The sequence below is a fragment of the Nyctibius grandis genome, chromosome 3 (assembly GCF_013368605.1).
Source record: "Nyctibius grandis isolate bNycGra1 chromosome 3, bNycGra1.pri, whole genome shotgun sequence".
NCBI lineage: Eukaryota > Metazoa > Chordata > Aves > Nyctibiiformes > Nyctibiidae > Nyctibius > Nyctibius grandis.
The window spans coordinates 29,245,797-30,398,585 of NC_090660.1; the positions used below are offsets into that span (position 1 = coordinate 29,245,797).

The following is a 1,152,789-nucleotide window of genomic DNA, read 5'->3' on the forward strand; positions in this document are numbered from 1 at the left end:
TTTTGTGAACTCTTTCTTAAAACAGCTGTTACGTAAAAGCTCTCAGCACTGCAAAAAACTCTTTGACCAAAGAAAACATTCTTACATGCCTTGTATTTAAAATAGGAATTGGTATAAAATTTTGTGCAATAAATAGAGAAAAAAGAACTCAGATATTATTAGGAAAAAATTAGACCATGCAAGGTTTCTAAAATGGCATGCTCATTCTATCAAGCCTGTAAGTACATACTGTTCTGCACAGAGACAATTTTTGTACCCTTTTGTTGTTGTTGAACTGGAAACTAGATGTGTGTTTTCCTGAAAGGTCAGCACCTTCCTCAAGAGAAAGTAACTGAGCTGGGATGATGACTTGGATATTTCAGTCTTAATATTGATACCAGTAATAAAATCCTTTGCTGTTGATTATTATTTTTTTTCTGCATTGTTTCAACCTGCTTTTAAAAAATGAGTTACAAAGTTTATATATTGCATCATAAACTTCAACATGCAAGCGTGTATCAGATGATAGGATTTTAAAACTAGATATGAAAAAACATTGGCATTGTGAAATAAACAACTATATTTTTATTTGCTAACAACATATTTTCCTCGTGACCTGTACAATATACAGCATTTAGAAAATGCAGTTGGGTTTGTTGGTTTTGAGTTACTATATAAAACTAGCTTCAAGATGTTGGAATCTATTTCAAAGGTCTATAGATCTCAGGGTATTGAGATAACACTCTGTTAGGGAACATGATTCAAGATGCCATTGTGATCAGGTGGACAAAGACAGTACCTCCAGAATTTTTGAAAATATATTTAGGGCTTATTGTAATAGAAGAAATAACAGAAAAGCTCTCTCAACTTCCAACCCTTTCTAGTGATCATTAAATGAACCTCTAAATGATGACTCGTCTGGAATTTATTTACCTATTTTGCACAAAAACGTAGTTGGAAACAAATGGTTATTTTTACTTTTCAGTCATTCATTATAGACACCTCTGGAAGTTAACTTTGAATTTTTAGCAGATAAAGACAGTGTGTCAAGCTTCCAATAACTTGATTGTGGCATATCTTTTCTTTTGTCAAATATTCTTAAGAGAGTTTAATTTCTGTCCATAAAACAATCAAACAGGAAACAGTTCGTTCATTTTCCCAACAGTGTAATAATGAGCAATTGTCAGAAATGCAACAATATTTCCATGGACTGTGGCAGCAGTTGCCATGGAGAAAAACATGGCATTTTCATTTAAGTCTTTGCTCTTCTTAAATAGAAGAGAAGTTAATACATTGTCCTACCAAGATAATGTAGTTAACTTTAGGTAAACCTTCAGTGATAATTTATCATTTTATTAACAGTCCTTTGATTTGTCTTCATTGACTTGATTGACTTGTTTGGTTTTTTTTGGTTTTGTTGCTTAGGAACTGATAGGAATATCATTTTTAACTGATCTTCCTAGTAAGAGGGGGGGGGAAAAAAGCCCCAGAGTTGTTAGAAGCTGTTCTGTAGCTGGCTTAGTGATACACTTTGCTGCCATTCTGACAATTAACCATAAGCAATGGAGAAACCTCTTCTGTATAAATTATAGTCTTACTGTAGCAATTACCTCTAAAAATTCATAAAAACATCTCAGTTCACCCTTATGTGATTGATTACTCTCTCTGCTCACTATCACTTGTGTTTTCGGATAAGGCAGCCCAGACTCAATGCCTTGTAAAACCATTATTTACTCTGCAAGGGAGTAAACCAATATTTTCACCACCCTGTAGGAAGTTAACAATATCTGAATAGCAAAGCATTAAATATATACAATGATATTTTTTGAAAACAGACCTATTCTGGAAATAAATTTTCACTTCAGTAGCGACAGAAGACCTTTGTGCAGAGCTGTATAAAATATGAGGTGTCTAGATATGTGTTCTGAGTTACAATGAGTTGTCTTATCTTCAGTGTGCTTATAGCCACTTCCAGATACTTAAGAAAATGAGGCTATCTTTAATAATACACAGAGCAGCTATTTTTTTTTTGTTCCATTCAGTGAACTCTTGGGTTTGTTAATTGTTAGGATTCACTATATGTTAAATGCAAGGCATGAAGAAGTCTTAACTTTTAGCCATCAATTCCTAGATGTTGAAATCAGGCTGCAGTTAGAGGCTTAACCATAGTAATTATGGAGCAGCATAGCTTTGAACTCCTCAAGATTTACTGTGACAGGGACGGGACAGTCTTGTTCTGTAATGAACTCCTACAAAAAGGAACATAGTGAAAATGAGAGGCAGTGCTTAATAGTGTGAGGCGTTCTTTGCTCTTTTCAATATAATGACAGTTTTTTAAAACTTAATATTTTATGTACATGCTTATGAAGACAATATTAGATTTTGTGGGTAGAGCTTAAGATGAGTTTCAAATCGGAAACTTGTCTTGTTGGCCTAGGGCAAAAGCTGAAGACTAAGCTCCATTCTGAACATACCCCTCAAATATCTGAAAACCACAGCTGCTGAAAAAAATTGTAGTTGAGTATAGCAGAGCTACTAGTTCATGTTTTACATAATACATGCAAGTTAGACTCTATTTTCAATTTCTGCCTCTTTGACTTCATTATTTTCCTAGGAATATATTTGATTTCATAGTAAAGAACAGTTTTCTCGCTACTAAAGATGCAGTACATCAAGATAATGACAGGTACAAGCATAAGTCATCACATTCTTTCAGCACATAATACATCCATCAGAACATGATTTTTATCTGTACAGTTCTTCATTTCTTCTCTGCAAAGCACAGGACAGAGTTACAAACTCTACTTTCAGCAAGTGCTGATGGAGAAGGCAAGATGTGGGAGAAGCAAGTTTTAACATGAAATAGTCTTGCTTTTTTTTATTAGATTTAAATAGTTGAATCTGATATAATCCTTTGATTTTTTTTTTTCAGATTGGCTACAGATTATTTTTAGGGATATTTAATTATTTTTTTGCTGATTTTCTGTCTGCTTTTATTTACTCAGTGAAGTACTTCCCCATTTATCGTAAAATTTTCTTTTTTTTTCTCCTTGCTTTGTGTTCCACAACTCTATAGTATACATTTCATCTTCTCTTGTTATTTTTTTATTTGCCAGAAAATTTGAAAATATCAGGCTGCGGTTAAAAAGACTTGTATAAACAAGCGACCTAATGCTGTAGTTCAATGGAGCAACTTCAACTGACTTCATTTGGAGTGAAATTAATCATTCTGACACCCTGAGAATCCTCAGTGTCTCACTTATTTTTTTCTAAAGATGAGAGGATGTTCTTCTGTTTTCCCAGCTGCTGTGAATGCATTATTTCTTTCCATCAAATTTCATTTTTACAAGAGTGTACATCTACATTTTACCTGTATTCATAAATTAGGTTTTTATTGCCCCATACTAAAAGTTTACTCTTCATAGATTTGGTATTCATCTCTGAATTTTTCTCTTTGAACTAACAGATTATTACTCTAACTTCTGACTTCTTTAGCTGTCTGTGGTCAAAACAACAAAAACTGTATTTGTTATGTCAATGTATATGATGAGTATTTGATGATCAAATTCGATATTTCCTTACACCTTATTCATATATTTTCTTAGGATTCTACACCTTCATGGTTGCCACAGTCCCTTGTGCTTCCTTTTTTCATAAAGATACATTTTTTCATAGCATAAAGCCAATCAGTAACTTTATTATGTTTTGCAAGCAAATTCCAAAGGAAGAATGTCCTCTGTTTTTTAGGTATTTGGATGCTTGAAGTCAACCTCTAGTTACATCCCATGTGGAAAATGAGCTTCAGATCCACATCTGAGAAAAAAGGGACAAAAACATACCTGCTTTCAGATACAAAACACCCTTACAATGCATGTGTTTTAATACATAAAAATGCACTCTAAAATCACAAGTTAAATTTGACAGAGCCTGTTTGGTCTGCTAACAATTAAAATTCCCTGGATAACATAGCTTCAATGGCTGGTTAGCCTGTGTGGCCACTAGCTTGGAACTTACATACTCAGTTAAAACTGAAGGAACCAGGCCAGGTGAGGGAGCATGAACTGGCTACATCACACTTCTGAACATTCATTTCATAAAGCATCAGCCATAGGAAATGTAGCCATCAGCTACAGAGCAATGCTTTGCTGTTGAAAAGGAGGATGTGATGTGCTTGGAAAGAGAGATGAATCACCCTGAATGGCATTAGCATGGGTCTGTAATTCTGTGCGAGCCTTTGAAAACAGAAAGCACTGAGAACTGGTAAGGCAAACTTTGCATTATCTTTGCATGACTCAGTGTGTTGTGCAGTGTAGAGGCAAATGTTTGTCCCAGCAAATGCAAGAGAGGTATATGGAAAAATCTGAATTTTTTTTTTGGCATTTGAAACTTGTTTTTTTTTGTAGAGGCAGGAAAGATACAACACAGTACAGAATAGTGGGCACTCAGACTTAAAAGCCTTAGACCCAAAAGGTTGTGAGCCAGTGTACAGGCTGTATTTCTCTGTTATTACAACGACTGGGATTTTCTGCACAGTGTTTTGCAAAGCCAAGTGAAGAGGAAATCAAGTATGGAGCACAGCTTTCCTTCCTTTCTTACTTGAATAACTGAGAATTCCATATAGCAGAGTTACCAAGGGTTCTTAATAGATGAGTGCCACTGCTTACTAAAAGTGACCTGTAAGAATATTGAAAAAAAAATTATTTTTCAGTTGTGCTGCCTGAAGGTTTTTTTGTGATGCAGTAAAACACAAGAATTAAACCCTTCCAGGATTAAAGTTAGCAGCCTGTTAGGATTATTGCAGATGGAAGCTTTTCGTTGCTGCAAGAGTGGAGAGCTAATGAGCTAAATCAACAGCAAGTACCTCAGACCTCCGTCTCTGTAAGGTCTCAGCTATGCTCACACATGAGGGAAGAAGGGCCAGGTCTTAGAGGTCTTGACTGGTCAGGTCTTTTCTGTTGTTGTGGATAGCCTCAGGCTTCTGACCCAGTTGTTCCTCCAGGCTGTGTTGCAGCACACCAGTGTGTTGTGTGAGCAGTGGCAGTACGCCACAGCAGCAACCTGTGCGTTCTGCCTGTCCTTTAGCACATGATGTTGCCCATAGCCTGGCAACAATGAGAAGCCCAGGGGATCCAAGAAAATGGATCGGTCGGGCAATAGGGCCAGCAGCCAGCCAGCAGGCTAGTGCTCTGTTATTTGGGCAAGGACCAGGGTAGGTTAACACAGAGAGATCTGCTGTGTGCCTTCAGTTTTTATTCAGAAAAATCACTGGCAGAGCTCTACTTGTCAAAGCATTGTCCTTCACAGCATCCCTTAAAAAAAGATGGATTATTCTAGACACAAAGACATGAAACACTACATCATAATAATTTTCCCATAATTCAGTGACCAGGATGAGAAAGCATATTGTTAACCATTTAAAAATACCAGATGGGAAGTTTAACTTTCTCGTTCCTGTTTCAGAGTCTACCTAGAACTCTCTCACTCTTTTTGTCAAACACACATATTAAAATCTCTCCTCAAAGCATCTGAGATTGAGAACTTTTTACACAAAGAGAATTAGCAGAATTGGGTAGAATGATTTTGATAAACGATTTGTGTGAAAGCTGGGTGCCATGAAAGCTGCTGGGAGTTTCAGTATTTATTCTACAATAATAAAGGTTATTCTTCCTGAGATTTACTGATGTGGTGGATTTGGCTCAGCTGACTGCCAAACACCCACCCAGCTGCTCATTCACTGGGGCAGGGGAAGAAAATAGTAAGAACAGGAATGAGAAAGCTCATAGGTCAAGCTAAAGACGGGAAGATTGCTTACCAATTACCATTATGGGCAAAACAGACTCAGCTTGGGGAAGATTGACTTAATTTATTGCCAATTAAAGTAAATATATAGTTACTAAATCGAGTAATAGGAAACAAAAAGACAAACTGTTAAACACCACCTTTCCTTTCCCAGGCTCAACTTCACTCCTTCACTCTTGATTCCTCTCCTCCCACCCTTGTTACCGCTGCAGTTTACCCTCAGCCCCTTCAGCGAGGAAACGGGCAGAGAAAATGGGAGGACAGGGGGTTAGGGTCAGCACATGGTTATTTCTCTTCTTAAACTGCCCATCTGTGACAGCATCTGAGTCTTTATGCAATGGTCTTTATAAGTAACATCCGTGTGAGGTCTGTCTGTGCATATATATATATATGCACTTTAAAATATTTTTCAGTTTTATATTTTTAAATGACTTTAAATAAGAACTAATTGTTTTGTCTTCCAGAAACCAAATGGATAAGGTTAATTTAGTTTGTTCCATAAAAATATATGTTGCAGTATTTTATACCTACTCTTTTCCATGATCGCTTAAGGAAAAGAATGACCTCTGTGCTTAGTTCGTAAAAATCAAGGTATTTTTATGAAACACGTTAATTTCCTACCAAGAGAAGTTCTGGTCAAAATGTTTCTTTCACAAGGCTATCCTAGTGAGAGACTTCAGTAAATTGATCTGACCCTAATGTTGCCTGTATACCCACCACATACGTCAGCTTCTGAACAGAGGATCTGCTATCCCTGTGAGACAAGTTAGATGCAGTTAGCTTATCTTTCTTTTAGCTATCCTGTTTAAATTCTCTAATAACTAAACTCAACAATTAAATAAGATGCGTATTTAATTGGCATAACAAAAAGCTTAGGATAAGCTGGCACAAATTCTGTGCTTCTGCCAAAGCAAATGAGACTCAGGGGTTATGTTTAAATCCTGTTCTGCATCCTGCCTGCACATGAAATTAAAACATTTTCTTGGTCTGGCTTTTCTGTCTAGAGAAGTATGAGACCTGAAATACTTATATTGATCACATGCAGAGCCTGAATGAAGAAAAACTCAACTATGGAACACAAAGGAACAAGATCAAGCCACCCAAAACCCAGCCTCTTGCCTTATCTTCAGCACCACTCTGCATAGTAACACTTTTCTTCCACATCTTTTGCATGTCTATGTCTTCCTCCTAAATTTATAATTTTCTACTCAGTTTCTTCTCAAAATTCTGCTTATCCCTGTCCTTTAGTTCTTGTGTCCTGTCCTATCTTATTTCCTCTCCTACCCAAATCTTTTCTTCTACTCCCAAATTCAAATTTCTTTGAGTCAGCTGGTTTCCTCACCACATCAGACACCAAAATAACCTTTGCTACCCACAACTAGCATGTACTGCCAAAAATGTGAATCTTTAATTTTAGTGTATCTTTTTCTAATGTTCCACTAGTAGCGATACTGTTGGGTGTATTGTATAGACAGGGTTCTTTTTAAGGCTTTGTCTGCAAAAGACTGTTTTAAGCAACTTTTTTTACTATAGTAAAACCAGACAAGAGCATAACTAATTCCCTCCCATCCCAAGTGCAGCATAAGTTATTTTCTTCGTGAATGGAGTTTTGTGATTTTTTTTCCCATTTTTTACTTAGTCATATAATCACATTCTGGAATGATAACTAGGCTCAGGACAGGGTAGGCTATTATGGTGCTTTGTGAAAAACATTTTGGATTTCTAAAATACAGGACTATTCTTTCCACAACTTTCTGTAATTCTTTCCTCAAACCCCTACCATCATCACATTTCTAATTTCATATAAATGTTAAAAACAGTTGCTAGACAACACGTAGGAATAATTTCTGAATGTGTGTAGGTGGCTCTTTAGGAGGCAAAAGATCACCAGCACAGTTGTTCAGTTTGAATGAGGAAAATAGTCATAGAATTATTTATGTTTGATACTTTGTTAGAACATCTTCAGTTGACAGAGTTGTATTCAGCTTGGACCTAGCCTTGGTGAACTGACTTGTAGAACCAGTTAGTATGACAAAAATTAACACAGTGTAATGTATATACTTAAACATTTGCTATAACAGCAGTGGAAATTTTTAGAAAGATATATACTGAAAGTCCCTAGTGCCTATAGGCACTACACATCTGAAATGTAATCATATTGAAAAATACTGAAAATTCAGAGTAACAAGAAAAAATAATAACATGATTACTGAAGAGTACTACAGAGCACCAATACCGCAAAGTATTGCTATTGCTACGACTAAACAGTTTTAAATTTAAGTAATGCAAGTAAGAAAAATTTTACATGTTCTGGACAATTGGTTAGAGGGAAAAATGGGACTGCCCAGAGAAAGCATGTTATCGAAGTTTGGATGAAAGAACTAGAATATGGGTAAGGACATATTAGAAGTTAATGCTCCATTATTCAACCAGCAGACAGACAGTGTTGGGATCTGATTTGTCATGCCATTGAGCCTCAAAATTAAGGACAGGCATAGTTGGTACTATAACATAGTCTATAACATAGCAAACCCAATCACAACAGCAAAACATAGAAGATAACACAGCAACGTTTACTAGATGAGGTATCTTTTAAGCTGCTGTTGCTTAGACTCTATCTACACAGTTGGGCCTGCTTGGCCATAGATACCTTACCTGGCTGCAGAATTTTTCTCATGGCAGAAATGTCTGGTTGCTTTTGCAACTAGTTAAAAGCTTTCTAACTTTTAAAGCTGTGACCAAAGTGCACAAATTCAAAGCCTGCCCTGTGGAAAAAAAAAAACCTGGTCTCATTTCTTCACACAAGCTCCACACATTGAAATGGTCTTTGGGGTACAGGTGCAGAGTGGGGATGCTCTGGTGACTCTTAGCTGGGTAGCTCCATGGAGTTTGTCAGCCAGAAAGGCCGATGACTCTGTGTGCTTCTCTCATCAGAGGGCAGAAAGGTCCAGAGCATTCTGATGCAATATCATAGAAATACGAAGATATAAGGCTGTAATACGCTTTCTGATTCTGAGCTGAAGTTATCTTTTGCTGTGTAGCTGGGGTCATCCTTAGGCAGAGAAAAGGAGGAATTGCATGGTTTATTTTTCTCTTGCAGTATGCTGTAATCATCTCAACAAATCTAACTTCAGATAGGTATTTGCAGTCCGTCTTTGTGAGAAGAGTGATAAGTTCCATTAATGATCAGGGAGCCCTCACCCAGAAAAGCACTGTTTACTCAGGGCAACAGCATTACAATGAAAATGAGATGTAAGTGCCTGTCTTGCTTAGGAGTGGTCTATTCGTGTCCCAAAGGAAATATAAATCTACATGTCTTCCCTGTGACTATTCAGTCAACTCCTGCCCAGGTTTTGGCCTAACACACAGCTCACACTAAGGCCTGATGTGTGCTGGGATCAGCACCATTAGGTCAATGCAAGAGCAACACATAGGACAGGATGGACAGGGAGGCATAAAGGTCATTATGCAGCAGTTATTACATGCATCTTGGTGTCTCTGGTGGCCACTGTTTCTTGCATCCTTGCATATTTATTGCCCAAAGTTTCTTTAGTATCCACAAATTTATGGAAATGATATAGACCAAACTTCCAAGCTGGAAGGTATAAACATATCAGCCTACCCAAAGAGACTTTGAAGTGGATCCAACAGCAGCTGGACTGCTGAGGGTTTCGTGCTTCACCATGTGATACAAGAGACACCTGCGCTGTGAGGGAGAAGGAAGAATGAGCACTCCCACATTGTGTGAGGTAACGGTTTTGTTCATTGGCATGTGAGATACAAATTAGAGAATTTGTGGGTCATGAATTACTGAGTGATGAATGCGTGAATTCACTTTAGACTAGCCTGTAAAAAGGGGATTGAGCCCATTTTTGATGTGTTTGTTTTCCTTCCTAATGAGTTCATAAAGTAAAGTTTAATTTACAGAGCATGTCACCCTGTAAATGTGAGAGATTTAAATGGACCATGACACTGCCCTAGTGCTTGTTATACCTGCTGCAGTCCCAGGCTAATCATTTGCAAACAGTATCTATCTTTTCAGGACAGGATGGCAAATTTTGTAACTTTAAGTCCTATTTCCTTTTCTGCCTCTCTGACTAGGTTTAGCTATTTCGAGTACTCCTTCTGGGGGAGAGAAGATTTGGACAGTGACACTTTAAAAGACTTTTCACTTTCATGGTTTCGCCATAAGAATGTGGTCTTAATGGCTCCTAGCATTTTCCACACTCTTGAAAAGCATCCGTTAGTCCACCGGCTTCCTTTTGGTCTTGCTGCTGACTGAATTCCTGGCTCTCTGTATATCATTTGCAGCACTAACACAGTAGCCTTTTGTTATTCTATGATCCTATAGCATCTGTCACATTGGGCATTGATCTTTCTAATCCAGGAATACTGAAAAAGAAGAATTTATTCAGGTTTCCTGTAAGCTGTACCAATTCAATTATTCTGCATTTAAATAATTCACAAGTAAATAGAGCTTCTGTATTACAGTATGCCATCCACCCCTTCTTACAAATTTAATTTTGCTAGCTTTTGTTATTGTTAACTTTCTGAATTCCTCTATTTATAAGTGAAATCAGCCCTTGCAATTTAACAGAAAAACATCATTTCTAGTAACAGTCATTTCTGAAGTAACGGTTGGTTTCTGTTCTGTATATGGGGATTGGAGTTTTATTTAAGCACTGAATGCAAACCTCATCTAAAACTAGAAAATGATGCTGTCAAATGCTTATTCAATGCTATTTCAGAACTGTGATAATAAATTAAAATTGATAATAGCACATATTGAATCCTACTGAGGATACCTAAGAGATCTAAAAATGACTATAAATTCAGCCACAAGAATCCTGTAAGGTATTTCACACTTTAACAGGAGACAAATCCACTATGTCATATGGCAAATTGGAACCAGATCCAAATAGAATGATTATTTTGTGGTTAAGGAATATGCTTTCTTTCACTGTATAAAGTAGAAAAAATAGCTAATTTTCACTTGATTGTGCTTTTATAATTTAAGGTAAGTTTAAAAACTGTTTTTATTTCTAGTACCACTGCTGTGAATAAGGACCACAAACAGAATCACATACTTATTCAGACCTTAATAACTGATCAGACTATTAATTTATTCTATCAAACCATAGAACTGTATGATTACATCTCCATTTAACTAGGTAATATCCATCGTTTTTCAGGCCATTACTTATAAAGGAATAGTGGAAAGGTTTTTCAGACTGTGAGGTAGCAAAACCTTGTCAAGCCCCCAGACTTTATTGGCTCATTTTACAGAAACATGATGTGTTGTGGAAGTTGAAGAAAGTATCCTAGAAAGGTGTGCTTCTCAAGCTATCTGTTTATTTCAGTCTAGGAAATACTGGATCAGATTTAATTTTGGGGGTTATCTGTACAAGGAGATAGACCTAAATCTGTATATTTTTAATTATGATTAATTTTATTTTCTTTTGGTTTGTTTTGTGGGTTTATTTTTGTCTGGGTTAAGGAGCAAAATACCACAACCTACTGAAGCATTTTTAGGCCATGTGAGATTTGAAAATCAACGGTAGTGATATGGTAATGACTTTTCCTTTTGAGTTTATCACCAAAAATTGCCTACTTATCTTTAAGCAACAATTTATTATCATTTTAGAGCATCTGAAATTTGACTTCAAGACTAACTTTTAGCAGTCTATTTCTGTCCAGTGCTTATTCCCAAACATGAGGAGAATATGTTATACATTTCTTTAAAAATGAGGTAGATGCTCCAACGTTCTTTATCAAGGATTTCTTTTTTTCCATTCAAGGCCAACACAAAGAATATCTGCTTTATCTGAGGAATATAAGCAGCTGATAGAAGTTTCTGACTGTACTGTAACTATGCAAATTGTGGTTAACATGGTGAGTCATCTGTTTTAGAAAAGATAGCTATAACTGCTAAGCAAATACCCATGAAAGACTTAAGTCTCTCTAGACCCTACAGAAAATATCACATAGAAGATTTTTTTAAAAATCAGAAATAAAAGTTTGTCCTGTATTTACAAAACTCAGATCAAAAGACTGAATCACCTGTTCAGCCCTTTTGCCCTAAGAAGTGAGTATTTTTTAATATATATTAACCATTTTTAGTGCAAGTCAGGAAGATTAAATAACACCTTGACATCAATACTAGTTAGAAAGGCGTAGAGCACATTCCCATTGCAGACGGGGTTACCGTAAAATTTAGCTACCGAACACTAAAGAGGGTCTTCTACGTGTGAGGAAACTAAGTCTTGCAAGAGTCCTACAGCTTGATAACATTTCATGGAGCACCATGAGACCTGAGACCAAGGTTCAGTTTGTTAACAGAAGAGCTGGGGATAGCATATTTTTCTCAGAAATGACTGCTATAGAACGGCATATTTCCTTGCTTTCTTTAGCTGCAGAAATGTTAGCAATTTAATGAAAGCTAATGCATAAAAATAAAAGGCAAATGGAAGCACGTGAAATAAAAATGTTAACCCCAAAACCTTGAGGTCAGCCATGTTATAACCCACTGTAAACAGTTTCTTATCAGGAGAAGGATTATGCTATCTTTTCTGTGGGTGGTGTTATCACCTACACTTATGATAGCAACCTCAGATATCAGACATTTATAGAACCCTAGCTGAAAAGAAGTCTAGCTGAAAAAAAAGTCTATTCACAAATACCCTTGAGAATGCATTTTTCTTAGTTGGACAATTAATGACCTGCTGTCCAATTATTTTCTTAAATAATGTGGAGGGAGTGATCTCATGTACTATTTTTGGTTTTCCCTTTACACACAAAATCTCAAAGGACAGTCCCTACAGTTAGGCTAAGGCTGCAGTGATTTTTTTAACTATTCACAGATATGGGTTCTAGACCAGACAGTGTGAGCTGGTTATATCCATACTGCTTGTAAGGTTTAAGTTTTGAGTTCAGACTAGTCCTCAACCTGGGTCAAATTTTTCCTTGCTTGGAGACTGACACTTCTCAAGCTGGTGAAAAACCCAAGGAGAAAGCACTGATAGAATTCATCCAAAGTAAATTCTAGCTCAGCCTTAAGGCCACATAATGCCATATTGAACTAATTAAAGTATTAAATAACAGACTGGAAAGAGTCCATTGAAGTGTCACTGAAATGGCTAGCATCAGATATACATAAAGGATCGAGAGAATTCGGTTTATTTAACATGGATGAGAAAAGATGGGGGAATCTAACTGCAGCCATCCATTGCATTGAGGAGGGGTTATGCAAAAGTGGGACGCAAAATAATCTTGGAGCTGCACAATGAAAGGATGAGAGGCAATATTCATAGGCTGCAACAAAAAAAAATCCAGTTGGACACAAGGAAAAATTTCTTAACAAACAAATGTAGTGGTCAAGCACTGGAACAGGTGGGCCACAGAGACTGTAAAATCTCTGTCCTTAGAGATTTTCAAAACTAGATTGGATAAGATCCTGACGAAACTAAGTTAACTTAGAAGTTAGTGCTGCATTGCAAACTTGAGTGATCCTTCCCAAATTAATTTTTTTCTATGATTTCTATGAAGCATGCACTGAACAACAATGTGGTCAGTTCTGGGCCCAGTACAAGAGAAGGAGCTACTGGATAGAGATCAGTGAAGGGCCACAAAGATTATGAAGGAACCGGAGCATCTCTCCTATGAGGAAAGACTGAGAGAGCTGGGGCTGCTCAGCCTGGAGAAGACAAGGCTGAGAGGGGATCTCATTAATGTATATAAATACCTGAAGGGAAGATGCAAAGATGAGGGAGCCAGGCTCTTTCCAGTGGTGCCCAGGGACAGGACCAGAGACAATGGGCAAAAACTGAAACACAGGAAGTTGCCTCTGAGCATCAGGAAACACTTTTTCACTGTGAGCATGACCAGGCACTGGCACAGGTTTCCCAGAGAGGTTGTGGAGTCTCCATCCTTAGAGACATTCAAAAGCTGCCTGGACATGGTCCTGGGCAACCAGCTCAAAGTGGCCCTGCTTGAGCATGAGAGTTACACCAGATGACCTCCAGAGGTCCCTTCCAACCTCAATCCTTCTATGATTCTGCAATATATGTTATGTTAAATAATCAGCCTGTTACTGTGTTGACAATACAGATTAATCCTGCGATTTTCTCTCTTTTTTCATGATTACAGCTCTAAATGAACTGAATGTCAATGGTATCCAATATTTAGTGATTGATTTTGTCCAATTTATAAAATATGAAAGATTTATTACATAGTTATTGCTAATTACTTGACAATTAATTGCATAAATTTTGGTGCAAACAGCGGTACTGAGTATTCATGAGTTTCATAGGCTTTAACAGAATTACTTTTTAAAAGCAACAATTGTTTGTCACAGTAAGGCATTATTCAAGATAATTGTGGAAATTTCTTGCTAAGTTCCTGAAAATATTATATAACCAAACTTCAAAAATAAATTGAAAAGCCCCTCTTTCCCCCTCTCCATCACAGCAGCAACCTTTTTTCCTGTACTCACCAAAAATCCAAGAAAAAAATAATAAATCTGAGCTTCAAACTGAGATTCAAATTAAATGCACTTGGCAATCAAAATTTATTCCCAGTTTGATCTCTAATACACAGAGTTCTATCAAGATTAGGTAATAATTTAAAGAAATAAAAACTAATGATATCTGCTTGTCCCTGTGTCAGTATCAGCAATGCAATTAAATAATTGAACTGTTCTACCTTATGCTGGAAGCAGTGTTTTCCCTGGAGTAATTAATGTTCAAATGAAGAAAAACAAATGCAAACCAAGCAACTGTATGTGACATGTTTAAGAGAGTCTTAGGTTTTATTTTTCTAATAGTGTTGGCTATATAAAACAGAATCTCAAGTGAACATCTGGGTCTGCTAGTTAACAAAACTCACAACTACAGTAGCTGTCTGAAGAACTCTCAACTTTTTGTAAGTTCTCTCTTTGGTTGTTGGGTGTTTTTTTCCTACTTTTAATAGCTCTGGATGAGATAAACCAGAAGAATAAACAGAGCTTTTCTGAAGAATCCATAGGTAATTCGCCAAGGTACACAACCTAACAAATGAATTTAACAAACAGGCTGGCTGTTAAGAATTCTTTTTTTTTTTAAGCTGATTAGAATTTTTTAAATAGGCTTAGTTTAGAATTATGTTCATTTATGTCTCCCTTAATTGTTTCTTAGAAGTGTTTTTACTACAAATGAAATTGAAAGGTAAAGTACTCTCACATACATCATATCTATTACTATAGTGGCATGCCACAGCCTAGTCCAGTGTACAGATTTCTGTTTTCTCCAGATCATTGCCAGCAACAGTAGGAACAGGATTGAATCTGTGTAGGGTTTTTTTTATTGTGAAAAATAGACCAGTTTCCTGTTTTTTAAGAAACAGCAGGAATTAGACAATGGAAGTCCAACAGGGTTGGGGTTAGGTACATGAGGAACATCACTAGCTGTGAACATTAGCATAGAATAAGACTCTCTGTGGTTATTGAGATCACAAAAGAATTTACGTATCCAAAGTTAATATATAAGTCCAAAATTTAGATTTTTTTTTTTTTTTTCCAGCTCTTGTTGGATTGTTGCAAATCATGGGAACAAGAAAGTCCTTCCTGGTTGTCTACCTGAATTCATAATTTCCAGGTTCATTTGCCAGTTCTGAAACCTTTTCTCACAGTAGGTTCCACAGTTTATGAACTTCACTGCATGTGTAGAGAAACAACTCAGGAGGACATGGCTGAACAACTCAGGTTCTATATTACATTTAAGTATGAAGGAATGACTATGAATGAATGAATTCTGGGTGACTGTGCTTTGGCAGGGGGTTGAACTAGATGATCTCCAGAGGTCCCTTCCAACACTTAACCATTCTGTGATTCTGTGACTAAGTGCAAAAGGGTAAATATGTTAAAGATATGTAGTTCCTGAAGCAGAAAACAGTGCCAACTATTCCCTTTTCTAAGTAAGAGCATAACACTTGGGTTAACGATTCACTCGTGATGGGTCTCTGACCACACAGACCTTGGATTATCTACACAATGGCACACCTCCCATAAGACTGCTGGGAAAGATCTCCAGAATCAGACAGCCAGAATAGGATATACTTACAGCACTCTTATAGGAAATAGGACATGTAGGCTTGTATTCTCTCACTTAAGGGAAAGAACTGACTAAATCATCTGCAGCCATGAGTGGCATTAGCAACATTAGAAAGTATTAGTAACCAGTAGTGTAAAATAGCAGACCTGCTTTGTTCTTTGAGAGAATGAACATGTGTGTGGGTCTACCCTGACGGTAAGTTCTTGTCTCTGGCTTTCTAAGCTGGGGCACCTCTAGATCTTACAGAATTCCACCTCTAGTCCCCCATCTATATTTATACCAGTAATCTCCAGGAGGCCAGGGCAAAAGTGAAAGAATGGCATGAAATGACCTTTACCATTTAATTCCTAGCACGTTCCTTGGCACAATTTTGACCTGTGCCAGCTAGCATTGTCCACACCAATGCACAGTTCAAGGGATGGTATGGACCAAGAACTCTTCCCAGTTGGCATTTTGCATATGGCTTCCAAGGGAGTGCAGCGTTGCGGACCGGCCTATTGACTCCAGAGCCATAGAACTGACCCTCGTCTGTTTTGAGGCCTTTACGTTGGTTCTAAACCTTAAAGTCTGTAGCTGTCTGTGTTTGCTCCGTTCATGAATTCCATACCTAAATTCTTGGTGCTGGATGTGCCTAGAGTTGCTTACCTACTGACAGAAGTGAGTGGCAAGGTTCCAGTCGTGTTATTCCCATGATGTCTGAGGCATAAGACCCAACTCATCAGGATATTCCTCTGCAAGCAGCCTGAGTGGAATCATGGGTTTCACAGTTTTGACACCCAATACTGCAATTTTAGCCCTGATTTAAACTAAACCTCTCTCAGAAAATGTGAACACATCTCACTCATCAGAAGAGCCCAACAGTTAGTCCTTAAAATGTTTCAGATTGGTGAAGTAAAAGCTAAGGTTTCAGGTTTCAAAAAGTTGAACTACTTTCTATTACCATCATAGGAAAGCAAAGGGATATAATAAAAGGAGAAAATCAGGACGTGACCCAAGTACTTTCCTATTTATAATAACAAAAACTTATGCTTAGACAGTCAGGCTGCTTCATGTCTTGCTACCAGCTCAGCAGTAAGAATGGAATCAAATTAAGTCTTTCCACTCATTTGGTTTTTGTTGTTTAGTGCTTGCCAAGCATTGACAACCACAATTCCCTGGCTAGTGCCAGGACTTCTTAACTCCCTAGCCAGGAACAGACTGGTGCATGACATCCAGCACAGCTGTGGGTATGAGAGTGATTACTCTTGTTTATCTACAGATTTCAATTTTTTAGGAAGCTATTTGCCTTCCTGAGAAAATAAGGTGAATTTAGTGCTCTGCTCTCTAGTTACTTCTATTTCTGTTTTATTCATTTGTGGCTGGAACATTAAAGCACTGAATGGATTCTTCATTTTATTTTTATATGAGAATATAAATACACATTACAATTGTGTCTCATAGATTCACTGTTCAATGAAATGCTGAAGTGTTGTATTTTTTATGACACTCAATTTTGTAAGCTAAGCAGTAGTGTAAAGTGGTCTGAAGGTCTGCTTGATTTGAAAGATAATTGCAAATACTCCTGAGACTTTTAAGAGTTGTGATTTATTACTGGGCAGTTTATATTTGAATTTATTAATAATATTCTGAAGTAATGTAAATTCTTGCCTGTAACAGAAGGATTCATAAAAACAGTGTTAGTGTTTTGTGACACAGTGAAATGACAGCTTTCGCTTCAGTGTATGTAAATTGCTATCACTTCAGTGTATGTAAATTGCTATAAATACAGTGTGACACCTTTGCTTTGCTGTCAAAGGTTTTCCATCTGAAAATATGTCCAGTTCTCCCTTGATGCTCAGTAAGACAAGCAGAGTATTTTGGTTTCTGAGGAAAGAAATAGGGAACTACCATCTCAGTTTGTTGCTTTAAACACCATTCTTTTCCTTCACTGAAACTAGTACATATGTAAAACAAGTCAACAATCAAGCTGGAGAACATAAAATGCAAAGGTATTTACAGGGGGTATCCAGAGTTGTCAACATAAAAGTGGTAAGACTGCTCTAGAAGCAAGCAGGGTGGAAGTTAATTTAGGAATGGGTTAAGATTAGTGAGATACGAAGTGACTAAGCAGATGAAGGATCCAACTGAGCTGAAAATGGCTGGGGAAATATAGGCTCCATATGGTTCCCAGCGCACTTTCCCTTTCTTCATACAAGTATTGAGAAAGAGGTTGTTAAAAAGAGTGCGGAAGAAACCAAATTGCTTAGGAACACCATGGCCCCATTCCAAGTTTCAGGGAAGACTTCAGTGCTTTGTTTCTGGTTGTGTTCAGTCTCACTCCAGGTGGGTAGATCTCACTCTCGGTTCCTCCAGCATGTTTCTGATCAAGTATCCCAGCAAAGTACAGTAGTATCTGCAAGTGAATCTTTTTTTGCAAAGGTCTGAATTTTGCCCGTATAGAGATATTAAGCAGTTTATTCATTTTGGGAAAGATAATGTCTGACAGTCTAATGAGGATATACATTTGAGGGAAGCATGTTTCAAAGGATTGGTACAAAAGATGGAAATTCCTTCACGCACACCAGTGGTTGGTATTAAGACATAAGCTTTGTTTACTTTTACCTTTAACCTCCCTCCCCTTCAAATTGCGCAGTAGTTTTACCCAAGTGAAGGCCATGAAATGACACTACACCAGAATGGGAACATGTCAGAGACTTCCTGCCATAGTGTTGTGTGGGCTGGGGGCTCCCCAGACAGAGGCATGGTCAGGGCCCATCCCACCACCCCAATCAGGTAGCAGAGCAGGCTGGGGCAGGCACCGTGGGCAGCTCCAGCCCCACGCATTAGGCATCTTCTTGGGGAAGGGTCAAGAGACCCTTGTGTGAGGGCTAGATGGGGTTAGAAATGCTCTCCCCAAGGACATGAGCGGGAAGGGAGCAGCCCTCAGCTGCACTGTCTCTGAGCTGGCCCTGAGCTCCAGCAGCCAAACCCACAGGAGGCAGGATGAGCCCAGGTCCCTGACACTTACCGCAGTGCTGCACAACATTGTGGAGAAGGCAATGGGACCTGGGTCCAGTTCCTCAGTGTATCAAAACAATGCCAGCAAACTCCTGTTGCTGCTGATGGTGCTGCCACTCTCCTTAAGAAAAAGTGAAGAATTCCAGATTGCATCCTGTTTCTAACAAATTATTTTCTACTTATTTTCACCCATTGTAGTTTCAAAATCTTTTTTTTTTTTGCGAGTGCTTATTTAACTACTTCTCTTTGTTTGCTACTGTTTGCAATGAACTTTTGAACTTGTGTCTATAATGTACAGGCTAATGAATGACTCATTTCCTTGGAATGTTTTCAAATATTCTCTGTAATCTTTAATGCTGAGCTTACTTCTGCTACACTAATATTTGCAAGACTGAAAAAATGTTTAGGATGATTAATATAATATTTTTACAGCTTCTAGAATCTTTAAATCCTGTATTTGTATAGAAGAATAATATTGACAGGTGGAAGGCGGGGAAAGAGGGCTAGATTTCCAATTGTATTGTAAAAATCCTCTTTTATCTGTCAGATGTATTCTTTCCCATAACAGACTGGGGTTTTTTATGTATTATCTTTTCTCTTAGCAAAGTGTATATCTGTCCCCTGTCAAAGCAGATACAAAATCATTAGAATATGACGAATTAGGTTGTCCCGCTTCACCATTAATATTACAGGCTGAATTGAAACAATTATAACAATTATGCAGTTCAGTAACAAGGAGAGGGACGTAGAGCCTTAAAATAAACTGTGAGTTGTGATTATAGTAACAGTGATTTCATTATAAAATTGAGCTGGGCCAATGACTGTGGCTCTGGGGGATAGAGTTTTTTGCTTCTTTATGTGGGGATTCTTTTGGCACAAAGCATAAATAGGATACTTCACTGGATTCAAATGAGTTTAGCTTTTCAGCATTCAATTAGGGCTTCATTTGTAAACGTAATGACACCCAAAAGATCTGGTAAACTGTTGCTACAAAATTTCAGACACAACGGTAAAGATGCCATCTTTGTTCAGGCCAGAATCGGGTTTTTAGGCTTTTCTAGTTGGAAATGTGTTAACCACAACTATAGATAGCAGAGATGGGAGAATTGTGCTATAGGAAATCCAGTATTTCTTGTATTTAGTCTAGAGCTACAACTACCCCGTAATACAGATATTGTCCCTTGTCTATGACCAAGATGCTAAGGCAGCCATCAAAGGATGGTAGTTTGTGTTATACAAGTAACTAACTATTGAAAAGTTAATACGTATTTGTACATGATACTTCCATTTACATGTTCTTTTAACTTTTCTTTGGCTTTGTCAGGAAAATTGGACCATAAAATTATTTTCTCTCCCTTTTATGTAAAAAGAAACAAAGTTTTCTTTTCTTCGAACCCATTACTCTTCTTTTGGCCTGAAACACTTTCCTTGTGGCCAATACAGGCTTTTTTACTGAATTTCCAGGCAAGGTTTTAAACCTAATTTTTGGCTTCTATTTTAGCCACTGCTTCTATCATTCAGAAACATTTAAATGGATTTAATCTTATGTTTGTAGCTCTAGGATTTCATTTCCTATTTACTTCTTTTGGACATGGTTTTGCCAACTCCTTTGCAGAGAAGCTGGCTTATTGCTAAAGCTTTACTCCATCCCTGCTTATAGATTCCAAAGAGACAGACTTACTTACAAAGAACAGCCCCATCACAAGTGTCTTTGAAGACGGCTTAGAAAGAAGAGGAAGAGAAGTTGTGAGAGAGGATATAAATGTGTAGCTGTATAAGTAAGAAGTCATATAGGAGATTAGAAACTGATTAGTAAAGGCAAGGGAGAATACAGAGCAGTACAATTTGGGTAAAACATACTGTCTAGCTATTCCTTTCCTTATTTGTATTCAACATATGAAGACTCAGAGAAAATACTATCTCCCTGATGAGCTGTTAACACTAGCCAGTATTACCAATAAATAGATAATAGCTTCCCTTTAATGCTGGGGAAGAATTAAGTTGCAGTATGCAATAGTATGTATATGTATATATAAGTATAAATACATTCATATAGATGCATATATTAGTATATCTCTTAGTAAAGTATAACATAGTCTATACTATTAGTATGGTATATATGTGTTAGTATGTATGTATATACACATACATACATGCATGCAAAACCCTATACTAACATAAATACCTATTATGTGTGTACTTGTAACATGTTTGCATATATGTGAAGAAATACACACACTTTTGCCTTTGAAAGTATAGCTAGGAGCAGCTATTTTGAATTGACAGGTATCAGAATGGTGAGATATCACCTCTCCGAAATTCTGTTCTGGTTGAAATTTGTGCATGATCTGCCTCTGGTACACCAGCAGCTTGTTGCTGAAACAAATGTGACTAAATCTATATGTAGAAGGGGAGGGAGAAGGGAACAACCTTCAACTGTTCCTTTTCCCCAAGTGCCAGGCAGTTCTTGCAGTACCAGTTTAAAGATCTCCATTTGCTTTAACTGATTTATCAGTCTGAAAATTAAGGTTTCTATTGCTCATTATTCAGAATTTAGGAACTATGGAGACACCCAGGAGACTTCATAGCCAAAGCTAAGCTACCTGTTAGTTAAAGCAGGACTGAAATAATTCTTCTGTATGCTTGATATTCAAGACTGGTATTTAGACTTACTCATCCTTCTGTAGACTGCTGAAGTTTCTAGAACAATTTTTAGTCAAATGATTACTGTCAAGCATTTAAAAATTAATTTGTCTTGAATAGGCAATGGACTTCAGATTGAGGAGGTTCTTCAAGTGAAGTGTCCTGTTTTTGGCTGGGATAGAGTTAATTTTCTTCATAGTAGCTAGTATGGGGCTTTGTTTCAGATTTGTGCCGAAAACAGTGTTGATAATGCAGAGATGTTTTAGTTACTGCTGAGCAGTGCTTACACAGAGTCAAGGCCTTTTCTGCTTCTCACACCACCCATCAGAAAGTAGGCTGGGGGTGCACAAGAAGCTGGGAGGGGACACAGCTGGGACAGATGACCCCAACTGACCAAAGGGTTATCCCATACCATATGACGCCATGGTCAGCATATGAAGCTGGCCGAGGAAGAAGGAAGGGGGGAGACGTTTGGAGGCATGGCGTTTGTCTTCCCAAGTCACCATTACACGTGATGAAGCCCTGCTTTCCTGGAGGTGGCTGAACACCTGCCTGCCCATGGGAAGTAGTGAATGAATTCCTTGTTTTGCTTTGCTTGCGTGTGCAGCTTTTGCTTTACCTATTAAACTGTCTTTATCTCAGCTCATGAGTTTTCTCACTTTTACTCTTCCAATTCTCTCCCCCATCCCACCAGTGGGGAGGGAGAGAGTGGCTGCGTGATACTTAGTTGCTGGCTGGGATTAAACCATGAAATCTACAAGCTTCCCTGTCATGCCTCCTGCATATGAATTCACATGTAATCACAAATATAGGCATTTCTGAATTGAAAATTACCCCTTCGCCAAAAAAAAATAAAAAATAGGAATTCCACGTTTTTTGCAGCCTCCAATTTCTGCTAGTGAAGTCCTTAACCTACTAAGATCTTTTTCTCAAGCCTGCTAGCCACTACCTTGCCTCCTTGAGCTCCTCAAATTGCTTCTCACAGAGTCTTGGAAATCAGGGATGCAGGCAAGAAAACCTCTGGAGAGATACATAGGGATCTCTGTAGGGCAGGCTATAGGATTATGAGGCCTTGCAAGAAGAAAAAGTGGCATTTCACCCTGCTCCCTGCAGTCAGGCAGTGGTACCACAGGGAGCTGGTTACAAAAAGTGAAAAAGAGATTTGGATGTGTGATGAGCAGGGTATTGGTAGAATTTTGAAGGGAGTAAGGGCTGATTGAAACTCTTAAAATACTTAATAATGCTATGTACTTGTAGAGAAAAAGGTAATGGACACCCCTTCTTCTTGGGAGAAAGTGTTTAGTGACCACATTGGTTGTATTGGTTAGAAGGAGGTTTTCACAGAACCATTGAAATACTAAATACTCCTCACTCCCTGTATGACAAGCTGAAAGACTTAAACACAACCTTAACTTCAAAAATGTTGACAACATAACAAAGCAGTCTTTGCCACTTAATATATATTTTTAAAAAAAAAAGAGACAGGATTTTCAAATAAAGTCATTTCTTTCATTCAGTTTGGAGCTGTGCAGGTCTGTTATTGCATCCTGGGGGATTGTATAAGTGTGCAGGCAATGTTATACAAGCGTGTGGACCCAAAGAACCTATGAAAGTAATTTGGATAATATATTTGAAGCTTTCAGAGACATGAACAGAGACTGTCTTCCCTGTTTCTCAGCTACTCTTTAGCTTACAGCAGAAGTAAGACACTTGTTCTTTTGAGTTTACAAATGAAGTGAGTTTTAACTGTCTGTAAAGCCAGAATTGCTGGCACAAAAGCTGTTAAGTTTTTGAGGAATAACACTCTGGGGAGCCATTAAAAGGTATCCTGGAATGTCATAGAATAATCGAACATCATGATGGAGCCTGCTGTAGTTGCTGGTTTTCAGAAGAAAATGCTTTCAACTGACTTTCCAGCACCACTTCCTGACACATCCTGCATGCTCTCTTAGGTCTCTGGTTCATTACATTTCCTCCAGTACAGTTCAGGTTGGGAGGGTTTGAAGCTGGTGTGATTACAGTGATGTGGTTATGTCAATTGAAGCATATGAAAGTAGACAGAATTTCTGTCTTGTTTAAATAAAGCTTAATTTCATGAAAGAAGAAGGATTTACAGGCAAAGTTGGGAAGGCAGAGAAGGAAGAGGAGTAAGACTGGATATCGATTTAATTGTAACTGTCAAGCCTTGAAGACCTCACTTACAAATCACATACTTGTTCCGTACTTCAAGTGCAAAGAAAGGATTTACAAATCTAGTCATTTTAATTTAGGATTTATTGGGATGATTTGTAAATTAATCATAGGAATTACATAAAGAAGGTAGGATTTATAAGCCTAGGGGAGGATTATAAAGTATGATATAGGATTAGTAAATCTATTGTGTGTATATAAATATATTTCCAGACTTCTAAAGCTATTACATATGTTAGCTAAATCATATGTTTAAATTAATAATGTCTAAATCAAAACTGAGTAAAATACTTTTTTTTTAACCTAGTGACAACATAAGACAAGTTGGTACAAAGCCTAAAAAAGGAACATTAATGCATGCGATTTGTAAAACTAAGTCAATACAGAGCATATTTTACCAGTGTAAACGTATGAGAGGAAGAAGAAGGGGTAATAGTGAAACAGAGACTTTCCAAAACTAGTTTCAACTTTTAGAAACCTGTCCAACTCGAACAAAGCAGCAGTGTAAAACCACGTATTCAGTCATCACGTACTGGATGCTGAGGGGAAATCAGGAGAGGGTAACTGAATAAAGCCAGGGAAGCGTGCATACATAGTTTTAACTAAGCTGATTAGGATGGACAGTTCTGGTGACAGTGCAGAGATTAGAAACAACAGGGTAATTACACTACAACTCTGAAAACAAACTTGCCACCCACAGTAACTTTGGGATCTTTTTCCTTTTTTTCCGTCCCCTTAAATCCTAGAGTAAGGGAAGACTGGCTTGGTGAGCAACTGGTACTGAGCCATTTAAGCCCAAAGAACTGATTTCATCTTCAAGATGGACAAAATAACTTGTAATGATAGTGTGAGCAATTTAAGATTTTTAGTACCATAGCTTTCTAGAACAAAAACTTTACACAAAGACAAAAATGAGAGCCTTGTAGTAACCTGCAATCATGCAGTAGAAGGTACCACAAAGCAGCACTTACACTCAGACTTAAAACGCAAAAGAAAAACAACTGGCAGCCCCGGACCCCTGCGGCCCCAGAAGAAGTCAGGATAGAGGAGGAGTATGTCTTGGTAGATGAGGGCTGGGTCAGGGACCAATTAAGCAACCTGGACGTCCATAAATCCATGGGCCCTGATGGGATGCACCCGCGGGTGCTGAGGGAGCTGGCGGAAGTCATTGCTAGGCCACTCTCCATCATCTTTACTAAGTCGTGGGCAACGGGAGAGGTGCCTGAGGACTGGAGGAAAGCGAATGTCACTCCAGTCTTCAAAAAGGGCAAGAAGGAGGACCCGGGGAACTATAGACCGGTCAGCCTCACCTCCATCCCCGGAAAGGTGATGGAACAACTTGTCCTTGGTGCTGTCTCTAGACACATCAAGGATAGGGGGATCCTTAGGGGCACTCAGCATGGCTTCACCAAGGGGAAGTCATGCTCAACCAACTTGATAGCCTTTTATGAGGACATAATCCGGTAGATAGATGATGGTAAAGCTGTGGATGTGGTCTATCTCGATTTCAGTAAAGCGTTTGACACGGTCTCCCACAGCATCCTCGCAGCTAAACTGAGGAAGTGTGGTCTGGATGATAGGGTAGTGAGGTGGATTGTGAACTGGCTGAAGGAAAGAAGCCAGAGAGTGGTGGTCAATGGGACTGAGTCCAGCTGGAGGTCTGTGTCTAGCGGAGTCCCTCAAGGGTCAGTACTGGGACCAGTACTATTCAATATATTCATTAATGACTTGGATGAGGGAATAGAGTGCACTGTCAGCAAGTTCGCTGATGACACAAAACTGGGAGGAGTGGCTGACACACCGGAAGGCAGCGCAGCCATTCAGAGAGACCTGGACAGGCTGGAGAGTTGGGCGGGGAGTAATTTAATGAAATATAATAAGGGCAAGTGTAGAGTCCTGCATCTGGGCAAGAACAACCCCATGTACCAGTACAAGTTGGGGACAGAGCTGTTGGAGAGCAGCGTAGGGGAAAGGGACCTGGGGGTCCTGGTGGACAGCAGGATGACCATGAGCCAGCATGACCATTGGCCTTGTGGCCAAGAAGGCCAATGGCATCCTGGGGTGTATTAGAAGGGGTGTGGTTAGCAGGTCGAGAGAGGTTCTCCTCCCCCTCTACTCTGCCCTGGTGAGGCCACATCTGGAATATTGTGTCCAGTTCTGGGCCCCTCAGTTCAAGAAGGACAGGGAACTGCTAGAGAGAGTCCAGCGCAGAGCCACAAAGATGATTAAGGGAGTGGAACATCTCCCTTATGAGGAGAGGCTGAGGGAGCTGGGTCTCTTTAGCTTAGAGAAGAGGAGACTGAGGGGTGACCTCATTAATGTTTATAAATATGTAAAGGGCAATTGTCATGAGGATGGAGCCAGGCTCTTCTCAGTGACATCCCTTGACAGGACAAGGGGCAATGGGTGCAAGCTGGAACACAGGAGGTTCCACATAAATATGAGGACAAACTTCTTTACGGTGAGGGTGATCGAACACTGGAACAGTCTGCCCAGAGAGGTTGTGGAGTCTCCTTCTCTGGAGACATTCAAAACCCGCCTGGACGTGTTCCTGTGTGATATGATCTAGGGAATCCTGCTCCGGCAGGGGGATTGGACTAGATGATCTTTCGAGGTCCCTTCCAATCCCTAACATTCTGTGATTCTGTGATCATCAGAACAATCTGAGCAATTTGACTTGCACTGTGGAAGTGTTTGAAATTTTCCTTGGCTGGTACTCAGATTGCATTTGCCAACTTGTAGCAAGTTGCTCAGATTTGCTCTGTGTTTGTAAATACTCTACAGAATTTATTTTTATTCAATTACAAAATCTATTTTTATTCTGTTTCTAAATAACCATAATATATGAGAAGGGAAGAAAAGTCAAAGCAAAACTGAGACAGAAAGACCTGTAAAGGAAGAAGGCAAATGAGAAAGAGGCCTTCGTTACGGCCTCTTTCATAGAAAAGTAGTAATTATCTGTAATTATCTGTAATTATCTGTAATTATCTGTAATTAAATTAAAGGGGTTGTCTATTTAGGCTCCTACATGCAAATAAGTTTCACCAAAGTTTTAGAACTAAACAAATTAGGTGTTCAGCTTCATCCGTATTTCATTAACACAGAATCACAGAATCAGTCAGGTTGGAAGAGACCTCTGGGATCATTGAGTCCAACCATTGCCCTGAAACCACCATGTCAACTAGACCATGGCACTAAGTGCCATGTCCAGTCTTTTCTTAAACACATCCAGAGATGGTGGCTCCACCACCTCCCTGGGCAGCCCGTTCCAGTGTCTAATGACCCTTTCGGAGAAGAAATGCTTCCTAATGTCTAACCTGAACCTCCCCTGGCGAAGCTTGAGGCTATGTTCTCTTGTCCTATTGCTAATTGCCTGGGAGAGGAGGCCGACTCCCACTCCGCTACAACCTCCCTTCAGGTAGTTGTAGACCGCAATAAGGTCACCTCTGAGCCTCCTCTTCTCCAGGCTAAACAACCCCAGCTCCCTCAGCCGTTCCTCATAGATCAGACCCTCCAGACCCTTCACCAGCTTGATCGCCCTCCTCTGGACTCTCTCCAACACCTCAACATCTTTCTTGAAGTGTGGGGCCCAGAACTGGACAGAGTATTCAAGGTGCGGCCTCACCAGTGCCAAGTACAGAGGGACAATCACTTCCCTAGACCAGCTGGCTACACAAAAACATCTCGGGAAGAAGTGAAAGTTTCCCTTTTTTTAATGATTACTTTTGCACTAGTTCTAATTTTTCTTAATTACAGTGTCATTGTCTATCTGACTAAACAGACTGTGATGTAAAGGATCACTGCATCAGGTCTCTCTAAGTCCTGTGACGAAAACAGGATAGGTTTTTAAAATTCGTTATTCCTTGCTAAAGCTTACTTGTGAAAGTACTAGCTTTGGTTTAGGAAGTCCCTGACTCACACACTCAGTGTTCAGCAATTTCTGCTCTGAGGGGATGTTGTACTATGTGCTTATCTTGGGTTTAGTTTTTTTTCCTTGTCATCTGTTTTTGATGACTGATGGAGACAGACTATTTGGCTAGACAAATGCTTGGTTTGACCTGGGATAGCTATTCTTATCTATGTTTTAGGATTCTCACTGTTAGCTGTTTGTTTGCATTAGCCCTGACCAGTGTTTTTCACCAGTGAGGCACAATATGAAAAATTATGTGTAAAATGAATGGCTAGCCAGGCTGACTCTATGTACCTCTACCTCTTGACTCTTCTTAGCCCCTGAGGATGAGACGTCATGAGATGAATTCAGCTCCCTCTTTGCATCAAGGGAACATCTTAGTAAATTCCAGTAATGGATTCAATCACTTATTCTGAAAATGCATTCAATGGTCACAGAGTAAAGAGAGGAACAGCTTCTCCTTTAAATCACTGACAAGTTTTAAGATTCAAGGAAAGGTAGGACTTGATTTTGAGGTACCAGAATGAACTTGCAGAACTGAAATTAAGAAAAATGTTGTTCCTTACTAAAAAAGAAGTTCTGACTTCAGATAATTGGAACTGAAGACTTAGGATGTCAGTTTTGCAACTGAATTTTATATTTATTTCTTCTTTAAAATACAAAAGCATGAGAAAAATACAAGCAAAGAAAAAACAATGAAGCAACAAAAATTGCTTGAAACCGAAAGCCAAATCAGGATAGCATTTAAGCACAAACGGGGATGAAAAGTTAGAATTGTGATACCTGACAGGTATTTACCTTCCCTCATTTTCCCACAGAGCTCTTTCTGCAGTGTAGTTGTGTTTAAGAAGTAGCATGTTATCACCTCCCAGTCATCTGGAATGTTAAATCCTGTTTTATATTGCCATTTTGCAAGAAACAAGCTTGCAGCTTAAATATCTTGCAGCTTAAATATTTTCCTGTAGTTCCACGTACCTTAAATTATTTCCATCATGTGTGTATATTGCAACTGCAAAGTACAGGAAGACCATCAGTCAATAACTCCCACCTGGTACTAACCTCACTGCCTATTTCACTTATGCTGTCCCATTCTCTTCTTTTTGTGCTTTTGCTATATGCTACTCCTCCCCTATAAAAGGCAACTGAAGAAGGTTTCTTGCTTTGTATCTGCTTTTCATAGGATTGTAGCATTGTAGAATCATACAATTATTTAGGTTGGAAGGGATCCCCAAAGGGCAGTCTCATCCAACTCACCTCTCAAAGCAAATCTCATTAGATCATGTTGCTCAGGGCCATGTCTAGTTGAGTCTTGAACCACTCCAAGGACAGTTTCTACAATCTCCCTGGACAATCTATTCCTTCATTCTACCCCACTTTGTGGAAAACAAAAAATAATCCTTGTATCTAATCAGAATTTTCCATGTTTCAACTTGCACCTGTTTCCTGCTGCCCTGTCACTGTCTGAGAAGATTCTGGCTTCATTTTCTCTGTATCCTCACAAGCAGTTTTAGACAGCAACAAGGTCTCCTCTTAGCCTTCTTTTTCTGCTGGCTGAATGGACACTATTCTCTCAGCCTGTCCTCATACATCATGTTCTCCAACCCCTTAAGCATCTTGGTGGGCCCCACTGGACTCACTTTAGGATGTCAGTATCTTCCTTGTACTGGTGAGCCCAAAACTGGACACAGAACTCCAGATCTAATCTGACAAGTTTTGAATACAGTGCCCTGGACCTGCTTGCTACACTCTTACTAATACAGCCCAGGATGCAGTTGGTCTTTTTGCTGCTAGGGTACACCGCTGACTCATGTTCAACTTGTCATCCATCACAACCCCCAGATCCTTTTCTGCAGACCTGCTTGCTAGCTGGTCCCCAGCTTGTACTATTGCATGGGATTATTCTGCTCTGGATGCAAGACTGCATTTACTTTCTCTGAACTTGATAAGATTTCTATCAGGCCATTTCTCCAGCCTTTCCAGGTCTCCGTGTTCTCCAACGTATTCACCACTCCCTACAGTTTGCTGTCATCCACAAATTTTCTGAGAGTGCACTCTGTCCCATGATTTGCCCTTTGTAAATCTGTGCTTGCCGCTGTTAGTCACCGTCTTATCCTTCGTGTATTTGGAAATGGCTCCTAAGAGGACTCACTCCATAATCTTCCCAGGGACTGAGGTGAGGCTGATCAACCTGCTAACTGAATACTCCTTCTTGCCTGTCTTGAAGAGGGATATGATATTTGCCTTTTTCCAGTCATTAAGAACTTCTCCCAACTGTCATGACCATTAGACGATGATAGAGAGCACCCTTGCAATGCCATCAGCTAGCTCTTTCAGCACTGTGGGACACATCATATCAGGTCCCAAGGCCTTGTACATTACTAACTGGCTTAAGTGATCCTGGACTCTTTCTCTACTGTGGGTTCTGCTTCACTCCTTATAGACTCTGCTAGTGAGCTCAGGGACTCGAGATGCCTGAGTAACTACAGTAAATATTTCACTGGTAAATATTACCACTGAAAGCTGAGGCAAAGAAGGCATTTTCCATATCCCTTGTCACTAGGTCCCCTGCCCCACTGAACAACAGACCCACTTCGTTCTAGGCTACCCACCTTAAAGAACGGTAGCCTTCCTTTAGACTATCAATGTACTTACAAAAACATTACTTATTGTCCTTCACCTCCCCCATTGTTTTCAACTCCAGCTGAGCTTTGGCTTTCCTAGCTGCATTCCTACACATGCAGGCAATACCTTTCTGTTCCTTTTAAGCAGACTGACCCCGATTCCATAGAACCATACAATCATTTTTCTTGGAAAAAACTTTTAAGATCATCAAGTCTAACCGTTAACCTAGCATTGCCAAGTCCACCTTCTGCTTATTTCCTTTTTGTGTCTGAGGTCAGTCAGATGCTTCCTGTTCATCCATGCTGACCTTCTGCTATACTTGCTCAACTTTCTGCATACTGGAATGGACCATTCTTGCACTGTAAGGAGGCTGTCCTCAAAGCCCCCTCTGAAGCCTTCTCTGAGGAGGCTGTCCCAGCTTTCCCGGGCCCTTTGACCTCCAGGTGAGTTTTCCAGGGCATCTTGCCAAGCAGGTCCATGAAGAGGTGAACATCTGTTCTTCTCAGGTCCAAGGTTGTAATTCAGCTGTATGCATTGCTCACTTCTCTCAGGATCTTAAACTTCACAGTCACGGAAGTCAAGGATGTCCTCAACCTTAACATCTTCGAGTTATTCCTTGTTTGGGAGTAACTGATCCAAGAAAGCATTCATCTTAGTCGTTTCACTGATCACCTACATCAAGAAATTGTCTTCTGTACATTCCAGAAATCTCCTAGATCTCTTGCACCCTGCTGTATTGCTCTTTCAGAAGATATTGGAGTGGTTAAAAACCCATGAGCACCAAGACCTGTGATTGTGAGGCTTTCTCCACCTGCTTAAAAAAGGCTTCACCTACCTTCTCTTCTTGGTCAGCCCAAACCATTCTATGATTCTATGAGGTCTGTAGTGACACTTACTACAACATTATCTTTCCTGGTCTGTTCTCTGCTCTTTACCCACAAGCTCTCTACTGGTTCTTCAACTGTCCCAACGAAAGCTCCATGCATGCAAGCCATTTCTTTGCATAGAGCACAGCACCTCTTCCTTGCCTTCCCACCCTATCTTGCCTGAAGAACCTGTATTCCTACATTGTAGCACTCTGATCATGAGAGCTACCCCATGTGCCTAATCCCAATGAAGTCAAAGCTCTGCAACTGTACACTTACTTCTCCTTCCTCTTGTTTGTTCCCCATGCTGTGTACAGACATTTATTATGAGCCTCAGGTCACATTGCTTTCACAGTGGGAGTGTGAAAGCCTCCTCTGTCATGCTATCTGCCAGACATATCTGCCCTGCCCTTTGTGTCCTCGCTTCTTTTCAAGTTATGGTAACCCTCCCCCAACAAATCTACATTAAAGCCCTCCTCACTAGGTTAGCAAGCCTGTTTGCAAAGATGCTCTTGCACTCCTTGATCTGATCTACTCCGTCCCATCTCAGTAGTCCTTGCTCTTCAAACAGGGTCCCATTGTCAAAGCCCTACTTGCAACACAAGCTATTCATCAAGGTCTTGATCTGATGGATGACGCCACTTCTGCCCAAGCCTTTCCTCCTCACTGGCAGGATTCAGAAGACACCACCAGGCTCCCTTTCATCACTCTTTCACCTCACTCCCAGAGCTCTGTTATCTCTCTTGGTATGCTCCAGGTTGCTCCATTGTCCACATGGAAGAGCAGCAAGGGGAAAGAGTCCAAAGGCTGGCCACCCCAAATTCTGGCTCCAGTAAGCAAACAAACCTCCTGAGCTATCAGGTCAGGTCAGTAGATAGGTCCCTCACAGCAGTGAGTCTCCTAAAACTTTCATCTTTTCCTCTTCATATGGACACTAGGCTGGCTCAGCTGGCTCTGATGCATCTGCTGATGGGTCTTATTTGTCCTCACCAGTACCTGTTCTGAAGTTTCAGATCTGTAGGTGAAGCATGAATCAGAAGTCATAATATTTCAGATTTCTCCATCTTGACAGTCTACCTCCACTGCTTGTTTGAACATGACCTCTATCTGTCCTTCTTCTATTGCTTTGTATGGTTCAGGCTCTCATCTCTGCCAATTTTCTGTGAAGACCTGATCTCCTCTTCATCCTCCCTGATGATATGAAGCCTGCTCACCTCTTCCTTCTGCTCCTTCACCAGGTGATTCAGTGCCTCAGTTAAAGCACAACTTCCACATGAGACGTCCCCAGCACCAGGCATTCCCCACAACCCCACACCTGGACAGTGGAGCTCTGTCAGGAAAGAGGCCTCCAGAGCATCAATGGCATTTGTACCAGTTGGTATGAAGGAGTGTACCCACAGCATGCTGAAACCATCATTGGAAAGTTTTCAAGCAGCCTTACACAGTCTGGAGTGGATTTTCTGTGTCCTTCTGCACCCCTGCTGTGCCATAACAACTGCTACACCTCTGGTGTGCTCAAAAAGCTGGAACAGTAACAATTGTTTCCTCCTCTCTCCTGCTCTGTATTCTGTTTTGCCCTTGATTCTTGGATATAGAGATAGTGTCTGGATCTGGCAGCAAAGAGGAAACATGATATGTCAAGAGCATGGGTTAGAAGAGGATTTCAACATAGGAGATGAGAATTTAAAGAGGTAAGTGAATTAATAATCCGTTAACACTTCTGAGTCATTTCAGCTCAGGTCTTTAACATTGTACCTAAAAAAAATATACCATATATTACACTGTTACAGATAATTTCACTATTTTAGCAGTTTCTGCTTTGATGTGCCTTTGAAATTCTTTATGAATCTTACCAGAACTGACCATTTTAAATAGCTATGTCATTGTTATGCTCAACTTTACACCTGTCAACACAGGACTGGAAAACAGACTAAGGAAACCAAGGTTCCAGACCTTAATTACTCACAAGTGTATTTGTATTGATTTATTGAACGCATTGTTTGTGAGCTCTCATTGCAAGGATTACACTGTTTGTGATCTTTCTATCTTTTTCCTGACACTTGCAAATCAAACATCTATTTGAAAGTCAAGAAAGCATGTTTACATCACTGTTGCAATCTGACAAAGCAGACCTGTTATCCTCTCAATGGATAAATTAAACCACTGATAGACCTTGAAAATAAGAAATGAAAGGGAAATGACAGTTATTTGAAGTAACGTGGAACACAAAATGTAGGAATGAAAACCTAAAAGTAAACAGCATGAAATACAGTGTATGAACATGTGTCAAACTTATGCAGCTTTGTGTTTGGAATATCTACTCTATTTTTTAAGTAGGTACTTCAAAGATAGTGGAAAGATTTTTGTGTGTGTGTCTTGGTTTTTACCTCCTGACAATGACAGTTCTTTCAACTGAGCTCTGGAGAGAAGCAGTCCTGTAAAGTATTGGTAGTAAAATCATGAACAATAACAAAGAAGTGAAACTAAGAGGGTAGAGGAAAGAGCAAATGACCTAAGGTCAGCACAATCATACCTATCTCTTCTTAACAGATGCTTGTCAATCCCTTTCTTAAAAATTCCCAATGACAGTCATTCCACAGCTTTCTCAGACAATTTACCGATGTCTAAGTACATTTAACTTTAGAGTTTTCTTTATGTCTAATAGAAATGCTATTTCCTCCTGCAATAAAAGGATCGTATTACTTTCCATACTTTCTTTACAGTGAAACTGGGGGACAGTTTATTTCCTTCTGTGTGACAACAAAGAATATTCACAAAACATCACTGTGCAGAACTGGAAAAGAAAATGGAAAGGAGTTTATGAAAATCAGAATTTCAGTGTTAGGTCCCTTTGTTACCTTTCAAACTGTAGCTCCAAGAAGTTCATTCCGTGGTACTTTTTTACTAAAGTCATTTTTGAAAATTCTCAGTGGGGAAACCTTTTCTTGGTATGTTAATTTTGTTTGCTTTACAGTAACTTTAGTAAAAGTATATTTAAAAATAGGCTGCTGGTTACTATTTGTGATTTTGTACTCAGTTTTTACTGACGCTACTGGGTCTGGCTGAGATGAAGTTAATTTTGTTCATAGCAGCCCATATGGTGCTGTATTTTGGATTTGTGACTAAAATAGTGTTGATAACACAGCAGTGTTTTGCCTATGGCTGAGCAGTGCTTGCATAGCATCGAGGCTTTCTCTTTTTCCCACTCTGTCCCCCTAGTGAGTAGGCTGGGGTGTGCAAAAAATTGGGAGGGGACACAGCTGGGACAGCTGACCCAAACTTACCAAAGGGATACTCTACACGACATGATAGCGTGCTCAGTAATACTGGCTGGGGAAAAGAAGGCGCAGCAGGGGACTTTGGACTTATGGTGTTTGTCTTCCCAAGTAACCATTATGTGTGGTGAAGCCCTGCTTTCCTGGAGATGGCTGAACATCTGTCTGTCGACAGGAAGTAATGAATAAGTTCCTTATTTTGCTTTGCTTGCATGTGAGCTTTGCTTCACCTATTAAACTGGTTTTACTTTGATCTAATTTTGTTCTTCCAAATACGCTACATTCGGTATGCTAGGTGCCATCATAGTAGTTAGTGAAACCAGGCAACCAATATGCACCTGAATGATCCCATACAATTACTAATAATGACATGCATATGACATTGTGGGGACACTTCCCTCAAAACAATCACCCCATTGACTCCTTAACCTAGACATTCTGGCAGAGCCTAGGAGTCCGTTGGACTCTCTCCCTGTTGGAGATAGAGTCTCTGAGGTCATTCACCAGGGCTCCAGTGCCAAATGTTCACTGACGATATGCCTCTGCCTTGGGAAAGAGGCATACGGCCATTTGGTGAGTAATCAGCATACTGCCCGTCATTTCAACTTCCCAGTTATGTTTTCACATCGCTTTTCTCAAGTGCTTTCCTTTATATTCATCTACACTGAGTATCAGCTGACATTGTATTGCCTCTCAATTTCCCTCCTGCAATTTTACAAACAACCCTCACATTTCATGTCCTGAATAACCTGGTGTCACTAGCAGATTTTCTTACCTCACTGCTTGCTCTCTTCGTGGGTATTTGGGATTATACTAACTAGCACAGTTCCCTGCAGAACTCGACTGCTGACCATCCTCCATTCTGAGGGCTGAATATTTAATTTAATTTCCTGTCTTCTACCCTAAAAATAATTGCTAGACATTCTGATACTTTTTCTGTTACTCCTTTCACATATTTATTTTCTTTAGAAGTCTTTTATGAAGGATTTTGTCAATGCTTTTTTCTGAAAATCCTTTGAATTAAGACTCAAGGACTATTTGGATTATAGGCACCTAATATGAAATGTCCTACAATTAGTAGTTACATTAAGAAATGAGAAAATTGACCAGGATTTAAGAGCAGCAACAAGTCATTTAAAAATATCAATAATTAGGAACATACTTGGCAGCCTCCTGCTGTACAAGCTTGTCCCTCAAGTACTAAGTTTCATAGTTTTACTTAATGTCTAAAACTACAGATTAATTACAGATACTAGTTTTATGGCATGTTGCAATCTTTTCCCCCTCCCCTCACTTATCTACATTGTAAAGACCATAAACTACTTGTGTTTCTCCTTCCTTTAGGAGATTGATACCTTATCAGCTCTCAGAAATGGATTTTTTGACAAACAGAAGTAACCCCTAAAAAATCTTTTCCACTTCACAGGTATCAGATGCTTTATCTTTCAGAAATAGTCTAAAACTGACACATATCAAATTAAATTCCAATCAGTTCTTCCAAATTTGCTTTTAGTTTTGAGGTTTGTTTCTTCTGATCACTGACCTGAAGAAGGGTTTGTTTGCCTTCAACCTTGTCTGATTTTCTCTAGCTATGGCAGTGGATGTAATAAAAGAAGTGTTACTGCCGCTTGTAAACTTTGTCTTGCCTGTATCCTAATACTGTTGTTGTAGCAGCAACACTGCCATTATAAAGAGGTTACCGGTTTAAATTCACTCAGCCAGAAGAAAACAGGGCTACCTTGTTTCTCCTTCTTTAACTCAGAGCTTACATACAGAATTACACAACGCAAAATTTTCTTCTTAACTTCATTAATTCTGGAAAAGGTTATGTAAAGAAATTCCCCATTTTATCTTTCATTTTCTTTCTTTCTATACAAATTTTTAGTCATGCAGTTAGGTTTATGCTGCTGTTTGCATAACCAATAATTCATGTTACAACAAACTTACAAAAAAAATGTATGGCTTGTTTTGTATGCACTTTCAGTAAAAAACTTATTTTCTAACATATTTTAACAGTAAATATCAATATGCTACCATATTTTCTCTTTGATATGCCAGCAGAATAAAAATTTAATAAGATTAAAAATTGGATAAAGACTGATGCTCTTTACAAACTTAAAATTCTCAATGAAACCAGTATGAGGTTTGGAAAGCCAAGAACTATAAGAACAACCAGAATTCAGTGTTGCCAAAGGCATATTCTAGCTTATCCTAGTGTTTGGTGATACCAATAACAGTGTCACTGGTCTTATTTGCCTTATGACCGTGACTCGCAATATACTAAATTTTTACTTCATTTTTAAAACATGGCGGAGTCATAGAAATGGTTTTCTAGCCACACCTTACACTGTACTTCTCACATCTCCCACATGATTAAAAGTGAATGGAATTCTCTTTTACTCCTGTATACAACTGTAAGGTATGAGGAGGACACTGAATTCAATGTGGTAAATTCTTGTGGGATTTTAAAATGTTTGATTTTCACATTTATTTTGCATTTATTTGGGTTTCACATTTATTTTGCAGAAAGTTATTTTCTTTAGGAATGTCTGTATGCTCTACACAAGTTACTAAACAGGACTTAGAACTTCATTTGTATTTTAAAAAGTTCTTAAAAGAGGGATAAATAATTTATTTTTTGCTGCAAAAAAATGCCAGCTACATGCAAGTCAATACTTCATCTAGTTTCCCATTAATGTGGTGTTCATCAGAAATCAGCAGGAGGAATCCATCTCTGGAAGCTGCAGCAAAAGTATTGAATCTAATTACTACATATAGCACACTGCATGTCAGCTTCTAGACAGCATACTCAGCTAACTCTTGGGGTAAAAGAGGCATAGCTTTAAAAAAGGAATAGTTCAAGTCTTCAGTGCTTAACTCTTGATATATGCAAGTGTTTCTTCTTAGGAAGAAGTGGGCATAACAGTGTATGCTTTTATACACACATTTGTTACATTTTAATTCTGGGACAAAGTGCTATATGGATCAGGCAGTGCTTTGTTTCCAGAGTGTTGAAGACTCACTGCTGAAGCAGATCTTCAGAAAGCTCAGCAAAACTTTTAGACAATTAACATTTTTTCTAGTGCTCAGCATCCACTAAGACTGTCTTGTCTGATTTTTCAAAATAACTTAGCACCTGATGTACTAGTCTATTCGGCAACTGACCATTCATTTGGATACATAAATAAGACCTCAACCATTTAAAAAATGTAATCCTTCATCTGCGCAAGTTCTTTCTCTTGGGGTCCAGAACTAAAGACAGGCCTGACTTTGTATTTTACTGTAGTCAAACAGACTAAGGTTCTTCTGAATTAAGGGAATTCAGCTCCAGCACTTAAGAGTTAACATCATATTTTCATTCCATTTGCAGAGACAAGACTAATCTTTTCCACTTTCCCTGTCCTGTGAGCCATCAAGAGACACTAATTTTAGTTGACATTGGATTCCTATTAATTTCTGACACTCTAGGAGAGTGTTAAGACATTAGTGACAATAAGGAATTACTTGTCTGCATAGCATGTTGTGTATTGCAGCATTCACTACATGCAAGAAACTTTGAGCAGTGACAATGTTGGCTTGATACATACAAGAATTCAAAATTATTGATGTCACACACAGAATACCAGCTTTTGCGTGGCTCATCTTGTTACCCAATTTGTCACATCCTTGCAGAGAATTAAGAACAGTGTATTTGTCATATTACCTCATACCTCCATTGATATTTCCAAGATAATTTCACAAACATAAAACCATCCAAGCAATGTTGATAATTTTTAAATGCCTACCTGTCTTGTTAATGTCTGCACTAAATTCACAGCAACAGGTTTTGCATTTTGTCTTTCATACTTAAACACTGCACATACAACCATAAAATCATAACAATTCCCCCATTTAAAAATAGACTACAAAAAAATATGATCAGAAAGTCATAAACAGAATTTAACATTTTCACTCTTCTTTAGGATTACCATGTGTTTTCCTCATATTTCTACTTATTTGCAGGCTTCTGTAAGGTGAGAAGCCTTGAAATATTAATATAGTTATAATTACAAAATTTTAATAATCTAAAAGGATGTAAGATAAAAGCCACTTGAAGTTCTTTATAGCCTGAGGGACTGTGTTGATTCCTTTCTGCTCTCATTTCTTAGAGTATTAAAAATGCATTATTGGGAGTGCTCTGATAACTGCTTACATGTCTATTTATTCAACTCTACAATTGTTTATGTTAGAATGATGGACTTGGTTTTCTATTCAGACAGTTAGTTTGTTTGCTTGCTGAGTCTTGAAGCTATTTTAGTTCAAATTATATTAGAGAATGACATACAATAGAATTCCTTGTTCCCAGCCTACCTAATAAAGTAGAGAGGGTTTCAGAGGCATCTATAGCTCCAGGGTCCAGTAAATTAGGTCTTGACTAGAAAAATAAAAGGAATAAAAATTGTCATATGTAAGAGGGTGGATTGGATGTGCTGTCTTCCACTCAGAGAAAGGAAACTGTATTATCTTATAAATTGAAAGTGTGTTTGTTTTACATACTTTTTCAAAAAGTCACATATTCTTAGATAACAGGATCTATTCTGCGATAAAAAAGAAGTCTGTTTTATATTCCTTCTGTGGCCCAGATTACATTTTCCTATGACAAAAAAAGAAAGAAGGAAGTCAGACTAGAAACCTCTATGAAATTTACATTATCCTGGTGACTATTCATTTTTGTACCAGCCATGAAAGATATGGAGGAGAGTGGCTCCAGAGCATCTAAATTTTGCCACACCTTTATTGGTATACAGCAATATAGTCAGAAAACAGGAGGTATTTGCAGAGGCTGTTTCAGAATAGAATGGTTTTCTTCTCTTCTTTCTCTACTTCTGTCCTTTTTCAAAAGGCTGAAAACTAATTTGCAGTTTATGCTTCTATTGAAGTAACCACTAAATGATAGCTTTGGACGGTCTAAGCCATGAAAATCCTAGTATCATCAAAATGTTGCTTTTTGACCCTTATTCTTTTAATGATCATATTATGAAACTGATATCCTTTTAAATATTGTTCACAGAGTAGAATGCATTTTGTTTGTTTCCTGTAGATGTCTTATTAGCTATGCCATTTTCCTTAATATTTATATTTAGCTAGTTGATGCATAGAAATAAGTGGAAAGTAATAAAATTAGCTTTATGTACAATTTTGATAGTTTGTTTTACATAGAAAATTAGTCTTCTATTTTAATACAAGCTGTATACAGTGGATTATTGTTAACTAAGTTGATTAACTCTTAATATTATAGTGAGACAGGATGTGATTTTAGTCATGTCTGTGTAGGGCTGTTTGCAAACTCTTCTACGTTATTTTAGAGAAATCTCATTCTAGGTTGCATTTTCCATTTGTTCAGTGTTAACTTGCTTGCAGATTGTACACATGCTATCCTTTAGTCCCAGTTAATGATGGTTTGATTTCTACTTTCTTTCATTCACAATTCCCAGGGATGAGGATCCCTTTTATTTCAGAGCTCGTTACAAAGACATTTTGTTTCGATCACTTTGAAGTTCTTTAAAAGTTCAGATCCCTGCATTTGATTTTATATTTGCAAAAAAAAAAGCAGGAGGAATTATGTCTTACTGGAAACATTGAAATAATTAATAGTACATTGAAAATATATCAGGTGTTATTCTTGATTCATCTGTATTACACCCATGCATCTTTAAACCAGTATAAGTTACTTATTTAAAAATTGATACACTTGTTGAATTCATTAATGTAGTAAGTTAAAAGCTCATTCTTTAATGCTTCATGTGGTGCTACTTTGGACCAGGAGGGAATTGTTTCTAATTTAAGAACCTTTGTCAGAAGATATCAATCAGAATTATACATAGCTTTTCATTACAGCAATGAGGTATTGGGTTTTTTCTACAATGATACTGGCCAATGCTTTCTTTCTTAAAAGGTTTAATGCCTTTTTTTGCTTCAATCTTCACATAAAGAAGGATATTCACGACCTAATATTTTAAGCAATTAGTAGTGACAAGAGAATAGAAACAATGACAGAATAGGGAAAAAATAGGTTAATAAGCAATTAGATAAATCAGTCAGATTTCAGGGTCTACTGTAAAGTGTTTAAGAGTCAGTCAAAGAAATGGTTTTACTGTTTAACTTCAAGAGTAACAGGAAGAGAGGCCTGATCTCTGAGGCAGGGGAGCTGCAACACAGCACCTATATTTCAAACAGGGGAAATGAAAATGGAAATCTGAGACTATTTAGCTTCAAACTTGGAAAGATACTAGCATTAAATAAGTAATTGGGGTGTGCATATGTAAAAGATGAGAGTATAACAAATGTCAGGCATGAAGTTGCTGAGACTCAATGTCCTTCTTTGCCAGAATAACTGGCTTACTGAATGGAAGGAGTAGCAAATATGATATCTTCATTTCAGTAATATTTTGATGGTACCATGTTGTATGAAATTCCAATAAGCAAATGAGGAAAATACATTTTAGAAGAATCCATTATGAAGTATATGAACTACTGGTAATAAAAATTGCAAAGTAATTCTCAAACATTCATTGTCAATGGCTGGGTCATAAGTATGCCTACAGGCTTCAAGTACCATGACCAGCCTCATCTGGGGACTTCATCCAGGCACACTCTCAGCCAGTGGCCTGAGAAATGCATAAAACATCTGACCCTCTGCCTTGGTCCCTGCCTGATCTCCAGACTCTGAATGTTGTGCTGTGCCACCTGCCTTAATGTTCTGGCTTGAATATGGACCTGTCTTGTCACTACAGACACATTTGCTGGTTACTGGACTGTGGCTGAAACCAGTTACTATCATCAGACCTGCTCTGCTCACCATGCTCAGGTACTATGGGACTGTACCCCTTTTTTTGTGAGGTATCTGCCTCTGCCTGCCCTGCTGTCACCTTTCTCTTTCCTTGCAGAGCAACCTCACTCTGGCTGCTCCCTGATGATTAGTGCAGGGATCATCTCAAATGGAATCTGTCCTCAATCCATTTCCACTCTCCACAGCACTGAAAACATGCCAAAGCTAAAAGCAGTAGTAGTTATGAATATTTGGGAGATCCAAATTGGACAAGAAAGTGAAATCCAAAAAGAATAATTAGGTCAGGGTCTGTTATACTGGGTAGGGTCAAGAAAGGCGAGTTCCTCCCTGGATCCAATGTATAGTGCTCCTCTCCTTCGAAATAAATAATTAGCATAAACTCCATCATGTTTTGCTTGGCACAACATTTCTTGCAAACTTATAAACCTCAGAGAAAAAAGGAACAGGCTTAAGCCACTGCAGAGCATCAGCTTGAAGAGTTTTAGAATGCTCTCTGTGCCTTTTAATCAAGTCCTTTCTAACCAAAAATCAAAAAGAATATAGCTTTAATATATCACTTAATAAAGTTAGTGCATTTTATGAAGGAAAATAACTTAGCTTTCTACCTTTGTAGCCCTGGACAACGTGTAACTCCTCTTCTGAGATGAGCAGAAAGAGTATATAGAGACCTCTTAAAATAACTGCTTTTGTGCAGAAGTTTTATTTTGAGTGCACATGTGGATAACAGCTTCTCTGCTCAGTCCTGAACAGACAGTTTCAAAGTAGGTGTAGACTACCAAGAAACAGAAAATGTCTTTCCGTTATTAGCCAAGATATACCATGAAAGCATCGCGGATCTTTTTTTGGCAATGTACCATTTTCCACTCATTCTCCTAGATACCTCTAGAGCCAAGCACTTTACACTGGTGCATGGTGGGAGAACACAAGACCATAGACATAGCCAGAAACTAGAGAGGGTCCATCCTGATAAGAGAAAAAAAATTCAAGGACTGGAACAGGTTGCCCAGACAGGCTATACAGTCTCTACTGTTGAATGCTTTCACGAACTAACCAGAAAAGCCGTGAGTAGCCTGGTCTGATATCACAGTTGACCCTGCTTTGAGCAGAGGGTTGGAGCAGAAACCTTCTGAGGTGCTTTCCAACCTGAGTTATCCTATGATCAGGTGACCAGCAGCTTTTCATATCATTAGCTAGGAGGGTTTTCCTCATTCCTCTCTCTGAGCTGTTTTTTAATGTACTTGATAATATAACCAAGTACAGATCACAGCCTGACATTTTTTGTAACATTAAAATTTCCAACTTTTTACAGATTTTGCGCAAAAATGCTATGCACACACATACTATTTTGGACCTAAACCAAACTCACTAAGTGAGACAGCACTCATCTTACTTTGTATTCTAAATTACACCTTTCTGTGGCCAATTTAAGTGTCTGTTGATGCCTGAATTGTATGTATTGGTCTGGCTCTCAAGGCATTGTATAGTTGAGTTACAGTACACCTGTGAGAGAATTCATTTTGTTAAAAAAAGTGAAGTCAATATAGTCTTTTCTGTTTGGGCTTTCTCATTCATACTCATGTTTACTTTACTACCCTCTCATTCTTTTTTTTTTTTTTCTTTGCTCACTGCTGTTAAGAAACAACTTTCTATATCAAAAGAGAAAATAGACCATCACTTTATTCGTCTTCTTACTTGCCCAAAGCTTCCTTTGACCTGAATGGAATTTTGGCCAAAAAAAGATATATTGAAAAAGTTTCATATCTGGGCAGAGGGAAAAATAGGTTTGGTAGGAGAGGGAAATAATTCACGTTTCTTTCTTCACACTAAGAAAGATCTTGCTAATATGATGCCATAGGGAATTATCAGAGTTAAATTAAATAATACCTTAAAAATTAATTGATGCTCTATAGACTGTTATGACTGGGATTCCACAGTCGCAGAGGTCTGTAAAGACACCCTCGTGGCATCAAGGACTGAGAACGTATAGGTATACAAACTATATATAGTGACTGTTATTTGTTTCTCTAACACTAGATGAAGGAGAGTTCTGTGATCCCTTGCTTCCTGGTCTGCTTCTCCAAAACATAGATGATTTGAACAAAAAGTCTTTAGAAAGAAGAAGTTGCAGCATTTTCACATTCTTTCTATTTGTGGTGAAAGTTTGATCAAACCTGCTAAAAAATAAAACTTTACGTGGAGATGTCTGGGTTGTTTATGGCCGAGCTCAAGATCAGAGCATCCCAGCAGGTAGGAAGTCAAGGAAGGGTACCAGGAGACCTGCATGGTTAAACAGGGAACTGCTGGGCAAACTCAAGTGGAAGAAGAGGGTGTACAGATCATGGAAGGAGGGGCTGGCCACTTGGGAGGAATATAAGTCTGTTGTCAGAGGATGTAGGGAGGCAACTAGGAAAGCTAAGGCCTCCTTGGAATTAAACCTTGCAAGAGAGGTCAAGGACAACAGAAAGGGCTTCTTCAAATACATTGCAGCTAAAGCCAACACTAGAGGCAATGTAGGCCCACTGATGAATGAGGTGGGGGCCCTGGAGACAGAGGATAAAAAGAAGGCGGAGTTACTGAATGCCTTCTTTGCCTCTGTCTATACTGCTGGAGGCTGTCCTGAGGAGCCCCGGACCCCTGAGGCCCCAGAAGGAGTCAGGATAGAGGAGGAATCTGAGGGCTGGGTCAGGGACCAATTAAACAATCTGGACGTCCATAAATCCATGGGCCCTGATGGGATGCACCCGCGGGTGCTGAGGGAGCTGGCGGAAGTCATTGCTAGGCCACTCTCCATCATCTTTGCTAAGTCGTGGGTAACGGGAGAGGTGCCTGAGGACTGGAGGAAAGCGAATGTCACTCCAGTCTTCAAAAAGGGCAGGAAGGAGGACCCGGGGAACTATAGACCGGTCAGCCTCACCTCCATCCCCGGAAAGGTGATGGAACAACTTGTCCTTGGTGCTGTCTCTAGGCACATCAAGGATAGGGGGATCCTTAGGGGCACTCAGCATGGCTTCACCAAGGGGAAGTCATGCTTAACCAACTTGATAGCCTTTTATGAGGACATAATCCGGTAGATAGATGATGGTAAAGCTGTGGATGTGGTCTATCTCGATTTCAGTAAAGCGTTTGACACGGTCTCCCACAGCATCCTCGCAGCTAAACTGAGGAAGTGTGGTCTGGATGATCGGGTAGTGAGGTGGATTGTGAACTGGCTGAAGGAAAGAAGCCAGAGAGTGGTGGTCAATGGGACAGAGTCCAGTTGGAGGCCTGTGTCTAGCGGAGTCCCTCAAGGGTCGGTACTGGGATAAGTTCTATTCAATATATTCATTAATGACTTGGATGAGGGAATAGAGTGCACTGTCAGCAAGTTCGCTGATGACACAAAACTGGGAGGAGTGGCTGACACAACGGAAGGCTGCGCAGCCATTCAGAGGGACCTAGACAGGCTGGAGAGTTGGGCGGGGAGAAATTTAATGAAATATAACAAGGGCAAGTGTAGAGTCCTGCATCTGGGAAAGAGCAACCCCATGTACCAGTACAAGTTGGGGACAGAGCTGTTGGAGAGCAGCATAGGGGAAAGGGACCTGGGGGTCCTAGTGGACAGCAGGATGACGATGAGCCAGCAGTGTGCCCTTGTGGCCAAGAAGGCCAATGGCATCCTGGGGTGTATTAGAAGGGGTGTGGTTAGCAGGTCGAGAGAGGTTCTCCTCCCCCTCTACTCTGCCCTGGTGAGGCCGCATCTGGAATATTGTGTCCAGTTCTGGGCCCCTCAGTTCAAGAAGGACAGGGAACTGCTAGAGAGAGTCCAGCGCAGAGCCACAAAGATGATTAAGGGAGTGGAACATCTCCCTTATGAGGAGAGGCTGAGGGAGCTGGGTCTCTTTAGCTTAGAGAAGAGGAGACTGAGGGGTGACCTCATAAACGTTTTTAAATATGTAAAGGGCAAGTGTCATGAGGATGGAGCCAGGCTCTTCTCAGTGACATCCCTTGACAGGACAAGGGGCAATGGGTACAAGCTGGAACACAGGAGGTTCCACATAAATATGAGTAAAAACTTTTTTACGGTGAGGGTGATCGAACACTGGAACAGGCTGCCCAGAGAGGTTGTGGAGTCTCCTTCTTTGGAGACATTCAAAACCCACCTGGACGCGTTCCTGTGTGATATGGTCTAGGCAATCCTGCTCCGGCAGGGGGATTGGACTAGATGATCTTTCGAGGTCCCTTCCAATCCCTAACATTCTGTGATTCTGTGATCATAACCATTCAGAGTTGGCCAATTCTACAACTGAAATCAAACTGCCTCGTCTGATCAAAGAGCACAGATGCTTTAGCAAGATGTAATTGTCCAGTTTTTCTTTTTACTGTGATGTCTTATGCTTACATTTTGTTATCAAAGTATTAACTACAAGTAAATATATGTAGCCAAAGAACCTAAAAGTAAATGAGATTTCAAATGCATCCTTACTTAGTCTTCATAATTCACACAGTCTTCATAATTCACACAGATTTAGCCTAATTTTTAGAAAAATACTAATATTCACTGACTGATTCTTTTTTTTGCAACTTTTTCATTTTTTAGAATTTTTAGTAGAAGTTTGATTGTTACCAAATAATGTTTTCTTTCTTTTCTTGCATAAATCTTATTTCTCAGAAGACCTAAGTCATGTATCTATATCTATATCTATATAGTCTTTCCCTATATATGGCTGTAGATTTTTCTAAAACATCAAAGATGTAATGTTCTTGAAAAGCGTATCTTGAAAGATAGAATAAAGCTAAATAGTTCTCTGGAATCTAAATGCTTGTACTGCATGTAGTAACTTGTACTGGGAGTCATAAGCTAACCCTTGATACAGTTGCAATGTGCAGGAAAGCTTCGTTATCCAGTTTCTGACCCTCATGAAAATTTGTCATTCCTTCCTGCAATTGCCAGTTTGTACTACCAGTTTCCAGTATTGACTATGCAGAAATAATCTCTCATCTGCATTCTGGTGTCATTATTCTCAGAGCATCATGCTTAAGGTGTGACTCCCTATCTATAAGAACCTTTGTCATGGCTGCAAGATAACTATTATGATTTAGAGAGCATACACAGTTCTGAATATAATGTTTGGTGACTTTTACATGCTTTCATTATTAAATATTTGGAAGTCTGTGATTGAACAAGATGGGTAGGTTTGACATGCTTCTAAAGCTACATCAGATGTAATGAGCTTGACCTTCAGATTCATAACTAAAATTTCGTTGGCTTATTCTTCAGATTTTTTTCTTTACAAATGTAACCATTGTGACTGAATGGATTTGCAGCTATTTCAACCCACCCGACCTTTTGGGCAGACAGGAAACCTGTACAGTGGAATGCTTCTTATTTTTCTTCTTAAGATATTTTGCAAAAGACTTCTGATTGGATACTTGGTTATATTCTAGAAACTCACAGAAGCCAAACATCTAATTTTTATCTTCTAAAGACAGTTGATAGGTCTACATTTCAAATTAAACTGATGACAACCAAGTAACGCTACAAGTAATTCTGTAGAATATTTTCATATTTTCCATTACAGAATTTCAAAGATAAATAAAATATTCATCTGTCATTCTCAAACGAGTTATTTAAAAATGCTTAAAGTTAAATAGCAAGAGAAACATTGGAAGTCTTATGAAACAGAAAAAACCCTCAGCTACAAATTCAGGAAACAGATACTGCACAGCTGGTCCCATGCCTAAGAAAATATTTGCAAGATAAACACAAACAATAATGAAAACAATTGCAGATTACTTATATAGAACAGGGAGATGAATAATTTTTCACACAAAATATGTTTAATTGGAAACTCTTCATAGTAATTAAATTGTATAGTTAAAGTGAGATGTGGCAAGACAGTCTTTGAAATGCCCAGACAAGCATCTAGTTGAAGCAACATTAAACAATATACAGCATAGAACATCATTATACATTAATATACCACACTTCCTTATGTTTAACGTTTATTATCTATGTATTGCAAAAATATTAAGAAGCTGCATTGCTTTTAAGTATTGAAAAGTTCCTGGTCCTAAAAATCCACTTAGAGCAATCATGTTTCTCTTGTGATAAGAAATGATCTGGTATGTATAAATATTTGGAAAGGCTTTTCATTATTTCAGCAAACATTATTGAAAACAGCAAGTTATGTCTAATTATTTATATTAATTTAATTATTAATAATGATTTGTTGCTTTTTGCATTTAAATTATACAATCTACAGCAAAGCAACAGCTTTATAAAACTGAACTGATACGTGCATGCAACAAAGCATCATTAAAATCAAATGCAAAAGGAACATATTTCTTAGAAAACTATATCACTTTCTCATGCTCTTTTTGTGATGTTAACATTTACTGTCCTCCACTACATGCCTGACATACTGGTACAAATCTAACTGTTCTGTAAGTATAATTACAACATAATTATTACTTCAAATAAAAATTGTCTTTAAGAAGAACTCAGAAATTTAGAAAAAATTAATATATATTATTTTTATAGTTCAGCTGGTGTCCATATTTAATACACACTTGAAAAGCATTGCAAATAACTAACTGCTGAATTTCTTTTGAAAACACAAATATATTGTCAAATAATGCTTGCAACATTTAGAGTTTCCCTACAAGAATTAGGATTTCTAAAATAATATTACCTTTATAAATATACCGTACTGAGGACTAAGCAGTCTAATGTCTTTCAACAGAAAGTCGAATATCATAATTTTAAGAAAAAATAAAACTTAAAAGAAACAGTAAAAAGATCACATAGTAAATTTAAAAGAAAAGAAACTGTAAGATAAAAACCCTCACACAATTTTACTTCTTCACTTTAGGGCACATACTATGATTTTCCACAGTATTATTATACCTTCTTGTAATCACCTACATGGATACAAAATTGATGGAAAAGCTCATCATTCTGATGAGGTTGTATTTTTTGCTGCTGTGTTGACCAAATTATTTTTATCTTCTCCTGTATCATCATGTGCCATCTGTTTCCCAGGCTCATCAGAGCATATTCACCTAAAAAAAGTTATCTGCCATTCTACTGATGTGGGGATTCCTGATACACTTGATTGTTCCTGCCCTCCTTCTCTTTCTGTGATCTTTTACACTAAAGATCTTAATTTCTAAGGCATTGAAGTGCTTTGTGATGCACGGTATTTCAGTATGGCCCCTTCTAGATGAGATATTTATTAAATGGCCGTCTGTAATCACAGCCGGATGGATTTGATGGGTCAGGTCTTCCTGAGCGCTATAGTCCTAAAACTAAATGTGATTACACAAAGTGGGAAGTAGTAAAGGATATTTAATTACTAAATCACATTCGTGAAGGCAGTGACACATCATGAATAAGGCAGTGGAGCACATTGCTTTTATCCTCTGCTTTCAGAAAGCAAGGGCGTCTGCACTTTCCTCTGTAGACTGTTTATCCAATCAGTGGGGGTTGTTCTCGTGAGCATGGTACAAATGAGATTCTTACTTATTCTTTTAAACTAGACTAGGGTCTAAAATGTATTGCCATACTTCTTGTTAAAACAGGTATTTTCATCCTTCTTAAGCAATTTTTCTGAAAACTCAGTCTGATATTCTGTGTGTATTAAAAAGTATCTTTTTCTGCTGATAATTTTTGTCATTCAGGCTGTCTCCATTTTGGTGGGGCTGCAGGCTGATGACTGCCTATGTCTTGGCCTGGGGTTAAGCTAGCTGAATGGGCATGGAAACTACTGGACAAGAGAAACTCCTGGATGTAATAAGCTGGATGTACGAGGATCCAATGGAAGTTATGGAAGTTCCATGATGGGATGGCTGGATTTCACTGGTGGTTCAGGAGTAGATATGCAAGAAACAGCCAAACTTCACAGGAGGTGAGTATGGGGGACGTTTGGGGAGAGGAATCTTGCAAGGAAATCATGTCAGCAATACCATATGCGGCTGAGATCACCTGTTTAACAGTATCAGAAATATCAAATTAGGGTACAGATGTACCAGAATGGGGACTAATGGGGTGAAAAGTAATTAGGAACAGGCTGTTTATTTGGTAGGTGACAGCGGTAAAAAGGAAGAACTTAGGAGAGGAAAAAGGGAATAAAAACCAGAAGCAGAGGATGCGGTTGGGGCTATCTAGGAGGATCAGTCAGGCTGTCTTGGTGCTTGATTACCACAGATGAGGCAGGAGAGCAAGACAGAACTGTTGTTATGACCATAAAAAATGTGGTGAACCTGCCTCTACCCTTAGGTAGACCAAGGGGATCTAGATGCCTTCACTCGCTAACAAGAAAATACCCAGGCAAGCCTCCTAGTCTCACCTTGTCAGCAGCCCTTCTGGGCCTCATGGCACCAGTACCTTCCTCACAGCTTCCCGGCACTCTTCCAGTCTGACTATAGGAAATATGTGATTAAAAGCCTGGAACAAGATATGGGCAAGAGGTGCTGCCCTATGGCCATGGGCCTGTTTCAGATGGATGTACTGTTGTAGATAAAATTATATTAACACTGAATCAGCCCCTAGAGAGCCCAGAACAGAAGGACAGGAAAATTACATGAAATTATACATGAAAACAAGTCTTCTGGTTCTGTTCTGGTAGTTTGCAGTCCAAGTACAATGAAGTCTTCAGTCTTCATAAAGAAGTTTTTAAAGCCTTCAGCAACTTCACTAAGTTTCAGACTGTTTGGTCTAGGATGATACACTAGAGAAATATCACTATAGGACCGCTCTGCTTTTACACTCTCTCCCAGGCCTCCTCTACTGACCACTGCTCAAAAAAGGCTACTGAATCAGGTTGCCTTTTGGTCTGGTTCTGTACTAGTAGTCTATGCATTGAGCAGATCCATGGATTTGAACATGAACTCTAATATTTCATATTCCATGCAGTCTCCTCCTCCTCTGTCTAATGGAAGTATTAAGAGGAAACATCATGAACCATTTCTCCCTTGATAGTCTGCTAAAGGTTTTCCAAATGTCAAGCTGGTCTGGGTGACTAAAGAAGATATATGATAGCACACCAAAAAAAAGGCATTTTAGAGAGGAAAAATGCGTTAAAATACCTTAAACAGAAATTTGAAGATGAAGTTAAAACAAACAAGAACTAGTCCTATGGAAGTGTGTTGAAAATACAAGCTTACTAATTCTGAAATGTATAAAAGGTTCAGTCAACTAAACAACAGTCTAGGCAAAAACTTAAAAAAATTATTGTCTCACCTGACCATTAATGAAAGCAAACATCAAGGTAAATTAGACTTTTGTGTATGTTTTTTCCAGAGTAAAGGCCAAATGCAGCTTAGCTTCTTTTAATCTGACTACTCTGAAACCATTGTAACATAGTTAGATGTAAGCAGGACTAACATAGCTGGTGTATAGCCTGAGGTCAGTGGAGTACAGCTGTCCTTCTCCAGAGCCAGATGTCAAAACAGCAAAACATTTCGTGAAGAGGTGAAGGTAAAATGCAATAATCTGTTCTCGGGGTATCAACATCAGGAACGGGGACATGACATGATTTCTGAAGTGAGAAATATTTTTACTTAAACGTAATACCATGCCTTTCAATGCTGACACTAAGTACCTTTTCCACAGAGTCCTTTGTGGTTACTTGCATATGAAATGAATGCATTCAGTTTTCAGTAGTGTCATTCAGTCTCATGATGATCTGGAAAAAACACTATCAATTAATTAAGTTCAGAAATAAGGTCTAATTCTCTGAGCAATTATTTAATTTCTGCCCAAGCAAACTGACTTCAGCTGACATTGTGCATGTTTTCCTGTAGTTAGCTGTGCTTCAAACAAAGACTGTTCACATATACTCTGTATGGCTTTTTTCTCTCCCTTCCCACACATACTAATACAGAGTTTAAATAATACTGGATTTATCTTCACAGAATACATCCAGTAGAACATGCACGAGTACACAACATAAACAGTGCATGTAATATACAGAAAATTCTGTCAAATATTGGTTGATGCTTTTGCTGCATATACTGGAGAAAACTATTACAAAGGTTCAACTAATTCATGGAAACATTTATTTGCACCTATTCTTTTACATTTAGTTTTTCACCCCTACACATTTACTTAAGATTTATCACGAGAAGCTTAGAAAATACTTGAAGTTCCTATGCATCCAGTATATTTCGACAGGGTTTCTTTGGAACAGTATGAAATACTAAAGCAGAACACAATGAAACCAATTGTGCTACCTCCACCATATGCAAAAGCTGAAAGATTTACAAATGCTGTTCTAATCACATGACCAAGGGATGTGCATATATTTTCAGTATTGCTGCCTGAATCAGAATGTAAATGTTCACACTAGTAATCAATCTGGTCCAACACTTCCTCATGTTTCTAGGCTCTCGTAACAAGAATATAATGCAACAAAATTTAAGCCTTATAGGAAAGTAAAATGCAAATTCCGTATCTTTCTTTTGTAGACTTTCTTTACTTGGAACACAGGTGCAAAATACCCACATATCAGTCCTTAGAGACAGATAAAAACTTCAATTATGCTTATCATTTTTTTGGTTGGTTTTGTTTGGCTGCTTGCTGAGGAGTGGATTGCCTTTTTTCTTTTTTTCCTTAGCTTATTTTTAAGAAACATATTTATGTCACCTTTTCAAAGGAAAAACTTATGTCAGACACTCTTCCAGGACTGATGTGCCAACTCTTCTTTTTCTGTTGGAAAACTAAATATGTATATGTGTAAATCTGTTTTTTCAAGTGTTCTTTGGCTGTCTCAGTGAACAAACTGTAGAATACAGTTTTATCTTCCTCTTCCCTATCCATTCCTATATATGTTCTCATTTACCTGTCATTCAAAAAGAAAAATTTTTGCAAGGCAAAGATGTGCCAGCAGCAGAATTAACAAAGATTATAACAAAAATGTATGCCTACATGGAAATGTACAATATAAAGAGGCACAGTAAAAGTCTAGAGAGTGTATTAATTTGCCTTTCACTAAAGTGAGCATAAAACAGCATTCAACCGGCGTAACTCTTCAGTAGGGATTGTGAGTAGAGGTGTAGAATTTCAAGATATTTTCTTTTATTACTGATTGTTTGTGTTGTTTGGTACTTTCCTACAAGTATATAGTCTCCAGAAGTTAATCTTTCGTAATTGGGATGATTTAGAAATGTCTAAAGCAACTATGTGCCCTGTTGGAGTCAACAAATGAGCTCAACTGAACCTCTCCTTAAGATTTTCTAGAAGAACCTTACGAAGGCAATATTAGAAGATCTAGAGAGCACTCTGTACCACATGGAACAATAAGTCAGAAAAAGGGTTACTTCAGAAAATAAGAAAGAATATCTTGATGCCTCAACTTTTTCGCGCAGCATGCTGTTGCCAATTAGCATTCCCATTCTTTTCCACTATTGTCAACAGATTTTTCAAATGTGTTGTCAGTAGGTTTTCAAATGTATTAGACAACTAGAATAGAACTTTTTTCCATCATGTATATACTGGGTCAATTTCTTCAAACTTTTCATAATTCATCTGTTCGAATCCCTTTAATTATTTTGTCATCTCTTTTGAATTCTCAATTTATTGATATACAGTTTTATGATGAACTATGTCAATCTGTAAGTTTCCACATTTTTCTTTCTCATCTTTGATAAGGTAGTTCTGAGCAAATATGTGTATGAAGCCTAATCTCCAGAACAGTGACATTAACTAATATCTCAGAACTCAAAAGTTCTGTGCTAAGAACCCTGAAACAAAACTTGTTTTGCCATCAGAAATAATGCTCCCATGGAGCATTCCTGAAATAACTAAGAAAGGAAAGGACACCGAAGGGAACAATAATTCTTTCAAAAATCAAGTGTTAACTACTTTCAATGAAACCTTCCATTTTTCAAATGAAGTTAAGGAAGTTCAGACCTTTTACTGGTTATAAATATAACTAATAAAGAAAATACAGAGAAAGGTGTAAGTTTATTATTAATAGCATTCAACCATCGCAACCAACTGGGGAATAAGCCAGGCTAACCAGAGCAGCGACTAATCACAGAATCACAGAATCACAGAATGTTAGGGATTGGAAGGGACCTCGAAAGATCATCTAGTCCAATCCCCCTGCCAGAGCAAGATTGCCTAGACCATATCACACAGGAACGCGTCCAGGCGGGTTTTGAATGTCTCCAGAGAAGGAGACTCCACAACCTCTCTGGGCAGCCTGTTCCAGTGTTCGATCACCCTCACCGTAAAGAAGTTTTTCCTCATATTTATGTGGAATCTCCTGTGTTCCAGCTTGCACCCATTGCCCCTTGTCCTGTCAAGGGATGTCACTGAGAAGAGCCTGGCTCCATCCTCATGACACTTGCCCTTTACATATTTATAAACATTAATGAGGTCACCCCTCAGTCTCCTCTTCTCCAAGCTAAAGAGACCCAGCTCCTCAGCCTCTCCTCATAAGGGAGATATTCCACTCCCTTAATCATCTTCGTGGCTCTGCACTGGACTCTCTCTAGCAGTTCCCTGTCCTTCTTGAACTGAGGGGCCCAGAACTGGACACAATATTCCAGATGTGGCCTCACCAGGGCAGAGTAGAGGGGGAGGAGAACCTCTCTCGACCTGCTAACCACACCCCTTCTAATACACCCCAGGATGCCATTGGCCTTCTTGGCCACAAGGGCACACTGCTGGCTCATGGTCATCCTGCTGTCCACTAGGACCCCCAGGTCCCTTTCCCCTACGCTGCTCTCCAACAGCTCTGCCCCCAACTTGTACTGGTACATGGGGTTGTTCTTGCCCAGATGCAGGACTCTACACTTGCCTAATGTTCCTTAGCCACCTCCCAAGATGTGAACCAGAAGACCAACCACCTCAAGTGTATGTACACCGATACACACAGCCTGGGGAACAAACAAGAGGAACTGGAGCTCTGCACCCAGTCAGAAAGTTGTGATATCATAGGATAACTGAAACATGGTGGAAAAACTCACATGACTGAAGGATCACGATCGATGGCTGTAGGCTGTTTCGTAAAGACAGGGAGGGAAGAATCATAGAATCATAGAATTGTTCTGGTTGGAAAGGACCTTTAAGATCATTGAGTCCAACCATTAACCTAACACTACCAAGTCCACCACTAAAAAATATCCCTAAGCACCACATCTACTTGTCTTTTAACAACCTCCAGGGATGGTGACTCCACCATTTCCCCAGACAGCCTGTTCCAATGCTTGATAACCCTTTCCATGAAGAAATTTTTCCTAATATCCAATCTAAACCTCCCCTGGCACAACTTGAGGCCATTTCCTCTTGTCCTGTCGCTTGTTACCTGGGAGAAGAGACTAACACCCTCCTCGCTACAACCTCCTTTCAGGTACTTGTATACAGCAATAATGTCTCCCCTGAGCCTCCTTTTCTCCAGGCTAAACAACCCCTGTTCCCTCAGCCGCTCCTCATAGGACTTGTTCTTCAGACCCTTCACCAGCTTCGTTGCCCTTTCTTTGGACTCTCTCCACCACCTCGATTTCTTTCTTGTAGTAAGGGGGCCAAAACTGAAGAGGTGGAGCTCTATGTTAAGAAGAACTTCAAATGTATAGAAGTCAACCATGGCAATTGTGGAAGCCCTGTTGAATACCTCTGGGTCAAGATCAGGGACGTCATCTCCAAGGGTGATCTTACAGTAGGCTGGGTGATCTTACAGTAGGCTGCTGCTACTGACCTTCAAACCAAGACAATAAGGCCAGCTAAGCAATACTTGGGTCACTTAAGCAAGCTTCAGGTCAACAGAACTTGGTTCTTATGGGTGACTTCAACTACCCAGACATTTGTTAGAAGAACAATACAGCAGCTCGCATGTCATCCATCAAGTTCCTGGAATGCGTAGAGAACTGCTTCCTCATACAAATATTAGATGTGCCAACCAGGAACGAGGCACTGCTGGACTTGCTACTCACAAACCAAGAAAACATGCTTTGTGACATCTTCGTTAGCGATAGCCTTGGCTGCAGTGATCACAATATTGTGAAGTTCAGGATCCCGATGAGCACGCTAAAGATCAGTACTAAGACAAAGGCTTTAGATTTTAGAAAAGCAAACTTCAGCTCACTCAGAGCTCAGCTGGGAGTGATTCAGTGGAAAGCTTCCATGGAGGATAAAGGAGCTAGTGAGTGCTGGGAGTTTTTCAAGAACGCTCTTCTGGAAGCACAAAAACAGTTCATCCCCTTTCAAGGTAAGGGAAGTAGGAGGAGCAAGAGACCCCCTTGGCTTAACTGTGAGCATCTGAGTCTGCTCAAAACCAAAAGGGAAGCATACCAGAGACAGAAAATAGTACTGATACCCATTGAGAACTACAAGGGCATTGTCAGGGTGTGCAGAGATGCAGTTATAAAAACAAAAGGTAGCTCAAAGTGAAATTGACCAGAGATGTCAAAAAGTACAAGAATGGGTTCTTCAAGTATGTAAACAACAAGAAGAAACAGAAGGAAAATATTGGCCCACTGTTAAACAGGAGAGGTGAATTAGTCACTAAGAACACTGAAAAGGCAGAGGTTCTCAACACTTTCTTCACCTCTGTCTTTACCAGTTCTGTTGGGCCCCAGGCCTTGGGAACAGAAATCCAGGTCAATGCAAACGTAGACCTGCTGGCAGTGAAGGAAGGGTTGGTACGTGAACTATGACAGCAGCTTGACGCCCTACAAATTGATGTGCCCAGACATTATCCACTTGAGGGTGTTAAGAGAGCTGGCTGACATCGCTGCAAGGCTGCTCTCCATAATCCAAATTTTTTTCCCCAGCATTGGACACTTTTAAGATTCAGCTAGACAGGAAGCTGTGCCATCTTGTCTAGACCGTGCTTTTGCCAAGAAAGGTTGGACCAGATGATCCTTGAAGTTCCTGTTTAACTAAGGTGGGTTGAAAAGGGCAACTAACAGAAGGGCTTGCATCCTAAAATAGATAAAGTCACTATGGCTTTGACAACTTCCTCCAGTCTAAGCCACTTGCATGAAAAACCAAGATGGCAAGAGCTAATAAAGATCACATCTTAAAAATGTAAATTTTAATATTTATATGTTATGTCAATACAGTCACTTAACATTTGGGACGATTATTCTCATATAGGAACGCACCAGGATCCTAGGTTGTTCTGACCTCATATAGCAATTACCCTCTTCTTCACATTATTTTCCTGCTTTTTCCTTTGTGGTAATCGACTAGATGGGAAAAATGACATTTCTTTGCATGTTATTAGCCATAGATCTTAGAACAGAAGTCCAAATGGAGGGAGGTAGCTGTAAGGTAGCATTATCATTTAGAGGCCAAAAGATGTGGCAGTGTGAAAACTGAGGATATTTCTCAATGGGATGAAGAATTTTTGAGGATGGAGTTTCTTAACTTCATATATCACATCTAAGCTACTTTAGAGAGAAATTAATCATTCTTTGAAGGGTCCTGCCTCTCCCCATGAGATGTAAACGTAGTCACAGGCACCAGGTAAGTCTCATGCTTAAGGTCAGTGAGATGCATCCAGTTCTAAATTAGTGAATGTCAGCCATTCATTCTATGCACTTTACTTGGCTTCATCGTATTTTAAGTTACCACACACATCAGTGTTCATATACCACATTACAATGTTCTGATCATTATAGTTGCTATGGAAACTTAGCTCAAGTTTTATCAACATAAACTCAAATAATTGAATCGTGATTAAGCACAGTAGGAGAAGGAAGAGCTCACATCACATCCTTATACTTCAAAGCATATTACAAGGTCATAAGTTTAGGCATGCAGGAACAGGACCTCCGGGTACTCCCATTGTTTCCATCAAGGTGCAGCTGAACAGGAGTAAGGACTACAAAGGCAACGGCTATGAGTCTCATTTGGTACACACTGTCAGTAAAGTACTGTGGTAACTTCTTTTGCCTACTACACTTCACTGCAGGATGGAAATGGAGCTACTGGAGCCTTGCAAGAGCAGTGAGGGCCTGAAAAGCTGCAGAGTTATCCATTGTTCCATCTCACAGCTACAGCCTTGCCCCTAAATGTAATGTTGATTTAATATAATTTTGTGAGATCTAATTTGCATAATTAGCTTTAATTATCAGATAACTAGGTGCATAAATTCAATGTGGAAAAAAGAAATGTTAAACATTTATAGTATTTTCTATCTATGGAAAGACACAGGTTTTGAAGCCAGCACTAGAATTCAGTGCAGTAATTAATGATTTAGAACAGAATATAAGCAGAAAAGAGTCACATCTCAAGTGATTTTAAAGGCTTGGGGCCTGCAGCCATAGAAAACATTATAAAGGTTTTTAGGGCAGCTAGGTAAAGACAAGAGATTGTGCAGTATTTGCCATGGGAAGGTAATGTTAACAAGTACAGAGCAATGCATACTGCAAGGTTTAAGAAGAACTGTTTGTGCATACTGTGGGGTATGTGCCATTGCTCAGGCACAGCTACTCAGGAAAAAAAACTAGGTACCAGTTACAGAGCTCAGCTGCAGTACAGTGCTCAGTTCTGGTCATCTTAATTAAAAAGGGAAACAGTACATAAGCAATAGGCTCAGTAAGAGTCAATGTGAATGAGTAGAAGCAGTGAAAAAGCACAAAAGAAGCTTTTCTGAAATTTGTCTGTTTATTTTAGTGAAGAATAAAGATACATTATAGTATCAAACAAAACAATGAATACTAGACAGAAGAAAAGGCAGAAAATTGTAAATCCCTTTGCCATTTCTTTTAGGAGACAAAAAGAGGCAGTTAATCTGGTGCTACTGTGTGTCATTCACTGAAAGAACTCCTTGCCCCAAAATGTCACTGGGACAAATTTTTTGGTAGAAAGTGGAAGGAATTTGATGCTTACATGCTTGGTGAGTACTTCTGTAGCTAAATTCTAGGCAGAATGTTAAAGCAGAAAAGTTTGTAAACTGACTCTTCAGGACTTAACACCAAAAGTGCTTCTACCATGTGCCAGTTTTTTCAGACTTTCTTCTGGATTATTTCACACTTGGAAATATCAAAGACAGCATCACCAGATTACGGTTAGCAGTATAGTTAATTAGTAATGGTGTCCAACCATTTCTCTGGTTTATTAACTACTTTATTTCTATGATGACCTCAAATCACAACAACGCCTATGATACTGTAATTATGTATTAAATTAATCTGTAACAAATGAGCAAAGAAAATTCCATGAGGTATAATTGTTGATCAAGTTTTATCATGGAAAAAAAATTGCTAATTTATTCAAAAATGTGGAAAATGGTAGTGTAAATGACATCCTAGAACTACCAAGCATAGCTGTATGGGCATAATAAGTGTGTGAAGTGCTTTTTTTTTTCTTTTTGACAAAGTTCAGAACAACACTGGTCTAACTTTGCTCCTCAACATAGATTCAACCTGATGTTGTACTGGAATTTAATTTCTCTGGAACACAGATAATAACATGTAGCTGTCTCATAAGGATGCTCTGAGAATTAATTAGTGCATAAAAAGCTCACTGCAAAAAGCAACATTTTTCTTTAAGGGAGTTTTAAATGAGACAAAACACTGCTGCAAACTCATCAATAGTACAATATGAATCCATAAAGGAAATTTCCAAGGAAAGCAATAGGAATTCTGTGTTAGAATCCAGATCAAGGACAGAGGAAATTAAGCAGATTCTTTTATTATCAATAAAAACAGTTAAGCCTTTTTTCATTCTTTTTTTTGGGGAAGAGATGGGGAGGGAGGTGAGTGGGGTTGTGGATTGGTGTCAGATGGTTCTGCATTCTCTTTTCCTCACCGAAATAGTTTGATCTGCCAGCAAGTGCTGTAACTACCTTCACAGCTGGTTTGTACGAACACGCTATCTGGCCAGTTATCAAAGAGAAGAGGTAAACCTCTGAACTCGAGTGTGAACCTTCACTCAAGGGAACACTAATTTGAATCTTCGACTTCTATGCAATAGTTTATTTTCATGAAGCTTGTAGGAACTTAATAGTTTTGAGTCCTCAGCTGCACTTTCAAATTTGGTTGAAATTGAATACTGGGTTCGAAAGTTGTTGGGGAGAGTGACTGACTGACAGACAGATAAATGAACACGGACAACATGATTGCATAAAACTTTTCCTCTTAGGAAACCAGGATAAAAATAAACTCACATTATTATAACACGCAGTACACTTTCAGAGTTGCTAAGAAAGCCTCCATAATTACAGTCCTATACTCCTAAGGATGTTTGAAGGTATAGAATGGTTATAACTGTTATTCTTGTCTGACTACCTGTAAAATTGCTGCATGTCACTCATACCTAATGGCTGTTTGACAATTATTATTGTTGAATATGTGCTACCAACTGACTGTAGCTGGAAAAAACAAAAGGTAAAACAAAATAAAAATCTCAATATTCATTTAGAGTTGTCTTCACTGAGGTCTGTAAACAACACCTATTAACTCAGCTGGGAACACGATGAGCCCTTATAAGCTGTATAGTTAAAGTTCAGTCCAAAAGAACTGAACTCTTACAGGAAAGCCCTCATAGGAGAAGTCACTTGTAATTATTTTATGATGCCACCTTTCGAGAATCAAGCAAATACTTGATTTTGAAGTACATCAGGAAAAGCTGAGGCCCTTTTGGTCATTTAATAGAATACAAAAAGCCATTAAAATAAACTATGCTCCTCAAATGAGTATTTATTCATATTCTGAAGTGGCTTACTTTAACAACTTCAAATTTTAAAATTCATCTTTGCTACATTCCAATTGTTATTTTCAGTAAACAGATTGGCACTTATCTAGACGCAGAAGAACATTTGCCTGTAAAGATAACCCATTGCAAAGAAATTATCAAAGTTATAATGCATGCGGCATTCAACAAAAGCAAGTCACCCTTCTGGAAAATTCCAAATGCTTGGTCTGATTAAATTATTTACTATGTGAAAAGAAAGGTGTGTGACAACGCACCTAAATATGGATTTGCCTAGTGTTTTTGTCAAGGAAAAGAAGCCCCTGCTGGAAGTTTGAAGCTAAGCTGAGGTGATGCAGACTCCTTTGCTGGCATGAACGTCACAATTTGGGTACAATTTGCCCCAACATTACTGCAGCTTAACCCTGAACTGTATGTTTTTGATTAAATACTCATAAATGATTTTTGAGTTTTCTATCTCATATTTTTAGTAGCATGGCCATAGGCCACAAAAGGGTCAGATCTTGTTCTTCTTTATGCTTATGAAAAGACTTCTGTTGTCATCGATAGAAGTCATACATGCCTGAGTTTTACGATCTGTTTTCTCTTGTCTTGCACTTGTCAAGCACAGAACAGCCGAGCTGTGAGAACAGAAGTGGGAGGAAAAAAGAAATATTTTAGTTAATCAAGTCCTCCGTTTAGTTAAAATAACATTGGCCATTCTTACTTATTGATTTGCTTTGTGATTTTTTTCATTTCTTTAGTCCTCGTGCATGTCCATTAGTTCAAAAGCAAATTCTCTATCTGCTGATGACGAGTCTGGTCTAGTGGCATTGCAACTGTACCCTAGAATAACGTAGGATTCAGATGTTCTGCCCTTATCACCTTGTGGTGTTTTAGTCTCTCTCATAACAAGCAGCAAGTGGAATACTGAACAAAGTTTTTTTACATCACTGGAGAAGGCTTATTGTACCATAATGATCCTCTCTGGGCAAAATATACAAATGATGCAATAGAGCTCAGCTGACCTTATGTCTGAAGCCAGTCCTTAATATTCATCATTACATTGGCTTTCCTGATTACAGAGGTATGACATATATTCCTGCATCTAACTCAGTTTTTTGAATGAGTTTGCTACTAAGTGCAAATAAGAGACAAGATGACAAACTTGAGGTAGAGCCGCTTTTCTTGATGGGGGATGTGTGTGTGTCTTTATGTGTGTGTATATATATATATATATATTTCACCCTTGCTTGTACGTATCCATTTGCTCCAACGGCATCTCAGTGTTCTGTTTCTCTTAAAAGATCTTGGAGGTGAGATCTTCTTTTTTGATGAAGGGCTATTCAGAGCTTAGTGTTTTCATATCTTAAACCATTCCACACTGAAAATATATACCCTTTCCATCACATGCCAGAAAGAAGACAATAAAACTGCCACAGCAGAATAGACTGCAAGGTAAGTAACTGTTTTCTAGTTCTTCAAGACAGCTTGTAAAAAGAAAATGGGCAGTTTTTTATAACCATAGTTGAAAGACATGATGTATTTATCTTGAAACCTGGAGGAATTTTTATATCATCAGAAAGTTCTGACCTATTGATCTGCCTTCCATCTTGTGACACCATTTATACTCATGCAGAGCATAATACTCATGCAGAGCATAATCAATAGTATAGAAAAAAACATATTTTTCCCATATTACAGTGATATTTTAAGTGACAATACAGTCAAGGGAGAAGGCTTCAATAATAAAAAAATTTTAAATAAGAAATACAGTTTGGGGTTTAATAGCTTGGCCGTATTGATCTTTACCAGTGTTATTTGCCATATTTTACCATCAGAGGACTTGTCATCTCTGCAAAAGCCATTTTTTTTTTCCAATTAACTATTTTCAGCTGGAGAAGCAAATAAACATACTGAGGATTTAGTATACTTTCCTAAACTATAATAGGCCAAACTTTCCTACCCCAGGGTCCTGTCAACTTTCTGCCCCATATCCTCTGACCCTTTGGGATCCTTCAAGCTAAACATTTTTCAAAAATATGAAAAAAATCCCAGTTCTTTCCCTAGTCTAAGCAGTGTAGACGATCATGTCTCAAACCAAAGATGTTTCCATGCAGAGGTTGTGTTAGGAGGAGCGAAAGCAAGAGGACCCTCTTATCTGGTGCTCCAGTGACGGCAGAAAGTGTTGAGAGAAACATAGGCTTAGATGTTGGTCTTAGGCAACAACCGCTGCTCAGTACTGCAGAGGAACATGAAAAAAAGCCCAACGTCTCAGCCAGTCTGACCTAGAAGAAAAGTCCTTCCTCACTCTAAACCCAGCAGCTGATGTTCCACACAGTATGTTTCATGGGGAAAAGCTTACCTGAAAGCAATGCTCAGATAAATGAGATCTTGACTATATCTTCACCACTCTAACTGACTATATCAATCCAGTATACACTGGAAAATAAAAAAGGACAGACAAACTTCCTTATATTGCTGTTGTCAAATTCACACCCTTGTAACACATTTGGGGGCAGGAGACCAGAGTGTGATAGAAATTCAGGTAGAAAATGCTTATTGGCCTCCAATATAGGGAAACACAAAGAAATTAGCTAGGGCTACATGATTAGCAGCTTATGTAATCTAATTTAGAAAACAATAAATAGTGAAAACGATAGCCCCTGGGGAGACAAGGGGAACTCTATACACAGATGTCCAACACCATGAAAAAGACTGAGTCCAAGGTGGAACCACTATGCCCAGGGGTCAGGCTTCCAGGAGACTTGTACGTGTTGAGAAATTAAACTGGTGTCATGTTCGCCCAGGTCTGTGGTGCTGGTCACAGCTGGACTGGAGGGCCTTGACTATTGTGAGTAAGAAGTCTGTGAGTGTTGTGGAACAGAAATCTAAGAATAGAAGCTATTACTCACCTTCTATAGCTTATTAAATAAAATTAGCTTTATGTATCACTGAGTGGTGTGGTTCTGTTCTCATGTCCATCTGATTCAGATTCTCTCCAGGGCATCATAAGAGCAAGAATAGCACAGCTGACATTTTGGGTCATTGGATTTGCTGAACGTCATCTGAACACTGGTGCTGCCTCCTGTGGAGTTTCCTGCATTCGTACATGGCCAATATCTGATGCTTCAGAGGAAGAGGGAAGGAAAAAACAAACCATAATTCAAAAGAAGAAAAAAAATCTTTCTTGCCTCTGCAATGATCTTCTATTTTCATAGCCACTTCCATTAAAATCTTTTGTGTTGTTCCCTTATAAGAGTAGCTGGTCTTGTGAACAAATATCAAGAAATAATAGTAAGCATTGCCTGCATTAAATGCCAATGGAGATTACATGAAATGCTGGAACTCTACTTTATTCTTCTAATTATAGCCCACAGTAGACACATGTGCTTTGTTGAAGGAGTTTGCAGCTCTATGCTGAGGCACTGTGTGGCTTCATGCAACTCCTGTGAGGCTGTGCCTGTCAGTGCAGTGCCCCATCTCAGCCGTCATTTTCTTAACTTTAAGAGCAAAGTCAGAGAAACTGCCAAGGAGTTCATCTCACACAAAGTAGCTTGATTCCCCCTGGGCCCTGAAGCGATCAGCATCAAGAGGTGAAATTCAAAAAAAAAAATAAAAAAAAAAAAAGATAACTCAGATACAAAATATATACCTTAAAAGTTAGGAAGAAAGGGAAAGAATTGTAGTAGGATATCTGATATTGTTCTAACAGTCATCCTTTGGGAATTGTAAATTCCCTGTAAACTTCACAGAAAGGACAGCTGAAAGATTATTCATCTGAAACCAGTGAATGAAGAAAAACATAGCTGGAAGAGTAAAGAAGAAAAGTGTTCACTGTGCAACAGCTATGAATTTATTAACTCTTGAAGAGGAAGATAACAGATGATGTCAATACTGTATTTGTACTTGTGCACCACACAACAAAAGGTAAGGGAGGTGGAGCAGTTGGAAGTTCTGCAGGGGCCTAAATTAGGAAACACAACTAGTTTTGATACAATGGAAACCCGAGGCTTAAGCCACTAGGGACATTTCCTGTAAAATGGTACAAAAACTAGACACTCCTTATTCCAAGACTGTTTCTGGTTTTGTCCTTCTGTTATTAAAGAGGAGATGAGTGACACAGATAACAGCAAAATAATAAAAAAAAAAAAAAAGAGGTTTTACCTGAACAAAAGGAAACCTCAGATTTAAGTGAAATTTTATGTGAAAGATGGATGAAGGGAAAACACTGAGAGTTCTGTCAATATAATGAATGTTTAGACCCTGATGTATGTTAGCAGACTATTGGATTTGGAGTAAACCAACCTGCTCATAATGATCTAAGTTTCTTTTGTTTTACATCTTGTTCTTACTTCAAATCGTAAACTCAGACTTACCAACTCCAATACAGTGATCATAACTGAAGTAAACTTCAGATTTGCAATACCTTTGCTTATTTTCAGAACTAGAAATAATTGTAGTATAATTCAACCATATGGCCTAACCGATGCTAAGACTTGTTATTTCTGTTTTAAAGACTTTTACTCCCTGGGGCCTGGTAGAATCTGGGTACAAGGACCCATTATCATATTTTCAACTTCATTGGAGATCTGCTTAAATCTATTGTGGACTGAATCCACAATAACTGTGACTAAGTTTATGCATTCTGATGATAGATATAAATGGCATTTATCATGGTACAAATAGAAGCTCATCCCTGCATAAAGACAGCATCTCACACAATGTTGATCATCCTCTCTGAAGCAACAGTTTAAGGAAGGAGATGGGGACAGGATGACTATATATATGGTGAACACATTAACCAATAGCAATGTGATCCCTTTTCATTAGCTTCCTTCTGGATGTTTGATAATTTCCTCTTGTTCTGGTTCAGTGTGAGCTTAAGCAGAGCAGTGTAGCAGACAAGGTGCAGTGTGCTTGTACAGCTCTTTCTTAAGTTCTGGCACTGTTTTTTACCTCTGACACTTCCACTTCATTGGATTGTGCTTGTTTGAGAAAAGCAATACTCAAATTATTTTTTCATGGATATCTGTCTTCAGTTTGGGTGGTTGATTTTTTTTTGGCTTTTTAAGTATTTTTATTAAATCAATATGCTGTTCAGGAGGTGTTGAGCAATTTCATAGATGTAGAAAAGCAGTAGATAGAACAGTACCTTCTAATCTGTTGTTGGCTAACATTAAAATGTTTTTGACCAGTGGTGTTCAGCTAAATCTCATATAAACTGCATAGACAAGACAATTGAAAGACAAGTTAATCTACAGCTACAACAGCTTCACTTCACTAGTGATGATCTGAATCATCACTCAGGAAGTCAGATGTGATTGCCTATATTTACTGGCTCCCAAAATATTACTGCATGGAGCTAGGTTTTAGGTTTAACATAACATAACAAACAGGGAAGGGTTTGGAAAATAATCTTGTGACTCTGCTGTAGTGAAGGAGGAAAAAGAAAAACAAAACAACCTCTTGTGAATATATTACTTCAATTAAAGTAATATTACACTTCAATTAATACACTATATTACACTTCAATTAAATTATCAATATCTAATTTAGAGGAATTTCCTAAACTGTACTATAAAAATATTAGAGGTCATCAGTCTTTATTATTCCCAATATAATCAACTTCTCTTTTTCATGTCTTTCAGTTCGATGAGTTTGTCAATTTCATGAATGACACTTACTCAACTTAGACTATCTCTCAAAATCAGAAGACACCATGAAAAAAATCCTGAGCTAGGTAAAATATTGGAAATTTCAAAAGAGAAATTTAAACTATAGAACTGCAATATTGTTCATTTTAAGTCATCTAATTTCATTTTCTCAAAACAAGTTAGTACATATTGGACAACTTTTTGATTAGTCTCTGATATTAAAGAAAATTTTTAAGTTACTCGATGGTTTTAGAAATAAAGGGTGCCTTAGTCCATTTGTTTATTTAAAATTTCATTGTCAAACATTAATTCTTCTAATATGTATATACTATTATTTTAGTCGACTACGGTTCCTGGCAAAATTTTCTGAGTACATTCTTATTTACATTGTTCAGAGCTTCTAGAAGTATATTTTCTTATAACTGTCTCATTTTAGCCATTGTAAGTAACAAACACATCTGAATATTATTTAACTTATTAGGGAGGTCAAGACTGGTGCCAGCCTGGGCTGCACTGATCATGCCCTGGTGGAATTTGCAGTCTTGAAGTATACGGGCCAGCTGAAGTGTAAAGTCAGGACCCTGAATTTTAGGAGAGAAAACTTTCAGTTTTTTAAGGAGTTAGTGGATGGAACCCCCCTGGGAAACTGCCCTCAGGAATAAAGGAGCTGAACAGAGCTGGTAGCTCTTTGAGGATATTTTTCTTAGAGCACAAGAGCTCTCAATTCCCATGTGTAAGAAATCAGGAAAGGAAGGCAGGAGACCAGCACGGCTGAGTAAGGACCTCCTGGTCAAACTAAAATATAAGAAGGAAATGCACAGGCAGTGAAACCAAGAATATGTTTCCTAAGAAGTATATAGGGACACTGCCTAGATGTATCAGGATGGGATCAGGAAAGGTATGGCTCAGTTGGAGCTGAATTTGGCAAGGGATACAAAGAATAATAAGGACTTCTACCAGTACATTTTCCAGAAAAGGAAGACTAAAGAAAATGTACCCTTCCTGATAAATAAGACAGGAGAACTGGTCACAACCAACATGGAGAAGACTGAGGTAGACTAAGCAGATCCAGAATAGGGCCACGAAATTGATCAGAGGGCTGGAACATCTTTTCCATGAAGAAAGGCTGAGAGAGCTGTGGTTGTTCAGCCTGGAGAAGAGAAGGCTAAGAGAAGATCTTATTGCAGCCTTTCCATTTATAAAGGGGGCTTATAAGAAAGATGGAGAGAGACTTTTTATGAAGGCCTGTAGCAATAGGACAAGGGGCAGTGGTTTTAAATTGAAAGAAGGTATAGTTACATTTCACATAAGGAAGAATTTTTTTACAATCAGGGTGGTGAGACACTGGAATAGGTTGCCCAGAGAAGTTGTGGATGCCCCATCACTGGAAGTGTTCAAAGTGAGGTTGGATGGGGCTTTGAGCAACCTGATCTAACAACAGATGTCCCTGCTCATGGCAGGGTATTTGGACTAGATGATCATTAGAGGTCCCTTCCAACCCCAACCATTCCATGATTCTATGATTCTATCATCTGTAAAGTGTCACTTGTGTTAGTTTGTAACACAAAAAACTTTTTGGTTCTTTGGGATGAAACATACAGTAATATTGTAACTAATGAGATTTTCCAAAATGTTCACTTCTATATAATGTTTCTCAGATTTATCAATGACTAATTCAAGTTGAACATTTCTAAAAATCTGCTTGTTATATATTATATTGCAGCTAAAAATGAGGAAAAATAAGATAGCTAAAAGCATATCAAACATGCAGGGGACAACTAGATTAAAAAAAAGCACTAGGTAGAAAAATATGTTCTGAAATAATAGGAATATTAAAAAAAGGTTTTAAGGAATAAAGCCGATGAACATTATCCAACATATGTAAATAATATTGATAATATTGACACTTTCTAATGTGGAGCTTGTATATTCAACCATGTAAATGATGTATACATTTCTTCTTCCTTTTCTTAAGTTGATGTCCTCTCAGCTAAAATAATTTTGCTTATAAGTGCTTGAAAATTATAGAAATCATCTGCAGAATGTAATTGTCATCTAATATTCCAGGCAGCTTTGCCCATCTATGGGGAGAAAGAAACAGATAAAGGGGAAACATAAAAGACAAGCAATGAGAAAAAGTGGAATTATAGACTGCTGAAAAGAAAAACTACTGCTATCAGTCCTGCCAGTTCATGAGAAACTGATCTGCAATTCATGAATGTGACAAAACACATTCTCCTTACGAAACAATAAAACACAAAGAAAATAGATAAATAGGGACAGAAGGATAGGTGCCCTGGCATACCTAGTGCAGAACTGCGAATAGTATTTCAACTTAGGCAGATCCTTTGTGTGTTTACAAAACAAGGGCATGAAGAATGCAGAAATAAGAAAAAAAATGACACTTTTACAACTGAAAAAATGAGCCCTACAAAAATGAAGATGTAAATGAAAAATTTTGAACTGATATATAGTCTGCTGATAACTGGGGAATCCTGGAAGCCTTGCATTTGAGACGCTATGAGAAAAGCTGTTTACTTTTTTCTTGTAATCTAAGTTTCTTTCTAGCTGACAGAAGCTGAGATTCTTTCATGTGTTTTCTATTGTTGTTTTGCTTTTTTTCATAAGAGTAGAGCTCCTGCAGTACTTTGTCTATGACTCCTTTTTTGTCTGATTACTCCAAAGTCACCATATGTCTTTTTTTTCCTTCTTTGTATTCCCCTTGTCTTTAAATGCATTGGATAGGAAATTGTGTTTTCTTCTCTCTGTTGGAAATGCAGGAGTGTGGTTTTGTTTCTGGAAGCAAAGAAAGCAAACTTCAGGGATCAGACTGAGTAGAGTTTTTATGATTCTAGGCATTTTAAAATCAAGTCAAATAATGTATGCTATTATTCAAGTGCAAGTGTGGTCACCTTAACCAATACTTTCAAATTTATCAGCTTTGGCCTTCCACAGATTTTGACATTCTTTCTTCCTCCATGAGATTCTTGGTTCATTTTAAAATGCAGTTGTAGGATTTCTAGCCTTGGATCAACATTCTATAGTTTCAGATTAACATGAGGAAGTAGGAGAACCTCTGATGGAAGAGGTCTTAAATCAAACAGCTATGCCCATGTGACATTTTAGAAAGCCTTATTCTAACATATTTGTCTGCACAATAAGACCTCTTTAGAGCATAACAGCATCACTGGTTCCAGAGCAAAAGTTCTGTATGTTCTTGGGCATTAACACTTCCATTACACACTCTTTTCTTTTTCTTTTTTTCTCAACAAATTCCTTCTCCTTTTCTTATCTGTATGAAGAACAAATAACAGTGATATCTCAAAGGAATTACAGTGATGGATTAAAAGCAATGTACAGGATCACTATTATGTTGTACTTGTCCAAAGTGAATAAAATGGAATTAATTTCAGATTTGTAATCACAAGATGTGAGGCTAATGAAAGACACTAATTATATCCCTTTAACGTGCTAAGCATAAAATAAGTAAGTGTGGATAATGTGTTATGATTTTGATGAAGATCAAAAGCATAGGTTTTCAGGAAAGGTTCTATGCAATGGAGAAGAGCCTATACCTTTAAAATTAGCAAAGACATCTGGCATATCAGATTTTCTCTTTGGTCTATGGAGATGACACTTTTCAATACTTCATTTTATATCCCTGTAGTAAGGCCAGGAAGAGATAATTGTCTAATCCTCATCACACTAGGTTCATTCTTTACAAACATTTAGCAAATTATTATTTTCTTAGGAATGCCTCCAAGTACTGACTTGATTTAATATCTCAACTTACTCTGGAAAAATAAATTTTCACTTATGTAAACGTTGCCACAAGAAAACTATAAAAAAAAAAGAGTTAGGTGTCCATGCAGGAAACAGAAATTTAGAATTAGACAAAGGTATGGAAAACTAGTTCATCTTAAAATTTTAATATTGACTATTACAAATAACAGCAAGCAAAAGCGTTCGAAGAAATACTGAAGAAATTATGTAAATCACAACCTCAGTGATTAGCAAATGGAAGAGGAAAATTAGCTTGTTCTTTAACTGCTATTTCTGAAACATAGTTGCATCAACTTTACATCAAGTTCCATAGTAGCTTATCAGCTTGCAATAACATTGTCGACCATGCCCCCTTTTCTCTACCTGTACTGTTAATTTAATATCAAGTATCTAAAATATTGTTCCATAGTATATTTTCATACTGCGTACTCAAAAAATCTCTCTGTGAAGATTACCTTGTGAGTTTGCTTAACTCCAGTAACTAGTCAGTGACAATTTGACGTCAAATAAATGTCTCTGAAGAATTTCGTTTGTTTGTTTTACCCTGCGCCCACTCTTTATCCTACCACGTTAAGCAGTTTTCCTCTTTAAGTGATCAATTCATATAATAATACTGCTTGGAAGTTTTACAAAAATATTTCTTGAAATCAAACAATTTCTTTAACAGCTGTTCAGGTTTGCACCAAACCTTCCAATGCCCATTATCCTTTTATGTGCAGTAGCCTACTGAACTAGCAGATGCAGTGATGAGCAGCAGGCTTTTCAGCCATGTCCTGTAGCCTGCTTATCTTTAGGTGCTGCATTAAAAATATGTTCTAAATGGCATGAGTGTTGCCTAATGGAAGAAAAGTTTTTTTTTTAAAAAGTACGTGTTTTCAAGTTGTTTAGCCAATGCTGTATTTAGCTCCATTTTACAAACAGAGGATTAAGTTCTTCCTTTTTTTTTTGGCAAAGCAAAGCTAAAGCTGGTAAAACTTGGCAGGGGTATGTGGAAGAGAAGCAACAGCAACTCTATTTATGTTTCATTCTCTCTGAAACCACAGTCTCACAACCAGCTTGAAGCTTTGTCAGGCTTTAGTCAGTCTGTGATTCCTTCAAATCACAACAGGATAGGAAAGGACTGAAGCTGAAAGATGAGCTGCTGTATAGCACACCTCAGGTGAACATTTCCCAGGGTGCAAATAATGTCTCTGAGCAACATTAACAACTTCTGAACATTTTCTGCCCACCATTGAGGAGAACCCCTGTCTGTGTAGCTCCCAAAGGAAAGGCAGCTTTGCTAGGTGACCAGAAATGGAGACCAGCTGAATATATCTTAAGTAGCAAAGCACATGTGGCTTATTCTCCGCATACCTCTAAGACGTGGGGGAAGATGTATTCCTTGGGTCTGATCAGAATGAAGTATGTTCCAGAGTGATTTGTTGAACTTATGCTTATGGGTTCACTGAAAGTCCACTAAGTAAATGAAAAATGTTGCATTAGCATTAATAAGCTTCAGAAACTAAAATCCTATGATCTGCAGAGCACAAGCCTGTTTTCACAGTAAATCGCCTCATTGCAGTTTTTGAGCTGAAAAAAAGTAATGAGATTAGCAACTCCCTTTCATGGATATTTCTCACTTCACAATATAAATGGATATGTACTGCTTATGGATTTGTTCCTGTCTGTTCCTTACCACCAACTAGTAATTCCATCAGATGTGTATTCTTCTCCTCTGATAATCCCTTGAAACTTGTTGGACTCAACTAAGCATTATGACTTGGAAAAGGAAACAACTTTGAGTCAATACTTCCAAGAATAAAGTTGAAAAGACAGACATTTTTATTACTCCTGCACAGCAAACACACTGATTAGAATGTGACATTCTGAATGAAGAAATTATGAAATGTCAGTAAGCAAGCGCTGACATGACAAAATTCTTTTAAATTATTTCATTGATCAACGTCTAGAAAGCCAAATTTGGCAGCATCTATAGAATAAAGAAGCAGAGTGATTCACAAAAAATACAGCTCTTGAAGGGAAAATCTTCCTTTTCTGAGCATGAAAAGATCTGAGTGAGAAAGCAAATCAAACGCTTCAGAAAATGAAAACCTCATAAAGAAATGAAAGCTGGCAGCGAAAGAAAACTGTAAGCCAGGTTGCTCATATTATCCATGTTGTGTCTTTAGTTGGATCAGAGGACTGGCTTGCTTTGAATAGCACACCCTGAACAGTAAAAAAATCTGTGGACACATGCTCTGCATCACTTGGGACTTACCCAGCAGAGGAAGGAAGCTGAGGTGACAGATCTCCACTTCCAGTCTCACACTGCACCATGTGGCAAAGGCACAAGGAACTGTGCCCTGGAGGACAGACAGCCAAGAGGTTCGTGTAATTCCATAAACCCTAAAATATTCTTAAATGAATGCTACAACAGGAAAGTGGGAAAGCAGCCTTCAGTCCTGGTACCGGGCAAGCTGAGGATCTCCCATTGCAGCTTATCTGCAGATATACCAGTTGTAGTAGATCATTTTGCACCAGTGGAGCATTGCAGAGGTACCCCACTGGAGCAGTAAATCTAGCCCAGCATATTTCATTATGGAAGGAACTGCTGAGCCTGACATTTACATGACCTGTAAATGATATTGGTCTTCCCTATTTCACAGTAGACTAACCATGTTGGATGTCACCTCAGGGTGAAATGGGTATACTTGCGTGTATAGATATATATGGTTTTGTGAAGGAACTGTAGTACTAAATATTTTCATAGGACAAATCTGCTCATTGCAACTCTGATTCTCAAAATAAGCAAAAATAATTTTGAATAAATTCATATTTTGTTTGACAAAGGATCGTGGGATTTGACAAATTATCTTGGCCTATCCTATACATAGGTAACAAGGGGCAACTTATGTGCTTAAATATAGTGATCTAGCCCCTTTTATGTGCCCAGAGGTATCTGAGAAATATATATGAGACAAACAAGGATAAGCACAGGGCCTGTTTTTCTTCTGGAGTGGCAACTGGAAGCTAAAGAGGGTACCCTGTGCTAAAATGGCACAGGAACCTACCTTCAGGTACCTGAATAACTCCCCTATTGCTTATGGGAGAAAACAGGAGGAAAAAAAATCAGTTCAGCAAACCCAAATGCATATACTACCAGATCTGAGTATATTGTAAGGACTGACAGATCCAATGGTAGATTAATGGGTGCATACTGAGTCTAACTACTTCAATGTTATTCAGTAGCTAAAATTAGGTACCTCTGGCCATTGAAAAAACAGGATTTTGCAAGGATTTGAGACTGAGTTTTAATAAACACAGAGGTAAACAGCATCAACTAAGTAAAAAAATGGAAATCAAATAAGGAAAGAAATATGTAATTTTTAATGTTTAGCCTGAGATCACAATTTATAATGGGCAGTCTATTTCATGCTCTTGTACATCACAGTACAATGCACATCAATGTCCTAAATGCATGTACAATGTCCTAAACAGATAATGTTGACAAATAAAAATACTTCTTCATCAAGTCAAGACAGGAAGCAGATCTGCGATCCACGTAACAGAAACCTCTAACTATACCTATACTATATTTAGAGAAAGACATAAGCGAAAGTAGAATCAAAGGGACATTTTAGTTAAATGGTTGATTATAAAGAATTTAAGGCTGGAACAAAACAAGTCTTTTTTGATGACACATGGTAAAAATGTCCCAAAAGTTAGTGTGTGGCATTTGAAATAGAGGACTGTGCCTTGCGATGGATAAGAATTTTTGTAAGATTACAAGACAAATAAGTAATGGTGAAAATGGAGGAATTATAAGTAATTTTAATTTCCCAAACCTAGACCTAGAAAAATGAATGCACCAGTAGCAGCAGATATCACATTCCTCGATATGATAAAAAAAATTCCTTTATAAAATAGTGAAATCATAACAAGAAAATATGATGCTAGTTTTATTTTTAGTGAGAGAAAATCTTGCAGAAGTAATAGGAAAATTCAGCTTAGTAAGTCAGGGCTTCAATTCAGTTGGAATTTTAAAAAAACAAACTTGAGAAATACTGGAAATTTTCTAGCAAGGTTGCCTAGAATGATGAGTTCAAGAATTTGAACTTGAACAGGATGCAGAATCCTGTTGTGTCCAAAGTCCTAGCATCACTTGATGCTTCAATTGCAGGAAAAAGAAACACAAAAAACAAAACCCTGACAGGGCTACAGACTTCCTAGGATGATTAAGCAGTTCTTACAGACATGAAGAGTAAGAATAGGGCATGGAAACATGGAAACGGGAATGAAGTAGAACTACATCTTGGCAGTTTAAAGATGTAGAAAAGACCAAGAACCTATCATGGACCTAGACCTCACAAAGAAAATGAAAACACGACACTAATGTTTTCTTTAGCCATAAAATGAGAAATGACCAAAAAGGGTAAACCCAGTGTACTGCATACTGACACGAGATTAAGGATAAAAATAATGATGTGCAGCCAAATATTAAAAGATGATAATGGAGTCAAGTAGGAAAAGTGAGGATAGAATAATGGAAACAACAATATATGGCATGGAAAAAATGTCTAGATTGCTCAGGATAATGAAAAGAGTGTCTGAAAGACCGACATGTGAAATGACAGGTATAAATACCTAAACACTACGGAACAGGGGAAATAATTTTAAACACCACCTCCACCTTCTTGTGGGACTATGCATTTATTCTAGAAATTGTTGCACAAATTTTTCAGTGACTTGGTTATTTTTCTTTAGTGTTGTACTTTGTACTAGAGAAGTGATCCAGTTGTACAATAAAAGCATTTCATATTCATACGATATAATAAAATCATAATACTGTAAATCTTTGGAGTATTAGGCATAAAACTTTTCTTGCAAGATACTGAGAAGACAATTAAAATAAAGATTTCTAATTATTCCCCACTATTATCAATGAAACCTTTATAAGAGCATCAGTTCTTTTGCAGTTATAAAATAAAGTTGTGCAGTTTTACAAGTGTGACTCATGAACTACAACGAATATGTGGCCTGTCTAAAACTTTGGCACTTACCTAAGCCTTGCCTAAGATTTTAAGCAGAATTGGAAAGAAACTCCTCACTAATCAGCCCCCCTCTATTACCATAGCAGTTATGCAATGAAATAATTAATTTCAGAAATTTTCACGGAAAACAGTAGTCTACAGAAACCTATGAAGAATCTTCTAATAATCTCAAGATCTCTTATCAATATCCATAACTATAATGACCACAGGAAAAGATTGAAAGAGACTGAGAACTGTCAAGGCTCAGGTTCCTGTATTAGGGAATGATTATTTAAACAGAATTTCAAAGTAATCAAAAAAACAAAACACACAGCATTGTACAAAAGAAGGCAAAAGAACTAAAAAGAAAGGGGATTCTCCCTGTGATTTGATCTGCAAGAAAAAAAGTCCTCCTGATTTCAAGTATGGTCTTCACTCTAACCCTGGGTGTGTGAGCAGAGCTCAATAGCAAGGTACCTGATAAATCGATGCTACTGAGAGCACTAGTGAACACTAGTCTCCAGTCTGCCACTGTGTTCAATTAAGGAAAAACTTTGGGAAAGAGAAGAAACCGAAACCAAAATAAATTATGCATGGAAGGAAAAAAAAATGGCCCCATTTGGCAATAGGCAAAATTCATGAAGCACATTAATACAACTGTCAACATATAGCATGTACAAAGAACAATCAGTCTCCTTTCAAATCTTTTTGAAGATATCAATACATCAGAGAGCCAGAGATTCCATTTCAAACTTTAAAAATTCTCATGTTCTGTCATCTTTTCCATAAACTTGTCATCTTTTATCTTAAAACAATTAAGATTCTTTGTTCTTGTTATGCTGTTTTGAAAGACTAATCTTGAGCATAAACCTTTGGATAACAATAATAATAATTTTAAGTGTTTTAAATTTATTCTTATGTCAAAATTTGTATTTCTGTGGCTATTTTCTTCTCCTGAAATTTATCTTTATATTTATTATGCAGTCAACGTCCCCCTCAGACTCTGTTCTGCTAAGCTAAACAAGCCAACCACTTTTAATCTCACTTCTTTAGACAGACACTCCTCTCCTTTAATTAATCTAGTAAACCACACTCTGTCTTCAGATCAAAATTTATTTCTGGAAAAAGGCTAACCTAAGCTTTATATGTTATTCCAGAGGAGGTCCTGCCCATGTCTCGAAGAAGAGTTCTGATAATTCTACATCTCCATTAGATGACAGTTTTCTGTCCAAACTCTCTGCCTCTCTGTTTTGCCAAATGTATCTTAGAACAGTAGCAGCCCTTCTCATATCTGTCTCATGGTGCCTTCTTCAGTCAACCATGCACACAGATTTCTCTTCTCCTCTGTCTTTTCCGTTTGGACAACTGACCAGTCTACAGCAGTTGTCTCTGTCTCCCTCAGTGCCTGACTTTTCATTGTTCAATATCATTCTATTTCTACTACTCCAAGGGTTAGTCCACAATAGCAACAACACTCTCCAGTTTTCTTGTTTCCCCAATTAAATGAACCCATGCCTATTCTTTACCTGGTGGCCACTACTGCATCTATTAAACAGGATCAGTCCCAACAGTGTTGTCAAAAGATGATCCCCCTCCTTTCTGACAACTGTTAAACTCTTCCTTTTGCTGTTTTTTTACCTACCTTACAATTCGTTAGCAATCTCTGTCATCCACACCTCATTTTATAACTGTACAGGAGTCATGTAGCAGACACTGAACCTAAATCTAGATCAGTGACATTCTCTGGATTAGATCCCTTCTCTGAGAAATTGGAAATATTAAAAAAAAAAAGAAAAAAAAGAAAGAGAGATTGGTCTCTCATGATCTACCTTTACTAAAAACATGCTGATAACTAGGATAATTGCATTTTTCTCTTTGTCCCTGCTCACTCTTTCCTTCAAGATCTTTTATAAGACAATTCCCAATACTGAGGTATACTATAAGGGAGATTGCTGGTGGATAATTTTCCCCATTTTCTGGAAAATAATAAGCTGTTTGACAATTTAAGCAACAAGTTCCGATATAGACAGATTTTCTTCCATGGGAAAAAAAATCTACAAAGCCACAACTAAAATTGGTTTTGCTATTCTTTAATCCACTTGATAACAAGAGTTCAAGAAAACCTGGTCATATGCTAAACTTATAAAAATGGCATTTATTACAGAACAGCACTGATATAGTCTGCATGTTCAGGGATTAAAGATCTTATTAGGTCTTGGTTACTGCATATCTTTTGATTAGCCAATCAAAAGGCTAATGTTCACACAAATTGTTGGGGAATGCAAAAGGATTTGTCTAAGCTTGCTTTTGACAATTGTGTAGGTAGAGTGCACCTGAATCTAAAGTATAAGTGAGCTTCTCAGAAGATCTTTTCTTAAAAAGAAACAAAAAAAAGGTTGCTAAATAAGTTACTGCATTATCAGGGAGATTCTAACATGCAAGGAAGAGGAACCGACAGCAACAAACTCAACTCAGAAAACCCAGACGACAAAAAGAGCCTTACTATTACTTTTTCATAGAATCATAGAATGGTTTGGGTTGGAAGGGACTTCAAAGATGATTTAGTTCCAAGTCCCCTGCCATTGGCAGGGATGCCTTTCCACTAGACCAGATTGCTCAAAGCCCCATCCAACCTGGCCTTGAACACTTCCAGGGAAGGTGCATCCACCACTTCTCTGGGCAACCTGTTCCAGTGTCTCACCACCCTCACAGGAAAGAATTTCTTCCTAATTTCTAATCTAAATCTATCCTCTTTCAGTTTAAAACCATTACCCCTCATCCTATCACTTCATGCCCTTGTAAAAAGGACCTCTCCTTCTTTCCTGTAGGCCGCTTTCAGGTACTGGAAGGCTGCTAGAAGGTCTCCCCAGAGCCTTCTCTTCTCCAGGCTGAAGAGCCCCAACTCTCTCAGCCTGTCGTCATAGGAGAAGTGCTCCAGCCCTCTGATCATCTTCATGGCCCTCCTCTGGACTCGCTCCAACAGCTCCATGGCCTTCTTATGTTAGGGGCCCCAGTACTGGACACAGTACTTTAGGTGGGGTCTCACGAGAGCAGGGTGTAGAGGGGGAGAATCACCTCCCTTGACCTGATGGCCACGCTGCCTTTGATACAGCCCAGGATACGGTTGGCCTTCTGGGCTGCAAGCACACATTGCCGCCTCATGTTGAGCTTCTCATCAACCATCACTCCCAAGTCCTTCTCCTCAGGGCTGCTCTCAATCCATTCTCCTCCCAGCCTGTATTTGTACTTGGGATTGCCTTGACCCAGGTGCAGGACCTTGCACTTGGCCTTATTGAACTTCATGCGGTTTGCACGGGCCCACCTCTCAAGCCTGTTAAGGTCCTTCTGGATGGCTTCCCTTCCCTCCAGCGTGTCGACCACAATGCACAGCTTGGTGTCATCAGCAAACTTGCTGAGGGCACACTCAATCCCACAGTCCATGTTGCCGACAAAGATGTTAAACAGCGCCGGTCTCAATATTGACCCCTGAGGAACACCACTTGTCACTGGTCTCCACTTGGACTTTTAAGCAAGGTTCACATTCAAAGAAAGAGAAAGAGAAGTGAAAATAGAAGTCCATTGTTATTTTCACAAGCCATCATTAGTTGGCTGCAGATAGCTTTGAAAAAAAACCACCTGGTCAGTTAAGGCATTTGACAAGCCTGGAAAGGAAAAAACAAAACAAACCCAAGCCAAACCAACAAAACTTTGCTCTCCTTGGTGGCACCTACCAAATGTCACATTCTAGGATATAATGGAATACAGACACAGACACCCACATCACTTGGAGTACTGGAATTAACACAGGAGAAGCAGAGCTGTGATTTCCCTGAGATAATTTACCCTCCATTGTCCAGTACTGACATTCAGGACCTGAGAGATTTAGATGCCACCACCCTGTTGAAGTGTGCTTTTCCTTTGCTTTCTGAAGTCCTCCATACCATATTCATGAAACTACATATGACATCTTAGTCATTGCAGGGAATCTTGGTTCTCAGCTACTATTTGTCTTGGAAAACCTCCCACTATGAAACATCAGCTAAACCAGTGGCCTGCCAGCTTAAACTGAGAGATCATAAACAAATTAATAGCTTGAAAATCGCAGCATCCTCATGAAAGCTGGCAACACAGACAGCAACAGGAGACTGGAAACAGGGTGAGAAGTCAGCTAACCATGTGATTTCCAAGCAGATAGTCTGTGATATGCTGCATACAGCAGGTACAAGTCTGAAAAATACGTACATATTAGCAGAAAGCATATAGTTGCTGTGCTTAAAAGAACAAAAGAACAGAATAAGTATTTTGTATGGCTATAAATGGTGACCATGCAGGCGCACAGTACTATTAATTTCCTCTCCCTGTATGTCTTCAGATCAATGAGACAGGCTACACCTACCTGTTATTTTTTTTAACTCCATAACATACCTTAAGAAAAATACATTTTGGACAGAGGAAACAGATACAAAAAGAAAGACTGGACCAATTTTCCCCTGCTCATTGAAGTATCCATGTTGTGTGACATCATGGATCAGCTGCGGACAAACTGGTGTATATTTGTATAGATCTTACTGTTTCCTCATTGTTTTTGAGAGATAAACATCACTATCCCACGGAAACCACACTCCAGAAAAAGAATGCTTCCACAATATGAGAAAACAACTTTTTAAAGTCACCAATTTTTCAAGACAATTCACTTTTCTAAACTGCATTGTGGGAAGATGCTTTGGGTGTTGAATGTGTCTAATATTTAAGTTTATAATGCATGTATCAGAAATGAAAAATGTTGCCCCAGGTTGCCCCAAACTTAAGGCAGGTTTTTAATACCTAAGATTACATCAGGTCTAGCCTGATTCCATGACTTTTAGTAAAATCCCAAAACACAGAACACTTAAGTACCTCTGAGTTTTAATCTCTGAAAGGTACATGTAGATCTAGCATGAACTAGATTCTCCTCCTGAAACAAATATACACAATTAGACAGGAAGTATTAAAATTAAATTATTGTGATGTAATCTTACGCACAAGCATTCAACTGCCAGTGAGTACATATACACTGAACACAGAACCCTTGGCCTCTGGATTCAGATGCATTCACTTTTAGCTCTCATACTTGAGCTAAAGGTGAATCTGTTGGTTGTATGAAAGGTTCGTCACGTACCTTTAATTAATGCACTGCAGAACAAAAGTCTAATGACCATAATGTTCTTAAAAGGAAATTTCTTGCACAAATATATTTTATATGTTAGTTAATTATACAATCCATAAATTACTATGTGACTCTCTGACGTAAAAGATGAAGTCTCATAAATAGAAAACTATTGAGAATAACTTTCAATAATTTACTAAGTGAAGTGACGACTTATAGGACATGATATTGTCTCTAAATATAGCAATAAATCAAAAGTGTAATGCTAGGAGAAGTGTAATTTATTTTTTCCTTAATTTCTTTCCATCCTGGTCTTTTCACTTCTAAAATATGAGGTACTTGCAGCCAAAACTGCTCTGGGGCCTGAAGGACTGTAAAAATACTGTGCTTCACCATCCTATGCCTATGAATGATTGTCTGGACCTGAATTCCCAAAAATTTGTGGAAGCGAAGATCAGTAAAAAGCCTATCTGAATGCACACATCTTCCTGACTAGGTAACCCTTAAGTCTATGGAACCAAGGGAGTATACTACCTTCTCAATGTAAATGTGATGAACAATATGGGTCCTTGTTCTGAATTATATGAATTTTATTTTGGACAAGGTCCATTTAAGCCGTTTTTCCTCATGAGTGATCTGTCAGTATGAAACAATTGTTACATGCATAATTTTACTACAGTTGGCATTTTCAAATCCTCCGTAATTTGTAACATAAAACTCGGAACACTTTCCAGAGACTCATCATTCAGAATGTTTTGCTCTCTACTGTCAGTTTAAATCAAAACTAAAATTCAGCTTATTCTTACCTCTACCTTTCACTTCACATTCTGGTTTCTACTTTCTTACGTGTTATTTCCCACTGCATGTTGTACTTAATGAATGTAAATGGTGAGTTTTGAATTGGACTATAATTTAATCTTTTAGTTCTTAATATCCTGGTATTTTCAGGCAGTAGGTACTTTGTAACTGAACAAAGTAGGGAGGGCTCAGAATTTATATGAATCTGGCAGAAAATACAGAATGTGATTGCGTGAGGAAAAGAGGGGACATTAAAGATTATACTCTGACAGCTAATCATGGCTAGCTGTTGAAGTATCTAGCTGTGCTTTACAGTATGCAAAAATATTTTGGAAGACCCATAAAAATGCCAGCAAACTAGCAAAATTTTCAGAAACATTATAGATATATGTGGGTATTTTTTTTTTCACTAGAAAGTACAAATTCATTTAAGGTTACTTATAAAAATTTGAATTCCTCAGTAGTTTACCTAAAAGTAAGTTCCACATTAAGTAAAATCCATATTGCAATATGAGTATTTTGAGGAATATAGAAATGCAGAGTACCACCTGTTGGTGAACAATAGAAGTCACTGCTTAGAAAAAAGGCTTCATAAAAATCTATTTGCCACTTGGACACATCTCTCTGTGACTGTCAGGATCTTTAAGATAAATGTGCCACCCCTGATGGCAAGCTTCAGCAAATGAACTAGCTTACATGTACATATCAATCAATATATTTATACATAAGTATATAGTAGTCAGTTTAATACACATATATTGCTGGAGATGTTTTGTTATTTACTTCTTGTCACTAAATTATGACCTATAAGTATTCAACTTTTTCTATACTTTCTCAATTCACTTACTAAAATATAACAGGGATCTATGTAATCTTATGTAGTCAATGAGCGTTTCAGTGCATTTTCACTGCCTTTGACAATTGGAATAAAAATAGGTATTTGAAGTTTTTTATTAATCAATTCATGGAGGGTCTAATACTTGTGACAATCACAGGGCTTATGTTCTTCTTCCCTTGTCCAGATAAATGTTTTCTTTTACAAATAAGAGTAAAGAAGCATGGGAATAATAATTTCAAATTTATCTAGACCAACCAGCACCTTAGATCTAACAGTGGCCAATGTCACATCTTTCAGATAGAAACTTTACATGTCTTCTAGGGATAAATAAATGAATGCTAGCAGTAAGATGAAAAAGATGAATATTGCAAACAACACCTGACCTTATTTGGCCATTTCAATTGGATAGTAATCTGAACCAATGATTTGTTGGTACCATAAAAAGCAGGCAATAAAAATATCTAGAGAAAAATAATCATGAGTCCTGAACTATGCCAAGCAGCTGGGTTGAACAGTTTCATAAAGCAACCACATTCTATTCTGAAAACTATTGAGTTTTCTCTCCCCACTTCCAACTGGAAAGATGGTTCAAAGTCTCATTTTGTGAAAGAATATCTTCTTAGTTCCAGCCTAAAGTTATTTGTGCACAGCAAACAGCCATTTTTTTTCCTTGTACCAATATTATCTTTTGGCTTTAGAAACTCCTCCACAGTTTTTGCTCTAGAAAAGTAGAGAGGGAAGTGAAGGTCTCTCACAGAGGGATCAAGTGTGTGCCATTCAGTCTTTGTTTGGTGAGGCTATGCAACCATAACCTCTTAGTCATTGTTTGTAGAAAATTCTGCCCTTTCTCTGAGCAGTCTTTGTACTCCTTTTAATACAAATTCAGTTTTCTTGAACATGGATGATCACAATATGCGTAGTACTCTTCATTATAATTTTCTGGGGCCCTGCATTAACACTTCTTACTCTCCTGCAAATTCTCCTGATATGTTTAATTGCACTTCCTTTCTCTGGGACACATCACACTGATGATAACTTATAACCTATCTTGATGAACTCAAACTTTTCTCCTCCACTTTCATTTCCTTTTCATGAACCTTTCATTTATAGAAGAAAATTCTTTTATCAGTCCTTACTAGCAAGACCTTCTTGTTCTTGCATTTTATACCAATTCCTATTTGTCTCTCTAGTCTTAATTGCTTTTTCTTTGACAATATATTCCAAGTTTTGCACACTGCAGAGGTCAAAGTAATTTATCTGCAGCTGCCTAGATAACTTTTTCCTTCTAAAAAGTTACTGCTTCATGAACTATTTTCCATGCATACGACATTGGACTTTTAGTAAAAACCATTGCTACCAGACTCATTTGTGTGCTTTCCTATGTTTCTGTAGTCAGAAATCTAAAAACTGGAGTTAATCCATCCCACCAGGTAGTCCACTCATTACACTGAGGAGGTATCTGATGAGGAGCTACTGACCTCCTCAATTTTTCCTGTCATTTCATATGTCTCAGTTTCTACTTCCATATCACCTTTCTCATAGCTATCTTACCCCTGCTACATATTCATCAAAGTCCCATTTTCTGCTAACAGAAGCAGAGTACTAATTTAGGCTGGAGCCACACCTGTAGTTGTTTTGACCTCTTCATCACTGATCAGGATGAGCTCAACTTTGGTTAATTATCGCCTTCTTTCTTAACTTTCCGATCTTCTTGGTAAGATTATTGATGACCAACCTTTCCTTTTTTTTTCATCCTTACAGGTTTCAAATTTTTTTCTTAGCATCCTGTTTCAGCTGCCTCGTTATCCAGCTAAATCTAGAGCTCTCCCCTACAGAATTTCCCTTGTGCTTGATAACAAACTCCAAGTACTCTGTGTATGTCTCCTTCACATCATTCCAGAGCCTTTGACACACGAATCTTTTCAGTCTGACCTCTCTGAATTCCTTTATATACCTCAAATCCATGATTTTAAACCAGAAAACATGATTTAGCATCTTGTTTGTTTATCCTTCCTTTTAATTTAAGCTGAAACAGCTCAAGGTATTGGATTGTGGACTTAGTACTTATCAGCCTTCTGGAATAGCTTTATTTCTTGTCATTGTATCACTCTTTAATGATAAAATCTCTCAGCTATCCCAAACAGAAATGATAGTGCTATTCTTACTAATAATTTTTCTGCTATCCATATCCAGGAAATCAAAAATCTGGTAAGTACACAAATATAAATATATGTAGTATTTATAATATAAAGAACCACAGATTTAAATTCTTGGAGTCTACAGAATATTTATTATCTTGTTGTGGTAATACTAATTTTTTGCAATCCTTTCCCAAAATTAATTTGACTAATATATTAATACAGGGCCTCTACTCCTTTTAACATCTATCTTAGTCATGTTTGAGTCATTTCAGTGGAATATTAGTCCTTGGCAATACCAATTAGTCGATTTTTCTTTGTTCCCATCAGAATCCTTTCCCCCCCTCCCCCTTTTTTCATCTTATAGCCACATTTCTTATTCTGTCTAGCAGGCAGTTCAGTTTTCCATTCTCTGATTCTTCTTTGGCTTCAGGACTGTCAGGTTTTTAACAGCAGTCTTCACTAGCAAAAACTTACACAGATTTGTAACGTTTGCAAGAGCCCCTTATATTTCCCAAGTATTTCACTTACAGTTTTCTCTTCTAGTCTCTTTGACATGATTCACCATTTTTTGGATTCCTGTCCCTGACTGCCTCCATTTTCTTCTTCCTCTTCTCTGCTAGAAAGAGTTTTCTTTCTCCTTGTCCTTGTCCCCCTGTCTTCTACCTAAGTCTCTTTTTACTTCTCCAGCACAGAAAAGCTTGTTCCTCAGGGAACAAAAAGACTTATTTATCTCAGGAAATAGCCAAACCTTGGAAGAATTGTGAGCTATTGGTTCGAACCTCCATTCAGCAGTGAAGAGAGGGAAACATGGGAAGTTGCTGCTGAAGTGGGATGAAGACTACATATGGCACAGTCCCAAAAAGCAGATGCTATTTACTTCTGCTTAGCTCCTGTCAGTCAGGCAATACATCTCAGAATTAGTTGTCTTATTTAATTAACAGTTTATGCAATTATGTGCCTAACAGCACAGGCCTTAGTCAGGTAAGGCTCCCGCTGAGTTTTTAAATTGACTTTTCTCCAAGTTTTGCCTTTCTAGACTTCAAGATCAAGAACAAGAGAAATAATAGCTGGATTCCCTCTCTTTTGTATATGGACTGATTCCCACACCATCTGTAATAAGCATTTTTAAACAGCTTGTTTGTGCTCTAGGGTTCCCTACAGAAGCAACATGCTGAGTATGTTACTGAATCGTTCTGTTTCAAAAAGGGACGATGCCATTATCTAGCTAAGTCCTAGCAAACTTCCAGTGTCAGGCATTACTTCAGAGTTTCACTAAAGTCTTATTTATAGCTCAAGAGTTTTTCCACCAGCAAACAGAGTAGCTTAGGTTCGTGAGATATAATATTAAGTTTTATATTTATGCAATACCACAAAGATAAACAACAATCTTCACTTTTTAATGAGAAGCACCTTTTGGTCCAGATTTGGCCCTTCCTCACTCTGTGTAGTCTCCTGCATAATGGAGTAATTTCCTGACTAAATTTCCCAGAGCCTGGAACTTTGAGTGACAGTGGAAATGACAAGGGAAACTCTAAGATTATTTAGAAATGTCAAGCACAGCGATGTAGCAGCAAGTGCTTTCATTTTTTTCAATTTTGTTAACTGTAGCATTGAATCAGCTTTACACTGAGAAAATAACGGATCTATTTCTGACGACTGTAATAACAGGCTCATGAGGTCTATCCCACTTGTGAGCTCAAGTGCTGAAAAGTTAATGAAAGTTTGTAAAATGTTCCAATAACTGTTAATAACGTATACTGAGGGGGAAAAGTACAGAAGATAAAGAAAAGAGAGAAAAAGTAGTCTAAGAACAAATTATATCAGCTCGTGGATACCATAAAAGGACTGCACTGAAGACACCTTTGGTAAAAAAAAAATTGCATGGAAATGAATGAACCAAAATTGGTGTGTTGGAAACATAGTTTGTTCAACACCTACCCTTAATCACTGCCTTTTTAATGGCCTTTAAAAAGGCAGTTTGAAAGGAACAGGTGGACACAAAATCCAAACATCAGGAAGGCCAATAACTACTTTTTTCACTCCAGAGACTTTGGCCTTTATTTGTGAGCCCTGAAGTCACCTCCCTAAAGGTGTTACCAGATTAGCTCATTATAAAGTTAGCAAAAACTCCTTCCTGATTAATGTGAGTCCTTCCTTCTCTGTTATATTCCCAGGATCCAGGAGAAGGACTTCGGTGACAGAATCTACTGTGACTGAGCTCCAACCTTGGATGCTAAAAAGCATGCAAAAAAAAAAAAAATCATATTTGTCCTACCGTTACCAGATTTCACTTTCCCTATAGGTGTCTGTTTTCTCAAAAAAAAAAAAATAAAAAGGAAGATTACTGTCTTTCAAAGAACTGAAAACAAGAAATAGCTTTTTTCCCACTATGACATACATCCCTATGACAATGTATTAGGTTTTAACTAAGCTTCTTAGATAAAAAAGGTCTTTGATGCTTTTTGGATGTAGTTTTTAGTTTTGTAATCAGGTTTGATTCTTTTTTTTCTTTTTTTTTTTAAATCATTATTTCTTATTTTAACATCTATTTCCTAGTTTCTGTGAAATGGTAACTAAGTACAAGTATCTCTACCTAAAACCTATTTACCATCTGACACACTGTTACAATGGAACAGGTGTATGAATATTGATAATTCACTAGGCTTGTTTACCCTTTTGGAATAAAGGCAGTTGTATAGAAGCTCAAGTATAACTGAGCAATCCAACGTGACTCCAGGTCTGCTAAATCATGCCACTGAACAAACCACCCTTCATGGGCTGTGACAGAAGGTCTGAGGAGCCAGCAGAGACTTGTCTGAGAAATAAGAGGACATCAGACCATGGAGACAAAGGACACTGTTCACACTGCAGCAGCAGTTGTCCAGTCCTCTTTCGTCCATTCCTAGAAAAGTTTTTGCCCTTGCTTTCCTTGCCAGAATACAGCTGCTGCTGACTAACGAATGCTGCTCAGAATAACCACATTTTGCTGCAAGTGAACCACAGACACTATGCTTCCCCCACAACTACTGATGGAGAATGTAACAGAAAAATAAGTTCTCTTTAAACAGCCCTATGATATCTTAAAATACATTTTAATTTGATAAACCAGTGGAGGGCTTATGGAGAACTATGCATTGTATACCTACCTTTACACGAATAGTGCAAAACAGTGAGGCTCTTATTGATCTTGTCTGAATAATAAATTTTATGGGTTAAAGGAGATTTCCAGTTTTTCAGTGGAGAAGATTACCATGGTATGCGAAAAATATCTCTCTTCTTTTCATATGTAGCACGATTTCAGCACAAATACAACCCAAAGTGAAATTATTCTGAAATCATATGATCTTGTTAACGCTTAGTTAATTTATCCATGAATTATTTACAAATTTCTGTTCCTCAGACATGTTTCCCACTGCCTACTGAATACATGATTCAGGTTATTTCACCTTCTTTTTGCATTATCATGCTCATCCCACAGTCTTGCCACAATCTTAATTCTTACCTCATTCAACTATTTATTCTTATGTTTTATTTTAGACAGAATTCATTCCAGGGCATATGACTCAACTATTTAATTATATTTTAGCAGGCGAAATTTTAGAGTTTTGAGTCAGATGCATCACTGGGTAATTTTTACATCACGCAGTATAGTATCACATATCAGTTTATATTAATACACTGTTCTCTTTATTATAGGAATATATGGTTTGTCTCCTTCTTAGATGACACAACTATTTAAAACCTGTCTCAACAAGGATTTAAATAAACATATTTACTTTATGATAGCTTGCTTTATGGTTGAAGGGGGTTCTGTTGGCCAGTTGCTCAGCTCTCATTCATCACAGTGAAATAGCACTGATATTTACTGATTATTGGACTTTCAACAAGCTGGATACACAGTATTTCCTCACCAGCTGACACTATAATATATTTCGTTGCTAGTACATTTGCATTCTGCAACCAATGATATGAGGCAATTTGGTTCCATATTCCTGAAAGTATGTATTATTATAAAATGCAAGTACTAACTGGCTGTGAATCATTCATTTCTTAATGTTTTTAAATCATTAGGAAAGTTGTTCAACTGAAATGATTTAACTTCTGTTTCAGCCTCTAATGTTCAAAATGTGTGATATTGTTTAGTTGCAAGAAACAAGCTGTAAGATAGAAACTCCTTATCAAATGTTTTATATTAGCTCTGAGTTTATTATTTTCAACCTATTGTTCTTCTGTGTCTAATACTTGCAAGTTATGATGGAGCTATGTGATTTAAGTAGACTGAAAATAAGGAAAAATCATTCTCTGCAGTATGACCAACCACTCTCATACCTGAAGTTTATTGTCAGTATTATCTCCTATATATAAAATTCTTCAACCAGATTTTGGTTCCTAACAATGCTTAGACAATTTGAATTAATTTTTCATTACATTCTGAAATAAAGGTTGTGCAAAGTAATCTCCAAAGAGCATTGAGGCTTACATAAATGGAAGGTAAGGTGATATTTCAGTTCAAATGAAACAACATATTGATTTTCCACAAGAATTCTGATCTTTGATTCAACAGTGCACTCGCATGATGGTGCTATAGGAATATACTCATTCATGTATAGGGATCCTCAGACTTTTATCCATCTGACTAAAATGAATGTTATAATGGACAAAAGATCATGGTTCAGAAAAAAGTTAAAGCAGCAACCAACTGATTAAACACAGAAGGGATTTATGCAGTGTTTGTAACACAATTTAGATTATGCTTTTGGGAAGTAGCTACCAAGGCCATCTTAGTCTGAAAAGGTACAGAGGGAGCTGACAGAAACCATTCACCTAGAAAAACTCTTCTGTGTTACTCGTTTTGTTCTTAGTCTTTGTTTTAGTTTTAAAAACACGAAAGAGGAGATTTGCAGTTAGCAGAGAGGGGTTGTCTTGTTGCAGGTAAGATTTCTATGAAAAAGGAGCATTCATAAATAAAAAAGACATTTTTATTTTGCTCAGAAAAATTGTTGGTATTTCTGTTTTCTCCATTTGCAAGAACTTTGAAGCACTGGTGTTCCCATAAGAATAGAAACTCTCCTTTGTTTACACCTATAAAACACAGACTTATGCATGCATGCACAAACACAAACACACATATCTGTTTATGCCTATGAGTTTATGAATAATTTCAGATAGATTTCAGGTAAATCAGGAGTACTTATATTCTAAGAACTTTTGGAACTGGTAGTACAAATGGGACCCTCTGACAAACACTGGAATTAGGGACTAAAGGAAAACGTGAGGAAAGCGTCAGAGAGGCTCTTTGCTTAGTCTGAAGGAGGCTAAGGAAAACAACCAGACCTATCCTGTGCCATCTGTTGGGAAAGGCCTCGAAGAAAGAACACAGGTATGAGGTCTTTTTTAAGAGTCATGGAATATGAGATCTACAGAGATGAGAAGGAAATAAATAATAATGAGTGGATTGGGCAGGTAAAGTCCACTTGTGAGTCCTATACTAAAGCATGATCGTAGAAGTGTCAAGGATGATAGAAGTAGTGTCCCTTTGGTGTGCTGTCACATGCATTTACTCTCACTGAAGAACCTGCCCAGACAACGCAAGAAGGTCTTTCTCTACTTCTTTTCATTAGCGAGGAATATCCAGGTGGATGATGGACAAAAGCAGTGGGGAAAGCAAAGTGCTTATGAGGTTTCATTGTTATTTGGAGAAACGATCTTGTTACCATGAGAATTCCTTATGGCTCTAATAAAGATGCTAGCACATATTAACGATGCAACAAGAAAAAAATGTAGTTTGATCATCCCCAGTGTATGCATAGAAAAAGGATGGTAGCTTCAACAGCAGAATACAACCTGATGGTTTAGCAAATTTCCTCATGAAATATCCTTGCATTTTAGCCCCCTCCTCCCCCCAGAATCTACTTTTTTTACCATTATAATCAAAATTGTGCATAAAAAGAAGAAAATCCCAGTCTGAATAATATTTTTTCTCTGGATTATGAGAACACATGATTCCACCTTTTTTCAACCATCTTTTTACTGTAAAATTTTTGTCCTAACAGATATGGGAAAAGCTATGCAGATCTAGAATTTAAAGAAAATTTAGTGCAATACAGTTTCTAGGAATGACAATTACCCAGGGTTTTTTTTGCAGTCATTAAAGATTAAAAGAATTTCAATGATGATAAAGGAAAAGAACATGGAAATGAAATTTGAACTAGCAGAATGTATGGAAGCATTGCTTGAGAGCAAAAGACATTTTAGTAGATCATACAAAAAAGAGAGACAGAGTGCTATACAGAGGAAGGAGAGATCAAATACATATGAAGGTGTTTGGATGTTTAAGTGGTGCTGATTTTTTGAACAATTGTTATTCACTCTTCTCCAGGTGAGCGGCAGTCAGCCAGAAGCATCCTGTAAGCCACATCTGGCCCAGAAGCCACTTTTGAACTACGCTGATATGTCAAAAGTAGATAATGTTGCAGGCTCCTAAAATGAATTTTGATTCATAAGTAATGGAATACTTTATCATACTTTTGATTAGCTTTTTGGCCGTAAATAAACATTTCAAAAATCAGATTGAGGTCACAGAGTGACAGGTTAATTCAGTTAGGAAAGGACCTTGGGAGACTGCCTACTCCCAATCTCCATCTCAAAGCAGGGTCAATGTTCAATACAGACCAGGCTGCTTTGGGTTTTGTCCAACCAGGTCTTGAAAATCTCCTTAAAGCTATTTGATAACATCTGTGATATGAATACCAGTAAAAGTGCTGTGAGAACATTTCCTTCTGAATTGACTCAGAAAAAGATTATCTCGGAGCTACTTCAGCAAGGAAGTTCCTCAGGAATTTTCCAGGGGATGTCACTGTAGCAGAACTGCAATGACCCTATTCCAGTCGAGGAAATGTGAATAGGTTACCTGGTCCTACTGTCTGTATTTGTTTATGAATCAGTGTTGAACACACTGGTGGGGTGGGAGAAACAACCTGTTAGACATCTATCATTTTTCTTTGATCTCTAGCGTCCTTAGCAGGGCTCCTTTTTGGAATTACAGAAATATCCACAGCTTCTATTCTAGGAAAACCTGCTTCATGCACTGACACCAACCCATAGTCTGCTAGCAAGTATTTTGTTGAGTTGTTTTGTTGACACACATAGGGTACAGTTTTAGGGAAGTAGTTCTTCCTTAAGGAAATTAACATAAATAAAATTGTCTGCTTGATCTTCAGTCATAAATAGCAGACACATGCTTGTTTTGGTACTACTTGGCATTGATGCTCTTAGGAAGTGGTGTGTTACGTTGTGAAAATTCAGGAAACAATTTGATTAAATGAAAAGGAATTCATAATATAGTTATTCTACAGCTAGAGTTACTTTCTAAGGCTTTTATTATTTCTTCTTAAAATATATTCGCCCTTACTAAGATATGTCAGAATTAGGTTCTATAAAAAATTAAAATTGGTAAGAAAACTTTCTTTGTGACATGTATGGCATCACCTATAAAAGCACAATAGAGCACAATTATTTAAGAGATTTTTTTGTCTCTGTGGGACATGAGATTATACCTTCATAAAGAATAAAAGTTTGACCTAGGCAAAGGCAGTTCATAATATCACTAAATTGCTACTCATAACAGGACGTGAATGAGTTCCGAGTATCGTTTTTTCATCTTTCCAAATATAAGATTAATACTATATTTAGCAATGGAAGAAAATTACTTATATAAAAAAGAACTAATAAAAGGCAAGTGTTGAATTGTTTCAAGGATTTCACTGTTTTATATGAAAATTCTTGAGATATGTTTAATTGCAATGCCATTCCCTCACATATCAAAATATATAGTTTTAATATTTTTTTCTCCTCTATGAATCTTAAATCTATTTCCTCTACGTTAAACCCACTGGCAGCATGAAACTGCAACCTAATACTCGTGCTTACAAGAAAGCAGCAGATAACGTGTGGAAGACAAACAAGAACTAGAACTGAGGAAAACCTGATCATTTTCAGCCCATGGATTCATACTTCTATTTTCTGTTTTTTTTAAACCTTGCAAATTCTTATTTTACTTTTGAAGTAGGGGATAGTATAATCATGAAATGTGGTTGCTCACTCAGAATTCTAAATATAGAGACATCAATATCAATTTAGATACTTTTACATTTTCTTGCTCTAATTTATGTTAGAGAAATTTACACTTGTGATCAAGTTCTGTAGTTCCTGTGTTTTAGCTGCTGAGATGGACATTCAACACACTGCATCAAGAAAAACTGCACTGATGATACTTCATGCCTGTAACAGTGAAATGGTAATTCTATTTTCAGCTCAAGTGGAGCCTCATAACTGGATATTCTATTCAAGAGCTTCTCAATCTTTTTTCCTCCTACATCTCAGTGTATGTAATCACACTTTCTATGGCTTTCCATGACCCTATAGTCAACTCTTTGCAGCAACTCATCCTCAGATTCAGAAGTACTTCAAGATATTTTCTGTATGTTTTCCAGAGACACAAAAGTAACACCCATAACCTCAACAAAAACACTGTTCTCTGTTCTGGTCATAGGACTAAGTAACTCATAAATTGAGATCTTCTAATCTACACAAAAATTGGCAGACTAGATGAGTTAGCAGAAATGCTGAAATATTTCAAGACTTTTCTCTTAAAAAAACAGAAGGAGAAGTGTGAAGATCTAGCAGATGGAGATTGTCAAAAGCCTTTATTAATGTTTGATTTTATGTATCACACTATATGAGGCACTGATACAATCTTTTTACTGCTCCAGATATACATTAGATAGGATCTGTGTTGTCTGAAATGGCTGATAAACATAAAACACCTTTTGTAATTGCAAGAAAAGAAGTAGTAAGAGTTATTACACAGGAAGAAGATTTATAATGCTGCCACTGTGCACATTACAAACAAACAGGAAAACAAATGAACAATAAAGGCCAGAAGATGATGACTTTAATGTTCTTCAAGGTCTGCCCTCACCATATGGTCTATCTAACAATCTATGATCATTTTTACCTTTCCCAATTTTTTATTGTCCCTTTGTGTTACACACATAAAATGTTAGGAAAAGTAACCACTGGCACATTCTCATAAGATGGTTTTCAAACACAAAATGAAAAACCTTTCAGCTTTTTTCCCTTTGAAAATAATACTAGCTTCATTCTCTGCCTAGATTTAAAATCCTTATTTTTTCTCTAGGAGCTGCCAAATGGTGTCCTGAATGATGCTTAACTGTATCTTACAACACAAAAATGTCTGTTGTAATGCAATCAGAAGCAAGTGCTGCCACTGCACCAAAAATCAGGCAGATAAGAAGGGAAAAAGGCCCTTCAGCAGAGGTGAGAGCAGCTCTGGTGCAGGCGGCATACTCTCCACCATTTGACTACATTTGGAACACATGGCCCATATTTCCATCCCAGCCCCTCTGCTGCCCACTCCTAGCTCATTTACCTTCTTCCAGTTATAGCCAGAGCACCCACGTGACAGGGGTGGCCCAGGTCTCTGAGATGTGGGGGACATTGACCTGTTGTTTAGAGTGCTGGACACTCCCCACACTCATTTTGATGTGCTCTGTCCCCTCCTTTGAGTCCTGCTTGTTGCTTCCTCCTTTTCTTCCTGGATAATGTTCCTGTCTGCCACTAGATGAGACTGGGCAGTCCTGGCTCCAAAAGTGGAGGAAAAGATGTACTTTCCAGGACCTTTGACGGGGGGAGGTCAGAAATTTTTAACCCGCCTAACTGAGGTGCATTGTTAGAACCACCTCCCTCCTTCCCCTTTCCAGGTCCCTATCTTTCCATGAAATAATAGGAGAATGCCATTCCCCACATTAGTGAACATGTTTCCCTGTGTCTCCCTTCCTGGCGTGTTAGATGTAGGTGTACAAGTGTATGCACTTGCACGGGCATGGGAACATGGCGGAAAGAAACAATTTTGGCCCCCATGGTTATGACACACCTTCATCACCAATAGGACAGAAGAGGTTTCTAAAATGCACACACACCTGCTAAGCTGATGAACAATTTCCACCCTTCCTTGGCTCACCCTTTTCCTCTACCTCGTGACAGCGATACCTTCTGACAGAGCAGAAAGAAGAGTAGCAGACAAGGTAGCTGCTGCAATCAACAGCCTGGAGCACCGCCCCTGCTGTGCCTCCTGAAAACAGAGTGGTGACTAGCTAGTGACTAGTTTCCTCTGCGTATTCTTTGAGCGTATGAGTAAGAAACACTAGAAATTAAATCTAGCTCATTTTACTCTCAATTAATGCCTGTGGGAGCATTACACTTCATAAAGCTAAGCTCTGTGAATTTGAAATGCATATTCAACCTTCAGTAACATAAAGGTTCCTTATGTTCTTCTCGGCATGGGGAAACCTTCATGAAGTAGCGGCTGGAGTTTGATAGAGAACTGTTTTGTTCAATGGCGTGTTCTCCTGAAATGGTAAGAAATATGTCTGCACAAGAGCAACTGCATCTCTGTATCAGGTACATCAGAGGTGACTCCAATAAAAAAAGAAGTCTATAAAAGGTCTTGAGACTAAAGATACAGTAAAATAATTGGTGGCTACAAGCATGTGCTGTAGTGCTATGGGTGTTTCACTGTGGATCTCAGGACAAGGAGGTTTGATGAGTTCTCTCTTCTGACTAAATCACAAAAGAAGAATGGGAGGTCAGATGGACCCTCGAAGACTTTATTCTCTGATAAAATGTGGCAACATTTCGCAGCCTGAGGCATGTAATACAGACATTGCTTCATTGCTCACTGTTTGCATGTATGACAACACGAACTTAAAATCTTTTACTTTCTTTGAGTATTATTTGTTAGATCATATTTTTGTAGAGTGAATAGTCATCTTTTCTCCAAAATTAATAGAAAAGATTATTAATTACAAAGGGCCAAGATACTGTGCCTTGCCAGATGTCGTTTATTATGTAAACACTGAGGCTATTTAATGCTTCCAGCACAAGGGGACCCACCCTTGTCCAGCAATACCGAATTCTGCAGTGTTAATTGTAATAATTCTTACAGGCTGTAGTGACAGCTTTTAAGGAAGGAACAGCTTATCTGCTGTAGATGCATCAGTTGCCAGACTGAGTCGACTTTCAAGCCACAATGAGCTCATAAGTCCCCTTTATGTGCATGTGTGTGTAAGTAATCAAAACAAAACCAGTCAGAAACACTTATAAATGGAAATGTCAGCATTGCTCATATCTGTCAATTCCTGCTTATGCAGTGACTCAGCTGGTAAACCTATAAGGTCTTTCTAGGCCTTGTCAAATGCTAGCTAGTGTAATTGAACTAGTATTAACACTGTTTGCAAAACAGAGTTAATGAACTAGTTGTAGGGTTATAAAACAGACTTTATAAAAACAGGTGAGAGACAAAAAAGGCATTAATGCTTTCCTAGACAAGGTTATTGCATTAATCTTAAAATATTTAATTGATAAACTCCAACAATTCCAATGATTCTTCATGCCATGTAAATGAGATGTAGGGCTCATTTAGAAAAAGCTAACTAAGTCTGTATTTTATAAGCTATATATCTCCCTCTGTTAAATTTGTATCCAACTCATCTACTTCTGTGTAGGGATCACCCATTCTGAAAGAATGTCATGTTACATGCAACTTTTAAGCCAGAGTCATATTTTCACACAATCTCATAGTGCAATGAAGAGGAAGAACAAGAAGCGATCGATTTAACTAATGAATTCTTCAGTTACCTAAACCAAAAGAAGAATTCAGGAAGTGAAGACTAAATCAGATTGCTAAACATGAATACAAAATAACATGGGCAAGCATGTGAAAACAAAAGACCAAGGCATAAACTCCATGAAACCAACAAGACATATCAGAATTACAAATGCACAGCACGCTAGCAGAGGAGTAGAAAAAAACCCTGGCTCATTACCCAACAGAGAAGGGAACTATTAACAGCTAAGAAAACCCATGTATTTTGTGCCCTTTTTGAATCTTGCCTCCCTGAAATCCCTTGTCTGTCAGCATTGGCTTCCACAATTGATTACTTCACACCAGTGGGATAAGATCTCAGCCTAGAGCAATGGGAAAACAGGTATGAATACATCTAGGTAAGATAACTGTTTGGAGATCAGCTGGCCCTGATAAACATAATTCTAAAATAACCCCATGTACCAGTACAAGTTGGGGACAGAGCTGTTGGAGACCAGCGTAGGGGAAAGGGACCTGGGGGTCCTAGTGGACAGCAGGATGACGATGAGCCAGCAGTGTGCCCTTGTGGCCAAGAAGGCCAATGGCATCCTGGGGTGTATTAGAAGGGGTGTGTTAGCAGGTCGAGAGAGGTTCTCCTCCCCCTCTACTCTGCCCTGGTGAGGCCGCATCTGGAATATTGTGTCCAGTTCTGGGCCCCTCAGTTCAAGAAGGACAGGGAACTGCTAGAGAGAGTCCAGCGCAGAGCCACAAAGATGATTAAGGGAGTGGAACATCTCCCTTATGAGGAGAGGCTGAGGGAGCTGGGTCTCTTTAGCTTAGAGAAGAGGAGACTGAGGGGTGACCTCATTAATGTTTTTAAATATGTAAAGGGCAAGTGTCATGAGGATGGAGCCAGGCTCTTCTCAGTGACATCCCTTGACAGGACAAGGGGCAATGGGTGCAAGCTGGAACACAGGAGGTTCCACATAAATATGAGGAAAAACTTCTTTACGGTGAGGGTAACCGACCACTGGAACAGGCTGCCCAGAGAGGTTGTGGAGTCTCCTTCTCTGGAGACATTCAAAACCCGCCTGGACGTGTTCCTGTGTGATATGATCTAGGGAATCCTGCTCCGGCAGGGGGATTGGACTAGACGATCTTTCGAGGTCCCTTCAAATCCCTAACATTCTGTGATTCTGTGATTCTGTGATTTATGGAACTGGCTGAAATAAACACATTCACTAGCAGATATTGTTTAAAATTCATGGGGACAAGAGGCAGCCTAAATGCAGGCTAGCCCTGAGAATCGTAAAAGGAAGCGAACTGCAGGATTTCATGGGGATTTTACAGATTTTTCAGCTTCATTGTGGACCCTGAATGACTTTGATACAAGTAACCAAACCATTTGCAAGTACAGAAGAGACCGAAAGGTTACAGGATTAGTAGCAGCTAATGTGGATTTGAAAAAAATTAAATGTTTCAAATCAATATAATTTTATGCTGCAGTGGGGTAATGAGACTTGTGGATAGAATGGAAACACAGAAACATAGAAACATGTTTCATATCATGACAATAATAAAACTTCCAATGATGTCCTGCATGATACTCTGATAAGCAGGTTAGGGAGACATGATCTAGACAAAATTTATTATAGGACAATTTGGATAAAATCTGCTACAGCGTGGGCACAAATCTTGTTAGATAACTGTAATCACAAGCGTAGCTATCAATGCATTACCGCCCACAGTAGAAGAGGTCTGCTCAGAATCTGTTTTTACTTAAATCTTTTCATTAATGAATTTGATACTAAAGTAAAAAGTAAGCTTATTAAATGCACAGATTATGGAAAACCAGCTGAGGCTGCAAGTATGTTGAATCATAACATTAGAGTTCAAAATGACTTTGACAAACTGCAGAAATGATCTGAGAAAACAACAAACTCAACAGTGAGAAATGCAGTGTGCAGTTATGCGAGTAAAAGGTGAAAAGCAGCCTGTTAGAAATCAGTCCTATGGGAAGAGATAAATAATGTGAGCATAAAAAGGTTACTCTCAGAGGATCATTTTTGAAAGACATCGCACTTCTAAGCCATCCATATGTCCACAATATGCACCTGTTATCTAGCCTGTTCTCCCTGTCCCAGGAAAGGAGGAGAAAATTTAATATCAACTATGTACACTGAATATTTTAGGCAAGGTAAGATCTATTTTGGGGTATTTAATGGCTCTAGATACACTTGGGAAAAGGATGAGGTCAACTTTATGGAAAAATAATGCCAGAAAACAATAGTTATGTGGAAAATAATGCTTTTTTATTAGGATTTTGAACCTGAGCAAGAGATACATACCCCTTAAAATATTGCCTCCAGTAGCAAACATTCCTTCCCTGTGTTTTTCAATGGGGAGCTGCAGTAGACATGGTGGATATCTTGAACTCTAGATTGGCTGGCTGTCTCGGCATGTGGGGATGGACTTTAGAGGGAAGTTACCTTAATCTATGGACTCTTAGGAATTTGCGATGGACAAAATCATCACCAGTTTTAGGAAGATACATTCTTTTTTGTGTTGTGCTATGTAAGATGCAATCTTGGTCCTTTCCACAGGAGTTTTTAAGGTTTATAGGCTGTAAAAGTCTATGCCATTTCATTCAGAAACCATTTTTATTCATCCACGTATTTTCCTATATGTAGGAAATTTTCTGTTTTTCTGATGCAATTCTTGAAAAGGGCAAAGTGGCTTTAAATCCCACCTCCCCACTCTTTGACTGCTTTGAGCTCTAGATTGAAGAAGTCCCTCAAATCCATAGTTCATTCAAAATTCTGATTGCCTCAAGGTGAGGGAATAGGTCTGGCTTGTGTCACACGGAGACACAACAGGGAAGGGTAAGCTGCCTGTGGGAAGGGGTTGGGGTCTATAGAATATCTTGACAGGTTTTCTACAGCAGGTAAAACATTTTTAACCAATTAAAATTGAGATAAAATTGTTCAGCTGCTTTGTTTTTTTTTCCTTCACATAACAGTTTGTGTTCACCAAGTATCCTCTTTCTGTAGGAGAAAATAATTATTGAAAACTGAGCTTTTCAATAATTTCAGATTTGCAGCTGAAGAACATCATGTGAAATAAAGTCTCATGTGCAACTTCTTCTCACATAAGGCACCACAGCAGTGAAATTGCTAAGAAACAGTTCAAGAAGATACTCTGGGAAATGTAGAGTGTTGCAGCCAAAATATTGCAGCTTTCCGTTTTTTTTTTTGCAGAATACTAGGAGTTCTGTGCAGAATATGCAGGCTGTCTCAGTTGCTGTTGTAGAAAACCTGTCAAAGCAGCACTAAATGATCTGAAGATTACTGAGTATTTTAAAAGCCCACAGGACTGGAGTTGTTCTTGAGTCTTCATGATAAATCATGAGATAATCCATGTGGCTAGTTATTTGTTGTTACCAGAGGTGTTTTTCTTTTAATATCAGTGTATTTCAAAGTAATTTTCTGTGGCTGTTGCTCTCTTCAGAGTCTGCAAAAAGCACATTGTATTGCTTAGAAGAACACTGGGTGATGTTATCCTCAGAATCTTGTTAATAAATGACCCTTAACAAAGATGATTTGCTTTATTTTTTGGTTGTAGATCAGTTTTCATAAGTGGATGAGCTCTAGTTGCTCAAACATGGGGGAATATTAATAAGTACTGTAAGGATAAGTGGAAGGTAAGAGCTGTGCAAAATGTAAACTATCATCTGTAAATACCTGTAATGTAAGGACATTTCTTGAGAATATTATTGAAAAACAAAAAAGAAGACACAGAAAAAGTAAAACCTCCACACAGATACACAGACCCTAAGGAACAAGGGATAACTGAGACAGTATCAAAGACCAGATCTCTCAGTTCACAGATTGACAGAATACAATGGAATGAATCACTCAAGACCTTGGAGAGGTTCCACCAGCTTTTTGTAACTGATAAGAAGGAGTGCAGGGGTGGGGAGAAACAAGAGTATCATGAATCTCATGGGAAAAAGCAAACTTATTCTCAGAGTCTTTAAGGGGCTTGTGGGAATGGGTGAAACTTATTACAGGATGTTTAGGGGAAAGAACCAAAGGCGGGGAAAGGATCAATATCCTTGTCCAGCTAAGCTCCACACCTTATCATTGCAGTCTGTCCTATCTTGTTGAGCCCTGTTCCTCACTCTTTTCTGTGTGACCTTTCTCTCTGTGGAGATGTGTGGAGATGACTCCCTAGCACAATTCAAGCTGGACTAGCTGGCAAGTTGGAAGAGACCACAGTCTGGAAAGACACAAGGTCAGACCTGAGAAGATGGGTTAAATGGAGCCATGGGTTTGGATATGGATCCTGGGCAGACCCGTCTGATCTAGGGACCCATGAATGTAGGAGTGACTGTGAATGAAGAGTGAGGGTGTGTGAATGTCCTATAGTAAACTGATCATCTGGAGACGGGGGATGGGTCTGCAGTGTATTGTTCATTTCTGTGTAAGTGCTGTTGGAGTTTATGTGGGTACCAGAAAAGGCACTGCCCACTTTGTCCATCTGTGTTGCCTGTCGTGTGTGTGCATTGCACCTGTCTATTGGGAATGCATGCTAAGCCTTGCTAACAAATGATCCTACTAACAGAAACACTAGAAAACAGACTGAGTATGAGAAATCTCTTGGGCTTTAAACTCTTCTGGATTTGGCAGCCCTTCATACATACCCCAAAACTCCTCAAGTAATAGCTATATTACAACTTCTGTTCAAGAATGATGTGGAGGATGGGGAAGAGGCAGCAGTTTTGAATTCTCAGATGTATAATGTTCTTTCATTCTCACCTTTTAATTATACACCATCTTTCCATTAAGCCACTGAAGATTAGGTACACACAATGGACCAAATGCTTGTCAGGGGAAGCAGAGACCTAAGTCTAAATTTATTACCAAGTAGTCACAGTCTCCTACATCTGCTTAAGAAAAATAGGAATGTGATGATGGACAGAGAAGGGAAGTAGGGTCCGTAAGAATAAGCATGAAAGTCTCTATAGTCTCTTAGGATAAAGGAGTATGGCTTAGAGTCAATAGGGTAGTGGAAATGAAATTTGACCTGAAAGTAGCAACAGGTCTGTACACAGGTCAGTAGCACAGAAGAAACAAATTTGAAGGATGACAAAGCCGACTGTGGTAGACAATAACAGTGAAAAGTAATCAGGTGATAATAGACTTACAGAGACAGAAAATCAAGAGCAAAGGAGGCACCTGTGATACTCCCTATTGCTCTGGCTAATGAAGCTCCACTGTCTGTGCTGGTCTGAAAGAGTAGTCAGGACTGTTACTGTAATGGTCAGGAGTACCTCATTTTGGCCATTCTCCACAACAAGATATAGCAATTTGCAGTATATGGTTGGCAACCTCACCTGTTCCAGTAACATCATGTTTCATTGCCAATTACTCATAAGAGGGAAAGGTGAGACCACCTCACAAACCGGTGGAAGAAGAGAAGCCTACCAGCATAACATAGTGAGGTCTGCCTTTCACTGCAGTTCACGTTGTGGTGCCTGTTTGTACTTACCCACTATGGAGTACACTGGCTATATTCAGGGATTTTTTGTATCTTGCTTATATGTTGTCCCTCATCCAAAGACCTCAGTCTAGTCCATTAGTGTCTGTGATATCCCCATTTATAAAAGAAAAAGTAGAAACCAGTTGTATGGAAGTTATGGACATGTCCTGACTCAGTGAAGACTCGTAACAAAGCATCCTGACCTCAATCATCTGTTTTAATGACTGTTTTAATATATAAATTAAATGGAACATACCTATCACTGTAACAATCTTGAGATTCTTATTAGATATGTTGAAGTTCCAGATCACATTTCTTATAACAGACTAAAGCAACATTATACCCAAAGAACAAGTCACTAAACAACTACTTATGAAATATCCTTTACATATCATTCACCATAATACACTGACCATTACTTCTACACATGAAACCTAAGTGAAAGATAAAATTTACGTATTGTTCAAATCAATGCTTGCCATTTTAATACTTATAAACACACATTGCATTCTATAAAGAGGCATTCTTCTTTCTTTTGAGGTCTGTGTACAAAACCAAAAACTGTAACTTTTAAAAGGTTTCTTTTCTTAGCCACTATGGATTACTAAAATGACATGGCAGCAAGATGAGATCCCTCACACTTTGGTCTTGTGGCTTAACAGGTTTTTTTACAAGAAAGAGAGACAGCTCTACAAAGTGAAAGTCCATTCGAAACTCATAATTCATATTAAGGGTATGAAGATCAGAGTCTACACTGTGTCACACAATTGCTTGATGCAGTATTAGCTTAAACCGGCAGCAACTTTGTCAGTCACTCATTGGAATAAACAACAGGAAAAAAAGAATCCAAAGATGGATAGTTGCTCACAAATCTTTTTCTGCAGAATATGTTCAAACTTCCAAAAGCACAGTACTATTCTCTGCTGCTTGATAACAGCTGACAAATCTCCCAGGTATCACAAAATAACATAAACATAACCAAAGGTCACTGAATCTAATACAATTTTCTAAATTGATATCCCAGAGTAAAAAAGAAAAAGATTTGCCATCTGAACTCAGTATGTGACAACAGTAACTTATTTTAGTGACACAGTTGACACGTGAAATGTCAAAGATTTTTTGTAACTCTGTTAAAAGGTTTCACCACTTTAAAAGTATTCTTGCTGTTGAGTTTATGAGAGCTGACACAGCATACTTTTAACATCTCTCCTAAAGGACGGGTGCTGGCACTAACTATGCTACTTTTGAACACCTACAGTAGTTCTTACAGTGTACGGCACCAGTAGGAGTTGTGGGCATTCCAAAATCCAGGCCAAATCACTGGCTAAATAAATTTAATATAAATACATTTTTAATGAGGTCTTGTTTTTAAAAAAGGAAATAATTACATTAGGATTTAGAAACATCTTATTTCCCTCTTAGTACTTCACATTACTTAACAGCTTATCACTTCCATTTTTCCTTCTTGTATGAAAGGTAAGAAAATACTAAACTCAGTTATCTTTTCCTTTTTCATTTAAGCAGGTGGTGCTGATAAAACCTATCTTTCTGTTTTCCACTAAGTTAAAAATAACACAAGGAGGTCAGGTGTGCAGTAATACAGAGGTTTAAATAACAGGATTTAGACGAAAATAAGCAGTTACTTTTTCTGCTGAAAAGGCATAGAGTAAGAAACTCTAGTTTTCCTTCAACAGCTGTTACCCTGAAACCAAAAGAGCAGGAGCAGAACTGCAAGTGAGGGAATATACATCCTGCCCCATGTGCTCCACATATGTTCTTGAGGTATTTAAAAGCAGTGCTGAAAACGATCACATAGAACATAGAAGGACAGTGACAGCCTTCGGCAGAGGTACCAAGCTGGACAATTTATAATTGTTTAAAGGTTGTTTCACTCATTTTTTCATTATTTCCATTTTTATATCAGCTTTGTGAAAATCTCATTTCCTAGATAGAACACCACGATATTGAAAACTTTCACAATGAAAATTCAGCATTGTGCCTATCTATTGCACACTCATTCATTCTACTCTTAGGTAAATGGCCAATTAAACTGCAGCAAAACCTGATGCTCCTTCATCACTGAAAATTATTCTTCCAAAACAAGTTAGTTCATGGAAATTAGATTATGACTGAAAACTCTACAGGTTGATGACAAACACATCTCTCTCTAGTACAAAGCATGCATAGGACTAGAGATATCCAATTATGCAGGAGAACCTGTAGGAAAAAGTGATAAGACTGGTTAACATGCATGAACCAGATGATCTGATACACTCCAATATTTTTTTGAGACAAATTCTGGGGCCTGACTGAGGGAAATACCAGGTCAAAGCAGGAGACAATCAGGCATCTGCTTCACAACTATGAAGTACTAAAGAGCTCAGCTGAGGAAAGACAGGGAATGAAGTAGTTTTGGTTCTTGTTACACTTGGCTGAAATGCCCTTTGTTCCAACAGGGAATATCTACATCATTCACTGGTACAGTGCAAAGAGAGGAAAAGTGGGGTTCAGTTTTCTGAGATCTATTAAAGTCTCAGGACTCTATGTCTACGTTACATCTATATCAGCACTAAAGTTCACTGTAGTTGCTGGGCCTCAGTATGTACAGAGCATGCTGGAGGACCTTGGGTCTATGTTGCAAACAGTGGTTTCTAGACAAGCACCTGTCTGTGACATCAGCCTTGGTGCCACTAGTGGAGGAACCACTTGAAATGCACCAGGAACATACTCAAGAAACTCCAGGTATGGATGCAAGAAATATTGCAAAGTGTCCTCCTGTACACTAAAACATTAATTTACATGCCACGCAAGAAGACTAAGCAAAAGCTTTGAGTAGCAGGAAAATTCTTGCAAGCAGTCCTTGCTAACTGTTGTAAACCCATGGAGCTTCAGTGGTTTGGGGTTTCACAAAGGTTGCTAATGTAACTATCAAATGAAACTGAGAAAAAGGATCTGAATAGGTGTCAGATGAGACGCTAGTCTCCTGAGCACTGTGAAAACAGATCAACAGTCTCCAGGAACTTAAAGCCATGCTGGTTGGAAAAAGCAGAAGTGTGTGACTTTTAGAGAGTGATGTTCATGGAGTTAACAGCCAAGCAAATTTAGCTTCATCTTTCCTGATACTGACTAAATATAACAGAGAATAGACTAGAAAATGAGCCAGCGTTCCGTAATTGCAAGATATGCCAAGTCATTAATTTCGCTTTCAGGGCAGGTAATATCTGTGTCTTATGCAATATTAGGTCTAACTAGATGCTCGATCTACTGGTTCCTTGGACTCTGACAGTCTTTTACAGTGTGGAAAAATATGAAGTAAAACTCACACATAATTGGATTAAATAAAAGGATAATCAGTATAACAAGGCTTCACTAGCTGTTATTCAAACAGTATCATTTTCTGAATCTGTGGCAAGATTTCTACTTGGCCTTTTGCAGGATGGTCTTTATTGTTGAGATGGAATTATTCAATACACAAGTACGGTGGAGAGGAAAAAGAATTTAAAAAGTACAATACAGTTTTGTAAGTGTTACACCTTAATCCAAAATTTTGCAGCTCTAAATGTATTAAGGGATACATTCTGAGAATGGCTTGGCATTTCAATTGATGCTAATAGGGATAAATGTGTTTTGAACTATTAAAACTAGATTGTAATTTGCAGCTGAGTTGACATTGTACTGCTCATAAGACTGGGTCACATGAAGATAGATTGCGATTACTTTCTTTCATGGGATTAGGGTTTAGAAATTGTTTCAGAACATTCAGTTCTTAGTATAGCCTGTGTATGTGTGGGATATGAATCTGTAACAGTAAACTTCCTTTTACTGGATGCTGAAAAGAACAATTTTTACATTACACTAAATTTTGTTTCAACTTCTGGCCTTCCATCTTCTAAAACACAGTATATAAAAAACTTTAAAAATCCCCCCAAAACCACAGAAAACCCCCAAACCCTCTTTAATTCAGATGTGATTAATTGATAGGAATAATCAGTCACACTCTCTCTCACCCTCTTAGTATTTTCATCATGTTTTTTCCTGGAGTTGAGTAAAACTCCAACTGGCTCATTAATGAGGAACACTTAGATAAAGTTTTATTATTAAATAATGCAGTCCCCTTACTGTACTTTGAATAAGAGTGCTGATCATTTGTGACTGAGGCAGACAATTGTATTCAACTGAACTTTTACCTTTTTATGTAATTTATATGAAAATCCAACATATTGAAAATGCCAAATTGCTTAGGAAACTAATGGCAACTATTAGCTAAATAATAATTCTTAAAATGATTTTTTAAATTTGAGCAGGTCCATAAAAGATTTTAACCCAGCTGTTGCAGAGAGATTTTGTTCATAACTGCCTATCTGATCCTCTATGGATGAAGCTGGGAATAAGAAAATCCCAGTCAGGTCCTAGGGAACTGAGAGTTGTCTTCAGTACATACAATCCCACTCTCCCAATGCAAATGTAGATTCCTTTACAAAATCTGCAGGTACTACAAATTCAGTTGTATCTTCCTATTGCCAGTCAAGCTTAGCACTTCAACAGTAATTTACTCATAATCAGACTGAGTCAAAACCAGCTGTGTCTCAGAATAGAAAATACCTTATATTTCCTTAAGAGACTACTGCTAAAAAAATATTTCCATAAGATCAGGACATAAGCTTATGCAAATACAATTGAGCAAACCTTCTCTTGTCATTTTATCTTTGTTACATAGAAAGCCATCTTCATCCCAGGATTTACACGTACTTTGCTGTTAAGTACACAATATTGTATATAATATTGTGTAACAATTTAGGAAAAAAGGAAAATACAAATAATATTACTACAATTCTATGTTGACTTGACTTATTAAAGATAACATCATAGTCAAATAAGAGAGAAGAAATTTGAATCAGTTCATCAAATTATTTAAATTCATTCCCACTTTGGTTTCATTAAGACACCATACCGTGTGTCTCAAGAAACATGCTCTTTCTTAACTAAAACATATTTCAATGGATAAGAATTAAATAATTCTTAGAAAGTGATGATAGTAATTGCAATAACTTCTTTAAAGTGTTGCTCTAAACTTGAAAAACTAATCATGCTTAGCTGATTTTTCAGTTTATTAAAAAGGGAAAAAAAACATGTTTTCCTGATTTTATTCCAGACTTGCTAAAGATTGCCTGAACATTTATCTGTTTCACAGACCTAGTTTTACTTCAGTTACACTCTTACTGTGGAAAGTTCCCATTGACTTCAGTGTGACAAAGAAGGGTGCTGGACTCTGACCATGACAGAGGATCTCAACAATCTTCATATGAAGTGTACATTTAACTTTAAACATAATCTAAATGTAAGGAAGTCAAACCAGCCAAGAAATGCTTTCCCTTCTGTCCAAAAATTCAGAAAACAAGTCCCCAAACTCTGTTCCAAGAAGGATTAAACTAAGATTAAATTTGGTTTATGTCAAGAGAGAATATGCCGGCCCAACTAGTGCTTGTGTCTAGGTATCCCATATTTTAGATGCCTTATCTAACTGCTGATCAATGGACTTTTTCCTGTGTTCCTCCACTGCTAGCTTCATTCTTTACCTGACGATAAAACTTTCCACAAAGAAAAAGTTTTATTTCTAGTTAACAGGATGGGAAAAGAATCACTGGCAACTAGCTATAGTAACATACAACCCTTGAGCCTAAGCTTAAACAATTCGTTGTTGTTATTGTTCTTTATAATACAGTCATTTAGAAGACAAATTATCTGAAAATTCTATTACTGGATTTAAATTTATTCATGTTACTACATTTTTTATTTTCTAAAATTTTTACTTGTCATTATTCTGACCAAACAGAAACTTAAGGCCTCAAGAACGTTTGTAAATCTTACAGGCAAATATAAATGACAAAGATGTTTTTACAGCTCCTGTGCCTGAAAATATTTGCCTTGATGTTATCATAATTTCCTTTTCTTTTTTCATCATCTTTGTCAAGGAAAAAAAAACCAAACAAACCCTCAAGAAAGTTAACTGGGGATTGGGGTAGATACACCACTCCTAGGCACAGACCAAGTAAGCCTAAGATAACAGACTGCCTATACCTGAGAAGGCTGGGACTGACCAAAACAGTGAACAGCCTTCACCTATATATGCTTTTGGCTTGTCAGAACAAGAGGCTTAGTCACTGAGAAAGAAGTGTGCAGACAATACATACTATAGAGGGGGGCCACCCCTTCCAGAAGTCGGTCCCACCTCTTCTTACCTTCTTACCCCTCACTGCTCTCCCTTACCCTTCCTCCGTGACGGCAGCAACAGGAGCAAAAAGCCATTTCTGGAAATCTGGTTTGGTTCCCTTGTCCCACTTCTTCTCCATATCCATAAGCAGGGCTCAGTCCTGGCCCCTTCTCTGACTTCCCCTGATGCCAGGGAACGTTGAAAAGGTGATGCAGGGGGAATTAGGGGAGATAAGCAGTAGGAGAAGGAGAGGCTCTGTGAATCCTGCGATGTCTTAAGATGAGTGTCCTGTCATGCAAGATAGTGATGCGAAAGGAGGAAATCTTGTGATAGAAAAGCAGATGTCTTCAGACACCTCCCAGATTCCTCCAAAACCCTTCTGCCTCCAGCCCTTACTTTCCCTACAGAGGGTCCGCATTGCTATATATGTTCATTACTACTATATTTAACTTCCAGGCCAACGGCTTCCAGACTAGTACTTATACATCAGTATAGGTAGCTGGGTAACCTTTGCAGTGTGGGGAGAATTGGGTGCCTTAGGTGCATACTTCACTAGCACGCTCTGCTCATCCTACAATCAGGCCAGATGTCTACAATTCCCAGGTCCATGAAATGCCCTTATTACATGGCTTTATTTCAGTGGGAATGAAAGGAGGACACAGCCTGTTTCTAGCCCTTCTGTCTCCTCTCCCTTTATTGACAGAAAGACCTTTCAGCTCTGAAGATGAGAAGAGGTTGGGCTGCAGAAGGTGGATCACATGATGCTATCGTGGATCTAGGATGCTATGACACCCAGTGACTTTATTATCAAGTACATCTTGAGGTTCAACAATAAGATAGTGACTTTAGCTATCTACTGAGTAATACACTACTTTCAGTCCAGAATTAGACGTCTGTCTCAGGCTGGGCATCAAAAACCCAATGTCTTGCACTTAACAGACATTAAGTTCCTCCAGATGCAGACGATGAGCTGCTTTTTTCTTTTCCATCTCCCTGTGAAAGGGTAGCTGCTGGTGGGGCTCTCCTTACTCTGCAATACTTTGGCAGTTAGAACGTTTGTCAAGAAACGAGAAATGAATTACATGTCTGATTAGGAGTTTCAGACTGGAATACCAGTCTGCCTCCCAGGATAGGGCCCTAATCATCAAACAGTGGGCTAGGCTACTATGCAGACAGTTTTTACACCTCCAGCTGCTTTTTTTTCCAGCCTCGGATGGCCAGGGCAGGCCTGATACTGCTGTTATAAGTTTGGACAAAGACAAGGGAATAAACTTTTCTTTTTTTCATTAGATGAGGAAAAGATTCAGACAAACTCTTAATCACTACAGATTTGTTTAACTATTTATTGTTATGGCTTCTTGAATTGCTTAAGTAGGCTCCTCTGAATACTAATTTTCTCTTCTGTTCCTACGGTGCATCTTTGAGTAGATGAAAACAAGTGTGCTTATTGCGAGGCTAGAGATAGCTGGCCTCAAGGCAGCACACACAAAATTCTGCATTTAATCCTTCCCCAGGTAAACAGCAAATGTAAAATGAAGACAAGTTATATAGGGAAATAAAAAAAGAGACCACAAGCAGAAAACAAGTCTTTCTGGCGCTGGACACAGCACGAGCAATGCAATGACGGGAAGACGTAGCCTCTGGCCTTCTCGTGAGACGAAAGGAGGGGTAACCCGCCTCAGCCCTCGGGGAGGTGAGGTGCCCGCTCACAGGAGCGCTCGGGAAAGCTGCGACAACGCCAAGCGAGAGGTGGCAGCAGCGAGTCGCTCTGCAGCCCGGCCGCGGCGGCGGCGGCGGCGGCGGCGATCCTGGCCGCGGCCGGGTCGGCTGGATCCGCCGGCAGGTACCTCTTTCAAACCCACAGCTGTTAATAAAGCGCCCGCTATGATTTATTCAGCCGACTACGCGGCGGTTCGGTGGTGAGACGGCCTGAGAGGATGACAGCGCCGAAGCCCACGCTCAGCCGCGCCTTCTCCCGGCGGAGAGGCCGGGCGCCCCGCACGCCCGAGGGAGCAGCGGGTTCGGACCCTGCCACTCAGGTGTCGCGGCTGGAGGTTCAGGCAGGCAAATAACCCACTGTCGGCGTTGCCTTGGCGTCTCAGCCGAGTAAATGGCTTTGCTGATCGCTACGCTGATGCTCGGATCGCTGCGAGCGTGAATTAGCAGTAATTTACCCCAGGCAACAACAACAAAAAATTGGTGATTTCCTCAGCTACCCAAACTCCTCGCAACAAGTTCAGAGGACCAATGGAATGGCAACTTTCAGGTGAGTGCTCTAACTGCATCCTACACAAGTTTCTCAGTAAAGGGTTAAGCGTGCGTAGAAGTAAACATGTCTTCCATATTCCTCACCCTCTCTGCTGGCAAGAAGACTTCTGTAAACATGGTAGATTTTCTACCTGGGGTTCCCAAGGATGGCGAGAGAGAACCGAGAGACAAACGAGCAGAGGAACAAGCTCTTGCTTCCCTGTTGCTTTTGCCGTTTTGGCTGGCAGACCTCAAGTTTCAAATCACCTAAACCAAGGCGGCGGGAGCCGCTGTCACTGCCCGGGGGGCTGCTCCCCACCGGCCCCTCTCCCCCCGCTCCGGGGCGCGCCCCCACACCTGCGCCCTCGGCCCGCCGCCCGGCCTGCCCCCTCCCCAGTAACCCAGAGCCTCCCGGCCGCGGGGGGCTGGCGGGCTGAGGGGACGTGGGGACGCGCCCCTCTGCGGCGAGGCCGCAGCGCCGCGCGGAGCGAGGCCGGGGGGACCCGGCCCGGCCCTGCCTCGGCCCCGCCCGGCGCAGGCGGCAGCGGCGGCGCCTCAACGGGAGCGGGTCCGCCCGCCCCCCTTCCCCCCAGCGCCGGCTGCTCGGCAGCGGCGGCCGCGCTCCTGCTGGGGAGGGGACGAGGGAGGGAGGGGCGGAGGCAGGCGGGGAGGGAGGGAGGCAGGGCGGGAGGCAGCGCGGCGGCGGCAGATGCTGCGGCGGCGGCTGTGTCTCCTTCGGCCACATCCCGCGGCCGGTGCGCCCGCCAGGCGCGCTGCGCTACGGCGGCGCCGCGCAGCCTGCCCCAGCCGCCGCCGCCGCGGCGGCCCCGCACCTCGCCCGAGCGGCGGGGCGGTGGATGCCGAGCCCACCTCGCCCCGGCAGCCAGCGGGCAGCTGTCCTGCGGCGGGGCCCCTCGGACCCGGATCAGCGCGCTCGCACGGACACGGGCGCACAGGGGCACACACGCACGCCCGGGGGGGGGGGGGCAAGCCGAAGATGCTGCAGCTGGGCAAGGTCAGGACCTTGCGGTGAAGCCCGGGGCCGTCGCTCGCCCCCCCCCCCCCCCTCCCCGCCTTCATCCTTGCCTAGCGGACTGAGGATTTGCTGTTGGGTTTTGGTATATGTTTGGGAAAAGGCAGGCTGAATCGGCGCCGATCGGTGAGTACGACAGGCACCGTAATGGTGCCAGGTTCCTCCTCCCCCCCGCCCCTTCCCGCTTGCGTGATATTTCTTCTTGGTGCGGGCTCCTGCGCTGCTCCCCTCGGCGAGGCAGCCGGGCTGGGTTGGGCTGCTAGCAGCTGTGTTTGTGCTTTCAGCGGGGAGGTAACAAAGTGCGTTATTTTCTCTTGTTTCTTCCTCCCGCGCCTCCTCCCCCCACTCCCTCTCTTTCCTCCCTTTCTTTCTACGTTAGTCGTTGCTTATGTAGGGCATCCGCGGCACCGTGTCTCCCGACGCCTTGCACTAATGTACTCATTACGGCAGTGAAGTCATGGGCCAGGGAGCAGGAGGAGGAGGAAGAAGGGGCGCGGGGACCCGCGGCGGGGGCAGCGGCTGGCCCTGCGCGGAGCCCGCGCTGGAGGTGGCGAGGCGATGGCCCGGGCCCTGGGGCGGCTCCGAGCGGCGGCTGCTGCGTGTGTGCCTCTGTTTGTGTCTCTGTGTGTGTCTGTGTGCGGTGGGGGTCTGGGGGGCTTCTTCCTTCGAAGCCACCGTCTGCGAAATCTTGCGCTCGAGGAGCGGGCGGCGGGGGGTGGGGAGGCGAGCCGCGATGTGCAATGTGATGTTCCGTTGATCTATATTTAATGGCTGAAAGGAAAGATGCTTTTCTTTTCCTTTACCCTTACCTTACTCTTATTCTGGTGTATAATGTGCGCGCATCGATCGGTCAAAGCGGTAGCTTCAGCTGAATCAAGTCACCACAGAGAAGGTGCAGCAGCACAGGCTGTACACGTAATACACCGATTCATCTGGCCGGAGATCTTGGAGGAAAATTAGAAAACCCTGAAGAGCGATCATTTTAGAAACCATGTTAAATTTCCCCTGGAGGAATTGGAGGCATGAATACATGAAAGACTGGAATACAGCATCTTGTGCTGAGACGTTTTCTTTCTCACAGTTTTAAGCGTTAGGGTGTGCTTTGTTCTGATTTAGGGCGTCATGATTAACTCCGTGCATTATAGAAAAATATCCAAAACTCACAGAAAATATTTAAAAATGAATAGGCCCTTAATTAAACACCTAGCTGTTAACTTTATCAGCTGTAGTAAGTTATATTCGTGCCCCTTAAAACATGTATGGCTTTTTTATTGGTAATAACAAAGTGAAAACTTAATGTTGCAGATTTTTTTTCACGGTCTGTATAGGTAGGCTGTACATAAAGTGAAAACAGTGAGTCAGCCTGAGCTGTGGTTCTTAGCAAACCTCTCCGTAGGGTACGTCAGGACTTACGTACCTCAAAATAGTGAGAGGACTACCCAGAATTATATGGAGTTTATGTAAGTCTCTTGTGGGCTTTTGCAAAATCAAGAGCGGGAACAATTATCTTTGTCATCCTATATTTAAGGATGTATTCATCCTGTCTTAAAAAATGAACTGATTATCTAACTCATGTAGGCTGGGTTGCTATTTTTCAAACAGCCTAGTTGGTTGGTCAGCGTATAAATGACACAGCATGAGGGAGTTAGGTGCAGGTCTCCAGAGAAAGCTGCTGCTTACCCTACTTCTGGGCCTCTGAGACTCAAATGGCTTTAGGGTTTTTGTGAGCCTATTTACCTTTACAGAGGTTACCTGGGAGGAACCCCAACCCTAAACCCAAACCACCTAGGAAGAGAGTGATATATAAGCAAACCTTGTACATTTGACAATGATCAAATACCTTTTTAAGACTAATTATGAGCTAAGTTGGTGAAGCTGTCTCTTTTCAGTCGGCAAATGACTTTACCCTTTGGGAGCCTTGACTGACTGCAGAGAACTTGCGATAGATCCTCCTCATTATTAAGAAGTTGATTAATCGTTCGGGACTGCGTTGAATGTGATTATGTTGAATGTTGTAGTACTGAAACAGCAGATCGCATCTTGATCATGTTCAGAGATGGTTTTTGCAGTCTGTTACATAAGAGAGGCTTGGGAAAAGAGAGTAGCGAGCTGTGGTATGTATACGTACTTAAGGAAATACCCCTTAAAGCTGCTGGTAGGAATCAAAGTATTTATTTCTGAATGCCAGTTGCATGACTTTCTGTGGATTGCAAAAAAGATGCTTTTGGGAGGGAACTTCAGCTGCGGTGCTGGAGTTCTGTTTGTCAGGTACCTTAACTGACGTTAAAAGCAATAAATAGCTCATCAGTGACACAAGTTTGTGACTTTTGCTGTGTTTTTTTGAATAGTGCTACTAAAATAATTTCATTCTCACATAATCAACTCTGACAGACAGCTGCACAAAATAGAAATAGTAGCAACTAAAAAAAAAAGTGCATAATTCTCATTTGCATAGTTTACCTTTGCTGATGGATGGTATCAATTTAATGGCTGTGGTTCACTGTTAAGTATTTGTTTCTCAAGACACGTGTAAAATCAACTTATGCTACAAAGGAAGTGCTGGAGCAGCTTATTTTAAGGATTTTAAGAAATACATTTTTAGGCAGCGCTGTAGATTGGCATGTAAATGGAGCAGGTAACAGAATCAGCAGAAGTCATGAGTGTTAAATTTTGCACTAAATTTCAGATGCATTTTCTATTTCATGGTTCAGTGTGATACGATTTTTAGAGCCTACCACTTGTGGAAATTCCAGCGTATCTTTGTTAGGATTTCAAACATATGTTTCAACAATTCCTAGAAGCAACTGTTTTCAGGAGTATCAGCAAGATAAGGAAAATACATTATTACGGTACTCTTTAAGGACCTGTGGTTTTGATTCTTATGGATTGCACCTGTAAGTCATGAAGAGTTTGATATTTCAAGTTACAGCTGACGTTTGACAAAAATGAGTTGGATTGGATTGTTTCTCCCCTTTGAAGGTCTCGGGAAGATCTTATTACAGGATCAGTCTTGTATGCTTCTTTAATGGCACAATATTAAATTCATCAGTCTAATTATTAATAACATACAAGTAAACAATAAACTTCAATGGAGGCAGCATTTTTAAATATAGTGCATTTGGTTTTTAAGTGAAAGAATGACTCTCAAAAAGGACTAAAACAAATTTGTTTTTAAATAAGAGATTTATTTTTCCTGACAAAAGTCATTACACCTGCAAAAACATTATTTTTCTGACTTTTTTCTTTTTTTGTTTTGATGGGGACATGATGGGAAAAGTTATTTCTCTTACGTCAGTAGGTAGTCTCCATGTAGGACAGGTATGCAGTCCTCTGCTCGTGCACTGCAGAACCACACAAACCTTTGCTAATGGCTCTTCTGTAGTTAGGCTGACTTGGAAAGAAGTCTGAATGCAGCATGACACACTGAAACAATTTCTTCTGTCCCCTTGGGATGTGCTAACTTGGTGTCATGAATGGGTTGTAAAAGCAGATTGCCTGACCAGATTCTCTGGCAGTATGCTGGATAAAATTGAAGTTCAATGAAATTGAAAAGGAAATATGGTATCTGTTTATATGTAAACTGATAGCCATGTTAATAGATTTTTTTTTTCCTTGTATTAGTTGCCAGTTTAGTGTAAAACTACGAAATGGAGAAACATCTCGTTGTCTATGAGAGCAAGTATTTAATATTTGTTTAAATTGCTCTTGGCATGCTAACTTCTAGTGCATCCTACTGGCTCTTAATCTGCCTGTTCTGCTTTACAAAATACGATTATAGTAATAAGCAATAACTTCAGGAGACATAAAGCATGGAAGAGTATGTATTATCTTGTCCTTTTGGCCACTGCCTATTTTATTGAAGTTTCTCAAAAAAAAAAAACAGGCTTCTAAAGAAACTTTAAAACTTTGTGCTTCTCAGACCTACCAGAAGGGTGGTAACTTTTTTTAATTCATATATAAAATAACCATGTGTGATGTTACAGTTTGTTGTGATTTACTGCATTAGCCATAATAGTTCTACTGTATAACAAATCATTATTTTTCACTTGTTTTCATTCATTTTTAGAAGCCACAAATATGCAGAGTCCAGTTTGAAAAGTAACATCCAAAATGAAGAACATCTGAGAGCCAAAGGGACTTTGCAAAAAAGATTCTCTAGGGGAAGATTTTGCATTTTTCCCTTGTTTCTTCTACCTCTTCCTCCCTCTCTCCTTTTTTTTCTTGCCAAGTTTGCAATTGACTTCTTCATCTCCCAGAAGTCTTCACAGTACAGCAGTTTCCTTTAGGTCAAGAAAATTACTTTTGGAAACTGACAGTAAAACATAAATTTGTCTGCTTAGTGTAAACGTATTCTTTTTTCAGCCATAGGTACATTCATCTGTCCTAACACAGTCAATTATTGTTCAATTAAGTACACCAAAATATCCCTTTAAGGCTGAATTTTTGAAGGGAGCGAAATGAAATGAGGCAGGTAGCATAGACAAGGATTCTGATGGGGTTCTTAATTGTTTTAAACACACTGAATGAGACTTAACTCAACTCTTACATATTCATTTATATCAGATTAATTTATTTTAAATGACTAAGATGTTTGGGGAAATAATTAGAAGTAAGTTTCAATGTGATGGTGGAAAATTGCTGTACCTTTTAGTACCACTAGGATGGTTAAAATTTGTAATCTGCATCCTGTAAAAGCACAGGCCTTCCATTACAACGAGCAAGCAGTTTGGAAGGGTGACTGGCAAGGGTCTCGGGGTAGCTCAAGGCTCCAGACAATAAATTTAAAGGAATTTATTATATTTTAATTCCTGCTTCCTGTGAGACTACTTGTACAATTTCTGAAGCTGGATATCTGAAAAGCAAGCAAATCTGCACTGGATGTTGAAAACAGAACATGTGAACCTTATAATTTTTGTTTATAGTTTTCCACCAAAATACTGAAACTCATGAGTGTGTGTATTTCTGGTGTGTTAGCTGATCTACAGATTTTTTTTTTTTAATATTTACATTATTATAGATTTATCTGAGTGAAGAGTCTAACTTGTATAAAGGAGTGCAGTTCTCTGAAAATGACATACACGATTATGTGAATCAAGTCCTGGCATTCTGGTATTTTCTTCTAGTGTTGTAGTTGGCTGGACAGTAATCAGGTTTCTTTGAAAGCAGGTTGTTGGTGTCCCAGTCAGATTTCCTTGTTTAAAAATAATCGTTCTTCTTGCCAAGAGGCTGACTGTTGCTTTACCTATTTGGCATGCAGGAAGGCAAAAGCCTTTTCACGCTCATTTTTTGGCATGAAAAAATGGCATGGCATTGGATATGGAGGTTCATATTCAATGCAAAGCAGAGTGAGAAGGCAGAAGGCTGGGTCAGAGAATGGTTAACGACAGCTTAAAGGTTTTCAACAATGGAAATGGCTCCAGTTCAGACATGGAAAGCCTGATTGGGCAAACCTTGTTGTTGTCTTGTATGCCAGAATTTTTAGAGAAATCAAGTTCTTTAAATAAGCAGATACCTGAAGGCATTCTTAGCACCATCTCTTTCTCACTTGTATTTCTTAAAACAATTAAACTTCAGGACAGCTTTTGAACAGGCCTAATGGCATAATCTCATGGTGTGGTGACTCTGAAAGTGAGATTCTGTGTGATCTAGAAGCTGCAGTCTGACGAAAAGCGAGAGCTGGGCTCCTAAACGGTGTAGATGCTAAATACAGAGTAAATAATCTAGTGAATTCATACAAATCAAAATCTAGGTCAGTCTATGAGTGTTTTGACAGATTGTCAAATATGGCTAATAATTTTGTTAAACTTTCTGAATATTTCTGATGAAGTACCTGTATCCTTGATTACCGCGTGATGGTAACCTGAACCTTCAGTTCGGTGCGTAACCTTGTCTGACCCAGTGTGCTTAGAAATGCAGTAGATAGAACAAAAAAGCTTTGGGTGCTTTAAAAAACTTTGTGCTTTAATGAAGGAGGTTGACAGTAATTGATGAATTGCGTAATTCTTGCTATTCTTAGTGCAAATGGTTTTGAAGCTTGAGTTACAAGAATAATGTGACTTTATACTTGGATTTCCACTGCAGTGCTGACGTACATAATCTGGTGTTACTGGGGAGAACTTGGAAATATGATAGTATCGCTACTACGTGAGTGTCAATGATGTAGAAAGCCTAACACATTCTCAAAATTATCATTACAGTCAGAAAAACAGAAGACACTTGTGTTTGATTTCTTTATTTCTGTCGTTAAACCACATCCATAGTATTTATGCCCAACAGAAGAATTTTGACTAACAGGGTTGGAAGTCCTGCTTTGGGATCATCAAATGAATTCCCAAATGCCTCTCATGTTTACGTGATTTTTAGAAGGTAAAGTTTGGTTCACTCTGGGAAAAATAGCATTTGTAATCTGGCACAGGCCTCATTAAGGTTTAACTACTACACATGCTTTTATTTTACTAATGACAAACAGCATCCTATAGTAGAAGGCATATGAGATATACAACACCATTTCTTCTTTTTCGCCTGTATAAATATGATGGTCCCTTGAAGATTTTGTCGGTTCACAAGTAAGTGTGTTTGGTTGAAAGTGTTTTCTGACAAGCTTGGTAGCTTATTACACTTATTTTTCACTTCTGACTTCTATTGTCTTTGCCAAGAACAAGTAAAGTATTGCACAAAGCCTCAAGGGTCTTGGTGGACTCTGACTTTAATCTCTTCAAAGAAGGATGGGCAGGTTGAGCTTAATTAGAAACATGCATGTCTAATCAAAGGGTAAATTTAGAATCGCAGGTTTTAAGAACTGGCATTAGAAACGGGCATGATACCAAGAAATCTTTTTTGTATAAATGGGAGCATTGAATAGAAGCCATAGTATATCTGAGAAGCCTAATGCACTATTCTGTTAAGCAATTGTTTAATACTCTCAGGTAAATAGGTCTTTTTAATGTGTGTCATTACTTTTTTTTTTTCAATAAAAGCAAATTCCAAAGCATGCATTTCTGGTCAAATTAGGGAAGTTTGTTAGCGTCTGAGTGTTTCCACTGGGATCCTGCACACTTAATTCTCAATGCTGACTGTCGTAATGAGCACTCAAAGGATGGATAATACAGAATCACAGAATGGTTAGGGTTGGAAGGGACCTCTGGAGGTCATCGAGTCCAACCCCCCAGTACTCCTTGCTTCAGAAAGAAACATACATTTCATTATATTCTTTGTCACCTTATGTAGCATAGGTCTGTGCAGCTATTAATTTATGTGGATGAAATGCAGGGCTATGGTGTAAAGCTTAAACTTTACATCTCTTCTTTGCATTTTTGAGGTTGAGTTTTGATCAGTTGTCTTAAATGTTCCCTCTCTGTAAATACTTTTTAAATAAAAGTAGCTGAGATTAATAAGCATTGTAATTCTTGCCTTTCTATCTCTTAAGTCTAGGAGGTACAGTGCATGTATAGGTCTTGCTGTCTTTTTTTTTTCCCCGGTGTGTTTAAAAACATGAATTTTTGGTAGTGAGTAATAAATATTTCTTCTCTTTCATATGTATTAGTATAAAAAGACTTAAAATGACCAGACAAAACATCTGTTTTGAGTGGTAAAAACAAAATTCTAGACTTTGATCATGTTTTATGCCTTCAGTTTAGCTTAGAATGGCTAAAACTTTGCACAGCTTATGTAAAGCTTAATTTAGTTTGATTTCCAAAATAAGATTTTTTTTTTTTGTTTTGTTAGCAAGTGCATGCAACATTAGTATTTGAGGAATGTGCTATACCTGACACTTAATGGCAGTTAAGTGCCACATAAACTTGACCTAATTTGAGGACTTTGGGACATCTTGGGTTTTTGAGATCTGGCATCTCTGTCTGACTCCTGAACATGCTGGTGGTGTTTCATTGGAAAGTGTGCTGGGCAGTGTCACTTCAGAGAACCTGATTTTCCTGTCTGTATATGAACTACCTAAATATATTTACTCAAACCAGAACTGGTGAGTGAGGGGGAACAGGGGTTTCCTATACAACATTGCTCTGTCCACGAGAGTCCTCAGGCTGACACTGCTGATGGATCGCTGTGTCTGAGACTCTTTCAGCATGGTCTCCTCTCAAAAAATATCCAGCGAGGAGCTACTTGGCTTTTGATCAGTGGTGATGACAATATTTCAGGTCCCCAAATGACAGATTGCTGGTGATCTATTGGCAGAACAGACTTGGAGCAATGGTGTTTGTCAAGGAGCCAAAGACTCTGCAGTATAAATTGCTTTTGCTTTTTTTTTTTATTTACTGCATATCTAGTGTCCAAAGCAGAGACGGAGATGTGAGATACTGTTAATAGCAAACCAAAAAAGGCTGGGGGAGGAAGGTGGGGACAGTTGCTGTATTGTCAATGAATAGGAAAGATGATAATTCAATCCTTTAATATAGGTGATTGAGCCAGTCTGATGATTTCTAGTAAATACTTTTAGAAATACATTTTCAGGAGTGTTTTATTTACAAAAGTATACCAGTTCTAACAGGACATCTTGCACAGGTATAGTAAGCAAAACACAATTTGAGCATGTTTAAGAAATGTGTGCATGCATATATTCTACTCGTATGGTATAAGCATGTATGGAATTAGCTGCACCTCTGTCAAATGTTAAAATTCCTCTCTTGCATGTTACAAAACTTGTATATCAAGCTCAAAAGCAATGTGATTTTTGTATTTTCCTCTAGGCAAAACCCAATTGTACTCTTGTTGAATCTGGTAACAGAAATCTGACGGATTCAACGGGAGACCTGTGCTTCACAAGATCTACCTTAGTAAAAATATTTTTTTTCTCTTTATTCAGCCTTCTTTCATGTGACTCTTCAATAATTACACAATCTAATGTTTGTCATAACACAGTTGGGGTTTTTTTGTTTGTTTGTGTTTTTTTTTTTTGTTTGGTTTTGTTTTGTTTGTAAGTTGTAAGTTTTTTGTAAGTTGTAAGTTTTGCCATACTGGGTTAAATGATTATTTTCCAGATTTGATCAATATATGAGTTCCAGGTGGGGGAAAAATGGTGGAGGAGCGAGAAAGAGAAGGAAAAAATCAGAATGCTAGTTTGTTTAGCTGACTTATCTTACAGTCATATCCTTCCTGACCTGCAGAACAGTATAGTTCTGGAATTATAAGGTTTATTTACCTGATAGTGTAGTATGCTTGTCAATAAATGGTATTGCTCTCTAGAAAGTCATATAGACCTCTAAAACGAGTAACTAAGTTTATGGAAATTTGTAATCTTGGGAATGAAGCAATTATTTCTCCCCCTTCCACTTCTTTTAAATTCACTTATTCGTAACACATTTAGCATGCCTCCAGTAAAATACCAAGACTGTAATAAAGAAGCAAGGACTCTTGGTTTTTGAAGGGCTTAATATTCTCATCATAACATTTAAGTATCCATGTTTTTCAAATACTTTTCTAATAAATCTTTATTTAAATACGGTCTTCTGATTCTATTTTGGATTTAATAATTACATAGTATTGGCAGATGGCCAAAAATGAAGGTTTTTTTTTTGTCACATGGTTTTATTTAGTAGTGTCTTAATTTGTAGTGCTATGCAATATAGTCATATTTTTTGCTTAACAACAGAGAATGAGTGGCTGGTATAAAAAAGCTGAGTTGACCAGGAGGGATGGTGCAAGTGGAAAAGTGAAGCAGTCACTGACTGAAATCAGAGAGAGAATGGGAAGGAAAAGTGTGATTGTTCTTGAGCTTACAAAGTTAAAAGTATTTCCCTAACTGTTCTACCTGTTGATCCACTTTCTGAAATGCATTAGTCCTACACAATGGACTGTAAGGATCCAGGTGAGTCCTTACTATATATAGTCTCTTGAACCGTTTGTCTCTAGAGAAGTAGGTGCCAGGTTTCCTCCCCTGCACACATTCAAGGTGATACTAGTTTGTGCTCTTTTTGGTTCAACTCTTCTTTCACGCTTACCTACCTAGCCAGCAAAAACATGTATTGATAAATTTGTTGTACATGTTAAGATGCTGTCACCCTACAAAGAATCTGTGTTGCTGTTTAAACTGAAAATAGGGTTAATGAGTTTGTTTGACATTTTAATGATGTGATTTAGTCTTCAGGTCTGGAATAAGCTATTGGACTTTAAGTTCATCTTTCTCTGTTCATCTGAGGATACAAGTGCAAGCTTTGGGTACTGAGAACATATTTAGAAATACCCATTCTTCTGCATCTTTGTTGAATGCACATATATTAATATGTGGGATATTGTTATTTGAATAAAAGTTGTAAAATAAAAATGAGAGAGAATTTGAACTTAAATTTCCCTTCTTATTGCTAGGAAGTGTGATCGCCACCCGAAACTCAGGTTAGATGAAGTTCTTTACTTTTTTTCTTTAAAGCAAAAATATTTGTTTTCTTACAGTGAAACAGCAAGACTACAGTACTTAATAACAGTTACGGTACAACTAAATTAAGTAGATGGTATAAGAGAGACAGACATACTTCAGGGTCTGTATCAAGGTGGGGAAACATACGTAAAGGTAGAAATGTGCTCTCATGGGGCACATACAGGACAACCAGGTGATCAGGCCCAGTCAGCATGGGTTTATGAAAGCAGGTCTTGCTTGACTAACCTGATCTCCTTCTATGACAAGATGACCCGCTTAGTGGATGAGGGACAGACTGTGGATGTTGTCTGCCTGGACTTTAGTAAAGCCTTTGACACCATTTCCCACAGCAGTATCCTAGAGAAACTGGCTGCTCATGGCTTGGATGGGCATAAACTTCGCTGGGTAAAAAAATGGCTGGATGGCTGGGCCCAAAGAGTTGTTGTGAATGGAGTTAAATCCAGTTGGCGGACGGTCACAAGTGGTGTTCCCCAGGACTCAGTGTTGCAGCCAGTTCTCTTCAATATCTTTATCAACGATCTGGATGAGTGGATTGAGTGCACTCTCAGTAAGTTTGCAGATGACACCAACTTGGGCAGGAGTGTTCGTCTGCTGGAGGGTAGGAAGGCTCTGCAGAGAGATCTGGACAGGTTGGATTGATGGGCTAAGGCCAACTGTATGAGGTTCAACAAGGCCACATGTCGGGTCCTGCACTTGTGTCACAACAACCCCATGCACCACTACAGGCTTGGGGAAGAGTGGCTGGAAGGCCACCTGGCAGAAAAGGACTTGGGGGTGTTGGTTGACAGCTGGCTGAGTATGAGCCAGCAGTGTGCCCAGGTGGCCAAGAAGGCCAACAACATCCTGGCTTGTATCAGAAATATTGTGGCCAGCAGGATGAGGGAAGTGATCGTCCCCCTGTACTCGGAACTGGTGAGGCCGCACCTCGAATACTGTGTTCAGTTGTGGGCCCTTTACTACAAGAAAAACTTTGAAGTGCTGGAGTGAGTTTAAAGAAGGGCAGCGAAGCTGATGAAGGGTCTGGAGAACAAGTCTTATGAGGAGTGGCTGAGGGAACAGGGGTTGTTTAGTCTGGAGAAAAGGAGGCTGAGGGGAGACCTGACTGATGTCTACAACTACCTGAAAGGAGGTTGTAGCGAGGAGGGCATTAGTCTCTTCTCCCAGGTAACAAACGATAGAATGAGAGGAAATGGCCTCAAGTTGCACCAGGGGAGGTTTAGATTGGGTATCAGGAAAAATTTCTTTGTGGAAAGGGTTATCAAGCATTGGAACAGGCTGCCCAGGGAAATGGTGGAGTCACCATCCCTGGAGGTATTTAAAAAATGAGTAGATGTGGTGCTTAGGGACATGGTTTAGTGGTGGACTTGGTAGTGTTAGGTTAATGGCTGGACTCGATGATCTTAAAGGTCCTTTCCAACCAAAACGATTCTATGATTCTTTGAAATGTCTACATAGAAGTGTGGTATGCGTTGTCAGAGGCTGCTCCCATTCATAAGGGAAATCAACCTCAGCAGTAAGTGTTAGCTACAGCACCTCGGATTACCTGTGTAATTCATCAAGAACCTTGCCTGTTGGAATGGTATCAGTTGAGATGTATGTTTGGTTTTGGATCAACTAAAGGAGGCAACATGGCTGTGATAAATCCTCTACTACTTCAGTGGAGTTTGAGGATAGGTAAAATGATTTTAGTTTTGTATTCCATTCCCTTCAATGTGCAACTTATAGTAGTTTATGTGAAAGGGTTAGAGACTTGTGATTTATTTTACAATACCAGGTTTTAGATATAAAGTATATTTCTGAAGCACAGCTATACACCTGCATTTCACAGGAATGGTTGGAGAAAGGAAGACCAGCACAAAGCTTTTTCTTCTTTGCACATGAATCATTTTAGAGCTTCTTCAAAAAGGTGACTTACCCTGCTGAATGAATTTATAGAACATTGTGTAATGTTTCTGATGTTTTAATCTTCATCTTTTTCATGTACATGTAGAAAAGAAGAATAAAAATGGTATTGCAATTTAAGGTGTGAGCATTTCTACATACAAAACTTTTGAAGTTTGAATATATATGCAGAGTTTTTAATAATACCTAAATAGGACATTCAAATACGACACAAAACATAACAGACATATAAAGCAGTGCTGCCTTTCTTCATTATTTATTTCTGTCAGGCAGGCTTCTTCTTTTGTAAATACTTTTTTTTTGGTTGTCTTGAAACAGTCATTAATGGTTTAAACAGAATATCAAAGAAGTTATTGCCTTGTGAATTCTATTCTTGTATTTTTTTTTAAGATTATTTTAAACATCTGGTATCTCTCCTGCTTTCTGACAGAACTTCAGTGCTATCACTTGGTAACAAGTGTGCATGTGTTATATATTGCACCCCTCTTCGGTTTATGATATGACTTTGTAGCTGAAATAATTTTATGGTGCAAAAAGGTGTTGTCAAGGGGTTGAAGCTGCTACCTCTAGATGCAGGCTAGCTTGTGGTAGAAGCCCCATGAATTTCTTCAGTCATCCTGTTTGCAGCTCTCATTTCAAAATTTCTTATCGTTCTACTTACATGAAACCAAACTTCTCAATGTTTGAGTGGAAGTGTATTCACTTCTTATTGATACTGAATTTCAGTAGGCTAATTTTGTTATGAAATTGGACCTCAGACCTAAGTTACAACAGCTTGGAGCTAGTTGTAAATATCCCAGTGTTTCCCACCTTGAAATACAGAGTGAGCTCAACACCTCTGAGTTAATCCATGACCTTTTTCAAGTGATAACAACCATGAGAACCACAGTCAGGACTATGCTTCAGCACGATCTGCCTACGCAGAGGGGCATATAACCAACTCCGTCCCAGGGCATGTTCAGAAAATCATGTGCTGTAGATTCATTAACTGTACCATATATGAAAAACCATATGCAAGAATGCAGATGGAGTAACAGACTGTAAAGTTAATTTATCAATCATCTAAGTAATCAAACATAGTGGTGGCTCTTTATTTTGTACTATTAGTGTTTTGACAACTGAACTTACATCACAACCTTGTTGAACTGGTGCTGTCCAGAACATGCTCACAGATGGTCCTTGTGCTGAAGAGTTCAAAAACCTGGCTAACACAACTGCTGAAGGGAAAACAAGTCTAGAGAGGTTGAAAACAGGTCAGGTACAAGCATGAAAATAGGATCCTGGTTGTTTATGTTCCCTGTCTCTCAGAACATGTAGCCCTTTCCATGTTGCTTAAGCAAATACTTGTCTCGTGTTATACTGCTATTGGTGCATGGGTAGCATAGAACTAACTTTTACTTGACTTCATATGATGTTTTCCCAAGCGGGTAACAACATATTTTATGTGATGCAAGAGGCTTTTTTCCAAAACAGAAAATGTCATTACTGAGCTTTTGTTCCATCTTTAAAAAAATTAAAATAAGTAAAAAGGGAATCATTTGGAGGGGGGAAAAGAAGGCGGGGGGTGGGAGGAAGGTGAACTCTAGTAGGTCCCTTCTCCATGAGAAGTTTAAAGAACAAAAGCAGAACTTGCTTTTGCAAGAATAATGAAGTGTACAAGGCGTCGGCCAATACTCTGCTGCTGGTCCCTTACTGCAGCATGAATACTACTGTATTAACACAGAGTGTAGAAGGAATGGTATTAAACTCCTTTGTGAGCAAGAGTCTGTTGCTATTATTTCATCATGTACTAAGAGAGAGAACTGGACGGACAGCTTCTGTTCAAGCCTTGTAGTGGTACCAGTAATAATTTCTTTCAAATCCTTTCCTTTTTTTTGTTTCAAGCGAAAAGAAGCAAACTGTCTCAGAGCAGGAAGATGAGGGACAAAGGATTGAATTTCATGTATCTATATGTTGCCTTCTTCAAATAGGGGTCAAGTTGATGTTGAAGTAATTAAAGATTCTTTCAGCAAAATAATTAGCATAGATAAGCCCTAGAATATTTGGACAGTCTCAGCAATTTTCTCTCACTTTCACAAAACATTAAATACTTTTCTAATTTTTGTTTGTCTTAAAAATATCTCAGAGCTTTTAAGGTGATTTCTCAAAAGTAACATAATTTTCCTTGATATTGTTTTTGTAAGGAGAAACAAACAAACAAAACATAAAAGAAACAAAAAGGGAACAAAAGGGGAAGGGACAAGGTGGCTGAGCACCCTAGGCTTTGATTCAGTGGATTAGAAGGTAACCATAGACTTTTCTTTGAACTTTGTATATTAGGTAGAAGTTGCCTTTATCACTTCATATGTTTAAAATGAAGTAAAATATCTCAACAAATATAGGTAATGATTTTGGTAGCAAGAATGTATAATGATGATTTTGGCCATATTATGGATTGTATTTATTGTTCTGGAATAATTTACGGGTAGTAATATAATACACAATCAAAATACATTTAATGCAATATTAAATTGAAAAATAAAATTTGTTAAACTTAACAAATTCCATGAAACATTAGTTGTAGGTTTTGTAGCTGCTATTTTAGTTAAAATAATAATTAAAAAAAGGTTTGCCAAGCAAAATTAATTTATTGGAGAAATCTAATTTTCACAACTCTGATCCATTTATATACTTGTAGTCAGCCTTGATAGCATGGTCTATTGAAATGTACAGTGAATTTTAGAACATCTGCCTTGTAATTATTCTAAATATCACTATCTTAAATGTATGTACATAAGGCTATTACTCCTTATGTTTTTACACATTTCTATTCTAGGAGCTTCTCAAAGCACATCTTTGTTTTTCTTATCCATTGTTCCTCTAGGTTGTCAGATTACAATCAGCAAGACTTGTGTAGTTAACAAACCCACTTACACCTCAAAAGGGTAAATACAATGTGAATGACGATATTTCCTACAGATACAATCTGAAGAGTAATTTCAGTTTAAAATAGTTTCTAGGAGATAAGTTTGTTTACTGGTATGTGTGGATGTAGCAGAGTACATTATCTCCTTTATCCATGGTAGAGATAATTTTTTTTTTTTGTGCTCAGAGGATGGTTAGACTTTGAATCTTTTTTAATTTTCTTTTTTTTTCTTCTTCCAATAGATTGTTCCACAGTTGAGCATCCTTCCCTGACATCACTCAGTCTCCTGCTCTCATGAGCTTCGCTTTAGGCTTTATTACCTGTGTTTTCAGCTACTAGCTGGCTTCTTTTGGATTACTGGCTTCTTTTGGATTACTGCATTTTGCTGAGTTAGGGCACAGGGTGTTGGTAGTGACAGAGAACCAGAGTTTACTCCTCGTGACCGTGGTAACATGAAATACTGTGGCATCTCATTATCGGTCTGTGGCTTTCAAGCCATCTCAGAATGGTTCCAGTAGGGCTTTTCCTTTTATTCCAGTGTGGACTCTGTTACAGATGCAGAATATATCTATCTATCTGATCAAATGCTAATGCTTGGGCTTCAGAATTAGCTTGTAGGCAACAGTATATGTGCCCACTGAAGAGTGGAGGAGCCTGTACTGGTCCGCTTTATGATGGCATCTGTCCATCACCTACATTAAAAAATCTACTTTTCTACTAGTTGTAGGAGATTTAAAGTCTCTAATAATTGTCTTTGAAAGGACATGGTGATCAGAGGAGGTTCGTGAGGACTGGAGGAAAGCAAATGTCACTCCCACCTTCAAGAAGAATGATTGGGGAACTACAGATCAGTTAACCTAACCTCATTCCCTGGAAGGTGATGGAGCAAATCCTCCTGGAAATAATTTCCACACATCTGAAGGACAAGAAGGTGATTGGAAGTAGTCAGCAGTGATTTATGAAAGAGAAGACATGCTTGACCAGCCTGATAGCCTTCTATGATGAGATGACTATGGTGGATGAGGGGAGTGCAGTGCGTGTCATTTATTATGACTTTATGGGAGACTTTTGACGGTCTCCCATAACATCATCGTAGACAACTTCTTGAAGTGCAGATTACGTAAATGAACAGTGATGTGGACTGAAAACTGGCTGAACTACTGGGCTCAAGGGGTTGTGGTCAGCAGCATGAAGTCCAGCTGGAGGTCAGTCACTAATGGTGTACCTCAGGGGTTGATACTGTGTCCTATATTGTTTAACATCTTCGTTCATGATCTGAGCGATAGGACAGAGTTAACTCAGCAAGCTTGCAGATGATACAAAACCGGGAGGAGTGGCTGATATGACAGAGGATTTGCTGCCGTTCAGAGGGATGTTAACAGGTTGGAGAAAAGAGTTGACAGGAACCTTGTGAAGTTCAATGAAGGCAAAATGCCAAGTTCTGCACCTGGATTAGAATAACCTCTTGCAACAGTACATGCTGGGTCTGACTGGCTGGAAAGCAGCTTTGCAGAGAAGGATCTGGGGTTCCTGGTGGGCAAGATGAACATGAACCAGCAGTGTGCTCTCTTGGCAAAGGTGGCCAAATCGTCTCCTGGGCTGCATGAGGAAAATCATCAGCATGAGGTGGAGGGAAGTGATTCTTCCCTTCTACACAGTGCTGATGAGGCCGCATCTGGAGAGCTGTGCACAGTTTTGCTGCATTTCTAGATAATTCACAACCGTTCTTTGACTTCTGCTTTGGCATGTAGTGGGCTGTAGTATCACTTTCAGTATTACTTAGTGTTGAATGAGGAAGGAGGCTTTAAACTGGGAATAGAAGCTGTTTGGGACCAGGAAAGAGTCTTGGGTATGGGCCTGATGTGTTCCCACTGACGCTTTTAATGCAGTAGGTAACTGGTTTCTCTGCAAACGGGAGTCTGAGTCTGTTCTTCAGATTGAACACTGGATGTGCTGATCATCCCAAGATGTCAGTTGCATTGGTTACCATCGCTTGTCCAGTGTGCAGGAGAAGTTTCTTGGCAGGCGGATGGCAAATAAATGTCCTGATGCTGCCTGAAAACTTAGATGTAACAGTATGTAAAGGAGCTCAAAGCTTTCCGTGATTTCTGGTGGGGCCCGTATACCTGCAGTAAGGGTGTCTATAGGTGTAGCACCATTCAGCCTTGCCTGAGACCAGCTCTTCTACATTCAAGAGCTAGTGTCCTGAAATTCAAAATTCACAGTAGCTAGAGCTGGATCTCTGAGGAGCCATCATCAAGATATTTCAAGAGTCTCCTTACAGTTTTCTCCAAAGCAGGCACTGTATGATTTTCTTAGCAATTGGCCTTCGTTTCATTTCACCAGTCACTGATATGGCAGTCTGCTTCAAATAAAGTGATGTGTATGTCTCAAATGATTCTGATACTGGAACTGGAGAAGTATATGTAGTGTGCTCCCTTTTTTCTGTTGCTCCTGGGATACCCTGGACACCCTGATCCATGATTTTTTAATTTGCTTTTTCAACAAAACGAAGGAGAGATGTTTGTAGCAAAAGACCAGTGGTCTCTGAGTTGGAAAGCTGTGGATTAATGGCTTGCAATTTCAAACCATCCTAAAAATAAACAGTTCGCAGTTGGAATTTACATTTCTGTGATATCACTGATGATAGGAAATGTCTCTTTAATATTCAGATTGTAAAGTGTTTTTTTCATTTTTTTTTTATTTCATAATGAAGCATCTAAAATGAGCTATTGTTTTCTGCTTTATTTTGAGGAAGTTGCTTAAATCTGCACAACTGCTTGAAACACCCTGTATTTTCAGACTTACGGGGTGATGACAGCAGAAAATTAATGCTTAATGTTTGAGCACGTTTGTCTGGGACCCAGAGGGCATGATCTGCTGAGATCTGAACAGGTAGTTCCTCATTATGTAATATAGGAAGTTGCATCCTAACACCAACTTGATCAAAAAGTCAGAAGTCAGTTTTGTAACAGAAAGTCCTTTTCCCTTCATATTTTGTATGGACAGGGTTTGGTGGGAAGGGAGAAGTGGCGGGGCAAATGGTGGCAAATTGGATGATTAATACTGCTTCAATTCAGAGAACGTGAAGAAAATTTAAATTCCACGTTGTAAAAAAAAAATCCATGTGACACTAAAGGTTTGGAATATTGTTTTACAGTGTTGCATAGGTGCGTGATCTATTATTTTGCTAGCTGTCTTCGAGTTTGGTTTATTTTCTTGTAAATTAAGTGAAAGATTAAATTTTATAAAGCTCCAGAGTTACGTGGTGGAAGCTAGATTCTCCTGTCTTTTAACAGGGGAGTATTAATTGTGATGTGTTTTTTCTGGTTTTTGTTCCTATAAACCCAGAAGTCCTGGGCTGGTTGAATAAGATGAGCAATCTGATCGCACAGAGTGAAACCAGAATTGATCCTCTAATGTATTGTTTTTACATTCTCACATGATTTTTTTTGTACCAGTCTGCATTGGTTACAGGCTGAAGTTCTGGATCGTAACTCCCAAATTTTATGATAATTATAATTATCTTGCTTCTGAGTTATTTCTCTGTGGGTGCAAAACCTCTAGAGGGTGCCAAAAATCTGGTTTTGGTTAAAGCAGCTGTTAGGTCCTGTAGTACTAATGTCAGAAGTGCAGGTTGAAGTTCAGTTCCTGAAAGCTCTTCCTGCTCTCAGGAATTCAGGTGCCTTAAAAATGCCTGCTCCTTTAAATTTGGTTCTCAAGTTTTTCTACTCTGTAGTGATAGTCTTTTCTTGTAGGGTTTTTTTATGCTAGGCACTAACTGTATGATTAACAGGAATGGTTTTAGATTTTTTTTAAACATACTTAATCTTTATTCATAATTTCTTCAAGCGGGAAGAATACATGATGTTTCTAATGTCACAGAGGGCATACACTAAGATAAATACTGTTTCTTTGACTAAGGCTTCCTATAACAGCAGGGTCTAGATGTCTCCAAATTACAGATTTTTCCTGTTCCTTTGTAACTCTTAATCTTGCCCAGCATTGTGCCCTTCATGTTGCCAGGTTTTCAAAAGCCCCAGCTAGCTTTAGGCACAAACTGAATTTAAAAGAAAGAAGGGGGAAAAAAAAAAGGAGGGAGGAGAGATGTTCAGTAGTGGAGATGGGTACAGGGTAGAAGCTCCAGGAACGGGTTCTCCAAGTAGTTACTCCTAATTAACTTCTTGACATGTAACCACATTTTAAGAGAAATAGGCCAGATTTTTTTAAGAAACACTGTTTAATAGCAGTTAAACATGTACAACATGACAAAATATTGCCAGATGGACTATATATCAAGCAGTGTCACTGCCAATCAACTGCAGCTAGTAGTGAAGAGGACGCTATCAAAGCAGCAGGCTAGTAATTGCTCCTGCTGCACCTTGTCAGAGACCAGAAATTTGCTTCATTTCTTGTCTTTCTCCGTATAGGTGTACCAAAAATACCTGGATATGTTAAAGTATTTTACTTTGCGTTACCCCTAGGAATTCTTCTCAACTGCAGCCTTGTGCACAACCTCAACAGACTTAAAGAGGCTACAGACAGTAATGATGAGTGCCTTTAAAAATAAGATGCTATATCAAAGTTGGAGTCATCAATATAGAGTAAAAATTGGGGGAGAAGGTTCTTAGGGGTTTTGAAGATATTTGGAAGCTTCTGCTCTAAGATATGATTGTTTGGGGGTTTTGTATGTGACCTAGGACCATTTCCCCCGACCCCTCAAGGTATGGGAAATCTTTGTATTCTGGTCAACACAATCAAATCCTGTTAATATCTACTCTGAAAATTCTGTTGACATCAGTAGGACTGTTTTCATGAGTGAAACCAGTGGGATTTACCCCAAATTGTATAATCGTGTAATGAATTTGGTAATTTATATGTATTAACAGAGCATTTATAGTGGTTCATGATCAAGATCAATATTTAGTCTACAGAAATTGTACTGTGTATAAATTAATTACATGACCTGCCTAAAGAGGACTTTAAGAACATTGCAAATTTAAGCACCTGAAAAAAATTTGTCTTAAAAAAAAAGTCAGCATATATTCTTAACTGGAGATGCTCATTTTGAATAAAGCGCTGGGGAAACATGGTGAAAATGGTGAGAGAATGGTAGCTAAAGAGAAGAGGATGTCCCAGTAAAATACAGACTTGTTAGTATGGCAAGACTAATGGATACAACTGATGGAATCAATTGATTTTACCAAAAAGTTAAGAGAGTTTTATTTATGAAGCTAGTCATGAGAGCGCAGAGGAAATCTGATGTTATTTCTAGGAAAGAGAATAAAACTTGGGGATTAAGAAAAAGGGAGAAAGGATGAATCTGTCCCAAACAAAATCACATGATATGCATTGGATTAAAACTTAGTTGAATGATGTAAAAAAAAAAAAAAGAGTTTAAGGATCTACCCTTCAGTGCTGCAATCAACTGAGACACTGCAAGTGTATTGAGAAGAGTCTTGCTGGAGTGAATCATGATCTAGAAAACACACCTGCAGAGGATGATAAAGAAGCTTAAGCTATCTTCTTCTGCCAGCTGAAGGGGGTAAATTGATTGCAGTCCGCTAGTACTTAACAGGGAAGTGATTTCTGTTGCAAGGCTTTTTAATTTCGTGGCAAAACAATGAGAGCTGGAGTTGGTGGCTGATATTAAAAAATTGATTTTAGAAATTAGTTTAGACTTTTAATACTGGTTGTAGTTCATCATGGAACTAAAACTATAAAATGACAGTAGTCTTAATATATTTATTGAAGGCTATATATATATATGTTTAAAATACATAAATACTCAGATTGGTAAACTATTGTGGATATCAGATCAAATGATAGTATTTTCTGGCCTTACTAATGAATTCATTACTGAACTAAGGCATTTCAGAGTTATTATTTAAATTGTTCTCAGTTGCTCACTAGTGTTTAGTGTACTGGTTGCACATTCTGTCCTTCCTTTTGAAAAAACACTTGAAGCTCATTTATTTCTACTTACGTTACCGATGGTAGTACCACTGGTGACATTACTGATGGTATTACTTATATTACTGCTGGTTCTGGGATGATTCCAAGAGGATCATATGTTTATAGGTACAGTAAACCCTGCTTTAATTTTTTTTTTCATTTCATGATGCTGGAATGTAAGAATCTTATCAAACTTAAAATCATGAACAAAATCTCATATGCAGCCCTAAGGACCTGGTTCTTTCTCCATCTGAAATACATGAACTCGCTGAATTTCATCTTGCTGTCTAAACATTCCTCAAAACTAGCACCAGCAGGCAAATCATAGCATTTGATTGTCTTTTCTGGTTGTTTCTAGGTTTTAACTTCTAGCCACTAAGAGTATAAGGGAGAGTTTGTTTTAAATAAGACCCTTGCTAATATACAGTAAAAGGTACTGGAAGTATGCATTTGATGATGCCTTGTTTTGGTCTTTTGTTTGTTTGTCACTTTGTTTTGAAATCTCTTTTAGAATACTAATGGTCATAAATGTCTGTTCCAAATTTTGGCTAATTTACTTATTGCATAATGAATGTAGTAAGAGTTTTTTTAGAAAGCAAACTGAAAAAGTGTAACTTAGCAAAATTTGCTGGAGCTGGAGTTAGATTTGTCTTTTCTACAGTGGTGAATTTCTTCCTAGTGTGTGGGTGATGTCACCAAATAAGACTGAGGAACATGGGAAGGCAGAGCTTGGTGTCAAATGATGTGGTTCTTTGTAATAAATGTTTGTGATGACTTTCTAAAAAAAATTCAGCTGCTTTGGTTACGTAGCCCTAAAATGATGCCATTCTGTTTAGATACCAATGCAAGCACCTCTGCACCTTAGTATAGGTATTACTCTATATAATGCTTTCCTGTCATGATAACTTCAGAACTTGTTCCTAATCCGGACTCTACAATCAACACAGGCTTAGTAAGTATTTTGGTACTTGGCAATACCTGAATATCCAAATACTTAAAATGATACATGCCACTTAGTTTCTTAATAATAACATAAGCAACTATCACAGAATCAGAATCAGTCAGTTGGAAGAGACCTCTGGGATCATCGAGTCCAACCATTGCCTTGACACCACCATGTCAACTAGACCATGGCACTAAGTGCCATGTCCAGTCTTTTCTTAAACACATCCAGAGATGGTGACTCCACCACCTCCCTGGGCAGCCCATTCCAATGTCTAATAACCCTTTCTGAGAAGAAATTCTTCCTAATGTCCAACCTGAACCTCCCCTGGTGAAGCTTGAGGCTATGTCCTCTTGTCCTATCGCTAGTTGCCCGGGAGAAGAGGCCGACTCCCACTTCACTACAACCTCCCTTCAGGTAGTTGTAGACCGCAATAAGGTCACCCCTGAGCCTCCTCTTCTCCAGGCTAAACAACCCCAGCTCCCTCAGCCATTCCTCATAGGTCAGACCCTCCAGACCCTTCACCAGCTTGGTCGCCCTCCTCTGGACTCGCTCCAACACCTCAACATCTTTCTTGAAGTGCGGGGCCCAGAACTGGACACAGTACTCAAGATGCGGCCTCACCAGTGCTGAGTACAGAGGGACAATCACTTCCCTAGACCAGCTGGCTACACTATTCCTAATAGAGGCCAGGATGCCATTGGCCTTCTTGGCCACCTGGGCACACTGCTGGCTCATGTTTAGCCGGCTGTCGATCAGCACCCCCAGGTCTCTTTCTGCCAGGCCGCTCTCTAACCACTCTTCCCCCAGCCTGTAGCGCTGCATGGGGTTGTTGTGGCTGAAGTGTAAGACCCGGCACTTGTTCTTGTCGAACCTCATGCCGTTGGTCTCGGCCCATCTATCTAACCTGTCCAGATCCCTCTGTAGGGCCTTCCTACCCTCCAGCAGATTGACACTCCCACCCAGCTTGGTGTCATCTGCAAATTTGTTGAGGGTGCATTCAATCCCTATGTCTAGATCATCTATAAAGATATTGAACAGCACTGGCACCAAAACTGAGCCCTGGGGAACACCACTAGTGACTGGCCGCCAGTTGGACTTTGCCCCATTCACCACCACTCTCTGGGCTCGGCCATCCAGCCAGTTTTTATCCCATTGAAGAGTCCACCCATCCAAGCCCCGGGCAGCTAGTTTGTCTAGGAGGATGCTGTGGGAGACAGTGTCAAATGCCCTACTGAAGTCTAGATAGACTGCATCCACAGCCCTGCCCTCATCTGCTAAGCGGGTCACTTGGTCATAGAAGGAGACCAGGTTGGTCAAGCAGGACCTGCCTTTCATGAATCCATGTTGGCTGGCCCTGATGCCCCGATTGTCCTGCATGTGCCGTGTAATGGCACTCAGGATGATCTGTTCCATCACCTTGCCTGGCACCGAGGTCAGGCTGACAGGCCTATAGTTCCCTGGATCGTCCTTCCGGCCCTTCTTGTAGATGGGCGTTATATTTGCTAATTTCCAGTCAGCTGGAACTTCTCCAGTTAACCAGGACTGCCGGTAGATAGTGTTATGAGGCTTAAGGTCTTCCATGCGTCAGTACAGTATAGGCTTGGACAGCTGTGTAGAACTCAGACGTCGAACAGCTTTAAAGTGTGGTGATACTGGGTTTTGCAATTTAAGAGTAAGTGTGTCTCTTTTGCAGCTATGACTACTTATCGGACTGGCACTTCTGAAACTTAATTTAGGCTTCTCAATTTAAGAATAAGTGTGTCTCTTTTGCAGCTATGACTACTTATCTGACTGGCACTTCTGAAACTTAATTTAGGCTTCTCAGGTGTGCTAATTAAACTTTATTTATTTTAAATATCTTAACCATGTTATGAAGAGCAAGAGAGCATTTGTTTATGTTTTAAAGAGGAAAAAGAAAGAAGGGGGATTGATGTTTCTAGTTGGTTCTTCTCCAAATCCATTACTTAAGAAATGAAGATCACTTCCTAACATTCCAGTAAAAACTTCTACAAAATCCAACTGTTACAGACTAGTGAGTAGCTTTTGGTTTTTAACAGCCTAGATACCTGCAAGTTAAACTTTCGTTCTTGTGTTTTAAGATTTCTTTTTTCTGAGCTCTCATGTGTCTCATATAATATACCACTGGATTTCTATTTCTTGAGAATAGAGAGTAACATTTCTGGTAATTTATATCAATTTTGATACACAGAGATTTATTAGCAATCTCTCTCTATCATGAATTCCTGCCATATCAATCTAGTGTTAAATCCTTATATTCTGGCATTCTACTCTTGGTAGTGCTGATTAATAGGTAATATTTTGTATCTACGTTCTGGTCCATTTCCCAATGTTTATATCCAACTGTGATTATTTTGTTGTTTGTCAAGAGTGAGTCTTGTTACTTTTTAATTTTTATTGTCAGGAAGGGGGGTACTTAAACACCTGGTCCTACCATCAGATAACAGCATCATCATGATGTCATTTACCTGTGTACGAGGAAGAACAGCCTAAATATCTGAGATAGTGAAGAAGGTCCTGGAATTACAAACTCTGATTGGTGTGTGTGTGGGAAATATTTGTGAGGCTTTTGTAGTTTTCTTGGTGTGTGTGGTTTTTTTTCGGGTTTTTTTTTTTTTTTTTGAGTTTTGACATTGGGATTGAAATCAAAGAACTTGAATTATGACTGTAGTAGTGAACTTAGTTTATACTCATTCATTTTTCTGGTATTTTATTTTTATAGTATATTATTTAATTAGTAATATGGCAGTAAGATGTTTATAGTATAATAAAATATATAACAGTGTTTATAGTGTCTTACCACACTTAAGGTGGAGACATTTTAATTTTACTAAATTCCCCACAAATGTTTCCTTTGGCAAGGTAACTTCTTGCGTTCTGTTTACTTTAGTAAATATCTTGTCAAAGGAAACGTTTGTAGGAATTTAGTAAAATTTCAGTGGTTAGAAATGTTTCTTGGGAAATTATAGTACCTGTTATGAATAATGGGGAGCTTGTCAAACAACATAATTTTGTAACTTCTAGTGTTGCATTTTATTGTTTCCTAAATAAAGGGCCCTTTGAGTGCCTGTGTCCAGCTCATTCCAAGACAGCATGCATTAGTCTTTCAAATCCTAGTTTCCCCCAAAACATAATGGCAATTGGTGATTATGTTTTCTCTGAAGAGTAATGACTGATGTAACCTAAGCACCTTTAAATGATGCAGAAATGATTTGTTATATGACTGCATGTTGTTTAGAACAAGGTAATTTTTGTAAGAGCGTAATGACCAAAACTATCACATTTTTGGTGGTTTTTAATCATTTACGCTTGTAAATTGAAATGGATCAGATAATAATGAGGCTTCAGTATTTTTCCCTCAATTGTAGTATTGACAGCTCTTCAGTGAAATAGGAGTTCAGAAATAGAGCATCTCATAACTAATTGAGAGAGAAATGCACGTGCAAGTAGAAAATGATTCTTGTGCTTATTTTTATACTCAGTGTTTTAACAGCTGCATATTTCAATTATGTGTGTCTAATTAGAAGCCTGGCTGAAAGGCAGTACTGCTTCTGGGGTTTTGAAAAGTTCATTGGGCTGTTTATCACAAGAGTAAAGTTCTGAGTTGATTTTTACTCTGGACTTCTTCCGTGTTGCAAACAGCATTTCAGTGCATGAGTGCTCCATGTTTGCTGGAGAGATGTAGCATTGCCTTCAGTTGTATTTTGGTTACTCAGGCGCTTTTTTCCATAGGATCCTTTTTTTTTTTTTTTTCAGGGGATGCTAACACAGTCCTGTAATCACTCTATTTGGATTGTCAAGCTGTTGGCCTCTTAAAATAGACTCTTTATCTCTGGATTTTTTTTTTTTTTTTGAGGTGGTAATATATGCATCCAAATACTTGTTTCGGAGAATTTGGAAGAAACTATGACTGGTTGTCTTCTGCTTGTTCCAGGCAGGAGTGGAGTCTCAAAGTCTGGAAGTAATTTACAGTGTTTCTGAAGGGCTCTGTGCTGGTGGACCTTGAGCAGCTACCTGCTAGTCAAAAAGTCAAGCTCCTCTTCTCTCTGTTGCCTCTTGCACTATTCTGTGAGGTCTTTGGGTAAAGCATCAAAGCTTCTCTCTTAAGCAGTGGATAAATCATGAAGTCATTTTAAACAGTGTGTAGCTTTCCTTGAGCCAGTTTGGGCTTTGCTAAGAGAGACAAGGTTTTTATTCTGCTATTGGGCTGCGTGGTCTGGATGAGTTGTGTCTTCTGAAAGGTGCAAGGACCAGCTAGGCACCACAGTCTGAGTCTAGAAGTGTCACTTTGGGGTGGAAGTTGGTGTGTTGAACATCAGGCTTTCAGAAAGGGGAACTGAAGACGCTTTCTTGATTTATACAAATCATGCTTGAAAGAGCAATTGCAATGTCAGGTGAAATAAATAGCATTATGTAAGGGGTCTTGAAACATCCCCAAGCTGAAGTAATCAGGACAAGGTTCAGTCCAGTTTGCTGACAGTTTGCTTTCTGCATCCTTTCTTATGGTAAATCTATTAAAATTTACTCTGACTTTAGCAGGGGAGTTGGTGGACTTAGTGATTAACTGCTAGCAGTATAAGACTAGCTTTACCTCAGAGTGAAATGGTATGTCTAACCATTTCATACAAATAAAATATGCCTCTTTCGAAAATACCCTTTTTTTTTTTGGCAACTGGTGAAATATATTGACATATGGAAAACATGAAACAATATTTTATCAGCATTCAGAAATGTAGTTGAAAGTTCACCAAGAAGCACATTAGACAGTATAAAAAAGTAATTTGAGTTCTGTTCAAGGCTGTTTAAATAACCCAATTGTTAGTTCTAAATAAACACCCATTACTATAACATATTTGGCTATTAGTGGAGTTCAGACTCGTTTAGAAAGGCATTTTAGCTTTATTAGGGTGGGGGGTTGGGATTTTTTTTTGTGGGGTTTGTTTTGTTTGGCTTTGGTTGGGTGTGTTTTTTTTTTTCATTGGGTGTTTTTTTCTTTTCTTTAGCTTAGTCTAATGAAAACTGTGTCTGTCTTCAGAATAATTAATGCTTATGTTCTTGGTGTCCAAAGACACCTATTTCCACATAGGCACTTGCTGTGTGCAGTTGCAAAGAGTCATCTCATTATTTATTTATTTTTTAAAGACATGTTAAGACCATCTGTTCTTTGAATGGATTAAAAACAGGCAAATAACTCACAAAAAGGCTACAGAAATGCTCAAGAGGAGAACAAAAGACCAAAGCCACATTCAAACATGATTTGAAATGACATTGGTAGAACTTTATTTTCACTGTTAGAATCCTGCTTATACAAATGTACAGATAGCCCTTGACTTCAAGGGAGAAACTTGATGAACATGGACAGAATCAGGTCCACAAGCACTAACGTCCTCTTTCATGAAGCATAAAATACAGTTTCTCCCAGAAGTTTCAAATGTTTTCATTGTCATCTTTTGAACCTGGTTTTGATGTGGATAATTAAAAGATTCATTACTTACTTAGCAAATGGGGAAGAATAAATGTTTTATAGTGTTTTTATTGTGCATGGCCAGATGTCACATTATCACGCTGCATTATTTTTCTTTGAAATTAATAGTGCTTTGTCTGTCTCCCAGATGTATGCGAAACACCTGCTAGTTTAATATCCATCTAGGTCATTGTTGTAGGGAGTCTCTTCACTATCTGTATGCTGTAAAGGGTATCTCCTGTAAAACGGCTTTGCTCCATTTTATGCTGCTTCTGTTTTGGCGTTTAGAGGATATACGTATTGATCCGTGGAAGTGCAGGAAAAGTCCTTAACTCCCTTCTCTCTCTTCTGGCAGTGAGAGGGCTTTTCTGTGTTTTCAAGCCCAGTTTTATGGTGGATGTGAGCGAGCGCAGAAGCCTTTCCCCAGCTTGGCGAAAACCTCCATGCCGATGCTGACATCACGATGGAGAGTAGCAGATCTGTCTCTTCTACCTACTAGCCCTGTTAGAGGAAAAGAGAGGTGCAAATTTCTTTTGCTGTCCCTTTATCCTCTACGTGGCATTTCTGGCATCTGTTTAGCTCATGAATAACTGCACCGCTTCTTTCGGATGCTCTTCACAGGGTGTTGCCAACAGCAGCGCTGTGAAATAAGTGTGGTTCATGCGAGGTGTTGTGGCTCCCCGCCGGGCGCTCAGTGGCAGCCCTGAGTGATAATAACACGGGCTTTTTGTTTTCACTCTGCTGCGGTTTAACGAGCCCGTGTGTAACGGTGGAGATTAGTTCAGCTTTTCGTCTGCTGATTTGGGACAGCATTACAGCACTTACGAAGCTTAGGTTTACTATTATATGATGTAGTAGGATTTATTATTATTATTATTTTGGAATAATTTGGCACAGGAAAGCTGTCAGGCTGCTTGGCATGTTTTGGGAGGCTCTACCCCTTGATAATTAGCGAAGTAAAAATACGAATTTAGGAACCTCTTTGTGCTGTGTAATCTGATCAGCATATGTGTTTTGTCTGATTCCTACCAGCAGAATGACTGCTTATGGTGGTGGTGCTAGTGATAGTCCCAAACCGAGTAGGGTTTGAGGCAAAAAAAAAAAAAAAGCTAATCCTGCAAAGCAGCCACATTTGATTAATTTAAACATTCCCATAGGAATGTTGCTTTTTTAAGTAGTGAGGGTACTGCTGCTGCTGGTTTAGAAGAGGTCTTCCTCTTCCAGCTTCCCACAGTCATTTGTAAGGTTTCAAGACATGTTGCATCCATGTCCTGATCTCATGGGTTTATCTTGCAGCATATTTTCCTCCTCAGTGGGAGGAAGAAGGGTATAAAAGAAAAAGTCTCAGCAGGATTTTTGCTGCTGTTAGTGGATGTCTCACTGTGCAGAGGCTTCCTTATTTTTAACATGCTTTTGAAGTGCCCTGTACTGATTGACAAAAAGTCATCATCTTCAGATATTTCAAGATCTGGTCTGTGTAAGACTCTCTGAAGAAGATCTTTATTTTTTTATCTCTCATGAACCAGTATCTGTTCAACCCTGTTCTTCTCAAATACCTCAACTATAGAGGGCAAGAAAGTTGCATGAGAAGGATTTTGTTTCCCACTGTGGCCTGTGTTGTACTGGTAATGCTGCTCTTACAGCACTTAATTCTTCCTGTCCCCATTCTGGGGGCTCAATCACAGTGTGCTCTCCTGTCATGAAAGCAGAAAATTCTCCTGCTTAGCATGAAGTTATAGAAGAAAATGCATAAATCTCCTGTTCTGCAGCACTGCATAAAGATGCAATCTTGCTTTCAGTACTGTGAGATCTGCTGAGCTGTGATGCTCCTGCAATAATTAGTTCTGTTTTATTTTAATGCTGCAGTCTAATGTCCAGAGCCCAGATTACCTGCCTTTGAAATTAAACGAAAAAGAGGGAGTGAAAGATCCATGTGCAGATCTGAGATGTACGGACAGATCTGCTTACCTCCTTCCATAAAATGCTTTCAAAATAGCTGTGGAAATGCAGTGTAAGAGTTAGATATTTGATCTTGCTGATGAAGCTGGCATTTGTATTTGCTATGGTGTAGTTTATTGGGTTTGTTAATTAGTTTTAATATGTGATTGAAGCTGCTTCTGGTACCTACGAGTAGATCGGGACTGAAGTTGCCAAAAATCAGTTGTCATTGCAGCTGCTTCCACTTTATGAAGGTATGGAGTGTATTTGTTCAGTCTCAGATGAGTGTATCTGTGATGCAGGAACAACACTTGCAGATAAACGCCAACTATTTGTCATTTGCATCCAGTTCAGACACTGTTCAGAAGTCAGTTGAAATTAGGCAAAATTAGTTCCTAAATGTTAAATTAAAATATGTCCTTTCATTTAATGTCATATTTATCTTGAAGTTTGAGGAAGAACATGAAGTTGCACATTACTACAGAGCTTTAATAAGCTACTGCAGCTAATTTTTGGAAAATAGAAATTACTCCATCTGCTTGCTATTTTTTAGAAGTGTGTGATTTCTCAGGTGTCTAGGTGACAGAGCCAAGCAATTTTGGTGTGCACAGAGTAAACTTATGCTCAAATGTCAGTATAAATTTTCAAGTATACGTTTAAATAAATTGGCTCATTTTCAACCTTCAACCTTTCAATGTTTTTTACCAGATATTAACATATTTTAGTAAGCTTAAGTATCACAAGAGCTGGAAAGGAATGGAAATTTGTTTTAGGGGCAAGCTTTTGAAATGTGGAGTTTCTGAAATTTCAATAAAATAGAAAAGTTAAGTGAAATATTTTGTTTCAATAGCAGAGGCATTGCATTTTATGTATTATATGGTGTTTGATATGGGCAAAAAATCCTTTTGAAACATTATTCTATTCTGTGCTTCTCATTGCAACGCAACATTTCACTGAGATCCAGATTTTTCCCCACTCTAAAAATGAAATCCCACTTGAGTGTTCTAGCAAATAGTTTTTGGCCAAGCAGAGGAACTGTGCTACAGATAACTTCTTATGGTATTTTTGGAAACTTTTTGAGACGGTGAAGCAAAGGGCTATAAGGATGAATATTCATCAAAGCAGCAAGCCTGTTTATTATGTCGTCCATCAATGCAGTCAGGTGCCTTCACTGGAGCCAGCAAGCAAAGGCCAGCTCTGTGTTTCTGTGTTTTGCTGGGCTTTTTGCTGATGTAAGGAGCTTGGGTTTCTGTTGTAGGTGTGAAATATACCCTTTTCATATGTTCAGCAGAAAGTCCATGGATTGCATGAATCCTAACTCACTAGTATTTTGAAGGCTTTACAAGGGCCTCTGTGAACTGCAGGCTCTCTGCCAGGCCTGTTGGCTGAAGTGTATTTTCACTGTGAGTATGAAAGGTGCCCTCATATTAAGATTTTTTTTTTTATGTCGTGTTGAAGAATGCAGATATTCGGTGTAAGCTGGAATCTTTGTGTTTTTATCTCTTTGCAAACAAAATAGCGGTGTGTTTTAACCAAAGAGAATGTGCCTTTTGTCTCTTCAGGATGTGATGCAGTGAGCTTTTCTCTGAGCTGGTGGTCCCATCTGTGAGTTACCCATCTGGTGTTAGATTACTGCCAGGTTTTGGTAGTACTCTGGCTCTGTGACTGGCTTTCCCCTTGTTTGTCCTGTTACACCGCAGGCGGTGCTAGAGTGTGAGGTGGGAGCATCTTGCTTGCTGAGGAACACCAGGTTCTTGATGATGGTGGAGGTCGTCTCTGTGTGTAACCCTCTCATTCTGACACACCCAAAGTAAATCACACCTGCTGTGAGCATGTTGCTACCTACAGTAAACCCAGACGCATTTGCCTTGGTGTTTGTGCATGTAGGATGAAAGGAGTAAGGAAAACACATGGAATTAAAGGAATGCGACTGCGGTGACCACGTAGTTCTGAGGTGACTAGAGCTTTGATATACATCTCCCTGGACCTTTCTCTCCTAGCATATCCCCGGCAAAGGCTGAATGACCTTTACATTAAGAAAGCATTACGTTTTCGTAGGAGGAAAGACACTTCCTTGGTTTAAAAATTGAAGTGGTGAGCATAAGACAGGAGTAAAAGAGAAGGACTCTGTGTAACCTTTTTGTTCAGCTGAGTCCTGGCAGGGAGAGCCCATATTGGTGGGCTTAGATGTTGTGGCAGCAAACTGCACAGTCCCATCTGATTTTGGGGAAGTTTTTTACAATCCCAGAAGAAATACTGGTTGTCATAAGATCTTCAGTATAGGGTAGTAATGACTGGTAGGTCATTACTCAGTGTTTACTGGTAGTGCTGGATTACCTCAAACAAGATATTGGGAGGCTAAGTAGGGAACAAACTTTTTAATCTGCTGTAAAATCATATATTTAATTTTGTTCTTACTGGTGTTTTGGTTGTTTGGTGTTTTTTTTTTTTCTTTTGCTGCATTCTTTTCAGTTTCTCCAATGTTTTGTCTGTCTTTCTCTCTTCCTTTTTTGTATTTATAACTGTCCATTTCTTTTTATGGTATGATTTATAGTAAGTAAAGAGTGGCTGGTGCTGATTCTTAGCATCTGTAAATAATCTTTCATTGTTCAAGTGAAAAAGAGAGCTAATAGAGGAGTGACTGTGCATATGCTGCCTAATTATCTCAGGCACTTCATTTTAACTGTGGGTGTTTCTGTTTACTCTGGAAATGTTTAAAAAATAAGAAAAACAACATTACACATTATGGGAAAAAGTGGTCTACATATTGAGATGGTCATAAAATGTTCAGACATTTAAAAACTAGCATAAAAATAGTGAATCAGCGATTTCGAAAGACATTTTAACGAGCAGCTTTGTCAGGTAGTATGTGCACTGATTATATACTGTTTCCATTGTAAACTTCAGAATAAGTATAGCTTATTTGCAAATGATTTCTGTGTCCAGTAGGTTCTTGTGGTAAATAAACCTGTGGAACACTGTGATATGGGGGTCATCAAGACTCAGTTTTACTCTAGCTTTTTGTCATGTAGTTAAACCCTCTAAGTGCACTTCTTAAATTGAAATTTATACAATCATGACTAAAGTAAAGAGTAATTTTACAATGAACATAAGTCATAAAGCAAGTATGAAATCCTGTGAATTAGTTGGTATGTTATGACCTGTTTACAAAATGTTTACTCCTTTCTCTTTATTAGTTGAAAAATAAAAAATATATAGCTGTTCAGAACATTCTATATGTGGTTTTAGGTTATAGTGAAGGATTGTGTCTATTTTGATTTTTATTATTGAGATATTAGTGAGAAGATGAAACTGACTGACAGCTCTCTCTGCTCTCTCTGCTCTCTCTGCTCTCTCTCCTCTCCCTCCTCTCCCTCCTCTCCCTCCTCTCCCTCCTCTCCCTCCTCTCCCTCCTCTCCCTCCTCTCCCTCCTCTCCCTCCTCTCCCTCCTCTCCCTCCTCTCCCTCCTCTCCCTCCTCTCCCTCCTCTCCCTCCTCTCCCTCCTCTCCCTCCTCTCCCTCCTCTCCCTCCTCTCCCTCCTCTCCCTCCTCTCCTCCAGAAAGCTCTTCTCTGACCCCCAAAGAAACCCCTACCCTGAACTCACCAAATGAAGACTACTGGAATGACCATACAACCTGAACTTTACTGAAGATAAACTTAGATAAACTATTCTTTATGAGGCAGAGGTGGGGTAGAGAAGGTATTATAGGTCAAGATTCTTTTTGTCTAGTGTAGAGGGTAAACCACACTGCACATAAAAGATATTTGGCTGAAAAATGTAGAGATGTTTAAGCTTGATAGGAATACTTGTTACTGCTTATGTTGTATTGTAGTATTAAATTCAAAGTTTATATGACTAATGAATTCAGACTGTTGCTTCCAGTTATGTTTTGACAGGATTTGCGTGACCTCCTCTCTCCTTTACAAGTTATGAGCAAAATTATTGGAGATCACAGAAAACGAATAAACTTTAGAACTAAAATTCAGGTAGTTTATTTCTCTAAATCTAAACTAATAGAAGTGTATGCAGTTTTATGGGAGTGTTTGAATAGAACATGCCATGCATATTTTAGCTGATTTATGGCCAAATATGCAGACATCTAGGGAAAAATAAGGAGCTTCCTTATCCTGTCTATCAAGATTGCACATGCTCCTTAAAAAAAGAAAGGGGAAAAGAACCATTACGCCCCCTCCATCCCCACTTACTTACTTTCCTTAATAAACTACGGTATTTCTTGAGCATGTTGGGCTTTACTTTGTATGTTATTCGTACTGTCACTGTGCCTAGGGCTTCACTAAAGCTAATGAATAAATGCATCATCTAGCTGCACAGGGAACCAGTTCAGCTGGAAGGCTGATTCTGAATTATATCAAGGAATGGTTGGAAAAGAATCAAGCAAACCAAAATACCTACATAGTTAGGAATTGTAAATTTGCAGATGGTGATAAAACTTTTTATATAAAGCTGCCGCTTCCTCCTGTGTAATACACTGTCCTGCATTTGGCGCTCTACTCCCTTAATGTGAGATGAGAAGCAAAAGCAGCAAAATAAGCAGGCTGCAAGCAGTGAATGCAGTAGGAGCCAGCTTTGTGTGCATGGGGTTGTGGAAGTCTCTACTCTCTTGTGCCTGGCTGATATCTTTCTGGAACAAAATAATGCACATTAAAATGTTGTTAAGTTCTATCTCTTGTTACAAAAAGGGCTGATTTACTTATTTTTATGAGACATAAGTAACGGGTGATAAACTAGTGTAAAAAAATTAGATTTGGAGGGCAAAAAGATTACCAGGCCTTAAAAACTGTAAGTACAAGAAAAAGTTTCCTTAGATGGGATTAAACCAGCAAATATATCCTTATACTTTAGGGTGCCTGCTAAGTACAAAGGGATTAGGAAGAAAATTCTGTAAAAGGCTATTTGTTGCATGCTCACCCAGAATGGGTTTTATTTTTCAGAAGATACCCTCCATAGTCTCCCGTACTAGCTGTGGCCTGAGAAGGAGCTGGAATAAATCAGTGGGGTCTAATCCCTCCTATTGCATGTGTAGGGGATTGCAGTAGCAGTCTTGAAGGTGATCTGGTTAGGAACGCATGGGTGTGGAAGCACTGGGAGTGATAAATTACAGGAAAGGGGCTATAGAATAAACTAATCTAAATGCAGCTTTTCCTGAGACCCATGTTGAGAGGCAGAGGACAGTGATTAAGCCCTGGTGACCCTTGGGATGGGAAGACTGATCACTGGCAGTTCCTGAAGGTTGCAAAAGGCCCACCCAGAGCTGCCTGTGGCTGCCATCCTGGCAGGAGGAGGGCTGGTCCTGGGAGCCACTTGGCTCCCAAGTCATCACAGGGCGCCAGCGACACACTGACCCTGCAGCCTCACTGCTGGGCATGCTGCTCAGACCTGTGCATCATGGTATTACAGAATCACAGAATCACATAATGTTAGGGATTGGAAGGGACCTCGAAAGATCATCTAGTCCAATCCTCCTGCCGGGGCAGGATTGCCTAGACCATATCACACAGGAACGTGTCCAGGCGGGTTTTGAATGTCTCCAGAGAAGGAGACTCCACAACCTCTCTGGGCAGCCTGTTCCAGTGTTCGGTCACCCTCACCGTAAAGAAGTTTTTCCTCATATTTATGTGGAACTTCCTGTGTTCCAGCTTGCACCCATTGCCCCTTGTCCTGTCAAGGGATGTCACTGAGAAGAGCCTGGCTCCATCCTCATGACACTTGCCCTTTACATATTTAAAAACATTGATGAGGTCAGCCCTCAGTCTCCTCTTCTCCAAGCTAAAGAGACCCAGCTCCCTCAGCCTCTCCTCATAAGGGAGATGTTCCACTCCCTTAATCATCTTTGTGGCTCTGCGCTGGACTCTCTCTAGCAGTTCCCTGTCCTTCTTGAACTGAGGGGCCCAGAACTGGACACAATATTCCAGATGCGGCCTCACCAGGGCAGAGTAGAGGGGGAGGAGAACCTCTCTTGACCTGCGAATATTGTATTGGTGAATATTTGAGTGTGAATGTGAGAGTGTGGGTGAGTGAAGGCAGCTTTGTTTTAAAACAAAATCACCATCCTTTCCTGTAAGATTTGCTACAGTAATGCTGCGATAATGCAGCAGTGTTTCCTACACACAGACAGCAATCAGCATCTGCTCACCAGTGAACCATTGCATGTGTTTCTCCTGACATAACTAAAGCTTATGGGAATCTTATGGGGTCTCTGTGGGCTGTTGCAAATATCCCATCTGTGAGCACTCCAGTACTGGAAAAACACTTAAACCAAACAAAAAAAAGCATAAACAGAAAAACTCAATCACCAAGATGTTATTATGCTTCTTCAGTGCTTTGGTCCTGGAGTGCTGGTTGTGTGGGTGGTGCTGCTTGGTGGGCTTGGGTGGGCTGCTAGGGGGAGGGGGACTTACTGGTGTGTGTCTTCCTGCAGGAGACACTTACACAGTAGATATCAGGTCAAAGCAATAACAGATGTTGTTTATAGTTTTGTTTTAAATTAAGAAAGGAGAAGGTTTTGCTATGTATTCCTTGTGTGTTTTGGAAAAAGCTTTGGATGGCTTGTGGAGTTTACTGGACTCCATTCTTTTTGTTTGAATAGCTACGTGGTGCTTTAAAAATTAAAGCTGGACATAAATGATAAACAATCTTCTGTATTTTACAGTCATCTGTGGTCTACTGAGTGTGTGGCAGTTAATTTCTTGCTCTGTTATTTCTGTCTCCTGCCATGGGTCAGGTGAATTAATAGGAAAAAAAAAAATCAGTGGTTTGACTTGCATCCCCTTCCATGGTACTCTCTGTAAAACAAGTTACTTCTCATGCGTGGAGAATCCTTTCCTCTGTCACTGCTTGCTGTTGGGCTATGAGAAGTCTTTTTACATTTATGTTTTTTATTAATTCTTTAACTTAGGCTCTCATCAGGTTCTCTCATCTACATGTTCCAGCACACATGAAGATGCTCTGTTCTGCCAAAACAAGATGTAGTTGGTTGTTTATACCAAGAACACATGGTAGCACAAGTTTCACAGGTCTGTGCAGGGATTGTGACAATGCCATGGTTCTGTCTTCATTTGTTTTCCTTAAGTGGCTGTAAACAGTTTACAGCCCTATCATGAGGAATTATACATTTCTTTCTATCATGCAGCTTAGAGGTGAAAGGTGTAGTAAATGCACTGTAACACAGTGATAGTATTAGAAAACTTGATCCACTGGGCTACCTGTGTAAGCATTGCTGTACCTAGGCAGAATATCATTTGGTATCATAGATCAGTCTGGATGAGTAGAATTTACTGAAGCAGATAGGCAGTGGAAAAATTTTGTTGTTTACGTGAATTGATCACAGAATTGTCTTGGTTGGAAAGGACCTTTAAGATCATCAAGTCCAGCCATTAACCTAACACTACCAAGTCTACCACTAAACCATGTCCCTAAGCACCACATCTACACGTCTTTTAAATACCTCCAGGGATGGTGACTCCACCACTTCCCTGGGCAGCTTGTTCCACTACTTGATAACCTTTTCCGTGAAGAAATTTTTTCCTAATATCCAATCTAAACCTCCCCTGGTGCAACTTGAGGTAATTTCCTCTCGTTCTATTGCTTGTTACTTGGAAGAAGAGATCAACATCCTCCTCGCTACAACCTCCTTTCAGGTACTTGTATACAGCAGTCAGGTCTCCCTGCAGTCTCCTTTTCTCCAGACTAAACAACCCCGGTTACCTCCGCTGCTCCTCGTAAGACTTGTTCTCTAGACCTTTCACCAGTTTTGTTGCCCTTCTCTGGACTCACTCCAGCACCTTGATGGCTTTCTTGTAGTGAGGGGCCAAAAACTGAACACAGTATTCAAGGTGCGGCCTCACCAGTGCTGTGTACAGGGGGACGATCACTTCCTTAGTCTGCTGGCCACCCTATTTCTGATGCAAAATATGATGTTGATTTGATTGTAAGGAAATTAATTTGAAAATTGGATTCCAGATAATTCCCTAAAAGCGTTAAATGTATTTTCACCAGTAGTAAACTGATCATCTATTAGTCTGAGTCTTGTCATCTGTTCTTTTAGCTGCAGGGGCGTAAACTTGGAATTTTTTTAACTAGGAGAGAGATCTTTTTAAGTGATTCTATTGGAAGTACATCCTAACGATGCTGAACGAATTCAGTTGTCTGAAAGATACTATGGATAATCCATCCACTAAAACATTTATTATGAAGATGTAAAGATTACAAGGTAAATGAATAATAAGCACACTGGCAACCTTATGAAGTCTAAGCTTTTACTTACTTTAATTGTTTGTTCTTTCAGGTATTCGTATTTTCTTGCCACAAATTAGCATCATATTTTCTTCGAATTCTTTTAAAATACCATTTCCTACAACATTCAAGAAAGTTACTCTATCAGGATAATTATTCAGTGTTCTACCAGGATTCTGAAAGAAGCTGCATATTATTTCGGTTAGATCCTGAAGGAGGGCAGTCAAAGCAGAAGTAGTGTTAAGTCGATCTATCATTTTTCATTTGAACAGAAAAGTTTACTGTTCAGTTCTTTTCCTGCCAGCTGTTCCTGTACTAAGAGGACTCACACTGCAGAGTTAAACTAACTTTAAATAAATGAATAAAGTGAATGGCTAGTGAGCTCTGGCAAACCTATAGGAGTGTTAATAAATTAGATAATATTTAAAACCATACCCTGGAAACAAAACACATACCCTCAGTATTGGTTGCATTTACTGCTCGCTCTTTGATTCACTGAAAGCTTTTCTAGGAGACTGGCCAGTCTGCTAGCAACAATCAGGGATGGCACAGAATTACCAGTCTATTTCTTTGTTGTTGTAAAGGCTGAAGTATATTAATTTCAAAATATACCAGAAAAACTTAATCCTGTTGACTAAGTACTTATTGTTGATGACCACACTAATGACATACTTGTCACTACTAGTCAAATAGGACCAGTGTCCCTCCTAACTCTATTTTGCATGATGAAAATGTTGGAATTTTTTTTGTCTCTTTCTGCATCTTCAGTATCTCTTGATGAAAAGTGAGCTTTCTTTAGCACAAATCAATATTTTGCACCTCAAAGGACTGGCATATTCTTTTAATATAATTACGGCAAAAGAATTTCCATAAGAATTGGAGATGAATATTTTGCTGTTTGTGAATCCTGTTTCTGATTTTCTCCTGAGGCTTTATTGCAGGATAAAGATGCTAAGCTTTTTCATATTTTTGTCTCTGAAAAACTTGATCTTTCTGTAATATAAATATATTTAATAAATGAATTTGATAATGAAGATCCAAACTGGTGACTAGGATACTAGTACAAAGACTAAGGGATCCTGTGCTGCTTCGTGAGCACAGTTTTTCTCCTGAAATGGTTACATAGCAGAAATTAACACTTTCACGAGCTAGTCTTGAAATAAGTATACAAAGAACTATAAAACATGATCATCAAATAATTATAAAATATGGCTGTCAATAGAAAAAACATTTAACATGCATATGGTATTGAAATAATATTGATTTATGCTTCATAACGCACAGCTACTAATGAAATGTTGTATTTTCCCCACATTTTAGCAGTGAGGTTTGCATCCTCACAGGTTTAGAAAAAAGTCAGTTTTAGTTTGAAAGCAAAATTAAAAGCTTTTTAATTTTCAGCAGTTGAGATACTTCACAGTTTAGGTAGAAAAAAACATTGTCCAAGTAGATGCTTACACAAGTACTTTGTTTTTCTTTGGAAAACTGTTATGTATTATAGAACTTAGTTTGGAGAGTTACTGACTCAAGAGTTTTACAATTCTGCTTGCTCACCCTAAAAAGAAGACTTTGTGCCTTTAGGCTGTTATTTGTTTTAATGCAACTAAACTTGACTAACTTTAAGCTCCTGGTCTGTATAGATGGCATAACATTATTTTATCTGAGGGAGTGGAGGTATGGTGGACAGGAATGACCTGAGATGGTGAAGGAAGTGCTGAGGAGAAGATGGAGCTATATTCAGTGCAGAAAGGGAAGACTTTTCCATGAGGAAATGTCTGTCTCTCTGCACTGAACAATACTGAGAAAAACCTGAAGATGAGAAAAAAGGTTTACTGTGTGGTGATGCTTAACAAATTATGTGCAAATTGAGGTCCAGGTCTTGTGGCAACCAGACTTCAGCTTTCTACTTGATATGGCTGACAGTGTGTTAAGTTTTGATTTTAATCTAGTTTAACTAAACATTGTTGTTTTCTTTATTGTAATTACTTTTGCTAGAGGTGTAACATTTAAGCCCAGATACATCAAAATGTTGACAATCATAAAATAATTTTGGATTTTGGAGAATATTTCTCCACAAACAGGAATGTAGTTGTTGACCTTGCTTTGGCCACATGAGAACAGCTTTCGCCTTTTTTAATTAGGGCAGAGTTGTATGTCAAATACTACTTAAAATAAATTGTATCTTTTTGGTATTTAGAATGTATAAATCCTCTGCGTTCATGACACTTGCATGTTTATGGACATAGACATTGATGTCTTTAACTCTTACCTTGCTTGTGATTCTTCCATATGTTATCTTCTTTATTTTGTATGGTCTAGGGAATTACTGCTGAAGACTGAGCAGTACGTGTGTGTTGTATAGATATTGCTTTGCTAATGCTGTTTTCTGGATCTGGAGCTTTTATTCACCTGCTGAGTTTGGGTGTACCAGCTGTGGGAGTTGAATTTTTCTCACAGTTTATGTGAAACTCTTCAGTTTTTCTTTGTTAGTGTTTTACCTTTCTTGTAGACTACCTGTTTTGTTAAGCAGAAGAGGAGGCTCAGAGGTGACCTTATTGCAGTCTACAACTACCTGAAGGGAGGTTGTAGTGGAGTGAGAGTCGGCCTCTTCTCCCAGGCATCTAGCGATAGGACAAGAGGACATAGCCTCAAGCTTCGCCAGGGGAGGTTCAGGGCGGACATTAGGAAGAATTTCTTCTCAAAAAGGGTCATTAAACATTGGAACGGGCTACCCAGGGAGGTGGTGGAGTCACCATCCCTGGAGGTGTTTAAGAAAAGATTGGATGTGTCATTCTTAGTGCCATGGTCCAGTTGACATGGTGGTGTCAGGGCAATGGTTGGACTCGATGATCCCAGAGGTCTCTTCCAACCTGACTGATTCTGTGATTCTGTTATGAAGCTCTGAATATCTGATGCATTTGCAGAGGTGGAAAGCTGTAGTAGTGTCTCTGTTACTACGTGGGATCAGATTTTTTCCATTTGTTCTTCAATGCTGTGTTGCAAAACATCGAGCTGTGTTTGGGCTCTTAATGCTACGAATGTCCCAGGCTTTAATAATCTCTCAAACCTTTTTGCACATAATCTTGTTTTCTGACATGGGAAATCTGGCAAATTTTAGGTCATTTCATTTCTAAACAATCCAAAAGTTTGGAAATTGCTTGAAACACAGTTGGTATTTTTTTTTTTAAAAAAAGGCAATTGTTTTCTCCTTTTACTGTCTAAAATAAACAACAAATGCTAAGAATTCTCTTTTCCTAATTCCACCATTTGGCTGTTTTGAAATAATTGATGAAACGTAATTTATCAGGGTCTCAACTCTACAGAAATCTTATATTTAAGAATGGTGTGATACCTTTAAATGGAAAGGCATGGCTCTCTCTATGAATGATACATGTTATGTGAAGCAGTGTAGCTTTCATGCTGTTCAGTGTTGCTGACTTATTTCATGCAGACTAATTAGAGTCATTGAGCCTGGCTTCAATGGGGCTTTGAACTGATTCTTGGGCGGAACATCCCAATTACTGAGATGCTGAATGTGTGGTATATCAATGTGGTTCATTAAATAATATGCTTGCCCTAGTGCTGGAGAAACTTTAGGGCCCTATCAAAAATCTATTCTGTACAGTAGTCCTATTACAGTAGTCCTATTACAGTAATATTTCTTGTGAGGTGATTGTTTGAAACTTAATCTGCTCTTGAATTCCCCACTGATCAATTACAGAGCCTCTATCCAAGATGGGGAATCTGGGAGATCAAGGCACAAGAGATCTATGAAGACATGGTCATATCCCAAACAACAGGATTGAAATCTGTGGACCAGTCAGCACTAATGGAGATGGAGAAGTGATTGCTACAGCTGTTAGGTCCCTACTTGAACAACTTAGAAGTTTAAAAACAAAACCAACCACCACCCCCCCCAAAAATTAAACAAAAACACCAACACCCCAAAACAACAACAACAAAAAAACCCCACAACCAAAACTGTTGCTAGGTGAAGCATCAATTTGCCCTATACAAGGGACATGCTAGGAGCTGTTCTGTCTGAGAAGCCAAATATCTCCTTGAGCTTCGTGAATGCTAAGCAGGAGGGAGTCTGCTGTTACCACACCAAGGCTGCTAAAAACCATTACTCTTCTTGGTGAGTGCCAGAGTTTAGGATGGAGTAAAAAGCTGTAGTATGCATGCTATTAATTGCAGCCGGCATTTGTCCTGGTTTTGTGGTGATAAAATTTATAGAATCACTTTCTTGTTACATTTTGTTTCAGTTTGTGGCCAGCCACGGTGATCAAGGCCCTTAGCAGTTAAATCCAGGGCAGCTGACCCAGGCTGGCCCACAGGGTCAGCAGAATGATATTCTATATCATTAATGTCAGGTTTACTGTAAAAGGGAAAGCTTGCTGAGGAGAGGTGGGCGTTCTTTTTGCTCTGCTCTCTCCTCCCCTTCCCCCCTTTCTCCTTCGTCTCAACGATTGCTATCCCTGCAGTGACTTGCCACCACTCTGTGGGCTAAGTATAATTTTGTGTGTTTTGTATTACCATTGATATTGGTTTTCTTATTTTATTAAATCTGTTTAAATTTTAACCCATGAGTCCCCGTCCTTTTCCCAGTTCCCTTTCTCAGTTGGGGAAGGGACATTGGGTGATGGAACAACTGCTGCTTGTTTAGCCCCAGGTGCAGGCTAAATGAAGACAGCATTGTACTGGTGTTCTGTTGCTTCAAGTTCAGAATTTTTAGAAACATGTATAATACCACTGTCATGTAGGGCGTGCCTGTCCCCACGCGGCAGTCAAACTTAAACTCAATGGTAGAGAATGGTGTGGACCAGCTGTAGTTGTAATAAATGGTTTCCTTACTGAAAACCAAGGCCAACAGACATTGCTTAGCCTTGGCAGACTAGACTAGCTGGCTGAGAAGAGCATCTCTGGAGCGAATCTTGGATAGAAACATTCAGTTCATATTTCCATTGTGGAAGTATATGAATACTAAGAGGGTTCTTGTGCTGCTAATTCAGGGGGGACGGAACACAAAGAGTTTAGTATGGTATGTTCTAATTTCTTTGAAAATAAGTGACCCTAAAACAGTGACCAAAAAAAAAAGCTTGCATTCAATTGACAGCGTAAAATCTTTGTTTTATAAAATTGTGTTTGTCAACACTTATGATAAAGTATTGGGTTCGTATTTTCCTAGCTTAGGGGATTCAGAGGAGGTTCAGGTTGGACATTGGGAGGAATTTCTTTTCAGAAAAGGTTATTAGACATTGGAACGGGCTGCCCAGGGAGGTGGTGGAGTCACCATCTCTGGATGTGTTTAAGAAAAGACTGGACATGGCACTTAGTGCCATGGTCTAGTTGACTTGGTGATGTCAGGGCAATGGTTGGACTCGATGATCCCTGAGGTCTCTTCCAACCTGGCTGATTCTGTGATTCCATGATTTCTGTGAATTTTAGTACTATAATCAGATTTTACTTGCTGATATATTTGGTTTTACAAATTGTTTAATGAATATTTCTTTAAAATGGATAGAGCTTTTCTCTTTAGGGTGCTAGTTGTATTCATCTTTATTTTGTCAGGTTTGTTACAGCAGTCTCAGGTATGGTGCCGTTTTTCTTACAGTGGCTCCTAAAAAGCACTGAAAGGTATCTGTTCACTTTGCTGAGGTGGGGGGAGTGATTCTCTCTTGGTCTACAGTCTCAGTGTATGGGAAGATGAAACCACGGCTGCCCACCTGCCCTTACAGAAGCAGCCTCATTTCTTTTAGGCTTGCGACTCTCTAGTTCAGAGGTACTCCCATATCGGTTAAAGAATGACTAGGTTTTTATGACTTGCACACTAACCAGAGCATTAAGCATGTCGTGGGCAATGGGTGGAGTACCCAGCCTTGTCAGAGAAACCTCTCTGAAGCAAGGTCTGAAAGTAATTCTACAGATGCTGCCCTGCATTTTTGTAGCATGATTTTGTAAAACATTTGCAATCTTGGCAACATGTGGGCAAGCCCAGTTGTTCAGTCTTACTTGGCAGAGTAGAGAGATATCTGTGTGTGTCTTGAAGTAGATGAGATTTATTAACCCTTTTAAGGGTTCTGTAGCAGCTGCCTAACAACTGCATCCAGAAAAGACATGATGAAACCCATGCCTGTATTTTCCAGTCTCTCTACTGACAAATGATGAGCAGAATGGATCCTGTTTACATCCCCACTAGATGACATGATTTGTTTGTTTGATATTGTTTTCTTTGAAATACTCTTTTAAAGAAAATGTAGAGCTAAATAACCATTATATTTAGTTGCTTGATCACACAGATAAGCTTGCTTAAGATTTCAAAGCAATTCCTGCAAACCAGACTGAAACTGGTAGTAGTGGAATGGAGATGTTTTTTGGAAGAGTATGTTGGCTGCGTGAGCAGGTGTTTTCTTGATTTGGCCATTGGAGTAGCTCCCTGTAAATGGGAAGATGCCTTTTCTTAGGAAATGGTTCTGGAAGGAAGGTCAGGTGTGTCCCTGTGCTGCTGTGTTGAGGGGCAGAGGGGATTAATAGCATTAATGAATTCACAGTAGTTCATAGTAGTGTTCATAATAGTTCATTAATAGCAGTCTCAAGGAGTAAGCTATATTTTAACCTTTTTTTTTCTGTGATAAAGATGATCTTCTTACAGCACTTAGGCACAATTTCTTTATAACGGTAAGTGTTAATGCTTAATTGGTATTATATAAAAAACGAATTACGAAAGAGTGTCCTGTAACAGACTTTAGAAAGTCTGCAGTACAATTTCTTAAATAAACATTTTTAAAATACTGGTGGCATGATGTCAAAGGTTTTATGTAAAACTCTTTAATTGCTAATTTTTTTTTTCAAGTTAATACTTATGTTTTGAAAATCACCCTGATTTTAAAAACTCCAATAACTTCAGAGAATACAAAATCAATAACTTTTAAAGGATGTATTTTAGCTTTCAGAGAAATGTAGGAATTAGATACAGAGATAATTTATTCAGCAATTGATTATTATAAGCTATTTGTACTGGAATATTCAGATTTAAAGATTTTTTTATTTTTTTTTTTTAGATTTTTCAGGTATATGGAAGAATTTCCTTTTTTATCTTGGGTGCTTAAGTTACTGTATTTAAGAGCAATAAAACCTTTGTCTTGTTTTCATTCTCTGCTGTTATAAAAGTCTTGTTCCTTTTCTGTGGTCTGTTTCCTCTGTCTGCTAAACAGAGGGTTGTGTTAACATTTGAGCCTCTGTATTTGGATAAATAGCTGGTTTATGCTGTAAATGGTAGAGAGACTGATAGTCTGTGTAGCTTGTTTGCTGTTCTTAAAGAAAAGGATGATATTTTGCAGTTGGTTGTGTCTGTGTTTCACTGCTTCTGTCTGAAGGGTTAAATCTCCTGGGCCATTTTTTTCCCCACACTCCTGCACAAATGAAGTTCTTTTTCTCTTTTTGGCCAGAATCCTCTTAATGTCGATATATTGATTCCTCCTTAGAGAAGGGATTTAGTTTAGCCGTTACTCAGAAGTACAACATGAAGATTCCAATTTTCCTCCTTTCCTCTTCCTCTTCCTCTTCCTCTTCCTCTTCCTCTTCCTCTTCCTCTTCCTCTTCCTCTTCCTCTTCCTCTTCCTCTTCCTCTTCCTCTTCCTCTTCCTCTCCTTTTTTTTTTGTTGGCACCTGTTACGTCTATGGAAGTATTTCACCCCTTCATTTTGAAGGAGGAGAAGGGTACATTCTTGCTTGTCTGTAGGAGCAGACGGGAGAGCAAATGGAAAGACGGCATGAAATTAAAATTCTGCATTGCAGAAAGGATGCGCAGCAGACTGCATGCTGTCATGTGTCCTTATCAGGTCTGGGAGGCCAGTCTCCATCCAGACAGAAAGGTTTCCTTGACTAACCTCCGTGTCTGTGCAGCTTTACTCAAAAATATATTTTCAACTTTTCATCAGTTTGTGAGTCTGTTAGATAGAGAAGTGCACACAGTGCTAATCAAAATGAATGATAATTGGGCATCCAGAATACTCTGTGATTGAAAGTCCCACCCTCCATTTCCTGCTGTGATGCTGAGTCCTTTCTCTGAGAATAAGACATGCCGGTCTCGTGTGAGAAGGAGTTTTGTGGGAATTGCAGAGCTGTTGGTTGAGCATGCCCTGAGGAGTCTGAAATACCGCTGGCTTCACAACTAACATGAGCTGAGCTGCATGTGGGTGTTGTTCAAAGGTCTCTTCCTTCAGAAATGGTGGCCCTGACTTGGTTAAAAATACTGTAGTTGCTGTAGGTCTGTTGAAAGTGTCAAGGTACAATGGCATTGCTAGATCCCAGCACGAAAGCTGATGGTCTCTGGTTCAGTTGTTCTAGCTTAGTATTTGCAGACATGGTGTGGGGAATGAGTGGTTGGGATGAGTGCTTTGAGTGTGTGGGATGAGACAGCCTTTGTTGCCTTTTCTCTGAGGGACCCCTTTGTAACTCGTTTTCCATTGCTTTTGCCTTCTTGAGTATTTTTTTTAGCTAAACATAAATGGTAATTTGTGTGCAGAAAAGATCCTGCTGACTGCAACTGCTTTGTATTTCTGCTGAGACCTTGCTGGAGTTTATAGTCAGCATTTTTACTATAGTGAAATTAATGTTTTATTGCTGCTTAATGTACAGGAAGTAAATCCTGTGGCAGAATTGCTTGTTGCTTGCCACTTAAAAAATATTTTTTTTGTTCAGCTTGCTCTGTTATTCTCTGTAGAGAATGGTGCTTGTTCTCTGCTGTTTTAAGTGAATTGTGAGACTCCCCACCCTGAGCCGTATTTCCTTCACATTTGTTTTGTGGCAAATGTTTTGGGTTGCCTGGCATCTTCCCCAGACCAATTAACATTAAAATCTGTCAAGAACAGTTCAAGCAAAAGAACCTAGCCTCTAACATGTCAGACTACAGCGAGCAATTGCATTTTTGACAGAATTTAAGACAAGCTTCTCTGCTGTTTAAATTATTATTCTATTTAGCTGAGATTTTCTCCTTCTGCACTGTTTACTGTCTGTCTGGCAAATGTATTCCCTAAACATAGGCAATGCTCAAGTACGATCTCTATTCCAAACATTTTAGAGCCTATAATCTCCCCAATCAAATACCTGTCAGAACCAGAATCAAATTTCTACAATCTCATTTTCGTGAGTCTCATGAACAGTAGAATTACTTCTCCATCACTGTAGGAAGAACAAGGAGGGCTGCTCTGTGGTGAGGCAAGGGCTTTTATGCCTGTGATTTCTCCCTCTGCCCCTAATCATCAAGTTTAGCCATTCTCCAGTGCTTCAGGAGTGGTTATGGAAGCTGAACTGAGAAAGTCACTTACGTGTTTCCCTGCTGTATTTGAATGCTGTTAAGCCATAAAGATAAGGAGAAATTTTAATTCATTTTTTACAATAGTGGTTGATTTTCTGGTAGCACCTAAAGTTTAGTCAAGGACAGTGTTACAAACATGTAAGAAAGTGCAACCTCTCTCCAAGGAACTGTGTCAAATGTCTCATCAGAGGTGGGCAAGAGATGAGCAAACTTGTTTCAAGTTCAGTAGGCTAAAAGAGTGTGCCCTGGCAGCAGTGAAAGCTGGCAGCATCCTGGGCTATATGAGTCAGTACACCAATGGAAGTGTTTCATTTCCCTTTTTTCTCAGCACTCATCAGACCACACCTGGAATGTTCTGTCAAGGTTTGTACACCACTTTCCCTCCTTCCCCAGCCCAGTACTCGGAAGATATCGATTGACTGGCATGTATTCAGTGGAGGGCCACCAAAGCAGTTGAAGGCGGAAGCGTATGAGGGAGGAGAAGCTGAGGGAATGGAGCTTGTTCAGCCTGGAGAAGATGCTTCAATGGGAGGAGAACCTAATGGCAGCCTTCCAATACAGACAAGGATGCAATTGAGAAAATAGAGCTAGGCTCTTCACTGAGGTGCTTGGCTGGAAGATGAGAAACATGTACATAAATTAAGATAAGAGGCTCAGACTTAAAGAGAAATACCCATTCACCGTGAGGATAATTAAGCATTGGAAAAGGTTGCCTAGCAAGGTTGTGGAATCTCTGTCTTTGAGATTTTTGAGTCCTGTCTGGCAAAGCCCTGAGCAGCCTCGGCAGAATTCAGTGTTGACTCTGATTTCTGCAGGTTGGAGTACATGACCACCCAAGTCCTTTCCAACATGATTTATACAATGATCCCATGAACCAAGGAAGATCCCGGGAAGCAAAATCTTTACTGTCAAAGATCATCGTTTATAGAAGATAGGCCTACTTCCTTGTATCTGAACAAGAAAAAGATGTCAAATAGTTTTCAAGAGGCCACATTTCAAGTTTCTGAGAGATTCATCCACCTGACCACCAGAAGTATGCAGTGATCCAAAAGTATGGCAGTGATCAAGAAAGTACAGAAAATGGAAAAAATTATGAGAGTATGGGACATCTTCCCTGTGGGGGATGGTGTGTGGTTGGGATCTACAGCCTAGAGAAGGGATAGCTGAATGGGTGAAGATAAATCCCAGGGAGCATGGAGGATATGAACTGGGAGCTCTTATCTCTCTTCCACTAGCAGGCAAACATGGTCATCAAATGCAGTAAACAAGAAACAGTTTGAAAATAAAAGAAAATGGTTCTTCCCTAATAAAGGTAGTTGGGTGGAACTGCTTGCTGCAGCTGTCAATTTTAAAATAACTAACTAAATAATCCTCATGTGTTTAAAAAAGAATTCAGTGAAATTTATGGAAGACAAAAAAAAATCAATGGAGAGCTGTTAAACAGTATTCTGCCGTAGACTTGGGAGGAGTATATGAGAGAAAACACCTCTTTTTGAGTAGTACTGGAGACAGGGGAGGATACTCTACCTGAGTATTAGAACTGCCATGTCCTGGATCAAGAATCAGTCTATTACCTAAATGTGAATTGTATCAGCTCAGGATTTGCCAAACTTGCAAACCTTGGAATTTCATGCTGTCACAGTCGGACAACTGATTGATGATTGATCAATACTGATGATCTGAGAGCCTGGAATGATCATAAAGGCATAAAACCAAAAGGGCATTTTTTACTGGAAGAGGGTGCAGAGGCAGTTTCCGCCTTGCTGCTGGTTTTGTTGACGTTCAACAGTAGTTCAGTGTTCCTTCTGGCAAAAATGTGTTTTATCATTGGATCTTTTCCACAGAATTTGCATCCTGTTGTAAGCTGCTTTTTCTCTGGTTAAGAAAAAAAAAAGTCCTTTGAAGATGTCAATAGGCATATTATGTATGTAGAGGTATTTTCCTCAGTAACTTTATGATACTTTGATGTAATAAGGTCAGAAGGAAACTTTATTTCAGATTGCAAAAAAATTATACTTGGACTACTTTATCCTTTGGATAACACATCAAGCACGAGTGAATGTCTGCTTACAAAGTATTCAGTGCTTAATCACATTCAATAATATTCATGATCCAGTCTCTTACTGGACAATCTGAGTAGGCAGCTGAAGTCCAAACGCCAAGAAAGTGAGCTTTTTAAATTAGCAATCTTTTGTCCGATGTGGTTGGTGGCAGTACATAATAGTCCACAGAAAATATCCAGTACAGAATCAAGGGAATGTAATTTAACATAATGCGCTTTGAACGCTGCAAGTGAGCGTAGGGCATGAGGGTATTGTAATAAATTTATTCACTGTAACTTTTTCTCAATGTGTGTGGGATTTTTAATCATCACAACATGTTTCAAGAACTGTGGATAGAGAACTGCTATAACAGCTTCTTCATATTTGAATAAATTTATGTTAATAGCAAATATGTGATGACTGCCTGAGGTGTAGGAGCAGAACTCCAGAAATACTAATGGACTTTCAGAGCTTTATGCACTTTTTTCCACTTCTGATTCGGTGTATATTAAATCTGCTCTGTAGGTAGAGCATCCAGCAGCTGCCTTTGGAAAGCGTGTGGGTGGGACACAGAGGACAGTGAAAAGGAAGCATGGGCCTGGTTACATCTGCCAGGAACACATTTTATGAAATGAAAACTTGAAACAGGCACTATATTCCATAAGAAGTTTTCCAAGTGAAGACAGGCTGTGTTTTGGCGTGCTCTTTGTTGGTGTTTGACACATGGTTCTCATCGTCCCTTCAGTGCTGAAAGAAATGTTAGTAGTCACCATATTATGCCTGTGGCTGGAAGGTGGTTGTCTCCCACATGCTGCATCCTTTGCATTGATCTATATATGGAGAAGCCTGAAAGCGTATGCATATATGCCTACTATTTCATAGTACATTTCATAGTTCATGGCTTTACTTTTCTTGTTGGTGGTCTTTGTCCACTTAAATGCTCAGAGACCATGCTTTAGAAAGCTTGGAAGTCTTACAAGATTGCTATCTCTAGCAAACATACTTAATCTAAAGGATTTCCAGATTTCAGCATTGGCATTGGCTGACAAATAAATATAGAAGTTTTAAACTATCCTCAAAGCTATTGTTCATACAGTCTTTACGTGGCATGACAAAAAGCAACATTAAATTGTATTTTAAGCAAAAGAGGTAACACTTGGAAGAAACAAGTGCCTAAGTGTGTGTACTGTAAAACCAAAGATGTGATGCAGTTAATCAGATACACTCCTTTGTTCAGCTGGTTTTGGTTTTACATGCTTAATCATCCATTTAAAAAAACATAAATCTAGTCAATGACAAAGGATTATGATGTCTATTACTGGATTTTAGAGGTTCATAACTAACGCAATTTGATTTTTATATATACTTAAGAACACCTAAATACAGTTATTCCATTGTGTTCACTTTATGCTTTCTACTTGAAAACACTTGCAGTGAAATGGAAAGCTGAAATGTATAAGGTACATTGTACTAGCTTTCATTTAAAAAGAAGAAAAAAAAAAAAGAAATTTGTATGAACATGTTATTTCCCAAAGCTGTAAGCTCAGAGGTTTGTGTTCAGCTGTGAATAATCAGCTAGCAAATACTTTACTCATTTCTAATTTTAGTATCCTTTATGCAGCTGCATTATATAGAAAATGTGTTAAAGACTTTAGATTACTTTTATCTGTCTGTATTGGAGGTCTCCATTTATAGTTTTCTGTTTTAGTGTCAGTTTCTGTGCAGTAAATCATTCTTGGTGGTCCCTAACATTCACATGTAATGATATGTGGTTCAACTCAGATGGTCATTATTATATTTGTATGCATTAATTAGAATTGCTTTTATTTAAAAAGCAAAACAAAACAAAAACAAAAACAATGCACAAAAAAAAACCCCAAACAGCAAAAATAAGAATTTAATAAATAGCCTGAAATGGTGTAATGGGAATTTGTGGGAATACTCTGAAACCGTTTGGAGAAAGAAAATGAAGTATTCTGAACATCATCTTTCACATGCGAAGTCTGTTCCTGTTGAATGATCAAATGCTTGTTTTAAAGTATTTCTGGGGATTGTGAAATAGTCTCAGTGATGGAGTTGATGAGATATTTGTGACAGACAGCTGATGTCAGATGAAGATGTGCTTAGTGACTTATTATTATGAACCAGTTCATATTATGTACATGTGCTAAATGGCAAAATAGCTACTGAATGCTCCAGTGTTGCTGGTATGTTAACATACTTAACGGACTAAGACAACAGGAGTAATTTGAATGATTCTGCCACTAAAATATCTTCACTATGATTTATTAGTGAGGATCAAAAATGACACCACACTGCACAGGAAGACGACTTCTAACTGAAGCAAATGTGGTTGTGTTGTCAGTGTCTATTAAATTATGTTTAAGTAGCCCTGAGTAACACAAGTGCTGCTCTAGAATGTGAGGAAAGGCACAGCGAAGCAGTTGCTTATGGACGATGTTAATAAGTCAGTGTAATAATTCTGTATATGCTGATTGTCAAAACTGTGACAAGTTTCAATAACGTAGCCAAAGTCACAATTACGCTGGAAGAAAATTTTCATTTTAGAAGCCTGTGACAGGTTTTTTTTTAACGCCGATTTCTAGAAAGGTGTCAACGAGAGAAGGTAAGTAGTAGGTACTGGGGCACTCATTAAATACTTTTGTGTTTTGCATTTCGAAATTAGTTGCTAGAGGACTCTGAGAAAATCGGCATGTGTTCAAAACTAATTTACTGATTTGCTAGATGATTATAATATTTTCAGCTGACTGGTTGTGTCCATTTTACAGGGATCTACGATTATAATTTTATGATGCTGAGAAGTGGTTCTCTGAAACTTTGTGCAGGGCAAAGCAAACATGAGATATTTTGAAGTCCTTTGGTGTTGTGGGTTGGATTTTTGTAACGTAGTGGATATGTCAGTCACAAGGAGAGGAGGACCCTGTGTGCTACTCGCATGCTTCCATCAGAACTTCTGCTGGTTGCTGGGTGTGTTTAGTGGTGTTTTGGAAAAGGAACCCTAAAAGATTTGCAAATGAAGGTGGTGGAGGTTGAACATCCTTCCTACGTCAGCTTCTTTCACTTCTTTTGCCCCTTCAAATGCAGTTTAGGATATGTACAACGATCAGCTGAAAAAAAATTATTTAAAAAAATATTCAGTGCTAAACATGGTCGTATCTCATTCTGTAACTTTCTGACACTTCAAAGCCATGCACATCAGAATGTTCATGGTTGACCTCATACGGAAGCTGCTGTTGTATCAGAGCTTCAGTTTATTTTTCAGCTTCCTCCTTGATGTCAAATATGACTGTGAAAACAATGACTGATAGAGGCTATTGCAGAAACAACATTAAAGGAATACTTCAAGACTGCACGATCCTCAACTTGTCTTAGCAAGGGAACTGGAAATTAATCTCTTTTTCTGTAACTCTTTTCTTGATCTTGACAGTAACTTTTCTGTTACCATGGTAAGATACATCCTGACAGGACTAATCACTACTAAGCAGTGTCATGAGCATAGCTCTCTAACTATACTGCACAAGAATCTTTCATTTCTAATATGGAGGAATGAGATACATATATTTATGTTAGTTCCCTTCACTTGCCTGTAGTTTGCATACAGTGAGTTTCCCTCTTCCTGTCCTCGTTTCTCTTGGTGGGTTTTTTTGATGTTTCTTTGTTTCCTACTTTGTCAAACCAAGGCTGAGGGATTGGTTTTATTGACCGAGACATTAAAAAGAATCAGTGAGGTTGCTGGCAGAATCACAGAATGCTTAAGGGTTGGAAGGGACCTCTGGAGATCATCTAGTCCAACCCCCTGCCATAGCAGGTTCACCAAGAGCATGTTGCACAGAGTTGCATCCAGGTAGATTTTGAATATCTCCAGAGAAGGAGACTCCACAACCTCCCTGGGCAGCCTGTTCCAGTGCTCTGCCACCCTCAAAGTATAGAAGTTCCTCCTCATATTCAGATGGAACTTCCCATGTTTCAGCTTGTGCCCATTTCCCCTTGTCCTGTCACTGGGCACCACTGAGAAGAGTCTGGCCCCCTCCTCTTGACACCCACACCTAAAGTATTTGTAAGTGTTGGTAAGATCCCCTCTCAGTCTTCTCTTCTCCAAGCTGAACAGACCCAGCTCTCTCAGCTTCTCCTCATAAGAATGGCATGAGAAAGACTTGCAGGAACAGACCTTTTAAGTAGTACTGTAGTGAAAAGTCTTGGAAATTCATATTCAGAACCTAATTCACATCTCCTTGCTGTCTGCTTTCCCTTGCTAAACATCTAGCAAAATTCTTGTTCTTTTGTCAGCGATTACTTCTGTTCTTCAGTTTGTTTCTAGTACCTGGGTAATGATCATGAGGTACTTCCTTATGTCTTGCATTTTTATATATGTAACATATACTGCTCTGGGACTTGTGCCTTAATCAGAAATGGATAGTCTGAGCTGCCAGTTACCCCACAGGTATGACAAAAAGTGTTGTGTGGTTTAACAGTCATTTTTAGTCTGACAGATGGCATGGTGAGAGAATAAGCAGGGGGAAGAGACTGTATAGTTAGCAAAAAAGTTACACCTTTCAGAGCAAACACCTAGCTTCAGGAATCCTCTAGTAATTACCTTTTTTATTTTGTTTTGGATTTTGTTGGGTTTCTTTTGGTCTGACTCAAACTTCCCAGCACTCAAGGAAAGCTGCACAGTGACTGTGGAACTGTTGCTTTTCTTCTTTTAAAACCATTATGGAGCCGTTTGTTCTAGTAATACCAGTTTGTAAAACAGTTCGAAAGTGTTTTCTCCACCTGGAAAAGAGAGCATTTGTCTGTGAAAGAGTGGTAGAGCTTAAATTTCATAGCTGCAACGTGAATATATAATTAATATTTCCCCGTTGCCACTATAATAGAAATTAAATGGTAAAACAAAGCATTTTCTCTGTGGAATGTAATTGTAGAGAAAAAGCAGTGCTGCAGAACTGGGAGGCTGAGCACTTATGAGAGATTTCCATTTAATTTAGTAACCTATTTGGTGAACAAGGGGGATATTCCTAGTAAGGAGACACATGAGAAAAAAAAATCCCAAACTACTAATTATCAAATATTTTAGTCCAATAAAATTGAATTACCTGAATGTCTTGCTTTTTGCTCAACCTAAAGTAGGTTACATTTTTGAGAAAATGCACATATGCGTGATGGCTCTGTGTCATTCTGACTGGTGGGGAAATTTTTTGGGAAAAGTGCCTCAGGAGCATTCTGTTCTTCTGTGTTCCTTGGTGCTGGGAAATACTCGCCTCAGAAGAGATGTGCATACAGAGACTGCTTGTGCATTTTTTGAGATGGACCATTAGAGTGGTGCTTGGCACATTTCTGGCAATATGTGCTTGAGGTGAGGGTAGGAGTCGGCACATGCTGGGGCAAAGAAATTGAGAGCTGAAGGGTAACCACCTGGTTTTAAAATATTTTTTTTGTAAATGTTAGTTTTACACATGGGAGCACATAAGGACCAAGAAACAATAGGTTAATCTGTCATGAGAAGTCAACAGGTTGTATTTATATATCTTTATCTATTCTGAGAACAGATACACAACACTCAAATTGCTGAGTTTCATGATTAAGACAGTATTATACGGAATGTGAGCTCCAAAGTTTTAGATAGATGTATTTACTTTCTCTGTAGGAAAAATTAAGGGTTATCTTCTCTAGGAATGCACTTTTTCTGTATGCATACGTTCAGCGTGTTTTTCCTCAGAAGATGTTATTGGAACGCTCATTACCGAGATAAAAATACATAATTTCTGTCTTTTGCTATTTTCCTTAAATATCCATTTCTTTCCTGTTGTAAGGAAGAAAAAAACTCGAACAAACAATTGAAGCAAAACCTGTTAATGGAGAGATTCGGGGTTCAGAACAGTCAAGGGGTTCTGGAGTGTGGTGCCAGAGTGCCAGCGCCTCAGTACAGCTGTCCCTAAATGCGTGCCCTAAGGGAAGAGATCTACTGAAGCAGTTTGAGCAGGATCAAGCTATAATACGCTACAGACCTCATCACATTTTCTACTTGCTTTCAATGGATAAATATCCTCCATATTATTTTCAGTGGGATCAGGGTTTTTTAACTCATTACTGAATATGAAATTCAGTGAAATGTGAAATATGAAATGTGAAATTCAGTGAAATGTGAAATATGCATTGTTTTATTTTTTAAAGACCTCCTTCCTTCCTTTCCTCCTTAAATTAAATTATTTAGTGTGGCATCCCTGGTAATTATTCCCTGGGTGAATTTGAGACTAAGAATTTGTACCTTGTTACAGCTGGGATTAAGAAACAGACAGAACTGGGGGTGAGAAGAGAAAAACAAACTCTGCTGAAGTTCACAACTTTTTAAGGTCACCACAATATTTCTCACTATTTTTCGTGCTACTTCTTCATTAAATATATGAATGTATTGTGCATGTCTATTGCCAGAAATAAAAATACAAAGGAGCACTGGGAATGCAAATAGTCCCTAAATTCTAGAGCTTGCCTTTTCTCCTGGGAGATTCAGCAGCATGGCCAGGAGACAACTGTTGTCACTATGTTATTCTCTTCAAACTTTTCACCAAGAATTGTATCAACAGAGGTCTGTCACTGCTGCTTTCTCCTAGCAATTTAGGGAGTGAGAGCAGCCTAGGGGACAGCTGATGCAGAGACTTGTCTCCTGTAGCTGGGTTTGCAGCAATGGCTTTAAGAGGGCTGCTAAATCCACACTGTGGTGATGGATTTATGTTAAGAAATTATAATTTGTATTTAGGATGTCTTCTTGAAATAAAACAAGGAGGTACCAATCTGCCTCAAATTGTGTCCAAGGAAAAGAATATTCATTGCTCCTTAAGGAAAAAATGTATTTAAATAGAAATCTAAGCAGCCTAGGCTTCAGTTAGTTTCATTATATGCAATAGTATACAGTTATCTTCGTATTGTTTTCTTGTTCTCTCGTGCAGGCTTTTTAATCAGTTGCAACAGTAAAGTAAGATAAATCTTGTAAATTGAATGGGGAAAAGCTATAGGTTTTAAATACTATTGTCTAAGAGGTTTTGGGGGGCAAGCAGTACTGCAGTTTCTTCAACTTTTGTATGACAAATTCTTGTACTGTTTGAAATTGATAATACTTCTGCTGTTTATTCAGAACTACCCTCATACTGTGAATAAAATCTTCCTGGTCCAAATGTACTTAGTTTTATTATGTCAACGTGATTTAACAAAAGGGAGATCTTGGATGGAAAAATTTGAGCTGGAAACCCGACTCGCCCATAAAGAACAAGATGTTGTGTCCTGCTAATCAGCTGCGCTTGGGAAGATACTAGGGGGAAAAAGCAGGGGGGGTGAAGAGAGAAGAGCTAGGGATGAAACACTTTACCTGTGTCTAGGAGTCCATTGACTGTGTCTTGTTCTTCTTACTTCCTTTCTGTTCCATTCCTTTTAGTGGAGAAGGTGCTCAGGTACCGTTGGTGCTATTGCAACCTTTCATGTTCTTGGTGGAGTTCCTTCTCCAGCTCTTTCTGCTGCCTCCGTCTCTCCTGGGAATTGTTCTGATTGTTTGAACTTGGTGTAGGGGTGTTTGTGGTATTTATTTTGGAAGAGCTTCAGGATTTCATTTGTCACCTCTTTCATAAGCGCCTACTTATTTTATGGACATACAAATGATTATCTTGGCAGGGTGAAATTTCACGTAGTGTATTCTTTGGTGTTGGTGTGATTTGGTTGAAGGGTGTTTATAGGTTAACATCTGTCTGTTTAGTGAGTTTGAAAGAACTCTGTTCTTGGAGTAGTCTTCCGTTGCAGGGAGTGAAAACGATGGCTACATCTCCAGTTATGAATAATAAGAACTGGAAGTGTTTAGGGGGACAGTTCTGTGATGGGTTAAAACACATTAAAATTTAGATTATTTTTAAAATTGTATTATAAGTGACTCAGTGTTTTGGGTGCTACTTGATGCTGTACAAAATATTGACCTTACCAAATACTAATTTTGAATTTGTCTGTGCAGTCATGTGTAGAACTTTCGTGGAGGAGCCATGAACTTGTCTTTCACAGCTGAAAATTGAACTTTCTTCTTGATGACACAGTGGTGTAAATTACCTGAGAATGTGCATGTCCACAATCCATCAGAAAAAATACTTTTAGTAAAAAATTTTTTAAACCTCCTTTTATAGTTGTGTTTGAACTAGTATTCAGCAGATCAAGGGAAACCTAGAACGTTAATATTTTCCACTCTCATTTCGTGCTTCTACTTAAGGGCAGAGTAGTTCAAGTGTGTATGTGCATGAACAGGTTGAATAAGCAGGAGTAAATTTACCTTCACTGGTATTGTTTCATAATGGCTACATACATTGTGTATAAAAGAATGTATATTTTTATTCATTAAATAGTTGAGTAAAAGAAAATTATTAGTTCATAGAGGGAAAGGTCAGTTTGTTAATTTAAGTTCAACCTGTGATGCTAATGTCAAAAATATTAGTTGTTTCTGCAGGTAGGAGGTCTGATAGGTTAAAAACTACTTATGTGACAGGCTGATAGGCTAATGTTACTGATTGCCTACAGTACAGGAAGGAATTAGATTTCCCAGGCTAACATAACAGTTTACTTACCTCTTAAATTTGTAAGTCTGTAAAGGGAACCCCGAAGGATGGCAGATATTACACTATGCATAAGAATCCTGATGTTGAGATAAAGGCTATCCCTGAAAGTTAATTTTCAGTATGTTCTTAGTATTTGGTATTCATTTCAGTGTTCATTTATTAATTATGAAGACTGACGTTATGAATTGAGGATGTTTATCCAGAGCAGGGCGCGCACACATTTTCAGTGCTGTGAATGCGTGAAAGCATCTATACTGTTTACACACACTGCACCCAGATATTACATTGAATCGCATCAATGCAGTGTGCATCGCTTCTGTCCCTGGTCAAGTTTTGTTGGGCAGCACCCTGGGGTCAGTGCTCATGCTAGATGAGGATGGGAAAATGGGTGGTGGGAGGAGGTGGTGTGTGGTGGTAGTTGGTTTTGCTGGTGGTGGTTGGTTTTTCTGGCCAACAGACAGAGAGGAGACACAGGGAGGGGACAGTGATGCTACTGTGCCAGTTACTCTACCACTTTGAAGGGAGAGCAGGAAAGGGGAGCACAGATGGGAAAGTACAGAGCTGTGCGGTCTTGATGAATACGGAAAGCCGAAGCTGAGCAATCATGATTAAAAGTGTGCTGTGTTGCACTGCACCGCATGTAGTTTGTAGGTCAAAGAAGCACACCTCACGCGCAAAGCCAAGAATTTATTGTTAGTCTAATTGAAGTTGTAACAGTCTAATCAAGGAGTGTCACTTTAGTTGAACTAATAATGGCAGGTTATCTTAGACTCAAAACCCCTCATTAACAATATGCTTAAAGTTGTTATTCATAAACGTCCTTGCATCGAACCCTTTTGTGTCATGCTCAACTGTGCGACATCCCCCTGGGTCCTGAGGTCAGTGGCGTTACTCTTCCTCAGGGACAGTGGGGCATGGGAGTGTCGGCATCCTCACCTCTTCTCTGCGGGTGGTACGATACTGTCTGCAGGAGGAGGAAGATTCCCCCTTGGTCTTGGGTCTGTTTGGGGCTGGTTTTATATACTTGCAGTCTGTTCAGGCACTCTTTCTTTTCTGAATGGCTCACAAGGTAATCGCACAAGGACTGCTTATTTCACTTAGACCTTTATCACGATATGGTTAAAGCGCATCGTGGCAGAGTCAGCATTAAGCTGTAGCAAAGGAAGCTCCTGTTAAGCTGTAGAAGATAGGTCATTGCAGAGTCAGTGTCCAGCTATAGGAAATAACCCTTCTGACCCTCTCCGGACTGTTCTCAGTATTTGCAGTTACAGCTAAAGCAGACCCCTGACCGTTTAAAGCATTCCCTGGTGAAGCCCTGGGGCCTGAGTTGTGAAGCTGCCGGTGGGCTGCTGATGCTCATTGCCAGGGCTGCAGCTGCAAAGAGGAAGGGCACAGCGGGGCACAGCGCAAGCACCGTGCGAGCTGAGGAGAGGAGGTGCTCTGGGAGAGGATGCCGAGGGTGGGTGCAAAGAAAACAAGACTTCACATCAGAGATGGATAGTGTATCAGAAGATACTGGCACTCCACGTGTGGGTTTATGAAGACCATTCCTTAGCCTAGGCCAGGTAGTAGCAGTTCAAAAAGTCATTTTTATTGCTTTAAGCTTATGAACCAACCAGGCCAATTTGGGCACACAGGAGAAAACCAAAGGTTGAAGCACATGTTGCCATTTTTGGCATTTTAAATCTTTGATGGCGCTTTAAGCCTTTAACTTTAAAACGCCATTGATTTTCATTAGAAGGCTTTGTAATCTATTTCAGAACTGCTCTCTTAAAAAAAAAAAATATCTCTTGTTAAGGAGTTATACTGATTTCCTATTCTGGCCTCTTTCCAGTCTTATAAATTGGGACTTAATCAGGGCTACTGAACTGCAATAGATTTTGTAGAGAGTAACAACCCATTAATAATATCTTTTACTTAAATAAGTCTTTAATTGCAGCTCTGTACAAATGTGATAGAGGAAAAATGTTGCAGGTTTCTTAGTGCTATGACTTAATATTAACTCATATTTCTTCTTTGAAAGAAATATATGAAGAACTTTATTTATTCTAAATTTCTGAGAGGAAGTAGAACCAAATCTGGATCTGAGATTTATTTCCCTAACCAAGTGTAGTTCTGGTGTTAACAGAATTTTTTTTTCCAAATGTCTGTCAACTTAACCTTGTGTAGCAAACTTGATTCAGCAGTTTAGAGCTCTAAATTGTTAGAATAATCTACTTGAAGAAATTTTCAAGCCTTGTGAAAACCCTGTTAAAGCTCTGCCCCTGTCAGTTCCACTGCTGGTGGGAAAATAAGGCAGTGTCCTTAATCAAACATGTCTTAAATAAAGGTTACTCTGTACAAGACTCTATTGATTTCCACCCCCCCGATACTATGTTAATATTTCTTTCAGTCTCCATATCTCACTGAAATACCTGAAGCAGTTTTTCCCTGATAACTCTTATACAAGCTGCGTCTAAAAAGTCTGCATAAGTCTCTGTATCAGCTGTACTGTGTTCATTTTTGGATTTTATTTGGAAAGGGCCCAGTTGAAAACATTTCCCCTCTCCCTTTCAACAAGCCTGTGAAAATGAGAGACTGAGAGGTGTCACAGTATGTTGCTGCAGAGCTGCCTGATACGGTGATATATCTCTGGCTGATTAACATAAGCACTACTCAATGTTGTATAATTGCTAATCGTTGCATAAGGAGGTGATTGTGCTGCTATTGCTCCTATGCCTCTGTTGTACCTGGACAACCATCTTGTCTCTTAATTTCAGAATTTTCAAGGAAGGAACCTTGTTGTCTTCTCGGGACAAGGGTTGTCTGTCTTTGCTGTAAGCCCAAGGCGCTTTTTGGGGGCTTTTGAACTTTCAAGTAATGATCAGACTGGACTACTGGTTCCAGGCTTGAGACTTATAAAAGTGGTGGTGTGGCTTTTAATCCATTTGAGCAGCCTTTACAAATCCTTTCAGAAGTATGCTCTAATTCTGAGGTGGGCATATAGTTGATGTGACATTTCTCCAGGAAATACAGCATTTTATTGATAATGAACCATTTCTTCTACTGATGTGTCACTTGTTGAACACAACAGTGACATGGCTTTCAGTGGTAATTTTATGTCTGCGATCTGCGATACATCTCAGGACATCTCAGGACATCTCAGGACATCACAGAATGTCACAGAATGTCACAGAATGTCACAGAATGTCACAGAATGTCACAGAATGTCACAGAATGTTAGGGATTGGAAGGGACCTCGAAAGATCATCTAGTCCAATCCCCCTGCCAGAGCAGGATTGCCTAGACCATATCACACAGGAACACGTCCAGGCGGGTTTTGAATGTCTCCAGAGAAGGAGACTCCACAACCTCTCTGGGCAGCCTGTTCCAGTGTTCAGTCACCCTCACCGTAAAGAAGTTTTTCCTCAAATTTAAGTGGAACCTCCTGTGTTCCAGCTTGCACCCATTGCCCCTTGTCCTGTCAAGGGATGTCACTGAGAAGAGCCTGGCTCCATCCTCATGACACTTGCCCTTTACATATTTAAAAACATTGATGAGGTCACCCCTCAGTCTCCTCTTCTCCAAGCTAAAGAGACCCAGCTCCCTCAGCCTCTCCTCATAAGGGAGATGTTCCACTCCCTTAATCATCTTCATGGCTCTGCGCTGGACTCTCTCTAGCAGTTCCCTGTCCTTCTTGAACTGAGGGGCCCAGAACTGGACACAATACTCCACATGCGGCCTCACCAGGGCAGAGTAGAGGGGGAGGAGAACCTCTCTCGACCTGCTAACCACACCCCTTCTAATACACCCCAGGATGCCATTGGCCTTCTTGGCCACAAGGGCACACTGCTGGCTCATGGTCATCCTGCTGTCCACTAGGACCCCCAGGTCCCTTTCCCCTACGCTGGTCTCCAACAGCTCTGTCCCCAACTTGTACTGGTACATGGGGTTGTTCTTGCCCAGATGCAGGACTCTACACTTGCCCTTGTTATATTTCATTAAATTTCTCCCCGCCCAACTCTCCAGCCTGTCCAGATCTCTCTGAATGGCTGCACAGCCTTCCGGCACGTCAGCCACTCCTCCCAGTTTTGTGTCATCAGCGAACTTGCTGACAGCGCACTCTATTCCCTCATCCAAGTCATTAATGAATATATTGAATAGTACTGGTCCCAGTACCGACCCTTGAGGGACTCCGCTAGACACAGACCTCCAACTGGACTCTGTCCCACTGACCACTACTCTCTGGCTTCTTTCCTTCAGCCAGTTCACAATCCACCTCACTACCCGATCATCCAGACCACACTTCCTCAGTTTAGCTGCGAGGATGCTGTGGGAGACCGTGTCAAACGCTTTACTGAAATCGAGATAGACCACATCCACAGCTTTACCATCATCTATCCACCGGGTAACATCCTCATAAAAGGCTATCAAGTTGGTTGAGCATGACTTCCCGTTGGTGAAGCCATGCTGAGTGCCCCTAATGATCCCCCTATCCTTGATGTGCCTAGAGACAGCACCAAGGACAAGTTGCTCCATCACCTTTCCGGGGATGGAGGTGAGGCTGACCGGTCTATAGTTACCCGGGTCCTCCTTCTTGCCCTTTTTGAAGACTGGAGTGACATTCGCTTTCCTCCAGTCCTCAGGCACCTCTCCCGTTGCCCACGACTTAGCAAAGATGATGGAGAGTGGCCTAGCAATGACTTCCGCCAGCTCCCTCAGCACCCGCGGGTGCATCCCATCAGGGCCCATGGATTTATGGACATCCAGGTTGCTTAATTGGTCCCTGACTCAGCCCTCATCAACCAAGACAGATTCCTCCTCTAACCTGACTTCTTCTGGGGCCTCAGGGGTCCGGGGCTCCTCAGGACAGCCTCCAACAGTATAGACAGAGGCAAAGAAGGCATTCAGTAACTCCGCCTTCTTTTTATCCTCTGTCTCCAGGGCCCCCACCTCATTCATCAGTGGGCCTACATTGCCTCTAGTGTTGGCTTTACCTGCAATGTATTTGAAGAAGCCCTTTCTGTTGTCCTTGACCTCTCTTGCAAGGTTTAATTCCAAGGAGGCCTTAGCTTTCCTAGTTGCCTCCCTACATCCTCTGACAACAGACTTCTATTCCTCCCAAGTGGCCAGCCCCTCCTTCCACGATCTGTACACCCTCTTCTTCCACTTGAGTTTGCCCAGCAGTTCCCTGTTCAACCATGCAGGTCTCCTGGTACCCTTCCTTGACTTCCTACCTGTTGGGATGCTCTGATCTTGAGCTCGGAAGAAGCAGTCCTTGAATGCTAACCAACTCTCTTGGGCCCCCTTACCTTCTAGTACCCTGTCCCATGGGATTTCCCCTAGCAATTGCTTGAAAAGGCCAAAGTTGGCCCTCCTGAAGTTCAGGGTTGTGATTCTGCTAGCTATTCTGTTCCTGCCACATGAGATCCTGAACTCTACCATCTCATGGTCACTACAACCAAGGCTGCCCTCAACCTTCACCTCTTCAACCAGACCCTCCTTGTTAGTGAGGATCAGATCCAGCAGCGCTCCTCTCCCAGTTGGCTCATCCACCATTTGCATCAGAAAGTTATCATCAACGCACTGGAGGAACCTCCTGGACTGGGGATGGCTGGCTGAGTAGGCCTCCCAGCAAATATCAGGGTAGTTGAAATCCCCCACAACAACCAGGCCCTGTAATTGAGAGACTGCTCTCAGCTGCCTGTAGAAGGCCTCATCACTCTCCTCATCCTGATCCGGTGGCCTGTAATAGACACCCACAACAGTATCACCCCTGCCAGCCTGCCCCTTAATCCGCACCCACAAACTCTCAGCTCGCTCCTGATCCGCCCCTGGACAGAACTCAATACATTCTAGCTGCTCACTCACATAAAGAGCAACTCCACCACCTCTCCTTAGTGGCCTGTCTTTCCTGAACAGGACATAGCCATCCATGACCACATTCCAGTCATGCGAGGCGTCCCACCAAGTCTCGGTAATTGCCACTAGATCATAGCCCCCCGACCGAACACGGATTTCTAACTCCTCCTGTTTATTCCCCATGCTGCGTGCATTGGTGTACAGGCATTTCAGGGAGCGAGCTGGGCACATCGATTTCACCCCAGGGGGATGGGAGGCCTCCTGGTCTACCTCAACACTAGAGCGTTGCCCCAGTGGTGCAAGCCCAGCTACTACCCCATCCCCCTTCGAATCTAGTTTAAAGCTCTCCGAATGAGCCCTGCTAATTCCTGTCCCAGAACCCTTTTGCCCCTACGACATAAACCTTTCCCATGTATCACTGTCACACCTGTTGTCCTATAAAACCAGCCATTATCAAAGAACCCAAAGCCCTGCCTGTAGCACCAGTCTCGTAGCCAGGCGTTAATAGAGAGAATCCTACTGTTCCATCCCATGTCATCACCTGAAAATGGAAGGAGGGAGGAGAAAACAACTTGTGCCCCAGACTCTTTCACCAACCGTCCTAGGGCCTTGTAGTCTTTCTTCATCCCCCTCAGACTACGGGATGCAGCTTCTTCCCCACCTGTCTGGAAGATCAGCAGGGGGTAGTAGTCTGTGGCCTTCACCAGGTTGGGGAGTTTCTTGGTGATATCCCTGATTCGGGCTCCAGGCAGGCTGCAGACCTCCCTGTGATGGGGGTCAGCTCTGCATATTGGGCCCTCAGTTCCCTTTAGGAAGGAGTCTCCAACCACTAAAACTCTTCTCTTCTTCCTTGTGGAGGAGGTAGCTATACACCCGTCAGGTTTTTGTGCCTGTGGTGGGACCTCTGATATAGGTTGCCTCTCCACCACATCCCCATTGGACTGGCTGTATTCCACTAGGGCTTCATATCTATTGCTCAGAGGCACCTGTGGAGGCAAGGTAGGCAAGGAGGGCACTCGCCTTTTGCCACGGCCATAGACTTGTCTCCACTCACTCCTCTCCTCTAGGTTATCGTTTTCCACCTGAGAGGGGCAGAGTACAGGGTCCCTCGATCCTGGGAGCTCTCCGGCAGGTGCTCCCATTTTTGTTGCAGGGAGGGCAGAGCCTGGCTCCACCAGTCTATCTCCATCTCAGCCTCCCGAATGCTCCTAAGCCTTTCTACTTCGGCTTGAAGCCTTTCAGCGTGGCTTTGCAGCTGTGCCGCTCGGCCGAGTAGATCATCTACTTGCTCACAGCGCACACAGCCCCCTGACACCACAGAGACGGTGTAGCATTCCCTGCAGCCGGCAACCTGCACCATCGCCTCCTTCCATGGGAGCTCTGTCTGGGTTCCCACATCCATTTTGGTCTTCTTCCACCGGGTAGATACCATTGTTCTTCCTCTGAGCTGGGAAATACCTGTTGGTGCCACCCCTGGTTCACAGCTCCTTGGCACCTTCCTCGCCTTGTGCACTGGGAGGGAGTCAGTGCCCTCCCCAACGAGCTGCAAACAACTGCAGCCTCTCCTGCCCTGGAGCAGCCTCTCCTGCCCTGGAGCAGCCTCTCCTGCCCTGGGACACACCTAGTCACTGCTTACTCACACAGTCACAGCTGAATCTCTCTCTACCCCCTAGCCAGGGACTAGTCCCTGCCCTCCCGGAGGCTCTTTATCACCCGATCAATCAATCAATCAATCACCCAATCAACAGGGGGTGGTGCATTTAAATTGCCCGCGGTGCCTCTGCGGTGTCTCCGGCTACGCCCCTTCCTCTCCTGATTTGTTGCTGGGAACCTCCGGGTCCGGGGTCAGGAGGAAGCAGCTCGGGGCTGATGCTCGCAGAGGGCTCAGGGGGGGCCCAGAGTATGAAAAACCGCCCGGTTAAGCCCGATGTCGTCCTCGCCCCCACGCTAACCTCAAGTCGCTGCCGCCGCTTTCGCTGCTGCCGCCGCTGTCAGCTGTTTGTTCTGGTTTCACCGCGTTTAAATCGCCCGCGGTGCCTCCGGCTACGCCCCCTCCTCTTCTGATTCGTTGCCGGGAACCTCCGGGTCTGGGTCCGGGGTCAGGAGGAAGCAGCTCGGGGCTGATGCTCGCGGGGGGCTCAGGGGGGGCCCAGAGTACGAAAAACCGCCCGGTTAAGCCCGATGTCGCCCTCGCAGTATACAGTCAGTATATGTTGACAGTCAGAAAGTAGAGAGGTAGATCACTTAACCCTATGTCGATAACAGCTAGACTATCAGTTAACTGTACCAACCAACAGCAGGATCTCCTGAGGCCTGCTTATCTGAGTAAGTGGTGCTCTAGGCATGTGTTGCAGCAGCTATGGAGTTGTTAGTCATGAGTGATCAATGCAAGCTCAGGCCATGTCTTCTACATGTTGGAAAGATTTACATGTAGTTGAAGCTTAAATACAGAAATCCCTACACGGAGTTTGGCTTGCTTCAGCTGTGTATTTGGACTGGGCAAGAGGTTTGACAGCCAATATCTGGGTATCTTCTCCCATGCAACATTACAGTTATTAAAGTGTAAAAAGCTCAAATATGTTACAGCAGTAATTTAGTTCATATGGCCTATAGATCTCCAATCTGTTTTCTGGCCAAGAAAACAGCTGGACTTTCTACTTTGGAAGTAACTCAGGCATTATTAAGATGCTGAACCTAATTAACTCCCATCCCAGATTGCTTTATCATTTTGACTTGGAAGTACTGCTCTTTGAAAGGAGGATATAGGATCTTTACTTAATTGGTTCACTGTTTAACCACAAATTAGCCAGTAAATTTGTAAATGAATAAATTCCAAGTTATGTTCTAAATTAGAGTTAACTAAGGAGTATTTGCATTACTTTATGCAAGTGGAATAATTACCTTAGCTAACTAGCACTCAACAGATTTTCAGTTTAGACAAATTTTCCGTTTAAACAAACAGAAAAGGCAGAGTGAGAAAAAGGAGTTTTTTTGACTGTGTATACAAGTGTAGTTCTGGAACATGTATTTGTAAGCAGTCACTTAGTCAAGGGAAGAAAAATTAATGGTCAGTAACAGAAGGCTAGAAATTATATTTATTTTTCAGAGGTTAAACCCCAGAACTGATTAAGGTAATGGATAGTATTGGGGGTGGACAGAGGGGTTGGGGCTTAAATGCTTCAATTAAAAGAAAAAAATAAAAGCCAACTCAAAACAACCAAAACTTTTTAATGAAATGATGCATTAATTGTGAGAGTTAATGAACATCTGTAAATGAGTTAGAAAATTCTTTCACAGTCAGTACCTCACACTTGTTATCAGAATGACTCTCTTAAATGCCTTTGAAATATGGTATTTTAAGAAACTCTTGAGTCTTTGCCTACTTTGCATATGCCTTTATTATGCATAAAACTTACACTTGACGGGTTAGTCTTATGTGAAGAATTTTTTTTCAGCTTGTTTCCCTATAGCATCAGAAACTCCTCAGGATTCCGGAACCCTAATTGAATGTCAAATTGACATGTGATAGTGCTTATTCCTACATTTTTGGTGCTATTGGTACAGCCTACTTTTCAGCCTACTTTTCAATCTTTTTCCTTTCCTTTCTTCTTCCCCTGCACCTCCCCACCACGCCCCAAGCATGAGGCTGAAGCAGGTTATCCACCATCAAGTGAAAGGTTTCTGCTATGTGACAGTGGGTCGTCTCTGCTATTTGCAGAATTCATTTAAATGAGACACTATTTAAAAAACAAGCCAAAACCAAAATGAAACAAACAAAACCCACACGAGTTTCAAAATTTAGTGCCCTGATGTTAGAAGGAGGAAAAGAGAGAGAAGAGAAGGCAGGGGAAAGTATATTCTTGGCACAAAAGATATTCTGTATGTAATTACTTATTCATTTATTTTTACATTGAGTAGAAACAGTGATTTGTTTTTGGCATGAGAAAAACTCAAAATATTTCAATATAGGCTTGCAGCACAAACATTTGTGAAAGACACTATTCAATTTGAGTGGATGTATCAGAAGGTACCATGTAGCCTTGGTCATGACCTTCCTTTCTGTGGGAGCTCATTGAAATCAGTAGTTCTTATCAACCTTCCTTAAAACTTCTCAGCTGGTAGATGGATTGCTTTGCATATTTAAATTGCGAGAGCCAGCGTGCTATCTCTACTGAAATGGCTTTTATAGAGAGACACTGAACAAGATGTGTGTACTGCTACCTTTAGAAGGTGGTTCTTTTTAGTATAGAGTTTCTAAGGGGGCTTGAGTATAACTATCAACACCTATTTCTAAGGCTTATGTTACAGAATCACAGAATCGACTAGGTTGGAAGAGACCTCTGGGATTGAGTCCAACCTTTGACCTAACACCACTGTGTCAACTAGACCATGGCACTAAGAATGCCACATCCAGTCTTTTCTTAAACACCTCCAGGGATGGTGACTCCACCACCCCCCTGGGTAGCCCATTCCAATGCCTAATGACCCTTTCCGTGAAGACATTTTTCGTAATGTCTAACCTGAACCTCCCCTGGCGAAGCTTGAGGCTATGTCCTCTAGTCCTGTCACTAGTTGCCTGGGAGAAGAGGCTGACCCCCACCCCGCTACAACCTCCTTTCACGTAGTTGTAGAGAGCAGTAAGGTCTCCCCCGAGCCTTCTTTTCTCCAGGCTAAACAATCCCAGTTCCGTCAGCTGCTCCTCACAGGACATACCCTCTAGACCCTTCACTGCCTTTGTTGCCCTTCTCTGGACTTGCTCCAGCACCTCAACATCTTTCTTGAAGTGAGGGGCCCAGAACTGGACACAGTACTTGAGGTGCGGCCTCACCAGTGCCGAGTACAGGGGGACAATCACTTCCCTAGTCCTGCTGGTCACCGTATTCCTGATACAAGCCAGTATGCCATTGGCCTTCTTGGCCACCTGGGCACACTGCTGGCTCATGTTTAGCTGACTGTACACCAATACCCCCAGGTCCTTTTCCACTGGGCCGCTTTCCAACCACTCTTTCCCTAGCCTGTAGCGCTGTATGGGGTTGTGGCCAAAGTGTAGGACCCGGCACTTGGCCTTGTTTAACTTCATGCCATTGGTCTCGGCCCATCTATCTAACCTCTCCAGATCCTTCTGCAGAGCCTTCCTACCCTCAGGCAGATCGACACTCACACCCAACTTAGTGTTGTCCGCAAATTTACTGAGGGTGCGCTCGATAACCTCGCCCAGATCATCAATAAAGATATTAAACAGGACTGGGCCCAGTACTGAGCCCTGGGGGACACCACTAATGACCGGATGCCGACTGGATGCGATACTGTTCACCACCACTCTCTGGGCCTGTCCGTCCAGCCAGTTCTTAACCCAGCGAAGAGTGCACCTGTCCAAGCCATGGGCTGCCAGCTTATCCAGGAGAATGCCGTGGGAGACAGTATCAAAGGCTTTGCTGAAATTCAAGAATACTATATCCACAGCCTTTCCCTCATCCACTAGGTGGGTCACCTGGTCATAAAAAGAGATCAGGTTGGTCAGGCAGGACCTGCCTTTCCTAAACCCATGGCACTTTCTCCAAGGAAACTTCCAAAATGGAAGATCAGTCAATGCCAGATGTGGTTATTTTCTTTCCCATGACGCAGACACCCATGTTGAAAGTGACTGGACGGACATCACTAGCTTCATGCTCAGAGCCCACCCATACAGCCCGTCTGTAGCTCACCCAGCTGGTGCAGGGCTGCGTCTGCTCGTCATGACTGTGTGGAGCTGGACTCCAGCAGGCTACCGATGGGTGAAGCCTCATTAACACATCCCTCAGGCTCCACCCTTCATGCTTTGATGCCATCAAGTGTATGAAACAGTGAAGGTCATGGTCAGGTCTTTTGAATTTAGATTGCAGAAAACCATCATTCAAGATAAGTAGGCTTCCTGCCTTCTCCAAAAGATACGTTCGTTGTCCACATCACATTCTGGATTTCTTGGCATCCATGAAGCAGACAAAGCTGCATCCCGTGGTGTGTTTCTGTGGCACCTATGCTCCATATCCAGCTGAAGCTCTGACAGAAGAGACAGCCTCTACATCAATAAACCATTCATGAAGAACTGCAGGTAACACAACATCAGGTGCAGCGCCATCAGTTTCTGCTTCAGTTTGGAAATATGGGAGTAGGCAAAAGTTCCTGGAGGCTTGAGGAGATCAGAGCGTGGCTGTGAGCTACGAATGGGATAATTGTGTGCCAGGCAAGATGTTTCCATAGGAAAGGCAAGCATTGTGCAAAGCCCTGGTGAGAAGTCACCTGTACCACTAGGGACATTTCTCATTACTCGGGTTCAAGAAAGACCAATTCCGCCTGGGATCAAGGCGAACAAAGACTAAGCAGTTCATTAGGGGAATGGAAGGCCTACAGAAGACGATGACTAGCAGGAGCAAGAGAAAGGCTGAGAGGGCTGCCATCACTTTCAAGGAAGATGTCATACTGAAGTGCAAGGAAAAAGACGGTCAAGGACAGAGAACAATTTGGGACTTCTTTCCAAGAGGACGACCACACTGTAAGCAGGGTAGTAGAAAATGTCCCTTGGTGCACTGGTAAGGAACAGTGAGGAAATGCTGCATGCTCTCTACATCTCTGCAAAGTTCATGCAGAGGGAACCAAAAGCCTTTCTTTGACCTCGGGCATCGCCACAAGCAAATGAATGTCTATGGTGTAAGTGCCCTTCTTTACAAGGTCTGGAGGTGCAGAGGAGTTTACAGGAACGCCCAGCAGCTGTGCCCAGTGCATGGCCCCCAAGGGCAGGGACAGCCCCCTGGGCCTCCTGGGCACAGGGACTACCTTGGGGCCAGCAGCTTCCTCTGAAGGATACTGGGTGGAGGGGTGGTGGGTGGGGCTGCGTACGGGGGGTGGGAATGTGTGTGTGGGGGGGGGGGGGTGTGGGTTGGGGCCTGTCACCCCCATGTCACAGTGCCACCGCCTGGCAACGAAGCAGTTGCAATGCCCCAGGGCAGTATAAAAGGGAGCCATCCTCCCCTGTCCTACTACCAGATCTGGCCTGGAGCAGCCTGAGGAGATCTGAGAGGAAGTCCTTGAGGAGCGGGTGGAATTACTTGGAGGGGCCAAGAGAGGAAGGTGGGAGGAAGCTGCAGGAGGCTGCTGGAGATGAGAAGAAGCACCACCACCTGGAGGTGCGCAAGGCTATCAGGCCTTTTCAGCTGGACAGCAGTGGCCAGACCACGGGAATGCCGCCTTGAGGAGCACTGCAGAGCTCGCTGTCCTCATCCCCTGCGGAGCCAGGGGCAGCAGCTGTAAGAAATGGGATGCAGAGATGTGTCCAGGGGTCCCAGGGCTTTGGAGCACACCCTGGTGCCCTGCCAGGTGCGGGAAGGATTCTTGCCCCTGAGATCAATTAGCCTGGGGGCCTTTGGCCACTCTCAGAAGCCCCTGAGATGGCTCCAGCTTGAGGGAGAATAGGGCTTGGGCATCTCCTGGGAGGCGTGATCAGGCTGTGGGACAAGGAGGCAGGTCTTGCTCACATGCTCAGGGAATAGCTGATCACCAGCACTGGGGTCAGGAAGGAATTTTCCCCTGGGGCACATTGGCACTTTTTGTGACTTTTGAGCTAAAAAGGTTCCTACGGATATGCCTAAACTGAAGGAGCTTTGTGATGTGATTGTAGCAGGGGAACATTGCTGGCGAGTCTACTGTAGACTGAAGTTTAATTTTGTTTTCCTTTGTGGAATGAGTTACGCTGACAAACCAGCAACTCTGCCTGCATAACTGCTGCTACGGTGAGGGTGGGGCTTGTTGTTTTGGTTCTGTCAGCCAGTGGGAATAACTGTGGTGGTAAGACACATTAGCATGAACATGCTCTGATTTTATTTAGGAACTGCCCAAGTATATCATATCATGGTAGTGAAATATGATTTGGTTTGGGGTGAAGAACTTGATGCATATGGTCTGCTACTATCATGTGTATCTAGCAGGGTATTCAACTGAGGTTAGTGTGGAAGCTGATGGCAGAGCATTGACTGATTCATGCATGCTTTCATGGAGACCTCACCCAAGCAGTTTTAAGTTTTGTTTACACAAAAAGAATAATAAATATGATTACGTTTTCCCTGTTACGGTTTGGCCACTGGACTCTGTTCTATCAATAGCAGCAGTGATGTCAGACCCTCTGCAGTCAAATTTCAAATATTTTGGTGCTATCAGTACTGACATAGGGGACCATCTCTAAAAAGTTATGTAAGACAGTGCATATAAGATGAGGAAAACAGATTTCCTTCCACTACCACCGAGAGGAGAACTCCAAGTTATCTGCAGCAAGTTTATTAAGGAGATCAAAAAAGCTTATGAGTGTGGAATTTAATGATGAAGACATTATTTTGAAGTGTTGATAATCTGAAATCATAAATTACTTTGCACTGATACTGCCTTTAAATAGGAGAAGTTATATAACATATGACAGGAGGGGTTTTTAATCCTAAATTAGCTTTTTAAGGAGCTATTGAATTGCTGAATAACACTGACATGGAAAATTATATTTTTTTCTATAATGGGAAAAGGCGCAAGAGGAATGAAAGAGGACGGGAGCCTGGAAGTGAAAGGTGAAGGTCAAGACTGATGGTTTGAACTAGGTAGCAAAATTAAGAAGGAATTTTCTGAGAAGATGGACATGGAGAGTGTTGAATCCCGTTCACTCAATATGCACCCCATGGCTCCTTCTGCAGCCCGATGGGAGGAGAGGAAGGCTGGCTGACACTTGCCCTGAACATGAATGCCTCCAAGGTTGACAACTCCTGGAGGGTGATGAGGAGCAATATGGAAACTACAGCGTTGTTTTGTTACTCATCTGTATTGCAGACCTCTTCAGTCTTTGGTGCAATTTAGAGCAGCCTTGCAACTGCTGCCACGTATGTGGCAGTGACAGTTCCTTGATAGCGGTGCAATTGCAGAGCTGTTCGAGTATGGCATACTCGTCTCTTCTGTTGGCAGGAGCAGCTAGGATGGAGACCATTTTCTTTGGATCTCTGTCAGTATACTTTGTCCTTATGCATGATGAAATGAATATGACAAGTATGCAACTAGAAAGTAAATAAACTTCCTGAATGCTGTGTAGGAGTCTGTACAATTTGACGAGATTTTTCTTTGTCTGTCTTCAGGTTTGGTTAAGAAATGCAACATGGGATTTTTCACTGGATTTTGCATTTCTAAATTTTTCTTGGAATATGTCATGATGATTTACACTTTACTGCAAAATGTAGTACTGTCTTATCTGCGCTGCAGTCCTAATGTGTAAATAGCATAGTCCCACCGAAACTAGTACAGGTTTGCTCTGTAAAAGAGGGTTAAGTCTGGAATCGGTGACCTGACTCCAACAGCTTAATGAAACCTGGCTTCTAGCGTCAAGCCCGTAAACAACACTGCTGCCTGTGTTTGATTTTCTCCACTACCCCCCAAATGTTAAAGAAATTAGCCTCAGGCCTCAAGTAACTTTTTAATCTGAAAAGTGAACATCTTTTCAAAAGTGATGTACTTTAGTGGCTTTCCACAGCAGAGGCAGGATAGCTATCGCTTCCCATATGATTATCAGTGCTGATCCTACTTAAGATCAAGTGATGCCACACAAAAATGTGATCCTCTCACATTTCCAAACACGGGTTACTTGAGGTCTGAGTCACTGCTGCTCCAGGGGCAATTTTTAAATGTTTACCCTCAGGATTCTGTTTCCTAGAAGATAAGCATAATACAGTAATTTCATTTCAGTATCCATCCCACCTTGTAACATTGTTTTTTTCATCCTTTTTGAATGGTATCTGATGTGATCAGTGCTGACAGCCAAACAAACAACAGCAGTTTAAGGAGATGGCGGTGGTGTTTAAGGGAAAATGGGAAGCAGGGCGATGATGGTGGGGAGTGGAGTTTGCTTAAAATGTTGAAATGGGGTTGTCTTTTTGGGAGGTCAGAGGGAATGGAGGAGAACGGGAAACCTCAGCAGTGTACAGCTGTAATTTTCATGATCCTGTTCTGTTGAAGCCAGACTGAGCCATGTTGAGCACAGTACTGAAACGTAGTGTTTTGCAGTTTTTAATTGTCAGTATACCAAATATAGACTCCTGACAGATAAAGTCTGTACATTTCTACCTGATGATATAGGACTGTGTAAGCCTGAGCTTTCAGACCAGGCTTGCAGATTTTATACAGGCATAAGAATTTGTCTACTTATATCAGTTTATAATATCTGAGATTTGCATCAGCCAAAAAAAAAAAGTATTGCAAACACAGGTAGGCATTTAGACATTAGGCTATTCTGCTGAGTTTCTAGAACTGTACATGTAAACATATTCAAATTAAGTTGAGTGGACATGAACTTGGAAAGGCTGGTTAGTTATCTGTGAAGATGTGAGGATTAGGTTTTGCCAGTTGCATTGTGATTTCCAGCTTAGTTTGGCTTAACTTTTATGTGTAATTCATATTTCACTAGACGTATTGAATATGAAACTTTTCAACTTCTTCATTTAAAGGTTAAAAAACCCTAGACCCATGCTTATGACCTAGCTAAAGATGTTCCAGATTATTGAAAATGTTCTGGTTTGGCTAAGGACCAAATCCTCCTTTCAATTCCCCATATCCGAGAGGATGAGCGAGGGGATCCTGGCAACTTCCTCAGTTTTCCTCTGTGCAGTGCAGTACCTTGTTGTCTCTTAGTGCAACATTTAGTAGAAAAAAGTGTTTACAAATGAGATCTTTTGTAGACAAAATAGGTAGCAGAGATGGGAAGGGAGAAGTGCCAAACTGGAAATAGCTCTTGTTTCTGTAATGGGCTGGTTATGAAGTTCTCTGTTGATTACAAACATCTGAAAGGTTTGAACAATATGTGTTTACCACATGACTAATACACCAAACAAGAAATGGCTTTTTCATAAACATATGATGGAAAAAGTAGGCAATAGTTTGACAACTAAGAAAATGTTAGCAGCTGTGAGAATAAAACCACCAATGCTAAATAGTAATCCCTCTTTATTTGGACATGTACTGATTGCCACTACCTTGCTGGGGAAAAATCATAGTGAGGTAACACTGGCGTAAGCTAGTAGGCATTCTCAGTCTTTTCCTTGCTAGTAGCCTCTTCTGATGCCAATTTCAGAAAACTAAAGTCTGTTATTAGAATTAGAAGACCTTTGAATTTTGTTTTCCTGAGTCTAAGGATCTTAGTTGGTAAGCTGAAGTAGTCCATAATGGGTTTGTTTCTAGTGAAAGGCTGATTGTAACAGGAAATATGTAGGGGGAGTGACCTGAAAATGTGTTAAATCTTAATTGTTTCCTTCTGGTTCCAAATTCAGTCTTTGCCCATTTAAAAATTACCGAAATTAGTCTTATTAAAAAACCCAGCCTACCAAGACCATATACAGTATCATATCTGTACAAAACTGCTTGAAAGAATTGAGAAAGGAGGGATGAAGTCCATCTTGTTTATCTCACATGGTGAGAAATCCATTTGCACTGTATCCTGCTCTGCCAACAAAAGTAGTTTGCCTAAATTGAAGAGGGTCATAAAACGTGAGAAATGTGACAGATTGATGAGTAGCTTGAAAATGTTTATCCTGTAGACTATGGAGGCTTGTGCATGAAGACCATCATCAATCTGTGAAGCGAATGAGATAACTTGAGAAAAATGTGAGCTGAATGTGGTATAATTTAGTCATAAGAAGTAATTTATGAAGGGTTCTCATTTTTTTTTCCACGAAATCATTATGTTGATGTTGGGCTGAATAAATGACTTTCATATCGTGTTGTCAAAGATAGTTGTTGTAACCATTCACTAAAAAAATGTGGCTCCTCTGTCCATTGTTTCTTTTCACAGCCCGAGTATTGTTTCAGGTTACAACCAGTGATATTTTCTGTGGAAATTTATCTGTTGTGAGTTTTCTCTGGGAGAGCCAGAAATAGGAGATAAGAGGGACAGGGGGCAAGTTGTGGGGAGGTGGTGGGCAACAAATAGGTGAGAAAGATTTTGCAGAACCAGATGTGGTGACTCTCAATGATGTTGTTGCTTGTTTGTTTGTTTACTGCACTGTGCTCCATGGGGATATTCCAGAGTTTCTGAAGGAGATTAACCTCCCTGTTGTTAAGGACAGTAATTTTATACAAGCCCAGATCAGAATTTTAGCAGCCCTGCGTGCCTGTGGAATGCACTGTTCCTCCTGCCTAGGGAAAAAAGAATGAAACAAACCCCTTAGCGTTACCTGTTCATGTACTGACTAGGGATGTTGCATCACTAACGTTAGCTTTTATGGGAGACGTGGCTATATTATTTGTAGCTACTTGAACATTTATCTAAATTGGCTCTATCACCTAAATGCAAGAAGCTAATTCTAATTGACTGCATTTAATGCAGTGTCACCTGAAGGTGTCTATATTGCTAAATTTAAACATAAGCAAAATGACTTACATAGCCCAAGAGGAACTTCAGTGCATTTCTTTTCTGCTCCGCTTAGCAATTAAAGAGCAAATCTTTCAAGATTAGCCAGGTGCAATATGCTGTTACTCACTTTTCTGTGTAGCGTTAGGTATTGGCCGGTGCTGGAGGCTGCGTGACAGATTTCACAGAGCAGCAATGTGATCTGCTATGACAAATCCTGCGAGTTCTTTTGGGGAAGTGGAAAGCTGCTCTGCTTTGAACGCTGATGCATTCTCCACAGATTGTTTTTGTGGGTTTAGTGGCATGTCTATTTTTCTACATCCTGCTTCATAGTAGTAGGATCTCCAACTGTTGGTCTAGAAAATTTCTTCCAGTTTTATGTTATTTTATGTGTCAGCATGAATGCAGTTAGAAGGATGTAAGTATTTAGAAGGAAAACAGCATGGGCGGAGAGAAGCAGAGATCCAAACCAATGAGGAATACATATGCAAGGCTACCAGATCTGCATGACTATAGGCAGTCTTTTTATTAGGTGAAAATGAAGCAGGATTTGCTGGACTATAACAGAAGCTGAGAAGTTAAGCAAGTGCAACGAACTTAATCTCTGCTTCACCACTCCACAGTTATTGCCTGAAAACCACTCCAGTTAACTTGTGTCGTGTTTTGAAAAGGCTGTCCTGTCACAGTACAAATGTCTTCTGGCTACATAACCCACAAGGGGGAAAGGCAACCCCAGGCACCAGAACATGATGAGGGCCACCCACCTGGAAAGCAGCTTTGCAGAAAAGGACCTGGAGTTCTGGTGGACACTAAGTTGAACGTGAGCCAGCAATATGCCTGTGCTGCAAAGGTGACAAATGGTATCTTGGGCCGTATTAGGAGGAGTGTTGCCAGCAGGTTGAGGGAGGTGATCCTTCTCTGCTCACTGCTGGTGAGGCCACACCTGGAGTGCTGGGTCTAGTTTTGGGCTCCCCAGTACAGGAGAGACATGAACATACTGGAGAGAGTCCAATGAAGGGCCGTGAAGATGATGAAGGGACTGGAGCGTCTCTCGTATAAGGGAAGCTGAGAGAGCTGGGACTGTTCAGGGAGGATCTCATCAATGTGTATAAATACCTGAATGGAGGGTGCAAAGAGGACAGAGCCAGGCTCTTTTCAGTGTGCCCAGTGACAGAACAAGAGGCAATGGGCACAAACTGAAACACAGGAGGCTCCATCTGAACATCAGGAAACACTTATTCACTGTGAGGGTGACCAGGCACTGGCACAGGTTACCCAGGGGAGTTGTGGAGTCTCCCTCCTTGGAGATATTCAGTAGCTGTCTTGACATGGTCCTGGGCAGCCTGCTCTAGGTAGTTCTGCTTGAGCAGGAGCTTTTGACCAGATGACCTCCAGAGGTCCCTTCTAACCTCAACCTTTCTGTTACTGTGTCCCTGCTAGTCATACTTCTGAGCAGCTAGAAGTTCACCTGAACTGTATTTTTTTTTTTTGTAAGAGCTGACTGAATTTGTGGTACAACTTCTTTATTAATTTTCTTAAAATCTATCATTTCAGCACTTTACTATGGTAACAAAAATAATAAAATTATCACATCATAGTACCACAAGAAAACTGTGTTCTGTTGCAGTATTGCCATGATGGAACAGAAATACAATTTCCCTTATGAAAAGGAGGGATCAGACCAAGCAGATCAAGAGCAAAGGGAACGAGATGTTGCAGTATCAGTCAAATCAGTAATGAATAACAAAAGGGAAAGTAGAGGGTGTTAGTGTTGAAAGCTTTCCGACTCTGAAAGAACGAATAGGGACTCCATTTTTAGAAGGATGACTTTGCAAACCTTTCAGTATGGGAGTTTTGAGGACAGTGCTTCAATGTTTTCAGAACTCTCATTGAAAGAGGGAGTAAAGGATGTTAAAAGAATTGAGGATGAGGATGATGGAGATAATTTCATTCTTTATTTCTATCTAATGCCAATTCGAGGAACTTGGAAGCATAAAGGCAGCTTGGGGGATAATTACAAGATGACAGAAATGAATCTGTATTAAAGATAAAACTTTCCAGACTTTGCTTTTATGTAAGAAGATTCAAATTCAAAGTGTAGGTTGCCGAAACAGCCAACCGTTTTCTTCCCTTCTTCTTCGTTTTCCTGTTGCACTGTGGATTCCTCAGTTTCAAAACTTTACTCCCCATCCCCATTGCTGACAAGCTGCAATGAAATGAATGCTAAATCAGGCACCTGGTTATGAGGGCAAAATTTTGTATTCCGTATCTTGAATCAGTGCTTCCATCAATTGCTTGCGATAGTGGGATGAATACTATTCATACTTACTCTAGTTTTAATTAAAGGATGACATTCTCAAATATTAACAGGAAAATCTTCTCCCCTACTTTTCTTCCCCCTCAGCTGAAACCAATTGTGTATTTGACTCTAAAAACACAGAAGAATTGTAAGTTAGAAAAATTATTTGTTCTTAATCATTATGAGTAGGTACACACAGATGTTGGACACGTATTTTAGGGCTTATCTGTGGTTTCACTGTGTCGGCAGCATAATGATCTGTAAAACAAGACAGTCTTTATTCCAACTAGTGAGGGTGGGTGTTTTGTTTTTTTTGTGTAGGCTTTTTTTTTTATTTTCTTTTTTAAGACTAGATGCACTCATGTGAAAAACAAGTGTAACATGAGCAGTAAAAGGATGATACAGAACACAATCCGCATCAGAACAAGGTGTCTGGAACTTTGTTATCCTTACCCGAGACGTAACACCATATGAAAACCTCACAGTTGTGATTAGCTGGCATTTACAGGAAAAAAATGGATAAAGATTGTCACCAGCAAATAAATGATGTCAGGGTTCACCCAGCAGAGAGTCTGGGTTGAGGTAAAGGGTGGGGGGAGGGAAGTAGGCAAAATGGATTTTTAGATGGTGTTGCAGCCCTCCTAGAATGAGATCCTTGGAGAAGCATGTGGGGTGCTGGGAATTCTTGTTTGTCTTTTTGCATGTTGAACAGTTTATGAAAGATTCCAGTTGACTTGTGTGATGTCAAGTCAAGAGGTTTTAGCTATCTACCCATCCTCTGACAGAATCTCAGAAACCAAATGTTCCTGGGGATGATCTAGGACTTTTCCACTTCTGGTTAAAATTAAGGAACAGACTAGACCACAAGGACAAATACCTTGATCTGGATGTGATCTGTTCTAAATGTTCAGAATTGCCCATGACTCAACAGGCACAAGACAAGTACATGGACTTGTACTTTAGAGAATACCTTGGCATGTTGCCTGGCACCTCACAGATGGTTTTACTTAGAATTTATGGTTAAAAGAAACAAAAATGCTACTAGGTACCCCTTTTTTTTTTTTTTCAGTAAACCAACCAACCAACCAATTTTTTTCCCCAGTCCCTCCAAGACAGGCATTTCTTATTTGTTGTTGCACTTGGTGAACTTGAATCCAGCTAAACAGAGTAGATCACTGCAATTTCTCAGAAGAAATAAAATATGAATTGCATTATTATTCAAAGAGTGCACTCTAAACTAGTAAATATCTGAAACACCTGCCCTGAATCAGGGATCCTTGCTTAAAAAAGACCCAACACTGATTGCACAAATTTCCTTGTGTTTGATGATAGAATACAATGCTTTTCCATAATCTGCTTTCTCTCGTGCAGAAATTATTTTAATGTATGTTTGCATGGGTAAATAATCCCAAAATACTTGTTCTCAGGGTAATAGATTGTTCTGTTCATTCAAGTGGTAGGTAAAGATGAAACCAGGATATATTTGTTTACTGTTTCTGTTGTCTAAGTGCAGATTTAGCTATATGGTGTATGTTTGCTTTAAAAAAAACCAAACAAACAAGCTCAAAAGCAGCAACAAGAAAACCCTCAACCAAAAACCTCCAAAATGCCTCCATTTTAGACTCATTTATTCTTAATCTAATCCAATCATCAGTTCGGATGTCTTCCAAGACTGTGCCTTCATAGGATTGCCCAGCATATTGCACATGTAGAGACAGAATAAGGCTGTATGAAATGATATTTTCAGTTTTATTGCTAAACCATAACAAAATAATCTGAAATATTATTATTCTGACATTAATGCTCACTACAAAAGAAGGAACTTTACTATGTTTTTTATTAAACCAAAAATTATTTGATATGTCTTGGGGGAAAAATAACTTGAGCTTGAGTAATAGTGTCATCCTTTACTAAGATGCATTTATTTTGCCCTAGAATTGAGAGTCGTGCTTAAGAAGAGTTGGATACTATGTTCTAATTCCTCCAAGGGCACTGCAGACACTCAAATTCTTGTAGCTTTGGGCATAGCCTCACTTAGTCCTCATTTTGGGGTTTTGCCAGAAGGTAAAATATTCTAAAAATCTGTAAATTAAGCAGAAAGTCTGTGACATTCTGTAGCCTAGATTTTTTTTCCCCCTTCTTTTTTCTTATTTATTTTTTTAAAATCCCCTTCTTTTTTGAAGTGCAGTAATACAGTAGGAAAACTGGAAAGATCTTTTGCAGGAGACAGTTTCAGGGAACAGGGAGCTCAGCCCAGTCCACGTAGTTGTCTTTTCCTGAAATATTCAGAAAAATTCTGATTTAGACATTATTATATATTTAAAGCAAGACGTCCACTGGTGAATTAACATCCTTGTTAAACTGCTGCTGTGGATGATTAGCCTTTTTGTTAAAAGCTTGAAATGGATTCAGAATATCAATCTAGCTTATTCTTGAAGTCCGCCTCAATCTAGCAGATAAAGATAGTACTTCTATGTTGTCTATCTGTTCCCATATATTTATGATCAAGTTTTTCTGTAACCTACTGTGTTACTGATAATTGATTTAAAAAGACTTTTTTTTTTTCAGTCTAGAAGTGTTTCTGTGGCTCTCTTTCAGTGCACCTTCTTTGTTCTATGGATATCAGAGTTTAACACATTCACCATGTGTTTGGCATTGGGTTTATTAACTGTCTTTTCACTGTCATTTCAGTTCATAGATGTTATCTATGTTCTTTCCCATTAAACAGAAAATTTAATGTCTGTATATATCTGGCAGTTTTATATCCATTTAGTGTGTACCATGGTGACTTTATAGATCCATTTTTGTAACTTTTCAATGGACATGAAGGCACGTGCCCTTGAGGAAGAACACTGACATTACTACTGCTTTCAACCAAGGAAAACTGTCCTTCTATATTCAGTTCTTTATTTAATACAAAAAGTTATCTTGATTGACACGTAGTTACTCTAATTATTTTATCAGTAGAGGGGTATTCTTTTTATTTAGCCTCTTTAGTATCTTAAGAGCAGTTCTCAGTAATTTCACTTGCACAGTAAAATTAAATCTGCTATTCAGGGAAAAATTCTAAGTGGCATTTTAACATGTGCATATCAATTTACACAGCTATTTTTGGTTTTTATTGATTGATCTATTATATAGAACAGGTATGCTGCACCGAGATTGCTTTGCATTACAGTTGCAGGTAAGGAATTAGATCTACGTTCAGGATTACCTCAGGGTGTGAAGGCAGGCAGCCTTTACTATGAGAATATGTGGGACTATCTGTCCTGTCTTTTGGGGGATTGAAGTTGTACGTCATTCTTCCTATGCTAGTAATTTTAGGTATGTAAGTACTTCTGTAAATCTGGCACACTCCCTGCCCTTTAACATAGCTTAGTCCTGCACATATTTAAGTTGACTGCTTACATCTGTAAGGTTTAAATCAATACATTTTTTATTAAAAGTAATAACACTTGAGTTTTGTATCGCGTTTCATTTGTAAACTGAGATTGCTACACAAATAGAAGTTATCAGTGTTCACATTTTATAAGTTTGAAAAGTATTCACCTCTTTGTAAGGGGTTTTAGGTCTAAGTATAATAAAATTGTTTTAAAAAGTCCATGGAGGACATTTAAATACTAGATGACACTGAAATTACTGAAATCAAATTGTGAGTGTAAACCTTAATCCAGTAATTGAAACTGACAGAGTTCCAAACCTGGGTCCCAGTCTATATTCTCAATTACTGTGGTAAAAAAAAAGAAAAAAAGGCACCCTTTAAGGCTATATTTCCCATTTTATGTAGTTATAAATGAGACCAATAACACAGTCATTATATAATTTTGAAGGACAATCTATTTCTACAGATCAGGGCCTATACCTACCTATTCATAACTGGATGCATAATGTAATTTCAAATAATGAAATTTCAAATATATTTTTTCTTCAGAGCATTTGTAGACTGTCTGATATGTATGTTCTCATTCCAAGTGATCAGTTTTGAATCCTATTTCTGGATGTGTCTTAACTTCACTGAACAACCTTTTTAAATCAAAGGAACCCTCATTTTGACAAATGTTCACAGCAGAAAGCGAGGGTATTAGGGTCTTGGAGAATTTTACTGCAGATTTAATTTTAATGGCTAGCCGAAGCTATGGTTGAAGCATGTATTTTGAGCATATATTTTCCTATACACTTCATGGAGAAAATGGTGACAGTATGTATTACCCTAACCTTAGTCCCTTAAATTTTGTGTTTGGAATCAGAGCTGACTTTAATCATGTTGCTGCTAATTTGTAGTCTACACTGAAATCTCTGCATCTCCCAATCAACCCAGGAGTGCTCTTTTTCCTTCACTTTCTTTTTTTCCTAATAAACATGTAAGTTTTTTCAGGCGTTGGTCATTCACCGGCTTTTTTTCTCATGGCAGTAGAAGCAGTCTCAGCAATTAGTTAATGTCAGGAAATCACTGCCACAGCCTAATAGTGACATTTGAGCTTGCTAGAAAGAAATGAAGCAATAACAAATGTTTTCATATTGATGGATTTTTTTGTTTGTTTGTTCTAGTCTTTTTGGAGAAAAGTGTTTTGTTTGTCCTTGTGAATAAATTGCTCAAAGTAAATGATCTGATACTTCCAGATTTTTATTTTTTACTAGTTGCAATAAATAACCTAATGTAAACCTTTTTTTAAAAAAGAAAAAAAAGAGGAGATTTAGCTCTTCCAGCGTGTTCTTAATTTTTTGTTTGCTTCATTTTTCATTTAGATGCACAATTTAGTAGATAGCTACTGGAGTAATGTTTTTGTAGCGAAGTAGATGAGCCAATGTGTTTTGGATTATTTGGATCCTGTTTGAGACACAGGATTTTGTTCTCATATATGGCTGGCAGCAATGAAGTATTCAGATAACTCATGGAGTAACAGGCCTGTGTTCGCTAAAGGGCTGTGCTCTTCTCAAGTGTTTCCTTTCTCCTGTAAGAGATTTTTGGTATTGGATATTATCGGTTCAGAGTCTGAGACACAACTTTTTAAACTGATATTTTGCAAGTGTTTCCCCTGTCTCCCCACAGTCGTAGCAGTTTCAGCTTTGGCTGGTTACTTTCCAGCCTTTGGTCTGTTTAGGCTGCTGTTGGAGGTTCTTGGTGAGCTGAACATTAAACAATGTTTTTCAAGCTCGTTCATATGATGGTAGCTGGCACAGCGGAATCCATGTGGTAAAGCATTATTAAAATATATCTCTATCTTCCAACTTCCTGTACATTTGACATTTTCACAACTTTCCATAAAATCATCCTGTGATAGTGACAGATTAGTTTTTTCAACATGAGCTTCTAAACATGGCATTATTTTTGGTCACAGAAAGACGAGTAGCTTAAATACCAAAGGTTAAAACAAGTACTGTTTGAAAACAACTAAAATAAGTCATCCCAAAGAACTTCTATATAGAAAACATACAAATTCACTTTCTTGTCTGAGAAAAATAACTATCATCATACAACTGTCACCACAATTAATGAATCTGGCATCATTTACACAGTTTAGGAAAATTTTGTTTCTGGTGAAAAAGAAATTTACTATGAGAACAGCTGGGCAGTGGATCAGGTTGCTCAGAGAGCTTGGGCAGCCTCCATCCCTGGGGGTTTTCAAGACCCAGATGGATAAAGCCCTGAGCAACCTGGTGTGATCTCATAGCAGGGTCAGGTTGGGTCGGGTTGGCTTGGATGACTTTCTGAGGCCCCTTCCAATTTCATTTAGTCTTTGATTCCATGAAATTCACACGAGGTCACCTGCTGCTACTGAAAATGAAATAACTGTGTTGTAGCACATGCAGCTCTCTTTTAATCAGTTGTACCTTCTACAAAGATAGCTGAAGCGGGAGTAGGACACAAGAAAGAGGAACATGGAAAAGCGAAAGAAACAAGACGTAGTGCTTAGTGCAGAAAGCCTTTCATCCCTGAATGTTAAGGTTTTTCCAGTTGTCTTTTGTTGTCAGGAAAGTTTAGTGGCCCGAAAATGTTGCTGTTCAACAGGCAAATATGGGGAGTTTATTGATTCCCAGTTTGTGAAAGGATGGGTTAGCTGGTCAGAGGTCAAGGTGTGTCTTTGCAGTCCTCTGGTAAAAAAGTGTGGGCTGTGCTTGAAACAAATAGGAATTAGGTATATCTGGAGGAAGGTGATAGGTTTGTAGATATTAAGAAGAGATGTACGAGCTCAAAGAGCTTGCTGCAGAATGCTGTCCAGCAAACCAAGAGAGGAGGAAAGGCATGGAAAAGCAATAAACTCCCTCTTTACTTGATATGCATAGAGTTGCTTTCTGAGATCTTTAAATACCATTTTTAGCAATTCTTGTTTAGTTTTGCTCGTGTGTGATGTTCACAGTTTACTTGTATCAGCCATCCAAACACTAAGCGTTTCTCTTGTAAACGGGAGAGCAGTTGGAGCCCAGGCTATAAGATATTTAGAACAGTGTAAAACTCTCCCCCTGTCAAGAATGGCAATATGCATAACAGTTCTTTAAAACATATGGGTTTCACATCCTTTTATTTAAATGTCTAAGGCAATCTGCATACACAGTGAAGAGTTCCCAGGGGTTTGGTTGTGGGTTTTTGCTTTTTGTTTTTGTCGATCACTGTTGCCTTATTTTTGGTGCAGTTGTTACTACTCTTAGTATAGTGTCTGTGGTAGCCCTGGTCTAGTAGGATATAAATAGTGACAGGAGAGAAAACGAACACCTTGATTTTTTTTTTTCCCTCCTGACAGCTCTTGGGGGCACAGGGAGAATTTTGTGAGTAGGAAGGGTGGCCTTGGAAGGAGTCCCCATAACCTGAAAGAGCTGTCCTGTTTTCTTGTCTCCTGACGTATGGGAGATGCCAGCTGCTACTGTGCATGGGGTGGTACGTAACCCCTTGACTTGCTCCATCCTGTAACTATGGTGCTTCTATGCCCTGTGAATGTAGAGGTACTTCTGTGTTTGCCAACGGACTGCTTTGTATTTCTGAATAAGTGAAACTACTGTAGAAGTTCTTAGTATTAGAGGATAAATAAAATGTGCTATAGACATCTTGACATCTAGTCTGAGTCTTCGCTCAGGCTTAATTATTGCCACTCAGTATTGGTCTGTATCTGTTCTTCTTAAGGACCTTTGTATTTTTAGCACAATCTATACCTGCCAGAGGGTTTTCAGAATATTTTGATACCCGCAACAGTGAGATCAATCAAGTAGGCTAAGATACTTTCGCAGCTGTGTGTTACACTTAGCTTCTTACGGTAATGAGCTGTCTTGTCTATTTGTTAGAAATGTCTAGTATGTTCTCTAACATGCTGTCCTTTACAAGAGAAGAGAAAAATAACACCTTAAAATTTGCAATTAGAATAAAGTCTTTGATTAGGTGAGAAAATATTTGATGTTTGAGAGTTTTCTGTTGCATATTAAAAAGAGTTAAAATGCCACTGGTTTAGAAAAAAAAATGGTGCTTACATTTGTTGTAAAACCTGAATCTTTGCACCTAGTACCAGGCTTGTCAGAAGCCTTGGCTGGACTTCCCTAGCAGTTGTGGGAGGAGACTTGCAAGTTTCTCGCAGAACAAGAGAATGATTTTTTAAATTGTTTTTTTAAAGCACATTAATGAGAGAGATTGACTTTCAGTTGGTGGAATTCCAAGTCATGTAATGAACATCGTCTTTGGTGAGTTGAGAAGTATTTTAGCTTTTTAAACACTTCAGGTGAATGAGTCTGCGTTTGAAAATTAATTGGCTGCTTCTGTGGGTAAGTGCTGGATAATGGCATAAAAATACCTGCACTCTTCTTCATTTTATGACAATTCCTTGTGGGTAGTGAATGTGGCCCTGACATGCAAAGGAGGGAAGCTACAGCCTAGCAGCCATCTCATCCTTCTTTTCTCCCTTCTTATTTGTCTCTGAAAATACTATGGACCCATGCTTTAGAGCCCCTGAAAAACTGAGCAAGTGAAGATGCTGTTGGAGTAACATACATGCCTCTGGGCAATGCTCTCTCTTCCTTTTCCCTTTTCCCTTTTCCCTTTTCCCTTTTCCCTTTTCCCTTTTCCCTTTTCCCTTTTCCTTTTTCCCTTTTCCCTTTTCCCTTTTCCCTTCTTTTCCCTTAGTACGTGGGAGCAACCAATACCTTGGTCTGGAATGGGATGGGCTGGGAACTGAGTGGGGGATGAAGCACCTTTGGTACCTGTCAAATCTGAACTTGGAAACCTTGAAAACCAACATTTTGATCTTAGATCAGTAGACTGACTCACTGGAAAAAAACAATATATTAGATATTTATAAACTGCTAAATACAGAATAAAGTGCAACTGCTTTTTTTTACCACCTGCTTAGGTCTGAATGTTGAATACTTCATACTAGTGAATTACATGCACTTTGAAAGATATTTTAAACTCGAGTTAGTGGGTTTTGTCACTAAATTCTCTGCCCTCTATACTCTTGTGTTTCTGACTGAATTATTTACAGTTATTAAAAACTTATTTCAATGTTTTTGGGTTATTTCCTTGTTATTCCATGTTTCACTTTTTCCTATGCATTGCTTGCACGCTTATCTGATGACTCTGCCTTTCAGAATACGAGGTTGCATGACAAAAGACACATCTCCACATGCATGAAGGAACAGAAAGGCGTGACGGCAGGCAGGGGAACCCCAAGATCTTATTCAGAGGAAGAATCTCCTCCCCTAGCCCCTTCCAGGACTGTCCAAGGAGGGACATCAGCTTCATGGCCTAAGGTTGACTCCCACAGCTGGGAGTCAGTGGGAGCAGCTCTCTGGAGCACCCATTGGAGTCTGTGTGAGGGGTCACTGCCCAGGGCTATGGGGCACATTATGGGTTGCAAGGGAAGGGCATTTCAAGATTACTTCAGCCAGCGAGTAGGTTAAATGCCTTGGGAGCCAGGTATGTGTGTGCTGAGCACCTGAAGGAGCTGGCTGCTGGAGTAACTAGGTCCAGGACAACTGCCAGAGAGACAGTAGGGTTGTGGAGAGGGGCGAAGGTTGGGGGTATCTGTGTGTGAGGCCACTGGAGATGAGAGGATTCAGAGATGAGTTACTGGGGAGACTTAAGTATCTCAGGCTGGTTACTGGAGGGATGCACAGTATGTGTTTCCCACTAGTGGACCTTCATCCTGATCTGCTAGAGGGGAACAGGGTGAGGCTGTTGGCGATGTTCGTGTTTCCAGTTGACAGTTTACACTGCTGAGCAACAAGTGAGGTTGCCCTGCTGCTGTCTGTACATGTCAGTGTAGTGTTTTCACAACCATATGAATTTGATGCAGGTTCACCTGGTAGCTACTTCATCTTTCTCTACAGGGCTCCTTTCTCTTCTGCTATTGGTTGTTCATTATTGTGGAATTAATTCCCTCTCAATCTGGAATGCGGCAGTTGTCTGTATGGGATCTGGTCCTGGCTCTTTTTTTCTCCCCAACTTCTAACTCCATTTTCGTTGTGCTCGCACTCCATCATACAAGCTGCAAGTTTAATAACCACAGTCAATCGCCTAGGTGTTGGGAATAATAGCAGATCAGATCGATGGGAATTGCACTCAAAATATCCTTCTCTTGTGATAGTTACCATAGACGACTCTTCTCATTATTGTTTTCTGAGCAATTCTACATTAGGTTTTTAAAATTTATCTAGACCATGTTTCTCTAGCTTGTTTTATGGTGATGTGAGATGATAGAGGGATCATTTTGATTCTGTTCTGATAACACAGCAGCCTCTTTCACTGCAGTTATAACCATGTTAATTTCTAAGTGGAAATTCAAAAATATATTTGGGTTGGTGTACTCTGCTCCAAAATACTGCAGTTTCAGGTCTTTAGCTCATTTACTGAGCTCGAAATACATGTTTTTCTCAGTAGTCCTGTCCTTCAGAAGTGCAGTGCAGAACTTGCAGAAAAGATATACATTCATATGAAAATTAGTTCAGGCAAACTGTCTATCAAGGAAAAGACCAGTTTCTAAAAATGCAACAATACCAGAAATACGTTTGTTGCTTGCCTGTTATGTGGAACATTAGAATCAAAGTTACTGGTTATCACACTGAAGATATTCAAGACAGTAAAGCTGATTGAAATAGAAAGCATATTTATATTAAGTGGCAAGTATGCTCTTTCTTAATGTACAAAAAAGCATTCATTAGAAAAAAGTAATTTATTTCTTTTGAATTGAATGCAATGTTAGTTTAATTTTCAGAACATTGCCTGGGGCAATGGTTTGACATTTTCTTGAAACCCATCTGATTAGTTCTCAGAATTATGCTGAGAAATGTCACTTACTATGGAAAATACCTTCTTAAGCAGTGAACCTCAGAAAAGAAAAATTATTTTTTCTTCACAAATTGCTTTGTGCATTTCAGTGGCAAGGGCAACAGTTAGCTCTAATTGTGTATTGAGCTTGTTTTTATATGATTATGGAATCAATTCAGAATCTTAACAGAAAAATGATATGGATTGAACCAAGTCTATTGTGCTGTTTTAGTGAAGGTGACCTTAAAGAGTAAGTGTAAAGGCATTTAAGTTTAAAATTTCAATACTCTTCTGCTGTAATTCTTATGACATGAAGCTCAGAGTTGCCTGTGTAATGTCTCCCTTAAATGAAATAGGCTTTTTCGTCTGAGTTAGTGGCAAAGATGAATTGTATACATTCAGATGTGGGTTTTGAATGAATTAATAGATTTAATAAAGTTACATAATATCATTTACAGGATTTGCTAATGTAAGTATTTTGCTTATACCATCATTCAGTACTATGAAGATTTCAGTGGTCTTTATTGGATCTTACTGGACAGTGAAACGCTATGTTAAAGTATGATATTCAAATTAGTATGGTTAAACAGCTGGTAAGATTCCCAGAGCTTGAAAACAAACTTTGATTGTCAGATTTTGTATGGTGCAAAACTGAAGTTTCTGTCAAAAGCAACATTTCCACATCTGAATCAAGAATTATGGTTGTTGTATACAGCAAGTACAGCAGAATGCATTGTCTGGAGAATGATCATTTTCAGCACTGTACTGGTCTTAATGGTTAGGTTTAACACTCCAGACTATTTTGCCTTCTTCATTAAGAATATATATATATAAAAAATAAAGAATGCACATATTTTAAAAACTTAAGATAGTTTATGATATTTATTATTTAGATTCTCCCCTGTATCTTCGTTTTTTAATTAAAAAAAAGCAGGGGGATTTGGACCTCCTCGCTAGATGACTTCAGTAGAATAGTTTACTGTCTATTTTAATGAAGCTTGCTTTCTAATTAGACAATTTTTTCTATGACAATAAAGTTCATCTATCTTGTTGCATTCATCTGTCTGTATTTGCTCACAGTGGTTGATGTTGTCATTATAAAAAAAAAAAAAAGGGACTATTTTCAGGGGACTTCAGTCTGTCCATGAAAAAGAGACTGTAGAAAGCCAGTTGTTTTTATTCCCCCAGGTTTTGGAAAATGTCATATGCACTTCAATTAAAAAAAGTATTCATATTGAAGAAAAATTTTTTGCAGAGGAAAGAAGTTGCATTTGACATGGTCTCTGCTAGAAATGAGGGGAGCTCCTTTAAAATTGTTAGAACAACTTTTGGACTTGCTCTGATGTGAGCTCAACCTTGCACTACACTTTTTGCTAACATTGACTTAAATGTTCATATGTTAATGCATATGTAAGTAGTTGGATGTGCAAATTGATGTATTTAAAATCCATTCTGACCCCTGTTATCTGAAATGTCTTTGGATTTTTAATTTTTTTTAAAAAAGTATTTTTATCATTCAGACACTTTGTGACAGAGGTCAGTACCTTTTTATCTTCCTTCTCTTTAATTCCCAGGTTTACAGATAGGGAAATGGAGAGGAGAAGAGAAAAAATTATTCACCCAAGGTGAATTAAGAAAGTCAGTGATAGAATCCAAGTCTCTGTAGTCAAGAATCACAGAATGGTTGGGGTTGGAAGGGACCTCTGGAGATCATCTAGTCCAACCCCCTGCTAAAGCAGGTTCACCTAGAGCACATTGCACAGGGTTTCATCCAGGCAGGTTTTGAATATCTCCGGAGAAGGAGACTCCATGGCCTCCCTGGGCAGCCTGTTCCAGTGCTCTGCCACCCTCAAAGTAAAGAAGTTTTTCCTCATACTCAGATGGAACTTCCCATGTTTCAGTTTGTGGCCGTTGCCCCTTTTCCTGTTACTGGGCACCACTGAGAAGAGTTTGGCCCCATCCTCTTGACACCTGCCCCTAAGGTATTTGTAAGCATTGATAAGATCCCCCCTCAGTCTTCTCTTCTCCAGACTAAACAGACCCAGCTCTCTCAGCCTCTCCTTGTAAGAGAGATGCTTCAGTCCTCTGATCATCTTCATAGCCCTCTGCTGGACTCTCTCCAATAGTTCATTGTCTTTCTTAAACTGGGGAGCCCAGAACTGGACACAGTACTCCAGGTGTGGCCTCAGTAGGGCTGTGTAGAGGGGAATGATAACTTCCCTTGAGCTGCTGGCCACACTCTTCCTCATGCACCCCAGGATACCATTGCCTTTCTTGGCCACAGGGCACACTGCTGGCTCATGGTGAACTTGTTGTCCACCAGGACTCCCGCGTCCTTCTCTGCGGAGCTGCTTTCCAGCAGGTCAACCCCCAACCTGTACTGGTACATGGGGTTATTCCTCTCTAGGTGCAGGACTCTGCACTTGCCGTTGTTGAACTTCATGAGGTTCCTCTCTGCCCAGCTCTCCAGCCTGTCCAGGTCTCGCTGAATGGCAGCACAGCCTTCTGGTGTATCAGCCACTCCTCCCAGTTTTGTGTCATCAGCAAACTTGCCGAGTGTACACTCAGTCCCTTTGTCCAGATCATTGATGAAAAAGTTGAACAGGACTGGACCCAGTACTGACCCCTGGGGAGCACCGCTAGCTACAGGCCTCCAACTAGACTCTGCGCCGCTGAGACTCTGAGAGCCCTCCGAGCTCTGCCATTTAGTCAGTTCTCAATCCACTTCACTGTACACTCATCTAACCCACACTTCCTGAGCTGTTCTGTGACCATGTTATGGGAAACAGTGTCAAAAGCCTTGCTGAAGTCAAGGTGCAGACAACATCCACTGCTCTCCTCTCATCTACCCAGCCAGTCATGTCATCATAGAAGGCCATCAGGTTGGTCAAGCATGATTTCCCCTTGGTGAATCCATGTTGACTACTCCTGATAACCTTCTTTTCCTCCACGTGCTTAGAGACGGCATCCAGGATGAGCTGTTCCATCACCTTTCCAGGGATGGAGGTGAGGTTGACTGGCCTGTAGTTGCCTGGGTCCTCCTTCTTGCCCTTTTTGAAGACTGGAGTGACATTTGCTTTCCTCCAGTCCTCAGGTACCTCTCCTGTTCTCCATGACCTTTCCAAGATGATTGAGAGTGGCTTGGGAATAACATCTGCCAGCTCCGTCAGCACTTGTGGTTGCATCCTATTGGGGCCCATGGATTTGTGGGTGTCCACTTTGTCTAAATGATCTCTAACTTGATCCTGCTCAACCAAGGGAAAGTCTTCCTTTCTCCAGACTTTCTCTCATACCTCCAGGGCCTGGTATTCCTGAGGGCTGGCCTTAGCAGCAAAGACTGAAGCAAAGAACGCATTCAGTAACTCTGCCTTCTCTGTATCCTCCATCACCAGGGCACCCTCCCCATTCAGCAGTGGGCCCACATTTTCCCTAGTCTTCCTTTTGCTGCTGATGTACTTGAAGAAGCCCTTCTTGTTGTCCTTGATGTCCCTTGCCAGATTTAATTCCAAGTGGGCCTTAGCCTTCCTCGTCACATCCCAGTCATATGACCTTCCTTATTGCTAATCAAATTCCCTTTCAAGCAATGTTAGTTTTAATTAAATAGAACTAGTCATATCTCTAAGCTTTATTAAGGTTTCATTAAGAAACTAGGGAGATGAGGAAAGGATGTCAGAGTTCCTTCAGCAGGACCTTAAATTCTGTTTATAAAACATAATATAATTCATATTCCAGTTCATTTAATTGTTAAGGACACTGGTTTCTGTTGAACCCTTCTGAAACATAAAAATGCTAGTCATATTCTAAAGGAGCTTTCCAAATAAAAAAAAAAAAACAGTTCAATGACTCATCTACCCTTAAACATATTTGGGGTCTGAAAACAACAACACAGTTTTAGTTGTGGGGGAAGAATTGCTTAAATACAGTATTTGATAGCTTGGAAAAATCATAGAAGTTGTGACTGAAATGGAGCTAGATGGAAACTAGCATTTGGGACAATAAGTTTTCAGATGCTTTCTTTTGATGCTAAAGTATCATTATCATCCTGAAATACTCAAGTAACAGATTTGGCTTTATGTGCTATTGTGCTTTTGTTTGGGTTCTTTTTTTTAATTTGTTTTTTGTTTAAAGATAATAAAGTTTATAGTTTCAGGCTTTCATCCACAAGCAGAGGTCTAAAGACAATTCAGAGTTGTACGACTCTGTGGGGGTGCATCTTTGAAAGGAAGAAGAAGAGAAAATGTAACATTGTGAGGCTGTTTAAAACCAAGCAGTTGAAAACTGTTGACATTTCCTTAGAAATGAATCAGCAGCACCATATGTGAGCATTTTTAAGTAGTCTTTTTAATTACACAGTGTTTTAAAATTTGCAACATATGTTTGTGTGTTGGGATGACTAATTGCTGTCCACTAGGTTTTCACAACACTCCCAGGAGCAGAAGCTACTCTCCAACATTGTGACTTTTTCTTTTTTAAGTAATGGTAATGGAAAGCTAGAAGCGCTAGGAGGTAATGGCAAGGTGGGCACTAAGCAGACATTTTGCCCTGAAGTTCATATAGTTCAAATTGCATGCAGTCCCTGTGAAATTTACGAAGGAACTAAAGTTAAAGCTGTCTCCTTAATTTCTTTTGAAATTACTTTTCCAGCTGACTTTAATCATCCGAGAGGTAGAGGACAGAGGATGTGTCCTGGAAGTACATTGGATTGTTTCTTTGGTTTGGTTTGTTTTTCTCCGGAGACCAAGCACAGCGAGCGTTATCTTTGTTAGACAGTCTCACCATATGCCTCATCCCTGGCCAGTTCCTTCTCTGTTCCTGGAGGGGATAAACAGCTTTCATCCGCTTCTGCTCACTGCTTGCGCTGTCTGCAGAGCCTCTTGTTTTGAGGCTTTTCTTTTATGTCTTTGGTAATCTGGGGTCTAAGCAATTGGCCTTGTTAGTTTCCAGCGCCGTTACATTGAGCCAGGGACTAAGGAAGGGCGAGCAGTTCAAATCCAAGTGTGGCTGTGATAAACTGTACGTGTTTCCATTTACTGTTGGCACATGATTGAAAAAAAACCCCACAAACTAAAACACTTTTTCTAACATTTGCTTCAGCACTGTGCTTTAGGAAGAGATGACTCAAGGGACTGCATCTTTTTCCCCTTCACTTTTCTTTGTTGTCTTGGCATTTTCCCTCTCTGCTTGCTGAATTTGCAAGTTGGCTTTATTTAAGCAGCATCTTACCCCTCTTTATTTTATTACTTATTCTAAAGGTATGATATGTTTGCTACATATGCAGTAAAACCTAATGAAGTGATATGAAACACTGGGTGCAAAAATTTAACCCTCCCCAAAATGACACTTGCACACAAAACGGGCTCTGTTTGCGTTTTGAGCATCAGCCGTGTTTCGAGCAGACTTCAACTGTGTTTAAAATATGAGCTGTGCTGTGGTTCCTGAATGGAGCCACGGGGTCTCTTGTTCTGGTCAGAAGCTGTGCAAAAACTAGAAATCTGTGTAGTTTAAAAAGTGCAAAAATGATTTTGGACTCTCTCAGTGTTTTTCAGAATTTAGTCTCATTTGGATTCAGTATTCTGCATGAAGCAGATTCACATTAAGGTTCACACACACTGACTATAGGGAGTTATTACTGCAGGTAAAGTGTGAACTCTTATTTACGATTCCATTTATTTTCATTTCAGCTGATCCCTTTAGGAAGAGATTTCATCAGCTTCACTGCTCTCTAGGAACATAAAGTCCTAGTCATAGGCTGAAAACTGGGCTACCGTGCAATTAGAGAATGAGTTGGAAACTTCTAGTGACCCAGTCTGCCATAGCATATTCATAATATGAAAGCCTGGGATGCCAGCTCTCTTCTGTCTAAAAATGATTTCTTCCAAACAACATGCAATTTATTCATCCATGTGGGTTTAGTATCCAGAGCAAAAGACATGCCACAGGAGAAAGACTTAATAGGTAAGGGTCTTAACTGTCTAATTCAGTGATATTTTTGCTACTGAAAGTCATTCATTTTCCATTATTGGATGCATAAGTATATGTAATATTTATGAAAAATCATTCTTCATCTATGGTTAAGGTTTTGCTCTCTATCTTAGTGTTCTCATTTCTGATGGGAAACTTTATAAAAGATAAGCAACTTAGGAGAAGTTGTAAGATTTCTTAATACTTCAGCAGTGAACAAAGACTTGTTGTCAAATGTCTTCCACTGATACAATAACTTTGAAAATAAATTTAATATTTAATGTGAATATTTCTTCAAATATTAAATATTCTGCATTAGTATTTGACCTTATGCAAAAGTATAAAAATTATAATAAAGGATCTACTTTAGCTGACTGATTATACTGCCCTCATTCATGCATGTAGTCTGATTGACTTTGTTGGTGCTTCTCATCTAAGTCATCTGCAATTTTAACTGAACAGCGCCAAACTGTTGGTACTATTTATTTCGAATCTGTTGCCTTCATATGTTATTTAAAAAACAACCACCCCAAAACTCACTTTTTTCCCCCCTTTACCTTTATTTAAAACTTCCATATGTTTGCTGAAGTAATCACAGTCCCTGTTTCCAAAAACCATAAGCAGATAAACTAATATAGAAGCATTTAATCAATATGGTGTTAGGTGTTCAAGCGGGATTTGAAAGCTGTTCTCTTGGGATCTATACAAGAAACAACTGCTGTACTGCAAGTATACAAATGTATACTTTATTTTTATTGTATATTTCTATATAATTAAATATAAAAGGGGATGATAATTTTGTTCCGGGTCTAATATTATGCAATAAATTGAGAAAACTAATCGGCTAGTGCATGGAAGCATCCCTTCTTATTTAATCATCTAAATGGGTGAATTTTATTGTAGTTCGAGTACAGTTGCAGTAATTCTTTATATGCATGTACTTCAATTAAAATGCCATATGTTATAATTTGCTGGTGGTATGAACTGGAAAAAAAGATGCCTTAAGGTTTCCAAAACCTAACTTATGAGTGTAGTGATCATTTCAAGAAGTTCTGTATAAAATTGCTTGGTCTTTTTGTCATGCATTTTCCATTTAAGTTAGTGGAAGCTGTATAGCGAAAATCACACTGAATTCATTGCAAATCTAGGGCATGCTTAAGGGGCACTTCATCTGAGCAAAGAAATCATTGCTTTGACTGTAGCTATGTTAAGTGAGAGATGGAAGTTGAATAGCTTTTAGTTTATTGCTCATTTGAAAGCTGGAGGGAAGAATGGCCTTTGTCTACCTGCCAAGCTCTTCCTCTCCCCTGCCCAGACTTCCTAAAAATGCTCATTTGAAATCTGGCAGCAGTTACCTTTGATTTCTTTCAATTTCTTTTCCAATTTATTTTTTTTTAACAACACTTCATTTTTTTTTCTTTTGTTCCTGTGAAAAATTTGATATATTTTTAAAATGTAATAACTGAAAACTAATGTAGTTTGAAACAGGACCCAAAGAAAAAGTCACTTAATGATAATTTGATACTTAATTCAAAATCTGGTCACTAAGATGTACGCTTGAGTTGCTGAGTCTTTCTCTGTTTGTTGATATATGAACCTGTTAGCTTTCTTTAGGAAAATTTTAAAAGTCCTACCTTTTTGCGTGTACTATAATGACATCCTGTTGCAGGTGCAGTCGAAGTGTGTGTCATAATGTTGAAGAACAGTAATTGAGCTTGTAGGAAATTTGTGATCTGTAAGTCTGTGGATATGACACCTTGTTGTTATGTAATTAAATAAGGAAAGTGAAATTATGAAATCTGTTGGTACCTTCAACAGTAGTACTTTTAATGCATTAATTAGCTGCATTTGCTCTGAGACCAGCATAAAGAAGAGAAAATATTTGTTGTTTTCATGGCAGAGTATTAAATAACACAAACTTTTCTTAATAGAAGTAATCATATGTTCATTGTGGTTTTGCATTTATTCTAGTTTTTATCTTCTTATTTAATTGGGAATTTTTTGAGCTCCTGACATCACCACAGATGTCAAGTAGGCAATTCTTGGAGACCTTTTTGAGATATTTGTTTTTATGCAGGGGGAGGGGAGCGGAAATCAGTCTTCCATTTTTTTTTCTTCAAAACTGTTTTATGATAAAACACTTCCCATACTCAGGAGTTCCAATTAAGTGTATAGCTAACTAAACATGAATCTTGCAAAGTCCTGCAACTCATTGCAAGAACAAATGAAAATGCTTTCTGAACAGTGTGTCTTGCTAGATGATGTGGTGAACATGGCCATTTATACTTTGCCTGGGTAAGACAAGTGTTACTTCCGTAGAGTTTTTAATAGCTTTTATGTTTGAGGTTGAGTGACGACTGATACCAGGAATAGAGGCAAGAAACAGTTTTCCAAGCATAGGAAGAGAAGCCAGTTTAGATGAATTCGATCTCTTTTACTGTTCAAACTGGACTCAGATTTTGTTCATGGGTGTAAAACGGAGAAGGAGGCATTGATGGTAATAATAAGCACGTGTCTAAGATAATAGACTCTGCAAAAGTTAAACTTTGGAGTGGGTTTAGTAATGAGTTCCCATGCAGTGCTTACTGTTTGCTGCTCTGCTCTTACTTGCTGGATTTTGAGAAAATCAGGTAAAGCATTCCTGATACTTAAAGCCCTTTGCTAAATTAAATATTTTCTGATTATTGAAGTGGTTAGATATTTTAAGCTGGTTATCTTGAAGCACTATGGTTAATTTGCTTTTGTTTTGTTTTCTACGAAGCATAAAAGTAGACAATTATTGGCATATCATGGATATCATCTTATCCTTTTCCCGTTCTCCATTCTTTATGAGGAGTGAAGAAATGAATACTTCAGTTTTGTGAAGTAAAATTGGTATAATCCAAATGGTAGTCCCTGGTTAAAAATAAATAAATAAAATTGATACCAATTTGGAGATTGGTGTAACATTCTTTACCTTATGGGTTATGTCTCTATTGTCTTAGGCAGAATCCTCCTTCTAATGACATTACAGAGAGTCATGTAAAACCAAAAAAATCTGGTTTTGGCTGACATAACATCTCTTCTCTCATTCCTCTCAGCTAAGTTCTTACGTCGTTTTAGCTGTTTCACTCTTATACCCATCTCCATCTCAATTAAAACAACCCCTTAATAAACACTTAAATTCCAAGGATATAAAATAAGAAGTACTCTTTGTGACTGCTAGTTTTCTTTCATTAAAATGCTGACCAGTAAAATAGAAATTTGTAGCAACATAATGATTTCTGCTTGATAAAGATGCTACTATAGATAATGATGCTGCCAGATAAATGTCATCAGAGAACGAGACATTTTTCAAAAACAAATGTCAGGCCTCAGCTGACATGCATATTGATCCACTAAATTATTTTTTCATGACTGTGGAAAGTGTTTATTTGTGCAGTAAGGGTAAGCACGTTAAGATGATGGTTACTTAGGAGAATTAATTTCTCTTTTTGCCTTCATGATTAAAGAGTGTGGCCTAAAGTTGTATGGTTGCCAGACCCAGGAGTGCCCATTCGTATCTCTGCAGTGCAACCTTGTGTTGACAATACATACATGATGGGAGAGTTTGGGTATGCATGTAGGCTCACAGTCATGCTCAAAATGTGGTGTAAATGTAGCAAAAGACTTACCTATCATAAAAGTACGTATCTTCCATAAGAAATGACATCCTCTGCTGGCAGCCAAGCAGGGAAGAAAATGGAATGGTGATGCATGATCAGCAGTTTTCATTAAGGTCGTAAGTCTGATTAAAAGCTGGTAGCTTGTGGTTTGTATACGTCTGTGATGATATTTCACAATTAATATGCATTACAAAGTACTGTTTGAAATAATAGGGGTACAGAAATGACAGTCTTGGTTGAAAAAAATTGATTCATTGTGGTAGTTTCATAATCTGATAAATTTTAGTTAAGGGGCGGGGGGAAAAGCTTTCTTCATAATGACTTCATAGTGACTTAAATACAGAATCACAGAAAGGTTAGGGTTGGAAAGGGACCTCTGGAGATCATCTAGTCCAACCCCCTGCTGAAGTAGATTCACCTAGAGCACATTGCACAGGGTCATGTCCAAGTGTCCTTAAAATACCTTTAAGGCCCTGATCATGTTATACATAAGACTTTTTTAGGCAAGGATTGTCTTCCTAGCAAAAGAGCTTTATTTTCTGTTAGTTCACTTAAGTGTTTTCAGAGATACCCTTCATGCAGTTTCAAATAAACTTCAAAAAAAGTCTTAACAGTTTTCCAGGCCACTATGTAAGAATGATGTATGTACGAATATTTTACAGGACCCTAGTTTGCAGCATCATTGATCTCTGTTTCAAAAGAATTGTGATTGACAAGGTACAGTAGATGTTTGATTTCCATGAGCTTTTGTTGGAAGATATTGCTATATAAAATTAAGTTTTGAAGGGTACCCCGTGCTCGTTTTTTAAATCTCTTTATCTTATTGTAAACAAAAGTCACAAATAACTACTTTAATCATCTTGGCTTATTCAGAACAAGAAAAAGATAAAATTAATTTAGCATCCAGTTTTTGTTTGGTGTTTTGTTTTGGGTGTGGTTTGTTTTTTTTTAAATCGTGGCATTGTAGTCTTACAAAAAATTTATGTTTTTCCTTGGGGGCGGCAATATTTAGTTTAGGCAAACTAGTTTTCTGGAAGTGGCCGTACTTCTAATCCTTTTCAGTTTATGACATAAACTCTAAGTAGATAACTGAATCTTTGGGAGACATTTCATAAGAGTTAACATTTCGTAAGGTGGTATGTATTGGATATGTTTAGAAAATGACAGTCACCACACTATTTGTGTATAGCTCTCAGTAGTATATGTTTGAGGTGTTAATGTTTCCTGTTAAAAGAGAAAATCAAGATACTTCCCACATTGCCTGCAACTTGAAAGATAAGGACATGAATAGCATCTGGGCAGTGAACGTAGCTGCAGGATGTCATAGCCTGTAGTTGTTACTGGAAAATAGTAACCAAGAAAACTCTCTAAACCAAATGATAGTTTAGAAAGCCAACATTGGTTTATTGCAGCACTGGGTGCATGGGGGATCTGTCCTCCTAGCATGCACACTGAAAGACAAAAGCACGCTCGTTATATACATCATAGAAAAATGAATATTCATACAATTCAGAGTAAAACCCACCTATTCCAAGAAACCTTATGCATATGCTAATATATTATGTAATTGTCTTTGCACATGCTTACTAAATTGGGCAAGGGGTCTTGGGTGGGCTCTGGTGGTCTCTAGTGGTCGTAATCCCCCCATAGTGATGCTGTCCGCTGTATGACCCTGCTTCTGCGCAAGCGCGGTCAAGGCCTTTCTGTTGACACATGCAGGTGGCTCCGAGGAGAAGATTCTGTTCTGATTCTTACGGGATTTATCTCTACTTCTGGCGCCAGAGCTGTGAATCAAGTCAGTTAAGACATTACAAAGATGTTGTTCACAGTCTTGTTTATCTTTGGCCCTTCTTTGTAATTAGTGAGGAATTTAACAGAGACCTTGCATCCTCTAAGGCTAAGTGCAAGCAAGAATCAGTGATGACTGTAACTCTTAATTGTTAGCAGTCCCAGAAGCAGGCCCTGTCTCAAAACATGCCGTTAGCTTCAGAACGTATGGTTATTTTAGCTGAAAGGAAAATTGCTGAAAGAAAAGTTGATTCTGTCTAAAGGTTACACAGAGTAGGCCTTTTAGGGGCTTACTTTTACTAAACCATCTGGTATCATAGTCAGAAGGAAACCCTGTGACGAGAAGTCTCGTAAGTCATTCTGATTATAGCCAAGTTTGCTCTTGAATTCATTTCTGCTAGTAGCAAATCCCAGAGATATGTATCATCTGCCAAGAATTCCCCCCTCCTGGCTGCAGAAAATACAATGCTTGGAACCCGTCAAACGCTTTGTGTGGCTGGGTTAGAGGACGGTAGACAGCTGGTCTTCAAAAAGACATTGCATCCAGGCAATTTTTGCAATTGTGTTGACTGCCCAGCACTGGGTATTTCACGTAGAACATGTATTGCCAGCTGTCACAGAGCAGCAGCGCAGCATAGAACAAACACGTGTTGTATTTTTACCTCCTACACATGCCTTGTTATAGATAGCATGATATAGTTTTTACAGCAAAGTCCTAGGCTAGAACATCAGAAGTCACATTTCACTGACTTTTCGTGTGTACTAAAAAAACAACCAAACAAAAAGATCCATCCCTGACTTACAGATATCATGCAGTCTTTTCACATTTTGTCATTTTAAAAAAATATATATAGATCGTAGACAGAACATATGAAAATATGTTTGGTGGCCTTGGCAGTGGTAATGGTTGGACTTGATGATCTTAAAGGTCTTTTTCAACCAAAACGATTCTATGATTATATCATCTGAACAAATTAGTTTTCCTGTCAACATTTTGTTACCCGAAACAACAGTCTGACAGGCATTTTTATCAATCATCAATGCTCTGAAGTTTGGAGCCCTCAAAGAGTACTTGCCAAGGATGGAGTGATGCTTGATTTTTTCATCTACTGCCTTCCCAAAGTAGAGGAGACAGATTTGACTTTAGTGAGCATAGCAAGAAATGTCAGGTGTGAAAGCAGTACACGGAAACTTTCAAAAGCAGTAAATCAATATCTCGATATTTCCTAAGATTTTGTTATGTTTGGGCAATGCTTTTTATTGTAAACTTGGCTGTATTTTATCAATTTTCAAAATGCTTTGTAAAACATTTCTAAATGTAAAATTTTAGACATTAATATCATGTGTGGATATGAGTTTGGACTACTTTTCCTTAAATACCCTCTGTAGTAACAAAACTGGTAGTATATTTGGCAATGATAACTGCTTTACTAAGCTGACTTTAAATAGGATTGCTATTTCTTCATTTGTCATAGAAATGTTACCTTCCTCAATAGCACCTGAGTTATTTATTAAGCGGCAGATATAATTTAGATTAAAAAACAACGTATCTGTCACTCCCATAGTTAAGGAGGTTCCGAATAGTGCATGATAAGCAGAACTTAAATTCCTTGACATTCTGATAAAAAAATCAAAGATCTTTATCAGTGTTGTGCTCTTTCAGTAAACAGGACACGTTTGAATTAGGTATCTGAACTTTATCCTATGTCCAGCTTATATTGGCTTGTAAATTTTTTTGGTTGTTGTTATACAGTGCCCTACCGTTCTTTTGGGAAAACTTGCAAATTTCCCTCTGTTGATGGTTAGCACTTCTGAGTGGAGCTGGGTAGGTCTTACCTAGGGAAGAGCGTTACATCCTCAGCAGAAGGTATTAGCGCTGTTGAGAGAGGAAGTGTTTCCCTTCTGCAGAGCCTGCAAAATGTGGTCCCACAGAAACTGGGAAGCCTCCTTGCAGCTGGTTGCCTAGCTGGTAAGAAGAGCCCTAGGCCTTGTAAGAAAAAGCAGGTACAATGGGAATTTTCTTGCTCTGAGATTTGCCTCAGGCCAGAGTAAGTTACTTACTTTTGCCTTGTCATCTTATTTGCTCCTCAAGATTGCTTGGCAGAACAGCCCTCATGAAGGCACTCCTTGCAACTCCTGGCTCACCTAAGCTTAGATTCTTTTCCAAAACTCCATGCCTTGCTTTTGTTCCCCTTGCTTATGCCTTCAAAATCATCATTCATTGTATTCCTGTTCCTCTGAGTCACAGTCTAGTGCATAACCTCAGTGTTTAGTTTAGTGGGGCTTCTATAATATTGACTGATGTTCTTCTGAGCACATGTAGAGGAAGATACCAAGAATGTGAAGTCATAGAGTTATGTAGGCATGATTTTGAATAAATGAATGTATGCAAGGTGGGTTGAATGACTGTTGATTTAGTGTTATGATGTGGATTTTCTGTGATCAAGGTCTTGACTTTCTTTTTATTGATCATTCACTTTTGGGACAAGGGTGATCACCGAACACAGAATGTATTTGAACAGCCTTTGCTTTTGCATGTGATTAATGTGTGCTTGGATTAATTTGCAATGAAGTGCTTCAATATGTATCTACACCCAACATTATTTTTACAGCCTGTGTTAAAATGGCCGTAAACTTACTGATATATAGAAGAAATTATGAACAAATAGTGAAAATGAGGACAAAACAGTACAAAAATTAACTGATCTTGAGTAAGGAGTATATAATATGCAATTCATTCATACTGTTTTTAGAATCATAACAGAAGTCAGAATGACATAGATGTTAGACTTAAAACATACATAGCCTCATGGTCAGCCCTGCCCCACCTCGCCCCAATGCTGTTACCTCTTTTGAAAGTATTAGTGTAGTATAAATCAACAATCAGAATGGCTTGTGTAGTATTAACACTATGAGAAAAATAAAGGACGTTTTAGTAGAGTGGCAAGCTTAGAAAGGCATCTGGAATAGTGAATATTTTCAGTGTGCCTTAAATCTGGGGAAAGGTTTCCCCTTAAACAGGGGAAAGTCTTGTTGGAGCCAAAAGTTTGACCTTTAGACAGAAGTAGAAGTGAGACTCCTCACTCCATTTTTGGAATTGTGGTACAGATTTCTGTAATTCTTGTATTATATGGACTTCCGTATACACATTTTTCTTTGGGAAAATGTGTTTTTAGAAAGAATCTCATCTGCTGTAAGACTTTTTTACACCTGCTACCTTTGCATGAAGGTGGTCAATAAGTTTATTACCAAGTTTACGTTTAAGAGCCCCGCTGACAAAACTACTTGTGAGAACTTTCTTCTTTGGTAAGATATTAAAATATTATTAAGCATGATCAACTGGCATCCGGTATTTTAGCAGTTCACTTAATGTTTTTTAGATATACATACACACCCATAAGAATATATTTAATGTGCATCTAAAGCATCCATCAGTCTCATTTATGGAGAACTGCTTGTTTCCAGGCTGGGCAAAGAATGATACTTTTCCTAAGGGGAAAAAATCCTTCTGCTCTCTTGACTGACTGTCTTGAAAAGGGCTGGCAAAATTCAGTGTTCGTCTGCATGTGATTCAGCTCTGAATGCCTTCCTTTTCCCCCCCATATAGGCTGAAGGGACGTACTATAGTGAATTTTCAAGCATAATTTTGTTGTGAAGTGCTAGCTGGTGAGCTACTGCTAACACTCCTTCCTGTTTCTCTTCTGCATCTTCATTTGCTTCACCCTCATTTAAGGCATCGCAGAAGGAAAACCATTCTTGCTGTCTGATATTTCTTAGGGGTGATATTACATACTCCTTTTTCTGTCCTTATTCTCTATAATTTTTCTGACTATCCAGATGGTTTCTTTGAAGCAACTTATATAATATGTGGCTTGCTGTTACGGATTGATTAATTTTTTTAAATCTTATTTGCTTATCTTTTCTGTCACTGATGCCTCCAAAAGTTCTTGTGCTGCAGATGGTAGTGGTCTACAGCTGGCAGAATGGTGTGCTGGGCTCGTGAAGAGTGTTTCTTGAGTCCATTGTCAATGTTTTTTGTTTATCTTCTGACCTTTAGTAGTAGTCTCATACTTGATAGTTACTTTTGCATTGCCATTGCATTCCCTGTGATGCAGAGAGAATGACGTTTGAAGTGCTGTTGATGTCATCATCCGTACATGTTTCATAGGATGTAGCAAGGTGAGCTGTCCTGTAGAATCCCACGTCACTAAGCTGGCTGCGTTTTAGACTATCCATGGGAGAAACACTAGACCTTGTGAGGGATCTGTTTCCTGGAAAAGCAAATTAAAAAAAACTCATAAAAGCCCATTCTGTTTGGAAATCACAGTTCTTGAACCACTCACCCTTTCCCTTTTCTCTGCCTTTTATCCCAGAAAGTAACCAACACGGGGGAGGAGGAAAAAGTGGTTTTTTTTTTAAAAAAAAAGGGCTGAAAACCCCCAATATCTTCCTTTCTTTTTAAATGTGAAATACCTGAAGCAGACTTCCCTCACATGCCCCCAGACTTAGTATCAGCGTCATAAGATACCTTCAGACCCTAAGTAGTCTGTCTAGATATACTGCATCCTTTTGTCTCCTTTGTTTTCTGGAAGGCAACAAATGTTCTTTTTCTGTTTTCCTTTCCTTTGTTACCAATTTATATATATTTTTTTTCTTTTTCCTTGGCAATTCAAGGGCTTGTATATGCATCAAATTAAAAAACTATGTTCTTCTCTTGATCCTTTCTTAGTACTGTCCTGTGACCAGACTGCTCAGTATGGCATTCATTTTGCCTTTGGTTCAGGGTAGTTGTAGCTAGTCCTAAAAGACTGCATTCTAGATTCAGCTTATTCAGAATATAAAGTACTTCCATTGGAGTACTAGAAAGAACAAATAATGAGAGGTGGCAGAGGGCCATCACCAGCAATCGTTAGATTTGTAAGGTGATGAAAATCTTACTCGTTTGCTACACAGATGCCAAGAAGAGCAGGAACAGCTACCTTCTTTCTGTACTTTGTCTCAACTAAAACAAAGGAGCAGGAATGCAAGCGATGGTTTCAGAAAGTGTCTGTTTCCAAAGCATGGGCTGTTTAAATTCCAATTTTAAGAAAAATTGACTAGAGGGGACAAAGGTTGGAGTGCTCGTCTGCTACCTAAAGGTACTGATCCAACCCAGAAATCGTTGTGGGTTGAGGGGTATATGTTAAGGACTTTGTCACTCTTTTTTTGCCTCCTGAGGGACGCTAGGAAAAAGGAGGCAAGACTCAGGGGTGTCCTCTTCTCTTAGAGCCAAAGGTTGGAGAGCTAAAGTCAGAACTAATGAGGCTGTCAGAATTAGTCTGCACTTGAGAGTGTGTGTGTGTTTATAAATTCATTCATTCATTCATACATACATATATATATATATATGAAATACGAAACTTGGAAAAATACTGGCCTCTGAAAAGCTGCAAGTCCGTAATCTGGGTTTCTTGTTCTGCCAAGGACATAGCTCAGAGAGGGAACAGGGTCACGTTGTCGTAGAATCATAGACCAGTTTGTGTTGGAAGGGATCTTCATCTAGTCCAACCCCCCTCTGATCAGGTTGCTCAGAGCCCCATCCAACCTGACCTTGAATGCTTCCAGGAGCATCCCGGGTCACTTCCTGATGGAGCATCTACAACTTCTCTGGGGACCCTGTTCCAGTGTCTCACCACCCTAATTGTAAAGAATTTCTGCCTTCTGTCCCTTCTAAATCTACCCTCTTTTAGGTTTAAACAGTTTAAAACTGTTGCCCCTTGTCCTGTCTCACTACAGGTTCTGGTAAAAAGTCTCATTCCCTCTTTCTTGTGAGCCCCCTTTATATATTGAAAGGCTGCAATAAGGTTTTCCTGGAGCTTTCTCGTCTCTAGGCTGAAGCACAGCAACTCTCTCAGCCTAGAGGTGTAGGGGAGGTGTTCATTATAACAATATTTGACAAATTTTGCATGTGCAATGATTTTGGAGAATGCTTTTTTCCCTCAAATAGTGAATGAAATAGGCTGATCAACTGTACCAAGTTTAATTTCCTTTTTAAAATATTTATAGCTAAAAAATCTACAATCTCACATAATTTAAATATACTTTTATTTAAATTAAAGTATTTATATATTTTTAAAAATAAAATAACATTTGCCAAATGATGAATTGGAGTAATATCAGTGGGAGATCTTTTTTTAAAAAAAAACTAATTATTTGAAGTAAGTACATATTTGTAAAGAACTGCAGAGCTAATTTAACTTTTTAATTTATATTGTTAAGAGAAAAGCCTGGAAGGAGAAGAGAGATGCTTAATAGTATACTGTAAATATTTTTTTTTGAAGTATGTAAGCCAATGACTTGCTTCTGATTTATTCATGATATCAAACATAGCAGCTATGGCTGTGATCAGAATGAAATCTGATGATGTGAATTATTTTTGCTGGTGGAAAAGTGAAACAGGGTCAAAACATTGTGCTCTAACTCATAGTAAAATCACTTCCTCTTAGCAAGCCATCCTGTTGGCATTGCTGAATGTAACCATGGAGCTTGGCAGTTGAAGAATGAATGTTAGCAGACAAAGTAATGGAAAGACAATGGTGGCCATGCTGGGCTTTGCACTAGGCTCCCCCTGTAATAGCATTTGTGTAGCTGAGAGCTTTCCCTCTCGTCAAAACAGCAGAAAAATGTGTGTTTGAGATTTTCTTCCCAAACAATTGTTAACTTTCAAAATATTTTTTTCCTCAAAGTTACTCAAAGTCTGTGGAAGTAATTACGAAGAGGGATATCTGTTTCTTGTCTAACTGGCCTGACTGGTTGAAATACTTCAGATTACTGTATAAGTGAAGTAGAGTTGGAGGGGGGGCGGAATCACTGCCAAATTCTATTCAGACTTGGATCATAAACTGCTTTGAAACAATTTCTCTCCTTTTTCCACTTTTTATTTTTTCAGTGATGCTTTTATGAATTAATGATGCATGTGTGATTCTTTTATCTTATTAGTACTGCATATGCCTACTGTGAATGTCAGTTTAGGTAGCAAAGCCAGGGGAACAGTATGTTTTGGTTCATTGCCTTATGCCACTGTATCCTGTGTAAAGGGAGACAAAAGAAACTGCATCTGCCCAGTTTGTTTATGCTTTTATGTTCTGTAAATATATCCTAGGTGAAAAGCCAAAATTGTGGTTGTCATTCAAACAAATTGGTTTTGAGAGGCAGTTTCCTAAGATGCCTCCATTTATTTTGCATGGAAGCGCATGTCCTACAACAGTTATTCTTTTTGTGCAAGCTTGAAAAAGACATGATGACATTTAAACCAATAGGATATATGAAATCTACAGAATGTTACTCTTAATACCCTTTTTTTTTCTTTTTTCTGTTTTTCCCATTTTTGAATGGGATGAATGTGAATGTGCCCTTCTGTACGCACTTCTGGTTCAGGATTGAGCGTTTGAATTCAAGATCGGGATTTTAAATTCTGCTCTTCTGTCTTCAGTAGTGCTGTTGTAAATCTGGAGCTTCATCATTAGAACTGAAGATTTTAACTCAACATCCTCTGTCACAGAGTACTGCTTTTGTTATACTACCAGTCAGAAATTGAGGCAAAGTAACCATATCCGTTAGGGTCCCTATTGACTCAGCTACATAGAGTTAGTTTAAAAAAGGTTGCTAGCAATATCTTCCATTAATCACTTTATTTAGATTATAGGTGTGTTTTCCCTCCTCTTCAATTACTGGTAGCCATCCTCCTGGAACACCTACATCACCCTTCCTTCTACTTTATGTCAGCGTGGAGATTAGTTTCTTCATCTGTGTTGAGCCTGTCTGTTAAAAGAAGACAAACTGGACAAAGATAAACTGGAGGTAAACTTCAGTATGTCCACTGATATTTTAACGTTACTGGAATGAGATGCCTTTGTAACACTGTCCATGTAGTCCAGTGCGTAACTGTATTTTAACAACCTATGAACTGTGTACATTCTATGGGCTCTGATGGCAGACGTTAGCAGCTGGCACAGCCATACAGAGCCTAAAAATTGCTTTCATGAGTAAAGCAAACCTCATTGCTGGGGATTTTTTTGTCTAAGCCACCCTCAGAAATGGAGGTTGATAGGTACCTGTTCTGTTGTCAACAAGAACGTGTGCCCACAGCGCATCATTTCAGCTCTGCACCATCAGTCTGGTGGGTTCTTGCTGGCGCGGTGGCTGGTCTGTTGCAATAGATACGGGGCTGGGGGCAGGAGGAAAGCAGGGGAATTAAAAAAGAGAGAAGGAAGTGCTGTCAGTACCTCTTCATCATGAGCATATGAAGTAAGCAGAAATGCAAAAGGAAAACAGAAGAGAAGATAATGTACCCTTCAGCAGAGGTTAGGGATTTATTATTTTAATTTGGACAAAAATTAAATTGCAAGTGTATGTGTACTTCAAACATGTCATTCAAATTACTTGGGCAGGGTCTTGAATTCAGCATTATTAAGAAGGCAGTTCTATGTGTAGCATTATCACGTGGTAATATTTTTCTCTTTTACCTGTAATTTCGCAAGCTTTTCGTCCTCTGGCAGAGCTGGTATAGGCTGTTATGCAGCGAGTACGGGATTTCTAATCTCATGGAATAAATTCGTAGGCAGTTTTGTAAAAGCTGAAATACAAATTTATTCAAACTATCTTAGTGAAGCAAATTTTGGGGTGTCTCCTGGAAACAGAACATCTTGTACATCAGAGAACCAAATTATGTATCTGATTATTTGAGAATTTGCATAGAAATAAGAAATTATGCAGAAATAAAAACATAATGTTCGTTGGAGTTTGGACAAGGGCAGTAAAGAGACTTGAAATTGCAGAGAGTAGAAAATGAAAGCAAAACCTCTGATTTACCTTGAGATTATATCCAAAACAAGCTTTCTCCCCCTCCTTGCATATGCCTCTGAAAGGGAGCATTGCTATCCCTTGTATGTGAGATATTGCCCTTGGAATATCAGTGATAGTACTGGGTATATTGAAATCCACATAATTGATTGATTTTGAAGTTTGTTTTTTAATGCATTTTTATCTCCCTGAAATGTTTGTTCATGCTTGCGCCTGTAAGCAGTGCTCAAGTTTTTCTTGAAACACAGCTCGTGGATAAAGTTAATGCTAAGGGAAGAAAGCAAGCTGTTAGGCTATAAAAGTATCTATAATTATATAAAACATGGGTAGCATGTAATTCTCTTGTTCACTTATAGACGAAGGACAACAGAGTAGTGCCAGACATTTTAAACCACCCACAGGCAGAGAACCGTCGTAGTATTACATAGAACATCAGTGAAATGTTTTAGAAAAAATTATTAAAGTCAAACTGGAAATGATTTTGTAACTTTGCTTGTGCCATTCCTAACCAAATGAACAGTATGATACTTGTCTTTGAGTTTCATAGGAAAAAAGTGAGACAGGCTCTCTGAATTGCTTTTAATCATGCTGAAACTTATTTCTTGCTGTAAGTACAAAATGTGTGAATCTTTCTTTTTTTTTAGAAATCATTTTTATGTCTTGCTGCCACTGGATGTGACTTTGCTTATGGATGTTAGATGATCTTACAAATGTTAGATGAGCTTATGCATAAAGAGGGACAAAGTAGAAGAAGGTGCAGAGGTGAAGGGAGAGGCATTAATTTCTGAAGTAAAAATGGTGAGGAGAATTTTGTGGGAAGGTATATAGGAAGGGCAAATGTACATGGGCCTTTGAATAAGGTAAACAAAAACTATGAATGTGAGAGAGGCATAATGAAGTAACTTAAGCCATTTAGAAAGGAGACGCATATCCACCATACTTCAGAAGTATTCTGAAATAAATATAGGCGGATGAGAAAAGTAAACATCAGATCTGGAAAAAGGAGGATACGATAGGCAGGTCTATGTTTAAGCTTTCTTTGGTTGAAATGAAAAGCAAATGACAGATTGTAGTGATGCTGTGGAGCAGATCTAAAAGGCAGCCCCAACTGCCTGCACTTGCAGGGACTTGGGACAGTGTGGTTGAACTTGCTGTGGTGAAGGTCTAAATAGGCTTGGACTTCCCCATGGGTGAAAATTTAAAGTCTTAGGTGAAAGCCTTTGAGAATATTCCTTGTTCTCTAGGTTGAGTCTGAGAAGGCTGTGAAGCATCTGACAAATCACAGAATCACAGAATCACAGAATCACAAATGACTAATTGAAACAAACCAGATGAACTCTTTGTGTAAAAGACAACTTTATACTTTAAATGTTTGTGTCATCTTAGCTGAGGAGGATCATTTATCATATTTGAGGGCAAGGCACAATGCACTAGCTGACAGCCAAGGCAATGGAGATCGTAAAAGGGCATCATGCAGCTAATTAGGGACTACTAGCCTACAAGGTGATAATGGACTTCATAAAGCAAATTATCTGTTGACATTGGTACAGCTAAATCATGAGAAAGTGAAAATATGGCTGCACTTCACAAACACAGGTTTGTAACACACAGAGCATGGGATCACTGTGGAATAAGGAATTGCCAGTTAAACATCAAAAGCAGAAAGGAATGCATTTTTATGAAGAAGAGGAGGAAGGAGAAACAAAACAAACAAGCTCTATAAATACAAACCATGAAGTAATAACAGAGAAGCCTTTCTAAAAAGAGGAAATTAATCTTATAAAGTGTACAATAAAGAATCAGTGAATCTTATTTCATTCTAGCTATAGGACAGAGGTATAATTTTGTGGTAATTAAAAAAAAAAACCAAAGTATTTCCTTCCCAGCTAAGCTTCTTTACTAGTAAGGTATGTACAAGGTACCTTGGAGAATGGAATTTTGCGGAAATTACGTGACTCATCTATGTCCCCAGGGTGTGAAAGAAGGTGAAGAAAGAAAATGACTTATTTATATCAGTCTTAGTGATGGAGAAAAAGGAAATACTAGAATTGCATTAAACAAGCCAAAAAAGCGATTTCCTATAGATAGTTGAAATAGCATTATTATATACTGTATTCCACCAGATCTGTGTCACAACTGTGTAAAAGGGCCAAATGTTTCAAAAACATTTAATCAAAGCTCTAAATTTTGCAGTTGTTAATTATTTTCACTGATAAGATACTTGGAGATTAAATATTCCTTGAAGATGAATGCATGAAAACTAGCATGCTTTTAGTAAAGGTAAATGAGGTTCTCACTGTATAGTGAATGATAATGGTGGATGTCTACCCAACACACCATAGCTCAGCATTTCCCTAAGAAAATACTCAGCATAATGAACATTTTGGAATCAAAGCAAATCCCAAAGCTTTTGTAGAAGTGGATCTTATTCACTGTTGGAGGGACACAGACAAATCCCCATTCTTCAGTGGTTTTCTCCAACTTGAGTGTGTGTAGATCCTTTGCAGTGAAAGGATATGAGCCGATGTGCCAAGATCATCTTCTATGGCTTCCTGTTCCTTCTCTGAGTTGTCTTTTAGTCTCTTGGTTAGCAGTCTAGAAATTGTTCTCAGATGCTGATTTCCTCAACAGCATCCTGCTTCAGCTCTGTCTTCAGTAGGAAGGCACTTTTCTGGACCTCTGTGTGTCAACTATGGTGGAAATCTTCCATTGTTTATTGTTATAGTCAGTCCCACTCTCTGCCTGGTCTCATTAGCTACTTTCAGAATGACTGGCTGCTGCCAGTAGTAATTTCATTATTTCTCTCTGTGTTGTGACAATCTGTTGACCACACTAAGTGCAAGTCACCTCATGGCAGTAATAAGTACTGTGTTACTTCAGTGAATGGTTTATTTGGCATGCAGCTTCCAAGCAGACTTGACAAGACTTCCCAGGTGGACTCCTTTACAGTTCTACAGTCTCTGGGCTGATTGATTTTTACCAAAAATTGACTTTGTGAGCACTTTGTTTAGGTTCTTGAAGTAAAATTTCAGCATACAGAAGGATATGGATATCTGTCCAATAATGTTTTTGTCCTAATATTTGATGAAGATGTTAAATTATAACTGTTGACATCCTAGACTTTATTAGCTATTCTCCTGATGTTTGCTAATTATATATTAGTTAGTTCTTTCCGAGTGAGCTATGTATTGTTTTCCTTGATCTCTAATAACACCAATTTCCTGACATGTTTCCCTCAGATCCAGTTGCTGTGGCTGGAGATTAGCTTTATTCTTATGGCTGTGAACACCAATGTTTTCTGGATAATTATATGCTATTAAATATAATTCACACTTCAAAATCAGTGCAGAAAAATGAGGTTTGGTGTTCAGACAATATTTGTACAAACCTTAATTCTGTACATAACAGAACCTTTCTTTACCTGGACTGGAAAAATTGCTGTTACATACAGGCACACGTTTACTAACAAAGGGCATTTTTTCCAAAACGTATATGAAGGTTTTCTAAACTTGTGTGGTGCTTTGTCAGTCCACAGAAACAGAGAATTCACTATTTAAAAGTTTATAATAAATTTTACAGTAAAATCTGATATCTGGGGAAGAATCCTTCTTTAGAAGACTTTTTCACAATTTGCAGTACCTTGTGGTATTTATATTTTTCTAAGGTAACTACTTGTTGGTTTCGGAGGTCAGTATTAGAGAAGACATTCCAAAATCACTCATCCTTTTTCCATAATACCAATTTTTGTGTGTGCTTTGCTGAAATTCTCTTTTCTATTCAATGTAGCCTGCCCAACCAGCTGATCTCAAGGCTTGTAGTTGTAAAGGATAAGGAAGCACTGTCAATGCCAATAAGCAAATAATAAGCACGGTAAAATGACTGGTTGTTGTTTTCTCTTTTTCTTAACGACGTCACCAAAAAAAAGGGCAAGTGTTTTGAAGCAGCACATTGTGGTGTTGCATTGTAAATTATATTCAATTAAGAAAAATAATAATACTGCATATCTGTAAATGCATTACAAAACATTTACATAGGCTTTTGTAAAACTTAGCTTTATAATAAGGCTTCATTGCATGTACTCATCTTTGTTACACATCATCTGTGGTATGTGTCTTTTGATATACGTATTTTCATGCTTCAAACTGTTCATGAGTGAGAAATTTAGTTCCAGAAGAGAGAATTAATACAGTACCAATTCCATAGCTGTGTAAATCATTGCAGTATCACCTCTCTTTGAGAAATGATTTTTTTTTTCTTAGATGTCTGACGTGGGCAGGAGGAGAATTTCATAAGAAATGGAATAATTCAAAGCTCTGATAATGGAGTGGTCTTTTATTTTCAGTCCAGCAGTTTGGACCTAGCTGACCATCGTTTATTGGTTGGCAGATATTGATGAATGTATGTGTAGGACAATACAGAGCAGGCAGCAGATTGTGCACCACTGTTGATCCTGATGCACCTCTCCTACAAGCTTGTTCAAGAGGCCACAGGTTCACTGGCTGTAGACAGAACTGTTTTCTTGCTCAGTAAACACAGCTGCTTCCTTCATACTGGGTATGGGCTGTCTCAGATAGGCAGAAGCTTTGTAGTGCGGCTAGAGTTTTAAAGAGGAATGATGAGGAGCTGTAAGTTATGTGTGCTCAATTACCTTCATGCTCAGAGAATTACTATTTTTAGTATAAAAATTCTTCATGTAAATAGTCAAGCAAAACCTCAGTTCTGAGGAAACCTTTGGCATTACAACTGTCAATTTAAATCTGTATTCTCAGTAACATGGTACAATCAGTTTGTTATTTGTACTCTGTGTACGTATAACTTTACTTACCCTGAATGTGCAATGTAAAAGTAGAATTTTAAGTATTATGAATATTATTTACATTTCTTTTTGATGCAGATTTCTTGTTTTGGACCTTAGTTTCAAGGTATCTGGTCCTAATTTCAAAAATTATCCTGATTTTTAAAAAAATTATATACATCATTCTTCAGTATGTGTCTCAAGAGCAATCACACCTGAACACAAAAATAAAATATTGAACGGAAAGTTATGTCAAGGATTTTTTTGTGCATAAAGAGCTCCGTTCACATTCACCAGCTCAAACAGAGCTTAATAATGTGTGATCGTTCCAGTTGATGTGCTTGTCTAATGTGACAGAGTAATGGCATTTTGCCTTGTAGCTCTTGAACACCAGCCCTGCTGAAGAAGGGAACTGTGATTCACTGAGTGTGTGCTCTGGCCACGCTCCATTGCTTCCTGCCCGTAATTGTGAGTATTTCCCTGGCCACTTCTGAAATTCTTAGGGCTTTATGTGTTTGGGAATCTTTTGCTTCCTTTTTGTGCACTTGCAACACCTAGCATTTGTTAGCAGATCATGGATCTGGTCCTGTATGCTGGCTATATTACACGCCTAAATAGGGAAAGGGAAAAACAATTTGTTTTAATGAAATTAATAGAGTGAAAGTCTTAAGTCGTTCTTCTAAAGTTATAGAGGTTTAGTAAAATAACTTAGGAAATGAAGCACAGTTTTGAAATAGTATTTTTCCTAATATTCTTGGATTTACAGATGTTCTTGTTTTGTTAAAGCAACATGTTTTGTATAGAAAGTAATTCTAAATTAATAATCTAGCAAACTGTGTAACTGTGTGGGATGTTTCCAAAATGATATTCAAATTCTCTGTCAGTCCCTTTAAAAAAGGAAGGATAGAAATCTGAATTTACTTTGATAGAAATTTTGTCCCCTTGCTTACAATAGATCAGTTTATCACTAGCATAGTCCTGAAGTCAGGTCAACATGTGATTTTTGTCCCTTTGGTTAAAAAGATTTCTTTTTGAGCCTTTGCAGCTTTCCATAGTTCATTGCTTAAATCTCGTGTAACTTGCAGCCACTGAGGGGTTGCAGCGCTCCTTTTGTTATGCACAAAGTCCATTCCTTATCTCCACAGCACGGAGTAAAAATAAATGTCTTGTTTCCATAGCAAACTCTGGTGTAATAAATTTTCTTTGATTTAGGTGTGCACTGTGAAAACAATAGTTTCCCATGAAAAATATGTAAATTTTCCCTGTATTAAGCTCTTTATATGGCATTTTCCTCTTGTTCCACTGTGTTTGAGGAATGGAGGGCTCAATTCAGTTACCTCAGCGTAGGTGCCTAATGCCATTTGCGTCACCCCTGTTATTTGCAGTTCCGGCACAGCAGATAGGATAGAGGACCTACAAGAGACTTCCTGGCGTGCCACCTGGAGCCAGGCAGGATTACCCAAAGACCTCTCAAATGGCAGTAGACATCTATGGTTACCTTTAGTGTAGTTATTTTTGAATTGAGTATTGTGAGAAGTCGACATAAAAAAATCAAGAACGGCTGTATTGGATCAGGCTGAGGGTCTATTTAGCCCACTACCTGTCCCTAAAAGTGGCCAAAGACAGGTGGTCGGAAAGGAAGATCTGAACAAGGAAAATGCACATTACGTATCTTTTTAGCACAGTATCAGCCCCAGAGACTTTTTAGAAACTGTGTTTATTTGTTAATCTCAGTGCATTTTTCTTACATGAAACCACATATACGTTTAGCAACTGCAGGATCATTTCATGAGGACTTCGATAGCTCAGTGATGTACGAAGAGCCCCTTCCTTTTGTCTCTGTGGAATTTACCACTCACTCACTGCACGTGCTGTCCCTGTTCTAATTCACTCTGCCTGAGCTACCCAGCATTTTAGAGAATTTTCTCATTCTCCCCCTGAGCCCTGTCTTTTCTGGACCAGAGTTCTGGCATGCTTCGCTGTTCCCTACATGGGGGCTGTTCCTTGCTTTCCATTGGTTTTGTTGTCCTTTTCTGCCTTCCCAGTTCTGCTATATCCTTTTAACAAAGGAGAATCGGAGCTGCTCACAGTATTCAAGATACAGGTGAACTATTTCTGTTTATTGCCTAGTCATTCGGTCTTGTAAAGTCCTCTGCAGTTCTCCGTAACTGACCATTTTCTGTAATACTTTCAGTTTAGTATCATTAGCAACTGTCATCACCTCCTGCAATCCAGAAAAGGGAATGAGCAGTATGAATGTGTTAAACACCCCAGCTCGCAACCAAGCTATCTTGGGGAATCTGTCATGCTCTCTACCGGAAGAGCTTACTCTCTCTTTATTTTGTTTGGTCTCTCCTACGTAATTAGTTACTCATGAAGGCACCTTCTATCCTGTGTAATATCTCTGTAGTTTACCCCAAAACTTTCCATGAAGGGCTTTAGAAAGGCTTTGGCACAGACTGCCACTGCATTCTTCTATCTAGGTTGGGACATTACATCACAGATGAGTGATGTACTAGATGGATGAAAAACTGGCTGGGTCATCAGACCAGGGGTGTATCCTGTGCCCTTGTCTTGTTTAATTCTTCATTAATGACACGGAGGAGGAGATGCAAGACACTCTCATCAAGGTTGTGGATGACAACAAAATGTGAGGTGGAGTCAAAGCACTCAGAGGCCTGGCTGCCTTTCAGAAGAGCCTACACAGGCTTTAGGAGAGGGCTAACAGCGACCTTGTGAGACTCTTAAGGGCAAATAACTTAGCCTTGAGTCTGAGATGGACAAACTCCCGCCATTGGTACATCCTGGGCACTCACTGGCTGGGGAGCAGCTGTGCTGAAACAGACCTGAAGGTCATGGTAGACGGCAACCTGAGCATCAGCTGGCTTTGGCAGCCAACAGCATCCTGGGCTGCATTAATAGGAGCACAGCCAGTAGATCAAGGGAAAAGTTTATTCGTTTTTACTCAGCGCATATTAGACTATGCCTAGAGTAGCATGCACAGGTTTGGGGGACACCCCAATACAGGAAAGACGTCAATAAACTGTGGCAAATTTAGCAGAGGGCTCCCCGGCTGGTCAGTGGCAGGAGCACTTGCTCTATGAGGAGCCGCTGAGAAATGGGGCTTGTTCAGCCTGGAAAAGAGGTGGCTTAAGGGGGACCTAGCAGCTGCCTTCTTGTCTCTGTGAGGAAGTTACCAAGACAACTGAGGCAGGCTCTTTCACTGAGGTGTATGGCTGGAGGTTAACTCATTGAGAGGAGATATTTTGACTTGACTTAAAGGGAAAAAAAAGTTCACTATCATTAAGCAGTGGAAGAGATTGCCCGGAGAGGCTGTAGGATCTTCATTCTTGCATGTTTCAGGAGCCAACTGGACAAAGCCCTAAATAATGTGGTCTGAAGGTTAATCATCTGGCTGAAGCAGATCATCCCGACCTGCTTTGATCAAGATGTTGGATAAGAAAACCTGCTGAGGTCCCTTCCAACCGGAATAATTAATTCTGTATGATCATTGTTCATTTTATACTTGCATATTTATTAATATCCACCTTCTTACTTGCATGTTGATTAATATGCAACTTCATTGCTAAAAACAAAATAATGTTTTTAAAAAATAATTATATTATGGAGAATAGTTTTGTTCATATTGTCATTCAGCACTCACTTGATTGAGTTCTTACATTTTAATATACAGACACAACTAACGAACAGGTAAAAATAATGTCTTTTTTGTAAGATATTCTAGTTAGGAATAAATCCTCCCCCCCTGCACTAGAAGAATATTATATCATCTCATTTTCAAAAGAAAAAAAACAATCAACTCTACCATAAGTGCTGCATACTTTGCATAATTATTTTTGTACTGAATTTGCATGCACATATATTTCTGCTGAAAACTAATGTATGAAAAAGTCTCCCATGATACTTAATTCTGTGTACGAAACAGAAAAGGTATAGGAAAAGCTTGGATGTTTTTACGTCAGGGACCATTCCTAGTACTGGATATTTATATTCACCTTTTCAGAAGAAGTTTTGAATAACTTTTTGATTATATAGCATTTCCCTGATGAGCTTGTTTGTTGGTATATTTATTCTGCATCTCAGATGTAATTCATCTTACCTAATTTTAGCTACCTGAAAAGGTAGTCATTGAGTTTAAAATAGTTGCCTAGGCACCCGCTGCAGGTAATAGAGATGATTCCTCCTTTCCCCAAACATGAGTCATCCTGTCTGCCTCAGAGGCTTGTCTTGTGATAGAATTAATCGCTCTGCAGAAGCACCTGTTTTACCCTACTAACTAGGAGGAGACTACAGCCAGCTAGCTCTTATAGGGCAACTAGTTATATATGCTTATTTTGCCAGTCTCTGCATCCAGTCTCATTCTATATTGTGTTTCCCTTCCCAAACATCACTGACTTCCCAACTTCCCAAACATTCCTTAGAGGAGTAGAAGTGAGCCCAACTAAAAAAAAAAAATATTAATCTTCCCTAAATCTATCTTAGGGCTGTTGATAGGTGTTGCAAATTTACATTTCTGCATAGCAGTTCGGAATGTATCCCAGCTGGAGTCTGATGCACAGATATGTACCTTGTAGGATGACTTGTTGGAAACATGAATTCAATAACATAGGTGTCTCTCTTTTTCTAAATGTACAGAGTGGATTGTTTGCGGGTGGGGTGGTGGTGTTTGGTTTTTGGGTTGCTTTTTTTCTGTGTGTGTGGGGGGGTGGTTTTGTTGGTTTTTTTTTCCTTCTCTAGCTATCTCACAGGAGACATTACTTCTCTTCTTATGTCAATACTGGAGTCTAGTGGTAACTTCAGAGTTGTCAACAAAAGATAGTGAAGCAACATTTCATCTTGAGCAACAGGGTTTTTCCAATATACAAAGAGCTAAATTCACACAGGAAGTGCTCATACTTCTATGAAGCTTACATCTGTCCTTTGTTTTCTAATCAATGGTAAGAAGCATAGGCTCATCTGCATGCAGTATCTCTACCTCATGGACCAGAGATATATTTAAGCAGGGTAAGTATTACTGGGAGACCCTGTGGAAACTGTGGAAGTGATGTGTGTGAGATCAGTCTCCAAACGTGTTCTGGAATTTCCTTTTCTTTTGCTTCTTTTTCTTGATTAGTATCTAGACCCAATGGATTGACGTTGGATATGTGCATCTCCTCTTCTTGGCAATATGTGAATGCTCTTCAGGACAGGTCAGATCTATGAGTTTGTATCAACTTCAGATTAAATCAGATGAAATCTGAAGCATTACTACTTTTCTTTCAGAAAGTAGTTGAAAGCAAGTTCTTTCTTCTATCAGTGGAAGTGAGCATACTTCCTAGAAAACCCATGTAATTCATAAGTACCTGTAAAAGCGCAGCTTGAACTCCTGGGCTAAAGGTGATAGTAATAATGTGTAGTGTTCGAAGACTGCCTGTAGCTGAACACTGAAAGCAATACTGGATCATCTCAATATATAGAATGTATCTGATGATTTAAGGTATAGGACAGGAAACAGCCATCTGTATTATTATGATTTATCTTTGGTGGGCAACAGTGTAATAAATGTTAAGTCAAGAGGATTCATTAGAATAACTGTTCGTTTGGAGTTGTAGATTCAAACATCTCTAGCAGATTCTAACACCATTAATAAAGGAAATGGATAATCATGAATAAAGCAAGTGAATAGCTGTTTCTAGCCTTGTACAGTTTTTGTGTCTAGTATTTTCATTTGGTAAATCTTACAGATGTTTGCAGATCATAAAATAATGATTTGCTGCCTATTTAAAATGATTTTAAATGCTTCTTTAATGATTATAAAGAGTGTGGAGTGTTTTGGTTTGTGGTGTTTTTTTGAGGGGGGGATTTTTTTTTTGAAAGCAAAGGGTGAGGAGGGAAACAATCTTAATAAATAGCCATAAAGAGATCGTGAAATTTGAACCACTTCAGCTTTAAGTCACTGTAAAGTGTATGAAGGACCTTCAGAACTGTGAATATCCGCTGGTTCTCCTAGCTGGCTTTATTGCAGGCTAGTAAACTTCCAGTTGAATTTCTTTTTCCTGTGCAAACAAGCCTCAAGTCTCTTATCAAGTAACAGTATCAAATAACCTACGAATAATACTTTTGAATAATTTATTTTGTAGTCAGAAAATAACTGGCTTATGTTAAATTCTGTGCTTCTTTGATTGAGTGTATTGAATTCAATAGAGATCTGTGTATTACATTTTTATGATATTTTTGCCTTGTCTTTTCTTAATTTGTATAGCCCTTAGGCCAGTGGATCCTCGGGTGCAGCTGAAGGCTCTGGATGCTCCTACAATACAAATAATAATTTTGCTGCTATGCCCTGTAGAATATGAACGCTTCCAGAGCTTCCACTTTTTTGAGAGACATTTTTTATAATGCAAACAGAAAAAGATACTTTCCAGAAATACAATTCTTGGAAATGCCTGAACTGTTTAAGGCTGGGGTGGGGGGTGGGGGGTGTGTGTTTGTGCTTAATTATGAGACAGCTGCTTGGATGGAGTATTTCAGCCCAAACAATGAGCTTGTGAAAAGTGTAAGTGGCTCAAAATAGGATCTTAAAATGAGAAGTGCTAAGCACTTCTGGCTCTGCCTGTAGCTAAAAGAGAAAGCTAGAAAGAAAATCGGGAAACTTCGTCACCAGCTTTACATCATGAAATAAGTGAGTTCCACCAAAGCTATTTTTAAATACTGCTTCCAGCAAACTTGACTCCCTGCTGTTGCTGACTGCTTTCCTAGAAGCTGTGATGTCTCAGGTCTGCGCTGAGCACCGTTCCCCCTCTGCACTCCCTTGGGTTGGGGAGACAGCACCTCTCGCCTTGGCTGAGGTTGGGAGAGGGAAGACAAAGCACAAGGAGGAGTGCGTGACACCTTCCTTCTTAGCTTCTTGCCCGCATCCTTGGCCTCCTCCCTGGAATCATTGGATGTATCTCTGTCAGTACGTCCCTGAACGCGATGTTTGCTTAACTTGCGCAAACTTTTTTAGGATAAAGAAACTGGATTTTCTGTTATGATGTATAATTTGACAAGATGAGCTTGTAAATAAGATCATAAATACAATTTAAATTCTGTAGATAAAAGTAGATTAGAACATCCTGTAAATACATTCATTTAGTGTGTATGTAAGGTGGTTAAAACTAGGTGATGTAGACAGCTGAAACAGACATTGGAAAAAGTGTATAGCGTTAAGCAGTTGTGTGCGTGTCTTTGCACGAGCAGTGAAATATATTTGCTTTGAGTGGATGTTGCTGCTGTCCCAGCCACTTCACAGTGCAAGGGAATTCAGTGGCATCTTAAATCAACCTCGCAATGAACATGGGAGACAGCAGCTGTTATACTGCTCCAGTTTACCTGGTGAGGCAATTTTAAGGACTTACACATTTCAGGAATTTGGCATTAATTCTGTTGGAGACTTGGACAATAGTTCTTGTTTGAAAATAATAATCTGAAAAGAAATGGTTAAAAGAAGTGGACCTGCATGGAGACTGAGATAGAATGCTACAGAAGTAGTCAATCCATGAGAGTGTGTTTAAAAAAAAAAAGGAGTAGTGTATCTTTGTAGGGCTACAATAAATGGAGGAAGTAGATGCTGAAGGATATGTACTGAATTGAATATATTGATTTCTTTTCTGTTACCACTAATAACTTTGATTTAGGAAAATAGAGTTACACAGTATATAATACCATTCTAATACAGAGAAGTCACAACTAATTTTCAGTTCTGTGCAACTAGCTGGTTTAAACCCAAGTTACTGAGGGGAGACCTGACTTACTTCTTATACCTAGTTGCCATTACAACTTCATTATTGTTTCTCATATCTTAGCATACCCTTTAGTAATGGGCCTGTTGTTTAGGAACCAAATTCTGTTCTGGCATACATTCTTGGTAAGTCCTGTCAAAGTAAACAGGCCCCTAAGAGAAGACAGTGATATTGTCGTATTGTAAAAGCAGGCCCTAGTTTTAGGCTTTTTGAGAAAATTATTGCAAATTCACTTGCCTGGAATACTTGTAGGTGCAATAAAAAAGTAATCAGCATTAGACTGAAGGCCAATGTATTGTTGCTATGTTAGTTCAGCTATTTATCCTGATCGTTGAAAAAAGGGTCTAGTATCTCATTTCTAGGAAAGTTTGTGGCCCTTCACGCAACACATCCCCTGACATTGAAGTAAGAAATTCGACTGAGCTTCAGATAGTGCTGTGGGACTGTTCCTTTAGGTGAGTTACTATGGCGCTTCACTGTTTTAAGAATCACTTGAGTTGTCTGTTGATGCCAGGTGAGGTTACTTTTCACTTGTGGTCTTCTAGGCAAAATGCGTGTGGATAAGCAAGGCAAGATGTACATTCTTCACAAATACAGCTCAAACCATCAGTCTGAGTCTCCCTCACACTTTTAAGTCTATTCAGCTTGTGTTTGGAGAAATGTTGTATGTTTTCTTCTTAAGCAACAGCAGAATCCTTATGTTAAACTGCTTCCCATCTTTTATCACTTAGTAGCAAAAAAATTTAAGTGAACATTTTCTGCACCTTCTACCTTGGAAGCTGTGACTACCACTTGCTTATAGTTACTAACTTCTCTCTCCTATTTCTATATGCCGATCTGAGTGTCCCTGTCAATATTTAAGATGCTTTATGCTGTGTTGCACTCTTTGGTCTTATGTATGCTTTGTAGTCTTTCTAAATATTAGCACATTCATTAGATTTTATTTTTCTACATTCCAGATCAATTAGTTTCCTGAAACAAAATTTCAAAGTCCCTTATCTGGAAGGATCAAAGGGTGAAAAGTTCCAAGCAGGTGGTGAAGGTGGGGAGGAATTCTTAATTGACCCTTAACACAGTTGGCTCTGAGGGAGTTGTGCAAAGGTTTAGGTTTGTCTGTTTTCCCCACAGCAATTTTTGCTGTCATTTAACAGATTATCCAACTTGATGTATTGAAAACAGGACAAAGAAGACAGACTTAATATAGCCAGTCTATTATAAGTCTTGCAAGTGATGTGTTCCTGTCCGATATATTTTAAGAATGTGCTCAACATATGTATGTAAAGATAACACTGTATATTGATACCCTTTTAGTGTGACAGAGTGAAGACTGAAACTGTTAGACTAATTACAGTCTTATGCAACTGAAACATAGATTTTTTTAAATTCTTTTCCGTCAATTAGGTATCTTCTGGATAATAACATTTTGGCTAGAAAGAAACCAAAACAGAAGATATGTACTGTGTGGGGACACTGGGTTCGGTTGATCGACTACATGAGGGGATTAGTAAATTCCGAACTTTCAGACAGACTAACTGAAAAGAAAAGGCAAATAACTGTTTTCTCTAAATCACAAGACACAACATACAAGTAGACATATAGCCTCTTATATTATGTACTTTACTGTAAATTGCTCAGTTAATTCCACAGCATCTTGCTATAGGTTTTCAACCAAACAGATTTAGAAGAGTTGTCATCACATTCTCATAATGGCTGTAATTGTCGGTTTAAGTGTATTCCAGTTAAATCCAAACTTTCAAACTTGGTTTGTGTATGGAAAGTATGCTTCGTAAAAAAATTATGCATTCATGCAAGGGCTTCTGCCTCTGCTTTCTGTCAGGCAGAGATCCAGAGACAGTTTTCTACTCTGCTGGCTTTTTTTAAGATTATGTTTCTAATGCACTTTATTAGGTGATGTGTCAGCAGAAATTTCTTTCACCATTTATTTCTATGAAAATCTAGATTTCATGCTTGGGAGCACATAAAATATTCCTCTGTATGCAGTTTAGAAAAATAGGATTGTACTGATGGAATTTCTGGTTTGTGTTCTCTGTTAAATTGTGCATACTGTCATATAGATCAAAATAATTTGACTCTTCGGAGACCTGGATTCAACTCAGATCTCCTTTAGATTTCCTTTATATCTTAGGTGAGACACTTGGCCTCTTTGTGCCCCTGCACTCTGTAAAAAGGGAATAGTAGCATTTTCTTTTCCCAAGAGTGCTGGGATGGCTGATGCAGTAACACTCCTCATACCCCCACTTTAAGATAATGAGATAAGGCATATAAGTTACTTAGAGAAAGTTTTCTGGCATCTCAGATGCACACAGTGCCATCTCATAGGAGTGGTTTATTTTTTTGTTTGTTTTATTTTTGGTAACAGAAGTAGTTTATTTTTCATGTTTACTTAGACAAGAAGTTTTTATTTTATCCTTTGTGCTTCTGTAAACTTGTAATTTCAACTATTCATTTCCCTTCTCTTGTCACTATTTTAGGAGTTACAGTTTGATGAGCAATCATGCACACAAACAAAACTATGGCATTGGTACGAAGTGCATGTGTATCCTAAAGCATAACTGTGTGGGTAACATGGTCTTCTCTCAGACTTCATAGCATTATACTTACCATTGCTTTCATATGAACATTTAATGTGTCTTCTGAACTAAAAGCTATAGATTTTTCTTACAATAAAAGTTTATTTTATTTATAGAAAAAGAAAATTTATATACTTTTACATTAATTTATATAAAAAGAAAATTTATTTTTCTTACAGATGTTAACTAAAACATATTCACTCACCACTGCTCAGATAGGACTATTAACCTGATGATTAGGTGAGAGAAAGAGAGAGAATGTGAACTGGACTTATGCCAAGCACAGAAAATGCTAAGAGCTGTACAGATATGACTTTAGAAGCAGTATATTGGAAGCAATAAACCCCTCAATTTTAAAAGTGTATGCAATCAAAACCTATTGTCAGGAAAGCAGGTGCTAGCCCACTTGTTGTGTTCTGATTTTTACACTGATGATGAAATTGGCAGAGTCAAATTATCTACCATACTGAGCTCAACTCTAGAAGGTCACATGGAAAGAACATTTCTCAGAGAAGCTAAAAGTGGTCAGTAACAAGACTTAATTCCTTGGAGGAGGCACAGAAATGACTTCAAGGACGTGACTGTGGAGTGGTGAACAGCTGGATACCGCAAGAAAGCAGAAGAAGCTGGCGTAAGTATCCAGCAGAATCAAGTGCTGAGGTGGAGTTCCCATGTAAGACATAGGAAGGATTTTGCACTTTGGCAGGCTAGATGTAAAATTATAATAAACAGACCAGAAAAAGCTTAAGAAACAAAAAAAAGGCATAAAAAGTTAATGAAAACTTTTTAATATCTGGAGGAAGAAGCTTGGCAGTGAATCTGTAAGGCTAGCAGTGAATAGGGACAGTTAGAAACTGTTGCCATTTAAGATCAAATGACAGTATGGAGGCTAGATGGATTTGGATACCAAAACACTTTTATCACACATATATACAGTTTTAAGAATTACATCATTTGCCTGTTCCAAGAGAAAGATGACCTGATCCAGGAGAAAAACTTGGGCAGTTTAGTGCAGTGGTTCCTTACATGCCTTCCCTTTTCCATGGAGGAGAGAGCACAGTCCAGGAGAGAAGTCAGGTGGGTCAGCACAACGTTTCCAGCTGGGCTGGGTGCAGTCCTGGTGTGGGGTCATGGGGTCCCCTGGGTGCTTCCTGGTGCTTTCAGGTCCTCTGGGTATTGATGAGATGGTCTCAAATTCCGGTGCAGGGTCATGAGGTTCTCACCTCTCTGTTTTGTACTCTGGTTTCCCACAATATTAAGTAAACTTAGTTACATGATTGTGCAGGGAATACCGTGTTGGTGATTAGTCCTTTCAAATTGTGCTGTTTTCTGATTTGTGGTTGCTGCTGTTGTTGTTCACAATCTGCTTGTTCCAGATAGTTCTGAACACGTTTGCACTGTTTGGTGATCAACAGGTTGTTTGTGCATAGTTTTGCTGTTTTCTTCAGCACACAAAAACTATTCTGTTCTTCGGGACAGGTGGTTGACCATATTTCATCTGCTTTTGCCACAGTAAAGAGTTGGTTAACATTTGCTGGCTTATGCTAACAGCTATCCTGTCTAGGCATAATTCATGCTAACTGCTACAGAGAGTAAAGAAAAACTGAGACTTTTTTTTTTTCTTTCTTGGCCATAAAGTATGGTCAGGGACGTTACCATACTGCAGCCGTTCTTTGTGAGAATGCCTTAGGGTCTCAAAATATTTTAAAGAGTTTATGAAGCCAAAAAAAACAAAATAATGGATGATAAATGTTCATGTGGATAAATGTAAAATGATGTATTTACGGAGAAGAAGGAGAGTACAACATTTTACCACACAGGAATCTGATGTGGGATTTTGTGCTTTTTGTGGGGCTTAGGCTGTATTCATAAGCCCATATCGAAAGGCATGAGGAGACAAGTGGCCACAGTTCCCTTTAGGAGTACTGCTCAGGATGTTGCCCGTTCACCAGACAGCACTGGCAATATCATGCCAGCAGGATACTGTATGTGGAGAGAGAGAAAAGCAAGGCAGTCACCCTATCTGCAGACACAGCTCCACTCTTCAGGTAAACACTAAGGAAATGCTTGATTGTCATGCTCATCTCGGGCTGGGGGAGGTGGATCCAACCATTTAAAAGAGAAGATGTCCTTACCCCAGCAGGTTCCTACTTCAGCATGGAGTGAACAACTGAGGAGACTTCGTGCTGTTCTACGAGCTGTCTGTTAAGGGATACAGCCATGAAAGGAGTCCCAGAGTAACTGCTGCGTTGGTTCCCTAGTGCAGCCCTAACTGCTAGACATTGTGTCTCTGAAGATTAGTCTTGAGGTCCATTGCACAGAGTGTTGTATGGGACTTGGAAGTATGCATTCTGCTGTCTGGCTCTAATAAAAGTGAGACGTGAGGCAAAGACGATCTGTGCAATTCAGTATGATATATATGAGTAAGCTTCTTAACTGTAGGAATTAGTGAGGAAGTAGATTAGTCCTAAGATTACACCAATACCAGAACTGTGTATCCTACTTCACGTTCAGAGCCATGGGAAACTTAATTTAAGAGTAGTCAGCATGAATTACCCTGCAATTTAAATTTAAAGTAGTAGTAATAAACAGTCTGTTTTGACACAGAATCTTAGTGGATTACTTGCCTCAGACTCAAAAGGCTGTGCTTTTGCCTTGCTATTTCTGTTCTTTGTAATGAGCATGTGTCCTCAGGTGTTGCTGCAATTGACTCCATCTCTTCCACTACATATTTTTTTTTTCTCTTATTACTGTTGGTGGTGTTGTGGGGGAATTACTTAGTCATGGTATGAGGTGGGCTTACCCTGGCCAGCAACTAAGCCTGCACCCATTTGCTTGTTAACCCCCCACAGCAGGATGGGGGAGAGAACTGGACAGGCAAAAGTGAGGAAAAAAACCCTAGTGGGTCAAGATAAAGACAATTTAATAATTGAAAGAAGAAAAAAAAAGGTAACAAGTAATGCAAAAGCAATCACTCACCACCAGCAGACTGATGCCCAGCCAGTCCCCAAGCAACTGCTACTTTGGAGAAACTGCCCCCCAGTTTTATTGCTGAACATGACTTTATATGGTATGGAATATCCCTTTGGTCAGTTGGGGTGAGCTCTCTCAGATGTGCCCCCTCCCAACCTCGCTGGAGGGCAGAGTGAGAAACAGAAAAGGCTTCGATGCTGTGCTAGCACCATTCAGCAGTAGCTGAAACACTGTTTTGGTCACAAATCTAAACCACAGCACCACCATATGGGCTTCTATAAAGAAAATTAATTCCATCCCAACCAGACACAGAACATGATGTCGCTTAAATTTTCAAGTCACTCCCAGTCAATAAATGACCAATGAATGAAAAAAAAACTCAAAGGAACACCCCATATTATGTTAGTATCGCCTACTCTTATGCTATCTATGTCATACAAGTTTTTAAGAATTCACTGTAGGAGTGTTTCTGGCTTTTGTTTGTAGATATGCATTTTGCTCTGTATGCTTGAGGCTATGGGCGTCGTCACTGAAATAAGAACTCTCGTTCCCTCGGTAACACCAGCAAACAACATTCTCTTATTGGATTCCATGAATGGAACAATTTTGCTTGATTTATGAATTGACTTTTCAGCAAAACTGAAATAAATTATTGTAAATCTTCATGCTGAGATCTCTAAAATATTGGCAGGAGTATGAATTTTTATGTTGATTTCTCTTTGTGATAGTGTTGCTCATTCTAGCTGTGAAATATTTTTGTAAGAATTTTAAAGGTTGCTCAGTTCTCAGAGGGTGTATGCTAGCTGGTTAGGGTGAATTCTTACAGATTAAGTAGGTGGTTTCACCACCAATGAAGTAGGAACATGTTTCAAGCCAGTGTGTGGCTTATCTGTCCTGATTAATCACTTAGTTGCTCTAATATATTGACAGAGGAGGGGGCTGGGGGCAGTTAACTGACACAGCGCTGTCTTTGTGGTTTGGGTCTGATCTTTAAATCTTTGTGCACCCTGCATTGCTGCTGACTCAAGTTCAAGAGAAAAAAAGCAATGGATGTACAACTGGGCCATCTTTCTCTTTCCTTTTTTCCAGATCCCTTTGGGCCAAATGCTGGTGCTTTTCTCTCATAAGCACTTCTTCTGAGTTATCCTGCTAAAATCATTGGGAATGTTTTCGAAATTTTTTTGTTTCATTTTAGGGAAGAAGGCTGTACAGTAATTCAAAGTACTTGAAATTTTAAATATTACAGAAAAAGGCAAAACTACCTTATTTTATGAAATATTACTTGAGCAAAATAGTACTTAGTGGGATCATATTGACCTAAAAAGTTTGGAAGCATTGCAGATTACTTAAGCTCTAGGCAAGACTTCAGGTTTCATACGGCTTCCAGCATTCTGACACTGGGTATTGTAGATACTCATAGGAAGATATTTGATGCAGCCTGCAGAGGCCTCATATTGGCTACTGTGTGCGTAAAAGACATTTTGCTTCCTCTTTGGAGAGCGGGAAAATAGAGATGTTTTAATCAGACTCAGGGCAGGAGTAGAGAGTCCCTGAAGAAGAAACGTTTTTCCTGTTGAGCCACAGTCTTTGGATTGTTTCAGGAAAAGCCTTTTTGAGTCATCCTTGTGTGGAAGAGAAGGGAATAGAAAGTTTCATATATACTGGCTGCATATATGCCAACAATTGTTTCCATTTTAGATATTACATACTTATCTGTAGGACTTTAGGGTAGGATAAGTCAAGGAAAGTGTTGGCAGAAGTTTGCCAATATAGCGTCTCTTCAGTGAAATTTTAGAATGTGATTGTCTTTATCCTTTACTGTGACAGTTGGGATCTCTTATATCTGCTATCACACTTCTGCAAAAAGCAGGAGGAAAAAAAAGGAAATTTATGTTTACTGAACCTCTACTTTGCCTAAAATTTAAAACCAGAGGGTTCTTTTTTATCCACTTAGAGGCCCTAAATACCTAAGTAGTATGATGGAAATAAATGAGAATGCAACAGTTAAGTCACAAAAGAAGAGAAGAGGGAGCTCGCCTGTCTTAGTGAACAGGGAACTGTGTGGGTCTACAGGCAAAGAACAACCCCAGAAATAAAACAGAGCCCTTGCTCTTCAGAAAGCCCCCATGATGGGTTAGCTAGAATGAGAAGAGTGCTGACTTGATCCCTCATACCCCTGATCCTTAATTGAGCTTAAGCCTTTGCAAAGGTCTTTAAGATATCATGTCTCCTTTAATTAATCTGTTCTCCCATCTAGTAATTTCAACATAGGAGATCTATGTTGTGATAACTACTTAGGCAATCAGAAGAATTTTTCCTCTTTGAGGTATTTGGCAGGTTCTGGCAGATTTTCTTATCTTCCTGTTGACTCAAGAGATTATAAACCTATTTTTAAGAATGCTTACCCAGTCACAAATTGTATCAAACTGTCAGCAAAGATAGCACAGTAAAGGAAATTGACAATTTCAGTGGTTATATGTGCAGGAGAAGGGAAGGTCCATCTTTACAGACTTCATACCCTGTTTCACTGTTGCACAGCTGAGTGATTCAGCTTCATTGCAGGAAAGTTCAATGCAATATTAGTAGATATGCATCCTGCTGCCTAGAGCCAGTGCTGTCTCAGCCTTCAATCACCTCCATAGTTTGGCATTACCGAAGGAATACAGTAGGTCATCTTCTGCTGAAGCTGATTCTTTGCGTGTCTAAATTCTCAAGCAGTGCCAGTTTCTACTTCTTCCAGTTGGGAATTTATTCCAAAAACCTGCTGTAAACATCTTGGTTAGTCTTAATAGTCATACGTATGTGATAATGTTTGAATTGGCTTTACAGTATGTAATAATGAGAATTATTATTTTGGGTATTTTTTTTCCTCCATATCTGCACCAAATATGACTTGTGATATAGGTAATAATTTACAAGAACTTCCAGGGCTATTGTATTCTATATTGTTCTGGCTACTAACTTATACCCACTGAATTCTTAGCTTTTCAGGATGAGTTGTTAAATGCCATGAAAGCTGGTGGTTTTCATGTTCGTAGATACAGTGCCAAACCTATTTCTCTTTTAGCTTACCACAGTTGTCAGAAGCTAGTGCGTTGGAGCTGTTCACAACTTTAGGCTTTTGAATAACAGCTATTGTTCATATATGCAGGGAGAAATAGAAGTTCCCTATGGCAATCATGCAATTATTATATTGAAGAACATTGGAGTATTTTATGTATTTATTTCTTAAATAAAAACATCTAGAAACAGGATCAGCATTAGTCCTTGCTTCTGAAATCTTGATCTGACTTACTGAAATTATAAACAGTAAATTTCAGTGTAGCCATAAACATGCAGTTTTAGGTTAAAAAAAACCATATTCAAGTATTTTCATTTTACAGTAAGTGCCCGTAATTTTGAAACAATAGCAAAAAAGTAAGAGCAACTTTAGTAGGAACAACAGAAATGCATGTTATTAAATAGTAGTCACACTATAATCTCTATACAGCATATCAAAGGTAGAGGAAAGGAAGCAAACAGTATTTCTAGATGCATAATTGCATATTGGATTATTTTAAGGATTGTTTCTTATCCAAGGCTACTTCAGTGTCATTCATGGTTCTCCAGATTAGCTCAGTAACAAGCCAAATTTGATTGCTGTGCATTAAGACAGCACGACTTACACTTTTATAATGAATGTTCTCACTGATTAATGGTTCATTGTACAGGGAAAACCCACTGGAGAGCACATATTCCTTACCGCATTATCTTTTTAATTAAAGAAACATATTTGGATTTTCTGATTCCACTGATTTTGATGCAGTTGCTGGTGTAGTGGATAACTTGGCTTTTACCATAGATTTCCAGACATATTGGAGCTGTTTTTTTTGGTTTGTTTTGTTTTTAACCTATCTACGCTTTCTACCCATGAAAGGGTGATGTAATATTGGACTGTGTAAACATCATTAACAAAGTGACTTTTTAAGGAATATCAATCTAATATTTAAAAATGAAAGTCTGCCTCTTTAAGCAATATTCCCGTTTTCTTTAAGCATAGGTTATAAAAGAACCTGTTAAAACAATGCAGTTTAAATTGGAAAAGGAATGAAATGCTCAGTCTACGGTTGATGCTGCTGCTTTTTCAATTCTAGGCTTTTTTTCAGTGTTCTACATGGATGCAATGAATGAAGCATAGTGTTTCTGACGAGGAGGAGGAGGGGAATATGATCATGGAGAGGTAGATGCAGCCTCCCCATCTGAGAAAGAGTGGCAACGTGTCATTGGGGAACAATGCCACCAAAATGCTTTTACCAGTGATGTCTTCATGGCTACATCTCATTAGTTCCCTACTTAGTAAATCCCTGCCCAGTATGATTAAAATCTATATAAAAGCATGTACGTAAAAGTAAACTTTCACGTGAAACCACGGCATCTGACAAGACCATTTTCATGTGCATTTATAAATCATATAAATCTTTTGTTTTACCTAAGGATTTAAGTATAGCGTAGAATGTACTTCTGTGTATTGTGTACATACATCTGTGCCTGAGTTCAGCCTGAACAGACTTTTACAAGGTGACCTTAGAACTAGCTATGTTGGTTGCATTCCTTCAGAGAAGGTATGAAATCCTGCTACAAGGGTGTCTGCCATCCACCATCCACTGCCATCCCAAGGGTCACAGAAGGAATGTGATCTTGCAATCTTTTATTTCCCAGTTCTGAATGTCATGTTACTACTGTCACTAGACATTTGTGTCATAAAAATTTGTATCCATTTTTTTTTACATATTGCTGATATGTCCATGGTGCCATCTGTAAGCAAGGAATTAGATCTATAGACCACCTCATCATTCATTTACTTTTGAATAGAATGAGACCAAGAAAGGGCTACCAGCCCAAGCACTGTGTCCCAGAAGAGTCCCAAGAACTCACTAGAAAAAGCAAAGTTGCAGGTGTTCGAAAGAAATGCAAGAGAAATTAAAAAATAATTTTGAAATTTATATTGAGTGCTTATTTTGAGTAAGCATTTAAAAGTTAGTGAAACCTCTTATTTTTTTAGTGTGTGGAAGGTAGCTTTAAAAAAGAGGTCCTCTCCCTCTTCCCTTTCCCCCCTTTTCCCTCTTAAGTTTTATGAGCTGATACCATAAGTATAATTTAACAATGAAAATCAGCAAGTCATTTGAAAAAGTGCAATTAGTTTGAACATGTGTTATTTCTATATCAGCTCTTCAAAAAAGACCATTTTGAAATAATCTATCCTTCTTATTGTGTTTTTTTTGCTGTGGTGCTTTTTATCTCCTTAGCTAGAAAAATGAAAATAATGTAGTCTTGTTTTTACTGATGGTTAGCCTCTCTGAGGCTGATGCCCTTATCATGTCAAGGTTCCACACATCACAAAAATGTATGGTTGGAAACAGCTTTTTCATTACAATTCTGTGAATTTTGCGTAGTGATAGTTTTGGGACTTTTATAAGCAGTAATACAGTGTACCCTTTGTGCTGGAATGGAAACGTGTGCCTTTCCATCAAGAAGGTGCATTAACAAGAGGAGGTACAAATATCTGTATTTGAACTGCAAGAGACATAATTTGAGTTCAGAGAGAAGTGGGGTTTAACTGTCTCCCAAGTAGCTTATTTTTTACTTATGTTCTGACTCAAGAACCAACCCACTGACCCTCTCTGTCCTGTTTATATTAGGAGTAATGCTTCTAGTAGGACTCAGGTCAGCTTTTAAATTTTTTATAAGTAGTTACATGACAAAAGTGATTTTTAACCCATTTTTCCAAAGAAATTAGGTTTCTGTAGTAGCTTTCTTAATGATGTTAAATAATTTTTAATTCTGTTGAATTTTTGTGAATTTTTCAGTATATTTTTTGTGTATATTTTGTGAATTTTTCAGTATATTTTTTGTGTATATTTTCAGTATAGCAACTGAATTTTTGTTGAAATCAGTTGCTATACTGAATGAGATGGATGCCTGGCAGTTGGCTGTGGATTATGGAACTATAGTAGGTAGAGAGCAAAGAATAAAGATGTGTTGCTGAAGTTATTTTGGTGGGGAGTTGAGCTAAACACTGTACCCACATAAGCTATTGGATTTCTTTTCATTCAATTACTCACTGAGCAGTGTTTGCTCATCAGTGTCCCAGACAATAAACTGTATTTCAATGACATACTTTGGCTTTATTTTTATGGTGTTTATCACACTGTTTTTTATAGCCATATAGATTGTTGTTGGTTTTTTTCTTCTGTTTCTTATTTTGTCCAGTCAAATTTTTAAATACTTCCACCACTGTGTTTGATAGTGATTTAACAGGGATCTTAACCTGATGGTGTTCTATATGGCTTTCACTGGCTCATGAGATGGTGACCATGGTAGTTGTCAGCTGTAGATTGTAGTCGTGTTGTGTACACAACTGTAGATTGTATCCATCCAGGGATCCATGTTGTCACAAGACAAAAAAAAAAAACAAACCAAAACAAAAACCTAAGCCATTTCTGCTGTCTACCTTTCTTGTTAACGTCAAAACCAGTGGTTGGGCCGCTGGAGCCGGCTGGAACTGTCTGTGTCTGGCACGGGGCCGCCCCTCCAGCCAGCGCCTGGGCACCTGCACCCGGTACACAGGGAGAGGGTGGTTTTGTTTGGATTTATAGGTTTGTGTTTTTTTTTTTTTTTTTTTTCCATTAAAGTGAGATAAAGCTTTTAAATGCTCAAAAAAAAAAAAAAGGGTCAAGCTCCAGATATAATTTTTCCAGCGCTGTGGAGTACGGGAACCCATGAATTATTTATGTCTGACTTCCCAGTATGTTCCCAAAAGGCTGGTAGTATTTTTCCTGTTCATCTATCTATGATGGTCTAAGATTTTAATTTGATTCTCTCAGGAGCATGTATATGCTCTGGCTTACAGAATCTCATTTGTATTTTTGTGACACTGATAGGAAATATTGTTGCTGTTGTGGAAATTAAATGCAGCAGATTTACTTTGTGTTCTAGCTACTCAGCTATGGTGTACTCTGTTAAGCTGCTTAATTTTTATTTTTCTTCTCATACTCGCTCTACTTTTCCTTTTGTTTTTAGCGCTAAGCTCCCAGGAGTGTGGGTTAAAAGGCTATCAGCCAGCTTATTTCAAGAAGAAAAATGAAAAGAATTGGGGTAGCTTTTCTAGAGAAGAGAGGCCAGAGCAGAAGGAAAGGTACAGTGGTCATCATCATGTGGGATAATGCTTTTTTTTAAGAGGACTGATGGAATAATTAGGTTTTGGTCTCCATGCTGGAAACACTAAGCTTAAATGTATATATTGAACACTACTGGTAAGGGTGGTGCAGCCCTGAACAAAGGCAGGCACCCATGGGAGGCTGCAACAAGGGAAGCTGTGAAGGACTGGTTGTGTGTGTTAAATATCTAGAATGACTTAGGAAAAAAATCCACCTTGTCTAGAGATTTAGTAGTGGTCTAGGGGCTTGGAGGCCCATTTCAGCCCTATTTTATGTAATTCTACAGTACTGGCAGTTTTAAGTCCCATTAAAACCTGAGAACGTCCAATTTCTTATATTGAAGACCGAGCTAAATTAAAAGGTATACCTACTCTGAGCAGACAGACTAGTGCAAATGCGGACCTTTGCTATGTTGGTGTTTGCTATTGAAACACTATTGCCAATTCATGTATGATTTTTTTTAATATAACTGCCTTTGGTACAGTGGCTCCTCTGTTGCTTTTGAAAACTTATTCTGTGTTTCCTTTCTATATCGGTGTCTATGTTTAGCCCACACCCAGGGCTAAACAATAACCAGTTGTTCTATCATCCAAGACCCCTCCCCAGCTGAGAAAGGGAATTGGGAAAAGGAGGGAGACTTGTGGGTTGAAATTTAAACAGATTTAATAAAATAAGAGAACCAATATCAATACTAATACAAAAGACACAAAATTATACTTAGCTTATAGAGTGGTGACAAGTCCCTCCAGGGATCAGAACTGTTGAGAAGAGAGGAGAAGAAGAAGAAAGGAAGAAGAGAACAGAGCAAAACACCTCCCTTATCCCCAGCAAGCTTTCCTATTTATTGTGAATGTGACATTAATGTCATAGAATACACCTGTGGGCCAGCCTGGGTCAGCTGCCCTGGATTTAACTGCTAATGGCCTTGATCACCGTACCACAGCTGGCCACAAACTGAAACAAAATGTAACAGAAAATTAATTCTATAAATTTTATCCCTGCAAAACCAGAACAATGGTATTTCTCATATGAATTTGTGTAATGAAAAAATGTTAAAGTATAGAATGTTAACAGCTCAGCTGGATAACATCATGCTGTAGATTCAGTGATACTAGCTTACTAAGTGTGATTGGCTGCAATCTTCAAACTTTTGCCCTCGAACAACTGTAGTAATAAACCGAACTAATGAGGTAGACATTAGAAATTATATTCTCTGTCCAGAAGAAATGGCCAACAGCATCCTGGCTTGTATCAGAAGTAGAGTGGCCAGCAGGACTAGGGAAGTGGTTGTCCCCCTGTACTCAGCACTGGTGAGGCCGCACCTTGAATACTGTGTTCAGTTTTGGGCCCCTCACTACAAGAAAGACCTTGAGGTGCTGGAGAGAGTCCAGAGAAGGGCAACGAAGCTGGTGAAGGGTCTAGAGCACAAGTCTTGTGAGGAGCAGCTGAGGGAACTGGAGTTATTTAGCCTGGAGAAAGGGAGGCTGAGGGGAGACCTTATTGCTCTCTACAAGTACCTGAAAGGAAGTTGTAGTGAGGAGGGTGTTAGTCTCTTCTCCCAGGTAACAAGTGATAGAATGAGGGGAAATGGCCTCAAGTTGCACCAGGGGACGTTTAGATTGGATATTAGGAAAAAATTTCTTCACAGAAAGAGTTATTAAGCATTGGAACAGGCTTCCCAGGGAAGTGGTGGAGTCACCATTCCTGGAGGTATTTAAAAGATATGTAGATGTGGTGCTTAGGGATATTGTTTAGGAATATTGTTTAGTGGTTGACTTGGTAGTGTTAGGTTAACGGTTGGACTCGATGATCTTAAAGGTCATTTCCAACCAAGATAATTCTGTGATTCTGTGAAATATTTTAATAGGTACACAAAACATTACTTCTAATGTCAGGGGCATTTCTTGTGATTTCCCTGTTTCTAGATGAAGAGGACATGCAGCATGCCTTTTTTATCCACCACCATCCCCCCCCCCCCCCCCCCCCCCCCCCCCAAAAAAAAAACCAAAAAACAAATGCTGGAAACATGCATTGGCTGTAGAATATTAGCTACTGTTCTGTCCAGATTGTGAGCCTGTTTGAAGCAAGTACGGTTTATTGCAGCAGTTGGTTGTGCAATCAGGTTTTTTTTCCATGTCAACTGATACTTGCAAAATTGTAAATTACTGAAGCAGTTTTTGAAGTGTTCTTTGGAGAAAACAAAATGTTTACAAAAACTTACAGCCTAGAAATTGAAATTTACGGAAGTTGAATGCAGTCTCAAAACAAGTTTGGAATAGCAGCAGACAGTGACTGCCTGTATTGCAGGGATGTAATAGTTTTGAACACACAGAAATTGGTGTCATCTTATCAGTAGCGTCTTTTCGGTCACAGAGCGACTCCCCCATTGACCGTGCAGCCTTACTGTCCCTCTCAAATACACTTGCAATATTTTGGAGTGTTTGTGCTAGGGCAAGCATTTCGTGTAGCAGATAATTTTTTTCTAGCAACTCAGGCAGGCTCATTTACCCCCATCTTCCTGAAAACTTAACAGCAACAGAAACACACCGTGCCTCAGTGGGCCTCATTTGGATTTGCTCTTAGGCAGTGTCACAGGCCAGAACCAGTCTTTGAGTCAGGGAATTTCAGTTAATTAGATATATTGTCAATTAACATAAGCTTTAAATTACTGATTTTGGTATTGAGAAATAAATAAGACAGACAATTAAATGAACATGCAGAGAAGACACTTCGACTCATCCTGGTGTCCCATCCCCTCACAGCGTGTTAGCCTTGGTCCCTTTGGTGAGGTCCTCCAACACAGGTCAGCCCTGCAGCTACCCCACCCCCAAACATGCACACTTAACCAAAACCCTGACGATTTTAGCTGATGCAGAGAGGTGCAGTATGAAGATGAGGGTCTCTGACTGCAGCCAGAGGCCTTCCAGGTGGTGTTTGTGTCTTCCAGTCAGGCCCAGTAACTGTGTGCTGTGGTAGGGAGCTGGGTTTGGGAGCAGCAGGTAAGTCCTCTTAATTTGTCAGGTCAAGAGGAGACTTTAAATGGACCTCAAACCACACTTACTTGCAGAGCTAGGAGCAGGACCAAGGAGTTCTTGACTCCTAGTCTGCTTTAGTTGGTTGGGTTTTACCTCCTCTGGTTAGTGTTTATGGAAAGGCCGAGTCAGCAGAGGCTCCCAGCCAGGGGTCAGGCAGCCCCGCGAGGAGCATGAGGAGGAGCTAAGCCCACAAAGGGGCTTTTTCCAGGAACCTTCTTTGCAGTTGCAGCGAAAGCAATCCTGCATCAGGGGAGCTGCTCTCAGCCACTGTGTCTGAAGCTATTTATCAGGTGCCTCATTCACAGCTCTGGTGTTTCTTCCCGCCCCAGCGCAGTCTTGGGGAGGCAGTTCTTTGTGCCTCATGCTGTTGTAGATCCACGTGTCTCCCTGGTGAGCCGCCCCAACGGGGAAGCATGGCTCCCCACTGCCCAGAGTGAGTGTCTGCAAGGGCAGCAGGACCACTTCACATGTCTGTACTCATGTTCCTGAATCCTGTGGTCTCTCTCATTACTGTGCATAATTTTTAGCTGGACTTTACAGGCTATGGGGTTGATAGCAAGGCGCATTGCACTGCAGTGTTTTCTGCAAATATAGCTCTACAAAATGAACTATTAGGCCATTTGTATTTTGTAGGGTAAATTGCAATACCAAAAAAAAAATTGTTTTGCTTTCTGTTATGATAATGCAATTAATAATTTAGTAAAGAAAGAAAATAATTAGGTTGTTTGAAAGTAAGATAATAGAATAAGCATGTACATGTATGTATGTACATGTCTTTTCTGTGGTGCTTTACGAGAGAGTAGCAACTTTACGTATACGCCCCAAATTAGGTAACTTGTTATAATAAAAGCTGGTTCCTTTATTTCACAAAATGAGAAAATATAATTCAAAAATCCTTTTAGATTGATGTATTGGAATCATATAGAAGTTCTGTACAGTATAATTGTACTTGTGATAGAAGAAGACGGGTATATCATCTAAATTTTTAAAGGTTAAATTCAAATAGTGTGTGTATCTGAGCAAGGACATTACCAGAGCCAAAGATTCGATATTTACCACTTTCAGTGATTTGCTTACAAAAAGTGAGCCATATGAAAATATGTAGCTTCTTTAATTAAAATGATGTATCATGCTTCAGTATATAAAATAATCTAGCCTGAGATTTAAGGAGTTTTCTCTTATGAGAAATAACTGACTCTTTATGAATAATCTGTATTTTCATGTTTTTGTCTTACGTATGTATGCCAGTGTCTGAGCTTCAGGAAGCTTTTGGAAAGGCTACCCTGTTGGGCTGAATGAGTGTTCTTGGGCAGCACTGCAGCTTCAGAGCCAAAGCTTTACAGAATGTCGTCTCCCTTCTTTTAGAGACCTAATTTTCATGGCAAACTGGTGTGGGGTTGCTTGCTCTGGGTATTGAATTTTATATTTGCTTTTACCAGCTACCCTTTACCACTCTTTTCAGACTTCTTATTTCTTCCAGAAGAAGTTCTATTTTATAAAAACGTGGGCTTTGAAAAGCAGAATGGAGCCAAGGCAGGAGTTTTGCCATTGATCTGAATGGCGAGTGCTAGGCACATATGACCCCTCTGATGACATCCCTCTCAATATCCCTGCTGCTTTTTAGGGGGCCTGTCCAGCTGGCAGCCTGTAGGCCAGTTCTCTTCCACAGAATAATTCTGTCCGGCTCCCACATGAACATGATCTTGTCGTGATTTGCCTGTGCATAACCATGCAGGCTGCCTCTCTGCTCTGCTCCTTCTAGAACGTGGCACAACTTGCCCGCAGAGATGTGCCTATAGTGACATTTAAGCAGAGATGCTACACTGTAGCTTAGCCTTCAGAGAATCTTTTTGTGGTGTTTTTGTTTAGGTCTCAAAAATGGTTTAACAACTAGTGTGCTGTTTTTCTCAAAAATACTCTGATAAAATGTTGTCAAAATCGCCTTCTGGACTAGAAGAAAGGCGACATTAGTTACCTAGGCTTAAAATATAATACATATTAAATAATCATTCATGTTAGAAAGTCCACACTAGATGTTTTATCTCTCTCATGTATTCTGTTTGCAAAGCATTTCATGATTCATTGCTTTCATGATATTGTAATTTCGTGTTGGATGCTGCCACTGGAATACTACGCAAAGATCACAGCTGTAAATGATTTGAATCCCCTCCAAATGTACTGTGGTGAATATTTTGGAGTAAGACTGGGAGATCATTTAATATTTTGTTTTATAATTAATTTAGAACTAGTTTTAGTTTTAAATAAGTAATATATTAATTCTATATTACAGAACAGAAGTATGTTCTACAATTTTTTCCTTAAATTAGTGTTATTATTCTTACATGCATATGATTTCTGATAAGTATCAGGTTTCTAATAAAAAAATCATTGTTTTGTTTTTCCATAAACTGCAGAAACTATGCCTGTTCCGGACCAGCCCTCGTCTTCTGACAAGACAAGTTCCCTTAGTCCTGTGTTGAACGCATCCAACGGCGATGGCTCTGAAACTGAAACAACCTCTGCCATTCTAGCTTCAGTTAAAGAACAGGTATGCAAGCACTGCATCTGCAGGCTAGAAGACAATAATATGATTTAGGGTTTTTTTACAAAAGTTTCATAGATGCTGTCTGAATAATTTCATTCAGAAATGCATATTGCAAAGAATATTAACTCTTTCTTCATGTCTTAGTATATTTCTGTGTGCTGTCCTACAATATACATTTAATATAATTTAATTGAATTGGTTATGCTGTTCTCCACTCTTTAATGTGAATGGTGGTTTTGAAAGATCTCTCCTTTTCTTGTTGTCAATCTGCATGTGCAGTTACAGCATGTAGGTATGGCATATAAGAACTGTAGACAAATCAGTAGTTGTGGAGAAGATATATTATCCCAGACTTTTAGTTAAAAGGATTTATAGGAATCCTAGGATTTTGAAATTTAACATATATATGTTTTTGTCTTTTTTTGTGTAAAACTTGATGTGAGATTATTTCAGGGCAAAATCAGGTAGGGACAGAGGCTTTTGGCCTTGGATGATTAAAATCAAAAGTATTAGAAATTTTTGAAAGAAAGGTTTTTAGTGTGATTCTCTGATCGGTTCTAGTAAGAGAGTTTTGGACATTTTAATGTAAATTTTAGCGGGCTGAGTGTCTGAGATTTTGCTTAGTGCCTCTTTGTACATCAGAAGATGGTTAATACTCCAGTTCATTAAAACACCTGGTCTACATTGCTACCTCATTTGGCTCAACAGCAGCAACAGGTATCCCAAAGAGTGACATTAAAAGATAGCTGCTTTTAGTCAGCTTTCTCCTTGCTGAAGGTGTCTAAATTGGTTCTCCAATTATAAAGTAGCGATCTTTCCCTGCCTAAGACATTCACTTCTTCTTTAGTAAAATCAATGCATGAATTCAGCTTATGATATCTAACACCATTGGAGTAATAGCTGTTGAGTCAGTGGGCTTTTATAAAAATTGTGACCTTGCTCTTCATTTTTTCTTTTTCATTATGTACCAGTTCTCTCTTTGGGGTGTTAAAGGTTAGTCATATTTTCCAGTTCTGAAAAGAGGAGTGCAAGAAAGAAAGGTTGTAACGTGGAGTTTTGTCTTAAGATTTATGGCACATTGTTGTATTGGAATTACCCATGGTTTAGATGTCTGTATGCATATTCTCTTCCAGGACAATAGCATTGCTTGGGCTTGTACCAGTGTTTCGGCCCATGTTACCGTATTACTTTGAAGAAAAATACCTGCATTAGCTTTTGACTCTCTGATGTTGAAAAAATGTACAGGGAAGTTACATAGATAGAAGTTATGCTGCATCTGCCTTTTAGAGTGTGAAACTCAATATTAAATAGTGAGAAGTTATTCTCCGTTGTTGGGTTTTGTGATGATATTGCTAGTTTATACTTGGTCATGTATTTTGCAACTGAACCTCCCACCCCCATAAATCAGTGAACTGAATACTAGAGGCAATTGATACTGAATCCACTAGATGAAAAGGATTTTAAGTGGTAAAATACTAGCAAAGTTATTTCTGATTCCTGTGAATCACAGCCAAAAGGAGCCTGTAATAAAGGAGTTCTGTGTTCCCTTATCACCAAGAACAGCCTAGCCAGCTAACTGAGGATACTGCTGACTAACAAGATAATATTTTTAATTGTTCTGGTACAGAGTACCAAAATTTCACAGGTGTTCTGTTAAGTAAACTTCTTGCTTGACAGATCTGTAGTCAGACCTGTCTTGAAGCTGGAAGACTGTACTAAGTTCAAAAATTAGCTGGTTTTGGATCTGAATGCATTCCTCAGACTATATGGTGACTTCAGTAAATTTGGCTTAATGGCACACATTTATGCTCAACCACACTCACTACTGCGGAAGCCGTATAACTCCAATAATCTTTTTTTTATTTTGTAGTAAAGAAACAAACAAACAAACCTGCTTTTGGTCTTTTTCTATTCCCCACAATATTACGTGTTTTGACAGACTTCCATTATTTAGTGTTCTGATTGAAGAATTCTAGGTAAGGCCACCATCCTGTGCTTCAGGCAGATGAAATGCATCACACTGATTCTGGATTAGTGGAGTAAATGAAGTAAGTTTCTAACTGACTGTTCAGATGGGTAGCCCTCTGCTTTTTAGAAGGAGGAATGAATTACTTTACTGCCTGGTATGTGATTTTGCTTTATGTGCCCTTTGACTGTAGCTGAAAATGTGCCTAGAGTTTTAGAAATATGAACAGAGACAATTATTCAAAAGTACTGCTAATAATGAAGATGATGATTGGGTTCATAATCAAGGCATGTTTTGATGAATCAAATATGTTACATTTTCTTCATCTGTGCTAATTATTAACTTTAATTCTCTTGGAACACTTGTGGCAACTTCATGTGTTACTTCTCATGAAATATCTAGAACAGTGTCTTTGAATGCAACAGAGTAAACTGCGGGATTTATGGTATTGATGTCTGTAATAGGTGTTTCCAGTCTTTGAAGAGGGCAGGATACGTGAAAGAAGTCATCATGGATGTTTTATGTATTTGCTCTGCTTAAGTTTCCTGTGTGAAACATAAATGATTTATTCAGAAAATCTGAAGCTTTGCTGTGCTTAGTTTGAAGAAAACATATATCTGTGCAACACTGTTTTGAGGAGCAGATTTATTTGGTCTAAAAATTGTGCTTGATACATCAAATGTATAGTGGCATTCATACTGGTCATGAGGGGGTCAGAAGATTTAGCCATGTGCTTTTCAAGGTGAGGATTTCTGTCAAAACAGAAATAGAAGCCTGTATTTTGTTGTTGAGGAGTTAGGTGGATTTTAGGAATTTCAAGTCCTGAACTCCTAGTTTTGACTTATAAGCCATTTCATTTGGGGTTTCAGACTTCTGAGATGCAATTGAGAAGTGATGGATAGAGAATATGAATCTATTTTTTTCCCCTTGCTGCTAACTTTCTTAAGGTCATCAGGCACTGCTGGAGGGGAGGTCGGAATCATACACTGTATGTGTAAGAAATCATGAGATGCCAGGCAGTGAACTTTGGCTTAGGTGTTTTCAAGATGTCCTCATGAAGAGGACTTTTCTGTGAAAGTAAAAGCCATTGGGGTGTTTTTGGGTTTTTGTTTGTTTGGTTTGTTTGTTTTTAGACAGTCAGAATCAAGTTCTTTAAAGAGAAATCATCAAGTAGTGTTAAACCACTAGACAAATGGTTTCAGCTTTCCATGCTGGATAAAATGTGGTTAAATATCTGTGCATGAAGAAGGATTTTTTTCTTTCTTTTTGTACATTGGCAAACACATTTGGCCCAATGATTCATAGGTTTTAGAAAACATAAGGCCATTTCTGTTTCTGCTTTGTCGTCTGCTTTTGTATCTGTAAATAGGGGAAAAATACTTCAACAAACAAAGTGAGCTGTCAGGACTCTGATTTGTGAGAACATAGGTGGTAGATAGAACTATTCATTCTGCAAAAAGCATGATATATAAATAAAGCATGATATAAATAGCTGCTGGGGAACCTTTTGAGTAAATATGTAGTAAAGCTGATGTTTTTCCTGGAAGTCTTCAGACATATGTCGTTCATAGTACTTTGGTTCTTGGCATACAGAAACTGCTCCCTTGGAAGCTGAGGAGGAATGTAGTGACAAGGACCTAGCAGAGGCTTGTTTGGGCAGATTTTTTTAATAAAAAAGCTTGGAGAACATGAGATAAAGTGATTTCCTGAGAGTGAGATCCAACTTGAAGCACTGACAACTATATTCAACTCAGAAATAGTATCATACATTCGTGTTAGTTTCTTTGTGACTCAGGTTTAGTTTCCTGTACCATCTTAGTAGTAGCCTGTTTCAGAGAACAGCTCTTACCCTTTCAAAATCTTATGCGAAGAACAAGTGGTGTAATGTTTAATACTTTTTTGAACCCCTTTTTAATCTACCTATTTCAAATAAAGATACTTGTTTCCAGATGCCTGTCTTCATTTCTCCCTCTCTCCAGAAAAAGCCTAGGTTCTAAGACTTCTGGAATATTTCTCACACTGTTTAATTAAATGATTGATTAGTACATTCTTTAAATCATAGTGCTGATTCCAGAGAAAACAGAAGTATTTGGCTTTGAGATGGTTGCTGGTAGCTTTTTTTTGTTGTTGTTGTTATTAAAACAAGAATGAGTGTCCTCTTTAGGGTTAAAAATGTCCCGGCTTTATAAGACACATTTTTTCTAAAGTAACTGCCATTAGTTTTAAATATTTACCAGTTTTCCCGTTAGAAAGCTACTCATTTGTCAAGAAATTGTGGTTAAAACTAGACTAAAAAACACATACAAGGTAATAATGACTAAGCGTTGCAATGCTTGTCAGTATTAAATAAGGGTAATATATATGACTTAAGTGAACTTGTGTGTTAGGTGTTAGTACTCTTTGGAAACAGGGTTATGTATGTCATGCACATCTTATATGTGTATATGTAAGTAAAACTGCAGATAGAAAATGGCTATAGAAGTTGAAAGATTCAATTTATTTTCTTGGCTCTATCAGATTGTTTTTCCCATGTCTTTATATCGTGATTGAAGTTTTAGAACAAAATCACATATCTAGATGGATGTTTCAATTCAGACTATTTTTTAAGGTTTTAAGGCCAGAAGAGACCTGTGAAATCATCTAGTCTGACCAGCAGCAGGTCATGGCATTTCATACAGTCATCCAAGTATTGGGCCCCAAGTCTGATCACAGAATGACTTTTGCAGCTGTTTTCCCTAATATAATGCATGCCATATTGTAATACATGATATTCACCAAAATAAAATCTCATTCTTGCCTTACAGGAACCAATAATGACTCTAGCAACCCTCAAGTATTCTGTAGCTTTTCTAAATAGATTCAATTGTGATATATTCATGTCTTGCTTCCCCTCAGACATCAGGCTCTATCTCTGCCTTTAAAAGTTTTTGCGTCTCTACTTCAGACCCATGATAATTATATTCAATCAATATATATGTTTCTTTCATTATTTCTCTAAGTAGCATATCAATATATTCACTTCCTTAGTTATAGAACTCCCTTGTTTCCAATGAGGTTTTAAAATATTTGAGAGAGATATTCCTCTTCCTTTTTGCCGTCTTTTATTTTCATGAATATATTGATTTTAGATAAGAACTAGATTTGGCTGTATGGTATGTTTTGAGTAGCACAAGTCTATACAGTGGATACCATACTTCTAAGTTGCTGGATGGACCAACATATTATTGAATTACGAAGCTTTGTGAGTACAGCTGGCGCTTCCCAGGTACGTCCTCAAGTTGATGGGATTGCTTTTGAGATATATGATTCCACTACTGGAAGTGGGGAGTTGAGTGGAGAAGTCTTGAAGAGTCATCATAGTGGCTGGTAAAGAAGGAAATAATTTAGTATACTTACTATACACCCTGCTCCATAGGATTCTTGAGTTCTTGATTTAGTCTGGGACTGGTTTCAGTAGTTCCTTGGAGCAGCTGTGAGTGTATTCATGTCGTGCTTCTTGGGAAACGGCAGTTTACAAGAATGAAGACCTAGACAAATAATTCCTGTTCAGAACTGTGTATGCTATAAGTCATGCCAAAGACACAGTAGTCATAGTAGATGCAATATAAAGAAACTAAAACTTACTTCACTGATAAACGGATATGGTAATAATCCAAAATATATATTTTTGAGATTGTTTGAAGTGAGCTGGGAGTGAAAAGGCTTCTGTGAAGATTTAGTCTGATAGAAGAGTATTGAGAGAATATATCCTTCCAGCAAAACCATCTTTGAAGAGAGAGAAGAAAATGCCAATTATCAGAATAAAATTAGAGTTTAATATTATGCTATTTTGACTTAAAGTAATGTTGAAAAATTAGTAGTTCAAAGCCAAGAATTTCAGAGAAGCTGCATAGAATGCCGCTTAGTGACAGCTCTGTGTGATGCTAATTTAAACCACTATTAAAGGCCATCATAAAGAAAGGTAAAATATCCTTTCTTATCGTGCAGCTGGTATATGAACACACTTTTGCTGATCCACAAGTACTTCTGCCTTAATTTATTTTTTTTGCCATTAGTGGAAGAATTTCAAACTTGGAATAAAAATACCCTAAGAAAGTAATAATATCGATCTCAATTTCAACAGAATTTAAATTTTAGTATATTAAACTTCTAACATTTTAACATATTACAGTTGTAACGTTTTAACATTGTTGATCTCTTTTTCTCTGGTATCATTAATTCGGTCTTTTTTAAATCTAAAATATTTTCACATCTAAACCCAAGTCTTTTAACCAGCATAGTGGAACTAATTCTTGGTCTCACCTTAAAGTCACTTGAGAGGGAGACCTAAACGAACCTAAAATAGTTTAGGAGTGGCTGGTCGAGTTGTGCTTTTTCCTATACTGACGCACCTCCCTCTGTTGTTCTGACAAACGTGGACTTACGTGGGGAACGCTGCTGGGGAGCTGAGTGGGTTGAAAATAACCATCCGAAAAGATAAGAAGGCAGCTTTATGTTACAGAAGGTTGTGTGGTGTTTTCTTTTGTGGCAAAGGGCAGTTGGATCAGTTTGCCAAGTCCTTGTTTTCAAGGACTGGGGGTTTTAGCATAGCTGCTGTAAAAATATGAGTTTGGTCAACTTTTTGGTAGTATTTAGAATGACTGAGAAAGTCCAATGTAACATCTCTATTTAAATGTACAGGGGAGCGGAGGTTTTGGGTGTGTCTCCCCCAACTCTGCCCCACTTCCTTGTCTAAAAGGAAGTCACAGTCATGTTTCTGTATCTTTCATGTTCCTGAGACTTAGCTATCTTACCTGTTTTCAGTATTTTTCTCTTCCTCTGTTTTAATTAATCAATATCTATTAATAGTAATTTTCATTTGCATAGGAAACTTAAGAGGCTGTAAGGCCCGTGGCTTTCAAAAAGAGCACACCTGTTCTGCAGAGAAAAGAAAGTGATCACACAGAATCACAGAATCACAGAATGTTAGGGACTGGAAGGGACCTCGAAAGATCATCTAGTCCAATCCCCCTGCCAGAGCAGGATTGCCTAGACCATATCACACAGGAACACGTCCAGGCAGGTTTTGAATGTCTCCAGAGAAGGAGACTCCACAACCTCTCTGGGCAGCCTGTTCCAGTGTTCAGTCACCCTCACCGTAAAGAAGTTTTTCCTCATATTTATGCGGAACCTCCTGTGTTCCAGCTTGCACCCATTGCCCCTTGTCCTGTCAAGGGATGTCACTGAGAAGAGCCTGGCTCCATCCTCATGACACTTGCCCTTTACATATTTATAAACATTAATGAGGTCACCCCTCAGTCTCCTCTTCTCTAAGCTAAAGAGACCCAGCTCCCTCAGCCTCTCCTCATAAGGGAGATGTTCCACTCCCTTAATCATCTTCGTGGCTCTGCGCTGGACTCTCTCTAGCAGTTCCCTGTCCTTCTTGAACTGAGGGGCCCAGAACTGAACACAGTATTCCAGATGCGGCCTCACCAGGGCAGAGTAGAGGGGGAGGAGAACCTCTCTCGACCTGCTGACCACACCCCTTCTAATACAGCCCAGGATGCCATTGGCCTTCTTGGCCACAAGGGCACACTGCTGGCTCATGGTCATCCTGCTGTCCACTAGGACCCCCAGGTCCCTTTCCCCTACGCTGGTCTCCAACAGGTCTGTCCCCAACTTGTACTGGTACATGGGGTTGTTCTTGCCCAGATGCAGGACTCTACACTTGCCCTTGTTATATTTCATTAAATTTCTCCCCGCCCAACTCTCCGGCCTGTCTAGGTCTCTCTGGATGGCTGCGCAGCCATTTCTGATGCCCAAAGAGTTTTTTTCTCCTTTTTATTTTTTAAAAGATTTAATTGGAAGGTTTTTTGGTGTTTGTTTTGTTGTTTGGTTTGTTCGTTTGTGTTTGGTTTTTGTTTGTTTTTCTTTTGCTTGGGCTTTTTTTTTAATTTAAGGGGTATATATGATAAGGTGATAGCAGCTTAATTTTTGAAATATCTTTTCTAGGATGTTACTTTTTTTTGTTGTTGAGACCTTGTCACAGTGCAATACTATTTGACCATGTTCTTTTAGATATTCCACAGGTGGATGGCTTACTATATAGTACGAAGTTTAACTAATTTGAAGTTACTTGCAGTTACAGGGGATTTTGATTTAGCACAGTGACACAGCAATACACTTAAATCACAATTTAATTAGAAATTACACTTGGCAGAGTATAATTGCAATATGCAATTGACACAGTATAAAAATGATCTCGTTATCTTGCATATGCTCACCACCATGAGGCTGAGCATCCCCCAGTCGCCAGAAAGGAGTGTGTGCGTTGAAGTCAGCTGAAGCCCACAGCTCTCCTCAGAGCTCTTCTGTTTACTGTTTGGTTTTTATATTGGGCTTAACATATACACTCCCCATGCTGGTCTGGCTGAGTTGGGTATAGCCGGGGGGTCTCCAGTGCCAAGTTGGTGGCCCATCTCTTTTCCCTGCATGCCTATACTATGCTACTCTGCCTTCACTTCTGAAGACCACTGCTATCCTAGCAGGCCTGTATCTCATCATGTTACAGGCATTAAATACCTTGCTCTACACAAAATGACTGCTTGATACTTCTATCTATATAAACTATGGTCGTAACAAATTAGCCATAGGCACCTGCTCGATTACAAAAATTGCTGTTACAGCGAAACCAAGTAAAACAAAGCTGAAGGCAGGTCAAGAAAAGTTCAAACTGAAAAAGCCTGGCAAGGCTCAGTCCTGAGGTCTTGCAAATTTGGTACAAAGCTGAGTCGATACTTGGTTCATTAAACGCTCCATATAATTAATATAAAGCTATCCAGCAAGCTCCACGATGGGGAACATATTCCTTCCTGTGTCACGCTCTCAGCCCAATAGAGTGAGCTGCCCTACGTGCCTGGAGCTCAGGGCTAGCAATGGTTGGGGAGGGAGGCTCCTCTTGCAGGAGGTGTATCCCAGCTCAGCCCGCTTGCCTCCAGTCTGTGCTGTTGCATCGCGACTTCATCAGTCACTAATTGTCAGTGGAATCACAGAGTCACTTGCTGAGAGAGTGACTGGGCTCTACAGAAAAGTATAAAACAATAAGCTAAATGCCTATTACATTATACGAGTAAAAGATACTCTTGATTAGAGTTATGGGATCATATTTTCTAAGCAGATACAATACGTATGGAAGTTACGTTATTGTAACCAGCAGCACTCCTAAAACTAGTTTTGTTTTACTCTGGGTCTGGATTCCTTTCATTCAGGGACAGGCTGTTATGCAGATGGTTGAAATACTTTGCTGATACAGTCTGTTTGTCTAAAACAAAGGCACCCTTGGGTTTCCTTTGGCATTGGGATGAGTTTGGCATCCTTTTCAACAGTTGTGATCGATCATGTCATTATTCTACCCTGAGCCTTCGGGTCATGTAGCCTCTATTTATCTCTTCAGAGCGTTTCTTCATTGTGGGTGTGTAAGTGGGTGTGTGGCGGGCTACATGGGGTGGGGGTGTCTTTGATCAGTGACAGCCCTTTGTCCCCTTATTTTGCATAATGTGGTATGAAATCTTGTTTTCTCGTGTGCAGAAATTTACCTTTTTGGGTAAATTTAACTTGTGACACCAGCTTTTGTAGGTGAAAAACCACCACTGGTTATCAACTTGACAGCATACAAAGTAATATTTCTGTTTTTATTAGTATACCCTCAATTTCTTCAGTCTGGATCGACATATGGCAAATAGCTGCTTGTAGTCTATTTCCTTAGTTGTTTCAAAATGTGAGCTGTACTTCTCAAATTTCATCTCTGTTCCTTCAGTTGCCACATCTGTTTTTCCTTGAGTCCTCATAAAGCATTATTCTTTACATTTTTTTCAGGCAGTCTCATCTCTTAGGCGTAACTAGTACCTGTCTGTGTTGAGCTTCCCTTCCTTGGGTATCTAGCACCCTCCAGTATAATAATCTGATTAATCTGGAATGATATTTTGCTGGTTAGTGTGGTATTCTATCACTCTAACCTGCAATTCATGTTGCAGTGTTATCCCATGGTCAGGATTATCCACCTACCCCAGCAGTAACATAGTGCAATTACATGCTTGGCTGTGTAATTAAGATTTAAATCGAGCCTTTTGTATACCATTACCAGCCTCTTCATCTAGGAAATCTTTTTGTTGATGTTTGCATTGCTAGCATTTTTCAATAAAATTTTTCAGTGAAAAATAAAGAAAAAAAAAAAGCAGAATGGAAACATTTTCTGACTTAATCTGTTTATTTCTATGTATTTCATAGGCTTCAGAGTCTTGATATAAATAGCTATATTTAAGAATTGTACTGTATGCTGTCTTGAAACTGGTAAATTTTTTTTTCATCCCCTGTCTGATTCCAACATAGCAACACATCTTGGTAAAATCCTGTTTATATTTTTAGTGTGTAGTTATTTACTGAAGTACATCTGTGCTTCAGGTGTTACAACTGGTACCACTGGAAAATAGTGTTTTCTCTTTTAAAAGTAGTTGAGGATCTGCCCCTCCCCCGCATCTTTCCTGTATGTAGTTACACCCATCTTTGTTCGCTTCATTGTCAATCTAGGTCATTATTTGAAGCTTTTGTTGACAGAACCCTTGAGGGTAAGTGCATCCGATACTATAAATAGTCTTGATTCTTCATAGTAAGTCAGCAGATTCACTTGAATATTCTCAAGTTTTCTACCAGGTTTGATGAAATGTAAGGTTATTGCATTCTTCTGCCAACCAGTAGCATAACAATTTTTAATGAATTGATATCTTCAACACTTCCACATTCCAGAACTGAATAATTTTGAATTAACACAGGATTACAAATTTTGTTTGGATGGGAAAAATGGACCCTTTAAACTATTGCTTTTTCTATTATTTTTTAAAACTTCTATTTTTATTTTACAAAGCAGTGTTTGCGCATGAAAATGTGTTCCAACACAGTTCATGCTGTACTGTTTGTTCCAGGTCACAGAAAACAGAGGATAGAGGATACTGTTCCTCTCACTATATGTTTTCAGTAACCTGTGCTGTGAAAATAGATGGTTCTTTGGATTAGGTTTTTGTTTGTTAGTTTACCACAAATTGTGGCAGGGACCAACCAAACATTATGCATTCCTGCCACAAAGTAAGGCAGCCTTCTGGTACAACTACAAGATGCTGTTCTGCTGGCTAAAGGTTTTCAGGTATGGAAAAACCTGTGATAGGTTGTGTTTTCTGTATGGCTACAACTGCAGGAAGGGAGTTAGGTGCCTCTCTGGCTGCAAACATGTGCATGGACACCGTTCTGAAACCTTTGGCCACTGCGTATGCTGCTGCACCTGTGTAATAACCAACATTTTATTCCTGCTTTCACATTCTCTAGTAGGCTTTAAAGCCTTATTTAAATAGTGAATAAATTATTGAGATTAATTTAACAACGTAGTTTCATCCTACACGCTTTCTGTGTGCACAACAAACGTATTACAAAACCAGGTATAACACTAGGTAAGTGCCTGTGTCTGTGAAAGTAGGACTGAATGTACCACTGTGCTGCATATGGGGATTGAAAAGCATTGCAAGAGGCGTACATAACAGTGACATTTCCCCACTGCAGTCTATAAAGATTTGTAAGCACACCATAGCGTATATGCAGCACCAGCATCCCCTTTAGAGGTTTTTCATGCTGAGGCTGGATGATGAACTGTAGAAAATGGACAGTTGCCCATAATAGATTTGATAGCCACTCAAACTGAGGTTTGACACGGTGCCTATTTTCTGGTATTGAATCAGTGTTGCTACTGGTGCTGTACTTTTGTGTGCCAGATTCACTGTCAGACACAGAAATAGAAATTCATTGATAGCATATGCCACAGTGATGCCTACCTAAATGCAGAAGAGCTAAGCTAAGCGAATTACTCAAATAAATAGACTTACTTCTTTAGGAATAGGTGAATATTTAAAGGCTGATGATAAGTGCACTAAGTGGTTTTCACTTAATTTTAGAAAGTGAATTACAGTTTATTCCAAGAATGTGTAAAAAAATATATACAGATGAAAAAGTACTTTCTGCAGGAGTGGTGTGTGGGTGATACGCATCTGTGTTCCCTTATTTGGTATGAGAAATTGTCCAGTACTTAAAACCTTGCTAGATTGTTTCTGTGTGAGAGAGAATTGCTACTGTTGGGTAGTTTTAGTGCACTTTGGTTTATGAAGACCATACCTAGTTGTGTTGCCTTTATGCATTGGCAATAAAAGGATTGAAAGAAGTCTGTCTGGTTGTCATCAGCTTAGTCTGAACAGAAAACAGTGTGTTGCCTCCCCTTTTCATCTATGATGAGATTCATGTGAAGCTTACTCTTCTCGGTTTTCCCCACCACATAGTTTAACTTCTGATCTTCTTGTGTTGACAGCTTTGTGTACTCCCTCTCAGTTTATCTGTGGTCATGCAAAGAGCTACTTTATGGTTTCTTACTGTAAATTTGAATGGTCTATAGTGTCCCTTGATGTTTTTTTTTTGTTGCCTTTTATTTAATAATTTAGGCTGTTAGTCTGTAGTTATAATGCAAGATTTATAGGCATAGGTAATATCTTTTATAAGGGCAACTGTTAAAGGGAAAAAAATACGCAAGCTTTTCTGTGGGTCTAACTTATGCACCTGAATGTTTGCCCTTTTAATTTTTTTCACCACTAGTTGTTCAAATAGCATGTACTCTCTCATTACAAGTCTTCCCTGATGTGAAGATGTCATATGGTAATGGGTGTTAATGTTTTTTTGGTTCATTTGGTAGAATATTTAAAAAAATAGATATTGTTTTTTCGTTAATCTTGTGGTGTTAATATATATGGGCATTATTGCTGTACCTGCACTGTTTGCATAGTTTATGCATGTGTGAATACAGTCAGTGGCTCCTTTTAGTATGGCAGTGCACACGTATGCATACAGAGAAGTCAAGTCTTTTAATAAAAGCATATTAATTTGTGTCTGTTCTGTTCAGTATTTTAGATATTTGTGAAGACTTCTATTTTGTCAAACTTCAGTTTCAATGTTCTTTACAGTTTTCTTTTTTGATTCCTAATCTGCATAATAATCAGCATTACTTGAAAAGGGGGAAATAGGCATCAAGGTTCTTCCTCTCATCAGTGATTGTGGTAGTGAGGAACGAATGAACTGACTTAAGAAAAGAGTGGGTCCTCAGGTTAATATTGAAAAGGATTGTATTAACATTGACAGAGATGCACATATTACTTAAATCAAAATAATTTTGATTTCAATTTGGATATTCTTGACATATTCCTTCCTAGTTTAGTGTGTCTATTCTTAGCATTTGTTTGCTCGGTATGTGCTTGAAAGAGTCATCAAATTATGGAGTCAGTGTGTCCTTAGGGTTGTGGTCTAATACTGCCATTTTTCCCTGGAGTTCAAGATTAATTGCTTTCGATAATACAATACTGTGCAAATTTCAAAATGTTTCTATTCATTACTGAAAAGCATAGTCTGAGAAAGCTTACTTCAGTTCCATTCACTTTAATAAAGTGAATTAAAAAGATCATCAGTATCTGTATTCTTTTTTTTTGTGGCATATTAGTTATGTTATAGTAGGGAGAAGCTTACCTGTTTTCATTTCTTTTTCTGCAAAGCTTCCTGAGACTTTTCAGAAATTTGTCATCTGCATTCCCTGCTGAATGAAAGTTTCAACATGGAATGCCTCTTGACAGTGAAGAAAACGCCTACATCAATCCTTCAAAGAATATAGAATTTGATTTCTAACCTTATGCATATTCTGATCTAGAAGTTGAGTGTAATTCTGCTGTAGAATGCTTCATATGGTAACTTTAATTTCTCCTTCTTTATTTCTGGAGAAGGCATATTGAAATCAGGAAGCCTATTTGGAGCTGAACTTTGGGGCATAAGGTAACAGGAAAGGATTCTGCAAGTATTTCCCTGTGGGATCTCAGGGAAATGTGGGTCCATGGATGAATGCTGGAGGCAAGCTAATGGTGGACATCACAGAAAAGGCAGAAATTTCCCATATTTTATTAACTGTTCCCAGACAAGGAACAGTAACATGGAAGAGCCACAGGTTAGGGACTGTTTAGAGAAAGTGGATGTATTCAGCTGCTTGGGGCTCTGTGCCAAGATTGACAAGAGCTAATTCAGGTAATAGGATTGCAAGGCAGCTATTGTCCAAGAACAAACATGGTAATTGAGGAAAGTCCTGAGATACAGAAAGATGCTAACGGTCTTTACGAAAGATGAGGAGAACAGTCTAGGGATATAGAGGCTGTGTCAGGTCAGTGTCAGGCCCCAGAAAGATCATAGAACATGTCATCTTGGCACCTGCTTCTAGACACGTGACGGGCAAGAGGGTAAATAGGAAGAGTCAACACAGGTTTCTGAAGTTCAGTTAGTGTTTTGCTCATCTGATTGCCTTCTAGGATGAGATGTTTGACAATGTGAATGAGGAGAGCACATGTGATATGGTATAACTGTAACTTTATTAAGACTTCTGATACCTTTTCCCACACTGTTGTCAACAGTATGCTGAGGAAGCATGGGCTGGGTATTGAGTGGACTGAAAATTGGCTGGACTAGTGTACTGAAAGGGTGGTAAACAATCACTTGACCAGTTACCGGCCAGTACGAAGTGGAATATCTCAGGGGTACTCATGCTATTCAATTCTTCAGTGACTTGGATGACAGAATTGAACAGAATGCACCCTCAGCAAATTTGTGAATGATTCTAAATTAGGGTGATGCTTGGAAAGCTGAAGCAGAGCTTCAGTCTTAAAGCATCTTGAGACCTTAAACAAACCGAGGACTAAGCCAACAGGAAACACATTTATTTAAAAAAGAGCAGACTGAAATTCTTCATCTGAGGAGGAAGAACACCATGCTTCATTCCAGGCTGGGAAGCACCTGACTGAGTCACAGCGCTGCTGAGAAGGACTTGTGATCATTAAGAACGTCAAGCTGAATATGAGCCAGTGGTGTGCTTTCACTGCAGACAAAACTAACTGAGTACTGTGCTACGTTAGAAGGAAGGAGGAACATGACTAGCAGACAGAAGGAGGCTGTTACCATCCCTACTTGGAGTCGGTAAAGCTCCTTCTTGGACAACTGTGTGTCATTTTAGTAACCCCCAATACAGAGGACATGTAGAGAAACTGGAAATAGTCCAGCAGTGGGATACTAAACTGGTCAGAGGCCACATGATGTGATGGGAGAGGTTAGGGAGCTGGGGTTTTTAGGGAGCTGGGTTTGGTGAAGAGGAGGCTAAGGGCCTCCTGTCTTAGGTTAGGCCACAATGTCTTCAAAGGGAGTGACAAGGATGATGGCACCAAACTTTTTTCAATAGTGGCGTACAGTTTAGCAAGGGGCAATAGCCATAAATCGCAGCTTGGGGAGTTCAGACTGGACACAGGAAAACTTTTTCATGAGGGTACTGTAGTAATGGAAAAGGTGACCAGAAAGGATGTGAGCTTGGTCTTTTTCAGTCAACTACACAAATCCTAATCTGGTGTTGGAAATGATCATATTTTTAGTGGGAGGTGAGACTACGTGACTTCCAGCCAAAATTTCTGAGGTTCTATGGTGGTGATTCTGCACAATTTTGCTCAAATTATAATTTACACCTTTGTATGTAGACTGTGAAAGATATATTTTGAGGGAGGACAGTGTGGCTTAAAAATTCCCCAATTTGATTACTCAGCTTTTAATGCTTTAAGAGATAGATTAAAAACTGAGGATATCTGATTATTGAAGAATAATCTCATTACTTTTCAATGTTTGGATTAAGTGGTAAGGACTGAAATAATAGATTGGCCAACAGGATGGGTGAATGAAGTGTAAAACTTGCTAATGCAGAATGGGATATTGGAAGATTTTGGTAAGACTTACTTTCCCGCCCACCCCCCACCCCCGGAGTTATCCTCTATCTTTATTTTTACATAAAGATTTGACTTTCTAAGCAGGTTTTAGAGACCAAGCTGTTACTCCTCAAACTCTACCAGACCTTAATATTTACAAGAGAGCAACATGTAGAAATAAATAAATAAATGTTTTCTTGATGTTAATAATACAAAAGTGTAAAAGTAGCCTCACATCTAGATTTTCTATCCTTTTGATCAAACTTTATATGACTGATCCATTCTATTCCTTGGCTCTCTTTTATTGACTTGGGAATAGTAACATTTACCTAAATTTCAGACAGATTGCATGTATACGTACATGAAAAGAGCCAGTATAGGTCCCTTGAGGAAGGTAGGGTCCTTTTTTTTCTGTCAGTTGCTTTTATCAGACTGAATACTTGGAGAAGAGTAGAATAGTTACAAAAACTGTGTTGCACACTTTAATATGGCAAAGTTTCCTATCTCATGAAGGCTGAACTGCTCCTTCAGAGGATTCGGAACTAATTCATAGACACTTTGCATCTCCCCATGTGGCTTGGACCTCAAGTCACATAAAATGAGGCCAAGCAAGTCAGTTATGCCTTCAGCAGGAAAATTAGTCACCTCATAGTCTGCGTATGGAATATATATAAATAGACTGGAAATCAGGATAAGATATTCCCAATAAAGGAAACCGAGTGACTCTTCATGCTGCTGCAGTAAGCTGGCTGTCTTTGATCTCGGTGGCACGGAGAACAGTCAACAATTTTTGAATGCATAATCAGGTCTGCAGGAGACTATTCTTTGGGTTAATTCTGAGATTCAGCAAGGTATTCCCTGGTGTTTGTTCAGCTCTCTCCAGAGCTAAGGGAGAAATACAAGGTAATAGGTGCAATAATGGATTTTAGGATATAGTATGTTGATTGTTATCTAATACTGAAGTGATTGCCATGAAAATAAATGATTGCTCAAGTCAGAGACAGTTCTTGTTCTTTTAGGCATTATTTAGAGGAAATTCCAGTGTCAAAATGGCAGATCAGGATTTCATGCAATGCAAGTGGGATTGTGGCCTGTTTCTGTCTACGTTATCGGACTATTTATACAGCAGCCATATACAAATACCTGTTCCCTCCCTCCCTCCTTCCTTCCAGGTTAAAACCTAAGAAATGCTTGGTGCTTTAAAGAAAATCCATACTTAAACAGCTTTTGGTGGGCATCTTGTCATTTACTGAGATGTTATTCAACAGTACTGTTACAGCTTTTATGCTGCTTTTAGTGGATATTTTCTTTCAGCTCTGTGCTGTACCCTGTTGAATCCAATGTATTTAAGCAGTGCCCAGAAAGGGGATGTAACAATAATGAAGTTTTCTGCAAAACCTGCTGCAGCTTATGTTGTCTAATGTACTATGTACCAGTTTTCTACAGCAGTCTGTTTACAGTTAAAAGTTTACTTTCTCCAGTTCCTTCTGTTGCATCACTGTCAGAAAAACTGAAATATGTTCTGCATTTTCATATGCTTCTAAAGCCATGTTGTCTTCAGTGAGTTTATGTAATTTTGGCTATTTGAAGCAGTTTTGAAATAGTTTTCTTGATTACCACATGAACGAATTTTGTTTCTGAAGTGAGATTTATTTTGTTGTAGACGGAACATGTGTATTGTATAAAAAGCTCACTTTCTCTATTAGCATATTTTTTTGCCCAACACAGTAAAGTCCTTTCCTATTCCTGGGACCTCTGGATGCTGTCATGCAATTTTTGATTTAGAATAACTTAATCTTCAGTGTCTTTGACGCTTTCATAGTAAGTCAACACAATCTCTAGAGTAAGTTGTTCTAAACAAGAATTATCTGCATACAGGTGTAGCGCTCCCTCAGTCGCTTGGCAGCCAGTCAGTGTCCAGAAAGGCTAATACTGAGCTTGTGTTAAGATGCCAAGTAAGACCTGAGCTGTCTTCATGTGATCAGATGAATTCATCACGTTTTCGAGCACTTGCAGTTTCAAAAGTAAAGAAAGGAAAGAAAAGAAATTAATTGTTTCTAGATCCCAGCAGGTGTTAAGTGGCTTACAGAAGCTTGATGCTGTACCTGAATTAATAAAATCCAGTCGGTCTGAACTGTCTCTTCTTGACCTCTCATCTTTCCACAGTTCCTTAGGTACAGTTTTACCCTCTTGGGCAGGCAAGAGTTAATTGGTTCTTCATCTGAGCTCCCTGTCATACCCTTGCTATATTTGTGTATCTGGGAAGTCCTTTCCAATGTACTTCCTTACCACAGAGGATGTGGAGAACAGACTAATGTAACTGTTGAGTAAGCAGCTGTATTCATTTAATAGCTAGAAGTTAAATTTCTCAACTTGTTTCTGTGTAAATATAATTGGGAAAGGGGTCTAATCCTGCAGATCCTTGAGCATGACTAATTATACTCACCTGAGTATTGTATTACAACTAATGAAGTTATTCATATGAGTTATTTGCAAGTCAGAAGGCTTAGAAATTTGAGTTGAATCCTGGTTTTAATTCTGAAGAGTCGGCTTTGAAGACTGGGATTCAAATGATGTTGAAGTTAATTATAAAAAATGAATCCTTATATAAGGTGTAAAAGCAATTTTAACATATAAATTTCTGAATGTAAATGATGTAATATCCAAATCCTATGACCTTTTACATAATCTTTCTTTTTTTCCTACTGCTAGAACTTATTTTCCTGTATGAAAAGGAAGTACGCCATTGTGTTTACATAATTTTAAATACAGCAAATAACTTGTTTGTAAATATTTTATACTGATAACACATTATATAACTTTAAGTGTGTAGTATGTTTTTTTGGTTTTCAGAGGGTTTTTGTCTGGTTTTTAATGTATTTCATGCTTTTGCTGTGTCTCAAGGTTAAGACACCTGTACCTGTTAGGCTTGCAGAGTTTTGGAACTATTCTATGTCTTTTAAAAGATTGTAAAAAGTCCATAGAATGTGAAAAGGCTGGTCTGCTGCTGAAAAAAAAACTAAAATGAGAAATTAAATCAATGCCTCAACAGAGGCAACTTGTTATTTGTCTCTTGGTAAAAAGTACTTTTGGTTTTGTGTCTTTCAAGGTGTGTTTTGGGTTTTTTTTACATCCCTCCACACCCACCCGCCCCATGTCTAGAAAGAAATATCTGAAAACAAATGATTAGTTAAGAATCCAGATTAGTAATCTTAAAATGGAAATATGTTACAAATTCATTCTGTTTTAGGAGGTTATTATTAAAATATCTGTGTCTCAATAGAAAGTTAGATAGTGTACAATTGATGACTTGGAGAAAGTGGTGTGATGTGTAGGCTGTAGCTAATGTTTTGAGGATTACGTGTCACTGAGTAACAAGGTTACTTTTCCTGTCTTATGATACAGTAAAATGGAATTAAATTCTGTGCAATCTTGTGCTCTATATTGCGAGGTTCCAAATAGAGCTGTGCAAATTTCTTTTTCCCCAATACAAAGTACTACTGTTATTTTCCAAAAATGCTCAAGGTGGAATGTTTCAGCCTTTTGAAATACTCCCTTCTTCCCCTCCCACCCCCTCCACCCTCCATGTCTTTCAAGGTAACATCTTACTCCTGACTAATCAGCATTTCCCAACAAGAATATATTTCAGTGGAGTATTTTAAAGTGAGTCTAGTGATGAATACAGCTAAGATTTTGTTATCTAAGCACTTTGCAGAAGCAATTCTAGACCATTTACACAACCCAATTCTGATACGATGAGAAAGTGTAATATATACACAGTGAGATTATAAATATTACCAACCTACTGATAAAAAAGAAGGTATGGTTGTTCATTTAACATTAAATTGTTTTCAAGGATCTTACTCTTTAGATACATTTCAAAATTTGATGCATTTAGTGAAAACTGCAAGGTTATTTTATCTCTGATAGCATAGTAGTGTTGTGAGCAAAATCCCTTTTGTTTCTCATGCATCTGCTGTCTGATTTTTCTCTGAGTTCTGAATGTTTGCGTTGTCTTCACTTTCTTCTTTACAAGCTCATTGAATTTTATTGGTTATCACTGCAAGCCACACAAAATTAAAGGAGTTGCACAGCTGCAGTGATATGAGTCTGAACTGCATCATCATCCTTACTTGCAGTAATATGTGAACAGGAAAAAATGGGCTTGATTGTAGACCTCAGGAATTTTGCCAGAACTGATATACAAGTGATTTCCTCAAAACTGAACCGTTTTGCACTAGGTAACTTAAAAATAAAACCTGAAATATATCAAGAAAATATTTTTCACAGATGCTGAACATTCCTCATCCTCTGAAGTCAATGAGAAGTGTAGGCTCCCACTGTCTTTTCAAAATTGGACTAGTGTGCAGAAAGCTTTGTTGATGTTTAAGTTACCTTACTGTAACAGAAGTGTATCTTAATGCAGTTTAGTTGAGCTTGTGTAATTGTGGCAGAAATAGCTGTGGCTGAAAATTGATACGGGATATCACAATAAACCCATTTATTTTTATGTACATAGAAGTATATAATTTAAGCTTCCAGAATGAGCCCTTTTGTTCTCTTCAGTTAAGTAATTCCACAGTATTACAGCAGGCATAAAGACTTAAGTGAAGGGACATCTGTACAGTGGGGTTGTACCTGTTCAACTGCTGCTTGTAATTCATATTTAGTGCAGGCAACTACTAACATTTTCTTTTAGAAAAAGAAACCTGTCCGTCTGAGATTTTTCAGTGTGTTTGTTTAGTAAAGAATTTTTCTGGGATTCCTACTTCATAGTTCACAAAAACTATGCCTGAAGATTTCAAGCTGATTTGCCCTGAGATTTTTAGCAGTGGTGAAGGTTGATTTAAGCAGCACAGATCGAGGTAGTGTTGTAAAGAGGTGGCAGTGGTATGTCTTTTGAGAATGGAATTACTTGTAACAGCTCAAGAGACAGCATGTGCTTTCACATGTGCAGCACGTCTGTACTGACTTGTGTACCAGTCTTGTTACTCCAAGGACTGTACAGTCTGCGTAGACACAAAAGGACATCAGGTACGTGTAGTGCAGAGCCATCCTAGGTTGAAGGTAACGAAAGACTATTTAGCAGTAGAACAGCTGAAGGGACACATCATATTTTGCCTTCATCCCAAAAAAGTTTTAAAGTTTTGTAAACAGTTTTTGTCTGTCAGAAAGACATTGTGAAGTCTTTAAAACATAAAATTCATACTTTCAACATTTCCTGGGGTGTTGTGTCTGTAGGGTATTAAACAATACTTTAAAAAGTTGTATTTGTAAATTTAAGAATTTTCTTCCTTAGCTATGGGTTTTCTTGTACTGCAAAATTATAACTATTCAAACCCCTCTTGTTGGGCTATGACAGCATAACACATCTTTAAGGACAGTAAAATAATAGATTAATAATGCACTGGTTGTACTTCTACCAATAGGCCACTTTTCCACTCTTACACTCATTAAAACAAATGTACTTGTTTTAATCTGATAAAGCTAAAAATCATGAAAACAATTTTATGGGAATACACATGAAGTTACTGTGTGGACCATCGAAACAGTACGAGGAGCAGGCATTAGCAAGCAAAAGCATTTTCAGTCCCTGTGGCTTCCTTCTTTCAATACCCATTTCTCTAGATTTTGTACAAAGCGGAACTATAATACAGTTTTTGGCCATATGTTTTGCATTTTCGCGTTAGACTCCCCAGAACGCTACTAAGGATCAAATCTAAGATGATAATTTACGAAGTTATTTGTAAAGAAAAGAATCTGTAGCAATTTACTTTTTGCTTTTTGGTCTTTAATTCCCAAGGTAATGAAATTAATGTTTTGTTTCTTTAGTATTAAAAAAAAAAAACAAACAAGCAAGAACTTGAGCAGCTGTTTATTCCCCCCCCCCCCCCCACATCTGTTAATGGCAGTTTTTGAAATTAAAGAGGAGGATTGAAGGAACAATATCTGCCATCCAAATCTTTTCAGTCTTTTGTTATGGGTTATTTAGGTTTTGTATGTATTTGTACTCCATTTGCCTAGTATCAGTTTCAGAGAAACAAGCAAATATAGTAATAAACAAAAGAGGCATTTTGAAATAACATCTAAATATTTTATCTTTGCTCTTAGTAAAACATGAGAATTCAAATTATGTTTTCCTGATTTGATTGTCATTTTTTTATGTTCTTGCCTGATGTGCCTGTGTATCCTCCAAGTAAACCTGTCAACAGTTTTTAAAAATGCTTTTCTCCTACCTGTCAAATTTTAATTGGGTAAAAGCTTTCAGTTGCTAAAATCAATCCTTGTTTGTTTGTTTTGTTAGAATATGAAATTATTGCACTGTAGGAAAAAGGTGGTTGTATTTACTTGCTTGAAGAGTAGGGTGACTTTATTCCTACATGGAATAAATAACAATGGAAGTTTATGCAGATAATATACTTTTGTCTGAAGAGGGGAAAATATTGCTATGCCTTTTTTTCTTTTTAATTTGGAATTTTACTCTTTGTTTCAATTCTTTGAGTAAGTTATGGTTGATGCTTCAATTCCTGTGTGAATACCTGGTACAGTCCTCAGTGCTACTAGCTAAACCCATTATCTCTGGCTGTGGCTGATGATACACTGTATGACAGTAAATGGTTTAACACTGAGAACAGCACATACTTGACTGCCTCTTACAAGCTACCTGGGAAGAGGAAGCAAGACAGTGCACATGTGCTGCTGACTTGGTGTTACACTAAGCGTTGCGTTTCTTCTTTTTGCAATATAAGATGTAGCACCGTCTCTTCTTTGGCTGACCTGTAAGGAACAACCGTTATATGACTGGGGAGATCAATATGCAGCTGGCTCTCTGGAGGACAGGGAGCACTGAAAGGTTTTGAGACTTGAACTTTTTAGTATTATTGTTAAAATATGTCTTTGAATCCCTAGGGGGTCTGCATAGTTTGTTTCGAAGTTCACACATACTAGTTTTGTGCATACACTTAAACTAGTATATTTTCTGTCATGATTCATGTATGGAAACAGCTTATTTCATCTTTTGTTGCAAGAAACACTTTTATATGACTGTAACACTACGTCAAGCAGAATGCTGTAGAACAAATGTGAAAATTGGAACTCTACAGTATTTCTTTAAACTTAATTGGAAAAGTGCCAGTGTTTTCAATGGCGCTGATGATAGGTTATATAGTAGCTCGTAAAGAGAGAAGCTTCTGCTTATGACTCCTACAAGGCTGTTCAGTTTAGGAAAGGGAAGCAAGACAGCCTCTTGCCTTGTGTCACCGTAGTGGTACCTACAGAAACAAGACTGTAAGGATTTCTTTTTCTCTGTCATGGGGAGAGAGTCAGCTTCCCCCAGACAGGATTTTCAGTACCCTGCATGTGACTATTCTTAAATAGCCCAACAAAAATCCTTGTATTTTATTTTGGGTTGCTTTTATTTAATCTTTCAGGTTTTGAACTTAGGAATTCACATTTTCAAGCTTACACACAAACACAGGCATGTCTTTTTTTTCATGAAAAATGAGATTTTCTTGCAACTACCAGAGAGCAAAGAAGGCAGAGCTTTCAGAAAGTGTGTCACAAAATGACTGAAGGCTTCCATGTTTGCCTACCTTTTGTAGTAGGTAGGGACAAAGTATGTGAAAATTTGCTGTGTCCTTTTAGGAACAATAACAGTAGGATTTCCTAACATTCTTAAGAATTCTTCAGAGAGAATTCTGATTTACAGGGGAAATAACTCTTCAGGGTGAATTACAGAATCTTAAACTAAGAAATAGCCTATAATGTTGTCTGAGCTTAGCTAATTTTTCTTAAATATTGGAATTCCTAGAATAACTGTCTGTATTTATGATGATTTGTATCCCAAATAAGCAAGTACTATATATTCAGTCTGTTAATGTGTGTGTTTAACTTTATTAAAATAATTTATTTGAAGTAGAGGTTGAGTATTGTTGAGGTATAAGTAAACCACTTTTGGGTTCATTTAAGAGCTACAATACAGATAGATTGTACAAATGTAAATACAGTACAAAGTTTGATTTCTCTAGATTAAACACAAAGGGTAAAATTAGTTTTTATTTCAGTTAACAGTAGGGAGCAGTAAATGACAAAACATTAAATCTTTGTCAGAAATAACACTTATTTTTTCCTGTTTGTAAAATAATTTCACAATAAAATAATTAAGCTCAGAATGAGAAATAATTCCTAGTTTAACTTCAAATAAGTCTAACCAAACCCTTATCTCAGTTAAAGAATTAAGTATTTCTATGGATACTACATATTTTTTGAATTCCACTTATTTTGATGGAAATATAAGATAAGGCAAAATTACTGTGTTTTCTTGTGGAAGTTTTCTCAGAATGTTCAGGGAAAGAAAGATAAAACAGCCACTGGAGCTGCTGGTATTTTAAGTTGTTTTCAAGTCTCTCTTGTTACTTTCTAGTGCTTTTAATAAACACGATCTTTGGTGTAGTGGGTGAAAGAATACTTCCCCCTGCCCTTTTTCTCATTGACCTAAATCTTTGTGTTATCAGAACACTGGCAGTGGCACCACTGCTTAAAAAAGGCAGTAAATAACACTCCTTATGCCAGGTAGTCAAATTGATATCCCGATCTTGTAAATTCTTGACGTGCAGAATCCATGATGCAGAGCGTTGCACCCAGAAGCAATGAGCAATGGTGTGTACATGAAAGATGGTTTTGGCTTTTGGGGAGCATAAGAATGAGGCATTATTGCATCTACTCCCTTTATTATAGAGTCTGTTAATTTTAGTAGTATTCCTTTTTGGGGGGGGGCATGTTGTGTGTGTGTGTGTGTGTGTGTGTGTTAGAGGTTTGTTTTTTTTTTAAAAAACTTAATATTGACCTACCAAATTCATGTTTGGTTGTGTAAATAAATTATCTAATATCCAAGAGTGGGGGGACATCTTGAAACTAGCCATATTAAGCATCTAGCAATCACTAAAAGTCAATAATTCATATTTGAATGTTTTGGGGAATCCAGTCTTTTTTAATCGTAGTAGTAGCATTATGTGGCAACAGGGAGTATTGGCCTCAAACTCTTAAGTGGCTCACAGAAATTTTTTTACAATATTCAGGGAGTCATTGAAAACAAAATATAAAGGCAAGCTCTCAAATGTTTCTGCTCAATCACTTTGTTTTCTTTCCTTTAGTGGTTTAAAAAGTTTGAAAAGTACTTCTGGTCTTTGCATTTCACAACCTGTGAGTCTCTATAGGATTTTAAGCTGGCATTTTTATAATGCCCAAAATTGCCTTTCAGCTTACACCTACAAAGGGGTTCTTTTTTTTCATTCAGTCTGTTCCACTTTGTTTCCAGTTACAATTGCAAGAGAAGTCTTTTAAGCCCTGTTAGAAATAAATTAAACCATCACTCAATAGCAAACATTCATTGCCCCTACTAGAAAATTTGATTTAGAGTGTAATTTGCAATTAAACTAATATTTAACTTGCTGTCAAAGCTAAATTTAAATAACAGTCTTCCTAGAAATGCTGACAGGCCAGCACAGGTACAGTTTTTAATCTGCTTTTCTGGATGCTGCTGTGCTTGTGCAGAAGTCTCAAAACCTGAATACAGTGGCACAAATGGCAGAATTTTACCTGGGCAGAAAATAAAAATAAAAACGGCATGACACCTGTTCATGATAGGCTAGAAAAAAAAAATTAAGCAAGCTGAAAATGAGTACCAATAGTTTTTGCCAATGCCATCTTGCTAATGTTTTATGGGGAAATTATAGACCTCAACTTGTCCAATTTTAAGAAGCACAATAAAGACTGTGAGGCTTTTTGAGTGTCACTAAAACGAAAGTATTTGAATTCTTGTTAAAATCGAAGTCTGTTTGATTCAGCTAAAAAGCAATTTGTGTTGTGTTAGATGGTGTTTTGCCCCAGTGACCCAAGCACCTGGAAGGGTCGTGCTTGGTAATGGTAGCAGGTAGTGTAGGATTCTTGCTGAGGTAAGGGAGTGTCCAAGTGGTACTGAATGCTCCAGTTGTTTTTAAACATATTCCAGCTCTGTGCTGGTAAATGAATAAAAGAGCTGTCACCAGAAATACGCCTTGTGGTGTAGTACTCCTTAACTACCAAAATAGTCCTCTAAAGGGGCATACACAAATAACTTTGAGAGACCCTAGTGCAGCATTAAGTTACATTGAAAGCTGAGTGGATACCCATTTTGATCTGAACTGATACCTGTTAAAATGTGTGAAAACAGCAAGGAGCCTTGACAGTGCAGTAGAATAGTTCAGGATTTGATCCATCATGTCATCACAGTCAGTAAGAGTAAAACTTACATTGAGGCATAAAGACTTCCTCAGCTTGAACAAGTCATTACAAAAATAAATGAATACAAAATTTCTGAGAGAGAGAGGATAAACCAATTTGTGAAAATGTGGATGGAAAATGTAATCTTTCTTATTGTAAAAAATGTCATGATAATTTTTTTGTGGTGCAAGATTCTTGTTTTTTTTCTGTTTCCCATCCAGTAGTCCTGAAATTCTGAGGCTTACTGTTAGCTCCTTCTGAGAGTTAGGAAAATGCATCAAGTTGTATAGGACTCTGTCGTAAGTTCCTTTAAGCACCAAAACCATGTCTGGTAAAAACACTGAGTGTGTAAGAATGAACAATTTAACACCGTGGTTTTGCCATTTACTATATCTGATGACAGGATAAGGAGTAAAGTGAAAACTACTTCCAGCTGAAGTCTATAGTCATGTCATAGTTAGAACTGATTATAGAGAGTAGTTTTCTTGTAATACAACTCACATTATACAAGCAAGTTGATGTTTTGATTTGATGGGTGATTCAATTTGCAGTTTTGGTTTCCCCAGTCACAGCCAGCTCTGCAGGTAACTGAGGCTCAGAGGATGTGAAATACTCACTATCACCTCATTCTTAATTAATGTGCTGATCCTGTATGTACTAACCCCTGTAGAGTAAACACTGAAAGTTCACAACAGATGTTTAATGCAGTTTTTCCACTTAATTCATTCCTCTCTGAAAATACATGTCGTATTGTATTTCAAATGGAATGTACTTTATATAAGCTGAATCTTCACTGTGTAGTCTACTTACTAGATGGGCAGGCTTCACATTTTTCAGATGCTCTTATTAATGAGAATCTTTTTTCAAACGACCATATTAACTCAAGGAAATAGCCATTTGCAAATACAAAAGCCGAATCAGTGTAGTCCAACATCTGTAGTTGTTCTCTGTTGCTGGAACTAATGAAAAAAAATAGTTCTGTACTCTGGCAGTAAAGATGGATGTATTTTAACCTAGGTGCGTTCTCTGCTTTTTCTGCTTTTATACCCCCTCTTTAGGAAACATATCTTGGAGCATGCAGTTTTGTGTAATGCAGTCAGCTTCCTGTTACCTGAGATGTGATGGGGCTATCCTGTGTCAGGGTGCCCTTGGAAACGGAGCTGTCCCCTGGAACACCTGTAGAAACAGACACCAGGGAACTTAAGCATACACACACATCCCGGTAACTGCACAGGAGTAGGATAGCCTGTGTATTGCATGGTTTGTGTTGAACAAGACAGGCTAAATGGGTTGGCTAATTCTGAGGTGACTCCTACGTAACTTCTGTGTGTTAAGCTCTACAGTGCTCTGGGAACCAGAAAAGTTTATTTGCTTACACATGGCTTTTCAACTTAATTGGTCCCCTGTACATGCAACAAGACTATTCTGACAAATGTCCGTGGACAGGAATTTTGGGTTCATGATTCAAATACCTAACTTGTTAATTAAGGCTCAGCTTGGGTATAAGCCACCTTGTTGGCTCTGTTTCAGTGTTGACCATAGTGGAGCAGAGCTAGGCTTTGTAGAGGGGCCCTCAAGAAAGTGACACCTTGATCCTGGTTCTCAGCTATCTCTGTTAAGAGCTGCTTGTCTTAGTGCTGTGTGCTGATGGACACAGTTAAACCTGCCTATAGAAAACTGAGATTAGTCAGTAGGATGCTTACTCACTTTGCAGTTTTAACAATTAAGCATGTTCATATCTGCAAAAAGAATACAGCTGCAAATCTCACTTGTGTGTCTAGTTGTTCATGATACATAGCTGGGAAGCAGAGGAAGATTTACGTGTCTGTAGCTTATAGATACAAAGCTCAGACGGTGCTTAAACGGTTTTTGAAAGACTGTGGAAGACAGTGCTAATAAGGAAATGTCATGTTGAAATGCAGTTTTCATTACATAGCCCATAGATTTTTAAATGCTTGTAACTTCTTCAAGTGCTTTTCAGGGGGCTGAAATTATTGGAGGCTCTGTTTCAACTTGAGATCGTTAATTTTTAAGCTTTTTTTAAAAAGAAAAAAAAAGAAAAAAAAAGAAAAAAGAAAACACCATACCTCTTTATTTCAAATTACAGAAGAGATGCATTTTTTTTTAACTACAGCACTAAAAAGATAAAGCTTTTGTTTAAACCTTGCTTGTTTCATAAACTGTTTAGACCTTTGAACAGTAATCATCACATAAAGAAAACTGGTGCAATAACTCTGGGCTTTCCCTTGTAAAACACTGTATCTTATGAGGTATTAACTCTATAACTATTACATTGATTTGTATGTAAAGGAAAGATTGCTGAAATAGTTTTTGTGAAAAGCAGGTGAACCTAAAATACCAGTACAAAATTGAACTATGAGTCATGGTTGCATAAAGTTTGACCTGTTTCATTCACAAGTACTTTGTTGTAAAAGAAGTTACACTCAAATAGTTAGACTTGTAATGGATACAAGTTTAATTTACTCATTGATACTTAGTTTTCTAGAAATGCATGGTAGAAAGGGAAAAGTTATGATTATTAGTAAAATTTATACATTGAATATTTACAAAGTTGTTTCTGCTAGACTGTTGAAAGTTTGCTTTATAAAATTGTCCCATCATAACTATGTAGTATCCTATGTATTAGAAGGTTTTCTGAATGAAATAAAGTCATCTCAGCACTTACCTTTTTCAAGGATTTAGAACACAACCCATAGACTCTCACATTTTGGGTTAAATCTGGAAGAGTTGGACTCTTTCCCTTATTCAGATTTACTTAATTTTAAACAGTATTTCATTACTTTTTTTTTTTTTTGCTTAGGACAATGCTATATGGATATTACCTCTATTTTTGCTGAAATCAGAATAAAGCAAAAACACAACAAACGTACACAGAAGTTTTCTCTCAGATTATTTTTTACAGTTCAGACATAGGTGGCCTTTTCCTTAGAGATATTTAGCAGTGAGATCAAAGTTAAATGAGGTCCTTAAGTGTAACGCTAGATAAGTACAAATGCTATGTTGGATGGCATCACGTATATGATGAGAGGGATTGTGTAGGCTGAAAACAGTGTAAGCGTAAGGAGATTATTTTCTTTATACAGAGTAAGCTGGGCATTCCAGTCATTGATTCAGTGCAGTTTTCTAGTAAAAGCGTGTAGGTTTGGAAACAGTCTTGGAGAAGGGGAACAGTGCTGGCTATCAGACAGGTAACTTGAATGCCAGATTTCTGAGTATATGAGTAGTTGAATTTGGTTTGCAAAGACAACAGATAGCATTGACCAAATTTAAGTATGCTTTAACCATGTATCTTGTCATTAATATAAGATGTAATGCAAGTATTTCTTTCAGGAGGCCATGAGCACACAGGGCAGGTAGGAGGATTGCAGCCAGGGGTTGTGGCAGTGCTCTCACCATGATTTAATCAAGGATAATACACAGATACAAAGGGCTTCTCCCCACTTCTCTGCACTGCTGTGGGAGTGGCTGAAGCTGGAATTTTTCAGCCTAACTACTTAATGAGACCGGAGAATGAAATCACAGTTTTGATTTCAGCCTTAACAGTTTAGGCATCTGTGAGGAAAAGTAATTTTAAGCATGTAACTCTAAAATTTAAGCTGATAAACTAACCTGCTCTACTCCCTAATCTGTCATCCCTTTCAACATATAGGCCATCACTCTTAATTTCTCCCTCACCCACAACATTTTAAAGTCATTTTAGAAGCTGATAATACTCGAAACATTGTCCTTTTTCTCTTTTGTGCCTTTTTTTTTGCTGTGTGTGTATCACAACAGTGTGTTATGTGGACAGCAAAAACTAGTTCATCATTTAACTCAGCTTATATGTTAAATTATGCTCTCCCATTTACCATGTCTTCAGCTGTTCACTCACAGCCAAAATGGAGGATTTATTCAACTCTTTGACCATTTCTTCTGCTTTAGTAAGTCTGCAGAGCATTATGATTGTCATATGGTAGCAAAGTAAAAAAAGGGAAAGGGAGACACTGAAGTCTTAGTCACATAGGAAAACAGGGAGTAGAACCTAAATGCAAATCAGAATACAGTTACATCCCACTGGTTTGTAGGCCATATTTCTTTGTTGAATGCTCATTCCTTGTATACCTGTATCATGTTAGTGTCCAAAATATGTCTAGTAATTAGAACATGATGAGAGCCTTTGCTTAAGCCTTCAAGCAAAACAAAACAACACAACCCGACAAACCCAATAAACAAGCCAATAAACAATTAAAAAAAAACCCAAACAAACCCAAACCCGATCATTTCTTAATAGTCTCTCTTTCTCCCTTCCTTCTTTCCCCACTCCCTCCTTCTCTCCCTTGACCACCCCCCCTCCCAAATTTGGATCACTGACACAAACATTTTGAATATTAGTAAGCATGCAAATTTCAGAAGACTTACAAATTCTTCTTAAATTTAATCGTGTTTCTATTAAAGACAGAGGCACAAAGGGTTCTCAGATGGATGAGAATGCTTTATCTAGAAAGTGCAAAGGGTTATTCAGCTCTGTGATTGTACATCTCCTTTCCCTGTGCTGGGGACACCTGTCTCAGGTACCAGTTGTGCCTGTTTTCCACCTTTCATCCCAGTCTCCACCCAGCGTGCCCCTCGGTAGACCTCGTATGCTCTGCTCACAGAGGAGCAGGGGTAGATCTCAGGAGCACTCACATCCACAGTGCAACAGGGCTATGTGCCCTCAAATGTGGAAGGAGAAGGAGAGGAGCTCGCCTTTCCAGTACACTAACAAGGAACCTGTGTCTTTGGAGGACAGGGCTATAAGATCCAAGTCTCTTGAAGCAGAAATGAAAAGGGCTCGTACACACTGGTAGGTCTGAGACACTCCTTTCCCCCACCCTCTGATGAGCACAAAACGAAGAATTGTACCCACCCTTTATCTATCCCATTCACTTGCAATCCACTATCCAGCTATCTTTCTAGATCTGGACATCAGACAACTCTCAGCGTGCTTGGGTGAAGCCCATCATGTCTCAGTTTGGGTTGAGATCTCTCTCTCATGTAGTCATTGACTCGATCCTCCTTCACTGGTAGTATTTCCTTGCTGTTCCAAACCCTGCCTCTGGGCAGAAAGGCCTGGGGGACCTTGTTGGTTCACCTTGAGGCTGAGGCAGAGAAGGCATCAGGTACCTCAATGCATATCTATCTCTGCTGTCATTAAATCACCCACCCTATTCAGCCATGGTCCCACATTTTCCTTGTACCACTTTTTACTAGTAATGCAGTGGTCTTTTTGTTGTATTCAATTTCTGTTGCAAATCTTATCTCTAGTTCAGCTTTGGCCTTTCCCAATACCATCCCTGCATGCCCAGGTAATGTTTTCAAACTCCTCCCTTGTCTCTGCTTCCATCTCCTGACAGAGAAGAGAGTTTTATTCTTCAATTATTTAGCTTTAGTTACTTGAATGCTCACTGCATGCGTGTGAAAACTGGGAAACTGTGCATAAACTAGAAGCAGTTGCAGCTTACACTTTCACATGTGCAAAGGAGACTTTTAGATGGGCTTTCTCTCATCAGTTTCTACGTAACAGTTACTATGTGTAAAAACAGTATTAAATGCTTCTATATGAAAGATGCAATATGCGCGATGTGAAACGTTTGCTTTCTGTTATCATTTACCCTCAGCATCACTGGAGTGACAATTTAGCCCAGTTTAATTTTAGATGCAGTACAACAAAACTGCATTTGACTAGTGCTTTTAGCATTCCAATCAGTGATAAAATTTTTCAGAATCATAGTTCCATTCTTTTTGGAGCTTACTACTGATAATTATCTTGGAGAAAAGTATGTCTTTCTTTGGATTCTGTTTTCGACAGTCCTATATATGTGTTTTGTATTGATGGACAGGGAAGATGAGGTCTTGTGGGCAAATGAATTTTTTAAATATAATTTATTCAGTTAAAAATCTCATGGACTAAAATGCTTTAGGTATTGATGTAGGTTTGGAAATTTTATGTAAAATAAAGAAATTTCAGAAGGAGAGCTACATTAGCAAACTGGAAAACCTTTATAGAAAATTATGAAAGTTTTTTTTTTTTTTACCATTTGCAACTACCTCACAAGTCTTTTATATATTGTATGATCACTGAATCTTAAATGTAGACTACACTAAAAAGGAAGAACACTGAAAAATATCAGTTATGTTAATTTGTAGTTGTTTTGTATAGTAACTTCTCATATCTAGTGTGTCTCTACCTACCATTGTAGGTACATTTATCTTAAAGAATAACCACTTACTCTGTTCCAAATATTTATTACAGTAATCTAAGTGATGTTCAGTTACTATCTTGTGGTATTCAATATTATTATAATTATAATCCACATGATGATCAAGTGTTTTCTTTTAATAGTGTCTTGTTACTACCCACTCACAACATAGCCAGTATGTTGTTTATTTGTTATGAAATACAGATGACAATAAGTGATATTGAATATTCCAGAATTCACAGTTTTTAGGGGAGTTATATAGTAATGTAATAATTTAGAAGAGTTATGCAGTGAATCAAATCAAGCCCATTACATGTGGCAAGGTATGTGCCTTATTTAGATACATGAAGATTCAGCTATTTCTGCCTTTTCTAAAATTAGGTCAGGCATATTGTGATACGAAAATGTACACTTAGGGCACCCATGTAACCTTAACAGCCCTATCACCAACGGCCACACAACCTTAACTGCTTTATCACAGCTGCTTTCCGAACGTACACTTCCATTTCACTGAAGTCTTCAAGGCAGAATATATTTGAACGCAGGAATAATTCTATTTTTGTATAACACAGCTTATGTCAGACTCAGAAGCTGGTTGTTACATAACTGAAAACATTTTGGAAAGTCTCTGTCATCCATAGATCTTAACAGTTATTCTGCTTTATGCTTTTAAAGACAGATTTTGAAACTGGACTGCGGTTTTTAATCTACAGATAGCAGGGGTAGGTATTTGAGAATGCAGTTACTGGTAACTGGATATCGAAGCACCAGCTCTGTGTGCTAAATCAAGCTTAGCTCACAGAAAGTTAGTTAAAAATTTAGCTGAAAACGTTAAAGGCACATTTATGCCAAAATCACCCTCTATGTTGACTAGAAGCTCTGATGCTGTGTTTCTGTCCAGACAGCAGTGTGGTGGGGTGATGCCTTCCAGCACTGTTTGGGACACATGACTAGAGTACTGCAGCAATGGAGTAGACATTGCAAAATAAGGGGCAAAGAGCTTGTCTGGCTGTGCCTCTCGAATGTCACGCAGGTATTAATTCAAGTAAAATGAAGACCTGAAGAGCGGCAGCATGGTACCAAATGGTTCCAAAATCCTGTGTGTCACTGCTGATACCCCTGAGCAGAGCTACACTGCTGAGCAGCCAAGTGGATGTCACAATCTATTTTTATAAATAAAAACTGGTAACTTCATCTGTAGACCAGTATGGGTGAGCAGATATAAACATACAGTAAGTGTTTTATATGGAGATGACTTAGGGTAGTGGGCTTAAAAGCAAGGAGGTGTGTAGGTAGATCCTTGATATCGCTATTCCCTTAGAATTTGCTCGTGTTAATAATAGAGCTGCAGTGCATACACCAGTATTCTTGAAGTGCGAGTATCAGCTGTATGTCAGCCTAGAATACCTTACATTCAGATGCTAATTGATTCATCTGAACTCTGTCATATTGTGGAGAAATGAGACCACTTCAATTCTGTGCTGTCAAGCTCTGTGCCATTAAAAAGGCTGAGGAAACTATTCCTATTTTTGCAGTCAAAAAAGATGCTAGATTTATTTTCTGATGGGTTTTAAAATTTATTCATGGCTATTGGTAGTCGTTAGATTGTGAGAATGCAGACTGCAGGTCTGGCCTTCACAACGTTCCCTTTTAAATTCCCGATACATGAAGTACAAAGTTGGCTTGTAAATTTGGCATTTCTCTTTTAACACACCAACATTTGTACTTTAGGTTTGTTTTTACATATTTCTGCTAAAACTTGCTGTTTAGTCTACATATAGGCAAGGCTTGGATGGGGGGTTATTTGCTTTTTTCCCTAAGTTTTCTTCATGTGCTTTGCTAATGAGGAAATACAACTGTTATCCATAATAGCCAGAATTAGGTTGGATATTCAAAATAATGTAACTACATGAATAAAAGCAAAACCAAATATTCAGGTAACTGAGATCATACTGTTTTGCAAAAACTGAAGAAAAACATGGAATTTTCAAACTTGGTTTCTAAAGTTCTGAGCCTCTGTGTAGGCACTGAAATATTTACATCAAGAAAAGAGTATTGGTTTTGGTGAGTGAACCCTCTAATAGTATTGATAATAGTGGATATTCCGAGTGGTCCGTATTTTAAAATCAACCTATATGCTTGGTGAATGAGTAAGGATCTACAAGCCTAACTTAAGGCATCAAGCTCTGAAAATTCTGGATGAAGATAATATTGCTTCTTTTCATATGTTGTGCTTGTTGTGTAGCTACAGGCATGTTCTGATAATGCATACTCTTCACATCCCACATTGACCTCTGGTCCTTTCAGTTTCATGAGCCAAATGAATACCTCTTGTAGGATATTTCCTAGCTCCTCTTCTAGTTTCTGATTCCCTGCCCTGTCGCTGAGTCTTCTGATAAAGGAAATCAGCTGTTACTGAAAGGGGCTACAACTGTACTTTAGATATTGATTTTCTAGTTTACATATGGAAGGGTAGTAAAAGCTAACAGAGACATATGATTGATTTAGAAAAAAAACGCACATGCAACTCGTTATTTTGACTGTAATTGCATACAGATTCCAGTTATCAACGTATCTCCATAGCAATACATTGCAAATTAGACCAGGATTAAACTGCATAAAACCAGCAGACGTTTTTGAAAGTATTCATAGAGGAGTTAAATTTGTTGTTAAAAAGATAAACCATAAAATTTTGTATAGAAGGTGTTAAATTTCATGTCTTGATCCAGTTGTTCATGTCTTAATACAGTCGTTCATGGAGTATGCTGAGTAAATGCTTCTGCTGCCTTACTGTGGATGATAGCTTGATATTGGATCTTAGCAACTATGTTTCCACCCTCTGTGGGAAGAGAGGATATAAAATAGTGTCACAGGGTGGCACTGAGTAATTGTTTGGACTAAAATGGGATTAGAGAGTAAATCCTACCTCTGTAGCACTGACTGACAGGCTTCATAGTGTGAGGAAACAAGATAAGGGGTAATGAAGAGAAAGCGTTGTTCTCCTTTATTGTGTTTTTCCTCAGTGGTCAAGATTTTTTATTTTTTATTTTAATATGGATTAATTTAACTCATTACTTAACTCCTTCCACCAAAGAGGACTTAGTTTTGTGGCCAAAAAGGGAGACCCGTATTCTCAGCTGGAAAGTTTAAATGACCCTTTCATCTGTGTTACTCCTAAAACATCCTGTCTTTAAAGGCTGAGACATCAATACCTAAGGATGCTGAGAGGTATTCTCTTCCTTTGTTTGCACGTGATAAATTTCCTTTGTAGAAAGAGCTTTGAAATGGACGTTATGTGAGGTAAACAGTGGGTATAATATGCGTGTAGATATAATAGTATGTCCAGTGGTGATGATACTAGGTATTTTTGTTGGGGATATTTTTAAGAGAGTTGTCTTACCTATCTTTGTGTTAAAGATTTAGAATAGTTTCGTATTAACTTTTTTTCCAGAAGCTTTTGTATGCGTCGTGGCTGTAACGAAAACACCAGGGTTATTTTGTTTTTTTTTTTATTTATAAAGGACGTGTGTTTGACTCCGGAAATGAAATAATGTATCGTCTTCTTTTCATTTTGGTTAGTCTTGTAATCTTGTTGCTTTGTTAATGAATTTGTTTAGAAGCTGTACTGAATACCCACTCAATATTCTTTAGATTTCATTTTATCAACTGATGTTAGTAATGCTGTACTTAAGACCATGTTAGAGTTGATGTTATATCATGTTCTGGCCTCAAAGTATCTGGCTATAGAAGGTTTATCGTAGCTGAACATTTGTGTTTTATTTTGCTGCCTAGGAATGATTTTTAAATTATTTGTACATCTCAGATTGATCAGAAATTGTTTTGATCAGCTCTCCCTAGTTAAATTCATATCCTTATTATTTTTCTAAAGATTCAGAATTTCTGCCAGTAAGCTGTAATATGAATAGTTTTGAAGGCTGACTGAAAAAGTAATTTCCATTGCTTTATTCACTTACATTAGAAACGGTTTCTCAATGCCCTAGGTTTGAAAAGATGCAATGCTCTTGACTTTGGGAATTTGCACAGGAGTGTCTTTCTTAATTCTTCCGGTTTTATCTGTTGTGGGTTTTTGTTGTTGTTTGCCTGTAATGATGTAATCACGGTGAATAATATTTTCCTAAGAGGCTTTTTAATTTAAGGAAGCTTGCCAGAGACTTCAGCTTTTTGTTGTCTTAAGCAGATTCAGAAAATATCTCCATGATTTCAGAAAATTGTTGCCTATTCCTTTACTTTGATAGCTTTTGATGATTAAGATTGTGATATATTCATATTTCATGATAAGCTAACATAATTTGATGAACTTAAATTGCAGTATCAGCCCAAGAAAAATATAGTAAGCATTTTCTAACTAGTGACTGGGGATCTCGGGCCCAAGAGGGTGGCATGACAGGTGTGAGGCAGATAGAGATTTACCACACAGGCTAAGGTGACCCTTGCCTTTTGTTAGCACTGGTTGGCACAGCAGATGCTCTTGCATCATGTGGCAGTCACATGTCTGTGCAAGCATCCCCTTGTATAAACTGAAGTTGCATCCTTCCATGTGGGATGATAGTACAGAAAACAAATAATGTTTTTTCTTCCTTTAATCTATCAGTTTGAATCCCATGCAACAGAGTTTAGTAGCTGTCAGCGGCTTATCTTTTCTCCCCTTCTACCCAGCTTTTACAGAGTACAATTACACAACTGAAGTAGGAAGAGGCCAATCTTTACTGTGTAAGCTATGTATATTACCAAATATTTCAACAAATAATCTGGATAAGTTTTTCTTTCTGCTTTTGGAGTATGTGGGTATCCTAAGAGTTTGTGTGTAATCTGAATCTTCTCTTAAATAGAACATACTGAAAGGCAGTGGAAAGAAAGAACGGTTTTGTCCCAAAAGCTTCCTGAATGCTCTTCAATACAGGTTCCCTTTCTTGCGTACCAGCAAGAGGTATGCACACTAAAAGCAACTGTTTCAGCATACGTATTCGACTGACTGAATTGTTATATTAATTTGTGTGCCAGAATATGGGTCGCATTTACTTCTGCCACTACGCAATTCAAATATGTGTCTAGAGTAGTTAATCATGAAAGGGCTCCAAGTTAGGGCAGAATGTAACAGGATTAGGTTGGTTACTTACCAGCCAAAAATCAATAAAAGAGAATCTAATTATCACTTGAACTCTGTCCTTGTCAAATCAGTTGTGACTTAAAAAGGCCAATATCCTAAGGCACAGCATAATAAATAAAATAAACTTTGAAACCTGTTTCAGGAAGAAAATAAGATTTTCTTTCTACTTGAATAACTAAGACATGCGATGTAGGTCCCCATACTTTGTGTACCTTGTAAAGTAATGAACCAAAGGAAGCTACATGTTAGTTCTCAGCGTCAAATTATTCTTATTTGATGATACTAAATTAATGAACAAAGATGGATCCAGAAAAAAATCCTTAACACCCACAACCTGTAGGACTCCTGTTTGGTTTTGATTGACTTTGGGTATTCGTTATGTGTAGTATAGACTTCAGGGAAGTCTAAAGTACTCTCTTTGTTCCTGGGAGAATGTGCATTTATTCTAAAAGAAATACCCCCTCTTTCTTTAGTTACAGTGTTTCAACTTGTCATGACAAGAAAAAGTCAAGGTGATTGGAATAGGTGATCTTTTTCAAGTTACAAATATTGTGAATTTCTCGAACCCATGCTTTAGTTCCTTAAATTTTTTTGCATCCTCATGTAATTGAAGCTACTCATGCATTTTTTAGAGGTACAGCTAGCCATTATTCTAGAATTCTTTGTCTGTACGTAAGAAAGAACTATCTATGAAGGAAATTCAGCTGCTCAGGGTTTCTTAGGGGATGGGAAACAACCTTCGAAAATTGCATGTCTAAGATCAGACAATAGACAAGAAGGAATAAAAATTGAATTCTTTTTTTGCTTGTCTACGCAAACCTTGTCTAAGATTTCTTAGCTAGAATTAAAATGGTGTTTTGTTTTAGAGGGAGAACAAATTAAGTAGTTAAAGAACAAGAGAATAAACTGAGATTTTTCTGTTATTTTTATGCTTGGTGGTGTTTCCCACTTTGCCAGCTCTCTGCATCTTGCTTAGGACTGAGTTCAACTAGATTTCTTCACAATCTCTCTATTTGTCATGACTTCTATAGTAATAATCCCAATAGCTTTAAATTTTTAATGGTACTGGTTTTGGTTCCAGAACTAGTTAAAAGGGAACATCCCATTCTCACTGCATAGCTGCTTCCCACAGATAAACTTCCCTTTTACTTGATCATGCTGGAAGGCAGCTGGCAAGCTTCAAACAGAAGTTCAGAGGAAGCTTCTAGAGAGTGGGACACTTGACTGGGTTATAGGTGCCCATATTCAGCATAACCATGGCACATTTCTCCTTCTAGAAGAAGGGATTGCTCTTGAACATTCTGTGTCTTAAAAAAGACCAGCCAGCAAGTGAACAAAAAAAGCTGGTCTAGCTACCCAGTGTGTGGTACAGAACCGTTTGTTGTCTATGGCTTTGTATATTTTCTCAGTTGTTGCCCAGTAGTAGTCCAATAAAACACTTTCTGAAAGTCAAAGTCATGTTTAACCCCTATAATAAAAGAGAGAGGTCTGTTGGACATACCTGAAGTGTTCCAATAGAGTAGATTGCTTCAGTCCTCCTATTTTGTCGCCCATATAAATGGCATTGTACTGAGGTATTATGGAAAATGGATTGATTTTGTTTGTAACATGGAGCTAAAAGAGAGTAGAAACTTAAGTCCCAACAGTAATCCATAGAATTTGGAGTTAATAAGTTAGCAAATAATGATAAAGAAAAATACAACATTTGTATCTCCCGTAAGTGTATTTTATTCTATAATGGGTACAGATTTTACATAACTGTAGGACTGGAGCCTAGAAAAGTGTGGAAAATAAAACCACCTTGAGAAGTCTGCTTCATCTGTTCCATTTAAATGAAAACAGTGTGAAGAAACAGTGAGTGAGTTTTTTAGGGACTATTGTTTTTTGCCTCTTTTCTTTTGAAAGATATGTTGCAATTCTGACACTCAAATGATCTGATGTTATCCTTACCATATTTTCTTCTTAGAGAGATCATAGCATTCTGTTCTCAGAAATGCGAAGTACTATGTTTTTAGCTGTTGTCAGATTTTCCCGCACCCCCAAGCCTCAAATAGGTAGAATTTGCTATTTGTTAAAAACAAATATTTTATTTTGTTGGAGGTGTTTCTTATCTCGCTCTTATTTAGGTAGCTTGCTGTAGCATTCTTGGTTTTTTTTGTTCTGTTTTTATAGCCTTTGGTTCTCTTCTGGTCTTTTATAAGCATCAACCAGTTTAAGGTCTCAGAGATGTTTGATAGAATGTATTGTCAAATCTAGGTCTGCTAGTCATTGTTTTCCTCCATGTTTCAACAGTATTACTTGTGATCAGGTGAGTTAGTACTCTTTGAACTTGGCTTAGGTGCCTCATGTTTTACACATCTTTCTTACATGTTTTGCTTACCTTAACCTCAGCATATCTTCCTGAATCTCACTCCATCAAACTTCATTGTTAAATATTACCCTTAACTTTTCTGAGCATCAGTTGAGACAGTTTTTCAAGGTGTTGCGATTCCTGTTCCTGTGTTAGGCTCACATCATTTGCCTGAAGTTATTAGGTACTAATTATCTTCCTAAACACTTAAGACAGTATTTAATATTTAGTTGCCCCTTGCAGGTGTAAGTGCTTCAAATTAGACTCAGATTATACACATTGAAGCCAACCTGTTCACATTTGGCCTATAAACTACAATGGGAATCATAAATAGGGACATTGTGAGAAGCTACCAAAGCCTTTTATGTGCAAAGATTATTGCAAAAACTGACACAGAAGCAAGGTGAGAAATGGGGTGTGTTAATAAAGATACAAGGAACGTGTGTCACCTAAGAATGTTAACACATTCAGGAGGGAGCTGAATACAATTGCAAATGATAAAGTAGACTGATAGAACAAGGTAATAAAAATGCTTCAGAATAGAGAAAATCATAGCTTTTCAGATCAGCTCTAAGCAAGATGTCAAATCAAAGTGGGAGGCAAAATATGTCAGGATCACAGATTTATTAAAATCTACTTATGTAATTTTGAGAATTTTAATTCTCTAAATATGCAAATAAAATTATTTAGTGGGTGACTTTATAGGTGGCTTAAATTTCAGCTCTAGAAGAGAAAGGCTTGATAAAATGACTCAAAAAAGAAAAAAACTCATTTCAAGCCCCATATGTGTAATCATAAAGTGACTTAGATGTGATAAGATTTATTAAAGCTTTCAGAAATTCTGCATTAAAATAACTGTCAACTTTTTGGTGTCATCTTAGCAGGGCTCTTAGAAACTGCTACCAATCGAGTCCCATAGTTAAGAAGAGTTGGCATAAGCCAGGAGTACCTGGTTTGTATATTCACTATACCAAACTAAAAGCAAAAAAAATGTCTGGTTGTATCCTACACACTGTTAAGCGGTAAGTCCTGCTGGAGGGTCTTCTTGTGTTAAAAAAAAAATAGCACTTTTTAGAACTTTCCAAAATCGCTTGGAAGCTTCTTTCCCTTTCATGACTCAATGTGATAATCAGTCAATAGGGATAAGGATGGTAGGTTTTTTTTCCGAATTTCATCCTGAGGATAAGCAGTAAACTCAAGAACCTGTATCTTAATTGTGTGGCCAAATCACAAAAGAAAATTGCTTTACTTCTGTTATGATGCAAATTTCTTTTAATCTGGTGAAGTGCAGACTTTGATTTTTAAGTCTCAAAGAATGTGGTTCAGTACCAATTTTAAAAGTGAAAATCGATTTATATGATAAAAAAATAAAGATTAGTACTGTTGAGTAAGGTAACTCGAGTATTTCCACAGCTGCCCTTGCTTCCCAGTTTGCTGTTCTGTGACTTCAGATGGCTCATCTGAACTCCTCCGAGGTGTCATTCCAGGGAAAGTGTGCTACAAAAGCTTGTAACAGAAAAGGTATTAGTTTGTCATCTAATTCTGTGGCAATTTCTGACAGAGGCAGGGAGGCTCAGTCGTGGTACTGTGACACTGAGCTGCATTGCACAAGCAGGAAATCTGGCCTTGGCTGTATATGAGGTGACCACTACTTCAGGGTGAATCACTTTTTTTTTCCTTTCTGCCAGAGCTGAGCCCTGTCTCTAGGAGTTACTGTCACCCATGTTCTTCTGCTGAGCTGCTCTGCAGAAGCGTACAGCATACACAGCTTGGGTGGGAACGCTGCTTGAGCTGAAGGTGAATATGAGGGCTTTTGTGTTTTATTGACTTCCATCAGCTGAGGACTGTTTTGGAACTTGACAGCTGGTGAACACACTTTACACTCTTGGAAGTTTCAGTGTCCCAGTGAGTGTTTGCTACGGCCTCTACAAGAAGATTTCAAGTCACTTTATTTCCTGATATCACATGGACTTCTCCAGAGCTTGGTGTCCTTCTGGTTATTGCTTCTGTTTCAGGAGTTGCTCTGCAGAGTTGTTACCATTATGCAGCCTTCCTCTCCCCCTTTGGCCTTTTTCTGTTACCTCTTACCACCTCTGTGGAATACAAAAAGCTGATATTTATTGGAAGATGAATGAGGAGAAAGAGGCACTAGCTCTCTATTGCCTTCTCCACTATGTTCCCTGGGGTTTTACACTTCAATCTGTTCCCCAGCTAGTGGATCCTGGAAATGTTTAGGTTACTTTTTTGAGATTGCCAATGAATGGCAAGAAGCTTTCTGTTCTGGGAGAGTGAAGAAGAGCAACTGAAGTGAAAGCGCAGAGTGCTTTCTCTTGCTGATCCCTACAGCACATGGGACAGAAGAGGAAGCACAAGGGATACATGGAACATGAGCCTGACTGTTCCGGGTAATTTCCAGCATCCAGACACTTTTTTGGATTTGCTGAATCACACAGGAATTGCGACCCTAGGAAGGGCCAGAATGATAAAGCAGAAGTTAAGGAAGAGGAGGCTAGTGCCCTGTGTGAATATAAGCCTCTGCTCTGAGTTTGGCAAGGTAAAGTACAATACACATTGAATATTTCGAGCCTCTAGCAAAATAGTCCTTTCTCTTACTCTCTTCCCAGGTTATCTTCCTCAGATGTTGCTTCTCCAAAGTACTGCAGGTGCATTGGACTTTTATGTTTCCTTCGTGTAACAATATATATTACCATTAGAGGAAGAGGATCCAGTGCTCTTTCTGCTCTTGTTCTGCAGCTTTCAACCTGTTTATATGGACTGTTGAAAAAAAAGAACAAACAAACCCCCAAATAACTTAAAGCAAAATAAAAAGCCCAAAACCAAAATAGGTTAAAGAAATGGATGTGCCAGAAAGCTTGTCTTGATAAGATTTAAAATAGGGAGGAAATTAAGTACTCCAACCTTAGCCTTATTAGCCTCTTGTTGCTGGCCACTTCTGAGGTTAAGGTTTATTTTTTCTCAGCATTTTCTGAAGAATATATATATATATATTTAACTGGAGGTGTTCTGATTTATTGTTTGTTCATGGTTGCTCTTTATCATATGAACAACTGTTCGCTGTTTCCCCCAACTTCTTAAACAATTCTCCGAAGGAAGGAAATGCCTAAAAGGAAAGACCAGAGGGCAAGATTACCATTTTACACTAAAGCATGTTGGGTCAGGGAGGGTAACTGAAGTGAGTGGGAAATACGGGTATAAAACTAGGATGAAATAAGAGCCCAGATCAAAATCACAAGTGGCTCTTGAAAGCAAGCTCCAGGCCCAGACAAATTCAGCTTTTTGTAGTGCATTTGCATTTTCTTGAGAATGTTACCAAGATTTGGAAATGACTGTTATAAATTTTGTTTCCAATAGCTTAGGTTTGTGAAAGGAAATTTTGAATTCTGTATCTGTGACAACACAGCTAGGCACCCGCAGTCCAGGAGGTTCCTGCAGAGCATTGATGATATCTTTTCAACACAGGTGGTAGAGGAGCCAATGTGGAGAGGTGTGCCACTAGAACTTGTGCTAACAAATAATGAAGGTCTTGTTGGGGATGTGAAGGTGGGGGGTAGCCTTCGATGCAGTGACCACGAGCTGGTGGAGTTCAGGATCCTGCATGCAGGAAGCAGGGCAAGAAGTAGGATCAAAACCTTGCCCTTCAGAAGAGCTGACTTTGGGCACTTCAAGGACCTACTTGGGGGTATCCCGTGGGATTGTGCTCTAGAAGGCAGGAGGGTCCAAGAGACCTGGTCAGTATTTAAGCATCACTTCCTCCAAGCTCAAGATCAGTGCATCCCTATGAGGAAGAAATCAAGCAAAGGGGGCAGGAGACCTGTGTGGATGTGCCAGGAGCTTCTGAAAAACTCAAATGGAAGAAGGAAGTCTACAGAATGTGGAAAAAGGGACAGGCCACTTGCGGGGAATATAGGAAGGTTGTCAGAGTATGCAGGGATGCGACAAGAAAGGCTAAGGTCTACTTGGAATTAAACCTGGCAAGGGACATCAAGGACAACAAGAAGGGCTTCTTCAAGTACATCAGCAGCAAAAGGAAGACTAGGGAAAATGTGGGCCCGTTGCTGAATGAGGAGGGTGCCCTGGTGACAGAGGATATAGAGAAGGCGGAGTTACTGAATGCCTTTTTTGCCTCAGTCTTTACTGCTAAGGCCTGCCCTCAGGAATACCAGGCCCTGGAGGTACGAGAGAAAGTCTGGAGAAAGGAAGACTTTCCCTTGGTTGAGGAGGATCAAGTTAGAGATCATTTAGACAAAGTGGATACCCACAAATCCATGGGCCCTGATGGGATGCATCCACAAGTGCTGAGGGATCTGGCAGATGTTATTGCCAATCCACTCTGCATCATCTTTGAAAGGTCATGGAGAACAGGAGAGGTGCCTGAGGACTGGAGGAGGCCAATGTCACTCCAGTCTTTAAAAAGGGCAAGAAGGAGGACCCAGGCAACTACAGGCCAGTCAGCCTCACCTCCATCCCTGGAAAGGTGATGGAACAGCTCATTCTGGATGCCATCTCTAAGCACGTGGAGGAAAAGAAGGTTATCAGGAGTAGTCAACATGGATTCACCAAGGGGAAATCATGCTTGACCAATCTGATGGCCTTCTATGATGACATGACTGGCTGGGTAGATGAGGTGAGAGCAGTGGATGTTGTCTACCTTGACTTCAGCAAGGCTTTTGACACTGTCTCCCACAACATCCTCATAGGAAAGCTCAGGAAGTGTGGGTTAGATGAGTGGACAGTGAGGTGGATTGAGAACTGTCTGAATGGCAGAGCTCAGAGGGTTGTGATCAGTGGTGCAGAGTCTAGTTGGAGGCCTGTAGCTAGTGGTGTTCCCCAGGGGTCAGTACTGGGTCCAGTCCTGTTTAACTTATTCATCAGTGATCTGGACGAAGGGACAGAGTGTACCTTCAGCAAGTTTGCTGATGACCAAAACTGGGAGGAATGGCTGATAACACCAGAAGGCTGTGCTGCCATTCAGCGAGACCTGGACAAGCTAGAGGGCTGGGCCGAGAGGAAGCTAATGAAGTTCAACAAAGGCAAGTGTAGGTTCCTGCACCTAGGGAGGAATAACCAACCCCATGTACCAGTACAGGTTGGGGGTTGACCTGCTGGAAAGCAGCACTGCGGAGAAAGACCTGGGAGTCCTGGTGGACAACAAGTTCACCATGAGCCAGCAGTGTGCCCTTGTGGCCAAGAAGGCCAATGGTATCCTGGGGTGCATTAGGAAGAGTGTGGCCGGCAGCTCAAGGGAAGTTATCCTCTACACTGCCCTGGTGAGGCCACACCTGGAGTACTGTGTCCAGTTCTGGGCTCCCCAGTTCAAGAAAGACAAGGAACTACTGGAGAGATTCCAGCGGAGGGCTACAGAGATATCAGAGGACTGCAGCATCTCTCTTACAAGGAGAAGCTGAAGGAGCTCTGTCTGTTTAGTCTGGAGACGAGAAGACCGAGGGGGGATGTTATCAATGCTTACAAATACCTTAGGAGCAGGTGTCAAGAGGATGGGGCCAAACTCTTCTTAGTGGTGCCCAGCAACAGGACAAGGGGCAACGGTCATCACAAACTGAAACATGGGGCGTTCCATCTCAATATGAGAAAAACTTCTTTCCTTTGAGGGTGACAGAGCACTGGAACAGGCTGCCCAGGGAGATTGTGGAGTCTCCTTCTCTGGAGATATTCAAAACCCGCCTGGACGTGACCCTGTGCAATGTGCTCTAGGTGAACCTCCTTTAGCAGGGGGTTAGACTAGATGATCTCCAGAGGGTCCCTTCCAACCCCAGCCATTCTGTGATTCTGTGATTTTTTGTTGTGCTTTTTATGTGGGGCTTCTTTTTTTCCAGTTTCCTCCCTCTGTCTTCCCCCAAGGGTGGTATCTAGAGAAATAGTACACTGTTGTGGTACTTTTAACTGGATGTTTTAAGCTTGGCATCTGATCCACAGATATCAGGGCAATGGGCTGCTTTGAGTACCTAACTAGTTGTCTATTTGCTGTTTTATATTTCCCTTCCAAGGACATCTCTGAAATTCTTGGTGATATCGATGAAGTGCAATATCATCCCATTGCCATCAGTTTATTAGTAGCAAATAGTATGTATGGCTATGTAGAAGCATTCTGTGGTAAGCTGTACTTCTGCTAAATAGGATTGGTTTAGATTATTTTATAAACCTTCCTCTGGTAGCATAAGGAGCAGCTACTCAGATACCCAGCTGGCTTTCTTACATATTTTGCTTATAGTGTTTACGTCATGTTCACTACATAGTATGAAGATAATTCAAATGATGCATTAAGATGCAAGATGATTCACCAGCAGTGAGCTACAGATGGTCTATTATTGAATTAGAAAGCAACAGTGGGAAGGCAGGGACAATAATTATGGTATTTACCTGCACAGGGGCCAGCAAGCTGTTCAGAGCTAGTTGTGTGTGAGGCAGCCTTACTGTTTTGCACACTAAACATTATTTTTTTCTTCACTTACTGGTAATCAGGAGGCAACTGAGAAAAAGAAGCCCTTTTCAGGATGGGTTAGCATAGACTAAGAGCCTTTTAAGGGCATTCTCCGAATTTCTACTTCTATACCAAGGATTCCAGACAGTATATAAATACTTACAGTCAATGCTAACATTATGCACAAAAGATCATAGCCGTATATGTAGCATCTCAGCATATGACATGAGCAATTTCATGCGGGAAAAAAGTGAAATACATGCTTTGCTTCAGTTTACCTCAGTATCTAACAGACCAAATACATTTTTGTCCTTTTTATCATTTTTGATACATTCTCATGTAGTGTGCTTTTGTATTTCTGATCTAACTGCAGTATAGATGAGCACTGCACAAACACATTCATCATAAGAAGGATGAAACGAGTATGTAGCAATGTGCAGATATTACAACAGAAAGTATAATTATTTATACCCAATTTACAATTGAGTAGGAGAATAACTATTTTTGACAAAAGATAACATCTAAGCAATTATCTGGGAAGATGGTCTATCACATAATTTTAAAAGTATTTTGATGACTGTCTTATAATTTTAATCCTTTTTATGTCAAAGTTTAGGTAGAAATTAATTACACAAACTTGTTTTTTTTTTAGCATTCTGACTACCTGTTTGAAAAATGTCTGTGAGAGAACAAACTCCCCAAGGCACTTTTCAGGATGTCTTCTATGTTAAAGAACAGCAGAAAGATGGATCACTCAGTAGTTTTTATTGACTGACTGCTTGTGCAGTTCTGTCTCTCTTGGTGGAGGAATTTTGTTTCTGATTCCCTCGAGTTTGCTCAAGTGGCAGAATTACACAGTCCTGTTCAAATTCAACAGGTGCACCCAAATTTTCTCTCTTTAAATAATTCATTATGTTTTGAAACTCTTTTTGTAAACAACATCTGACAGTATGGGACTGCTCGTATTCTTTCTGTTCTTTGCATAGAAATATCACTCAATCACACATTTGATTTCATAGTTTAAGTATGAATTTAATATTAAGCACATGCCTCAAATTCCGCTTTGTGCATGATATGTTGAGCCAAACAGATGCATATAGTATGTGCTGTTGCATTGGAACTGCAGTAACTAATGTTTTACCCTAGATTAAAGCCTTTTGTTTTACTTTGTCTCAAAAATCACAATTTAAGGCATGAAGACTTGGAGAGGATGATCAGTTGGATGGCATGTTAGCTGTGGCTAATGACTTTAAATGGAAGAAGCTTTTTAAAATGGTGGAAAATAACTAATGTAAAATATAGCATATTCTTCTCACTTTTTTTCTCATAATGCTCCCCCCAAGCTGCTGCAGATGGTTACAGTCTTTTTTCAGACTTTTTTTGTCTTGCATTTCCACAGCATTAGGCTTGATTGTTTCTGTTGAATTGCTTTAGGGAACCCAGCATCAACACTCATTTGCAATATCCAAGTAAGATGTTGCAGTATGATAGCTTACGTTCAAAAGAAGGTCATTATTTTTTCTTTAACCCTTCATGTAGGAGTTCTGTAGCCAGACCTACTATCAATAATGCCAGTATCTCATTCTAGTGAGAGGGAGGCTGCTGTTGGCAAAGATTTAGTATTATAAGCTTTCACAGTGTATTTAGTTTGTATTTTTTTTCTGTATTAAAATAATTCCATACAGTATTGGATACTGTTTCTGTTTTTCATTTAAAGATTAATATAATCTGTCATTTCACATTGTTTCATTTGGTTTGTTTCATAGAATCATTAAAAAATTGAGCTAGCGAAGACCTATGAGGTCATCTTGTTCATCCCTGGAGTCCAAAAGCAGAAGTAACTCTACAACTAAATTATTATTGCCATTAAGTAAAATGTCACTTTTCAGTTCAAACTTTCCCTGCCACAAATGTTTAATTAGCTCGATCCTGACCAATTTGCATGTTCTTTCTCATATATAACACTATCAGCAGTACTGCAGTTTTAAGTTATTCTGCCTCAACTAGTACAGTGAGTGAGAGAGACATTACATCCTATCTCTTCCTATCTTCCAGTAAATTATTAGGGGGACACAGAATTCGTATGAGCGTTAATATTTTTAATGCTTAGCCAAACCTAAACTTTGCAATTCTGCTATTTTAATAATAATAATATTAATATAATAATTATGTAGTCATAATTGCTTATAATAACCATTGTTTCAGTGGCACTCTGTTCCCAGCCCTTCATAAAATCCTAAAATAACCCCAAACCTTGGTGGCCTCCCAAATTTTGCAAACTTAGTCGAGGCAAACAAAACAATTCTGAATTTAGCAACTGAAGGAAGGAAAAAAAAAGGAGGGGTTGTTGCCAAGGAGAAAAAGACAGTATTTTTAAGATAATTGAATTTTTTAAAAAACAGTGCTTTCAGAAAGAAAGAATGGGAGGCATGATAATAGGTACAAAAAAACCCACCAACCTCAAAGAAGCCAAAAAATCAAGAGAGGAAGATAGTAAGTTTTGTATACATAGAAAAATATATGACTGGGAGAATGTCATATCAAATGAGAGAAGAAATGTAGAAGCAAGCTTGTTTCGGCATCTTGAAGCATTCATATTTTCAAAAAGGTTGTTATTAGTAACAGTATAAGAAGCTCATGAGTGGGGCTGCTGAACAAAGTATATGCACTACTTAAGCAGTGAGTTTGTGTGTCAATACAAGAAGGAATCTCCCTGAAGAGTAGAACAGTTATTGTCTTACCTTAGCTTGTAGTATCAGGGAAAGCCTAAAAACATGAAGGAAGAGATAGTAGCACTGGAAAGAGCTGCTCAGTCATGTTTTCAGTTGTACCTTTATGTAATCACGCTTCAAATGTCTTGTGAAAGGGTTAATGGGAAGCCTGCTATCATGTAGGATGTTATTCTCTTGGATACCAAAAAAACGAGTTTGGCGTTTACTGGATCCAGTCCCCGTTTCTCCTTCCTTCATTAATCACGTTTTCTTTCAGACATCCAGTGTCAGTGGTGCAAAGTCTCATCCTAGAGACTGGTGTTACTGTACTTCAGCTGTCTGTACACACATTAGTAGTGGCATACTGACATATCACAGTATCCAGAAGTCTTAAGGCTTCTTTATATCAGCTTTATGCAAGTGCTCAGTGTTTCTATGTTATGGTCATCTGTTCTCATCTATGTTGAATTTTCAGTGCTTATCACTTCTAGTAATGAATATTTCAACTTGAAAAGGTTTCTTTATGAAGAACAATATTTGATACTTGTAATATTTGTAAGAATAAAAATAACTAGAAGTTGTTTTTTTTTTTATTCTGAAGATTTACATTCCTTCACAGTACATACATATCACCTGCCAAGATTATACATGTAGTTGTGCAGTGCCACATCTAACACGCTGCTCTTTCTGGTGGTGATTTGGTTTATGCAGATTGCTAATAAGATTGAAGAAAATGAGGTTACACTTGTGTCCTGGTTTGGCCCAAACCAGGCCAATTAGTCTTAGAGAAACCAAGGTCACTGCTAAATTCCTCACTGCTTATGAGTGAAGAGCCGAAGGGGGTTGTACCTGCAGGGAGGAGTGGACGGGGCAGGTGACCCAGGATTGACCGGCAAGGTATTCCATCCCATACATGTCATTCTCACTTTCCTATTTATCACTAACCCACTGCCTCCTGGAGGTGGGGCCCAGGAGGGAGGGGCCCTCCTGTCTCCCACTGATTGGTACCAGCTTTGCCAAATCTCCAGTTAAAAGCCTGCAGGTGTGATGGCAGGGAAGCTATTGCATTTTCCCCTCTGCCTGTGCTGGGGGGAGCTATTGCATTTTCCCCTCTGCCTGTGCTGGGAGGAGGTACTGCATTTTCCCCTCTGCCTGTGCTGGGAGGAGGTACTGCATTTTCTTCTCTGCCCGTGCTGGGGGGAGCAGCTCTGCCTGAGGAGGATTTCCAAGCTCTTGATCTTGGTTTTGTACATATTTGTATATATTTGGTTATTTCTATTATTATTGTTATTATACTCTTTTTCATTATTATAGTTTATTAAAACTGTTTTAACTTTCCAACCCATAAGTCTCTCTCCCTTTTCCCTTTCCCTTTCCCTTCGGGTGGGGGGGGGAGGGTTAACAGAGAGCGTCTGCTGCAGGTTTAATAGCCAGCCCAGCTTTAAACCGTGACAACTTGGCATTTCTTTTATAAATCATAGTCATTGATGCACTCTGTATGTCTTCTGTATGTAGACTTTTCTGTCATGTTAGGTTATTCTTTGTCATGTTCCCATTATCTACACATTTACTTCAATGCCTTTTTACTTTCCTATGTAGAAAACACTGTTGGTGGTATAAGTTTGTAAATTTTCCAGATGAGATTCAAGTTGGAAGGCACCTCAGGAGGACTTTACTCCATCCTTCTACTCAAACAGGTGTTCGTCCTTCATGTCCCAGAAGCTTGCTCCAAGACGACTTGCTCCATGATTTTCCCTTGGGCTGAAATGAGGCTGACTGGCTTTGCTGTGACATCGGCCAGCTCTTTCAGTAGCCTTGGATGCAGCGCAACAGGTCTTACAGACTTACATAAGTATAGTTCTCACAAGTAATCCGTTACTTGATCATCATTCAGTGCTCCTAATTCCTCTCCTCCTTCAACCCTGCCTCTCAGCACAGAGGCCCAGGAGCCTGAGCAGTATCCACTGGCACTTAATTACCCACCCCATTCAACCGCAGTCACACATTTTCTTTGTTTAACCTTTTAATGTAACAGTAGAAGTTCTTCTAGCTATCTGGTTGCTAGCAGGGATCTCTGCAAGTTGCTACCCGGGGAAAGGAGGAGGAGTGGAAAGGGAACTACAGAACCATGAGAGCAGCAGTCACTGTTCAGGAGTTAAAGGGTAGAGTCTTTGCTTGCTAGCAGAGCTGCAAGTAGGTGCTGTGAGAGGTGCCTGTGTAAAAGAACCTTCTCAACAAGGAAGTCTTTTCCTGCCCTTTTTCCTAGTGAGAGTAGAGCTTCCATCCTATTTCCCACACTGTATCCAACTCTCAGGAGGTATTGCCTCTCTCTCCTATGAGTGGCTCTGCTTCTCCCATCTTGTGATGGATCATCAGCATGCAAAGGGTTGTACTTGTGGTCTGAAGAGGCCTCACAGAGGAACAACTTCTATTCTAGAAAATATTTCTGCACGCAAAAGAGTTAGTGCCCAAGTGCTGTGGTGCACCTAGCACTAAGCAGAGACCAAAGGGAGCTATTGATTGAGCTATTCGTGCCCTTCCCAACTTGTGACGATCCACTGACATATTTTGGCATGTGTCAGCCTCTTGCCCCACATTGTTCCCGTGCCCCTAAGGATAAACGTGTAAGAAAGTAATACTTCAGTGATGGATGGTGTTGACTTTATGGATTCTCCCACATGGCAAGCCTAGCTGTTTTGAGTCCAAACAACCTGCAGAGCTCAGGGATGTGCTCCAAGTAAGCTGGAGGGTTTAGTGATGTGCTCCTATCTGAAGCCTTTTTTTTTTTTTTCTAGATTAAAGTCTGCCTTGGTGACCTCAAAGTATGATTATTGTTCCTAGTTTTCAAGAAACCCGGCATCGTCTTTTTTGGTTTAATGAAGCATTCCTCTTGTACTAGGCTGCAGTCATAAGTTAGAAACTTGTTGGTGCTGTCACCAAGATGAGCTACTGCCTGAAACACTTGCAGCCCTGTCAGAAAGTTTAAGATTCGTAAGTTATATATTGTTGGGGCACCAAGTCACACCTCTGTTTTTCCAAGAGTGGGAAGAGGTAGCCATTGACTGATAGGACAGAGGAGAGTTGAAAGTAAAAAGGGATAAAAAATCGTAGAAGCAAAATGGAGTTTGGCAAGGGGCAATTGCAGTAGAAGAAAGGGCAGGTATAATGAAAAGAAGGGATTTCAGACCAGAAATGTGTGTGACTGAAGAAGGAGCAGCACAGCTGAAGAACAAGTTGAGGACACTCAGTCATTGGCAGTCACTTTATATGGTGGAGGAACCTCCTTGTGTTTGCAATGGTTTGAGAACTTTAGTGGTGCTGAAGGTGCATGTTGAGGCATCAGCTGTATGTGAGATTGGACCTAATGATCCCTGTCAAAGTTGTGGAACACTTTGGTGCAATACTTCTGGTTTAGTTTTTTAAAATCCCATTTGTTCACAAAACTGCTCTGAGAACTGAGCAAGCAAGTAGGAAATGCAGTGAGGCGAATCTGAGGATTTGGTTTGAGACTGCACTGTTTGTCCGAATGGGATTGCTAATGTATTCACAGCCTCTCTTAAAAAAAAAAAAAGCACATTTTGCTTGTATGCTTGTTCTGCCAACAGAATGGAGAAATTACCATTTATTGTAAATACAAAAAAAAAAACAACAAACAAACACAAAATACCTGTTTAATTAAGTTTTCCAGATAGTATTTTTCTTAAATACATGTTCAAGTGTTTGACTTCCAACACCCCTGCTTTGCTTTTATTTCCTTTACTCTCACATTCACTGTATTGTTTCCAGCAATCTAAGCTGTTTAATGGGTTTACACAGCTTTAAATTGCATTTGAATCACAGGCTCATATCATAATATGCATGACTAAAAATCTACGTTTACATAAATTTGTCTTTTTTTTCTTTACAGTTTACTGCACAAATATGAAATATTTCTTTGCAAACCTAAAAGGTTACTTCATTTATATCTGACATCTTTCTTCTGACATTTGAATTTCTCCATTCGTTTAAGAAAACAGTGTTGGCTGTGTATAAGCTAGTCATCAAGAGACAAAAACAGTGTTTTAAAATGAGATAGTAGTTCGAATTTGTTGAGCCATGGCCAGTTCTCACTCCTTGTCTTCCTGACTTCATGTTCTAAGGTAACTTGTTTTGTATTACGATAGAACGAATACTGCTTTAAAATAAAGACTGAAGGAGAAATGGAATTAACGCAGCTTTCTGACCTTGTCCTCTACCCCGGTCAATGTAATTTGTTTGATACTTTTTTTTTTGTACAGACTAATTAATTATTTGCAAAGCACTTTTCAGATAAGTGTTAAATAAATGCTTAATATTATTATTGCTACAAGTATATTTATCTGTAATTCACTCATTTAATTGACCTCTGTTTTACTACAGCTCATAATGACAATCGATTAAATTCTTTTTCAGCCTTCATTGATCTTCTTTCATCCCACACTATGTGTTTTCTGTTTTTCATCTCAGATCCCTTCAGAAGATAGGAATAAACCTAAAACTGCTCAAACATATTTTAGCTTCCCCCTCCTTTTCTCAAGCTAGGCACAGAATTGGAGGATTTTTACAGTAGTTCGTCTATACAGATTCAAAATAAGCACACCTGTTGCAGGACTGTACAGTTTAAAGAATGATGACCCTGACCAATTGCAGTGAAGTACACCAGAACTGCGAGATTTTATCAGTATTTTTGAGAAGAGCGCAAAAAACGCCTCAGGTATTTTGTATATTCAGTGGTAAAAATGAAGTGAAATAGTCCTAATAATTTTTATTCGTCACATGGGTAATAACTGGTCAGTTCTATATTTTGGCTGCAACACCCTACAGCAGAAATAAATGTCTAAGAAATATTTTCATCTCCTCTCTCGTAATGTATTTTTTATTTTTCTTATTGCAGTACTCTTTAAAATGTCAGCTTCATAATATCCATCATAGTGTCCTCAGCAAGACTATAAGCTTTTTTAATGCTTTTTTTTTAAAAAAAAAACAACACAACAACTCAGTTTCATGTGGTTCTTTTTCAGCGAGTTGTGCAGGTGATTTGCCATTGACCGTAACACTTCTAAAATCTCCTCCCTGTGATATATCTTCCATATTGATGTTTTAGACAACTCATTTTCCAAGATCTGGTCTACATTTGGTATTTGTGACCCCGCATGTTACTTGTCAAAGTAATTAACTTGAAGCTGGATTAGTTTTACTTTTAATGGCAGATTCCCCGTGGAATAGGGATGCGTTTTCTATCAGCCATGTTTGTTAAAATGGAAAGTCACAATTATGCCATTCTTTTTCTGGTACTTATTCTTGCTGATAACTTGGAACAGTAAAAACCTGCTTACCTACATGATGGGATACATCAGAGTTCCATGGCACAAAAAAGAACAGCATCTTGTGAAGCTGGCTAAGAGCAAAAATGAGAAAGGCTTATCAAGATGAGTAAGAAACACAAAAGAAATAAATAGACTTGAAATATCAGTGAGTGAGGTAGGTTTTAAGGTTTCTTTCATCTGTGATCATCTTCCAGAGTTACAAGTAGCTCAGAAAATCACAACTAAAAAATCCATGCTGCCACAGCAAATACTGACTGGCAAAAGGAAGAGAGAGCATGCCCAAAGCTCTCGGATCATAAGTGTGGAGAGGTTACTTTTTAAGCTTGAGTTAATGATTCAGAGATCCTTTCTGCATCTGACCTGTTAAGTAAAGGTTAATGAAGTGATCTGTATAAAATATTGGATTATTAATTACTGCATTGAAATGGATTAAAATCTAAGTCAACAGGAATGATAGGTGCTGTTTCTAAATAGCTGATTTCATAGCAGTGAAAAATCATTATAAGGCACATTATCTGGAAGAAAGCATTTAAACAAGAAAAGGAAATAATAATTGGGAAGCAGTTAGTTTTCAAGGTAATGAGGAAATAATGCTGGTTAGAAATAAACTGGGATAGACAAGAACAGCAGCAAGAAATATGTGATCTGAAGGCCGTTTAAAAATATGTATATATTTGTGTGTATGTATATACATCCATTTAGATAAAAAGTTCATGTATTGGATGTAAATACAATCAGAAGGAATCTGAGAAATTTACAAAACTTAATAGGTTGTAAGAACTATAAACAGAAGTGTAATTAGCTAAGTTAAGGCAACAAAGAAATTGTTTTTGAAGGATAATAGGAGTTGATATTACATGGCACGTTCACAGTCAAAGAGTTACTTCAATTAACAGGTTTTTTAAAATTGTTAATATTACTACTACTACAACGCTATTCAAAGGGGAAATAGAATCACTGCTATTTAATCAGGAATTTCAGAAGCAAGATGATAGTACTTTTTTTTTTTTTAAATTCCAATTGCATTGATAAAGGTGACAGCAATGGTAGAACAGGCTTTCCTAATCCACTTGATTTGATATTACCTCTGTACTGAAAAATCAAAATGACATGCCTTAAATAAATTAAAAACCAGATATTTGATGAATTTAAAAATTATTAGGGAAAAGCTGTCAAATGCATTGATGTCTAGTGGACAGCAAGAAACCTTGGCTCTTCTTTTTGTAAGTGTCCCCCTTTTTTTGGTAGAATCTCAGATGACAAAATAAACTTGTTGCTTTAGATATTTGCAGGTACCTTAAGGATGAATACTACATTTGAAAAGGACTTATTTTTGGCAAAGGAGCAGTCATGACTGGTAAATTTACAGACAGGTTAATCAGTATTATCTCAGAAGGGATAAAGAAAAGCCATACGTCATATATATCTATATCAATATATGGATATATCCTTGTATATTGTATATACAAAGATTTCAGACCATAATTAAAAACACTCAGTGGAAATGATTGGAAGTCATGACAGGACAGTTCCTAGTGTGACTCTGAAGCCAAGAGAGATTATTTAGTCTGAGTTGAGTGGTTATTTTAACAGTGTCTTTGTTTTTAATTCAGCTCCTACAGAAGTATACTAACTAGTTCTTATGTGTCAGTAGTTCAAGAAAGATGCTGATAAACTTAAGAGTATTTAAAGAATGAGAATGACCAAAGGTCTAGAAAACTTTTTCTGTGGTGAAAGATTCAAGAAACTAGATCTGATTAGCTTATCAAGGGAGTGACTAAAGGTACCTGCCTAGGAAAAAAATATCTGATAACTGGGTTAATCTGCAGCCCACCAGAAGTAAATCGCCCAAACTCTGGAAATGGAAGCTGTGAAAGTTCAGACTCGGGTAACAAATTGTTAATGGTAAAGGTGAATAAGGTTTGGTAAACTGTTGTAAGAATTATCATATATATACCATTAGGATTATTCTACTGTGTGTCCTGTATTTTAAAATGAAAGTGTTTAGTTCAGAGAAGCCTTGTAAATTCTTTTATTTTGGAAGCGAGAGTGGATATAGTTACGTGTTACAAAATATTTTCTCCAGTCCAACAAACTTGCGAAGTAATATTAATAAAATCTCAAATGTCACTGTTCAAAATAATTTTTATTACACAGTAATCCTTCATAATACAAAAGGATTAGGTACACTGATTTGCAGCAGTGCACTTAATATAAGCAATGTTTCACCAAGCTAGTACAAAGATCCACCTACCTCAGTATCCTGTCTTCAAAAAACAGTCTGGAAAAACTTCCACCATGTGTCTGGAAAAAGGAATACAAGAGAGTAAATATCTATTGAGACTTCCCCAGGATGCTTTTTACTTCCTGGATCATAAGTGGTGCATTTTGAATTTTTCTTCCCTTAAACTCATGTACATTTTTATCAGCTACCATATCCTAGGGCCTTCCACAGCTTCACTATGTCTTATCAGAGGAACCACCACCTTATTTTGAGTCAGCCACAACTCTTCATTTGATGATTGCTTGGTCTTGTACTGGAAGAGAAATTCCTTATTTATTCTTCTTCAGTCACATTTCCTTTTTAGACATTCTGTTTTTCTGTCTTGCTTACTTGCTCTTCAAAGAGTCGTTCTACATTTTTGAGCTTCCCGTTATTCATCTGATGTTATGGTCTCTCATCTCTTAAAAGAGGGGACCAGATCTGAATAGTAATCCAGATGACCAGGTGAGTTTCCTGACTGCTTGCCAATGAGAAAAAAACTTGATCATCCTCTTTGAAATATTTTTTTTTTTTAAGTTATAACAACCTCAAACTTGTATCACAACCGAAGAAATTACCTTATGGAGCCAGAATCTTCCTCTTATAGAGAAAATAGACTTTTGCAGCCACAGTAATTTCTCAAAAGAGCTGAAGGCTCAGAATCTCAGAAAACAAGTTTTGATGCATTCTGTTCTAACAACAGATAATTAAAATGAGGAAGATTTCATAAAATTTTGTTTTCAATGCATATTTAAATAATCTAAGCTAAATTCTTAACCAATACAATGATGTTGCTGAAGTCACTGTGATGATGGATGCCCAAAGAAGTGTTACTAAAAGCTGATACCAGCAAAAGACTTTTGATTTGGACGTTAGCAGGAAAAAAGTTGTGTGTTGAAGGCGTGGGTACTGTTTTCTGTCATTTGTCATCTTTGCCAGTGTAGATGGTTGTATGAGAGAAGCACTCCATTACTAATTTTTTCCTAAATTCGACAACTCATAAGGTTTCTCGCTATGGCAACACATTCAGATTACAAAGGAAATGAGCACTTACCGTCTACCACAGTGGTTTTGTAGTGATTCAGACTGGACTTCTAAATTGTCTTGTGAATTCTAGGTATAAGAAATAAGGAGTATTTGAAGAAATAAGGGAATATGTGTTGATATTGCAGGATAAGTACAAAATACACTGAATACACCAATGAGTGTATTGAAAGTCTCATATCTATATTTTAGCAAAATCATGTTTGAGTCTACTTCGCTTTTGGTTCAAACACTTTTCTTGCCAAAATTATTTCTGTGGGTGGTTAAGCAAATGAGAAGTGGAGAACACCAGTAAAGAAGGGGTTTGGTCATCTTGAAACTTTATTAGCAGGGAGAGAAATGTGGCAGAGTCTGAGTTCAAACTGCCAGTCTTCTGCTGGGGCAGGTAACCAGGCTGTTACATAAAAAATGTTGAGGCAAGTTCACATGCATGAAGATTTACTAGTAGGGGTCTGTGGCTGATGGCACATATTGACTTTAATGGAGAAGTTACTTTTGGGGGAAGATGGAAAAAAGAAAAGAGGAGAGGAGAGGGAATGAGAGAGAAAGGGCAAACTACCCCAATGACCAGTTGGGAGGAGAAGTGCCAGGGGGACCCCAGGCAAGCATCCTTCCCTGTGTGTCCTCTGTCGTGCAGCAGGTCTTTCCCCCCGTAGTATTTTTCCCACAGTAACTATGTAGTTTTTTTCAGGACCCGCTCAGACTCCCAGTTGATTGTTCCTGCATATGATGCTGTTAATGCTGACTGGAGCACGCTTAGATCAGCAGCAGGTGCTGCACGCTGCTTGACTGTTAAGCTCTCTGTATGCGTATGTTGCTTGCCCAAATGTAAAACGAGCTACAATGAAGGGCTAGGAAAAGAGGGGAAGGAAGGAGTGACCAGTGGCAGTCGCTTCCCTTGAGAACCACCATAACAACACTGTTGAGGTCTGCAGGTACAAGGCCATGGGAATAACGGCACAAGAGCAATTGCATGAGAACAGCAGGGAAAAAACACTGCCACTGAGGCTCTAGAAAACACTCCCATGGCAGCTTGGGTGAAGGGTTACAGAGCTGCAGCTAAAGGGCTCTTAGCCATGCAAAAGGCAAGGCACCAAAACCCCTGTGTGAGAATACCTCTTGGTCTTTGTCATGAACAGACGTGTTTACTGTATCTCTGGTTGTCTGTAAGATGTTTTTCCCCTTCGGAAGCCTAGTTATGACAATTTACAGTCACTTGATGCTAGTTGCCGTTACTTGTCATTGAGTAATGTTATCTTAGCTGCATTAGTATTCAGTCATGAGATTACACCATCTCTTGGTTTGCTCTGGTAAGCTCTATGATTTTTTCTTTAATATATTTTTTTCCAATTTGGACATTGCTATTTGTTTCCGTATGCTTGTTCCACTTCACATCCTCCTTTCACTTCTTCCTAAACAGTTGTCCTTACTAAAAGTGGAGTGAATTACACAGTTTTTAAGCTGTATATTGATTGCCTTTAATTTTGTCCCTAACCTCACCGTGTAAAACCTTCCTTGTTCGTTTCTGTATTTAGTAGTTGTGTCCATATTTAGCTATTTTAAAGTGAAAGTGAAATATGTCTTTAATGGTTACTGACCAAAGGAAGTACACTCTTTTGATGGATATTAAAAAAAATAGAAAAAGAGTTTTAAAACATAGTGAGTTAATTTCATTTAGATTTAAACCAAAATGACCATTAGCAAGAAGAAAAAGCATCCTTTGTATACCACAATCGATATATATGCATAAAGGTGTCTGAAAGGTGTAGAATGTCTAAAAGGGAACGTTAAAAAGGGAAATTTAAATAATTCTTTAGAACTTCAAATACAAGTTTGTTTTTAGATTTTACAAGCTGAACTGGCAAACTTGGCTGAGACAGAAGTGAAAATTTTATCTTTTTATTCCACAGCAAATGGTAGAGAAGTGATAAGCCTGATGTGTAGGGCTTTTTGTTTAGGGTTTTTTTTGTGTGTGTGTATGTGTGGATACTTAGCATAGGGATTTTTTGCTTTACATGCATAATTCACGAACTGCTGCAGGGATTCAGCCAAATCCAAACATGCCTGTACAAGACAAAAAAAATAAATAAACATTGTTTGATTTTGACCCAGTGAGTACATTAGGAAGTTTACATTTTGAATGTGATAAATTATGAGAGGAACAATAAATCTTACTAAGAATGACATTTTAACTCTTGATTTTTACAGAAAATTGTCTGATTGCCAGGGTTGTTTCTGTCCATACAAAAAGACTGCGAAGCTTTCAAAAGAAGGAAAACCAAGGATGTATTTTTCCCCTTTTTAAAAAGACTTGCTATCTTTTTGTAATCTTACCCCTCATATGATTACCAAAAAATAAAATTTAATAGACTCTGGACAAGATTTGTTCAACTTTATTAACGCATTTTATTGTTGATTTGTTTGTTAGTTTGTTTTTTTCCTTTGGGAATTCAGGTATTTAAAATTACTCAGTAAAAGAATAAATGTAACAAGGAAGGGAATGCAGTCTACACTGCAGATAGGGAGGTTGTTTTTTTAACACTTTCAACACTTCTGCTGAACTGAGGGCTGATATTTGCCATTGAAATCAAAGTACAAGATTGTTCCTTTAATCAGGCTGTCCCTGGTGGAGATCTGATTTTGGGTTTTGCCCTAGATCATAAACTTGGTGAGCTCAGCTGTTTATTTGCAACATACCAACCCAGAAAGAACTCTAAAAGAACTGTTTGAAGAAAACACTGTGCTGGTGATATTAAACCTGTGTCATCATATATAATTGGTAAAGAAGGTGTATCTAGTGTGTGTGTGGGAGAAGGTGACAGTAGATATACATATATATGAGTTTGTCCCTGAAAAAAGCCAAGCAATGGAAAGAACGTATTGCTATTATAGTTACTTTTTTAACAGGGGGATAAAGAATAATACCAAAAGGCCTATTCTTCCTGCAAATGCCACACTTCATTACATTCAGGCTAGTTGCCCAGGATAGATTCATTTGATTAGGTATTTAAAGTTGATTGGAAAATAATATAATACTCCCATTCTTAAGGATTGGATACTATTATGAGGTTCTTGTAGGTTTTTTTTCATATTATATTTTTTCATATTATATATTTTCATATTCTAAAATACGAGTATAATCATCAATAAATGTAACTATAGGTATTATAAAATCAAGCTTTAACCCATTCCATCTTTGGATTGCATGATGACTCACTCATTTAAACCAGTACATTATACCTTGGTAGTAAAAAAATCATTCAAGTAGATAATTATAAGAGTAATAGGAAAATGTGGCAGGAAGCAAAAGCAGAAAAAAGAACAGTGGTTTCAAACACTGAACAGTTGGCACAAAAAAAATATTTGTGACAGCTAAACACAAAATAAGGACCAAGACAGGCAACTCTTGTTCACTGTGTTCCCACAAATGATTTCATAAGCACAACAGCTTAGCAGGAGCTTCTCGGTACACACAGCAGGGTCTAGCTGGTGCCAAGAATATGCTGCCCAAGAGGCCATGCGAGGGCACTGTCAACCTCTTCTGCTTCACTGCAAGATGTCCTGGGTGAACCCCAAGATGGGACTCTGAGTTACAGCATATTGCAGTGTTGGGTGCTGGGTAGCATCCTCTTGAGCAGAATGACAGAGCTGGAAAGAGTGTCTTGTTTTTAAATAGATGAGAAGGAAGTAGAAAGTTAAGAGACAGGAGTGTGCAGAGGGAACAGTGCAATGAAAAGCAAGTTAGAGTGGAGAGAGAGATACCAGAACATGTGAGGGGAGAATAAGCAAGCTTTGGCATTTGCTCTGGGACTCACCTCCACTGAGGCCAATGAATGTCCTGTCCTGACTCTGTACTAGTCAAAGCTGGCAGAATTCTCTGGCAGAGGCAGATACAAGGGAGCACAAAAGGCCAGAAGCAGCTTCCTCTTATGCAGGGCAATACCCTCTCAGAAATGGGAACGAGACTTCATGACAGGATAACCTAAGCCACAAATGCAATTTCAGTCTCAGATGCAGAATTCTGGATGGTCAATAAAGTCAAAAGCTGCACTGGACTTAAAAAATTACTGGCTATGAGTCAAGTGTGATAAATACAGTTCATCTGGGAGAGCACCTGGAATTTAATATACCAAAAATGGGTTTTGTAAGCAGTAGCGGGAAAATACTTGACTTCAGAAAAACAGACTCTGAAAGAATATGGAACGAGGTGAGGAAAACTCAGTAACGTCTGAAAGATCCATGTTGGAAGGCAAAGAGGTATTTAAAAGTGTTGAGTAATCCATACTTGGAAGTCATATTGAAAACCTGAAATATTTGAGAAAGGAACAGAAATAATTGTGGCTTAGTAGAATTAAGAACACACTGAGAACATTAAAATGCAAAGAAAAAAGGAAAGTGGCTGAATACTATTATTTAGTATTAATGTTGTAGAATAAACATAAAGAATGAAATGGAGAACTGGTAAACTGATGACAGCAACCGTGAAAGGTAGGTTTTCTAATTGGAAGGAGAGGCCAAGAAAAAGAGAAGCTAGTCACCACATAAAGAGGCCTAAATGTGTATTATTAAAGCTGAAAATGTGGTGTGAGGTGGTTTGTTATTTATAGAGGATAAATATAGATTTATTGAAAGTATCAGTTTTGAGAGACGAGGGGCTAAAATCACATAACAGTCACACAATTTAAGAGGAAAAACTAGAACTAAGTAGTTCATAATAGCAACCAAATCTGTTGCTGTGGTTTGACTTTCAATATGAGCTCTCTCTCCTCTCTGTAAGATCAGTAGTCTTGCTACTGTCAGCTGTCCGCGCTCCCCTTTACCCACCTTCTGTGCTTGTGTGCAGTTCAATGCTAGTGTGCTCCTCCGTCTGGTGGGATGTATGTCAAGGTAGGTTTCTTGCCCTGAAATTATTGCTAGAAATAGCTAAAATTTTTTGTCAGTCCTGTATAATTGTAGTGAAATGCAGCTCAGGAGAGGAGTTGCAAAAATCTCAGGCACTGAGCAGTGATCTGAGTATGGGTCTCTCTCATTTTCTTTTCCATTCTAACACTAACTCAAATAGCCTTGGCTGCTTAAAAAGTGTACGTGGAAAAAATGTGTCAGAGGGCTTGGGTATCTGTTCAGAACGTTGGCCAACTTACTTACTACCTGAAACTCTACGGTGCTAGAAAAAGGTGCAAGAAACAAGTACAGAAATCCTGTGCAGAGACCTGAGATGCAGTACAGTGAGAACAGATGGAGCCTTAGTTAAATTATCTGCAAAGTATCTATTGTTGAAAAAAACCCTGCTCAACTCTCACTTGATGTTAGGAAGATTAATTAAGTATTTGATACAATGCTTGAGGTTTCTTAGGTGGCACAAAGCCCCTGTTTTGAGAAAAACGTTTGGAAATATTTTTAAAGATGTGTCAGAATAACACCTAGTAAAACAGTTTGATAAAGTATATCCAGCATGAATTCAGGCAGAAGAGGTCATGCTGAACTAATCTGTTTGAGTTCTTTGAAGATGTTAGTGTTAAGAAAGATAAGGAAAATTTAGAGGATGTAGCATCCTTACATTTCAAAAAGAATTTGACAGGCTTTCACATCAGAGATAAATGCCTACGGAAAGAACTCTGAAGTAGAAGGTAAATGAAGATGCTGGTAGAAAATTATTTGAAAGCAAGGAAATGGGAACTTTCTGAATTTCAGAGAAGTTGAATGACATTCCCCTGGTCATTCTGTTTTATGGAATTTGGACAATAGAACCAAATATGATGGTACTAATTTTTAAAATGGTTGAAGAAAGAGAGCAGAAGTAACTCAGGGTTATTGAATTAGTTGCTCAAAACTTGAATCGTTGGGATTAAGATTTGTCAGGTACCTATTTGTTTTCACACTTAGATAATCTCCTGTTACATGGTCACACCACAATGTTCCACAGCATTTGCCTTCTTTAATGTATAAAGTGCTTAGTATTCACTTGGCTATTCAGTAATTTGCTTTACCTTCATTCAGCCTCAGGTCCTCTTAATTATTACCACTTGACTTGTGGTTTGAGATAGATTTTTTTAATTTCCTCATTGGCTTTTCCATGACAGTTTCCAATAGCACACACTGTACTACAGTGGAAGAATATAAGATCCATCTTTCAGTGATGGGGAACTGAGGAACTGAGCAATTACAGTCAAAGGTGTCTACTTATTTTGTATTATCAGTCTGAGGTGCCTAGAACATGACCTTTTATTGTACTTAATTTATGCAGCATTTTATATATTCAAAGCACAACTTCTGTTTATTTAGGATGAAGCAGTAAGTGAGGAACACACAACTTGTGATGGCTCCCTTTGAAGAGCTTTAAATTTATTTAAATTTAAATTAGTCTAGTGCAGCATTTGGCTGCCTGAGCTATCTAGCTATCCTGTCTATTCATGCGTTAAAACTAAAGGAAAGACTATAAATTATAACTTCCTCAACAAATAAGGAAGAAAATAGTCTCACTGACCGCAGAACTCGGATATCCCCAGGATATGCCTAACCCATTCTTTGAAATAGGCAGATTTCCCTTGTTAAAAAGAGAACTGTTATAATTCACTGAACGTTGTTTGATGATAATTCCTAATTTTGAGTGAGTTGCTTTGCAATCTTGATAATAGCATTTTGATGTATCTTTCCTCTGTAGATGGGAAAGTTTTCCAAAGGTAAGTGACAAAAGTACATTTCATGGCAACATGCAACGTGCTGACACCTGTAGAGCTGGAACTGTCACATCCACTGCACAAGCTTCTCTTATTGAAACTGAGGAGGCAACTGCAATTCTATGCATAGGCCAACACTGAGGATGTATGTATTTCTTAGGTGTTCCTTGAGAGATGGATGAAATACTGATGATGTTCAGGAGTATATGGAGTCTTCCAAGACCTACATAGGATTATGTGATTAGTGTGCACAAACCACATAAACATGATGTTTTGCTGTGCCAGAGAACTGTTATCTTCTGGTATTAGGCAGGGCCAGTTCATAGCGGGACACGATGCTTCTTTCTGATTCTGTGAGCTGCTGAATGAGATGCAGCACATCTTTTCTCTTTGCACAGCCTTGTGGCTTGCCATCACTAGTTTATTTCATTACTTCTCCTGTCACTACTTTCTTCCAAAGTTTGTTTTCTACAGGTAGCAGAGCTTATACAAGACAGAATACGAGATGATGTATTAGGTCTTTGCCGATGTCTCTTGCTGATGTATTTCTCCTTCCTACTATCAAATCACCATCTTTGTTCATTAGAGATTACAAATAATAGTTCTTATTTGAGCTTATTTTACCAGTCGAAGTGTTGGGAGTAAAGCCGCTAATACCGCAGTTCTGACTAATGTCATTTATGCAGTAGCATTCCGTTTAAAACAATTTTCAAGCTTCATGGTTTTCTTAAATTGAAGTTTGAAGAAAAAATCTGTACAGACTGTTCAGAGGGATTATCATACTTAGATCTGATAAACATAAAAGGAACCATTTTGTGTCTTTCGGAAGGGTTTTTGTAGTGTGTGATGTCTTTCCCTCATAGGACTTACTGAAGTTGAGTTTTTCATGAAGCCACCTAGTCGTGTGGTATGGGGAGCTGGGCTTTGGTTTCCTTCTCCTTCACTTTCCTAGACACATGTATGTTATATTTGAGGGAGGTTTTCTTCAGCAGAATGGCCCAAGGGAAGCTTAAACAAGACAGGAAGGTAGAATTAGGAAGGCAGCAAGTACTCATCTGTTTTCCCTGCCAGAAGGGGGAATAACTAGAGTGGAAGAATCATGCTAATTGCTTTTGGTGTCGATGTAGTCCACTCGAGTAAGAAAGGCTTTGAAGTGGTGAGGGTGGAAGAACGCCACTCTCCTCTAAGCACTTCAGAGTTTTCTGTGATAATTTTGGTCCATACTCAAATGTAGCCGATAGAGATGTGTAAATATTTTCTCAGAAATCTTGATTTGTTCATTCAGGTATCTTGTGGAGACAAAAATTTAGATGAAAAGCACAGGATTTGTTTCTTTCTGGAAAAATCCCCTTTAAAGTAGTATTCTGTTAACTGTAACAGTAGTAGATGCTAAAAGTGGTAAGGAGGGGTATTTCCTGATCATTTCTCCTGTCAGATTTTTTTGGAAATGTTCCTTGAATCTGATAGCTATCATGGCTAAATTGTCTCCAACGCTATTATTTTGCAGGGCGGAAAACAGTTTTGTGTTGTGAGGGTGACTGAGCAATGGCTCAGAGAGGTTGTGGAGTCTCCCACCTTGGAGATATTAAAAAGTCGTGGTCCTGGGCAACCAGCTCTAGGTGGCGCTGCTTGAGCAGGGCGTTGGACCAGATGACCTCCAAAGGTCCCTGCCAACCTCAGCCCTTCTGTGACTCTCTGGAAAGGTATGAAAATCAGTTCAGCTACTGCTGATTTCTGAAATGGGGTGTAACACTTACTCTGTTTCAAAAGATAATATGGTACAGTTTTTAAAGTGCATAGTATTAAAATCTCTACAGTTAGAAAGAGCCATTCACTGCTGAGAACATGCTTTTTTCCGTGTTGAGAGGAAATGGTAACTTTTGTTTTTCTGCTGTTATTCCTGCATACTTTGCCTAAATGGTCCCATGGTAATGTAATGTAACTGCTTGCAGTTTGTACAATAAAAAAATGCTACTCTCTCTTATTTCCAAAGGAAAACTTTAAATTGAATCTGGCAAACTTGAACTCTGATTTTAATTGAAGCCCCTTGGAACTCATATAATAAAAACAGTGTATTACACTGTTGTTACTATGTCAGCACAGGATGAGCAGGAGATACAAACATGTAAACCGAAGCGAGGTTTTTTGGTTTTTTAGAAGCTTGATTTCATCTAGTTATTGGTTATGGTTAACATTAGGTTTAGGAGTATAAATAAAGACAGCACTTCTTCAAGCTTCAGATATTAAGTCATGGATACCTGTTCCTTGACTATGATCTAATTTATATCTTTTGTTGTGAAATCTTTATCTGTCCAACTTAAATTGTGTTTCTGTCTTTGCAACGAGTTCTGTCACGAGAGAGATTATTCCCTGCAAAATACTATTTTACTGCAATATATAACAGGCTGTACAGGGCATGATTTTTTAAACTTATGTAGCACATATATCTTCTGGTTTATTTAATGCAGGAACTGAATTAATAAATAAAGGAATCAAAAGCCATAAAACATTATCTTCTAAAAAAAAGATTCTGTATAAAACATACAACTACTCAGAAATATGTTAGAATTATGACGGTTTATATACTGTATTCCCTTGCTTCAAGGCACATTTGAGATGGATTTGTCCCTGGGGCATCTCAGGTTTAACATTCTTAAATTGGCAACAGAATTCACAGACAGAGAGACAACGTGCGTTTCTACAATAGACATGAATCAAAGGTGTCAATTGTAGGTGTTTGAAAAAAAAACCAACAGATGTGGGGTCATGTTGCGAGGAAGCATTAGCAACTTGAAAGCCTTGAAGATGCTGTAGTTACAGAATCTTCAAAATCTGTTGTGTTTAATTCTCTATATTAATCTAAAAAGCTTAAAGTGACAATCATGTGTGGGTCCTTGAAGTTGAGTCATTAAGAGGTCATCTTGAGGGCTTGGACAGTTTGACCGTTTGTATGTTTTTTTAATGTTGAGTTCTGTTCTATCACATAAGCAATGCTGGTATTTATCTTAAGTTATAGTGATAAACTCTGTCAATGAAAATTGTCAGTCACATCACCATTTTGATGAGTCAGGCTTGACTGAAGCTTTTTTCCAATCAAAAGACAGTGCTGTTAAGTATTTGTGTTGTAATCATCCAGCTTGAGTCATTAAAAGAATTCACTGTGTAGCAAGTTTTAGGGTGTGGGTTTGGCGATTTGATTTGGCTTGTTGGTTTTGTTTTTCACAAAATGGACAAGGCAGAAAAAGGGAAAAAAGGGAAGCAGGGAGGGAGGGAGGAAAAGAAAGAGGTAGGAAAGGGAGGGAGAGAAGAGGGAGGGAGAAACTGGAACAATCAGAAGCCTTGGGCCAGTCACTGGTCTTCAGTTCCAGTTTTGGAGTGCTTTCATTCAGATGGTATTTAATTTGCTCTCATACTGTGTTCAGATCTTAAAAAAATGGTTCTTGCCTTACTGAAAAAGATGTATATAAAAAACAATCATCCCCTTTCTTTGTCATTTTTCCTGAGTAAAACCAGCACGATATTCTTTGCAGCTTTCGGAGTGCACCTCTGTGCATTGACTCATGAGAAATGAATGTCACGTCCTATATTCGTTCTGGTTTATACTTCACAATTTATTCAGGTTGTTAAAGTTCTGGAATTCATTGCTAGTCCTCTGGTTCTTCATATTACCACAGGACAAAAGGAGTGACCTCTATGGGTGATTTCATTTCATTGTTGTTTTCTACATGGGTTGATGATGGCAGCCCATGGGGCTGCAACACTAAAGCTTAAACAGTAAAGCTCTCTTCAAGGATGAAGCAGTAAAAAGTGAGGGGATTTTTTTCTTTCTTTATAAATAAGGAAAATGGTTAGACTTTATGAGTTTTAGCAATGAAATTGGTGAGCTGGAAAACTTCAGTCAGGTGAGAGGGCCGCCTTCTCCAGTCAATTTTTGGAGGTTGCTTGATGGAATATGTCTGTTTAAATAGAAACTGAGAATGTAGAAGGTAGATTTTATTGAGTATGTCACCTTTGTGTTATAAAAGAAACTCTTCTTGAAGTTTAGAAGACAGTTTGCCTCTAGGGAGCCTTTGGAAAATAAGATTTCTTATTTTTTAATAGAGAAAGTCTTTAGGAATATTAGAAAGGAAGCTGACTTTTTCATCAGTCCCAATTTTTATTTTAGAAAATTATTAGCTCAGTAACTGCCTGAGGCAGGAAACAAAATTGTTTATCAAATTGTTTACCAAATTGTTAATTACAGAAAAGTGTAATTAAAATATTTATTTCCAAATATGTTTGTTAGGAAAGTATTTGATTGAATTTTATTACTTTCCCTGCAAAGGGAGAACAAAACTAGGGTTGGTATGAAGAGGTACAACTGATACTAACCCCATGCTTTAAAAAAATGAAGAAATAAAAAGGGTGATGACTAGACAATACTCAGTTGGCTTCAGTGTCATTTTATGATACACACGGAAATGTGAAAGTCTGACCAGATCTAAAAGTCAATTCAAAAAACCTGACAACAGAAATTAACCAGACAGAAGTACAATATTCTCTTTTTCCAATTCATAGAAAATAACACATTTCAAGGTCAAAATGTCTGTCTTTACTCACCTGATGAATTGGCTGTCAAAACCTTAATTTGTGTAGGATCCACAATCATAGACGTTGGAGACAGAAATGGAATCATAGAACCATAGATTGGTTTGGGGTTGGAAGGGACCTCTAAACATCATCTAATCCAACCCCCCTGCCATGGGCAGGGACATCTTTCACTAGGTCAGGCTGCTCAAAGCCCCGTCCAGTGTGACCTTGAACACTTCCAACGATAGGGCATCCACAACTTCTTTGGGCAACCTGTTCCAGTGTCTCACCACCCTCATAGTAAAAAATTTCTTCCTTATATCTAATCTAAATCTGCCCTCTTTCAGTTTAAAACCTTTGCCCCTTGTCCTGTCACTACAGGCCTTGGTAAAAAGTTTCTCTCTGTCCTTCTTGTAAGTCTCCTTTATATATTGAAGTGGAAGTGGACCTCTGGTCTAAGTAGGAGGCAGTAGGATGACAGTGACTCGGAAGACTGGAACGGTCTTGGACATTAATGGTTGTTAAAATCAGTGGACGTTGATGCACAATTCAAATGTGCAAGAAGTTCAGAAGAAGCAATACCCGTATTACAAGCTTGCATGCCCATGGTAGTCAACTGAATAAAAGTTGTAAGTGTGAATGAAGATAAGCCCCTGAATTGTGTGTGTTTCACCTTTTTCTATTATTGCTTCAACTGAACTAAAGACTCCTGCTTGTAATGGCACACCAGAGCCCTAGCAGAGGCCCCGGTCAGCTTCCCCAACAGAGAAGCCACGTTTAGTTCCATGTCATTGAAACCCATCATTATTTGAGCATTGAAGACAAGTATGTTCAATAAAATTATATCCATGTAACCTTCTTTTCAAAAGTTTCATTTTTTGTTGGAAGTGTGTTACACAAGAACACTGCCAGCATTTAAAAAAGGAAAGTTTTCTGTTTACTCTAACCTGTGTAGATATCTAAATAACTGAGTTTTATTTACATGGGAAAACTTTGTCAGCTGCTAAATATCAAGGTGACTGGAATCAATGATTTCTTTTTCAATAGTCAGAAAGAAGTGCTTTGTTGCAGTAATTTTCCACGCATAGGGTTGTTCTCGTGACTAAGGCCAGTATTCCCAAAGTTTGTCAAAATTTACCTAACTGCTTGCCTTGTCATAGGGCTTGTGTGGTGGAAATCAGTTTAGTGCATTTAATTTTAAGAACAGTGATCTATTTTTATCAGGGTTTTTCAAATGCTTGGCGTTTATTGGCAAAAAGTGAGAAATGTACCAGCAAGCCAGGAAACTTGAGAGTTTCCCTGCTGAGCTTAATATAAGAGAAGTTCTCGCTGCACAGAGGCGCTTCATTTTCTGCTAGCTAATGTCCACATGGTGAGCTTTTTTTCATTTAGTAAAGAAGATATGTTTAAAATCTGCTCCAGAGCCCATTAACAGTTGCAGGAAAGCTTTTGAGCTCATGCTAGAAGTGAAACATTTACTTAAGTGCTTTCTTGAATCTGAGCCTTATGTGCTGACCCCGGAAATATGGATTCTAATTTCACACCTGCAGGAGCTAGTATTGCAGGTGGAGGTTCCCATAATGTCTAAAAATAAGTTAATGGTATTATAAATAAGCCACATCTGTTAGAGGAATAAGGAGCGAAGAAAGGGCTGCTTTTGACCACCCACTGCAATACTGGGTAATCTTACCTGAAAAGTCCCTGCAAGGGTCTTAAAATTTAGTAGTCTCGGACTGTAGGGTAGCATTTCTGTGACACTTCTCAGGTTATGAGCAGCCTCACTACTTCTGCAATACATCAATTACCTGTCTTTACAAAGATTTTTTTTCCTGGTCAGTAAGAATTCACTTAAAATAGTATGTAATAGTATTTCTTTTCCTGGGGCATTTATTTGATTGGAGTATCTTGTAAACCTGGAATAGGGAATTTATTCCTTAAATGCCTTTTTAAACACCTTTAGTGTTACATAATAGCAATTTTAAGTTTCATACTGTTATCTGGCCTTGAGACATAGACTTGACTAGTCCTTACTTTCAATAGCATTCCCTCATGGTTATATTTGAATTTCTGTACATTTAAAAAAAAATAAAAATAAAATAATTTCTATTTTTATTTCTCTGCTTTCCTAAAAATGTTTCTGTGTGGAGTGGGAGGAGTGTTTTCTTCCTGGTAAGAGAAAGCTGGAAGATGTAAAGTCCCTTCATATCTTCATGTAAGAAGTCTTTTACAAATCCCTTTCAGTTAGAAGTATCTCAACTGTTACTTGTAATTGTAAAATATATATTTTTCAAACACAAATCTAGTGATTTTTCTCTTACACAGGATCTCCTAAATTGCAGGAGCATGGCAGTAATTAACTTGGAGGGGAATAAAATTAGTGACTTGTGTTTTCAGTAGCACCTTTTTCTAATTTGAGTTAAAAAATAATTATATCATAAAAGGCATTTCAGAAGCCTGTGGAAACACTGCCATGTACGTTGATTTCCCCGTACATATGATCTACTTTTAAAGCGATGGAGTTAAAAATGTCATGCTTGAAAAGTCTTCCAGTCTGTTGTTGAAGCGGTTTCTCATCTTGTGACAGGCCACTCTGTTGTCTCAAATCCCTTTGGGTTCCCAGTAATGGCAACAGACAGTATTCTTGGTCTGTTAATCATTGAGATGCCAATTCAGAATACAATTAGAAGCACTTTAACATACCCTTAAATCCCAATAAAGCCAACTGAAACAAACTATGTGTTTAAATGCTTTGCTGCAGTGAAGACTAAAGGAATGGAGGCAGGCTGACTGAATGCTTGTAAAGTTTCTCTGATCTGAACAAAGCGTTGCAAAAACACCTTAAATTACAGAATCACAGAATCACATAATGTTAGGGATTGGAAGGGACCTCGAAAGATCATCTAGTCCAATCCCCCTGCCAGAGCAGGATTGCCTAGACCATATCACACAGGAACGCGTCCAGGCGGGTTTTGAATGTCTCCAGAGAAGGAGACTCCACAACCTCTCTGGGCAGCCTGTTCCAGTGTTCGGTCACCCTCACCGTAAAGAAGTTTTTCCTCATATTTATGCGGAACCTCCTGTGTTCCAGCTTGCACCCATTGCCCCTTGTCCTGTCAAGGGATGTCACTGAGAAGAGCCTGGCTCCATCCTCATGACACATGCCCTTTACATATTTATAAACATTAATGAGGTCACCCCTCAGTCTCCTCTTCTCCAAGCTAAAGAGACCCAGCTCCCTCAGCCTCTCCTCATAAGGGAGATGTTCCACTCCCTTAATCATCTTCGTGGCTCTGCGCTGGACTCTCTCTAGCAGTTCCCTGTCCTTCTTGAACTGAGGGGCCCAGAACTGGACACAATATTCCAGATGCGGCCTCACCAGGGCAGAGTAGAGGGGGAGGAGAACCTCTCTTGACCTGCTAACCACACCCCTTCTAATACACCCCAGGATGCCATTGGCCTTCTTGGCCACAAGGGCACATTGCTGGCTCATGGTCATCCTGCTGTCCACTAGGACCCCCAGGTCCCTTTCCCCTATGCTGCTCTCCAATTCTTCCTTTCTCTTCAGTTCCACTACTAGGTTCAGCAATACAGACCTGAGTTCAAGTGACCAGTGTTTATTTCCCTTTATTTTCCTACTAGGTTTAGTAGTGGACTTGGCAGTGCTAGGTTAACGGTTGGACTTCATGATCTTAAAGGTCTTTTCCAATGAAAACGATTCTGTGATTCTATGATTGTGCTGGTTTTGGCTGGGATAGAGTTAATTTTCTTCATAGCAGCGAGTATGAGGCTGTGTTTTGGATTTGTGCTGAAAACAGTGTTGATAACACAGGGATGTTTTCATTACTGCTGAGCAGTGCTTACACAGAGTCAAGGCCTTTTCTGCTTCTCACACCACCCCACCAGGGAGGAGGCTGGGGGTGCACAAGAAGTTGGGGGGGACACAGCTGGGACAGCTGACCCCAACTGACCAAAGGGATATTCCACACCATATGACGCCATGCTCAGCATATAAAGCTGGGGGAAGAAGAAGGAAGAGGGGGACGTTCAGAGTGATGGCGTTTGTCTTCCCAAGTCACTGTTATGTGTGATGGAGCCCTGCTTTCCTGGAGATGGCTGAACACCTGCCTGCCCATGGGAAGTAGTGAATGAATTCCTTGTTTTGCTTTGCTTGTGTGCGTGGCTTTTGCTTTACCTATTAAATCGTCTTTATCTCAGCCCACAAATTTTCTTACTTTTACTCTGCTGATTCTCCCCACTGGGGGAGAGGGAGCAAGCGGCTGGGTGGTATTTGGCAGCCTGACAGGTGAAAACCACAACAAGTGTGGAGGCTGGTTTCCTGGCTGGCAGCTTGTGGTTTTGTTCTAGTAAATATATACTTCACCTCTTGGCATCTTCTGGCAAGGATAACTGATAACTTTTCTGGTGCAAGTAATGGTCAAAGCGTTGCTGGTCCAAGCAAGTTTTTCCCTTCAGTGATAATGTATCTGTACAGTCTGTCATTTTTCTGGGTTTTTGTGGGGCAGTGCCCATGCATTACTGAAGTAACTGACCACAGCTAGGGGGAATAAAATCTAGGTAGGGAGGTTCTTACTGATTTGCAGCTTTGGAGAAATTGCAGTGCTTCAGCTGTGGCAACTGACATGGTGAACTCATTTTTGTACATGTGTAAACATATACTATTGCCTCTTTTCTTTCTTTTGTTGGAAAGAGTGAAGTAATATACAAGCTAATATATAATATAGGAAGCTAATACACCAGGCTAGGTTTCAGCATTTCCTGAGTTATTTAGGTCTTGTTACCTAACAGGAAAATAGTGAAAGTAATACTTTCTCATCTAATATGTGGTGAAGTATTTCCGTGATTTAAGAGTTTCAATATCCCAGACTGCAACCTCACACTGACTTACAAGCCTGTTCAACAGAATCCCTTGTATCTGACTGTACATCAGAAGTAGTGAATACCAACCATCTTTTCTGAAGGATAGTGAAGTAGAAGACATTTGAGTGAAATTTTTTTTGCCAGTGCTGAAATTGAGCTAAGATTCCGACTTTTCCCCCTCAGCATTGAAGATAATGCGAAAAGAGCAGCAATTATTTGCAATTATGCCTTTTTTTTTTCCCCCCCCTTGGTTGCAGTCTCTATTTTGGCCTGCAATTGGAAGCCATCAGTCTAGCAGCAGCTCATTTCAGTAAGCGCAGGGATGCCATCTCCTGAATGGCTGGTATGATTTCCTGCAGCAGCAGGGGTTAATTTGAGCTAATGTATTTGATGCAATTTAACACTATTTGATCTGATCAAAATATGGCGCAAGTAAAAGTTCTTCACTTTCTGATCACTTGCAAGTTGAATGTCCTTGCAGTTTTCTACCTGAGTGCTTCAAATGTAATGAATGAATATGAATGAAAACTTCTGATGAATTTAGATCATGGAATGTGTTTGATCATTAGATTATATCTTTGAAAAACTTCAGTTAGAACAAAGAGAAATAATTCTGTGCTGAAAGTTGATCCTAAGTTTATGTATATTAGGTTCATTTCTTGTTATGTTAGAAGGTCATTAGGTTTCACAGAACACATATTCTGCAGTAGTACTGTGTTTCTTTAAAGGATTTACTGAGAAGTGTCAACTAAGTTCCTTTCCGCTGAAATTAAAATTAGTTTTATTGCAATTGTTAACATTCAGCTGCAATTGCTTTTTAAAGAAAAAAATAGCTGTGATGAGTTTGTAACCGTATTAAAAAGGTGGTTGATAATTTATATGGTAAATGAAATCTGGCTCTTCACAAAAGGAAATGAAAATGCTGATTTTGTGCCAGTTCCTGCCATCTTTATTCACAGTGTCTTATACCTTATTCCATATTAAAGCTCTAGCAGAGAGACTTGCACTACTTGCCTAGAAAAGCAATTACCTTTATAAATTAAGATGACAGAGTCTGTTCTTAAATAGACATGAATAATCCTTCCACCGATTCAGAAAGCTGAACATACAGGTGCCATCTTATCCTGGCATAACAGTTTGTTAAAAAAAAAACCTTTTCATTCACGATTTCAAAGGGCTGGATTAAGCTCCAGTTATTTTCATATTTCTTGTTCTTTATTCCTGGATTTAATTCATAGGTAAGTAATAGGTATTACAACAATTTAGGATGAACTTTCTAATTTTTGCATGAACGGATCAGTAAAATAGTCTTTTCAAATAAGATAAGCCTTTGCAATTACTGTTGCAATTAAAGTTTCACGAAATCAGCAGGACTTTTTTGGATACTTTTCAGTGCAGACATTTTGTTCCAACCAAAAATAATATCTGTATTTGAAACAGTAAAAGAAACTAGGTAAACCCACAACAGGTTACATTGTAAGTGAAGTGGTACTTTTTGTGTATCCTGTTTCTGGTTTGGCAAAATCTGTCAGACTTTCATATCCTATTAATCAGGTTATTTTCATTGTCTTTCATTGAGTCATCTCTTGATTTAACTATTAATGAAGATTTTGCTATTATGGAGAGGAGGATCCAAAGCAAAGCACTTCCAGTTGTATGAAATTTTTTATTTCTGGTTTTCTCTTAAAGAAAATAAGAAGATTAAATGGCAAGGTTTAACCCCTCATATTTTTGTAGTTCTACACTATGACAAAGAAGAAATGAGCCAAATTTCCCATAGTTTCACAAACTATTGTATCTTTATTCCATATTGTAATATATTGTCTCTAGATAAGAGGATTATCTTGCCTGAATTCAGTTGGCCAAATTCATACTGGAGCAATTTCTTTAAAAAAAAAAACAAAAAACAAACAAACCCCAACTATTGTTAAGTGAAACTGTGGCTCACCCGTACAGATCCCAAGGTTCTTCAAAAGGATGTCATGAACACAAGAAAGCAACTGCTAAGGTACAGCTTGCAATATAAAAAATCCGGTCATAATTACTGTATAGGAACAGATGTCCTGCCATGGTTAGGAAATATCATTCCCCATCTCATTAGAAACTGTGCTGGGGAAAGAGAAGGAGTTTTACCAGGTTCCTTAAGACTTTAACCTGTTTCTCTCAAAGCTTAAGACCTGCCAGGCACAAATCTGAAATTCACTGCTCGGCATTGACTGCCCTTTGGCTATACTGTCTGCACTGGGCACCTCTGCAAGGTTGGCCATGCCCAGGAAGACGACAACGTCACAAACTCATGGGCAACCTGCCATATCCTCTTGGGTTGATCCTGCTTGGATTATGAACAGCCAGTTGTCACCAGCCTGGCCTGGATTGAGCTCAGGGTGACAATCCAAGTCACAGAAGCAAGGCCAGGATGGTTGAGCTTGCTGACACCAGGGCTAACAACTTTGTGGAGTCCTGAATACCTAAATCTTAAAAGGACGTAAAACCTTCTCTGTGGGACTCTCCCTTAGTTTTCCTTATGAACTCATGTCTTAACTTCCTTAGCAGACTTTAAATATTCTAGGTAACTTGATACCTGATCTTTAAACAGAGGAAAAAATATGTGTATGTATATGTGAAATTTTCAGTAATACCCATTTCTTCAGTGTGAGACTTCAAAAAGTCATCTTCCTTGGTACTGGAGCTTTGTGCTTCCCATCCCAACCTGCCTTGTCACCTGAATCACATTTATGAGCCCCTTCTCTCCCATCCTCTTCTATCTGCCTTTTATCCCTTTAGATGTAAAGGGGGATTACATGGGGACCTCAACATCCTATACAGCAATCTGAAAACTCATACAGCATGTGGAACTATTTTCATTAAAATCACAACTTAGTTGATAGTCACTGAATGTGCTGCCCTGCCCTTCTGTCTGCAAGAACTTTGAGTGAGCATCAGCGAATAGGGAATCAGAAAAATGGAGTCATCACAGTCAAATCTAGTTGTCAGTGGAAAAACATCTGCCTCCTGGGTCAGTAGGTCAAGCTTACTTGTTTTCAGTCATATCTTAATCAAACTGTATGTCCGAAAGAATTTAATTTAATTTGAGCTTAAATGGAGCCCCTGGACAGAGGGTGTGGGTGAAGACCCCAGGTGGGGCTGGTCAGGGTCTTTAAGCCCTATTAGTGCCCTTAGGACACTGACATCTGGAAGCCAATGAGCTTTTTTAAGGCAACTCACTATCTTTTGCCATTGCTGCCCTTATTCATGTTTGCATTCAGAGATGGCAGTAATGTCTGCTAGCAGGAGAAAAAATACTTAAAAAGTGATTACTTTTCGGCTCAGAAGAGAGTGATGGAGTCCCCTAAGCAAAGAATTTCTTGCCTGGGTTAGAGTGGACTAAATTCAGCTGTTTTTAACAGGGCATAAACCAGGACTGTTTTTGAAAGAGCATGTGTTGGGTAGTTTGTGTAAGGTCACCAGTCAGCCAAGCTGGGCTGAACACCCACTGAAATGGGTCTTATAACCTGAATATTACTGTGTTTTTACTGTGCCAGGGAATTATGGAGAACATGTTGACCTGAAGCATCTTCCTTTGTGCCACTGTCAAGGCTATTGAAGCTGATTGTATCTAGCAGCCAAACCAGACTCTGAACTCCATCCCCAGCAGTAGCTGATATAACTGCTTTTGGCTCTGTGAGCAAGTACACTGCAGGAAGTGGGTACACCCCCACAAACCACAGAATGGGTGTCCAGGATCTGTCACAGTTGGCCAACCTTTGTGCTTTCTGGTATGACAGAGGATGTTCGTTGTGACCCTTGTCTTGAGAATCGTCTGCGAGGACCTATGTGGCCTCTACGTGCTGGAGCCTCCCCTGTAGCAGCTGCAGTCTCTGTCTCAGCATCTGTTGTTGACTACACATGAGAAGGTATGTTGACAGAGCTGCCGTTGAAGAGCTGCCCATGCAGAAATGTGCCTTGTAGTCCTATGCCTCTGGCCAGGAAAAACCCACCCAGTGCCCACCCCATTATCTGCACTTAGCTCTGGATTCTGCACGTCCTATTAGGCAGTCCATTAGGCTTCTCCTCAGAAAATACTCCCCATCAGAGGTTGTAACCAGCTGTTGTATCCTTGTCCCTATTGAGAACTTGGCTCAACAGCCAAGGTGCTGTGGGAGCAGTCTTTCCCTTTCTGCTAACCATTCTCTTCAAATTAAAAACACTTATCAGACTGACGTTTTTCCTGCCTTTGACTGATCCTGTATTGCACAAGATTTAAAGTCTTGTTTTGGCTAAATAGACCCAAAGCAGACTCTACAGGAGCTGGAGCTCAATTCTCCATCATCCCTCCCACCCTGTAATCCAGTAAATACGATTTTGGCATTAGCAATAGAAGGCAACAGGCTTGGTGCTGACCTGACAGTGCAGGGTGTCAGGATGTGTCTGGCCCTGCCTTGGTGGGAGCTGGTTTTAGCCAGGGCAGCAATTGTCTGGTGGCCGCATGCCTGTGTCTTCCTGGCATTGGCTTTGCTCTGAGAGTGCCTGGGACAGGAGGCTGGCACCCCTACCTAGTCACTGCAGGACAAACAGCCCCTCTGGAGTAATGGGGCTGGGGGAGGGCAGCGTGCAGCTCCCAGACTTTGCCTGGGAAGCAGGGAGAAGGAGGCAGACCGGGATAAGAAAATTTATAGTAGCCCCAAGCAGATCCCAAGACTGAGGAGGAAGAGACCCCCGCTGGGAACACTGTACTGCTCTCAGCAAGTACCTCAGGATGCCCATAACTTGTGTGTCTCTCCCTCCATTCATTCATCTTGAAGACAACTGAAACTGTCAAGCTTAGGACACAGAGGAACGTCAAAAGGATGAGCACAACCAGAGAAAAGCAGTAAGTTTTCCTTAAGACTGTTTGACTGTTAAAACATTAAACAGACTAACAATATTTTGGGTGTAACTCACCCACTATAGCATGTCCAGCTGCAGCAGCTGGGGACATAAACAGTGGCATCCAGCTGAGATAGAGAAAGGCTGGCACTAGAGCAGATTCCTAATGCAACCTGGTTTGCCTGTCAGGACCCCTCTCAGCTGGAGAGAGATGGACTTTCAGCCTGGTTGATACCCTCCAATCCTCCCCGTTGTATCGAATCAAGTACTGCAACCTAGCTTTCAGACGTGGTATTTTTGCTTTGGCACTTTGAGTCCCCCTTTTTGGATATGTTAAGAGATTCAGAACTCTCTGCAATATGCTGAATGGAAGCATCCAAGCTGTATTTGGATGGTAACAAAAAAATCCACTACAGATTTTAAACTATGGCAATCTGTTGATTTGTAACAAAATCGATTTTAAATATATCACCAAATGAATCCAAAAGTTCTAGTTTTTGTCATAGATAGCAAATGTGATCTGCTATGTATCTCTTCTCCTACTTTAGCCTGTACAATACTCACGAAGTTTTACTATTTAAAGTTTGCCTGAGCATTTATTTAGAACATTTGAGCTTTTTTTAATTGATGAAACTAGTTATTGATGTTATTTCTCTCATAGCTATCATGATACTATCATGACTATAACTCTTCCTCTTCTTCCTTCCTTTTACCTCCACGTCCTTTGTTGTCTTGGGGGTAAATTGCAGTGATGAGTAGCTGCAGCTTCTCTAAATTAAAGCAGTTGCAGCCAGAATGAGATGTGTATGACAGTGTTCCTGTAGCAGTTTGTTTTCTTTTCTCAGGATACAATTTCAGGTGACCTGTACCGTAGGTTGGTTAGGGTGACATGACATATCATCTATTCAGGAGGAAACTGTGCTTCATTAAGTTAGCATCTTTGTTGATTATGAACTCCCTTTACTATTTTAGTAATTATGTCCCAAGAGCTACTTCACCATTGCTTGGAATTTTTCCTGAATTAATCTGCTGAAAAAAGCTGTTTTAATTGCTTTAACATTTCAACAATCTCTGCAATGGATCCATTTTAAAAGTTCATTCAAATTTATAATTATTACCACTTCAAGCAATATTCACTATTTTGTGCATTTACAATGAGGAAATGCCATTGGTGCTGGTAATAGTGTTAACCCTTACAGCATGTTTGAACTGTAAGCAACTATATAGATGAAAAAGTTATTTGTCAGAACATTTTAACCTTAGGGTCATCTACTTGGATGCACAATTTTTCCTTGAATTACAATGTACCTGATAAATAGGACATACTTTTTATTTTTTAGTATGAGTAATTGTTTGTTTGTTTGTTTGCTCATTTTTAGCAGCCAGATTAGTCGCTGTAGATATTGACTGGTGTTTGTTGTTGACTTTCTCTCTGCTGTCATGCAGGACTCCTGTCTAAAAATCAGTCTTACGGTCTAGCTTTATAACCAGATTTTATTTAATCCTGCAGTATGCCACTGTTGTGAAGTAAAATATGCATTGACCTTTTTAGTGATGTAAATAGGGAATTTGTTGTATGTAAGACCCTCCCAAGACAAAGGCAGGTTTATTGTGTGCTACAATGACGACTATTTCAGGCAAGGAATAAGAAATGAAAAATGTAAACCGTAATGTTGCCAACTTGACCACATAATACAGGGATATGATAATCAGCGGTATTGAACATAATGTTTTCTGTAATGTTCGATAATTTAGTTCAATATGAAATAGATTTGTTCTGTTAATAATTATAAACAACTTTGCTCTCATCTTCTGTACACATAAAACTGAATGCCTGAAATTCTATCTACTAAAATACAAGCAAATAAACAATTGGTCCTTACCAAGAGAAAAATAAGAGAAATTACATTACCCTTCCATTTCCTAGCAACAGTGTCTTTAAGTTATATTTTCTCCATCCAAAAACAAGTAAGCTAAGCTTCACTCTTGTCCTAGCCTAATTCAGTTTCATTCTTTCATTTGTTTGTTTATTTTAATTGATTTGTTGACAGTTTCAGCAGATGTCATTATGTGACTGTGTCCTGATGAGTCTAACTTTTGCACCAGATTTAGAGTGAGATTTATGAGAGTGAAAAATAATCATGCTTGTTTAAGTGTACTGGCTAATATATTTTTCTTTAATTTTTGCTTTAACAGTGAAATACCAGCAGTTTTCAACAGCATTTTCAACCCTGTCTTTACTGTACAACACAAATTTAGGCTTTGTTTCTCACTGAATTTTTTATATGTATAGTGTTGATCATTACTGTGAATGTTTTACAGATCAAAACTTGGATCATCTCCAACACTTCGTGATATGTTGAATTCCTGTAAGGATAAAGGTCTGTTTCATTAAGCTAATTTAGTGTGAGGAAAAAAAAAAATATTTTGTACTATTTTCCCACAAAGAAGTGGAAGGAAGCTGAATAACAGTATCTTTGTAAGAAATCTTGGTAGAAATAGAGTAAGATGTAAGAGTGAGATATAGAGTAAGATACAAGAGGTCTGAAGTAAAGCTGGCTTGCTGTACAATGTTCTTTTTAAAGGGTCTTGGCTGGAGTAGGGAGCAGCGTTTCATCTTGTGCATATTTGGTGGGTGGGCAGGCATGATTTGTAAGGAGAATGCCTCTAATGTGAATGTATCAGGCTTGACATGCTGAGAAGAGTAAGGAGGGAGACCCTGAAGAGCAGAAGTACTTTGGTCTAAAAGGTACTTTAAAAGTTTTTTGTTTGGATTCTCTAAACACTGGCTTTCACACTCTTTCACCATTGTAAGGACACAATATTTCACGTGTAAGATCCCAGACGGAAGTTGTCTGAATATTTTCAAAAAGTTTCATTCATAGATAGCATACTTTGCTCTTTTGGTACAGTCAGATCTTGAAAATGGTGCCTCATGGGCACAGCTGCTGAATTTATTACTCAATACTTGAAGGACTTAGCTTTGTATTCTTGCTTTCAAATTCAAAATCAAACTGCTGTTAAATTATGTAGTGAATTATTGCTTAACAGTCACAAATACAAAAGGGAGAAACTAATTAAAAAAAAAGTAAAAACCTTCTATGGGCAGGGTGTCTTAAGCATCAAGAAGAAATGTTGCTACTTGATATATATGCATTTGAGAACCTCTCTTCATGCTGCATTCACTCTAAATGTGTATACTTTAAACCTCTGCTTTGGTGTACTGATCCTTGCTGAAGTATTGCATGACAAAGGATGGAACACATAGTATGTCTTTGCTAGAGTTGAATGTCTTAGTCATGCTTTCTACATTCACGAATTAACTCAAATTTCACTTGAATGAAAAGAATAATACTGGAAAATACCTTCTACAGATATTTAGTAGGCAGTTTTGGGGAAACAAATTGTTAAGAGAAATCTAAGCCATTGAAATGTCTCATAATAATGATAAGCCCCAACAAGTGCTTACTGCATTTTAACTTGTCTAATGAGAGCTTTTCACATATTTTTCTGAATATCCATCATCATTACAGGCTGGGCAGAATTTTGCTGTGGTGTATCACTGTTAGTTCTCCAAATCCACTAGTATCGTGCCAAATAAAGGACCTGGGGGTCCTGGTGCACACCAAGTTGACCATGAGCCAGCAATGTGCCCTTGCAGCAAAGAAGGGAAATGGTATCCGGGGCTGCATTAAGCAGAGTGTTGCCAGCAGGTTGAGGGAGGTGATCCTTCCTCTCTGCTCAGCACTGGGGAGGCCACATCTGGAGCATCGTGTCCAGTTCTGGGCTCCCCAGTACAAGACGGACATGGACATACTGGAGAGAGTCCAGAGGAGGGCCACCCAGGCAATTAAGGAGCTGGAGCACCTCTCATGTGAGGAAAGGCTGAGAGAGCTGGGAGTGTTCAGCCTGGAGAAGAGAAGGCTCAGGGAGGAATCTCATCCTTGTATATAAATACCTGAAGGGAAGATGCAAAGACGAGGGAGCCAGGCTCTTTTCAGTGGTGCCCAGGGACAGGACCAGAGGCAATGGGCACAAACTGAAACACAGGAGGCTCCATCTGAACATCAGGAAACACTTTTTCACTGTGAGGGTGACCGAGCACTGGCACAGGTTACCCAGAGAGGTTGTGGAGTTTCCCTCCTTGGAGATGCTCAAAAGCCATCGGGGACACAGACCTGGGCAACCTACTCTAGGTGGACCTGCTTGAGCAGGGGGGTTGGACCAGATGACCTCCAGAGGTCCCTGCCAATCTCAACCATTCTGTGATCCTGTGAAGATGCCTGCTGTGTGCCTTGGTAGGGCCTATGGTAGATGCCTATCCAGGCATCTTAGCTTCTCGCACTGGGATAAATATTTACTCCTTTTTTTACAATTAGCACAATTTAGGCAGCTGGCATTCTAGGTGCACGAGCAAAATCACAAAGCATACTGTGAACTAACAAACAGTCATGATCTGTCATGAATTCCCAACAGGAAAAGGAGGCTGACTGATGAAACTATTTGAAGCCAGCCCTTTCATTGGCCCACCTCTTCTGGTAGTGTCCTTTCGCGGGAGCTAGAGAGTAATTTTCTTGTTACAAAGGGAATTACTATGAGACGTCAAAAGATGTGCTGCAAGATACCATGCTGTCTCAAGATAGCTATTTTAGTCACTTGACAGAGTGGTGTAATCAAAAGATTATGCAGTAACAGCAAGACTGTTGATGCATGTGCACTGCCACCACTTACTTTATGCTCTTGATAAACAATTGAGCAGGACAGCCTACGGGGCCAGTGTGCACAGTGCAGCGGGATGCCCAGATCTAGTGATGTGGATTGAGGACAGAACTTCTGAGCTTTCATGCCTGCTGTTACACGCTTATTTTTGCAGGTGTAGCTGTTGGTTCTCTTCTCCCAGTTGTAAAATGGAGTATTTTCTTCCCACTGTGTTGTAAGGATTAATTAGTTGACATTTAGAAAGAGTGTCAAGGAGGAGAGTTAATAGGACAGTGTTAAATCTAAGACACGAGAGAGCACAATCTATTTGTTTTTATCTGAGCAATCTCACTGATGTCAGAGAGCCAAATTTCTTTTCTAAGCTAGGAAGTGAAATCCTGGGAGAAGAAAAACCTCTGCAGCTTGCATTTGAAAATTTGATTTAAAATCTGTCTGACCATGATTTCTGAACTGTAACATGATGAATTAAATCAAAGTAAGGCAGCTGAATATGTGACTTGATTTTCTGTTCTGAGTACTCAGCAGCTCTCACTAAAGTCAAGAGGAAATGTGCAAAGTTTTGTTTTGTTTTGTTTTAAATGAGGTCACTTAAACAGCTCTTCAAGTATGGATTTAAGAAGCTAACTTTGGTTGTCTTGGCTTCTCAGAATATTAAAAAATTTAAGAAGGGCTTTCATTATATAGGGAGTTCATAATGTGCCTTCTCTGAAGACTTCATCCATAAATAAACTCTTGTAAGCAGGACTTAATATCAAGTGAAGAGTCTGCAGCTACAGCAGGTGTTGGAAAGGCAAAGGGTGGCACCAATAGGCATAATTCAAAGTTCGTGGAAATCAGTGGAAGAAAAAAGTTTATCTTTTTGTTAAGTTCTGTATTTTAGCTAGAGCTTTACAAGTGCATATATGCATTGATTAATTTTAAAATTAAATATCTAACGACAACGTTAAAGTACTTTTTAATCATTATAATATGCTTCTGAAAAATCAAGTTTATAAATAAAGTATAGATGAAAAGAGGACTTCATTAGAACGATTGAATAGCTTTAGTATGTAGGGCTTGATTATGGTATCTATGCAGGGCTTGTGCAAATAACAAGAATCCCAGGGGTGGGCTCTAATGCGGCAAGAGACATTTTGTCTTCAAAGTCCGTCAGCAGAAACCCCACGGATGCAGAAGCTGTCCGTTCAATGCCCAGGTCTCCAGTGACTACAGAAGTAATGCACACCGGGGTGCGTACGCTGTCAGGGTTCCCCAGAAAGTGCAGCCTTATGTGCTGCTTTCCCAGCCCTTGCGCGGGACAGGGGGAGAGGAGAAGCCTGCCTTTCTGGCTGCCGGCCCCCCATTAACCTCCAGATTGTTTCGTTGCAGCTGGGCTGAAATGTATTCCATACACCAGCTGTCAGCCTAATGTAACTTGAAATGGGCTGCTGTAATAAACCATTATCAAAGCACTTGAGGAGAATGTGAGCCTTGACCTTATCTGGATAATTATCTAATGGAGTGCACAGAGTGATCTCTTTAATTGGTGTTGTCATCCTTTGCAGCCACACTGGAATGTGCTGGCTTGGGCAGTTACCCATTCCTAGGGTGTCCTCATACTTTTAATGTCAAGGTCTCGTTGTAGTTCTGTAGCTTTTGCTATAGGTGAGAATCACACAGGATTGATAAATGAGCTTTATTGGGAGCATTCTAAAAATTCTGTTATTTGCTTGCTAAATTGACTCCAGTCAGTTCTTGCCAATTACTGATCTTTTAGACTGTGTTGTGTAAGAAATCCCTGAAAAATATAACAAGCTTAGGGGACGGTCAGCAGACTGTCAAAACGCAGGTCTGCTTGGTTAAGACAAGTTTTTTCACCCCTTCATGATCCACTGGCATCACGTGAGGCAAGAGGCTCAGCTGTTCTAGGACACAAATTTGCGCGTTTTGCTTACCACACAAAAGCAGATCTTTTTTGCAAAGGATGGATTGGTAGGGTTCAGCAGTACATCTGTAACAATTTGTTTCCTCCGGTTTGGTGAATGGGGGCACAGAAAAGGACCCAAACAATTTCTCATTAAGATATTTATTTAAGAGCTTTGAACAACTTTGTTTTTTGATGTGCAAAGAAGGTATTTTCTGAGGATCTGTATGTGCAGATGTGGGGGGGTGTAGTTTTTAAGTCATTCTTTACTTCTGTTGTGTCTCTCAGCTGCTTTCCGTTGCAAGCTCATCTAGTGGGAAAGGCAGTGGCACTCCTTAAGTAGCAAAATTCGTTATTAGTTCCCATTACAGGAACTCACATTTTTTTGACCATGAAAAAATGCTGCTAGCATTCGTGTGTTAGTCATATAAGTATACACAACTGTAATTTAGGTAAGATGTAACTGAAACTTAATCATAAATCTAGTTTATCATCTCTGAAAGAAGTATCTCATAATCCGTATTGTTGTCATGTTTCTGGTCCATATTGGATTCTGAAAGGTCAGATTCTGGAAAGCAAAATCCATGGTTTTAATATAAGCTGTTTTCTGACAATACATTGGACAATTTTTTTACTGAATAATGGTACTGAAATAATATTATTTCATTTTTTACCTTACCAAGAAGCCCTGCTCTAGTCTGCACTCTTGGACATTTGGCCTTATATGTCTCTCAAAATCAGGTGCCCAGAAGGAAATGGATCAATGTTCTCATTAAAGATGTTTATGATTTTTTTCATGCTCTAAGGATTTTTTTCTTAAACAATATATTATGAAATACTCCAGTCACTCCTTTATGCTGGCAAATTTATTTCAACTTAAGTTACTTTTAGTTGGTTATTATATTTTCCTAATGAATAATTTAATCGACTATATTAATACACTGAAATATTAGCAGTTTTTCACTTGCATGTAATGAGAGATTTCAGCTGTGAGTAGCAACTCATATTTCAGACTCTGAGAAGATGGAAGCTGAATGCACTGAAGATTTTTAAAAACGTTTGTTGATAACAAAAGCCTTTGATTTTTTTCGCATGTATATCAATGAAAATACAATGCAAAGATTGTCATAATTTCAACAAAATACAAATTTAAAATATAGCAAACCAACCCATTGTACCAATGCTGTAAAAATGAAGTAGCTGTATGAGTGAGTACTGATGTAGGTCAGTTCAGCTGCTCTCCATATTCATTGTGACAGTTATTGAAATAGCTGGAGGCAGAGTGGTTACTGATACACTATACTGTATTTAGAGTTTTAGATGCTATGGCATCAAAAGCAAGACCACTGGGAGCACTTAAAAGGATATTGGTGATAACAGAGGTTGAATTTAATCCTGAGAGATGAGATAATGATTCTCATGGATTTTTGTGCTGAGACACAATTGACAAGGCAGTAGGTACTAGATGCTTATGTGAATTTTTTTTGTTATTGTTGTTATGACACTCAATTTCTCTGTTCCCCAGTTCTACACACTTCCTTACTTAATGGGGTGCATAAGAATAAATACATTAAAAATGGTTAGATACTCAGATATTACAGTAACAGAGATCATTTAGCCGCACCTAAATCATAATCCTAACCTTATTTGTTACATTGATTAGGCAATCAAGGATGAACATTGTCATGCTAGCTATTGGGCGGACAGAAAGTAGTAAAGAGAACATGAACCGTCCTATCATGAACAGTTTGCTGGCCACACAGTTAAAGCATATGTAGTGTGAGGGGTGCACCAAATGGGTAATAGAAAAAAATCTTGTGGAAGTTCTGTGATCCTGTTTTGTTTGAGTGGGGAAGTAGTTGGATGGAGACAAACGCTGAGAGAAAGAGAGATGACAGTGGAAAGGAAAAATCACAGGGTGATAAAAGTGTGGGGTGCAGCGAAGGAACAGGGAGTCAGGGCAGGTTTGGTCTGGCTACTGCTGCGTTTGCCATTTCGCTTGGTTTTTCATGCAATTTTCCCTTGGGAAAAAGAGGGGAGGGAGTTACAAGAACTGTAGTAATTGTTACTGGACTGTATTTTTATCTAATGAAAAATACTCATCTTTTAACACAGCACTTATACAGGAATAAATTCGTTTGAGAAATGGACTTTTTTTTTAGCATAGGCCACAATTTCAGGAGTATTAAATAATATATGCCATTACTAGCAGAGTGGGGATATTCTCAGAACTACTTCTTGTGTGGAAATAAATATTGTAGCTTAGAAACAGATACACAGGCCCCTGAATTTTGTGCAAATCTTCTCACTTCACATTGATTCTGGTGCCTAGGCAGACAGATTTCACATCACTGCAGATTTGTATCTCCTTTTTAAGTAATCCAGTAGGGTTGAAAGGTTGCTTGGGAATATTGTAAATAAAGGACATGTAGCAAGACCTTTCAGCTGATGTTTGTAGTTAAAGGTGAGAAAAGGGTAGGTTTCATGATGACTGATTAAGTTTAGAGTTGCACTATGCCTGCAACTTAATAGCAGTTATCAGTAGTCAAGATGGATTGTGAATAGTATATTCTATTAATATTATTTTAAAAGGCTGTGTTCTTGACTGTAACTCTTTCTTTATGACTATTTGTCTGATAATTGCTTTCATTTTTATGGAAGTGAGGAAAAACATTTCATCTGTACTGTCACGTAACAAATGCGGATTTCAGCTTTACGAAGATCTGTATTTCATGAACATGGCTCTAGCCCTAGCATAGGCAGCTGTGCTAATGGAGCTTGAAACTTTCGGTCAAGGTGCGAGTCTGATTCCATGGTGCATGTAAAGCACTGTACCCTGAAAGCAAAATCAAACCTGATTTTTTCTTTTGTGCCAGTTATTTGTTATGCTGCCTTAATCTTGCAGCTCCTTGGATCTGCATGAGCCTTCTATTGCAAGATAAAAGCAAGATTTAATTTGACATTGACTTGACTTTCAGATAACTCAATTTTTAGCAGCAAGTAGGTAAGATTTTTAAATGCACTTGAATAAAATTGGTACTCTGTGCTAATTCTCATTAGAGGATTAAACTATAAGCATTTTATGAAGTTATTCTTTATAAAGTTATTTTTATCAAGTTATTTTTAATTGACAGAAGAAAAACATTAGAGGAACTCAAAGTAGGGGAAGATGCCATTATTCAGAAGCTTCCAACCAGGAAATTATTTGTCTACTTTGAATATAAAAAAAACCAAGTACTCTATATTATACAGAGAGCGTGCTGGGCAAACTGTATGAATTTTTTTTTTTCTGGGCCCTCTAATAAAAAATCCACCTGAAACATACTTCAATTTTTTGGATCATTATTCTCCATAATATGAAGATTTTGAGTTTGAAAAGGAAAGGTGTTATACTTTCTTCCTCTTCTTTTTCTTTCCTGCTTCATCTGTAAAAACTGGCAGAATTCTCACTGCTGATCCGGATTTATTCCATAAGAGGATGGAAATCTACCTATGTGCAACAGGGCAGTGAAGGGGGTGTTGAAGAGTAAACCGACAAAAGCCTTGTGATTTAAAGATAACTTTTTTTTTCCTTGAAAAAAGGCCGTTGTTTTTCATATGTATCCTGGCCAAAGGTAACCAGGTATTTCATAGTGGTATTGTTTCTATTGTATTGAGTTGTATAAGCTGGTTTTATCTTACCTTTTACTCTGGTGTGATAAAAATCACCTCTCTTCCATCTCTCACCTTACGTCTAGTCCCAGTGGTCCATGTACTGTCCTGGGAGGATGAAGAGAGAGCTTCCTTTGTGAAAAAGCAGTGCGACCTGACTAGCCTCAGATGGCTAAGGATAAGCGAATGGAGTAGTTCAGGAAGGAGAACTGCAGTGGCCGAGTGACAAGGATGAAACTAGAAGGCTCTGTGCTTCTTGTCGGCCGGAGAGAGAAAGGGAGCAGTGCTAGAGCTAAAAAAGCAAATGGTGATGTTGGAAAAAGACTAGGAAGGAAACTGATTTACCAGGGAAGGGAAACAACTTCAAATACTTCAATGCTGAATTTGAATGATTTTGTACTTATTTATATTCTGACAAGGAGAACCAGAATTGTTTTATTCTAGTAATAGTAGATGGCAGCCCCACCCAAATATTCTGTTTAGAGAGCAGCAATCACGTCATGGAAAACACATGGTATATGTACAGGTATTAAAAACTGGGCCCAGTGAGTGAGATAGTTGTGAGCTAGTTTAAAAAGTTATATAAAATGATAATAGCTATTATAAATAATAACTTGCTATTGGTTGCTATATAGTTATTTCCCATTCGAAGCATATGGTATATCCCTTTTTTGCTTCAGTCACATGCTTCTTTTGTATTCAAGCTTAATATACTGTTAACAGATCATATAAATCTATTGAATTAAAAGGTATTGTGTACAACAATTTGTTTTAATTGTGAAATATCACATGTTCTGTTTAACTGTGGGTTTAATGAATGGCTATTTAATTAAGGGCTTTAAATCAGGTAATCAGTTTGCATCACTGGGTAACAAGTAATCAGTTTATAACATGCAGTTGAACAGTCAAAAGGAGCAATAGGCAAACCTTTCCCTGCTAGTGTTTATTGGCTAATTAAATAATCTGGACTCCGGGGTACATATAAACCAGGGAATAGACAGTAAGTAGGAAGGATGCCAGAGGAGGGTACTTGACAGGGCTTGATGAAGCTGTGAAAATGTTGATAGAGGCTTGTCATAGAATTCACTGTGTACACTACACCACATTTGGAAACAGAATGTCTTATACCTTTGCCTATCTTTGGCAAATACACTACAACTCTAATAATGAGACATTAAATGTATTTGTTGTTGTCTGTGATATAAAAGAACACATAGGTTAAGATCTTCTTTTTGTGGTAATATTAAAATCCTTTTTTGTTCCTTTTCCCACCCCTGGTTTACTTTCTCTTTCTAGTTCTGTCACATCTTAAATGATTTCTGGTTGAATGAAACTGAGTACACGTTTCCATGAAAAACCTACTGTTTACATCAGTACCTTTCAGAACACATGCAGTAATTGAGTATACTCACATCCTAAGGGTGATACACCTTCTAAAGATGTAAAGTGAGGTGAAAAAGGCTTTTCTGTCTGCTTAGTCCTCCTACTCACTTGTATTTATGTTTATAAACAAGTGTCTTCATATGATCTCTGCTGTCATCGATTCAGATTTTGATTTAATACACTGTAAGGATAAAGAGGGCCATTCTGATAATCCATGATGCATTTTGTAGGCCATGAGATTTCAGCCAACAATCCTAGTATTTGTCTCAAAAGCTGTGGCTGATCTATTGAATGATTTTAGAAAGACAGTCAATCTAAAAATAGGAAGTGTTGCATAATGCAGTACAATGCTTGGAAGTTAAAGGCTTACATCTTACTTCTCAGTTTGTTTTACTTTCCTTCAGCTGAGCCTAGATGAACTGTCAACTGAAGAGCTTTTTCTTCTCATGTAGGCCCTATTTATATACCATAGCAAAAGCACTTCATACTGTTTCTTCCAAGTAATCATTTAAAATAGGTGGTTCCTAAAGGTTACAACTCAAAAGAATTGTTCGGGAAATGCTAGTGGTTTGTAAAAGGTATTCTAGTTCAGCTGAGAGACGAAAACCAAGCACGATCCTGAACTGAATATGGGGAAGTGCCATGGATTTGGTTGTTAGTTTTACCTTTAAGGCTTTTAGATTTCATAAACCAAAATGAAATCTGGTGCACACCACATGCACATGAATCAGTTGTTTTTTTTTTTCTGTTTAGGTTTTGCATTTAGACTTCAAGAACAGATTTCTTCTCTTCCCCCATCATAAAACAGCTAAGTTATCGTGATGGTACATGTGTGCAAGACACTCAAGACATACTACATTATAAATAAGTGCAATAATATTGCATATATTCAAGTTCTTTTACTGTGCTTCTTTCTTCATGGTATTTCTTTTCCCTTTCCTTTTCGTTTTGCTGGAGCAGAGGAGGATGTTTTTTTTCTGTGTAGGAGTTTTGGAAGGTGGGATTAGAAGGTTTTGTTTTGATGTTCTAGGTACAACTTCAAATTCTGTATTTCTTCATATCAGCCTAACAATACCTGCACAAAATGCTGCATCTTTACAGCATGCTGACTGAAGAAATTTTTTTACAACTTTTATAGCTATTTTAGATTGGGTCTTGTGTCTTGACTTTCTGCTCAGATTACAATTTCAATGTTAACACATTCAGTGGCTATTTGAGTGAATTATAAAAACTGGAAGAAATGAAGATGAGTTAGAATCTTAAGTTTTGGTAAAACACACTTAGAAGTAATTTAAAAACAACTGCAATTTTAATTCTGCTTAATAAGAACTGAACAGCATCTGTAGTAGAAAAAAATGTATCCGTGATCATAACACTTTTCACTGTCTTACTGGACTAGCATTTTACAGTAAAGACTACCTATAGGTGGCACCAAGAGTAAATATTACAGGAGCAGCACAGGAAAAGTCATAGCTTTAGAATCCAGCATATTTGTGATTGTATAGAAGCAGTATGCAATGGCTTTCTGAATATTTTTACAGTGTTACAGTATTTTTGTTAATTCTTATTGGAAATAATTTAAATCCTTCATCTGACCTCAGCTGAATACAGAAACTGGGGACTGGATTCAGGAGATATTTGGCCTAAATGGCCTTTGGCTTGATTTTTGTCATTCTAGCCTGTTGGTCTTTTGACAGTTCTGGAGAACATACCTTGTCCCAGCAGAGAAAACAACATCTCAAAGCTCTCAGCTCCTATGCATGCAGCTGCAGAAGATGCAAGGCTATAACATTGTCCCAGATGTTCTTCCTTTCCTCCAGCTGCATCTTGGTTCTCCTTGTATGCCAGCAAAACCTTTCTAGGGGAAAACAAAGGGGTGCTGAGTTACGTCAGGGATGGTCCTAGCACTGTAATGGTTCTTTATGGCTTTCTTACCCTGACTCTGTGCAATGAAATGCTCTGAGACATGCTGGGAAGCAGCATCAGCCTTTGAGGCAGCATGGCCCTTGGTGTGTGTGATTAGTACATGCATCACTGTTTTTGCTGTTAGTCTTTTTGTCCAAATTGGCTCAGCATCCCCAGTCATGAAGCTTGCAATGCCAATCGGAAGCATCAGCATCATTAATAATGTTGTTACTTTCCATCTTCAACTCCAAATATAATAACCAAGCAAAAATCTGTCAGTAGAAAGTGCACAAAGGAGTCTGTCCCAGCATTATTCACATTCATAAGTCAAAATAACATGACATTACATTCCATGTAAAGAGAAGTCAGGCCGAGACTAGAGCAGGACTCTGGAGATTAGTGCAGAGATGGAAAGCCCATATTACAAGTTTTCCTATTGTGTCTTAGGTAAGGTGGAAAACAACAGTATTAAAGCAATAAAATGTGTGAAATAAAAAGAACTAAAATTTTGCAAGGTAACTGGTAACTATTTCATTTTTAAATTTACCTTTAAATGTTGATTTCTGAAATAATAAGCACAGTATGACAGTACAAAAATGAATGGGTGAAAAAATGTTAAAAGACTGAAAAATTTTGTACAATGCTGTTGGAAGCCTTCATAAAAATGAAAAGATCTGCTTGGTCTGAAGTTACAAGTGTATTCTGAAAGTAATCTTCCAGCTATGCCTCTTCTAAAAGGTGTGACCGAAGCTGATCTTCCATTGCAAATGTTAGCATCTCTAACCCGTGTGTAGCACAGTGCTAAGTGAATGATGCAAGAGGTACCTAATAATGAAATTATGGCCCTCTATTTTTTTTTCTTCCCAGAGGGATTAGATTGCTAATAATATTTTTGGTGTGATATGACCTGATAAAGGCTAGAGGCCCCAATTCAGCATAGGGATTATCACCGCTTCACTCATTCTTACAAAAATGATATTTACTATGTGGAAAACGGGAGAATTTAGAAGTACGTGCTTGTGAGAATAATTCACAGAACTTCTTAGATTTTTGCACTTTCCTTAGTCCTTTACTATAACCTCAGTCTTTACTTTCATTCATAACTTGAGCAGAAAACATTGTGCAAAACATGTAACATAGTGAATGGCTATTCGCCAAAGCCCTGGTACCTGGAGCTCAAGCACCTTAGACAAACAGATTTGTGTGTATAGATTGCACACCAGAGGTTCAAAGAGCCTCTGAAATAAAAAAGAGGACAAGGTTGAGGTACAAATATTTGAATTTATTTTGTGCAAGGCAAAATTTTGACTTTGCACGTCTGCTGTAGTTTTTCCAAGGACTTCATATCTCCTGACAGCATTGATCCTGTAAATACGGAGAAGCTGTATTTTAGTGTTTGTTTTTGAGAGTGTGAGAGAGCTCTCACGGTTGTTGAGGTCAGGCCATGAGAGGGAAAGGAGGGAAGAAAGGAAAGCTTTATGTTTTCAGGAAATATTGCCTTCAGAGTACATTTCTCTTGTCATGTTGGTTTGAGTACTGTTTTAATCACTCACATAAACTTTCCTTTCTTACTATTTATTTCATATGCTTGATCTTCAAGCAACAAAGTTTTCTATGCAAGAGAGATACACAAATGTGTTTAATTCTTTGCCATCCTTCTCTCGGAGACTAAGTCCTAAATAACTACCGTTGTGGGGCTTAATACTCTCGGAAAGCTTTGTTCCTTCATCCAACAGTAGATTTTCTGGTTTGTTGGTTTTAAAAAACCTCCATAAAATCAGTTTAAAATGCAGTTCATGGAAGCACCATTTTGGTTGAATGCTTATGCAAAACGCACAATACATAAGGCTATTACAGTGCTAAAGCCACATAACTTTCTTTTAAGAATTAAATGTTTTGTCTCCCAACAGACATGGCCTGACATGGCATGTGTCATACTTTCATAGTACTATACTTTGTGTCTCAGCCATTTTGAAAATAATAAATGCACTGTGCCATAATTATTTTGACAGTGTTTAATGAAGTTGAAAACATAGTCTGCTACTTTAATTGTATTATTGCCTTTATTTTTCTTAACTGACATTTTATAATTTCATTCCACATTCCTCTCATTGAAAGAATGAAAGTTTTAATTGTTTTAATGTAACTATAAGGGGATGTGTAACTCTTTCTAGCTGTGATACCTGACTGTTGAACTGTACAGATACATGTGACCAGCACTAGTAATATTAACTGGAACACTGGAGCGATGAACCCGTATGTTTCATGCATTGGCACCATGGGCATTTTGTGTTTGAAGAGTAAAGAATTATTTTGGATATCAGAACAGAAAGTGAATTCTCCTTATCTCCTGCATAACTCCTCTCATATTGCAACAGTCTTACATAAAGTAGAATATACTCTGTATTTTTCGCATATTTAGTTATAAATATATAAAATAATGGTAGAATTGAAAGGAATTGTCATTGTTTAGTCTTGTACTTTAAAATTTCTTGTGTATGTTTCATGTATTCTTTTTAATTATGCTCCAAGCTGATACACAGTTCTTGTTACTTTTATCTTCATAGAATTTAAAATTTTTATATTCCAATATTTTCCTTAGCTCAGAAGTGCGACTCTTGCCTGTTTCAGTTTTCAACAAAAAAGTATTATTTTTTAATGTATAGGGATGGTCTGGACTTATGAACTTATTCCCATTTCTAAAGTGTATTTTTCCAGAAAAGAATCAATGTATTTTGATCTATAGTCAGATAAATAATACTTACACATTTACTCTAAATCTACTGTTGCATGCATATTATAAGGCCATGTAATACTGTCAACTTTTAAACAGAGCTCCTTACTGACACTTAATTGCTTGATATGGCCAGCATCTACTTTATGACTTTAATCGTAGTAAGTTTATCAAATTAAAAATACCTTCACATGGAGAAAAATATGACTTGTCTCACATATGGCGCACGGTATTTTCTGTGTTTTTTTTTCCTCTTGGATATTTGACTTAACTAAATCAAAACATCTTTGTTTTAAAGAAATTATGAAGGTGTTTGAGGTTTCTATCTCCACTGATAGAGCAGCAAAACAAGAATTCCTTGAATCTTCTATGCCATAGCAATTTTTCCTTAATTAGGCACTCAATAGTATGCTTGGGGTTTCTTTGTTTTATGCAAAATCCCAAACTGAAAAATTACCTGGCATTTTTAGGTGCAATAGAATTTAATAGGTTTGTGAAGTAGTTATCTTAATTAAAAAGAAGAAATATTCTGTAGTAGTTCTCTAGTCTTCCATGTGAACTTTATACAATTTTGGATTTTAGAGAAGGAAAAGCATAGCTGCCCTTACTTTAGCATGCAGGAAAATAATTAGAGAGACACTAATAGAAACAGCAAAAGCTATGATAGACAGGGGAAAGAAAATGGAAAAGGCAGAGTAAGAAAAATGGCTTCAAAATGTTAGGTTGCAGAGAGAGAGGAAAAACAAAGCAAGCAAATTATTTCTGCAGTTAGCCTCATGTTCAGTACTAAAAGCTGCCTACCTCTTTACCCACCTCCTTGGTTCATTAACAGTACCAGCTGTCATCAAGAGACAAAAACTCCAGAAAAAGCCTTGCCCCTTCTGAATGACTGAGATTTACTCATTCATATTCTCCTCCATGATGTTCCACAGTCTATGGCATCAGGTTCACAAAATGTTTCAAAGCCCATGGTGGATCCCAAAAAAGGATGTTGCTTGTGAATTGGTGAACAGTTCAAGGAATATAGCTGACATCTAAGACGGTGTTTCCCAGTCATCGACCTGTTCAGTGAAAGACTACCCATGAGCAAGGCAGCAAGCACACCTCCCCAAGCACTTGCTCGTGATTTCCTGCAGTAGCACCAACAGCAAATATCCCACAGGCTGTAGGAGCTGGGCTCTACGGTCTCCTTACTCACTGCTTTCAATTACGTTCCCACAGGCTAAGTAATTTCTTTTAGGCTTATGAAATAGTGTGAATTAATCTCCAGATTGACTTTATTCCACAACTTACTGCGAATCAGACTTTTGTTTTAACTGAACTATTCCTCGTTTTCTCATTGTCTTCAGGAACATGAAGGAGCAGAAATGTGGACATGATTATCAATTATGATTATTACTTATTTACATCTGCTTGAAATTCTAGATGCTTGAGAAGTCTGCTTGTTTTACTCAGTATGAGAAAAATATTTTCATTAAAAACCCAGAACTTTTTGATAGTTCTTTTGGTACATCTTGCTGTATTAATGCAGTCTCTGAGAACATGGTATTTTGAGGTGGTTGTCATGTATTGCCGGCTAGAAAACTGTACTACCTACAGCTGTAGGTAGTATAATATTCTGTAAGTTTTAAGCTGGATTAATCTCCAGGTATCCTTTGCGTAAGATTTCTTTTCAAGTATTGAAAAGGTAATTTAAATGGGTGCAACACTTTCTGATCATATATTTACTCCTGGGATGAGTGTGGCAGCTGTGCACACATACCGGTATTGCATAAACATTTACCTGTTTCACACCTTTCAAAATGTGCAAGTTTAACTTCTTTCCATCATCATTTATTCTGAGTGTAAAAGTTTATTTGCATTGATTTTTTATTGTTAAAATAAGTAAAGGCCAAGTTGCATGCTGTCTAAGCCATGCAGGTCTATTAGAATCGGTTCTTCTTTTGTTTTCCAGCACAGCTCCAGCTGACGTGTATGGGATATGCCTGCATGGGAGTGAGAGCAGAATTGCTCTCCCTAGGTCACAGGAAACACAACCCAGGCCATAAGTGGAACAAAACCAGCATGTGCCAGTTTTGGGGTTTTTTTTAGTTTATAAATGTGCAGTAGGCATCTCCTTTGCTACCACAAAGGAAATTTAAAAAGTCACTTCCCCAGATGTATGCAGAATGTCTCAAGATTCTTTTAGGCAGATATAATTGCTTTTCTTCATGCAGCAAGCCCCTGTTCTGTCATACCATCAGTCATAGTGTCCATAACTTCCCATCTGAGAGAAATTCTGTCTGCCACTAGCAAAGCTTAGAGGGCAGCTTCGCTTATAATATTTAGGCCCTATCGACCATTTTGTGAATGCACCCAAAAGCCAACCCTTTTCCTCTGGAGGCCAAGGGAAGGAGACAGTCTTTCCTGAGATATGGCTGTTGTCGGGTATTTTAAACGTGTTTCAGGATGCATGAGTTAGGGAAGATTTTAGCCGTTCTTTTTATAAATGCATACAGCCAGAAAAGGTTCTCATTAGGAGGGTTAGCTTTCTTACTCTAGTAATGCATCCTGGGAAATGTGTTGCTACCTTTCCTTGCCCACTCCCAGCAGATATTTTGAACATGGGTCGGTTTGAGCACTTGTGTGGGTCAATGTAATGTAACTTTGCATCTGCCAGTTCATAGAGATAATGTGGTCTCAAATATGAAAATAAGTCCTTAGACTGAACAGTCTCTTAGTCACCACTAGGTAGTTTCCGCTAATGTTTTCTATGCAGTATATCAGCTTGGTTTACTGGTAGCTATAAACATATCGCATGAGTGCAGCTACTCGAACAGCTTGGGAACAGATTTTGAATTTAACACTCACAGACAAGGTGTAAAGGCTGACAGACAGCTCAGTGTGGGTCAGGGCGCCAGCAGAAGCTCTTGCAAAATGTGTTGCCAAAAAAAGAAAGGAGACAATAAATTTACATCTCTGCATGGGAAGAGGCGACGACCAAAATCTCTTTAAATTTGTGAAGGGGGAGAAGGAAGTGCGGAGGAGCACTATGTGCACAGAAAAATAATTATCCACTAGGTCAAACTTACTCATGGCTGACTGGGAGGTGAAGGTAATGGAAGACAGTGGTATGTATTGTCACCTTTCAAAAATAAAAGAGATGTTGTAGGACCACACTCTGCTTGGGGAGGACATTGCCCAGCCCATGCCGTGGGCACCCTCTCCCTCATCCCGGCGCAGCCCTGGGCCTGCTGCTCCCTGATCATCGCTGGGCCCAGCACTGGGTGCCCCAGGCAGAGCTGAAATGGATCCCCTGGGCCCGTGGGCAGGGGTGCAGTTGGGGGTCCCGGGTGGGCAGTGAAGGTCTAACACCGCAGCCTGATGGCGTTGCGCAGGAAATGGTGGGTCTGTCTTCCAGGCTGAGTTGAGGTGGTTGGGTGTTTTGGGGGCATGGAGGTTTTTGGGATGATCATTGCCCTGTGTCATGTTTTGAAGTGTAAAGAGGCAATCAGGAAGCCAGTTGGATTTAAAAAAATATACTACTGCTGTTCATGCTTACTACACTATGAGCAACTAGTAACGTAGTCTCCAATAGTGTGTACAGAAGACGCAATAGGTGTTTTTTTCTCCCAAAAATATTGTTGGGTTTGTTGGAGGGACGGGCAGAGAGCTAACATGGTGGCAGAGGGAATAGTATGCTTGCAGAGGGTTGCTGGGATTTCTGTGTTGTTTCTTAAGGGAACTGGACTTTGCCTAAAGAGAGGGAGGTGAGAAAAGTGAAAGGGAAGGAAAAGGTAAAGGGAGAGAGTGAGGAGAGAGGAGGATAAATATGGTGCTGCAGAGTAAAAACACAGCGTGGGAAGGGTGTTATCTAAATGTAGCATTGGTAAGTAAGTTATTAGAGTGAATGCATGATTGACTGGAGAATGTTCGCAGAAGTTTAAGTCACTTAATAGGTCTGTTAATCACTGGCCAAGTTGCTTTCTCTCAAGCGTGCATAACAGTCTTTCTTGTTTCTTGCAGCAAATATTTTATTAAAAATGTTCTACAGATAGGATTTGAGGCCTTGAATATTTGCTATGATAGTATGTGAGCATACTTGCATATCTTCCTGTTCTACAAAATCATTATATCCTTAGTAAAACTTATGGAACAGGTACACTGTATGCTTTTTGGAGGAAAAAAACCCACTTCTATCTTTATCTGATTAAAGCCTAAACTAAAATCTCAGTAGCCAAGGAGTCATGATTGTCCCAAAGAATTCTCTGAAATAGATTTATTTTGTATCTGATATGATTGCTGTAGCAAGTAAAGCTTAATGTGGCTGTCACCCCAAAGGGAATTGTGGGTTCAGTCATTAGCAGGTGCTTCTCTCTCTTTTCTGTTGGTATCAATGGCTCAAATGCCTTTCTGAACATCAGATTCACTCCCTACTTTTTACCTGTTCTCTTCTGCTTCAGCCTCTAGGACTCCTTCTGATCAGGTTAACTTGTTTTCTTTTGTGGCAATCATTCATCAGTTTATTCTAAGAACTTACACAGCCAATACAGAAATTCATTAAATCTGTATAACAGATTAATCTCAACTAATAATTATGCATTAATCTTGATGGAAATACACATTTTCTTCAGCCCATTGCCAAGTCACAAGCCTGAGAAAAAAAAAAAGTGAAGTTTTTAATCTGTTTTGTAAAGTTTTTTAATGACAAATTCTGGCTGACAGATTGGAAAATTAGGTCCACTGTGTTGGGGTGCATTCAGTTTTGAAAAGTGATTAACTATATGCCAAGCTGTCAAAGAAATTTTGCATGAAAAAAGAGAAGTTGTTAACATTATGTCTGTGCCCAATGATTTCATAATGTCCATTTTAAATATACATGGAAAAAAATAAATCAGCAGCGTACAGCCATTTTCAAAAAGTGGAGTTTTGAAACTATCAAAAGAGAAGCCTGAAACAGCTTTTTTGCTCCCTCACACCCTCCCCAAATTTTTTTCCCCTGTGTCTTTGACTTCAAAACCACTTTTATATTCCCTCTAAAATTTTAGTTCCATCTGCTTGCTAATTGAATTGAACACCAACTTTGGCTTTCCTGACGAGCTCCTCCTTATTCTTGCCCTCCCATCAAACCACAGCTGTGTCCTGGGAGACTCTGTTTTCCAGCGCAGCCAGATTCACTGACACAGGTAGGTCATAGCCTAGAATGATTTAGAAGTCCCACACTTCCAAATAATTCAACCTATTTTATGGCTGTTTGCTTAATATCCCGTTTCTGCAGAGCTGGTAAAGTGTCTGACAAAAGGTCAAATTGACTGCGTAGTTTCTGTCTGTTGAACTTAACTTCTGCTGCTTCCTGGTGCTGCTCTCAGTATATCTTCACTTCTGATTGATTGTCTTAATTCAAAAATCGACACAAAAAGTCTTTTCTAATGAAAAGCTTGCTTGTCAATATTCTCCACTCCCTTTATGGATTTCTGTTGCGTTTTTACTTTGATTGCTAGCTCCTGACCTGTTTATATTCTGGTTAGCTTGAAAACCCAAATGTTCTCCATGTGAAACATCACATTTGCTTTCATCTTCTGTATTGCACCATGCTCTTTGGCAAAAGGCATAATTTCATTTTCCAGGTCTTTTCAGGAGCAGATAGCAGCCTCATGTTACCACACCAGTAGAGTATTTTTATATTCAGAAAGAGAAGAAAAATAACCTGTTGTGAGCAGCAAGTCTTTATTCCTGGTCAGAGATGAATTCCCAGAAAAAAAGGATATATTTCTTCTTTGCCTTGTGACACAAAGTCAAACTTAAAAAGCCTTGTGCTTGTTGAAAGTGACTTGGAGGCTGAAGAGGTGGCACTATGTAAGACTGTGTATGACACGCAACACTGCTACATCCTTGTTCTGCGAATTCAAAGTACCCCTTTGGTTCTTGAACTCTCTTCACTTTGATGGAAAACCCATCATAGTGTTTGACTATTACAAAGCTTCAGTATCACAGCTGTTGAACTTTACTTGATGTTTATATACATCATACAAGATGTAGTAAGTGAAATTGGGTTACAGACATTTTGTGTTGTGGTGATGAATTATTTCTATCACTGATCATTTTCACATTCCATTTGTTAGTTCCAATATTGGTTTAATCTTTTTCGGGTATACCATTTTTTCCCTTGAACTTACTTTGCTATTAAATAAAGTGACTTTGAGCTTTCCTTTATTTGAAGAATAATTTTTAACTAAAAAAATCCTATATTTGAGGGGAAAATAGCACACATTACGCAGTTCTCTAAGATTTTACACAACCGAGCATATCCTCTTATTAATATGGTTTTCCACGGTTCCATATTGCCAGGGTGACAGGTAAATCGCTGAGGTGAGACATAATATAAAAGCACTTGTGACAGAAGTACCTGCCCTCCTTTTATTTCTTACTGTTGTGCAAAATACTGTTCTCCTAGAACAGCAGATCTAACAACAGGGCTTCCTCTGCTAATGTAGAAGATCGTTCCTCACTTGGGTACCCATGAACCCCTTCTTCGTCAGTTCTTTAGCGTAGTGTTACTAGTTAGGAAAAAAGGTTTTTCACTGCCTATGATGTGGTGTTTCTTTTTCTATTCCTCTAATATTTTGAGCTAGCAATATGTGTCAGAAGGATGTGAAGGGAGACTTTGAACTCTGAATCGGCGTGGACGATCAGATTTTGGTTGATGAGGAAATCTTTACTAGCAACTTTTTGATGTGAAAGGGGGGTGGGTTGGTAGTCTCCCTTTTTATCCTAATGCATTGTATTCAGCATTGCTGGGCATCTACTGGATTTTTCTGGTGCAGTGACCAGGCAACTGATTTCTTCTGGAAAACTTAACTGGCAGTCATGCCTATCAGTGCATCGATTTTCTTCTGGTTTAACTATAGCAGTTCAAGATCAAAAATTGTTAACAAATTACAGACTGCAAACTAGTCTCATTTGTGCTTATAGCAACACAGCCATAAATGCACATAGATTGTAGAACTAGAATATTCCTTTGGAGGTGAATTTCTCCAATTTCTCCTATTTTCACTGCATAGGTCAGCAACTAAGATTTGGAAACAAGATGGGAAAAAATTTCCCTAGCATCATGGCTTCTGTGCCCCCTTTTCATGCTTGCATTAAAGCTTTTAAGTAGTATAGAGTGCTAAATAGTACAGAATAGCATTGAGCGTGAGAGGCAGGTGGTATGTGTTTCTTGAGATTAAGTTTATCTGTCAGGCCTTGTGGTTCTGATGGTGACTAAATCAACAACAGAAAAAGTATGCAGATTACCCTGTCTGGAATAGCCTACTTCTTTTTTGCCCTTTTTCTACCCATCCCACCTCTTCTTCTTTAATACAGTGCTTAGAGCAGCTTTCTCTAACAAGGTTCTGCATAGACCAGGTGATGTTGCAGACATCCATGTTCTCTCCGTGAATCTGGGGTTATCTCCAGCGTGCCTGTGTAGGTACAGTTTCCACTGACATTAACAGAGTTTATCGAAGATGGATTTGTTACTATTTTGTTAGCATTTATAGAAGGATGAGAGGGTGGGTGTGTGAGTGGTCCCTTTTGGACAGAGCCAAGGGAAAGCAGGAGTTAAAAAAGAGAAATTCTAACTTCAGATAGGAAAGGAAAATAGGAGATACAAGTCCCCAAGGCTGGGGGGACAAAATATAATCCCATTTACTTTCTATTAGTAGTTCAAAATGCGGACAGCAGCAACAATAACTACTCTGTACAATCTAAAAATCATGGGTAGTCAGAAATTAGGTGGAAGCCAATTCAATTACCAAGAATAAAGCTAAAATTGTATTTCTGATATGAAGTGATTCTAGCATCTGTGCATTTACCAGTCTACCCATAGCTCTGTCATTGTCACACACCTGCAAGTTTCATTGTGGCAGGTGCTTGCCATTTCCACTAGGTATAACCCTCCTTTAAGGGGTTTCTGGTCATTTCCATCAGTATGAGAGGTATTTTATGAACCCCATAAAAGGGACTGCTTGTCAGTCTGGGAATGATAAAATGTATTGCCTCCAGATTGCCAGTTCTGAAAATGAAGCTGGCTGAAGGTAGTAGGGGAAGTGTTTTCATATTGCAAATGGACACGTTAGTATACCTATCTCATAGCAAAATCCTGAGACGTTTCATATTGCTTTTAAAACAATCAATCAGCCCAAAAATGAATTAGAAAAGAATTCTTGGATACCACAAGCACAGGCTCCACAGTAGGAAAACAGCTGAAAGGAGAAAAACTGCTATGTGGACAAATGTAAATTTTGGCAAAGGGCAAAATACTACTTCTTTTTTTCAGAATTCACCTGTATTTTTGATGTTTGACTTTATACTACTGCCCCAGCAGATCACACTTATGGATTTGATTGCCATTTGCTTACCTAAAACAGAAAACATGACATACAATTAGTTAAATTCCGTAGCTACTAGAAATCTGGTAAGAAACTTACAGTGAACTTTTAAAATTGCAAATCTTCGTTTGCAAGAATTTTCTGAACAATGTATCCAGAAGACCTCCTTGTAAGTTGCAGAAATTGCCACTAACCCAATTAGTTTGGATTTAAGTACAGTACTTCCATAAGCATTAGATCTCCATGTTATTTCCAGTTGACCTAAATCTGTTGCTACTGGAATCAGAGTGAATTTTATTTCTTGTTTCCAGAAAGTCGTGGAAGTGCCTAACCCTTCTCAAATTTGGTTTTTTTGTTTTCTACTGTCTGACTTAAAAGTGGCTCATATTCTGCAAAATCCTCGTTGGGAGTTGAAAAACTTTCAGGAATACTTACGAAGTTGATATAAAATGGTAGGAAATGTCTGGTAGCTCTTCTAACAAAGTTGGTTAGCAAATCTTCACGTGCTTAGTCATTTTCTTTTCTTTCTTCATGTTACTGAATTGATTATTCTACAGACAGTGAAACAGAGTAAGTCTTACAGACTCTGTGGCCTGTAATATTTTTTTAAAAGAATTCTGCTATTCATTAGTGTTGCAGAACATAAAAGAGCAAAAGTTGGTGGAAATAAGTGCCATATACTACTGTGTATTCAGGCCCCAAGAAAGGCTTTCTTAGTTTATTATGCAAGAACAAAATGCTCTGTTTACACTATTTGACTGAGCTGAGTATGTGATCGAAGAGAAATTGTAGGGGTCTGCAAAGCCACCATGCACAGTATCTCACAACTCCCTTACTTGTTCTTAGAGTGGTCTTCACCATGAGGTTACCAAATCAAGAGAGAAACATGAGTAAAACACAGTAAGAGACTGTGACACAGGCCTGAGCCTCTGAAAAACATCTGAGGTTTTGCAGTATTGGTAGTGCTATTTCATTGTAACTTTAATGTCACAAACCAGAAAATGTTAGTAGGGAAAAGGGAAAGATTCTGGAGTAATCTCTGCCTATGCATAGATTGTCAAGGAGCTAAATGTGCCTTAGAAGGGGTTTAGTAGGAAAAAACTCTCCACAACCCAGTATAGAAACCACTACCAAATTAATCCAGTAAATAACTGTGTGACTTTAAGTGAAATAATCTTATTTCTGCTTTGTACAGCAGTTGATCCTGTGCACGCATCCTGTTGGCTCACTAGACACATTAAGGAGAGCACAAGCTAACCCTTAACTCTGGCCTTGCCTCCCTTACAATGTTTATGGATTTATCTCTTCTGGAAAACATAGATTTGAGTATTGATGTTTTTCATTCAAATTATAAAGAATCCACTTAGTCGCCACACTCTTGATGTTTGGAGTTGTTTTAAATGATTCTTGAAGAACCAGCGTGAAAAGGGTGGGAATGTGCCTTTGTGTAGATTAAAGTGAGGTTGTGGATGTTAGCATAAACACACTGAATTCTGGTTCAGAGAAACACTTTCACGTGCTGCATAAGCAATAGAAAAATCCTGCACCTAACCTTCTTTCTCAGTATTCCAATCTAAAGGTAGTTTTCCTTGAGTAAGTATTAGTGGAAAGCCTAAAATACATTATAGGATTTCCTTCTACTTCTCCCTCTCCAAACTCTCAAAGTTTCCACAGCTTCAGCATGCAATAAGTCAAACATCAACAGAGTACTTAAGGATTTGATCAATTTTAAGTGTATAGGAAATTCTGTCATTCAGAAAAAGTACATATTCTAATAACAGGAAGGGTCTATGAGCTTGGAATGAAAACAGTTTTCTTCCACTTCCATCAATCAGTTTTATGCGATAGGATCCCTTTATATAAAGATAGCAATCTGTACAAATGTCAAGTTATTGAACAACTCTTTCACAAATAAGTGGCAATCCGTTTTAGTACCAATCATCGATCCTGGCAATGAGAGTGAAATCGCTTTGCATTTTATTGTTAGGTTAAATTTCTCTGTTAAATATACTGCAAAACTGCGTGTGTGTTGTGCGCTGCTGTAATAGATGCAATGACCTTATGGTACCTGTTTTCTTATTTTTTTAACAGAGCTTTCCTGAGACAGTGATGCATATGAGCACATTGAAATGAAACAGGATGGCCATTCACAGTGTTTCAATGAAAGAGAACATGCTCAGACTGCTGTATAATTAATTACTCCTGGGAGATACTATTTCATGTGGAGTAGGTTTTTTTCTATTAAATTGCCATTTATTTGTGACCTTTAATTTATCTAAACAGTCTTCTTTCTACACCCTAAGCAGCAATGGAGAACAACAATGAATTGTTGCGTTGCACTTGCAGCTAGGCAGAGTTACAAGGAAGCAAGTCAGTTTGACATTCAGGAGCTGAAATAAAGGGCGTTACAATGTAATTTTCCATCCTTTGCCCCCAGCAACATTTTACCTCCTTGAGATTTTAGAGATACAGTTAACTGTATTGGATTTGTTATTGTTGGGTTTTCCCCTTCCCAAAACCCAGTTATTGTTGGGTTTTCCCCTTCCAAAGTTTTCTGGGAGAAGTAGCCAATTGTGTCATTTTCTTTATTATTATTATTATTGCATTGGCCTCAGCAGGTGTTTAAAAGAAGTTTCTAATGCTAAACCTCTGAACCTGCTTAGCTTCTCTCTGTTTCTTCCCTCCATCCCCTTTTGGGGGGGAGTTGAGGGCAACCCCTGTACTTACATCTGCCCCAGGGAGTGAGGAGAAACCCAGGGAAGGTTGATAGAAGCTGAGTCAGCATTTTTTCCCCTTCAGACCCTGAAATGTCGCTCTTCCTTCCTCTGTGCATATACTGTGTCCTGTCAAATCCAGCAAAACCAACCTCAGCGTCACTGTGACATTTCGAGAGAAGACTACTGAAATGTGCACTGAAATTTTATGACTCCCAGTCAGTAATGGTAAATATTAATGACGGCGGATGTTAGGTACGTGGTCGTTGTGGTTCAGAAAAGGGGGGCGGCTCTTTGTAAGTAGAAAGGAGCCGTTTCTTTAAGATCTGGATTGAACGTTGAAGTTAAAGAGAAGGCTGGAACACCAGCCTCTCGTCCAGTCCTTCAGCCTTTTACCTAAACATCGGCAGCAAATAATGAAGGCTGTGCTATGACTTTTTCTTTAAATTAAAACAGGTATAGTAATTGTATTTAGTTTCATTACAAACATGGGGAAGGGAAGGGCTCATTTTTGAGTCTAAGCTGACTGATAGTTTATTCGCATGCAGTATTTGTATGTGAAGCTCACGTTTATGTGAAAGGGAAAGAGAAGGCTATTTTTCCTGACAGGAACTTTGTATACAAAATAATCAAACAGTTGTTTTCCTCCAGTGTTCAGATCACACACGTGCTGACCAACTGAAATGCGCAGGATGAATAAGGCACTTCATCAAGAAACCCTCAGAAGCGAGTTCAGTCTTTTTGACTTCATCAGAGTAATTGAATTACTTAAACATTTGCTCTGCGCCGAAGAACGATAGTAATCTTTTACAGGCATAAGAACATCTACATGGGTCTTGTGTGGGGTTGTAGGAATTTGTCGTGAACATTGCTTGAGCCTCATTTCCACCATTGACATCTTGATCCTTGGCACGAGACCCCTCAGACTTCAGGGTGTACGAAGGGTCTCTCTGGGTTCAGTGGGAGTAATCCTGTACATCAGGGTGTTACCTGTAGGGTGCTCTGGATGCTTGGGGCCCTCGGTGCTGGAGGCCAGGCCAGGCACTGGGCTGTTAGTGTTTAACATCGCCATCTATTGCTACACACACTTCTGAAAATTTGAGTGTAAGTAAGTTTTTTTGCTAGATGCCTGTGTAATTTAAGACGAAAGTTTCACGGCTTCAGGTCATACAGTCTGCAAAGCAGAAGTTTAAAAGACAAATGAAAAAACTATGCTGCAGAATACCGTGTTTTGTGTTGTAAGAGACTGATAAGTTAGAGTGTGGGTTTTAATTAATTCAGTGTGAAGTTACGCTGTGCTGAGATTCTGTAGTAGCATACCGACCTCTACTCTCAATTAGAAAACCTGAATAAATATACATATTTATGAAGGTTGATCTGCACTCTCGTGGAGGGGGGAAAAAAAAAAGCTGAAAATTCGTGGCAGGGCCACGGGCAGGGGCCAGCACCATCTGCTCGGCTCCGCGCTTTTGCCGATCGGGCTACATTTGAATTGCTGCCGCTTCTTAAGGGCGCGTTCCCGGCCCCGTCTCGGCGAGGGACGTTTCCGTGCCGTCCCGGCCACGATCGCTGCGGCGCAGCTGCGGGTTTTGTTGCGGGGGGGGGGCGCGCAGGCAGCGCGCAGGCAGCGCGCAGGCACCGCGGGGCCGTGGGCGGGGCCAGCGGTGATGAGGTGTTGCCTGAATGAGGGCGATGGGGGGCTTGGCCCGCGGTTGCCATGGAGACCTTTGTGCCCGGCGAAGCGCGCCGCCCCCCGCCCTACCCGCGCTGCCCCGCTGGGCCGGCGGCAGCTGCAGCTGCCCGCGGCCGGGCCTCGCCTCCGGCCCGCCGGCCAGCCGTGCCGTGCCGCGGAGATACGGACACGCAGGGGAGGGGGCTTCTCCTGCTTCTTCTTGTTGTCTTTCGGAGCGCTTAGAATGGCCGGCAGCGTTCGGCGGATGATTTTTTTTTCAAGTTTCTTTTTGTAAGTGGTAAAGGGGGGGGGAAAAAACCAAAATGAGCAGACCTGCTTGAGCTGGTGCTGTGGAGAGGAGGGAAACGCGGCTCAGCTTCGAGGAGACTTCCCAGAGTGAACGCTGAAGTGATTAAGGAGATTAATTTACAAGTGGGCGACAAAGGTAAAGAGTTAAAGGATGGATCGCTTGTGTGGGGCTGCTTTGTAATTTGTTTGTTTGAGATGAAATGAGAGGTTTCGTTAAGAAGTATGTAAGCGTCGTTGTTTTAAGCGTGGCTTCTGAATGGTTTAGAGATGTTTTTGGACCTCAAAATGCTTTAAATCTGGTTACAGAAGGGCACATAGGTAGCACAATCTCTAGATTTTGAAGTCCGTTGTGAACATGCTGTCATCTAACTTGTGGCTGGTAGGTTTTGGTCGGTTTTTTTTCTTTTTTTAAAAACAGAGTTCTTGGCTCAAAAAAAAAAAAAAAAGAGAAATGGGTACTTTCAAGTCTATTAAAGGCAAGAAAGTAAATATTACTCTTTGGTGGAAGCGTCTTGTTTCCCCAAAATGCTTCATGTCCTTATTCAGCAACACTGTATTTGACTGCGGTTATTTCTTGTTTGAACTTGTCTGAAGCAAAGATTTAAGAAAATCAGTAATTCCACTGAGGTAAAATAATTTAACGGGCTAATCTTTCTTGTGCAAAAGTGTATTTTTTAGATGCATGCTTTGAGCTTACAGACCTGTTGCTTTGTACTTTTACCCTAGAAAAATGTTCTCAATAAATACCAGGTACTCTACTCTAGTGATATCTTTTTTTTCAGATTATAGTCTTAAATAGGTGAGAATGGGATTTGTGTCTGTTATAATTATGTTTAACCTTTAAGTCTTTAGTAAGCTTTTCAGGTAGATTTTTTGTGTAGAAGGGTCAGCTAATTTGAAATTCATTACAGAAGATTAGTGAAAATAATGCATGGTTATGACCTCCTCGTTTCATTTGGTGCTTCTTGAGTCCCAGGGAAATGTGACTGACTGTTCAATGGATTAAATAAATGAATTTCATGTGGAAGTCAGTTAGGTGAAAAAGTCCCAACAGCCTTTTCTGAAACAGATCTGCATACTTGTTAAGGTACCTGTTTATTTACTGGTTTGATCTTTTGACTTAATTCAAGTGAAATATCTAAAATGTAAAAACGAACAACCCCCGCCCCCCCCCGTGTCTAGTACTTCCTTCCAAAAAAAACCCTAGGATTAGTTTTACATACTATTACTGACTCAAGACACTGCAGAAATATGTTATTGTGGAGTAATACTGTTTATAAGTGATTCCATTTGTCAGATTAAGTTGATAAGCATGTACCCTCCCAAAGTCCATAATGAACAAAACATATGACTTTGAGGGAATTCTCTTGTGATATAATCATAACTGTTAGTTTTTATTAGTTAAAATTGGAAGCAAAAGATTTTCTAGATCAAACTAATTTAACTGCTCAATCTTAAACAAAGGATATTCCAATCTTTAATAGGCCAATAAAACTACTTCAATTATTTCAAGATCAGGAACTAATTGTATCTCAAAAAAAGTTTAGTAAAACTACTTCAATGTTTGACTGGTGCTCAGTAGTTTAAATGCTTTGTGTGATTGATCCAAGCTTGTTCCTACTTGTTTCAACTAGTCATTTTTACTAGTTTGTGCCACTAGACTGATTTTAATAAGACTGCTTAACTTCTTATGTGGTGTTTTTGAGTTGACTGTGATGTCTTAAAGCATGCTTGTTACTGTGGATTCTTTCAGTAGCTTTCTAATTGCATACAATTTAATTTTAGTGGCTTCTGAAGTCCTCCTTCCTCTTCTCCCCAATAAGATGTGCTGGGTAAAGACCCCAATTAGTCTCGGCTGTGGGAAGAACACTAAAGCGACTCAGAAACGGTTATGAAGGGACTTGTGAAGCCCATGGTGACAGGGCTGTACCTGAAGTTGTTTTTTGCAGTTAATTCCAGTCTCCTTTTCAAAAGTCCTCTGAGTCACGTGTAGAAATAAAAATTCAGTGAAGTCCCTAATAGAGTGTGCTCTCGGTGGAACCTCCTGCAGTTGATAAATATTTCAAGAAGCTGAAAGTTAGTGATACATTTTAAATGCACTGCTAAGCTGAGATACTTCATGGTCCTTTGCATACACATTTGCATTATTCATTCGTGCTATGCAGGTAGGTAATGGGCCAGGTCTATCTTTGGTATTACTCCACTGATTTCTGAGCGACTGAACTAATCCAACCATACGTGTACATCTTGATTTTTGGAAGTTCAAGGCAGAGTTGGAATTACTTCAGTGATTTTATTATACAGGTAATAGTTGTTTAGCTACTAACTAAGGATGTTCAGTAGCTTAGGCATTCTTTCATTAAAATAGTTGTAAGCAGAAGGTATAATTTATTTTTTCTTCTCCTTTTTCTGAAAAAAAACCCATGTTCAGTCTTGTAGTTGCTGAATCCTAAAGTGACTGACAGAGAGGTATGATAAACCAGTTTTCTGTTATTGGTAAAAATTCATCTTAAGAACCTACTAAGGTAGAATGTTTTCACACACTTTTTTGTAGCATGGTACTTACTTAAAGTACAGACTCTCTCTCCATGTTTTGAGCAGCCTTTCATACAACGGGTCCGTGATACTAACACATACTACATTTGTGTGTGTGCACGTATACAAATACATATGTATGCAAACTGTACATATATCTGTACTTTAAATATATTAGGGACTTGCTTAACCTATGAGGGGAGGTAGAGGTAACAAAAAATGGTAAGCCCTGATCTAACAGCATGCACTAGGTTTAAAATGCTGGCACTGGGCAGGCCGTTCAGATGGGAGAGTATATAATGCATTTGATGGAAGCTACTATCCCTGCATTTACATCTGGTATATGAAAGCGGTTATTGTTTTTTGGGGGGTTTTCTTCATTTTATTTCTGTATTTTAGTAGAGATTGATGTTGTAGGAAATAATTGGGATCATTTTAATGAGAAATTTAAAATATTTGGTTTTGAGACCCAACGACATCCTTTCAGAAAACTCTTAGCATGGGGTTCTGCTGTTACAAATAGTTTCTGGCAGAGGTCAAGACCTTTGTATGACGTTCTCGGAATGGTCATTCCATTAACTGGCTTTTGAAAAAGCTAACCTGACAATTAAAGCAGGAACTTCATCCTCCCAGCCGTGAACACATGCACTCTGTGGCTGCAGGATTGTGATTCTCTCTGTCAATCTTGAGTGCTACAAAACTGTGCAGGTTTAAGGATTAAGGATCTGGAAGAAAAAGTAGCTGGAAACACAACTACATGTCAGTCGAAGTAAGGCTCTCCTTAACACACCCTGTGTCCAAGGCTTTCTAATGACAGTGTGTATGGCTGAGTTACTCAGCAAAGGTCCTTGATTTTGTGGCAGTGTGGTGGAGCAAATCAGAACCTGGGAGTCTGTAAGAAAAATGCCTATACATCTAGTATATTAGCTGGGAACTAGCACAGTTATGAATAATTTGTATTTAGACCAGTTCTAAAAGGTTTATTCTCAATGAACTGAAACATGTTGAAGCCAAATAACTTTCACAGCTTTAGAAGTCATCGGAGAAGCTAAGAGTTGGAACACCTCTCTCTGCTGTGCTAGGCTGTGAAAGTCTGTTGAGACTGCAGTGAGCATTCATTGACAGTTTCTGCTAAAACTATAGGCAGAGAAATAGTATCCGTTTGAACTGTTGAGTTATAACATTAAATCATTTGCTGATCAGCAGGCACTCAGATGTCATCGTGTTGGGTTTTTTCTAGTTGTGGCCTCAGTTTTCCTGGTAATGATGAATACTGATAATTTTTGTTTAAAGGAAAACTTGCATTCTTCTAAGTAGTGTTATCGCTGAATGTGGGTATACCATGTGTTAAGATATTTTGATTGTGTAATAAAGAAATTAATACTGACTACTACCATTCTCTTAGGACTGTACAAGCGTTGTGAAAGGATATCTACATCTGGAGTGGTAGCAAATAGTTCATTTGGAAACTGAGGGCAGATGCCTTCTGCTTTCTAGTGCATACAGGCTCTCATTTTGGTATATGCGTGGGGCTATTTCAGCTGAAATGTGTGCCTGTTCCTTGTCAGACTTGCATGAGCAGTGGCTTGAAGATGATGTTGGCTGTCGTGGTGGGAAAAAGGTAGACTGCTTGTCCAGCCTGCAGGATGGCCCAGCAGACTGTGTAAGAAGTAACAGCATCTTCATTACAGCCTTGATTGTGCAGTTGCTCATTTCTATTTTGTGAAACCACTACACAATTGGAATTGGTGGTAACTCTGAAGTCTAACATGGTTGAGTCAGCCTCTGCTGCTTGACTTCTCACTCCTTTGTTTTTGAGTGAATTTATTGGTAACCTTATTTCAACAGTAACAGGCAGTTCTATTTGGATTCCTTACCTGAGCTGACTTGGTCCAGTACTGAGTTTGCTTTTCTGTTTCCAACTCTTTCAACTTTTCTTAAGTGTCAGAGCTTATGAACGTGCAAAAGGGACATGACAAAACATGGTATAAATTCTCTTGCCTAGAGGATTAAGATTAATCCATCATCAATAATTATCAGAGGGGTGCTGTTGACTAAAATGTAGATAACAACACAAACGTGAAGAGGTGATATTGCACACCTGTAGTTTTTTGCTGTTATTTTAATGGCTTATCTTTAGGAGGGTCAATATTTTGTCACTGAGCCCAGTCTAGCATGAACCGTCTAACACTTTTATCTTTTAGACTATCGAAGCTGTTAGTTCTCACAAGCTGGCCTTTAAACAATAGAAAAGTCAGCTTATTGCTAGAAACCTGTAGCTTAGAAAACCTCAAAAATTCTTCTCCTGCAAGAGATGATTGTCAATAAATAAAGACAAAGTATTAAAATAAAAGATCTGTTAGCAAAGATTTTAAACAAACAAAACCAACAAACACTTTGGCATTTTTTTCTTCTTTTTTTAATTTTTTTAAATTTTTTTTCAAGGTTGCAGTGCTGTGTGTCTGCCCTGCCCTGATTTCAGATTAGATTTCTTTCATCTCCGTAACTGACTCTCTCAGCTTGCTTCGGATGTGCTAAAAATTTAATAGCCAAATTTCAGATTGAGAGTTGAGCATAGAAATGGCTCGATGTCAGCTTTCTGTGAGGAGCGAGTTCTCCTCTTTGTACTTGGGCCGTGCTGCTTTTCTCCAGCTCACTCTGCACAGTGGCTCACTTATTTTTCATTCTGTCTTTCCCTGACGTCTAAAACCATTATCTGTGCACAGCCCTATACTCCTAGGCTATGACTCTTTTTAAATAATTTCCCACCTAACTGATATTCAGTCACATGGGTAAAGACTTATTCCTGAGTCCTTCAAAAAAGCTACTGTCAGCCCAGTCCATGCCATTAGCTGAGGAGAGAACCAGTCCTCAGTTCTCATATGAAATTCAGTGCCATTAGGGAGGAAAGTTTGTGGCTGCTGAAGCAGAGGAAATATTTTCAGTGATTTGTCTCTAATATTTTCTTTTTTTTTTTTCCTAATCAAATCAATGATACACAGTAAAAGGCGGAACAAGTTCTCAGGTGGTTTAAAATGAGGTATCAAGAGCTACTGAAATTAGTAGGATTTGGAGGTAGGTCTGTGTTGGTTTGCTTTATGATACCCTTGTAGTTGTGGAGGAGACTTACCTGAGCTTCCAGAATTCATAGATTTTGTTGTGCTCTTGCTGAAACTAAGTTACACGACTGCTTTAGGTAACTTCTGACTTAGTAAACTAAACCACATATTGGCATATCCTATGGAGGATGTGAAACGTCACCAGCTTTATCTATGTAAGTTGTGTTTGCAATCATTCACTCAGAATGATGTGATTAAAAGGAAAAAAAATTAGTATATAAACTGCAAAAGCCCTTGGGCTTTCATAAATGATTTTCCAGCATCCTGATCGTATTTGTTCCCTTCTAAACAGTCATAAAGTTAGACATTGCACTGGAAAGGCATGTGCTCAACATTCATAAAGCTTCAAACACTGACATATTTTGGTTTAATTTTTACCAAGCACAGATGCCTAAAAAGTCATTTTCAGTAAATGATGTGTTGGTGCTAGAATTAGATGAATAGCTTGCTTTCCCCAAACTGTTAATTGAACAAACATATAGAAAAGAATTTAGAGCAGTTTTATTTTAATATAATTGTTCTCGTACAGCATTAATACTACATGTGAGTATTGAGTAACCCCTGCATTAATCACATTTCCTTCTTCATAATTTTTTTTTCTGCCTCAATTCACTTTAAGCCTATATGCTCTGGTGCAGCAATGCTATGTAATTTTCATCAGAAATAATAGAACTTCTGTAAGAGAGACTGTGTATTCACTACCAAAATATGAAATGTAATGAAATTGTAGTTATATGGGAAATTTTCTTCAGCAATAACATAATGGGGTATATAGATTTCTCATTCATTTTTGTCATAGGTCTTAGGCTTTTGATATTTCTCACATCCATTTTTAGAGGAGATCAGGGTATAATTCCAATCTCCCATAACTACAGATAGCTGTATTCACTGATGTGCTGACAATCCATGTTTTTGGTTTTTTTTTTTTTTTAAGACCATTGCTCTAATTTTATTTCATAGATGAAATAACTACTGCTTTGTTAGCTTTTCAGCTATAATTTTGCCATTGCTCTAAGTACTCTGTGTACTATATTTCTAATAGATATTTACTACCAAAAAAGTTTGCTTTTTTTTCAGTGGGTAAGCAGGTTTTTCAAGTGCCACTGTGCCTCTTAAATAAGTTTCTGCAGTTGTTTCAAAGCCCGTGTATATATACATACAGTGCAGAATTACATAAACAATGATATCAAAATTAGCCATGTCAAAATTAGCTCTGCATTTAAATAGAAACTTTTTCTAGAACAGGCATCTATATACACTCCCAGTGTTCATTGCACAAGTTGCCTGTCTTTGAAGAATGACCTTTTACACAACAATAGTCCTAACAAACTGTTATTTCACAGAACCTCTTACTTTGACAACCTGTGTTATTTTCACTGCGTTTAATAGTAATTTAAAGTATTTCTTTAAATTATTATGAAATTATCGTAATGAACCTGTGTAGCACACCATAAATAAGTTGTTTCTAATATTGTAGGAACTGACATATATTGTAAAAAAATTTGGTATCCTGAGGACTTACTGTAAATCAGACATGCATTCATTTGTTCTGAGGAGCCAAACTATGCCTTTCATTTGGCCGGGTAGGCCAGAACTTCATTTGCTTTGTAGCTGTAGCTCTGTGCGGGAGACCTGAAGATAAGTCACAACTTCGGGGAGGGAGAGAGGGAAGGGGAAGGGGAAAACAATGTTCAAATTCTTAAAAGGTGCTGGGGGTAAATTATTTTTCATTTGGACATCTAGCTCAGATACTGGTCCTTCCAACCAAAGGAAAAGGCTGTTCTTAAATATATAGACAGTCTTAAGCAAAGATGAAATCAGGAAGGCTTACAGATCCATCACATGTTGCATGAGTCTCAAAGCACCTTTCCAGCGTCCTTGTATGCATCTCAGTAGTAGGTTCCACTGAAACGGAATGGGTCAACAGACTGGGGAAAAGTTTGTCTGTTTCCTCTGGACTACAGCAATACACTATTTGGAGGACTACCTGAAAACATTCCTTAAAAGCTACAGGATTTCTTTTCATGGATAAGCTCTTATGAAAACACCTTCCTGAAACTTTTATCTTTAGGCTGTCTTCCTTAGCCTATCATGTCAGGATTTTTTTTTAAGTTTGTCAGTTTATTCATGTATCAGTGATGACTTGCATACAAACACAATAGCATTGCTTCAGGGCACATGCATTACACGCGTGAATTTCTCTCTTTGCAGAAAATGTCACCTGTACTAATGTTCTGGAAACACCAATAGTCTACTAAGTATATGGATTTATATTTGTACCCTTGCCATCTGGAAAGACACAAGGCATCTCAGCCTTGTGAATGTGCTTGGTGATGTGATTAGTGATGTTTGAGACAAAGAGGGGGAATAACTGGCTATGGCTCCCTTGTCATCCATTTACCTGCAGGTGCACGCATTAAGACACAGATTTCGTAGGATAAGATGCTTACTGTTTTAAATAGTAGCAAAACTCTACGTACTTGGGACTGTAAGCCATTGTTACCCTATGTAGAGAAGTAAGTTACAGAGCAGCCGCCCATCACTTGCTCACAACAGCAATGGTCAGCTTACAGTGCAACTCAAGGCCATTTCTGTTACCACCTGGATGTTCAGGTACCAGGCTAGTAAGTTTGTTCGTACAGTGCAGCATCTGAGCTAAAAGATCTTGACATCCCTGACTTGAGTTTGCACTTCTGCACTTCTCTAGAAAGTACAAATCCAGAAGCAACTTGACAAGTTGTTAGTCTACTAAGCAGCCAACATTTCTGGGAGCCAGGTGAGATTACCTCGCAGGCTAAATCTAGTTCTTGGAGTGCTGACTGGCTGCCTCCAGCATAGCATATCTAATTTATGGGTCAGTAAAAGCATATTGAGGATACGAGGAGGGCATGCTGAACAGATGCTGTATGAATTTTTGCATTTGTTCTCAAGCAGTTTGAGTATATTCAGCCATATTTTGGTTCAAAAATACAGGACTGACGAAGCAGTCAGTTGTTATCATAATCTGTAGCAAACAACGGCAAGTCACGTAAGGGATATGTGCCCGATATACCGTGAAAGCACAAGCCTATCCTTAGGGCAGCTGCCAAAATCATATTGGGGGTGTTTAAGAGTTCTCATACTTCAAGTGTTTCCATGGTTGATCAGACCACTGAGGAAGTCTCAGGCAGTTGGGAGGGTACCTGTTCTGACAGGCTGCAGAGTGACCTTTCTTCCATTGGGCCTTGTGACTCTCAGAGAGTGGCTTATGCAACTTGCAGAAACATTAACGTTTTCTTTGACATTACTGTCACTTTGGTTTTTTTTACCAGGAATAAAGCTTGTTGCATTGGGAGTAACCAAGTGTGGCAATGATTCAGGCAGTGCCACACCACTTTCTTTCTTCTCTTGAACTTTTGCTCTCTGTTCACTCCTGCCATCCTGTCCTCTTGTGGACAAGGCTTGCTAAGTTCCCAAAGGCTACTCTGACTTAGGGGTGTCATTTTCTGATATGATGTATTGAACCATATGGTATGGCTTTCATTAGGAATTACATGAGCTCATCTAAAAGGAAAAGTTGTTTTCTGACTAAATTCTGAGGGTTTTGTTAGTTAGTGAAGTGCTTAGAAATTGCACATATGGCTGTAGTAACTACACTCCTAGAGATAAGTGAAGACTCATTTGCTCCTAAACAGAAATGCACACACGAATAGTACCTGTATTCACCTGAGTGAGGCTTTATTTTGTCTGTATGTGCTTGAAGATTAAAGTGTTTTTTGTGTATTTCTGATGTACAAAATTTTGTAAAACAAAATGAGATTTTTTAAAAAAATGTATTCATTTGTTATTATTTCAGATATTATTGAAACTCATTATTAGTTACTGAGCTGCTACCAGTCAGTGTTTCGAATGCTTAAAATCTCCTATGACATTGTTTGACTGTCAATATGCCTTTACCCTATTTCTTTCTGTAGCATGTTCAGAAATCACAGCGCTACTTCATGGCTTCAACGTGGAAAGTCTGGCAGCAATAATCGTTTCCTGTTCTTTTAGTTCTTTGACATCAGCGTTACACTGCCTCAAAATGGAAATGAGCTTGGATAAATGGAGAGGCAAGGTGTGCAGACACTGGCTTCTGGAAATATCTTCCTTCTGATAATAAGTTATACAATAGGGATGGCTGCAAGATAGAGCAGACAAAGAAACTGCCTGGTTGGCTCTGACCTCCAGATAGACTCTGGATATCTCTTTGGGCAAACTCTAGAAGGCTTTATGGTTAAGCCTTTTGTTCTGCCAGGGCCTCCTGGCGCTATCTTTACATTTCTATTACAGGAAACAGACTGAACCTAAGTTAATTAATACTAGCTCTTGAAAAACAGAAATGCTGTCCTTAAAATCAATGGAATTCTTATTTGGACATAGGCATATTCTCCAAGCACTTACGCAACCTACTTGTACAAGTTTTTCTCTTGCCTCCCTTTAAACTTTTAATTCAATGTGCATGGAATGCTTTAAAAGAATAATTAGCCATTTGGATATCTGAGGGGAGAAATCTGATGCAGATTTGAGACAGTCAGCATAGGGACTTTGCATTTTCTGATTGAGTTTTCTGAATGACAGAGTAGGTTTATTTTTTTTAAAAAATACATGCTATTCCATCTAAAAATCAATATATCTTGGAAGGGTATTTGAAGAAATGAAATCTGTACATTATGAAGGGATTGAAAGTGTTTCTGGGGGTGGGAGTGTAGTCGCTGCTGTTTGCCAGTGCTGTCCTTATTGCTTCAGGACACCTTTCTGTCGTGACATAATATTTTTTATATTTTATGGAATTAATGTTCACTACGATTTTTGTCACTCAGCTGATGCTGATCTCAGTTGAATTTTTGAAACACACACCAGTAAGGCACAGTATAACTGTGAAAAACACTAGTTTGTTGTTTGTTTGTTTGTTTTTTTAATTAGGTTGAAAACTGATTTTAAAAAAAATCAGTTTGGCCCAGTTAACCAAAACATCTGCAGGATTCACAAACAGCTTGGTGGCTGAGCTCGACAGCAGGAGAAGCTGTAGTCAATCAGTTCTGCCCTCTTCAGCAGGTGTAATACCAGTTGATGGAAATTGCAATACATGGTTTCAGGGGACATGTGGATAATGTGTCCAGATGATAGCAACATCAACGAAGTATCGAAAAAAAACATGGGCAGATGTTTGGCTTATTCTGTCTGCATGTTACATGTACTTAAATTCTCTCTAATGGAGTTTATCTACTGTCACGTTGTGGTTTGCTCTGTTACAGAGAAGGATTTTATGGTAGGCTGCTAATCTTACAAACAGTCCACCTGTTGCAGCAGCCATATTTTGCAGTGTCTTAGCTGCAGATTTTTAGACTTTTTATTTTTCCTTTAATCTTTCTTTCCAAACATATTTGAGTGTTAGGTTTATCTACAGTGGGATGAATTGCTTTGTGGTTTTGACGTATAGCAGATTATTCTTGCAGTGAGACTGGATACTTAAGACCTTCACAGACAGAAAAGATAAATTACACATTTTTCGAACTTCACCCTTAAAAAAAAAAAAAAATCGCCTCTAGGTTTATCGAACTGAATGATTTTTACTTTTGGTTTTCTACTGTGTGTGCCAGGAGTATAGTCAGTTCTGAAATTACTGAAATAGAGCGTTGACTAAACTTGATCAATAGAATATTAAAATACATAAATAATTATTACAAATTCTTAGTCAGATTGTTAAATTATGAGTCATTGTTCTTCAGGTCCATTCATGTGTAAATGAAAGTGGTGGTGAATCCAGCTATGCTGTAATCAGAAGGTCCTGTTGTCGGTGTGCAGATAGGGATAGAGCACCCCACGTCTGTTATCTGCTTCAGTCTCTCCTCTCTTCATTCCCACTACTAGAACTCTTTAAAATTCTAAATCATCACGGCTTGCAAATTCAGATTTAGTGCTTTGTAAGATTAATTCAAAAATTTATCAAACTGTAATTTTGAAGCTGATGTGAGCATTTAAAGAAAAGAGGTTTTATCTGTTATTCATTTAATGCAGCATGAAATTAACATCTGAATCAAACAGCAAAGTTTTAGTAAATAAGATCCAGCATCTATTATGAGGCTTCATTATTCCATATACATAGTAATATTTTCAAAGTATAATTTTTTTCTTCTTCCTAAGTGGCTCGAAACGTTTTCCCCTCTTTTTCAACAAGGCATTGTATGTTGATGTTTGTAATTAGATCATTTGCATACAGCAGTTGTCATTAAAAAGTTAGCATTTTCAGTAGTTACAATGTCATGGTATCTGAGTTATCCAAAGCTTTGCCATTTCTAAATATTCTAAATTATAATTTAGGTCACATAGTTCTTGTCTTGCTAACAATTATTTTCAGTGTTATTTCTCACGTGACTGCTTCTCAGGCTCAAGTTTGTTTCACTGTAAATAATTTTGTAGTCTCCATTTTAGTGGGGTTCTAACTGTAGAGTATTTTTTAGGCAAAACACACTTGCAAGTTATTTGCATGAAGTCATGTATCCAGAGCTGCATGTACTCGGTTGCTACTGAGATACCTGTCATCCTGTTTTCTAAGAAATAGACAGATGAGCGTGGTACCAAACATGCCTGAAGTGGTGGTGTGCATAAAACTGTCTGTAAACTCACTGGCAGGTCCAAAGCCTGTTTCACTGTATTGAGAGATGTGCTCTGTAAATTCAGGAAGGGAAACTGAAATCCTAAACAAAAATTGGTACCCACTTCAGCACACCTCCAGGAGGTTATGCTCCCCTCTGTCCAGTCCTGCCAATAATCAAGCTGCCAAACTTCATAACAGAACCAGGGTTGGTTTTCCAGGCTGCCTCTTGGCTGTAGAGACTGTACCTTATGCTTATGGTATTACTGAATCAGAAAGGGCTTCCTTCTCCTCTCCTGTGTCAAGCATGAACTGGAAGAGCAAAAGGTAGAAACTGTTCTGCAGTGTGGAGATGCAAAGCTGCTTAAGGGGAAGGGAGCTGATTTATAAGGGTTAAATTTTCAAAATCCTTCTCTCTAAGTTGCATTACAGTGTTGTGGAGGGGTTTGCTCTTCTGAAGAAGAATGTGGAAAGTGGTTAGAGACACTTTATATTCTGATGATGCTGTCAAAGACATCCCAAATGTTGCAAGGTCTCTGCCCACTTTTCATGAATGTATTCAAGGGAGGCTGTGCTGTAGTTCTTTCTCTTGGTCTCTCACTTTCTGACTTTGCTCTGCAATGGACATGAGCCAGAGAAATGTCTCTCTTGGTCAATGCAGTCTCTTGTTTGAGGAAACGAAGGAGAGTGACTACAGTCAGTGCGTCCCTTTAAATTATTTCTTTCATTCTGATTCCAGTGACTTTGCTTTTGGAAATGATACATACTTTGCCAGCTGTGTCATGTGAAAAATCAGTCTTTACCAAATAGAAATCAAGCTTCAGGAATGGGAAAGTAACACAGTAGTAAGAAAGCTTCAGTAGAGCTTTTGGCTTAAAATCCTGATTTCGGTACACTAAATATGTACTCTTCTTTTTTTAAGCCAAAGAGGAAATTACTTTGTAAATTTCCAGCACTTGCTAAGTAATCAGTTTGATGTCACATTTTGCTTGGTAGGTGGTTGAATAATATAAAATATGCAAGGAAAAGACAACAGAACAGGCCCAGAAAATTAAGTAGTCTTTCTTCTATTCTTACAGTTTAGCATTGCAAATGTTGCTGGTACTTGTGTATTCCAGGCTGCTCGGTCTCCCTTCGAAAGGATCTGAGTCAAAGGAGCCAGGCTTATTCAGCAAAGAGACTTCTCAGGACTATATCCAGTGTAGCTTCTCAGGTAGAGTAAGGAAAGTTGGTGTGTTGCATGGGACAGGCTATTATTCAAATTGGAGAGTGTCTGTGAACAGAGAGGAATGAACATTTCAAGGGAAGAAAAGATGGACCATCCATGATCAATTCAGAAAATAAAATAATATTCTCCCATATAACTTTTCATATAATTGGGCATCCTATTGATTCCTAGCTCTCAGGCACACGAAGAAAAAGTTATACCTCTCACACTGGTCAGAATGGGAAAACTCATAGAAATTCTCTTACTGCAGAGGTGTTCTGGGAAGGAGAGTAATTTTAATGGCACAGAAAGTTACCTAGTACTGTGTCTAGTTGAATTTTTCTACTTCTGGGGTAACAACGTGTTTGCCTCAGTAACCTTGGTAATGCTAGTTGCAGACAGGGGTATGCCCCTTAATCCCATGCGTGAGTACATGCTGAGAGCCACCCAGCTGGCAAGCAGCTTTGCAGAAAAGAACCTGGAGGTCCTGGTGGACACCAAGTTGAACATGAGCCAGAAATCTGCCCTTGTGACAAAGAAGGCCACCAGTATCCTGGGCTGTCTTAGGAGGAATGTTACCAGCAGGTTGAGGGAGGTGATCCTTCCCCTCTGCTCAGCCCTGGTGAGGCCACACCTGGGGCACTGGGTCCAGTTCTGGGCTTCTCAGTTCAAGACAGATATAGACATATTGAAGGGTGTCCGTTGAAGGGCCACAAAGATGATGAAGGGACTGGAGCATCTCTCCTATGAGGAAAGGCTGAGAGAGCTGGGGCTGTTGAGCTCGGAGAAGAGAAAACTGAGAGGGGATCTCATCAGTGTGTAAAAATACCTGAAGAAAGGGTGCGAAGAACAGGAAGCCAGGGTCTTTTCAGTGGTGCCCAGGGACAGGACCAGAGGCAATGGGCACAAACTGAAACACAGGAGGCTCCATCTGAACATCAGGAAACACTTTCACTGTGAGGGTGACCAAGTGCTGGCACAGGTTGCCCAGAGTGGTTGTGGTCTCCCTCCTTGGAGATATTCAAAAGCTGCCTGGACATGTTCCTGAAAAACAGGCTGTAGGTGGTCCCGCTTGAGCCGGGGCGGGTTAGACCAGATGACCTCCAAAGGTCCCTTCCAACCTCAACCATTCTGCGATGCTGTAAAGATGCCTGCTGTGCCTGGTTAGGGCCTATGTGCGGTGCTGATATATTGCATCGTGGTTTGTGAGCAGGTTGGGGTTTGGAAGTGGACAGAGTAATTGTGCGTCTTTTTGATATGTTGTGCAAGCATAGATTGCAATTCCAGATTCTTACTATTTCAAACTAGCCAAGATCATTCAGAAGCATCACATTTCATCTCACTTCTTTCTCTGAGACATTCAGCCGTGCAAATTGTATGGCTTTGACAAAATAATCCCACCACATACATGCTCCTCGGATACTGAAAAATCCAGTTAAGACTTTGGTACCACAGGTTTGGTGTTGGTTATTTGTGAAGTAAAAATTAAGTCCCCTCATGCTGTTTCAATTCATGGTAAGTGCACATCTTTACTTCCCCTTAACCAGGGAGCAGCCAGAAATACATCTGCTACAGAATTGCAGGCAACATGGTTGTGGAGGACCTGGGAGGGGAGAGCCGAGCGCTTGCTGGCCGTCCAAGATCTCCTTCCACTTTGCGGCACAACTGGGCACCTGAACTGCCGTATCACGCGTGTTTGAACCACAGCAGCTCTCATCAGACACGAAGGAAGGTTTCCACGCTGCGTGGTGCTGCCTGTGCCTTCGATCTCTCCCAGACCTCACAGGCTGTGCGGCCAGCTTCACTCCCACCCCTGATTTCTTAGAGTGCCTTGTCCAGGGAAGTGAGAGGGATCTTTGCTGGGGCCAGCGGTTCTCCTTGCCTCCCTCCCTGTCCACTTTGGAGTGGTTTTCCTGGTGCTGCCATGGAAACGGTTGCAGAAGAGGGAATGTGTGTGGCATTCAGCCACTGCCAGGTGTGGGGAGGAGAGAGCCTGTATTTTACCCAGTCCAAGTTCCCACTGCTGGGGAGAGACATCTGAATTAATATGGGGGGCAAGGGGGAGAACAGATATGGCTCTAAACCACAGCTCAGAAACCATGGCTGGAAATCAGTTCGAACCCCCTTTCTGCCATTAAATTTGCTTAAAGCACTAAATTTAAAATTCAGTATGTGCTGGCTTGTTTTTATTTACTTTGACTTTCCTTTCCAATACTCTGATATCAAGAACCGATCTATTCTGAAAAGGGAGTTGCAACTCCTACCTGCTTGTTCTGCACTCGAGGTCAGGGGCTTTAGTGATTTGCATTGTATGTACCAGGTCTTAGACAAAATCGGTGGGGTTATGAACGCTGCTAGAAGGTTCCTGCGTTCATCACGGGGGGATAGATACAGTTTTGATCGCTGTGTTTTGCTGTAATAAAGACTTGAATTTCAGATGACTTCCACAGTAATGTCAATGAAATAGCCTGTTTGCAGTTATGGAACAAGTTGATTCATTAATTATTTTTACTCTCTTTTTTTTTTTCCTTTGTTCTTTCCCCTGATTTAATGAAAGTAACAATTCTTATCACTCTCTTATTTTATAATTGTATCATAGCAGTAACTCTGATATCCCTCCTGTAAGGAACATCCCTGTAGAGATGCTTCTGTCCATTTTAATCTAAGGACAGTTTCCTGAACAGCGTTTTGGTGGCAACTGACTAGTCTCTGAAATGAAATCTGTCCTGTAATAGTGGAAGCAGCACGATTGTTTTAATGAGACTTGGTAATTCTGGAGTGCAGCAAGTGTTGATTGTATATTTGATCTTCCAGAGCCATAACCACAAATCCAGTCCAGTATTTTTAATTCTGTTGTTCCATTCACTGTTTTACTTAGAATGAGTAATGTAGTAAGGGGAAAACCGGGGGAGGCGCGCTCGCGGGTGCTGGGGAACGGTCCGGAGTAAGCTACTTGATCTCAATGTGAGTATGGAAGCTTCCCGTTCATTAACAAAGAAAGCAGTGGTTATATAGACTATGCATATGTTAATCACGCGCCCCGATCGCACTTGTGATTGGTCCATAGGTTTACATATTCAGAGCCGTGACCGCCCCCTCCCCTCCCGGACGTAGTTTTGCTTCCCGCGAAGCAGGCACCACGGGGTTCTTTGTTCTGCACTGTGCAAGGGGAGTGCAAGGTCGCTAGCTCTGGGCTTAACCCTTGCTCAAAGCCTGGGTTGCTCAGACTGCTCAGTGGCACAAGATCGTGCCCCTTCTCACTTAACCAAACCTCTACAATTCCCCCTTCTTGTTTGTGAGCAAGCCAGGCCTGATTCACAAGTTTCATTAACGCTTTCTGCAAACAAGAAAATAAACATGGTAACATTAACAAGATAACTGCAATCACAAGAACTCCTGTAAGAACCATTTTTACCAGTTCCATCACCCATCCGATTTCTCGGAGGTGTGGTTTTACTGATCGGCTCGGCACCCAAAGTGGTCCCTGGTCGGTGGCTACGCACATATATCCCCGGCCACTAAGGATCACTGGCACCGGTCCTTTCCACTCCCCTGTAGCAGGTTCCCGATAAATCACCTGTAACTGAGGTATAATGGTGTTATTATTAAATTTCAACTGCTGGTGATGTACAACAACCAGTGGTTCTTCTCGGTCCCCTGTTAAACACAGAAAATTCAAAGTAAACAACACTTTATGCAACCGCAATGTTGGATCAGTATCTACCTCCTTCTGTCTCCTTAAATATTCCTTTATGGTTCTATGGGTGCGTTTGATGATCCCTTGATCTGTCGGGGAGTGTGGTATACCAGTAACATGTTTCACTCCCCAGCGTGTTAAAAATACACAAAACTTTTGGCTGGTGTATGCTGGCCCATTATCTGTTTTGATCTGTTCTGGCACCCCCATAATGGCAAAACACGCCCACAAATGTTTACAAACCTGTTGCGCCTTTTCTCTGGACATTGCAGATGCCCAGATTAACCTCGAGAAAGTATCTACTGTGACATGTACATATTTTTGTCTCCCAAACTCTGGAATATGTGTTACATCCATCTGCCATAGCTCAAGTGCTGCCAAACCCTTCGGGTTTACACCAATACCAATGCCTGGTCCCTGAGCCCCACACCTCGGACATGCTTGAACAATAGATTTTGCCTCATTTTCTGTTATTCCAAATTGTCTCTGTATTCCTTTTGCATTTTGATGGAAATGCTCATGACTTTGTCTAGCTTGTTGAAATTTGTCTAAAGGAGGAATATGGCAAGCAGGGCTAACCAGAGAGTCTGCCACCTGATTGCCCTTCCCCAGACCAAGATCCCATTGATGACTCCGCACATGTATTATGCAACAAGGCGCACTGCGTTGTCGCATAATAGACCGTAATTGCAAGAATAACTGCCCAAGGCGGGGATTTTGTGTTTCGGAGCAATGCCTCCTCCAATCGTGGGATGACACCTGCTACGTACATAGAATCTGTGACTATATTTATAGCCCCATCCAGCCAATTTGTCAAGGCCCAGCCTACGGCAGATAGTTCCAGAGTCTGTAAGGTATCATCGGTCTGACCATACAGCATGTGGTGTACCCAATTCCCTTTTTCCTGCCACACACACACCGCTTTGTGCTGTTTCTTTCCCGCATCTGTATAGACCGTTAACCCTTCCACTATTGGTGTTTTCTGTACTTTAGATTTTTCTATCCATTGATTTTTCTGTAATATCTGCCATAATTTACCTTTCGGTTGCTATGAGTGGACTCTTCCTTCGTACCCCAAAAACGCCTCCTGAATGGGTCGAGAATTACGGAACCACCATTCTAGGTCTACAGCATTAACAGGAATACTAATATCCGCTGGATCCAGTCCCGTTAATTCTATAATCCTAGATCTACCCTTTCTCACTAGTTCCCCTATGGCTTCTGGTCTAGTCTGTATGCTTGTCTTCGGTTGTACACTAAGGAATACCCATTCCAACACACAAAAAGCTTCATCTTTATCGTGGCATTTCTAGTGGCATTGGTTGTAGCCCTGGGGGAGTTCCCCCTTTTTGTTTTGCCACTGACAAATGACACCACAAACCATATTTTCACTGTTAATTACAAGCAGAGACACAGGTAGTTCACGAATGCGTCGCGACGACCATGCAGTTTGTAATTTGGCGATGATTGACCGCAACGCGCTTTGTTGAGTCTCAGACAGTTGTATGGTGTCAGCAGGGTGTGATCGTCGCAGCAGTTCGGTGAGGGGGGCAATCTCGGTGTTCGAGATACCGACACAGTTACGGACCCACTGAATATCTCCGAGAAGTGTTTGTACATCCTTCAGGTTCTTCAAATCTGTATGTAGCTCCACCTTTTGAGGCCGGATTTGAGCATCTGAAATTGTCCATCCTAAGTATTTCCAGGGATCAGTTCGTTGAATCTTTTCTGGTGCAATCACGAGACCTTTCTCTGCCAACGTTGTTGTTAGTTTGTGGAGACTTTCTTCTGAAAAAGGATCGGTCTGACATAACAAAATATCGTCCATATAATGATAGATGATAGTCTGTGGCCATAGCTGGCGCAATGGTTTCAGTGCCCATGCCACATAAAGCTGACATAACGTAGGTGAATTTTTCATGCCCTGCGGTAGAACTACCCACTCATACCTCTGAGCTGGTTCCGCTTTGTTGATAACAGGAATAGAAAAGGCAAACCTCATGGTGTCCTGAGGATGTAAAGATATGGAGAAAAAACAGTCCTTCAAGTCTACAATCAATATATGCCATCCTGCTGGTAACATGTTAGGTGACGGAATACCTGGTTGCAATGCTCCCATTGCTTGCATTTGCTCATTAATTTTCCGTAAATCATGTAATAATCTCCACTTTCCACTTTTCTTAGGGATGACAAAAATGGGTGTATTCCAAGGACTAACTGAGGGTTTGATATGTCCTGCTTTTAACTGTTCCTCTACCAGTCCCTTAGTAGTCTGCAGTCGCTCTTCAGTCATAGGCCACTGGTCAACCCACACAGGCTCATCTGATAACCAAGTCAAGGGTGGATTGGGCGACTGCTCTCCAGCGGCCATTATCAAAAATGGGTGGTTGTAAGAACCGCACCAATCTGACTTAAAACATCTCGCCCTATGAGTGCTTCCAAAACCCCAGGCAAGGACAAGACATAAACTTTCAAAGTTACACGCTGTCCCTCTGGAAAGTGTAAGGTCACAGGGTGATGACTAACAGCTGTCATAGAATTCCCGCCAATGCCAGCAATGTGTGAATCAGGTGTTTCTAGTGTCCAATTCCTTGGCCAGATGCGTCGACTGACAATGGTGACGTCGGCACCTGTATCCAACAAGGCCTGTACCTTTATACGAGTGTTGTTCTGAGACATTGTGATTGACATATTTGGTCTGTTGTCCATTCTCGTGGTAAAACATACCGCTGGTCCTGTGGAGCCAAATCCACCATCTCCACGGTAGGTAGTCGTATTAGCACCTTGTTGATAGGCAGAAAGGGGGATTATTTGTCCAACTCGACTACCTTTTGGCACAAACATAGGTGGATTAAGTGTATACATCATAATATATACGATCCCGGTATAGTCTGCATCTATGATTCCTGGAAGTATTATAAGTCCTTTTATACCAGCAGAAGATCGTCCTAACAGAAGTCCTCCCATGGGATCGAAATCCCCGTTTAGCGGACCCTGTACATTAGTAGGGACCTTCTGTACTTCTTGACTTCGCAAGGTCACATCTACTGTAATTTCCACGTCGAACCCCAGGCTTCCTCGGGTTGCTGGTTGGTGCTGTTGTAAAAAACCTTTGGTTCGTATGATGGGTTGACTTGTTTCCTCACGCGGCCCCTCTCCGTGCTCCTTTGGAAGTTTCCCTGACACGCCTTAGTTGTATGATTATTCCTCTGGCAGGTATCACACCAGACAGCAGCTCGGCAATCTTTTCTGACATGTCCGTTCTCTCCACATCGATAGCAATTTCCTTGAAAGGATTGTCCCGCTCGTGTTGGTCGTCGTGTCCCTCTTTGTTGTACCAGCGCTGCCAAAGGTTGAACCACCTCCTTAACAGCACTTTGTACAGCAGCAGCAACGGTATTGTTAGCTCTCTGCATATCAGCACGTTCGACTCGCTTCACCATTTCTTCCACTCCTGCACCTTTAGGTAAGCCAGCGAGCAACTGTTTAGTTTGTCTGTTTGCTTTATCAAAAGCCAGGATCTTTAACATCTGCTGCCTGTTATCCTCATCAAGATCAGGATGATTCATTACAGCTTCCCATAGTCTATTAATAAAGTTCTCGTATTTCTCCGTAGCTCCTTGAACCACCGATCCGAATGACGGGATCGCGGAGCCAGGCAAGGCTTGGAATGCTTCAAATGCAAGCTGTGAAGATTTTTGTAGTACTACTGCTGGTAACTGTAACTGTGCTTGCACCGTAGAATAAGCTCCTTGGCCTGTGAGAATGTCCATAGTAACTCCATGTAAAGGATCATTTGGATCGTTCATTCTCCGCGCAGCTTCATTGGCTGCTCGTTGTGCCCATTCCGAACCCCACAACAGGAACTGAGTAGGTGTCAGCAACAGTTTCATTAAATTCCGGGAGTCATGCGGGCATAAAAGATCCACAGAAAAAATCCAGGAGACTATATTCCTTGTAGCATCTGATTTTACTCCATACTGGGTAACTGCAGCTTTCGCTTGTTGGAGAATTTTCCAATCATGTGGTTCCCAAGTAGCTACTCCATTCTGTTGTAGCACTGGAAAAGCTCCTACTCCTCCTAGATTTGCTGCTGCACTCCAGTGTCCTTCTAATATGGCATCACGAATCACCCCACTCCACCTCGGTGCCCTAGGTGCAGGTGGAAGCGGAGCATCCCTGGAGTTGTCTTTGTTTTGTAATCCAGGAGCGGATGCTCTTAATTCGGGTCGCTGTACCTTTAAATCCTGCAATTCCCGCAAAACCTGTTGCAGGAGACTCGTGACATCCGTTTCCAGGTTCCCACGGTCAGGTGGTGTGGATCTTGATTGACAGGGCGAGGGCGGAAGGGGCGGGTACTCCAGCGGCGCGGAGGGGATGAGCCCGCCCGCCTCTCCGCCGGCCAGCCGCGCAGCGTCTGGAGGGGCTGACCACCCCTCCCCCTCCCGTTTCCGCTCCCCTTGCCACGCGGTCCTAGGAGCGCCACGTGGTTCTTTGTTCGCAACCTCCTCCTCTAAATTCTTACTGCGCCATTTCTCCCGGGAGCTCGCCGCTTCTACCGCCGTACGAACCTTCGCCACGGATGGCTTTATGTTTGCCGACATGCCCTTAACTGCCGGTAACCCGAAGAAACGAGCCAGAACCCCAGGTTTTTCTGTTTTAGCGGGGGGGTTGGGCTCCGGCGGCGCCGGCCGCATCTCAGCAGCCGCACGGGCGACCTCTCTTTCTGCCCTCATAGTTTTTAAAGTCTCTATCACATTTTGCCAGAGTTCACGCACCTCCTTAATTTCTTTTTCCTCGGGGTCCCTCTCAACAGTCTTTTCCCACATAATGTCTCCCACTTCTCTCCATTCCTCCACAGAAAATACAAGCGCTGTGTCTTTAAAATGTCCCCAGCACTGGCCCAACTTTATCAGCTTAATTAGCTGTTTCTCCGCTGTCTTGCTCCCTCTCTTAGAGAGGATATCTGCAATCAGCGCAGCTGCAGCCTCTATCTCCATGGCTGCCCTTTTTCCAGTGTCTGCTCTGTCCTTAATTGAACCCGAACAACACCTGAACTCTGGGAGCTGAGTGGCCAACTCTTCCAGTGTCTGCTCTGCCCTTTTGACCCGAACAGCACCTCTCCCAGCCGTCTTTTTCCCAACACCTCCTTTTCGCTGCTTACCGCAGTCTCGGAGAGAGCACGCCGAAGGGAACCATCCTCTGCTACCGGTTGTAGTAAGGGGAAAACCGGGGGAGGCATGCTTGCGGGTGCTGGGGAACGGTCCGGAGTAAGCTACTTGATCTCAATGTGAGTATGGAAGCTTCTCGTTTATTAACAAAGAAAGCAGTGGTTATATAGACTATGCATATGTTAATCACGCGCCCCGATCGCACTTGTGATTGGTCCATAGGTTTACATATTCAGAGCCGTGACCGCCCCCCCCCCCTCCCGGATGTAGTTTTGCTTCCCGCGAAGCAGGCACCACGGGGTTCTTTGTTCTGCACTGTGCAAGGGGAGTGCAAGGTCGCTAGCTCTGGGCTTAACCCTTGCTCAAAGCCTGGGTTGCTCAGACTGCTCAGTGGGACAGGATCGTGCCCCTTCTCACTTAACCAAACCTCTACAGAGTAATGCATATCTGGGAGTCTTTTTGTTTGTTTATTTGAGGACTCAATAGCAAAACTGTTTTGTGTTTTATTGAAAGAATGGCCCAGATTCCCAATCTGGATGTTTTATGGTTGAAAATATGGTTTTATATTAAAAAAAAAAACAACTTGATTCATTATGTTTTCTGGTTTCTGTTTTGTGGCAATAAATGTATGTTTCACTAATGAGAATGGCCGTTGTTGGTTGGACAGCTTGTCTCCGCTGATGACCATAAGTATATGGTGAAAGAAGAGTAGGAACAGAGCAAGAATATATGACACTGTTTCCTAATAATCAAAAGCCACCTCTTTTCAGATTTCCACAACCCAGGGAAGTTATGATGTGCTTAGTAACCATCAAAAGCATGCCTGTTACATAAAGAATCATCTTTCATCTGTTTTCAAGTCTGGCTCTTATTTGCTTCATTTCATATGTCCTACTTCTTGTTTTGGAAGAGCTAGTGAATATGCTGTGTGGGATTTTGTAGACCTCTGCCATGTCCTCCCTAAGCTGTCTCTTTTGCAGACTGAAGATTCCCAGCTTCATTGTTCCTTGTACAGAATACATTTCATACCTTTAATTGTCCTTGTAGCCCTTTTTTTCTATCGTTTCAGTTCTGCCACATCGTTTCAGACATGGGAAGAGCAGAACTTCACACAATTGTCAAGATGCTAGCACACCATGAATTTATTCAGTGGCATAAGACTGTTGGTGCTTGTGTCTTGGTAGGAAGGCTGGAGATCAAATAGGGCTGTTCCTAGGATGACAGAGGTGTTGACCAGCTGGAGCTCCTGAGGGGGGATGTGGCCATTCGGATGAGGGACAGTGGGGAAGGCCTGGTACTCCTCACTGGGCTGAGCAGGGTGGGGGCCTCACCTGTGGGACTTGTTGCCTGATGGACCATGAAGCTGGCAGGCATAGGACCTGTAGACAGAGCTCAGCAGGTTATGCTGCAGGAGGGGAAGTGAGCAGGAAACTAATAGGATGTCAGGACGTCAAGCAGTGATGCTGCAGGGGCAAGGGCCAAGGCCTCAGTGTGCAGACAAGAGAATAGAAGCAAGCTTAAACAGGGAAGGAATAGCAATGCACAGAACAAGGCACCATGGAAGCTTGCGACCTGTGGCAGCAAGGCAGCAGCTCTCCCCTCATCTGGAAAAATTCAACTGAAGAACAGATATGGAGTCCTGGGAACAGACTCTAAGGATGAAAACATTACCCTGGAAGAGCCAACCGGGCCAGAAGCTCGACAGGTCTAACTTGTCAGGGAAAAGAAATACTGAGTATCAATAGCAGGAGACTCCCTTCTGTGGTAAACTGAGGGTACGCATCTGCTGACCTGACAATCATGTGAAGTTTGCTGCTTACCTGGAGTCAAAATACAGCCAAAATCCTGTACAGATTGACAGCCAAAACTCATCAAGTCCAAGGACTTGGTACTCTTCCATGTGGAAGAGATCCACTTTTCAAAGAAGTGCAAGATGCCTTTGTCAATAGATGGGGGAACAGTGAAGTGGACATTAAATGAGGGTTAAGGCAGAGTGGAGACAATCAAGGCCGGAGGGGACAAGATGAAAGCATGTGTGGAGCAGAGCTGTAGGGGAGGCTACGACACTCCCCTTAGAGACAAGGAGCAGATGGCACATGATCTCAAGTGACTGTGCACCAACCCTCACCGTCTGGGGAAGAAAACAGAAGAAATGCAGTTCCTTGTGCAGTCACAGAGTTACAATGTCATTGGGATTACAGTAACTCAGTGGGAGAGCTCATCTGTCTGGAGTCCTGCAACGGACAGTTAAGACCATAAGGAAAGACAGAAAGTGTAGAAGATGGGTAGAAGAGAAGAAAGGGTTGTGGTCTGTGTAGAAGAACAGTTTTAATGAACAGAGACCAGCTGTGGTCTGTAAAGTCCTTTTGGATCAAAATCAGAGCCACTGAGAGAGACTTCATGGTGTCCAGCCTACAGAACTGGATTAGGAAGAAGAGGTGGATAAAGGCTTCGTCATTCACCTCCAAGAGGCCTCAGGCATGCAGGCCCTGGTTCTCAAAAGGGAATCCAACCATCCTGGCATTTACTGGGAAAGCAACACAGTGGTGCATAAGCAATCTGGGAGATTTCCAGGGTGTGTTGATGACAGCTTCCTAGTGCAGTCTGTGGATGGGCCAACTAGGAACAATGCTCTTCTGGACTGAATATTTACTAATAAAGACGTGTTTGAAGATATGAATGTCAACAGCAGCACTGGCTGTAGTGTCTGTAGGAGTGTCGAGGCTAAGTGGCTTGAGGAGGACAAGTGATAGAATAAAGACCTGGACTTCAGAAGAGCAGATTTCAACTCACTCGGGGAACTGTTAAGAGGGATCCAACAGGCGTCTGTCTTGAAGGGCAAAGGAGCTCAGGAATTTTGGGAGATTTCCCAGTATAGCTGCTTCTCAAAGCACAAGAGCAGTCTATCCCCCTAAGCAGGAAGAGGAGCAGGCATAAAAAGAAATCAGTTGGAAAAGCACTGAGCTACTAACAGAGCTCAAATGAAAAAAGGAGAATTAAAGCAGTGCAAAAGGGGGCAAACTCCCGAAGAGGAATATAGAAATACTGCTTCAGTGTGCAGAGATGCAATTAGGAAGGCAAAAGCTCAGCTGGACCTCTAACTAGCAAGCGGTAACAAGAATAACGTAAAAGTTTATGCAGGTATGTTTGTAGGAAGCAGTAGTACAAGAAAGATGTAGGCCTGCTGCTGATTAGGGCCAGCAAGGTCATCAGAAATGGCACAGGAAAGGCTGAGGCACTCAGCCTGTCTTCACAGGTACTGTCAGGCCCCAAAACTCTATGTCAAGAAGCAATGATGAAGCAAATGGCAAACCACTCATAGGAAAGGAGGGTCAAGTGAGGGACCATCTGTACAAACTGGACAGGTACAACTCCAGTGTGACCTGATAGGATGCAACTGAGGGTGCTGAGAGAGTTGGCTGATATCACAAAACTATTCTTAACATCTTTGAAGTGTCATGGAACTAAGGGGAAATCCCATATATCTGGAAGACAATAAATATTACAGCCATCTACAAAAAGGGCAGAAAGGTAGATCCAGAAACTACAAACCAGTCAGCCTTATGTTTCTGGGAGAAAGTATGAGATTCATGGAAGCATTTCCAGGCAGTTGAAGGGTGTGTGAATCGGTTTTGCTCCATGAGGATCACCTTCTGCTTATCTACAGGGAATTTCATCTCCCATTTTGTCCTGCTTTTTCAGGCTGTGAAAACATCCTTCTAAAATTCTCTGTTACCATCCTGCAGCCTTAATGTCTGTCCTGGTTTCATGGGATAAAATTTATAGAATCAAGTTTGTTAGATTTGGTTTCAGTTCGAGGCCAGCCATGGTGATCAAGGCCCTTAGCAGCTAAATGCAGGGCAGCTGACTCAGGCTGGCCCACAGGTGTATTCTATATTACTAACATCAAGTTCACTACAAAAGGGAAAGCTTGCTGGGGAGAGGTGGGGCTTTTTTTTCTTTCATTTTCTTTCCTTCCTCCCTTTTTCTTTTTCCCAACGATTACTATTCCTGAAGCAACTTGCTGCAACTCTGTAGCTAAGTACAATTTTGTGTTTTCTATATCATCATTGATATTGGTTTCTTTATTTTATTAAATATGTTTAACTTTAACCCACGAGTCTCCTTCCTTTTCCCAATTCCCTTCCTTGGTCAGGGAAGGGACAATGGGTGAGAGAGCAACTGTTATTGTTTAGCCCCAAGTGTGGGAGGACACTGTCCTACATAACTTTGTATTGTTGCCAAACTTGGTCACCCTGTTGTTCACTCCTTGTTTCAAGTCATTTATGTATGTATTGAACAGTGTGGAACACAGAACCAGAACTTCACTGGTGGACACCTTCAACTGTGAGAATTTACCACTTATTTCTAGTCTTGACCTATTTAAGAAAGTACTTATCCATACCAAAACCTTCTGGATAAGTAGGTTGTGTTTATGTCAGTGTCCACTAATTCAGTTCCATATTATAGGCTCCACTAATTTGCCTGATATGACTGTCTGGCTTGCTGCTTTGTAGTCTTTCAGATCTCCCTGGAAACAGACATTGTATTCAATATCTTTCAGTTCTCAGGTACTACACTTGTTTTAAGCTATGTATTTTTTAGTTCCTTCAGAACTCTTGAGCGAATACCATCTGATCTTCCAATTTGTTACTGTTTATTTTGTCAGTTTGTTTCACGACCTATTCCACAGTCACTTCGATTTCAGGCGGATCCTCTGATAAGACTCCCTCAGTGAGTTCTTAGCCTGGGAATTTCCCATGAAATAGCAAAAACCTTTCTGAAAGATTAATTTAGTTTCTCTTCAATGAACCCTTTTATATCCTGATCATTCAGTGGCTCTACAGACTCTCCAGGCAGCTTCTTGCTCCTGATGCATTTGAAGAAAGATTTGTTGTTTGCTTTGATGCCTTCAGCTATTTGTCCCTTAGAACCATATTGTGCTGTCTAGTGTTTTTTAGATTTAACCTGTCAGCATTTATGGTCCTTTATTTTCTTCATTTGAAGATGATGTCAGCTTTCAGAAAGAGCATTTTTGTTTCTAATGACTTCTATTGCCCTCTTGTTTAACTGTGCTAACTTATTGTTACGTCTTAAGCTTTTCTTGACATACTGCGTTGTCTCTGTGCTTCCAGTATGGGGGCATCAAGTAGTTTCCATACTGCTTATGAGGACTTAACTCTTAGCTTTAAACAAACTTTTTGATTTTTTTTTTTGTTACATAATTTCTCTTTTTATGTGGCTCATAACTGGCAGATTTTCTGCCCTCTGTAGGGATGTTGGATCTGAGCACAGCATGATCACTTAAATAGTGGTTTCTCAGCTGCAAGATGTCAAACCATCTTTTGTGCATTACCTGAGACTAAGTCAAGAATTGCATCTTTTCTTATGGGCCTCCTAAGCAGCTGTCTATGATAGTATCCAAAATTTAGTCTATGGGCCATGTCTTTCTTTTGCATTTTTTTTTGGACTGTACAAACTACAGGGGTAATTGAAGACTCCCAGAACTATTGCATTTTGTACCCTTCTTTCAAAATATGTCTCTCTTTTGATGGACAGCCAGTACTGCCAAACCATATGTCAACCCATACAAGTTCTTTTTGTTCAGTGAGATTGTTTATTTAGTTTGATTCTAAGCTTTTTCCCTATCTTTGCCCATACTACAAATGTTATCCTGAACTGCGTGTTCCTTACCTATTTGTTTTCAAACAGGTAATTTTTAGACCGTAATTTCATTATGAAAACCTTTTTACTTTATTCGAAAGATGAGCTAGTCATACCAAAAATTAGGAGAATAAGATCATAATGATACTTCTTAAAACTAACATTTTCATTACTAATTGCTTTTCTCTTTCATAAGGAACAATATGAATCTGTTGGGAGTTTCCTGAATCTGTGGTGTTTCTGCAGGGTAGCCAGAAAAGGAATGAATTGCCTAATTATTTTACTAGTTCTCTTCTTTGTAATAAAAGATGTAATAAAAGAGGAAAGATTCAACAGCATAGTTCGGGCTATTAAAGTTAACTGCTACTGCCGCAGAATCATCTGTGAAAGAAAATGTGCAAATCTTGAGGGTTTGCAGTCCTTGAGTTCAAATTTTTTAGCCCATGCTGTTTGAAAGCCTGTTTTTGTCCTTAATAGTGGTAGAAATAAGTGAATTATTTGACTAATCAATGTACTGTCTGCTAGAATACTGGATTTTTTTGTTTGCAAACATCTCTGTATTTGTGCTGAATTTTCTTACAGTTCCATTGTAATCCTCTATTTATTTGAAAGTCCATCCACATTCAGTTGGTGTAGCAAACTGAGTCTTGCAAGTATGCAGAAAATTAGGCTTCTATGTTGTTAGTTGTAAGAAAAGAAAAACCAAAATCCTATAGGTGTTAATTTGCATGCAGTAAGTTGCCCTAAAAAAAAAATAAAGCCCATCTTGCTGTGTTAGATAACTTTTGAATCCCTTACTAACATGCTAATGACTAGCTCTTTAATAGCTACTCATGGCAATATTCAGATCTAGTATCCTAATTAATTCAGAGATTCAAGGATAATTGCAAATTATGGAGTCTGTTCTTGGATATGCTGCACTGACAGTCTATGTGTGGATTGAGAAATCAGTCTCTCTTACAAGGCAAGGAAAATCAAAAGAGAAAATTGTTCACCAGAATAATTTCTCCCGTGGGAGCGGGAGAAGAGGAAGGGACTAATGTCTCTAATCTCTTAGACTATTCTGGACAAGTATAAAGCTAACACTGGCTCTCCGTCTGTATGCAATGCCTAGGATGGCATGTATCTTCAAAACTCTGGAAAGGAGAACTGGTTTAGAGACATATAAATAGGGGACTGGAGAACCCCATGAATAAAATGCTGGAGAAGACTTTAGATCTCTAAACATGTCGATAAACTGCACAAGTGTTGTGTGTTACTGGTATCCACCTATGCTGGTGTGTATACTGACATCTCTGTAGCTATTGCTAGCACCTTGGCATAATGCCAATCAAACCACGGATCAGATCAAAGAAAGGGAGACTAGAAGCTGAGTATGTTACCAGAATCAAAAAAGGTTTTCTTTGTGCTTCAATGTCTCAATGTTTTTAGAAATTTCGCTTTTTGAAACCACGTTGTTTCACTTTCTTAGCTGTTCACATGTCTTTAAACCATACAAATATTTTTTACATCATAACAAAGCATCTTCCATCTGCAACAGGACTGTGTTGCTCTTTTCAGAACAAAATTACCCTACAGATATGTGTTGGAAAATCAAAGTAAAAGGCAGCAGTCCGCAGTTCTGTCTGGTATATTAGATTTGCTGAAGATGCAAAGTCAGGCTTCAAAAACTGCTACTGTAAATGGAATTACCCTTTTCTTTTCCACTTAGACATGGTAAATCTTTGTGCCTGGACAACTGAGAAGTAAACAAGAATTACAGGCTTGGGCCAGTGTAACACTGAGAGTTGGGGTCAGTTACTAAACTCCAGATTTGTTTCTCTCACTCTCCTTGGAGAAGATCCATCATCTCTGAGGTTTTGTTTTGCTCCCACAGTGAGCTTTACAATTAATAACAATAAGCTCTAAAGCAAGTCAAAGTTAATGAGTTAGAAAGTCGATTTATCTTACATCCTCCTTAAATTGTGTCTGCAGAGGGTGGAGAAGCAAAAGTATGAGATTAGAAAGCTCTTAGTAGTTTTAATCCTGTCCTAACACTCCAAAGCTTTTACTTACACTTTATTGCTTTGGAGACTGAAGTAGTTTGCATGGGAGGAAGTGGAATAGCACAGCAATTGTGGTGGATGATAAACCATTGGGAGTGTTGGCAAGGCATGCAAAAACTAGTGAGAAGGAGAAGAAAGGCCTGAGCTAAAAGACTAAAGTTGAATACAAAACAGAGGGAAAAAAAAATGGGATAAAAAAGGACCAGGCAATTTGTAACAGAAAAATTGAGATAATTTGAATAACTTTGGTGATTGTGCTGGAGAAGAAATAAACAATTTCCCTAGGAGCAGAAGTCCAGGCAATTGGGCAATGTGCCTTCAGAGAGCAAGGCTTGCCTGTAACTCACAGAGGAACAGGGCAGGGTGCCTGGAGAGCTGAAACATGCAACTGAATGCAATTGCAACCTCATTTGTATCAGGGTCCTAAAAATAGAAAATAAAATAGGGTCTGATTTCTATAAAAGTTGTTGAAGGCATGAAAGGGACTTCTTTGAAGTAATCTTACATGAAAAAGAAGGGATGTTTTATTTTTAAACTCCACAATCAGCCAAACTACTTCTTTACCCCATAAATAATCCATATGCATAATAGTCCAGATGCCATGCTAATCTCTTGGAGCAAAGCATGGGATTGCTAAAACCCTCAGATCAGGTGAGGGAATAAGCTAGAGAAATACAGGTTCAGGCTGATAAAATACTAGCCCTTACATCAAATCAAGCATGTCTTTATGTAAGCATGATGATGATCAGAGAGTTTGATAGCCATTGATCTCTAATCCATAATAGAGGCTGGCATAAAACCTTAGGGAAAAAAAATCCAGAATTTATCAGTTCTAGGTTCATGGAAAAACTAGGTTAAAAGAGACCTCTGGAGTTCTACTCCAAACAGGTCTTCTACTTCAACATTAGATCAGATGTGCAGCTGACTTTAAGAATCTCCAAGAATGGAGATTCTACAATTTACCTGGGCAACCTGTTCCAGTGTTTAGCCACCCTTGCTGCATTGTTTGGTTTTGGGATTTGTTTGTTTGTTTGTTTGTTTTGGTTTTTTTTCCCCTTATATCCAATCAGGATTTATTTCACTGCAACTTGTGCCTTTTGCTCTTGTCTATTTGCTGTATACCTCTGACAAGAGCCTGGTGATGTCTTCACTATAAACCCCCATTAAGAAGTAAAAGTCAGTGATTAGATCCTCCCTAGACCTTCTTTTCTTCATGCTAAACAAATCAAATTCCTTCAGCTTCTTCAACATATGCTTCAATCTTCTAACCATCTTTGTGGCCCTCTAGTGGTCTTGCTTCAAAATCTTGTCATGTCTCTCTGTCCTGGTGGCCCAAAACCAGGCACTGTACTCAAGATGCAGCTTCAGGAGTACCAAATAAAAGGGAACAATCACTTCCTTGTTCTGCTAGCAGCTCTCTTGCTAGTGCAGTGGAATAAGTGGTTGGCCATCATCATCACAGGAATGCACTGCTGAGTCTCAACTTGTTGTCTACCAGACCACCAGGACCTTTCTGTGGAGATGCTGTACTGTTACATGGGATTTCATCTTCCGTGCAGGGCTTGTCATGAAGTTCAAGAAAGAAAAATGAAACTATTGTTGGCCTATTCCTCCAACTTGTCAAGGTTCCTCTGAATAGTAGTCCTGTCCTGCCATGTATGAATTACTTCCTTCAGGTTGATGTTACCTGGAAACTTGCAGTTGCATACAGGTGCAGCCATAGCTATTAACAAGTCTTTTTTTTTTATTTAATCTTATTTTTTTTTTAACCTTCTGCAACAGGAGATCCTGCAACAACATATCCAGCACTGAGTTTCTGAATTTGCCACCTCTCTGCTCATCTGATTATTACCTTGTTGTGAGCTTTTTCCCTCACCCCCATATTATTCAGTGAAAGGGAAGAATGAAACAATCCAGTGAAAAACGTTAAGAACAGCACAAGGGAGAAGACAGTCCAACAATGGAGAAAGTAGAGAAGCTGGAAGAATCGAATGGTACATTCTAAACCCCACTTTTGAAGCTTCTGAACAACATTCAGTGTCAGATGGATAGGGGCATTGCTAGTGATGTTTTTACCCTATTTGAAAGCATCAAGACATTCTGTTTTCTTTCTAGTTACAGGACGGGCTGTCAAGTCTGGTTTGTGTCTGATGCTGTCCCTCATTTCTGCCAAGTGAAACTTCCCTAGATTTTGCTGTTTTCCTCAGGAAGTATGTGCCCCAATTTTAGCTGCTCATGTGTGTCTGGTACGATAGGTTAAGAATAGTTTGTTGCCAACACCACTCCAAGTAATGGCATTTACTTGGATTTTATAGATGTGCGGTATATGGAATTATGCATGATGCCAGTGGATGTGCATAGCAATATACACATACTACTTGTGACATTAACTGAGGTGCAGTTTTTCTTGTTTAATAGGTTACAACAAGATAGAACCAATGTTGTACGTTTCTACAGCCTATGTACTTTAGGAAATTCTGTGGTTTCTAAGATACTCCTATGAAAGACTTCAATCCAGGAGACGATTTATTTGTTTGTGTGGCTGTAATCAGGCTTCCTATGTATTAATCTCACCAGGGATTCCCAGCCTTACCTCAGTGTTGTTATTTGTCTGTATTTGAAGATTCAAATGATCATCAGTGCACCAATTTGTTTTTGTACAGCATATTTACAGTCAAAAGCTAAAGGCTTTTCTTCTTTTAATGTTATGACCTTAAGATTCTTGGGAATTCAATAAATCTGCAAGGCTGTTCAGCCTAAATTGAGATATATTCTTTTTTTTGTATCAGCTGCTTTTTAGTATCCCTACTGATTTTGCTATGTCTTTTGCTCAGCATCAGTACACATCTGTGAAAGGACTGAAGGATTACTTTAAGATTGTAAAGGACAGAGTAAAGTGAGATCAGCTCTGAATATTCGCCAGATTTCTTTTGACCTGTTTTACCCCTCCCAACATTCAAATGGGTCAATACAGACCACCCAGCAAATACAAAGCATAAAAATAACCAAGTACCCTCTTACTTGCTGTGCCCTGAGCTCAGGAGTTCACAACCTGTGCGAAAGCTGTGAAGATTTTCATCAGGGTTGTTCACTTCCTGGACCACTGTGAAACATTTGACCTGACTCAAGTCTTATTTAATGCTTGAAGTTTTGGTGGCTGCAGAGGGTAGATAAAACATAAATCTCATACTGAAAAGGCAAATACGTCCAATTGCCATCTATCAAATAATGAATAGTTTTTACCAAAAAAAAAAACCTAAACCTCATGGTAGTGGACAAATACCACTTTTAAACATGTATTTCTTCAGACCCAGCAGATACATATTCCTTTTATCACTTCAAAACAATTTGATAAAGTTATCATGAAGTTCCTCCCTTTCCAAGCTTCTCTCTCGAGTGATTTCTCTGGATTACTGTCATCGTTATCTCTAATCTTTCTGTCAGGTTCCCACTCCCACACCTTAAGTGCTAAGGACTGCCAGACTCATCATTTCACTTTGCAGTGCCTTTGCATGTGCATTTGCTTTGGCATCATTGACCTTTATAGCACAGTCCATGAAGCTGCACTTGACGTGTCATTACTTAAATAAATTTTGATGTTGGTAGATTCTGCAGTTCTTCATTCTGCAATTGTCTTGACAATAGATTTGTATAATCAGTGGGTAGGAATTTGTTTTTAGTTTTGATGTTCCGATTACCTTGATTCAGATAAATAATAGAAGGTTGTGAAGATAACACAACATGGCATGAACTGGTAAAAATTACTGTAAACAGAATAAATAAGTCAAATGACAGAGTCAAGTTCAGTGGTTATTTTTATAAAATGTAAGCAAATACTATTTCTAGTTTCTGTCTTCCTGCACTGTGACAGCTGCTTGAAATCTAAACATATGGATGTATTCAAATTATCAGTCACTCTTACTGCTTCCTGAACAAAGAGTAGGAAGCTTATTAATTTGTTTTCTGCCAGGGATTCTTGATATGGAGGGATAGCAGACTCTTCTGACTCTTACTTGAATTCTTCTTTCCGTCTTTCATTCCAAAGACAACCCTGTGGACCTGCACCTTTGTCATCACATGAGGAATACCTAACACAGTTGTTTCTTAAATTTAATGTAGAGGATAATTCTGAGGTAATAATTGTTTGGCTCTGCCCCTTCACATATCCCACCCCTCACACCTTTAATCTCCTTCCTTCCATCCCTAACTTGTGATGGCACCTGACAGAAGACAATTAAGTGAGAAATGGCAGCAATTAAATCAAGCTAGTAATGAAGTTTCACCTATTCTAGCCATTTTCGTGCATTAGAAACCCAAGATTATATTTTTCTTGAGTGATACAGCACATCTTTGCTTCCTGCTTGAGGAGGAACATACACATAACTGTCTTTTTCCAGTCATCTCTGCGGGGCAGGACTTAAATAATGTGGGCAGTGAAACCACAAAACATTAATTTCTGTATCTTAAGAAGAGCAGAGTTCCCTCAGTAAGGGACCAATTACCGAGGGGGAGAGAGAGGCTGCTTAAACTGATCATTTTAGGTAACTTGCCAGAGTAGCAATTTGTATAGTAGGACTGAAAGAGATCAGTGGAGGATGAGTCATGAAGTGTGCTAGGAAGGGAAAGAAAGATGGAGTGCAGAAGAGAACAGAAAGGAGTTAAGTAGGAAAGAAAGATAAATGACAGAGTCAAGAGTAGAAAAGTATATTTTGGAGACTAGAATCATGAGCAAAAAATGTTCTGTAGACAAAGCAATCATAACATAAGGGTAGTTGGGAAAATGCGGAAGTGTCTGGAAAGTGACCGGAGGGATTAACTGAATGAATACTAAGCATATAAAATATATGAGAAGATACACAATCCAGATAGCAGAAGAAAAGAAAAAGGCAAAATAATATTTACTTTTAAAGTATTTCAGTAAAATAGGTTTGGAAGCATTTCTGTGTTTAGTTGACTTGGGATAGCATGGACAGAAGAGAGATGGAGAAAGGTTGTTTGCGCACCTACTAGAGTAAAAGGACACAATGAGCTACACTTGTCTATCTGGGAGAAGGCAAATGACAGCGTGGACGGTCAGGAACGTTAGCTCCTGAGTCCCTGATTCTTACTTTGTCTTAGTAATGTCATGAGGACAGCTGCATCTTCTCACTAGGCAGGTAAAAAAAGTGCCCTCTGATGGGCTATGGCAAGGAACATGTCTGACCTGCCTCACCTGGGGTGGTGGGAAGTGAAGCTGCCTGGATGCAAATGTATGCTAAGTGTCAAAATGTGCATTAATATAACTGTCATTATAGACTCAAGTAACTTTAAAAATGCAGTGGATCAGAACAGCTGTTAAAGCTTTTGCTTTTATTTTGAAAGTAAACTTAGTGCTCTGTTTGGTTTGGTTTGGTATTTTATACTATCAAAATTTTTCAGTGCTTACATGCTTTGCTATAAACATGCTAGCATAGCAAATACTATAGCACTTTGATTTTATGTTCTTCAAAACTTTAGTAATATTTCTGTTACAATCCTTTCTGCAGTAAGGGTATTATCTTGTGCAAATGAGGCTAGGATTTGAATAATAACTCTTGGAAAGTTGATCAATGGTCTTTTCAGCTTTTCAGACAATTGATTCTGCTAGGTGAGAGACAAATGCTCTATGTGAAGTAGGCAATAATTATTAGGTGATTTTTAATAGTCCTATCTACAAACAACCATGAAAATGACATTTCTGAGTACTACAAAAACGTGCAGAGAATATTATTGACTATGATTACTAATGCACTAACATTCAGAGAGCGATCATGTTTTGCTCTTTGCATCAGTCTGACTCTTGATGGTGTTCTTGTACTCTGGATAGTCTTGCTTGAAATAATGAATACAGAATTAAGTAGACTTTGTCAAATAGTCAGTGGCCATTTAAGTGTACACCAGTTATTTCGTGTTGTACATGACCTGCATGGACTTCCCCCTTACTCATAGTGCAGGACAGAAGTTACTCCATGTCAATAAGAAGAGAAGCAAAGAGGACTGATCCAGCTGAATCAGGTAGAACAACCACCAGCCATTTCCTTCTTCCATTTCAATTATGGTTTGCCTTGTTTCAAAGATTTGAAAAGTTTAATGCCTCCATTTACCCTTAGCTTCTTGGTCAGAGGTTTTAGGTAGCAGAGAGGATGAAGACTTTTGAATCCCTCTCTCCTACCATTTCTTCCTTTCTCTCAAATACTGAGTTCTTCAGTGGCACTTGGTGGATGTAAGTCATGACCCAAGTAATTTCCAGTGCTGTTTTTCTGCTAGGCAAGGCATTGCTGGGGAGTTATTCAAGGGACTCTCTCTTATACCTCTGCATTACGGCGAAGTCTTTTTTGAAAGAAAAGAGGGAGAAAGACATAACGGGTGCATTTGTGTGGACACAGGAATAATTTAACAAGTGGATTCTCAAAACATTTCTCCTTCAGCCTTCAACAAACCCAAAGAAAAGGGACAAGAGAGCTGTTTCTATTTACCTGTGAAAATGACTTAATGTAACTATGACCAAAATGAAAGAGCAGCAACATTTGGCAAATTTACAACAAACATAATTCCCTAAATATGTTTCAGTTTTGCTTTTGATAAAACTACTGCTACCATATGTGGAAAATGTAGCTGTTTACAGAGTAGTGGGGATTTTACTTGTATTGGTTTTGCTTCTTTTTTTTTCTTTTAAATAAAAATATGATCTCTTGTGTATAAAACCAAAAAATCTTTGGAAGTACATTTATAAGCTCTGTGACTAAATCTTATCTGGTGGGACTGGTTTAGCTTCCTTTAGAATAAAAGGAAATACATTCAATTAGTGGTAGGATTTTTAACACTGCTTTTGTCCAAAACTACTTGAGTTTCCCATCTGCACATCATTAAATGCATAAATTAAACTGTGTTCATAACATACACTGTAACAACACACCTTCAGTTTAGTTTATTTCACTAGTGTGTACTGTGATGGTTGTCTTTTTGAGTACAAAAGCTTTTGTTACCACATGATCATCTTCAGAACTCTTCATCTTTTTTTAAGTAACGCAAATTGTTCTCATTCGTGATCATACTAGATCAGCCTGTTAAGAGCACATTTATATGCTACTGAGAGGTCTACATGAACTGTGAATGATTTTGACGTAGGCCTGCATTGGTCAATGTATTGGGAAATTCCATTGCTGATAAGCCGTCTCATTCTACAACATGCATCATTAGAGTGAATGAAGGAACAAGTAGGTGTTACCACAAAAATTTGAACCGCAAATGTGTTTTTTAAAAAAAAGCTTTCCTATAAGGTATTGCACTAACAGTTCTTGCACAAATTATAATATGTACTGAAATTAAGAGAAGTCAAAACAAATGGTTTAATTTATTTTTTCAGGAACTGCAGTTTGAGAGACTGACTCGTGAACTTGAGGCTGAACGTCAGATTGTCGCTAGCCAGCTGGAGAGATGTAAGCTTGGATCAGAAACTGGAAGCATGAGCAGCATTAGGTAATGTATGAATTGTTAATTTCTTTTTAATGTAAGGAATTTCGTCACTGTTATGAATTACCATGGAGAACAAGATTGATTATCTTGTAAAAAAAATTATACACCAGGGAGCGTGAGATTTTAGTACAGTTTGAAAATTTGCATTTTGATCTGCTTTTTTAGAAAATTTCAAGAAGAGGCTTAATTTCATGCAATTTGGTATCTGGTTTGTCCAGTAACAAAATCATAGTCACGTTTGGAATTCATTGATTTGCTATAGTCTGAATGGATTAACAGAAAAACTCCTGTTTCTACTACCAAGACAGCTGTAATTTTCAGCCAGAGCTTTTTAGCTTCATATTTGCAGAAATGAATTGATAAGTTTTGTGAACATGTTTTATCTTAATTTCATCATTCAAGGTATTAAAACCTTTAGAGATCATTACTTAAAGCTACTGACTTGACATCAAAATGTAATGATAAGAGATGAGTCACTCTTTTTTTATAAACTGGCTTTCTTCAATTTAAGAAATTGTTCTAGTACATTGTTTGGATGGCAAGATTATTTAAGATGTTATAACAAAAGGAAGCTGATCTGTTGGTCAGTTTGGTGCAAGTAAAGATTTTTGTAGTTTGGAGCTTCTTGATACTAGTTTCTTTGTTTTCTCAGATGAACCTAATAAATGAAAGATGATAGTACTTGAGTTTCAAGGAGCAAGAAAAAATATATTGTATAGACATATCTTCTGTTTTTATCAGTGGAAATATTAAGTGTGATATCTTTTTGAATGCATAAGATTAAGTATGATATGCCAAGCTTAGTGCCAAGTTTTGTGTGATACTAGTAGAAAAACTACAAAAAATATCTGTCACTACCGGAGGAAAGTCTTCCTCAGTTTAAGCAATTCAAACTACACTTCAATCAAATAAATGATTGTTTTCCATGAGAAGTAGGAAATAATTATTCAGTAGAATGCCAAAGATGCAACAAAAATACTGAATGTAACAGTTCAGTTAAAATAGCAGAAGTCAGAAGAATCTGTCACTAATTCAGCAGAAGCAGTACAGGTAGTTGACTTAAGTATAAACATTCTTAATAAATCAAGTGAGAATTAACTCCTTAAGATAAAATCTTACTTTATTCTATATAATCTTCCCCACCAACTAGACTCATATTAACATTAGAGAAACTATATTACTTAGAATTATTTAAGCACAGAGTAGGTAATATTTGGCAATGCAGTACAGTACTATGTTTGCACTTTAAGTGCACTTCCCCAGAATGTTAAATTTAAATGACTGCATTTCAAAAAAGCTATCTGCACTATGTTTGAATAGCACTGAGCTATGTATGAATAATACTGGATTTTAGGATTATCCCAGCCAATGATATGGAGGTTGGGAAGTCTCTTGTTTGGAAGGAAATGTTTTCTCGGTGAATTTCTTTCCTGTTGGTACAGTTATGCTTTTGAGTCATCAGTGGTATCAAGGTCACTCAGCTGTTTCTTAAGAGACTGCAGTTATTTGAAAAGTTTAATATTTTGACTACTAATCTCTCTGTGGAATAAACTAGTACCTAGAATAACAGAGGAGTTTTCATCCAAATTTTTCACATTCATAATTTGCCCCAGAAATGTTTATATATGAGAGTTTAAAATTTCTAACATTTCAAGTAAAAACGTAAAAACATTTTAAGAAATACTTGAAATACTATTGTCCAGAAGATAACATCAAAAGCTTACTATTAGCTCTTCTTAGACTTGGGAAGTGATTTAAAAAAGAAATCAATAATAATCTAATATTGTTTGTGTTGGGTCATCGTTTCTCCCATACATATTAAATAAGCTTTAATTTTCTGTTAGTTTTAAAAATACTAAATCATTATGGGAGGAGGAAGAACTAAGACAAATATTAAGTGAAGTCAAATATCAGTCTGGCTGCTGTGCTGACTTCCCAGTGCTCACACAGATTTGAGAATGTTCATTTGACACAGTATAGTGAGACAAAGACTGGGAAGATAAAGAATTATGTAGTGGAATAACATGTGTTAAGAAAAAAGTAACTTCTTAAAGTCATTCGGAGTCTGTGGGGGCAGAAGAGGCTTGGTTAAAAATATTTTTTTAATAGGTATGACCCCCTGTGAAGCTAAGCTTTTTAGACATACCTGCTTTAAAACAAGGCAATTAGTTTCGTGGCAAATGGTAAATGCTTTAAAAATAAGTTTCTTACTGATACAGGGTAATTTGAAGATTTTGCCATCTTTATTTTATTTGGCTGCTGAATAATTAATTAGTTGTTTTAAGCACGCTTTTCTGGTGGAACACAAACTAAAATCAGAACTTACAGCTGTTATTACTAAGCTTTTATTGGTAAAGAGCTTTTTAAAATGATCTTTAAATCAATTGCATTTATTTTAAGTACTGTCATTATTCAAAGTGAAATCCTGCCTGTTAGTCTCAAGTAGAAGGGAATATACATCCTTCAGTGATGTCACTGTTGTCTGATGACACCTAGGCTTATTATTCAGATGCTTTTCCTTATCAAGGAATAATCAAACTGGACTGATTGTAATCAGCATATTTTAATATTGGGAAGTTAGGTATTTTTTTACCACTTTAAAATAATTCACTCAAAATACCTAGAAGGAATTTTTCTTGTTAATGTTTGTTACCTATGTCTGTTAGTACTCAAGTATCTAAAACTAGTATATGGACCAGCTATCCATATTTGCAATTTTAGTCAGGCTAAAACAGCTCACAGTGACGTTTTCTGCCGTATCTTGGTTTAAAACAACTGCAGATCTACATAACAAGTACTTGTAGTGCCCTTCGTTGTGAAGATATCAGGAAAATTGATCGCGGCCTTACCTCCTCGGGCTAGTAGTTTCATGGAGTCTTCCTATATGTCTTAAGATAGTGCCCTTGGAACCAGGTTTTTAGGACCATGCTAAAGGGTTGATATTTCTGGCTTCAATTTTGCTTTCTGTACTCATCTTGCTATTTGATGCTTGACCAATAAGGAGTTGTGTATTTCTGTGAATTCCATGTAGCTCAATTTTCAGTCCTTAAGGACTTCCTATATAACTTTTTCTTGTCACAGAAATTGGGATCCAGAAGGTAATGGGAGGTGAATTTGCACAGCACAACACAACTCTGCACAGAATTATGCAGCCTAGATCCATAACGGGAATCACTGTATCTTGCACTGGTATAGCTCCATAGCTCAGGTTGATGAAGCCTGGTGAGAGGCAGGTCTAAGTAGCCAGGAATAAGGCTGGCATTTGTAGTTTCTGTGATACAAAGTGGTATCTCTGCACTGTAGTTTGCCTGTAGATGTGCTAGTTTGTTCAGAAGAGATGGGATTAGCCAGAATTGACTGCTGTATCCAAAGCTCTGATCGCAACAAGTCTTGCTCAACTGAAGGGACACAAACGCTCAGTTCTTCCACAGGACCATTTGCTAAACTTGAAGAATTGATTTTGTGCATGCGAGGAAACACCACAGCTTTAATAGGCACAGAAATGATGAACACTACCTCTCTCACAGCTGGGCCCCATCAAAATACCCAAAGTAAATTTTCTTTGTCATATCCTTGATCGGTAGCCATTTTGTAGAGGATTAGGGGACTGTATTCACTAGGAATTGTACCAAAAGGACTTGAGTGTCTTCTCTTCAGGATCAGGTTCTTGGCTGTGAATCAAAGGGGGAATCAATGGCTTCTGGTAAAGCTGAATAAAATGCTTAGACCATGAAGTAGGACAAAACTTAGGGAACTCTTCCATGCCACAATGTTTCCCTGTTGGCAAAATCTGAGCAGTTCATTACTTAGCCTGCTGAGTATTAAAATTTCATCATGCATTGCATAAGGAGCCAAGTCGTGTTCTGTACTGCTCCAGCCCTGTGGCTGAGGTGTTTGCTCCTTCTGGGCCAGATCCATCAGTCTGTCACTCCCTTTTGTACAGAGGGAAATTAGATGCCTGCATATCTTTGAGGTCTTCACTCTCTGATAATTTTAAGCACATATTAATGTATTTCAAATTTCTGAATTTCCCATGACCACATCATGTGCTTCCTCAAAACAGAAGCTGATGAAAGTGAGTGGTTTTTTTTTTTCCTTCCAGAGATGAAAACAAAATCTGAGCTGAGGCACTTTGAAGACTCAGCTACATGTTTTCTTGTTTTCTTTTGAAAGAATTCAGACAAAATAGGGCCACAGAATGGAAAGTCTGAACAAGCAACAAAACAGATTGCATGCATATACATGTAACATTTGTGGGAGCTGTGTCTTTATACAAACAAATACCCTTTGGAATTTATTGAAGAACTGTACTTACTTGTTAGTATATCCTTTAAAATAAGTTTCTGTTTCACATTCTTTATCACTGTTTTCCTTATGTTTGCTTACTTATTTTTTGATGGAGCCTTACTGTTTGAACTCAGGAGTGTAGCTCAAGCATAGCCTACTCTTCTTCTGTGAACATATAGTTTGCAAATTGGTCAGGCAATAGATTTTTTTCTCAACTGAATTTCAAACCCCCACTGAAATTGGAAGTGATTTGCTGTTCGCTATTGAAAGTCCCCTGAAAATACTGGTATTTGTATGTGAGTGTCCTAAGCAACATGCTAAAGTTTCTGTATTTCACAGGTAGCAAAAATGTAATCTAGTTTACTGAATTGCATGGAAAGCTTACCTGCTTTATATGCTTTTTTCAGTGTAGTTCTGTCTCTTGGAGATGCATGTGTTATTATACTTTATTACTGGGGAAACTGATGTTTTACTTAGGAGGATACAATTTTTTGCGAAGTCCCTGAAAAAATGTCCAGCCAGTCTAACTGATAAACCCATAAGATACTTCATTTCAAGAACATTAAAGAGAGAGATGAAGTGCACTGTGACATAGGTAGACAATTTCCACTGTGTTGGTCAAGTAAATAAAATTGCAGTTACAAAGTTTTCCTGTACAGCTGTGGGTGTTAGATCTAATTTAGGCTACTTATTATATAAGTATATGTAATAGTCTCTGTAGATATTTAATATTAGGGTTTGACAAATCCAGTAGCCCAGTAGAGGTGAGGCTGCCACAGCCTCTACCTGCGCAGGCTGGAGAAATGGGCTGAGTGGAACCTTATGAAGCTGAAATTTATGAACAAAAGCAAATGCAAGTTCCTGCTTTGAGGATGGAATAATGCCATGTGACAACACAGCCAGGGACTGTCTAGATAGAAAACAGTTTTACAGAAAAAGACCTGCAGGATCTCTTCAGCAACAACCTGAACATGAGTCAGCAGTGTGTCCTTGCAGCAAAGGCCAGTTACATCCTGGGCTGCAGTAGCAAAAGTGTAGCCAGTAGATCAAGGCAAGTGATTCCTCCCTTCTATTTGAAACTCATGATGCTACATCTTCAGTACCGTATCCAGTTTTGGGCTCTCCAGTATGAGAAAGACATTAGCATGCTGCAGCAAGTTTGGTGCAGGGCTACCAAGAAGGTTGGAGGCTTGAGAGCATGTGGTGTATGAGAAGAAGCTGAAGGAAGGAGGAGTTTTAGCTGTAAGATGAGAAGGGTCAGGAGGGATCTTTTTTCTGTCTACAGCCACATGACGGGAGTACAGAGAGAAGACAGGGCGAGACTGTTCTCACAGGTGCTTTGTGGGAGAATAAGAGGTGACAGGCACAAGTTGGAACATGGAAAATTCTGAGCAGATGTAAGGAAAACATTTTTCACCATGAGTTTGGTTAAACACTGGAACAGATTGCACTGAGAGGTTGTAGAGTTCCCATCCTTGGAGGTACTAAAAACGTGACTTCCCCTTCCTACGTAAGTTTTTCTGTGCTTTTTATTATTATTTCCACATAAATACTAGGAAAATAGTTGTATTAGAATTCTATGTATTTTTTTAACATCAAATTATTAAAGTATTTCAGAAAAAAAACCTCTCTCTAATCTACACTAATGAATGTATGGTTTGCTTTTGCCTGTGAATGTAGGTATTAAAAAAACAAAGCTGAAAAATACAGGGTTAGTGTGGACTCTAGAGCAAAATAAGAGCCTAAAGAAAAATATAAGCTTCTATTATATTATGAGAGCAGAACAGTTGTTTGTATGCAAAGAGTTTGATCAACAGTCACATTTAGAAAATAATGCAACTTTCAAGTAAAATTTATACACCATCATTATTGGAAAACTGTTTTACCTGCGTTGTGGTTCTTCATCAGCTCAACATGTTATCAGTTTAAAAGTGTTAAACTTTTTCATACTGCTTTGGTGACAGTGATGTTTCCAGGGACTACTGGGAAGCTTCTAAATTTAAAGCAAAAATAAAAAAAAACCTTTTAATTAAATGTAAATTAGAAAGATAACTTTTAAAAATTAAAAAAATGCACAACAATTATTTCAGAAATAAAAAGGATCAATATTTTGTCGTTACTTATGAAAATGCCAAGGGTAATTTTTGTACTTGCTTTTTTTAACATAAGCCAATAGCATGATGTTAATAGTCACTACGTTCAAGAAATGTAATCAGATTTTTAAAAGTGATATTCTTTAAGAAGATTGTCATTTCACCAGTGAACAGAGAAGATTTGGACTAAACTTTTGACAGCAAATTCTGTAGCTCAAAAATTCATCTCAATCTGTAATGTGTGTTTGGTCAGTAGTTCAGAAGCTGAATAAACTTGCTCATCTTCATTGTGGATTGTGTAAAGCTTAACAAGTCATGCTTGGATTAACTTTTGTCAACTGACTTAATAAAAAAGTTTATCTAAAAAAATAAAAAATGGCAATAAAACCAGGCATATTTTTGAAAATGTGAGTTTCTGAAAACATTCCTCACAAATTCTACAAGTGTGACTATTTAGCTGTGGTAAGACAATATTTTGTGGGGTTTTTATTGTTTGGTTGGTTGGGGTTTTTTTCCATTATCTCACAATGATTTTATGTTGCTGTAAGTGACCAGGTCAGGTGGAACCATTTAGAAAGATGCAGAGGTTGCTGCCCTCCTTAAGAGCAGCTGAACTTAGTCAAGAAGGGAAGATGTCAGAGAATTCAGGGTACAGCAGGCAAAGGATTTACAATCAAAAGCAGGAAATCTCCAGTTTGTATACAGACCAGTAAGATATATGAGTTCATACACAGTCTGCCGTGAATGTGAGGGAGCAGCCAGCCAAACCTCAGAGTAATGGAATGAAATTTCTAAGGGCCGAGTGCGACTATCTGGACTTGCATCAGCTCAAAACATTCTTCAGTTGACTAAGACCAAGTGGCAAAGCAAGGACCCAGCTATGAAGACACATGGGCTAAAGAAGAGTGGGATATAAACCTTTAGCTGTCTGGAGGGAGGGGGCATGTGTTTTTTCTGAGGTTTTTCTGAGTAAGTGTTAAGTTTCTGTTTTCTACTCTAATAAAAGTTGTGTGGGAAAATAGGAGTTGTGTGGAAGCCTTTCAGTTGTCTTTGAAAAAGATCTATGTACACCCATCCCAAAGTTCTGACTAGTTTAGGATCCTGTAACAATTCAGAACTGTGTTACAGCAGTACATTTTAAGGGCAGTCTAGTCACAGGTGATTTCCTTCTTTAGTTTGTGAATATCTGACAAAAAAAAAAAGAAAAAATCTTTTCCTCAATATTTTACTTTCTATTTTGCAGTCAAGAACACCTTAAAAGGGTTTTTCTTAGTGAAAAGGAATTTAACAAGTCCCTCCAAAATCCATAATAAACATGCTATTTTCCAGTCATCAAATTTTACCCTAGAGCTTTGTGTTTAACAGGAGCTGCCGACAGCAGAAGAGATGTAACTACAGCATACGTAATTTCCCTCTTTCTTGGAAGTATTATGCAGAATCTGTGGAAAGCAGTGTTGGTAAATGTGAAGAGTCATTTAGAAGTAGATAAACTGAGTCAAATGAGAAATCGGAGAAAGGAGGCTTTTATTTTTCCTTTATTCAGACCTCATCAGCTTATAGCTATATCTGCATTAACAGAAGAGCAGCACAGTTTTTGGGGCTCAGCAGAAGGAATCACGCAATTCTGAGGACACAGCATCCATATCATGAGCATTTTGAGGGCATTTATAACAGACTTTAGTTTGGTCCCATGGATTTGCCTGACATTAGTTGTTGAAGTAAAGCTAGGCTCCTGGAGAGCCTCTTCCAGGTTAGTTTTGAAAACAGTTCAGTTGGTGTGCCACTCGACCACTTCACGATGCAAACTAAAGCTTAGGAAGTGGAAAAGAGCAGGAGGTTCACTTCAAAGATGCACTGTTACTTTGAAGGACAGCGCTAATGTTGGTGGAACTGATACTGAACATCATTATCCCTTAGAATGCCTCAGTCTGGGGTGAGCAGAAGGAAAATGTAGCACTGGGCCTGTTGATATTCATTTGTGTCACTTGATTCATGTCTATACTGAGTCTTATTTGATGGCAGTTCCATTTAAAAACCCCTGAACAGGTACAAAGTTGACATTGGGTCTTGAGTAGGAAAACAAATGAAAGATGTGTCATGCATACAATGATATTTTGGGGTAACTTGAATCTAGCAACACTGATGAGGCATGTTTTGTCAATGCTAAGCATGGTACTATCTGATATATTTCCAGATCTTGTATAAAGCTAATCATGCATTATTGGGCTTGCGGTAAAACAGAATATCCTGGTAAAAACATGTTGTAGGTTTCAAGGTAGTAGAGAGAAAGAAAAAAAAAAAATTACTAGGAAGGCAGCTTCCTAGTTGAATAATCACGCGTCTTTGGTTATAATGCTACTAAGCCAGCATGAGAATGACATGAGCTGAAAGGAAACGTTCAATTAGATCAAAATTATGGGAAAATGTGCAAGTGTTTGTTATACCATAATGTTTTCTTTGAAGTCGTTGCATTATTTGAGTTCTTTGCTGTCTCTAAAAGGCATAAATGAAAAAAACAAACAAACTTGAAAAACAAAAAAGGCACAAAAAGCAAACAAAACCCCAACAAAACAAAGCCAGAGAGATTTTCTTAGAAAAAATTGAAGAGATGATGTTTTTGTTACATTCAAAATCCTTAAGGAGTTCATTCGGATAATCTTAGAAGAAAAGAAATTGAAGCAGCCTTTGTCAGACCACAACTAAGAATGAGCAATGTGGTTTGAATGCTTGGCCACTTTATTAAAGCGGGGTTTTTTTCCCCATGTTAGTTTTCAGTCTATAGCTTAGCTAAGTCATTTAGGGATTCTCCCCCATACCATTCATCTTCTCCAACAATCTTACGTACCACAAGAATCGTTGGTGACTTTCTAGGTGCTGGATTGCTAGCTGATGGATGGTGGTCACTGTGCTAATGCGTGTCTGCTAGGTAACAGCTGGAACCCAGCACTGCCGAAAGTCAGACTACTGATTTACCTGCCTAGACAGAGCATTTAGGCACTTCTGAAATCTTTGCCTAGAAATAAAAGTTTTGTGAAATACAGTAAGTTGTCAAGAAGTGGGACAGATTCTGCTTGTTGTGACAACTATTTGCCTAATTTCCTACGCCAGTTTGACATCAATAGTTGATGTTGCTGGCTTCACGTGTACCACCACATGTAAGAGTGTTTGGGTCAGAGAACGTGTTTTAGAAGTAAGAGAAAGTGATCAGGGAAATACCAAGGTTAGTGTTTTCAGTACTCCTGTTTCACCTTGTACTTGTGATCTCTTGACCTTTTGGCTGTGAGATGTAGAGACCTGAAAGGTGATGAACCCTGTATCCTGTTAGACTTGGTCAATAAATTAGTCTGAGACCACTACTGAAAAAGGAAGATTTGAAGAAAATGTTCATTGCAGGAAATAAATTGTGGTTGGAACAGTTGATACAATTCATATTAATAATGTGATTAGTTAATTATATTGTGCAGATTGACAGTTTATTGGATTAAAATATCAGACTTGTGATCTGATCATTCAGAGCAACCTGGTATAAGATTAAGTTTAAGCCTGTCTGTACTCACTGTATGAAAGTCCGGTATTTAGGGAAATGGTTAAAAAAAAAATACTGGGAGAATAAGTTGGTACAAAACCAAGAGAATGAGATAAAGTAAAAGGTTGTACAACTTTTTTGTATTTCCATTAATACATTTGTGGGGACTTTGTGCTGGTGCTCCACAATGAGGCACATCAAGAAAACAGATTTATCCTGTTGATCCTCTACAGAGAACTAGCTGTTTTCACAGTTTTGCAGCAGATAAGCTTCTGTTGCTGCAAGGCAAATTTCCAGCAAATGTCCAAGCAGTCAGGTCTGGTGTAATTTTCTTTTTTACAGTACATGCGTATCTTTTACAATAGTGTCACTGGTCATATGGTTCCCAAATAGATATGTCTCTGAAGGTGCCAAGTCCAACAAGACTTTTAAAACACCCCCTCCACAGATGCTCTCCCTCTTCTGCTTGCCAAGTACCCTCCTGAGATATCACCTCCATGAGAGCAGTAACACAGTAATATTCAGCATTGCCAAACTTATAACAGTGGCATGTTTATGAAATTAAGGTATTAGATTTCATTTTAATCTTATCAAAGTTACTGCAGAGAAGCTGTGACAATAAGGACATAGATATTTTTCTCTCTATTGCCCTAAGAAAAGGTCTTATAGGCTCAAACCCTTATCTGGGGCTGCCAGGTGCACTTAGATTCTCTCTTAGGTAGCTCAAGTCTTTCGTTATTTCTCCTGTCTCACTAATACCAGGAAAAAGAAAGAAACACAAAAAAAGCAGCATGATGACAATGGAAAAAACAGCAGATACTTTACATACCAACTTTTACTGATATGTAAGCCAATGAAGACTGTACTTAATAGTGTATTCTCTACCTCAGTGCACATCTGGCATGATACTAAGATATCTGTAAACTCTTTCCAATTATTACATTCACAATTTAAATGTGTTATTGCAAGCCTGACACTTGAATGTTGCACTAATTTGAAATAAACATGGAAATACTGATCTTAGGAAATATATTGTTAATGTAAAACTTGGTTACATCTTACAGAGTGAGGTTCTGTTTTCAGACTACTTTTGACAAGCCATTTGTTGAAAAATTAGAGCAATACAGTTTACCATTAAGGATGGATACGCACTGTAATAGATTGCCTAAGGACACCATAAAAACTATCATTTGAAGCTTAAGGACATGTAGAATATCTACCAAGAATGGGACACAAGTGACAAGACTATTTCTCTACAACCCTTCTAGCTCTCCTTTTTATAGGCTCTACTTGAATAATTTGACAACATTCTTTTTGTCCCCATCCTTTCTTATCAGATGTTGAAATGTTTTGGAGTAGGTTTGGAGGAAGACAAGATTGAGGATAATACTGAGGGAAAGTGCCTTGCTATTATAAAGTTCTTGAATTTAGAGTGTTTGCAGGAAAGTTTGGTAAAACTTGTCCAGGAAAGTTCATTTTTAGTACTTAATGCTTGTGGGTCAAAGGTACTAGATACCAGTTTTGTGATAACTTAGAAGTAGCTGGTTTATGGCTGAGAACAAATTCTGTAATATGGTGACAGTATTTAATGGCCATGGGCAATTTGGATGTCAAACACTGAAAAGAAGTAAGGTATCCAAGGTGCTTCAAGGAGTCAGTTCTGAGGAATCATGGACAGAGACTGTAGTAGTGTCTGTCATTAATGTTGCCTTCTGGTTTGTATTAAGCCAAGATTTCCGTTGTTCCTTATTTTGCCAACCTGCACCTTCCAGGTCAAATATTTCCTTCTCAAGGTGCACATACTGAGGTTTTGAAGGGAATTTGAACTAATCATCATTCTTGTTGTTACAAGTTTGGACCAAAAGGCCTTGCTATTAACAGAGGAACTAAACGTACCTTTGCACAGAGTTACAGACATAAATGCCTATTTTCCTACAACACTTGTTGCTGTCTACCTAATTTGGTGTACGATGGGGCAGAATACTGGAGCTGGGAGGGAAGCCTCTTCAGTGTTATCCCATCCTTCCCTCCTCCTTGTCAGGGTAGGGGTCCTACCGAGTCCAATGGCAAGAAGTCAAGAAGCAGACCTCCAGGTGCATTTAGCGTCCCAGTTACATGCATGTATGGGGGGAAAAGCTGGGGAAGAGGAACCTTTGTTCAAAATGTGCATGAGGCATCTGGAAGAACCCAGATTCAGTCTGTAAAGTGAAGATTTCTATTTAATGGTCACACACCAGAATCAGAGCGGGAGGGTGCAGGATGAGGAAAATGAAACAGGGACAGGGTCTAGAGAAGAGCAGGACAGGAGGATAAGGCGGTGGAGTCAGGGAACCATGTTATGCCCCGCTTACAATTGGAGGGCCAAAGAAGAAAGCTGAAAATACCCATTTATCCTGGCTACTCAATCTGAGAAATCTAGGACTAATTGCTGAAGAGATCTTCCTGAGTTCATTTGCTGCTATGAGTAGTCATCACATCTCTGTGTCAGTTCCTGATCTGGGTTATTAGGATCCCTGCATATCTGGAAGCCTGTACAGAGAAATGAGAAGCAGAGAATACCTGACAGGGATGCAAACTAATCTTTACAACAACAGAATTAGGCAGCAGAAGTTGATATGATGCCAGTGAATTGCCTTCAGCTGTTACAAGCAGATAGCTAGTTCTTTTCCTGATGCACATTTTGCAAGTTATGAAGCGCCATTGGTCCTGTAGACAACAGCGTCCCTCCACACAAACATGATTTTTTCCCCAGAGCAGTTTAGAAATGAAACGGTCATGAAACAGAAATTGTGTAACAATGCATTTGTACAAGGAGTAAGTCAAAATGCAGCCAGATGAAGGCTTCCCAGAACTCCAGACAAACCAATTTTTTTTTGTTCCACAGATGAAGACAAACATCTCGTTCTTGAGGAAACTATATTTTGTGTTTAATTTCAAAGAAATATTGCAGTCAGGCATAGTATTTGCTCTCCCTTCGCTACCCCTACCTTCTGCTTCTGACCATCTGAGCTTGTGTAGGTGACCCTGACTTCTGTCTTAAGCATCCTCTCTTTTGATACATTTCTTCTTCTCCATTGCCAAAGTTTATATTCCACCTAACTCACTAAACACTGCAATTTGCCAAAATAAAGCCCTTACCTCCTGCTCTCAGCATGTCCTTGCTTCGACAAGTCCTGCTCACCTTTCACCAAGTGCAGATATGTGAACAGTAACTAATGCTTCCTGCCAAAACCTCATCCAGGCTATTTTCTCTGTCCCTAGCAAACGACTAAGTTACTTTTGCATTAAGCTGGCTTTGTTTGGGTTCTTGTTTTCAATAAAAGCATAGCTGTTTCCCAATGCAGTCTTTTAAGAAACTGGACATTTTCAATAAAAATGCATTGGTGGAAGTTATAGACTTCTCATTGGTCATAGCTTTCAAAAACACACTCCTCTCAACAGCAGTATTTTCTGCTGTCACATCAAAAGTGGATCCTGTGTCTTGCCATGATCCATCTTGATAAAAAAATCATTTTGTTGTATTTAGCTGTAGTGTTTGATACAGGAAATTTAAGACTTACCAATTCACTTTGAAAAGATTTGGGTTTGGTTTTTTCCTGGTCTTTTTTCCCTTACTTTAGAAATTAACAGTGCTCTTACTCTTAATTATTAGGTAATCTCTCCTTGTTCATGTGATAATTTACACAGGAATTGGTCCTGATTTTCCTTTGTGTTGTCTGTATACTTCTTCTGAGGGACTGACATAAACATTTTAATGGTGCTGCTACAGCTGTGATCGCTCTGTAGCAGACACTGAGCTGTGCATTCCTTGATACTCGGGTGTATCGAACATTGAAAGTGCCCAGGAAGTATTGCTAATATATGTAGTTGAGTTCCAGGAATGGCATGAATGAACACAGTTCTGTTTCCACGGGCATCTCACCATTGGATAGCAATGTAATTTGAATGGCTAATGTTATATGCTCTCTAGGCGTGTTGCCATTTCAGCAGTTAAGGAAGATTTTATAGATTTTAATACGTTAAACTTAAAGGAGCTTTGAAATCCCTCGTGCTTTCAGCTCATAGTAGATGTAGTCTCAGTTACCACTAGTTGTGAATAAATATTCTGCCTCCTTCTGGCTTTCCTCTACCCCTTTTATTTTCACCTTGTTCCTCCATGCTGCTCATTTGCACAAAGATAGATAAAAAAAAAAGGCTCTTGCACACCAGCACTCTACTTCTTCACTCTCTATAGAACAATGTCCCCCAGCTCCCCAGGTAGAGAGAAGGAAGATACAGTACAACTTTTACATTTATGTCTGCTCTGTTGTCTTGAAGCAACTAGATCAAGATTAAATTGTTGTATTTTTTTTTGTTTAAATTTTCCTTCTGCATTTTATTTTGAAAGTCTTCACCATAAAAGTTATCACACAGATTGCTGTGAATATCGCTGCAATAGGATTAGCATCAAACTGAGAACAGTGTGAAGTTTGCCTAATTTGAAATAACCTGTGAAAGTTACCTTAAGGCTCCTAATATAGCTACTGATTTTTTTGACTGTATTCTTGAATGGCTAACAGGAGCCAGTGACTACCATGAAAGGAATGTCTTTACCTTAGATAAAAATACTTTCTTCAAAGCTTATCAGAAAAAGGGAAAAATTATAGGTCCCCAATATTTGGTAGAAATGTTCTGGCTTCACTGGGGGCTTCAGTAACCTTCACAGCAATGGCATTCCTCCCCGCAAAAATCAGACTTCAGTTTCAGGAGGACTAACTTGGTAGCAGGTTCTGTGGATTCTGGCCAGTGTTTCTGCACCAGCCTCCATGCTGGGTTAGAGCAGTGCTGTCCAAATTTTTTGATTATTCACCCCTATCTGTAAAACATTTTTTGAGCATGCACCTCCAATATATGGATATTTATTTATTTATAGATTATATACATGTTCTACTGTACTAATACATTATGAACCTCATAAAACATAAGCAAAAACATAAATTAAAAAAGGATTAGATAAAAATGAAATAAACACTTTTTTCTTTTCTTTCATGTATTAATGGTACAAAAATATTTTCTTCCTGCACTCCAGTGACTTGTCTTGCTCAATGCCTGGCGTGTGCGCACCCACTTTGGAGACCACTGGGATGGAGGACTGCTAATCTCATAGTGGTAATAACTTTTCCACTGAGGTGTCTGATTGAAACCTGGTAGAAGCAACCCTGCTTTAGGTCAGACCCTGCAAGAAAGGAGTCAAAAAACAGCAGCGTTGGCAAGATACCTTTGCTGGCTGAAAGCAAGGAAGCTGTAGGGCTGTGAGGGAAGGATAACGTTGCAGATGGGAGTTTCCCCCCTCATCTAGGCCATCTGAAGGCTGCAGTCTTCCTTTCACAGTATTGGGCACTGTATAGAGAATTCTCTATAGAGAATAGAGAGTTGTAGTTTTCTTCTTTCCCCCCTTGTGTCACTGCCTTTTTTCCCCAGCCTCCCAGTGTAAAAGAGAGACATAATTAATCCTTAATTTTTGGCTCAGGTTTATGGGTTTACTGAACAATACACACACAGTTGTCTTCACAGTAAGTTAGTGCTGCACCTGGGATTTAACTCCCAGTGCTTATGTGATCTTGCCTTCCAAAGGCAAGTAGTTGCCTGAGCTGGAATACCTTCCCTTCTGTAAGCTGAGGCATATATATAGTTGGGATGGTATAATGCAGTTAATCTTTCCAATTCACTTTTATATTACTCATTATGAAATTTGTTTATTCCAAAAACCAGTTTGTAAGTAGTGTTTTAGTCTAAACCCATTTCAAGCACTTCAGCCTAATACAATAACAGCATTTCAACAACATCGATCTGGAAGCATTAGTCTATATTGAGTCACTTTTAGTCAAACTGCTAGACTAGTAGATATAGAACATTAAAAGAATTTTCTTTATTACACTCATACGACTGATCCAATTATAATCAGTGCTTTGTAGTTCAGCTATCCAATTTTCCCCTTCTAGTTGATTAACAGAAAGCTCTGTCAGATCTTTGGAAGTTCATGGCCAAATAATTTGTCAATGAAATGTGGTGTATGTAAATTGATAAATGTAGCTGTTAGGAGGAAATAATCATTGCAAGTTGCTGATGAGAACAGAAGACCCTATTAATAATTCGAAGTAATCATCACCTCCACTTTCTATCCTAGTCTGCTAAATATATTCATCACAATATATTGCATTTTCCTTCCTAGGGATATGTAAACGTCAGGGCATAAGTGACTTCATATATGAAAAGCTTTTGCAAAAAGCTTTCTAATTTTCTCTGTACGGTCCATGTTAATCCAGTTGAAGAAATGAGCAGAAGAGATATAGCTTATCTACACAAAATGGTGTTTATAAATCTGCTCTTGAAAAGGGAGGTGTAGCTTATGCAGTAAATTACAGAAGTCAGTCTGAAACAGCTTCTGTAGCAGCATTTACGTTTCCCCGATTTTTTTTCTGGTTTCAAAAAAATACTTGCAGTTAGATGTCGAAAGAGTAGTACTTTTGTTATTGGGTATTTTTCTCTCATCCTCCTCTTCTCCCTTCCTTTCCTCTTGACTTTCCTCACCGCAATGTTTTCAATTAGCGCTGTAATTAAGAAAGCAATAGCAGTTGCATTTGAGGTTAAAGACCTTTCAAGGCCTTCACCTTCATCCAGTCTTTATTTTTGGCTCTAATCAGAAGTTCTAGAAGTAACAAAAGGTTGTGTGTTTCCCTCGTTACCACTATAAGAATCTGATTGTACTATAACTCAATTTTGTTCTGATTCTGAACTGTTTTTTAAATCCATGTAAACATTGCTACAGCCAACTTTACTAATAAAATCTAATAAAATCTTAGTCTTAGCACCTATGAAATAAGGAATTAACTAAAATCTTTTTCATGCCTTGTGCTTTAATTTTTACATAGGTTTTCCACTTAAATCATTTAGCTTTTCTCTTTACTGATCGATATTGCAGAGAAAGGAACAAAGTAAAAATAAAATAAAATCTGTTAATGCTTCTAAATATATTTATTTTAGTGGCCCAGGGATACGCAACTGTTTCAAAATTAATCTCTGTTTCTGCAGTGAGGCACTGATAATACGTTGCTTTATTCCTTTGCAGTGAATTTAGATGACAGTTTATATTTAGCTTAAAAAAAAGACCCCAACAACAGAAAGGGGTATTGATGCAGTTACAATAAAAGCCCTTGTTCACGTTATTAAGAGAATCTGTGACATGAACCTCCAAATATCAACGGTTTAAATAAGCATGATTTTTATTCCTTGATGAGTAAAAGTTAAAGAAAGCCCTGTTGCCATGCATAATATAACCCTAGTCAGGTTTTGATTATTTAAAGCATTTGCTGAAAATGTAGGCTATAGATGACTTTTGTTTTGTTTCAAATAATGCAGGATATACACAGTGAAGAGATATAATTGTGATATAATAGTTATTTAGAAAGATGTTATGGTTAATGTACAGCTTTCTGCATTAATGCTTACTTTAGTGAAAACCAGTATTACATTTACCAGAGTATTTTAACAGTAGCACAGCATTAAGAGTGCTGCCAGCCTGGGGTACAGATTTTTGGATCTACTGTTTTTTTTTACTTTATCCTGTTATAATTTAAAGCTATATTAAGTGATGCCAAGCAGTAATAATGCTAAATAGTCTTAATCTAATCCAGTGATTAAGATAGGATTTTAAAGGCTTATTTTGCTTTTTTATTCAAATTGTACACAGGAATAAGTTGTTTTGATGTTACTATGTTGCTGTTCAGAGTTCAAGTGGCTTGAACTGAGCTTGTGAAATATAACAGTAGGTATCTTTCATCAAAGAAACCACGAGAAGCCATTTCCTTAGTGCGTGATGTAGGATGAAGTCTCACACGGAGCAGATTGGTAGTTGGGTCAGGACTGGTTATGCCAAGACAGACAGTAACTGAAATGACCTTGGGTTGAGCAGCACCTTCCTGCCCCAATGCTGCATGAGCTGGTCATGTTGACATAGTCTTGCTTTACAAAGCCCCAGCAAGCAGCCATGTGCTTTAGTTCTGAGCTGCCATTTTGTTTCTTATTCAAGAAACAAATTCTTATGCAATCTGAGTGAATAAAGTACTTCGATGAAGGTCTGTCAGAAATATTACATGCTATATTTCTTGATAATAGCTATAAATAGAATATTATATGCAAACACATGCAGTTATTGCAGCTGACATTTTATCAGTTTCTATGAAATGTGCTTGCCTCCCTCCCGTAGGCTCCTTTGAATTGCTCAGCCTGAAAGTATTGCACCAATGTTGCTAAAGTTTGCAAGTAATCTATTCAAAAAATTAAATCATTAAATCCATTTCGACTGATGTTTAATTTTACTGCAGCCAAATCTCAAAGAGGAATACTGTGCAATGTGACTTGTAAGCAGGCAGGAGGCATTTTAATGGAAGATACAAATCCTGCAGCTGGTCTTTAATTCAGTGACCTCTCATTAATTTCAAAAGTATTGCTTGGGTAAAGAACTTAGAAAAATGACCTTTGATTTTGCCTATTTAAATTGCTAGTGGAGCTGTTGAATCATCCTTATGGAAAAGAACTATGGAAGTAAAAATAAAGATACCAAATGCATGGTTAAAATTACGTTCGGTAGATTTGCTTCTATATTGATTTTCACAAGGTTGGCAGTATACACTTTGGCTTACTATGCCATGGTTAGAGGTTAATCTCAAAAAAACCCCACCTCACAGCATTGGTTTGACATTGGTCCTTCTCATAAGCTGGAATTGCAAGAGAACGCAGAGGCTTTGAAAAGGCCAATACAATCACAGCAAAATCTAAACTATCTGTATTAGATTACAAGTTCTCTTTTGTGGCACTTAAGCCCCTTGAAAATCTGTAGGAATAAGATTTTGAAGAGTTTCAAAGCAGAAATTCAAGGTCATTTGCTATTGGACCATTTTTATATCAGAAAGGTGAAATCCTAATTGCTTTTCATGACACAATTTGTGCAGAGATAAATATTGAAGTTTTACTTCTCTGTTGAGTTGTCATGCTGCTTTTTAAAAGGATGGAGACAAGTTGATTTCCTTCTTTTGGTTCTTTTGTTAGATGGTCCTGCATGCAGGGGTGGGGGGGGGAAAAAGCTTTACTTGCATGGAGGAAGGGAAGGTTTCAGGCGCTGAATGAAGCATTCAGTTCTGCCAAGGCATCCATTCTCTTCTGTGGCATCAGTGCTGTGCCAAGATTGTCACACTGTGATACCTCCTTTATTTTTAAGTTGGAGAATTTCTAAAACTAGGATCTCTTAGGTCTATGGGTTTGCAATATGATAGCATGAAGCCTGATGGGAAAGGTTCACCATCAACTACTGGTCAGAAAAGCTTGGGCTATTCTCTTTGAGTAGAAAGCTCAAATGGGGAGGGAGGGAAGGAGCAATGAATGTGGAATAAAGTTTCTTTACTTATTTGACAGGACACTAGGCACAGTCAGCGTGACTTTTCTTATCTGTTCCACTGTCATCTTGATGGCCTTTTGGTAGCATCAGGGGGCAAAACTATTAACATTAAGAAAAAAAGATTCAAATACATGAGGAAAAACAGACTCTTATAGGAAATACAGCATCTAAAATGGCATTGCTTACTTTTTGAACTCAGTTCAAAATGCCTTCAAACGCCAGTTTCGACTGCAGTGGGTTTTTTAAATAGTGCTGATGTTTAAAAAAAGAAATATAGGGAAAGTCAAGATTGAAACAAACTCACTACATCATTAGAAGTTATAGCAACTGTAGGGATTTCAGAGTATTACTATAAGAAGAGAAATGTCTTACTGCACAAATTAAATTTGTTTCAGTGTTGCAGCATATGAATTTTTTCATATTTCAGCTAAGTTCATGAGCTATAGAATAATTAATACAGGAAATATATTTTACATAAATAGCTGGGGTTTTTTTCTGTTTCCCAGAATAAAAATCATGCATTTAATTAATGAAAATAATATCAGGTGTTTCTCTAAAAGGGTATTGTGAGTTCTTCAGTGATTTCCAGATTTTATCTGGGATTTTGAACATGTGGTAACTAAAAAAAGCTAAAAGCTCAAGTGTTCCAAATAATTCATAACTATTAAAGATAGTGCACAATTACATTCAAAGTTATGATATTTTGGATATTATGAATTGCTTCACTTGATTAAATATTACATTTAAACTGTCTTCTTGATTAAAAAATACAGTCTAATTCTTTTTAATTTAAGGGATTATAATAAAATATCTTCCAAGTCGAACTCATTCTTTTTACTTACTAAGATTTTGAGTGTATGCCTTTAGAATACTCTGTTCTTGAAATCATAGGTCATGTGGCAGTTTAGAGAGAAAATTAAGTTTCTATGCTGCAGAGTCTGAACACACCAAGGCTAACAGCAGGCTGCATGCTGATATGATACTCTGATTTGGGGAATAGAGTGGTCAGCCACTTAAAGGTTTCTGTAGGGACTGGCAGTATTTACCCTGCAGGGTCATTGTGTCTCATTGCACTTGCCCACCAGTTGCCAGACATGGAGTTCTGGGTGTCTGGTTGTAGCTCCATCACTGTTCATTTAGCCAAGTCAAGGGGAAAACAAGGTGTGCAGAGTTATAGTGCACACTCACATCTCATTCTAACCAGTAGTCTGGTTGCAGTCAGTCTCAACAGTTAGGAAATACTCCTGGGTATACACCTTTTTTCCTTGCTTTTGTGGGCCTCTATAACTGTTCTTAAGTGTTAAACTGGTGTTTATCATCCCGAAAGTACTAAAATCTCTCCTAACTTCAAACTCTGCTAAGAATACTAACTGTTCTTTTTGGTTCATATTTCACTTATGAATTTTCCATTATTTTAATCTGTGTTTTGCACTTGAAACTTTTAAGTTACTCTTGTTCTTGTATAATGATAAAGAAATATCAGTGACAGTTCCTGTACTGTAGCAAGGCACCAATCGTTGCTTCCTTGTACGTAGGATAACTGTGTAATAAAATGTAAATGGTGTTAAGGAAAGATCACTTTTTAATGGAAGCTACTGACTGTAAATATGAGGCTTTGACAGACATTTTTAGAGAGAACATTTAAAGAACTATATCAAATGAAAAGGCCAGGAATTATTTAATGAGGACTATTTAAGTGTTCTCTGAAATAATTAAACCTGAAAAGCCTTTCTGAATGTATTCCAGTGCTTTACCTGCAGAAAATGTGTACTCCTTCCCTGATAGATAGCGTTGTCAGTTTTTGCCAAGTGTTGCAGCCAAGTGGCAATATATTTGTTCTCTGTGAGCTTTGTACAAGATGACGGTACTTGCAGACTGGCTGTGAGAGTGACAGTGACACAGAACTTGCTTTTCAGTTTGCTTATGTTACTCTACAAATGTATAGGCAAGTTGTGCTTGAAATGAATGTGTTAACATTATATTGCTATACACTGGTGTCTTTACTGTCATTTCCGTTTCATTACCCTATCCAGAGCAATTTAAGTTACCTATGATTGCGTTCTTTGTCTGCTGTCAACGTAGTATTGGTTAAGGCATTCAGGGGCCAATGGTAATAAATGAAGAGTGTGGGTATCCTTGCCCCCACCTCCAAGATAAATTTGCAGAATGGTGCACTAGTAATGCTCAAGTTTCTAGAAAACTTTCCATGTCTGTCCTGTGAACTACTTCTATTTCTGTGAATAGAAAATATATGAGACAGACCGGATGTCAGTGTCCTGAGGGCACAGAGCCATTCTGTAGGTGTACCTGTTTCCATTCCTGTCTCTTGGATGAACATTGGATGCCCATTGTAGGTAGCCTTCTCTCTAGTCCTGTGTATGGCCCTGTCACCTGGAGGGACCTTGGACATATGTTATAGGTAGTTTGTCTCTTGGGTGGACCTCTTGGACATGCACTGTAGCTTGTCTTCAGTCCTTTCCCCAGCCCTATCTCCTGATGCTCATGACTGAAGCCCCTAGATGGATACTGGACCTGACTGTTTACTTCGCTGTTTTGGGAACTGTTGATAGACTCTGTTACCACCACCCTGCTAGACTCAATTCCTTGGATGAAGTGAGGAGCCTTGGCACAGTGCAGTGTGGGGCACAGAGGAGACCAAAGATGTGTCCCTGAATGTTTCTTCACAAAGGTCTTCTGTGGGGTTCAGCAATGCTGGAAAGTTCACTCTCCTTGAGGACTCTCCCATGTGGTGATTTTGGGTCTGAGGGTGTGGATATCCGAATGAGTGGAAAGCTCAGTGCTTTGTTCCCATGTGAAAATGAGCTCAGGATCTCTGTAATACAGACATGTCTATTTTGCTGCCCCCAAATTCTGGTAGTTGTTTAGGGTCTTTAAAGACCAGGGCTTTCATCTTCATGAAGAGAATGTAGCATCTGGCCAGCTCACACATTGCAGTGGAGTATGAGAAGCACTACAGAGTATCTCCCCTATACTTTTCAAGAGCCTTTTGAATGGCATATTAATGTTTAGCGAGTATTTGGTGTACCTCTGGAACAATGTTTTCAGCTAAGTTTCCTCACAAAAGAATCTGGTTTGCATACACTGTAGTAATTCTGCAAACTGAACCAACATTCAGTAGGGCCATTACTTCATGGATTCACTTCAAAATCATACCACTGCTTCAGACTGAAAGAGTAACATGGATGCAGCCTTAGGACATGAGCTCATATTGTGCTTAGTTTGGTCTAACAACTGCCACTGAAAGGTGCAATAGCCCTCTCATGCTCCCATCACTTTTTCTGTGCTTCTTCTGCTTCCTCTTCTGAGTTTGAATTGTCACAGTAAATCTTCCCTGCTTCGAGGGAAAGCTAACTCATGAAAACCTGTGAGTTTTCCCTCAGATCAGCAAGCTGATGGGAGTCACTATAGAGTTGCACAGTTGCAAAATTTAACACAAAGGAAGAGGCAGAAAAGCAGGGAGAAAGCAGGTCCACCCCCTCTGGCCTCCGCCTGCTGTTAGATTGAATTAAGTATAATATGAAACTACACCCTGAAGGAGAAGCATGTGAGTTTATTCAGAGGAGATTATCACTGCTGCTGCTGGTTAAGAATTCACACAGCTGAGGATTCACTGTTTAAAACATGTGGTGGAATTCCCCAAATCATTCAGGGTTTTTTGCAGCAGATAATAAAGGTTTTCAGGTGTCTTGTGGACGTCTTTCCTGACAAATGGACAAACACTGGATGCGTATTTGGCTATCCTCATTTTATTTGTTGACCTTCTCAGAAGAATGGAAGAATATCAGAAAGTAATAGCAAACTGTTATGTATGAGTATGATATTCATAGGCAGATACAGTAGCAAATGCACCACTAAGTTTATGCTGCTTTTATTGGTCTTTCCAAAATCTTTAGATCAGTTTTACTATAAGGTCAGTTCTCTTACCAGTTTTAATTTTTGTCTATCTGTACTTAAATTATTATAAAAATAGAAATTGTACATTGTATTTTTATACTTATACTTTATAAAACTCCCATTCTCTGCTTTCTTTCCAATCCATTTGTCTTTTACTAGGGAAAAAAACCCTACTTAAAATACCATATTAAAACACTGCTCAGTCTGTGTTTGAATCTGAGCCTCCTGCTGTAACTACTCTCACTTCACTTTAAAATAAGTATACCAAAAGGCATGAGAATATTCTGTTTCCTAAATATACATTTTGTTAGAAATAAGTTTATCTAATTAGAGCATGTTGTTCTGGAAATTGGGAAGTCTCAGTGCTGGTGTATAGGCAGATTAAAGTTGAAGTTCTAAAAATCAAGCCTGCCCTTTGTATTCATGTCCTGTGAGTTGTTTCTTTCTGCTTGTACACTAGCAGCTTTCAGAGCTTTTTCTGGGTTGAACAGATACCATACAATCCCTCTAGGCTCCTAAGGGTTTGTTTTCTATTTGCCAGAGATTTCTCTGCAGTACGGCTGAGGTCTGCTTTCTGCTCGGAGCAGACCCTCTCCCCTCTCTTCATTTCTTCCTCTCTGCCTCACCCTAGAAGCCCTTGCTCCTCCCTCTGTATAATTGCTCTAAATCTGAGTGTGGCAGCCAGGGAAGATATCTAACCACACACACTTTTAGCAAACATAGCAGATAATGTTTATGTATCATGTTCAACAGTACAATGCATCCAACACACTGTTGGAGCATTCAAGAAAGAAGCAGATACCAAGGAAGATCCTTTGGCCTTAGTTATATCCTGTAGTTGTTGAGAGCGTGTAGCTAGGACAGTCCAGGTTTAGTACTAGGTTTGTGTCAAATTACTATAACTAAATGCTTGGACAATTTAATGTACTTGATGTTTATTATATCTTATGTTTATTGCATCCATTATATTAAACATGCTTTAGGAAAGTGAAATCTGATAAACAAGTCTGGCTTCTGAAACCTTGGCTGATCTGATATTTCCATGGTTACCATTCACGAAACCGAAATTATTTTTCTCCAGGGGAAAATATCTGTGTGAGTATGTCCAGCAAGGTTGTGACAGGTTGTATCCAAGTATATTAGTTTGTGTGATGGAGCTTTTCACAGGAATTACCAAGGCACTGCTTCTGAAGAGATCTTAAGCATTATGCTAGAACAAGCTTTGGAGTCGTCATATTTTTGGGTTAGAAAAAAATTTCCCCTTATGTGGTCATGATTTACAGAGAATTTGCATACATAGCATTTTATCACGAGCAAAATTTTGCCAACTTCAAGGAGGACCCACGTCTATTTGTGACCAGTACCCCCTGCTCCTGACCCCTGATGCCATCATCACTCTGCCTAGGAACCCCAAAGGACCTGTCTGTCCCCATAGTGTCGGGTGGCACTACACTAAGGGCCTCTTCTGGTTGCACTTCTGAGTTTCATCCAACTGAAAAAGCAGCATAAGCATGGCAGAGCAAATCAAGAATAGTCCAAGAAGAAACTAACCCAAGGCACCTCTCTGCACGTTTCTTCTTGTTGTGAGGAGTGGGCGGTGGAACCCAGCAGCTGTTACTGACTGGGCAGTGAGCACCCTGCCACTGCTTTCCCGTTGTCCGGAATCGGGGCAATGGGAAGCATAGCTGGGCCTCTGAACCTGTGTGGGTGATTCTTCTTTTTTCCTGCCTTTGCGTGTGTATGTATACACTGTTGACACGGAATGTTTTTTGTCCCAAGACTGCTCCCTACTTCAATCCAAAACTACTATACACCTTTCTGCAGCTTGCTTCGGAGTCTCTCTCCTGCATATTAGCATTTTTTTTCCTAAACTGATTGAAAAAAAAGCTAAATCTGAAAAATTAAAACTGAGCCAAATATAATTTTTCTTTTCTTGTTTTAATCAACATAGAATTATACACGTCTCTGCAGTACAGTATAAATCATTATCATCATTAACAGTATCCTTATGTAGGCAATTCCAGTGCTTTAAACCTGCTTCTATCTACTTGTTTTGTTCTGAGCTTTGGCTGCCCCCTGATACGAAGCCATGTTATGAGATCCCGGGGTTTCTTGCTTCGTTGTAGAGAACATCACATCTGAATGTGTATATGTAAATGTTAATGTTGTGCATATAAGTACTGCAGCTGTCTAATTATTTTCATTGAAGCCATTTTATCATGACATGAATGAAAACAATTACTTTGTCAGTAAATCTAGATATATTCCAGAATATATGTTGATGGTACAACCAATAATGTTGAGACCATTGCTTCAGTTAAAAAGAATAGGTACATTCAAACCTTCACAGTTCGTATTTCTCATCATCCTGTAGCTAAAATTGCAGCAAAATAGTATGGCATGTCAGAGGACTGACATCTTTGAAGAGGTAAGTGCTATGTAAAACGAGTGAATATGGTGGGAAGTGATGATACTTCCGTGATGTATTCAGTTCAGCTGACATACCTGTTACAGGCAAGACAGCAGGGACATGGCCATTCCCACAGGTGTAGGAACCAGCTCTGAGGAGAAGTTTCTAAGACAGTTCTTGACTATACAGTATTGTGGAAATCCTCTAATGAAGAACTACATGTGCCGAATACCCGACGGTCTTATGGGACCTGTGACGAGGGCCTATGGTCCAGGTGTCCTATGCTGGTTTTTCATGACTTCTAGACTCACATTTTCAAAACCTTCCACACTTTGTCCTCTCTCAGGGTTACCTTTCAAAGCAGAGTTTCCAAGTGCAGAACATTTTTATCTGAAAGTGTGGTCTCAACTGCCTTAGCTGCTCAGTGCAGTGTCTGGTTTGGTTTTTTTTCCTCCTGAGGACTGATGCACTGACAGCTGATGTGCACCAACAAGCACTGGATCTCAGGCCTCTTGGAGAGTCCTAAAGGAACAGGGAAGAAAGGGACAGTTATGTAGAGCTGTTACAGCTTCGCAAACCTTTTCCGGACATAAAGAAGAGGAAGTGAGGGTGTAGATCTGCAAGGCTGCATCCTGGTCTTTTACTATAATGGCCAGTATAAATCAGTTTCAGTGTAGTAGTTCAAGTAATGACAGCCTTCTCTGTTCTTGAAGGCAGAGCAAAATTGCTTTGAGGGTTCCAAATCCTCAATTCTATATCTTTTTTCACTGAACAAAATTTGCTCCTGATATGTATACATTTTCTTTCTCTGCCATAATTTTTTTTTTCTTTAAAATTGAAAAAAGCAAAACTGCCACTCTCTCAAACCTAGCCCCTTTGGCTTTCACGGGCTTGGGACTACAGCACAGCGTAAGTGTAGCATCTGGCCTAGGTGGGAGAAAGGAATGTGGATTAATTACAGTTCAAATAGGAAGAGCAGATACTGTAAGAAAACCTGGTTTTAAATATGGGTAAGTTTCATCTTTTAAAAACTTAGACAAAATTGATGAATTCCTTCTTCCTAAGTCCTTGGATGGTCACACTCAAAGAGTTACGGTCAACGGCTCGATGTCCAAGTGGATACCAGTGATGAGTGGCGTTCCTCAGGGGTCAATGTTGGGACTGATCCTGTTTAACATCTTTGTCGGCAACATGGACAGTGGGATTGAGTGCACCCTCAGCAAGTTTGCCGACAACATCAAGCTTTGTGGTGCAGTCGACACACTGGAGGGAAGGGATGCCATCCAGAGGGACCTTGACAAGCTTGAGAGCTGGGCCTGTGCAAACTGCATGAAGTTCAACAAGACCAAGTGCAAGGTCCTGCACGTGGGTCGAGGCAATCCCAAGCACAAATACAGGCTGGGCAGAGAATGGATTGAGAGCAGTCCCGAGGAGAAGGACTTGGGGGTGATGGTTGACAAGAAGCTCAACATGAGCCGGCAGTGCGTGCTTGCAGCCCAGAAGGCCAGCCGTATCCTGGGCTGCATCAAAAGCAGTGTGGCCAGCAGGTCAAAGGAGGTGATTCTGCCCCTTTACTCCGCTCTCGTGAGACCCCACCTAGAGTACTGCGTCCAGTTCTGTGGCCTCCAACATAAGAAGGACATGGAGCTGTTGGAACGAGTCTGGAGAAGGGCCATGAAGACAATCAGAGGGCTGGAGCACCTCTCCTATGAAGACAGGCTGAGAGAGTTGGGGCTGTTCAGCCTGGAGAAGAGAAGGCTCCGGGGAGACCTTATGGCAACCTTCCAGTACCTGAAGGGGACCTACAGGAAAGCGGGAGAGGGTCTTTTTACAAGGGCAAGTAGTGATAGGATGAGGGGCAATGGTTTTAAACTGCAAGAGGCTAGATTTAGATTAGATATTAGAAAGAAATTCTTTCCTGTGAGGGTGTTGAGACACTGGAACAGGTTGCCCAGAGAAGCTGTGGATGCCTCCTCCCTGGCAGTGTTTCAGGCCAGGTTGGATGAGGCTTTGAACAACCTGGTCTAGAGGAAAGGTGTTTCTGCCTGTGGCAGAGGGATTGGAGCTAGGTGATCTTTAAGGTCCCTTCCAACCCAAACCATTCTATGATTCTATGATTCTCTTTCTCACCTGAGCAAACAAGTCAATCTCTGTTTTTCCGAAGCTCTTGAACCTCCACACTGATAGCTACAGCCTCTCCAAAGGGGCAGGAGAACCCCCTTTCTCTTTGCATCCCCTTGATGAATGTGTGGAGTGTGGATGCAGTCCCTGACACTTCTTCTGCCTTTCAGAAGGGTCTGCTCTGTGTGGAAATCACAAGCTTCCAGACTTCTCATGCTTGTCTTCATCTGGTTCTCCTTGTGTTTTGTTACTATGTTATGAGAAAAGGGGAAGCTAGGAACTGAATAGAGCAAAACTAGGAATGAGGAGGAGGCAATGAGGAGGAGGCAGAGAAATGTAAATGCCAGGGTAGGTTCAGGTTGGACATTAGGAAGAATTTCTTGTCAGAAAGGGTCATTAGACATTGGAATGGGCTGCCCAGGGAGGTGGTGGAGTCACCATCTCTGGATGTGTTTAAGAAAAGACTGGACATGGCACTTAGTGCCATGGTCTAGTTGACATGGTGGTGTCAGGCCAATGGTTGGACTCGATGATCCCAGAGGTCTCTTCCAACCTGATTGAGTCTGTGATTCTGTGATTCTGTAAATGGATGTTTAACAGTGAGAGGCTCAGGAATGCAGTAGCAGGGTAAGGACAGTAAGTTAGGAGCAGGAGAGAGTATGGTAGGACTGGCTGAGCAAACACAGGAGGCAAAAGTGTACCAAAACTTAAGAAAAAAGTAACTTGAGTTTATAAAAGGAACTCAGATAGGTGAATGGGAGACAAAGGAAGTGGGTAGACAGATAAAGATAGGGAAAACCTGTTTCAGCATATTATTATGAATGTTAGATTCAAAATCTTGTTATCACCAAAAGGGAACACATCATATATATACAAACAGGAACTTCTTGTTAGCCAAATAAATATTTTAATTGTTTGAAAGTCCAAATTAACTAAATAAGAAAAACCTCATTTAAAATATCCTTTAAATTTGTACACAAGAGAAGCTTCCAAGTAGCTGCCCCTTCACTGTGCTGCTCTGTGCATTCTTTCAGTGTTCCTCTGGGTCCTGGGGCTGACAGCGTCAGTCTTTCTGAAGAGGAAAGTGGGGACAATTAGGATGAGTTTTCAGCAGTCTGAGGTCTTTGCTGGCGGAGGTTTTTGGTGGGGGTCCCTTTCTTCTCAGTCTTGGCTCTTTTTGGGGATATTTTTATGTAATGTCTTACCACGGCCTGCCTCCTTCCCTCTGCTGCTCAGGCAAAGCGTGAGAGCTTCACACTGCCCTCCCACCGCCCCATTGCCCCGGAGGGGCTGTTTGTCCTGCAGTGACTAGGTAGGGGTGCCAGCCCCCTGCCCTGTGCATTCCCAAAGTGAAGCCAGTGTAGGGAGGCAACAGGCATGTGGCCACCAAGCAATTGCTGCCACGGCTAAAACCAGATCCCACTGAGGCAGGGCCAGACACGTCTGCACTGCCAGCTGCCCACCAAGCCTCTGGCTTTGTGCTAGTGATGGCAAAAATCATATTTACACAGCTAAGGGAGAAAGGCTGAAGGAAAATACAAAGATGCTGGAGTTATGATCAAACTGGAAGAAAACGCTCAGAAGTGAGCCTACCTGTTGCTATGGAGGGAGATGGGGTCTGACACTCCCCACACTGAGAAACGAATACCAGAGTCAGTTAATTGTATGGAGTACTTGTGGATTTAAAAGCCATAGCTGGGGAGGAGATGGGACTAAGGAAAATAGCTTGGCACTATAAAGCAAAGGAGGTCTTGGAGAAAAGGCATAGGAGCCTTGTGGAGTAAGAACAACTGTCATTCCAGAGAGTGGGGTGGAGTCCAGGACTGATCCTGCACGTTCCCATTCCTTGCTGTTAGCACGTGTCTCTGGGGAAGGTATGTCCAGTCTTGATGCAGGCAGAGTGTACCAGCCTTTAAATCTGTCAACTACTCTATTAATTCAGAAGATTGCAGAGTCGATTTAGAGAGCCCTATCAGGCTGTTGATCTGCATGGGTGTCAGCATCATGCCATATTTATGGAGTCAATTGTGCAATAGGTAGGATCTATGTTAAAGGTTACCCAAGGTAACAGTATTTTATACTCTGTAAGTCACAGTCCTTAGCAACGTGGTCAGGTGTTATTTGTCTACAAACATTTGTGTCATTCTGTGAACAGGATGGATCAGCTCTAAGAATGGTTCAAAATTATTATGCAGTTTAAGGTATTAAGAAGTTAAATATAAAAATAAATAAATGGATTGTATTGTGCTACATATTATAAAAAATGAATTCCTAATCATCTTATATATATGTCTGTGAAAGCATACAGACCTCACCACTCCTGTTCGCTTGCAGTAATAGATTTTGTTGTGTTACGTCAAGGCACCTGTAAGTTACAATATAATGCAAAATGATATTTCACCTGTGCTTTTGTTATATTTTGGATATACTTCAGAGAAGACAGTTGAATTTTGTATTCAGTCTGTGACAGTAGCCTCCTGCTGTTTCCCTTCTAGGAGCTGAAGAATTTATCAGCAAAAATAATAGATGAGGATGAAGCCAAACATGTATTCATAATGAGAGAAACAAGTTTTGTGTTGAGGCTACAGTGCAGGGATTTTGGTTCCACTGTATTGAATGACTGGTATAAGTAATAATAATTTTGTTTGATATTGGTACAGCAAAGCAAGTACTTAACTTAGATGGATTTTTATTATCTTTCAGAAAAGATTCATTTGTCAATCCAGTCATCAATTTAACTTACCGGTAAATTGAGCTCAAAAAAATATGACTCAGTACCCACCCATATTTTAGGTTCTGTGTGAAAATACCAAGTAATGTAAGTGTCACTGGTGGAGAGGCTTCATTAATTTTTATTTTTTTTTTTTAGAAAAGGTCACTGTTGTGCCTTTTGGGAAGAAACGCTAGTGCATATACAGCTTTCTTTTGATGGTTTGATTAATCTCAAGGATGCTTATTGTGGCAGAGTAAGTGATTCAGGGATGACTGCTCAAACTCAATACTTAACTTTCCAAAGAGGACACGTACCTTGCAGATGCTGGCTCTTCCCCTGTCTAGGTAATTTTGCTCAGGGCGTAGAAAATACAGCCAGCCTCATTCAGCTCTGAAATTGCAAGAAAAAATGTTCCTATTGAGCTGTAATTGAAATGCTGAGGCTGGGGGAAGGGACCAAGAAGAGTAAAAGGAAGGGAGAAAGCTTAAAGTATAACTCAAAATCTATTGTGGCGATGTTTGAAGGCATTCCCTTTTGCTGGTCTGTTGCCCAAGCACTTGAATTGCTTGCATTTTGGGGGCCAAGGGGCCACCTTTCCTAGGTGACTGCCCTGCCTTTGTTTTGAGCTAGCTGAGCCTTCTCATTTCTTCCCTGACCATTGAAACACCACTCTCAGTGAGGCTGGGCTTCTCTGTGCTGTTTCACTGTTTGCTGTTATGTACAGTGGTAGTGGAGGAGCCACAGACCGTTCTGTGAGGGCAGTGCTAGAAGCAGTTCACAAAATCAGCTCAGCAGCTGCCTCCGGGGCTCTGCACCTGCGGCTCTGACTGGTTTTATGTATCCAGAGTAGGCTAAAAGATGTATCTAATGAGCTCAAATGTGTTCTAGTGGAAAAGCGTGAAGGACAATTAGTTGGCCCATATTTTCTCCTATTTCACCCTTCTTCTTTTGTCAAGCCATGGTTCTAAGAACTTGTGCATTCCTACCATCACTGTGGGAAATATAAGTTTTGATGCCTACGTCAAGTACCAGAATTTGATGTATAGTGTTAAGTTGTGAACTAACAGAAGGAAGAGAAGAATATATTCTCTTATCTTGTATGGGGCAACTTTAAAATTGGCAGCTCAGAAAGAATCAGAAAATGCAAATTTGACAAATTGTTCACTTGTCAAATGCCAGTGTCAGGATAGTGGTTATAATCTACAGTAAATGTTAGATACTGCACGGCACTGAGTATTCTCAGTCGATGCTCAGGACCACGCTGCCTCTAGATAACTCTTTATCTGACAAAACTGTTTCTCTATTGCATTTAAAGTGCCCTGAATATTTTGATTGAATGAAACAGGATTTCGGAGGCTATCTTCATATCTGTATAGTGTGTTACAGCACATCACTTGTTTCCTTGTCAAAATTAGTGTATTTGCTCATTAATGTTAACTTTTGCTCCGAATAGAGGAAATCTTGTACAGTTTTCTTGTGTATGTGACTTTGCTGTTGATGTCATTCAGATGGGGATACTGTAATTCACTGGTTATGTTCAATTGCTGTTTAACTGGCCCAGTACTAAAATTTGATCCCTAGAAGCCTTCTTTGCGATCAGGCTAATCTATGCCTTGTCAGTCTGTTCCTGTCGTGCGGGATCATCCCACACCACAAAGAGTTGCGGGGAGCCGAGGTTCTTTTTTTCTCAATGTCAAGCTGAAGGAGTATAAATTCTGCTTTTGAAATGACTGTTCGAGAGGTTTTACTTTGCTGCTCTGCCAGCACCCCTTACAAAGGCTACAGTGTTTGAGTACAAAATAGTATTTCTTACCACTTAACAGGATGCTCTTGGATTCTCTTTCCAACTCAGCAGGGCTCTAACACAGTGCCAGACCTTTATTTTGTGGGTATCCGGTCTGTACTCCCAGTTCCAGCATTACTGTCAGCCCCAGTGAGGGACAGCTGGCTCACAGGGATGCGGAGCTGGGGGCAGAGCGTGCTAAGAAGCCCAGCAGAGAAGAGACTTGTCAGACGGAGCCCCATCCTGCAGGACCCTCAAGTTGTACCAGGGGAGGTTTAGATTGGGTATCAGGAAAAATTTCTTCACTGAAAGGGTTATCAAGCATTGGAACAGGCTGCTCAGGGAAGTGGTTGAGTCACTATCCCTGGAGGTATTTAAAAGCCTTGTAGATGTGGTGCTCAGGGACATGGTTTATTGGTGGACTTGGCAGTGCTAGGTTAACGGTTGGACTTGATGATCTTAAAGGTCTTTTCCAACCTAAATGATTCTATGATGCCATGATTCTGTAACCCAAGCAGGACAGGTGTGGAGACGGAACGAGATTCAGAGAAGAGTAGAGGTCACGCAAGGTTCAGTGAAGAGGTCGACAAGTTCATGGTGATGAAGCAGGTCTGAGGTGAAGCCAGGAACAGAAGTCAGTGAGATGTGGTCAAGGTAGGCCCAGAGACGGTAACCTGTGTCAGCCAGAGTCCAGTGATCACCAGGCAAGATCACAGTGATAAGGCAGTTCCCAGGTCAGACTGGGAAGTTGATATGGGTGTGTGTCAGTGGGGTACATGGCCAGACACAGGCACGTGCAGTGCAGCTGCCGCATAGCTCAAATGAGGGTCAAGCATGACAACCTCCGCTCAACAGCCACTCCTGCGCACAGGGTAGGGCAGCTACCAAGTCTTCCTCCAGCTTTCTCTTGAAAAGCTCTTCAAGGCTGGCCAAGGCATCTCAGAGTTGGCCTTTGCCACACAAAGCTGGACTAGAGTGCGTTTCAGTCCTGACAGTCACTGGGAAGTCTGATCTCCGTGTTCTGTATAATGGTGATTAGAAAATAATGCTCCTTTTACTAATGTTTAACCAAGTAAGAACATTCCTGGTACACCTCCAAAGACAATGTACTTGGACCATATCTTCTGTCGCACATGAAATGGACAAGAATTATTAAAAAAATTAAAAAAACAATATAGGACAAGTATATTCATGTTTATCCATACTGTTTACCCACAGACCTACAACATTTAATCTCTGCTCTGTACGATCTCGGAGGCAGACCATACATGTCAAGTAGCGACAAGGCAGACATGAAACTGTTTCAGCGACTGACTGCCGTTTTCTTTCAAGTAGCTGTAGGCAGAGTAGCTTATTCCTGGCACAGAGCAAATCTAAAGGAAATATTTTTCAGATCTTCAGGGCCCTGGATGTGCTTTTATCAGCAAAGGGATATCTTCTTACAGAACATCACTATTCATAGACCACCCCTCCCTCTGCTGCCATGGGGAAGGCAGTGGGTAGGGAATGGTGGAAGACAAGCCAGGTGGTCTCTGTGGGGCACCTCTGTCAATCACTTTCCTGACTCATGGAGGTTGAGTCAACCCATGAAAGCTGAGGGTAGGACAGGGACTCCTTCCCTCTCCCTATTTACACTCCACATACCTCCAACAAAAAAGTTCCTGTAAACCATTAACGGGACCTCAAATATTGAATTTACTGAATCTGGCACAGATGCTGACCTTAGGATTAGCACAATTGACATCATCCATTCATGTGGTCTGAAACGAAATACCAAAGGGATAAATGAAGGCTCGCTACATCTTCATTTTTTAGGACTAGCCCTCAAAGTCCAACACTGTAGTAGTAAATTTTGTGGAGCAGCAAAAACTCTGCAGGAAGATTTTTCAAGGAAGTGTCTTGTGGGCATTTAGAGCAGAGCAAGTTGACTGTGATGCCTTGCACTGCTGTGGGCAAGCTGCACCTCCCGTGATATTCCTTCTGCACATTGGGAAGGGCTTCCTGGTTCCATGCCTGGGAAGCATGGGGTAGTTTTCCCCTGCTGGAGTGGGCTCATCTGCCCTGATCGGCTTGTGATCTTGGCTCTCCTGCCAGAAGATTTTTGGGGTCCTGGGCGTACTTCAGCGGGCAGACTATGTCTTCTGGCACTTGCTGGCAAGTGTGACTTGCCTCCAGGATGTTAACAGAATAGATATTTAGTGTCTTGTTTTTGTGGACCTCATTACTCAAATCAAGGCAGTGTTTTATGTAAGGCCCGTGTAAAGCTTTCTGTGCGTAATGGGGACATTCGGCAGGGAGTCTGCAGGGAACTGCTGGGGTATTTTTCTGCTTCAAGGTTTTTTTGGCGTTCAACCCAGCTAAAGGCACCAGCTGCTATTAAGGCTTGTTTTTTTTTTTCTTCTTTTCTCTGCTTTTGTTTCTCTGCAATTAAATAATTATCTTAATGAGAGATTTCCAGTTTTTCTGATAGTGTCTTGGGACAGCGTTGAACTTTTGTGATCAATGGGAACTCTGGCAGGTGTTGGGATCTATTTGCTGTAACAGCAGCCCTTCTGTCATGCAGAAAGGTAATGAGAAACAGCCAAAAGCAGCATAGAGCAATGACACAGCACAAAACAGGTCAGTAAAAACACAAAGTCCTTTAGGTCAAAACTGCCTGTATGTTCAGTGAAGACCTACAATGGGTGTCTCATTTTTGTTTACTCGTTTTTATTTATTTATTTTTCTGACTAGATTAATGATGCACTGGAAAGGAGTGAGTAGGAAAAAACTGGAGGTTATTTCATAGTAAAGAAAATAGTTTCAAGAAATTTATATAGTACAATTTACTTTGATACTTAGGTTAATACATACTTGTCAAGAATAAAAGTTGGACTTTTTTTTTTTCCCAGAGGCAAAACTGGGCAGGAAGAAAACCTATTTGTAGCTGTAAAATTGTTGTCTAGGTACTTGTTCAGAGTGGTACATGGTTGGCATGCCAAGTTAAAACATTTTTGCTGCATGTTTTTTTTTTTTTAACTATTCCACTGAAGTACACTTGAAAAGTTTTATTTTGAATTGGTGAGTGCATTCAAGTTATGCTGCCAAATTCCAGGATTATTACAGTTAATACAGAACATTTTGTTGACTTTAATTTGTGAAAATGGTGTTTTAGCAATTTAAGAGTTTTTAAAGGATGTGCAGCCTCAATTATTTTTGGAAAAATATTCTGCAGAATCTAAAGGTGGTAGGACACCCAGATGATTCATAGTAGTAGTTTATTGTCAAGGATAATGGACCTGAAAGGCATATACAGGATAAAGTCTTTCTGACAATGAGGTGATACCACCCCAATACTCCAACTTCTGTTTTATAACAACCCACCACCCCACCTTTGCATTTGCTGCTTCCTAGAGGAAAAGGCATTAAGCCAAAAATCACGGTTTGGAAACGGTGCATCACAACAGAACCTTGGTTTTACTGAAGTTATCTTGCGGTTAGAAGATGTACATTGTAGGAGGTTGTGACAAGATCTCAAGTGAGATCAATAAGCCTAGTCTTCTTCCTTAAAATGACCTCCCCAAAGGCGACTAAAAAGGCATTTAAATGCAGAAGGGGGGAAACAAAGAAAACAAAAAGAAAATAAAAAAGCTGGAATGCTTATCTTTTAAATACAGAAAACTCCCAAGTGACTAGGAAAAACAGCATAGAAATGAAGGTGGTTCCCACTGTGTCATGGTATGGTGAATTAGTCCTTCTGTGCTTGCTTTATGCCAGCTAATGACCTTGAGTTGCAGGGCACTGTCAACATTCCCCCCTCCCCGCCATGGCTCTCTGCATTTCCCCTCTGTTCACCCCTGATGCCCGGCTGCTCCAGGGTCCCTCTAGCTCCCCCTCTTCCCCCCGCACCTCGCATCCTGCCCCGGCCACCCGCCCCACCCGGCAATCCGTCTTTCAGCGGCACCCCTGGGTGTCCCCGTGGGGAGGCACAGCCTCCAGCCCTCAGCTGCAGCCCCGCTACCTGGCCAGCCCGGCCCCTTCAGCGAGCCCAGCGTACCCCCAAAGTTCGAGCCTCGCAGAGGTACATGATGATAGTTTTCCCCAACAGCCGCTGAATTACTTAGCGTGCAGCTGCTTGTTGATTCCCAGCAATTGCTAAATCACAGTTCAGGCTGAGGCAAAACAAAGCTGCCCTTGACTCCAGAAATAACAGGCTGCAGCCCTAATTATTCTTGAATCTAAAGGCCGACTGTTGGCCGTAGACAATCAAAGAGAACGCTTTAATACTACTCGTGATACAGGTTTGCTCGTAACTGGCACTTGATAAAGCTGCTATTTCTTCATTTGAGTGAGCTACCCTAGTTTTTGTGTAATTTCACACTGCTTCTCCGGAGACAATAATGGGGGAGGAAAATTTATAATTCCAAGCACAGGATTAGGGGAGGTTTTCCTCAGCAGCTCTAAGTAACTCCGACAGCTTTTGTAAGTGGCTGCCCTCTCCATGGTGTTACACCACGTCTACTAATAAGCGTCTGTGTGATACGGAAACTTCCTAGTGCAGGGAAAGGAGAAAAGGTGCCCTGTGCTAAATGGTTGCTCGTGTGACTTTTCAGAGCGTCTCTGCAGACCAGGCAGAAGCAAGTTGAATGGCTGTCGGGACTGTGGCTTGATGGGTTTTTCACTAAAAAGGTGACACTGACATTATATTTTTAATCTTTTGTACTTCTTCACAAGTTGAGTAAGAAGAATTTGTGAAATATCTATCCAGTAAATAATTGGTAGAAATACTTCAAGTTGCTTGAAGTATCTTTTTAGTTTGGCTGTTTTCTTTTTCCCCTATTTTTTGCTCACAGTTTGCCTGTGAGCAAAGTGACTGTTAGTACCCCCATTTTGTCTGCACATTTTCAAATTGTTAGTTCCGCAGTGTTCTTTTAACTGTAGAAATCCTTAAATGAATAGAGAAAAATATTACTTATTGCTAACAAACTTCATATTCGAATAAACTTCTTTAAAAATAAAATACAAACCCTTTAATCTTAAGTTTTTTCCACTGTCCTGCTCCTTGCCAATACCCTTCACCTCCCAAATGTGTGGAAAATAGAACTTAAAAGAAAGTGCTTAAAAGATTCTTTTGCATTCTGACACATTATACTATTTAAATGTTGTTGCATATCAGAAGAAATTAAGTATTAGTAAACTGTCGAAGCAAAAATTTAGTATTTACCACAGTATTAATTTTAAGAGTCTGTTTTTAAAACGGCACTGTACACCTGGACTCTCTGCATGTTTTCTTTGTTTCTGTTCTCACTTACAGACTGTGTTTAGATCCTGATAGTAATTGAACCATTTGATCAGTTTCATATATATTCTGAATAAGAAATTATTTAGCTATTCAAACTAATAAAAGATTCAATGCCTATTTTGGGTTGATGTTTAAAGAAAACAGTTCTCTTCTTTATTTTTCCTAACTCTTAACAAAACATTTTGTGATTCCCATCAGTGATATCTAAACTGTAAAATTTCCAGGGCTACATAGGTTGCCAGTACCCTTGATAACACTAGGAGACAAAGCAAAAAGCAGAATTGCATGAGCTTAATTTTCCATAAAAAGAAGGTTCAGCTGAACTCTATAACTACAGAAGAATGGTCAAAGAAAGGGGAACAAAGCCAAGTAGAAAACCGTAAGGAAAGTGTGTCTAAAAATTTATCTTTGAAATTTCCAGAAATGGTTTTCTTTGCTGAAGTAAGGCATTATGTGTGTAAAATATTGAGCAAAAGAGTAGACTATAAAAACAGAGTAAAATCAATGGCCTCTTTTTACATTTAGCTTACAATGCCTTGCTGAAGGTAAGGTAGTGCCAGCTTGTTCTAAAACAAGGTACAAAAGAAAGGGTTTCTTGAGTTGAAGAGAAATCCCATATAGCTATATAGTTGAAATGAGTCTAGAAATAATATGTTGAAAGGTTTTTTGTTTCATTTTTTAACCAGCTGTTTAATACTGTTAATTAGCAATTAACTATAAATTTTATGCTCTATCCATGTATTTTAAAGTGGCCAGATAGAAACTAAGTCTACTGTCTACTCTCTGAAGACATCAATTGTATTTTAAAAACTTGAGCTCAGGTTTTGTGGAGTGATTTCTGAAACTAGACCAGGAAAAAATGGGATACAAAATATACAGAAGAAATTAACCTTTCCCCCACTGTGCAGATCAGTTTTGAAGCCCTTGGGCTTTGAACTTAATAGCTTGGATTTCTAGGCCACTTTTACCCAGTTTTCTCTCCTTGTCCTTCTTTATTAACAAAGCAGGTCTTGTCTTTTTCAAAAACGTCCACTTTGTCTTCTAAGGTGGCAGCATCCTATGGAAGAGATTGAAGTCCATTGGCAAATAGTTCTTGATTTGAATGTTTGCACTTTAGTGACCAAATTTTGGAATTTTTTTTTAATCGGGTTGGCTTGCATTTGACCGTATCTACACAAGATGTCCACTTCATCTTGTCATATATGTCAATATACCTCATTTTTGCAATAGGATCAGAACTTAACATATGCAGAAAAAGAAAAAGCATGAGGATGAAAACTAAAAAAGAGAAGAGAAAAAAATAATTTTTTTTAGATAAAGCGATGAGCAGGCAAAATTACAAGGAAAAGATTATAGAAGTTGCTCAGCTTTTAAAGAACTCTCATTTAAAAATATTTCTAACTTTATTATTTTTTAAATTTATTGTCCCTTTAAGTCTAGGTAAATATCCATCTGTTTAATTTTGCCAGTAGTAATAGTTATCAGTATGGACATCTAGTCCATCTCATTGTCATCTGGTTGAAAGTAGATGATTTTTAAAGGTCCCTTCCAACTCAAACCCTTCAATCATTCTATGACATTAGGAAAATACCTTTGACTGAATACCAGCTTGACAGATGACAAGGATTGCAATTACACGTATTGTAGCTTATACATATTGCTTGTAGTAATTTTTCTGACTTGAGAGGAAAAAAAAAAGGAGTTTATTAAAAACATCTAGTTCAAAAGAACAAAGGTTGGGATAGTAGTGTATGGTTGTATTTCATGTTTGAACAAATAACTTTAATATTTATTGTAGACTACTGGATTAGATGTTGGGGCGCAGCAGGAGAAAAGCTGAGAATGGCTACAATGTAACAGCAGAAAAAAAAAAAATTATGCTTCCTGTAACTGTCTGTTTCTTTCATCATGACAGTAATATGATAAAATGAGTTTGAATAACTTCCAAAGTCACACAACTTGAGGTGCTTCCACAAAGAAGAAAGAGAAGTAGAAATGAGTATGTATGGAGAATGCCTTTAGTTTTGACCAACTTTTCTTTCTTTAGAGACTAACTGCTGTTCACTTTATTTTTACAACCAGTGATTGACAAGAAACATTTCAGAAATGTAGATGCAACAAAAGGACTTCAATTTAATCCTTTCTGTAATTCAGGAGAGAAGCAGTAAGACCTCGATTCAAGATAAGACCTAATAGCATTTGTTTCAAGTTAAGCATATCTTCAAGTGACATTTCTGCACTGGAATTTTCCTGGTTTAACCCTACAGTTACAATCAAACAGAAGTTGAAACTCTTTCAGTCATCACTCTTGAGGCTACAGCTGACACGTCAAAGTCGTGGTCTTCAGCCCACATGCCTCAAGGGGAATAGCCAATTTACTTGCCAGTAGTGACTTCCAGAACTGTCATGGATTTAAGAATGAGGATTTTAAAATCCCATTTTTTGAGATAATAAGATAATTGAAGAACACTTTCTGACTGTGGGTTCTCAAGAGAGGGAAGTGTCAAGTGTGAGTGTGGACTGTAATGGGAGCGATGGGTTTATATTGAGGAGAAAAAGGAAAACCTTACATTCCTGAGAAATTAGCTATAGTAAATTTGACTTCAGTTTGTCATTATTCTCTGTACACAGAGGTTCCACTACCATGAGCAATATTTAGTTTTTGTGATGTTATTTCCTGTGTAATCCCATTTTGTGCTTTTGCTGGCTCATAAATGTCATTAATGGTGGACATTACAAAACTCAGTCATGTTTCAACAGGCAGTGTGTCTGTCAAGGTAACAAATTAGCCACTGAAAATTTCATGGAAGTCTCTGGATTTCACTCAAGTTATGGCTCTGTCTGACCGCAGTGAATTTGGGACACTGTTCCAAAACACTGAAATATTGACATTAAATGTGTTGATGGCCATTGAGCCTATAGCCTTCAAGTAAATCCATCAGACAGGGAGTTATCTTGACCTCCTTAGGAGCCCTATCCTGGATCAGTTAATCAAAACTTCATCACTGATGTGTGTGTGCTCAGCATGAAGGCCCAGACTGGCAGGATTTTTATTTGAAAAACACACCTTGCAGCATAACAAACATGTTCCTTTTGAGGATCTGAAGGATACTCCACCAGTAACATACAAAACTGGTTACCCAATGTGTACCCTTAAGCTACCTCAAATTTTTAAACACTGTAAAGAGCACACACGGAAAGTGGTTGAAGCTGTTTATTATCCTGTTACTTCATTAATTTTTCCTTTCCATTGTTTTGTCAGTTTCTCAGTAAAAATTTTGCTCTTCTTCTAGAGGACCTAAACGAGTGAAATGTAAGTGCACAGTAGATATCTATTTTATATCTCAGTTGAAATTCTGAAATACTGAAATACTGTATCAGGGAGTAGAGGAAGATACGGTGACAAGAAAAATGATGAAATTGTTTCAAGGAATTTTAAATTCTTGGAAACGTCAATCGATGTTCACGACTCCTGTTTGTCTGAGAGAGAGAGTTGCCTTCCGTCCATCTGCTATTCGGTGTGCCAAACTGAAACTGTCTCAATCAAGACAACTGCTAAAAACTACTTGGGAAATTTCATTTCTACCAGCTTTTTAATGGTTCCTGAATGTGTATAATTCCTTTCTCCATAAGTGATTTTCATATTTCTAACTGCTTGTATTTACTGAAAATTGTTCCTTGTTTTCTAGTAAAATTCTAGTTTGTACACAGATGCTGTGCTGCAGGGCACACAATTAAATATCAGAATACACACTAGTTGATTTATTCCTTCTATTAAAGTTAGAATTTTATGCCACTGTAAAAATTTGATTTAGTAGCAGTTCCTGCTTTCCCAAATGTCACATTTTATCCTGTTCTATCAATGTATTTAGTTAGTGCTTGTGTGCAATGCTTGCATTTGAATGCAAAAAGATGTGCTACTGCAGTCCTAAGGTTGACTATCTCAAATCTGCTTAAAAAATAAAGTCAAAGAACAATACTAATGCCTTGTTTCACCCCCTGCAGGCTTACTAATGCACCATCGTAGAGGTCAAAGGGAGGAAACTGAATTAATTCAAGAAATTCCTTGAGTATAGGGACCGATGCTATTTAAACTTATCAGTTAACAAAGTGGTGGAGGTAGAGCCTTCAGCAGCACTGTTCTGGTTGCCTCAGAAAGAAAGCAACTTTCCTCACCGCCCTGAAGGGGCGCTGGGTCACCAGAGCTGTGCATAATTTTGTTGTCTTTCAAGTCAGATAATCGAACATGAATAACTACATCTGTATTTTACTAAAAGCACAAGACATTGACAGCAAACATTGAGACTCCTTTGATTGCAATTTTGAAATAGTTCAAATGTTGCACTGAAATATTTTCACCAAAATAAGGAGGTATTATTGCCACAGTGACTCAGATTAAGTCTACACAGTCTCTAGTGTATTGTAAATAGTGTGTCTTACAGATAAAAATACATACAGTAATATGTACTATACTGTGGACATTGCCTGTCACCTTTATTTAACATCAGTCTGGAGGGATACAAAAGCTAGGAATAGAAAAAAACTTCCAACTTCAATAAATTTTTAAAAACTAAGTGCATTGGTGATAAGAAGCAACCAATAATAGATCAACTAGCAGGACAAATGTCTAAAGGGTGGGGGAGCTCAGTGTAGGACTGGAGAAGATGCGTAAAACATCTGGTTTTGCTTCACTGGTTTCACAAGTTGGAATGAACTTTGCAATTTAACTTCAGTTTTGGAATTCCAAGTCTGTAGTTCACTGTGGGCCTGGGTGAGTACCTGGCTTTTTTTCTTCTTTCTTTCTTTTCTTTGCATGGTGAGGGGGGATGTCTGTAGATGAAACATTTTTCATTACAGCAATAAGGTATCTGTCTAATCATTGCTGGCAAGACATAGAGGGATAGAGACTTAGTTTGTGATTTCATTTTGTGTGAAGGTGAGAGAACCGAGGCACAGGAATGCTTTTCTCAGTTACCCTAAAAGGCTTGAGCGTATTCTCTGCCTCACACAGGCACACATATGTGCTGCATGCACAGGTTGCGTCCACATTTGCCATTGTGTCTTGTGCCTAAACGAAATGGAAATGTAGAGTGAACATAAAAAATATGGGCAAGCACAAGGAGAAAATGATGTAAAATAGAAAAAAAAAGTTGTAAAAATATGGGGAAAAAAGATTAAGGCAAATCTGAACAAGAACTAAAATTGGATATACAAAGTACATTAGGTAAATGAAGAAAAAGTTTAAAAATTAATAAATTAATCTTCTGATTAAGATTTTAAAAAAAGCCTTGATAAGGTTATCAATTCCTGTTGGTTTTAAAGAAGAGTTACAGGCCTAGTTATTTAAACCTCTTTCAAAGCTAGAGAATTTGATGTATCATCTTAGATGCAAATGATTCTGTCATGAGAAAACAATTAAAAATAGTTGTACAAATATGAAGTTCTTAATGTAAAATATGAATGCCTGAGAATGCAAATAGGATTATAATAAATGATAAATAAAATTATATGGTAGGAGCAAAGGATATAAAACAAGATTTCACTTCTGAGGAAAAATCTAGAAATTAAGAGATAGAAGTCTAAGGAAACAAATATTCTGTTTACTAACAAATATGTTGTTAGCAAATACTAAATATACAGCCCAATGAATACATATTTGTTTTTATCCACTCTTGATGGACATGCATTAATCAACCTAACTGTATATGAACAGGTTTTCCAATTAGCTACAGGTTTGTGAAATAGCACTGTTTCACTACTTTAAGTATTGTGTTTAATAATAGAGTAGGTAATTGAGGCAAGTTTAATACTGTAATAAAATACTGAATCCTGATGTATGCCTGTATTTTCAGACACATCTTGTGAAAGTTTCTTAAATTTCACAGGTCACATCCAGCTGTTAGTTTTCATTATCATAATCATAATGAATTTATTATGCAGTGAGCAGGGACATCTTCAACTAGATCAGGTTGCCCAGAGAGGTGGCAGATGCTCCATCCCTGGAAACATTCAAGGTCAGGTTGGACTTCTCTTCCCCAGGGTGAACAGCCCCAACTCTCTCAGCCTGTCCTCATAGGAGAGATGTTCCAACCCTCTGATCATTTTTGTGGCCCTCCTGTGGCCCTGCTCCAACAGGTCCATGTCTTTCCTGTACTGAGGACTCCAGAGCTGGATGCAGTACTCCAGGTGGGGCAGAACCACCTCCCTCAATTGGCTGTGCTTCTTTTGATACAGCCCAGGATATGGTTGGCCTTCAGGACTGTGAGCGCACATTGTTGGCTCATGCCCAGCTTTTCATCCACCAGTACACCCAAGTCCTTCTCTGCAGGGCTGCTCTCAGTCTCTTCATCACCCCAGCCCAGGTGCAGGACCTTGCATTTGGCCTTGTTGAACATCATGAGGTTCACATGGGCCCACTTCTCAAGCTTGTCCAGGTCTCTGTGGACGGCATCCCTTCCCTCAGGTGTGTCAATGGTACCACTCAGCTTGGTGTCATCTGCAGGCTTGCTGAGGGTGCACTTGATCCCACTATCTGTGTCATTGATGAAGATACTGAACAGCACTGGTCCCCATACGGACCCCTGAGAGACACCACTTGTCACTGATCTCCATCAGGATAGTGAGCCATTGACCACTACTCTCTGGATGACCATCCAACCAATTCCTTATCCATCAAACAGTCCATCCACCACTGTTATAGCAAGACCTAGTGTAGTCTCCTACAGTATATTTTGTCAACAGTGAATTACTTCCGCTTTTTATATCTTTGGTGTAAAACCAAAGCATTAGTGTGAGTGAGAATTACATATAACTGTCAGTATAGTGGAACGTACTATAGTGTATAATGGAATTGTAAGTAAGTTGACCATGTGGAAGGAGTGCTGCACAACCTCCCTCTTCAGCTGCTGTCATTTTCCATGGAAGCTCCTCCATGAATTTGCTGTTGCACTTTTGAAATAGCTGCTGTAAAACGCATGTGATGATACAAGATGTTTCATCTGAGTTAAACGCAAATCCTTCAGTGAAGTTGCGTGTTGTGTATGTCAGCGTGGAATTTAGATAAATGCCTTTATCTACCGTACCTTAACAAATCCTTCAAAAGACATGCTGCCTTGTTAAATCAATTGAGGTTTGAGCAGGGATGGTTAATGTTCCGTAGTTACACAGTATAAGAAGTTGACATCTTTAAAGTGAGTGACTGGTGTTTAATTCAGGATATGTATGAGTACAGACTTAAGAAATCACATAAACTCAGTGTACATTCCTGGAAATGTATCAGAACTAAACGCTTAATTAACATAAAACACCTTTAAAGTCCCTTGTGTTTGCTAATTCTTCTTCATCTCAGTTTAGCTTCTCAGGAGATTTACATCACTTTTTTAAGGTACCTTTGTAGTAAGAAAGTAGTATTCTGATATTTATATATGAGAAATTAAAGGCAAATATGTAGTGCAGTATCTTAGATTGTCTTTTGGTGACTTTTTCTATCAGGGTGTCATATAGTCATTCTATTAAACTTTTCTGAACGAGGACATTTGGTCAAATGATGGGTATCTGTTAAAACTAAACAGATAGCCCCATAAAAGTTTGCCCCATGGCTATCATTAATAACAAGGTAATTTAGCAAATGAATGTGGACTGTGCAGTCTTCCATGCATATTTTCCTGATGAGGGCAGAACAAGGAGGAAAAGAAGGGATGGAGAAAATTAATTTCTATGTTGTGGATATCAGTTGACAACCCTTTTTAGGGATCTCTGGTACTGAAAGGGTGAACTTGGAATGCAAATAGGTCTTGTAATCCTCTGACCCAGGAGGTTGTAGGATATATTAAAATACTCCGTCAAAGAATTAATATAACTTTAAATACTGCATAATTACTCACCTGTGTCAGCTGGTGCCATACAAGTACTTGATCTTTGTTGAAGAAATATATCCCCAAAATACATGTAGTAAGCCTAGAGGAAGTGAATGGTTGCAGCTATAATTTGTATTTGTCAGTGCAGCATCTGCAAAGAAGTCAAGACATTGAACCGTCATTAAAAATGCAAATGAATTCTTATCTTTTCCAAACACTTGATAGGGATGAGCTGTGATAAGACTGGCTCTTTGCTACACAGTGCATAAATCTGCAAGCTGTGTCAATGTGAGATGGTTGTTGTAGGATCATTTAGGCTGATGCAAGCAGTAATGCAATTCCCGAAACCTGGACCTCTATTAAGCTGTGTACTCTCTCTCATCAGAACTGTCTAGGTCTTTTACGTATTGCTAAACATAATTTCATTCACTGAAATTATTTCTGAGGTAGATGTTATCCCAAGGTCAATTGATGTCTAATAAACAGAAGCATCTCATACCATCCAGGATGATGTGTAAGTAGTAAAGGGTGAAGTTGCTACTTATGAATTTCATAAGAAAAACTGTTTATTAGAAATTGAAATTGAAGTGTTTTTTTAAAGAAAGCTGTTTCATTATAGGTCCACTATAGATAATTATATATGTGCCCTTTAGAGTTTTAGAAAAACCTGAAAATTTATGTGATTACAATACCTGTTGAAGACATGCAAGATGTAATAACTCCTGGCACAGTGGAGGATGATACAGATGAGGATCTATTATGAGACCTTTCCTCTGCATAGGTTAGTGCCTAATAATGTTACAAACACACCTTTAGTTGCATCTAGGAAAGCATACCAGTCTGGAGATTCTTTTAACCCCTTCTGGTTAATGGTTATTTCAGGATTTTATTTCTCCATTGATTATGTGGTCAGTCTGATGATAGATCTGATTTGTCAAACAGCCTTAGTTCAACTACTCCCTCTGGACTAAATCTGTAAATCTGTTATTTGCTGTGTTTTGAATTACATATTGGTTTAGGTCTCATCTTTCACCTAGTATTGCCTTGACGGAACAATCTCTTTTAAAGAAATGATAGCTTTAGACTCTTCAAGTAGATCCTTAGCTTCTGCTTGGACAGCCTCTTGCTATGCGTTTCTTGTACCTGAAGTGTACCTAGAGTGACCAGCTCACTTTCCAGTTCCTCAGTGAAAAATATCTGTTCTTGGTGCTACTCCCAATTTACATTTAAGGATGTGAGTCTGCATTGGACGTACAGAGTTGAAGTCTTAGATAAACACAGGTTTTAAGCAGTGGGTTGTGATTTTGTCAAAATCAACCTGTTTGTGTGATTGTGATGTGTCTTTTAATTGTCCTCTTTCCTTCTGGTAAATGAAAAGGTCACCTCCATGTGATGCTTTGAGGTCTTCCTGGATGGTCAGAGGGCTCTCTCAGCAATACTCTGGGCAGTATTTTCATCTGAGAAATAGTTGCTTTCTGTACAGAGTGTAGCAGTAAATTGAGACATACCATATTGGTTGAAAATAATAATACATCTCATTAGTCTAAATGCCTTTCTGCTCTCCAGGAAGGTGGGGCAGGGAAGAGAAAACAGCCCTTTAGCAATTTTCACCCTAATTGAGAAATGTTCCTTCTTGATTTCAGAGTATCTGATCAGCTGGGTATACTTGTTGCAGAGACACTCATGGACATTATATTTGTTAAAAAACAGCCAACTTGGAGATCAGTCAGTCCACTGGCTCAAATCAATCCAGGGTCTCAGTTGTGTTTGCCCAAGCCTGGCAGTTCCTGGTCCACCCAGGGAACTGCTGACTAATGTCCTGGGAGTGCACACAGACATAGCCCTGATACCCAGCCACAATGCAATTATAATTTCCTCTTTGATTCACAGTTGTAATTTAAGCTCCATAGATGTGGACACATACATTTTCCTGAAAATGCATATCCTCCAGTAGCACTGCAGGGAAGTAGGATAAGACAGCTGCAGAGCAAAAGCAGTGAAAGTACATAGATGTGTTAAAATTATTGCCACATCCATGGCAAACTCTCCTCTCTCTCCTGAAGGATGGAGGCACATGTTGCAGTAAAATGGGCCGCATTCACGTTCCTGAAAATGTTTTCAGTTCCCTCTTGTACGTTTTCTTCTTTGGCTTCCAGTTAACAACCTTGCCTGAGATAGGCTCAGATCTTTTTTCAAATGAGGCCCTAGGAGAAAATATGCCGTGAGGCCACTATCAAAGAGGACTGGTACCTAGCCGTTAGAAAGTTCGCTTTTATCCTTATCGCAGCTGTGGATAACATAAGCTCTTAAGCGTAAAGTTCACCCTTAAAGGTGGCAAGCCTGTGGAAACTTGTCTAAAAGTTTCCTAACTGTGGAACATGCCTCCCAGATGTTCTAGGAAGGTGAATTGACCTCAAATAGTACATTACAATTGGTTAACACTGGAAATTAAAGAAAATTTTGTCTTTTTATAACACACTCTTTCATCTTGGAATTTCTAGGAGCACATCTTGTTTTTCATCTTCATTATAGCTGGGGAACTCACTTGTCAGAAGTGCAGAGAAAGGGATAGGGTTAAATAGTACAAAATGTACCACTGTCTATTAGGCTTATAATGGTGATGTGACAGAAAGTGACAAAATTTTGCTGGATTTTCCTTTTCTGTAGTGTCAGGTTCCGGATTAAGATCTGCCTTAAAAGTAAATCTAGAAATAAAATGCAGTCAGTCCTGAGAGGGACCCGCCTGATTGGTAAAAAGTAAATCTAGAAAATAAATGCAGTCAGTCCACGTGGGACCCGCCTGATTAGTAAAAAGAAGTAAATTTAGAAAATAAATGCAGTCAGTCCACGTGGGACCCGCCTGATTAGTAAAAAAGAAGTAAATCTAGAAAATAAATGCAGTCAGTCCACGTGGGACCCGCCTGATTAGTAAAAAAGAAGTAAATCTAGAAAATAAATGCAGTCAGTCCTGAGAAGGACCCGCCTGATTAGTAACTCCAGTGCAGCCAGTCCACGTGGGATGCGCCTGGTTCAATGCAGTCAGCCCACGCGGGACCCGCCTAATTGTAAATCACCCGGTATGCTTAACCTGCCTGCAGGTAAAGCACCCCCAAAATCCTGGCCAGAAATAAAGTAGATTCGTGATCCTTGAGTTCGGACAAAGCACAACCGAGGCACGGTATCAATAAACTTAACTCTGACTTTATTAAGTCCAACAATGAGGCAACTTAGTGAGCAAGGAAGAGAGAGAGAGGCGGGGGGGGGGGGGGGGGGGGCGGGGGGGGAGAGAGAGAAGTAAAAGAAAGAGAGGAAAAGAGAACAGTTGAGAGGGAAAGGATAGTCACCACCCTGGGATCCAGTGGCGTCTCGCGGGTCCTTTGTTGATTCTCAGAAGATGGCGGTGGGGGCCCGCGTGGTCAGGCGATCCGGCCTCTTTTATAGAGTTTTTCGGCAGAGTCATGTGACATGGAGCCGCCAGTCAACAGTTCGCACCAATCACAGGTCCGAGGGCGGGACAGGTCCAGTTCCTGCGCCGTAGGATTGGCCCATTGCCAGGCTGTCACCGGATGTGTCTCTCCGGAGGGGGTGGAGGGGTGCAAGGCGGAGACCTCCCTCAAGTCGGCGCCTACCTTCTTGCGTCATAAAATGTCGCCAAGGTCAGGCAGTCCGGTAACCCCACAAGATGGCGTCTGAGCACATGGCATAGGATGGTTTCTGAGACAATGCCGAAAGGAAAAAAAAAAAAAGGGGGACGAGGAACCGATTCCCACATGTAGATGTCTCCACACCAGCTGATTTCTTTTTAAGGAAACACTTGTGGTTAACAGACAATTAGGAAGAACTGGTACTGCCTGCCTTGATTTGAGTCATGACACTGGAGGATGCAGAGACTCCAGAGCCTGCATGTGGACGTAGGGTTTACAGAATAGCCAAGAGCTATGTTGAATCCTGGAAGCCATGCTGGGTTTCTAAAACAGGACATTTTGTGAATTTAAGGTGAGAAATGGGCTGCACTAAGGAAGTTTTTATGAGGGTAATATTCTCTGTCTTCTCTCATATATGTCAATCATTTCAATAGCTAGGCCATTATTATTGGCCACTTCATGGATGATAAAAGTACTGCTGTCTTTAAACCTTTAAAGTCAAAACTATTGACATCTTTATTTAGGAAGACCAGTATTCCCTCTGAGCTTATGTAGGACAAAACCATCATTAATTGAACTTTATACATTGTGCAAGGCAGTCTTAGTTTAAGCACAAGATGAGAAAACCATGAATGTGTTATTAGCAAAGAGCACTGAGGTAGTACCTGTTGTGAATAAAACAGCAGTAAAAGAGATACTCCATTTTATTCTCCCAGTCAACAGTTCTGCCCTCGGCCTGTATTTTGATGTTTCTCTTATATAAATAAATGAGATTGTATAGTTTCTGAAAAAGTTCCTTGAACTAGGGGCTGTCACCATTTTTCTAAATAAAAATAGGAAATAATATCCGTATGATTCCTAAGAAAATCCCCAAGAACAACACATTACAGAAAAATGAGATTCAGTGAAAGTATTAAGTAATGCTATCTATCAAGCGTTCCCATATTGCAGCCTGGGAAGCCTTTAGGGATGGTACTGAAAAAAAAACCAAAACAAAACAGTATTAAATTACAGGTGAATGTTGCTTTACTCTTTGGCGCACTGTCCCACCCATAAAATGGGCCACCATGAGTGAAGCTTTGAGAAGCCTTTTCTGAAGAGTTCTAGGGAATGTCTCAGTAATGCCTCCATTGGTTTTCAGGGAAGGAGAACCCATTACCAGAAACACATCACTAAAGCATTATATATTTCTACCTGTTCACATTTCTGGACTGGTGATGTTGGAATGTTTTCCTTTCTGCTGTCTCAGTGACAAGAAAGATGTCTTTAAAGGATCATTATTATTTAGGTGCTATGTATCAACCATTGTATGGGTGGTAAGCAGCTGGGCAAATTCTACTATCTGGCATATTTTGTAAAGAAAGTGACAAGAGTGACAGGACACTGATAATTGCATATTGTGACCATTAGTCACAATACTGACAGTACAGTGCTGCACTGACGAGATAGAGGTGTGTCATCGAAAAGTAAGCAGAAAACTTAGTTCCAGGTTATTGTTGATTCCATCAGATGAATACCAGGGTTAGATATTGTAACTAAAGCACTGCTAGACAAAAGTATTGTCAGAGACTGGTCCTATTATAAAAATTCATAGTTAGATAGATTGTATATTTGTGGAACGTCAGTAGTACATAAAACACTGTAGTAATTACGATTCTTGTTAATATAGTGTCCGTCTTCAGAAAAGTGATTAATTTGTGACCCAAATGTTGTTGAAATTAATTAACATAATGCCCTGGAAAGCTACAGAAGTAACTGTCGTACAGAAATGATGCTTTACAGCTTGGAGAATGTCTTCAAATATTTTGATGGTTGCATATTGTCATCAACTCCATACGGTTAGTACAGGATGCTTGCTTTTGGTACTGTGACACCAACGCGATATTATGTGCACATTATCCTTCTGCCTGCTTGATATCACAGAATGGTTAAGGTTGGAAGGGACCTCTCAAGTAGGGCCACCTAGAGCCACTTGCCCATAAGTGTGTCCAGACAGCTCTTGAATATCTCCAAGGATGGAGATGCCACAGCCTCTCTGGGTAACCTATGCCAGTGCTCAGTAACCCTCACAGTGAAAAAGTGTTTTCTGATGCTCAGATGGAGCCTCCTGTGTTTCATTTTGTGCCCATTACCTCTGGTCCTGTCCCTGGGCAGCACTGAAAAGTGCCTGGCTCTGTCCTCTTTGCACCCTCCCTTCAGGTATTTATACACATTAGTAAGATTAACCATGAGCCTTCTCTTCTCCACGCTGAATGGTTACAGCTCTTATATTTGATGACTTTCTTACTACAAGGCTGTGCCCTTTGGGTGCCGCTTGTTAACTTGAAACACTAATTTGCAAGGCAAATGGTGCTTGAATTATATGGTAAAATATTGCAACATGACTATACTATCTTAAAAAGCATTACTCATGGTTTCTTTTTAAATTATTTTAAACAGTTCTCATAAGCAACTTTATTTATTTGAGTATAAAAGCTGATTATGTATTCTTCTTAATGGTCACCTAGAAGTTAAATGTATATGTAACGTAACATAATATTATATCTTCCACAGCTTATCTGTTTCTCTTGTCATGTTTGTGACTAGTCAATATAATCTGATCAGGGACCACTCATCATTTTTATTATTGAACATTTGGTTCAATAATATTCAGAAAGTAGGTTCAGAATGGTGTACCCCACTGGTTCTTGATTCCGTTGCAACTTCTTAGGTTTTAAATAAGCAAACTTCAGACTTAAGGATCCTTTTTTATTTTGGACATGTCGGGTCAAAACCTCAGCTGAGTAGGTGGATGTGTCCATTCAGCCTTAAGTATGAATTTCTTCATGTAAAGGCAATGTCTTTGCTTGCATCCACATAGATAAAAAAAGCTGGGATCTTGAAAGAAAAAAGATAGATGACTGACTTTGTGCACCAGTTGAATTCCTTGATTTTATCAGTATTGATATATAGTATAGGATTTCCTGATATTGAGATAAAGAGTTTTAATCAGTTAAGTCTGGACAGTGTATTGAAGTTTCCAGTTTTGTTTCCATGCAGCTCAGTACCAGAGTGTTTCTCTTCTACTCCTGTGGTACCTGGCATATTAATTGCTAGCCTACTTTGGCAGCTATAGTCAGAATGTCTTAGTTTGATCAATGATAGATTTTAAATTCTGTGAATCGTGAAGTTTTTTTTCCTGTTTGTGTTTTGGCTTCTGTCTTTTCTCCTTTTCTTCCCTTACTACGTACAGAGGGGCTCCAATACCACAGCACTGCATCACATATATCCAAATCCAAAGGCAGCTGAGGAGTCATGGGTTATCTATGCAGAAACAAAGCAGTAGTAAGCTGTGACAGAGTTGTATGATAAATTGCAATTTGTTACCTGGGTGTTGTGCTACATCAGATAATTGATAATCTGGTGCACCATCGTGCACCTTCTCCCTAGGTTACAAAGAACTGAGCTGCCGAATAGCTGCTGTAAAAAAAACCTAGATGTGTGTATTGAATGGAAAGAATATGTTTTATTATTACCTTTCCACCCTGTACTGCATTTGATCACTTGTGACAGTTGTCCTTTATGTCCTGCAGTTCTTTCCATTTTGCACGCAGTTTATGTCCTGCATCTGAAATGGAATAACCTCATCCAACAGTACGGGCTGGGGCTGCCTGGAGGGAAAGCAGTGCAGGGTGGACAGCGGGTGGGACATGAGCCAGCAGTGACAGAATGAAAGGCAATGAACACAAACTGCAACATGGGCAATTCTGATTAGATACTAGGACTTTTTTTTATTTTCATCACAAGAGTGGTCAGGTTTGGGAACGGGTACGCAGTTTGGTTGTGGAATTTCTGTCCTCAGAGATACTTAATCCTCACCTGAACACAACACTGAGCAGCCTGATCTAACTGGACCTGCTCTGAGCCGAGAGTTGGGCTAAATGATCTCCAGAGGTCCTTCCCAACCTTAATTTCTCTATAGTTTCATTATAAGCAAGGGTGAGCCCTGCAAAGGTAACAGAAAGTAGCTAATGAAGCACCTTAATTTCATTGTTGAAGTTGGAATAATGAATATTTTTTCTTCCATGTATATAATTTTCCATCTAAATGAAGAAATCAAAACATAGATGAGAAACATTTTTCAGAAAGTGCCTTTGAATTTTGTGACTTACACTATTTGTATGCCTAATGAAGTTGCTTTTGAAAACATTTTAACCATTTTTTTTAAGACAGACCAGTGACTGACTCAAGTTGTAGATTTACAATTAAGAACATACTTAACACAAGTATTATATATACACAAGTTCTGTTTCTTTGAAGTGTCTTAAAAAGTAATTTAGACTGGACGATTTTTAGGGGCCTCAAAACTTTATATCCAAGCAAAAGCTTAGGTGAATAGGGTCATGGCAATAAGCATCTATTTTAAGAATATTAGGAGTGTTAATTTGTAAGAGATACAGTATGCAGGTGTCTGTTGCAACATGATTTATTATATTTTTCCTACAGAAGGAAATATAATACAGCCCTTGTTTGCATATCAGGGCGGTTGAAATCTAGAAGGAAAGAGAAGACAGGACTCTGGTTCTGGCAGTTCATTGGCAAGCTTTGCCTTTTGGATTCTGCCAGAAGGGCAGGACCCAACATGTGTGCAGTATTGATCAAATTGATTTTTATTCCTCCAATGTAACAGAGCAACTATATTGCTTATACATTTGTCACGGTTTAAAGCTGGGCTGGCTATTAAACCTGCGGCAGATGCCCTCTGTTATCCCCCCCCTCCCCCCAGAGGGAAAGGGAAAGGGAAAAGGGAGAGAGACTTCTGGGTTGGAAAATTAAAACAGTTTTAATAAACTATAATAATGAAAAAAACGTATAATAACAATAATAGAAATAATCAAATATATACAAATATATATACAAAACCAAGATTGAGCTCCCCTGAAGTCAGCCACGTCACCACCGGCACTGCAGGCTCCGGGAAGGCCCAGCCTGGGCCTAGCGACGGTCGAGAGCTGTATTCAGGGATGCACGGATCGGGATCGGGGGCAGCAGGAAAACAGACGGAGTCCTCCTTGGACACCGGCCATAGCAGAAAGAGCGTGAGACCCTCGTGATCCCCCCGCTTTATACTGAGAATGACGTGTATGGGATGGAATACCCTCGTTGGTCAATTTTGGGTCACCTGCCCTGTCTGCTCCCCCCTGCAGCTGCGACCCCCCTTCGGCTCTTCACTCGTAAGCAGTGAGGAATTCAGCAGTGACCTTGGTTTCTCTAAGAACAAGTACAGCAAGAGCCTTTCTGCACAACATCCCTACCGGTGCCTCAGTGATAACTACAAACTTTGAGCGTTATCAGTCCTGGAAGCAGACACTGTCCGCAAAAACATGCAGTTAGTTTCAGAAAGTGCAGTTACTTAGAGGAGACTTAGCTGAAAGTAAAAATCACTGAAAGGAAAATCGGCCTGGTTTAGGCCAAACCAGGACAACATTCTTGTATATATAAATAATTTTGTATATATATATTTTTTAAATGTAAATGTAAAACATATATTCTCCTGAGTAAAAAAAACCTGAATCCCAGCAGAAATCTTCCCTGCAGGATTCATATGCTTTTACGCTTAGAATTTAACTGATGTCTTAAATGTTCTCTGAGACATTTCCTGTCTGTCTACTCCAAATGTGATCTTTTTTCAGGAGGTAAAATTACCCCAAAGACAAGAAGAGAGAGGGGGGAAAAACCCATCACTGTATAAAATTCTCCTATATGGCTGATAGGGAGGCATGAGCTGAATCTGTAGGGGTAGCCCCATTTACTGAAATATTCGAATGTTACCCTTTTATGTCCTGTATTTTGGACATTGCTGAACAGTGTCATGGTGTGGCATTCATTTCTGCAGGTTTGTTTTTTTTTAAATATATGGCAAATACAGTGCATGTTTACTACAGCCAAAAACAACCAAGAGATGGCAGCACTGCTTTTAATATTCTGTGCGCACAATCTGCACTAAGTGGTACATCTGCCAATAACACTATTGAACTTTTCCCTTCATACATGGTACACACTTTCACTGTTCAGTGAACAGGTCTTTCTTAACAGAAGACCTATTAAAACTAGCAGCCTTGCTGCTAATGGAAATTGTCCTTTACCACTGCAAATTTGCATAATGCTGTATCTTCTCTGCAGCAGGAAAAACCTGGCAGACACAGGAATGCCAGTGAATATTTAAATGCCACAGGGCAGCTTTGATCAGTGTGACTGAGCAATCTCGCTTCATCATTTGCTTTGCTGCCCTGCAATTATTTCTATTCCATTTTTACTCCAGAAAACATTTTTTTCCTCACCATGACATAAGCCAGCAGTGACAGAATGAAAAGCAATGGACACAAACTGCAACATGGGCAATTCTGATTAGATATTGGGACTTTTTTATTGTCCTCACCGGGCAAGGTGTTTTAGAATACAGGACACTGAACTGTCCATGTCTAGTGGTTTCTTGACCAGTGATTTTAAATGCCTTCTACCTCTCTGAAATGAACATTAATCACTTCAGTTTAACCCAAAGAAAACCCCAAGAGGACATAGCCATCAAAGAGTTATTAACATTGTCAAGAGATCATTAGTGTTTCTAGTAATCGTCCATAGGCTGTATAAAATCACTTTGTTTCTTACACTGTAACGGTCATGTTAGATCACTATGCATATACAAAGACTCAAAAATTTTTAATTAACTAATTTTCTTCTCATATTGTATTTTTAAGCAATTTTTTTAGCAAGTAGTAGACATCTGCGAAGAGTACTCTGCGATGACAGAGTAAAAATGAGGTAGTTCAAACTACAAATGAAGTATTTCAATATTAAATGAAATAGGTTGTGATACAGTGTGAGATATTCTGCAAATAAATGTGAGCATTTTTTGTTTTATATTTAAAGAAGTCAATAACATGTATATGGCCGCAGTTTCAAAATTTCAAAAATTTAGCTTGACCCTCCTAGAATCAACATCCATTTCTAGCAAACTGACTTTCAGATCACCTTTTCCTGTCATTTTGCAAGAAGAATAAGCAACCAATATGCTGCTTAATCTTTGAGTTTTGGGAATTGCAATTAATTTTTTAGCACCTTCACTCTTGCTGAGATAGACTACATAAAACTTATCATTCTGAGTGACATTGAGAATTGCGTATCTGTGTACACCTAAACATTCAGACAAAAAGGTGAAAGTTCATGGGCCTGAACTTCGTTTTTTGGCATTATTTGACAAAATACCTTGCCCTGTCTCTGCTGAGAAATCAGTATTGTCATGAGAAAATATGCCTATTTCTGGCATTACTGATCTTTCAGTACTCACCTAACTTGGTGTTAACAGCAGTGCTGCTGAGTGGAATAGACCATCATTAGTTTAAAAATAAGCACTTAAGTTTTTTCTTACACAGAAAATATATAATCCGAATGATTAGCCATATTCAGAATTAGTCATGTTATTTCAGCGTTTCTCTTTGCAACTGATATGGAAGTGACTCCCACCAGGCAGCTTCTATGGTCAAATTTCTGAAACTGCACATTGATAATTTCAAACAGTCAGTGGAAAACTTTTCTTCAGATGCAGAAATGGTCACGCCAGGAAGTCTTCTGTACAAAGTTAAGATATTTAGGAGATAAAGTGCTCGAGGGATGGCGCAGGACGGGTGGTGAGAATCCAGCAGAACCATCTGGGGAGCCTTGCCCAAGCCTGTGAGGACACCGCTGCAGGGATGCTGGCGGAGGAGGCTGACGTTGCCACTCAGACAGCAACTGGCCATCCTCTGTGCAAGATCTGGGTCTCTGTGTGAGTGTTACCCAAGGCAAAACATCTAAATTAATAACTTTTGAGTTGTTTTTTAAATAACTGTTAGCTACTGTCTGTGTCTTACAGCATTACTGATATTTTCATTGACACAAACTACGAGGGGGCATACTGCCCATGAGCTTCTTGTTGCAGGCTTGGCTTTGCACTGATGACAGCAAAAAGGCGGTGGATTAGGGCTGGTGTCATACTTAGAAGTTGCTGGATCTGACAGGGCAGCCACGGGGCACGGCGGCAGCCCCAGCCCAGGGCACTGGGCACCTCCCCGGGCATGGGCACGGGCCAAGCCTGGGCTGGGATGTGGGCCTGTGGGTGGTCCCAGCTCAGTGGGGCCCATGGCTGGGCAGGGCAGGGCTGTGGGGAGCTGGAGACTGGCCCTGCTGTGGCATCGCTGGGGCAGGGGTCTGACATGGGGTCCTGGGCTGTGGGCAGGGTGGGGGGAGCTCCAGAGGGAGACTAGGCAGGGACGGCAGGGCCTCTTGTTGGCCTGACATGTCTGGGCAGCTCATAAATTGACCAGCCATGATAACAGAAGACTTCATTAGCAGCATCTAGGTGAAAAAAAGCCCAGCTGCAAGTAGATATTAGAGACATTACAATAAAATGTTTGTACACCTTACGTATATTTTCAAAAAGTGAAGCAGAAAATGAAGCAAAAAGCTCTGTTATGCAATCAGTATTGATAAGTGGCAACACTGAAGAAGTGTCACCGTGGCTTAAGACTGCTGTGTATATGTGTGGAGAGTCCAGTGGAGTAAAATCACAGGGATAACAGCAGAGAGTCCAATTGAAATGATCAACTCTTGTTTCCTTATTGACCTCCGCTTGAGTTTTCTGCATTCAAAAAAGGCCAAAATTTGCAAAACACCCAATTGTTTGCAGCTGGGCTGAGGAGATGCTGTCTTTTCCTTCAGTTTCCTCTTGACGTTTCCCATCCCTCTTTTGTGAGAGGGAGGTGCTGTCATTAATGAAGTTGAAGCCCCAGGAGAATCTGAACCTTTCAAAGGACTTCACAGTCCAACAGACTTTCACAAGTGAAGACAAGTGGGAGAACACTGGAAGGTGTTTATCTGAACGATGGTTAACAGGCCTGTCTACAGGCTAAGCCAGGAGCAGAGACATTAATTCTGTTAGTGGCTGTGTTTGAAATGTATTCAGACCGTACAGTAACAAGAGCTTTGTGACAGCATTACTGGATTTTAAATTCACCACGAAGCCTAACAGGACTTAACTAAGTTGAAAGTGGCATCTCAGTTTCTCCATAACCTTCAGAGTTCAAAGAATTCCGCTATGAATAATACGGGTCTTTATATAAACCAAATCAGAGAAAATTATAATAATAGTTAAGGCCTCAGTCATTATTTTAATTCATTATGTATCCATAATAGTTTCATCCACTATTGCTAACTAAGCAGAAAATGCAGCCACTTTTAATAAATAAGGATGTATTTGAGCAACTTAATTGGCAAATGACTCGAAACAAAGACCTGAAAGCATAAAATTGATCAAATCAGGATTGGTGAAAGGTAGAACAAAATAGTTTGTGTTCGCTGGTGGAAAAATAACTAGTGAAACAAAATCCTGTAATAGGACTTGAAGTATGTCCAACAAACCAATAAAGACCTTCACAACAGTGATGTGCAGTCTTGCAATAAAGGAATTTAAATAGCATTGCAAAAAGTATTCCAACTGTAACAGTAAAAGTTAACTCAAGAATTTAACTCAGATTTGGATTAATAAGAAAGCATTCTTGTAACAGAAAATCTGCAAACTTAATTGCAGATGAAGAAACAGGAAATTCTAATAAGTAAATTCACATTATAAATACTACAGTGTAAAGTTTTTAGGCTTTTAGGCTAAACTTTTTAGCCTCTTTATAGGTAGTAGGATTTAATTCTAATATACGTATTCCTCCCCCCAAAAAAATTATAAACACCTACAAAATTATATTTCAGCAAAATATCTACCTTTTTCTCTGTCTGATATGAAGTGGTGAAGGAATGTCAAATACAGCATATGAAAGCAGTTAGTCGAAAGGAGAGATTTAAAGTGAAAACTCTCCAGACTTAAAAACAAGTCTTTTGATTTTCCTAAATACTCAGAGAAGTAGTTTGCAAATAAAATACAAAATATTAGTACAATTACCAAAAAGCCCCACTGTCTTTCCACATGTAAACAACACGCTGAGTACAGAAGAAAATACTGTATATAGTGGCAGTCTTGAAGAAAACAGTTGAAAATACATACTGTAGAGAACCTCTATATGGGATATGCTTCCAAAGACAGAAGCAATAGATTCAATAGATTTTGTTTTAAAAAGTGTTTCAGATGGCAAAATCTTTCATTATCATGCTTAAGGAAATCTTGGAGAAGAAAGAATAGGTCTTACTTTAGTTGCTGCAGAATTAGAACAGGTTGGGTCACCAGCAATTGCTGGTACGCTGATTGAGAAAGTACTGCTTCTATAATGCTGTTAGTGCCTGGAGGCGTTTTATCTGACACCAGAGAATTTGCAAAGGACACCTATGCATGGGAGACAGAATGAAGGAGAATTGTGAAACGTAACCAGCATCCCACTGTGTGAGCTTCACAGGTAGGATACAGTTGAATTTTGGATGCCAAGTGCCCACAACTCACTGGCAGGCTGCACAATTACATCAAGCAGTAGACTTTAGGCAAGGTAAGTTAACTTAAAGGATTGACAGCTCTGTGTTTGATATGTATTTATTGATATACATTTGAATTTAATTTTTGAATTTACGTCGGCATACTGTAGGGCAGATGAGAAAGTGATCTTAGAAGGGACTGAAAGCAACTAATACAGAAGTAGAGCTAAACAGTTCACTTTTTATTTGCCTTAGCATTAACAAAAAAATCAAGGTCTTTGGCTTGCAGATAGCCCTTCAAAATTTGTACAGTCTTGGTGAAATAGAAATCAAGTTAAGGTGTATTTCACATCAAAAGACTTCAACAAGTCCTGCATTTTTAAAACAGAAAATTAAAAACTATCTTTCTAAGAAGTATGTATGCCTTTATCAAAGCAAACATAATAAAACTTCAGCAAAATTCGTAATGCAAACCTTTCATGTACAAGGAAAATAAATTGAATTCTAAATTAATGACCCTTTCTCAGTGGTCTGAATTATAGCATGACGTTTATGCAGAAGAAAAGCTACTATATTCAAATATTAGGCCACACAACAAGTCTATGTTGGTTGGTTTCCATCTTAGAAAGCATATTTACCTAGGTTATGTGGGCTGCATACAAAAAGTAGTTTCACTGTGGGGAGCAAAAATCCTCCTTCAGGCTTTCCTGTGTCACTAACAATAACCTCAGGGTTGCAGTTGTCTAAATGGCTACGTTGATAATTTGTTATTTAGATTCTCTGTTTTTCTGTAGCTGGCTTAGCAGGTGACCTCAGATTTAAATTCTCTGGAGCAGGGACCGTACATTTATGTGTGCATGAACAGTGGGGATTGATCTTGGCTGGAGCTGCAGGCTATGACTGTGATGTAAATGTCAAATCATAATAGAGTAAGCTCAGGCAATTTCTCTCAGAAATAAAACTTGCTGCTTTCAAATGTCACTAGGCTAAAGAAGCTTCATCATAAACTAATGCTGAAGTCAGTAGAAAATACTTTTATCCACAATGTAGCTTCAATGTAAGTTACTTAATTGTAAGACATACTAAAATTTTATTAATCCAGTAATACTATATTCTTCACTGTAGCAGGACTATGCCATTAGAGAAGAAAAAGCTTAATGGATGCATATGGAATTGCCACACGTTTCTTCTGTCTCTTGGACACTCCCTGCAACTTTTGGCCAGGCCTAGTCTAAAAATAAATAAATAAATAAATAGTTAAATAATAAAAACCATAGTAACATCTCTAAACATAATCTTATGTGTTAAATCAAGCATAGTGCACACCTTCTTTTTAGAGAAGTCAAGTTTTCATATATATTCTACATCATCTGGTTCTACATCATCATCTACATCTGGTTCATTTTCCCTCACTGCAAGTTCAGAAAAAAAGTATGTCACCTTTATGAGGAGTGATAATAAGTTGGAAAGATTTCATCATTTGTTTAAATTCTTTAGAGCTACTTACCCAGAATCTCTAATAGCTATGGTGCAATTTAATTACAAAACATAAATCTTAGTAGTCCAATCTCAAGCAGTGAATGGAAAGAACTTAATATGTAGGATCTTATTCACTTTTCTTGCAGGCAGCCTTTTTCTCCTGGAGTATACCTTTTGTTTTTAGGCAATTAATTTGTTGCTGTAGTTGGAAGAAGTCACCATCCTCTCTCTTGCAGATCTAGGGTTTGTTTGCAGAACAAAGTTAAGAATTTAAATGTGAATTATACTAGGACTGTGAAGAGAAAATTATATATGATATGAAGTACAGAAGTATATATTTGAGTAAATATATGTGAATCATTTTGTTTTCTGGACTATGTATACAGTCACTCTCCTCAGTGGTGTCCCATAAATGGTTAATGTTTGAATTTCATAGCAAATAACTACATAAAAATTAGATACTGCTAATTTAGAATCACAAAGTCCATTTATCTAAGTTTAATAGCTGCCATGATTAAAGGGAAAGAATTGAGAGAACAATATGGGAAGTCACAAAGTCTTACAGAATACAAATGATGCGCTATGATTTTCTTATCTTTAGGCAGACTTGCATATTTTGAAAAGTTTTGCCATTGACTTCAATGAAAGAAAGTTGAGGCCTCTAGTACTGAGCTGATGCCCACTGGGTTCAGGGGCTGATGTCTTATATCATGAAAGATGTATTTAGGGCCCTGGTCTTACACCTGCTTTTTTCTTAATGTTAAAGTGGGTGAAGTTGGTTGGGTGCACACTTTCTGGGATTCACCAGCAGCAATACTTCAGTAAGCATTGCTGCCGCTCACTACAACTGTAAGCTTTGACCTTTGAAGTGGACAAGCTGGCTCCTAAGGCAGGACTCGATAGGTGTGTCCACTGTTACAGTTTGTTCCATACACCTTTGTGAGGAAAGGGAGAAGTTAACAGGAGGAAGCACATCTCTGCCAAGTTAAGGCTTTTATGTAGTTCTGTCTACTTCTTCCTAGCTTACAAAAGCCTTTGTGTCAATAGCTTTGAATCACATCTGTGTGGTGTGTGGTATCTTACATTTACTCTGATTCAGCTATGAAGCCTTAGCAAAGAGAAAAATTAATCGAATGTAGGTTCTTGGTATTGTATCTAGCAGTGTTTTCCTGGCATATTTGTCACTGAATGACTTGTAGAATCATGATAGGCCTTGAAAACACGCAGTTACACACTCACGTGCACATAAATTACTAAGATGTATCAGTCAGCGTGAAGTTGTGTAGATCTCAGTTGTATAATATAAAGGAGATGTTCATATATATATATAACCATCACATGTAATTCATCTCCTTACTGTAAGAAAAAAATGTAGACCACTGTGTAAATAATTCATCCACAACCAACTAATTCTGCAAAAATACTGTATTATTTTTTAATGTGAAACTCCTAAGCTATTTTTTCTCCTCACTTGGCTTTCAAATTGACAAAGCAGCTGCCAGGGGTTCTCCTGCATTGCATTCGTCTTCAGTTTCACTGAGGGATGCAGGAAATGCTGACCTGCATAAGCTTGTGTTAGTTCACTAAGTTATGTTTGTGTTTTGGTGTAACAGGAAGGTTCTGAGGGGAGAGCCTGGAATGGAGATGCAATCCAAGGCAGAAGCAAAGAGTCTTACAGGAGTAACTGATAGGCTGCAGATTTATTTGTAACACAGTATGTCCATCTAAAGATGTAAGCCATGCCTAGGGCAGACTGAAGATGAATACTGAAATGCTACCGTCCATCTAGGGAATGAGATGGTCGAAGATTTGAGGTGTTAGCTGGATGTGAAGTCCTCTGCACATTTTCCCAGAACTTTGAAGGTTGCAGCCTGTAACCACACTTTGCTCTGAGAGCCTCCTTAGGCCATCTGACCAAAAGAGCTGCCTTGCTGGTGCACGTACTAGTGTGAAGTTGCAACATATATTGCTGATTGTCTTGCTGCACAGTTTCCATTCTCTTGCTGCTCTGAAAAAGGAACAGAAAGGGAAAACAAAACCAAACAAATCTCACATAGCTGGTTTTAGTCTCTCAAAAGGAAATTTCTTCTTGATCCCGTATTGCTTTAGGTGACAAATTGACTGATGGTGTGATTTCCACTTTTTAATTTGACGTAATTGAACTGGAGGAGTGGGGCTCAGGGAGGCATTGTTGATCTCTTCACTATGGAAATAAAATAAGCTACTCCCAAATGAGACTGGATAATCCATAATCCAATGTACCTTGACTAAGTTCATTGGTGACTGTCTAAAGGACAGTGTCCTTAACTGAGGACACTGGCTTCAAAACCTGTGTCTGGCCACAGGTGTGAATGCTACCATCAAGACTAATTAGTCCTAGGGTTAGAAGGTTGGTAAAATAAAAATTAAAAAAAATGAACAACTAATTTCAGAGCAAGAAATTTATGTAAAATGAAGATAGAGGAAACAATAGGTGTACAGAAAGGGGAGAGATGCATAGAAATGCTTTAAAATCACTGAGAGAACTGTAAGAACTGAAGTAATTAAGTAGAATTCAGAAAATCAGTATCATTGTCTCTGCAATAAAACTATCAGGATATCCTGCAAGTTTCAATATCCTCAAATGGTTATACAGTGAAAAGAGATGTTCTCTCCTTCCTATAATTTATATGCAAACAGTGAAAGAAACATTTTAAAGCAACTTTTTTAAAGGGGTGGTATATGTGGGAAATCTGACTGATTGTAATAGCTGCTGATACAAATAATAAAATGTGTTGATTTGAGTCAAGTAATTATTAACCTCAATCAATTTCGTACTAGTAACGCTGCATACCAGGTGACCTGATACTGCTATGATTACTAGTCACTTCCTCAGAGCATTGTATTCCAGTGTCTCAAATCTATTCATAAACTGAGCAACAAATGCTCCTTCTCTTTTTATTCAGTAAGTTATTTGCCATAGGTGAAAAAAACATACATGGACTTGCTGTTCAAATATTTTTTCCGTTTTAGCAAATACATCACAGTTTATAATAGTTTTAATCATGATCAGTGATGTATCAGTCACTTATGATCAGTAATTGTAATCATGGTTAGTGATGTACTTCCCAAAATAAAATGTTACTGTGTCAGAAAATTATGGGCAAGTATTCTTACTCAGTGAACAAGTGGAGTGCATTTACACCCCCCAGCTTCCCTCAAGATTAATGCGTTTCATCCTCAGCCTGCTTTAAAATTAGTTCTGGGACTTGAACAATTTGCAGTAAGTTGAGTTTTTAGGTTTTTCATTGGCTTTTACATATCCAAGTGTGATGCAGTCTTAAATCTTGATTTGCTGACTAGCATTAGTACCTCTTCCAAAACAATTAGCACAGAAACTCCTGCATTCCTAATCTGCATTTACTTCAAACAGATTTCTGTTCAATCTAAAAAAGTCAATGAAAGATTTGAGACCTTTCCCCGAAATATTTTCCTTAGAATTTTACTGCTTAAATCAGATTCTAAGGGCTGAAATGTCAAATAATATGAAGACCATCTGAGATCTCTGGTATACTTCTGTTCTGATCTGAAAGCTCTGTCAGTGAAGTGACCCAGTCAGCAGCTGAAGTTTCTCTTGGCAATTTTAACATTCATTTACTGGGAGTGCTACCAGGAGCTTGAAAGGTTCTGTGAAGAAAAAGTGGTGGTGGTGGTGTAGGACTTGAAGAAAGGGCTTGTGTGCAATCTGTAATGGCTGTTCTAATAAATTACCTCTCAAAGAGTGCCATGCTCGAATGCAGAAAAATAGACATTGTGCTAGGATCTGAATGGTTTAGAGGATGAGGTTGAGGTCAAAGATTGTCATAAAAGCTGATCTCCTGCTGTTCTTCAATGTGAATCTTCATGTCTCGTACATACCCTAATAAATGACGGCAAGGCATATTCACTCTCTTTGGATATGATTTCTTAAGCTTCCTGAAATACTTCTGCTTTCCATCCATATATATGTGGTACATTTTACTTAGCGAGGTACATCATCTGGTACATAATAACAGTAAGATATCTCCATAAATCAAGTTCTTCTTACACTCAATACTCTTCCAGCTTAGCCGTACAGTTAGCAAGACTCTTAAGTAGCAGAATACAGTATTCATCTGAGTAATGCCTTACAAAAGCTGTAGAACCCCAATGCTCTTTTTTTCCTGCATTTTTTTTTCTTTGCAATTATGAACACGTAGTTCAAATTGATGTCACCTTGTCTGGAGCTTAAACATGATATGAATTTCACTGATTGTGAGCTCGCCCCTGTGGCCTCATGTTTCATACATGTGCTTCCAACAGTTATTCTCCAAGCCACACTTCTTGCAGCTTTTTTGCATTCTCAGCTTGTGTTCTTTTCTTTACTGTTATTTCCCAGGTTGCGACTCATGTTAATACTGTGATGGAAATGTCAGACTAATTATCTGTGAGAATAGGTAATGGTTTGGAAAAGAAGAGGGGAAAACAGTTACACCACAACCAAAGAGCTTACTGCTGTATGGTTTGCTGACTCTACTTTGCTGAAGTGAATGGCATTCTTCTACTTTTTGAGACAAGCATTGACGTGTGTCAGTAAAATGTATAAGGGAAGGTGTTTATGGTTCCTAGTTTTCCCTTCTATAAGCAGTAGTATGTTTACAACTGGGACAGGAATCTCTATACCAGAAAGGATAAAAGTGGTTAAGAGTGAACACTGCATATTCATGTTCATGCCTGTAGATGTCCCTTGTGTTAGTAGAAAAGACCATAGCATAGCAAACATCACAAAATCCATGCTGCCAAGTGTTCATCTGTTGGAAATTACTTTGCTTCTCTAATAAAAATGTTGCGCTGGGCTTAAGGTACAGTTGTCACCTATTCAAGGGAATGTCTTCAAATAAGCAAAGAAACTAGGGATTTAGATCTGCTGTGTCTGGATGCTATCCCTTCAGAGCCAAAAGAGATGCCCTATCAGGTCTAATTTTCTACTTCTTAAGTCCAAGGACAGCAGGTGATGACTGAATAAATGCTTAAAGTATTTTTGAGGGAACAGTGACTTTCCAGAAGAAGGTACAAGAATTCTAGGCCACTGTCCTGTTAGAAGAGGCAGGAACAAAAGCCTTGCTGATAAATATCAATTGAACTTTCTATCTGTGGTCTTTCTTTCTGAGAGAAATAATAGTTAGAAATATTTTTTTTGTAACCCCTTCTGTTTTGTAGTGTGGTAAGATGGGAACTTATTTAGTGCGGTGAATCAAGTTGGCATCATTTCAATATTAATGCAAGACAGTTTCAGCAATCCTGCTCCATGGTCCTATAAATGCAGCTGTATCTAAAACATTATTGCAGAATAAAATGGTTGTTTCTCAGTTCAATATAGTACTTAATTTTAACTTTAAAATCACCTAAAATACTTTCTTATTCATTTATTGTCTAGGAAGGTGCATTTTTTCAGGAGTTGAAAATGATGGAAGAAGTCCTATCGTCTGTATACAGTACCATATTGGGCCATTCTCTTACATCAGTTTTGTAAATCGGTGAGAAGCAGGATGGTACAGTTATATCCCATTACAATTAAATTTTTTAAACATAAAGAAAACTAGGAAAACAGCTGCATTGGCGTTGTGGTCTTAATTCACAAAAGATTTGGTACAACAGTTTTAGATGAATTATAAATGTAGGGCTAAGACTGAGGTCTAAGACTTCCGAGATAGGGAAGGATGTAAGGAAGTTTGTCAGAAGGTAAATCTCAAGTTCAGCTAGGGGATAGAGTGTAATATGCTTATGGCTATTTTTTGCTCTTTATATCATAGGTCCATTTTTTTTGCCCCAGAACTTACATACAAAAAGACATAAAATGGATCCTTTGAAGTGAAGTTGTTGTTGTCTGCAGTTAGTTAAAAAATAGGCCTAAAATGCAGCTAAGTTATTTTCTCATTACCAACCAAAAAAATATTTCCTCTGCCAAGTCACTTGGAAGTTATTGATGTATTCTAATGTGTTTTTTCTTCTCCTTTTTTAAAAAGCACCGTCTTTAACCAGAGCAACTGAGTCTTCATAGAAGTTCATTTTAATACCCACTATGTAAGCACTGGTTCATAATCTTAACTTTCCTACCTGTTTATCTAAGAGAACACACATATAGCAACTTTTAGTTTTTATAACAAACATAGAAGTGACAGCAGCATTAGTAATTGCTTTAGGGTTTGTATTACTTCAGGTTGGGGTAATATCATGAAGCATCCTTTTGGCAGAAATAATACAGCTAAGCATCAGGTGAATGCATAGTATAAACCACTAAAGATGAACTAAATATTCATTATATACATTCAACTGTCTGTAATCACAAATGCATTTAACAGGAGATTTGAAAGTTCAGAGCACTTCTTAATCCTGTGTTTCGAGTGCAGGACCTTTGGATATTTGTGTACTGAAGGCTAAAATCACAGTGCATCTTATTTATGCATTTATGCTTTAGAAAGAAAAAAATCCTTTAGTCTTCTTCCAATTGCCAAAGTTTCTAAGGTTTTAAATCTAAGTAACATTTCTACCACAGTAGAAAATCAAGTAAAATTGATATAGGGTCCACCTGCAAAGGAATTTTAGATAGAAGAGGAATGTGTTATGCAAGATGTACATAATAATACCAAAAAATTGTTTTGGAATAATCAAGGCAGATGCACTGGCTCTCCCCAAAGTTTCCTTTAACATAAATTGGATGACTGGTCTTCTTTTGCTGACTAAACACTGCATTCACACACAACCTTAAAAACAATAAGGAGCTGATGCAATAACTGGTGTCACAGTGGTAGAACATACAAGTTTGAGACAAAATATATAGTTCCTGATTGTATAGTGGTCATGAAGGTAAATGTAATGTTGAAAAACTTGTAGTGTAAAGCAAAATAAAAGTTTTAGTTCTTTTTCTGTTTTGCTTCTTGAAATACCTCTAAGGGATGATCTCTTTATTTTGTTCTGGCTAGCCATCACGGACTTACCTGTCTTGTTTTCCTGTGTTGAAATTTTGTGAGTGTATCTCTTCTGACATCTATTAGCTAAGGGTCAAATCCTACAGCTTTGATAAAATCTTTGAGGATGAGTGGAATTTTAGCTGAGTAAAAATTGAGTTTTGGCTTCAAGATCTGTCATGAAAGGATATTAAAACAGATTCTTTGTAATTAAAACAGATTCTTTGTAATTCTCAAAGTCCAGAAAAATAGTGTAAGTCCAACTCAGGATATACTGAGGCCATGTAGCCAAATATTAAGGCTGTAATAATAATAATAATAATAATAATAATAATGAAAACCTATCTTTTGGACAACTGTGGAAAGATTCACAGCTTTTAGTGTGTTTACATTTGACTGCAACTCATGTTTGTGTTGATACCTTTAATTTTGTGTATGTAAGGGTCTGTAAGCTCATCTCTGGCATTTGTGGTTTGGACAGATAGATGCATAGAGCAGTGGAGTTAGCAGATGTCTCTCTCAGAGTATCCTTGGTTATGTCTGGAGTTTTTCTTGAGTATGCTGAGCCCCAAAGAGTGTACGTGCTGGTTACTATGGACATAAATTGTCTTTAATTTACTGTGGCTGTGAGCTAAACCACATGAGGTTAAGAGCTTCTCAGTGTGATCTGGAACAGTCAGCACACTGAATGGGGCATCACCTGAATTCACAGCATATTAAAACGCAGCCGTACACATCTAGTCACATTTTAGGTCCATAACCGCAAGCTTCCGACAGTCTACTCTGTCTACCTGAGGCATGCTGGCCTAAATCTTTTCCTGTATATTTAAAAATGTACCAGGTATCTTCCACCCATCTCCAAAAGGCCACCAGAAAAGGTGTTTGATGCTTGAGGTAGAAAATGTATGAGAGCCAAGTTCAATTAATTTCCCCAATGTGCTAGGAAAATTTTCTAATGACCAGACATATAAATGATTTTTGCTGAGATTTATTTTGATACTTCCTGTGATGGCTGTTCTACTACACACAGAACTGAAGATTCATTAGAGTGGAAAGAGGTCAAGAAGCATTATTCTGACAGCTGGGGAGGTACCTGTATTCCCATCTGTGCTTCCAGGACTGTTTCTATACTGTGGTTTCAAGGACTGAGACATCAATATTTAAAATGTAAAGCTCCGTCCCCTCCCCTTACAGCCAACACCACGTTTGCTAAAAGTGAAATTTTATTTGGGTAAACAAATATATTAATATAAATGGAACGATGTCTTAATTGTCATTGCTCTCTGATCCTGGGTAAAAGAAAACAGTGGGTCATTTGTTGTGGGAAAATGAGAATACGGTTTGTGCAACTGAAATTGTTGTTAGAGGTTACTGCCTCTCTGAAGGTTGTTTAATAAGAATGGCACAGTGAGGTGAAAGTTTCTAGCCTCCATCCAGGGTGCCTTCAAGTACAGGGAGTTTTCTCAACTCAGGATCATGCCTCTTACAGAATTTGAAGTAGTTCTACTGTGCAAAATACTCATATCCTAAAATAGTTGTTAGGATTTTAACTACTTTTTATCTAGCAAATGTGGTGATTTTTTTAAAGTAACAGGTTTTCTGTTCAAAAGGTTTGTGGTTTTTCTTTTAATCATCAGCCATGGATCTGTGTGTGTGGTGCTTCTTACACATCACTGCTAGTGTGCTGGTGGCAACACACAAATGTCAGACTTGAGTACTTCTGATTTGAGAATATTCTCCAAGTGGCATTTGTGGCCCTTATGAAAAAAAGGGAAAAAAATTGTAACTTAGACAAACAGATACTTTACTGAAGTCCAGGACAGCATAGAGCTGTACTCATTACCCACAAGTATACCTAGCTTTGCGTGGGCTGTAAGAATAAATTAACCAATAAATTATTTTATTTGCTCAAGAGAGCAGATCCAGAGTGAGTATAAGGCTTATGAGGAGGAATAGTAGTTTCCTTCTCCCTGCCAGCTTTTTCTAAAATAAGAGGGGAAACCAGAAAGTTAGTGGTTACTCTCACAGAAAGAACATCACAGAAAAGAATGCTTATGTGACAGCACACAAATCTCTAGCACGAAAAAGAAAATCAAAGCCTGTAAAATATTAAGTATTAGTATTTGAGCCAGGTGTCATAAGATTAATTATCCTTATGAATCCTGTTCTTAAGGTTTTACAAGCTAAGTCTACAGTTTTTGTACAGTTAACAGTTCTAGTTCAGTGCATTCAGTCTAGTGGTTACATAGGGTTAGCCTGATCCTACAGAAAACAGTCACACATTCCAAATAAAAGAGAAAATGTCTTGAAGTAGATCCCTTGGAGATAAACAGTATTAAAATGGAAGCACATCTGCCAAGTATCAGCTGTCAAAGCCCTGTAGCTATCTGAAACCAATCAAGTGTTAGAATAATCCATTGTAGTGCACTTCATCTTTAAGTCTTTGTAATCATCCAGCCAATTTCATGAGCTACATGGAAGAGCATACGTATGTGTTTGTGATTATAATAATGATTTAAGTGAAATGAGAAATAAAGAATAGACACTTAAATCTGCAGCTATGAATTTTAGCACCTTATTTGATCATTATTTCCTGATTTTCCATTAATTCATAAATTCCTGTGGCAGCTAAAAACATTTATTTGTTCTGTATCTAGCTGAGAATTAAGAAAACTTGATATAGTCCAAACCTCTTACGCAAGTACGTACAAGACTTAAATGATTCCACCATATGCATTGTTGCACTTTTGTCCTTTAAAAATGTTTGTATAAAACTCTCTGTGGAGGGACAGGACAAAATAAAACTGAATAAAACTGAAAGCATTCTCTGATGGTTAGAGAAAAGATTGATGATGAGAACTGGAAGACTGTCACGTAGAACTGGAAGACAGTCTATGTGACATAAGAAAAGCCACTTCATGGTGCCCCTTTTTCTTCCTTTCTCACCTCTTCCCTCCTCCTTCATCCATCGTCATACTATTTTGATACTTTATAGAGCAGAAACCGACCTTTTTTTATAAATTAGGTCTAGCTTGTTTCGGCTTTCATAGAGCACTTGCGCACTATGCTGTACAAACTGATTGCCTTTCTTATGCAATTAGTCAGTCACAAAGACTGAGTTTCAGGCTGTTGGATTTTCAAGTGGGGCAGAATTCTGGTGGGGTGGAGGAGATGCAGGAGAAAAGTTGAATGGGAAGTCTAGACCATGTCCATTGGAACATTGTAGATGCTACTGAAATTCAAGAATCTACTTACTAAGAATGGCTAAAATTGTATCTAACCTTTGCCTTTGGTTTTCTGGTTTTCATCATAATCACTAAATTCTGTGCATGGATAGACTATTTTCCCTGATGTAAGGATATGCATCGGGTGCAGTCTTAAAAAATTTCATGGACAGAAATGACCCTTGAAGTGTTCGGATCTGAACTCTCGCTTATCAAGTTGTTTAATTTCAGTCAGCCTATATGTATTTGAGTAACACATGTTTACCTCTACGTAATTTTCAGAGAAATGCAAACCCTTAGTTTATAGGCATTAAGGGATCGAGAGTATATTAGTGCCCTTGGTAGTTTGTAGCTCTAGTGGTTAGCTATCTTCATGAATATTTATGTCAGATTTTCAAAAGAAGAGTTTGCTATTGTAATACTTTCCTGTTACACTTCCTGTACTAGAAGAAAACCCTGGTGCCTTGACTGGGAGAAATAGTTTCGTATATATTGTAATCAGACAACCTCTCAGTGTTCTTGATTAACTGATCAAACTAAGCCTTTTAATCATACAGGTCATACAGAGGCATTTTCATCAGTTTAATTTGTATTATTCTTCACTTTCTTCTCCAGTCCTTTCAATGACCCCTTTTGAATTCGATCTCTGGAAGCAATATTTAAATATCAAGAATATTTCTTAAAGCCTTCTACCAAAATAGAATTTTTTCCAGTATTTTTTATTCTCTTTTTACATCCAAGGTCTTTATATTATCTCTTCCTGCCACAGCATATCACTCTCAACTAGCTAGATGTTTAACCATGACACCTGAAACCCTCTGTCTCTGTTTTTCCAAGATACATTCTCCATTTTGCAGGAAAGACCGGAATTCCGTATTGTTTAATGAATTATTATTCTTTTGGCTGTAATAAAAGACATTTATATGTAGGAAAGTGATCACAATCAGTCTTACTACTTTTTCCCCATGTATCTAACAATTTTACCAATTCCAGTCATCAGCAAGCTTTATAAAGTCATCATAATACTTAGTTCCAGCTCATCAATGACAATAACGTTAGCTATCCCACAAACTGTCCCCATTTGCTACTGAAGATGTCAGCCATTTCTCTATATGTGCTTTGATTCTGCCCAGTCCTACTTTTTAACTGAAAATATTAATCAAAATGGCATTGTGGAAACTGTATCTACCGTTACTTTTTAAAAATGAAACTTTAGGTCTAGGAAGGCAATCAAATTAGTTTGATAATACCTGTTCTTAGTAAAGTCTTATTGACTGACATTCGGGACCAGCTCTACCTTGGTCGTGCAAACAGAAAATATCATAATTGACCCATCAATAGTTTCAGCAAATGGAAGAATAATAAGGTAGACTAAAGCAAAAATTGTAAAAATCTTTCATTTAGATTTGATCTGTCTTCTCAGTGTGAGGAGAGCACAGACATCTTAGTCTGCTGTTGTTTCTCCTGGCTCTGCTTGTGTAACCCCCCAACAGAATTTCAGCTTCAACAGCTGTTAATTGGGCATGATTTACTTCAGAATTTATGCTTAGAATAATACACTTCTTTTTTTTCCAGAATTTACTAAAGCAATTTGCAGTTTGAACCAAGAGGTGGTCTAATAACTAGACTACAAGTGATGTGAATAAAGTAGTGACATAGTCTAAAGCTTGGTGAGGCAGGGAGAAACTTAAGAGTACTTTGTTGAGTTGTACCAATAACTTTTTCTTCATTTTCGATTCCAAGTATATATGGATGAACCATGAGTTGGGATGTAATTTTTGTTGAGGTTGTATTTGTAGAATATTACATGCTAAGTAAACATTCAGTCATTACGTTTACACTTGTTAAGTGTCTTACCAGGATACAGGCTTAAATATAAGTTACTAATTAGACTGTATGGTTTAAATTTCATTGTGAATCTTAACATTTTCTAAGTGTAAATTGTGTAAGAGATTAACCTTGAGCTTTTTTGAAATTCATTGAGACAGGAAGGTTTTGTAATCATTAGCATTTGAGATGCCGGGCAAATGAACCAGTATTGGAATTATTGTAACTGCCCTTCACATGCTATAGCTTTGTAAGATATTACATTCTCTATGCACTGTAAATAATTCACCATTCTTTTTAAAAGATCCTGGAATAAATTAACCTGTTAATTGAATAATGGGTTTCCTGTATTAAATTTTCCTGTTTCCATTAAAAAAAAATCCAGTCTTCTCTTTTTCATTATTCAAACTATTAAATAGTTTGGACTGTGTAATATATTAGATTAGGTTATCGCATTTGAATCAGAGCAGTGTCAAGATTGCTTTTCAATTGAGACAAACCTATTTCTGTAGCTTGTAATATGCCTGTGGGACTGCATGATGTTCAAAATGTTGGTAACAGTATCCAGTTCTGAGGGGAAAGGAGGCCAGCTTCCTTTTTTTTTTTTTTTTTTTTTTCTTCCCTTTTCTAACCACCAGATACAGTGTTAGGAGACCATACTTTCTATACCATGCTTGACAAAGGGACACTGTTTTACTGAGTTATACTTGAGGATCAGTTGTGAAGGGGTCACAGATCTAAGCAGGCTCTCCTTACCTGACAGCCCTGTTCAGGAATTCGGCTAAGGAGATGTAGGTAGGAGCCCTGTGGCTTGAATTACCGCACAGTATAAAATCTAGAGATGAAAGGGTCCAGACACTTCTCTAAAAGGCTGCTGATAGGGTGCATGATCCCCCCAAACAGTAAATACAAAGATTTGTATATTTTTGCCAAGTCTGGTAAGTGATATTGTATTTGACATTGAGAGGAACAGTTGTTACAGTCATTTATAATAAAGCCAAGACCTTTTTGTTTTCCTTTTTCAATGAAATTCTTTCTTCCATCATCGAAAAAATAGCATCACGATTTTGCTGATGTGACAGGATGAGGTACCATTCTTTTTGTTTATGTGAAATTGTCCAAAATATTTAAGGAACTGGAAGCATGTAGAGAATGCTAGTGTCAATGTTATAGCTCTAGCAAAAATAGAATATGAAAATTAAATATTTGTGTATGCATATAGTTTGCATTGGTGGGAACTCTACATGTAACCACTTTTGTTTTTCCTGGTGAATGTGCTCATAAGGAAAGAACAATACAGCATCACAGTACTTTGTGATACTCAATGGCAATTAGCCTGATTAAGTTATCTGGTACTCACAATAAGTAACTTAAAAATATATAATATTCAGAGATATGAGCAGGAGAAAACAGGCTTTTCATCTGAACAACATAGCTTCTATAGTATGTGCTTACTGTTAACTGTTCAACAAATGACCTTTTACCTTTGTAAAACAGAATGTAGTTTCTTTTAAATGCCAATTTTCTGACTTTTGTGAATAAGACATACAGTGACAATATGTCTCACCATTCCTTAGCTGTAAGGAAGCACGTGCAAACACTGGCAGAGCTTGGCTTCTTCCCTTCAAAAATACTCCCGCTGCAGAGTATGGCTCATTACTTCTCCCAGGAGTTAGCTCTCTCTAGCTGATAGGGAAGTTCAAGATCCCGACCCAGTCCAAAGTTCCTGTTAAAACATTTAATTCAAATATAAATTTCTTAGCTCAATCTTTTAATCCACAAAATGACACCCAGGGAGAGACATGAGTTCTGTGGAGCAAATGCGATAGTTTCATCTAATTAATATGTTACAGATTTTTGCAGTTGGAGCTTAAGAAACACTGAGTAGTAAGTAATATTATACACAAAATATTCCACTAATTTTTTCATTTTAAAAAATCACTTCAAGGTATGTATATTTATTCTCAACCTGATTATGCAGTTTGAATTTTTTAGCCAAAATTCTCTTTGCCTTCCTCATAATGATTATGCTGTAAAATGCCTTCAAATATTGAAAAAAAAAAATCAATAACCAATTGTAATATTTAGTATCTATAGCTCTCTGCAGAAAAAGCCTTATTTTTTCTGTCAAATTAACTCTGGAGGCTCTTATTCCATGCTTATTGTTTTTGTTTTCTTGCAGTTTTGCTGGCATCATTACTAAACATTTATGTACAGCTGTGCATGCGCTGTCATAATGATTTGACAATGTTTTGCAAGTGAGAGAAACTCCGTATTTGCACCTTCAGTATCTTTATCCTGACTTCTGATAGATGCCTTTCTACCAGCAATACTTATTATGTACCACTCAGATTTCGGCCTTGTTTTTTTGATTCAGCTACAAAACTGAAAATTTCCATATATAGTATTTGCTGTAATTGCCTCTGATTTCTCTTAATACATCACAAATATCCAAAACCAACAAAAATATATTGACTTCATAAAGAGGATATTAAATATAGGAAAGATAAAAAAGCTCTGTCTATTCGGGTACTATTTGATAGGCTTGCTTATTTTCAAGAATATACTCTAGGTTGTCTTGTAATAGAGACAGATGACATCTCCAGGCCTGCCTTGTGCTGAACTAAGACGGATAAAAAAGGTACCTTTCTTTAATTATTATTATTTTTGTCTGTGGAGAAATTGAACGAAAACTACCCACTCAATTCTAATCCACAGACCAGCTAGCTGAGGAGGCAGCCTTTCCAATTTGGATTCCAATTTAGACAATAAAATGAGATCCTTATCCTATCATCTGCCTGTGCCCTGCTGAGTGCACTAGAAGAACATAGCTATAAAAAATCAGGTAGTTTTAGGGAAGGAGAATCATGGTAGGTATGTGTTCAGTTCTGAGATTTAGAACCTAATAGTGGAATATTTTGATTGTTTTAAATGATAAGCAAGTTTGCCTCAGAGTTGTAATTTTTTTTATTTTCTATACTGACATAACTCAGATACAAAAGATGCTATTTAGTAGCAACTACTCTTCTGATGAGAAGGGAGTGCTGGCGCCATGCTTTTCATGAAAGAAAATATTTCTAACAGTACAAGTGTCAGTTAATGATTATTTTAACTTAAATCAACATTTGCAGAAAATTTCAACAAGGTTTTTGTCTTCTGTGTATATCTGATTTTAACAGATTATTTTTTAATACATCACAGAAATCTGGAATTTAAAAATAGTTTGCTGTGTAGGGATTAGAATCATCATCATAATTTTTTTTATTATTTTTCAGAGTAGAAAGTGGAGACCATCTGTCTATTCATTTTTTCCCCAAGTTCCAACTGTAATTATTTTGTAGTATCACATAGCTTCATGTTTAAGCATTCCACTTGTATGAAATATTTCATTTTTGACACATCTCAAGGGTATGCAAAAATATCTTTTCCCAGCTCAGTCTGGACTGAACGATAACCTGTAGCTCATGGCTTAAATCTTTTTCTTGCTTGGCCAAGGTGCAGCCTCAGTTTAAAAAAGTCTTCCTTACCTGTTTTTTGTATACATCTCAATTAAAATATTTGCAGAATGCAGTTAGCACAAAATTGACATTTATCATAAGACTGTTCTTGAAATACAAGATCTACTGAGCAATTTAGATGTGGGAGGAACCCAGCTTTCATCCTGGATGCATGATGTTCTGAAAATAGAAATGGTATTTCCGATGCTTGCTTATGATCCAGCTAAGTTGATATATGCTGGCAAGGCTTTTTGGGAGCTGCAAACATTTCTTATTTTCAGGGTGTTGTCTTAGTTGGAAATCAAATCTCCCTTTCTTCCAGCTGACCATTAGACGATGAGTTTTGAAACTCAAAAGAAACTGAGTTCCAGGACAGTGTGGTTCTGCTCAGGTTCATTTTACGATTTGCTTGGGGTTGGATTTTATTTTGCAAATGTGAACATCACTTTCTGTTGTCTGAAAAATGTGTCTATGTTTTCTTCCAAATATTTTTAATTTGAAAACTAATGTTACAAAGTCTCCTTAATTAGATCTCTGATTGTGATAGCAAACAGCAAGGCAGCAGGCAGAAGGGATGGGACTTTATTGTGGAAAAATATAGTAGCTAAGATGGAAAATAAGAAAATTTGTGGGTTTTTGAACATGTAGCTTTGCATAAATAAGACAAATTTAGGTATGAGCGGCTTATCGACAGATTAATAAAATACATAGATGCAAAACTATATACTTATTAAGTGATTAAAAATTATTAAGGTAGTTTATTAATGATATTAATATTATTTTAAAAGAAGACATACCGTTGTATTTATAGCAAAGTTAGAGTCTTACTTCAGAAAGGCTTATAAGGATAACTTACATGACATTTTTTCCTTGTATGCAACCTCAGTACTAGATCAAAACAAAGCCATATGTTGTTAAGTAGTCAGATGTTACCTGCCTGTAACATCTCTGTATTCTAATGGCAAATGCAGTTTTGTGCATTAAATCCTCATGATGTATAGCTACATACATATGTTGGCAGGGATAAATAGCACTTCAGCTTCAGCCAGGGGAAAACAGGAGAGGTGGAATTTGCAAACTTTGCAGACTGCTCGAACAAGTAATGGGGAACCATGCTTCTTCACTGCATGCTGAGGGGCACATGCTGGGGAACCAAGAACTGAACCAGGCCCAGGCTTGAGAGTCAATGACCACTACTGTCAGGGACACTCTGTTAGGATAAGTTTACCTATGACACCAGTTCAACTCCACTTCAGCTTTACTTTCACTGCCCCAGAGGAGAGCTGAAGTAGTGAAATTTACAGAAAGGATAAGACATTCTTGATGTCTAACTTTTTATTTCCAAGTCTGCATTGTGCCTAATAAGCTAGCTAGGTAAGCTCAGCTTTTCTACAATAGCTGCAATGATTAAGTGCAAAGTTTCATACTTCCTCTGCGTTGCATATGGCCAAAAAGTTGCATGTAAAGGTTGCAGACGATAATCTTTTACGGTTTTTGTTAATTTATTTTCTTTTGTTTTGCCATTTTCACCATACCTGGGTTTAAATTCTGTTTCAGAATTTATCTGGTCTTGGTAACATTGTTTTAGGATAATCAGGTAGTCTAGAAACTGTTTTCACTTTCTTTCTGTTCCTTTACAAAACATTAGTGTTTGCAAAGTCACATAGAGATCCCTATATGCTCCATCTTTTTGGAGTTCCGATGTAAAATCACTGAATGGTTGAGGTTGCAAGGCACCTGTGGAACTGTCTGCTACAACCTCCCAGCTCAAAGCGAGGTCAACTAGAGCAGGTTGCTCAAGGTGGTGTCCAGTGGGGTTGGAAGATGGAGGCTCCACAACCTCTCTGACCAACCTATTCTAGTGTACTAACTGTAAAAAAGTTTCTCCTCATGTTTAAGTGGTAGCCTCTCGCTACCACTGAGAGGCCTGGCTCCATCTTTTTTGCTCCCTCCCATCAGATATTTGTACACTTTGATAAGATCCCTCTAAGCCTTCCGTTCCTGAAGCCCTTCTTGAAGCCTTCCTATCTCTCTCAGCCTTTCCTCATATGACAGAGGCTGCAGTGCAATTGTCATCTTTGTGGCCCTTCACTGGACTCACTCCAGTATGTCTATGTCTCTTATGTCCTGGGGAGCCCAGGATGGGACACAGTGCGCCAGATGTGGCCTCACCAGTGCTGAGCAGAGGGGAAGGATCACCTCCACTCAGCTCACTGGCAATAGTTTTATGGTTTTCCTGATGCAGCCCAGCATGCTGTTGGCCACCTTTTACTGCAAGGGCACACTGCTGGCTTATGTTCCACTTACTATCCAACTCCAGGTCCTTCTCTGCAAAGCTGCTTTCTAGCAGATTAGACCCCAGCCTGTACTGGTGCATGGGGTTGTTCCTCCCCAAGTGTCGGACATAGCACACCCCTTGTTGAACTTCATGAGGTTTCTGTAAGCCCATTTCTTCAGTCTATTGAAGTCTCTCTGAATGGCAGCACAAGCCTCTGGTCTCTCAAACACTTCTCACAATCTTGCATCATCTGTAAACTTGCTGAGGCTGCACTCTGTCCTATCATCTACATAACGAAATTATGATGGTCAAAATGCTCATCTCCACACTGATGCTAATCCATGTGGTATTTTCACCCAGCTGCCTTTCCCTTGATTGATGAAGAAAGGGGATAGATGTTAGGGGATAGATGTGCTGCACACAAACAACTGAAGAGCGCTTCTTAATTTCGTACAGTCTGACAAGGGGGTCCAGAACAGCAGTCTGGATGTAAAGGATATTGGACTTGGAAACTTAGGTGAGACGAGTTATGAATACATATATAAAAGTAGGATTTTCAGATGCAAGGCCTCATTATTACTTCATTTTGAGCACCAAATCTGTTAGTTTTGGGTCTGGCTCACACAAAAGGAAATAACTCTAGCATGTGTTTCTGGTTTTCACTATATGCCCCTTCTACCTCACACACGTCAGCTCTCTTAAATTTACTAGTTTGTTTGATCCTGAAGTGAAGTATGTATCTCATTCTGTTTTAGTGTTTTTATATGCATTGCTTTAGAGAAATTTTAGGAAATACTTACATCTTGAAATTACTGCTGCTGTGCTTAAACTGTATCCTACATATGTCTATACACATTAGTTCACAATTTCAGAGTTCATACTTAATGGACAATAAAAGCCTATTAAATAACCATCTTCTTGGAGATATGTTATTTTTGTCAAGAATATTTATTGGTTATTTGTTTAAGTAGGCTCTATTTAAATGTTTCTGTAGTTCAGTTCAGGCTACAAAGGTCTTGGCTATGATTGTACTGACAGCTGTGGATGCAGTAATCAATTTGTATAAAAATCAAAGTATTAATCACAACCTTAAAGCTGGAAATTGACAAAATGGTAGACTAGAATTTAAACCTGGAAGTCAGAGAAAGAGAGAAAAAGATGTTTATGACTGGAATATTTATAAGGTTAAATTAATTTTAAATATGATTCACACTGTGATGTGTGGAGTGATGGTAGCTTCAGAAATAAAATTTAAAAAAAAAACCAAAAACCTCTTAGCTACTGATTGAGTCGTATTCGAGTCTTATAGAATTATTCAAATATTTTTCCTGCTGTAAATAAGTGTAGAACTTGCTACACAGATTTGGCCAATTTGTAGGGAAAATAGTTTTGTGTTAAGTTTAGTAGCCTGTGACTTCCATAGCCAGAAAGTATGGCTGTCAAGTAGACTAGCTGCTGGTACATATGGCATGAGTGGGACAAGCAAGGTGTGCTGACCCTGGCTAGTGTATCTGCCTGAGAAGTTGAGAGAGGTTTGTACTGGTAAGGAAGGCACTATTATTTGGCACTCCAGTGAAGAGCATTTTACCCACATTCAGTTTCTCACTGAACAGGAAGGACATGGAAATGCATTGAATTAGGTGTGATAGGCTCAGAATAGTATTTGCAGTAGAGCAGTATCTGCGCTGTGGTCACCCTTGGCTGATAGCTCAACTTTGCTGATGGAGAAGCCCACTGTTGCAGTTCTTTGGCACAGCTCTCTTCTGTGAGCTGTGATGAAATGCCACCACAGAGAAGCTGTCACACTTTCTCTGCTGGGCTGCTGGTGGAGAACAGGGACCTCTCCATTTCCATGTTGGTGACTTGTTAGATCTTCATACTTCCCAGAAGCACATCACTATGAGAGCATCCGCATGGATCTTTCCGTAGTTCTGCCTTTGTTTGATTCAAACTTACTTCTCTGTGCGGTAGGCATATGTATAAACCCAAATTACTCACATACTTCCATGTATCTCTACAAAATGCTGTCAGCAAGGCCATGCAATAAAGCCATATCATAGTTAATTCCTTCTGATATGTAGTGACTCTTTTCCCACATAAAACAGAGGTGGTTAGATGACAATTAACAGTGTATGCTGCAAAAAGATCTTTCTTTTGAAAAATGTTTGCATAATGTATGATTTTGCATTTGTTCTGATACAGTAAGTTAAGATGCAGACCCAGGTAATGTACACTGCAGTGGAGCAATGTGGAATCTGACAGTGGAAACTGGGGGGTTCCTGCCCACGCAGGTAAGATGCAAAATAGGATCGGGGCAATTGGGGATACGGAGAGAAAGAAGAGTGAATTCAGGGAAGGTATAATCCACATCATGGCAGGGCATAGCTTTCTATGGGCTCATTTTCAAGTGGTCAATACTTTCATAAAATAATAGGCCAGATGTCACAAATTCATTTGTGTAAACAGATAAGCTTGAGCCCTGTGGAAGAAAGTGAAAACTACAGAACAAGTGTGCAGTCAGGAGCCCCCGTGAAGTTGAATTTGCCACACACAGTAACTATGTCAAGTGCCCTGTAGCAAGTAATAGGCTGACAAGGAATGAATTTTTTTTTTTTACAGAAGTCTTTGGTTATTCCTTGCTTTAATATAAACTTATAAAGGGCTTGAAGGAAGAAGGGGAAGAAGGCCATCTTCTGTCAGATAGCGCTACACTTTACATGATGCCCTATGTGTTCTTGGCAGGTTGTTCTTCTGCAGCCATGAGAAAGGTTGCCCTGTCTGTCCGATGCATACCTTGTGTCAGAGCTCTAAAGAGTGAATTGCAGTGAAGATAAGCTTGTTGTCGAATTTCAGTTGCTTTTCAGGTGATGCCACGTATGTCGTGTTGCCCTCTACTGAAGAGGAAATTGAAACAATCCTTTCCTTTCAAATACATTGCTGAAAATGTAGTTCAACCCTGAGAAGATGGTATCATGGGCTGCTGCTTCTGCTGTCCCAGTGATTCCAGGTTATATTTTCACAGTTTAGAAGTAAAAACAGGGGTTACATTTTCCTTCTGTTTTTCCTATCTGAAATGCAACTTCAGACTGGATTTTAAATGCAGCCAGGCTTCTTACGCATAACGTCCTGGTTAGGAGGACATCAGCAGTAATGCTGAGCACACTGTACAAGCCAGAACAAGCCACCTGTTTTTTCCAAGTTGCATTGACTCTAAGTTTACAGAAGTTAAATTTATGTGTCTAATGGAAGTACTGACATGCTCAAAACATATCTGCTTTATGTAGTTGGAATGAAGTTACTTAATAAGTCACCATTTTTAATGTCATGTTTTATGGGCAACCTCACTTGAATAGTAATCTACCTTCTTCAACTCCTACTGATTTGATTAAAATCTGAACTGCTTGGGAAGAAAGGAAAGGATCCATGAATTGTTTGAGATAAATGTATTTATTCGCTGGATAAACAGTGTTTGGATTCCAGTGTGCTCAGTCATGTCACAGGTTCTGTAATGTTTTTTGTAATAGGCAGAAGATGAGAGGAGAAGGTAATAATTCTAAAAAAACAGGAAACAAAAAAGATCTAAAAAACCTCCAAACAACTCATGTTAAAGGTTTTCAGAAAGATAGCACTTGTAGTACAGGTGCAGTTAGCAGCAAAATTGCAGTTCTGTCAGAAGACCCTATTGTTTTGAGTTAGGGAGGACAGGAATGAACTAGGCAGTCAAGCGACCATTTTTACAAAAACCATCTGCTGTAGGAGAGTTTGCCTCATGTAGATTTACTGGGAAATCCTTCTTGATCCTTCTCCCCTAGTACTGGTCATACGCTCACTCCTGTGCTTGGGTGTTTCTGGATTCCCCCCAGCTCTGGGTCAGCTTGCCCTGTTAACAAGGCAGGCGAGGGTGCTGGCAGTCATGCTGAGGCCATCTCTTGTCAGTGTCTCTGGCTCTGTGCTCTGCAGCTGCCTGGCACTGACCTGGCACACAGAGGAGTCTGTGATGGAGCAGTAATTGTATTCTTGTGCAGGCAACTTTTTTTTTTTTTAGTTGTACATTAATTCTTCAAAGTGCTTCTGCTATTGTAAAGCAGACTTTGTAGTGCATGTGAGTCTGGAGGAGACAGTTTTTCCTTGTAGTATGGAAACATTAAAGGTGTTTTAGGCTCACAGTGCTCCAGAAGAACATGTTTGCAAATTTAATCTGTCAGTGGTGAAAACAATGACTTAAGGAAAAATAGGACAGAAAACTTTTATCCACTATTAGTATGCATCACCTAAACTTCATATGCAATTTGCCTAATAGTATTTATTTTTAGATGCAAGTCTTTATAGCTACAAGATATTGATATCATGATAATTGAAATGTTGACTTTTATAAAGAAGTACGTTAGACAATCATTTGAATGTTTATAATTGCAAAATTTTGTTTCAGGCTTTTAAAAAAAGTATGTATAACTTTAGATTTAATATAAAGATTCATACAAAGAGATATGATTCTCAAGTACTCAAATGGGTCAATGCTATGTCTATGTACCTATACGTATGTAGACATATATATAAATGCATAGATGAAGAGCTGCTTTCTCTGAAACTAGAGGCATTTATTTTCTTTGAAGCCTGGAGTCTGGAATTAAAACTAACTTGTATTTGTCATTTTGGAAGATGAAAGTATGCTGCAACGTGCAGATGGAACATGTGCATATACTATGGTGCTTATGGAAACAAATAGCTATTCTTCTAATATAGCTTTGTGTCTATTCTTTTCTGTCTTGTGCTTTTTTTCTCTTTCAGTTACAGGCAATGTTTCCATGTTGAATAAAAAAAAATAATATACTGGACCAAATAATGTTTTAACTTACTGTTTTATGCATGTAGTGGTAATTACAGTAAACCTTGGTTTCCTCAATGTTTCTCCATTTGACTATCCATATTATTGGCAGTACATTTTGGAGTAGTTTATTAAAGGCCTATTTATGAGTAGTAGAAGTTATATTGCTATTATAAGTTCTATTTTATAGATGACCATAAAGTATTTTCAGAATTCCTGCTTGCTTTCAACAACCTGTTCAAAAAACATTTCCTCTTTTTTCATTTGGGGGTGGGTTAGGGGTGGGAAGTACTTGTCCAAGGAGAAGGAAGACAATTTTCAGTCTTAGTTTCCTGAAAAAATTAAATCTGAGTCATGGTAAGGTGAGGCTGGAATTAACCTAAGGAACAACAAGTCCAGTCTTACCTGATATCAGAAGACTGCTTTAATACTTTTCAGGTACTGATCTTGCCTCATCTTCAAACCGTCTGAATTTGTCTTAGACACTCTGTGGAAAACTGTATTCCCCCAAGACTGATTTTTGAGTAATTCTGTGTAATTTCCTTCTCGTTCAGCTTCAGTTTAACACCACTGGTTGTCTCTTGTCTGGCCTTTTTTACGCTCACTGTTCAAATCTTTTACTGTTTCCCTCTTTATTTTTTAACATATTAACTTGGCAATGTCATCTGATAATGGTTAAAAGCCTGATGGAATTCCAGATATATTAGATCTACATTTCCTTTTTTACTCTTTGAGAGAAATTTACCATTTTATGTGCTGTGTGAAACCTTAATAAAATCAAGTGCATTGATTTATTTTCCTGTTGACCGTTACAATTTGAATAATTAGCAAATTTTTAACTTTGGAAGTCAGCGTAGGCTTGAGTTGTGGTTGGTTTAGTTTCTTTCCCCAGTTCTTAAATAGGTACAATACTTCATAATGTCTGTTTAGAAAGTGCCATTCCCAGCTTGATAGATGAATAAAATCTGTGCTTATCATAGTTATTTCAGTTTCGGACTGGAGATTATATAGTTCATCATGGGATGGAGAGTATACTGTATTCTTTGAATTCTCTTTACGATGATCCCTCAGTAGAACATCATTCTTATTGAAAACAGGCCAGATATAAATTTTGGCTCTATATAGACCACTTTTATGGCAGTCCCATCCTAACTGCACAGTTGTCCTGTATTGCAGTCAAAACGATACAGTTGTCCTGTACAGTTTTGTGTTGAACTGTATTGTTCAACGCAAAAAAAATGTTGAAATTGTTTGACCACTAGAGATTCTTAAAATTTTCTTTATCAGTGGGTCTTTTCATGTTTTCTTTATAGACTTTTTCCTTACTCATTATATTCTTTAAAATGGAAAACCATTAAGATCTGGACACAATTTTTAACAATTGAAGACTGGTAATACCTCCCAACCAGCACTTGTTGACCCTCCTTTGAGCAGGGTTTTGAACTAGATGATTGGGAGTAAAAGTCTGTCTCTGCTTTTGATACTGACTGCCCTTAAGCTCATTTGCAAATACTGTTCTTCCTCAAAATGGACACAAAACACATTCCTTTCATAATTGTTTTCAACTATGGGATTTGGCATTTCTGTAGTGTGAGAAGGTAATTTTGTCAAGTCCGGAACAGATTTTATGTGATTCATATTCAGGGAGAAAAAAAAAAAACAGTCTCCTCTCTTTTCGTATTAGCTCTGTTTTGCCAGCAAAAACAGATTAAGGTTTTTGATTGGACTATTTCCGAGATGCACTGAACAAGTAAGACAAAATTCTCAATTTTACAATCAGCTTTTAAACCTAGATTAAGATATTTAAAGAGAAAGAAGTTGCAGTTAGAGAAATGATGGGATAACTCAGTTGAGAACCCCTCAAAATTTAATTTAGTGTAATTAGAGAAAAGAAAGCTAAAATAAATGCAAACCTGATAACTTTTATTTTATATATATGTAATATTTCTGATGATGGAACATGCGATTAGTATGGGCATGGAGAGAAAAGTATTACTTAGTGGCATGCGCTGTGGTGAAAACTAACTGGATTCTGGATGTCCCAGCCATGGGGAAGAAAGAATTTTAATGAATTGTTTTGAACAAGTGATGTTGAGGCATCCCAGAGAGGGATGTGCAGAGGTGGCCAAAAACTTAATTTTCCTATGGTTCAGGAACCTTTTCACCAAAACAAAGGGCTTTTGAAAAATTGTATCTGCCAGTGTAAAGCCTAGCTAGTTACTTGAGATGTGTTTCATTTCCCTTGCCTGCTTTTTCAGCAGAGTCAGCAGAGAAAATTAGTGCTATTATTTAACCTAATACAGTTTAACATTTTTTCTGCATAATTATACAGCCTTTCCAGAAAGTACTAGATGGCATCTTGAGCAGAATGAAGATCAGTGCCCTATCTTAACACTTTAAAATGTTACAACTTTTCTAATTTGACATGCTTTGAGGACTGCAATAGGTAGAATTTGGTTTCATCAAGCAAGCTGTCTCAGCAGTTGAATTCTTGTATTGAGAGGTTCTGAGATATGACCTCAGTGCTACCATGAGTGATAGACTAACTGGTCTTTTAAATTTTTACAAGTGATAAAGCATATAGCTAAGCCTCCTGTATTTTTTTGGGATGCAACATGAGAACCTGTAATATTTGTGAAGTCACTTCTCTAGTATATTAGGGCCAGATTTGAATCGGAAAATTTTGTGATAGTTAAGTAAAAAGTAGCTTTCACTACTGCTCCAATTTATTCTCCACTTCGGTCTTCCCAATTTGTGGAGAGAAAGATGGTCTTTTTTGGCAGCTTAAAGGAACAATAATATGGAAATTCAGGGGAATGCTTTTGTTTTTCATTAATATTAGTGGGATTGCCCAAAACAGGAGTGAGAGAGCCAAAGCACAACAAGGTTTAGGAAGCAGATCTGCCATTCAGCTATACCAAAATCAGCTGCGTGATAATAGGTGCAGACAAGGAATGTGGTACTTGATATGCAGACAGTGAGCAACAGATAGGTTATGGAAAAGCTAAACAGAATAAAGAAGGGGTGAATAGAACTTCCAAGATCAACTGAGCGCTTGTCTTTTGATTGGATCTGATTTTCAGTCTTAACTCTTACTACTAGTGCAACCATTCCTGGTTTACCTGGCTGGCAGACCTTAAAGTACAAATCAGTGTGCACAGGATCAGGAAATCACATTGCCAAAGTTATCTTGGAAAGTTTTAACTCAGTATTGAAATGTGTAGATTATGTACATATACCAAGATGAAAAGATTCAATATTTAACTATCTTGTGAAAATTTATGTTCTAGATGTGGAGTGTATTTAAGTAGAAAGGTGATTTCATCCTTTTGTTAAGAAAACAAAATTTCAAAGGATTGCTTTTCTTGTCAAGTAACTTTCAAACCACCTTCTATTGTAATATTCTGCTAAGAATAAAGGTGATTCAAAATATTATTGATCTCAGTATTACTAGTATGATATCTGGAAGATCATTTTCCTCAAGCTTCTAGAAGATATCCTTTTATTCTTTAGGAATATTCTCTTTAATGCCTACATACTATTTTTAAAAATATAATTATAATGTATTTCTTAAATCTGTCTTTAACAAATGTCTGACTTATGAGCCTGGTTTTACATGCGTAGTGTCCCGTGTTGCATTTCTTTAGTCACTGGTAGGCAATGAATAATGGAACAAATATTATTTTCTTAGAGAACTGATTCTTGTTTTCCCCTCCGAGCCTTATTGGTGGAAAAAGCTAGAATAAAAAGACTGTGTGCTTACAGCAAAGCTCCAAATCTGTCTAAAGGTTACATTTATTTTTTGTCATCTTGCGTTAATATAATCTTAGTCATTTTCAGTAATGAATGTGTGATTAAAGGTTATCCATACAGCTAAATAGCTGTTATTACCATGTGACATTTTAGTTACTTGGATAATTTGTCAACTCTGTATACAAACAGACAGTTTACAAATAAGAATTTTCACTCCCATAGTTAAAATCATAAATCAATAGCAATTGTTCACGGGTTGATCCAGCTGCTTATCACCCACCTAGTAGGCCAGATTATCTTTACATTCATCCAACATTTTAGGTTATAAAGTAGGCTTTGCATTCATCCACTGAAATGTAAATTTAAGATTCATCATTTCTTGCCTATGTGATTCTTGGTATTGCCTGCTTCTAGAACAACTGAGTTTCTCCATTGCTCAGTGTTTCTGATGGTACAAGGTATTAATTTATGCAGTTGTGTGTATACTACTTTATGTAACAATCACCAAGTTGCCAGCATCACAGATTAAGATTATTTCAAATACCATCCTGGGATGCAGTCCAGTTCCTCAAAGGTGAAACGTAACATCAGCTCTTTCTAATAAACACATCAAACAGCATTCTAAGAGCAGGTATGGTTTTGTCACCTCAAATTGGATGGGGATGGCTGCTTCCATGATGTTTTAGTACGATTTTTAAATTTCTAGCAAAATTGTAACGACCAGTTTGAACCTGTTTGTTCTTGACCCCAGCTTTAAGTGGGCACTGGACCAAATGATGCCCCGAGGTCATTCCAACCTAAATTATTCTATGTTTATTCCTCCTTCATCTCAACAGAAAATAATTTGTTCAACACATCTATTAATCTTGTCTTTTTTAATATATACCTCAAATTGTTTACTTAATCTTCCCTTAAAAAGGATCAACAAAATCTTTCCTGCTCCCTGCAGAATCTTCTCCTGTTTCATGGCAATGTTTCATGTCCACACATCTGGTGGAGAATACAGAAATAAAAGACAACATGTAAGGTAGAGAAGACTACCATGCAGTCTGTCCAATGTCAAAAATCAGACCATATATTAAGAATATTCTTTGTTAGTTACAGGGGACTTCCCGCCTCTATGTCAGCACAGTAGGAGTTTGCTCCTACCCCTAGGAGTTTGCTCCTGCCCCAGAAGCTAATAACAGGCATAAGCTGCGGGAAAGAGAATACCGAAGTGATAGCTAAGCAAAAGAAGAAACATCCTGGCTCTGTGTTTTCTTCTGTAAGAGGGGAGAGGGAATGGAAAGGAAAGGAGAGAGTTGTTTAAATGGAAAGAGGAGAAGGTAAAGAGCCCTGAAGGGGTAGGTTTCTTGGAAGGAGCTGAGTGAAGCTAATATGAAGAGGCTGTAGGGGAGAGGATCTAGGAAGGGCTCTGATGCGCAGTTTCACACAGTGACAGACTATGTGCGTGTTGGGAGTTTTCTCCATGCAATGCTCTTTCTTCAGGTAGAGGCCATCTGGCTTCTGTCTGCACCGTTTCCCTAAGGAAGTGCTGACCTTGAAATGAATCATCCCTCAAAACCTAGAGAAAATCACTTTCTCATGAGTTATCAAGGACAATACAGAACAAATATTGTAGCTGAAACAGCCATATAAAACTGTGGTCACACTTAAAATAATCTACCTAAAACAATGGTCAGCATGAAGCTCTTGACTTAACCTTCATGTTAAGGATTAAGTCTTGTGCAGAAGGGGTGTCCTTGTGCGGCTTGTCTGTAATGAGAAGATGAGGAGCTTCATGTTACTAGTGTGGTTTTACCTGCTAGCAGTTAGCTATCCCAGGGGGAAATATTGCAGTATGATCATGTACAGAAGTGGGTTTCTTCAAAGAAATTGTATTTATATTGCACTCTATTTCTTTAGAAATTAATTTTCTGGTACTGAAGTCCAGATCCAAAAAGGTGCTGAAAAAGTGTGTTGCAATGCTTATTTTTAGGTGACTGTCTCTGTGCATCCATGGTTTGTGTTGAGTTCCTATAGTGCTTCTATAATGCATAGGGAACTATATGCCTCAGATAAGAATCAATCTCAATTCACTGAATATTTCTTACCTAATGTCAAGGATGAGCAGGATGTTTAAGGTACCTTGCACAAAGTTCAGTCTCACCTCTGGATCTTCAGTACCTTTTTCTGTTCCACTGTGAAACTGTCTTTCTTCTTGTGGGTATTACTGTCTTGCACTGTTTCTCTGAAGCTATCTTTCAAAACTTAGTGCAAAAAGAGGGTATCCGTGGTGATATCTCTTACAATGGAATTCCTTAACTAACATACTGTATTGTTTTCTATACAGGAGTGAGGATGCACAGGAAAGATACGGAATAGCCTGATGGTTACACTCAACTTAGATATTGGTTTGATTTCTCACAGATGAATGAAACAGGATTGTATGTAGTTCTATCACATTGTGCACGAGGGCTTTAATAACTAAACTATAGGGTAAGAGAGGGGAGGGAAAGAAGAAACTAGACCTCATTTTATCTTCCAGGGAATTATTTTGTTTGGCTTTTTTTTAAGCATGACAGCCATTACCATATGTTGTGTGCAATGCTGTCTGTTAGGCGTGCTTGAAGAATATAGTTTTATGAGTACTGGTAGGCTGCATTGTGATTTAGGCACCAAACTGCTCAGTTGCATCAAGGCAGAGATGATTCTACCTCTTCACTATTGCATTTCTCTCATTTGCAATTTCTGATTTATTTCTTGGGCACTTAAGTCCCTTCTAAGTATTATTTTAGATACTTGTTTTGTCTGGATCAGATCCAAATATCACCACTGGGGCTGAAGAAATATGACAGTACACTACTATCTAAACTGATATGCTGTGGAGATGTGGTAAAATTTTAAATGTGCTCCTGTTGAGGTAGTTCAGTTTTGGAAGTGAGCTCCTTTCTAAAGCTTCTAAACCTATAAAAATAGTTTTGAAGCAAACAGGAAGAACTAATATTATTACCTTAGCAGAAATCCAGCCCTGAGCCAATTCCTTCTCTTTGAAAACCATCATCCTTTCTCTTAATTAATTAATAAAGGGAAATTACACAATGAGGTAATTTGATTTTATTTTAGCTTCTCTAAATAAGACATGAGAATGGTTGTATTGATTCAGAGTTAGGGTCTATCTAGCCCAGTATCCTGTCTGGGATGCACAGGGGCAGAAACGGACACCTAGGGAAGGGTGAGAATAGGGCAATCGTATAATGCTTGTTTCCCTAACACTGTCATTGCATCCAAGTTTAAAGTTAAATAAAATATAACAAGTATTCACATGTGGTGCCTTGCAAATTCTTTTCCTTGGAATAGTAGCGCATCACAGGCTTCCACTGTGAAAGGATTCTCTGTCTTCACTGTCCCACCAGTAACTATCTGCAGAACTGAAACTAAAGGAAACTGGCTGGTATTAGAAGCTAAGCAGCAAGTGTTTTGTTTCTGCGTGGCTACATTCAGTAAAAACTTCAGTAAATGTTTTCAGGCGGCAGGGGAGAGTGTTGGTATGTGTGAAATGAATTCAGCAATTTACAAGTAAAAAAAAGAAAATTATTATAATTGATACTCCTGTTGACCATTAGGAGTGATGGTCAAAAACTACAGGGAAATAGACTGTATTATGCTTGCTCTATTAAACAGCAGCCTTTGCAAGCACCTAAGCAGTGCACTGTGTGGGATGCAGGAGTGCTGCTGCCGCCTCTCTGTGCATGCTCTGTGCTTACATACTGCTCTTAGCAGCGTAGCGCGTTGAACTTTAAATCACATTTAAATAAGAAGAAATAGAACAGTCATTATTAAGTACAATCAGTGTAGGAAAAGTGGATACAAATAGGACTGGAGCAGTTTAAAAGTTGCTTCTAAAGGAAAATCATGTCTGCAAACTTCTGCAAGTGTTAAATGCAGAGGAAAGCATTGATCTTGGGACCTTTTTGAAAATTTGTCTGCGAATATTTCCATGCATCATTGGAAAGAAGTACAAAACATTCATAGCACAACCACAAAGTTATGCTATTGATTTTGTAAAACCTAGGGAATAACAATAATTTGACTGGGGAAAAAAGTAGACAGTTCTCTTTCCCTGGAGGAACTTGTAGCAAGGCCTTTCTAATAAAGGCGGGAATTAACCACCTGAATGGTTTTCTGGCATCTACAGCTAAGAGCGACTTTTTAATAATTTAAAAAGTCAGTTTGAAATTCACAGGGTACAAAAGAGCAGACATCAGTAAAGTAAGTGTGGATTTGTGGGGGTGTTGTTTCTTTATTTTGGTTTGTTGGGGTTTTTTTACATTTTCCAGGATCATTGTAGGGGATTGGATTAGGTTTGTTGGAACATCAAAAGGACTTATTGATATGGCAGCCAAGTTGATACTACAGCTGACTAATAGAGTGCAATTAAATATTTGAGAGAGGTTACTGTGTCACATCTATAGAGGTGACTACTGAAGTCAGAGATTTTGATGTAATTTTAAATTGGGCAACAAAAAAAATTGCACTTGGGAGTTGGTCTTTTCTATGGTAATTTACTGATAGGTTGGTACTTTTTTTCACAGGATTATTTAATGTAAAATTTATTCTTAGGTCTTTTTTTTTTTTCCCCAGATAGCTGAGACCAAAGTTTATTTACTATTTTGCAGATAATCTGAGGTGTACTGCTGATTTAAAATCTGCTTCTCCTTTGCTTTAGATGGAATATTAGTTTCTTAATCTCCTCGCTTTTTGTGAAATACTTCTTAATTTTTTTTCTTCCACCTTCCACAACCAGAATAGCAATTTAAAAATCAGTGAGACAGTATCTGCCTGTAATTATATACAGCAATGTTTGTGTGGCTACATTGCAGAAATAATTGAAAAGATCCTGTGCTGATATAACTCCTTGTAAAAACGCTTTCATAGCTGTTGTATAATAGTGTTAGATACAATTTCATGAATTGTTTTAGAAAACAATAAAAAGAAATACTTTTGTGTAGCAGATAGCTATAGCACTTTTTCCAAAAATGAGTGACAACTGTAAACTGAATGATTTCACACAAAGAAGAGGCACACAAACATTTCTTGGATGATTAAAGGAGTAGAAGTGTGGGTTTGCCCTGGCAGCCTGTATGAGGGCTCCGTGATAAATTAAAATGTGTGCCAGAAAGACTGACTGAAAGAAGACCTACACCCCTTCCCAGCAAGAACTGAGTTTCTTTGCTATGGTGTTCTTCTGAAGAGCAGTAAGGCGCAAGACTTGAAGAACCAAATCATATGTCCCGATGTGCATGTGCACTGATATATATTGGTGCACAGGATAAGAAAAATGAATTTCTGCAGGCTGCATAATAAATGCTATGCTGGAAGAAGCAAGTACATCTTGCACTGGACATTTCAGAAGCTATCAAAAGGCATCCATGTGAAGGGAGTCAGGTCTCACATTAGGCAATGTGATGTCTAAAACTAAACCCAAGAGATGCTGCAAGTACCGCTGTGACCAGGTGGTGTGCAAAATGTGTGCGTTGGGGTGGGGGTTTGATCTAAGTTGCCTTTGCCCCCACTGTTGTCCCTGCTGCCAGGGCCATGGGCACACTCCCAAATTCTAGGAGTTCAGGTGAGTCCAAGGTGCCCTTGCTACTCCCTGGCACCTGCTTTGAAAGCGAGTCCTTGGGTGTTTGTACAGACCCTATGGCAATGCTGTCTGAGGATGTCTCAGGCAGTTTTTCTTCAGCTAAAGTGCTCAAGTCTTCCCCACGTCTGGGTTACCTCCCATGAGGCTTCTGGTTACTTTTATAGAAACATGGCTCGTGAGCACAGTTCAGGAAAACAGTATTTTGGTGTCACTTTGAGAGTTCTTTTGTACACCACCAAAATGCTTTTGACTCCTGTGAATTGTAGGGAGAGGTGTTTGATGGTCATACATAGCTCACCTTTTTCTGCTGGTGCTGGCTGTTGTGGGACAGCTTGGTCATCTCCACAGAGTCCTGTTGTCGTGCTGGGTTCCTATCAAGTCCGTCTTGAAGAGAACACCCACTTCTTGATTAGCTTTACTGGAGATACAGGGAAAAATAATGAAGGTTCCCAAAGGCTCAAGTTGTTGCTTATTTATAGACGTACTGTAGCTCTGACTGGGGTTTTCCTATCCATGCCTGAAAAGGGATAAACTTGATGTAAATAGATTGCTGGTAATAGTCAGGCATCCTTTGCTGGCCATAGAAACTTGGCATTTTTGCAACGCTTTGTGCTTCTCATCTTTCCACGCTGTGCAGACAGGTAGAGCTCCCTGAGTGCTCTACACATGTGATGTTCCCCAAAATGAGCTCCTGCAGTGTGCTATGCTCATTTGCCTTTCGTCCTCTTAGCATGCAAGGTCACACATAAAAGGTTTCTTGCTACTTCAGTGCTTTTATTACATGCGTGCAGAAATGGGAACATGTGAGTTCAGCTGGAACCACGATGACCGCTCTGTGGATATTTACTTGTCTCATTCTTGCCTAGGGAGGTAAAACAACTTTTACTGGAATATTTCCTTGCATAGGTAGTTATTAAAGTTTTAGGCACAGCGTAGTGCATCCTTACAGAAGATATGTTCATTAGCTTCAAGATGAACATCCAGAACTAAATATATGACAATATCTATTATTTTTTGAGTTGGGTTGGGTTTTTGTTTATTTGTTTGTTTTTTAGCATTATCTTCTCATTCTTAAGTGCTTCTTCTTCCTTGGGATTTTCCTTCAATAAATTCTGTTTTCCAAAGACAATACAGGTATAGAAGAATCAGTTTTTTATAGTTGAATGGTGACACAGGGTTCTTTATATCACTCGAACAGAATTAAGTAGAATGGCCATCTTATTTGTGCTAGAACATTTGAAGTAGATATAGGATGCAATGACGACCAATAATGAGAGAAGAATACAGCAAATAAGTAATTATTATTATTCTGATTTTGGGCTAAGGTAGTAATAATTACACCTATCTGAGTTCTCTTCTCATTTATATTTTATGCTACTATTTTCTAATACTATACTAATGTAATTCTGTTAAAATCTCCCTCCTCCCTCCTCAAACTCTTAAGATTGGTGCAGGTTTCCATAGTTCAGAACTTCTCAATAAAGTATTTTATTTCTCAACTTCATCAGTTGAAGCTGGTGGAGTTTGCAAACGTATAGGAATATGCAGAAAAGTGGTTGATAATAAATTTAAAACTTTTTCTTTAGAAAAACTATAAAGCAGAAAGCTTTATTTTGCTGAACATGCTGAAAAATTAATTAGGGGGAATACTTCTGTTAATTTATTTTTTTGGCTTTTCATGTATTTGATATGAGTAAACAGTCAATTGTACTGATCTCTTGTGAAGCTGGAAAAAAACTAAAATAAAAGCACAAAAAAAAAGAACTTTTATTCACTCAAGCAGATTTCGCATGCTTGTGTGACAGCCTAAAGGCTCCCTGCACAGACACGTCTGATTGCTTCAGTAAGGAACCCTTGTCAGGCCGAGAACAGGAAGAGCTCATTTTTTTAAAAAAAAAGGTTAAGATAAAAAAAAAAAAAAAAGAAAAAAAGAAAAGCAGGATATCTAAATTTAAACTATGTCTAATTCTAATACGATTTTTCTAGGGAAACCCTTTATGTGTTTGTCTGCAAGACTGAGGTATCGGTTCATTGATAATCCTTGTAGGAGCAAATACAGTTTTAATATAGAATCACAGAATCGGTTTGGTTGAAAAAGATCTTTAAGATTATCAAGTCCAACCGTTAACCTGGCACTGCCAAGTTCACCACTAAACCATGTCCCTAAGCACCACATCTACACGTCTTTTAAATACCTCCAGGGATGGTGACTCAACCACCTCCCTGGGCAGCCTGTTCCATGTTCCGTATCTTGAATAAGGTAGCATTAGGATAAAAATTTTGATGGTGTTTCTGTTACCTTGACTATAAAAGTTATAGTATTTATTAAAAGACAATTACAGTAGGTGTGAGGAGAATCCTGGCTAAAACTGGAAAAGCCAAAATACAGTCAAAATTTATTGAAATCCTTTTTTAGACATTCCCATCTAAGATTTCTTAAGGCGTGGAAGTCAGACTAGTGATATTAGGGATCACTACTCATCAGCCACTAGTGATTCATTTAATAATATCTGTGCTGTGCCAGTAATGAACTTCTACATTTTGTACAAATGTACTGCTTAAAAAAGGGCTAAACTGGAATTCCTGGAAATGCTCATTCACTCTTTATGCACAGACTTGATTTTCTTTTCTCACTGATTTGGATGAGGTGGCAGAGTCTTTTACATCAGCGTGTTCTTGCCAGCAACATTTAGTAATTCATTCTGCCAGCAAGAGATACTACATTTTTCTCTGTCTTTGAGGTGGTATCTGTCACATAGAAATCTGGATACTGGAAGAGGGACTGTACAGAGGAAAGTAATATATTGCTTATTATAGATGATTCTAATGCCAGAAAGGAAGATCACTCTCAAGTCCCGGTGTGTCAGCTGAAGCTGCAGTTGTTTAGTGGTTTCGAAAATCAGGCAAAAGGAATTTCAAATTGGAAAAAGTAATATTTCAAAAAGAGCCACTGTCCCTAGTCACCACCCACTAGGACTCCATTTGAAAAGGTAATTGAAATTAAAGCAATTTCTTCCAGTTTAGCACTTTGCCGTTATTATTTGTCAGAGTACTCTGGCTGTGTTTATCTTCAATGTTATTAACTTCTGTAGACTTGAGTGCAAGCATTTTAGTTGAGTGTCTCTTTGAAGGGCTAGCTTCTTTGTCTATGAAGTCTCACTACAGTGAGTCAATGTAAACTACAGATGGTAGATATTTGGAAACTGATGATGATGTATAGATTTGAATTTGTCAGGTTAACACTTTTGATACCAGCTAGAAATTGAAAGTTGTCCTTTTAGAACTATTTATATGTAAATTAGGCAATTATCCTTTTTTTAACACTATCAAATCTGATCAATACTTAACCCAAGTTATTTTCCTGTAAAAAGAGACCTCCAAAAAGAAGTATTTAATTTAATTTACATTATTCTTGTTCAGAACATAGATACTAGGATCTATACTCACATATTCATAAGAGATCCAGCATCTATTGGGAAAAGGGAATACAATTCAAGATTTAAATCCATTTATTCATTAAAAAGTGCAGTTATTCACAACATCAGAAAGAAATACAGTTTGAAGAGTTAAAATTATTTATGTCCTTTTTTTTTTTACCAATGGATGCAACAGTTGATTTTGTTTTCTCCATAAATATCGTGTAAAAATGTACAGAAAAATGTTTAATCATGACTATATTAATCAGTTCACTGTTATCAAAAGAATTATTATTACAAGTAACTTCAATCCTGTTTCTGTTCTTGGCATGTGAGAAAGACCTGTATTGAAGCATAAACAGATCAAGCCTTGGAGGAAAGTGTACTCATTGCCTAATTGAATATATCATTCAATTTCTCATTCATTTGAATATATCGTTCATTTTATAGAAAAAACCCTACCTAACCTATCCTCTAGTGTGCATACTCATTATTTTAAAATTAAGACCTTCCATTGCTTAAGTACTTGTACATGGACAAACACATCTAAATTTACTCTCTTGTACAGGCCAATTGAATTAACTTAGCTGCACATTTGAATAATATAAAAATGCACATAATGATCAGTAGAACCAGGAATCATACTTGTAATTTCTTTTAGAAATCACATGTAACTGTTCACTTGAGAAAGCAAGTTAAAACTTTCTCTATAGAAATGGAAAATCAGACAAATAGAAGGATCAAAAAAAGTTGGAAAATGTTAACATTTCTGCTTTGAAATAGTCTAATTCGTATATCAAGACTAAGAGCACAGTTTCTATATGTATGTTTTAAATTATTTAATTAAGAAGTGAAGATGCTTCCCCCACTGAATGAATGCTGTGTAAGTCACTCATTAAAAAAATGTGTAAAAAAAATACTTGATATATTTTAATTATGTTATTTATAAGTCAATTCCCTTATTCTTAAGTCAGTTCCTTCAAAATAGATTTAGGTCTGAATATTGATGGCACGCTACTGAATCATTTAGTAAAAAATTAACACATCTTTTTTTCTTTACAGTTCAACAGAAGAGCAGTTTCACTGGCAAACACAAGGTAATGTAATTATCTACATATATGTATCACATATATTCCCTCCCAGAACTATCATAGTTCCTAAAGAAGATGGAGGGGAAAACAACATTTATTTATGCATTTTTTTTTTTTTTATTGCTAGTGTGTGAAAACCCTACTACTTAAAAACTGGCAAAATTTGGCCGAAGTTGTCAGGGTTGACAAAAAGAACACCAAGACTAACGTAGAGTTTTGAGAGGGGGCATTGCTAAATGTGTCTTTAACTTTTTTTTTAAATTAGACCTGAACTTCATCATTTTGCTTTTATTAATCCAAGGCCATGCTTCCAGAGGATGGCATAATTTTCAATAAGACCAGCCTCCTCTGAACATGTGATCTTGGTATGTTCTCCATTCCTTTATCAGCTGTGAATGCTTAGTCACATGTAACTGGTTTTACGTTTTGTCTTGTAACTGGTTTTACCTTTTGCCTTTCTTTTACATTTTTATGTTGTTAATTTTATTACAGATGGTCAGAAGGATATAGAAGATGAGCTCACCACTGGCCTGGAGCTGGTGGACTCCTGTATTAGATCACTGCAGGAATCAGGGATACTCGATCCACAGGACTACTCAGCCAGTGAAAGTAAGTTGCTAGAAATGTGGTTTCTAGAACCAGACATGCTTGTAACATTTCATGCTTTAAAATGAATGCATATCTTATAGTGTTTTTCTTGATTATTTTCTGATATTGGCAGAAGACAATGTAATTGCGAGCAGGCAAATTGCCTCCTTGACTTTGCAAGTTAATTTTTGGTTTTGCTTGTAATGGAGAGAACCTTGCTGCTAGTTTGTGGGGGGGGGGGAAACAAACATGTAGAATATAATTTAAGGAAAATATTTTGTAATGGGAGTATTACTGTACTATACTATAAGGTCATGTCACAAGGCTTCAGCATCACCGCTACAAAAGTAACTTTCAAACAGCGCTTTTTCAGTATGCAAAAGTAATAAAATGAAATGTAGTGTGGGGCTGTGAGTAATTCTGATGTCTGTTTGTAACCACTTGGCCAGGTTGCTGGTACTCCTTAAGACTAAAATTTTCAAATGGATACACAGAAATAATTAGGTAAATTTTTTAAAGATGATGCAGAGAATGGCAGCTGTAGCAAGAAAGCTGAAGTCTTTTCTCAAAGGTTGGCTCACTGGTCATTTAGTAGCCGTTCTGTTTGCAGAATTGTGCAGTGAGTGGATAGATCCTCTGCCAGGACCAGCTGTTGTGGAAGTGAATCAAGGCTAAACAACAGCAAAAGTGAACAAGGGACATGCCACTCAACATATTTGTAGAGCAGATGTCTACAATTGCTTGTGCTCATGAGTCACATACACTGAGACAAAGTTTTCCAACAGGTTAACGGGTCTGTTATCAGATGTAGCAGTAGATATTGAAAAAGCAGGTAATTCCCTATTTTCCTTTCCTTTTCCTCAGTCTCCTGTCTGATACTCTGTTCCCATTTGCCACAATAGATACCCACTTTCATTTCACTCCTACTGCAGCTCCTGACACTACGTTGGCTTTTCAGTTTTCTCTAGTATTCCTTTACATCTCCTTCCCTCTGCTCAGTTGAGCCATTTTTGTCTTTTTCAATCCCCCGCTGCCCAGTACCCTCTGACAGAGTCATGTCTTTCCTGGTGGCTGCCCAAACTCAGCTTTCTCAAAACCGAAGGGGATGATCTCCCCATCATTTGGAAAGGCTAATGGAATGTGACAGCCACCTTCTGCAAAGCATCTCTAGCAATGACGAGTCATCGCCTGAAATGTGGTCATTAGGTGACGAAAGGAAGGCATTGAAAATTGAATGCAGAATTTTAATTTGTCAGAACATTTTTTTCATTATTTTAAAACAAGATTTGCAGTAAAAGTCACAGCTGACAATCCTGGGACAGTAGAAAATTTTTCACTTTTCATATGCATGAGATTTCTGGGCCAACAATGTCACTAACACTTTTGTTAAGATGTTGCTTGATCCGAACACAATCTGTATGGTTAACATCTGTTAAGATTTTGCTTGATCTGAACAAAATTGGGAAAACATATGAAACAATGGAAGCCATTATAATTTGTCCTGTTTTTTTTCTTCATTTGGAGGTGAGAAGAAACAGATTAAATGACTAGCATTATAAGGTATTGCCTTCAAAATATGATTCGATAGAAAAATGAAACTGAGTAGATGGCAGTAGAGGTGATTGGAGGCAGGGAGGGGCTAGCTTGGATGGGAAACTGGCAGAAACTTGCTGAAGAGATGGAAACTAAGAAAAAATGTTAGGGAAAGATGAAGACAGTAGACAGAAGTCTAGGTATATGAAGAAAACTAGCACTAAAGCAAATTTCTGGGGAGTATGACAAAAAGACACAAATAGGCATGTAGAAAGATGGGAAGGGAAATAAGGAACGTAGGCAAATGGAAAACGGTGATGGAGAAGAGGAGCAATAGAAATGGGCTGTGTAGGGGACCAGCAGGGGAGGAATTGAGATTTGTTGAAGCAGGAGGTCCAGTCAAAAAGTTGAAAGCTGAATTTGCTTGGTTGGATGGTTTGTTCATGGGATCAGGAGTTAGATGCAAGGAGAGGAAACAACAGGGTGATGAGAATGACATTAGAGAAAGGAAATAGTGATAGAGTTATGGACAGGACAATAGCTGTCCCTAAGAAACACAGGTTTGGAGAGAACAGGCAGGTGCATGTGCTCACAAGGGAGCAGGCTTCCCCAGAGAGCTGCAAGCTTGATCTTCTTCATTGTCAGGAAATATTTGTGAAGCCTTTTGTCACAGTGACCCATACACCTCTGCTCCAGGCCCACTTCATAATGAATCTAGATCGGTATTTGCCATCTATGGTTTTAATTAAGAATCAGATATATACGCCAAAGCTAACAGTTGCAACTCTGCTAATCACTCATAAATGCAAGCAGGATGCTATATACTGGATTTTCGTTTTGGTTTGTGGGTCTTTTTTCAATTTAGAATAAAATAGCACAAACACATTAGACAGTTAAAATGTTACTGTGTTTGCAAAGTCAGAAGTACAAAAGTCAAGGCGGTCTGTACAACATAATTTGAATTTCTTATGACTGCATTATAAAACAGTTATTATTATGCCCTGTTTTGTATATTTTCTGTTCATGCCTCATTTACCCCAAAGCTAAGGCTCAGATGATTGCACAGTGTACTGAAGGGGGATTTCATCTGGAGCACTTCTGACTTCTCTAAGCAATGAGTAGAACACATGTACTAAATGAAAAAAAAAAATCTCATATTTGACAGTTCAGCATTGCACTTAACATTTAATTGTATCCCTCCTTCGTGTCCTAAAGTTCTGATATTATAGTTGTGAAATCATTCAAGGTATCTTCTATTGATACTTAGTTTTAGGTGTTCCCAGTTAGTTTGTAGGTGAGAACAAACAGCTGTAACTGGACACTGTGGAAGGGCAGTCTCAAATATATGAAGCATTATATAAAAGGAAATTTAAAACTCACTCTGAAGTGTCTCACACACAGCATTTGTATTTCATACACACTTTCGGTCTTCATTCCTTCAATCTCCAAACAGAACTCTATAATAATGTCTCACTTTACAGGTATTCTGAAAATCATTATTTGTGATGTATTTGAAGTAAATGTTGAGTGTCATGGAATAATCCACCAGGGTGCTATTTTTTTTTTCTTTGTATTGGACGTTTTTCAATGAAGGCCTGAGGTCATGCAGTAAAAAATGAGGCAACTACAAAACATTGAATTGTTTTGCATTGTGTGCACTGGCCGTAAGACAAGGAAGGAGGAGAAGAGCGATGATTCAGAAAAGGAACTTAGTCTGGCATTTCCTAACTTTTGAGCTCTTAACTTTACAGTTTTACTTATGTTTACTTCTGCAGTTTGACTGCATAGCTGTATTTAAATAACAAGGCTGACTCTGAGGAGAGCATTTCCAGCCTGCCATGGCAGTTCTAGTCTAGTTGAGGCAGATTTTTTAAATCATCATATGAAAGCCTGCCCAGGGATGTGACCACAGCTACTTTTTCTGAACTGTGTGCATCTAGTTTAACGAGTTAATCTGTCAGTAGCTCTGCCTTTGTAGAGGATTAGTGTGTCTGTAGTCAGAGTCTTTACCATTCGGTTTCACGCACTCTGATTTTCTCAGAATTAGTTTTAAAAAGTCGTCACATAGCAGGAGGCTGTTATAATGCTCTAAATCCCAAACATCACTTCACATGTGCTATTCTTTTAGTAGCAAATAAAAGCCATGAACAAAGGCTAATGTCACATGAAAGGCGCTTACACAGGAGGGGCTCTGTATTGCTAATAGAGATGCTCACTAATTATCTTTACTGAGTGTGAATCAGCAAATAAAAAAAAATATAAATATATGAAGCTTTTATTAATTTGGGGAAATGAAAGCAGAGCGGTCACTGTTTTTAAAGTAATTATTATCAGACAAAGACAGGCAGATTCATAACTGCTGCGTGCTCTCATACGTTTTCTGTGGTTGCACTGACCCTGGGACAAGGTTATATGCATCTGAGAGGAACTCCTGCACTGTTGCCCATCTCTTTGTTCCGCCCCAACTCAGGATAAATTGGCTTCCCAAAAACATGTGTTTCCAGTTACAAGCAAACAAACAAAACGTAAGGAAATTTTCAGAATTACACAGGAAGCTGCAGCTGAGTTAAGACCTGAACCTGCATCTCCGTGGTCCAGTTCCCTGTACTGTAGTAATTTCTCTTTATCTTTACGTAGCTATAGGTCTGTCACCACTGCGTCAGCTCCAGTTTATATCAAACATGATCTGACATAGTTTTTGTGGAGTCAGGAGGGAGTTCAGCCTGTCCCAAGTGTTTGTGGGGATGTCACCAGCAGAATGACAGTGGCCCACACATACCCTCAGTCCCTGAGGGTGGGCACGTACAGGCTGCTGCTAGTGGCAGTAGCCATTAGCTACGGTGTGTCCTAGGGACCAGCCTGGTCCCTCAGCATCACTGTGAGGGCACTCAATCCATCCTTCTCTCTGCTGTGCATCACTGTAACACCCAATGTGGCAGCCTGGAGCTGAATGCAGAGCTGGCTGCTCCTCTCTTGAAACTATTTCTTGCCTCCACCATTATCTCTTTCTAATGGGAACTCCAAAATACTGCTTTTGCACAAATGAAGATAAATAACTGTCACTTTACATAGGATCAGGGGAAAGACCAGACATCTGAGAGCCAAGGTAATCGCATATAAGACACTGGGGACGAGTCACGGGAGAAGGACAGGAATGCACAGTATGTGTACAACCTGAAATCACTGGGAAGGAAACATGCAGGGGAGTGAAATTTAGTTCAGGACAGAGATAATACTAGGGATGTTTCAGACAGACATAAGACACAGGAGCACTGAATGGTGACTGTAGCTCAAGAAAGGTATTTCCATGGTGGAATTCGTCCATTTAGTTGGGAAAGAGATGCAACAAAACATTTCATGAGGGCTGAGTATGTTCTGTGGAGACGAAAAATTAATATCTAAGATGAGAATGCTTGGAAAGATGGGGGATGAAGGAAACAAGGCACTTTTTTCCTCCCCATCACTGCAGCACTGTCTCAAAATCACTCAAATACTTCAGATTCATTCCTGTTACATTCCTGTCAGTACACTTCCTTTTCTTTTTTTTTTTTCTGTTCTTCTTTTCTCTTCCCCCTGCCCCCTTTACATGCAAGAAGAATTGAAAAGGAAGAAAGGTTCAGGGAAGGAAGGAGAGTAAACACAGATATACAGCTCTCTGGGTGAAGAAGAGTGATTGCTGAGGACATTTGTCATTAAGGCTTGATAAGGTCGCACTCTAGCCTGAAGATAAGCAGGAAAGGTCCTGATGAACTGCCTGAGGCCCCCAGATGTCCATCCTCTGTGACAGAGAGAAACTGGAGGCCTCTGAGTGATCATTAAGGACCAAACTACCTTTTTCTGCCAATGTTTGTAAATTTGCATTTTACAAATGTGTGAGTAAGAGTGAGATAAATGTGGAACGAGAGGAAAATTTTGGTCCTGTATTTTTTTCCCTCGTTACCTCGTTAGGTTAGAGGTTCCTCTTTACCTCTATCCCTGTGGGTCATTAGCATGTCATATCAGAGGACTGCCATGATACTAGCATCAAAACCATTTCTGAAATAATTAGCTAAGGTCATTGAATCCTTACAGACAACATTGAATCCTTACGGGCTACAGTGGTGAAGACAGGCAACGGTTACTCCCTCTGTCATGGCATTAGCAAAACAAGGGTTAGACGGACTGCTGAGATTACTGAGCAAATCCATTGGCACTTTCTTCCTAACTCAAACCACAGGCTCAGATGTCTCTTAATCCAGAAGTCTCTAATTTTAATTTAAGATATCTATACTTAAATCTTTCGTGCTATTTCCTTTGCTTCAGTCTCCACAAAATGAGCGTTAAGACCGGTCTTAAAAGGATTATGAGGCAGATGTATGGAGCTTTTGGTGTTTAAGTTTCTAACTGAAATGGAATTGTTTCATTGTTTTTCACTTGCTTAAGTCACTTCATGTGGAAACCCTCCTTCTTTGCTCTCTAAATAATTACTGCAGACTGCAGCCACAGAGTTCTTGTTGACATGGATCAGAAAACCTCTTGAATCAGTCTTGCAATTGTCTGATATTTTTAAAATGCTACATTTTAAATTTCAGTTCAAAATTTAGTGGTTCCTATTGAGATTGCAGTTTTCACCACCTGACATTGCCAGTACTCCAGACAATTTTTTTTTCCAAATTTTCTGAATATATTTTTATTTACATCAGTGACCCTATTGTCCTGGTGCTCAGGATTAATTACAGAATTCAGCACACTGATAAGGGAATAAATACAATGTAGATTAAATAACACTGTCTTCTTGGCTAATGCCATTTCAGAGTACACTTCACTGAGGCTATGTGTTGACAGAAATGCAGGCGGTTAAGAATGTCTTGGTCCTTCTGGGGAAGAAACAGCATGGCTCACCACTGAGGACTCAATCCCACAATATATTAACTCTTCTAGTCACTTGAAACTACTTGCCCAAAATAGTAGCGATTTTTTACAATAAGAGAGGTCCTCCTTACTCGGTGTGAAAGCAGATGTCCCAGTTTGAAAGAGCACTCCTTGTTCAACCTTTATGATTTTCATCCTTTTATCAGCTGCTTTATTCATAGATACTGAAAATGGATTGAAACAAAAAGGCACTATTTACACAATGAATGTGTAAAAGGATGTGTGTTTATGTGTTTTCCATCCCATAGCTCTTGCTTTGTGAAATTGCCACCTGTCAGATGGCTGACATGCTCAATGAGATGAAATTTGGCATCAGTAGACCTCACAATTTGTTGATAAATGAAGTTATTTCCATTTCATTATGTGCTCTGAGAGCCAGGGCGGTCCAGCTGTGTCATTCTTTGTGCACAAAAAGGAGGTGTTCTTGTGGGATCTCCTGGTAAACACACACTAATAAAATCATGTGCTCTTTGAGTATGTTTCAGAACTGCAAAACACCTAGGAAGTGTGTGTGCCCCTCTTTCATTTTAGGACTGGAGTCTTTGGAATAGGAGTGGCAGAAGTCCGTAACACAGGTCACACCACCTTTCCTTCTGCTGCATTAATGCAAACCTGGCAGTTGTCTGACTCAACAGTTCTTAGCTCCAGATAAATCTCTCAGAGTATGAGGTCTGAGGAAATGTTGATTTATTGATGAAACTTTTGTTGGTATTGTCATATATTCAGTGTAAATATTTATGATGGGGCACTTTGGATGCCTCTCCTTATTCCATCCATCTCTTTTAATACAAGCTTTTTCAATACCTTGGCTTCAAAACTTCGGGGTTTCAAAGTCATCTTTGCCCAATTTGTAATGGCCTAAATCTTCTGAAAGGTGGACATCTTTTGTTAAAGGGTGGTCTCACAGTTACTTGTTGTATGTTCTCACAAAGAAAGTTGTACAGAAATTGTCTCAACTGTGGGTCAAATTCAGTTTTTCGAAGTCGTTGTTAAATACTTAGATTTCTGAGAAACTGGGATAAGATGTTGTTTCCTTTATCCACCTCCCCTTTCTGGCCCTAGTCACATTAAGGGTGAGCATGAAATAATTATCATGTCATTTACCCTTGTAATAGCCACTTGCTGGGAGCAAAGACCGAGACCTGCTTCCAGGGGCAGTCCCCAGCAGGAGGTTAATGTCTTTACAAAATAGCTGACCATGTAAAGTTTCTGTAGATTCATCTCTAAACCCCGCTAAGACATTAAGATTTGATGATACGAAGCAGGCTCTAGTGCTGACCCAAGAGCCAGCTCTTACATCTCAGCATCAGTGTTTATAGCCAGTGCTGCCTCAGGAAATGCTCCCTCAGCGCTGAACATCCTGAGCTTGGACTTTATTGTTTTCATCCTCTGTCAGAGGCAGAGTTCAAAGGTATTGAGAATAGCATCAGATGAAAAGATGTAGCTCAGACACTGTCATTCAGTGCTCCATCACCTCTGTTCTTATCATGGGTATCATGATGGTAAGGGCCAGATAAAACAGGCACGTCTTTGTTGCTGACATATCGCATCCTACTGAATACATGTTGGTCTGCTCACTTTAAGAGCGTGAGTGAAGTTTTCCTTTTCGGTCCCTTATGCAGGCAGGAGGAGACCACTGCAAGGAGTCAAACTTAGGAGCAGAGCCACAATATGGGCTCTCGCCACTGGCATTCCTGGCTGGCTTTGGTATCTGCTTCACCAGCCATGGGCCAGTGGAATGTTAGGGACTGTGACTCGGGTCCAGTTGATCTCATTCTGCTTTGGTTTGCTGCTTGTCTTCAAGTTCATGTGCAGTTGTTTACAAGCAGGAGGCCTGGTGAAGCCTGGGGGAAACACAGCCGTTCAGGGAAGCAGCTTCTGCTTTCCCTGGTTCCTCAGGGGTGGCACAGGGCTTGCTGTGGGCACCCTCCTCTGGAAGGCTTCAGTCGCCTCAGTTCTTCTGTGGCACCTCTCTAGATCGGTAGCGTGTCGGGGCATTTATAGGCTACTCAGGGAGAAAGCGCTAGAAGCCACTGGCAGAAGTACTGTTCAAAACATAACAGTCCAGTATGTGCCTTTCCTGTTGGACCTAAACTGCTGCAGGCTGCCTCTTGCAATTTGCTCTTCTCTGGAGGGAATCTCCAGCCAGACACTCACACTATCTTAGTATCTCTCCCGAGCCCTCTCCTTTCGTGTGCTCTCTCGCCTTTTTCTGCTGTCCCATCTTTCCCTAAACTACCCATTACTGTCTTACCATATCCTTATGTCTATTGCTTCCCTTCTTGTTTCAATTCCATCTTTTCTTTTTCCACTGCCTTTATCTTTTCTGTTCTCACACATCATGAAATAAAGCCTCAGTGTCTTGTCCCCAAAACAGATGATGATTCATCCTCAGAGGCAAAAAAAAAATATCAAAACACATTTTCTGTGTCAAAGTGGCCTTGCTATCCTCACTTTTTACATGCTTACATAATTTCAAGCGAATCCACATTGCTCATGGGTGTGGCATGTTGGGAGTCCAGAGGTAACACTATGACAACATTACAACTAAGTCATTTCTAATTTCCCTCCATTTCTGTACAGCCGCCTAATAGGCTGACTTTTCGTTTCAATGTGCTGTCACTTGCAGCATGTTTCGTGGCATTTCTTTATCTAGGTTATGTCTACATGATGAAATATGCTTTTATATATAAATTCCATACTGAGATCACGATATTACTTCATATCTCTGAGCTTGCTTGTTCTGAGATGAATCCAACTTTGGTACCTGGTGTCATTTTATGATGTGCAGCTGACTTCAAGTCCTTGCCTACAGAAAACAACCTCTCACAATCTAGCTTTATTGCTCTAGTACAAAATGTGAATGTCAAATTAACACAGGAGCAGGTAAAACAGATATGGAGGGGGGGAATGGAAAGGTGAGAGAGTTGAGACCAGGAAAGCAGGAACAATTAGTAGCAACATCAAAGAAGGAAAGGAGGTAGTGATCAGCTTGTAATGCTTAGCCTGTGGCAAACACAAATCCTGCACAGGCAACCAGGTGTTCCCTCATCCACCGCAGGAAGCAGTTACTGAAACTCATTAGAAAATGACAGTGACTTATGGTAGCATCTGGAGGAGCAGAACGAAGAAAGACTTTTGGCATCCGAACCTACAAAGCAAAAGAACATCAGTAAATATTGTGTCTGTGGTACAGGCCAGGAAACAAATGCACCCATGTCCTCGACAGACTGATAAACCACTCACCCTACCCGTGCCGTAGTGGCGTGCCAGCGCTCGTGCGCTCGGCACGGTCAGAAGTGCCAAGAGCTGCATCGTTCTGGGATCTGCTGGTGGCAGCTCGTGAGCATAAGCAGTGCGTAGATGCAGCCTTGAAGAAGAGATAGTTGGCTTGTTAGCCTGTGTAAAATCATGTATACGGAACAGAAAATGTTGGCAGGTATGGGTTGGGGTTTGGTTTTTTTTGTGCTACATGCAGTTTACATGGCTCTTAATAAAGTAGGATTTTTGTGACTTCTATGATAACGCAGAGTAGGGACTTGCCTCCATTTTTCCATTCTGGCCTTATAAATGGAGAAATGCATTTTCTGAGTACAACATGAGAGCAGAGAGTAGTGTACATTTGTGGACACAGAAAGAGAAAGCAGAAGCAAAAGGGCGTACTTTCTGTTTTATGGCAGAGGAGGTTTTGGCAGATGAAAAAGATTGTAATAAAATTTTGACCTTTTTGACTTACTTCTTAATTGACTTCTGAGGCAGTGATAAACACATCCTGAACTGGCTCACCTCAGAGACCGAATAACCATTTTCATTTGTGGATAGAAAAGGTTCAAGATTTAAGCCTGTCAAAGGTCAGGAAAAAAGGGAGTTCTACTTTGCACGAGAAGAGGAAACCTGTTTTGTGCTACTAGTTAAGTTCATAGAACAACATAATAGCGTAATAGATCTACTGATGCCTTTTGTATTAGAGCCATATATCTGTGAGTAGTTTTATATGCTTTATAGTCAGAAGCTGGTAGGCTTTTCTTTTACTATTATTTTTTAACAGTCTAATTTAGGTCTACCAGAAGAGATTTGTCTAATTTTTTTGTTTCTGATAATGCATTCAGCTTCCATGTGAGTCATGTTTTTGTGATGTCTACAACAATCTGATTTTATTTCCTAGAAATAAAAAGGGAACACATTAGTTTAATACTATCAATAGCAGCTTTAGGCTGCGCTAGGCACAGAGGGTGACTAGGAACACTTGACATTCACAACTGGTCTTCAAAGGTATAAAACGCTTCCCAAAAAATCAGCATTTAATCATGCAAAATATGGTCTTAATTTACTCGTTTGTTTCTTTTTTCTGTAAACAAAGCGTACACTCTGTTTTAAATGTAGTTATTCTTTGCAAAATGGGAAACAGATAATGAAAACACAAATTAAAAAATAACAATTATTTATGCCAAAATTCAGTGTTTCCCAAATGGAAACATGACAGTTCCTTCTGAGCTGGAGCTTGCTGTCCGTGTCACTGCATGCAGTGCCTCCTCCTGCATGCACGTTTCTTCTGCGGTCACGTTCAGAAATGTATCTAATCCCATCCAGAAGCCCAGTTCAGGTACTGTTCTCTTGTGGTTCCACAGTCTGATCTTTTAATAGGGAGCAAACTTCTGTTACGATGAAGTATTGCGTAACTTCTGCTGCTCCTAGTATTGCGTACTCCCTGCAGAGTTTCACGGAAGCATCATCAACACCATCAGCAAATCATGCCATCTGTGGAAAAAAGTGATTTATATTCTTCATGTAATTCACATGATGTCTACCTTCAGCCACTGACAAGGTTTTGTTGGCAGAGGCTTCTCATGGAGGTGTAACAAGTGCCAGCAGAAATTTTACTGCCAAAAGAGCTCCAGATCATCCTTAGATATCCCTAGATGGAAGGCTAGAGGATGTTATTTTTCCTCTTTGTGTCCTCCGTAGTGCAGAAATGTAATTTAGTTATTATCCTTGCTGCCCATCTTGTTCCTATGTTGTTTCTGTCTATTGCTCCTATAAAGCACATCATCCTAATGGCCAATAATAAATTATCTCTGTTAGACACTATCTGATTTCGATATCTGCAGAGTTTAGCAAGCGATTTCATAAGATGTGATTAATCTTCTACGAAAGAAGTTGTTTAATCTTGGGGTCATTTAAAAATTTGCAGTAGTAGGTTATCCTTGTTTTTAATCTAAACTTAGGATAACTTTTTCTATTAAAAAAAAAAACAAACCAAAGACAAGGGCAACTTCTGTGTTTGGAACTGAAATATGTATAAACCTATTCTTGCTCAGTGCATGCCTTTAGGTCTTGTTCTCTAGCATCTTCAGTAATTTCTCACATTGGTAATGGAACTCCAGATTTTTTCCTGCTCTCAAACATTACCAAGTATTGCTTGTGAAAAGAAGATCTGGCTGTATTATGTTTCATACAAACATCTGGAGTAATGCTATGTGTGGTATGGTATAGAAAGCAAAACATACACTACCTGAGTAATTAACACTAAAGTTACCCTATTATGTTAGGATTGCTTAGGCTTTGCTATGTTACCTTGTTCCATGAGTCTGCTAGTATTTCATATTTGCAACACGTTTCCTAACTTCCAGAAGACCTTTATGTAAACTCACTGGAAATTCTGTTATCTTTATAATATGATGCCTAAAATTTGCCATAAAAGTTACCTGTCCCTAAAGAAATTATTCCCCATTAAATACTTCCTTACTAAGCTCAGCTATTGAAGAACTACTTATTTGTCTGTTTTTCTTCCTGTACCCTCACAGGTGCACAGTTAGTGAATTTTAAGCACGAGGCAATATTTTGTGAGTGCCAAAGTTTTGAAACATGATTCTACTAAACACTAAGAGGAGATTACATTTGACACTCTGTAGTCCTAGTTTAATCGCACAGGGATTCCTCTTATTTGGAGGCACTTCGTTAGAGTTATGCAGTAGTTGGAAACCTGGTAGTGTCAGGTGTCCTCTCTGAGTTAGACATTGGTGCTAACCCCCGTGCCCTGACTCTGGGATTTCAATATGACCATAAAAAAAAGGTCTTTCAGTAATCAAAAATAACCATTTACTCTCAGGGTGGGATGCAGGCCTTATGTTTTTCTGTGCACTTCAGGCCTTACGTTTTTCTACTACTTCTTGTGGACATTTGTGGTGCTTTGCTGTCTCTTGGAGTAGTGATTTATTACTTCAAATCCAAGCCAACACCTCTGTTTTCCTCTTACAATAACGGCAGAATTTTTATCTTGTGTGAAAAGCATAAGATAATCAGCATGTAATGAAACTATTTTCTATTCCCAGTTCACTCACTCTTGAAATAAAGTGTTCTTCATCTTTCATTCCAATAGTAATTAGGTCAGAAAGAAAGTTAGAAAGGATCCTTGTATTGTTCCCTTACATAATGATATCAGCCTAGTTTTTGCATCATTTCTCCAGATATATATAATTTATAGAATTCTTGGATGAAGATGAACTTACTCCACATTTCTGAATTCATTCCACCAAATCCTATTTTCCAGTACCTAAGAATAGGTTCTGTGGCAACTCTAAAGCCCTTTTCTGTATTTATAGGTAGAACATAGCCCTCTTAATGCTGGTAGAGCATGGTATTGCATATAAATTACTTTCCTTTTTTGTAAAACAAGTTTGTTTTCATTGTACTCATTTAAGCATTGCTGCCTCTGATCTAAAGAGATGTGTTTGTTCATAACAAGGGAGCTGCTTGTGATTTAGCATATAAAGTATTATCACATATTTCTTCACTTTAAGTATTTGTCTGCTCCCCCCCACACTTTTCCCCAACTTTCTGCATTACCAGGCAATGTAATACCTTTGTTATATTGAAGCCTTGGCATTTTTTTCTTGTAATATAAAGGTAGTGATATCTTTAATATTTAATATCTCCTAGATCTTGAAATATTTTCCTAGTACTATTCTAGTACTCGTCCTGGGAGAATGGGGGCAATGGTTATTACTATTGTTATATTATAGCTACTTGTTATCTTCTGTTTGAGATCTCACTAACAGTGGGATTGAAAGTCCTTCTTTTCCTACAGAATCTGTTTGCCGAGTTGTCGCTGACAGGATTTGTTTTTATCTTCAGTTCTTAAGTTTTGCCTTGGTTTAATCTCTCATTTTTCTGCCTGTAATTAAGAAAACGTCTTGTTTTTATGATAGCCACAAATGTCTCTCATCTAGTTCCCAGGGTTTTCCCTCACAGTTGCCCCCTGCCTCTGCTGCTTCCACTTGCACTTCTGGCAACTTCCCCAGATACTAGAAAATGGGGATGAGGGGAGAGACGTCTGTACTCGAGTGGCGAGGTGGCTGCTCCTTGCTACCCTGTGAGGCACTTGCAGGGCTTTCCTTCCCCTCACTCAGTTCCTCTGCTTTCCAAAACCGTCCTTAATCATCTCAGTTTCTTCAAAGAATGTTTCAGATGAGTCAAAAATAGGCCATACTGGAACAGAGGTGTTTAAAACAAACAGACAAACAGATGTTCCTTACCCTTCCAATTTAGAGGGAATGTTTACTCCTGGTCCCAGCCAGATATGCAGCTTCATTCAGGGAGCAACACTTGGAAAACAGGATGCCAGTGAGATGCCAAAGTATTTAGTATCCCTAGGAACAGGTCCATCCACCTTGTCTTTCACTGTCATCTCCTCTGTCAAACTATCATCCCTGCTGTCAAACGTGGAAAGACCCTGGCAGTTTACCATTAAGAGCTATCCCTGGTTTTATTGTTATTTCAGTGTAGTTGTAGGATTCCCCCAGTGTCCCAAATACAGTTGAGCAATCAGAAATTGAGTGCCCACTCTACAGATACTTGACCCAATCTTTTATTTTACTGCATCTTTTTTAATCATCCATTCCTTTGCAAAACTGGGCAGCAAATACAACTAGGAGCAGTTAGCAACTACTTACCATGAGTATACACACTTAAATGAACAAACAAAAAAAGACAGTTGTAGGGTAGGAATCAATATTTTACGCTCAAACTGAATGACCCAAAAAGCAGAAGGAACAGTAAGCGATGACTTTTTGATATTTGAAATCGTTAATTAGGGATATACTAACAGTTAGGAGATGGTTCCTCTCACTGGGGCGTGAGGCACCTCAACCTATTAACTCTGTAAATGAATGTTTAAAGGACATTAGAGGAGTTTTGCTAGTGCTTTCTTTCAACTGTTACCCAAATGAGCAAAGCAGGTTGAAGAATGTGTGAAGTGATTAATTACACTAATTAAAAACACTTTATTTACACTTACTCTATAATTTATCATTACTACTTCTGTCAGTTGATCGAAGGTGAGTGAAGTGTTGTTTATAATTGGTATAGGAGCTAATTAAATGTTCGTTCGAGCACGTTTTGGTCTATTTCCTTTGTCAATTAGAACTGTCATGGCAATAGATGGCTGACCAAATGGAAATTTATAACACAATAGTAGTGCTCCACTTGACTACCATCTTGGAGAAGGAAATGTGCCCCAGTAAGACAACTGACTTTAAATCTTAAGGAGAGAAAAAAATCCTTCTCTTTTCACTTGCATGATATTTTTGTTGGGAACGTCACATGAAAAACTGAGTAACAAGCATGCAATTGTCTCACAGGGCCTGACTAGGTATTTGTTTCTGTAGTTTGTAGTGTAATTATTTTCGCCAATTCAGAAGTAATTATTGCATAGATTTAGAATACTGAATTAATCATGCCCTTATCTTATAATAATGTAGTACTGGATGTAACTTGTCATTATATGATAATTATTTTATAATTGAACAACTAGCAGATAATGTATTATTGAATATTTGTTCCATGATAACTTCTGCTCCATAATGTAAAATATTAGTCCCATTTCATAATTCAACCTTTTTTTTCTTTTGAAGACTGACCATACTATTGCTATAGTATTATCTTGAATTTTTTACACACTGTGAAAGTACAGTTTGTGCTGTATTCCATGAAATACTGCAGTCTAAGGATTAGGAAACTGGAGTAACTTTTCAGATGTTTGGCTGGTAGACACTAGGGATAGGCTGTCATTGATATCCTGACAGGGAACAATTTATTTGGTTCTTTTGTGAGTTCCTCCTTTACAAGGATCCCACATTCATCTGGGTATTTAGCTTTGTAACCCAGCAATGGCGCTACAATATAAGGTAGAAAAAATATAAAGTTTTTTGAGTTTATAATGGAGTTAATGCACAGATTCCTACTACCTTAACTTGCTGTCCTGTAGGTAAAAATACTTACCACAAATACTGATTGTACTTAAATCTTACCAGGCTTTACATCATGTGTTTGTTTTGAAATCCTCACTCATGATGTAGTAATATTACAAACAACGAAATTTAATAGGATGTGCTTCTTTTCTCCCCATCTCTAATCAGTGTAAGGATACTGAACCAGTCTCTCAGCACTTAGTATGTTTTCTCAGCCCTTAGAAAACTGCTTATCTTCTGACACTGGTAAGCTCCTTAGAGCCCAAGTTCCTACTGGGTTTCTTACTTGAGATACTCTTCTGCTTATGATCACTATGGGATACGATTCAGGTGAGCTCTGCTACTTGCGTGGTCACCAGACAAGGCCCTACCCTCTGGAGGAAGGGAAGAAAACATGTCATGACTTCCCAGCTCTGATTCCGAACCAAGTTTCCTGGCTTTTCAGCTAGTGTCAGTGCTGATGCCCATGTTTTGTAATCTCTCACGGAAGCTCAGTTGGCATTAATGACTATTCATTGAATCAAAATTCAGTACTGTGCTGATGATCTTTGGTCTTTGTTTCTTGCTTTTTTTCTTTTTTTTTTTTTTTTTAATGTAATCCTTCCTCTGCTTAATTTGGGCATCGTGCCACCCGGGGCTGTGGATAACGGTGGGCATCTGAGCACCCAGCGTCTCTTGGGGTTTGCCTCCAAGCGAGTCACGATAGGAAAGCTACGTGCTGTACTCTTGGAGTTCGGCAATGCCAGGGAGCATTGAATCCCCTCTTGTCACAGGAGGACTAGCAGAAGGAAACATACTTTTAAAATTTGGAGCAGTGGTGCTGACATAGTTGGTCTGCTAAACATTTCTAATAATATAGCTACTCTTACCAGCATCATATTTGTTAAAAATTTATTTTATACTATACGTTCAATTGGTACATTTTCTCTGTTAGCACGCACCACTTTAATACGCTTAAATATCTTAAAAACTGATTTGACTCCTGCTGAAATCAGCAAGCGTATTCCAATTGGTTGAGTATAGTAGCCTTAGCCCTTGGCAGTTTCTGAGCATACAAAAATGGACATTTTGGACCTTTCTTCAATGTATAAGTCAGATTGTTCTGATGAAATGTAAGTATAAAGTCAGTTGCACAAGTGAATATAAATCTTTACGCTGAGGAACAGGATATTATTTAAAAGCTAAATACAGTTTTTTCACACGATGGAAAGCTGCTTTTATCTTTTTTTAAGTATACTGCGAAGTGTGGTTTGAAAAAAAAAGGAAATCTAAGGGATGACCTAAATAGAGAAATGTGGTAAAACAATTATACTGGTGGAATTTTATTGTTGTATTACCATTCTTTTTTTCTTTTTTTTTTTTACTTACTGGTCTATAATATCTTGCCACTTTTTGCATAAGAAGTAGAATAATTAGAAGTTTATGTGTATTTGTTCTATACTTGTAACTAGTTTTTTGTTGCCTAAGCAAGCGCTGGTAGAGCTAGAACAGTACATGCAGGTACTGAGAAGTACCTAGTATTCTGCTGTTCTTAAACAGCCGTAAAAAGTATTTCTGCATGCAAACACTCACTGTTCAAGAAGAATTTATTAAAAAAAAAAAATCAAAATGAAAGTTTTAGGTTGTGATCTTTTTTTTACTTTGTCAGTTTGGGGTTTTTTTTGACTCTGAATGTTGGAAGAAGGAAATGGAGACGGTGTGAAGAGAGCAGAAAGGACAGGCAAAAGATTTTATTTCCAAAGAAAATATTGCTCATAAAAATAAAAGGACAAATGTTTTCATAATTTCAGTTTTTCCCCCATTTTTGACCCAGCGATCGATAGTAGTGATCTGGATTCTTTGTGTAACTTTGGTTTCCTGTAATCATCTGTTACTGTGATGTCCTTGAATTAATAATAATCTCATCATTCAAGACCACTCACTTCCTTGGTTTGTTTTTTAAATAGTTACACTGCACCTTATTGCAGTATTGCACATTGTATCATTATTCAGAAAGAAAAACAGCAATCCTGCCAGTGCAATACCTGATCCCTCACAGGTGAGGGGCACAGGAATAGCCCCAGCTGCGCGTGGTGGGGCTCATTCTGCAACCTTTGCCTCGCGCTTCCGCCGGCTCCTTGACATCCCCCTTGCCGGAAGCAGGTGGACGATGCGGAAGCTCTCCTACTATGGCTTGTTATGGAGTCTGTAACTCACCAGTTTACATTTATGGCTGTATGCAATGTACTAAATACCATGAATCTGCCTGTTCAGTGTAATGCCAGGCTTATGCTTATTTCGCCGAATGCAGTATGGCAGGAAGGTGGCAAGCATGGGCTTCAGTGCTGTTCTCTTTAGTGATGGCACTCAGGGTAGGGCCAAGTCCTGCAGTATATCTGCTCCTCTTTCCCTGTTCTGCTAGAAGTAAGCGTGCCAGCTACTCTCAGCTGCTCCAGATCTCCTAAACTATTAGGTTTTTGAAAGAGAAAAATAATAGCCTATAACATAACTGCCAGTAAGAGGGGTAGGTAATATAAACTAATTAAAAGGGCCTCACAAGAAGCCTGCCCCTTCCCCTTACTGTCTGAACGAGTGACTTCTTTCCTCTAACTCTGCCGTGCCTTCCAGCATCTTGGTCTCCAGACCTCCAGACAGAGGAAACTCCCTTTTGCCTTTTCTGATTCCTAGAAAAGTCTTCTGCTCTCCATCACCTCTGAGGTTTTGTTCTGGGTTGGCTCCTTGATGTAGGCATGTCCTTCATCCTCTTCTGTTCTCTTCTTGCCTAGTCTTCTCTGTGCATCAGCAGCTTTCTCCAGCTTTGGCTGTGTCCTAAGATGCACACCCTCTCCCTCTCCTTTGAGCTCCTTACTGAACCGGGGTTACAGCAGCCAAGGTGAGGAAGATGGGGAGCCTTGCACACTGCTCTGCTCAAAATTAAGAGGAAGGTATTGTCTTCAGTACTTGCCCACCAAACTGGAGACAAATTAAAGAGTTAATTACTATACCCTGCTCCATCTTTTGAAGTTAGTCCATCATGGCATCTCTTGCAGTAGGGTGACTCTGACTTAGTTTCCTGAATTTGCACTCATATCTGTACTATTTTAGTGATAATACAGGAGGAAAGTGGCACTGACTGGATCAGTGAAAATTTGGTACTATCCACTATGAAAAATCCAGCACTAATATTCTTTCACGAGGCAAATGTGGTGGTGAAAAAACATAGGGGAAAACAGGTACCGAAATAGAAAAAACTGTTGTACGAATCTTTAAAGCAATACTACAAATCCTCGGTGTCTGCTTAACTAAACCTTACAAAGCTGGAAGTGTTTGTTTTCCAGCTTATTTTAAATTGAAGATTGGTAGTTAATTATGTAGCATTAAGCAGACAAATAAAACTGAATTGTTACAGTAGTTAACTAGTAATTTCCAGTGTCTAACTGAAAATGGAGAATTTCCAGCTGCCTTAACTCTTCCGAAAACAAATGAAAAATATCTGCGTGAACACTTTCTTATACCAACACAACAGAGTTTAAATTTTTGCCAGGAAGAAACAGTAGTTTGTTGTCAACAGCCATCAACGTACACAAACAAACCACTTTCTTCTCTTCTGGGTGAGCCGTGGGCTCTTCAGAACGCTTGGGTTTGCCTTTGGATTGAAATCTCAAGAATCATAATGAGAAAAGTGAACCATCTTTTCCCTATCAGACAAGACAGGACTGCTTGTAGTCCCTAAATCCTGAAAAAGGAACTTGTGGTTTTTCAAGATCACACTGACTGATCTGAAATGTATCTTCTAGTTTGTATGCTTGGTTTGGACTTAGTTGTTTACAGGTGAGCAGCCACAACTCTATTCTACATTTGCTTGATAAGTGTGGGCTTATTTTAAATTAAAATATCTATCTGTCTGATTCTCTCAAATGACTTTTAATTTGTAATAAATACTTTATTGAAATGTATGTACATCTTAATTTTTCATTACTGCTTGTTAAGGTACAAAATAAAAACTGCTATACAGTAGTTAGTGAACGTAAAACCATGTGCTCCAAACTTTTTACTAAAATTTTTTTCCTACAAGTTTGGATAAGTTTCTTAAAGTGCATGGAAGTATTTAGGCTAAATGGTGCAGGGAACCCATGTATGTCATTCTAGCTGGCTATGTAAATCCCCTACTGAGCCATAGTAATATGAAAGGAACACTTGAAAGCCAGATGCAATGAAAATTTAAACATATTGAGTTCATAGCATGTGATAGTTTAATCATTATTTAAGCTTCAGAAATGTCACAGCATAATTACTTTCAGAACGAGTACAAACACTTTCATGCACAAAAATTGCTTTCTTGCTGCAACTTTTGCACCTGATGGAAAAGTTATGCTTTTGTGAATTTTCTGAACTTAATCACGTCGCTTGATCACCGGCAAATTCTCAGTGAAAATTCAGAATCCAAAAGATTAAAATAAAGTCTACAGATATATTTTAAAACTAAGCCTGTATTTTCTTTATGCTCTTTAAAAAAACCTGTGAAAATATTTTTTTTCGTTAAAGAACAAAATTTGCAACAAAACCAGTTAAATGGAAAATCTTTAGTAAACCGTATTTGCAAAGTCAGGGAATGGAAAGCTACCAAATGTTGGATTTATAAGCACCCATGCAGGATTAAATTCAGCTCTCCTATGCATGTGATGCATTTTGAATAACCTCACAGCATACATGGAGCCTTGCCTTCTTCTGTACTTGTAAGGAAAATACAAGGATCAGAATTTACTTCCTAAATTTGTCCTATAATCTGGAATACTCTGATTAATGTAATTGACTTTGGAGTATAAATTGTGTTGATATGTAAAATAGTGTAATCCCAGTCTACACCTTGATGCGAACGCTGCCACTTTACATAGCCTACTGCGATTTGTTTATAATATGAGTGGTTCGGGTTGGATTTGGAAAATGTCAGTTATAATGGTTCTGCCATTTCTGAGAAACAGGCTAGGGGAAAAAATACTCTCCATGTTAACTTGGGGTGGGGCAGTTTGCACATTTTCTAAGTGGAAATCTTTTTGGAGCAGCTGTACATCCTCATGGCAAAGACTTAAAGGACATAAAATTTGGCCTTTGTATCAGGAATGTACTGGGAGTTATTTCTGGTAAAATTCATTGATATTTGGCCATTGTGAATCTTTTTAAAATGGAACTTTTCACATGTTCTGTAGGATCAAAATCAACGTAATCATTTCACATCCCTTAAGGTTTGTGTGACCTTCTATGGTCTCATGAGCTTGTTAGCGCTAACCAGAAGATGAACCTGTGGAGCCACTGAATATGCTGTAGATCATAGCTGTTGGGTTGAAGGTAGACTTCTTTGTAACTCATGCAATGGTCAAGGCATAACTTTCTTCTTTTCTCTCCTCTTGTATTTCACTTGTTTGGCCCGGACACCATGGAAGAGTAAGCTAGTTTAATTGAAAATTAGAAGAGACTAAAATCAGTGAAGGCATGGGGAAGGATTGGGTGGGTATTCTTTAACGTAGCTCCTTCTGTATGGAGACAGAACGAGTTCACCATTAAAAGTGGTTGTGGGAGGTCACATCTAAACCACACGACAGCACAGTGTAGGAATAGCCTTTCCCTGTCTGATACGTGTTCTTGGAGCAAAAATTGGGGAATTTGCTATGCGTAGGTGATAAGCTAAATCACTTGAACATGAACCTAATGAATATTAGAACATGCTTTAGTTTTGTAGAACAACGAAATACCTGTGGAAAGTGTCACATGCTCCCGACATGCCCTTCAGTCCGGCAGCCCCAATTTAAACTCTCTGCCTGCACTTGGCTTTCCTGCAGCGTGGTGCTGTGATGGGGAAGATAAGATAGGCTGACAAAACAGTCATCAAAGATTCACTGAGATCAGGGTGAGTCCCGCATGATGAGAGGAGCTATAAATATGTTAAAGGCTGCCATCCATCCCTACAGGCACCGAAGTATTACATCACTCTGTGTACAGGACAGAGTGTCAGTAATCAATAGAGCTAATGTGCTGGGGGCCCAGGGAGGGACAAGTTAGCATTTCTCATGCAGAACGACTGGATATAATTAAGTGAAACAAACAAGGCTTCTCCGTAGAAAAAAAAGAAAACTCATCAACTATTCTGAGCTGAAAACCAAGACTTCTTTATCAAATAGGACAGTTGGGTTTGTTTAGGCTTAGAATTTCTTCACCGGTCAAAGCCATACATTTTTTGCAAAGAAAGCAATGCGGTCTGTAGTTTGAACACAATAATAATGATAACTGAGTCGTAAAGAAACAATTCAATGTATGTGATTTTTATTACTGAAAAGCCAGACTGTGAAAAGCTGAAGACACATACAGCTGATAATTTCGAGGCTCACTTGACAGATAATACAGGTATGTTCTTTCACTGCGACTTTCTGACTGCTCTCAAATCCTGTCCCCGCAGGGCCCAGCCTCCTGTCCCAGAGCACGCTCCAGCTCAATTCCAAACCTGAAGGGTCCTTCCAGTACTCGTCCAGCTACCACAGCAACCAGACCCTCGCCCTGGGAGAAACAGCGACCGCCCAGCTCCCGGCCCGCAGCAGTCAGGCCAGAGGTGCCATCCAGAGCTACAGCCAGGTACGTCTTCTGAGCAGCCCGGGTCTCTTGCACCCAAAATCATGCAGGGTAGCTCCCAGGAAACAAGAGCTGTTTGGTGCCTGCCGGCACGTGAATGTTTGCCTTTACTTTCTGTCTTGTTCAGCGCACCCGCAGTGGGGTGCAGTTACCACCTCGGTTTTCATAAATCTAAAGCGGGTTGACTTGCATAGTAATAAAATAATCCTGATTAAAAAGGAGATTTACGTGCCAGTTTTACTTACTCACTTGCATATATATTTTGGTGAGAGCATATTTAGGCATTTAAGGTTGAAAATTTCTGCGACTGTGCTGATTAGGAGCCTTAACTAAGGTCTAGGACCTCCCTGCATTGGTATCAGGATATTACTGAAAGCAGTAAGTGCCAGCAAACAAAACCAGTCAGGCTGACACCAGATGTGAAACCTGTTTGGGATACCATGCGTTGCCTGGTGCCATGGCCTAATCCCAAGTATAAGAATCATTTTTTGCCTTTTTTTCCCACCATATTGTAAGACAAGCAACTTAACCAGACAGCCGCCTGTACGTTTCAAGCATTTTGAAAGATTGTTTCACATACTCATGAAAACTTCATAAATCTCTCTTCCTGTCTGAATGATCTCTCCTGGCTCTGACATGTAACCCTCTCACCTTCTGTGCTTTTCACTGCGATGTCAAAGCTTCTCACTGGGAAGTTAAGCTTCAGTTTAGACAAAAATTTCTTGAAGCGTTCGTGCTCTGTACATAAACAAAGTCTGACTGGGTTTCGTTGGTCAGCTCAGGTTATTTTCTCTGTTTAGATGTTAACTGCTCCAGCAAAGCAGACTATCTCAGTGTGACACTGGGACACTTTAAAATTCAGAATTCTGTAGAAGTGAGTAGTATTTGAATTTCAAAGCCTTAAATCGCTCAGAGATTTCAAGTATTATATAGTCATTGCACAGCTTGTGGGATACCGAGAGACAGACAATATTCTATTCTCTCAATTTGCTCAGAAAAGCTCCCTATCCTCTAAGACTGAAAAATGAAATAAAGCACAGTTAAATTTCATATCAAATTGGGGAGGTATTTTTTTTCTTCTATAAAGGGTTTAAAATGAGTCTGCATAGTGGTAAGGGTTTTTCTGTGTTTACCAAAGAAGACGTCCCTGATGTTCTTTGGGATTGGAGCCAGCAAGAGAGCAGGACTCCAGCTAGAAAGAAAAGGAGGCTATAATATCCAGTTGTAGCCTGGGCAGATGTCATCAGGAGTTGTGCTTTGTGAAAAGCATCATACCCTGGGGGTTAGCCTGAAAGGGTGTGATCCATTCTTCAAGGAGGCTAGAAGAAGTAAGACAATGGAAAAGGAACAGGTTATGAGAGCAGGGGCGGGGGGAGGGGGGGGGGGGGGGGGGGGGGGGGGGGGGGGGGGGGGGTGTGAGCGGGGAATGAGGGGAAGGAGAAAGAATCTAAAAAAAAAAAAGGCAGGAAGGGAAAGTGTGCAATTGTCTAGGGGTTAGAAGTAGTGATATTCTTAATATAATTTTATCATACTCATTGATAGAAAAGGATTAATTTGTGGAGAGGGGAAAAAATTAATGATCTAGATTTCTTTCATTGAAATTACACTGAACTGAATTGCTTAGATCTGAAAAGCTCTCATGAGCCATCAGCTTCACAGAGAACTGGTTACTTTCAGTAACCATTAAGTTAGTAAGGCAACCTTTCCTATCCTTACCCCAAGAAAATGGGTTTTCTTCCTGTGTTCCTCCAGATTGTATGGTAGATGTTCCTGCAAGAAAATAACTCACAGAACATAATAGTTTTTCACACCATCATCCTGCAAAGGATGCTTGACAACTTCAGGTCAATTAAAATATATCTTGAAAATATTAACAAACTGCCATATAAACTATGAATTAATACATAAAAAGCATATAAAGGAGGTTTTAAAAGAGGTAAACAAGAAGAGGAAGACTCAAAAGTTAAAATTAAAAAGTTCTGAATATGACCATTGTTGATCCCACAATTAAGGAGAAAAAAAAGTCAATCCTTGGAATTGTTTTGCTATCCCTATTATAATTAAAATAAGCCTCAGGAGTCAAAACTGCTCAGATTGTGATAATTTCCTTTGGTATTTGTGTGCAAGGAATATAGCTATCTCTGAACATGAATGATAGCCCAAACGCGTGGAAAAAATATGTAAATAGTCCCAAGGCCAGCTGTGACAGCAAGAACAATTTCTGAAAATGCAATTGTATAAAAAAAGAGAAACTAATTAGTCTTGGGACTTCCTGTATAGTGCTGCAAAGTGCAATCTAACATTTTTGTCAATTTGGAGGACTTCATTATAGATCATAGAGTTTTTTCCACTGCTTTGAGTACTTTAGAACACGAAACTTTTTATCTTCTAAATGCTACTGGAATAGGATTTCTTAGCAACAGCTGCTCCTCTGGCACTGAATTACTGTGTTTCCCCACTGAAAACAGCTTTTCAAACTTAGTGTCCAGCTTTTCAAACGTAGTGTCCAGATCCTGATATATCCTGTATTAATCAATTAAGGTTATTTGTGAAGAGTCAGTAGTTGCTGTTACTACAAAAGTAGCAGATTTTGCAGATGAGTTGCTCAAAAGTGAATCTTGTATTTGGACAATGTAATTTGTGAACAACTGATTGATTTGGTTTACTGTCATCTTGAGAATGGTCAGCTTATGTTGTAGGAATATAAAGCATAGCATGTACTACAAATAGTGGTTTTCCACATGCTCTGCTGTGATGTGCAAGGGGAGGTGAAAGGAAGTGAAAATAGTTTCCATTTCTGGATGAGGACTTTTTTAGCCTCTGCTGATGCAGCGGTCTTTTCAAAGACTGAGGCCTCAACAGAGGTAAATCCCTACTGCGTATTATCCTGTGCTCCTGAAACTTCTGCACTGCACAAGCTGGCACAGAATTTGAAAACCCTTAAAAACAAGAAGTAGATTAAAAATAAAGGTAATTAAAAAAAAGCCTTGAAAAATCATTTAAGAGGGTTTTTTTCTAACTTGTCTCCTTTTTCCTATAAACAAGTCATAAGTTTGTCATTCATCAGACCACCACACCTCACTAGCCTTATTTAGAATATTAGCAAAGGAGTACAAGAATGTGTTCAGTTGTCAAGCAAAAACTGTATACTGGCCTTTTTCACTTAGACTCATGGCTTTTCCTGCCATCAGTCATCCATGCCACAAGGTGAAAGGCTGCTTGATAATCTACCCAGACAAAATCTAAAATAAATACTTCATTTCTGGTAGGATGTGGCAGATGATGATGTCTTTAAAACTGGATTCCAAATATGAATGTGAGAATTTTTCTGTCATTAAAGGAAGCGAATGAAATCTTAAGACAGTTGATGCTCACAGAGAACAATTCACCTAGTATAGCTTATGGTAGTGAAGAACTGATGTGCATAATGCTGGTTTGATCCTACAGTAGGTAATGATTGCAGCTTTCATTGCTGCTTTAAAACCAGAGATTGACCATCTCTGGACACTCTGAAAGGATCTCACACAATTCTGTTTGTGGATGTAGAAGACTACAATGGTATTACCTACCTTCATCTATACATATCACCTTTGAGATTAGGATCAGGGAGGCAGACAAGATTTCCTAATAGTGTTGGGATGTACTTTGCAAACACAGTACAGCCATGACCTTTGTGATAAAATCAGGAGAAACAGATGGAATAGGCCACATTTGAGGGATCCAGAGGTGTGGTCTGGCATCTATTATCATGTAAGTGCATTTGAACATAGGTAGCATCTTCCTAGTTAGTTCAGGAACTTAAAAGTGACAGCAAAGCAGTCCTGCAGAAGAAAGACCCTTCCACAGGTGCTGCCCAAGGACTGAAGTCTGCATCCTGAAGACTAGAGAACGTTAAGCATTTTCCATACTCTCATCTGCCCTTTGTAGAAGAGTGTTGATAGAGGCATTGGACCAGAGCAGAGTGATACCTGAAGTGAAGCCATATGGAAGGTTCTTTGGGCTGACAGAAAAAAAAATAGCCCTCAATAGACTGGCAAGCCTTGCAGTCACTGAAAGAGCACAGAGCATCACTGAGATTGTGAAACAGAGCTGGACCCTTAGAAGACCACCCGTGTCTCTCAGAAACCCTAGTAAGGATGATGAAGTTTGCTGCCTAAAGATAGCAACGCGCACCAATATTCAAGAAGCCAAAGCAGGCTGGAGTGATGTCTTCCACACCAACTTCAGCATCCAATTGGAAAATCCTCCGTAGAATCACGAGAAAGGTCTTCTCATGGGCAACAGTGTACTGCATATGACTATGTTCATATTCATCAGGTATGACCTTGTTTGAAATTTTGAGGGCCAAGCGATCCCTGAAAGTTCCAGAGCGCAAAACGAGCTGAAAAGTGGAGCTGGCATTTAATGCTAAACTAAAAATGCTTGTTGATACAAGTTCATCCGGACCTAAGATGGGCATGAAGACTTACTCAAATGGAACATGACTTTTCAGTTTCTTCTATTATCTGTCAGAGAAGTAAACAGGACATGGAGCGCAAATTGTCATTTCCTAAGGGTAACTGGTACCATGATTCAAATTTTCCAGCATTTTCCTGGTAATTGTATCATTATCTCATTCCCAAGAAATTCCTATGAAGCCTTTTCTGTTCTTGGTTCTAAGACTCGGGCGGTTGCATTGACGGAAGTTCTGTTCCTTAGCACCTGTGAATTATGAAACATAGATGCACAAAGCCTACCAGCTTTTGGTTTTGTGTTTTGGCACGCCTAAGAAGAAAATAGATCTGCTGCACCTGCTAACATAATCATCACGGTCATCTTGTTCTCTGAGACTTTTGCTGTTCAGGTTTTGCTGGTCTTACACACTGTTTTTCCCTCTGGGAGCAATCTCCAAGAATCAACATGCTGATGTTTCAGTAATTAGCAGCTAACCCCAAGGTTTTACTTAAGCTGTCCAGCCATCTACGATTTTGTAATTCCTTATTCATGAAAAACTATCAGCAGAATAAATAATTCAACACAGTTATTTGCCCCTCTCAATTCCACTTCATAAAACTGAAATCTTGTATTGCATCCTTTCATTTAATCTTTTTTTGGGGTAAAATTCTGATTTAAATTTTCAATTGGAATTGTAAAAAAAAAAAAGCAAGCTGATGTCCTGAAATTTAGTGCGTTAAATGCATGAATTATGGCAGGCAAACAACAGTTAAGACTGTTCACTAATCTGCTATAACCTAACTGGGCACCCTCAGTAATTTTCTGGATAGAGCTCTGCGGATCTTGTTTTATCTGTATCAGTAGAGAATGTTCTTTCTAGTAAGATTAAATGGGAAAGAAAATATTTTCATAGCTGAATTAATGTTCTCATGTTTTTTCACACATTTCTGCTGTTAAAAAGCATATATCAGAATCCATATATTAAATCCAAATAAGCAAATCAGGCTCCTTTTTTTGGGATACCAGAAAAATTAAATCTCTGAGTCTTAGAATAGATATTTATAGGGCTGTAGTAAGAAAGCCCTTGATTTTTGTTCACATCTATGAAGTAGATTGATGCAGGAAGATGTAACAACTGGGAAGAAAATTTGCTCTCAATTTATTAAACAGTCTCATGATCAAGTTGACAACAATAATGGATAAATGGAAAAATAGGGGAAAATACCATTGTATTTCATTCTTCCATATGAAGTATAATGTCACATTGCAGGATGAACAATGACATGTCTGCATGGTTGTCTTCAGCAACAGACAGGGAGAAAACATGGGAGAAACGAAAACACATTTTGCTCTGAAAACACGAGTGGAGAATGTGACTGTACACTTGGCCCTTTGAAAAAACATGAGAACCTCACAGTAAATTTAAGACAGGTCTGAGATTAGTCATATCCTAGAAAATACTGCATGCTAATGTCTTCATTGCAATCTGTTGATCCAGAAGTTCTCTCCTTCACACAGAGCAAATGCTGAGCTTTTTAAGAAGTGCTATACTCTGCGGTTTCAATTAAGCATTTAATTCTTGTGTCCCGCCACTACACCTTCTTCCCTATGACAGACAGTCATGAAGTGGGATTTTTTTGGTTTTTGAATTAGTACTTGCAGAATGCCTGGAGCTTTATAGAGATTTATTGGGAATATGGGATAATAGTGGTTTACTCAAAATTAATTACTCTAAATCCTTGACACATCAAGCAGTGTACAAGTAGATTAGAAAAGGAAATTCTGTATGCAAGATGACAGTGCTTGCCTACAATCCTTATGATCAATGACAAACTTAACTCACCAGTGCATTAGCAGTGTGTTGCAGAAGACACTGGTAACACTGCAGAAGACTGTATTTTGGAAGAATGTTGAATATTACAAAATACATTATTATGCCACTTAACAGTCCAAAAAGTAAAATTCATTAAAAAATATCAATTGATAACGTAGCTGATTCAAACGAATTGCACATTCGCCATGTGCAAAACTTGCTCTGTCCATGTTGTCTTAAATCTTGCCAGCCTGTTTTTGTTTTATAAACGTTGTTACCATACAGTTTAAACCTGGAAAATGTAAACTGTACTCCTGTCAAATACAAATATGTTATTGGACAGTCAGTTGCAGATCAGTCCTTCTTTCCAGTTTAAAGCAGAGATGGTAAGTAGCTCACCATTGAAAGGAGCGTTTAAAAGTTCATTGACGTTCCCAGAGTTTGCCTTCCTGGTTTTTGTTAGGCGTCTTCCAATTGAGAAACTTGAGCTTGTTGGCCATTTATGAAAATTTCGTAACTCGATGCTGTGATGTTTGTAACTCGCAGCTGCATTCAGAACAGTCCAGCCCAACGGCAAGCAGGCTACTTACATCTGTGATCCCCTTGCCTGCCTCTGGGCCTTACCATACAGAACAGCTGGAGGGAACAGTTTACATTACGTTATCTATAAGGCCATTGCTCTTTGGGGTGCGAAGCCTCCTGAAGCCAGCGAGGTTTGGGTCCGGCAGTGCTCCCTTGAGACGCCTGAACGCTGCAAGTGCTGGTCGCTTCCATGCTACTAACAGCTGGGAGCAAAGCACCAGGAGCAGCTCCTCCCAAGCCCTGCTTCTTGTCCATGTCTAGAAAAATACATATTCTTCCCCCAGATGCAAAGCATTTAAGATAAGGGGTGGGGCTCAAAGAGTAAAAAAAACAAAAGGACAGAAAAATTTCCAGTGGGCGTACAGAGGAAGAAGTACACATTTCTGGCACTTTGAACCTCCTTTATTCTTTGCTCCGACTAGTTGTTTTATCTTGTCCTCAGTTCCTGACCAAATCCTTTATTGGGTATCCCAGTGAAAATCAAGTTTCACACCAGGAATGTGGTACTTTTGCTTACTTGTTTTTTTTCCTGTAGGATGCCACTAAAAAAGCATGTTGCTATTTAAATGTGACACAACGCTGCTGTCGGCATTCACCACACCTCTTTGAATTGAGTCACAAAATTCATTATTCACATTTTAAAGGTTTTTCTCGCTAAGGAAATAAGTAGCCCAGAGGTGTGTGTGTGTGGGCGCAGCACTGGTCAGACTGGTTCAAACTGCGCGCCAACTCCCAGGATCTGGAGCGCTTTCTGAGGTTTCAAGTAAATCCCTTACATAACCAGAAAAAAAAAAATTGTATCTGAAACAGGAGCGTGTCTTCCAACGGAGCGCTGAGCTCTTGCTCACTGCGGGGCGCAGTTATTAGAGGATTTTAATGTTACCGGATTCACAGATGATCTCCTGAGCCTAAGATCGCCGATAAAAAAGGGGAAGCCGCATGTGTGTGAGGGCGAGCTCCATCCTTTGCTGCTCCAGCAGCGGCTCAGGCACACAACTGAAATTTCTAATACGCAGCATCTGCCGAGGATTTTCGCTTCCCCCCTCCCCCCCCGTTACTGGGCTTAAGGGGGACTTTGCGCTGCCCTGCCCGCGGCTGGGGGCCCCGAGGCCGGCGGGGCAGCGGCGGCCGGGCGTGCTGGGCGGAGCGGGGCGGGGCGGTGCGCTCCCTCCCTCCCGATGTAGATTTCCCCGCTCCCGGGCCCTCCTGCCCCTTTATGCCGCGTAGATAAATACGAGGCGACCGGCTGCCGCGCCGGCGGCGGGGCTCGGTGTGGAGCGGGGCGGGCTGCCCCCGGGCGGCCGGTGGGTACTGTCCGTGCCGCTGCCTCACGCGAGGACGGGGCCGAGGCGAGCGCCGCTGTTCCCGCCGCCGGAGGGGCCGGTCGCGCCCTGTCGCGCCGGCGGCAGCAGCAGCGAAAGCCGGGGGCGGTGTCAGTCGGGCGCGGTGCCTCTCCCGTAGCGACAGCGGTTGCTTTTCTGTGAGGAAAGTTACCCGACTAAAGCCCTTTCCGTGACTTCAACCGCTCTTTTCTCATGGGTGCAGAATAAAAGTTTGGGGGGCCGGGGAGGTGTTTATTTATTTTAACCTGGGGCTAATCCGTGCCCGGTTTAAGGGTAGGTGTGCGAGCGCTTTTCAGAGCAAGAGCCCGCAGCACTGCCCGGAGCCGTGTACTCGCTTCAGCCAGGACGCGGGTGTTTCACGCCGCTCAGCCCGAGCCGGCGGCCGGTTCCCCTCGAAGGCTGGCAGTGCTTTAGCGGGTCAGCGAGCCCCGCCACGCTGAGGGCGCTGGGTGCCGGCCTGGCTTAAGGGCAAAGAGGGGGCTGGGTGCGGCTGGGGAGGTCCTCCGGCAAGCGAGCCCCCTCGCCTCGCCTCGCCCCGCGCGGGGCTGGGGGAGCCGGGCGCCCCCCGCCGCCGCAGCCCCCGCTGACGCCTCTGCCTTTCCTTCCCGCAGCAGGGCCCGGGGGGCCGCGGCGCCCACCCGGGCGGCCCGGAGCCGCCGCCCGCCGCCCCGCAGCCGCGGGAGCCCTTCGCGCCCAGCCACGGCAGCGCCTTCCACCTGCCCGAGCCCCAGCACGCCGCCGCGCTCTACTACGCCAGCTCCACGCTGCCGGCGCAGCGGGTGAGCTCCCCGCTGCCCGCCCAGCCCGGCGGCTCCCCCACCAAGCTGCCGCGGGCCGGCTCCGCCGCCGAGGGCGCCGCCTACGCCAGCGCGCAGCGCCTCTCCTCCCCGAAGCAGTCCCCCAGCCGCCTGGCCAAGTCCTACAGCACCAGCTCGCCCATCAACATCGTCGTCTCCTCGGCGGGACTGTCGCCGTCCCCCATCCGAGTGACCTCCCCGCCCACCGTCCAGTCTAACATTTCCTCCTCTCCTATCCACCAGTTAAGCTCCACCATCGGCACTTACGCCACCCTGTCGCCTACCAAGCGGCTGGTTCACGCTGCCGATCAGTACAGCAAGCACTCCCAGGAGCTGTACGCCACCGCCACCCTGCAGAGACCCGGCTCCCTCGCAGGTAAATCGCGGCCGGCAGCGCCTTGGGTCCGCGGCGGCAGCGGAGTGGGGCGGCGGGGGAGTGGGGGGATGCGCGGTGCCGCCCCGCCCGCGGAGTGGTGGGGAGGTGAGGGGCGAGGGAGGGGGAAAGGCGGCCCCGGGCGGCAGCGTCCCGACGGGCCCCGGCGTCTCCCGGGGGGGTGGGGAGGTGGCGCGGCTGCCGGCCGAGCAGAGGCAGGAGTGGGGTGGGTTTGACAGCAGACCGGTTTGGGGGGATTGTGGTTTTCATTCCGGCAGCGGTGAGTGGGCAGGGGCAGGGTGCCTGCTGCTGCTCTGACAGTCCCTCACTTCTCCCGGCTCATCACAGCCTCCCGGTGCCGGGAGGGGTGCGTGGTGCCGGGGAGGTGCGGGGCCGGCAGCGCTGGGCGCTGAGCTCCGTGCTCTCACCCGCTGTTTGGGTGGGGAGCATGTTACTATGGTGAATCCCTTCTCCGCAGCGATCAAATACTGTGAGCCTTTTGCAGAGAATCGCTCTTCCCCGGATTTACGGGCAGGTCTGGGGTGTTTGACAAGTTTGGGGTTACTTAGCAGGAACTCCCGGTGTACCAAGTTGGTAGCGGTAGGTAGCGGTTATTTGGCTCCGAGTGCTCTGGAGGGAATAGGCTGTTACAGCTGATTTAATGTCTCTGTAACCGCAGACTTTGAACAGATCCTAGAAGTGAGATGCTGGTGCGCTGTTCCCTAAACCATCTCTCTGCTAAACAGAGCATCCTTCAGGGGTGGGTTTTTTGTGTTCTCAAAATTCCCAGTTTCATTGCTATAGTAACAGCTGCTATGCTCATATGTTCTCCTGTGTGACATAAATAGATTTGAAGATAAATAGGATACATAAAGAGGTCTGTCTATGTTTATCAGGCAGGTACACAAGTTTCTTACTGGAGTTAAAAACCTCATCCCCCTTTCTCCTCTCACCCATCTCCCCTCCCCCACTCCAGCAGTTGTTGGCATCCTATATAATTCCAGGGTGTGATGTCTAAACATACAGATTAAATTATCTGGTAATAAAATATAGTGTTAATGTATCTCCTTGTAAGAACTGTTTGATGGGTTTTTTTCCTATTTAAAGGGTGGGAATTTGAAAACTTTTTTTTGTTTATGTAACACGGGTTTTGACATTCAGAATGTATAAAGAGATAGCATCACTAAACAATGCCGACATCGAGATCTCAGGACACTTCCATCAATCCTGTTGTCAAATATTCAGTCTCAAATTACAAAGTGGTTTATTTAGCAGTTATATTAGTATAACTTCTCCCCACTGTAGTCCAACACTCTGTTGGCCACAGGTACTAATTACTGCCTTTGTAGAGTAAAGTGGTGATGTAGAATTGACACAGACTTTGTATTTTAGGGAGTTTTGCAACTTCATCCTATAGCAAGAGTTGTTTGAACCTAAATAGGCGTGGAGGGAACTGTCAGTGTCAAAGGAACAGAGGATAATTCAATTTAAAATTTACATACCTGTGGGTATGATCTACCAGTATTTCCCTGGTTTTTCTTTACCTTTGTTCTAGGATAGAAGTCTTTGCTTAGGAAAGTTGCTAACAGGCGCAGTCCATATTTTTCTTTATGTACTTATAGCATTGGAAATTGTATTGTACTGAGGTTTTGCTTTTGTTTTTTAAAGAAGGCATCTTTTATAGCATTGCAGCATTAAAGCTGTGATACTGGCTTAGTCAAAACTTGTTCTGTAGGGCTTAAGGCCCATCATAATGACTCTGAAGTTCGAGAAACTGTTCGTCCTATGGTAGACCAAGTTGCAACATGGATTTTTAGTTTTTTGGGCTTTTTTGGCCAATAGTGATTGTACAGGCATTCCTGATGGGGCTTTCTACTTTGATTTGAATAAAAGCTAAGAAACTGGCTTTCATTTTATTGGATTGCTTTTAAACAAAAGCTTTTGATAAGACTTCTTCTGCATCTTGAGTAACATAGGTACTTCCTTCCCTGCCTCTTTATAGGACCCACTGTGATGAGTTGCTTGTCACTGATTTATGGCTCGAGTGAAAGAAAAGCTTACAGATACATGCATTTAGGAAATGGCTGGTGTATTTTTATGTGGATTTTAAGGGGGGGGATAGTGATTGGACTTGCTATTATGTTTGTAAAAATTGGTAAAGCCATGCTAGCTTTTGTAAGTGTTGTGCAGTTCAGAACAAAGATAACGAGCTTCTGAGTTACTGTGTCTCATAGGGATTTGCTTTTAAGTATGCTAAAAATCTGTGTCTTATTTTATAAGAAATGGAAAATCCTGTAACTTGAATAAGTATTAGTTGACAGACATGCAGAGATAATATTGCTACTTAAAAGAAAAAAAAATTTGAAGTGGGAGCAACAGTATTTTAGTAAATACCATTTTTTCCCACAGTGGTGACGTGCCTTTCAAGTAGTCCTTGAAAGGAGCTCTATCACAGGACGCCTTCTTTCACAGAGGTTTCCTATTGTGTGTTCCCACCCGTTATTTTCCATTACCCCTCTGTAGCATGTTCCTCATGGCCTCCCCGCCATCCCGGAGTTACACATTTGCTAGCGGTGTTAAGTGCCTGACTAATCTAGACTTTCACTGGATTCACTGAAGTCAATGGACTACACAGAGGCTTAAAATTAACGTATACTTTAGAGTTAGCCAGGATCAGCTGTTACGAATACTACTAAGGCTGTCTTCAATTTTTTCTATAGGCGTTTTTGCTCAGAACAAGTTTGGTATTTGAGCTGTAAGTATATTATATTATTGCAGAAGTTTTCCAGTCATGTTAGAAATCAAACCCATTGAGAAGGAGAGCAAGCAATTGTATATTGAGAAGCTAATGTTCAATAAATGAGATTTTTTCTTCTTGTTCACTACACCAAAGAGGGTTTTTTTTTCTTCGAGAGAGGAGGAGGAGGAGTGAGAATAGTTGTCCAGGTTGCACTGATTGATGGTTTGCCTGCTGTGATTCATGTGAAGTTGCACTGGTATGTATGTGTCATCACAGGGATAATGTTACTCAAAGTAATCTTTTTTTATCTCCAGGAAGAAAAAATTATTTGTAGTAATTACCAGGCATACAAATAATGCATTTGTTTTACTTTTTTTGGTGATGATATTAGAAATTTGTACTGGAGCTGTCTAGTTCATGACTGCTATAGGGTCTCAGTATGCTGAACAAACCAAATGATGTCAGTACCAGGGTTAGATGTTTAAAACGTAAGACCTTCAGACAGTATCAATTTTTTTTACAGATGTACAATGCAAACATAGATTGCCCAACACTGAATCTGTGTAAGACTTAATTGAAAAGATGGCATTATTTATATTAATTTTCTACAAACTTGATTATGAAACAACTTGAAATGATAAAAATGGCAATTCTTAGACTTCAACCTGAATGTAAAATAAGACGTGCAACAGCATGCAATGACTCCGTTTTAACCGAGTAACCTTAGAAACGTCGTCAGAAAAGGGTTTTAGTCTACTTATACCTGAACTGTTACCATTGCCAAGCATGTGCATGTATGGGTATATGTGTACGTGTGTATATAGTGGTTCCTGTGAGTGTACACTTGCTGTGTTCACTCTTAATCTAGCTGCTTCATTGCTATGATCTGCAGTTACAGTTTTGGAAGTAGTTTTCCGATCTGCGCTGCTCCAAAGCATACTCGACTGTCTGTTCAAGCAGCGATCTGAATCCAGAAAGCACAGTTTGTAAATATCTTCTTGCAGCTACCACGCCTGGACTGAGCTGCAGAGTGCTGGTGGGAGCCAAACTCACCAAAGCAGCCCGTTTTTCACGGAAGGAGGAGTAGGTAGGGCAGCAGGCAGCAGTAAGATGGGAAAATCCTTTCAGGAGGCAGGTCGTCACACAGGTGCCCACTCTTCATGGTCCTCTGAAGCATCTCTTGCTGGCCAGGATCAGATAGACAATACTAAATGAGTAGTGGTTCTGCTTAGGAGCAAAGGGAGAGGAGGTGGTGAAAGGGTGTTGTTGAGGTAGTTTGTGCCTCAGGTTATGTGACAGTGGAGCAGCCCTGGTGTTGCAGAGCCACTCCTGCCTCTGCATCCAGGCTTAGGGAAAAACTAGAGACACATAAGACAATGGTAGGTGATTTTATGCATTGCTTTATTACAAAAAACTAAAAAGGAAAATAACTATGTTTGAAGACTGCATCATGCTCAGTCAGCTGTACTAAGAGGTTAGGTTTAAGAAATGAGTGTTGGTGTGAATCACTTTGTGTAATGTTAGGTGGAAAGAATATTATGCAGCTATTCTTCATGTAGTGGTGACATGTTCCACTGAAACAAGAGCTGCAGCATCCCTCAGACAGCCCTGGTGCCACTGCTGAAAACTTCAGTGCTCAGCCTCGTGTTTGCAAAGAGAATCTTCTTCCAGGTCCCTGTAAAATCGAAAAATAAATGGAATTTGTCCTTTCTGAGGTAGGACTGTTTGTATGCATGTGTAGTATTAATACTAAAATAACTCTGGTTTATAAAACTGTGGCATGGGTTAGTATGTAAAATATGCTTTATACTCTCCATTGAGCAAAGAGTTCTAAGTTTATCAGGGTCTTAACTGGTTCCTTCTGCTCCTTCATCTGTCTTGTCTCGCTCTTCTCCCTCTTTGCTGGGAACCTTCCTTTGCCCTTTCTCCTTCTATATGCTTTTCATTGCGTATGATATGTTGAACCCTGGTTTCCTGTTGAGATTTATGGCAGGACTGCTATTAGGTCATGAGTGTTGACACGTTTTAGCGTTTTGGTGTGCAATCATGTGGGCACAGAACAGATCAGCTTATGCGACTGAGTATGGGATAACTGATACACATTACCACTAGCATGGAATTGGATTTCCTTTCATAGCATGAAAATATTGGATCGTCTATATATCACTGGTTCATTGCCATTTTTACAAAAAATTATCTAGTTAAGTGTTACAGTTCTCCAGTAAATCATGCTGTGTTGTGTGTTTGTGCTAGAATGGCTGCATTACTGCTTCTGACCATATATGCATCCACCCCTTCTTTCATGCCACTACAAGGGGGAGAAATAACTCTTTTGGGAGAGTGAGGTAATATTAAAATCAATGCTACTGCTAGTTAGTGCTAACCCATGTTAATACTAGCCTCTCTGAGGGGTTTAAACTGTATGCAAGTAAAAGTTTTTTTTTTTTGACTGCATTGAACCCAAATTCCCACCAATGTTCACAGATGCAGACAAGACTTCACCCCATGCATCACCATGCAGCTTTTGAGCAGGGCATTATAGATAAGGAAGGTACAAGCAAAGTGTTAATCCAAAGCCAAAGTGGATCTACATCACCCCAGAATTAAAAGTTCTCTGTGCCTTAAAATCCCCACCTGAGACACAGGGCTCAGCTAATAAAACAGTCTAGGTGTGAAGTGCAGTTGTAATTCTTTGGACAAGTAAGGAAGGAAAATCTTTGGGTTTTGTGGCTTTGAGATGAGCAGTGAAACTTGGACTGTCAATATGATTGATCATAACAAAAAGGACACTCAGTTGTTTCCCTTAACTATTTTTCTTGTATTTTTGTGGAATCCTGTGAGTATTTCTTTTATAGGGAGAATAAAATTGCTTCACTAATTTTAACCAAAAGAGTTTTCTATAGGTTTTTTTCTAAGTTCGTTTGTTTGTTTGTTTTTGTTAGCTAGAAAATTCCTTCATCTGCCTGTCAGAGCCTTCACACATGAGAACGTTGTTAATGCCATTTTGTTCTGGGACAGACAGTGCAGTCCTAGGATTTTTTTTTTCTCCTTCTACTTTTTGTTTGTTTTGAAACTCTTTCTTTCGGACAAGAAAGCAAAACGAAAGATTTTCGGGCATCTAGTAATATTTCCGATATTAATCAGAGACATATAATTTGGTATGTTTTTGATACTAAAAGTTATTTGTTTCCACGTTGTAACCTGGAGGTTAGAAGTGCTGGTGTTGGTCTTGGAGCTGATACAAATACACAACTCAATGTTCACTTCGCTTTTCTTTGCTGCTAGTTGTACTTCCACCTATTCCTTCAGTGATAACTATGTTATTAGTTGTTACAACTGAAACATTTACAGTAATGCTCAATTCCAACTTGGGCGAGGTATCCAAAATGGACAGTCTACAGCGATAAAGCAGAAGGAACAAGATGGATGTCTTTGAAATATTTTCTTATTGCCGTGGTTTTTGTTCCTGCATCTTTCAAATGTAGCTTCCATGGAATTAATTTGCTCATAGGAGAGGGATAATTGACAAGAGCCGAATACGGAGGCCCCATGTACGTGAATATAACTTTGAGCTAATGAAATTGAGCTTGGACCTCCTGTGTGAGCAAATGCTACAAATATGTCTTAACTTGTGTCCCATTCGCGTACTGACCGTCACCTTTCCCTTTGCTTCCTGTTCTTGATGTGGGAGATCATTTGGCTGATCTTCCCAGTGGTCTTTCAGAGGGATAAGACATCAAATAATATTGCAAAATAACAAGCTCTTAGGCAAAGAAAACCAGTCTCCAGCATTGCTGAAAATCGATGCAACTGGTATGAAGCTGCTAGAATTTTAACTGAATGACTGTGGGAATCTTGAGTGGCAGTGGCTGTTTCTGGGCTTTTAGGTAAATGTAAGATGCTTCTGGTCAGTACTGAAACCTGCACTGTTGCTTGTAACCACACAACCTGGCATGCAGTTTCTGGCCTCTGGTCCTGAACTTTGGCAGTGTACCTAGAAGGCCAGGATTCAAATGCAAGTGTGCAAACCACTGGTAGGAATTTCTTGAGCATCAGAGCAGAGTTTAAAAGGTCTGTGCTTATATACCTGCTGAAAAGAACCATGAGAAGGAGCTGAAGTTGACAAAAAGCTAGCAGCGAAGAGTCAGTGTCTGTAGCAGGAAGATGGCTAATTCAAGGAGCTGAAACTCTTCTGTCAGTTTTTCTTGGCTACGGAAATCCAACGAAATATATGAAGTTGAAGAGCAGTGTTTTGGGAACCTAACTTTTTGGAACTTTTGTTTAGAGCAGTGGAAATACATTAGCCAGTGTTGGCACTGCAATTCATATAGCTGTGTCTTGCTTGTGTTGATTTGTATTATTTTTAGTATGTGAGATTACAGGCAGAGGCTGGGGCCTCATGGGCTACGGTATGTCCAAACTTCTGGATCTTGAGGGCATGCTAGTGAGGCTGAGTTTTGTCTGTGCCCGTTACCACCCCTTTTGCACTCAGGTCTGAATGGTGTCCTCACGTACCTGTTTTCCTCTTCAGTTGCCAGGAGCATGATTATGGGTCCTCCCAAACATCTTTGGTCTTGAACTCACTTGTTCAGAGCCGAAAGGCGTGCTGTTATATGGGATAGGGAGTACTAGGCAAGAGGAAGGTCCCCTTCAACTCAAATTTCTGATATTCAGTCTTTTGTGGCATCAGTGAAAATATTTGTTTGTGCTATACGATCTAAATTGGGATGATTGTGTTTGTCTCACTTGTGCACTGGGCCAAGAAGGCACATGTGGAAGCTGTACCTTCCTCATGGTCTGAAACCGCATTGCAAGGCCTTATCCAATAGCCTGGAAATGTTTGTCACAAAAGTCACAATAAATAGTGACAGAAATCTTCCGTCCCTCATGCTATTCAGATATTTAAGAGAAGTGAGAACATGCCCTTCATTTTTGCTGTGGTGAAAAACTTCATCCTTTCCACTTTCTGTGGCACATAAACTGTTTGCAGTAGACAGAGCAGCTGAGATCTAGAAAGTCAGTACACAGCTCATGAGCAATGTAAGCATTCATTTGTTGGGAAATTTAATAGCTTTTTGGTTATTGTGTGCACACACCAGCTTTAAAACAGTGCAGGTGACTTTGATCCAAAGTAAAGTGATTAACTAGGGCAGGAAGAAGATTGCTAACTGGGGAAGTGAGGAAGGCCAAAACTTGAGTAGGGACGTGCCCATGGCTGCCCATGCTAAGATGCAAAGTGCTCGCAGGTGAAATACATTAACCGTCAGTGGTGGTTGCCAGAAACTACACTGGACCAAATTCTCTCTGTGAGCAATTGTGGGAGAGAAATGAGGCAATTTTGCTCTAAGTGTAGGGTCAAGCTTGAAGATCGCCTAGGTATGGACCCAGAACAGAGAGAATACTTTTTGTTTTTAATAAAAGTGGTATTATGGAAGGCAGAGAGAGCTTGTCTAATGATAATGAATTCATGGAACTGTATATTATCATAAGTGGGTAGAAGCAAAAGTCAGAATTTAATATGCTGAAATGAGAAGGACCAAGTGATGACTAATCTTACAATTATAAGGCATGGCATATGAAGCTGCCAGTTGGATGACATAGATTTTTAATCAAGTTGCAACTTGCAGTGTGTAAGTGAAGAATAGAAAAGTGCCGTATTAGTTTGAATACAAGTGGTCTTAAATCTCAGGCAACCCTCACTTTTCTGAGGAAATTTTTGCATATGCTTTTCTATATTTATCTCTCCCGTAGTGTATGCCTATGTCTTGCCTTACAGCCCCTTACCGTCCCCCTCCAACCCAGGTGCGAACCATCCCTTTTATCAGATAGCCAGCTGTGCTGCTCTTGGGCAGTAAAACCTTTTGATCATAGGACTAAAGCTCTCCCTCGGTTTAGAGAGTGTTGCCTGGGAGGAAAGCAGGGGTGGAGAAGGAGTTGTGGCCCTCTGATGCTGGGTCAGATTTTCTGTGACTGGAGAGTGAAAGGACTCCTCTCCATGGGGTCCTTCCTCCACCCACACCTTCCCTGAGCATCCTGGCTCAGCAGGAATGCAGTCATGTTTACGTTTGCTTGCCAAAAGGTTCCATAAGCTCTTCAAAGTCTTTGTACTCAAGTCCTGGGAGCATGATCCATGAAGGAGGGTGAGTTGGGCTCTTTTGGATATTGGAGAGGAGGAGGGACGAGAAGATGGAGGGAGACGAGACAACAGCTGTTTGCGTGTTTGGGGCCCTGAAGAAAGGGAGGACTGAGTAAAAGAAAAGTTGCAGACCAGCTAATCACAGTGCTTTGTTGGACATTACAACAAAAGCTGGTAGAAAGGATAATACAAGACACGAAGGTGGTAGATGGTTAATGGGCTAATTTGCAACATGAGTTCACCAGAACCAGATTGTACTGGAATAACCTGCTTACTGACCTTTTCTCAGATTATATCTGTTGTCGTTCTATTTCCTATCAGGACTCTGAGCACGCGTTTTCTGTAGTGCCACTTGGGAAATGTTTTGTTAAGCTGGAGAAGATAGATGTTCTTGCAAGAGTGTAGTTGGGTAAGGACCTGGGCAAAGGAGCATTGTCAGTCTGTCATTTTGAAAATCAAATTAATGGAAAGGAAGGATGTTACTAATAAAGTCCCACAGGGAGAACTCTTTCGAACGCTTGAAAAATACTTTTTCATTTTATTATCTCGGCACAAAACCCTGAAATATGCCAAGGAAACTTTTTGATAGTGGAATATTAGGAGGCATTTTCTGAAGAAAGGAAGATAAATCCTGTGTAGAAAGAGTCTCACAGATCAGAGGGAAAGAACAGAATTGGAGCCAAGCTAATAACACACCTAATAGCTAGTTACAAATTAGGGATCTTTGGCTGAAAACAGGTGTAGGAAAAGGCCTGGGTGACCTGCTTGACTACAGTACGTTTCGGCCACCTATATTAGGAAAATAATAGAATATTTCATGGCCTAATCACATAACAGGCAAAATTAGGAGTGTTATGTATTGTTAGAACTTCGTCCAAGGAACTAGATACAACTGTGACCCTCTGGGGACAAGTGAGACTCTTTCCAGCCCTCTTCTCTTCTGAACTGATCTGCCTGGATGATCAAGAAATTAAGAAGCCTGTTGTACACAGACCTGACTTAGTGTGTTTTCTTCTTTTCTTAGCAGTGGAAAGGCTGCTAGCTTACGTAGCTGCTGTTAGTAAATCAAAGTTATACATCAAGACTGCTGAATCCTGGTAAGAATAAGTAATTTGATGAAGGATTTGACAGCTTTTTTTTAAAGACAAGATCAGTCAAGTCCGTGGCAACTTTTAGGGTAGTAGCATCTGACCAAGGAGGGAGTGAGAGCAAAAGGTATCACATTAGTGGCTTGTTTTCACACAGAAGGCTTTGCTTTCAGGGCTTTGACTAACCAGCCATATTGTGTTTGTCTTATATGGAGGATCTTTGTGGTAACTAATGCTCTTCATTTTCCCTTGAAGAATTGAAACGGGTAGCCATGTTGAAGATAGAGTGAGTCTTGAGCCATGATTGCACTTTATCGGGTCTCTGACCAAGCTTTGAAGTTTTCAAGGCTTATTAATCAAAACTTTGCATTTCTTTCAGTCTGAAGTTGGGAGTTCTTGTCCAGCTCACGTCATCCTTGTCTGCATTGCACCTTGAGCTGCTTTTGGCAAGAATCTGAAGCTAATGCTGAACATAACTGAGCAGTCTTCTCCGAAGTGATCTAATTTATGTCCTGCCCTGCTTAAGGTCCTGTCCTGTGAATCTGGGAACTCAAGGTCTTAGCTGAGAATCTCTTTTTCTCTGAAGTTTATCAAGCTTGTGATGGATTGCGTGTCACTGATTTTCTCAGTCTGCAGTAGGTTTCAGACTGCTTTTGTAAAATCAGGCAAAACTTGATGCAAATGTCTTCAGCCAGCCATATGATCATGGAAGTGTTGGTTTCACAGGTGAGGCATCCATTTGACATGCAAGTGATATTGATTTGCATTTCTGAATAACCAGGAACTAATTATGGGGCAGTTCAGAATCCCTCAAGTGTTTGTCACCTTTGGGCTAACATCCATTTCATCCTTCTGATTGAAAGCACTTTTAAAGCCCTTTTTGAAGCTGAACCCTTCCAGTGGTTTATTGCAAACTACTGTGAACACACTTCTTGTGTTTCTTATCTTCGTTCTGCTTTCCTTTTGCTGGTGACCTTCTGCCACCATTTGTCTCTTGCAGCATTTGTCATGGCTGTTTCTTTTTAGTGTGGACTCTGTGCTCGAGTGACAGGACTCTTTCAGCTTATGGTCCTTTCCTTGCCATGCTTTTCAGGGATAATCTGAATTTGTGAGATTAATGGCACATCGTAAGGTCTGTTGTGCTGGTTTTGTTTCTTTTCTTTTCTTGTCTCTTTTTTTGATTTAAATAAGTTCCTGGGAAAAAGTCTGTAGCCATCCATTTCCTTTTTTGTTTGCTATGTATTATGGAAGGATTTACATAAGACATTTTACAGAGGTTTTGGAAGTTGGATACTAAATGCTTACTATTGTGTGATTGCTATATTAGTAAACATAAGGAATTAAAAGAGAAAACTTTATTTTATGGGATATGATCTGTATGATGATCGATCCAGCATAAACTTTGCTTAAATCCTTAAGACCCTCATCTCAGTGTTAACAGTATTCCTTTTCTTTGTCTCTACACTCAGCATTTCTTTTACTTTTTTTATTTAGAGCAAGCCTGTTAGAATTGCATTAGATCATAATGATTTTAATAATAGGAGATTATTTTAAGTGTTTTAGCAGAGGTCCCGATGTATCCATAATGGGAACCACCTAAAACCAGCTTGAATAATACTATGATAATCTACTGAACAAAAAGCTATAATTGTAGAAGTGGATAATTGCTGGCCTGAACTTTTTTACAGGCATAACTGAATTCTTTAGTTAGATTGCATTCAGATTGATTATGTATACATTTAATAAAAGCTCCATGTTTTCACTCTTCATGTTTTAAATGCAATGAGTCTCAAACGGATAATGAAAACTTGATGAGTAATGTAGTACGTTACAGAATATCCAAAGAAATCTTCCCTTTCTTGAACGTGGTATTAAAAGAAAGACAAAGATAAGAAACCCTCTTTTTTTTCACCTGGAATGTCACAGGCTTATACCTTGGAGTGAATTCTAGAAACTGGGGATTGCAAGCAAATGCTCATTGAGGAGGAGAAAGCTGCTGGGAGGAGAAAGTGTTTAATACTCTGTCAAAGATGACTTTACATAAAAGACCAAATCCTATCTGATGCTTTTCTCCGTTCTCTCACTGAAATGCAAGTTTGAGTACAAGGTGTTACAGATAAAATCTCCAAAAGTTAATATTGTTCACACATCTAATAATATGCAATCTCATTGTAAAAGGAATTACAAAAGATAAATTGCAAACACTCTTCTGTGAGCAAACCCCAGATGCATTGTCTTGGATTTCAACTGCACGTGTCAAGAGACTGGAAAATGTGTTTGCAAAAGAAGTATGCGCAATATTAACCATAAATTAGTACTTTTTGAAAGATGCACACATGGTCAGGATTCATTTGAAGTATCTATTTGCATTTTCCCTGTTAGCAGGAAAACCACCTGTTGGAAGTGTGAGTACCCAGGAATGACAGTACGATTAGATCAAAAGCTCAGCTTGCCCAGGGAAAGCCAGTTCAGGAATACTGTAGTTGAATGAGCTTGACGCTTCATTACCCATGTGAGTTTTGTTTTCTGGTGTTACCCTTCCCACAGGGTTACACAATGACTGTTTTCCCTTTTGGAACCACTGTTCTGCAAAGCGCATTCCTTAATCAACAAATTTTCTGTGCCAATCTTGAAACTTTCACTTCTAGCTGGATTTAAGCTGTAGATATTCTTTCTGTTCCCTGTGCAGGGAGGAGTCAATGCAGAAAGGCTTTCCCCTTCCCCCTGCACCAGTGCTGCTGTGAAAACTTGCTCCATTTAAGGTTGACTGAGCTGATGCTCAGTTTGGGGGAAGGGTTGTGAGTTGCCGAGTTCTTTAGATGCTGTGCTTTTCCGCGATGTTAAACACGATCAGAAAGTGAAGTTTTCGCTGGCAGGCATCAGTGGAACAGTGCCTGATTAGTTTTGTTGGAGGCAGCAATTGCTTTTTAGCAAATAGCTCATGCTGCTGGAAGTGGTCTGTAGCCCTACAAAGATCTGTGGGGTTTGCGATGTTCAGTCCTACACTGCTGCTTAGGAGGCAGAAGTAGGGTGCATGAGGCTTGCCTTTGTACGGCTTTGTGCCTCGGGGAGGAAGGAAGACCCAGCTTTGGGGAATTAAAGACACACTGTTCTTCCTTTTGGTTTGCAGTCAGTCCTTATCAGAGAAATGTTAACTGTAGGGTTTCACAAAATAACTCATAGAGGTTTTTTTCTAGATGTTTACTTTTGGGGTACATCTCACCAAATATATTAATATTTCTGTTCCTTTACTTGCTGAGTTGAATGTTTTGCGGCAGCACCTGCTTTAGCATAGAGCCCATGGTGCAGCACAAGCTTTTACAGTTCAAAATTTGAGATAACAACTTCTTTATCTTAGAAAAGATAAAAGTTTTAGCAAAACTTCAAAGAAGATCTCTTCTGCTACAAAGCCTTGATATTATTTTCAATTGTCCTGAAGCCGTGGTGAACTACCCAACCAGCATATGCACAGCAGCTTGGCATTGTTGCTTAGTAACATCATGTATTGCTGAGGCAGTCAGCCTTCAGTTGAAGCGGTTAGTGAGCAGGAAAGTTAGAAATGGTGATCTGTATTGCTGGGTAGCAGTATCTGCTCCTGTTCGTGCGTAGGACTTCTTTCCCCTTTTTTTTTGTAAAATTGGCAGGGTTGAGGGGAAGGGAAGAGGCAGAGCTTAAGAGGGGGGGGGGGGCGGGGGGGAAGTACCCAATGTAATCGTTCAGTTAATAGTTTAAAAAAAAATTAAAATTTTTATCTATCATTTTCTGCCTTGCTGAAGGCAAGTTGTTGTTGCTTTGTGCAGCTGTTGGTTTGGGGGAGCTTTTGTTTTTCGTTCGTTCTTCAGTGGCAGTTCCCTAGATCAGAAATGAAATGGGAATTATCTCCCTGAACTTGTCTGTCACATTTAATCTGCTGTTTCTTCCTGGCTATCTTTGCCTCTTATCTCTTTGCTCCCAGTCACACTTTTCTTCCACTAACAATTTATTTTTGATAAAATGTTTTAAGCAGGTGAATGCTTTTCAACAGAATGAGGACAGTAGCAGGAAAAAGAAAATGCTTGTGAGGAAACACAGATACATGGTGTGGGGTTTTTTCTGTTTTTCCTAGATTTGTAGAATAAAAATAACTGATACAATACTTTGCAGTAAAGTCACATTGCATGACTGAAAAGTAAACAGACAACTTAAGAAAGCATTTTTAGCTTTATTTCTCTTTCAGATATACTTAGGAGTGTAATTAATTTCAATATTTAGTTAAAAACTAGTTTAAATGGAATAAAAATTATCCAGATACTTCTTATAAGACATAGTAGGCCTTATCAAATTATTTTAAAAGTTTATTTTGGGCCTGTTTATTACACTTAGAAAAGTGTAATCCATTCCCCCCCCCCCCCACCTTTCTTTATTTTTAGCACTGATGTGGAAAGTGCTAACCCTAGGTCAGAGGCTGGTTTTGCAATGTCCCTTAAGCAGCCAAAGCCAATCTGTTCTGAGGAGACTTCCCTAAGGTACTTAATCTGGTTAATGGACAAATTATGTCTGGGAAAATCCACAGTGTGAGCCACACTGCTGAACATGACAGTATCCCGACAGTGCAACTGTTAACAGGTTTGACAGTGCAATGATAGTTTACAAGAAATGCTCCAGACCATGCTTCATATTACACTTCAATCTTTTAAGTAGAAAACCTCAGGAAAAGCAGGCAAATGAGGCAAGTAAGTTCTTTCAGTTCTGAGGGCTTCTGTGTTGTAGCACATACTTGTTTTGTGGTGATCTCCTATAGCGTGGACTGGGGATGCCAAAGTAGCACATCTCTGTTATTTCCAGACATCCAGGGTTCGACATAAATTGAAAGGCGTCATGTGTCATCAGTCAATTCAGTGATGGTGTTATTTCCTTTAGTTGTACAAATAGTCCCGAGTCACAGACAGAATAGTGTAGTGAGAATGCAGAAAGAATATAAAGACAAAAATGAGTTTAATTCTGAACTTTTGATAATCTTTAATGTCAGTATTTGGGGAAAGAAAAACTTCAGACCGAAATCAATATATTTAGAGTGTGTGTGTCTAAAATCTGAACAGGTGAGAAACCTATGTTTAAGAAAAAGCTAAACCCAATTAAAAGGAATTGAATCCAGACTGTGTTTTGGTTCCGGTGAGTGCAGATCGTTGGTATGCTAAAGGCACAAGCCGACATACCCAAGGTGTGCATTAGCTGGTACTACCGTATGGCCTGTCATGTCTTACTGGTTAATTTAACCATCTGTCCTGTCTTGACAATTTGTATTCACTTTCAGTACTTGGGTTAGATATGTTTTCTTCTCTTTGGTACCGTGCTTTTCATCACACAGTGCTGGCATATTCCTGTTGTCTTAGTTTTATAAGTTTTATTTATAATAACATTTTTTTTTGATCATACTGTCCTCTTCCAGTGTTGTGAGGAGAAGATGCATGTATTCAGACAAGCATTTTAGAGGTGTTTCTGCATAAATGTCTGGCAAAAAAAGGTCAATATCAAAACTATAGCTATGAATGTTTGACTTCTTTCTCGTTCTCCCCCCCTGCCCCTGTTCACTTCTAATTCTGCACTTAAGTTCACATCGGCTTCTTTACTATGTAAAGTAAACCAGATTAATGCCTGTAAAAGAGGTTTCATTACATATGAGTTCAGAGCAAAAATCCTACTGTTCATATCCTCTTTCTCACATGTTGCTTTTTCAGAATTACAGTGAAGCTATGACCTGATGCACTGTATAATTTTGGTTTTTTTTGTTATAAGGACAGTAGCATTTCAGAGCAAACATCTTAGAGAAACTCATGTCAAAAAGTGTTTTCAGCCCTGATGTGCCATTTAAATCAAAAAGTTCTTTCAGTACTCTGAAAAGCATGCAACGTACCAAAGCTATGAAATTGCTGTGATTCTCTTTCAGTTTCTGTGCCTGCAGTCTCTTATCTTGCTGATGTGCTTATTACAGTTTTACCAGCGTGTGGGGTTGGGTTTTGTTGTTTTTTTAACTTGTAATCTAAGAATACATCAGTGCAAATTACATGTGCAATGTTGTCATCATGTTTGAAATTAAAGTCTGTACAGCCAGTTGTAGATGGTCAATCCTCTTTGTTAGAAAATCAAATCTCCCGAGTACAATGTGTCGTAGCATGTTCAGAGTCAGAGTTTGATAGTTAGAGCCTCAAGTAGCCCAAGATACACTATGTGTTGAAATGTGTGGGGTTGCAACCAAGTTAAGTTAAATGGTGTAAACACGTTGCTGATTAGTGGTAATATAATGGTCACTGAGCTTCATCCTGCAGTTCATATCTCATTAATTATGTTCCTGTGTCTTAAGCATAAGGAAACTGCTTAACAGGTATCTTGATAAATATATTTTGTTATGGGGGATTTCTAAATGAGGGCTGAATAGTTTATCTGGTTAAATCTGGATGTTTTCGTGTTGTGATGATCACTTGCATATTTCATATTTCCAATGAGCTCTTAAATCTTGGAGAGGAGGGCAGTATCATATACTCTTGCTATTAGAGATGTTTAGAGAGTATTATGAATTTGTAGGGCTCCTTCTTAGGGCTGCAGCAAGGCAGGATGACTGGTTGTAAAGGCTTTCACAAGGGACACAAATTAAAACTGTTCAGGCTTTATTAAGGTATATGCAAATGCTTGTGTATCCATTCATTGGAATACTTTCAATGTTTTTAGCTTCTTGAAATGAAAAATGCTGCCAATTTAGTGGTTTACTTTATTGACCTAAACTGTCAGATTAGCAGTGTCATTCAAATGTGTCTGTTGTCTTTATTTCCGTGACAGCCCACACAAGAAGAGCAATTAGGGATTTTTTTGTGTAGTTCTCTCACGTTACACTTGTCTGATTATAGTATTTTTCTTCCTGTGGAAAGTGACACCTTGTCTAAAAACAAGCGTTCCCCTATACAACTGAGTAACATATCTGAATAATTTGGAAACCTTCAGCTAGTAGGGGTTTTTTTAAGTGTAAAGGGTGGAGATTGTCTGTTTGATCCAATAGGTAGGACTGCACTCTTCCTGGGTTCTTTCTATTGCCCCCCTTGAATGTGGGAGGAAAGTTTGTAGGAATGTCGTATCTTCATTTGGTAAACCTTCTGGCCAGTTCTAGGTCATCATCATTGCCCTAATCTGATTCACCTGGCTGAGGGCTCACAAGACACCTCTGCTGGAGCCTGACCACAGTCTACTTTTACAAGCTCCACAGAGATGCAGAAGAAGGGGTGTTCTACTTTCTATCAGGTTTCAGTCTTAACTTGGAGACTTCAGAGAAGACTCCCTTTTCTGTATGCTTTGTTCTTATAGTTAATCACTTTTTGTTTAAAAAAATAAATGTACCCTATTTTGATATTTTCTTTCTTCCCCCTACTTGTCTGCTTTGCTTTTGATGCTTCTCACTGCTGCTTTAGAGCCTTTTAGTTTTCTCCACACTTTCCGCTGTGATGCGACTCTGGCAGTGCAATCAAATAATTTCTCAGTCTTTTGTCAAGCTAAAGATTTGACTATTTAAGGAATTAATTGTCAACTCTGGTGCTAAATACATCATCTGTAATTAACGGCTTGTGGAACTGTAAATTTAATAATGATTTGTCTTCGAATTTGCACGTTGACCTGTCTTTGAATGGGCTTGATGCCTTATACTTCCCCAAGGGAAAAATGGCATTACTGCTAGGGGTGGGTTGGCCAGGGAGGAGGGATGAGTGTGTTTTTGGAATATGTTGGAGAGTTGCGTGTGGCCGTGACGCACATCACTGCTTCGGTTTCAAGCAACCCAGAGCGGTGCAGGGTTATTGGCAGGGTGAAGGGATGGTGGTTGGTTGAGGTTTGGACAAATGCCGTTTGGGGTGAGCCGTGTGTTTATGATGCCGTTAGGTTTAGGGAAGCCACTTCTGAGGGCGATGAGCCTCCCTGAATGCGAGAATGCTAATGGGCCTTGGTAATCCAGTGGTCTGTTGCTTCCTGGTAGCATATCGATCGCTGCTGATCGTTCTGACCTTGTTGCTTTTCTGACCTCTGTGAGCTTTACACTGCATTAATGCAAGTTTTTTTTGAAGCAGATGATACAGCTCAGCTTGCAGCTTCAGGTAATAAAGGATGTAGCTGTTTGCTGCTAACCCAGGATGCAGGCAGGAGGCGTGTTATGCCTCTCTCTTGCTTTGTGGCATCAATTCTTTGAGTTCACGGTCTTTGTTTTGATCAATTATCCTAACTGTCTTTCCAGTGTCTTCCAAGGTAGCAGCAGAAATATGGTGGAGGGGCTGAGTGTATAGATGAGGTAGGATGCAATTGTCTGAAATCCATCACACTTCCCTCTTTTTCTTTTTTTAATGGTATAAAAACCTACAAGTCTTTTGTTGACTTCAGCTGTAACAGCTTGTTAGTTTTTCTGAAAGTTATCAGTGTGAGTTTTACTAGATGTGATACAGCACTGGCAACGGAGATAACTGTTGGTATAATAGCTATCGGTTAGTTGATTTTAATATTTAAATAAAAGATGCAATAAAAACCTGTTGCTCCTAAGTTGAGACCTGAATAAGTTAATACATATAAGAATTTTAAGAGCAATGGAAAATAGATTTTAATCAAAACCAGAACTTGCTATTCCAGTTTTTGATATACCAACTTAATAGAAACATTAAAAATGGTGGTGGTGTTCTATCTTCTTACACATTTTCTGATTTTTTTTTTTTTTTTACTAATTTTAAGAACTTTAAAGGGTGCTAGTGTTCTGTGTTTAAAAATTGATGTCTGATAATTTGGAAGTCGTGTAGTAAAATTGCATATTGAGGTCTGTAGAAAAGTATCAGTTTTGCTTGAAACTAAAAGTGTTTAAGGGACATTCTTTAAAAAGTATATTCATGTTATGATGGCCTTCATTTCTGAGTTTTTTAGAGAGTTTATGGTTTTAAAATGAAAATATTTTAATTACCTGTTGAAATCTTTGTTTTCTTGAAACGTTAGAGGAGGAGTGGCAGTTACTCCCTGATAGTTATAACTCGAACTTTTTTTTGTGGTGTTTACCCATAATCTTGTTATTCAGGTGGCTTTAAGTTCTCTCTAGATTGCCACTTAGCTGCTTTTTGGCAAGTTATATTGGTTTTCTTTTATTGTTTGTCATATCTTTCTTGCCTTGTTTGCTTAAACTGTAATGTGTTTTGGTCAAGAAGTTTCTCTGATTATATGTATGTTTACTGTTTAGTACAGTAGTGTTACAGTCCTAATTACATGTGCAGTGTGCAAATAAACCTCTGTTTAAAGTTAGCGTAATAAAAAAATACTAAACTTCAGTATTAGACTAGTATTAGCACTTGCAGATTCAGAACTATCAGTAGAGTATGAAGGAGGTTGAATTAAGCCCACCTCACTAGAAGACTAGCACAGCTATTTGAGAATATGTTAATATTTGGGTTATACTGCCACTAAATTCAACAGGGAAAAAACTTTCGATTCAGGGTTAAGAAGAAAATCTGTTGCTCCAAAGAGCATTGTTAATTTGTAAATGGACAAAAGAAATGTAGTACTTGTAGAAGGGGCTGTAATTCTTTATTCCATAGCAAATCTGGTTTGTTGAGGCACTATTGAACATCTGAAATGTTGCGCTCAATTTTTCTATATTTTTCTTCTCTGAATACAGATTGAACCAAGTACAGAGTGAAATCTGGATGTAATCATAACAGGCTGTGTTTTAGGCCACTCCAAACGATACTAGACTTTGGTGGAGTCGTTCCGCTGCTCTGAGAATCAGTCTCAAAGATGCAGGGTTAAAGAGCATTTTGAAAATGCGGACCATGAAGAATTTAGTTCTATAATAGTGATATCAACTTGCTGGATAATTGCAGTAGTTATAGATAAAATATGTCTTTGGGATTCTTGGCAGACTTTCTAGTAAGGGGGACAACAGGATCACTTTCAATAGCGTGCTAACGGCAAGTCAGTCTGAAAAATGTTTGAAGGGACAAATATGCAAGTAGGGTATTCCACTGAAAACATGCACATACGTTGAAAAATTCAGAAGAAAACACCTCTATGGCACAAGCTGATTAGAAAGAAGGAAATGGAATAAATTATTATTTTCCTCCAGAGAATTTGTATTAAAGTTTAAATAACTTTGTATCTGTGTATCTTTCTCATTTCTATCCTATGTTGCTATCACACATTGCTTTATGTTGGTACTTTGCGTTTCAAAAATATTTAGTGTTTGTTTATGCAAGAAAACCACTGTCAACACCGTGAATATGGTAGAGATTTTCCACAGGTGTGGCCACACCGTTTGTCTGAGCAGCACAAGCTGAGTCAGTAAAACATTGCCCACATCCAGGATTTTAATCTGACAGGAGTATCAGCAAGGGGTGTGACAGCTGTATCTTTGATTGCTTTTCTAAACATTTAAATCCCATGTTGCCACTTTGTGGTAAGCTTTGGCAAGTGTTGCTTGCTTACTTGCTTGCTTCTTGCCTTCGAAATGTGTAATATTTACATGTCTTCCCCATGACTCTCCTTGGGAATCTTACTAATGGACCACAGAACTGAAGTATCTAAGTGACAATGTGATTCAAATGACAAAAGTAATTACAGCTGGAAATATACACGTCTCTTTTTTTAAATGTCATGATAGAAAATAGCATTTTAATAGTAGAATAATAAAATATTTTAATGCGATTCCAGTTGATCTTTTTTTAAAAAAAAAAGAGCTGTATCCTTAAAATAGTTTTCTAGAAGGCATGTTTAATTCATTCATCCTCAGAGGGTTTAAGTTGGAGAAAGTCTTAGTGATATGATTTTTTTTAAACTGTTCAGGGCAAATGTTGATAGGGCATGACATCTGTTGTACTTCAGGGAAGCAGCAAAAAGATCAGTCTTCATATAACTACATCTGTTTGTCAGTTTTACATTATTTCATTTGTAGATCTTAAGATAAGGACATAACATGTGAATTTAGTTCTGACTGTGCTTCTCCCTTCTCCCCCATTCCTGATTCTTCTCTGGACCCCTTTGGTCTAGGACATTCCTGAATCTTACAGCTTGATTTTTTAAAAAAAAAAAAAAAAAAATTGTTTTTTTATTTCCTCTGTGTAAGAAGAGATATCTGTAATGTGTTTATGAAATGTATCTGTAATGTGTACATATCCAAAATATGTAGTTTCCTAGGAGGAAATGGGGTTTTGGAGTAGGTGCAGGCAGCTGGATGATGCAACTAAAGGGATTAGCTGGAGCTGTTGCTGCCCCTGCATGCTGGTTTTATTTGTATGTTGAAAACATTTATTTCTTCGTTTTGTTTTTTTTCTTTTTTTGAGTTGAAGTGCTGCTTTCAAGTAAACTTTTCATAAAGTAGATCCTGTATTTGTCACTGTTTTTCTCTCTCTCAAATGTCTCTTATAAATCTATTTGCAGCTGGGTCTCGGGCATCTTACAGCAGCCAGCACAGCCACCTTGGCTCCGAGTTAAGGGCACTGCAGTCTCCAGAACACCATATAGATCCTATTTACGAAGACAGAGTTTATCAGAAGCCCCCTATGAGGAGTCTCAGCCAGAGTCAGGGGGACCCTCTGCAACCAGCACACACAGGCACATATCGCACTAGTACAGGTAGGTGGATGTAACTTGCATGATTATCCTTTTTATGAGATATATGTTATTCTTCAGTACTAATTTTTCTCTTTCTAATGTGCTGAACAAAATGTACTATGTGCATGCCAGTCAAACAAAATACCTTGTGCAGATGACAGCTCTATCAATTGAACTCCGAAGGCATGCACAAAATGGATAAATACTTAATTTTATGGTATATATACAGTAGGTTAAGCTAATTTGGGGAGGGGGCTTACTCATAGGGCGAGAGAGAATATTTTTATTAATCTTGTGTATTGTCTTTGAGAAAAATCTGTTGTCTCTGAAGAAATTGCTTGAAGAAATTATGCTTGCAAAGGTATTTTGTGTGTTACAAAGGGACTGCAAAGTTCCTTCCACATGAAGCTAAAGGACTGTTCAGTTGCCTTCAAAGTGGATCATAAGTAAGTGTTCTTCCTCCCTCCTACAGAGGTATACTTAGGTATAGGTACAGAGACATAAAATTGAACTATGGCATAGAGAAAAGCTGTTAGCATCACTGGTTTATCCATAAATAATAATAATGTCCATGAAATGCATTGGTGTACAAGTCCTACTTGCAGAATGTCCTCTCAACCAAATGAAATACAGCTGTATGTTGCAAACCACAAATAGATCACAAATCAACAGGGATATTTATGGTATTTAATGCACAAAATAATTAGAGTGCATAAATGCTACAGCCAAAATAGCCTAAAGCAGATGTAGAAAGAACTTGCCTTAGGAATTATAAGTATTTCTGGTATTTTATCTTTGATGCGTTGATCAAAGAAGGAAGATTATGTCCATTCTCAGATCACTTCCATTTTCATCAAGAAAAAGTTATGTGTACTTTTTGGAGCAAGATTCTTTGCTTTCCTTTAAAACTTTTTTTTTTTCTTTTTAAAACTATTTCTCCAAGGCCAAAGCTGGCAGTTTTTGCATGTCCAAAAATTTCTATTGTTTTATGCGAGTTTTGGGTGTTTGGAGTACAGGAGAAAATCCTTAAAAAGAAATTTTTCCACAGAATTCTCCAGTTAAATACTTGTAACAGCTTTATACTTTTTGAAGAACATCATTACACCATTTCCTTCCTGTGAAAGAAACTGCCATAGTATATGTTTTGTATAGAGTCATACATGTGTCTGAGAAGAGATAACTATCTTTGCGTGAAGGGGACAAGACCTCTCCCTAAATCACTGAGCAGCAGAGGCAGTGATAGTGAATGAAGCAACCCTTTATACTGAACTTTAAGCCTTGTGTTCCACATGTAGCCACCTTGTATTCCCTATACGATGCTCTCTTTCCCAGTCATGCCCTGAAGAGTGTTTCTTGGTTTGCTTGCAAAATATCGCTTGCTTCTCTGCGCTGAAGTAGCAGGCTGTCTTGTGACTGTAATCTTCACAAAACCTCCTTAAGGAAGGAAACCCTGTCAACATAGATCACAATTATAGTGAACGAAACTGGGACATGGGTTGTTAGTGGGTCATACCTGAAGATGGGTTTTCAGAAGGGAAGAGGAAAAGCTAAAAAAATACACCAGTTTGGGTAACAGAAATAGGCCCTGTGAAGGTGAATTTTGTTTTGCTGTTTGTGACATGGATTTGAACATTGCTCCACGCTCATTCTGAAGAATGACCCCATCAGTCCAGCTTTGTGTTGGGTTGATCCTCCCTCGCTTTCCCCCTCCACCCCTATCATCAGGGTCAGGGGAAATAAAAGCAGGTGGACGCATGCCAGGCCAATTATTCTGTTGCTCCGTCGATAGCTGTTAGCTGTGGATGCTGTCAGCCTTTCACACAACCAGGCTGAAGAGCTGTCAGTGCTCAGAGGGAATTTTGGGCTGGATCATATCAGCTCTCAGACTCCTGCCTCTACCACAAATGCCCATAGGAACACATCCCTTCTGATGGAGACCGTACAATTTTTCTCAAATTAGCAGAAAGGAGGGGAAGGAGTTCAACTGAAGTTTGGCACATATAACTTTCTATTTCTTCTTTGGGTTGTCTTAGTGTTTTTTTTATTGTAGGACTGAATAACTATTTGTCTCAAATAAGTGGTATAAGATATGAGGGATGTAGATTGCTCTGTACTCCCTGAAGATACGTGCCAAGGATTCATGGCCTGTGTCTTCTGGTGCATTAATTGCACCAAGGTGGGAGCCACGGGTGAAAGCTTTAAGACTTCAGTGTGCTCCTTTATAGACCATAGTTCACATTCTTTTCTCTATTACAACAGTACCTTTAATCATGAAGATGGTCTGTGCTTTTCCACATCTGATGGGGGGGTGGGAGAAAGGGAAGGCAAAGTTAGCCTAAGGACTTTTTCGAAAGCCTGGATTTTTTTTCGCTGCAGCTAACATTCCCCGTTAGAAACAAAAGTTATGCTAGTTGTACTTGCAAACTGTTTACTTGTGTATGTTTTTTTTCAAAAAGAACATTCTTCCTGAATTTGAAAATTGCACTTAATTTGGAAGATTAAGTGACTCACAGAATGGAAACTTTTTTTTTAAGGAAAACATAGACATCCCCTCTTTCTCTTTTGTGATGTCGTAAATACTTATTGCATTCACGAATGTTTACACAACTAAGGATAAAGCCCACTCAGTTTTTCATGCTCTAGGCGAATCACTATTCAATAAACAGAATTTAATTAGCTAAAATTTCTCTACGGGGTAAATTCACTTTGTTCTACTTACTCACTGTTTTTGAGGGTGTTTTGTTGGTTTTTTTAACTTTTGTATTTTCCTTTTTTTTCACTCGTGAATGAAATGCATGGTGATAGTTCTGCACTAAGGGCTGCATATTGCAGAAGGTACAAAATAGTAGGAGCTTTACTGAACATCTTCCTTACTAGCATAACTTTAGATAGGGGCAGGATGAATTCTTCATCACTTTGTGGTTTAAATTATGACTGGGTGTGTTACTGTCATCCTGTATAAACTAAAAATAATCTTTCAGACTTGACAGCAGTAGCTGCATAGGGTTTGGTTCGCTAGCTGTTACTTAAAAATTCCTTTTGGCCTTCAAAGGGTAATGCCTTCTCTTATATAAAAGTACCAGCCCAAACTTTTGTGCTAAAAGTAGCAATAAATGTGAAATTCTACTTTTGAAATGGAAATCCACAAAAGATGTACTTCGAGGGACTACTCAAACATAATATAAATAACAAATTAATTTACTTACTGAATAGCAACTTGGAATTTGTATTTGTAACCCAAGTAAATAACAGTAATATTTTTTGTTCAGACAGGTGTGTTTGTTACTTTCCTTATAAACCAAAAGGTCTTGCATTATTAATTTAAATCCTAAGTTAATAATAGTAGAGAGAAGCTTATTTGATGGGAAGTTTTCATGAACACCGCTGGAATTTGAAGAGGGCTGTTACCTAAGAGGGGGAAAGGATTGCTGTTCAGCCAGAGTGGGACACAGAGCCAGTGATCGTTTGCTTATTTGCAGAACTAGAAGTTTGGACTAGGGATTTAGTCCTTAATTATTGACATTTAATTCACGTTAAATATGAAACAAGTCCAAGAGGGTAAAATCTAAATCTCACTATTTAGCAAGCCTAGGATTTCTGTAGCTGCCTTGAGGAGAAAGCAGCTTCGCTGCTCAGGTTCTGGGATGTCAGCACCTACCTGCAGCAGGGGAGCACGGCTTCAGCAGTGGTGGGATCTGTGAGACCAGTTGCCATCACCCTCTGGAGGCTGGCAGCACTCTGGAAGCTCATAACAACACTTGCTTTCATCGTGGTCCCTTGGTGAAAGAGACAAGCCCTCTTCTGAAAAAAAAAATAAATCTGATTTCTGGATGAAGTTATTAAAAGCTTTGAAAGAGCGCTGTCCCCAGCGGTCTGGAAGTCAGGAGTGGTAAATGGGAGGGCAGTCATTATTCTGAACTCTCCACAAACTGGGGCTTTTTCAGCTGAAATAAGTGCTGCTGGTTAAAAGCAAAGCTGGATCTGGTAACTGTGGACCTTTAGACCTCAAAACCTGCAGAGTTCTCATGTTTTAAAAGCCCTCACTAGTTTCGGTGGTGCCGGGCAAGTATCTTTGTCCCCAGCCTGGCACAAGTGGCAAGGATGAGCCAGCAATTGCACCAGATGAGTGAACCTGTCCGCCTCAGCTCTGTGAAGGACATACACATCTCACTAGCACCAGGGGGAACCCTGATGGCTTGAAGAAAGCTTAAGGATTGCCTCAGGATGCAGACCCCAAGGACAGTCTCTGCCCCGGCCCCTGAAGGTCACCATGGGGAAGGCTTCCTGACGCAGCTCAATTGTGGGCAGTCCAGCAGCTTTGTATGGTTATGTGGCCAGTTGGCATTAGTTTTGAGTGGTGGGTGCAGGGAGCTGAAGTGCCTCCTTGATGAAGACAGAGCGCACAAGGAAAGGCACTGCGAGGACTCCTCTGTGCCTCCCAGAGAGAGGGGGAAAGGGTTAGGAAAAGGAAGAGCAGAGTCTGTGATTGATACTGCTGAAATTAAAAAGAGGACCCTGAAAGGAAAGTTTTATTGAAAGGAGGTCGAACAGTGAAAGGACAAGCAGTCAAAGTTTGCATTGCTTCTGAAGAGTGGCTTAGTGTGGGACTTGAAGGATTTACCAAGCATGCTCTTGCAATGGGTTATCTGTAGGGAGCATGTGTTGGGCAGGGACACTCCTCCAGCACTTCTCGTGGTAGTTCCAAAGCTGCATGATGTCCCTGCATGCACAGGTGGTTGCCAGGCTGCCCTTCAACTTCTCCAGTGGCCTCCTTTCCTTCAGACCAGGTCTCCCCAAGGTTCCTCCTGCCAGTGCTTGGATGGTTCCACCAGTGCATTGCCTCTGAAGCTGTCTGTTACCAAAAGCTGTGCTGCCGCAGGCTGCACCACCTCCTAGGTGCCATGGTGGAGAGTGCTGATCAAAGAGAAGAGGCCTGTGAAATTTGTGACGGCAGGTGCAAACCAGAGGCGTGACTCTTTGCAAGCTGGGTTTCTGTGCAAAGGGAGAGTGCTGTCAGGAGAGCTGTGGAGAGTCGGGGGGCTCCTTTTCAGAGGGAAGAGTTATCTGTTGCTCCTGGCTGTGGTTTCTGTTCAAGCACTTGCCAGTGGCAGGGAAAACTCTGTACTTCATTCTCCCATGATGCAGCTCAGGAAAAGCTGCTGAAGGTGAGAAATACTGTTGTGTTTCTGGACAGATGCTGTCCTCTTCTCTGCCTTCCTTCCCACTCCCATTTGGTTCTTCATTCGCTGAAGGAAAGGAGTCTGCACCAAGGGATGCCTTATGTACAAGTAACTAGGAGCAGTACTTGAACATTGTCTTTCTCCTGTAAAAGCGTGTCTTGCTTTAGTGGGGTAGGGGCAGTGTTTGCTCACGGCATCCAGTCTTTCTTCACAGATTGGACATGCTGCTGGAGGGACGGGAAGAGAACCCAGGCAGCCGTGCCAGTGTTTGCTGCTTTGCCCCTGCTGCACTTGGCTTGGGCTTTTGCTATTCTGGAGGTTAAGCAGTGTCTGAGGGGAAGATTCACAAGGAAAATTAGCATTCCCCCTCTTATCACTGAGCTGGTGGCTTTCTCCCAGCATGGCTGGGCTGTTTCTCTCTTCTGCCACCTTGTTCCATCTTATGAGGTGCCTGTGGTAAGGATCAGGTCTCTATTCAGGATCTGCAGGAGAGGGAGAGGCAAAATCCCCTTTTTCTGCCTGCTGCCCCAGACAGGAACAGCCCATACAAAATTGATTCCAAAATTGATTGATTGGTTTGTTTGGGTTTGGTTTTTTTTGCAGGGAGGGGAGGTTGCTAGTTTTGTTGCTTGTGGGGTCTCAAATGGCTCTGACCACCTCCTCCTCTCCTTGTTTGCCTTGCACAAGCAAGCAGGTGCACGTTTGCCTTGCACAAGCAGGGCAAGGTGTCCGATTGCCTCCCGTTCTCAGTGCCAGGTTCACGTGCCATTCGCCCCCACTCCTTGGGGCTCCCTCCCTGTAGGAAGGGCAGCTGCATGCCCAACCCATTTGAACTTCCATCCCGTTGACCTGGTAGACAGAACTCTGGCATTGTGGAGTTGCTGCTGGAAAGCTACACCAGCCACCAGCTCCTTGCCTCTGCCCTGCCTTCCGTCTGCTGCGAGCACAGTGGGGCAGAGACCTCGCCTTGCTCTGGGAGGGACTGCTGCTCTGCTTGCCAGCAAGGGAGCCAGCCATCTGCGGGAACAGTAACTGCTGAGTAGGTGCAAGTCAATTTTTTTTTTTCAATTGAGACTTTTACAGCAAGGACGGAGAAGGGTGTTGCATGGACTGCTTAATGCTGCTTCCAAATACCCAAGTACTTCATTTACTGCATGTTTTTTTATGCTGGTCCAGCTTAGGCTTTCTTTGATTCTCAACGTTTTGTAATGTTTCTTAGTTCCTTTGTTGTCCCTTGCAAAAGGAGCACGAGGCTACAAAGGATTCATGAATTGAGCTGCTGTACATTATCTTCGCAAGACTGTAAATACTTGTCTTCACATGTAATAAATTACTGGATGTTTGTTATTTTTAAAGTCATTATTTCAAGGTGAAGATTTTTTCATATTATGAAGCAATTTTCCAATATTTAAAAAACAGGCCATATGAGAAATGTTAGACGTCCATATACTGTAGAGTGATTTACTCTTCTTTCAAGAATAATTAAGCCTACTTTATTGCAGTCATTTGGCATCACAAACTGATAGTTTTTCTCTGTCTGCTTTTAAAGATGATAAACTGTCCTTTAATCGTTTTTAAGGTTTTTAACCTTAAACTTTCAAACTTCTAAGGTTTTTTTTTTTTAGTGTTTATGAAGTAGTTTATTACAGTATCATAGAATCACAGAATAGTCTGGGTTGGAAGGCACTTCCAAAGATCATCTAGTCCAATCCCCTGCAGTGAGCAGGGACATCTTCAACTAGATCATGTTGCTCAGAGCCCCGTCCAACCTGACCTTGAATGTTTCCAGAGATGGGGCATCTACCACCTCTCTGGGCAACCTGTTCCAGTGTTTCACCACCCTCACCATAAAAAAAATTTCTTCCTTATATCTAATGTGAAAACCATTACCCCTTATCCTATCACAACAGGCCCTACTAAAAAGTCTGTCCCCATCTTACTTATAGGCCCCATTTAGGTACTGAAAGGCCACAATAAGGTCTCCCCAGAGCTTTCTCTTCTCCAGACTGAACAGCCCCAACTCTCTCAGCCTGTCTTCATAGGAGAGGTGTTCCAGCCTTCCGATCATTTTTGTGGCCCTCCTCTGGACTTGCTCCAACAGGTCCGTGTCTTTCCTGTATTGAGGACTCCGGAGCTGGATGCAGTATTCTAGGTGGAGTCTCACCAGAGCAGAGGGCCAGAATCACCTCCTTTGACCTGCTGCCATGTTTCTTTCGATGAAGCCTAGGATACGGTTGGTCGTTAGGGCTGCGAACGCACATTGCCAGCTCATGTCCAGCTTTTCATCCACCACTACCCCCAAGTCCTTCTCCTCAGGGCTGCTCTCAATCCATTCATCCCGCAGTCTGTATTGATACCGGAGGTTGCCCCAACCCATGTGCAGGACCTTGCACTTGGTATTCTATATTCAGATGATGTCTGAAACAAATATGAGAATGTTTTATTTTAAACTTTGCTTTGAGAGATATCTTTTTGATAGTCATTTACCTTATAGCAAGCAGTCCCTTGGTAAGTTGTTCTCTTTAGCCATTTGAAATCACTAAGTTGTCTATGACTTAAACATGCTGGAAAAAATTTGGAAAATTAACATAGCATGGTTATGTTGAAATGAGACTATGTAAAAATGACATTGTGGGACTCCAATTTCAATGTCATGATGAATCCCATATAGAGGGCTTGGTTCACAGATTTTTTACACCTGCAAGGCATGCAAACGTAACTTCAGCTCTGGGAATCAGACTCTGAATTTAAGCCTTGCACATCAGCAGTGGCAGGTTCCACAGGGCAGTTCATATCCCCGTTGCCCCACAGCTATCTCGTCCTTTCTCAGGTCGTGTTGGTATTGCTTCTCAGCGTGGAACTGGAATTTAGTTAACCAGATGTATCACATGTAATTCCATAGACTTCAGATTAATGAGTAAAAGGAATTTTAAGGGGGTTAGAGGAAAAAATCCTATTTTTCCTATATACATGCAGTGGGTGTTTTCACATTCTTACAGTGAGCATCAATGAGTCCATTCGTGTAGGTTTACTTTGCTTTCAGAGCAGTATCTAGCTATTAATGAAAAGCTACCTGTTACATGCTAGTTCCTGTATTGCAAATATTTCATTTGAAAGTAAAAAAGGGAGGCTCAGTTTCAAAAATATTTTTCTTTATCTGGCTTTAAAATTGTCACTTCAGACAAAAAGGAGGAGCAACAGAAAAATCAGCTTTGACTTGCCCCGTTTGGATTAAACCCTATGTCTGTTAAACTGCTTCTCAAATTTTTGGTTTTTGTTCATTCTAAAGTGCAATTGCTGGGTTATAAATACCAAACATTGCTTCTTTCTGCTGAGGTTGTGGGTTTTTTTCTGGTTGGGGGACAGGTTTGTTTGTTTTGGTTTTTGTTTTGTTACAAGCTGATGTGCTGCGCAGGGGCATACTGTGATGCCACAGCTGCAGATTAATTGAGGATCATACTGGTAAATCACACAGCACGGAGTTCTGGCTATAGGACATAATGTTTTCAGGGAAATTAAAAAGAAAAATTATTCCTACCACTGCATCTCTATTAGTTTGGTAATGTTGTGATAATAGACCTGTATTCCTAACTGACATCCATTTGATAACATTGCTTTAGGTGAGAGAATTATAGGAAACAAGCAGGGAACAAATCTTTAGTACAAAGTAAATTGAGCACAAAATACCTTAGTAATCTGCATAGTGAATAACAAATCACCTCGAAGCAATGCAAAGTCATAATCCCATTTCATTCAACAGATCCAGAGTATATCATATAGCCTTATCTGTGTTATATTCTTGCATATATGTTTTTAGGTGATTCTTTTTTCCATGCCCAGTAGCATCTTCTCTGGGAAATATTTATTTTTATTATTTCCTTTCTGTTAAAATTTTATTAGGAGTATAATAAAAGGTACTGTTTTCAACTTCAGTGGTATCCAGTGGTCGCTGTGAAGCTGTGGACAAGAGCAATGAGAGAGGCAGGAGGTGCAGAACCACCTTTGTAATCAGTGAGCAATATCCCCCTTATAGTGGAGAAGCATTTCTCCACATAAGGTATTAATAGCTTCAAAGTATTGAGTCCATGGTTGGTTCCATAGAGGAATTGCACCCATCTGAGGACAGCCCAGATTTCACCGTTGCTGAGAATAGAAAGCTTTTGAAATTGTCAGTATGCACAGCCTCCTTTCTCTGTCCCGTGAACAGGATACCTCCAGAGGCTTGTGGTTTGTCCTATATATTTTCTAGTTCTTCTGTTCTCCATTTTTAATAGAAGGGTGACTTAGAGCGTGTCTGAACGCTTCTCAAATGTCCCTTGCCTTTTACCACCTATTGAGGGTGAAGTGCCATTATAAAATCTTAGTCAGGGGAGTAAATACCTTGTAAATCTCATCTGCCACTCTTGAGAAAATACAGTGTCTGCTCTGTACCAGAAACTATCTCTGTATTTATCATCTATTTACTGTACAGGTGTAGTCTCAGGTTAAAGCCTGGTCACATTAGACTTCAGTGATGCAGGACTATGTCCATTCTCTTTTATTTACTTCAGTGTTGTGTAGAAATACAAGGTTGTCATTCGTGAAATAAGAAGCAATTCAAACACCTTTCATAAATCTCCTTGTAAATCTTTGCTGAACAACAACACAATGCTGTGCCTGAGGTAACTCAGTAATGTCTTCAAGACGACTAATGCTTTTGTTAGAGGGTCATTCTTTTGTAGCATTATGTTTAAAGGCACTCTCTTAAAAATCACCAGCCTTTTTTTTTTTAACTTAAGCTGTGATCTTTTTTTTACATAAGATTGTCTACTTTTAGAGGTAGTCTCTTTCTCTGTCATAATTTCAGCAGTTTACGTGTAGGGTTGGAGTTTTTACATGTACAGCAAGCATTCAAAGATGTTATTTTTTACTATAATGGGTCCAGCAACGTTCAAACTATCATTTGCTGAAGTTAGGTTAATGTTTAAGGTGTACATATCACATGCTCTGGCACTGGAATACAAATGTCGTTAACTTAATGGTAAAATAACTCTCTACTCCAGAGTAGAAACTATTAAAATAGCTGAAGCTCAGTAAGGTGTTTTAAAAAATACCAGTTAGTAGCCATTTCATTACTGAGGATTATAGTGTACTAAACAGGGAGAAGTCAAAATCTGAAAGAGAAGACACCCATGTGCTTGATGGATGTAGCATGATGGAGTGCAGGCTGTTAATCTGTTATTGTCTCATGATATTTATACATTTTTTTATAATAGTGACTTTTGTCCGTGTGTTCTGTTTTTTTGTTGGACAGCTGGACAGGAAACTTCTAACAGAGGGATTTCAAGAGAAGGTGAATTTGGAGTGAAAACAGAAATTCAGTTGCAATAGGCTGGTCTACACACAGTAATATGGTCTGTGTGGTTTTGCTGTGATCGGGTTTTATCATGGTTGTGGTCATTATGTCCTGTGTGCACAATGTGAAACCATGTGGTACTACAAAGAGGAGGAAAGTGATGTGTATGTCTTGTGTTGTGCCATTGCTCAGGGTTGAATTTTATCTCCAGTGAGGAAATTAGCATGATGAATTTTAGTATCTCAGATTCTAAAAGGGTAGTTGCTTTTAAGGGCCTTGGCAGTTGTTACTTTCTCTGTTTAAATGCTCATGTAACAAATGAATTAAACTGCATGTTCTTCTCAAATTGAGGGATGCAACTCAGAGAGACAGGAGACAATCTGAGAAAAGATCTTGGCATTAGCACCTTTAGCAGCCAAAGTTGGCGTCTGATTATCACATTATGAGGACGCACCATTTTTTTTTGTGCAGAGCAGCATCACTGAAACAAGCTAGAAGCTGAGTCTAAGAATGGAAGTTGCATATATTAGTGGAAATTAAAATCTGGCAGACTTAAAATGCAGTCAGTTCCTGAAGGTGGAAAGGAGTATTATATCTTTTAATATCAAAAACTTGAAAAACATGGCTTCTGCCCTGTTTGGTTGTAAAGAAGGAAGGAAGTCACTCCTGCCTTGAGTCAGAGTTGGGAATCTGAAATAATTGAAAGTATGTAGTTCCTTTGGGGAATCCTAATATCTGCATGAAACCTTGGTGTCCCTTCAGACTACATGGATTTCAAAATGATGCTTTAGCTATAATACGCTTTTGAGATACAGGCTGTATTACCATCATGGTAACTCTGGAACCTGATGGTGAAGGATGACTGGAGGGAAGGATGTAGAATTTGAGAAGGTTGTTGGTGTGGGATGTGGGGCTGGGCACAGCAGTGAAGCCTTGTAACAGACCTGGCTGTGGAAGAGGCTGCATTCAAGTTTTGACTTCAGGTTTCACTGAAGTTGCATCAAGCACCAGTTGAAATGAATTTTGATCGGAACTCATTCATCTCAGGCACCATACCTATTGAACTGAAATACGAATTTCTGAAATACAAATTCTTATCACCATTGCTGCTCACTGACTTACTTGTCTACCAATTTCTTCATTAAAGTGTGTTTTAGAAGTACAAAAATCCTTATAGATAACTTTATTCATAAGGTACGTATTTGCTTCCATTGCTAACCCTAATGGAACTGGGTGATTTCAGATTGATACCAGCTAATCACATACTTGAACCCATAAATAAGATAATTACTAGTAAAGAAATGCCAAGTCTAAATTGATAATTAAGAAAATTATTCCATATGCTAAGGGTTAGGCAATGGCAGTTATAAGTCTTTCCCCAGTGGAACTGTTCAATAAAAGGAAAAAAAGGTATGTATTTCAAACAAAAAATAAGCATGAAAAGGAAACTAAGACTGTGACAATGTGCAAACTGAAGTGGAACAATATGTACAAAAGGAGCATTCAAAGTGACCAGATACCAGCTGAGGAAAGCAGTATTTTCTTTCACTAATTCTTTCTGCGTTATGGAAAAACATGAGTTTCTAAGCAAGGGAATGTTCAGCCTTTATTGTAACAATTAGTGTCAGATCTAAAGAACGCTCTTAGAAAATTGAAATGAAAGGATACATCAGTGCAGTAGCAACTTCAGTTCTTCAGTCCTCAAAGATTGTCAGTTTTTGCATTGGAAGAGGATTTATTAAACATGACAATACGCAGAACACAAGTGATGTTTCCTTAGTTTCTATGGAGCAAGGAGTTCTCCTGCAAAACAGTAACATGTAAATATAGCGATGGTCAGGAGATGATTTTGAGAATTTTGGAAGAATCAAATAGCAAATGGGTAATAATTCATTACTGGGGCATACAATCACTTTGAGTGTGTTTGTAGTCTTCATTAGGCTTTGTACTCTGCAGCTGCCAGTGGTGGGAATGAACCTGTTAACTAATTCAGAGATGCACTATTTCCCATAGAAGTAAGTGTGTAGTGGCTAAACAGCTACCTGTGGTTTTGAAGATGGGATGGGAGAGTATGAACAACATAAACCTCCTGTGATGCCATCTGGAAGAGACATGGATGTTACTTTGTTAAAAAGACTTCCTCCTTACCATGTCATGGAAACATCTGATGATAAAAATATTACTGAATACATGCTTGTAACAGCATGTAGACACACTAATTACAAATAGGTGTGACAGCCAGGTATAACCAGTACCTGAGGAAATTGTGACTAACATGTTTGTGGGTGGAAAAGAGACCTCTTTTTGCTAAGCACCATGTTGTTCAGTATCGTGTTTCGTTTGCTTGCATTTCCCCTGTACAGCATGTTATGTTCCCTTACAAAGTCATACCTGGTATAACAGAGAGACTGGCTATTTGCCATGCCCTGCTGTTGAAGGCACTGAGCTGAGCATGGTGGAGCTGACTGGAGGGAAGGAGGTTGTATCTCCCCTGAGATATACAAAATACGAGTATCTGGAGAAAGTTTGAGCCAGTAGAAACAATTGGGGAACAAGGCTAGCTGAGCCTTTGAGGCATGACTAGAAATCCTTGAGAGAGGGAGAGGACATGGAGGTAATAGAGGGAAAGAGGCTTTTCAAATTGACTGTGTGGAGTTTGATGCAATCCTGGAAGCCCTAAAAGGTTGATGCGTTGAGAGCAAAGGCTGGCTGGCTGGAGAAGAGCCCATGTGAGGATGCAAGGGAAGATTTGCTTACAGATTCTTGTCATTTCTCTCTGACTGAGAATTTGGAAACTGGAGTTTTGATTGCAAGATCAGCAACTAAACAGGACAAAATAAAGAGTGCAGAGAAGCGAGGGAGAAGAAAATAGAAAAGGAGGAGCAAGCTGAAATAGTTTTGACTGTGTTTTTCCTGTTTTGACAACAAGTAATCATGTAGCAAAGTTCCCAAGCTATGTAGGACTTATGTGGTGTTGATATTTGCGTAAGGTCCAGCAAGCCTTCTATCCTGAAATCTTTTAGTGTTTTTTTTGTTCAGCTTGCATGTTTAAAGGACAAAATTCCTTGTGCATGCATACTTTGAACAGAGGGTATGATAGTGCCTTCATAAAATCCTAACTACCTTAGAGGTAGTTGCTAATATCAACTAAGAGTTGGGTTTTTTTCCCGTCTTTCAGTAAATATTTTCAGGTTCCCCCAAGCATGTATTTCTCTAAAATCTTACAGTGTGGAAAAGTTCTGCTAAAAGTAACTGCTAAGCAAATTTATTATTATTATTATTATATATGTATTATCATACAGTTGAACAGTGTTAAACTTGACTGCTTGTGCTTGTTACTTTGGATTGCTGATTTGCTCCTAGTCTGATTATAATCTATTTTGTTAAATGTCTATTGAAAAAACGCTGGTGCATGCTCTAAAACACTCACTTAACATTTGGAGATAAGAAGTGTGTGTATCCCCCAAACCTGATGATTTCTGTTTCCTAATTGACAGAGAATGCACTGTGCTATTTTTATGGTGTATTAGATGGGAAAATTATCTGTTTTATAAATCTTCCTATATATTTGCTACCAACAGAATACACTGCATTTGTATCATTTATGAACTCATGGAGGGATGGTGGACATACCTTGCACTGAAAGGACATCTTACGGGGATCCATTTTCAACTTTCACATGAGAGTAAGAATCAACTGCAGGTGCAAATCAGTGGGGAAAAAAGAAGAAAAGAAAGAGTTGTGAAATCTATATGAAAGGCACAAGGAGAAGGTTAACACAGGAACAGGATGTCTAATATAAAATAATAGGAGGAAAATTTTACAAGGTAATATCCACAAGTCAAACAGCAGCATCAGCCAAGTAATTTTCAGCAAGAAGGTGTAACCTTCAGCAAGTCTCATAAATGAGTTTATCCTTTCTGAAGGTCTGATCCTACATATGTTAACTGGGTAAAATGCCCTCTGACTTTTAGAAAGTCTGAACTTTTTAACAGTTCTTACGTGAATTTGGTCTCCCTAAGATACTTAGGTGTGGTGCAATAGTATCCCTGCCTAAATCAATGTGTTCTTGCTTTTTTGGTTTCGTTAGTTGTTTCTAGAGGTGTTACAGATTGGAAACTAAGATACAAGATCTGAAAGTGACTTTCTAAGCTGTGTATCTCATTATGAGCCCGTGAGCACATTTAGAGATACACCTAAATTTTTGACATTAATGTAAAAGTTGCTGTATCTTTGTTGATACTATGCAAAAGCTGTAGAAAATGATAAAGGCTGGCTTTTCTGTATCCTATTTATGCGATCAAGAGAACCGTAATCAGGGCATACGTCAGGTCTTTGAAGGGTTTTCACTATAGTTAATGGGCTTTTTGTTCTCCTTGGCAAAGATTTGTAAGAACATATTAAATGTTTGTGTGGTACCTGAGGCACTCAGTTTTCTGGGGATGTGATTTTGGTGCTGCAATAGTGAAGGGTTGAGATGGTATGGTATTTTTAAGGTATTAATGACATGCCAAAATGAAACAAGATCTTAGAAGAAATCTTTAGGTGACAGACTGAAATCTCTTCACTGAGACTATAGTTCTTGATTTGCACACCTGGAAATTCTCACTGAAATGCCTTTCTCAATCCAAAATTAAAATTCTCCTCCTTAAGCATGGTTCTTAAATTGAAGTTTAAAATTCTATGAATATGTAGAGATTTATTGCCCTTCCACTGAGCATGTTATTTGCTGTCCTCAGTATCTGCTAGCTGCAGCAGAGAGTGAGTGGGTGCTGTGACCCTACTGTCAGTGTGAGCCAGCCTCAGCCTTGCATGTTGCGGTCCATACAAGCCCCTCTCGTGTGCGTGGAGTGGGGCGCTTGTAAGGGGCGGCCACGTGCCGGCCACCCTCTCCCCGTGCCTTTGCAAGGTCCCTGTGCCGAGCGGTCCCAGGAAGGACCCGCAGGTAGACTGACGAGTGCAAAGGGAGCAGAGCAGAACTTGTGAGACTTACTTATCTGGCATCAACCACTGAATTTCCACATAAGTTTTTAAGAAGTGGGGGCAGCAGTCACTATTAAAAATGGTGCTTTCATGGGTCATCCCTTAGGTAAAGCAAGATACAGCAGAAAAACTGTTCTGAGGCGTTTTGTTTCTTTGATTTTAATCTTGATCTTGTCAGTTTTGGGACTGTTGAACACCAGAAGCAGGTCTAGTTTTGCGGACACCTTTGCATCCAAGCTTCTCATTAAATCAACAAGGTGTCAAAGTGTCCACAAAACTAGACCTCCTTCTTCACAGTCTGATCATGACTTGTGGTTTTACTTTTATGCAGAGGCAGAACAGGGTGTCCCGTAGACCCAGGGCAACAACATGACTTAGCCATGATCCTGCTTCAACTAGGGTGGATTGTAGGAAGGCTGGGCTGGTGACTGGTGCTGGGAGATGGGAAAGCAGCTCATTTCTCCAGAAACAGCGCTTCTATTACAACTCCTTCCTGCCCCTCTCTTCCTTTGCTGAGGGGAACCCCTGTTCCTTGTCAAAGTAGTATTGCATCTTACCTACACTGAGCTGATTCTGGTCAATGTGTAGCTGGCTTGGATTTGAGAGGAGAGAAGTCAAATGCAAAAGTTAGAGAAAGGGGTAAGTGTCGCCAATTTAAAAACACGTAAAAAGGTTGCATGACCATCTGCAGACATATCTGGTACATGAAAGATTCTGGTCCACTCCAGGTGTGTGCCTTCTGGATGCCCCTGTGCTCACTGAAGATTTACTGTTGCTGGATGAGGCAAATGGACTTGTCTATTAAAATAAATAAATTGAGATATTCGCTATGGCTTTGCTCTGTTTTAGTAGCTAAATAGAAGGGAGATCTCAACAGATGGAAAGTTTGCTGTAGCCTAAAGAGCCACGCTTCAGTCAGTAAGTCTGGCTGCCAAAAGGATTTGTTTAAGCAAGAGTAATGTGTTGGTAGGAGATGTCTTTTCTTCAGTTTTACGTGAAATCATTTGTGTAGAAATGTCTGGTAAAGCTTAACCCTTTTACAGTCCACGAAGGTGGCTCTCGTCAAGTTAGATGTAGAAGCTATTATAAATTCTTAGTTGTTTGGGTTTTTTGTTTGTTTTTCTTTTAATTGATATGGCTAACACTGGCCAAACAAGCTTATTTGTGAATGTTTAACTAAGTCATAGATTTGTCTCATTCTCGTATTCTGACTTTGGCACTTCTGTGTTCATTGTGATAAAATTCAAAAGAAAGTAACAGTCTGCTAGGAAGATAATTTGAGAAATGAATCAAAGTGAATCAAAAAGCATGTAGGTGTTAGGTGACAGCTAGTTTCAGTTCATGTAAATACCTATTTTGGTAACAAGACAAAGGAGAAAATGGAAGGAAAAGTTTTCAAAGAATTTAAAAACAAACACGATTTCCATTGTACTGTCTTGCAAAGGAGAGGAAGGGAAATACAGTGGAATATTTTGCAAAGCAATCTACATTACAATGAAGTTCTTGTTTTCAGCAGTATTAGTATTATAGGGGTTTTTTGCAATTCCCCATATAACGTGTCAAATGCTAGCAGCATATTCTGCATAGTGACAGTACTTAAGAGTATGGTATGTCAGTATACAATTACATTTTTGCTTTCTCACTTGAAAATATTTCCAGTATTTTCTCGAACTTGTTTTCTTACTCTTTTTCACACAAGGTACCAAATTTTGGTTTTGAACTGTGTATGTTTTCCGTTTAAAATGTGATGTTTTCCTTGTGTCTTTCTAACACTGAATTTAGCATGATTTGTGCATGGGATGTTTCAGTATGCTAATACTGTTACTGGATTTTAACTGATGCAGTTTTATGAAAAAGTCTGTATGTATCTTATTACCTTATTTCTTAAGGAAATATATACTAGCAATTAAACAAAAGCAATACTTATAAAATGTTGCTCTATATGTAAGTTAACATAATCATAGAATCATAGACTGGTTTAGGTTGGAAGGGGCCTTTAAAAGTCATCTAGTCCAACTCCCCTGCCATAAGCAGGGACATCTTCAACTAGATCAGGTTGCTCAGAGCCCCATCCAACCTGACCTTGAACACTCCCAATGATGGGGCAATAGATAAATGAGTGATTTCACTTATCTGCGTTTGTAAATAAGTTATAATACTTGTTATTGTAAAATTATATACTTCAGAACCATAAGAAAAAAATGAAAATAAGACAAAAATTTGATACAAATTTAAAATTTTTAGGTGGTGTAACTTTGACAAGTACTAGGTCAGACAAGACTGCTGTAATTTTATTTAAAGCTCAGTGTATTTCATTTGCTGACACTTTGAGATAAAACGCTTAAAGTCCCTTTCGTGGACCTATAATACATTAAAAATGTTTATTTTCTTAAAATGTAAATGTGCATGTTAATGAGAAATAATTGGGAAATCCATTGTAAAAACCTGTCTCCTGAAAATGCGCGTTTGCCTACAGTTTTGCGTATGAATTTGCCCCAGCTTAACAGTCCTGCATCTGGGCCCACTCCTGTTGGCAAAAGTATCCTTATCTTGGGACAGGGGGAAATGGGAGCCACCATGAGTTCACGTGCCACTTCAAATGGTCTGAATTTCCTTCTGAGCAGATCCAACATTTGATTTGTATTTGTTTCCAGGCCAAAGATCACGTCAATATTGGTCCTCTGGCCCTTACAGTGAGAATCCATTTTCCATTAACTGGACTTTGGTTGAAAACTATTGCGTGTTTAATAGGAATCATAAAGCAGACTGGATCTCCAGTACATGGTGCTGTAACAGAAAGATAATGGGCTACAAGAGAGATTAATAAGATTTTTGAGTCGCAAAAGCATTAAGTCAGTTTAAATCTATTGGTTAAGCCGCTCACAACTGGTAACGCATTAATCTTGAGCTGTGGTGTGTGAGCACAGCCGTTGCTGGTGTGCGTTAAGGCATTGCCGTGATCACTTTGTGCTCAGCTCTTTTTCAGACTCAGCAGTAGCAGTCCCCTAAGTCTTACTTAAGGTGAAATATGCAGAAGATCGGTTAACAAGGCGTATGCAGTGACTCTCAGTAGCAGGTGTCTGGTTTTACCTGCTTTATGGACACCAGGACTATAAATTTGGGATGGCCGTGGCTGTCAGTTTCTTCTGCCACAGAGCCATCCGTCCCAGTTGGGAGTCTTGAGCCTGGTTTGACCCTCCTTCTGCTGATGGAGCTGACTGACTTCCACTCCTGTGAGGACTGCAAAAGCCTCATACAGTGGTGGTTGTGAATCTTAGCTTGACTAGTCCCATGCTGCTTCTGCACTTTTTTTATTTCGGGTTAGTGCAGTTAAAACCCCAAGTGAAAAACACTGCTACGATCTGTTTAACTGATGTAGAGGTCTTCTAGTCCAGAAGTGGCATGTCATTTAGAAATTCATTTGACGGTTATTTACTTCAGTGGTTTTCAAAATGACAATGTTGTTTGTTTTTGTTTTTTCTCATTCTTTTTGAACCCCTGTTTTATATGTGTGTGTTTTTTTTTCCTCTGCCTAGACCTGGTTAACCATTTCTGTGAACAGGTCCTCAATTTTTTACTTTGTCCCTACTTTCCTGTCGTAGCCCCATCTTCCCCTGGTGTCGACTCCGTACCCTTACAGCGCACAGGCAGTCAACATGGCACACAGAACGCAACAGTGACCTTCCAGAGGGCCAGCTATGCAGCCGGCCCAGCCTCCAATTACGCAGACCCCTACCGACAGCTGCAGTATTGTCCTTCTGTTGAGTCACCATACAGCAAATCTGGGCCAGCCATCCCACCTGAAGGGACCTTGGCTAGGTCACCTTCCATTGATAGCATTCAGAAAGATCCCAGGTGGGTGAAACCTTCATTGTCTATTATTCTTGCTCGTGCAGAGGTTTGTAATCGCGGTTTGCTTCATATGTTTCTGCTGTTGAATATTTTAAAAAAAAAAAAAAGTGAATGTACGTGAAAAATTTTGTTTGCATAACAGCTTTGTCCTACTGCTTTACCTTGGAAGGCTCTCATGAGCTCTTCTATGAAACGAAATGATAGGTGTGGTGTTGAATATGTGTGTTTAGCCTGCTTTCAGTAGTGCCACCCTTCAAAAGCTTATGAAAAGTAATTTTCGCTGAAAATGGGAGGAGTGATATGACTGTTTTGACTCTCTAACCATTGTGGATTGAATTTTCAAGTTGGTCCTTGCACAGAAGTTGTTACAGTTGTTGGTTTGACTGCAGTTAATGTTCATAAAAGCTGCAGAAAAGGATATTCTGGTACTGGACAATGAGACTGAGCAATGTGGAGGCAACACACAATCAGGCTTATGCTTCACCCTGTGTGTTGTGCAGGCTTCCAATGCCAGTACCTAGTAGCAGAATGTATGTACTACAGCTTTGCAGAAATGGTTGTTACTGTGCATCCTTTTTAAATATATCACAACTTTTAATGTTGCTGTGAGGCGTGGCCGTTCTCATATACCTAGGGAAGGCGCAAGGAGGAAACTTCATAGCCATACATATCCCAAGCAGGCAGATGGATTAGAGAGAGTGAGTTTTCTGGCAAATGATTTGACTTCCATGATAACAGCAATGGAAATACTAACTGTAATCTACAATGCACTTGGTGATTTTGTTCAGTTTTCTGATGGAAAAGAAAGCAAGTCTCTTTGGTAACTTAAGTTTAAACTTGTCAAAAGTGTTGATTTATACGAGGTTTTTCTATGGCAGATGGTTTGATTTATTTATTTATTTTTGCTATGTGTAATTAAATGATAGGAGAGACCAAAAATTTGCCACCAACAAAAATGCTGGAGGTGTTTAAACAACAATTTGAAAAGACTTCTTTCCCTGCATTAAAACCCAAATATTCACAACCTGATCTCTTTACTTGTTTAGCATTGTAGCAATTCTCTCTGTCTCTCCAGCCAGGAGCACAACAGCAGCTAATTTTTATGGCACATGAGAAACATCACTGCTCACAGCTACTTCAGCCATTGCAGAGTTTTACTTGTTGAGAGAACTCCTTTCTTCAACCTTTTTTATTCCTTAGCTTTTGATATTCCTTCAGAAATTTGAAAAAATATAATCTGAATTCCTACCCTTGTTCCCCCTGCCTCAGAGCAAACATTGGTAACTAGAGGGAAACAGTCTTTTTATGAAACCTTGGTGTTTTGATGTATTTATATTCCAGAATATAAAAGCCCATGAAGGAAAAAAAGCTTTGCTTTGTAATTGTCTCATGTTCAAACATATAGAAAATTACATTAGGAGTGCACTAAACCAGAAGAGAAATTACTGTAGCCCATATGATACCTTCGTAGGAGAAGCATGATAATGTTGAAGGCACTGTTCCCTATAGACAGGAAAGACATATTTACAGTATCTCTACAGGCCCTAGACATAATATCTTTTTAAGAAAAGGTTATCTCTGTTTAGTTGCTCTTCTATCACCTCACAACTGTTATTCAGCTACTGTATAGGATATGTGCTTGTAAAAGAAGATTTCCTCTTGCAAATTTTTCATTTTCCTGCTTTTTGGTTCTTTCTCATCTTGTGATACCATTTGTCTGTTCGTGAGTATTGATTTTTGTAGGTAAAGTAGGAGCGAGCAGGCATCCAGGTATAAATTGAACTTGATAAACTCTTTAGAGGGGATCTTTAAATGTTATTACTAATTACTATTAGATGGATTGGGATTTTTCACAAAATAACTTTTGTGAAAGAGGTTTGCATTACTCTTGATCTCATTCATTTGATCCACGAACTCTGCGTGGTGTCTCTTACTTAGTATTGCTGCCCTTATTTGTTGGTTCAAAGAATTCTTATAAAGTGATGTCAGAAGCACCCCTGACTATGTTGTGCCTTAGTCCCCAGAAGCTACAGTCCACCTAGGCAGACTGACTTGTGAAAGTATCTGTGGCCTACAGCAGTTGCTGATCATTCAGCTGTTGGGAAGACATTGAAAAATTGGAAGGAGTTTGGAGAAAAGCAACAAAAGCAATCAGGAGACTTTTAACATGTTGATTTCTATGGATAGACTACAAAAATGTGGATAAATGACAAGTGTGGAGAGGAGGGGACAGAACACTTTCCAGATGCTTGAAAAAATATTATGGAAGGACAGAAATAACTTAGGGTAGCACATGGGAGGTATAAATAGAAGTACTGGCTTTAATTAGGAAAACATGGCCCAAATACAAGAAAGACTTTCAGTGGCCGTGTTAAGTTGCATTGTATTCCCCAAAGGGTTATTCTCTATAGATTTCATAGCAAGAAAAAAATAAACATTTTGGTCAGTGGATGGACTTTGGCAACTGGTAAGTCTTGAGTTTCCTTACAGACATGTTGCTGCTTTGGTTGGCTGGTTGGTTGGGTTTTTTTTGTGACTGATGTGAATCATAGAGGGGAATGGCAGGTGTCATTTTCAGACACTGAGCATACCTGTCCAACCAGAGGTCCCAACAAAGGCTCACTGGCAGAGGAAAAACTGCAAGACAAAAGCATACTAATTGCAGGCTTTTGATTAGCGTTTGCTATATGTCAGTCAGTTCAAGATGAGAAACAGATACCCACAAGATAATGTACTCATCCTAATAAGCAATTAGAGTTCCTAAAACAGAATGTTGTTTTCTGGAATCTTCAGTTCAGGCGGAATTTGCGTCTGAAGTCCCAGAAAAATGCTTGGCAGGCACTGATGTAGTTGACAATTTCTTCCATTGTTTTCACCATGTAGTGTGGATTACTAATACTCCAGTTTTACATACGTGTTCTGAGGTGACATTTGGCAAATGAAATTTTAGCTCAACATCTGTTCTGCATCATCCAACTGTCATAAAATGCAGTTTAATGTTCATTAACTTAAAGTTTAGGATGAAAACTAGTTTTAAAAAGTATCAAGATATTTATTCTCAAGTTTGTGGTAGGGGATAGTTTTTAATTTATGCAGGTAGACTGTCAGGTGGTATAAGCTCATATAACAGGTAGCAAAAACTATATACATCTGTACTGGCAGGGAGTCTGAGGCTTTGTTATTTAAAAAGGAAATAAGCCCCTTATCATCGGTCAGAAATAAAACTGAAGTTCTGCATATGGAAAATGGAAAAGTTGAATAGCAAAGATAATTTACAGATTGATTCTTCAGAGCATTCTTTTATGTTTACTTCATGTCAAAAAAGGAAGAGAAGTATGCAGTAGGGCTGTGATGTAAACTGTTTCATGCCATAATCTCTTATATGAAAAAGTGGCCTAGGGAAGGAGGGAAAGAATACAATATCTGTTTTCTGATTACTCTCTTGTTTTTGGTTCCTACTGAACTGTGAATGAGAGAAGTCATGAGTATTTTAACATATCAGAAATATATGTTCATGTGATATTTTCCAGCCTACTTTCATTTAAGAAAGATTAAGCTGTCTCTTGGCACCAAAAAATTATCTAAGGTTTGTCTATTCCTAGACTTGAGGGGAACAGGGGAGCCCTAGAAATAGAAATGCTGGTATCTAATTGCCAGTCTGTGTGCCTTCCAGTTTTTACCCCAAAACACAAACCTGACAAATGTGTGTAAATTACTTAATTTTTGAGTTTTTAACCTACTAAGAAACCATGTACATGTACTGTTGCTGATAAATCACACTTGCTGCATAACAGATGAAAAAGTACGTAATTTTCACATCCTTCAGTTCAATACATACCAATGAAGTTTTGTAGTAACAGTGGTTTTGCTTCTTTATGGACTCACTGTGTCTGATTTGATGGGTTGAGTCAACATGTTTCCTTCGTTGTTTTGTGACTTCTCCTATTACCTGTTTTTATTTACACGCCTATATACAAGCATCATCTCCTGCGAAGAAGCTGGCAAGAAACTGAGTTAACAGCAAGAATTACATGGAATACACTCCATTAAGGCTATCAAAATGAATTTCAGAGTTCAAATGTCCATTTTCATATTTCATTGAATTATATTCATCTACACTTACAATTTTCCTTCATGGCATTGCATCATGCGTTTCAGAACCTTTAAAACTATTTATTCAGAAGAAATGGCGTAATTTGGTGAATGAAGCTGTAAAGGGTTCATTCTTCATTATAAAGCAGACTGCAATAATGATTGGGCTCTTGTTTTGTTTTTTTTTTTTTTAAAAAAAGCAACACAAAAACCCCCCAAAACCACTAGCAGTAGAATCATATTGCAACTTTACAAGAAAACAAGTTTTTTAAAACTAGCTATCTCATAGTGATCTACAAGATAGCTAGTTTATCTTAAGATAGACTAGCTATCTTAAGAACTGTCTGGGTATAGGTCAGCATAGAAACAGAGTTTTCCAGGTATTGCATGATTTAACTGTAATACCCTGAAACGTTTCTGCTCTGTTTTGCACTTTCAGAGTCAACTTTCCATTTTATTACCTCTGCTGGCCTTAATTTCCTCTTAAGCAGAAGATGACGGTGCTGTCTGTCTATCTTCTGAACTTTTAAATTGTCTTTCTTTCCACTTATGAAAAGAAATAAATTAGATCAGAACATTTTGTGTGGACTGTAAGTTTCAAAACTCATCTTGTATTATTTTTTTTTTCTCAAAAAATATGCTCTGTTTTCAAAATGCAAGCTAGAGAGCTTTCTTTTTCTGTAGAAAAAATGATAGAAGTAAAATAAACTCTAGTTAAATTTCTTGTTCCAGTAAAACTGCTTATGAGATTAGCACACAGAGTTTGGAACATGGCCTGTTAAAATATAAATGTTTCTGCAGGAGTTTTCACCATATATTTAATCTCACTTTGTTCCAAGGATTGTCTCAGTGTTAACAGTGTTAGTCTACTGTAAATCTGAGTAGCAGCCAGACACTTGAGCAGTGTAAAGAGGTAAGAAAACAACAGTGTAAACCTGCATGTGCGGGAGGTTGGACATCTTAGTGGAAACATGTCTGGTAGCTGTCTGGTAGCATCCGGAGGGCCGTTGGTGGTGTTGGTGCGTCTCTGGCATAACTCTAGCCCAAGAGGTAGAAGACTGAAGTTCATGTTCCTGGTCTGGATGAGACAGAACAGGGCTTGCAGATGTACCTCCCTGCTTTTATATGACACAGTGTGTGACAGGCAGCTCTCCTTTTCACTCAGTAGTTTTCAAAGATCCCTCTTACCCTTATCTGAAATTAAGGGTAAAGTAAAGGGGGAGGTGATTCTCCAAAGGTGGTGGTGGTGGAGAAGCTGTGGGAAACATACTTCTAGCGGATCTGAGCACGTAAATGTTTAGCAATGTACACTTACCTCCAGAAGTAAATGCTTCAGCTTCCTAGGTCCTGCTAACACCCCGCTAAGAATTTTTTTGCATCAGGATTACATGGGCCAGGCCCCTTGTGTTGGTAGAACCAAGTGGATGGTGTTTGAGAGTGCTCATTTTGTAGCTCTGTGTTTAAGTACATCCTTGCTGAATGAAAGATACATCTGGTTTATTTTCCCTACGTAAGAATTGTACAGTCTCTCAGGCTTTAATGTATACTCCTCTGAGTATGAAAAACTGACCCTAAAAGAAAATAAAATCAAAGAGTGTAAACAGCACGTAAATACACCCAGTTCAAGAATAGCAAGTCTGGAGCAAATTGCAATTCCTCATAAACATCCTTTCTACATAGAAGGCATGAATTTTTACTTAGTGCACAAAATAGTTTTGAGAAAACACAGCAGGTATGATAAAATAAACAGAAATCTGTTTCCCTTTCCTGCTGTAGGTAACTAAGGATGAAGCCTGCTTCCTTCAAATAGGTGAGATGGAAATCTGTAGAGTATGCTACAATCTGGTAATTTGGGATTTCAGGAGACTGACTTAGCTGGAAACTTTGGCTGGAAAAGACTTTCCTAAAGAATGTTTAGTTCTGGCTTGAGCATGGCAAAATAAATGAGGAACTAACTGGTCCGTTCAGGTGTTAACTTGTGAAATAGAGGAGTGGTACCCAGAACTTGGAAAACTTATTTTTGTGTTTATTTGTACACATTGCTGTATATGCCAGCAGTTTCTGTCTTTCCACTGTTTACGTCGAGGTGGTTTATAAATGGCTGGGGAGGCACTGGACATAGGTGGAGTCATTTCACAGTGCAGCAAATGCACAAAGGCATCCGCCTGTATTTGCTATTTTTTCCTCTAGAATTTGCCCTATGTTGTTTAGCAACTTCCTTTCTCTGGGAGAAATGCTTGGCGGTGGAGTGGGGGGGGGACAGCAACACTCAAAAAACCCAAACCTGATGTTTACTCTACAGGAATAAAGTGTCTGTGCTTTCAGCTCATGAAGCAGTAGTACCCACTTTCTCTCCTCTATGACAAGTACCATTTTATTGACAGTGCAGGAGGCCACTCCATTTTGTTGCCATCCTATCTTTAGAGAACTCTGATCCTATCATTAGCAAACCTGCCCTACTGTAATCACAGAACTTCACAATTTCAGTATATCACAGTAATAGGACAGTGCTGGTCCACATAGTTTGAATAATGTGTCTGTCCAGAAGTGCTTACAGTTCCTAAACCATCAGCAGAGTAGAGCAGGTTATATGTAGCCATTTTATTTGGTAGGTGGTTTGTGCAGTATACAGGGTATAATATTGAGAGAGATGATGCCTCGTCTCTTGTTTTGATCTGAAAGTTTAGCTCTTATAATCCTCTCCCTCCACTAGAAGGTAATTTCTTTCCTTTATGCCGGAGGGAGAGAAGTGAAAGGACACTTATATGCTTGTCAATGGTACAGGGCATTCAGGAGGACAGTGGCAGGAGCTCCATGTAGTGTTGATAAGTGCACATCTAATAATTGGGGGGGAGACGAGACTGATGTCTCCTTTTTGGACAATTTTATTATTCCCCATCCCCCCAATAATGTTGGTCTGCCACTTTAAAAACAGCAGCAAAGCCCTTTCCACTGTTTCTTTCTTAATCTGTTGCATGTTTTAATGGCTTCATTCATCCAGGAAGAAGCAGGTGGACAGTGTACCTCATCCTTATACTGTCCATAGCTCACTTCTGGTTCTTGAATGGCATAACTGAGCTTCTAATGGTGAATATACATCTCAATGGCAAACAAAGGCAGAAACTGCACACATTTTGCTCAGTATCCTGTGGCTCATTTGCAAACTTTGACAGATACAAAATCTGCGTGGTGCCTTTCTGTGATGACAGGCTGTAAGAGCCAGGAAATGTTTTAAGTATATTTTTCCAACCATACATTAAAATCACAGGGAAGAACCACACTTTCAAGCTTTACTGGGCACATGTAAGCTGTTACGATCTCCTGGCAAGATAAACGACATAAGAAGTTTCTCAGTAGTAGCTCTTGGACATCTCATCAGCCAAATAGATAATAATGATCTTACTGTTTACAGGGATGTTGAGAGTAAGTTAAATTTGTAAGGTGCTTTGAAGTTCAAAGGATAATCTTGATCTTGCTTCCATGGGAAACATAATGGGAAGGAGGGGAGAGAAATGTCTTGGGTGGAGAAGATTAACGTGGAAAATTCTGAAGAAGCTTGCTAAAATCAGGACACACAGTCTCAAGTCTTCTTATTAAAAAAAGCAACTGAAAACCATCCTCAATGCTGAGACATAAAATGCTGTGCAGAGGCTGTTAGTTTCTGAAGCTGGACCTCAGTGTGATGTTGCACATCTATTTTATAAGCAAGAAATAAAAGCCAGCTGATTTTGTAGCCGTTATAAAAAATGCATCATTGAGAGTGCAGGAGATTTCTGTAAGATAATAACACCAGGCGTTTGCTGAAATAATGCTTCTAGTGTAGAGTTTAGCTAACAATGATGAAGGGAGAGAGTGACCAACAACTTCTGTCAGTTTCTAGTGGAACTTTATAGCTTTTGTAAATTAAGAGCCTGACTTTAAGAACCTCAGCTGCACGTGGGTTAAATATGTTAGATGGGAATAGACCGATCTCTGCCAGCTCACTCAAGATCGGGGCCTGATGTGAAGTCCAGCCCTTAACCTTTCTTTCTGTGATGCATTGCCGTTCCTCTGGCAATCTCCACCACCTTCACTTAGATCTTTCTTTCTCACCCCACTCCACTGCCCCACTCCAGGATCTCGATGAACAAGTGAGGTTCAGAGATGCATCACAGCTCTTAGCATTAAGCAAGTGGTTTCCTAGGAAGCAAAAGCTACCACTGATCCTGTAGAAATCCTACAGCCATTGTTGCCAGGGGAACTCCTAGTCTCTAGACTTACTGTGAAATATTTGTTCTTTTTACTTTTTTTTTTGTTGTGGTTGGTTGGGGTTTTTTTAAGCCACTGCAGCAACAGTGGGATCATTTGCTGTTTAGCTTGCCACTCACCTTTAATAATTTGTGGGTCATGTTTATCCTTACCATGCAATGAAGTAGAAGGATCTGGATAGCTGCAGACCTGAAAAGAAGTGGAAAGATTTTTAGTCCAAAGGAGGACAAAGTGAGATCTCTAGGTTTCCTGAATATACCAAAGGTACAAGCATGGAGGAGGAAGACACATGTGGGGAAAGGAGGAGCTGTGCAAACTCTGTCCCAAGGTAGAGCAAGTAATTTGCTTCAGGAAATGAGCAAAAGCTACACAAGTTTAAAGAACAGAGTATTTGAATTTAGTTTTTTACTTTAAAGATCATTTGAAGTTAGCTTGATAATCCTTTTGCTCCATACCGAGACATGATGTATTTGGTTCATATACTACATTTCAAAGAGGAGGGCTGATTTTTGTTTTCATGCTGTTTGATGCCATTTTTTTGCTTCCACCTACCTGAGTTTGAGCATCTTGAATACAAAAACTTAGTTTGAAAGTTTGGCGCTGATAGCTGATGAGGCTAAAGAAAATGATCGTGTGTGTGTGTGTTGGTGGAAGTGAGAAGAATGAATACTGACAATGCAGATGTAAAACTGTTTCTTAATATGTGGGACTCCTTTACCTTCCTGTTAGTCAGGTTCGTGTCATGTTTCTGTGCTACCCTTTCACAGAAGCTGTGCTGTCAGTCAGCGTCGCTTGTTCTAGCTCTTGTTACTAGCATGAAAAGTGGTCCCTCTTCTTGACTCTCTCTTAAGTCCAGTAAAGATTCAGAAACTAAATGTCCTGTTGCTCCTTTTTATGTAATTTCATTGTCCTTAAAATATTCAGGCTCGATAACCTATCTTGAACTACTGCAAACTAACTCGGTGTTTGCAATTCCATAGTCGTGACTATCTCCTTATGGAAACACCAACGTGATTTCTGCCTGGGACTTCTGCATGCCTCCAGAAATCAGCAAGGTTATTTCTACAACAGTTTTGCAGCATGGGGTTCTCCTATTTTTTATTATACATGGTTGAAGTGCAGAATACCGTGTGACCTTCACGTATCAAACAATTTCTGTCAGAGTGAAGAACTGACCTTAAATCACCTGGGTCAGAACAATGAAAAAAAAAAAAATGTTTTTTCTCTTTTATTTCTTAACATGTCTTAAAAAAGAAGCAGGAGGGTGTTCCAGGGGTGGATTCCTCTGGCCTAAGGCCTGAGATGGTGTGTCATATGTTAGGTATAATGTTAATGACCTGGGGTTTTCCCACCAGCAAGGCACAGACACCGGCGGAAAATGACCACAATACTTTTCCTTGGCCACAAGGTGGCATGGGGATGGCCTGTGACCATAGTGCCTGTTGGCATGCTCATTGGAGGGGACCTGCCCATGGGACTGACTGTGTGGGGAAATAGTGCTGACTGGAGACCTGCTGATCCCGTGCCCCTTGTACTAAGGGCAGAGCGATGCCATGTGTGCAGCCAGGGATCACAGGATGTGGGTGATGACAAGGTGGGCTGGCCTCACTTGCTGGCAGCAGAGGCTGGAGCTGCTGCTGCATTGCAAGGAGGACCCAAGGGAACCACAGCGGTGAAGCCCAAGAGATGCCTGCTAGGACTCTGGGCACAGGGTGAGCCTGGAGCAACCTACAGGTTTTTGTGTTCCTGTGGAGTTGATACTTTCCTGTTAGCTGAATTATATTGTTGCTGTCCCCTTTCTAGTTCAATACTTTGAGCTGTGTATCTCTGAAACATGGGTGCACAGTTAGTCATGTGCTTGCAGAGAGTCTGGGCCTACTCACAGCGGATATTTTGCTGTTTAATAAAGTTTACTTTAGTTGAAGACATAAAATATTTAAACTGGTTTAGTCTGTTGATTCATGGACAGAAGTGGCCTCTGCTGTTCGATGATGTGATCCTGTAATTACGTCAGTGTTCGCATCAGCATACCTAAGTTTATGGTCTTGAATGACCTTAAGATCGATGGCATTTTTTTTTTCCCCTGCAAGAAGTTGGCTTTTGTAAGGGGTTAGCCTTTTTATGCCTTTTTGAGTTTTCTGTGTAGTTCTGTGATTCCTTCCAATAGCTTTTAATAGGAAAGGCTCGACATTTTTCTGTATCGGAGTAGTGGCCAGATGTCTTGTAAAGCTCTGGCTGCACACAAATTGGCACGTAGAGGATCCTTTAGATGTTTTGATGTTACACAGGAAAAAGTTGGAGAAGGGGTTTGATTTCTCCTTTGGCTTTACCATAGTAGCTGAGAACAGAGATTGCCATGGGTAGCCAAATCGCAAAACCTCCGTTTAGGCAAAGCTTTTCCTCTTGTGTAAGTAGATGATCTTTTAAATGCATAAAATCTTCTCTGCAGGATGAGATCTTCTTTGCATAGTCTTCTCTAGTGGATGTGTTTTTCATTTGACAGCAGCTACATTTTTTAATGAAATTTTATCCTAAACTCTAAAGGTTTTATCTGCAGCCTCTAAGGGATAACAGATCCTGTCAGCTGCTGCATTTTCGGTGGCACGACTCCAGCAACTATCTGTTACCTTTCTGCTTCTGCACGATTTACACAACAGAATCTCCCCCTGCAAAAAAAAAACACAAACAAAAAAAACCCCAAAAAACAACCCCCCAAAAAAAACAAAACCAAAAACTAACAGAGGAATGCCACACAAAAGCTTCCCCCTGAAGTACATAAGATTATATACATTATTTCAGTAAAAATGTGGGTCCAGTTCTTCTGCCTGGTAAGAGAAACTTCACAGCAGTTTGGTTATATTGTATAGGAAGAAGGGGGCTGCCCTTTCACAGGGGGAACTTCCTAAATGAAATTGTCTCATGCTAGCGACAGCAAGCCTGCATGCTTTCTGCACTCGCAACACAATTCTCCATTTCTCTGTGGGTGGCTGTATGTTTCTTAAAGGCAAGTCTGAAGGGTGATGACACTATTCTTTTAATTACCTTAAAATATGTTTATGCTAAAAGTGTCTCCCAGGAGGGGGGATAGGTTTGAGAGGAGAGTGGGAACTGTGTTCAGGTTTGGCTGCTCTGCTGGGTTATAACGTCGTCGGAGCTTTTGTGCTGTTGACAAATGTGTGGGCATGACTATTTCACGGAGAAATTCAAGAGCTGTTGTCTCAAAATGCACACTGAACATCTCTCCACCTTTTCCTTTCCAATTATGGGTGCTCACTGATTCAGTTTTCAAGTCAACTAGGTGGAAATACTTTCTTTGAGGAGCCTGTTTATCACACCTTGTATGCCTGTAATCATATCGGTTGTACACACAGGTACAGTGAAACTGAGTTTCTGATCCTCAGCAGGTTTATTACTCAGCCACTCTTGCCTCATAATAATAAAGTGAACAGCTTCCCAGAACAGCTTTAAATGTGAATACAGAAGCCTTTTTCTTGTCTATTACATATTCATTGCCATAAAGATCAGTCTGTTACTGAAATTAGATCTTCTTCTGTTTTGTTATTTTAAAATAAAATCAGAATTTGACTTAGATTTTGCTTTTTAGTCATGTTAAACGTGACTTAGTTTCACTCAGTTTTAATGAAGTTTGTGTTATGGGTTTTTTTTAAATTAACAGTAAGCATGGGATAGGAGTCATCAGCTTCTGAACTGCTTTTCAGGAATTCATGATGAGGAAAAGTCTGCTAAAAGGAAAAATAAAGTGTTTTGGAAGGGTGAAGGGAAGAACTGGTAGAGCTGTTTTTCTTCAGAAGAGTGTTTACGAGAAAAAATCAGGAAAAACAATCTACTAATCAATCTCTAAAATTTATTTCAGAGAATTATTTATATTGTGTCTATACAATTAAGGATGGAATGAGTAGCAGAGGAATGATAGAGGTGGTAGGTGACAGCTGAGACATGCAGAATAGTGAACATAGCCTGTCACGCTTGTGTTGACAATTTCGGTGTTGCCTGAAGGATAATGAAATGCACAAAATAGTTTTCAGAAACATTTAAAAATAAACTATTTATGAGCTCACTTCTCTAACATTTTAAACTACTTTGGCAAATGGAATTCTCTGCACATGGTATTGATTTAGTTCCTTGGTATCACAGGCTTCCTGGGAAAGCTAAGCTCATGGCGCTCCCAGTTGTGATGAATATAAGCAATATAAGCTAAATCTCGCAGTCTTTTCAAAGAGGAAATTCCATTTACTTTGTAACGTAACTTTGAATGGAGTAAATGCAGCAATGCAAATAAACTTCTAAATGAAAATTTGACAGTGAGTCTTGATCAACAATGGTTAAGAGGCAAATTTTGATTTTTTTCATATGACATTTTATTAGATTAAGAAATTCAGTGATGGTAGTTTGAGGTTCAACATTTGTTTTCAGTACAGGCAGAGACTGAGGTTTTACCAGTATATTTTTTTCCGCTTCATGAAACTGCCTGTGTAGGGAGAAGAATGTTTAAAAGGCACTGTTGTCAAGTTCACAACATAAGTGCAATGAGAAATACACAGAGAAAACTTTCTCAGCCTATTTCCTCTAAAATGCTCTAGTAGTTTCCCTGTACCGCTGCTAAATGCAACTGCTGCGTGTCTCAGCCTGTTGACAACAGCTAGAAGCAGTTCAGTTTTTTTCTACTTTCAGACAGATAAAACTGCTTGATTCAAACAAGAAAATAACATTTCTTGGATAATAACTGTCTATTAAAATAACTACCTCTCAAATGTTGAGATGTCAGTGTAACAAGAGAAGTATTTTCTACTGCCAAAATCACTGTAGAGTAAGGATTTGGTTTCAATCTGGGTGTCATAACCAGCTTTAAAATTTTAATTAAACCTATAGAGAAACATGTTTTACATTTTTCTAGTAAGACTGAAGTTTGAACTCATTTCTCAGTGGTAAAAAAGAAAAGCAAATAAACTTTTAGTAGAGCGAGTTGTAGTTTTCATGTGCTGGTATTTGGCTGTGGTTAGTAACTTCAGAAAAATAATAATGATCTTTTGAAATAAAAGCCAGAAAAAAGGAACGGAAACTTATCAGAGTTAAATGTAGCTTTTGAGTTTTCTGGTAATTCAAAGACCTGTTGAGTGCTTAGAAAGCTCAGAGGGAAGAGATATGGCTGCTTTCAACTGAGTGTTGTAGTATTGTAAAAAAAAAAAAAAAAAAAGATCTCTGACTTCGTTTCTTTTACTTCAGAGAAATAACATTTTGGGAAAGAACATTTGCTTCCTCGTTCTCCCCAAACCCATGTGAAATTTAGACTCTGCAATGCTGAATTCTCTTAGGATCCCATTGAAAAGGAGACTGCTGTGAAGATTTATGTATTTCTCTCAATATATGCATGTGATAGTGGTAATGATGAAACTCATGTGGGAAGATGCAACTTGGAATGGAAGCTATGAAAAGTGCTTGGTGAATTACCAGCCTGCATTACTTTTTACCAGCCTGCATTACTTTTTAATATGTAAAACAAAGGTAAAAACATGGATTTGTGCTGCTGTTTCTGCACATCTTGCCTAGTATTTAAATGGTCCGGTGGTTTCATTTTGCTCTATGTGCATAAAATTGCTGTATGTTACGTAAAATTGCACATCTCTGTTCCAAAAAGCTCGAGTTCAACTTGAAATGAAATGCAGAAAGGAGGATTGATTAAGAACAAGAGAAAGTAGAAAGGAAGGCAGGGTTAAAAATAAAAGCAGTCAAATTGTTTAATTATTTCAGTAGATTTACTTCTGCAAATCAATTAAAAGCTTTTAATCTTCACAACAAATAATTATTGGTATCCCCAGACTGCTCTTACTGTAGTCACGTTTCACTGTTATTCTGGTAAGCGTGTCTCAGCAGAAAACCCAAGGATTAAGAAAGGGGGCAGTTTCTTTCTGGATAGGTCAGCTGTGAAAGCCTGTAGGAAGGATGTCATGTGAAAATTACAAAATCTTTTTGGAAGACATAGGCAAATATGTTCTCAAGGTTGATGTCAAAAGAGCATTTCGAAGTGCAGCAAAGGGCAGAACTGTGAAGGACCTTGGACATCTATGAAAACTATGTGGAAAATGTAGCCAGCTATACTCAATAATATCATGCTGTCATCTTGTAAAAATCAGAACTGCTGTGGAAGCTTGGTTGCTGGAATAACAAAAAACCACGTCTTTCAAATAGGCTAACTATATAAATACTCAAGTATTAAGTCTAGTCAACTAATTCAGAAAAAAAAAGTATCTGTTTTCTTTACCACTCCACACTTAGTATTTGCTAAGCTTAGCTTACTATATATACCTATAAATATATGTTTGTGTATATATTTATGTATACAGTATTAAGTAGGGCTTTTAGGATGAGTGCATGTTGGCCATGGAATGTCTTGGAAAGCAGAAGTGCAGAGCACAGGATTTTCCACAGTGACAGGACGCTGGAAGACCTCCTGCATCTACTCAGCCTACAACCTTTATGCAGTTTGTAGGAACTTCAGTCTTTGTGTATACAGTATGAACACAAACTATAAATATACATATATACACCGAAAAATTATGTGTAGTATGTATACATACATAGAATCCATAATCCACGTGTACATGGCATGGAGCATATGCTGTCAGCGTGTATGTTTAGGTGGGGATATAGGGTACACAAGCAGGGTGTGATTTTTGTTTAGAGGCATGTCAGATTACTTTGCTTTATAAGAAACTGTAGGATAGGTACAGTGAGAGTGGAGTCTCCTTGCCAATACAGCTGGCTGCTGCTGAAATTCATTGTGTAAATGTTGATAAGCGCTTGGCCTGCTGTAGACACCAGCTTGTCCAGCACTTTTCGCACAGAAGCCTCGTGTTCAAAGGACGTGGTCTTCAGAGTGTCATCTTCAGGAAGGATATATGGTTGTTATTAGTGTTCTCTACTTCAGGTAGAGCCATTACCCATATCCTTGTGTGGTCTTTGTACTGGTCAGTCCAAAGTATCTTCTCTGTCTGCTTTGAAATTATGAGCTATGATTCTATGATTCTATAAAAAGCTCAGGAGCCGTAAGTTTTACATACCCAAATTCAATTGCAACAGTTAGTTTTATTGATGCCATTGGGATTTGCTTGTTTATAAGGTGGAAACTGCAGTATCATTTTAATTTGGTTGAATTTGTGCTATCTTTTGCTGACAGACATCTCAATGAATGGACACGTTCTTTTTCAGTATTTTAGTAAACAGGCAAGTTACGGAGAATTTCATGGTTTTTCCATGATTTCAAATACAGAGAAAATATGGATGCTTTGTTTAAAACAAAAGTAATCTGAGTATTTTAAAAAGAATAGTTTTATTGTCCTGGTTCCACATTATTGAGTTGTTGTAGCTTAATACTCTTACTTCAGACACTGTGTAGACTAACACAAATGTAGTTCAGTGATCAACCAGACTGACACATGCTGCACTGAATTACTTCTGCATGCATATTATATGAAGAACCGAATTATGTGATAAGGAAGTGTAATTCTGAAGTGACAAGGACTCTTCTGACTTGGTTTGTGTCAGCTGGTATGTCTAAGAAAGTCTGGAATCTTACTAGGGGCATGGTATTTGGAAGGTCTACCCCAGCAGAGCCAATGTGTAAGGTTGAAGTTCTCTACTTTTGTTTCATGACTGAGTTCATGATAAAAAAGAAAGTAGCTTTCCAGTTCAAAGGAGGTAAGGGAGTAAATAAGTTTTCGTTTAGTCCTAGTTAATTCGCTTGCTAGGAGATTGAATGCTGGTCAGTTGCCGAGGGGAGCTGCTCCAGAGCTGGCCTGTCCCGCAGCGGAGCAGCAGATCTTGGCGCACAGGGGCTTTTCCTGAGGCAGGGAAGCGCTGGGGCAGTGTCGTCGACGCCCACCAGGAGCCGGCAGATCTCACGGAGAGTCACTGACCAGGCAGGGGTGGAGCCAGAGCAATCACGGGCCCCTCCTACAAAAGGTGGCCTTGGGAGCGCCAGGGTGTGGTGCGGCAGTTCACGCGGGAGGGCGTGCAGGGAGGGACCTGCAAGCCGCCTGCAGGTCCGCAGCCCAGGGTGGTGCTCTAGGTCCCTGCCATAATGGTGAGCACTCATCTCAGAGCCAAAATCAGCATTTCTGCAGAGAAAGCCCCTGTGAAGTCTGATGCTTCCACCCAGATGGAACCAGTAAGGAAGCAGACTTCCGTACAGGTGGTAGGCTGCAACGAATGCCCCAACCCTTCCCCAGGAGAAAAGGTAGGTACCTGCATAAGATGTGCACAGGTTGATGATCTGTTACGTGAAGTGGCTGAATTGCAGGAACCAGTTAGAAGGCTGTGCAGTATTAGAGAAGACGAGGCAGAGACAGATGGATGGTATCAGTACCATGCCCCATTAGAAGACACCACTGAGAAACAGGCACCTTGGACCCTGGTGACCCACAAAAGCAGGACTCTGCTTCAGTCTTCACCCTCCAGTATCACAACTAAAAACAGGTACGAAATTTTAACCACTATAGATACCCACGAGCAAGATCCACAAGGTAAAACCGTACCAGCAGCACACATTGGATACTGGAAAAAGAAATGACAAGTGCTCGTAGTGGGTGACTCTCTGCTGAGGGGCACTGAGGCACCCATCTGCTGACCTGGCAGACAGTCATGAGAGGTATACTGCCTTCCAGGTGCTAAGGTCCATGATATTGCTGAGAGGGTGCCACAACTTGTCAAGAGAACAGACTGCTATCCACTGCTTCTCTTCCATGTGGGCACGAATGACACTGCAAGCCAGAACCTGGGCAGAATCAAGGAAGACTACAAAGCCCTGGGAGTGCAAGTGAAAAATATTGGTGCCCAAGTTCTTTTTTCTCCTTATTACCAGCCAGAGGAAAGGGGGCAGCCAGAAATGGATGTATAACAGAAATCAACTCTTGGTTTCCTGGCTGGTGCTGTTGTGGGGGTTTTGGCTTTTATGACAATGGGACAGTCTGACAATTGTAACCTGTTAGGGAGGCATGGAATCCACCTGTCTAGAAGACACAAGGGAATCTTTGGCAGCTGGCTGGCCAACTTGGTGAGGCGGGCTTTAAACTGAAGGACTTGGGGGGTGGGGTCCAGAGTGTTAATCCTCATGCCATTGCTTCCAATGGGGGAATAAGCCAGGCCAATCAGAACAGTGAGAAATGTTCGTTAGCTGCCTCGCAAGATGGGAACCACAAGGACAACCACCTCAAGGGCATGTATAGATGTGGGGGATCCTCTTGCACCTCTCCTGGGAAACCTGCATGCTCGACTACCTCTCTGAAATGCCTGTACACCAATGCACGCAGCATGGGGAATAAACAGGAAGAACTGGAGGTCTATATGTGGTCGCAGGGCCATGATCTCATTGCAATTACAGGGACATGGTGGGATAGCTTGCATGACTGGAATGCTGTCATGAACATGTACATATTTTTGGGGAAGGACAGGCCAGCAAGGCAAGGAGGTGGAGTTGCCCTTTATGTGAGAGAGTAACTGGAATGTATCGAGCTCTGCCTAGGAGTGGATGAAGAATGAGTAGAGAGCTTATGGGTAAGAATTAAGGGGCAGGCTAATACAGGTGACATTGTTGTGGGTGTTTACTACAGGCCACCTGATCAGGAAGAGGAAGTAGATGAGGCCTTCTACAGACAGCTGGAAGTAGCCTCACAATCGCAGGCCCCAGTTCTCATGGGAGACTTCAATCACCCTGATATCTGCTGGAAAGACAACACAGCTAGGCACCCACAGTCCAGGAGGTTCCTGCAGAGCATTGGCTATAACTTTTTAACACAGGTGGTGGAGGAGCCAAGGCAGAGAGGTGCACCACTTGACCTTGTGCTAACAAATTATGAAGGTCTGGTTGGGTATGTGAAGGTGGGGGGTAACCTTGGCTGCAGTGACCATGAGCTGGTGGAGTTCAGGATCCTGCATGGAGGAAGCAGGGTAATAAGTAGAATCACAACCCTGGACCTCAGGAGAGCTGACTTTGGCCTCTTCAAGGACCTCCTTGGGGATATCCCATGGGTTAGGCCTTTAGAAGGTAGGGGGGTCCATGAGAGCAGGTCACTCTTCAAGCATCACTTTCTCCAAGCTCAAGATCTGTGCATCCCTATGAGTAAGAAATCAAGCAAAGGGGGTAGGAGACCTGCATGGATGAGCAAGGAGCTTCTGGCAAAACTCAAATGGAAGAAGGAAGTCTACAGAATGTGGAAAAAGGGACAGGCCACTTGAGAGGAATATAGGAAGGTTGTCAGAGTATGCAGGAATGTGGTGAGGAAGGCTAAGTCTGACTTGGAATTAAACCTGGCAAGGGACATCAAGAACAACAAGAAGGGCTTCTTCAAGTACATCAGCAGCGAAAGGGAGACTAGGGAAAATGTGAGCCCGCTGCTGAATGGGGAGGGTGCCCTGGTGACGGAGGATACCGAGAAGGCAGAGTTACTGAGTGCTGCCTTTGCCTCAGTCTTTACTGCCAGGACCGGCCCTCAGGAATCCCGGGCCCTGGAGGTAAGACAGAAGGTCTGGAGAAAGGAAGACTTTCCCTTGGTTGAAGAGGATCAAGTTAGAGATCATTTAGACAAACTGGACACCCACAAATCCATGGGCCCCAATAGGATGCAACCACGAGTGCTGAGGGATCTGGCAGATGTTATTCCCAAGCCACTCTCCATCATCTTTGAAAGGTCATGGAGAACAGGAGAGGTGCCTGAGGACTGGAGGAAGGCCAATGTCACTCCAGCCTTCAAAAAGGGCAAGAAGAAGGACCCAGGCAACTACAGGCCAGTCAACCTCACCTCCATCCCTGGAAAGGTGATGGAACAGCTCATTCTGGATGCCATCTCTAGGAAAAGAAAATTATCAGGAGTAGTCAACATGGATTCACCAAGGGGAAATCATGCTTGACCAATCTGATGGCCTTCTATGATGACATAACTGACTGGGTAGATGAGGTGAGAGCAGTGGATGTTGTCTACCTTGACTTCAGCAAGGCTTTTGACACTGTCTCCCATAACATCCTCATAGGAAAGCTCAAGAAGTGTGGCTTAGATGAGTGCACAGTGAAGTGGATCGAGAACTGGCTGAACGACAGAGCCCAGAGGGTTGTGATCAGTGGTGCAGAGTCTAGTTGGAGGCCTGTAGCTAGTGGTGTTCCCCAGGGGTCAGTACTGGGCCTGGTCCTGTTCAACTTACTTATCAATGACCTGGGTGAAGGAACAGAGTGCACCCTCAGTAAGTTTGCTGATGACACAAAACTGGGAGGAGTGGCTGATACACCAGAAGGCTGTGCTGCCATTCAGCGAGACCTGGACAGGCTAGAGGGTTGGGCAGAGAGGAACCTCATGAAGTTCAACAAAGGCAAGTGTGGAGTCCTGCACCTAGGGAGGAATAAACCCATACACCAGTACAGGTTGGGGGTTGACCTGCTGGAAAGCAGCTCTGCAGAGAAGGACCTGGGAGTCCTGGTGGGCAACAAGTTCACCATGAGCCAACAGTGTGCCCTTGTGTCCAGGAAGGCCAATGGTATCCTGGGGTGCATGAGGAAGTGTGGCCAGCAGGTCAAGGGAAGTTATCCTCTCCCTCTACACTGCCCTAGTGAGGCCACACCTGGAGTACTGTGTCCAGTTCTGGCCCCTCCCCCAGTTCAAGAAAGATAAGGAACTACTGTGGAGAGTCCAGCGGAGGGCTATGAAGATGATCAGAGGACTGGAGCATCTCTCTTATGAAGGGAGGCTGAGAGAGCTGGGTCTGTTTAGCATGGGGAAGAGAAGACTGAGGGGGGTTCTTATCAATACTTACAAATACCTTAGGGGTAGGTGTAAAGAGGAGGGGGCCAAACTCTTCTCAGTGGTGCCCAGTGACAGGACAAGGGGCAACGGCCACAAACTGAAACATGGGAAGTTCCATCTGAGTATGAGGAAAAACCTTACTTTGAGGGTGATGGAGCACTGGAGCAGGCTGCCCAGGGCGGTTATGGAGTCTCCTTCTTTGGAGATATTCAAAACCTGCCTGGACGTGACCCTGTGCAACCTGCTCTAGGTGAACCTGCTTTGGCAGGGCGTTGGACTAGATGATCTCCAGAGGTCCCTTCCAACCCCAACTCTTTCGTGATTCTGTGAGATGTTGCTCTTCTTGGAAAACGTATGAATGAGACCTGAACTTGCCTAAACTTTAGAGACTATTAAATTTTAAATAGTAGTAATACTCTTTGTATTAAATACATAGATGTATTTATTACATATTTCACATTTTTTAAGGACTATTGTCCCTGATTAGGGTTTTAATTTTACATTTTAGGGTTGAAATCCCTTTTGCTGATGAGTTGCGGAATAATTTAAAATGATTGCATGTTGCATCACATAAGAAGATGCTTCCTTCTTTTGGATAGGAAGCAGGCTCCCAGCATGCTTAATGGAGAATTATGTTTTATAGCCTGTTAGAGAAGACTACTCTCCATGGGAGCACAAGAAATTATGGGAAGTAATAAAAGCAAATTTTCCGTTTTTACAGGGTGATGCTGGGGATTCTCAAAAACCCTGCAATAACACAAACCTAATAAGAGTCAAGTGAAGAATATCCCTTGTGTGTTACCCCACCTGCAAACCAAAAACTTTAGTTCCTAAGGTGCTTAGAATAGATTTTTTTCTTCCTGTCGTGTTCACTTGTTTCACACTTTAACTAGATGTAGTTGAGTGATCCTTAACGAGTAACTAAAAATGTATAGGAGAGTGGCAGATATAAAACTAGTATAAATTAAAACGGTCATAAGACTGACATGGAGATGTTTCTTCTAAATTTGTCAAAGGGAAAAGCAGAAAAATGCTTAAGACCTACAGTGAAGTAGAGTTGCATGTGAACTTCAAGAGCAATATTCCTAGTTGTAAATTTTGCTTCCTGCTGTTTTCATCCCAAGAGATATTTCTGGTTCCTCAGCTTCTGAACCCTTCAAATTTAACGTATGACCTGCAGGATGTGGAAGTTTCTATCTAACGTTTGGGTGAAGTGTAGCATGCACGCGTCCTGCCAAATAATGCTTCCTTGGAATAGCAATTGGTGTCTGCCTTTATTTCCCCTTTCTTCTCATTCCTAGAGCCTCTGGTAATGTGCTGTGTGCCAGGGTGCACAGCCGTCTCTTCAGCCGTGGTTTTCGACTGCAAAGTGTTCTCTGTTGCAAGTGGGAATTCTGTCCCCTTCCTTCATGCATGAACGTTTTTTTTTTTCCTCTCACAAAGCAGGATGCAAAATTATTTTTCTTGTGCTAACTACTAAGTTCTCTGATGGAAGAGGAGGAATTCAGAGCAGAATTTCATTATGGCTGTGTAAAGTGCTGTGAGTAGCTAGGAGAGTGAAGCTGAACTCTTATTTGCTTATGTGCAAAGAAGGGTGGAAGAGGCAGTGTCTTGGTCTTTGAGCTAGCTGGGGGTGCTTAGGAGAGGATGTCTCTTTTTGCCTTCCTCCATCCCCCTCTCTACTCCACAAATTGTAATAAGACTGGAGCAGAATTGAAGAGATGTGCAATTTATGGTATGCCATATGGAAAAAAAAAAGGCAGGGATCAGGAATCTTCTGTCATGGAAAGCTAATGAATATTTTCAGAATTAAGGCTGACCTGAAAGCAATGACTTGGCGTTGCAGTTACTCGCTTTAGGTAATATCAAGCTGACGGTCTCAGTAATTTTGGAAGTCCTGCAGAAGAATTCTACACTTAAAAAAAAAAAAAAACAAAAACAAGAACAATGGATGAAGTCTGCCTTTCCCCATAGAAGAGCACTTGCTGAGGGGTCTGAGGGTTCTCATTGCAGCAGCTTAGTCAAGTTGAAGATAATACAAAACCATGAATTATTAAAACATGGCATTACTGAATGTTTGCTGTCTTAGTTATTTTTATGTATTCTGAGATTGTCTTTGCGTCTTCATTCTGAATTTACAAAACAATTTAAGTATTCTAAATTATTTCGAACAAATTTTAATTTGTTCTGTATTTTGTCTTTTTATTTTTGTATGGTCGAAGAAGCACATAGATGCATTCAGTAAGGAATGTGCCCTTCTACAGCTTTTTGTGACTAAAGGAGGAGTTGTACAATTGTATTTTGGTCTTTGCATTCTAGAATATTAAGCTGTGCTTTCAAATACATGAATAAAGTTTTTGTTTAACAGAATTTGAGTGTAGAGGGTATCCAGAGTATAAAATGCTGAGAGGAGGAGGTTTCTCAATGCTTTCACATAGGACGGCTTCTTCACAAGCTGATTTACTGTATAATTTCGACTTTGCAGTTTGTTTTGATGACAGTTTATACTACTTCTGTGAAGCAGTAGCTACTAACTTGACAAGAAATTTCATCCCCTGACTATTTGCCAAAGTTTTGTTTCCAGTGTAGTAAATAAAACATAAGAGGCAAAATTGGGGAAGATCCCCAAATCCTTAAGTTTCTGGCAATCAGATGTTCATTTTCGTGGAACCTGATTGGGGTCGGAGGGAAGAGTGATGAAGTAACAAACCATGTCTGACATGTCTTTAAAGGAAAAGTTAATCCCTGGTTGCAGTCACTCACATGAGTTAATTGTTTTGATATCAAGTTGATCATACTGATGTAAAGGTTTTGTGAGTGTCATGAGTACTCAGGATAGCAGAGCTAAGAATAACCTACATAATCAAAATCAGAGTTTCTTTTTGGTTTACATATTACCGAGGTGTAGGTACTTTGTACTCACCTTGCTACAATCTGAACCCAACTCATTAGTGTTTCTCATTGTCTTTGGATAGGAAGACTGGCATGGGAAGACAAATAGTCCATGAAGTAGTCAGATCTGATACTTTTCAATGCTTCCCATGGAAGAAAAATGTTTCCCTCAGTTCCTAAGGCTTTGATGGAATTTGATAAGATTTACTAAGTTTTAAACTCGGTTCAGGTACAGTGAATTCCTAACGCACTTGCTAAGAAAAGAAGCCTAACACAAGTGCTGGTGTATATGAACAGCATTTTTTTGTTCTACTTTCTTAAAGGTTGTTGAGCATTTTTTCTCTAATGCGTCTATTTCATTCAGGCTGGGTTTTATGTGTTTGTATCTCGCAAGTAATCAGTGTTGAATGCATCCATCAGTGTAATGCCTCGGTTTAAAAATATTGCTAGAACACAGCACTGAAAATGAAAAGAAAGGTGTTATGATAATAACTTGGACTTAATGCAAACAAACTCTTACTTTGTGAAACATTTCAGAATGAAGAGTGTGATTTAAATTACGTACACTTTCACAATGACAGATAAAAGAAAAACTTCCATTGTTAAACTAGACTGAAGATTAGTAACCAAACCCAGCTGCAGGCTTCGCATCGGTATGATGGTGAATGAGCTCAGCATAGTCTTGTTTCAGGACAGCATTTGGACCTAAGGTGTATGCGCTTTTTCTCTTTTTGCGTGTAACTGATGCTTTGTGTCATGGTGCAAGGAGGAGGTGTACGTACTTGCTTGCTTTGTGAACAGAAAGGAATGTGTTTCCAATTTGGATCCATGTACGTGGTTCCCGTTAACATGCATGTTCCTTGTAGCTGGAGGAAAAGAGCATAAAACCCCCAATTATAATAATGATAAATTATTATATATCTTGGTTCTTAGACATTCAGTTCGTAGATATTCAGTTTTCTGAAAGCTAAGAAAAGACTCAAGCTCTTAAATTTTCAGCACTTTAGTCATGGTCACCATGTAGAAATGTCCTTTGTAGGTAACAAAAGATCCATATTTTCTCTACAAGATAGTAATTAGGTTGAGACTTTCTTCTGTAAAGAGAAACAAAATAGTAAGAGCTTAAATAGTTTATCATGACCAACCATTAATTGCCCATTAAAATGGGGGGGGAGGAGTAGGGAACAATGATACCGAAATGAGGAGACGGAGACAGCAACACCCAGGTGCTCTCCTGCCACCTTTACCCATGGCAGGAGACTTGAGTCAGTGACCTTCTGAGGCCCCAGTTCCTTGGCTCTTTGAGAGGCTAGTCAAGACTTAATTGGTTCTATTGCACAAGGAGGCAATATTAAGGCAAGACCGCAGGGAAACATTACCTTACCACTACTGTGAATTTTACTTGAGCTGCTACTTTGTCCGGTCTTTTCCTAATTCAGGTGGTAGCTAAAGGAAACCCTTTTCCATACCTTCTGCAAGAATAGAGGAAACAAGGAAAAACTCCAGTTGATAGAGAAAGTGTCGGACTAGAAGCAGTCCAAAATATACATATTTTTACAGGGACGTTAAGGGGGTTACATACTATAACTTGTAAAAGTGTGACAGGAGATCTCAAAATTGATATAATTAGGAGCAGTTTAGCTATCTGTAAAATTTGTTTACAGTTACCATCTGAACCTTCTGTTCTCTTTCCTTGTGTTGTTGTCAGTTGGGGTAGATGATATTCTGTAATAGGTAAAAGGTTTTTTAAAGTATGGTTTATGTCTCTGCATATACATTTATAGAGTACATCTTATAACGAGGCCTAGATCCCATTGGTGCTGTTTGGGGATGCCACTATAGTCTAGCACTTGAGCTGTTGGGTAATTGACAGCAACAGTGTTATGGTCTATGCTCACTTGCTGGTTAGGGTATGGAGACTGCTGTTTAATGTCAAGAATCACAGCTGCTTTCTAGGCGGTTGAGTAGTATTAGGAGCCTAGAATAGATGTTCAGTTGCAGTGTACTTCAGGGTGATAGACAGGAAAACATGCAAGATTTGACTGGATCTGGATTATGAGCTGCCTTCTGATCCATAGACTTGGTTCCTCCAGGTCATGTATGGGAGACCCGAGACAGCTTTATCCTCTGTATCTTTGCGAGAAGTTCACAATGCAGGCTTGCTAGTCTGACACCTGTCACAGGGATCACAGGATGACCAAAAAGGGTGGAGAATCAGCTGTCATTTTTGAGATTGAAAAGTAAATTCCATTCTGTGCAGGCATTAACATCAGCTGAAATCAAAATCTTCATTCAGACCCACAGAATTGGGGTTATCTGAAATTTGATGCATTGTTACAGATGTCTTTATTTCCCTGCAGTATTTAGCAGGATTTGTCAGTCTTGCATGGACCCATCACTGATCTATTTGAAGGCCCATTCTCTGTGTAAACCTAATAGTTTATGGTAGTTATTTTACAACACAGTATTCATGTAAGAGTAATTACATCTTCTACTTTAGTTTTTACAAAGTATTAGGAGTTTAATTTAACATCTATGAAAGAATGTGTTCAGTTTGGATACATTGCTCATAATTTTCCTTGAATATAAGGATCATGACTATGGAACAAATAATGCTGAATCTGGGGTTACACGGTCCCCTCTGAACAAAATAACAAGCAAAACATTTCTGCCAACATTAATAACTGTTTGCTGTAGTGTTTAATCTTGCAGAAGCTAACCCAGTAGGGTTTTGTTGTCCAACCTAAATGACTCTTGTGTGTTTGATGCAAGACAAGTCCCAGCAGCTGTCATCATCACTTCAAACAAAGATACAATAAACCTTTCTGCAGTTTCAGCTAGAGATGTATTACTTTCCTCTAGGATCACAGTATGTGGCTTTCCTTAGTAACAGTGTTTTTAATTCTATTTATAATTGATTGACTATGGTGCAAGCTTAGCCTGATTGTTGGGCAAATCACAGCAAGGTTCAAAAGCTGGTGTATACTATGGACTCAGTATCAAAATGCATTTCTTTCCTCATAGAGGGCTTGGGCTTTTTCCCCTCTATTTAAAGCTTTTGGTAGATATTGATCACCTGTTAAGCATCTTTTATTTATAAGAACACTGCAGAATGAATTTAGTGTATGAATACTAATGGCATGTTAAAGGAAGAGATCACATCCAGCACCCAGGATAAGTTTTCACACATTAGCACAGTAAACAGATGCAGAAATACCATAGAATTTGATGACTCTGCTCCTCTTAATACATACTATCGCAGGAAGGTGTGTGTAGTTATGTATGTATATATACATACATGCATATATGTGTATAGTTGTATACTATATATACATGTATTTTAATATATGTACAGTATTTGTATTTCTATATATAACACATATACTCTCTCTATATAATTATATATATTATATATGTTTTTTCTTAGAGGAACTGATGCTGTGAAGTTGGTATTAACACTTGACAAAGAGCTCATGGTACTGCTGTCCTTTCATTGATGATCTGCTTTACCATTTCTAGTTGTTGGTTCTGAGGTACTAATAGTGTTTGGGGATTAAAAGAACAAAGACAGCCACAATTTTTTTAAAATGGACTTTTTGGCAACTAAATGTACAGGACTGCAAATCCTTGGTAATCCTTTTTATCTCTAAGGAGCAAACGAGGGAACACCTATAAGGCAGATATTAAAAAAGTACTTGTTATTTTAGCTAGTTGGCAGCTCCAGACCTGTTTGTCACATAGTGTCATTTTGTAATTCACATCCTATTCCACTACCACAGTAGATTGTGGTGAAGTGGGTCACACAGTTCTGACAGAAAAATTTGTCCATGGTTTAGGAAAACCATGTTGGTTTCTTTCTTACTGGCACAACATGGGACAGAGGCCAAGGTCAAGATTAAGTTAAAGTGTACTATTGTAATATTTCATCATACTTTACATGTTTAAAGCACTTCGGTAACTTCCATTAATATGTAAGTGCCTAATGTATAAAGCATGTCAGTATTTTATAAAGGAATTAGTAGTTAAATGGTAAATATGATTAAAAAAAACCCGAGTCTTTCATTTTAAAAGGCAATTTAAGGATGAGCACTACTACATATAAATTGTAAATTGGAATATTGGGTATATCTCTATCCCTACAGCCCATGTTTTAGCCTCAGGGGCTGAAAACCTGTAGCTCTGTCATGTGAAACCTCTGAATAACCTTCTGGTTATATGGAAAAAAAAAAAAAGGATGACAAATAGTAATCAGTTTACACAGTTTATTTGATTTAATATTTAATGTGCATTATGAGTTTATAAAATCAACTGCTTGCAGTAATTCATTAGGGAAAGATAATAGGGTTTATAATTTTTTTGTGTCCTGTATGTTCATGCTGGTACTGATCAAAGAAAAAATTTAATATAAATTTTGCCATACAATTATCACTTTGGTATTTTTCTTTTTTTTTTCTTTTTTTGTAAACATCATCTGTTCTCTCTCTCTCAAAGCCACAAAAAAGGAAAAATGACAAAAGTTTACATCCTTTTTTGTCTGTTCTATTAAGCAGAAAAATGGCATTATTCCCACCATGTTTACCGCTAAATGATGAAGAGCTGCATTTGTTACTTGCATGTTGCTATAGAAATTATATCCAATCATAGAAAGAAATCAATGTTTTATATCTTATGGAGTAAACATTATTAAATTCTTGAATCATTAAAGTGGAAACTACTTAGTACTGTTTTAATAACTCTGCAGTATATGAGCAACTAAAACTATGTGATAATACAGTGTTAATTCTAAATAACTAGAAAAACTTTATATAGGCCAAATAGAAGATGGCTATCCCACTAGCTTTTTTTGTTGTTGTTATTTTTGTTGTTGTTCTTTAGTTTTAATTATGAGGTTAGTGCTTTATGGAAAAGAGCTAGTTAGAATTGTAGAATTTTTCCCCTTGGAAGGGACCTCGGGAGGTCCTAATCTAACTATGTTCTCAGTACACGGTCAATGCTGAGTTTAGACCAGGTTGCTCAGGGCTTTGTCTAGGTGTGCCTTGAAAACCTCCAAGGACAGGGATTGTGCAGCCTCCCTAGACAACCTCTTACAGTGCTTAATTGTCCTGATATTGAACATTTTTTTCTTTATGCCAAGTCATAGCCTCCCTCATTTTAATTTTGAGCACTGTATTTCATCCTCCAGCCATGGACGTCAGTAAAGAGCCTCGGTCAACCTTCTGTATAACCTCCTCTTTGATAAAGGAAGGTTGCTGTTAGGTCCAGCACCCATCCTGAGCCATTTCTTCTTTAACTTTAAGAAGCCCAGTTCCTTCAGCCTCTCCTCATACACTGTGTCAGCTCTTTACCTTGTGGTAGTGGCCCTCTACTAAGCTCCTCCTGGTTTATCAACATCTTATATTGTTGTGGCCAAAAACTGGATGCAGCATTCTACATGCAGTCCGATGAGTGCAATCCCTTCTCTTGATGTACTGGCTACACTCCTGTTAATACAGCCCAGGATGCTGTTAGGCTTAATTGCTGCCAGGGTACGTTGCTGGCTCATGCTCAGTTTGCTGTCCACCTGGAACCTCAGGTCCCTCTCCACTGAGCTGCTCCCCAGACAGTTATTTCCCAGCCTGTACCATTGCAGGTGTTTATTCCTAGAAGCAGGACTTTGCATTTGTCCATTTTTATGTCATAAGCTTCCTGCTGGCCCATTCCTCCAGTCTGTCAAGGTCCCTCTGGATGGCACACCTGCCCTTGAGTTTGTCCATGCATCTCTCAAAGTTGCATGCAGATAGGAGAAGAGACAGCAGGCACTAGTTGGAACACAGGAATTTTGGTTTAAATACAAAGATTTATGTTTCTATCATGCAGCTCAAATACTGGAACACAGCCACAGAATTTGTGAAATCTCCATCCTTGGAGATACCCAAAACTCAGCTGGGTAAGGTCCTGTGGAGCCTTGTCTAACTAGACCTGCTTTGAGTGGGGCGTGGACTAAATTACTTAGTGAAATTCCCTCCAACTTGAAGTTTTCTGTGTTTCTGTGACTGTTCTTCCCCAATTTGATGTTGTCCACAAACTTGATGGGGGTGCATTTTGTTTTCTCCTCTGTCTTTAATAAAGATATTAAAGAGGATAGGTCCCAGAATAGATCTTTGAGAAACTCCACTTGTAACAAGCTTTCAGGTCGAGTACAATTTAAGTCCGATTAGCTTGATAACATCCCAGTTTAGATACAAGGATGCTGTGGGACACCTTGATAAAATCAAGGTGGATGATATTCATGTCTCCCTTCATCCACAGATCTATTTATTTCGTTAGAGAAGGTAATGTTGTCAAACATGATGACCTGTGGCTTGTCATTCCAAATAAACTACTTATAATTTATGTGCCTAGAAGTGGCTTTCAAGACAACTTCATGATTTTTCCAGGTGCCAAAGAAAGGCTTACTAGCCTGTAGTACCCTGATTTGTCATCGTGCCATTTTTAAATACTGGTGTAATATTCTTTTCTCCTATTATTGAGGACCTTAGCCAATCTCCATGCCGTGACAAAGAGCAGCCTTTTAGTGTCATCAGCAAGCTCTCTCAGCACCATCACATGCATCCTCTCTAGTCCCATGGGCTTGTCAAGTAATCCCTGAATTGGTCCTCCTCTGCTGCTGATAGTTTCCTTCCTGAAGCCTTGCTCCAGACACAGAACCCTGGGAGACCTTGTTGGTGAAGACTAAGATCAAGAAGGCATTGGGTACCTCGGCCTTATATGTGCCTGTGGTTACTGATTTAGCCGTAAGCTTGCATTTTCCTTATTCGTCCTTTTGCTGTTAATGTAGCAACAGGAGCTGTTCTCGTTGCCTTTGACATTGCTTGCACATCTCAACTCAAACTCATCTTTAGCTTTCCTAACTGCACCCATGCATGTCCAGGCAGTACTTCAGCATTCCTCCTTCCATAGCCTGTCCTCACTTCCATCTCATGTACCTGTCCTTGTTACACTGCAGCTCAGTGATGAGTTCCTCAAGCTTTTTACTTGTTACACTAACATAAATATCCTTGGCTTGTGGTCTCTTCAGTATTAAAACTTGAGGTTTTTTTCTGGTTGTTGTAACTGTTGTCCTGTGACAAAAGCTGAGGATAAAATGCCAACAATAGATCAGTTGATTAGCCTTCATTCTGCTTGTTTAAAGTTTACAAGTAAATGAGTATTAATAAGGACGTATGTTTGGAATTTTCTGAGGAACTTGAACCAGATTTCCAGTGATAACTGAATCTCATCTGTGCTCTGTTTCTTCGTGTAAAATTCATGCCTGTACATTTATGTGCTGAAAAATTGAAGACTCTTTCAATGATATTCTTCAAACCTGAGAAAATATGGCCTATCTGGAAGAAATTAGATAGAGGAGGTGTAGCCTTTGTGTGTCTGTGTAGCATTTGATGCTGTCTGTCATGAATTATGAATTCACAGTAGCTGAAATAAAAACTTGATCTCGTAGGGGGAAAAAAAAACCTAAACACTGTTTAAAGAATAAAAGATAAGACAGTATAGACTGCAAAACATATGGTGCCAGGATCTTGGTGCTGGGAACAGTCCCACTTTCTGTCTTCATTATTAATCTGGAAAGAGCGCAAACATATGCTAACTTTAATGTTTTGTTTTGCATAGATGGAGTCTTATAAATTGAAGAATCTTGTAGTTACCAGTCAGGACAGAGGACAATGTGATTTGGCACAATTATTTTTTTATTTAAAAAAAAAAAAAGGCAAAATAATATTTGACTTAAAAATTACAAACTAATGTAATTAGGGGGAAATGAGCCAAGTTTATTTATTTAAAGACAGAGACATTCGTGTAGGAAATAGTGGTACTAGAGGAGACTCTTGGGATTCCTTCTCCGGGGCTGCAGGATGGGAGCGCAGAGACCTGCTCTCTAGAGCCATCCGCTCACAGATGAGGGGAGAAGGAGCTGCCCTTTCCTGCAAAAACATGTTGCTGTTTTGCAGGATGAGGAAACAGGTCAAACTGGGATTTAAGGAAGACTACTAAACTTTGTGACAGTTTTGAGCGAACATAGTCTTTTTGCTTTTAGTGAGTTGTAATGTTAGTAATCAGTTCCTCTGCACTTAACCAAGTCAAAGTTCAAGGGCTGTGATCAAACTCCACAGGGAAAAAAGAAAACTAGCATATGACCTAAGCTGTCACTGCTGTAAGGATGTTCTAGGCAGTCATGAGCATGGTTAATAAAGTGCTCTGGAGTCTTAGGCCAAACAGAAGCTGCAGGCAGCCGTTGAGTTTGGCTGCTTTGCCATGTGAAAATGGCGTCTGAACATGTTTAAAAACGTGAACAGCAGTTAACAGCAAAACAAAGAGATAAGTCATGCAGCAGTTCATCAACACAGAGCTAGCTAGCAGCGTAACTGGAACTGTTTTGCAGCAGCCCAGAATGCCAGGCGTGTTTCTTGCACTGATATTCTTTCAGACATCAAGTACTTGCCTGCCAACACTGTGGTGAATGAATCTGGGGAATAGACAGAGACCAGAATTTCCCTTATGTCTGCTGTCTGGGAAGTGCTGTAGTTCAGCAACAGGTATCTCTGTGCCTAATAATGTCTTTCTTCCTTGTTACTTCTATTCTGTGTGGAGTAGTGGTTTGGGTTTTCTCTTTCAAAAAACAAATAAACAGAAAGAAAAATAAATAGTGACCCTACAGAATAATTTCAGAGCTTAAACTCTGCAGTCTGCTTTCCTCACCTGTATTTTCGTCTAGTTCTTTTAAAACTTTTGTTCAAACAGTCAGTAGATACAAAAAATAGGGAAATGAAGATATAATGAGATTGTTGATACCAAATTACAGAATCACAGAATCACAGAATGTTAGGGATTGGAAGGGACCTCGAAAGATCATCAGTTGGGGTAATACATGAACAAGTTGGAAAATGTACTTAAAAAATCTAGCACCATAGTAATTAAGTGAAAGAAATTGATCAGTTGGTATAACAATAGGCAAATAATTATTGAAGAGGCAAGCTTCATGTGCATTTCTTAATGAGGATAATCCTCTTTATTTTAAAATATAATGTAGATAAACTTGGGATTTCTTATAGTTGGTTTTACAGTTTTTGAGGTTAGCTTTAAAAAATTCCTTTTCTCCAGTCAGATTAAGAAACTTACCTGATACGTCCTAGTTTTCAGTTTCATGTTTTGACTTTTTCTATAATCTCTTTGGTTGTCTCTCAAAATGCAATGATTGCTTAAGCCAAAACTGCTCAGTCACTATGAAAATGTTAAAGTATCAGTAAGATTTTTGCCTTTTAGGATGAAAAATCCCAGACACTCCGAAGAATATCAGGGACCCAGTTTTCTCTCTAGTATTGTTATGGGTAAACTTTTGTGTCTTGATATTTGCCCTGAAGTAACCAAGAGTCTCCTCTCCACATTTGCAGTGGTTGGACATCAGACCATACCAGCCTGATTCAATAGGAAAGAAATAATGAGAGTTCAGGCAATGACTGAAGTTAGAATTGCTTCTCAGATCTCTACATGTTGTGATTTACTTGGGGTAAAAATATATTAACATACAATATATATAGGAGGTTTTGAAAATAGACTAGAGCTTAGATTGAGTTGTTTACATATCACAGAATCACAGAATCAATCAGGTTGGAAGAGACCTCTGGGATCATCGAGTCCAACCATTGCCCTGACACCACCCTGTCAACTAGACCATGGCACAAAGTGCCATGTCCAGTCTTTTCTTAAACACATCCAGAGATGGTGACTCCACCGCCTCCCTTGGCAGCCCATTACAATGTTTGTGTAGTTTATTTCCACATACTTCACTAAAGTAGACTAAATACAGAAGATCAAGTGCAACCTTATCAAACAGGTCAAAATCATTTAAATCAGAGAGGCTTATGTACTTCAGAAATGCGTGCCAGCTCAGTACTGAGGGTTCCAGATACTATCCAAGTTAACTCAGCTGCAGTACATTAAGTAGCATCATGTTTCAAGATGGTACTTAATGACCTTGATCTCTTTTCTCTCACTCTGAATTGATTGAGGTTGGTGAACATCAACTTAACAGAGATAGAATCAGTGCTGTAAATCCACAAAAGTGGCTCAGTAATTTGTCTGGCATTTCAGCTGTTTGCCCAGTTTTGATCATAAAAGTTTAATGACTTATTCAGTAATCAAGAGGATTTGGGGCCTTTTTTGAATGCAAGGTATGGAAAGGGTATTTAGCTGGGATTAATGTATAATCTGAGTGTGTTTTGGAATCATACGTTTGAGTTTCACAAAGTATGTGGTTATGATTTCAATAAAAAGTAGTTACTAGAGGGTTGAAAAAATAGCTAAAATACTGTGATTACTAATAGTCATTCATGATGGTCAGTAGACATTTATTTCAGCCTGCCTTTTTCTAAATTATATTCACTGATTAATGTATGCCCATGATCTCATTTTACCACATGCAGTCACTAGTTTGAATAAGCTCAGTGAAAGTTTTTAAGAAGTGTCTCAGGCTCTTTTTTAAACAGTTTCAGGTGGACGTAGTTACTGATTTTTGGCCATAAGAATCTTGAGTAACAAGAGACATTTTGACCATTGAACTGCTTAAGGATCATGGAAGTCATACAAAATCTCTGAAGGGAAAGCACCAAGAGGCTGAACTCCTTAGCTGGCTTATTACTTTGGAGTTTCTTGCTATTTTTTTATTTTCTCCCATTTGTCCTTTTCCCCTTGTTTTTTTTCGCAGCAGTACTTTTCTTGAAGGTTTCATAATCTTTAGCTTTTGCAAATCATTTGTTTGTAAAGATTTGACAATTGCTGCTTTGGTAGGAAATCAGCAAGTATTCATTAATCACTGCCTGGAGTTCGTTATTGTTCTCTGTATATCTTTACACAGCAAAGATTAGAAAATGGTGATTAGTTCAGCAAAAGCATTCTTAATGTGTCTGTCACTTTAACTTGTAATATTGCTGTCTCCTCCTACCAGCTTCTGCTTCCGTCTCTTCAGATTTCATCATTTTTTGCATGCATGTGCCAGATGTGTGTTCAGATACAGCCTTTCTAAGAATGGTGCTGAACATGCAACAGGTGAGGGTAGCTTTGCCTTTTGAGTCAGCTTCTGATTTAGAGCCCAGAGTGATGGTAGGGGAGTGCCAGCAGAGAGAGAGAGAAAATCCAAAGCCCTGACTCTTTTTACTCATTAACAGTCTCTGGCTTTATTTGTTCCTTCTGTGAGATTATTAGCTAGCTCCAAAGTCTGTTCTAGTCTTACACTGAAATAATGACATGCTCTTTCTGAGCATTTAGAAACTGTGTTAGATAACTGTTCAGTCCCAGTTCAGATGTAACTCAATTCTTAAACCATACCATTTTATCCTTCTCAGTAAATTGATGTTTATAAAGTATTTTCAGCCCTTGGAATGAAATGAGAAATGCACAAAAATTCCTAGAGCTCTCCATTCATAGATTCTTGTTGACTTTGCACATTGCAAAACAATTTAAATACTATGTGGCTGTTATCCTTCACCTCTATGCAAATGGTTCTTCCATTACTGAGTCATCTCATGAATGTGATGCAATCAGTGCTTTAGATGTGTTCTGAATTTCCCTTCATTACACCACACTTGGGACAGATTTTACTGTTTTATGTGCCTGTAGGTAGAACCACATCATTTCACTATGCCTATCTTGAGCTGATTATGTAAGCCCACTCTTGAATTCTCCTTCATTCTTCAACTTCACTAGTTTGTGTGCTCTTTAGATGAACAGATTTCAAAGACCTCAGAAGCACTTCTTGAAAATTAACTTTTCTCATCTTTTTATCTCCTTTTTACCTTTCTTCAGGCTCCTTTTGATAGGTGATTTGCACTACCGTAGTGCTTTCCTTATGGTGTCCTAAGGGAGGATTCATACTGCATTAAGTATCTTAGCTATCCTTTTTATTAAGACAATCTTTTTGTTCTTCTGTAGTTCCCTTCTCTGAAGTTGAGTGAGACTATGGAGGATATTCTGGCCTTCGTTTTTTACACAGGGATGTTGAACCAAAATACATTCTGGTCACTTACAGAGTGGCTTTTCAGTTGCAAGAGTTCAAACAGGAGCTTGCATGCCAGCAGAATCAACAGTTGCACCTTCTGTTATGGACTCCTTAAGCAGGAGTTTTACTATTTATTTGTCTTCATTAATAGTAGAAGCCTCATTCTATACCACGTACTGTTCTGCAGCCACCACCTTCTACCCTTCCTCCCCCTCTGCCCCCACTTACCAGTGAGACGCTCACTTGTGACCTTCTGTATTTAAAGTGCTAACAGGTTGGTTCCCTTAAGGTTCAAATGAGCTCCATCCCTCCAGTACAAGCTGCTTGTGTGAAGCATCTAATGTCTCATATAAAAGTGTCTCCACTCCATAATGAATATGAAGCCTCACTTTTTAGCCAAGCATCTTTGCATTTCTGTCTGTTTACAGTCCTATGTGGTATGCAAGTACATAACTACATTGAAGACCTTGTCTTCAGCTTCCCATGCAGGGTCCTAGATTTTCTCTCTAAAACTTCTCTTGCCTTTTCCCTGTGCTACTGGTTCCTACGGAGAGCAGAAGCACAGGCTTCTTGAACCCAGTGTTTCTTACATGGTGATCCAGAACCTTTGTGCCCTGCATATGTCCTTTGCATGCAGCAAGCAAGTGATTGCCTGGTACCCTCTGGTCTTGCAAACTCACTTGACCCCTGGTTCCTAGGTGCCGATCTCACTGTTACAACCCACCTCTTCCCTTCATCATGAGTCCCTGGTTCCAGAACATAAGGGTTCATAGCCATCTTTGGATAGAAGGGCCTCGGCACTGAAGTAATTTCCCCATCTGTGGTCTAATGCCATGATCTCCTGCCACATGATGTCGTGGATATTAGTCTGGACTTGATCTTGTTTTATGATGTTCCTGAAAGTATCCTCTACCAGTCTGATCATCCTTTTTCTCAGAGAACTTGATTTCTGTGTTTGGAGACTGCTCACCGGTATCTTGGAAAGTGCTACCTGTGACCAATGGACCCACGTGTTTCTCTGAGTTCCTTCAGTCCAGCCTGCTCAAAAAAGCTCCCAAAGACACTGTCTGCATCATGATGCATCCAGGCTGCTTTCCTAGGGCACAGGTATTTGTACATGAGATGTGCAACAGACACCTTCTTGCTGGAGCTCTACATTTATTTTTCTATCTGGATGTGTAACAGTGGTTCCTTAAGGTGGTTTCTCTGTCACAGTGATTCAACTGACTGGCAAATTTCCAGATGTTGCCAAATTCCCCCTGATCCAAACTTCCATTTATCTTCTCAGATCACTTCCAGTTATGTTTCCAACAGCTTTGCTCACTCTATGCTAGGACTTGCTTTGCTCCAGCAAGGGCTTCTTGCCCTGCTTCTAGTTTCAGATTTTCGGCTTCATCTTTCTTCCCTCCCTCCTTCCTGCCACCCCCAGTCCTTTCCTGAGTGAGTTTCTGTCCTTGATCTTACTCACAAAATTTAGAGATAAGACTGAATTTTTGTTGATGCAAGAGGGACAAAAGAAAAATATGTAAATATTTTATGTTGCACAAAGTAATATATTCACATAACGTATTTCAAATTACTAGGGAAAAAAAAAGATGAAAATTGGAAGAGCATTAAACAGTATGCCCCAGAAAAACAGAATTTCTGACAGTTTTGATTTCAATTTAAACAAGCAATTTACTGGGAGAATTGTGTTAGGAACTTTCTTGTCTTTAAGCATCAATTATAAAATACACAAAATACAAAAACCCAAATAGGTCACAACTTTCCTAGTTTAAGGAAATCGGACAAAAACCATCTACGTCCTCTGATCAGGAATCAGTCACACTTAAGGGAGAGTCAGGTCACAACTTGAGGTTGTCTTGCCACCGTTATCCATAACATGCACCTTGGTCTACAGTCACCCCATTCTTGAGGGTATTCTTGGAGTTGTCAAGACTTAAGTGGGTCTGCCTTCTTTGGGGCATCTCTGAATTTGCTCCCGAGGCATTTCCTATGAGAGGCATTTCCCATGAGAGGCATTTCCCATGATTTCCCCTGAACTCTGAGATCAGGATTCTTAAATAAGTTGTTATCAAGATGACTAGGTTGTTGAGTGGACCATGCCAACATGCATCCATCCCATATTAGCTCTTTGTGTGAACAGTTTATTGCTCCCAGAAGCTGTGACCTCAGCCTCGCTTGACTGAAAAGCTTTAACCACTTAGGACCACTGGAGCAGAAGTCTATTACCCTCAACACAAATAAGCAAAGAGCATGCGCCCTACTACACTGTCATACCAGGAAACTTCCAGTTTAACCAAGGGCAGTTCTGTGAGTTAATTCCATAATTTGTTTGAAACATGCTAAGCTGTGAGTAGCTGTTGTGGTCCTTCAGGTATTTCACAGAAACTCTTCCTGAGCTTTCACCCTCATATTTTGTTTTCCATTACTGTGACTACATATTTGTGTTTGGTTGCAGTATAATAGTACATTATTTTGTTTTCTTTTGCTCAGAATAGATGACTTGTGTTTTCAAAGATATTTTGTGTCAGAGTGAGTTACGCATAAGGAAGGATGCATAGCTGCTGAACACTGAATGATTCAGCAGTGTTCCAACAGAACAGACTTTGACATATAGATGGGTAAATGACATGAGTTTTTCCAATATACAAGACTTAAAACGTTGATTCATTTACTTATTCCTATTTCATCTTGCTATATTTATTCATTTGTAGCCTGGATGTTTTCTTAAAGAACTGTTCAGACTTTAATTATAAATTTCCAGCAGTCGTAAATCTTCTGTCACCATTGTTTCGTTATGATTATCTTGATGTTTGTTTGTACTACAGAAAACTGAAAGCAGGTCTGTAATTTTGGTGTTTCTTAGCCTCTAAATCCTCTGTCTGGCAATTTTCATATTTTAGTAGTATGTTGGGGGGGTTATATATTTATATGAAATCTGTTAGGATACTGTGATATTTTTTCAATGAAAAGACCAAAGCAGAAAAAACAAAGCCAAAGTTCAATGTATTAGAAGTGAACTATTAGTGAACAGAGATGAGCAATATATTAGAAGGGAATTACATTCCAGAAGCGCCACATACTTGCACAGCTCAATACTGAGAGTGTAGCTCCTCTAAAAATCAGATACTTCCCTTCTTTCTTTTAATACATTGTTCCAGAAATTACCATGATGTTTAGTCTTGTGCTTGTGTTCTTTTAGGTAGTTCTTCTTACATCGTGTTGTTAATCCAAATTATACCTGCTGTCAGGAAATAATCTGCTTCTTATTAAGACAACAAAGTTTGCCAAGACTTACATGTCGAACATGATCTGCGTCTGCATAATTCCTTGTGGAGACAGAAGAACTGAGAATGCTGAGAGTGCATTCCTCTCCACTATAACGTTTACAAATTTTACATGAAGAAGCACAAGATAGGACTAGTAAGAAGTTCTGATTCACAGTATTTAGAATAAAAAAAATTCTTCACTGTCCAGCTGTTGGTTTAACCTTGAATTTTATGTAAACTTTTGCATTTTAAAAATTTGAGAAATTTTGGTTTTGAGACACCACATTAAATTTGATCTTTTTTTCCCTTAACATTCGTTGAGCTGTAAATGAACAGTATTCTCAAATCTGGATGTCAGTCCACTTAATCCCAGCCCATTTCTCAATTATCAATGAAATTCCAAACCAGAAATGTCTTCTCTGATTTTGATTTTTCTTAAAAGATTTTCTACAATTCTAATAATTAGGCAATTTTTAGAAGTAGGAAGAATGTGAATGCAACATGTAAACATCATTAATCACAAAGTGAATCTGTCTAGTGAATAGATGTGAGACTGATTCATATGTCAAAGTGGTTTGTCATTTGTGGAGGAGATAGAACATAAAAAGAAATGAGAATTTTTATTTGTAAAATTTTAAAATTCTTAATAAATCTATTTTTATGAAAGCTAACTTGAAAATCTGACATATTAGCAAGTCTTAACCTTTACTTAAATGCTTTTTATTTTTTAAAAACAAGCAGGTTTTAGGCATTTTCCACAACATAATGCACTAAACCTGCTAGATTCTAGTATGCAGTTATGACATATGATATCCATAATACAGGACAAACATTTCCAAGCCTACCCATAGCATCTGTCTCAGTCTTTTGGTTTGCTCCTTTTCTCATGACAAAGACTGAGAGGGATGTCTTGGTCTGTAGGGCTTCCAGGTTTCCCATTCTCTCATATGCTTGGATTTACAAAGAAAATTTCCATGTTTCCTTTGCTGCTTAAGAGTTGATCTGCCATTTGGTCATGTAGCTGTGAGAAACACTGAGCACTGTAGACTTAGTTGCTCCCTTAGGCCGCACTGCCTGGGATCTGCTTCCCCAAGTTCTTAATGGCATAAATATTGGGGGATTGGACTAGATGATCTTTCGAGGTCCCTTCCAATCCCTAACATTCTGTGATTCTGTGAAATATATATGCTAGTTCTCAATCCATAGCCAGCTCTTTAACTGGGAAAATATCACTTGTGATCAGTTGAAATGATCCAGGTTTATGGAGTCTGACATCCTGAAATCAAGTTAGGCAAAGCTTAGAAATGACAAGAGCTTACGTGGGATGGAGAACGTAATAAAGCAGTTCGTTTAGAATGCCCTCGGTATTGGATTGCTCATGCAGACTTTGCCAATCATCAGTTCAACCTGTGAATCACTGTTTGTTACACTAGAACATTTGTTTCTTCCTGAATTTCCCTGCCAGTACAGCAATTTCCATCAAAACATCTGAAGAGCAAGTGAAAAGTTTTCACTTTCCCTCCTTTTCCTTTTTGAGGGAGGGGGAAATGAACTGATCGTAAGATCTATCTCAAAATGTGGTATCAGTGGCAAACTCTGGGGAACAAATACTAAATTAGGAATAAGAAATTGCCAGGACTAGATAATGTTCATCCAAGAGTACTAAGAGCACTCAGAAACAAAATAGCCAAACTGTAGGCAATAGTGTGATGATCTTTTCCTCTTTTAGCCCTGAGAAACTGTCTGATGTGATGGCTGTTTTCTAAAATGACTTCAGAGTAGATCTAAGCAGCTCAGATCTGCATCACGTTTGCATCAAACTAATAGAAATGGCAATGAAAAAAAATTCTGATGCCACACCATAACCAGATAAAATTCATTTTGGGTAAACACGAATTGATGTATATGGAAAAAATCCTAACTTCACATATACAGTGATGCATTTTAAGGTGATATGAGTCAAGAACAAGAGTCTTGTGGTGGTAACAGTTCATTCCATTAAAATGGCTCTTTGGTGGTCAATAACAACAATAAAAAGGAGGAGGTGCTTGGAAGGGGTGCTTGAGATGAACCGTTAGCCCAACCCAGAATGGCTTTTCTTAGTTTCTAACATATAACTCGGCATGGCATTTTGACAACTTTGATTTAGCATGACAAATTCCTTTCATATTTCAAATGGTAAGTCCTGAATTGCCTCCCAGATTTGCCAATATCATCTCCTGCCTGTTGCAGGTCTGTTTCTCTTCATCAGATCTTCCAATGTCATACTGCCAAAGAATACACAGAGATCTTGGTTTTATTAAAATAACAAGGATCTTCCAGCCAAAACCCTTGATGACAACCCTTTCATCACTCTGAACATAATGTAGGTTAATATTACCATTTGTGAGTAAAATAAGCAGTGGAATAATTTATATATTTCATATTCTTTTTAGATACAAAAGATAAAAAGTGGGTTTATGCCATGTATCAGGAGAATGAGAAAGCGCCTGTTCTTCCACTACTGCTGTTTTCAAAACTATGGGCCTTAATTTGTGGTGTAGTAAAAGGTTTTAGTCCATACGCAGTACTTCACAAAGTCTTCTTAAAAATCTAATCCACCAGTAAGCCACCTTCTCTTACTAGAGAATCTTTCCACTCATAAAGTTAGGCCTTTTTTATTAAATTAAATTATCGAGATTTACCATGTCCTGTCCTTTCTTCCATGGAAACGTTAGTCTTTACATCTGTCATCTGAGCTTTTGCTTTGTGTGTCCTAAATGATGTTAACAAGTGTGTTCCAAATAGCCTTTCAGATCATATTAGTGGTTCTCCATGATCAACTGCCATTTTCCATACTGTCTCAACAGTGCCAGTCTAATTTAATGCATTTGATTTATAAAAAGTACAATGACCCAGCTACCTCATCCACAGCAGTGTTCGACATTTTAAAATGTAGGGTAAGATTGAAGATTTTAGAAAAAACATAATTGTCTAGGTAAAATGTACATTTGTACAACGAAAACACTACCAAAAAGAAAAAAAAAAAAGCCCTACTAGAAAATCTTAATACTCATTCATGCTGTTTAAGGTAGAGATAAATTTTAATGTCTTCACACTCCAGAGCAGCAAAAAAATCCATTAGCACACAGATTCTCACAGTCATTGACTGTGTGGGAAGATACAGATGGGTTTTTTTTTTTCTTCATTGCAACAATATCAGTAACAGCAGGAGCCGAAACATACTATGTCATGTCAACCTGAAACAAATTAGGATTTAAGAATCTAATAAAGTTGGGATTGCTCAGTAGTGCAGTTTGCTAACAGAATGTCATTGCACATAAATGGTGTGTGTTCAGAGCTGTGTAGCTCTGGCAGGTAAAATACACACGTTTCCCCATTGAGCTGAAATGCCAGCAGCTACCCCACTGCGGGTTTTAGTGCGATACGCTGATCCCAAATTTTCCTTGGCGCTGTGTGGTGAAAGAGATGTATGGCCAAACAATTGAACTGAACTTAAGTTCCATTAAGAAAAATACCTGGTAACCTGTCAAAAACTTAATATCTGCCTAGATCAATGGTTACCATACTATGATGCACAGAATTGCACAGATGCAAATAAAAAAAAAGTGATATAATCTGTGCTATACCTAATCAAAATGTTTTAAAAAAAATCTTAACTAGTTTTTTTCTTAAGAACTAAGGTATTAATTATGTAAATTTTGTGTATTATTTCTGTTACAGTGACAAAGAAATAAGAAATGTAATGGGCAGACTTCTCATTTTATTACCAAGAAATGTAAATGTTTGCATTTTTGCTTCATATATAGCCAGGGCTAAGAAACATTTAAAAGCTAAATAGACACTTGCACTCCCTATGCAGATGTCTTAAACCTGATTTGAATTCATGGTCACAGCCACGTATGTACAGTCTGAAAGAAAAAGTTGGATATAGGGATGTTAATGGCATATACTGTCCCTCTTGTTTTATTAGTGAAAAAAGAAAACTTATATAAGCATGTGCTGTATCAACGATAGGCAGTTGATATAATTCCAAATTAAGACTTGTCTCTAATAAATATTGCAAATGCAAAGCCATGTTATCCTTCCAGAAACTGGCTGTCCTCAACTCAGTTGTTTTGTGAAGCAGGACACAGCTCTCTTGTTCCCAAGTGTCAACAACGCATGTTAGAACCCTTTGTACGGACATGGCTCCTCTGTGCAAGGGTAGCATCAGCTTGACCTCCTTCCTGTTGCAAAGATACTGTTTAAACTGCTGTGTTTAGAAACACAAAGATGGTTATATGTATTAGATGCTAGTTTTTCATCTGCTTCAGACGACCCTGTTCTTGAATTAGTTTAAAAATATGAAAAGTGTTTGGACATCAGTGTCTTATATAAACTAAAATAAATGTTTTTCCAACTATTTTTCCCATAAAATAGAAAAGGCATGTTAAATATATGTTAGAAAATTTTTAGATCTTCAGGGTCCAGTTGACTGGTGCAGAAAGACATCTTCTGGTTTTGTTCTTCTTTTGCTTAACCTCCAGTGTACAACTTTGTGGGTTTTTAAAGCTAATTGATGGTAAAGCTAGTGATGTTGTATTTTTTCCCCCATTTCTGTGCCTGGCTAGACAGTTGGACCTCATTATCTTCTAGTATACTGGTATTTCTACAAAATTTAGCACTATTAATTGTCGGTTTCAATGTGTGTGGAAAGATTTTAGAAAAAATAAAGTGTCTGTAACTTGTAAGGTTTTCTGTATCTGTACCTAAGATTGATGGCTATTTAAAGGAGAAGAAAATCATCTCTGCTACTTTCACGTCCTTTACTGAAATAAAAACAGTAGCAGAACTTCAATATGAAAAGTGAATATTTTGTTTAAAGAGTAAAAGCTAGAGTAGAAGGTTATAGGGAAATGTAGAAATCCTAGTGATTAACTGAAGAAGACTTCATGCAGCACACATTTTCCAGGCTGACTGCACATTTCAGTGCGCCTTGGGGACATTTTATGGCACCACTTTCTTGTGTCTTAGGAGCTGCTGGTACTGCCTTGGCATCCTCTGCCTGTATGGTTCAGAAAGCTGTCCCAGGACTGCAGTGTTCTGCAGCTAATTGCCACTTCTCTCAGTGGATCTTATGGACTTAAAATTTGGTAACTCCCTGCTCTGCATAAATGTATTGTTATCTTTTCCATGTCCTTTCATCTGTGGATGGTAGGACTACATTCTTAAAGCAGATAGCTATATAGGTTTTTTGGTTTTGTTTGGGGAAGGGAGAATAGCTGGGGTTTTTTTTTTTTGTCTGCTTGCCATATCTATGCCTGCTTTTGAAATGAGAATTTGGGTATCAACAGATACTTGAAGGCCAGCTTGCTCTGAGTGTACCTTAAACCAAATCTTTACAGAAAACAAGTCATTATTTAATTTTTCTGTGTAGTCCTTTGACTAGTCCTTAGCTTCCAGCACTGCCAAATGAATCTTGTATCTCACAGAGAACCATAAGGTTTTTTAAGCTGTATCACTCTCATTGTCACTAAGTTGTGTGCTGGATGGTCTTACTTCTGACGTCATATCTGAGTTTCAGCAATAGCAAGTCCTAAAACATCATTGTGCAGTATGGTTCAAAACAGTTCACATTAAAATATTCATAATTATTGCTTAGTACTCTGCCTCCATTACAGCTCTAGGAAGTGTTTGAATTCTTACAGATTTTTCATTTCTGGGAATTCATTACAAAGATTAAAAATGCTTCAAGGTTTTTACATGACTCTAGGAAACCTCTGGAGGTTTTAGAGTAGAAGGAGAGAAGTAACATTCTGCAGCTTTGGTGTCACGTAGTGGTAGGTGTCATGCCTTTTTTTTCCTTTTTTTTTAATGAGCAATTTCATTGCTCTTCAAAATTTCATGAGCTGTTATCTCTACAAAGTGGGATTTGCTAGAAGTGTTCTGATCATTTCAGCTGCTACTTCAGTCAGTGCATCCTTAAGGGCTGGATACCCCTGCTCCAGTCACATTCTGGGTGGGCAGATGCAGGTTTCCTTCCAGAGGAACATTCAGGAGCTTGGCCAGGCTTCTGGCTGACTTCCGGTCTTCTCTGGGGTTCACATGGTATGAGGTAGTCACGGAGGGTAGTATATCTGGGTGTTGCCTCCTCCTGAGTTCGAATGGGGCTTCGACCTGTTCAGATTATGCTGAATCATCACAGTAAACTATGGTGTAGTTCTTTGATTTAACACTTCGATGTGTAGGGAACTGCCTGTCAATTAGCCCAGTCATACCTGGAGATCATGGGCATTTGGCTACCCACCAAAGAAAAAGTCAGTGGGTATGTTTTAAATGTGCAGGGCTCAACTTTACCTCACAGCATGCCTTTTCAAGCAGTTTTTCCTTATCACCCTTACTCTGAAATATGTAGAAGGCAAGAAGAAGCTAGGCCTGCGGTATCTCAATAAACTCTTAGGGAAACCTTGTTTGGCTCATGAGTTTTACAATCAACTGAAGGTAGTCTTAGAGAGACATAGGAGAAGGCTTAATGTGGTAATAAATGTGTTCTTAATGATTACTTAATGATTACAGAACTGTGAATAAAAGAAGATCAAAAATGGCTTGATTAGTTCAGTTACCTGTTTCCTGGTTTAATGTTACCTCTTGATCAATACCCCAGAGCACTTCTACCAAACTTGTGTCCTCCTTCCAGGATCAGTTAATTACTCATTAAACAGGCACGCAGCGTATTTGATCTCCAACTCTCAAAAGTCTTCTCCGGGATAAGGGAAAAGTACATATCGTGTTCCTCATTCTCCCTCGTTTACATTGAACTTTCCTTATGAAGCAGGCACCTGAGAGTCTGATGCTGTGCCTTGTGCAGTTGTAGATAACATTTATGAAAAAAAGTACATTGGACAAAATGCAATGTCAAACTCTAACCCATAAATTGTAATTAATAAAATAGGCAGCAATTAATTTCAGTTAGAAAAGAAACTCTTTGATAATTTAATTTTGTTATCACTTAGAATAGAATACAACATGCCATGTAAGTGTGTGGCTTCAATATAAAAATTAAAGTGTCTGAAAAGTAAATCTAGTGCTGAGCAATCATGTCGATAACTAAAATTTTGACAGTTCAAAGTGTTATCCCTTTTTGACCCAGAAGGAAATCAGCGCCAAGGCTAGCAACATTCTCCAGAAATATAAGCTTCTTACCTGGTTATAGTGAATGGTGAAAGTGTTTTTATGGAAGATGGTGGGAGTAGAATTGACGTGTTTACTAGTTGGTAAACAATTGAGACAGCTGAATAGATGACGATAAAGGCTGATAGGTATTGGTGAGTCTGGTGAGTGGTATGAGATAAGTGCTCGGCTATACTGTTTCCACATCCCAGACCCGTTCAAGATTTGACACAAAATTGCTCTTGAGAGTATGTAAAGTAAAAACTTTTCAGGCAGATGAGTCTTCCTTTTGACATCTCTGTATCGATGAGTCATTCCATTATCACATTAAAATTAAGAGCAAGCCTAACTTGCTAAAACAGTCATGAAACCTCCCCAAGTGTTCAGCTGTGAGAGGCATTCATGTATTTTATTGACAGCTTGGTAAAAGAACAGGTGAAATGCTGGCTTAAGGTGTCATTTTATTAAGTCCTATCCTCAGTAAGTATTTGTGATTGACCGTTCTTGCAGCTGCATACACTGGGATTATTTTTAATAAGCTGAGGATTTTTTTTAAGCCTCTCTTTCTCTCTATATATATGTATTATGTATATATTCTCCAGTTAGCGTCAGTTCTCAGTATTGAGGTATGAGGAACCTATTCCAAGGAAATTCAATTTTTAGGGCAAGAGGAAAACACCTGACAGCATAAATGAAAAACAGAACCTCTTTAGGCATGTGAAACAAATTGCCTTTTACTAAACTTCTCTCATTTGCTTTTTGCACAGTGCTTGCTTAACAGATTGTAGTCAATAATCTGCCTCCTGATGGTTCTTTTTGTGTTAGATCTTCACCCTCTTTAAAACCATCCAAGTCTCGGTGACTACTCTGCACCTTTGAGGCAGCGCTGGTGATAATATTTTGCCCTGGAGTTAGTGATTTTTACAGCAAGCTCTCAAAAATCTTTTGGAAGAGCCTTTCAGAAGGGCCTTTTTTTATAGGTAGCAAAACAGATGTATAGAGAGATGAAATGACATGGAAGAGATAACAATACATTTATGCCTCCAATTTCCTTGTCTCTTGCTGTGCTTACTCTGCATGATCTCTGCCTGACCTACACCATTTTTTTCTTAGTTTAATTCATTGAGTTTGTGGCTGTGAGTATATTGCTTTGCTCTTATCTCATGTCTTCAAGCCATAACTCTTTATCTCCTGACTCAAAGCTGCAGGACTGAAGGCTGAAGCTGAATTTCTTTCTTCTCTTCTCAGTGCTCTGATGCTCTGGAAAGAAAAACTGGCAGAGCTAAATAGCTGTCAAAGGAGAAAGAACAAGACAAACATAGCAGACCAAGATTTTTAAAATTGGCTAGTAATTTTAGATGCACTAATTTTGGGTGCACAGCTTGACAAAGGAGACTCATTTACAGCCAGGCCTCGGTAGTTTGGCAGCTAAAATCATTAGCATCTCTTGATAATCTTGGCTACCTTAGGGTTTTTTTTAGATAACCTGATTTTAAACAGATAGCTAAAATGAAATTGTATTAGAAAAGATAATTAAAGTCCCTAGGAAATGATGACTAATTTTATCGCTTGTATATTCTGGTCTTAACTATAACAAGAAAAGTTAACCTTCTAGAAAGGGTTATTACTTGGCTTCTGACAAGCTACCTTTTAATTTCTGACATGTTTAACTCCAGGTCAAGGGATGGCTTTAAACAAAAGGCTCAGCTGCTGTTGGCTTTGCATTGCAACTGCGAAGCTATGGCCATAAGGAGACCTAGCTGGTGCTGGTTCAGAATGGGCAGCAAGATGCCTGTCCTGGGAGCATCCCCCTACGCAGCCCTGGGCTGAAAGGCCACGCAGGTTTTGCAGGTGCAGAACTGGTTAGCGATGGCCTCGCTGCCCATCTCCCCGCTTCTGCTAAAGGGGGGCTGCCTCAAAATCAGGTTGCATCACTCCCGGGGGGATGGCAGGATGAGCAGCAGAGCAGCTTCCTGAAGCATCTTCTTCAGTTTTCCTTGTGCTTTTGAAACCTCTTGAACTGGCTGTGTTTATATAGTCTGGATACAGAAGTTGATGCATCATTTACATGTCTGAATAAAAACAAAAGTTACTTTAGGACTTCATTTATGATGGATTTCCTTATCTTAAATTCCAATCAAGCAGAATTTGCCTAGTTGTACGTATTCCTAAGAAAGCAGTAACTTGAAATAGATATTGCTGATTTGTTTTTCTCCAAGAACCGATTTATCGGTTTCCGTTGCTCTGAATTTATGTTGAATTTTTAGGACATCTCACATGTTACATTTCAGCAGCAGGAGTCAGTGACTGATTAGTATGCAAAGATCGTTTGGGTCCTGGTCTTGCTTAATAGTACTAACCTCAAAATAAAAAGTTAATTAGAGCGAGTAAAGTTATTAAAAGTGGTGTGTGATTTAAAAGCTGAAGTGTACATTTTCAGGAGAGTCTTAAGCATTTTGCAAACCTGATTAAATTAAAATCCTTTATGAGGTTACATGAAAATAGGACTTTGGCTTTAAATCACCTTGGTGATTTTTAAAATCTTACTCAGTGTCTTTTGTCATCTCACACAATAGAGGGTAATCCTTCACAGGTGAAATTATCTTTATACCATTCGTAACTATGGAAGAGAGCAAGGACATCATCACCAACAGCATATATTTAGTGAAAATCCTTCACAGAACCCAAGGGCAATTCAGATAACAGTTCATTTTAAACTACCAGTATTTAGAAACGGTTAGATGAAGACACAAGCAAATATTTTTTTCATTTTACTTCTTCACTGTCAGGAGAGACTTGTGGCTGTTTGTGTTACAGTAGAGGTTACATTTCATAGCCCAGACGTATAAATCTGATATACGCTGACAGCCAGCACATCACAGGCTTAGGCAGGAGAAGAGCAAGATGAGTCAGAGGGTTGATGAGGGGAGGCAGAGCCTTTCCTCCAAAACTCGTTGTTCACATCAAGCACAGCAGTACTCAGGTGCTGTTGTCCACATAACTCCGCACACACGTTGTCCACACTGGCTCATAGAAAACTAGTTTGGTGTTGTCAGCCCAATTACCAGAGAATAAGTGTCCATAAGAGGCCCAGCTGCTACTAACTGGGATTCTCACTGCTAAATCCTTACCAGCAAACCAAAGACTAAACGAGCCTGGAGACTGATCTGTCTTTTCACCTACAGTGACTCTCTTCAGTGGGAATTGACTGCCCTTGCTTAAGTTAGTGTAAGAGATGCAAGACCTTATGCATTTTTTTTGAAGGAAACTAATACACTGAATGAGATAATGAGTTATCTGCTGGCTGCCCTTAGTGAGAGGGATGAGATGTAGTGACGGGATGAAGGAGCTGCAAAGGATGTGGGACCACTTCTAGTGAAGTTGCTGAGGGACATCTCAAGCCCTTTAAGTGTTTTGCTTATCTTCTGCAAAAGCAGCTTCAGATGCTTGTGATAGTTTAGATATTATTGAATTCGTATTCTGTGTTACATGCACTACCTTGATAATATAATAGATCTTTAATGCAGCTCTGCCTGTCTCCTTTTTTTTTTACTTGTCTAGAATATCCTTGCTATTTAAGAGCAACCCTTATGTCAGCTTCTTTATTAAAGAATGTGCTGTGGAAATTATGATAATTAAGCTGGAGTGTAATTATGGGCTAGAAAGATTATTTCACAGTCAGAATTGAATTGTTGTAGATAAATGTGCATTAACTTAATAGTGTGCAGCTAATTAGTTTTGCTATTTACTCGTAGAAATAAAAAAAAAAGATGTAATCAGTTATACAAAAGCTTGAGAAATTAATATATTGCAAAGCCAATGGGAAGCGTACTCAGAATCTCTGTAATTATTGTTTTGCTGGAAATTTTCTCAGTTTTCCTATTCTGAAATTAAAATGGGCACAAGTAGCTAATTAACGTACGTAATTTCTTCTTAAAATATATATTGTACAAGTAAAATATATGGTTGCCAGTTTGACAATTACATATCTGTAATTCATACTGAAGTGATTATAACATTAAGGTGTCTTGTGCTCTTCACAAAAGATAAAATATTTTGGATCTCACTATGCAGCAAATGAAGGTAGAGACTTTATTTGCTGTGCACATCTAACTTTATTTGTTGTTTGTCAGCAAGCTGAAATTTGTGTTCAGTATGTTTTAAGGGAGGAAAGAACTAAGCACTTACACGCTGGACGCATATACACTAAATACCACTTATAATATTGCAGGTGCATAGTCGCGATAAAGTACTGAAAACCAAAGAACGCAGAATTACTTGACCCCCATCTGAAAGACTGAAAGCCTTAAGGAGTTTGCCAACAAATATGTAATTTTTTATGTTCCAAAAATACCCACGTTTGCTGTACATCTCAGACATTCACAAGTGTGAAAAGGCGGCTGCAGAAATTCTCCTTAATGTAAATTAGTATTAGCTTCTGGGAAAATCTGATATGATAATTTGATTTGTGCATGTAAATTCATATATAGAAATTCTTTATAAGCCATCTCTGAGCATAATATTTCTTCCATGGACTTCGGAGTGAAAGAGACTCCAGTATAAATTAAAGTAGTGGTTAAAAAGTGCAATCCCTGGTTAAAAAGCGTGGTGTGCTCTGAACTTCATCTGCAATAATGTTGCCTACAGAGCTTTGCTGTATTGTCACCTTCCTTTATGCTCAAATGAAAAAACATAGAAGAGGGAGATATTTTTACGAAACAGAGAAAAACAATTGCAATAGCCTATATAGCGATTCCTCCACTAATAAATAACAGCAGATATAATATCCTCTGTTGCAGAACAGTTCCATGGCTTTTCCACACTGAGTTTTAATGAAAATGGATATCAGTTTCATTTTTATCAAGTTATATCAAGAACACTGACTCCTATGTGAATTCGTATTTGCCATTAGAAGAAAACTTACGAACAGCAAGTATTGACACGTACCTAAAAAGATCTCAGACTTTTCCCACTCCCAGCCTCCCCTTGTGCAAACAACACAGCTGAAAAATCTGTGGACTTTGTTGTGTTTCAACTTGACTTTGAAATTTGCAGCAGCAATTTGAAATGCGAATTTCAAAATCGTACAGATTTGTCCTAAAATGACCAAAAATTTAAAACCAAGGATGTGTAAGAAACATATTTTTTCTGCTTGCAGACATTGGTGACTAATAAAAAAGGAAAGGGAAGGGAAAATAAATCAAAGGTTGCTTCTGTATCATGTGTGACAGGCGGTTGATTGCCAGCCTAGACAGCTCTTGTGTCTGTTCTGTGGAACCATGCTCCTGTCTTCCATAAAGCGGGTTATGCTGTCCAGCCTTGATCCGAGTGTATCTCAGGGGAGGGGAGGGAAGCAAATAAATGGTTATAAGAATGGGTTCATTGTCTGTGAATGAGGGTTGATAGAGATGACTGGAACCACCTGTCATTAAAATTTTAATCAGTCTAGCAAATGAACCCACTATTCATTTGTGGAAGTGTTATAGAGCAAAATCTAATTTCTTAAGTGGTAATCTACTCAAAAGCTAATAGATTTGTATAGGGTACACATGCTACATGACTTGTGCATACTGCAGAATCAATGCTTAAGTCTTTAACCACAGTTTAAACTACTTTTAATTCTAAATATATCAGAAATCATTTTATAAACAACTATAAAATCAGTTGCTTGGTTGTATGTAACCATGATCTGAGCTCGGTTGCTGAAGTCTGAGGCAATCATTTGTGTTAGAGCTATAGGATGTAATTACTGGAGGTTTTTATCGCTGGAGTCGATGCTGTCAGCTGAACACATAGAGGACGGTTTCAGAGTCGGAGGGAGTAGCATTGTTCTTTCCACTTAAATAAGAAAATTTAGGGGGAAAAGGTTACTGAAAGTCTGAAAAGGAGTTAGCTCTGAGGTGAAAAAGGGAAAGGTGCGATTCACAGTCTGTACTTCTTGCAGTTGGCAGAATATATTGCAGGGTATCACACACCATCTAAATTCCTGGATCAGTGAAGGTAATGGGCACTGGAATTCAGTATATCAGATGAAAAATCCCACCCCAAACGTGCTGAATGGAAGTAAGTACCATGCAACTAAGTACCATACGAGTAACTCATCCTTCTGTAGGCAGCTGTACTTCCGCAGGCCAAGGAAATATTTTTGATAGATTGAGGCACATATTTTCCATTAATATATTTGAGTTTCAAAGACCTCTTTAAGATATCGATTCTGATTTCTAAATGACAGATCCTTGGCAGTATTTCTATCATTCATTAATAAGGGCAATTGCCCTGAATCAATAGCATGATTATTTTCTGCAGTGGATTTATTAGATATCTACAGTGTTTCACAGTTCAGCTGGAAATATTTCTGCAGAAATGCTGTGCAGAACAGTCTGCAGCCTCATTCCTTTTGTCAAGGAGAGAAAAGTCATGTCCCAGGTATCACCCCACAGGATGGCAACTAAGGGAGGAGCTGGTTTTCCCCGTTCAAAGGATGTTTTTCTGAGAGTTGCATTTTACTGCGGTAAAACTATCAAATATACATAGGAGATGTCTATTTTACTTTTATTTCAAATCTGCAGCCTACTTCTGCCATAAACTCTGAGTATCGTCCATGTAAAATATTTTTTCTCTAATTTGGCTTTTGCATTATTTTTTAAGATTAGACACGCTGTTCTTGGTCTGGTTTTGTTGCTGTCACAGTAGTTGAGGGTTGTGAATTTCCCTGATGTTGTACTGGTATCACTAGTAGTACTTTCTGTTAGTCTTATCTGTCCATTGATGAGCTTGTCATTCTTCTGCTGGCTTTTGTGTCATTGTGGAGATTCTGGGTTATCCTGCGGCGCAGACAGAGAACAGAAACGTTATCTTGTGAGATACCCATCTAGAAACCATCTTTTCTCCTTTTACTCCTCCCTGCAAGTGTGGAAGTCCAGCCGTGTTTTCTGATTTAGTACTCTGAACAGGGTATTACATTTGTTAGTGCTTTGAGTAGAATAGGTCATGATTGAAATACACTGTTAGAAACAGCAACAACAAAAAAGCACCCCTTCTAAATGGATGTGTGTGACTTTTTTTTTTTTCCATTTATAAACTGAAACTGTTATTAAGGTCAAAATCTGAGCTTGATTAAAATTTCCCTATATGAGGCCATCTTTAGCTTGAGCAATGTATGGTGCATCATACGTGCCAAAGAGCAAGAGACTTGCAGTCAGAAATTGGCTTTGATGGCCCAGAAGGTCTTTTCTTGTCTTGCACTCCCCTAAAATGCTCTCCAGATCCTCTGCATTTTTATATTCTTCAAAACCTTTTGCAGTCAGCTAACAGTGTATCAGTGTATTTGGTTCAGAGAGATGAAAACCAGGGCTGAGGATTTAATAGTGGCTCTTCTAACTTTTGCCAATTTTTTTTTATTTTCCCCTGTGAGAGAGGCATGTAGGTGCTGTCTCTCTTTACGCATGCCTGACATGAAGATGATGTTATCTATGTCCTGAATTAGGAGAGTTCCCTAGAATTTCTACAGTGCTTTGAAGTAGATGAAAAGCATGTGATGGGAAGTAGCAATAGTATTTGAGTGTCACTATTCATTACTGGTGGATGTTTTTCCTTCCATCCAACACCTTTCCATTTGAGCAGTTTTTTAACAGTTTGACTCTTGTTATTGATCCCATGAACTTTCTGTCTCCTTTCAAGTATATCTTGCATTATTACATTGTTTTGGTGATTGTACACTGAGATACATCAAGCTAGCATTCAGGAGACCACTTTTTCATGCTTAATGAAAACTGAAATAAAGGCAGCAAAGAAAAGCCATTAGTCTGTATTTCCCTTTGACAAGAAGATCAAATTCAAGTGCATTTATAGAATCATACAGCTTGCAAGTTTAATGAACAGAATTAGTTCCTCTGCTTCTCTGAAAGATTGAATGAGTCTAGATGTAAGAAAAGAAAATGAGAACAGTTTGTTGTTTGATTTTTTTTAATTCAGTATTAGAAATTTATGTGGGTTTTTCTCTTGGTTTTACAGGCTTGGTGTTTGAGTGTTTCAGGGCAAATGCTGGAGCTTATCAATTTGTATGATATTTTGAGTCAGCTTTAAGTTTTATTGTTTAATATTCATTATTTAAGCATCAAAAGATTGTCTACTTTGAAGAGTTTACTATATTCAGAAAGACAGGGAGTGCTGCAAAGTGTTAGATAAGAATGATGCCTGGGCATGTATGTGTGGAGATAAGGTGAGAGTTGCTGCCATGCAGTGACAAAGTCAGTCAAAAGTGCACTCGATGGAGTAATCACTAAAGAATGAGATATCATAAGATATTTAGGATTAATACCTTCTAGTACTTCAGATGGACACCCTTTCCATGCCCCCACCCCAGCTGTAGAAAGTATTTCTGCAGCTTGTGCCAAACTGTATGCACTGTTGGCATTTCGTGTTGTCTGCTGTTTGCACACATCGAAAATACCCAGTTTCTGGTTGTAGTGCTCCCTCCTTTCCCATGGCAGTCTGCAGGTGACCCACATGGCGATCTGCCTATGCTTTTTATTTGCAGTTAGGAGGCAAACATACAGTTCGATTGCTTTTTTATTTCCCGGAACCTGAAAAACCTTGAGTTTCCACCATTCCTGCTGGGGAAGGGTAGAAGCAGTTCTCCACTCACCGCCGTGTGACTCAGGGGGTCTGCTGGGGCCAGCGGCTTGATCAAACAAAGAGAGCCAGGGGGAGAGATGATCCATGTCTTGTCACATCAGTTATCGTGAAACTCATTGTACTTAATAATATGACATTAAAAGCTTCGACTGGAGGGAGGTGGAGTGCCCCAAAACCTTTGAGGAACCCCTGTGGTGGTGGTTAGTTCAAAAAATAATGTGGATGCTCTGAGACTTTAAGGTGTATCGTGTGTGCCAGCTTCCTCTCCTGCAGATGAGCACAGTTTGAATTGTTAACATTGGTGCTGTTAGGCTAATGCTAAATCGTTCCTGCTGCTTTTTTGCACTTTTTTATAGCTGCAATGGTTAGGTGTCTTGGTGCATGTGGGGAAATAAAATAAATGTCTTCCTCTCTAGAGTGCTCCTCCCATTTTCGTAGGAAAATCAGGGTTTTGTGGAGTAATGTTTGTTCTTTGGAAAGCATACATTTCTACATGGTCAGATGGGAGCAGGACCTCAAAAGCTTTTTGCTCCTGTTGTTGAAATATGGAAAGGTTTAAGAGCCTCTGAATGGGAACGCTAGTTCTGGAAAAGGAGACAATACTGATTTACAGGTCTCCAGAAACAGACAATCTATCAGACCTCAAAGAAAGGCATTAAACTAAATGACTGTGTCTGACAAAGTAAGTCAATGACAGAGTCAAGGCTGGAATCCCTTAAGTCTGTCTACTGCTTTAATCTCCTGTCTACATTTCCACCTTTCTGATCTGTGAGGAAAGCATAGCCACATCTGTAACAGCTGTTCTGCTGCTGAACAACATTTCACAGTCTTCTGAAATCTTCTGTGTGAAGTGTGAACTCCTCTAGACAGAGAGAAGCAAGTGTAAACTGGTCTCTCAGGGAAGAGTTAACTTGGCATATTTTCACAGCTGCAATGTATTAAGCTACTGTAAGGCCCTTCTGTAGTAGGGGGTCAGAAAAATGTTATGCATTGCAGGGAGAAAGGAGATAAATTAGGCAGCTTAAAGACATCTTGATAGCTTACCTAATTTGCCTCTTACTCGCCTTTGCAGAAGCAGTGCCTGTATATGCAAATGCCTGCAGAGGAAGAGATAAAACAAGGTTTTCAAGACTGTTTCAGCTCAAGAGCCCCAAAAGACGAATGCCACTTTCTAACCAAAAAAAAAAAAAAGAAAAAACCAAACCATTAAACAAACCAAATAGTACAAATGGCAAATTTTATCCTAAAGCACTGAAGTCTCTAATTTTTCTTTGCTCCCCACCCACAGTCTAGAGAAGGATAACATTATACCATCCACGACAGGGTTTGGCGTAGTGTGGCTACCTCAGGACACAGGCAACTTTTTTCTTAAAAGCTCCCTCATTGTGAGCAAGGGAATTAAATATTTATAGATTCGTACCAATAGCGTGAAAGATTATTTCATAAAGGTTCATAAATACCTTTCAGTTAAAAAGATATTTGTAAATGAAATCAGGGTAACCTTGAGCAGATAAGTCTGAATGTAATTGTGTGGTGTTGGAGGCAGTAACCTAGACCTGTAAATAGTACCACGTGGGCCAGTGTCTTTAGATAATCTTTACGCAACTGTATCATCTTAAAAATCTTTTCCTCTTAAGATGAAAATGAAATCTACAGACAGTTCAGCTCCAGACCATTTTTGTTATATTGAAGTAGTTCTCAGCTTGCCTCTTCACAAGCTCACTTCTTATAGTTTTCTTATTTTAAAATCTAAATCACAGGTAGTAATGTAAAAACAGAAAAGTGATGCATTACTGGAGAACATAAAAAGGATACAAAGGCAGAACTGCAGGAGAGTATATTTGCTATTGTACAAGATAGTTTTAGCCCTTTGCTTTATTGGAGAGGTGATTTTTTTGAAGTGCTGGATTAGCCCCGAGACTTCAGGTTTGTGGTTCTGTTAAAGGCTTGGGACACGCTGAGCATCTCCATCGCTTCTTGGCAGAGCTGGGCAGGAATCCTCTGCATCTGCCACAGCACATCCTCCTCTTCACCTCATTAGCAGGCACAAATACACTGTAAAAAGCACATTTGTGGTGAATCCGTGTAAACAGTACTGCATGGTGGTTCTAGTGTAGGCCACTTGGAAGCGTAAGCCAAGGAAAATGTCATAACCCAAGAGCAGCGTCCAGATTTTCAGCAGGATTGTCAAATGTTTGTACAGCTGGTTTACGTTCAGCTGTGCTAAATTTGAAATCTAGGGGAGACGTAAGCTACATGCTTAACTGAAAATAAAGTGTATATTGAAGTGCAGTCAAATATTGTTGACTGCTCATGTATTATACACTTAAATATTTAAATGGTACGTTGCCAGAACGCCAGAATGCAAAGTGTTGCCCATTTACGTAAGTGAAATTATTGATCCAGTAAAGTGGGTCCAGGTATGGCAGATAGTATCCTAACACTGCATATACTAACAGGTCTCAGTATGCCTGGATAAGTAGATCTGCTGTGTTACTCAAATGAAAATCATAAGTGTTGGGCTGAGCATATGTCTCTTATGTTTGCCTGCTCAAGTGCTGACAAGCTCTGAAATAAACTTTTCCCATACCTCAAGTGTCACTAGACTCTGTAGTGAAATGCTTTCTCCTCTTTCTGATTCCATTTGTACCATTCATACAACTTTTTGCCTGCAAATCAAATTTACAGTATGTAAATATTTTATACATGTATTAAAAAAAAATAAGCAATCCAGAAATGAAGAGGTTATTGAGATCTTTTTTTAATGTTACGAAGCCATTTGACAAGCACACTGCTTTTACAACAGGAGCTCTTCAGAAAGTGTTAAGAACTCCATTAGAGGAAGAAACAAATGATGAAGATTTGTGAGATTCAAGAATTGCAGGTTTGGTGAGATGTGTACATTTACTCTGTATGCATTTGCATCGGTCATACAGAGCACCCTGCACAAGCTGCATTTTTCAGGTTAGAAGAAACAATAACATAGATGGATTTCTTTGTTTCATTAGAACTTACATTTTTACTCATAGAAGGTACATCTACAGTGCCTTTTCTCTGTCCTCACTTCTGGTGCTTCCAAATTTAGCCTAAACTATGTCAGATTACTTTGTTCCTAACTTTTCCAGTAGTCTGGGTTTGGTTTATCTTTCTTGAAAGGACAAAACAGAAGTACAGGGAGCTCTCTGCTAAGGGTTCATTGCTGCCCTAAGGCGTTTGTATTAGACTCAAACCTGCTGTTACTACATCTTGTGGGTATATGTTGTTCGTATCAGCATGGGACTGAAGATGAAGGTGATCAGTTGCTTGTCGTTGTACACTTCTTTGGTCAAGTTTGACTAGAGAAGACAATGTGGTGAAGGGTTTTGAGGGTTTTCCAAGGTGAGCGGAACAGAGATTGACAGCTCTGTATTTTATTTCTAAAATTGTGTGCTAAAGGTACCCAATATTCATGTGTTACATTTTTAGAGCAAATACAGTAGTTCTGCCTCCTCTTAAACTGCAGCACATCATTCAGACCAGGCTGACAATCTGTGTATATGTATGTGCTTGCATATGTTGAAGTATGTTTGAAAAAGGAAAATACTTTAAGGAAATACTTCAAATTTAACTCCCAATAAATTAAGTGTAATAAGTATGTGTTCACTTTTATTTGACCAGCTGTCATAGAATCACAGAAAGAGAATGAGGGAACAAGCTGTTAGATGGCTTCTTCATCTTTATATCACAATCCTTGTCTGTGGATTATGTTCAGGTATTTTTCATTTTTTTTACCAGTTAAGTTTAACATCTTGTCTTTGCTCTTTTTAAATATGCCAAGATAAAGTCCTTAGAGAGTGATTTCTGTAGTATTGGTATATTCCCTTCCAGATATTTTTAATAGAAGTAAATTTCTCCTTTTAAACATGGGAGGTAGTTCTTTCTTTGATCTTCTCTTGGTTCTTGATTAGTTCTCCTTGTGTTTATTCCTGAGCTACTTAGAGTTTGGTTTTTCCTGGTACTACCAGAAAACCATTCTCACAGCTGTCCTTGCAGAAATGAGGCAAGAGTTTTTCAGGCTTTATTTATTGAAAATTTTTTTTTTTGAGGGGGGAGGGAGCAAACAGAAGAATATCTCTGTAGGCATAAGTGCAGCAAAAAGTCTTGTAGGCTGGCATTAGCAATGCCACAATGTATAGGAGATGAAATCTAGGAAAGATTATCCTTAGCTCAGATTGTAGTCTTTGCCTTTGAGCACCACTTTGTATGTGAAAACCTCTCCTTCACCAGTCTGACTGTCTTACATGTATGCATGCGTGTTAAGTCAGGCAGGCACATACAGACCAGTCTGGTTTAAACATACACTTTTGTAATAAATATATCTAAAAATTGTGCATTCTCCTTCTTTGATAAATGCTTGGTGGTAGTTCAGTCTTTGTCAAGCATATGGTTCTTTATAGCAGGCGTCTTCACAGCGCTGCCTTTGGGGAATGCTGCTGAGACGGGAATAGCTCTGGGTTTCAGTGCTTGCCTACGCCAACTGCTTGATCAGATGTGAATGTTCTGCTCTAATAATGTAAATCAGAAATAAGAACCCAAGCTCTCATGAGATTCACTGTGACCAATGGATGGAGAGTAGACAGAGCCATCACACCTGCTTCTCCCATGCTGTGTAGAAGCGACTGGTATCCTCAGTTAACAGCTGGAGACCTGTGCTTTTAAAACTTATTTTGTAGCCTTTTTAAAGTCAGTTCAGATATAGAGGTAACAGGAATTTTGGTTTTACTTTTCTGTGTGTCATCAGCATTTACAGTAGCAGAAAAAAGAAAATTCTGGCAGAATTCAAGCAAATGTTTATATGCAGTACATAGTCCATATTCAGCAGCACCTTTAAGTGATCCCATATAGCCAGTGCACTCAGCTCTGTTACTAACAATCTCTCTTAAGTCTGCAACTCCTTTACTTTCTGACATGTGTATGTGATACAGAATCACAGAATCAACCAGTTTGGAAGAGACCTCTGGGATCATCGAGTCCAACCATTGCCCTGACACCACCCTGTCAACTAGACCGTGGCACTAAGTGCCATGTCCAGTCTTTTCTTAAACACATCCAGAGATGGTGACTCCACCACCTCCCTGGGCAGCCCATTCCAATGTCTAATAACCCTTTCTGAAAAGAAATTCTTCCTAATGTCCAACCTGAACCTCCCCTGGCGAAGCTTGAGGCTACGTCTTCTTGTCCTATCACTAGTTGCCCGGGAGAAGAGGCCGACTCCCACTTCACTACAACCTCCCTTCAGGTAGTTGTAGACTGCAATAAGGTCACCTCTGAGCCTCTTCTTCTCCAGGCTAAACAACCCCAGCTCCCTCAGCCGTTCCTCATAGGTCAGACCCTCCAGACCCTTCACCAGCTTCGTAGTACCTGAACAACTTAGTGTTGGTATTGCAAGGGAAACATAGACAATAGCGGAAGATCTTGAATGTACTGATGCTAGCTTACTCTTCATTTTTGGATCAGCTACACAGGTACTTTGTTAGCATTCTCAAAAACTGCATGCCATGCACCTCCTCAAATTGACTCCAGCCTTGTGGCTTGTTTCGCCATCTGTGTGGATCACCTCACTCAGATTCTGTAAGCATGGGGACGTTAATAAAGGTCACAGGCATAGCTAGTGTTTGTTTAGGATATTAACTACAGTTTCAAATTTTGCTTCATTCCACTTTATAATTTTACTAGGGATTGGATCCTCATATGTTGCCAGTTTAACTAATTTCAATGTGGCATAATATCAGACGTTTCACAGAAATGGAGGCAGATTTGATTTTCATTATCATTCTCCCTTCCTTTAATCTGACCCTTATCTTCATCAAGTACTGACCCTACTACTACATTCTGTTGGTAGGCAATAAAAGATATTTCCCTATCTAATTTCAGTTATCTTTCCATGGTGCAACCCAGTTTATTCCAGCTCTTGACCTCTACAGCATACCTTCCTTTCCTCCTAGTTTTTTTCTCTTACTTTTTGTTTGGCTATCTATTTTAATATGTGTTTTTTGTCATATAGGTATGCTTGGAGCCATGGCCTGAAAGTTCCCCCACGTCTATGCAAAATGTTCCAGATAGTTTTGTACCTTTGTCTTCAAGAAATTCCTGTCCTCCTCCCTTCTCAAGACCTCTGCCAGTTGACTTCATTAAGTAGCCTGCCTAACTTTCCATAATTAAGCCAAATTAAAAAAAAAAGAAATTAAATTTTTCAAGTAAATGTTAACAGCTGCATGCTTGCTGTTCTTAAAAAAAAAAATCCTCTCTTTCTCTAGCTCACTTTTTCCCCCACCTAAAAGAGACTTGTATAAAGCAAATGAAAAATTTAAACCCCTGGAAACTAGTCCTTCTTGCCCAGAAGGCTGCTAAAATTATCACAATTATTCAAGCAGCCTTAACTGTTGACAGAAGTTTTTGTTTGTTTTATATAGCTACCATATTTCATTTAGAAACTACTAAAAATATAATCATCTTAGAGACCATCTGCTTGAAATGACAGTGCATACTGGGGCTAAATTTTTTGAACTTTTTTTCCTGCTTTATTCATTATCTTTCCCAAAACTGGTTACATGACAAACTCAGTATTCAGTGCTATGGGTTTCTTTTCGGAATTAGCTTTCTACTTACATCCAATGTGCACACAACCATTTCCAACAAGTATTTATTCATCACTTATTTGTTGACTTTTCTTTCGGGAGATAAGAGGGGAAAAGTAGGCACAGCCTTGTTTTCATATGTGAATACAATTGTTGTTTTCTATTCAAGTAGTACACATATTATGAAGGAGGAAATTTCCTTTGGGAGAGAATTTGGTGATAGAAGTTCCAACCTTTGAAGTATAGTTATTTGGTGTAAAACAACTCATTTCAAATGTTCCCCCTCATTGTCTTGTCACACAAGCTGTTTTCTTCTGGTATTTTGTATCCTCTCCAACATACCAACACCTGCACATGGCAGCTAGGGTTGAAAATGAGAATAAATCAGAAGTGGAAGTAGGATAATTAATTTGTCCTCAGTAAGGTTGGTGGGCTTTGGTTTTTCATTTTTTATTTTAAAATAAAACCTCTTAGCAATTGTTAACATGGTTAACAGTAAGAAAGCAAATACAAGAGGAAGCTAACATGTCAAATAACATTGTTTCTATCACCTCTGTCAATTTATGATTTGTTTATGGGTTTGTACTACCCATTCTTAAACAGAAATGAGTGCTTAACTGAAGAATCACTTTGGTTAAATAAAGAAAAGAGGTTCTTCAAACATATTAGACCTGCCTACTATATACATGGCTCTCAACCAACGAAAGACATCTTCCAGAAAATTTTGTCAGAAGATAAATAGCCGATGAAATTCTGAGTGTATTTTTTTACATCTCCTATTTATGTTCTGGATCTTCATAAAGATACAACTGTAGTGACAACTCTCAATCTGGCAAACATCCCATATGAGAAGAGAACAGACAATGCCTCTGTCCTGTAGTAATACACTATTATTGTAAAATGAGTCTTGTTTCAATGAAATGTCTTGGAGAACTGTTGCACTTAAAGTGCAAGATGCCTGATTTTACTTGATGCAGACTGCAGAGCTACTATAAGCATTACTCAAACGCAGGTGAATTCCCCCAGTGACGTACGCTAGGCCTCAGTGCAGCAGAATCCCTGTAATGTGGGAAGGAAACTAATGATCAGGAATATTTTTCCAAATATTATAGCTGGACTCTGCAAAAGTTCTTGTGGGTTTTTTTTGGCAATGAACTCCCAGATGATCATGGTAACTGCAACAGAGAACCTACAAACTTTTTCACAAGTCACCTCTTTCCCCTTATTTCCTTCTATTACGTTGTATGTGTAGCATTAGAAAGAAGATGGTGAAAATATTTATATGGCACAAAAAATTAGCTCTTAGGAAAACGGCATGTGATAGTTAAGTATCTCACACAGAGTAGCTGTGTGCATCTCTGGCTCTTGGGACACAAAGTCCAAAGTCATTTTCATGAATGATTTTACGCTTATACACAGAAGGGAAAAATTTACCTCAAGTGACAGATTGATTTTAAATTCAGTTCTGGAAGCTGCAGAATACCTGCTGGGACTTCTTCAACAAACTTGGATTCAGTTGTTTCATTTGATGCTAATGGTGTTTTATGCTTTGTAGGATTAAAGAAAAGTGCAAAGACCGAGTCTTTGTATTTGCCTAGCTGCTTTAGATTGAGTAGTATGAATGAAGATTTAAAAGTAATCCGATTTATAAGTGTGTATTGTATAATTGTAAAATTAAAGAATCATAGAAGGGCTGAGGTTGGAGGGGACCTCTGGAGGTCGTCTGGTCCAACCCGCTGCTCAAGCAGGGCCAGAACTGTGTAATAGTTTTACATTGAGCATGGACCGTGTCTGGAAAAAATAAACCAAAAGACAAAGTAGGCCATTACTTTCTGGATAAGATAGCAATTTATATAAAATAAAGATTGCAGTAAGTAAAAAGGACTTTTTGACAAACTAACATTTCATAGCGAACTCTTTGTGGTTCTGATTCTAGCCTCCATATTTTGATTATAATAGAGAAAGTATAATGGTATAAGCGTGTAGCTTCTTTCTTTTCTTATATTAAGATTTCATATAGCCATTTTTATTTAGGAAACTTTAGCAGTTAAGAGACCTATTTCCATAAAGTTATTTACTCATACTTTATATAACCTTTTTTTTTTTCAGAGAAGTACAGTTTAAAATGAAAAATAACTTCGTATTTGATTTAATGTTTACTTCGAAAATAATGGGGAAAAAAAATCAAGATTTTACTTAGACATGTCTTTCTTCTTCGTTGGCCCAACTGTTGCCACATTTATCCACTAATAGCAGAATTTTTGATGAATCTTTCTTGTTTGTTTTTGCACAGAGAGTTTGGATGGCGAGATCCAGAGCTTCCAGAAGTTATACAGATGTTACAGCATCAATTTCCCTCAGTACAGTCCAATGCTGCAGCCTACTTACAACACCTCTGTTTCGGAGACAATAAAATAAAAGCAGAGGTAAGATTTATAAACCTTTTATTCAACACTGATGCTGTCTACTGTTTATCATCAACAATATTTGTACGTGCTTTAAAGAGAGTTACAAGAGAAATCACGTTATATATGTCTGGACCCATTTTACTCAAGCTTTCACTTAAATCATTTATTACCATTAGAGAAAGTAAAAAATGCATAAAATATTATTGTCACTCATTTTTTTGTTTGGTTTTGAATATTTTGATTGATTGTATACCATTTAAACACTGTATCAGTAGTTGTTCAGTAAACAGGTAGTGGTGTAGTCTTGATCCACTGAAGCGTACGGACATTTCCTTAGGATTTTCAAAGAGAGATGTTTGGACACTCAGTACAAACACAGAAGATTAAAATTAAGCAAAAGCATTCTGAATCAAAGCCTGCTTTAATGTATAATCGTGTGAATAGAGTTTAATTTCACTGGGTTTGCAGCTTGAACTGCGATCGTTGGTCTATGATCTTGACATTCAGTGCAGATTTTATCTAAAATGTAATTCAAACATCAGTATAGGCTTGTTCTATACGTGTAGCTCATCGGTACTTCTTGCTTGCTCATTCCCTGTGGTTAATGGGACCAGATCAGCTTTTGGCACAAGTTAAAACAGAAGGAAGACAGCTCTGAGGGATCTGACAAACACACAGGAGTCAATTAAAATTGAATGAGTGAAGCCGTTACCGGCCCCAGCTGCCTCCCCTGGCCCTCTCAGAGATACTGCTAATCAGGGGTATGTGGTGTGCACATAAATCTGTGCCTGTACTGGCATCTTTTAGCCTGGCATGTAGAGGTGAACTGAGATCAGGATCTGCTATTGCTAATTTGTCAGAACCGTGCAGTGATGCTGGCTTCCTAGTGCTTCATTATCCTCACCCTCAGCACATACCACTCCATGGGTCTGCCTGGCTGTAGCAGCTTTCCCTTCTAGGCTTTTTCATGCTGAGGAAATTCCCAGGTGAGTAAGTATGTGGTCTGCTGGCACTGGCAGAACTGCCCTGATTGTGTACATCATCCCAAACATCTTAGAAATAATAATAAAAAAATTTTACATGAATGCTAAAATGAAGAATGTTTGTGCACTAGAAAAGAGAACTCTGTTAAAGATACTGCTGAAAATTTTAACTACACACTCTCTCCATACTCTTTTCTCATCCTTATTCACAAATCAGTTTTTCAGTTAAAGAATTGATTAATCTCTGAGAAAGGCAGTTAAATGATAAGAGCGATTTATTCATTGTACAATCTGTGCTTCTTCCTGTTAGCCATAGATTGAGAGCCCTTAGGTAACTATCACATTTGAGGGAAGAAGATGGTTTGATTTTCATTGATAACTATTTAGGGAAAAAGATGACTGGTTGTTGTTGATCTAACCCATCCCACTAAGACATCAGCCTTTGTAAGCTGAAGGGTGAAGGTAAGTATATAAAACAGTAGAGCACTAGGCAGCTCTCTGAGCTTCTTCTCTGAAAAAGGATAACAGATAAAATTAGGATTTCCCCCTTTCATTTGTTATTATTCAGGGCTTTGATATATTCCTCACTCCGTAATACATAAACTGTCTTTGGAAACAAGCCAAAATACAGGGTTTTTTAAACAGTCCACCTGAGAATATGCTTTCAAACTTCTGGTATTGTGGCTTTTTCTAAGACAAAAAATTAGATGTGCTGTCTACTTTTCTAATGCCTCGTGAAGGTTTTTAAACTAAAGCATGGAATGTTAGAAAACTATTTTATCTATACCTATATCTATCTATTTATCTACCTATAGTGTTTAATGGTAAGTACTTTTGTATGTAGGCCATGATTCAGCAGAGCACTTAGTATCTGTGTTTGTTTACTGGAATCAGGATCTACCCAAAGGGACAGGGAGTGTGCTTAGGGTCTGCTTGAGCTCTCCACTGAATAAGAATTTCTTGAGGCACGTTTTGTGTGCGGAGTTCAAAATCCTGTCGATAAGGAGATAAGGCTAAGTGCAGTTGGGTCACAACAACCCCATGCAGCGCTACAGGCTTGGGGAAGAGTGGCTGGAAAGCTGCCCAGTGGAAAAGGACCTGGGTGTGCTGGTGGACAGCCGGCTGAATGTGAACCAGCAGTGTGCCCAGGTGGCCAAGAAGGCCAACAGCACCCTGGCTTGTATCAGAAATAGTGTGGCCAGCAGGACTAGGGAAGTGATCGTCCCCCTGTACTCGGCACTGGTGAGGCTTCACCTCGAATACTGTGTTCAGTTTTGGGCCCCTCACTACAAGAAAGACATTGAGGTGCTGGAGAGAGTCCAAAGAAGGGCAATGAAGCTGGTGAAGGGTCTGGAGAACAAGTCTTATGAGGATCGGCTGAGGGAACTGGGGTTGTTTAGTCTGGAGAAAAGGAGGCTCAAGGGAAACCTTATTGCTGTCTACAGCTACTTGAAAGGAGGTTGTAATGAGGAGGATATTAGTCTCTTCTCCCAAGTAACAAGTGATAGGATGAGAGGAAACAGCCTCAAGTTGCACCAGGAGAGGTTTAGATTGGATATCAGGAAAAACTTCTTCACCAAAAGGGTTGTCAAGCATTGAAACAGACTGCCCGGGGAAGTGGTTGAGTCACCGTCCCTGGAGGTATTTAAAAGATGTGTTGATGTGGTGCTTAAGGACATGGTTTAGTGGTGGACTTGGAAATGTTAGGTTAACGGTTGGACTTGATGACCTTAAAGGTCCTTTCCAACCAAAATGATTCTATGGTGCTATGATTCTATATCGCAGCAGATATCCCAGATTCTTACTATGCCCAGCCAGAGGAATTTGAGTGGTGCTTTTAAACCTACCTGGGACAACTCACATGCTAACTGTTAAGGATGTCTGAATTATGACGTGAACTAAGACCTAAATAATAGGAACTGATATCAAAACTCACTCTTCTGCGAAATATTTGTGTTCCAGTTGTATGTTGTAGCCAGTTCTCCTCTGACTGAGAATGACCACATTTAATAACAGATTCCTTCTTCATGGAAAGCAGGGCGGTAGTTCTGCCACACACGATCCCAGGGAAACCCACCAGCTTGGACACAACGCGCAGGGAAAAGAAGCACCAGCACTCATCCTAATTTTTATTTTTCTTGCAACCTCTTGTCAAATTAATAATTATGAATTCTGGAAGTCTGGGTGTGAGTTTGAGATTACAAAACTGAAAAATTCCAATTCTTTTGAAGCACAGGAAACTGGGCCTTTACCAAATGCCTAACTAACTTCAACATAGCAAATGACTTGGACTAAAGAAAGAAAACTGTCTGGGTGGTCTTTCAAACCCTGGAGAAAAGGCAAACACAGGCATGTGTAAGTTAAGAAGACTGCTGGTATTTCATGTGCCTGACAGCACTGAGGAACAAGCAAATTAAATTCACTAAATAAATTGTTAAGTATTAATGTGTATCATGCACTTGAACATACACACACAGAATGAATAATATTGTGCAACAATTCAGTTTATTTACTGGTTGCATTGAATTTGAAATGTACTGCAGTTGTTAAAGTTTCGACTCTGGAGTTATCGACAGAAAAAAAAATAGCGTTTATTTACCTTTATCACTAATGAGCATCAAATTGTCACACTGCAATTAATGGCTATTTTTTCCAGAGTTGCTGGAAATAACTGTCCTGAAATGCTTTTTAGATTATTTTAAGCATGATTTATACTGTATTGCCTCAGGTGATTAATGATCTGTCCTCTGAACCTGACTATTCTTTCAGTCTTCCAATTTTGTTTTTGTATAGTGGTAAACTTGTCCTATTCTCCTAAGAGTTTAGAGGGATTTGTACAAAATTTCTCCTCGTGTACTTGGTAGGACAAAGGTCTTTATATTCCTTTTGGGTAGAACAGTGTCAAGTAAATTTTAGACAGAAATAGAAAATACCTGCTATGACTATATGCGTTTCTGAGATTTCTAACACCTTTTATGGTTTTACCGCTACGTTTTTCTCTTCTAAACTATTTTAATTTCTGTGGCTGAAGTGTGGAACGCTACTCCTTGCTTCTTCTGTCCCCCTCAAGAAAAGGAAGTGGAAATACTCTGTAGAAGGCAACTATGAAAAAGAAATTAAGTCAAAAACGTTTGAAGTATGGCTAGGGAAACGAGAGATCATTTTCCCTTCATGACCTTGTTCTTTATGGTAGGTGTTATTTCTAAAACACATGTTGATCACAGGCGCACTTCTAAATTTGAGGACGTCACTCTAAATGTATCTTTGTTGCTACATAAGTATAAACACCCTGCTCAGTCTTTTTTGTAGCAATTCTCTCAGACCAATAAGATCTGCAAATGCCCTTCTCTAACTTAAAGGACTTTTAAACAAAGTTGGTAGCTGTTTATGTGAAGATGCCCCAGGCTGGCTACTAAGGTGTCAGAAGTCTTTTACTTTTTTACAAAAAGACTTCTGGAGTGAATTAGGTTTTATATTTCTGGTATAGTTTTTATTTTTGTCCTTCCAGCCCTGAACATACCAGTGCAGCAACAGGTAAATGCGATAAACACTGACCTTTGATAAAGATGGTGCTGTTATTCCTTACAGATGCTGTTGCTTCTGTGCTGCTCAAAACCGTTCAGTGCTAGTCTTCATTTAAAAGTATGATTGGAACTGCTGCTCTTACCTGAAAGTTTTCCGCAAGTGCTACTTCTGAATCTCCTTAAGTACTGCTGACTGCAAGGCAGACACTACATCTGCTCTCATTAGCGCTTCTCATTCTCTACCTTTACTGCCTGTGCTTGGTGCTTAGGTGGTGCAGCAGACATTAGAATGGAGTTGAAGAAATTGGATTATTTTTGCTAATGTCTGGTAGTTGGATTTTTCTTCTCCTATTGAGAAGTGACCAGTTCTCTCTGAAGATCTCACATATGTGAAAGGGGACATAGGCAGAAGGTTGTAAAAATTATCAGGCAGCCCATTAGAGTTAGGCATAATAATTCTGAAATTCAGAATCTCAGAATACGTTAGCAATTCTTTATATAAATTACTCTTTCATTGATGACTGTGAAGAATGCAACTAAAAGGCAAATGGAAAGGAGGGAAGAAGTTTTGATCAGATATTTGAAGGCAAATGAAAAGTTGATCAGGCAGAAGAGCACAAGAAGGCCCTTTCAGATGGCATTTTCTCCTTAGGAGAGGACTCTTACACCAACAATGGTGAGATTGTGAGCAGAGCCAGAGTAGCTGGTCCTGGATGCCAAGAAGGAACAGGCAGGGGATATAGGAAAAGAGAAGCATTTTAAAATACTCAGCAGAGAACGTTTCTTTAAAAGAGCACATTCTATTAAACACAGGACTCATTCTTCCACAGCAATTTTTCTTCATATAATGACAGCTCACTCCTTTGTATGAGGTCACCATATAAAAGGATTGAATTGTGCAGTTTCACACACCAACACCATTTTGCCCTCATGGAAAATGGCAGCCTGCCATCAGCTGCAAAGGTGTAACAGGTCACTCGGGGTTTTTGGCACCAATGACTCCTTTCTGCAAGCTAAGAAATTAATTTTTGTCATCAAAGCCACAGCACTTGAGGTTCTTACCTCAGAAAAATCGTGCAAATATGCCACATAAAAGAACAGTAACTACTGAACTGTCCTGCCTGAAGCCTTCCCTTGCATCCTTAATAAACCGTGCTGGATCAGACAATTTCCTCTTTATCTTGGAGAGCGTTCCCATGTACTCACTTCACACAGTCTTAGAAGAAAAGTATCAGTCCAGACGTTATTGCATGGTGTTCTAAAAAAAATGAGTGCCATGCTTGTTCAAAACCATCATTAACATTCATTTTGTCATTAATCTTAAAAGTTCTTCTGCATCTTCTTCTGTGAGTTCTTCAGAATGTGCCCAGAATCCTTTCAACACGATACCACCACTCTTTCATATGTCAGGCAGTGGGCTTAGGCTATACTAACCTCTTGTTTGTCTTCATTATTTTTGTATTTATGTTACTCTTTATTATTATTAGTGAGGGCTTCTTGAATATGCATCTTTCTTTCCCATCCTCTGTTTTGTTAAGTGTGTGGTAGTCCATCTGATTGAAATGGAATATGAACATGAACCATATTAAAAAAAAAATCTCATTATATAATGTAAGTTACTGTCATCATCTTCCAGAATGTACTTTTTTCCTACCTGTATCTCTTTTACATCTATAATTCACATAATTGCAGTGTTGTAGTAACTTTGATATCATCCATAGTACTGCTAGATCCATGATGGTCAAAGTTACATACACACCTGTTTCTAGCGTGGCTTTGTCCCAAAGAATACTTACACTTAGCATGGGGTGGTGGGCAAACAGTCCATGATGTTGTGTTTAGACCTGCTGGCTAATGCTGACAGAATTCTTCACTCCATAACATTTGAAGGATCCAGAAGGGGGGCTGGAGGTGCTCTCATCATCCTTGAAGGACATCTTGATTTTGTTTCTACAGTATTCTGCAAGATTCCCCTCTGTCTCCATAAGGGGTCCCAGAGAAAACAGAATATCTTTCTTTTCCTGTGTGTTTGAAGAAGAATCATAGTTTTACATTCACTTTCCCACAGCCTTCCTCTTCTGTCTTTCTTTTTTCCTCTAAAATCTCTTCAGTTAAAGGCTGGAATTTGGCTTGTCTGGTGATGATACTGTCAGTTTTCCATTAAAGACATTATGTAAACTCCTTTAATCTCTACATGCAAGATGATATAGCCATGGTATTTAATTTAAATGAAAGAAGTGTCTCATAGGTGATACTGAAAAGTAATGTGAAAATTGCAGAGATACTCTAAAACTTGAGAGTGCATTTTAGTGCAGACAATAATTGCATACTTTTGGAGAAAGTATACTTCTCTGTTCAGTTATAAATATTTTATTAGTACTTTGATAAACAGAATTTTCATATGTTAAACATCTGTATTGGTAAAATCTCGTCGTTTGAGAAATATTTCCCTAAATGGCTTCACAAAGAATTTACTATTTTAATGATGATTGTTATATGAAGGGGTGCTTGCCTGCACCTGATTCCCAAAATGAGCTGTGAGATGTTCATGCTTTTGCTTACCTATGTTTAGATTATTGCATGCAGGATGGTTTGGGTCTATATCCCCATCAGCCTGGTAGTCATATTCACCTGTGGAAGTAAATGTCAAACAGTCCCTTTCAAATACGCTCTCTGTGTAGTTTTTACTGGTAGAAATTACTTGCAGCACCCAGTGATGTACCCAGAAACAGTCTTTAGGTAAGAATTTATTTTTTTTATTTTATAAAACCTTATTAATGGTGATTTTACAGGACTTAACTTTCAGGTTCTTACTGACCTCTAGTCTGTTTTCTAAGATGTCAATTAACAGGTGCTGTGTTGTTTTGCGATGTAGGTTGGGCTTTATACTCTCAATTATTCATATACAAAATGCTACTTGGTTTTTAAAAAATATTTTATGCTCAAAATACTTTTGGAAATGACCCTTTGATTTGTCTTTAGTAAATTGTCTTAGTTTGCATTATTGGAATAGTTTTTCCAAGCAGATGTCCTACTCCTTGCACCTTGTCATTCGAGGATATGATTTTACACTGAAAGAAAGTTAGGTGTAATTCCATGCACAACCATCAACAGCACCACAGAGTCTTACTTGTCACAGTAAGACAAAATATGCAAATAGCTTTATGATTACTTCTTATCCCATTACATTCAGGATTTTTATTCTTTAGCATGAGGAATGACGTTTTTCAACTTTATTTTTCCAAAGAGCTTTTGAACTGGTGGTACTTGAAGAATGTATTTCAACCAACAGAGGCTATGCTATTACAGTATTTGTGGTGTACTGCATTTATCTTACATGAGAAGTAACTGCAAAGTGTAAAATAACTGACCTCTAATTATTAAATGAGACTTGGTCAACTGAGGGAATGATAATGATTACAAAACCAAGCTGTGACAAGAACAGTTAATTTGATCAATTTGACTATCTGTTATTTTAGCTTCCTCTAGCATACCAGTAGCTCAAATCCAGTCTTACCATACTGTGACACAAAAAATTACATACTTATGTTTCATTGTAGCCAGAGAGAAGAGAAAGGTGGGGTAGATATGTGAAGATGTCATAAATGATGAACAGATTAAGTAAGAGCTGTATACCTGAATACACCTGAAATGAAATGGATTTATACTGAAAGCACTTGACTAAGTTTCAAGCCCTAGGTCCATTTTTAGCCCTGCATGATCATGGGCTCTCCTGTAAAACAGGGATGATAACTTTATCCTGCTTTGATTATTTCCTTTTATTCTTCTCAAGGATGATAAATTGGCAACAACACATCAATACTAACACCTGTGCGGTTTCAGGTTGAAAACGTTTGAGAGTGCTGTCCCACTTTGCTTTCATTGGGTGCTTATATGATATACTCAAACGGTACCAAAAATGCCAAATCCTGCTCTTTGACACGGACGTCCATGAGAGCAGAGGTGTGCCCCGGCTGAGCTGCGAGCGTGGGAGAGGATTGCCCTGGTCCTTTGTTGTGGGGCTCTCAGGTACTTCTTGTTTCATCAGCAGCTGCTCCAGGAGGTGGAAAGTTGCCTGAGGGAGAGAGCAGCAGTTCATGCTCCACGGGACTGGACACGCGATAATGGATCCTCACTGGTGACAGGCTCTCCTATGGTATCTTAGGTCACTGCTTTCTCCCATCCCTCGGGCTGAGAGGGGAGGATGCAAGGCTGTGTCACAGTGATCTTTCTGTCTCTAGTTTGCCTGGTGCTGTGCATCTTGTGGCATTCTTGCAGTCACAGTAATTTGAAGTGGGGTGTAGGGGCTGAAGACATCTTTTCCCCTATCCTGTTGAAAGAGTCATAGAACACAAACCTGGAACAGATGAAGGATGAAACCTCTGTTCTGTTAGATTTGCAGAAGCAAAGCCCTTTTTTCTCCACGATCAAGATCTCATCACTCTGATATACTAACTATGCCTTGTCTCACCTTCTTTCCATAGGAGAAATCTTTTTGAAAGCAACCTTTGTTTTCTGCTATAGCTGCTTTTTTTTTTTTTTAAATCAGCCCCTTTTGATCCCATCTTCAGACCTGTGTAACCTCTTGTAATCTCTCTGCTCCCTTCCATTTTATTTATTCCAGCAGTCAGTGGCTTGATATGTATTTCCGTGTTAAGGAAGGCAGATGTAAATGGTCTGTTTCTCCTGAGTAAAACAATAATTTCTGCACTTCAGGCCCTTCTCTATTGATAGGTGTGCAAGAGAGTATATTCGATCGCATTTCAGTAACTCCAGTGCTAGTTTGAAGTGTCGTAATATCTCTGCTTTGGGATCTCCCTTTATGCTATCTCCATGGTACCCCCTTTCCTCTTCTAGTTTGAATTGTGTGAATCAAAGAAGCACTAACTCATCACCTATAATACAAGCCTGTGGCTGAACATTTTCCCTGTTTAATATTAACTAAAACAGATGAGGCAGAAATGGCTGCATTGGTCTTGACACAATAGTCTATATTAACACTCTTGTTAAGACCACTTACACTTTTAATGGTCCTAAAACATTATTATTTAGAGTAATGCTAATAAAAACCACGCTTTCATTTACTAGCATTAAAGTATTGTAATTCTGTTTCTCTCCCAGTCTAGAGTCCAACACTGAGTTACTAAATAATATTTATCAGAATATGTCACTGTTGTTTTTTCTTGCTAATAAATTGTCTTTACTTTGCTAGTAAGTTCCAGAAACATGGTTAACTATAAAATGATAGGCCTTTTCACTTTTTTTAAAAAAAGGCATAGAAGCCCACCTTCTATCAGGGAATTAAATCTTAAACTGGTAGTCTTGCTTTCAAACACATTTCTGAAAGCATTTCTCCGTTTGGTTTCACCATCTATGCACTATCATTTTATGACATTTATCTCTTCTGATGATAGAGTGCATGTCTTTGTTTTGGGCACAGTCTTTACGTTTATTAAGACTGAGTATTAATGAATGTCACTGAGTGCTGTGCTGTGTCCCCACAATCTGTGCTTTCTGTAGCACAGGAGGAGTGGCATTTTACACTCTGGGATCCCTCTGGGGTTATTTAACCGTGGTAATTCTTGTCTTCATCGTCAGGATACTGTGCCTGAATTATAATAATGATTTACCATGCGCCTGGCATATATTTCACTTGATTTAAGATTAGGAAAATATTACAAAATTATTCCTTTTGAAAAATAGCCTCAACTGGGAATAAAGTATCAGTCCTGTAAAGTGGCATGGTTTTAAAAATAAGTAAACATGAGTATATTATTTCATAAACGTAATGGAACATCTAGGTGTGGTTGTTTTTTTCTGAGTTAATGCTAGATAAGCAAAAATTAGACATTTTGCTTGCTGCCTTCCTGTTGTTTTCAGTCGTTCTGTAACATTACATCATTCTCTCTCATCTCAAAATGAGACTGAATCGAATGGATTTACAAAGTGCCTGAAAACATTATTGTTTTACAAAATGGTGGGCATAATATTGACAGTATGTATCAGTATTTTTACCCCCCACACTGCTTTACACTGCTTTCATGCTCCCCCCACAACTGCCCAGGTATTCCCTCTCCAGGGAATAACCAAATGGACAAAGTTTTGCCCACTCTTCCCAGAAGTTCTTCTTTAAGATACATTTTTCTATGATACTAGTAAGTAGTCAGCAACAATTATTTAGAGCCAAAGCAAGCCAAAATCATTGGTTTTAATTATTAACAACTGTCCATGCTTCATATGGATAATTGCAGCTTCACTGTTGTCTGGACTCTTGCATTTATGCACTACAGTGCAGACTGTTAGCAGTGTCTGCAAACATCCTTGAGCCTGACCTTTGTTTTGCTGCTGTTCAGGGGCCTGGCCCTGGTCTTCTTGTGGGCTGAAGGGAATGAATGAGGTCTTGAACAAAACCTGTCTAGATCTCCTATTTATCTGGGTTTAGCACTCGCTCCTACAGTGTCTGCCTTGCAGGAGATGAGAATACTGGCTAAAAGTTTCTATCTTTTTCAGCTCTGGGCAGCCAGAGTTTGCCTCTGAATGAGTAACGATGTAGAAGAGAATTTTAGGCAATAAATTCAATTAGTCAGAAAATTCAGATGTGAACATCTGGTGATAATGCTTTTCACGCAGTTAGGAGGAAAGAAAAAAATCATTATTATGTGTGTAAGATGAATGCCTTCGTGCTACTTTCTGTGGCATGCAGCAGGTGCAGTAAGAACATTGCACTGTGTTGTGAATCCCTCTCCACTGGTCTGAGGAAAAAATGTCCCGGTTGTATTAAAACATTTGTAAAAGCTGTATCTTTTGTATTTGAAAATATTAGGTGGTAGGGAAGGAAAGATAATAGACACTGAAAGACAGTGTCATTTGACATAAGTAATATGATGTTCCCACATTTTGAATGGGCAATAAATATATTTGCAACTTTTTCAAGCAGGATAATGTTCTTGTATATATGCCATGGGTTTCTTTCTATTCATAACTCTTCTACCAGTTGCTTCTCTGATTTATTAGGCTGATGTGTTAATGCAGAGGATTACTTTCCTGTTGTATAGCATATTTTTTTATTACTGTTCTCATCATCCAGCAAGCCACAGTAAGACTTTGCACACTAGATATAGAAATAAAATAACCTAGATTGATATCAATATCTGTAATTTGATGCTTTCTCAACATATCTGTACTAAAAGGGTTGGCAGCAAAATTATTTCAATAACGTGAATTGTAGTACTGATTAAAAGGCTGTACCAGTGAAACATCTAAGGTAAAAACCATCAGCCGATCTCCAAAATGTGTTTAAAAATACAAAGAGATGACTGTTACTAAGCTAGCAAGAGTGGTTGCAGCAGAAGGCACAGGTTTGTAGAGGCATAAGGACACCTAAGACTCTAAAATCAAAATGCCTACCTGTCTATCCAGCCACTGCAGAAAGCTATTTGAAGTCGCTTGAAGCAGAGTCCTTCATGTCACCTCAGAGTCAATTTACAGCAATACTGCTGAAGTCAGTCCTGCTCTTCTAGGGTTCACACTGGTATAACTCAGAGTATGACTCATACCACATGAGAAATAAAAGAAAAAACAAGACAATTAAAAACAAGATACAAAAAATTATCCATTTTGAAGTTCTGAAGTTTTGTACATTTTTGATTGGTTGTGGGCCAGATTCTCTCCTCCTCATCATCTCAGAAAAGCACTACTTACTGACAAATGGCTGACATTTCTAAGGTTGGTAGCTTGTAGAGACCTTGGTTCAGGCAGATACAGAAATGCGTTACCTCTGTGAGATATGGCATGAAAAGTTATATGGAATATAATAACATATTTTAGTTTCACAAAGAGATTTGATTTGTTCCTACATACTCATCTGTGTAAAAAGCAGGGATTGTAATGCCCTCTATAAGGATCATTTAACATATACAAAGAAATAATTCATGCAAAATGATAAATGACACAATACTGTTATTGGCAGTCCAACAAGCAGATGGAAGGTTGAGTGTCAGGAAAGCAATACAGAATGAAATGGATAGCATTGCTGGGGCCTTCTGCAAGTCCATGTTACACATGTCCTGGATCCTGTGTGAAGGTCTGATCCTCCTCTATTTCAAAGAGTATAGGAGATTTAGAAAAAAATCAGAAGTTGTGGATTTTAGAAGGCAGAGAGAAACTGAGCTAGACAAAGGGAAAAAAATAATATTCAAACTAGTGCAAGTATATATATATGTATGCACACACACTTACTATAATACATACTTTTATATATATATAATTTTGTGTATTGAACTGTGGGTATTACAAAGTACATTAGATATGAGGCAAGTTTACTTGTGCTGACTTTTAGTCCATTTATAATACTCACGTAAATGGGGAGACAGAGGAAAGATTCTGCATTGCAGCTTTGCACTGGAACTCTTAAATTGCAGGTCGTAGTTGTAGCCGTGCCGCAGCCTGCCTTTGTGACCTGAGGCAAATAATTTAATTTTATGTGCCTGAGTTTCTATTAGCAAAACTTCCTACCAAAGAGGGGTATTGTGAGAATGCATTCATTAGCTTTTGAGGCAGTAACTGGCCCCCCAAATACTTCAGCTTTAAGACAGAAAATTCTCATGTGACTGAGAGATTCTTTGGAGGATAATACATCAGTTGTAAGGAGAAATACCTCTTGTTTAAATCGGCGTAGAGAATGTCATGGGAGCAGAGGTCATCAGGTGGCAGTATGACGCTTGATCTAATAAATTTTAAATGTATTTTCGATCTGGGGAGAAGTTATGTGTTGTTTATTCTGTAGGGCAAACTGTCTGAGATAGCTATGGCAAGCATCAAAAAAGATCTTTTTTAATTTCCAATTAGAGCTGAAACGTTAGATAGAGTTGTTCTGTTGTTTGGACTTAAATGACTGAAAAAGGGAATTTTCTGTGATGTTATTGGTGACCACCTTGTTCCAAGATCGTAGTTGTGTTCACATTGACCAAACCCCACTAATAATAAATAGGCTTAACTGAATATAGTTAACTACCGCTTCAGAAATTTTCATCTGGCACGAAGTTGATGACCTCTGATACTGTTAGAGTATTGAAGTACTAACCTACTGGATTTGTCTAAAAAACTTAACCTTTTTTTTACATAAAAAAAATGTTGAATTTTCTATATCTTGTTTAACTGCACTAGGAATCTGGTTATAGGAATACCAGGGTGTTCGTCGGTGGAGTATATATGCTGAATTTTTTTCCCCAATAATAAATGTAATCCTTCATTCTCAAATAGATGATTAATTCTTTTTAAATATTAGATAGTAAATGATCCAAACCCTTGGCGTTAATCATCATTTTTCATTTAACTTCAGACAGTACTAGATCAGTGCTTGAGTAATGCCAATGTCTTTTGCATCCTAAATTAATATTACTGTTGCATTATCTATAAAGTGCACACGGCTGAACTTCCTTTCGTATTGTGTCTTTTTTGACTGTTTTGAAAAGCAAAGACCCCAAATTAAAATCAATTAATTGCAATACCTTCTAAGGGCTTCGGCTTGTGCGTATTTTTCCTAATTTGTGTGTGTTCTTCAGTTTATACCTGCAGTGAAACAGAAGCTGAGGAGCTTGGTTAATGCAGGTCAATGCCGAGCTGTCCATTTTAGGACATACTGCTTTTAACATTGGGATTGAAAATCGCTTTTCTGATACCTTCACATTCAGATAAGCACTTTAGGTCAGCTCTGCGCCTGCAGCTGGGAGTGTTATTTGGATGAACCCATTAACGCTTGATGTTTAAATTTAGAATAGGGTGCTTGTGTCAGCCTACAAATTTAATGTGTTTTGAGTGTTAGTGGTAAACTGCTTTACTATTATAGTAACATACTTAGCCAGAGATTTTTTTAGTAAAAAATAAAGTCATTCTAAAACCTTGATTTATAATAGGCATATCCTTCCTACCAAGCGTGAAAATCAAAACGTATCACAGTGCAGAATACATTAAGGTTTACTGACTGAGAAAGCAGCACATGTATTCATACTTTTTCAGGGCAATTTTAGAACATGATTTTGAGTCTCCTTCTTTTCAGAACATATTTTTGAGTCTCTCTTAACCCCATGCATAGATCCCCAGGTCTAAAGAGGTCACTTAAGAGACACAGGGAAAAACAAATGTATACTTGGTAACAGAAAGAGAACAGCCACTCCCAGAAGAAAAGCCTATGAGTATTGACCCTGTGCTGTGCGTCCTCATGTGTCGCACAATCATTCCTCCAAACTTGTCCTTGGTGCTGTCTCTGGGCACATCAAGGGTAGGAGGATCATTAGGGGCAGTCAACATGGTTTCACCAAGGGGAAGTCATGCTTAACCAACCTGATAGCCTTTTATGAGGACATAACCCAGTGGATAGATGATGGTAAAGCTGTGGATGTGGTCTATCTCGATTTCAGTAAAGTGTTTGACACAGTCTCCCACAGCATCCTCGCAGCTAAACTGAGGAAGTGTGGTCTGGATGATCGGGTAGTGAGGTGGATTGTGAACAGGCTGAAGGAAAGAAGCCAGAGAGTGGTGGTCAATGAGACAGAGTCCAGTTGGAGGCCTGTGTCTAGTGGAGTCCCTCACGGGTCGGTACTGGGGCCAGTACTATTCAATATATTCATTAATGACTTGGATGAGGGAATAAAGTGCACTGTCAGCAAGTTCGCTGATGACACAAAACTGGGAGGAGTGGCTGACGCGCCAGAAGGCTGTGCTGCCATTCAGAGAGACCTAGACAGGCTGGAGAGTAGGGCGGGGAGAAATTTAATGAAATATAACAAGGGCAAGTGTAGAGTCCTGCATCTGGGCAAGAACAACCCCAGGTATGAGTACAAGTTGGGGACAGACCTGTTGGAGAGCAGCATAGGGGAAAGGGACCTGGGGGTCCTAGTGGACAGCAGGATGACCATGAGCCAGCAGTGTGCCCTTGTGGCCAAGAAGGCCAATGGCATCCTGGGGTGTATTAGAAGGGGTGTGGTTCGTAGGTCAAGAAGGGTTCTCCTCCCCTTCTACTCTGCCCTGGTGAGGCCGCATCTGGAATATTGTGTCCAGTTCTGGGCCCTTCAGTTCAAGAAGGACAGGGAACTGCTAGAGAGAGTCCAGCGCAGAGCCACGAAGATGATTAAGGGAGTGGAACATCTCCCTTATGAGGAGAGGCTGAGGGAGCTGGGTCTCTTTAGCTTGGAGAAAAGGAGACTAAGGGGTGACCTCATTAATGTTTATAAATATGTAAAGGGCAAGTGTCATGAGGATGGAGCCAGGCTCTTCTCAGTGGCATCCCTTGACAGGACAAGGGGCAATGGGTGCAAGCTGGAACACAGGAGGTTCCACATAAATATGAGGAAAAACTTCTTTACAGTGAGGGTAACTGAACACTGGAACAGGCTGCCCAGAGAGGTTGTGGAGTCTCCTTCTCTGGAGACATTCAAAACCCGCCTGGACGTGTTCCTGTGTGATATGATCTAGGTAATCCTGCTCCGGCAGGGGGATTGGACTAGATGATCTTTCGAGATCCCTTCCAATCCCTAACATTCTGTGGTTCTGTGAAACACCTACCTGATTTCTACGGACACAGAAAGAAGATCCCCTTGCCCTGCAGTTTAGTACACAAGGAACAAGTCTTATTTAACTTAAAGCAGAACATTGTATATGTACCAGTGGTTGAATTTATTTAAGTTATGCCTGTTCACAGCTTTATGTTGCCTTTGTGTCTGATCTAGCAAGTCCTTAATGACAGTTTCTACAAAACCATTCTTAAATGGGAGCTAGATCCAAACTCTGATTTAGATTCCTTAAACAAATTAGGCTTTGGAGCTAATGCAGCAATTTGCATAACGTACCACTCTATTTTAAGCCAAAATTGCTCAGCACTTTTTTAAACTTGTAGCAAATTACTTTGCTAATTAGACTAAATTACCCTATGATGTTACAGGTAAATTTATCTGTAATAAATCTCATGTGCATTTGCAATGTATGGATTTTGTATTGTCTACCTGCTGTTCTGTAGGCACATCAGAAGAAATAGTGTAGAGAGAGTTTGAACCAGTACAGAATCACAGAATTATGTTTATCTCAAGAGACATACTATAGTAAATACTATTCCCATATTCTGTTTTGATGGAAATTTGTTTTCTTCCCTTCACATCCATTTTAAGTTTTAGGAATCAGGCCTCTGAAGGTAGCTAGCAATGAGGCTGCCCATCTTCCAAACCCTTCCGTGAAAAATACGATGTTTTTTTGCTTCTTAGATGAAAGTCATTTTAGTAATGTAAGATCCGGCAAAGGTAAGTAATGGAAGGGTCTCGTGGAGAGGATTTGGAATTGCAGTAAAAAAATCTAGAAAAGTAATAATTTTATGAATACCGTGTGTAACGGTCTGTGCGGTCAAGTTGCTGTGCGGGCAGTGGCCTCTTGGACTTCCCTGGAGTGCTCTGGTCTGTGTGCGTGCAGAGGTCTGCTCAGACGGTGAGCCCGCAAGGAGCAGGGTGGCCGTAGTCAGAGTGTCTCAGAAACACTACACTGCCTGCCACTGTTTGAAAAGGCTTTTGCCATTTGGTTCTGCTCACTTCTAGCTTCTCCTTCCTGCACCCATGGAACAGAATTGCTCGGAATCCATTTGCATGTGAAATAATAAGCACTTATTCTATTAGTTAGAAAACCAGCATCTAAGAACATTAAAACCAATTATTACTAAAAGTTTCCAGAAGCAGACTTAAATTGAATTGTCCTTTTAATTTGGGTTTTATTGGATATATACCGTCATCTGTGCTAGCAGTCAGTTATTTTTTAATTCTGTTACATATGTAACACAGTGGCATTAAAAATAATTCCATGTGTTTAAACACTTGTATTTTGCTATATTGAAACATGCTTTCTTAATAATGGAAATGTCACAGAATAAGTGGTGGATGATGCAGTGTGTTCTGTCAGTTAAGCTGGCAATTAATATATATGATGTCTAAAAAGGCTTGATTGTTGTTAGATTTCCTTCTCTTCCTTTGGATTAAGAGTTATTCAAAAGTGAATATTAAGAAAACTGTTGAAAGTAAGCATTTAACCATGAATTAATCTTTGAATTAGGTCTGTGGAGCTGTTAATGGTGGAACGCTTAATGTCTTACTGGGAAGTGGAGATTGTGTTATTCTAGAAACACACTTTATCACTCTGTCAGTTTCTAACAATTTTTGTCACCTATTCTTAATCCTCTTCTGGTTTCCATTATGTTTTACTTTGTAAGGCAGGGTAGTCAGAATTAAATGCAGAAGAGGATGTTCCAGTTATACCTACTGGCAAAATTTGAACAACATGTCAGATACTTGCTGAGTATAAATAGAAGAGGAAGGGTGTTTTGGTTTCTATCACAACAATATTTTTAGGCTGTGTTGGAATACTTCATTATCTAACAGTCTTTGGCTAAACTGTTTAAAACTTGAGGCTTCACTTTCCTTCCTTTTTGTATTTCTAGCTCTGATTTTTACAGCCTTACAGGGTATGGAAGAGGCAATTTCCACCACACAGTGATTGAAAGAGAGGGTTTTGCTTCTCCGCTTCGCTGCTGGGAGGAAAAGAATAATTTTTATTTCAAAATAGAGTTCAAAACTGTAGTAATAGTCAAAACAGCTAACATCTATTTGCTTTGACTTTACTTCTGCTGTTGCAAAGCCATAAGCAACAGCCAGATTCCAGGGCTAGTCTTCTGATACCTTGATACAAAGAAAGATCACTCACCTACAGTTCGTTCACATTTGAGAAGTTCTCTGTCCTTCTAAATGTGAGAAAATAATACTTTTGATTGTAAGTCAAAGCATGAACTCTGCTCAGTCTGACAGTCCTGGTTATCCTTGGTTTTCGGGCAGACCTTCCCCATCCCCAGGGAAGCAAGCCAGTCACGTTTTCACATCCAATTGTTAGACTTTAAACAGAGAGCCTGGAGGAACAGCATGGCTTCTGTGCTGAACCAGTGACAGGTAGCATGTTTTGTCAATTCAGGTCATGGACTGTAATGATGTTACTGCTTATATCTGACAATAATTCAGTTTCAAGCTGTGTTAGGATTTGTGCAAGCTTTGGCATGCATTTGTCCTGAAAAGTAAGAGGTAGATTAAGAAGGGTGCAATATTTCCTACAATACTTAACACTAATTTTTTTTTCCTGAAATGCCCCAAGTTCATAAATTGTCCTTCTGTCAGTTCTTTTTAGAGCACAGAAAGTATCCTTTGACCAGAGTAGTCTTAAAAAGAGTAAAGGTTATATTTAACCAGTGTAATACAAAGCAGGCAGAAGATACTGAAAGCAGTGGATCCAGACATCTTTCCCAAAGGGAGCTAAATGTACCTCGGGAGAGGTCTCTGGATTTTTTTTTAATGGATTTTTTTTAATGGATCCACTGACTCCAGTGTATCCTTTGTATAAGAGTAGTGCTTGAATGCTGCATGAACCACCTGCTCCGATCTGTGGGATTAGTGTCAGTGGTCTTCAGAGTGATCGAGACCAAACTCTAACTGCTGCTTGGAAATGGAGCAGGACATGTTCTGGCATTGCATCAGAAGGTGGGCACTTGGACTAGCATAACAAGCCAGCTGGTGATTCCTCTTGTTCTGTATCCTTCAGTAAACATGACGTAAGGCTGAACATGTAACCCAGTTAAAATTTCAAGCATAATGTAGTATATACTAACCTAAATTACTTATCTACAAAACCAATCCAATAAATGAATGAGAAATTAATCAGATACAGATCATTTTAGAAATAAAAGCGTCCCTGTTCATTTTGTTGGGTATGTATGTTAAAGAAGCTTAGATCACACAACAGATCAACACAAACATGAGAACAGTGCCTGCACAGGCACCCCATGCACACAAAGCAGCGCTCACGCAAACACAAACAATTATATGTGGTCCTTACTCTCCGGCTAATCAGGCTCAAAGCTTGCTGTCAGGTCTCATCTCACACACACGCAGACACGAAGAGGTCTCTCTGGTAGTTGGGTCAGACCTTTGGTCTGCCTAGTAGCAGATCCTCCGACCCTCATCTCGCTGATACCTATCCTCTAGATCTACAGTCTCTCTGATAGCTCTTTCCCAGATCTCCTATCCTGCTCATCAGCTACCCTAGCTTGAGATTCATTAGCATTATGCCGATCCAGAATGTAGACTGTCCTCATCCAGGAAAATTGTTAGGAAATAGGTTTAATAAGAAGATAAAATAGACTGCAGTGATCAGGCACAGAGTTTGGCCAGACAAGCATACTGAAGTGCAACTTATTTATACATGACCAGCCCTTCATCATGCCCTTCTCTCTGTTTTCTCGTGTTGTTCCTCCCCCGTGCATTTGGATGTCTCCCTTTTCCTGCCTTTGCCCTTCTGCTAAACATCGCCTAAGTTTTGCACATTGACACAATCCCCTGAAAGCATCCCATAAGTATGCTTTTTCCCTGTAAGACCTGTGATAACCTTGTCATTTATGCCTTCTCCCCCTGCCCTGCTTTACCACTTAACAAAACTGGTTAAACCTGTTCAAGCCTTTGAGTGGTTCCTTCAGCAGCCCATCAACCAGTGACCTCGCAGACCTAGTCTTTGGTATTGCCTCGTGTTCTGTACAGTTTGAATATAGAAGTGTGGGTTATTACTTTTCCTGTCTCATCCCTGTTTATATGCTGAACAGCCATTGACCAGATGTCCTCACAAAACAGGTGGCCTTACATTCCAGGTATCTATATATCCTTCACATTCTACATTTCTTTTCTTTCCACACATCCATCCAATCTCTTGTTTCAAATTAGAAAAGCAAGCTGTCAAATAATTCATATGCTAAAATTGTACACTAACCAAGTATATCTATATTGTTTCAGACATATCATCAATGTATTATTGACTTGTTTTACAAATGCATATGCTTCAGGCTGGTCATGTGTAACTCTTGGTAGATTAAATATCTAACAGTCCACTGTCATGGAAAATTTGTTGTGGTAAACACACTCTGAACTAACCTTGGCTTCTTGACTCTGAAGCCAAATCCATTGAATCAAGGTCAGCCTTGAAACTGATAAATTGCATTTCTCAAAGGCTCTTGGCATGAGACATCCAAGCTCTCCTTATTAGGACACAGATAGCATCTTCTCTGCCTCGAGCACTGGTCTGAACCCCTTCTTGAGTCCAAATTCACTTTGTGTCTGCATGGTGTGGATACAAATATGTTCTCAGATGCAATGCAAAAACAAACTTCATGCAACACCAGAGGAGAAGACTCTGATGTAATGCTGACCTAAGTGCACTCTTACCAGTCTGTGGAGCAGGAAGTCTGCACCTTATCCTGTCCTTTCTGTCTGTGTCATGGAATCATGGGACTTGACCAGAGCAAGTCCTTCTGACCAGCAAGTAGACAGCAACATTAATGGTGGAGGGCCAACTTTAAAGTGAAAGTTTAAAAATCTACTGGAAAGAGAAACATATGATTCATCAGAGGAAAGCAGCTCTGTGCATTCGTCCATGGAAAATTTGTCATTAAAAAGTTCGTATAATGTCCCTTCTTTCAGTTTTTACTTTGATCAGCACAGGTTTACACTGAGTTGTTATTGAGAAAGCTCAACAGAATGAGTTCAGGCTTATGCATGCTGGGTTTCCTCATCTTGATAGTATTTGCTATACACTCCATAGTGCCACGTGTGAAAGAAAGCAGCCTGATGTATTTAGCAACTCTCTGACAGCTTCTTCCAAAGACATACACAGAATATTTCTAGTGAGGAAAAAAAAGGAAAGAACATTCAGAAATTAACAGTGTGCGTCGATTAAGAGAGTCACTTGAGAAACACTGCAACACAGATTCACCCAGCATTTTTAATACTTCTAGTTTGATCCTCATTTTTTTTTTATTTTAAGAAGAGATGATGTAAAAGAAGGGACAATATATTCTAGACAGGAAGAATAAACTTTATATGACTGGGCAAACTCAGTTATGCTGCAGAGTTGAAGGTAATTCTTTTCACTTCAGAAGTGGCTACCCTGGGATTGGTCTGTGTGAGAACAGAGTTGGTCTCCTGTATCTCCTGATAACTTGGTACTATGTTGATTATTTGGTGTAGCAGGTAAGCAGATTCCGGCGTTTTCTATTTTCTTTTTCTCCTAGATGTAGCAAGGCAGCAGCCACTGTTGTGTCAATAAATATTACATTAAGAAATGTTCTCTACATATAAAGTCAGGAGAGAGACAGAAGTATCTGTCAAAAGTCCTTTGGGGGAGTGGGATTTGATACCCCATTGGTGAAAATTGCTGCTTATCCACCCATCCCAGTATTCTTGGCAAAGGCTTTTGGCAGTGGTGCCACTGTTCAGCTCACTGGGACTGTAGCAACTTAGCTCAGCTGAGATCTGCCCTAGGAGACTCACCAGGCTGTGGATCTAACTCCGTAAAGGACTTGAACAAAGAATTTCATTTCCTTTGCCTCAGTTTCTGTAAATGTAAAAGGATCCTGGTAACATCCATCACAGTCTTACAACTTGTCAGGCATAGTTAAACCTGCTGGAGAATATAGTATTAAACAGCTATATAGGTATGTGATTGAAACACAAAGATGGGGTGAGACTTCTGGTGAATAATGGGCTGTTGGAAAAACAAAAACAAAGCAAGACAGTAATCCGGGTAAAGCACAGCATCAGAAACTGAGCTCCCAGTTGTGAAGAATCAGCTTCATCTCTGCCTGCATGACACAGCCACCTTCCTGTGTCTGAGCCTGGAAATTAAAATAAAATTTGCAAAATAAGTGTTGTCTTTCCCAGATACGAATAGGTTCTTCAGTAGAATTTAAGAAATGTTGTCAAGTTAGGTAAAGTATTATGTAACGCCCGTTTCATTTCTGTTGTATTACCCATATTATTTTCTGACAGAAATGCATTTTAGATGAATATTTAATGCCCTTGCTTTTAAGAGAGTATCTTTGAATCACTTCAGTCTGCTGCTGACTTCAGGTTCCTGGGAGAGGAGGAGCTACATGAGCTGAATACTAGTGTGCTGTCAGATACCATGGCTGAAAAGGGAAGGTGCAGCTCAGGAATACCGACTGAACATGGCAGAACCACACATTTTTCCTTGGAAATGAGTAGAAAATAGCAAAACCTGTCACCTGAGAGCGTCCACAAGAGAAACTGCTGAGAACCATGAGATGCCACTTGGCTGTGTCCGAGAGGGAGAGTGGGGAAAAGAGCACAGGCACAGCGTGCCTCTGAATGGAGGCAGAGCCCTTTGCGTCTTCAGATTAGTTGTAGTATACGGAATGATTTTTGCTACAAAGTTAATACTTTTTCTCATTCATAATCTTTTTTTTAGCAGTGAAGCAATTAAAATATTCATTCAGCATATTGCGCTTTAAAAATACAATTCACAGAGATCAGGAGGCATGTTTTCATTCTATCGTTCCTGATATTACTCATCACACCAGAACAACTTGTGTATTTTTTAACCATGTACTTTCTTCTCTTATATCATGTTTCTTTTCAGAGCTTGAAGTGTGAAGCTCAGTGGTTGGTTCACCTTTTGTAGAACTGATGCATAAATTTTCGTTCCTAGTCTGTCTCAATAAATGTCATGTTTTGTCATGTAGATGGCTCTTCATGTAGTATGCTTGGTCTTGAAAATCTGATTAGTAGGGGAAGCAAACATATTTTAATCTGAAGATTGAATGGTGATGGATTGTAAAAACAGTCAAACAAACAAGCCTCACCCCCCACCCCTCCCAAATGAACCTGGTAAATTTTTACTGGCTCGGAAAGGAGCAAATGATTTCATTGCACATCATCTTGTTCACATGGGTAAAGTTTTGACCACTGAGATGTATTGCAGCCTTTTCCCTTTGATCTGTTTTTCTGCTTTCTAAACTGAAATATGTCACAGTTTCTCTGAGCGGGAGAAGCATGGACTCTCAAAAAGATTAATGAACTTTTCTGCCTGAAGTTGATATATTTTACCAATGTCCATTCACGTCTGCACTCTCCACATAGTGCAGGCTGCTGTAGTCTTCCAGGTGACCTGCATATTGCTCAGAAAGTTAGATATGATATACTGATATAGTGCCTGTTTAAGGGAAAATATCTTAGTTTATCTTTAAACACTATTACTTTGGCATTTAGACAACTGTATAGACACTGAGTATATACACTTTTTAACTACAAAACTGCTCTGCTACTGGGCCTTGCTGTTATTACAAAATCAGAAATAGGCCAGATAACCTGGTAGAAGAAAGAGAACTTTGGTTTTCAGAACTTCAGTGAGTAATTTTGTATAGCTCAATTTTGGAACCTCAAAGCCTGAATAATTTTTCAGTCTTTATTTGCAGTGAACCATAGAATCGTAGATTCATTAAGGTTCGAAAAGACCTTTAAGATCATCGAGTCTAACTGTAAACCTGGCACTGCGAAGTCCCACTAAACCATGTCCCTAAGCACCACATCTATACGTCTTTTAAATGCCTCCAGGGATGGTGACTCAACCACTTCCCTGGGCAGCCTGTTCCAATGCTTGACAACCCTTTCGGTGAAGAAATTCTTCCTAATATCCAATCTAAACCTCCCCTGGCACAACTTGGGGTCATTTCCTCCTGTTCTATCACTTCTTACTTGGGAGAAGAGATCAAGACCCACCTCACTACAACCTCCTTTCAGGTAGCTGTAGACAGCAACAAGGTCGCCCTGCAGCCTCCTTTTCTCCAGGTTAAACAACCCCAGTTCCCTCAGCCGCTCCTCATAAGACTTGCTCTCCAGACCCTTCACCAGCTTCATTGCCCTTCTTTGGACTCTCTCCAGCACCTCAATGTCTTTCTTGTAGTGAGGGGCCCAAAACTGAACACAGTATTTGAGGTGCGGCCTCACCAGTGCTGAGTATAGGAGGACAATCGCTTCCCTAGTCGTGCTGGCCACACTATTCCTGATACAAGCCAGGATGCTGTTGACCTTCTTGGCCACCTGGGCACACTGCTGGCTCATGTTCAGCCAGCTGTCAACCAACATTCCCAGGTCCTTTCCCACCAGGCAGCTTTCCAGCCACTCTTCCCCAAGCCTGTAGCATTGCATGGGGTTGTTGTGATGCAAGTTCAGGACCTGACACTTGGCCTTGTTGAAGCTTGTGTTAGATTCATGAAATGCCATACATCAGTTGTACTTAAATACTTTAAAGTTAGTAGATACAGCATGAATTTCTAATAAATTTTGGTGTGCTTCATTTAACCATTTCCTACTCCCAAGCCTCCCCCGTGCAAAGAGCCCCAAGAGTGCATTCCCATGCAAGAAGAACTTCACACAGATGTCAAAACCTTTTCATCATAAACTTTAATTCTAAAATTAATGTTCCACCTTTCCCTGCAGTTTTGAAAACACTTTCCAATTGTCTCTGGTTTACTCTCTTAGGCAAAATATTGCTACTAGACGTGGTAAAATGGGCAGCTGAAGTGCTCGGCTTGCTCTGCGCCTTAGCCGACAACACACATGGAGAAACTTTTTGGTAGAGATGTCTATGTAACTTACTTGAAGCTGAAGCAGTGTACTCCTTGGGTGTTATGAATCAGTCTAGTTTCTTAAAACTAGATCCAAGACTGGTTACTGTTTGAGGAGCAAATAGTGCCAGAGAACAGTAAAGATAGATTTGTTGAGAATGGATTTTATAATAAATTGTTCTTGGTATTCTTTTGCCTCAAATATTTTTGTGCTTTTTCTAGAATGGTATTTTATATAAGATACTGCATTAGAAATTTATTTTGTAGGTCACCTTAGGAATGAATGAGACTTCTGTTCCTGCATCACTTAAGGGTCTCTCTCAGTCATAACAGAACAAGCTTTCCATGATTCATCCATCATCCTTGTCCTTATGTTTGTGCAAACTTCCTCCTTTTCCTTTCATATTTGCTTTTCCCAATTTTGTTGATATAACATCCTTATAGAGACTACAGTAGCTGCTCACATTCCCAGTAATTGAATGTAAAAGGAGGGACTCCTGAAAGCTTTATTACCTTAAGTGCTTTTTTTTGTTTGCTGTAGTCTTGTGGTTTTTCCTCTAGCTGTGATGTGTTACAGTCCAAAGCAGATGATGTTTTCTCCAGCACAGGAGAAACCCTTGCCAAGGCAAACCTTGCTAAACCTTGAGAAATCTTGATGAGGCAACACTCTTGACTAACTTTTGGCTGCTTTTACGGAGGTTCAGGCTTGTCATTGTACAGTTATGGTGCCACTGAGAAAATAATGCGAGGAATCAAAGCGATGTAACGTAGCAGCTTTGCAAGGCTACCAGCATACCTTTGCTGGAGCATAGCCTGCATAAACCACAGCTTAATTACGTTGGATAGCATATATAATGCCAGTGTTCATTCCCTAATTTTATTGTTATCGCTTTGGACTGTTTCAGATAAGAAGACAAGGCGGAATACAATTACTGGTGGACCTATTGGACCATCGGATGACAGAAGTCCACCGTAGTGCCTGTGGAGCTTTGAGAAACTTGGTATATGGGAAGGCAAATGATGACAACAAAATTGCTCTGAAAAACTGTGGTGGTATCCCAGCATTAGTACGGTTACTTCGCAAGACTACAGATTTGGAGATCAGAGAACTGGTCACAGGTTTGAATCTTTCAATATTTTTTGTTCAAACTCTACACAGGCCCTGCAAGCCCAGTTCTGTGCTGCGTGCCACTTGCTCCATCAGTAACTTTATTTTATTACCATCTTCTTTGCTGTAACAAAACACTTTCAAGTGCTTTGAATATTTGCAATGTATGAATAGCTTTATTCAAAGTCATGCAGTTTACAGATGCAGACATGGTTTGCACTTACGGTTTCTGGTGACTTTGTTCTTGGTTAGCCATGAATGCTCTTGGGGGAGATGTGCTACGTAAACAGATATGTTGTGGTGAGAATCCTCTGCTCTCCCTCTGCTCTCCCTCCTGTCTGGTATAGGGCTCCATATGCAGAAGCTGGATTTTACTGAATTTTCTTAGAAGCTGTTGTTAGTTTCTTTTATATCCTATATAGTGAAAAGGAGGATTTGTTTGGGGTTTTTTTACCTTTCTTGTGGTTCTGATAGGAAAATGGGAAAGCATGTTGGAGATATGGACAATGTCATCTTCTGAAGCCTTTTTTCTGAAATTTGATAGCATGCTATGTGATGTATGTTAGACACAGGGCATGCAGGTAGCAGTGAAGTCTATTTCTTTCATGATATAGTAGAATCTGATCTTTTTACGATTGTTTGGACTTTTGTGAAATTCAAGATGTTTCTCAGAAGTACAGAAACGCTGTCAAACAGCACCTATCTGAAACGTATGGAGATTTTTTTCCCCATGCCCCTAAGGTATCCTATTTGAAATGCAAAACAGAAGCTAGATGTTTTTTTATTATTATTTTTCACTTCTATTTGATTGCTAATATCAATGTGGTGATTAATTTAATGCTACAAATAAAAAAATCTTAAGATCTTTTCATTATCGTATTTTACAATGCCTCTATTTCCATTATGATTTTCCTACTCAAATATATAAGGAAAGTTCTCATTTCTGTCATAGAAGCATCAAAGTATACACTATCATCTACATTTCTGCAGAAGTTACTTACCCTTGTGAGTTAGGCCTCATTTAGGATACAATTGATAAGATTATCGTCCTTTGGTTGACTCCAGGTTCCTTCCTTGAGGGTGTCTGAATAAACTGCATGGTGTTCATTAAATGCAGATTTTTATATTAAATGTAGATTTTTATATTTAATTTTGTTTCTTAGTTACAACACCTATCATCTCATACTTGTTAGGCAGGATTAATGGGGCAGAGATACTGGGTTACACGAGCTTGGATGATGCCTCCTGCAGAGTGACAGAATTGCTGACAGATCTAATAAAGTGTAACCACTGCTTCGGATTCAACATACTTGTTTGTCTCTTGTTTATGTTGTCTGTGTCCTGGCTCCAGGGAACATTCTGCCTATTTATTCTGAGTAGTAAGTGGCAAACTGCTAATGAACATCAGCAGTACACCTCAGCAGTCGCAGTGGCACTTCCCATGCTGTCTGTAGACAGAACACAGAATGTCATTAGGTCATTTAAAGAAAAGATACTAGGCTACAGTTTACGTTCCTTCCATTGCACGGTATGTTGTTAAATTTTCCTGAATTTCCGCAGAAAGAAAGGATGTGTGTGCTAGCATGCCCTCAAACTGTTCCTACCAAGAAGAGTACATACTGACCATCAATGGTAGGCAGTAACCAGCCTTTGTATGGGTTGATGCAGCTTCCAGGGACAGTGAGCATCAGGAGTGCTGGACATCTATGAAAGGGGAGCAGAGCAAGATGGAGACCCTGAGAAATGGAATCAAAGCTGGTGTTTTTTCAAGATTGTATTCCTGGGTGTGTTTTTGATTTTTGTTTTGTTTTTAATAGCCAGTTCGTCTCCTGGAGAAGATGGGTGCTCATTACTTGGATGGGCATATGCTTCACTGGGTGAAGCTGGCTGGATGGCAGAGCCCAAAGAGTTGTGGTGAATGGAGTTAAATCCAGTTGGCGGCCAGTCACGAGTGGTGTTCCCCAGGGCTCAGTATAGGGGCCAATTCTCTTTAATATCTTTATCAATGGTCTGAACAAGGGGATTGAGTGCACCTTCAGTAAGTTTGCAGACAGCACCAAGTTGGGCAGGAGTGTTGATCTGCTTCAGGGTAGGAAGGCTCTGCAGAGGGATCTGGACAATTGTATGAGGCTCAGCAAGGCCAAGTGTCAGGTCCTGCACTTGAGGCACAACAACCCCATGCAACGCTACAGTCTTGGGGAAGAGTGGCTGGAAAGCTGCCTGTCAGAAAAGGACATGAGTGTGTTGGTCGATAGCCAGCTGAATATAAGCCAGCAGTGTGCCCAGGTGGCCAAGAAGGCCAACAGCATCCTGTCTTGTATCAGAAATAGTGTGGCCAGCACAACTAGCGAAGTGATCGTCCCTCTGTACTCAGCACTGGTGAGGCCGCACCTCAAATACTGTGTTCAGTTTTGGGCCCCTCACTACAAGAAAGACATTGAGGTGCTGGAGAGAGTCCAAAGAAGGGCAATGAAGCTGGTGAAGGGTCTGGAGAGCAAGTCTTATGAGGAGCGGCTGAGGGAACTGGGGTTGTTTAGCTTGGAGAAAAGGAGGCTGCAGGGAAACCTTATTGTTGTCTACAGCTACCTGAAAGGAGGTTGTAGTGAGGTGGGTCTTGATCTCTTCTCCCAGGTAACAAGCGACAGGACAAGAGGAAACAGCCTGAAGTTGTACCAGGGGAGGTTTAGATTGGGTATCAGGAAAAATTTCTTCACTGGGAGGGTTGTCAAGCATTGGAACAGGCTGCCCAGGGAAGTGATTGAGTCACCGTCCCTGAGGTGTTTAAAAGACGTATAGATGTGGTGCTTAGGGACATGGTTTAGTGATGGACTTGGTAGTATTAGGTTAATGGTTGGACTCAATGATCTTAAAGGTCCTTTCCAACCAAAATGGTTCTATGATTCTATGAAGACAACTGTTTGGCTTGGCTGGGTTTTATGCCTTTCAGAATGCAAATCACTGCCCTTTGCTTTGAAAATGAACCCTGGTAGTTGTGATGTTCTCTAAAGCTCCTTTCCAAAGCAAGGCTCATAGCTGCACCTCTCATCTTGCATCTCTTAGGAAACAGGCTGGAATCGCGCATCTGAATCAGTTCTCATTTGCTTTTTCGTGAAGTGCTGTAGTGTGACGGCTGCCCCAGTTAAATTCCTTTCCTCTGTCCTTTCTGTGGAAGGAAAGATAGTTCCTGCAGCAGCTGCCTCAGTCATGAAAAAATTTGGCTTGGTCATGGGCACAAGGGAAAATAAAAGAAATTCCTCCTGCTTCCCATCAGCCTTCCTGAGTTGAGGTGGAAGAAAGGTAGTTATTTGATCACCATAGCCTGAAGGAAGCACAGAGAAAATAATAGGAAATGTGTGGTTTAGGAGTAAATGTAATACCTTGAGCCTTTCCATCTCTTATTCATTGTGCATCCTGTCTACCTAAAAGCTGTTGTTGTTTGTTACTTTTAGAGAGGGCACAAAGTTCCTGCCTTAGGAATTCATATAGGCTCTGTCATTGCTGCCCCTAAATGCTCCTGTAGCATTTGTGCTCACAGAGGTTCTCTTAGGTGGACAAGTGTCGTTATCTCAGTTGTACAGATGGGGAAATGAGCCTATCAAGTCTAAATGACCTGTCCAGAAATCTGGCAAGACGAAGGTGTGAATCACTCTGAGTAGGCACTTAGCTGTGAGGAAAGAAATGTGGGCAGGAGAGGTTTTTAGCAGCTCAATTTGTCTGAACAGTAGCAAAGCGTTCATCACCTGCTCCAAGTACTGTGAAGCACATGCCCACTAGAGCAGAAGTTGTGATGTTAGTTCCTTCCTCAAACAAGCACATTTTCTTCCTTCTTGTTGCTTCTCTCCAAGGAGATTATAATTTCAATTTCCAACTATCTCAAGACAGTTTTGGAAGGGTTTTTAAACCTGCAGACCAGCTTTCTGTCCCAGTAGCTCCTTGCTTGTCAGGATTGCCTTCAGTGCCGTTTGTGGCTTGTCCTCTTTTCCAGAGGTTGCTTTCTGCCATAATCTCTTCAAATTGGAGTTTTGCACTTCCTCCTTTATCTCGTCTTTCTCCTCCTTGGTAGCAGAGTACTCAGGCTAATATGGGAAAACCTTGCCATGTTCAAATTTTTGGATTGGGCAAACTGAACCTTATTGCAAAGTGATACATCTTCAAGGCTTTTTCACATGGAGCAAATGGTTTCAGTGCAGGCTCACATGTAGAAGCCGTGAGGGAAGTTTGCTGCCTGGCTGTTGTGAAATTAAATGGCCCAGGAAATAATTCCTGAAATACTGAAAGATTACTCTTCCAGAAACACTTCCACAATCACTGTTTTTTAGCAAGAACCTGGATAAACTGAGGTATACCAATGAATATATAAATTTACGCAGAAGTTAAATACTCTGATAGAAATAGAAACTTCAGCATGGCCTACAGCCTCTTGTAATTTCCGGAGAGTCAAGGAGAACCTGAATTACAATATCTTGTTTCACGTAGGTCTGTAAATGAAAAGAAGTCGGTATAAGCTGGATGCATCGTACTTAATTTAGCCGTTTTTTCACCCCAGCGCTGTGCTACTAGTTTCCACAGTAGCTCCTGTTAATGGGAAAAAATAAAAGCCTTCTATTTTAAAATAATTAGATGTTAACACTTTCCTAATAAATATAAATAGACAAGAACACAGTACAAAATTAGCACAGATCCTGCAGATGGTAGAAAAAAATGTTTTCACTTGTTAATAATGATGAGTAGCTGATTTGTGACTCCCTTGCCTTTCCTGAGTTAAAGTTAATTATGAACTTTTCCACAAAAATTTAATTTTAGCATTATTTCTATTTGTTTTACTATCAGGAAAAATAAGTGACATGAAAAATGTGAGGTGTTAGTAAGGATAACACAGGAATCCCGTTGATGCCTTGTGGAGAAGGTGAGGTCAAGCAGCTGTTGCTAGGTTCAACCTACGCTGGCTACTTGTTCCATCAGCTCCATCTGATAACTGGGTACCTGTCTCAGACAAAATGATTTAAACTGCTGTTCTTCTGGTTTTAACAAAATCCATTGCAACTGGAAACACAGTTTCTGCCTGTGAACAATAAGCTGGCTGAATTAGAAGGAGCTCCATTTAAAGAGGCCCCTTATATGACTTTATCGCCCGTTTTCAAACTGTATATACCATATTTGATTGAAAGGTAAAAGTGGATGGTTAACTTTTAGAAAGCACATCATGATAACGAAATACAGCTATAAATAATGACAGAGGAAATTGTTTTTTCCTCTGCTGGCAGCCAGCCTGCTCCTTATTTTGGTTGACATTAAGGTGTCAGAGATTTAACTGTTGTCTACTGAAAATAAATAAATTATTAAAATTACCTCATTTACCAAAAAAAAAAGTAAGCATATATTCCATTCTTGCAAAAAATTATGAGATGTTTTGTACATAGTGTTCCTTTCAAAGAAGTACTAGTTGTCCAAGTGTTTTTAGCCCATGGTTGGGCTGGACGGGAAAAAATTTTCATTTCCTTTCCAGATTTTGGATTCCAATATTCATTGAAGTTGTCTTTAATTTCAGCCATGGCCAGTTTGTGTTTTGGCTTGGTTGGTCCGCTGTTGTCACCCCATGTTATGCAACATTATTATGTAGTTGTTTTACATTTCTGTTCCGTTTTTAGTAGATGCCACATGTTTATAATGATGTATTTATAACCTTACTGATAGTCTGTCAGTGTTACTGAAAGCAGTTATGTGTTGTCATCCTTATATCTGTCTGGTTTGAGCTAATCACTGCAGTTTAAACCTCCTTTTGATTGCATAGTGCTTATTCGTATGTACATGAATTGTTGGCAGATTGGTCAAGACAAGCTCCCTTTGAACCCTGTGTGTTTCTTTGCTAATCAGTATAATTGCAAGTTAGTGAGCCTGCAGTGATGTGTAAAGCAGGTTTAAGGGAGTATTCTATTTAAATGGACCTTTTGGCTTACTTCAGTGGAAGATTTATTAAGATTTTGTATTTTTAGGTAATTCTGGCCAGTTCTTTGGAGTTTTTAACTTCCTAGTACAATGGCAATTCTTCTGTTGGGTGTTCTCAAAGTCAAGATCACATGCCTGTGGTTGTTTCCTAGTTGTGATGTTATTTTCTAATTGGACTTTGTAAGGTATTACACTTGTGATTTTTTGTATAGTAAATCATATTTAACAATATTATGGCAGAGGGCTGACTATTTAGTACTTAGGATCTTGAAGCAGTTTATCAATGTAATCATTTTCTGCAAAAGTGCCCTTGACATTAGCTTAGTTACTGGAATGTGTAAACACAGATGTGAAATTTTATTGTGATATAAACTTTTCGTTTAGAGGTGGCAACTATTTGTAGCCCTATTGCTCTTTGGAAATTTGATTTGAAAACGAGTAAAGGCTGTTTTATCCCACTCTGATGTGACTTTCCCACAGATTCAAGTAAAGAATAATCAACTTCTCCATGAGTTGCATTCTTATAGTATTTCACCTTGGTGTAATTCTTAAAATCTCTATTATATCCCTTTTTTTTGAAGGTTTATATTGGATGTCATTCCAGTGTTGATCATATTAAATATCCCATTTCTTAATTATATTCAAGTTTTGTAATGGAGCAATGCAAGTATAAGGTAGCCTAGCCAGTGAAAGGCCTAATTAATTAGCAGCTTTTGATATTTAGTCTAAAAAGATAGGTAGGAAGAGAAATGTGTGAAGTGGGTTGCTTTGGGAACCAAAAAGAGGATTTTGGCATTACATTAACTGAAAATTAGATTATAAAGATACAATATGTTTTAGGTTCAGGTACATATCCTGGATATCACAAACTTTTTGAACAGACAGTGTGAAAAGCCATCTATCCACTTAAATTGTCGTGACGGCGTAACCATGGTAATACTGCTGCTACAAGGTTGACGTAAATTTGGTTCAATGTATGCTTAGCTAAGAGAATAAGACTGCCAAATATCATTTGGAAATAGAGACATGGGATAAATGCAGAAAGTATACAAATGCCTCCTGAGATGCAGCGCTGTGAATTAGCATCTCCTTCGCCTCCAACATCCAATCATTATGTCCTGTCAAGTCAAGGAAATTAGGAAGGTTAAGCATGGAGACAGATAACTGCTAGCACAAACACTGCTTTCACAAGTGCTTGTTTTGGTTTTGGCAAGAAAAGATGTTCATTCATTTCTTGCTTAGTTTCTCTTCTGCAGATAAGCAAATTCCTTGTAATAACTTCAAACAAGTGCTTTGAGGAACTTAGCAAGCACAGAGGCAGGTGACTTACAGACTTCAAGCTTAATTATTTTTTAAATAATAGATTTAAGGTCAGATTCGTATGCTTTAAATGCTTTTCATGCAAATGGGAGATTTGAAGCGTCCTAGCTCTAATAAATCTTTCCTACTCTTTCTTTAAATGGATGTAATTGTAAGTACAATATCCTACCACAATCAGTTTTAAAAGTTTATTAAATCTTTTGTACTAATTTACTTCTAATTAATTATTTTCAATAACAGTTGTTTTCAACGTTAATAAAATTATTTGTGTGCTGAAAATTTGTATCTGTTTACTCTGGATTGAAGCCAATGGCTGAATGAGGAATTATAGTTGCTTCAGTATTTCTTTCTTAAAGTTCAAAAGCCTTTTCAGTTCCCAAAGGTTACGTAATAGTTTGACTCCCTCCCGTTGCTTGAGCTACTTTTAATCAATGTATTCTTCAACCTCTGCCCTGAGTTTTATGAGCCAGTGAGAATTTCATATAAAATGCCAAACTTCGTCAAATCTGCAAGTTTCAGATTGCAGTATAAACATGCATTTCATCTCACAGCTCAGACTTTGCATAGAATAGTTTATGGTTCCTTGCTGTTACATTTAAAATCTTGCTATGGGGAAAAAAGGAAACCAAGGATTTGGTGAACCCAAAAAACTACTTGTTACTGCTGCCTTGATAAAATTACGCTTATACCACACCATTATGCAAAGCTAAGCAAAAGCAAAACAAGTGAAACCACTTGGTCTGCAGAAGCGGTTGCTAGAGTTAATCAAGCTAAAGGTCCAAGTGCCCCAACACAACTTCAAGCAACTCAACTTCGGAGGTCTCACCAAGGTAGTACAAACCCTCTGGCCTGTTACTAGCAATGGCAGTGGCATGGTTAGTGGAGTACAGGGCTACTCTGCTTTTCCCACCGCAGTAATCAGTTACTTTAAGGTTTTACAGAGAGTCTTCAAAAATCACTATTGCATTATCATAATTTTTAGAAAGTACTTTAAATATCTGTTTGTACTTCTCCAGACTAATGAGCTGTCATTTCACAGTCAGTGGATGTGCTCTAACAAGGCACAGCCGTGTGTCAGGAGGAACACTGTTGTCCTGGTTTCATTGGGTTTTTGTTTCAGTTTGTGGCCAGCCATGGTGATCAGGACCATTAGCAGCTAAATCCGGGGCAGCTGACCCAGGCTGGCGCATAGGTGTATTCTATATCATTAACATCAAGTTCACTATAAAAGAGAAAGCTTGGAGGGGCTGTTTTTGCTTTCCTCTCCTCCCTCTTTCTTAGTCCCAAATATTGCTGTTCCTGGTGCAACTTGCTGCAACTCTGTACCTAAGTACAATTTTGTGTGTTTTGTATTATCATTGATATTTGTTTCTTTATTTTATTAAATCTGTTTAATTTTCACCCACAAGTCTCCCTCCTTTTCCCAATTCCCTTCCTCGGTTGGGGAAGGGACATTGGGTGAGAGAAAAACTGTTACTTTTTAGCCCTGGGTGTGGGCTTAATGTAGACAACCATTGTATGTTATAGTATGATTCTACAGTCTGGCAAAGTTTAAATTTTAGATTTTAGCATCACCTACAGAAAACATTGTCATCATTTCTAGGAATGTGGAAGTGATTTCCAAACAAATTCAGAGCAGGAATTAATTGGCATTTTATAAAGTCTTCCTACGAACCCATTGTGGAATTACCTACTGAGACACCAAGTCTTTGTAGCCATTTTCCTTGCAAACTGAGGAAGTGGAAGGCCTCACAGCTTACACCTGTAAGTTGTTGGGAAACTGATTTCCAATCTATAGGCTATGACATCTCCAAGAAATTCTAGAGCCATTCAAAACACACCTATTTGTAGTTCATACGTAATGGCAAATCTAAAAGTAATTTAATTAATTGTGACATTTTGCTTCAGAAATGATGCTATCTTATCAAATAACACTTATGTAAACAATATTGACAGTTCAACTGAATCATTTTATACAAAATCTATTACATTTTACTGTCTAATTATAAAACAATCTTTGCCCCCTTTCTCAATATGCTGTCACTATTTTGGCTCTGAAAATGGGAAAGCCAACTGATAGGATTTGTTGTGTTCATGAAGAGTCATTCTCAACTTCGTTATGAATTATCAGATTAACTACTTCACCCCTGCTGCTCCCAGCCAAATAAGGAAAGGTTTTAAAATAGATGCTTTCTAACATCTTCTGCGCTGCTTTCTTAGCAACAGGCTGGGGCACCGATTTATTGTGCAAGTTGAAGCACTCATTTTATGCTTACAAATACCTTAGAGGAGGGTGTTGAGAGGATGGGCCCAGACTCTTCTCAGTGGTGCCCAGTGACAGGACAAGGGATGATGGGCACAAACTGAAACACGGGAAGTTCCATCTGAATATGAGGAAAAACTTCATTACTTTGAGGGTGACAGAGCACTGGAACAGGCTGCCCAGGGAGGTTGTGGAGTCTCCTTCTCTGAAGGTATTCAAAACACGCTTGGATGCGCCCCTGTGCAACATGCTCTAGGGGAACCTGCTTTGGCAGAGATTGGACTAGATGATCTCCAGAGGTCCCTTCCAACCCAAACCATTCTGTGATTCAAAGTATTGTTATAGGTGAAAAGGAATGTACTGATAAAATGGCGATACAAAATCTTCTTCAGGTCGGCAGTGCCTGTTTCCCTGGAGGTGAACAGAGGAGAGCCAGAACAAGTCACCGGAGTGTCATGGTCTTGGCTGGGAGCAGTGTGATGCCCCTAGCAGGGGACTCCCTCTCTCTTCTCTCTTAGGGGTCTGCTTGGGGGTGGTTTCATCAATTTTCCCATCACAGCCTGCCTCCTTCTCCTTGTTTCCCAGGCAAATTCCCATTCACTTGTCCTGAATTTACCACACTCAGTCCCAGCACAAAAACCAAGTGGTCCCTTTTTGCTTTCCTTTTCTCTCTGGCACTGGGATACCTCCCACGCATGAACCACATCAACTTCCAAGTCTAAATGGGAAATAACTGATTTTCCCTTTTATAATCAGTGAGATGCATGTTCTATGGAAAATTAATTCAAGTGGTTTTGATGCATATGGCAATGAAGCAGATTTCATTATTTGCTTGTTAATACACTACATAAATGATTTTCGTATTTTTTTTTTTACTTTGGTCAAATCTAAGTTTAAGAGGAAATATCAAACAAGGCAATCTGGAGTGATAGAGGACATCCGTTGCAGCATATGGCTTGACATAACAGCTGCATTGAACTTTTTCAGCAAGTAGTAATCCTTTGGAAAAATTCAGCCGGGCATATAATTTTGGTGCCCCTGCCCAAATGATGGAGTATTTAAACACTTGCAGTTTAAAACCACTCTGTAGTTTGAAATGTTTGCCATTTGCAACACAGAATACTTAGATTTTATTTTGAAAATAGTTTTTTTTTAGAAAGAGATCTGAATATTTCTCTTGTTTACAAAATGAAAGTTTGAGGATACACTGAAACATTTGCATTTTGTGATGAAATTACTTTTTTCATTGTGGCCACTAATTTTATTTTTTATTTTTATGTTCAGAGGCCAACCTCCCTTCTTACCTACCAAATAATCTTATTTTCAATGCTGTCTTTATCGTAGATAACAGTTTTAAGATTTGGCTAGTAAATAAGTCTTTCTTCTTTTTTTTTTTTTAAGCAACTGAACACTGAGCCTTTAATTTGCATGTAGATGCAACTTTATAGATAGTACTAACTTCCTAATTGGTTCTTGTGAGAAAGGAGTTTGGTACTCAGTTCTAAGTATAACATTTTTGTTCTCTGTATTAGGGTCTGTTACCAAACGTATTTTGATTTTAGGTGCTAGAAAAAATTCTTCAGTAAAATACATGTGTAAGCATTGAAAAGAAAATCTTTCCATTCATATATGCATCCTTGTTTGATTTCCTTGTTTTCTAATAAAGTGTTTAATTGGGAATGGTATTACCATTAGTCATGTGTTAGGATGAAATTTTTTTTGAAAACAGTAGGTTTATTTTTCCTGTGTTTCTCTCACTTAGAATTAATTGCTTTGGGTTTGGCTTCTGTGTTTCATGGGACCAGTTTAATTTCATCAGTTAGGAAAACAAGTTAAGCAGGAACCACTGGTCTTTCCACAGTAACTTAATTCAACTCTTTTAGTGATTCCTCTATTGCATAACATTAAAGCTAATGACTGTCTTAACATTCTTGTCTGACAGTTCTTCCCTTCCACAGGTATACGTTATTTTAAAGCATACAGCAGAGAGAGTGCAGCAATGTCAGGTCAAAATTCAGTCCCATGAGAAGAATACAGACTTTTTCAGTCAACGCGACAGCATTTGGACAGAATTTGTTTGCAAGCAATATTAAAATCAGTCCCTCCTTTTTGTTTTAATAAAATCCTAGGTGTAATTTTGGAATGAAAAGAGCAGTAATTGAGAAAGAAAGAGTTAGCTTTTCAGAGGAAATGCTTATATTACTTAGATTGTATGTAGTCATGTACTTATATGTAGTCAAGATCAAGTTGTGTTTGTTTGTAATTAAAAAAACAATATTCTTTATTCTCTGTGGAAGTTTTTATGAGTGGCTGCAAAGGGAAAAAAAACTTGTCTGGCTGCAGCTTTGCTTACTGTTCCTTAAACTCCTGCCTCCTTAGGAATGTCACTGAAACCCAGTCTTTCTCAGTTTGCACTTTTCATAGGTCATCTTACACATAGCTGGAAAACCACCTCTGTGCATGTAAATAAGTGAAGTACAGGAAGGTGCACATAGGTGTTCATTCAGTAACCAGATAAAAAAATGTTTCAAGAAAATTGGTGAAACTTCCCCCTCTGTCATGCCAATTTTAAACTTATTTTTAAAATGTACTTTTGAGGAGCTGTCTTATGAGCTGTGAATTGTTCAGGTGCCAGAATTCAAATCAGCCACTTTTCTTTCCTACAGAAAGTCTGTTACTGAGAGCAATTCCTCACCTTGACGGTTGAGCTAGCTGTGAAGTCTTATTGCACTTTGTATTAAGAAATGTTGTGGTTGGTATTCAGCATCTTTACAGCAGAACTGCTGTAGTACATCAGGAGCCCACACCCTGCTGCCACGGAGCGGATCCAGCTCTGCAGAGCAGCCTTGCAATTACAGCGGGCTCCGAGTGTCAAAGCTGCAGTGGGAGCCAGCAATTGACTTTTCTAGCGCTTGAGAGCTTGGGGTAGAAGATGCTTTTTCTAAGGACTCCAGCAAAAGACCGCTTGTGCTTGGCTTCTGTGCAGGGTATTTAGCTCTCAGATTTCAATCTTAATTGTCGTGTTCATGCGGGAAATTCCCTGTAGTACCCCTGTGCCTTTAGCATATAAACAAAAAATTTGCCAACACCGTGTTCACTCTTCCTGGGATGCAGTCTCCCAGCACTACCAAATGGCATTTTGCATCAGTCCATGACCACACTATTAAGTTAAGATGGAAGAGAAAAACCTAGATGAGTTGAAAGACTTTTAGATTTTTATTCTTACAAAGAATATTAAATAACTAAAATCTTTGTATAAATTTAAGGTTGACTTAAACATACCGAATTGAGAAGAATCAAAGTCTTGTTTCTCCCAATAATATTTGTTTACTCATGATCCTTTTACTCTGTAATTTATTTGGCAAAGTACATCTTTTGCAGCACAGTAAAAATATAAAGTACATGGTGGCAGTGTGGCAGGGGCAATGCTTTTTGGAAAAGCTGACTTTTCCAGTTTCTTGGTTTCCATTCATATTTGTAGTGTTTAAGTTGTTCTGAGAGGCTTGTTTATATATATATAAAAGTCATCAGTTGAGGTAGTATTAAATCACGCACTGAATAATTGTTTAGACTTTCTTGATATTGCACATGCTCTCTTGCTGAGGTGGTATCTTTTGCATGGAAGTGTGTGATCTCTATTTTCGTAATTTAAATGCAATAAGAATAGCATGTAGCTCATCAGGTCTTTAGTTATCTGGCTGTAGATATACGTATGCGAGTACCAGTTATAAGTAAAACACTGGCTAAAAAATGCATTGAAGAGTTTAATTAGAATGAGTTTGAGCTCCAGCCTGATTCAGAGGTGATGGTGTTTTCGCTCAGACTGCTCCATTAAATAGAGTGACTTCAAATTTGTAAAATATTGTGCTTTGCTGCTTTAGGGTAAGTGATATGGTATCTATTGCAATAGCTTAAATTAATTTATGTAAAAAGGAGTGCTGTTTCTAAGCTGAAAGCATGGTGGATGAGCTCTGTCTGCTAAGCAGTAGTAACATCTCATCAGCCTGGACTGTGCTTTTAAAAGGGTTAGTCTTGTCTTCAATCTTCAGGACTTCAGCTAAGAGAAAGATAAATCAAAGTTTTCCTGGTTCTCTGTTCTCTCAGTTCCCTCTTCCAGTGGCACCAAACCTAAATTGCCTTAACTAAGATCTGTGAATTACTGGTATGCCGAGTCCTGTCCGTTCCCTTCCTGTGGGCAGCTGATGACACACAAATGATTTAGGCAGCAGCTGAGGCACCTCTGAGGCCATTCCAGACTTGCTTCTTGTGCTCGGAAACCAAATTCAGTCAGGATTTTCAGAGTAAGGTGGCAAATGATCTCGGTGACCAGCTCCTTAGTATAGTCTTAAAGGGCATGCAGTGCATACATGCTTGATAAATGTGTTCAGAGTCATAAGGAGAAAAAGTGGCTCCATAATGGAAGGTGCATCAGGTAAAAGATTTATTTTTTTATCACTGCCCCTTGCAAAGTCAAAGGAATGGATCATCTTCTTAGACCCCACATAAATCTTGCTCCAGGTCATCCTCAGCAAAAGTAATGGGAAGTGAATTGCCAGTGCCCTTTCATAATTGCAAATACTTAATTAAGGAAGGGTGCAAGGAGACACTTAAAACGCCAACCTCAGCAAGTAGCAGACTCCAGTACTTGTGAGAATAAAGTATAACTTGTCAGAATAAAATTGGTTTTTTTTGTTAATGTGGTTGGTAGTATTCAAAGACTTAAAATGAGATAAAACGCATTGTTCTAGGGTAGAAGAAGACTATCTTACTCCTTAAAACTGTGTGTGAGGTGCAAAAACTTTGCAGACAGTGTCAGCCTTACTGGGCAGTGCCATTTTGCTTGATTCTGCCTTGACTTACAATCACTTTAGGAGAAGGCAGAACAGCTAATTTAGTCTGGTGATCCCTTCATCCTCTTACTGTGAAGGTTTAATTTCCAGTTAGTGAAACCAGACTCCGCTTTTTGGCTCTTGGGTGAAAATATAGGTTTTTATTTGGATTTGGAGCTCAACTGTTACTATGGCAGTTTATTGAGCAAAAGCTCATGTGCAGTGTCAAGTGGAATGTCACGGTTTAAAGCTGGGCCAGCTATTAACCAGGTGGCAGATGCTCTCTGTTAACCCTCTCCCCCCCCCCACCAAGGGAAAGGGAAAGGGAAAAGGGAGAGAGACTTATGGGTTGGAAAGTTAAAACAGTTTTAATAAACTATAATAATGAAAAAGAATATAATAACAATAATAATAATAGAAATAACCAAATATATACAAATATGTACAAAACCAAGATCAAGAGCTTGGAAATCCTCCTCAGGCAGAGTTGCTCCCCCCAGTACAGGCAGAGGGGAAAAGGCAGTACCTCCCCCCAGCACAGGCAGAGGGGAAAATGCAGTAGCTCCACTGCCATCACACCTGCAGGCTTTTAACTGGAGATTTGGCAAAGCTGGTACCAATCAGTGGGAGACAGGAGGGCCCCTCCCTCCTGGGCCCCACCTCCAGGAGGCAGTGGGTTAGTGATAAACAGGAAAGTGAGAATGACATGTATGGGATGGAATACCTTGCTGGTCAATCCTGGGTCACCTGCCCCGTCCACTACTCCCTGCAGGTGCGACCCCCCTTCGGCTCTTTACTCATAAGCAGTGACCTTGGGTTCTCTAAGGCTATTTGGCCTGGTTTGAGCCAAACCAGGACATTGATTTTAAATAGAGAAAAATGGCTTAAAGAATATTTCTGGGCATCTCAACTATTGCTGAATACCAACTTACCATGATGTTTATGTGAGTTTACTTTTAATTAGCAAGAACCTAGGGTAAATAGAAAATAGTTTAGACATACACATTTTGAAGCATTTTGCTAGACAGGGTTCTTATGTATGCTTCTTTTGTATTTTTTTCTGCTTTTCCAGTTTATGACTAGTTCTTGAAGCCCAAAGTACTGTTTTGTTGCCATCAAAGCACTCTTTTCTGCTTCACTTCCAAAATAGGACTTCTTCACAAAGAGGCAACACATTGTCTTGCATAGAAACTAAATCGGACCTTGAGGGGGAAAGATTTGCATTTTGATTCTCTACTTCTGTACTATGCATTTCATTTACACCTGTCTAGATAAATGTAAAAAAAAAGGCAACCATTGTTGTTTGTACTGACTATAAACCAGCAAAATACTAGCTATTTCAGGAATCGTAGATGTGCCAATAAAGCTTACCAAGAACAAGTCATAGAAAAGCGAGTATAAATATCTTTATGAAGGTCTTTATTCCTTTAAATATGGTATTACTTTTCATAAAGGCATTCAGAACAGAATTCAAAGACTCTTCTCCCTTTACAGCAACAATTCTTACATGAAAAAAAAATGAACAGTAGTCTTATTTCTGCTTTTTTTTTTTTTTGGTCTGTAGCTACAGTCTGTCAATTTCTGCCTGTTTAGCACATACAGATTATTTTTAAGTGTTTTTTTTATTAGTATGCTAAGCAAAATTTTTACATTAAACTGCGTAACTGTTTTTGCATACAGTTCCATAAAAAATACTTAAAACATGAAATTATACAACTGAAAGAGTCTCCCCATAGAAGTAATTAATTTTAAAGGGAAAACCAAAAAAGTAGGTTGATTCCTGTTAATTACACCTCTCCTTCAAAACACCGAATGCTAAAGAAAGCCTTAAGCAAGCAGTGTTCTAGCTGCTTATATTTATAAATGTCTGAGTCTACTTTCATAAGGTCTTTAGCAGCTTCCTCCCACCACCACTCAATTTGTTTTTTCATAGTGTAATGTTCATATTTGTAACCTTGTGTGTACGATGATGGTAGTCTTCCTCTGTGTAGGTTCAAGACTTGATAACGATCAAGGCAAAACTGAGTTTTGCCACTCAAGGTTAAGTGTGGGGCCAGGCTACTCTCACTACAGAAAAGAAAGGAGGAAGGAGTCACGCTGGACTCTAGAGAAGAGGATGTGTGTTGGCAAGGGGAGGGGCATGAAGAAGGAGGCTTGCTCTTCCAGCTGCTCCTGGGAGGACACTGGGCTAAAATAAAGTTCTCTGCCTCTTCAGAGCAGCGGGTTGCCCTCCGGCTTCTCCCAGCTGGTAGCTGCCCAGGAGCAGCAGGCTCTTGGCGCAGCACAAAAGTCAAATGTGCTTTTCCAGCAAATATGCAAATATATACAAGGGAACGAAAAACAGGGTCTCTTTTGTCCCCAACAATTTCTTGCCTGCTTTCTGTGTGGCACATCTACAGTGGCCCTGATCCTCACGGCTGCGCTCAGAAAGCTTTGGCTCTTGATTACTCTTCCTGTTCTTTGGCACATTATGAATTTTAACAGAAGGGGTTTTATTTAAATTCCAGTAAATCTCCTTGTGAGTTGCACCACTAAGCTTGTTGTTTCTGTGCAAAACCGGTAGTATTCTGTAACTTTGTATAGCAAAATTTTTACAAAATAAAAAATTGTTGAAGGGATAATACCATACTACTGTATCAGGTTGCGAAGGAAGTCTTTTTGCTTGTAGTACCAACTAGTGTGGACAGTTATTTTCATTACATTGAAGATCACAGAGTTGGGGTTTTGTTCTCTCAATGCGTATCTATCAACAGTGATAGTCTTAGGGTAAATCAGAACCTACTTTCAGCTATTGGTTTTTATTAATTTTACTTAGAAGAAAGAAATCTGAAGTCCAAGCTCTAAAAAAAAATACATGTAATACTCCTTCATTCCACATCTGTTTCACAGGCTAAATAGGTCTAGATCATAAGCAGCTGCTCAGTTTTTAGGCTTAGCTCTGAGACATTTCCAATGTTGCTGTGACTACTTGTTGTGTATTCAAAGCTGTATTCCCACTGCAAAAGTGTGCAGGTATCATTCAGCCCCATTTACAAGGTAGTCTTTCTTTTTTTTCTTGACAGAAACAGCTTTATTAAGCACACCAATGCTGTGAATTTTTTTTTTTAAATTAAAACTATTCAATATTTTTTGCTGAAGTGTTAATTATTAATTTGCCTTTTTTGTAGGAGTTCTCTGGAATCTATCCTCCTGTGATGCACTGAAAATGCCAATAATCCAGGATGCCCTCGCAGTGTTGACCAATGCAGTGATCATCCCTCACTCCGGATGGGAAAACTCTCCGCTCCAGGATGATCATAAAATACAACTCCATTCATCACAGGTGCTGCGCAATGCCACTGGGTGCCTAAGGCAAGTACTGCAAAACATATTTACCTTGCCTTAAACGTCTTGCTTTGTCTTGAATTGGTATTTCTCACTCTTAGGCATCTGTAAAGTAAATAATTGGTTTGCATGTCAGCAGACATGATGGTTTTCAATGCTGTAAATTTAAAGTTGGAAATTAATTAGAAAACAAGCTTCAGGCCATTCAAAAAACAATCTCTAGAAGCGCTGCTGTGGGTTTTCCTTTTTTCTTTTCTTAACAGCTTTGATCAATCTTCTCATCCAAGCTTGTATATTACAGATGTTTTTCTCCTTGTAGTTTTGTCCCATTTCCCGATTTGCTTAAGTGAAGTCAATATGTTCTCACTATTACACCCAATTTAATCAGTACAAAAAATAATGAAGATGCTCACAAAAAGTAACATGCCTTACAGGTTCCAGATGCCATTGCTGGAGTTACGATAAACATATAAAGTAGATTTTTTCTGCTCTGTGAAGATCAGAAATGGATTTCAAAAACAGGCCAACCAATTTAACATTGTGCAACTAGAATACTTAAGTAGATCCTTAACAAGTATGGTATGTGCTTATATTTATATTTGTATGCCAAACTTGTATATGCAACACCAAGGTGCACTTATATAAATATGTGCAACGTGATCTGTCTGTTCCTAAGAATCACTGTAGATGTGAGAATGAAAATAGGATGAGTAGGAAGAGTTTCATTTCTGACAAAGCCTTACAAAAGGATTGAGTCATAGCAATTTTTGAATTCCAATCCATATCATTTTGTTGAAATATTTTAATGTATTAGGCAAGTTCTTTTAAGCCTTGGGTTTTTTCCTCCTTGTATATTGGAGATTCTGTAATCTATCTGAGAGACATGAAAATAGATTAGTTAATATTTTTACATACGTCACAGGAAAATTGTTAGGTGAATAGTATGTATCAGTAATACAATCTGTGTTGTATGCTGCATCCAAAGCAGATACGATCAAAGAGCTAAATAAGATACCATCAAAGAGCTAAATAAAAAACATTTATTAGGAGGTAAAGTAAAATAGCAGTATTTTTTACACATCTGTAGCAAACACCTTATTGTCTTTGTGCTGTTTCATCAAAAGAAATGTCTCCCTTTCAGAAATAATATCTGAAAAGTTTAAGGGAAAAAGGAATAATTATTACTGATTGTTTATATGTAATCAGAAGAGAATGAAATAAACAAGGTGGTAACTTCCATATTGCAAATACGAAAGTATTGGACTTAAATGCGGGTATGTATATGTGAATAACAGCTATGTTGTGCTATATGACTGAAGCTAGGTGTTTGTACCTGAGTTGTATTGATTTTGAAAAGAGTTTCGTAGTATAATTGTGCTGCATTATGTTCAAATTACTAGAAAAAAAGTTACTCAATCACTGTGACAGAAGTCATTCCATAAAGATGTGTACCATGTTATACTTTTCACACTTCCGATGTTTAACCTGTCTCAGTTAAAGAGCTTCCTCTGAAAGAAGTGTCCATCACAAATTTGGGGCTTCACAGAGCCCCTTCTCGGAATGGGCATGTCCAGTGTTGGTCTCCCCACACCATAAGCTGTATCTTCCTGTTAATTTTTCATAACTGCTTCTCAGGGACTGATGTCCATCCCTGATCTTGCAAACCTCAGTTCATCCTACCTCATAGTTGATGAATTCATTGCACATTGGTCTTGAAATCTTTCTTCTTTGTTTGTTTGGGTGGGTTTTTTTGTGAATGTATGTGCATGCCCATTCGCAAACTGATGTGAGCTTACTGTAGCCTGCCCTATGGGTCAGCCTGAGGACTTGTGGCCACATGAGAATGGTACGTTGCCTGATCCAATACACACTGCTTTGCAGCAGGGCTTACTACCAAGTGCTTGACGGTACACTGTCATAGCAGAACGGCTTCTGGTCAGCTCGTGCAAAATAAGCTCGTATCTGCCTGCAAAAGACTATGCATATTATATCTCTTCAGTCCTTCCCAGGTAGCTGTAACAGCAGTTCAAACAGCTGTCCTGAGCAGGTTGGTCTTCCTTCTAAACGCAGGCCCTTCAAGCATAGTATGGCTTTTTAATGTCTTTCTGATATCAAGCCCTCCCTATTTTCCCACATGCATCTTTCTGTCCTCTCTAACAGCTTCAGATATTTATTTGGCCTTCATCCTTTATCTTCTATCTACTATCCTTATCCTTTATCTTCTTTAGATCATTTCATCCCACTTAGTCTGTGTGGATGCTCTTTGGCAGAGCCAGAACATTTGGAGAGGGTTGAACTTACTTTTGCTTCACATCAGCAGTAACTAACTTGTTTTCCTTTCCCTGGTCGCTGTTGAAAATCTCTCTCTCTGAACAAAATGTCAGGTTTGAGTTTGTGCAAGGGAGGAAAGTGTAAGCTGACTGCTGAGATGGTAACCAGATTCTTGCGCTGAGTTCATGTAAGATAGTGGGGCTGTCGGCTGGAGAAAACAGTGAATGTCAAAGAAAAGATTAGAAAGCTCTGTGAAGATGATAGGAGAAGCACATGCTCTGTGCAAGTGGTACCTTAGCTAATGTTCCTTAAATACCCACCACGTCCAATAAACTGAACAGCTCTCACACTTTCCACTTGTGACTAGTTACAAGCCTCATATTTCCATTTCAAGACCTCACAGGACAAGGGAGGTAATGTAAATCAAGAAGATGTAATGTGGTTGCTGGCTGAGATAGTGCTATGTTTATGTGGTAAATGGAAAGTCCATTGTCATCTTCCATGGGAGAGTTTCTTCTAAGACTCTGGTTTGGTTGTCCTCAGCTGTTTTCTTTTTCTTCTTTTGCTAGAGCTGTTTTTTGAAGGGATACTGGTTAAAATTTAGTTGCATCAGGATTATCAGTGATTATCATGGGAAAAGTAGTGGTGTTTGGAATACTTGACAGATGTTTCTGAATCTGTAATGTTGACAGATTTTTAGAGACATCAGGTTGTATTACATAAAGTTTAATGCTAGCAAATATGCCAGGAGGATTTGGGGTTTTTTTGTTCAGTCTTCTCTGTCTTCAGTTTTCTGGTACGTTCACTGCTGAAAACTTTAAATAATATGAGAGGTGCTGTAAGATAATCCATCCCATATACAATGCTAGTAAATATTTTGCCATGGCCATTATATAGGAATAGTTAGATCTTTGTTTTGTGTTTTTTCACTACAGTATATGAATTATCTTTCTGCTGATCTTCCTTTTTCTCAATTTCTTGATGAGAGTTTCTTATGCTTTTTCAATTAAAAAGTAGCTTACTAACAATTTTCAGTACTCTTACTACTTATTATCATTCTTAACCAGGTTTTTAAGTCTGCAACTGCAGTCACACAGTAATCCAGCTGAAATCAGCATGAAATCATATGAAAGACAGCAGCAACACCAGACCTCCTTTTCCCGTTATTTCCTTTTTTTCCTTAAAGATGTTATTTACAAACTGCATACTTTTGTAATTTGAAAAAAGAAAACAGCTTTAATACAGTATTGTACTAATTAATTTTACATCACTTGAATACTTTGAAATTGTTTAGATAATTCAAAGCTCTAAATACAGCATTATACCTGTCACTTACAAATTTAATCTTAATATTCATCTTTCATAAATTGCCAGCCTCAGTGTGACGTGTGTTAGAGTAATCACCCAATTTACTTGGCTCCCCAGTGAGATGCTAGTACCTTACCTCGTTAAACTCTGTGAAAGTTTGACTTCTTTTTTTTCCGTTTGGATTTCAGCTGTGTCTACTTTATTTTTGTTAGGGAAATACTGTTTTTTTGGTTTATAAGTTTCTGATTGATTTAGACTTATGGGGGAAAGTCAAGTGAAAACTGAATTTGGAATCCCAGTTGTTTACAGTGGGGAATTTACTACCCCTAATCTGAAATTTAAAAACCAACAGGAGGCACATTGCACAATGTTGTCTTAACCTAAAGCATCAAGCTTACTGTAGTGGGTTGACCCTGGCTGGATGCCAGGTGCCCACCAAAACTGCTCTATCATTCCCCTCGTCAGCTGGACAGGGGAAAGAAAATACAATGAAAGTCTCGTGGGTCGAGATAAGGACAAGGAGAGATCACTCAGAAATTACCGTCACAGGCAGAACAGACTAGACTCTGGGAAATTAATTTAATTTATTGCCAATCAAATCAGAGTAGGGTAATGAGAAATAAAACCAAATCTTAAAACACGTTCCCCCCACCCCTCCCTTCTTCCTGGGCTCAACTTCACTCCCAAATTCTCTGCTTCCTCCCCCCGAGTGGCACAGGGGGACGGGGAATGGGAGTTGCAGTCAATTCATCACACGTTGTCTCTGCTGCTCCTTCCTCCTCAGGGGGAGAACTCCTCACACTCTTCCCCTGCTCCAACATGGGGTCCATCCCACAGGAGACAGTCCTCCATGAACTTCTCCAACATGAGTCCTTCCCACAGGCTACAGTCTTCACGAACTGCTCCAGCATGAGTCATTTCCATGGGGTGCAGTCCTTCAGGAACAGACTGCTCCATCATGGCTGCCCCACGGGATCACAAGTCCTGCCAGAAAACCTGCTCCAGCATGGGCTCCTCTCTCCATAGGGACACAGGTCCTGCAAGGAGCCTGCTCCAGCGTGGGATTCCCATGAGGTCACAGCCTCCTTCGGGCACATCCACCTGCTCCAGTGTGGAGTCCTCCATGGACTGCAGGTAGATACCTGCTGCACCATGGACCTCCATGGGCTGCAGGGGGACAGCCTGCCTCACCATGGTCTTCACCATGAGCTGCAGGGGAATCTCTGCTCCGGTGCTTGGAGCACCTCCTCCCCTTCCTTCTTCACTGACCTTGGTGTCTACAGGGCTGTTTCTCTCACATATTCTCACTCCTCTCTCTGGCTGCTGCTGCGCAGCAACTTTTTTCCCTTCTTAAATGTGTTATCACAGGGACGCTACCACCGTCACTGATGGGCTCGGCCTTGGCCAGCAGTGGGTCCATCTGCAGCCGGCTGGCATTGGCTCTGTCAGACACGGGGGAAGCTTCTAGAAGCTTCTCACAGAAGCCACCCCTGCAGCCCCCTCCACTACCAAAACCTTGCCACGCAAACCCAATACACTTACTTACCACAAAACTAGATCTCTGTGCAAAGACTATCTGAAAAAAATCCTGAAAAATCTGAAAAAATCTGAAAAAATCTGAAAAAAATTTTTGTCCTGATGTACAGTCTGGAACCTTGGGGTTTTTTCTATGAATTGAAGATCAATTTAAGTTAATAGAATCTTATCTGAGGACTTTAAAGAATGTTAAGAATTTACTGCTTTTAGGATTCTAGTCTGGTGTTTTATTTCTTCCGTGTTTTATTTAATTTTTCATCATACACTGAAGGTACAGGGGCAATTGAGAAAATCAAAGATCTATTAAATATTTATCTTCCCCCCGTTAGTTGATTAGAAATTGTATGGGAGACTAACTCAAGTCAGTTTTGTTTATAAAGACACATACCTTTCAAATTTTCATACTTTTATACTTGTCAAACCTTTCACAAAATACCATTAATTATTTTTCAACTGAAAAAATATGTAGCAATCTCTCAGAGTAGAAAAGCAACGGGGAAGTGCTTTTAAAACATGAATTGAATGTAACTGACCGAGTAGTATTTTCTGAATATATTAACTTTTGGAAGGAGCAAATTACCTTCTTAAAACAGTTTGTGTTAATTGTAAAGCCTGAATATCAAATGGTTTTAACTATTCTGTGGATGAATTATCTGTTTCACAGACATTTACAGCTAATGCATTTATCCCAGTGTCTTATTTCTACTCCAGTTCTCTTCTAAGCATCCAAAGTTTATTGGTACGTATTCTTAGGAGCTTCTGTAATCCGTTTTGAGTATAACGTTCTGCTGCATATGACAAAAGATGTGGGAGCAGCATAAAAGAAATAGCACAGACTGTATTATTCATCATCTGTTTAGTTTCTAAAGAAACATACATATTTATGAAGAAACATTCTTCTTGGGAAACTAAAGTGGTACATGTACATATGTGCATGTGTATGTGTGTGTTTATGTGTATATACATACAGATATAAAAGGGCTGATTACTGAAGCTAAAATATGTTTCAGTCTTTAGTGACTGGCGCAAGCTCTAAATATCTTCAGTTGGGTATAAACATATCTGGCTTCTTACAGTAGGACCAGGATCTTTGCTCCTGATTTTATGATTCTCCTCCTATGAACAGAACCATCATATTTTGTCCATCACTGTGTATGCTGTAGTGGATATAGACATATTGGAGTTGCCAACCCATCTCAGTATCTCCCTTGCTTTTTGTAGAGCCCAGGAGCTCTTCTCAGGCTGACATTGCAGTCTTGTGCCTCAGATAACAAGAAAGCCCACGCTTCATTAAGAAGCCTGTCAGAATCCAAAGTTAGGACAAAACTCATATTAACTGTGTGTTTACACTGGCAGCCTACTCAAGGGAGGGACTTTCACTAGAAGCAGTTCCAACAAGCAAGAGGCACGGGAGAGAGACAGCTACCTAGAGGGATACGGAGGCAGAGTTATCCACTTGTAGAGAAGAAGCTGTCCAAATCCAACCCCATGATTTTTCCTCCTCTTAGCTTCTTCACATCCAGTCCTATCCTGGAGAAGGGGGTAATCACCACTGTTCTTGTCTTTTTAATGCATTTTGAGCTATTGGAATTATAAAGCTGGTGTAATTAAAATCCAAAACCATCAGATCAGCAGATTGGATGCCAATTATCTAGCTATATTCTATAAAGGTACTGTGAAACATGTTATATTTTACGAGTTGCACGCCATGTGTTAAACCTCATTTGGCCACAACTAGGACATTGAATCAAGTTAGAGAGTTCCTTAACTCTGGAGTTATAGTGGCTGTACTGGTGTGTCCACTGTTAAACAAAACACGCTCTCCTGACAGCTCTCCTCAGCTTGGGAATTTCTCTAGGACCTGGAGCTGGAAGTAAGCGCAGAGGAAAGCCTTGTCAAGAAGTTAAGGAAAAGCTTAGTTTAAATGTCTCGTTCTGTGAAGTTCAGTCCCTTTTCACTAAAACTTAAATTCTTGTTAAAATTATATCATTTATGCTCCTGAGTCCCAGCAATAGCAAGCTGTGGAAGAACTGAGGGACTAATGTCAGCTCTCCATTATTTTGAAGAAACCGAGAAGGATTCCTGACATGTACTGTACGAATGACTACCAGAAAATTTCCAATTTAATATAAATGAAGGTATCTTGATCACAACTTCTACATCTTGTCTTTCTACGTTAAAGCTGAATGGCATATTGCTTACTTTTAAACATATTAGCTCAGAAGTTCTGTATTATTTGTACATGATGACTTTTGAAAAACTGTCTTTAATAAGCTTGATAATGCCTCACAGAGTATCATATGGGAACACAGTTCACAGGAGGGAAAATGAGCTGAGCTGCTGTTCCTTGTCTTTTAAAATAAGATACAAAGGTGTAAACTCTTAAGTTGCATTTGCCTAATGGCAGGCATTTTAATCAGTGAGTATGTATAAGAGCCTGGTTTTTAGAGGCTTCGAGTATTTCTACACTATCACTGACTCACCAGCTCTGAAAATCGTTTGTAGATTTGATGTTGTTGATAATGAGTTTAAGTGTCTAATTTCAGACACCCCAACTGAAAACTTTCAGAGAGGCTGCTTTCATGGGCATAAACTGTGCAAAATGTATTTTCAAACAGGACTAAAACTTTCACTAGCTCATGTGTAAATGTTCACTGCCATATTCCTAGTCTTCTAACCACAAACCAAAACGTGAAGGAAATCACAGGAAATGAGTAAGAGTCATTGTGGAAAATGTACTGTGGAAAATGTATTTCACCTTTTCAAGAAGCTGAAAGGTCCAGTCTAGAAAAAAGTCACAAACCAATCTGAGAGGTTGGTGATTGCATCCCAGTTACACATAAAGTTTTGTAGTCGAATTTCTGCAAGATATGAGAGAGACTGTTCCTTACTGAATGCTGCGATCATTCAGAAATGTAGCTGAAATAAAAATCTAATGTTAAGATTCAGAGGAGAGGGACATTTTAGTCTGAATGGATCAGTGTCCTCTGATTGCTGCTGTAATATTTTTATTCAGAAGATACCCAAGGGAAAAGTACCAACAGAATTAAATGTGTAGCTGTGTCAGATACTTAAGCACCTCACTTTTTCTTCACAGTGCAGTTACTCTCACTTTGCATATTCATGAACAAATTTGTAAGGTTTATACAAGGTCATACGGTATTAATTATAGCAGTGGTATTCAAATAGCTCTCTGAAGTTTAATGCTCTTTCAGTGTTTCTGGCAAAAGCATTACTTCAACCTATCAAATTGATGCTACAAATTCCACATAGCTCTGGAAGTTCATTCTGGGCTCAAGTTGATCAAAATCTCAAACAGAAATTTTGTCTTTAAACTGATGTTATGGAATGCCTTTTGTATTCTCCTTTGGCCTGAAAAGTAATACAGGATAATTCCAGACACTTTTTGCTTTTCTATACTTAAATATACGTTACGAGCTTCCATGGCATAGCTGCTTCCTCATTTTATCTGATAAGAGACACTGGGCTGCTCTCCCTAAATCTGCCTTCAAATGCAGAAGGAAATCCCAGTGTATTGATTTTGCACTGACATAGACAAAAAGTGATCTGTCAACGTCCATCTTCAAAATATTATTTAAGTGATTGCTGGGCAAACAAGGAAACTCATTCATATTTCAGTGGGGCTTCGTGTTTGGAGATGAATTAGAAATATTGGACCTATATGTCAGAGTCTGATATTTTAGGACCTATCTGAAATTTAGTTCCTCTTCTTTTATTCTGTTTCACATGAATGTATGTGGGTTTTTTAAGGAAAAAAACAACAACTTAACTGGGTGTCATACAGTTATAAATATTTACTTGTTGCTATGGCAGGAGTGTTTTTACTGTAATTTACTAATTTACTGTTGCTGGAAATTATACACGCACATATGAAAAGAATGAATGAGCCTCAGTACCTTTGCTTTCATCTTAACGATATTAGGCTCAGCGACAAACTATCAACTGTGGCTCCTAGGCTGAGTGTCTTGTGGTGTACCCTAGCCTTGGATTAGGGATGTGTTGAGTATTTCAAGTATGTTTTGAATGACTGACTATTTTCCCAGCTTTTGTTTTTTTAAATTCCTTTCAGGTTGAATGCCTGCTGTTAACTGGTGCCTAATGTGAAAATTAAATGTCCACCCATACTTACAGTGTTAATTTACATTTCCTTCTGTCAGAGGTTTAAGCTGTGTGGATGTGAATGCTCTGCAGAAAGTGAAGTTGTTTGTTTTGTGAAAGGGCTTAGATTCTGTGGGGTTTTCTTCATTTCAGAACAGTTCTTGTTCATGCAGTAGTGCATGTTAGCTTGGCAGACACTGTAATAAGGTATGATCTGAATCTTGGTGGCCTGCTGACTTGATTTGGGCTGACTCCAAGCCCAGCTGACTACAATGGACCTCCTTCTCACTGGCCAGCTGCAGAGTCAAGCATCACAGTAGCACAGCTGTTTTCTTTTTGGGAAGGGTCCCCAAGCCTGTGTGGCACCACGTGTATTTTAGATCGTGTCAGCGCATCTGTGCAGTCACTGCGTGGGAAGCTGAAGAGATGGAGACAATTCTGTCTCAACTGTCTGGGACCGTTGGAAAGAATCACAAGGGCCACAGGTGTCAGTGGGAACCAGAGTGTACCTCTGTTGTTGCTTTGCTGACTATCCAAAATCCTAGATAGTCCTTTTTGAATGGGTGCTTTGAAAAACTGGTATAGTCTGGCTCCACAGAAAATACTATTTGTCTCAGCATGAGAGAAAAACTGATTGTGACAGTTCTGTAGCATCACTCATGGTCATGGTGACTGGACAGAGGATGATGTTTTATTTACCCAAGGAAAATGAGGAACACAATCATCCAGAGTTTGTATGCCCACTCAGTTCCACCACAGATATTAAAATAATATTCAGTAAGGTTGAAGTTCTTTGGTGCCAGTCACTTGACTTGTATATTAACTAGCTTTTCTCCTCTTAAAACTGTTTGCATTACTAGGCAATATGAAAAAGGAACATGTGAAAACTCACAACCCTGCGTAGTGAAGAAAAGGCAGGGTGTACTTGTGCAGCTTTCCCTCATTATCCTATGATAGACTGCTTCAAATCTGAAGAAGCTTCCCCTAGGAGTGAGAAGATCATTTGGTCGCTTTGCTCAGTCTGAGGATTTTCGGTAGAGATATCTGTTTGAAGTACGCTGAGCTTGCTTCATCCTTCTGGATAAGCCAGCCAACATCACAGAGTAAACATTTTATCACGTGAACTGTCTCACTTCAGGCACAAGAGTAATTAATGCCAGCAGCTGAAGTTGAACCAGTGCTCAAGTGTCTTGCTGCGCGAAGGCTTTCATGGCATTCCACATTTCTGCAAGTTTGTGAGCTACTGAGAGCTCATGAGAAAGGCTCTCTGGTAATATCCTTAGCACTGAAGCCCTAAGACCTGCAGTCCCCACTAACCACACTTACAAACTTCATTACTTCTATCTGTTTTGGAAGTATTTTCACAGGAAGCCCCTGATGAAGTAAGTAAATAAATAAAAATATGGCTCTGGGAGGGTTTGTGGTGAAATAAGCTGCAGACTGCCAAGGCTGCATAGTTTACAGTCCACTCACAATGTCTGAGCTGAAGACTGAAAAGCAGCAGATCGTTTCTGGGTGTCATCTTTTGTGAAACTTTGCCCAGTGAGTGTTGAACTTGTGTTCTTATTGTCATTACACATTTCCATAGAGGAGTTTTAGCACTTTGTGAGAGGACAATCTTGGAAGAACACTTTGAGAAAGGAAGATGAAGTCCATTACTTGCAATCAAATGGACTTCTCTGTGTCTGAGAGGATTAGCAAAGTGGACAGTTAATTTGGGGGTAAATAGAGACTTTTATACTGACTGACATAAAAAGCATGTGATGGCTGTCACTAATTCAGTTTGCTCAGTTTTATCCAATTTGAGTATTTCTCTGGACATGATAAAAACTAACACTCACACACATGGAGTGAGAGGGTTCAAAGGTAGCACTTCAAGGTGCAAGGTGATGCTGATTTCCAGCTGTAGTTCAGTGATAGGCACACAGCCTTGTGGACGCTGCCTCAGAAAGGCAACAACAGAACAGGGTGAGAGGATTTTCCTGTCTTCTGCCAGCAAAGTCTGTGCTGGGTTTCTGTCTAATATGGCAGGCAGGACGGAAGACTTCCCTCTTTAAACATGAGTTAAACAAAGATATTAGAGGTTTGTGGGGTTTAGGGTTTTTTCCTATTGCCTTCCCTAAATTAGCTTCATATTGTAGTTTCAAATTCTGTATTACTCTTGAGAAAGTTTCCTTTGGAAAGAATGAACACGTATTTTTTTAAAAAATAATAATAATCCTGTATTTTAACTGCATCTGCATGTACTGTATAAAAACATGTAACATCTGCCTGATAGTATTTTTAGCTAGGGTCGCATGCTAGGTACAGAGATTTTCCGTGACAAAGTACTTCTGAAGTATTCATCCTAGTGTAGCTTTTTTACTTTCACAGCTCATTTCTTTTTGTCAGGTACTCATTTATTATACTTAGTTGGTTACAGCTTCAGTGTTTTCTCCTGAAGGACAGTAGCATTGTGAAATACCTCCTCCTCTTCCCCTGCTGTCATTCATCCGTCTTTATATCTGATTTACTATGTGCAAAAGTACAATACTTGGAAAGTGTTTCAAAACAGATAATCATGAAAGGGAACAGTGTAAGTATTGTGCATATACAAATGTGGGTGGTTTTTTTTTAATCCCCTAATGAAGTAAAAATACATAATAAAATAGAAAATAAAAATATTTCATTTACAAAGAAAATATTCATTTAATTCTCTGGGTTCACTTCATATAATTAATTTGCATTGAGGACATTTTTAAGTAGACTGGTCAAATTGTTTGATTTTGATTGATAACTTCTGTCTTTGGCTGCCAGACTTCATGCTAAGAAGGGAGTGTCATAATCTATGCAAATAGGAGAAAATGCGCAGTATCGTCTGTAGGTTTGGTAGTTACTCATGTGTTACAGTTAGCTGCTTGTGCTCACAGTCTGGTTGCACTACAGGCTGCTCAGGTGAGCCCTTGCGGTCCAGTGGGCAGACCTAAGGCTGCCTGGCTTTGGGCACAGCTTGTGACCTCAGAAGTATTTAAGTTTGGTAGCCCCACAGAAACAAGGGAGATCTCGTATTTAGTTAACAAACTGGGTGGGAGTGTGAGGTCATCCCTTTTATAGCCCATGTGATAAATGGGGCACAGCAGAGGCAAATTACTCTGTTTACATTCACCTGCAGCATGACCAAGTGGCAGAAACAAACATGTACGAGTTTGTAAGAGTATGTGCTGTGCACAAGAGAATGACCAACCCCTGGGACAAATTTAAGAAGGAAGATGCAGCTTTGTTAACTTCACACTAAGAATGGTGATATAACTAGGGTGATGTCTTCTATGTGAGACGTCACTGTCTTGAAAACAGCACAGTCCACCTTAGCCCGCTCCTTGGCACAATCATGTCACCCTTCCCTGTCACTAGGTTGCAGAGGTTACTGAAGACAAAAGCTCAGTAACCAATCCACACACACAGGCACAGGATCCACCAGCAAAACCAGCTGGAGCATGGCTGCCACTGGGGTGGCGGGCACTGAAATGGGGGAAAGGGAAATTCACATGAATGATGCATTTTTCTGAACTGAAATTTTACATGATTTACAAGAACGATGTGGGAATTTTTAATTGTTTTTACAGGAAAAATATGTTTGCTCTTTTTGTTTTGGCTTTACTTTTGAGAGGACTGGTAATTTTGGTTTTTTGCTTTCAGTTAGAGTGTAGAAAAGTGAACTAACCGTCTTTTGGCACTGAAATAATCCCAGATTTCCCAGAAATTTAGGGTTTTATTGATTGAGGGGTTTTTTTGTTTGGGTTTTAATCAAGAAAACTGAGGTACTCAAAATGAAGTAGGCAGCATCTCCATCTTGGAGGAGTTCGGGGAAATCAGTCTCCTTCCTTTGATTATAAAAGCAATTTAGGACTTGTTTTAGGTGGCTTACTAGGCACCGGAATGAAGTACTGGATGTGTAGAGGCATACTACTGCTATATGTCACGCTTGTGTATACACAGATGACCTGTAAATAATAAGTTTATTTTACCATTTGCTCCTCCAAATGTATAGGTACTTTAAATATTTCGATATTATTATATATATGATGAAAATCTATCATTACTTGCTGATAAACCAGAAAGAAAGATGTGTGTGCATCTGTATGGGCATTTGTATGTGTTTATATAGCTATATACTTTCTTTTTTCGGTACTCTCTGGCCTGAATAACAGCAGTTGGCAGTATTTCTTTTAAGAAAGTGGAAAGTGACTGCATTAGCACAAACATTTTATTCTAGAGTCGTGGCTCCACATGTCATGAAACACATGGAAAGCATTAACTCATTAATTATCCCCCATAATTCTCGGACATATCTCTGTCTAGACTATAATGCATGCAGTATTGCTTCTGCCAGGGTTACATTTTGCTTGACCTTATGGCAAACATACAGTGTAATTACTAAATGGAGGCTAATTTATGTAAGCAAATCTTAGTTTTTCGTGGCATGAGACCTATCATTATGTTTTATTGCTAGTGGATGTGTTATGTAGTCAGCCATTCTTCAAGGGCTTGTGTAGATCATTATTGTAAATTGTCTTTATACTGCACACTCTAAAGATTTAGAGTTTGCAAAGTGAAAGTATCATAATCCCTAGATATGATTTTTGTTTCCTCTCCTCCAGATATGTGAGAGCTTTGATTGATCATGCTTTAGCAAAGTTAATATATCTTACTCTGTATAAGGGCACACAAATTATTTTCTAGTTAGTACACAGAGAGTTTGGGGGATGGTAATGCAAACCACATCTTCTATTATCAGATATTATCAGATATATAGACCAGCCGGTCTAGGGAAGTGATCGTCCCTCTGTCCTCAGCACTGGTGAGGCCGCACCTTGAATACTGTGTCCAGTTCTGGGCCCCGCACTTCAAGAAAGATGTTGAGGTGTTGGAGCGAGTCCAGAGGAGGGCAACCAAGCTGGTGAAGGGTCTGGAGGGTCTGACCTATGAGGAACGGCTGAGGGAGCTGGGGTTGTTTAGCCTGGAGAAGAGGAGGCTCAGAGGTGACCTTATTGCAGCCTACAACTACCTGAAGGGAGGTTGTAGTGAAGTGGGAGTCGGCCTCTTCTCCCAGGCAACTAGCAATAGGACAAGAGGACACAGCCTCAAGCTTCACCAGGGGAGGTTCAGGTTGGACATTAGGAAGAATTTCTTTTCAGAAAGGGTTATTAGACATTGGAATGGGCTGCCCAGGGAGGTGGTGGAGTCACCATCTCTGGATGTGTTTAAGAAAAGACTGGACATGGCACTTAGTGCCATGGTCTAGTTGACATGGTGGTGTCAGGGCAACGGTTGGACTCGATGATCCCAGAGGTCTCTTCCAACCTGGTTGATTCTGTGATTCTGTGATATAATAGGTAAAAATAAATATGCAAGAACTGGAATATATTTAATACTTTGATAAATGTCATGTACTGGCCTTCATCTATCAAAAAACTTGGAGGTATCTGCCACACAGTAAAAGTAATTGACTTCCATAGCACCTCACAAGCCAAGCTAACCTAATGGCTCCCATTCTTAAATCAAGTGCAGGAATGTATTATGAGCGTAAGAGTGAAACGATCCACCAGTTTTCTTCTTGGTTTCCAATAATACCAATAGTACCTTTTCTTTCCTTCTTGCCTTCTTTCTCATTCTTATAGAAATAAAGAAAGAAGGAGATTGATAATGTTTACACCACCATCTGAATAGCTGGAGTTTTCCTTGGTGCAGACATGCAGCAGTTTTGGGGATGTGAGTCTTGGCAGGCATCTAAGCTGATTTATTCCTTTCCTGCTTAATCATTTCACACTTACTCCTCTCTGTTAGAGGTCTGTCCTTGTGCTGTTTATTTTGTGAAGTTCATGTGTTCAGTAAAATATAAATTATTTCCCTTTCTTATCAATAGTAAATATTTGTTCATGCTCAAAATCTGCAGTGAGAAACAGAATGGTTTCCAGCAGATGCCAGTTTGGAGTTTGCTCTGCTCTTTTCATAGTTCGTGTGAAATAAATTTAGTGGCCTTAGCACAATTCCTGCTACTGTCTCACTCAAAGCAATACTGCTGTTGTCAGCCCTTGATACCCAGGCAGGAAACAGGAATGATGTTGGCAGTAGAACTGGAAGGCTCACTTGCAGCACTGGGTAGGTGTACCTGCAGCAGCTTCGCGTCAGCATGTTCAGCCAGCGGTACAGACTATTGCATTGGATATAAACCTCCTGTGGGCCTGGACTATACATTTAGATTGTTATTCTCAACTGTAGTGGCATACTTTCCCTTTTAATGTTGGTTGTTAACCATACCTGCCTATGTTTCGGTCGTTCCTTCTGACAGCAGCACCAATGGTAGTCACAAATTTAATTGATTTTGAAGCCTCTGTGAAGCTGCTTCATAGGAGAAGAGTGCTCACCGAATTTAAAAAAAAAAAAAACAAAAAAAACACCACAAAAACTTGGGAACAAACCACCCTGTTGTACAGGAAGACTGGAAGTTATGGCAGAAGGCTCACTTGGGTAAACAGAAAGCTTCCTGAAGCACAAAAAGAGTCCGAGGAGTGGAAACTAGAACAACAAAGGAGTATGAAAAGCCTTGGTTTGGCACTTGGGCATGAAATTAGGAAGATCAAAGCCCAGCTGGAGCTAACTAGGGACATAAAGGGTCATAGCAGGGGATTTTACAGGCATATGTATCCTAAAAACAGAAAGAAGTTGAGGGGAATGTGAGTCCATTGATGCATGGGGAAGATAAATTAGTGATGGACAAAAGGGAAAAGACTGAATAACTCAACACCTTTTGTGCCTCAGTTTTAACAGGCAAATCCTGCTCCTAGATTCCTGTTCATTTCAGAACGTTTTAGGAAGGAGAAGCCAGCAATGGCCAAGGACTAGATTAAGGACTATTTGGAGAAAATAGATATATTCACATCCATGAAACTGGAAGGGATTTACCCAAGGGTACTGCAAGAGAAGCTGTGCGATATAGTTGTGAGGCACCTATTATTCTGCCTTTGGGGGAGGTGTCTGAGGATTAGAGAAAGGCTGAAAATTTATCTGTCTCTGAGGAGAAAAAAAAGGACAGTTTGGGGACCACCTTTACCTCAAACCCTGGAAAAAAACATGGAGCGTGAGATTTTGGAATCCATTTCCAAACATGTGAAAGAGGAACAGTCAGCATGGAATTACCAGTGACAAATCATGCTTAATGAGTCTGATTGACTTCTATGATAAAGTGTCTGGCCACGTGGGTGAATGGAGAACACTGATGCAATATACCATCGCTTTATTAAGTATTTTATCAGTACAGGCTGGAAGCCCTCTGGATGAGCAGCACCTCTTTTGGAAAGGAAACGGGGTTTATAGGGGACACCAAAACGAATATGAGTCAACAATGTGTTCTCATCATGAATAAGGCAGACTGGGGTACATCTGTGGTCAGCAGGTCCGTAGAAGATTTTCCTCCTTTACTCAGTACCTTTGTAGCCACCTCTGCAATATAGTGTCCAGCTTTGGGCCCACACAGTTCAACAGAGATGTTCAGAAACTGGAGGCGGTGCAGGGAAGATGTGACAAGTTTCAGCTTGGAAGGTTCAAATCGGTCATTATGCTTTACCTGGAAGACAGTGCCTCAGAGGAACAGAGAGGTGGCGGGATGTCTATCCTTTGATGACTTCAAGGCTCTCTAACAAAACCACTGACCTTGTCTTCTGTTGAGGATAGTCCTTCCTCAGGCAGCAGGCTGGACTTGGGTGAATTGCCACACATTCCTTCTGACCAGCATTTCTGAGATTCTGTGAGTGACTCCAGCGTTTCAAGTCAAGACCCTGGAAAATGAGGGATACAGCAATTGCAAGCTCTGAAACAAAATCTGGAAGAGAACGAAATTCACTTGCCTCCTTTCCCTTCTCAGGGCCATTATTTGTCTTCCCTTGCTTTGGTCACATAGTACTTGCTGACAGAGGCGAGCAGGCTAACAGCAAACAACCCCTTCTACGGTGTGACTGATTCACATCAAGTAAATCCATCCTGTGCAGTGGATGAGGCTTGAGTCCTGTGGGGGTGAAAAGTGACAGTGTAGACAGCATATCATGATTGTTCTGTAAAAGAGGGTTGAATTACAGTTGCAGAGGCAAACTTAATTTGGGTATTACTTAAGTTTTCAGTGCTTAACTTTCTAACCATACTGTTCTGTAAAGTATTTTATAATTCATAATGATGAACTGATTAGCAATTGCAAGTATAATTACTTTCAAACATCAGACAAACAGCTAGAGAAAGATTTGTGTTTGAAATATCTTTTTTTAATTACAGTAGTGTAGGTTAATGAGTGTTCATTTGGTTTCTCTTAATTTCTGTTAGGACTAATTTTAAATCATAGAATAGTTTATGAATTAAATAAAGTTCTGTGAATTAGTAAGTGGTACTTTGATGGGATTTTAAATTGAAATGCATAATTATGACATTGGACATATGTAATAAGATGTTTATTTAAATAGACTCTGTTCCACACACTGCAGAATTAAATAATCACCATAACTTGAAACACTAAGTAGACAGTTTGAACACAAGGTATTTAAGTGGCATTTAATTCTCAAAGTAAGAATTCCTTTCAGGCATACAGTAAAGGGAGATCTGCTTGTTGCTCTTCGCATAAATACCATTGCATAAATACAGTGAGATCGCTCTAGAAAACTTACTTTTAATGAAACTGACTGTGAAATCACTGAAAATGCTCTGGAAATGAATTCTGAAGTGTACTGTGTGTATTATAGTAGCATTATGAAACACACCAGAAGTATTTGCTACTTGGATTTGATGGCAAAACTGCCTACCCTGTGGTATTAAGTGCCCAGCTAGAGAGGGGTTCCTGCTGCCAAGCCCCCCAAGGAGACCCCCCTCGCTGACGGCAGAGGAGCGGGGCCAGGCTGCCCGTGGAATGGGCTGCTCTTCTCTTTGGGAGGGTGGACAGCATGATGCAGTCTTTGTGGAAGGAGATTTTCAGCTTCTTTGTGTGGCAGCGCCTTGCCTTGGTTGAATGAACTTTTATTCATCCCATAAGCAATGTGCCTTTTTCTTTTAATTAAATTACATTCTTTGCTAGCTGTCATGCAGTAGAAGTCAAAAATACAGTGTGACAATGGGAAAGAGAGAAGTGGCATTAAAAAACTAGATCAGAAAGACATTGATGAAGCAATTTTTCTGGAAGAAAAAGACTAGGGGGGTTTTTCAGTTAGTAACTACCACTTTTTCAAATGCATGTTTATGATGAAAAGAGCACAGAGAGTTCAGAATTGCAATTACAAGCTGCTGTTCATAATTTTTGACATCAAGATGAAATTGCAGTCAGAAAAAAGTATTGACCTTTACATGCACAGTGTCTAAAGTGCCATTTGGAAGTCTCTAAAATCAATTAAATCCCCTCAAAATTGAGAACAAACTTCAAAATTCTATGCAAAATATTAATGTTACATTTTTTGAAGGAATGGAGGTAGGGGAGGTAGTGGGTTTTTTGTTAATTCCTTTTCATAACTAATAAAACTTTGGGACATTTAGGTGTTATTTTTCGATCTCATTGATACCTCCATATTTTTCTGGAGTTCTCTGGACTTGTATACTGAAATATTTCCATAACTCTTTGCTGTTTATTTCAGAATGACTTCATCATTGGGCTAAATAAATGAAGATGGTTGCACTTGATCTTTGAAGTCGTTTCAGAGTTTATGCTTGTTACTGCTGTTCTTCCTGGGTATTAACAGTAGCTATCAACTTCTCGGGCACCCAAGGTTTTTTTGGCTGTCACGCTTCGTTCAGTTAACAGGGTAGATTTCTAAAGCAAGTTTACAGTATGACGGGCTGCCTGAGTCTTCTGGGGAAGGTTGTAGTACCACTCTTCAAGTGGACTTTGGGTTATAAATGTGTAAATTGAAGATTTACGTGGTCTAAAGTGCTTTTATTTGGGGAAAGGGGCATACTGAATGTCATGAAATAATTATTGTGAGAGGCTGTAGCAAATAGCAAAGGCAGGTGTGTGAGATTTTGCTGTCTGAATTATAAATGTTGAACAGCTCAGTGTTGTTAGGCATGTTCTGAGAAAAAAATTCGTTGTGCAGGTTGCCATTCCACCATTCACCTACATGCATTTGAGTGGCTTTGGCTGCAGCCATCACAGCAGTACCACTGGCTGGCAGAGGCAGTAGTTGGAGCCGCCCAGCACAGCCACAAAAGGTGTGGGTAAGCAGTTTGTGTTTTCCATCTGCCAGGGTGCTGCTTTCCATGGAGATTCTCAGAGAGCAGATGACATTCTTGACAGTGGTATTGCGTGGCTTAATACCATGATGCTGAGGGAAACGTTTTAGGTAAAATGATCAGGCAAGAGTGCAGATACGGTTGGTGAGAAGTAGGCTTAAGGTTTAAGTTGAAGGTGGGTGTTGGTTACGTCTGCTTATTGTGGCTGGGATAACCCTGTGTTGTAACAAAGAGCTTTGTCTTAGGGACTTCTCTACACAGCAGAAAGCAAAGAACTGCAGAACAGTTGTTTCCCAGTAATTCTCCCTATGAATACTGTCAGGGTAGACCACCTGTCCCCAGAGGAAGTTAGTGCAGCATAAATACTGCATATGAAATTCAAATAACTTTTCCGTAAGCTTCCTCCAGCAGAAGAGTCTGTACAGTGCCTGCATGTTCCTGGTGTGTTCAGTGGCACCCGTCAGTACCAGTAGGTGTTTCTGGAATGCGGGTGTACAGCTCTTCCCTTCATGAAAGCGTTGGTGTGGTTTCATACAGCTGAAGTCTGTTCCCAGCACTGCGCTCAGAGGGACACTTACCTGCTGTTGGCATCCGAGGATGCAGGGAGAGGCGCTTGTACCCAGCACATCCCGAGTTGTTCTCTGATCCTGATTACAGTGGCGGGAGGAGGAGAGGCTGATCCTTGGCTGAGGCCCCTCCAATACCTGTGTCCCACACAGCAGGGGAAGGTGTAGGGCCCTCAGCAGCATAACATCCCATAGAACAAAATCAACAGGATGGAGAGGAAAATACGGGACTGATGTGACTCTCCTGTGTGTGCATACATAAATTATAACAAGAGCTGATTTTAAACACGACATAGCTATGGCTTTTGGTTTATCGAGGAGCTGAGATTCAGGGGATCTCAGGTGGAGACCATATAGTTAGCACTTGCAGAGGCCAAAGAATTTCAGCCTAGTCCAGTTAAGTAAGCAGGTCTTAAAGTTCAGAATAATAGACCTTTAACCAAAAGTGCTACTTAGTCATGAGTGGCTGTAGGAGTGGAAAGAGAAGGAACATCAAGACCAGTATAGCAGATTTGAGAGAGTCAGCTGCCTAATGAATCGTGTCAAGGAGCAGCAGGAGCAGGGCTGCTCCCTGGGGTCGGTGAGCCAGGAGCTGAGGGTGGCTGTGGCATGGACAGGCAATGCCCTCACCAACAGGCTCAGCCAGGGCAGCAGAGCTGGGGGGACAGACGTGGGTTCTCTGTTGGCACTCCAGGGAGCATCAGGTGGCAGCAGGGGATCAAGCCAGGTCCAAGGCTGAGGCAGGAAATCAAAAAAATGAGCCAGAAACAGGGCTGGGGACCAGCACTACTGCAGCATCGCTGGGACAGGGACAGGGCTCTGGGCTCAGAGGGGGGTCCTGGGCCATGGGCACTGGTATGTAAAGCTGGCAGGTAAGCAGGTAGATATGTAAAAAATGAGCTAAATCAAATAATACAGAAGTAGAGGAATGACTTCAATCATAATTAATAAATTGGAGGGTAATTCTGCCTTTCTCCATTCAGTGTCCATAAATGAATCATCTTGTGCAGAACAGACAGGTAGTTTATCAGTTATGATCACGTGAGCCTCCTGTATCCCTCCTGCTCTAGGCAGAAAGATAATTCAAGCACAAGGAACTGGAACATTGTGGTACTCGTTTCGTGCAGTTATCATCTTGATGGAATGTCATTTTACCAGAGCCACCTGTTCAGGAACGGAAAAAAAAAACACTAGTACTTGGTATTAGCATATTTATTTCAGCAAGATTTGGCAGTGGAAATCAGCTCTGAGCTGGGGAATAAGCGCTGAGCTTCCTGAAGTTGTATCAAATAATTTGCACTCTTTTATACCTAATGTTATAGGGAATTTCACTGTAATTCCGGGAGTTTTGTTTGCACTGTACCAGAGGAAGCTATGTTGTTGAGTAACTGATAATTAACGGAGAATGGTAAAATAATAATTACAAAATTAGAATGAGTGTTTATTCATAAAAGAACAGACACCTTTAGAAGCTGTAATTAGCTTTTTGCTAATTTGGTCTCTGACTGGCACTCAAAGCATACAAAGGATGAAACTCTTCCCAGGCATAACGCCACAACAGCCAAAGCATTGTGTTAGAGGTGAGGTTTGTACACTGGGTGTGTTGTAAAAAGCAGGTCACACAGAAGAAAGTCTGATAGTGCTGAGTATCTGTCACTCAGGGAATGCTTGTTTGTCAGCTAAAGAATAATTGCAGCTGCAGAAATCCATTACTGCAGGAATAATTATCAAGAGATTGGGGCTGAAGGTTGCCACAGCATCAGTAACTTTTTGTACTTGAAAACAGCTCTCAACTTTGGTGGTTCAGTTCACATAATTCTCCCCCCACTCTTTGTTGTTGTTGGTCAGTCATGGGTTTTTAGAACACAAATACGCTCTGCCCCTTGGCCCAAAGAACATTAAGTAAAGCGTGTAAGTAAGGTGAGACTTGATGGAAACAGGGTGCACAAAAGCGATCATGAGGTGAAGAACACAATGCTTCTGCAGAAGCCTTTAGTCAGTTGGATACACACAACTCCTGCAAAGTCCATTTTTGCAGGGGGGAAAGGGTTGGGGGGGGAGTGTCCTTCTCTTTCACTGCATACGAGTGTTTTGGTTCGATTTATAGGAAGAGTCAGGAAGAAGCAAATGCAGTAACATGCTAAATGTATACATTTGCAGATGGGAGGGTAAAATATCTGAAGGCAAGCAGAATAGTACATTTCATGGCAAAGCAAATGACAAAGTGAAGGAAGAGAACCTGCAGTCATGCAAGAGTTTCATTAGCATCTTGAGGCACCAATGGGAAGTTTGAATTTGGTGTTTAGTTTAACAGGAACGAGTGAATTGACTCAAAGGCTATGTGTTCAACCTGACAGTAAGTAATCTCTGCCCCCTAAGCAATTACCATGACATACAACAGAGACAGGCACTGAGGCAGGACAGTGTAGGGTTTTGTAAGAGGTTTGTTTCGTCAGAAGAGCCACGTTGTCAGCCACCATCCCTGAGGTATAAGCCAAAGGGGTAGAGAGCACTGACAACAGTGCCAGTAGCAGAGAGTGTTTGTTCATCGTTTTATATGGCATGGACCAGGTGGGGATAAGTAGGGTTGTGGTAGAGTGATTCCCTTCTTTTTTTACAGGTTATTTCGAGCAGCAATGGTGCACAATGACTCATTAGGCTGAAGGGCACGCTAGAGGGTCAGTTCTTTCATCATCTCTCAGTATGCACATAAAGCCGATTGGAGATATGATGAAGTGACATAATCTGAGGTAGGATACACACTCTGGCAATTTCAGGTTAACTGTCATGAACATAGGACATGAACATACATATTTATTTCTTATGCTGAAGGCACATTTAGCCAAAGCATAAGAATTATAATTTATTATGCATCACACTATATTTTTTTTTGCAATTAGGCAATTTATGATAATGAGATTTTTTACAGGTATTTAGCTTAAAAAATCATAACACTGTGAGATGTTCTTAGGGGGAAGCAGCATAGATACCTTGATGTTTTTAATGGAGTTAAAGCATAAAAATAAGAAAATTGAGGGGAGAGATTGTTCTAGAAATAGTAAAATGCAATTTTACAGGAACAGTATCATAATAACGAATTATGTGACTAGAAAGAAATAACATAAGCAAATAATAAATGAATTTTGGGGTGCCTAACTGAAAATTGTGAAGGAAGTGCTGGTAATGTAGAGCATGTGGATAATGATAGTAAACCAAAAGTTACAACTAATGTACTAGTAACTAGTCTAGACTAGGAACTGAGAGAAATGGCATATAAGTCAGCATTTATAAGCATTTACTTTGGTAGAGGAGAAAGATCCCTCTCCAGTTTGGAGAAAGAGACTTCAGAGAGAGAGAGAAATACCCATAACAGTCAGTTCACTGAGAGTATCAGTATACACACAGTTGAAAAGCATTTGACTTCTACTTTTTTATGCTATGCTGTAATTTAATTTGTTTCATTCTTTCTGATATTCTGATGAGTGTTCTGCTTTGTGACTTCTTATCCTCTGTATTAAAATCAGACAGAGATGAACCCAATAATCTAATGAACTGATTGGTGGTGTAATTAGTTGTGCTCATCTGATTAGTCAACGACCAAAGCTGATTTACCATCTTTTCTTCTCAAGGCTCTGCACTGATAATGTTTTTTCAAGACTGTGAAACAGATGCAGGAAGGTGCTTGAAACTCATATGTGACAAGGAGATTGCATTGTGAGTTGGGGGAATCGTCTTACTTAAGCAATCACAATCCTGTTTGTTTGTTCCTCCAGGTTGATAGGATTGCTTATTGCAAGTCATACATTTTTTTCTAGAACGTAATCATTATTCATAGGATTTTCAGACTGGTAACTCTCCTAAATATAACTATTTACATTGTTCATGGTCTGATTGTGGTGATTATCTTTTTCACTTGATTCTAAAACCAAAGCAAAAGAGCTGTATAACTTTCCAACGTTTTGATTTATAAGACCTGAGAAGCAGCACGTTACTAATAATGCTTTTAAATATTTTGACCTCAAGGGCACATGCAAAGAGACTTACTGAGCTTAGGTGCCTACTGAAGTACATGAGAGGAATATGCAATATGTTGTAATACCTGATCCAAAACTTGTTGTTTTCGTTTAGTGACAGCAGTGTCAGTGTAAAAATAAGCATAAAAAATGGAAAAGTGAAAACAGAACATAAAAAATACAATCTTGTGTCCAAATGGAACCCAGAATGCATCTGTAATGGCATTATTTATTTTCTTATTTGTACAACTAGAAAGTCACATCTGAATTATCATCTAGCCCAAGTAGAATGCTTGTGTAACACAGAGTGAGAAACCAAAGTGATAGTGTCATGAGATTCTGTCTTAAGATTTAAACTAGTTTGCCCTCATTCAGATGCTATTCTGAGTTATTATGCATGAAATAAGCTCTATTTTTCTTTTTCTTTTTTGTAAGATACAGCTTTCGTGTTTGCATAGACATGCACTCACATCTGTATATCATCGAACTAGGAGATCTCATTTTAGCTTGCCTCATTTCACAGTGTCTACTTGTTTGGAAATGTAATTGTCTGCCCAGGTGACTGTAAAATTGCTGATTTTATATGTGAATCACAGATTTGTCTTTTTGCGTTGTCTTGTAGAAGGAATTTAACAGTCGAGGCACAGGATTTTTTACTGCACAAACTTCATAGAATCATAGAATGGTTTGGGTTGGAAGGAACCTTAAAGATCATCTAGTTCCAACCCCCCTGCCATGGGCAAGGACACCTTTCCACTAGACCAGGTTGCTCAAAGCCTCATCCAACCTGGCCTTGAACAAACTTGGTTGCCCTCAACTGAATTTGGGTGACTGAAACTTTAGGAGGTCCTTCAGATACATGGCCAATGGGTCTATTTGGCATATGGACTTCATTCCACGTAACAAGCTATTCACTGAACTTTTAAACTGCCTGTTTTGTCTGGGAGACTAACTCCTCGGTGTTTCAATTGTACGTATGAACAAAAAAGGAGACCCAAGTAATAACATCAGCAAGATACGGAACTATAATTTACTAATTAAAACACTTTTTCTTCTGTAATGGACAATTAAGAGAATGTATGGACAACAGTTGAGACTCACTGGAATCCAAGGCAGTCAAATGACTGAGAAAGTTTAAATGCAGATATTATAGACTTCAAATTGCTTACATTTTTGCTTCTGTGGAGTAGCACAGCCATATTCTTTCAGCAAAGACTTCTTATGAGCATGCTGGAGACACGATTCTAAGTGCCTTATTAAAATGGAGCAGAGGATGACTCCAGGGAGTACAAACTCTGAGGATTTCTTCAGTTTGTAATTTCTTGACAGAGGGAAGAAAGGATACACAAACTAGTCCTTTAAGAAAGCAAGATATTTAACAAATAAACTTCAAAAAAGCATAACCCAAAGTCTGTTTTCTGTGGGTTTTGGTGTTTTTTTTTTTTCTGATTCCAAAAACTGTACTCGTGAAACTTTTCCACAGATTTTTTTTGTTTGGGAGTTTTATTAAATAAGCAAACTGCTCTGTTTGGAAAAGCGTCATGCTTATTTTTAACTGTTAATTTTGTGTGATGGTCTGGTCCTTTCATATTACTCTAGAGACAAATATATCTTCTGTAGCTAGGACGTGCCTGCTAGCACTAAACGATTTTGGGTAAAACCAGGAAGCAAGTCAGGAATGCATTTTGGCCCCATGTTGGATTCTGAAGTTGCATTTTTGTCATAATCAACTCAGGCGTTCAAAATATTTCTGAGTGTATAGAAAAGAGGCTCGCGTGTATCCCTGAAAAGCACGTGAGCCTCGCAGGGAATAAGCCAAAGGGAAAGAACTGTCAAAACCAAGAGGTTTTGTTTTCATTTGTTAGTACTAGTTGTTCTTAAGCTAAAACAAGGTCAAATACATCAGAAGATGGCAAGAAATTTCCCACAGTCTGTGAAGTTGGCTAAATTCCTTTTCACAAGTTTCAGGTATGAAAGAAAATCCTTTTCCCCAGCTGTTGCATATGTTAAAATTTTGGCTGAAGGAGAGTAATTTTTCTTTACAAAATTAAAATTATATTAAAGAAATAACACTCAAAGGATTTTAGAAAGTGATCTCAGCAGTGTAAGACATGCTGATGAATACAGTCAGAATAATATTTTTAAACACTTAGTAAATTACTGTCTTTTACAGATAGTATATTTCTTTGATGATTATTCTGAACTCTAAAGCATTTTGCCTGCTTCTTTTCAATTGTTCTTATAAATGCAGTTGTAATGCCAAGTTTTTCGTGAGAATATAGCCTACAAAAAATAAAAAGGGGAATATTTTTCTTCTTGTGGAAGTATTTTTGCTAGTGCAGCTCATGCAAGACAGAGACTTTCCCACAGGAGTAAGCAGGACAAATACAGACTTCATCTTTTACTGGCGGAGAAAAGTAGACATAGAAATGATGAACAAATAACCTGAATTTTAATACTTTAGAAATTGCTTGAACACTTAATGTAGAGGAAGGCAATTAAGAACATCAAAACAGACCAATTTGTAAGCATTTGAAGAAAATAATCTGATAAATAATAGATAGAACTAGGTTAATTGAAAACCTTTTATGTCTGATCAATGGTTTTGTTCTGAATAAGATAACAAGTTGAGCAGGAGAATGAAAAACCAGAGAGACTCCTTTACAATACTGAAGCATTTAACACAATATTTTTGAGTTTTCACAGTGACCAGAGTAGATGACCAGGGAAGAAGAAATTAGACCAGTAACACCTCCTCAAGGTATGCTCCCACTGGCCACATAGGTGTTTCTCTGGGTGCTGGCATGGGGGGGTGATGCCTGTGTTTAACAGCCTCAGTGGCATCCTTCTCCACGAATTCGTCCTGTGCCTCTTGGGTCCATGCAAACGTTAAAAGCTGCAGTGTCCTCTGGCAAGAAATCGTGTAGGACAGAAGTGCCTGAGCTAATGCTGGAACAGTTAGTTCAGCTGGAAGGAGCAACACGGCTGTACCTGCATCCATGCTAAGTTGGTCAGCCATGTGGAGAAGCAATCAATGAGAAGCTGGTGAGAAAGCCAGCAGTGGTTTCAGAGCTAGCTTCTGTGTCTTCACCAGCTGTTCTGTGTCTTGCAGGTACACCTCCATTTCTTCCAGTACTAGCAGTGGGGGACCAGAAACCCCTCTGGACTGTTCACATCCTTTCTTCTTCCATACTCAGCTGTGTTTGTTACTGCACAGAATAATATCATTTAACAAAAGTTAGGAAGTGTATGTCTCTCAGACCATCAGCTCTGAGTACTGATTCAGAAGCCATTGCCGAAATGCTGTGCATCTCCTCTTCTCCAGCTGTAGAACAGCTATTGAGATTGCCTGTTCTCTCTGGGAAACTGAATGACACCTTGCTATTTCATTCGTACTGAAGATCAAAAGAAGAGACTCAGGGCTCAGAAAGCAGTTTTCAGGGTTAAGTCCAGGATTCTGAATTCGTGAGGCTGATGCCTTTTTAGGTTCGCTTATCCTCTTTGCCCTACCAACTTCTTGCTGACTCCCAGTCTTCCTGAAATGGATGTGATTTCTTTGGTTTTAATAACTCTTAATAGATTTCTCTTCTGTGAACTTGCTTCCCTTTGAGCCCATATACACTTTTGTCACCCACAGCTACTTTTGGGCATGACGTCTACAGCTCAACTTCACTCAACTACCATCCCTTTTTTGTTTTAAGCCTTCCTTTTCTGGTTCTATCTGATGACACCCCCTTTTCAACTGAAATTCAAAGTTGATTTCTATCCACCTTCTCTGTGACCATAATGACTTCATAATTTTTTTTTAATATATTTTCCCGCTCCCGTTATCTGTCGCTCTTTCAACCTGCTGGGTTCTGGCTTACTAAATTCTTCCTAATGTGGAAATGTGTACACCTCCTCTGAATCTTTTCCAGTTCTGCTGTATCATTTTTGAGATGAGGAGATTAGAATAGCACACCACATTAAGGATAGTGCATACAGCGATATACGCTGTTTTAGTTTATGTTGCTTGCTTTATATGCCTTACCATCCATTTTGCTCATTTGGCTGCTATTGAGTATTGAGCTATCTCTCCATGGATGTCTATTATAATTCCAAGGTTTCAGTGGTCAGTTCTGAGCACAATATATTGTAAGTAAAATCAGGAATGTACAGGATTTTTTTTCTCATGTTCATCACTTTACATATATGTACATTCATTTTAAAGTCCTGCAGTACTTCCCTCTTAGGACTTAGCTTATTTTCTGAATAACTTAGTATCTTCAGCAAACTTGAATTTCATTGTTCATCTTCTGTTTCTGATGGGTTATGAATAAATCACTTGACTGGTGACCACTCTCCATTGTGAGAACTGACCACTTATTTCCTGTATTTTAACAGTTATCTGTCCATCTTCCCATGGTTGCTTATATTCATTGAAGTGCGTTTGTTAAAGATCTTGTAAAAAGTCTTTTGAAAAGTGAAACGTATATTATCAATCAGTCTGTCCCTTATCTAACATGCTTATTGTTCATGCATTTCGTCTTCAAAGTGCAAAGGTAGGATTGTGAAGATGTTTATTGCAGTTTATGTTCTTTTTCCACCACATATCAAAAAAATATCAAAATAGCCGAAAATGATGTTAGAAGCCAATTGCTTCACAGATCACACAGAGCGGTCATTAAAAGCAGTGCATTTAGCCTAAGGATTGGATATGCAGAAGCACAGCAGTAAAAGCTACCTGTTGAGTGCTTGAGTTGGTAGGCTAATTGCTCTGATGTTTTGAAAATGAAAGGTATGGCTGAATAAACAAAGCTAAATCACATTGTCATAGCATTTGATAGAAAGGTTAATAACCAAGACTGTATCCACATTGGACTGTCAGATGTTTGTCTAATTGCAAAGTATGCTTTGCTTTTAAAGTGAAATGAATAACTCAGAGATAAAGATCTGGGGCCGAATTCCTTGTTGATATAAATTGGTCTTGCTTCTTTAATTACAGTTGAGCTATTCTAATTAATTGGAGAGAATTTGCCCCAAAACCTGTGTTATTCTTAATCCACATGCAGGACTGATAAATTATTACTACTCTGAAGACCAGCTTAAAGATAAAGAAGGCTATAACTGGTACTAAGAACATTTAGCAAGAAGAAATCTTGTTAATCTTGCTAATACTGCATTGAGCTGTCATTCAAATCAAGCAAAATTGCAGGGAGGATCTGTGGCAGTGACTGAAAAATATATTTTCATTTATTATTACTTCCAAACAATAAGCTCATTTTGTAGTCACTAAAAGCCTAACACTTAGAAACTCATAATAATGAAGATGAACCATCTTGTGTTTTCTTATTTTTTGTCTCACTGCTTTGTTTAAATTTCTATGTTGTCTGAGAAATAGCTACCCTTATCAGCTAGTTTAGTTTTCAGTAGTAAGGGATGATTAAAAAAACTCTTAGTGTACAAATAATGATAAAAACATTAGACTTTGTCCAAAAGTTACAGTAGTAACCATAACTACTACAGCTAATCCATTTACGGTACATCCAAAGGCTTCACTGAGTACTTACAGATATGACTCAAGGTCTACTCCATTATAAAAAGCCCTTAAAATTGTATAGTTGTCAAGGGACGGGTGATGACTGTGAGCACACTTTCTGGATATCTGCATGGTGCTGGTTGCCTCTTTGCTGTCAGTGTTACTATATTAGTCCCTTTCAGCAGAGAGCCTGGATGCTTATAGAAACAGCTGGAAGTACCCAGAAAAGTAATAGCTCTTACATGATCATCTGCTACATTGCAGACCAGCTCAGAGAATCATCACCACTCGCTGCAGCCTGTGATGGGACAGGGGATGCCAGCTTGCCACTGAGACAAGGCTCTATCCGTTAAGGAGAATGCTTAGTCAATCAGACAGAAATAAAAATAGGCAGCATGTAAGAGGGCACATGTAGAGGAGGGTAGTGTCAGGAATTTTTTTTTTAATGTATATATATGATTTAAAGATGAGTATTTAGTGCGTCAGTTGCAACTCGGTTATTCAGTATTCTCCTGAGGACTTTTCCCTTGCCTAGCTATCCCGAGGGAAACATAAATGTGGTTACTACAACATTAATGGATTTTTTTGAATTCTTGGTTTATACAAACTTTTCCCCCGTTCTGTGAAAAATCTTTCTGGTGGCTATTATAGCAAGTAGAAGGACGAAAAAGGTTGAGGCTGTTATGATTAGTCCCTCTTACACAAAACTTTTTGGAACAAAGCTGTATATTGGACACATCTGAAGTTTCATAGCAAAGATAACTTCTGAGTTCCGCCTGGTTTAGGATATTCTCCTTCCCATGTCTGTCCTTTCTCATATCACATCAGCCCATAGCAAAAATGCTACATATACTAGATATTAAACATGCTTCCTCTTTTTATCATGGGGCCTTAAGGAAGACCCACCTTGATTTCATCTTTGCTAAATAGGGATAATTGATTCTCATTCATACATGACTGCAGTGAGATCTGCAGTCTGCAGACCTGTAGCTGGTACAGGAAATGTCAAAGTACTTGATGTGACCTGCGCAAGCTCAGGGAGGGCAGGTGCTTCTGTAGATACTTTAATTCTTTGAGATTTGTAGAACTGCCACTGGGAGTAATGTCAACAGCTTGCTAAATCTGCCCGTATCCAGAGAGGATGTGTCTCAGCACACTGGCTTCCAGATGATGTTTCCATAGAACTCCATGTCCCTGCCCTGGATAAGGCACGTGGACTTAGTTACCCTATAGTCTTAAGGATATTGCTCAAAGCCTCCCACAGCTTGTATGAGCGTATGGAAAATGACTCTAAAGAAGAAAGAAATTACTTGGTATGACCCATCTTCCCCCACGTCAGATCCCACCAGTTATGTTGAATAAGTTAAGTGTCAGGGCTGAGAAGAATCAGGTATGTGTTGCACAGTGCATTCCTTTGTACCACACACTTCATAGAGCATTGGATTGACAGCCCCTGTCTATGTTTGGAGAGTCATGTCTGCTGTTAGTTATCAGGTGATGACATGATAGCTGTGACACATCTTCCCATAAAACTGAAGTTGAATTATTGTAGTTTTCCTTCCATTCCAAGATTATTAGCAAAACCGATCTGCCATTTGTTCAGAAAATGTCACTTTGATGAGCTGTGGGTCTGAGCTCTTGTTCTATCTGTTCTTGGTGTTCCTCTCCTGAGAAGAAGCTGTGTACATTAGATGATTTTTGAAGGTCTAAGTGGGACCTTCTGACTAAACTGGGAGTTATTGTTCAGCACTCTGTATTCTTGGTATTCCTGCGTGACTGGATTCCATTTGAAATTAATTTTACTGGTTTATGGTGGTCTAAAAGAGTCCTTGTCCTGTTGGATTCAAAATGTCAGCCTGTACCTCACATATACCCTGTGAGTAGAGTTTCCATGAAGTATCAAAATTTACCAGGCAGTCAAGGTTCTGCTGGGCTGCCTTTACGATGGAAAAGTATGTTTTTCCTGAAAACCTATGCATTGTGTCTCCACATCTTTTTAAAAATCCAGAAAACGTGGTTTCACCTGTTTGGAAACCGACACTGGAGAAATACGTGCTTGCTGAGTGGGACATTTTACCAACAGTAGATACTACTAATGCTCCAGTTTAAGGTTTGCATAGTGACCTGTAAATTCACAAATGACAGATCATGTCTTACTCCCTGTCACACTGACAGCTACAGCATGTTCAAGTTAACAATGAGAAATAAGAAAATTAAGATGGCAGCATGTTTTCTTTGACAGCTCAAGTACTCTGGAACTTGCTTCTCTTTTGCAGAACTACATAGCCTGAACATGGTGGTGTTAGAGACCTTCTGTAAAAGATCTCAGTTAACAATGATTCCTTCAATAGACGTGAAATGGGAATAGTTAGATAATGGGATGTATATTTTCTTAATTAATCAAATTATTGTTTCTGCCAAAATGTTGATGCAAGGTTTGGATTTGTCTTGGTTTTTAAGATATTTCCCATGTAAATAAATACACCAAATCTGGGGAGGGCTGTAGTAGCTATGAGTCAGTGCAGAAACTAGACAGAGTCTTCTAAAAGAAAAGGAAAAGCAGTCACGGGAATTCAGTATATCCACCTCTTGATTACAGAAGCGACTGGAGCATAATGGGGAAGGATGATAAACAGAAGAACTGAAGTTGTCAGCTTCTCCACACAGGGCAAAGAAATACATTGTCTGCGCAAGATGTGCCCCTAGTGTGTCTGTATTACTTTGTATAAAGGCCTCATATTCTTTGTTTGTCTGGAAGTGAATGAGGCAGACAGCTCACAGCTCAGGGACTATAAGGTTGTCTGCATTGCTGTCTTGGTAAGGAGGAATTTCTGGTGAGCTTGGAGTGGAGCTGAGAGGCTGCCAGTCTCTGCAGGCTCTGGAGGGTCAAGGTGACATGCATTTGGCCATGCTAGAGAGGAGGAGAAATAGCCTCAATGAAAAGATTGGGGAGAATGTATCTCTGTTTCCACCAATGTCTACATCTGTCTGTTTTGAAAGCTTGCACTTAGTATATGGAACTGCAGAAAACAGAGAAGCCTGGACACATAATGTTGATACAGACTGTTTTTACACGTAGTTCTGTTTAAAAGGATTCAGTAATATTTCAGCTTTTTTTTTTGGTAGTGGTGCAAGGAAAGGTGGGGTGCTGAGAACACTTCCTCAGCATCCTCCTATTGTAATTTGTACAGTTATTCTTCTAGGACTGGATACAGCCCTCTTTCTGGAGGGTGGAAGAGTAGAATTTCAAATAAAAAAGTCCACCTGAAATTCCTGAAGGGCAGCACATGTAGAAAAAGCAGAATCATGGATCTGAAAAGTGCATTAGGGATGGGCAGCGAGGACAAGGGTGTGTAATGTGGGGTGAAATGTGGAGTCTCAAGGAGAATGGAAAGCATTAATTTGTGTGCTAGGGAGATAAAGGAATTCATTCTAGTGCCCCTGGGCTGTATGGTTTTTTATCAGGCTGTCTGCAGAGGTGAAGGGAACAGTATTGAATTAATTGGGGCAGCTTGTGTGTGGAAGAGCAGAGCTAATTAGGACTGTGTGGAGATGCAAGTATAGATGGAAAATCATGTATGTTTAGGGAGGAGAATCAATTAGGAACCTGCATTGGAGGGGATGGGGGATTGTCCAGTTATAAGATTATTTGATTAGGAAAACTCTTTGGTGCTTTGGGGAAACAGAAATGGGCTTTTTTAGATGATAGGGAGGCAGAACAGGATGAAGTAGGTGTAGCAAAGAAAGAATTGAAAGGAAACATATCCTCAAGTCCTCTCACCTTCCTCCATCTAAGATTCATTCCTCCCCCCTCCCAGGATTTTTCATCTTTTTCCATCTTTAATGCAAAGGCAATTGAAAATGGCATAAGAGGAACAAAGTGTCTTGCCTTTTTCCCAAATCAAAGGGCCAACGGCCTCCCTTCCATTTCCATACATTAGCATTAAGTACTTAGGGCTGTTGTGCTCTTCTCTGTTCTTCTTTTGGATAAACTGTAGGAGTGGGGAGAGAGGAGCTACAGATGAGCCACCTCAGTAGAGGGCTGTCTTCCCCTACCAAAGGAGACTATGTGAAAAGTTTCACTGTTTCTGAGATTCACCCATTTCCAAATCAAAACTGCTGTGCAAATTCGAAAGCAATTTTTCTCACAGAGGCTTGATGTTAGCAAGTATATATTCTATTTATATATGTTCATTCATACATATTTGTTTCTTTATATATCAATATTTTAAACTTTATGACACATTATGTTATCTGGTAAATTTTGTTTTAATTGTGTGTTCAGAAAGCCCTCTGGCCCTGTCTGAAAAACACAATTATAATAAGATGAGGTTTTAAATTTTGCAATGTAAAACAACTTGTGAGTAACTACATAAAGAGAAGATTGAGGCATTAATGTTCTCTCAAAATGAGAGAGAAAAGGAAACACTCATGTAAAATGAGAAGCGAGCAATACCAGGTGGTTTACATTATGCTCTGATATTATTTTTCTCTGAGGTTAAGAGCCCTAACTACTGGGCTCTTCAAATCCTAGAAGATTTCTTTAGCAAAACCTCTAGACTTTTGAAAGCCTGATTTATTTATATGTATGCACATTTTAAAAATGCTTTCTCACAAATATAAAACCTAGTTTTAAAAAAAAAAAGGGGGAAAGAAAAATGATCAGCCCTTCGCCAAATTTTAGTATGCCATGAGTCTTCCAGCTCAGGTGGGCACATGCTGCTTGGCCTCTCAGCCCCTTCTTGTGGAGAACTTGATGACTTCCATTTGTTCCCCTCTGTGTTAAATTCCCTGAGCTCATTCACAGCTGTCTTCATTATTCACAGCTCTGAACTGATGAAAGGAGAAAAGAAAACAAGTGTTTTATTTGTATGTTAATGGTGAGAAGGTGTCAGGAGGGGAGGTGGGCAGGGACCGGTGGAGGTGGTGACTCTTGCTGTTGCCTTGCAGGAATGTCAGCTCTGCTGGAGAGGAGGCCCGCAGAAGAATGAGGGAGTGTGATGGCCTGACGGACGCATTGCTGTATGTGATCCAGTCTGCTCTGGGGAGCAGTGAAATTGATAGTAAGGTTTGTCATCTTTGTCTTTTCAGGAGCAAGAAATTCAGGTATTCAGGGTGCATCAGGACTATGAAGTGAAGAGGTTTTTTTGAAATATGTATAGTGAGGGATGCCTTAGCAAAGCATAATTTAGCCCATTTTTTTCTTTCCCTTCTGGTGAGCTGTGTATTTTTGTGTACTAAGTGTTGGATTTGTGTCTACCTGTGTAGTGTGCACAATTAAACACGTCATCCTCTCACTTGAATTATTAAAGGAGAAAATATAATGCTGGTTTAAGAAGAGCAAATATGTCATATGCCATGTAAATTTTCTTACAGTACCCTGCCAGGTTTATGTTAAAATTTATTTTCAGTACCCAGGATGAGATAGAACTCATAACAGTGTAGTAGGTTTACATGACAAACAAACCAAAAAAACTTTGGGCAATAGGCAGTTTTGCAATACTACCAACATTATTTCTCCTCTGAAGAGGATCAGTGAATGCTTTCAATAACAACTGTTTTAAGATTTATTTTTGTGTCAGCTTTACTTCTCTGAAGTGTTAGAATATGAACATGCTTCTCCAAAGGTGAAAGGCCCTGCCTAATTAAAAAGACTTCAAGCATTCACAAATAGAAGATTTGTAATGCATTAAAGTATTCCAGAGAAGAAGAGAGAGGCTAGTTTCAAATACCTTTTGTTTTTGGTATGTGGTGCTAAATTAATTACAGCTGCTGCTCTAGAGCAACCTTGGTCCATTTGCAAATCCCTAATAACTGCAGAAGAGCAGCCTTTTGCCCAACAAAGCTTTAAAGCCCACTGTGTTTGTACTTCTGAACGATATTTCACAGGTAATTGTCTGTGGACCTCTGTGGGTTTGTAGGTTGGAGAGGGAGAACCTCCAGAACTTTCTGGTCATTAGCCTGAACGAAATAAATGAAATTTGCCTATGAATTCAGGGGAGGGAGAGGAAAGATAAGAGGTGTGTAGCATGTGGTGTTGGGATAGCAGTATGGTTTTGCATTTTAAAAACAAAAAAAAAAAGCCACCCCAAAAAAACCCACAACCCATTAGTCTCTGATCAGTTTCCATGAACAGAAGTTGAGCAGCGTGACGCTGGGAGGAGGCCCGTCCACAAGGCAGGCACCGCGCTTGCAGCAGGGCCTGGACCAAACTTGGCTGCGTCTGCAGCCAGCTGCCTCCCACCCCTCCCTGCCACCTCCTCGAGCACAGCCCCCAAACACAGGGTTGTTTGTAGCTTCATTAGCTTCAGAAGAGCTGAACCAGGGACTGTTTCAAAGCCCCTTGATTCAGCTTCCCTGACAGAAAGGAGAAGTTGGAGGGGCTTCGCTGGAGCAGAGTGGGAAGTGGATGAAGGAGGAGGAAGGAAGTCAGTTTATGCCCCTTCTCACAGCTCAGCTGCTTTTTCAGCAGTTTCTTTATAGGTGACCTGACTGATTTCAAGATTGTTTTACTGTTAAATAGGATAAACAAGAAGCACAGTAAGCTCCCTGTTTTGCCTCTTATCATTAATATAGACTCTTCCTATTACACTCTCATTTGTAGCTGTTACGACTGGTAAAAACTGCAGGCTAAGTCATATGGAAGAAAAAATGAGGACAAGAGGAAGCTTATTCTCCCTTCCTTAGTAGTTTTAACCTCCTGTCTAACAAGTTTTTAGCTGTGTTACATACAGCAGTTGTGCAGCTAAATACAAAACACCACAGTGTAGCCTCTTACCTTGCATCTTTATCCCAAAGTAGAATGTAACTTTAATTAAGTTAAATATTTAAATAGCTGGCTCTAAATCGCTTTTTAATCTAGTTTTAAAAATGGAGTTATTACAACAAAAAATGGAACTTTATTTTAAAGTTGTAAATGTTATTTTCCAAATGCCACGACCATTGTGCTATTAGATAATTTTGTTATACTGTTAGTGAGTAAGAACTGAAATACTGAAAAACAGGTCCCTGCTCTTGCAGGCTCTGAAGGAGGATGGGGGGACTTGCAAGCACACACAGATTTGTTGTTAGAGTCATTCCTCATGTTGGTGAAGTCAAGAGTGCCTCAATCTTAGGAGGCATTACAAGTATCCTAGCAGCAGAGTTTTTTTATAAATGTCTAATAAGAGAAAACTATGATACTTCAAATTAAAATGTTAAAAATGAGTGACTTGGTTACCTGACAGAGTTACTGTTCATAATTTTAATTTGAACTATTAAAGTAGAAAGACTATTGAACTTGTGTTTAGTCCCCTTACAATGAAACTGAAAAATACCTGTATGTAGGAATGAGGAATACAAAGACCCTTAAAAGTTCAAAGCTGCAAGTCAAGAAGGAGTGAAGTCTGTCCAGCTGCATGACTAGAACAAGCTTTCTTGGCCTGTACGAGTTCACCTTAGTGAAGAATGTGTCGGTTAAATTTGAGCCTCAGAAATTTGCTTATCAGTTTGAAGTGCCATTGTCCTCACGGTGGACTCGACTAATTTGTCTTCGATGTAATGAGAATTTTAAGTGCAAAAACTATTATTCATAAAAAGGGGAATTAAAATTTAGAACCCTAATCAACAAGCATAAAGCTTCAACTTCAGCACGCTATGGCTGTGCGGAAGTAAGTATTAGCAAGAGTGGATAACATTTACATATGGAAATTTTAAAGAAAAGTAAAAGAAGCAGCAAACTTTTTAAAAAAAATTTATGGTCACTATGAGGTCTGCAAAGCTTTCAGGTGTGAAAGGTACACTGAGAACACTTTCTACACACACAGACATATATATTTCCACATGTGTTTGTTTATTTGGCTAGGGATTTCAAATTAGTGCAAGTGTAATGTGAAATTTCATCTATGTTAAAAAATAAATAAATAAATATTCCTGTCTAGGTGAGTCTGAGTTCTATATAATCTCTGGAACTTAATGTTATCTCAAAAAACATGTGCCCAATGCACACCTGGCATAAGCTCATATAGTATATGAAAGTAAATGAAGCCCCATCTGTTTGCCTCACTGGTGAATATGGCACAGTACAATTGAGCCGAAAGCCTCACAGTCATTCCTTTCTGGGTTAATGGAGCAACAGAGCTCAGATGTAGTGACTATAGCTTTTTATCTCCATGGAGCATTAGGAACAGGTGAAATAAATATAGGTAGATACAGACAGGCTTTTTTAACTATGCTTTCCCTGCCTCCAGAAAATTAAGCCAATACCCTTCTTATTAGGGATAGTCAATCAAATTGAACCAACTAAATGGGTAGGTTTCAAGTAAGTCTAAACTGAACTTCTTTTAGACTTGCAGAAATTATGTTGAATTATCAATGAATTTTCCTCCACTGGGTCTCACTTCATTTCTGGATTCCTGCCAGCATCTTCTGCAGAAGGCACAACCTGTGAGTGGGACAAATGGATGAAAGGGAAAGGCTGCCCATGAGGTATCTGCAGCCTGGCTAGAAGCAGTAAAAGCAGCAAGACTCTGAGATTTCTGGTCTTACTTCTGGGACTCGGGAAACATCATCTCTTCATGCTGCAAATACTTGTGAAACAGAACTTGGGTGCCATTTTTCTAGTAATTTACATAGAATTGATGCCAGGAAAAGGTTATTTTTGGTTTTAGAAAAGAAAAAAAAAACAAACACCAAAACAAAACCCACAACCTATTGCCATTTTCTATTCACTGAGGTGGGAGTTTGCTGAAGTTCTGTGTGTGTTCAGGTTCTCTTGATCACTTTTTACCTCGGCTTCTGTTTCACATGGGGCTCCAGCATGAAATTCAGAATGACAATAAAAAAACCTCACAGAAAAATATTGTCCAGACTACTGATTTATTTCCATAAAAATTTCTAGATCTCTTAAGCTGTGGTTACCTGGGGAGCACTCAGAAATGAGCAGAGAAGAATTGTGCTGGGAAAATGTATGTGCAAAGATCGATGATCTTTCTTCAGCTTTGTATACAGAGTGAGCAAGGGAAGGATTTTAACGTTTTTCTGGTTTTGTTTTCTGGTTGTTTGGTTTTTTTTTTGTCACACTTTTCAGACCGTTGAAAACTGTGTGTGCATTTTGAGGAACCTCTCATACAGGCTAGCTGCAGAAACATCTCAGGGACAGCAGATGGGAACAGATGAACTTGATGGATTACTCTGTGGTGATGCCAATGGAAAAGACGCAGAGAGTTCAGGGTGCTGGGGGAAGAAGAAGAAGAAAAAGAAATCACAAGATCAGGTAATGAAAGTTACTTGCAGCTGCCTTGCGAGTAGTTGAAGTGCCCATCATTTAAAATGCAAATAATTAATGCACTGTATTAGAAATGAAGTGCATGATGCATAATATACAAAACTTGCTTTTGTTAATTAGCTGAGAGCTTAAAGCAGAGTATGGCTTTGGAGTAACAAAAGGAAGTATGTTTGCTTGAGAAAGTTGCACGTGACATGGTGGCGTCTGGAAACTGTAGTCACAGATACGCTGTGAACACTATAAATACTGTAAATTGCTCAGTCTATTAAAGGAAGCCATTTCTAATGAAAAGTGGAAGTCTTAACATTCAGATCTAATCTGCATATACTTTACACTGTACTTCCACACAGAGCCATGTGTGTAGAGAGACCTTGATGCAAGCAAACATCAGGCTTATATTTGTGTACTTACTTGCTTCAGAGTTAGTCTTGTGCTCTGCCTCTGCCTGTTGAGAGAAAACTGTACAGGAGTGATTCAAGCCATATGAGTGAATGTTAAAAAAACATCAATTTTTTGATATATTTAATGTTGTTACCAAGCAAAGATTGGGAAGTACAGTTTTGATAGTTACCTCAAGTTATTTGAGGTGCTGTGGGTTTTTATTTTAGGTGGGTTGACCTTCAAAGTGTATTTATTTCCTTGTTTTCCCATTAACAACTTAAAATTTGGATAATGCTGACAATGATATTATGGAGAAAGTCGTTTTTGTATCAGTACACACACTAATTAGCAATGGGAATGGCTACTGATTTATGAACTTTTTCAAATTACCTGTGCTGGCAGCAGGTCGTTCTCCATCTGTTCCTAGACTTAGTCTTTTCCATTGCCATTGATTTCTGTTTCGGATTGCTCAAAGAAAATATTCGTTTGAGTAAGCAATTAGGTGCACAAGGTATTTGAATAAATTATATAAAGCAGTATTGAAAATATCCCTGAGTTCATAAGGGCAAATTGTGTTAACGTGGAAAAGTTATAGGAACATTAACAAGCTAAGATTCAGGTACTGAAAAATGCAGCACTCATGATTAGCAAGACTTTAATTTCATCTACTCTTTTAGTTAAACACTGCAGTCATCAGATAACTTGAATTTATTATGACCTTTTGTTGGGATTCCTGTATTAGGCTACAGCAAGATAAAAAGTGCCAAAGCAAACTAATTTTACCCCGTAAAGCAGTCATCATCGCTGTTCCTGAATTAACTATTCCCACACATTATGCTTGCAGTTATTCAAAGTGCAGGAGCAAAAATAGCATGTCTGGATATGAATGGGTCATACTGCCTTTCTCTTCTGATGCTCTATTTACCAACACATACATGTGCACATGAACTATAGAAAGTCTTTTTTAACTCTTCCTTTTATATTCCTTCTGTGATTTCTGGATCTCAGGTTCATGCTTTTAACTCTGTACCACTGACTGTTTTATTGTTCCTGTCAGACTTCTCTGTACTTTAAAGGTTCCCTATAAAACATCTTTCTCCTCCTCCAGGCCAAAGAACTAATCTCTTTTGGCTGATTTCCTTTACAATATACGTGCTTATGCCTGCTCTTGGATATCTTTTGTCTGTTCCTATGAACGTTCATTATCAGCACGCAGCATGGTAAAGGTCTCTTCAGATCTGCTTGTGTTTGTCTAATGGAAGGGTTTAATACAATTTTTAAAATCCAAAGAAAAGCAAAACTATGCACGTATTTTCAGGTTTATGTTCACTAGGCTATTCTGTGGCAAGGAAATAAATTTACTCTTTCCAGAACTAATTTTGTGCTGCAAAGGACCACTTTGCAGCACAAACATTAGAAAAATTTTTCTAATGATTTTACTTCTTTCATCTCCTTTGCTTTAAATCTAGGCAGCCTACCCCATCTTGCCATATATTAGTTCTCACCTGTGGCTATTATTCAGTTCGGGAGTTTAAGGGAGCCTCGTGAGCCTTCTGCAGAGCGTGTTATTCTCACTACATGATCTTTGGCTGTTGTTGACCATATCAAACATTTTAAAATATGTTGTCAAGTTAACTAGAATGCTACTAAAAACAAATGTGACTGAGGTCTATCAGGAAGATCACCATGCCAGAAACAGCTCTCCCAAGTTACTCTCACAAATGAAAAAGAAAAACGTAAGAATGTTTTTCGTGTAACTGTGCCTTTATATTAATAACATAGAGCTTGACCCCCAACTCAAACTGGGGTAAGGGTAAAGGTAATTTTTTTGTCCATTTATTTTGCAAAAATGAGCACACAACTACGTTCAGTTGGCTTTCTTTCTGGAAACCATCCAGTCCAATTATGTAAAAAAAAATATGTTTTTCTGCTTCTTTGGCTCTGTCATTGTCTTGCAGTTTTTCAGGACCTCAGTACATTCATTACTACTGAAAAGTAGGACTAACTGGGAACCCAGATCATTTTCTCTTCTGAACTGTGTCACAGTTTACTGTTTCTGTGTGTCAAGAAAAATCAGTATTCTTGGGTGTTTTGTTGGGGTTGTTTTTTTCTAGGCAAGAGTCTAACAACAGGATCATCTTGTGTTCCTCAGCTTAGTCAGAATTCACCCATCTAAACTAAGCTCATTAACACTTTCTGCACCTTGCAGGAGAATGTTTTCAGCATGTCCTTTCACCATACATTGTCTCCCTATGTGCTGACTGCTGCCCTGTGTATTACATGTGTACTTACTCTTTTACAGTAATCTCAACGTTTTTCTGCAAGACTTCTAAATTTTTCCACGTAATGCCTTTTATAATCTCTTTTCAATTGCAGTGCTTGAGCTGTTACCTACTGCTTGTTCTGTCCTTCAGAACAGATCTCATGCTCTCCTCCGGATGCTATTTTTAGAGTGCTCGTTCCTTTAAATGCCTCAGCAGGGAAGCTTTCATCCTCTGAAATACCTCATAATGTAGTTCTAAAGATCACGCTTGTGATGGACAGTGTTTTACATTTAAATAACCAAGGCATACCTATGGAGTCTTCATAGGATGCAGTGATTTACAACATCTGAAACACTGAAAGTGCTGCACACCACCACAGGTTTGGAACCTGTGGAAGTAAACCTCAAAGAAATTGAAAATGATGAAGTAGTCAGTTACCCAGATGCCCCGTGAAGAGACGGCATTGAGCTTCAGGCTATTTTTAATAGATTGTTCACACTAGACTATACAAACCTAGTTATCTATTGGGAAAGTTCCTCACAAATGTAAAAACAAATCTTTCTTTACAATCCTTATTATTGCCATTTACTGATACACAAAGCGGAGTTCAGCCCAGTATTAATACCCCAGTTGTTTACCTGTGTGATTCCATTAGAGTTTTTGCCAGTCCTGTCAGGCGAAGCACAGGGCACAGACACATCTCCAAGAGTTGTGACACCTTGGTACAGGGGAGTAGTTTCCAGTTCTGCAGCCTGCTACATTTTATGTCCCCAGAAAATACATGTTAAGGGTATAGGTATCGTTCTTTTTAGGCGGTGCCATGAGGTTCTCATATAATAAAATTGACTGTTTCAGTCTTCCTCAGAAGATAAGGTTTGCAAAACAATGTAAGGAAAAAATGCTCAGATTTTAGTGAATGTAATTGTGAAATTTTCCTTTTCCAGTATACTACTTCAATCCTTCACTTAGTTTTTCAAGTGTGTATTTTTTTGAACTCCATCTAAAGTGACCCATATAGGCATTTATGGGGTGGTCTTTAATTTTTAAATAAAAGTATTCAACTTATCTAAAAGCTGCTAGTAGCAAAACTGCTGTAGTTGGGCAATAATACCAGCTGTATCATTTTAGCCAGCGAATGTGGATGAAGTTGCAGTTTTCTATACTTCAAAAATAAAGAATCCTATACACATGTAGGCAGTTTGTTTAAACCATAAAACAGGAGAAGCCTTCTGTAACATTAAAGTCACTTTCTCATTGGTTTTCTCTGTAAAGAAAATAGAAGTTAATTTCTTTATTTTATGATTTGGGAAACAATTATCACTGTTTCTCTAGGTTATGTTTCAGTTGTGGTTGCACATAAGTTTCTTGAGGAGAAGAGCAGAACTGAGGGGTAATACCAAATGTGCTTTTCTTTGAAAGGCCTTTCAAGAATAAACTGGAATATATTTTTAATTAATGTCATCAGCTGTATATATCAATGGCAACTTCTCTACATCTTGAAATCAAATGAGAGATGTTTCTTTGTTCAGTTCATAGTTAAGTCTAATGTCACCTTTCAAATGTCTTTTACATAGGAGTTCCCTTAGAATCACAGGAAACAACATTCTCCTCATTTCAGAATAAAGGTGGGTTTTGTTAAAAGAGCCCACAATCCTTCCTCTCTTCAGCTCTTTACCAGGGCTCAGACAGGTACCTGAGGTGTGTGCTTTGTCATGCAAGTTTAATGCCAGAAGAAACCCAAACCTTCTAAAGATCTGCAATAAAAGCCAGGTATAGCGCTGGTATTATCTATGGAAAAACAGCAAGCAAAACTTCTATAAAGGCTTCAGGAAAGATACGTGAGACTCACCAGTCTTCATTTCTGTCTCAGATCCCAAGGACTGTAATTCCCTGCCATTGCCATTCTTTGTTATATTCTCTCTGCTGCTTACCTGTGGTCAGCTGTTACTGAGCCCTCACCCCATAAAGCTCCCCAGCTGTAGAGGCCTTAATCTCCAACTAGGACATTGTAGACATCAATCTCTCTGCCTTGTATCGTGTCACCGTTCAGATGGAAATGAATTTTTCCACTTCGAAAAATTTTGTCACTGCTGTTGGTATTCTCACTGCTGCCAACAGGTTTATTCTCTGAGCTGTACGAGAAACAAGGATTAGGACAAAAAGCAGTTAGGGAAAATAATTTGTATGGTCCAATTTCAGTAAAAGAGACAGGGAGTGTCATTAATCCTTATTTTATTTCTTGTTATGCAGCACATTATATACACGTGTGGCACTATTTCATTTCTTTTCCTTTCTTCACAAAGAAACAGGCTGACTCCTTGGCTTCACGCTCCTCTCAAGTCCGCATCTGTGATCATTCTTGTCAGCCCAGAACCCAGCCCAAAAACTGATCTTTGATTGGAAGTGGCACTTTTGAAATGGGCCTGACCTTCTTTTTCACCTTCTGTCAGGAGCCCTAAGGTATAACAGCAACATTTCAAGTTATATATCATTATGAATTGACTGGCACACCTCTTCAGCATGCTAGCTAAATGGGCTGTAAATTCTTGTATCCAGGTGAAATAGCAGGGTTAAGGCAATAATATTTCAAAAAGAATAAAAAATAAAGCTGTCAGATACGCCTTTTCATGTGGTGAGGCCACGATTTTACCAAGTATATTTCAATACTCTACCAAGCCATACCAAATTAATAAGCACAGAAACAGAGAAATGGTGGTCACTCCTGGGTTTAGCTAATAATCTAAACTGAGATTAGGGCTGAAAGACTGTGGTGTTGCCACTATGTTCTGCTCAGGAGGGATATTATTTCCACATGTTGCTTCATTGTCTTCCACAAGGTGATTATGTCAAGTGTTATCTAGCAAGACATCAACTATCTTGAGTAGCTCCTTACAGAGCTTCTTAGCAACCATTTCTAAATTCTTGCTTGCCTACACAGAAACATCTCATATAGCCTGGGAATCTCTTAGTGTTATATATGACCAAGTTATTTTCGAAGTTAAAACTACAGGGTTATTAAATATAATTTCTATTTGTCAGTTTGTGGAATATAGTGCAAAGCCCATTAGCTTCAGCTTCCGGAGAGGGGTGAGAAGGAGATGTAGTGAGATGTCAAGGGTTGTTGTCCCTGGATTGAACTCCATCCTGTTTTATCTGGGAGGGATCTGGTTTTAAGCAAAGACAAAATACACAAATTGAATGAAATGACTTTTCTTAGCTAAGCATAATAATATAAAAAACATGAATGAAAGCATTGACAGTTATTTTAAGAATGTAATGTATAATCTGGAGTATAATTTAGATTGATTCATATCTCAGATTAATAATAAAGATTCAAACATTGGAATGTTTTGAAAGCATTCCAAACACCTTTCCCAAAATTGTAAACCTTGTTGCATCAAATTAGGGAGGTTACTGTTATTTAACCAATAAACTGTATCCAGAAATTCCCCCTTTTGTTGGGACTACGTGTTGCTGGACCACAGCAGTTCTGCCCTCTCCCAACCTACTCCTGTAGTCTGTGTGTAAGTAGACACCTTCATTTATATTCACCACTTTTCTTTAGGCCTGGATGCCTGAACTGAAATTTGACTTGATTTAAGTAGTGGCATTCCTGCGTCCTTTGTATCTGCTGCATGGATTCCCATCACCCCGAAAGCAAGCTCTGTGATTTTGATGAATTTTTGTTGCTTAACTTTAGATTTTGCTCTTGACAACATTGGCCAATGCATCTCTTGGACAATGGTTTCCAAAAGAAATTGTTGGATTGACATGCCTAGGGACAGCTGGCGTAGGCTTCCATGGCCACTGGATATGCAGGATGAGAAGTCATTGTTTGTTTAAAACTCTTTGAAATTTCAGAAATGCTTTTGATGAGCACTGTTAAATTGCTGACACAAATTTTTTCACTGCTGATACAAAGAATACAGCTACAGCATGATCCTAGACATTTGAGATAATCTGATAATTGGAGTGATCGAGATCGTTTTAGTCATTGCTGGGTTTTGTTTGGTTTCTCTAGATTTTCTTTTCTTAGTAGTGGTATTTTCCATAGACTAGGGGAAACGAAAATACTCATGTTCAATAAATGAAAATAAAACACTATTTTGTTTTATTATCACAGGAAAAGAAACTATTGTCATGTGACGCTCCTTAGTAACAAACCCCACCAACTTGAGACTGTTAGTGCAAAAAAAACAAAATATAGAGAGTGCACTGTTCTTACTGAGTTGAAGCCTTTTCTGGGTATTCGGTACAATTACGCTATAAACATGGATTTGCTTTCATTAAAATGAGAAAAAAAAGGTGATAGATGATCTATTGGGTGGCAGGGGAGAGCATCTAGATGAGTAATTTTTTTTTCCTCTCAGAGTTCCTTAGTAATGTGGAAATTTTGGAAACTTTTATTAGAGTACTCTTACTGTCAAAAGTCTGTTGTTCTTAAAGATCATTATATTCAGCTTCTTATTCCTCTTGACTTTCGTCCTTTCTTTGCAGCAGTTTGAGGAAATGAGAGATTTGTATCTCACCCACATAACAAACAGTTTGTCAGCTTCAACCACAATATGTGTGGGTAATTTCAACTGAAGGAGGGAAGCCTGGAAGGAATATTTGTTTATGACTTTTTTTTTCCTCCTTAGCATAAGCTAGGAAGAGTAGTTGCATAAAGTTGTCCTCTTTTTCAGAGGCTCCTACTACATCCACAGCCTAACTCAAATAGACCTTACTGATCTTTCCTGATGTTCTGCAACAATACAGTAACTGTTCCAGTAATTCACGGGGTAGAGTCATTTGGCACGCTGCCTTGGTTCATTAATATTGAGCAGTGTGAACTACAAAGCAACTACTGCCATGCCTTAGCCACCATTTGAGAAAATATACTGTACTATCGTTTTGGGGTAAATATTTTTTTCACTCAGGCAATTGATGTTTATATTTATGAAATTAAAAAAAAAAAAGAAAAAGGGTGAATATCAGGAAAATCTCCTTTGCAATAGCTTCTTTTCTGACCTGCATCAGTCCTGCATGCCCTGTAACAGCTGGGTGGTACAGCTGCAGGCACAAGTCTCAGCTACACGGAAGATGCCAGAAGCCGTTAAGCCCTTCAATGAAGAGTTAGCTGAAATCACGCATGCAGGAGCAGAGAGAAGCTGAAACATGGAGACAGGGAGTGCGTGACAGGTCATAGTTGCTTGTGCCCTCTGCCTTCTAGAAAGTGGCTACAGTTCTGTCACCCTTTATCACACGACCTTGAAGAGGCTGCCGTAGACAAAACATATATGTTCTGCGTGGTTGGCAGTGACACCCTCCCTATGCATGCTGCTCTGGGCACGCACACCACGTCTGAAGAATAGTGCAGGACATTGTCCAATGTCACTGGATTTACTGCGCCTTCACTGCACATGCGTGTGCAGTACCAAAGACTTCCATCACCCTTACAAGGACCCTGAGGCATCACAGTTGAGCAAAATGCCTTCCCCCACAGTTGGTGATAAATTAATGCAGTCGTGCTAAAAGTGAGTCGCAAGAACGGCACGAAATGCAGTAATTTGTCTCCTTTTTTTTTTAGTGTTTTCTCATTACTGGGCAGAATGGCAAAACCATATTAAATATTAATTTATCCGCAAGTATAATTTCTAGTGCTTTATATGTACCAGCACAGCATGAACATATATACAGCTCTATTTATATCAGCTGATTTTCAGTAGTCCTTGGGATTATAAGAGTGTAAATACCTGAGTTTAAAAAAAAAAAAGTTACATCCCCACATATGCACAAAAAATGTATTGGGTAGATCTGATGTATTTGATACATTATATGTACTTTGTCCCTGAAATAATATAGTAAATACCCTGTGCAAACACCATTCAGTTGCATAATGCATCCATAATTCATGCAATTTGAGGCAGCTGAAGACCTGAATTCGTGCCCTCAGACATCACAAGTCGTTCATTAGTTGACTTACTAAGGTACAAAGCCTAAATCTGATGTGAGGTCAGATTTGACCTGTAAGATATGTTTCTCATTTGTTTTCAAAAAAATTCTGACAGCACAAATGATTGAATTCTGAGAGTTAAAATAAGAAGCAGGTTTTAATGTATATTTTATGAGCTGACGAGAAGTCATTTCTGGCAAGGATGGTGATTTATATGGAGAAAAAAAGGAGAACTGAGTCACATGCAGTGAAATCAACCTATTGGTTTAAAGGCAGACATGTATTAAAAAATTCAAAGGCACAGCCCTATAATGTCATTGGAAAGGATTATTTCTCCAGATAGCAATTTTCCTGTAGTTTCTCAACCACTACTGGGTATTGCTGTGCCAATTCTTCTAAACTATGGTAACTTTTGTCCAGTGCAGTGAGCTTAATATCTGAGCAGCTTTCTGGTTTTCAGTAACTGCTCATGTGTATTAAATTGTCCCACTAGCTTTCCTCGTTGGTGTTTATTCTGCTTTAATTTAGGAAAACATAGTGGTTTGAATTCTCAATGGTAGTAATCTAGCAAAACCTTGTTAAAATTATGTTAGGTATTAGATAAGACTTGATTGATTGTCCCTTTAACTATGTGTAGATTTTTAAAGTTAGCTTAAATAAAATCATGATTGATACTCCCCGAAAACAATAGATTCTAGGTCTTTCCCAGTGCAAGTATTGTTGTGCTGTTTGACTCATAACTAATTAAATTAACTGTTGCAGATCTGAACAAGGAATTAATTCGGCTTGTGCTGTCTTTGTATGTCTAGTAGATGTTTAATGTTACGATAACACATTTTTAATCTATGTAATCACAGTAAGCTCTAACCCATGGCATTAAAAGATTTACTTTGTATCATATCATCCAATCTGGACATGTCAGAGGTGTTAGAAAAGAGATTGTATTAAAAAGTCGAGCTTGTTCCTAACTGTCACGGTTTAAAGCTGGGCTGGCTATTAAACCTGCGGCAGATGCCCTCTGTTATCCCCCCCCCTCCCCCCAGAGGGAAAGGGAAAGGGAAAAGGGAGAGAGACTTCTGGGTTGGAAAATTAAAACAGTTTAATAAACTATAATAATGAAAAAAAAGTATAATAATAATAATAGAAATAATCAAATATATACAAATATATATACAAAACCAAGATTGAGCTCCCCTGAAGTCAGCCACGTCACCACTGGCACTGCAGGGCAGACTCCGGGAAGGCCCAGCCTGGGCCTAGCGATGGTCGAGAGCTGGATTCAGGAACGCACGGATCGGGATTGGGGGCAGCAGGAAAACAGACGGAGTCCTCCCTGGACACCGGCCATAGCAGAAAGAGCGTGAGACCCTCGTGATCCCCCCGCTTTATACTGAGAATGACGTGTATGGGATGGAATACCCTCGTTGGTCAATTTTGGGTCACCTGCCCTGTCCGCTCCCCCCTGCAGCTGCGACCCCCCTTCGGCTCTTCACTCGTAAGCAGTGAGGAATTCAGCAGTGACCTTGGTTTCTCTAAGACTAAGTACAGCAAGAGCCTTTCTGCACAACATCCCTACCGGTGCCTCAGTGATAACTACAAACTTCGAGCGTTATCAGTCCTGGAAGCAGACACTGTCTGCAAAAACATGCAGTTAGTTTCAGAAAGTGCAGTTACTTAGAGGAGACTTAGCTGAAAGTAAAAATCACTGAAAGGAAAATCGGCCTGGTTTAGGCCAAACCAGGACATTCCACCCCTTATTCTATACCATTCACGTCATACTCAGATCACCACTAACTTTTCATTTTAAAATATATACAGATAACATTAGTTTATGATTCATCTCTATACAAAAAAAAAGTTCATCAAGTTCATTTAGTTCAGGATTGTGGGTTTCCATCTGGCTAGGAGTCTCCCAGGGTAGGAGAGATGGTATGAGCTTTGTCACAGTTTGTGCCCACGGGTTGCAGGTTAAAGATGTCAGTCTCGAGGAGGTTACTGGACGCCACTTGCAGCTAGCTCCGGTCTCATCACCACTGCTTCAACCTGAAAGACACTTATGAACACTGTTAGTATTATGCAGCAATTAACATCATGCAGTTCAGAATTAAGTATTCTCACCCAAGATCAGATCACCTTCAGGGACACATCGGACTCCACCATCCATGAGTCAGTATAAAGATACAGCCTTGGCCACTTTTCTCGTTCAGCAATGTCTAAGGCCAGCTGAATGGCTTTTACCTCTGCAAATTGACTTGATTCACCTTGCCCTTCTGTGGCTTCTGTGACTCGTCATATGGGACTCCATACAGCAGCTTTCCACTTCCGATGCTTTCCTACAAGACGGCAGGATCCATCGGTGAACAGGGCATACTGCTTTTCATCCTCTGGTAGTTCATTATACGGTGGGGCTTCTTCAGCACGTGTCACCTCCTTTTCTGGTGGCATTCCGAAGTCTTTGCCTTCTGGCCAGTCCATGATCACTTCTAAGATTCCTGGGCGATTAGGGTTTCCTATTCGAGCCCTCTGTGTAATTAATGCAATCCATTTACTCCATGTAGCATCAGTTGCATGATGAGTAGTAGGAACCTTACCCTTGAACATCCAGCCTAGTACTGGTAATCGGGGTGCCAGGAGAAGTTGTGCTTCAGTACCAATTACCTCTGAGGCAGCTCTAACTCCTTCATATGCTGCCAGTATCTCTTTTTCAGTTGGGGTGTAATTGGCCTCAGAGCCCTTGTATCCTCGACTCCAAAATCCTAGGGGTCGACCTCGAGTCTCCCCTGGCACTTTCTGCCAGAGGCTCCAGGTAGGACCATTGTCCCCAGCTGAGGTGTAGAGCACATTTTTAATATCTTGTCCCATACGGACTGGTCCAAGGGCTACTGCATGCACAATTTCTTGTTTAATCTGTTCAAAAGCCTGTTGTTGTTCAGGGCCCCACTGAAAATCATTTTTCTTTCTGGTCACCTGATAAAGAGGGCGTACAATCTGGCTGTAATCTGGAATATGCATTCTCCAGAAACCCACAACGCCTAAGAAGGCTTGTGTTTCCTTTTTGTTAGTTGGTGGGGACATAGCTGTTATTTTGTTGATCACCTCTATCGGGATCTGGCAACGCCCATCTTGCCATTTAATCCCTAAAAACTGTATCTCCTGGGCAGGCCCCTTGACCTTGCCTCTTTTTATGGCAAAACCAGCTTTCAGGAGAATTTGGATGATTTTCTCCCCTTTGTCAAAAACTTCTGCTGCTGTATCACCCCACACAATGATGTCATCAATATATTGCAAATGTTCTGGAGCTCCACCCTTTTCTAGTGCAGTCTGGATCAGTCCGTGGCAAATAGTAGGACTGTGTTTCCACCCCTGGGGCAGTCGATTCCAGGTGTACTGGATACCTCTCCAGGTAAAAGCAAACTGTGGCCTGCACTTTGGTGCCAAGGGAATAGAGAAAAATGCATTAGCAATGTCTATAGTGGTGTACCACTTGGCTGCCTTTGACTCCAGTTCGTATTGAAGTTCTAGCATGTCTGGCACAGCAGCACTCAACGGTGGCGTAACTTCATTTAGGCCACGATAGTCCACAGTTAATCTCCATTCTCCATTAGACTTTTGCACTGGCCATATAGGACTATTAAAGGGTGAGCGAGTCTTGCTAATCACTCCTTGATTTTCTAATTGTCTAATCAGTTTATGAATGGGGATCAGGGAGTCTTGATTGGTGCGATATTGTCGTCGGTGCACCGTGGCAGTAGCAATTGGCACCTGTTGTTCTTCAACCTTCAGCAACCCCACAACAGAAGGATCCTCTGAGAGGCCAGGCAAGGTAGACAGCTGTTTAATGTCCTCAGTCTCTACAGCTGCTACACCAAAGGCCCATCTATATCCTTTTGGGTCCTTAAAATACCCTTTCTTAAGGTAGTCTATGCCAAGGATGCACGGAGCATCTGGACCAGTCACAATGGGGTGCTTTTTCCATTCATTTTCAGTTAGGCTCACTTCGGCCTCCAATACAGATAACTCTTGAGATCCCCCTGTTATTCCCGAGATACTGACAGATTCTGTCCCTTTATGATTCGATGGCATGAGGGTGTACTGTGCACCAGTGTCTACCAGGGCTCGATACTTTTGTGGTTCTAATGTGCCAGGCCATCGAATCCACACAGTCCAATAAACTCGGTTGTCCCTCTCCTCCTCCTGGCTGGAGGCAGGGCCCCTCTAATTAAAGACTGGATTCGTGCAGCTCACAGGGACTGGACCTTCATTTCCCCTATTCACTCTTGGAAAAAAAGGATTTGAGGCCCATCTACCCTGACTGGGGTCCTGCTCATTGGTAACTGGAGCAGCCATCCTCCTAGGAAAATTCTCACTGGTATTTCTGTTAGCTTGCAACTCACGTACTCGCGCCTGTAGGGTACTGGTAGGTTGTCCATGCCATCTGTTTATGTCCTCCCCATAATCACGCAGGATAAACCACAGGATACCTCGTGACGTGTCCCGTTTCCTTTGAGCCGGTCCAGTAGGAGGGCGTTTCCTCCTAAAGGCTGCAACACGGGCCTGTGTAGGTAGAGAGTCAAGTTTATTCTCGATCCTGGACAGTTTTTCTGACAGTTGTTTAAATGAGTCCTTGTTCTCCTTAGTCAGTTTTTCCACAGCCGAGACACGGGCCTGCAGTGGGGAAGAAATACTATCTTCATACTGTCGCATATAGTTAGCCATTTCGCCCACACTAGGTCGTGCCATAGGATCTTCTCCCCAGACTAATATTGACAATGTATGGGTATGTGTTGGTAGAGCACTCTTCACAACCTTCCGGAACATGGATCGGTTGCATTCCACTTCATCAGGATTTACAGGATCTACAACTTCCCGTGGGTGTTTATAAATGATCTCTTGCACAGCCAGTTCTCTAAGGTAGTTAATACCTTTTTCTATAGTGGTCCATTTGCTTAGGTGGCTCATAACATCATCTTTATAGGGATACCTGCTCTTTACAGCTGACAAGAGTCGCCTCCAGAGACTGATACTGTTCGACCTTCTTGGAAGCATCTTATCAATACCACCATCTCTGGACAGGGATCCCAACTGTCTGGCTTCTCTACCATCCAATTCTATGCTATCTGCCCCATTATCCCAGCATCGGAGCAACCAGGTAATAAATGGCTCACCGTCATAACGACTAAAATCTTTTCTTATATTTCGCAGTTCTTTCAGGGATAAGGAGTGGTAGGTTATCTCTACTTCCGAGTCCGAGTCCTCCTGTGATTGTTCTGCTTTAGAAGGACCTTTCTTGTCCTTCTTGTGTGATGGGTCTGCTTTAAAAAGACGATCAAGGAAACCCCCCTCTGTGTCAGGCCCTGACTCTGACTGAGAAGGGCCCTCACCTGGGTCCTGTGCTGGCTCTGCCTTAGAAGGCTCTGAGTCATCATCCTTCACTTTACTAGCTGATTTCTTTCGGTGTTTTCTCCTGGTTACAGGGGCAGCATGATACCTCCCGCTGTTGCTGCACTGACATCTAATCACATACCACACCAGAAACACATTCAGGACAAACGAAAATAAAAGCATGCCACCTAGACAGCACCATCCTAATTTCGCAAAATCTAGTGGAATCACCTTGGCAGAAAAGGAGAAGGTACTATTTCCCAAAGTAAAATTGGAAGTATAATCATTAACAGAATCAGCTAAAGGACTCCCAGAGTGCGCAGATAAAATCTCTGCTACCGAGGTCAGAGTAGTAACAACCCAGTTTATCACGACATAAATCCGTACGAAACGCCATAACAAAACAATGCATGTTGACCAGTACCCAGCAATGATAAACTGCACATAAACACTAACAAACAACGGCAAGTAAGGTATTATTACACTTAACTCTGTAAAAGGCTTAATAAAGAGACGAGATAGCACAGCGATCAAAAATGACATTACCATCTTCGCTATCTGTTTTAATTTCCAACCCCTCGTAAATCTCAAAGGAAGAACTCTGATACTCTCTCAGCTGAGCTCTCCAGGTCTCCTCCCACTGGAGCTGGGATTCGACTTATCAGAGCAACCTGTCGGAGCTTCTTTCGAGCCCCACGTTGGGCGCCAATAAATCTGTCACGGTTTAAAGCTGGGCTGGCTATTAAACCTGCGGCAGATGCCCTCTGTTATCCCCCCCCCTCCCCCCAGAGGGAAAGGGAAAGGGAAAAGGGAGAGAGACTTCTGGGTTGGAAAATTAAAACAGTTTAATAAACTATAATAATGAAAAAAAAGTATAATAATAATAATAGAAATAATCAAATATATACAAATATATATACAAAACCAAGACTGAGCTCCCCTGAAGTCAGCCACGTCACCACCGGCACTGCAGGGCAGACTCCGGGAAGGCCCAGCCTGGGCCTAGTGATGGTCGAGAGCTGGATTCAGGAACGCACGGATCGGGATCGGGGGCAGCAGGAAAACAGACGGAGTCCTCCCTGGACACCGGCCATAGCAGAAAAAAGAGCGAGACCCTCGTGATCCCCCCGCTTTATACTGAGAATGACGTGTATGGGATGGAATACCCTCGTTGGTCAATTTTGGGTCACCTGCCCTGTCCGCTCCCCCCTGCAGCTGCGACCCCCCTTCGGCTCTTCACTCGTAAGCAGTGAGGAATTCAGCAGTGACCTTGGTTTCTCTAAGAATAAGTACAGCAAGAGCCTTTCTGCACAACATCCCTACCGGTGCCTCAGTGATAACTACAAACTTCGAGCGTTATCAGTCCTGGAAGCAGACACTGTCTGCAAAAACATGCAGTTAGTTTCAGAAAGTGCAGTTACTTAGAGGAGACTTAGCTGAAAGTAAAAATCACTGAAAGGAAAATCGGCCTGGTTTAGGCCAAACCAGGACACTAACAGTGGTATTAAGGCTATGAGTTTTCTAAGTCCCTTTATCTGTACAAAGCAAAGCAAAATATCCATTACATATACAGATAGAAATCACATTTAAAATTTCATTAAAAGTGCATTCCACATCTTTCTTCTGTTTAAAAAAGAAAAAAAAAATCCTTGCATTTCCTTCTTTTAATATGTTTCATGCTTAGGTGCAAGTATTGTGCATTCCACTGGAGAGGTGGATCACTGTTCTCCTGGAATAAAGTTTCTCTTTCTGGTAGGAATGGGTTTTGTGCAATAACCTGCTTGTTGACCGGGTTTTAATATTGTCCCTTTTGGATATCGGACTAGGGTTCTTTACATGGCAAAACTCTGTATGTGATAAGAGGAAGATTCTGTTTTATGAGCGATGGTTCTGCTGACTACATCAGAGTCTCAGACTGTACAGCTGGCTGACTGTATGGCCGAATGTCTCCGGCGCTCACACGGTGAGAAGCCAGAAGATGTTGTGCAGTTGAAGGAAGACTTGTCACACTCAGACCTTTCAGGGAATGGAGGGCTCATGGCCTTGAATGGTTTAGTTTTCCACAGTCGTGTTTCATGTTGTTGTTTTTTCCCTCATGAGAAGAGAAAGAATGCAGAGAACTGAGCAGGACGTGAAGAAGTTCTAGATTTGCCTCTTAAGATACATTCACGTTCACTGGGCTTCTGTTCCCACCCAAAAAAATAAATGCAGTGAAAAGTGGTTTTATTATGTCAGCTAGCTAAAACACTGTGATTTCTGCCAATGCTATAGCTCTTCTATAAGGAGTGGTGAGTAGATTTGGTTTCTCTATGAAGAAGAATCACATGGTACGCTAAAATTGAGAATGGCTGCTTGGAGGCAGATGCCTTCACGCACACACACATAGATGTTATAGCTTCAAATGAGGCGATTCTCAAGTATTTTGCTCTTCCTTGCTGACAATCTGATTTGTACTTTCCAACAGTGGGATGGTGTAGGACCTCTCCCAGACTGTGCAGAACCACCCAAAGGAATCCAGATGCTGTGGCACCCTTCAATAGTCAAACCCTACCTCACACTTCTTTCTGAGTGCTCAAATCCAGACACGCTGGAGGGGGCAGCAGGGGCACTGCAGAACTTGGCTGCTGGGAGTTGGAAGGTAGGAATATTAAAGTGATACGTATTTCTTTTTCAATTTGGAAAAACCCCTACAGATGAAAGCAAATGGATGATATAAATGTATCTGAATGCTCCTGGTAGTGGAATAGCCTTCTGTTTTCACAGAACTATCTGCAGTCAAATTTGAGATAGTGTTTTAAGTCCTCTGAATTGATAGAGATAGTCATATCATAGTAAAAGTCAGCATACAGCAGTGAAAAATCACATTGGTCAAGTCAAGTATGAAAAATTGCCACTGAAAACCAATATCCAAATGAGGAGAAGCAGCTTCTTTATGAATCTGTGTGACAGAGCCATGAAGAATGAGCCAAAAATATCACCAGTGTCACTGCAGAAATTGGTTGACATTCTGTCTCCTAAGAGAAACCAGGCAAGAATAGGGCAAGGTACAAATGATGTGACACTAACACAAGTAATCTTGCCATCTACTTTTTTTTTTTAAAAAAAAAGACATTATTAAAATACATTGACAATATGATTAAATATGTACAATGAGCAAGGAAATGCTCAGTCAAGGCACTCTACTCCAGCTAATCCTACTTTTCAGTTATATTCAAAAGATCCATTCTTCTCTCTTGTATTATTTTCAGTGAATTGAAAAAGAAATTAAGAACTCTCTTATTAGATTTTGAAACTATTTCTAAATTTAGAACAAATTAGTAAAATTCAAGGTAACACTTGAGCCTGGTTTACTTTTTAGGGCAATTCCTTCATTGCTTTCCTGATGGTAAACTGGTTTGATTGAGTGAAAGTACTATGTAATCCTGTTGTATAAATATAATGCATTGATGTTAAGTTAACTCTCAGTGGGAATTTTTCTCATTTACTATGAAAACACACATGTATGGGGAAATGCAGTTATCAAAGTTATGTTTCAGAAGGTATCCTGTTTGGTTTTAATCAGTTGGGCATTTGTTTGTGATATGTAAATACCAGTTTAGTTAGGCATTCATTTTGAAATGTTGGCCCTGATGCTAATAAATTGCTGCTTTTTTCTCCATAAATATTTATTGGAAGTTGAGTTGGCACATTCAGTAGATCTTCAGAGGCATGTGATTTTTTTTGAGCACTGTGTTCCACCAAACTTTTAAATTGCCTTTGACTATGACACTCAATGACATATGAAATGAGTTACAAAGTATCTGTCCAGTGATTTTTGTCCTACAATGTGTTACGTAGACACTGTGCCTGAAAATCATTATACTTTTATTATTCTCATATTGTAGACCACATCAGATTGTGTAATCCTGGCACAAAAACACGATAAATGTGTTTTATCCATCTGGGAATGGGTGTAGCCCTGGTCCAAATGAGAAAACAATGCATGCATATTTGCCAGGACTAATAGGAGTGCTAAAATCCAAGTGGTGCCCCTTCTCCCATTTCTCATAAATCTGTATACCTGTCATCCTTTAGTTGGCAGAAGTGTACAGGCAGAGGAAGGCTCCGCAGAGCTCTTTGGCAAGTGCCGAGTTAGAAAAACTGATTTGAACTTTAATACTATCTGCGCTGATACCATGGGAAAAGCTCAGTTGTTCTTATGATGCTGTATTTTTCTAAAGATTCACCCATTCCATTAGAAGTGATGTGCAGACACAGAATGAATATCCTTAATTTCACATGTCATACTAACCATTTTTGTGAGAGGAATAATCCTCTTTGGGGATTACATAAGCATTGATGTTTCCACCTTTTGACCTCTCTTTTCTACTGCTGCAGTCTTCTGGACATAAAATGACTGAAATAAAAGATAGAAAACTCTTAAAAGAAGGGGTTATTCCTAAGGGAGATTTTAATTTCTTTTAGTTCCTCCAAGAAATTATAATTGCATAAAGAATGGGAAAATATTTTTTATTTTTTATTTGAAGTCTTTCAAGAAGAACTTTAGGAAGGACTGAAAGAGAGAAAAAGAGCAATCTGCGTTAAAATAAATAATGTTGCTATTAATAGCAGCAGCAATTGTGGATTTTTTTCCAATTAGCGTTATTTTAATGCCAGAAGAATCCCAGAATATGTGAGGCAACCAGTGCATCAGGCATGCTTACACACTTCCGAAGATATGGTCTCTTCTGGAAAGAGATACAGTGCCATTGATATACTTACATAATTCTTTCCTGTTTCACCCTTTTGGTTCCTCTGGTATAAAGCTGTCCAATCCTTTTCGGTGTCCGAGAGGTAACACTTTTAACACACTCAGTGCTTAACCAATGCCATTATGAAGGGAATGTAAGCAGATAAAAGGAAGCCTGAATAATTTAAAAAAAAAAATATGTAGGGGTTTTAGATAAATGTCTACCACTAGAATTAACAGATGATCTGTGTCTAAATCCCCTAGACTGGTTTTAAAAATTTCAGATTCAAAAAGGAAGTAGCTGTATGTAGCTTTAAGGATTAATAGCTGAGAGAGGCTGAAAGTTTTCATTATTTCAGGGAATATAGTTTCTCATTGATAAACAGACATAAAATCAACACATGTTCATAATAAATCTTAACCTGTAGGACATCTTAAGCGCTGTTTCAGTTGCAGGAATTCCTTCTAAAGCCAAATACTAACAAAAAAGAAAAAAGTGTGACATACATATATTTGCATATAATTTTCCTGTGTCAAGATGAAACACTTTGGACCAAAGCCTTGCTGTGTATTACACATCTGCAAAGTAAACGTGTTCTTTTTTTTTACAATGACTTAATACAATATTTGGTTTGTGCAATTATTATGAGAACCAAGACAATCTATAACAAATCAGAAAAGGAGCATGTTGGTGACAAATATGTTAACAGGTCCAAATGAAAGTTTACCAATAAAACAGGATACTGATCTGAGGTATGAGAACGGATATTTTCAATGTGAAAATTTAACCTGGGATAGATCACGTCTGCGTATCTTGACTTTGATGTGTATTCTGGTTCTGAATAAGAGATTGACAGCATATATACAAGGAAGAACTCATTTTGGAAGAGGCTGTTTCAGGTGAATATGGAAGTTTGTTCATCTTGCTCTTCTGCACCAAGACGTTGTTACATAGGGAGGACACTGGTATTGCAACCTGAAGGAAGCAAACCCATCCCTTTCATGGAAGAATACATGTCTATCTTCACAGATCTCTCTTATTTGATACATCTATGCATAATATGAATGACCCTTTTGGAATAATATATATGGAGACATCCAAATATGTATGCTTTTTGGGGAGAATTTGACAAATTAAAAGTTTTCCACGTCGGTGCCAGGGTATGTTTAAGGGGTGACCACTGCTTTGCACAGTGGTCTGTGATACTAGCAGTTGGTCACTGGATGTCCCCCTCCTGATGGGGATGATGGCCACTAGCAATACACCCTCTTAAGTACACATGCAACCTGACAGCCTACGGGTCAGGCTGTCAGCACTGTACATGCATGCACCAACCCCCTTCTGCAGAACTCGGCTGCTACCTGGGGCTGGGTGGGTTTCTGTTTGAGGAGATAGTTGGCTTCCCAAAATATTTGCTCCCATCAAACAATAACCAGGGTAATTTCACTGTATCCTGAGCTTCCTACAGGCAGAAGGAGCAATGCATAAAAAAGATGGCCATTGGTTTTGGTTTTGCTTTCTTTCATTGCCACTCTGAGACACATTTTTTTCCAAAAGTAGACTTTTTCTGATTATATTTAATATGACTTGTATTTTGAAGCTGGAAATAAAAATCTAGGCAAATACTTTCCTCATCAAGCTTAGCTGGAGTTTTTGCTGGGCGAGTAAGGCTTGAGACATGCCTTTGGAAGCAGCAGAGGCTCTTTACACATTACTTCCCACCTACTTCCATTGGGAGCTCTGTTGGTTTTCTTTGCCACATAATTTAGATTTTGCCAAGTTTGTGCAAAAATACACAAATAAAAATAGGAGGTTTGCTGACTCAGCTGTATTCTGAAGACACTAGCCTGCTTATTAAGAAAGTTTTCTCACTATAACACTTCAAACCTGAAGTCCTTTCTGGAACCTCATATCATTATTTATTAATACCTTGGATTAAAAAAAATTATGAAGTATAAAATTACAAGACTCATCCTGTAAAAAGAAATCTCCATAGATCTTTTTCTATGTAGTCTGGCATCAGTATTTTTCCTTAGATGATGGGAATAAAAGTGGCAAGTTCTTTTTAGTTTTTACCTTGGTCAATAGGCTATTAATACATAAAAATCTACTGAGCATGTAAAAAGTTATATGCAAAACATCCTGGAGTTAACTATGTCAAGAATCCAAGGTTAATTCCCATCTGAACAAAATTTCCTTCTCAGGAAGAAAGGAGATACTGGGATATCTGTATATTACTATGGCTGTCTATATGATTCTGACAGCTAAATTTAGGCTGATGACAGTTTGTCTCCCAGAGACATTTCTGCAATACGTGTTGCTGTGAACTCATAGAATCACAGAAAGGCTGAAGTCAGAAGGGACCTCTGGAGATCATCTGGTCTCACCCTCTGCTCAAGCAGGGTCTCCTAGAGCCAGTTGCTCAGGACCATGTCTAGATGATTTTTTGGATATCTCCAAGGATGGATACTCCACAACCTCTCTGGACAAGCTGTGCCAGTACTCGGTCACCCTCACAATGAAAAAGCATTTCCTGATGGTCTGCAAACCTCCTGTGCTTCAGTTTGTTTCTGTTGCCTCCAGTCCTACAATATTATGTTTTCTATCGGTGTGCTCAACTCGCTCCCTGAAATGCCTGTACACCAATGCACGCAGCATGGGGAATAAACAAGAGGAGTTAGAAATCCGTGTTCGGTCGGGGGGCTGTGATCTAGTGGCAATTACAGAGACTTGGTGGGACACTTCGCATGACTGGAATGTGGTCATGGATGGCTATGTCCTGTTCAGGAAAGACAGGCCACTAAGGAGAGGTGGTGGAGTTGCTCTTTATGTGAGTGAGCAGCTAGAATGTATTGAGTTCTGTCCAGGGGCGGATCAGGAGCGAGTTGAGAGTTTGTGGGTGCGAATTAAGGGGCAGGCTGGCAGGGGTGATACTGTTGTGGGTGTCTATTACAGGCCACCAGATCAGGATGAGGAGGTTGATGAGGCCTTCTACAGGCAGCTGAGAGCAGTCTCTCAATTACAGGGCCTGGTTGTTGTGGGGGATTTCAACTACCCTGATATTTGCTGGAAGGCCTACTCAGCCAGCCATCCTCAGTCCAGGAGGTTCCTCCAGTGCATTGATGATAACTTTCTGATGCAAATGGTGGATGAGCCAAGTAGGAGACGAGCGTTGCTGGATCTTGTTCTCACTAACAAGGAGGGTCTGGTTGAAGAGGTGAAGGTTGAGGGCAGCCTTGGTTGTAGTGACCATGAGATGGTAGAGTTCAGGATCTCATGTGGCAGGAACAGAATAGCTAGCAGAATCGCAACCCTGGACTTCAGGAGGGCCAACTTTGGCCTTTTCAAGCAATTGCTAGGGGAAATCCCATGGGACAGGGTACTAGAAAGTAAGGGGGCCCAAGATAGTTGGTTAGCATTCAAGGACTGCTTCTTCCGAGCTCAAGATCAGAGCATCCCAGCAGGTGGGAAGTCAAGAAAGGGTACCAGGAGACCTGCATGGTTAAACAGGGAACTGCTGGGCAAACTCAAGTGGAAGAAGAGGGTGTACAGATCATGGAAGGAGGGGCTGGCCACTTGGGAGGAATATAAATCTGTTGTCAGAGGATGTAGGGAGGCAACTAGGAAAGCTAAGGCCTCCTTGGAATTAAACCTTGCAAGAGAGGTCAAGGAAAACAGAAAGGGCTTCTTCAAATACATTGCAGGTAAAACCAACACTAGAGGCAATGTAGGCCCACTGATGAATGAGGTGGGGGCCCTGGAGACAGAGGATAAAAAGAAGGCGGAGTTACTGAATGCCTTCTTTGCCTCTGTCTATACTGCTGGAGGCTGTCCTGAGGAGCCCCGGACCCCTGAGGCCCCAGAAGAAGTCAGGATAGAGGAGGAGTCTATCTTGGTTGATGAGGGCTGGGTCAGGGACCAATTAAGCAATCTGGATGTCCATAAATCCATGGGCCCTGATGGGATGCACCCGCGGGTGCTGAGGGAGCTGGCGGAAGTCATTGCTAGGCCACTCTCCATCATCTTTGCTAAGTCATGGGCAACGGGAGAGGTGCCTGAGGACTGGAGGAAAGCGAATGTCACTCCAGTCTTCAAAAAGGGCAAGAAGGAGGACCCAGGTAACTATAGACCGGTCAGCCTCACCTCCATCCCCGGAAAGGTGATGGAACAACTTGTCCTTGGTGCTGTCTCTAGGCACATCAAGGACAGGGGGATCCTTAGGGGCACTCAGCATGGCTTCACCAAGGGGAAGTCATGCTTAACCAACTTGATAGCCTTTTATGAGGACATAACCCCGGTGGATAGATAATGGTAAAGCTGTGGATGTGGTCTATCTCGATTTCAGTAAAGCGTATGACACGGTCTCCCACAGCATCCTCGCAGCTAAACTGGGGAAGTGTGGTCTGGATGATTGGGTAGTGAGGTGGATTGTGAACTGGCTGAAGGAAAGAAGCCAGAGAGTGGTGGTCAATGGGACAGAGTCCAGTTGGAGGCCTGTGTCTAGCGGAGTCCCTCAAGGGTCGGTACTGGGACCAGTACTATTCAATATATTCATTAATGACTTGGATGAGGGAATAGAGTGCACTGTCAGCAAGTTTGCTGATGACACCAAACTGGGAGGAGTGGCTGACACACCAGAAGGCTGCGCAGCCATTCAGAGAGACCTGGACAGGCTGGAGAGTTGGGCGGGGAGAAATTTAATGAAATATAACAAGGGCAAGTGTAGAGTCCTGCATCTGGGCAAGAACAACCCCATGTACCAGTATAAGTTGGGGGCAGACCTGTTGGAGAGCAGCATAGGGGAAAGGGACCTGGGGGTCCTAGTGGACAGCAGGATGACCATGAGCCAGCAGTGTGCCCTTGTGGCCAAGAAGGCCAATGGCATCCTGGGGTGTATTAGAAGGGGTGTGGTTAGCAGGTCGAGAGAGGTTCTCCTCCCCCTCTACTCTGCCCTGGTGAGGCCGCATCTGGAGTATTGTGTCCAGTTCTGGGCCCCTCAGTTCAAGAAGGACAGGGAACTGCTAGAGAGAGTCCAGCGCAGAGCCACGAAGATGATTAAGGGGGTGGAACATCTCCCTTATGAGGAGAGGCTGAGGGAGCTGGGTCTCTTTAGCTTGGAAGAGAGGAGACTGAGGGGTGACCTCATTAATGTTTATAAATATGTAAAGGGCAAGTGTCATGAGGATGGAGCCAGGCTCTTCTCAGTGACATCCCTTGACAGGACAAGGGGCAACAGGTGCAAGCTGGAACACAGGAGGTTCCACATAAATATGAGGAAAAACTTCTTTACAGTGAGGGTAAATGAACACTGGAACAGGCTGCCCAGAGAGGTTGTGGAGTCTTCTTCTCTGGAGACATTCAAAACCCACCTGGACGCATTCCTGTGTGATATGATCTAGGTAATCCTGCTCTGGCAGGGGGATTGGACTAGATGATCTTTCGAGGTCCCTTCCAATCCCTAACATTCTGTGATTCTGTGATTACTACTAAAGACTGAGTCAAAGAAGGCATTAAGTACCTCAGCCTTTTCCTCATCCTTTTGTCACTATGTTTCCCCCTGCATCCAATAAAGGATGGAGATTCTCCTTAGTCCTCCTTCTGTTGCTAATGTATTTATAGAAACATTTTTATTGTCTTTTACAGCAGGTGCCAGGTTAAGTTCTAGTTGGGCTTTGGCCATTCTAATTTCTCCGTGCACAGCCTCACGACATCTTTGTAGTCCTCCTGAGTAGCCTGGCCCTTCTTCCAAAGGTCATAAACTCTCCTTTTTTTCCTGAGTTCCAGCTAAAGCTCTCTGTTCAGCCAGGCCAGTCTTCCCTGCTGGCTTGTCTTTCAGCACATGGGGACAGCCCACTCCTGCGCCTTTAAGATTTCCTTCTTGAGGACTGTCCACCCTTCCTGGACACCTTTGCCCTTCAGGACTGCCTCCCAAGAGACTCTGTCAACCAGGCTCCTAAACAAGCCAAAGTCTGCCATACGGCAGTCCAAGGTAGCAGTTCTGCTGATTCCCCTCCTTTCTTCTTGAGCTCCTTAACATCAGGAACAAGTGCTGCTCTGTTTAAGTCTTGCAATCGTGTGACGCCGTAGCATTCCTTGGCTAGTTCTTTCTGCCTCCTTTCCTTTCACATCCATGTTTGATCATACTCAGCAGGGAATGATAAGGCTCTTTGGTTAGATAGCTGAATGTCCCTGCCTTTGATCCCCAACAGGTACAATACCCATATGAATGGGGTTTATGGATCATTTGCCTGATCTCTTGAGATAGCTAGATGCGATCTTGGTCTTTGTTCCTTAGGCAAGCAACTACATTTATTTTCTTAATTCCATCCTAGAGAAATCTGACTCTCATGGGAGCAAGAGCTCCATTAAGTAAATTATTAGATAAGGAAACTGAAAACATACATAAAAGGGACTGATTCAGTCACAAGGTCAGTGCAGCTACTTCAAAGAGTAGTATGAAAAGAATTTCAAGCTCCTTACCATCCAGACACTTGCAGATAATGAGTAATTATTATCTAAAGCAGCAGACATCTAGGTTATCAATCTTCCTCTTATCAGGGAAGAACATATTGTGTTCCTTGTGAGACTTTTCTGATGACTCTAGTTATTTACATATTAACCCTTTGGAGTTTCATCGGGCTGTTCCAGGAGAAAGTTTTTGGGATTACAGTGAAAAGGCTTACATTCATTTTCCCCAAAAATACTAAATTTATGAATCCTTTTGTGATAGGATGGAGAAGACCACTTATAACGCATCATATAATCAACAAAGGCAACCTTTTTAAATAACTAATGCTTTATTCTGTGAGGAATTCTTACCTGGGTGGAATCCTTACTGCAGATGAGGAAGAATCAATTAATACAGGGAAACGTATTGGCTCCGTAGGAAGGAAGACAAGGTTTAAGGGACAGAATAGTATTCAAAAAGCAAGACCTGCTGCTGCAAACACCCGTGTCATAGACATCATGAGATCAGCATGGACATCAGGTTGTGGAATGGGAGCACAGTAGCTCATGGTGAATTTACGTTCAGAGTAATCCCGTACTATACTCGGTCAGTTTGCTTCCCATGAGATGTGTCACTTTTGTCTCAAAGCCTTTCTTTTTTAATGATATCAGGTACAATGTTTGGAAAAGTCGTTGTAATGGCTCTCAGATAATTCTGAATACAACCAAGAATGATGAGGTGCAAGGGCAGTCCTTTCTGAACTTTACCTTCCTCAGACATTTAAGATATCTTCTGTTAACACCATTTTAGTTTTCTCTAATTTATTTATTTAACTATATACCTTTACTCAGATTTTTTCCTTTCTCTTTAAGCTTGACTAAGGCCATGGAGCAAGAGGACGTTAACCTGTTAATACTTTTCTCTTGTCTCAGCACAAAGATGTAGAGAACTTACTGGTGGCCTACAAGATGTGATCATGTCTGAGAACAAAACACTGCAGTCAGGGAGCAGAAAGTCCCTGGAAGTGCTTACTCTCTTCAGAAATCGCAATAAGATAACCAAGATTTCAGAGCCTTGCTCTCTGTCAGGTGGTGTGACTTCTCAGGGATCCCAGTAAAGTTATTGGAGTAAAGGAGATCTGTAATTTTCTAAGTGGAATGTAAAATGTAAAAATATTATCTTTTTTTACTAATGCATGTATTACATTGAGTATGAGCAGGCAAAGAGGAATATTGATCTTTGATTACTCACTGATCTTTGGTTATTCGACATTCAGTTCTCTTCCATGGTCTGTTGTTCCACTACTGTGAGCAGACAACCCCTTTCTAAGCCTCTGCTAGCAAATTCTGAGTCTCTCTAATCTTCCTTGTTCTGTTGGGAATTTAGTTTGCTTTGTCATGCTTGCTGCCCTGATTTGGCTTTCATTTTGTAGTTTATGTCTCAGCAATTTCCTTTAATATTCAGTATCTCAATAGTCTTTGAGTCACAGTGTTGAACTGTACCAATACAATGCAAATTCTAGTCAAAACTGAAGTATGTGATGGTGAGATATTCTGGAGGTACTCTGGTAACAGATGTCAAATGGCAGGAAAGTGAACCCGTTCAAAATACCGAGTGTATACAATTGTTGGTAATCCTTGGGGGGTTTTTGTGCATTTATTTTGGTGGGGTTTTTTCCTTTTTCATTTTGTGCTGGAAATTTCTTCATTTTTAGTTTGGTCTCCTGTGGTGGTGCTACATAGGGGAATAAAGAAAGTATATGAAACACGAAAAGGAGTTAACTGCCTAAATGCTTTTCAATTTTTCTGAAAAAAAAAAAGTAAGTTTTATCTAGATTAATTACTCTCTTGTTGAGTTTCAGCCTAATGTAATCTTAATCCCTAGAGGCGTTCAGCTCTGGAAAGGGTCCTTTATAATAATAACTGTGACAAACTAAAAAATAATTTTCCAGTTTACTGTATTTTTCTACTTAATTACTAAGACAAAAAAGGGAACTACTAATGAAAGTGGACAGAGAGGTGCACTAGGTACCTTCAAAGTGATGTATAGTAGTCATGCCCCCCGAATTCAATTATCTGTAAAGAGTATTCAGGCACAGATTGTGGTTCCTGTGCTTGTCTCTGATAATTTAGCCGCAATCTTATGCAACAATAATGATTTTATTTTAGTTTTTGGCTCCTTGTTCCTTCTAAAGTGTTTGCTGTTCCCATAGGAGCCCTTTCTCTTTACAAACTGAACAGTTATTTGATCGTTGACACTGCCACTGATTTGTGGAGTAACAGGATGATTGAGTATATTGGCAGAGTGCTTCATTTACCTACTGACAGGCAACAAACTCTTTGTCTCTTTTCTTTTTTTATGATTATTCATCTCTTCTCTTTTATAATCCACTGAGCTCATATTAGCAATTGACCTGCAGTGTGGAAATGCAGGCACATTTCACGATGGCTTTAGGCAAACAAAAGGATCATCAGTACATGCAAGAGCGAATCAATTTTTCCATTCTCTGCGAGAATAAAGTAACCGTTTCGAGGCATCTCAATTTGAGCGTTCCTGAAATCCTCACAGCCCAGCGTAATTGCTTGCAGAGACTTGTCCTAATTGGCAGCTTGAGGAAAGAGACACAGACAGTTCTTACCACTTTCCTCATGGAAAGTTCTCTGGAGACCGTTGAAACAATTAATAGACGTTTCTGTCTTTCTGCCTAAGGTGCATGACTTGAAAACACAGATGAAATGATAGCAAATCACGCATCAAGGAGCCTGTGAACTCTTCCCAAAGCAGATGGCGTTCGCTGGAAAGAGAGAGCTGGGGGGGAGGAATGCACAGGGGAGAGGGGAGGTTTCATACATACTTTTCTCTCTTTCTCCCATTATTTTATGTATGTGTGTGCATATGTGTGTCTGTAAAACATTATATCTGGATTTTTCCCCTATGAAAACTTAGGAGTGGTATTTTTTACGATTGTGATCAAATTGGTTCATTACGGATGCTGAAGGCTTGCATGTCATTTATTCAGTAAGGAAGTTTGTATTTTCTCTTTTTTTCATACTGAGTTATTTCAGTGTTTCTCCTACAATATATTCTGCTCTCCCTAGGGTTAAAAAAATCAATTTCTTAATTTGTTTCTTTTAGACTTTTGTTTTGGAATGGATGATGAAAATACTACAATCCAAGAAGTCTGTTCTAAGCCTGGGTTTCATAAAACAAGTGCTTTTGTTTTCCCTTGGTAGCTGACTAAAAAAAATCGAAGGAAGACTATTTATTGAGGTTTTAATATGGAGGTTTTTATAATATGGTGAATATAAGATCATTTTAGATTCTCTCTGGTATTGAACAGACATAAATAAGGGGTTTTTTTATAAAAAGAAGCACCCCCAGTGATTCCCCATGTAATCCGTATTGGAGGCACTACATCTGCAATGTACTTTTGCAATGAACAACAGCATCTTTCAATATACTGTCTGCTAGCTTGAACTCTCACGTCAACCAGACAGGCTCACTCCTTTCTCAAAACCGTCTCACTGCTACCACGAACTCTCACTCCAGCAGTCACCTTGTAATCACAGCAGACACAGCGGAGGCCTCCCCTGGAAGAGGTGTAGAAAACACTGCAATGGGAGTTGTTAAGTGCAAAGAGCTACTGCTTTGGGTGCTCCCAACTGCAGGCGAGAGTGTGTTTAATTGGCAGGTAAATACATGTTTATTAAAACAGGAAGCTTAGAAGGATTAATTTGGTGTTTTCATAGTATCCTTTATATTTAATATCCCATTAAAATCAAGTTATAGGAAGGAAATTATTTTTCAGGAGATACTTTCTATTAAACTCACTGATCCTTAAGATGGGCTTTAGTTTTTTATCTGATGATCATCCTATACACTGGTTCTAGAGAAGAGACTAGGGGAGAGAGCATAGAATAAGATCAATCAAGAATCCTGCTACTTCTCTCACCTAAGAACTATTTGCTTTGCTGCAGAAAATGATGGCACATTTACATTTTAGACATATTATATTACTGTGTTAGTGATGCCGAGAACCCCATGTCCCATTTACCTGACTTGAAAGCTTATCGTAACCATTATCTCTTTCGTCTACAGCGAAGTCCAGCCAGCTGGCTTTTGCTATGCATAGTAACTACAGAGGAGAAATAATAAAATACTATTCTTTAAATGCTGGTTTCTTTTCCTTTTTCCCAATTTCCTCTGAATGACATCACCTGGAATGAATTTCCACTCCAGATATTGCAACATTGCAGCCCTTGTCTGTCTCTGTATCTGCTGTTCTTATCATAAAACGTATTCTGGCTTTTGCTATTCGGGGCACCTGTGTATAGTATAAACAGATGCTAGCTTTTAAAGTGTGCACTTCAACTGTGGTAAGTAGGGGCCGTATGCAGAGGTTAAGCATGATGTGCTGACAGTGAGTGTGCTTACCTTTTTCTAATGGTTTGTTTCATGGAATTTGTTTTTACTCTTTCTGTTTATGGAGGAATGCTATTGCGATGTAACTGTTCTTCAAGGTGTGATCTAACTGTTCTTCAAGGAAGGTTTATCAAAAGAGAAGGGTCATCATGATCTGAAAAACCTAAGGCTTATCATTCTGGTTTCTGAAATAGTTGAAATATTTCAAAGGTTAAGGGCTTCGAGAACTTTGCCTTCACCTTCCAGGTACAATGGCAGGATAAGCATCCATGCCATTGCACTGAAAGGAGGGGGAAGCTCTGCTTCAATAAATTCCTTTCAACTATCAGTACAAGGAGCATGAACATGAACTTTATGAACGTTCCAGAGAAGAGTTCAGGATGTGGGAAGGAATATATGCCTAGTAGATGGTTTGTTTTGAAACAGGCTGTGCTGAGATGACCTGCACGTCCTGCAGGTGACCAAACATCTCAAATTTGGCAATACCCATAGATATTAAAACTACAAGGTCACAGTTTTGGTCTTCTCTACATTTTTTCTGACTTCTGGAGCTAGCAGTGGAATGAAGAAGAGGATAGTATAGTTAATCTTTCATCCCTCAGGTACTGGGAACCCCAAGTTGTGCAGCATTGGATGGACCTCCTGGTCATGGCATGCTGCACAGATACCATCCATGGAGAGGTTCACTGGCATGATAGTCTTTAGAGCTCTTAGAGGATTTTCTTAGAAGTAAACAACTCTAATCATCATTTCTATTGTCAAACAAAAAGGTTGTTCACATGAGAACAATCTGCTTCACTTTGAGATAAAGACAAGGGCATGACAGTGGTGTCATGATCAGCTTCCAAGTGGGAGATGCCTACAGGCTTCTCCAACACAATCAGCCACTGGGTTTATCCCGCAGCCATGTGATACATGCAGCACGGCACAGCAGATGCCTGGACCTCCCTCGGGTCAACTCTCATCTGAATCTCTAACTCCTTGGTGTACAGTAATCTTCCGGTTGGAACCACTACAGGTGCCAAAACCAGACATATAGTTGTCCTCATTTTTCCCTCTGAACAAGCTGACAATCACAAGAGAAATTCTAGCAGCATTTTCATGTTTTTAGACTGAATAGTCCTTATGGTAATAACAGAGAAATACTCAGACCTCCTGAATGTGTTTTGTAATATATATTTTGTAATATAAATCTTGTTGTTTTAGGAGTGAACAAGCATCATTAGATGTTGCATAGGAAATGCTGATGCAAAGCAAGTAGTCTGCAGGCTTGGGCTGTAAAAATGTAACCAGGTGTGCTGGGAGTAGAGTCAATTCATCATTTAATGTCTATGCCACCATAAAAAATGAGTGCAGATTTCCAAATCAAGTGGTTGCCTAGCATCATAAATGCAATTATTTCCCCTCTTTTGAGTTTGCATCCAGATGCTGCTTTACCCCTTACTCTGTATCTGTTATAACCTCAGATGCCTTGCTTTCTGTAGTGGATTTCTCACTTTCTTCTTCACACTCTCCCATGTGTTTTTACAGTGGTCAGTGTACATCCGTGCTGCTGTCCGCAAAGAAAAAGGATTGCCAATCCTGGTGGAACTGCTTCGAATAGACAATGACCGGGTGGTATGTGCAGTTGCTACAGCTTTACGAAACATGGCTTTAGATGTCAGAAATAAGGAGTTAATAGGTACGTGCTTTCCAAACAATCTATGTATTTTGTGGGTTTGGGGTTTTTTTCCCAGTTTGCAGCAGAATGAGCACAATGAAAACAATTATTCTCACATTTCTAGCACAATTTCTTTAATTCTTTCTCTAATGTGTCATATTCAGATTTTATGTGACAGCTTAGTGCTATATTGCAAGGAATTGTTAAATTAATTAAACATCGTGCAATGTTTCCTGGTCTGTCATACTGTAATCTCCAGAAGAAAAGCAACGGCTTTGTTCTGCTTTAGCACTTCATTCCTAGGCTGGCAGCAGCACTTGTGTCTTCCAGATCAAGGATCTAAGCAGAGCAGCCACTCCTGATCCTCAGATTATCTATTGCAAATAATTTTGGGGTCATGATGTGACAAATCATAAAGATTTAAGATGGTTCCAAGAATTCTACTGGGCAGATTAGTGGCTCCAGCAAGAGAAAAGGGAGATGCTTGATTCACAAACACATATACAGTTAAGGAGAGGACAATAATTTACATAAATCATTGTTGCCCCTGAATTCTGATGGTATGGTAACCAAACATCTTGGAGTTTTGTTTTTTTTTTTTTAATTTTGTTTAGGTTCTTGGTGGGGTTTCTTAGCTGAAATTCATCCAAACACTGAATCGTTGAACCTTTATTTTCATGTTCTATTGTTGAAAAATAATCACTTCCTTGATTTTGAACAATTTCAACAGCCATGACAAAATTATTTCTACTTCTTCTATACCTTCAGAGCATATTTTTATTCATTTTTGCTAACTTGTTGATTTGTTATTATTACAGCATACTTCTCCTCCTCTGCTTTTAATTACAGAATACCACAAATAGATACTTTGATCATAATGTTTTATTGTTTGTATGCAGTGCTATCTCAGGGTTAGTGCTTCATTACAGCAGTGCTCCGCAAGCTGTTAAAAAAAGGCAATCACTCCCCTCACTTAATGTACGAACTAGAGAGACGTCACTGACAAAATGTTGTGAAGCAAATAGAGGTAGAGGTTGGTGAATAATGTAAACCTGATGTGATCGCCCGGGGATTGAACTCAAGACTGATGCTTTAGCTGCAAGACCAGCCTGCTTGTTCTGCTTTTGCTCGTGTTATAGTTGATAAAATCGGCATGCAATTAGATTTGTTCTATGTATTAGGTTCAGCTTTCAGGAATCAGGATGCTGCATATGTGTTCTTAGGGGTTTTTTTGTTGTTTTCTAGGAATTTTAAAGTAGAAATTACTGTTGAAGCACATATATCAGGCCATCTAATCTGGATTAATAACAGACCTTTTTTTTTCCTTTCATGATCCCACCTCCACATTCAGTCTACAGCATGTCGTAATCTCTATTTAATCTAACATCTTATTCCTTTATTTGTGGTACTGCCCCTACAGGGTTCACAAACCATGTTCATAATGAGTTATCTTCTGTAATCCCTTATCCCTACTTATTGACATCACAAAAAACTCTTTACAGTTGAATTTACAGAGTATAAACATGGTTTGTAATGCCATGAATTAGACTATATATGGTTGCCTTTTCTGTGCTCGGATTATTATTTTTTAATGGAAAGTTTTATTTCCTTCCCAAATCTGCAAATTTCATTTAGGAAAGTAAGGCTATACATGTGAAATTGAGCTGTCTTAATATGATGTACCATTCAAAATACTGGGTAAATTATGGATAATAAGCTTGCACCACCTCAACATTCTAATATTTTACTAAATTCTTGAAGAACGTGTGATACAAGCAAAGGTGAATTTCCAAAGGTGGAAAATGTCTGTTGAAAATAGTTACCTAATAAATTTATTTATGCAGCCAACTTGTAATGTCTGTACAGTGCTGCTTAGATTTAAGTCATTCGTAAGGTGATTCTGGGGAATTGTACTTCATAACTGCAATACAAATTTTCTGTGGTTTAAAAAAAGTCCAGACATGCCAATATGACAGGGAAAGTTATGACTATAATTCCTGAACCATTTCAGCTGTGATCTTTATATATTCATTTCTTTGGCTTTCATCATTGAACTTCAAAGACACAGTAATAATAGTCATTATTTCTCTTGTTCCTGGGCATTTTTTAGCAAATAGGGCATATCATGGAGCTGATTTTCAAAAATGCTGAACACCTGGAGTGGTCAAGGATTTTGACTCATGTTGTAGGCAGTCTTTTTCTGTGAATATTACTGTTCCACATATTCTATGATGCCTTACCTGTTGTTATGGAAAGGAGGACTCAAAAGAGGCTTCTTCAGGTTAGTCGCTCAGGCATCTTTCTGCCTAAGCAGAATCGACATCCTGTTTATCTTTCCTCCTTGCTGTTTTTGTTTGTGCATCATATTCTTGTGCTGACAAACTCTACCTCACAAACTGGAATTTCCCCCTTAAGATAATCTTTTTTAAAGGTGAATTTTCCAACTGTATATATAGTAAAATTACATAAGTAGAACTGAGTTGGTTGGGTTTTTATAATGCATCTATAAAGCTTTCTTTTCAGTGGTGCTGTGGTTCCATTCCCGGCTGACAAGTTTTTACTGAAATGTACCAGAGAATGAAATATTTCCTTCTGCTGCTGCCAAGCAGCCCATAAATCAGTGTTGAGGCATCTGGCAAATATATCAGAAAGCTTGCTAAAATCCAGACCCACCTGTGCCAAGCTACAAAACAAACAAAAAGACTCTTCTTTTAAATGGCCAGAAGTTTCTTTCTAGACTTCGTTGAATTGACCAATCTGTTTTGTTTTTCACACAGATGTATCAAGTGTGTTGTTATATCACTAAAGGTTGGTGCCAGGCTTCTCTTATAATTTACTGAGCCATCCCCATAACAGCATTTTATTTATAGTGAGGTCTTCTTCCTGGGTTTTATTTCAAGCATGCTCCATGTCCTTAAAAGGACCCTCTTTTTTTTTCCTTCTCCATTGCTTTTGCATTGTGCTACGTGTCTCTAGGCCTAGACAGTGGGCATATTCATCTTTCTCTTTCCCAAAATTAAACTGCACTCAGACAAAGACGTGGTAAACCTGGCCTACTTAGTACTGGCACTAAGTAATCCAGCACCCGGTTTTCCTTCCTTGGGCATACTGCCCAGGTGCATTCCTGGTCACAGTGAGACCACATTTATTTTCCACTCACCTTTCAGGGCCCTCCTGTGTGTGAAATAGTACCCACTCTGTGTTGCTTCCCAAGAGTGCACCCCATGGGAAGACTTTTCAGCCTTTTCTCTCTCTTAGCAGTGCCACAGCTGAGGGAGGTGGTTCTGTGGGTCTTGAGAAGACCCACCACTGATATTCCCTGTTTTGTTCTTCTTTGGTTTCAGCAGTCTAAGCTGCACAGCACCCCTGTGTCCCTCTGGTACCCCAGCGTCTTCCTGCTTCTTTTCACGTGCTCTGTAAGCATTTTGGAAGGCTTGTTTTCCTTCCTTGAAGCAGGTTCTGTCTCTGCTAAGCCTCTCCATGGGGCCAACTAGCTTCTCCCCCCAGCCCCACTAGATGCCTCTGAGTTGGCCAAAAATCAAATTATTTTTGCTTCTGATTGTTCACTTAGAAGAAAATCAGTTTTGTCCCACAGGTCCTCCAAGAGCTTTGTCGGTGACCTCTGTGCAGTTTGTCATCCCCATGTTCCTTCCTTCTTCATTTATCTTTCCCTCTCTCTCTCCAAAAAAAATGGGGGAGGAGGGAGAAGTAGAATAACAAACCCGTCTTTCTGTGTCCCTCAGCGCTATGTAGGTGCTTTAATTTGAGGATATGGCATTATTCTTCGTCCCCCAGGAATGTCGATTTTAACTTGAGGATTAGCTGCAGACCTGCTGCTTCTGGCAGTGCCATGGCAGGATGCCAGTCAGGCCAGCGCCTCGTGCCGGAGCTGTCCCACCAGCTTCCCTACAGTGAGCACACCTACAGCCTTTATTCTCTAAAGCCACACTTGGTTGGAATGATGTCAAAAAATTGCTAACTTAGAATAAGGTTTTTTTCTTTACATAGAGGAAACTTGGATGAGCTGGGCAGGGCAGAAAGGCTTGAAAATAAATCTGTCTCCTGTAAACAGCATCTTTGCAGGATGAATTGTTTCCTTGTTGTCTGTTCCAGCAACGTTCAGTGGCTTTCTGATTCAGACACCTTCCACACAGTCCTCTGGGCTTCTAGGAAACTTTCTGTGGATCATCTGAGCCTGCACTGTAAACCTGTGTTCTACTTTAGATGAACTCTCTTTTCCTCCCTAGAGCCTCCCAGCCAGCACCCGTGCAGCAGCCTCCCTTCTTGCTATTCCCTGTCCCCATTCTGCATGTGAAAAGGCTTTCTGAACTGAGATTCCCCATTCAATCCTGGGGAACGAGCCAGCTTCATCTTTCTTTTACCTGAAACACAGCCAACAGTTTTCCTCTCTGCTGCCACCCACGACCTCTTTAACAGAAGACAATATGAAATGCACAGTTAATTGAAAACTATGTGACTTGTTATTCTACCTACATAAGCAGGTACAGACTGTCCCTGTCAGTGAAATTTTTAAAGGATGAATTTCTGTCCCCAAAATTTGCATTTGCATTGTTCTTGTATATGCACGGCATTTACCTTTGATTTTAAATGACAATTATCGTGGCATTTTAAAGTGCAGTAGGTGGTTTTTCAGAAGAGTTAAGCTGATTTTTCAAGCTGCCCCAGATGAGAAATTTGTCACTATTCGTGTACAGCAGAATATGTACAATATAGGATTTGCCCTCTTGAAGTACAGTTTGGAACTTGTATTGGTATGGTATTTCATACTGCTTAGTGATAAGTCCATAAGGTACGGGCTTTGGAGTGAATACGGAACTGGAGGTAAAATTTATAAAATTTCAATGCACGGTTTTGTGCTCAGGTATTTCTATCAGTTTTATCTTATCCTGACAGTGATTTCTAATGCTGTTCTGGGTCAATGTTGATTGAGAGAAATATTGTACTAGTAATTCAAGAGCACCATTCTTCTCTTGGCCTCTTGGCCTGTATTTTTGTGGTTAAATAAAAGATTAGAGACTGGAAGTATTTTGATCACTCACCCTTGGAAAAAAAGGAGGACAATGCCACATAAAGGTTCTTGTTGACTTGTTCTGTGTAGAAGATACGTCCTTATGTATCTGTACCCTTAAAATGTGTGGAGAATCCACGTGTCTGTTCAAGCCTCTAGATTCTAGGGAGTTTGGTGGGATAAACTGAAGTGTTGCAATACTTAAGACATCCTTTTTGTGGCTACCGATGTAAAAGCATGATTCAGATAGGTGAAGTTAGTGGTACAGTTTCTGCCACCTTCACAAGGTGTTGAATCAAGTCCTGAAGCAGGGCCTGTGACAGGGGTCATTTTTTAATAAGCGTTCCTGAGTTGGGGGCTACAAGGTGTCAGTACTGAATTATTCTCAATTCATTACTCATCTGTTGGTAATGTGGTTATAAGATATACACAAAATTCAAGGATAGCTTATCAATTAAGTTGTTACTTAATGTGTGTTGGAACCTTCGTCTTGCTAGGTGTCTAAAAGTGCCTTGTCCTGTATAAGATACCTGTATTAGACTCCCTCATAGTTGACTGAGAGAGAAAGACTCCCAGAAAGTGATCTGGTTTATCTAACATGATAAAATGGATCTCACCCTGTATTACTGTCTCACCATTGTTGAGTGATGAAAAAATTCTAGGGGATCTGTAAATTGCCACTGAGTGTATGCTTTGCCATCTCATGAGCAGCGTGGATCTATTTGGGTGCCTGAAATAACTGGTGTTTGTTTCAAAGTTTTGTTGCTAAGCTTGAGAAAGTTTGCTTGAAATATATCTCAGGAGTTCACAACTGTAATTGTTACACTAGCGGAATACTTCAGGTTGGAAGGAACCTCAGGAGGTCGTGTTGCCCAGCCTTGCACTCAAAGCAGGGTCAGGTATGTTATTTCAAAGTGTGATATTGATTCACATTTGGAAAGATTTGCTTTCAGCTGTTAGGCTGAAAACTCGTCAGAAACAAGGACTTGCATTCTCACAGCAGAACATGACTCTTCTGGAGCATAAGTAACTACATAGGGTTCTCCTATCTTAGATCATGGCCACATTTTAAGACCATAACTTTGTTTCAGTATTCGTAATAAATCCAAGTGAAAACAGTGTTCAGTTCTGTAGTTACAACAACAGCTATAAGAAGTTCTGAGTCCTAGTAATGTACATTGATAGAGAATATGGGGATGGAGTGGAAGATGATTAAATCAAATATGCAACTTTCATCCCACTTAGAGTGTCTACATGCAGTTTTCTCTCCTTTTTGAATGTGAGCACTTCTGAATTTCTCGCAAGAATCTGAGAAACACCGAAGTTTTTATTGAATTTTTAATTTACTTATAAAGTATCTTAGTCACTGAAATGTTAAATTGACATAAATTCGCAATGCACAAGGTGCCAGAAAGCATTAATCAGGAAACACAGACATTTGTTCAGAAGAAGGTGAAGATAGAATATATGCTGCAATTTGTTTAATTTGTGTCAGTTTTTATTGCACTTGTTGTTTTTAATAGTTGAGCTGTGCAAAACCTATATTACAATTACCTGAATAAGAAGAGGCTGTCAACAATAAGTTGATTTAGGAAATTGAAGATATGGTCATGCATTAATAGCTAGTGCTTCTTAATCTGTATCAGTGAAGAGAAAGATGTTAGTTAAGGTAGTAAATGCATAATTAAGCTTTGATGTTTTATAACACCTCTGTAGCAAAGCCCAGACTCCCTGGTTTCTAGTGTTGTATACATAAGTTAGCTGGGAATTTAAACTGGTAAAAGTTTAAATGATAAGTATTTTTTCCATTACAGTGTAAAAGCCTTGTGTCAAGGAGATTTTGACTTTTCATGTGCCTTCAGCCACTTGTGCATTGCCTTTTGCTCCAGTTTATCTCAAATACATTTCTGACAAGCAGACTTGGTAGTTATATACGTTAGGAAAGGTTTCCTTCCTCAGTCATTTCTTATTAAATAACATTCTAAAGTGAAGGGATTTAGGGGAAAAAACAGGGCTGGCAAAACTGGATTCTCATTTTCAGTATCAAAGTCAAGATCAAGCATTTTCAAGACTAGATTAAGTCTTTTACGTCTGAACTTCCGTGTTGCCCAAGTACAGCTGTCTGGATTTGGAGGAGTTTTTCACTACCGTGAACCATCTAAAAAAAAATTATGTTTCAGATAGTTGGGGTAGGTTTCTGCTGTGGACAGTAGAGAGAAAATGGCACCTCCACGTGTTCATCCCACTTACCTCTATCACCTAAAGTCTTGGATCTTAATGGTGGAACGGGTCCTGTGTGAGAATCTAGAGAAGTAACTAGAGACTCAATGGCTGACTTTTGGGTGACTGAAGGTAAGCAAGCAGTATCCCATCAGAAGTTGTTCTGATAATGCAGAGTAAGTAATGTCCTGCTCCCCTTTAATTAGCTCTGTAGACTTTGCAAGGGCAATTAGTGAAAAAGCACTACAATTTTTCATTGTCACTCAAAACAACAGAACTAACTGTATACGGGCTTAGATCTAGGATAACCAAGAATACCACTTTCACAGATCTATGTTTCATTGTAATGCCAAGTCGAAGAATTACACAGCATTTCACTTCCATAAAATAAGATCAAGATGCCTCACAAATACTAACCACAACCCAGCCCTAGATCAGCTATTCCTTGTAGTAGAATAACCTGTGGGGAAATGCCTGGAAAATGCCTGTATTTATATTTTAAATGCCAAAATCTCAAGAGAATCATCTTCAGTATTGCACCAGGACAGCTTATCTAGATGATAGTGGTAATTTTAAATGATGCCATATAACGTTTTAAGGTTTATATAAACCTTAAAGCCTTTATTATAGGTTTTATGAGTTTGTATTTACATTCAGTATTACTTAAGATTAAATTCTGAATGCAAGTCATAAAAGTTGCAAAATCTTGTGGCAGTGGCCCAGGAAAGCCTAGATTCAGTGTGACTGCCAAAAACACCACCACCAAAACCCAAGCAGCAGCCCACGGATGTGCCTTTTCGCTTCACTGATGTGCATTTCACACATAAGAAAGTTCCCCAACCTGCACCTTGCATTTTGTTTGAGATAAACAATTTCTGTTTGGCTGTGTTCTTTTGCATGAGGTAGAAAGCAATTAAACTGTAACTGTATCCACTTTTCTCACTCAGAAGATTGACATTTCAAGCAATTCAATATTAATTTTCATCTCTGTTTCTCAGTATGTTCATGCTGAGAAGTGCTACTTATCTTTTGAAAATGCGGAGTTCTGATCTGAAAAGTGCATATAATTCAGTCGCATATTCCATAAAACATATGAAGGTAGAAATGCAAATGTCACAAACTGCCAAAGTGATTTTAAAAGTACTTTTAAATCCATGAGGAATTATCCTAAATCTGCAAAACAGTTTTGAAAATCCAAGTTTTGTGACAGCCTTATATTAACAGGTAAGTGTATCAAAACATGTTTCCAGCCTGTTGTGTATCCGTTTCAATTCATGGAACAGTGAGCTAGTTTTATTCTATGCAAGATGCAAAATAACCTTTTCTCCTGAAATGCTTATCAATTTAAGCAATTTTCAAATGATAGAAATTATGTATTTGGCATTTTTTTACTAAAAGCACTTTTCTTTGAAGAAACTATAACTCTTATGCTATTCATGACACATGTCAGTGAAGAGAGTAGAATATGGCAGGAGAATTAGCATTTGATAGAGGAAAGTAACATCCTTTTCTTCTCGCATGTGAAGACCCTGGGAATGGGGCTAGGGCACTGTAGTTGCAAAGGATATTGGAGGTGGAGCTGACAAATGGAATTTTTTTTTTTTTTTTTTTAAAAAAAGGGTGAATGTTTGTCGATTAAATTTAAGCTGTCTATAGATTGCTTCCAATCATATTAATAGTAATTTTCTCTGTGCATCTACATCCTTGTACTCTCCAAATTAGTGCAGTTGTTCTTGCAAAATCTCATACAATGCTAGTTCCTGAGTTAGATGTTGACAGGTGAAGTGGCAGTACACAATGTTCCTCTTCCTCACATGTGGCTTTTGAGACATACTCAGACTTCTATTTCAGTGTCGCCAAACTTCTCTTCTTCATGTTTTAGAATAGTGGTTGCTTAAAAAGTAAGAATGTTAAGGATAAAACGCAAACACCCTTCACAAAGGTGACAGTGGTAGAAAACTCAGATTGCAGGCACCTAAAAAATTTCTATGCCTCTGCACAGGAGGACTATGCTGACATGATGTAGGCTAACACGGAAGTAAAATACTTGTGCATATGCAACACAGATAGAATCATAGAATGTCCTGACTTGGAAGGGACCCATAAGGATCATCGAGTCCCAACTCCTGTCCCAGCATAGGACAACCTCAGAATTCACACCATGTGTCTGAGGGCATTGTCCAAGTGCTTCTTGAATGCTGTCAGGCTTGGCGCCATGACTGCTTCCCTGGGGAGCCTGTTCCAGTGCTCCACCACCCTCTGGGTGAAGATCCATTTCCTAATATCCAACCTAAACCTCCCCTGGCATATCTTCCTGCCATTCCCTCGAGTTCTGTCACTGGTCGCCAGGGTGAAGAGGTCAACACCTACTCCTCCACGTCCCCTTGAGAGGAAGTTGTAGACCTCAATGAGGTCTGCCCTTAGTCTTCTCCAAGCTGAACAGACCTAGTGACTTCAGCCACTCCTCGTACGGCTTCCCCTTGAAACCCTTCACCATCTTTGTGGCTCTCTTCTGGACACTCTTTAGGATCTTCATATCCTTTTTATACTGTGGCACCCAAAACTGCACACAATACTCAAGGTGAGGCCGCACCACTGCGGAGCAGAGCGGGACAATCACCTCCCTCGACCGGCTAGCAATGCTATGCTTGATGCACCCCAGGACACAGTTGGCCCTCTTGGCTGCCAGGGCACACTGTTGGCTCACGTTTAACGTGCCGTCGACCAGAACCCCCAGATCCCTTTCCGCGGGGCTGCTCTCCAGCCTCTCATTCCCCAGTTTGTATGTACATCTAGGGTTGCCGTGTCCCAGATGCAAAATCCAGCACTTAAGTTTGCCATCATCCATTAGATAAATATTTGCACCATAAGATGTCTCATTTTTCCAGGATAAAAATATGACAAAGGTAAAAGATATCAGAGAGTCTGTGTTCAAAGAATGCAAGATTAGGAAACAGTACAGATGTCTGGATTCTTACAACTGGCATTCTAAATAAATCTCAATGCAGTTAAACTGAATTTCGTTTTTCTTTCCATTCCTGACCATTAGGTGTTTACACGACACTGCTGGTTGTTAGCAGTTGCCCCAGTATATGCAGATGATTGCATTTCTTTGTTGGGTTATATGCATTCTGTGCCAAAATAAGAGTGATCCTAGTGTTAGTTTAGTCTTTGAAGGTTATAAAAAGGGAACTCAGTCTCACACTTGTTGGTTTCTGCATGGCATCTTCAGATGTCACTGTTTTCTTACAGGATAATTCTTCTTCATGAAGTACTTTGATGTAGGATTTGCTTGCTTCTAAGAATTAAGTCATACACTGTTTTTTTCCATCATTTATTATGGGGTTTAGTGTTAAAACTCTTGTTTCAGATAACATTATTAAAACTTCAAATATCCTTTTGATTACAGAAAGCAGAATAATGGTCTTTTGCTGCAGCCTTTACAAATGAATTCTTGCATTTTCTCATGAATATTGTACCTTTACATGCATGTAGTATCTAAAAGGCACTGTCCAGGACTGGCTGGAAGAACTGTCACTATGTATTAGCTTTCTGCTCCTCTCTGAGGTTCTTCTTTTGGGTCCTAGTTGAATAGGGCTCAGACTAAATCAGCTTGCACCCCTACTTAACAAGCAATTTAAAAAAGATCCAAATGTTCTGTTTCACGCTTATAACTGCTGGGATTTAATAGCAGCAGTTTTGTAAGATGCAGTTACAAAATATTAAAAGGGTAACAAATTCTCATCATCTGAGATAAGTGAGGAAATAATCAATTTGCTGAGGGGCCTTATTATCATAATTTTGTAAGGTAAGACTGTGATTCTGGTACTTAATATCTCAATGGACTCAATTAAACAAAAATAAAGAAATGTCGTTTTCCTCCCAAGGAAAGCCTAGAAAACCCTTAGAATCAGCTTCAAAGCCCCATTGATCTCTCCATGGCATCTCTATCAAATTACTTGAAATCTGCTATTATTGATACAATCTTTAGTATTATTCTGGTTTTCATTTTCCTTTTGCTTCCTCTTGTGACTGCGTTATGCAAGAGATTGTGTGAACATGAAAAAGATACAATGACTACCCCCTAGAGTTAGCAATTTTATATATGTATAATGTATAATACTTTATAATGATAGATCAAACTTCAGGAATTGATCTAGGAAAGCATTTATATGCATTACTGCTTTAACCCATGCTTTTTGTGTAGAAATGTAATATGCGTAGTACAAATTGAAAGATCAGGTTAAGACAAAAGAATATAGCACTTGGTTAAAACTTGTAATTGAAGACATTTCTTTTTTGAAAGAAACTAGATAATTGAATATTTTAGCTATGATGCCTCCTATACTCCAGAATGAAGATTTTGAACAAATTTAATCAGAGAACCACCTCAAAAGAGATCATTTTGAGAATTTTCAATAGATTATGGAGCCCTGCCCTACAGAAAGAAATGGAAATAAAATCTACCTTGTTGCTGGTGCTTTATAAACTCCGATGAATGTGCAGGGAAGGAATCACCAATAAAATTCAAAAGTTTCTTATCTTTGTGGACAGTCTTAACTGTTAAGTAATTACTAACCATCTGGGATACATATATTATGAAATTCATGTGGATACTAGATGATCTTGTGCCAGTTTACCTCCTTTTAGTCCATGTAAGGCTAGAAAATAAAGTTAACTGGGTAACTTAAGAAAATGCATTTAAAAAATAAACTCACTTTTGCAGTTTGTAGGGAAGGCTTCAGTCTGCCAGTGCAACAAAAGACAGAATTTGGTCTTACTGAATCCATTGGGCTTGGAAGGGACCTCTAGAGGTCAGCTAGTCCAACCTCCTGCTCAAGGGAGGTCCAGTAAGAGCAGGTTGCTCAGGACCTTGTCCAGCTGATGAAGGGATGGAGGTTCCTCAACCTCCCTGTTGCATTGTTTGACCACCCTCGTATTAAAAATTCTCTTCCTTTTATCAGTTGTAATTTCCTGCATTCCAACTTGTGTCTTTTGCTTCTTTTTCATAAACTGTAGAACTCTTTAAGATGACCCTGACTCCATCTTCGCTACACCATCCCATTAAGTAGTTGTAGACAACAGTAAGATTTCTCCTTAACCTTCTCTTAAGGTCTAGAAAATGGAGTCCTTGTATGCCATGTGTTCCAGCCCCCAGACTGTCTTTGTGGTGCTCCACTGGACTTGTTCCAATATTGCAATGTCTTTCTTGTACTGGGGAGACCAAAACTGGATGCGATATTCTAGATGCAGTCTACAGGCAGAATCATTTGAGTCTAGAGGAAGAATCATTTCTGTGAATGGTTGGCTAGGCTCTATCTAATACAGCCTGGGATGTGGTTGGCCTTCTTTGCTGCAAGGGCACATTGTGGACTCATGCTCAAATTGTCCACCAGCATCCCTAGGTTTTGGAGTTTTTTTGAAAACCTGCTTTCCAATTAGTTGACAGCCAGCCTGTCCTGCTGCAGGGGGTTATTTCATCTTGACTGCAGGACTTTACATTTGCCTTTGTTGAACATCGAGGTTACTGTCCAGCTGTCCATCTGAGTAGCAGTCCCTGCCCTCCAGTATATTGACTACTCCTCCCAACATCGTACGGTCCACAGTCCTTCTGAGAATGCTTTCCATCATATCATTCAGGTTGTTAATTAAGATGTTAAACTGTATTACCCCCAGTATCACCACCTGTGGGACACCACTAGTAACCATCTGCCAGTTGGATTTCATACTGGCTATGACCACCTTTTGAGCGCAGCAGTCCAGCCAGTTTTCCACCCACCATGTCATCCCCTTATCTGTTCAAAATCTCAGTAAGGATGCTATAGTGAGTAAGAAGTGGGTAAGATGACATGTTTGTTATTTCAAGCCATGCAGACTAAACTCTGTAATTCCTAAATTAGAAGTGGATAAATATGATTTAAATGTGTTCAACCTCAATGACATCATTGCATATGCTTAACTTACTTAAGGACAAGTTTCACCAAATTTTAAGCCACAATTTCAATGGGACAATGTGTAAGGACCAGGGTCAAATCATCTGTGATCTTATTGTGGAATCAAGGCCATAATAGGATAATTGCCACTAAATTCACTTAGACACAGAAGTTTGCTTTATTTACCAGAGAGAGAATTATAATAATAGCTCAAAATGTTGCATTTTTAGTAAGGCACTGTACTTGCAGATTTTAAAAGGGATATGCTGTGGAATGTCTTTGTCTTTGGAAATGGTTACTTTAAAATCAGTGGAAATAAATGTAGTTTCCCTAGTGTTCAGTAGTGATGCCTATTACTAAACTAATCTTAGTAACCGCATGTAGACTAATAGATTCTGATCTGATCTGATATATAATTCAATTATAAAGCAATAACATGAATTTTAAATTATTGCGGATACATGGAAAAAATTGGCAGTTTTAAGAAACGTAATCACAGTCTTATGTCCAAAGGCATTTCCATCCTCTCCTTTATTGTAACTTTCAACTTCACCTCTGTATATCATCTGTAAAATTATCCCCATATTAAATTGACATAGTGTCTTTAACTTCATCTTTTAATATATGAATGTATGCACACAAAATATATATGTGTGTGTTTGTATGTATGTATGCATGTATGTATGTATGTTTTAATCGGACCTTTTACCTGCACCAAAGAGTAAGGGGAAGTGTGTTGGGGAGTACATATGCATACAGAAAGGTGCTCCATTCTTTTAAAAAACACATATTATGGCAGACAATTGCAATAACCTGAACAAAATCTTGTAGCTGTCAGCTTAATCTTACTCTCATGGCAACTAAAAGGAATTTTTCCATCAAATTCCTAAGAATCAGGATTCAACTCAGAGTAACAAACCATATTATTAAGGTAGAGTGAGTAGGCTGCATAGGTGCTAATTATCGTAACAATGTCAAACAATTATGAGGTCTACTTTAAATCAATGAGCTAAGTATAAGTATGAGAGCAGGGAAAGTGAAAGTACAACTGTTTTTTACCATGTTAATAATGTCTGGGTAATGTTTTTAGGTGCTTGATGGTGAATTAAGAACTGAATTTCTCTCTTCAGTCACAACATAGGCTCTAAGCGACTGTTTCAAAGGGACTAATAGTCTATTTTGAAAAATGGAGCTGGATGCCAGTTCAGTTACTTTGGTCCTTTGAAAATGTTGCACTTCCCCTGCTAAGTGTATTTCATAGAAATAAATCCATATTAAACTATTCTATTACATAAAAGTTCCTTTTTTAATAGTAGAATTTATATTTTCACTCTAAAATTCTGGATTCTCAATTGATTGAGTTAGCATCTTTAGGAAATTACAGTTCCCTCACCTTAGACATGGTAACTCACCCTGAGGCAGTTTGTGGCAGAAGATATTCCTGCTCCTAGGCTCCCTCCAGCCTCTCATTAACTCATCACATCTACAGTCAAACCACTTGTGTGAGTCAGCACTGCCTGACTTATCAGTCAAAATGAGCTGGGGGAGCAAAAAATTACTCTTTCCTGTTACAGACAAACTTTTGTTAAACAGAACGAACTCAAACAAGTCACATAAGCAGCCGACCTAGGGGGTGGAAAACTCTGACTTGGCCCAGTAGTGCTTATGAGGCTCAAAATGTGGTCATTATCTGATAAATTTTCACACTGGCATACTGGACGTCTGCCCACACCCTGAAAGTTGTTTCTATTTTGTTAGAATCCATCTACCAGGAGTCCTACCATAGTATTATTGCACCATTGTAACCTGTTACTTTACTACAAACGCTTCATCTCCCTCCCCCCCTTAAAAAAAAAAAATTTTTGGTAATTCCTTCATGTCTTTACTAGAAAATTAGAATAACAACACAGATAAGTGCATTCTTCAGCCAGACAAAAGCAGGTGCCTTTGGAATGTGATGATATCAGATAGGCGGGCAAGCCGGCATGTATAATTTCCCTATACAGGTATTAAATCTTCAGCAGTTAAAGGTGTTATCCTCTGTTGTACAATACTGTACTGGAATGTCTAAATCTAGCCCCAAGGAAAAGGGCATGTCTCCTTCTCTCCTGTGAGCCACTAATAATCGACGATACTGAGTACATGACGAGCAAAGCCTTTGAGACAGGGGTTCTGAGGATGGATTTTTGTGCATTATCCACTGTAGTTAAATCTGTTCTTCTGCCTTGGGATTGAATATGTATGTGCCTTATACTGAAGAGCTCAGCCACTTCCTAGGGAGACTGAAATTCATCTCATTCACTTGTAGCCCTATTTAAGCATCTTTCATTCACTGGGACTTTTCTGATAAGCTGTCCTCATCTTACAGGAACTTCAAAGCTGAGTCAAAGTTATTAAAAAGAAAAAGAAAAAAGAACTGCACCTTTAGTTCAAGCTTCAAACAAGACAAAAATTGATTAAGAGTCAGAGATTCGCTTCATTGTAACCATTTCCACATTCTTACGGAAATCAAATGTTGTCTCTTTCATTACCCTTTTTATTCTAAAATCTACTTAAGAGATCAGTAACTATTAGCCTGGCAGTATTAATGCTGCAATTAGGAGCCCTGTGGCTAGAGATTTGTTGTAGAGTTGCCACTGAAGTAAACAAAGTAAGAAAATTAAATGGTTTAGAAAGCAAACAAAACAAAATCACACCTAGAAGTTGGAAGAGTTAATTTGTTCTCTAGATTTATTCAGTCATTGCTAAGGAGGAAAGCCCTTAAGTCTTAGGTGGCTTCTTGAGTTGGTCATTGGCCTGTCTTGCCTTGGTTTCCATAACTGTGAATGAATAATCACATGTGTCTTTGTCATTGTCAGGGACAATTAGCGTGCAGAAAATGCCTAGACATCATCAGATAAAAGGCATTATAAAGAGCGTGTCATTATTACAAAATTGATGTAAGTACTTTCAGAAGCAGTGGTACTCATTTGAAAGTTAGGATGACGTGAGCTTTCTTTATTACCAGTCCTGGGGCACAGCCTAGATTAGATTTCAGAGGGAGCACAGGAGAAAGCATCCAAGGTGAACTGTTCACACATTAATCTTGCTGGAAAGAGCAGTGCTCTTGAGTATTGGCCCTTCAGTATGTGCATAACTCTTGCAGGATAGGTGAGTCAGAGCAGCCACTTACTCCATCTGGCAAAGGCAGCCACCCAGAAGCCATGATTGCCAAGTCACCTGAAGGCTGTGAACTAAGAGAAAGAATATTGTCTGGATTATGGAGAGGAGTGGAAGGAGATAAGATGTCTCTGCTTTCTGCTGCTTCTGATCCTGAAAGAAGGAAAGCAGACAATGGGGAGAGTAAGAAAAGAAGGATGGTGGTCAAATGAACTTGGGGAATTGTGTGGGTTGAAAATGTAACGATAACAGATTCAGAGACCTGGATCTGGTGACTCAGGTGTCTGAATCTGCCATTTCTCTCGTCTCACTTCTTTTCTTGGACCTTTTTTTTTTTCCTTTCTTCCAAATACCAGGAAGTTAAGTGGTACATTCCTTTTGCAAGATCATGTTACCTTATCTTCCAACCAGTGTATTGCACTCGTTCACAAGCTAAAAGGGTACTTCATCTGAGAAGTATATTTACAGGGCCTCTGAACCACAGAGACCCGAAGTGAAGGTTTAAAATCATTATGATCCTGAAGAAGATGAAGAGTAAATGTCCTGGTTTGGCCTAAACCAGTCCGATTTTCCTTTCAGTGATTTTTACTTTCAGCTAAGTCTCCTCTAAGTAACTGCACTTTCTGAAACTAACTGCATGTTTTTGCAGACAGTGTCTGCTTCCAGGACTGATAACGCTCGAAGTTTGTAGTTATCACTGAGGCACCGGTAGGGATGTTGTGCAGAAAGGGTCTTGCTGTACTTATTCTTGAGAGAAACCAAGGTCACTGCTGAATTCCTCACTGCTTACGAGTGAAGAGCCGAAGGGGGGTCGCAGCTGCAGGGAGGAGCGGACAGGGCAGGTGACCCAAAATTGACCAACGAGGGTATTCCATCCCATACACGTCATTCTCAGTATAAAGCGGGGGGATCACGAGGGTCTCGCTCTCAGTATTATTGAAAGCAGCTCTCATACTTTGATCGCAGGAGTTTTGAAAATAGGTTGCCGGCGCAGGTTCCTGCCAGCCATCATTCTGAGCCCACCAAACCAATACATTTGCAGAATCAGCTGAAGTTCACCAATTATTTTAAGGGGAAACCCAACTGATGCTGAACCAATGGATAGGCCTGTCAGTGAAAAGCGCTATGAGTCCTGTCCTGTCTCTCCCAGCACATCACAAGCCTGCACTTTCTGAAGTTAACTCTGTGTCTGACTATTCTCCACCTCAGAATAAGCCAGCAATTTTCAGATCCTCTAAAGAGTACACTGTGCAGTCCACTTTTTATCCTCAGAAAAGCTTTCCTGACAAAGACCCCATTAAAGGGACTAGCAGATCCAGAAAACAGTCACTCCTTCTTACAACTGCTTTACAATAAAACCTTGCACTAGTGCTGCAAGGCCCTTTGAGCACAAGGTTGAAAGCCCTAAAACCAAACATAATATGTTGACAAATGAAGCTCAACATAAACCAGATCTGCCACCAAAATCTCCCAGTTCTTGTCAACCAGTTTTGAAGGCACACAGCTTATTGCAGCCTCCTGAGTTCGACAGGGGAATGGATACCTTCAGTGTACAGGTTTGACAAGCCTAAATATCAACCAAATAATGTTAATGCTGTGCCTAAAGCCATTCCCGTAAGCCCTTCAGCACTGGAGGATGAGAAGAAAGATGACAAACACACTGTTGTAGCCACAGCAAGAGGTGTATTTAACAGCAATGGTGGTATATTAAGCTCCATAGAGACTGGAGTTAGTATTTTTATACCACAAGGAGCCATTCCAGAGGGAACAGAGCAAGAAATCTATTTCAAAGTCTGTAGAGACAACAGTATACTTCCACCTTTGGACAAAGAGAAAGGTGAAATGATTCTTAGCCCCTTGGTAATGTGGGGGCCTCATGGACTAAAATTCTGGAACGCAGTGGAGCTGTGCCTGCCATATTGTGACCCCAAAACCTGCCAGAACAAGTCTCTTCCTGGGGATCCAAACTATCTTGTTGGAGCAAACTGTGTCACAGTCCTAATTGACCACTTATAAATATTAAGTTAGCTGACTGAGTAAATAATGTGAAACTGAGATGGACCTTACATATAAACTGAACCACTCAATTTCAAGGCCAGAAAGAGAAGCTTGCAAGTGTAAGTTCAGAAACCACAAAAAATACCAGCTGAACCATTTCTTTAAAATCTTCTGATTTTGGACACTTGACTCGCGATTTTCTTTGTTCCAGTTCTTTAAAAAGGCCATATGAAGACCTCATCCTGAACATGCAGTGAGGCTGCACATTCAGGAACCCTGCTTTTTCTGTCTTGTCTTGATGACCTGCAGCCTCCAATAGAAGCCTTCTCTGCGTATATCTAGTCATTCATGAAGACAATCAGTAAGAATGATGCCACTGCAGTACAGTACCACAAAGAAGACAGCATTATACCTTGTTTGCATATTGAAGAGGTATAGTTAGAATAGTTGAATGTATTATTGAAGCTGAGATAGCAGTCAGTTTGGTCTGTCTTCCTACCTATTCTTGTTACCTTCATCTGGACACATTCTAGTTGGTCCATATCTTTCCTGAAGTTCAGCATTCAGACTAGTTGCGGTATTCCTCCATAAGCTTTGCACAGAGGGTCATATTATCTGTATGTTCTGCCAGGAATAACTGTTAATACACTCCTGTATAGCTGTCTTTCTCACAGCACCCCATCTTGTAACACATTTTCTACAGAATTCATTTGGTACATGCTTCTATTTCAATGATGAACCATTGGTAGCTGTTCTGAGTAGCACCATCCAAACATTTTTCATCATATTTGCAGCAGTTCCTGTTAGCTTTCTCATAAGAGCATTATGTGAGACTACTCTTATAGGCTTTACTGATGTCAAGACAAGTGAGATCCACAAGCTTTCCTCCATGAGACCACCTCTTCTGCTACAGGATATTTTCTTTTAACCACAAAATGCACAAATATACCATATTTTACTGCTGCATTTGCATTTTAATAGGTGCAAAGTATCAATAAGTTACCGAAGAAAAAACCCTCTTCAAACCTTGTAAGGGACCTCATGTTACTGCTGTCATGATTTTGAATAGCCTGCTCTTCATTTCTGAGTTCATTCTTCATTCCTGCAGGCTGCATGTGTGCAAGGGTAAATGCTAACATAGTGAGAGTAAACTGCAGTTGCTCTAGCAGTGCATTCCTTCCAGGGACATACTCTTATGCCCACTTTTCTCCCAAATTACAAAATGTTTGAAAAGTAGCATCAAGTTTCAACTGCCATGACAAAAGAAAAGAAGCATAGGTTTTTGAGACAGCTAAAACAGGGATTAATTTAAAATTGTAATGTACTAGTGGTTTGTGTTGAAGAAAGATTAGGGTTTTAAGGGCATCTGCAGCTGCGTAGAGGTATGTGCATGTACCAATACATAGAAACCATCTTAATTTCCATTCTTGTTCTATCAATAAATGCATATTTTCTGCTCTGTATTAGCTAATCTTTCCACTTGCATACTCTTGCTGCCTTCATATCCCAGAATATATTCATATCAGAAAAAATGCAGTCCATTGTGGTCTTTATGTAGGCAAAATTCTGTTTAAAAATTGTGCTGAGAGAAGAGACTAAACATGCATGTGCACACATGAAGAGACACATTCATCACATTTGAATATTTATTTCATTATGAATAGTAGCCTTTTTAGCAAGAGAGCAGCCAAGGGACTATATGTGCCGTCCAGTGTATTATGTCATCTATATCAGATAAAATACATGTATTTTTTTGAACAGTCTTCTCCTATTGATATGCAGTTGTCTCTTGTGATGTTTTTGCATTGCACTAGTTTTGCATTTGCTTTGGGCAGGGAGGTAAAACTAGACAAACTCCAGATGTGCTTTCCAACCTTAGTTATTCTGAATCTAGGAGTTCCCACTGACTGGAAAAAGAGAAACATAACCCCCATCTTCAAGAAGGGGAAAAAGGAAGACCCAGGGAACTATAGACCAGTCAGTCTCACCTCTGGGCCTGGCAAGATCACGGAGCAGATCCTCTTGGAAACTATACTGAGGCACACGGAAATCAAGGAGGTGATTGGTGACAGCCAACATGGCTTCACCAAGGGCAAATCATGCCTGACAAATTTGGTGGCCTTCTACAATGGGGTTACAGCACTGGTGGATAGGGAAAGAGCAACTGATGTCACCTACCTGGACTTGTGCAAAGCATTTGACACTGTCCCGCACGACATCCTTGTCTCTAAATTGGAGAGACATGGGCTTGATGGATGGACCACTCGGTGGATAAAGAATTGGCTGGATGGTCGCACTCAAAGAGTTACGGTCAATGGCTCAATATCCAAGTGGACACCAGTGACGAGTGGCATTCCTCAGGGGTCGGTACTGGGACCGGTGCTGTTTAACATCTTTGTCGGCAACATGGACAGTGGGATTGAGTGCACCCTCAGCAAGTTTGCCGACGACACCAAGCTGTGCAGTGTGGTCGACACGCTAGAGGGAAGGGATGCCATCCAGAGGGACCTTGACAGGCTTGAGAGCTGGGCCTGTGCAAACCGCATGAAGTTCAACAAGGCCAAGTGCAAGGTCCTGCGTGCGGGTCAGGGCAATCCCAAGCACAAATACAGGCTGGGAGGAGAATGGATTGAGAGCAGTCCTGAGGAGAAGGACTTGGGGGTGATGGTTGACGAGAAGCTCAACATGAGCCAGCAGTGTGTGCTTGCAGCCCAGAAGGCCAACCGTATCCTGGGCTGCATCAAAAGCAGCGTGGCCAGCAGGTCGAGGGAGGTGATATTGCCCCTTTACTCCGCTCTCGTGAGACCCCACCTAGAGTACTGTGTTCAGCTCTGGGGCCCCCAACATAAGAAGGACATGGAGCTGTTGGAATGAGTCCAGAGGAGGGCCTCGAAGATGATCAGAGGGCTGGAGCACCTCTCCTATGAAGACAGGCTGAGAGAGTTGGGGCTGTTCAGCCTGGAGAAGGCTCCAGGGAGACCTCATAGCAGACTTCCAGTATCTGAAGGGGGCATACAGGAAAGCAGGAGAGGGGCTTTTTACAAGGGCAAGTAGTGACAGGACGAGGGGGAACAGTTTTAAACTGCAAGAGGGTAGATTTAGATTAGATATTAGGAAGAAATTCTTTCCTGTGAGGGTGGTGAGGCACTGGAACAGGTTGCCCAGAGAAGCTGTGGATGCCCCCACCCTGGCCATGTTTAAGGCCAGGCTGGATGAGGCTTTGAGCAACCTGGTCTAGAGGAAAGGTGTCCCTACCTGTGGCAGGAGGGTCGGAACTAGATGATCTTTAAGGTCCCTTCCAACCCAAACCATTCTATGATTCTATGATTCTATATTAATTCAAACATCATTTCATGTGTATCTAAACCCAAATACTTCTATGAATTATAAGGAAAGCATTATCTGACTCTGAAAGGAAAAATAATTCCAGAACAAAGAGACCTTGAACATAAATGACAGATTTATCTACTTTAATTTATTTTCAGAAGAGGATTTCATAGCTCAGAAGTGGGCCAGGTTCCAAGATATTCTCCAGGATGTTTACTTCTAATATTTGAAATAAATATGTACTGAGGATATATGTCAGACATTTTCAAAGATAAGAATATGCATGTCAATAAATCTGGAAGCTAAGAAATACCCAATAGGCTATCACATAATTGGTAAGAGTGTACTTTATATTAATGGTTTTTAAAGAATCTTTTCAGTATGGTTTGGGTGCTATAAATTTCATACAACATGACTGCAAATATTTTGTATTGCTGATTATATTAGATAAGGAGCTCATGTTTAAGGGAATGAGTGGCTGCACGATATTGCTGTTAACTGCATCACATTCAAAAGCTGATATGCCAATACTAATATTCTCTCTCCTTCCCTCATTTTTTTTCAGAAAAGTTTCATTTATCTGAACGGAACGTTTTTGAAGAGTAGGGCTATAATATTTAAGATCCATTGAGTTTAGTGATACCATTTAAATAGAGTATTTAGTGTAATTGTCAAGGGGAAGACCAGTGCCATTTGCTAGTGCATTGCATCAGATCCATCACTGTCCTCCAGCTGCTTTACACTGGATTTGACTCATAGGCAGGAATTTTAATTGTGTGTTTCTGCTAAGTCAAATAAGCTGGGAACCAGCTTGTGCTGCAGAAACACCATGGCTAACAGGAGCAAAATCTTTAATTTTCTTGTATAGTGAAGACTAATGTTTGCTTGAGACAGTGATAAATGAAGCCTTACCTCACTGCTCCTGCTCAGCTTTATGAAAGCAAGATCATGCCAAAAATTGTGGTTGCTTTTTTGACAATTATAAATATTTCTTGTGGCAATTGATTTTTTTTTCTTTTAGCAGATTATTCATTACTGGATTTTGTTACGGGCTCGACTTTGTGATATTGGGGTCAGGGATTAGAGTTTTGATTGGGGTAGTGTGAGGGGGTAGAGGTAGGAGTTAGGAGTCAGGCTTAGGGTTAGTGGTCAGACTAGGGTAAAGATTTAACAAATGCGGTCTCACAACCAATGTCCCATCACCTGAATCCCCCTTGCAGTCACAAAATCACTCTTGTTGGCCCAGCTCCTTCACACCCTTCCTGTCCTCATGTGCCAGCCTCCAGCTCCTGCCTACTCAAGTGCTGAAGCATGAGGAACCCACCCCAGATCCCCAGCCCCTGCTGTGTCCCCCTGCCCTGCCTCTCCTCTGCTCTACCCCTGGCTTCCTGCGAAGGCACTCCAGCACCTCACAATGCTGGCCTGCTGCCTTGGCCAATCAGCTTCCACCTCACAAATGCCTGCGCGCTGCCTTGACCAATCAGCTTCTGCCGGCACAGCTGCCCTCACAGCTGACACCCCTTGGGCCTCAATGGCCCAGCTCTTCCTGGGCCTCTGCCCACCTCCGTCCTCCCAGGCACAGGTGCCTGAGAGCTGGGGTGAGGGGCTGGGCTTAGGTTTTGGGCATCTGTGTAGGGGTTAGGGCAAGGGGGTTGGGCTCGCCTTTTGGGGTGAGGGATTAGGCTTTGGGGTTAGAGAAGGGCTTTGGGTAAGGGTTGGGGGTTGTGCAGAGGGGCTTGTGGTAAGCAGTTAGAGTGTGGGTTGGGGGGTTGAGTTGGGAGTAGCAGTGGGTTAGGGTTAGAGACAGCAATTTAAGGCTGGGCAAGGGATTTAGGGTAGAGATAAGATAAAGGGTTAGGGTTTTGGTCTTTGGTTTTGCGATAGGGCATGGTGTTCAGGATTAGAGGAGGGTGCTGGGGTAAGGGTTAGGGGTGGGATTACAAGCTCTTAGGGTTAGTGGGCAGAGTTAGGGTAAATGTGGTCTCACATTCACTGTACCGACTACATTGCCATCACTTTAATTGCCAAGAAAAATCGAAAAAAATCCATGAGTCAGCAGCATGCCCAAGCAGCAAAATGGGCCAGCAGCCTCCTGGGCTGTGTTAGGATTGTTACCAGCAGGTTGATGGAGGTGATCATTCCCCTCTACTCAGCTCTGGTGAGACCACACCTGGAGTACTGGGCTCCCCAGTGCAAGAGAGACATGGACATACTGGAGAAAGTCCAGTGAAGGGCCTTAAGGATGATTATGGGACTGGAGCATCTCTCCTGTGAGGAGAGGCTGAGAGAGCAGGGAATGTTCAGCCTGGAGAGGAGGAGGCTTGAGGGGATCTTAGCCATGTGTCTAAATGCCTGATGGGAGGGTATAAAGACGACAGAGCCAGATTCTTCTTCGTGGTGCCCAGTGACAGGACAAGGGGTCATGGGCACAAACTGAAATACAGGAAATTCCATCCGAATATAAGAAAACACCAAGCTGACCCTACTTTGAGCAGAGGGGTTGGGCTAGATGATCTCTAGAGGATCCTGACAACCTCAAGTGTTCTATGATTTATAAGGAAATTATTTGTATCAATTTTTGTTTCATTATTGCTACCAGAAGTATCAAGGTCCACCGGTCAAGCATGACTAAGATGGGCACCTCATTTATGCATGGTTGCACCTCAGTTTTATACACTTAGCCCTTTAGGGAACAGGAACAGAGGTGGGCTAGTCTTTCTAACATGGGGAACTTAGTCTTTTAATTAATCAGTGAATGACATTGTTAGTTTACGGCTGTCCTTGTATTTTATTCAAGATACAGGCTCTGAATTTCTTTTTCTTCTCAAAATCCTGGGAAGTCCTCTGCAACCCTGAGAAAGAGAAAAAAGCTCCTAGTCCAAGTTTACAGTTTTGCAGCATAAGGCAGTAATTCAGCCCCATGTACCAAAAGAATGTGCAGTGGTGGTATTCAGAGTTCACCTGCTGTTTGGTAGATCTAATGTGCAACAATGAGGAAAATAAATTGCCTCATTACTACTCCTCTCGGGAGAAAACTTACAGGATCTCTTCACTTGTGTGCTACTGAGGGTGCTTTTAAAGTGATATGTTTTATACATTATTTGGATTTCATAACTCAGGATTATTCTAAGAAATAATCAGAGTGCTAATTTTAATTAGAGGAAAATGCATACTATTAGCATGAGTATATGCTAAGTCATAGTTGTGTGCAAAATTTTTCAAGGTGACACTGTGTTGCTCTCACAAAGGGAACGTGTTGTTCTGCAAATTTAGTTTATCATTTGCAGTGGAACAGTCTATCAAGAAATAGTTTACCTTTGGGAATATTGTCCTGTGAATCTCCTGTGGTTAGAAGGTCAGCATTGTATCTAACATCTTGCCTGTTCTGTCTGACTGAGAGCATTTGTTTTTCTGGTTTGCTTTTTTGTTATTGTTAAGTCAAATCTTTTCTAGCACTTCAAACCTGATCTCCCATCCTTCCCCTGCAGTGCCAAGTGTAGTTTATATTCTGCCATGTCGCAGGGAAGTAGCAAGGCTGCTGAGTACATGTAAAATTTTCGCTCTTGACTCCACACTAGTCTTTCAGAGCACTCTGATCATTTAGAATAAGGCACATGGAGCCAGGGAGCCAGCTGCTCTCTGGCAGATTCTTGTTTTCCCTAGGTCTGGAGAGAGGAAGAGACTTTTGGAAGACTTGCCAAATTCTTCCCCTCTCTTTGGGAGTAGCAGAGACCAGCCAATGTTGCAGAGATCTGAGAGAGATGAACCTGGGAGACCTGAAAGGTTATGGGCTTTGCCTTAAGCAAATCTCCTCTGTTTAACTTGATCTCCAAAAAGGAGATCAAGTCTAGCGTATCAAGTCTAACTCTTGCCGTGTGGGCAGCTGCATCCCCATGGAGGTAAGAGAAGGAAATGCAGTGAGTGCACAGTCCTGAGGATCCTCCCTCCGTGTGTTACTCAGATGTAGGTGAGCAGCTGTGACTCAAGTTGAAAAAGCAATGATTTAGTGACATTGAGCAAGCTCAAATGCATGTCTGGAGGCAAGGTTTCTTTGAGGGCCACTAGAGAAAAGACTTGATCAGATACTAGCCTGAAGATGCCACCTGGAGCTGTTACCTTGAAAGGAGCAGCAGTAGCACAACCCAAAAACAAGTCACATTGTGAAGCCTTTGACTCCCACCTCCTGAGGAAGCACAAACATAACTGTGCTCTAGTAGATCTTATTGCTCCTTACAACTACCTGAAAGGAGGTTGTAGCGAGGTGGGTGTCGGTCTCTTCTCCCACGTAACAAATTATAGGACAAGAGGAAATAGGCTCAAGCTGTGCCAGCAGAGGTTTAGATTGGATATTAGGAAAAATTGCTTCACGGAAAGGGTTATGAAGCATTGGAACAGGCTGCCCAAGGAAGTGATGGAGTCACCATCCCTGGAGGTATTTAAAAGATGAGTAGATGTGGTTCTTAGGGACGTAGTTTAGTGGTGGACTTGGCAATGCTAGATTAACGGTTGGAGATGATGATCTTAAAGGTCCTTCCCAACCAAACTGATTCTATGATTTTATGATTCTAGGATTTTATCTGTACTCTGGTGGAGGAGTCAGGACTAGGATTCATTTGTCACAATTTCTTTAAACACAGCTATTAATGAGATGTACAACTAAGATGAGCTGAGGATGTTTTTTATGAGAAATGTAAAAACTAGTCATGTGTAGTCGAAACAAAAATAATATAATATACATTAGTTAAGGAAGGTTATCAGATGCATTTTTGCCCTCCCCATGAGAACACAAAGCTTATTTTAACTCTGCACTGTATCCTTGCTTACGTACCTACTTTATTCAGGCCTTAAATTGTAGCAGCTTCAGGTCAATTAAAATATAAAACTACAGTATAATTTGCTCTTCTCCAGTGACCGTGTTGCTAAGAACACAAAGCACTCTCTCAAGAACAGGAATTAAAGTGAGTCAGAACATTAATATTATCTGCAAAATGGATTAACCACTAAAAAATACCTAGTAAAACTGACTACCTGTCCACTTCCTGCATGACCAGGGTGAGAGGCCCCATTTCTAATAAAGGTACCCATAACTTCATTACTACAACAGACGTTCATGTGGTCTGTTTTGATTACACTGATGCGTTAGCAGTTCAACAGATGGACACTGTGTCTTCATGAGGTCTTTGCTAACAATTCCAAATTGCAGAAAAAAAGCAAGTATTATATTATACTCTTACCCTTTCATTGATAAATTGTCTTCGAATTTTTTAAAAATATTTTTTGAACAGTTAGCACCTTTTCTGTTGCTATTCATTTACTTGTTATTTTTCTTTTCCCTTCTGTCCTCCCAAACATTGGCATCTGTGAAGTTAGTGTATGGTTTTACTGAGCCTTAGATACTAACCAGGATTTTGTTATTAAATATAAATGATTTTATTGTGTGGTGCACAATAAAGCAATGTGAAATACTGGTATATATCCTCAGTATTGTTGTTTTGCCATCATGCACAGATTAATTGTCTTAACTGCTCCAGGCAGAGTTTTCATGGTGATGACTTGACAAATGTTTGAACATTACAGTATGACCTGAAGTGGTTTTGGTATTTGTTGGACGAGTTATTTTCAAACGGCATTATCACTGTAGCAAGATTTATATTTATTGAGCTAGCACATCTACATATATACATGATTATATCATGAGGATCCATTTTGGTTTTATTTCTCTTAATATTTTAATGTACATCTCTAAACACAAGAATTTTTGTACATTTCACCATGATATTGTAACTGTGTATAAAAGCACACAAAAATAATCTGTCTTTCGGACCATAAAATGGGGACAAATTTGTTCATTAGTTTCAGGCAATATTGCAGCACAAGTGAAGAAGAAGAAAAAAAGTAGCAAAGAAACAGCAATTGCTTCATGGACAGTTAAAGCAGGGTAATGTCTACTTGCAATTCACTCTGGCTACATCAGTCTCCTGTCAGAATCTTGTTCTGTTTTGGACACAAAGTAAAGACCAAAGTAGAAAAAAAAAGCTACTTCTTTATGAATCCAATTTAATACCTTTTGACATTGGTAGACAGGCTCATTAATTTTAATGGGTGTTGGATCAGGGCATAGATCTTGAAGCCTAAACTTATTTTTCCAAAAATAGATTACATTCTTATTTCTTCATTATGGCCTAATTTAAAGTCCCTTGAATCAGACTATTAACAAAATATTATCCTATCTCAGAAACTAATACAGATAAAACTAAAATTCCACTCAACACTCACATGGCACTTTTCAAAGCACTTTAGAAATACTGATTAATCATAACATTAATTAAACAACTACATTTTTTAAAATTCAGCCTTCCAAAAGCTCTATACTCTGCAGGGAGCAAGGAAAAGGATAGCAAGGGAATAAAACCAGCTCCAGTAATCAGAAAACTTAGCCTGCAGCAATTAAACTGAGGAATCACTTCCCTTTGCAGAATCTTTTTTACCTTGGGCTAGTGGAAGGATGAAAGGAAAGATGACAGTGCAGTCTAAGTGAGAAATAAATCTGTTGGTGTGTAAAGGAGCTGATTAATTAGATATCTTTGCACTACCTGGGTCAATAGGTAGGCTAACAACTCCTTTCCATGCTTTTTCCAGTTTGTGTACCTGTCAGGAAATGTAAACAAAATGAATTAAAAAGGAAATTATTTGACTGATTGCCCATGTGGACTCCGTCCATTCTGGATATAAAACCCAATCATGCAAGATCAAATTCCTTGGTTCCAAGAACAATAAAGCCTGGGTCTGTCATTTTTGTTCCCAGCCAATCTACCAAAGCTAAGACTGCAAGGAAGACAGCCAAAGCCGCCACCCAAATCCTTTTTTCTGTCCAGGGGAGGGGGAGCAACATAAGAGCAGTAATATCTGTTGGTTTGTGAGAGTTTACCTTAGAAACTGCTGCTTCCTTCACTGCTGAGGGTGACAAATAGAAGCTTGTTGGTGGAGGTTTTTCTCCTTCTGTGGACCCAGTAGTTATTTGGCATATCAGGTCAACAGATAATTAGGCAGGTCAAGCTGGACTTGAACCGACTCATTTTTATAGTCCTAGTGTGGGTGAGACAGTCAACAAATTAACACTTACACCTCTTCCCAAATTCATCTTCCAAAACCAGATTGCAAGTCAGAGAATGCATCCTGAGTTGGGCTGCCTGTGTTTGATGGTTAGTTTGCCTCTCCAGCATGAGAGAGAGGGGATAGAGATTGCTCAGCTGATACATGGATTAACATTCAAAATAGAAGCCATCCACTATGCTGGGTGAGAGGTGCTGTTAAGAAACAGAAACTCCATTTGGCCATGGTACCCATAAATCCATTTCTGTACTAGTTTTCTGGCTGTTCTGCTGCAAACATGTACTCTTCCAAAGGAGAGCTAGTTTCTCCAGAAATCCACTTCTCTGTGGCAGCATGCATCCCATGACAATGGCCAAAAAGACAGCAGCAAAGATGAAAGAGGCAGAGGTGTTCAGCAGGGTCTCAATACACTGCTGTAGTTTTGGCATTAGCTCCAATGGAGCCAGCTTCTGCATGCAAAGTGTAGGCATGGATCTAGCCTTTAAAGCACGTTTTGGGACAAGTACACTGTATGAATTAGCAGTTTATGGCCACCTAAAGAAGTTATTTAATCTCTAGGTCTCAAGACAGCTGCTAATATAAATCCTGAATATCTGCAGTCTTGCTGTGTAAGAGAAATGCAAAATATGAAGGTGTTCCATTGAGAGAGGAGTAAAATCAGTATTAGGAGTAACAGTAGATTAAATAGATAGCTATCTATGGAATTGAGATGTACAAGAGAGACAACAGGAGTAGTACAAGAGCAATAGCTTTTGAACACACCGGTATTTTCAAGTCTAAAATCCATGCTTGTAAGCTAGCTAAAAGTTCCTTTAGTTCAGAACATTAAAGAGCAGGAGCCTGGCGGGGGTCATGGGCGTGCAGGGGTGTGACAAAAACAGGATCTAGCTGAGCATCAAACTGAAGGTGTTTAAACCAATATGAGGAGAGAATGGAAAAGCTTGGCAGACAAGGTGGATGCAGAGATATACACTTAAATATCAGATAGGCAAGGGATGGCGAACGAACATGAAAGCTGAGTGGTTAAGACCCAAAGGGCTGAGGGGGTACAGCTCAAGGAAGAAAAAAATATCAGTCATGTAATAGAGGGAAGAGGGGGCAGCCCTGAGAAGGTGAGTTGAAAGCAAGAAAAATAATCAGCCAGAGGGAGGCAGAAAATAGATGAAATGGAAAAGTTACGTTTCTGGAAGCAGAGAAGCTGAAGGAGGAAGGGGGCTGGGTTAAAATGCTGCTACAGGAAAGAAAATCTATAAAGGATCGTGGATCTGAGAAAGCAATTTCCTGAAAAGCAGTGATTGCATTGCACACAGTTGTGATTTCCCATGGCATGTTCAGGGTGAAAATACCAAAATGCTTCACTTTTCTCTTTGTCCAGTGCTACTAGCCTCTATACATACGGCTCTTCCACCCCTCTTATGGCTGTGCCCTTTGTCATTCCTAGTTCTCCTCATGCATACCTTTCTTTTGCAAAACATGGAATCATAGAACCAGCATCTTTAATCTTTTAAAAAGATAAAAGTTTCTGTATTGGTTACTCTTATAGATATTTGATTCTTTTACAAGCAAATTTCAATTGACATTGCCAACAGAGATATTGATGGTTCATGTACTTTCATCACTCTATGAAAGTTTGAGGGTTTCTTCCCTGAAACTGTAAAAGATGACTGTTCCTACTCCCTGTAGGGCTTTATACGCTACACTACCTCTCACTGAATTTATTCTTGATAAAAAAGATTTTAAAAAAAGAAAATCAATGAATGGCACGTCACATACAATGTATCAGGGAAGATATTGTTCCTCTCTGTCGTGTCCATACTGAATACCAATCTTATATCTTGAAATCTTTCTGCCTGTCATCAGAGGTGGCAGAAAAGTGAAAAATGTGTATCATTTTTCTGAGGGGAAGAGGGAATCTTGAGACCTCCACCTGATCTTTTGTTCTGTCTCAGCAGCTGTCAGCAAAGTGCACGTTGGTGCTTGGAGGCACAGGAGGGCATGTATGTGTAACGTTTCCCCACAGAGTCTTAAAATTTAAGTTCAGATAAACCTGCAGGGAAGTGAAATCCGGCATTGTTCTCTAGATCAAAGCACTTATTATCCCAGCTTAATTGGCAGGCTAGGCTTAATGTGAAACAGCTAAAGCAGTGGCTCCAGCCCACAAGTTTTGAGGTGCTTACTCAAACCAGTCTAAGTTAACTCATCTCTCATTCCCTTACAACTGATTGAACTGAGATGATAATTTTTTGAATAGGGGTAATTGCAGTACTATAGTCAATTAACATTAGGTAGTGAAATGTCTTCATATGCATTTACTCTGAAGTGCCACAGATTACACATTTGTGGACATCCCTAACATAAGAAGTAAAATGACTTGGGTACCTAAAAATGATTTTTAAGCAAACATTGGGAGTGAGATTCAGGTGCCTAAAGATAAGCATTAAACATTAAAGACCATAGGGCATCCTACTTGTCTTCAGCTGCTTTTCCAGAAGGCTGTGTATTTTCCACAGGTACTAGAATCTGTGCAGACATCTCAGGTATCTCAGGGCATTTGAAACCGCATTAGCCCCTTATGTTTGGACACATGAATTGCCTCCTACATGCCTAAAAATGGTTTTAGCATTCCTTTTACACCCAAATCCCAAACTAATCCAAAATCCTCTGTTCTCTGACACTTGCTCAAAGTGGTGGGGCCCATGATTTTTGGGTGCGTGCTTTTCAATCCTGTTGCTCAGGTTATTTCCACTTTCCTCATCTAATACTTCTTCATGCACAGTGGTCTCAGGAACTTGAAACTCATCTATTGTGATGAGCAACATCACAGACCATTAGGTAGCACTGGTCAGGCCATGTGGCTTTGACAGTAGCCACTGCATTTGAGTTGCATAAATCTGCCCTGTCAACAGCTTAAGTCATGTCAAACCAGAAGTCACCAGACAAAGGGAAGAGAGAGTTGCTGTACAGAAAGTGCTGTGCCTTACAGTTCCTTCGCATGCAGTGTAGGCTGCAGTCAGCAGTGCTAGAGACTGTATATTATGGATAGGGCTGGATAGCAAAGTCCACTGGCTCAGTGGTTGCGGTGGAAAGCCTGTCTGGAGGCAGTCACGTCATTCAGTGCTGAGCAAGAGGGCACTAAACTTTGGCTTGGCTAGTGACCCTTATTTCAGTTTGTGCTGCTCTGTCTTCTGAAATAGGGGCCATCCTTTATAAACCAACATTGCCACGTCAGGCAGATTTTTTTCTTGTTCTTGACTCACCTACACCTTTCTTGGTGCTCCCCAAAGCCTGAGGAGTAATCATCTACTCACATGGACAACTGTTCAGCCTCAGTACTGCAGCCTTTCCTGTTTTCAAAAACTTTATCTCCTTCCATCCGCTAACTTTGCTGCTGGCCCAGCAGCTCTGGCATTACCCTGCTTCATCTTCTTCAGTTTACTTCCTCCTTTGTCCCACAAAAAAATACATATGTTTGGCTCTAAGACCCAGTCTGACAGCATTTCTTACTTCTTAACCTGTTTTGCCTTTAAAATTTGGGGTAGTTTTTCCCCCTGAAGTGTTTCAGTGGCAGAAGAAAATCTCCCTATGAAAACTAACAAACCCTTACCCTTTTAAATCACATGGGATTCACTGCTGCTCCAATGTCTACAGAATACCTTTTACTGCCTAGGCAGTGCAAATCCAGAGTTTGCTACATATTTTACTAAGCATAATCATTTTTTTGTGGGCTCTTACACCCCACTCTTGCACCTTGGTACGTACTGAAGATTTTCAGTGTTCAGAGAAGGGTCAAGGTTCCTCTGGCACAATGACATCTGGACCCTAAGGGGCACTTTCAGACGCTACCCTAGTACCAATAATGATTATCAGTTACACCTTAAAAAAACAGTATATGACAAGAGAAAGCATGGTGCACAAAGTAACTCTTTATCAGATACAGAAGTGGTATTTCTGCCACTGCTGTTGTGTGATGAATACTCTCTAATTTATTAGACTGTCAGTTTAATACGCTGATTCATGATCAAAATTTGTTCCACGCAAATTAAATAGACAATTTCGGCACATTTATTAAATAATGATTTAAAGTAATAATAAAAGCCCTCCCAGTAATATTCTTTCCAAAAAGGCTGTGAAGTACTGAAGTTGAATGGTCTTAAAAACGCACAAGGATGCTGAAAATGCATAAAAGCATGTACGTCTGGAAATTTAAGTGGAGCACACGTGCTAGAACCAAGAGAACAAAATTCACATATATTGTGACATACAGACACCAGTAGTTCTGGGATAGGCTATCTGTATCATTACAACAAAATATGGTGGCATTTTGCTATTTTAATATTATCTAGCTACACAATGTGAACTAATAGGTATCTTTGAGGTGGAAAAAAGTGGTGATATATTACTTTTATTAGAGCAAGCTCTACCTTTAGGACACGGTTCTTAGTTTGAATTAGTATCTGTTTGAGGTTTCTTGTGTTTTCAATAGGTCAATTTTCCTGGTTTTGTTCTCTCAAACTAGGAGCCATGCCACAACTATTTAATAAATGTGCCAATGTGTCAAAGTCATTTTCCAGAGCTGAGTGAAAACGGAAATGAAGTCAGTGGGGTTACATGAGCAGTGAATTTGTCTCAAGGCAATAGTAGGGAAATATTTCTGAAAGTGGAACCTTATCTGTGATGATTTTGCTCCTGTTAAATCTACCAGAAGAATAATTTGCTCTACTGTTTTGCTTTGAAGATAGAATCTTTCTTAGGACAGCTATCAGTTTGATCCTATGAAGGAAAAAGTTTCATGGATTAAGTAACGGAGGCATGTACTAAGGTGCTAATGAGACTATCATGCAAAGGAAAAGGTGTTAAATCTGCATTGTTGAAATGTTTAGTAAGCAAACATGATCGTCTTAGTCAAAGACTTGCTGTATGGTGATATATGAATCCTGCTCTCGATATAAAACAGTGATAAAAGTCTTATCTTCGAAAAATAACTTCAAAATGTATAGTGTCAGAAAAATGCTGTCCCAAACACCTACAGGACAACCCCTTTCCAGTGACGCTGCCCCCAAGTTATGGCTATTTAATGTCTGTTTTCCTTCTTTTATGTATGAAATGGAACAAATAAATACGATTTCTTTTTTCCTTGTCAAGCTGGTGATTATGTTTAATCATATTATGTAAATCCTCTTTAAAAGCATCAAATCAGTTTTGGGTCTTATAATGTGTAATGTTGCTCAAATAAAAAATCAATTTATTTGTAGATCAAAGCAGCTCTGTATGAACTCTAACGAAAATGAACAATGCTATTTATTTTTAGTATAATTCTCACACGCATCCTCCTCTCTTCCCAGGACCCTCATCAGTTCTCACTTCCTCAGCTCAGGAAGATTTCTTGATCTTCAAGTTGAATTCCCCAGCCTTCCTACTGGCAGTGCTAGATAAAACTTTGCTGACATTACAAGACTAGTTTCCATTTATATGTTTCAGTCTGCTTTCAGAAGGGATTCTTAACATAGAAAAAATAATTCTAAATACAAATGCTCTGCAGATTGTAAGACACACTAATGCAAAAGTCAGGGATCGCATGTGTTGTCAGCTGCGTTGGGCTGACGTAGCGGTAGCTGTGCTACCAAAACCACTCAGAATATATTTTAGTTTAAATACGCAACCAGTTAAGAATTGAGTAGTATTATTGAGCTGGAGTTACCACAGCCACTCAGAATAAGGGATGCTGTACTGTCCCACTGTTGCATGGTTTACTGATATGAAGTATCTAATACTGATTGATCTTCCCGTGCCTGAGTTAAGTGTGCACACAGCAGAAATAATAGAACTGTTGAGCATTAACATGTCCAGAATGCTTATACCGTGCTTGATTGTGGTTATTTTACTTTTCCTACTGACCTTTTCCTGATAGCTCCAAAGCCTTTATTTATTGTAAGAAGCATCATCTTGTGTGTCTAGGTGCATGTACTGGCATGAACACTATTGCCTGGAATACTAGGCCAGTTCCAGGAAAGAAATCTACTTGGGGCAGCCATACAGATTTCTTTATTCTCAGCGCTAAGGGACACAGCCTTTGGCTGCTAATGGAATGGTCGCTGTCATATGGTTCCACCAGAGGACTGAGATGGTGAGACACCCCATTGCGCTTTACGTGAGGTACGAAAGGAAGAAGGAACATTGGTCTGTTCTGGATGTGTGTACAGGGTAAAGCAGAAAGTCTCACTGATCTGATTGTACTTACTCCTGATGCGAGGCGGACACTGCATTAGTAAAAGCTACTGCAGATAATGATTTATTTTATTTTTTGATACGTAAGCTTTATTTACTACATGCTACAGACTGAAGTAATCCCCATAAGTGATAAGCAACTATTAATGTGTTCATGTTACAAAGAACAAACAGATGCAGATGTAAATAGCATTTCAGGCTGTTCTTGAACAGTGTTTTCCTATGTGTGTAGGGAAAAAAAGATTTTCAGTTTGCTCAAACAAAGCATTTCTGAAAGAGAAAGTGGTGTTAACATCTGTACTACATCTGACATTAATAATATTGCTGAAAAGCTAATAATGCAAATGACCAATTAAATAATAAGTGCAAAGAAATCAAAATATTTGAGGACAAGATTGATATTTGTATTGCAACACAGCAGTAAGATTCAAATCCTAGTGCACACATTTTGTTGGTAATGTTATGCTTTTTATAATCAGGAATGTTTTTATGTGATATAGAGTGAGTAGCTTCTAAGATCTCACATTAACACAAAATCTACTTGATAACCTTTAAGTTTAACATTTCAGTACAGAAATTCTAGTTTTTATCTGTACTGTGAATATTCTGTTCCAAATGACTGTCTGTATTTCCACCACAGTAGGCAAAATTGTGAGAAATAAAAATAATTTAACACTTGATAGTTAAAAGATGTGATTTTCCTCTTACATCTGCTTTCAAATACGGACACACACAACTGAATTTATGAATTCAGAAATAAGATTTTTAATAAGTACTCATAAATACTAATTGATCAGAACTTTTTAAAAAGTTATCAAAAGATCTGATTAAATTATCATATTATATACAATAATAATACCTGATTATTTCATTCATAAAATCTGATGTAGATTAGATTACTAATTAGATTTATTTTTCCCAGTTTTCCTGTCCTTTTCATCCTGCATGGTACACTCTCATGGTGATTGCTGTATGCAAATTCTTAGCACAGCTGCACTGAAGGTGATTCAGAGTTGTTTCACTGACCTCAGCAACAACTTCGTGAGACCCTCACCCTCTCTGTTTTTGTCTTCATTGTGTTGAAGAACTGAGCTGCCATTTTACCATAATAATGTCCCTCTAGAACTGGTGTGAGCCTTCTCGTATATCTGTGCCAGTGCTAACCCTGCCCTGCATTTATATATAGTTACATTTACATTTATACTATATATATATAAAAATTCTCAGAAGCTGTTCTTGTGTTATTTTCACAAGCATTACATGACTTTCAGGTGCAATTTTGAAAAAAACAATCTCTGTTCATTTAAACATGAAAAAAGTTATAATAATCAACAGAATTCCTTTTTCATGTCTTCAGTTCAATGAGACCATTTTAAAAATTCATTGCAGTTTTCATTTTAGGAGATTTTAAGCTCTGGAAGTTAATGTTATATAAAATAATCTCTAAATATCAGACAGGAATAGATGTCAGAAAGGCTTCCTTTCTCGTCAATACCATGCATACAACTAAGGATGTGTGGAAGAGTGCAGTGTCATCTCTGAGCACTGAATAAGCAATAAAGTCATAGAAACACTAATAAACCCAGTTTAATTACTGCATGTAGTATAGAATTAACCTTGTTGAGTGAAAATGTTTTTTCAGAGAAGACTTTTTCACAAATAAATAACAATGTCATTGGTTTTGTATTCACTGTAGTGTTTTTTAACAATTGATGCACATTTTATTTATAGTAACTTGAGTTGTGAGTTGTGTGATGGGAGATGAGGACTTGTCAAGCTCTGTAAGTTGTGATGTTCAGGTTCTCTTGATACATACACTTGGCCTGTACTATCATCGTTTAATTCTCACAAGGTCATGAAATAGCCCATATCTGAAGTCTCCACTGATGTACCATGGAAATACTAAATGTCCCTAATGTGTGAAATACTTGAACATGCAATCGTATAAATGAATGTGGCTTGCTCCAAAATAGTATCAGTAGTCAATTAGATTATGTGCAATGATGCAAATGGTGCTAATAGTCTTTCATATTTTCCCTGTACTTCTTCTCCATCACCCTTTATTGCTGTATCTTCTGAATTCTCCCTTCATTTTCTTTCAACAAAGGCAAGTATGCCATGAGGGATCTGGTCCACCGACTGCCAGGCGCTAACAACAGCAACAGCTCAGCAAGCAAGGCCATGTCTGATGACACCGTTACTGCCATTTGCTGCACTCTGCATGAAGTCATCACTAAAAACATGGAGAATGCCAAGGCCTTACGAGACGCAGGCGGCATTGAGAAACTGGTTGGCATATCTAAGAGTAAAGGAGACAAGTATGTTTTGCAAATCACCTTGCACCTTTTTTAACATCTCCAGTAGTTAATATTAGTCCTGAATGTGTTTGCCTCCTCTGTGCGATTGTGAGTTGAATACTTTAGTTTCATCAGAAATCATGTGCCCAGTGTGAAAGGTGTCAAGAAACAGACAATACCAATAGCAAAAGTCTCTGCTGTGGTTTATTTTTGATATACCATCAGCAGTGCATGGAGTGCGCTGCATGTGCAGTTTAAGGAAGAGTAATTATCTGCAGTAACTGCTACCTCTAAGCACTTCCAGAAGATCCTGATAAACATAAGGGACCAGAGCTGTTGGATTGCACCCTGCAGAAGGGGTGACGTGCAGGTGGAGGGATCCTGTGAAAGGAAGGGACCTCACTGCAGTTCTGTTACTGCCCCTCGTGCTCTGGGAGTGAAGAATGTAAAGTCACTGTCCCTCTTCACAGCACCCTTTTCCCTGCCACCAGCTTGCTGGTAAGGTGGGGCGTAGTAGAAAAATGGATCCATGGATTTGCCCAACACATTGCTTCTGAGAAAGCATTAGGATAGCTACAGACTACTTTGCGAGGCACCAAAACATGCAAAAATCTTACACACGACTGTGACATTTTCAGAGCAGCTATGGTTTCATCTTGTTTGTTTTCCTATGTACGCACTCTTCATGAAGAGTTCACTCTTTATCCTTCTTCTGCCTAAAACAGATAGCCTGGTTCTCATATTTGTCAACCTGCAGAAGTATAGTGCTATGGGACTATGGCAGTTTGAAAACAAAAAGCCTTCACTATAGTGTACAAAACCCATCAGCCCACCTACTTGAAGCTGTCATCACACAGCCTACTGAAGCATCGGAGCTCTAAAAGAGCCCCACAAAGCCAGGCCACAACATGAAGGAAAGATTTATGCACCCTACATTTGGTATGAGAACTTATGCTCGCCTATGTGATCAGAGCATTGCCGGTATAATTTAATCACATTCCTTTTCCTCTGTTGTCACCCTTTTCTTTTCATACCAAATTCATTATTGAAACATTCTCACATTCTGATTGTAAGGGGTAAAAAGTAGTAGCATAAAAAGTATATGATTCCAGTTGTGGGAGCTCCCCATGTTCTGCCAATTTATTTACATTTACATTTTTATTATTATTGAATCTATTTAAATTTTCGATTTGTATTTTTTAGATCAAATGTACTGATATTACAAGCAAGTTCATATCTGTTTGTCTTAAGTTGCATGTGTCTTTCCTCAGAATAATGCATTTGTCTACCTGTCCATTATCTGGTAGAGATTATAAATACCTGTTAAGTCTGGAATTTTCAAAGTATCACGGGCAGTTTTAGGAGGATTCAAGGGTGTCATTCCCTAAGTATCTCTCGTAACTGTGAAAGAAATATCTGTGTTGAATGAAAGTATTTAGCCCAGGTAGTGTTGAGTAATTCCAAAATGCCCTCCCAAATCATATGTATCTCTCCTCTCAAGCACTTTGAGTTGCAGTCCTGAGTTATTACTGTTACAGGTTACACAGTTCTAGAACAAGAAAACCTGTCAACTCACAGTGCTACAAATGCCCATCTTAGTGAAAGTTTCATTTTTCAGCTTTCAGAAATCTTAGTATCAGACACCATTGCTTTGTTTTGGTTTCTTATAGGTAATGCATTTTTTAAAAATCAGAATTGCTGGTTGTTGGACTGATAGGAAATTCTGGCATGCTCAGTTTAATAGAGTAAAACACTTCAGTATGAATTTATCTTGTCCATTATGAAGCGTCTGCTTCTGCAAGTGCAGGATACTAGCCTGGCCGTGCATCCTGGTATGTAAGGATGCCAGGAGTGGGGGCTGGCCCAGCTAGCCTTTGGAACATGCCCAGGGCTTGAGAGCTTTCCCTGTATGAGAGCACGAGAGAATTGGTGTTCATAAGGTCATATTGGCCAACCCCATATTGGCTTCTCATAGTTCCTGTTTCTCCCCAGTACTCACAGTATGGTTGGTACAGATATTTTTCTGGTTATTTTATGCTACCAGCACCACACTAGCAAGTACAGCTGAGCGGATAATAAAAACAATTATGCTTGAAAGGGTTTATCAAATTCCTGTTTACTCACCAATTACCCACCTACTGCTGTACTCTGGGTGAGAAATGGAAGAAAAGAAAAAAAAAAGCACCAAATAAATTAGTAGGAAAATACTGTATAAGTTAATTGAATCAGTTGTGTCGTGAACATTGCTTTACCAGCTTGAGTGTCAGCCTATCAGTGGTCCTTCTTAGAGGTCACAGAACACACCAGAGCCTGACCCCTGAGAAGACTTCCTGCCCAAACCGGTAACATATGCTGCTGGTTTTCTGTTTTCTCTTTGGTTTTGCAATCCATGTGTTTTTTCTGAGTAAAACAAGAGTCACCTCAATGACTGCCCTGAAATCCATCAATCCCCACTGGGGACTTTGGCCTTTGTAAGGTTTTCTAGTGCTCTGCTGCTGTATGTGTATTATTGGTACAGCACAAGGGCTTAACTACACAGTGTATGCTTCCTCAGTGGGCTGTGTTATCTTCCTGGTCCTTTCCTATTTGACCCTCCTTCGCTGAGCTGAATACTGATTTTTTTTTTAATAGATGTTTTTAAAGTTACCTATCGCAAGAGGAATGTATGATTCCAACTGATTGTAACAATAGTTTAGAGCTTCTTTCAAAACCTTTCTGAAGAGAAGGTCCATGTGAAGTTATATATGGTTTTCAAGATGACCGTTACATTGCAGTCATTAAAGGGTAACAGCGTGAGCAAGATGCAAGTCCTAATTTGGATTCCTAATGAAATTTGCCTTGACTTTTTATAATCAGTTCTATTTCTGCATCTTGGCTCTGCACTTCAAAGACAGTGCTCATCACCCATCTAGAGGGTTGCTTTTGGCCACTTGGCTAAGAGGCACTTAATGTGTCGAGCACGCTGTATTGAGTTGAAGTTTGGCATCTTATAGAGAAAGAAACTGTGGCTCTAACTTCTTGTCCTTTATGTCAAAAGCTGTAGCCAGAACATCTTCTTAGACGTACATAATACCAGTTGGGTCCTCAACAATTTTGCCAGTTGCTGCCTCTTCCATTCCTCTTATTATGCTCTCGGTGTGAATCCTTGTTCTCAGTGTGCTGAGGAACACAAATTTTGGTCCTCACTGAATAATTATTACTATAGAAATAACTTGTATTGCCCTTCCTTAAAAACACATTGGTCTCCACGATGCCAACCTTACGGTGCATTTAAAACACACTTTAATTGTGGGTTTAAATACATAGCAATGCATTGGAATATTGGGATGAATGGAGTCTTGTACTTAGCAGTCTCTTTCTCACTCTTATCTTTCTCTCTCTCTCTCTTTTTAATATATGTGTGTAACAGGCATTCGCCAAAAGTGGTGAAAGCAGCATCTCAGGTCCTCAATAGTATGTGGCAGTACAGAGACCTGAGAAGTCTCTACAAGAAGGTAAGGCTTGGGTTTTTTCTAGATTTATCATCTTTCATATGATTACACAAATTTGGGGGCTGAGAGACTTTAGTCCAAAACATACATGTGAACTCAAAATTCGCTTAGAGTTTAAAATTTTAGATAATTGGAGCTATGGGGTTTTCCCTTGTTTCTACTTTTAACATAGGAATACCTTTTGAAAATATGTGTGGTGGTGAAAAGGGGGATGTGAATTTGATTTTCAAAAGAATTCATGCAGAAAGTGCTGGATCGGACAGCTCTGGAGAGTGAAGTCCTCTGTTCGTAGAACAAACCTATGCAAGCTCTCCTGCTGTACGTTTCCTTCTTAGACCTCCCCACCCTGTCCTGAGGAGATTACCAGATTTCCAGCCCTTCAGCTCCCAAGTTTCCTCATGAGATTGTAAACAAGAGTATCTGAAGGAGTGGTGCTTAAGGACCAGTTACATGTGGAGCTGGGCTGAGACTTAAGAGCTTCACTTCCAACCAGCTGGCAGACAGTAGGATCATATACCTGGTTTTCAGACAGTCTATGCAGTCTATAGTACCATACCATTCCCACAGGCCTTCTAACCTCTTAAAAATGAATCACAATACGGTAATATGATCCTGTGAAACAACATCCAATACAACTTTTAAAACAACAGAAGTGTCTGTTTAGTAAATGACAACATTTAAAGTAATTCTTCCTGAATATTTCCAAACTGAATTACACTCCACATGAGTATCAACCTGCAGATTTAGTTCTCAAAGGTCTTCTTGCTACATGGAATTTCATAGCTGATCTAATTGGTACTTGTATTTGTAATCTCAGCAAAGAGAGCCAAGACTTCACGTGGCACAAAAGTTCATGTCCTCGTTAAGGCTGAAGCATAAGAATTGTGAGGTAGGGAAGGTTCACCGCAGTGCAGTCTGTGCTGTATGTATTTTGCACAAAAAAAGAACTTAGTTATGTACCAAATCTCAAACTGGCAGAAGCTGACCTTCTGTTTGAAATGCTGTTCTTTTGCATGCCTCAGCCCTGCTTGTGTCAAGTCTGAGGAGTAAGGAAGATGATTATTGAGTCTCTGCCATTGTTCACTCCCAGTATTTTCAGTCATCCTTGGCAGCCCTAGGGATACCATATGCGAAGACGTTCCAAGTAACGAGCTGGTACTCAACTGTCCCATTAAGAGGTGGGAAGAAACATGAGCTAGAGTAGGCTTTTCTTGACGTGAGGCAGTAACACACTGGAAGCGTGCATAGCCTGACTTCTGTGCATGTGGGTGACTGCACTGCAGAGGCTGAGCTTTATTGCACCATAATCTCTTAGAGGTTCTTACAATGTCTGGCTCATTTCCAACCTTCTGTCTATATATATATGCTGTGATGGAAAAGCAATTTCTGGGGTTGCTCCATGCATGAGGTGATCTATATGCTGTACGGCTTCTGAGTATACTACTACCTAAAGGGCGTTCTGTTGGCTGCCAATGCAAATGCCTGGTAATGTGCTTACATACTGAGCATGCTTGGGTACTAAGTACCTTGCATGCTTAAAAGAACATTTTCTGTGGCCACAAATACTTGTGGTATGGAAAATAGGGCAGGCTAGCCTTTGAGGTAGCTTCCAGGACATTCATAGCAGACAGATTGTCTATATTGTCAGGAAGCATTTTATTAATCTCTATATTCGCTAATTCCTACAGGCTTCACAAAATCTTAAAATGAAGATCAGTCTCTACTATATATTTATATATTTATTATATGCCATTACATACGCTGCTAAGCATTGTATAAATATGGTTTCTTTTAATCAAAATGTTCAGATAGTCAATTTAAGATACTCCTGTTTGTTAAAAGACATACAGTGATTGTTATAAAGTCTACAATAGTTATTACACTTGCCTATAGTAGGCTGTTTGAGTTTCACCACTGTTGGGAAAGTAATGTCTTTATGATAGGAAAATTAGAAAAGTTTGCATTATACTAATAATCAGCTAGTTATGTAATATAAAGATACTGGGTCAATGCAATCTTTATTTCATCCCATTAAAATACATATGCTAGTAAAAACGAGTGAACATACAGTTAACAGTACAATATGATCAGCACTTGGCAGTGTCTTGCACTTGCACAGCCTTTTTTTGAGGTGCAGGTAAATCCCATTGCATAACCATCAGCAATTTCTTCCTATGTACCGAAGTATCTATACGATTACTTTCAAAGAGTTGGTGGCCTACAGAGAGGCACAATTTTGTACTGTAATACAAGGAAATTACAAGCATCACATCACTTTTAAGAAAAACTGGCAGCACTTACCTTACTGTTTGAGAAACAGTGTAACCAAATAGTTTGAATTGTGGTACATTTTAGAGCTACGTGTTTACAGTAGAGTAAGTAAGGAGAGAGATAAAAAAAGCAGAAGTATTATCCTTTGTATTAATGGGGAAAGAAGGCAATATATGTTTACTGCTGATGCACTAGTAGTCAGTATATTTAGTCCAATTATGACTGCATCAGCAAAAACATTAAAACCTCATTGACTTTTCTAGTTTTGCTCAATATTACAGGAATCACCCCATAGCTGGCAGAATATAAACTGCACTGACAGAATGTCCATCCAGAGTTGGGGATTGGTGTGGTCGCCTAATGACTTGCCACACTGGTGAAGGACCAAAAGCCAAGAACTGCATAGGCACCAGTTTCCCACTTGCAGCACTCCCTGATAAACTCCTGACTGTGAAGCGGCGAGAAGTGCAGGAGTCAGAAACTAGTCCCCCACCTGCTGCCAGTAGCTGGGCTGCCCTGTGCAGGGTGTACAGTGCTTCCTGCAAGCTCCATCCCATCGTGGGTGAGCAAGCTCTTCAGCTTTAACCAAGGCTATAACATTAATATGCCTAAATTAGGCAGCCTCTAAGGACACTGTGAAAATCAGGTGTTGCATAAAAAATAGCCCAAATTTAACAGATTTCAGGGTGCCAGCTTCAGCTATGTTGCTTAAGAAGAATAGTAGCCTGCACAAATTTCATTGTACTGCTCAGTGTCTGACAGATATTGCCTGTTTCTCTGGTTTATTCAAAGCCAAAAACTGCAGCAGCAACTGCAATGACTCCGTTAACTTCATTGACCAAATCAAGCAATATATCCTGTCTCAAGGTCGTAGTGTATCTGGCTGAGAATACAAACAAGTATCTTTTGGCAACACAGAAACTGAAGGTCCTATCCATCTTTTTTATCCTGAAAAATGCAAAATTATTCTACAAGTCAGTGAGGTAGAAAGCATAGAAAATTAAATCTGGTAAGCCAAGGTAAGCTAGAGATATGCGCTTTTCAGGAAAGAGAAATTTAGGCTCACCCATGTGCTGTGTTTAAAAAGAAAGGCAGAGCAGATGGACAGAACAAACCCTGCAAGCAATGTAGCTCTGACAGTCCAGAGCTCAGAGTTCTGGTACCCAGGAACTTCTCTGTAGTGGGCTGATCCTGCACCAAATGAAAGCAATGAGAAGGCCCTATTGATTTCATAGGTCCTTTCTGTAAGGCCTCAAAAGCAAGAGCTGGAACTTTTGCAACCAATTGAACTTTACTGAGCAGACAGGTTAAGTAGTCTGCAGCATTTGATGTGTCCTGGGATTCCCAAGATCCTATAAAAAGTAAGGATTGAAGGTTTGTGTGTTGCTTCCATTCAGTTTGTTGGAGCAGGAGCATTGTGCCCATTTATTAATAGCTAATACAACAGAAGTTGCATTCTTTGAACTCTTGGTCTCTCTTCTCAGATAGCTTTTTATTCTATAGAAAGCATGCTAAGGTGGAGACTGTAGCTTTTCTGGTGCAGGAGAATGATGGATAGATTTCTAACTTCCTACAGCTTGAGCTGCAAACTCAAGGAAGAGGAGGAGTCATTGGCCTTGTTGTCTCAGTTTGCACTTGGAAAGCTTTTTAAATCCACAAATACTTTATGCACTGTGTTTGCAGAGCTATGTCACACCTCGTACCCTCAGTACCCTCGTACCTCGTACCACAGTTCATAGCTGTACTGTGGCTTTAATGGGACATATAGTCTTGGAAAAGGCACAGAAGGTAAAGAGTCAGCATTCAGATCTGTGAGTGAGGTGACAGTGTTTACTGTCCTTTGTAGGCTTGTGCTTTGGGGAAAACAGAGGATTTAATTCCCTGGTGTGGTTAATTTGGCACTATCCTAATACAGTCAACAAGAAAAAGTTATTAAAAGCATAAATGTTTGCGGTCCTGAAATTATAGGGGGAAAAAAAGCTTGACGGACCAAGAGGAAGCAATGAACTTAGTCTTGAAGTGAAGGAGTTTCCAGTCATCCCAGAAGTTTAAGTTGCAGGTACTTCATCATGGAAAATAGTGTTTAGTTTGCTGAGCAATGGCTGAAACAGGAATCTAATCTGAAAACTTCGCACCAAGAGGAAGACAAGGATCAGATTCAGACATATAAACAGTGTTTGAATGATTTAGTGTGATTAATTTCTAAATACTGCTAAATCTTAGCAAGTAAGAAAGAAGTGATCATTACAATTTTTCATCAGTAGGTGAAATATTGTCTCCCAAAGAGTGATTTTAATGTCATGTCATTTTCAGACTTCTTTGTTCTCTACAAGTAAGACTTCCATTTTCATAAATTATCATTTATCTGCCTCTGTTTTCATGAGTCCATTCCAAAATACTTAAAGTCTGATTTTCAAAAGTGCTAAGTGGTCACATGGTCCGTAGCCCCATGGGTGGGTCAGTGGCTCAACACTTAACGAAAAACAAGTAGGGGAGCTATCCTACTTGTGTCTGTGCTTTGGACTCATGGCACACCCCTCTTCTTCAAGTATCTTGTACAGTCAGTGGGAGAATTAAGTGCTGCTTACAGTCTACAGAGAGGTCCTGTCCCATTTATGTTTAGCCACCTAAGCAAGGTGAAAGCAGCTACTGCTACTGTGGTGATTCTTTAAAGACACCTATTTCCAAGTGAGGAACACTGGACCCCACTCCAGTTTCTAGGGTGTTAGCTGATTAAAGATTTGGGGGCACCCTGGAAAACGCAGATGTGACTCTAAGAGAGCAGTTTTCCATTAGCTGGTAAATTCTATCTATCTGTCTCAATATTCAAGACAATAACCAACTACTCTTAAACACAGATAGCTTGTTAAATTACATGAGGAAATTTGAGCAAAAGGGTTGTGCTAAATGAGCTTACCATGAAAGAAGATCTATTAGCTAAAAACAAGCTGCAATTAGCATTAAATGTGTGTAATATTAAGAGCTGGAGGAACTGTCAGGAAGAATATGTTTTCTGTTAATTGGTTTGCTTTGCCTAGCCACTTAGTCTCCAACAAAATATGTTTACATAATATCATCATGTTTACACTTATTCTGTCTTCCAGTATATGAGATCACAATGAATTTGTAGAAATTTTCTTTTCCATTTATTGTCATAGGTTTCTGTTCTGCATGGAATAATAGAAATGTTTGTCCTATTCACCTACCAAATGAATAAAAATATTTGAAACTAAGGAGGCTGTTAAAGGTGGTTGTCCTTCAGCATGTAGTGTGCCATTTACAACAGGGAGAGTGTGTGGTAGGCATTTAATGAAGTCAGAGTAGTCACTCTGAACATGGCCTTGTCTGTCATTGGCTGAAAAAGATATTTAGAGTTGCCCGAAGCCTTAGAAGCAGTTAAGCCATTCCAGATCTAGAAGAGGACTTTCTTTTCATGTGACATTCAGAATAATAAAATGATGACTCTATGAGAAGGTCCTTTATTGCTAAATGTTCCATGAAAATTGACAGCAATAAACTTCAAAACTCTAGTCAAGGAGTTTTAGAACCTGAAGTCCTTTCTTAAGTAAAATATTCCTACTCACCCTTTAAAAATGTTAATTACATCATGCTGTCATATAGACTTGGAACACATCATTTGGATTTTGTTCTGGTAAGGTTATTGTCATTCAGACATCCCCCAAAAAGATGCTGTCTGTAGGTTAAATTTACCTAGTGAAAAGGTCTGTGCAGAACTTAAACCCTACATTAAGGATTTAAATTCCAAATCCAGTACATAGTAGTTCCTTAAAAAGTGGCTTGACTTCAAGGAACTATTCATGTGCTCAAATTCTTCATGAACATAAGTATTTTGCAGTGCTGATCTTTCAGCAGGGCTTAATTTCTATACAATTGGCAAGGCCTTGTTCAGATTAATATGTCACCCTGTTAGAAAAAGGATGGATTGATTTAAGGTAAACCCCCCCAATGTAATACAAAACTAGATTATCATTATAGAGGAGGCATTGTCTGGAGCCCATTTTTATAGTAACTATGAAAATGCAAGTACCTGATTAATAAATGATTGACTGATTGATTGATTTATGGCAGTGGGCGGCCCCAAGCTTCAGTGTGACTGATGACAGAGGATTTTCACCAACCCACCAGTCTGGGTCATGGCACGCTCAGCATACTCTCTCCCAGAGCCAAGAAACCAGAATCTATTCCCCAACCCAGGTATTCTGGCTGTCAGCTGACCAGTGTTGAATTGTTCTGTTTCATGCATACTGAGATTTGTACCCAAAAGAGTTCTACAGGAGGCGTTTGCATCGAAAGTAACAAAGCCTTATTAGAGTATATATTTTAAAATTTTACAATTTAATTTACTGAACCCTGCAGGTTCTAGATGGAAAGCGTCTTGCTTCACTTAGGAGAGCAGCCTCATTCAGTTCAGCCATGCAAGGAAGATGTGCAGAGTTTTGCTCTCTCTGAGGACAGAATATGCCAGGGAGAGGGGCAAATGCATTACATTCAGTTCCCTGACAAGCTTTCTAGCATTTCTGTTATCTCTTTTTTGATTGTCTGGACCTTTCAAACAGAAAGGCAGTTTTTGATAAGCACTGTGTTGCAATAGCAAATTAAATTTATCAAGCGCTTTGCTTTCTTTTCTGGCCCAATGGCATCTCTACAAAAAAAGCAATAGGTGAGTAGTTCAGTAAGAAGATCCTGGGTAAACTAGTATATCTATAAAAAAATCAGTATGTCCAAAAGTCAATTAAATTCTTAAAATGCTAGTTTTCAAAATCTCTATTAATAAGAACAATGGAGATTTTATTCAGACATAAGTACTGTTGATGAGAATTAGCACGACTGGGCATTATTTTATTAGAGGCACTATTTAATTTTAGGTACTAAAATTCCATTTCCTTAACCAAGTGTAATCCTGTTTTCCTCCTAATATTTTTTTTGTAATAAAATGTGACTGTGTGGCATTAGTGCAAAAACAAAATACCTTCTACATATGCACAGCATTCAAGTAAATCCATGTAGAAACCTTTATATGTATATATGTCTGTGTATTATTTCTGATCAAATATGTAGATAAAATAGGAATTTACATGCTTTTGCTCATCACACAGGACATAGTATTTATGCTGTTTCTTTCAGGCTTTTTTCTTTTTCTACTAAATTTGCCTGGAAAAGAGAAGACACCAGAGAAGATCTCATTTCAATACTTTAGACATAAATATCTTTCAAGGTTAGGGTAAATCCTTTTAATCTTTAGCTAACAGGAATATGATATTTAAAATGCCCAGCATTTCATCATCTGATATATGACATTACTTTCTTTTGTTAATCAGGAACCAAACAAAATCCTGTTTATTTTAAATAAAGGAAATGTGGAGATTTTCTGTAGAATTAAAATATTCAAGCCTTTTTAAAGCATCACCTGAGTAATTTTGGAAGATAGAGATTCTATAACCAATATAGCAAAAAAAATTATGGTCTTCAAATATATACTTTCTCTCTCTTTTTTTCTTTCTGTTTCAGTCTTTCTTGCCTAAAAACATGTCCTTCACATTTAAGTGAGCGCTTTAAATGTGGCTTTTTATCAAATGGCAATCCTGTTAAATACTTAATCATGAAATATTCAGTGGTTTCAGTACCAGATAAAAAGTTGGTATTACTGATTTTTGTGTGTGTGTGTTGAATTATTATTAATTCTGCATTTTATGCTGTATATTAGTTTCCAGTGTTCATGTAAGTTAGGTTTGCCTTTCCCAATGCACATGCAAATATGAACTATTTCTTCATTAAAGCAAAGGCATATTTTCTGTTCTGCAGGAAATAACAGGTAGTAGCTGCAGACCAAAGAACAATCTGTTAATCTTTTCACACTCCTCTTAAGAGACACAAAGCTTCTTCAGTGAGGAATGAGACGTTAGTCTGTAATTTTGTTTTTCTTTTTATCTTGATGCTACTTTTTTTCAACACAGTTATCACTAGGCTGCATTTAACTTACTTCTTCTTTTGATTACATTTGCCTTCCCAGGGATTGTTTTTTTAAGAATCATTCAAAACTTTGTCAGGTAAATTTTAATGTTTGTGGCTTTTTTATTGCCAGTTGCCTGCTTAAATAATATCCTGTTTGTCTATACAATAGGAATTTACATATCATGAGCAAAATCATGAAGCCTAAAGAGGAAATTGTGCAAATAAATTGAGCTGAGCTATACAGGTAAAAGCTTCGGCATATGCAGAAGTATTCAGTAGTATTCACACATGGAAAAAATGCTGTATAAACTGTGCTTGTATTACATTAAAAAAAAGGCGGGGGGGAGGGAAGAGATTCTCAGCATTTGGCATAACACAAATACATTGTGTCTTCAACTAGCTGTATTATGATTCTAAATCATTTGGCTAGTTTTAAGAAGAGCAGTTTAGAAAAAAAGACAATATTTATATCTAAAATATTACAAAATGTTAAGTCAAACTGAATGTTACTGCGATTTTATTTTAATACAAATAATTATAATTTCACTTGTGCAGTCAAGTAGATCGTGTTCTGATTTTCTTAGGTTATCCATCATATCAAGTAATATTTTTCCTGGTTCCTTCTAACCCCCTTTGAGTTTATTGACAGTACCAGACAATACTAGAAAGATAAGGGATTACCATTATGATGGTAGAATTTTTTTTATATTTTGCATGGACTAAAGAGGGTAGAAAATCTTTTGGAATCCAAAATATTAATTTTCTTACCTATATGACAATGACAACACATGACGAGTATCAAAATTTGTGTTTCTGCACCAGTTGCTGGAGGGAGATGTTTTCAAATGTTTTATGCTTCTGAATTCCATCATGTTTGTTGTGTAACAGACTTCATTTATTTTAATCATTTTGCATTTTACATAGTTAAATTCTTTGTGATACTTTCGACAAAGGTTTATTTGCTGTGCAGTATCACCTACCATTCCTTTAGTCATGTTTCAGTTATTACAGTATTTACATGTTTCTTTCTAAAACATTTTCCATGTTTACTATCGTATTCAAAATATTATCAGTGATCTAAGATACAGTCTGCACTGAATTGAAGATTCAATACTGGCAATAGTATTTTCATGAGAACAGTCCTGTGTAGCTGAAGTAAGACCTTGCCCATCCTTACATTATTTTTGTGCGGGCTTTTTTACTGAATGGTATCCAAAAAAATCAGATGTGATGACTAAGCTCAATTAAAGCCAGCAAATACTTGTATGTCTGTGTGATGACATACCAGCTTTTTTGCTGGTGACTATATGTGCATATATGTATATGTATAGATGAATGCAGATGTGTGTATGTAAAATGTACTCACGACACAGCAAGGACCTGGAAGACGCTGCCTTTAAGCATGGTATTTGAACAAGGAGAGCTTGGGAATACCTAAAGGAATAAACCTTAATGGTTTGAGCTATGAGCTTAGAAAGCATCTGCAGCTATGCTTGACTGTTGCTTTTCCCATGAGGGCCTTAAAGGCACGACAGTGCTTTCCTTTAACATTCAGCATTGTAGCAAGCGGTAATTCAGCAACCAGACTTAATTCTTCTAAATCACCAGTAAAGGGTGCGTGGAAGCCAACACCATTCTCATCCAAAACCTTCTGGACTCAAGAGGTGCTAAAAAAATAGGAAAAGTATCAAAGTTTGTCCAAAGAGTTCTCTAGGATAAGCCATACATATATATGATGCTAAATATGCATTGGCTGTGGATGTAGTATACTTGGACCTCAGCAAAGCCTTTGATACTGTCTCCCACGGCATTCTTCTGGATAAGCTGGCAGCCCACGGCTTGGACAGATGCACTCTTTGCTGGGTTAAGAACTGGCTGGATGGCCAGGCCCAGAGAGTGGTGGTGAACGGTACGGCATCCAGTTGGCGTCCGGTCACTAGTGATGTCCCCCAGGGCTCGGTACTGGGCCTAGTCCTGTTTAATATCTTTATTGATGATCTGGATGAGGGTATCGAGTGCACCCTCAATAAATTCGCAGACAACACTAAGTTGGGTGGGAGTGTTGATCTGCCCAAGGGTAGGAAGGCTCTGCAGAGGGATCTGGACAGGTTAGATGATAGATGGGCCGAGACCAATAGCATGAAGTTCAACAAGGCCAAGTGCTGGGTCCTGCACTTTGGCCAAAACTACCCCATAGAGCGCTACAGGCTAGGGAAAGAGTGGTTGGAAAGCAGCCCAGTGGAAAAGGACCTGGGGGGGTGTTGATTGATGGCCAGCTGAACATGAGCCAGAAGTGTGCCCAGGTGGCCAAGAAGACCAACAGCATCCTGGTGTGTATCAGGAACAGTGTGGCCAGCAGGACTAGGGAAGTAATTGTCCCCCTATACTTGGCACTGGTGAGGCCACACCTCAAGTACTGTGTCCAGTTCTGGGCCCCTCACTTCATCAAAGACATTGAGGTGCTGCAGTGAGTCCAGAGGAGGGCAACAAAGCTGGTGAAGGGTCTGGAGGGTATGTCCTATGAGGAGTGACTGGGGGAACTGGGATTGTTTAGCCTGGAGAAAAGGAGTCAGAGGGGACACTTTATCACTCTCTACAACTACCTGAAAGGAGGTTGTAGCAATGTGGGGGTCGGCCTCTTCCCCCAGGCAACTAGCAACCGGATAAGAGGACATAGCCTCAAGCTGCACCAGGGAAGGTTCAAGTTAGACATTAGGAAAAATTTCTTCACAGAAAGGGTTATTAGGCATTGGAATGGGCTGCCCAGGGAGGTGGTGGAGTCACCATCCCTGGAGGTGTTTAAGAAAAGACTGGGTGTGGCACTTAGTGCCATGGTCTAGTTAACACAGTGGTGTTAGATCAAAGGTTGAACTCGATGATCCCAGAGGTCTCTTCCAAGTTGATTCTGTGATTCTGTAAAGCATCCTTAGTATTGATAGTGAGTCTCATGGTGAGCTCTAGCTGACTTACTTGAGAACCATTAGGTATTTTTCACTTGAAAACCCAAGTCCATTTTAAGGTTACTAAGTACAGATTTAGAAGAGAGAAATTTAATCTCACAGTTGTATAAAGTCTGTCTCTAAAGTACTCTACCTTTTGAACTTTTCTGAAGAAAAGAAAATTTAAAATGCAGCCCAGGAGTCAGTATCTTTGACTTAGAGCCTTCTTTCTGAAGGGAATTGTATAACTGAAGTTTGTGAAATATCCTTAGGGTAGAGATATGAGTAGGCATCCAGAATCTGGAGGGTTATGCATAAGTGGAAGGTCACATCTACAGAATTTTTCTTCTCAAAAGTACAATTCCTCAGAATAAGATTAGATTTTAATACTTGAATACAAAGTGGATACCTGAGAAAATTATCTGGATGTCTTTCGGGACTGGGAACATTTTTAGTCCACTTAAATAATGTATTAAAACTTTTAAAACAAATATAAATAACATTAATTAATGGCAAACAAAGTTTAGCTGGATTCAGAGGTACAATACTGAAAAAAAATCCAAAAGTCTTTCTAAAGACTTTCAAAAGTCTTTAAAAGATACATGCTAAGAGAAACCATTTTTAATTCATGTCAGTCTTTTTCTCCAAAATTCATTCAAGGAGCACGATCTCTACCATTCAGAACTAAATATCATTTTTAATTAACTTGTATGCTTGATGTTTGCAATCTAGGTTCAGACACAGATAAAAGCACGTGTGGTAAAGAGTATGGGTGAGAAGTTCAGTTTCTCCCAGCAAACTTGAACCGGTATGCTGGAAGGCTGCTTATAGTTTTGCAAACTGATCAGATCAGTAGAACTTTTACGAGTAGTAATAGCATATGCAAGAAGCACAGATGGGATGAAATTAAATTTATTATTAGGGTAATCAAAGCATGCTTTCTTTCCAGAGGTAAATAGTCTAGCTGTGCTGGTCTGATGCATAACACTGGGCATCTTTTGCTAATGTTCCTGTGTGTTGCTGTACTTACACTATCATCATCCTCATTCTTCTGGGACCTATAAGGAGATTAAAAGTGTTTGTTTTGACATTGCCAGTACATGTAAATTCAATCAAAGTTCGATGATGATAAATTAAGCTGGTGCATCAATATCCAACTTTCAGTTCTTTGGTGTTCTACATGGTCTAATAATGGGTGGAGAAAAATTGCTGGGAAGTCCTTCTCATTTCTTCCCTCTTCTCTTCTTCAAACTGCTAACAAAATGCAAAAATGGCCTAAATATGTTTGTCACTTCAGACTCGAAGAAAGAAACCTTGTATTTTGAAAGGAGTCTCTTGTAGTATGTGTGCTTTGTTCTGCATTGGTTTACTTCATTTACTAGCTGATACAGTTCATCTTGATAAAAGAGCTATAGCTTCTTCTTCCTGCAGAAAGTAGAAATGAAAAGTTTCACTGGCAGTTTCTAAATGGTTTTTATTATTTTTAATTTTACGAAGTGATTTTAGAGAAAGTTGTGGTTCTGCTAAAATGAGAGTTCTAGGCTTTGGTGCAATAGTTTGTTTCTGTTTGAGTTAACAATACTAAAGCTCTTATTTACTGAATTAAAAACTCTTAAAGGTATTTCAGTAAAAAAGAATATGCATTTCTCATTATTGATGTCTAAATGTGTTGGTAAACTACGTCATCAAAGCAGCATGTCCTTAAAACTCATACAGCTTACAAATAAACACTGGGATCTCTCACTCTCTAGTTTAAGTGTGTTTATGCAAGAATTTTTGACCTAAAACCAAGGATAGCATGAGATTATCTAGTGATTTTTCCAAATGGGTGCCGATTCCTCGTTTGTCAGGCAGCTACACATTTGAATAAAACAATCCCATTTTCAGACACAGTGCTGCTCTTCAGGAAGCACAAAGTCCTAATGGCTCTTGATCACAGTCACTATCATCAGTCCTACCATGTTCTTCACCATAAGAGAAAACGGTGCAAATTTTATTCTGATACTGATTTTTTTGTGTTTTACGTTCACGTGTATAATAGAAGAGTTGTATTTGGTTGATTTTATGATTTAATGCATGCAAAGTAAGAGTAAGAGGTGCTGATTGGTTTCCAGTCTTTGTAACGACAGTAGGCTTAAGAAACTGACCCAAACTGACCCTGAGCATAAAGTAGTATTTGTCCTACCCCCAAGATTTTGTGGCCAGAAGCCAGAGTTTGCATTTCTAGGGCATAAACATGTTAAGATAAATGAAATTGCATTACTGGAATGAAAATGACAATACAAGTCAAAAATTGTTGTAAACACTTTCTTGTATGCAAGTGGTTTTTGTGCAAACAAGACACAAGCAAAAATAGTACTTTGTGTTTCTAACAATTTAAAATAGAGCTTATATACCTTATGCAGGTGAAAATAGAAGAACAGATATTCTGGCTGAAGGACCAAATACTGCCTTAATTTCCTCTAAAATATATTAAAACAATTTTATTTCTGTTTAAGAGGCAAAGTGATGCTTTGAAAAATTATTTTATTTCATTTTATTGCAGTGTTTTGAAAGGTTTATTATTTAGCTGCATAAACCTCAGCAAATGAATAATGAACTCTGCCATATCTGAAGTCGTGTCCTTCATGCTTTGCCTCACATACGATTCCCTTTTCTTATAGCTGTTTTATTCGTCAAGGTAAGGGTCTTGTCATCTTCGCAACTCGCACAACAGAAAACCGATAATTAATTATGGATAGCTGAAGCAATGCCTCAGTGATTTCCTGAAACGTCCCCAGAGTTGCACTATATAAAACAACCGGGGATAGTTACTTAGGCTGTTTCTCATCTTGGATAGATTTGGCAGTAATTCGCATATCTCTCCCTTATCGTGTGTCTCTTCATAGCTAAAATCAAGGGATGAGATATAAACTTACAGTAGAAGATATGTGATTAGAAGATGATAACACTGCACACAAAAAAAGCATTTGAAAAAGAGAAAACTAGCCAAGGCTGTCTGTGGTATTTTGAAAGAAAAAAAATTGGGTGATACTCTCAGAAGAATGTAGTACCTCGAGCTCTATGATGACAAGAGAAAAACAGGGAGAGGAAATATTCCAAATGATTTTGGGGTGAAACGCTGACAATGGGAGACTAATGGCTTTGCTCTCAGAGAAGCTGAGATGGAGGCTGGGAGGTGCGTGCCTCATTTTGAAAAGAATGAGTGTAACCGCTGATTCTGAAAATGTGCCTTTAAAGAGCCTACAGAAAACTTAATAATCCTCATCCAGTGCCAGACAGTTTTGCTGTGGTTAGTGACTGTTTGCCTAGGAGCCCTTCTTTAAGCCTCATGCTGCCCTAAATACGTTTTTCTCTTTCAGCTTCTCAAGCAATTGAGCTTCTGTTGTGTCTGGGATGCTGAATTGGTCCCTTATAAGTAAATGCCATTTGTATATTGAAATTCAGAGTAAAAAGGAGAAAAGTGCTGAGGTCAAGCCTGCTGTTCATTGTAAGAAAGGAGACTGAAGCAGTGCATGTGTGTATCACACAGCCGCGCTGGACGGGGAGTGGCGAGGCAACCCCCAGCGTCAGGCACTGAGGCAGGGGACCGAGGGCCCCTGGGAGAAGTGGCTGCTCCAGTGACAGCTCTGCTGCCCAGATGGCTTGGTCTTTCCCTGCCTAGCTCAGCCACCACTGCTCTTTGCCTTAGCTTGAGTGATAGCACTGCCCCCCTGGTGCTCTCAGCGGGGTCTCCATCCTCTGCCCTTGGTCACGTCTGTACAAGGGAGGACTGAGTGGCCTTCCTCCCAGGCTCGCACAGCGGCAGGTGTGGTACTCCCAATGTAACCTGTAACCAGTAAGTAACTGGCACCATCATCATCATCATAAGACACAGGAAGCAAACTCTATTTTCCTTTAACCACTTCAGCTAAGTGGTCCTACAGCGAGCAACTCCTGCACTTTTCTCCAAATTATTATAATTTTTTTAAATCCCTCAAACTTGAATAATTCCTCTGTTTTAAGTAGTTTTCTGGCTTTCATAAGCTGTGGAAATAAGACTATAAACATGAATACTAAAATCCTCAAATTAAGATGAGCTTCAATGATCCATGTCTTCACTTTACTGATTTTGAGGGCCTGGCTCATAACTCTTTGGGAGAGGAAGGGAAACAGGACAATTGGATCAGCAGCCCTTTGTCTTTTGAAGCCACTGAAATTACTCCAGATTTCCACTTGCAGAGTTAATGGAGCACTAGTTCAAAGGATTTAACCCAAACAGCAACCACTGGTATATAAGCTGGGAGAATGCCAGGATCTTCCAGGCTCAGTCCCTACCCTGCTGTTCCACAACATGTCTTGAGTTTCCACTTTGGAAGCAGAAGTCAAAATCCTAGGAGTAAAAATGTCAATATTCTGCTTATAATTGTTTGTAGCTTAGCTGATGGCAGTAAAAAAACCATCAGTGAAGCAGATTTATTCAGAATACATGATAAAGCAAATCAATGCCCAGGAATTCTCTGCTGGTTCTGAGTTTTCCTGGAGCCAATGCAAGCAAATCCAGAAAGGACAATCCTTTCAGGAATCATTTACTGATAATAGGATTTGGCACTGTGAATTCAAAGAAAAAATGAAAGAACATCTGTGGTTTTAAATTAGACAGTTTATCTAAAACTAGTTGGTTTGTTCTTCAGGAGTGTTTCTGGAGTTGTTGAAGTTGTAACGATTTAGGTGAAATTCCTCTTCCAAAGTAAACACACTTCAGTACAAAGGCAGGGGCTTTTTTAGAGAACAGCCGTCTCTCCATCTCTCCTTCAACAGGTGACATCTCCTTGTCACCTACTTCGGTGGCACGCAGGGAGCAGTCCTGCTAGCAAAGTCCTGCCTGCTAACCACCTCCCACGGGTGTATTGGTGGGAGGTGGTTAGCCTCTGCTGCCATGGGGCTGGCAGGGGGAGAGAAGTCAGGCTCAGTATCTCTGTTGAGAAGCACTGGGAAATGTATTTATTCTTCCTCTTGTATTAAAAGAAAATAATATGATCCCAGGTTGTGAAGCCTAATGCTAAGTGTGGTGGTTGGTGAACATTTAAACCACATTATTTCAAAAATCCCATTTAAGAGCTCCGTGAGTTACATACGTGGATTGCCCCAACCTCGTTACCATTTTAGATTCTTCACCGCAGTCAAGTCACGCACATAACTTTCATATGTCAATGTATATAGATAATTTGATCCAGTTCTAATTTAAATTATGTCTTATTAGTGTCGTGACAACAAATTCCCAGTGAAGAATTGCCCAGACCTGTGTAAGCCTGATGAGCCTTGACTTAATTCACATCAGATTTATGTTTTACTCCAGACAGTGTCACACTGGTGCACACCCGTCAGGATGTTTCATTTAACCTGACAGCAGTGCTTCAGCTTGTGAAAGATGCAACACCAGCAACTCAGAGCAATGTCTGGCTGAGTTTCAAAGCGAGTAGATCCTACGTTATGTACTTACAGGCACTTTGCCTTCTTGCTGTATCACCTACTTCTAACACCATGGTGGGTCTAGTTACCAATTCCTGCAACTGGTTGCCTATCAAAACTTCACATTTCTACAGCTTATTACCATTATAGGAGCAGTTGTTATTACAATTAATTCCTGGAACCGGTAAAATGATGGCTTACAGATAAGGAAGTAGGGTGACGAAACAAGCCTGGTCCTGTATGCTTCAAGTCATTTGGAAAAATGTCTGTTAAATCAAGTCACAAGAGGATCAGGCCTGAAGCAAGAAGTAGCATGTTGGAGAGTTTGTAAACTTGGGGGAGGCAGGACATGACATTCTCTGTAGTTTCTCAGGTTTTAGCTGTTTCACAGAATCACAGAACGGTTGGGGTTGGAAGGGACCTCTAGAGATCATCTAGTTCAACCCCCTGTCAAAGCAGGTTCACCCAGAGCACATTGCACAGGGTTGCGTTCAGGCAGGTTTTGAATATCTCCAGAGAAGGAGACTCCACAACCTCCCTGGGCAGCCTGTTCCAGTGCTCTGTCACCCTCAAAGACGTTTTTCCTCATATTTCATTATTGGATTTGTTGCATCATTTTTGTTTCTTTTCCCTAGTGGGATTTCTTTGCTTCTGAGAAGTTGCTCTCTTTCTTCCTGACAATGTTAGGACATCAGTGGCCAGGAGTCAGGGCAGACTGTGCTCTTCAGCACTGAAAGATATTCATGTGCATGCAGCTACGGTACAATTTTTCTAAACCACTGAGTGGTTTTTAAGTCAGTGTCTTTGTAGCAGCTGATCAGCATAATCAGTCAGAGGGCAGGGCTTGTTCTTATTTTTGCTGCATGGCTATTAGCACATGAGCTGACGTGGGGTTTCTTTCTGACTGGATGCCATGAGGTCATTCAAGCTGCGCACCGCACTGAGGCTGGCGATGTCGGTGCTCCTTCCCAGCACCACCACACATTGCTTGGCCACCTCATTGTGTCTGGTCCCCTCCCTTTACTCTCTCGTCTGTGAATTCGTCAGGCAGGAGCTCTGGTTTCCCGTTGTGTCCGCATTGTGTCAGTTCCCATCAGGGCTTAATTTCATTCACTCCTCATAGTGTTACTGTACTACAAGTGAGAAAATGGTGTGTCTGATATCACCCACCTCCACAAATCATCTCAAGTCAAGGACTCCGCTACCAAAGAGTTCTGAAAATTTGGAATTCTTGCAAAGACAATAGAAAACTGCTTTCTCTTTTTCCCTACGTTTTAAACACAAAAATAATAATGTGGAAACCCCAAATTATATTTTCGTAAGATACCTATAGGTGTTTGGCACGGTAAGTTTACTCACCCTGACAAAAAAATTGCTTTACATGGGCCTGAAGAAAATTGTTTATTTTCAAAATGACTTAAAGTTGAGCAGCAGGACAAAGGACCTGTTCACACTTTAAGTCGAGTAAAAGGTGATCAGTGAGACTACAATATCACTTTTGTTTTCTACAGTGCTTATCCAACCCCCACCCCAAATCTAATCCCCGCAGCTTCCCCAAGAACGTATCATCAGAAAAATGTCACTGCCAGTCAAGCTTTAATGTGTGGACTTCATGGAGTATAAATGAGGGAGAATACATATATTCATTCTATGTTCTCAATATAGAGAAATGCCCAGTAGAAGATACTTTGGAAGAGACAATAAGGACATATGGTGGTATTTCTGTACTCTGATTGTTCTGTGCTCTCCTGTAGTGTGCAGTTGCCACCTATTAATTAATTGCTGCCAGTTAACAAATACATCCATTCTGTAACAGAATTGCGTTGAATTTCCTTCCAATTTGTCAGATCATTTTGTCTTATTCTTCCTCTCCTAGACCACGTTTGTGGTTGGTAAATTGGTTTCTGAAATGCAGTCTCACACACTTTGCTTTTGAGTTAGCTTTCTTCTGTGCAGGACGCTGCTATATACTGTACCTTTAAGTACCCAAATCAATTTAATTAAATTTCATTACAGGCACTAGAGCTGAAACAAACTAATGAAAGCAGCCATCACGTCAGGTGGTATTTATCTCGGCATTAAATTGAAAATACTCCCTTTAGGCTCTTAAAAATTAGTTTCAATATTTAATGCTAATAGCTTTTGGAATTGTTGATGGGGATAGTTCTAATGGATTTGTTACAAACTGTTTACCTTTCCAAGTAAAGAAGCTTGTTCCTTGCGGCAGACAAGAGCTAAAGATAGATAACTTTAAAGTATTAGGGTTTTGAAATACTGTGAGGTCTGGGAGCTGCCCATAGTGCTGTTGAAAGACATCATGAAGGTTGTCATACAGTGATAGCAATATGCCTTGTTTGTCAAAAGCAATGCCAAGTCACCACAATACCTGTGTTAGAGTTTATTGTCTGCCTGACTTGTTTTGTTGAGCTGATCGGGCTTGCAAACTTGAAAGTTTGTAGCAGATTTTATTTGAAGACCTCACTATAGGCACTGCTCTTGGCAGAGGGAAAATGAAAATTTGCAGGGAGGAGAAGAAGGAAAAACATCTGCCACACAGAAGAATGGTATTGCCAGTATTCCAATTACAGCTGGATTTTGCTTCCTCACTGTTGAGGCACCTTGCAATGCTGTTTCTGAGGAAGCAATGTTGACAAAGTATCTGTTGATATTCTGCAGAACAAAAACTGGTGTCATGCGCTGTTCCTGCAGAGTCCATGAGACCGTGCAGATAACAGGGGTTTATTTCATCCACTTCCCATCAGAACCAGGGTCTGGGTATTAACGTAAACAATACAGGTAGAATAGGCAACAGGAAGAAAGGGGAAGATTCGAGTCACTTTTTTCTGACCCACATACCAGGGATTTATTTGAGGGAAGCAAGAGTGCAAAAGGACAGTGTACCTGGGCATGCATACATCCAGATCCACAAAGCTGGAAGCATTTCTGACTTGCACTATATAAGCGTGGCTGCTGTCTTCTCCTTTTGCAGGCAGACAGTAATAAATAGTCTATTCCTTCTCCTTTTATCAGATCTAGAGTCTGTCCTCTTGGTATCTTCTCTTCAGCAGTCTGTTTAAAAGAAAATAAATGATCAGAAAGCTATAACAGTGAATTATAGAGTCACCTTTCTGGTAAGAACTTCTGACCCCAGAGAAGGAGGAGGAAGTGAACCATTTTTCTTCAGCAGGATAACGGCATGGGCTTCACACATGTTTGCTACTTCATTTTTATAGTAGAGAAATCACCGTGCAAGTTATTATTAACAGGAGATGTAAAAATAATGCTAAGTATGTTATTTACAGTTGTGATGCTTGGATAAGATTATTGGACTTAAGCTATTCATTATAACCTTAAAATATTAGTTACTTTTTAAAATATATAGGTATTATATACACATATAATATATATGTGTGTATATATTGAAAAATTTCTATTCATTTCCAATTTGATGTAACATTAAGAAGGTAGCGCTTTACAGGTGGTTTTGTTTGCATTCTCATTGATCCTCCCTCTAGGCTGCAGGACACAGCTTGTGTAGAAGCTGCTTGTTGGAAATTAAAGATTGGATATAGAAAATTTTGGTTTAAGCAAGTGGTATTAAAGATTAACTATTTCTTTTTTTGAGTTACTCTTACTATTTTTTATTAACTAAGTGTTCTTCTTCCTTATATTTTCTTATATGACTGTTATGAAATATGAGGTGCAGTTCAGTGAAGTGTCCTAAACATGAGTGAACTCTGTGGACAAACAAATGCTCACTATTGACTCTAGGGAAAGTCATGACTCTACTATGAAAGCTGTGGCCCAGACTTCACTCTTCCTTTTTTTTTTTCCTTAGAAATTACAACTGATACACACGCATGTTTATACAAATGAGTTATGTAAAGAGTGCAGACATTCAGAATCTGTAGTGAGGTGTCACATCTGTCTATCTAATTTGCTTATAACATTTCCCTCTGCATCAAGTATAAGTATCTTCTTTCCTCCTGCTGTTTTTAAAAGGGAAAGTGTCACACTCTTGCTGAGTTTTCCTTCTTAAAAGTTTAGTGGAAGGGGGATTTTTCAGGCCATTTTCTCTTGCAATTCCGAGAGCCAGGTGCCCGTGGTTTCAGTGGAGGGAACAAAGTCAGACAGATGCCTTGGGCAAAGGCAGAGGGTGGGAGGGGGTGGGATTCCGGGTTGGACGTCTGGAGTAGCCTGAGGTAGGGGGTGGGAATATTCTTTGCTACCGCAACGGAGACTTGTTTTTCTGTAAGCAAGAGGAAAATTCCAGCTGTTTTTTGTAATATTTTATTGTGATTGTTTTTATTCAGCATTTCATTGCAAAAATTTTGTTTAGCACCATGCCAGGTGCTTGACTCGATTTCCACTGAGCCCAACAGAAAGCAGGCATTTTTAAAAGTCTTATGCCTTCAGTGCGAGACTGGGGAAACTCTGTGTTACTGATTTAGATTTAACATTAAGCAGTGATAAAGACAGTTAAAATCTATCAATACTTCAACACATTTGAAATACTGTCATTTAATAAGAGCACTAGCAGAAGTCAATTTATTCTCTCATGATACTTCCAAACTACTTTTAATATCCTTTTAAAAATGTAAAGTACATTATTTTGGATTATTGCATTATATTATGGTACAGGAACAAAACATGAATGATTTAAACTATCCTTTTTTATTTCTGAACTAGCTGTTTCTAGTGTTTGTATTACTTCGTTGTGTTTTTTTTTTTAAATACATCAGCATTACCACAGTTTTAAATAGAAGGAATAGAATTTATTTCTCTACATCTTGGAGAAAAATGCAACAAGGAAAATGCATTGATTCTTTTTCCCTCGTGTGTGAACAAATGGGCAGTTAATATAACTAGACTATAGATACCCAAATAGTTACAATAATTTTGCAAATCCTAAACTTCCCCATCTACATACTCCAAAATTTCCTTCTAAGATAGAAATTATTTAAAGCAAAAATTGATTTTCACTGTGAAATTTGGAATATTTTCATTGGAATATTTTCATAGGCAGAATGCTGTTTGCAATGTGAAAATAGAGGCATGGAAAAGAACAGAACTATTAAACAAATAGCCTAAAAAGTTGTTCAGTGTTTTCCTAATTTGAGTCATTCTGAAATGTGTTATTTTACAGAACTTTCTGCATTTCAGTTTTTCTTCTGGTGTGTCAATACAGTCAGCACGTCATATCCTGCACCACTAAGAGTATTTGCCACCCAGTGGCAGGAAGAAGATAGTAGCTTGCTTGTGTATACGTAGTGAAAACACTAGAGGAAAATGCTCTGTACTTGAAATGGGGAACTGTATGGCATTTTCACTGACTGCTCTCGCAATGTTTGATGTTGCAGGACGGATGGTCACAGTATCACTTTGTAGCCTCATCTTCAACAATAGAAAGGGATCGGCAAAGACCGTACTCTTCATCACGCACACCCTCCATCTCTCCCGTGCGCATGTCTCCTAACAACCGCTCAGGTAAGACCAGGCTTTCAGGACTGAAGTAAAGACAGAAGTAATCCATCACTGTCATTTTCGTTCTTCAAGAAATGTCACTGGCATCCGGATTTGTTGTCAACAGTAGTGGAAGGGCACAAAATGTATCCTTTACTCTTGCCTGAATTACCTGTTCAAAACAGGAATATTTTTTTTTTTATTAACACCTTGTAAATTTTTACAGCAGAAAGAATATTCCACAACTTTTTGTTACGAAATCTCATGCAGTATTTTCCTGATTGGGATCACCTGACTAGATCTCAGGGCAATGGTGTCCATTTGCAGCATGAGGAAATTCTGTTCCTCACTTTGCTAGTCATGAAAACTGCTATGATGTTGTTTATGACCGCTCTGCATACTTAGCAGAAGTTGAAGGATCCACATTACTTTTTGTGAGCTTTTCTTCTGATTATATGTGTATGTGTATATAAGTGTGTATACACATGCATATGTAAGTTTCACAAAAGATTGACTACAGGTCTTCATGTAACATTCATGGCATATTTACACCAGCTGTCATTAAATCTGTATGATCCATACAATGAATTAATGTAAGTATCTCAATTTATGCCGCAGTGTTCATCAATTTTTCTGTTCAGAAATCTTGGAGTTTTCCCCTCAGCTTATTGTAAGGTAGAAAGTACCTTGGTAAGATAAAACCATTCCTAGTGAAAATCTTTTAAGATAAGCAGAGTAAAACAGTCAGCCTTTCAATGTGCTTTTTGCTATTTGTTCAATGAAATGCTGTCATTCCATAGGTATACCAAGAATTCAGGATTAAAACTGGCCAAACTGATTATTGCCATCATCATTGTGCCGTACTTTTGTTTTTAAGAAAATTGTTTTGTTAATTATCAAGAAGCTGTATTTTAGTCCTGCAGAACAACCACTGAGGAAATTGGAAAATGTAGCCAGAAGTACAGTGAGAGCTGCTATTCAGTTTTCAAAATCTGTCCTTACACAAGCCCATAAAGGGCTCTTGTTCCTTTTTTTCTTCTCCAAAATCTCATTTTGACTGTAAGTACAAGGCACTTGAAATATCTGGCCCTGAGATCTTAGTTCTGTCTCTTACGAGAACTGTCTCCTCACTTCTGTTACTCTATTGCTTAAAGAACATCCATAAAGAAATTTTGCATGAAATCTTACTGCCATCATCAGTTATAAGACTGGAAAAGGACAAATATAGTGGCTGTTTCTCAAGGAAGAAGAGCCAATATAATTACAGACCAGTTAACTTCATTCTAGAAAATTGCTGGAACAAATAATCACAATCTGAGCACCTCAAAGATAGTAGGAACATAAGATACTGCTTAACTCTAGGAGTATCTATTTCTACATAGTAGTATAAGTTACTGTCTCTCTGGTACTATCCATATCAAATTCAAACATTGGTTCGATACGATTTGTTTGTATAAAATCCACCTGAATTCCTGCTACAACATGGTTAAAGAGCTTTGTGGAAAGAATAATCAGTAAATGAAGTCTACTGTAATCAGCAAGACTATTTCACACAAGAGTTTTATAGGCAAGCTAGGGCAAGCTAGCAAATGGTCCAGAAAATGTCATGTATGGTAAATACAGAACAGACTGAAAACCATTCGCAAAGAATGGATATTGCTTATTGCCAAAATGGAAGAATCCTTTGCCTGGAGGTTTGTCTTGAGACCAGTACTCCTCAGTGGTTTCATTAATGATCCAGATAATATACAAAGGATGCCTGTTACCTTTACAGGTGGCATAAACCTGGGAGAGGCTTACGTGCCTTGAAGGACATTACTGGAATTCAGAGTGATCCTGAGAAACTGGAGATACTGTCCAAAGGGGAAAAAAGATCCAATCCTTTGCAAATAAATTATAAGGAGAGTATCTGGCTAGACGAAAGTTCTTTAGAAATTATGGAGCGATTTTTGCTCACATGAATCAGGAGATGGAGAAATGAGGATATGAGGACACACTGAATGGACTGTAATTGTTTCACTCGAATAAGAGAGACCCAAGATGGGGGCAGTGGGAAGAGGTACGCACCAAGTATTCAAGCATGTAACAGCCAGCTGTGAAGAGGAACAGCATGAACCTTCTCTACTTTCATAGCAGACAAATGGAAATAACAAGGAGCAAAGAGTCAGGCTAGATATCAGGGAACACTTCCTAACAGTAGGGAAACAAAGCACTGGAACAGACTGCTTAGAGCAGTTATGTGGTCTCTGTCAGTAGAGATCTTTAGTTTTAGATGAAAATCTGTCAAGAATTATTTTGGTATACTGGATCCTACCTCAGGGTAAAGAGTTGAAGTAAATGACTCACAGTGTCCCATCCACCCTTAAGACTTGGTGATAAGATGCTTTAACTAGCGTCGAGAGCTCTGTCTTCTTTTCTGTGTCCTTGAAGAATAAGAGCAGAAAACCTTGATATCACTTTTCAGTCAAATGTCAACCAATGATTTTATGTCTGCTTCCAGTAAAAACTGTGAAAGAAGGCACTTCTGGATTCTAACACTTGCCAGAAAGCAATTGTTCTCACATGGGAAGAGATAGATAATTCCCACAGGGAACAAAGAGAGATGGTTTTGTCTTTATCAGTCAATTTTGTTCAAACGACCAGAGAGCTTAGAAGCATTACCAGAGTATGTGAAACAAAATGCCTTCCTGTGTTAGCAACTTTTTCAACATTTGCATTCTGTTTTGTTCCCTATTAAACTCAAGTCGCCATTAGCTGATTTGGTAATTTAATGCCATGTTTCTTTATATCTACTGGATTATCAGCTTTAGAATTACATCACTCATGACAAGCAATTTAAAAGCAATCCCCAATTCTAAAGGCTTCATAAGAAAAACCATCTGACCCACATTTGCTCTGTAAATTCAGAGGCCAGGGCCAGCAGAACCAATCTAAGCAGAATTCAACATCACTTGTGCTTCCCTGCTCCTTAATTAAGTACAAGTGCTTCCCTGCTCCTTAACTAAACAGTGTAACATAATTTAGAGATGCTGAAAGACATAACTCACGATCAGGCTTCACAAATGAGCTTGTTTTCGTTTTTAAATTTTTTTCTTCCCTTTTTTTTAAGCAAGGACATTGTTACTGCTTTTGAGATTCTTTTGACATACCAAATATCTGGGTGGAGGAAGGAGAGGGAGTGGAAGTAAGCACCAGCACTTTAGTTGGTTTTGTACCACTTTGCCTTCACGAGGCTCTGGGGTGCCCTGCCACTCACCTTGTACTCCTTCCCCTTCCCTCCACTACAGAGAAAGTGCATTGTATCTACCAACACCTAACTACCTTGAAGTCATTTTACTTGAAAGCCATTATTCTTTGCTCTGCTTTTCTCCTTTTACTAAGCCTTGCAAGCTCTAATTCTTCATGATCAGTGCCAGTGATCACCTTCACATTTTCCAGTGCGTGAGAATCAAGTACAAAACCAGTTCTCCTCCTAGTCATCTCATACTTTCCTCTTTTTAGCCATACCATGATTATCAGTGATGAAGGATTTAGTTTTAATGATACCTTAAAGTAGCAGTTGTTGGTTTAATGCCAGTTGTTCATACATAGCTATTTAAAGACAGAGAAATTATTTGAATTACCTTTAAGTGTTAGCCATTCTATATGTTTTCTATGAAACACACCTTTCTTTTCTTCCCATCCCCATTAGAATCATTTAATAGGTTTGTTTATTTTCAACAGAGAAGGGAGGAAACTATTTTATAAGGGTTTTTCCACACACTTGAAAGTTAATGTTCTTTTCAACAGAAATAAATTAGCCATTTTGAGAAAAAAAAAATGGAAGTGCCTAGAGCAGAAAGTTTTGACAAGTTAAATAAATAAAAAAGCTAAAGGGGGAGAAAAAAATCCTTATTATCGTACCTTTTTCGTAATGATCATCTTCGATGTTGAGTGTAAGTGAAAAAAATAAAACGTTCAGAGAGAATATGATGTTTGGAGTTGATTGTCCCATGAATACATTTGTCCTGTATTTGAAATAACAGCACCTTTTCTTACATAATGGGGTAGTGTTTCTTCAAACAGCTTAATGTTAGTATGCTAACGAATATAACCTGTACTAAAATGTTTACTCTAGAGTTAAACACTACATTCAGTCATATGTGGTGAGAAAAAATAAATCCATTTTTATGATCTAGCAAGTGCCCCAGCCTCACCTCGGGAAATGATCAGCCTAAAAGAAAGAAAAACAGACTATGAATCAACTGGAACAAATGCCACTTACCATGGAAATAAGGGAGAACACACTTCTAGGAAAGACACCATGACAGGTGAGATTATGATTGCATAGCATGTATAAAAATCAGCTGTGATAGACCATTGCTGTTATAGGCTTGGCTGAGTTAACTGTACTATAGAAAAGAATCAGCCTGCTTTGGTTGATGCCAAAGTTTTAGCCACCTGGAGAAATACAACTGATGATTTGTGAAGACCATGTTTCTTCACAGAGGAAAGGCTCTAAAAGCAATTTTATATTTCTTTTCAATTTTAATTTTGTTTTCATTTCAGAAAGGAGTAAATCCACCTTGTATTAACTAGCATTGTTTCTGAAACAAGACAATGCTAGAGCAGGTGCGGTGATCCCTAACATCTGCCTTTTGCAGGGAATGGCTTTCTGGGACCAGTTAGCTTATTTCACATGTCAGTCATTCCTAGGAAATTCGGTAGCATTTTCGAAAGTCTATCCCTGTTACTTTCTCAGCTGGGCTGGTGTAAATGGAACAGTTTTCTCTGTGTATGTTATGGTATCTATTGCAGGTTTCACTGAAAGCTTCTCTCCCCTAGTGAGCTCATTACCTGTTAGCATTTCAGTAATTATAAAATTTTGAGTGCTTTGCCTACTGCTGTGTCTCTTGCAAAATATGCGTTGGTCCCCGTCACCATTGCACAGGCTTATATAAGCTCTGATGAACATTTTCGTACATTTATACAGTGCCGAGCATCATGGTGTCCTCTCCTCCAAGTGCTACCTCAGGGCAAGCAAGAAATCACATGGAGGAGTCACTCTGCACTTTCTGAATGCCTGTTACCTTTTTCCACGCCCTCCGTAGAGGTCTTGCTCAGAGGATGCCAGAATGGGCTGTCTTTGCGTTCTTCAGCTCACTGGGGACACCAGTATCATGCTGACTCAGTATTGGGCCATCCATACTAGCTTTCAAGACCGTATTTAGGATATGATGATACTCATACTACATCTACTGTGTTATATGCTATTGTGTAATGAAAACCTAAAGGCCAGCCTTTGAATTTGTGTGAAAATGCAATACGGAACATTAATTAGCATGAAAGTGAAAATCTGAAGAAGAGGAATGACATTCAAGAGCATTTGGAAACCACAGAAATGAGGAGTGTCCTGAACAGCATCCGCAGCGCACTACATGAGCTTGCAGCAGATTCAGTAAAGGTACTGCATTTTATGTATCTGTAATATTTTGAGTGTTTCATAGTCACTGCACAAGGTGGTTCTCTAAAGCACTTCAGTGGTCCTTACTTCTGTGATTGTGAAGGACAGGACTGCATTTTTTTTCAGCACTTTGTCAAGGGTTCATGAAGTGGCAATCTCAGGAGTAAGAGCAGCAGACTGAAAAGGCAGAAACATTACTATTTTTTTCTAGCTATATCTGCGAATTTAGACTACCAGATTATATCAGAAGGTTCACAAATAAAAAGGGTTTCCATGTGGAAAATCTGTGTTTCCTTGCAGAGTCTTGTCTCTCTCCACACTTTAAAAAAATTGGGGATTTCTTTTTCCCCATCCCTTTTCATTTTGTCTTTTACTGTAGTGTTTTTCTTCTCCCATTCCTGTTTCCCTTGTTTCCTTTCACTTTCGATATAATTATCAGATCGTGATGTTTCTACTTACCCAGCAACCTTTGCTCCACTTTGATTTTTGCATCGTGTTTTCCTTTAATATCTGCTTGTATTTTGTCTCTTCTTATTGATCTTTTGGGTGGGCTTTTAGTAAGGAAATTCAAAATTCTCAGCATTATGCTCAGCTCTCGACTATTTTTCCAGCTACTGAGCTCAGTGAGAAAAATCAAAACCAAAATAAAACTGAAAAGTTTAATAATATTTCACAATCTTACATGACCATTGTACAAATGAATATGAAATTAACAAATCACTTTCTCTGTCTTTCAGGTCACCAAGTCTCTCCTTATTTGGTCTGAGCTCAAATTAGACACCTTTTTAAGAACAAGAGAAAATGACAGAAGGAGTCTGAATTGTCAACATTCAACATGAAATTTGTATAACATATTTGTAGCTCATAAAATAAATGTTTCATTAAAGAACAATATAAAATCAGTATTTGTGATTTTGTGAGACATTTTGACTTTACTTGTATGGTCTAATATAAGTTCGTGTAGCAAGTTCATCGCAATGCCTGTATTTCATTTTGTGCATCAGACAATGCATTGCAGCTAATATATCCAAAGAGCCTATGGGACTTAGATAAATGTTTTTTCAGGTTCCACCTGGCATATACATATTTTGAGCTACTCTTGTATTTTGTGCCAATTTGATGTATTACACAAAGCTTTCTTTGACTTACAGGTTTACACAGAACGTAGAGCCACAGCTGTAGTCCCAACTTATCCATGACTGTCTCCATGCTCTTCTCCAAAGCTCTTCTCACTTTATACTTAAAAAATTTTATGACCTCTTGGCTGGGACTGAAATTAAGGTTTTTTGATGAATTTTCAAAGTAGAAATGTTGGCTTCTTGCCATTGTGGGAAGTTGTCAGGAAACCTCTGGGAAAAATGGAGAATCTATGAAGTAAACAGTTTGGCTGAAGATGGTAACTTATATTGATTTCACAAGGACAGCTAAGAAATAGAGGAACAATATCAAAGTTCTCATTGCCCTCTTCCCTCCACAGGTTTATGATGCATGGTATATTTACTATCCATCTTCTCTGTAGAAAATAATAACCAATAATAAAATTTTATCACCTAAAGTATATTTTTAAGACAAAAACTATTATATTCCTTTGAAAAAAAATGGGAACTATAAGTGCATGTGATAAAGTTATTTATGCCATTTTGTGTTCCTTCAGAACAGGAAAGATAAGCTTACTGTATACTATCATAGGACTGCTACTCTAAAGTTGCTTTTACTTTGTTAGTTCCCTTGCTGAACTAATATGTGTATCACAGTCTGCACCTTGTATCTTTGCTTCCACCAGCAGAAACACCTTCTGATTAATTTAGTTTCTTTTGGTTATCAAGAATCAATTATCTATCTATACTTTTCTTATTTAAACTTACTTGCAAGTCCCTGCACATTCAGAACACAACCAGCCACCATCATCTGCTACAATAGCTACAGATCCTCGGGCTACTTGAACTTATTATTACTGTAAGAAATCATAATACACTGTAATCTTTTCTCATGCCCTTACCTCATCTTTCACCGTGCAGGAAGGTGGCAATGGTAGTAACAGGTAATGATCTCTGTTAGCTGAGATTTGTGAGGCACAGAAGCATTTTCCGTTACTGTCTTGAGTTAAATTTTAGAAAATGGAGTCCTCATGCTTATAGCAGATAAAGCAGGTTATGCAATACCAGATGAGGATGACTACCTGTCCAGCTGAGCTTTCCTTTCTTACTATCAGTCTGTGTTTGTGAGGGCAAAAGGCTAGCACCTTGTTATTTCAAAGTGTGTGTAAATATGTTCAGATTAAGTACTTACAAGAACTGAAAGCTGAATGTTGAACCATGAATCAAGTGACTGGCATATATGGGGACAGCTTTGGTCAGTGATATCTTTGTCGCATAAACCACCGAGTGACGTAATTTTCAAAGCCGTTGTCAGCTTTGCAGAAAACTGCCGTGGGGAACTATATGATATATATATTTTTTTTTTAACCAGTATTACCTTGAAAACTGAACAGGGAGAAAAAAGGAAGGTATTTTTCTATAATGTTCTTTATGCAATGCAACCACAAAGTACTGCAGGTTGATCATAGTACTCATTTTAGAACCTTCACAATTTTGCCTAGTAAGAAGTACCTCTTCAGTACTATCATGTGCTGATGTTTAGATACTGCATAAAATACACACATACACACACTCATCTCTCCTCAAATCATTTCATCTGCAGCTACAATTTTCACATCTCTTTAAGAAAGTGTGGCTGCTGGAAAATCTCCATCTCTTGCTCCTTGTACTCCTTTCCCTTCTCTTGCCATGTTTTAAAAAAGAAAATTATTTCATTAACCTCTCTTTCTCTCTGATAATTTTACTATGATGGTACATATACAATATTAACAGCAAAAATCAGATACTAACCACACAATATCTGCCCATTCATCTAGCTCTTTCTCTTCCTTCTTTCTTTCATATTTGCCCTCTGCTTTTGGACAGCAAGAGTCAGCTGCTCACTGAAGCATGGCAGAGCGGGAATGGAGTTCCCAGGGATGCCACCTGCGTGTTCAGAAGCAGGTACTGGAGAGGGGCTGCATGCATTGCTAGCAGCTACATTGCTTGACTTACATTTCCTCCAGAGACAGAATTATCTCAGCCTCCCAGCTAGACTAAGCCAAGATTTCTTGTTCTTGAACTCTTGGCATTCATTTCCAAGCATTTGATGTGTCATTGTATTTCTTTTTATTACATTAAGAAAAGAAAACTACATTTTCATTGCATTTTAGACTTGTGAATTTGTATCCACATCTCTGCAGTGAAATCAGCAACGCAGACCTTGCAGCTATTTTCATAAGATGAAACTATCCATTTTTCCATGGCAGAATATGTGATCTGAGAGACTGTAAGTCTTCAGCCTGGCATGTTACAATTCTGAGCACATCAGTGCAAATATCACAGTAGAGCATTGGACAGCTGTGCACCAACTCTGAACTATTTCTGATTTTATAATAGTCATGGCTATTAGTGGCACATATGTACCATGTGCCTTTTTCTATACCTGTAAAAAGATGGAAAGGTCATGACCCTCCTTAAAGTCTCTCTAATTGCCTGTAGGAACAACATATAAATTAGCGTGTGTCCAGTTTGCTATTTTTCATTAGAGTCTTCATAAAACCCTCAGATGTTGCACCTTATACCAATCTTTTATTCTTGACATCAACCAACCATGAACAGTATTGTCCTGTCTGGACTGAATATGTTCAGTCATGCCTGACTAAAAACTTGCATGCATGAAACTTCAACCCTGCTTATCTTGCAGTTTATATACATGAAAACAAAACGGTTACAAGAAGTTCTTCCCCTGTTTATGAGAGTACAACAGACTGAATATCACTTCCATTTTTTTCAAGAAGTAGAACTTAAGAAAATGGATAGCTGAAACACTAAATTTGAGTATCTGTAGATCTTGAGAAGAGAAATTTGTATAACCCAGCTTCTTCTAGCACTTTGTAGGACAAGCAAAAAAACTCCAAAAAAAGCATAAAAAAAGATGGTATCAAGGAAAGGTCTGGCAATTGTACTACTCAGAGTCATGCCATCATGAGATGCTCCATAAATAGCAATGCTGATGCAGACTCCTATACCAAAGACTGTCATCGTCAGGGAGATTTTCAAATGCTAACAAACAGAGAGGATGCAGCTGGAATATAAAAAACTCTGAAATAACAGTCAAGTCTCACACATCACTCAAGTTTGGTGACAAAATGCAGCCTGAGTGGAGAGAACCTCTGCAGATTGACCCTTCGGTATTAACATCTGTGGCCAAAGACAAACTACTCAAGCAGTCATCATTTCCTCTGTTACCACCTATTGGCAGACAGGCAGAATTAAGACTACCTACCACTGGAAAAGACCAATCATCATCTGTTACTAGAGTTTGTATTTTTCCCACCTTCAAAGAAGGGATCCTGCTGCACTCTTTGGAGACCTCCAGAGCTCTTCCCCATTTCCTACACAGGACTGTGCACTGTCTCAGTAACTGCATCCAGCTTTTCAAGAAACAAGAAGGTTTTTATCCCCATTAGTTAATGGTTATCAAGTGAAAAATCTCTTTTTTCCAGCTGTTAGGGCTCATGGCCCCACTATAAAAGCCCTGTCATTATCCTATTTGAAGAACATGCTGGAGATCTTTAAGAACCCCATCTGAGATCTGTAAAGCAGCAACATGGAACAGTGCACCAAACTCTGACAAAAAGTATACCCTCAGCATGGAACCCACAACAGATGTGAAGATCAGAATTGGCGTATTATAGTCAGCTTTGACTAAACACTGTGCCATTCCTTTTTCCAGAGAGGGTGCAGTGGCTGGGGGAAAGATAGAGGCAGTTGTACATGCTGGGGTCCATGCTAGCAGGTTGCCAAAGGAAGAAAGAGTGATTACTTCTTCAGTAACTGTCGTTCTTAGTGACGTGACTAGCATGGATCCCATACCCAACTTTCAGCTCTGATGCTCAGTCCTCACCCTCAAAGGTTTCAAGTTGCGAGGGTATTAAAATGAACTCTTGGTCCCTCCAGGTTTTATACCATTGCACAGAGACCTGAGAGAACTTGGCGTGAGCAAAATGTTTTAGTTCCACTGGTGTTTCTGATTTGCAACTACTTGATTTTTACTTCCAAGCACGTGCTTTTGTAATGAGGGTCCTCATGACAGCATCAAATCATTGGTTATAATGTCTGGCAAGTTAATAACACATGCCCAGTAAGAACAGTGTACAGCAGCAGCACAAAATACTACCCTCATATTCTTTCAAATATGAGAAATAACTACAATCATTTTAGTTCTACCAGCAAACTAAGCTTCAGCTGGATAGCCAAATCAAAGTGATCAGTGAAGTCAGCTTTGCGGGGAAAGTCCTTAGCTTTTTATGTGGTTTTCTGGGGCAGGGTGAGAAATAAATTTTTGCAAAACCACATGATGTTATCTTTGTCTTTAGAATTACTTCTAATTTCAAACTCATCGCTCAGTTTTGTCCATGCATTTTAGTATTAGGACATATGAGAAGAAAGTGACAGCAGTTCATGGATTTAAGACTATCTTGACCAGACCTCTTCAGTATAACTACATATTACTTTTTTTGCATATCTCATTTTTCAGTTGCATTTAATCAGTTTTTCCATGAATAATTTCACCATATAGCAAAAGCACTGTAGGATAAATAATCCAGGATTTGGTGTAACATCATCCAACTGAAGTGAAAGGAATGAAATGTTTCTTAATCCCGATATTTACAACTGTTACCTGTTTAGTGTATGTGTGCTATAAAATCCCATATAAAACCTGAAATATATTACTGAATGTTATCTGTATATGAAACTATTTTGTTGATTTATATGTGAAGTGCACAAGATTGGTATGAACATGACATAGTGCCTGTTACCATTAATAAGTGTATACCATGTATATGCACGTGAACCAAAGCAAAGATTATGGCTGTTCAGTAGGAGGAAGAGAAAATAGAAGTCTGCAGATGCTTTTAAAGATTTTTCTATATGGGAAACAGGTGCTGTATAATGTACTTACTGAAGCCTTCAGAATTCATTTTGAGGCCAAAGAAGTATGTTTGGTAAACCTGCTTTTTCCTTCCTTTTTTCTCTCCCAGCTCAGAACACTGGAATCTCAACTTTGTACAGGAATTCGTATGGTGCACCTGCTGAAGATATCAAACATAACCAGGTAAGTAAAAAGACTAAAATGTTACTGTTCTAGATGGCATATGCACAAGAATTGTCTAAGGTGTTTAAGCCTGTAACTCATAATGAAATCAAGAGCAGCTTGAGACCTGAATGCCTTTAAAGTTCTGGATATGTGTGGCATAGACTACAAAAGCCAAGCTAATGTTAATGGGAACTTCTGCTGGCTCTGGTATCTCGTGATGTCCTGTGCCAATTAATTTGATTAAGTCCAGTCTCATCTTATTACTTTGAGTATAGAAAATTCAGCACTACTGCTGACACCACACGGCTGATGTGCTAAGGCATCCTAGCAGAAACTCAAGTATTGAACAGTGCTGGAGAAAGAATCCCCTGTATCTGTTGCAGGGATGTGTACACTACACTTACATGTAGCAAAAGCTCTCAGATCTGCCATTTAGTCACTCTAGAAGCATGATTGTAACAAGGCTTTTTGATTGGTTCTTTTTAATGTATGCATTGGGGCATGGTCAGGAGAAGATGTAGCATTTCATCAGCAAGGACACTTTCTCACGTGTATACATCCAAGCCATTCAGTCTAGACCTTTGAGAATCTTTTAAAATGTCCTGTCCCTGAAAACCAGAAAGCGATAAGTACGTCTGGATAGAGTAGCCTCTACAAAAATGTAATTGGCAGCATGGGTGCCAAGCTAATGCACTCACAGGAAAAGTTGCAATATGGACATGTATGGCATTCATATAGCTGGTATTTCCACTACAGTATTTCCTCAGTCCCTGGGAAACAGACATTTTTCTGCACCCGTAAGCTTTTGTTTCGTCATTGTGTGTGATGTTACTTTGAATTTAATTATCACAACTCTAATATTTTCACAACTTCTCTGTGTAATATGCAAAAGTTGCAGCATTTTTCAACTAGAGAAATGAGACCAAAAACCATTTAGGAAAAGCACTTAAAACCATTAGTAGCGTCAGACAGGTAAATGAATATTTAGTAAAATGGATAACAAAGATTTTTCTCTGAAAATTTTTACTAGATTGCCTGAACTTTCAATTTAAGAGCCTGATATTTCGGTTTTAATCCACAAACTTAAGGTGAAGTGAGTTTCTGATACTCCGTGTCCCCATTTCTCTTTATTGGTTTTGCTTTCTAATTAGCCAGTATTTCCTGTGGTGCACCATATTCCTTCTTTGTGTGAGCCTGTTCAATGCATTAAGGTGTTTCTGCTTTTACTGCATTTGAGGAGATGAAGCCCTTTTAATTAACACAGTATTTAGAGAAAATAAGGGTATGAGGTATTGTAACAGTAGGTGTGCTCTAACTGCAGTCATGAATCAACTAATTTGATTTTTGAGCTGAGAGTTTAAGTGAAAACAAAACAAAATAAAAAAAAAGAAAACACCATACACCAAAACCAATTTTCCACCTTTTCCCACTTGCTTTCTCAATGAAATGTCAGGTCTACGATTGACATATCAGAAATAATGCTTTTAGCTAAGAAGATACCAGAAATACTATTTCGGTCCCCTATTTTCTACTCAAAACTTGACAGTCTCTAACTTTTTGGCATATAAATAGGTTGTTTCATGTAGAATTTTTTTCCTGTGTCCAAAATTAAACACTTCTGTTTGAATATGTGAAATGAAATGAGGGGCTCAAGGTCCTATACACCTTGACAGCAGTACTAGAAATAGAAACTAGAGTAGTTATGCTCCCTTGAGCTGTTCTAATATTGGGCCCCGTGTTGTAAGATTACTTGTGGGATTGTTAAAGGACATGGACAGCCTTTTGCACTCGATGCATAAAGTCCAATACAGATATACTTTGAAAGAGTATCACAGAGTTTGGGACATAGCACTGCAACTGTTCCTCTCTTCTTGAAGGAGCACTACTAGCTCTTGCAGGGTCAGCAGGATCTGCAAAGAGTCTTCTGACACTGACGTGTAAGCATCAATATTCCCAATATGCGCATCTGAGGACTGAAAAGCTGTGTCATTTTGCAGTCACAAAGTCTGCCCAGACTTAATAGAGGTGACATAGAGTGAAAGGTAGTGTTCCACTAAGACACCTAAAAAATGCTTATAAATTTCAGATTTTAATGAAGTCCCAACTATAAAAACAGAGACTTGCTAGGGCTGTCTGCAAAAAACTTGATGGCAAACTTAGGTTAAGGGACCTCCTGAGATTTTTTACTGCATATCATAAATATTTCAGCTTCAAGACAACTTGCTGGAATGTAGCAACAACACAATATTGCCAACATGAAATGTTGAGGAGGTGGTAAGAAGATGGTCCAGCTTAGCAGTAGCAGAAGAACTCATTTCAGGGCACTTAGCTTGAAATTTTCTCATGTCAGTGCCCTGAAGACTATAAATGGTTCTTAAGGATATAGTGTCACCCTAACTCTCACTTGTGGCAAAGGCAGCTGCAAAATTCTTAGTATCTTTGGAGTGTTTATCGCTTCCATTCAAGTTCTTCAAGGCTCAGGTTTGGCCACCAGTGTTTGCATTATATAGCTGCAAAATAGTCATGAAGTTATACACAGATTATAGTTACAAAAGTAACTGTAAGCTACACTGCTCAGATCCAGATTTGAGTTACTTTTAAATAAACCAGCATCTGTTAGCAGCAATAACATTAAATAATAAATGTATTTAATAGCAATATTAAATAAAGAAATGTAAAGAAATGTTATGACAAGGCAAAGATGTGGAATTAATTCACTACCAAGCAATACCTTGAGCAGATGTTAAGATTACAAAGATAAACTTTATATTTCCAGCATGATAAACATAGTGAGAATTACTCCTTCTTCCCTCTTGTTGCCCATGGTAAGTTGTATCTAACAAGCTGTGGGTATTAACTATCTTCCAGGTTTCAACACAGCCAGTTCCACAGGAGCCCAGCAGAAAAGATTATGAACCATATCAGCCGTTTCAGAATTCAACAAGAAACTATGATGAGTCCTTCTTTGAGGACCAAGTGCATCATCGTCCACCTGCAAGTGAATACAACATGCACCTGGGACTAAAGTCAACTGGCAACTACGTCGACTTCTATTCAGCTGCTCGTCCCTATAGCGAACTTAACTATGAAACAAGCCACTATCCAGCCTCTCCCGACTCCTGGGTTTGAGACTTGGGCAGATACAAAAGCTCCAGGAACTGTGCATGTGCATGCATACCACAAGACATTTTTTTCCTGCAAATTTAGTTTGTTAAAGCCTGTTCCGTAGGAAGGCCCAGATAACCAGTATGGAAAAAATTAAGAGATTTTTTTAGAAGGCTAAAAGATATGAAAGCTAAACCTGGGAGCAATTAGAAAGAAATATATATATACATATATATATTTTACAGTGTGGGGCAACTTTACTGTTGGCCTGTAGAGTCTAAAGTTCGGTGCTGTATGTTGAATGTGGCTGAAGGAAGGAGGGAGAACATGACAGTGGATGTGAGTCAAGAGTTAAGCACAAGTAACTGAGCAGCGTACATACTTTATGGGGAACAGCTTCTCACACTTTGTTTAATATCCTCATTCATTGTGAATCTAGGCTTCAAGTTGCATTTGGGGTTTCCTCTGTACAGCAAGATGTTTCTTGCCTTTTGTTAATGCATTGTTGTAAAGTATTTGATGTACATTACAGATAAAAAAAAACAACAAGTGCATTGTGTATATTACACCAATGCCACAGTGTTTCTTCATCTATGGTTCTAAATATTGCTTCAATTTCAAATTTTGAAAGATGTATGAATTTCCAGGTTTTTGTTTTCTTTTCCCCGGTGCATTTTAACAAAAAAAATTCAAAAAAAAATCAAAAAAACAAAAAGGAATATTTAGCAGTATTGTTCGTTCTGATATGTGAATTTGTTTGTGGCAACTAAAAAAAAAGGCATTCAGCAGTTTCTGACAATTAACATTCATCATTCCACACTCCTTGTCAATGAAGTGCTTTTTCACTGCCTAAAATTTTAGATGTAGATATTTGAAATAGATTTTTTCATTTATACCAGTTTTCTTTATGATGATACAGTGTTAAAAGAAAATAAATTACAATTGATCTGTCATCCATATTTGCTAAGAATGTCTATTTCCAAGAACCTACCATACAAATACACATTCTTACTTATGTGTGTCCATGTATGCATAGTATTCTGCGTGCATGTGAGTGTATGTGTTTGAGCGTGTGCGTTTGTGTGGCGTAAGACTTCTTTTCATCCAGTATTTTCCTTGTTCAAGCTTCAATTTTTGTTTGATTTTCAGTTTTTTTAAACAGTGGAAACTCCAGTATGTGCTTTTTCTTACTCACTTTCTTAACCATTGGTAGCAATTCAAAATTGTTAGGCCACATACTCACAAAGGAAGGGGTTATGGGATTTTTTTCACTGACTCCTTCACCCTTAGGTGCCATTTCCTTTAAAATAGCATGTCTTGATCTTCTCTTGAGGAAATTTCATTACTCTCCAGCCACTAGCCAGCAAGAGCTCAAGGAAGGCAGCCTGATCTTGCCATCTCCCTGAGGGAATGGAGAACAAAGACCCAACAGACTTAAGTCTGGAGTCTCCAAACTCTTCAGGCTATAGAAGGGTCCAACTGCTGAACCATTAGGACAATCATTTATTTTAACCCATACCAAAAAGAAAACCCAATACGCAAAACACATTCCTCAAATATGAAAGATACTGACCACTTCTGTGCATTTAAAGTAAAACCCTGAAAAATAAAAAATGTAAGGGACAGAGATTTTTTTTGTTGTTGTTAAGTAAAAAACAGAAAAGCAAGCTAGGCTAGGAAGCCAGAAGAGCTGGCGTGTTCATCTTAGCTCTTGGAATTCCAGAAGTAAAAAAAATTATCTAGCATTCTTCATTTCTTTGGTTCAGGCAATAGTTCACAGTTTTCACAGCATAAAACCCACCACAAATGGAGTAGTTGTAAATTGCTCAAATTACAATTAAGGAATTTGTTTTAGGTTGCAAACATTTCTGTGATTAGTCATAGTAGTAGTCTTAACATCACTTGGCACGCTTCTGGCTGTGCGCAGGGGGAGAAGTCTCTCGCAAGTCATTGCCTGCTCTATAGGACACAGGCCAAGTAGTTCATGCAGGCGGGTATTGTGACGTAGAATTGGTTTATTGGTAATCTAGGACTATAGTTTCATCTTTTATGGCAGCTTTTCCCAGTGTACGATATGTAACCTTATCTGCTCTTTGTAGTAAACGGGGGGAAAAAATTGCATGCAAAAAAACTTTTCAAAAACTTAAGAAAGGGTGGGTGGGAGGGTCACAGTGGGCCAGATGTATAGTGAGGTAGATAAAAATACTATTCATAGTTTTGGACACAGGTTGTTTATATTTTATTTATTACGTTGATTTTAATAAGTGACATTTGCAGTGCTATTTTGAACAAAGCACATTTTCAGTATAAAAACTTTTTTTTAACAAAGAATGTCACTTGCAACTTGAAGTTTTTCTTGACTGCCTGATCACCACCAGGCTGGTGCAGTTCTCCAGGCGCAGGATTGCCCACAGGCCAAAGGGATCCGTCATTCTGTTTGAAGTTCTTAGGACAGGAGGTTATTGTAAGTTGGATTTATTTCCGTTCTTCAAAGTACTGAAATGCCCACATTGCCCCCCTTTCAGCTCCTCTTAGGAATTACTCGGAGTCAAATGTTGACCATTGCTCAAGTAAGAGATTCTGGATCGATGAAGTGGCATAAAATACCTTTTGTCTCTAGTTTGTGTTGTTTTGTTTCCATTCTTCTGTAGTGGCAAGTGCTCCGACTGATAACGTTCACTCTTGCTGTACTGAGTTTTGAGAAGGTGTTGAATTACCTGGCTTCTTTTCCAGGCTTGGAAATCCAACACTGCTGCCATACTGAGCAAGATATATATGATGCATTCTTTTTAATATTGAGGAAAGTATCATTACCTATTGCTGTTCCCTTCATTCTTGTACTAGATCACACACAGAAACAGAGAAGAAACAAAACTGTTCCAAAAAGAAAATGTATAAAATGCAATTGATGTACTGTAAAATGTCGGATTTTTTTTTTTAAACAAGCTTCATATTAGAATCTTGTTCAGCTGTGTAGAGCTATATAAATCTCACTGTTTTATTAAATGCTGTTTAAGGTCTGGAAGGAATGGTTAACCTCTCTCAAGATTAACAAATTTGCACTAACATGAGCAATATTGATTTGAAAAAATAATATGACTTCAATATTTAAAAGATAAACTATGATTTTAAAGGTATATTAACACTGAAAGTACATTTTGACAAATAACATATTTAAGCCCAAAATATAAATGGTTATGTCAGATAACACAAAAGAACTATAACAATATAGATTGAGAAAAAAAAAATGTGTTTCACTGTACATGTTGCTAACATGTACAAAGACAAACTCATATTGACATATTTTCTATTAATAAATCCTACTGTATTGTGGAGAATCGCTGGTCATAGTGCAATATGTTTAAACTCAGAATCATAGAATCATAGAATCATAGAATGGTTTGGGTTGACTCCATAGATTGATGCCTATCTTACCCAGCCAACAAACCCCTGCCATTTATTTATTTTAAATATTCATTGGATAGCTAACTTTCAGCTCTCAAGTCATTTGCTCCCCCCTCCTTCTCCATCAGCTTTATGAGCACAACCTACTCTACAACAGCAAGTGAAGGGGAAAGATATTCTTGAGAAGACTGTCAACACTCACTTCACCCCTAATTATGGCTGCAAGAGCTCAGCTGCCATTGCTTACAGAGAGACAGTTTATCTACACCTGTAGAAAACACTAAAAAGCTCAAGGCTGGTGCCACTGGATAGGAACACACTGTAAAAAATATGATCTTGGCCCCAATGCTACATAGACCACAGCCAAGAAACGGCGAGTGAGCCTTTAATTTACTCGTGCATTGCTGGGAGCCCTGGCGTGCAGTATATGTAAGGGCTCAGGGATAATTGTTTCCTGGGACTCGGTTGCATTAGCCAGCAGAAACGTCTCGCCAGGGAGACTTGCAACTCAAATCAGAAATGCTGACTTATTTTTTTATACCTTGGCACAGCACAGGCTGTGCAAGCCAGCGCGCTGCAAGGGAGGCTTTCTCAACGCCTCCGCCCCTGTTGCTCATCCTCTCCTGCCAGCAGAAAGCTCGAGTTTAGTGTTACTGCTGGTGTCACGGGGAGCAGTGAGAGGAGTGGGAGGGATGGAGACAGCAATGCAAAGCTGTGGGTGGGGGGAACAAACAAGGGGCCTAAAAATACAGAAACTCAGAACATGTGTGTGAAGATAGATACACACCCATAATTACTAACAAACAGTGGAATGGGCCCAACCAGAGATTTTATTCGCTGAGATCATCAAATATTACTAAGAAGCTAATGTACTGAACATTGAATAGCAGCAACATGATGCATACAAAGCTTTATGTTAGAAAAGTGGGAGGGAGCAGCAGAGAGAAATCACAGGTCACCGATGGGCACATCCAGCTTCAGCCAGCAAGGAGACCGAGGCAAACAGCAGAAGATGCTGGGCATGAGGGCAGCAACTGCTTACTGCTCTGAAGGACAGAGGAGGGGGATGAGACTCTTGATCAAAGACTTTTAAGACTAGGTCCAAGACTTTATGACTAGGTCAAAAAGACATTAGGCAGCTAAAATAGAGGCAACTTTTTGCAAACTCCCTCACCCCTCCACCCCACCATCCTCCACGGCAGCATGGTCTCCCCAGCGGGCACATGGACGCATTGCACATGGGGACAATCCCATCAAGGACCCAGCTTGCAAAGGCCCTTTACTGTCAGCTGGGCAATGCCTGGCGTAGGTGTGTGGCTGAGTGGCCACCCATGCTGAACACTGCCGGTGCTGGGGCTCGGCTTGCCGAGAAGCAGCTCCAGCCACTTGCAATTCGAAGCCCAGCATTTTCCCTGCAGACAGATGTGCACCAGCATCTGCTGAAGAACTGCACGGGGCCTGCTCTCTTCCGGAGGACCAGCCAGTTTTTAAACAGTGGCCTAAGGCCATTATGGAAGATGATAAGAGTTTCATCCCCAGGCGAGGGGATTGAAGCCTGCAGCTGATACCTGCAGGGAGGCAAGGAGTTCTAAAACACAAGTGAGAAAAGCAGTGACTATCACGTCTTTTGATACTCCTGGGTTAGAAGCACTTGCTCCTGACTCTTGCTCCACTCTTGTAAGGACCAAGCCCAACGGCTCCATCTAACACAAGACTTGAAGTTCTTTCTCCCCAACGCCCTCCCTGGGTTTTGCACCATCTCAACCAGAACACATCATTCAAAAGACTGGCACACCACAACCCTCTGCAAGTCCAGCAAGGCACATGCATGAGTGCTGGTGCTAGCCAGGCACAGTACTCTAGGAAGACACCACGCCAATGCATTATTCTTAAACCTAATTCCCAGTCGAACTCACTTTAGTATTTTTAATGCAATTTTAAAAGCAGTTTCCTTCCTCTGAGAGCACTGGTATTGCTTTGCCGGAAGAAAGCACATGCTAAACTCTTGCAAAATGTAAACCTTTAGCTCACATCTAATTTTTAAAGCCTACAGAAGGCCCTGGAAAGACTTCCATCAGCTTCACTAAGCCATGGATCAGGCCCAAGGCAAAAATAGGCAAAGAATTGGTGCAACCTTCTCAAAAGATGACCCTATCGATCGCAGCCACGCTAGCCAGCACACCAAAGGCAGCAACCTCCTATTAGCTAAAAGGAAGAAAAAAAACAAGTTATTTTCTCGTACCTGTCTGTCAAAATTTACTATAGAGCCTTCGGCTCTCTGTGATTTTGTTTTCACTGCTTTAAGAGAGTGATTTAGATAAAAACTAATTGCAGTGACTGATTGTTGCAGTTAATTTCAGTAGCCAGATGAGCAGTTTCAGACACCGAAATACCTTTCTTTTCCAGACAGGCAAAATCTAAAGCTTACCACTAAATCTAGGAAAGCAAAATAGCAGTGGTTTGCTGATTCACTATTTTTCACAAATTCAATTAATATATGAATTCACATAAGCCTTTTCATTTATACGAAGCCCAGTGGCTATGGGGATTGCTTTTTACATAATTTACTTATTTTACATCAATGTTGTATAGGCAGGAAATGATAAGTAAACACATCAAGGCTGAAGAGAAAAATGTGTGGCAGAGAATTCAGGCTACTGTGTACAGATGCAATCAATTATTACCTCTGTTTGACATCAACTGATAGAGAAAAAAAGAAGAGCATCATCTGCTGTATGAAGCCTAACATCTTCCATAGCAAATACAAGTCCCTTTAAAAAAAGACTTACACCCTTTCCCTCAAGAAAACCCACCCCAAAACCTTTTCCTCTAAGCTACCCTGGGTTTGACTTTCTATTGGTGTGGCAGGAGGGGAAGACAATTTGCATTACATGGAATATTGGAATAATGTTCTGTGTTGCTTTTGTTTCTGCCCGAGGTCTGTGGATGTGAATAAGAAGGCCACTCGCTGTTACACTGTAACAGCCTTAAGCAAATCAAAATATGCAAAGTAACAGCCACATTAAAAAATGTGAAAAATGCCATTTCTAGTACCCTGGCTACTGCCGCAGGGTCACCATCACGGGAAAGACAAGAGAAAAAAAAAAGCAGCTGGTTCTTTTGAAATAACAGCCTCCTCTTAGGGAGCCACACCAGCACCCAGTCAAAGAGCTGAATGAGTGACCAGTGCAGAAGCTGATCAGAAAAGAACCACCAGCTGTGGGGTGCCCTGAGCCCTGGGGCCGAGCGGAGAGGCTGGAGCAGTGCCGGGGGCAGCCTGCTGTCTCTGGGGCCACTGTGGGCCAGGGGGCCAAGGGACGGCAACCGTGGGCAAAAGTGGGCAGAGGCGTCTTCGTCGCCCTTGGCTGCCCCGGCAGCAGGGCGCAGTGGGTGCCGGAGCCGAGGAGCAAGGGCTATCGGGGGGAGCGCTGCGGCTGCTGCAGCCTGGGGAGCCCAGCACTGACCCTGCACCTCTGCCTGACATTCCTGCTGCAGCTCGGCCAGGGGCTGTCCAGGTCAGTTCTTTGCTTTACCTTCAGTTAGAAGTGTGTAAGAGGTCACCTGCTTGCTTGGTTGTTTTCTGGGGTTTTTTTTGCCTCTGGTTCCTTTTTAATAGCGTAACAGTTGTTGTAATGTACTCCAATTGGCTCCAGGTGCAGAGCCAACACTTGCGTGTCAGTAATTCATTCTGGAAACTGATAATGATATGTCCTAAACAAAACTTGTATTTTGCCCAAATTTTAAAGTAAAAAAAAAAAAAATATGGAACCTTTATATATGCCTATTGTGCTGGCGCATTAAAGCATAGGCAGCAGCTCACACCCCTGACCTGGGCTCAGGTCTGGGCAAACAGCAAGACAGGGTTTGAGCAGGAGACTACAGACAGCGTGAGTGAGGACCTACTGCCTACAGGCTACTGCACAGCCTCTGCCAAAGAGGAGGGCTCCGTGCCAGCCTACGGGCATCAGTAATGTCCTTTAAGTTAGTAAAAAGGGAATGTAAAGTTGGAAGCCAGAGACCAGGAGAATTAAAGCCACATTTGTTAACACAGGGGAAAGTGCAAGCTAACCTTCCCACAGCTAAGGTCTGCAGTTTGGGCTTTTTTGACTTGTTTTTTTTTTTTACTTTCGATAATTAGGGTTTAGGGCAATGACATTTTTGATGTAACTATGTGTGGAATGTTTTTTGACTAAGTAAAAAGAAAATTGATGTTAATATATATAATTGAAAATCCAATTGGAAACAAGTTGTTTTGACTTCCTAAAATTTGATATATATATATATGTATAGGTTAAGATAATGATTTGGTTTAACAACAGTGTGATGTAAATGCAAATTATGTACTCTAATAGACTGTGAAATTCCAGATCTATCAGGGTAGCTGTGTATACCATGCATAGTTAATTAATGACTGTGCAAATCAGCCAAATTAAGGTTAAACAGGTGTTAAAAAACAGGAGGATTTTGGAGCTGCTTCCTAAAGTGACAAATGATGGCTGTCATTCATCTTGTCTCTGCCATGCCACAGTTTGAGTGTGATGTTTGCTGTATTAACTCTGATTTAAAAAATAAAAGCAGTTTTATAAACCAGAACTTCAGTCACAGCTAAGCCTGACCTGCTGAACTAAGGGATGTAAAAAGTGGGAAATTAACTATATAATCTTTTATTATATTGCCAATACCATGTCCAGAAATCATTAATTATCCCAGAAAGACTGGGACTCTTTTACTTCCAGGGATTTACTTTGTGCCTTGCTGATGGCACTTACTGCCACTCACAAGGCCATCTGTCAAGGCACCAATGGATCCTCACAATACGGCCAACAATATTTTCATGAAATCTCAGAAAAGAGGTATGTGTTTGGGAAGCAAAACAGCAGGTTTGTGTCTTTCCACAACAGAACTCCTGATCCTTCCTCCAAGACCTTCATCCATCCCATGCAGGGCTGGAAGAGCAGAAAGGGGATGTGACCGCCCCAACCCGCTATTTGAAATAAATCACCACCTGGAACTAGGAGTGTATAAAACTGTTTAAAGATATCTTAGTTCTATTTTTTGTGGGGGGGGGGGCTCCAGTGTAGTTTCATTATATGATTTTGGCTAAAAGGCAATAGAAGAGGAATTTTTTTTACAGCAAGAACACTTTGGGGCAATTTCAGCTTAGACAAACCCGCTGGAAGCATGGGGTAATTCAGACACTATTAACTATGATGTACCAGGTACTACTCACTCTTCAGTGCCATCTGAATAGATCTAGTGACTGATGCCTAAAAGCAATCCTACCCACAAAATTATTCCAGAGGGGAAAAGGTGCTAAAAAAGGGAAAAGTACTCTATGAACATGTGGTGGAGGGAAGGAAAGATCACTGGTCACTGGCGTGACCAGTGGGCTGGCCTGTAACACGTATAGCTTGTATTTGTCATTTCACTGTGCTTGGAAGGCATTTCTGCTGAAAAAGCACACTGTAAAACAGAGAAGGGTTTGTAGCTGTAGGTGTGTGGATGATTGGGCCAGTTAGGTGACTGGGGTGAGTATTTGCTCTAAGGTAAAGCAGTGGCAGCCAGTCCTGGGATGCAAAAGTTACATTCTAAAAAAAAGAAAACCATCAGACACCATTTTTTGCTTATGACTTTTGGAGTCAACTGTAAAGTGAAGAAGCTGTCCTAGGAGTGTCCTCTATGCAAAAGGACTTCATAGGTCCTAAGTGATATGTGCATTTTGTGGCAAGGTGAAATAATAGAAACAGCTAGCAGAGCTGGCTGGAGTAGCTGGCAGAGCAAGGCACAGCATGGGGAAAAATTACATGCTGCGTTCATCTCCTTGTTAGGTTCTCATTTTTCTCCCTTTCAATAAAATATTTTAAGTCAATGGGTGCACCATGACAAAGAAAGAAATTTAGCTTACAGAATGCAAAAAAGTTTTCAGCTTATTTTTTTTCCCCATACCTCTTTTTCCCCATACCTCTGAAGGGCACTGAAGCCAGCATTTTATTAGCAACCTCCTTAAACATACCTACTGCTCCTGTTACTGCCGATCAAGTCCTTGTAGACTTGACTAGTCATTGTACCTGGGTCAATAAGCAAGATAAGAAATACTGCCACCGGGAACTGACATTAACTGAGGCTTAATGAAGTCAAACCAGTTTCATGTAATGGAAGAGACTCGCAAGGCAAAGGTCCTGAGACCATTTAAAGTGCCCTCTGTAAAGAGAGCTCCCCTAATCACTGCATGACGTACCATGGGGCAGCGACGAAGGGCAGCGTGCCTACGGGAGAGGCAGAGGTGCACTGAGTCTGTCAGGTTTTTGCACAACACTGGACAGCTGCCTGCTAAGCTGGGCATGCACTTTTCTATGTGCTTTTGGTGCCTTTGCTCAGGACAGGAGGCACTGGCCACTCTTACTGCCCCAGAGAAGATGAGACTGACAAGGGCTTTGCAGCAGTTTGTCCTCTGGCGCAGCACCAGCGAGTGGCCATGTCTGGGTGGTGGCAGGACAGAAACATGGGTCGTCCTGTGCTTGGGTGATGGTGGCAGAGGTGCAAGAGCTAAGGAGAGCCACAGGGGAACCAAGGCTTCACTGAGCTCATACACTGGGGCAGAGATAGGCCAAGGTCAGCAAGGCTGTCAAGCAATAATAATATTAATGGAAATCATGCATTTGTATTAATAGTAAGTTTTAAGTTTTATAACAATCACAGAATGTATTAAGCCTCAGGCCTTGTCTGGATTTGTCTACTCCTGAACCCATTTTTGCAATATTTGCAAAAATCATCCTAGAAACTTCTGTAACAGCAACTCTGTTATCCATCTTTCTTTAGCCATCTTAGTATTTATATGTCTTAGCTGAGGTTTTACTTAGCCCTGCATAATTGTGTGGTGTCAGCATGAGCAAAAATACTCATTCAAATACAGGAGGGATAAAGTATAACCAATTAAACTCTTGTAGATTGAGGCATGAATAGCATGTGATAAATGAGGAAAGGAGCACATGAGCTGCATCCAAGACCAACCTGATAAGCATTGCAGAGCATGGATGTGCCCACGAGCCAATCAACCTGAGGGAAAGTAACAGGGACTGGATGTTAACCTGGTTAACAGCAGATACGTAAGGGAGATGTTGCTTTTTCGCCCACTGGAGGGGTACCAGAAGAGGATGCTCTGGACAGAAGGAGCTCCTGGCTGACATTTCTCAGTGGCAAGCTTAGGGAAAATTAACTTAGCTTTGAGTGTGAGTCTGTTCTTCACATGTCTAATATTGCTAAAATTACATCAAGAATCAGGAGGTATTGTCAAGTGGCTGTTGTGCAGCACAGGCAGTACCCAAGACCTGTAAAACAGCATAGCATCTGTGCCTGTCCCGGGCTGAAACTCACCAGAAGGTGAGTTGCTTCTCCCTAGCACACCTATGGCTGTGAGTTTATAGGTAAGGACCTCAAAGGTTATTTTAATAAGATATTGCTTCAGTCAATTCTCAGCTGTTAAAGTAACAGAGCTCAGCTTTGGTTTTGGCATACTTTGCTGGAAATGAAAAATTCCTTGGGCACACCTGTTAATGCAGGGTCAAACTCCTATAAAATCAAAAGCTTTCAGGAGAGGAAGCTGCCCCATGCTGAAATACGATTGGAAAGGACTCAGAGATCTGTGGACCAAAAGCCCTGTTGAAGGCTAGGTCAAGCTGAGGGGATCTCCACAAGACAATGAAAGCGTTTTGTACTTCATCAGGTGGAGATTTTGCTCTATTCAGCCTTTCTTCTTGATCTCAGTTTTCTAAAAGCAGAATGAGAGGACCCTTTGCCTATGACCTGCTGAAGCTGACTCTGATTAGGACAGATGCTTTAAAATATAGACAGGATTCAGTGTAGACAGATGAGATCAAATGCTGTTTTTCTTCTTTGTGCTCTTTATGCTGTTGTTATTGTACCCTGAAAGTATGATGAATGTTACTTGTACGTGTTTGAAAATTGATTTGCATTATTTACTTATTTAATTTCCTTAATGTTGATAGAGCTAAGTAGTACAATATGGATTATATTGATTTTTTTGGAAACAAAATATTTGCCTGCAATTTCTATTAATTCACTGAAGACATTTATGCCTTACAGCGATAATCAAATAACGCATAACTGGCTTTCTAGTGCTTTCAGGAAGGATCAAGGATGAAGTGTGATCAATTCATAAAGTTCAATAGACACTAGAGCTCTGTTCTTTCTAAAACTGTCTTAATTGTCTTCATATAAGTAAAAATAAGATCCTAAAACTGGATTGACATTAGAGGATGCCTAGAGTTCTTCATCCCAGGTAAAACTTGGTTCCAGAATTCACTTCCAATTGATCAAAGTCAATAAACACTTTGTGTTGCAGGGAGCATCTCTTGTTTTGGACTCCCCAGACATGATCAAGGCTGGAGGAATAAGTTCTGAATTAGAACAAACATCCATTTTAATTGAGCTTTTGGGCTAGATATGTGTTTTCTGAAAAGCATATGCATAGAGACTTGTTAAAGAGAGTTTTTGTACATTTCAGTAAGTCAATATTGCTTTTCAGTCCTGAAGGGAAACCACACTCATTAGAAAAATCTTCCTTGCCTGGGTCTGCATTGAAAACTATGAAGAATCTGCACAGCAGTATCCCATGGCAGGCTTCACGGCTTACGGACCACTATCCTATTGTAGCAACATAACTGAGGTGAATTGTATTTGCAGATTCTAACACCTGTTAGCATAGAAGGATGACTTTTGTCAATATATTTTCCACACGGATTCCTACATGTGAGGACAGATTGTTTTACTAGCTTGACTAGAGTTTGAATGTGCATTTTGTCCAACAAAATAAGAAAGATAAGGCTGCAGTATTTGTCAAAATTACAGTTCAGTTTCTGTATATCATTCCTCCCACTAATTACCTCCTGTTTTTTGTTAATATCCTAAACAAGAATAATTTATTTTTCATGAGGAAATGATCATCCTACTTATCTGTTCTAAAGGGTTAAGTAGCTTTTTCATTGTGCTTAGGAACATAACTGTAACCTTGAATTTTTCATCACAGCCCTTCTCTCCTTCAAGGACATGCTGACTAAATTCATCCGACTTTGCCGCTCTGATTTGCATATTAAAGAATTGTTTCTTCTTGCAGAAAAAAAAACAGTGTGAGTGAAATCCATGGCTTTTGATGCCAACTGTAAGCTAGATTAATGTTAGAGAAAATAATTACAGAGACCAAAATAATATATAACTTACTAGAGAACTAACAAGGCAATAGCTAGTCAGAGGATTAACTTCTTGGAGAGTTCTGTTTCAAAGGCTTTTATCTTCCAACAATAAAACAAAATCATCTTGAAAATACCTAATACTTAAATACCATGCTGTACCTGTAGAGCTGAGCTGGAGGGCATTGATTACCCACACAGAAAACCACATCACAAAAAAACAAACATCCCAAAGCCAATATTTGGTGGCCATATACCAAACAAGTCAAGGATTGGGAAAGTGCTGTGGACTCTTCAAATGAAAAGACCAGCTTTTTGACCCAGTAAAAGTGCTAAAGTGGACAATATGATGTCTATCTTACGAAGGATTTAACATGCAGCCTGACTGATGGTCATGGTCAGATTGATCTGGTTGTAAACTTGAGCATTGAAGGTGTTGGAACAAAGCTCTTTGGCCACTTCAAAAGGTAGATGGGAGAACCAAAAAGACACTCTGCTGTCTGTCTATATGTATGCTTTGCATACTTACAGGCTGCGCTTTTCCTATGAAAAGATGAGGAAACTGAACATGTCTATAATACATGTTATCTGCCTGTGTTTGAGGAGCCAAATAAATTTCCCCTGTGTTTGGTATTCCCAAAAGGTACAGTACTTTTTGATAGTAACAGACATTTTAGAGAAGAGGCAAAAATCATGAAAATTCTTCTGTCATTCAGTTTTACTTGCTTGGAGTTAGCAACATTTGCAGGTTTGTTTACCACATCTGTAGCCAACTATCTCCTACAAATATACTTTCTGCTAGATACTGTCTGAATGCGAGGTCTATAGCCTCTCCTACAATTGTCTCTTTCACTGTCGTTTTAGGACTATCCTACTAATACAGTCCTGAAGGGCATATATGCTACCCAAAGTTCAGCCTTTTTTTTTTTTATCCCCCTGCTTGTCTTTGACTGGAACAACCTGAACTAAAATCCCCTATTTCTTCCTTTTTCCTTTCACAGAGCAGCCAGCCATCTGATGAACTAGATATAGCATCATTTCCAGTAATTGAAGCATACTGATTTCCCACGCTGAGACTATCTTTAAAGAATAGAGTCAATCTGAACTGCACTTACACCACAGAGCTAAGGTGCAATGAAAAAGTGATCATAAAGAAGCATTAGAACTGCTTCCTCTAAGGTCTCATCCTTTGCTTTCGCTTGTGGAGGATATCTTTCACCATCTATGAAGGCTTCAGTCTTACCAACAATCTTACTCTAACTCATGCCCACATGAGAAAGTGTTGCCATCGTTAACATTTAGCTAATACGCCATCACAAGCTTTTGCATCTCATTAAGGAATAGCATGTTCTGTGGTAGCTCTCTTCATATTTTCTCACTTTTGAGCACCTTTTTTGACAGAGGTGGCACATACAAAGTTCTCCAAACCAACTTCCTTGCTCTCATTACATGAGTGTGTGCCTTTTCAATTTCTACAAAGACCATTCTGGTAGCTGTCTCTTTTCTCTAAATTTCCAAGCAAATACATACAGGATGCTTTCCAGTCTTTCCTACCATGAAACTGTCTAACACATCTAAATTTCAGCTTCTCTACAGATGCTTCCAGTAATCTATGCCAAGGCTTCATATTCTGCAGCACAATTTCACTTGGGTAATTTGTGCTGAGCTTAATACTTCTCCACATTTAAATATATACTCTGCAAAGATTTTACATTGGTTTAGTACTTTCTCTGACCTAGGAAAGCAATCAAATATGCCTTCCATAACAAGTCACTTCAGCAAATGTATTGGCACTTCATCAAGAGACTTTCCTCACTTTCATTTCCCTACCTGCTTTTATGACTTGCTCCTTCTAAATACAGACAATCTCATCCCAGTTGGATTTACATGATTTAATTCCTCTCTTGCATTCTCTTCATGTAGTACTCTTGCAAAATAATCACTTCAAGCATTGCTAATTAATTCAGCATTCATTTTCAATATACCTTATTTACCTCTAACGTAAGCAAGTGTGTTTGTATCCTTATCATTTGTTCTCTTGCCTGGGTGAGCTTGCAAATGATTTTTTTCTGTGTCTTAAGTCCTCCCCTCCATGAAGAGCTATAAAGTTCACTGCTAACTCCACTTTTAGCTGACACTGCTTCTTTGACATCCTTTTCACTTGTCATATTTTCATTGTTCAAGTGATTGTCCCTCTCTTTTCAACTCAATTACTTGAGTTTTTCATGAACAAGTCTACTTTATTATCCAGTTCTGCTCTGATATTGGTACTGGGGACTTCTTGCAGAAAACTTACCTATAGTTCCTAGGCTGTGCCATTTGCCTTAATTGCCTTAAACAGATCACAGATCTCAGAGGTGTTGTTAATATCATCTGGAAAACTGGGATTGCATGTACACAGTAGGATATGTTCTTGCCCACCCAGTGGATTTGTCGCAGTGATTTTTCTGAGGTTGTGATGGTATTCTAGACAGCAATTAATTTCTTCGGCCCAAATGTCCGTAAGTAGCAAAACACTGTTACGTGGATGAAGAATCAAGGTAATGCAAAGCACACAGGAAAACTTAACAACCATTTAACAAATTTTATAAAATGTTCAATGCTTTAAAGCTTCAAATATAATTTTTATGGATAGATTTTTTTTTCAGTAGATCTCATTAGTAAACATGAGTTCCTTTTGAAAAATTGGTCCTTGATCTTTTTTCATGAAATACATCTTCTACCAAACAGTTGATGGCTGCACAGTATGTTTGTAGTAAAGCCAGAGAAACTGGGCACCGTATCCTGACTCACTGTGTTGTGTTTTTACTACCCAAAAGCCTTCCACTGTGCAACCCTTGTTTTGTCTGGCTACTGTGCATAAAATTCGACAGGAAAGCAGAGAAAACATTGGCTTTCTGAAGACGAAGAAAGATTAATCATCTTTCCAATGCCTCAGTGTTGCAATGGAAAATAATTTCAGTGGGGCAGCAGACAGTATGTGTACAACAGCCACTTGCAGCCAAGAAGAGAGAAATGGGATAGCCTCTAACCAGAACACCTAAAGCTCTGTCATTTCACTTGAGTGTTAATTTAATTCTTTGACAAGGTTACCTTAATTAGTTGGCAGATGATGGAAAGAAACCTGACAGCTAAGCATAACCTGACAGGTCTGGAATCACTGCGGTCCCCTCTGCCTTTTCATTTTGAGGTGAAATTCAGGCTAAAATGTGCATTGCCATGAGGCTAAATATTGGCATGGAAGTTCTTGCACCAGATGTTAGTTTCACTTTTAGGACCTTTTGGAGGCATACTTAGAATATTTTAACAACAAGAACAGAAATGCATAAGAGCTTACTTTTTAAAGGACCAAAGTCAAGGCTGACTTTTTCCAGTTTTAGTCAGCAAATAGGAACTGTCCAAGCCTTTACAATATGAGAATACTTATTTATCTCCAAAAGGGTGTGGGGACCTGGCAAAATATGAAAATGAAACAGCTTTCAGGGTCAGTGAGGAAAAAATGAAATAAGATGCATTTCGGGGGAAAAAAAAAGCTGTGTAAACCTGTTTTTATTATGATTTAAACAATTATACAGTGATTAATAGCACAATTCACTGTATAATTAGGACAGCAGGCTCATTTTCAGCTTGCCTTCTGGTGGTTAGAACTAGGTCTGAGAAATGGGAATTACAGATACCACGTCTGGGACTGCCAATGAGCATTTGGGCTTGATCCTGCAGATGTTTCTGCATGCAAGTACCACTGCCTACATGAAGAGACCCACACCTCTGTGGAACCGTTTGTAGGTGTTAAGCTGCACAGGGCTGTGCACTAGTTCTAGGATCAGAGTTCTAACCTCTGGCTTGGTTTTTGAGGTCCAAAATGTGCCTCTGTACCCTGAAGGTGAACGCAGCCCTCAGTTTCCTTTCCTCCATCACTTCCAGGTAAATCAGTGGAATTTCTGCCTAGAACTATTTTTTTTCCCTTAAGTTGATCTGATTGTGTTGACTCCCTGGAGCCCAAATGCCACACATGATATTTAAAACCTCAGAAACTTTTGTATGACATTTCTGTTTCATAATGTTGTTCTGACTGAGAATGAGCATGAGCGAGAGATGAGACGACGATGAAAATCTGGCGTGGAACAATTCAGGGCACTACAGCTCAGCTGGGTGCGTATCGATGTGGTGGTGTTTCCCTGCGTTGCTTTTATGTTGCCTCAGTTGTAATATTAGACACTGCTCAGTAAAGCAGCTTGTAATTTCTCCGTTGAGACTTTTATAGCTTTCAGGCTCACCAAGCAGTCCTTTCTCTCACATCTGACACTATATTATACTGACAACAGATAACATCCTCTCGGCACAAGCAGTTCTTGTCTGAAATTTTGCACTTCTCACATATTTGACCGCAGGACGGGAATTTTTTACATTGAGCTAAGAAAATATTTCACTTCAAATTATTCATTATTTATGAATCTCATCCAGTTTGGCCCAAGGGACATTCCTGTTTTCTACATATTATAGAAGTGACCTTGCTCAGGTCTAGGTAAGGGTCTGCTGACTTTTCCAACAAAACCCGCTGTCAGAGGTTAGCACCTCAGTCATAAAACATCTGATACGGCAAGCAACGTCTCTTCTCATGGAGGATACTCTTTCAGTATGGAAACACTGCATTGTAGACCGGTCTCCGTTTCCAGCTTTTCTTTTTCTCTTTTTTATAATCAAATGGCATTTCTCTTTGAGAGAAGCATGCAATGCATGCTGCTAAGACCGCCATTTCCAGGGAAATGGCCCCTCCCGGGTATAGCAACTGTCACTCTTTTCAGGCTGCCAGGAAAGGTCCATCTGACTGAGCCTTCACTGCTTGTTTAATCACCGAGGAGAGGTGTTGTACCTACACGCTGCCAGCCCACTTTCCTACAGGTGATATGCTTTGCATAGGTCTGACCCTTAGTCCAACTGTTATGAGTGACAGCCCAAGTCAGAAGTACCTTCAGTGCCGAAAACACTTGCAGAGAAGTTGCAGGTACGTAAAACAGGGACACAGCCTGGGTGTGGCTTTTGCTGGCTAGGACAGGAAACAATTTCTTTCCCAACTGAAAACCTGAAAACCCTGGCAACCATCTGAATCAAAGCCATAAGGAACTTGCAGGAAAGGAAACCAATTCTCCACAGCCACCTAAAGATGGTTGTTTCCTGATGAGATTTGGGTAAGTGTTGTATAATTAGCACCACTCAACATGTTCCATTAAAGAAACCTCTGCCTCAGCAGAGAGGTTGTGGTCTGGTTTCTCATGCAGCTGGAGGGTTCATTGCACCTTGACTCCTAACTGGATGACGCTTACATTTCAGAGTTTTGTAAGGGATAAATGATGACTTAAATCTAATGTTTTTTTGTTCTAATATGAACACAAACATCTGAAATATTATTTTTTATTATTAGGATTTTCCATTTCAAACCAAAAGGCAGGTTTCTCTTGAAGTCAGTCCTAAACTTGACTATATGACCAACATACAGGTGTATAACTTTCTTTTCTGTTATTCAGAAAAAAATAAACTTTGAAATATTTAAAAGATTTAGTTTCTAGTTTTCTGAGAACAGTTCCTGCTCTCTCAAATTTTCTTTTCATTTTATATCATATCATCTTGATGTCTATTTACAGCACCTGGCTTGGAATCTATAAATAATAACCTCACTTTCGAAGCAAAATTTCCTTTCTAATAAAAAAAAAGCTCTGTTAACATTACAACAGTCATAGGTTTTTTCCAAATAAGAAAAGACAGAACATTGAAAGCCAAGGTTAAAGCTGACTTTCAGCGATAAAGAGAAAATAAAATTAAGTGCAGAATTTTTCAAGAGTGCTATTAAATAATTGTGCATTGTCACTCATATAAATACTATATATATGTATATATTTATATTAATATTTTGTGTGTGTGTGTGAGTATTTGGTACATAAGTATATATTTCAGCAGCTGGCTTAGCACAATTCTGATGTTGTTAATTATCCAATCCAATTAGATGTTTACACGTGTTATCTACAGATTCATAACATCACAGACAGAAATCTGGACTATCAAGATTGCAAAGATCAATACCAGAACCAGAAAATGATGGTCACAGCACTCAGTCTAACTGGCCAACCCTGTGGTATGCCTTAGTCCTGCTCCCCAGGGTCACATCCTTGTTTCATAGCAGAAAGATGCTTCAACATGCTGGTGCCCTTCCAAAACAAGAACCATACACAAAGGCAGAGGAAATCCACAATGAGTTTCTGAACAACCCCTGTTGGAAGCAATAAGAAGAGCTGGGAACCAGGGCACGCCGGGAAATGCCTTTGCTTGACAAGGCAAACAGCCTCAGTTTCTCTTGCTCACTTCTACTCCATGATTTAAAAAACCTGACTATGGCAAGGTATCACACTCAGACCAGAGCAATTATCGTTTGTAATTTTGAGCCTACACTCAAAACTGTTCAAACAGGTCTTGACAGTAATTAAGTCAATGACGTTCTGGAGACTCCGGTATAATTGTGAGAAGACCGAGTCCTCAGCCTTCTTTTGTAGTTAAATATTTTTTCAGCACTCACATCATTTGCACAGAAATAGATTTTACTAACCTCTCTGGACACGTGCTTTGAAGAATTAACTACTGTGTAAAAGAGAACAATTCCTATTTCCAGAAAAAAAACATGGTTTTTAATTGAAAGATCCATCTGAACTGGCTGTCAGCTTGCTGCCTCTTTTGGTAAAATCATGTGGGAGAACAGGAAGAATTCACTCGCTGCCCACCCTTAGTGAAGGGTGCCCACACTCAGACCACTTCAAACAGTGGGGGTTTTCCTTTTCTTTTTGGAGAAGGGAAGAGTTTGGGCATCACTGTTGCTCCATGAACAAGCCCAAACATTGTTAGCTAAATTAAATTCAGGAGTGCAGTTGTGATTTTGCATATTGGGCTTGCACCTGTCAGTAAAGAATGGGAGGCCACAGGTTTGGGCAGGTTTTACTCAGATTTTACAATCAGTTTCTCCAAGACACATTTCTTTCACATACAACAATACAGAAAATATTGCCCAAATGTTCACTAATTCTGTTGGAAAGCAGATGAAAGATTTCCCTCTGCCAAACCAGGACACCCTCCAAGGCATTTTTCTTCATTGGAAGGAGGAGCATCAATGGGATTTCTAGCAAAGCTCATTAACTAGATTATTATATTGCAAACACCGTGCTAATTGCGCAGATCAATAATAATGATTTTGAGATGCTGTCTTAAGGCCAACTGCCTCACTGCAAAATATTAAATACACATTGCTTCACAGGTGGCTTTCTAGTAGTGCCATACAGATAGGACAGGGATATACTGATAGTAGAATAACTGTGAGAACTCCAAGTACTTACAAGCTATTTTTCAAATCAGTTACTGAGCTGCATGGGAACTGGAGAGTCCAAGTCTGAGGAGGGCATGATTTGAAGTTTGTGTACACATTGCTAGAAGGCAGGTGCAATTGCACCTTGCCATCATTGCTCTTAATAAATACCTAACTTAGTTTTATGAATTGACTCTGTGAGTACATCATTAACCAGCACAGGGTAAATTCATCATGGTGCCCAAGATAAACTTAGAGAGATCCACCACAGGGAGGAGAATGTGACTAATGCATATGGAGGGTGGAGAAGAATTCAAAACTACAAAGCAGCTGCAGTACAGGGTGCTGGGCTGACAGGAATGCTGTATTTCCAGAAAAAAAAAATCAGTTCAAAGTAGACAGCTGTCAGAGCCCTATGATTTTGGAGAAGGAGATGGGGATGCTTCTTTGAGAAAAAACATGAAATAGGAGATAAAGAAGAGAAATTGTGTCTTGTGTGACAAGATAATGTGACTGGGGGAGGTTCAGACAGGAAATTCCTTGCTTATTTTCGAAACAAAAAAACCCACATGGAAATATTAACAGTAAAATCAGAGAAAACTCTTAAGTGGAATGTATTAACTGGTTAATTTGGGGGTTTATTTTGAAGATCTGGAATATACATGCATATTTGCTTCTACATGCATGTGCACACAGATATATGCATATATGCATACTCATTTTTATATAGACATTTGTATATTTATGTATGTATATATATACAGACACACATACACATTCAGTTCCACATATAGCAGATGTCTGATTGGCAGTTCCAGACCCATTACATGTTTTGAGTACCAGTTCCTACCTGCTTTAAGAATGAAGTGGGATATTGAGCAGGAGATTAACCAGTATGCTCCATTAATCCAAGTAAAAGGTAAATCATGTCAAACAGTTAGTCAAGCCATGTTTATTGTCCCTTTTTACCTGCAGAGTATAGCAATGAACCTGGCCATAAGGCTTAATGATTTTTCCTTACACCAAACAGCTAACGAAATGAACCAAAGATGTATAAACCATAACTTTCATGCATTTGTTTTGCATCCAAAATGTTCTATTTTTGAAATACCTTATGACACACAGAACAAGTATGAAAATCGAAACTCATCATTCCAGTTGCATGATAAATTTCTCAGTCTGCCAAACACTAAATATAACCCAAGGTGAAGAAGTTTTACTGTTCCTTTATTTTTGTTCTGTTCCCAGGTTTTATTCTACTCAAACAATCATGGAAACTGTAAACTGGAAAATAGCTCTAAAACGAATCACTGCAGAGAAGTTCACAATGTACTGCCTGAAAATTTTATCAAAGAAATGCTTGAACCTCGCTAGCCCTTTACAATATCTGCGGATCACTTTTACTATCTTTTTATCAACATTTTTTTCAGATAGATAGAAAATGTTCTTGAAAAGGCTCCCATGAGATTGAGTATCTGTGTGTCATTATCAATCCAAAGTCAGAAGAAAAGCCTCACAATTACCTTATGATTTCTTTGTGAGCTTGGGAGACATAAAAAAAAATAGTGAAGGCAGCAGAAAAAGTATTACACATAAATGTATTTTAGCTAGTTTCTCCCTTGTTTTAAAATATAAAATGAAATACATAAGTACAGTAAGAATATAAGAGGCAATGGAAAACCGAAAAGTTATTGTTTCTGAAATCCATTTCCATTTGAAAATCCACTTCCATTTTTATTTTCTTCTGTCAGGAAATTGAATAATTAAATCAAAATCATCAGCGTTAAACATAATCAACACATAATCCTCATTATGCTATACTATATTATCTTGAAGTCTCCTTGCTAACCAGCTAGTTACCTTTAAGAGCTTTAGTTGAAAGCTTGCATCTTGCATGAGCATGTAACACTTACCACAGCCATGCCTATAGGCAACACAAGATGGTTTGCCAAATCTTAAATTATGTATATTATAGGTTATTCAGTCTAGGAATAAACTATTAAATCAGTAGCTCAAACTTCAGCAGCTACGCAAATCTGAGACTGGACCCTGTGCTGTAGCGCTGAGGTGGTAAGTTGAGGATAATGGTTTAATGAAGTTTTATGAAAAGCCCAACATCAAACAGACTAACACAAATACTTTTGAGACTGTCTGTATGAAAAACTTTCTCAGTGCTGCAATGCTCTTGGTAGACTTCAGACCAAAGATGTATTTAAAAATTACACTTATTAAATGAATTATTTGCTTATATGATTGTTACCAAATCAGTAGAGAGAAACATCATTGCAAATTTGAATGAATATTCATATGGTATAAATAAACAATGAATAGTCAACATGGCAAGCTGACAAAATTTATGCTAAAATTATGTTGAAATTGGTTTTGGAACAAATTCAAAATTCATAGCCTGTTGGCAAATAATTTGCAGAAAGAAAAAGAGCTACAATTGCCATAAAATCATTTGCATACTTCACTCCTTGCACTGAGTTATTTTATTTAGCCATAAGGACTCTAAGCCTTCTAAGTCTGAAATCAATTCCTATGTGAAATAAACAGGTTTTAGAAGATACGCTGATAAATAGTCTTTGGGTCCCACCATTAACCCTCTTATCAAGACAGATGAACAAAGCTGGTCTACAGACTCTCTTATTTAAACACCATTACATATCCTTGGATATCATTACTGGAAATTAAAACATATTAATTTTGAATTCCTGTTCCAATACTGAACCCAAGCTGATCTTTCATTGTCTTTCTTTTCCCATCATCCGATGCTTAAGGGGGAAGTTAAGCAGGCAGCCATCCCTATCCTGGCCTGACTTTTTCATAACTTTTGGTTCAAAAGTCACTTCAGCCACTGGAGCCCATTAACACCTGGTATACCTTCCAGCCAGACTCTAACTCACTCAACACTTGTTTGGCTTCCCCATCAGCTGGCTTTTATTGCAAACATATCCACCTTTTATTTTGCTGTCATTGTGCCCGTTCCAGCACCGGTTTATTATCTACTCTATCAAAGCATTTTACTTTAAATAGACTATGCAGACAGCTGCATTGGCAGATGCCCTGTTTCCCTGGGATGGATTTATCTTTCTGAGATTGCATTTTTCATAGGAGGAAGCTGAAGACATTGTTTCTAAAGACCTTCAAGTTTGTGCTTTTATTACTGACACTGAATTTCTTTGGTTTTGAAATTCACAACTTACTTTACCTTGTCTGAATCACTACTGAATAGAATAAAGAAGGCAGATCCTTTTTTTAAAAAAAACCTAAAGGCAAATTTGAACCCACAAAAAGTGGTAACATGATGCAAATATATGAGTTTAGCCACAGCTGGGGCCTGATAACTAAATTGATGACAGTGTGTGCTTTATCATGTAAGCTGAACAGTGACTACTTGTCACCATATCCCTGGACTTCCTACCCACAATGTCACTGTGCTCCTTAAATAAGGGACTGTACCATACACTTAACTAAGAAAACAACTTAGAGGCAATTTCTCAAGTATCTGCAGACATCACATTGTCAAAATCTGTTTCTTTTTTCAAGCCAATAATCTTGCAAATAAAAGCAAGAGGCTGAAACACTAAACTTTATTATAATGTCTTCACTCACAAGATTTCCACAAAATCAGCAAAGCTCCAACTAATTACCATAGTCTTAGAACGTGGAGATGAAGACATTGTGAGGCTTCTTAGAGGAAGACCTCTTTAGAGAGGCAGTATGGAAGGAAGGTGGGAGTTGAAAACCAGCCATGAAGCCAACATTTTGAGCTTAATTAAAACAAGAAACTTTTATCTAAAAAAAAAACCCCAAACTACTATTGAGTCATTGAGAAGTATTTGGGGGAATATTTCCAACTCCAACTCAATTTAATGATCATTAAAATCTTATAGGTACTTGAAAAAACAACATAAATCTGACTGCACACTCACTATTCCTGCTGAATCTTTACCATTCTCTGTATCTCCTTGGCTGCACCCTTTCTGGTGTTGCAACCCCATCAGTACCTTTGTGCTGTCTCCATTCACAAACATTAAGCAGTGGAATTTCGTATTGTAATGAACATGGGCTTTTCTTAGTTTAAAAACTTCTTGGGGAATTAACTGCAGGAAAAGGTCTGGGCAAATCCTCCTCATTTGTACACCATCTGGAGTCCTGTCACATGTGGTTTTGAGTATAAGGTGGTAAATGCTGAAGGGCCTTTGTCCCATTAGACTTCAATTTATATGTCCTTGCTCTGTAAGTGTCTCTGGTAGCACTGCTTCCGAGAAACATATCTGGAGGTCTCCAGCCTTTCTTTCAGGCACGTTCAGCCCATCGTCTATCCCTGACCTTGCGCTCTCGTTGAAGGGTAACTGTGGAGTGCGCTAGCTCTCTTTCAAAGCATTGCACCCAGATCATGAGCATCCCTAAAACTCAGTGACCTATTCCAACTGGCTCATGACAAAACCTTCTCCTTTTCTCTCAGAAACAAATCCAACAGCAGCAGTTAACAATAAAAAATTGTCACACTAAAACTGCAGTCCTTACATAGGTTGTATTACCTGGAGCCTGTTGGCTAGTCTGCAATAGCCTCTTGTGAACTGCACAGTCTCTGCTCTGACATCAGTGGGCCATAGACTTCTAATTTCAAAACTACAGCTGTTGCTAAGATCTCGCCAGGCAAAACCAGCCATCTTTGCTCCCCCTTTTCTGGAATTCGGAGGTGACACGGCCTGTGACTTTGCAGAATGGATTTGTCTGATGTGACTCTCTCATCTGCATGTGGGCTGAATTCCTACAACATTTGTGCTACCTGTATGCTCTCTTGCTTTTCTTGGGTGATGACACTAACTAGGATGTCAAGATAAACTTCTTTTTCTGCTGTTTAGTTTTATTGCAAATATTGAAAAATATGTTTCTTAGCCATAAGTCAGTCGCAAATTATTTTTTTTTCACCTTTGGTACTCCCTGTAAACACAAACAATACCATTCTCATGTCTGTAAAACAGATCTGCAGTTAACTGAACACTAGTAAAAGCATCAGAAGTAAAAACTGAAGGCACCCTCTATGTCATTTGTGTTGGCAGCTGCTCTTTGCAGACCCAGAGCAAGGGGCTGCTTTCAGCCTCCGAGTTGTCGTCCAGGCTTCTGGAGAGGTTCAGCTTTCCTGGAGATTTCAAGTGCTTCTTCATGCTCTCCAGGCTGTTTCTCTAGGTGGATTTTTGTTGTTCCCACTGCCCCCCTGCCTAGTTGCACAGCAGATTCAGTGATCATTGGAGAGATCTGACAGAGATGAGCTGCCTGCAGTGTTTCAGTTGTACCTGAGCATTGTAAGGAGGAGTGACCCACCACTACCAGGGCCAGGCATTTTTAGCATTTGTTCCCCCGCTGCTGGGGACACTACTATCACTGATACATTTTTTTTTATTTGCTACTGCAAATGTACAGAAGGACTTGCAGGAAAGTTTCCTGTCTCTTTACTTTAAAAACATGAACTTTTTTTTTTTTTTTTAGTTTTTGTCCCTTTTTTCCAGCAGGACAAACTTTTGCTGTATATCACAGATAAAAATGCTGCACCCCTTCCAGAGAAACCCCATTTGTTTCCATTTAAAAAAGGTGCTACTGCTCCTTTTCTTTACATTTGCAGCTACAGCCCCCTTTCTTGTCAAAGCAGACGGATTCTGTTGTAGTATAGGAGCCTGAACTGGCTGATGCCTAAAAAAGTAGAACAGCCTCTCCTGTTGACATCTGATGGAGAGAAGATATTAATAAAGCAGATCCATGGAGTGTGTCTTATTTTAAAGTATCTGTGGGGATATTTTTCCTGTTCTTCCTTTATGCTGTACTCTTCATTTAAGCCAGTTAATTCATTGTTCACAAGTGAGGAAGATTAGGTCATTGAGCAACTGCTGGTTTAATTTAATTTCCCCCAGTTTCTGGATAGGAATGCAAGCCACTGTTTTATTAGTGATTTCTGAAATTTGAACTGAGCCCTTATTGCTGTCAGTCAGATCCTCGCACAAGGGTTGCACATAAATACCCCAAAACAAGAATGTTGCAGATGCGGTATATCCTGTAATCCAAGGCACCTGCGTTTACAAAGAGCCTCAAGAATCTGTGGACTGTCTTGTTGTGTTATCTAGGTATGAACTGACACAAAAGCATGTCAGATTCCTCAGGAATTTTGGATGCTGACTAGGGTAGGAGAGTAGGTTTATAACATAAAGCATTTAAAATTTAGCAGGTTTTGCAATGCATTTTCCCCTGTCAGAAGAGCAGACAGTTTCTGAAATTGCTTAGTTTTGTTCCAACTGCTCAGGTTTTGCAGAAACGGTACTAGTTTGTTGAGGATACAGGGGAAACAATTATGTGTCTTCCAGAAACATCAGTAGAAATTAAAGACTCTCTGAATCAAAGTTCCAGCAAAACATTTCTTATAGTTGTGAATTCACATGGAAGTAATATGGTAGGTGAGTTTTCAGTCATTCCCTTTTAATTTAGAGATTCAGCACTAGGAATAGCTCTTGGCAACATTACTGCGCAGTAACTTCTCAAGTCCCCCATCAAGAGTCTCTCATAGTACAATATCCATGTTTAATAAGATAAATGGGTCATGGAGAGGAGGAAAACCAGAACAGCAAAACATGTCTAAATCTTCAAGGCTTTATTAAACTAGAAACTCAAAGTTTAAAAAAAAAAGTCTCTTTCATGCAGTGGCTAGAAGTGCCATTTTAGAACTTACCTTATCTTGCTAAATACAAGAGTGAATGCAATCTAGAATTAGAGACAAAATAGCAATAACCCCCTAAAACTTCTATTTATTTGACTGTAAAAAGCCTGGGTTTTCTATCAGGGTAAAAAGTTATAAAAATTAGTGTATTCATACAAAACCATGTGCATTGTCACAGACTGGGGTTTCATTCCTGTTTTGCAATTATAAAATGTTTTCCAACCATCAGATTGAAGACTTCACTTGCGCTACTGGAGATTTTACTGTCTCTCAGCAGCATGGAGCCCAACCCTGCCAGTACAGGTCCTCAAGCTGCTCTAATATGAAAGCAATAGAAAAATGAGTCCATACAGTGGCAGATAATAATAAAAAACAGCAAAAGTTGGCAGACGTGACCATTGGAGAGAGAAACTCAAGAAAATGTTTACATGAAGGAAGCTTACAAATATACCTGCTTAATGAAGTCCATCAGCTTCCTTCTGTAGCCAAAATCTGTGCATTGAAAGCACTGAACACAGCAACCCTTCCTGAATTCATAATTGCCACAGTTAAGGAAGCAGAAGTAAATGCATTCGCTTTTATGGAAGTTGCCTTCCACCACCTGCCCTTTAAAGTCTTTGCCCTTGTAGAAAGTGACAGCAATACTCTGTGAATTAATTCCCTTCTTCCACATGGGCAAGAGAATACTGTGCCAGAAAACAAACAAACCAACCCGAGTCATACTGTCATTAACAAATTATACCCAGGAAGAATCTCTTCCTGTCTTCAGGGATTAGCTGACAAACATTCCTCTTGATGTTACCCTAATTGGTGGATAGACTCATGTCTGGACTCGATGACCTACTTAACTCCATGTCATTTACAATTATTTCCATGAATTTGGAATATGCAAAACGATTCCTATTTTTTGTTTACATTTTGCTGATTATGGAATAAATAAAGTGTCCCCTTGCTTACATTTTATACACTGGTGGTAATGACATCTCCCAATTACCCTTTACTATACTATGTATTAAGAATGTGTGAAATGCCCAATGGGTTCTGAATAACAGTCCACCTCTTAGAGGTGGCACATGACTGCCACTTTCTGCACCCTCCTCTTACCTCTCCAGCATTTGGGACTGTGTGTAAGAGATGTTAGAGGGTACACAGCCTTGTTTGTTCCCTTTAACACGTGTGCATGGGCCTGCAGATCCTGAATTTGACTATTCCCCTCTCCCCTTTGGACGTGCTGAAGTGTCTGCCTCCACAACATCCCGCAGCAACAAACCCCAGGTTCTCACGGCCCACAACCCAGGGAGGTACTTTCATTTCTATTTTAAACCAGTCTCCTACTAGTTTCCTCGAGCATCCCCAGTGCCAGTACTTCATAGGATCTGGTTAACAGCCCAGTTCTGCATTTGCTTCATCTGCTGCCTTTGTGATTTTGTAAACCCCAGTTATATTCCTCCTCCATCTCCTTCTCTATTCACTGAAGAGCCGCAGCCTCTTTAGCCTCTCCTTATGAAGCAACCCTTGCATCCCTTTGATCACTGCAGTTTCTTGTCTCTGTACCTTGTCTAACCCACCACATCCTTCTTGAAATGTGTCGTTGCCAATACTTTTCCTGATGATGCTGAGAGTTTTGTTGGCTTTTCTGGCTGCTGTTGCACAGCGGGTCAATGATTTTGGAAAACAGTCAGCAATGGCTCCAAGATATCTTTCCTGAGGTGTAGCTGTCTGTCCTGAGATACAACAATATTTTATGTTCCGTTATCAGATCTTCTCTTAATGCTCTTTCCAGTAATAGCCATGGTAATTTCCAACTCCCTTCACACAAGCAGCAGCTCCAGCTCTCTGATCTCCTGTTTCCCTTCTCAAGACGACTGCTTCTATTCCACTTCCATTCCTTTAGAAACAAAGTAATAAAGTCTGGATGGGTTACTCAAGACAAGGAGAGCAAGACTTGTGGCATTTCTGAAATTTTTTTATCTATTGCACTCTTGTCTTTTTCTTTTTATAGTCTAACTTCCCAATCAGAAATTTTATTTCGTAAACAAACTATGTGTGTCTTAACATACAAAGTATGCCTTAAGTAGCTGCTTCATTTTATCATCAAAAATGATTCCCAGTTTTTGAAGACATTTCAGCATATCCAGAAACAATGGGGTACTGTATTCTTTGAGGGTTACAAAACTAGAGTTTGGAATTCCTTCCAAGCATTTCTAAAACATGGAGCAACATACTCTGTCCATACTGCTGGAGGCTGTCCTGAGGAGCCCCGGACCCCTGAGGCCTCAGAAGAAGTCAGGATAGAGGAGGAATCTGTCTTGGTAGATGAGGGCTGGGTCAGGGACCAATTAAGCAATCTGGACGTCCATAAATCCATGGGCCCTGATGGGATGCACCCGCGGGTGCTGAGGGAGCTAGCGGAAGTCATTGCTAGGCCACTCTCCATCATCTTTGCTAAGTCATGGGCAACGGGAGAGGTGCCTGAGGACTGGAGGAAAGCGAATGTCACTCCAGTCTTCAAAAAGGGCAAGAAGGAGGACCCGGGTAACTATAGACCGGTCAGCCTCACCTCCATCCCCGGAAAGGTGATGGAACAACTTGTTCTTGGTGCTGTCTCTAGGCACATCAAGGATAGGGGGATCATTCAGGGCACTCAACAAGGCTTCATCAAGGGAAGTCATGCTTAACCAACTTGATAGCCTTTTATGAGGATGTTACCCGGTGGATAGATGATGGTAAAGCTGTGGATGTGGTCTATCTTGATTTCAGTAAGGCGTTTGACACGGTCTCCCACAGCATCCTCGCAGCTAAACTGAGGAAGTGTGGTCTGGATGATCGGGTAGTGAGGTGGATTGTGAACTGGCTGAAGGAAAGAAGCCAGAGAGTGGTGGTCAGTGGGACAGAGTCCAGTTGGAGGCCTGTGTCTAGCGGAGTCCCTCAAGGGTCGGTACTGGGACCAGTACTATTCAATATATTCATTAATGACTTGGATGAGGGATTAGAGTGCGCTGTCAGCAAGTTCGCTGATGACACAAAACTGGGAGGAGTGGCTGACGCGCCGGAAGGCTGCGCAGCCATTCAGAGAGACCTAGACAGGCTGGAGAGTAGGGCGGGGAGAAATTTAATGAAATATAACAAGCGCAAGTGTAGAGTCCTGCATCTGGGCAAGAATAACCCCATGTACCAGTACAAGTTGGGGGCAGACCTGTTGGAGACCAGCGTAGGGGAAAGGGACCTGGGGGTCCTAGTGGACAACAGGATGACCATGAGCCAGCAGTGTGCCCTTGTGGCCAAGAAGGCCAATGGCATCCTGGGGTGTATTAGAAGGGGTGTGGTCAGCAGGTCGAGAGAGGTTCTCCTCCCCCTCTACTCTGCCCTGGTGAGGCCGCATCTGGAATATTGTGTCCAGTTCTGGGCCCCTCAGTTCAAGAAGGACAGGGAACTGCTAGAGAGAGTCCAGCGCAGAGCCACGAAGATGATTAAGGGAGTGGAACATCTCCCTTATGAGGAGAGGCTGAGGGAGCTGGGTCTCTTTAGCTTGGAGAAAAGGAGACTGAGGGGTGACCTCATTAATGTTTTTAATATGTAAAGGGCAAGTGTCATGAGGATGGAGCCAGGCTCTTCTCAGTGACATCCCTTGACAGGACAAGGGGCAATGGGTGCAAGCTGGAACACAGGAGGTTCCACATAAATATGAGGAAAAACTTCTTTATGGTGAGGGTGACCGAACACTGGAACAGGCTGCCCAGAGAGGTTGTGGAGTCTCCTTCTCTGGAGATATTCAAAACCCGCCTGGACGCGTTCCTGTGTGATATGGTCTAGGCAATCCTGCTCCGGCAGGGGGATTGGACTAGATGATCTTTCGAGGTCCCTTCCAATCCCTAACATTCTGTGATTCTGTGATTCTGTGATACTATGCTTTCTTACTCTTTTCCATTCCTCTTCCAAACCAATCAAGACCTCAATCAGGTCTATCGGGACCAGCTGCATACATACATGTCCACATATTTCTACCTTGTTCTTTATATGTAGAAGTGTTTTCATACATGCTAGGTAGGGCTTCTTGCAAACACTATACCACTTATCACAGCACTTATCCTTTCAAACACTCAGGTGTTGGAACAGGTGCATGAAGGCTATAAGTAGGTGTAATAAATATTGCCCCAAAGAAGCTCCTGCCTGGCCCAGCTACACTGTGTATATCAAGAGAGACTAGGAGTATGCAAAAGTGATTCAAAAAAAGGACGAAGAGTGTGCTTAGCAACATTTTTTTATCTAAAGAAGTAAGAAACACTTTTAAGGGCTAGGGAGCCACAGCAGGTTTTGGAAGATGGAAGTAAAAATGGATTACAAAAGCACACAGATTATTGCCAGGAGAAAGAGAGAGAGAACAACTCGTTTGAGTCTTAGAAATCATGGGCTGCAGTGAACTTTAATTATTGTTTTCCAAGGAAGGCTGAAAGCAATAAAAGCACTGATAAAAGATGATAACCTGAAAAGCAAATGAAAGATGGCTGGGTTTCCGCTGGGTTTTTTTTTGGTTTTGTGTAAAGCTTTGTAATTTCTTATTATATATATGTGTATAGTATATCACATATTTGTGTACTATATATTGTATATTACATATTTACATAATAATAGCTCAGCATTGAGATATCTAATATTTTTAATTATATATTAATAATATATATTTCATAAAATATTTAAAATATTCAAAGTTTTCCTTTAGATCACAGTCTTGGAAGAGGTGCTAAGCAAGAGAGATTTTCTGTCTGCTTCAGGAGAAAAAGTTACAAGGAGGGAAGTTCAACCAAGTACACAGATGAAGAGACCAAAGGTCATTTTAGTCAAGAGGATGCGGTTCATGTCCCACACATTAAAGTTAGCCAAATACAGTTCTGAAGATATCTGGGACTATGGTTGAACTTCATACTCTTGCAGGCTCCCTGGCACCCATTTTTTGCTAATACTGAAACAGCATCTAGAATATCAACATAACTTTCTACTTTGAGTCATCTTATAAACTTTATTGAGGAAAACCCTTTCTCTGCTGGTCTTCCCACGTCACTAGATTTTTCCCCAAACTTGACTACTACTCATCATCTGCTCTTTTGCATGAAGAAGGAGTCTCTAAGTAGCGGCAATACTGATAGCCTTGTTCTCCCTAAACAGCAACTTCCATAAAACCCCCCCTCTAAAATGAGTTGCCAGCTGGACTTTTCTTTTGATCTGGGGCTGCTCTTTGATTAACACTTGGCCTTCCTTCCCCAGCTTGCCTGTGGCACCTTTAAATATTTGTTGCATTAAAGGGGTCACATCATGGAGTATACTGGGGATTGGCCTTAAACCCCACTAACTCTTAAAGAAGAAAGATTGCCTGCCCTATTACAGGGACAGAAGGTGTTTTCATTGATATTTTAGATGATTTTTAGGAAGCTTTTTTTTTTTTAAATCATTTTTCTGGGGAAGAAGCAAAGCATGATCTGTATTTGAGTCAAGTATAGGCCTCTTAGCCATGGACCAAAGAGATGCACAAACCAACGCTTTTGGCAGCTACGTGAATGTGTGTAACTACATCTCCTATTCACTTCCAAGGAAGTTGCTTGTCTAGACTATCATTCACTGTGGTGAAAAAGCAACGCAAACAGCACTGCTGTGTCTCAGTGCTCTTCTACACATTTATCGCATCTTCATTCTTAGAGAATAAACCAAGGCATTGCATATGATGTTTGTTGACAATGCTACAGCTCTTGTGCCATTAGAAGCTTTCTAATAGCTTGTCTAGGCTAGCTGCTGGGCCGCATACCTTCCATCATCTGTCTGGCAACTGACTGGCTTCAAGGGGAGGCTTGCAATTTGTAAGACCTCAGACTACCACTCCACGTTTTCCTGTCAACTGGAGTGGTTGAATAACCCTGGTAGGCAGGCTTGTTTTGATGCCACCTATGGGGAATGCAGTTGCAGGCACTGGTGCAAGCATTTCAGGAGGCAGAGACCAGCCCCAGCTGTGATGGATGCCTCAGAACACAAAATGTGTTGCTGTCTCTTGAGACATTTCTCTGCTGTAGATTTGGGCATATGGAGCAACAGATTGGTGGACAGGGAAACTGGTTAAGTTAGTCTGTAAGTTTACTGACATTAAGTCTAATCAGTCTTCCTGACTGATGATTAACATATTTGCAGTTGAAAGGGTACAGTTTCAGGTCTACTTTCAAGTGAAGAGTCATTGTTTTGTGATTTCTGGACAGATTGTTACATGGGAATATTTTTGCAGGCTGCTAGTAGGCTAATGTCATTACTGCTAAGCATTCTGCCTGGGTGATGTTTAGCATATTTTCTCTTTAAAGTGCTGTGTGGATGTAGGCCTGCTTGTTAGAAAGATGTCACCTTTCTGTGCTCCTGAGAAAAACAAAAGAATAAAAAATAAAAAATGGATTTCAGCAATGCAAATAATATTTAGCCCCGTAATGCTATGAAGGAGACCAAAGCCAAGAACAAGACTTGGCAATGTAGGTTCCAGGACACTGACATGTGACTAATATGGCTCTCAAGCGTGTGCCCTTTTGCTTGTCAATGTTTGAGTTATGCCTACACTGTTCTTCATAGTAAATTTTAGGACCGTATGTCAAGCACTAAACATCCAGCTGTTAATAGTGTCAAACATACAGTTAAACCAAATGAGTAACATCAAACTCTTTCTAAATAACCTCAGTTTTGCAAGAAAATAACTATCTTTTAGCACTAATGCAAAGTAGAAATGAACAGAGCACAGGCAGTCATTAATAAAAAAAAAATTTTAGTGTCCCATCTCTCAGGATTCCTTTTATATACATTTTTTTTTCATCTGGGATATTGTCTTCCATATCTGCTTGTAGCAAGATCATCTTGTTTGGAAACTGAAATTCAAAACTATAAGCATATGCTGTTTTATAGCTACAATGACCAAGCAAATAACCTGGCTAGTGAGAAAGGTAAATTAGATATGATCTAAAAAATGCTGTAATGTACTGTCTCACGTGTATATGCCATGGAGCTACAATAAGTTATGTACTGCTGTACATCTAAAGGTTATTCCCCTTATGTCCAGGAGGCAGAGTCCTGTGCATTTGCAAAAGGGGACCTGTCTCTGCCTCCCACTGCTGCTATGAAGTGGCTCTTACATGCAGCAGCAGCAGCAGGCATGAAGCTGCACATGTTTATACGTTTACGACTCTTAATATCTTGCTGGGCTGGTGAACACCAAATGATGCATGGAGCTTTTCTGATTAGAGTGATTTACTAGGAGCTGTGTAGAAACAGCACATGCAAAGTTCAGGTTGAAAGGAGTGAAGGAAAAAGTGGAGACATGTTTTTATGTATTTATGTATTTACATATTTATGTGTGTATATAATTTGGTGCATGTTTGCTGTCATGCAAGAGGGACAAGGATACACTGTGCACATGTACTATAGTAGACAGAATACAAATGGCCTAGTAGATTTATAAAGCCAACCTATAACAGTGATTTTTCTTTCATCTCAAATCAGGAGTCCTGACTCTTTAAAGATCGAGGATCTGGGCTCTCACTGAAAAATTAAAAGCTGCTATTCAGTATAGTACGTTGGAAAACAGAGAGCAGCGTAGGGTCACAGTTTTTTCCCAACATGACTGAGTATTTGAAGTTGTTATGAAATGTATTTGCAGATGCAGAAGAGCATAACTGAAGGGTGTCTGGAAACAATCTAAGTCTTCAAAATCATGAACAAAGGAATGAAAGAAAAAACAACCTGAAGAGCATCCAGAGATATGGAAATCTTTGTCATCTGATGAATTCCACTTGTACATATCCATCCAGGACCTGGATGGATCTCCTAAGAGGTGGTAAGCAGGAGGACTTTCCTCTGAACACCCAGCAACTCAAACATCTGAAGATTTGATTCTCTGAATACAGCCTACAAGCAGCTGATGGAGACCTGCTTAAACTGTACAGGATAGGAAAGAAGTGCCTGGAGTCGGGAATTCTCCGTTGATCCGCAAAGCACATAGAATGTGGACAGCATAATATCCATCAGCAACCAGAATATCTATTTTCTTAATGATGGGCAACTACCTATATAAGTTGCTGTTGGAATAATGTGTTTCAAATCTGAAACTGCCTGATTAGGTTATGAATAGGCCCCATGCGGCATACCATTTGTTTATCTTTATATATGCTTTTTAAACTGAAGGAGTCAGGTTTGGGAAGATTATGCTGCTCTTTGAGTAGTTTACCTTTCGGTAGACATTACAGAAAATAATTTGCGGAGTCCACAGAGACTGCATATTATACAGTGCATAAGACAAAGAAATGAGTACCATTTAAAACAATGAAGGAAAGCGTAGAAAGCTGATCTGAAAATAACAGGAACTTATTTTTCTTTTATATTACCTATTCCAAATTGCAGAAGAGGGAAGAAGCAAAGTGAAAATTTTGAGGAATTAAATAACTGAGTGGTGTGTGAAATGAAAAAGAGTAAATGTCCTTGTAAAATTAAAATCTCAGTATTATTTGTAAGCCTTTGGTGTGCTAACCTGTGTATTTTGTGTGATGAGTAGAGAAAAGAGCAAGTTTAAGTATTAACACCACTTTCCAGGAATACTAGTGGTGTGGAAGGAAAATATATTTTGGCGATATTAACAGGGCTGACTTTAGAGACAGAAGACACCAGACGATGGACATACTCCCTCCTCTGAGGGGGGACCATGCCATGCATGGTCTGGCAGGAGGGAGCTTGGAGGCGGGGGTTGTCCTTTCAGACACCCTGACATCAGAGCTACAAGACAGAGCCTGCCTTTCACATCAAGTATCGTTTTCAGATAACCTCTCTGGAGTATTTGAGAGTATTCAGGTTCATATGCCCAAGAGCCAGGTGGGAAGCATATTTGGAGTTTCTTCCTTTTTTGTTGAACATTAGGATCTTCTGCTGAGGGTCCTGGGGAAGGCTTTGTGGAAAACAAATAGCTAAATACAGCTTCTTATGTTTCTCTTGGTTCCCAGAAGTGACTGCTTTCCTCAGCAGTGTACAAGCCAGGTACATTTAAAATAGACATTTGAACTCGGGAAACAAACTATGCTTTTTTATGTGTCCTGCTCTTTTAGTGCTTACTCAAGGAAGCTTCTCACACTGCTGAGAAGACCAGTCACTTCTGGGAACCTAGGCTGCTTCTTTGTATGTAAAGCCTGGCTTTCAGACCTCAGTTTTAATCACAAAGCACTCAATCCTTTCTTGGGGGCTGTGGAAATAAAATCCTTCTACATCTCCATGCTCAGTGTCATTGCAAGCTGTGGCAACTCAATAAGCTGGAGAAATTTTGTGGGATAATCTTCAGGTCTGCTTGACAGCATTTCATCATGAAGTACCTAGGAGCATTTAAAGAAAATTTTCCCTCTTAGATACTTTTCCTTCTCCAGTAAAAGGCATCAATTATTGCAGACAACCAGCAGGTAAAGTCAATTTGCAGAAAATGGAAAGGCTGTTTGGGACAGACTGGAGGATTTACTATGTAAGTGTGGGGCAGATATGTGCTTGCTGTCTTGATAGCCTTGCCTAACTTCCAACAGGAATCCTGACTTGAATAATCAGTTACTGTTGTCTATGCACAAAAAGGACTTGAATATCTACTTGAAGTTAGTGTCAACATGCACTTCCATCCAAGGCTGCAGGCGAAAGAGGTAAGCTGGGACATCAAGTGGCTCCCTGCAATGAAGTGACTGCAGCCTGAAAAGAACAAATGGGACATTCTGCAGTTGCACACTGCAGTTCTAGAGAAAAGTGATATGCCCACTTGGAGATCAGATATAAATATGAAATTAGCCTGAAGAACTTCATCCTGTGCATTGAGGTGTTGAGAATATAGCCATTTATGACTAAAGAATGCTCAAAAATATCTTCAATTAAAAAATTGCTTCAAAATAGGGAAATGTCAGGATAAAAACGTTCTAGCCCCCTGATGCTACTGGTGGTTCACTGGCAGGACTAGTCATGTTGGTTTTCTTATGTTTATGTTTGCTTTTTAAAAACTATAGCCAGTTGTGCAAAAAATGTTTTCACAGGATGGGTGTTATTGCAGCTGCACGGTCATGCCAGTCTAAGTCAGCAAGAGCCAGAATGCCCTGTCACCTTAGCTTGTACCACTGTGTCTATGGATTTATCTGCATGTGCAACTGCCTGGGAACTTGATTTTCCGCTATGTGGGAAATCACATCAGTTTACAAAAAACACCAAAAAAAAGTCTTCCGCACTGGATAGAAAACAACAACAAAAGTTGGTGTCCCTGGAGTAGAGGCAGGGTGGTACGCTTATTTGATCAGAATGAAGGGAGCTCTCCGCACTGTACATGGTTTTATGTTTTTCATATCTGTATCTTCATATCTACATTCTGGGTTGTGACAGCTTGCCTTGAAAGCTTTGCTCATGGTGCCTGTGATGGAAAGGGACAAGAAGAATTAAAAAGAGGGGGGAAAAGGACAGAAGAAACTTTAGACAGCAGCAGCCATGCTATGTTGAAACTCAGTAGCTCCTTCATTCTTTAGGAAGTGGGACTGTCAGTAACACCTTGCTGTGGCCATTGGGCAACGGCAAAAAGCCGAAATGAAGAGCTGGAGCACTGGAGCGAATAATGCTTCTACTGCTCACATTAGCAATCAGAGCATGTAGCTGGACTCCTTTCCTTGCCAGAGACTAGGCAATAAATGAAATTTCAAGGGCCTGATGAGCAAAAATTCCAAGGTCACTCAACCTGAGTAGGATAAATGATAATAAGCTTCACTATAAATAGCAATTCAGTGACCTGTTGTTGCAATTCTGGATGAATTATCAGTGATGAATTTTCAAGTATTCCCTATTAAGAATATTATGCACCATGTTGAATTTCAGTCTGTAGAGGTTGCAGCTCTTTTTCTTCCTCAGACACAGGGGTGAGACACATCCCATCAAACTGCAGCCATTTATGAGGCATCTATCTTAAGCTAGTTATTTAGGCTTCCTCTGCAATAAAGAGGGATTCATCTTAGTATTGGATGAATTGACTTCTGGAGATGCCTATTTCCTTTTCTGTTAACTATGAAGAGAGCTTACATGACCGTCCTTAAACCAAGGATTTGCCTTTCAGAATAATAAAGCATAAATTCCATTATTATGTTTAGTCATATCCACTATCAGTATAGTCATTAGTCATGACCTTCCATCTTACCCTATGGGGTTAATAAAATAAAGGACAATACTCATGCTAGATATAGACATTTAAAACATAAATGTTGCTAAATTCACATGGGAAGAAAAGGACAAGATGATGGCAAACATCTGTCAAACAAGGCGGCATTCAAGTGAGCTTGGAAAGCATTACTGAGTGGAGGCAGCCATGTGAGCTGGTTCTCCTTTCCTCCATCAGGAAGAGTCAAGAGGTGATATTTGTGTATGTCGTTGTTTGCAGTGTTAACTACAAACACAAGTGACACAACAGGCAACCCTTGATGTCCAACAGTCTCCAAGACTTTAAAAATTGTCTTAAAAATAAAGGTAAAATCCTAGTATAGTCTGACGATTCCAGGAGCTGGAGGCTTTAAAAATAAGACTTCTGAGGGGGAAAAAAGCAAGAAAAAAACACAACAACATGACAGATGACAGCCTTAACTGCTGCCTTTCATTAATCTCAGGAATGTCAAAGCCTGACCCTTCTCTCATTATCATATATGTCAATGTAATTCCACCCTAGTTGTCTTCGTCTTTCTTAAAAAATAAATGAGGGGATTGTTTACAGTATCAGGAGTATGGGCCACCTTCTTCTATTGATTACAAGTTTTACACCTCAGCAACCGCAATGAATTCAGTGTAAATATTCCTAACTTTTTACAGTACAGGCAAGAAGAAACTGATAAACATGATGATTTATTCTTTACCAGTCAGAAATTATTTAAATAAGGCATATTCTCTGTTGGGTTCTCAGTGATACTGTATGAACATGAACTTGCATTGTTTAATATTAATTTGCTGCTAAACAAAGCCTCTTCTGAGTTCAGTGTGACTCATGAATAGCAAATTAATCAAATTTGGAGCTGTTTGTTTAGTCTTTAAAATGATTTATTCAGACATTATCTCATTTAGAAAGTAATTTAATAACAGAGGTAAAGTAACAGTTAACACTAAAAGAGTCATGCTTCAGCATGAAGCAGATTGTTTAGATCAATTGGCTTATGAAGGCAACATGCAGTATATAAAAATGCAGACCTATCACCCTCCTCTTTTTGGATCAATAGCTTCAACAGGTTCCTAATAACATGTTCCAAAAAAGCATATTCCAAAAAAAGCATTCAGACAGAAGTTTCTTATAACTTTGATTTGTGAAAATAAATGTTTGGATTCAATATACAATTTTAATACACAATGTATCAAAAAGTCAATATGGGTCAGATTAATACTAATTTACAAAATCTGAATCACTGATGTCACTGGAGCTACTCCGATTCATTCCCATGATGGATGTATCCCCAGGCATGTGAATGCATTGTAGAATAAGAAAAGTACCCTTCAACATGAAAATAACTCACTGTGGAGAAAAAACTTGATAAGCAAAGTCATAAGTAATAACTTGTCAGTGCCCGAACTGCATAAGGAGAGGATTGCACTTGTTAAAGGAGCTGTACAAAAACGTCCTGCCACTACTGTAACACTGTCACAGGAAGAGAAAGGAGACAGATGCTAAGAAGATTCGAGTTTCCCAAGAAGCATTGTCATCACCTTCTAAAATGTATGCTTTAAAACTGCACTATAATTAGTACAGGAAGGGTGAAAATAATGAAGAAAAGCCGTCACTTGTATGTCCACATTGGAACGATTCATGCTGCTAGGTAAAAACCTTCATGTTTCAGCAGGCACAAAAAAAGGACTCTGTTTGGATACAATGTAACCTGTTTTTTCAGGTTATAATTTTTATCACATAATTTAGGCTTTGCATTTAATCACTCTTTAGATGAGAGATATAAACTGCTGTTGGGTACCCAAACAGGAGCTCTATGATGAGTCAACCAGGCACATGTTAAAGACAACTGTAGTGGATGTCCTCTTGATATAAGGTGATGTTTACATGAGGAATCATCACCATCTCAGCTCTCCCATATTCCCTAACCACCACTCTTGTGCTAACCTCAGCCTCCCTGGTCTCCCACCACATGTTCAGCATCATACCATGCTCCTCAGCGTGCCACAAAATGCCCTTAGCTCTGCAAACTGTCTCACACATCTCACTAATATTGCCCTTCTTCCTTCAGATCCACTACTAGCCTTTGTTTCATCGGACCCTCAGACAAAAGGAAGAACAGACCAGGCTGCTTCCCTGCTAAAGATCGGCTTTTTAGGTGGTTGTTTTATAAATGCAGAAGGACAAGAGGCACTGGCCCATGTATATCTGACAGGATACTGGCTCTTGGATCCATCTGTATTTACAGAGACATTAAGAGGACTGCAGCAGGTCATGCCAAGCATCTGTCTGGTCCAGGATCCTCAGTTCAGCAGCAGCCAACAGCAAATGTACATGGAAGAGTACATAAAGTAAGATAACATACAACAAGGGCAATATTTTCTTAAAGTTTTCTCCTAGCTGTAGCCCTGTAAATATGATCTTTGACAATAACAAGTAAAAAGGTCACAGGCTTTAGTCATGGCAGCAATTGCCTGGTGGCCACATCCCTGTTGCCTCCCTGCATTTTCTTCGCTCTGGGAGCACCTGGGGCAGGGGGTTGGCACTTCCACATAGTCACTGCAGGACAAACGGCCCCTCCAGGGTATGGGAGGGCAGCATGCAGCTCCCAAATTTTGCCTGGGAAGCAGGGAGAAGGAGGTAGGCTGTGATAAAACATTATATAAAAGTATCCCCAAGAGACTCAAGGCTGAGGAGAAAGAGATCCCTGCCACAGTCATCACACTGCTCCCAGAAAATACCTCGGGACACTGATGACTTGTTGCAATCCCACCCCATTTTTCATGAGGGAGACTCAGGTCCTTGACCTTAACACCTAGAGGGACCTTGGAAGGTCCTTCAGAGCATCAGAGAAAAGGAGGCAATATCAATAAATCTTCTTGTAAAACAATATTAACTGTATTACTAATGAGGTTTCTCTATACTAAATTTGGACTCAGAGTGCATGTTATTGTAAATGCACTAGTAATTTGGACTACTAGACTGCTAAAACACTAATAGGGCTGAGGCTAAACTGTGTTCCCTTTTGCCAATAACAAGGTTTTGACTGTAAATAGATTCTGAGTGTAAACATCTTCCAGGAAATTGCCATCCCTCTAGGGACGTCCTGAACAGAACCGGGGACTCTATAGTTTGTAGCTGTGAATGGGCTGTTTCTACCATGATTTTGTCCAGTCACTTTTTAAACCCACGCAGATCACTCCTGTTGCAAGGCTGGGCATATCATATGTTATCTCACAAGAACTAGTGAGTAGAACAAAGGCTTTGGGGCATGTGCATTTTGTAAACCTGCTCTGCTTTACATTACAGAAAAATAGAAGTTTCCATACCCTCATTGAACTTTGCAGAAAATTCTTCATAATTGTGAAGATGTGTGAGAACATATGACTGTGCATATTGTTACAGTATCCACACCAACATCTTCCTAGTGTCCAAAAAGCTTTATCTATGCTGTTCTCCAGCTGTGGGCAATGGTTGATTTTGGCTTTGTAGAGATATTGATTTTGGTAGCTGAAATGCACTTACTTAAGCGCCTCGCAGGCAGCACTTCACCTCGATATGCAGAAGCGAAGAGGTGGGCTTTGAACAGAATCTGGAATTCCTATAGGAGGAAACAACATTTGAGATGTCTGGCCTTGGTGTTCACCCTTGGCTTACAGAAACTACAGAACAGCACAAGAAAAATCTGTCAGATCAGCTAAACCCAAGAAACAAACCAGCTCAGGACTCACTGGGGACTCTTTCCTGCGTTTGCAAGCCATAGCTTTACATCCACAGGTTTTTTGCTGACAATATTGTTTCTCCCCCACCTTATAAATGAGTCAGGCATGACTCCACTGTTAGAATATCCAAACATGAATTGTGACTGCAGTTATTTGTCACTGGGTTATGCCTCTGCCCTGGGCAATATGTACACACTCTCCAAGGCAGTGAATGAAATAAAGCTGTCACCAAAATCTGTCTGCAGTTCTTTATGAAACAATCTGTGGGAGCTTCTCTGCCTGCGCAGCAAGCAGCAAGGGCAGAGACCCAGGATGCTTCATCAAAAGCATTATGAAAGTGTCTGTTTTCCCTGGGAGGCTGAAGAACATGGTTTTCTGAAAACTCCACTCTATTCATTATTGGGAAAAAAAAACCTCACCAGTTTTAACAATTATTGGAATATAGCTATGTTGTAGTAATACTGACCTAGACCCTAGGAGAATAGCATTTATCTAATAGCTCATCTTTCCCCATTCTAAGCAAACTTCTGTGAATCACGGCATATCTCCCAACCTCAGTTTTCCACTATATATACTCTCTTTCTTCCATTCTTTGTCTGCCTTAGGCTGCCCATTCATTAAGGCAATGGCTTGTTCTTACTATGTGTAGCAACAGACACAGTAGTGAAAGATGTTTTGGCACTGCTAAATGTTATCTTTATGCAAAAAAACAACAGTGTTTAGTCAGTCTTGTTCAATATAACAACAATCATCCGAAGGCCTATATTAACTTTTCTGTTTGGAGAAGACAGAAATGTAATTGTATACATCCTTATTTGAGGAAAGCACCCTTATTTTGGACATCCTGTGCCTAAAGAGCCTAAAGTAGAAGGTAAAATTGAAAAGTGAACTGTTGGAATAATCCTAATCAGGAAAAATGTGATAGCGTTCTTCTGGGAAATTAATATTATGCTTATCGTCCATGCAGATAGATGATCTAGAATGGTTTTGTGATGGTACAAAAACTCTCATTTGTACTACAGATTGGTAAGCAGATCAAAGAATCATAGTCATGTTGGTGGGAAGGGACCTCTAAAGGCTCTCTAGTCCAACATGCCACCCAAAGCAAAAGTATCACCAATACAATACCAGATCAGCCATGGCTTTGCCAGGCCTGTTCTTGAAAAACTTCAAGGTTTCCCATATTCCCAGGTAAGCTATTCCTGTGCTGCACTGATCTTTTAGTTAAGAAGTTTTTCCTCAAGTCCATCTGAACCTCACAAGCCACAAATGGTGTCCTTTGCACCTCGCTGTATCATCTGCAACTGGCTCCCCCATCTTTGTGACTTTCTCTGAAGTAGCTGTGGGCAGCTGTTCCATAGCCCCTTATTTTCCTCTCCTCCAGACCACACAAGCCCAACTCCCTCTAACTGTAGGCCCCTGACCATCCTGGACAGTGAAAGGCTGTCAGCACCACAGCTTTATTTGATTCTCCCAAATTAATGAAAAGACCTCCTAGTGAAACCTAGGTGGGAAACAGACAAACAAAAAAATCAAACCAACCAAAAAACAACTTGAGTGAGTTTTTTAAGCTTTTTGTGGAATAATAGCTCTCATACAAAATCAGAGGGATTTTTTTTCTCATATGAAAGCCACATTATGTTGAACTTTTTAGTTTTTTGAGCAAACTCTGCACAACCAAACACCTTCACAGTACTGTCTCCTGTAATAACTGAAACTGCAGTTTGCATTTTAATAGGCTTGGTAGTATTGAAACAGTGCATCAATTGCTATTTGCATATTAAGTGCAACAAGGTAATCTCTGCCTACCACAGCAGTACCACTATGTATTATACAGGATGCTGCATCTACATAATACATATCAAAAGACATATTTCCATGCAGGCAACCAACCACATAATATAAGTTAAAAATGTGATAAACTCCAAAACAATGGTTGAATAACGGATTCAAATATGTACAGAAATGACTGAGTCAATTCCAACATTGATTTAGTGTTCTGGAGCCATCCTGATATACCTTAACAATACACCTCCTTCCATCCCCAGCAGAAGCTGGTTCTATTCTTGCTCAGCCCAAGCTCATCTGCTACAGTAACTTCATGTATTTTAGATTGGACTCTGTGGCAAACCTGAGCACTATGTCTGCTGTTTCTGCAGTATTTTCACATTTTTCGCAAGACTTCTGCAGGAACGGAAAGTACACTGCAGCTGTAAACCTATTTTTTGTGTGTGTTTTAGATTTGCTGTCTTGCAGCTCCACATGTGTTACCTTTGTAAATTTTCACAGGTCACCCTCTGAACTGTGCTTGTCACTGCTTTTATTCTGAGAGGTTCTTGTCACAGCGCATCTACTCTGTTTCCAGATGGGCACGTGATGATCAGTTCCCTGGAAAAAGGTGCGCTCTGTTCTTTTGACCATCTGATCTTTGTCTGGGGTGGCCAAAGGTATTCAATTAGATACACTGTTTGGTTTACATCTTTAATGCCATGGGGACAACATGGTGTTTTTCATCCCTAAAGAGGAGCATGTCGAGCACAAGCTGGCCTACTGCTCCAAGGCAGTGCATAAGCAACGCGTACCTTCATGCTTCAGAAAGCTCTTTGTCACTGACTGCAGGTGTATCATTTCAAACACCCTGATCCAGTCATGGGAACTGCAGGCCCCAGCGGGCACTGCAGGGATGGTGAAGCTAGACTGAGGGTGCATCCTTGTCACCAGCTTGTAGTATACATGGGAGAAATGAAGGAGTGGGGGTCCTTGGAAGTTGTTCACCCAGGGAAGCCTCTGGCAATACCGCACCACCAAGGCAAACGGCAGGGCCAGTTCCCGAGGTCACTGTATCCATCCCCTGCTTTTCTCTTCATGTTGACACATAGGAGCATTGTGCTCTCTTGTCCAGTACCAATCCTGCAACACTGCACAGCTTTCCATCTTTAAATAGCTAGTTATGCAGGGTAGCTCACTTTAATCATCCTTGCAAGAATACTGTGCCTGCTGTACTGTTATTTCATATTTATTCCTTCATGAACAATCTTCTTTATAAAAATCTGTCTGACTAAATGAAAAGTAGTGTGTTGGGGGATTTTAAAAGCTGCTCCTTCTAGCTATGTGCAATGAACCTTGAGTAGCGTGGTTTTCTCCAGTCGTGAAACTTGGTTCTCCATTTATGGAAGGGGTAGAAGACATAACTTTCTTTTTAAGGATTGCTGAATCTGTATAAAGTAAACACAAACCATCACTATGACAAAAAAAAAAGGTAGCGTTAGATAGCCTTCCTTTTAATGAAGATCCTGTTGAAACCAAGATATATTTTGTGCTCATTGGAACCTCTCCAGTTTCTGATACGGAGGAAATATCCTGGGACATCTAACAAATGCTTTCTACTACTTTCATCTTTTTTTGAAAATTCCTACTGAAAAAGTGGAAGAAGACTGAGAGCTGAGATTTCATAATCCCTGTGTAAGGAAATTTTACCAAAGCAGTGCGTTCTTGCTAGCAGGAAAAAGAAAAGGGAGAGAACCTGTTAAATGAAGTGGAAGCAGAGGGCTAGAGTTATATTGTAAAACTTCTGAATTTTGTTTTCAAACGCAGAACTTTATGTGCTGTTCAAAACAAGAAAATAACTTCCTCTGGTTCTCGGCGGAATACAGAAATTATGGCAACCTGCTGCCTAGTGCTGCTTTACTTCAATGGCAGCTTCTAACAGCAACTCCCTTTCAGGAAAGCTATCTTCTGTCTCTGAGAGGGGGAGGAAAAAAGCTCATTAGCACATTTTCTTTGTACACTAGAGATGCTCTTCTGTGTGTTAATCCAGCTAGAAATTATTCCCTATAGGGAAAAAGGGCATGAGGAACAGGGCTTCATAAAAACTGGAGGCTTTTGTATTTTTCATATATAATTTTTTTCCTAAGATGGTGAAAAACATTGGCTTATAGTAACATTGCCCCACCCCCCAATAACCTTAGCAGGTCTGGGCTTGTGACTTCTTTAAATTGGTGTCACAATCATCTTACCCCTTTCCTGGGCAATAAAGCACCAGAGTGCTTGGTTCCTTTTCTCACAGAAAGATTTGTTAGGGGCTCTTTCTGACTCCATAATGTTCCTCTAGTCTGGCTGTAATTCAGTGAATTATTGGACAGAGGAAAATTATTGAAGCTCATCATGACAACATTGTTCATCACATTAAACAGTGTTGCTGAAGGGGCAAAAAGTTGTACTTCCAAGACAATGCACCTGCAGAGAATTAGCTGATAAATGAATAACAGACACATGGCTGACAACATTAATGGGGAAATGTATTTTTAAGAACTTGTGTTTTTTGCAACAAACTCTAAATGCCTCTTCTGTGTGATCTTAGCAGTTAAAATATTTGGCAGTCCAAAGATGCAACACTACACTTTGTGCCATGGGAAGCAAATTGCTTAGACATTTTTCCCTCTTGTGTGCTGTTTGATAGTTCTCCTCCCTGTAATTTTGCCACTGACACTAGCATTGCACAAAGAAATCACCATGGCTGGTGATTCTTTTCCACTCCCACAGAAAAAGTGGAAGCGTGTAACTACTCGCCTAAAAGGGGCAACCATCTCTGTGGCATTTATACTTCCTGTGCACCCCTTCTTCAAGTATAAATAACTATAGTCTGTGAGTTTACACTGATTATTTTATATTTATACTACAGTAGAGGTAAAAGATACTAGCATATTACTACTGGACCCTCAGAAGTATTACTTGAATGCTTAACTCCTGGGCCTTGGTTGTTGTGCAGTGCCTGAAGTAAGAGCAGGCTGTGTGCAGATGGAAGAGGCAGTCAAGCATCAAACTACACTGTTCCCTACAGCACCCTTGATTCCCATGTTGCAGCTTTTGGGAAGTATGTCGTGAGTAAAGAAGGAGCTTGAAGAAGAAAAAGAAGGGATGAGCCAGTGGAATGGTGCCATGGAGAAATGTACTTTAATCCCCCATCCTCCTGCTGGAGAATTCCTATGTGATGCTCATTATTAAACTTCCCAGAGTAATTAGTTCCTTGGTACCCAAAACCAAGCACAGAAAGGGACGGGTTTGCTGAAGTGTTAATCTCTGAGAACAGTGACTGAGAAATCTAGGGGCTGTGCAATGAATTGCTGTGAGAAAACAACGAAGAAGAAAGCAATGTAACTCTTTGCCAGTTGATTTCATAGTCATTGCTGAGCACAGAAGAATGCAGAGGACTTTGTGGAAGTGTCTGGAAAGCAGTGTGGTTTGGAAACGTCTGGGAGGCAATAAATCTATCTTTCTGTGCCTATACCCCAGACGTCTAAAGGGATCCAACTAGGACTGGATCTTCTGTGCCAGGCCCTCTCTTTCTCACCCTCATCCTCATCTTTTTATCTTCCAGGTGCATCCTCACTTTCCCCTCACCACCTTAATGTATTCCCCCATTGCTTCTTCTCACTTACTGCCTCCTACTTCTTCTCTTTAATCTTTCTTCTGCAATGTTATTTACACTGTACTCCACACCTTTCCTCTCTCCACATCATAACTTGTATTATTTCCTCCATTTCTCTCATTCCTTGGCATCAACAGAGTAGCATCAAATTCAGTAATTGTCAGGAAAGTTTTGATCATTCCCCAAGTCCCCATTATGTGCAGTCCCCTTGCTGAGATAAATCAACCTCGATTGACTTAAATTTTCTTTTTTCTGTGGGAACATGTAGTATGCCTGATATCCAGATGTCTAACCTGAATCTTCCCTCCTGAGTTTAAACCTATTACTTTATCCCCTGCCTATTACAGACATAGCGAAGAGCTTATTCACTTGCTTTTTGCAGCAACATCTTTACACATCTGAAGACTGTTATTATGCCTCTCCTTGGCATTTTCCTCTCTAGATTAAATAACCTCAACTGACTTAACTTTTACCTGTAGGTGATGTTTTCAGTGCTCTCATTGTTCTCTGCAATGCTTTTTTGAGCATTCTTTTTAAAGCATGTCACCAAAAGCGGACATAATACTCCTGCTGAGACCCTGGCAATGCTGACTGCAGTGGAATTCAGTCTTTTAAACTATAATCCTATCTTTCTCTACCTATGCATAGAGATATAAGAATAGAAAATATCTTTCAATATAGTGGGTTTAGTGCTTTTTTTTAGCAATAACATGACACTGCTGACTTATGTTCTTTTCTGTAAAACCTTCTTTTTTTCCTGCAGAATGATTCTTAACAGTTCTTGCTCTTCCTCTGTTTATGCAAAGGATTGTTCCTGCCTAAGTGTATTACTTCCAATTTCTGAATGGTACCCTGTGTTCTTTGCAGAATATTCCTCCAACTCAACAAAATTATCTAGAATCCTAAACTTGCTCTCTAAGGTCCTTCCTAGTTTGACAACATCTGCAGATTCAGTAGTCATAATTTCCCTTTTATTGCTTCCTCCATCCCGCTTTCTGTTCCCAAACTTCCTGATGCAGATCATTTATGAAAACGTTAAAAAACACTGGATACAGATTAACCCTTAGTGAAACGCTGCTTGACATATTTTCTCTCATTTTGACAGTGAATTGTTGTTACGACAGTGTCTCATTTTCTAGACAGTTTTTCCCTTGTATAAAATCTATTCATGTAGTAGTCCATGTTTCTTTAACTTACTTATAGACTGTCATGGAAGGCAGTGTCTTTCTAAAGTCAAGATATACAAAATCTGATGCTTCCTACATATACTCGAGACCTGTAATTCTGGCATGAAATAAAAACAGATTGGAAGTCCATGTTGGATGTGCCACCTCACCTCATCTTCTAGGTGCTTACGTACAGTTTTCTTGATTATTTGTTCTACTATTTTTCTGCGAGTGAAGTCTCTTTGTTACCTATGTTTTAGCACAGGTGTTTATTACAGAATCACAGAATCAATCAGGTTGGAAGAGACCCCTGGGATCATCAAGTCTAACTGTTGCCCTGACACTACCCTGTCAAATAGACCATGGCACTAAGTGCCATGTCCAGTCTTTTCTTAAACACATCCAGAGATGGTGACTCCACCACCTCCCTGGGCAGCCCATTCCAATGTCTAATAACCCTTTCTGAAAAGAAATTCTTCCTGATGTCCAACCTGAACCTCCCCTGTCGAAGCTTGAGGCTGTGTCCTCTTGTCCTATCGCTAGTTGCCCGGGAGAAGAGGCCAACTTCCACTTCACTACAACCTCCCTTCAGGTAGTTGTAGACTGCAATAAGGTCACCTCTGAGCCTCCTCTTCTCCAGGCTAAACAACCCCAGCTCCCTCAGCCGTTCCTTGTAGGTCAGACCCTCCAGACCCTTCACCAGCTTGGTCGCCCTCCTCTGGACTCGCTCCAACACCTCAACATCTTTCTTGAAGTGCGGGGCCCAGAACTGGACACAGTACTCAAGATGTGGCCTCACCAGTGCCGAGTACAGAGGGATGATCACTTCCCTAGACCGGCTGGCTACACTATTCCTAATAGAGGCCAGGATGCCATTGGCCTTCTTGGCCACCTGGGCACACTGCTGGCTCATGTTTAGCCGGCTGTCGATCAGCACCGCCAGGTCTCTTTCCGCAGGGCCGCTTTCTAACCACTATTCCCCCAGCCTGTAGCACTGCATGGGGTTGTTGTGGCCGAAGTGTAAGACCCGGCACTTGTTCTTGTTGAACCTCATGCCGTTGGTCTCGGCCCATCTATCTAACCTGTCCAGATCCCTCTGTAGAGCCTTCCTACCCTCCAGCAGATCGACACTCCCACCTAGCTTGGTGTCATCTGCAAAATATTATAGCCTTTGTTCGTAGAATCAGTATTTCTGATAGACACTGTTAGTATTAATGCATGCCACTTCTTGCACACAGACCCACAAAAACAACAGAGAGACAACTGAAGGAAGTGAGTAGCTTTGGCAGTTGACATCTGCTGTGTTTGTGGTTTACTACGCAATGTACATTATCTTATTCCATAGCCTCGTCCTGGCTGCTGCAGTCCGAGTCAGGAGGAACCTCTGGATGGAGCAGAAGATTGTTGTTCCTCTGGGAGCCACTGAGCATGGCCAGGGGAAGTGTCAGGGGACAGGATGGGCCCAGCTGAAGGGAGGCAGGGAGCAGGCAGTCAGGCAGCAAGGAGCCTGCAGAATGGCCAAGGTGACTGCTCAGAACTGCAAAAAGCAAATGGACAGGTAACAGCAGCAGGATGTTTCCTACAGGACCATAGGAGACGGCATAGGTCCTGTTACAATCAGAAGTTACCAAGTAGTAAGCCTATAAGAAGGGACTTGCCCTGCAAAGGCATGGGGGTATAATGAAGACTTGTAAAAAAGCCCTTTTATTTCTGTTCGTTCTCGTTCTGAATTTTCTTTTTTTGAAAAAGTTTAGTCTTTTAGTTTATGGTGCAACCTGTCTTCAGATTTTAACTACCCTTTTGATGTCCTGACCACAAGGAGAGGTCTGATAGTGCCATCTCAGTGCTCTGGATGATATAAGGTGTCATTGTAGTAGTCATGAAACCTCAGCTCCTAATTTTTCATCACCCCATACCAACCTGCTCCCTCTAAGTATTTTGGGCAACACTCATTTCTGATATCCCCTGCCTGATTTTCCATTTCACACCACCACCACTGGTGACAGTTGTCATATGAGTATGAAATGTGGGGAGTTTGGTTAAGGAAGCTCTGGAAGGCTCACAACCCTCAGCAAGCTGAAATTTCCTCCAGAAAACTCTGATCATGGGGAGATGCACATCTGTGGTTGAAGGGGATTATGGTATGCACTACATATGATGTAACAATTTAATTTCCTTTGAGCTTGTCTCGGGCAATCTAAACTACTTCATAGACAAGCGTTACATTGATTTGTATAGCTGATATTTTATTTATGAATTAGATATCTTCCAAATTCTAAATGATCTCTATCATCAGGCTCCAGCTGTTACATGCATGAGCAGAGCTGGCTCAAGGCATAGGAAATATATGCAAAATCAAATTTTCTCATCCAAGGATGACAGACCAACAGCAATCCCTTGTCATTAAAAAAAGAGTCCTGCAGAGTTGGGCTTGCTACTCATAGGGCTGCCTGGGAGCAGGAACAAGGGAGGTAGCAACCATGACTGCTAGGAGGAGCCAGGGTCCCCATATCATGGAGAGCCTGATACCTCTGCGATAGCAGCAGCAGCGGCCAGCCTGGTATTTTAGGACTGAGCATAGGCAAAATAGGCAGAGTCCTCCTTCTCCTCCCCTCCCACCCAGTGACCATTTTGCTTCCCCATGGCTTTAACCAGAAGGCAGATGACTACTTTGCCTAGGGCCATACCCACCATGGGACTTTATCTAGTTATGGCTGATTTTACAGCATTTTTATGGAGCCTGTCATACTCCAGAAGGGTGTGTTAGGAACATGGGTGCCATATACTTGCATATCTTCTGCCCTGTTGATTTTGAGAAGCTAGGATAAGAGTTAGGAAGCTGGCAAACTCCATGTGTAAATCTTTTCAGTGCTTAACACACGCAAGAAAAAAAAAGGAGTTTAGGGGCAGAAGGGTTAAAAATATTTCCTTTTCTTTCCCAGAGTTTCTCTGATTTGATGGTCCTCACACATTCTCTTAGGTTTATTTTTTTTACTTTTGAGCTACTTTGAGATCTTTAGATATGAATATATCCTAAATAAAACTGTATCCACAAGGACATAAAGTCACCGCTAAATTGCAACAAGTCTGATGGCTTTTTGCTGGGCAGGACTTTTCTCCAAGAGGACTCCTATGAGTCTGTGAGCAAAGATTTGTGTAGCAAGGCAAAACCCAGGCAGCTCAGTGAGCGCCTAAAAATGTGGCCTCTAAGCAATGAGCACAAAATTAAAACCTCAGCACCTCAGCAAAGCACACCAGATCTTTCTGATATTATTTACATGGCTGTTCAAATCTTCCCCTTCAGTGATAGCTCAGAAAAGCTTCAATCCTGCAAACTGATATGCTTGGAAGACCCTATGCCGTGCAGAGCCTCCTCAAATACTGCAGCTTCTGGAATCATAAGGCAATTCTTCAATTATGATCAGGTAGAATTTACTGTTTAAGAAGGCATTTTTAAATAGGAATTTCCATCTCGAAACCTCTGGAAACTACAGCAAATAATAGACCAACAAACTCAATGCCAAATTATCACTTTTTAAGCCTCACATTTAAGACCTGTTCACTGATACCATTGAGTTTACTACTTCTTAGGGTCATAGCATCTGAGACCATCTGTCACTATCACTTACAGTTGTGATGATTACTGCTTTAGAGTTTCAAAAGAGAGGATTTAATTCTTTCAAGAGGAAACATGGATAATATCCCTTCAAGCAGAAAGTCCAGCAAGTCACTAAGTTCTCATTACAGGGATTTTCTGTAGGAGAGAATTTTGCACCTTGGCCTGAAGCTGCCTCAGATATGCACTTCTGGTCCCTGGCACTCTCTATCAGAGACAGGGCAGCTGAGAGTGAAGATGATGCTCGCATTCTGGTTGCAGATTAGCTTGAAACAAGATTTCACTAAGTCATGAGTGCTAAAGGGTTTCTCTGGGTTATTGTAGTCATTACTTGTGTGTGTACTGCAGGATGCAGATTGTTCTATGCAGGCTCCCAGGCATTAACCAGGCTACAGAAAGTAATCTTTTTGGCAGCAGCAGCCTTTGTTGATTGCAAAAACTGTAAATGCGACGCGCTACTCCAGCCAAATAGCATATTTCATCCTTTGGAGTTCTGAGAGTGCAGGCAGGCTTGGTCAGGCCTCAGTGACTTATTTCACCTCAAATAAGGGAAGCAGAGTCAGCACTGGTGCTGTTGAACTGGCCGTTATCTCTTATGCCAAACTATTCACACAAAAGAATTCTTATCAGGAGAGAAAAATTGTCACAATAAAACAATAATTTTAGCTGTAAAGTATTACTTTAGCTATAAAATAAATTCTTCTAGCTTACAGAGCACTTCAAATTAGCCCTTTATAATTTTGATGCATGGGAATGATTCTGGAAACTTTTAATATCTGATTTGTTCTTCTAGCATAAACGTATCTTTGCCTTCAACCTCATGCATCTAAACTAATGATATCTTGCAAAATAATATAATTTAAATATTAATGAATTATCAAACATCTACCTGGATTTTCTTAGTGACTGAGCAAGGCTGATAGTAAAAAAATATTTAGATTCTGAAGAAAAAAAAAAAATCAGTAAATACTCTGTAGTTCCATTTTTTATATTTTTTTTTTACACTAATCATGGATGTTACTAGGACAATGTGTACTTAGTGTGAGGATTTGGTTATATCAGGGGTATTGCTACCCTGCGTGAGCCACATCAGTCTATGCTACTATTTTTGTATTTCAGGCCTAACCTGAGAGTACTATGCCTAGTAAATAAGGAAATAATTGAAGCTTCGGAGTCACGGAATGCTTTAGCACCTTCGTTTAACATATGGACACGTTGAGTTTTTTCACTACATTTCACAAACCGCAGTTTATATTAATATAATAATTACTGATTAACTAAAAATATGCCATCATATTAGCTCTACCGAATGGCTGAGGAACAGACTGGGAAGCCATTACCCAACATTAAGTCAATGGAGGAAAAGGAGGATTTCACAACTGTTCTATCTGCTGAGCTTTCATCTGCTCTTTCTCAGCCTGGTCTAATTCAGAAACCTCTTTCATCGATCAAGCCTTCGGTACAGATGTTTGTAAGGTTTATAAGCACCTTAAAAATCACACACACAAACTCACACACACTCTCACAGAGGAGAAGAGAAGGGGAGAAGGTCGAATAACTGCAAAACCAGAATAATTATTTCCCAGTCCTTGCAGCAATTGTAAGTGGGATGTCATTAGCGTGTCAGCCTTTGCCTGTCGGGGGAAATCACACTACACTATTCGCAGACTACGCCTCTCATGGGATAGATGGGGACTGACTTCCCAGATATAATAACCAGATCATGCAGCAATGACTCAGAGCTGAGCACAAACGTGTGCAGAAGGTGAGGGGGATTCTGAGGGAGCTGTTGCTTTACAAAATAATTGTTGAAGTCTATTGAGCGACGATACACCTTCCACTGCTAAGATGAACAACAGTTGGCAGGTCCATCTCAAAAAGGTCTACTTACCAGGGAATGTCTGTCTCTGTCTATATATTTATACCCTGTTTACCTTCATGGCAGAAATTGGCACACTTCAAAAGCCCTTACTTGTATCATAAATAGACTAAAAATAAAACTTCCTACTTTTTAGATGCCTGAATTTGTTGTTACATCCTGACATCAATGAATCTAACCATGGTATGTGGTGATAACACAAACAGTACAACAGCTCTCAAATTCACCCACTTGACTTGGACAGTAAAATCAGATTTAATTCTGCTTTTATTTATCATCCTCTCTGTTCTTTCCCACATATATACACTGCAGTCTTTAGGTTGAAAGATCCACCCATAATAAAAGATTTTCTATTCTTGTTCATCAGATTACCTCATTTAAATACCTCTGTCACTGCTGTTTTTTGTACAATCAGCTTGACCCTATGTGAGAATTGGAAGTCTAAATTGCCTGGCACTCTTTTGCCCAAGACAGTCAGATTAGCTGGGAATACTGGGAACACTTCCTGAAATTTTTATTCCAGTAGGTCTTTAACAAGGACTTCAAACCTTAAGAATTTAGGGTATCTGTATAAAATTCTGAAATCCAGCTGGGACATCTTGCCTGAAAGAGGGGCTGTGACTTTCAAATCATTCCCCCAAACCTCCTTCAAAGCCCGTTTCACAGTTCTTTCCTCTTTTTTCTTTGTGTGCCTAACAGCTGCCAGGTCTCTGCACCTTATCATTCTTCCCTGCTTCTCTTCTGTAACGCTTTATTATCGTCTGATTTCAGCACTGAAAAATAAGCTTTACTGAGACTTGCATGGCTGGAGTTAAGTCTTTAAATAAGGAGCTTGATTTTCAAAGGCACTGGACACTTCCTACTTCCACGGGAGTTGGTGGAGCTGCTCTGGAATTACTTCACCGGCGTTTTGTGAGAAGAGTGCAGTGGCATCCACCTCAAACGCCAACCTGACCATGGCAGACGAGAAAAGAGCAAGCCAGCCCAAACTGATGATGTGCTGACAGCAAAATGAACTTACCTGCTAATGATTTCATGATCCTACATGATGATTAAAAAAAAAAAAAAAGAAAAAGCACATCTAGATCTAGGTTTATTAACATAAGTACACTGCTTGGTTTGGAATTACATAATACTTCATAACAAAATAAGAAATAAGGCAAAATTAGTCTGGTCCTGAGACTGTGGTGGGAGTTTTTAACATGGGCTTAAGTCCTGTAAAAAATTCTGGGAAACAAGGACTGAATTTCTCTGGGACAGCAAGTTTTGAACAAAGTTAACTTGAGCCTCAGCTAATCTCAGGCTGATGCTCAGGCAAATCTTGGCTGATGCAGAAATTCTTTTCACAGCGCAGAAAATTCAGCAAGGGCTCTCTTTCTTTCTGCAGAGAAAACTAAGCGTGTCCTCTTACTTGTTTGGAAAGATTTCACTCCTGCTGACCCAAAGCATCTACCTAGACTGCTTGGGAAAAGCCCCCTGAACCTACATGGGGTCTTTCCCCATGTGAGAAAAGGTAAAACCCCAGACATGACCTGCTTAATGAAATGCCTATCAGTTTTCAGCAAGATCAAACAAACATCTGGATGATCAAAACAGCAACAGAGAGAAAGAGTCAAGAGAGTGAGGAGAGAGCTCCTCAAATGTGACAGAAGAACGAGGGACAGAATATAAAATTACCTATAAATCTTCTCTGCATCGCTATCTCACAGTTCACTAACTCCTGCTCAGTTTGTAAAGCTCACAGAGTCTCCTCCTGTTTGGAAGAATCTGCAGGTCCTGGGCTAAATCAGCCATGAGGGCACCAACAGGATCTGCAACATCTTCCCTCACCAAACAGGGTTTACCATCTTGTGTTCAGGATCACCTCTGATATGGTGCAGCAGTGAAACCTTGCATTGTTCTGCTGTGAAAACAGCTATGCTGTGAGAAAGAGCTGTGAGAAGCCTTGTTTGGGACCTGCACCCTATGCTCCGGAGCTGTGTCCCCTTGCCTGAGCTACATGGTAGGTATTCCTGGGCCCAGCCACGTATCCTGCTGATCCTGACCTTGCCTTGCTGACATGACCTCCTGGCTTGACCTCAGATCTGCTTCATCACTACAGACACTTTTGGTGATCGTTGTCAGCTGAGCCCAGTTACTGCTCTGCTTTTCTTGTTCAGGCGTGTGGTTCTGCCTCCCTTATCCCTGAAGATGCTGCCCTTGCCTGCCTCGCCATCATCTTCAGCCCTCAGCTCACCTTCCCTTGTGGAGCAGCCTGCTCTTGCTGCTCCCTGACAGGAAATTTAATTCAGATTAAATTTAGCCTCATCTGCTGGCCCAATGTGCTGTTCAAAACTTTCTAAAGAAAAACTGTTATGCTGGAAAATTGGATGTGTCCCACCCAGTAGTTCAGAACTTAATGCCCCCATTTAAGTGTTAAGAGGGATTTTTAAAGGAATTCCAGTTGAGTTTTCTCCAAGTAGATCTAGTTTCTGTGCACCTAAGCCATAATGAGAAATTACCAAAAGGCGGTAAATGGAAATGGGGTTTGCTTCAAAATTTCACCAAACCATTCTCTTAGACAGCCTTTGTAATCCAAAACACACCAGCTAAACACACTGACTAATAAAGATGTTGATTTCCACATGAGGCTCCGCAAAGAAGAAAGGTTTCCTTCCAGAGTCTTCCATAAGCCTTTTCCCCGGATACTTCAAGATTCTAATGAGATAAAAAATGTCTACTTTCCCCCGGAAAATGCTAGAACCTAATTAATTGTAATTCTGTTATTACTGCATAGTAGTAAGGCACATACTGATTATAGCAAAGAAGGGTTACTACAGATTTGGCAATTAAGCAGCAGTGCACAAGAGGACCCAGACATGAGGCTGTGTTCTGAAGTGCTGAAGAAAAATTTTGCTTTCTACATTTGTGAAGCCTCAAATGTAATAATACAAAGAATGTCACCTCATGGAAACCAAAATTCAAATTAGGCAATGTTCTCCTTTTCCCAGAAACCGCTCGTGGAAACCATGCCCAACTCTAATTTAGAGAGTTGTCTGTGTAATGGTGCAGACTGAAAGGTGGTACACTTGCAGCTACAAACTGCCCATGTCCTAAAACAAACCAAAATTCAGAAGATGGTCTCATCTGTAAGGACAAAACTGGAACGACCAAAGGTTTTAAGCATGTGTATGAAAGTAAGAATTAAACACGTGAAATATCACATAGTAAAATCCTTTGTGTTAAATTTGCAATGCAGTCTTGCACATCTCAGCCATAATGAATTGCTTCCTGTTTGTCCTTTTATGTAGCAAGTCTCTATTACTTTTGCTTGCAGCTTGGCTATTCACCGGTATTCTTTCAGTGAAGTCCTAAAAACAGGGAGACAAAATAATCTGTTCACTAACTCCAGCCATTGTAGAGCAGTGTCAGTCTCTGACTGCAGTCTAGACGAGGGGCAGTTACTGAAAAGAGGTTACATCACGTCAATCATTTGGGCTCTTTGCTCAAAATGTTGGGCTGAACAGCTGTTCATGGGATTACTCACAAACAAGAGTGTAAAAAGAAGACATTCAAAAGGCGACATCGGGCTTAACCGGGCGGTTTTTCGTACTCTGGGCCCCCCCTGAGCCCCCCGCGAGCATCAGCCCCGAGCTGCTTCCCTCTGACCCCGGACCCGGACCCGGAGGTTCCCGGCAACGAATCAGGAGAGGAGGGGGCGTAGCCGGAGGCACCGCGGAGGCACCGCGGGCGATTTAAACGCTCCACCCCCTGTTATCGTTGATAAAGAGCCTCCTGGAGGACAGGGACTAGTCCCTGCCCAGACGGGAGTGGGAGAGGGAGACTCAGCAGTGCCTGTGTGAATCTGCAGTGACTGGGTGTGTCCCAGGGCAGGAGAGGCTGCAGTTGTTTGCAGCTCGTTGGGGAGGGCGCTGACTCCCTCCCAGTGCACAAGGCGAGGAAGGTGCCAAGGAGCTGTGAACCAGGGGTGTCACCAGCAGGTATTTCCCAGTTCAGTGAAAGAACAATGGTATCTACCCGGTGGAAGAAGACCAGAATGGATGTGGGAACCCAGACAGAGCTCCCACGGAAGGAGGCGATGGTGCAGGTTGCGGGCTGCAGGGAATGCTACAGCGTCTCTGTGGTGTCAGGGGGCTGTGTGCGCTGTGAGCAAGTAGATGATCTGCTTGGCCAAGCGGCACAGCTGCAAAGACAGGTTGAAAGGCTTCAAGCCGAAGTAGAAAGGCTTAGGAGCATTCGGGAGGCTGAAATGGAGATAGACTGGTGGAGCCAGGCTCTGCCTTCCCTGCAACAAAAATGGGAGCACCTGCCGGAGAGCTCCCAGGATCGAGGGACCCCTGTACTCTGCCCCTCTCAGGTGGAAAACGATAACCTAGAGGAGAGGAGTGAGTGGAGGCAAGTCTATGGCCGTGGCAAAAGGCGAGTGCCCTCCTTGCCTACCTTGCCTCCACAGGTGCCTCTGAGCAATAGATATGAAGCCCTAGTGGAATACAGCCAGTCCAATGGGGATGTGGTGGAGAGGCAACCTATATCAGAGGTCCCACCACAGGCACAAAAACCTGACGGGCGTATAGCTACCTCCTCCACAAGGAAGAAGAGAAGAGTTTTAGTGGTTGGAGACTCCTTCCTAAAGGGATCTGAGGGCCCAATATGCAGAGCTGACCCCCATCACAGGGAGGTCTGCAGCCTGCCTGGAGCCCGAATCAGGGATATCACCAGGAAACTCCCCAACCTGGTGAAGGCCACAGACTACTACTCCCTGCTGATCTTCCAGACAGGTGGGGAAGAAGCTGCATCCCGTAGTCTGAGGGGGATGAAGAAAGACTACAAGGCCCTAGGACGGTTGGTGAAAGACTCTGGGGCACAAGTTGTTTTCTCCTCCCTCCTTCCATTTTCAGGTGATGACGTGGGATGGAACAGTAGGATTCTCTCTATTAACGCCTGGCTACGAGACTGGTGCTACAGGCAGGGCTTTGGGTTCTTTGATAATGGCTGGTTTTATAAGACAACAGGCGTGACAGTGATACATGGGAAAGGTTTATGTCGTAGGGGCAAAAGGGTTCTGGGACAGGAATTAGCAGGGCTCATTCGGAGAGCTTTAAACTAGATTCGAAGGGGGATGGGGTGGTAGCTGGGCTTGTACCACTGGGGCAACGCTCTAGTGTTGAGGTAGACCAGGAGGCCTCCCATCCCCCTGGGGTGAATTCAGGGGGTGAATCTGGGATGAAACCGGTGTGCCCAGCTCGCTCCCTGAAATGCCTGTACACCAATGCACGCAGCATGGGGAATAAGCAGGAGGAGTTAGAAATCCGTGTTCGGTCGGGGGGCTATGATCTAGTGGCAATTACAGAGACTTGGTGGGATGCCTCGCATGACTGGAATGTGGTCATGGATGGCTATGTCCTGTTCAGGAAAGACAGGCCGCTAAGGAGAGGTGGTGGAGTTGCTCTTTATGTGAGTGAGCAGCTAGAATGTATTGAGTTCTGTCCAGAGGCGGATCAGGAGCGAGTTGAGAGTTTGTGGGGTGCGAATTAAGGGGCAGGCTGGCAGGGGTGATACTGTTGTGGGTGTCTATTACAGGCCACCGGATCAGGATGAGGAGGGTGATGAGGCCTTCTACAGGCAGCTGAGAGCAGTCTCGCAATTACAGGGCCTGGTTGTTGTGGGGGATTTCAACTACCCTGATATTTGCTGGGAGGCCTACTCAGCCAGCCATCCTCAGTCCAGGAGGTTCCTCCAGTGCGTTGATGATAACTTTCTGATGCAAATGGTGGATGAGCCAACTAGGAGAGGAGCGCTGCTGGATCTGATCCTCACTAACAAGGAGGGTCTGGTTGAAGAGGTGAAGGTTGAGGGCAGCCTTGGTTGTAGTGACCATGAGATGGTAGAGTTCAGGATCTCATGTGGCAGGAACAGAATAGCTAGCAGAATCACAACCCTGAACTTCAGGAGGGCCAACTTTGGCCTTTTCAAGCAATTGCTAGGGGAAATCCCATGGGACAGGGTACTAGAAGGTAAGGGGGGCCCAAGATAGTTGGCTAGCATTCAAGGACTGCTTCTTCCGAGCTCAAGATCAGAGCATCCCAGCAGGTAGGAAGTCAAGGAAGGGTACCAGGAGACCTGCATGGTTGAACAGGGAACTGCTGGGCAAACTCAAGTGGAAGAAGAGGGTGTACAGATCATGGAAGGAGGGGGCTGGCCACTTGGGAGGAATAGAAGTCTGTTGTCAGAGGATGTAGGGAGGCAACTAGGAAAGCTAAGGCCTCCTTGGAATTAAACCTTGCAAGAGAGGTCAAGGACAACAGAAAGGGCTTCTTCAAATACATTGCAGGTAAAGCCAACACTAGAGGCAATGTAGGCCCACTGATGAATGAGGTGGGGGTCCTGGAGACAGAGGATAAAAAGAAGGCGGAGTTACTGAATGCCTTCTTTGCCTCTGTCTATACTGTTGGAGGCTGTCCTGAGGAGCCCCGGACCCCTGAGGCCTCAGAAGAAGTCAGGATAGAGGAGGAACCTGTCTTGGTTGATGAGGGCTGGGTCAGGGACCAATTAAGCAACCTGGACGTCCATAAATCCATGGGCCCTGATGGGATGCACCCGCGGGTGCTGAGGGAGCTGGCGGAAGTCATTGCTAGGCCACTCTCCATCATCTTTACTAAGTCGTGGGCAACGGGAGAGGTGCCTGAGGACTGGAGGAAAGTGAATGTCACTCCAGTCTTCAAAAAGGGCAAGAAGGAGGACCCGGGTAACTATAGACCGGTCAGCCTCACCTCCATCCCCAGAAAGGTGATGGAGCAACTTGTTCTTGGTGCTGTCTCTAGGCACATCAAGGAGAGGGGGATCATTAGGGGCACTCAGCATGGCTTCACTAACGGGAAGTCTTGCTCAACCAACTTGATAGCCTTTTATGAGGATGTTACCCGGTGGATAGATGATGGTAAAGCTGTGGATGTGGTCTATCTCGATTTCAGTAAAGCGTTTGACATGGTCTCCCACAGCATCCTCGCAGCTAAACTGGGGAAGTGTGGTCTGGATGATCGGGTAGTGAGGTGGATTGTGAACTGGCTGAAGGAAAGAAGCCAGAGAGTAGTGGTCAGTGGGACAGAGTCCAGTTGGAGGTCTGTGTCTAGCGGAGTTCCGCAGGGATCGGTTCTGGGACCAGTTCTATTCAATATATTCATTAATGACTTGGATGAGGGATTAGAGTGCTCTGTCAGCAAGTTCGCTGATGACACAAAACTGGGAGGAGTGGCTGACGCGCCGGAAGGCTGCGCAGCCATTCAGAGAGACCTGGACAGGCTGGAGAGTTGGGCGGGGAGAAATTTAATGAAATATAACAAGGGCAAGTGTAGAGTCCTGCATCTGGGCAAGAACAACCCCATGTACCAGTACAAGTTGGGGGCAGACCTGTTGGAGAGCAGCGTAGGGGAAAGGGACCTGGGGGTCCTAGTGGACAACAGGATGACCATGAGCCAGCAGTGTGCCCTTGTGGCCAAGAAGGCCAATGGCATCCTGGGGTGTATTAGAAGGGGTGTGGTCAGCAGGTCAAGAGAGGTTCTCCTCCCCCTCTACTCTGCCCTGGTGAGGCCGCATCTGGAGTATTGTGTCCAGTTCTGGGCCCCTCAGTTCAAGAAGGACAGGGAACTGCTAGAGAGAGTCCAGCGCAGAGCCACGAAGATGATTAAGGGAGTGGAACATCTCCCTTATGAGGAGAGGCTGGGGGAGCTGGGTCTCTTTAGCTTGGAGAAGAGGAGACTGAGGGGTGACCTCATTAATGTTTATAAATATGTAAAGGGCAAGTGTCATGAGGATGGAGCCAGGCTCTTCTCAGTGACATCCCTTGACAGGACAAGGGGCAATGGGTGCAAGCTGGAACACAGGAGGTTCCACTTAAATTTGAGGAAAAAACTTCTTTACGGTGAGGGTGACTGAACACTGGAACAGGCTGCCCAGAGAGGTTGTGAAGTCTCCTTCTCTGGAGACATTCAAAACCCGCCTGGACACGTTCCTGTGTGATATGGTCTAGGCAATCCTGCCCCGGCAGGGGGATTGGACTAGATGATCTTTCGAGGTCCCTTCCAATCCCTAACATTCTGTGATTCTGTGATTCTGTGATTCTGTAATCTGCATACTATTTCAGGAACAAAACTAAATCCCCCAATTTTGAATAATCTGTAGTGCTTGTTATGCTGCCTTTGCTCTGACAACAGTCTCAATGTTAATTACCTTTTTTTATTCCAGTTTTACCTTTGATGCTCTTTTTAGCTGCTCACCGGTTCTGGCAGCCATCTTCTGGGAATTCTGAGATCTGACTGCAAGTTACAACACTACAGGCAGACCGCTTAGAAAGAAAGCGTAGCCAAGGAATACGGCATTAGACTATGTTCTTGACAGGGATTTTTCAATAGGTTTTGACTTAGGTTGGGCTAAACATTTCACTCTCTTTCCTTGACTGGAGCCAACATTTTTATGATTATATGCCTTAAGGAACTGTGCTACACTGAAAAAAAAAAAGGCATGGTTCTTTGATGCACAGAAAAAAAAGAAAAAACTGTCATGTTGGCTGAGACTCATTAATAGTTCTACTTTTCAATTTTTTATAACTTTGATGTGTGTTTTGGGAAAATGGAACATGAGAAAAAAAAGCATCAAGGCAAAGCTAGTGGCACTGTGTACAGTGTCTGCTTCTTAGACTAACAAGTTTGTTGTGACAAAGCAATGAAAAAGTTTATAGTGAGATCAGAACATCTTGACCTCTGGTCAACTGAACACTGATGCATTAAAAATCATGTATTGAATTTACAGACTATGTATATATGTACTGATAGTATAAGATAGATTGTAAAGTAGAATAAAGATGTGCTCTGTACAATAACCTCAACTGGACTGCAAGATTTCCAGCTAGATTTACATAAGCAAGAACCTCCATTAAACCAACACCTTATATGATCTCTGCCATCAGCACCTAAGTAATTTTAAACTAGGCTGCACTCTGTCATCTAAGGACCTTCCAGTAGAGCGTGAAGAAATTTGACTAACATCTGTAACAACTTTTTCTTCTCATACTCTTAAATCTTGCACACTGGTGTCATGAAGCCATCAACAAGCTAGAATACAGAAGTTTTTTCAGGCTTAGGTTCTCTATATAATCCATGGAGACAGAGGCATACGTGACTAAGGGATCCACACAAGCCAGCTGGTTGGCTCTGCCAGGCAGCTAGCTTACCTAACCGAAAAGAAAAAAAATAAAGCTGAGATGTCTGTCTTACATTTTGCCCTCTTTAGAGCCTGGATACCTTACCCTAACGAAGAGGAAGGTGCTTGGCTCCCTTCAGGCTTCTGTATCCTCTCCCAGGGTCAGGTGCCAAAGGCAGTATCTCAGACAAAAAAGAGGACAGAAATAGATTGTATGTGACAGCTCAGTCACTGAAGCGGGAGCTTCTGGTTCAGCTCTCTCTTGATATACCTCTTATGAAGGAAAATGTTTTGACTATCCAACTCCAGAAACCCCGAAAGAAGTGCAAAGCGAAGTGTGTTGTATTACATTGGAGATGAAGGCTGTGTAAAAGGATATATTTTGCTATAGCAACCTTTTCCCACCTTCTTCTTGGGAAGAAGCTGGAGCATTCATTTTTTTGGGGGTGCAACAATTTGGAAACCACCAGGCTGCAGCAGTCTAATGTAAAAGACTGTGGGGCACACTGTTTCTTCTCCTACGCTAGGAGGAAAACTAGCATGGTTTTCCTCTGTGAAACTACTAAACAGAGAATAAACATGCCTCTACCCTACTGATTTGGCTACCTGCTTGGGCAGAAAGAAACTGCATGTCACTATCCACATTTCAATGGGGATGCAGTTGAAGCTGAGTCTTTTGAATCCTGGTGGAGTGCTCCAGTGAAAACCTCTCCTACTTGTCCAATATTTTAAATAGCTCTTCTCCCCTCCTGATATCATACAGCATATGTTGTATCATATCATATGTTGTTTTTTAGACAACATTCATACACTTTTTCCCAACAAGACTCTTTTAATAGTCTTCTGTATGTTAACCTTTCTTTTTCTCATTGTATTGGGTTTGTGTGGCAAGGTTTTGGTAGCGGGAGGGCTACAGGGGTGACTTCTGTGAGAAGGTTCTAGAAGCTTCCCCCATGTCCGACAGAGCCAACGCCAGTCAACTCCAAGATGGACCTGCCACTGGCCAAGGCTGAGCCCATCAGTGACATAGCGCCTCTGGGATAACATATTTAAGAAGGGGAAAAAAACTGCTGTGGGTTAGCAGCAGTCAGAAGAGAGGAGTGAGAATATGTGAGAGAAACAGCCCTGCAGACATCAAGGTCAGTGAAGAAGGAGGAGGAGAACGTGCTCCAGGTGCCGGAGCAGAGATTCCCCTCCAGCCCATAGTGAAGACCATGGTGAGGCAGGCTGTCCCCCTGCAGCCCATGGAGGTCCACAGTGGAGCAGATATCCACCTGCAGCCCATGGAGGACCCCACGCCAGAGCAGATGGATGCCTGAAGGAGTGCTGTGGCCCTGTGGGAAACCCACGCTGGAGCAGGCTCCTGGCAGGACCTGTGTCCCCATGGAGAGAGGAGCCCATGTTGGAGCAGGTTTGCTGGCAGGACTTGTGACCGCGTAGGGGACCCATGCTGGAGCAGTCTCTTCTTGAAGGACTGCACCCAGTGGGAAGGACCCACGGTGGAGCAGTTTGTAAAGAACTGCAGCCCGTGGGAAGGAATTATGTTGGAGAAGTTCAAGGAGGACTGTCTCCCATGGGTGGGACCCCATGCTGGAGCAGGGGAAGAGTGTGAGGAGGAAGGAGCAGCAGAGACAACGTGTGATGAACTGACCACAACTCCCATTCTCCGTCCCCCTGTGCTGCTCAGGGGGAGGAGGTAGAGAATTCAGGAGTAAAGTTAAGCCTGGGAAAAAGGGAAGGGTGAGGGGAAGGTCTTTCAAGATTTGTTTTTATTTCTCATTATCCTACTCTGATTGTGATTGGTAATAAATTAAATTAATTTCCCTGAGTCGAGTCTGTTTTGCCCATAATGGTAATTGGTGAGTGATCTCCCTGTCCTCATCCTGACCCACGAGCCTTTTGTCATATTTTTTCTCACCCTGTCCTGCTGAGAAGGGGGAGTGATAGAGCAGCTTCATGGGCACCTGGCATCCAGCCAGGGTCAACCCACCACACTCATAATCCTCATTGACCTTCTTTCCAGTATCAGTTCCAGCTTGACTTCAGTTTTCTCTAACATAGGTAAGCAGAAGCGAGACACTATTAAACACAAGCTTCCTCTCCTGCTGGAAGCATTCTGGGATATTTTTTTTAAATCATAGAGAAACAAGATCTTGTTTATTTCAAGTTGAACTACATCAAATAATGGAGCATGCTGCATTTATTGAATTGGATGTCTTTTAGCTGGGGCATCTCCAATGTCATCTGTTTTGCAAAAGGTCTCCTGAATGAGTAAAGCTTCAGTGTGGTTGTGATTTGCTTCATGTATCTGCCAAGACCCTATAAAATAAAAATATGAATTATGTTAAGAGGAAGGACAAGTATTTGTAGCAACTTTTGATAAAACTCATAGCAGAAATATGCCTTTCATGAATAACTTCTTATTTCTGCTAGTTGTAACATTTTCCATAGCTTATGTCTGGTATTTTTCAATTAAATTGAAAATAAAAAAACAATCATCTTATTTCTCACAGATGTTTTCTCTTATCACATGCTTATATTTTTGTTCTGCCTGTCTTCCGCACCTCTGTGTTGATCTTTATGCTTATTTTTGGCTCTTACCTTAGCTTGGTCCAGTCCTTAAAGCACTCCTCCATGTGCTTGATATTAGGGCCCTGCCAAAGTAGAAACATAAATCCCCATGTGGCTGGAGCACTGGACTAGAAATATTTTTAGGATATAGGATGTATGTCTGCTTCATAAGCCTTCCCACAAAGTAGAGCCTCACTCTAACCTGAGTGTCTGCATGTGACTGATTGCAAAATAACTAATTTTATAAATACCTCAAAAGAAGAAAGAATTCTTGCCTCCTTCTTGATGTAGGAACTTCTTTTCTCAGTTACCTAGCAGAGTGCCTGCTACAAGTGGCTGGTTCTTGCCATGTTGAATGGGCAGAGCAAGAAAAGTTGTATGCAGATGCATTGGAAATGAGGAATGGATTTGGAACATTAATGTTTATCTAAACAACAAATAATTACTGGAAAACCTTAAAATGGCTTTTAACAAAAATAAAAAGAAAGATATACAGCCTTCCGCAAGCATAAAGATCAGTTAAAAGAAATGCATCTGTGTTTACCGTTCCAATACATTAAGGAAGATGTTGATTCCAGAGAGGTGTATCAAGCACCTCTTTAACCTGAACACTACACTTCAGTGCAAAACTAACTCGATGGGAGGTATGGATTACTACTGTCATTTGTTAACAGCTAAGGTGCTTGGAATTGTAGTAGCAGCAGTAATAGTAGTATTCCCATGTCTTGTAGTTACTGAAACGCAGGACTTGGAGTGCTATTGTGCAAAGTTTACACATTAACTGTAAGAAAAAAATCTAAGGACCACTTAGAATTGTACTTTAGCTTCTCTACATCCCTTACAAGCTGGAGATTATCTAGACAGCGTAAGGAGTTTCACTCTTAAGGAAATTCATTGCTGAGCTTCCCTCCTCACTGTTTATAAATATAGAGCACAATTTCAATATCTAAAGCAATTCTCTGTCCTTTCTGCCAGGAACACGCCTGTCCCCTGAGCCTTTTTTCTGCCCATGCTGTGTGCTGAAATGGAAAGATATTTGCATGCTGTTAAAAGAAAAAAAAACAAACCTGAAGAGGAGGAATTTTCTGCTGTGAGAAGTGATGAAGATCAGTTAAATGTATATTAGGGGCTAGCTTCTGCCTTTAAAATCAGAGTCCGTATACACTGGGGTAAAAAGGGTGCTGCAGATGTTAGGCCTCTGGAAAGTATTTCAACTGTCTATAAATAAACATTTTGCAGCCTTTTTAGTACTCTTCAGTGTCTTGTATGCAGTCTCTCTCTGTGACACTTCTATGTAACGTAATGGAGAAAAATGATCATTCTGCAAATAAATTCCTTCTATACTCACTTTTATTTTATTTCCCCTTAGTCAAGCATAAATCTTCACTTGAGGTTGTCAGATGTGATTATTGATCTGGGTATGACAGCGTCACTCTAGCCAAACAGCCCAGGAATAAATAAAAAGTTGAGTTTATCCTTTTTCTTGCTTTTAATTTAAATTTGATTTTAAAGAAAGGTAGCAAAGAATGGAGAAAAATGTAGCACACTACTGGGAGTAAAGCATATTATCAAAGCAGAATCATGGTTTTTATGGTTCAGAAGCCTAGAAGCCCTCCTGGAAGAGCCGTGTACATAGACCTCTCCACACCTGGAGGGTTGACGTACTGTGCTGGTTGAGTAAAGACAAAAAGAGAAAAGACACTAAAATTGGAGCAAAATTGGAGCACTACCAATGTTGACTGAAGTCTGGCAGGAGCATCTTTCACTCTGATGTGGTGACTTGCCCTGCACATTGGAGGGGGCCAACATCCCTTCCCCATCTTCTCTACTTTTGTCAATACTCACACAATCAGAATTGTGTGTTCTGAAAGTTTTATTCATGAAGTTATGTACCTTGGTTAGGGGCAGGCTGTAGTCTTGTTTTGACATATGGCACTCTGTAATAGAGAAAATATTTCTGCAAGTTTAGTATAATGAGGAAAGACTCATCTTTTTCAAAAGCACTGTGGATGTCCTGGAGGATTATTTATTAACTGATACTTTTATTGCAACTATTGCAAACTTCCAATAGTTTGTAACTATTGCAAACTCCAAGCTTTTACTCCATTGATTTCTGAGGGAATTTGCTTGAGTAAAATATATGATGAAGCTTAAGTAAAGGTATGATATGAATCCCACATTTCTAACCTGAGGCATTGCTGGCTGAAGGCTTTGTAGTACAGGCATGGTTGAACTTTTCTGTTCAAAGAGGAGGTGAATACTTATGTTATTGTCATTCTGAGGCAATAAAATAATTTTTCCACAGAAAAATTACCTTTTTGGAGAAGATTAGAAAAGATTCAAGAGTGACTGGAAGTGATCTGTAGAATATATGTTGACTAGGGATGAAGAAACAGTGTGAATTTTGGAGATCTGATTCCCCCTTCATGACCCCTTCCCTCAGCTCATCAAATTTAAATAGGAGAAGGAGCCTTGCATTGGCAAATAAGAGCAGCTGTACTAGATTGATCCAAAAGTCCAACAATCTGTATCATTTTATCTGTGACAACGACCAAAACTTGGAAAAACTGACCAAAACTTAGAGCAGATATAAAAACAGGGCAAGCATATTGCAACCCAGTAAATATTAGTTTTGTCATAACTGGCACAAGGCTTGGTGGGCAGCTGTCAGCACAGGGTCTCGGGATGTGTCTGGCCCTGCCTCGGCTGGAGCTGGTTTTAGCTGTGGCAGCAATTGCCTGGTGGCCACGTGCCTGTGGCTTCCCGACATTGGCTTCGCTTTGGGAGTGCTCGGGGCATGGGATTGGCACGTCTGCGTAGTGACTGCCGTAAAAAGACTCAGCTTGTCTGGGATAAGGGTGCTGGGAGACAGCAGCATGCAGCTCCCAAACTTTGCCTGGGAAGCCCAGAGAAGGAGGCAGGCTGAGATAGGAAAACTTATACAAATAGCCCCGAGCAGACCCCAGGACTGAGCAGAGAGGGACATCCCCATCACGGACATCACACTGCGCCCAGCCGAGACCTGAGGATGCTGATGACTTGTTCTGACTCCCGCCATTCATCTTGAGGAAGACTCAAGTCTTTATTTTGGCACGCAGAAGGACATCAGAAGGGTGAGCACACTACCAGAGAAAAGGGGTAAGTATCAAAAAGTTTTCTTGTACAACAGTTTTAACTGTATTATTAATGAGGCTTTCTTATATTAACTATACAATTTTTACAAGCAGACTGTTAAAACATGAACTGGGCTAACAATAAATTCTTGGTTCCACATATATGCCTGTAAGGAGATTTTGATTGTAACAATGTGCTCTGTTTCCCCAAATTCTCTCTGACCATTCCATGTCTTATGACTCAGGGACCATCTGAGCCAGATGTGGTAACTTGGTACTCAGTAACTTTCAGTTAATTAATTTTCTTCCCTCCAGAATTGTCCAGTTAACCCTTAACTCACAGAAACTTCCAGCATTCGCACCATCTGATGGATACACATTTGGAAGGTGAGTTACACGGTGTATGAGAAATTGTCTCCATGTGTTTGTTATGAACTTGCCAGCAGCTGACTTCATCTGATGCCCCCCTAGGCGGCAAGTAGCAACCACTACCCTAGTAGTGGTTCCTTCTTTGTCTGCCACCAGCTGACCTCCTTTCCCCAGTCTCCAGGTGTTTTTGGTTTATACAACATCTCTCCCATACGGGCCTCTTTTAGGACCTTGCTGCTTCCTCATGCCTGGCACAGCCCTCCTGGCTTCCCTTCCCATCCTCCCCTAGAGGATGCAGGAGGGTTTGCTCTGCAGATATCTGCAGCTCTTGCAGCTGGTCTATTATTAAGAGGTTGTCTCACAAAAATGACTGGCATGTCTGGGATCCCTGTTGCTATTTTTAGCTGGGAGCTCAAGTCTTGAGATGTCATGGAAAACGACCTTCCCAAGAAAAACAGCATTTGTGGATTAGCATAGCAAAGTGGGAATAATTCATGCTTTCAGGGAACCTGTGTGGATGACAGAAGCCTCAGGGGTTCTGGATACATGAAATACCAAACACAGGAAATCAAATCTTGTTAAAACTTTTGCCATTTTTCCAAGATGAAGTGCTCAATTTATTCAATCAATTACAGGACATTTTTGAGAAGCTTTAAATAGAGAAAAGGTGCAAATTGTATAATGTATATCTCATGAAAGCTGGATTCTAAAAACCAGCTTCTGCAAAGAAAGCAGGGACTTACATTCAGATTGCCTGAGCCAGTGCACTGACTGTAGAGCCGCTGAGGAGAAGCGAGTGGAAGTGGAAGAGAACGGCAGCCGCCGCTGCCCTCCAAGCAGAAAACCAGCCATTAAACGCACTTAGGCAGTGCCTGCTGACAGGGTCCCTCTGGCAAAATAGGTGGCCAAGTACCTGTCTAATGGCTGCTAATGGGGCTTATGCATGAATAGTTTTCGAGAGGCTCTGCCCTGTCAAGATTGAGACACTTCTAAGTTTGCTCACACGCAGAAGTGCATGCATAATATGAATATTAAAAAAAAAGGTAAGTTTGAGGGAATTAGACATGAGCAGAGCACAGGTTTTTGAGGACTGCAAGGTTGGTCTTAGATATCTAAACCCTGTCCAAGTAGTTAGGTGGGTCTACTTGTAAACATCTTTTCCTAGAGTGGTAGGAGAAACGATAAATCATACTTCTGTGTAATAATGAGGACTAATTATGTATTTCTTATAGAAGTGAAGAAAGAGTAATTTTTTAAAGACACAAAGATTTCAGGAAGTGCATTGTGCCAATCAGATTTAGTAATGCCATTAGAAAATAAAACTGTATTATTCAATTATCAGTCACATTTATAGCCATTAGTTCCCCTGGAAACTTGTCAAAGCTTTAGAGTACAGCTGTCAAAGCAAAAACCTCACATATTTTATGATGTTTACTTTAAAAACAATTTGCAGTTGACCTTTAAACGTTATTTTCATCAATGAAACTAACAATGTGGAAGATTTCTCAGAATAAATAACTTATGCCTGACTAAAATTATATAGTATTCTGCTCATGTTTTACTTGATATACCTACATATATATATTTACTTGACATGCATACATACGTACATACATTATATGTATATATTACATTAGATATTTCTTTTACAAGCAGTAGGTTTCCAAAAATTCATGTTGGACAAAATTAGGACATAAATGTTAGAAACAGGGGTATTCATGTATCTTGCCCCAGGTCTAATAATGATCTTAGCAAGAATGAAGATGAAGTTTCTCCCCTAGATGCTTAGTAGTACACAATCAGACACCTGAACTATAGATTCTGGTTTGTTTGTTTGCTGCCCTCCTCTGATGTACCAAGTGCTGGCCATTGCCGGAGGCAGGATTTCAGACTTTGATTGAAATATATTTCATATAATCTTGCAACTGCTTGGTTCCTACGCAGCAAAAACACAGAAATGGGAGACTGAATAAATGATTTTAGAGACTAGTATAACTTTGCAGCAGGAAACATTCAACAAGAGTTGCTATTTTTTAATCCTGAGGAGTTTCAGTATTGCAAAGAAATCTGTACTGTCCTTGAATCTGTTGTTCTTTTTCTACTTTTACTCAGGACTTCTCCTTTCCACACCTGTCTTGTTTCTGTGAGTGGTATCAGAAAAAATACACATAACTTCTCTAATTATGTCTTTACAGAAACCCAAAGAAGAAAGCTTTGGTGCTTAGTACTTTAGGATAATAATCTAAATTGCCTGGTGGAGCCTTTATTCCAGCTTGGGTTCAAAATGCAGCCATGACTTGCCAGCCAAACAAAGGAAAAAAAAAAAAAAGCTTATAACACTCTCTCTCGAATAGAGAACAGCGATTGCATTTTGTATAGCATCATCATTTGCTATTGATTATTCCCAGGCAACATCGGTCTAATAGACGGAGTGGCAGTCTTCTAACCTCTGTGTGTGTTTGGCTTCGATATATTTAAATAAATGCTACAAGGGAAACACACTGTGGGGAACACTGCAATAAACACAGGTTCTCCAACTCTACTGATAAATGTGACAAAGAGTACTTTACAATCCATGTTTCAAAAACGTCTAGTAAAACGTAATAAAAGAAAAAGTAAGGATAATAAAAGCGTAGGCACATGATGTTACCAATTTAATGATGTTCATTCCTTTTATTAGTAGCAATCCCACAGATGCCTGAGGAAGCACATTTGCCTTTGTTAAAACAAATCCATTCTAGAAACTGTTCTGACATCTATCATTAAAGCATTTTATGTGAGCAGTCTTTCTTACTGTATTATTAAACCATTCATTAACATGGTAGATAAAAACTCCATTCCACTGAGAATCTGCCACGGCATTACAGAAATGTACCCTGCTTGGCAATGATGAAATATACCACGACAGGAAAACAGTAACGCAATGTAACTTAACATTAGGCTTTTCAAATTGTGGAATATTTCTATCATGCAATATTTTTATTGTGCTACTTAGAATATATACCAACACCAATTTCCTCTTAAAATAAATAAATAAATAAAAGAATGAATTTCATTTGTACCAGAATTGAATCTTGGCAGTGCAGTCTACGAAATGATGGTTAAAACATGACAGAAAACAAAGATGGAAAACTCTTATTAGAGCACTCACTGCACTGACTCCATGTCATTTTAGGCTCCTGATACAGATCTTAAATGTGCCTGGACAGCCTGAACTGTATCTCTGTTACTGAGCAAATAGCAAATGACTGTACTTAAAACACCTGAAACTGCACAAGGTTCAGTGAGCAATGTATTTAGGCATGAAGGAGGACATCACCAGCCTCTTCTTTCGTCAATATACTACAGGGAAAACTATATTTTCAAAACTAGGCTTTATGGGTAATTTCTCATGCTATTACTGCAGTGATTAAGCACCTCACAGCCTTCATAATGTCTTGTAGTGTCCCTGTGAGATAGAAAAACACACCTTGGAAACTGAGATAAAAGAGAATCACAGAATCAGACAACTGCTGAGTCCAGAACGACCTCTGAAGATTGTCTAGTCCAAACCCCCTACTCAAAACAGAGTCACCTAGAGCAGGTTGCTCAGGGTCATGTCTGGTCAGCTTTTGATAACTCCATGAACAGAGACTCCACAACCTCTCTGGACTACCTGTTCCAGTGCTCACTCAGCCTCACAGTAAAAAAGTGTTTTTCTTAGATTTAAGTAGAATTTCCTGTGTGTCAGTTTGTGCCCATTACCTCTTCTTCTGTCACTGGGCACTACTGAGAAAAGTCTGGCTCTATCTCATCTACATCCTCCTTTCAGGTATTTATATACATTGATGAGATCCCCCCTGAGCCTTCTCTTCTCCAGGCTGAACAGCACCCATTCTCTCACACTCTCCTCATATGAGAGGTACTCCAGCCCCTTAATAGTTGTTGTGGCTCTTCACTCTTGCTCCAGTATAATCTTTCTTGTACTGGGGAGCCCAGAAGTGGACCCAGCACCCCATATGAGGCCTCACCAGTGCTATGCAGGGGGAAAGGATCATCTCCATCAACCTTCTGGCAATGTTCTTCCTAATGCAGTTCAGGGTATTGTTGGCTTTTTTTGCTTCAAAGGCACACTGCTGGTTTGTGCTCAACTTCTTGTCCACCAGGACCCCCAGATCCTTCTCTGCCAAGCCACTTTCCAGAGAGTTGGCCCCCAGCCTGTACTAGTGCATGGGGTTATTCCTCCCCAGGTGCAGGACATGGCATTTCCCTTTGTTGGACTACATGAGGCTCCTCTCTTCCTATTTCTGCAGCCTGTCAAGGTGCTTCTAAATGACAGTGCAAGTATCTGTAATATTAACAACTCCTCCCAATTTTGTTATCTGCAAACTTGCCAAGTGTGCACTCAGTCCCATCATCCAGGTCAGTAATGAAGAGATTAAACAGTATTGGACCCAGTATTGGCCCCTGGGACATACCACTAGTGACTGGTCTCCTCCTGGAGTTCGTGCCACTGATCACAACTCTTTCAGCTCAGCAGTTCAGCCAGTTTTCAATCCACTTCACTGTCTACTCATCTGACTTGTACTTCATCGGCTTGTCTATGAGGAGGTTACGGGATACATTGCCAAAAGCCTTACTAAAGATCAGGTAAATGAACCTGGCCATCTCATCACAGAAGGCTATCAGGTTGTTTAAGCTTCTTGTCCTTCATGCATCCAGAAATGTTTCAGGGATTAGTTGTTCTATCATCTTCCTAGGGATCAAGGTGAGGCTGACCGGTCTGTAGTTCCATGGATCATCAATCTTGCCCTTCTTGAAGATAGGAGAGACATTTGCTTTCCTCCAGTCCTTAGGAACCTCTTCTTATCACCATGACCTTTCAAAGATAATCAAGAGTGGCCTCCCAGTGACATTGTCCAGCCCCCTCAGCCTTCACAGGTGCATTCCATCAGGTCCCATGGACTTACGCATGTCCAGTTTGTTTAAATGTTCTCTAACCTGATCCTCTTCCACTGAAGGTAAGTCCTTTTTGCTCCAGACTTTCCCATAGGTCTCAGGGGCCTGGGATTCCTGAAGGGAAATCTTACCAGTAAAGACTGACGTAAAGACGGCGTTGAGTACCTTGGACTCTTATGTGCCCTCTGTCACTAGATCACCAGCCCCATTCAGCAGTAGACCCACATTTTCCCTAGTCTTTCTTTTGCTGCCTATAGACTTGTAGAAGCCCTTTTTGTTGCTCTTCATGTTCCTTACCAGATTCAACTTCATATGGGCTTTGGCTTTACTAAATCCACCCCTGCGTGCTCAGTGTCTCTATATTCCACCTGGGTCACCTGTTTACTCAGGAGCTCCTCATACATCCATGCAGGCCTCCTGTTACCTTTGCTTGATTTCCTACTCATCAAGACAGATCATTCTTGAGCTTGGAGGAGGTGATACTTGAATACAGAATCACACAGAATTGTTTTGGTTGGAAAGGACCTTTAAGATCATCGAGGCCAACCATTAACCTAACACTGCCAAGTCCACCACCAAACAATATCCCTAAGCACCACATCTACATATCTTTTAAATACCTCCAGGGATGGTGACTCAACCACTTCCCTGGGAAGCCTGTTCCAATGCTTCATAACCCTTTCCATAAAGAAATTTTTCCTAATATCCAATCTAAACCTCCCCTGACGTGACTTGAGGCCATTTCCTCTTGTCCTATTGCTTGTTACCTGGGAGAAGAGACCAACACCCTTCTCGCTACAACCTCCTTTCAGGTAGTTGTAGACAGCAATAAGGTCTCCCCTGAGCCTCCTTTTCTCCAGACTAAACAACCCCAGTTCCCTCAGCCGTTCCTCATAAGACTTGTTCTTCAGACCCTTCACCAGCTTCGTTGCCCTTCTTTGGACTCTCTCCAGCACCTCAATATCTTTCTTGTAGTGAAGGGCCCAAAACTGAACACAGTATTCGAGGTGTGGCCTCACCAGTGCTGAGTACAGGGGGACGACCACTTCCCTAGTCCTGCTGGCCACACTATTTCTGATACAAGCCAAGATGCTGTTGGCCTTCTTGGCTACCTGGGCACACTGCTGGCTCATATTCAGCCAGCCACTGATCAACACCCCCAGGTCCTTTCCCACCAGGCAGCTTTCCAGCCACTCTTCCCCAAGCCTGTAGCGGTGCATGGGGTTGTTGTGCCCCAAGTGCAGGACCCGACACTTGGCCTTGTTGAACCTCATACAGTTGGCCTCGGCCCATCGATCCAACGTGTTGAGATCCCTCTGCAGAGCCTTCCTACCCTCTAGCAGATCGACACTCCTGCCCATCTTGGTGTCGTCTGCGAACTTACTGAGGGTGCACTCAATCCCCTCGTCCAGATCATTGATAAAGATATTAAAGAGAACTGGCCCCAACACTGAGCCCTGGGGCTTGTGACAGGCCACCAACTGGATTTAACTCCATTCACCACAACTCTTTGGGCCCAGCCATCCAGCCAGTTTTTTACCCAGCGAAGTATATGCCCATCCAAGCTATGAGCAGCCAGCTTCTCCAGGAGAATGCTGTGGGAGACTGTATAAAAGGCTTTACTAACACTGACCAACAGTCTTGGACTCCTCTTCTCTCCAGGCTGTAATCCATGAGATTCTTCCGAAGTCTGGTCTCCTGAAGCCCAGGGTTGTGATCCTGGTTTTAGCCCTGCTCCCTTTTCACAAGATCATGAACTCCTCCATCTCTTGTCACTGCAACCACAGCTGCCCCTTACTTTCCTATCCTCTACAAATCCTTCCTTGTTTTTAAGTATCAGGACGAGCAGAGTGTCTCTCCTTTTTGGCTCCTCAATCTTCTGTGTCAGGAAGTTGTCACCAACGCACTCCAGAAACCTCCTGAAATGCTTGTGGCCTGCTGGGTTGTCCCTCCAGCAGATATCATGGTGGTTAAAGAGCCCAAGAGGACCAAGGCTTGTGAATGTAAGGCTTCTTCCAGTTGTCTGAAGAAAGAGTCTTCACCTTATTCTTCCTGATCAGGCAGTCCACAGCAGACACCCACAATAACGTCATCCATGTTGGTCTGCCCACTAATCCTTACCCATAAGCTATCACTGGCTCATCACCCAACTGTATGCATAGCTCCATGTATTCCAGCTGCTCTTCCACATAAAGGGCAACTCCTCCTTCTTGCCTTCCCAGCCTGTGCTTCCTGAAGAGTCTTTATTAGTCCATCAAAACACAAGACTAACAAGCAGCTGTGTGAGTTCTCATCCACAGAAACGTAGGCACCATGAGAACTTCACTCTAAGAAACTTCCAGGCCTGAGGAACTGAGAGTTCCATGAACAGGAAACACATTAGCAGAGTTTTGAGAATGTCAGTGTTTGACTTGGCACTTTACTGCCCACTGGCATGTTAGACACAACAAAGCCTATACTAGCATGGTGTTCTGCTCAGACTGACTGGACTTGCTTGTCACCTGAAGCTGTGTTACAGCAGAAGGCAAGACTTCCCATTATATTACAAGGAAATACTGGAGGAAAGCCAACTCGTGGTTTCAGTGTGTTCTCCTAAACAGTAAAAATTAGATGTAAAATTAGGCTACACTGTGCATATATGAGGGTAACCTCACAAGGAGGGGACATACATGAAAAACTGAAGTAGTAGAGAACCATTAAGTCAAAAACTTCTGATACAAATCTTGGACATGTTCAACTGGGATAAAACATCGATTCCTTACTGGCCTTTGAAGTTCTCCAACAATTTTATGAAGCTGAAGCTCTGCTCCTCCCTATCTAGCAAAACATAAGCCAAAATGTAAAAGCTAAGCTTATTTGAAAAGACTTCTAAAAGCAGAAATATGATTCAGTAGTACCTGACGAAAACAAAATCAAGAGTCGGGGGGTTTTGTCAACGTCTATCAAACATTGCTAACTATTCCATAAAGACTCAGCCTTTATTTACAAAAAGATTCTGTAGGATCTAATATTTGCCATATTATAGCATGTAGATCTATAATACGCTTAAAATTTGAACAATTCACAGTGTTTATTTGAACAGATTTTTATCTATCTGAATTACTGCTTGCAAAATCCTTCAGAGAGCATCTCGCATTTTCATTGAAAACACTGAAAATAACATCCACACATAACAGGCATCAGATTTATCACCATTTGAGGGACGGTGATAAAGAATTTGCAATTCTTTCAATAATTATCAGAGGGTTGATGAGTTAATCACCATACAGATTCAAAAGGGAAAGCTAAAGTGCGTATATTAGACTGCACAGAATTCTAGAGAGCAATACATTATCTTTTATATTTTCATTTGTATACCAATGCTAAGTGTACCAAGTACCATTATAGTAATTTTTCTCACTGTTTACAAAATGTAGGACATGTACAGAAGTAAAAACCTCTTGTCACTGTAGCAGAATTTTGCTTCCGGCAAGACTGTAACTCCATTTAATATCCTTAAGTTAGCATTGTATGTTTAATATGCAGCTTTCTCTGGCTTGGAAAGATCTTCAGGTCAACCTATTAAAAACTTGAAACTCTACATCTGAAATGGGCACAGACATTATAACACCAATACATTACTGTGATCCACATACCCTATTATCATTCTGATAACATTATATGCAAAAATAAAGATACTTATATGCTAATATTTTACTTGGATTTCCTGAAGTTGTCTAGAATAATGATATATAAAACATAAAATGCTACTAATTAAAAATTTAAATTTACATTACATTGACGGGGAATTATCTCCATTATACCAAAATTGCCTTTGAACTGTAAAAGCCATGTCACCCAGTTTAATGTCAGAAAAGTAGCAACCGGTACGGTTCCTGTAGCAGAACTGTTAATCTTAAATCTCAGAGAAAAAACTACTATAGAATCTTTTCTTCTTTCTTTTTCAGCCAGAGGGATTTTTTTTGTGCAGTGAGGGACTGAAAATTTGATAAAATTGCATCTGAGTACAAAGAAGTTTTGCTCACATTTGAAAAAAAGCAATGAAAATGAACTCAGGGTCAGATAGCTTTGATTTCTGATAGACTTAGTCCAGAGACCTAACCACCAGTCACCTAACCACAGTTGCCTAATTCGCACTGCTGAGGCCACGACTAGACTGTGCTCTATTAAAGCATAGTTTAGAAATGTAGCAGAGGGCATTTAAACTGCAAAGCTTCCAAGTCTTACAATGGGAGCAGAATTAAAAAAATATCAGCTGATGACCAGCAAAACAATTGCTAAACAATTTAGTCCAGATCTCTCTACTGGAGCGATAATAGTTTCAAAAATTCCCTACACAAAGACAGTCACACCACCAAACTACTCTCATTTGCAGAAACTCAGTCCAGAATTGCTATACAGAGACTTTCTCTTTTATGCCAACCTGAAGCTAGTCCTTCAACTTCAGGAGAGGCGGGGAATCGGAGCATGAAAAAGCTAACCTCGGAAATGATAGCTGTTGAAGCTCAGTTTGCGGGGGCAAGTTTCCAACAAGGTAGGTCAGTCTGTAACCACAACGAATCTTCCCACTGCTACAGATCTCCTGGCGTCCACACTCTTTGCTACATGTTGGGCCATGTCCTGGGGCTGCATTACGTGGGCACAGAGACTGGGAGGGGTGTGTGGGACACACTGTAGGGAGGCTGGATCCTTGGAAGCATGATTTGGGCTAGAAGGCACTCTCCTCTGCTGCCAGGCCATTCCCTGTCTGGAAATCAGCTGGTAAGGTCCCTTTCAACTCCATCTTGTACATTGGGGCCAGAAGTGCAACCAGATGAGTTGAAGGACAGACATACCCCTCCCTACAGTGTCAGCATACTGTCCACCAAAGTGCAGTAATGACTCTTTCTCATTCCTGAATCCAGTCATCACCTAGATACCCCCTGCTCTGGCCCTGAGGGCAAATGTCATGGCATGACTGATACGCACACGACTGAACCCTTCCTTCCCAAAACAGTGTGTCCTGGCCCATAATGCCAGCTAAGAAAAGTTCCTGACCCTTGCTAACTCTGAACTGTGTCCTGGCAGCATCTCAGGGAATACCAGCCAGCATGGGCCAAGGCTGGGTGGGGGAACACGCTAGCAATTAAACAGCCTGGACAGCCACCAGGCAGTGTCCTGTGAACCCATGTCCTTCTCCTGTTTTGTTTATCAGCAGGGGTTCAGTCCCCTTTCCCGTGGATGCCCATGGGCTCACTCCCCGAGGAGCTCTGGGTGGTGGCAATGATAGGTTTCCAGCAGGGCTGAGTCTTTGCAGCATCTCTCCTCCTCATGAAGCTGCAAAGCTGTTGGGGTGCTTAAATTTGAGGGAGCTTTAAGACGCCTTTCATCAGGGGAGGGAAGGAAAGGTCTCAGACCATGCCCAGGGCCTTACTCTTAAGTCTGTTGGTCCAGCATTAGTAGCTTTTGCTCCTGTGAGGAACACTATAGAGTACTTTTACAAATGAAGTAAACTGTACATCACCTTGGAAATGAGCATGTAGCTCTCAAAACCAGAGACCCTATTTCCCTGCAACACAGTCCACACACTCTAGTTCAGACACTAAAGTTATTAACCTTTTTGTTACTTCACAAAGTTGCCAGTAACCCCAAGCAAAGGCCTTCATGTTTCTAAACTAAAATGTTGCCCTGTTATGTGCTTGGGCAAAAGACCAAGTTCTTCTATGGTGTTTCCTTCAAAGGGAATGGTGTTTGGAAGCAGTAATATATTACACGAACAGCACCAAAGCCTGAAGGAGAGTGGTTCCATAAAGCTCAGAAGATTTAAAGGAACTCCTAACACTAGAGGACATCTAAAATATTTTCTCTGGTCTACAGAGGGAAAAACAACTAATTGGGATTTCTGCCAGCACTTAACAGCACTCAAATGCTGGCATCAGACAGATTGCTATCCATCATACAATAAGATGGACTAAGCCTAGCCTGGCAAAGGGTGAACACATTGCAATGAACCACTAAATTCTGGAGGCTGAAGAGGGTTCCACTTCATAGTGTTCTCACGTAATTTACAGTGTGAAGCAGAGAGATCCTGGCCAACCTAGGACCTCAGTGCACCTCGGAGGCTAACATGATATACTTTAAGGACTTTGTTGAATAATGTGGGAGATTTGGATGAGAGGAGGGAGGGCAAGGATAATTACATACAACAATTTTTTGTATCCTCATCAACAGTCATATCAGAGGAATCAGGTTTAGGCATGTACTACTGCTTCAGTGACCATCCAAGTGGCTACACACATATCTGGAATTGGAAAATTTCAACACGAACTATGGTCAATTTATAATACTGCAGTTAATTGTAGTTGACAGATATGAGATAGTCTACAACACTGAAGGATATTACTGCAGTCAAACTGCATTATTTTTCTCATGGTCAAACTACTCAAAGTCCTTGTTTGGCCCTCATTGTTCTTTTATTTGAATCCTGTAAAATCATTATGTTATTCATCCTCACAACACTGAGTAGAGGGGCATGTCATTACCCTCACTGCTGATAAGCTGAGGCATAGGAAGGCCAGAAATCAATTTAAGCACCTAATTCATAAAAGCTCCTTTCTACTCCAATGAGCATTTTTGTTTCCAGCAGTTTTGCTCTTGTACATGGACTGATCCTTTTTTGGCTGTGCTTGTACACCTTACTAGAACAGGATTTAGAATCGCGTTCAGGCACTCCATGGCTGCCATATTCTGTTCTTACTGCCTCATTGCCAGCATGCTGCCTAGCATGGGTTTGCCCCACACCTACCCACAGTCTCTGAGACAGCTGAACCAAAGACCAAGAACACTAGGCAACATGGACAAGGCTGTACAACATTTCCCTGGCCTGTACTGTCCTTCAGTGCAATTGCAGGTGACTGTGCAATCTCAAACATTTTTATATGCTGTCTTGCCATGCTGTAATGCATGCAACACATACCTTCTGCTTCAGCAATGATAGGCTGTTACAGCGCGCTCATTGTTTCGGACACCGTGTGCTGAAAGATAGGCAGAAACATAATATTTACATCCTGGAGCCACAGAAAAACCCAATGAAAGAGACTTAAGGCTGGTTGCTGTGTCGTGGATGCACTCAGGCCAAGCCAGGCCAAGTCTACAAAGCTCAGGGTCACAGAATACTCTTTAGCCGTATTTAGTGTATTGGTAGAGATTTCATTGTGGCTGAGCAATTGTGTGTAAATATAATATGGATCCATACGTCAAGTGTGCTCCAGCCAGTACAGCCAAGAGGTATGTCCTGGAAGGTACGGTCTGTCCTACTCCCTTGCATTAGCATAATGAACTGTTCAGTGTTGGGAACATTCTCCTAGAAAACCACTGGTGTGGATTTGAATCTTCCTCGAGCACTGGAGGAAGTGGGATCTTTGATTTCTGTTTCCTAGTGAGAGCTCCCACTCAGATGACTGCGTATGTCAAACTTAAGAGCTATGACATCAGACACATAACTGATTCTCTCTGAAGAATTAAGTGACTTGCTTAAGGCCACCACCTCAGATAGCATGTTGCGAAGAACTAAACCAGACTTGTAGCACATATGCCATCCATCCAGCTGCTCCTCTTCCTAACCTGCTGGAATTTGCCATGCAGCGTGTATCAAACTAATGCTCAACTTCTACTCAGATCTATTTCTCATTCATTAATTTTCCATAAAGTATGAAAAGCCTGTCTCACTAGAAGTCAGTGCTTTACAATAGGAATAATGGTTCTTTTTTTAACCAGTGAAAGACACATTATTTGTATTACTGAAGGACTGGTGCCATGAAAAACTAAGTCATGCCACCTGAAGCTTCTGCTCAATTTACCAGACATATGACCCAACCATCAGGAGTTATATATATATATACACAGACTAGGAAATTTCATTAAAACAAGAAAAATATGTTAGGCAAGATGTGAAGACAAAGACAGAGTATTTACTACATCTTAGAATCAGGTAGGGCAACCACTATAAAGAATTTTCTGAAATAAAAAGTACTAACTAACTAAATAACTACTTTGCTAGATAATTACTACTTAGCAAAGTAATTTGAGAGCAAAAGGACCATTTATATTTTGACAATTTAAGTTAATTGGGTATTTAACTAAATACTATGAGACTGTTGTACTATGTTAAAAAATGCAGCTGGTCAATGCTTCCTCTGAAGATAGGGAAGTCCCTGAAGTTCTGTAAGTGTTAGTTACTGAGGGGTGATTAAGTAAGACAATGAAATATTTAAGTAAAGAGACTCTAAATAAATCAAATGTCAAAGGCATAATGAGAAAATATACAAACTGATTTTTATCGCGAAGACTGAATTTTCAATAAATATCACAAGCTGATGAAGCTATGTGCAGCAGGGAGGCATCTCGGCCTGACCACAAGCTACCATTGATAAAGACTGCCAGAAGCCATCATCGACATGGCTCCATGTCCAAATGAACTTTTGGACTCAGGCTTGTACTTCACCTCCCGGGATGAAAGTTAAAGCTGTTATCACATCAAGCCTCTCACCAGCCTCTGCCCAGACATTATTTCAGTCACACAGAGAATCCAGACGCTTTGGATCTTCTTCCCAACGACCCCCACCCCCCAAACCAATAAAATTAACTCATGAGAAGATTACATGGGGATACGCAAGGGGATGGTTCACTCATTGAAACATTCAGAGTCCTGAACGGCGGTTTAGTTTGATCTGAATATATATGCAGCACATGGTGAAAGAAACATCACAGAATCAACCATTAAATACTGTGAGGGAGAAGACCGATTGTTCGCTGCAGCTCCAGCCATCCTGGGTCAGCTAGTGAGGCAGCAAGGACAACCTAACTGTGCTAGTGGAGAAAATGGGAGAGCAGAGCTGGGCCTCTTAGCTCAGAAAGACAGTTGCTACTAGTCATTTGCTGAGGGGTTCTAAGCCAGATAACGAACCCGTGGGCGCCATCGTTCAAGCCTGGTCACCAGCACAGGAACCTCCGCATCCCCTGAGGGGAACCAGCAGTCCCAGCACAGCCAGCAGTAACTTTGGGCTGCACATTGATGGGGGACATAAAAGGCAATAATTAATCCCCACACAAAGGAAGAGCCAGCTGTTTAAATTGGACACGGCCGACTGACACATCACCACATTGTTCCAGGGTAAAAAATACACAGTAAAATACATAGTCAGCTGAACACGGTAAAGTGAAACAAGGAAGAGGTTCCTGTAAATGTGCAAATCTTGATGGCAAGGACTTTAGATAAATGGTAAAACACTAGGTAAGATCATAGTGTTAATGGTGACTGCTTGTGCAACACTTTGTAACATGTTTTTCTTGTACTTTGCTCTGCCAGGCAACCTCCAACTTCCAGCCAGCCTGCCGGGAAGCTTGTCTCTTGCTCAGCTGGACGACTCATGGTTTTAGTGACACTGTGAGATATGTAGCCTGTTTTAGGCATCTCTGCTTAGTCTGTTGTAGGCTCAGATGGGAGATCATGTGAAGGTCTCTGAGGCTGGGAGTCCACAGGACACAGGCCAGTGAATACTAATTAGAGCCTCTCCTTTGCAGCCACAGCCCACACATTTGGGCAATGGCTTTGTCCTATCAACTTAAGCACCTGATTTTCAGACACAGCTGACAGATGCTTAGATATTACATATCAGGTAATTGCTTTTTGGGACATTCCTTGGAAAGCCTGCTACCAAAATCCTCGTGCATCTTTGATGCGCTTGTGGATTTTCTGTCTTAGAACAGAACAGTTGCATTTAAATTGACTTAAATATTTAATATCTGTCCTTTGCAGAGTGAAGAGTAATGCTCTCCAAACTTTCTTAGTTATGTACCCGCAGGAGTGTTTTTTCAATCTCCCCTGTTGCTGTCGGCTAAACGTGAGAAACGTGGATTATCAGTAGCAAGTGCGTGAGCTTTTCCTTCTGACTTGTGAAGCTTCAGACACAATTCTTTGGTGTACACTGCTCTGCCTGACCCCCTCTTTCTTCTAAATGATATTGAAACTATTATCACTGGCTCTGACTCCCCCTCCCTATTGCTCCTTTCTTCCCAAGCTCTTTTTTCCCCTGACAATTTGATTTTCTGAGTTTCTGCACTATAATTTTAATCTTTCCTGCGGTTTTCTAGAATTTGCTTCAAAGGCCATAAGGTCCTTTCTCACAAGTTCTTCCTGCTGCAATACAGAGAGGTCCCCAGGCTTATCTAATTAATGTGGCCTGTATAAGTTTTTAGCAATTTAGCCAAAATTAATGAAAATTTGTGTTAAATTACCAGAGCTCAGGGGCCTGCTCGTCTGAATTTTTATTTGGGTAACTGACAGAGCCTAAAGAAGTATCATAAATGCCTCAGTGTTGCTCACCACACAGTAGTATTTTAATCTTCAGACTGAAATCTATCCACAAAATGTCTTTTGCATTTTCTTTCTGCTTTTATCCAGCGGCCTCAAAGCATTTTGCAAAAAAATGTAGAAGTTTTGTGGCAGGGTGTTTCTAAGAGATAAATAAACACAAATGTGCATGCAGTAAAGCTGATTTACCTGGGGCATGGAGATAGAAAGCGAAGCAGCTCTCTAATAGACTCACACCAAATGTCGCAGTCACCCTGCTAGGAGAAACGCACTGCCAAGTGCATCTTATGATTTCTCTAATGAAGGGTAACACACGTCCTTCTTCAGCTGCGGTGAATGACGTGCCAGCCATCTGGCCCAAAGGCTGCCCAGCATCTCTGACTGGTAAATCTGTCTGAACTATGGGAAATGATGGACACTAACTGGCAAGGAAGATTTCCTCCCTGGCATACATCAGCCATCTCCTGCTATTTTGAGAACTCAGTAGGACTCTGCTGTGTTGTTTATGCAGCTGGAAACAGAGTTTTTATACGTCGTGCTTTCCCTCTGACCCATACAAGATTTACTGGGACCCGATGTAACTTTCCAGGAGCTATGTAATAAAATCAAAGCAGTCAGGAATAGCAGCTGAGTCCCAGATGCCACTAGGTGTACTATCAGTATATGAAAACCAGATACAAAAGACTGGTCTGGGCTTTTCTTTTTTCTTCCTTTTAATCTGGAACGTATTCAGACCTCTCAGGAATTGATAACTTTGATATCAGCTGTCTCCCCAGCTGTTTCTACTTAGAAAAAGCTTGTAAAATCTGTAGTGTGCCTTCAAAGGCATCCCAGTAAGAGCTTGCAATACCACAGCAGTGAAGAAAATGCAAAAAACTCATTGAGCCACTGAACCTCTCCAACCAACTCTAACAGATTTTCACAAAACTAAGTTCTGTTTCAAGCAAGGAAGTGTTACATTACTTCAGTCAGTGGCAGACTAAGAAAACCTATCTCACTGGCTAAGACCTGCCTCCTCCTTATTTCCCCCAATCTCCATCCTACATTGCTTTTTGATGGAAAAAAAACAGTAAAAATTAATTAAAAGAGCTGCTAAATCAGAAAAGAATATTTTAGACATACGATCTTCTGAGTTCTCTCCAACAACATCATCTTAGGTAATGGCTTATCATGTAACATTTGCTTTATTTTCTCTTTAACAGTAGGATATTTCCAAACTTGTGCATCCCATCTGTATCCATTTTCACAATGACTGAACAAATGCAATTAGTCTGCAGTCAGCCATGTAATGGTCTCCTACTACTACCACTAGGTATTTTTAGTTCATGGATTCTCTTATTTCTCAGCTATGCCTTCTTTCTTCTCCTAGCTTACATTTATAATCAGAGTTGTTTTTTTCCCTTTACGGCCATTCTGTGTTACTGAAAGAATCTCATATGCTTTAACTTTTCATATTTCTCTCATGATCACCTCATTACAACATACAGAGAGTTGAGAAAGGAGGAAATTTTTCAGTAAAATTATTGCAAAATTTGCCCTTTATTTCTTCGAAAATTCTGTATTTTGCTTTATTTCCTAGGTCTGTACAGTCTGCCTTCTACTCAGACTCCCTTCTACTGGTTATTATGTTTCTACAAAGACATATGAACTGCTGGAGAAGAGAAAATCTCCATGTCAACCTATTGAGAAAGGAGTTCTGTTTCCTTCTCCCACAACAGATTTTCAATGATCCACCCACCTCACAGCAGGATGTGACATTGATTTTTTTTAAGTCCAGATTGCAGTTCTCTTATGTGCTGAACAGAGCAGGGACGAACGCGATTTTGTGCATGCTCTTCTTTGCCTACGACACGGACACCCAGCAGCCTTTCTGACTTCGCTTCAATCTGTTGAAGACATGTTGCTGTTCCTTTGTCTTTCAGAGTGTTAAACATGACATGTTTTAAATTCTCTGAATTTGTCAACTGGTTTCTTCACCAAGCTAAATGCGATGTTTCTCTGCCTGTATCAATGATCTTGGCTTTCCTTAAGGCTGCTTGTTGAACAGGCCTTTCTGTCTTTCAACGTCTTTAATTCCTGATTTTGTGGTCCGATTTCATGCCGTGTATGTGGAATTTCCTGTTTGTTTGTGGTGTTTTTTTTTCTATAAGACAGTCAACTTTTCTTAATTCTAGATTCTTTTTCAAAGTACTGCTCTGAAAAATGGTGAATCCTTGGTTGTACTTCCTCAGCAATGAAATACTTTCACTAGGTTCATCTCTAATGTGGACAGTGCACGTGCTGAAAGCCGCCTTTACAACAGAAAGATGCACTGATATAATTTAAACCATGTTTTAAACCAATCTAGTTTAACTAATGTAAATTCTTGTGTAGACCTTCTTTCTTGGTACAGCATATGCAAGTTTTTCATTGTCCTGAATTAAAAATAAAATAAATTGGTTTAAGCTCAAATGTCTCTGCTATTTATTTAAGGAATAAATATTCAGTACTATTCAGTATATTCATTAATGACTTGGATGAGGGAATAGAGTGCACTGTCAGCAAGTTCGCTGATGACACAAAACTGGGAGGAGTGGCTGACACACCGGAAGGCTGCGCAGCCATTCAGAGAGACCTAGACAGGCTGGAGACTTGGGCGGGGAGAAATTTAATGAAATATAACAAGGGCAAGTGTAGAGTCCTGCATCTGGGCAAGAACAACCCCATGTACGAGTACAAGTTGGGGACAGACCTGTTGGAGAGCAGCGTAGGGGAAAGGGACCTGGGGGTCCTAGTGGACAGCAGGATGACCATGAGCCAGCAGTGTGCCCTTGTGGCCAAGAAGGCCAATGGCATCCTGGGGTGTATTAGAAGGGGTGTGGTTAGCAGGTCAAGAGAGGTTCTCCTCCCCCTCTACTCTGCCCTGGTGAGGCTGCATCTGGAATATTGTGTCCAGTTCTGGGCCCCTCAGTTCAAGAAGGACAGGGAACTGCTAGAGAGAGTCCAGCGCAGAGCCACGAAGATGATTAAGGGAGTGGAACATCTCCCTTATGAGGAGAGGCTGAGGGAGCTGGGTCTCTTTAGCTTAGAGAAGAGGAGACTGAGGGGTGACCTCATTAATGTTTATAAATATGTAAAGGGCAAGTGTCATGAGGATGGAGCCAGGCTCTTCTCAGTGACATCCCTTGACAGGACAAGGGGCAATGGGTGTAAGCTGGAACACAGGAGGTTCCACTTAAATTTGAGGAAAAACTTCTTTACGGTGAGGGTGACTGAACACTGGAACAGGCTGCCCAGAGAGGTTGTGGAGTCTCCTTCTCTGGAGACATTCAAAACCCGCCTGGACGCGTTCCTGTGTGATATGGTCTAGGTAATCCTGCCCCGGCAGGGGGATTGGACTAGATGATCTTTCGAGGTCCCTTCCAATCCCTAACATTCTGTGATTCTGTGATTCTGTAATGTAAAAGGAATGTCTGTGCTATTTATTTAAAACTGCATACCTAAACAGAGTGGCACAACTTTCTCATGGAGAAAAGGCTTTACATTACACACAGTAAGATAAGAAAGAAAGTATATACAGTCCCCTAGAGTATTTTTTCCTCGATACTGTCAGTTCCCATCTTTTCCACACTTCTATCTCTGATTGCAAGCACAGTTTTTCAGTTGTTTCCCAAAACAGAAACATGCATAAATTTCATTGCAGCTTCTGGGGACCTCAACAACCTCCAAAAATGTTCTTTTGCTTACACTTCCTATTCACCAGTTCCTGTTTCCCTTTTTACCCTGCTTTTTCCATGCTGTCTGTGCAGATTGCACTGGCTCTAGAGCAATTTTGAACATCTAATCTACAGCATCTCCCTTCAAAAATGTAACCAAGCTTCTAGGAATATCTTCAGAATATTTTTTTCCCCCGACACATTCATAGAATCATAGAATGGTTTGAGTTGGAAGGGACCTTAAAGATCATCTAGTTCCAACTGCCCTGCCACAGGCAGGGACACCTTTCCTCTAGACCAGGTTGCTCAAAGCCTCATCTAACCTGGCCTTAAACACTGCCAGGGAGGGGGCAGCCACAACCTCTCTGGGCAACCTGTTCCAGTGTCTCATCACCCTCACAGTAAAGAATTTCTTCCTAATATCTAATCTAAATCTACCCTCTTTCAGTTTAAAACCATTCCCCCTCATCCTGTCACTACTTGCCCTTGTAAAAAGCCCCTCTCCCGCTTTCCTGTAGGCCCCCTTCAGGTACTGGAAGGCTGCTATGAGGTCTCCCTAGAGCCTTCTCTTCTCCAGGCTGAACAGCCCCAACTCTCTCAGCCTGTCTTCATAGGAGAGGTGCTCCAGCCCCCTGATCATCTTCGAGGCCCTCCTCTGGACTTGCTCCAACAGCTCCATGTCCTTCTTATGTTGGGGTCCCCAGAGCTGAATGCAGTACTCCAGGTGGGGTGTCACAAGAGCAGAGTAAAGGGGCAGAATCATCAACCTGCTGGCCACGCTGCTTTTGATGCAGTCCAGGATACGGTTGGACTTCTGGGCTGCAAGCGCACACTGCCTACCTTTTAATAGAGAAAGAAGCATTAAAAAGAAATATCCTGACAGTGAACAGCAAATAAAATGGATTTCTACCTCTAGATTTGCCTAAGTTATATTCAGAGGCAGGATATAGTGAAGAAGTTACAGAAATACAACAAGCCTGAATCTTTCTTTACCTTAGAGAACAGCCAAGCTTAGCAGCAGCTATTTTATCTCTAAGTCCAAAATCTTCAGCTGGAAATACTTTCCTTGCTTCCTTTTGAACAGGGTCAGAAATCTTCTCTGCCTTCATCTCAATTCTCTTCCCAGCAAAAGAAATTATTCTGGTTTCTCTGTCAGCCTATTTTCACTAGACATTTCAGTTTGCACCCTCAGCTCAGGTTCATGTGTGTGAACCACATAAGCAGACCTGATAGGATGTTACTATTGTCTTTTTTTCCCCTTATGCATAGGCATATTTGCTATTACATTTCCTTCCCTTTGACATCAGATTAGTAAGGCTACATTAATTATTCATACCTCTAGGTAACAAATGCTCTGTGTTCAATAGTTGATTGGCCCGGTTCTTTAAGCTCAATAGAGATGTTAGTTTTAGCTGTTCCAGGGAGGACGAAGAAGAAAAGATACCTCAGCAAGAGTTCAAATATTTATAACAGATCATTTTCCTACTACTTCTCACAGTGCTGCATGCCTTTCACTTCATGAAAGTTGACATTTAAAAAATCCTTTCATTCAGTGTTAGGAAATACTTTGACACCCAAACTGGCAGAATTCTAGGGTTAAGCATTCTCCTCCACTATTCTGCTACTTCACTGGCTAGCACCAGTCTCCAGAAAATGCTTCTTCCACTAAACCCCTATCTGACTAGCTCCAGAAAAAAAAAATAAATGCATTGGGATGCTGGGCATTGCAAGAACATTCCAGTAAACCGGTTCTAAGGTTAGCTGCACCTATGGGATTAAGTCATTAGCTATTTAGCATGAAATCGTCCTTAATTCAAGCCAGCCTAAAGTAAAAGGGAAAAAAATGTTTGCCTACAGAATTTAAAATAGGTGGTTGCAAAATTTCCTGAAGTCAAAGTGCCAAAAGGAAACGGAAAATGCATGCAGATCTTCGGTCATTATTTATGTTGGCTCTAAAGTTTCTTCTCACTCCTTATGAGGCAGCTGAGAGACTGTTAGAAATTCCAGCCTCGAAATAACTACATTCTCAGGTTGGGTTCTTGGAAGGGGATCTTGGCTCAGGGAAGAATGTTACCTTTCATAATACGTTCCTTTAAACACATTTTAAGGATGTGTTCAAAATCAAATTTCTCTTCCCACAAAATTTTGAACTTCCACTTCTTAAGTGAAAGGCAATCCTTCACTTTGGATCTTTTTCTTGACTATTAATTGCCCTTGCCTCTTTGAAAATGCTGCTTTCTTTTTAGCAAACCAGACATCATAGTCATCTCCTCGGCTTGAGTATTAGCAAATTGTTAATCAGTTTATCACCAACTGACACACTTCTCTTCCTACCTGATCAAAACCGAAAATACTTCTGAAAGTCAGTGTGTATTATCTCCTTAATCAGAAGGTTTTATTTCACGTAAGGCTTCACCCATGTTTTATACAAACATAACAATGGACTATGCCACATCTGTCTATCAGATACGATCACTGGACCAGACACAACAGAGTTCCACCCCATAGGGTAAGTCAGGCATGGGGTGTCTGAAGAGTATCCCCAGCTGACAGCTACATTCATAGCACAGGGTTTGATTCACTTTTGGTTCGTGACGCAGCTAATTGGGGTCAGTGCAGCATGCAGGCTCTCATGTAACACTTCTCAGACATTGCAGCAGCATTCCAAGGCCACTGCAGGAACAGACGAGTCCTCCAGGCACAGGGTACCTTTGCTGGAGTCCCAGCATTTGCCGAGCAGATGTCCAGGGTAAAGCCCCTCATAGCTGAGGGGACAGCAGAGATACCGAGGTGGGACAAGGAGTGTGGGTGACAGGCCACAAAACCCACTCCAACAGATGGAGTGGAAGCACTCAAGGATTGTGTGAGATTTTTTGTTTGGGACTTTTCCATCTTGTTTTTTCCCTATGGAATTGGGAGTCATGAGAAGTGTCCAGAAGACTAAAATGCAGCTAGATTGTTATCATGTATAGTTCATTTGCTGAGGGTGAATTTGATGCAGCAGAACTTTATTGCAGGATTGTCTCCAAAGGACAAACAAGATTATGTGAACAGAAGGCAGGCAAAACAACAGGTATTTAACAGACGTATGGGACTGAGCAGAGCAAAGAAACGGGACATCTCCTGAACAATCTGTTGGTGTAGGGATTTCCATCAGATGTTCAGTTGGTTGCAATATGGAGGACTGGCTAATCTTCCAAAAAGACATATGGAACAGGACCATATGGAGCTATTTTCATTGACACATTGGGAAAAGATAGCCGTAGAGCAGAGAAAGGAGAAGCCAGAGCTAACAGCATACATTACAGAAGCAGAGGCAGGCCATATAGAGCCTTTTGAAGGATGTGCTTTTAACCTGTGATTGAATTTAGACAAGAATTAACTGATGGACAGGGGACAGTGGAGTGAAGTGTGACTTAAGGCTGTTGATAATGACAGCAGAAGTGCAGTTCAGTTTCAATATAAAGCGCTGTCTTTTAGACAGCTTACAAACTTTCACACTGCTGTGCCGGGCACAGGTTTGGAAACTAAGATTAAATTTGTGCCATGGAAAAGGGCAAGTAGGATGATAAGGAGTAGATGAAAAGGGTAAGGAAGGAGCACTAATCCTTGGGCAGAAGGATGAGGTAGTTTAGGCAGACAGAACTTTCCCAGTTAACCTGTATGAACTTGAGGCCCTGTTTCAGGATGACCATAAGAGACTGTATTTCTAGCAGAGTTGTCCTTGAGGGGGAATCAGGGTAACAGCCAAGAATTTAAAATCAGTAAAGGGTTGGAAAGAAATTGCCTATAAAAAAAATAATAAATGAGGTGGCTGCAAAGAGGATTACGGGTCCCTTCACTCCTCTAGGACAGATATTGACAAAAGGATGTGATGAATTCAGAATGATCCATTCAGCTCCCCTCTTATCCTCGCAGAGTGTCCATAAATGATGGTGGTGACTCTCAACTAGTTCTTTGGTACACATTTTCCTTGACATAGCAGTATCAGTCATTCTTCCCCATGGCCTTGTAACATGCCTTGCAAATTGTAACACCAAATTGGTATTTTAGCTATTACCAGCTCACCATCATGGTTTCAATTTGCTGTGATTCGAGATCCCAGGACAGTATTTCTTCAAGAAAGCAATGTCAATAGGTTGTTCGGTGGCCAGTACAGCCTCTGGTAATTCATCAAAATGCAGTACAGGCATTGAAATGGGAAGTGGAAAGCCTCTGGTAGCTTAGTGTCCTCAGGAATTGCTAGAAAGGGAGGGAAGAAAGGACAGTAGTACACAACAGTGTGGTCACAGACTGTGGTAGCAGGGAGGTAAGAAGTCCCTATGGCTACAGAAGAGGACAGAGGGTTTCTGTGCAGAAGCTTTCTTGGGAAGGTAAACAAGCTAGACACCCACATAGGACCAACCCATGCTGCCACAGGAGGAGTGGATAGAAATCAAAAGTACAAGGGGGCCAAGAAAGACCACTCAAATGACTGCAGGTGTTGCTGGGGGACACTTAGATCTTGTATGCATAGTGGTAGTGATTGCACTGAAGGCATGGTGCACTAACCACCACAAAATTTGATGGTCATATACAAAAGAGGCTTGTCTGTTAATGGGCAACATGATTCACCATAACATAAACTTGTAAGGAGTCTGTGGTGCAGGGCTGATGGTATTGCACCTTATTCCAAATAAGGACATAGCAGGCCTGAGTAAACATATTCGAGGCAATTCATTTTAGTTCCAGGTTAACAGGTCTGTTTGGGAAAGTAGCTCTTCAGCCAGTGGATTGCTCAGGGCAATGACTTTGCACCTATGGATCCTGAGTAAGAGTTAAGTCAAGGGCCGCAGGCCTATATGCACCAAAGATATGGAGAGCCTATAAAAGCACATTCTGAGGAGCTTTTGAGGTTCTCAGGGAAGGTAAAACTGGAGAAAAATGACCTCTGCATTGCATATGTAGCACAATATGGATTTCCTCATTGAGCGGGGCCTGGCAACATCCCGTAGAAAAAGTCAGTCCATAGCCATTCTTCTGAGTACAAGGCTGATGGATTTTATGGAATGATGTAGGAGTCCCAGGTCATAGGCTGGGACTGAGAGATGGTCAGACCTGGATTTCTTGGAAACAAGTGTAGAGAATACAGGCCCTGTACTTACGGGCAGTTATAGAGCTTCACTCATTAGGCTAGACAGACCTTTACCTTCACACGTGGCTGTTAGGTACCATGTGATGCATACTAAAGTGTATCTTACTGTTCTTTTGGAGTTTTGAGAAGAAACTGAAGTGGTTCCTCATATGACAGTCTGATTGGTCTATCCACACCTGCTGTAAATGCAATAAATATACTGCTACATATTCTAATTTTTTTAAAATATAAAAATCTGTTTACACACAGTTTGATGACATACCCACTCTGCATTTAGCTCTTCACCTTGTACAGTACTTTTATTGTATTTTATTAGATATAGCTGTATATGTGTATATACATACTATCTAATTACATCTTTATACACTATAATATATTATACCGTGTGCAGGGATGGAGTTAGTAAAGCTAAAGCCTAGTTGGATGACAAACTAGCATGGCTAGGAAAGTCTGTTAAGAAGGACTTCTGTAAGTACATTGGCAGAAAAATGAAGGCTAGAGAAAACTTGGATCTGCTGTAGGTCCTCTACCTAGGGGACCTAGTGACAATGAATATGGACAAGGTGAAGTACTCAGTGCCTTTTTTGCCTCAGTTTTTACTGGTATGTTCTTCCCTCAGCATCAGCCTTGATGCTGTGCAAGCACTGCTCAGCAATAGCCAAAACACTGCTGTGCTATCAACACTGTTTTGGTCACAAATCCAAAACACAGCATCATATGGGTCGCTATGACGAGAATTACCTCCATCCCAGCCAGACCCAGTACAAGCATGAAAAACCTTCTAATGATATTTTGATAAACACTTAACACAGGATAACTGTTGAACATAAAACTAGACTTCTGTGAAAACTATAAAAATTGAATTCTAGTAACTAAAATAAATTAAGTTAAATTCTGTAGTCTGGACAAGTGGAAAAAAATGAAAACTGGTAAACAAATGGAATCTTTGTGCAAAGGAAAATAAAATATAGATGCAAACTTTAAAAACATCTTGTAACCTTTAGCTCTCAACCAGCAAGTATTTTGAAAATATACTCATTAAAACTGACATAATTCTGGAACACAACTGAAAAGCAAAACAACCCTACCACCATTGTTCAAATGCTGCAGTTGCCTAAGAAGAGGTTGTAAGATTTCCCAACCCTAAAGAATGCTGATACTTTGCATTCTTTTCATATAAGAACAAAGAGGACTGGAGAGATAACAGGAGAAAGAATGTGTTAGCCTTATACCCTTGAGCTGTGATGAAATACCAGTCTACTTACATTTAATTATGTTCAGTTTATAACAAAGCATTCAGCAGAATACATCAATAAGAATGTTGACACACTCAGACTCCTTCTAGTAAGAATGAAGAAGAATTATAGTTGGAAATCTGGCATCTAGAATTCAACTGAAAAGGGATTTTTGCTGTTTAGCAATTAGTTCTCTCTGTAATGTAAAGTAGTGTTTCTAAAGAAAAATTATGGGGTAGATTTACAACTGAGCTATGTGTTAAGATCAGTTCAAAGATTAAAAAACAACTACATTACTCTAGACAAAGACACATTTGGACTAAATATACACCACAACATATATTTTCTTGTTGTCTATTACTTAATGTTCTCTGGAAGGCACATAAATAAATAACGCATAAAGACCTGAACTTTGCAATTTATACGTTCTCTGCAAAGTTAACAGAAATCTTAGGTCAACCACCAAAGCTCTGAAACTAAGGCACTAAGGCTCTTCTGGGAGAAAAAGCAGTTTTTAGAATAGGTCTGTCTATCCATTGGAAGGATAAAGCAGGGTCAGGTAAAGCCTATGTCAGGTACTGTTACTGTGGGAAGCTGAATACCAACTTCACTCGTGTGCCTTTAGGAGTGGTTGCTTGAGCCTAAGCTCCAGGACAGTCACCCTGTCAGGTACTGAAAGGTGCTGACCTATGATGAGCTTGTGTTAATGGCAGCTGTTTAGCACCTGTAACAGCCAACCCTGCAGTCTTAAAAAGTTATTTCCTAGAAGCTAGGGCCAATTGTCCATACTTGGGTACATGCAAAACTCCCTCTGAAGCCAAGAACAATTTCTATGAAAGAATAGAAAGAACCTGAAGATATTGAAATCAATGAAGTTTAGTGTTATTTACCATGGATGTGGTATCTGACCCTAAATACGAAATATGGACACTAAGTAACCATCACTTCTGCAATGAGTGCTTAGTGCAAGGCTTGCAGTCAGCCAGGTTCTCAGGTCCCATCACAACCACAAAACCCCCCAATGTTCTGATGTTAACTGTTTTTAGAAATAAAATGTAGAAAAAAAACCCAACCACCAAATCCAATGTGCTTGGAAATACTAAGAATTTAAATTAGCTCTATTTTTTTTCATTTTCACTTTTTTTTTTCACCAACATTAATTCTTTCCTTTACTGAAATAGCACAGCTTCCACAGGTCCAAATCAGTTGGAATCTCAAAGACAGAGTGATTGGGAAACAGAGGAACAGAGAAGGGGTAAGACCCAAAGCCGAGTACAACACCTGATTCTCTTGAGCCTCATTTGGGAGCCATACCAGTAGCTCCCAGAAGCAATCGCAGTCTCCATTTCCACTGGCAGTGAAGCTTCCACGTGATTCAAAAAAACCCAAGAGGCTGTGCACTCTCACACTTGTGTGGAGGGAAGCCTTGCCATCCACAGAGCTAGAAGAAGACCCTCTCTAACTAGGCAGCAGTAATGTGCCCATTAACTATAATGATAAAATACACAATTTCTTTAGTAAGTCCCAGTCTAATGAGACCTAATGGAAAGGGAACTGTGTCTCAAGAGGCCTGGCTTCTGTTTTCATCTCTGCTGCTAGTTTGGCTTTGGCAACTTATTTTTACCTCTCTGTACTTCCATTTACCCATTGTAAGGCAGGGGATAATGAAAATGATGGCCTTTAAGCTGAATGTTGAGACCTTTGGATGAAAAAACTCCAAAGGATGGCTTTTACTTTCCCTATTGCACTAGCCATCTTCTTTCCTCCCTCTCTCCCTCCCTTCTTACTTTCCTTCTTTCTTTCACAGAATCACAGAACCACAGAATCACAGAATCACAGAATGTTAGGGATTGGAAGGGACCTCGAAAGATCATCTAGTCCAATCCCCCTGCCGGGGCAGGATTGCCTAGACCATATCACACAGGAACGCGTCCAGGCGGGTTTTGAATGTCTCCAGAGAAGGAGACTCCACAACCTCTCTGGGCAGCCTGTTCCAGTGTTCAGTCACCCTCACCGTAAAGAAGTTTTTCCTCAAATTTAAGTGGAACCTCCTGTGTTCCAGCTTGCACCCATTGCCCCTTGTCCTGTCAAGGGATGTCACTGAGAAGAGCCTGGCTCCATCCTCTTGACACTTGCCCTTTACATATTTATAAACATTAATGAGGTCACCCCTCAGTCTCCTCTTCTCTAAGCTAAAGAGACCCAGTTCCCTCAGCCTCTCCTCATAAGGGAGATGTTCCACTCCCTTAATCATCTTCGTGGCTCTGCGCTGGACTCTCTCTAGCAGTTCCCTGTCCTTCTTGAACTGAGGGGCCCAGAACTGGACACAATACTCCAGATGCGGCCTCACCAGGGCAGAGTAGAGGGGGAGGAGAACCTCTCTCGACCTGCTGACCACACCCCTTCTAATACACCCCAGGATGCCATTGGCCTTCTTGGCCACAAGGGCACACTGCTGGCTCATGGTCATCCTGTTGTCCACTAGGACCCCCAGGTCCCTTTCCCCTACGCTGCTCTCCAACAGCTCTGCCCCCAACTTGTACTGGTACATGGGGTTATTCTTGCCCAGATGCAGGACTCTACACTTGCCCTTGTTATATTTCATTAAATTTCTCCCCGCCCAACTCTCCAGCCTGTCCAGGTCTCTCTGAATGGCTGCGCAGCCTTCCGGCACATCAGCCACTCCTCCCAGTTTTGTGTCATCAGCGAACTTGCAGACAGCGCACTCTAATCCCTCATCCAAGTCATTAATGAATATATTGAATAGAACTGGTCCCAGTACCGACCCTTGCGGAACTCCACTAGACACAGACCTCCAACTGGACTTTATCCCACTGACCACTACTCTCTGGCTTCTTTCCTTCAGCCAGTTCACAATCCACCTCACTACCCGATCATCCAGACCACACTTCCCCAGTTTAGCTGTGAGGATGCTGTGGGAGACCGTGTCAAACGCTTTACTGAAATCGAGATAGACCACATCCACAGCTTTACCATCATCTATCCACCAGGTAACATCCTCATAAAAGGCTATCAAGTTGGTTGAGCATGACTTCCCGTTGGTGAAGCCATGCTGAGTGCCCCTAATGATCCCCCTATCCTTGATGTGCCTAGAGACAGCACCAAGAACAAGTTGTTCCATCACCTTTCCGGGGATGGAGGTGAGGCTGACCGGTCTATAGTTACCCGGGTCTTCCTTCCTGCCCTTTTTGAAGACTGGAGTGACATTCGCTTTCCTCCAGTCCTCAGGCACCTCTCCCGTTGCCCACGACTTAGTAAAGATGATGGAGAGTGGCCTAGCGATGACTTCCGCCAGCTCCCTCAGCACCCGCGGGTGCATCCCATCAGGGCCCATGGATTTATGGACGTCCAGGTTGCTTAATTGGTCCCTGACCCAGCCCTCATCAACCAAGACAGATTCCTCCTCTATCCTGACTTCTTCTGGGGCCTCAGGGGTCCGGGGCTCCTCAGGACAGCCTCCAACAGTATAGACAGAGGCAAAGAAGGCATTCAGTAACTCCGCCTTCTTTTTATCCTCTGTCTCCAGGACCCCCACCTCATTCATCAGTGGGCCTACATTGCCTCTAGTGTTGGCTTTACCTGCAATGTATTTGAAGAAGCCCTTTCTGTTGTCCTTGACCTCTCTTGCAAGGTTTAATTCCATGGAGGCCTTAGCTTTCCTAGTTGCCTCCCTACATCCTCTGACAACAGACTTCTATTCCTCCCAAGTGGCCAGCCCCTCCTTCCATGATCTGTACACCCTCTTCTTCCACTTGAGTTTGCCCAGCAGTTCCCTGTTCAACCATGCAGGTCTCCTGGTACCCTTCCTTGACTTCCTACCTGTTGGGATGCTCTGATCTTGAGCTCGGAAGAAGCAGTCCTTGAATGCTAACCAACTATCTTGGGCCCCCTTACCTTCTAGTACCCTGTCCCATGGGATTTCCCCTAGCAATTGCCTGAAAAGGCCGAAGTTGGCCCTCCTGAAGTTCAGGGTTGTGATTCTGCTAGCTATTCTGTTCCTGCCACATGAGATCCTGAACTCTACCATCTCATGGTCGCTACAACCAAGGCTGCCCTCAACCTTCACCTCTTCAACCAGACCCTCCTTGTTAGTGAGGATCAGACCCAGCAGCGCTCCTCTCCTAGTTGGCTCATCCACCATTTGCATCAGAAAGTTATCATCAACGCACTGGAGGAACCTCCTGGACTGAGGATGGCTGGCTGAGTAGGCCTCCCAGCAAATATCAGGGTAGTTGAAATCCCCCACAACAACCAGGCCCTGTAATTGCGAGACTGCTCTCAGCTGCCTGTAGAAGGCCTCATCACCCTCCTCATCCTGATCCGGTGGCCTGTAATAGACACCCACAACAGTATCACCCCTGCCAGCCTGCCCCTTAATTCGCACCCACAAACTCTCAACTCGCTCCTGATCCGCCTCTGGACAGAACTCAATACATTCTAGCTGCTCACTCACATAAAGAGCAACTCCACCACCTCTCCTTCGCGGCCTGTCTTTCCTGAACAGGACATAGCCATCCATGACCACATTCCAGTCATGCGAGGCGTCCCACCAAGTCTCTGTAATTGCCACTAGATCATAGCCCCCTGACCGAACATGGATTTCTAACTCCTCCTGCTTATTCCCCATGCTGCGTGCATTGGTTCTTTCTCTTTCCCTCTTTCTTTTTCCCTCTGTCCTCCTCCCTCCTTCCTCCATCCCTTCCTTTGAATCTATAAATGGCTTTATTAATCTTCCATATAAGAATACTTTTGTAGTATTATCACTGTGAATAGTGTCCTAAGGCAGAATTGAATTGCACTGAATCAGAGGAAGAATGGATAGCAACATTTTGTAGTGTGAAGTCTCTGTAAAGTCACAGAGGTTTATTCATTGTATTTTGCTTTATTTTCCTTGTAGTATACAGTGGTAGAGACATTTATAAAGACTGTAATGACAACTACTAAATTTTAGCTTAATGTGAGGCCGTATTGTGATAGTGGTTTCCATTTGGGTTTTCCCTAAAGGCAGAATTCTGCCATGAAGTCAATATAAATTTCTACTTCAGCCCTATGTCAAATAACAACCTGTAACTGTTCTTGAAAGAAAAGAAACATAGTACAAACTATGTCACTCTAGCACACACCATGTCTAAAACTTAACAGCTAAGATAATATTATAAACAACGGTGGAGAGAAGCAAATGTAAAAATCAGTAATTGCATCTAACATAACTATTAACAGAAGAACAGAATCCTTTTGCAAAAAAGGCATACAGAGCAACTTCTTCACTTGCTAGAAACCTCCTGAATTTGATCCCCTCAGCAGTAATCCATCATACTGAGAAATTGCTTTTTGTGCTCATTTAATGTTTGGTAACAGCCAAGAAGTCTGAACTTTATGACAATATAACATGAGTAGCAATGTGAGGTTGCAACATTTCTTTATGAAAACATCATTCCACCTTTCTGACGAGATAGACCCGTTGTACACTTCCTAGCAGAAACATCTCCAAGGAAATTTAATAAAACACTAAGATAAAAGAGCGTTTGAGTTTTACAATTACATTATGATTCAATTCAGTAACTTTCAACACTCAACAGATTTATATGTTTGCCCTGGTGGGAACTTATTCTAATTCTAAAGAAAAAAATGAACTATATAGGTTTTCCTGGAAAACTGAGCTAGTAAATCCAGCGAGCAAGTAAATTTGTGTTCCTTGTCAGAGTAACAGTGCAGTTAGAGTAACAACATGGAATCAATCAGACCATCAAAACATGGAGAATCCAGCAAACACTGGCAACCCAAGCCGCTTTAATCATTAAGTCAATGCCACAACAGTTGGTAAGGGAAGAGTGGAAAATGGATACTAAAGCATATCTTACTTTCTTGCCCCAAATTTGTTTACTTGTTTTCTTACACAAACTGTTTTCCCAGTTCTGCACATTATAACAAAATCACCTTTTTGGATGGCGGCCCACACAACCTCTGAAGATTTCCTAGCAAACCGTAGTCTCAAAAACTGCACCCTTTTCTTAATCCGGAGTAGCAGGGGACAGAACAGAAACCACCATTATTTGGCTTTTGATAAAGTCTCTATGTATTGCCACGGAAGTAGAAAAGCAGGGAACTTTCCCATTTTGTGACTGTAACAGATTGTAAACCCATCGTTTTAAGTAGTGGGTAGCGACATACGCAAGGAAAAATGCGCAAACTCAAAAAGTCAAAGTGAAAGATCAAATTCCAAAGAAAACCCTTTAGTTTGTCTACCATTTCTCAGAAACTGAACATGCTACCCTAAAAATGTCACAAAGGATTAGAACGACATGCAGAACTGATATTTTTATTAACTAGTTGTGAAGAAAAAAAAAAGAGAAAAATTATTTCGTTTCTCAGTGGTTTTTAATCTTTCAAAATAGCAAAATCTTAAAATATGCTGTTGAAACACACCAGCCCAACTTTCAAAACAATTAATTGTTTTCAGAAGAAACTATTTTGGATGCATTATCAAAACCAGCTAGTAGTTTTCACTGACTTTATGCTTACTTATAAATTTGGCAAAAAACTACTCACTGAGAGAGTTCTGACCACCCTATAGCTACATACAGAGCAGTTTACCCTGCTCCCCGGGATTTACAGCATGCACGTGCGTACGTGTACTGGAAAAGATGGCAGAAGTCGAGGGCTGTGGCAAATCATTTAGCTGTCTAAGTGTCGAGTGACCCGAGGCTGAATTATTATAATTCCCCCTGACCTGAATCCAGGTTTTTCTGTGTTTCAGTATTTTCAGAAAGAACACGAAGTTTAGCTGCAGGCCCCAGTGAAAGCACCAAAATTGCAGTCATCTGTGAAGTCCTGGGGAGTATTTTCAAAATAGACATAAATGGTGTCGTAACCACAGTTCAACAGGCTGCCTATTTTTAAAAGACTGTACATACTTTGGGCAATAAAGCACAAAAATAATAACCTAGTATTACTGTCAGAAGTGTTGTGAAGGGCCAACTGCATCTGAAAATAGTTTTCACATGCATGCTTTTTTTTTTTTCCTATCTAATCTCATCTAACCTAGCCTTTAGGATCTCTAAAGCTCTCTTTTCCTCTTTTTGGTTGCTTTTTTTTGTTTTTTAATGTAGAAGCTGGGTTTTCGCCTGCACTGTCACCACAAAAGATGTCACTTCTTTCTGCTTGCTATTTTAGCTAACATAATATTTTACTTGGAGAGTACTCTTTTTGGTTGTGCTGGATAATGTCACAGATACTTGAGACGTCTATTATGAGCTCTCACCTATTAATTGGAGAGATGTGTTGCAGAATCCTTCACAAAAATGCTCTTATTCTAAAACATCCACTGATCTTCAAAACACGTTAAAACATGAAATAAAAATATTCTAAGCAGCTGATTTATATACTGTTCCCTCACGATGCTGCTGCATTTCAGTGCCCTGTCTCGTGATGCTGTCATTCACTAGTTTTCCAGCAGAGACTTGCCTTTGCTACAGTCTCTGGGAACGGGGTGTCAGCACCAGGCGTGGCTGACTTGGCAAAGGAAGTTACTCCACTGCCAACATTTTATAAAAACCCTGTGCCTGTTTTCCTCCAAAGTTTCCCTCAGTTGCTCCCATTCGCACATGCCAGTACAAACAATGGGACTGCTGGAAACGACAAAGTGACTGAAAACTCCTGGCATTTTAATGCCTGTCTTTCTTGTACATTGGTATAATCAAGAAGGACATTGCTACTAATATTATAGCACCGCCGCTGGCCAGAGAAATGCATGTTGCCTTAGATCTGCCAAAGAAACAATCCCTCTGTTTCACAAAAGTGAAATCTCACTTACAACCTTTACAGCATCTCCTCATTTAGGTGCTCTGTTTTACAAATCTCAATTTTTTTTTTTTTATTTTGGATTTTTGTCTCCTTTTTGCTTTTCTTGAAATATTTTAAAAACAATGATAGAATAAATAACTGAAAACTAAATTCTATCCTATGGTATCATACTGACACGTATATAATTCTTCTGCGAGCACAGAAACTTAGCATTTGCACAGGCCCCTGTCACTTGAGGAAATGAGTAATTATAGGTACTGACAATCATAGCAAGGTCTGAGAACCTTCAGGCTCTGGAAAGCAGCGAAGATCCTTCCCTCTCCCTCCCACAAGCCTGACCCTCTGCATGCTTCCTCCTGCCTGACCTGCCTTTGGTCTGCCCTCCCTCCCTCCGGGCTTCTCATCCTCAACTCATCCAACCAGTCCTGGCTTCCACTTCATTGCTTGAGGAAAGATGTTTCTTATCTCCCACCGTGGCAGTTGCTCTGCTTCCACAATTCTCATGTCACCTCTCCACCACCGCCTACTCAACTTGTCCTCATCTCCTTGTCCACCCAGGCCAAGTCCTCCTGCGCCTTGGTTTTTCCTGTTTCCATCTTCCTTCCCCTCTTCCAGTCCTTGCTCCTTCTGCACCAGAACATCTTGCCTTGGGATCCCAGCTTCCAAACCTGATTCACAGCTGCATTTGCAGGAAATACCCTGTTTCAGCCCTGTGTTTCTGAAACATACCTGAGACAGATGTCGCATGTTAGCAGTGAAGCTACAGCAAGCCTTCATGCAAGTACTCGTGTTAATGGAGACAAGCAGTCTTGTAATGTTATGAAATGTTGCTAGCTTTCACAAGAACAGCCGAAGCACATTTTTGATGCAATTCTTCTTCCCAGTGCACCTCCACATATCAAATCCTTGCACTAAAATACAAAATTATTACTGATTCTTACAGAAAAACTATTAACTTGTTGTTTTCTAACGTCATAAAGCACATTTTCTTTAATTTCAGTTCTGTAACAGCTGGTTGACCTGCAATAGCAAAAATTCATATCGACTCTAGTAACCAGCACAGGGAAATCCAAATCAAACATACCTGGGAAAACCAAGAATAACTGAAAATATAGTATTTGAATTCGAATCCAGGGGACACTAAATTCCTGTCCAGAGGACAGGAATTAGCAGGGCTCATTCGGAGAGCTTTAAACTAGATTCGAAGGGGGATGGGGTAGTAGCTGGGCTTGCACCACTGGGGCAACGCTCTAGTGTTGAGGTAGACCAGGAGGCCTCCCATCCCCCTGGGGTGAAATCGGTGTGCTCAGCTCGCTCCCTGAAATGCCTGTACACCAATGCACGCAGCATGGGGAATAAGCAGGAGGAGTTAGAAATCCGTGTGCGGTTGGGGGGCTATGATTTAGTGGCAATTACAGAGACTTGGTGGGACGCCTCGCATGACTGGAATGTGGTCATGGATGGCTATGTCCTGTTCAGGAAAGACAGGCCGCGAAGAAGAGGTGGTGGAGTTGCTCTTTATGTGAGTGAGCAGCTAGAATGTATTGAGTTCTGTCCAGAGGCGGATCAGGAGCGAGTTGAGAGTTTGTGGGTGCGAATTAAGGGGCAGGCTGGCAGGGGTGATACTGTTGTGGGTGTCTATTACAGGCCACCGGATCAGGATGAGGAGGGTGATGAGGCCTTCTACAGGCAGCTGAGAGCAGTCTCGCAATTACAGGGCCTGGTTGTCATGGGGGATTTCAACTACCCTGATATTTGCTGGGAGGCCTACTCAGCCAGCCATCCTCAGTCCAGGAGGTTCCTCCAGTGCATTGATGATAACTTTCTGATGCAAATGGTGGATGAGCCAACTAGGAGAGGAGCGCTGCTGGATCTTATCCTCACTAACAAGGATGGTCTGGTTGAAGAGGTGAAGGTTGAAGGCAGCCTTGGTTGTAGTGACCATGAGATGGTAGAGTTCAGGATCTCATGTGGCAGGAACAGAATAGCTAGCAGAATTACAACCCTGGACTTCAGGAGGGGCAACTTTGGCCTTTTCAAGCAATTGCTAGGGGAAATCCCATGGGACAGGGTACTAGAAGGTAAGGGGGCCCAAGATAGTTGGTTAGCATTCAAGGACTGCTTCTTCCGAGCTCAAGATCAGAGCATCCCAGCAGGTAGGAAGTCAAGGAAGGGTACCAGGAGACCTGCATGGTTGAACAGGGAACTGCTGGGCAAACTCAAGTGGAAGAAGAGGGTGTACAGATCATGGAAGGAGGGGCTGGCCACTTGGGAGGAATAGAAGTCTGTTGTCAGAGGATGTAGGGAGGCAACTAGGAAAGCTAAGGCCTCCTTGGAATTGAACCTTGCAAGAGAGGTCAAGGACAACAGAAAGGGCTTCTTCAAATACATTGCAGGTAAAGCCAACACTAGAGGCAATGTAGGCCCACTGATGAATGAGGTGGGGGTCCTGGAGACAGAGGATAAAAAGAAGGCGGAGTTACTGAATGCCTTCTTTGCCTCTGTCTATACTGTTGGAGGCTGTCCTGAGGAGCCCCGGACCCCTGAGGCCCCAGAAGAAGTCAGGATAGAGGAGGAATCTGTCTTGGTAGATGAGGGCTGGGTCAGGGACCAATTAAGCAACCTGGACGTCCATAAATCCATGGGCCCTGATGGGATGCACCCGCGGGTGCTGAGGGAGCTGGCGGAAGTCATCGCTAGGCCACTCTCCATCATCTTTGCTAAGTCGTGGGCAACGGGAGAGGTGCCTGAGGACTGGAGGAAAGCGAATGTCACTCCAGTCTTCAAAAAGGGCAAGAAGGAGGACCCGGGTAACTATAGACCGGTCAGCCTCACCTCCATCCCCGGAAAGGTGATGGAACAACTTGTTCTTGATGCTGTCTCTAGGCACATCAAGGATAGGGGGATAACTAGGGGCACTCAGCATGGCTTCACCAAGGGGAAGTCATGCTCAACCAACTTGATAGCCTTTTATGAGGATGTAACCCGGTAGATAGATGATGGTAAAGCTGTGGATGTGGTCTATCTTGATTTCAGTAAGGCGTTTGACACGGTCTCCCACAGCATCCTCGCAGCTAAACTGAGGAAGTGTGGTCTGGATGATCGGGTAGTGAGGTGGATTGTGAACTGGCTGAAGGAAAGAAGCCAGAGAGTGGTGGTCAGTGGGACAGAGTCCAGTTGGAGGCCTGTGTCTAGCGGAGTCCCTCAAGGGTCGGTACTGGGACCAGTACTATTCAATATATTCATTAATGACTTGGATGAGGGATTAGAGTGCTCTGTCAGCAAGTTCGCTGATGACACAAAACTGGGAGGAGTGGCTGACGCGCCGGAAGGCTGCGCAGCCATTCAGAGACCTGGACAGGCTGGAGAGTTGGGCGGGGAGAAATTTAATGAAATATAACAAGGGCAAGTGTAGAGTCCTGCATCTGGGCAAGAATAACCCCATGTACCAGTACAAGTTGGGGGCAGAGCTGTTGGAGAGCAGCGTAGGGGAAAGGGACCTGGGGGTCCTAGTGGACAGCAGGATGACCATGAGCCAGCAGTGTGCCCTTGTGGCCAAGAAGGCCAATGGCATCCTGGGGTGTATTAGAAGGGGTGTGGTTAGCAGGTTGAGAGAGGTTCTCCTCCCCCTCTACTCTGCCCTGGTGAGGCCGCATCTGGAGTATTGTGTCCAGTTCTGGGCCCCTCAGTTCAAGAAGGACAGGGAACTGCTAGAGAGAGTCCAGCGCAGAGCCACGAAGATGATTAAGGGAGTGGAACATCTCCCTTATGAGGAGAGGCTGAGGGAGCTGGGTCTCTTTAGCTTGGAGAAAAGGAGACTGAGGGGTGACCTCATTAATGTTTATAAATATGTAAAGGGCAAGTGTCAAGAGGATGGAGCCAGGCTCTTCTCAGTGACATCCCTTGACAGGACAAGGGGCAATGGGTGCAAGCTGGAACACAGGAGGTTCCACATAAATATGAGGAAAAACTTCTTTACGGTGAGGGTGACCGAACACTGGAACAGGCTGCCCAGAGAGGTTGTGGAGTCTCCTTCTCTGGAGATATTCAAAACCCGCCTGGACGCGTTCCTGTGTGATATGGTCTAGGCAATCCTGCTCCGGCAGGGGGATTGGACTAGATGATCTTTTGAGGTCCCTTCCAATCCCTAACATTCTGTGATTCTGTGATTCTGTGATTCTGTAAACAAAGCAGCATTAAAATCTCCATTTAGGAGATAATTCTGCTCTAGAAAAAATTATGATCTGAATAGACTCTGACAGAGACTGGAAAGGGAATTGGAGTCATTTTTATTAGGCTACACAGGTGACAGAGCTGAAAATATAATCCGAGACTCTACAGTGCCATACGTGTAAGAAGCTGAAATTACCCAGCAGCAAAATGCAAGAACCTAGTTACAGCATTTTTACAACATTTGTTCATGCAGGCTGTTAGGGATACTATGGTGTGATTATATTTTGGACTGTTGACAAAAAAAAACCCCTGTATATTTACCTATTACTTTTATTTTGACAATGGCAATATAATTTTAACAAAGAGCGCTAGTAAATAACTAAAATATTACTACATTAATTCCCTTATAACGTAGCTAGGACACAGTATTACTACAGCACTTTTGAGAACTTCGACTTCCAACCATCTTACACTCATGTTTTGAGGGACTCACTTTCCTTATGTCAAATTATAGAAGAGAACTCGAATAGCCAGCATGGTTTACACTTTGCTGTTAAGATAATTAATTTAGATATCACGCTCCATGCCTTTCCACATCACTTGGAAAATGTAAGTGAAGCGTTTGAAAAATTTCGTAAACCGGTGGGAGTCAGCACCGCGATTTCAAAGAGAAAAGCAATGAGATCTGAAGCGCGGGCAAGATGGGCGCTGTACACGCCACTTCCCACAGACGTGGTTTGGCGGAACAAAACAGAAGTGGAAGATGTGAACTGCCAATTAGTCAGTAATGAAAATTATTATTTGAAGTGTACGAGCACATAATTCAGAATCATGCTAATTGCCTGCGCCGTTGTCTCGTAGCAATTAAATAAAAAGGTGCATTACCCTCTGAAATTACACATGCTATCCAAAGGGGATTTTAAAGGCAGTCTGAATCTGTTGCGGGAACCAGCTACATAGAGCAAGATGAACTCATATTGCTCAGGGGACGAGAAAAAGGCAGGCAGGCTTCAGCAGGGCGGCAGTTTCGCAACGCTGACTTCACGCTTAGCAGCGGCAAAAGGGATCACAAGAAATTAAAAAACCCCAAAACGCTCGGTAAACACATACAGGAACAGAAACAGACGGAAACGGGAGGCAAGCGGGCGCTGTGCACCGAACCAGCCGTAACACCCCGCGCACCCGCCCGCTCCCCCGCTGCCGGCCGCGGCGAAAGCGGAGGGTCCCGCAGCCCCGCGCCGCGGGCAGCCTCACCGCCCCTCCCCGCTCCGCCCCGCCCCGCCCCACTCCGCTCCACCGCCCTGGCCTGGCCCGTCCCAGCCCCGCCCCACCCGCCGGCCCCGCCCTCCCCCGGCTGCACGTCGCGGAGGGGCGGTGGCGGCAGGGCAGCGCGGACGCGCCCGGGCACCGCCCCTCGGTGGGCGCGTCCTGGCGGCGGCGCCCGGCGGCCACGTTGACAGGGCGGGAGCGGGGCCGCGGAGCGCAGCGCGGGGCAGGCTGGGCGCTGGCCCTTGCTCGTTGCTCGGCGTAGGGGTGCGGGTGCCCGGTGCGGGAGCGGGGCCGCAGCCACAGTAAAAATGTCTTCGCCTCCCAAAGAGAAAGCAGAGACGCGGGCCGGACACCCTCCTGCTGGTACGGCCGCTGGTTCCCGTCTCTCCGCTCTTTCTCTTCCCACCCCTGGGGACGGGACGCGGGGGGCCGGGGCGGCCTGGGCGGACGCGGGCCGGGGAGCGGCCGAGCGCCTCGGGAGAGCCCGGCTGGGCGCCGGTTCCCCGAGAAGTCCCCGGCTTGCGGGTGGCGGGGTGCTGCCCGGGGCTGAGGAGGGTGAGGGCGGTGTCGGGCGGGTCCCGCCGCCGCTGCCGGGGGGTGTGAGCCCCGGGGGGTTTCCCTGCGCTCCTCTGCTCGGGCGCCGCCGCCTAAAGCAGCGTCTGATCCGGCTTTGTGGCGCTGGGAAGTGTGCGTGGTTCCCCCCCACCTATGCCTGCCGCCCGCCCGCCCTTCCTCAGCCTTCCCTGCCCTCCGGCAGCCTTCGCCAGGAGCGGGGGCGACGCTCCCAGCCCCGGTTTTCCCAGCGGAGTTCTCTGGTTGCTGGCAAATCCTCATCGGGTTTGTGCTGTTGGGCATCTCCAGCTTCTGACCCGGGAGACACAGTGTTGTCTTCATCAGTCCTGGTCTGTTCGGGCATCCCGGCCTCGAAAGGCGGTGGAGGCCCACGAAAGCACTGCCTGGGGCTGGTGAAGGCGAGAAGGGGACAGGAGCAGCCTCAGCCACATCACAGCCTGCGTGGCTGTTTGCAGCACAGGGCAAGCTGAGCGTGAACAGACAAACTGCAGATTAATAGCACTCCATGCATCCATCTTGCCTGCGGTGCGAGAGCTAGAGCAGACTGCACACTCCTAGCTTTAACTCTGGAGGCTGGCAGGGTAGGGTGCAAGTAAAGCTGCTTGCTAGCCACCCAGTGAAGGAGCTCTGGCACCTTCCACCTGCTGCTGCTGCTCAGGGGCTAGCAGGACCGTGGGTGGTCGCGGCAGGAGCTGCGTTTCACCTTCAGTGGGGCACTGGTATGCCACTGTCCATAGACCACAGCCCCTCTCTGTGCACAGGTGGGGTTCGGTTACTTGCAGTATCTGAGTTGTCTTGTTCCTTCACGTACTGTAGGTTTTCTTCTTTGTCAGAGTTTTCTTTAAAAAGGGAACTTCGGTCCCTGCACCAGCAACTTTTCCCATGTCTGCTAGTGTTTCCTGGTGAAATAGTTGGGGTTTTTTTAAGTGTTTCCGTCAAACAATGCTGAAATTCTTAATTTACAGGGTGGTTAGTTTTATATTCAAATCAGTTGATGAGATTTAAAGCTAAATTTGAAAACAACTTTTGAACCCTAATTGAATTCTACTCTTTTTATAATAAGGACCTGAAATTCCTTTAAATAGATAATAGAAGTGAGAAACAACGGCTTTGCTTTGCATGGCAAATACAGTTCAGCAGTCAGTTAAGCTGATCTCTTGGCTGAGCAGAGTCGTCCTAGTTCTGCAGCCTCCCTTGTCACGGCATTAGCTATTACCTGACCTCCTGGTGAGCTGGTTCAGGGAACCAAACCAAAGCACCTTTCTCAATGTCGGCAGCTTTTGCTGCTGTAGCTCCTTGGGCTGGCTCACCTTGAGGTCAGGTAAACGTCAGCATCAGTGTGAAGGGATGGTTAAGACCTTGGGTTGGTTTAGCTGTGTCTTCCTGCTGCACCATCGATGGAATGAAGGATAAATGATGGATATTTTCATTTAGATGTGTTGTAACTGTATTTTCTGATGTTGCTGTAAGGTTGAGAGTTTTGCTTCAAAACCTGTCTTTGGAAACAGGTGGAATTTTCTTAAAAGACCTGAAGCGAGCCTCCGTAGGCCACATGAGAAACTAGCAATGCACAGTGCAGAAGCGCAGCTGGAGTACAGTACAGGTTTCCCTTGCTGTCAGAGTATTTCAGTATTACTATTTTTTTTCTTTGTAAAACATGCATCCACATATGACCTGAAGAACTTTTTCAGCTCTGTGCCTTTTAAGATCATTAGCATGAGGGTTTTTTGTGAATATGCTCCATTTCCACTTTGTAAGGAAGGTGATCATCAAGTCTGTCTTTGAGGCCAGAAAAAAATTAATGCTTTTTACAGTGTCTTCAGGTCACTTCTGGAAGAGGATGGTTCTGAGCTGACTGGCAGAAGAAAGCAGCCCCCGTGGTCTTTTAACACTTGGAAAATCCACAATAAATGTGCTGACTAGCGACAGTTTGTATTTACTCTAGGGGCTGAAGCTAGGTTTTAATCCTCTATCTCAAACCGGTTTAGATCCTTGAAAAATAATATAATGCAATAGGGCAGTTTGCAAACAAGATTTAATAAAATGAAAGTAAAAAATTCTTAAAAAAATAAATAAAAGATGACTACATAAATACAGGTGGAATTGTGTTCATAAATAACTAGGCAAGTGCATGGCAAGGCAAAGATATGAACAGGGGGTCTTTTTTGACTAACGGCTTAAAAGCTCTGGTTTTGCTGTATACGTTTGTATAAAGAGCCCTACCTGTAATTACAGATGTGTCTTACCCCACTGAGTATGAATTGGGCGCCTAAAAGTTGGGAAGGATTTGGATCATCAAATTAAAGCAGAATTGACAAATCCATTGTTTTTCATGTGCACTGTTAGCCCTCGCTTGCTGACTGCCTGCAGTCTGTTAGCTTCCCCTCTGCATTGATCTTTCACGTAGGGGAAAAAAAAGACAGGAAAAGCACTTGAAAAGACAAAGGGTAATGAAATGGAAAGAAACTTCAGGACCTCAGGCTGGTAGCAGGGTGCAAGAAGCAACTTTGAACTCCTTTCTGAAACTTAAGAGGGCCCCAACTTGAGCTTTATTAAATATCTGTGTGTCAGTGAGATTAATGCACCTATAATATGTTGCCCAGTAGGTTTGTACAGCTCGCAGTCCCTCCAAAGAGGTCTGTGTAATTATGCTTTTAGCTGTTGATTTCTTCTAGTAGATACTGTGGAGGAATAAAGCAAGGTGATTTTGTTAATGGTTTATTTATGAAGCTTTACAATAGGTTTGTGAAAATAGTTGTGTGCTTTTTCTTACATTTAAAAAATACGGCTCTGAGCCAAGATTTCTGTAAAATGAAGGTATATAATAGCTCTTGCTTCCGTCTTGTTTTGTCAGACACTAATGTGTGCTCCCTTGAGCTGGCAGAACGGCATATTTTGTGTTTCCCTTGGTCCTGGCTTTTCATACATCTTATCGACGTACTGGAATCTGTTATTACACAGTACAAAAGAAATACATTTTATGTTCATATTTAATACTATACTCAAGGAAAACAGGAAGCTGCTAAAACTCTTGGTTATACTCTATTTCTAAAAGTTCCTATCTGGTTGCTGTGACCAGCAGGCAATTTGGGTCGAGGTGGAAGGTTTCTCCAGGAAGGATGGCCTCCCGTCCGCAACCTGAGCGAGCTGGAGCTGGGGCTGGGCCATTGCTGAGCTGCGGTGCTTCTCTAGGTACTTGGTGCTTGCTGCAACTCGGTGGGGTTTATTTCAGAATTCACTCTCAGAAACTGGGAGCAGCCTGCAAGAAGCATGGCAGTGGGAAAAAAAAAAAAAAAGGGGTAAATAGACTGAGAATGTTTACTGACTCGAGATCATCTTGAGTGGTAATTGATTAACACAGTTGTTTAATACATTGCCAAAAGGAATAGTCATACCCTTAAGAGGAACGCAGGCTGGCGTTCACAGGACAAACAAGACAGCCTCGCCTGCCTCTCAGCAAGGGGAAAGCGTGAAAGAGAGTAATTAAAATCCAAAACTCTGCTGTTATCTAGCAGTGGGGCAAACAGACTTGTGCTGTTGCTCTTCTCGGAGCATGCTGGCAGGTGATCCCCTCTTTATTTCACACTTCAGAGGCTGGTGGCCTTTTGGTCATCACCAGCATGAGGAGCCGTTCCCATCCCCTCCTGCCTTAGCACTGTTCCCACCTGAGCTTTCCTGAGCAATTGCAGCCCGAGCTCCCTCTTCAGCACGGGGACTGCTTTCTTCCTAATCCTGGCATGGTGTAGTTGACACAATCTCCTTCTGGGCACTGATTTCTGGCAGCATTCTGGAAGGTGGTTTATCAGTTATTTAAATTCTCTCTCTGCTCTGTGCAGGATTTACTATAAGGAAATCTGAGCTCTTTTAACAATGACTTTTAAGTGACAAAATCACCGTGGTATGCATCTGTCATTACATAGTAAATGCTAGGCAAGTAAGACATAGATGAATCGTCATAAGCCCGAAGAAAATCTCACAAACGGGGTGGGTTTTTCTTTAGCTTGGTGGATGTTATCATCATTTCTTCGCTCTGTCTAACCCTGAGGTAGTGTGGCTTTGTTGCAACCTTTTGAAAAGGAAGGTGAATTATGTTGCAAGGGTATTTCTCTTCTTAAGCTACATCTCTTGAAACTAGAGTGGGTATAAGCATGCTGTGTCATGGGTGGCAGAGATGTACATCAGCTCTATGTACAGGATGCTGATCTAATTGTTTCACTTCTGGTCTCAGAAATACGCATTACTACTGCAGTTGCTTGCGAGATTCTTCTTTTGGTTTCTCAGATCTGCACAGTAACCCTGGATTACTAAAGATTATTCGATTATGACCAATGTACTTTTACCTGTCTATGCTCTGCCTGTTGATATTAGCGCGAAAAAATCAGATTATTAAAGTTATTAAGTTGCTGCATTGGTCAGTCACTATTATGCCTTTTAATTGTCTAGTTATTTGCTTTTTAATCCCTGTTGATTCTATATGCTGAGAAATCTGAACGTGTTAGCTGCATATCTTTGCCAGTGACAGTTAAAGAGAAAAGAAGTGGCTGGTGGCCTGATGATATACAATATGAGAGGAGACAGATTTTAGACCACCTGAATTAGCACTAAATCTTTGAGTATTGTTTTCTTTAGTTTTCTATTAGATGCTAAAGAATGTGGAAGTGTGTGTGTATTGTCCAGAAATGCTGTTTGTCACCTGACAGATGTTGCTGTGGAGACAACATCTTCCACAAAAAGTGATTTGAAAGGGAACTAATAAGAACTGATTGTGCAATGATGTTAAATTTATAAATTAATGTAAATAAAATATACCAGTCACTTTGATTAACTGAGATGTTAGAATAAGACAGCACTTGACAGAACTCAGTGTTCGCTTTTGCAAACAAACTTAAATTTCTAAGTAGTTTGCATCAAGAAGAATGAATAGGAATGTTTTCTTCATTTTTAAAACTACATTTCTTTGTTGCTTAACCTTTCTGTCTTTCCTTGTCCCATGTGAAACATTTCTCATCACTTCGAGTATTGTAAGTTTTATGCTGAGGGGAGAACTCAAAATGGTTAGTGGTTTGTTGTTGTTTTTTTTTTTTTTTTTAAATGCATGATAAGGGGGCATAGTTTTGATAGGCTTTAAAAGATATTTCTTTGGTTTTGTCTGTTGATCACCTGTCTTTAATTGATGTGCTTTATTGAATCAGAAGTTTAACTTTCAAATATCACACAAAGCTTAAAATTTATTAAAAAAAATCCCAGGGCGAAAGAGCTGTCTCTTTCTGGTAGGGCGGGTCACTTACTCTGTACTGCCTGCCTTCACCAAGGCTGTAAAATTTGTGCACAGGAGTGTCCTTTCCATTGCTGTCCTGGTTAAGTATTGGGAAGTAAACCTGTTTCTAGGTTTCAGGGATTAGCACTGAACTGCCGTGAGGTGCCGTAATCCGTCTGTGGCTGGGCCCAGGAGGGCTGTCAGCAGGGGAGCTTCCCCTCACTGCCCTGGCAAGCCCCTTCGCCTCCGTCCCAGCACTGCTCTGGCATCCTGCTTGCTCTGGCTGTGACACCCCTGCCGAGGCTGTCTGACTGCGTGGTGGCAATGTGAAACACAAACCAACGTGTCTGTAGGTGGTTTATTGACTCCTGACCGTTGTGGTGGTTTTCTGATGTGGTTGCTGATGGCAATGTAGTCCATCCAATTAGCTAACGAGATGTATCGTCTTATCATGTGCTGTCCTGTAAGCGTGTACAGCAATGGTTGAAGGAAAAAAAAAAAAGTACAATATTAAAACAGAAAGCAGATCAAGAGCAGCCTGCTTGTTGCTCTGCTTCGTAGCTGCAGCGTTAGGCCTGGCTTGGTTCCTGGTTTATATTTTACTGTAGAGGGGATAAATGATGAACACAAGTGGATTTACTTTCACTTCTTGTTTTGTGTTTCAAAGGGATGCTTTCATGTTTGCATCATTTCTAAAACTAAATCATGACAAGGATTTGAAACGTGGTAAATGCTTATGTTATGCAAAACAAAAAGCTCTGTTCTAAATGCAAGTTAAGTACTCCTAAATTTTGCTTTTTATTATACTGTTCATGAAGTACTTCTTTGTATAAGTACTGTTATTATAGCTATAGTTTTTAACTTCAAATGACGAGTAAGGTTCTTTGGCCCTTCTTGTTTTGTAGGAGTAATTAACATTGATGTTTGTGGCCTTTTACGTCGCCTTATGCAAGCCATCACCTCTGTTTCATCTTCTGGCTGCTGCAAGTTAGTAGGGGTGGGAGAAGAGTAAAAACAGAGCTGAGTTTTCTATATTGGTGTTGGAAGCAGGTGGTAGAATGAGCTGCAGCTTCTCAGGATGAACAAAGATGGCATGGTGTGAAAGAGCATGGCAGATGTGGTTCTGAAGTAGCTGTTCCTCAGGCTTGCCACTTTTAAACACTTTGGGCCCCTTTTCCAAACTGTGATTGCTATTAAACTACTCTGCAAATTAGGGGGGGGGGGGGTTCATCCTTAAAACGTTCTTCACTTTTGCTGATTTGACTGAGATTTGTTGTGTCTCTCTAATTTTCGTTCCAGTGAAAGCTGGTGGGATGCGGATCGTGCAGAAACACCCACACAATTCTGATGCCAAAGAAGAAAAAGATAAGGATGACCAAGACTGGGAAACTAGCAGGTGAGCACTTTGATTTGGTGCATGTGCTACAGTGAATTTCCATGACCTTGAACCTTATCACCAGTTTGTTTTCCTTGTGGATAGCAAACCAAAGATACAGTTGTTTTTGTACTGTAAAATTGATTTAATACGGTAGCAAGTTACATGCTCCTTCAAGAGAATTGAGGAATCTGGGGTTTTTACCTTGCTGAGCCTCCTTTGAATGATCCTGCCAGGTAAGAGAAGGTTAGAGAAAAAAGTACAGTTAAACATCAGCTTTCCTAAAATCTCTGAACATTATTTCAGACTGTGCAGAAACATAGAGACTAGGCATATTTGGACACAAGCATTAGGCTGTCAGTCTGTGTATGAGGTGGCCTTGCTGGGTGATTCCTTCTACCCCTTGGCCCATGATCCTTTCTCTGTGAGATATTTGACAGTATGGTGTATTTTAAAAGATAAATAAAAATAAATGCTATTATGTGCTTTTCTTTCAGGTGGGAATCTAGCAGTTTTAGTGGTGGAGGATACCAAGACAGACAGCAGTTACTTAGCATTTTTAACTAGAATTATCACGTAACTGCTGTGTAGAAGTGAAAGCAAGGAGGTTCAATGGACTGTTGCTGTATTTCTGTTCATACAAAAGCCACCTGGTTTTGTGCTACTTTCCTTGGCTAGCTGTTTTTCTTTGTAGCCAAGACTATATTTATCTGAAATATAGCTTACTAGCTTACTGCATTGTCCTTGCTGTTTGCTCAAGGCAAAAAAAACCCCAGAGCGCCATTCTTGTGCTTTGGTAAGTAGACTGACTGATATGATGTTTATTTTACATGTAAAAAGATAGTAATAAATAAGCACTGTGAAAATGTCTGTATAAATAAGAACAAACATGTTTATTTACTAAATCACAACTTGAATAGGAAACATGCTTATGAGAAGGGAAAAGTAATTTTAATTAATAAATTCAAATGAAAGGCAGGACAACGAAACTTCATACCATTTCTTCATTAACCAAGTTGGTCATCTTGTATTCCTGTTCAGTGGCACATGTCGGAACAGAGTCTGTACAGCAGTCAAGTTTTGTCCAAAGGAAGGAATCATATCTTGTGGTTAATTTAAACTTTGCTTGGGGATACATCCTTTTATTTAAGGTGTGTTATATACGTGCTTATTCTTAGATTTCCTTGGCATGCCAGCCTCATGGTGAGGGATCTCATTAGGATCCAAATGAGAAGACTTCTTACACCTGTTCACAGATCTAAACCTCTGTTACAATATAACTTTTATTTCTTTCTTCAAACAAGATTGCAATTTTCACCTCACTCAAATAGTGTAGGGAAAAGTTAAAATTTAACCTTGATATTTGTGGCTGTCTGCTTTAGCAGGTGCTGTGGCGCAACAGAAGCAGATCTGTAGGGGGAAACAGTCGGTGCTGAGGACTTTGTGTTCACACTGCGTGTGTTTTGGACGTTACTCAGTCTCATCTTCTGGACTGAAGGACCAGTCCTAGCTGGCACGTGTTAGGTGTCTTCTTGGACTGCATGTGCCAGTTTAGCGTCATCTGCAGGGAGTCCGGGTCAGGTGCCCTGAGACCAATCCACAGTGCAAAACACAGCCTGGCCAACAGAATGATGGGGAGCGAGAGTGCACTCCTCATCTTAAGATGCTAACAAATACACACTGTATATTAATATAAATAAATAAAGCAGATCTGTGAGCAATTTTTATGCTTTAAAGGCAGAGGAGAAAGTTTAATAACCTGTAGAGTTACCTTATTTAACTAGGGAATAGTTAGCTGTTGCACCTCCTAAAATCCATTCCCTTGGCTGCCTCATCAGTTTGTTGCCAAAATATGCACTTGGAGTGCGCACTTCGCTTTGGTTTTCTTGTAGAGGATACATCATTGGTCTGTATTAGGCACTTGTGCATACAGTTATTCTCCAGCCTGTATATTAATACAAAAAGCATTAGTCTGAACTTTTTATTTCTTTGATTTAGTCCTCTTGAGGAAGAAAGCGGCAGGAGGAACATAAGGAGCATAGTTAGATGGGAACCAGCATGAATTAAGAAACAAAACTGTAAGTTGGTTTACAAGTCTGAGAGAAGTTGTTTTCCTGGTGGAACTGGGAAACCTTTGCGTCTGTAAGGGGAAGGGTTTAATGCGCGTGTTGTAGGCTCCTGTGGGAATACTTGTACAGCTCTGGTGGCTGTACAAGCTATAGATGTGAACAAGAAGTTAATTAGGCACAGACAGAATAAGCAAACTCCACAGGCCATAGTACGTAAAGTAGTTGTTGTTTGTCAAAATTAAATTATGTTTGCAGCATGTCAGCTGCTTTTGTGCTGGAAGGTGCAGTCCCCTGGAGTTTCTGTGTCTGCTCCTGGTAATTCATGATGCCCTTCTAAAACACTTGGATTTCTGATGCCTGTGGAGGGAGGTTTATCAGGAGATGAGGACAGGTTTATCAGGAGGGGGAGAAGAGGCTACTAGCATTCTGTTCTGCTTTCTCCTGCACCAATATGTGTGTACTTTTTGGTCTTTGCTAGCTGGTATTTTATGTCCCTTTGCTAAGTGGGTGCGGAGACATCTGTGTTTTTAACTTTCTTCTTTCATGGTTTTAGCCTTTGCCATTTTAAGGTAGTATCGTTGATCTGATGCAATCTCTAGTTCCTATTGCATTCAAAGTCAAAAGCAGCAAACAGCCCTTCAGGCAATTCCTATCAGGTGATGTGAGCAGCTGACAACGATGTGAGAGAAAATAACAAAACAGAGAAGAGTGATTTGTGTGTGTCTGTGAAGAGGGAGGCTAGGATGGTTGAGTGATTATTTTAATCTCATTGCAGGCTTAGTTGAGGACAGATTAGTGGAAATGGCAGTAAATCGAGGCAGAAGATTTTGAGCTCTCCCAGAGTTCCCTGCGAGCGCTGAGAACACGTGTCCTCCCCACAATGGCGCAAATCTGACCAGCTGCTCAGCAAGAAAGCTTTCGGATAGAGTTCATAGAAGTTTTTGTGGCTTCGGAGACAGCTGGCATTGTTTTTGCAGTGTACTTGCAGAAAAAGACATTAGGTCAGTGTTTCTAGTCTTAATGTAAACAAAGCTGATAAAGGTAAACACCCCTGGAGTAGCTAACTGTGCTGTGATAAATGTGACATTAAAGTAACATTCACCACGTATATCTTCTTTGACAATTCTTCTTCAGTTGTTTAGCAGCTTGCCATCCAGTTACTGTAATTTACTCTGCAGAGTATTTTATTCAGTTCTCGTTCCTAAAATAGAATTGTTACGGCAACCTACCATTTCATGAAATGGTAGGCTGACTTGTCATAATGGTGATTTGTGATCCCTTAAAACAATATGTGGTAAGCTGATTGTAGACGAATTTAAACTTTTCCTACAAGGCAGTTCTCAGCCTTGAGCGGTAATAGAAATAACTTTATTTGTCTGGTGTAAATATAGTTTTACTTAAAGAGGAATGGCTGGATGTGATTATATGGAGAAGACTCAATGAAAGAAGGGACAGTTTGCATCGTTTGGTTTAAGTGAACTAAAAAGAATGTGTGTGGCATCCAAAGCCAGTGGCACCACTGTGGTCAAGATGTCAGTGATAAACTTGACTGTGAGCTGAGGTCCTCGACCTACATGTTCTTCAAGACAAAAGTGATTTTGATCAGCCTGGTTGGAGGTAAGATACTGGCTGGATGAACTTCTGGTCTGATCCATTATTGATTTTCTTATGTTTCTGTAATTGCTTAAGACTTGCGTTGATTTGTTTTTTTTTGATATGGTTGCAGTTTTGATTGATTGACTGTCATACCGATTGCTGCCAGAAGGGGTTTTTTGGGGGATTCTAGGTGAAGGTGAAACATATAATTAGAAGTAGCGTTATGAATAGAAACCATTATTTTTCAGGACTGTATGTCATAGAAAATATTTGCAATAAGTAGGCTACTCGTAGTCCTGGGCTTTATTAGAAGCCCTTGAATGCATGTGTAACTGAGATTTGCAATATCATGTGCACTCCTGTGCCAGCATCTGACTCTAGCCATAATAAATACTCCTGAAAGATAATTTGAAGTAAAAGCTGCTTGTTCAGTTTTGCACAAGAGCTTCACTAATTGTCACTCTGGGCCCTCAAGAAGAAGAAACTATAATTATATATCAGCATCTGGATTTAAAAAAAAATGTAAAGCAAATATATGGCTCATTTTGTCTTTTAACAGACAGGGTAAAACGCAAAGGCTTTCATATCTAAAGACTCTTTCCTTCTCTTTTGTTATATTTCTGAAACGAAGTGCGTAATTACAGTGGTTCAATTACTGAATATAAATACAGTAGAGTGGTTTCTCAGTATACATGTGTAAATTGTATGTGTTTTGTATCTTAAACTTACATGGAGATTGTGAATCCAGCATTATGTCTGACTTCCCCATTAGCTCTAGAAAGAATAAATTACGCAGCCTGGATTTTAACTCAGTTTAGGATGTGGGTATTGGCCTTAGCTATATTCACGGGGCAAAAGAAAAAGAAAAAAAATAAGAGGATAATTTAGAATGTGGTGACTCAAAAGCAGAATTATGCTCATGAAGCATATGGGTGTCCCTGTGTCAAAGAGTGGGTCTCGGTACTTAGTTACATGATGAGAGAGGAGTTGTCAAAGGCCCCTGTTACCCTTCAGGTATCTCTGTGTTACTTGTTAAGTCTGAATATGCTAGTTAAGATGCACCTGCTTGCTTTCTTTTAGAAGTGCAGTGGAAATCTCAAATTTAGGCTGTGGGTTTATACTTTTGTTCAAGAGTAAATTTGTTTTTCCTTTCCCTCAGTTGTCTCTGTTGCAACTGACAAGAAATAAGCCACAGGCATTATTTCCATTTTTCATTTACCACTGAAGATTCTGTTGTCATTGAAATATATCTAATTTTTACCTTGTAATGACCCTTGTTGTGCAAACTTCTGACAGAATTTAAAAAATATAAAGTAGATTATACAACTAAGTCATTAGAGCAGGTTTGTATGTTTGTTTATACCCTCAATATGGAAATGCTTGAAACTGTTTCTACTCCTTCTATTTCACCCTGTTGTTCTCGTTATTTAACTGGGGCAGAAACTGTGGAGTCAAAGTCCTGACCCTTTCATTTGGTAATTGCTGCCCTCCAGCACAGCCAAGACCTGGGAAATGACGTCCAGTGCTCAGCTCGCTTGCACACAAGTCCTGTCGGAGGTAGTTTCCATCATGGATTAAGATGTTTCAGTCCAGTTAGTTCTAATGTTGTCTGTTGTAGAGTCAACAGGTGTTTGACAGAGGGAGATCTTGGGAGTTCTAAGCAAAAAAAAAAAAAAAGTGAGATGCTGTACAACTTCTTAAACATGGAAACCAAACCCCCATGAACAGGTAGCATTGGATATCCATAAATACTCAGAGTGAATGAATAGCTCATTAATGTTTCTTCCATGTGGTTCACCAACATAAAGCTGAAAAAAGACCTCTTTGCCTGTGTTCATGGATCTGTAAAATCAAAATACTGGAAAAGCAAGCAGGCATTGACTCGGCGTGGTGAATATTTGAAGTTAAAAGAAAGAGACAGGTCGGGACAGATGGGCTGCTACATCTTCTGCTTAAGTTTTTGGAGAGGAATTGTGCAAGTTTGATGGGTAGAGGATTGACTTGAGTCTCCCTTTCTGGCAGCAAGGCCACTTAAGTGTTGGCTGTGAAGGTCCCTTAGGCTGTTATGGCAGTGGAGGCAGCTCTGAAGGAGTGAACTGATACTATGTATAAGCATCTGTCATCAACATCCAGATCTTCCTCTTTGACAGAATTCACGTTTCTTCCACTACTTTTCTAACCACCTCTTTTTCCCCCCTCTTTTTGAGGCCTGATTCTGTTACCTCTATGAACTGATGTGGCTTTACACAAAGATCATGTTCACAGGCTGCATATTGCCATTTTATGCTTGACCATATAAAAACTGAAACTTGGTTGAATGTATGGATATAATGGATATGACTCTTGAGGGTTTTCATTCATGTCTTTGGCCTTTGAGCTCTCATTACTCAGATGTGGAGCTTTGGAGGCAGTTGGCCTTAGAGGATGAAATGTCTGGGGGAAATGCAGTGAAAAAGCAACCTGGCTGTGAACAACATGCTTGCAGTTTCTGGGAAAGATGCAAACTGCGGCAAACATTGGGTATTATTCTATTGTCATACCCGAGTTTGGTGTGACTGTAACTTTTTCTTGATTAAATATTCCAAAGGCTAACAGGAAGTTCTGCTAGCAAAAAAGCTGTAAAAAATTTGTATCTATAACTTTGTAATATTATTAAGCAGAATACAGAACATAGCGCAGTGAGGGAAATAGCTTCCTACCTTCTCCAAAGCATCTTTATTTTCTTTATTTTAAGATTCTGTGCTTAGTGCTTTTTTTTTTCCTTCCTCCTTATCTTTATTATTTTGAACTTAAATTCACTTCAGAGTTAAGAGGAAAGCTTCTTAATAGCGTCACACTCTTCTTTACATAAGTGATACTGCTTTTAATGCATTTTCCCACCTCATTATTCATCTTCATGACTTAATCTTTTGCATAGCGTTTTTACAATTAGCAGATGCTCAAGTCTGCTGAAGTTTATATATGCATAATTCATTTAATTATAAAACCAAAAACCAACATTAGGAATTTTCATGTGATTTTCAGGACAATACCTTCTGCAGATGACCAGTTACTTGGAGAATTAGCAAAGTAATTGCTATGACCTGTGCTGAACCATATAAAATGCATACACGGTTATAGATTTAACTGTAAGTACAGAGAACAGAATATGTAATACTGATTTTCAAATGCAGAACTACTGTAAGGCAAGAAAAGAGGCTGTGAATGTCTCCATTTAAGACGTGAAAATATCTATGAATGTAGGGAATGGAGAAAAAGCTAGACAGGATTATGAATGAAGCATTCTCATACAGGAAGAAGCGAGTCTTCCGAAAGACTGTTTCATGCTTCCAGTATTTCTTGATAATTGAAGCAGTAAGTTGGTAAATCCATCAGTGTAAGTGCTAGTTATAACATTATATGGATAGCTCTTTTCATATTCCTGAAGTACTGTGTGCATGTGTGAAAGAACTAAAAAAGATCTGATATTTCCCCCCCTCAAACTGAATAGAAGATACGCCATCCAGCTCAGTGACAGCCGGGTTCGGTCCCAAAGAAACATATGCGGTCTTATGAAAGTAGCTGGAAAGCTGAGTTGAATTGTCAGCCAAGCTGGTGTAAGAAAAAGATTTTAAAAGAATGAAAGTCTATAATTTGTATTCTCTCTGATGAGGAAAGTGAGAAAAGCTTAGTCATATGCGAGAGGAAAACGGATGGAAAGTAGTATCTAGTGAGCAGCACGGCTTAGTTAGCATGGCATTCCATATCTGTACGGAAAAGTAAAACATCTTAAGCTAATGGCTTGAGTGGTGGCATTTTGCTTTGTGCTTTTCTCTTGGTATCTTTCTGAAGTATTGGAATGCATGGGATGAAGGTCACCGTGCCAGTTTGAAGGCACAGACAGGGTTGAAAACAGATATTACATAGGTGTTGTAAAGCACAAAAATTTCCAAACCCAAAAGTATAATCAAATCCTTTTCATTATGCCAACTAAGCCCAAATCTCATTATTTAAGTGTTCAGCAACACTGAGAGCATTTCTAAAGCTAAAGGTATGAATTTCTACTAGAAAAAGCTGCCAGAGGACCAGATGCTACTCGTTTATTTAAAATCAAAAACCTATGTTTGAAGTGAAGTCACCATGAGCTGAAAGTGAGTAGGAGGTGTGTGAGATTGACACCATGTGTGCCAAGGAGGGTGATCTAGTTTTTTCAAGTAGCACCTTCCTCTCACTTAAGTTTCTTCTGCCTCAGCTGCATCAGGCACTGAACTTTGAAGCAGTTTAATATTAAAATAAACTGAGAATTATAGTTTGTTAACTGTCACTGGGCCAAACAGGAAGGAATTTCACTTCAGCTGCTCCCAGGACACTGGTACTAGAAGCAGAAGATACACGAGAGATAAAGACAACACCGAAAACATTTGTTATATTATCATCAGAGTTTTATTTAGCCTGCTGTAGCAGTTGCTAGAGCTGTTCTTTGCAGCACGTTACTTGATGGGAAAGTGTTCGCTGCAGTAGGCTTTGCTGCCTTCTGATTTTATTGTAACATTTTGATGATTGCATCGTGGTCACGGGCATCCTGTTAAATAAATGGCAATTAGTAAAAAATACTTTAGCAACATTCACACAAATCTTAGTTCTGATGAGTTTCAGTTTCTGTGGGACTCATTCCTTAGAATATATATATAACATGGTGAGCCTGGGGCTGTTAATGCGTTCAAAGAGGAGCTGGTTTTGTTGCTGCGGGGTGCAACCAAAGCAGTTCATTCTTTTCTCTAATGATCTTGAAATGTAACTTTCTTTTTTCTGATTGTTAGAGCCATAATTAAATACTAGACTAGCTCTTAATTGTGGAGAGACCCATGGCATGCTTCATCTAGCACCCTGTACTGCAGTACTGAATCAGGCATTCCTAGAGTCCCAGTGTGGTTGGTTTCACCGGTGTCTCTTGCAGCAGGTGGACCCTGCCTTCTGTGAGTCTCAAGGCATTCGTTCAGACCGAGTTCCTGTTGCTTGACTTGGGATTCTGCCCAGGGTTGTGGGGACGTAGCATTAAGCTTGCAAATGACAGTATGCTGAGAGTATGGCTGGGTTCGGTGTCTTCTCAAATTAAAAATTTCATTCCAGGAGAATGACAAATACAGAGGACTGTATTTAAGACAGGTGCGCCTTTTTTTTGGTTACTTTGCAGTGCTGAATGTTTGTCATTGCTTCCCAAAGCCTACTCTAAAGCTTTCTTTTTGATTAAAAAATAAAATAAAATAAATGCAGAACTCCAGGTATTACAGTGGAAGAGCTAGGCTGTTTTTTCCTAGAACAGCTTAAGTTGTAGTGTCTCTTTTGAGAGTATTTGGAAGTACTGAAAGTCTTCAAAATAATTCAGTAAGCAAACTTTCATTACTGAGTGTGGGCATCCTTGTACACCTTAAACATTGATAATGAGCTTGATTGTCCTCCTGTCCCAACAGTCACTCTCCTGAGACTGTGCCCTCGTATTAGCGTTTAGAACATGCATTGATAAACTGTATTTACTGATTGGTAGTTGTTAGGATGGTCAAGAGTACTTTGCATTACTTTACTTATGAAAGCTGCAATTGCTAGATTTTTTTTTAATCTTTTGTCTTTGCATGCAACATATTAGCATATTTGCTTGTGTGCAACATATTATTGTTGCTAATAAGAAACTTATTTGCATGCAGTGTATTAGACTTTTGACTTTGTGGGGCACTAATGAATTAACTGACCAGTTCATGCACAGCCCCATTTGGCTTGTTTGTTAAAATGTTGCTTTTGTATTGGAGGTGAGGGAATGAAATTTCAGTAAACTGACCTAGGTATTTCTGCACTTCTGTGATTCTTCTTTTATTTCTGGGATCATGCGAACTTGTGATTCTAGAGAAGTGTGTGTAGCCATGTGTATGCTGTTCTTTATCAACAGTGACACTAATAACATTACCACAAATTCTTCCACATAAGGCTATTTAGAAGGCTTTTGACTAAATGAAATCTAGCATTCTTATTTATTGCTTTGAAAACTGCTGTAGAATTAATTTCCTGTTTTCAGACATTACACCATTCTGTTTCTGCTGGTGTGTTTGAAAGATTTTATTCTTGTTCCAGTTTACAATGGGGAAAAAAATGCCAGAACCTCAAAAGCTTCTAAGGAGTGGAGCTTCGTGTTCTGCTGTTTTCTCCAAACACAGCCCTTCTGGCTGATAATACCCACTGTTCTGGTTCCTTCACTGTGTTGGGATGACCTCTAGATGACTTTGAAGTTAATACTACATTTTTCCTTCATATCTTGTAAGCAAGCACAATTACATAAAACTTGCAGTCCTGCTGAAAATGTATTATTTATTCCTGCTGCTACCCTTTGGAGGATCTCCCTTTATAACACCTTGTTTCCCAGTCTTCATGCTCTTTATTTCGTGCTGTGTCTTAACCTTGAAATTATTTCTGTATTAGTTAGTGATTGCCAGTTGTCCTCTTCCTGTTGTATTTTTCTAAAATCACCTTTTTTTTTTTTTTGTGAAAAGACTTCTAATGTTGAGAGACCTCTGTGTACGTGTTCCTCCTCCTATGCAGAGCTGACTAACAACTTAGCTGGTCTGATGATCAGGACTCGGCTCTTCCATGTTTTCTGTGTGAGACTGAGAAATAATAAAATGGTGTTTAGGTGCTGCAGAGTTCTGCTAGAAACAGATATGTAATAGTCATATATGTTTTAAAGCAGTGATGTGTCATTTTTGTGTTTGGCTATTCCAGTTTCCGATCCTCAGGAGGGTCTCCTGCCATATCCCATAGTAACTCAGTTTACTGAGGGGTCTTGTTGGCATATTGTGGAAGTCTGTGCATACCAAATAGGCTGGAAGATTTTTTTTTTATTGCTTTGATAATTCTTTCAGGTTTTATACCTTTTACTAGGAAGAAGAAATTTGCCAAGTTAATGCACACTGTTTCCCCTGCCAACAGGAGGAGGAAAGGGAAGGTAACTGCTCGCAGTTAATGCACCAGATTTTGTCTTCCTCTCCAGCATTTTTTTAAATTTATGTAGGTTTATTAGCTAATGGCTTTTTAAGACACTGTATAGTTCATACTTCTCCCTGCCTGTTGCCATGTCTTCTAAAACAATAAAGAACTATTAACGCAATGAAGGAAAGGGGGAGTGATAACCTCATTATAATCTTTTCCTTCCTCTTCTGTTTTTAAGACTATGAATGGCTGTGCAGGGCCAGCACGAAGCTCTGTCCTCGCCTGCCTGTGCCACACTCCTGAGCAGACGGTACTTCAGGACAGTGTACCAGAAGGGCTGGTGTAGAATGAGCCTGATGAACTCTCCCAGCATCTAGCAATCCAAATTACTGCTTAGAAACTTGCTAATCGTATTAAATTACTGCCATTGGACCTAGTTCCTATTTCTCTAGCCCTCTTTTGAGCGTACGTACATTTCTCACCTTAATAATCATCTTCCTGTGGAGGCAGAACCACAGTCTAAGTAGTGTATGCTGCAGAAAGTGATTTCTTTTTGCTTGCCTGGTAACTTTTTCCTGTGCCCTCCAAGTCTTAGGTACTAAGAAATAGTGAATAACTGTATTTGTTTTACCTTCTCCTCTCTAGTGTATATTTTTCCTCGAGTTCTCCTTTATCTTTTGGTTTGTTTTTGTGGTGGGATAACTAGAATTGCAGTGTGGAGGGTAAAAGCATACCACAGACTTACACACTGGCATAGTTCTATTTTTCTGCTTCTTTTCCTTCTCTTAATTGTTCTTGTGTTTCAGTTGTCTTTTTAACTGCCTTTAAGCTGCTGATTTCAAGAATTTTTTCACAGTGATTCCAACATTTGTTTTTGAGTTTGATAACTGTTCTAGAGCTCATCATTATGTATGTGCAGTTAGGATTGTTTTTCCCAGTGTGTATATTCTGCATTTATCAAGGTGCCATGTTTCTCTTTCACTTTATTGTTCCATTGTTCCTCTGAGATCCCTTGTAACTGTATACATTCAGCTTTTTTTCATCCTGAATAATTCACTAACATTAGCATATATTGTCATCTTGCTATTTAGACCTCTTTTCGAGATTCTTGCAGAATCCCACTGTTAACTTCAGTCATTAGGATGTTTGATTTATTCCGATGCTTTATTTCCAGTTTCTGATCCTCGAGAGTGTCTTCTGCCAGATCCCATTGTAACTCAGTTTATTTAATGAGGAGCCTTGTTTGCATTTTTTGGAATTCTGCACATACCAAATAGACTGAAGGTTTTTTCTTCACTTAATCATTCATTCAGATTTTAATACCAGTCACATCAAATATTTAGCCAACATATATAACCTCTATTTTGGGGTAACTTTACCATAACTTTACCTTGAAAGCCCACTCATTTTCTCTCTAGAAAATCCTGAGCTAAAGTTTTCTAACAGGGTTACACTCACTTGATGGCATGCAAATATATGCAAAGGAATTAAGTGGTAGATTCATATGCTGAATCTAATTCAGCATTCACATTGCTGAAACATATCAACTCTCTGTTTGCTTGTTTTTAATGTTTCCTTTTCTAAGTTATTTCTTTGTATGTATTTAAGAGAGAAACCTTGACAAGTAAATAGCTTCTGTGAGAGAAGTGGCATTCATTTTTATTTGAACTTAATTATGTTACTGCAAAATGTGGTGAAAAAGAAGATTGTCAAATGGGACAACGTGTCTGTACAAAGAACCTAACAGGAACGTGTCTATCAGAAGTCATCTCAGATTTTCACAGCCTTTATAATGACGTTTGTTAACCCTGGAGTTATTGATTCGTCACAGTTTATGTTTAGTCTGCCATAATTTCAGCAAGTGTTTACTGCCATGAGATTCCATTGCCCATCTTGCCTTTCAGTAGAGAAGGCAGTGTTGGGCCAAGCTTCTGGGCAAATATTTGTGCATTAGGATTTGAATGAATAAACGAAAGCTATGTTTATGGAAATGGTAGACATATGACTTCATATATGCAAACAGTGGAAGCACTGATTGTTGTCAGTGACCTTAACAAGGAAGTAAACAGTGAAATCTTCAAGTCTACAGGTGATACAAAGCAGTTTTGCTTAGTTAAATGCCCTACTAATGGTGAGGAACTCCAGAAGGACATCACTAAACTCTGCAAGAAGTCGTTTTGGATTACAAAAGCCACTGGAAAATTAATGGAAAATGGTTTTTTGAGGGCTACTAAATACAAGGACACAGCCTCTGGCTTGGGAAACAGATTTCTGGAGAGTGCTCTCAAGAGCACTCTTCTGCATGCTCTGTCCTCATCTCCTTCGCCACGTGTTCACTGCTGTCCACTGAGAGTCAGCAAGGCAAATATGTGGTTTAACACTGTATGGCTAATTGTAGGTTGACTTAACGTTAAGATCAGTTGCCATTTCAGTAGAGACATATGGGTGTTGGGAGGAAGTGGTGAACTCATGAAAGATTTATGCATTGAAACTGAGTAAGAGAAGAACTTGGAAATTTGCCTTCTCAGTGGCCATGGTGGCATTCGTTGATTACGGAGGCAATCCAGTAGTACTGCCGCAGTAGTCTGCAGAACGTTTGTGGTTAATTTTTAGGGACTTGAAAAATTGGAAGCCTGCGTCAGAGTACTCTAGGAAGGCATTTTAAAACTGAATTCTAAATTATTCTAACAAATTGATGCTTTTCTTAACCCTGTTGTACGTAACATAAGTAGGCTAGACTCTCAGCTGGTGTCGACAGGCCTGCCTCCATAGCTTTAGGTGGGGATCTGGTCTCTGTATCCTACACCTGTTTGGTCAGTAGCATACCTGTAGGCTCTATAGCAAATTCAGGGAACAACTCAAAAGCAGTTTTATTCTCTGGATTCATCACTGTTGCACATGATATTATTAATACCTTTAATCTTGGAAGATTCCCTAGGCAAAAAGGGCTAAAGAAAATATAAATCTAATTGCTCAGACATAACCCTGATGCTGTTTAAAACACCTCAGGAAATCTCTCCTGGCTAGAGTCTGAGAATTAGTTGCGGGGGGGTGGTGGTGGTGGAATTCAAGTCATACATATAAGTTTGCTTGGTTTGGTTTGTTTTTTAAGATTTCATTGCCAAGGAATGCTTCCAGGAGTTCAGTTTTGGCATAGCAGTATATGAGTTAGCACCTTAACTCTCCTAGGCTTTGCTTAGATCTGTATCCATTGTCTTTAATATATGGCATAAATTGGATATGGTTAATTCTTTCCTGGTTTCTTCAGACTATAGTCATGGGCATAAATACAGACTGAGCTTTTCTAGCAGATACACGAAAAGAATGAAAAGCAAAGAGAGGAGAAAAGCCTTGATTTATGCATTTTTCAGTTTGATTTCCTCTTTCTTAAGATGAAGGGAGATAAGAGTTGCAGTGTTAGTTGATGATTCATGATCTGCCAAAAGCAGTTTGACTCAAAGGGGGGAAAAAACCCACACCTAAAAAACATGTTTTAGCTTTCTAAATATGGAAAAGGAAGGAAATGTAAGAGTTGTCTGAAAAAATAATTTTGCCACAAACCTGGCAGAGATTTTGTGGAGAAATGTCTATGTTTTTCCAGTTGAAAATTGAGAAAACAACTTGGTAAATATAGATGAAAAATTTAAGTGCCACATGTTAGTCTAACTAGCATAGTCTCTGCAAATAAAGTCCAGTGAGACTAGTCAGTCTTTGGATAGATGTCAAGACATGGATAGTTTTGATCTAAAAGTTTAATTTGGTTCTGTACATCTGTCACTTACTTTCACTTCCCTAAAGTAAACTGTTGGAAGAGATGAAATATCGCTGTATGGGAAGAAGCCTGAAAAATCGTTATGCAGAGTAGAGTTGCTTTAATTCAGCATGTAGTACTTGATGTTCGTGACTCAGTAATGAGCTTCTCTTCACCCCCCTGCACTCCTGGTGTGATAATTTTCATTTAGGATGCAAGTCTGCAGTCCATCTGCTGCTAGCCATCTTGAAATAGTTTGGAAGTGATGCTGTTTTGGAGACAATGTCCTGGAAGAGTTCACGTTTTGTAGAAGTAGTATTGGCAGCATAAATATTGACTTCGGTGGTAGCACTCATCAGTTGGTAATGACAAACAATCCTGTAACGATCAGAACTGATGTCTGTCATGTGCTCACGCAGTAGTTGGGACCAGAGACACTTCTTCAATGGTGTTAGAAAGTAAATCTCTTTAAGCTAGAGCAACGGCAGCATTTCCTGAGGCAAGAGGAGTCTTCTGAAAACATGTAGCCTCTTGTGTCCTTGTATTTAGTAGTCCTCAACAAACTATTTTCCAGGGGCTTTTGTAATCCAAAACTGCTTCTTGCAGAGTTTAGTGATGTCCTTCTGGAGTTCCTCACCATTGGTAGGGCATTTAACTAAGGGGGTGTCAGCAAGGCTGGTGGGTGCTGAGGGTCAGTGTTTGGGCTGTGATTGGTAGTGCAGTCTGCAAACAGGATCACAACCACCTGGCTCAAAGTGCAAACCCCACCTGAAGCTGGTGGGTAGGTCTGACCTCAGGAACGACCTGTCTGCTTACCTCAGTCCTTTCACCAGCCCTATTCATAGCTGTCTCCCGTAAGGGTACGTGATAAGCGAGAATGTCCATTATTTTGGTTCTCCTAATCTCCCCCAATCTTAACCAGTGCAGGAGCTGATGGCTCAGGGAGGGAAAGGCAAAACTGCTGGCTACTATTGCAACATAAAGGTAACCCTGACAGAGTAGTGAGCCTTACTTCTGTTAATCTATGTGGGAATTCACTTTTTTCATATAATGGTAGGTTTTCGGAGGGGAAAATTACTCTGATTATTCTCTTAAATCAAAGCCCCTTAAGGAGGATAGCATGTTGTCAGAAGCAAGAGATCTTTTGGACTGGCCATAAACTGGGAACCAGCTACAGTAATAAAAGCCTTTGCAGGGAATCCAATTTCTTTAGTCAAAAAATACTAGTGGAATATTTATGCCAGCCGTACTCTCTTCACATGAAAGATACTGCAAGTGAAGTGGCAGGTGTGGCAGGAGCAGCTGCTGGAGAAGACACGCAGCCCTGCAGCACCCCAGCATGGATCGGTGGTCCCCAGGGTGGCTGCCATCACCAAAGCAGGTGAGGCAGCAAGCCGGGGCTAGAGCCTGCGTGGGGAGAGGGGTTGTTCAGATGGGATGGCGGGGGGGTGAGGCTGGGCACGGATACACCAGTGGTAAAATGATGTGAAAGAGTAGTTTAAGAAAGCAAAAGTCAAGCCCTTCTTGCCTACTGGGGTACCTTAGCACTTTAGTGAGATGGAGGTTGGTCAAAGCAACTGGTGTCTTGTACTGGTGTTTTCAAAATGCATTTGAAACAGGCAAGGAGAAGTAAGCTCTTTTAGGGAACCTGATCACCACATTATCTGGTAAATAAACTACTTAATGAGCAGTTATGGAGAAGATGGAGGTGGACTTTTCCCACAATGAAAGGGTAAAAGTCAACAGTTGCAAATGGCAGTGAGGGAAATTTTGACTAGATATAAGGAGGAAAAAACACACTGCAGTGGTGATGGTGGTCAACAACTGAAAAAGGTGCCCAGAGAGTTTTGGAATCCTCATCTTTAGAGGTACTCAAAAGTTGACGGGTCAAGGCACGGCAAGGTTGCCCCACTTTGAGCAGGAGGTTGGACTGGCCGCTTACAAAGTCCTTGCAATTTAGATTATTCCGTAGTACTATGAAATAAGAAGGCTCTAATAGATGCATCAGTAAATCATGTAGAGAGGTGATGTGGGATGCTTCTATTTACCCTCTTCCATAACACAAGACTGGAACATCCAGTGGAAATAGAAAGTAATAAAAGGAAATATTTATCATGTGGCCTTTCTTAGGTGAGCTACAAAGATCACAGACTCACAGAATCACAGAATGTTAGGGATTGGAAGGGACCTCGAAAGATCATCTAGTCCAATCCCCCTGCCGGGGCAGGATTGCCTAGACCATATCACACAGGAACGCGTCCAGGCGGGTTTTGAATGTCTCCAGAGAAGGAGACTCCACAACCTCTCTGGGCAGCCTGTTCCAGTGTTCAGTCACCCTCACCGTAAAGAAGTTTTTCCTCATATTTATGTGGAACCTCCTGTGTTCCAGCTTACACCCATTGCCCCTTGTCCTGTCAAGGGATGTCACTGAGAAGAGCCTAGCTCCATCCTCTTGACACTTGCCCTTTACATATTTATAAACATTAATGAGGTCACCCCTCAGTCTCCTCTTCTCTAAGCTAAAGAGACCCAGCTCCCTCAGCCTCTCCTCATAAGGGAGATGTTCCACTCCCTTAATCATCTTCATGGCTCTGCGCTGGACTCTCTCTAGCAGTTCCCTGTCCTTCTTGAACTGAGGGGCCCAGAACTGGACACAATACTCCAGATGCGGCCTCACCAGGGCAGAGTAGAGGGGGAGGAGAACCTCTCTCGACCTGCTAACCACACCCCTTCTAATACACCCCAGGGTGCCATTGGCCTTCTTGGCCACAAGGGCACACTGCTGGCTCATGGTCATCCTGCTGTCCACTAGGACCCCCAGGTCCCTTTCCCCTATGCTGCTCTCCAACAGGTCTGCCCCCAACTTGTAAAGGTACATGGGGTTGTTCTTGCCCAGATGCAGGACTCTACACTTGCCCTTGTTATATTTCATTAAATTTCTCCCCGCCCAACTCTCCAGCCTGTCCAGGTCTCTCTGAATGGCTGCGCAGCCTTCCGGCACATCAGCCACTCCTCCCAGTTTTGTGTCATCAGCGAACTTGCTGACAGCGCACTCTAATCCCTCATCCAAGTCATTAATAAATATATTGACTAGAACTGGTCCCAGAACCGATCCCTGCGGAACTCCGCTAGACACAGACCTCCAACTGGACTCTGTCCCACTGACCACTACTCTCTGGCTTCTTTCCTTCAGCCAGTTCACAATCCACCTCACTACCCGATCATCCAGACCACACTTCCCCAGTTTAGCTGCGAGGATGCTGTGGGAGACCGTGTCAAACGCTTTACTGAAATCGAGATAGACCACATCCACAGCTTTACCATCATCTATCCACCGGGTAACATCCTCATAAAAGGCTATCAAGTTGGTTGAGCAAGACTTCCCGTTGGTGAAGCCATGCTGAGTGCCCCTAATGATCCCCCTCTCCTTGATGTGCCTAGAGACAGCACCAAGAACAAGTTGCTCCATCACCTTTCCGGGGATGGAGGTGAGGCTGACCGGTCTATAGTTACCCAGGTCCTCCTTCTTGCCCTTTTTGAAGACTGGAGTGACATTCGCTTTCCTCCAGTCCTCAGGCACCTCTCCCATTGCCCACGACTTAGCAAAGATGATGGAGAGTGGCCTAGCAATGACTTCCGCCAGCTCCCTCAGCACCCGCGGGTGCATCCCATCAGGGCCCATGGATTTATGGACGTCCAGGTTGCTTAATTGGTCCCTGACCCAGCCCTCATCAACCAAGACAGATTCCTCCTCTATCCTGACTTCTTCTGGGGCCGCAGATGTCACTGAAGTTTTATTGGTAGGTCTTCTAGCAAATTCACTGGTTCATGTGTATGTAGAGAGGGTTGTGGTTTTTTTTGTGATCAAGTACCACAGCAAAGTGAGAAACCAATGAAGTTTCCTTCAGTTGCACTGTAGTCTCTGCCTTGCCTTGCACATTGAAATGCTTCCGAGCAGCTGGCAGTCTGCTTACTGTCTGAAATATTCATGTGGTACCTTGCCATCTTGACTAGATTCCTGTCTCTGGCATGGTAGTGAGGAGAGAAAGAAAGGTGGAGACAGAGAGACAGCATGCTGTGAGTGGAGTCAGACAACTGGTAAAACAGTTAAATCTCTCTCCTGCAGCCGTAGCTCTGCCTCTGTTGAAAGCTTTGCCTTGGAGCCCTGGCCGTGGGCTAACACAGATTTGCAGTGATTAACAGATAAAACGACTGAAGTCTAGGCAATGCAGCCAGAATGCGAATTAATCTCCTTCCCCACTTCCACCAGCTAGGAGGAATTTGTTGCCTGAGGTTATTAACAGGCAGAGTTTGAGCCCTGTGTTTACTCTCCAGGCCAGCCAGGAACAGCTTGTAGTGCTTTTGGATTTGCAGACTATACTGCTAACCCTCTAACTGCAACTTGAGATACCTTCTTGAGGAGAAAAGAATTAAGAGTCTTGTGGGGGGACAAAACTGACTTCTTTTTCTCCCTTCATGTTTCTGTAGAGGTGAATAATTCTGTTTATATGAGCCTGATTGTGGGTTAGAAACTACAACTGTGTTAATTTATGATCTCGTCATAGTACACAAAAGCAGCATAAATGTTTACTTCTGTAAGCAGCCTCTGGAAAAAAAAACGTTGTGAAATACTGTGGGATTGTGTTCCCACCTGTCTTTGATCATCCAAGAGGAATTGCAGGCAATTGTTCTTTGCCCCAGAGGCCAGTTTAGATTTTATCCACGGGTATCTGCAGTGTCTCCTGCTCTGGGTAATATATGAACAAACTCTGGAGGGACTCAGGCATGTTTTAAGGACAGCAAACTGGCTTCAACTCAGCCCAGGTGAGATGAGATATTACTGAGGACCCCTGCAAGGCAACTGGGTTGCTGTTACACTCTTAGGGTAAGCAGAGGTGTGGAGGTGCTAGCTTTAAACACTTGTTTTCCCCTCTGTTTCTGCCTTCAAACTCAGGACCTTTGCTCCCTAGTGCAGCGATATCAGCACAGAGGTACAAATGTCCTTCTTCTGCAGCTGTGTGCTCTTTCAGAGCCCACTAAGAAGCTGTATCCAGTGCACAGTTCCACAACTTATTTATGAAGTAAACTTCTGCATCTTAAGTTTAACTGTGCCACTGCTCTGTGAAGTTCTGTGTTCGTTCTTACTGAAGTTCATGAACCAAATGTGGAGTTTTGGTTTTAATCTGTAAGTCCTGAATGGTTTTGTTCTTCACTACCTGGCATGCAGTAAACATAGCTGCTGAACTTGAGATTCCTCAGTAAAACATGCTGCAAGAGTGCTTTGAGGAGGTTATGAAAATCTGTCCGACATACTCCAAGTCTGTTAGAAAGATTGGCTTTGTCAGACACTTTAGCACTTGCTGCCTAAGAGATCAGAAGGACTGAGTTGAGGTTGATTGGCAGGCTTGACAGGCTGGAGAAGTGGGCCGTTGTGAACCTCATGAAGTGCAACATGGCCAAGTGCAAGGTCCTGCACCTGGGTCAGGGCCATTGCCAGTATCAGTACAGACCTGAGTGATGAATGGATTGAGAGCAGCTCTGAGGAGAAGGACTTGGGGGTACTGATAGATGAAAAGCTGGATGTGAGCTGACAACGTGTGCTTACAGCCCAGAAAGCCAACCATATCCTGGGCTTCATCAAAAGAAACACGGCAGCAGGTCAAGGGAGGTGATTCTGCCCCTCTACTCTGCTCTGGTGAGACCCCGCCTGTAGTACTGCATCCAGCTCTGGAGTCCTCAGCCCAGGAAAGACATGGACCTCTTGGAGCGAGTCCAGAGGAGGGCCACAAAAGTGATCAGAGGGCTGGAGCACCTCTCCTGTGAGGACAGGCTGAGAGAGTTGGGGGTGGTTCAGCCTGGAGAAGAGAAGATTCCAGGGAGACCTTATTGTGGCCTTTCAATACTTAAAGGGGGCTTATAAGAAAGATGGGGACAGACTTTTTAGTAGGGCTTGTTGCGATAGTGTTACCGGAAAATAGTAACCAAGAAAACTCTCCAAACCAAATGATAGTTTAGAAAGCCGACATTGGTTTATTGCAGCTCTGGGTGCATGGGGGATCTCTCCTCCTAGCATGCACACCTAAGAACAAAATCTTGCCCCTTATATACAATTCCAAGGGAAAAACCCACCCAATTAAAAAAACAACTTATACATAACACATTATGTAATGCATTACATAATGTCTTTACACATGCGTACTAAATTGGGGAAGGGGTCTTTGGTGGTCTCTGGGGGTCGCTGGTGGTCCCAATCCCCCTTAAATCGTGCTTGTGCGCAAGTGTGGTTGAGGCCTTCTTGTTTACAAGTACATGTGTTCCCGAGAAGAAGATATCGTTTTGGACTTATCTCTCCTCTGACACAAGAGTTTATGAGTCAAATTAATTTAGACATCACAAAGTTGTTCTTTACAGTTTTGTTTTGTCTTTTGGCCTTATATAATTAGCAGAGACCTTTGTTTATCTAAGAGTAAGTGTAAACAGCATGAATCTTTGTTTACTAGAACCTTGTTATCAATCCCATAAACAAACTTTATCTACAAAACATGTAGATACTTCAGAACCTATTATTATTATTCTATATTATTCTTAGCTAAAAGGAAGATTATTGACAGGAAAGTTTGTTCTGTACAAAGGTTAACACAGAGCAAGCCTTTAGAGCCTACTCTGAGGCCTACTCTTGCTAAACTGTTGCTAACTCTGAGGCCTACTCTTGCTAAACAGTTGCTAACTTGAACGGTCTGGTATCAATAGGACAAGGGATAATGGTTTTAAACTGAAAGAGGATAGCTTTAGATTAGATACAAGGAAGAATTTTTTACAATGTGGGTGGTGAGACACTGGAACAGGCTGCCCAGAGAAGTTGTGGGTTCCCCATCATTGGAAGTGTTCAAAACCAGGTGGATGGGGCTTTGAGCAATCTGATCAAAGCAACCTTAAAGATGTCCCTGGCCATGGCAGGGGGGGTTGGACTAGATGATCTTTAAAGGTCCCTTCCAACCCAAACCATTCTGTCATTCTATATCTACAGGTAGTACTTTACTTATGTTGTTTTCTATTTTGTGGTGAATTTTCAGACCATTGGATAGCTTATAACTGTATTTTTAAAAGTCCAGGCAAAAAAAGAATGTTTAGCTGAAGCATGTTTGACCTAGAAACTCGATGTCATTGCAAACAAGAGCTTTGGAGGGTTTAAAAAGAAAGACTTAAAATAACAATGTTTATAGTCTCATTTATGTGTAAACTGTCTTCCTCAAAAAATGCCAGGCTCTGTGTGATATAGTAGGAAGAAATTTCCTTATAATCAGATTCTTGTATAGTGTGCTTACTGTTGTGTGCCTGAGACCTCTTCCTGAGGCAAGAAGAGCCTGTGAACGAGAGGGAACAGTGTCTGATACTGAATTAAAAATACCAAGTCTTCAAGGCTAATTCTACTGGCATTTCTTCGAGTGTTTCTTTTCACTTAGATATGGGAAGACAGCTGTCCTTCAGTGTGCTTGGTTTCTGGTAGCTAAACATCAAGTGTCCTCACTATGTTTCTTTGGTTATTGTTACTCGATCCTGGAGCCACGTTGTAGACCTCAGTTGCAAAAGGGTAAGGACATGGATAGATGAAGAATCTATATAAGGGTAAGTATAGAGGGTACTGTGCTTATTAAGTATCAGTTTCTCAGAGGGTGTTGGAATCCTCATTTAGCAGGCTAACAGTGGAGAAGTTCTCTCTCCCATTCTGTTTTTATACATTATTAGTGGCTACGCTAGTGAATGTCAGGAACACCTAAGTCCAGATTTCATGTCTGCTTCCTTAGAGAGCGGAGAACATCTTCGTTTTGTGTATCACCTGAGGGTAAGTTAGAGGTTTGCTGTGTTCACAGTAAGAATTTGTGGAATGACAGGAAGAGCAGTACCACCCAGCAGGAGGAGAGTATCGCAAAAGCTGTGTGCTTGATGGAGGAGGTATTTTGAAAGAGGTGAGGTATGTGTTTTAGTTAAATTAGCACATGTTCTTTCACCAAGGGAGGGCCTGTCGGGTTTAATTTGAAATGAAACTAATTGTTAGTCTGACAGCTTGATGTGCTGGGAAACAGGATAAATACATTGGTACTCAAATCGTTTTCAGCTCTATTATCTAACTGTTGTTTGACTTAATGAGAAAGGAAGAGCAGAAACATGCATGTTTTTAGGAACAGCTGCCTATAAATTTTGCTTATGTAGAAATAATGCAAGTTTTTATGCTTTTTTCATTAAATGCTTTAAAAAACTGTTCTACTCTTGTTTCATAATCTTTGCTAATTAACATAGGCAGAAAAATATTGGTAATTCTGGTGACATGTTAGTATGTTTATCCTAATGTTTTTGGTACTGTTAATATTTTCTTCCCTACTGTAATGTATCTGGGACAGAGAACAATCCGAATTCCCTGAACTATCAAGATGTAGAACTAAGGCATTTATTTGCATTTTTGGTCATAAGAGATTTAATTAGAATCACTTGAACTTTAAAGAACTAATTGCAAGCTTATTTTACAGTTGGTATTAAAGGGACAGCAAGGTCACTTTTTCTGATCAAAGCAAAGACTGAAAAGAACTGCTTGGCAACTGGCATAGATAAACTTGGAACCAATTGTATGAATCATCAAAGTTTTATTGTTATCACTTCAAACTAGTGCAATTAGACATTACCTTTTAGGCAGTCACAGAATGCAGTTGATTCTCTCCAAAATTAAAAGCAGCTTGCCAAGCACTGCTGTGAGGCTGGCTTTGAAATAGAAAAGACAATGGATTCTCAGGAAGGTAAGACTTCAGGCACCAATCTAGATTAAGTGCTGTCTTTGTAGGCAGCTGTCTTTACTGCTGCCACCAGTTTCTTATCTTTGCTTTGTTCCAGCAGTTGTTCAGATTTTATGAAGAAGTGTTATAATGTTTATCAGCTCTTGCCTTGTGACAGCGGCCAAAACTGCACAACAGTTACCAGAAAGATTTTTAACAAAGCTTTTAAGTTAAGTTGACACTTAAATATATATTGGTATTTGTTTCTTTCCTGAAGGATCGCTTTTTTCTCTATTTCTTTGCAATCTGCTGTCAGCTCTGGAGTGGTATTGGTTAGCAGCAGCAGCAGGGAAGTGTTCTGCTTCCTGAAGTTCCTTTTTGATCATGCAATCAGCAGAGGATCCTGACTGTAGAAATATCCAGGGACTAATGTCTCCAGGCAGTAATTTATCAGAGCTAGATAATAAGGGGAAGAATTAAAGATCCTTAGGGGATTAATATCCTTCTAGGACAAAGAAGGGAGATTCAGGGAGTAGGAGGAGGCTCTTGGAAGAAAAAATTGTAATTGTCTTCAAAGACAATGGGAAGGTGGAATTGTCTTAAGTGTGAGAGAGTTCTAGTGTGGACTGCACTAGGTAGGGCAGAAAACTGAGTGAGAGGCCTGCTGAAATTAATAAGGAGCTAGGTAGAAAGGGGGAGAGGAAGGAGGAGATCAAAATCAAGAGTCAAAGTGGAATGGCGAGAGGAATTAAACTTGAGAAACAGAAGGGAGTGCAGAAAAGGATATTTGCTTCTAATTCTGCTGCTTCTTTGTGGCCAGGAACTAGACCCAAGATTCTAGCAGTGTCCTTTACCTCATGCAGTGCTGGCCAGTGCAGAGGGTGACAGCTCATTACTACTATTGCTTACCCTTCTGGCTTAAGTAACTCATATTCTCAGTGACAATCTTCATCAGTGTGACGGTCAGTATGATGCTGTGTGATGAAATCTGTTTTCCCACTTTGCTTTTTAAAAGCAAACTTTCAGAAGATTTCATCCCATGCAGGCTTACCATCTAATGAGCTATGTGCAACCCTGCACCCCTTGTGAAAGTGATCTTCAGAAGAACAAAAAAAGCTCTCTTTCTCGTCCTTACCCTGCTGCAAGAAAGTTTGGGTAGCCTGAATAATATTACTAGGTTAAACTAAGCTTAAACCGCCCCCTGTGTCACCCCCCCAAAAAAAAACCTACTTAACCGTTATTGAGCTTTGGTTTGTTCGTTTCTTCTAAAAGCAGCAGGAGCTGTGGAAAACCTGTCTGTTCTTTCAGACATGTTTGTGAATTTAATAACAACTGCTTCAGACTTAACTTCTCTTGATTGTTAGACCATCACACTTAAATGATACCAATCAGAAGCTTCGTATGTGCAAAAGTTGTCTTAAAGTAACAGTAAGACTTCAAACAAAAAGCCCACAAAAACAATGAAAACTAAGAATTAGGGTTAAATCTGTTCCCATCTGTATAATCACTGACAGACTTCAGTTGCATGATCAGCTCTCCAGGTTTTCCTCAGAACTTGCTTTATTTTACAGAATTTATGCCATTAAGCAGCTACTAACTCAACCTTTTATAATCCCCATTGAATTTCCTGTGTCTCTAGTTCCTATTTATTATACTTTAAAAATCTTTTTTCACAGCAGTCTCTGAATAATTTCCTTGTGGGCTTTTTTGTGTAAGTGATGCTTCCAGCATCAGTTTATTTTTAAAACATTCTTAAGGTATGAAGAGGCTGAGTTTAATGTTAAAGTGCAGAGAGTACAATTAATTGGCTGGCCAGCTTGACACTAAGACCCAGGCATATTAGAATACTTAGCTTGCATGTAGCTTTTTATATCTTCCAACTATAGCTCCTGTTGCCTTTATTTGCTTTGGCCATTCTTTCTTTGAATCGAGGATCGCAAGTTGGACACCATAAAAAAAAAAAAAAAACCCACCAAAAAAACCCCACAAAAACAAAAAAACGCCACACACCAAACCGAGAAAAAATACAGTCTGTGAAAAGTTTGGGTTTGTGATTTGCTAAGTATAGCTTTGGCACATTCTCCAGGAAATCACTGGACTCCCTTAGCCCTAGATGTTTTTCTCTCTTGAGCATTCCCTGTCTTATTTGCTAAACCCTTTCCAACTGTTACAGCAAGAGGACCTCCTTCTGCATAATTCTCGTTCATCATCAGAGGTCTGTTCTGTTTGCTGAAGGAAGACAGGGTTATATCAGGGTAAAGTATGAAAGAAATGAGTTGAGCATTCGATGCAATTTGTGAATTCTGTTTATTAGTAGACAAACTGAGTAGAATCATCTAAATTCCATGAGGTAACATCCAGTTCATACACACCTGCATGCCACTCTCCTATCAGTTTCACAGCCTCTTTCATTTTGAACAATGTACATACGATTAGCAGAATTTTGTTTTCTACCTAGATACGTGCTAGATGAGAGTGTAAGTTAATTTTGGAGATTATTTCAGATGTATGCTGTCAGCAAAGGCAATGGTGAGACTTCAGAAATCTGTCAACAGATTGCCAAGCTGGATGGGACCAGACAAAGACAAAGAGCTATTGATGAGATAAATAGCAAGGAAGTGTTCGCTGTATACCTTCTTTAGTCTTTAGCACTTTTGCTAAAGGTTTGCTGTTCATCACTAGTAGAAGCAAATTGCCAGGTGCAGATTGTGTGGTTAAGTAGTCTATTTCTAAGCTTCTTATAAACCATAGCATCTTATGAACACAGTCCAGGCTCTGGATCACAGGATAATTCAGGTCAGAGAGGACCTTGAGAGATCTCTAGTCTAGGCTCAAAGCAGGGTTAACTATGAAGTCAGACCAGAATGAATACTCAAGGCTTTATTCAACCAGGTCTTGAAAACCCCCAAAGATGGAGGTTACACAATCCCTATGAGCAACCTGTTCTATTGCTCGACTGTCCTCATGGTAAATTTCTACTCACAGCCAATCTGAACCTCCCTTGTTTCAACTTACCCCCATTGTTTTTTGTCCTGCAACCGTGCACTGCTCTTTAGAGCCTGGTTTTGTCTTCTTGATAACCTCCTTGCAGGCACTGGGAGGCTGCTGTTAGGTTTCCCCAAAGCCTTCGTTCCCACAGGCTGAACAAACCCAGTTCCCTGAGCCTTTTCTCACAGGGTAAGTGGACCAAGACCCTGAGCATCCTGATGGCCCTCATTGAGCTTACTCCACTTTATTGATGTTTTATGTTGGGGGCCCAGAACTGGAAGGAGTATTCCAGATGTGGTCTAGTGAGCACTCAACAGGGGGGGGATAATCTCCAGCACAAAGTATTGCTGGCGCTATATGCTGCCAGGGAAGACTAGTGGCTCATGTTCAACTTGCTGTTCACCAGGAATCCAGGAGAGAAATGTAGTGTATTAGTTGTAAAACGGTCTGATCTGTTCTTCAGCCTCATTGTCTATAGCCTGTATTTCATCTCTTAGCACTCTGTGTTAGGTTTTGCTCCACTTTAGCTTCAGGTGTCTTTACCTCTCTCTCACACATCCCAGTTTTTTGTCTTTTTTGTCTTCATCTGTTCCTGAGTGGCCTGTGAAGCTCGTATTTTCTGCACTCAAATCTCCTGGGATTTTCCTCTGTAACAGTGTATAGTAGGGACAACGTATAGAAGCAATGATGATAAAGCATAGCTGGTGTTTTATATGTTGGTTTTGGGGATATTGCTGTCTGTTGAAATTGCAGGACAGTCCCATTTGGCCCATAAAGCTTTGAGGAATCTTGTATGGCTTGAACTGTATTTGCTCTGCCTTAGCATGTGCATAGCAGATACATGCAAGCAGAGATGCTTTCTCTACAAGCACAGATGATGTATCTCACTAGACCTCCTAACATAGCTGGAAACTTAGGTGAACTTTTGCTCTTGTGGACCTTTATATATTTGAAATTTTCAGACTTCTGTTTCACACCTGAAGATGCCTACACATCTTGCCTTGGCTGTGTCCTTAAGCCATCATGGGAACAATGCTGTCACCTCAAGACCTCTTTTTTTTTTTTTTTTTTTTTTTGCCACACTCACAAATGCCAGAGGGAACATTCTTGACAGAGAAGTGGCAGTTGAGACTCTCCTATAAGCTGTGGCAGTGCTACTGCTTCTTAAAGTTGCTTCCACTCTCAGTATCGCAGAACAACTTACCTTCCCTTGAAGCTAATTTCTCGAACAGCTGGGCTACATCCCTGTTCTCCAGGGGATCGGCACTTTCTGTGTTAGAGATTTCTTCTATCTGCAGAGGGTAGGCAACCTCATTGCTGTGGAGGAAGTCAAGTCCTAGTGGGAACTGTCTCGGTTCTGCTGTCAGTCATGCATGAATATTTCAAGAAGTATCAGGAAGAATTTTTGAAAAGTTACGAGGTAATATGCTCTGACTTCTGTATAGCTAGAGGTGTTCCAGTGAGTAAGGTCATGTGAGTCCCACTGCATCACTTCTGTTGTACATCTCTTCAAAAGTCTTTATCTTTTTTGCATTTGTCTTCCCTTAGCTGATGAATTCCAAGAACCAGTTGATCCCAGAAAACAATCCTTAGCTAATCAGTTCACTGATCTTAAGGTATCTGGGAGAAACAGAGGTATTTTTTCTTGGAGTTTTTGGAATTCAGAGGATAGTAGCACAGAACATGCGAGACTATCATCTGTCTGATGCAACCAAACAGTTCAGCATCTCAGAGAGCGCTTCTTGCCATGGATAAGGGATTCATTCTCACAGAGACAGACATTATCTTGGATGAAGCTCAGAGAAAGTCATCTGCGGTGCATGAACTAATGCTGCCAAAGTACAGCATAGGAATAGCTGTCCAGCTATGCATTGGATTTTTTTATTTTTGCATTGGATTAATAGACCTGAGCACACAGAAAAGTAGAAGGCACGAGGTTACTGTAGTGTGTTTTTTCTTCAGATAATAAGGTCTAAAGATCTGGACTGTTGTGTAAACATAAGGATAACTTGTCATGGACAGAAATTTTAATTCAAAGCTGTGTGTTTTTAATAGAAAGAAGTTGGCCCTGTGTTTTAACTGTAAGAGAAACTTCTTATTTAAAGTGTTGATATCAGTCTAATTTAGGAAATGTGCATTTTTTCCTGGGTATGGAAATCATCTCAGCTGGAGCAAGCTTTGATGTGAAGGGTATTATGTATTCCTTTTTAAGGCAATGTTGCGGGTTCCTGTGTCCAAGCTATAAACAGGATGAATCATCTCAGGCCCACTGAAATAAAAGGCAGTTCCTAGGCACTAATTTTATTTGTTTGCCTATGCGTATTTATTGCAGTTTTAGAATTATTTTTGTGGTGTCACTTTTATCAGTGGTTCCCTATTCTCTGCTCTCAGAACTGTTTTTTTTAAAGTATTTATATTTGTAATTTACTGTGGTAAATTACATACTCTCCAGGAGGAGTCACCCAAGCAGCACATATTAGAGACTGGATGATCCAGGAGAGCCACCTAGACTTTTCAGGGTGACACCTTATGCAGGCATGCCCAGATGTTACCAGTCGGGTTGATGAGAAAATGGGGAACCACTTGGTTATCTCTACAACTTTACTGGTCCAAACTGTCTGATCTGAGTTCTGATCAACAGACTGCCAGTGTCAGATGAGTGCATTTTGTGTTCAAAAAATTATATATATGCAGTGACGTGCTCCACAAAGGAAGAAAAAGCCAGTGATCTTCAGAGTGAAACAACTGCCATGGGCATTGGAACCTCCAGAGACTGCCTGCACTGAGCACTGAACCAATGCATCACTGTAGTGATGAGTGTGTTATCTGTGGCCTGGTGCCTGTTTACGAGCACTGCTAACAGAGCCTGAGCCACAGTCAGATAAACCACTGGGGAAGATACTGAAGTGCAGGTCCAGGAACAAGGTCACATTAGCAATGGTGTTTGAGTTGGCCCCTGCTTGCATTGCCTCTTCCATACTTAAAAGGACTATGATCTTTTGGGCTGTCAAGTCCACATTTTGCACAATATTGTATTTCCTTGTCATGACAACCAAATTGTGTATAGAAAAATATCAGTTAGCTATTGAAAACTAGACTATATAGACTAAAAACCAAGATTGATTGTGATATGGTGGACAACCAGCTCTTTTGCTCTGTGCTGTTTAATCTGTGCATTCATACTCGAATTCTTTTCACATTTTCCCCAACGATTATATCAGATGTTTCCCTTTTGTCATACTTCTTTGACAGGGGTTATGCAGGCTAAGTTACACATTCTACTGAAAATTCAGAAGTGGTTTCTCAAGTGTAAGTACCTTACTTGATACTCTTCACTCAATTTTCAGTACTAAACAGTGTTCCTGTTTAAATCAAGTAAATTGTGAATGCCTAACCCCTTTGGAAATTGCAGCAGGGTATATTAATGAAAATACCCAGACTTCAAGTTTACAAACTCCTTTTGAAACTTTTGCATTGTGTGCACAATAGCTGAGATACTGAATAGGTTTTCCTTAGGTTTTTCAAGGACATAAACACCACCAAATTACACCTTCACATTACTGTGTTAATATTTTGATCTAATCCAAAACGTGACCTACCTGAAACAATTACAAGCCTTCCTGAAGTTCTAAATATGCATTTCCACTAAAAAGACACCACTGAATAGTCACACCTGTCAGCCTGGTTTAAGTCTTTAATTAATTTGTTCCTCAAGATTGCCATACCTAAAAGAAATGGTAACAGCTGATCAAATTGCTTCATATGTCGAGAGTGACAGTGAAATAACACTAAGTGAAATTGAAATGAGACTTTCTGAACATTGGTTGGTTGGTTGGTGAGAAAGTTATGAGAGGCTGCTTGCCAGTTTGTGAGACCTAGAGACAGACAGACAGGAATTACTTCAGGGTGGACTTTCTTAATAGTGAATTGGCTTAGCTCATGTTTTCTGTAGTGTTTCCATTCTGTGTTAACACTCTGCTGTTACTTGAAGCACTGCAAAGTGAATGCAGACTAAAATCAGCATGACTTCTGTTACTTACATGGATGATCATAGCTCCCCCTTTGACACAATGCTAGGTGTATCATTTCTATCACACATCATGGTTCTACCACGTCAGCACAGAGCAGATACAGAGAGTGGGAAATTTCCCATGCATTTTTCTTCTGCTGTGGACAGTTGTGGCCTTCCTGTTTCAAATGCTCAAGTCATAACCTTTTGATTCATAAAGGATTGAGGATCTCCAGTGGTCTATATGCAAACTAGAGTTCTAGAAATAGCAGAGGTACCAGAACTCCTACGTAGATGCCTGGTGGTTCATTACTGCTGATGGCTTACCAGTGCTTTTCATAGGAGTTGCAAATCTGTCTTTTGATGCTCTCTCAAGAGAATGAGAGTGCTCCTTGTCTCTGCATAGGATACAAAACACTTAGATCATTTCTCCATGTGACGTCAATAAAATGTGTCAAGGGGGAATTGTATGCATGTGACTGTAGTTAGCCCAGCCACACAGAAAAGGGGGAGGAGAGAGAATATTTGTGCACCGCTGTTGTCTCCCTTTGCACACTTAACAAGGTCATAGCCGAGCTCTTTGCCTGGATGAGGTGGTGAGCCCATGGCAACATGCCCGTAACTGATACCCTGCAGCACCTACATCAAAGCAGTTCATGGGCAAATCAATAGCATTTTTCCATTGTCTTTTTGTGTGCTTTCTCTGGTATTACTGTTGTCTACAAAACAAGACACCTAGTTCTTGTAACATGAAGCATGTCCCTGGATGTCTCTTCTACCCTGTTATCTAGGCCTGTCACAGAAGCTTGTATTTCCACTGTGTTTTCAGAAGTTTTTCCTGATACTTATTCAGCACTGCTGCCAAAGGAGAGGATCCCCTTTTTTCCTTCCTTTTTTTCCCTCCCCTTTCCCCATACTTTCCCTTCCCTTGCCTTTACAGTTTCCTCTCCTACTGTACTTTTGCCCAGTACTCACAAAATTCTTGAATTATCTGTCCTTGGAATGAATGGGCCCTTCTCTTCTTACCTCCACTCAAAGATCAAGTAGCATGATTGCACTGTGTTTTTTTCTGAACTGTGGATTGTGCTATTGTCCTCTTTGTGTTGCATCAGGAAACATCACTGTTCTTCACAGCAGAGCTTCACAACAAAGCTTGCTTTTCTCGCTCAAAGCTCCTGTACACTGCTTTACTTCCTACTTCTCTTGATGTATTAGAGTTATGAATGAGGATTGCTGCTGTAAAATTTGTGGAAATTTCTTTCTTTGCAACTGAAACTAGCTAGAAGAGATCACTCTGATAGACAAAAAAATGAAATGAAACTTCAGTTTGCAGCTGGCCATTATGTTGCAGCAATAGCATTGCTGTCATCTGGGTGCCTAGGGTATGTCTCCATGGACGACTTCTATATAAAGATTTTAAATAAATATGACAGGAGCCCAATACCCTTCTGTCAATTTTAATGTCATAGCAGCAAGTATTCAGAGCAAGTATACACAAGAGATCTGTCTTCTCTCTTGAAAGTGCAGGTTAATAGGAATGCCACATTGGTTAATACAAAGTTTTGCCATAAATATAGAAGATGAAAATTAGAAAGTGGTTTGGCCTTTTGATAAATTAAGGACACTCTCTTTGCACCTGCTCTTTTTGCTTTTTTCATGGTGATAAACTCAGAATGAAAGGGTAGGTATTGGACATGAAAAGAGCATGCAAACTTGTTTGCTGGTCAAAAGTTTACACATACCAGTTTATAAAATGGGATCTCGGGAAATAATGTGAGAGAAGGATTATAGATTAATACAAACACAAGCAGTAAATATATCAGGCATTAATTTGGCTTCTTGCGTTCTTATTTTGAGTTCTTAGGCATAACTGGTTGTGACCAAAAACCTGTAGTAATCCACGTGATTGTTTTTTTTCAGCCCTCATCAGAGACTAGATATTCATTGGACCACAGCTTTATGTGTCTGGGAGCAGCCTGAATTGCAGTCTGGCCTCACCACTTGATTTGCACGGAATCACTATGAGACTGAGAAGTGACCACAGATAGACTCCATTTCCCAAAATACATTATCGTTACATCTAACTTTGTTGGTTTCCATTGACCTTCGCTATTTTATGACTCAGAATTTTGTCTCATCTAAATAAAAAAATTCAAATAATATCTCTAATTTTCAGTTAAATGAAAATTTGGATTTTTTTCGATGCCAAATTTTTAAGATTTATCTGTATGGTAAGTTATCAAACCAGAATTTAGAGCCTTAATGGAGTGTGAGAACTTTCTCAGATACATGTATTTCTGTCAGTATGATTTCTACGGTCTCTGTCTCTCACTGTTCACACTCTTCCATGGTATGTTTTCCTGATGCAAACAGATGAACAATTTGAATCCTTTCTTGGTGTTCTTTGACTTAGCAATCTCAGGCGGGTATATCTTTAATTTTCTCCCTAAGTCTTTGATACAAAAAGAAAGCTAAGATCCAAAATGGTGCAGTTCCTCTAAAGTATTTTTAAGAGTTCTCATTGCAGAGTTTTTCAGCTGCTTCTAAGATCATGTGAATTCAGAAGAGTTCAGGTGAATCAGGCAGTGCATCATCTTACACTCCAGCCTGCAGCAAAATTTGGTTGCAAAATTTGAGTTCCAAATTCCTGATCTTCGCTATTTACATGTGAAGCAATTATGCTGTAAGTTACAGAGATGTTTCCTCAGGAAAGCACAGGCTTTGGAGATATGTTATCCAAAGTCATCACTTCTTAGAAAATAAACAATGTGGTGATTAACTTGCCATTGTGCACAGTTAACATGTTATTAAAAACAACCAAAAAAACTATTGGTTTGGGAACTAGCCCTTGGGGGCTAAGAGGCTGTTAGAGGTAGCTGGAAGTGGAGAGGATGGAGAGAAGGACAGGATCATTACCTCCCCTGTTCCCTCTGCCAAAAAGTACCATTAAAAAATTTCCTCTGGTTTCTGCTCCTGCAGATCTTGAGCTCCCTCTAACCACTTGCTTTTGTAACGAAAACTAAATGAGGATCTGGTTTATACTGAATTCTTAAAATAAAGAGTCAGCGTTACACAAATGTTTAGCTGTATGTCCCAGCAGATTGGAGAGTCTTAATGGTGGAAATGGAAATAAGAAAATGTAATGGAACCAGGAGATAAATAATAGGAAATATATTTTTGTAGTGGAAATGTCTCATATTTACAAAATGTTTCATCAAAATGTGAAAATTTGAAAAGAATAAGCTGTCAGTAAGTCATAAAGTATAGCATTTACAAATGTGCACACCTGGTTTTGTGTACGATAGAAGGTGCACTTACTGTGACAGTTACTATTTCCACTTTTTAATTGGTTGAAAATCTGATTGTGGTGTCATACGTCTTTAGTAATTTTCACACTGATGTGCTGGGACTCCATTACTCTGTTGAACTAGGTAGAGTAAAAATGACCTCCTAAATCAGGAGAGATCTCTGCATTTGCATATTAATAGACTTCTACAAAAGGTATATCCTGGTTCATTAGCAATAAAAAGCTATTAATTAAAATGTTTATATGTCCAAGTACACAAGATGACAGAAATAGCTTTTTGAAGCATACAGAGGAATCAAAAGAATCTTTAGAAAAACATTTTTTTTGCTAATCTAACCTAAATTGATACTTAGAGAGGTACACTTTATTTTTGAAATAAGAAGTACATTTTACTTATGCCTATTGTCCCTGATTTGAAAGGTGAGTAGGCTAATGATTTCTTAAGTCAACTCCCATTACTATATTGTCACTTGTTATAACATCCAGACAGTGGCCAGAGGTACTACCGCTAGGCAGTTGTTTTGGAAAAACTGTGTTCTTGCTGAGGACACCTTTCAGCTAGAACTACAGAAACATGACTTTAGTCAGCGCTGGAGTCAGAAGCGTGTACCAGGTAGTGGATAAAGTGAAATGAGTCTTTTTTAGTGTCTTTTTTTCTTTTCTGTTGTGCTCTGTGTGGAAATGACCAGTATAAAATACTAGTACAAACTTCCAGTATAAAGTACCAACAGTATTGCTGCTGTTTAATAAATGTAAACTCAGCTGAGACTGCGCATGCTTGTATTTGTTCCTTAGAAAGGCTGATCTATTTGTCCTGTAGAAGCAAAGTGAAGAAGCCAAAGCTATGTGTGCATCACAAACAGGAAAAAAATGTAATCTAACCCTGTTCCGTGTGGTAGAAGGTAATGTTGCCAAGTGGTTAGCTGCCATCTTGCAGGTGCGAGAATACTCTTTAAGGAAATGAGCTGCTTTAGCTGTCATTAAAGCAATTAAAAGCCATTCAAGCAAATCAAGCACCAATATGTGACAGATCTAACAGACTGAACTGGAAAATTAGCAGTTGTTTTTGTTAGATTAACAGAAAAATCACTAGTGGTATTGACATTCAGGAGTTTGTAGTTGCTTTAAGATTTCTACATGCCATTGAAATGAATGGGTACTACGATAGAACTATATTCGGATTTAACAGTGCATTGATCTGTTACTCGTTTGCATTGTCATGGCTTTTTATTATCATTTTAAAAAGCTAGACATTTATTTCACACTGAGTGAAAGCTTACCATCTAAGAACTCCTGTTGAAATCCTTCAGATTGTAATGCTTTGAATCCCATTGCTATTGATTTCTTCAAGGTCATTTTCTGTGTGTTGTCTTGTTACCAAGTTCCAGTCTCATTGATGTTAGTGGAAGTTTTGCAGATTATTGTAGTAATATCTGATGTTGACCTTCTAGATTAAACGCTTCAGATAAATACGGAAGGAAGAAGCAGCCTGTTCTGATTGTGTTCGGGTGACTGGATGTTTCTAGATGGAAAATGAAGATGCTGCCTTTCTGACCGCCTCAGCTCAGCAGCAGGCGTAGTAATGGCGGTAGAGGAATGAAGCGGTTGCTTCCTCTGAGGTCAACGGAGGTCAGTTTCTCTGTGGAGAAACTAAATTTCTCAAAGTTCATTTAAACAAAGATGCACCATTGCCCAACTCCCTTTTAGAGAACTTTGTTCCTTGTCTTTTGTAACATTAAAAACCTAGCTGGGCTAAGTTTATTAGGGATTAGGGAGTTTCTTACTATTATAAGTAAGCTGTTAAGTTGAAAACGTTTCTTAATTCTGTTTTCTGTGGCTTCTCTGTGAGCTCCAAATAAAAGATTGCATACTTAAATAATGTTTTATTTGTTTTCTATGTCTGAACTAAGAGGAATTCTAGGTTCCAGGATTTACTGGTCTCTTATTGCTGTGACAAGATTTATGTCTCTAGAAATGCTGCTTGCCACTGGAGAATGGGGAGAATTGTGTCGGTGACTTTGGCAGGGTTTGAACTGAAGCAAGTTCCTGGCCAATACAGCCAGCTCACACAATCTTCAGCATGGGATCTGATACTACCAGAGCGTCTTCATGACCTTCCACAATGCCCTTTATTGTGCTCAGAGCTTTCCCAGGAATGGCCTATTGAAATGGGCAAGAATTTCATCATGGTCTGTTCTGCTGTGAGTGGAGCTGTGAACAGCCACAGAAGTGAAAAAATGCTGATTTTAGTCTGAAGAGCTTCACATTACAGTAGGGTGCGACTGCAGAATGGAAACCAGGCAGAATGCGTGGTTTAAAATTGGGTTGAGAAGACTTCACAATAGTGCTGTGGCTGTGGAAGGTGATGTAGTATTTATGCACTTGCAGACACATGCATGCACATTTGACTTTGTGTCTGCGGTGTAGTTTTGGGGTAATAAGAAACAATATTGCAATCTCTCAAAGCAGTAGCAGAGTAAAAGGTGCACATCTTCTGAATGATAAATGGCTTGAGACATCGGAAAGCAAGATTCAGGTACGAACTGTAACAGGAAAGGTTGGGAAATTCTGGGCCACTGCTGTGTGTCTCTGAGACAAACACAGATTCACCTGGGCAGGAGTGAGAAGATTTTCGCCTTCTCATTAGCTTCTACCTTCTGTGTCTGCTCCGTTGCACTGACGTTGTGTATACCTAGTATCGTGTCACACTGTTTTTCCAGTTCTACTCCCAATCTTTCACCTGCTGGGAAATGGAGGAGCTACAGGAGTGCTGCAGCTGTCTAATATGTCTCTCCAGCTGAGTCACTGCAGTGCAGGCCCATGGTCATGTTATTCTCAGTATGGAAGTGTGTTACTGTCATGGGAACATGCATAGGGATATGCTTGAGCACTTGACTAAGATATGGAAGACTTGATCCTCTCTCCCCTTTGCACCATGATCTTTGCTGGCCATTTTGCAAATGCTTAATGTCTACCCTACTTCACTCCTTATTTTAGAGTTTCCTTTGAGTTGTGTCACCATTTAAGTACCACTTGCTTTATGTCAGTTTTCATAGCTCTCATTTTTCCACAGTTAAGTGGCTACAGGTATTAAGTGGGCTAATGCTGCAGTCGCTGCCTGTGAGAAGTTTGTCATTGATGTTCACTAAGAGCTAATGTAGATACTGCGATAACAGGGTTGAACCCTAATCAATGAACCAGCAGCTGGAGAATTATTGACTATTTCTAAATCCTCTGAGTCTATAGAAAAGGTGAAATACTTAAATCTTCATTTTGTGATCAGAAGAAGGCATGAAAGAGAAATTTACTCTCTGATAGCAATGTCATGTACAACAATATAGATAAGAGATGGTGGATATCTTTCTTAAATAATTTTCTTTTATGGCTAACACATGCACTAAAACCAAAGATGAATGAGAGGCTGGTGAGATTAATCAGGCCATATGCTGCAATACGTTGACAGTGAATGTAAGAACAATAAATGTCAGTCAGTTGCTATTAAATATAATGGCCAGTGATTTACCACCTCATTAAAAGATCAGGACACCCAGTTTGCTTGTATGTGAATAGCAAAGCAAATAGTCATTAAAATTTCCTCATAGGGCATTGAGTTCTTCCTTCAAACTTGTATTAATTTTGTCTGCATAAGAAAAGGAGCAATTTATCAGGGTGGAAACTATTTCTTGGGGTATATCAAGGCACAGAGTAATACATGGGGACAAGAAAATTGTTTTCCAAAAGTAGCGTCTGTAGGTATGTGTATGAATTTGTGTGTGTGTGTGTAAAGATGTACTGTGTTTCATCAAGATTTGGCATCAAGGGGAAGTATTGCTTTTTACTTGTTTTAGTATTTGCTGCAGCAGCTGGATTTCTTTGATGTTGTTCCCTACTTACTGTACACGATACTCAGAGGTTCAACAGTGCCATCCTGTGGGTGATCTTAAAGGTTTGAAAGCTATGGCAGATAAATAAATGACCTCAACAGGATAAATTATCATAGAATATCAGATACTGTATGTCCCTGTGCAATCAGCTAGAATATTTCCCCCTGGTAGTCAGTCAGACTAATTATTACTTTTCTGTACAGAAAATTAATAACCTAAATGTATTATAACCAATAGGGAAGTATTTCAGGCAAGCTGATGAGCAGTGTGCTTGTTAGTTGTACTCTATTGCTGAGAAATGTGTTTTTAATCATCTTGGAATTTATTTTCGCAGACAATGCTAAAATCAAAGGCAACTATATAAATTCAAATAAAGCACCACTATAAAGGAGTATCTGGACATCTTTAAAGAGGCATTAGCCTGAAACTTAAGACTAGTTAGCTTTCATGTTTCATAAGCAGAAAATACAAATTCCCAAGCAACCTTGAAGATTGAGCTGGATGGTTTGAACAACTGGCCAAAATGCTTTTAATTCCAAAAAGATAAGGGTAGGATTAACATCGGAAGTTTTGTTGACTGAAGGTGAAATTCTGCTCAGAATATTTGGGGAACTTTCTTGAGTGAATATCATGCCAGGACAAGGTAGAAAATAGCAAAATTTGCTCTAATTAGGGAACAGTTGGGGGCTCAATGGGTAACTGTAGATCATAGTATTTCATATATGTTTCTCATTTTGCTTGCCTAAGCAACTTGTTAAGGAGAGTGAATGATATGTTTATTTGGAAATGAGCAAGGAAATAAAGGGCAAGGTGCTCAGTAGAAGGTTCTGCTCATTTTTCAAGTTCCCGCTGTTTCGGGGTGCTGGAGGGGCGAGGTGCGTGCTGCCTGCACGCTGCCTTTGCCCGGTGGTTCCGGGAGTTGGGCGCAGCTCCAGGTTCTGTGTAGGTGCCTCTTCAGTTCGCAGCCTGGGGCAGGAATTTCTCCTTTGCTCTCCACAGCTAGAGGCCAGCTATGAGCTGCAGTACATGCCACTGGATGATTGGATTAAAGGAAGTAAATACCAAATTAAAAACTCCACCATTGCTCTTTGGTAGTTAAAAATTATGACACAATTTGTGGTTCCTAAGTCTTTGAAAAACATGTTATGCCATTATTTATATATTTCATGTGTCTGTTTGCCTGGCCCACTTAAACAGCAAAAGGTGATGGCCAGTGATAAGACATATCATTAATTCCCACACGTATGAAAAGACAAATAGAAATCATTCCCATTTAGAAGATTAGTTTAATGTAGTTTTAAAGTATTTAACGTTTTTTTACTTATTTTGACAAAAAAAATCTTCTAACCTAACAAAAGCCTTGCATCTGTGTAGGTCTGTACTTTTTACAGTAGGCTAACCTGTTTTAAATGTTGGTATATTGGGAATCTTGAGACTGTGCTTGTACCCTGATTTTACAGTACATAGATGAATTTTGGATGAATCAAATGTATCAGGAAAATAATCTCTTATGATATTTAATTGAAGGCAGAAAGCGTAATGACATATCAAAATTCAGCCTCTGCACAGAAGGGATTTCTTTGTAGTCCTGATCAGTTTAAGGATAACTTGTGCCCTGGAGCATCAGCATTGATATAACTTTTACACATTTCTAATCTAACAGCTGTGAATGGGTTTGCATCATATAAATGTCTAATTCTGGTTTTGAATCTCACTAAACTCTTCATCTTGATGTTGCCTTATTTTCAGGAAGTTCTGTACTTAATTCTATGGTATTTTAAAGGTGACTACTATTATTAGTTTTAAAAATATGTCTGTCTTCGAGTGTCACTTTCTACTTATACTATAAAGAAGGTAAATGGGAACAATATTCTTCACTCTTTTGTATACTGTATGCAAATAGTTCTTAGCTCTTTCCTCATGTAGAAGGTTCTCCATGCTCTCTCACCTATTTTTTCCATCTTTATTTCTGCTCTAATTCTTTACTTATGGTGTTCCTGGACTGAATACAGTATTTTAAATGAGGTATACAGTGAGGTACTGTTTTTACCATGGCTTTTTCTCGTTCTTTATTTGTCTTAGCATGTTGTTTTGATTTTTCTGATGACCAGTGAACATGGAGCACTAACCTTCTACACTGGCTGGCTACAGTAAGACCCATTTCCCATTTCAGGATCTTTTATAGTTCATGTGGAAAGGAGTGATGCATATGCATGGTTCTGTTTCCTGGTTAGTCAACTCTAAACTTAGGGGTTTCTTTTGGATTGTGCTGTGAGCAATGCTCATAGTTCTTCCTCCAGATCAGACCTACCATTCAACCTGCCACTGGAAACTGGCATCAGATTCAGATCCATCCCATCAGGTAACGGTGCGGTAGGCAATTCAGATGCTGCAGACAGGAGAGTGGCTGCAGGCATTCATCCCTCACGTGGCTCTGGGAACATGCTGTGCTCTTTCTTGCATTTGGGACCACTCTTAAACAGTTGTGAATCTCTGTAATCTGTATATGTATGCACACATAGCCTCTGCACGTGTGTGCGAGCATACATTGCATATATAGATAGATATTTTTAATAACTATAAAATTCCCTGTTAACTTAGACAACTAATTTATTCAGTTTCTCTATTTTAAATGGAGTTGGATAAATACTCATCTGCCCCATCTATGTTCTGTGGCCTGTAGATTTCACAGTAATTCCAGTGTCACTGTGTTTTGTCTTTACAGTATGCCTGTCAGATGTCAGTTCAACCAGTCCCTCTAAGGTGAAGGCATAAGAGTTCAGTATTATTAATGCCTCATTTCATCTAGTTAATGATCTTTTCAAGTATTCAGTCTTCTCTGTGATTTACTTGCAATGTCAGATAATGATCTTATTTAAGCTAAGTATTATGAAATAATAGAAATCTTTATTTTATTTGGATACAATCAAGATAAATGAATCCAGTAGAAAGTCTGATGTTAAACAGGTGCAGTTCTTAGTAGCATTGCATGTGTAAAATCAGGGTAAGTTCTTTGAACACTCAGATCTTAACAGATGTGTTCTTTTTCTCCATATGTTATAATAAAATAAGGATTTTCTCTGAAAGTATTGACACACACTCTAAGCAGTCTTGGCAAACATAGTGTTGTATTCCTTACACGGTATTGGCTGTGGCTATTATTTAACTTTAAATAAATGTGTACATTAAATATCTGTAAAGCACATATATGTATAAACAAAATCAGGTTTTGTCAGAAAGTAGTATTTTTTCGCTTTCTTGTTTACTAGTAAACGCCTAGACAAAGGAATGCTGTTCAAAACAACATCTGTCAAACTGATTTTCATCAGATTAAGTATATCCTCAAAGCAACCATCACAGCTTACAAAATGCTGGAAATGTAGGTTGTGCTTTGCATAAAACACCAATAGAATTTAAAGCACTTGAAAGTGTTTTACAGATGTAGCGATGATAGCCTGTGCATATTCTCCATTTTTGTTTCTATTTTCAGTAGGTTCTTGGGAAAGATGGCGAGTGATGTTGCAATCCCAGTATATGTCTTGGAGTGTAATTATGGAGTTATGGTCCTGGCAGCTGATCTGGGTCCGCAGAAGCCGATGGTTTGAGAGTCTGGCAGTAGACACTGAACTTATTGCGAAGAAGTTCATCTGTAGAAAGATTTCTTTCATTAAGAATGAAATTAAAGCATGACTCGGTAACTGATTATCCAGGCCTTTCTCTGATCCGTTGAATTCTTCATTAGTATAGATGTATGATTATAGATGCTCTGGCCCGATTCTGGTTCTGTAGCTCATCAAAGATAACTGATAATATTACGTTTTTAAAGATCTTTTCCAGGACAATGTAATCTAGTAAAAAGGGGGGGGGAAACCAGTGGCTTTAACATAGAATATAAATACAGACACACTCAATCATTCATATTTCTGGCCAGCTTTCTGTCTTTTTCCCTGCTAGGGAATAATTACTGCATGAAAATGAGCTTCCTAATCGGGTGGTGTGTCTTCCATAGGAGCAAAGCGTTTTGCCTTTGTCATCAGTTAAGTAGAGAGGTGAAGCCTCATTACAGTGTGCGCCCACAGCTGAGTGTGGGAACTCGGGTCAGCCAGAAATGAACGCCGGGATTTCTGTAAAAGGTCTTTGTGGATGGAGGGTAGAGGTGCTGGAGCTGGAAGCCACGTCAGTGTTCCCATTAGTTCTTCTGTTTAGAAGTTGGAAATCTAGCATAATGCAAGAAGAGTCCAATCAAAAAGCCGTGGAGAGGACAAACAAGGGTGAAAGTCAAGGACAAATCTGTTAACAGCTGCATCTGGATGTAGATACATTTTTACAGCTCTGGTTTCCCATTAGGTTGTTCCCTATGTGTCAGTGAATTGCCCTGTGCTATCCTAAACTGTTCCACATTAACCTTAGGCGAGTTAGTATGAGGCGTTTTGGTGCCTACCACACACCCGTGGGATAGTCCTAATTAGTGTCCTGTTCCTAGGACAGTGAAACTGAAGGCAGTCCCAGAACCAACTGCATACAGACAAGGCTAAACGTATTATTTCGTTATAGAGTTCAAGATAAGTACTTTATATCTGAAGGATACAGTTTTTATCAGGAAAATGGTATTGCTGATTTTTATCTTCTTTGTAAATATATGTTAGCTACTTCTGCAGTTCTACCTGAAAAATAAACCTCAGACTGGATTTTAGCTTAACTGATTCTGCAAATGATCCTTATAGCATCTTCAGCCTAGTTCCTTAGACAAAAGAACATGCAGCTAAGTAAAAATAAGTATGAAAATGTACCAAATATTCTAACTTTATCCAGCTTTATTGTGTATCCAGGGAACTTGGCACTTGCAAGCTCAGGTCCTTTGAATATTAATAGCATGACATTTTGAACAGGAGACCAGGGTTTCTGAGAAGACTGTTATGATTTGCAGCAGGAAAAGCTGTGTTTGGAACAGCCATAATGCTAGCGATGCCTTCCAGTTGTCATTTTTGGCCAAAACCATGGAGCGTTTAACTTGTTTTTAAAGCAAGAAGTATGGAACAGACAGCAGATAATACAGCCTGGTTGTAGGCAGACAAGCCGTAGCACGTTCAGCAAATACAGGCTCGTTTTGGGAAATGTTGATTTGAATTTCATGCATCATCCAAGCATAGTGAACACTGAAAGGTCATAGTAAGAATACAAGGAAAAAATCCATTTGATTTGAATTTCTCACTATCCAATATTGTTAATAATACAATGTCAAACAAATAACTGTTTCTCTGAGTGACTAAAGCCAGATTCTATGTATAGTTGAAGAATAACTTGCCACACATTTTTTTTCCATTTACTGTTCATTTCCTTTATAATGTCATGGTGTTAGTTTATGAATGGTACCTTGAGCCACTGCAGTACATCTGTGTTTTCTCAGTCAGAGTTATATGAGTTTGTTACTCTGCATCCAGGAAATCTCGTGCAGACTGTAACATACTAATTGGTTCAGTACATTTAGGATAAAGTGGAAGTGTTTTGCTATTGATCTTTGCTTGTTATTAGTTTATACTAACAGAAAATTAGATTGAAGAAGTCTAATACAGCTATCAAAATATCCTTTCCCATTGCAGGAAGTATCAGTGGTGCTCTTAAATGGAGGTGTTTTAGAGCAGAACTTCCTTCCTTTCTCCTGTTTTCTAATCCTGTCTTTCTCTTTCTGAGTTTGTAAACATTTCTAAAAGGGATGATGAGTCTTGTTAATTTAACAACTAGGGTGTTCAGAGACTGTGTAGCAATACTGTGACTTAAACAGGGCTCAGGCAATATTTATTAGACCATTATATCAAGGTCTAATACTGTGCTGCTTGTTACCTTAACTTCACGTAACATCATATTAATAAATCTTTACAAGCTGTGTAGTTGTAAAGTGCATCATAATAATTAGTATAATTCCTCTCATAAATCATTTGATTTGTGTTTGCTTTGTGTTGTTCCAACCTTGTCAGCCATAACATCACAGGGTAGGGACCCTTCTCATGGGCCAAGTTAACAAATGACCTTCTCCGAGTCCTCGGTTATGGACATGCTCAGAGAGAGGCACAACTTTACCTCCGCTCCCTCCTTCACTTTGCAATGCCTCTGGTTACATGGTTTTCTTACAGCAGTATTACATCTACTGTGGAGGTTTTCTGGAGCTCCTGGTCTCGATCCTTCTGCAGACTCCATGCAGATGTATGGTTTTACTTGCCCAAGAGACCACAGAAGTTGCTGAGTATTTATAATTGAGACACTGTGAAATGCCCCCCACCAAGCATGAATTGTTAGATGTGGCTGCACTTTGGCCTCCATGTAGAGGTGGTCAATTCAGTAGATCAGAGGCCCAGGGAAACTGATCCCTTATGTTGACCAAGCTTCAAAGTCAAATTCTACCTATGGAGAATCTGTTCCTATTGGCATGGATGGAGGTCTGCAAATGAAAAAGCAGGGCAGACTTTGCTTTATGTTGTTTAACATTTATTTTATTGCAGACATGATTCTCCTTCTATGTAACAGAGTAGGTAAATATTTGCTAGAAAGTCTATGGTTTAAAGTATTGGGTGTTGTTTTTTTCTGAGACTCAGAATCTTAATCCATTTGATTGACAGATATAAACTTGAATTTTATTTCATTCTCCATCACAGCAGTAAGTTTAGTCCAACTACAGTTTTCATTGTTGCAATACAAATATACTAAGCCTAAAGTACTGCTGGCAGCTTAGGTATGAAAGCTGAGGATTAAGAAACCAATGCAAACAAAGACTCTCAGCATTAAGTAAGGAACAGAGTGGTGTTGGACTAGCCTTTTACTGCTGTCACAATTAATGTGAAGTAATAGCAGCCAAACCCTACAGGTCTGTTCTTGGCTGCAAAATTAAGTACTGGTAGGCAATAGTCATTTGAAGAGGAAATTTGCCTTGTCTATTTGAAACATTCATTAATTGCCAAAAATGCAACTGTTTTTTTGCATGGTATGTATGATGTACTTTTCATTTTTACCTTCTAAATAATTTATACTAATAATCCCTCTTTTTTTTTTTTCAGCCCACCTAAACCAACGGTGTTCATCTCTGGTGTCATTGCTAGGGTAAGATTGCCATTAAATTTCTTTCAATCATAGAAAAATGGTTGTAGGCTTTTCAGAATTGTCACTGATCAGAGCAAAATTAATCTTTTTCGTTCCCCTTCCTCTTTTATGGGAAGAGGCTTTGTTCTGTATATTTGTGTAAGTCCCTTTGAGCACTCTTTTTGGTTTTGTGTGAAACTGAAATTATTTATTGAAATTACTTCCACCGTTTTACTTTGAATTTTATCACTTTATTGGATCTTCTTTTCATATCTAAGCTAGATATTACTGCATTCATTTTCTTTGAAAGCGGTTGCATGTAAGTCTGTTGCTATAGCTTGATCTGTGATGAGGAGTGACACTCGTGCCTGTAAGGATACGTATTTGAAGATACGTGTTTGAGCTGCTATATGTGCCTTGGGGTACTTGGGATTAAAGGCATTATTCCTTGGATTTTAACAGCAGGCAGGACTTGGAAATCCATAAGCTAAGTCATGAGTATTAACTAGCCATTAATACTATGATCAGTAATTTATGCCTTGTGTGTTGTGACAGGGTTTTTATCATGGCTTTACATGATGGGTACCTTTATCATGATGACCTTACATCACTGGGGTGTGTAATGTGGTTTACCTGTAAGATGATGTGGTTGTGTCAGATCACGTAAATGGAAGGAGCGAGCTGGTGCAATTTTCCCCAGCTCGCAAACTGCTGTATCTCCTGGACCTCCATCTGCACCAAGGTGGATACCTGTTCAGGCATTTAGATGCCTAATTACTTCTAACTAATTATTGCATTAATGTTTAGTAATTTTGACAGCACTTTAACAATTGTAGGGTAGTGATATTTTTTTATGAGTGACTTAGGAAATCTCAGACGTAAAAAACACAAGCCCCCGGTTTAGTAGGCATGCAAAAGATACAAAATGGAAAGAAACTATTTTCTTAATTTTGTAACTCAGCTCTTCTTTAGCTAATCAATTACTTGATAGGGTACTATACTTATCCTCGGTAAGCTGTCAGCTACAGGTTTGTTTATTTATTAACTTGTGAAGACCAAAATTGTTCTATCATTTTCTGAGACTTTATAGCTCCCAAACATGTATCAAAATTTCTTCTATATGTAATCAATAAAACCTAGCAATGCTTTTTTGAACCCAGAGTAATTTTTCAAATATATGTTCAAGTTTCCTGATATATAATAGTTCTCGTCAGTGTCAAGTGGAGGTTTATATACTGTGACCTGTCCTGTTTAATGTCTTTATCAGACAGAAGGTTCTTCATCAGGTTTGTGGATGGCACCAAATAGAGAGGAGTAGCTAGTAAGTTTGAGGGCAGGGCTGCTACTCAGAGGGACCTGGACAGGCTGGAAGTATGTCAGGAAGCAGCTGGACACAAGCCAGCTGCATCCTGGGCTGCATTAACAGGAAAGTAGCTGGTGGATCAAAGGAAAGAATTATCCCCGTCTGCTTAGCACGATTTAGACCACTTCATCCAGTTCTGGACACCCCAGTGTATGAAGGGTGTTGATAAACCAGAGTGAGTTCATTGGAGGGCCACCAAGGTGGTCAGGGGCTGGAGCACATGCCCTGGGAGGAGAGGCTGAGGGAACAGCCCTTGTTTAGCATGGAGAAGAGATGGTTTCAGGAGGACCTAACAGTAGCCTTCCCACATCTGCAAGGAAGTTATCAAGAAGATGGAGCCAGGCCGTTTAGAGTGGTGCGTGGCAAGCAGACAAGAGTCAGTGGACACAAGTTGAAATGGAAGGGCCTGACTAGATCTTAAAAAAATGAACTTTTTCACTGTGAGGACATCTAGGCACTGGAGCAGGTTGCCTGGAGGGGCTATTCAGTCTCTGTCCTTAGAGGTTTTCAAGACCAGACTGGATAACAAGCTTGAGTAAGTTGGTTTGATCTCATAGCTAGCTCTGCTTTGAGCAGGAGGCTGAGCTAGAGACATCCTGAGGTCCCTTCCAACCTGAATTATTCTACAATATTTTGATTCTAAGATAGGCATTTGCTGCTAACACTTACAGACTGACTCTGTCAATCTGCTCAACTGTTACAGTCCCCACAAGTCATAGAAGAGCTGCATTCACATCACCCATTTGAGACAAGGTGTGATGGGTCAGAGAGGTATGGAAAAGGCAAACAGCAGCATCAGGGGGAAAGAAGGTAGCAAATGTTAAGTCTGAGAAGAGATCTTTGAAAACTGGAAGCAACTTGGAACAGAGAAAAAAAGAGAAAAAATGTAAAAAGTTAACCTAGTGATCAAGATTTAAAAAAAAGTTATGTCAGAACAGGAAAGAAGAATTTGGAGTCGTTTGAAATGGGGTCAGGTGTGAAGCAGGCTGTCTGAGACATCAGCTTTGTACAAAATACCTCTGTGTAAGGTTGTCACCCCCTGAGCCGATGGAATACAGGGAGTTTCTGGCTTATGATACGTTTGTCTCAGTTTCTAAACAGGGAAGTTGTGCTATTCTCCTCCCCCTGTCACTGAGCACCGGTAGTAGTTGTTTCCCATTGTTTTTTGCAAACCTCGTGGGAATGACCCTAGAAATGGCAGTTGTAAATAGGTGGCGTAAGGGTTACACCTGAACTGAGCCTGCCCAACAGCAGCATGTGAGAACTAACGCCAGCAGACCTGGTTAAAAGAGCATGTTAAACTTAAAAGCCAGCCACCCCCCTAAGATGTGAGTCAAAAGTAGTTTTAGATGCTGCCTGTCTTCCTGCTTGTCACGGTTTAAAGCTGGGCCAGCTATTAACCCAGTGGCAGATGCTCTCTGTTAACCCTCTCCCCCCCCAAGGGAAAGGGAAAAGGGAGAGAGACTTATGGGTTGGAAAGTTAAAACAGTTTTAATAAACTATAATAATGAAAAAGAGTATAATAATAATAGAAATAATCAAATATATACAAATATATATACAAAACCAAGATCGAGAGCTTGGAAATCCTCCTCAGGCAAAGTTGCTCCCCCAGCATGGGCAGAGGGGAAAATGCAGTAGCTCCCCCTGCCATCACACCTGCAGGCTTTTAACTGGAGAATTGGCAAAGCTGGTACCAATCAGTGGGAGACAGGAGGGGCCCCTCCCTCCTGGGGCCCCACCTCCAGGAGGCAGTGGGTTAGTGATAAATAGGAAAGTGAGTATGACATGTATGGGATGGAATACCTCGTTGGTCAGTCTTGGGTCACCTGCCCTGTCTGCTCCTCCCTGCAGGTGCGACCCCCCTTCGGCTCTTCCCTCATAAGCAGTGAGGAATTTAGCAGTGACCTTGGTTTCTCTAAGACTAATTGGCCTGGTTTGGGCCAAACCAGGACATTCCACCCCTTATTCCATACCATTCACATCATACTCGGATCACCACTACCTTTTCATTTTCAAATATATATACACATATCACTAGTTTATGATTCATCTTTATGCAAAAAGTTCATCAAGTTCATTTAGTTCAGGATTGTGGGTTTCCATCTGGCTAGCAGTCTCTCAGGGCAGGAGAGATGGTATGAGTTTTGTCATGGTTCATGCCCACGGGTTGCAGGTTCAAAATGTCAGTCTCGAGGAGGTTACTGGATGCCACTTGATGAAGCTAGCTCCGGTCTCATCACCACTGTCTTAACCTGAAAGACACTTATACAGCAACAACATACAGTTCAGAATTAAGTAGTCTCACCCAGAATCAGATCACCTTCAGGGACACATCGGACTTCACCGTCTTGCAACATCACCCACCAAGTACATCCAGGTCCCTGAGCAAAAGCAATCCCATGAATGGGTTTACCTTTGCCCGTTGCAGGAAGAATCCAGACAGTTTTTCCCAATAGATTCCTTTCATGCACCACAGGGACTTTATCTCCTTCTACTGTATGTAGAAGGTCTGACTGAGCAGGGCCAGCTCGATTGATAGATCCCCTGGTGTTAACTAACCAGGTAGCTTGTGCCAGATGCTTATCCCAGTTTTTAAAGGTTCCACCCCCCCATTGCTTTCAGGGTAGTTTTCAACAGCCCATTATACCGTTCAATTTTCCCAGAGGCTGGTGCATGATAGGGGATGTGATATACCCATTCGATGCCATGCTCTTTGGCCCAGTTGTCTATGAGACTGTTTTTGAAATGAGTACCATTGTCCGACTCAATTCTCTCTGGCGTGCCGTGTCGCCACAAGATTTGCTTTTCAAGGCCCAGAATAGTGTTCCGGGCAGTGGCATGGGGCACAGGGTATGTTTCCAACCATCCGGTGGTCGCCTCCACCATGGTAAGCACATAGCGTTACCCTGGCGGGTTTGAGGGAGTGTGATGTAGTCAATTTGCCAGGCCTCCCCATATTTATATTTCAACCACCGCCCCCCATACCACAAAGGTTTTAACCGTTTGGCTTGCTTAATTGTGGCGCATGTTTCACAATCATGGATAACCTGTGCAATAGAGTCCATAGTTAAGTCCACCCCTTGGTCACGAGCCCATCTGTATGTTGCATCTCTCCCTTGATGACCTGAAGTGTCATGAGCCCACCGAGCTAAAAATAGTTCACCTTTATGTTCCCAGTCCAAATCTCTTTGGAACACTTTAGCAGCTTGATCTGCTTGTTGGTTGTTTCGATGTTCCTCAGTTGCCCGACTTTTAGGTATGTGAGCATCTACATGACATACCTTCATGACTAGTTTCTCGAGCCGAGCAGCAATATCTTGCCACAATTCAGCAGCCCAAATAGGTTTCCCTTTGCGCTGCCAGTTGCTTCGCTTCCACTGCTTTAACCACCCCCACAAGGCATTTGCCACCATCCATGAGTCAGTATAGAGATACAGCCTTGGCCACTTTTCTCGTTCAGCAATGTCTAAAGCCAGCTGGATGGCTTTTACCTCTGCGAATTGACTTGATTCACCTTGTCCTTCTGTGGCTTCTGTGACTCGTCGTATGGGACTCCATACAGCAGCTTTCCACTTCCGATGCTTTCCTACAAGACGGCAGGATCCATCGGTGAACAGGGCATACTGCTTCTCATCCTCTGGTAGTTCATTATATGGTGGGGCTTCTTCAGCACGTGTCACCTCAATTAAGAAATGGATTCATGCTGCTCACAGGGACTGGACCTTCATTTCTCCTATTCACACTTGGGAAAAAGGAATTTGAGGCCCATCTACCCTGGCTGCGGTCCTGCTCACTGGTAACTGGAGCAGCCATCCTTCTAGAAAAATTCTCTCTGGTATTTCTTTTAGCTTGCAACTCACTTACTCGTGCCTGTAGGGTACTGGTAGGTTGTCCATGCCATCTGCTCATGTCCTCCCCATAACCACGCAGGGCAAACCACAGGATCACACAGAATCACAGAATGTTAGGGATTGGAAGGGACCTCGAAAGATCATCTAGTCCAATCCCCCTGCCGGGGCAGGATTGCCTAGACCATATCACACAGGAACGCGTCCAGGCGGGTTTTGAATGTCTCCAGAGAAGGAGACTCCACAACCTCTCTGGGCAGCCTGTTCCAGTGTTCAGTCACCCTCACCGTAAAGAAGTTTTTCCTCAAATTTAAGTGGAACCTCCTGTGTTCCAGCTTGCACCCATTGCCCCTTGTCCTGTCAAGGGATGTCACTGAGAAGAGCCTGGCTCCATCCTCTTGACACTTACCCTTTACATATTTATAAACATTAATGAGGTCACCCCTCAGTCTCCTCTTCTCCAAGCTAAAGAGACCCAGCTCCCTCAGCCTCTCCTCATAAGGGAGATGTTCCACTCCCTTAATCATCTTCATGGCTCTGCGCTGGACTCTCTCTAGCAGTTCCCTGTCCTTCTTGAACTGAGGGGCCCAGAACTGGACACAGTATTCCAGATGCAGCCTCACCAGGGCAGAGTAGAGGGGGAGGAGAACCTCTCTCGACCTGCTAACCACACCCCTTCTAATACAGCCCAGGATGCCATTGACCTTCTTGGCCACAAGGGCACACTGCTGGCTCATGGTCATCCTGTTGTCCACTAGGACCCCCAGGTCCCTTTCCCCTACACTGGTCTCCAACAGGTCTGCCCCCAACTTGTACTGGTACATGGGGTTGTTCTTGCCCAGATGCAGGACTCTACACTTGCCCTTGTTATATTTCATTAAATTTCTCCCCGCCCAACTCTCCAGCCTGTCCAGGTCTCTCTGAATGGCTGCGCAGCCTTCCGGCGCGTCAGCCACTCCTCCCAGTTTTGTGTCATCAGCGAACTTGCTGACAGCACACTCTAATCCCTCATCCAAGTCATTAATGAATATATTGACTAGAACTGGTCCCAGAACCGATCCTTGAGGGACTCCGCTAGACACAGACCTCCAACTGGACTTTATCCCACTGACCAGTACTCTCTGGCTTCTTTCCTTCAGCCAGTTCACAATCCACCTCACTACCCGGTCATCCAGACCACACTTCCCCAGTTTAGCTTCGAGGATGCTGTGGGAGACCGTGTCAAACGCTTTACTGAAATCGAGATAGATGATGGTAAAGCTGTGGATGTGGTCTGTCCACCGGGTAACATCCTCATAAAAGGCTATCAAGTTGGTTGAGCATGACTTCCCGTTGGTGAATCCATGCTGAGTGCCCCTAATGATCCCCCTATCCTTGATGTGCCTAGAGACAGCACCAAGAACAAGTTGCTCCATCACCTTTCCAGGGATGGAGGTGAGGCTGACCGGTCTATAATTACCCGGGTCCTCCTTCTTGCCCTTTTTGAAGACTGGAGTGACATTTGGTTTCCTCCAGTCCTCAGGCACCTCTCCCATTGCCCACGACTTAGCAAAGATGATGGAGAGTGGCCTAGCAATGACTTCCGCCAGCTCCCTCAGCACCCGCGGGTGCATCCCATCAGGGCCCATGGATTTATGGACATCCAGATTGCTTAATTGGTCCCTGACCCAGCCCTCATCAACCAAGATAGACTCCTCCTCTATCCTGACTTCTTCTGGGGCCTCAGGGGTCCGGGGCTCCTCAGGACAGCCTCCAACAGGATAGACAGAGGCAAAGAAGGCATTCAGTAACTCCGCCTTCTTTTTATCCTCTGTCTCCAGGGCCCCCACCTCATTCATCAGGGGGCCTACATTGCCTCTAGTGTTGGCTTTACCTGCAATGTATTTGAAGAAGCCCTTTCTGTTGTCCTTGACCTCTCTTGCAAGGTTTAATTCCAAGGAGGCCTTAGCTTTCCTAGTTGCCTCCCTACATCCTCTGACAACAGACTTCTATTCCTCCCAAGTGGCCAGCCCCTCCTTCCACGATCTGTACACCCTCTTCTTCCACTTGAGGATACCTCGTGATGTGTTCCGTTTCCTTTGAGCTGGTCCTGTAGGAGAGCGTTTTCTCCTAACAGCTGCAACGCGCGCCTGTGTAGGTAGAGAGTCAAGTTTATTCTCGATCATGGACAGTTTGTCTGACAGTTGTTTAAATGAGTCCTTGTTTTCCTTAGTCAGTTTTTCCACAGCCAAGATGCGTGCCTGCAGTGGGGAAGAAATACTATCTTCATACTGTCGCATACAGTTAGTCATTTTACCCACAGTAGAACGTGCCATAGCATCTTCTCCCCAGACTAATATTGACAATGTATGGGTATATGTCGGTGGAGCATTCTTCACAACCTTCCGGAACATGGATCGGTTGCATTCCACTTCATCAGGATCTACAGGATCTACAACTTCCCATGGGTGTCTATAAATGATCTCTTGCACAGCTAGTTCTCTAAGGTAGTTAATACCTTTTTCTATAGTGGTCCATTTGCTTAGGTGACTCATAACATCATCTTTATAGGGATACCTGCTCTTTACAGCTGACAAGAGTCGCCTCCAGAGACTGATAGTGTTTGACTTTCTTGCGAGCGCCTTATCAATACCACCATCTCTGGACAGGGATCCCAACTGTCTGGCTTCTCTGCCATCTAATTGCATGCTGTCTGCCCCATTATCCCAGCATCGGAGCAACCAGGTAATAATAGGCTCACCGTCATAACGGCTGAAGTCTTTCCTTATATTTCTCAGGTCCTTCAGGGATAAGGAGTGGTAGGTTATCTCTACATCCGAGTCCTCCTCTTGTGATAGTTCTGCTTTAGAAGGACCTTTCTTCTGTGATGGGTCTGCTTTAAAAGGACAATCGAGGAAACCCCCATCTGTGTTGGGCCCTAACTCTGCCTGAGAAGGGCCCTCACCTGGGTCATATGATGGCTCTGCCTTAGAAGGCTCTGAGTCATCATCCTTCTCTTCATGAGCTGATTTCTTTTGGTATTTCTTCCTGGTTACAGGAGCAATTGGTAGAGATTCGATAGATGCTGGGGTCTGAGTAGATGCAGTGGCTGTCGTGGGAGTGCTGAGAGTCTGAGTAGCTGCAGTGGCCATCTTGGGGGGTGTAGCAGCTGTGGTGCAGGCTGCCAAGGTTTCAGTGGATTTAGTGGCTGTGGCAGCAGCACACGCTGTAGGATCTGAGGTGGCTGCATAACACCTACAACTGTCCCTGCACCGATATTTAATCTTATCCCACATCAGAAACACATTCAGGACAACTAAAAATAAAAATATGCCACCTAGACAGCACCATCCTAATTTCACAAAATCTAGTGGAATCAGCTTGGCAGAAAAGGAGAAGGTACTATTTCCCGAAGTAAAACTGGAAGTGTAATCATTAACACAATCAGCTAAAGGACGCTTGGAGCGTGCAGATGAAGTTGCTGCTACTGATTCGCGATTAAAGCTGCCCAGCATTGTGTCATAGAGATAAGAGATCAGAATATTAACTGCCCAGTTTATCACAGCATAAATCAGTACCAAACCCCATACCAAAACAATACATTTCAACCAGCGCCCACTGCTAAACTGCATGTAAACATTCATAAGAAACAAGCAATAACACAGTGCCCACGGCAGGTAAGGCATCATTGCAATACTCAATTGTGAAAGAAACTCTATAAAAAGATGAGATAACACAGCATTCAAAAATGACATCACCATTTTCACTATCTGTTTTAATTTCCAGCCCCTTGTAAATCTCAAGGGAAGAAATCTGATGCTCTCTCAGCTGAGGTCTCTGGGTCTCCTCCCACCAGAGCCAGGATTCAACTTATCAGAGCAACCTGTTGGAGCTTCTCTCGAGCCCCTGTTCAGGCACCAATGAATCTGTCAGGGTTTAAAGCTGGGCCAGCTATTAACCAGGTGGCAGATGCTCTCTGTTAACCCTCTCCCCCCCTCTAAGGGAAAGGGAAAAGGGAGAGAGACTTATGGGTTGGAAAGTTAAAACAGTTTTAATAAACTATAATAATGAAAAAGAGTATAATAATAATAGAAATAATCAAATATATACAAAACCAAGATCGAGAGCTTGGAAATCCTCCTCAGGCAAAGTTGCTCCCCCCCAGCATAGGCAGAGGGGAAAATGCAGTAGCTCCCCCTGCCATCACACCTGCAGGCTTTTAACTGGAGAACTGGCAAAGCTGGTACCAATCAGTGGGAGACAGGAGGGCCCCTCCCTCCTGGGCCCCACCTCCAGGAGGCAGTGGGTTAGTGATAAATAGGAAAGTGAGAAGGACGTGTATGGGATGGAATACCTTGTTGGTCAATCTTGGGTCACCTGCCCTGTCTGCTCCTCCCTGCAGGTGTGACCCCCCTTCGGCTCTTCCCTCATAAGCAGTGAGGAATTTAGCAGTGACCTTGGTTTCTCTAAGACTAATTGGCCTGGTTTGGGCCAAACCAGGACACTGCTGAACTGGCCTTCCTACAGCAGGTTTTCTTGTGCAGGCAGTTTTTCACATTGCCTTACCTTATTTGTCAAATAGTCTCCTCTTTCTGGTTGCTTTGTGAAAACCAAACAGGGCAAGGAGATCTGACCGTACAGAGCCAGTGAAAGTGACTTGGCACTCGGAACTATTAAGCACTGAAGACAGGAATGTGGGCTCGTTTTTTTTTTTCCCCTTGGGTCACTTTAAGATACTGTGTTCTTGGATGGTGTGTGTAATTGGAAGAAGTGAAACTTGCATAAGTGAAATTTTGAAGTTGGCTAAAAGAATGGCAAGACAGGATGTGTTCAGGGGGACTTCAGAGTAACATGCACCACTGTTTTCCATCTGCTCTTCACATTTTTAAAAATTTAAATTCACTTGAACTGGAAAGTATGCTTTTAAGATTTCTTAAATTTTTCCTGGTGTGTTCTTTGAACAGGGTGATAAGGACTTCCCTCCAGCTGCGGCTCAGGTGGCTCACCAGAAACCACATCCTTCTGTGGAAAAGCTTCCTCACCCGCAACATGTCAAACAGCACATCCACCAGCCTCGCAAGTGAGCTCTCCATCAAAATCTCAGCCAAACTGCCATCGGTGAATAAGTTTTCGAGAGAAGATGAAAACCCTTTAGGATTCACACTGTCAAATCAGTAAAATTGACCTCTAAGATAGTATGCTGTTTCTTTAATTCTCAAAGGTTAATAAGAATGAAGACCTTGTTCAGTTGTTATCCCAGATGGAAAATTCTCTATTAAGTATTTGCTGATCAGGGGGTGGGGTTTTTATAAGATTTTCTTATTGCCAAGATAAAACTTTAGTATGAATAATATGATTAATGAGCTTAAAACTTGTACTTTTAGTTGTGGCATCGCAAATAGCAGATAGTTAATGTCGTTTTTATGCTAAGCCGTTAAGGAAGAATAACCCTTTTGTAGTGGTACCTGTACTATCTGGAGGGAGTTCGTAGTGTGTGTTGAGGCAGAAATCAGTGGTTGTCTTGATTACGTAGAACCCTTGCAGTCTTCAGTATCCTACAGTGTTACACCCCAGTGACTGTGCCGTCTGATTTCAACTAGTGAGATGATAAAAGGGCCCAAAAGCATTCTCAAGTGTGCAGAAGTCCAGCTGAATCTTCTTTATACCCCTTCCCACTCACAGTCTTGCTGAGGTTCTTCCATTTGGAGGTCTGTGGGTATGGAGAGGGGAAAGAAATCAGAGTTAAAAGAACACTGCTGCTGTAGGCAACTGATCTGTCATCTTGTGGGTCTCACTGGGGGCTGTATTTTTGTGAGGTTATGATTTCTCAATTCCAATCAGCTGAAGGAGCTCAGGACGTTCCAGAATTGAACTTAAAATAAACTGGTGAAAAATCTGTTTTCTTTTTTAACTTACAGTTTGAGATCACTATCTGAAATTAAGAGATTCCATTAGCAAATGTGTTTAACTTTATGACTCAGCCTCTGTTGTGCATCATATTTTTTCCTAGTCATCTTATTGTGAGTAAGGACAGTAGTGATACGAAGGAATAAAAAAAGTTGCTTTTCAAATAGACCAATCAGATTAGTTTTGGCTACGTAATTAATCTTTTGCACAGTTCAAAATCACTTAGCTCTATCGTTTTCCTTCTGTAGCTCATCTCTGTAAAACCCAGGAAAATAATTTTTTTTAAACATTCCACCTACATTTTTAAAGTGTACTTCTGTTTTTAACTGTCTATAAATACGGTACAGCCTTTAGTACCCTCTAGGTTTATAAAACACTTAATAATGTCAAAAAAGTGGGTGCTGGAGCTAGTGCTGCAAACATTCACCTGGCAAATCAGTGACAGTTTGGGGTCACTTGGGGCTTTACTAGTTTGTTTATGTTTAAAGTCAAATAGTATAGAAAACCAGTGAGGAGAGTTTTAAAAATATTATTTTTTTAAATTTCTGCAGATTAAATAATTATTCCCTGAGTAGCTGTTTTAACAACAGCAACATCATGTGAAATATGGCCCATTTCACGAGTGGAATAACTCACTTCATGTGGGTGAGAGGGACCTGGTATTTCCATCTCTTCATAGGCTTGAAATGGAAGTGATGTTTTGCAAAGGATACTCATGGATATTTCTACACCTAAGGACGGATGTACAATCCGTATATGCAGTCCTTATTTTCAATTTAATTAGATAACCATACTTGCCTTAAGGAATGACCGTTGTTTATAAGAATTATTCTGTATTAGAATAAGCATAATTTTCAAAATATGCTTTCTGTTTCTGATGTCGGTACCTCTGAGCCCTTGTTCGTAGCCGCTCATGAGTGTACAAGTGATTCACACATGAGTAACTCATTCATAAGGGTAGCATCGTTGAGTCTCGTGGAATACCTGCACGAGGTAATTTGCTGGCAGGAACGTTTGCAGATTCAGGACAGAAAGCGGTGGGATCTTGTTGGCGGTGCAGCCAGTAGCTGTCAGTGTGCTGCATCGGCAATGAAGCAGATCATCGCAGTTGCTTGGTACTGGTAGCTGCTGGCTTGAGAGTGAGGTGGATGGGATTCAGCTCTCCTAGTCTTGTGCCTACATCTGAAGTAGTGTCTAGACTCCAGCTGCAGTCAATGGTGATGTAGTCAAGACAGTCGGTAGAGTTTAGGTATGGTGTCTTTGACCGAAGGGAAGTGTCTTTCAAGATGAGCTGGATCACACTCAACTCCATTGACTGCAGTGGAAAACCAAACATACCTCAGTGTAGAAGCACACGATTAGGTGGGGCTGGGTACTTCTACTCTGTGTCTAGTAATAGCTGATAGAAATGCTTCTGAAAGCAACACCACATTTCTATTCTAATACTAAGTTAGGAACCTGGATGCTTTTGAATTACGACCTACTGCTCCTGGTTGTTAATGCAACATATACAGCATATATAGACAATACCTGAATTTTGTCCTTGATTACTTAGATGGATATGTAAGTTCGTACAATGGAGTATGACTCTCAAGATAGCTTTAGTGGCTTTTAGAGTGCAGGAATTCTTATATGGTTAGAAAATGTCTGTATGAAAGCATATTATATATTGTTGGGAGGTATCCATGTTTATACATAGGAGTCCTTACCAAAGCATTACCTTGCCCAAAATAAAGAATCATACTGGTGATCTGGGTTGCTTTCTGGTGGTTATTGATGCTTTTAAAATATGTTACAGTAACATACAAGCACAGGAGATGTTCAGATGTTAACCTTGAAGTGATTGCAAAAGAATTTTTCTGTAATTGTCAATGTGGCAATAATGCGACAATAAAGCATGAAGTTGGATGTTGGGCTCTTTTTTCTGTAAGTACAAGGTAAATCAGCAGGATACGGTTTTATGGGGTTTATGGGATTTTATTACAGAATGCTGCACGACTAATCAACATTTTATAGATAGTGAAATCTATTAGGATGTTTTATGACACAGTGGATTAGCTGTTTTGGATAGTCCAGTCTCATTTAAAATAAAAGCTAGATGCTACCAGCTAGAATGGGAGTTGCTGTTTTCTACTATGAAATTGGAGATCCTTGCTCCATCTTTGCGAAGCTATAGAATCTAAGCCTGGCAATAAATCAGTATGGTAAAGGAAATTGAATTTAACATTTTCCATTGCTTTTCCAGTTCTAATCTTCTTTTGGAAAAAGAAAGTATTGTAATCAGAAGAGGTGGCAAGCTTCTCATAAAACTGCAGTTAACATTACATAGTGCATTCTATAATGCAAGTGATTCACAAAAGTGTTTGGAGAAATAGCCACAGTGTTTCTGGAAGTTTTCTGATACTTTGGGCATCCTATGTTTACTATATGTGTAGTGTGTATATAATACAGCAAGTATATGTATGTGATACAGTGCAGATATGACAGATTTACTCCCCTGGGACTATTGCAATGTTACATCCTTAGACTCTGCACTCACATAATGATGTGCTACATTATTGAAAAATTGTCTTCTTTCACTAAAATTTGGGGAAAATACATGTGCATGACATCTGGCATGCTGTTGATGGAGTTGTGTGTAATTTTTCCAAGTTCCATGGCCCTGTTATCAGCAGTATTGCAAATATTATTAGTAATTAGAAATCATTTACTTCTAGTTCCAACAGTATGGCTTACCCTTTGTCATTGGATATCTTGAAACATAAGTCTTGTACTTTTATCCATGGTACTATGATCATCACATGCTCCTGGCTGTTTAATGAAAATATTCACAGCAATCTGTTTCATACAAAGGTGAAGGGGATGGATTGGACATACTTTTTGTCCCTTTGGAATAACTTTATTCCAAATACTCACTGTCGTCTTCTCATGTCCCCCTTCAGATTTTGGGTATATCAAGTTTAAAATGAGATTTAAGTCTAGGCCAATGCCTTTAGCTATAGGATTAAGATATGTTAGTTGCATTTTAGAAAATGTGGGAATGTCAGTAAGGGTACAGTTACTTTTACAGCAGGAAGAGATGTTGCTGGTCAGATGCTGCAATGATGTAAAGAATTAAGACGACAAATCTCTGTTTTAGTTGAATTTCTGTGGACACAAGCCTCCTCCCTCACAAGATAAAGACATTTAAATATAGCTGGTTACAGCTAACATTATCTGCTCTGTCAGTAAAAGAGGAATGCAGACCATAGTGACTGGAGGAGCCTTGATGAGAAGAAACTGAGTCAAGTCTACAGTGGTAAAACTTCATCACATTTCTTCAACAGATGGGTAAAATAAATCTGCATTGTAGGTGTAGCCTTTGATAAGTGCTGTGTATGATTTTATTATGTAAAATTAGTAAAGGTAGTTGCTAAGTACCTGATTCGCTTTCCTAAAGAATTCTTTTTTCCCTCAAAATTTCTCTTATCACACCTCTGGTGCGCACACTTTTTTCGTAGGAAGGTGGAGGTTTGTATTTTGCTTGTTGTTGTGTTCTTGGGTCTGTGTCAAGAACGTGTATGTATTGGTTTTCCTCATTGGTTTTCCTCATCCCCCATCAGAGAAGAGACTGCATCTAGTGTACGCTATTTTTTTAGTCTTTTCACAAAATGGTAGCACTAGTATTTAGATAGGAAGCCTGAGGGGAGAGGTGGAATGGGTTGTATTTGACAAAGCACTCCATGAACAAAGAAGTCTGTTCTTTTGCAAAGACTGTTCCCCTTCCCTTCAGGATGCTGATGAGAGGTGAGAAAAAGAATCCAATACCTTTTGCCTGAGAATCTAATTTATTACTGCTTGGAGCTGACAGGCATGCATGGATGCTGATGATTTTTTGCAAAACACACTCCTAGCGCTGCCAGGGACAAAACTGAAACACAGATACTAAAGCCGTTGCAAGCATAGATCTTGCAAGTGACCTTGAAAGAAGCCCTGTAATATAATCTCTGCTGCCCAGCTTACGGTGGAGATATTTTTAGAAAACTCGAGTGGCTGGCGTTCTGTACGTCACTCACGGCTTTAGGAAAAGAAAAGCATTTGTAATCCACAGTGATTTTAAGGATTATAAAAACTGTTTAGCTGTTAACGAGCTGTGAGCTCTCTCTAGCCAACAGTAAGGACATGTGTATTACCTTTGGTATATTCTCACATTGTTGTGACTAAAGCTGGTTCAGCAAAATGGTTTTTATCCTTTCTGGCTGACAAACAAGCGGCAGGTTATGAAGGTACATAAAATAACTTCTTACAAGCAGTTTTTGGTAGGCTGTCTCGGGTGTCAATGGCTGTCTGATACTATGTTAAGAAGGATAATGACATCACTTACATATGAAGGAACAAGTGCACTGGAGAGCACAGCAACTAACCTGGCTTCCCTCTTAAACCAGAAGTGTCTCCTGAGATACAGAACAGTGGATTCAGTTAGAATGAAAAGCAAAAGTTAGCTACTAATCTCTGCATGCTGCCAGCAGCTGAAATAACTAGTATCTCCTCGTGTTTCTGAAACCACATGTGTTCAATGCCTTTCTGAGTAAAATTGCACCAACATGCCAGTGTTTGGGTCTGAAGGAAAAGAGGCATCAGTTTTCTCCTTGTTTTACACCTACTTGTGAACCTACTGTATTTATCTGAAAATTTTGCTTAGTATTTTTTTAAAAAAAGTCTTGTTTCTAAAGACACATACATCTGATCTTAGGCTTCATTTCATTTTTCAAGTGATGTACCACTCTGCAGTGAGAGTTAATCTTCCACTTGTCTGAGTTCTGCTGACCTCATGGTTCGTTTCTTTAAAAAGCTATTCTAATCTGTGATTGTTTCTGTGAAGTGCGGAGCAGGTTTTCACAAACAAGAGCCATGGACAGTGGGTTCCTGCTTAGAGACTCCTAATGCTCATCGAGGTGAAGGAGTGAAGGGAGAGCCCACAGAAGTGGCTCACGAGGGAGGGAGGTGAGCCTTCAGCTGCCAGGGAGGGCCCAGAAGGTGAGGGACAGTGGTAGAGATAGTAGTCCTGAGCCAGCAGGACAGAGCAGACATACGGACCTGGTCTTCACCTCCCTCTGTTGTCCTGGCATCTGTTACCGAAGTCTCATAGAAGCATGGGCCGAATGGAGCTCTGGTTGTTGGATCCAAACCGCTGCTCCAAGCAGGTCTGTCCGCAGCAGCAGGGTGGGTCAGCTGGGCTTGTAACAAGGCAGTGGGGAACTTTGAGGAAGCTAAAGGTCTTGTGGCTTTGTCTCTTGAATACCAGCAGACTGGGGCACATGCTGGTGGAACGTAGTGCACTTAATTTTCTTTTTTGATGTATTTAAATCTGCGGTGAACGGGAGCTGTAACTAAAGCAGTAAACCCTCAACTATTAAAACTAGAATAGTAAGTGGATCAGCAGAGAAGTGGATTCAGTTGTGCTCTGTAAAACTGGTGTTAGAAAATGATGAGAGAAAAGAAACTGAGCTATCATCTCATTTCAGAATTGGATACTGACTGTTTCTTATGCTGCTCAGTGACCTCAATTTCCACTGCCTAATTATATACTGGAAGTACAATTTGTTGATTTGTAAATCTACACGTCCCTGAATCTTTTTGCATGGGAGAGACCTTTGGACGTGGAAAATCTGCAAATGCAAACATGTTTTAATAAACTTCTGGTTCTTTTAACCTGCAAGGTTTAGCATAAAGAAATACTTATTATCTCTCCTTGCTGCAAAAGCCCACACTGGGTGTATGCGCATGTAGAATGTGGAATTGAGACATATTCTGGTTGAACTGAGACCTAATTAATATTCTAGTGTGTGTGTGTACCTACAAAGAGAGAGAACAGTCAGTTTTAGAAACTAAGATGTAGTATTTTATTCTTCCCAGAGGCATTAAGCAACATGAGACCAGATTCCTGGGAACACACGGTTTAGGTGAACACCTTTAACATCTTTTTTGCAGGTAGCTTTTCACTGTATTAATCTGAGTTGCTAATGAAAAAAACTACATTAGAAGCTGATCCCTTACCTAATTCCTACTCTCTGGATAAAGGATAACAGATAGCAAATGCAAGAATTCTCTTTTAGGGCCTGATTTATCACCCGGAACAGAACAAACATTAGCCCGCTGCTGATGTGACAATTGTGACAGCTGGAGGGGTCTGGAATGAAAGGCTGAAGCCTTAAATAAGCCTTTCAACTGAGCGTATTATGAGGTCGTTCATTAAACATACAGCCTCGCTTTTCACCATGCCAAATAGCTCCTACAACGTACACACTGGAAACCTATACTTCATAGTACGAGAGCTCTACTTTGCATGCTAATAGCTGGTTCACCATTAGCTAATTTTTGCTAAGATAAATATTTATAGAAATTTTATAGAGTATAGAAAATTTTATAGAAAGTATAGAGTGTGATCTGACTCACAATATTTGTCGTGACTCACAAAGCTCCTCTCTCCTATGTTCGTATGTTTAGTTTGTTTACGGACACAGTTTTTTTTCCTGGCTGTCACTGTGCACAGCGTGTGTCACTCTCTGATGGTCGGTCCTTTGCAACAGGTATGACTTTGTTCAGTGGGAGCAGGTTAAAAAGCAGAATCTATACCTTAAAAGGTATAGAAAATGTTACCAATGGCATTTAAGCAGATCTGTCCTGGGAGATTTAGGATTCCTACAGATGTATGTTCCTTCAAGGCAGGTTATTTTCCATCCCATGCAGGCCACCAGTCTTTCAGAGGGGATTTCTACTTTGTGTTTACAGAGTCCTGTTGACTTCAGTGATGCTCTCCAAGGAATTGAGGTAACTTTAGATTTATTTTGCAGGACTGGAGTGTCAAACTAGATGTTTTACATGAGGCAGAGACCTCCAAATGTCTCTCTTCTCAAACACTGCAAAGCGTTATCAACCTGAAAAATGGTGGAGAAGACTTGCAGGCAGATCCTTTGCTTTATGTGAGTTATGTTTGTGGAGCTCTGCAGAGGAATGTCAGTATTAGATGATTATGTCTCATCTTCAGTTCTGCGGCATGGTGGCTACTAAGCCACTTTTTTAACATTGGTTTCTGGGATTTTTGCTGACTCACAAATGTGTTGTAAAGCCCTGGCTTCAGGGAGTGAAATGAAAGTTGTCATGCAAATATGACCCCAGCCTGTTGTTGTGTAGGCCCCGTGATTTCAAAAATAGGGGACTGGAATTCAACAGAGCTTGGAAGAAGGAGCACCTATCTGTGCAGTGCTCCTTGATGGAATAGCGAGTTTAGAAGAAAAGATGGTATGATTGAAAACTTGAGTTATTTTGAAAACAAATGAACAAAATGCTTCAGAGTAAATTAGCTTACTAGACAAGAAGGGGGAAAAAATCACTATTATAACACACAGGTGTATATGTACATCTTTACATATATGTGTTGTATAATTCAGTGTTACCGGATTTTAATAACTAGAGGGAAATATCCTGATTTTGCACCTCTTAATAAAAGAGTGGACAGTATGTTTCAGCAGAAACAAACATAAGCCCTACCACAGCCATTCTTTGAAGAATGATATAAACCCCACGTTAATTTACAAAAGCAGTCCCAGGGTTACTGCTCTGCAGTTTCTCCTTTACTTATGTGTTGCTTTGCCTATCATCAGCCAAGACTGCAAAGCAATTGTCAAGATATCTGCTCAGCCTGGAGATGGTATTGAAATGCTTTTAATAATCAGAATCAAGTAGGAACTTCACCTTGATTTATTATCATTTATGTTCTGAAAATACACATATTTCTGTGGCTGTTTGTAAGGAGCTAAGATTATAGAGTGAAAAGATTAAAGTACAGCACTTCAGGAAGAAGAGATGTACCAATTACCCTGAGAAGCAATTCTAAATAGCATTAGTGACCTAGCACTACTGCTCTGAAAGGTGTCTAAATAAAGACGGCACCTTTGTGTTCATTATGGGCCACTGCATTTTGATAGCTTATAATAGGTACTCAAGGTAAAAAGCTAGAGCTGATGAAAATGGAGAATATTACTTTGATAGCATTATAGTTCTAATGGGTAACATAAGCTACAAGCAATGAATATGAGCTCTGTGTATTTTCAGCCATATTTGCTGGCATTAATAGCGATATAGCTGAAGACTTTTTGTCTTTTTGTTTCCATCAACTGTGCAGCAAAAGCTCTTCAAGTGTAAAAGGAGAGGTGAACTTGTTTTTACTCTGCAAACTTAACAGAAATGCTTCTTAAGAACAAATCTTCAATCCCAGTGCAGCTTGCTGACAGCATCTGCTGGAGTTGGCTGGGGCATCACTTTAATGCGATCAATGCAGATTTGGGTGAGACTTTTTCTGGCTTCACAGCCTTTCCCGTCAGCAACAACGAGGGAGAAAAGAAAGAGAGACAGAGAGAGAAAGATTGCAAAAACATCAACTGAGGGGTAGAAAGAAGGACTTCACTTGTAAGCAAAACCTGTTGGACCTGGAGTCGCTCGGAGGCAGCAGTGTATAACACATGGGCCTGTCCCATCTGCTGGCATCTCACTTCCCAGCGCTGCTGCTCTCAAGGACAGGCTGTCATGCCAGACCATGGCCTGGCTCCTGCATGTGCCTTGCAAACTCACAGATCAAATTTTGTATAGAGACTGGTACTGTTCTGTGGTGGGCTAGGCTTCTTAGAGGTTAGAGCTTGTCGGGGGTGGGGAGGTGTCTAAAAGCAGTGGCTGGGAGAGCATCCAGGGGAGAGACCTCAAGCTGAACGTGCATCTTTTCACTCCCTAAAACTGCCCCTGAATGCTGAGAGTCAGGTAGGCGCTCTCTGTAGGTTCGCTGAGGAATGGTTTGGCAGACAAACGGAATTTGGGGAAGATACTAATGCAAGATCATGGTAACAGCTGGGCTGATCTAACCTTGATATTTTGAGAGGGAAATGCTACAGCCTTCTTGGAAACACACCCTGGAAATGTTAAAGCTGGGAGTAGAAGGAGCAGAAATGAGACCTATTAAGGAAGGTGCAATTCAGAAAATAAACGAATGCAGCTCAAATAATTATGCAGGGCTACTTTGCCGAAGGCACTCAGAGTATGCAAATCATGAGCGTATATTTTGTGGGTGCAACAACTGTGGCAGAGAGAAATACACACGAGTGCCTAGCAGCGTTTACTTGCCTGGCCCCATCATTTCTGTAAGCACAGATCCCATCCCCATACTGCACAGCCTGTTTAAAAAGCAATCTTGCCCAGGCTAAGAGTAGTGAAATATCTGCTATTCTCCTAAAGCATTTATCAACGCATGCTCAGAGCACCTCATACTTATTTCATAAGCTTTATTATCACACGGTTGGGTTGGGTTTGATAACTGTGACCTGACTGGCATGCCTGCTCTGGCAGGGGGGAAGAGACCTTCAGGCCACAAGTGAAGGAAATGCTGTTTTCTTCTGCTCTTCCCTGGGCCTAGAAATCCGAAGGCTATTTTGGGTGGGTGCAAACTCACAATTGTATAAGAAGATTCATGTCCATATATTAATGTGATTTTTAAATAACTGGTGGGGATTAGAACTTGGCTTGTTTGACTTGCTCCTGCTGCCACTGGGTTGCTGCTGCTGTCTCTCTCTCCTCTCTTCTCCTGCCCCGGGTTCATTAAAATTCCTTCTAAGTGTTGTTCCCTGATGTGTCTTCTCGGCTGGCATGAGGCTTTCAGAAGAGCCCAGCTAATGGGAAATGGCAACACAGGGATTTAATGGCATTTAGACTGCACAGACCCGGCTTTTGCTTTCATAACTTCATATATCTGTTAAATAGCCCACTGGAATCTCCAAAACCTGGAACTCTTCAGAAAAGTAGGGCGTGATGGCGGTATATGATGCAAAACTTTTTTAGTCTTGCATTTCTAGGCAAAGCTTTCAGTGTACTTTTTGCTATACAGCAAATACTCATTTACCTAAGGAAAGCACTTGGTGGGAAAAACAGGCCAAAGACAGTCTCAGCTTCCTGTTACTCTGAGGGAAGTACTTTTTTTTTTCCATGGGTTTTGAAAGATGATACCTTTAATGGTGTATATCTATACTGTGGGGAGTGCATGAGCACTCTTGCACTTCTTTGTCTTCAGAAGCTGTATGGGTTCAGCCACCCTCCAGCCATGAGCAGCAGATGATCTACGTTCTCGATGTGTCTGGCTTCACCATCATTTGACATCTGCAGACTGCCATTGGGATTGTCCCAGGCTCGACTCTGGCCCCTGCCATCCAAACTGCCTCTACCACCTGTAAAGAGCTTTATGTGGTTTTCCAAAGCCAGTAGAGGACGTGCTCTGTTTGCTTGATTGACATAGTTTTAATTATGTGGGTTTGTTTCTGTGGGTTTTCCCACCCATCCTTTTCCCTCATTACCTGATAACCAAAAGCTGACCTTACAAGTTAACTTGGGATTTAGGAAAATATTTCTATTTAATTGATGGGGAAACTGAGGCACGGAGGAGACAAGCAAGTCCGATGGGAACAAGCCCTGCACTTGATCCAGGATGTGCCAACACAGGAACAGCTGCAGCTTTGATGCTTCTGGAAATACCTGGATGGTGATGTTGGCTTTAATCTGTTTTCTTCCCTCAGTGTTTTCTTCAGCCATATCCCCCTGTAGTGGTGGTTTCCTTTCTCTCATCCAACCTCACTTTCTCTTTACTTTGTTTATATCCTAGCTGACTGATCTACAACACTCAGCTCTTCACAACAGCTTAATTTTGTTGCTTTTCAATTTAACTAATTCTTGCCCTGAGGAAATGCCACTCAATCCCCTAAAAGAAGGGCCACCAATATAGCACATGTCCTGTGTCCTGGCATGATGGGCTTAGGAGGGAAAGAGGCAGAGCCTGCCTACCATGTTTGTAGAGTTTACCTGCCATGTTTATAGATTTTCTGTATTTTTTTCTTTCTTATACCAGCAGGCACATCCTGAAGCTGACACTTTTTTTAGTGAGTAAAAGTAGCTACAGTTATAGATGGCAATTGAAAAGCATACCTGGAGATAAAGAAGGAACAGAGATCTCCAAGCAAGTCCCAAGCTTAGTGTCTGGGAGGTGGGCTGTTTGTCTGCAGTACATGGGTAAATCCAACAGCTGGCTTCTGTACAAGCTGTGTTTTGTAGGAGGCGGCCTTGGGAAGACCCGCAAACAGGGAATTGCTGTAATCCAGCCTGGATGTTACGAAAACATCGATTAATATTTCATCTTCTGCCTCCAACTGTTGTCAGGCTCACTTTGTTCCTGAGCCGGGGCTGTGATCCTCAAAAGACAGCCTTGAATTAAAGATTAAGCCAGTGTTTTACTTGATGGAAAGAGAGCAGTTCTCTGCAGAGAATGGTGACGACGAAGTTCTTAAGCCCCTGCATGCAGCACTGGGTAAAGTTTTCTAAATCCAAAAAACAGAGCAAAGCTGCAGCATGGTGCTGGGGACTGTGTGAGGGGAAGGGGGACTCTGGCAGTTGCAAGCCACGTTAATGAAAGTGAGACTGGTAATTAGCTGAAGGTGAGCAAGAGGCACTGAACTGCTCAAGGAGGTGCCATTGACTCTGCTGTGTATGAGAGAGCTCATCAACGACAAGCTGTAGAAGAGAAACAAGCACCTTACCGTCCTGTTGGAAAAATGAAAGCTGCAAGGAAACCAGAACAGGTCAGCAGAGCTCAGGGCAGAGCCTTGCCCCAGGTCAAGCATACGTCCCTCTGCCCGGTGGCAGGACCGTGCTCTCCTTTGAAAACAACTCAGTTAAGCTGCCACAGCTCTCAGGGTGGAAACTCTGATTTCAGGATGAATGATTTGTATCACTTTAATCTCAACCTGATTCTGATTGATTGAGTCAAGTGAATACCAGCCTGATTAAAACCAACTCAAGAGAGTCTGTGCACATTTGTTCTGCTTAACTTTTCAATTAAACCAGTTCAGCTGTTGTTTTAATTTTGGTTTTGTTTTTAAATACAGACAAGACTTCACCATGATACCTGGCTATTTCTTCTTTGGACAGCTGACTTGCAGTTCAAGTTCAGCACTTTGTCCTTGGCTTTCTCTGCACACAATAGCTTAGTCAGTCATGGAAACCCTAAGACTTAAATACTTTAAGAGTATTTAAGGTTCATAAATGGGGAAGTTGTTGGGCAAGTGATTGTCTAAGAACGTGGAGAACCCAGTTGGAGCGTACAACCAAAACCAGTGCCCATCAGTCACCGTGACCGAGATGACTGCTGTCGTGCAACAAAGCCTGGTTCTTGTGGCTCGGCCACTCGATAGCTGATGGAGTTTCTTCTAGCAAAGAGCAGGTGCAGACTCTCAGGAGTGCTGGTGCAGGAAACCCTACGTAAGCCTAAGAGGGCCCTTGCAGAAGGCTGCCTCATAGTGGCTGGGAAACCACAGGCAAACACTGCTCTTTGTGCCCTTGAACATAAAAAAAAAAAGGCTAATACAGTCAATCAATCACACGAAGAATAAAAACCAGAGTTTTCACAAACCACAAGTGGAAAAGTGATCATGTAAAACATCCACAACGTATTTTTCTAACTGAGCACATTAGTTGAATTTGAGTTTGCTAAACAAATTTTTGAGAGCAAAACAAAGCAAAATTAGTTTAATATGACCTGTCTGTTCAATTCTATTGCTCATCAAACAAATGTTGGTTTATTTCACTTGTAATGATATACTTCAGGAGGCTGCGACTGCAGATTTTGGAAAAGGATACCAGGTGGTCAAAGACCATATATCCTTTGCACGGAAACTGGGTAAATCCTGAGTGACAACTATTTCACTACACTTCCCTGGGAAAGCAGCCAAGCTGATAATACAGCAGGTCTGCTTTCAATACAGCTACCGTTGTATATGCTTTTGAAACACTGTTTCACCTTGTTTTGGAACAGAACTTTTAGTGGGGCTGTTACTTAATGGCATCATTTACTGATTTGTGTTATGTTAACACTGTCACACAACAATGCAGAGCAACCCCACGCTACGGGCTTCTGCAAGGAGCTGTCTTCAGTATAATGGGAAACCTTAGTTCCCGTTGCCAGATGCAGTTAGAAAGTAAATATTTTATCCCCTTTGTCAGCCGAAGGCTGTGTATAGAGACTCAGAAAGCACCTTTGGTGCTTAACACTGCTCTGAGCAGATTTCGCTTGCTATGGCACCAAAAGTAAAAATACCATAGGCACACACACGGAGCAGAGATGGTCGAGCAGCTCCTGTGCCCCTTTCTTGATCCACATTCGCAAGAGCTCCCTGTTCAGTCAGTGCCTTATGAGAAATCACTGAACGCATCCCGGATGGCGCCTGCGAGTGTGGATTTTGCACATCTGCCTCTTGAGGGTTTCTGTTTATTTTTTATTTGTGTGGGAGGAAGGGCTTGGGCAAAGTAGCAAACTGTCATTCATATAGGCAGCTGCTGTGACGGGAAGGGGAAAAGGAACCATGTGAACCCATTTTCCCAACCTCTTCTGTATTCCCAAGAGTGGACTGAAACAGCACCTTTTGGCCCACTAATTATCCACAAACCTCTGCACAGTTTTATAGCCATAAAAGAATGCTACGAACATTGTAAATTCGAATGGGCGGAGAGAAGTGCCAAATTTAAACCTGACTAGGCAAAATTAATATGCATAATAACTTTAATTGCCCGATGAAGTACAGTTTTTCACAGAATCCCCTGCCTCTTCCCGTGCAAGTGCTCCATAGTGTTCAGTGAAAAGGCAGCTGCTCTGTTTTCTCTTTGTAGCCTCCATATTATACCCTGAAGGATTTGTTCCTCTTGCAGAACAATTACTTAATGCTAGCTTTCTTAGAGACAGTCATCATTAGCATATTTGAGTGCTTCACATTATCACTGGGAGGTGAGAGGCTTTTTATATGTATGAATTTTACTAATTTCTAAACATATATAAATATATATAGAGATGTTATATATATAACACATCTATTGCTTCATATATGAATGACATATATGTATGACTATGTTACCAATAGGTAGTTTTATAGGTATGGTTTAATTTAATTTAATATTGTATATAATTAATATAACCTAATTATATAGGTATTTTATAGGTAGGGAACTGATTTGGGGCATCCAGTTTTCCAAGTCTGGGATGCCCTTATTCAGTGTACTTAGCATTATAAAACGCATCTTGGTCTAAGCATGGCTCGGGCTGACATAATTTATGCTTCTCAGTGGTCAGCATCTCCACAGCCAAAGCAAAAGGGGTTTAGAGTTTATGAGATTTTTCCTTAAGTGCTATATGTAGCTGTACACAGAAATTCTCCAGGCAGAAGAAAGTTCCTGTTCTCCAAAGCAAGATGAGTTGGCCCTTCTTATTTGCCATGTGGTATTCTCCAGGCCTTCTTTGTAATACTGTGACAGCCTGAAATACCTTTGAAGGTATCTGTGAATATATTATATTTTTTGCTTACCTGGATGACTTGAGAGCTGTGGTCAGAAACACTTCAAACACTACGTCTCTGAGTACAATTTCCCTGTCTTGTTCCTTGGTGGACCTCTAAACAGGCTTTCCCTGGAAATAATCCCCCCTTGATCTTCCACAAGCAGAGAAAGTGGTGTGAGAGACAGGGTACCTGGGGATGATGAGCACTTTTTTTTCTTTTTTTTTCATTTGGGTTGGGGGTAAATCCTAGAGCAAGAGTGTCTCCAGGATCATCAGGTAGACAACTTTTATAGCTCATGGGGGAGATCCGGTCGAAATGAACTGATACAGGACTATCCCTATGCAAGGGAGTTATACAGCTGAAGAGTTTTATTTCTGAGGTTTATTTCCAAGGAAGCCTTTGCCTCACAGCATATGTGAAGCCCTGGTTTGTGTTTACCACCCTAGAAGTGACCTCTTGGCCTCCCTACTAACAGAGAGGAGCAATCTTGGACTCACTTAAGGAGTATGTCCATACTGAAATCAATTGCTTGATGTCTCCTATTCTGAATGAGCTGATTTCAGGTTTTCATTTTTGATCTGTGTGTATCTTACAGCCAGCCCACCACCACTCTGCAGGCTACCTCTGATCTTCAGCTCCTCTGGCCAGCATTATTTCTCCAAAGGGCAGGCCTTGACGCCTTGAACATATTTAGCACAGGTACACAGCGAAGGACCTACATGATGTTCCCTGTTATTGATTATTATTTTGATTTTGTATTCATCTTAACTCATAACATGTTGGTAGACAGGTTGCTCTACAGTCTAGAGAGGGTCCCTGGTGGCCAGCCTGCTGGGTGACAGGTTTATTTGACTTTCTTATTTTCAAGATGCTGTTGGAGGCATTTTCCCCAACCTCAGATCAAGTCTTTTACAACTCTGTCCAAAGTCATTGATGAGTGAAAAGATTCAAAAGAGAATGCTGCAAAACTGGCTTTCCTAATCATTTTGAGCAACCGTTTTCAACACCTTTGAACACCTTCCTGAACGCAAGGTAACTTGCCAAAAACAGAGGAGACACTGAAGGAGGCTCATGTTGAATCACTTTCTTTTTAAATAATTATTACTTAGCAGACCAGAGCAAGCCTTTGTGGCTGCTTTTAACTCTTGTCTACACAACAGTCAGAAAAAATTGGGTCAAGAAGCCAATCTTGTTTTAAATCAGAGACACATCATAGATATTGATGTATTTTCTTTCCCCCTCACTGCCTCCATTACCTCTTGTCCACTCTTCCAGGGATTATCTCTGCCCACTGTTATCTCTGATAGCATTAGTTTAGCAGTTTTCAGTGACTTGGAATTCAAGGATTTAGTTGCAAAATTTACTGTACGGAGAGTCTACCCACCCGTCAGTCCAGTTTTCACTTGCCTCGAGAAGATGGCAGGCTGGCTGCTCAGCTGCTCTCTCTGCTGAATACACCATCTGGGTGAGTAAATCTAAGTAATGAAGATGCTCTTTAAATGAACCAAATGACTGTATGGGTTTGTAGTTCTACCTGTGATGATAATTTAAAAGGAAGAAAAATGTGAGGATAATTCCCATTTCTTACAAATCTTTCTGCCCTAGTTTATGGCTGAAGTCGCTGAGCAGCTCTGTTGCTGGTGCTTGTTTAATCTTCCCAAAGAGGGCTCAAAGAAGGAGGGAGGGAGGGATGTAATTTTCCTGACCATCTCCAAACCAGTCCAAGACCCTTTCCTTGGGGTTCAGAAGAGATACAAATACCTGTAAGAGGGTGTCACCTCTGTGTGTCACACAGCTAGATGCTTTCTGGAGCTGCCTGACCTGTGCTGGGGAGGGAGCTCTTCCTCCCTGCTTTGGGCGCAGCCTGGAGCACCTGCTGAGCCACCTGGCAGCTCGCTGGCTCTGAGCGACACCATCTCGCCCCTTTCCTTCCCTTCCCTGCTCCCCTGCACTGGCTCCAACGATTTTGTCTAGATCATTAAAGTGGTGGAATACTAATCCAGCCAAATGCCAGGTTTGCTGGGGACAAGCAGGAATGCATGGGCAGGGGAGAGGGACACGATCGCCCTTTCCATCTTGTTGCCCCCCTGCGACCTCCGGGTACCTAACTGAACTGCAGAGTGTTAAGTCGTGAGGCACAATGAGCAGACATAGCAAAACCAGGCTGCATCGCATGAATTACAGAAAAAAAAGAAAAGGCCTCAGTTCAGACCATCTGCAAATTGGCATATCCTGCATATTGGGTCCTAATTTCAGTCACAGCTTTTGGAAGTTTCCTGCTGAAATGTAGATGTTTAAAAAAGAAATACCCTCAAAGAATGTTGCATATCTGTATGCCATTTTTCTGTTCAAGGTGGGTTTTTTTCCAGCTGCTCTAATACCTGTCCCTTAGCAGGACAGCATGAGCATTCAGACTACTAAGAAAAAGGCATTCAATGAAGAGGCCCAGTGAGGATTTTTTTCAAGGCTTAAGGAACAGTTTTCATTGGCATAAAAAACCCCACATGAATAATACATAGTGACACGAGGAGCCAATTACATGTAATTCTGTGTTCCTGCCTGAAAAACCTTCCATGGTGGTCTCTTCCTTGCAACACCATTGCTCTCCAGAGATAAGAGCACAATATCATTTTAGAGAACGTCAGGAAGCGCTTGGGATTTCACTTTCCACCATTATTACATTAAATCCTTGTTGCTTACTGCAGAAGTAAGTCAGCCCATCGGGCTGGGTGCTTCCCGGCGAGTGAGCATCAGGTGGTGAGAGGCCGGCCGTCATGCCAAAGCTCGCCGTGTACCAAGACAAGCAATGGCCGTGAAGGCAGGCACAGCCCGTGCTCCAGTTTCACTCACAATGCTCAGGAGCGTCATTCCCACTAACGTGCCACACTGCAGCCTGGCATCGAAGGCAGGTAGAAAACCTTCCTCTGCCCTAGGAATCAGTGTCCCCTTCCCCTCTGTGGGAGCATCCTCCTGCAGCAGCACCTCTGCCTTCCCTCAGGGGCTCCAGCTGCCAGGAGGTGCTGCCGAGGGCTCGCACGCATTTCTTAGGAGGTAAACCATCCTGCTTGATGACCAGGAGCGATCTGAAGTACAGCCGGTATCGCTTGGCATTTCATAGTTATGGGTCTCTTGGGAAAAAAAAAAACAACAAAACACAAAACAAACCTCTCTATTTGTGCTGAAATCCAACAGAAATCAAGTCCTCCTTGGCAGCAGCAGCTCAAGGGGGACGGACGGCTGGAGAAGAGCCAGGCGTGTCTCCTCCCCTGCTACAGTCCATTTGCCTCAGGTTTCCAGAGCATGTTTGGCGGGAGCTTTGCCCACTTCAACCTTCAGACCCTTCAGACAGACAGTATAAAAAGCAAGCAAGAGGCGCAGCACTTTGGGTGAGGACAGTGATGAAGAGGAGAAGTAAGATGGCCAGGGGGGCAGTGACGCAGCAGGGGAGGAAGGCGATGAGGAGAGAGAGCCCTGTGCCTGCACTTCCCAATCTAGCAAGTGCCAAGCTTTACACAGATGCACAAAATGCAGTGACACTCCCTGTAATGAGGCCAGGGGCCTGCCTGCTTGCAGCAGGGCAATGTAGCTGTGGGTCATCGACGCAATGGCTTCTCTCTACACCGAGACGGCCGGCCAAAGCCCGATGTTGGGACAAATGTAGTGGTCTTCTTTTACTTGCAGGGAAAAATTCACAAGGAGTGGAAGTTAACCCACAATAGCTGCTTCCAGGGAAACCAAACTGCTTTCAGATGGTGCTGATTAGTCCATTGGTGAAAGCGGGTGGGCTTTTTGATCTACTGAAAAGTGAAAAGCAGCAGCCCCAAACCGCTCTGAAGAATAAGATTACCAAATACAATAAACAGCTTGTGCCTCTTTTAATGGAAATATATTTATACACATATACACAGTAAAGTACAAAGGGTTACAAAACTGGCTTCATTGTTAGCCCCTGATTCTAGCATACTGTACTTTAATCCCTGAGAGCACCTGTCAGTTGTATGTCTCCTGCAAGTGATACCAAGAGTGCAAATACAAATGTTCACCTGCAGCACAGGTTGCTTTTCAGATACTGAATCTGAATGCTAAATCTTCAGTACGCTGGGCTGGCAGTAAACAAAAAATAATAGTTAAACCATTCAATCCAGTGTACCAATTCAAAATCTATCCTGATATCTTTGCCACAGACAGCTAAAAGATTGTCTTCCTATTCTTCAAAGAAATGAGTTCAGCTTATATTCTGGTCACACCAAATCCATCACAAAATTGGTGCCTATGAGTTGCACAGCACTGATGCACTTGCAGACTAAAATCCTCTTTATATTCACAGGGCTGGGAAGGTTTGTTAGCAGGATGCACGTTCCTTCAACTCTGACCTGGGAGGCTACCTGGCAATGCAGTCTAGCCAGCACAGCTACTCCACCAAGAGGTACAAAGAACAGGCTGCGTAGAAAATCCTTGTTTCACGCATCTGTCATAACTTCTGTCAAGCCCTGACCCCTCAGATGCTCACTAGCAATACCAGTCTGGGTGCTGGTTTTCAATCAGCTGAATTTGTTTCTCCCATGACATGCACAGTTCCATTAAAAGTTCAGTGAGACCGCAGCCACACTTTGTGCTGTGGGAGTGAAGGATGAAAAAGTTTTCCCTTTCTTTAACTGAAAGGAGAAGCTGGTGACAGCAGCATCTGGGCTCTGCCTGGGCTGCAGCAGAGCAACACCGTCAGGAGAACACACCACAGCACATTTCATTGCAAATGGGAGCAAAGCCTAAGCAAAAACGTAGCCTGAGCATGTGCTGTATGACTTGCTGTTTGCGTTAGACCTCTGCTTCTACGAATGTGGTCTTTCTTCAGCGAGCAGCAGATTTACAGCCCTTCCTTATCGGAATTTGCCACAGTTTGGCATGGCTTTCACAGTGACTGCTGGTAAAACCAAATGAAGCCTTACTGTGGACCACAAGAACCTGCAGCAACCTGTGTGAACTCCTGCTTTGAGACGCGCTCATGTGTACTAGGGAAGGTTTTCTCCCAGTGTTGAGACAGAGGGGTGAGGTACTGCCCTCTCCAGGCACCCAAAGGCGCACTACCACAGCTCACAATGACATCTGGCCACAGTTTCCAAATGTTAGTGGACAAGCTGCTTGATAATGCATCTCTGACTGGATGTTCATAGCATATGGCTGGACTCGATACCTAGGAAAATTGCTTGAACTTCTGGAAACTGCATAATTATCCTGTCCTGGCTATACTATGGAAAGGCTCACAGTAAACTTGGTGGGTTTTTTTAACAGGAACTTAAATATCAACCTAAAAAAAAAGCCCTAAAAAAAAGCTGTGGCTCACCATCTCCCTTATTTTACAGTTAAATGCAATGACAGAAAATTCCCTGAGACTAAAGAGGAGACAACAGATAGCGGATACAGGGAAACTTAATGGGGGAGGCAAATCTTAGGTGACAGTGGCATTCAAAAATTAGCTCAGCTTCTCTGTTGCTCCAAAGAAATCAGTCCCTGCCCCTGATTTATACCTGCAGAGGATGTGAATACCTCAACTACAGAAATATTTCATATATGGCCCTTTTTATATTCAACAGAACAAACAATAGCATTAAGAACTGCATCCATACAGACTGTATAGAGCTGTATAGTTTAATACCTATCCTGTCTTAAACTCCGATTACTGGAATTAAAATAAAGTGCTTAGTATATTCAAAACAATTGTATACCTGGATTTTCACTGCCCACCGACACTGTGGTATATTTTAAACTTTTTCTTATTACTATAAAACCTTGCAATACGCCTACCTAAGCAAGGAGAGGGGGGAAAGTCTAGTGTCAAAAGCACAACTCCTTAACTTTGTCCATTACAAAAAGAACAAACACAAAATACGACCCTTTCACACACATGTTGTTTTTCAAGCTGTTTCTCAGTCATTCACCTGGAACTGGAAAAAAAAGAAACCGCACAAGGACTGCACCACGTAAAACTTCCTATCAATCAACAGCAGACAGGTAAACTTAGTAAGTCTTCCACCTCACCATACCTTCCTGCTCCACCATTGGACACACTGTGGCATAGCCCTTGCCCTGTTTCTGCACCTTAGAGGCCATTATTCAGTGTTCCAGCTCCGTGAGCAGTGGGCGTGCACGAAGGCATGCAGTCTGTTATCTTGCTCAGATAACAAGACTAGTGGCTCTAAAACCTTTTAAGCAACTGCCTTTAAATCAAGTCCTGCATCTGGCAGGAGACACCTGCCTCTGCTTTTGAGCCTCTGCGGCTTTTCTCTTCTCCTCTTCCTCTGCCTTCTTCCGCTCCTCTTTTATCTCCTTGTATCTCCATTTGGGAATCTGCAAATAGGGATCGTCCTTTGCGCTGCTCCTCCTTCTCGGATTTTCTGGCTGATAGGTGGGTGGAGGAGCCTTGCTGATACGGACTTTGGGGATGACAAATCCCGGTCTGACGCTGCTCCGTCTCAGCAGGTGGAGTGGCAAGAGGCTTGTTTTCCTAGCGGCTACGGTTCTCGCTTGAGAGAGTGCAAGGCTGCTGGGCTGCAGGCTGGCTCGCCGGTCCTTCTTCTTGGGGATCAGTGTGACTTTGGAGTTCTGAAATAGCTTCTCATAGCTGCTAACGTGGTCTTTGTCCTGAGATCGGATCTCCTCGGCTCTCTGCTTCCTAAGAATTTCTTGCACAGCCAGTCTGCGTTTCCCCACACAAGGTGGGCTGCCTGGACACACCGTCCGGCATGACAGAGCAATGAAAGGACTGCTCAAGCTTGTTGTCACCTTCACCATGTGATCGAGGACCCCGTCTTCTTCTGGGCCGTAGAAAGACCCTAACATGATAGCTGATCTCAAGCACTCAGAAACCCTCTGCAAACAGCTTTTTGGCTCTGCAGCCTTGGCAAGAAGTTCCTTCATCTTTGGCCATTCTGGTTTATATTGATCACAAAACTGTTCTGGGCATGGCCTGTCCATCAGCTTTTGCATGATAAAGGCAGATTCTGATCTTCCTGTGTAACAAGCCCATTCCCATGGAGTCATTCCACGGCTTGGATCAGTCGCGTGAACATTTGCCCCTCAAAGAAAAGAAAAACAGTTAGTGTTAATGAAATTGCTTGCACTTCTGCACTGTTGCTATAATCAGAGTTGAATCAGGCAGATCCCTGCAAGAAAATGTCACACATGACACACTACATTACTTGTGTCAAAAAGAACATGAAATAAGGATAGATCATGGTTCCTGACTTGCTGAACTCTTCATTTGTTTTAAAAAAAGTAAAAAAATATTAAGGCTGTATATAGGAAATGCTCTTAAAAGAATGCAAAGAATGACATAATGAGTTTCAACTGCATTGAATGTTGCCTGCCATTTTAAAATCCATTCAATCAGGCTTGTTAGAAAAGAGTGATGACTATGGAAAGAAACTATTCTGCACACAAAAATCCTTCCCACACAGAATAATGGACTTTGCACTAATTCCTGCCACTCAGGAGAGATGTCTAGGGCTAATGTTCACAAGTTCCATGAAAATATCAACTCAGTGATCACTAGGGGCCAAAATTGCTATACAAGGAATTTCTAGGAAAGCATTAAAAAAATAGTGAAAAAATAGAGGAAAAAAAAGGAAAAAATCAGAGAAAATACCAGGTGTACAATTCAGGTTATCTTGTCTCTGAAAGGACACCACAAATTAGGGAAAGTTGAGAGGATGGTGACAAGGATGATCAAATATAAGGAAAGTTTCCATACATGTCAGAGAGTGGACAATGGGTGAGATGGACCTTCAGTCTGAGCCCAGAACAGCTGCTCTCATCTACCTTAGGTAGCCACCCCTGAAGAAATGAAGTAGTTGTTAGCAAAAACATGCTACTATCCCCAAGTGGACCAGCCATAAGAGGTGACTGGGACACATGCTAGACAGCAGAGGCTTAGGCACTTGAAGTAGTTTTAGGTCCTGGAAGGAAATGATTTCTAGTGGATATTATCTTTTGGCCTGTCCTTCCCCCATTCCCAAATTATGATCTTTATCCATCCAATTCTAATATCTGTCCCCATCACCATTCTTTCTTCTCATATTTGCATCGTTTTCCAGCCCTGCCTTCCTTTTGATCTCTCCATGTTCCTATAAGCCCCCTCACATGGGCTTCTGCACTTGTTCTCCATTCTTTTGCTTTCAAGTGGGGTTACACTCTTCTTCCCCAGGGCACCTGGCTGCCTGAAGAGAGGATACAAGAGTAACAGGAGGAGCAAGCATCCTAGTCTGCTCTACTGTATCCTTTACACCTTTGGTAGTACTACATCCAATGCTGCCATATTCTCTGCCAACAAGAAAATTGCAGGGAAGTCCTCTCAGTCCTGGTATTAGCATGGAGCGTGGGCATTTGTCAACGAGGATGACATGTGCCTAGTTCTGCTCACAGAGAAGAGCTCTGTGAAGGACAGAGGAAGCTCAATACAGACAGCACCTTTGGAAGAATTGCTGCAGAACAATAAGCAGCAACAAGTATTTTGGGAAGCTGAAGTCAGCACAACTCTGTCACAAAGGACCAACACGTTACAGCTCGTGACTGCTAAAGGGCACAGAACATCTGTCCAAAAACTAGCTTCCTGTCACCAGTCAGAAAGAATCTCAGAGACATGATGAGGACTTGACAGCAGCATCATGTTCTCTGCATAGCACCCAAGTGATCCTGGACATACCACCTGGGCACACACATCTTAGTGGTTTAGAGTATTTGGGTGTGTGGGTGAATGAATGACATCGATAGGAGAATGAGTATGAGTGAATACTCTCTAGTTTCAGGCAGTCATGTTCTTCAGCTGCAGATCCTTTGTTTTATATTCTGCCTTTAAACTTTGACTGATTTCAGATGGAGCTTTGCACGCTTTAGAATGCTGACTTTGTTCAGAAGATCTGCAGCACGTTCCCTGGGACAGGCACGGGCACTTTGCCCAGCTGCTTTCAAAATAACTGAGCTCTTCAACATTCAGTTGTGGTTTACACATATCACTGACCCTGTAGATAATTTCTGCATTTCCAGCTGGGATATGAATAGACTACAACATTTGACTTCTTGAAGGGCTTCTCTATCAGCTGAAGCATGATTTTCAAACAGCCAAAACAAAACTGACCTACACAGATCTTGCAACAAAAGAAAAGACATTCTGTCCCATTGCTTTGGAAGAGGGAGATGTCCAGAGACAGAGACCTGAGCAAAAGGCCAGAGGAACATCATGATAAATTATTTTTTTCAGGGTGGATTATCTTGGTGACAGCATTTCAAACTAGCATCAGGGGGACTAGATATAAGGAATGGTAACCAGGAACCAGTTTGCAATGGCTCCAGTATAACCTTCTCTACAAAGGATGTTTTGTCATTACAGAAAAACAGAAGAAAAAGGAGAGCATAGGGAAAGTGATCAAAAGCTCATCTTTAACTTTATTAAGTACTAGTTAAAGTACTTAATTTGAGTCCTAAGTCTCTGAGAAAACCCCTAAAAAGAGGATGCTAGAGACACAGACCAAAAGTGAATGAGGATGGAGACACCCTACGCAAAAGAGCTGATCTTGGTTTAAGTGTAGTTTAAGTGAAATTTGCAGAAAGGATCACTCAGAGATAAAGCACAGGGACACTGCAGGGAGTCAAGCATGGGGCCCAGACTGAAAGGCAGAGAGGAGGCAAAGAGGAGGAAGATTTAATCAAATCAAATTGTTCATTAGCTGTGGACTGAAGAAAGGATTGCAAGATCTCAAAGGCAGCAGGGTTTGACGAAGTTCATGACTGCAGAAGCTACAGACAAATCAGCAAGAGGAGGAACAAAGACATACAAAGACATGGCCTCCTGCTCCACTAGACTGTTTCTGAACCACCGTACCCAAACTTCCTACCCCTGAATCTCTCCCATCTCAGGCTAGCCTCCTGTCCTGTCCCCTTCTTAACACTTGCCTTTGGTCTGCAGTCCTTCCCACTAGAGCTGACTGGGAATGTGGCAGATTACGTGGGAGTTGTTTCCTTGTTGTGCACCTAACAGGCAAGGATTTATCACAGGAAGAACAGTAGCTAAAGGAATTGTCTCCAAATATAAATTTTAATGTACAGTACGCTCTGCTTGTAAACAAGCAAGAGGTATAGACAGCTGCTTACCATTACCTTCAAGAAAAAGACATGCCAGCTCTGATATGGTGCATCTGTGGGACCTTCGATCACAGTTGTATAAAAAGAGCTGTGTGAGAAAGTGCTCGTTGGATGCTCCCGACTTTTGCTTGGGGGCTGCACTGAAACTCAGAGGCTGAGCTCTGGTCCTCGCCTGAGCTATATGTTGTAGCTATGCCTGTGCCTGGCCACGTGCCTTGCTGATTTGGACCCCGACCCAGGGGTTCTTGTTTTAACCTCAGACCTACCTTGTCTCTATGGACTTTCCTTGTCACCATGAACTTGCCTGACAGTCACTGCAGTACTGGCTGATCCTGGTTATTGTCACCAGCCCTGCTCCATTTCTTTATGAAGCGCCTTTGTTGTTGAGGCTCGTGCCTCTGTGTGCCTTGCTGTCACCCTTGGCTCACCTCCCTTTGAGGAGAAGCCTACTCCTGCTTCTCCCTGACAGATACATCCCCAGGCATTTCGGAAACTTTATCTCAGAAAACAATACTACAGAGTATTGAAATCCCGATCTTTCAACAGCAATCAATGCTGTCTTTTTGCCCTGTATCACAAAATCTCTTCTAAGGTGTGATTTACTATCGTGGTATTGATTTTCTGTACAAATCAGGAGATGTTTCTGAACAAACTTGTCATTCAGCAGAATGCCTCATCTGGAAGAGACATGAATAGTCATGTCCCTTTTTGAATGTGATAGCAGTCGTATTGAACTAATTGTTGTTTCAGTGTAAGTATAACCTACAGGTTTTCTTTCAGGAAAACTGCATTTGCCACTTGCCTTGATTTTCCTACGAAAGTTGCCCTGAAGAACATTTTCAGCACAACTAGTTTGAATACACGTGCCCCTTTGGGATATCAGCATCCTATTTTATTAAGAAGGTTTAATGTCCCAGGATGCAAAACTGACATCCTGAGTTTAAAGACAGGGAGTGAAAGAGCTCAGGCGTCTGTTACTGACCTGTTTTACACGCAGTATTTAAAGCCCAATCTCCAGATCCACAGCCACTCCGACAACTTCACTAAAGCAGCACTGAGTTTACACTAGAGATTACAGCAGGGCTTGACACGTGAATCACTACTGGGATTTCTGTGCTCCTGCTCAGGCTGGCTTGCCTGCTGAACGCTGGCAGCAGTGCGGTCCTGGCAGCGCAGCAGCCTGTGACAAACCACCGATGAGCCATGGGGCTCCCCCCTCACTCTCTGTGCGCTCAAGAATAGCAAAGTCACATGTTCCAAAGACTCACTTTGAAAGAGCAAACATTATGGCCAAGCGTCTCAGAGCGCCTTAATCTTGTAGTGATTGACCCTGGCCACCCTCCAGGAACTCAAATATCGGAAAGAGCAGTCACTTTGACAATCCAGCTCCAACCATCTGTCACACGTTGCTGTTACCTCTTCCCCATCTGACTGTGTTAAATCCATGCTTAGATGGCTAGGAAGGTGAGTTATTCTGCTTTACTGAGCTCCTGCATTGCCATAAGTAGGTGGCTACCAACAGAGGTCTTTCCCAAGCTAGTAAACAGATCCTGGGTTTAAAAACCTCCTGGCTGTAAGTAATTTCTGAAGACACATGCCTGCTTTGTAGCTACGCAAGTAGACCCACAGCTGATTATGGGTGTTTTCCCCCTACATTTCCATGTATTCTTATGTTTTAACATAGAATTTTGCTGGTTTATTTATGAAATTGATTTTTTCACCAAATGTTTTAATAACAATTTCTTTCACCTTCTTCAGCAAACTAGCACTTTATTGTCAGCAGCCACTCAGTGTCCCTTAAGCCCCGAACTACTTCTAAATCCATTCTGAATTAGCAGCTCTGTCCCTCCCTACGTTTCACCAGGCTGTACAGTGCTGAAAACCAATCAGATATTAAAATGGGTTCAGGCAATTTACTACACTTCCTTTGTGGCCCATATTTTGAACTAAAAATGTGAGGACCTGCAAAATACTCAGCAAAATATGTATATAAACTGCAATTTAGAAACTCAAGAGTATATTAACGCTACACCTCTTTAGCAAATGGATGATCTTTGGTATCCTCACTATCTCTGATGCACAAACAGGCTGATACAACTTTCTGTAGGCAAACTCAATATGGAGGCTAATAAAGCTATTTTCTGGCTGGCTAAAGGTTTGTTCTCCCCAATATTCTGTTTTCTTATGAATCATGAAAATGAGAAGGTGGCTATTCAGATGCCAGAGGCAGCAACCACATAGTGAACTTTGATATCGATACTTTTTGTAGAAGTAGAATAACAAGGACTGAGTTGTCTACAAAGACGGAGAGGTTGTGAAATAGCTTTTAGTGACCAAAACAGAAAGAACAAGCTTCCATCAGGTCTCCAGTGATAATAATAGAAAGCCATGAGACTGTAAGGTGTATTTGACAAGTCATAAGGTCTTGGGATTGGCGTTTCATTTTGAGTGTTAATTTATAATGGGCACTGGAAAATTCTGAACTAGCATCTGCACAAAGTATGTGTTAGTCCAGAAAGTGCATCTGTGTCTAGAAGTGCTTGAGCTCTGACAGTCATTTTATAATTTTGTTTCATAAAAATTTAACTCCAAAATGAATCACCCAATTCCAAAGCCTTGATTCCAGTACAATAGGCTACGGAATGTTGCAGAAAATAACATGCTGGTTACCACATCATGCAAACATTTTCTGTGTCATATCAACATCTAGAAGCTGGATATTATGAAAATGAATGAAAGTAATATCACTATGCTTGATAAATGCCTGCGACTTAAAACATTCAGATTATAAGGCGTTAGACTTCTGTGACAGTGAAATGACTGAAATAAACTACTTATTCAAGATCTCTCTCAATGAAATGGACCTGTAAGATTCTTGGTCTAGACAGTAACAATATTCACATGCAATCTGTTATCATTTCTGTAGTATTTAATTTGTGTCAAAAATCTGCTACTGTAATACAAGAACATATACTACTATATGCTAGCTATTTAATCATTAGGTAATAAATTTATATCCCAATTGCTTAATATAATAAAAACATACAACATTGTGGCTAAAAGGTGCTGTGTGCTGGGACTGCTCCTGTAGAGGCTGTTGCCCCAGTGCTTCTCACCCTTCTGAGTTTCCTCTCCAGGACCCCTTCACCTCTCAACGCATACAGCTGGAAATTCAGCCACAGTCAAGAGCCAACAGCAAAAAAGCTATTTCCTGTTCTCAGATGTGGAGAAGCAGGTGGGCAGAGATGGACCCTCACACTCCCTGTGCCACGACTCGCTCCTTGCAGCAGATACAGACCTGCTGGTGCCTTGTTGCCCATAAACCTGGAGACCCAACTCAGATTTGCAGAGGGGTTAGAAAGAGAGGTTATTCCCTATGTCGCCAAATTTCCCACCAACGTCCCCTGTGGGATATGAAACCTACACCCAACTCTCCTGACAGGAGCCAGAGCCCCCAAGGCTCTCCACTCCCTGCCCCAGGACCTGCCTCGCTGTCACCCTTGGCTCACCTCCCTTTGAGAAGAAGCCTCAAAGAGAGGTGGTGGAGATCTGGCTATGGTCCCACCACCATCATGCACCCTTGCACCATCACACCCACAGAGCTGGCAGCAAGAGACCTGCATGTCTTTCCCAACTGTGTCATGAACTTCATTAACTCCTTGTCTACAAATCTTGATGATCAAACTCCCCGAACTCTCCTGGAGACAATGAATCTCATCCTGAGAGCTCTTGGAGAGATCCTGGATGAGTTTCCACAGGCAAACTGAGTGTTCCTGCACCTGCAGCACATGGCTTCACCACCTTGCTTATGACTTATTTAAAAGCTGCACCTGTTTCCAGGGAAGGCTGCACAACACCTCTCAGAGTAAACACCCCAAGAGCCAGTTTTCTTCTTGTGTTTGCGTGTGACTGTCTAGTATTTACAGGTAGATGATGATGAAGAAGCAGCAAAGCACTTTGCATACCTGCCAACATCAAGGCTTTCACGCATTCAGTTCGGCCCTGCATCGCAGACTTCATCAGTGCTGTGAGTCCGAACACATTCCTCTTCTCAATATCAAGCCCGGGAAAATAGTTCAATAAATAGTTTGTAATGGTTATGTGCCCTTTAAAGAAATGAAAAAGAAAAGAAAATATGTCACAGAATTAAGGCGCTGTCTCAAGGCTAAACAAAAAATTACTCCTGCAAGTTTGATAACTGGAAAAATGTAGGTAACTATTAAGGCCTCTTTTCTTCATATCCTCTTCTGCTCATTCCAGTCATTAGCCTTAGGGTTAAGTGGCACTGACTTGTGACCAGAGTGTTGGGCTAGGAGCCTGGAAACCTGGATTCCCATCTTCTCTCAAGTTGCTCTCCCCTCTGAAAAGTCAATTTAAGGTAAAGAAGTAATTGAAAACCAAAGATGGTCACTCTGAGGTTGCAAGGGGTCTCAGTTTCTTGATGCAGTGAGTAGCACTGCAAAGGGAATTCCTATGGCTTATGGAAGGAAGACCTACCACGTGGGGGAAATGACTGCAAAGGTTCAGCTTTTTCACTCCCCTGGTGAATTTGAGCCTTACTATAATGGTGCTTCATTAAAAAGTGATTACATGTGGTAGTTCCAGCCAATAATACTAACAAACCATGCCAGGCCTGATACAAGACAAAGAAATATTTGTGTAGAATCCCACACTCTTATTTTTCCATCTGACAGTGTAAAGCCACTTGTCTACTCTCCAGCAGTAGGAAAATGGGGCTGATGTTCAGTTTTGTTAGTGAAATAAATAACTTGAGTTCTCTTTCTAAAAGCAACTGTTGTTGCCATTCATGTGCCTTGTATGGCAGGATAACTGGTGTCAGCAAGGGTGTACTGAGCAGTTGAAGACATCTCTGGCTAAATGGTTGGAAGACCAATTAAAACATCAAGTCTTTATAATTGGACTATCAGAACAAGATGAGTATCTAGTTCCGTTATGACTCATTCAAAACAGTTTTCCCTTCACTTGTCATTCATTTTATGATGCTTTGATGCTTTATAAAATAATGCAGTCTGTCAGGCAGCTGCAACAATCACAATTTAATTACTAGGAGCTGTAAAAATACTCTCTCCTCTCACTCTGCAGTCCAGCTGAATATTCTGTGATGCATGTCATTCAAATTCATCTAGAAACATTACTGAATCAGATCATATTTCATACAGGACAATTTTAAAAGTCTGTAGTGTCACATCTGGTGCAGATTTCATCAGCAGCCGCTTTGTACCAACACAGTCCTGCATTCACTTTGGAAAGCAAGTTAAGGAATCTTTACCAATTAATTTAAGATGTCTTCTAGGTGCTACTTTATCTCCTAGAATTTGCTGGACTCTGCTACCTTGCTGCATAACTGGAAACTCTCCTGAAACCTGAGCAGATGCAGAGATAGTGCAGATCAGCTTAGCAATGCCAGAGTCAGGGGAAACCAAATAAGGAGCTCCCTGTACCTTGTGCAGTCTGATGCAAATGAAATACAAATATACGGCAAACTGCAAGAAGCTGAATAAAGCAAAACTGAACTGGGTTCAGGGCAGGATCAAATCACCTGGTCCTGCCTACTCAATCGAGAGGGTTCAGCTTCACTGACTTTATAGCATAAGATCAGATTCCAGCAGGGTGTCAGTTACTACTGGGAGAATCTTTGTGCCCAAATTGTTTTGCAGGACATGCTCTGTTTCACTGATGTACAGTGTGCATCTTCATGAAGGTTTTGGAACAGCTGAAATACTGCTTTTTAACCACAGAAACCAGACACAGGAACTGAAACAAGGAGAAGTAAAGATGGAAGATTTTTCAGCAGTTATTTCATTAGTAAAGATGTTCTTCCCTTTGCCAAAAGTATAGCTGCAGTAAGAGACATTTTTCAAATCTGGGATGATCCTAGGAGTCAATCCTGAAAGACTTTGCTGGCCAAAACTCTTCAAGGGACTACAGATGGCCCCAAATGAGACAGAAAAAATACCAGCAATAAAATAACAAAGAAAGTGAAGAGGTTTGTGATCCTCAGAAGTTTTGTGTCTCAGGGATTCCTGAAAATCACTTCAGTTTTAATCTGCAGGAGCTTCTGTCCTCTGAGGTTTGCTTCAAATTCCTAGTTCAAACAGATATCAAATTCAAAGCAAAACTCAGAGCTGCCAAGCTTTTCTTCAAACTCTGTCATACACTTTCGATTTAAGGCCTTAAAGTTTGCTTCAGTTCTCCTGCGTCTGGGCGAACTAGAAGTGTGTATCTAAATCGTACACCAGGTGAGTCTTCTGTGTTTTAGTCTGCTATGAAAGCTGTATGCAGCTCTAAAATAAATTAGCCTGGTCTCAGCCAGTTTGGTGATACTGAATTCGTATCAGGCTCTTGCTGTTTGTAAGCCAGATCTATCTTCTACCAGAACTGGCATGCTAAGGGCCACAAGTAGTTCTTTGCCCCGCAAGCCATGTTTAGAGATCAGCACAGATGTCTGTAATGGCTTCATTCACTTAATCGCTGCCACAGAGGAAATGCATATAATGGTGACAATATTACCTAATAATCTATGTAATACAGGCAGAAGAATAAGCTGCATAGTAAGGAAGATGCTCTGTCATATAACATCACAATTTCGAATTGTACCTGCAAAAAGCCTGTGTTTGGTCTAAGGGTGACGAATGCTTTCTGACGGGTGGGTGGAACCAAAGACACCCAGAACATTTTATCTTCTGGATGCTTTAGGTGTCTGTGTTCTCATGACTCCCTTAATAAGGAGAAACTGGGATAACTTTCGATTTTGTGTTCCCAGCTCTACGACCTTGCCCCAAGCTGATCCCTGTAACATAAAACATCTATACTTTGTGAGCAAATACAACTCTCTAAGTGCCAGTATATGCCAATTACCACACACTGCCACTGATGTAGCTGTGTCCTCATCAGCAGCAGAAATGAGAAAAAAAAAGTAATGTAATTTTCTTCCCTTTTCCCTTTTTTTGAAATCACTCTCCATCCTTCCTTTCTTTCCACTTGTTATTTCAATCTCTTGTTTGCATCAATCTCCCATTTTTTCTGCATTGTCCTTGTACTGACGTTTAATGCTTTTGCTTCTGCTTTAACAGCATCACCACCTATTTCTGGGCTGCAACAAATGTACAGATTTGGAAGGCGAGCTCTCTTTGAGAAGGGATCCCATGTCTATAGGAAATATTGAGAGCAAGTGAACAGATCAATTTTCAAACCTGAAATTTACACACTAAGCACAGCACTTTGTGGTTATTTTTCTATACTAATAAGCTTGCTAAGAAAATACTGCTTTTCACTGATCCCTCCAGCCTATCTTTCTCAGGTCAGCCCATACAAAAAACTTCAGCTTTACATACTTTCTTTGAAGGATGAGAATCTTAAATTATCAAAAGCAGTATGAGGAACTGAATTCACTTATCTTCTGAGACTCTAGCTGGTCTTTAAGATAATTCCATTTAATTCAAGCTGATGCTCAGATTTGAGCATCATGTCTGTGCAGTCATGAAACAGCATAGGCAAGTGTGGATTTTAAACTCCTCCAGCAATAGTAAAGAGGCCTCCCTGTCATCTCCCTTAGTATCTGTACCTCGTGTTACAGATGCAGCTTCTGAAACACAAGGAACGATCCCTCAGGAGCGCAGCCTCTTCGCCATCCAGCTCCTCTTTGGGGTCTGGCCATACGTAGTGGCCCACCTGGTCAGCGGGTCATAACAAAAATGGCAGCGCTTTGTGAAACCTTCTGATACCACCTTACAATTAACTGAAATAATGTGGATTTGCTATTAGACTTTCCACAGGAAAACCCATACTTTGTGTATAAATAACAGCGATCTCCCAGAATAATTTATTTTGCAAAAATATTATTATTTGCATGGCCTAAAGTCAAAAAAAAAAAAATCCTCCACTAAAGGAAAGCTCACATAAGCTTTGCTTTCAGTTCTTTATAATACACTGCTTAGCATATTACTTAACATTCAGCTTAGTGTTACTACTTAACATTCAGCAATAATTAAGCAGCATCTATAGCTCCTCTGGTTGCAATGTTAACCTCACAGTAATCTCTATTAACACTACAGCAGTATCTTGTGATAATGAATGAAATAGCTAGTGTCAACACTGTAGCTCAGGATTATCATAGGCAGGGGAAAACATCCAAGTTGTTAAGAGTTTGTATAAGCTTCTGCTGACTACAGTCATTTCCAATTGCTTTGAGGATCAATAGCAAGTACTGGCAGAGAGTGTCAAGTCAATGTCAGCCCTCTGGATTAATTCTGAGCTCATTATCATGAGTTATAAAGGTCAAGACGGAGTCAGTGTTAAACCTTTTATAGTACAAATTTATATTAGGGCAGATAAATAAAAGTAAGTTAGAGTTCTGGAGACTTCTCCACTTTATTTGGAAAGCTACTATACTCATGGCTTTGCTACGAACGTGACTACTGTGGTCGCAATTCTTTCTTCCAGTGTTCAAGACCTATTTTGCAGCAACTTCTTTAGCAGAGTTCACTTTTTGGTACAACACTAAGCAAAGTTTGGTACTGCCTAGAAATATCTAGTGGCAATACTACTAACTTAACATCAAAACTGAACTGCTCCAGTCTTTAGACATGGCTTGTAATGTCTATTGATGTTGCCTGATGGAAATTTGTTTCCTTCAGCCAGCCAGGGTCTGGGAGGAAATACTGTGTCCCATGAACTCCCATGAACATCCCATATTCTTCATCAGTGAGAAGACATGACAAAGACCAGGTACGCATTTCCTTGTAAAGCAATTGACTTTGAGGAGCACGCCTGAGGGATGCAAAGGAAACCATGGATGCAGAACCAGGCAGCCCTTAGAACAGCTTTTAGAGTACCAAGTGATGGCCTCCTTGGCCATTTTTTCCTGGTTTACATGCTTTAGCACCTTGTTAACACTTGTAAGAGGAAACTACAGCTTCCCCTAAAGATTAAAGCACAGCGTTTCAGCTTTAACAGAAATAATCAACTGATTACTTTTTAACTGTACACTTGAAACTAGTAATTTCTTTTGGGAGCATCTCTTACATTTATGTGATCTGTTACACTTGTTCACTGAATATTACCGTGCTGGGTGGGATAAAAGAAAACCTGGGGATAAAATCTGCTCTCACTGCAGTCTGCATCAGGATTAATATGGTCAATGTCAATATAATCAGTCTGTTATCCAAGCAGCACTGGCAAACACTGAATACTGCTGAGACTAAGTGAATAGGATCTTTTTGCTTTTAACTATGGAGTGGTTGAAGAATGTCTTAGCAACTAAGATATTTCTTAATCATGATACATTTTCCTGCAGTCAGCAATTACTACAGACCCACTGAGGTAGGTGCAACAAGCATGAGAAAAGAGATGCTATCAGCACTAATACAGCACATTACACAACCACAGTGTTGACTGGTTGCTTGCCAGAGCAAACATAAGAAAATAAGCTTAAAGGAACAAAGCAGAATAGTACTGTGCACTTGGGGCAAGATCTTCTTTATTTTGAAGTTAAAATAGTTAATGGCATCTACTAGAAATGTATGGCTTTTCTGTCTTAATCCATTGAACAAATATTACTTCAGATTAATTAGTTCAAAGAAAATCATGACAGACTTACTTGGGAGTGGGCTTGGCCAGGATTATTTTACACAAACTAATTTATTTTAGGGCTTTGAAAAAAATCCTAAAAATAATAGCCACAACACACGCTCCTCCTAATACCCAGTATGTAAGAGGTGAAACAAAGAGCCTTACCTGCCTGTGCAGCTGTAATTAGAGCTGTGTTCCCTTCGTTGTCCTGCCAGTTCACATCAAGGTGAGGGCATTGTGATAAGGCTATTACAATATCCACATAACCTTGGTAACAGGCAACGATAAGACCATTCTGTAAGTGAAATGTAAGAGAGTTAGGTTTACCAGACTCGGAAAAGTTCACTGAGGAAGCATACTGGTCTGCTTTTTTATTTATTTATTTTTCAGACTGAAGAACTGAAAAACTATCAGCATAACTAGTGATTAGCTCCACGCACAATGTTCAGATCCAAAACACCACTTTTTATCTCTGCCCTGTGGCAGATAACATTTGGTATTCCTCAGAAATACCTAAGAGAGTAGGTATTATATTATGCTACTTGGAAAGCAACTGTTTATAAATGGCTTATGCTTATATGGCTTATATACTCTATATCCAAATGAGAATAAATCAGATTTTATTAGATAATAAAATGAACCCAGCAGGTAAGATGAATTGGACCTGATCTGAATATTAATTCTCTGAAAAACAACTACTTGTTCTCTGAAGGGGAAGTGGGAGGCAGGAGTTGTGTTCATACTGCCTGTTGCTATCTTTAAATGCTTCAGGTTTCCCATTGGAACTAGACCTTCTTTTATAATCATAAATAAAATAAAATTGCTTTTAGAGTTCCTGTTTAATGTGCTTTATGACAGCTGGAAGCTGTAAAACTTCCAGGAGGAAGCCAAGCCAGGACGTAAACCTTGTAACTCCGCTTGGTATCTAGTCAGCGTTTCACTCCACAGTGGCAAACTGACAGCTTCACTAAAATACAGCAAAATACACTTTTCATTAATTAAGTGGAACTACAGTACTTAATCCTGGCTGCTCACTTGACCACTGGGATTAAAACCATTATCTCCAGTCTTGAGGATTACTCAGGCAGCCCAGTGTTCATCCGCACGGGGCTGACGGGTGTAGAGGAGGGCAGGTGCAGATAAATCAGTGCTCCCTGCGCTCCCTCTTCACTGCCAATGCATAATTCAGTTTTCCTGAGCTCAGCATCAGTATCTGACTACTGAAGACATATGGGCAGAGACACAAATCTCAACCTCCCTGGTAACCCTGCCTGCCTGAAACGCGCTCACACAGACATGCTGCTGTTCATAACCACAAAAGACTGGCAAGAAGGAGAACCCAGTTATGAAAACTGAATGGCCCACCCCGACTCCTCCATCATTTTTCTAAGTGGCTCTTGCCTAAGCATTCTTTTTATTTTCCCCATGGACACTACTGAGACAGAGACATTCGCCAAATGACAGCAACTGCAGCTTCTGATTTATTGTCCTTATAACTAGTTAGTTAATATTTCAGTGTCCTGTTTCATTGCTGTCCTGGAGAGTCCTTTTGGCTTAAGAGGCAAAGGTACAGAGGCAATGCCAACTCTTTGGGATGCTTACAGGCTATGTAGGGTATTTCTCAATTACATCTTTCAATAAAATTATTACTCTGATTTCTTTTATTCTCAATTCACTCTTGTCCTCAGTATGAAGCAACAACCACCACTGCTTTATAAAGATCATCTCCATCTCCTTGTGAAGAACCTGTAATATTTCAAACCATTCTATTGAAATCATACAGAGGATTCTGCTTAAAGTCATATATATTTATATGACTTGAAATAATATTCACTAAAATGTATGTCCTCTCCTGGTGGGATTGTTCAGATTAATACAAGTTTTACTACAATGTAATCATTCTTAGCTGTAAAAGAAATTCTGTCAGTGTCCACTTTGTAAGGACTTGAGCATTATTTTAGTTCTTTAATAATTTCATTTTTCACCTGATGTTCAGGATATAGGTCTTTACAACTCCAGATTTAAAACATCACCCAGCCATTCGGTAAAATGTCAGTTAGTAATGTTAGCAGAAAACTAAGTATACAATGGTTTGGAGATCTAAAATTCTTGTCAATAGAAGGGGGACCCTATTCACTGAAAAAATTGGCATTTTTGGAGAGAGTAGTATTTTCAAAAAGCTGTAAGAATAACTTAACGTAGCTATCATCTCTAATGGAAAAAACTGTTACACTCCGTATCTGAAGGATATTTTCACAATATATTTTCACAGGACATTTTTGTGTTCTAAAAATGTTTACCAGATGCTTAAAAAACAGAAGTTCATTTTTTGCTCTCTCTAAAAGAAAAACAAACTATAAAACAGTAAACCAAACAATAACAGCAAACATTAGCTCTTTTTTGCGACAGGCTTTTACAGTACAGTATTTAGGGACTTTTGTCCTACTTTTAGTGGGTACCTCCATCAGAAAGGATCTAACACATCTAACACACACTGGCATTCTGACTTCAGCAGATATGAGACACAAATGATCTCAAAATCAATCAATCAACCTCATTCACCGTTCTGAGTTGACAAACCAGAAGGTTTACTTATGTATCAACATTTTCTCAAGTTTATTTTCCAAAGATGCTATCGAAGACTGCTTGCTGAAGGATAAGGAAAGGCAATGGAGAGTAGGAGCTCTCTGAGGGATTACATGATGCAGTAGCACGGAAAATCATTTTTAAGGACCGTTGTACAAATCTGAAGTGGGTCAGATAAGAGTGTGAGAACCTGGCATTCGACGGAGCGTGCCCAGCACTCCCTGGTTGAGAAGCCAAACGAGCAATCGCATGAGGACATAAAAACAAGTCACTTCACCGCCATATGGTTCCCAGCACCGTCCACGGCTGTAAAGCTGATGCAAGTGCTCTCTGGTTGCCCTCACTGGTTATGTGTTTCACAGGGAGGTGGGTGAGACAGACTGCTTGCTGAGGGACTGCTTTCCTTTGCATAACTCTTGAGAATACATCGGATATTGACATGAAGTGCAGGACGCTACAGCTTTAGAATGAAAATTGCTATAAACCCCCAGATTCGACAGTTATTTCCCAAATCCTGGTTCAATGACACCATGATAATTTGTGGTTTCAGCTTGCTTTTTTTTTTTTCTTTTTTTTCCTCTTTGCATCCATTTCTGGCCCTGTCTGTATTCTGCTTCCTGAAAGTTAGTACTAGCAGATCAGCCAGGATGCACAATCAATAGCAACATGAGTTATTAGTCTGGGTTCTTTAACTTCACATACCAATAAATACTATTATCTACAGCCATAATATATTACAAACTCTTTCAACAATCTCAGTTCATAAATATAACTGATACAAAATTGCTTTCAGCGAACTGCCTTTCGAAGCAAACGGTGAAGCAGTAGCCTGTATCACAGCAGTCTGCAGGAAAATACAGCTAAGCGCTCAATGTTTTTTTGGGGGATAAAAATAAAGCAGTATAAACGAATTTTAGCTAGAAAATTCTGAACCTGAATAATCTGGTTATCCTTAGAAAAGAGATGACATTTTATCCCATTATTGTTCTACCAAGGCATCAGTCATTCTGCTCTTCATATGAAGGGTCATGGTGCAATTCTGAAGTGGTCAGTGTAAGTAGAAAAATATAAAATTTTTTAAATTGAATCTTACTATTATTTTGTCAGCAAGATCAATTCTCAGGCATATTCACTACATGTGAAAGCTTTAGGAAGATTGATAATTCTTAAATGCATGTCCTCTCCCTAAGACTTCAACCTTTCTCCTTCAACAGCATCCTTTTCCCTCTCTTCCCTTTCATACGTCCTCAACCACCACTTATGTTAAATCATAATAAAACTCAAACTATTTCCATTAATATATAATAATAATAAATTATTAGAAGGAACAAGTGTACATATGTCACACATGCAAGCACAGTATCCCTGCTTTTCAGGGACTGTTTTCTTAGCTAAGACTTGCTCTCTCCTGATCAATGGCCAGGGTTGCTGCCCATCATTCTCCCAGACCAATGAAACAGAACAGGGAAAAAAAAAAAAATCTGTTTTGTTCCTTTGTGCAGAAGAGACCTTAAACATGAAACTACATTGATGCCTTTGGACTACAGGAAAAGGGATTTCTTCATTACAGGAGACCAGGGCTGCTGGCTTCCCTGAGGTTTGCAACAGATCCTATTTCATCTTTCAAATAGCGCTCACAGACTCTGCATGACAAACAAGAAAGCACGAGTCATCCATCACATCAACTACACTAACATTTACTGTCGATTTTTCTGCATAAGGTGGGGGGTTGAAATTCAGCTCAGTAACAGGTTTTTTCGAAGTAGAAGCCATAATATTGCCAGGTGTTGAGGGCTCTGTCTTTCCTCTGTGGAATATTTGGCATTTCACAGAGCTTCCCCACAGTTTTTCTATAGTGTATGACATATCTTATTTTTATGTAACTAGCACAGTTTGGAAAGATCCTCCTTTGTTTTGAAGTGACAGAGCAAAATTAACAGTACTTTGATTAGAATATATGACAAAACAGTCAGTCTGGGATAAATTATTTATGTTCCATATATTCTAAATAAAGTATAACTAATTTTCTTAATTTCATCCCAGAGTACATAAATGGACATTTCAGGTGTGGGACTACCTGAAATTAATCAGATGTTGCACCGCTTTCCTCAAACAGTGTTTACGAATTGTAAGAGCTTCATAGTGCTCTTCTGTTGTCAGACTAAAAGTACGGTATTAAAATTTCCTACAAAAGCATAAGCTTGAAATTTGCGTGTTTGAAATAAAATAAAATAGTCTTGGGAGACTTTTGATTCCTTTTAAACTGATATTTCTTCATGTGCCTTTGATTTCATGTAAGACTGGATTAGTGCTGCCACTATAAAAATAAACACTGCTTTGCTCAGCCGTGTTGGCTAATGACATAACAATGTGTCTGATTAAGTGAGGTCATGGATATCTCAGGAGACGATTTTAGAAATCAGATGTTACGAAAAAATTACAGATGTAAGGCTATTTGTACACTAGATCATTACAGATAATAGAGATCACAAGAAATACTAGAGGATCAATAATGAACTCAAGCTGAACAGCAGAGCAAATCACATCCAGCATGCAATTATTTTAGCTTTTAAAAAAAGCTCTTCAGGCAACTTGTTTTCCACCAAGATGCTGAGAATTAAAACAGCTTATTATAGCTTTTTTGCCTGTTATCCCAGACAAAAATGGGTCTGGCAAAAGACTAAACTGACATTACCCACTGCTTTTCATGAGCACTGTGATAAACAACTGTCCAGTTTGCTTTGCATGCATCTGTAAGTATTAATGGCAATTCTGCAAGGTTGGTTTAACAGCAGTTATTAAAACTGCATTTAATTGAATTAAATGAGATAATGATTAATTGTAACCCATAATCATATGCAGGGACAACTATGAAAATTATGTCTAAGTTAAAAGCATATTACACAAACAATGTTATGAGTAATAGAAATGGAAGAAAAATAAAACATAAAGGAATATTAAGTTGTGTTTAAAGTTTTTCTTGTTTATTTACTAAAATAATAATTACTATATTTAATATTTTGTGTTATACATAACACTATTATAACAGAATTATAACTATCACTCACTATAACATAATTCATGTACAAAGCAAAAAAAAAAAAAAATCAGTTCAAGTATTTAAAAATAAATCTCCCAAAATTATTTGAGGGAAATTCTGATCTCCACTAAAAACTCTGCAACTCTGTGAAACTTGGGTTAACAGAGATTTTAAATTTACATTGTATTGAAAAAGAGCATAATTTAGCACTGAGCATTGCTCTTTGCTATACACTAATTTGTGTATAATGCACAAAACCTTCCAGTCCGCATGAAGCAATCTGAGAAACTTTCATAAATGGCTTGAGCTTATATTATAATTGGTTTAGCTGATTAGATCAACGGTGACTGAGATGAGGTAATTATTCAGGTCATCAGTCCCATGAGAAGTGGTGTTTATGTGCTACAGAAATCCATCAAGCACGTAAGCTTTAATGTTATCTGCACAAAATAATTTAGGCTGACCTTTTAGAGAAAGGGCTGCCACAGCTTACTCATATACAAATTTACATTGGGAAAGCAACAAAAAAAAAAGAGCTGGGAATTTTAATGAATTTTGTCCGACTGTTGCTTAGACAAAACCCGATGTGCCTGGAGGGGGGCAAAGGTGGAGAAGCTGATTTTGCTGGGGAGAGAGATCAGACAAGTGCAAAAGAGTATTCAAGCAGGGACGAAGCAGCGGCGTGCAAAACTCTCTGCCTCCTCTGCAGAGGAACACAGTACGTTGGACACAGTCTTATATCCAAAAGCAAGCTTAAATGGCACTGCCCCTTCCAGTGCCTGGATGCTGAAGGCACAAAATTGCCACCTTCGCTTCACAGCATTATGAGCGCTCACAGATTCATTTCCCAATGTGAATTGCACTCCGCTAGCTAAAAACACAGACCAGTCCGTGGACATGCAGATGATAACCCACCATTTTTCCCCTCCATTTTGTGGGATATGTTCAACTTCACTTATTTCGTAAACGCCTCTTGTATCAGTCAGGCTACATGTCTTTATGTAAAGGTATAGCTTAGTATATGTATCATCTCTGCAGAAGTCCTTACTTAATCTATTCTAATCCAGATCTCTGTGATCACCTCTAAAAATAGTCCCAGGAAACTTCATTTTACTATGCCTGCAAAAGCTTGCATTACACAACAAAGGAAAAAAGTGCCACTTGCGTAATAAATCAGACAACAAGAAAAGGTAATAAAATTACTGTGACTTTCCTTATTTACTAACATATATGTTGTCTGAATTGGTTTCAGCATCACTAGTGACATAAGCAGCTCGCAGAAACCTCGGGAAGCTGCTGCCAGGGGCCATAAAGGACACACAAGGAAAATAAACACATGCCGTGTAGCCAGAGATATTCCAGTGGGTGGGATATATAGGAAACAAATTTTTTTATCATATGGCAATACTGAGAGACGCTTATGAGGTATTAACCCTTCTCTTTTTTTTTTTAATATCAAGCCACATAATAAAACCAAAAAATTCAATGGAAAATCAAAAACCCTTGAGCTGATGGGGACTGGGGGGTTGGATACTGTTCCACAGGAGGCTGGAACTCATCCCCAGCTCCCGCACTGCCTGACCTCTTCTCCCAACACCAGCCGTCTAGCTGCCTTTTGACACGGCTCCCTTGACCAAAGCTGGTGGAAGAGGATGACTGAAGAATCAGATGATTACATCTTCAACCCATGGGAAGCCTGATGGGAGGAAAACTGGAGCGTTACACCAGAAGCAGCAATACTTTTTTCTCCTCACTCCTGCGGGGAGTTCTCATCTTCCCGTGAGGCAAACCCTGGGTGACACAACACCCGGTTGCTCAGGAGCCCTTCACCATACCCCGTCCCCTCAGGGATGCTCCGGGAACTGCAGAAGGCGGCTTCTCTCTCACACTTCTTTATCCACAGCATCTGCTGCCACATCTCACCCCACATGTGCCTCCCCAAAATCACGCTGTGTCCAAAGGGCTGGAGGGCTGCTGAAGTGCAGAAGACATTTTTTGACTGTGTAGCCTGACCAACAGCCAACGCTCGCTGGCACCTCCTCTCCTGACCACTGGAGCACAAGGAGGAGAAAAGGGCCACTTTGTTCCTCACTGTATCGCATCCTCTTGGATGCCGTTTTCGCTGCAGAAGGAGGCCAGCAGCAGAGTGCACTCAGGGTTACATCTAGCAGTGGAAACAGCCCTGAAAAAAAATACGAGCTGAGGGGCACTGAGTCAATTGAGTTGCAGGAGACCTGGGCTGCATTGCCAGCTGTTTTACTACGAGTTAAGATGACACTTGGTGATAACTTCTAAAACCAGTAGCAACCAGACTTCTGTTATCACACGAAAAATCTTTGCTTCTTCTGTCCTCTCTGAACATCAGCTTGAAACAAAGATCTGAAGACCTGAACACGTGGACAAGAGCTAGTAGCAGCTACAACTAACTCAGGCATATTTTAACATTAAGACACTTGAGTTAGGAAATTTAATGCGATTCCATTGAAAAAAAAATATACATTTAAAAAATATTTGCTCAGGATGTTAGTATGTATACACATTCATACTCAAGATCAATTTTGTTAAACTAATGTATTTTTTTGCAGTGACAGCTGGTAAGACTATATTAGGAATGTACTTATCAGTCTTAAGTTTCATCAGGTAGGAGAAATGCCTTTGCTAGTGACTGCAGACTGTTGTGCAACAAAAACAACAAACAGAATGAAGACATGTTCATGGAAAGCGAGGAAACTGGGATTGTTTTTTCACAACTGAAAACAGAATCAACTTTTGATGTAGTCCCATCATTCCAAAATTAAGCTTTGCAATGTATGTGAGGTCTCTGGTCACAGCAGAAGTACACAAAGTATAATTTTAGAAAAGCATATGTAAGGAAACGTTAAGGAAATACTGTTTAATAAAAATAACACATACTTAAAATGAACTGATAGGTCACCTAGTGGAGCTTATCACCATGATCAGTATGTTAAAAGGAAGTTATCTCTGGATTCAGTAACGTGGGAAATCAGCCCAGCATTCTATTTTCGGGGAAGGGTGCCATGTTCTGTTTGTAGGGTACCTGACTCTAAAGGACAGAAAATACTGTGGGAAGACAGTGGGGGAAGTAACATAATTTTTATCAGGTTAAATTTCACATTTTCGATTTTAGACTGTCATGTTAGGTACAACTACTAAGTAGTAATGATCCCTGACAAATAATGCAGCCTTACTAATCCTAGCTTTCCTGTTTGTATAGCACATACTAATCAGTGTTAATACTGTCAAATGTTAGTGCTCAGTTTTGATAATGTTGACAGTAATAACACATGACACATGGCAGCCAAATTTATACATCTCTCTTTTCTATGCCTGTTTTTTGACATCTGTGCTAGATGTGGGTCGCTCTTCTCTGGCTTAAAAGCAAGGGAAAAGATATTTGTAAGAACGAAGTGAGAGGTCTGACTTCAGAAAACACCTTAAATGATGTACTGAACTTTAATGGGGGGATCCTGATGTAAACCCTGAAGGCGTTTCTACCACAAATCCAATGTCTGCACTTCAAGGTGCTCTAAACATTAGCAACCCAAACCATTAACTGCAGAGGGTTGGAGGAGGCAACATGACAGAGTCCAACCGACGTCAGGATCCTGCCCCAGCAAGCGGTGAGTTGATTTTAATTTCATTTCTTTGTCTTTCACTGGCTTGCTATGCAATGTTCAGCATGGCTTCCAAGGGCTGTAAACCATGCTGTGAACAAGGATAATGTACTTCTAGATCCTTAAATGGGCAGCCCATTATTATGCTTTGCCTGGAACAGGCATTTCCAGTTAGCAACAGACTTAAAACAGCAAGTGCTGACTGCTTCCTCCTGTGAACATAGGAGGCTGGGAGTGCCTGCTGCTCCGGCTAATTGCTGCACAAAGCTGCAGTGGTCTTGGGAACCGCTGAAAGAAAGCGAGTTTGTAATAAGGCTCAAACTATACCTTTTGTGGAAATAATTATACAGAAAACATTTTGGAGGATCTCTCGATTGCCAGATTACTGCAAAATCCGATGTTACAATAATAGTCTTCCTATCAATTATATCATTGAAGCATTTTGTTGTTTTTTTTTTTCCAAAAACCCTTAAGAGCTAAACAAAATGATAGTCAAAGGTGGATCATCTAACAGCATAACCCAAACCTGATGTGACTTGTGTCCAGTGCACTCTCTTACTACGTAAGACCTTTAGGAACTTTCAGAAACCAGTTTAGATCTGAACTCCAAGTCCCAGGCCTGATGGACCCTACTGCTAACTTCTCTCCTGGTCTCTAAATGTATACGTATATTCACACACATTTAAGATAAAAAGGAGAGTTTGCAGCATTTTAAAAAACGTATTTTGTAGTGCATTCAGAAGCCATGTGAAATGCATTTTGTGCACTGACATAACTGTCAAAAAGTACTCCCTTTGGCTTTAAGGCATACAATTCAGCTCCTCTCTATTTGTTTAATAGATACATTTTCCTTTCTGTTATGTGCTGTCAGACACAGGCTGACCGTAGCTTAGATCTGTTGCAAGAGGCTAAACAGAGTGTTTGAATGTGTAGGTTTTTTCAGGAGACCTCTCCAAAAGTAACGACTCACAAAAGCTGTGTAAGCAATAAATTTCAATTTGACACTGGCTAAAAGATAAATGTACAACCATCTACTCCATTATAATCTATCATTGTATCTAATCTGTCTCGTCTATAAACAACATTTTAAAGGCCCCAGCGCTTTTTCACTGTGGAGTTCTCTCAAGAGACATGCCCAGTGATGAGCTTGCAAGCACCCTCTTGTGGCAATGAGCTCCTGTAGTTGTATTAGGAAAGACCTTCCCAAGAAGTTTCAGTTCCTTTCCTACAACTTATGTAAATTTGTTTTGCTTGTGTTTCTCTGAGCCTCTCAGTTGTGGAATCGCACCAGACACAAACCTTGTAAAGAAAGAGCCCTGGAAGAGGTCTGTCCATCAGTGGCTAATATGCCACTGAAAAAAAAGGTCCTTTCCTCAAAAGGAAATCAACTTGATGAAGAAAAAAAAACATCAGGGTGAAAGCTCTTCCTTGCAGAGGCCCTATGCTCACCAAGAAGTTACTGCAATACCCTTCTTCAGACACCACAGATGGGGGTCTGCCTGCACACTACACACAACACTGCACAATATCACTTACAAAAGTACCAGCCTATTTCCTCACCCTTTCATCTAAAGAAGCTGTAAGAGCAATAAAAGACCAGTCTCCATCTTAATCTGTCATTTGACAGTAAGTTTCACAACAACATCAGTGGATAAGTAACATCCTCATTGTCTCTTCTTCCCAGCCTCCCTTGTGCTCCGCCTTTTCATCCTCATTGCCTCCTTTTCTACATACACTTTTAATAATAACCCTCCTTATTGATCTTGGATATTCTAATAACAAGCCTTATTGGTCCTGGAACTGACCTGAATGGAGCAGGAAACTGCGGTAAAGTTTCTCCCCCAGTGAAAACAGAGAGAGGGGAAAAGACCAGCTCCCGTTGTGCAGCAGAAGGGCAAGTGATTCTCAGATGACAGATATGTATTAGTATTTAGCCTATAGGAGTCACCTGATTTACTTCACTCTAGTTGTGTTATCACATAGCAACAGTCAGCATCCTCTTTTGAACCAAGAGGATAACATGGTAACAACAACCAGTAGTTGTTGTTCATGAAAATGGAAGCTAAACACTGGTATTCTGGAAGAAATATATGCTGAAATATTATTGGTAGACATTCTCCAGGCTAATGTGTTACTATTTTACTTCTATCAAGCAAAGATCCCACTGATGGGATTTCATTAGCTTGTCTCTTCAGATTATCATCAGCTAGTGCAAGTGGCAATGGTTCTTCAGATGTCAAAGCATCCAGGTTCTTGAAAGCCCCTATCATTATGCTTTCCACAATGAAGAGAGCTTCCTTTATCTAGGATATGCATCTGGTTTTATCTAGACTGGCTTTCATCTCAGTTATGCCCCTTCCTGTTTTTTCCCCAGCTCCAACATGGCAAAAGATTTCTTTGCTCACAAATATGAGAAAGGTCTCCTGCTTCTCCTTAGAAAGCTAACAAACTTCATGAGCAATAGATGCATCTGTGGTGAATTGGTGGGTAGTGTCTATTTTTCACTCAGAGACCTAAAGTGGATTTTGGTATGTATGGATTAGTGTCAACTCTCATGATCCTAAAGGGCTGCAATCCTGTAATCCCACAGCTCCATGTAATGCAGCTATTGTGGAATATCACAGATCACCATGCTGGAGGCCAAAAACTGGATTTTTATAAGTATTACTCCTTGGATTCAGTCTTGCGAAACTTGGAAGAAACTGCTGTGGTTCCTGACTTCATAAGAACTCTCTCACTCTTTCGCACCTGTGTGCTGCTTATTTCTAGTGCTCCACAAATTGCACTGAAAAGTGGGTCTCCTCCACAAAGAAAGAGAGATGAGGCACTAATAACTGAAATCGTTTAAGCGCCGCTGTATTGGTAAATTTACACTCTCTGAATACTGGAGATTTTCAGTTCTGGGTGAAAACATTACCTTCAAACAGGGTATGCAATTTTCAAGTAATACATAGAGAACTAGCATTGCTAATACTAAGAGTATAAATGTTATGCCCAGGTTTCTCATGTTTTATAACTGTTAGAAACACTGATTACTATGATCACATTTTAAATTACAGCAGAATATTTGGATTATGTCTCAGTAAGATTTTTCTGGTTTTTATGTAAATATGCTTTGGTCAAGGGCAAAGAGGGTTGCCCTCTTGTGACTTACACCTACGAGTACCAATGACTCCATAGTGTTCATGGCTGGTTAGCGAGGATAAACTGACTCCTGCTATAAAAAAAATCAAACTACTGTTCTGTCTGTTTTAGTAATAAAGTAACTGATAGGCTGCATACAGCCACTGGAGAGGAAATCCAGTGTGCCTCAGACTTTCCATTATGGAATGGTTCCTTCCTGAAGGTTTAGCATCACCCTGTGAAAAGTGCATCTGTTTTAATAAAAGGTACAATTATATTTTTCTAAGATCAGAGACTAGCACTTGGCTAAATCAAGAACACTGCTACTACTGGCTTGCAAGTCCTAGTGAGTAGCCTCATATTAATTTAGCACTATATTTAGGGAATGATCTCATCCATAATGATGTTAATCTGCAAGAGGCTCAGCCTGGATTTTTCTTTGAGAAAACACACACTGTGACATGGAATGAATCTGTTCAAAGGGACCTTTTTTCCTCTAGTAGCTCACTGTGTTTTGTAGATTCAACTTTTTAAAAATCCTGAAGAATGTGGCTCTAAAGCATCTTGTTTTTTTAAAGTGTGCATTCCTGTTTTAAATTTCTCTCTTTTATTATCTCAACTGGCTAAATAAGGATTCATCATCCACTGCAGCTGTAACAGGTATCAGTGTATGAGCAGACAGTTCAGCAAAAGTGAAAATAATATTTGGAATATCCAAGTGAGAGACAGTAGCATCACCATCTTATCTGTCTCAAGTCAACTACAATACTGCAACTTGAGTTTAATAAGCAAATGCAGCACATACTCATACTGTATGTATGTCATTACCTGCTGGCAAAAGCTGAGTGAGGCTTTACCTGCCATTGGTGCAGTCTTTCCTCTTCTATGGAGCCTGTGACCACCTTGTTTATCTCAGCTGAGTGTCTAGCTCCATGCAATAAATGCAGGAAGGCATCTTCTGCCTCTGTGTTTGGATCTAAGAATCTCATCTTCTAATGAATACACCCTATTCATCTCAATAATAAAGAAACATATGGAGGGAATGGACATGAATATACTGTTGAATTTGAAGTAAAGAAGATAGAATTAAATATCTGAAAAAAAGAGGGAGGAGCACTTTCACATTTATATTCAAATATCTGGAATTACTAGAGATGACCTGCCTCTGTAAACAACTGCTAACTCATTAATACAATATATCCACTTTATAGAACAGTTTCAGTCAGACAATCCAGAAACTGTTCTTCTTCTACTTCATGAAATTGGAGAATATTTGGGTAAACTGCAAAACAGCTTCTCATGAGTCAGGACTCCAGGAATTCATATAATCCTTTTAATTTAAGGACCTATACCTATGAAAGAAATGGCAGGCATTTAAAACATAGATTTCCTAACAAAAGAACACCTTTTGCTGAAAAGAAACATGCTACAAAAAAAGCAGTATCAGACACGTCTGATGGAGGTTTTTCAGAGCTGTTTGCGGTGAGCTTGACACATCTCCGTGCTCCACAGCAGCTGAATTACAAGAGTCTTTGGGTACATCAAGACATTCCTTAACTGCAGGGTAGCATTTTTGTTGATAGAGGCTCACTAATGAGAGCAGTATCTGAACACACTGAGGGACCTTTGAATGATGCTCCAGGCCCCTGAAGGAAAAAAAAAGATAGCTGGCTTATAGGAATTTTCAATATACAGTTAGAAACTAAGACTCACCACAAAAGCTTTCCAATCTCTCCAGCTGAAGATTTGTAAATAAATACCTTTATATAAAGCAAAAGGATATAGAAAAATATTGGCTACCTGACTCATTCCACCTCGATTTGTGACAGCTTTTACTGTTCACAAGAAGACTATATCCTATTGCATTCAATGACGACCAAACATTATAGCAATTATTGGATTAGCATTTTCACGCAACTAAGCATTTAGCTGCAGCCATATTATTCATGACTTGAAAAGATTAGGAATTAGTGAATGGGCCTGCACATCTATCAACGGTCTGTGTTGCTTTCCAGGATTTTGTTTTTCTGCTATAGGTGGATACTTCCCATCAGCTCAGTACAGCATTAGGCCTCACAAGCTGTCGTGGCTGATCTGTTGCTATTACAGAGCTCTGTCTAAGCAAACAGGCTGGCAAGCTCAGAAAGTGGGAATTGTATTTCTACTAAAGGTATAAACAAAGGTATACACAACTGAAGAGATTCCTGTACGGTAAATGAGAACCTTTGGCAGAAATGAACTTGGTTGCTTAGTGAGACTTGTCCATTAAAATAGTACAGATGTGACCTGTAAAAACAATTTTCTTCACTTTTGTGGTGCCCAACTCCAAAGCAATGGAATTTTCTAAGAGATGGGAACAAAGAAACACATTTACTTTGAAGAAATATTGCAGAGATGATCCCATTGATATTTGTGCGACTTCTCTATTTCATAATGATGAAGAGCATGACAGAGAAGGAAACTCTCCAACCATTGGATAAGCATAGGGTGCTTAGCAGTAAAAAGGAATAATGGGAATAAAAAGCTGGGGTGAAGAGGTATTTCTGCATTTAAAAGGAAGGTAGTATGTGTTGGTGTAATTAAATATGCTTTTACAAATTTGGCATTTTGTTATTAGCAATGTATGACATTCTTAATGTAAATTTTCAGTTGTGCAGCTGAATTACATACATTACACCGAACAAAAAACATTACATTTTCACCCCATAAAGGAATAACCGTCATTTTCCTAAAGTTAGTCCTTGTTCATTTAGCAGTCACTCAGAGGCCACAGTCGTGGACAAATCAAGCAGTTTTACAGGAGGCTGAGGCAAAACCAGAAGACTGGCATTTCTTGATTTGGTTGATGATTAAATATACCCAACCACAATTAAGATGCTAAATGTTAAATATTTTGTCTACATCTTTTTGGCACTTGACTTCTTTTTGTTTCATCATAACTGAGTATGTGAAGCACTAGCTGTCCTCCTTCAACAGCAGACCTTTAGGAGCACCCTTAAATCCATCTGTGCATGGTCCGAGAACAGTAAATCTCGGCAGTGTTAAACCTCCCAGCTCCACGCAGAAATCCCCATGGAGCTGAGCTGGGCCCACCAGCAGCACAACCTATTGCCAGAGCTTGTTCTTCTGTCACCCTGTGGATGGACACAGGACTCAGAAGCAGCAACTGCAGTCCTTCATTACCACCAAATCTACACATGTGCTGTTTCTTCAGCCATAATCTCTAGAAGCAAATGCACGGAGGTCTGTATTTTCTGTTCTGCATTTTTTAATTCCTCTAATGTGCATTTTATCATCCAGCGCTGAATGTTTCATTTGCCAGGACTGACTTTCCCACCTTGTTCTTTTGACAAAGAAAAGAAGTGTACAACTAATACTTTCAGTTCTGAAAAGGTAAGAAGTGATGTGCTAAAGATGTAGCCTTCAAAGCCTCTGAGCCCTTTATTTCACAGAGAACTTTCCACTTGCTACAGAAGTCCACCAGACTATGTCCAAAACTACCAAGCGAGAACCAAAAACCCCTTCCACACCTCAGGAAGGACATATAGGTCAGACGAAATTGCATCAGCTACACAACAGCAATGACTCATACAGAAGCAGTAAACTGAAGGAGTTGTGTACCTTAATGATCTCAAAGAGAGCTCCTTTTCAGATTATGATCCTTTCTATTTTTGAGTCAGGTTTCCCCCTCCCCTTCCTTAAAAAAGTGTGTGCTAACTCGTCTTACTCAGCTGGATATTAGAAAGCACAGGGAGGAAATATCAAGGTCTTGCCTCTTTTGGAAGACTGACAAATTATAATTTCGTTCTCTTTTTTTAAGCTCATGTACAAGGAAAATAGCTTTTACACGCAGATTTGAAAATTACTGGTTTAATAGCATCTTACTTTCCGTATATCTTCATTCATTCATATTAAATTGTTTGTGGCATGAGGAACCTCATGAGTATGTGCCTTTCTGCATCAGATGTCTCTGACCTAAATATTTGCTTAAGGACAAAAACTCCAGTAAGCTCAAAAACATTTAAAATCTTTTCAGTGAATATATAATCAATATATATAAGTAATTTCTGTTTTCCCTATCACTTCTACTAAAATTTTCATCACTCTTTTGAAATGTCTTGATCTGGAGATAGTCTGTGAAACTGACAGTTTCCACGGGCTTTTATTTTTAATTCAGTAGGAATTAGGGCGACTTAGTTCTGTGTAAAACAGCTGCACTGTAGTAAAAACAACAGGAAGGTTTGTGAGGATCTTCCTTCACTTGCACTGATCAGAAAGGCAAAATTTTACAGCAGTGAAATGAAATGGAAACCAAAAAAAATGAACAAGTATGGTCACCTTCCACTTAACAGTTCATCAGGCAAAGCATCTTTCTCATGATTTCAGAAGACACTAGGGTTTTTTTCCTTTTCTTTTCCATGAGGCATGGAAGTGTATTAGGTGGTTTACAATTACAGACCAAATTTTGCATCTTCTTATCCCAGATTTTCTAAGAGCTCTATCTCTCTATTAGCTAAAAAGATCACAGAGTAGCAGTGGAAGAATGGTAAAACTTATGTCTTTCTCCCTCAGTTTTCAGGCACCTGGAAGCAGTAACATATTTTGCCCTAAAACATAATTCTCAAATGTTTTTCTAAGAATTTGGAGTTGTATTTCTATTTCGCTGACACAAAATGAGAGAATGCTCCTTGGTAATACTGCAATATTTTTAAAAGCAGAAGATCTGGTTTTGTATTTCTACCTCAAAATTATGGGCAGCATGTCTCCTGTTACCTTAGAGTCCAGCTCCTTCAATCCACCTCTGGAAAGAGACAAACAATAGCAAATATGCAAAACAAAGGCTTGTTGCAATTGACTGATACTAAATGACATGAGTATCAAAATCCTACAGCCAAAAATCACCTTCTTCCCCTTTACGTTTTAAAGTCTCATATTGGATATTTGCACAGTAGAATTGTTGTTAATAACATGATTATACCAATTGATATTGCTTTGTACCAATGATCTTAAAAGTTCAGCCAATACAGGTAGACTTCAAGATCATATATTTTGGAATGCTATTATTGATTGCAGTAGCACCAATAATGAGGTAGAGTCTTTTCCAGTCTCCCTGAAGACCTTAAAATCTGAAAGGGAGCAACAGGACATGACTGTGGGAAGGAAGAGAAGCAAGTTTGTGAAATTAATGATGACAATATTTGAAAGTTTTTGTTAGTTTTTATATCACATGAACAATCCTCACTTGTCCTTTCCGCTGTGACTGATAAGCTGCGAAACTGCATCGGCTTTGCTATAACTCGTATTTCCTATAAGACACACTAACAATTTAGTGTTAAATCCGAACTGATGCAATCACTGTACTAGAAATAGAAATTACACGAGGAAAGAGAAAATATGGTACTTTTAGACAGGTATTCAAAGTCTGAACTAGGTACCTAGGAGTACACAGAAAAAAAGGGCCAATATACACATTGAACTCTCCAAATGCAATTACAATTAGTATTTTACATTACAGAAACACTAGTAGTGATTTTTTTTTAATTCTCACAAGAATGTATTTCACTATGGACATATTTAAACTAAATTTTCATACTCTGCAGATTGGCAGATGAATGACAGCAGGCTAGTTAACAAAGGATATTAATTATGGAATTGTGAACTGTACTTTTCTGCCCACTCAACTTGTCCAAATATAATGTCAGTATAAGAGAGCTAGATGCTGAAATCTTTAAATGCAGTGGCTGGTTTTCCCTGTGAGCAGTCCAGCATGAAGCCAGCAGCCCTCATTTCACTCTGCTGGGGAGATGTACTACTTCAGTAAAACATGCGTAAGAGCTATGCAGAGTGAACTTTTCACGTAACTATTTAATATCCATGGATGTGGCCTCACGAGCAGGCAGTAGCGCGTTACCCTCTGCTCCAGCAGACACAGTACCTGGGACCTGAGCTGGAAGCGGCACTGTGTGCGTGCACCAGTGGGTTCAGTGCCTGCGCCCTGGGTACCACGCTCTCGCTCCGGCACTGCCACTGCCCGCGGAGGAGTTGCTTTTCCTTCACATCAATACCAAAGGAGACCCCGTGTTTTTAAAGTCCTTCCTCTCTGTGATATTTATCACACAGATCACACATATTTATGCCATTTAGTTGGCGATGTTAATCTGTTTTGCCACACAGCCACTGTCTATGTCTAATAGAGTGACTGATACGTGGACCTGGCACAAGAGGGTAGGAGTTTCTACTCATCTAGCGCCAAATAGTAAAACTCCAAAGAATGATCACAGCATTTTTTGATGACACCTCATAGCTAGAGGATTTCATAGCTTTAATGACAGCAGAAAAGAGAGTGCTAGACCTGAGATACAAAAAGTACCTGGGAACAGCATCACCTTACTAGAAACCTCCAGTTAATTATTTTTTTTTTCTTCTTTGAACTCAGGTCCTTAAAGGACGATCTGTTCACTCTATGTTTGTGATCTGTGAAATGCACGAGAACAATCACATAGCTGCACACCAAAATACCACAGCTCTACCCACACCTGTCTGTGAATGGAGCCCCTGCTCATAAATCAACTGCACTGACTGTATAAGCATAAACTAGGTCAAGTTAAAAATGCCCACAGAAAGAAAAAATGACAATAGTAAGTGAAAGACATCTCACAATCTTGTGCCTTAGAGGAAAATAATTTGGGTGATAGATTCTAAGAGAAAGGCTGACATTTATTCACCATGTCTCTTTCCTTTTTACTTTCTTTTTGTTCCAGGATGCTGATATTGCTTACTGCTTTTAAAATGTCTCATTTGAGCATTAAATATTTCAATATTTGATTCATGTCATATCACTAATAGGATGATTGGGAGGTAATGTATGGTGGGAAAGGACTATGACATCTGATTATATTTTTAAAATTCAAAAGCAACTTTTTCAATGTGTTCAGGCAACTATATTGCAACAGGTGTAATTAGCTGAGGCAGCTCTTGCCTGTCACAGTTAATTATCTTGCATTTGCAGGGAGTTTTCCACATATATGCAACGAATCCAATATACTTCATGGGAACTTGTATGGAGATAAGCATTGTAAATGCATCGAGACATCTGACTTCAATAAACTCTATACATGCTATTTTAATTCAAGTAAGGTACTAACAAGATTATCATGTACCTAGTACTCAGTTCAGGTTCCTATTCCACAGGCAGCTCTGCTCATGGGTACCTTCATGCATGGGCATCCCTGTTGCATCCTCATGAGAGAAAGAATTTTCTGAGCTGGGAAATGCCCACGGACTGTACAGCAGCAGAGCAGTAAAACAAAACAAAGCACAACCAACAACAGCGTCCTTTCCATACATGATAAATAGTTGTCAAGGAAGATTCAGTCCCACCTTACATAAACGATGGCAGGATGGAGCACGGCACGGACTCTGTCCTGCTGGCTGGTGCTGGCAGGAGGGTTAATGGGGAACCCCAGAGCTGTCCGAGCCTTTCCACACAGCCACCACTTGCAGGCTGTGGGACGGTCCCTGCTTGGGGCATTGCGCTGATTTTCTGTCCCGGGGGTATGAGGAAGACACTTTTGCTCCATTCCCAGGGACCCTGAAATTGTTTTCCTTCCATGTCACCCATGAAATGGGAGCCAGCTTCAGTCCCCCGTCCAACCTCTGACCAAGCTGCTCTCCAGAAACAACATGGTTTTTATTCCAGGCTGGTGTTTCTGCACAGGGAGCTCTGCTGAAGCAGCGCCGCAGAGCAGCATCTCTGACAAGGTTACGCTGCCCAGTCTCCCGTGTAGACAGGACTCGCCCAACACGGTGGTGATGAAGTGCCTGCAGCAAGGCAGGGAAAATAACCTGTTGCGTCCCAGCCATAGGTTTCCTCTGGCTGCCGTTGTTCTGTACATCTTGGCATTTACCGTGCAGTACCACTTGTCTCAGTGCGACCAGAAAACTCTTCTATTGTGCTTGCACTTTTTACTACCTCAGAAGGGCTTTGTCAGTCTAAACACTAAGGTTTCATTAATATTTGTGGTATTGCATTTTCCAAAACCAAACAATACTTGTTATTCTGTACCCTTTGTCTAACAAGCTATTTCTATTTCATGCTCTTTATAGAAAACCTTTCTTTGTAGAAAGAAAAATATTTTAAACTAACTCCTTTATGGACCTAAGCTTTTACTCTGCCTTCTCTTGAAACCTTTCAAACCCATGTGATACTTCCAGATATGCAGAAGTATCCTACCGCCTTCCAAAGACAGTCTTCCCTTTCCTTTCATCCACACCTAAGGACACTTTTATGAATACATGGCTAGCCTTCCCGTGTTTCCCAATCAAAGGGTAAAGAGGTGTGCCAAGCCTTTTCTCATATGAGCTACAAATAGCAAGATACCTAGGTTTTCTAAAACAAACAAAAAGCAGCCAAATCCCCCCTGAAAGGCAGCTTTTATGAACTTATTTAATATGTTCAGTTATCCGCCACTATTCCACTTCAGAAAACTAATAACAATGGCTTGCGTGTAAGCCCACCTCTCCAGTAGTAATAGAGACAAAACTTCCCCAAGGGCCCAGTTCTGAGCTGTGGTGGCCCCTGGCCTCGTTGTCAGCAGTCAGTCTGTCTACACACAGGCTGTCTCAAAGATGAGACCTTGTGTACTAAGAGGCAGAGGCAAAAGACCAAAAAAAAAAATAATCCCACATATGTGAGAGGGTACTACAGGGTCAGGCTCAAAACATTATACATCCGAAATGTGTGAAGTAACAAAAGCCTGACCATGAGTCATTCCCATTTTGCATCAGCTTGCTTTCAAATTGCTCCCTGTGGAATTTAACAGACGTAATAGAAAATAATAGAATTGAAAAACAAGAACTGTTTCCACATTGTGGGATTTTCCCACAGTGGATACAATTTGAATTGCTAATTCACTGCCAGATGTGCAACTACAGATTCTGTGACAACCATACTCTTCCTACGGTATTTAATTATTTCTATGTGACACACTGGGTACTCTAGAGGTTTATATTTAGCCCAGGTTGGAGGGTTCTCATTTTTGTTTTTAATGAAAGAACCCTTAGAAATAGGTAAATTCAAACCTACGTGGCATAGCATTTTAAATAATTTAAAAGGGCAACCTTCTGCGAGTAACTTTATTTATAAAAACATTAAAGGTGAACTCCTGTCTCAAATAAAGTCCGTGGGAGTTCTTCATTGCTTTCACATACTCCTGAGATTTTCTTTTCTATTTAAAAAATCTATCAGCAGTTTTTACTAAGCAGCCTTTGTGCAACTATACCTCAGTCACAAAAGTTAAACCTAATTCCACAGTGCAGCAACATGCAATATAGGAAGAATATGCAGAAAAATCATTAGCAGGCGATATATTTTTTATGTCAATTGCCAAAAAACTACCCAGAAGACAATGACTTGTATAAACAGAGTATGAGAATTGGAAAAGGTAATGAAATTAATGACAAAACCACTAATTTGGGAAAAAACGGAGCATCATATTAGCTATGTCATCCCACCTGAAAGCAATATCTGGAATATGTACACAGCATTTACAAATAGGTATTATACCAATTTTAGTATCAGCATAGTTAATGATTTCCAAAGCCATAACACAGCAGGAAATATCACCAGTCCTTTCAAATGATGCTCGTTTGGGCTCTTTCTATTGAAGCCTTAAAAACAATGGTGAATTAGGAGAAGCACTTGAGACTCAGAGAAAACCTGGGCCAAGTGTTGGCTGTGTGGACACTGTTGGTCTACTCCAGAGAGGCTAACTCTGAGTAGGATGGATGTGCTCTTGTGCCAGAGATGCACACAGCCCATGCTCGTCGAGTGGGACCTTCTGCAAGTAAAACACTGCTGACGCTTTCCAAATCAATCTTTATTTCAAAATTAACAGTGAGTTTTAGTTAGTGATCATGTATCACTTTTATTTAGAGGAAGAAAAATGTGTTTTAATGAAATGTGATTTAAAATAAACCTGATGCGCATAAGGCTCATCTGGCATGAAGCAACCAACACCTGTAAAGTCATACAAGTGTTACTACCTGGTGTCACTATCATTCTTCTCTGTGAAGATGAAGTACTACCAACACAAAATAGTATTGCGATAAATCACCTGATTTTTGTTGGGTCTCTGTTACACAGTAATTGTTACCAAAATGTATAATGGAGCTTTGGTTTTTTTATCTTTCAGTCTATCTCTTCTTGAGTAGCAGAACAGATTTTGAATGCAATAGTACCTGCTGAAGTACCTGGATAGAACCCAATAGGTATTTTGATTACTTCTACTCCTTGTTCAGCATTTGTTGGTACCTATTTTCCTAGTTTATATTATTCCCAAGCACACACACAAGGCCAAGTGACTAAGATTAGTATGACAATGAGTAGTTCCTGTGGCACACGCAAAAGTGCCTTTTTCAAAAGCCTTTTTGAAACATCCCCTGAAACTCAGCGACAAGCCTGACTGAGTGAAAAACAAGCAAGTCTCACATCTCTGAAAAGGGCACTACCCAACAAGGGGCTGAGCACCCTCATCCCTGCCTTTCCACCTGGCAGCACTGACCCTGGTCCTCCAGGAGCCAGCGTCACTGCTTCCAGCACTAGCAGGAACAAAGGATATGAAGGGAATTCAAAGTTAAGCTCTTGATGATGCTGAAAGATGTGGCATTGGATACCTGATGTCCCTCACAGCTGGCACCTGAATCCATCACTTCCGTGGCGCTTCTTAGCAGACAGGTCTGAGCCCAGATGGGACCATTTATTCTCTCTTCCCCAGAGACCCTGCGTCGAGACCTGAAGCCTTGATAGACGAGGTACAGACGATGCCTTACTGGTACTTAGCTTGGAGCTGAAGAATTTGGGACTTCTGGGGCTTTCAGACCCACTTCCTTTCCCAACATAGTTGAGGCCCAGTAGCTCCTACAGGCTACTGAAACTCAATAGGATGCAGTTTTTAAGAGCAATCAGGTGCTTCTTAGTTGTGCCATCTGTTTCAGCTTCCATTTTCTTCCTGAGAAAAAGTATCGGCATGCACTTTGTTTCAGGTTAGACATGAGGCCTGAAAAGTGATTTCTACAGAGAGTAGTATCCTAATTCAAGGAGCACTCCTTTCCCAAAGATTTGGAACACCCCTAAGGCCAAGCATTTGTGCTACCTTAGGCTCATGAAGAAGTGCTACTGGAAACTAAATTTTTTTTATATAGGTTAGAAATCTAATAAGATGAAGGAATTAGCAGTGTCACATTATGCAGTGTGAAATAAACCTCAAAGACCCTCCTGGAAAAATGCAGTAAGGCATCCTGAGGTCACATTTCTTACCTGTGTTACAGACATGTGCTAATAAAGACACCGTTATTGATCTGTCATAATTATTGATGAAAGACATCCCAGACAACCAGTCTTGTTAGACTATCATTAGATTTTGAATGCAGCTATATTTTATTACATCTGGAGTCAACCAGTGCTCAGCTAGGTAACCAGGATCTTCGCTGCATTTCTGAGGAGCTCTGCAAGTCCAAATACTTGATTTAAGATACTAACATGAAACACTGCTTAAACGAGAACAAAAAATTGCAACGACCTTTATTTCAGGGCTACCACCAGGCTAAAAACATCCCCCCTGTTCCATACACTTTGCCTTAAGTAATTTGTCAAAATTCTTCAAGGAAACTGCTCTTTATCACTGGGTCACTTGAAACTAGATTAAACTTGTACAACTTTCTCATGTTGATGAGGCCTTCAAATCTGTAACTATCAATTTCAGTAGGAGTTACATCTGTTAGCTAATGCTGCTTTTGACACGAAGTACAAATTATTTCTTACTACCTGTCAACTGCATGGAGAATGCAGCAGGTCTGGTCATGCATTTCCAGTCTTTATGTCTAAGCACCCTCATGGTCATTATTAATTGTTCCCTCTACTCCATAGAAATCATGTTCTGGGCATATACTTCTTCAGTTAAGTTATTTCCAAGGATATGTTTCTGTGCCAGATTTACACACACATTACTCACCTAACACTTCAAACGGATGCAGACAAGGGTGGGCAGACAGCTAAGCTGCCCACACTCTTCTGGCAACACCTCCGAGTGCCTGTATGTATCTGTCTGGGCCATGCTCTGGTTAGCTCACCAAATTCCCACTTAGCCAACTGACATCATATTTTCCATACTTATCTGCTCCTTTCTGATGGCTTCCCTTGAGTTGTAATTACAGTATTTGAAGGGTTCCCAATTTGTTTTGAGTAACTTCTGTATTTTGACATCTACTATTCCTTGCCTTGCCTTGCTTACTCACTTCCTTTTTAAACACATACGTATTTCCAGGGACTTTTTTTAGTCCATTTGGGTATTTTTGTACTTTTTTGAAGGGTTAAAATTAGATTACTTTTGTTGTTAGGGTCTTTTTAAAACTATTTCCACCCTAAAAAATTCCCTTTCATGGTTTAGTGTCATGATGTTAAGTTTCAATACAATCACTCCTGTGAGAATACCTTGTATGAGAGAATATGAGGGAACTGAAACTGCCTGTGAAAATATGAAAAAGGTTCCCAGCACTGTAGCAGACAACATTCTTCAAATCCTTTTTCTGACATGTGTTGACTTACGCTATGTGCCATGACAACTGAAAAGCAGTATGGAACAAGGAGATCTTCATCTCTCACCACAAAATGCTGTACTCCTAATTTTTTATTTTTGCATGCTAACATCGTGAAGATAACAAAAATAATAAAAAACGGGTTAATGGAGTGTTACACAAGCTCTAGCAATTTTTGTGATACATGACTTTCTAGAAGAGCATTATCTAGCACAATATTCCCTCACCCGGGAAGCGGGAACTGGACCACTGGCTCCATGTCCTTCTCAGCCAGTCACAATTTTAGGAGCACAGCCCTTTGGCAAAGACAAATTTGGGTGTCAACTCCATGAAGGACTCACTGTGCATCTCTCTGTGAAAAACTCTGAAGGGTAACGCTCCCTAAACTAGCTGAGTTGTTTGATGCAGTCTTGCTGTAGCAGTACAAAGCCTGTGGGCTTCTTTGCCTTGCTGAGGAGCAGTCTGCAGCATAGGGCAGGGAGACCAGTATGACATATCTCATGCCTCCAATGTCATCACCGGTCCAATAAGGAGTCTGGGTGAGTGATGCCATTCCCAAATGTCCTTTTACAGCCAGCAACACACAAACAAACCTAGGTTGCATTCAGAGAAACATCTCCATTCAATTCAAGACATCGCTCTCTGATGCTGTCCAATGCAGCGTACCACTTCAGGAGGTACGCACGGTGCCCAAATGAGGAGACTCATGTGCCCAGTCTCTGCAAACTCTCTCAAAAGTCAGCAGAGGGAGGCTCTTTGGCAGGGGATGAGGGGACAGCAGTTAGAGCAAAAGCATAACATAGACGCCTGACTCACCCTCTGGAGGAACCCACTGCTCTCTGATGAGGAGAGAAGGAGAGCAGGGAAACTATCTTCCTAATTCACGCACTACACCATGGTGTGAACCACCCCCCAGGAAACTTCTCTCCTGCTCCTACTTCTCTGGGCTTACTTCCACAGTTGGCACAACCGTATGTTCTCACAAGGTTTTCAAGCAGGTTTCTAGCCAGAACATCGCTACTTTATTTTTGTTTATTCAGTAACAGCAACTTCCAGGCCTTTGATGCATTGTTGTCCCTCCCCAGGTAGTTCTTCATTTGTGTTTTTTCTACTAAGCATCATGAGAGGGAAAATCAAATGAAATTTAGATCAAGAAGAACAACAGCAGCCTTCAAAACTCTCTTTTCTTCCTTCAGCAAAAAAACGAGAGAAGAAAAATCAAACAAATCCAGGCCCGCTTGGTGACAGAGCTGCACAACCACTGTGCCTCAAGGGAAAACTTAACTCCAGAGCAGTACTGATCAACAGCTTCCTGTGTAAAGCATTAACGGGAAAAGCTAACTGTGCTCATATATGGATTGAGGAATATTTTCTGAAAGGAGAAGAAAGAGCTCACAAGCTGAGCCACATAGATTATTTTGTCTTCACACCTTATGAGTGGGCAAAACGAAGATCACCAATGTATGATCTCCACTATATAATGGTATACTTACAACAATAAACTATTTAACTGCAAATTGGTTCCTAGCTGGCTATGGAACCGGATGAAAGATTCATTGAACAATGACATAAAAAATGAAAAGCTGAAAAAGACTACAACAGAATATTTTCGCACGTATATCAACTCTAAAATACAGAGTTATGGAATATCTGCTAATACAGACTACACCACATGAATGGTTAACACAAAACCTTTCTACAGATGATCTGCAGTGATTATTTTCAATCTGGCATGAGAATGTTCTTTGTCTTTTTCTCCCACTCATCCCTTATTGCCTTCTCTATTGTCATGGCAAATTTCTAAATTTGCTTTCATTCTGTGGTTAGGTAACACCAGATTTTGGAACTCTTTCTTTCTGATTATATATAATTCTTGTCTCCAAGTAAGGTTTAATATGAAGTGGTATTAAACTTACGAGAAACAAATATCTGAAATTCTGGAAATGTGTCTAGTAAAGAGGTAAAACCAGTCCCCACAGCAAGTGGAGAAAAGCAGCGTCATTTTCTGGATCACACTCTGTTCTCAATCAGATCAGGAGATTTCACCGGAGCCACCATTTTATTTTCTCATATATATTTTCAAATCCCTCTTTACTGTCAGCATGAGGCAGGTAAATACATCAACATTAATGAATGAGAGGCCGCCCTGCATGATCCACAATTAGTATATTATATGATGTCACAGGTTTTTTTCAAATATTTCAGTATTAGATTTGGCAAGGAGAGGAAACGAGCAGTACCAAGCCAGTCTTTCGGGACTCCATATACAGAGAGCAGTGCAACAGAAGATGCGGGGATCAGCCCTTTGGGGATCCTATGCAGACAATGATATATAAACTGCTGTTGTCTCGACAGCAATGAAAACAAGACAAGGGAGGTACCAGTCTTCAGGCTATATGTGGTAACTAGTACATCAGATGTTGTGGAGTCTGGTTTACTGCAGGAAGGTGAATTTAATGAAAACCTGTGCCTGGTGGGTGGTTCTGCAGGTCACGAACAGAGCACAGGAAAAACAGGCTTCTGCAGAAACCCCATGAAAAGCCACTACCCCACCTTGGCAAATTGTCTCAAAAGAGAGAATTGACGTATTTTGAAAAAGAAGATTGAGGAACATAAGTAAGTCTACCTCTGGGTATTAGCATTTTTGGAAATAATTCCTTCCGAATCTTACATTTTCACATCCAATTGCTTTAGGGCCAAGGTCAAAATTTAAAACCAAAACAATGGCAAAACTCCAGCTGTTTGTGCCCAAATTAATTTTAAGAATTTTACCATTAGGAAGTTTCTTCTTCATGTTATGTTTTGAAATTTGAGTTTACTTTCAGAATCAAAATATAGCATTGTCTTACTACCATAACCCATTACATGCTTTGTCTCTTTTGAAAAAAAAGTAATTTTTAAATTGTGAAAATGAAACTGTATTGTATATACAAAACAGAGGTTATCAGATCAGAGTTGGGAAAATAGTTAATTTACTCAGTTGGACAGCCCTCCCTTCACCACCCTACTTCTCAAAAAGTAAGTTATTCTTCCTTCTCTCTCCTGTCTCACAGAAAAGAAATAAAATCTTAGAAGAAACAAAAGTTCATCTTATTTGTTCACAGTGTAAAAAAAAAAAAGATGCTTTCCAATAAATCCATGGCAGATAGTATTGTAAACAAACATCCTGGTGAAAGAAGATGCTGAAAGCTAACAGTACAGATTTCAGCAACTGGAAAATTCCATTATCACAAGTGGTGTATGTAATTCGTTCAGTTACTTTTTGGCAATAAAACTAAGTTTTGTTTATGGGCAATGCACAATGATTTTATATGCTATGCAAATTCAAGAGTTGCAAAAATTCCACAGAAAGAGCATTAAAAGGGCTGAGGGAAACTTCCCTTTTTGTCATGCAAAATTCCCTGAAAAGAGTGGTTTTCTATTGCAAAATAACGTGAATTTGACCCGATTTTCTGCACAGCAGTGGCTGGGGAAAAAGTTGGGACTAGATGCACAAAACCAGAAGAGGAGTCAGTGCTTTATTTCTACATTTTATTGAAAGCCTGTGGAGAACAGACTGCAGTTTAACCAGGCGGCCAGGTTGTGGGCCAGTCCCCTGCTCCCATCCCGGGAAGAGGGCATGAGGAGTGCGCAGGCTGGCCCGCCCTGCTGTGGGGACGTTGGGACTGCCGTCACCCCTACGTTTTGGCTTCCCAGCAGAAAGGTTACTCCCATCCCGTTCACATCTGTCTGGAAAAGTTAAGCTGTCCTGCTCTGTACCGCTGTGAGGGTTCATATCCCCTCAGGCAGAGAGAGAATCTGAACTCCTGTCTCCCACATCATTCATGAGGCTTCCAGAAGTTCACAGAATCACAGAATCACAGAATCACAGAATCAACCAGGTTGGAAGAGACCTCAGGGATCATCGAGTCCAACCGTTGCTGAATTACCGAACTTCTTTGTTTTTGTAAAAAGTGCAGAAAAGATAATTTGATGTCAAAGTTTTATTTCAGGTCAAATGGAATATTTGCTTAAATAGAGAAAAACTTTTGTTTTTTTAACAGTGTGAACAAATAAGAGGAACTTTCAGTTTGGATTCAAGCTAAAATCTTGTTTCTTTACTGGGAAGCTGAAGGGATAAAGAATAACTTGCTTTTGGGGAAGTGAGATGGAGAAGGGAGGGCTGTCCAACTACGTGAATCCACTGTTTTCACAACCCTGATCTGATCACCTCTGCAGAATGAGCTGCTGGGGGGTGAGGGTTGATGCCTATGCTCAGCTTTGTCATAACCCCTGACTCAGCTCAGCACGACCCCAGCCCTGAGGCGGAGGATGCCTCCAGCTTCACAGCCAGCTGCATACCCTCTGCTGGGTTGGGAAGGCCACCTTTGCAGAAAGGACAGCCCTGGGGCACTTGGTCTTTCATGCCACACGTACAGTGGGGCCAAACCTGCCCCATCATCACACACTTGAGGCGTGCTGAATCAATGGGCCTCAGTGGAGGCGAGTGTCCACACCATGCCGGGACTGGGTTTGGGCTCCAGCTCAGACCTAGACCTCGTATACAGGATAGATGTATCTGCAGGATCTTCAAAATCTCCTGTCATGTATGTTTGGATCTCACATGTTACTAAGAGTATAGCTACATTGTATGTTGGCTTGGGCAGAAAAGTTGAATTAAAACATTTCTACCCTATGCTGCTCATTCCCACCCCCATGCCATAGTTTGCTGCCCCCTCAGATGCATTAATACAACTTCTTGTATTTGTATCTTTTGCAGAAGATTACTGTAAATCAGAGCACTAAAAATCTGTATTAAAAACAATCATTTGGGGGAGGGGGGAAGTAAAGCTATTTTGTAGGAAAAGACCTACAAGTACATAAATCTAAGACACAAAAAAAGCCCCCATCCAAACAGCCCCAAACCCAAATTATTGCACTATTTTTGATGCAAAGACCACTCAATTTGCCAGAACGTGCAAGTCAGTTGCCCAACTAAAATCACTCAGGCTTTCTTTCAAAACATTCCTGTCATAGACTAGTTGTTGATTATGCAAACTACAAGTAAAAATTCCTAGTTTTAATATAAATTGTAGTAGTACTAGTGAGAGGAGTTGCTGTTGCTAATCTTCAATATTGTTGCTCAAATGTCCCAGTTACATGTTATCCAGGAAATCTTTCCCAACTTTTCACCTTCTGATTCAGTGAAGAACACTTCTGTTCCTGCAGTTAACTAAGTAACAGGCAAAAAACGGTTCACAAACCTTGTACTGACACAAAATCCAAAAACAGGTGACCAGCAACAAAACAAATACCAGGAGAAGTCCGAAAAGTCGGATTTTAGTACAGGAATAACCCGAGCCCTTCTTGGCGTTCTAGGAACTGGGAGCAAGCTTACATTTTTGGGGGAGCTAAATTAAAAAAAAAAAAAGGAAAACAGAAACTTTGAACAGTTGTTCAAATTCTCCATGTGAAAAGTGTGAAATACTGCAGGGGATGGACTGGCCAGGAAAGAGGAAGGTTTAGCCCTGCTGAACGCCACCATTACCAGTGATGCCACTCTCCCCAGTAAACTGTGGGAAAGCAAGACCCGACTCAAAACTGACGTCGGGAAACCTGGAATCTCAGCCTTTCTCTCTTCCCATAAACCGGACCTTTCCTTTGCCAAAGTCACGTCTAGCAGGGCGAAGCTTCGCGCCCTTCTCCCATCCCCGCTGCATGGGGTCCCGTCCCCCACGGAGTTGCAGGACAGCCCCCCTTCCAATGACAGCGGTGCCACCCAACCCACGCCCGCCTGCCCCCGCCCTCCCCCCGCCTCTGCTCCACGGGGGGGGCTCGGGGGGTGGCGCGGCAGCGGAGGTGCCCTCCCCTCCGTGGGGACGCCCGCGGCTGCCGGGGGCCGGGCGCGGCGCGGGATGCTCACCCGGCGGTTGCGGTCGGTCTCCCGCACCTCCTCCTCCTCGAGGCCTTGGCGGATGAGCGCCTTGAGCACGATGGCGTTGTTGGTGCAGCAGGCTCGGAAGAAGGAGAGCGCCTCGGGGCTGTCGCTCCCTGACCGCTCCAGGGACCAGCGGTCCTCCTCGTCCTCGTCCTCCAGCCCCCCCGGCGGGTAGAATGAGTCGTCCGAGACGATGCTGCAGGTGTCGGGCAGCTCGGAGAAGTCATCGTACTCCTCGCACTCCTCTTCCTCCTGCTCCTCATCCTCTTCGTCCTCCTCCTCGTCCGGCCCCTCGGCGGCAGCCCCCTCCGCCGCCCCCTGCTCGGGGCTGCTCTCCGCCTCGGCGCTGGGCACCTCCTTCTCCGCCGGCGCGGGGCAGACCCGCTCCCCGGCCAGCTGCTCCCCGTCCCCCGACAGCAGCACCATGCTGGCCCCGGGGCCGGGGCGCGGGAGCTCCCCTCCGCCCCAGTCGGCGCCCGGCCCCGCGGTCAGTGGCTCCGCCGGGCCGCCCTGGCCTGCCGCCCGCGGGGCACTGCCCGGGGGGGGCGTTCACGGCGGCCGGTGCCCCCGGCAGCCCCCGCCCGCCCGCCCGCCGAGCGCTGCCCCACCGGGAGTTGTGGCTCTTCCCCGAGCGAACCGGCGTCGGGCAGGGGATCCCCTGCCCCCCCCTCACGCAAGTTTCAGGCCCCTACCGCGGGTCGCCCTCCAGCAGCCCGGGGCGGCCGGCCCCCCCCGGGCCGGGGCATGCTGCCGCTCGGGGTTCCCCCGGGGGCCGGTCCGGGCTCGCTCACCTCCGCTGGTGCGGCAGAGCGGCGGCTGCGGTAAGCGGGGAGAGGCTGCCGGCAGGCAGGGCAGGTCTGGGGAGAGGAGGCAGTCAGCAAACTCCTGTCCCGTAATCCGCTCAGCATCTCTTTGAGCAGATTTGGGCTCCGGCTTAGCGCGCTGACATCAGGGGCGCGGTGTCAGAGCGGTTTGCGGGGGGAGCGGGCAGCTGCCGCTTCTGCCCCTTGCGCGCCGCGCAGCCCCGCTGCAGCTGACAGGTGGGAAACGTGAACTGCCAGAGCCCCTCCGAGCCCCGCACCGGGCCTGCGGGGCCGCCGCGGCTGGCACCCCGGCGGGGGCTGCGCTTCGGTGCGGAGAGCTGGCCCACCGCAAGCCCACCCGCGGGTGGGAGAGGCAGGGGGAGCGGGGCAGGCGAGGCAGAAGCTGCCGTTAGTGCTTGAGCACGAATTGTGTGGTCCCGAAAGCCGTGATTACAGCGAGGTACGCAAAACTTTTCAGGAAAACAGCTAGCCTGCGAGAATTCTTCTTTCGAAATAAATATTGAAACTAAGGAAAATGATTATACAGAATTTCTATGCTTTGAAGAAGAGCTTTAAAGCAAGTGATTCATTAAATCACATAACACAGACCTGACTGTTTACCAACTGTAGAGATGTCAGACACGTACTTTTTATGGAAGGCATTTGGAGATTAGGTTGAGAGGAATAATGCATGTATAAATAGAGCTCCCGCTTTCTTACATCTCTTCTGAAACCTTTTTCCCTTTCAAATGCCAGGGATTAGCACCATTCACTGGCAGGGAAATGGTGGGAGAAAGCCCTTCGACCAACAAAATAGGATATCTGGTTTCTTCAACAGCACTTTGAAGCAAACCTCAAATATATGATATGCTTCAGCAGGTGAACGTCCAGGGTCCAAGTCCCTGTCTGACGGCATCGAAATGAGCTGGTATTTCTGTGTTAGGTAAGGCAGAGTATGATAGACCTTGTTACATTAGAAGAAGGTATGAATGCAAAGTAAAACGTAGCTGTGAGTAAAGGTGCCCAGGCAGTAGGTGTTTACAGTCTTTCAAGAAAACATCTTGTGAAGCAGACGTCACCAGTGATAAAAAGCCCAGTGGCTTCTGGCTGATCTCTAACTGGTGGGGTTAGCCCAGCGCCTAGCCAAAGGATATCGGTAATCATCAGAATTAGTAATAAATAGCTCCCTGATTGGCAAAGAAGCTAAACTGGGAAGAAAGGAGATTAAACTATTCCCTCACCTCCAGACACCTCTGAGATCATAGCTGACGTATATGACCAGCCGTTTTCATGCTGATGCTGCCAGCTTCCAGACTTTTCTTTGTGTAAGGAAAGGCCCTTACTCTGACACTGCTATATGTGTCTGTTCCCAAATCAAATGCTTCAGAGCTGGCTTTAATTGCAGCATGACAGCTCCATAGGATTAACTTTTTACTCTTATTACCTCTCAGTTTCTTAAAATATTTGCATTCACAAAGGCTAAGGGCTCATTCAGTCAACTTTTTGTTTCCTTCTCAGTTAGTGTGGCCAATGATCTGCTCAACAGATGCTATTTCTTAGAGAAGCACTTATATTTCAGAGAACTTCATTTTTCCTTGAGACCCTGCAGCTGCCAGGGAGCATTTGTGTTGTTCTCAACCTGAACTCATTGTAAAAGCTCAGGAAGACTTTTGGCTGTAGTAACTCTGAATAGCAGAAAGATGAAAAAACTAATTCTAACTAGAGAGGAACAAAAATTTGGAGGGATGAAGATTCAGCTCATCTGTAAGAACCGATTCATCAAATGTATTTGTTTTGTTTCTGTCTTACAAAATAATTTGACAAGAATATATGTTTACTTTATTTCCTGGATTGTTTTAAAAATATATATATTAAATATGTTAACAAAGATGCAGGCAGCAGTAACTTTGAATAGCATAAAAAAACCCTGAAAACCCCTAATTCTAATTAGAGGGAAACAACAGCTATTTCAATATAGGAAAAAAAATGTTTGATTCTGAAAAGTCATTCTTTTTTTTCCTGTGTTCAGAGTTTACCTTACCAGCTTATTAATAGAGGAGAAATGAACCCGTTCGCTCCCACAGCTGTAGTGGTTCTGCGGGGACCTCAGAGATGAAAACTTTTCTCACGCCTGAGCCTGACACTTTCATCCTTTCTCTCAAAGAATAGTGCTCTATTGCTTGAGCTGTCCAAGCAATGTGTCAGGCTCATACAGAGCAGACACTGTGTTTCCCATTGAATTTTTCAGTTTTACAACTGCTGCTGAGACTATAGTTCAAATTATGTAATCTCCACGCAGCTTGACAATAAGCTACCACAGAAAGGTGCAGCTCATGGGACATAAACCATGTTACATGGTTCCCTAAGATGATGCTGTAGCCATTTATCTTGCCAGCATAGAGGCTCCCACCAAGGCTAATCTGCGTGGGCGCAGTTATAGGTTTAAAACAGATTATGCCTGGTTTCTCCATTCTTTCAGTGACACAGCTTGTATGTGGCAAACAGGGTTTCTTCTTGTTTGTGCTTCAGCGTGCAAATCAAATTAAAACAATGTGAAGAAAGGCCTTAGAATAAGTCTGCAAATGCTTTAAAATTATCAAAAAGAGTTGTTTTAATGGCATTTGTAAGAGGACAGCCTCAAACCTTTAATCTAGAAAAGATACCAGTTAACATTATTGAAGTTAAATGCTGGTATTTATAAACTTTGCAATAAAAGCAAAGAAATAAACATTATCATCTTAAAGCAAATAGTCCAGAATTATTAGTCATTATCATCATCATCATCTCATCAAAACTTATTGCTGTGAATTAACAAAGCAGGAAATTAAAATATCCAGAACAAATCCCACCTGTCCCTATGCAGACAGAGCTTCCCTTGAAGAAATCGATTTTTGGAATGGCTATAGCATCGGGCACCCCTAATTTGCCTCATTAAGGTTTGTAAACCATTTCATTTATAAACAAGTCTGAGACTGAGATTTAATGAGCAATAGCAACAGTAGTATGAAGATTCAGTGAGTGTTAAGTGTCCTTCTCACATTCAATAATTCAACCTAAGGAAACATTCACAGCACACTGAAAGTTATCATCGCCAGTATTCTTGAAAATGAAATCTAGTCAGAACGAAAGCATTGGTTTCCATAATAAAATAAAATTAAATAAAAAATACTTAGTTTTGGTTGCTTACATTGTTTAGGTATCTGAAGTTTCTGATTAACAAGAAGCCTGTTTATGTGTTATTTTTACCCATCTGACATCTATGCACTCAGTTTTGAAGTTCTGAGGGTGTTTCTCTCTTCCTCAGTTTACCTACCCGTAAAAATCTACCATCCGAGAATCTGAGGCTTAGTTGGCATTTGCTGGTAAGGCATTTACACTGTTTATGCACCTCCCTGGTGTATCCCCACAAATTTACAACTTAAGCAGTTTCAGTGATTCAAGGGTTTTATAAATTCTCGGTTGCACATCAGATGATAGGTTTTTCTGCAGCCATTTGCCTCCTCACCCATTGCTTTGTAGGTTTGTGCTGGCAGCACATGAAAGGATGGAGCAACGTATCGTTACCCGGCAGTACGAGCGGTCGTAGCAATACCACGCTGTTAAACATAAGAGCCGTCTCGCTTCCTTCCTTCCCTTCTCTGTTGAATGGCTTGTTAAAGCTCTTTTTTTTGAGATGCACAGAAGATGTTTCTGTGGGCGCTGGACTGCTTTTTGGCACTTCCACCGGAGCTGCCGAAGGAAGTATTCAGAGCATAAGGAAACCTCCCTCGAGCAATCTGCCCATCTTCACAGACGGGAGAGGAGCTGAAGCCTCCAGAAGGCCAATGCAGGGAAAGGGTTTGGTGGTGTGACCTAAGCCAGCATCACCTCAGTGCTAACCTGGTCCATGCCATGGGTCACAACAGGAGCCATGGGGGTGTCTGTGGAGGAAATGTGGGCACTGAGGGAAACAAGGCATTAATCACAGAATCACAGAATCACAGAACCACAGAATGTTAGGGATTGGAAGGGACCTTGAAAGATCATCTAGTCCAATCCCCCTGCCGGAGCAGGATTGCCTAGACCATATCACACAGGAACGCGTCCAGGCGGGTTTTGAATGTCTCCAGAGAAGGAGACTCCACAACCTCTCTGGGCAGCCTGTTCCAGTGTTCAGTCACCCTCACCGTAAAGAAGTTTTTCCTCATATTTAAGTGGAACCTCCTGTGTTCCAGCTTGCACCCATTGCCCCTTGTCCTGTCAAGGGATGTCACTGAGAAGAGCCTGGCTCCATCCTCATGACACTTGCCCTTTACATATTTATAAACATTAATGAGGTCACCCCTCAGTCTCCTCTTCTCTAAGCTAAAGAGACCCAGCTCCCTCAGCCTCTCCTCATAAGGGAGATGTTCCACTCCCTTAATCATCTTCGTGGCTCTGCGCTGGACTCTCTCTAGCAGTTCCCTTTCCTTCTTGAACTGAGGGGCCCAGAACTGGACACAATATTCCAGATGCGGCCTCACCAGGGCAGAGTAGAGGGGGAGGAGAACATCTCTTGACCTACTAACCACACCCCTTCTAATACACCCCAGGACACTAATGGGGTATTGCTTTTTACTGACAGCGTCTTTTTGATTTTTGGACACAGACTGATAGCAATTTGTGTTTTCAACATTACTGCCTCCAGGCCCTGTGTTGGTCCTCAAAACAGGCTGGTCGCAGCTTCAAAAGCTGGCTGCTTGAATTCAGTCTCGATACAATATTTACACACGAATGTAAGAAAACTGGTTCCTGGAGTTATAATTTCTTGGCAGGGCTTGCAGGCTAATAAATCCAACCCCATGTTTATTATGCCAAATAAAGTATTTTTTATCTGGATGCTTTGCTAGGGTTGTAGCAGGACTGTAAAGAGGCTAGCTGCTGTGAGGCGTGAGAGTGCAATAAACCTAGTCAAAAGACATCAGGTGGTGTACTGTATCTGTGAGATAATGTTGGTGTGAAGATAAGTGTGAAGAAGACATTCAAGGTAAGGATTAAGAATTAAGTTGAAGAGATCACTGAGGAAACATTTCCTGTCACTTAGAAAGAGGCAAAGAGAGACAGTGTTTGTTTTCATATTTACCTGAACGGGAAGGTAGGTGGGGAGAGCGTTTACAAATGAACAGGTTCAGCAGGACTTGCTAAGACCTCCCCACTTATAAAGTCCTTTGGAAGGAGCAGGGTTGGAGCCTCAGTTTTCCTAAGCTCTGGCCAAGATTTGATGTGAAATCCTACTTGTTCAGAGGAGTAACATCTGCTAAGGAGCTATGGGTAGAAGCTGCAATATGTTTCCTAGAAACCAAAGGCTTGAGCTGAATGATGTGAGTGGAGCCAGAGAATAAGAAATATTAGCAATCATCTTGCTAAATGTTAGTGTTTTCTCAGTTGCTGGTATTTTCCAGCTGGTGCTTAGTCAGCTTAAATGTTGTTTAAAGTATCTGTAATACCAGCTCATTGGTGTCTCTGTGCAGTTAATACACCAAAGGGACGTAAGTGTAAAACTTTGATACTAGTCCTTTTAATTTCATTTACTGGCTGTGAATGAAAATCACAATCACAGAATCAACTAGGTTGGAAGAGACCTCTGGGATCATTGAGTCCAACCTTTGACCTAACACCACTGTGTCAACTAGACCATGGCACTAAGTGTTCTGCTTTTAACATGAACCTGTATTTCATTTCTACTTGAAATCTAAAGCACAGCCTATTCTAGAAAAATATTATTTTCTCAAGGCACAGTATTGGGTCTAGCTGATCTCGGCTTAGCTTGTACTCAAATTTTGCAAGCTCTGCTGGTGCTGAGCTCCCAGAGGACAGCAGCGGTTAGTAGTAGGTAGGTTTCTCAAGGTAAATTGTGCTAGTCCTGAGCAGTCAGGGTAATTCCCTGACAGCAAGGGGCATGTGGAAGGCGTGCACCTACCTCCTCTGCACTGGTTGATAGGGCTCTCTTTCACTGGAGGAAGTTTGGAAGCCACTTAATTAACTCTTTTTGGATTATTTCCTCACAACTGTGAAGAACAACTGATGTAGCATTGGTAAGGCACATCAAACATGCTAATGTTGTGCTTTTACATGTTATTTTGTTATTTTTGAAGGTGGTGGGTAGAAGGCTGAGAGTGGAGGAGCAAAAGCAAGTGAAGTGGGGAGAGACGGGTAGAGTCCCACTTCTTATCAAATATATGCTGCTGTTGATGGTGAAGATCCTTGAGGCTTCTCAATAATTCTCCAGCATTGGACTCCTGATTTCATTTTTCTCTCTGCTTCTGTCTTTGGGAATTTCTTGGGAGAAAACTGATGAAAATTATTGTTATTGTTCAGATGTTGCTTTATTAAAATACTGAGGGAAAACAGAAAGTTTGCATAAAATCTTTGGGCTATGCCATCTCTGAAGAGTGGACTACAGAAATTTCCACTTCAAAATACTTATTTTTTCTTTTTACTTTGCATACTATTTATTCAAATGCTACACATGCACATAATAATGTGGAAATATTAATTGTTTGAAATGTCAATGGTTGTCTTTTTTGTTGGATAAAGGCTAATGAAGATTGAGAGTAGGAGAGCAAAATGTTTCTCAAATTATAAGCTTAATTTTCTTTTCCTGTATTTTGATATCTTTTACCAAAGGAACACAATACGGGAGATTAATACATGATTAGGGAAAAAATCCCATATATATTCCATTACTAGATTATAGTTATTGGATCATCAGGGTTTTTTTTTTTAACTGGAATAGTGTGCATGAGAATTTATTTGTGAACTGTTATTTTATTTTTGAACTCTAATGTAGCCGAGGATCCCCCACATACATGTATGAAAACGTGTCACTCAGTTGGGTATCTACAATAAATAAATGATGTTATCTTTACACCAAAATCTTTTGTTCCTCCCTAAAGGAATTTCTTTCCACATACAGCGAATAAACCATGCATTTGCTTCACATTTTCCTAAAATTATTCCTCTTCCTTTGTTGTCAAATTATGCAACCAAAAATAGGTTGGGTTGATACTGGTATGAATAAGCCTGCTGATGCTATTCCATACAGAGAAAACATGTAGCACATCTACCCTTGCACTTCTGAAGCTTAAGATCAGTTCACTCCTTTTGTAACAGATTTCCTGCACGACTGTGGGAGCTTCGAGCCTTTCTGTCCCTGAGGTTTTGCTTCTGAATGACACTAATGGTACATCTTTGTACCCCTGGGATGTCTGGGACCTAAGGACATTACAGTTTTATAGAGGTTCAGATGGTTTTTGACTTCAAACCATGGAAGTACCACAGATAAGTGTCCATCTAATCCTTACTGTTGCCCTGCATCAGTAAACTGTAAAGAAGTCAGCGCTGAATTCATCCTAATTCTAATTTTTCAGGCAAACCCCAGAGAAGGCCTTAATATGTGACCCAGTTTCTATTTCTGAAATATTATGTTTTTAATCCTCTTTCTATTTCAGTTTTGCCTAATTCAAACTGGGGGTTGGACACTGCTATCTAATGCAATCCAGTACTGGAGAAACATTGATACAAAAGCAGAAACAGAAATAATTTTGCAAAGCAATGAAATTAAAGGGAAAGTCTAGAAGTTTTGCTGCCATAATTTATTCATCTATACCATTTCTTTTATTATCCGCCCTCCCGTGAGAATTTGGAGTGCTTTAGAATATAACTTGCATCAAGGGACAGGTTTCAGCAAAGCATCTCAGCTCATGTTGTAAAGGTGAGTATCATGCTTATTTTATAGGTGCTGAAATTGAATTAGAATTTGAGACTACTCAAATGCAGCAGACCATTGTATGGTATAACTTCAAACATATAGATGTCTTATTTTGGCATATATCAAATACTTTAAAAGACTCATAGTTTAAATGGCTTGTCCAAATCTGTACAGCCAGGCAGATGGAGAAGAGGGTACGGCTCCTCACTGAGACAGTTAGAGAAATCCGTCTGAATACATATGGTGTAGCTCCATCAAGGGCTACAAGTAATCATCTGGGAATGATTTATCTTTTCAGAACATAATGAATGCTGGCCAGTAAATATTATAAATGGCACTTTATGACAAACACAATTATTATATTCAGTATATTGGATTTTTCTCTGACTGTTTCTTCTACATTCTTAAATATAAACCAAGACACTGAGAAAAAAACTGGGCTCCAGCAAGGCCACGTGGATACAAGACCACTTTGTTGCTTCAGTACAGGATTTCAGAGTTTGTGTTTGTTTCTTCATACAGTACCAAAATAATAACACCCTATATTTGGAAATTAGATTCCTTGTATGGGCAATGAATCATGCTCAGAGGATTCTTGTTTTTCCTCTCCCACCTCTTCCTGAGATAACTCGTCTTTCTGGTGTTCACTGGCATTTCAACAGAGTGTGCAATCATACGATTAACTAGAGGCTTGTATTGAAAGACAAATATGCTTAAATATTCTGGAAAGGCTTTGTGCATGTATTTAAGCGATTTAGAGAGTTAGTGCCTTGATAAAGATATGTGTGGTTTGAAAACATGTTAGAAACTCATAGAATAACTGTGGGGCTATTATTATTTTCATATTGTGCACATTATCTATTAGATTTCCTTGTCTCTAACAGGATCACACTCATTTTCATCTTTGCAGAAATGCAATGCTCTTCAAGGAGATTATTTATTTAATGTTTTCCTGAAATCATTTAGATTGTCACACTGCCAGGTTAAAATAAATAGATGGTAATCTCACCCAATGGTTCCCTTGTTTCTTCATGTTTTCATAATGCAATATTTTCACAAATCACAAACATCATGGGACTTACCCCAGGAGATGCTCAAGTGAAAGCAGATTATCTGTAAAACACACCTCTCCAGAAACCATCCCTCCCATGTGATCATTATTTAAGCAATTTTACATATCTTACTCACTCTGTTGCATCTCTTTTTATCAGAATTCTTTTACTTGGGAAAATATATTTCCATTAATTCGCTACAGAAGAAGTTAGAGGGGTAGGTCAGTAGATAACACTGACTACACTTTTGTGGTAAATTCCATGCAGTTCCATTGGTTTCAGCTCTGTTACTATCCATACTCTTCTGTACAGATATAGTGTATTAAAACGAAGAGCTGTCACTGTCACAAAGTATATTGTGCCATAGAAGACATGTATGGAGGGTCTTTCTGACCCCCTTATACAGAGGTAGTTAACAAGTAATACCAAATAGAGAGTGCAATATCTCCTTCCTTCTCTGTTCTCATCGCCCGTGTTTTGTTTACAACTCCACATAAAGTCTCTTACTGATTCAGTAAAGGAAACAGATGCTTCCATGTGGCTGTATTTTCTTTGAAACATCCTAAGAATCTAGTGTGACTTCCTTTTGATTGCTTCTTGCCCGTCCAGCAACAAGAAAGTCTTTAACTTCCTCTGTAAGAAGGCAGCATCGAGGAATGAAATTTCCATAGTCAAGCTGCTTCACAAGCAGCAATTAATAATCAGAAGACACTGAGATAGGTAAATACTATCTCTGCTTTTCAGCTGGTGAAATTGAAATAAAGAGGTCAAGGTCAACATCTTCCAATTTAAAATCCATGGTTGGACTTCACCAGCTAAATTAGTGACATGAATTGCAAATTTTGAAACCTATAAAATCAAAAGAACTGCATATTCTCGGGAATCCTGGAAATCTGAATGCTTATTTATATGCCAGAAGTGTTGTAACCAAGTTAAATGTTCTTGCTTTAATGATTAGGGCTATGTTAGGTCACAGTCAAAAAAATCCTGAATGTCTTTAGGATTTGGAGTTTTGTCTTATGTTCAGCAGCAGACACCTGCATTTACATTAAGCCCCTCTATTTATTTGCACTTGTGCAGTACCAAGATCTCGGGAGGAAATTTTCCTTAATAACTTGGTTGCTCTTAAGTTGTATTTAGATTTCTTTGATTTCCTTCACTATGGTCTGTCTCACACTGATGAAGGAACTTGTACACTATGTGAAGGAAAACGTATCATCTACGCTGTGGGTGGTTGCGGAAAAGACGAAAACATGCGCTTTCCTGATGAAGAGAGAAGAGGGAAGAAAGAGCACCTTGCTTTTCCAGAGGACAGTAGTAGGCAAGGGACAGGGCCAGACAACGCAGCTCTCTGGAAGAGGGTTTGTCCTCGATTCTTTTCCGCATCCACACAGTCCTGTTTGAAAGGGAGTCCAGAGTATGGTGGTGAGCAGTGATGCAGACCAGGAGCTGTATGACCAGTGTGTTCTCTTCACTTATGGGTAATTTGTTAATGAAGTGCTGACCAGATGGCACCTGAAATGCATCGCATGAATGCATGGATTTTGTAGGACTCTTAAAAGTTGGGGTTTTATCTGTAAAACTTGAATGTTTTGGACTGATCAGCCCTTTTCGTCCTCTCCCTCACATTAAGGTATGAGGCCAAAGCAGAGGTTTTTCCATTTTCAGCAGACATGACACAGAAAATACAGTTATGTTGCTAAACTTAGTAATCAGCGGTAGAAGAAAACAGGTGCTTCCTTTACCTTAGCTCTGCATTCACATGATCCGACTCCCCCTCGTGCTGTGTAATTCTCTTCCCCTGGCAGAGGAGTGAGAGTCAAGTCAGGTATCTCCGTTTTGGTTTTTGCCTGGAGGTGGTATGTCCTGCCTGGAGGCACTGAGTATCCTGATCATGTTCTGCCCCACACGTGGCCAGTAGATAAGGGGGAGCACAAGCTGGGAGCTGCTGCTGAGACAGATGATAACTCTCCCATTGGAAGCCTGGAGACAGTACTTTGGCAGTCTGGGAAAGGTACATGCTTTGCTTTAATTGTGAACGCAGTTTGTTATATTACTCGTAAAAGTTTCATTACACCAGTTAGCATATTAGCATTACAAGCAACATAACGAAGCATAATTGGTACAAGGGCTCAGCGTGAACTAATTGATCTGGAAAAAATGCCATTTCAGAATGCAAAAAGGAAAAATAAACCTTGATGTTTCCTAGAAATTTCCAGGAGGAATTTATTTACAAAACAGTAAGAGAGAACTGAGAACTTGCTAGCAAGCTGATTTAAACTTTTTGTTGATTGTTTTACAAAAATGGCATCTTGCTTATCACCTAGCAATGTGATTTACCAGCAGGGACTGGTATATTGTGATGTGTTTGATTGCAAACTCCACTGAAATTGTTGTTTCGGGAATGATAGGATACAACATATTTAAAAAAGAATGACTGTTGCTAATTTTTGTTGTAAAGGTAAGTATCTTCAGATAAGGTTACTGAGATAGGGAAACCCCTTCTAGCTATAACAAAACTGTCAGCACTGCTGTAAGATTTTGCAGTGTCCTATGCTGTACGGCGTGCTCTAAAGTTAAACCACAAGAGATAAGTTTTTGCCAATCAAAAATAGTGATGTGGACTTCAACTTAAAAACCCTTCTGCTGCACCTCTCTTTTGTTCTTAGTTAAATTAAAAATACCTTTTTCAATGCTGAAAAAAATAGAGATCAAACATTTAGCTTTACAAATTTGCCTTTTGCGTACCCATATTAAACCTAACTCTGGAACTGTGCTACCTATAAACCTTTCCTTGTGTTAAAAAAAAAGACATCCCATGCGTTTCTGTAAAAAAATGGGGTTTTTAGAATGATAGTTGTGAGAGATAATGAAATGCTTTTTAAATAGCTAAGAACTATTGTCATTTAAATGAGGACTTGCTACAGCAATCTTGGTGAGATTCAATTGTTTTTATGTGTACAAAGCATCACTGTCTTTCTGTGGAGACAATCCTTTGCTGATGGGACAACTTCTGTAGCAAGATGCGATGGTGTAAAACAGGCAGAGTCTTGGATGATGGCTATATCTTGGATCATATGCATGTTTTCAGCAGGTGTCACTGGTTTTATACCACACGAGGCATTCCTAAATATTTGAATAGCGCAGTCAGAAGGCTCCTGACGCTCACAAAGAGAGCAGAGTGAGTGAGCTTTCCAGGGGATTTCACAGACAGGAGAGTGAGGAGCGAGGCTAGCACAGTCCCTCTGGGGATGGTGAGGAGGGCTGGGGGTTGGCCTGGGTGAGGGGGACTGAGAGGAGATAAACATGTGCACCAGCGAGGAGAGCCATGTCACCTGGCTTGCCTGTGAGCAGGTTACACCCTCCTTCTCTCCCTGAGTGACAGCAGTAGCTATTTACTGGGATTCAGGGTTACTTCTAGTGGCATCCTCCATGCTCTTCACCCCAGTTCTGTTTACCTCCGTGTAGTAAATCCCTTAGTAGATAAGACAAATGCATTAATAACACTTTGGAACACACAGAGCTGAGTGCTGTGAGACCCAAGTTCAGTTCACACGTGATTTTCCCATTTGAATGTTTTGGAGTGAGTAATTTTGGGCTGTGTATGCCAAGGGCGCCGGCACAAATGCTGCAATAGGTAGTGTTTCTCTTTCTGCGTGGTGGTGTGTCAGCTTAGCAAAGATGGTGCAAACCCCCAATAAAACACCCGGCTTTGTGCAATGGGTGGGTTTGCTTCCTCCAGGGGTGGAGGAAAAGTGGGTGGGATGGGTTGAGTCAGGAGACCTCTCCAGACCAGTACCTTGGCTCAAAACCACACCAGGCAGGGGCTGCTCAGCAGGGTACATGTGGCCTGTCAGCAGGAATTTGAGAGAAAATGAATTTTAACCATTCATTAAGTCAATCAGTAGCCCGCTTTCTAAATTACAGCACTTGAGCTAATTAGATATGTGGAGAGGGGCACATTTCTCTGGTGGTGCTCCTCTGGTCTGGTTGGGAAGCAAGGCATGGTGCCAGCAAAGGTTCCTCATTTCTCTGGAGAGCACGAGGAGCACTGCCTTCTGCATGTCAGTACCAATAATGTGTCCCTAGGCTGGACACTCTGAAACAAGGGTTACCTCCCAGGTCCATGTGGCCAGGGAGGCTGCCGACACAACTGGAGGGTTGCAGCAGACGTTTTAGCAAAGGCTGATGCTAAAAGACACGTTAATGGGCTTTGAAAAGCTTTGAGATCCACTGTGAGTAACTTTTGAGATGCATACTAGTGGGAAAACTCCCTGTGAAAATAGGAATAGGCCATGGTCCTGTGAAACCAATTGTCTCAGTTTCCAATGGAGTCTCATGATGTTCCCATTTTTCACTCGAAGTCAGAGCTCCTGAAATCATCTGCTTATCTGGAAATCTCATTTCTAAACTAGACAGGTGAGTTAAAGGAACAATAAGTATGCTGTTTTAAATACCTGACGATTTTCAAAATAATGATTTATGTTGCTGAGTACAGGATCTTTGAAAGCTTGAGTGTGGTGGTCCTTGAATTGGTCCCACCATCGCAGGCGAATCCACTGTGATGCATTTCCTAAAAAACAATGCACAAATTGGGAGTAGTCCTCAAATTTGTGGCTTCTCTGAGCTAATTCTGCTGCAATCTGGGATACAGATCCCACTTTCTCAATGCTTGCTGATAGCTACAGTGTGGTAGTATCTCAATGACTTTGCAAGTTAGTTGTTAATTAGTAACAACTCTCCATAATTTGAAATTTTGCAGTTAGGAATCAGTGGTTGGAAGTACACCTGGCTGACAGTTCTGGTGAGGAACATATATTTACAGGTTAGTAGTACATCAGGCACTCTCACACTGTATTGCTCCATTATTCTGCTATATAGGCAGAATAATCTTTCAGAAATGATAGGCGGTCCAGCATCTATAACCCAACAAGTTCTTGGCTACTTTTCTGCATCTACCCTTAATTTCAGTTCCTGCATTGCAAGCTTTTCATGTGTGGCCCAAGGACATAATAAAGTGATTTAATATGACCAGTCTTTCATTACTGGGGATCAGGTTTCATTAGCTATAGATCTGTGCTGGACTTTGAGAAGTTTCTGCAGTTCATGATCAATATCAAGCCTTCCATAACAGAGATTCAGCCTCTTGGGTCCTGATGTAATTAAGGCTGCTTAACACTCGCCCGTTATAAGGAACCCTGTTCTGTTATTTAAAAATTCACCAAGTCTTAAATGCTCAGGCAAAATTCCATAGGTTTTAGGAAGGTTGATTTTATGACTTTGGGGTTTTTTAAATCCTAATTTGGTTTGCTACTTTCAAGATGGGAAAAAAGGACGGACAAGTGCGCTGTTCTGGCATTTTAAAAAAACCTTTGGTGTCCTCTTTGAAAGTTGACTTTCTGTAAATATTTCGATGACTTCTTTTTCCCAGCGGTGCCATCTTTCAGGCCTTTGAACCGAGCCCACTAGTGATCACTAGCTGTGGGTTCCTGGTTTTCAGAGGGGCTTGATTCCTTCTTCTCAAAGTCCTTGATCCGTTTTCCGAAAATACTGATCATTCACTGCTGCAGCTGAAACATACCTATGCTAAAGAGAAAGAGCATCCTGTAAAATTCTTAAGGCAAAGATGAAGGTAATTAGGCACATGTGTTTAGTATCTAAATACATTTCAATTGTTTGCCTTATATGCACTGATAAAATCCAGGTCCTAAGCACCTCCAGCAGTGTACTCTAGATTACCGGGCACTTACGACCCCCGTCTCTTTGTGCTTCATCTCCTTTAAAAAGCTTTTTTAGCGGGCAACAAAATTTGTTTCACAGTGAACCATTCTCTTTAAAAAGTCAGGCTTTACTTCACTTCTCATAGTATTCCTTTTTTTCTCCTTCTTTTTAAACAGGAAATATAAAAGTTAAGGAGAAATGGGGACTAAAATAGTTTCTGAACTACCTTAAAAATTTTTAATTTCTGCCAGACTGCCTTCACTTTCAGCAAATTCCTCTTTTTATGAGGCCTACCCCCTGCTTCAAAAATGTAACTCAAAACATTTTTAATCGTGATTCCTCACGTGCCTGGTGTTGCACTGTGGTTCCTAATTAGGCAGTGACACGCTGGTGTTTTTCCTACCTGTGCCATGAGCAGCACTGATGGAGCACCATTGGAGCTCAGCTACTGCAGTACAGGTTAAGTAGCCTCTTATCCTCTGTGCAAAGCAGCTTCTTTGAGAGGAGGCAACGTACGCACTGCGCCCTGCCAGTCCGTTACAGAAGATTTGTGAGACATCTGTGGATTACTGGCGTGAGGATGCTCGGTTTGCGTAACGGTACCCAGCTTCCAGGCAGCACTTCTCGTCAGTAGGTATTGAAGTGCTCTACACAAGAGAAGAGGGCAGTGTTATCATCCTCAATTTACTTATGCTGTGTGTGGCTCTGAGGAAAGAGCATTTTCTCGTGGTCAGAGCAGTGGTAAAAGACAAGACAGCTTGTGCAAAGATTTAAAACACTTGAGCAATGTGCCTGAGTGAACAAGGCTTATCTATTTAGTACTTATGACCTGGGTCTGGATCTGAAACATGCCTGAATTACCTTTGTGTAACCTTCCAGTCATAAAATGCTACTAATTACCTGTCTGTCTCTGAAGTCTTATATTTTGGGCCACAGAAGTAGCAGTCCCTTTAACTCGGTTTGCTTAACACTTTTCGTACTAAGACCTTGTCTTTAGTTGCATGTAGTTTGTGTGTGTGTGCACAACTGTGCAGGCTGGGATTTCCAAAGCTGTCTCAAGCTGATCTTTAAAAACCTTTTAGAAAGAGTGCTTCTGCAGAAACAAGTCAGCACAAATTGAAGTTCGGGGAAAATATTCTTAGGCATATCATGGGGGAGTTTCAGCCTCACCCCGTCACTAAACGCAGGCTTTAAAGTTGCCATTGTTATTTCAGCGTCTGCACACCTTGTATGCCCTGTTCCCTCAAGACTCTGCTTCAGTTCTGCCCCTGTAAAATGAAGTAACGATGCTTTCTTTCTGCAATTTTCCCTGTGTTTTGCCTTTTTTGGCTGTAAGCTCTTTAGATCATAGTCTCTGTCTTAAACATACTGTCTGGCTTGTCTAGACCCCAGTGTTATTCCAGAAACTTGCTGTAGCTTCACTGCAAGAAATTTATGCTAATATAATATTATCATAGGCTCTTTGATCAGCATTTCACAACATATTGAAAGAAAAATACGTTTAGGAAGAGGAGTGTATCTCATGGGAATGATCATTTGTTTGACCTTAATCTGTCATTGGCAAAGCTTCCAGGCTGCACTGTATTAGCAGATGGATAATCGGCTCCAACTGAAATTACTTGCACGGTTAAGTAGTTTATTTTCTCATTTTCCTACAGTGGGAGTCTCTAAGAATAGGGCTGGCATATAAGCACTCACGTATGTTCCTGTATAAACGTGTTGGGCTCATTGTTTGGTCTGTTTATTTGAGTGAGAAGTCGAGGTGTTACCATCTCTTCTCCAGTGCTCTGTGCAAGGAATAAAAGCTGGAGACAGGTCACTGTTGCTTTCCTTTTTGGGGGGAAGTCTGGCACAAAAGTGCAGCACCTACTTCTGCCTCATTTGGGACCTATTCCTAAGGATGGGGTGAGGGAGGTTTTTCACAGACTTCACTGGATTTTGGATCATCTCCAGGGTTTTTTTGTTAAAGTAGCTTGCAAAGCTTCTCTATATTGAGCTTTTCAGTGATGTTTTTTTGTCATGTAGAGAGAAAGTAATTAAAAGATAAAATTTACAATAGTAGTAAATGAAATTAGAAAATCACAAGATTCGGAAGAAATGGGATTCAGGTGATAAAACCAGAGAAAACAACAGGATGAACACTCATTTTGCGCGCATACAATCGTATTGCCTACAATGTTTGTTAACAGGTTAAGGAGAGCTCCTACAAAAATTTTTATAAAAGTGTAAACAACACAAAAACCAAAAATTGTCAGTGCTGCTAATTACACAGCTGCTGATAACTTTGATATCTCTGGAAAGGAATTCCTCGCACCACAACTGGATCAGATTTGCACATTTTTTGTCAAGATGACTACTCCCCTAAATGATTCAAATATTATTAGAGCAGAATTAAGTGGTGTGCAATTCTTGTCTGTGTCCCAAATATAGTCTGTCATTTGAATACAACAATGTAGAGCGCTATTGATTATCCGTTAAAACAATGCAAAAAAATTGTGCACAAACTAAGTGGTGCATCCAAGAGTTTTATTAGGGAAGAATGCATTTATTTACTCAGGAGTGACACAAGAAATTTGCATCTAATGAATAATAATATAGATGCTCAGTAATGTAGTTACAGAAATGTTATGTTTTCAGTATGGCAGAAAATTATCATTTGAAGCTGGCTTCTTGCCTTGACACATAAACCTGACATAACTGTTACCAACGACATAGGGTAATTTTAATGAAACATAATTGAATGAGATTGAAAGGCAGGTTGGATTTGGAACTCCCATCTCAATTATATTAATTCTGCTTATATTAACCACAGACAAAAGAAATTAATTTACCTACGCTTTATTCCTAACAGAATCACAGGCAAACGACATTCAAAGAAAACTGAAAAAGGGAAGAAGAGCAGTTCCTCTGCTTAAAGTTGTAGAAGCTGAATAGAAAAGAGATTTTTTTTGAAAATAAGGACAAGCTGTAGCAACTAGTGAAATAGTCACAGATTTTGCAAGGATGTTCAGTCATTCCAGATTTTGTGATGTAAAGAAAAATGATTCAGGAACAGACAAGATGAAGCCAACACTGGTGAGACAAATATGGGCAGTGGAACTAGTCTTCCAAATTATTTTATTTTGTGTATGAGATGCTATATTGTGTTCCTTGTTAATATTAAGATGCTATAAAGTTGTTTGGAGAAACCGTGCTCCTTGGAAAGGCTGCTGTAAATGGAGTTTGCTTACTCTGTTGCTACTCCGCTGTACCCAGTTCTTGATGCACTGGACCTTAGTGTTGGCCTGAGATTCCTAGAAGAATGCTGTTTGACCATCTCCATTTCAGGTCTGGTTTATAGGTGAGAATAAAACAATTTACCTTTGGAGTGTATCCAAGCAGGGAAATGTTCTCTCTTCTCCACTTAAAAGATGATCTTCCAGTATCAGCTAGTATCGTAGGTGGATGCCTGTGTCCAAAGAGGAGACAGCTCTAGTGCCTGATGGGGGAAAACCTTCCAAGAACTGGAGCAGTGAGTTTCAGTTCGGTGAAGTGTTCTGAAGTTTTAGGTTTGGGTGCATGATCTGTCTGTTCCAGTATGGGGCTAAGCCATGCACCAGTTTTTTCCCCTACTCTGTTTTTTTTCTTTTTTAGAAAAGAAACGGGTGCAAAGGTTAGATGGGGGTTTAGAGACATTCCAGCAAGTCCCTAGTGTGGTTAACTGTGGAAGCAGTATGGTCAGACATCCAGTGGTCAATTTAGAGTCAAGTAAAAAATCTGGAAAGAACTGAATCATCTGGATGCGGAGCAGAAAGGAGTAAGCCATGACATGACATCACAAAGAAACACAACAAATGTTGAGTAAAAAAACTATTGGATCAGGAGCCACAGGTATTTAAAAAAGAGATGGAAAGCTTTGACCAGTTTGGCACCCCTAAAAGAGTTGCTACCCATCATGTGGCAAAGCCTTGCAAATGTAGGAGCCTGCAGTCTCACTTGTCCTGTGGCTTGCCCACACCTTTACCACAGAACTGGGAGGTGCAGAGCTGAGTTACTCCAGCACTGAAGCAGTGTGGTGCTAGTTAAACCTGCTAAACTGGGACAGGGAGTCAGGGCTACAGCAGGAATTTAAAGACTTGGGTATTTGCTTTGAGGGTCAATCTTCTCTGATTGCAAATACGCATGTTTTAGTGAGGGCAGGGCATCTGCAGCACTTCTGCTGCTGCTATACAGCACACACAAATCAGCTCCAACAACAGGTGTGACAAACCTTTCTAGATTGTTTTGTGGCTAAATATGATTGATAAGATCAACAGAGCAGAAGCAAATGGGATATTTTTTATTTAACTTTAGGGAAGCAAACAGCATAGGCTGCGTCTACATTGAAAGATTTTATACTGTGATAGGAGCAGATCAGCGATCTAAATGGCAGTGAGCTCCCTACATCCTTGTTGCACGAAGCTCAGGATTTTTACATGAGATGATACAACACAGGGCCCGCAGCATACCTGTACCCTTCTGACACAGCAGCTGGGAGGGAGGTGGGATGCTCTGCCGTGTCAACAAGGGCATGAGGTACCTATATCTATCTAGACCTGAGACAGTTACGTGGGCTCCAGCTACAGTCAGTGGAGTCTTGCAAGGACAGTCAGTGGCGACCAGGTGTGACTCTGCTCTCCACCGACAGCATTAGGTGTATCCTACACCTGGCCAAGATATAGGTACTGCACTGTGGCAACCCAAAATTAAGGAATAAAAATCCTACCTAGTTTTTTAGCAGTTAGCCTGAGAATTGCAGCTCTGCCAGTGCTGCAGACCTCAATGGCAAAAAAAAAGAGGGATAATTATATATTTCTTATAGAAATTATTTGAAGATTGCTGTTGGTCTGAACTATTCAGGATTTGTCTAAGGGCAGGGAGAAAAGGTGCTAAAGATTATACATGTGAACTGTGAGCGAACGCAGAAAGATTGGTGTAACTAGATATTCCCTGTAGAGGCACATGGAATTTATTTTTTTAAAAAAAGGTCATTTTAAAATCTTCTAGCAACCTTGTAGAGTGAAGTTTGTTATTCCAGTGTAAATAATTATACTCTTAGTTCAGTGGCTGAATCGTGTAAGAAATAATGATTTTTTTTTGGTTTGTTTTAGGATAAAATGTGGGAATGACAAAATAGCTGCAAAAACTATATGAAACTCCACTTTTAGTGGACTTAAAATTTACAGGCAACATTTTCCCTAGTTCTGATGAGTCCCTGGACTTTGCATAAATCAGCAAGCAGTGGCATTTGCTTAATGTCACTAATGACATTTTGGTCAAGAGGTTCTTGGCTGATTTTGTTCACTACAGAATTGCACACAGTGTGTCCTGAGGGGAATTACTGCAGCACTGTGTTTGTTTACATTGATCTTTAAGCTGCCATCCCCAGCAAGTGTAATTAGTGGTCCAGTGAAACAAGATCTTTCATTACCATCTTTCCTAATGCTTAATCTAGGAATAATTCTCTGGGATATTTGTTATATCTGGAGTAAACAAATTGTTTCCTTCTCAGTGCGGTGAATAAAGTTACCGTTGTCAAACGCTGAATGATGAAAGACATGGTTTACCCAAAGGCACTGTTTTGGGGAGATAAAAGAAGGAAACTGGACTTTGATCTGATGCAATGTCATCAAGGTTATTATATGGCAAATTTAGTGAGGAACATATTATTCCAGGCACTTACAGAATTATATCAGCCAAGGGGCCAGCTAAGAAAGTAAAAATCTCTTTCCAGGGGAAAGAAGACCACACCGAGTATTCGGTAATAACTGTGTTGTTACTCAAGTGATGGTGATGGATTAAGGCAAGGTTAATGTAACCTCGCTGAACCCACAGCTACTGATGTATACGGGAGGGAGCTCTGGTAACGCCACTAGCCACTGTACTGCACTCTGGAGAACAAGAGGAGTGTGCTTACTGTAACAGTCATATGTCTTTATCGCGGCATCCAGGCAGGTGATGAACTGTGTTGCACACCAATGCTTTGTTACTCACTCCTCCTTGTGATGAGAGGGCATCACGGCTGAACAACTTTGAGGAATACCAGGTTTCCAGTAAGTCTCCCAAACCCTGTTCTTTGAGGATTCGTGCAACAGTAATTTCTAACTGTGCCTGTTGCTCTCTTTGTCCATTCATGAACCGTGTTTGATAAAGATTATGCTGTGAATACATCATCGCACACAGTGCGATTGGACAAGTACAACTGAAAGCATTTGGCTTACAAGATCTTATTGGTGATTTGCACTGGAGGAAGTTTTTTGAAAGTGCTGTTTCCCATCAAAAAAAATGCAGATTTTTTTTAGATGTTTTACAGTAGTGCAGCACCTTTAACAACGTGTTAGATGGGAGCAAATCTATACAATGGCTTTTACTATCTCACAAAAATATTTCAATAATGTTAAAAAAACATTAGAAGCATAACAAGGTACATTTTTTTCTGACTTTAAATTTGTAATTTATTCTATTTTGCCTTGTATGTGGTACTAAAATACTGGAATATATTGTTATTAATTAATTAATTATGTAAGAAATTGAAATATAAAAATTCAAAGTTGCAAATGCCAGAATTTTGTTGCAGAGCAGAAATTCTGTTTGTCAAACAGCTCAGTAACCGTGCACTGCAGTCTGTGAAGCTTGTAGCTTGGGCTTTCAGTTGTAAGAGCATGTTTTCAGGGCTGGAGGGTGGTGAGTGGAGATATCCCAGAGGTTAGTTAACACGTTAGCTTGAGACTACGATTGAGGTTCATGCTGTGCAGATTTTCTGTGTGGCTGTAGATGGATCACTTGCTCTTGCTGGGCCTCATTTCTCGAGCTGTAAACATGTGAATAATAGCAATTCACAGATGTGTTAAAGGAGAAATGCATTAATGAATGTGACACGCTGAAGCATCACAGACAAATGACTGAAATGCAAGACAAGTGGAACACCAATAATGCTGTTTCTACCAACACAATTTTTTTAAATTGGATTCTAACAATGACAGGATTTCTCCATGGTGTTCCTTACATGTTTAAGTTAAGCATAATAAAAATCAAACAAACTCTGAAATGTATAAGCAGTTTGAGTCTTTTTTTTACTCTGTTTTCAAGAAAGTGACTGACAATTCAGTATTAACATGGTCATCACAGCCTTCCATGAGAGACAAGAGATTAATTTCTGCTTTAAGGAAGAAGCAAAACATGTTTTTTTTGTCAGATACTTGTAAAATTATCTTGAAATACTATAGAGAGGAAAAAAGCCATATACCCAGCTATGGTTCTTCATTTCTTGGCAGAATACCTGGAATGTGAAGGGAAATGGCTTTTATAATAGAAGAACATGTTATGGGATAAGTCTTTCCCAAGCAATTATGTTCTTTCACAGTAATGCTTTCATGAAAGATAATCTGATGAAATTCTTTTGGTCAGGAGCCTATTTTTAACTAAATACCCTAAGGACTGCCCTAAAAGATAAAACATTTAGCTCACTTGGTTTTAACAGCTGTCAGTAAACCCTGAATGATTCAGGTGGCCATAGAAGCTGAATTTGTGAATAAATCCTAATTCATCCCAGCCTGAATCTATGGCTGGACAGAGGGGTTATAAATTGAGTTAAGGAGACTCTCTCTGCTGCACAGAACTCTAGAGGCTGGGGAACTACCTATACCTGCTTGCCATGCACCTATGCTCCCCTATAGGCATCTGGTATGGGACACTTTCAGATGGACCAGATGGACCATTGGTCTGATGCAGTGCAGCTGATCTTATGCTGCTATGTTTAATACACCCTAGAGTTTTATCTTTTGCATACTCAGCAGTCTTTTGGGTCCCAAACGTAATGAGAGTTCTAGTAGCACTCTCCAGAAATGTTTATGCACAGCTGTGACGATGGGCAGCTGAACATAACATGGAGACCAATCAGTGATTTAGGCTGCCTACATCTCAAATACAAAGGGGGCTTGAAATTTTTTTATATATATATATTAGACTTACATATATATATAAAAAATACATTTACATATATATATACACATAGTACATTTGAAGGTTATTCACACAGATTAAATGCATATTTGAGTTAAGACACACTGAGCACACAAAGGTCTCTAGGAACAAGTGTCTAGAGATTTTACTAAGATATTCTTGGGTGCAGCCAATGAAGGCAGCTGTTTGGGCAGCAGTCTCTGCATTCTGCTTTGGGAGCTTCTGGACCTTCAGGGGACAAGGTCCAGGATCATTGGGTACACCTAGGAATCCCCTGAGAAACTGGAGGGTACCTGCTGCTGCCGGGGAAGGATGAGGGAAGGGGAGCCACCAGGGTGTGGTCCCGAGGAAGCTCTAACAGCTTCTAACGAATGGGATCAGATGCCCTTGACCCAGGGTGCCTGGAGCCTTTATTACAGCTGCCCCTGATTAGGGAGGGTGAAGCACCCTTTATAGCTGGTGCTTAGGAGAGGACTACATAAGAGCCATGGCCCAGAGCACAGCTTTTAGAAGCAGCAGTTTGTGTAGCAGGGTCTAAGGAATAAGGGCTCACTTGAATTCATACTGTTATGACAATCTGTTATGGCAGTGACATGCTACAGGGCAATCTGCCCAGCAGGTGCTGGAGCAGCTGTCCCAGCTAGGGCAGAGGCTTTGATACAGACTGAGCTCTGGATGGCAGACACAGCCCTCCAAGTCTTGGGCTGCAGGGTGTGCCTGGGGCTTCTCTCTGATGCCCAGAGAGATGGCCTGCTGTCCAGCAGGATGTGTGCCACCTTGGAGGAACTGTGCTGCCAAGCAGAGAAGTTACAGGAGGAAGTGAGCAGGCTGTGAAGCATCAGAGAGGATGAAAAGGGAGATAGATGGCATCTTCTATGAGATGCAGCAGCTTGAAGAACTCCAGACCCCAACTGCAGCAGTTTTGCTTCAGTCTTTACTAGCAAGACTGGTCTTCAGGAGTCCCAGAGATGAGGAGGAAAGTCTGGAGCAAGGAAGATACACCTTTAGTGGAAGAGGCTCAGGTCAGGGAACACTTAAGCAACCTGTTCATGCATAAGTCCATGGGCTCTGACAGGATGCACCCATGAGTGCCAAGGGAGATGGTGGATGTCATTGTGAGGCCACTCCCAATCTTTGATCAATCATAGTGTCTGGGAGAAGTGCCTGAAGAATGGATAAAAGCAAATATCCCTCCTGTCTGCAAGAAGGAGGACCCAGAGAACTACAGGCTGGTCAACCTTACCTCGATCCCTGGGAAGGTGGTGGAGCAGCTAATCCTGGAAACCATTTCCAGGCACATGAAGGACAAGAAGGTCATCAGAAACAGTCATCATGGCTTCATCAAGCGGAAGTCATGCTTGACCAACTCGATAAACTTCTGTGATGAAATGACTGGCATGGTAGATGTGGGTAGAACAGTGGATATTGTTTACCTAGACTTCAGTCAGGTTTTCAGTGCTGTCTGCCATAAGATCCTCATAGAGAAGGTGATGAAGTATGGGCTGATTAAGCAGAAAATGAGGTAGACTGAAAACTAGCTCAATGGCTGGGCCCAGGGAGTGATCAGCGTATTGCTACTCCAAGTACGAAGTGTACTGGGAGGCTGGTAATTAGTGGTATAATCCTGGAGTCAATACTGGGTCAAATCCAGTTCAACATCTTCATTAATTATAAGAGTAATGGGGCAGGTACCCTCCAGTTTCTCAGAGGGTTCCCAGGTGTACTCTCCAATAAAAGGAAGGGTTGAGTGAGCTGGGACTTCTCAGCTTGGAGAAGAGAAGGCTCAGGAGGATCTTATCAACACGTGTAGAAGTATCTGAAGAGAGGGTGCACAGAAGATGGAGCCAGGCTCTTTTCAGTGGTACACAGTGACAGGACCAGAGGCAATGGGCACAAACTGAAACACAGGAGATGCCATCTGAACATCAGGAAATGCTTTCTGACTGTGAGGGTGATCAGGGACTGGCAGAGGTTGCCCAGAGAGGTGGTGGAGTTTCTGTTCCTGGAGATACCCAAAAGCTGTCTGGACATGGTTGTGGGCAGCCTGCTCTAGATGACCCTGTTTTGATTGTGGGGGTTGGACCAGATAATCTCCAGAGGTCTCTTCCGCCCTCAACCCTTCTGTGATTCTTCCTGTTACTGCCACAGGGCTTTCTCATTGCAAGACTAGAAATGTATTGCACATTACTGTGGTATTTCACTTCAAATTTTTGTCTGCATCAGAAAAGTAAATTTGCAGAGTGTTACCTTGAGATAATACTCTAATGAGAATATGCTCGTTACAGTTGGCGGTGTCTGAGCCTATAAGTTGTATAGAGAGGAGCGTATCTGAAAAACTGTCCTTAGAGCATTAAAAAAAACCTTTGCCTGGTTATGGTACAAGCTGAGAGCCTAACACAGAGGTGTGGCCTCTCATGTAACACGCTATAGATGCCCACATTGCATCAAATGGGCAGCTACTCAGCAGCCCCAGTGGTTTGGCCTTTGTTAGAAGAGTGATGGACTCCATCTTATGGTGTTATACACGTAATTTAAATTAACTCAGCAGCTGGAAAGGAGGTTTACGTTATGTGTGGCTAACTCGGCATGCTGGCTGTGCACGCACTGATCCTAAAAATAGAGGTGGCCACATTGTCAATGGTACAGTGAGTTTAATTTGGGGCTGACACATGGGCTCAGTATCAGCGAATGGAGCCAAGTCAGGAAAATATACTTCACCCAGAAGCAAAATTATAAAACTTTATCTGGGTTAAATTTAACTTCATATCATTATGCTCCAAAAATTTTCTAAAGAGAAAAGAAATAGTCCTTGGGTCTTATCTTCCATTGAAGATTTGTTGTTTACAAGTACTGATTAAATAATCCCCCCCAGTAAAGGATGTATTCAGTTTCTTTGAGGAAAGTGAAGAAACTAACAGCATAATGAGTTCCCCCAGGTTACACAGCATATTTATGTTCCATTTAGAAATACAGGTAAGACCTTTCCACTAGCTACAAGCCCTCCTTTCCTGAAAGCTCCTTGAGAAAATAACATCTGGATTAGGAGCCAAGAAATTTTTTAATCTACCAAAGCAAAGTTTGTAGCACAGAAGCAGACAAGGTTTGAATGCTGCTAATAAGCAATCAGTGAATCTCCATTTCTCCTGATCGTTGATGTCTTTAAACAACTGACATGAAGTTTCTGATTAAAGGGAGCATTCCAGGAGGTACTTAATAATCAAGCCCACTTGTCTTTTACTAAGCTTGAATAAATGTTCTGATCATATGCAGTTAACATGCTTTTAGTTAAAAGCAATGTATAAGCTTTAATTCAGGATACTATTGAAAAAGTAACTAAATAACGTATAGGTCCATCTTAAAGAAACTTTGTGAGTAACACTTTTACTATTCAAGTATGGTATTTCTTCACTGGTAACAGGTATTAGGAGTGATCAGGATTTAACCTACAGTGTTAAGGAAAAAAACCCTGTGAGTTATTACAACCAGCCACATCCTGAAAATGGTCACGACCAGCAGGCTGACAGTCAAATCGGACTGTTTGGCTGAACTGCTGCAGCACTGCCATATTGCTAACGACCAATTTCCACAGCAGTGAGTTTTCTTTCTGATGCTGTTAATTTTTCCCTTGATTCTTTCATAGGACTCTGGTTGTCTTTTAGGCATAACGCTGTCCTGCGAAAGTATGCTTAACAGTCTATAATGGCCATTTAAGGCATTTTTTCTTTTCCATAATTTTTACAATATGGTTAGGAGTAGAATACAGTGCATTGGATTAGAAAATGTGTTTGTCCAGCTTGGGTATTAATTGCTCCTGGAGGTCTCAATATTTATCTGTTTCAAACCACAGATTTCTCTTTGAAAGGCAGTCCTTTGCCTAATCTGTCCTTTTACCTGTGTTGGACACGAACACCAATGCTCACAGAGCCAACAGTGCTCTTCCACAGAAGGACAGTTACTCTAAATGTTAGAAAAATGGTCTTTTCCCAGCAAAGTCACAAGATGGGGATCTGCTCAGACTGATCAAGGCAGATTTATGAGAGAGGTCTGGGAAAGTAAAAGATGATGCTGATTATTTTTTTTAAACCTTTTTAAAATCAGAGCAGGTGTTGGAGTGATCAGATGGGAGTGAGGTCAGCAGGTGGGATGCAGAGCTACAATTCCACAAAGAGAGTCCCTGCCCCAGAAACATGGTTGGGGCTATCACTGCCCTATTGCTTTATCTGTACATTTTGTTGACTGTCACCTGTATGATGTGGTGTCCCTGCATTCCTCCAAGGCCAGCCCAGGGTCAGGCACCTGCTGAAAGTAGGTTCCTGCTACATGCAAACTTATTTTCTTGAGTGTTTTTTTTAAAGGAGGACAGATGCAACCCCAAACTGGCTGTATGAGAGTCCCTACATCTGTTACTCTCTCTTTCAGTACCACAAGACTGCATCAGCCAGTGCTAAAAGGGGAAGTTTTTATCCTCTTAATAAATCTATTCCTGTTAAGTACACTAGAGCCATCTTGTGAGACATTACAGCAAGGGCTGCTGATGGCAGATTCAGGTGAGACACATGCAGCCATTCCTATTGCCATTCCCCCAGTTCTGCAGAGAGGAGCTTACTTGAATGGTTGTTCAGGGGGATGGAGTGCAGATGCAAGCTTTCCCTCTGCTGTACTTGGGGAGGAAAAAAAAAGCCAAAACGCACGCCTAAATGTAGTCTTGTGTCCCAGGTCTGGACACCTGGGAAGACGAGGGCTCCAGTCAGGGTAGCAGTGTGCTCAAATGTGAAGAGGTGAAAGGAGAAGTGCTGCAGTGCACTGAGAACCACAAGCGACACCCATGGAAGTCACTAAAACTGGTCAAGTCCTGTTTTCTGAGCTTAACTGACACGGTACAGTATGCATGCATACAGTTCTTCCCTCCCACCTCCCACATCAATGAGGCTGCATCCAGACTGTTGATGGGAGCCGTCCCCCCTACACACTTGTCCAAGGCCTGGGAGTTCCTTGGCCAGGTGCTGGCTGGTGCAGGCAAGTGAGATGTGCTGGGGATCACGCAGCAGCTTTGCAGCACAAGTGGCTGCAGGGCAGTGGCAGGGCTGCTGCCCTGGTCTCGGTGGGTGACGGCCACCGCTTTAGCAGCTGGGGACACCGAGGCTGCATGGAGCTGGCAGTCTGGGAGCAGGCATAGCAGCCCAGAACAGCCAGCTGCAGAAGACCAAGCAAAGTGGGTTGATGAGATGAATTAAATTACTTGTTAAACAATTAACCTCCCCCTAAGAAAGTGCCTTTTAATAAGAGGATGAAGAATGCCTGTGTTTTGCTTTTTTTACAGGGTTTTAGTGTTCTATATTTGTGCCACAGGTTAGGATAACAAAGGAAAACTTTTTAGTGCCTTCAGCAATCCAGCTGCTTTCTGGGGAAATGTTGGCATAAAGCAAATTGTTAATAGTACTATAATATGATCATCAATAATAATGAGTAGCTGTAGTAGGCCATTATTATGCTATGCATAGGGCTTTTATTATGCATTGTATATAACTCCTGTTAAAAGGCGTCTCCTGTCCTGAAGGATTTAAAGTCTAAGGCTCTAGTCCTGTAATTTACAGTATACGAGCCCATTTCTTAATCTGTATGCAATGCCGACACAGTCAGTTGCATGGGAGCAGTCAATCACAGGACTACAACCATCCTAGAGCAGAAATGAAAATTGCCTGGGAGGATCCAGTGCTCCTTTTTTTTTATTTAGCTAATATGCTTTATTTTCTTGTAAAGTTGAGGCAGCTTTCATTTCAGGAAGAGAAGTGCAGTGTAGGGCAGCTCCAATAACTCACTGTGATTGCCAAGTGAATGCTGTTGCCATGAGCCTCTGTAAATCCCAGAAGGTCTCCTGGATACACTGTGCCTTTCCCTTAATCTGGAAATTGTTATTTACAGCCAGCAACTGCACTGGGAGTACAGAGAAACAACCGAATTGCCTAAAATGCCTGTAGTTTCTGCCCTCCGACTGGACAGACAGGAGCCCCTAAAGCACTATCTTACTAGCAGTCTAAAAATTGTCATTAGTAAATGATTATCATAATTTAGTAGTACCAACTTTACTGCAGGATAAATATCTAAGAAGTCATGAATTTTGTTCGTTCATAGTGGCTAATGTCAGTGAAGGCACAGCACTGCATTCTTTTATGTTAACAGGTCAGTGGTAGTGGAAGGGGAATTGTGCCATGTGGGATCCGATGTTTATTTGTCTGGTTTTGCATTCGCAATCGCCAGTCTCCAGGCTGTCACCACAGTTTGACACCAGCTGAATGAGGGCTCACTTGGAGGGGACCAGGGGAGTCACCTGTGAGCCAGTGGGGATGGTACCCTTCAGGGCTCCCAATGGCAGCCGACACCAAAGCGCTTGTTCAGCAGCGGTTTTACGGCCCAGCCTCGTGGTCCTGCAGTCTGCTCCCTTGTTTTGCTGCCCGTGTGAAAACTGCAGAGTCAAGTCCCACCTGAACTGTGAGCGCTTTCTTGTGTGTTTTGGAATACAGAGCACATAGGCACAAGGAACTCACTTTCCCAGCTGCACAGTCAGTTTCTGAAGTGGAAGATCAGAATAAGCCCTATTTATTGCTGTTGTTGTAGATAGCACCAATTAAAATAGCCCTTGGGAATCCTCATGTTTCATCACTCAGATGTCCACTCTGACTACTTCTTTTCTTAGACTTCTAAAAGACAGTGCCTGGACTTCCTTCTTTCCCTCCCCTCAAAAATCTTGACTGGAGTAACTGGTATTTCTACTGTATCAAGCATTTGATGGAGCTATCACACCAAAATGAAAATTAGCTGTCTGGGTTTTTCCATTACTTCTGAATGTGCAGAGCTTAAAACATAAGAAAATTAAGTGCAAGGAGGGAAAATAGTGTCTTCATTTGTGATAGAATTTTTTTTAATCTATCATGTATTGTAGGCTTTTGGCTGCTTTAAAAGTGGGTGAGATGTAGCAATACATCTTAGAGCTCTTGACTCTGTTTTTTTTAACACTGGGTATCATAAGACCTCTTCAAAACTGAATTGCTGCCAGCTAACCTAAATTGGGGCTGTGCTTTGAGGAAACCAGTTCCACAGCAAGTGTGGGTGTAGCCTGTTGAGGGATGGCAGTTCTTCCTCTCTGTCCGTCTGCCAGCTGCCTCAGCCCACAGTCTGCTATATTCCCAGCTGGGAAATAACAAGCTTCAAAACAAGATAGCAAAATAGTTGAATGTATTTTGAAATAGCAAAACCATTAAAATAGCAATTTAGAAAAAGCCATCATATCGGCTATCACAGCTTAAAAAGAGCAAAAACCTTTGTATTAGCCTTTGTGCTACTTACTGGTGAGATAATAAATTATTCTAGGGCAAGTTTACCAGTGAAAAATATATAAAGCAATACATATAGCAGCTTAAAACTATGTGCATTTAAAAGAAAAGGAATAAAGAGTTAAGGTGAGTATGACGAACGGTTAATTAGTCTGTCCCTCCATAGTCTTTTCAATAAAAGCATAGGTATAAAACCAATGTTTCCCCTGAAAAATCTACATGTTGACTGCAATCTACTTTGTACTATACGGTGATACGTTGTTTCTCATTCTTTCTATGCATGTATATATGAAAGAATATTTTTTCTTTCATATCAGCACTTAGAAGTTATTTGTACTGCTACATATATAGAAGAGATCTCAGAGTACTCCTCATACTGTGCAATAGTACGCTTTCCCCTCTGCCTGCTTTTCTCCTTACCCCCCGTCCAGCCTTATGTACACAATTGCAGTGCTGCTCACCAAGTCTCACTTTTGCTACCAGAATATCTCCTTTTCAGTGTGAGACAGCCAGAGTGCCACTCTACGTGTGGCAGCATGGGAGGAGCAGACACTGACAGCACTGTAACACAGTACGTAATGCAGAATCTGACTTATTTGCAAAAGTGATAAGAATATTTATTGACTGTGTTGGTAGCTACAGAGTTAAGCACAAACTGAAAAAAAAGTGTGCTTTCTTTACGGATACTTACAGTGTTTTTACTCACAGCCACAATGGGAGGTGTGACCCACCTGCACCTGCAGCTGTGACCCCCCCAGGGGAGTCCCAGTTGGGTCAGACCGAATTCTCATCCTGGCTCTGCCGCCCAGCTGCATCACTGCCTTCAGCAAGCCCTGCTGTCTCTCTGCCTCTGCTCTCCATTTGTCAAGTAAGATTAATTGCAATCGGATTTTCCTTCCCGCTACCAAGATTAGAAGGGTAAAGCCAAGCATGTCTGTGAGGGACTCAGGTGGCATGTTGTTAAGAAACTGTTTTGTTGGTTTTGTGGAAGTCTCTCTTTAGCAACGCGTGGTCAGGCAGGAACATCCCTGATCTCCCATGGCCCTTCTCCGTTAGGTAAACCAAGAGCATAATCTCATTAGCTAATCTGCATTGCTGCACCTTCGTATTTTACCTGCACAGTGTTTTGCAGAGGAACAATGAAACCCATCACAGGGGAACACAGGAAAGACCCCTGCCATCGATGCCTGCACAGAGGAGCAGCACAGCAATCTTCCTTATCGCCTACAAATCACTAAATGTGAAACGGAGAAAGCAGAACTGACAGGGGCCTGCCATAGCATGCTTTTACTGTCTAAAGTTTTCCCTGTTAAAAAAAACCCAAACATGCCCAGGTGATTTAAAGCATTGTTTTCTTTTTCCATAAGATTCTTCCCTGACACTGCTCCCAGGTTGCTACAAGAGATAAGAGATTTTTGGTGACTGTGCTTTTTCTCCTTCTCTCAGGATTTTTCTCTTGTATTTAAAGAATTTTCTGACCCCCTTAGCACAGGCACAGTGATGCTAGTTACCTGGATAATGCTGTCTTCTGAAGTTCAAACACACAGGTACTGTGCTCTGACCACCAGATAAAAGCAAGGGTTTCCGTGCGTAGCCCAAGTGAGTGAAGTCTCGTTGTCCCATCAACGTATGTTTTACGGTTGATCACCACAGAGGTGACATGAACCCCAGAATGCCATCTGCCTAGGCACAGGAATAAACATTACTGACGTCAATTTAGTATTTAGCTAATCTGTACTTACCAGTTCCTAGCACTGGAGTTTCCACAGCCTCTCTGACATAATTTTATTCCAGATATTTCATTTTTGAAGGACAGTGTCCAATCTAGGCGTATACCTCCAGCAGGGGCCCTACAAGCGCTAAACGGAACATAAGAAGTACTTGCAGGATTACTTGTAGGTCTTGCTCACTGTCCTCCTGTTCATACAGTCCTGCATAGGGCTCACCTATTGCACAGCAGCCTGTTACAGGCTTGTGTTCAGTTTATGGTCCACTGTAATCCCCAGAACCTTTTCTCCAACACTTCCTAGCTATTTGGTCCCAATTTGTACTCATTACATTGATTATTCCTGCCCAAGGGTAATGCTTTGCACTCATCTTGACAAAAATCTCATCCTCATTTTTTTTGCAGTCTGTTTCTCCAATTTTTCAATTTTAAATTCAAATCCCACCTCTGGTATATTTGGGGGAAGGAGGTAAAACAGTGATATACCGAATATGGTCACAGTAACCTCACATCCTTAGGAAACTGGTAAAAAACGCAATAAGAGGAGAATTAAAGACCTGGCACATTGCCCTGATGATTGTTCTATGATTGCAGTAGGAGGGAAAAGTAGTGACTACAAACTTTGTTCAAAATCCCAAAGTTCATCCTCCCGCACAGTCAGTCGTAGCCGAGTCCCGCTTCTGCCCCTGGCTGCCTGCGCAGCCCGAGGCTCTCCCCAGGAGTCAGAACGTGCAGGATTTGGCAGGTTGCACCCAGACGTGCTCCAGCACATGCTGTCAGCATGTGTCTCTTCCCATTGATTTGAAGTCACTGAAACCACAAAGCAAGGTGTGTTTGAAGCTAAGTGTGCATTTGTTGGTTTGCTGGATCAGGGCATTAATCAATCTTAGATGAGCTGTGAACGCAGGAATACAAGTAAGATTAACTGCAACCAGATTTTTCTACCTCCTAGTAAGAAGAATAAACCAAGCGTTTCTTGATTTCACACCTATACTGGGCTGGCAGGACAAAGAGAAGTACCTTATAAAAGTTCACCATTGGCACTTAAGCAAACAGCAATACGTACTTTTCATAAAGGCACTCATGGTATATATGTAGAATAAGGAGTTTGTACATTTTAGTCTTGCCTTCAGTAGGAACATTGTCTCATTACAGGCAGATTTGCGTATTTGATAATGATTCCAGCATTTAGCAGCAGCTATTTTGGCCTATTTGTTTGGAAGCCTCTAATAGTCTCACCTCTGTGCCTGGCAAGATCGTGGAGCAGATCCTCCTGGAAACTATACTAAGGCACATGGAAACCAAGGAGGTGATTGGTGACAGCCAACATGGCTTCACTAAGGGCAAATCATGCTTGACAAATCTGGTGGCCTTCTACAACAGGGTTACAGCGCTGGTGCTGAATAGCTTAGTCTGGTTGAACTCATTTCAGAGCTTCCCCTAACTATGGGACCATCTGTTATCCACCTCACTTTCTTTCCTTGATTGGTTTCACGTAGGCCCTTTAGTTCATTTTATGTTAGGGTTGTTTGGAGAAAATCATACTGTAATCTACAGTTGTTCCCCTCCGCGCGCCCCCCTCCCCAATTAGATGGAGAACATCCCATGATGAAGAGCGTTGTTGAATCTACCAGGCTTAGTGGAAAAAGGGTGTAGGGGGATTTTCTCCAAAGCTGGAAGGTTTCTGCAGGTAAGCCTATAAAACCTGCAGAAGAGGGTAATGGTTACAAGCCTTTACTGCCATCCTAGGTGACCTCCAGTATTTTTTCAATTAGACAGAACAGCTAAAAATACCAAGACTCTCTTTACTCATACTGTTGACCTTTTATGCATATATGCACACACATTCATACATACATATGTGTGTATATATACACACTGTTGACCTTTTAAATATATACATAAATAATATATGATTTATAAATATATATTTTATATATGTTTATAATATTAAAAAAAAATTGTCTCATTTCCTTGGGGATTTTCTCTTTAATTTAAAAATCTCTGGCTTCCAACTCATACAGGTCATGAGTGAGGCTGGAGAAGTATAAGGGAAACAAAGAGATATTAGAAAATTCCTAGGAGCCTCTTGAAAAATATCTCCATACAGATGAACCTGGAGGCCTGTTTTGTTTCCGGAAATTAATTGTTGTTTTTTTAATGCAATTTCAGACTTTGAGCAAGAGCTAGAGAACACTGGACTGGGGAACTGGTACTGTGGAGAAGATTTTAAAAGCAATAGTTCAGAAACAGAAGAGCAATGCCAAGCTGAAGGAACCTTGCCTTGCTTCCATTGTCATTCTGTCATAACGAACAGAGTCCTGTGAAATCCTCTGAGCTTTAAACAATTCACGTTTCAAACTGAGAGAAAAAAAAAGATCAAGGAATTGCTGACAAGTTCTAATATCCTCTGTGTTGTCTGAAATAGTGTTGTGATAGGCCAAACCATTGGCAAGCACAGGAGCGATCTTAATTTGAGATGTTAATTTTTCAAAGCAAAAGAAGTCCAATCACTGGCTGCAGGAAACGAGGTTTTTGCAGAATAGCTCATGGCACATTACTGCTGTGGGATTTGCCCGAGCGTGGCTGTTCTGCCTGTCCCAGTTTGACACAAGCTCCTCCAGTTGAAATCTTCTCATATCTCTATTTCACAGCCCCAGAGAAGAAAGCAGGCAAAACACAAATGTCAGCCTGGAAGTAATTTCCATTTTGGCTGGGAGTAGGGCTTGGGCTGGCTGGGGAGCCCCTTGGCAGGGCGCTTTGGAGAGCTGCTACGTCTCTCCTGTCCACCTTCTTACAGCCAGACCATGGGTGCCTGCCTGCAGCCCCAGCCTCTGCTGTCCTTGTCCGCGGGCCCCTGGAACGGTGGGAGAGCGAGACGAGAGCACTGAGCTGCTTGTGGGACAGGGGAGGTTTCCAGGGTCCCTCGTGGGGTTAGGAAAGAAAACCCCAATAAAATGGGAAAAGGCAGGGTGAAGGATGTGCTCCCGGTTTACACCAGGAGGAGTCTGAGGGCTACCCCTGGTGATGTAAAGACACCAGACCCCTCCAGATGCTAAGGAAAGGGCTTGTGCAACTGTTTCATTACTGAAATATCACAGCACACATGTTGCTATGCCTTTCCCAGGCAGCAAGGTGTGAGATCCCCTACCACTGCCTGCAGCAGTCTGGGGTGTGACGCAGAAGAGTCAGGGTCGCAGGACAGAGCCGTGGACACTTGGAGGAAAGGGAACCCCTCGGTGCACCCTGTGCCGGCAGCCGGTGCTGAGGGGCTTCGCTGGGATTGTCATTGCCCCACCTGGTGTCGGGCCGTGGCAAGGGGAGCGTTCCCATCCCTGTGCTTAACGCAAACCGCTTCTCTGTGAAAGCCGCCTGAGATGCTTGGCGAGCACCACTGCCCCGTGCCCAGGGCAGCATTGCCTCTTTCCAGGAGGAGCGCTGGTACCCCACACACTTTCTAGCTCTGCAGCTGCCGTGGGGAGCTGAGATTTCTAAGAAAGGATCAACTGGCATTTGGCTCTTACACCAAGTATCATTTACTGGGGTAAACTGGTGATGGCCTTCTCATTTATCAGCGTGACCAGGGCGTGAGCAGCGACAAGCCCTGGGTGCAACCCGAAGTGTGCTTCTGCACTGCAGGGTCATGCGGTAAAAAAACATACCAACCCAGTTAATCAGGCTTGCTTTCTGTAAGTGAGAGGAGCCACAGCTAAGGCTTTTTTTAGTAACTGTGTGTTTACAACTTGCTTCACTGCTGCCCCTACACATCCTGGGGCGAGGAGACAGAGGAGGTAGCCAAGGAGCTCTGCTCTGCTCTGCTCCCACCCTGTGGCTGCTGCCTGGGTGATTGCACCTGAGCAATCCCATGAGGACCGAAGGGGAAGCCCAAGTGTCACGAAACAGGATCCTGAGTCTTCAGCGCTGAGGTTTATGTTGGCAAAAAACCAGCCCGGTTTGCAGGATCTCACATTTTTCAATGGTACACAGTAGCAGTTGCTTTTTCCCAATACTGAGTGAGGAATTTAAGAGCAGAGACAACACTACTATACCTTGCACAAGTATCTGGTTTAAATCAGTGTTTCTACCCGACTCCTCTCCTGGTTTCCTATGTAGGCACCTGCAGCCTAGGAAAAGCAAGACTGAGTTTAGGTATCCTGGCTTCCCTGGCTGCATCTCCATTCCTGTAAGACATGCAAATATCCTTCCTCTTACTTCAGCGAGAAGGGAGTCCCTGACAGGTTTGGGACAGGAGGTGTGGCTTGCAGAATGGCTCCAAATCCCCCAGAGGCAGCCACAGAGATTTTAAGAGGGAGCCATTCCAGCCATGGGCTCTTGCTTATCCTGCTTGTAATCATGGCCATACCCATTACGACTCTGCCACTGGAGCCAGGAATAGACCAGGGTAATCCTGGTGCCCGGCAGCCTTACCGCTAGTTTTGTAATTGACAGCCGTGTGTGTGACATCTTAATCCAGCTCATTCTGCCGGGGCATTGCCAGGTACAGTACGTGCGGGTATGATCTGCCACCCACCCACCGAGGCACCGCTGTTCTCTGCGCGTGCCACTGACGTGAGAGGCTGCAGCACCACGCACAGACCCTCAGCTACAAATCTGGCTTTTCCTACATTTGAGTTTGCAGCTTAAATGGTGTAGTTTTAAAGCAGCTCTTTTAACACAACTTACATAGAATCATAGAATCGTTTTGGTTGGAAAGGACCTCTAAGACCACCAAGTCCAACCATTAACCTACCACTGCCAAGTCCACCACTAAACCATGTCCCTAAGCACCACATCTACACATCTTCCAAATACCTCCAGGGATGGTGACTCCACCACTTCCCTGGGCAGCCTGTTACAATTCTTGATAACCCTTTCAGTGAAGAAATTTTTCCTGATACCCAATCTAACCCTCCCCTGGCGCAACTTGAGGCCGATTCCTCTTGTCCTATCACTTGTTACCTGGGAGAAGAGACCAACACCCACCTCGCCACAACCTCCTTTCAGGTAGTTGTAGAGAGCAATAAGGTCTCCCTGCAGCCTCCTTTTCTCCAGACTAAACAACAGCAGTTCCCTCAGCTGCTCCTCACAAGACTTGTGCTCTAGACCCTTCGCCAGCTTCATTGCCCTTCTCTGGATCCTCTCCAGCACCTCGGTGTCTTTCTTATAGTGAGGGGCCCAAAACTGAACACAGTGTTCGAGGTGCGGCCTCACCAGTGCCGAGTACAGGGGGACGATCACTTCCCTAGTCCTGCTGGCCACACTATTCCTGATACAACAAGAAACTGTGTGTATGTATTAGGTGGACCCTGGATTGATTATTGACTTGCCTTTGCTTTGCTAACAGCTTTTGCTGATGTGAATGCAGCTGTTGTCTTAAGATATATCCTATCAGTGTTTCTAGATTGCTTCTGCTGTGGTGGGTGAGAGATATATCTGAGGTGAGACACTTCACTGCACAGTGCATTTGACAGGCACGAAGAAGAGCACATGCAAAGTTCTGCCTGAGTGTCTGGAAAGTGGAATAACCAACCGTTAAAAGAAAATAACCTTATTCTTCATGCACTCTTGCAGGGAAGCGCGTGCTGGCATGCTGCATGCGTGTGCTGGGATGGAAAACGCACCCAGTGAAGTGGGTGAGGGTGGGCGCTTTTCCTTTTTCCTAGTCAGGTCACCGCTTGCTTTGCAAGACTGTACCTTGTGAGAGACAAGGCACCTGATAGAGGACATGCAGCAGGATGGTTCAGAGCTGCAGAAATAACAATGGGCTGAGCAAAACAGCATATTTTGCTTGGCTGGGGAACATTTCTTGTTTGGAGGTCATACTGTAACAGCACAGTGCAGCACTTCCTACTTTTCCATGAAGGTTTTGAACATCAGTGAACAGCATCAGAAAGGCCTGGGAGCACACAGCTGCTGACATGATGGGTAGGGATACTGAAGAGGTGGGGATGATTGCAAAACATTGACAGGGGAGGAAATGGGGGGAAAGCCTGCAAAGAAGTAACAGAGGATGGAAAGAAGCTGGCACTGAGGAACAGAGGGCTGTTGTGACCACAGTGTGTGTGTGGTGAGCACAGTACTTGTAATGACTCATGTTTGTGTAGAGTCAAGAGAAACTGGCCGGGACACAGAGTATGACGCTGTCCTTCAGGCACGCACAAGTGCCTGAGGGCCATCTCTGACCACAAGCAAGCAGCACTTCTGTTTTGTGTCTCAGCCAAGAGGCTGAGCTTCCAAACCTGATGCCGCTGGGATGCAGTTTTTGTGCTGAGCCTGATGAAATCCCATCACTGATGAGCTCAGCAAACACAGTGATCTTGAATTATGAGTCCCTGTGAGAGCTAAAGCCACATTGTGTTTTCCCCATTGGCAATTATTGTTCAGGATCTCCATTTCTCCCCTGCACTTGCTTTCTCCTTCTCCCGGCCCCCATGTGCTTGGGAAGCCTGAGATGGTGTGACCATCTGAGCGTGTGCCAATCTCTTCAAAGGGCATCTGTAATACCCTGTGCTAATCCTCCTGCAAGAGGAAGGATGCTTGTAGGCAGCACTTGCAAATCCACGCCCAGAATATTAAGCTTGTTATAAAACCTGGCCTGTCATTGCGTCTGCTGGCTCTTGTTTCGAAATAAATTGTTGCGGGTGAATAAGTTTCTCCTTCCTGTGGACTTCCTTTGAAATGTTGCTTCAGCTTCAAGTAATACTGCTTGTTTCATGCACCCTTATGAAAAGAAATGGCAACACCTAGGGACAACAGTCATTATTTACTGCACTAATAGTGCCGAACATGACAGGCCACGTTTTAAAGGAACCTCGAAAGCTGTACAAGCCTGTGAATGCAGCAAAAGCAGGCAGCTTGATTCATACGTGTCTGGACATCACCCACTGGCCCCATGCAGGCCAGGATCCCCCAGGGCCTGGGGCACACACAGGGCTCCCAAGAGAGGAGATGAAGTTCCCTGTACCAGTACAGAGTGGGGCACACTTAGGACACGCCCACACAGTAAATGCAAGGGGGACGTTAGCACCAGCTGAAACACGCGGTTGACACATGACTTCTGAGTTGGTCTAAAGCTTTTGAAGTGGTGTAAGTGCTGAGAGCACTGTAATGCCTGTGCTATTTTGGCTCCCCGTTGCCTTGCCCCGTGTGGCAGTTCATCTGCCGGAGTGCGGAAAGGCTCCAGCCAGCTGCGGTGCAGTGATGTAGGCCTGGGGCTCAGCTGGGTCCCCTGGCAGCATGAGGTGCTTCAGAGGTTGGTGGCACAAAGGGAGGGATGGTGTTCCTCCCTGGAAGGCACTTCCACACGTCCCGTTGACAAAGGGTTGCGTGGGCAGCAAGGGGACCACCTGCTCCAGCTGATCTTTGGCAGGTTCCCTGTGCTCAGGAAATACAATCCTATTAATGCACACCAGGCAGGGGCAACAGCAACCCAGGGACAAAGGCCTGGGCAGAAAGCTGGGACAGTGACATATGGAGCAGCACTCATCTGCTGCTGTACCTTAGATGCATTCACAGAGGGAGGGATATGTAATTTGGGTAACACCTTTCAGCCACATAACAAATTAACAAATACTTAAATTCATTAGCTCTTGCTCTGTGGTGGGGACCTGTTACTGCAGAAAACGAAGCAAAGAGGCAGTAAAGCGTACGTTTTCAGAGATGGCCATGTGTTATTGGTGCCTCTGCTGTCCTCTGCCTTCTGGACACTCAGACCCTGCCCTCAGACCTTCCCACAGAAGCAGCACCGATAAGTGAACACCTCCAATGAACACACCCAGCACCTTTACCTAAAGTCCTGGTTTATGACTTTGACACAGCCTCCCTCATACCTCTCCCAAACCTGGTATACCTGTCCTCACACCGATGCCTTTGGGACTGCAGCCTGAGGCTACGTGCAATCCAGAGTACTTGTGGGCATTGCCAGAATGGGTGGACACTTATACTGGATTACTCCTGATGTCAGGTGCAGTGGGTTGGCCCTGGCTGGACGCCAGGTGCCCACCAAAAGCCACTCTATCACTCCCCTTCTCAGCTGGACAGGGGAGAGAAAATATAACAAAAGGCTCATGGGTTGACGTAAGGACAAGGAGAGATCACTCACCAGTTACCGTCATGTGTAAAACAGACTCGACTCGGGAAAATTAATTTAATTTATTGCCAATCAAATAAGAGTACAGTAATGAGAAATAAAACCAAACCTTAAAACACCTTCCCCCCTACACCCCTCCCTTCTTCCTGAGCTCAACTTCACTCCCAAATTCTCTATCTCCTCACCTCCAGTGGCACGGGGGGACGCGGAATGGGAGTTGCAGTCAGTTCATCACATGTGGTCTCTGCTGCTCCTTCCTCCTCACACTCTTCCCCTGCTCCAGCGTGGGTCCCTTCCCACTGGGTGCAGTCCTTCAGGAACAGACAGCTCCAGCGTGAGTCCCCTACGGGATCACAAGTCCTGCCAGCAAACCTGCTCCAGTGTGGGCTCCTCTATCCATGGGTCCACAGGTCCTGCCAGGAGCCTGCTCCAGCACTGGCTTCCCACAGGGTCACAGCCTCCTTCAGGCATCCACCTGCTCTGGTGTAGGGTCCTCAGTGGGCTGCAGGTGGATATCTGCTCCACTCTTAACCTCCATAGGCTGCAGGGGACAGCCTGCCTCACCATGGTCTCCACCACAGGCTGCAGGGGAATCTCTGCTTCGGTGCCTGGAGCACCTCCTCCCCCTCCTTCTTCACTGACCTTGGTGTCTGCAGGGCTCTTTCTCTCACATAGTCTCACTCCTCTCTTATAGCTGCAATTGTGCAGCAGTTTTCCCTCCCCTTCTTAAATACATTATCCCAGAGGTGCTACCACCATCACTGATGGGCTCAGCCTTGGCCAGTGGTGGGTCCGTCTTGTAGTCAACTGGTGTTGGCTCTGTCAGACATGGGGGGAGCTTCTAGAAGCTTCTCACAGAAGCCACACCTGCAGCCCCCCGCTACCAAAACCTTGCCACGCAAACCCAATACATCAGGCTGCCTCTTCGTTGGCATCAGCTGGCTGACCTTGGCAGTGGCTTTGTAGCCCTGGTCAGCAGAGTGCAGTAGCTTGCAGCACAACATGGAGCTCTGCACAGCATGGGCTCTCTTGCTCAGCCCACAGGCACTAGTGAGGAGCTATCTCTAGGCAAGAAGACATTGCTCAGCAGCTAAGGCAGTGCCCGAGCTTCTGGCTGGGACACATTACACAGCCTCATGTCAAGCACAGAGCTGTAAAGCCTCCCCAAGAAGACTGACACATGGAAACAAAAACTGGATGAGTAAATTGTTCTCTCTTAATTTCAAGCAGACATCAATTGTACATCGATAGCATGCTTTTAAAATAAAACCACAGGCTGCTCTGTCCTTCTTGGCAAAGAGCACAAGCAGCCCCGTGCTGGAAGGGTCTCCACGCCTGCGGCACACAGCTAACCACAAACAGAGGTTGAGTCACTAGCCAGAAGTTGCCACTTTCCACAGTTACAGAGTCTCAGCTGCATTTTGGTTTAGTCGGTTTCCATTTCAGCAGTATTTGTGAGAAAAAGTGTGGAAGAGGCTCTTGTTCTGCACAGAGATTATGCTTAATCACAACGGGTGTTAAACAAATGAACGTGCTGAAAGCAGATGCCAGACTCTGCCCACTGGGCCATTAACAACCCAGGAGGAAAAGCCAGGTGAGGAACCTCAGCCCCGAGCAGGCAGCAGGTATTGCCCAGTTGAGCAAAGAAAGGGCAGAGGGAGCAGGCAAAGGATCATGGATCACAGTGCAGCAACAGTGAAGGTGCTAGGGCTTAAACGGAAAAACCCATGCAAGCTCAAAAACACTCATTAAAACTACAGTGTGCAAGAGGACATTGGATTTACTTCTGGCCATTTAACGGTGGATTTCCAGCTCTGTCAAGTGAGAATGTTTTCCATCAATATTCCTGCAGTGATATGTCTTGCCACTATATTTAAGCACAGATGGTTACATAGCTTCCACACAAATCTGGCACATGGGGCCAACACCAAGCTTACAATTGCTTTATCTTTAAAGATAAGGATGATACTGACCTGATAAACTGATCTAAATCTGATGAATCCATGAGAGATGACATGGAGATACAGAACGAGGAATCAATAAGGCATTAACAGATGCTAGAGTTACTGCCTGTAGATCAATTTGGAAGTGTCAAGTGCTCTGCAGTTTGTAAAATACACCTTAGGCCATAATTGTGAACTGGACTAAGCTATGAAAGAATAAGCACCAAGATCCAGGAGCCAAGGACCTGCAGGCTCTGAGTGGTGCACAGCTGAAGGAATAAATCAGCTCCGCTCCCCTAGCAGAGGAACCAGTGAGGTCTGAGCAGTCTCCGACTTCTCTGGTTGCCATCAGCACCTGTACTGCTCCACAACGGCACTTTGGGACGAGCTGAAAAGGCAAGAAAACCAGAACGCAGAGAGCAAACTATGAAAATTAAACCCTGGTCAGGGGTCTGGTGAAGGGAATTTTGAAAAACCTGCCTATGCCATGAAGAATATTTCTATAAATTGATTCATGTGTGCTAGAGAAATTCACCTCATGTCCCTGTAGATAAGGAAGCCATTTAGCTGAATCTGTGCTACAGAGTTTTGAGTGTGGCGTCTTAGCTGAAGTCTAAGATAGAAGGGAGTAATAGCAGAAATGACAAAAAAAATGAAATTCAAGTGTCTGTGTGCTTCATCTTTACAAAATCTCTCTCGTTCAGTAGCTTTTGCTGAGTGACACCCATGCTATCAGTCTAGATACCACATCTCCTTCCCTGGAGAAAATGAGTTTGACACATGGGCTCTAGGGGCAAGGGAGAAGAGGCAGCATTGCTACAAAGGCAATCTAGCAGAGCTGCTCTGAGATGAGTACAGTCAATCTTACCATCAGGGTGCTGGGACCACCCTGCCTCCCTATTCGATGTCCCATTTCTGCAGTCCAACAGGTGAGTGGTAACGAAGCAGTTGCGGTTTAAGCCCTCTTAGGGATGAGGAGGTTTCTGCACAGTGTATGACCTGAGGGGAGTAATCTCTTGCTGCAGGACAGATTGTGGTCTGCCAGGAGCTGGCTGCTTACTCCATGCCCTTTGCTAGGCTACATGCTGAGAACTGGGTTGCAACTTTGCCAGATATGTCGGGTGGAGCACAGCAAAAATCTATCATCACAGCTGCAGGTCAAAAGCTGTCTTTTCTGCGTGCCAGGCCTGCAGGGACTGCCTGGGACCATAAGCCAGGCTTCTCCATTTTGGCTTTTGGGTAGTGGCAGTCCCAAGAAGTTCCTTTTTGTCCTTCAGCTTGCTTTCCCCTGCTCCCTGGCCCTTTTCCTGACCAGAAATGTCCATGCCCACCACAGTAAAGTCTGACAAAGCTGTTACAAAGCTTATGTTATTTATCTTTACAAGAAGCATGTTAAAAAGAATGAATAATTCGAGCTTTCACAGATTTTTTCCTTGTTTCCAGGAGGAAATGTGAACACAATACAACTCTTAAGTAATGGTTGGTATCTAACGAATAGAGGGAGCGCTAAATATGAAAACTGTCTTCTCTACCATGTTAGAGAAAAGATGGTTTTATTCAAAGAGTCAATATACTTCTAAATAACTGCAGAAAGCCTGCAAGTCTTCGTTATCAGTGAAAAGAAAAAAAATACAAGTTCTGGGTGAGGGATGCTTCTCCCCATGTGATCTGTGTGTGGAAGCGTTTTGTCACACAGGATGAGCCTCCCACTCCTGGTGGATACCCATCAAAAAGGTTTGGTCTGTAAGAACAGTGTGGTTTCAGCATGGTTGCAGCCTGGTGCTCTGCAGGGTACCGAGTGGCTTTGTTGGGTTGGGATCACTGAACCCATGTTAAGTTTCCCACCTCAGGGTATGGTCCCAAACTAGGTGGTCCCCAATGTGTCAACAGCTGGATTATCTAGCTGTATAAATTCAATCTGGAGGAGGACACAAGGTGGTATGTTTAAGAAATTCCCCAGGAGCTCTGTATGGTCTTTATGTTGGCATAATATTTCTGTTAAGCATTGGAACAGGCTGCCCAAGGAAGTGGTTGAGTCACCATCCCTGGAGGTATTTAAAAGATGTGTAGATGTGGTGCTCAGGGATGTGGTTTAGTGGTGGACTTGGTAGTGCTAGGTTAATGGTTGGACTTGATGATCTTAGAGGTCCTTTCCAACCAAAATGATTCTATGATTCTATGACGATGTATGCACTATTTCCCTGTTGTGCCTTCTGCTTACCCTGCAGTTTAGGATTGTTCTGCTGCACTGTGAGGATATTTGGGGCTGGTTCCCACAGAGACTTTCTCTGGAGATCAACATTGCCCAGAAAGAGCCCCTAGGAAAGCACCACACTACCAGCATACTCAGCATTGCAGCTCTGCAAAGGGGCCAGGCCATATTCACATACCCTGTTCTGGAAAGCTGCAACCTGGCAGCAGCCCTACCTGGGGAAAAGCAGCTGTGGAGTTTCCTCTCTCCTTCTCAGGAGGGGCGACAGAGACCGAGATGTGTAAAACTTGACGGTACGTTATTAACCACATTGTCTGATGACAAAGTCCCAATGTTGTTGGCCTGCAGCCAGCACGGTGCTAGGGTGCAGGAGAAGAGGGTGTGCCACAGGCTGGAGAGAATCAGCTGGGAAAGGTGATGTAGCCGAAAGTCTGTGGCGACCCCACCCCTTATTTGATGGGAAACCAACACAGGTGTGCCATTGCCTGGAAGGAAAAGCGGTCTGTGAACATTTGTAAGCTGATGGCCTGTCTCCCATCACTCAGTTTGCTCCTGGAAAGGTTGCAGCCAGAATACATAGTGGCAAAGTGGCTCAGGGAAGGATTTTACCCCCGCTTTGTAGTATCTTGCTCTACTAAAAGGCCTTGGTTTATCTATGGTCCTCGATTTTCTTGTAGACCTATTTCAGAGGCTTAATCTTAGCCCCGTGTTCTTCCAGCCCCACTGTGGTCTGTGCTATGCATCTGTGAGACAGTTTTCAAGACCCTGAAGAGGGTTTCTGCCCCTCTCCAGAGCCCAAGTACTATGGATACATCTCTCTGGGTCCCAGTGACCTAGACACTATCTGCTGAGCACTCGCTCTCCATGCGGCAGCCTTATTTTGATTAGTCAAGGCGTGTCTCTGCTGCCCAGCCTGGGTGACCTGTCATGTTACCTGGATGTTGGGAGGACAGACTTCCCAGCATGAGCTGCCTCCCAACCCATGTGCTGTATCACAGGACAGAGGCTTCTCCCAGAGTTATAGAAAGGAAAATATTCATCCTGGTGGTTTGTTTCTCAGGCATTTCCCCACATCCATAAAGGCCAGGAAAAAAAAACAATAAAAGAGACAATATTTTTGGATTGTTTCATGATCCCAGGAACTGGTATTTTTAGGGGAAAGAGACCCCTAAGATAATTTTCAATAATTCAAAATGTTGTTGTTTAGTTGTCACGGTCTAAAGCTGGGCTGGCGATTAAACCTGCGGCAGATGCCCTCTGTTATCCCCCCCCCTCCCCCCAGAGGGAAAGGGAAGGGAAAAGGGAGAGAGACTTCTGGGTTGGAAAATTAAAACAGTTTTAATAACTATAATAATGAAAAAAAAAGTATAATAATAATAATAGAAATAATCAAATATATACAAATATATATACAAAACCAAGATTGAGCTCCCCTGAAGTCAGCCACGTCACCACCGGCACTGCAGGGCAGGCTCCGGGAAGGCCCAGCCTGGGCCTAGCGATGGTCGGAGAGCTGGATTCAGGAACGCACGGATCGGGATCGGGGGCAGCAGGAAAACAGACGGAGTCCTCCCTGGACACCGGCCATAGCAGAAAAGAGAGCGAGACCCTCGTGATCCCCCCACTTTATACTGAGAATGACGTGTATGGGATGGAATACCCTCGTTGGTCAATTTTGGGTCACCTGCCCTGTCCGCTCCCCCCTGCAGCTGCGACCCCCCTTCGGCTCTTCACTCGTAAGCAGTGAGGAATTCAGCAGTGACCTTGGTTTCTCTCAAGAATAAGTACAGCAAGAGCCTTTCTGCACAACATCCCTACCGGTGCCTCAGTGATAACTACAAACTTCGAGCGTTATCAGTCCTGGAAGCAGACACTGTCTGCAAAAACATGCAGTTAGTTTCAGAAAGTGCAGTTACTTAGAGGAGACTTAGCTGAAAGTAAAAATCACTGAAAGGAAAATTGGCCTGGTTTAGGCCAAACCAGGACATTCCACCCCTTATTCCATACCATTCACGTCATACTCAGATCACCACTAACTTTTCATTTAAAATATATACAGATAACATTAGTTTATGATTCATCTCTATACAAAAAAAAAGTTCATCAAGTTCATTTAGTTCAGGATTGTGGGTTTCCATCTGGCTAGGAGTCTCCCAGGGTAGGAGAGATGATATGAGCTTTGTCACAGTTCGTGCCCACGGGTTGCAGGTTAAAGATGTCAGTCTCGAGGAGGTTACTGGACGCCACTTGCAGCTAGCTCCGGTCTCATCACCACTGCTTCAACCTGAAAGACACTTATGAACACTGTTAGTATTATGCAGCAATTAACATCATGCAGTTCAGAATTAAGTATTCTCACCCAAGATCAGATCACCTTCAGGGACACATCGGACTCCACCATCCTGCAGCATCACCCACCAAGTACATCCAGGTCCTTGAGCAAAAGCAATCCCATGAATGGGTTTACCTTTGCCCGTAGCAGGAAGAACCCAGACAGTTTTTCCCAACAGATTCCTTTCATGCACCACAGGGACTTTATCCCCTTCTACTGTATGTAAAAGGTCTGACTGAGCAGGGCCAGCTCGGTTGATAGATCCTCTGGTGTTAACTAGCCAGGTAGCTTGTGCCAAATGCTTATCCCAGTTTTTAAAGGTCCACCCCCCATTGCTTTTAGGGTAGTTTTTAACAGCCCATTATACCGTTCAACTTTCCCAGAGGCTGGTGCATGATAGGGGATGTGATATACCCATTCGATGCCATGCTCTTTGGCCCAGTTATCTATGAGACTGTTTTTGAAATGAGTCCCATTGTCCGACTCAATTCTCTCTGGCGTGCCATGTCGCCACAAGATTTGCTTTTCGAGGCCCAGGATAGTGTTCCGGGCAGTGGCATGGGGCACAGAGTATGTTTCCAGCCATCCGGTGGTCGCCTCCACCATGGTAAGTACATAACGTTTACCCTGGCGGGTCTGAGGGAGTGTGATGTAGTCAATTTGCCAGGCCTCCCCATATTTATATTTCAACCACCGCCCCCCCATACCACAAAGGTTTTAACCGTTTGGCTTGCTTAATTGCGGCGCATGTTTCACAATCATGGATAACCTGTGCAATAGAGTCCATAGTTAAGTCCACCCCTCGGTCACGAGCCCATCTGTATGTTGCATCTCTCCCTTGATGACCTGAAGTGTCATGAGCCCACCGAGCTAAAAATAGTTCACCTTATGTTCCCAGTCCAAATCTATTTGGAACACTTTAGCAGCCTGATCTGCTTGTTGGTTGTTTCGATGTTCCTCAGTTGCCCGACTTTTAGGTACGTGAGCATCTACATGACGTACCTTCACGACTAGTTTCTCTAGCCGAGCAGCAATATCTTGCCACAGTTCAACAGCCCAAATAGGTTTACCTTTACGCTGCCAGTTGCTTCGCTTCCACTGCTTTAACCACCCCCACAAGGCATTTGCACCATCCATGAGTCAGTATAAGATACAGCCTTGGCCACTTTTCTCGTTCAGCAATGTCTAAGCCAGCTGGATGGCTTTTACCTCTGCAAATTGACTTGATTCACCTTGTCCTTCTGTGGCTTCTGTGACTCGTCGTATAGGACTCCATACAGCAGCTTTCCACTTCCGATGCTTTCCTACAAGACGGCAGGATCCATCGGTGAACAGGGCATACTGCTTCTCATCCTCTGGTAGTTCATTATACCGGTGGGGCTTCTTCAGCACGTGTCACCTCCTTTTCTGGTGGCATTCCGAAGTCTTTGCCTTCTGGCCAGTCCATGATCACTTCTAAGATTCCTGGGCGATTAGGGTTCCTATTCGAGCCCTCTGTGTAATTAATGCAATCCATTTACTCCATGTAGCATCAGTTGCATGATGAGTAGTAGGAACCTTACCCTTGAACATCCAGCCTAGTACTGGTAATCGAGGGTGCCAGGAGAAGTTGTGCTTCAGTACCGATTACTCTGAGGCAGCTCTAACTCCTTCATATGCTGCCAGTATCTCTTTTCAGTTGGGGTGTAATTGGCCTCGGAGCCCTTGTATCCTCGACTCCAAAATCCTAGGGTCGACCTCGAGTCTCCCCTGGCACTTTCTGCCAGAGGCTCCAGGTAAGGACCATTGTCCCCAGCTGAGGTGTAGAGCACATTTTTAACATCTTGTCCCATACGGACTGGTCCAAGGGCTACTGCATGCACAATTTCTTGTTTAAATCTGTTCAAAAGCCTGTTGTTGTTCAGGGCCCCACTGAAAATCATTTTTCTTTCTGGTCACCTGATAAAGAGGGCGTACAATCTGGCTGTAATCTGGAATATGCATTCTCCAGAAACCCACAACGCCTAAGAAGGCTTGTGTTTCCTTTTTGTTAGTTGGTGGGGACATAGCTGTTATTTGTTGATCACCTCTATCGGGATCTGGCGACGCCCATCTTGCCATTTAATCCCTAAAAACTGGATCTCCCGGGCAGGCCCCTTGACCTTGCCTCTTTTTATGGCAAAACCAGCTTGCAGAAGAATTTGAATTATTTTCTCCCCTTTGTCAAAAACTTCTGCTGCTGTATCAACCCCATACAATGATGTCATCAATATATTGCAAATGTTCTGGAGCTCCACCCTTTCTAGTGCAGTCTGGATCAGTCCGTGGCAAATAGTAGGACTGTGTTTCCACCCCTGGGGCAGTCGATTCCAGGTGTACTGGATACCTCTCCAGGTAAAGCAAACTGTGGCCTGCACTTTGGTGCCAAGGGAATAGAGAAAAATGCATTAGCAATGTCTATAGTGGCATACCACTTGGCTGCCTTTGATTCCAGTTCATATTGAAGTTCTAGCATGTCTGGCACAGCAGCACTCAGCGGTGGCGTAACTTCATTTAGGCCACGATAGTCCACAGTTAATCTCCATTCTCCATTAGACTTTTGCACTGGCCATATAGGACTATTAAAGGGTGAGCGAGTCTTGCTAATCACTCCTTGATTTTCTAATTGTCTAATCAGTTTTATGAATGGGGATCAGGGGAGTCTCGATTGGTGCGATATTGTCGTCGGTGCACCGTGGCAGTAGCAATTGGCACCTGTTGTTCTTCAACCTTCAGCAACCCCACAACAGAAGGATCCTCTGAGAGGCCAGGCAAGGTAGACAGCTGTTTAATGTCCTCAGTCTCTACAGCTGCTACACCAAAGGCCCATCTATATCCTTTTGGGTCCTTAAAATACCCTTCCTTAAGGTAGTCTATGCCAAGGATGCACGGAGCATCTGGACCAGTCACAATGGGGTGCTTTTTCCATTCATTTTCAGTTAGGCTCACTTCGGCCTCCAATACAGATAACTCTTGAGATCCCCCTGTTATTCCCGAGATACTGACAGATTCTGTCCCTTTATGATTCGATGGCATGAGGGTGCACTGTGCACCAGTGTCTACCAGGGCTCGATACTTTTGTGGTTCTAATGTGCCAGGCCATCGAATCATAAAGTCCAATAAATCCGGTTATCCCTCTCCTCCTCCTGGCTAGAGGCAGGGCCCCTCTAATTAAAGACTGGATTCGTGCAGCTCACGGGGACTTGGACCTTCATTTCCCCTATTCACTCTTGGAAAAAAGGGATTTGAGGCCCATCTACCCTGACTGGGGTCCTGCTCATGGTAACTGGAGCAGCCATCCTCCTAGGAAAATTCTCTCTGGTATTTCTGTTAGCTTGCAACTCACGTACTCGTGCCTGTAGGGTACTGGTAGGTTGTCCATGCCATCTGTTCATGTCCTCCCCATAATCACGCAGGTAAACCACAGGATACCTCGTGACGTGTTCCGTTTCCTTTGAGCCGGTCCAGTAGGAGGGCGTTGCCTCCTAAAGGCTGCAACGCGGGCCTGTGTAGGTAGAGAGTCAAGTTTATTCTCGATCCTGGACAGTTTGTCTGGACAGTTGTTTAAATGAGTCTTTGTTTTTCCTTAGTCAGTTTTTTCCACAGCCGAGACACGGGCCTGCAGTGGGGAAGAAATACTATCTTCATACTGTCGCATATAGTTAGCCATTTCGCCCACACTAGGTCATGCCATAGCGTCTTCTCCCCAGACTAATATTGACAATGTATGGGCATGTGTTGGTGGAGCACTCTTCACAACCTTCCGGAACATGGATCGGTTGCATTCCACTTCATCAGGATTTACAGGATCTACAATATCCTGAGGGTGTTTATAAATGATCTCTTGCACAGCTAGTTCTCTAAGGTAGTTAATACCTTTTTCTATAGTGGTCCATTTGCTTAGGTGGCTCATAACATCATCTTTATAGGGATACCTGCTCTTTACAGCTGACAAGAGTCGCCTCCAGAGACTGATACTGTTCGACCTTCTTGGAAGCATCTTATCAATACCACCATCTCTGGACAGGGATCCCAACTGTCTGGCTTCTCTACCATCCAATTCTATGCTATCTGCCCCATTATCCCAGCATCGGAGCAACCAGGTAATATTGGCTCACCGTCATAACGACTAAATCTTTTCTATATTTCGCAGTTCTTTCAGGGATAAGGAGTGGTAGGTTATCTCTACTTCCGAGTCCGAAGTCCTCCTGTGATTGTTCTGCTTTAGAAGGACCTTTCTTGTCTTCTTGTGTAATGGGCCTTCTTTAAAAAAGACGATCAAGGAAACCCCCCTCTGTGTCAGGCCCTGACTCTGACTGAGAAGGGCCCTCACCTGGGTCCTGTGCTGGCTCTGCCTTAGAAGCCTCTGAGTCATCATCCTTCACTTTACTAGCTGATTTCTTTCGGTGTTTTCTCCTGGTTACAGGGGCAGCATGATACCTCCCGCTGTTGCTGCACCGACATCTAATCACATAGCACACCAGTAACACATTCAGGACACCCAAAAATAACAACATGCCCTGTTCGAATTTTGCAGGAATCAACTTGGCAAAAAAGGAGCAGATACTATCAAAATCAGTTAAAAGACGCCCGGTGTGCGCAGCTACCAATTCGCGATTAAAGCTGCCCATCATTGTATCATAGAGATAAGAGATCGGAATAATGACTGCCCAGTTTATCACGACATAAATCAGTATCACAACCCATACCGAAACGACACATTTTGACCAGCACGCCCTGTTAAACCACACGTAAGCACTAACACACAGCGCATACGGCAAGTAAGGTATCATTACACATAACTGTAAAACAAGCTTTATAAAGAGAAGAGGTAACACAAGGCTCACAAATGACATTATCATCTTAGCTATCTGTTTTAATTTCCAACCCCTCGTAAATCTCAAAGGAAGAAATCTGATACTCTCTTGGCTGAGCTCTCCGGATCTCCTCCCACTGGAGCTGGGATTCGACTTATCAGAGCAACCTGTCGGAGCTTCTCTCGAGCCCCACGTTGGGCGCTAATAAATCTGTCACGGTTTAAAGCTGGGCTGGCGATTAAACCTGTGGCAGACGCTCTCTGTTAACCCTCCCCCTCCCCCCAGAGGGAAAGGGAAAGGGAAAAGGGAGAGAGACTTCTGGGCTGGAAAATTAAAACAGTTTTAATAAACTATAATAATGAAAAAAAAAGTATAATAATAATAATAGAAATAATCAAATATATACAAATATATATACAAAACCAAGATTGAGCTCCCCTGAAGTCAGCCACGTCACCACCGGCACTGCAGGGCAGGCTCCGGGAAGGCCCAGCCTGGGCCTAGCGATGGTCGAGAGCTGGATTCAGGAACGCACGGATCGGGATCGGGGGCAGCAGGAAAACAGACGGAGTCCTCCCTGGACACTGGCCATAGCAGAAAAAAGAGCGAGACCCTCGTGATCCCCCCGCTTTATACTGAGAATGACGTGTATGGGATGGAATACCCTAGTTGGTCAATTTTGGGTCACCTGCCCTGTCCGCTCCCCCCTGCAGCTGCGACCCCCCTTCGGCTCTTCATTCGTAAGCAGTGAGGAATTCAGCAGTGACCTTGGTTTCTCTCAAGAACAAGTACAGCAAGAGCCTTTCTGCATAACATCCCTACCGGTGCCTCAGTGATAACTACAAACTTCGAGTGTTATCAGTCCTGGAAGCAGACACTGTCTGCAAAAACATGCAGTTAGTTTCAGAAAGTGCAGTTACTTAGAGGAGACTTAGCTGAAAGTAAAAATCACTGAAAGGAAAATCGGCCTGGTTTAGGCCAAACCAGGACATTAGTAGAGCAAAACATGTATTCTGATCATGATTCTTAACAATTAATTTAATTTATAAGTTAAAAAAATCAAAATGTTGTTTCATTTTTAATCTTAAAAAAAATCTGCTTTGATACTTTGTTGAACTTGACTTCATAGTCTTCAATAAATGATATTTTTCACTGGAGATGGTCAGAAGAATTTTGCCCAGCTGTTCTTACTACTCTTTTGATAAAATGTGCTAACATTAGCGTACTCGAGTACAGCATAGACGAAATTGCAAGGGCAGCTGGGAAGTCTTCCACTGTAAGTATTCTGTGTTGTGTGAAGTCAAAGATCCTCAGGCAAACATAGCTAGAGACAGCAAATCTCTCAAAGGCCTAAAATCCCAGCTGAGTCCCAAATTCACTGTGCAGGAGAGAAAGGACTGTAATCTGCTAACAAAAGCAGATGAGACAAGAGTCATTCTGGCAGCTACATCTGTCATGCTTCCTCCCCACCCCGCCTTGTTAAACCCACCCTTCCAGTCCTACGTGCTCTTCTCATAGATGACAAAAATAGGCAAGCACAAATGTCAATCATGCGAAATGTATTCCTTAGGACAGGCATTCCTTCCTTGTCCTATGTTACACTCCTACTGAGTCCTGCTGCTTCCTCAGTCTCTAGGGGAAGGGTCTCCTAATTTTGGGCAGGCAGTGGGCAGAACTCCGGGGTATGCTGCAGCCACGCAGCTGCCTCCCATGCCGACCCCTGTGCTGCATGTGCACGGGAGCAGTGCTGGGGAGAAACACGCACCCTGGCCCTGCGCCACGTGGCCTGCACCACGTAGCGTGCTCCTTACGGATCCCCTCACACTGATATAGTGACATTTATATTCATGTTTAAACATTTACTTAGTGTGCTTGCTAATTGCTTCAAGGTACATGCAGGATACATTTTGTCAGGATATATCTGGTCCATCTGCAGGGAAAGAAGATATTGTCCTTATCTACATCTTGGGATGCTAGCCAGAAGGAGAAGAAAGGAGTATCCCAGAACATAAGGACTTTCATCAGTGGTCTGTTTAAAGCAAACTACTAGCTATTGTTTAATGTAAATCAACCTTGGTTGAAATATGAGTTTTAAGATGTCCTGAAGTAAATTATGTTCATTATAATACTAAAAATCACGCCCACAGGTCAAAAAGACCCTTGCCCAGGTGAAGACCCTTCCCCTGAGCATGCATAGATCATACTAGAATGACTGAGCATTTACATTAATTGTAATCAGATATATTAACCAAGGAAAAGTATGTTATGCAAATGGAGGGATGATTTAATGTAATTTTCTGTGTATAAAAAAGGGATTGTGTATAAAAACTGGGATTCACAGTAGGTGTACTTGATGCCACCGAGCACCCTGTGCAGAATAAATCTCTCCTGAGCGTGTGAGATTTTTCAGACACCACCACAGCACGTGGCAGGAGGCTGCTGGTGGGGCTGCCGTCCTCCCCTCCATGCCTCGTGTTGCAAGAGGGAAACGGGCATATGGGGCTCGATGGCGATGAAGAGGCCGATGTTCCTCCCACCCCACCGGGAATGGGCATGTGTTTTTGGGGGTGGTGCCCGCTCTGAAGCGCCCAGGTAGGGACCAGCTGCGTGCACAAGAGGCACCGGCCCTTGCTGCAGCAGGTGAGCACGTCAGGCCCGGGCCTTGTGAAGACAGAGCCGGCAGCCTCCCGGTTTGCTTTGCTCCTTTATGGCAAAACGCCCGAAAAGGAGCAGGAAGGTACCGGTGCCCTTACGGGAACACCGCTGCTGGAGGCCGCTCCGCCCCAGGGAGGCCGCACGGCGTGAGGCACACCCCGCAGAAGGCCTGAGCCCACCCCGCCGCTGCCCAGGCCCGGGGCCCAGGCTCAGGCCCAGAGGCGGGTTTGCGGCTGCGGGCGCTTTCCTCAGGCTGCCGGCCCCGGCCCCCGGGCTACGCAGCCCCCTGTGCCCGCGCTGGGCACCCCGCTGCTGCTGGTGCCCGCCGGGCCGTAGCCCCGCACAGAGCTGCCCCCGCCCCCCCGTAGACAGAGGGCACGTCCCCGGAGCACGATTCCGGGCACCTGGGCGCGGCCCTTCCTCCGGGTTCCCCCCGCCGTCGCGGCCGCCTCCCGGCACTGCGGCGCCCGGCAGCACCCGCGGCCGCCCCGCACAGCCATGGCCGCCTCCCGCCGGTAGGCGGCGCTGTCCCTCGCTCGCCGCGCTGCGGGCCCCGGCGGCTCTTGCGGCTGCCCCGGCGGCCGCCTGCCCGGAGGTGACGGCAGGCGGGCGGGCAGCGCGCCCTGTGCCGCCTCTCCGCCCCGGCCCTTCCTTGGGCCTCCCGCCACGCCGCGCCGGGGCTGCTGCAGCCCCTTCCCGTGCAAGGAAGGGCCGGGCTGCCGCCCGCAGCGCGCAGGCAGCGCGTCGACCTTCCCCCCGGAGCCGGCCGCCAGGCAAGATGGCGCCGCAGCCTCACTGTCCTCTGTGGCAGGAGCGCCCTCAGTAAACATGGCGCCGGCCCCGCCCCTCGGTCAGGGGGCCTCGGCGACTGCCACACCCGCCCCGCGATGGCCGCTCCCTGTGCGGTGTGGTTCGGGGACCCGGTAAGGCGGCGGCAGGGGCTCCGCTGGGGGGAAGGAAGGGGGTGACGGTGCGCGCTGACCCGTGTCCTGCTGGCAGGTGGAGCGGGTGCCGTGTCCCTACGACGTCCATCACCGCGTCCCCCGGGCGTCCGCTGGAGAGGCACGCCGCGTCCTGCCGGCTCCGCAAGATGGGGCTACTCCGCCGAGGAGGAGGTGGGTGCCCGGGCCGGCTCCGGGCGGGTTACCCGGCTGGGGGGGGACACGGGGCTGGGCGTTTCTGGCCCGGGGGTGAGCGGGCGGCGGTGGCCTGAGGGGTCCCCGCGGGCCGGGGGGCGGCTGGGCCGCCGGGGCCGGTGTCGCTGGGGGAGGCCCAGGGGGCCTTGACTGGAGCCGCTTGGTCCCGCAGGCGGAGATGTACGACTCCAGCTTTTTCTACGAAAATCTGAAGGTTCCCGCCGTCATCATGGTGAGCGGCAGCGGGGCTTTGCCTGGCGGGGGCGTCCGCGCCCCCGGGGGGCAGCGGGGGCTGAGGGGACACCCGGGGGGGTGGGGGACAGAGGATGAGGAGTGGAGGGGACATCCGGGGGAGGGGGCAAAGGATGAGGGGCTGAGGGGAGACCCTCGGGGGGGGTTGAGAGGATGGGGCTGAACGGGGGGACCCCATGGAGCAGAGTCGTGGTCCTCGCAGAAGCACACCCCGCTGCCTTGCCAGCCATGAACTCTCCAAGGCCTCTTAGAAAAATGTTTTCATCATGTAGGTTTATTTTCTCACCATTATGCTTTGCCTTAATTTACACTCATTATGCTTTTGTCACTGTGTAATTCTGCTCTATAGGTCACTTAGCTGTTTTCATCTTAAAATCCGAGGAGGATCTTTTTTTTTTTCCTCTTAGATTATTTTCTAGTTTCTTCCTATGTTCTCGCATCAGGTGCAGAAAGCATATTAAAATGCATGCTTAGAAGGTGGAAAAGCTGGCCCTAGAATTTGAGGATATAGTAATGGTACAGAATAGAGTTGTAGTATACATACATTTCTTTTTCCATATCCCTGTAACATGAAAATCCTTCTTTTCTTTTTTTCCCCTCCTCTCAGTTAAAATATGGAGTAGATTAAAATGATACTTTTAGTTCAGACCTTCCCTTCCGCAAAAATAAAACTACAGTGTTCTGTAACATACCGTTAGCCTCATAATAGAGGTTGGGGAATAAAGATTAACCCTACCAAGTACTAGACGTGAAAGTTCTGTGATACTTTTGTTTTCTCCATCTGCAGATAAAGATCTGCAGTTTCATATTGTTAAGCAAGCTAGAGCTCAAAGTGCGAAAGAAGGTACCAGCTACAGCGAAGGTAAGTAGCAAGCAAATACTGAGACAACTTTGTCAGCTCGCACGTGGAGAGCTGCTCTGTCTCCCCCTCACAGCTTCCTTGATTCTGCTATGAGGAATTTTTTAAATTTATTCTTAATATTCCTTCCCTTGTATATTTTGGAGCATAACTGCTTTCTCTGCTTGGGGCAACCAGACAAGAGAATTTGAGTCTGTTGTGCTCACACCTCTAGTTCTCTTTAGGACTGGAAAATCAACACTGCAAAATTCAGGAGTTTCTTAAAACACTAGTCCTTCACTTCCCATCCTACTCCTGACACTTTTACTTTTTGCCTGCATTTTCTGCTATTATCTTCTGCTCTTTGTGGCCCAAATTCTTCTTTTGCTGCCTCCAGCCTTGTTCTTTATCTGATGGGTGGGGAGAAAGAGGAGGACCACTTTTTATTTTGTTAAAGGATTAATTGCTAGGTATCAGCTATATGTGCTTGTCCACCACTCCTCAGATCAAAAACCAAACACATGTATTATTGTTATTATGTTGGATTGTTTCAAGACTCTCCTAAGAAGTTGTAGAATAAATATGCTGATACATGTGCAAATATGATCATGTCCTTTGCCACTGCTCTCAGCTCATGAGTTCCTTTATGTTTCATTTTTCATCGGGTTTTGTGACCAGTCTGGGGAACAGGTTAAGTCTGAGCTATACTTCTTTTTCAGAGTAGAAAGGACTGAGTAGAAAAGTAGGGCTACCTGTAGAAACCACTGTAGAGCTGCAGCATATGGTTTGGAAATTTCTGCAACACCTGAAAGATACAGCATTTACTGTCTGTAGTCTTTTAGTTTGGTAAACAGGTATGTATGTGCAGAAGGAAAAGTGTGTTTGTTCTACTTCGCTCGGGTGTAGATTTTCATGTTGCCTTTGTTTCTCTGGCGTATCAGATGGAGCCTTAACAAGACAGTTGCTTGGGAAGGAGCTTTCACGTGATGGGCACTGTGCTTGGAGCACCTTGGGAGCGTTTTCTCTGGAGGGAAGTAGTAACTCATTAATTTGACACAAGCACATCCAAATCGAGAAGAAACAGATAGGTAAACCTATCAAGTGGTTCCATCACAAAGATACATCAGTGAGCCACTAGATGCCGGTGTTTGCCATCCAGTTTTCACTGCAAGCTTGCATTTCTCTGAAGATAAGACTAAAACAGTATGGGGTGGTTTTCATTGTGGTGTCTTTGCCTATTCTAAGATTTACTGACTTGGAATTGTTTGTTTAATTTAAATTCTTTGTCAACAGAAACAAATGGAAAGCATTTTTCATTGTAAATGCTCATTTCCTTTTCACTAACTGTACTAAAGGAACTAATTTTCTTTCTTTGTTTTTAAAAAATTCTAAGCATATTTAGAATATCAGAGTAGCTATATAATAGGACAGGAAGGCTGGTCTTCATTACAAGTTGTGGAATTCTTGCAAAATCACAAGCGTGTAACTATTAGGGCACTTTTATGGGCTTCCATGATGCTGCAAAACAGTGTGTTTTAAAAATAAAAGTCTGATGTTTATGTTTAAATATGTTAGTTCAGATTAGAAAGGTTCTGGTCTAGGTTCCAAGAACAGTAATGAGGAAATCTTGTATTTTAGGTTTGTTGTTGTAAATTAAGAGTTACTGTGGCTCCTCTTCTTCGATGTCTTTAGTGAAAGCAGGGTATGAAAGATTGCCTGGCTTCTGTTAAGTGCTGAATAATCTAGAGAAGCAGTAGCTTTGCTGTTGTGAGGACTACTGCATACACCCTGTCTTACGTGTCGGCCCTTCTGGAGACATATGTCTGTGTGGGATCGTGCCTTGCAGGGGGAACGTTGGGTTGTCGGGAGCAGATTATGGAGGTCAGGTGAAGGGGTACGGGGAATTTGAATGTTCGCAAGTATAATGCTTTTCTGCAGGCAGTATCCTAGAATACTGCATCCTGTATCTTCAGGGAAGTAATTTTGCTGCTGTTGCAATGGTTTGAGAATGGATTTATTGTTGTTTGGAGGATGTGTGTTTTAACTGGGGAATGGGGAGAGTGAGCAGTGGGCTGATCATTCAGGGAAAGAAGAGTGTGCAGGCAGTGTGCTTGTTTTTGTAACTTTAGTTACCTGAACTAATCTGGAGCATCTTGAAAGTGCCTTTGTAGCCTTTTTAGCTATCAATGTCTGTGGCAGTCTATTATAAAAGCTCTATAGAGAAAGTGACAGTGTGAGTGAGGCTGATTTGCACAGTGCCCAGTTATCTAGTGTCACGGTTTAAAGCTGGGCCGGCTATTAAACCTGTGGCAGACGCTCTCTGTTAACCCTCCCCCCCCGACCCAAAGGGAAAGGGAAAGGGAAAAGGAAAAGGGAGAGAGACTTACGGGTTGGAAAGTTAAAACAGTTTTAATAAACTATAATAATCAAAAAGAGTATAATAGTAATAATAGAAATAATCAAATATATACAAATATATATACAAAACCAAGATTGAGCTCCCCCGATGTCGGCCACGTCACCACCGGCACTGCAGGGCAGGCTGCGGGAAGGCCCAGGCTGGGCCTAGCGACGGTCGAGAGCTGGATTCAGGGATGCACAGATTGGGATCGGGGGCAGCAGGAAAAAGGACAGAGTCCTCTTTGGACACTGGCCAAAAGCTCAAGCCGCAGAAGCAGCCCGAAGCAGCAGAAACACCCAAACACAGCTGAAACAGCAAGGGAAGGGGGCAGAAGAAGGGGCCGAGAGAGCAAGACCCTCGTGATCCCCCCGCTTTGTACTGATAATGACGTGTATGGGATGGAATACCTGCGTTGGTCAGTTTTGGGTCACCTGCCCTGTCTGCTCCTCCCTGCAGGTGCGACCCCCCTTCGGCTCTTCACTCGTAAGCAGTGAGGAATTTAGCAGTGACCTTGGTTTCTCTAAGAACAAGTACAGCAAGAGCCTTTCTGCATAACATCCCTACCGGTGCCTCAGTGATAACTACAAACTTGGAGCGTTATCAGTCCTGGAAGCAGACACTGTCTGCAAAACATGCAGTTACTTTCAGAAAGTGCAGTTACTTAGAGGAGACTTAGCTGAAAGTAAAAATCACTGAAAGGAAAATTGGCCTGGTTTAGGCTAAACCAGGACATTCCACCCCTTATTCCATACCATTCATGTCATACTCAGATTACCACTACCTTTTCATTTTCAAATATATATACACATATCACTAGTTTATGATTCATCTCTATACAAAGTTCATTAAGTTCATTTGGTTCAGGATTGTGGGTTTCCATCTGGTTAGCAGTCTCTCAGGGCAGGAGACATGGTATGAGTTTTGTCACGGTTCATGCCCACGGGTTGCAGGTTAAAGATGTCAGTCTCAAGGAGGTTACTGGATGCCACTTGCAGCTAGCTCTGGTCTCATCACCACTGTCTTAACCTGAAAAACACTTATGAACACTGTTAGCATTATGCAGCAATTAACATTATACAGTTCAGAATTAAGTATTCTCACCCAGGATTAGTTCACCTTCAGGGACACATCAGACTCCACCATCCTGCAGCATCACCCACCAAGTACATCCAGGTCCCTGAGCAAAAGCAATCCCACGAATGGGTTTACCTTTGCCCGTAGCAGGAAGAACCCAAACAGTTTTTCCCAACAGACTCCTTTCATGCACCACAGGGACTTTATCCCCTTCTACTGTATGTAAAAGGTCTGACTGAGCAGGGCCAGCTCGATTGATAGATCCCCTGGTGTTAACTAACCAGGTAGCTTGTGCCAAATGCTTATCCCAGTTTTTAAAGGTTCCACCCCCCATTGCTTTCAGGGTAGTTTTCAACAGCCCATTATACCGTTCAACTTTCCCAGATGCTGGTGCATGATAGGGGATGTGATATACCCATTCGATGCCATGCTCTTTGGCCCAGTTATCTATGAGACTGTTTTTGAAATGAGTCCCATTGTCCGACTCAATTCTCTCTGGCGTGCCATGTCGCCACAAGATTTGCTTTTCAAGGCCCAGAATAGTGTTCCGGGCAGTGGCATGGGGCACAGAGTATGTTTCCAACCATCCGGTGGTCGCCTCCACCATGGTAAGCACATAGCGTTTACCCTGGCGGGTTTGAGGGAGTGTGATGTAGTCAATTTGCCAGGCCTCCCCATATTTATATTTCAACCACCGCCCCCCATACCACAAAGGTTTTAACCGTTTGGCTTGCTTAATTGCGGCGCATGTTTCACAATCATGGATAACCTGTGCAATAGAGTCCATAGTTAAGTCCACCCCTCGGTCACGAGCCCATCTGTATGTTGCATCTCTCCCTTGATGACCTGAAGTGTCATGAGCCCACCGAGCTAAAAATAGTTCACCTTTATGTTCCCAGTCCAAATCTATTTGTAACACTTTAGCAGCTTGATCCGCTTGTTGGTTGTTTCGATGTTCCTCAGTTGCCCGACTTTTAGGTACGTGAGCATCTACATGACGTACCTTCACGACTAGTTTCTCCAGCCGAGCAGCAATATCTTGCCACAGTTCAGCAGCCCAAATAGGTTTACCTTTACGCTGCCAGTTGCTTCGCTTCCACTGCTTTAACCACCCCCACAAGGCATTTGCTACCATCCATGAGTCAGTATAAAGATACAGTCTTGGCCACTTTTCTCGTTCAGCAATGTCTAAAGCCAGCTGGATGGCTTTTACCTCTGTGAATTGACTTGATTCACCTTGTCCTTCTGTGGCTTCTGTGACTCATCGTATGGGACTCCATACAGCAGCTTTCCACTTCCGATGCTTTCCTACAAGATGTCAGGATCCATCGGTGAACAGGGCATACTGCTTCTCATCCTCTGGTAGTTCATTATATGGTGGGGCTTCTTCAGCACGTGTCACCTCCTTTTCTGGTGGCATTCCGAAGTCTTTGCCTTCTGGCCAGTCCATGATCACTTCTGAGATTCCTGGGCGATTAGGGTTTCCTATTCGAGCCCTCTGTGTAATTAATGCAATCCATTTACTCCATGTAGCATCAGTTGCATGATGGGTAGTAGGAACCTTACCCTTGAACATCCAGCCTAGTACTGGTAATCGAGGTGCCAGGAGAAGTTGTGCTTCAGTACCGATTACTTCTGAGACAGCTCTAACTCCTTCATATGCTGCCAGTATCTCTTTTTCAGTTGGGGTGTAATTGGCCTCGGAGCCCTTGTATCCTCGACTCCAAAATCCTAGGGGTCGACCTCGAGTCTTCCCTGGTACTTTCTGCCAGAGGCTCCAGGTAGGACCATTGTCCCCGGCTGCGGTGTAGAGCACATTCTTAACATCTTGTCCCATACGGACTGGTCCAAGGGTTACTGCATGCACAATCTCTTGTTTAATCTGTTCAAAAGCCTGTTGTTGTTCAGGGCCCCACTGAAAATCATTTTTCTTTCTGGTCACTTGATAAAGAAGGCGTACAATCTGGCTGTAATCTGGAATATGCATTCTCCAGAAACCCACAATGCCTAAGAAGGCTTGTGTTTCCTTTTTGTTAGTTGGTGGGGACATAGTTGTTATTTTGTTGATCACCTCTATCGGGATCTGGCGACGCCCATCTTGCCATTTAATCCCTAAAAACTGGATCTCCCGGACAGGTCCCTTGACCTTGCCTCTTTTTATGGCAAAACCAGCTTTCAGAAGAGTTTGGATGATTTTCTCCCCTTTGTCAAAAACTTCTGCTGCTGTGTCACACCATACAATGATGTCATCAATGTATTGCAAATGTTCTGGAGCTCCACCCTTTTCTAGTGCAGTCTGGATCAGTCCATGGCAAATAGTAGGACTGTGTTTCCACCCCTGGGGCAGTCGATTCCAGGTGTACTGGATACCTCTCCAGGTAAAGCAAACTGTGGCCTGCACTTTGGTGCCAAAGGAATAGAGAAAAATGCATTAGCAATGTCTATGGTGGCCTACCACTTGGCTGCCTTTGACTCCAGTTCGTATTGAAGTTCTAGCATGTCTGGCACAGCAGCACTCAGCGGTGGCGTAACTTCATTTAGGCCACGATAGTCCACAGTTAATCTCCATTCTTCATCAGACTTTCGCACTGGCCATATAGGACTATTAAAGGGTGAGCGAGTCTTGCTAATCACTCCTTGATTTTCTAATTGTCTAATCAGTTTATGAATGGGGATCAGGGAGTCTCGATTGGTGCGATATTGTCGTCGGTGCACCGTGGTAGTAGCAATTGGCACCTGTTGTTCTTCAACCTTCAGCAACCCCACAAAGAAGGATCCTCTGAGAGGCCAGGCAAGGTAGACAGCTGTTTAATGTCCTCAGTCTCTACAGCTGCTACACCAAAGGCCCATCTATAGCCTTTTGGGTCCTTAAAATACCCTCTGTTGAGGTAGTCTATGCCAAGGATGCACGGAGCATCTGGGCCAGTCACAATGGGGTGCTTTTTCCATTCATTTTTAGTTAGGCTCACTTCGGCCTCCAATACAGATAACACTTGAGATCCCGCTGTTACTCCTGAAATACTGATAGATTCTGTCCCTTTATGATCCGATGGCATTAGGGTGCACTGTGCACCAGTGTCTACCAGGGCTCGATACCTTTGTGGTTTTGATGTGCCAGGCCATCGAATCCACACAGTCCAATAAACTCTGTTGTCCCTCTCCTCCACCTGGCTGGAGGCAGGGCCCCCCTAATTAAGGAATGGATTCGTGCTGCTCACGGGGACTGGACCTTCATTTCCCTTATTCACATTTGGGAAAAAGGGATTTGAGGCCCATCTACCGTGACTGGGGTCCTGCTCACTGGTAACTGGAGCAGCCATCCTCCTAGGAAAATTCTCTCTGGTATTTCTTTTAGCTTGCAACTCACGTACTCGTGCCTGTAGGGTACTGGTAGGTTGTCCATGCCATCTGCTCATGTCTTCCCCATAATCACGCAGGGCAAACCACAGGATACCTTGTGATGTGTTCTGTTTCCTTTGAGCTGGTCCTGTAGGAGGGCGTTTTCTCCTAACGGCTGCAATGCGGGCCTTTGTAGGTAGAGAGTCAAGTTTATTCTCTATCCTGGAGAGTTTGTCTGACAGTTGTTTAAATGAGTCCTTGTTTTCCTTAGTCAGTTTTTCCACAGCTGAGATGTGGGTCTGCAGTGGGGAAGAAATACTATCTTCATACTGTCGCATACAGTTAGCCATTTCGCCCACACTAGATCGTGCCATAGCATCTTCTCCCCATACTAATATTGACAATGTATGGGTATGTGTCGGTGGAGCATTCTTCACAACCTTCCGGAACATGGATCAGTTGCATTCCACTTCATCAGGATCTACAGGATCTACAACTTCCCGTGGGTGTCTATAAATGATCTCTTGCACAGCTAGGTCTCTAAGGTAGTTAATACCTTTTTCTATAGTGGTCCATTTGCTTAGGTGACTCATAACATCATCTTTATAGGGATACCTGCTCTTTACAGCTGACAAGAGTCGCCTCCAGAGACTGATAGTGTTTGACTTTTTTGCAAGTGCCTTATCAATACCACCATCTCTGGACAGGGATCCCAACTGTCTGGCTTCTCTACCATCCAATTCTATGCTATCTGCCCCATTATCCCAGCATCGGAGCAACCAGGTAATAATTGGCTCACCGTCATAACGGCTGAAGTCTTTCCTTATATTTCTCAGGTCCTTTAGGGATAAGGAGTGGTAGGTTATCTCTACGTCCGAGTCCTCCTCCTGTGATAGTTCTGCTTTAGAAGGACCTTTCTTCCGTGATGGGTCTGTTGTAAAAAGACGATCAAGGGAACCCCCATCTGTGTCAGGCCCTGACTCTGACTGAGAAGGGCCCTCACCTGGGTCCTGTGCTGGCTCTGCCTTAGAAGGCTCTGAGTCATCATCCCTCTCTTCATGAGCTGATTTCTTTCGGTATTTCTTCCTGGTTACAGGAGCGATTGGTACAGGTTCGATAGATGCTGGGGTCTGAGTAGATGCAGTGGCTGTCGTGGGAGTGCTGAGACTCGTTAGAGTCTGAGTAGCTGCAGTGGCCATCTTGGGGGGTGTAGCAGCTGCGGTGCGAGCTGTAGCGGCAGCACACACTGTAGGATCTGAGGTGGCTGCATAACACCTACACCTGTCCCTGCACCGATATTTAATCTTATCCCACATAAGAAACACATTCAGGACAACCGAAAATAAAAACATGCCACCTAGACAGCACCATCCTAACTTTGCAAAATCTAGTGGAATCACCTTGGCAGAAAAGGGGAAGGTACTATTTCCCAAAGTAAAATTGGAAGTGTAATCATTAACACAATCAGCTAAAGGACGCCCGGAGTCCGCAGATAAAATCGCTGCTACCGCGGTCAGAATAGTAACAGCCCAGTTTATCACGACATAAATCAGTATGAAATGCTGTAACAAAACAATGCATATTGACCAGTGCCCAGCAGTGATAAACTGCACATAAAGACTAACAAACAGTGCATACGGCAAGTAAGGTATTATTACACTTAACTCTGTAAAAGGCTTTATAAAGAGATGACATAACACAGCGTTCAAAAATGACATCAGAATCTTCGCTATCTGTTTTAATTTCCAACCCCTCGTAAATCTCAAAGGAAGAAATCTGATACTCTCTCAGCTGAGCTCTCCGGGTCTCCTCCTGCTGGAGCCGGGATTCAACTTATCAGAGCAACTTGTTGGAGCTTCTGTCGAGCCCCACGTTGGGCGCCAATAAATCTGTCACGGTTTAAAGCTGGGCCGGCTATTAAACCTGTGGCAGACGCTCTCTGTTAACCCTCCCCCCCCGACCCAAAGGGAAAGGGAAAGGGAAAAGGAAAAGGGAGAGAGACTTACGGGTTGGAAAGTTAAAACAGTTTTAATAAACTATAATAATCAAAAAGAGTATAATAGTAATAATAGAAATAATCAAATATATACAAATATATATACAAAACCAAGATTGAGCTCCCCCGATGTCGGCCACGTCACCACCGGCACTGCAGGGCAGGCTGCGGGAAGGCCCAGGCTGGGCCTAGCGACGGTCGAGAGCTGGATTCAGGGATGCACAGATTGGGATCGGGGGCAGCAGGAAAAAGGACAGAGTCCTCTTTGGACACTGGCCAAAAGCTCAAGCCGCAGAAGCAGCCCGAAGCAGCAGAAACACCAAAACACAGCTGAAACAGCAAGGGAAGGGGGCAGAAGAAGGGGCCGAGAGAGCAAGACCCTCGTGATCCCCCGCTTTGTACTGATAATGACGTGTATGGATGGAATACCTGCGTTGGTCAGTTTTGGGTCACCTGCCCTGTCTGCTCCTCCTGCAGGTGCGACCCCCCTTCGGCTCTTCACTCGTAAGCAGTGAGGAATTTAGCAGTGACCTTGGTTTCTCTAAGAACAAGTACAGCAAGAGCCTTTCTGCATAACATCCCTACCGGTGCCTCAGTGATAACTACAAACTTGGAGCGTTATCAGTCCTGGAAGCAGACACTGTCTGCAAAACATGCAGTTACTTTCAGAAAGTGCAGTTACTTAGAAGAGACTTAGCTGAAAGTAAAAATCACTGAAAGGAAAATTGGCCTGGTTTAGGCTAAACCAGGACATCTAGTCTCCTAGAAGCTTTCATTCTTGTTGGCAGAACAACAAGTATTTTGCAGCTAGTACTTTACAGAAAATCTTAGGAGTAAGACAAACCCCCAAGTCAAAGCTGCAGCTTCCTCTCTCTTGCTTTACTTTGTAAGCTGAAATTGAAGGGACAATATAGTGTCCTTTTGATCTGATTGAGTATGATCCCTTCAAAGCATATGAAAACCTGTCACTAACAGTGTAAGCAGTCGAGAGAGGTTATACAGCCTGTGTGGAGCTGGGCAGGGATTGGGGCCTTTTTTTCCTTTGAGCAATTTTTTATCCTTCCAGATTAAGAGGGATGAAACTTCTTACAGCTATGTAGAGGAAGGATGAAAATGGCATGGGTGTTTCCTGCATTGCTTGTTTGTTGAGCTTCTCAGTATTTTGCTGTATAATTGTGCTATTTTACTAATAACAGCTGTCTGTTCAACCTCCAGGATCTTACTCATTACTGCCCATAGAAGTTCCTCAAAATCACAAGCGTTTCACCTGTGACCTGACTCAAGCTGATCGCCTTGCTCTTTATGATTATGTTGTTGAGGAAACAAAGAAACAGAGGTCTAGATCCCAAATCACAGAAAACGACAGTGACCTCTTTGTGGATTTAGCAGCGAAAATCACCCAAGGTTTGAAGAATGGTCTATTGTTGAATTTATCACTCAGAACTTTCACTTTGTATAGTTAGACGTGTTTTGTTGAAAGCCAAACAGAATTGCTTGTGCTATTGTTATTGTGACAAGCATACTGTTCTTAAAAGCCCCAACGAAGACCTGGCATTAGAAAACACTAGTTTGGTAGCCTTTATGGTGTTTTCCTTCTGAGAAAGCCTCGGTGCTTTGCTTTTGGCGCATGTATTGTGTGTATCTTAGCGGATGGATCTTTTGTCTTCACTGCAACTGACTTCAGATTGCTTAATGTTGCCAACTTACTATGAAGCGTGGAACAGTATTTGCTGTAAGATACAATGAGATTAAAGATCACTTAAGAGTAAAAGCCTAACAAGAAATGTTGGCAGTTATCTCATGGAGCTCTTGAGCAATATACAAATGGGTGTATTGGACCGAGGCCTCTCATCCCTGTTGAGTCATGCCAGTTTGTAACTATACCAAGTGCAACATAAGCATCTGTGTTATCCTGTGGGCCAGGCTATGCCGAGGAGGTAGGAGATGGTGTTTGTCACCTACACAGGTAAATGTTTTACAGCATCTGGCTTTCTCAATCTTTGTGTCTTACTGTAATACTGGCTTTGAAAACATGGCCTGTATTTTGTAGGCGCTTGACCAAATTGCAAGCCTGCATATTGATTTGGATCACTGTCAGGAGACTGAGATCACATAACAACATTTACTTGGTGGCTTTTTAGTCTTGTGTAAACAGCTAGCATGAAGGTTGGAGAGGAAGCTTGTGCTAAATTCATAATAGTTACTAAATACTGGAGAAACTTCAGAAACACAATGTATTTTATGTTTCAGACTTTTATAATTAAAGCACCAGACTTGCATACCTGCAGGTGCTGATGTCCTGCTAATGACCATTCGTTTTGCTTCCAATTTTTTGCTAGATGATAGTCAGAAAGGTCCAAAGTCTCATCTTGAAATTCTGGCTGAAATGCGAGACTACAAAAGGCGGCGGCAGTCATACAGGGCTAAGAATGTTCATATAACGAAGAAGTCTTACACTGAGGTGAGTATCTGAAAAGAAAGAGGTTTTTGCACAAAAGTGCGTATTGTATATCAGCATAAACAATTATATACTCTTTCAGACAAAAAAAAAAAGTCTCTCTCTTTCCGCTTCTTCTACCCTGCCTTATTTGAGTTGCAAACTATAGAGGGATCTGGTTTTGGTTTTTGGTTTGTTGCAAGTTACAAATAACAGGAGAATTTCCAGCTAATAAATTTTGAGTGTGAAAATGGCAGCAAGATATAGTTGACTGCGTATTGTAAAATGGTGTTATTCAAATTTATGCTGAAATACTTGTTTCTGCAAGGAAGACTTTCCGTCCAAACATCTGATGTATAGGGTTTTGGGGGGATGTTTTTTTGGAGATGTTGACCTTCTGCTGTCTAGTTGCTAGTTCAGGCCACTACCATGACATGCTGCTTTTCTTGTTGTTTGCTTTTAATGTATCTTAATCTCCAGGTGATTCGGGATGTGATTGGTGTGCATATGGAAGAACTGAGCAATCACTGGCAGGAGGAGAATAGGCTGGATAATGCAGAGATATGTGAAGGAGGGAAGTCGAAATCTTCAGGAAGGTATGCCACAGTTGACAAATTCCTTGGGCATGTGAGCAGGCTGATAGCCTGTAATTTTATCTTATCACCTCCTAATAGCACGTACCAACCTTGACTGAGACATATGCACAGTTTATTTTATACTAATTCTGTTAAGCTCTTGCTTGAGAAGCTCTGTCTGTGTGAAGGATAGAGAAAAATGAATTATTAGCTTTCTTCCTCGGGTAAGGAGGTAAGTTGCAAGTGATTCAAATGAACAGGTTGTTTCTGGTTGAGCTGGGGAATGAATATTGCTCCCCTGGGTCCAAATGTGTATATATGTGATTGATAGCTGGGGACAGAAGTACACAATTTTTCCCCCCCTTCCCTACCACATGACAGGAAATGCTATGGTAGATATAAAATACCTTAGAGAAAATGTTTTCATAACTTACTAAATATGAGGACCCTTTACAGTTCTTATCACTGTGAATGTTGCTGTGCTAACTGGGCGTGTGTTTTATGTATACATATTTCTTCCTGTGTCAAGCAACACTGTACACTCTTCCAAACATTTGTCACTGAAATAAAAATGAAGTCATTACCTAGTGATAGTCTGTTTGTGCTTCTTCAGGAATTCTTTGAGGTGGAAATGTTTCTGAAACAACCTAAAAGGTGACACTTGAGGTGTTTGTTTTCAGCATTAAAATAAAGGTGAATGAAAAGGCCAAACAGGAGATCAGGCTTGCTGAGTTCTCCAACTGTAGATAGCAGCTGAAGGCAGGTGGTTGAAGAGAGGGATTGAAAGCAAAACAGAGGTGGTAAGACTGAGGGGCAGTGTTTGTAAGAAAAAACTGGATTAAATAGCATGCTGAGATGTGCACATGTAAGAGCATGGACTTTGGGCCTCTTTTGGGAGGTATTGTATTTCTTAGGGAGACAGACGGGTTTAATAAAAGATATATCCCCTGTCTTACACCATTAGTAGGTCATTATATTACAAAACTGGTACTGAAAACAATAGTGACTGTGGAACTATTTTTATTGAATAAAATCAATAACCTTTTTTTCAGGAAGGAAGACAGGCGGTCAGCTTCAGTGGACTCACGGCAGTCTGGAGGAAGCTCCAAGGATACTGAACGCACCAGGCATAGGAGAGAGAGCAGCAGGAGTCCAGATAAACGAAAAAGGAGTCGCGAAAGAGGCAAAGACAGAGATTCTCGGAGAAAAAGAGAGAGGTGAGCATAAACAGTGTCAGCTAACTCCTGCTTCTGAATCAGGTGACTGTAGCCATTGTCTATGAGAATTTAGTGCAGAGAATTAGAATATCTAGTCCAGATGAAAAGCTAGGCTAATCTCATAGACAGTATAACAAGCCAGTGGCATGAGGCTACTAACGCTAAACAGAACTTGCTGTGAGATCACAAACTGTGATCCAGAGTTGAGGATTTACTCTCATATCTGAAAGGTGACACTTTCAACAGCATGCTACAGGATTAGCGCAGTCCTGTCACAGGCTATTTTACTTCTTAATCAACATACACGTGGAGGGACATACTGTCCAGTTAACCAATTAAGTGTGTTTGTCATGTCTAATGCTGATTTCTGCTCTAGTTTGCACTGGGACTTAATAAGTAGGATTATTTGTTTCACTATTAATATGTATATATGTACAATTACTTAACTAGCTTTTCCATGGTAGATGCTTCGAAACAATGCTGTTGCTCTGCAGTAGTTCTGGACATATTTTTAGGCAAAAGAAAATAAACCTAGGCCACACCTTCTCACAGAATCACAGAATCACAGAATGTTAGGGATTGGAAGGGACCTCGAAAGATCATCTAGTCCAGTCCCCCTGCCGGAGCAGGATTGCCTAGACCATATCACACAGGAACGCGTCCAGGCGGGTTTTGAATGTCTCCAGAGAAGGAGACTCCACAACCTCTCTGGGCAGCCTGTTCCAGTGTTCAGTCACCCTCACCGTAAAGAAGTTTTTCCTCATATTTATGTGGAACCTCCTGTGTTCCAACTTGCACCCATTGCCCCTTGTCCTGTCAAGGGATGTCACTGAGAAGAGCCTGACTCCAGCTTCATGACACTTGCCCTTTACATATTTATAAACATTAATGAGGTCACCCCTCAGTCTCCTCTTCTCTAAGCTAAAGAGACCCAGCTCCCTCAGCCTCTCCTCATAAGGGAGATGTTCCACTCCCTTAATCATCTTCGTGGCTCTGCGCTGGACTCTCTCTAGCAGTTCCCTGTCCTTCTTGAACTGAGGGGCCCAGAACTGGACACAATATTCCAGATGCGGCCTCACCAGGGCAGAGTAGAGGGGGAGGAGAACCTCTCTCAACCTGCTAACCACACCCCTTCTAATACACCCCAGGATGCCATTGGCCTTCTTGGCCACAAGGGCACACTGCTGGCTCATGGTCATCCTGTTGTCCACTAGGACCCCCAGGTCCCTTTCCCCTATGCTGCTCTCCAACAGGTCTGCCCCCAACTTGTACTGGTACATGGGGTTGTTCTTGCCCAGATGCAGGACTCTACACTTGCCCTTGTTATATTTCATTAAATTTCTCCCCGCCCAACTCTCCAGCCTGTCCAGGTCTCTCTGAATGGCTGCGCAGCCTTCTGGCGCGTCAGCCACTCCTCCCAGTTTTGTGTCATCAGCGAACTTGCTGACAGCGCACTCTAATCCCTCATCCAAGTCATTAATGAATATATTGAATAGTACTGGTCCCAGTACCGACCCTTGAGGGACTCCACTAGACACAGGCCTCCAACTGGACTCTGTCCCATTGACCACCACTCTCTGGCTTCTTTCCTCAGCCAGTTCACAATCCACCTCACTACCCTATCATCCAGACCACACTTCCTCAGTTTAGCTGCGAGGATGCTGTGGGAGACCATGTCAAACGCTTTACTGAAATCGAGATAGACCACATCCACAGCTTTACCATCATCTATCCACCGGGTTACGTCCTCATAAAAGGCTATCAAGTTGGTTAAGTCATGACTTCCCCTTGGTGAAGCCATGCTGAGTGCCCCTAATGATCCCCCTATCCTTGATGTGCCTAGAGACAGCACCAAGGACAAGTTGTTCCATCACCTTTCCGGGGATGGAGGTGAGGCTGACCGGTCTATAGTTACCCGGGTCCTCCTTCTTGCCCTTTTTGAAGACTGGAGTGACATTCGCTTTCCTCCAGTCCTCAGGCACCTCTCCTGTTGCCCACGACTTAGTAAAGATGATGGAGAGTGGCCTAGCAATGACTTCCGCCAGCTCCCTCAGCACCCGCGGGTGCATCCCATCAGGGCCCATGGATTTATGGACATCCAGATTGCTTAATTGGTCCCTGACCCAGCCCTCATCTACCAAGACAGATTCCTCCTCTATCCTGACTTCTTCTGGGGCCTCAGGGGTCCGGGGCTCCTCAGGACAGCCTCCAACAGTATAGACAGAGGCAAAGAAGGCATTCAGTAACTCCGCCTTCTTTTTATCCTCTGTCTCCAGGACCCCCACCTCATTCATCAGTGGGCCTACATTGCCTCTAGTGTTGGCTTTACCTGCAATGTATTTGAAGAAGCCCTTTCTGTTGTCCTTGACCTGTCTTGCAAGGTTTAATTCCAAGGAGGCCTTAGCTTTCCTAGTTGCCTCCCTACATCCTCTGACAACAGACTTCTATTCCTCCCAAGTGGCCAGCCCCACCTTCCATGATCTGTACACCCTCTTCCACTTGAGTTTGCCCAGCAGTTCCCTGTTTAACCATGCAGGTCTCCTGGTACCCTTCCTTGACTTCCTACCTGCTGGGATGCTCTGATCTTGAGCTTGGAAGAAGCAGTCCTTGAATGCTAACCAACTATCTTGGGCCCCCTTACCTTCTAGTACCCTGTCCCATGGGATTTCCCCTAGCAATTGCTTGTAAAGGCCAAAGTTGCCCCTCCTGAAGTCCAGGGTTGTGATTCTGCTAGATATTCTGTTCCTGCCACATGAGATCCTGAACTCTACCATCTCATACCATCAACAAGGGTACGTTTGCATCTGTAAGACCATAGGTGTGTGAGACCTGTGTTTGAGCAAAGACTTAGACTGTTGTGCAGAAGAAATGCTGCATTGTCCATAGCGTGTATAGAAGAAATGCTGTAGATAACTGCATGGATGGGAATGATTGCTTGTCTCAAAACTGGCATCATTACGCAGTGATGCCGTTCATCCTAAACTAATTGCCACTACGGTGCTGCGTGACAAGACTTCGATTAAAACAGCATGGGAAATAAACTGTCTTAAAGTAGTTTACTTTCTTTCCTTAGAAAAGGACATGATTACATTTAATGAGAGCTTTCCATTTTCCAAGTCCTTTCCCCCCCGCTTCAGATTCTGTCAGTCTGAGCCTAACAGCACACACAATGTTTGTGTTTCTGTTTCAGGGATGAAGACAAATATCACAGCCATAAAAGAAGAAAGTAGAAACAAGAACCTGATTATTTTGTTTGTCAGCTGTCAAGAAATTACTTGCACAGAACTATCATTACTGCTGTTGTGCCAGGGACAGTAACACCGTGTACGTAATCTTGGTGTTGCATCATGGCTGTGCGTGGAGACAAAAACGAAACAGTGTCAAGGTTTGTCAGGATGGAAGGCAGTATATATCAGAAAACGTGTAAATGTGTAAAACTAATGCATCTATTAATAAATTATATTGATCTCATCTATTTGAGTTTAGTCTGACAAAGATGAATGAAATCTGTGAGAGACTCTATTAATTTGCCTTTCTGGCCCATAATTAGTATCCAAAAGGTGGATATAGAACAGAGCTAATCCCTGGAGACTGAGATCAATTACAAATGGAAAAGGCATGAAGAAAGCTCCCCTTCCACCCTCCCACCTGACATCACTGTCACCTCTGGGAGCAGTGTTCCGGCAAGACAGCACCTACTGCCTAGTTACAGCATGTACCAGAGGTGAGAGGGCAGATTTCAGAGTTCCCCAGCAGGCTAAAATACCTTCAACTGCAGCTAGTGGTAAAAGGATGGTAATGGGAAAGTTACTGTTCCCAGGCTCATGCTCAAATCATCTGGCAAAGATGATGAGAATATAGCTCTCCACAGAAACTAGTGAGGAGGTACCAAGGACACTTGTAATATTGCTGATTGCCATTTTCAAACACCGGGTGTGTACCCATTTCCTTCCAGAATTAACTAGAAGGAGTTCTCATTCTGTAGGCTAACATATAAATATTAGTGATAGAGGCTGATAAAGCAATAAAACTTAAGACATGCAGGTACATATTAAGGGTGTGCAGGAGGATTCCACTTAACTTCAGTGAGATTTTTATTATATCAGTTTCTAGTCCTGTTAATTTCTCACACAATCTACTACAGCAAGGTCAGTCATCATCAGCCCAGCTTCTTCCTTCAACGACGTAAGCAAATACAAAAGCACAAGGTTGTTGATCCATCTTTGCTACACTGCTTGCTTCTGTTTGATCAAGTTGCCAGGAGAGGGCACTCAGATGCTTTTGGTTTTGGTCTTCTCTGTCAATGGAATCCCTCCAGTTTTACTATAGCCACTAGTATGCTGTCTCTCACCTCAATCGTTTCTGCAGTTAAGTGTGATTATCTGCCACTAAATACTTAGTCTAGTTCTGATTGATTTAGACTTCTGTACCCACTACAGCTGTTCAACTCAAAACCAAAGTAAACTCTGTCAGGCATTGCCCACCTACATGACAAATGCACTAGCTTTTCCTGGCAGAAAACAAGATGTATTTTAAAACAGATCCTTAATTAGACAAGTGCACCTAAGAATGAAAAAGGATATTTAAACTCTGAAAGGGTCCTAATTAGAGGGAAAACAATATGAAACCATTGCAGTCTTTTCTTGAGTTGATGTTTGTTCTACCAGCTCAGCCACAGGGTTCTCATGAAGTTCTCTTCAGTAAGGCTTGGTACAACTATTTGTTTAATAGAGCTTGTTCATGCAGACATGGTAAAGATAAAGGACAGCAAGTGCCAGAGAAGAGGATCTTCGTGTATTGTAATGGGCAAATAACAGTCCTTTAAACACAAATTTTCTTTACTTTTTTTCTTCTTTTACCTCTCACCTGGTGCCGAAAAGTAGACTTGATCAAAACGGTTTTGAGGGCTGGGTCAGAAAGTTTCTGAGCAGCACCATGCCACTTTGTTGGTCACTGGAAAAGAATAAACCAAATGTTTTAGAACAACACTAACATGGTAATTCCTAGTGTGTTGGGCAAGATACAATTGAGGGTTAAATTAATAGCAAGCAAGAGCGTTACTATTAAAAAGTAGTTCTTGTTAAAAATTGTCAATCTTGTAACTAATGACATAAGCCAGTTCATTTGTATACTTGTGCATTTTTGAGCTCCCACGTACATGGAACTGGTAGCAATCTAAGACAGAAAGACCAATTCCAGATAGATGGTAGGAAGAGTCAGTATCTGTCTGCAAACATGCCACGTAGGCAGCAGTCGGAGGACAAGCCTGTTGTGGATCTTTTAAAATTGGTTAAAGATAAAGTGCATTTTGTGTGACCTATGTGTGACTATGGACAAAATCATAGAACCATAGAATTGTTTTGGTTGGAAAAGACCTTTTAAGACCATTGAGTCCAACAATTAACCTAGCACTGCCAAGTTCACCTCTGCAGCATGTCCCTAACCACCACATCTACTCATCTTTTAAATACCTCCAGGGATGGTGACTCCACCACTTCCCTGGGCAGCCTGTTCCACTGCTTGATAACCCTTTCAGTGAAGAAATTTTTGTCTAATATCCAATCTAAAGCTCCCTGGTGCAATGTGAGGCCATTTCCTCTCATCCTATCAGTTGTTACCTGGGAGAACAGACTAGCACCCTCCTCGCTACAACCCCTTTCAGGTACTTGTAGAGAGTGATAAGGTCTCCCCTGAACATCCTTTTCTCCAGACTAAACAACCCCAGTTCCCTCAGCTGCTCCTCATAAGACTTGTGCTCTAGACCCTTCACCAGCTTCGTTGCCCTTCTCTGGACTCTCTCCAGCACCTCAATGTCTTTGTTGTAGTGAGGGGCCCAAAACTGCACACAGTATTCGAGGTGCAGCCTCACCAGTGCTGAGTACAGGGGGACGATCACTTCCCTAGTCCTGCTGGCCACACTATTTCTGATACAAGCCAGGATGCTATTGGCCTTCTTGGCCACCTGGGCACACTGCTGGCTCATATTCAGCCAGCCATCGATCAACACCCCCAGGTCCTCTTCCGCCAGGCAGCTTTTCAGCCACTCTTCCCCAAGCCTGTAGTGGTGCATGGGGTTGTTGTGCCTCAAGTGTAGGACCCGACACTTGGCCTTGTTGAACCTCATACAGTTGGCCTCAGCCCATCGATCCAACCTGTTGAGATCCCTCTGCAGAGCCTTCCTATCCTCCAGCAGACCAACACTCCCACCCAACTTGGTGTCATCTGCAAACTTATTGAGGGTGCACTCGATCCCCTCGTCCAGATCATTGATAAAGATACTAAAGAGAACTGGCCCCAATACTGAGCCCTGGGGAATACCACTAGTGACCAGCCACCAACTGGATTGAACTCCATTCACCACAACCCTTTGGGCCTGGCCGTCCAGCCAGTATTTTACTCAGTGAAGCGTACGCCCATCCAAGCCATGAGCAGCCAGCTTCTCCAGGAGAATGCTGTGGGAGACTGTATAAAAGGCTTTACTAAAGTCCAGGTAGACAACATCCACATAAACTCTCCTTTTCTTCCTGAGTTCCAGCCAAAGCTCTCTGTTCAGCCAGGCTCGTCTTCTTCCCCACCGGCTCATCTTTCGGCACATGGGGACAGCCTGCTCCTGCGCCTTTAAGATTTCTTTCTTGAGGAGTGTCCACCCTTCCTGGACTCCTTTGCCCTTCAGGACTGTCTCCCAAGGGACTCTGTCAACCAGGCTCCTAAACAGGCCAAAGTCTGCCCTCCAGCAGTCCAAGGTAGCAGTTCCTCCTTACTTCTCCAAGAACCGAAAACTATGATTTTGTGATCGAACTGTCACATCACCCACAAGTCCTTCTCTGTTCACAAACAACAGGTCCAGCAGGGCACCTTCCCTATTTGGCTCACTCACCAGCTGTGTCAGGAAGTTATCTTCCACACTCCAGGAACCTCCGAGACTGTTTCCTCTCTGCTGTATTGTATTTCCAGCAGACACCTGTTAAGTTGAAGTCCCCCACAAGGACTACTGACTGTGAGACTTCTCCCAGCTTCTTATAGAACACTTTGTCTGCCTCTTCATCCTGGTTGTGTGGTCTATAGCAGACTCCCACTATGATATCTGCCTTGTTGGCCTTCCCCCTGATTCTTACCTATAAACACTCAACCTTATTGTCACCATCCTCAAGGTCTAGACAATCAAAACACTCCCTAACACACAGGGCCACCCCACCGCCTCTCCCACCTTGCCTATCCCTTCTGAAGAGTTTACAACCATCCATCGCAGCACTCCAGTTATGCGAGTCATCCCACCATGTTTCCATGATGGCAACTATGTCCTAGTTTTCCTGCTGCACAACGGCTTCCAGCTCCTCCTGTTTGTTGCCCATGCTGCGTGCATTGGTGTAGCTGCACTTCAGTTGGGCTATTGACCCCGCCACCTTTGTGGGGGGAGAAGCCCTAATTCGTACATGACCATTCTCAGGCGACTCTGTGGTTTCTAACCCATCAGTAACCCTTTTGTCTTTGCTGTCACATGGCTCTCCATCCCCTACCTCCACTGAGATGGCAGACTGAAGGACGTTGCTAGCACACCTTCCCACAAACATTGGTGTGCCGCCCCCAGGCTTATCTCTAGTGAGCCTGGTTTTATCCCTTTCCCCCTTCAAATCTAGTTTAAAGCTCTTTTGATGAGCCCTGCTAACTGCTCCACAAAGATCCTTTTCCTGCTTCGAGACAGCTGTACCCCATCTGTCGCCAGCAGGCCTGGTGTCGTGTGGACAGACCCATGATCAAAAAACCCAAATTCTGCCAGTGACACCAGGCTCAGAGAGACAGTGGGAGTTTATTACTGAGAGCTGGATTGAAGACACTGACATTTTCATACATTCCTAATGCTAATTCCATGCTAATTCTAGCAGGAATATATGCAGTATCTTGATGGATCCTTTCCTCCATCTGCTAAAAATTTTTGAGGTTTTGACACTGAATTTTGTGGGCACAAATGTGCTGGTTTTGGCTGGGATAGAGTTTATTTTCTTCATAGTAGCTTGTATGGGCTATGTTTGGATTTGTGCTGGAAACAGTGTTGATAATGCAGAGATGTTTTCGTTACTGCTGAGCAGTGCTTATTCAGAGTCAAGGCCTTTTCTGCTTCTCACACCACCCCACAGGCGAGGAGGCTGGGGGTGCACAAGAAGTTGTGAGGGGACACAGCCAGGACAGCTGACCCCAACTGACCAAAGGGATATTGCACACCATATGACATCGTGCTCAGCATATAAAGCTGGGGAAGAAGAAGGAAGAGGGCAACGTTTGGAGTGATGGTGTTTGTCTTCCCAGGTAACCATTATGCATGATGGAGCCCTACTTTCCTGGAGGTGACTGAACACCTGCCTGCCCATGGGAAGCAGCGAATGAATTTCTTGTTTCACTTTGCTTGCACATGTGGCTTTTGCTTTACCTATTAAACTGTCTTTGTCTCAGCCCACAAATTTTCTCACTTTTACTCTTCTGATTCTCTTCGCCACCATTGGGTGGGGAGTGAGTGAACAGCTTCATGGTGCTTAGTTGCTGGCTGGGGTTAAATCACAACAACAAAGATGAGATTTTCACCTGTAGCAGTTAGCATGAATTAGGCCTAGTTAGCAGAGCTGTTAGCACAAGCCTGTGAATTTCAAGTTTTTGCTGTTGTAAAAGTTGACAAAAATATGATCCACCATCTGTCTAAAGCAACAGAATAGTGTTGGTGTGCTCAAGAAAAAAGGTAGCCAAACTATGCAAATACCCTGTTGATCACCATGAAGTTCAGGTGTCCAGAAGTACTCAGAACAAACAAGCTGCGAGCACCATCGATGGTGACAGCACATTAGAAAATGGCAGCGCAATTTGAATGGACCGATCATCAACAGGGTGTCCTCTACCCAATCCTGTAAGAAGGACACCTAATAATATTGGGGGTAATCAGAGTATTTAAAAAAAAAAAAAAGACAACTCTGGTTGAAGCAAGGGGGAACCTCCTGGCCCTGCATCAGCATTTGGGACCATCTTGCCAACACCCAGAGCACTGGAGAGCACCTAGGGGACCCAAAATCCCGCACCAGGACCATGCACAGCACGGCTGGTACTGCTATGCTGGCCTGCCTGGCTTTTCTCCTGGACTGCACCCTTTAAGTCCTTACAGAAAAGGAGTCATGTAATCCATAAACTTGCATATATCTGACTGAAGTGTTTTGGTATCCAGGTCCACGTAGCCTTCATACTGCCACTTGGTCTTAACTGATTGAGAGGTGAGCATATGACATACAGGCTCATCAAACACTAACAGCATACAGATCACCTGAGATCCTGCAAGTCCTCAGAAACAACACAAATACAGAGACTTTCAGCTCCACATTCCATAGTACGTACATATATATATACATACACACACACACGTATATATTATACCATTAAGGTGATCGGTACATTCTCTTTGTGTCCAGTCCCGCTGATCCCACTGGCCCCAGAGTGCATTGTACTGCTAAGTAAGCAGTAAGACCTTCGATACCACACTAATAAGGTGATACAAGTAATTACCTTGCCTTGATACATGAGATGTGTCATTCACAAAGGTTCATCATTTGCTAACAAACTACTCGATGAAGTCAAGAGGTGAGAATGGGGTTGCCTCTTTATTATGAAGCAAGCCAAAGATTGCACAACAGCACAGAAAATTTTGGGTTCTTTGACCACGAGGCGGCTTTCATGACACCGGGCCTGATTATGCCGGATGGGGAACAGCTGAATCAGAAGGGGAAAAGGGTTATGGCCCAGAAGTTGCCAGGGCTGATCAAGAGGTCTTTAAACTAGGTTCGATGGGGGAGGGGGATAAGACCAGGGCAGCCACAAATAAACCTAGGGGTGACAGGCCTGCATCAGGGGCAAGGCCACTAGCCCAGCCGAAGTGCGTTTACACCAATGCATGCAGTATGGGCAACAAACAGGAAGAGCTAGAGGCCACTGTACAGCAGGAAGGGTATGATGTGGTTGCCATCACAGAAATGTGGTGGGATGACTCTCATGACTGAAGTGCTGCTATGGATGGCTATAAGCTCTTTAAGAGGGACAGGCGAAGCAGGAGAGGCGGTGGGGTAGCGCTGTATGTTAGGGAGTGCTTAGACTGTGTTGAAACTGAGGAAGATGGTGAGGATGACAAGGTTGAATGTTTACGGGTGAAGATCTGGGGGAAGGTCGGCAGGGCGGACATTACGGTGGGAATCTGTTATAGACCACCCAACCAGGATGAGCAGGCGGATGAGGCGTTTTACAAGCGGCTGTCAGAAGCCGCCCAGTCGCCGGCCCTTGTACTTGTGGGCGACTTCAACTTGCCGGATGTCTGCTGGAAATACAACATGGCAGAGAGGAAGCAATCTAGGAGTTTCCTAGAATGTGTGGAGGACAACTTCCTCATGCAAGTGGTAAATGAGCCCACTAGAGGAGGGACCCTGCTTGACCTGTTGTTTGTGAACAGAGAAGGACTAGTGGGAGATGTGAGGGTCGGTGGCCGTCTTGGGAATAGCGACCACGACATGTTAGAGTTTTCGATAGTGGGGAAGTAAGGAGGGGCAAGAGCAGAACTTCTGCCTTAGATTTCCGGCGGGCAGACTTTAGCCTGTTTAAGAGGCTGGTGGACCGAGTCCCTTGGGAGTCGGTCCTGAAGGGCAAAGGAGTCCAGGAAGGCTGGACATGCTTCAAAAGGGAATTGCTAAATATTCAGGAGCAGGCTGTCCCAGTGTGTAGGAAGGCAAGCCGTCGGGGAAAAAGACCGGCCTGGTTAAACAGAGAACTGAGGCTAGAACTTAAGGAAAAAAAGAGAGCATACTTGCTCTGGAAGAAGGGTCGGGTAACTTGGGAGGTCTATAGGGACGTGGCCAGGTCGTGTAGGGAGAAGATTAGAAGGGCCAAATCTCGATTAGAAGGGCCAAATCTCAATTAGAGCTTGATTTGGCTGCTACAGTCAAAGATAACAAAAAAAGCTTTTACAAATACATCAACAGCAAAAGGAGGGTCAAGGAGAGCCTCCACCACTTGCTGAATGAGGAGGGTAGTGTAGTGTCAGGGGATGAGGAAAAGGCAGAGGTGCTCAATGCCTTCTTTGCCTCGGTCTTTAATGTCAAGATCGGTTGTCCTCAGGAGACTCGGCCCCCAGAGCCTGAAGTTAGGGACGGGGGGCTGTGTGAACCTCCCGTAATCCAGGAGGAGTCGGTTAGTGACCTGCTGTGCCAGTTGGACACCCACAAGGCTATGGGCCCGGATGGGATTCACCCTAGAGTAACAAAGGAACGGGCAAATGAACTTGCCAAACCACTCTCTATTATCTACCAGCAGTCCTGGTTAACTGGAGAAGTTCCAGCTGACTGGAAATTAGCAAACGTAACGCCCACCTACAAGAAGGGTCGGAAGGATTATCCAGGGAACTATAGGCCTGTCAGCCTGACCTCAGTGCCAGGCAAGGTGATGGAACAGATCATCCTGAGTGCCATTACACGGCACATGCAGGACAATCAGGGCATTGGGGCCAGCCAACATGGATTCATGAAAGGCAGGTCCTGCTCGACCAACCTGGTCTCCTTCTATGACCAAGTGACCCGCTTAGTAGATGAGGGCAGGGCTGTGGATTTAGTCTATCTAGACTTCAGTAAGGCATTCGACACTGTCTCCCACAGCATCCTCCTAGACAAACTAGCTGCCCGGGGCTTGGATGGGTGGACTCTTCGATGGGTTAAAAACTGGCTGGATGGCTGAGCCCAGAGAGTGGTGGTGAATGGGGCAAAGTCCAATTGGCGGCCGGTCACTAGCGGTGTTCCCCAGGGCTCAGTTCTGGGGCCGGTGCTGTTCAATATCTTTATAGATGATCTAGACATAGGGATTGAGTGCACCCTCAGGAAATTTGCAGATGACACCAAGCTGGGTGGCAGTGTCGATCTGCTGGAGGGTAGGAAGGTCCTACAGAGGGATCTGGACAGGTTAGATAGATGGGCCGAGACCAACGGCATGAGGTTCAACAAGAACAAGTGCCGGGTCTTACACTTCAGCCACAACAACCCCATGCAGCACTACAGGCTGGGGGAAGAGTGGTTAGAAAGTGGCCCGGCGGAAAGAGACCTGGGGGTGCTGATTGACAGCCAGCTAAACATGAGCCAGCAGTGTGCCCAGGTGGCCAAGAAGGCCAATGGCATCCTGGCCTCTATTAGGAATAGTGTAGCCAGCCGGTCTAGGGAAGTGATCGTCCCTCTGTACTCGGCACTGGTGAGGCCGCACCTTGAATACTGTGTCCGGTTCTGGGCCCCTCACTTCAAGAAAGATGTTGAGGTGTTGGAGCGAGTCCAGAGGAGGGCGACCAAGCTGGCGAAGGGTCTGGAGGGTCTGACCTACGAGGAACGGCTGAGGGAGCTGGGGTTGTTTAGCCTGGAGAAGAGGAGGCTCAGAGGTGACCTTATTGCAGTCTACAACTACCTGAAGGGAGGTTGTAGTGAAGTGGGAGTTGGCCTCTTCTCCCGGGCAACTAGCGACAGGACAAGAGGACACAGCCTCAGGCTTCGCCAGGGGAGGTTCAGGTTGGACATTAGGAAGAATTTCTTTTCAGAAAGGGTTATTAGACATTGGAATGGGCTGCCCAGGGAGGTGGTGGAGTCACCATCTCTGGATGTGTTTAAGAAAAGACTGGACATGGCACTTAGTGCCATGGTCTAGTTGACAGGGTGGTGTCAGGGCAACGGTTGGACTCGATGATCCCTGAGGTCTCTTCCAGCCTGGTTGATTCTGTGGTTCTGTGATTCTGTGAAAAGGCCTGAACACAGCCGTTGTTGCTAGCAAAACAGATAGCCAGGCAATGAGTTTTTGCTTAGCCTTCAACCTGCATATATGCTGCTGTGAAGAACTGCATCAGTTCTTGGCTTACCGACAAGACTGACACCAAACTATAAACCAACCTCAGAGCAAGCAGAAAGAGGAACACAACAAACTAGAAATGTACCCAACAACCCCAGCTTGGTACGAATACCAAAACAGGATGAACTATTCAGTGGAACTATGTCCTGCCTTTGTCCTTTATATCCACTGAAGGCAACAAACACAAAGACCATTCCAAGAAGGACAATTTACCATAGCTAATACTAGAAAAATTGAAGAGCCAAACCATTTGAGACTAAGTACATACCAAATGTTTTCTCAAGAAAATTTATATGGAGAAGTAATTCAGGAGAAACATGATAGAAACTTCAGACTTCAAGTGGGAACTTCCAGTTTCTCCTCTGATTTATGATCTATGTTAAATCAAAAGAGCAGCCCATAAGATGCTGCTGGTTCCAGTACCAGTAATATACTGATGATATAAACCTGTATATAATTGCTTCCTACAGGGAAAATTACACCACCGTGTAGTGACTTCAATATTTCAAAGAAAGACAGATAAATAACAATTTATCATTTAACAGTTCAAACCCTGATGTTGACCACTTACAGGAAATAACTATATACATTTTTCATATAACCTTAATCAACCTTTACTTATGTCATTATGGCTACACCCAAAGTGAAGATAGATTATTCAGCTGAAATTAAAGGTTTATGGAGAACCCAGGGGTGATCCACACATTAGAATTCCATGCACGGATTTTTACTTACGCTTGTTCTTTAATGCTGTGGAGGAATGCTTCAGTTTTCTCCTCTGGTATCTCTCCATCGATACTGGCCAAATAGGAGTAGAGGAACGAGAATGTTTCGAAGGGAACGCGAGCCGCTCCACCTTCTGGGTCCCTTGTTAAGATTTCACAGGCATGTTTCATTGAACTCAGTAAGGTCTGTAGGGGGAGGCAGACAAGAAATTAAAGGAATGGTATCAGAGCCACGGAAATCCTTTGCACACCATGACAAAATTCACACTGTAAGCCACTAAATGTGAGTGTAAATGAGATGAAGGCTTTATCATTGTTACGGAGCTTTCAACCCCAAATTTACCCTCCAGTGCAGGTGCAGGGATAGAAACAAAGTTCTACTAGAAACAGGAGTAAAAAATACCAGAATCCCGTGATGTTTAAAGATTGCACGGGGTAGTCTGAGCCCTACCTCCAAAATGGCCAAATTGCTCTATTCTGCTATTATAAAAGCTCATTCACTATACCTGGCTATATATAAGTACGTATATGTGTGTATATATATTATCTCAATAGATCTAAATGAATTCTCAGCAGCAGTTAAGACAGGCATATCTACAAAACCCAGAAAATTAATACGGTTTAGATGGTTTTTTTACTATGACATAATATTGTATGATATTAATTTTTAGGAATGCTGATATTTACTATTTTCCTCACATGTATGCACGCTCCATTTTAGTAGTTAGTAGAAAAAGCACTAAGTCAAAAAGCATTTGAAGAACGTTTCAGTTTAGTCAAAGCCAAATAACATCCGAGTTCCCTTTAGAACAAACATGCCTCAAAGTATTAATTCCAAATGCACTTTTAAAAAATTCTTTATTCAGTATAATGTCTATAATCCAGTGCCCTAGCCATGCTGAGCAACACGGGGAAATGTGTGGAAAAATTCAGCACGGAGCTTCATTGAGTCGAAGACTGGATGAATACCATTAAAACAGAAACAAACAAACAAAAAGAAAAAACCCACACAGGCCTTTTTTAACCCAAGTAGTAATATTTTTGCTATAACTTTTTCAAAATTTATCCTTACCTCTTCACTAATAAGCAAGCAATGACTTTGTAAAAAGATAAGTATTTCCTAACAGTAGAGCAGCAATATTTAAAATAAATGCAGTATCTGTTCAAGATCTAGAACACAGGCCAGAGAAGTGTCATTTTATAATCCCTTAAGAGTTTTACTTAACGTAGCTCCTCCCTGGGAGGCCTCTGTGGGGAAGGAGAGGCAGCTGTCTACATGATGGCAGACTCGGCATGGGGTTTGTTCAGCCTGGAGAAGAGAAGGCTCCGGGGAGGCCTTCTAGCAGCCTTCCAGTACCTGAAGGGGGCCTACAGGAAAGCTAGACAGGGGCTTTTTACAAGGACATGTAGTGACAGAATGAGGGGAATGGTTTTAAACTGAAAGATGGTAGATTTAGATTAGATATTAGGAAGAAATTCTTGACTGTGAGGGTCGTGAGACACTAGCACAGGTTGCCCAGAGAAGTTGTGGATGCCCCCTCTCCCTGGCAGTGTTCAAGGCCAGGTTGGATGGGGCTTTGAGCAACCTGGTCTAGTGGAAGGTGTCCCTGCCCATGGCAGGGGGGTTTGAACTAGATGGTCTTTAAGGCCCCTTCCAACCCAAACCATTCTATGATTCTATGGCCTTCCAGCCTCCGCAGTTTGCTACAGCATTACTGCTGTTCCCCCTCCTGCCACTCCAAGCTGCCGCTCACTCCCTCTCACAACACAGCAAAGTTACTCACATCCATTTCCCCACCTTTCAAAGGCAGTTTAGCAGGCTACTTCTGTGGTCATTTCTCCAAGGCTGTAAAAACACATCAGTGCTTTACAGAAAGATACTTCAGATGACTGGTGTTTTTAAGCAGCTCATACTTGTCTACTCTTGTATCTTACCCATGACCCTATTCAACTATGAACACAGTTTACAGCTACAGGAAAATGAATGTAAATTTGTGTGTGTCTTCCTGTCCGGTTTAGGAAATTGAAGTTTAGGTTCCAATATGTAGAGCGGAAATTAAATCATTCACTTAATATCTAAATGGATGGACAGACGGTAATTTTAGACTGCCTAGCTTCATCAGAATGATGTTCCTGGGACTCTGTTTTTGATATTTTTTTAAATAAGTAACCTTGTTGTTACTTTTTTTTTAATTAAGAAAAGAACCCAAACTACAAAATCATGTTTGGAGGGGAACTGGAATCAAGAAATACACAGTTGAAACGAATAAATATATATACACATTATTGCATCGCCAGGCCAGGCTAACATTCAGGGCTTCCAGATATTGCAACATTCTCAAAATATTAACATGTATTTTCTTTTTAGTACCCTTTCTTCCCTACTGTAGAAGTCATTAAAAATATTATACTTCATAAGAACATCAGCTTAGTGCATTTTATAATCTCTCATTCTATTGAAATGTTCTGCTGAGATTTTATTACTGACATTAAAAGAATTAAATGTAGATTTAGTAACATTAACTGCTTCTGTGAAAATTTAATTGACTACACAATCAATTAAAAATTGATGTTTTAATTTCTCCCTCCAGTTCTCCTCTGTGGACATTTACACTGATGCCATAAGCATCATTCCTCTATCATCCTCTCTCACAGTCCAAGCTCCCTGTGGACATGCTTGCTCTTCTACTGCCATCCCAGTAAACTGCAGACATAGTCCTTTCTTTCTGGGTAAGCTCCCCTGACCAAAAGCTGATGGGGAACAGAAGTAAACATGCAACCCACTTTGCCAGCTGCTGCAAAAGCAATCACTATTCCCCAAAGTCCATTTGCATGATTGTTCTATGGTCTACCTCATATACAATCATATATGACCGTTTGCATTTGGCTACGAGGGCTCCTGCTGCGAACGTACCCCGCCGAGCACGCTGCACCCGAGTGCCAGAACCTTCATCCATTCCACCTCCTCGCCGAAGTCATCCAGCTGCAGGATAGCTTTCAGTTGCTCCTCTGGCAAGCACAAGTGCTTCCATTTTTCCTTCAGTTCTGCAACATTCACCATGCCTTTGGGAGAAAGCTTTAAACAAAATCATGGTACCACAGTAAGAACTCTGAAACCAGAATGAAACTAAGAACACAGTCCGTCCCCAAAATATATCAAATACTTGACAGTCAGTCTCCCCAGCCATCCCCAGCACATCAGCATTCCTCGACAGCATTGTGCATTTGATAAAGGATGCTTTGTACCTGTTTGTGCAAGATTTTAAGGAGTCCTGGGGTCAAACCAGCATCTCTTTTCTCTGTTGCTAAAGGCATTTCAATCCTCTCCTTCACAGGAAGGGGCTCGCCTTTTGACAATGCTGAAAAATACCTAAGTGAATGGGAAGAGCAGCATGCTTCAATGCCCACGGCCATTACAAGCTGCACAGAAGTAAACGCTCTTACAGTTCAGCGAATGAATTCGCACGCTCCCACGCAGAAGCGGCAGCACTTGGCAAGCTGCCTGCCTGCACAAATCCCATCTCCCCATGCCCAGATTCCACCTTTTCTTTTAGTGGAAACCACAATGTTTAGACTTTACATGCTCCTTTTTACAACACGCTAATAAGTCTTCAGGCATTTAACTTATTTTGTGCATAATATACTCAGCCCTTCTTGGCAAAGGCAGAGAGTGATTTATTAACATCAGAGTGTGCTGGCAAACCAAAGCGCAGGCTTTTCCCATTTGATTGACAAGCACCTGAGGGCTCATTTGTTTAATATTCCCCTCATGCACTACCCGAAAAGTGCAACTGGCTATTTACACTGCAACTCTCTCATCAGTGTTTCTGCTGTTTCTGTTCACTCCAAAATAAAATTTAAGAACGGAGCAGAAAGGGAATTGGATGCATATCCTTTTATTTATAAGGCTGCCACAGCCTTAAGAGCAACCACCTCTGCTGTAACTGGCCAGCAATCTGAACTGGGCAAGAAAAACGTAATTTTCATTCAGTCAGTGGCAGGTCTAACCCAAGGGTTTCTCCACTCCTCCTCCTCCCTTAACTGTTTTGGTCACCCATGTCCATGCCCAGGCTATCCTATGCAGTGGAAATACTCATCAAAATGCACAGCAAGCAGCACTGCAGAACTGAATCAGTGTGACTGTATAGAAACAGATGCACAGTATGTACGTACATATAACACCTGGGCTATTTTTCAGCCAGATCTGTTTCCCCATCTGATTACTCACAGGGACAAGCACTACAACACCGGCAGCATGTGTGAAAACCATAGCCTTGCTCTGCTTCGTGTGGCTCCCAGATCCAGCCCTTGCTCTGGCCCAGGTGCTCTCTCACCAGAGCACATTCTGGAAAGGGGTGTGCGATCAGCAGCAGCTGCCTACCCCATCCGCGGGGGCTCCTCTGACCGAGCGGGCGCCATCTTTAAGCAGAGGTCAGGGTCTGGCCGGCAGCGTGGCTGCGGCAGTACCCTGCGGCCCTTGATCTCACCAGCCCCACGTCCCAGCAGGCTCAAGCAACCTGGTGGCTGCCTCTTCTGACTACTCGGCTGGGGCAAGCTCCCCACACATCCATCGCCCAGAGGTACGCTGCACCCCACCTCCATCACCTTCCTAAGGAACACCGCAGTGTTTTAAGATGTCCCTGCTGCCTTTCTCCAACACTGCAGCTGTAGCGATTCAGCTTCAGGGTTTTTTTTCTTTTTAATGGACAAGCCCGATTCCAGCCTGGCTTTCTTAACAGCCTCCCCTCCTTCACATACACAGCATAGACTTTTTTAATTCCCCAAACTGAGAACATCTCACAGAGACACCTTTCAAGACCTTGTCCACACAAACTGTAGAACAGGAAAAATTGATAGTGAGTGGTTGAGGTAAAAGAAAAAAAAAAAAGAAATTAAAGAAGAAGAAAGATTTAAATGTCTTAAACCAACTTTATGATGAGAGATTTATTATGTGGACTAGCACCCGGAAGTCACAACTTCTCAGGCCTTTTTCCTATTTCAGTAACATTAAAGGAGATTACTTAATTTCGTTCCTGGAAACAACAACAAAAAGAAACCTACACAAGCTTAAGAATTATAAAGCTATTTCTAGGTTTCCTTTAAATTCCAATAATTTAATTAAGTCTCACATGAGAGTTAAAAAAAAAAGATTTGGTGTTTTAAGGTCTTAAAGGACCTATTTGGTCTTAAAGGGCAGAACAATTAACAACAACAACAACGACAACAAATTAAGATGCATTCTTCTACATGGAAATCAAACTATTCCAGAAACATGCCAGTCCTAAACCTCAATGAAACAGAAAATAAATCAAGTACTACACTATTTTTAAAAGGCTCACATGCTGCATTAATGCACAGAAGCGCATATGCAATACACAGGCTGGTTTAATATCCAAGCCAGCTCCACTGTACAATAAACAGGAACAGGAAGATTTTGTGGGTCCGTACACATAGCGCTACATCGTTATGTGAACATCCTACTTACGCAGCTGCCCACTGCACAATATCATGAGGCCGAGTCCTAATAGCAGCTTTGGTAAATTGCTTCAGGATGTCGGGTAGATCAGGGGGGATTTTGATCTGCTGAGCACAATACATGGTTTCTGGAGGAGGCATGGTCTGTTTGTGTTCAGTGACAAGGACCTGGAAGAAATAAAACAGCAGTTCACAGATGCATAATGTGAATGAAAAGCTGCATGCGCATATGAGGGGGAACAATGCCTGTACCCAAACTCCCTCCTGTCCTACTCGACTGCTGGAGCTACTGGAGAACTGACAAACTCAGAGGGGTGAACAGACGAGAACTGCGAGTCTCTAAAAACCTCAAACTCGATGGCAACACCAAGCAGAAGACTGGAGCTTGGACATCAGCCACAGCTCTAGGTAAGGAGAACTACTACTTTAACAGGTATTTTTAGATAATTTTAAACTGATTTTTCTCCTCAAACCTACCACAATAATTTGTAAAGCAGGTAGTCCAGACAAAGCACACCACACATGTCAAGGTGAAAGATAGCTATAATGACAACTCACTACTGCAAGCTAGGGAGAGGCTTGTCATTTTTGTACAGAAGCTGGAGTACGCAGATTGCCAAATTTCTGCTGTGCTTATGTATTCAAAAAACACTGTAGAAAAAAGTTACTAATTTGCCCTCCTGGCAGACTTTACATCAAAAAACTACGGTGATGAAGAAAACATTCACATATACTGCCATTACACATTGCACTTTACTCATACAGCTCTACAGGTAGGTTTGTCTTACTCAGGATGTAACTTACTTGCTGCAAGGAATCCTGTTCCCCAAGATCCAAAAGAAGGGACAGACATAGGTTACTGTAAGGTCCTTATCCCATTATAGCATCTGAGTGCACTTGGTGGGAAATCTGGGCGCTTTCCTCATCATTTACAGGACAAACTACAGCCTAGTTAAGTTCATTTAGCAACGAGAGTGAAAAACAGGTCATCTATTTGCAGAAGGGAAGAACAGTGAAAGCAACAGCACCAAGAAAGGAAACAATGTAACAGCATCCTTTATTCCTTTAGATTTTTTTATCTTTAACTTTTAAGATGAAAATAAGAGTAACTGGCAGGTGGCTTTCTCCCCCTATCATGTGAATTTTCCTACACTGGAAGAAAAAGCGATGGAGGAATGGGACTGCTGTGACTCAAGGCTCCTTTGAGGATCAAACCACACTCAGAACTTCATTTCTGGAGAAACGCAGAGAGGGTACAGCGTCTTCATTACTCCAATGCAGCAAATTTGCATTGGGGACAGACTTCAGAGTGTGCATTTAATTACTACATTGGTCACGCATTTTCAGTAATGATTCAAAAATGCAGCTCTAGCCAAGGGACTGAAGCTGAAAGCAAAAGGTTGGGGATTTTAGGATAAGCTAGAGGACAGAAAATCCTTGAGGAAGGAATACATGTGTGTGTGCGCATGTGCCCTTGGGAAGCAGTCAAAGAAAAGAATAAAAAACTATTCAGAAAAGAAAAAGTAGAGAGAAAAAAAAAGTGTGAGACCTGTTTTTCTATAGTAAGCCATTAGTCACAGAGTCACAGAAGGGCTGAGGTTGGAAGGGACCTCTGGACGTCATCTGGTCCAACCCCCTGCTCAAGCAGGACCACCTAGAGCAGGCTGCCCAGGACCATGTCATAGAATCATAAAATTGTTTTGCTTGAAAAGAACCTTTAAGCCCATCAAGTCCAACCGTCAACCTAGCACTGCCAAGTCCACCACCAAACCATGTCCCTAAGCACCACATCTACATGTCTTTTAAATACCTCCAGGGATGGTGACTCCACCACATCTCTGGACAGCTTGGTCCAATGTTTGATAACCCTTTCAGTGAATAAATTTTTCCTGATATCCAATCTAAACCTCCCTGGTGCAACTTGAGGCCATTTCCTCTCGTCCTATCACTTGTTACCTGGGAGAAGAGACTAGCACCCTCCTCGCTACAACCCCTTTCAGGTACTTGTAGAGAGAGATAAGATCTCCCCTCAGCCTCCTTTTCTCCAGACTAAACAACTCCAGTTCTGTCAGCTGCTCCTCATAATACTTGGTTCTCCAGACCCTTCACCAGCTTCGTTACCCTTCTCTGGACTCTCTCCAGCACCTCGATGTCTTTCTTGTAGTGAGGGGCCCAAAACTGAACACAGTATTCGAGGTGCAGCCTCACCAGTCCAGATGGGTTTTGAGTATCTCCAAGGAAGGAAACTCCACAACCCCTCACAGAATCACAGAATCAACCAGGTTGGAAGAGACCTCAGGGATCATCGAGTCCAACCGTTGCCCTGACACCACCCTGTCAACTAGACCATGGCACTAAGTGCCATGTCCAGTCTTTTCTTAAACACATCCAGAGATGGTGACTCCACCACCTCCCTGGGCAGCCCATTCCAATGTCTAATAACCCTTTCTGAAAAGACATTCTTCCTAATGTCCAACCTGAACCTCCCCTGGCAAAGCTTGAGGCTGTGTCCTCTTGTCCTGTCGCTAGTTGCCCAGCAGAAGAGGCCGACTCCCGCTTCACTACAACCTCTGTTATAGAAATTTCCACACGATTAATGAAAAAGTTCTTATGAGTTAGAGAAACAAGAATCAATAGGGGTGAAATAGAATGAAGAATAGAATAATTGATATAAGTCTATCTGAATAAACACAGGTGGGCTTTCACAATCCATGAATATTGTTCTCAAAGCTCCTTGTGTAATCCTGACCTAGGACTGAACAAATCATCAATCAAAGCTTAATGAGCAGCTAAACAGGAGTAGGCCTAGAAGTATTACCTTCTGATGATTTTAGTAAAGGGGATGTATGGTTAACCTTTTCTTTACCTTAAAAGAAATATAGGATACTTAGAAATAAAAATTAGTATAGATAAGGTTTTAAACATAACTTCAGTTGTTTTTAAGGTTGAATGTTTAGGAGACACTGACGGTGGGAACTGGACTCTGATCAACCTGGATCAGGATGGGACGCTGATCACGGCAAGAACATTAAGGACGCCGATCACGGCAAGAACATCGAGGACGGGGTGTCGGCCGGAGTCGGAGCGGAACCAGAACATAAAGATCAGCTAAACAATGGAAAAGAATGGACTTTTGTGGACTCTTGATGAAGGAAGAAAGAGGAATTGAAATAGTTAGTGGATTATTAACAGAAGCTTATGAAATGTTTATGATGTAATTGATTATTAGTTTCTATATAAACCGATAGTGAATTTGAGTCAGGTACCATTCACTGCGGTGGTGGTCCACCTCTGAGTTGTTAATAAAACCAGCAAACCTAGAGACCTGGACTCTGCCAATTTTCTTTAACAGAATTTGGCACCCCAGATGGGACTCTAGGACACTGCTCCGATTCTCTGAGCATTCCCGTCTCCAGCGCCTAAATGCCGGCAACAAGGGTGAGTTCACCTGGTGGTCTTGGGAGCGGGTATACTCAGACACTAGGAGCCTGTGTGTTTAAAATTGCTGAGGAATTTTTTTGAAACAAAGGTAACCTGGGAAATTAAGGAAAAGGTAAAATGGGAATTGGACCCAGCATTGAAAGGGGGACGCCCCTTGCTGAGGTGTTGGAGAATTGGAATAGAATCCCGTTGACCGGGACATGTGGGAAAAAGAGATTTATTTTGCTGTGTCAAGAAGAATGGCCATTTTTAACTAGGGTCCGAGGTGGAGGACCTAGAGACATCTGACCCTTTAAAGGGACCTTTGATGCACATAAATTGAGATTCTTAAGGGTAATCCTCGAGGATGAAGGGAGTCAAGATCTTGATTTTTGGTATATTTGGTACTATTGGGCAAATGCAAAGAAAGGCAAAAAAAGAGCCTAAACAAGTGAAACCTTCCATTCCTTCAGCGCCTGTGCTGGAGAAATCGAATCCTTTCACTGACAAGGGATTTGGCATGTATCCCATGAGGTTGGAATACATCCCAAACCCTAGAGCTGGACCTGGAGCTCCGCCAGAGGTTCCACCAGTCCAACCTGTTGTGAGACATGAACCTTGGAAACAAGGAGATTTAGTAAACTGGCAATCAAAATGCCACGCATCAGAGAGGATGCTGAAAAATGTGCTGAGATGCTATCTGGCATTTTTACTGATTATTCTCCAAATTAGAATGATGTAAAGACCCTTATGAGAGAGCTCTTTACAGCAGAAGAGAGGGAAAAAATCTTCCAAAAGGATCGGGAAATTGCACAAAGAGGTCAAGCTCAAGGGCTACAGCCCTGGCCCGATCAAAACCCAAATTGGAATTTGGCCACTGAGGATGGTGCCAGACTCCAACGAGATGCCTTACAGCAACTGGTGGAGGCTGTTCGGCAAGCTGGCGAAAAAAAATTACTAATTGGACAAAGGTAATGGAATGTAGACAAAAACCTGATGAACATCCCAGTGATTACTGGGCTCGGTTAAAAGCTACCCTCCTGAAATATGGAGGAATGACAAGGGACAATTTTCAGGAACCCCTTGCAATCAGTGTATTTGTGGATCAATCTGCACCTGATATTAATAAATATTTCAAGAAACATATGCCAGGGTGGCAAGGCGAAAGCCTTACAAAGATTCTTAGTATTGCCACCTTTGTATATGATGGAAGAAGTGAAGAGCAAAAGAAACAAGATCAAAGAAAAGAGAGAAAGGAGGGGGGGGGAGAGAGAGAGAGAGAGAGAGAGAGATCAACCTTTCAGCACCGCAACTACTCAGAATTACCAACACGGCAGGGGAAGAGGTTTTTCACGAGGCCGTGGAGGTCGTGAGGAGGGGGACCGAGGAAGACAAAGATTCGTTCCCTCTCGAACTAATGATCTTGAATGCTTTTACTGTCATAATTTAGGGCATACTGTTCGGTATTGTCCTCTAATACCATCATCCAACAACGGTGGGAGAGACGGAGCGGAAAGACCGGGACGTCCACATTCTCGCTGAGAAATTTATGGATTGGGATTCTGGGATTAAGGTAGATAACGAGGGACTTATCACAGCTAAGGTAAATGACATTCCTGTTAAGTTCTTAATAGATACTGGTGCAACTTTATCATTGTTAAATTTTCATGTGTCACAGTTATCTGATGAATTTGTAATGGTTACTGGAATTTTGGGTGAAGAGAAGTTGCCGCTTTCTCTTCCCCTTCCTATTGTTTTTGATGATCGTTTGATATGAGGTTGATTTGTTATTTCGCCAACTTCTCCTATTTCACTATTTGGGAGAGATTTATTACAGGAATTGGAAACATGCACAGATTTAACTCCCAAAGGAATTTGATTGATCATAATGGGAATGCAAACTATAGAAATTCAAGAAGGTGAGCTTAAAATCCCAAAAGAGTTAAAGAATGTATCTTAAAAATTATGGAGTCTCTCCGGAGATTATATTGGACCGTTAAAATCTGCAGAACCTGTAGTGATTAAAACAAAAGGAGGGACTCCCCCGTCTATTAGACAATACCCAATTGTGGCAGAAGCTATCCCAAGTATTGGAAAACAAATAAAATCATTTTTGGAAAAGAGGATTTTAAAAGAATGTCAAAGTTACAAAGATGGGGATCCAGAATATAGATTTGTATTTGTAATTGTTCCCCATCCAGTAGTACCTGATCCAAATTTGATTGTTACTCAAATACCTATTTGGGGAAAATTTTACACTGTATTGGATTTGACTGGAGCTTTCTTTAGTATACCTGTGGCTGAGGAAAGCCAGCACATATTTGCCTTCACTTGGCAAGGGAAACAATTAACCTGGACTCGGTTACCCCAGGGATTTACAAGTTCACCAACTATATTCTCCCAAATTTTGAAAGGGAATTTGGCTGATCTGTTTTTTCCGTGTAAGTCTGAATTGATACAATATGTAGATGAGTTATTGTTAGTATGTTGTTCAAGGAAGGATTGTGTTACAGACACTCGGTATTTGTGTAATAAATTGGTTGTAAAAGGTCACCGAGCATCTCCATCAAAATTGCAGCCCATCAAATGGGGTCTGGAGAGGCAAAAAGCTTTTACAACTCTGAAAGGTGCCTTAATGCAAGCACCGGCTTCAGGTTTACCAGATTATAGTAAACCTTTCAAATTATATTGTGATGAGCAAAAGGGAAATGCTAGAGGAGTTTTAGTCCAAACTTTAGGACCACATGAAAGACCAGTAGCATATTTTTCTGCTCAATTAGATCCAGTTACACAAGGAACACCATTTTGTATAAAATCAGTAGCTGCAGCAGCAGAAGTGATAGAAAAGTGTAGATCAATAGTGCTGGGACATCCCCTAACCGTATGCGTACCCCTTGAAGTTGAAATATTATTGAAACAATATGCAGAAAAATCACTTTCACCGCAACGGGCACATAGATATGAACTGGTTTTACTTTTGGCTGACAACATCACACTTCAAAGGTGCAATACTTTGAATCCAGCCACTTCAATACCTTTGCCGACTGAAGGGGAAAAAGATCAACCTGACTGTACCCAGGTATTAGCAGTATCCAGTAAACCATGCAATGATCTTCAAGACCAACCCCTGAGTGACCCAGACATCAACCTTTTGACAGACGGCTCGTCTTTTTATGAAGAAGGAAAAAGGTATACTGGCTTTGCAGTAACAACAGAAAAAACTGTGTTAAAAGCTAACCCCCTTCCTAGTGCTGTGGGGGGCACAAGGCGTGGAAATCATAGCGCTTTTGAGGCTGCAAAGTTGGCAAAAGGTTTAAAAGCTAATATTTACACAGACTCTAAATACGCTTTTGGAGTTTGTCATGCTACAGGTACCCTGTGGAAAGAAAGAGGATTTTTGACTTCAGCTAGAAAAACCATTGCACCCGGGAAGGAGGTACGTGAACTTTTAGAAGCTATACAGTTATATAAAAGCTCACACAAACCACCAAGATGCACTGTCGCGAGGAAATCGCTTGGCTGATCAAGCTGCGAAAGCTGCAGCCAAACAAATTCATCTTGTTATGGCAGTTCTGTGTGCAGCAGAGAAACCTGACAGGCTTCCAAGTGCAGAGGAGATGTATGAGGCTCTTCCAGAGGAAGAAATGAAATTTTGGAGACGACTTGCAGTGGAACAACGGGATGGACAATGGACATTGGGCAACAAACCCCTACTCCCGAAAAGGTATTTACTACCTGTTGTTCGGTGGTTTCATGAAGAATGCCATGGGGGACCTGAGGGACTTGCACAAAGAATTCAACGGCTGTGGGCTGCACCCGGAGTCTGCTCCGCAGTGAAAAGGATTACTGAAAGCTGTAAACTTTGCTGACAATACGCTACCACTAGGATTCAGCCATCTCAAGGTAAAAGACCGCCCACGGTGTTTCCTTTTCAAGGATTACAAAGTGATTATGCTGAAATGCCAAAGGCAATGGGGTATTCATACTTGTTAGTGATTGTAGATCAATTATCAGGATGGGTAGAAGCCTTCCCAGCAAGAAAGAATGATTCAAAAACTGTAGTGAAAGCGCTGTTGAAAGAGTTAATACCCCGATATGGAGTTCCTGAAGTAATTGATTCGGATAGAGGAGCTCATTTTTCAGCAGCGATTCTGTTCCAAGTTTATAATGCTTTAGGAGTCACAGGGAACTTACATACACCCTATCACCCTGAGTCCTCTGGACAGGTAGAGAGAATGAATGGGACCAGAAAGGAAAAGATTGTTAAAGTGTGTAAAACAACAGGGTTGAAATGGCCAGAGGCTTTGAATTTGGTTCTGTGGGACATTCGGAACACACCCAGACAACCTGTTGGGTTATCGCCAGCAGAAATATTGTTTGGGCGAGTTTTGGCTGTTCCAGGCACTTATTTGCCAGCAAAAAGATGGATGGAGATGAACGAGTGACACAATATATACTGTACTTGCAAAATTCTTTCTTTGAAATGCGAAAACATGCATATTGGTATCAAGGTGGATCTCCTGAGATACAAGTACATAACATTCAACCAGGAGACAAAGTATTGATAAAAAATTTTAAGAGGAAAAATAGATTTGAACCAAAATGGGAAGGACCTTATGTTGTACTTTTAACTTCTTTTTATGCTGTCAAAGTTGCAGGAAAAGAGACCTGGATTCATCATTCTCATGTCCGTAAGGAACCCGAGGAAAGATGAAATATTTTAGTTTGTTCTTTTTTTTCCATCTGTAAATGTTGCTGTTTCACCTTGTGTAAGATTTGCTATTCGTTACCAAGATTCCAATACCAATGCCTCTCGTGTGCTTTATAATAATTGTTCTTGGCGATCTGCAGGCTTTGTTATAGCAATTAAGACAAAGACTGGGGAACTCATTTTTACATCTAGCTATCCAAAGATTGAGCCCAGAGGAATTATTTATCAATTTGGAAAAAACGATAATAAATATATCTGGGGAGATGATAGAAAAATTAGCCAATGCCTCAATGCGTGGATTTCTGACATTGCAAAAAGAAATTACAAAACTCTCTAAAATTACAATTCAAACCAGAATGACTCTAGATGTGATATTAA

General features: G+C 40.3%; 5 protein-coding genes across 5 annotated transcripts; 3 read left to right on the forward strand and 2 right to left on the reverse strand.

The window, feature by feature from the left end:
- The first annotated feature begins 249,432 nt into the window (after nucleotides 1-249,432).
- On the forward strand, nucleotides 249,433-820,270 carry CTNND2 (catenin delta 2). Its single transcript, XM_068395844.1, has 21 exons — nucleotides 249,433-249,561; nucleotides 394,932-395,044; nucleotides 492,484-492,518; nucleotides 493,005-493,121; nucleotides 515,223-515,395; nucleotides 524,179-524,737; nucleotides 546,117-546,311; nucleotides 565,391-565,643; nucleotides 628,679-628,811; nucleotides 654,691-654,904; nucleotides 672,419-672,602; nucleotides 707,093-707,210; nucleotides 711,210-711,395; nucleotides 727,834-728,007; nucleotides 742,500-742,650; nucleotides 779,741-779,951; nucleotides 783,340-783,424; nucleotides 805,416-805,542; nucleotides 809,697-809,828; nucleotides 817,086-817,159; nucleotides 820,010-820,270. The coding sequence occupies exons 1-21, from the start codon at nucleotides 249,433-249,435 to the stop codon at nucleotides 820,268-820,270; spliced, it is 3,624 nt and encodes a 1,207-aa protein (XP_068251945.1).
- A 107,705-nt stretch (nucleotides 820,271-927,975) lies between these two features.
- Nucleotides 927,976-992,495, forward strand: DAP (death associated protein). Its single transcript, XM_068396471.1, has 4 exons — nucleotides 927,976-928,164; nucleotides 934,931-935,027; nucleotides 979,379-979,421; nucleotides 989,558-992,495. Exons 1-4 carry the CDS (start codon nucleotides 928,110-928,112, stop codon nucleotides 989,675-989,677), a joined length of 315 nt encoding a protein of 104 aa, XP_068252572.1. The 5' UTR covers nucleotides 927,976-928,109; the 3' UTR covers nucleotides 989,678-992,495.
- Nucleotides 992,496-1,011,115: 18,620 nt separating this feature from the next.
- Nucleotides 1,011,116-1,055,939, reverse strand: ANKRD33B (ankyrin repeat domain 33B). The gene is made up of 4 exons (XM_068396985.1): nucleotides 1,055,499-1,055,939; nucleotides 1,024,784-1,024,913; nucleotides 1,018,993-1,019,133; nucleotides 1,011,116-1,011,966 (listed from the first exon to the last, which is right to left on the reverse strand). The coding sequence occupies exons 1-4, from the start codon at nucleotides 1,055,937-1,055,939 to the stop codon at nucleotides 1,011,116-1,011,118; spliced, it is 1,563 nt and encodes a 520-aa protein (XP_068253086.1).
- A 54,869-nt stretch (nucleotides 1,055,940-1,110,808) lies between these two features.
- On the forward strand, nucleotides 1,110,809-1,128,657 carry SNRNP48 (small nuclear ribonucleoprotein U11/U12 subunit 48). Its single transcript, XM_068396533.1, is given in 11 exon segments — nucleotides 1,110,809-1,110,844; nucleotides 1,110,921-1,110,974; nucleotides 1,110,976-1,111,014; nucleotides 1,111,016-1,111,036; nucleotides 1,111,230-1,111,289; nucleotides 1,112,096-1,112,171; nucleotides 1,122,173-1,122,361; nucleotides 1,123,297-1,123,418; nucleotides 1,123,875-1,123,990; nucleotides 1,125,022-1,125,186; nucleotides 1,128,377-1,128,657. Coding segments are annotated over 11 exon segments (918 nt in total). The 3' UTR covers nucleotides 1,128,417-1,128,657.
- Nucleotides 1,128,658-1,130,075: 1,418 nt separating this feature from the next.
- ROPN1L (rhophilin associated tail protein 1 like) lies at nucleotides 1,130,076-1,144,421 on the reverse strand. Its single transcript, XM_068397070.1, has 5 exons — nucleotides 1,144,291-1,144,421; nucleotides 1,142,052-1,142,175; nucleotides 1,141,720-1,141,881; nucleotides 1,138,816-1,138,991; nucleotides 1,130,076-1,130,139 (listed from the first exon to the last, which is right to left on the reverse strand). Exons 1-5 carry the CDS (start codon nucleotides 1,144,419-1,144,421, stop codon nucleotides 1,130,076-1,130,078), a joined length of 657 nt encoding a protein of 218 aa, XP_068253171.1.
- Nucleotides 1,144,422-1,152,789: the final 8,368 nt, after the last annotated feature.

What these genes read in the sequence shown, in the direction of transcription:
- CTNND2 (XM_068395844.1), top strand. Translation starts at nt 249,433, where the DNA reads ATGCCTGTTCCGGACCAGCCCTCGTCTTCTGACAAGACAAGTTCCCTT. An exon ending in TGAGAAGTCTCTACAAGAAG is followed by an intron (nt 783,425 to 805,415) that starts GTAAGGCTTGGG and finishes TTGATGTTGCAG; the next exon opens with GACGGATGGTCACAGTATCA. An exon ending in GTCTCCTAACAACCGCTCAG is followed by an intron (nt 805,543 to 809,696) that starts GTAAGACCAGGC and finishes TTTATGATCTAG; the next exon opens with CAAGTGCCCCAGCCTCACCT.
- DAP (XM_068396471.1), top strand. Translation starts at nt 928,110, where the DNA reads ATGTCTTCGCCTCCCAAAGAGAAAGCAGAGACGCGGGCCGGACACCCT. An exon ending in GGCCGGACACCCTCCTGCTG is followed by an intron (nt 928,165 to 934,930) that starts GTACGGCCGCTG and finishes TTTTCGTTCCAG; the next exon opens with TGAAAGCTGGTGGGATGCGG. An exon ending in TCTCTGGTGTCATTGCTAGG is followed by an intron (nt 979,422 to 989,557) that starts GTAAGATTGCCA and finishes TTCTTTGAACAG; the next exon opens with GGTGATAAGGACTTCCCTCC.
- ANKRD33B (XM_068396985.1), bottom strand. Translation starts at nt 1,055,939, where the DNA reads ATGGTGCTGCTGTCGGGGGACGGGGAGCAGCTGGCCGGGGAGCGGGTC. An exon ending in AGACCGACCGCAACCGCCGG is followed by an intron (nt 1,024,914 to 1,055,498) that starts GTGAGCATCCCG and finishes TTTCACTTACAG; the next exon opens with AATGGTCTTATCGTTGCCTG. An exon ending in GAAAGCCTTGATGTTGGCAG is followed by an intron (nt 1,011,967 to 1,018,992) that starts GTATGCAAAGTG and finishes CTTTTCTTTGAG; the next exon opens with GGGCAAATGTTCACGCGACT.
- ROPN1L (XM_068397070.1), bottom strand. Translation starts at nt 1,144,421, where the DNA reads ATGCCTCCTCCAGAAACCATGTATTGTGCTCAGCAGATCAAAATCCCC. An exon ending in ATTGTGCAGTGGGCAGCTGC is followed by an intron (nt 1,142,176 to 1,144,290) that starts GTAAGTAGGATG and finishes CCATTCACTTAG; the next exon opens with GTATTTTTCAGCATTGTCAA. An exon ending in TTAAAATCTTGCACAAACAG is followed by an intron (nt 1,141,882 to 1,142,051) that starts GTACAAAGCATC and finishes TTTTGTTTAAAG; the next exon opens with CTTTCTCCCAAAGGCATGGT.